The sequence below is a fragment of the Macaca mulatta genome, chromosome 2 (genome assembly GCF_049350105.2).
Source record: "Macaca mulatta isolate MMU2019108-1 chromosome 2, T2T-MMU8v2.0, whole genome shotgun sequence".
Lineage (NCBI taxonomy): Eukaryota > Metazoa > Chordata > Mammalia > Primates > Cercopithecidae > Macaca > Macaca mulatta.
In genome coordinates, this window is record NC_133407.1 from 8,306,026 (window position 1) to 9,407,500 (window position 1,101,475).

At 37.7% G+C, this 1,101,475-nt stretch overlaps 4 protein-coding genes, 2 long non-coding RNA genes, 2 other non-coding genes and 2 pseudogenes across 40 annotated transcripts in view; 5 read left to right on the forward strand and 5 right to left on the reverse strand.

Annotated features, from left to right (window-relative positions):
• The first annotated feature begins 32,495 nt into the window (after positions 1-32,495).
• On the forward strand, positions 32,496-49,962 carry CLDN1 (claudin 1). Of its 3 annotated transcripts, none has more exons than XM_077990596.1 (5): positions 32,496-32,659; positions 33,120-33,861; positions 42,821-42,985; positions 45,589-45,673; positions 47,399-49,962. In XM_077990596.1, the coding sequence occupies exons 2-5, from the start codon at positions 33,639-33,641 to the stop codon at positions 47,559-47,561; spliced, it is 636 nt and encodes a 211-aa protein (XP_077846722.1). In that variant the 5' UTR covers positions 32,496-32,659; positions 33,120-33,638; the 3' UTR covers positions 47,562-49,962.
• Positions 49,963-175,021: 125,059 nt separating this feature from the next.
• On the reverse strand, positions 175,022-182,751 carry LOC695369 (nicotinamide/nicotinic acid mononucleotide adenylyltransferase 1-like; annotated as a pseudogene).
• A 1,247-nt stretch (positions 182,752-183,998) lies between these two features.
• LOC114676517 (U6 spliceosomal RNA) lies at positions 183,999-184,105 on the forward strand. The gene has a single exon (XR_003727585.1). It is a non-coding gene; the product is annotated as a U6 spliceosomal RNA (small nuclear RNA).
• A 36,453-nt stretch (positions 184,106-220,558) lies between these two features.
• Positions 220,559-389,703, forward strand: P3H2 (prolyl 3-hydroxylase 2). Of its 3 annotated transcripts, none has more exons than XM_077991166.1 (15): positions 220,559-220,634; positions 349,611-349,763; positions 351,080-351,269; positions 356,157-356,288; positions 357,529-357,671; positions 358,337-358,426; positions 360,297-360,337; positions 361,580-361,674; positions 370,460-370,587; positions 371,451-371,546; positions 372,084-372,234; positions 373,425-373,542; positions 374,557-374,632; positions 382,002-382,142; positions 388,518-389,703. In XM_077991166.1, the coding sequence occupies exons 2-15, from the start codon at positions 349,674-349,676 to the stop codon at positions 388,608-388,610; spliced, it is 1,584 nt and encodes a 527-aa protein (XP_077847292.1). In that variant the 5' UTR covers positions 220,559-220,634; positions 349,611-349,673; the 3' UTR covers positions 388,611-389,703. The 3 variants fall into 3 exon arrangements, 2 of the variants coding, with proteins under 2 accessions (XP_077847292.1, XP_001092797.3); XR_013413491.1 differs by lacking the exon at positions 220,559-220,634 and adding an exon at positions 221,919-222,556 and having other exon boundaries at positions 374,557-374,663; positions 381,968-382,142; XM_001092797.5 differs by lacking the exon at positions 220,559-220,634 and adding an exon at positions 221,919-222,556.
• Positions 312,579-317,971, reverse strand: LOC144338980 (uncharacterized). 2 transcript variants are annotated; one of them, XR_013413492.1, is made up of 2 exons: positions 314,592-317,971; positions 312,579-313,162 (listed from the first exon to the last, which is right to left on the reverse strand). It is a non-coding gene; the product is annotated as an uncharacterized LOC144338980 (long non-coding RNA). The 2 variants fall into 2 exon arrangements; XR_013413493.1 differs by having other exon boundaries at positions 314,584-317,971.
• Positions 375,522-376,436, forward strand: LOC106997175 (S-methyl-5'-thioadenosine phosphorylase pseudogene; annotated as a pseudogene).
• Positions 389,704-448,485: 58,782 nt separating the features above from the next.
• On the reverse strand, positions 448,486-974,523 carry TP63 (tumor protein p63). 23 transcript variants are annotated; one of them, XM_077991167.1, is made up of 16 exons: positions 955,030-955,193; positions 846,329-846,403; positions 782,872-783,010; positions 607,848-607,976; positions 606,897-607,029; positions 536,364-536,618; positions 480,986-481,172; positions 478,620-478,735; positions 477,477-477,586; positions 476,704-476,840; positions 476,017-476,099; positions 472,502-472,638; positions 459,167-459,324; positions 456,259-456,403; positions 454,874-454,967; positions 448,486-451,547 (listed from the first exon to the last, which is right to left on the reverse strand). In XM_077991167.1, the coding sequence occupies exons 3-16, from the start codon at positions 782,892-782,894 to the stop codon at positions 451,251-451,253; spliced, it is 2,004 nt and encodes a 667-aa protein (XP_077847293.1). In that variant the 5' UTR covers positions 782,895-783,010; positions 846,329-846,403; positions 955,030-955,193; the 3' UTR covers positions 448,486-451,250. The 23 variants fall into 23 exon arrangements, with proteins under 23 accessions (XP_077847293.1, XP_077847294.1, XP_014987988.1 ...); XM_077991168.1 differs by lacking the exons at positions 782,872-783,010; positions 846,329-846,403; positions 955,030-955,193 and adding an exon at positions 713,120-713,398 and having other exon boundaries at positions 476,716-476,840; XM_015132502.3 differs by lacking the exons at positions 782,872-783,010; positions 846,329-846,403; positions 955,030-955,193 and adding an exon at positions 713,120-713,395.
• MIR944 (microRNA mir-944) lies at positions 514,740-514,827 on the reverse strand. The gene has a single exon (NR_032714.1). It is a non-coding gene; the product is annotated as a microRNA mir-944 (primary transcript).
• LOC144338981 (uncharacterized) lies at positions 879,840-946,529 on the forward strand. Its single transcript, XR_013413494.1, has 3 exons — positions 879,840-879,956; positions 933,915-934,006; positions 943,887-946,529. It is a non-coding gene; the product is annotated as an uncharacterized LOC144338981 (long non-coding RNA).
• Positions 974,524-1,017,871: 43,348 nt separating the features above from the next.
• The window catches only part of TPRG1 (tumor protein p63 regulated 1), a 365,690-nt gene continuing 282,086 nt past the window's right edge, over positions 1,017,872-1,101,475 (reverse strand). For all 6 annotated transcript variants that reach the window (XM_077991227.1, XM_077991224.1, XM_077991222.1 and 3 more), the window contains 3 exons: positions 1,097,572-1,097,748; positions 1,027,931-1,028,084; positions 1,017,872-1,018,289 (listed from right to left, as the gene is read on the reverse strand). In XM_077991227.1, coding sequence (XP_077847353.1) covers positions 1,018,095-1,018,289; positions 1,027,931-1,028,084; positions 1,097,572-1,097,748 — 526 coding nt within the window. In that variant the 3' untranslated portion in view covers positions 1,017,872-1,018,094. The remainder of the gene's footprint in view (positions 1,018,290-1,027,930; positions 1,028,085-1,097,571; positions 1,097,749-1,101,475) is intronic.

Consider the following 1,101,475-nt stretch of genomic DNA (forward strand, 5'->3'; position numbering starts at 1 on the left):
AGCCTCACAGCTCCTTTTAAGACATAAGTTCTAGTCATATGAAATTTCAGAAGTTTCTGGACATTTCTTTCTCTTTAATATGTTTGCATCTTTAGACCTGCCTTTCTTCTTTATGAAATATTCTAACCATTTTCTCTGCTTTGGGAATTTATCCTCTAAGACCTGGCTCAAGTCTTTAAAATACTCTGTGAAACGTTTCCCAAGCAGAATTAGTCTGCCCTTTCTTCTTCAGTGCTGCCATGTTACTTTGAACAAGCACAGATCACATTGTTGTAAATATTACCTGTCTGACTCAATCATTGGACTGTAAGGAACAGGATTTTATTTGATATTGCATATCCTCTTTGTATTTAGTACTAATGCTAACATTTAAAAGCTTTTCACTAAGTGATAGTTGACTAAATATACAGTTTTTTTGCAAAGTAGGATAAAAAACATCAAAAAATGAAACATTATATTCATTTACCTTTAGAAACAACTGTAGGATTGCAATAAAGCTGCACTGGATTCGACTGATTTAATTCAATTAGAGTTTACTAAACACCCACATACAGCTAGAACTCAAACATATGTGGAAGAAACTGAGTGACAATACTCAATAGGCCTTAAGAGAGTCAAATTTGGAAGTCCTTCATGCAAAGTGTGTAATGTCTGAATTTAAATGTTAAGGTCATTTGTCCAGAAGTAAAAGAGATGATAATTTTTATTCATCAAAACTTTTGCCACAAATAAGACAAATTACAATGCAAACAAGATCGCAATTGCAGGAGGTGCTTAAAACACTTGAATGACCAAATGGTAGCATTTTCCAGTCATTCACTTATATACAGAAAACAAATGCCCTGATTACAAATCATACTATGCTATAAGAAAAGTTTTTTAACTTGAGTAAATATATGTATCAAAGCAATAGAATATCAGAAAGCCCAGAATGAAGGCTTCTGCAATTTGAAAAATTTTATTCTTTAACAAAAATAATAAATTAGGTTTCAGTAATATCCTGAACTATGAATATTTTTCAAAAGAAAGCCTCTCATTTAGGAAAATTTACCCAATAATTGGATTATATCTTTCAGTAACTACTGATGTCCCTCCAAGGGTAACAATGGGAAGAAACATGGTCTGCAGCAGAATTGGATTGAATGAAAAAACTATGTTCATTGAATTTCAATTTAGGCAGGCTGGCATGATGGGCCAGGTCATTATTAGTTGTCTAACACAATATTAGCTTGTTGAAGTCCTGAGCAATGAATGTCAGGTCATCATTTGTTGTCTAATACAATATTAGCTTGTTGAAGTGCTGAGCAATAAACTTTTTTTTTTAATTTTGCAGGAAAAGTTTACTGTGGAGATGATGAAATCTTGGGAAGAAACAGCCAGCTCTTATTGCAAAATCCTACACAATTTGCAATCATCCTACAATTGCTGTTATCCCTAGTGATGCTTTTGCTTTCCAGTCTACCCTCTGTGTGTGGTAGAGAATTCGCAGAGTGAATCTTTCTGTCTGACTGATCCATGTGTTTGTACTCAGAAGAGAGGAGTCTGATTTTTATTCCACTTGAAGTATTCAGTTCTATGTGGCATGCCTCCTTGAAAGTTGTTGAACTGGGGAAATGAATGCACTCGTGATTAGATATTCTTTTTACATTATTAGAGAAGACATGCTTTATAATGCATGCTTTATTTCTAGTATCCTTATAGTAACTCTCAGCAGCCCTTATTATGACATAAAATTCACAGAGTCATACTCTGGGCTTACAGAAATTTGAGGCAAAAAGAGAAAAACAAAAGCATGTCTCCTAAATCACAAAGCAAATTATATTTATTCTTATTTGTAGAAGAAACATAAAGAGGAAAGAGACCAGAGTTTAAGATCCAGATTCTTTCTTTTTCTTCTTTTTGTAATGCTGCTTATCCACCAATACATGTCATATTTAGAATCCTATTCTATATACATGTATTGAAGTCCTACTACCAGACCTCTGTGCTAGTTCCCATGACCTAGGGTAATAAAAAAATATGAAAGTAAAACAAACAATCTCTCCCGTGAAGGAATTTACAAATTGTGGCAGAAAGACACTTATCCAATATAAATTAACATGTAACAAGGACCATGAGACTAGTCTGAAGTGCTGGGGGATTGTGGAGAAGAAAATGTAACTGATACAGACTCAAAGATGGCTTTAGGCAGGCTGTGGTTTGATTTTACAAGCACAGAAAGATTCAGGAACAGCAAGAAAGAGGTACATTTGCAATCTGGGCTGATGGAAAATCATGAGTAAAGCACCAACGTGTGAAAGAGAAAAACACAGTCAACATACCAAGTATGCAGGGTGTGGTGTAGGAGTAAGAAAAGTAAGTTTAAATTATTTTGGGAAGAACTTTGAGCATCATGCTGAGGAACTGGACTTTAGTCTTTGGAAAATTGGAATTCCTTAGAGGTCATTTTTGAAGTTTAGAAAGATCCCTCAAGAGCAGAGGTGAAGCACTGAAGAGGAACTAGAATGAGGAGAGGAAAATGAAGGGAGGTGAAAGAAGAGTTAAAGAGTTGTTATGTTAATCTAGGCAAAGATAGAGTGCTTGAACCAAAGTATTGGCTCTAAGGAGAGAGGACACAATGAATATGAGAAAATTTTCAAACCAAAATTACAAGTTCTCAGTTAGAGAAGGGTCTGCCTTAATGACAGATTCAAGGTTATGTTTTTCTAATCCTGGATCTGCATAGTTTTAGAGAAGTTTTATATTTTAGAAGCACATCTACAGAATTCTGCCAAAATTCTGTATTAGGACACACTCATAGCAGGATATTAATTCTGTATGAACATTCCCTGTAAAAATGAAAACAACTTCTTTTTGAGTTCCAAAAATAAGGACTGTGATTAATTTGAGTACCTTTAAACCTTTAAAGTGTACGTAATGACATCTACTTTGAATATATCGGTAATAATCCATAGGAGTTTTAACAGTGAACATTAATTTTCATCTTTTGAGAATGTAAAATGCAAGGCTGTGTATAATCTACATAGTGACTTATATGCCAACTACATTAGAATCTTTGTATATTAATTCACATGGGATAATTTTGCAATTTGAAGGCAATATTACATAACTTTTAATAATCGAATAATAAAATATTTTCAACCTAAATAATAAATATGATATCTGCAATCATTATGCCTCAAAATTATATAACTTATCGACAGTTGTAATAATAATTCTTTCTTTTATAGCATGGAATATTTATTTCAGCAAGACGTTATGGTATAAGGGAAAGATAAAACTTTATTTCTTCAAAATAGAGAGTTACCTCAATATCACCCATTGAATATTATATCCCTACTGCTTTTAAATGCCAGCTTTATCATAAAGTAAATTATTTTATATGTTTTAGTATGAATAGCATTGGGTTTTAAATCAGATTGAGGAAGGGCTATCTAATCATTTTAGATAAACATGCCTTTGGTTTACCACAGACAGGTAATTTACCACAGTGGTATTTGGGTCTGGCAGTTCAAAAATTTTCCATCAACATGCACATTAGTCTGAAAATCTACAGATTTGTCCAGACATGAGTATGTATGCTTCATGTATACAACATTTTGTTACAAACAAGAATCATCTAAATTTGAAAGTTATGACTTTCAGATCTTATCTTATTATAGCAGTATTTTTTCAGAAATTAATAGGATAGTCTGAAAAAAAATGAAGAGACATATTCAAGCTTGTTTTTTGTTAACTCCATAAAATGCAGGATAAAAATAATCTAAAGATGTCATTACTTATATATTACTTACACTTTCTTGGTATAAGAACCTGAAAACAAAGAGTGTATATGCTTAGCCTACCAAACTGATGGCTTTTATTTCTTTCAGCAAAAATCATATTGATTTTCCTCAATTTCCTCTTCACCCTGAATTTCAAGAGGAAATTTCAAGAGGAAATTAAGAGTCACTAAATCTGAACTGCATCTAAAGTAATTTTAGGCTCAGTTCAGTTTTTAGTGACCCTGACTTTCTTCATGTTAAAGACTCTAAAAAGTAAAAATTGACCAATCCAGGTATATTTCACAGGAAGTTAAAAAAATAAAACAACCAACCAACAAACAAAAAACCCCACAGAAATGAGAAATCAAAATATGGACCTAAAAAAGGCTTCACTTTTTTCCTGATCTAAGCTATATCAATAATTAATTGTACTGCTATTTTTCTTTTATATGGGTAATCTGGCATTGACTGTGTGCACACCACTAGAATCTCAATGCAAGCGAACATTCCATTAAAATGCCCTATATTGGTTCTCACAAGATTGCAAAGAAATTTTTCTTCTAAAAACATTGTTAACAACGTAAATGTTTATTACTAGAATTACTAGAGAATGACATGTAAAGTCCATAAATCACATATTTTTCTAATAATCTGAGATCTGATGTTTTGTTTTAAATTCCTATGAAGTTTAAATTATCCTAGAGAAAAGGTGGGTCTTTCTACAAAAGTATTTCTCAAGTAGTTTTTATTAGAAAGTTTTCAATAAAGAAAAATAGAATCCATATACTCTTGCTTTTGCAGTCCAAAATCAAAAGTTTGAAGAGAAAAGAAGAGAACTTGGGGATTTTTAACAGGCCAATCATTGTTCAGTATTTGGCTAACGTGGAGGTAAAGAAAAGTCACAGAAATCAATATTTTGGTGGGAATTAGAATATATAAAAAAAAACAAAGTTAAAGACATCAACAACCAAAAAACAAATGATTCTTAGTCTAGCCACGACAAACCCTGTTTATCATAGACATTTAATTATCTCTAAAAGTATATAATAATGGTGTGAGACAGAGAGACCAGATTACCAGGAGGGTTTGTTGTGTGTAAGTGTAATTTGAACACAAAGGAACTCTAAAAATAACTTTGAAATCCTTTTTGTGTGTTAGACATTTTTTAGTTACTTTTCTTCAGATGAATATAACAGTGCCAAGAAAAGACCATCAGGATAATGTTGATTTATTGAACTAATACTTCGACCTTTTCTGTGAGCCAAACCACTTGTTAGGCACTTGACATGGTAAGCAGAGCTCTTGAAGGTGTATAAAAACACAGTTACTCTGAGCAAAAGGAAAGATTTTATGAGATCACATTAAAAAGCAGAGATATCAGAAAGTGCAGGAATAGATCTAATCTCACGGACATCCAAGTTCAGGGTATTCAACCCTTTAGGGTTTCCCATCTCCTCTCTCTGCTTCTCGCTAGCTGCTTCATTCTTTAATTGCAGAAATACCACAAAGCCTGAAACCATAGGGTTTCAAGTAGTCCTAGGCTTGGCTCTGAATCTCTTCTTGTGAAATGTTCCCCATAATCTCACAACCAATAAGAACAAAATTTTACCCACTTTGCACCACTTTTAAAAAGTAGAAATGTATCTTCTTGGCCAGACTGGATCACGTGCCACCACAAAAACTGTGGTCCAGGCATCAGAATATGATGATTGGTTCACCTGTCTTGCCATCAAGAGAACACGAAGACAACACAAGAGTGTCATAAAGAAAACAGTGTGTCTTCAAAATCCCATTTTATATAAAATAATTCAAAATGAAATCCATCATATGAGAGTTCCATTCCCATACAAGGGGAAATTAATATACAAGGTGGGGCCACCAGGAAGTGATATCTTGGGAATCATTTCTGAATTCTACCTATCAGACCTTTATTAAACATTCCTGCAAAGAAACTGTGGTTGACAAAATAATAGTTCCCTAAAAGATATTTGCATCCTTACTCCTGAAACCTCTGAGTGTTAATATTATATGACAGAAAAAGACTCTGCAACTTTGATTATCAAGATGAGACTTAAATGCAGTCACTAGTATCTTTATGAGAGAGAGACAGAGAGAGAGAGAGAGAGATTGATTCAATACAGACATAAGAAAAGGCAACATAACTATTACCAGCAGAGACTGGAGTGATGTAGTCAAAAGCCAAGGAATGCTGGCAGCAAGCAGAAGCTAGAAGAGGCAAAGAAAGGATTCCTTAGACCTTCTAGAGAAAGTGCAGTCCTCAAACACATTGATTTCAGCCCAGTGAAACTGATTTGACTTATGGCCTTCAGAATTGTGAGCGAACAAATTTCCATTCCTTTAAACCACCAAGTTAGTGGTAACTTGTTACAACAGCCACAGGAAACTAGTACAGAAACCATGAGTTTAAGGGAAGATGAATAATGTTAAGAACAGGCAAACTCCATGAGGCAAGGAGAGCTATCACTTTTACTACCAGAACCGCTCTGTGTCAGCAACTTATCAATAAAAATGATGACACAGAAAGGTCTGGTAACGCCAACTATTGATAAATAAATGAATTAAATATAAAGAGGATGATTTAATATCTCAATTGTTTGAATGACTCTTAAGCGTGTATTGTGCCATGAATAATAGAGCCATGAAGAAAACCTTTAAAGTAGTGTTTATTTCATCTTGATCACAACTTCATTTAAGGTTTAATAAAACAAATTTGTGGTCCATAGACATAACTAAATAATTAAATATACATATTCCTGGGGTACATGCTTTACTCATTTATTTATGTTTTTATTAGGATTGGGTGACCAAATGACTTTGAAAGCCACTGCCATAAACAATGGGAAGCTATTGGAGGCTGGGTGCACTCATCATGATAAAATTTATATTTTAGACAGAATAACTTTGGTATGGTGTGGAAAGCAGGTTGAAGAGAAGAAACTGAAAGCACAGGGATCAGTTAAGGTGTTGTTAAGGTAAATTACTCACAGCAGGTCACTCTGAATTTTGGATGAAGGTGGCATAGTCTCACAGTTAATAATATAATAATAAGCAACTACCAGGATTGCTGACTGGGTGGCAGTCTCTGTAACTTTGTGCTAATGCTCATGATAACTCTTTGGAGTAGGTATGATGTTTATCCCATTTTACAAAATCACTTACTCAGCAAATATTAATGAACACTTACTATTGGTTGAGTATTTTATTAAGAGCTGAGGAGGAAATTAAATTGTAGTTAAGGGCCATAAAGCTTCTAGATACTGAGTTGGGATTACATTCAAGTCTGTTTGACACCTATTTATGAAGGGTAGAAGAATGAGGAAAGGGAAATATGAAATAATTTAGCACTATCATAATTGTTTAAAACCAATCGTCTACTCACTGCTTATATAGTTGGTGTAAGAAAAGAGGTTTTTTTATTTCTTTTTTTTTCTGAGAAAACAAAAGAGCCCCGATAAATTCTATGAGATTCTCATTGGAGGCCCTGAACTATTCTGAAAGCAACTGCAATATTTCAAGGACTTTTTGATGTTCTAGAATAGTGGCTTTTGCTTACACTAATGAGACATGGAGAAAAAGAAAATTGTCACAGTAAAATACAGCAGTTTGCTGTGCGACTTTTCTCAACCATAGCTACTTTGATTTCTAATTACATGATTAGTAGCTAACCTGATTAGCTCTGCCTGGGATACAAAATTCAAATAGCACTTTGCTACAGAAAGTGGAATTTACCGTTAGAATAAACATTTCAAAACAGTGTCATAAATATTCCTAAAGCTGGAAATGACCTGGCATGTTAATCTTGTTTATCCTTCTACTTTAGGGCAGATCTAAATAAAGATGATTTCAATCACATATTCTATTTCTGAGCTATTCCAATATAATTAAATACAACAAATATTTACTGAGAATTTATATGTACCAGGCACAATATCTAGAAAAAGAAAAACTAAATTCAATTGGCAGTCTTTTCTTACTCTTTAACATTTTTAATTTTGTTTGAAGTTGAAAAGAAGCTATCCTGAACTCCCTTCCTTTTTTTTATTGTTTTACTAACTTATTTGTCTTAAAAAAAAAAAAAAAAAAACAAACAAACAAAAAAAAAAAACCTCACTCCTTCAATTGCCCTCTAGTTTCGGACAAATAATATTTAGAAAAGCATGATCCCAAACTTATAATCACTATCAAATTAAGACCAATAATTACCTGTGTGTTCTCAACCTAAGCAAAATGCAGAATATATGCAATTACTTTGATAATTCAAGCCGGGAAAAACATGTTGCTGTACTTGCTAGAGCTCTCCCTGATATTCTGATTTATATTTGGGAGAAAATGGCCCAGTTTAACTTGAATACTCTTGAATGTTTCCACAATTAAAAGAGAATATTTCCCAATGGCCCTATAGTCAATATTACCTTTCCTTTTAGAATGCTGATAGATAAAATAACCTTAAATTTTTGTGATTTTTGACTCCAATATTTGTATTAATTATTTACATAGTTTGTTTCTTAGTTATTTTGTTTTCCATCTGTTTACCTCTGTTTCTCCCCAGCAACAGACAATCTTCGGCCCAATATCTGCTACTATGTTTCATGATTTTGACTTAAAAAAAGAGAAATCTTAAGAAGTAATAAAAACAACAATAATAAAATGTTCTATTAATTAATTCAGTGTTACTAAGTGGAAATCACTGTACAATTTTGCTTTAAATTCACTGGTTTGTTTAAATATTACTACAATCCTATGGACTAGGTTACATTTTACACATGAAAAAACTGAGACTCAGAGAGGCTAGTGTGTTAATCTGGGTTCTCAAGAAGCAGCTCTCAAGATGGGATTAAATGTGTAAATTTAAGTAAAGGAAACACTTATGCAGAAGAAAATAGAAAGAGAGCTGGAGAAGGCTGGGAAAAAACCAGACTGTTTCAGGCCCTTTTGCATTGCCATAAAGGAACACCTGACACTAAGTAATTTATAAAGAAAAGAGGTTTTTTGGCTCATGGTTCTGCAGCCTGTCCAGAAAGCATGGTGACAGCATCTACTTCTGGTGAGGGCCTCAGGAAGCTTCCAATCGAGGTGGATGGTGAAAATGAACAAACTTACCTATATGGCAAGAGAGGGACCGAGAGGGTGGACTACGCATGTGACCTTACTGGGATCTTGATCTCAGACTTCTGGGCTCCAGAACAATGAGAGAATAAATTTTTTTAAGCCACCTAGTTTGTGTTAATTTGTTGCCACACCCCAAGAAACTAGTATAGTTGTCGTAAATAATAACTAGGACAACTTACATAAAGAATGTACAGTTTTGGCTCTAGTAGGCATAAAATAAAATGTAGTTATTATTTTAATTTCAGTATCATTATGATTCTAGATCAAAACTGTTAAAATGCAAATATGACCAGGTCATGAATTGTTCATAGAATAGAGACCAAAACTTTAAAACAGTTCAAAATTCCCCGTAGCAAAATCTGGTCACACACCCACCTCTCTACATGGTACTTCTTTTTCCTTCATTTTTTTTTCCCTTCCCTAACCAAACAGAACTTCTTTCGAATTGTTATTCTCTCTCACCTCCAGGTGTTCTAACATGTGGTTCCCTCTGTATAAAACACTCTTTTCTGTTTCTTTCCTTCGGTCTCTGCGTAAATTCCTTCTTCAAGCGAGTTCCTTCCTGGTTAAGGAAGATCCCTCTGACTTACGTGCCATAGGACCCTTCAGTTCTGTCCTTAGCTACTTCCATCACACTTCTGAATGCTCATATGTATTGTCACTTACATTGCAAGATCCAAAAGGACTGGCTAGAAGAGTCTTGTTATTTGTGTTTAGTCCAGTCCCTGGCATATACTCAGCACTACCTCAATAAATATTATGTATATTACATAAATCAATGAATAAGATTATTTCAGTACAATGTAATCAATACAGTAAGAAACATACAGTTGTTACTTTAAAGGAGAGAACAGATGGATAGACTGGCAGATTACCCGGGACAAACTAAAAGTCAGAGTTTTATGAGAAGGAAGGAAGGCTGCCAAAGTGTGTTTATTTTAGCCTCTTCCTGTATTTCATGAATGAATAACTGGAAGCCCAGTGGGGTAAAGCATTTCAACAAAGCTGAACACCTATCAATGGCAAAACTAGAACCAGAATTCCTTTTCCTCACCAAAGAGTCTTTCTAGATAGCATTACACCGCTTCTGATAAAGAGAGACAGAGCTAGGCCTGTAGAAAATAAACATGAGCTAACACGACTGAAAGAAGGGGCTCAGGAAAAACACTGGGCTTGTTTACAGAGGAAAAATAATAAGAGATGAGATGAGAGCATTTTCAAATAATTCCAGGATTGCCAAATAGGGTGATTCAAACCTGATAGGAAGTAACTCAAATTCCGTAAGTGCAGTGAGACAATGTGTAACTAAGGGAGGAGAAGTCAAATTCCTGAGGTGCAGTGAGTGTGTGATATGAAGAGGGGAAGAGAAAGTCCCTCAACTGAGAAATATCACAAAATGAACAAAGAGGTTGTGAAAGTCCTTTTATCTGGTAGTATCCATCCGAGCCAAAATCCTGCCTGCCTGCCCCTAGAAGCTCTTGCCAGCTCTCTCCCAGGTTACTATCAAAGCTGGTAAGACAACAAGAACCAGGAACTTAAAATGTAGCTGAATACAGATTCAGCTGTCAGGACTGCGTGTGTCAGGACTGCGTGTGTCAGGACTGCGTGTGTCAGGACTGCGTGTGTCAGGACTGCGTGTGTCAGGTGGAGGGGGTGTCTTTAGTCAAATTACTTTACCCTTTAAATCTACAAATTTCAGCATTAACACTGGTATTAGCTTAACTCTTCCTCTGTCTCTGAAATTTTGTCTATTTTCGCCATACTCTTCTAAGTAAAAGTCCAATCTTCTTATTCATTTATTTACACTTCTGGGTAAATACAATTATTTCCTCTGAATCGATCTGTCTGAAAATACAACTACTTAATCCTTCTCTGCCAATATTCAATGTGTCCCTAAATCCCAACCAAATTCCTAGCATGAGCAAGAAGACCCCCTTTACACCGTAGCCTAAGTTAATTTTTGCAACTCTCTCTCCAGACATTTATCCTCCTTTATTCTATAACCTAATCACATGATTCTCTGGAATCCTTAGTTATTTTTTTACATTTCCACAACTTTCCTTATGCCACTTATTTCTGGAAGACAAGGAAAATTTAGTGATTTAATTCATAATGTTTTGCCAAAATAAAATAAAAAAGTCAGCTAAAATTATACATATATATAATTTTAATATTTAATATATTTTCACATTTATAAAAATGCATTTACACAATACATAGTATATAAGACAGTATGCACTATGTATAATTATGAATTATATATAACATATATTATTCACTACTCTATAATACTTATATGAAAATTAAGAACAATTTATATGCACATCAAATCTATCAAATATTAATGACTGTTTAAATAATATTTAATAGCAATTTATCTGTGGTACTTTTAACACCAGTATTGAATATGATTAAGATAATTAAAGCTTCTGGAAGATGCATGAATAAAAATCCACACGTGGCTTTTCTGGGAATTTTAAGAAGTTATTCAGAGATGTTTAGGTAATATAAGCAATTTCTTTGAGGACGTTATTTAGTTACAGAAATTTGGCAACTCTATTTTATAATGGTAGACTGATGGCTATTCTTTATATGTGCTTTCAAAGGCTTTTTCAAAATTATTTTTTATATTTCATTTCGTTAAAAAAATGTATTGTGCACACTTAAGTTATACAACATGGTGTTATGATAAATGTATATAGTAAAATGGTTACTGTAGTGAAACAAAATAGCATATCCATCATCTTACATAGTTATTCATTTTTCGCCCTATTGCATGTGAAGGTATAATTTCATTTAGCAAAAATCTTGACTACAATACACTATTATTTACTGTAGTCTCTATTTGTACATTAGATCTTTCAACTTGTTCACCCTACATTTCTACTTTGTATCCTCTGGCCTGTATCTTCCCATTTTCTCCCCTAAACCTGAACTCTGATAACCACTGTCTTATTTTATATCTCTTTTTATTGATTTGACTCCCCTGCCATTTTTTTTTTTAAGATTCCATATATAAGTGAAGTCACGTGATATTTTTCTTTCTGTGTCTGTCTTATTTCACTTAGCATAATGCCCTTCAGATTCACATATGCTGTGGCAAATGGCAGAATCTCTTTGTACTTAAGGCTGAATAATACTTCTTTGTATATACACACCACAGTTTTTTTTATCCATTCATCCACTGATGTACACTTAGGTTGTTTCTGTATCTTCTTAGGTATTGTATGAACAATGCTGCAATGAATATGAGAGTGCAGATATCTTTATGAGGTGGTGATTTTATCTCCTTTGAGTATATACCCAAAAGAGATATTGCTGGATCATATAGTAGCTATATTTTTAATTTCTTTAGGAACTTCTATACTGTTTTTTATAATGGCTGTACTAACCTACACTTCCAAAAGTGTACAAGGTTTCCCTTTCTTCCACACCCTGGCCAACGCTTCTTATCTCTTGTCTTTTTGATACCAGTTATCCTAACAGGCGTGAAGTGGTATAGTAGCTTGTGACGTATTTTCCTGATTATTAGTAATGTTGAGCTCTTTTTCATACACTTGTTGGCAACTTTTATGTCATCTTTGGAGAAATGCCTATTTCAGTCCTCACCCAGTTGTAAGTGGGTTATAAATTTTCTCACTATTGAGTTGTATGAGATCTTTATAAATCTTTTATATTAACCCTTTCTCTGATACATGATTTGCAAATATTTTTCCAATATGTAGGTTGTCTTTTCAGTGTGCTGATTATTTTCTTTGCTATGCAAAAGCTTTTTGATTTGATGTAGTCATAGTTATTTAATTTTGCTTTTGTATCTTAAACTTTTGGTGTGATATTCAAGAAATCATTGCCAAGGCCAATGTCAAGGAGTTTTTCCCCTATGTTTTATTCCAGGAGTTTTATGGCTTCATTTCTTATGTTTAAGTCTTTAATCCATTCTAAATTAATCTTTGTGTGTGCTGTAAGAGTCCAATTTCTTTCCTTTGCATGTGGAAATCCAGTTTTCTGAGCACCATTTATTGAAAAGACTATCTTTTTCCCATTGCGTCATGTTGATATTTATGGTAAAAATTTGTTAACTGTAAATGTTTGGATTTATTTTGGGACTCTCCATTCTGTTCCACTGGTCTACTTGCCTCTTTTGTGCCGGTACCATGCTGTTTTGTTTACTATAGCTTTGCATTCTTTTCAATTTCTTTCATTAATGTCTTACAGTTTTCAGTGGACATGTCTTTCACCTCCTTGGTTAAATTTATTCCTAAAAATTTCAATTGTTCATGCTATTGTAAATCAGATTGTCTTTTTGCTTTCTGTTTAACCTAGGTCATTATTTGCATATATAAATCCCACAGATTTTTGTATGCTAATTTTATATCCTGCAACTTTACCAAATTCTACCACTATGTGAGACATGCTTTTCACCTTCTGCCGTGATTGTGATGCCTCCCCAGCCATGTGGAACTATAAGTCCAATAAACCTCTTTCTTTTGTAAATTGCCCAGTCTCAGGTATGTCCTTATCAGCAGCATGAAAATGAACTAATACAGTAAATTGGTACCAGCAGAGTGGGGCGCTGCTGAAAAGATACCTGAAAATGTGGAAGCGACTTTGGAACTGGGTAACAGGCAGAGTTTGGAACAGTTTGGAGGGCTCAGAAGAAGAGGGCTCAGAAGAAGACAGGAAGATGTGGGAAAGTTTGGAACTTTCTAGAGAATTGTTGAATGGTTTTGCCAAAAATGCTGATAGTGATATGGAAAATAAAGTCCAGGCTGAGGTGGTTTCAGATGGAAATGAGGACCTTGTTGGGAACTGGAGCAAAGGTGACTTTTGTTATGTTTTAGCAAAGAGACTGGCAGCATTTTGTCCCTGCCCTAGAGATTTGTGGATCTTTGAACTTGAGAGAGATGATTTGGGGTATTTGGTGAAAGAAATTTTTAAGCAGCAAAGCATTCAAGACCTGACTTGAGTGTTGTTAAATGCATTCAGTTTTAAAAGGGAAGCAGAGCATCAAAGTTCAGAAACTCTGCAGCTGACAATGCAATAGAAAAGAAAATCTCATTTTGGGCAGAGAAATCCAAGCTGGCTGTAGAAATTTGCATAGCTAATGAGGAGCCAAATATTAATCACCAAGTCAATGGAAAAAAATGTCTCCAGGGCATGTGAGAGACCTTTGTGGCAGCCCCTCCCATCACAGACCTGGAGGTCTAGGAGGAAAAAATTGTTTAGTGGGCCAGGCCCAGGGTTCCTCTCCTGTGTGCAGCCTGGGGACTTGGTACCCTGCATCCCAGCTGCTCTAACCATGGCTGAAAGGGGCCAACATAGAGCTCAGGCCATGACTTCAGAGGGTACAAGCCCCAAACCTTGGCAGCTTCCACCTGGTGTTGAGCCTGCAAGTGCACAGAAGTCAAGACTTGGGTTTTGGGAGCCTCTGCCCAGATTTCAGAGGATGTATGGAAACACCTGGATATCCAGGCAGAAGTTTGCTACAGGGGTGGGGTCCTCACAGAGAACCTCTGCTAGGGCAGTGCAGAAGAGAAATGTGGGGTTGGAGCCCCCACATAGAGTCCCTACTGGGGCACTACCTAGTTGAGCTGTGAAAAGAGGGCCATCATCCTCTAGACCCCATAATGGTAGATCCAGACAGCTTGCACTGTGGAACTGCAAAAGCTGCAGATACTCAATGCCAGCCATGAAAGCAGCTGGAGGAGAGGCTCTACCCTGCAAAGCCACAGGGGCAGAGCTGCCCAAGGCCATGGGAGCCCACTTCTTGCATCAGCATGACCTGGTTGTGAGACTTGGAGTCAAAGGAGATCATTTTGGAGCTTTAAGATTTGACTGCCCTGCTGGATTTCCGACTTACATGGGGCCTGTAACCCCTTTGTTTTGACCAATTTCTCCCATTTGGAATGGCTGTTTTTACCCAATGCCTGCACCCCCATTGTATCTAGGAAGTAACTAACTTGATTTTGATTTTACACAGGCTCATAGACAGAAGAAGCTTGCGTTGTCTCAGATGAGACTTTGGACTTTTGAGTTAATGCTGAAATGAGTTAAGATTTTGGGGGACTGTTGGGAAGGCATGACTGGTTTTGAAATGTTAGGCCAAGACTGGGAGTAGCCAGGGGGAGAATGATATGCTTTGGTTGTGCCCCTACCCAAATTCGTCTTGATTTGTAACTCCCACGATTCCCACATGTTGTAGGATGGACCTGGTGGGAGGTAATTGAATCATGGGTGGGAGGTCTTTCCTGTGCTACCCTCTCATGATAGTGAGTCTCATGAGATCTGATGGTTTTAAAAATGGGAGTTCCCCTGCACAAGCTCTTGTCTGCCACCATGTGAGACATTCCTTTTATCTCTGCCATGATTGCAATTGTGAGGCCTCCCCACCACATGGAACTGTAAGTCCAATAACCCTCTTTCTTTTGTAAATTGCCCAGTCTCAGGTATGTTTTCATCAGTAGGATGAAAACGGACTAATACAGTAGGCATCCTTGTCTTATACCAGATCTCAGAGGAAATGCTGTCAGTTTCTTCCCATTGTTTACGCTAGCTGTGGGTTTTCCATAAATAGCCCTTATTAAGTTGAGGAACTTTCCTTCTATACTAAAGTGATAGAAGTTTTTGTCAAGAAAGGATGTTAAATTTTGTCAAATACTTTTTCTGTGTCAATAGATATGATCATGTGGCTTTTTGACTTTATGTCTGTTAATATGATATATCATCAACTGATTTGCTTACATTAAACTAACCTTTTATTCCAGGGATAAATCCCACTTGATTATGATGTATAATCTTTTTGATATGCTGTTGAATTTTATTTACTAATATTTAACTGTTGACTTTTGCATCAATGTTCATTGGAAATATTATCCTGTAGTTTTTCTTGCTTTCACACCCTTTTGCTTGTAATTCTAGTATAAAATTTATTTTTTGACTTTTATAACAACTATCAAGATAGTCATGATTCACTATTAAGACTACAAGCTCCTCAAGAGTAGTAGTAATATTTTTTTACATATGTAGTAAAATAATAATTGTTTAATAAGTTTATAAGGCAATATATGTGATTTCAATTCTCATAGGAGGTTAGGACATATTGATTCTTAAATCAATTTTACTGCTGATTTATTTTACAAATTTACCTGATGTATGCTACCTCCAATGATTATTACACTTCCAGCCCTTTTCAATTATTTTCTAGATTATTGCCATAATCTATGAAATTATATTTTTGCAGCTAGACTTGCCTTTCATCCATTCTATACTCAACACTGCTGCCAGATTGAACTTTCTAAATGTTAATCTAATCATATCACTCCCTGCTTGCTTCTGCTCCATTAGTCAGGATTGTGACAGGAAACTGATGTCACACACGAAAGAAGAATAATGTATATACAGGAAATGACCACTAGGTGAGACTGTGGTTCTCCATAAAGAAACACAGCCATTGCCACATGTAATTGAGTTAGGCCCAGAAGCCTAGAAGCAGAGTATGAGACAGAGAGTCTTGTGCAGGTGATTTCTTGAAGGAATACTCTTAGAAGTCTTTAAGGAAGCAAGAAGAGCAGGAAAAGATGAAGGATGGATGGAGTTAGGCAAGAATATGATTTCAGGAGAAGTTTAGGCTCAATCTAATCCCATAGGTAGCTCTCTAGAACATAGATTAAAATCAGATATTTTCTTGGCCAGAGAAAACAGAGCTGCACTGTCTTATCCCTGCACTGGTCAGTCTTTGGAGAGAGAACAGTGTAACTTCTCAGGCATCTCTGGGTGAGGTACCTTCAATCAGCTAAGGACAACCCTACAGTTGACAACCCTGCCAACTTGAGCAGTTATCAGCCAAAACCTGCAGGGGCATGGGTGTACTAGCCCAGTCAAAGAGATCTGGAGAAGTGCCAAGAGCCACTTCCAAGTCTGCCACTCGCACTTCTCAAATCCATTCACTTCTCACAGTAAGTTCTTCCCATCTGGTCTTAGCTTCTTCAGAATTTGAGTTGGTCTCAGTTTCTAAGAAAACTCGTAAGAGGAGCATTTGTAGGATGAATTACAGTCTTCTTTGCTGCAATTGATCTCAAGGCTGTCAACAATACACATTATCCTTGTCAGCTACAATTATAGATTCCTTTTACACTCAGCTAGGACTTCAGATCATCTAGATGGCTTGTCTAGTAGGATGTCTCAGACACTCATCCCTGAGAGCCTTGATTCCCTAGTTACCATGCACTTGCCAGGCAATACTCGCTATACTTGTTAATTTATAATTAAATTTGGGCATGAGGGTACTGAGAGATAACCTGCAGCTCACTTGAGTATGAAAAGCATTTCTCCATGCCCCTATTAAGTAACAGCAGCCCTTTTCCTTAGGTAATCGGGCCAAAATACCCCACTACACATTCAGATGCCCTAGTGTACACAATCTTGGCAGTATGATAATTCCTTTTCTTGCTTGTTGGTCCACTTGAAGAACTAGAAGTGATCATGTATCAGCTGTATCTTTAAGTTTCGTGACACTCTTGCTGTGTCCCTGAGTGAAAGCATATCTTTTCTGGAACCTCTGGATCCACAGGTTCTAAAGTTGAGTAGACAGGCAACACAATGTCTCCTAGTCAATTCTTGGAGTGTAGTGAAGTAGGGCTACTATTTGCTCCATCTCTTGGTTACTGAACTCATGTACTCTACCTACTGGGGACCCTGGCACCATGTAATGGCTGTTGGTTTAGGATGAATGTACATCTTTCTGAAGTACAGTGTCCCCATCTATGGGCATCATCTCCAAGGTGGTACTACAACCATACTTTAAAAGGGGCCTATGCTCTATAGGGTCAGCTGCCACTAATTGATTCAATGTATCATAGGATCAGAGGATATCTTTGCCATGTTCCCACTACCATGCTTCCTTTACCATAAAGGGGTTCTCTTGATCTGAAGTGATGTTGTATGAGATGCTATCCAACATACCTCTCCATGAGCCTTTCCATATAATGCTGACTGAAATACTACTGGTAGAAAAGGCAAACACATCCTTGGAATGTGTGTCACTACTACTTAGGATTAATTGTTGCTTTTGTCAGGATGAGAGGAGTCCAGTTTTATCAACTTGCCAACAAAATGTCTGGCTGGTTTTGTCAAAGAACATTATCATATAAGGAGCTCAGTGCAGAAATGTGTTGGTTGATGGGTTAGACATGACATGGAGTATATCAGCTTTGGTGAGAGGAGAACGCATTCTTACAGGTCCATATATTGTCTCCATCTACGCTGCCATGACTTCTACATTCATGAGGCCTTTCTGCTAGCTAAGTTGGCTTCTAATCTATTGGACCATTCTCCACACTTGGTTGCTTTGTGTCTCTAACCCGAGGAGGCTTAACACATAATGACAAGTTCTTCTTACTTTCTACCCATTTCCATATGTTCATCCACATGCTTCTTTCCTGAAACTTCTTGTCCCTAATACGAAAACATTGCTTTGTTCAGGCCAAGCCATCCACCAATGCCATCCATTTGTGAATAGCCTTCTTTTAAGCCATTTGTCTCTCAACAAAATCGGATTACAAGTAACACTAACCCAAATCCTGCCTCCTAGTCCTATTTTCCCATGAATACTGTCTTCTAGGACTTCCCAAATGGGGCTATATTATAACAGCAGTCCATTGTCCACACCAACATACTGAGCTGAACAATCCATGGACCACGCCTGTGTTGTTTTCTTCCTCTATTAGCTGCTCATAAGGATTCTCCCATGAGGTTACAGGTGTGAGCTGATTGAGTGGTGTCAGATGAGACTGTGCTGGTGACAAAGAAATCCCATCCAGCTTACATATGCCCTTTGGACATTTTAAGGGTGATCCATTCTGTAACACTTCTATTTTATAAATAGTTGCTGCTGGGGCTGCTGTAGTTTATAGTTTATTACTTGGTCTGCCAACTCCCAGTTCATGGTGAACAGCTTTTGTCTCATGTCTGGATGCAACTGCATTTTAAATCATATGCTCTGCTGCAGATGGCATGGCCTTGCTCCAGAATCTCAGCAGTCTGTTATGAAACCCTTCTGCTGGGGCTTGTCAGAGACTCCACACAAAATCTTTATCTCCTAGAGATAATTTTTAAGCCACTGTAGGATCTGTTGGGCCACATAAGCCATGTGGTAGGACAGCTTGTACTATATGGCCTGGACATGCCCCTTCTTGTTCAGGGCCTCACTGAAAACTGGGAGCTTTCCACAGCACTTGCCAAATCATTCAGTGCAGTATTCCCAGGTGTTGTATTTGCTGTGCTTTACTTCTTTTCTAATGGTAGGATACAAAAGATGCCATAACTTTGCCCTTTACCGTGGAAGGGATGTCTCAGTATGCACCAGACCACCGGATCCCTAAAAGCATCATATATGTGGCAAGCCACTGAATCTTTGCATGCTTAACTCCCACTCTCTGAAGCACATCTGACTTATTATGGCATCCAGAGTCTTACCTAGGCATGAATTTAGGCTTTTCTGAAGTTCTGCTGTTGTCACAACTAAGGCTGATGGTTCACCAGCTCAACATGCTCCCAAGCTTCGAGTGAGAAGGGTCTCTTTAAAGACTTCCCAAAAATAACCTCGGACTTTTGCACTTAGTTTTAAATTAATGATTAGTCATTTTTTTTTCTCCCAAGTAACCAAAAGGCACACAACAACTAACACCAAATTCCACATTCCTTCATCTTGTTATTTACCCCACTTCTCTCAAATGCCAAAGACACTGTAAAAGCTAAGGCATCTCCAACACTTTAGCAATTGTACTGTTAGAACATTCAAGAAACTGTAAAAACTCTACTTACCACTAGGTTTGGGGTCGTCAATACTACCCAGCTGGGGTCTGATTCAACTCCAGAATTAAATCTTTAAAGTCTGCTTTATGGGACAATTTCTGGCAATAACTATCATTTATATTGAGCTCCCTAGAAGCTGTGTTCTCTAGAATCAGTGTCTGAGACAGATAATTTTATGTAAGTCATTTATTCAGGGCATGCCCTTAGGATAAGTCTTTTTTTTTTTTTTTCTTGGTGGAGTCTTGCTCTCACCAGGCTGGAGCGCAGTGGCACGATCTCGGCTCACTGCAACCTCTGCCTCCCAGGTTCAAGCGATTCCCCTGCCTCAGCCTCCCAGTAGCTGGGGTTACAGGCATGCGCCACCATGCCCAAATAATCTTTTGAATTTTAGTAGAGATAGGGTTTCACGTGTTGGCTAGGATGGTCTTGATCTCCTGACCTCGTGATCCGCCTGCTTCGGTCTCCCAAAGTGCTGGGATTATAGGTGTGAGCCACCGTGCCCAACCAGGATAAACCTTTAAAGAGGCAAGAAAAGCAGAAGAGTACAAAGAAAGAAGCTAGATAAAGATGTGATTTCAGAAGAATTCATCCTCAGGGCCGGGCGCAGTGACTCACACCTGTAATCCTAGCACTTTGGGAGGCTGAGGCACGAGGATCACCTGAGGTCGAGTTTGACAGCAGCCTGGCCAACATGGTGAAACCCCATCTCTACTAAAAATACAAAAATTAGCCGGGCATGGCGGCGGGTGCCTGTAATCCCAGCTACTAGGGAGGCTGTGGCAGGAGAATCGCTTGAACCTGCGAGCCAGAGGTTGCAGTGAGCCAAGATGGTGCCACTGCACTCTGGCCTGGGCAACAGAGCAAAACTCCATCTCAAAAAAAAAAAAAGAAAGAAAGAAAGAAAACAGAAGGAAAAAAAAAAAGAAAAGAAAAAGAAAAAGAAAAGAAAAGAATTCATCTTTAGACTGAACCCGCCAAGAGCTCTGGAGTGTAAATTGTTTACAGAGGTTGTACCCCCTAGATGCAAGGGGACAAGGCCGTTACACCATTGCATAGGTCAACCACTGGTTACCAGCCACTGGTGAAGAGGAGAGCTGCATACCTTCCCAGGCATCTCTAAGTGAGATGGCTCTCACTAGCGAAGGGCTTTCCTCATTGCTGCTAATAATATAATTTGTTAGTAGCCAATACGTGTAGCACCTGGGAGATGGGTTATCCTCCTAACAAAGAAGATGAAGTGGTGGTTACCAACAAAATCTACCATTCTAGCTTCACTTTTCTCCTGTGCTCTGACTTTCTAAAGGTGCTTCTCTTTGGCCAAAGCCAGAGAGCAAGAGAGACTATGAATGCAAGTAGAAAGATTCACTTGCGGGGAACAGACTGAGTGGAAAAGATTGCAGAATGGACGTAGAGGGGCACACACACAAAATTGCCCATTGCTTGTACATAAATCATTCAATGATAAATTCATTCAATGGTAAATCAATTCATTTATCATTGAAAATTGATTTATCATTGAAAATCATTGAAAATCATTCAATGATAAATCAATCATTCTTAGCATATAACCTAAGAGAGAAAGCACAAAGTCTTTAGCATAGTGGGCCCTTCTCAGTCTCTTTATTCCATTTTGCAGCTTCATATTCCATGGCCCCCTACCTGATATAGCATATACTCCAGTCAAATTTCTTATCCTTCCACTTCTCACTTTTCCTCTTATCTGATATTCCTCTCCCTAATCTGAATACAGCCTTCTGCTAGCCCACTACAACTTCCCTCATTGTGCTAAACACACACGTATAGTTTTATCCTTACAACAATCACTCTGTACTCTAGTTTGTTATAAGTTATTTCTCAAATAGATTTTTAATTACTTGAGCACAGGAATGGCTTTGTTTTTGCATCATTTTGGCAGAGTAGCAATAAATGAATGAATGGAAGAAATAATGAATGATTCATTCATGTCCTTCAAGATTCCATTTTAAGCAACATCTTTTTAATGGCAACTCTAGCCCCTCCTCCTTGTCCCAAATTTTAGGTGCCACTCTACCCTGATTCCATAATACCCTTTACCTAAAATTTTCATAAAATTTACATGGTTCTGTGACAGTGCTTCTGTCAGCTGCATTTTACCCCTCACCCCACTGAAGTATGGGCCTTTTATCACAGTATTTCCAGTGCCTTGCAAACAATACATCTTTGAAGAATACGAAAGATTAATAAATGATTGAATGAGTAAATGTGTGTAATAGAGAGTGAAAAACCATAGAATTTCAAGGAGGGACAGCACACTTTTCTTTTTCATTATCAGAGAAAGCACTCCAAATTATGATAAGATTTTAGTAAGTGTGGCATGCACAATGGGCTGCTGAACATTAGGCAGAATATCATAGAAAGATGAAAGATCAGCAGATTTACAGAAAGATGATAGATGATAGGTAGATAGATAGATAGATAGACAGACAGACAGACAGATAGATGATAGATTGATGATAATTGTTTTAGCTACATAGTGTTCAATCCCTATAAGGGAAAATATCCTACTGGTATTATATAAAACTTTATCCATAGTTTTTGAGTAATAGTGTATATACTTAAAGTACTTTAAGGCACTCAACATGGGTAATTTGTTAACATACTTAGAGTGCCATTGGCCCAGATATTTCTAAGAATCTGAATAAGTCTTAGAATTAATACCCTTTTAGGGAAAAAAATTTGTTTTAACACACCTTGATCTGAAAGTTGTGGATCCTCAGAGTTCCTAAACCTGAGGTCTGTTTCATTTAGAAAGCTTCAACTTGCCTAATTTTATGGAGAAAATGCCTTTGTCTCACTCTTTGACTTACTGCATAACACACATGCCAATGTCTACAACAAAAAGAGTCTCAGTTGTTTATCAACCTTGTTGGGTGTAAAGGTTTATTTACATATGAGCCAATAGCTTTTGACAGAGATGTAGGTCTTCTAATGGCAGTAATATTCTCCTTTTTCCCTAAACACCTGGCTACAATAAAGCAGGGGGATAAAAAGTTGCTTAATCATGCATATGACTAATAATTAATGTCAGTCTAGCCCAACTGGAAATACAATGTTCCCTTAGTGTTCCTCCTTCAATCTCAATTCTTAATAAAGCAAAGTGTCTTGTAACCAAAAAAATAAAATCATGCTCTGCTATACATGATTAAATAATCTTTCTTTATCTTCCAAGACATATTATCTTGTTTAATTTTCCAGTAATACACAGCAATTCTGTATTACTCAATATTGTGCTTTTGCATAATCTTATCTTACTGCTAACTTAATTAATAGTGGAAAAATTAAGTGTTGGATGAGACCTTAGAGATCATTTTAATCTGTTCTCCTCCTTTTATCTACCTGAAAAATTTAAAGCCATAGAAATTACACAGGTGAGTAAGTGGCTATGCCAGGAAAAGAACCCCATTTTCCCGATTAAGATTCCATGTCTTCATTTATCCCACACTACTACTTAAGGTGTTATTAATGTCTCTCTTTACTCCATCATGAATTCATGCATATAAGCTCTTAAAATCTCAGCCCTTACTGTCTGGTGCATATTAAGTAAACTATTAATATCTTATTTTTGTTAATTGATTTCATTATATATAATCAGAACTTTTGTTAAATTCAGAATTATGTGAATAATTACCTGCAATATATTTACGTAGCCCCTTTCTACAAGGAAAACCAATGTACTTTATAAAATATTTACTCATCATGGGAGGTAGAATAATAACCTCCCTCTGCCAAAGATATCCATGTCTTTATTCTTCAGACTTAGAAATAGGTTATATTACGTGGCACAATGGGAATTAAGATTGCTCATCAATTGATCTTGAGATGTGGGGATTATCTTAGATTATCTGAAGGAGCACAATGTTATCACAAGAGTCCTTAAAAATGTCAGAAGGAGGTAAAGAGAGTCAACCAGAGAACTGGCTTTGTGAAAACCATTTGGCCCATACTTGCTGGCTTTGAAGATGGAGGAAGATGGCCATAAGCCAAGGGATATAGATCCCTCTAGAATGTATCGGGACAAGGAGTGGAGCCTCCAGAAAAGTACGTAGGCTCGTGAACACTTTAATTACAGTCCAGTGAGATCCCTTTCAGTTTTCTCAACTACGGAACTGCAAATAACACATTTGCTGTTTTAAGCCACTAAATTTGTGGTAATTCATTACAGTAACCACCGAAAACTAATAGAGTAATTTTAGAGAGATATTTAAAAAATTTTAACAGAGACTATCCGTGTAGTCAAATCCATTTTAGGACTGTGACAAGAGCACTCTAGTAGTGATGAACAACATAAGCATGTGAGGTGGCAGAATGCTCTATATCTGCATTGCCAGTATGTAGTTACTTGAAATTGTCAAGTACTACAGAGGAACTGAATTTTTTATTTTCATTAATTAAAATTTAAATAGCTATGTGTGACTAGTGGCTATCAAGTTGGACAACACAGTTAGTGCCTAGATTATAACTAAATGCTTCTTCTTATATCCTGCCTAGGATTCCAAAGACAATTTTTACAAACTATTACTGTAGCAAACAATAAATAAGCCTTTGGCTGTTCTAAATCCTGGAGCTGTGTTTAGTAAACTGTGTACTCAGTAAATATTTGATAAAGCTTGTGGGAATATGGTGGCAGCCACCATTAATGTCAACGGTAGAGGAAGAAAGTTGCTTGGGAGAAGACATCCACGGTTTGCAGTCGAATTCCAGCCAGGATGGTCTCTGCAGCACGAAGGGCAGGCATAATCAGACAGCAGATCACGCCCATCTATCGACCCTAACCTCGCATAGGTATGGTAGCAAAGGTCAGAGTAACAGCAAATCAGTTTCAAATTCATTCTTAACTGTGGGACTTTTGCAATGTTGCACTCTGTCCTCTTTCTATTTCTCACGTTTACTCATTGATTCTAGTTCTACCTGGTTTAACCTCTACCTTGTGCAACTGTCACAGAATAAGCAGTTGTTTCTGAGGCTATCTTAGAGGAGAGAAAACAGGATGGGGTACAGGACTGAAAGAGTAGCAGATTTTATTTTAAGACTTTAGTTTTAAATTTGAAGATTAAAAATTACATAGACACAGGCATGCCTTTGGAAAATTAATTTTACTTTTGATTATTTTTCTAGTGGTTATGGCATGTTAATTATTTATAATTCATCTTATGACACAATAAGGCAGCTTGTTCCATTGTAAAATCTCTCACTTCATCCCATACTGTATCCTTACGGTCATGTACTGGTTCAGATTCTCACATCTTTCTCCTATAACAGTTATTATAAGAGATAATATTTATTGAGCAGCTAACATGTGCCGGGTTTTTTGCTAAATAAGTTATGTGTAATAACCCACCCTTTACCACCACCAGGTGATGAAATTAGTACTAGTATTCTTATTTTGCAAATTAAAGAAAAAAAAAAAAAAAGAAGAATCCAGAGGATGATAAGTAACTTACCTAATATTACACAGTGAGCAACCAGCAAAGCCAAGATTGGAATGCATCAGTCTGAAGCTACAAGTCATGCTTCTTGCTACTTTTACCATATTGACTTAAACAACTTCATTATGACACACAGAGAGGGAGCTTCAGTTAGAACATGGATCATAATTAGTTACTATTATTACAAAACAGCATAATTTAGTATTTTAATAGTTTATTCCTTAGAACCGACATTTCACAGTGAAACAATAGTTTTCCAGTAAACAAAAGGTAATTCAAGTTTCTGTCTCTAAAATCTCAGGCAGCACACTTAGAATAGTGAGCACACAGTTGAAACTCAGCAAATACTAGGTACTATATTCTCAATTTTGGAAACATTTCTAGCTAGCGAACTTGAAATTGCATACAATCTTGTATTCGATCATGTATATGATTAAGTGATGCTGGGGGGAAAGGTTGAGATACTTCTTCTACAATATTTCAATAGTCCCCAAATTAGACAGCTAACTGGTCTCTGTACACTAAGAATCCAATCCCATCGTACTTTTTCAACTGTTTCTTTCTTTCTTTTTTTTTTATTCATTCTTTTTTTTATTATTATTATACTTTGAGTTCTAGGGTACATGTGCATAATGTGCAGGTTTGTTACATATGTATACTTGTGCCATGTCAACTGTTTCTTTTCCTGTTTTTCTTTCGATTCGGACTTCGGTCCCGAACTCCATTCCTCACCTAGATAATACTAACATCCTTCTAGCTGGAATACACTGCTATACTTCTCCAAGATCCCTCTCGCCAAACCATTCTTCACTCTTCAGAGTAATGTTAAAATGCAAGTCTTATCAGGTATTGTTCCTCCTTTAAACCATTGAATGTCTTTCTATTCTCTTGAGAAAAAATTTAAATAACCACAGGTTAACTTAATCATTTGCATGAACATATTAATTAAAACTAATGTCTAATACCCAGTCTTCCTCATCAATCTTCCTGGTTCTAAGTCTTATTATTCCTCCTAAGACAATACAGCCAAATTGCATCTTACAGGCTAAAATCACGCATAATATCATTGTTCTTGAAAATCCCTCAGGAAAGAGCCATAATAAAGATTGACATACGGTATAAGTCCAAAAGATTGAGCTTCTCCTTCATCTCTGAAATGGCTAAAACTGAGAGAGGGAATAAGAGTCATTCTTCCTATCCAGTGTTTGTTCTCCTTTAGGAACACAAGTATGTCTTGTCCTGTGTTGACTGGGTAAAATCCCCAGAAGCTTTTGAAATTGTCATGGCTCTTAGCTCAGAATAAATATGAAATCACATAAAGGTATAAATATTCACTTTCACCTGTCTCTGGTAGGTGCACTCATCTCTCTATCTGCAATGTCCCGCCTTTGGCATAGTTCAAAGCCTCCCACCAACCCATCTCTAAACTATTCAGCCTGTTCATTAAATTCACTTCTATCTCTTACTTCCGCCTCCCAAAAAAATAACAAATTTGCTCAAGTGTCTTCTGAAAATTCTATGATTGCTCCTTATTGACCACTAATGTGATAAAGTCCACACTTAGCCTGGCATGCAAATCCTGTAAATTAAACTATTTATGTTGTGCGCTACCTATGCATATATTGCACCAAATGCCTACAGGGCCCAGAGAAGTAACATAAATGAAAAAAGTAGAAATAGCAGATACCATGGAGAAATCAGAAACCATAGAGCTGCACAGTATTGCCATCTCTTTTGATTATTCTAAACAAAAAAGAATCTAGATTTTTAGGGAAATCTTTCAATTTTTCAAAGTTAAAAGCTAATTTAGTTTTTGGAAAATTACTGAGCACTTCAAACAAAATGCATATTCAGGTCAAACTTGAGATGCACCTCACTGGTTTGTAACACTGCTCTCTATTTATATGTATATATGTGTTTTTTAACCTAGAATGTTCTCTCCCTTATGTAGCTGGGAGTTTAGTTCAAATATTTTGTTCAGCATGATCAAGTCACAGTCAGCTTACCTACATTCTACTCCTTGGAAATGGAATCCTCACCCAGGTTCTCAAAGTACTGCTATCATTTATCAAACACTTTCCAAGTTCCAGATACAGGATTTAGCATTATCCATAAGTTACCTCAATCAATTTTATTTACTTCTCACAACACTGTGAGATACACATACTTATTTTCTTTTACAGATGGAGAAAATGAGGCATAGAAAGATTAATTAACTTGTCTAACATCATGTCTAATGGAGAGAGAAAGTAGTATCATATCCTAGATTCTGTCTTATCTCAAAGATCAAGGTATTAAAAATTAAGATCATTTTTGCATGTGTGACAAGTCTCACTCTGTCACCCAGGCTGGAGTGCAAGTGGCATGATCATAGCTCACTATAGCCTCCATCTCTCGAGTCAAAGTGATTTTCCCACCTCAGCCTCCCAAGTTGCTGGGACTATAGGTGCATGCCACCCATGTCTAGCTATTTTTTTTTTTTTTTTTGTAGAAATGGACTCTCACTATGTTGCCCAGGCAATTCTCTCACCTTGGCCTCCCAAGTAGTTGGGTTTATAGGGATGAGCCACCACACCTGTCCAAAAAATTATGATCTTCATTGTATTGCTACTTATTTCTGCTTTGATATGTTCTCCACACAAAAAAACAAGGAAGATCTCCCTGAGAGTCAAAACTGTTTTCACTCACTACAGTGTTCCTAGCGCCTTGGATTATAATAAAGATGAGCGATTCTTCCTCTATCAGTTCATCCATCTATTCACTAATTCAATTAGTTACCCCTCACTTACTGAGTACTTCCTATTCACTCTGATATGACTCTGATTTGGAGGCTTGGTGAGGATGCAGTCTTTGGGTATCACTGTACTAGGTAGTTGTAACCTTGGAGAGTTACAAAGGAGGTAAATGATAAACATTTGCTTTGGGTGTAGGATAGTGCACCACATAAGCTTTCTGGATCAAGAGTCAGAACAATTGAGTTTGGAGGCCAACCCTGCTTTTTGCCACCTGTGTAACTTAGGATAAACTACTTTACTTACTCACACCCCACTTTTCTCATCTGTATTGACAGTTATCTAATTCAGTGGCTTTTTTGAGCACTAAGTAAGTTTATACAAGTAAAGCCCTTAGAATCTAAATGATCAGTGAGTGTTAGTGAGTGTGATGATTGATTTTATGTGTCCACTTGGCTATGGCGTCCACATGTTAGCTTAACACCAGCCCAGATGTGGCTGTATTCTTTAGTTGTGATTAACATTTAAATCAGTAGACTGTGAATAAAATGGATTACCCTCTGTAATTTGATGGGCTTAATTCAATCAAGGAAATACTGAGGTTTCCCAGAAAAGCAGGAATTCTCCTGAAGACTAAAAAATTTCAGACTCTAGACTGCGAAATCAACTCCTATTCAAGTCTTCAGCCTGCTGGAACGCTCTATGAATGTTGAATTTGGCAGCTCCCACAATTGAATGAGCCAATTTCTTATAATAAATCTCTGTCTCTCCCTATTCTCTCTCTCTCCCTCTTCTCTCTCTCTCCCTCTCTCCTCTCTCTCCACAAACACACAAATACACATATATAGTCTATTCGTTGGAGAACCCTCACTAATAAAGCTAGTGTTATAATAAAGAGATTTCAAGTAAAATATTACCAATTTGACCTTGACCCTTGTTCAAATAAGTTGAATGTTTCTAGCATCTTTAAGATAAAAAAGATCTTCCCCAAATGACACAAGTAAAGGAATAAAAGGAATAGTCCTTCACTAATTTGTTTCAAAGTAACCTTTTATGACTGAAATAGAAGATTTTATGGCTAAAATGTCATCCCCTCCCAAATTCTCTGAAGAGATGGACCTGCTAGGCTAGGAGTTAAGGGGGGAACCTATGGGGGAAGTTTTATGTTCCATGAAAACAAGGGAGATACTTGATAATAAAAATATCAAACTGAGGTTTTGTTTGTTTTTCTCTCATTACCCTCTAAAGATTCTTGCAGGCCTGTGAGAGTCATTTGACATCACATCGCCATTCTTCCTCTTGACCAACCCCTCCTCAGAAGAACCCTTCAGGCATTAGTCCTAACCAGGAAACCTATCCAGGGCTAGGAGGGAAAATGTTGCCAGGCTTGGAGAGGGGACCTAGAAATCTCATTTAAAGCTCATATCTATGCCATTGCTGCCTTTTCTTTTTCTGAACACAACATTGTGTCATCGTTCTAGAGAAACTGCATATCTTTTCACTATGATTTAACTATGACATTAAGTGAGATTGTAACAATTGAAGCATGAAAGAGTCCTTCCGAACAAACATGAGGATCATTTGCAAATGGCAGGATTAGAAACTAAATGTATCTGATCTGCTTGAAATAGTAAGTACTATTTCATGTATGCTTGCTATATCCCAGCTACTATTCTAAATAACGTATATGTATGAACTTGTCTAATGTTCATAACAGCACTAGGGTCTGAGCCATTCAAAAGAAGAAAAATTGTGAGTCACAAGAGGGATGTTATGCAAATTTCTCAAGGTTACTTTAAGTGGCAGAAACAGGATTCAAAAGGTTTGTGCTTTTGACCACTACCCCTCACTACCCTCTCAAAGACTCTAAGGAGTTTCAAAGGGCCATTTTAAAAGGTTGTGTCAGTCACACAGCAATGTATTTTTAGTAACCTGTATGTTTTAATACCAAAATTCATGTCAAATTTTTACAATATTCATACTCTGATCCTTTTCTCAAGCCCTAAATAATTATACAGCAGATTGCTCACTTAGTAATGTGTTCATTGGTTTTGCTTTTACCACTTACGAAGCTCTGAAAAGTCAACATTAACATATACATAACACTAAGCAAAAAAATTTATATCCCAATGTCTTTCTTACTGTCATCATTAACCATTTCCGAGAGTCTGCCATGCTGCCTCTTAGAGGCTTGGTTCTTTGTCTACACTCTCTTCTGACACTCGTAGTCTTACCTTTGCTTCTATCTTTTCTGCATGTATCTCTTCTACTTATTACTGGTTCTCGAGATCATGGCGAAGCCCAAGCATCAGGCACACAAGCACATGGAATAAACCAGTAGGCTATTTGCTGTTTTTACACATATCTTCCTCCTCAACAGCAACAACTTTCTGCCACATGATTCTAAATCCCCAGGGTATAATTCTCAGTGGGCTGCAACAGATATTGAGAAGAGACAGTCACAGAGTAAAATATCTTGCCACTGCCTGGAGCAAGAAACACATGATAAGTATGTCTAAGCTCTTCCAAAGAAGAAAAAAAATATTGTCCTCAATTGATTTGGGTCACACAGAGAAATACTATAGGAGAGCAGTTAAAGGCATGGACACCAGGGTCAAAACACAGAGAAATACTATAGGAGAGCATTTAAAGGCATGGACACCAGGGTCAAAACACAGAGAAATACTATAGGAGAGCAGTTAAAGGCATGGACACCAGGGTCGAATTATACAGTTTGGAATTCCAGCACTGTCACAGTCAATATGACTCTGGATAAGCAACCTGACCTCTCTGTGTCTGTTACCTGCAAGTAGAGATAACATATAAAACTCTGACCTCAACATTGATGAAAATAGACAGCAACAAGTGCCAGCTGTCATTACTTAGAGTCATAAAGCTTCAGACCTGGGTGACTTTCAGAAATTAACCCCATAACTTTTATTGGTAGGGAAACTGAGGAAGAAAATAAGTAATTTGTCTGAGGGTACATAGCAGATTTTACTACTCAACAGGCTAGGACACTTACCATACCATTGCCAGCCTTTCTAGAGCCTTCTGGGTCTCAGTGCTGCCTTTAGTGTGTATGTTTCATATACGAAAGGCCAGTGTTTGTAAGCTGTTTTCCTGTTGAGTTGATAGATTTATGCTGAGCCATTATCTCACCTGTCATCTGCACTGAAGCCAGGAGCAGAAAACTAGACAGGATTAAGGCTGCCTAGAGATGAGCCTGAATCACAGTGAAGCAAACAGGATTCACCTCAGCCTCACAAACATGGTTGAGGGCAGTGAAGTAATCCGTCTCACACAGACCCGAAATACCAAACAAAAACACAGGACCCTACTGACCACAGAACTCATCCCTCCAATTCCCTGCTAATTGTAGGTTGATAGAAACAAGGCCTAATGCAGATTAAAAGGGCCTGTGCACAAATACATTTACTGGACTCAGATAATGTCCTTTATTTGTTTATTTATTTATCAAGATGGGGTCTTGGTCTGTTGCCCAGGCTGGAGTGCAGCGGCACGATCTCGACTCACTGCCACCTCTGCCTCCAGGGTTCAAGCGATTCTCCTGCCTCAGCCTCCCAAGTAGCTGGAATTACAGGTGCCCACCACGATGCCCGGCTAATTTTTATATTGTTAGTAGAGACAGGGTTCACCATGTTGGCCAGGCTGATCTCGAACTCCTGATCTCAAGTGATTCGCCTGCCTCAGCCTCCCAAAGTGCTGGGATTACAGGCGTGAGCCACTGCGCCTGGCCTGAGCCACCGTGCCTGGGTGTTTAATAACAGTTTTAATTCTTAAATGTTTGGAACAAAAAAAGGAAAATGAGATTATGTGATTCACATGGTACTGGTCTAGTCCTACAGCAAATTCTAGTGCCTTCTCTGATCAGGGAATTTTTACAAAATCAAATGTGATTGATACATCTTCATTCACACTGACAGGCACCCACAGAACATCCACCGAGACCTAGAAAGTAGTACTGACTGCAGGCCCAAACCCTGGGATACAACAGGGACATGGTCTTGCCCTAAACAGCTGATAGGAGAAAGACAGCATTCACTGTGTTAATCTTAGTCCAAATTAAATGTCTTCATCTAACTCCTGTTTTACATTCTTCAGTGCTTGTCCCCAAATCCTAGCACAGCCAAGTCCTTTAGTGGTAAGCCTACACGAAAGGCATCCAGGGAGAGCCAGGTGGAAATGAAGGTGGTGGGGCTTGGCCTTTCCTCCCATTCCCTCCTTGAGCATTTGCACCTTTCCTTCTCTGTCACCCACTAGCAGTTGCCATGGTATATAAGAGTATATCTTGTTTTCTCCTTAATATGTTTATTTCTGCTTCCAAGGTGCTTCTGTTTTTACTAAAACCATAGAAGCTTCCCCTCCCACCACACTCGCACCACGCACAAAAAGCAGTGGGAAAACACTTCAATTATTCCTAACCACAGCAGCACTTCTGACTAACTACAAAGAAGGAAGCTTTAGAGAAGCATAGAGGGAAACTACAGTCCCAGCGAGACCGAAACCGGAGGGGTGACATAGCCAGTCACAGCAAAAGCTGGAACCAGAGCCCAGACTTCCTCAACTCCAGCCCAGTCCTTCTTCCACTGGGAAACGCTGTTTACATGCCCTCACCTGTGACGAACAGCATGTGATAACTCACAAAATTAACATCTTTCAGGGAGAGCGGGGCACCGACCAGGTCTCTCTGATAATGAATTGCTGCCTAAGACATAACTGCTGTGGGCAGGAGGTTGATGTTTGGCGGGGGAGGGCTAGGCTGCATTTTCGTAAGGACAATAATACATCAAAAAGGACAATCAGAGATCAAAGGGGGTATTTTTGGGTCAACTTGATATGTAGTGGAAAGCAGATTGGGAGGGGAGCCAAGTACTGGATATGCTGTGTGTGTGTGTGTGTGTGTGTGTGTGTGTAAATCATGTTCCTCTCTGGGTCTGTTTCCCAATTTGTAGAGTGTAAAGATCTCTCTCTTGCAGAGACAAGTAATGGAACGACCTTGACAGAAGGGAGCAGAGAGATGAAAGGAGAAGGGGGAGGAAGCCAAGTAAAGGAGAGAGAAATGTGTGTGATGGGGGAGGAGATGCGGAGTTGGGTGGAAATGCCTTTTAATAAAATAATAGGAAAAAGGTATTAAACCTAAAACTGCAGCTCTTGAGGGCTCATTTTTTCATCTTTGTTTTTTGGATTTACAGGTACAGTGCATAGTAATTTTTGGATAATTGGAGTGAATGAATGAAAAGCGCGAAACGCCTGACAGGAGCGGGAAGATCCACCAGAGAAAACGAGCAGGGACGCAGCTGTAGTGCCTGGTCCTGCGGGATGGTCCCCACGCCACCAGCCGCGTGTTCCCCCAACCCGGCGCTCCCGGCGCCCTCTCGGTGAGCCGCCCTGAAACCGCCAGGGGGCGCTCCCCGGCTGCCGGGGCCGAGGCGGGCGGAGCTGCTTTAAATCGCGGCGCCCAGCGGTTTGGCGTCTCAGTTCCTGAGCCTGGGAGCAACCGCAGCTTCTAGTATCCAGACTCCAGCGCCGCCCGGGCCCCGGACCCCAGCCCGGACCCAGAGCTTCTCCAGCGGCGGCGCAGCGAGCAGGGCTCCCCGCTTTAACTTCCTCCGCGGGGCCCAGCCACCTTCGGGAGCCCGCGTTGCGCACCTGCAAACTCTCTGCCTTCTGCACCTGCCACCCCTGAGCCAGCGCGGGCGGCCGAGCGAGTCATGGCCAACGCGGGGCTGCAGCTTTTGGGCTTCATTCTCGCCTTCCTGGGATGGATCGGCGCCATCGTCAGCACTGCCCTGCCCCAGTGGAGGATTTACTCCTATGCCGGCGACAACATCGTGACCGCCCAGGCCATGTACGAGGGGCTGTGGATGTCCTGCGTGTCGCAGAGCACCGGGCAGATCCAGTGCAAAGTCTTTGACTCCTTGCTGAATCTGAGCAGTGAGTGCACCCCACCTCCCAGCCGTCCAGAGGCCCCAGTCCCCCTGCAGCTCCCTTACCGTCTCATTCTGTCCTGTGATTCCATGGTTATCAGTCTTCAGTTGATCAAGTCTTCTGATCATGTGCTCTGTCGTAAGGAAATGAAGAGAATCCTGGTCTGAGAAAAGGGACGCCCAGGCATAAGCTCTAGTTTTGCCTAAAACTCCCTGGGTGATACTTTTCTGCCACTCTAGGTGTGGCTTCATCCTAAATTCCTATGCCGGGGGGTCGAGATTGAGGGAGTGAAGGCTAAACTTGAACTTGAGCTCTGAGACCTCTCCTAGGCATTCTGAGATCTGGGGTAAATTGAGGATTGGTAGGGTTCAGACAAGAAAAATGGGATGGCTTAAAAAGTTTGGAGCCTGGTAACTTCTCAAGTGTGCAAGCTTAAATAAATAATCCTCAAGTATGAGATATAATTTTTGTAACCTTTACTATGATTTTGCATAGTAAAATTTACATTCCTACTTGAAATGTCCCAAGTGTCTTCTGCTCATACTTGAGGATGATTCTTTTAATGTGTAAGATCTAGTTAGTGCAGGGAGGCCCCTTGCAAGACTCTGGAGAAGCCGCTTGAGATTCCCCCAAAGTTTGAAGTTTTACACCCAAGGTCTTCGGTGGAGGCTGATGGTGTAGTTCTATTTTGGAAAGAGAAGGTTGGTGGCAAGTGGGGGAAGGCTGACAACAAAGGTTCTAAATAACCTGCCCAACATAATACAAAGGGAAAAGTAAAGGCACTCAAGGGAAATGCAGCAAAATAGTCATAGCTGATGAAATCAGAGGTCAGCTGGGAGTGGAAGGCAGTGAGAGAGAAAGAAGAGGTGGGTCTTCCTTAGGTTTCCATCTTCCACAAAGGAATTTCTGTGTAATGGATGTTCAGTGACCCCTTGTCACGTTGGAAAGGATTGTATAGAGAGACATATTTCTAAGGATGGTGGGAAGAAGGATAATAGGATAATTTTTAACTTTTTTTAACTAAAGGTTTTGAGTGCCTTGTCAGAAAAATCATTAAATTCCCGTTTACTTAGGTAATAATGATTCATGGCTGGAGTATCTTCCTAGAGAAATCACATTACTTGTCTTATATCATGTGTCTGTTATGCCCTTTAACTCACTTGAAGAAAAGGTCCCTTAGTCTTTGCCTAGATAAACGTGACTGCCCACTAGCCCCCATTGTGTGCTAAGGGTGGAAAGTGTTGGCATTGTTCAAGTTTACTTAACTTGTTTTGTCTACCTCCTATCAATGGACAACTTTTAATAGTGTATATCAAAAGCCATATAGTTTAGAGCTATTAAACCTGTTCCACATCTGTTTAAACACCTTGAATACCTGTGGCATTGGCTCAGTCAATGTGCATGGTCGTTTTGAGTGTTAGGATTTCAGCTTCTGAAGGTTCCCATGTTAGGACTTCTTTACACCAAAACCAATCTCTAAGTTTAGTAATTATGTGTTGCTCATTGCCCTCATGGGTTATATTTGTGCTTATAAAGTGAAAAATTAGGTAATAATTATTGAATTTCTCCATGGAAAGATAGATATATTTAAGGAAACGGTGTCAGGCATTTTAGGTAGCACGTTAAGGAATTGGCAGACGGAGGTTTCTAAGGACAATTCCAGAGAGGCCTCACTGTCAGTTTTGTTCCTCTGATCAAAATAGTTCCTTTCAACATCTTTAAATAGGTTTTCTTTTAACTTTCCTGAAATGACCACATGAAATCAGATTGATCCATGTTGTAAAAACTCAAAGGGATCACCCTTACACACGATAATGTGTTAAAATGTTTTGCTTTCATTTTTTGGTTAATGTAGTTATCACAGTTTTTAAAACTGCGGTGAAAGGACTAAATAGCTATTCCCCCACATACACTTTAGAGGTGTCTTCTTAGTTGTTTTTTTTAAACTCCAGATCAGAATCCACTTTTGTTTTACTTAAAGCCAGAGTTTATCCAAGGTGTGGCTTACACCTTTCTCTCAAAACCCATTCTCAGAAGAGGGACCCTGGACTCGCAGGTTTTCTCTTCGAACCTGCCATGACTCGCGGCATGCTTTTGGATGGAGTCCAGGAAACCTCACTCCATTTCTCTGCCTGAGCAGTGGTGTTTACGCCCACCAGCTGTAGAGATCTGGGATGGTGATTCATTGGCCGGTTTTGGGATAGTTTTGTTACATGTGGAGACGAAAAGGGTTATGTGTGTATATTTAAGCAGTATCCCTCATAAAAAAGCTGCATTTCATTAAGTGTGTTTAGGTGAAAAGCTTAGCTGTGGGTTTCCTGAAATTGTACCTTGCTGTCTTTCCCAGTAGAGAACACTTGTCTTCGAGCCCAGATGCAGGGCTTTGCCAAGGCTTTAGCACTGGAGGTATTAAAATCTCTTGTTTCCCTGGTTTATGTAGGGTAGGTTGTAAAAAGCATATGACCTTCATAAAGTAGCTGAAGGAATACAGTGTGCTAATAGTGTATACAGTAAATACAAAATGAGATACAGCAAGTCTTCTTCTTTTAGGTAGTTCTTGGCAAGCAGTTTATGAAAATGTAACTGAGGAACTTCCTGGGGGAAACAAATGTCACATTGTGTATTGTAGTTTTACAATGGCTGATACAATTTCCATTTCATCCAAAGTATGAGATTTTATTGACCCTGGGCATTCTTGTAGCTGAAAGTTGGAATATACAAAAAAATGCCAGATACAGTTGCAGTAGACGTTTCTGGAGTCACCTGTACCTCTTGCTTGTTTTCATCTAATTCTCAAACTTTTAGGAAGCTAGCACCAATTTTATGTGCTTGGTTAATTGTTTCTTCTTAGTTGACTTTAATAGCTAGAGCTGTCCAAAGACTGGGTTGCTGTAGGAGGCTGCATGGTGGGAGGTGTGCAAGCAGAGAATAAATAAGCATTTTGAAGGAATGTTGTAGGGAAGATCCAAGCACCAGACAAATGGGAGGTTAGGCTAGACTCTCTCTCAATCTCAGCGAACACTGAGATTCTGTAATTTGTTTATAAGCTCCTCTAGCCTGTTTAACTTGCTTTGCATGAATCCACATGTGTGTAGGTGTGCTTAATGAGTATTGGTGGCTGTGAGGTTTCCCAGCACTCTCACCATGATGTCAGGCTCAATCAGAGAAACAAAATCACTGACTTGGACAGTCTTTGAAGCCTAAGTGGAGAGGAGGGCACCTATTTATGCTTCTCCAGACGCTTTATGCCTGCTGAACCGAGGGTACTCAAAGGACCATTGGTGTTCAGATATACTTCATAAATCAGTTCTGACTCTTAGAATAATGGAAGTTGAAACAAAAATCCAGGCTTGAGATCAGAAGTTCTCTATTCTTACTGTGGTTTGGCACTAAGTAGCCAGGTGTATAATGGTGAACCACGTGATCTCCCTGGTTTCAAGTAGTTACCCCACTTATAAAATAGGGCAGAGTGGGAGGAATGGGGAGATGAATCTATGATTCATTTATCCATTCAACAGATGCGAGCCAGGCCCTATTCTTGCAGCTAAGGATGGTGCAGCTGAGTTCTAAGATGCCTTCCAGTGCCAGCATTCTTTGTTATTACTTCAGTGATTGAAGAGGAAGAGACAAGTCACATAGCTTAGGTTTCCTTAATTGGAGTGATTAAGGAAGTATAGTGGAGGTAATATAGAAGCATCAACTTAATTCTGAGAAAATTTCTCGAAGAAACACACAAACGAGAAAGGTAGCAAAACTTCTGAGGACATCCTGAAAAGTGGTACATCCTGCCTCATCCAGGATCATTTTCACCCCGATTTTGCTGATGTTCTGAGGTCACATCTGGTGACCACCACCTCATGCACCAATAAGCGAGAAATGCTAACGATTAGGACTTTTATGAAACGTTGAACTTCAGTAAGAGCAAAAGATTTAATATGGAAAAAAAGCCAGGGGAGTACACTTCTGTGACGGTCTGTGTTGAGCTCACTTAATTGCAGGGGAGAAGAAAGTATAGTATTTTTGTTCTAGTCACCCAATCATCAGTTCATTTATTCACTTAATACTAATTAAGCAACTATAGATGCAAAGAGAGACGATGTGGGAATGAGGTAGAATTGGAATCTGCAGTCAACATTTGAACAACACAGGTTTGAACGGCAAGGGTTCACTTATAGGTGGATTTCTTTCAACCTATACCGATCAAGAATACAGTATCTGAGGGTCCAAAGCCTGCATGTAGGGACGGTTGACTTTCTGTATACAAGGCTTCCACAGGATCAACTGTAGGACTTGAGCATGTGCAGATTTAGTTACCTGTGGGTGGTCCTGGAACCAATCACCCTTGTATACCAAGAGATGACTGTATTTTGTTTATGATATATAGAACCTAAGGTAATATGGCTAGAAAATAGCATAAACAATGTCTGGTATTGACAGTAGATTCTACTGCTTGTATAGCAAGACTTTAAAGCTTTAGAAAAATTCCATATATGTCTTCTACACATTTGTTGATTAACCTAACTGTAGCAGATCAGTAACTTCCAACTCACTTCTTGTCTCGTAAGTAGAGATCTTCATATTTACTTTTAATTATACTTTCAGGTTGAAAATGATGAGAACTCCTTAGGGGGTCTTTAATCTCAAGATTATCAGTCTAGCTAAATGTAATTAAAAGACTGCCTTCTCTGTTTACTGCTGAATAATGATGAGAAAAAATAGTGTAATCTTTTTAATGTTTGTTAACCAGGTTCTCCATAGACAACTTTAGTCATTGGTCATAATATTGCAGAGTTAGCTGCAAATTTAAGAGGCGAGAAAAGGAATATGTTTGTTCATAGGTTTGTTCTAATCAAACCAATTCAAAGTTAATATTGCAAGGCTATACTGCATCTATCTCATCCAAAATGTTGTTTTATAGCTTTCAAACATCCCTCTTAACTTCTCTGCTCTGCCACTCATCATTCCATTAGGGAAAAACAAAACAAAACTTCAGCTTTGAAGCTCGTTAGACGCATACTTTAAAAAATAGATCAAACTAAGCAAAAAGTACAATTTGTATTATCTGCATGAGTTTCTAGTTTTTAGTGACCTAAGCTAAGTCTGGCTTTTGGTAGCAAGATTTTAGCATACCAGGCTCTCAGGGGAGGTGTTTCTCAGCATTATTTCAAAAATTAAGCTAAACAAAAGAGAATAAGTATTTTTACCTATCATATTGGTACAGTTTTTAAAGCATAAAGACATGTTCTAATTTAAATTTATTGAAATTTGATAAATCCATGTGACTTTTCCAGTACTGTGCTTGGTGCTTTAGATGGAAATAGGAATAAATATCTGATTCAAATCATCCAGGAGTTCACAATTACATACTTTACAACTCTGATTTAAAACACTTCTATGATGTGAAGGTATTCATCTGGTTCCAGCTTAAAACTGTGCAATTTAGATTTGATCTGCACATAAAACACTTGTAACTTGTAACACAATAGTTGCTTCACTTTGACTTGTAATCTATGATTACCTATGCCTTGCTTGTGAGTTTTCGTGCTGTTTTAATTCTCAGCTTTTTGTGCGTGACTGCATGTGTATATTATTTTTGCATTTTCCTCACATATCACTATACTTAAGAATTTATCCAAATGTCTCCAATGAAGTAAAGTCAGATTTTGGGTTTGATGCAAATCTAATATTGGAACATACAAATAAATTTTATAAGTCAATGGTTGACAGGATGTAAGTGAAAATATTACTTTGCAAAATGACATTTTAAAAAACAAAACAGGATCTCATTTCTATGGTTTATGCAATTTTTAAATACTGTGTTTTCCATTCTCTCCATTACTTTTTGTGTATTATGCAAATAATATATTATTCTATAGAGAAAGGAAACCTGGTAGGTTTATTAGCAATCACAGAACAGAATATTAGTCCCCAGCCCCTTGGAAAGAACACTTTGTAGACGGAGTGGCAAGATAGATATGACATGCATCAAATGTGTTTTCTTTGAGAACTTAATGGGCAAAAACTTAGAGATTAAAAATGTGAATATTAGATATTCCAGGTGGGTGCAGTGAGGGCCCTGGAGTAGTTTATGCACATGTGTTCCTTGCCTGGGAGATCAGTAGTTTTACACAGTCTGACTCATGAGATTGATGCCCGGTTAGACTTCTCTTGAAGACTACCCTGTCATCTAAGTGCTCAGACCTGCTGGACGAGTGACCTTCTGTTTTTACTTGAAGAAAAGATCAGTGTGATTATTATATAAACTGGGTCCAGTTTGCAGCCCCACAACTTGGACAAAGAGAAAAACTTGGAGCAAGATCAGAAAAAACACCGAAAATGATTAATAAAAGGTTGAAAAAGAGTATTTATGAAAAAATAAAATGGAGGAGGCTGTGAAATATAAGATGCTGGATTCTGGAAGAGCTATCATAGAAATAATATTTACTGATTGTGTGATCTCTATACTGACAGTAAAAATCATGTCGCCCCTTTCTCAAGACAATCATATGACTTCTGATTACACTTAGAATAGAATCCAAACTTCTTACCCTAATTTGCAAAGCTCTGCATGACATATGCCTTCTGCCCACCTTGCTAAACTTCGTTTTACTTTACACATCCTATCATCCTACATTAGGGTGACCAGCTCTCCCAATTTGTCCAGGACTGAGGACCTTCTAAGGATGTAAGACTTTCAACTTTAGAGCTAGGATTGTTCCAGGCAAACTGAGATATGTGGTTTCCCTATCCTCCAGACATGGATCATCTTTGTTACTTTCAGCATCTCCTCTTCCAGCATACCTCTGCCTGAAATATTTTCCTTCCACGTGTAATCTTAGGATCACATCTGGAATCTGTGTTATGTATGGGTTATTTCATTTGTTATTTTCCAATAATGATAGCCTTTGCAAAAACCATCCCTCAGAAAGAGGAAATACCTTAACCATGGAGTCCTTGGTACTTTCCTCTTCATACCACAGTACGGCTTGTGATTCCAAGCAAACGGTTGTGTAATAACCTTACAAGCAGCTTCAGTTCCTTCCTGATAAATCTGTGGTCCATGGAACATGTGTTTTGATCCAGCAGTCCCTCTGCCACCTGGAGTCTTGATATAAGTGTGTGGGTCAGTGTGCATGTGCGCCCATACATGCTTATGAGGAGGTCAGTGTGTGAGGGGAATCAGGAAGTCTCTTTTTTATTTTTAAATGAAATCAAGTAAAACTTTACCTTGGCTTCCAAAATCTCTCTCAAATACTGTAAACAATACCTTTGATACTCTAGAAAGAGATTATGGCCAGGCGCAGTGGCTCATGCTGGTCATCCCAGAACTTTGGGAGGCCGAGGTCGGTGGACCACCTGACCTCAGGAGGTCGAGACCATCCTGGACAACATGGTGAAACCCATCTCTACTGAAATGCCAAAAAAAAAAAAAAAAAAAAAAAAAAGCCCGGCATGGTGGCTCCTGCCTGTAGTCCCAGCTACCCAGGAGGCTGTGGGATGAGAATCGCTTGAGCCCCGGAGGCAGAGTTTGCAGTGAGCTGAGATTGCACCACTGCACTCCAGCCTGGGTAACAGAGCAAGACCCTGTCTCAAAAAAAGGAAAAAAAGAAAAAGAAAGAGATTACTATAATTTTATCATAGATTGTCTGGTTATAGCAAAGATGGATAATCAGTAAATCAAGATTTAATGAAGTTTTAGAAATATTTAGCTTCAGTTATGATTGGTAACCTAAGTTCTCAATCTTGATGATATTAAGGCTAAGCTTAGGCCTAATTAGACATTGAGATACAAAACCTTTCCAACATCTCAGTCAAAGACCATCAAGGAGTCAATTGTTCCAATCCACTGGATAAAGATATAATTTACATTTTATTTATATAATTGAAATATTATTCCAAATAATACTAAGTTTCTTGCTCAAGATAGCATAGTTCGTTAAAGCTGAAAAATACTTACATATGCAAAAAGTACTTGTCACATATTATCACTGTCAATGATATAGTGATCTTTAATTAAAAGAGGACATAAATCTAGAATTTAAACAAAATCTTCTAACCAGCACAGTTTCAGTTCATATTTAAAAGTCCGTGCCTTTATGCCACAATGAATCAAGCTTTTACTCTTTAAGAAACATATTGATAATCTCTCAAACTTGACCCTGTTTATTTGCTCAGGAGTTAGTGCACCAAAAATAATAATGGGGAATGAGAAAAAAATGGAATCCTGAGAAACACTACATTGAATTATTGCGTGTGTTATTTTACAACATCACAGCTTAAATAGCTTTAAAAACTGGTGATGTCTTTGAATAAGAATCTACTACTATGTTTCAAGGTAACATCTCAAAGGTTATTTTGTTTTGTTTTAAGAAAATGACTTCTATATTCTCCCCTACTCGTCCTATTCACATCACTGGAGATACGAATATTGCTTATCCAGCCATGATAATCTATAAAACATTTATTTTTTATCCTCCAATTCACCCAGTTTTTCTGAAGCTTGCTGATTGGGGTGTAAAGCTGGTAACTAATATCAAAGATATACTGAAAACCATTTTGATTACAAATAGTTAACATCCAGGATCATATATATGATTGCTACTTAAAATTAAAATTATCTTAGCAAGGATTAAAATCCCTTAGTAAAAAATAAATATGTATTAGTTCAGCTAACCCTATTCAATTAGATCATTAATTATTTTTCCAGTTGATTTTGAATTTAATGTTGAAAACATAAAATCTTGGAGTGGAGGGATCTCTTTTTCATCATCCAGTCCAGCATTTGTTTTTCTGGAGAAGACAGTGTATGTTGGGTTACCAGTGGAAATACCAGTATGACTGGCGTCTCTAGATTCCTAGTCCAGTTTTCTCTTTTCCATACAACAGTGACATATACTTGGTCTTCTTCCATTTTTCTCTTGTTGGTCCAAGCATATTTCACATGTTTTAAAATGTTTTCTGCCAGGCACATTGCAAGCAACCCGTGCCTTGATGGTGGTTGGCATCCTCCTGGGAGTGATAGCAATCTTTGTGGCCACCGTTGGCATGAAGTGTATGAAGTGCTTGGAAGACGATGAGGTACAGAAGATGAGGATGGCTGTCATTGGGGGCGTGATATTTCTTCTTGCAGGTAATAGAGGCTGTGCCTTGCTTTCACCTTACTAATCTGTTCCTAGTATGATTTGAAATCTATTACGTTGGATTCATTACACTTGATTTCAGTCTCTAAGGCAAACTGCAAACATAGACCTGAAGTCCAGTTGACTTTCATGTTCTCAAACACGAACCAAATGAAAATTTGAGAGCTCTGCTCACATCTGACAGGTCTGTTGGTTGAAGTTTCAAGTGGCAACTGGTTTGTTAGAACCAGTCTCTTACAGTGAAGAAAGTTGTTCACTATTTAGCAAACGCTAAGGAGGAAGTTCACGTAATTCAGAAAATTCCTATGTTGTCTCCACAGATTCTATGTGGAAAAGATGGGGAATAGTGAGAGAAAACACAAGAAAATATGTGAACCCTTCAGGTCTGTGAGGGATGGAAGGATTGAGTTTATTGGAGAAAAATAAGGATAGCATTCCAGCTGGGCAGATCGAATTCAAGAATAAACAGGATGTACCCATAGACCAATGAAAAGAAAGGCCAACTGGAGTAGAGGTGGCCTGTTGGAATGGTCAGTTTAAGGCAGGAAAAAAAAAATACAGAAATACTTTTAAATTTTTTTGGTAAAATAATGATATTATATTTTCCATTGAAAATAAATATGTGTTTCTTAGGCCAGGTATGGTGGTTCATGCCTGTAATCCCAGCACTTTCGGAGGCTGAGGAGGGCGTATCACCTGAGGTCGGAAGTTCGAGACCAGCCTGGCCAACATGGTGAAACCCCATCTCTACTAAAAATACAAAAATTAGCTGGATGTGGTGTTGCACGCCTGCAATTCCATATACTCCAGAGGCTGAGGTATGAGAATCACCTCAACTAGGGAGCCAAGATCGCGCCACTGCACTCCAGCCTCAGCAACAAAAGACTCTGTCTCCAAAAAAAAAAAAAAAGGAAGGAAAATATCTGTTTTTTAAATCAAGTGTTGATTGATAAGTTACATTATGTGTCATTTCAGAAAATCAAAGTCAGAAAACATGGACAGCATTATTTCAAAGCTTTATAATAATGCTTATTTAAAAAATTATAGTGTATGTATATTATGTATGTGTATATATACATATATATAATCTCTGTGTGTGTATATGTTTTTTATATCTGTACACTGTATTATATATATAATCTCTGTATATATTATACAGCTATCATAGATTACTATATATTCTCTATATTAGGTATTATATGCATATATTATATATGTAGTATATTATAGTATATATTTTTAAATAACAGATATAATTAATGATATAAATCTACTAATAGGAAAAACTAGAATAGACTTTATTTTCTTGTTTTATTTTTGACAGAAGACTTGTAGGGGCTTTTGCTCCAGTATAATGTATCAGTTTAACCAGTAATTGAGGAAGAGTATCTGTGGCTTTGCTAAAGATATGGTCAGTTTAAAATGACCAGTCTCTCAGTTTACCCAAATACAAATTGTCTCCTGTCCAAAAAGGCATGGATAGTGTTTTATTCCCAATAATTTAATCTTATATCAAAGGCTGTGAATAGTAATCTTTGTGGCCATCGTTGGCATGAAGTGTATGAAGTGCTTGGAAGACGATGAGGATGGAATGCATTGCATTCTTCTTTTGCTTGCCTTCTTGTCACTCCCGCAGATGACTGCATCACTCCTATTCCAGTTTCAGGGACTTCTCTTAGGAGTAAGGGTCACAAGTTCAAGACCATTCACATGGTCTATTTGAGCAGCCAAAAGCAATAGTGTTTTCTGTCATGTCTAGAGGCAATTACACTGGACTATGTTTTTGGTTGGGGAGAGAGAGTAGCATAGAAACGTCTGATCTGTCTATATTGATTAATGCTTAAAATTACTATAAGAAAGTTATTTAACTTTTCTGATAAGAAAAAATGAGGTATTTTATAAATCTTATAAATGATTAAGGGAATGATTTTGACTAAATTATGTATCTGCTATCATTGAATATAAAATGCCATGGGAAATTGAGATTGGGTTGCATAAATTGGTCTGATGTGGCACCCTCAACAAATCTCAGGTCAATCTATACCTGTGCCAGGTATTCCCTTGGCCAATGGGGCAGTAGTAATGCAGGTATTCTGGTCCATTCTGAGACATGTCCTAATCTCACTGCTGTCTAGCTGCTTGCATTCCTTTTGATTCTGCAGAAATGTAAATTTTGAGTTTGATCAAGAACATAAAAGAGTTTTCATCTTCCCCTTTTGCAAGTAATTCCATCTGTACTAATAATGACAATAGTTTCATCAAATGTAGTTTAGTACCCTAATATATAACAGTATATTTAAAAGAGATTATGTACAACATACACCTGACTAATTGTTTCCAAAAAAGCATTATTTGTGCCAAGATGTCATAAAAAGTATAAATTTTGTCTAACTCCCACCTAGTATTTTTTATATTTTAATAGGTACTCAGAATAAATCATATCTGGACTTCTAATCTTCCTAATACCAAAATAAAAATGTCAACACTGTTGATGAGATTTAATTCTTGCAAAATATGTTTTGGTTTAACAGCTTGTGTATTTAGGCTCAGTGTTCCATGGTGATTAACAGTCTTTTGTTCTGAATTTCTGTAGGTCTGGCTATTTTAGTTGCCACAGCATGGTATGGCAATAGAATTGTTCAAGAATTCTATGACCCCATGACCCCAGTCAATGCCAGGTAATGCTATTCATGCGTAAAATAGTTTGTTTTCTGAGAAAATACCCTTTTTATGTTCTACAAAGTCCTTCTAGTGCCATCATTTCCCAGATTTGCTTTCAAGAATTTTATGTCAAACCTACAAACAATTTAAATGATCTGTGACTTATGTTAAAATGAGTTTGATAATTGCTTTAACAGCCTGAATTGATGACAAAATACCTTCCAAAGTAGAACAGTTTCAAGTCCTAAACTTTTCAACTGTATACTGGACTCTTTTTTTTCCCCTTTTTTTCAGGTATTAATAAAGATGTTAATATACTTGAAATTTCCTTTTTGAAGTGTATTCTGATGTTTACAGCACCTACTGTATGATTATTTGTAACTAATGCACAATTTATGATTGATTGAGAAAAATTGTACTACTCTAGGGCTTAATGAATAATACTTCATTCCCAACAGTTCATTTTTACACATAAAGCTATGATATATGTTTTTAGTATGTTCAGACACCACCTTGAAATTTTTTGTTCTTTCACAACTATAAAATTGGCTTTACAAAGGTCATCTTTCTTAATACTGCAAGTTGTGCAAGTCGAGCTGATTCTTAGCTCTCATGTGACAACATTCTTTAATCAGAGACGAGGCTCTTCATCTCACTGTCTTCACATCTTTAATGCCTAATAACTACATTCAGTCAGGATGTTAAAATATAATTATTGTTTGTTGAGTGCTTGGATGAGTGGATGAAAAACCTCAGTGTTTGGAGAGATAAGATGTGTTTTTCTTTTTATATAATCACCCACATATGGGAGAACACGTACTCCAATGGTTGTGTTGGAGCCCATCCCATAAGATTTACAATGTAAGAACAGAAACTGCTAGAGGTCAGTAGTCTAAAATTTCACCAAGGTCATAATACCAGTAATGCACAGGAAAGCACTTTATAAATTGCCAGTCATTTTGCAATTATTATTTACATGATTGCATGTGATCCTAAAAGCAGTCTATTGAGGCACGTGGGATTATCCTGCTTTGAGAGGAGGAGAAACTGAGGCTGAGAGGTGAAGTTGCTCTCCCCGAATTGCAGCAGTTGAGAGTTGGCATCAGGATTCAGACTTGGCCTTATAACTAATAGAACCAACCCTTCTCTACTCTTCCATACTGTCCATAATCACTCACAGATACCCCACCCTAAGTGTCTGCTTTAATTCATCTGCCTGGATCAGCTTAATCCAGAATGGTTCATGGGCTGCTTAGAACTTTTCTTTACAAAACCATAAAATTTGGATTTTAGATTACATAGGTGCCTGGGATCAATAGATCATCTGTTCAAAACTCTGATTATCTCCATTATGCTCTATCAGTTTCTTTATAGAATATGATTACTACTTAGTGATATAGCTTCCTTTGCTAAGTTTCAGCCTAGGAACCATGATCCAAACCCTACTTCTAAAACACATAAACATGCTTTACAAGTATCCTACATATGGAAAAGCCTTTGGAATTATTTGTGTACTGGCATTACATGTGTTATTTCCTGACCTACTATTGCAAATTGTCAACAATTGCAATATAAACATTCTTTTGTGTATATGTTCACAAATCTTAAAGTACTTCCCAAGGGATATTGAGGGATTATTTTCAATGAAAAAAGTATAATGAGTATTGATTTTTTTCCTTTATTGTATTAGAAAAGTTGCCAATAATTCACTGATTAACAAGCACGTGGGTTTTTCCTTTTAGGTACGAATTTGGTCAGGCTCTCTTCACTGGCTGGGCTGCTGCTTCTCTCTGCCTTCTGGGAGGTGCCCTACTTTGCTGTTCCTGTCCTCGAAAAACAACTTCATACCCAACACCACGGCCCTATCCAAAACCTGCACCTTCCAGTGGGAAAGACTACGTGTGACACAGAGGCAAAAGGAGACAATCATGTTGGAACAAACTGAAAATGGACATTGAGATACTATCATTAACATTAGGACCTTAGACTTTTGAGTATTGCAATCTGAAGTATGGTATTACAAAACAAACAAAGAAACCCATGTGTTAAAAATACCTATTGCTAAACATGGCTTAGTCTTATTTTATCTTCTTTCCTCAATACAGGAGGGAAGATTTTTCCATTTGTATTACTGCTTCCCATTGAGTAATCATACTCAAATGGGGGAAGGGGGTGCTCTTAAATATATATAGATGTGTATATATACATGTTTTTCTATTAAAAATAGACAGTAAAATACTCTTCTCATTATGTTGATACTAGCATACTTAAAATATCTCTAAAAATAGGTAAATGTATTTAATTCCATATTGATGAAAATGTTTATTGGTATATTTTTTTGTTTATGTATACATATATAATAGTCAAATATCATTTACTCTTCTTCATTAGCTTTTAGTGTCTTTGCCATAAGACCTAGTCTAATCTACCAAGAATGAATTCTTTCAATTCTTCATGCGTGCCCTTTTCATATACTTATTTTATTTTTTACCATAATCTTATAGCACTTGCATCGTTATTAAGCCCTTATTTGTTTTGTGTTTCATTGGTCTCTATCTCCTGAAGCTAACACATTTCATAGTCTACATTTTAGTTTCTAAAGCCAATAAGAATTTATTACAAATCAGAACTTTGGAGGCAAATCTTTCTGCATGACCAAAGTGATAAATTCCTGTTGACCTTCCCACACAGTCCTCGTACTCTGACCCATAGCATTCTTGTTTGCTTTGAAAATATTTGTCCAATTGAGTAGCTGCATGCTGTTCACCCAGGTGTTGTAACACAATTTTATGGATTGAATTATGAAGCTACTTATTCATACTTATATATCCCACCTAAACTACCTTTTTGTTCCCCTTCCTTAATTGTATTGTTTTCCCACATGTAATTATCATGTAGTTTATATCTTCCTAATAAGGTGTGGTCTGTTTGTCTGAACAAAATGCTAGACTTTCTGGAGTGATAAGCTGGTGACAAATATTCTCTCTGCAGCTGTAAGCAAGTCACTTAATCTTTCTACCTCTTTTTTCTATCTGCCAAATTGAGATAATGATTTAACCAGTTAGAAGAGGTAGTGTGAATATTAGTTTATATTACTCTCATTCTTTGAACATGAACTATGCCTATGTAATGTTTTTATTTGCTCAGTTGGCTGTTTAGAAGTCACTGAACAAAACCTACACACACACCTTCATGTGGTTCAGTACCTTCCTCTCTCTATCAGTCTATTTCCATTCTTTCAGCTGTGTCTGACATGTTGTTTGTGCTCTGTGCCACTTTAACAACTGCTCTTACTTTTCCAGTCTGTACAGAATGCTATTTCACTCGAGCAAGATGATGTAATGGAAAGGGTGTTGGCACTGGTGTCTGGAGACCTGGATTTGAGTCTTCGTGCTATCAATCACTGTCTGTGTTTGAGCAAGGCATTTGGCTGCTGTACGCTTATTGCTTCATCTGTAAGAGGTGGTTTGTAATTCCTGATCTGCCCACCTCACAGTGATGTTGTGGGGATCCAGTGAGATAGAATACATGTAAGTGTGGTTTTGTAATTTAAAAAGTGCTACACTAAGGGAAACAATTGAGGAATTAACTGCATACGTGTTGGTGTTGCTTTTCAAATGTTTGAAAAGAAAAAAAAAATTAAGAAATGGGTTTCTTGCCTTAACCAGTCTCTCAAGTGATGAGACAGTGAAGTAAAATTAAGTGCACTAAACCAATAAGATTCTAAGGAAGTTTTATCTTCTGCAGTGAGGATGGCCCAATGTTTTTCGTGGCTGAGCAGATGTAATGGGAAGAAATAAAAGCCTAAGTGTTGCTAAATCCAACAGCAAGGGAGATTTTTGAATCATAATAACTCATAAGGTGCTATCTGTTAAGTGACGCCCTCAGAGCTCTTGCTGTTAGCTGGCAGCTGACGCTGCTAGGATGGTACTTCACAATAAACTACACAAGGAAAGTCAGCCACCGTGTCTTACGAGGAATTGGACCTAATACATTTTAGTGTGCCTTCCAAACCTGAGAATATATGCTTTTGGAAGTTAAAATTTAAATGGCTTTTGCCACATACATAGATCTTCATGATGTGTGAGTGTAATTCCATGTGGATATCAGTTACTAAATATTACAAAAAAATTTTATGGCCCAAAATGACCAAAAAAATTGTTATAATAGAATTCATCCAATTTTGATATTTTTATATTCTTCTACCACACCTGGAAACAGACCAATAGATATTTTCGGGTTTTATAATGGGAATTTGTATAAAGCATTACTCTTTTTCAATAAATTGTTTTTTAATTTAAAAAAAGGATTATTGGCTTGTTTTCTAATCATTTATTGTAAGATTGCCATTCTTGGTAGAGGAGGTGGCTTGGGATAGGATCTGACTCACCATGTTCCTGGGAAAGAACTATGATGCCTCTGGCCCATCTATCAAATTTGAGTGGTTCCACCCACTAGAATGCCCTATTTCTCTCAAATTGAGTTCCTCACCAAGGGTGGTAATAGAAGAGGATGCCAGGAGATGTTACTTAATACTTTTTCTCATCTATAAAAAGGGGACATACAATAATAAATGATAAATGATAAGATATGAAGGTATTTTGTGAACTGTAAAGCACTGTGCAAACTGAAGTGGCTTTGTTCCTCACAAAGGTGGAAGAGTGAAAGACAGCCATTGGAAACCCATTGTTGTCTCTGTAATGATGATGATCAAAACTACTCCTTAAGGATATGTTGGAACTCATTCACTCATTATCTTAAAGTATCAATAACTGACACAACCTTAATGTGTGGCCTGTTCCTGGACAATGTTCATGTTGAGACCAGGCTTGTAAATAAAGGCTTGCAGCTCTAATGTGGAGTCTTAGACATCAGCATGATGGGTGAGGTGCAAAGATCATTGCCAGTCAGTTTAACTTGAATTCTCCTTAAATTAAGCAGATGCATCAGAATTCTCACTCTGTTTCTACAGAATTTAAATATCTGAAGACAGGCCGGGCGCGGTGGCTCAAGCCTGTAATCCCAGCACTTTGGGAGGCCGAGACGGGCGGATCACGAGGTCAGGAGATCGAGACCATTCTGGCTAACACAGTGAAACCCCATCTCTACTAAAAAATACAAAAAATCAGCCGGGCGAGGTGGCGGGTGCTGTAGTCCCAGCTACTCAGGAGGCTGAGGCAGGAGAATGGCGTGAACCCGGGAAGCGGAGCTTGCAGTGAACTGAGATCCGGCCACTGCATTCCAGCCTGGGCGACAGAGCAAGACTCCGTATCAAATAAATAAATAAATAAATAAATAAATAAATAAATAAATATCTGAAGACAAGGCCAAGGTCAGCGGAAGTTTGAAAGGCAATAAAATACCTTGGTGCTCCCGAAAAGAACTAAAAGAAAGCTTGGATTGCGAATCATACCAAGTAGGCGCTCATCCTTATCTGAATGCCATTGTTCTTCAAGCCTTTCCTCCTCTTGTTTAGCACTTTCTATATTTGCCCAGATCAAGGGAAAACTTCACTTTGTCCCCATATTCCCACCTTTTTCAGCCTGTCATTATTTCTAGTATGATCTGGTTGTGTACATTTCCTTCATTTAAATGTGGCTCAGGAGTAACATCTCTGAATTTCCTTCTTTCCTCATTTCCCACAAACCCCACGATCCCCAGCCTACCCTAAAACCTCTTCATTTAGCTGGTACCATGCAACTTTGATAGAAGTCATCGCAGCTTCTAGGGTTATGTGGGGATGGCTTGTTGAGTCCTAAAAATAGGCAATCAGAGAGTTTCTCATTGCTGAACCTCTGGAGATCGCTTGGCAGTTTGCACACTCCACTTCTACTGATAAGTTTTCCAATGTGGTCATTATCAGCAATTGAAAACTAGATATGAATTTATTTAATTAATATTTACTGAATACCTATCACAGGGTCAGCCTCATTAAATGCAGGCAGGGTAAAGTAGCTATAATGAGACCTTGTCCTGGGCTGAAGCAGTATAAAGGATATTGGGTGGAAAGAGAAGTAAGCTCGAAACAAAGCACTGGTTCTGCCACTGATGAGCCAGGTGAGCCATGGAGATTTCCACCCACTGTTTCTTCATTCATAAAATGAAGGCGTTAGACCCGTGCAGTGGCTCTTAGCCATAACAGCATGTTAGAATCGCCTGGGAGCTTTTGAAACTTCCCAATTCCAAGGCCCCACCCAAATCAAAGGAATCAGAACCTCTGAGAGGACAGTCCCAGCAGGAGCTTCCCAGAGGATTTCAACACACTGTGTGGATTGCAAACCACTGGCCTATGTCATCTGTCAGGACCAATCTTGTCCCAAACATTTTCTGAGTAACACACATCCAGGCACTTAATAGATTTGCTGTCAGTTCACCTTTTACCTAATGTTATTGCTTTATTTTCTGGTTCAGGATTGGGGTTTTTTGTTTGTGTTTTGTGGGGAAAAGGAGGAGTTAAAAGCAGGTGGTCCTTTAGATGCTTTTGTCACGTTTCTTTGGCAAATAACGTTCTTTCTTGCCATTCTCTATTATTTTTAATTTACTTCCAAAGAATAGTCAATAATACAAAGTAAATACTGTTTAAAAGAACAGGCTTCTTTTTAACAAACAATGTGAGTTCAAGAGGATAAGTGGTTACTTATAAAGTGGAGCCTGAGTTATTCTCTTTAATGTGCAATTTTCAGGAGAGTCCTTAGCTAAACCTTAAGCTTGCTTCGTTTATTTTTAATTGAATAGCATTTCTGTGATTTTAGTTCACTTATTTCATTATTTTTGTAATTTATTGCTTTGTTCCCCTTTTCCAAAATAGAAAAAAAAAAGTGAACACACACCCACACTCCCACACACACCAATTTAGGAAAGATAAAGTTTGAAAACTGTTCAGATCTCTTAACTGAGCTGACCTGGGATAGAACACATTGCTATGCTGAAGAGGCTTTTACTTATTTTTGGAAATAATTTTTGTCAGTTAAATTTCCTGTTTCTATTAATGCTGTGCTTTTTCTAAGTGTCTATTGCTGCTTCTTGACTCTATTAAAAAAATCCAGCAGCCTCTAGGTGATCTGAGTCAAGCAGACATCTAGATCAAGGGTGAGGAATAGCAGAGAATACTTGCTGGAAGATGAGAATGAAATACAGCAAAGAGATATGAGCTTCAATACAGCAGGGCAGTGGTTTTAAAATGATTTTTTGTGATAATTTTTACCACAATATTTATTTATTTGATAATAAAATTAAAACTTATTAATGAAGTAGAAAAATATAGAAAATTGGAAATAATTATTTTAAATAATATAATAGTCATATTACCAAAAGGTAGAACTTTCTAAGAATTTGATGTGATTTCTCTAGCCCTTTTTCCTTTCCCAGAGATAGGCTTTGGGGTTTATTCTTATTTTTTATTATTTTACATAGCATCATATAAAAATAATTTTGATTTGTGCTTTATTTTCCATTTAAGTATATGGTAATATACTCTTACCAGACATACTTTCTAAACACAGACTGATTGATTGATTCATATATATATATATATATATATTTTTTTTTTTTTTTTTTTTTTCAGACAGGGTTTCACTCCTATTGCTCAGGCTGGAGTGCAGTGACATCATCTCGTTTCACTGCAACCTCCACCTCCCAGGCTCAAGCAATTCTCCTGCCTAAGCTTCTCAAGTAGCTGTGATTACCCACACATGCCACCACACCCAGCTAATTTTTGTATATTTTTCGTAGAGATGGGGTTTCTCCATATTTCCTAGGCTGGTCTCAAACTCTTGAGCTCAAGTGATCCACCCACCTCAGCCTCCCAAAGTGCAGGATTATAGGTGTGAGCCACCACACTGGCCTCACATAATATTTTTAAGAATCTAACATTTTCCATGTGTTTTCTGAAATAATGGAAATGGTGGCTCTGGAGTTGTGCAACCCAGGAGCCATGAATAAAATGGACAAAAATTCCTTTCATCCAGGAAGTTACATTATAGGTGAGGAATGCAGATAATAAAATGGATATACTAATTATATAGCTTATTAAACAGTGATAAACCTAAACTAAATAGTCAAGAAATATTGAGAACGTTGGAGGAAGGTAAGAGTTTAAAATAATGTGGCAATGGAAGTCCTCAATGAGAAGGTGAAGTTTAAGAAATAATTTAAGAGATGAAGCAAATCAAGTGGTACCTGGTAGGAAAGTATTCCGGAAATAGCACGTGCAAGTTCCCTAAGGTAGAATCACGTACAAAACGTTCAAAAAAGAGCAAAGGGGCCAGTGCAGCTGCAATGAAGTAAGACAGGAAGAGAGTATTTTAAAATGAAAGCATAAAGGGTAAGAGATTTAAAATGTATGGAATATGACAGACCATTATAAAGACTTCATCTTTTACTTTGAATGAAAGAGAAAGATATTGTTAAGTTTTGATCAAAGGAAACAAAGATCTAAATTGAGACTTAGTAGGATTAGTCTTCCTGTTGTGTTGAAAAATAGACCATAAGTGGATAAGGAGAGAAGCAATGAGTTCATATGGAAGGTTATTACAATAATCCAGGCAAGAGATGGCTTGGTGATTGCAATCTGTCATAGGAGGAAGTGGTTAGAATCTGGATATTATTTTAAAGTAGAGCCAACTGGTTTTGCTGATTGACTAGATGTGAGGTATGAAAGTAAAAGACTAGGCCGGGCGCGGTGGCTCAAGCCTGTAATCCCAGCACTTTGGGAGGCCGAGACGGGCGGATCACGAGGTCAGGAGATTGAGACCATCCTGGCTGACACGGTGAAACCCCGTCTCTACTTTAAAAATACAAAAAACTAGCCGGGCGTGGTGGCAGGCGCCTGTAGTCCCAGCTGCTCGGGAGGCTGAGGCCGGAGAATGGCGTGAACCCGGGAGGCGGAGCTTGCAGTGAGCTGAGATCCGGCCACTGCACTCCAGCCTGGGCGGCAGAGCGAGGCTCCGTCTCAAAAAAAAAAAAAAAAAAAAAAAAAAAGAAAGTAAAAGACTAGTCAAAAATGATTCCAAAGCTTTTTGCCTAAGAAATTGATAGGATAGAGCAGACGTAAACCAAAAGTGGAAAGACTGAGAGAGAGCAGGTTTGAAAAAGAAAGTCAGAAATTTCATTTTGGACATGGTAATAATTTCTTCTTCTTCTTCTCTTTCTCCTTCTCCTTCTCCTCCTCCTCCTTCTCCTCCTCCTCCTCCTTCTCCTCCTCTTTCTTCCTCTTCCTCTTCTTCTTCCTCTTCCTCTTCCCCTTCTTCCTCTTCCTCCTCTTCCTCTTCTTCTTCTTCCTTCTTCTTCTTCTGTCTTCTTCCTCCTCCTCCTCTTCCTTCTTCTTCTTCCTTCTTCCTTCTTCTTCCTTCTTTTTCCTTCTTCCTTCTTCTTTCTTCTTCCTTCTTCTTCTTCTTCTTCTTTTTCTGAGACAGAGTCTCATTCTGTTATCCAGGCTGCAGTGCATTGGTATGATCTCAGCTCACTGCAACCTCCACCTCTCAGGTTCAAGAGATTCTCCCGCCTCAGCCTCCGGAGTAGCTGGGACTACAGGTACAAGCCACCACACTCAGCTAATTTTTGTATTTTTAGTAGAGACTGGGATTCACCATGTTGGCCAGGCTGGTCTCGAACTCCTGACCTCAGGTGATCCGTCCACCTCAGTCTCCCAAAGTGCCGGGATTACAGGCATGAGTCACCGCGCCCAACCTGGACATGATAATCTTAACATGCCTTATTGTACATCCAAGTAAAGATGTACAGTAAGCAATAGAAAAACAGAGGCATGTGAAGAACTAGAATGGAGAAAAGGATTTCAAGAGAAGAGAGTAACAAAACATCAGTTTCACAGGATTGAGTCAAGTTGAAAATATGCTCCAGTCTTTGGATATTTAGATTGATTGTTACATATCACTAGGCTAGCTGGTTAATAATGGGAGAAACCAAATTTATTTTTCTCATTACTAAATCCATCTTTTGTTATCTCTCAAAAATTTCATTCTTTTTTTCTCTGTGAGAGTATCATCAAAGAAATCTGGTGTGTTAGGGTCACAGACCAGCCCTGGATTCTGATCCTGAATCTGCCCTTTTAATAATTGCATCTTTGTAATTTAATGTGATAGAAACCAAACGTGTCAGTTTAAGTGTTCTGGGAAGGAGGATGCCAAGTCAGAGTTAGACTTGCAAAAGCATGATGGCTAATACCTGTGGAGAAAAAAAAAAAAATAGGAAAAGGCAGCAGGAGTAGATAGGAAAATCTTTGCCAGGGATCGGAGGGATGAGCAAACTTTTTTCTGTAGATGACCAGATAGCAAATATTTCAGGCTTTGTGGGTCACATAAATTGTCTATAATGTATTCCTAATATTTTGTCACTTGTATCATTCTTTGAAATATGTAAATCATTCTTAGTTTGTGGGCCACACACACACAAAAAAGGCTGTGGACCAGATTTAGCCTATGGGCTATAGTTAACAAATACAGCCTGGTCTGACACCTGCGAATGGATAATAGGACAGCAGGATAATTGTGTCAGAAAAACTTTAGGCTGTTGAGTGTTCTTATAAAGCCTTGTGGCCAGCCCATGAGGACTCTTGTTTAAAGGATGTCCATGAGGTAGTCCTGCATTGGGCAGCAATGGTCACTTCGTAATACCCCCACTGTACTTACTCATTATCTGTGAGCTGTTAAAAGTGTGACTTTAACTAGAAAGTTGTAGCAGCTGCCAACAGCACTGCAGAGAAAAGCTGTCAGCAAACTGCCCACCACCCCACCCCCTCCATTCCCACTCCACGAAAGATTCTTACTTGAAGAGCAGCATACCTCCTGAATGTCACATGAAAGTACAGAGAATTAGCCAATAGAGCTTTGGTTTTCTCACAGACCAAGTTGTCCCAAGGTAGGTAGTAGACAGATGATTTGATGAATTTGTAAAATCATTGCTCAGTCATCTTCTCTCTTTGTCATTCTTAGTGTATGGCTTCCGTTCTCATGGCTATTTTGGTTCTAGGAAGGCTACTCTACCTTCACTCTTATCACCTTATTCAAGTCAAGAAGATGAAGAAGCAAAAGAAGAATAAGGCAAACAGGAGAAAGGAGTGGTACCTATATATCAGAAAATCAAAACTTTTTCATAAATCCTCAGTGGGTGGAAAACTGAAAAGTGGGATAGAGAGTACAAATAGAGCTAAGCATGTATGGAATTGTGATATAAGACATGATAGTATTACAGATCAACAAAGAAATGAGGGATGCTTCAATATATGCTGTGGGACAAGTGGATATTTACAGGGGAAGAAAACAAACAAACATGGTCTCTAACCCATATAATACACAAAAATTAATTTTACATAGGTTAAAGACTAAAATATAAAAAAATTCAGAAAAAATATGGAAGAATAAATTTCTTACCATAAATTAAAGAATTTTTCTAATTAAATAAGACACAAAAACAAAATCTTAAAAAATAGTTATATACAACTGTGTTAAAATAAAGGGCTCTGTTCATCAAAGACATAATAGAAACATCAGAAGGCAATCCAAAATTAGGAAGAATAACCACCGCATAGCATATAATAAACAAAGACTTAATATTCAGAATATTTTTAAAAAACCAATAAATTATAACAAATACAACCAAATAGAAAAAAAGCAAAATTCATGCAAAGGCATTTTGCAAAAGATAAATGATATAAGCTTATTAAAATATGAAATTATGCTCAATCTTATTAATAACTTCAATAATAAAACCTTATTAATAAAATAAATGAAAAATATAACTTTAAACCAGACTTATATGTTCACCAGATTGACAAAATGTAAGATGTCTGATATGCTTACAAGTGTTGTAGGATATTTGGATTAATGATGGTCTCCAATTGATCTAACAAATTTTGAAAGGAATACTAACATTATACTGTAAATTTAAACATCCAACTTCACATTAAAATGCGCTAGTAAGCATATACTTTTGAGAAACTCTTATGTGTATAACGGGGTACATGTATAAGAATGACAATTGTAGCTATAGTAAGAAAACTGGAAACCTTTAAAATTTTCACTGGTTTAATGATAAATAATTTGTGGTGTGTTTACACATTGAAACACCTTATAGCAGTAAAAATGAAAAAATAAATAGATACAGTTATATGTAAAATAAATATTTCCTTAGAAACAATTTTGAGCGAAAAAAGCAACTCCCAGGCTCACACCTGTCATCCCAGCACGTTGGGAGGCCAAGGTGGGCAGATCACCTGAGGTCGGGAGAAACATGAAGAAACACCGTTTCTACTAAAAATACAAAATTAGCCAGGCATGGTGGCACATGCCTGTAATTCCAGCTACTCGGGAGGCTGAGGAAGGAGGATCACTTGAATCCAGGAGGCAGAGGTTGCCATGAGCAGAGATCACGCCATTTCACTCCTGCCTGGGCAACAAGAGCGAAACTCCGTCTCAGAAAAAAATAACAAAGCAACTCCCAGAAGGACTCATTGCGCATAATATCATTTTTAACTCACAACTAGCAAACCTAAATAATATATTGTTAAGGGAGGTGTGTGTGTGTGTGTAAAACATACATGTGAGATCACACTATTGTTACATGTATTGTAACATACATGTAAAGAAAAGGCATGGACATGAATAACAAAATTTAATACAATGTTTCCTTCGAAAGAAGACAAGCAGTAGGATGGGTAAAGGAGTCACAAGTATATGGTGATTGTTGGTAACGTTCTAGTCCTTGGGTTAGGCAGTGGGTTTATAGGTATTCATATGTAATTATTATTCTTTAAGACTTACATATATTACACACATTTTTTGTTTATATCAAATAGCATATGGAAAAGACGATTAAGAAATATGTTTTTAAAAAAAATATTCCTCTATTTTGATGTCTCATTTGATAGAATAGTTGTCCATGGTCGTATTCGGCAGCAAGTGAATTAGGTGTTTAGTTTCATAGATGGGCATGTTGCTGCCCATCAAAACCAGCTTTTGCCTACTTCATTAGCTATGTAGCCTGGACAAACTTATCTTTCAGTCTCAGTCATGATATATGTCCAATTTAACTCACAGGACTTCAGTGGAAGTCAAATGACATATGTAAATGTCCTTTGTAAATGAGAAATACTGGATAAATAAAGGTTTTTTTTTCAGGTATGTATATGTGTGTGTGTGTGTATGTGCATGCATATATATATATATATATATACACACACACACACACACCTGAAAAATAAATATATGTAATATCTATTTACATATATGTGCAAATAATATGTATTTAATAATATACACATATACACATATATGTGTAAATATACATAGTATATATATATTACATATATGTATATTATGTATATATGTATAATATACATATGCGTATATGTATATTATACATATATGTGTAAATATATACTGTGTATGCATATTTATACATATATACACATATATGTGTAAATATACTAAATAATATATATTAAATATATATTTACACATATATGTAAATAATATATTAATATAGAGAGAACATAATACATATATTTACATATATATGTAAATTATATATATGTAAAATGAAAGCCTATATCTTGCAATTTGTTTTTTATTTTTTTTTATTTTTTTTTAAATTTATTTATTATTATTGTACTTTAAGTTGTAGGGTACATGTGCATAACGTGCAGGTTTGTTACATATGTATACTTGTGCCATGTTGGTGTGCTGCACCCATCAACTCATCATTTACATCAGGTATAACTCCCAATGCAATCCCTCCCCCCTCCCCCCTCCCCATGATAGGCCCCTGTGTGTGATGTTCCCCTTCCTGAGTCCAAGTGATCTCATTGATCAGTTCCCACCTATGAGTGAGAACATGCGGTGTTTGGTTTTCTGTTCTTGTGATAGTTTGCTAGAGAATGATGGTTTCCAGCTGCATCCATGTCCCTACAAAGGACGCAAACTCATCCTTTTTGATGGCTGCATAGTATTCCATGGTGTATATGTGCCACATTTTCTTAATCCAATCTGTCACTGATGGACATTTGGGTTGATTCCAAGTCTTTGCTATTGTGAATAGTGCTGCAATAAACATACGTGTGCATGTGTCTTTATAGCAGCATAATTTATAATCCTTTGGGTATATACCCAGTAATGGGATGGCTGGGTCATATGGTACATCTAGTTCTAGATCCTTGAGGAATCGCCATACTGTTTTCCATAATGGTTGAACTAGTTTACAATCCCACCAACAGTGTAAAAGTGTTCCTATTTCTCCACATCCTCTCCAGCACCTGTTGTTTCCTGACTTTTTAATGATTGCCATTCTAACTGGTGTGAGATGGTATCTCATTGTGGTTTTGATTTGCATTTCTCTGATGGCCAGTGATGATGAGCATTTTTTCATGTGTCTGTTGGCTGTATGAATGTCTTCTTTTGAGAAATGTCTGTTCATATCCTTTGCCCACTTTTTGATGGGGTTGTTTGTTTTTTTCTTGTAAATTTGTTTGAGTTCTTTGTAGGTTCTGGATATTAGCCCTTTGTCAGATGAGTAGATTGCAAAAATTTTCTCCCATTCTGTAGGTTGCCTGTTCACTCTGATGGTAGTTTCTTTTGCTGTGCAGAAGCTCTTTAATTTAATGAGATCCCATTTGTCAATTTTGGCTTTTGCTGCCGTTGCTTTTGGTGTTTTAGACATGAAGTCTTTGCCCATGCCTATGTCCTGAATGGTACTACCTAGGTTTTCCTCTAGGATTTTTATGGTATTAGGTCTAACATTTAAGTCTCTAATCCATCTTGAATTAATTTTCGTATAAGGAGTAAGGAAAGGATCCAGTTTCAGCTTTCTACTTATGGCTAGCCAATTTTCCCAGCACCATTTATTAAATAGGGAATCCTTTCCCCATTTCTTGTTTTTCTCAGGTTTGTCAAAGATCAGATGGCTGTAGATGTGTGGTATTATTTCTGAGGACTCTGTTCTGTTCCATTGGTCTATATCTCTGTTTTGGTACCAGTACCATGCTGTTTTGGTTACTGTAGCCTTGTAGTATAGTTTGAAGTCAGGTAGCGTGATGCCTCCAGCTTTGTTCTTTTGACTTAGGATTGTCTTGGAGATGCGGGCTCTTTTTTGGTTCCATATGAACTTTAAAGCAGTTTTTTCCAATTCTGTGAAGAAACTCATTGGTAGCTTGATGGGGATGGCATTGAATCTATAAATTACCTTGGACAGTATGGCCATTTTCACGATATTGATTCTTCCTATCCATGAGCATGGTATGTTCTTCCATTTGTTTGTGTCCTCTTTGATTTCACTGAGCAGTGGTTTGTAGTTCTCCTTGAAGAGGTCCTTTACATCCCTTGTAAGTTGGATTCCTAGGTATTTTATTCTCTTTGAAGCAATTGTGAATGGAAGTTCATTCCTGATTTGGCTCTCTGTTTGTCTGTTACTGGTGTATAAGAATGCTTGTGATTTTTGCACATTAATTTTGTATCCTGAGACTTTGCTGAAGTTGCTTATCAGCTTAAGGAGATTTTGGGCTGAGACAATGGGGTTTTCTAAATATACAATCATGTCATCTGCAAACAGGGACAGTTTGACTTCTTCTTTTCCTAACTGAATACCCTTGATTTCTTTCTCTTGCCTAATTGCCCTAGCCAGAACTTCCAACACTATGTTGAATAGGAGTGGTGAGAGAGGGCATCCCTGTCTTGTGCCAGTTTTCAAAGGGAATTTTTCCAGTTTTTGCCCATTCAGTATGATATTGGCTGTGGGTTTGTCATAAATAGCTGTTATTATTTTGAGGTACGTTCCATCAATACCGAATTTATTGAGCGTTTTTAGCATGAAGGGCTGTTGAATTTTGTCTAAAGCCTTTTCTGCATCTATTGAGATAATCATGTGGTTCTTGTCTTTGGTTCTGTTTATATGCTGGATTATGTTTATTGATTTGCGAATGTTGAACCAGCCTTGCATCCCAGGGATGAAGCCCACTTGATCATGGTGGATAAGCTTTTTGATGTGTTGCTGAATCCGGTTTGCCAGTATTTTATTGAGGATTTTTGCATCGATGTTCATCAGGGATATTGGTCTAAAATTCTCTTTTTTTGTTGTGTCTCTGCCAGGCTTTGGTATCAGGATGATGTTGGCCTCATAAAATGAGTTAGGGAGGATTCCCTCTTTTTCTATTGATTGGAATAGTTTCAGAAGGAATGGTACCAGCTCCTCCTTGTACCTCTGGTAGAATTCAGCTGTGAATCCATCTGGTCCTGGACTTTTTTTCGTTGGTAGGCTATTAATTATTGCTTCAATGGCTGAGGAGTGCTTTACTTCCAATTACGTGGTCGATTTTGGAGTAAGTACGATGTGGTGCTGAGAAGAATGTATATTCTGTTGATTTGGGGTGGAGAGTTCTATAGATGTCTATTAGGTCTGCTTGCTGCAGAGATGAGTTCAATTCCTGGATATCCTTGTTAACTTTCTGTCTCGTTGATCTGTCTAATGTTGACAGTGGAGTGTTGAAGTCTCCCATTATTATTGTATGGGAGTCTAAGTCTCTTTGTAAGTCTCTAAGGACTTGCTTTATGAATCTGGGTGCTCCTGTATTGGGTGCATATATATTTAGGATAGTTAGCTCTTCCTGTTGAATTGATCCCTTTACCATTATGTAATGGCCTTCTTTGTCTCTTTTGATCTTTGATGGTTTAAAGTCTGTTTTATCAGAGACTAGTATTGCAACCCCCGCTTTTTTTTGTTCTCCATTTGCTTGGTAAATCTTCCTCCATCCCTTTATTTTGAGCCTATGTATGTCTCTGCGTGTGAGATGGGTCTCCTGAATACAGCAGACTGATGGGTCTTGACTCTTTATCCAGTTTGCCAGTCTGTGTCTTTTAATTGGAGCATTTAGTCCATTTACATTTAAGGTTAAGATTGTTATGTGTGAACTTGATCCTGCCATTATGATATTAACTGGTTATTTTGCTCGTTAGTTGATGCAGTTTCTTCCTAGCCTTGATGGTCTTTACATTTTGGCATGTTTTTGCAATGGCTGGTACCGGTTGTTCCTTTCCATGTTTAGTGCTTCCTTCAGGGTCTCTTGTAAGGCAGGCCTACTGGTGACAAAATCTCTAAGCATTTGCTTATCTGTAAAGGATTTTATTTCTCCTTCACTTATGAAACTTAGTTTGGCTGGATATGAAATTCTGGGTTTAAAATTCTTTTCTTTAAGAATGTTGAATATTGGCCCCCACTCTCTTCTGGCTTGGAGAGTTTCTGCCGAGAGATCTGCTGTTAGTCTGATGGGCTTCCCTTTGTGGGTAACCCGACCTTTCTCTCTGGCTGCCCTTAAGATTTTTTCCTTCATTTCAACTTTGGTGAATCTGGCAATGATGTGTCTTGGAGTTGCTCTTCTCGAGGAGTATCTTTGTGGCATTCTCTGTATGTTCTCTCTCTATATGTATATATATGTAAATTATATATATGTAAATTATGTATATGTAAAATTATATATATAGATGTAAAATGAAAGCCTAGATCTTGCAATTTGAAGCACACATTCAGGTACAGTCCTTTCCCCAGCTCCAAATATCATCCTACCTCATGTCTGTCTGTCAGAATAATATACGGACTCAGCATTGAGAATTCCATATTACAGAAGTAATGGAATAATATGGGCTCAGCATTGAGAATTAATTCCATATTACAGAAGTAAGGACATTTTCTGTTGATGTGACTTTTTATTTAAAAAGAATAAAGTGAAAAATGAGTCTGAATGCAGCCACTTTGCTATTTTAGTTCTTCATAAGATATTGGAAGCAAAGCAATTTTACTGAAATGTTATTGGTGAAACTCACTCTACAATGAAACATTTGTGTTTAATTTTGTGTTTATTTATTTTGTGTTTAATATGTGTCAAATCTTGATCTAAACAGAAATGGTACAAAGAGATGAGTAAGACACAGTCTGTGTCTCAAGGCTACTTTGTTGTAAAAACCCAGAGTGGCACCGTTCTCACTGTGGTCCTACTGTTTATTCTCTATCTAGCAGCAATATCTTTGGAAGACATAAGTTAGATAATTATCTTATCACTCTAGTGTTCACAATCCTCCAAGATTTCCAGCTCACTTAAAATTAAATCTGACACTAGCTACTTTCCCATCCTTACACGTTACTACTCTCCTTACAGATCATCTTGACCTGGCCACACTGGTCTCTTTGCTATTTCTGAGATGCAACAAGTGCACATCTTAAACTTACTGCTTTTTTCACATCATCCGTTTTCTCCCAAAAGAATTTTCTTATCAGAAAAGACCTCTCTGATCACCCTATATAAAGTAGCCACCTATGACACTCTATTCTCTTTCCCTGCTTTATTTTTCTTTGTAACATGAAAAGAATGACAGAATATTATATTTTTATTCATGCATTACTGTATTGTTTCACGAGAATGAATGCTTTATAAAAGTAGCTATTTTATATGTTTATGTTTGTGTATATTATGTTCATCTTTGTATCACAAATGTTTAGAACAGTGCCTATCACATAGTAGAGCTCAAATAGTAACTAGTAAATAAATTGATAAACTAATGAATAATGATTAAGGTAGAGTATACGACTCAAGTCAGATCAATGAGGCTCCATTTCAGATCTTTTATTATAACTACCAGGGAAGAAAACTATTTATCTAGAAGATGAAATAAAAAACCCTAGAGCCAATTAAAAAAAATGAAAGCAACTCTACAAAAAAAGCAGAACTGAGCCAGAGGAAAAATGCCTGATCACATAAATCAAGCCTCTTGATCCAGCCCTACGTAGAGTTTTTATGCACATATAAATTTCATATTTTCTTAATGTATTTTGACTTGTATTTCTATCATTTACTTCTGAAAGAGTCCTGATTAATATATTCACCAATCTCCTTTTATACAACTAGTTAGATTGAGACCTGGAAAAAAGAAGCGTTTCACCCAAACTCACAAAAATAATGGAGGTAAGATGTAAGCTTGGATCTTCTGAGTTCTAGTACTGATCTTTTACTTCTATATTGCTTAGCCAGCTGCACAAGCAGCCTCCAACGCTCCATGATCTCAGGTTGTACACTTACAAAACAGTCTAGTATTCCAGCCAGGAATCCTAGGAAATTAAGTAGGTTGAGATTAAGTTTCCTATGCTGTCTAATCGTTTTAAGTCTAAACTGTCACCTCACTGTGAGTGAGTCCAACTCTGAAAAAAGAAAAAAAATCCCGCAAAGAAAATGTTAGGATTAATCCCCTCTGTCCAACCTAAGCCATAAGTTTGTTAAGGAAAGAAAATTTGCTTTTATGAAGATTCTCTTTTCCTCTAAAACTGGTATCATTCATGCTTTTTTTCTCTAAGTTTATTGCAGGTCATAGATATTTTAATCACCGCATCATGATGAATGTAACCAGTTATTGTTTCTGTGTATTATTGTGTACCTGACAACCCCATAATCTCATCTCAAGACTGTCAGAGAAATGAGAAAGTATCTTGCTTGGTACCTGGCACTTAGTAGGCATCTGATAACTTATATTCATTAAATATGAACATGAGTGTGTCTTGTCTATAATACTGTAAAAACTTACAGGGAAATTGTCTTAATTTTTATAATTTTCCAGCCCTGAGATAATTCCTCTATTGAATTCCCATGTTTTCAGCTTATCATCTGTTAGAACATGGTTAAAATAAAGCTAGAAAAGAGTAAGAGTCTCTACATTATATGTTGAGTTTACTGGAGAAGACAACAATAAAATGTGGTGATAACTTTATGTTTTAATCCTCATATTTATTACTTTCTTACTAATTTTGCAAGATATTTTCAAAAACACCTTTTAATCCAGTTTTTATAAGTCACATGATTTATAGTTTAAACTATTTAATATAGTAAGAACAATGTAAATTGTCAGAATCAATAATATGGTTTTATGGAAAAGATTAGGGTAAAAAATGTTCTTCAGAAGAAATTGTTCTTAAGTTAAAATATAAAAGTTTTGTTTATTGAATATATTAATAATTTGTGTAAAATGATAATTTCAAACTTTCGCAGAAAGTTTATTTTGTTAATTGTTTAAACAGGACATGTTTTGAAGCTTGTTTTTTATTATTAATGTCTTTTAAAACTCTCCTTATTTAAAAAAAAGTAAGTAAAAGCATGCACTGTCCAGAAAATTTAAAAATTAAATTAATTTACATTCAATATTAAAATTTTAGACAAGGCTTATTCACTTTGACTGTTAATACATTGTCTTTCAATGTCAGCCTCTCATTCAACCAAAAGTATGAATTAAATGCCCACAGCCACCAACTACATGTGGTGCGCTCTGAACACTTATTTAATACTAGCAGCTTAAATTGTTCCTTTTTTTAGTCGAACTAAGTGTCTACTTTGACAAAGTCATGAGGTCAGAACTTAGCTGTGTAAAGATTATGAGACATGGTTGAGATTTGAAGTAGTTTACAAGGAAGCGTTTTAAGTTAAATTCAAGCACAAAAATCTGCCCTAGCTGAAAAATCCCCCAGATTAGGGTAAACCCCAACAGGAAGCAATTCTCAGGACAAGAGACAGCCTCTGGTTTCTCCTTCCTGATATTCTGTCAAGCCTTTTCAATCAAAACTCATCTAAAACTGTCACAAATTTAAAACTCTAGACTCATTTGTTCATTGAACTCCACACTTATTATACAGTACTTGCTCAGTATTTCCACTAAAATGTCTAATAGGAATCTCAAACAAAACATGAACAAAACCAAATTATTGATCCCATTTCTCCCCCTTTGTCCTCCCTCTTTTAGCCCCTTTATCCCCTACCAACAGCAAACAAAACAAAAACCTGAGATTCTACTTTTCTGTTTAACTGTTTCTCTGTTTCTTTAGCCAGTGAGCCAAGGTCTTCACAATATGCTCTTGAATACATTCTTTGTCTTATACACTATGTCCAATCCATTGTTAAATCCTGTTAGCTGTAGTTTACAATTTACCCCATATCTGATCCCTGCTAACTTATCCATTAGGTATTAGTCCAAATCCCATAGTCTCTCATTTGGACTACTGATATTTTATTGGACTTTTTCATTGGTCACTGGACTTTAATGCTTGTCCACTCATGGTCTAATTTCCAGACAGCAGCATGATTATCTTACAATTCGATTCATAATTGTGTTTCCCTTCTGCTCAAAACCATTTAAGGCTTTTACACTTAGAATAAAATTCAAATTCTGCACCTTGGAGCATGATCTACAAGGTCCTATATATTACATGGCCTGATATGGTTTGACTTTGTGTTCCCACCCAAATATCATCTCAAATAGTGATCACCAGGTGTTGAGGGAGGGACGTGGTGGGAGATGACTGGATCATGGGGGTGGTTCCCCCATGCTGTTTTTATGATACTGAGTGTTCTCATGAGATCCAATGGTTTTATAAGGTGCTCTTCCCCCTTCACTTCCTTCACACGTTCTCTTGCCTGCTGCCATGTAAGATGTGCCTATTTCCCCTTCCACCATGATTATAAGTTTTCTGAGGCCTCCCTGGCCATGTGGAACTGTGAGTCCAATAAACATCTTTTCTTTAAAATTTATAGTTCTTTATAGCAGTGCTAAAATAGACTAATACAGTAAATTGGTACTGAGGCAATGAGGTACTGCTATAAAGATGCAGAAAATGTGGAAACGACTTTGGAACTAGGTAACAGGCAGAGGTTGGCACAGTTTGGAGGGCTCAGAAGAAGAAGGGAAGATGTGGGAAAGTTTGGAACTTCCTAGAGACGTGTTGAATGGTTTGGACCAAAATGCTGATAGTGATGTGGACAATGAAGTCCAGGCTGAGGTGGTCTCAGATGGAGATGAGGAACTTACTGGGAACTGGAATGAAAATCACTTTTGCTATGCTTTAGCAAAGAGACTGGTAGCATTTTGCCTCTTCCCTAGAGATATGTGGAACTTTAAACTTGAGAGAGATGGTCTGAAATTGGAACTTATGTTTAAAAGGAAAGCAAAGCATAAAAGTTTGGAAAATTTGCAGCCTGATGAAGCAATAGCTAAAGAAAAACCCATTTTCTGGAGAGAAATTCAAGCTGGCTGCAGAAATTTGCGTAATAGGGAGCCAAACATTAACAGCCAAGACAATGGGGAAAATATCTCCAGGGAATGTTAGAGATCTTTGAAGCAGCCCCTTCTATCACAGGCCCAGAGACCTAGGAGGAAAAACTGGTTTCATGGGCTGGGCCCAGGGCTCCACTGCTGTATACAGCCTTGCAACTTGATGCCATGCATTCCAGGTATGGCTAAGAGGGGCCAAGGTACAGCTTGGGCCATTGCTTCAGAAGGTGCAAGTCCCAAGCTTTGGTGGCTTCTACATGCTGTTGTGACTGTGAGTCCACAGAAGTCAAGTATTAAGGTTTGGGAACCTCCACCTAAATTTCAGAGGATGTATGAAAATGCCTGTATGTCCAGGCATAAGTCTGCTGCAGGAGCAAAGCCCTCATAGAGAACCTCTGGTGGTACAGAAGGGAAATAAATGTGGGGTTAGAGGCCCCACACAGAGTCCTCACTGGGGCACTGCTTAGTGGAGCTGTGAGAAGAGGGCCACCAACCTCCAGATCCCAGAATGTTGGATCCACCAACAGCTTGCAATGTGCACCTGGAAAAGCCACAGGCCACTCAATACCAGCCCATGAAGGAGCTTCCCAAGGCTGTGGGAGCCCACCCCCTTAATCAGTGTGCCCTGGATGTGAGTCATGGAGTCCAGAGGATTATTTTGAAGCTTTAAGATTTATTAACTGCCCTATTGGATTTTGGACGTGCATGGGGCCTGTGGCACCTTTGTTTTGGCCAATTTCTTCCATTTGAAATGAGTGTATTTACCCAATGCCTGTATCCCCATTGTATCTTGGAGGGAACTAACTTTTTCTTTTTATTTTATAGGCTCCTAGGTGGAAGGGACTTGACTTGTCTCAGATAATTAGTTTTGAAATGTGAAAGATGTGATATTTGAGAGGGACCATGAGCAAAATAATATGGTTTTGCTTTGTGTTTCTACCCAAATACATCTGAAATTGTAATCCCCAGGTGTTGAGGGAGGGACCTGGTGGGAGGTGATTGGATCATGGAGGTGGTTTCCCCTATGCTGTTCTCATCATAGTGAGTAAGTTCTCATTTGATCTGATGGTTTTGTAGGGGGCTCTTCCCCCTTCACTTCCGTTATACACTCTCTTGCCTGTGGCCGTATAAGACGTGCCTCCCCTTCCACCATGATTGTTAAGTTTTTTCCTGAGACCTCCCCAGCTGTGTGGAGCTGTGAGTCAATTAAACCTCTTTTTTAATAATTTACCCAGTCTTGAGGAGTTCTTTATAGCAGTATGAGAACAGACTAATCCATGACCCTTTGTTTCTCTGATACCATCGCCTCTCCTTGACACATTCTTCAACAACCACATTGATCTCCTTGCTCTTCCTCAGACATCAAAGGGATAGTCCCACTGCAGGCCATTTGCATTTGCTGTACCCTCTGCCTAGATTGTTTTTCTCTGGATATCCACATGCTATGACTCCTCATAGAATTCATTATGCTCAAATGTCACCTTATCCAAGAAGCTTCCCATGACCATCATATAGAAAATAGTACATAACCCAGCCCCTCATTACTCTCTAACATCCTACTTGTTTTTTCTTCATAATTCTTATCACAAACTGACACATAGTTATTGGCTTACAAGCATATTTTTTATATTCCCACAGATATGTAGAATTTTTTTGTTTTCATTTACTGCTATATCTCATTTCTAGAACTCTGCCTAGCCCAAAGCTAGCATTTAATAAATAATTAAAAAGCAATTAACTCCTCTTCATTTCTTTCCCTACTTTGATATAATTTTCTTTCACATATCCCTAATAAATCAGAATTGTAATAATTATTTATCTCTGATCTTCCTACATCCTTTCTGTAAGATAAAGGTTATATTACCCCTCTATTTTAAGATACTCATTGCTAAGCAGGTGAGATAGTTTGCAAAAGAAGATAAATTGGTTTTATCAGTTACCTCTTTGTAGAATTTCAGAGATGAGCTGATGCAAGGAGGACAATTTATGGAAATGAAAATGGTGAGGTGTGAAAGAGTAGGTTTTTTTTTTTTTTCTTAAAGTTGTCTTCCACCTAGGACTGAAAGAGATCCTGGAGGTCAAATGATACAATTTAGACTAAACCTAATTCTTTTTCAAGTATCCTCGACAAGTTGCCATCCTTTTAGCCTCCACAGACAAAAGCTCTCTAAAATGCAAGGTGGCAGATACTATAATTCAGAAACTTCCCCCAAGTAAGCTCCCCTCTTTGGAGAATCTTCCAGCACATTATTAGACGTTATTCCATTTATCACTAGAGGATATTTTTTCTGTGAAGTCCCCCAAAAACCACCTTTCGGATTCTCTGTCTTGATGCTAAGCAACTGTGAAAACTGTCATAATTGCTGAAGTTCACCATCAGGCCCTCAGAAAGATTGTCAGCCTTTCTGTAACCATGATTCAGTTCACAGATCCCAGCAAAGAGAAAGACATCTGTGTCTAAAGACCTTTCAAAAGAGACTTTTGTCATAAACTTACACCAGTGTCAGATTATGTGACAAGCTTGTCAGTGTTGATAAACAGTAATACCAGCTATAGTTCTAAGAATAGGGAGCCACCTACTTTGACATGAACAACCTCAACTCTTTCTGTAACCAGTTTGTGAATTCACCATGACACTTGAATAGCCTCATGATTAAGTACCCTTCCACTTACTACCTCTGTGACCTTGATGAGGTCATTAATCCTCTGTAATTTTCAATTTACTCAGTTTTAGTTGAGAGTAACGAGTACATAGTTATTTTAATGATTAATTTTGAATTATTGATCATTTGAATCAAATTTTTAATAAAATATTTTTAAAACATACTGTTTTAATAATAGATAATCAGACACTTTAAGACTTCCTGCTCAATAACTAAGAAAATAAATGAATAAAACATTTTTATTGAGTTGTCCATAGAATTTGATAGTTAAAATTTACATTCATCTTTTTTGGTATTATTTTCAACTTAAAACCTCCATGGCAACAGTGGGTCTCTCAGATACAGTGAGATTAAATTTGTTGGACAAATGAGACAATCTTGCAAATATGATGAAGAGAATCATAGAAGGACTGATGTCACCAAAATGGTAAAATAGAAGGTAATCTGCTAACACCCCCTAAAAAACACAAAAATTCTGCATCTACCTAGAATCAAAAGTCTCTCTGTGAGAGCTGCAGGATTCAGGTAGGAGTTTGTGAAACCCTGGTAGAGCTCAAGTCCTTGGAGGGTTGTTTCAAAAGTGCAGATCAACATCCGGGTGGCTGATCTGCTGAGCTTGCTTCTAGGTTCAAGTTTAGTAATAGTTCAGTCCCCCAAGGGGCTTGGCTACAGCCCTGTTTGGCTTTGAACCTGCAACCAAAATCAGCTGCCATGTGGTCCTGAAGAAATTGGGCACCCCAGTCCCTTGGCAGAAAGGCTGGTCTGCTCACTAACATTGATCTTGGCAGTAGAACCCGAAAGTTGCCCTGTGGTGCTGCGCAAGCCTTCTTCAGGTGACCTCCCAGCTCAGAGCTGCTCAACAATGACTCAGAGGAGACTTGCCCATATTTCCCAGCCTGGGAATCTAACCCTCCTAGACAGGCACACCAGCCAACTTCTTTCTACAGCAGATCCCAAAGAGGCACAGTGTTAGATCTGGTCCCTCTCACTACAAACAGGAATCTATCCCACCTGCACAAGGACTTGCTGAGAACTATGTACCTGTCTGGACCAAAGAGATGGGCTCTTCAGTCTGTCCCATAGCCAGTCCCATGGGGTTCTAGTCACATCTTCAGCTCTTCTTGTTGTAGTTGGAAACCATTTCTGCCTGTGCAAAGACCTACTGGGGGGCACACCTATCTATGTCACTGGGATAGCCTTCCAGACTCAGGTACCTGGGCAGCATTCCCACACAGTCTTAGTACCCTACTTAGATCTTCCCCAAGTCTATCTAGGCTGGAAAGCCATGTCAAACTCTGAACCTTTGTGAGACTCTTGACAACCCTGGGCTTAGAGAATCCACTAGGGCTAAGATGACTACTGTGGTCACAGGCTCAGGAAACACAACAATCGGTCAGTTTAGAATCTCCAGAAGGCCCTCTGAAGGACAGGCACATAAAAAGCCACCCTGTGAAGACTAAAATACTTACCTAAGCACTCAATGTATACACAATATCACACTCTACAAGTATCAAGAATATTCAGGAAAATATGACCTCATCAAGCAGACAAAATAAGGCACCAGAAACTAGCCCTAAAGTAATGGAGATGTATAATCCCTCAGACAAATAATTCAACAAAGCTATTTTAAGAAAACAAACGTCAAGAAAACAGAGAGAATCAATTTGAAATTTATCAGAGAAACTTAACAGAGAGATGAAATAACTAAAACAAACAAAAAAAACCAGAAATCCGGGAACATAAAAATACAATGAATGAAATAAAAAATGCAACAGAGCATCAACAGCTGAAATGATGAAAAAAAAAGAGAAGAATCATTGAGCTTGAAGACAGACGATTTGAAAATATATAGTCAGAAGAAGAAAATGAATAAAGAATATAAAGAAAAAAACAAAGTGTATGTGATCTATTGGATGACATAAAAAGAGCAATATTTAGGTTATTGGAGTTAAAGAGGGAACTGAGAAAGACAAAATGGTGGAAAGAACCATAGAAACAATAGAAAACTTTTCATACCTGCAGAAAGATATAAACAGTCAGGTACAGGAAGGTCTAAGGTCATCAATCGGATTCAACCCAAATAAGAATACCCCAAGAAATATTACAGTCAAATTCTCAAAGGTGGTAGACAAAGAGAGGATCCTGAAAGCAGTGAGAGAAAAGAAGGAAAAAAACATATAAAGGAAGATCTAATATGCCTGGCAAAAGGCTTTCAGCTGAAACCTTACAGGCCAGGAGAGAATGGGACAATATATTCAGAGTTCTGAGGGGAAAAAAATTGTTAAACAAGAACACTGTGCGAACTTATCCTTCAGAAATGAAGAAGAGATAAAGACTTTCCTAGACAAACAAAAGCTGAGAGAATTTATCACTACCAGACCTATTCTACAAGAAATGCTAAAAGCAGTTCTTCAAACTGAAAGAAAAGGATGCTAATGTAATTGTAATATTAATATTGTAATCGTAGTGTTTACAGCACTTGTGTCTTTAGTAAGAAGACCAAACCACAAAACTATTAAAAGTAAGAATAACTACAAAAATTTGTAAAACAACAAGAAATACAAAAAATGTGAATTGTAACACAAAAAATTCAAAATGTAGAGGAAGAAGGAAATTAATTCACAATGTATATATACCAGGTTTTTGTTCGGGAAGTTGTTTGATTTCTTTTTTGTTGTTGTTGTTGCATTCATAGTTAAGTCAGTATTAGTTTTAAATGTTTGTTATAAGTATAGAATGATTTTTTTTTTCCTTTTGAGACAGAGTTTCACTCTTGTCACCCAGGCTGGAGCACAATGGCATGATCTCGGCTCACTGTAACATCTGCCTCCTGGATTCAAGTGATTCTCCTGCCTCAGCCTCCCAAGTAGCTAGGATTACCAGTGCCAACCACCATATCCGGCTAATTTTTTGTATTTTTAGTAGAGATGGGGTTTCACCATGTTGGCCAGGCTTGTCTTGAACTTTTGACCTCAGGTGATCCACGTACCTCGGCCTTCCAAAGTGCTGGGATTACAGGCATGAGTCACTGTGCTGAGCCACTACAGGATGATTTTAGTAAGTTTCATGGTAACAAAAAAGCAAAAATGTATAAGACACTCAAAAGCTGAAAAAAAATTTTAAATATACTACCAAAGAAAATCACTTAACCACGTATAAAGAGAGTAATAAAGGAAGAGAGGAACTACACAAAAACTAGGAAACAAGTAATAAAATAGTAGGAATAGAGCCTTACCTATTAAAGATCATATTGAATGTAAATAAACTAAATTCTACAATTAAAAGACATAGAGTGTCTGAATAAATTAAAAATAAAACCTAACTAGGCTGCCTACAAGAAAATCACTTCCCATATAAAGACATACACAGACTGAAGGTAAAGGGATGGAAAAAGATACTACATGGAGATGGAAACCAAAACAGATCAGGAGTAGCTGTACTACATTGGAAAAATAGACTTTAAGTCAAAAACAAACAAACAAAAGACAAAGAAGTTCATTATATAATGATAAAGGTCATTATATAAGCATTATATAATGATTCCTTAAGAGGATCTAACAATAATAAATATATTATCTACTCCATACAAGAGCACCCAGATATATAAAGCAAATATCAATAAATCTAAAGGGAGAAATAGATTACAATACAAAAATAGTAGGATACTTCAATACTCCACTTTGGATAATGAACAGATCATCAAGGCAGGAAATCAATGAAGAAACATTGGAGTTAAACTATACTCTAGGCCACATGGCCCTAAGAGACATTTACAGAACATTTTGTCTGACTGCTGCAGAATATACATTTTTCTTCTCAGCATTTCCACCGTGTAGACCATATGTTAGGCCACAAAACAAGACAAAAAATTTTAAAAATTCTTAATCATAACAAGTATATTTTCTGACCATAATAAAGTAAAAACAGAAATAAATAACAAAAGGTACTTTGGAAACTGAACAATACTGGGAAATAAAGCATCAAGTTTATGAACAACCAATGGGTCAATGAAGAAATTAAGAAGAAAATTTAAAAATTTTTTGGAAACAAAAATAGGAACACAACATAACAGAACCTAGGGGATACAGCAAAAGCAGTACTAAGAGGAAAGTTTATAGCAATAAATGCCTATATGAAAAACAAATGGAAAGACTACAAATAAACAATCTAATGATTATCTCCAGGAACTTGAAAAGCAAAAACAAAGCAACCCAAAATAGTAGAGGAAAAGAAACAATAAAGTTCAGAGTAGAAACAAATAAAATTGAGACTAAGAAAAAGATCAACAAAACAAAAACTTATTTTATCAAAAAGATAACCAACGAACTTTTATCTCTCTAGACTAAGAAAAAAAGAGAGAAGAACCAAATAAATAAAAAGGAAAAAGGAAACATTACTACCGACACTATAGTAATACAGAGAATCAATAGAGACAATTATGAACAAATATATGCCAACAGAATTGAAAGCCTAGAAAAAATAGATAAATGTCTGGAAACATAAAACTTACCAAGATTGAACCATGAAGAATTAGAAAACCTGAACAGACAAGTAAGTCATAAACTCAAAGCAGTAATAAAAAGAATCCCATCAAAAACAAGTCTAGGAACTGACAGATTCACTGCAGAATTCTTCCAAACATTTAAAGAACGAATACCAATTATACACAACCTATTTCAAAAAAATAAATAAATGAAGAGGAGGGAATACTTCTGAACTTATCTATAAGACCAGCATTACCATAATACCAAAACCAGATAAAGACACAACCACCAAAAAACATCTTATTCCTAACCCCACAGAATTGATATATGCACCTAGTCATAGTCAGTGAAGTTAGAAAATGTCAGGAGTGCTTTGCAAGGGACAGGCCTGTCCCAGAAGCCTTACCCATAGAAGGATGCTGGAGCAAAGGCAAAAATGTCTGCAGCCTGTGTCTTCAAGGCCCAGAAAAGAGCAAAGGCAAGGATGTAGATGTGCAGTGACCCCTTCCCCCAAACTCACCAATCGGATTAGTCTTCTGTCCATCTATGTATAGAAAAGAGTGAGAAAAATAGAGAAAAGGCAGACCTTGTTCCCACAAAATTAAAAATAAAAACATTCTTTTGATACATACAAGCAAGACAATAGAAAAAAGTGACTCTCCATCGTATCTTTCAGTGTCTATCCATGCACAGATAATTTTTTATTACTCTAACCGAATATATATGTGTATATATATGTGTATGTGTGTGTGTGTGTGTATATATATATACCCTTAATTTAGTGAATTTTGTTGTTCCCATTCAACATTTTCTATTGACATATTTATGGTACTGCTTAGTAGCTATAATTATTATTTTATTACATAGGCAATAGTCCATTGAATAGATAAGATCTATTTTACTGAAATATTGTCTTATAATTGAACATTTTAATTAATTTAATTTGATAATAATCTTCTTGCATACAGGCCCTTTCTTTTACATTTTCTTTGGCACTTTTCAATAAATAGGATTACTAAATTTTTTATGACATTTCATATGTTTTGTCAAATTGCTATCCAACGGATGATGCCCAACTGCACTGCCATCAGTAATGTTTGAGTTTATAATAATCAGATGAGTCTTGTATTTAACTTTGCTTTGTTAATATAGTCCATATAAATTTTTCTATTTAAAATTCCATATTTTTTCATCATTAATGTTTTATTTTCCTAAAAACATAATTGTGTTTCTCTGTGGAATACAGATGCTCCTTGACTTAAAAATGGAATTGCATCTTGATAAACAAATCACAAGTTGAAAATATCATAAATTTAAAATATATGGCTGATGGGGAACTGTGGCTCACTATCACTGCCCAGCATTGCAAGAGAAATACAATTTCTACTGAATGGGTATTACTTTTTTACCATTGTAAAGTTGAATAATTGTAAGTCAAACCTTCAGAAGTTGGGGATTATCTGTGCATGCATTCCTTAGGGGTCTGAATTTTGGCAAATTGTAAACTTGTGAGCCAATATACTATCCTTAGTCAAAAGGATGATTCTGAATTTTTCCCTTCATAATTCTGAATTTCCCTTCATAACTCTGTTAATGACATATTAACAGAGTCATTGAGTAGCTGACATCCACAATATAAGGTGATAGTTTACTTTGTAAGAGATAGAGAGGCTAAAGTCTAATAGACGGGGAAGACATGCTCAGAACCCATAATGACCACATGGCCAGTACTCCGTGCAACTGAGTTGATTTTGTGGTCATGCTTTTCTACAGTTCGAAACACCACTCAGTCGTCCATGACTCCAACTTATTTCTGGGCACAGGAAGCCACTCTTCAACACAAAGTAAGTAGAAGATTAATTCCTATCAGACGTACCAGGCTTTGATCTAACACTGGAAATTAGAGCTCTAACTTTCAAAACAATGATTTTTAAAGAGTCCTCTCCCAAACCAGTAAATCCTCTACACCTTCCTTTTGCCATTCTTATCCCTCCCTATCAACCAGATGAGCAAAGCTCCAGAACAGATGCCTTCCCTTGGCAGTCTATGGAGTTGAATGAAGCTGAAAACTCAGGGTCAAGGTCAGGGAACTGTTCAGTGAGGGAGAATTGCACAATACTCTCAGTGTGCTCAGTAGCTCCACCATTTCCTTTTTCCCTCGATCCTGTCTCGCTGCAAAATAAATTCTTTCAATTTGAGTCCCTGCTTCTTTCTTCTTTAGGTTGCCAAAATTTCTGATTGAACCCTAAAAGTAGGTATCAAGTATCTTAGGCAAAGGCCTGGTTTTATCTCTAAGGCTTTCCATTGTCTTCCAATGTGATTCTATTGTTTCTGCAATGTAGAATTAAAGTTGGATGTTGATTAACCTCCACAAAATCAAAGATCACAAGTTCAACAGTTTGGTAAACTTGCCCTTCATACAGTTTCTATCGAGACATTTACATCTTGCTCTTCAGTTTTCTATCTCTGGCAAGTCACCTGATTGTTTGTTTTCTTGATGATTTTTTTAAATTATTTTTCTGTGAAAAAGGCCTGATTATAATGTAATTCCTGGCACAAAAAATGTATCTTCCAGAATTATTTTGTTGATCCTCAGAGATTGTGTGCTTGTCAGAATGGCATTTTGAGGCTTTTCCAAAACAAACTACCTGTTTAATAGTGCTTTTGTCTACCTCAAACACTTCATGTCATTCTTATTTGATAATGTCCACAGGATCTTTTCAAATCCTATGGCTTTTATACATACACATTAACTTTTCTGATCCATAAAACAGATTTTCTTTCACATGAATTTAGATTGAGGTTTTATTATATGTGAGATTGTAGTAGGTATCTAGTAGGTGGATACTAGTAGGTGGATTTGCTTGGAATTCAGTGTTGCTAGAGCTAATAAATTGTGTTACTAAAATTAAAAATGAAAGAATCTTGCTGTATTGGTGCTGAAATGTGCTCTGTATTTCTTTGTAGCACAAAGCCATGCATATGTTAGGCACTTAATTAATGTCTCATTGAGCCATGGAAGTAGTGCATCATCATATAGCTGGGTTATTATTGACAAAATTGCTTTAGCTATCTTTTGCTTACATTATTACTAAAGTTAAAAATGTATAAATTATTATAAGTGGAAGCATGGTGTGTCAAGGTCCTGACTCTCCCCCGAGGACTTACGAACCAGGCAAAAGCTGTTGAGAACAGGTCTAATGACTACTAAGCTCTCTTGTCCACTCCACCTCACCCACTTAAATGCAGTTGCAAATGCACAGGATAAGTTGGCAGCCATTCATGTTTTGGCCCATGAATTCTTCTATGCCACAGCTTCATCTTCACCTTTGTTCTGATGCCTTGAGAGACTTATTTTTTGGACTACCTACATGGCTTTTTGTAGAAATTCTCAAGATATTTTTCAACTACTTCACCACATACACACACACACACACACAGAGCCCTAGCATTTATTATCATATCTGGTATGGTATCTTTTAAATTTCTGTAGTGAGTTGGTTTTTATTATCAGTAAAAGAGATATCTGGGAGATCTATTAATATTATTCCTCTGTTCCTCAGTTAATAGAACTTGCTGTTCTCTCCTGTGCCTCCTGGTGACAATAACAAATGTTTCCATGGTAGCAGCCAATCTCCCTCTTTCTCTGCTGCATGCCATCGAGCCAATTGCTGGCTACCCTTTCTTAGTATAACTTGGAGTAGCAATTTGGTTAAACACTCAGGGATTATTTTTGAGTGACAGCTTTATAGTTCTGCAGAAACCACAAAACTAACCCAATCAAAGAAAATAGTTGAAATTTTTTATACTTCATATTTCCTTAATTCTCAAATTTAATCCGTCACCAAGTCTTACTGATTTTTTCTTTTAAATATGTCTTAAATACACTTCTCCCCATTTTCTCTGCCAGTAGTTTAGTATAAGCTGCTGAATTATTTCAATACCTCCAAATATGCACCGCCAACCTCACCATTCACTCCTGCTCTTTCTGCTAGTTCTAGACTGATTCGGCCTTAGATCAGACCCTCATTCTTCCTGTGTGCTGCTTGACATTGTAGGGAGATTAACCATTGCACACTTTGATAACCCAGATATGTGTCAGCTGGCTTCCTGATGATTCTGCCAATGAGAGATAGTGGCAGGATATTGGAGGATGGTAGGGACGAGCCAGCTATTTTCATGGCACTGTTTTCTATCTTTTCTGTGATATAGAGCTTACCTTTTATGATTCCAGCTTCCATTAGAAAACCATGGGCCCTGGACACCAGTCCATCGCCTCTTTCCTTTGCCCTCCCAGCCTGGGCATGTTAGGGACATCAAGCTGCTGCTAACTCTGGTTTACCTCACTTTGACTTTTTAATCCACTTCATAAACTAGGTAACTAATTCCCTGAAATTAATACTTTGAGTCATTTCTGTAATCTTAGTTACAAACTGCCAATTCATTCTCTATTTTCCTGCAACCAAAGGCATCTTTTCAAAATAGAAGTCTAAGTATCCTCATCTTTAAAACATTTAATGTCCTTCTATTCTTTTAGAATAGAGACAAATATTCTTAATGTTAACCTGCATTGTTTGGTCCCCACCTATTTTTCCAACATCATATGCTTCCATGCTTATTTTTTTCCTGGCACTCTAGCTGCACTGGTCTTCTTTTTGTTTCTTGAATGTGTCATATATATTCCTACCAACGGGTGTATGCACATGTTCTTCTTTCCGTTTGAAAGCTCTTCCCACAAAAACAGACACACAGACCAATGGAATAGAACAGAGAGCCCAGAAATAAAGTCACACACCTACAATCATCTGATCTTTGACAAAGCTGAAGTTTTTTTTCCCAATAGGGAAAGGACTCCCTATTCAATAAATGGTGCTGTGATAAATGGCTAGCTATATGCAGAAGATTGAAATTTGAACCTTTCCTCACACCACATACAAAAATCAACTCAAGAAGAATTAAAACTTAAATGTCAAACCCAAAACTATAAAAACCCTGGAAGGCAACCTAGGCAATAGCATTGTGGACATAGAAACAGGCAAAGATTTCATGATAAAGATGCCAAAAGCAATTACAACAAGAGCAAAAATTAACAAATGGGATCTAATTAAACTTAAGAGCTTATGCACAGCAAAATATACTATCAACAGAGTAAACAGACAACCTACAGAATGGGAAAACATTTTTGCAAATTATGCATCTGACAAAGGTCTAATATCCAGCATGTAGAAGGAACTTAAATTTATAAGAAAAAAAATTTAAAATGGGCAAGTACATGAACAGACACTTTTCTAAAGAAGATATACATGCAGCCAACAATCATATGAAAAAAACTCAACATCACTGATCATTAGAGAAATGCAAATAAAAATCACAATGAGATACCATCTCACAATAGTCAAAATGGCTATTACTAAAAAGTCAAAAAATAACAGATGCTGGAGAGGTTGTGCAGAAAAAGGAACAATTATACACTGTTGGTGGGAGTGAAAATTAATTCAACCATTGTGGAAGACAGTGTGGCAATTCCTCAAAGACCTAAAAAGAGAAATACCACTCAACCCAGCAATCTCATTGCTGGGTATACACCCAAAGGAATATAAATCATTCTGTCATAAAGACACATCCATGTGCATGTTCACTGCAGCACTCTTCACAATAGCAAAGACATGGAATCAATCTAAATGCCCATCAAGGACAGATTGGATAAGGAAAATGTGGTATATATACACCATGGAATACTATGCAGCCATACAGAGGAACGAGATCATACCCTTTGCAGGGACATAGATGGAGCTGAAGATCATTATCCTCAGCAAACCAATGCAGCAACAGAAGACCAAATACCACATGTTCTTACTTATAAGTGGGAACTAAATAATGTGAATATATGGACACAGAGAAGGGAACAACACACACTGGGGCTTACTGGAAAGTGGAGAGTTGTAGGAGGGAGTGAATCACAAAAAAATAACCAATGAATACTAGGCTAAATTCCTGACTGATTAAATAATCTGTAAAACAAACCTGACACAAGCTTACCTATATATTATAACAAACCTGCCCATGTACCCCTGAACTTAAAATAAAGTTTAAAAATAAAGAACACTTTTCTTTAAACTTAATTAACTCTTACAGTGCCTCAGATTTCTACTCTATCATTACTTGTTAAGAAAAGCCTTCTCTTCTCCCTATTATATGCCCTGAAACTATCTTCCACTTCTTTCTACAGCACTTATCAAAGTTTCACTTGATCTTTATTTGTATGATTTTGCATGAATTTCCTTCTCTGTCACTAGACCTAAACTCTATGAGAGCAGGAACACTTTTTTCTAAAATTGAATATAATGCTCAGCAGTACTCACAACAGTGGCATAGTGCCAACTATTTGGCTGAGTGAATGTCTGACTAAATTAGTGAAAAATAAGAGGGCAAATTAGGAAGAAAGATAAAAGGAAGAAGGAAGCAAAAAGGAAGGAGAAGAAGAATGAAGTAACCAACTGAAAATTGAAGGGAAGGAGAAAAGACTGTCACAGAGGTTATAGTTTTTATATTTATTATTTTAACCCAGATATAGTTGTGATATCTCATTGTCAGACTGGCAGCCCTGAGAATCTTTCTTAGCTGAGTTCTGCAGAACTTAGTCTGGGCGTCCTCATACCCACATAGTTGTGGTAAGAATGGGGGATGTTCTGTGAGATGCTGACATTTCTAAGTTATCCATGAGCTCAAAACCAGCTCTGTCTAATGCTAAATGGTCTTCCAAGGATAAGAAGTATCATTTTAGCTAACTATAAAGTATATTTGGATGAAATGAAAGAATTATTATTTTGGCAAACACATAAGAGAAAAATTCACCTAGACAAGAGTAGCTTGACTATGTCAGATTCTAAGGATAAGAGAGAAGTAGGCAGGAAATGGAACGGCAAGAGACTAAGTAGATTCTTCCTTTGTGGGTGAAGGCTAGGGAGTGCCAACACACACTCTTAAGTCCTTGGCCTCACTTAATAGTTAATGTCAATGCATTAGTGCCTAATGAATATATATTATAGGTTAAATATATATGTTTCTCCCAAAATTCATAGCTTCACATCTATTCTCCAGTGTGGAAATATCTGAAAGTAAGGCCTTTGAAAATTGATGAAGTCATGAATGCAAAGCCTCCACCAATGGAATTAGTGCTCTTATATAAGAAACACCAGGAAACCCCTCATCACTTCTACCACATGAGGGTGTAACATGAAGACAGCCATCTATGAACCAGAAAGCTAGTCTCACCAAATCTACTCATGCCTTATCTTAGACTTTCCAGACGCCAGACCTGTAAGAAATAAATATCTGTTGTTCATAAGCCACCCAATTTATGATATTTTATTATAGCAACCAAAACAGACTGGCTTAGACATCCAGCCCAAACTTAGCATCTTGGAGGACTCCTCTGCTGGTATCATCTTGTTAATTCTATACATCTTTGGCCACCAAAATTCAGTTTCTTTTGAATCTCATGAATGATTTGATGTACATAAGAACAGCGACAAACAACTTCAACTCTTCTTTTTTACTCTTTCCCTTTCACTCCAGGTAAATCCTTCACCCTCCTCTCAGTCACATTTTTTCCCCAATCTTCCTTGCTTTCTTCATCAACCCTCATCTACTCATTTCTCATTTCCTATCTCTTTAGTTCCAAACAATTTTATTCCATTTAACTATAGTCAGGGTAATTATACTCATGACATTATGTACAAGGATAGACATATTTTCAAGACACAGCCCAGCTCACAGCAACATGTATAAAGCTGGAAGCCACTATTCTAAGGGAAATAACTCAGAAAGAAAATCAAGTGTCACATGTTCTCAGTTGTAAGTACTATTCTATATATCACAATATTTCCATACATTTGTATGGTAATTCACAATATACAATGTATTTGTGTATACATTATGTAGAAAGCACCCAGCAAAATGCTTGCTATATACTCTGTATTCACTAACATTTTATAACATTCCCTTGAATTGCGTTGTAAGTTCTTCCTAAAATTTTGTGATACAGACAAAAGGGACCTTATAATGCAATTATATTAAAGAAGAAATTGCTGTTCACAGAAGTGATCTGATTTGTGTAGAATCATACCTTTTTTAATAGGAAAAACTAAGATAAAAACCCAATTCCACAAATTTCAGGTATATTCCTTTTACCTTGAACACTAAATTTCAGTTCTGTTTTTACTGGTTATATTAATATATTATTTCTCAGATGTCATTGCAAAATAATACATCAATATAGTCTCATTTTTTAATTCTGTAACTGCCTGTTTCAACAATACTGTATACCAAAACAAAGCCTCAATAAACCTCGTATTGTTTCTTAAACCTCTATACAGCAAGATAAAATTAAGCTGTATCCTTCTTTAATTTTTATCCCTTTCAGTTAAATAATTCCACTGCACTCCAATATATATGAGCAATAGCAATGGATTATCTGTCACACCTGAGTAGAGCTTACATCAGCCAAATGCCATTTTAAAGAAAAGGACCTTTCTGAGCTACAGTCTCTGCCAGACTTTGTAAAGAAGTGACTGGAATAAGCAGGCCTGAGCCCATGGGGTTGGACAGTAGCTGGCCTGAATTTTTCCGAAAGGGTATTAACAATGTGGCAAGCTTTAATATGCTAAACAAAGACTTCCATAATTTCATGCACTATAATTTCTGTAGATCAGGTATGCATGCAATAGTTTTCTAAAAGTGATGAGGTAAAGAAAACCCTTGGTGATATGAATATCAGCTAACTGTAGTACTACTACATGCTAAAAGCACAAACAGGTAGATATTCCCTTTGGAATATTTAAAGACATAGAAAGCCTCTTTCTTTTTAGTTTATCGTTGTTTTTAAAAACCAACTTACCTTTGACAACTGGTCAGATAAATAGAGAAATTTTAGCTCTGAAAAGAATGATAAAATTGAAAAAGTTCAATGCATTCTAATTGTCGCTAATGCTGAGTGCATAGTGCCTAGCTCTACTTTAATAGCATTTCCTAAAACACCCTCCAGGAAACACTAAATATTATTTAAAAACAGATAAAAGCAATACTTTTCATTTATAATTTAATTTGAATACTATATTAGTAATATATCAAATGCATTTTGCATCTTTTTATTGTTTAGAAAATGTAATATACTCTATGTATACTTTGAACAACCAAACTATACGAAACGAGTTCTGCGGTTAAGTGGGGAAAAATATTGAGGTTCTCATATTGTGACCAAACGATATAAGCAAAAATCCAGTGAAATTAAAACAACCACAACCTCAAAGTAAAATTAAATAACAACAGTCATTGTTTTAAAAACTGGTGGTAGAGATGGTGATGAGCTTTTCAAGATGTAAGCATTAATGATGTTTGGAATAGCTTAATTCAAGACTATCAGCTTAGTTACTGTGGAGTTCATTTGCTTCTCTTTATTACAACGAATATGTATAAAATAGGTTTTTCATATTAAGTGGCAATCACAATAAATTACAAAATCTTATTATGCAATAAACTTCTGCTTATTCTTTGAATCTCTGAACATTTTCTGTTGGGTTTCTATTAATACATTATAACCTTGAAAGTATCCCTAGCCGGGCGTGGTGACTCACGCCTGTAATCCCAGCACTTTGGGAGGCCAAAGCGGGTGGATCAGGAGTTTGAGACCAGCCTGACCAACGTGGTGAAATCCTATCTCTACTAAAAATACAAAAATTAGCCGGGTATGGTGGGGCATGCCTATAGTCCCAGCTACTCAGGAGGCTGAAGCAGAAGAATCGCTTGAAGCCGGGAGGCAGAGATTGAAGTAAGCCGAGATCGTGCCATTGCACTCCAGCCTGGGCAAAACAGCGAAACTCCGTCTCAAAAAAAAAAAAAGAAAAAAGTATCCCTGTGGTCTGATAAATTAGGAAAATGCCCTGAAATACTGGGAGGCATTTACATATAGGAGGAAAAGAAGCAAATAAAAGCATGTACGTTGGAATCAGACAGCCCTAGATTTAAATCTTAAGTCTTCCACTTACTAAGTATGTGACACTAGGAAAATGTACTAATTTATCTAAGGACTTTTATCTTTGGGAGGAACACAGAGATGTTACAACTAGCAACATAGACATGGATTCTCAGGGTAGAAAGGAGCAGCAATACGGCTACTCCAGTACTTTGGTGTTTGAAATTTTTTTCATAACATCCGCATTTCAAGCAATGCTGCTTGTAGTTCACTGGTAGACGCTTGTCAAGCATCTATTAAACTGGAAGAGGTGTAAAGAGGAAAGAACAATTACGTGTCAAACAGTGAGATAGAGATCAAATATATCATAATATTATCCAACTATCAGAAAAAGTAATATGAAATACATTTTGTTATTATATCCTGAAGTTCAGGAAAGCCAGATGACAAAAATCACAAAAGTGAGATGCTGAATATACAAATGAACAATGGCTGGAGGAAATATAAAAATAGAACTTTGAACCACAACTTGCAGCAACCTGCACAGAAAGTCCACCCCCTTCTGTACAGTAAACAGACCAGGAAGCCAGCCTGCTATAAGAAGGCTAGATGGCTATCTTTAGTATCAATCCAAAAAGCTCAAAACTAACTTTTATAATAACCAGCCCCAAATGGGCAGGACTTGATTAATAACTGACAGTTTCCCTAATTTTTTTCACCACTTTTAACTTAGGACCAAAGAGACAAAGCTAAATATATACCCCTAATAAATTACATGGGATGTCCCACTTCTAGAGCCCATCTACAGCTGCCCTGTGACCACAGCCTTCCATCGGAGCACACTGGAAGCCTTCCCCTTTTCTACTACAAAGCTTTCCTATTCCTCTACCCGCCTTTGAGTCTCTGCCACTCTGATGATGGCTGACTTCCTTGGTACAGCAATCTCTGAGTAAACAGCTTTTACTTTTCTCATTGGGTTGATCTTTGAAAAGCTAATAAAGAATAAGACTTGAAATTATTGCAAGTTTGCAACAGGCTATATGTACAAGACTATTCACTGGGACATAGTTTATGATAAATAATTGTTCATCAATAAAAGATAGATATTTAAATTGTGCTATTATCACACAATGGAAAGTCTTACAACAAAAAACGAACAAACCACATTATAGATAGTATATAAATAAATGTGACTAACATAATATTGTGTAAAAAAAAAAGCAATCCAAAAATATATACAGTTTTAATCAATTTTAATAAAGTTTAGTAACAACAAAATTTAATTACATCTCAAGGGCATATATTTACATGGCAAAACTGTGAAGAAAGCAAGGAAATAATTATCCCGTAAGTTACACAGAAATTACCTTTCAGGGAGAGGGTATTTGTGATTACTAGAAAAGAGCATACAGAGAACTTGTATCATGCCAGCATGTGGTATTTATTTATCTGACTGGAGATTACATTAGTCTTTGTTGATTCCCAATCTAGACTCTTTTGATATAATATGTTCCTTTCCTAGAATAAAGGTCACCAATATTTTTTCAACTTGAAGTGTGAGTGCAAAAGGCATTGGACATTTCTAACTTCTGTGGGATTGGTCTTGCTTTATAGTGAGAAAAAATCTCTCTCCTGGAAGAATAAACTCCCTTTAAAGTTTGCTCCTAAGTTGTTTCCTCAAGCCAGTTTTTTGCATTTCCTACAGTTACAGCCAGACTTTTTCCTTCCACAGCCGCTGGGAATGAATGACTGCTTAACATATGTTCTCGGGGACTTTACTGGATTCCTAATGGAATGCTTCAGAGATGCAGTGAGGGGTCATATCTTAGATTCCGTCCAAGTGTCTTCTTTCTATTGATGGGATTTAGGACATGCTATCCCCCAAAATGGCACCTTGGCATTTGAGAAAACAAACGCAGGAGGGTCTCTTTGACCTTCTCATGCTCTTCTTCCCAGAAGATGGCCATAAAAGAACAATCTTTCTTTCTTTAAAGTAACGATAAGACACTCATTTAACAGGTACCCTCCTAATAACCCAAAGGAAGGAATATTCTTATCTCTGAAGACACAGAAGAATCTTGACAAAGAGGCTTTACTAAGTTCCTCCCCAAATTTATCACCATTAGATCATGCCCTCTTTGTCCATTCATACTTTTGCATGACCGTCCACTTTTCATCAAGTCTAAGCATAAAATTACACAGGTCTCCCTATTTTTGGGGGTATTAATTTCTGAACGTCCATGTGTCACATAAAACTTATAGTGTGTGTTTTTATCTTGTTAATCTGTCTTTTGTTGTAAGTGCCTCTGCCATGAGCCTAGCAATGGGTAAGTAAAGAAATCTTTTCATCATTCCACCATAAAGACACATGCACACATATGTTTATTGCAGCACTATTTACAATAGCAAAGACTTGGAACCAATCCAGATTCCCATCAGAGATAGACTGGATAAAGAAAATGTGGCCCATATACACCACAGAACACTGTGCAGCCACAAAGAAGAAAGAGTTCATGTCCTTTGCAGAGACATGGATGAAGCTAGAAACCATCATTCTCAGTAAACAAACACAGGAACAGAAACCAAACACTACATGTTCTCACTCATAAGTGGAAGTTGAACAAGGAGAACACATGGACACAGGGAGGGGAACATGACATACCAGGGCCTGTCTGTGAATGGGGGGGAAGGGGAGGGAGAGCAATAGGACAAATACCTAATGCATGCAAGGCTTAAAACCTAGATGACGGGTTGACGGGTGCAGCAAACCACCATGACACATGTATACCCATGTAACAAACCTGCACGTTCTGCACATGTATCCCAGAACCTAAAGTATAGCAATAATAAAAGGAAGAAATCTTTTCTCCCCTACACTCTCTACACTGTTTCTGAACCCATCTGTTAAAAATCAGAAAAATAACTCTGAAAGTATATTAGAAATTTAATCTTTGTATGAAATTTTCTCTTTCTCAGACATTATTCTCACCATCAAAATCTTTGTTTCCTGAACACTCAGAAATGTATCATCTTGAATACTTAAAGTTGGAATGGACTGGGTTAAGATCTGTTTCCTTTCTCATGATCTTGGCAGCATCTAGGATGCCCTCTGCCAAAATTTCAGGCAGCTGTATAAAATCTGGTGCTTGGGAATGAGCAGACATATGAAGTAGGTGTGTGGGTGCTATTGTTTGTTGAAAATTTATAGGTTTCCCTTTTAAGTTTCAGATTTATAAGCAGTGTGAATAATTACGTGCTGTGTCTAAGGTTGTAATTTTATTCAAGAATGCAGGCACGCACATCTAACACTGCAAAACATTATTATGCTTTTTAAATTTTACAAGTCTCTTCTATAATTTATGCAATTAGTATACTTGGAAATCTTTACTGATTCTGCTGATTAACTGAAGTGTAGCAGTTTTCTGATGTGTGAGACAGTTTGTCTTTTTCTGTTGACTCGACACTAATGCTTTGCAGTATATTGAGCCTTAACTCTATTCTGCCCTTCCCAGAGCTGAATGTGAGGTTAAATAAGATACAGTCCATATATTTCTCATTCTTATGCCATTCCACATCCAACAATGTTAGACTAATCAGGAGGGATTCAGAGTACTTTTGGTTTCAACTCTGACAATGTGAAGAGCTTGGAAGTCATCACTCCTGCCCCTATGACAAGAAAAAGTTGAACAAGTTGAAAATCAATGCCTTTTTTTAGATCTATTAGAGAAGTGAGACTGTGGACAAAACATTACATTACCCTGAAGAGACAGATGAATTCAGGGAGACACAGCCAAGATCAACTTACCGGGGGCAGAAGCTACTAAAGCTATAAATGGATAGGAACAATTAAATGGGAATCTTGATGAACTGCTGGAAGCTGAATAGCTCTTCATATTGTCATAGTTGAAACCAAAAGTACTCTGAAAAAATTGGGGGAACTTTAGTCAAGGGTATCCCCACACTTCTGTGGATTTTACCTTCAGGAACCCTACCACGTTCTTAAACCGAAAAACCTCTCACGGCTGTGGCAGAGGGAGGAAAAGAGTGATCATTTGAAATACACAAGCATTCCGCATCAAAGTGAGAGACAAGTTCGAAAAAGGTCAGGAGAGCGGTTGTGAAAAGCCACATGAGTGACATATTTCATTATGATGGCATGGACAAGAACAAGCCAGTGGAGATGCTTGCGTGACATCAAGCACCAATGTGAAGGATGAGTGAGAGGGAAGAGGCTGGAGGTAGAGACAAAAAGCCTTTGCAGGATCTGAGACATGCAGTGAAGAGGACTAGCGCCGGGGGGGAAGTTAGAGAGAAGTTCATATTGGTCATGGGCACACGACATATATTTCTACACCTCAGTGTCTCATCTGTAGGAAGCATAGTACTTGAAATTGCAATAATTTAACAAATACTTATTGAGCACATATAAAATATTAGACACTGTTTCATATAACACGAAAATGAATCAGATATCAGTCTTTCCTTCTAGAACCTCAAATCTAATTGGAAAGACAGACCCATATGAATAAATCAAATGTAAGGCAGAGCATGAAACCATTTTTATTAGTGATAGAGTCCAGACGTTCCCTTCTGAGACTTCAAGTCTTATCTTCTTTTAGCCCATTCTAACAATGGTCATTCAAATACTAGAATAAATAAAGATAAAAAGATTTGTCTGACTATTTATTTATTTATTTATTTTTGAGACAGAAGTTCCCTCTTGTTGCCCAGGCTGGGGTGCAATGGCGTGATCTCCGCTCACTGTAACCTCTGCCTCCTGGGTTCAAGCAATTCTCCTGTCTCAGACTCTAGAGTAGCTGGGATTACAGGCATGTGCCACCATGCCTGGCTAATTTTTGTATTTTTAGTAGAGACAGGGTTTCACCATGTCGGTCAGGTTGGTCTCAAACTCCTGACTTCAAGTGATTCACCTCTTTGGCTTTCCAAAGTGCTGGGAATACAGGCGTGAGCCACCGTATCGGGCTGGATCATTTAAATACTGGTGGGTGAATATTAAATTTGAATATTGATTTTTAGCTTGAACCATTAGAAATATGGTAACAAAAATGATAGAAACGTATAGTTGCCAAGAACATTGGAAAAACTGTGAATTTCATTTGAGAGAATCTTTTACTCTGAATTTTAAAAGCTTCATTGAATTTCTAAATAATTTCTTCTACCACCTAAGTCAATTTGTGAAAAATTGAGATGCAGACCAAAGGAGAGACCTTCCAAATTTGTGCACGCGGTATGCAGAGCAAGACAAGGCAATGAACTGATGACAGAGCATCTACAAAAAGGTATGTTGCAAACATTTGTAAAACTGAAACTAAAGTAGAGGCAGGGATAGCCATGGATAGACATGCTCACTTCTTGAACACTAATGTAGTTAAAGTCTTGAGAATAGATTGAATTACTAAAGGGGAAATTGTTTAGAGAAAAGAAATAAGCGTCAAACACTGAGCCATGTGGTAAATAATCTTGTCTTGGTGAGAGGAGAAAGAAACCTCAAAGTAGTCACAGAAAACGTCCACCTATAAAGTAGAATACCAGCAGATAATGTTCTCATAGAACATAAGGGATTCGAGATTTCAGAAAGAAAGCAACGGTCAGCAAATATCAATGATCTAGATAGATCAGGGAAATTGTTGACTGAAAATTGGCCAAATATGCCCCCTAATACAATTTGGAAGATACAGTTTTGGAAGAAGCCAGAATTCCATGTACTTCAGTTAGGGATTGAGGCTTGCTTCTCATATTAGGAAGTGCTAGCATTTATCTCTTTGGGCAGGGTAACTAGAAAGACTGGAGTGGTGTCCTTGTCTTGCTGCCAGCAGTGACGCCTCCTCTTTGGCTCAAGGAGAGAGCTGCAGCATTGAAGGAGCTTCATGCTACTCCGGGCTCTGCCTGCCAGGTTTCACAGTAGTCCTATATTACAATATCTCTGATTATCGTCCTTAAAGTTAATGTATATTCATTTTCCCAGAAGTTTAGAGCAGGACACGGATTTTCTACCACTAACTGGCAATAATTTTTGAACCGGAGATACTTTTTAATCTGTGCTATTGTACTCACTTAATAGCCTTATGCTGAGTTGTATGCAATGACATGGTTTGTCATTAAAGATACAGAAAAATGAGACACATTTCCTGCCTCATGGAGAAAGATATGCAACACAGATCTGATGCGTTGTACAGAGGCATGCAAAGTATTGAAAGATCACGAGGTGGAGCCTAACAGACTGAAGGTTTGTCGACAGAAATATTTTCTGCCAAGAAGCTCCCAGTCCCGGGCCTCGTACTCCCTCCTCCTTGCTCTTATCTATCCACATCATGCTTAATTAGTTTGTGGACAGCAAGTGTTGTACCTTTGCAGGTGGAAAGACGTCACTTCAGTAGTGTGCCTGGTTCTCTTGACTTGCCAGTGAATGCCCCATCTGACTCATGGTGCCACAGGTATTTATTGCTCAACAAGCCAGGTGTGATAGCTCTGGGAGAGCCAAATCCCACAGCCATAATGAAGGCTAGAATTTTCATTTAGTAAACAACTTGGTCCATAATTTTGGCTTTGTTTTCTTATTTGATTGCTCTGTTGCCTGAAAAATACAGGTTTGTAAAACTACATATTTTACTTTGAATTTATTTCTAGAAAGTGTGTCAGTTCAATAGCAAAATTTGGGAGAATTTTTTCATCTCTATTTTTTTTAATGTTTCATTAGATTTTTTTTTTTTTTAGAAACATCCCATATCTGAATAGCAGGAAACGTTAAAAACGATCTGATCTGGGGCTTCTATCTGCTTCTTGAATCAGATGATTCCTCTTGCCATGTGGACATCAGCTTTTCAGTTACCCAACAGATGGTGGCACATAACTATACTTACCATCAGTCCAAAACAATGAAACTTCTTTATGAGATGGCCTATTATTTCTTTACTGTGTTATCTTTTCTGGCTTTCAGAACAGAGGCCTCATAACAATTCTATTATCTGCACAGTGTTGTACAAGTTTCAAATTGCTTTCACTTGCATTTCCTCATTTGATTCTTACATTCCTTCAGGGGGAAAAAGACAGAACTGCAGAGCTGGTATTGGCCCTGGACACCAGAACAGACACTCAGATGGCTGGGTTATATTCACTAGCTCATATGATGACTGTCAGAATCTTTTTCAACACGTCTGCATGACTGTCTCAAAAACCTTTATTGGCACAGAACTTATGAAACTACAGATTACTGAAGGACAAATATCCCATGTCCTAGTGTTCAAATTAAATTGCTATTCTTCAGTGTAGTTGGTTGTAGTGATGGGGAAAAAACACAAAAAAACTCATTATATCATTGTTCTTTGCCATTATTGTAAGGAAAATAATGCCATTATTGTTTGTTAAATTTAGGAATAAATTTAGAGACTTCAAGATATAAAGCCTTGTAAGAGTTGCTATAGTTTATGCTTGAAGTTATATCAAATAATATTCATCATGGATTTTGTGCCTATTATGTGGCAGTCACAGAACCAAAATCACTATATACCTAGTGCCCCTTAAAACTTACACCACCACTCTGAGATGTCACTATTCCCATTTTATAGTTGAAAAAAAAAATGTTGAATAAAATTTGTAGGAGGCCATTGATTTGGACTAAGTTCTTGTACTAGGCCCAACAGATCAAACCAATATGGAGTCCTTCATGCTAATAAAACCAATTAACTTGGGAGGATACTCATATATTGATAGCTGGATCCTGGTTAGTTACAGTAGCTGAGCTTTCCTCAAATGTAGGGGGCCAGCTAATTCAAATAAACTGTAACAATTAAGTTATCCTTTTTGCTTCACTTCTATTTTCTATCCATAAAAACCGCCTAAACACGTTGCAGATCAGGAGTTCCTAGAACCTTTTGCTTCTGAGGGCTACCTGATTTGTGAATCATTTTTGTTTGTTTGTTGAATGCTTTCCTTTTCCCCTCAAATAAACTCAGTTAAATTTAAATTTGTCTAGGTTTTTTTTTTTTTTTTTTTTTTTTTTTGCCTTATAACAAAACTAAGGCTTAAGCAGGTAGAACAACTCGCCCAATGGTTAAGATCAGAGAATCGCAGGCTTTTGGATTTAAACCTAGATTTTTCTGACTTGAAATCCTGAGCTCCTAGATCTCATGCTAGTATTTCTTTTCTTTTTTCCTTTCTTTCTTTCTTCTTTCTTTCTTTTTCTTTCTCCCTTCCCTCCCTCCCTCTCTCCCTCCCTTCTTTCCTTCCTTCCTTCCTTCCTTCCTTCCTTTCCTTCCTCTCTCTTTCTTTCTTTGTTGTTTTTGCATTTTGTTATTTCAGTAGTTTTTGGAGTACAGGTAATTTTTGGTTACATGGGCAAGTTTTTTAATGGTGATTTTTGAGATTTTAGTGTACCAATTACCTGAGCAGCATACACTGTATCCAATATGTCATCTTTTGTCCCTCACCTGCCTCCCAATCTCCCCACCTCCCAAGTCCCCAAGATCCATTATATCACTCTTATGCCTTTGCACCCTCATAGCTTAGCTCCCACTTATAAGTGAGAACATATGGTATTTATTTGGTTTTCTATGCCTGAGCTACTTCACTTAGAATAATGGTTTTCAGCTCCGTCCAAGTTGCTGCAATGACATTATTTTGTTCCTTTTTATAACTGAGTGGTATTCCTTAAAGCATGGTATCCAGACTATCTGCATTAGATTTACCTGGGATATGTATTAATAAATCGGTTTCCTAGAACCTTCCCCAAGGCTACAAAAAAAAAAAAAATCTGGAGATAGAGCCCAGCCATCTTTACTTGGAACAAGTTTTCATTTGGATCACTAAGGTGTGAGAGCCACTACACTCTGCCACCACCCTCCCTCTCAACCACTTTTATAAGAGTGAGGGAAGGGTGTGGAAAAGCTTTAGGCTTCATGGCATACCAATGGTACCCCCACATGAGGATGATTAAAACCAGTGTTTACTGGGGCTTATAGCCATCACGGGGGATGAACCTGGCTATTTTGATATGCTTGGGCCATGTTTTATGCAGAATTGCAAAATGGAGAGTTTTTGCTATCTCCTACTTTTTTGTTTAGAGATAGTGATGATAAGTGAAGACTTAAAATCTCAGAACTTTGTGTAGAAAGGCAGTATATATTTCTAAATAACACCTCTTCTCCCTGTTTCAAGGTCTCTGCAGGTAAGCTATTACCATTCTTTTTCTCTATTCTTGCCATAATACTTCCTTCAAAAGTGGGATGGGGGAAATAATAAATAATAAATAAATAATAAAGCCACTGAGGACTGTTGATTGGAGACATGCCAGGATGAAACTTGCCATTTTGATCTGTCTGGAAGAGTGTGCAATGTAGGAACCATGAATGCTCAAAAACTCCTCTGAAATATGTAAAAGGAGGTGTTTATGTGGAGAATCATGGGAGGATATATTGTCTTCAGGGTTTCAAATTGAGCCCAATATCAGACACGAGGAATCTTCACACTGAAATATCAATATGAGTTTGTACATTAATATTGCTCCAACCTGCCTGATTCTTGTGTGAATGTCCTGCCTCTCCAGCTAGTCTGCCGTACTTCTTTGCAACTACTCCAAGCTCTAGTGTAGTGAAAAATACTTATTTGGTTGTTTTGTTGATGTTGATTATGAAAATCCAATTGCAATTTGGGTAAGCTGTTCTGTAGAGAGTCTTGGTTTTCTAAAGTAGAAGAAAAATAAGTTGTTACTCTTCTATTTCTGTGAGATTCTTCATGACTTTTGCAAAATAAACATCACAGTACAATTTAATTTTTCCCATTTTTCAGTTTATCAAAGTGTGATATAAATATATGATTAATCAATCATGAGGGCTGCCCTGCGTAGACAGTATTCATCTCATCCTCATTTTTACTGATGAGAAAATATGACTCCAGAAGTAAAGGTAATTGTACAAAATGATAGAGTTAATGCCAGAGTCAAAACAGTAATTTAAGTCACTCCAAACCAAGGGCATTTTCGTCTTCAAGAAACCTCCGTGGGAAAAACTTCTTCAAAGAAGGATAAAAAGTATAAATTACTATTGTTATTGTCATACACTATTGATACTATTATGCCTCAGGTAGGTTTAGCTTTACTTCTTTCAGAACACTGATGCCTGTTCTAAGGGCTTCATGACAACAAACTGTAAAATATTTCCTGCTTCTGAATGTTTTGAGATTATAAGTGCAAAACCTGCTTGAAGGGCTAGATGTTGTGTTCATTTATTTTCTTTGTGGGTGGTCTGCTGTGATTCCCAAGACCACCACCATTGTAGAGCTGGAACACTGGCTGATGATACCCTGGGGAATTTAGAGCTGTTGTTCTGCCTTCCAAAACAACAGCTGAGCTAGCCAAGCCCTGGTCAGCACACTCACGCACACATACACACTCACACACCTGCATAAAGAGATTAGCTTCCAACCTCAACTCCACCCACTCAATCCCTTCATCTAAGTGTTCCTTTTGCCTTTCCAAAGCATCCACTCCCACCTACAGACATCCAGAGATCTAGGCATACAGATCTCAAGATCCTAGGGACAGGCTTCCCAATCCAGTGATTCAGCTTTCTCAAACAGCAACCTGAGCATTCATTCAGGAAATTCTTATCTCAGTGTGTGTCTCATCTCGAAAATGCATCTACCTCAGCATCAATTTCCTTCTCTCTGTCCTGAGGCTCCCTGCATGCATTAAAAGCAAAAAGCAATTCCACCCCCCGTAATGTTATGCTTCTTTCTGGCCCTTTTACGTGTATTCCGTAAATCAGACGCAGGCCTGGGAGCTGCCCAGTCTTTGCCCTCTAACTTCTTTATTTCGCCGATAGTCTGTGTTGCTCTTTAGAAGACAGTGGTACCTGTAACCACCTACAGAAGTTTTGAAGTGTGCCACTTTAAGGCAATTCTCTCGGTAAATAATATGCCAGATTGATTGCTGGAGTTAGCCACATTTCAAGCGAGTAGTGAATAACCAAAGACTGGTTGGAGGTACTTCTGACATGTTGGTTTTAGACAACATTGAATAGAAAAGAAATGCAGTTGTATTTCCTTTATTTGCCCCAGTGAACTTTTGTTCCACCAGAACTGTTCTTTCTTTGGAATCTGGCATCTGCTGCTCAAACCACCCCCTCATGCTCAGACATGTTTATAAACTTTTCTCAGAAAATTCTGATATTACCTCTCTGGGAAATTTTTTTCGGAAGTTTTTCCCTGTGGCCAAACTTCATAAATTCACAACGATTATTCTAGCCAGCAGGGCCTCCCTCAGACAAAGCAGTACTAGAGGCCAAATCAGTCAACCTTAGCTTAGAGAGAGAGGACAAAAATGATCTCAAAATATCAGACAAGTGCTCATTTCAAGGATGGTCTCCCATGAAAGGTGCAGCTCAGGGTGACATAACCTCATCCCAAGTTGTGGAAATTCCCCTGGAAATAGGCAGAAGAGGTAAGAACTCCAAAAATCATAATAGGAGGCTATAGGGAAAGATAAAGTTAGAAAAGATCACAGCAAAGAGAGAAAGAAATGAATGTTTGAAAAGGAAAGTTAGCAATAGGGATTGCATTGTAGAAAGTCAAGGAAACTCATGTTTGTTAAATACCTGTTGTATCTTAGATAATCCATAATATGCTTTAAGTATATAATCTCATCTAATCCTTACCCTATACAGAAGATGTTATGAGTGAAACTGTGTTCCTCCAAAATTCATATCTTGAAGTCCTATCCCGCAGTAGCTCAGAATGTGAGCTTGTTTGGACATGGAGTTGTTGCTGACGTAGTTAGTTAAGATGAGGTCAGACCAGAGTAGGGTGGATTCAATCCAACATGACCAGTGTTCTCATATAAAAGGGAAATGTGGATAATGAGAAAGACATACATAGAGGGAGGATACTGTAAATTGACACAGGGAGAAGATAGTCATCTACAAGCCAAGGAGAATGACCTGCAACAGGTTCCTCCCTCACGGCCCTAAGGAAGAAACAATCCTGCCAACACCTAGATTGTGGACTTTCAGCCTCCAAAACTGTGGTACAATAAATTCCTATTGTGTAAGTCACTTGGTTTGTGGTACTTTGTTATGGAAGCTCTAGCAAACTAAAACAGAAAGTATTATTATTGTCACTTCTTAGCAGAGGAAACCAGGGCTCAGAGAGGGTTCACAAGTTCATTCATAGCCAGGGAGCTGTGGTCTTCTCACAGACCTGCCTGATTGCAAAGTTTAGTGCCCTTTCCTGTCATCTCCTTAAAGCTTATGGCTGGCTGTAATTCAGTATCTTCCCTTTTGAAAAGAACATGATAATTCTGTCATTTTCAAACATTTTGGCTAGAGATTCCTTTGTTCACAATATAATGAGGCTGAGTGTGGTGGCTCGTGCCTGTAGTTCCTGCAGCTGAGAAGGCTGAGGCAGGATTGCTTGAGGCCAGGAGTTTGAGACTAACCTGGACAATATTGTGAGACCCCCTCATCTCTATAAAATAATTTAAAATAAACATTAGCCATATGTGGTGATGCACATCTGTAATCCTAGCTACTTGGGAGGGTCAGATGGGAGGATCACTTGAGCCCAGGAGCTCGAGGCTGCAGTGAGTTATGATCAAACATTGCACTTCAGTCTGGTGACAGAGTGACACTCCATCTCTAAAAAAAAAAAAAAAAAAAACCAACAACAGCAACAGAACAAGATAATGAAAAAATTCAATATGTAAAACAGATGAAGGTAGAGATATTCCAGCTGGAGCAGGAGCAGGGATGATGTCTATAGTCTGACTTATTCATCTCTCTTCCCCTAACCACAGTGATGGTCTCAAGAGGCCTGTGAGAAACTTCCAGTCTTCTACAGAACAGCGAACCCCACTGTATATAAAATGAAACTAGATAGGCACTAGCATAGTACCTACCTTATGCATAACACAAGGGAGCAAGAAACGGTCATTATTAAACGTTATTAAATCCATTTTTTAAAAGCAGAAATTATACCCCTTCCTCCAGAGTACATAAAAGATGCAAAACCTTAAAAATATTTTCCCCACTGTCAGATTGATGGGTTACGGCAGGGGAGAAAGAACACTGGTTGAGGGTAAAGGTGTCGCTTCCTAGCCATGCGTTTCAGGCCAAGCTCTCCCCTCTCTGACGTTTTTTCATCTCTGAGACCTAAGTCATCGTGTATGTCCTGTGTACCTCACAGGCTAAGTTAGCTGCTAAATGGAATAAAGGATGTGAAAAACCATGGAACAAGGTCCTACAAAATGATAAAGATTATGTCTTACTAAGTTCTCGTGCATAAGAAAAAAATTACAGAAAGAAAGATATTCAGTTAAACCTGCTGAGAAATCAAGGGAGGGATGTTGGAGTGAAGACTCCTGATTCTTCAGCCAAACCAGCAAAAGTCAGACTGAGCACCGTGTCTGGGAGAATCAGCACACCGTGAAATTATGAAGTGTGATCATTAACTGGGCCATTCTGCACAGGCCTTCATCTCTGCATTCAGCATTCTCTTTGAAGTCCATGACCTTCTCTGTGTCACTGAACTGCTGAATAACTACTCTGAACTGAATCGAGCGTCCCAGCCCACCCTGCTGATGTAATCAGACAAGGCTCACCCTGCGCAGCCGGAGTCACTGATTAGCATTCAGTTCAGCAACTGGAGTGCAGCACTCGGGAGCCTGTAAAGCACATAAGGCCTGCATTCAGGCATAAACCATGTCAACTTCAGGAATAAGAATGAGTGACCTGTGGTTCGTTTTTGTCCTGTTAGTTCTGTTGGAAACTTGTAAAGACTCGTTTATTTTTAATGGGGAGTTCAACTAATATTTCGCTAATAACAATGAAAGGACACTATTCGTTTTATAGCTAGATTTCATAAAACTCCAGAGTATAAGAGCAGAAGGGGAACCTGGAGGTCACTAGGCCCAATAATTTTATAGATGAAAGAAGTAAAACTCAGAGAGGGATATTGACTTTCCAAAGTTCAGTCAAAGTGTTAGTGGCAGAGCAGGTGTTAGAACTCAGATCAATTATCTTACAACTTTGTGTTTTACTTACTGATTGTCAAAAAATGGATATATTAGCATTAAAGGAATGCTAGGGAGGTTGAAGAGATGGGATCTACCTGTTACCAACATATTTTGAAGCCTCAATAACTACGGACACAGAAAGTGCTTCATTGTGTGGTTTTGCGCTATGCATAGATGAAGGTTACATTAGCTAAAGATACCTGCGAAATAATATTGGAATACACACATACATGTCAGGTGGATGCGTATGTTAACAAAGTTAAATTAAACTATAAACAGCTTGGTATCTGTGTGTATACTTCATTGGAAATCAAACTTTGATGAGACACATGGGTATGGCCTCTAGGTTATTACAGGCATTCTATATAAAGTAGATAAGAATAGGTTTCATTCTTGGCATTTATAATAGGTTCCATCTATCACTATAGTCCTTTAAAAACATCTTTATAAAATAAATTTCTATTTTTTCACATTTTATTTCAAGAAACTGAGAATTGAGATGACTTATACTCACTAGCTGCATAACTGCACACAGATTACTTAACTAGTCTGTGCCTCAATTTCTCCATCTGTAAAATGGGGGTGCTAGCACTATCTACCTTATAAGATTGTGGTGCCAAGTGAAATGATATATGTGAAGCACTGAAATATTCACTTCTATGATCATCATTCATAAATTCACACAGATAAGAAGCTGTGAAGCTGGGGCAAGAATCTGTGGTTTCTAACTCCAGTTTCTTTGCCCTGTTTTTCTTCCATTCTGCCCTTTGGTCTTTGCCCCACTCGAATATTTTAAATTCTCAGTACTGGCTGGGCACGGTGGCTCATGCCTGTAATCCCAGCACTTTGGGAGGCCGAGGCGGGCGGATCACCTGAGGCCAGGAGTTCGAGACCACCTTGACCAACATGGAGAAACCCTGTCTCTACTAAAAATACAAAATTAGTCAGGCATGGTGGCGGGCGCCTATAATCCCTGATACTCAGGAAGCTGAGGCAGGAGAATCACTTGAACCCGGGAGAAGGAGTTACAGTGAGCTGAGATTGTGCCATTGCATCCCAGCCTGGGCAACAAGGGCAAAACTCCGTCTCAAAAATAAATAAAATAAAATAAGATAAAATAAAATAAAATAAAATAAAATAAAATAAAAATTCTCAGTATTTTGTGGGTATATCTTTCCTCAGAGAATTTATTTTCCTCAATTTGATGCACCAATTCCTTTCCAGTTCTCTTTTATCCCTTTTATTTTAAATTAAACTATATTTTAGGAGTAATTTGATAATTGTTCAAATAATTAAATTTAGGTATTTCCCACACTGATTTTGCAGTTATTAATCAATAATCTGAACTTTCACTGTTAAGAAGAAAATAATGTTTTACACTTTTAGAACACATTACCGATATAAGAGATGCTTTTATATCCATTATTTAATGTGAGACACTGCGAGCTCGTCACATCCCACAGTTTATGATTGAGTACCTGAGGCTCAGAGAAATTAAATGATAGAAAAATACCAAAAAATCATAAGTGGCAAAGTGAAGACTGGAATCTAGTTTTTGTGCTATGAACTCGAACGCCTATAAAGACCAGAGAGCGAAAATGCTGGCCCAATATTACTTAGCCTTCCTATTATTTAAGAGAAGCCAAAAGCATTTTTATATGAAATATCCTAATTTTTAAAACATTTTAAAGTCTAAAGAAAACATACTCTGGAACCACCTATTTACAGCTTTTGATCTAGACTAATGAACTTACTCCATATGTGGCCAAGGGGCCACATATATCTCTTTTGACTGTCCAACCTGAATTTATTTCAGAAGAAATTATGCTCAGCAAAATGTTTATTTTCATCTTTTCCTTTGCTAAACCAAGCAACTTTTTCTAAATTTAAAACCTAGACTCTGACGTATAACAAGCAACTCAAACTTAACATAGCTAAAACAGAATTATTGATTCCTCCCTTTCTTCCTTCTCCTTCAACGCTACTCTTCCTAAGGCTTCTTTATCTCAGTAAATGCCACCACACCCACCCTGTTGCTCAGGCCAAGATCCTAAGAGTTATTCTTGATTTCTCTCCTACCCTCATATCTCACATCCAACACATCAGAATGTCTCCTTTAAAACTAAATCCTAATCCAACTATGTCTTACCACATCACCACTACAACCTTAATCCAAATCACTGTGAGTTCTTGCCTATTTTATGACAGCAACATCATAATGGATCTCTTTGCCTCAGTTTTGCCCCCTCATAATCCATCTTTTGTACAGCACAGTGATCATTTGAAACTGGAAACCAGATAATACAACTCCTTTGCTTAAAATCCTCAAATAAAATCTCACACAGCCCTGCATAATCAGGATCCCGCCTACCTTTCTTGCTTCCACTCCCTCCTTGAAAGGCCGCATTATCCTTCTTTTGGTCTTTCAAAGGTACCAGGTGCCTTTCTGCACTAAAGCCTTTGCAATTTCTATTTCTTCTTCTGGAATATACTGCTACCCTAGATTGTTGAGTGATGATATGGCATAATGGGGCGGGTTCTGGAGCTAGGCTTCTAAGTTCAAGTCTAAGCTCCATCATACCTGGGGAATGGTCTGCTGTTTCTGTGCTTCAGTTTTCTCACCCGTAATGTGGAAACAACAAATAATAGTACCTCCATCATAGCATTGCAGGAAAGCTTAAATTAGCTAATAAAAGTAGGGAGCCCACAAGTCTGACACATAGTAAGCAGTCAGGATCTTTTGATGTTTCCATGTATTACTGATGTCCTCTTCTTCGGGTCTCGAGTAAAATATCATCTTCTTAAATTAACCTTAACTGACCACCCCCTGAAAGAGCCTCCCCCAGGCTTTTTCATATTTCTCCACTTTTGTACAAATAGCACTTCTCAGTAGCTAACGTGTTTCTGATTTACTTACATATCTACACATGTACAGACCACGTCTCCCATTATAAACTAAACTCCGAGAGGAGAGGGATTCTATTTTGATCACCACCTGAAACAGTGACTATAAAATGCTCCCGTGCTGACAAGAGTGCCTGACACACAGTGGATAGCCAATAAGTATGTGTTTTGCAGATCCCCCACACACAGCTGACACCCAGGAGGTGCTTAGTGAGGATTGGCTCCAATAAATGACATCGAGTCTTTTATAGCGCGCTTTTCCACCTCCTGAGGAAGCTTCTATATACCTTGAGAATTTTATCTTTTTTTTCTGGGACAGAGTCTCGCTCTGTCATCCAGGCTGGAGTGCAGTGGCGTGATCTGGCTCACTGCAACCTCTGCCTCCCGGGTTCAAGTGATTCTCGTGCCTCAGTCTCCTGAGTAGCTGGGATTACAGCACTCCAGCCTGAAGTGCAGTGGCGTGATCTGGCTCACTGCAACCTCCGCTCCCGGGTTCAAGTGATTCTCATGCCTCAGCCTCCTGAGTATCTGGGAGTACAAGCATGCACCACCACACCCAGCTAATTTTTGTATTTTTAGTATAGATGGGGTTTCACCATGTTGGTCAGGCTGGTCTCAAACTCCTGAACTTGTTATTCCCCCGCCTCAGCCTCCCAAAGTGCTGGGATTACAAGCGTGAGCCACCACATCCTGCCACCTTGAGAACTTTATAGCAACCTGTTCTTGATTCCCTGATGAAGAACAATGGTCCTAAGAGAACTGTATCCTTCTTTATATCACTGTCTGCAATAAAACAAAGTGTTAAGTTTTTTCATATTTCAGACATGACTGCACCCTGAGTGTTTTCTACTCTGAAGAATTTCACATAAGAAATGATGCAAAGGCATAAAAACAATATAATGGACTTTGGGGACTGGGATGGAGGAAAGAATGGGAGGGGGATGAGGGACAAAAGATTACGTATCTGGTAGTGTACAATGCTCAGCTATTAGATGCACTAAAATCTCAGAAATCACCACTAAATAACTTGTTTATGTAACCAATAACCACCTGTACTCCAAAAACTACTGAAATAGATATTTTTTAAAAAAGGAAATTTGTTCTCAGGCTTGCTACTTTTGGCCGCAGGATTCTAGTCCTCCACAAACTTCAAAGAAAAATGCTAACATATTCATTATTGAAATATGAGCAATAAAAATATTTTCCAAAAAACTTATTCATGCACTTTTACCATCACCCAGAGATGTCCTAAATCAAATTTGGGCGCAATAGTTTGCTCTTAGAATTGGCAGGTGCTGTAATTGTTGAGTGATGATATGGCATAAGAGGGCAGAATCTGGAGTTAGGGTTCCTAGTTCAAGTTCCAGCTCTGTCACACCAGCTGAGTGGTCTATCATCTCCGTGCATCAGTTTTCTCATCTGTAATATGAGCTAATAAAATTGTGGATAAAGACAATCATCACAGGCTTACAGCAAGAACAACCCTATTCTAACCCCTCATTTGGTATATGAGGCAGCTGAGGCCTTCAGAGGGGATGATTCAGAGCCAAATCCAGGCTCATATGGTTTTATTTCCATGGCAGAGGTTTCTCCACTAAACAATCTGCCTTCGTGTATTCACTTTATTTTTCTTCTTACTATTCTATTTTTTACTATTAAAAATTTCAAGCAAAAGAAAAAAGAGAACAATGTGACAAGCACTTATGACCATAATTTAGATCGAACAATTGCTAATACTTTGGTATATTTGCATCATCTATTTTTTAACTAAAGTAACTTGAAGTAAATTACAGATCACATTCTGTTTTGTCCTTGTTATGCAGTTTTTTAAAAATAAAGATATTTCCCTTATCTAACCAGAATACTGTTACCACACCTTAAAAAATGTATATGGATCCTTAACATCATCTAATACCTAAACTGTGTTCAAATTCTATCACTGTAATTACTTCATTTTAGACTGGTTTATTCAACTGGGATCTAATCAAGGTCCATATATTGCCCCTGATTGTTATATCTCTGAAATCTCTTTTAATTTAAAACATTCTCCCTTTTAATGCCATAATGTATTATTTCATGTATTATTTTGTTTTCTTAATAATGACTTCTTGAAAAGACAGGCAAATTATCCTATAAAATGTCCACCTTATAGATTAGTCTGAGTCCTTGCTTATGGGTGCTTACTTTTTTTCTCTATCTTCCATATTCCCTATGAACTGGAAGTTAGACCTAAAGGCCTGAATATGTTAACATCAAAGTTCCTCTATTTTTCATGATAGACATTTGCAGTCATTTCTATATCATATTAATAATTAATTGAAGAAAGCCCTGAAAATTAGTTGGATTTTGAGTATGCTACAAGAGATAGTAGACAGAATAAAGGAAAGACCAGCATGTGGGGTGTGGAGGAGGAGAATATCCCAATTATACAATTGTACTCCAGGATCTGATATTTATCTGTGGTACTCAGAACTAGTTAGCTTAGGACCCACAGAACTTGAATGGATTTAAGAGACACAAAAAAAGAGTATGAAATTTGAACCAGAATATTAATTTTTAAATGTGTAATGAGGAACATAGACATTAAACTGACTGGAATGTTAGAATCGATAAGACTAGTGCATTTTCTCCCATAGGCCAGTGGTTTCCAAACCTAGCTGCATATTAGAATCATCTGGGAATCAGAAAACACCACTCCCAGAAATTCTGGCTTAATTGTTGTGGATGGTGACTGGGCATTGGTATCTTTTTAAAGCTCCCTAGGTGGCTCAAATATGTTACCAGAGCTGAGAAACACTGCTGTAGGTAAGTATAAACCAGAAGCCAATTTATCTTCAAAAATTTGTTTTGGAAGCATGAAACTAGAATTGGGAATGTTAGTGATATAAACAAAGAAAGTCGGAGGAGTCCACAGTGGTATTCAAATATCTGTGTATACAAGAGTCACAGGGTATGTTTACTTAAAAAATAAAAGTAGAACTCTGGACCCCTGTTTTCCACTACACTCTCACCTTCTTTGTCCTTTTAGAAATTTTGATTAAGAAGTTCCAGGGTGCACCCTTAGATGTTTCTTTAATATACAACAATAGTGATTCTGGTATAGATAATCCATGGGTCTCTACACTAAGCAAATCTAATTTATGTCCTCTGAGATACACTTGCCTGAGAAATAGATAAGACCAATTTTGTTCTCAAACTTAAGTTGCATCAGAACAGCTGTTAAGACTTGTGAAAGCACAGATTGCTAAATCCCTCCCTAATGAATTTCTCATTCAGTCGGTTTGAGGTGGAACCTCATGCTTTGCATTTCTAACACTTTCTAAGGCAATAGTTCTAGCCAAGGGAGATTTTGCCTCCCAGGGGACATCTGGCAGTATCTGGGGACATTTTTAGTTGTCACAGCTAGGCTGTGAAGTTGGTACTGGCATCTAGTGGATAGAGGTCCAGGGAGGCTGCTAAATATCCTAAAACAGTTTGGACTAATATTACCACATTCAGCAAATGAAAACACAGGAAAAACAGATAAGTTTAAATTTCAGATAAGGAATAACTGATTTTTTTTTTCATACAAATACATCCCAAATATTGCATTTGTGTTAGGCCATTTTTGCATTGCTATAAAGGAATGCTTGAGACCGGATTATTTTAAAAGAAAAGTGGTTCATTTTGGTTCATGTTTCTGCAGGCTGTGCAGGAACCATGGCGCTGGTATCTGCTTCTGTTGAGGGTCTCAGGAAGCTTTCAATCACAGTGGAAGGCGATGGGAGAACAGGACCATCGCATGGTGACAGTGGGAGCAAGACAGAGGAGGGAGGTGCCACACTCCTTTAAACAGCCAGATTTCACATGAACTCAGAGCAAGAACTCACTGCTTACTTCAGGAGGGCACCAAGCCTTTCATGAAGGATTTTTCTTTCCTCATGACCCAAACACCTAAGAGTAGGCCTCATCTCCAACACTGGGGATTACATTTTATTCTGTTTTTGTTTGTTTGTTTGTTTGTTTGTTCGTTTGTTTTGAGGTGGAGTCTCACTCTGTCACTCAGGCTGGAGTGCAGTGGCACAATCTCAGTTCACTGCAACCTCCACCTCCCAGGTTCAAGTTATTCTCCAGCTTCAGCCTCCCGAGTAGCAGGGGTTACACATGTGCACCACCATGCCCAGCTAATTTTTTCGATTTTTTTTTCTAGTAAGTAGAGACAGGGTTTCACCATCTTGGTCAGGGTGGTCTTCAACTCCTGACCTCAAATGATCTCCCCACCTCGGCCTCCCGAAGTGCTGGGATTACAGGCACAAGCCACAGTGCCCAGCCAGGGATTGCATTTTAACATGAGATTTGGGGGAGACCCAAAACCAAATCATATCTGCATGAAATACACTATGCTAAGCGAAAGTATCCATTTTCATCTGAAATTCAAATTTAGCAGGTATGATGGTTAATACTGAGTGTCAACTTGATTGGATTGAAGGATAAAAGTATTGATCCTGGGTGTGTCTGTGAGGGTGTTGCCAAAAGAGATTAACATTTGAGTCAGTGAGCTGGGGAGGGCAGATCCACCCCAATCTGGTGGGCACAATTCAATCAGCTGCCAACGAGTGTAAAGCAGACAGAAATACATGAAAAAGAGAGACTGACCTAGCTCCCGGCTTACATTTTTCCGCCATGCTGGATGCCTCCTGCTGTCAAACGTTGGACTACAAGTTCTTTAGTTTTTGGGACTCAGACTGGCTCTCCTTGCTCCTCAGCTTGCAGACAGCCTATTGTGGGACCTTGTGATCATGTAAGTTAATACTTAATAAACTTCCCTTTTTATATGTTTATATATTCTATTATATATATATATCCTAACATATAGATATTGATATGGATATATATCTCCTATTAGTTCTGTCCATCTGGAGAACCCTGACTAATATTATGGTACCAGGAGTGGTTCTAGAGGAACAGAATATTAAGGATGATGTTCTTTCGTTAATTTTGGGGTTTCTGGAGTAGGCTGCTTAATAAGATTAGAACCCAAAATGCTAAGGAATCTACTTCTAATAGTATGGAGAATACTGATAATTCTTGGCATGAACTGTTTAGAGAGTTATGCAAAATAAATGCATTTGACACTCCTAATTCACCACTTGTGAGAGGTAAGGAGTTTAGTGACTCTGTACATAATACCTTTGACCATATGTGGAAAACCAAGGAAAATAATGAAGCTGGTTGGCTCCTCCTAAGTTCAATGGACGAAGTGATGAAAGAAAATGATGAACTTAGGATTCTGTCTCAGTTTCAGAAGCAGATACTGAGCCTCACCTCTGCTAAGATTGCCCTGAGTGAGAGTCTTATCTCTCAGAAAGTCTTATCTTCAGAGTCTTATCTTCAGAAAGAGCTGAAACTGTTGAAAAGCAGACACAAGCTCTTATCATGCAAGGGGCTGATCTGCAACAAAAATGCATGCACAGCCTCGCCAGCTGTTTACTGTTAAAGTGAGGGCATTCGCATTGCCAAGACAATCCTAAGTCAAAAGAACAAACTGGAGGCATCACACTACCTGACTTCAAACTACACTACAAGGCTACAGTAACCAAAACAGCATGGTACTGGTACCAAAACAGAGATATAGACCAATGGAACAGAACAGAGTCCTCAGAAATAATACCACACATCTACAGCCATCTGATCTTTGACAAACCTGAGAAAAACAAGAAATGGGAAAAGGATTCCCTATTTAATAAATGGTGCTGCCAAAACTGGCTAGCCATAAGTAGAAAGCTGAAACTGGATCCTTTCCTTACTCCTTATATGAAAATTAATTCAAGATGGATTAGAGACTTAAATGTTAGACCTAATAACATAAAACCCCTAGAAGAAAACCTAGGTAATATCATTCAGGACATAGGCATGGGCAGGGACTTCATGTCTAAAACACCAAAAGCAATGGCAACAAAAGCCAAAATTGACAAATGGGATCTAATTAAACTAAAGAGCTTCTGCACAGCAAAAGAAACTACCATCAGAGTGAACAGGCAACCTACAGAATGACAGAAAATTTTGGCAATCTACTCATCTGACAAAGGGCTAATATCCAGAACCTACAAAGAACTCAAACAAATTTACAAGAAAAAAACAAACAACCCCATCAAAAAGTGGGCAAGGGATATGAACAGACATTTCTCAAAAGAAGACATTCATACAGCCAACAGACACATGAAAAAATGCTCATCATCACTGGCCATCAGAGAAATGCAAATCAAAACCACAATGAGATACCATCTCACACCAGTTAGAATGGCAATCATTAAAAAGTCAGGAAACAACAGGTGCTGGAGAGGATGTGGAGAAATAGGAACACTTTTGCACTGTTGGTGGGATTGTAAACTAGTTCAACCATTATGGAAAACAGTATGGCGATTCCTCAAGGATCTAGAACTAGAAGTACCATATGACCCAGCCATCCCATTACTGGGTATACACCCAAAGGATTATAAATCATGCTGCTATAAAGACACATGCACACGTATGTTCATTGTGGTGCTATTCACAATAGCAAAGACTTAGAATCAACCCAAATGTCCATCAGTGACAGACTTGATTAAGAAAATGTGGCACATATACACCATGGAATACTATGCAGCCATAAAAAAGGATGAGTTTGTGTCCTTTGTAGGGACATGGATGCAGCTGGAAACCATCATTCTCAGCAAACTATCGCAAGAACAGAAAACCAAACACCGCATGTTCTCACTCATAGGTGAGAACTGAACAATGAGATCACTTGGACTCGGGAAGGGGAACATCACACACCGGGGCCTATTAAAGAGAGGGGGCGGGGGGAGGGATTGCACTGGGAGTTATACCTGATGTAAAGGACGAGTTGATGGGTGCTGACGAGTTGATGGGTGCAGCACACCAACATGGCACAAGTATACATATGTAACAAACCTGCACATTATGCACATGTACCCTAGAACTTAAAGTATAATAATAATAATAATAATAATAAAAGTGAGGGCATTGATTGGAAAATAATGGGACCCTGAAACTTGGGATGGGGATGTGTGGGAGGACCCTGATGGAGCTGGGGACAATAAGATTGTTAACTCTGATGAAACTTTTTAGCCAGAAGGAACAGTTTCCCCGTCTCCAGTAGTGGCAACATCCCCTCCCCGACCCATGCTGCCATCAGCTGTTCCATCTTTATCTGAGGAGAGAAACCCTGTGCTGCCTGAGCAACAGTGATGGCCTCCCCTGAGGCAATTGCCAGGCAAGATAATGTTGATTTTCCTCAGGAGCCACCCCCAACACATCTGTTTGTCTCTAGACCTGTAACTAAACTAAAGTCCCGGTGGGCCCCTAGTGGTGAGGTTCAGAATGCGACCCACGAGGAGGTGTGCTACACTTGAAAAGAACTGTTTTGAGTTCTCTAATTAATGTAAGAAGAAATCTGGGGAACAGGCATGGGAATGGATATTAAGGGTATGGGAAAATGGTGGAAGGAACATAGAGTTGGATCAGGCTGAATTTATTGATTTGGGCCCACTAAGTAGGGACTCTGCATAGAAAGAGCCTGTATATTCAAAGCAAGATTAAGCAAAAAGAACAAATCTGGAGGCATCACACTACCTGATGACAAACTATACTGTAAGGTCATAGTCACCAAAACAGCATGGTACTGGTATAAAAATAGGCACATAGACCAATGGAACAGCATAGAGAGCCCAGAAATAAACCCAAACACTTATGGCCAACCGGTCTTCAACAAAGCAAACAAAAACATAAAATGGGAAAAGGATACCCTTTTCAACAAATGGTGCTGGAATGATTGGCTAGTCACATTTAGCAGAATGAAACTGGATCCTCATCTCTCATCTAATAATAAAATTAACTCAAGATGGATTAAGGACTTAATCTAAAACCTGAAACTATAAAAATTCTAGAAGATAACATTGGAAAAACCCTCCTAGACGTTGGCTTAGGCAAGGATTTCATGATCAAGAACCCAAAAACAAATGCAATAAAAACAAAGATAAATAGTTGGGACCTAATTAAACCAAAGAGCTTTTGCATGGCAAAAGGGAACAGTCAGCAAAGTAAACAGACAACCCACAGAGTGGGGAAAATCCTCAAAATCTATACATTTGACAAAAGACTAATATTCAGAATCTACTATGAACTCAAACAAACAAGTAAGAAAAAAGCAAACAATCCCATCAAAAAGTGGGCTAAGGACATGAATAGACAGTTCTCAAAAGAAATATACAAATGGCCAACAATCATATGAAAAAATGTTCAACATCACTAATGACCAGGGAAATGTAAATCAAAACCATGATGCCATACCACCCTACTCCTGCAAGAATGGGCATAATAATAAATAAATAAATAAATAAATAAACTGTAGATGTTGGCATGGATGTGGTGATCAGGGAACACTTCCACACTGCTGGTGGGAATGTAAACCAGTATAGCCACTATGAAAAACAGTGTGGAGATTCCTTAAAGAACTAAAAGTAGAACTACCAGTTGACCCAGCAATCCCACTACTGGGTACCTACACAGAGGAAAAGAAGTCATTATACAAAAAAGATACTTGCACATGCATGCTTTAGCAGCACAATTCACAACTGCAAAATCATGGAACCAACCCAAATGCCCATCAATCAATAAGTAGATAAAGAAACTGTGGTGTGTGTGTGTGGGCGTGTGTATGTGTATATATGAGTTTTATATATATATAACTCAGCCATAAAAAGGAATAAATTAACACCATTTGCAGCAAACTGGACGAGATTGGAGACTACTATTCTAAGTGAAGTAACTCTGGAATGGAAAACCAAACATTGTATGTTCTCACTGATATGTGGGAGCTAAGCTATGAGGATGCAAAGTCATAAGAATAATACAATGGACTGTGGGAATTTGGGGGAAGAGTGGGAGGGGTAGCTAGGAATAAAAGACTACAAATATGGTGCAGTGTATACTACTTGGGTGATGGGTGCACCAAAATCTCATGAATAACCACTAAAGAACTTATTCATATAACCAATAACCACCTGTACCCCAAAAACTTAGAGAAAATAATTGTATTAATTCAAAACAAGATAGAAAGCTTCTAGAAACATTTCAAAAAGATGAAATTGGTAGACTATGTAATGTGTTTGGACACATTGAGGGAAATTGTATAATACTTAAAATGTGGTGCCAAATGAATAATAAATTATTAGAAAACAAGATAATTATTAATTCCCCAAAGAGAGAAAGGTAAGTATTATTTCTCCCAAGAGAGAAAGGGAATTATTAATTCTAGGAAAAAGTAACAAGTGGTATAGAAAAGGAAAAAGTAATCATAATTTGTACTAAAGGTACACAGTTATAACAGTGTAAGAACTGATCATAGATCCCAACAGCCTTGTGATACACCTGTACTGGGCAGATGGAGAGATCATATGCTGTAAAGGGATGATGTGGAGTACGAATAAATGTCAGCCAAGTCCTCATCTTCCCTAATCAGGAAGCAGTAAATAATACCCCAAATGAAAGAAAAAAAATCTTTAAGTAGTTGATATGGTTTGTCTCTGTGTCCCCACCCATATCTGATCCTGTTGCTCCCATAATTGTCACGTGCTGTGGGAGGGACCCGGTGAGAGATGACTGAATTATGAGGGTGTGTTTTTCCCATGCTGTTCTCGTGATAGTGAATGGGTCTCATGAGATATGATGGTTTTAAAAATGGGAGTTTCCCCACACAACCCCTCTTTGCCTGCTGCCAATTACATAAGATGTGACTTGCTCCTGCTTGCCTTTCATCATGATTGTGAAGCCTCCCCAGCCATGTGAAACTGTAAGTTCAATAAACCTCTTTCTTTTGTAAATTGCCCAGTCTCAGGCATGTCTTTATCAGCAATGTGAAAATGGACTAATACAGTAAATTGGTACTAGTAGAATGCGGCGCCGAGGAAAAGATACCGGAAAATGTGGAAGTGACTTTGGATCTGGGTAACAGGCAGAGGGTGGAGCAGTTTGCAGGGTTCAGAAGGCAGAAAAATGTGGAAAAGTTTGGAACTCACTAGAGACTTGTTGAATGACTTTGGCCAAAATGCTGATAATGAGGTGGTCTCAGATGGAAATGAGGAATTTGTTGGGAACTGGTGACTCTTGTTATGTTTTAGCAAAGAGACTTTGGCATGTTGCCCCTGCCCTAGAGATTTCTGAGACTTTGAACTTGAAAGAGATAATTTACGGCATCTGGTGGAAGAAATGTCTAAGCAGCAAAGCATTTAAGAGGTGACTTGGGTGCAGCTAAAGGCATTCAGTTTCAAAAGGGAAATAAAGCATAAAGGTTTGAAAAATTTGCAACTTGACAATACAATAGAAAAAAAATCCAATTTTCTGAGAAGAAATTCAAGCTGGCTGCAAAAATTTGCATAAGTAATCAGGAGCCAAATGTTAATCACCGAGACAATGGGGAAAATGTCTCCAGGATATGTCAGAGACCTTTGTGGCAGCCCCACCCATCACAAGCCTGTAGGCTTAGGAGGAAAAAGTGGTTTTGTTGGTGGGGCCAGGATCCCTGTACTGTGTGAACTCTAGAGACTTGGTGCACTGCATTCCAGCCACTCCAGCCATGGCTGAAAGGGGCCAATGTAGAGCTGAGGCCATGGCTTCAGAGGGTGCACACCTCAAACCTTGGCAGCTTCCATGTGGTGTTGAGCCTATGAGTGCACAGAAGTCAAGAATCGAGGTTGGGAACCTCTGCCTAGATTTCAGAGGATGTATGGAAATACCTGGATATCCAGGCAGAAGTTTGCTGCAGAGGTGGGGCTCTCATTGAGTACCTCAGATAGGGCAGTGTGGAAGGAAAATATGGGGTTGGAGCCCCCACACAGAGTCCCTACTGGGGTACTGCCTAGTGGAGCTGTGAGAAGAGGGCCAATATCTACCAGACCCCAGAATGATAGATCCACCAAGAGCTTGCATCACATGCCTGGAAAAGCCATGGACACTCAATGTCAGCCTGTGAAAACAGCTGGAGGGGAGGCTGTACCCTGCAAAGCCACAGGAGTGGAGCTGTCCAAGACCATGGGAACCCACCTCTTGCATGAGTGTGACCTGGATGTGAGACCTGGAGTCAAAAAAGGTCATTTTGGAGCTTGAAGATTTGACTGCCCTGCTGGATTTCAGACTTGCATGAGGTCTGTAGCCCCTTTGTTTTGGCCAATGTCTCCCATTTGCAATGGCTGTATTTACCCAATACCTGTACCCTCGTTGTATCTAAGAAGTAACTAACTCTTGATTTTACAGGCTCGTAGGCAGAAGGGATTTGCCTTGTCTCAGATAAGACTTTGGACTATGGACTTTTGAGTTAATGCTGAAATGAGTTCAGACTTTGGGAGACTGTTGGGAAGGCATGATTGCTTTTGAAGTGTGAAGGTATGAGATTTGGGGGTGGTAAGGGGTGGAATGATATAGTTTGGCTCTATGTCCCCACCAAAATCTTATCTTGTAGCTCCCATAATTCCAAAGTGTTGTGGGAGGGACCCGGTGGGAGATTATCAAATTATGGGGGTGGGTCTTTGCCATGCTGTTCTCATGATGGTAAATGTGTCTCACAAGATCTGATGGTTTTAAAAATGAGAGTTTCCCTGCACAAGCTCTCTTCACCTGCTGCCATCTTCACTCTCTTCACCTGCTGCCATCCACGTAAGATGTGACTTGCTCCTCCTTGCCTTCTGCCATGATTGTGAGGCCTCCCCAACAACATGGAACTGTAAGTCCAATCAACCTCTTTCTTTTGTAAATTTCCCGGTCTCGGGTATGTCTTTATCAGTAGTGTGAAAACAGACTAATACAGTAGTGATTTCTAAAAGACCAGGATGGCTAACTAGTAAAAAGGAGAATTTTATTGGAATATCAGTTTGCAAACCTTAAAGAGACAGTCTCTGGTATAGGCTAAAGGTGCTTCCCTTGAAGAGAGAAAGGGCAGGTTGGGGTTTATGCTTCATGGTGTCTGCATCACGCAGTAAGAGTCATTTTTATGCAACAGGTTTGGGGAAAAACCATACATATTTAAGAGGGAAGAAAAACACATGTGCAATAGGCAAACATACATTCTATGTTCAGTTTGGGGTGGAGATTTAGTAATAAATCTTCAAAAAATTGAAGTAATATTGACTTTTTATGAAAAGGTGAATTATAAAACACAAGGACCGTTTCTGCACACTCTTCTAAGCTGTCCAAAACTGGCTTAAGTTCTGCAGTTGCTTCTCAGAAACAAGTGATGGTAAAGCTAGTCCTCTATACGGTCAGAGTTGTAGTATTCTGGGTGGTATTAAATAAATCAAAGTTAGAAATTTGTCTGAAAGCTGCTATTGTTAGAGAGTTTAGAAAAAGTGTATTTTTTTTCTTGCAGGCATACAAAATTAGAAAGCTTCCAGGCTAGCCAAGCCTTGAACCCTCAACCCATAGGTAAGTTTTGTTTTCTTTAGTGTTCACTTTAGTTTATTAAGGGGCATCTATTTCCATATGTCAGATTATAGAGGCAATATAAGCATCTCGTAGGGAGACTGGGAGGAAAAATGATGGAATCAGCTAAAAAAAAATTCCTGATTGTCCCCTTTCAGGAGTATAAAATAGGAAGGAATTGAGAGACCACATTTTTCATAACAGGCCTTGTCTCACTATAGGACTCTGGCAACAGGTTCATGCATAGTTTTATTAGCAGTCAAAATTAGATACAAATTTTTTAAAATGAGAAAATTAATGTGGACTCACATTTAAAACACATATTGACACTGGTGTTGATATGGTTTGTATATTTGTCCCTTCCAAATCTCATGTTGAAATGTGATTCCCAATGTTGGAGGTGGCACCTAGTGGCAGATGATTGGATCATGGGGATGGATCCCTCATGAATGGTTTAGCACCACTCCTTTGGTGAAAAGTGAGTTCTCTCTTAGTTAGTTCACATATCTAGTTGTTTAAAACAACCTGGGACCTCCTCCTTCTTTCTCTCTTACCCCCTCTCTTCTCATGCCATGTGCCTGTTCCGCCTTCACCTTCCACCATGAGTAAAAGCTTCCTGAGGCCTCACCAGAAGCAGAGTAGATGCCAGGGCCATACTTGTACAGCCTGCAGAACTGTGCGCCAATTAAACCGTATTTTAAAATAAAAAATTCAGCTTCTGGTATGTATTTTTTATAAGTATAGTATCCATTTTATTTATTTATTTTATTGTTGCCATAGTTTTGGGGAAACAGGTAGTATTTGTTTACATAAATAACTTCTTTAGTGGTGATTTCTGAGATTTTAGTATACCCATCACTGAAGCAGAGTACACTGCACCCAATGTGTAGTCTTTTATCCCTCAACCCCCTCCTGCCCTTCCCCCCAATTTCCTAGACTGCATTACATCATTCTTATGCTTTTGCATCCTCAAGGCTTAGTTCCCACTCACAAGTGACAACATACAATGTTTGGTTTTTAATTCCTGAGTAGCTTCACTTAAAATAATCATCTCCAACTATATCTAGATTGCAGCAAATGCCATTATTTTATTCCTTTCTATGGTTAAGTAATATTCTGTGGAATATGCATATATCACATTTTTTTAAACCCACTTATTGTTTGATGAACATTTAGGCTGGTTCTATATTTTTGCAATTGTGAATTGTGCTGCTATAAACATGTGTGTGCAAGTATCTTTTTTCATATAATAAATTATTTTCTTCTGGGTAGATACACACTAGTGGGATTGCTGGATCAAATGGTAGACCTACTTTTAGTTATTTAAGGAGCCTCCATACTGTTTTCCATAGTGATTGTACTAGTTTACCTTCCCAACAGCAGTTTAAAAGTGTTCCCCTTTCATCACATCTATACCAACATCTGTTATTTTTAATTTTTTAATTATGGCCATGTTTGCAGGAGTAAGGTGGTATGGCATTGTGGTTTTGATTTGCATTTCCCTGATCATTAGTGATGTTGAGCATTTTTTCATAAGGTTGTTGGCCATTTGTATATCTTCTTTTGAGAATTGTCTATTCATGTCCTTATTCCACTTTTTCATGGGTTCATTTTTTTCTTGCTGGTTTGTCTGAGCTCCTCATAGATTCTGAATACTAGTACTTTGTTATATGCATTGTTTGCAAATATTTTATTCAACTGTCTGGGTTGTCTGTTTAATCTGTTGATTATTTCTTTTGCTATGCAGAAGCATTTTAGTTTAAGTCTCATCTATTTATCTTCATTTCTGTTGCATTTGCTTTTGTGTTCTAGGTCATAAACTCTTTGCCTAAGCCAATATTTAGAATCATTTTTCTGATGTTATCTTCTAGAATTTTTATGGTTTGAGGTCTTAAATTTAAGTCTTGGATCAATCTTGAGTTGATTTTTGTGTAAAGTTAGAGATGAGGATCCAGTTTCATTCTTCTACATGTGGCTTGCTAAGTATCCCAGCACCAATAGGGTGTTCTTTCCCTACTTGATGTTTTTGTTTGTTTTGTTGAAAATTAGTTGACTGTAAGATTTGGCTTTATTTCTTGGTTCTCTATTCTGTTCCATTGGTCTTTGCCTGTTTTTATACCAATACCATGCTGCTTTGGTAACTATACCCTCGTGTAGTTTGAAGTCAGGTAATGTGATGCCCCCAGATTTGTTCTTTTTGCTTCGTCTTGCTTTGGCTATGCAGGCTCTTTTTCTTGGATTTATATGAATTTTAGGATTGCTTTTTCTAGTCCTAAGAATAATGACAATGGCATTTTGATGGGAATTTCTTTGAAGTTACAGATTGCTTTTGGCAGTATGGTCATTTTCATAATATTGATTCTACTCATCCATGAGCATGAGGTGTGTGCATAATATTGATTCTACTCATCCATGAGCATGAGGTGTGTTTCCATCCATGAGCAAATGGTTAAGTATATTTGGTTAAGTATATTTGTAAGTATTGTATTGTATTGTATTGTATTGTATTGTATTGTATTGTATTGTATTGTATTGTATTGTATTGTATTTGCAGCTGTTGTAAAAGGGGTTGAGTTCTTGATTTGATTTTCAGGTTGGTCACTGTTGGTGTATAGCAGGGCTACTGACTTATGGACATTGATTTTGTGTCCTGAAAATTTGCTGAATTCATTTATCAGATCCAGGAGCTTTTTACATGAGTCTTTAGGGTGTTTTAGGTATACAATCATATCATCGGTGGACAACAACTTCCTCCTTACTGATTTGAAAGTCCTTTATTTCTTTCTTTTGTTTGATTGCTCTGGCTAGGGCTTCCAGTATGATGTTGACTAGAAGAGGAGAAAGTGGGCATCCTTGTCTAGTTCCAGTTCTCAGGGGGAATGTTTTCAACTTTTCCCCATTCAGTATAATGTTGACTGTGGGTTTCTCATAGATGGCTTTTATTACTTTAAGGTATGTCTCTTTTATGCCAGTTTTGCTGAGGGTTGTAATCATAAAGTGATGCTGGATTTTGTCAAATATCTTTTCTGCATCTATTGAGATGATCGTATAATTTTTGTTTTTAACTCTGTGTATGTAGTGTATCACTTTTATTGACTTATATATATTAAACCAACCCTGCATCTCTGGTATTAAGCCCAATTGATCATGGAGTGTTATATTTTTGATATGCTGTTGGATTTGGCTAGCTAGTATTTTGTTGAAGATTTCTGCATCTCTGTTAATCAGGGACATTGATCTGTAGTTTTCTTTTTTTGCTATATCCTTTCCTGGTTTTGGTATTAGGGTAATGCTGGCTTCATAGAATGATTTAGGGAAGATTCCCTCTTTCTCTACCTTTCAGAATAGTTTCAGTGTAATTGGTACCAATTTTTCTTTGAATGTTCAGTAGAATTCAGCTGTGAATCCATCTGGTCTTGGACTTTTTTTGTTGGCAATTTTCTTTATTACTGTTTCAATCTTGCTGCTTGTTATTGGCCTGTTTAGAGTTTCTGTTTCTTCCTGGTTTAATCTAGGAGTGTTGTATACTTGCAGGAATTTATACATCTCCTCTAGATTTTCTAGTTTGTGCACATAAAGGTATTCATGGTATGTTTGAATGATCTTTTTATTGCAGTATCAGTAGTGATATCTCCATTTTGTTTCTAATTGGACTTATTTGGATCTTCTCTCTTCTTTTCTTGGTTAATCTCATGAACAGTCTATTGGTTTTATTCACCTTTGCAAAGAACCGGCTTTTTGTTTCATATATCTTTTTTGTTTCAGTTTCATTTAGTTCTGCTCTGATCTTTGTTACTCATTTTCCTCTGCTGGGTTTGGGTTTCTTTTTTTTTTTTTTTTTTTTCTTGTTTATCTAATTCCTTGAGGTGTGAGCTTAGATTGTCTATTTGTGCTTTTTCAGACTTTTTGATGTAGGCATTTAATACCATAAATTTTCCCCTTAGCACCACTTTTGCTGTATCCCAGAGGTTTTGATAGGTTCTGTCACTATTATCATTCTGTTCAAATAATTTTTAAATTTCCATCCTGATTCCATTGTTGATCCAGAGATCATTCAGGAGCAGATTATTTAATTTCCATGCATTTGTATAGTTTTGAGGGTCCCATTTGCAGTTAATTTCCAATTTTATTCCACTGGGTTCTGAGAGAATACTTGATATAACTTTGATTTTCTTAAATTTTTTGAGAGTTGTTTTGTGGCCTCTCGTATAGTCTGTCTTGGAGAATGTTCCATATGCTGATGAATAGAATGTATATTCTGCAGTTGTTGGGTAGAATGTTCTGTAAATATATGTTAAGTTTATTTTTTGTAGGGTACAGTTTAAGTCCATTTTTTTCTTTGTTGACTTTCTGTCTTGATGACCTGCTTAGTGCTGTCAGTGGAGTAATGAATTCCCCCACTATTATTGTGTTGCTTTCTAGCTCATTTCTCAATTTCTGCATTAATTACTTTATAAATTGGGAGCTCTAGTGTTAGGTGCATATATGTTTAGGGTTGTGATATTTTCCTGTTGCACTAGATCTTTTATCATTATAGAATGTCCCTCTTTGTCTTTGTTAACTGTTGTTGCTTTAAAGTCTGTTTTGTCTGATGTAAGGATAGCTACTCTTGTTCGCTTTTGGTGTCCATTTGCATGGAATATCTTTTTCCACTTCTTTACCTTATGTTTAAGTCAGTCCTTATGTTTTAGATGAGTCTCTTGAAGACAGCAGATACTTGGTTGGTGGATTTTTATCCATTCTGCCATTCTGTGTCTTTTAAACAGAACATTTAAGCCATTTACCTTCAGCATTAGTATCAAGATATGAGGTACTATTCTATTCATCATGCTAGTTTTGCCTGAATAACTTGTGCTTTTCTTTTTTTCATTGTATTATTATTTTATAGGCTCTGTGAGATTTACATTTTAAGAAGATTCTATTTTGGTGTATTTTGAAGTTTTGTTTTTAGATTTAGAACTCCTTTTAGCATTTCTTGTAGTGCTGGCTTGGTAGTGGTTAATTCTCTCCATATTTGTTTGTCCGAAAAAAGACATTATCAGTCCTTCATTTTGAAGCTTAGTTTTCTGGATACAAAATTCTTGGCTGATAATTATTTTGTTTAAGGAGGCTAAATATAGAATCCCAATCCCTTTTGGCTTGCAGGGTTTCCACTAAGAAATCTGCTGTTAACCTGATAGGTTTTCCTTTATAGATTATCTGATGCTTTTGCCTCACAGCTCTTAAGATTCTTTTCTTCATCTTGACTTTAGGTAACATGATGACTATGTGCCTAGGTGATGATCTTTTTGTGATTAATTTCCTGGGTATTCTTTGAGCTTTTTGCATTTGGATGTCTAGACTTCCAGCAAGACCAGGGAAGTTTTCCTCAATTATTTCCTCAAATAAGTTTTCTGGCTTTTAGATTTCTTTTCTTCCTTAGGAACACCAATTTTTCTTATGTTTGGTCATTTACCAAAATCTCAAATTTCTTGGAGGCTTTATTCATTTTTTTAATTCTATTTTTTGTCTTTATTGGATTGGATTAACTTGAAAGCCTTGTTTTTGATCTCAGAAGTTCTTTCTTCTACTTGTTCAATTCTATTGTTGAAACTTTCCAGTGTATTTGGCATTTCTCTAAGTATGTCTTTCATTTCCAGAAATTGTGATTGTCTTTTCTTTATGACATCTATTTCTCTGGAGACTTTTTCATCCATATTATGTTTTTGTTTTTAGTTGGTTTCCTTTTCTTTTTTTTTTTTTTTTTTTTTTTTTTGAGATGGAGTCTTGCTCTGTCACCCAGTCTAGATTGCAGTGGCACAATCTCGGCTCACTGCCAGCTCCGCCTCCTGGGGTCACGTCATTCTCCTGCCTCAGTCTCCTGAGTAGCTGGGACTACAGGCACCTGCCACCATGCCTGACTAATTTTTTATATTTTTAGTAGAGACAGGGTTTCACCGTGTCAGCCAGGATAGTCTCAATCTCCTGACTTCATGATCCGCCTGCCTCAGTCTCCCAAAGTGCTGGGATTACAGGCGTGAGCCACCGTGCCCGGCTTTTAGTTGGTTTTCATCTTTCTCTGGTACCTCCTTGAAAGTACCTTAATAATCAATCTTCTGAATTCTTTATCTGGTAATTCAGAGGTTTACTCTTGGCTTGGATCCATTGCTTGAGAGCTAGTATGATCTTTTGGAGTTGTTACAGAACCTTGTTTTGTCATGTTACCAGAAATACTTTTCTGGATTCTTCTCCTTCTCCACTGTTTGAATGGAAACATCTGGAGCTCAAGGGCTGCCACTCCAATTCTTTTGTCTCCCAAGGTCATCCTTTGATGTAGTGCTCTCCTCCTTCCTCTAGGAATGAGGCTTCCTTAAAGCGAGAGTGCAGTGATTGTTATTGCCCTTCTGGGTCTAGCCACCCAGCAGGGTTACTGAGCTCTGGGCTGGTGCTGTGGAATGCCTACAAAGAGTCCTGTGATGTTTCATTTTCAGGTTTACAGCCATGCACCATGGCAGAGGAGTGAAGGGGACTCTGTGGGAGTCCTTGGTAGTAGTTTAGTGCACTGGTTTTCTCAAATGCAAATTATGCTAGCAGTGAAGATTTCATGTGGACAGACTCAGGTCTTCTGCTTAGCCAGAGTGTTGCAGGCGTGGAATTAGCTTTTGTTTCCTCCTTATTTGGAGCAAGGTTGTTCTGTTATGAGTTGCTGTAGTGGTTTCAGTTGGTTGGCCTCCAGTCAGGAAGCAGCACTTACCACCAGCTGCAGCGCCAGGAAGGGGATATAATCTTGCCCTACACTGGCCGGGATAAGTACTCAGATTTCTCAGACAATGGGCAGGGCCATAGAGGTCCCAAGAGTTTATGTCTTCTGTCTTCAATTACCATGGCAGGTAGAGAAAAACCATCAGGTGGAGGCAGGATTAGGTGGGTCTGAGCTCAGACTCAGAAGTGGCTTGCTTCAGCCACTGTGGGGTATGGGGGATGCTTCTCAGGCCAATGGAGTTATGTTCCCAGGGGATTATGGCTGCTTCTGCAGTGTCATACAGGTCGCCAGGGAAGTGGGGGAAAGCCAGCAGTGACAGGTCTCACCTAGCTCCCATGCAGATAGCAAGACCAGTAACACTCCTGTTGTGCCCTCCCCTCCCAACAGCACTGAGTTTATATTCAGCTAGCAGGTGAATGGGTCTGAGATCTGGTCCCAGGCTACAAGCCTCCCAACTGAGAAAGCAAGCAGGGTTCTCAGGTCTCACCTCCCCCCCCACCCCACCACCTGCCCACACCATCAACTGTAGCTTCTGTGCTCATATCTGCCCTTCTGTTGACCCCCCAGACTCTGTTCAGGAAAATTTGTGCTCAGTCAAAATTATTACAAAGTTTAGCTAGGCGCTTCCTTCACTCTGTGGCCCCTCCCCAGTTTCACTGGCTGCCTTCCCTTCTCCAAGGATCCCTGTAAGATAAGGCCAGGAATGGCTTTCCTAGGCTCAAGTTGAGGACTGGGAGTGCCTGCAGGGATCTTCCTGCTGCTTCTCCTACTTTTATATTTCAGTTGGCTCCCTAAATTTGTTTCAGCTCTGGGCAAGGTTAAATGCTCTCCAGTGATCTGGATTTTCAAGTCCCCCAGTGGAGATGTGTGTTCAAAGATGGACTTTTCTCCATCTCACACTTTGGGAACTCAGTTTTTCAGCTGTCTCAGTTTGCAACAGCAAGCCTCTTCTTTCAAAGCCTCTGTGAACTCTTTAGGTTTTCCTGGTATGTTCCTGTGGCAATTGTTGGAGCAAAAGTCCACAATGTGAATCTCCATATGCTGCTCTTTCCATCCAAGTGGGAGCTGCACGTTAGTTCTGTCTCCTCCTGCTGCTTTCCTGGAAAGTCTGTGGTATCTCTTTATAGTGACACAAGAACAAACTAACACAGATATCTTCAGTAGGCCTGTATGTTAGAACGTGATATGACCCGTACTTCATGTTTTCCATGAGTTATTAAAGATGTCTTGAGGGAAGAATGAAAGTTCTGCAATCTGCAGAGGAACCATAATGCCCTAACTCATTCATTTTTAATATATGTCTAAATAAACCCAGTTAAGGAAATAAACGGATTACATTATTCACTTTGGGGCTCTATAAGGTTCTTGCAAAAAAATTAACAATAATACTATAATTTATCAACTCTAAGACACATTTTTTCACACTTTAATATCTCTAAAATTAGAATTCTTCTAATAGTGTCACTTTATATTTAATTAGCAACATTTATTTTTAGTGTACATAAAAGAATGATGTGCTTTTTGATCAATGTCATCTTAAATTTGATTAAAAAGCAAAATAAAAAACACAGGTGACAACAGTAGCATCAACACTTCTAACTAAAGTAGGAGATCTTCATCAATCACCTTATGACAGGGAAACATTTATGATTGTGGGAGACCAAATATATGCTCCCTTAAAATGTGATAATAAGAAATTATAATACCCCACTTCAAAATATGCCTGTTTGGCACAAGCATTATTTTGAGATGATTATTTTGAGAGACTGCGGACATAGAAGAAGCTCTGAAAATATGAGTAGATGTAACAGAAATTTATATCTATGAAGAAATCTCCATTTGTAAAGGTGTCTCCCTCTCTACAAGAGAGAGAAAGATGATCTAACTCACCGATACTCTTATATTAATAGAGGTGGCACCAACTTAAATGTAACTTTAGATTTAAATCTGCCTTAATTCTACCTACTAACTTAAAAAATCTTATTCTGTTTACCTTACTTTTCCTAGATGCTTCCTCATAACTGGCCTTCTCCCACACCATTCTTTCTTTGTTTCACCTGGAGATAAAATCTAAGTCTGAACTCAAAGCCATTTCTTTGAGATCTACTGGTTTCTCCTGGAGCTCCTATGTATACATGAGATATACATGTTATTAAACTTCTGTACATTTTTCTCTTGTTAATCTCTCTTTTGTTACAAGGGTTCATTCCAACTAAGAACTGTAAAGAGCAGAGAGAAAACTATTTCTTTTCTCTTACATCATCTTATTATAACTGACAAGCCAAAATAGGCTATCATAGTAGAGAACTTGATATATAAATTTAACTTTCACTACTCTTAGTAGTAGACATTGCCCAAAGTGTACAATGTGTCTTGAGATATTAACTGCTGATAGTATGGAACCATCATGTTTAGAAAGTGTCAAAAGACAAAGTTACAACAAATTTAGCTTAAAGATCTTAACTGGCTTTATTTGCAAATGTCAGATCAAGCAACACTTCATTCCATAAAATAGAATGAGTGTTCTGATGAGCTGAGCAGAGTTTTCTTTTAAAGCCAGAAAAGGGCTGAGAAAAGCAGAAACAGAACACAAAAAGTGGGTTGGTCATTTCAAAGTTACTTTTTTTGTAAAAGATAAACAAAGGAGACTTTTTAAAAATCATGCTGGCTAAAACTGGCCTGTTTGGGGATTTGGCTATTATCCCTCTCTGTCTCCTGACTTCTTAGAAAGTCTGATAGACAACTTAGTTTCAGTTTGGTGATGTGGAACTTCAGCATGAGTGACTCCATTTTGGTCTGTTGGCTTGGTGCAGCAGCCCAGTTCAAATCAATGGCCCCCTATAAATTTTATTTAATAGAAGAAGTTAAATACTAAGCATATATAAAATGAAAATATTCTGTATACTTTTTCTTTCAGTGATTGGAAAATGCATGTATGTTAAAGGCAATTAATTCTTGACCTGGTACTTTACGAAGTTTCATTCTATTTAATAATAATGATTGTGGCCTCTTTTGATGAATCTTAGTATTATACCACAGAAGCATATTTAAATATTTTTACTTCTAGGATGTACAGTCAAAGAAGTTGGAGATTGCTGATCTAGATAATACTGCCATACTCTTCAATTCATAGTTTCTCTAAACATGACAAGCAATCACTTAGGTTTCTGCTGATTAAAATGACAATTACGTTTTCACACTGCCTCTCTACAGTAGCACACAGATCACCCAGATTGGAGTGTGAAACATTGCTAAAACTTTGAGACACACAGTTATACACATGGCTGATCACATCAATTTTTATAAGTTACATTTGCCAGAATAGCCTCATTTTCACTCTGAAAATTCTGTCTCCTAACAAATAGCTTATATCAAGTGATGTTATCCTGCCTCTGACCTTGGGGAACCTTCTTTTTGTTGTCACTCCACATTAAGCCCTGCATAAGACAGCATTGGCCACAAAGGATCCTACTCCATAGCAATGAACATATTTAGTGCGCAGAACGTGATTACTAATACAATTTTCCACTAAATGAAACCAGAGATACTAAGAGACATGGCTGATTTCAGGGCTAGGACAGTATCAGTGTGAGAGATGAGTCTGGAACATCTTATTGTATCATAATTATTAAAGTTCTAGAAAGGAAGAAAGAAGAGAGAGAAAAAGAGAAAAAATAAAGAAAAAGAGACAAAGAAAAAGAGAGGGGAGAGAGGCAAAAAGGAAGGAAGAAAGATCTTGCATGTTAGAGTTACACAGGAACGAAACTGAAGGAGCTCCCAAAGGCCAGACATAAAACAATTTTGAGCACTAAAATAAATAAGAACAATAATAAATTATAAGTCTTTAAAATTAATATTTAAGATTCCATGTTAAAAATAGATTAATTGATTAACAAGGGATGGATTTCTTATTTACAATGGAATAACAAAGGCAAACTGGTAAATGTGCAGCAAGAGCTGGAGTCACACATTCACATCACAAAATATATCATTCTGTTTATGTACACATTAATGAGCAGACAGAAAAAGAACACATGAAAATTGCTTCACATACATTTATTTATTTAATAGGTTGACAGCTTTCTTTTAGATTTTTCCTTTATGCATTTTATGTTTCTATATATTCCAAATTCTGTATAATGAGCATTATATGAAACAAGGTTTTACAGCCATCATGGTAAAGATTAGCTCAGACAAGAATCCTGAATGAATGCTAAATCTAGGGGAAAATTTTGACAGGAAACAGGATATTTGCATAGTCTTAACGTGTCTCCCTACAGACTGCTGATTAGTTACAAGGGAGAAAACATAAACAGTAATTATACAGTAGAGAAATCAACAGCATCATTACCATAAGAACAACTTTAACATCACCTATGACAGAAAGTTGGACATAATGTGCCTCCATATGTGTGAAGAAAAACACGGTATCACATATGCTGCATTCTAGCTGAGAATCTATAGCCTGAATCTTATCATGAGGAAAGATGACAAACACAAAATGAGTAACATTCTATTAAAACAAACAAAAAAGATGGAGAAGAGAGTAACTTCAAAAATGTCAATTGCCATAAAAGGCTATAAAATGTTCTATATTAAAGAAAGCTAGAAAGTGTTCTTCATATTAACTCATAATTTGCATCCTTCTAGTTACTACTCATGTGTTTAATTATAAAAATTTATTCCTCCTGTCTTTCCCTCTGGAGACAAATACACAAAGTCTAGATTTTCACAAGTCTGGCTGGTCTTAAAATGTTTATTGACAGAATAAAAGGAAACCAAAGAGAATGTATCCATTTTCTCTTAACTTTACAATATAGCACCTCAAGCACGGACCATCATCACCTTAGAATTAGTTGGGGCTGGAGTGCAATGGTGCTATCTCGGCTCACTTCAACTATCTCTAGCCACTCCACTGCCTCCTGGGTTCAAGCAATTCTTGTGTCTCAGCCATCTAGTAGCTGGGATTACAGGCGTGCGCCACCACGCCCAACCAATTTTTTTATTTTCATTTTTAGTAGAGACATGTTGGACAGGCTGGTCTCGAACTCCTGATCTCAAGTGATCAGCCCGCCTCAGTCTCCCAAATTGAGTTAGGTCTTTAGAGTGCCTTTGAATATGACTATTGCAAAAGCCCTTTTATTTTGCGAAGAATCAATATCGTGAAAATGGCTATACTGCCTAAGGTAATTTATAGATTCAATGCCATCCCCACCAAGCCACTAATGACTTTCTTCACAGAATTGGAAAACACTACTTTAAAGTTCACGTGGAACCAAAAAAAGAGCCCGCATTGCCAAGTCAATCCTAAGCCAAAAGAACAAAGCTGGAGGCATCATGCTACCTGACTTCAAACTATACTACAAGGCTACAGTAACCAAAACAGCACGGTACTGGTACCAAAACAGAGATATAGACCAATGGGACAGAACAGAGCCCTCAGAAATAATACCACACATCTACAACTATCTGATCTTTGACAAACCTGACAAAAATAAGAAATGGAGAAAGGATTCCCTATTTAACAAATGGTGCTGGGAAAACTGGCTAGCCATATGTAGAAAGCTGAAACTGGATCCCTTCCTTACACCTTATACAAAAATTAATTCAGGATGGATTAAAGACTTAAATGTTAGACCTAAAACCATAAAAACCCTAAAAGAAAACCTAGGCAATACCATTCAGGACACAGGCATGGGCAAGAACTTCAATTTGCAATCTACTCATCTGACAAAGGGCTAATATACAGAACCTACAAAGAACTCAAACAAATTTACAAGAAAAAAAAACAAACAACCCCATCAAAAAGTGGGCAAAGGATATGAACAGACACTTCTCAAAAGAAGACCTTTATGCAGCCAACAGATACATGAAAAAATGCTCATCATCACTAGCCATCAGAGAAATGTAAATCAAAACCACAATGAGATACCATCTCACACCAGTTAGAATGGCAATCATTAAAAAGTCAGGAAACAACAGGTGCTGGAGAGGATGTGGAGAAATAGGAACATTTTTACACTGTTGGTGGGACTGTAAACTAGTTCAACCATTGTGGAAAACAGTGTGGCAATTCCTTAGGAATCTAGAACTAGAAATACCATTTGACCCAGCCATTCCATTACTGGGTATATACCCAAAGGATTATAAATCATGCTGCTGTAAAGACACATGCACACGTATGTTGATTGTGGCACTATTCACAACAGCAAAGACTTGGAACCAACCCAAATGTCCAACAATGATATACTGGATTAAGAAAATGTGGCACATATACACCATGGAATACTACGCAGCCACAAAAAAGGATGAGTTCATGTCCTTTGTAGGGACATGGATGAAGCTGGAAACCATCATTCTCAGCAAACTATTGCAAGGACAAAAAACCAAACACTGCATGTTCTCACTCATAGGTGGGAAATGAACAATGAGAATACTTGGACACAGGGTGGGGAACATCACACACCAGGGCCTGTTGTGGCGTGGGAGGAGTGGGGAGGGATAGCATTAGGAGATATAACTAACGTAAATGATGAGTTAATGGGTGCAGCACACCAACATGGCACACGTATACATATGTAACAAAATTGCACGTTGTGCACATGTAATCTAGAACTTAAAGTATAATAAAAAATATATATATATCTCTAAAGAAAATACAAAAAAAATAAAATAAAATAAAATAAATTTGCCATTTCTGCCCCATCAGAACACTTTACAGAAACTTTTTATGTTTTTTTAGGACCTGCCCTTTCAAGTCAACTTCCTTGTAACAGTCTCAGTCATGAAACAATTACTAGTTTTTGTCAGAATTGTTTGAAATATTTTTTCTGCGTAGTAATATAGGGAAATACTTAAAATATAGACATGTAGATAAATTGAGATTTATAAAACAACCCATTCTTTTAATTTTTTATTTTATCACTTGTGTCACAAGTATTAATTTCTTAAAAATAAGGGAATCTTTTTGGAGTGTACTATACATATCATGTTATATTATAGCAAAGCATTAAGTTTTGTGAAATGAGGAAGGGTGGAACTACTTTTGAAGTAAAGAACTCTTTTTCATGGAGGCCTGAGAGCAAGTCCTGCTGGTTTGGCCACACCCCCTGGATACAGTGGCAACCTCAAAGGACCACAGGGTTTGAGGGTTATAACCATGGCTGTCTACTCCACAATGGAGGAGTGGTCTCAAACTCCTGACCTCAGGTGATCCACCTGACATTTTTGGAGGAGCAAGGCCTGACATTTTTTTCTTAACTTTAGGAGAAACATTCCCCAGTCAAATGACGATTTATTAGTGCACCCATCTGTTTTAGAATGTATAATAAATTGGTATTACAAGAGCTTGTAAATTCATACAAACAAGTAAAACAATCTAGTAAAACAGATTGATATGTGGCCAGTAAGACAGGCTAACAATAACACAAAAAAAACTCTAAAACAGGCAGAACTTCCAAGTGCTCTAGGAAACACATAAGCTATAAATGCGGTGTTAGATTTAATGGTAGTAACCAAGGAAGGCTTCAGAGAAGAACTGCATTGAAAGGTTCCAGGGATTTAGAAAGGCAGAGTTTGTGAAGAACATTCAGGCTGGAAGAATCCCATATGCAAAGATCTGTGAGCATCTGTAGATAAGAAGAATAAAAGTGCAACAGTTAAATGCATTTTACATAGGGGGCTGGGGCTCCAGGGAAGGCTAGAAAGACTTAGTGGGGAATAAAATGACATTTCTCACTGTAATGCACTAAACAGAGACAATCATCTGGGGACTTGTTCCAATTTTGTGAGTGACTCTGAGTCTACCTACTCATTAAGGATTTCCATAGGTATCTCACCTTAAAGCTTTCTTGAACTTGTGGTGTCTTCTGTGCTACATCCTAGGGATGGAGATGAAGGAGGTGAGATATTTTAGGGCCACTGGTCTCCATCTGGAAAGCCAACTGAGCTAACTCATGAGGATTTTAAGGGACATGATACGTACCTCATCGCTATGTAAAACTAAGGTTGGCACATCTGTTATGCCAGGAAGCTTCAGGGTATAATCATAGTATTTTTATTATTCGTTGGAGTTTTCACTTTTTGGTTTGTATTTTTTTTTTTTTTTTTTTTTTTTTTGCCCATATACAGTATGTATTTTACATTAAGTTGGGTGTGGTTAATCCCACAGTTCTCTGCTGTATGAAATCACTGATGATACAGTTTTGCCAACCACTGCCTGTTTACTGCTATCACAAACATATTTTCTGTGATAAGGCTGGGAATCTCTTAAGAAAGAAAAAGCTGAAGGACATCCAGCAGCATATTTCAAGCACTTGTAGTAAGCAAGTGAATCAGGCCATCACCTAAGAACAGAAATAGCCTCTTTGCTCCAAGTGGCCCTTCAAGTGGCCGCCTTGGGGCACCCTAAAGAAGTCTAGTCAGCTGCTAGGTTTGAGCAATTCCAGGGGTGGTACCTTATAATAGTGGCATTATGATGATGAGATCAGCCAAGAATGAATTCACAGAAAGACCTCAGAAAGTCTGACATCATTTAAGGTCCTCAATTATCCAAGCAAAAGAAGAAGAACATGAAATGGGAACTTCCCCTGACATCTTGGCACAAACCCAAAGGGTCTGAATGTCCCACAGAAGGAAGCAGTTCTTCCTCTGCTTCTATGATGTTTTACTGAGTCATGAGATAGGGTTATATAAGTAGGGTATCTTAAATAAATTAGTGGATCTTAAAGTCAGAAAGGATTACTGGAGGTCACATCTGGTTTCAAGGTAGGTCCTCATAATGTAATATCCAAGAGAGATGAATTTAACAGAAGACATATGTATGGGAAAAACATAGGCTTTAGAGTCAGAAAGTCTACTTTCTTTTTTTTTTTTTTTTTTTTAGACAGTGACTTGCTCTGTGGCCCATGCTGGAGAGCAGTGGTGCAACCTCACTCAGCTCACTGCAACCTCCGCCTCCTAGGTTCAAGTGATTCTCGTGCCTCAGCCTCCTGAGTAGCTGGGATTACAGACACGTGCCACCACACCCAAATAATTTTTGTATTTTTAGTAGAGATGGGGTTTCACCATATTGGCCAGGCTGGTCTTGAACTCCTGACCTCAAGTATCTGCCCACCTCGCCCTCCCAAGGTGCTGGGATTATAGGTGTAAGCCACCACACCCGGCAGAAACTTTTAAATCCCTCAGCTACCACACTTGGCCATGTGGAAGGCAAGGTATTAACAACACTGTTTTTAATAAAATAGTCTTAAGAAGTAAGTGGCATTATGTAGCTGGATGTACCTCGTAGGCCAGCGAATCTCAAACTTGAATAGGCTGGGCATACAAACTATATGAAGATCTTCTTAAAATACAGATTGTAATTTGGTAGGTGTGGAGCAGGGCCTAGGAATGTGAACTTCTAACAAGCTCCCAATGGTGGCCCATGCACAAAGCACGTTTTGAATAGCATGGTGGTAGACAGTAAGATGTCACACAGAATTGGTTATTATTTACTTATTTTAATAGGTTTTCAGGAAACAATATTCTTTAGCCTTTATGTTTTAATTTTCCCCCTCCTTCACTGACTTCTACCCTAACTCTCCACATTAAACCATATATCTGGTAAGAATGCTCATGCTCACCTAACATAGTGAGCCCTACTAAAAACAACCACCAACAATTTCTAGACTAGTGGGCTTTGAAGACACTGACTCTTTTTCACCAGTTTTTACATACAATACTTTCACAATTATCTCTGCATATATCAGAAATTTGGGAATTATACTGAGGCAAAAATATTTTTAAAGGGGTCGCTTGTTTAATTGCAAGAGAGAATGGAAGGGGTTTTATAAGAAGAATCCCTTGGAAATCATATATCATGAAAAATGTTTCAGGTATATTTGTACATCTGTGTAATGTTTTGTATATTTTATGATTTTCAGGGCATTTTCACAAAATATGGCTTCAATCATTCTTCTAAAAGAAAAGGTAGGCCAGGCAGGTATCATTAGCCCCATTTTACAGGAGATGAAACTGGAATGTGGGGAGATGAAGTGAGTTGCTCAAAGTTACACTCATCCAGTTGCTACAACACAAAGACAAAATGCAGATCTGAATTCCAATCCACTGCCCTTTTCTTTGTCTCCTCCTTCACCATGCCTTCCATAATGGCTCAAAAAAAGTTATGGTTTGGTTTTTCAAACTCTGGTTATGAGTGAGGCTGCCAGTAGAAGAGTATAAAAGGTGGCAGACATCCCAGATTCAGTTACTGTGGGATACTCCGTCAGCAGGGAGCCCATTAATGTAGATATCTCTCATTCTAATCAGATGAAAACCTACTCCAACCTTGAATTTTTAGATGATTCATTTGTTTGTTTCATTTCCAGCCAAGAATTCAATGTCCTGTTCCTTCTGGCATGTTTACGGATGAGAGTTAGAGCCTGGAGGTGGAGCACAACTTGATTATTACAATCATCCAAAATGGGCGCCTGCTTTTCTCCTCTCTAAAAATATTCTTGCCTTTCTTCTTCCCTAATCTACAGTATGTCCCTGACCATTTCCACTCATAGTGATCTCAATCTAGTTCCCTGTTCATGTTTCACTCGACTGTGTGTGTGTGTGTGTGTGTGTGTGTGTGTGTGTTTCATGACCAATGAAATTGGGAATTCCTTGTGGGCAGGGGCAAACATGTTTCAGTTTCATTTTACATTGAATATTTGAAATGAGAAACAAAAAAGAGGCAGAGTAAAAAATATATTTAATTTGGAGTCAGATGATCTGGATCAACTACTTGTTAGCCATGTTACCCCAAACCACTTCAACCCTGAGCTTTTGTTGCCTCATCTGGAAAGTGAGAATAGTAGTACCTACATCACAGTATTGTTATGAAAAGTGAATGAAATTACTTTGCAAACTCATAAGAGCTGTATCTGTGTAAAGAAGGTATTTGTATTTATTTTGAAAATAATGTACATTAAATGAGAGGAGTGTGCTTGTAGCATCCATCCTAAATGTACTCACTCCCCTCAAAAGCAATGTGCATTTCTGTGTTCTGCTATGCCAAGAAATATAGACACATGAAACAATACTATTAAAAATTGATTTTCTCAATGTGGAAAAGATAAAAGTTCTAGGATATGCTGAAATAAGACATAATCCAGATGCTGAAAATGTTCACTACAAGCTGTCAACACTAGTTGCATGAAAGTCAGATACTAGGATTTAGATTTTGGCCTAAGAAATTTCTTTTTAAATTCTCAGTATTCTTCAGAAATCTTAAGTCAATACCCTGAGAGAATAAAAATGATTCATTTTTCAGACCGAGAATGCTGGTATAAGGAGAACACACATGCCTCCCACCTCCTCTGGAAGTGATTCTAAAAACCCAAACTCACCCATCCCTTCCTACTTATCCACTTCCTGATGGTACCACATCAGATGCTTCCCGTTCTTGGTCTTGAGACCATTCCACAGCTTTTCTCTCCTCTCTCTTGCTATAAATGAGCCCCCATCACACATATAACAATAGCTGACACATGTTGAATTACTATGAGGTGTCAGCAGTTGTATTGGTAATTTTTATTGTATTGGTAATATTGATATACATATCGGTAATATTGGTCTACATCTGACAAGAAGGTTATTCTTGTCCCGATGTTATAGAAACCAAGACCCCAAGAATCTAAGTACATTGTTTAAAGTCTTTCTGTGGATTGCAGAGGACCAGGATTTAACTGAGTCCCCGTGATACTCTGCTCTCGTCTTATCATTAAACAGCATTGTCTCTCTGTCAAAGCCTCACCTTTTCTCTTTCAAAAATATTTTACTTACATGAACTATTTTTTAAAACTGGTTTTAATCATTTGGATCTCTTCATGCACTCCTTCAAATGAAGTGAAACAACTTCCAGACAAATTTTTTTCTGAATCAAGTTGAAAACAACAAAGAATATATAAATAAATGTTTGAATAATGTTGAAAGTGTACAGCATTACCTGTATGTAACAAAATATTTCTTTTTTAAGGAGAAGGGAGAAGCTGAATTTTTTAAAAATCACTCAATTATGAAGCAAAGCCACAAGTTCTAGTCATTGCCCTATAACTAACTTCTTGTGTGATCCTGGGTAATTGTCTTCTCCAGACCTCAGATATTTCACTTACATATTGAGAAAGTTCTATGAAATGCCACTTACATAATGGCTGCCACCTTGTGATATTAGCTTTTCTAGTTTCATTCTCCATCTTTCCACACTCACATCCCCATCATTTCTTTCCTTGTCTTCCAATTTATCATTATTTGGCAATCAATATCTTGCTCAGGCATGTTTTATGTGTTTTCCAATGCAATATCCACACTATTTTTAACTTATCCATATACATGTAAAATCGTATATGTCACCACTTATAAACAAGCCACATTTTGAGGGAACGAGGTTTCCTGTTTGGAGCTGTCTGGAGTTCACAAGGAAGCCGTCCTCATAATAGGGAACGTGAACGAAGACCAACTGGAAAAGTCCAGCTGAGAATGGAGCCACAGGCTTAGCTGTCCTCATTCCCCAACCCTTAGGTTGCTCCCGGTTGAACCTGTCCGGTTCACTAGGTCTATCCGTCCAGGAACTGCTTCTGTCACTATCTGGGACCTCCTTTCTGAGGCCTCTTCTATGTTGACCAACGCGTGGACAAATTCATTTTCACCACCAAGTTGACACTTTATTAGAAAATTGATGGAAAATATAAACCAAACACAAAAGATAAAAAGCACATTAAGTGGTGAGGTAAAATGGCACAAACTCCTAATTGTGCTCCAGTCCACCTTCTTGATGAAGAAGATAATTTCCTATCTGGGCTGCATATTCATCTTCTGAATATCAGAACACCCTAAACTGCTTGGCATGGTCCATTTAATCACTCCTAAAAGTCATTCTGACTTTGGGTCCCTGGGCAGTGTGATGTAAAGTAAGACCTGTTTTTTCTCTCTAGTTTCCCGATTATGTGGAGAAACACACACACTTGGAAATCAGACTGAACGAATTGCAGCCCTAGATCCAATACTGCTGGTTGTGTGGCATGAATAAGTGAATTAACAAATCTGTGCCTCAGTAAACTTATATGTACTATGGGAAAACAATAGTTTCCTTCAGTGGGTTTTGTGAGATTTAAATAAAATAGCATGGGTGAAATATCCAGGATAGCATCCGGTAGAGTTCTATTTCCATTTTCAGTATATAAAACATGCTTACAAGCCAGCCATTATTGTTGGAAGTATATGGTTTCTTTAGTTATAATTAAATGATATTTCTATCTGTGCCAGTGAGAGGAACTATCCAATGGGTGCTTTTCTACTTCCTGTCAGCTCCGTTGGCAAGACATTCATATAAAAAACCTGACTCTCACTATGTTCCTGCTTCTGGTCTGTGGGGAGCCAATTTGAAAGCAGAACTCATCTGACTTGCCTGGAATGTTTAAATCCATCCTGGCTTAAAAATACACCTTTCAAATGATTCCTGTCTGATAATCTGTTCAATTACACATCATCAGCAGAAGCCTAAATAATTTCTATATTTGGGGGCAATAATACCCATTCAAATGTTTGATAAAATATTGAAATTTGTCAGAAGGTAAGTAATAGGCACAGAGAGGTTCATTGTATTGTTTGTCTTTGGTGTAGGTTTAGAAATGTCTGTAATAAAATATAAAAGGAATTTCAAATTACTACTTACGTCATTATAACACAACATTAGTTCCTCTTAATTTCACTTACTTTTTTCAAAACATTTTGTCTCATGTGGTCCCAACTCATATCCTACACTCTGACTAGAAACAGCATTTACTTTCCTTTGTAAATGAGTAGCTGATTCGTCTCTAGAGCTGACCTGTGGTCCTTCACTTTAGCAGAGAACACTGCCCATGCAAACTCTGGACTTTCCATTCAAATTCATTAGTCTTCGCTGTCAATGAGTTGAGCCCTTTTTTTCCTGAACACTGCAAATCACCTCCCATAACTAGCCTTCCATAAAGGCATTTAACTTGGGGGAATAAATTGAGTCTATCTCAGGGCAACCACGATTGCATAAGGCTGTGTGCTGTGTTTCCATGAGAATCTTTGGGTCCTTATGTCTTTCCAATAGGGTTGGTTCCGCCTTCACTTTCATGTTCCTCAAGAACAAAGACAATGTGTTCTACTTCCACGATAATTTGCCACAAATACATATGCAATGTCTGTTGCAATCTGAACCCTCAGGATGTCACTTCAGGAATTTTTCTTTTTTGTATTTAGAGATCTGAAAGATTCTGACTTCTCTGGGAAACTAAAGTGACACATTTCAGGTAAGGCAGGCCAAAATTTAAGTGATATTGAGGTCCTAAAGTCTAGACAGCCTAAATGACAAAGGCCATTTTCTAATGCCCTCCCTCTTTTTAGTCTAAGTATGTAGATTTGTTTTTATTTTCTCTAATTCCTTTAGCTACCGTTTGTTCCTATCACATTGCTCAGTGGCATCAGCTCACTCCTATGCTGCTGCTACTTTAATAGCTGCTAGAAGAAAAAGCTGTTAGAGACAAATGCCCAACATAAATTGCTGGTGCCTTGAATGTGCTTAAAAAGTGTTTGCTGAGCAAATAATTGAACTACAATCATTATAACCCTACCCTCAAATTATTATTTTTTCTTTGAGGAAAGGTGAGCAGCTTGTGAGATAATTAGCATTGAGGAATAGTGCTATGATGTTTAGTATTCTTATTATGGAGAGAAAAACACTGTCTTGATGGGGCAGAAAGCAGCCGACTTATTTTGTAAAAAGGAGAGAAAGAAAAATAATTTTTTTCAAGGTTCTGGCTATATACCTAGTCAAATTGGAAAGCAAGGTTTTTGTAGAACCCTGAAATCCCTAAGATTTTGGTCCTAGGAACACATGCAGAAGGGACTAGACTAGAACATCACCAAAAACACCTTAAAATATAAAATTCTGATTCTGACAATTTGGTAGTAAAAGAACATATATTTATGTGATTTTTTAATTAAGAAAGGAGAAAAGAAAAATAATGAACAAATGAGAAAGGAAACAATGAAAGAAAAATAAATAACAAAAAATGGTAGAGAGAAATTGTTTTCTTGGGAAAGAAAAGAAGGAAAGAAGAAAGAGAGAGAGAGAGAGAGAGAGAAAGAAAGAAAGAAAGAAAGAAAGAAAGAAAGAAAGAAAGAAAGAAAGAAAGAAAGAGAGAGAGAGAAAGAAAGAAAGAGAGAGAAAGAAAGAGAGAAAGAGAGAAAGAGAGAAAGAAAGAAAGAAAGAAAGAAAGAAAGAAAGAAAGAAAGAAAGAAAGAAAGAAAGAAAGAAAGAAGGAAGGAAGGAAGGAAGGAAGGAAGGAAAGAAAGAAAGAAAGAAAGAAAGAAAGAAAGAAAGAAAGAAAGAAAGAAAGAAAGAAAGAAAGAAAGAAAGAAAGAAAGGAGGGAGGGAGGGAGGAAGAAAGGGAGGGAGGGAAAGAAAGAGAGAGGAAAGCAAGGAAGAGAGAGAGAGAGAGAGAGAGAGAGAGGGAGGGAGGGAGAGGGAGGGAAAGAAGGAGAAATAAAACAAGAAAAAGATGTATCCGCTTGAGTATGATTTGAGATTAAATAAGTAACTCCATAAATTATTTTAAAATTGTGTTCATGTAGCTCCATCTATTGGCGGAAAGATTATCTTTCACATCCTTTCATTGAGGCCTTTCAAGTGTCAGTTGGTTTCTGACAGGTCAGGCCGTGGAACAAAGCTGAGAGAACTATATTCTTCCATGAAAATGTGTTCCACTCTGCTCTGAATAATGAGATGAACTACTTAGCTTGTAAATATTTGAGTTCTGTAAAATTACTACTGATTTTATTTTTAAGAGCTACATTAAGGACCCTGTATGGTTGAGACATGGTAATAAAAATTTAACAAGACCACACACTCTACGAGTCGTATTAAAATCCAATTTTGCTATGATTACTTTGGAGTCTATTTTCAGCTATGCTGAAATATGTGACTCTTGTCCTTAAGTAGATTAGCTGGGCTGAAACTAGACAATAACCATAAATATTTACAAAATAGACAATAACCATAAATATTTACAACAAAATAATGTCTTTTATAGAATATAAATCTTATGAAGCCATTTTTATTAGTTAATCCTTCTAATAGGGCAGAATTAAAGCATTGCTCTCCTCTCAATTGGATCGATGTCAAAACCAAGACAGAAAAAAGGAACTGAGACCAATTTGAATGCAAATCAGTGGCTGAGGTTCAGGGATCAATCACATTGACATAGAGCTGAAAGATTTGCGGTTCAGGAATCAATCCCCTTAGTACTGCATAAGAATGCCTGAAATGTTTTCCTGGCATTTCGGCCTCTAAAAATTATGATGACACATCAAGGCTCGGGTAAGTTACATCCATTCCATCGATGTTTCTCTGATTTTCAGAGCCAAGATGTGCTCTTTTCCTATTCTGTATGCCAAACACATTTCACTTGTACATCTTTAAGGTCCTTTTAATATTTATATATGATAATTATTGAGTTTATATCCATACTGTGATCTACTTGGGAACAAGTGCCACATATTTCTTATCTTATTTATTTATTTATTTATTTTTTGCTGTTCCTAATTTTCACTGGAATGAGGAAGGGTATAATCAACTAGCTATGTGTACAAAAATACACACTGCCTAGTATCAACACCGAACATGGTAAAAACCCAAATAATTGTTTTCAGATAAATGAATTGAATTGAGTAACTGTTGATGAGTGAATAAATACATTCATGAAGGAATAAACTCAGCAAAGTTCAAACAACAAGTCCGTACCTCCCTGAAACAAAGCTTGCTGGGACAACGAGCAATTGGAAATAATCACAGTTAACATTTTCATGATCATGCCTATAGAGAGTTGAAAACATAGATTCTGTAGCAAGAAACATTAAGGCTTGAACACTGGCTTTTTCATTTCCGAACAGCACAAATTCAGGTAAGCTACTTAAATTTACAAATTTTGTTTCTTAACCTGTAAAATATGATTGCAAATAGAGTCCATATAAAATTAAATAAATAAATGCATGTTAATAATTTAGGGCGAGTGGCCAAGATGGCCTACTGGAAGCAGCTGGTGTGTGTGGCTGTCACCGAGAAGAACAGAAAGAGCGAGTAAATACAACACCTTCAATGGAAACATCCAAGTACTTGCATTGGGATTAATCAAAAAAACAACTTGACCCACAGAGAATGAAGAAACGCAAGATAGGACAATGGCCCACCTTGGAGCAACCCAGAGCCAGGGGCTCTTCCCCTGCCCAGGGGAGCGGCAAGTAAATGAGCGACCCCAGGAAACCACACTTCTCTCACAGATTTTTGCAACCCTCTGGTCAGGAGATCTCCTTGTGCACTCCCTCCACCGGAGCCTTCAGTCTTCAGTTTGACAGACAGAGCTACCTGGAATCTCAGCAGAGCCGCCACCCAGGCATGTATGGAGACCCTGGAGCTTTAGACACTCGGGCTTTCCTGCAAAAATAGCTGCAGCTCTGGCAAAGTAGTGTATTAAACTCCCGTACATACCCCTAGGAAGGAGCTGAGCAGCAACAGCTCACAGGCCATACTTTAGGGCACCTCACAAGATAAGACCCACTGGTTTGGAATTCCAGCCAACTACTGGTAGCAGTGTTGCACCTCCCTAAGAAGGATCTCCCAGCAGGAGGAACAGCTGCCACCTTTGATGTTTGGGTGCCTTAGCCACTCCAATCTTCAGGCTTTGGAGAGTCTGAGCCAACCCAGGGAGAAAGGGATCCCTCAGCACAGCACAGCACTGCTGTGCTACGAAAATGTGGCCAGACTGCTGCTTTAAGCAGGTGTATGGCCCTATTCCTCCTTACTGGACAGGGCTTCCCAACTGGGGCCTCCAGCCACCCCTGCCCAAGCTCTCCAGCTGACAGCAACCTGAATTCCCCCTAGGACAATGCTCCCAGAGGTAGGGGTGGGCCACCATCTTTGCTATTCTTGTGATTTACCCATTCTAGCCTTTGGGCTTCAGAGTGTCTGAGGCAACCAGAAGCTTAAGTGAATCCCCAGCAGAGCACAGATGCTCTACCAAAACATGGGCAGACAGCTTTTTTAAGTGGTCCCAACCTTGTTACCCCTCATTGGGAGGGACCCTCAACCAGGGCCTCCAGCTACTTCCTACAGGTACCTTTGGTCCAGCAACAGGTCCGTGGACAAAGCTTGCAGAGGGAGAGACAGGCTGCCATCTTTGCTGTTTCACAGCCTTCACTAGTGACATCTCCAGGTCCTGGAAAATCCAGGATGACTAGGGACTGGAGCAGGCCCCAAGCATATTACAGCAGCCCTACAGAAAAGTGGCCAGACTATTACATGGGTGCCCTTTGCCATATCTCATCCCCAGGCAAGTCCTACAGTTCTCGTTCTCCAGTCACCTCATGTCAGAACTATTGGGCCACTAACAACTCAGCAGCTCACTGAACAGAGCCTCCAGGGACAAATGAAAGCCTCTCTACCACTGCCTCTGCAATGGAACTGCCTTTGCCACTCTCAGACTAAGGAAAAAGCAAAGATCCTAAGCGCCTTATCCATAACTCCAACAAGCTGCGAGCTGACCCAAGGAGAGGGGGCCAGTTCATCTCCCACAGGTCTCACCCCACCCCCCGACACACACACACACAGCTTGTCACCAGACAAGGAACCCTTGGCTTGAGCCCACAGCACAAACCCTCCATCGGGGCTGAATGCACTGAGTGATTGCTGACCTGCATCTCTCTGGGGTGGAGCCCCTACAAGTCAAGCAAACGATCCTTGGCCACAGCCACTACTAAGATTTTTCACTCTGTTGCCTCTAAGCTAGGAAAGGAACATAAACACAGTGGGCAGCCCAGGAGTCCCAAGTAATGAACTACTGCCAGCGCTCAAGGGGCAGAGGAACCCCCACTTTCAGAGCACTGAGAGGGAACACAACTACAACTGTGAGGAAACACAGGAGAGCCGCACAACCAAGCAAGCATCTACCCACTGATCAATAAGCCTAGGTGTCAACTGCTGGATCATATCCTAAAGCTCCAATGCCAAAACACCTCACTAACATAGCCCCCACTGAAACCAGAGACGAAAAGTCAGCTTCAAATAAAGAACCTACACAAAGCCTTGGCCCAGTGAAAACATCCAGAAAGGAAGTCTATTGAGTGGACTCAATCTACACTGCAGTAAAAGGAACACTCACACAGAGTTGAGAAAGAACCAACGAAGAACTCGGGTAATTCAAATGTCCAGAGTGTCATATGCCCTCCAAACAACAGCACCAGTTCTCCAACAAGAGTTATTAACCAGGCCAAACTGGCTGGAATGACAGAAATGTAATTCGGAATATAGATAGGAACAAAGATCATTGAGATTCAGGAGGATGACAAAACACAATCCAAGCAAAATAAGAATCACAATAAAATGATACAGTATCTGAAGGACAAAATAGCAGGTATAAAAAATAACAATATAAGAATTTTACAATGCAATTACAACAATTAACAGCAGAATAAACTAAGCTGAAGAAATAACTTCAGAAGTTGAAGACTGGGTCTCTGAAATAAGACAATCGGGTAAAAATAAAGAAAAAATAATTTAAAAAATGAACAAAACCTCCAAGTATAAGATTATGTAAAGAGGCCAAATCTATGGATCACTGGCATCCCTGAAAGGGAAGAGAAGAAAACAAACCACTTGGAAAATATAATTTAGGATATCATCCATGAAAACTTCGCCAACCTTGCTAGGGAGGCCAACAGTCAAATTCAGAAAATACATACAACTCCTGCAAGAATCTACACAAGAACATCTCCAACACACATAATCATCAGACCTTCCAAGGCTGAAATGAAATGAAAGAAAGAATGTTAAAGGCAGTTAGACAGAAAGAGCAAGTCACCTACAATGGGATCCCCATCAGGCTAACAGTGGACCTCTCAACTGAAACCCTACAAGGAAGAAGAGATTGAGGGACTATATTCAACATTTTTAAAGAAAAAAATCTTCAGCCAAGAATTTCGTATCAAGCCAAATTAAGCTAAGTGAAGGAGAAATAAGATTATTTTCAGATAAGAAAATGTTGAAGGATTTTATTACCACCAGACCTGCCTTACAAGAGATCTTGAAAGAAGTACAAACTACAGAAAGAAAAGACTGCTACCAGCTAATAAAAAAAAACACACTTTAACACACAGACCAGTGTCACTGTAAAGCAACCACACAAACATGCTGACACAATAACCAACTAACAGCACAATGACAGGATCAAATCCACACATATCAACAGTAACCTTGAATGTAAACAGGCTAAATGCCCCAGTTAAAAGACACAGAGTGACAAGCTGGATAAAAATGCAAGATCCAATGATAGGCTGTCCTTCAAGAGACCCATATCACACATAATGACACTCATAGGCTCAAAACAAAGGGATGGAGGAAAATCTACCAAGCAAATGGAAAACAGAAAGAAACAGGGGTTGAAATTCTAATTTCAGAAAACAACAGATTTCAAACCAACAAAAATCAAAAAAGACAAGGAAGGGTATCCCATAATGGTAAAGGGTTCAATTCAACAAGAAGACCTAAGTATCCTAAGTACATATGCCCCCAACACAGGAGCTCTCAGATTCATAAAACAAGTTCTTAGAGACCTACAAAGAGACATAGGCTCCCACACAATAATAGTGGGAGACTTCAACAATCCACTTACTATGTTAGACAGATCACTGAGGCAGAAAATTAACAAACATATTTAGAACAGAAACTCAACATTGGATCAAATGGATTTAACATACCTTTACATAAGCCTTCAACCAAAAACAACAGAATATACATTCTTCTCATTGTCACATAGCAAATACTCTAAAATAAATCACATAATTGGACATAAAACAATTCTCAACAAATTTAAAATAACCGAAATTATACCAAATACACTCTCAGATCACAGCACAATAAAAATAGAAGTTAACACAGTGAAAATTGCTCAAAGCCGTACATGCAAATTAAATGACATGCTTCTGAATGACATTTGGGTAAATAATGAAATTAAGGCAGAAGTCAAGAAGTTCTTTGAAAATAATAAGAACAAAGATAAAACATAGCAGAATCTCTGGGACCTGTACAGCTAAGGCAGTGTTAACATAAAAATTCATAGCACTAAATGCCTTCATCAAAAAGTTAGAAAGACCTCAAATTAACAACCTAACTACACAACTGACAAACACACTTAAAGCTATTATGACAGAATCTTATTTATCTCTACCTGTATCCAAACCCCATGCTGATATTACCTAAAGGTGTAGTTACACCCTTGTCACTTAAAACCATTTCTTAGACAAATAATATTTAGATTTATTAATCTTGTTTACTTATTTCCTTGCTTGCTCATCCTTAATGCATCTTAATATTTACTATTAACTTTTTTTTTTCTTGGTAGACGATGTTAGTTTTTTGCTCTTTCAGACAGGATCTGAGGATCATCAACTTTATAACCATTGTATATATAAAATTACTGACTCAGATAAAATAGGTTAGCTGGGTATAAAATTCTATATTCAATTATTTTATTTCAATTGTATAAAGATATTGCTACTTCGTCTTTTTGAATACAATATTACTGATATTGTTCTAGTTCTCATTTCTTTATGTTTATTTTTTTCTTCTGTGTAAAATTTCTCCTTAGAAGTTAAATTTTATTATTTCCTCAGGTTTCATTTTGTTATTTCTAGTTGTGAATATTTGTTCTTATGCTTTTTATTGATGGTGCTTGGCAATTAAAAAGTTCTTTAATTTTAGCCATCATCTTTCTTTTTAAAATTTTGTTAACTTGGCCAGGCAGGATGGCTCATGCCTGTAATCCCAGTACTTAGGAAGGCCAAGGTGGGCGGGTCACCTGAGGTCAGGGTTAGAGACCAGCCTGGCCAACATGGTGAAAACCTGTCTCTACTAAAAATACAAAAATTAGCTGGACATGGTGGTGGGCATCTATAATCCCAGCTACTTGACAGGCTGAGGCAGGAGAATCACTTGAACCAGGGAGGCGGAGGTTGCAGTGAGCTGAGGTCACACTACTGCACCCCAGACTGGGTGACAGAGCAAGACTCTGTCTCATAAATAAGTAATTGTGTTAACTTTATTTTGAAGCTTTCAAAATTTTTTTATTTTTAATTTTTATGGGTACATACTAGGTGATTATATTTATGGGGTACAGGAGATGTTCTGATACTGGCATACAATGCATAATAACCACATCATGGATAATGGGGTATCCATCCCCTTAAGCATTTATCCTTTATATTCCAAGCAATTGAATTATACTCTTTCAGTTATTTTTAAATGTATAATTAAGTTATTATTGACTATAGTCACCCTGCTGTGCTATCAAATAGTAGGTCATTTTCATACTTCCTAAATTTTTGGACCCACTAATCCTCCCATCTCCCTGGGAACCCCTCACCAACCCCCACAACCCTTCCCAACTTCTGGTAACCATCCTTTTACTCTCTATGTCTGTAAGTTCAATTGTTTTAGTTTTAGATCCCAAAATAAATGAGAACATGTGATGTTTGTCTGTCTTTGTGCCTGGCTTATTTCCCTTAACAAAATTATCTCCAGTTCCATCCATGTTGTTACAAATGACAGGATTGAATTCTTTTTTCATGGCTGAATAGTACTTCATTGCGTCTATGTACTACATTTTCTTTATCCATTCATCTGTTGATGGACACTTAGGTTGTTTCCAAATCTTGGCTACTGTGAATAGTGCTGCAACAAACATGGGAGTGCAGATATATCTTCAATATACTGATTACCTTTCATTTGGGTATATACCCAGCAATGGGATTGCTGGATCATATGGTAGTTCTATTTTTACTTTTTTGAGGAACTTCTAAATTGTTCTTCATAGTGGTTGTACTAATTTACATTCCATTTTCTCCACATCCTTGCCAGCATTTGTTATTGCCTGTCTTTTGGATATAAGTCATTTTAACTGGGGTGAGATTATATCCCATTGTAGTTTTGATTTGCATTTCTCTGATGATCAGTGATGTTGAGCACCTTTTCACATGCCCATTTGCCATTTGTTTGTCTTCTTTTGAGAAATGTCTATTGAAATATTTTGCCCATTTTTTGATCAGACTATTAGTTTTTTTCTTCTAGAATTATTTGAGCACCTTATATATTCCGGTTATTAATCCCCTGTCAGATGGGTAGTTTGCAAATATTTTCTCCCACTCTATGAGTTGTCTCTTCACTTTGTTGATTATTTATTTTGCTATGCAGAAGTCTTTTAACTTAATGTGATCCCATTTGTCCATTCTTGCTTTGGTCACCCATGCTTGCAGGGTATTGCTGAAAAAATTTTGGCCCAGACCAATGTCCTGGACACTTTCCTCAATGTTTTCTTATGGTAGTTTTATATTTTGAGGTCTTAGATTTAAGGCTTTAATCCATGTTGATTTATTTTTTTTGTATATGGTGAGAGGCAGGGGTCTAGTTTCATGATCTTGCATGTGAATATCTAGTTTTCCCTGATGGTCTTTTCCCCATGTATGTTTTTGGTAGCTTTGTTGAAAATAAGTTCACTGTAGGTGTATGAATTTGTTTCTGGGTTTCTATTCTGTTCCATTGGTTTATGTGCTTGTTTTTATGCCAGTACCATGCTGTTTCAGTTACCATACCTCTGTAGTATAATTTGAAGTCAGGTAATGTGATTCCTCCAGTTTTGTTCATTTTGCTTAGGATAGCCTTGGCTATTCTGCTTTTTTATTTTTATTTTTTTCTTGTGGTTCCATATAAATTTTACAATACCTTTTTTCTATTCTGTGAAGAATGCCATCCGTATTTTCATAGACATCGCACTGAATCTGCAGAATGCTTTAGATAATATGGACATTTTAACAATTTTATTTTTTTTAATCCATGAACATGGAATATATTTCCATTTTTTGGTGTCCTCTTCAATTTTTCCATCACTGTTTTATAGTTTTCATTATAGAGATCTTTCACTTATTTGGTTAATTCCTAGGTTTTTAATTTTATGTTTGGCTATTGTAAATAGGATTACTTTTTAAATTTCTTTTTCAGATTATTCACTGTTGGCATACAGTCATCTTTCTTTACTTTTGGAAAATTCTTGACCATGCATTTGTCTAAATATCTTTCCCCTTTAGTCTCCCCATTCTTTTTTCTGGGACTTCTTTTAGCTGAATCTTAGCAGTCTGCTAAGTTTTTTCTTAATATTTTTCTTTTTCTTAATTTTTTAAGTTTTTTCTTAAGTTTTTTTAAAAGTTTTTCCTTAATATTTTTATTTTTTTTTTCTTAATATTTTTCTCTTTTTTTTTGAACTCTGTCAGGAAATTTCTCAGCTCAGTTTTCTAGCATATTTTTTGTCTTTCTATTGAACTTTTTGAAATAAAAGTACATTAAAACACTTTTTGGAATTCTTAGTTTGTCATAACTGTTTTTTATCTTTTTTGTAATGTGTGGTTCTTGCTTACTGGAAGAAGTTACTTCCTTTGACTCTTTGAGATTATGAAATATTTCAATATTTCATTTTTTACTTTGTATTATTATCCCAACTTTCTTGGCCATAAGTTCTCTTAACGTTTGAGTTTATTGTGCTTCTGGAAAGATTTGGTATTACCTAATTATTTCAGTTTCTTAGTTTTTTGCAAAAGAAGTCCTATTTTCATACCTTATGATGCGAATTTCCCATAGTGAGATGTTATAATAGCACCAACACTAACCTTGAAGGCAGCTTAGCTTTAGACTTGTCTACTGGGCAAGGAAGCCTCAGAATTTGTTTCTAAGCAATGCAGCTCCAGTTTCAGATTCATGATAGTAAAGAAGCAGCCTTTGCTGTGGTGTTCACTTTGCATTACTATTTTAGAAATGCCTCTCCAATTCTTATTTATAAAGAGCTCTCTTATATGTTTTTGAGTGTGGTTAAGAATTTTTTCATTTTATTCAAATTATATCATTTTAATGGGTTTAGTTTTGATGGGAAGATATTTTATTATATTCTCTATCTGCATTCTTAAAACAAAGTAACAACTCTTATATTTCTAGCTTCCTAAAAGGTTTTATCAGAAATAAGATTATGTTTACCATATCCTTTTAGCAAAATTTGAGGTGATTATATTACTGTATCTTCCACTGCACTGATAAGCCACATTACATCATTGATCTCCAAAGAGATACATGAGCACCTCAGTAGCTGTTTGCCTACTTTATGTTGGATAATATTTTTCTAGTTCCTGTGAAATGTTTCTTAGTGTTTGTATTTTGATTTTCTTTATTTTATTTTCTGCTTTCTCATTCTTGTTTTGAAATGAGAATTCCTAGGTCTAGCATTAAAATGTATATTATATGAGTGTTTTTACCTAGATTCCTTCTTCTCTCTAATTGATTACTAGAAAAATCGTATTCTTTTAAATTAATCTGAAGCTTATTTTTAATATTTTCTGGCTTCTGGCTCATTTGTCTTTGTGTAGCAGAAAATATTTCTGGAAAACTTGGAGTTAATTATTATATTTCAGTTGAGTAATTAAGTCTTCAAAAAATGAAAAACTTAAAACTGTTACTGAAATGGACCACACTTGTTGGTCTAGGGTCTCTATATGTTACTGGGAGTATGATAGTCTACTTTCTATTAAATTCTGTCTTTGAAAATATGATATTTCTGTATACAAAGACTGAAATAAGTATGGCAAATACAACCCTACCTAGATACCTAAGAGTTTGTCCTGACCCTGGCCACCACACAATGCTTCGTAATATTTATAGTTCAGAAATGACTCTATTGCTTCTCTTCAGCAAAATTCCATATCTCTGAAGGAGCATGGGTAATGGCAGTGAAATTTCCTACCATTTTCCTGCTTGGCTTTGTTATCTTGCTTCATTGAAATTATATTAACTGCTGCCATTAATGATGTTCAATAACAAAATCACTACAGAACTCAAACACAAAGAAAAATTTTCTGCTTTTGTAAATTTCCACTTTGCTTTCACTTTGATAAATATATATATATAAGCATATGCCCATATCACAAAAATTACATTCCTGCTTTTTTCTTTGACAAACATATCTGTTGAGATGACTCTGTCTGTCTCTCTGGTATGTTATTAAAATATTTTAAGAACTAGCTAAAGGCTTATTTAAATACCTTCCAAAGCATAATTTAATGAATTATATTTAATTATTAAAGAAAAAGCACCCAATCTCAGTCTTTGTTTTTGTTTTTAAACACCTTTTAAACTTCAAATAGCACATTAGAAGCCTATTAGACCAGCTGTTGGCTAAGTATTAAAGTTATCTAAGGATCTTCATGCTGCTAGGTAAATAATTATAATCTAATGCTTATGGTATCTATGACTGTGAATTTAGAAATAGGTTTTTTGTCTATGTGGACTTCTACTTCCCCATCTATAAGCTGAGTCTATTTTTACTCATGGCTCTTCACCACAAAATACAGAAGAAAAGTGAGATAATGTCTGTAAATGTATTAAAATATCTAGACCGTACTATCCAATAACTATAGAATAGAACATTAAGCAGCAAGATAAAACAAAATTCATTTGTTAAATCAAGGAGACAAGAAAACAGGGATAAGCCATTCACTTCCATTGATTTATTCACTCATTAATTCCATCAAAAATTCATTGTAATCCACCTGTGCCCCAGGCATTGTGTGAAAGCATAGCAAAGTTGGAAAAGATGTATTCCTTTAAGGAGCATGTGTCTAGTGAGGGAGACAAATACAGGCACAGAGAACTGTAACAGAGCACATGATAAAATAACTATCAAACAAAAGTGAAAGAAAAATACCCAATGTAAAAAGGAAAGAGGGAGGTAAGAGTTTCTTGCAACTGATTTTCACTTTTGTAAAGCTATTGGTAATGTTTACATACTGCTCTAAGAAAATATTTTAAAAGTTGTTATCAACACTACAATATCAGAATCTGCTACATTTTTTTCTTAGTAGATTTTTATTTAATCTTAATTTTTCTTAACTAATATATGCCATTTTAAAAAATAACTTAAAATACAAAAAGGTAACTGAGAAAATTGTGAATCTCTCTTTCCATGTCCCCCAACCCATTCTTGGAGATACCCACTATCGATGGCTTTTTATGTCTCCTTGACTTCCCTTCTATGAACTGACATATGGGTGCATATAGATTAAAAACATTTTTCAAAGATAAATGGGAAGCATTGTTATGCCACTTGCTTTTGTCAATTAAAATTGTTTCTTACCAATGGTCGCATAATTACATACAGATATACCCTTTATTTATTCTTGTTGCATAGAATTCCAGTTTATTTTTAGAATGGGTTGTGAGTGCCTGAGTATCCAGAGCTGCTCCTACACTTTCAAGGATTATATGGGAATGAAAATTTGCCAAGGAATTAGTTTCCAGATCTTCAACCTTCAAATTTACTTCTCCTTAAAACTGATTTGCTTGAGAATGCTTCTGTGGTCTGACTACTCTCCTTTCCTCCATTCACTTTTACAATCAGTCACCATTGCAGATGAAAAGCACACCTCTCACCAATCCTTAATATGACCTATGAGGCAATCGCTTGAGGTATAAAAGATTTCAAAATGCAAATCAAGGGACAGTGGAGAATGCATAGCTCCTGGGGGAAAGGGCCAAGAAGAGCAAGGCACATACAGTTTTAACATATTGGGAGGTGACATTTATTTCATTCAGGCAATAGAAATAGCTTAGATTTGGAATTTAGATGTGAGATGGTTGCCACTGAAACCTATATTTATTTGAATTGAAAATGAAGTCAAATTTGTCTGATGCAAAGTTAGAACTGTCTTTGTTGTTTAAATTATATGGCATTTCCATAAATTGAGTAAGTAAATGTACAGCACCTAGGTTTTGATGAAAATATATTTAAAGAATGTGTAAATATTAAAAACATCGGAAGTGACACATTCTACAATATAGCATTGAAATTAAAATAAAGTAAATGTCATATTTTCACAAAACTCTTACAAGGAATATGTGAACAAAATTTTAAAGATCACTGTGTTATGATACTCTCCTAGTGATGAACTTATTCCTTCATTCAGCAGATACTTACTGAGCACCTAATGTGTTCCAAACAACTGTTTTAAGAATGGGAGGTACATTAATAAACAATAGTAAGCAAAAACCTGCCAATCAAACAAACAAACCAAAAAAAAAAAAACCTGGCCAAAAGAATATCCAGTTAGAGGAGACAGAAAATAAATGCACAGGCCGGGCACAGTGGCTCATGCCCGTAATCCCAGCACTTTGGGAGGCCGAGGTGGGTGGATCACAAGGTCAGGAGATCAAGACCATCCTGGCCAACATGGTGAAACCACATCTCTACTAAAAATATAAACATTAGCTGGGCATGGTGGTGCGTACCTGTAGTCCCAGCTACTCCGGAAGCTGAGGAAGGATAATCGCTTAAGTAAGGAGGCGGAGGCTGCAGTGAGCCAAGATCGTGCCACTGCACTCCAGCCTGGAAACAGAGCGAGATTCTATCTAAAAAACAAACAAACAAACAAAAATACAAAAAAAAAAAAAAAAAGAAATGCATAAAATATATACTATATCAGATGGTGATGAATCTTGTAATTTTTGATAGAGTAGTCATGGAAGTCTCAATATGAAGGTAATACTTGAGTAAAAGTTTAAAATAAGTGAGATAATGAGTGACAAAATACAGGCTGAGGAAAGAGGAAGAACATGGGCCCTATGTCTAGACTATGCCTCCAGGTTGTGAGAATTTGAAAGAGCGCAGGCGACCGTGCCCGCTCTACAAAAATCAAACTACAGAGGGATAAGGATGGAAGTCAGGAAACCCGTTAGGAGGCTGTTTCAGTCATTCAGGTAAGTGATGATGGTGGTTCAGACCACAGTAGTAAGAATGGAGATGAGAGAGGATTGGATTCTTCATACATCTTGAAAGCACAGCCAATAACTGGGCTCTACACATTGCCAACAAATTGGATGGAGGACATGAGAGAAAGAAATTTCAAATATGATATCTGGAATTTTGGCGTGGGCCACTGGAATGATGAAGTTTCTATTGACTAAGATCTAAAAGATTAAGGTAAGAACAGATTTGGAAGAGAGGATCAAAAATTCAGGGAGGTTCCAAGATGGCCAAATAGGAACAGCTCCAGTCTGCAGCTCCCAGCGTGAGCGATGCAGAAGACGGGTGATTTCTGCATTTCCAGCTGAGGTACTGGGTTCATTTCACTGGGGCTGGTCAGACAGTGCCTGCAGGCCATGGAGCAGGGCGGGACATCACCTCACCGGGGAAGCGCAAAAGGTGGGGGAATTCCCTTTCCTAGCAAAGCAAAGGCATTACAGACGGTACCTGGAAAATCCGGACATTCCCACCCTAATGCTGCGCTTTTCCAACAGCCTTAGCAAATGGCACACTAGGAGATTATATCCTGTGCCTGGCTGTGAGGGTCCCACACCAACGGAGCCTTGCTCACTGCTAGCACAGCAGTCTGAGATTGACTGCAAGGTGGCAGTGAGGTTGGGGTAGGGGAGTCCACCATTGCTGAGGCTTGAGTAGGTAAACAAAGCAGCTGGGAAGCTTGAACTGGGTGGAGCCCACTACAGCTCAAGAAGGCCTGCCTGCCTCTAGACTCCACCTCTGGGGTCAGAGCAGAGCTGAACAAAAGGCAGCAGAAACTTCTGCAGACTTAAATGTTCCTGTCTGACAGCTTTGAAGAGAGTAGTGGTTCTCGTAGCATGGAGTTTGAGATCTGAGAATGAACAGACTACCTCCTCAAGTGGCTCCCTGACCCCCAAGTAGCCTAACTGGGAGACACCTCCCAGTAGGGGCCAACTGACACCTCATACAGCCAGGTGCCCCTCTGAGACAACTTCCAGAGGAAGGATCAAACAGCAATATCTGCCTTTCTACAATATTTGCTGTTCTGCAGCCTCTGTTGGTGGAATCCAGGCAAACAGGGTCTGGAGTGGACCTCCAGCAAACTCCATCAGACCTGCAGCTGAGGGTCCTGACTATTAGAAGGAAAACTAACAAACATAAAGGACATCCACACCAAAACCCCATCTGTACGTCACCATCATCAAAGACCAAAGGTAGATAAAAACCACAAAGATGGGGAGAGACCAGAGCAGAAAATCTGAAAATTCTAAAAATCAGAGCACCTTTTCTCCTCCAAAGGAATGCAGCTCCTTGCCAGCAATGGAACAAGGATGGACAGAGGATGACTTTGAAGAGTTGAGAGAAGAAGCCTTCAGACGATCGGTAATAACAAACTTCTCCAAGCTAAAGGAGGATGTTCAAACCCATCACAAAGAAGCTAAACACCTTGAAAAAAGATTAGATGAATGGTTAACTAGAATAAACAGTGTAGAGAAGTCCTTAAATGACCCAAAGGAGCTGAAAACCAAGGCACAAGAACTATGCAATGCATACACAAGCTTCAGTAGCTGATTTGATCAAGTGGAAGAAAGGGTATCAGTGATTGAAGATCAAATGAATGAAATAAAGCAAGAAGAGAAGTTTGGAGAAAAAAGTAAAAAGAAATGAACAAAGCCTTCAAGAAATATGGGACTATGTGAAAAGACCAAATCTACATCTGATTGGTGTACCTGAAAGTGACAGGGAGAATGGAACCAAGTTGGAAAACACTCTTCAGGATATTATCCAGGAGAACTTCCCCAACCTAGTGAGGCAGGCCAACATTCATATTCAGGAAATACAGAGAACGCCACAGAAATACTCCTCGAGAAGAGCAACTCCAAGACACATAATTGTCAGATTCACCAAAGTTGAAATGAAGGGAAAAATGTTAAGGGAACCCATCATTCTGAGCAAACTATCGCAAGAACAGAAAACCAAACACCACATGTTCTCACTCGCAGGTGGGAATTGACTAATGAGAACACTTGGACACAGGCTGGGCAATATCACACACGGGGGCCTGTCGTGGGGTGGGGGGAGCGGGGAGGGATAGCATTAGGAGATATACCTAATGTAAATGACGAGTTAATGGGTGTAGCACACCAACATGGCACATGTATACATATGTGACAAACCTGCACATTGTGCACACGTACCCTAGAATTTAAAGTATAATAAAAAAAAAAGAAAAAGAAAAAATAAGTTTGTTTTTCAAGTAAAGTTTGAGATAAATATTAGGTATAGAAAAACAGATGTCAAGCAGGTAGGTAGATGTAAGAGTTTGTAAGTTAGAGGAAGAGTCTGAGAAAGAAATATCAACTGGGGTGTCATCAGCATAGAGTGAGTCAAGTGGTGAACAGTGGACGCTGAGTCATAGAACCAAGAGACCAAAGGATGCCACCAAGGAATAAGTATAAAGATATGAGAACTAAGCCTTGGGGAACTGTAACAGGAGGTGGGGAATATGAACAGGAACCAAGAAAATAGACTCAGTATGAGTCATTGAAGAAAGTCAGGAAAATATTGCTTTGGAAAGCAAGTGAAGAAAGTTATTTTACTTAAATGTATTTTCCACTTTTTCACTATTATCAAAAATAATGGAAACAATGAACATACATGTTTGTGCACGTATGTGAATGTTTCCTTAGGATTGATTCCAGAAGTAGAATTGCTATGTCAAAAATAAGTGCATTTTAAAATGTTATAGTTTCTGTCAAACTGCCTTCCAAAAATGCTTCACCAATTCATTACTGTACAAGAGTATTTGAGGGTGCCTATTTTCCCATAGTATGATACACTCCTAATATTACAAACTTTGAAAACAAATAAATATCTTATTTTAATTTTAATCTGCATTTCTTATCAGTATTAAGGTTGAATATCTTTTGTCAGTTTTTGGGCCATTTGTACTTCTTCAGTGAATCTCAGTCAAAATAATTTGCCCATCTTCTATTGATCTGGTTTTTATTGATGTGTAGAACAACTTGTATATTCTGAACGTCATTTCCAGTCTGTCATTTGTTGTTTAACTTTGTTTATGGTGTCTTTCATCACAGAGAATTAAAAATTTGTATGTAGTTAAGTGTGTTAAACCTTTTCTTTATGGCTCTAGGGCTATGCTTTGCTTAGGCTCTCCAACCATATGGTTATAAAAACTATTCTGCATTTTCTCCTTAACACTATGTATTAGAGTTTGTTCTCATGCTGCTAATAAAGACATACTCAAGACTGGGTAATTTATAAAGAAAAAAATGTTTAGTGGACTCACAGTGCCACATGGCTGAGGACGCCATACAATCATGGCAGAAGGCAGAAGACACAACTAACATGGTGGCAGACAAGAAGAGAATGAGACCCAAGTGAAAGGGGTTTCCCCTTACAAAACCATCAGATCTCATGAGACTTATTCACTACCACAAGAACAATAGGGGGGAAACTGCCCCCATGATTCAATTACCCCCAACCAGGTCCTTCCTATAACACATGGGAATTATGGAAGTTATAATTCAAGATGAGATTTGGGTGGGGACACTGTCAACCACATCATTCTACCCCTGACCCTTCACAAATCTCCTCACATTTCAAAACCAATCATGCCTTCCCAACAGTCCCTCAAAGTCTTAACTCATTTCAGCTTTAACTCAAATGTCCACCATCCAAAGTCTCATCTGAGACAAGTCAAGTTCCTTCTACCCATGAGCCTGTAAAATCAAAAGCAAGTTAGTTGCTTCTTAAATACAATGGGAATATAGGCATTGGATAAATATACCCATTCCAAACAAGAGAAATTGGTCAAAATGAAGGGGCTAAAACCCCATGCAAGTCCAAAATCCAGAGGGCAGTCAAATCTTAAAGCTACAGAATGACCTCCTTTGACTCCAGGTCTCACACCCAGGTCACGCTGATGCAAGAGATGGGTTTTCACGGTCTTGGGGCAGCTCTGCCCCTGTGGCTTTGCCAGGTACAGTCTCCCTCCCGGCTGCTTTCGTGGGCTGGTGTTGAGTGTCTGCAGCTTTTCCAGGTGCACGATGCCAGCAGTCAGTGGATCTACCATTCTGGGGTCTGGCAGAGAGTGGCCCTCTTCCGGCCCTCTTCTCACAGCTCCACTAGGCAGTGTCCCAGTAGGGATTCTGTGTGGCAGCTTCAACCCCACCTTTCCCTTCCACACTACCCTAGAAGAGGTTCTCTATGAGCACCCTGCCCATGCAGCAAACTTCTGCCTGGACATACAGGCTTTTCCACACATTCTGTGAAATGCAGGCAAAGGTTCCAAATTTCAGTTCTTGATTTCTGAGCACCTACAGGCCCAACACCTCCTGGAAGCTGCCAATGCTTTGGCCTTGCACCCTCTGAAGCCATGGTCCGAGCTGTATCTTGGCCCCTTTTAGTCATGGCTATAGTGGCTAGGCTGCAGGGCGCCAAGTCTCTAGGCTGCACAGAGCAGAAGGGTCCTGGACCAGGCTCAGGAAATCACTTTTTCCTCTTAGGCCTCTGGACATGTGATGGAAGTGGCTGCTTGAAAAGGTCTCTGGCATGCCCCAGAGATATTTTCCCCATTGTCTTAGAGATTAACATTTGTCTCCTGATTACTTATGCAAATTTCTGCAGCTGGCTTGAATTTCTCCTCAGAAAATGGGTTTTTCTTTTCTTTTCTTTTCTTTTTTGAAGCGGAGTCTCGCTCTGTCACCCAGGCTGGAGTGCAGTGGCACGATCTCAGCTCACTGCAAGCTCCGCCTCTCGGGTTCCCACCATTCTCCTGCCTCAGCCTCCCAAATAGCTGGGACTACAGGCGCCTGCCACCACGCCCGACTAATTTTTTATATTTTTAGTAGAGATGGGGTTTCACTGTGTTAGCCACAATGGTCTCGATCTCCTGACCTCATGATCTGCCCACCTCGGCCTCCCAAAGTACTGGGATTACAGGCGTGAGCCACTGCGCCTGGCTGGGATTTTCTTTTCTGTCACATTATCAGGCTGCAAATTATCCAAACTTTTATGCTCTGTTTCCCTTTAAAACTCAATGCTTTTAAAAGCACCCAAGTCACATCTTGAAGGCTTTGCTGCTTAGAAATTTCTTCTGCCAGATACCCTAAATCATATTATTCAATTTCAAAATTCTGCAAATCTCTAGGGCAGTGGCAAAATGCCACCAGTCTCCTTGCTGAAACATAGCAAGTCACCTTTACTCCAGTTCCCAACAAATTCCTCATCTCCATCTGAGACAACCTCAGCCTGAATTTCATTGCCCATATCATTATCAGTATTTTGGTCAAAGCCATTCAACATGTTTCCAGGAAGTTCCAAACTTTCCCACATTTTCCTGTCTTCTTCTGAGCCCTCCAAACTGTTCCAACCCCTGCTTGTTACCCAGTTCCAAAGCCACTTCCACATATTTGGGTATCTTTACAGCAGCACCCCAGTCCACCAGTACCGATTTAATGTATTAGTCTGTTCTCATGCTGCTGATAAAGACATAGCCAAGACTGGGCAGTTTACAAAGAAAAAGAGAGGTTTAATGGACTCACAGTTCCACTTGGCTGAGGAGGCCTCACACTCACGGCAGAAGGCGAAAGGTACATTTTACATGGTAGCACTCAAGGACAGAATGAAAGCCAAGCAAAAGGGGTTTCCCCTTATAAAACCATCAGATCTCATGGGACTTATTCACTACCATGAGAACAGTATGGGGGAACTGCCCCCATGATTCAATTACCTTCCACCAGGTCCCTCCCACAACACATGGGAACTATGGGAGCTATAATTCAAGATGAGATTTGGGTGGGAACACAGCCAGGCCATATCATATTTACATAGACTTTTTTCCACATCTACCTCTCAAAATGTAAGAAATTCATATTGGTATATAGCTTAAAGTTGAAAATAACTCTATTTTTTTCCTAATGCATGGTAAATTTTTAAAACATCATTCATGAAATACTTGCTCTCTTTTTCCCCCGCCAACTTAAAATGTCACTGAAATCATCAGCTGAGTGTCAATACTTTTCATGAGTTTCTTCCTGGACTTGTAATGCTATTCAATTGGCCTACTTGTTTGCTTTTGCATATTTTGTATCTTTTAATGACTGTTATGTTATGGTGCATTTTATATCTTAAGCAAGTCCTTTTTCTTCTCCTCTTTCTTTTTCATTTTTCTTTTGTTATCGTTTCACATATTCTCTTTCATTTGAACCCTACTACGAAGTTATAATATTCAAATACACAAACAACATTATTTGGGGGTTTTGCCTGTGATATTTTTGGACTTGTAGCTTACTTTGGAAGGTGTATGCATATTATAATAATAAATCTTCTTTTAACAATTACAATATATCCCTTCATTATTCTATGTTCGTTAGTAAGGTTCTATAATTTTCCTCATAAATATCTTGTTCATTTCATGTTAGGCTTATTCCTACTTAATTCATTATTCTTTTTCCTAGAACTTTATGAGAAGGAATATTCTGAATGGGTGCCCAATATCAACCTTAAGAGAAGGATATACCTCATATTTTTATTTTTCTAGCTCTATTGCCTCCAAAATATACTTAGTATGTACTATAATTAAAATATACCTTCGGGTAAATTTTGGTTTGGTTTTCTTTTAACCCATTACTTCTCAAAGAACAGTGATAACATAATAAAACAAGCCACAAGATGGCAGAATAAGCCATCTTTCCTGGACTTATAGGAACATTTTTAGACAAGAAACTGATCACGACTTGCTCGTAGAGAAGAATAATTTTATACTCCACAATGAACCAGCATACTGACAATAATAGAGACATAGAGAAAGAGGCATAACAAGAACCAGCAACAGAGCTGTGATGTGTCAATTTAATTAGACTACAGTTCCCAAACACCAATATAAGTGTTTCTGTGGAGGAGGTTTCTTTTTTTTTGTTTTTTGAGACGGAGTCTAGCTCTGTAGCCCAGGCTGGAGTGCAGTGGCGCGATCTCGGCTCACTACAAGCTCTGCCTCCCGGGTCCATGCCATTCTCCTGCCTCAGCCTCCCAAGTAGCTGGGACTACAGGCACCCACCACCACGCCTGGCTAATTTTTTGTATTTTTAGTGGAGACGGGGTTTCACCGTGTTAGCCAGGATGGTCTCGATCTCCTGATCTTGTGATCTGCCCGCCTCGGCCTCCCAAAGTGCTGGGATTACAGGTGTGAGCCACCACGCCCGGCCAATAGTATTAATCTTAAAACAAAAACTTCACTATAAAAGAAAGAAAATATTTCTGACTCCAAAAACGATGATCATAAATGATACTTTACTAAATCCTTCATTCATATACATATACAAACACTATATATACAGTGTACCTTCTCTAATTCCTCTTCTGTACTCCACTGCAGAACTGTGGGTACTCAGTAGAGTTTAATTTTTCATCTTCTGCTTTATTCTTTTTGTTTTTCTCTCTTCAAATAATTTATCTACTCTGATGTCAAACATCGCCTCTGTGCCCTTAACCGCCAAACTGTATTAATGGCCCTAAACTCAATTTCATTCTAAAGCCTTATTTATTTATTTATTTATAGTTACATGTGCAGGATGTGCAGGTTTGTTACATAGGTAAACGTGTGCCATGGTGGTTTCCTGCACTTATCAACCTATTGTGTCCGGAATTGGCTCCTTCCAGTGGGTCTCCCTCTTTCTCGCTTCCCCTCTTTTCCTCTTGGTTGTCTGAGACCAGCTCCCTGTGGGCTGCTGGAGTGCCAGGGTTAGGAGCCGCAAAGTCCCGCAGCCAGTGCCAGTGAGAGGTGAAGCGGGCTAGGCTTCTGGGAAGGGCGGGGACTTGGAGAACTTTTCCGTCCAGCTAAAGGATTGTAAATGCACCAATGAGCACTCTGTGTCTAGCTAAAGGTTTGTAAACTCACCTTCCTTCCGTGGGTTCTTGGTCTCGCTGACTCCAAGAATGAAGGCGCGGACCCTCGCGGTGAGTGTTAGCAGTTCTTAAAGATGGTGTGTGCAGAGTTTGTTCCTTCTGACGTTCCGTCGTGTCCGGAGTTTCTTCCTTCTGGTGGGTTCGTGGTCTCGCTGACTTCAGGAGTGAAGCCGCGGACCTTCGCAGTGAGTGTTACACTATCACTTAGGTATTAAGCCAAGCCTGCAATAGCTGTTTTTCCTGATGCTCTCCCTTCCACCACCCCCACCCCGACCCCAGACAGGCCCCACTGTGTGTCGTTCCCCTCACTGTATCCTTGTGCTCTCATCATTCAGCTCCCACTTATAAATGAGAACATGCAGTGTGTGGTTTTCCGTTCCGGGGTTAGTTTGCTGAGTATAATGACTTCCAGCTCCATCCATGTCCCTTCAGAGGACATCATCTCATTCCTTTTTATGTCAAACCTCATATATATATATGTACACACACATACATACACACACACATATATACACATATATATGAGGTTTGACATGTATATATACATATAGAGATGTGTGTGTGTGTATATATACACATATACTTGAACTATGTTTGCAAGGTGAGTTTCTGTTCTTAAAGATATAGGCCAGGCAACTCTTCTTTTAAGAAATGACTGGCCAGGCGCGGTGGCTCACGCCTGTAATTCCAGCACTTTTGGAGGCCGAGGCGGGTGGATCACGAGGTCAGGAGATCGATACCATCCTGGGGGTAACATGGTGAAACCCCATCTCTACTAAAAATACAACAAATCAGCTGGGCGTGGTGGCGGGAGCCTGTACTCCCAGCTGCTGGGGAGGCTGAGGCAGGAGAATGGCGTGAACCCAGGAGGCGGAGCTTGCAGTGAGCCCAGATCGCACCACTGCACTCCAGCCTGGGCAACAGAGGGAGACTCCGTCTCAAAAAAAAAAAAAAGGAAAAGAAAAAGAAAAGAAAAGAAATGACTCCTGCTTGCTCCTATTCCTGAGGATATACATATATTCAGACTGCTGTTGCCCTTGTTGCCCAGGCTGGAGCTGGAGTGCAGTGGCACAGTTGTGGCTCACTGCACCCTCTGCCTCCCAGGTTCAAGTGATTCTCCTGCCTCAGCCTCCCAAGTAGCTGGGATTACAGGTGTGCCCCACCACGCATGTCTAATTTTTGTATTTTTAATAGAGACGGGGTTTCACCATGTTGGCCAGGCTGGTCTGGAACCCCTGATCTCAGGTGATCCACCCACCTCGGCCTCCCAAAGTGCTGGAATTACAAGTGTGAGCCACCACGTCTGGCCCAAACCTCATATTTTTTAACAATCATCTAACATGGCCTGTACTTTACCTGAGTCCTTCTCTTCCTCTAGGGCACATAGATTATCAGCATTTCGCTCTCTTAATGTTTTTTCAGCCAATACTTTTGAAATAGTAACTTATGGCCTATTACTGAGTTGTGAAACCAATTTAGTTCATTGCATTCAGCGATATAAAAAAAAATACTATATGGTAGTAAAATGTCAGAGTTTAACAATATAGTAAAGGCAAATATTACTTCTGTGAGATATTGTTTCAGCTAAATATGTGCATCTATATGTATACTAGGTTGCGATAAAAATGTGGTTCATACTGCAGGTCACACTCAAAAAAGTTTGAAGAAGAAGAAAGAAATATTCTAGAATCTCTCATACTATCTTGCCTAATGTAATGGAGGATTGGTCACCCTAACAGATATAATAACAATTAAAAAGTTTGAAAAATTGCAATAATAACCAAAATGTGACACAGAAAAATGAAGTGAATGCTTTCAAAAAAATGGTACCAGTAGACTTGCTCGATGCAAGGTTGCCACAAACCTTCAATTTATTTAAAAAAAAAAAAAAGCAATATCTGCAAAACACAATAAAGCAAAGCACAATAAAAAGCAGAATAAGGTATGTAAGGTATGTTATATTAACAATATAATCTTTCTGTTAATTACTTAGAATTGAAATCTCAAAATAAGTATTACATTAGATGCTGGGAGATTCACTTTGGACTCAGAAGAATCTGGCTTCGAATATCTGCCTTACCACATTTTTTTCTCTGCCTTTATGCAGGTAACTCAGCATCTCTAATTCTCAGACTTTGTCATTTATAAAATGAATTTATGATCATGTCTACATGACAGAGTTATCAAGATGAATGCTACAATACTTTCGAACACTTAACACAGTGTCAGGCAAATACTAAGAATACAATAAACAGTAATTATTGTTTTCAATAGTAGTAGCAATCTTGAAACAAGTCAAGGGAACTTGCCAAGTCTTTTGGTACGATCTGGATTCTTCTGAGCTTTTTAACCTCCATTGTACTTGGCTTAACGTATAGTGCACAGAATAATAGGATGTAGATGTGGTAAACTGTCTATCTTAATGTTCTCTAATTGCTCATTTTAATAATTTTACTAATCTGTTAATAATATTGGCCTTCTGTTTGCCTTTTTACATGAAATAATTAATTTTTTTCCAAAAATTATATTTATGCTCCATCATTTCATAGTAAAAATTGTAAGGTATTAGTTTTGCTCCCTTAAAAAAAGGAGAGAAAAGTGTATGTATGCTTTGCTTGTATAGAGAAGAGATTAATAAAATCCACTTTTTCTCATGATGAAATTCACATTTGAAATATACAATTAGAGCCTAAATGTCACAAAGCTACCATAATAGAGAATTGGAAGTCTCTTTTCCCAAATATTTGATGTGTTTTAGAAAATTTAAATTATCTGATTTCTTGACATTCTCAAGAAATTCTGGCAGGAACATATCTTCAGTGTAGTAGAAAAAGAAATATGATCTTTGAAATACTTTGTTCCCTGCTCTGTCTGTTCTCCTAGAGCACTACCTGACATGGTGTTCAGCAACATTTATTGAGGGAAGGAACCAATGAATTGAAAGAATCAAATCCTCACTTTGCTAATTAATATTCTGACCCTAGTCAAGTTATTTACCTGTGAACTTAATTTTACCTTTCCTTAAACGGAAATAGGCTACTTTCTAGGTCTGTCATCATGTAAAAGCAGAACTGTAGGAAAATCTATGGCAGATAGCAAACTTGTTATTAATTTCCTTCTGCGTATTATTGATGCTATAATAAAACATCTTTCTAAATGCCTAGACTAGACTTACTACGAGAGGTTTTATTGTTTTGGGAAGGTCGTAACTGTGCAGGATAGATTGTAATTAAAGACTGCCTTTTAAGCATTGCACACCACTACGTTAGCCCTAGATAGGATCTGAAGCTGCCTAATTCCCTGGACTTTCATTTTATAGATCAGAAAACCGAGGCATAGAGAATAGTAACTTGCTCAATTTTTCACAGCAAATTAGAGGCTGCAATTGAACTACATTCCAATTGTCTTAATTCTCAGCATGACACCACATAGTTTTCTATCTCGCTCTCTTTCCCCTTCTTTCTCCCTTTCTTTATCTCCGCTCTCTTTCCTATTTCTAATCCCCCTCTCTCCCTCCCTTTCTCTCTCTTTTTGTCTCTCCTGCTCTCCCTCCTTTGACGCTACCAGGAAGCTTTCCAAAGTTAAAGTTAGATGATCATTGGCCAACAGAGACCCATTAGAGAAGACAGTAAGACAGCAGGCAAAGCTAAGACACAGCATCTGTTAATGTTTTCTTCTCCTGTTAAACATCAGCTAGAGACTGAGGAAGAGCTCTCTGGGGTGGCCAGACTTGTGCCACACATGTGCAACACATTTCATCCACGCTGGCCTTTCAGACTCTGGGGGCACTAACAGGCAAGCGAGAAAGAAATCCAATAGTCAGCACTTAATTGAAGGGCAGATTTGGGGTATGCTTGAGCAATTAGGTCTCTCTCCTGAACAATCAGATGGTGAAATCTACCTGGTCCCACTATGTTGTGTATCACTGGGACCTCTGTTTAATAAATATTTAGTCCTCGCATTCATTAAGCACTTAGCATTTCTTTAGGTGTTTTTTTCCCCAAACTTTTTATTTATTTTTGTTTAAGTTTATTTTTAAACTATGCATCCTCAGCTAATATGTTGAAACTTGCATTTTTTGATACATAAAAATAGAATTTACTAAGAAACAAGTAATTACATCTGTTCATTTAAAAGATTTTTTTCTTGTAATTGCATTGATCTCTCATTTGAAATATGCTCTGCTTATTTAACCAACTTCTTCAGATTATTTCAGAAAAAGTATGGCATCTGGTAAAAAGATGTTTGTAAAAATATTGCAGAAGGAGTTTATTAACTTAAGAATTAACATTGTCTTCAGATGCTAACTTTTTGTTTTAAAATAATCAATATATTATTTATCTTTCATTGATTTTGAATGAGTAGATAAAATACATGTCATGTTTTGGATAATTTTTAGTTTCAACTGGAACCGAAATTTGCGAGAGTCGAAGTAGAATTGATTTTATTTAGAGATGTAAGTCACTCATTCATTCAATTAATTGTTTATTGAGTATTTCCTGTTTTCCAGGTCATGCTAGCCCATTTCTGACTGTGTACTTGTTACAAAAAGGCTGAAGAGTAGGTATTAATATTATCACCCTCGTATTCCAGATGCGTTAACTGAGATTTAAAGTGGCTTAGGTCTCATAATAAGAAGCAATGCTGGGATTCAAATTCAGGGCGTTGGGTTGCATTGCATCTTGCATTGTCCATAAAGTCTGAATAAACTAACAATATGTTATATTTATTTAGCAGTGACCTTCGGCTAGATATTATTACAGATATTGTCTGTTCTCGTGCCAACTCACACAGGTAGGTATTACAACAATCTGAAACAGAATTTCGGAAAGCTTATATTAATGCAGTGTAGAAGGATGTTGATACTTGAATCTCAATCAGTTTGATTTTAAAATCCCAAACTTTCAGAGACATGAGGAAAGAATTCTATTCCACTAACCTGGATCAGGAAAAAAAGAAGTATTACTTTATGCTAATATTTAACTAAAATTTAGCATTTTCTTTACCTATGAATGATGACAAAAAATCACAGTAGTACTGGAGGTCCAAGGCAGCCAAAGGTGACCAGCATATAAAAATATTTATTTATTTATTTATTTTTTATTTTACTTTTTTTTTTTTTTTTTTTTTTGAGACAGAGTCTCGCTCTGCCGCCCAGGCTGCAGTGCAGTGGCCGGATCTCAGCTCACTGCAAGCTCCGCCCCCCGGGTTCCGGCCATTCTCCTGCCTCAGCCTCCCGAGTAGCTGGGGCTACAGGCGCCGCCACCTCACCCGGCTAGTTTTTTGTATTTTTAGTAGAGACGGGGTTTCACCGTGTTAGCCAGGATGGTCTTGATCTCCTGACCTCGTGATCCGCCTGTCTCAGCCTCCCAAAGTGATGAGATCACAGGCTTGAGCCACCGCGCCCGGCATAAAAATATTTAAAATTCAAAAACTCCTAAACTCTTTACTGCCTTAAAGAAACATTAAATCCTTACGACGTGCCTGGCACTGGGGGTTTATACTTTAAAAGAAAAAATTACCCTTAGTGAGATCAGAGACTTGTGGAAGAAATAGATGTGTGAATATCAAATATAAATACAGCATTTAAAGGCCATAGAAGAGGAGGTGCGACAAAGGACAAAATTACCAGTGTACCAATGTTACCTCAGACAACTCCTCAGGAATAGGAGCAAGCAGGAGTCATTTCTGAAAAGAAGAGTTGCCTGGCCTACATCTTTAAGAAGAACAGGAACTCACCTTGCAAACATAGTTCAAGTAATAAAGGAGAATTCTTGGTAAAAAGAACAAAGTGGGCTGGGCACAGTGGCTCACACCTGTCATCCCAGCACTTTGGGAGGCCGAGGCGGGAGGATCACTTGAGGTCAGGAGTTTGAGACCAGCCTGGCCAAAATGGCGAAACCCTGTCTCAACTAAAAATATAAAATATTAGCTGGGCGTGGTGGCAGGCACCTGTAATCCCAGCTACTAGGGAGGCTGAGGCAGAAGGATTGCTTGAGCTCAGGAGGTGGAGGTTGCAGAGAGCCAAGATCACGCCACTGCCCTCCAGCCTGGGTGACAAGAGCGAGACTTTGTCTAAAAAAAAAAAAAAAAGAACAACTGTGCAAAAGTACTAAAATATGACAGCAAGGTGCGTTTCAAGGACTCAAAGTATTTTAGGATAAGTGGGCTGTAAGGTGTATATGAGGTAACGTTAGAGCCTGAGGCTGCAAAGCCCAGCAGGAGCCAGGTAACAAACACCACCCTGCCTCAACATGGAAGATGGGGAAAGGCTCGAGAAGTATTATCTCTAATAGTAGTATCTACCTAGTCATTTCTGTCTCCTAGGAGAATTAGCCATGTGTTTAACAACTAAGTGACCTAGGCTGATAGTTGCAAACTTTAATTATTCCTTATCTACAAGTGCTGGTTTTGGTCTTAAAACTGCTTTAAGAATTGAGTGGTTGACTTCTTAGAGTAGAGGTACAGTAGAGACAGCTGAGGCTAACTGAGATGCCCCAGATGCAGGACAGGGAGGGGCCTCTTCGTGTGGGGTCCTGGGCTCTGGAATTTCAACCATATGTTTTGACAGAGCCCCAGTTTGTTTTCCCTTTGAGTGTACTTTCACTTCATTCCAGTCACTGACTGCTACAGCTGGCTCTGGAGGCTGGAAAGGAGAGGGCGTGCATTGCCTGGGTTCTAGGAGACATGAAAGAAGGAAGATGAAAGTGATGGCACTTCAAATATTTGCGTCTATTCCAGAGATTAATGCAGATCTTTCTGCACTGTTCCAATAGAAGTCTACAGCTTCACCTAGAAAAAACAAATGTCATTTTCTAATGGGCTTGTGTACTAATGGGGAACAGAGATAAAATGTATTACAATAACAGTCATTGTGCCCTTTCGAGTATGTCAAGCACTATGCTAAACATTGTATTATACAAACATTAGCTCACTCCTTGAGGTAGGAATTACTTTTCCTATTTTACCAATTAGAAAGGTGTAGTAGTGAGGCTAAGTGGTTTCCCAGGCTTCACCTACAGTCCACCTGTGTAAGAACCAAGTTTTATATCAAAATCTGGCTGACTCCAAAGCCTGTACTCTATAAACAGGCGGTTTTATGTAATGAAAAGAGCACTGTTTGAGGAGTCAGATAATCTGGATCTAACTTCTTTCTCTGCCACTTGTTTGCTGTGAAATCTGCATTGTCATTTAATCTCTGTCTACTGACTTGCTTATATGCAAAATTGGATTTATAATCATTTTGTTTACTACAGGGATTTTCAGTAGAAATCAAAGGAATTCATATATATAAGAGCTTTTAATGCCCTATACTATGTAAAATTTAATTACTATTTGTATTTCTTTCAGAGCCTCCATTTTCTCACTTATAAATTTGGGATAATGCTGGTCCTGAATAGCTCACATGGATGTTGGAAGAAACAATCAAGATCCTCTAGGGATGACCACTCTATAAACTGGAAACTTGATGTACAAATGAGGTAGGATGCACACAATCACTGTAGATAGTAGCCCCCCTTATCCACAGTGAATATGTTCCAAGACCCCCAGTCGGTGCCTGAAACCTCAGCACCAAGCCCTTTGTATATTGTTTTCTTCCTATACATACAAACCTACGATAAAATTTACTTTATAAACTAGGTAAACACAACAGTAATAAAATGGAACAATTATGACAATATGCCAGCATCACTACTCTTGTGCTTTGGAACCATTATTAAGTAAAATTGGGGTCATTTGAATACAAGCACTTGACACTATAGCAATCTGATAACCAAAAGGGTGAAGTGACTAGTGAGTGCCTAGCATACACAGCACGGATACCCTTGACAAAAGGATGACTCACGCCCTGGGTGGGATGCTGTGAGATTTTTGTCATGCTACTCAGAACAGCTTGCAATTTTAAACTTATGCATTGTTTATTTCTAGAATTTTTTATTATTATTATTTCTGGACTGTGGGTAACTGAAAGCATGGAAAGCAAAACCCCAGGTAAGAGGGAGCTACTGTAATTCTAATATGCTGTAAGGGGTTATAGTGATTACTGTTAATTCTTCTGAGACTAGTAACATGTATTGCGTTTTAATATCCTTCAAGTTTTATTAGGTTCCCTCAATTGCTTGTAGCTTATATTTTCCAAATGACTTGGCATAGAACTTTCTCCTAGCCGGCTCTCCTCCGCCCATCCCCTCTGCCACTATAAAACAAGATGATGCCATTATGAAAGTAGCAGCATGTTCTCAGAATGACCTGCCCAAGTCAGGGCCTCATGGATTACATATCCTAAGATCTGCACATGCATTAATACGATAAAAGAGGTTTTGTGAGAGAGACAAATACAAACACCATGAGGTCACTTCTTCCAGAGTATAACAGGATGCAGACTCTTGGAAGAAATTGTATAAATGTCCTCTTGGAAAATTTTGTCTCTGAGTACAGAGCACATTATAAATTTTTCCAAAGCTTTCCAACATACAGTACAGCAAACAGTGTGCCTTTTCTTTTCTTTCCTTTTCCTCTCATATTCCCTCTCTCTCTTTTTAAACACTTCTATTTTCAGAGAAAAGAGGAAAAGCTGGGAGGAGCTTTCAGTTACTAATTATTTCCAGCATCAATGTTTGCTCTTAAAGTCATAGTTCGTTTGTAGAGAGGACAATGTAATGGGTCCCGAAATCTAGGTCCTCGTCCTACTTGCCCAGTTGGGTGAACAGTTCAATTTTTTCAGCCATCTTCCTGTGCCAAGCAGGACAGCAGGACGTGCAGTTAAATGAACACTGCAGTGGAAATCAGAAGACCTGAAATCTATTAAACAATTCTACAAATAATGGTAATGTGATGAAATAAGTACTTTCAATCATGTGTACTAGTTTCCTGGTGCCGTGTGGTGGAGGCTCCATAAACAGCTGTTGAATGAATGACTAGGAAAACAATTATAAATAAATAAATGCATAGTATATATAATAGTCAATGAACAATGAGCAGAATTTCAAGGAGGCATTGTGATCACTGTACTTAAAGGCTGCAGGCAGTACTGATGAAAGTGTGTAACTTGTTGTTGGAACAAAGGGTTGACTCCAGGGGAAATACAAGGGCTGTGAGTTAGTTAACTCAGATCTGTTGCTGCTACTACATTATGCTGCCTGCTATTGTGAGTGAATCGCCCTCTCTGAGCACCAGTTTCTCTACCTATAAATGAAGTGCTTGGACTAGATAATCTCTAAGAACACTTCCATCTCTGTAGGTTTGCTTGTATAGTACAGCACAGAACAACTTAAGAACCCTAGACTTAGAATTTTCAGTTAACACTCAAAGCTAAGTCCTCATGCCAGGAAGACGATATCAGACACATAAATTGTACGGCCAAGTGCAGCGACTCACGCCTGTAATCTCAGCACTTTCCGAGGCCAAGGCGGGTGGATCAGCTGAGGTCGGGAGTTCGAGACCAGCCTGACCAACATGGAGAAACCCCGTCTCTACTAAAAATACAAAAAAATTAGCTGGGTGTGGTGGCATGTGCCTATAATTCCAGCTACTCAGGAGGCTGAGGCAGGAGAATCGCTTGGACCCAGGAGGCGGAGGTTGCAGTGAGCTGATATTGCGCCATTGCACTCTAGCCTGGGCAACAAGAGCGAAATGCTGTCTCAAAAAATAAATAAATAAATAAATATAAAAAATAAATTGTACAGTCTTTTTCTTATACACAGCAGTGCTATATTTCCTTTGGTGTTTCAGTCAAGGGTTTGGCTGCCTGGTTAACTGTTGATTCAATTTCCAGAAATACTATATTTATTTGAGATCTTTGACTTACATCCTAGCATCTAGATAATTAATTTTCTTTCATTAAGAGCCTCAAAGACGGTCATTGTTGGCCTTCAGTCTTTATTTTTGACCTACAGTTTTCATTCATGACTGCACATTAATGTCATCTGTGCAGCTTTTACAACCCATCCAGGCTGTATTCTCTGAGATTCTGATTTAATTGGAGTGGAGTCTAGACAGCATTTGTTTGTTTTTTAATGCTATTCAGGCGATTCTACTCCATACTCAGGACTGATTACCACCACTCTAGAACAGTGCTTCTTAAATTTTTGTGTACAAATGGGCCAGCTAAGAATCTTGTTAAAATGAAGATTCTGATTCAGTGAGTCTGAACTCAGGGTCTAAGGTTCTGTATTTGTAATAAACTCCCAGGTTACGTTGATGCTCTGACCTCTGCTCCTAGAAGTGTGGTCCATGGACCAAGATCATGTGGGAGGTAGATAGAAAGCAGAATCTCAGGTACCACCCCAGAAGTACTGGATTAATCAGGGTTCTCCAAAGAATTGGCTCACAAAATTATGTAGTCTGACAAGTCCCAAAACATGCTGTCAGCAGGCTGGAGACCCAAGAGAGCCAATGGTATAGTTTCAGTGTGAGGGCCTACAGGCTCAAGACCCAAGATGCTTCATTCAGTTTTAGTTCAAAGGAATACATCAATTGATATGCCAGCTCAAGACAGTCAGGCAGGAGGAAATTCACTTCTACTCGTGAAAGGTTCAGCCTTTTTGTTCTATTGAGGTCTTCAACTGATTGAATGTGCCCCATTCATGTTAGAGGGCAACATGCTTTATTCAGTTCAATTATTCAAATGGTAAAAGCACCCTCATGGACACACCCAAAATAATGGTTGATCAAATATCTGGGCACCCCAGTGTGCTAGTCAAGTTGACATAAAATGAACCATCACACCTAGAGAATCAGCATGTGGTTTGACGTATTATACATATGCAGAAATTTAATACACATACTAAAGTTTAAGAAGCACTGCACTGTAATAACTATTCTCAAACATTTTGGTCTCTTGACCTCCTTAAACTCTTGAAAATATTCAGGATTCCAAAGTGCTTCTGTTATTGTGGGTTACATCTATTGCTATTTCCTATATTAGAAATGAAAACTGGGGACTTTCCAAAGTATGTATGTATGTATTTAATTTATTTATTTATTGAATAAACCCATTATATGTTAACATAAATCACATTTTTATAAACAATAACTTTTTTTTTTTTTTTGAGGTCACGTCTCATTCTGTTGCCCAGGCTGGAGTGCAGTGGTGCGATCTCAGCTTATTGCAACCTCTCCCTCCCGGATTCAAGCGATTCTCCTGCCTCAGCCTCCTGAATGACTAGAATTACAGGCACACACTGTGACCGGCTAATTTTTTGTATTTTCAGTAGAGACAGGGTTTCACCATGTTGGTCAAGCTGATTTTTAACTTCTGACCTCATGTGATCCACCTGCCTTGGCCTCCCAGAATGCTGCGATTACAGGCATGAGCCACTGTGCCTGGCCAAAAAATAATTGTGTATATATATATGTGTGTGTGTGTGTGTGTGTGTGTGTGTGTATATATATATGTATATTTTTTTTTTTTTTTTTTTTTTTGAGACACAGTATCCCTCTGTCGCCCAGGCTGGAGTGCAGTGGCCGGATCTCAGCTCACTGCAAGCTCCGCCTCCCGGGTTTACGCCATTCTCCTGCCTCAGCTTCTCGAGTAGCTGGGACTACAGGCACCCGCCACCTCGCCCGGCTAGTTTTATGTATTTTTTTAGTAATATAATTATATTTTTATAAAATAAAATATTGTGAGAAGAGTGACGTTGTTATACATCTTTGCAAATCTCTTTTATGTCTGGCTTAATAGAAAGCAGCTGGATGCTCATATAGGCTTCTGAATTTAATTTGCTGCAATATTGCAAATCATGTCGACTCTGGAAAACTTTGTTCTAATCTCATAAGAAAATAAAAGTGAAACAGCATTCTAATATTATTACAAAAATGTTTTAGTTTTTAATACTGCCTAAAAGTGTTTCAGGATCCTCTAAGGGTGCCTGGATGTCTTTGAGACTGCTGTTCTAGAGTAAAGTTGAGAATCTATATAATTCATTCTAAAAAATTCAACCTCAAATCTCACGAGCAAATTTGTCACAATTCTACTAAAATTTGAAGCAATTAAAGCACTTTGTGGAGGAGTCAGTCCTTTCTTCCATCAGCAAATTATATAGTACTGCTAGTAATTTCAAAGACCAGTGCTTAGAATGCCAGTTCAAAAGTTTGCTGTACCCTCAGTGTAGACCAATAAATCTCAACCTCAGCACTGTTGACATATTGGGTCAGAATATGTATATTTGTTCCTATATAATTTATTAAACAACATAATATGTGGCTGCATTTATTAAAAGTACCTTTCCTTGTGTTTCAGTCATACCAGGAGAGGCAATATGACCATGGTGAAGCTGTGAAACCTAGTTTCTAATCTCAGATCTGTAACTTTCTAGCAATGTGGCATTTCTGTCCTGAGTTTTCACTTTTTTCTTTTGCAAAATGGGAATCAGCTATTGTAAAGGCCATGGAGATGCCTGTGCAAATGTAGACTCTTGTTAATAATCAGGCTATTATTCTGCCAAGTCAAAGGATCAACATGAGAATAGACATGAAATGAGAATGCAAAGGCATATTCAAATGAAGCACATAATCCATATTATCTCACAGGGCCTTGGGGTTTAATAGAAGATGGAACTAATGACAGAGTTTGAGCTGCGTGGTAAGTGGGTCTTAAATCCAGAGGGAGAAATTCCTGCTGAATTTAATAAATGTAATAGTCAATTCATCTCATTGTAAATTACTACTATTCATTTCTTTATACTGGAGCAAGAGCCAATATATTTGGGGAACTCTATAGGAACTGGCAGTATCAATGAAGCCTTTATAAATATCTATATCTTATGTCTTATTGTTTTCACAACTAATTCAGAGGCAATTTAAATATTTCTGCTATTTCCAAGATGCTTACTTTCAAGTTGGGTTCCAGAAAGCTATTTAGCAGATGTAGGGTACAGAAAGAGGAAAAAAAAATAGGTTCCATTTAGAAGTATCTTAGGATTTTCCAGAATTTATAATTTTTAGTTTCAATTATCCAACCAAACAGCTTGTGTGTGCATGAGCAGATAGAGGAAAAAGCAGTCAAGAAAAACAGAGATGTTACCAGGACAAAAATGCGGGCTTGAGGAGATTGCACTAATGTAGCACAGGACCAAGTTGAATGCCAGTGATGATCTTGAGAAAGTGATTATGAATCAAGAGTGTCTGAAGGGAATACTTTTACAGGCCCAGATGAAATAGTTGAGGTATAAACAACAAAGAAACCCACCCAATAGTCACCCATCTAGGCAATAATAAAGCCAATATTCAAGTCTCAATTCTCTGAAACAAATCATGGGATTTTTTTTTTCCTTCAAAACATCATCTTCAAATCAAAGTAGGAAAATAGATCATTAAACAGAGGAGTATGTAGAACCAGTGGCCAAAAGCTTAGATATGCAGCAGCAATGTATGAAAAGTATTCTGCATTTCTAATCCCAAAGCAAGGTTTTCTTAGGTTAACATATTACCTGTTTTTAAATATGTAGATGGAATATTATATTCTCCCTGAGCTTGAGATGGCATGGCAAACACACAGTTTACAAAATTGTGTAAATTTTGCTGGGTACAGTGGCTCGCGGCTGTAATCCCAGCACTCTGAGAAGCTGAGATAGGAGGATTGCTTGAGCCCAGGAGTTTGAGACAAACCTGGGCAACACAGTGAGACTCCACCTCTACAATTTTTTTTTTTTAATTAGCTAGATGGCATGTCATGTGCCTATAGACCCAGCTACTCGGGAAGCTGAGGTAGGAGGAATGCTTGAGCCTAGGAACTCAGGGCTGTAGTGAGTTGTGACTGCACCACTGCACTCCAGCCTGGGTGACAGGGCAAGACCCTATATCAAAAAATATAAACAAACAAACAAAAGTCAGTAAAATTCAGGGCTTGTGGCTTCAAAACAGTTCCACAATGATTAAGTTTTGCAGATTAGGATTTTTTAAAAAAATTAAGTTGTGCAAGTTTGCTGTTAGGCATTTATAATCAAATTCAACTTTTAGGATGTTTTATATTTAATTAAAAAGTTTTTAGGTCAGCTGTGAAAAATAAGTTAATATTTCTCCCACTTCACAAACTAAAAAATTAAAATGCAGGTTATAGAGCAACACAAGAGCAGAGTCTTTGGTCTTCAATCTTTTCCTTGGCTCACTGAACGGGATAGTGGGACAAAAAGCGATGTTATTGCTAAGCCTCACCTTTGATCCAGCGTGCCCAGCACGCCCTTGCTCTGTGCAATGAAGCATATTCATTCAGAAATAGCATGGAAATTCAGAGGAGAACTGGTAGTTTCACAGTGCGTGTGTGTGTTTTTGTTTTGTTGTTGTTGTTGTTGTCTTTTGGGACAGAGTCTCTCTTTGTTGCTCAGGCTGTAGTGCGCTGGCGCAATCTCGGCTCACTGCAACCTCCGCCTTCCAGGTTCAAGCGATTCTCTTGCCTCAGCCTCCCGAGTAGCTGGGATTACAGGCACCTGCCACCACGTCCAGCTAATTTTTTTGTATTTTCAGTAGAGACGGGGTTTCACCATGTTGGCCAGGCTGGTTTCGAACTCCTGACCTCAAGTGCTCTGCCTGCCTCGGCCTCCCAAAGTGCTAAGATTATAGGCATGAGCCAACGCACCAGGCCCACAGTGTGCTTTTGAAGAGCAACAGGCTTACAGCTTTCAAATATGCTCTCACTTTGGAATTAAAGCAGGTCACTTAGTCATCACTGTCTCGAAACTTCTGTCCGCTTCAACCCTGGATCCCCACTGCACTACAACTCTTGAATTCCCTACGTCAGTGAACCCATACCCACTGTTTTCCCCAAGGCTGAACCTAGGCACCACCTTATATTCCACATCCAGTATACCATCAAGCTGTTGCTTCTTAGTACTTACCCTCTTGAGTCCACCTCTCTTCCTTCTCCATTGCAACTTAATTCAAGTCACCATTCTTCTATGTGGCCTCCTTGCCTCCAGTCTTCTCCCATTCCAATGTTACACACATTGTAGCCACACTACTTCTACAGCAGAAATAGACTGTAGCTATTTCACTGCTTTAAAACCTTTCAGTTCTTTCTGGCTGATTGCCACCCACCCACTCTAATCTCCTTCACTCCTTCTCCAGGACAAATACGATTTAGAAGACTTTATTGTGGTTTGGGAGACTTTCACAATTTGGTCCTGTATCTCACCACCCTCATTTCTCCTCACTCCATTTTGTACTCTCTGTTTTGTCCAGCATGAACAACCTACAGTCCCATGAAGGCACCTTGCCGCGGTTCCCACCCTGTTTTCTGGCTTATATTAATGTAATATCTTTTACTTGCAACATCCTTTTGCCCCATTCCCCACTTCATTCCTTCTCCTTGCACCCATCGCCTAAATAATTCCTACTGATGCTACTGGCCTCAACTAACCTACTAATTTTTCCAGGAAGCCTCTCTGAGCCTTCTAAACTGGGTTAGTGTTCATGTGCCGGGTGGTTTGACAGCTGCTATTTACTCCTAGTTAACACAAATGGCATTGTTTTAAAATTGCATATTCATTGTGTGTTACCTCCATTATACTGTCAACGATTTAACTATGAAGACTGTGCCTTTTACTTATTTTTGTAACTCCACAATAGTTTGCACACAGATTACACATCACTGGCTCTCAATAAATATTAGTGGAAATAATAAATGATCTAATTAGTGAATAAAAGATTGATATTATAAAGGTTCCTATAAAATAAAATTGTCCTTTCTGTGAGGCTTAGCATATCAACACCTCCCTAGCTCTTGCCTAACACACATCAATACTACGCTACAGGGGAGTTTCATTATGTTGTGTGAACTTAGCAAGTGTTGATTTTTGCTACTTTTCATTGGGAGTGGAGCAGAACCCTACAGCTGGAGCCATCATAAGCAAAGCAACTTTAAAAAATTCTTGGCTTTTGTCCCACCTTTGCCAATACTCAGGCTTTATCTTGGCTATGTCTTAAGATTCTACCAACTAATGGAATTCCCAGCCTTGGTGTTTTGGCACTGGCTAAATAACCACATTTTTATTAAATGAAACATGAGTCAGCATCTTCCCACAATCTATAAGTTAGTTCCTGGTAATGGTTTAGGAATGTGCTTCTCAAACTTTGGCATGCATAACAATTCTGGAGACTTTTGGAGATTTCCTTATTCCCACTCTCGAAGATGCTTGGCATCCTGGGCCACATAGCTAGACCTCCATCTCTACTTTGGGATGAACAGGTCTTTGAATAATTATTAAATGACTACAACTAATTGGTCTGAAGCGTAGTGTGCCTAACTAAGATATCCATCTATTTGCCCTCTACAGCCTTCAAAGTGACAAGATTTGCTATTGTTATAGAACTGAAAGAGAATTCATTCTACTTTAACAGAAAGGCATTGCCCATTGGGATGAAGTAATCCCTGGTTCAATTAAGAATGAGTCAGGCTTATCTTTGCTTTCCTGGAATTATGTGCATGTTGTAAACATTCACACACTGCTAAGCATGATGGTAAGTTTCTATCATGCTCTATGTATTATAATTGAGGTATCTGATATACAAAATATGTCTTTAATAATTTGGGTACTTTGAAACCATTTATAGAATTTTTTTCCTTTGGAAAATTACAAAGTAAGTTAGAAATATACTACTCAGAAACTAACATTTAGAACATTAATATATGAATGTATTGGTAAGTTAGAAACTAAATACTTATACATACTTTTATGAGTATATGCTAGAAGGTAGACAATATAATTAACTTAATTCTTCTAATTTGACAATCAGTAACATGCAGATCAAGATAAGAACTAGAGCTTGACTGGGTAATCTAAGAGTTCAGACATTTTCAGCATGCAGACTCATCTGTGGAGCTGTTTCATTTTTCAAAAAGCTTCTGATAGTTAATGACATTTATAAAAATTAACAGTGTCAGTTAGATAGTCTATTTCCCAAGGAAGATTTAGTTAAAAAGACAAAACCAGTGCTGTCAGTTTGAATATCAGTCTGTATCCAGAAATTTTCTTTAAAAGAAAGTCCTGGGCACAGTCCTTTGCCTATAATCCTAGCACTTTAAGAGTCCAAAGCGGGTGGATCACCTGAGGTCAAGAGTTTGAGACCAGCGTGACCAACACAGCAAACCCTGTCTCTACGAAAAATACAAAAATGAGCAGGGCATGGTGGCGGGCACTACTTGAGAGGCTGAGGCAGGAGAATCTCTTGAACCCATGAGGCAGAGGTTGCAGTGAGCTGAGATCATGCCACTGCACTGTAGCCTGGGTGACAGAGTGAGACTCCATCAAAAAAAGAAGAAGAAAGAGAGAAAAGAAGGAAGGGAAGGGAAAGGAAGGGAGAGAGAGAGAGAAAAGGAAGGAAGGAAGGAAGGAAGGAAGGAAGGAAGGAAGGAAGGAAGGAAGGAAGGAAGGAAAAGAGAAGAGAAAAGAAAAAAAAGAGAAAGAAAGAAGAAAAAGAAATGCATAAATCACATGAACTTGCTATCCTTTGAATTTCCAGGCAAAGTCAAAATTTGAAATGATTATACAGTCATCCAAATTAATTATTTTACAAAGGTAATGCTTCTAATTTTAAAATAAAAGTATAAAATTTATAGTAAAAATGCTCAAAGTACTTTTTTATCTGTCAAAAGTTTCTGAGGGAAGTGTCCAGGAACTCAACACCTACATGTTTTGGAATTTATACAAGACTGAAAATCAATTTGAACTCTGGCAGTGACTTGCACAGGTGCCTGAATTTGAGTCTTCTAGGCTCTCCTTACATCTTCATTAAGAGTTAGTAGTTGAAGCAGCTCACTCTACTACAAAGTACTTTGGCCTATGCATTGAAGATCATAAAATCAAGCCCTATTTCTGCCAGCAATTGTCTCTGTGATTTTGAGACTCCTCCAGGAGTCTCAGAGACACCATATATTAAATGAGGGAAACCAACTGTGTTACTATTATGCAACATATGACCTGCAGAATGATGCCAGTTTTGAAAATTTTTGTTACTAATATGAGATTAAATGAGTACAGAAAGTGAGAGCAAATGTTTAAAAACCTTTCACAGCATTCTGACAGAGTAATTTTATTTCTGTTGAATTTAATAAAACATGGAGCTTAATTTTTAGTATCTTTTAATCTAATAACTCATTTTTTTTTCAAAAGCATTGATGTCTCACAGATTGGGGAAAAATACAACCAAAATCTAGTTATTTCCACAGAAACACAGGATGAAATTTATCCTCAGAGCGCCTTTTTTTGTTGTTCTACTATACCATTTTATGATTTTAAGAAACTTCATTAGAAAACGAGCAGTTATACAACTCTCCATTTCCTCTAAGCTAGACAATTAATAACAGCACAGGAAAACACAGTTTTAGCCAAAGGTCTTACCATTTGCCAACCAATTTTGATTATGAAAGGCTGTCTGGGCTAGTCATGTAGTAGCTAATTTGAACTTGTCCAGACAAAATCAGAAAGGAATTATAAGGCTGGCTTTGAAGTGAAGCAATAAACAGAACACATGCTGTTTCCAGTTATTTGAGGAGAAAACTTTTTCTAATTCTAGTGCAGGACAAAATGCCAAATTTCCGAAGGAATCTACTCATTAATGTTTAATGCAGAAATAGTGGAAAGATATTCTTGACTAAATATAATAGACCAAGATGCTCACATGCTTTAGCATTCAAGAAAAGAAAAATAAATGTTAGATATTTATACATTTTTGGTACTTGCTCTGAAACCCGTAGAAAATAATCACTCCTAGGAATATTGTGTAGATTTCTAGTTGGCCTAGATATTATTTAACAGAAGAATCACACAGGTTAGACATATGTTGAATGAGAGAATAATCAGACACATCAAAAATGCCTCATTTCTAACAATCTGCATTCCAATATTATCTTGTTTTCTGGTTCTAAAAGAGATAACATGTAATCCTCATTTTTACTAGACTTAAGCTGATGATTGACCTTTGAGCCATTAGAAAACCAGCATTGCTTTAAACAAAAAAAGTTTTATTCTTTTATTTTTTAATGTTTTAGACTTTGAAGCCCAAGATTAGAATACCTAAAAATGGCCCACATTTGTTAGTAACGATGATGTTACTCACCATTGCTCACAGGCTGGCTCCATGCTCTTTTTCATAGTGGGAATGGATTTAGGCTAATCAAGTTATACTTCTTCACCTCTTTCCTTTGTTATCAACAGTTTGGACTAATACAGATGTGGAATAAAAATGAAACAAAACCACCTAAGCAAAAAAAGAGGATTTATCTCTAATTTAGATTTGTGGAACAAGGTGATTGATATCACTGGACAAAAATTCTGGATCTAGGTATAGAAAGTGCTGGAATGTGTTTCTTTTTCTACTATTGTGATTAGTATTGCTACATTTTAAGTGATGACATTGTATTTGGAAAATCATGAAAGGAACCTATATCACAATACCCACATGCTGAAATTAAGAAAGCAATAATGACAATATTTTTTGGTTTATATAAAATTATCTTTTAAAAATGATTAATCATATACTTACATTGGAATGAACTATAAGATATTTCAATAAATTTTCAAACTGGCCAAGGTCTGTGGACCTGCTGCATCAGAATTCTTTGGTGAAACGTTAGAAAATATAGACCATTTCTCTCTGCAATTTCCCTTCCCTTATTTTCAGAATTCCCGTTGGTAGAATCAAGAAGTGGGGTCTAGAAATTTGTATTTTTTAAAAGCCACACAAATTATCCTGAGGCCACTAATTTGTGAAACTTCAAATCTGAAGATTAAATTATCTGTGTTACCCACTCGTCCATGGATGTTCAGTGTGACTGGTTCTTTACTATCTGCCTGAACTCTCCCACATGTGGAGAATGCTTTTGTAGCTAGCACTGGGCCTGTTAGAATATAGTTTCTCAGCAAATGTGTGATAAATTATTGAATATCTACTGAGGAAGAAAAGAGGAAGGAGAAAAAGAAGGGAGGGAGGGCAGAAGGAAGAGAGGAAAGAAAGAAGGAAGGAAGTAAAAAATGGTTGGTGGAATGGAATTAAAAACTATCTCAAACTATCAATCAAGACTATATCATCTTTGGTCTGTTCTCTATATGTTAGAGCGTTCTTTTTGTTGTTCTTCTCCATAATTTTCACACATTCTTTTTATTTATTTTTTTTTAGTTTTTCTAGGTACACAGTAGATGTACATATATTTATGGGGTACCTGAGATGTTTTGTTACAGGTAAGAAATGTGAAATAAGCACAGCATGGAGAATGGGGTAGCCACCCCCTCAAGCATTTATCCTTTGAATTAAAAACAATCCAATTATGCTCTTAAAAGTATACAATTAAGTGATTACTGACTATAGTCACCCTGTAGTGCTATCAAATACTAGGTCTTATTCAGTTTTTCTATTTTATTTATTCATTAACCATTCCCACCTCCCCCCGACTCCCATTACCCTTCCCAACCTCTGATAATCATCCTTCCACTCTCTATGTCGAGTTCAATTGTTTTGATTTTTAGCTCCTACAAATAAGTGAGAACATGAAGTGTTTGCCTTTCTGTGCCTGGCTTATTTCACTTAGCATAAATACAATGCAGCAATCCCACCACTGGGTACATATATCCTCAAAAGAAAGGAAATCAGTATCAGTATATCAAAGAGATATCTGCACTCTTATGTTTGTTGCAGCACTGTTTATAATAGTCAAGATTTGGAAGCAACCTATGTGTCTATCAACAAATGACTGGATTAAGAAAATGTATTATATATACACAGTGGAGTGCTATTTAGCCATAAAAAAGAATGAGATCCAGTCATATGAAACAACATGGATGGAACCGGAGATCACATATTCTTTTTATACTATGCAATAAATAAATTTTTAAATCATGTGGAGTTTTTTATATATAGTTTTGTATCCATTTTCTCATTAAAACATTATAAAGAAATATTATGCACCTATTACAGAAGAAAATGGAGGCTGCTCAGAGATCAGAATATATTGCCCAGAATTACAGATAATCAGAGAGCAGCAGAGCTAAGACCAGAATACTAATGTTCTCTCTACAAATAATTAGAACTAATGTAGATGTAACATTTACTATATGCCAGGCACACTTCTAAGATTTGTATTGGTATTAACTCCATAAAACATTACTTTATCTCCATAAGATAAAGGCACTATTATTATTTTCCCCTTTATGCATGAGAAAACCAAGGCACAATGAGGTTAATTGAGTCATCAGATGTCACTGAGCTAGTAAGTGACTAAGTTTGCATTATTAACTTCTAAGCATGGTATTCTGCTTTCCAAAATACATATGCTGCCTCAGCTGTAGCTATAAAAACATTTTAAAATGACAGCCATTGAAACTATAAATGGTAGTAAAATCAAAAATTATAATGTTATCTTAATAACATTTGTTAATATCTTTTTCTTACTGCCGTCAACTCTCTTAAGATGATATTACTATTCTCCATCACCTGATATTCTGGCCAAGAACAATTAACACACAATGATCCTTTTTACAAGTATATTACCATATGGGGTAATTGAACATTTAGTCCTAGTTAATAAAGACATCGCTGCTACTTTGCGTTCTAGAAACTAGGAGTATAATTGTTCACAATAGTCACTTATGATCCTTTGTATTTCTGAGGTATCGGTTGTAACATCTCTTTCATTTGCAGTTTCATTTATTCAAGGCTTCTCTCTTCTTTCTTGGTTAGTCTAGCTAAAGGTTTGGTAATTTTGTTTATTTCAAAAGAAACCAACTCAGTTTTGTTGATTTTTAAATTGTTTTTGAAGATGCCAATAAAGGACTTTTCCTGCATCTTTGTTTGTTGCATTCAAATTACACAATATACAGAGTAAAGTATACAACAAATAAAACCCCCAGCATCAAAAAAACAAACAAAACACAATACCAGCATCACATATTTCCTCTAAATTCACATTGCAAAAGCAAATTACGTGGATGATGAAGTAGGGAATAAACAATGACATATTTTCTTCTTCCTAAAGAAAGTCACAACAGTTATCAATATTTATTCTCCTATGAAGTTCATTGTTCTTATTTCCATTATTCAAAGGGGAAGTTCTGTTCAGGAGGACACCCAAAATTACACTATTATGTGGCAGCATCAGCAGCATCCTCAGAACTGGGAGAAAAAGCCAAGCAGTTTGTCCTTTGTATAATGTTGTTGCTCCATTTCCCCATTACCAGGCCTCCTGCACATGCCTCATCCAGTGAGGTTCTGAGGTCAATGCTGTCACAGGTGAGCAGGGCCTGGGCACTTCTAACTAGGAAGGCATGACAGCATGAGAGAAGTTTCAGATGAACTAGAAGTTGCCCAGAAGAAACTAAAGCTCCGTTATAATAGCTTCATCTTGCTCAATTGTTATTTTTCAGTGCTGCTTCAACTCTTAAACTCCGAAAGGCTAAGGAGTAGAAAAATGACTCGCATCTCTAGGATTTGAGATTCCAATCTTTCATTCACTCAGCAGATGGATAATGAAACCTGCTAGGTGTGGGGCTTTTCGCCTTCCCTGTCTTTGGGAGTTGGCCCGATGGCTTTAGTGGGAATAAGCTGGGAGCTATAGCATAAACATTTGCTTAACCTTATTTAACATTTTCCTTTTTTAAACTGTAGATTCAGGTCTGACTATGCAATTGCACAATTCTATATTTTTCTTCTGCAATTCAAACCCTTAATCTGGGGTGGTATAGGTAAGAAATAGAAATTACAAAAAAGCAAATTATTCTATTTTCATTAGAAATTTAATTTTAGTCCTGTTTCTATCGCAGAACTATTTTCACAAACCCTGAAACTATTTTACAAAAAGCTATTTCTAGTCTTTCATTTTCCCAATTGGTAGAACTTCCATGAAATTTTACCCAGTTTTTATCATACAGCTGTGACTAATGATTTGAGAGTACTACTTTTAGTTAAACTTCATACAAAAGGGCAAGAAAAGGAAAAGTATAAGAAAACAGATCCCTTTTCTGCTTAAATTCACAAATGGCAGATTCACAGTGGGCTGGAACAGAGAAAGAGCAGGGCTCTTCAGAAACTCCCGAGTTTTTTTAAGATGAACTCTCCCTGTTTCTCCCAAGCTGGTCTCAAAGTCCTGGGCTTAAGCGACCCTCCGGCCACAGCATCTCAAGTACATGGGATTACAGAGCATGTGCCACCGTGCCCCACTCAGATCTTTTGATTAAACTATCAATAAAGGCTGAGAGCATTCAGACTTATAAATTCCTTGAATGAGACCCCTCATTCTCTGTGATTTTCTCATTTCAAGGCAGCATGATGTTATCTCTGAAGTTGTTTCTGAAGATAAAGAGGTGGCAGACGGCCAGGGCCAGAACATGATTCACAAAAGGCTAAGTGAATGTGTGTAACCTGTAAGGCAGCAACTCTCTATCTCTGGTGGGCATCAGAAATATCTACATACCTTTCTAAACATACAAGGGCTTGGACCTCACTCCCTGCCTCCAAAGGTGGAGCTCTGGGCAGTTAAGTCTTGCCAAAGTTTATTTGACCATTCTGATGTGTGCCACAGAAAACTCACTATTGGTGCAATGTTTCTGCCAGGCAAATTCACAGTCATTATTTTGCATAATTGGGGATGATTTATCATTGGTGCATTTTACAAGATCACCACTATAAGAGTTCCTTCCTTTGTCTATCCTGGCTCTTGATTACCCAGCAATAGGCAGCCAGAAGATGTCAATTCCCTTCATAACCAAAGTTAGAATTTTAAATGAACTCTTACTTTTCACACTCTGTGTCTTTTATGTGGTAGAGTTCAATGTACTTTTTTACTTCTTATTTCTAGCTAGTTTCACTGAAAATTCTTCTGGTTTTAGTGTGCTGCTAATCTCTTGGCTTAAAGATAAAGAGATTTGTACATTCTAAAAAAAAAAAACATGTGGAAAACATTCATCTTAGCAACTTCTAATAAAAATAAATCCTGATTTTAACTTGCCACTGATTTTTACTAAACTTTTAAGCTTTATTTTATGCTACGGATCACAATATCTTGCCCCCGTTACCAATACCCAGATTGTTTCAAATCCCCAAAAGGGAAGTCCAAAACATCATGCTGTAGAATTCCTATGCCTTAGCTTCTGCAGTGTTTCTCTGCAAAGGGGCAGGATGATCCCAACGTTCCTGTCTTCACTCTCAGAGCTGTACAAATTGTGCTTTTCAGTGTATTATTGGACAAGATCTGGTGCCAACTAGCAAATGCTCTGGTCCCTTCTGAGGACTCTCCAGATTTGTGAATGAGATGTCCTTAGTCATTCATTCATTTACCATATGAATGTTGCTCTGGTGTTTCCACAACACATCAGATTCATAGATGAATTTCTGAGCATCATTTCCAATTTAATCTGAATTTCCCGTGGTAATATATATCAAGTAATACATATGAGCTCATAATCTGCCATGATTTGGATGATATCTTCACTCTTCACAAACTGGGAACACCAAAGACTCCAAGAAATCTACCCTCATACAGCAGATGGACCTTTGGCGCACCTTTCATCTTTGGCTCTAGGGGATTCCTTTTGATCAGAATCTTGTCTTTGTTCAGTCCACTTCCTCTTTCATCCGGGCCTTCCTAGCACAGGTGAGTTCCGCTGGTGATCACAGTTACTGGCCTTCAGTTTCTCTTGATGGTGCCTTAGCACCTTAACAGTCTCTATCCACTCCTTCTGAAGACTTTCCCTTGTATCCACTTCTACCCATTTGGAATTCTGGGTGGCAAGTTCTGCCATGATGACCTGGTGATGGGCAGGAATGAGTCCTTTCTTCTTGTATGCATCGCCAACAAGAGAGATTATGCCTTTGACAACTCTTTATCTTCCTATTCCATTCATGTAGTCCTTGGCCAGCTCCAACAACCTGAGGTGCATGTTGGTGAGAGAATTAAAGGAACCACAAGCAAAGAGAACCACTTCTGTCTTCTCCGAATTTTCCATGGCAAGAACTTAAAGTTGTTGCTCTGAATGGAAAACTGTGACACCTCCCTTGCTGCTTTTACAAAGAAAATTCTTTGAATCTGAAGTGTCTTGCAAGGGAGGCTATTGAAACCATTTCAACTAGTGTGGCAACAGTCTTCTCTAAGGTGGGCTAGGAAAATGGTTTTATATCCAAATTGTAATTAACACCCTCACTGCCCGCCAGCCTGAGTGTTCCTGGAGACTAAGTTGTTTTTCTAATCTCTGTTTCCTTTATTTCTGCTCTAATTTTTACTTCTTTCTTCTTGTCAATTTTAGATTTATATTTTCCCTATTTTTCTAGTTTCTTGAGTATAAAGTAAGGTTGTTCCTTTCTTTCTTTTTTCTTTCTACCTTTCTTTTTCGTGACATAGGCATTTATCACTGTAAATTTCCCTCACAGGGAATGAAGTTTTTTGCTGCATTCCATAAGTTTTGATGTGTTGCGTGTCTGTTTTCACTGTCTTTTGATTTCTTCTCAGAACCAGAATAAGTAATTTGGTTATTGAGGAGTATGTTTAATTTCCACATATGTTTTAATTTTCCAAAGTTCCTCCTGTTATTGATTTTTAGTTTCATAACATTGCGGTTGGAAAAGATACTTGATATGATTTCAATCTTCCTAAATTTGTTAAGACTTGTTTTGTGGCCTAACATATTATCTATCCTGGAGAATGTTCCATGTAAACTTGAGAAGAATGTTTACTCTGCTGCTATTGGATGTGATGTTTTGTATTTGTCAGTTAGGACAGTTGATCTATTGTGTTATTCAAGGCTGCTGTTGCATTGCTGATTTTCTGAGTGAATAACTTATCCATTGTTGACAGTGGGGTACTGAAGTCTTCTACTATTGTATTGCTATCTCCTTCTCCCTTAAGTTCTGTTAATATTTGCTTTATGTATGTAGGTGCTCTGAAGTTGGATGCTTATATATTTACAATAGTTATATGCTCTTGATGAATTGACCTCTATATCATTATATAGTGACCTTCTTCATCTCTTGACTGAAAGTCTATTTTCTCTAATGTAAGTACAGCCACTTCTGCTCTCTTTTGGTTGCTATTTGCATGGAATATCTTATGCCATCCCTTCACTTTCAGGCTATGTTTTTCCTTGAGGCTAAAGTGAGTCTCTTGCAGGAATTATATTGTTGTATATTGTTATTTAATCCATTCAGCCACCCTATGTCTTTTGATTGGAGAATTTAATTTATTCACATAAATAATAAAGTGTTTACTTTGGCAGCACATATAATAAAAGTAGAATCATACAGAGATGATTTCCATGGCCCCTGTCAAAGAATAACATGCAATTATGTGAAGTAGTCCATATTTTTAAAGTGTAGAGTTTTTATTAGTTTTCTCTTTGAGTCTTTGCTAGTTGTTTGTTTATATAATCAGTGCTAGGTTTTCTTCACTTTAATATCATGAGTTATAAGATATTATTTGCAAGCCTCATGATAACCTCAAATAAAAAACAAACACACACAGAAAATAAAAAGCAAGAAATTGAAGCAAACCTACTGAGAAAATCATCTTCACTAAAAAGGAAGACAGGAAGGAAAGAACAAAGGAAGAAAAGGTCACAAAAAAGTAAGAAAAATAACAAAATGGCAGGGGTCCTTAATTATCAGTAACATTGAATATAAACAGAATAAACTCTCCAATTAAAAGGCATAGAATGGTTAAATGGATTTAAAGAATAATAATCTGTGGCCTACAAGAAACACTCTCCACCTATAAAGACACACATAGACTGAAAATAAAGAGATGGAAAAAGATATTCCATGAAAATAGAAGTCAAGAAAGAGCAGGAGTAGCTATACTTAGACAAAATAGATGTGAAAACAAAAAACTATTAAAAAACAAAGAAGGTCATTATACAATAACAAAAGGATCAACTTAGCCACAGGATATAACAATTATAAATATATATGCACTCACCACCGTAGCATCCAGATATATAAAGCAAATATTATTAGAGCTAATGAGAGATATCCCCAATGCAATAATAGCTGGAGACGTCAACATCCCACTTTGAGCATTGAACAGATAATGATAGACCAAATGACCTGTGATGGTTAATACTGAGTGTCAACTTGATTGGATTGAAAGATACAGAGTATTAATTCTAGGTCTATCTGTGTGGGTGTTGCCAAAAGAGATTCACCTTTGAGTCAGTGGGCTGAGGAAGGCAGATCTGCCCTTAATCTAGTGGACATCATCTAATCAGCTTCCACTGAATATAAAACAGGCAGAAAAACGTGAAAAGACAAGACAGGCCTAGCCTCCCAGCCTACATCTTTCTCCCATGCTGGATGCTTCCTGCCCTTGAATACCAGACTCCAAGTTCTTCAGTTTTGGGACTTGGACTGGCCCTCCTTGCTCCTCAAGCTTGCAGACAACCTATTGTGGGACCTTGTGATCATGTAAGTTAATATTTAATAGGCTGGGCGCAGTGGCTCACACCTGTAATCCCAGCACTTTGGGAGGCTGAGGTGGGCAGATTACTTGAGGTCGGGAGCTCAAGAGCAGCCTGGCCAACATGGTAAAACCTTGTCTCTACTAAAAATACAAAAATTAGCCGGGTGTGGTGATGCATGTCTGTAATCTCAGCTACTCGAGAGGCTGAGTCAGGAGAATTACTTGAACCTGGGAGTGGAGGTTGCAGTGAGCCAAGATTGTGCCACTGCGCTCCAGCCTGGGCAATAGAGCAAGACTCCATCAAAAACAAAGGAAAGCAAAACAAAACAAAACAAAAAAACACTTAGTAAACTCATATATATATATATATATATATATATATATATATATATATTTCCTATTAGTTCTGTTTCTCTAGCAAACCCTGACTAATATGGGATATAATAGATATTTGTAGATCATTTCATCCAATAGTTGCAGCATACTCATTCTTCTCCTCAGCAGGTAGATCACTCTAAAGGAAAGACCATATGTTAAGCCACGAAATGAGTCTTTAAAAATTCTAAAAACCTGAAATAATATCAAGTATCTTCTCTGACTACAATGGAATAAAACAAGAGGAATTTTGGAAACTCTACAAATACATGGAAATTAAACAGTATGTTCCTGAATGACCAATGGATTAATGAAGAAATTAAGAAGAAAATTTAAATATTTCTTGAAACAAATGAAAATGGAAATACAACATATCAAAACCTATGGAAGACAGTGAAAGCAATACTAAGAGGTAAAAGCATAGTCATAAGCACCTACATCAAAAAAGTAGAAAAACTTCCAACCGATAACTTAGTGATGCATCTTAAAGAACTAGAAAGCCCCTTTCTTACACCATATACAAAAATCTACTTAAGATGGATTAAAGACTTAAATGGGCCAGGTGCCGTGGCTCTTGCCTGTAATCCCAACAATTTGGGAGGCTGAAGCAGATGGATAACTTGAGGCCAGGAGTTCGGGACCAGCCTGACCAACACGGCAAAACCCTGTCTCTACTAAAAATACAAAAATTAGCCAAGTGTGGTGGCACATGCCTGTAATCCCAGCTACTCAGGAGGCTGAGGCAAAAGAATCACTTGAACCCAGGAGGTGGAGGTTGTAATGAGCCAAGATGGCATCACTGCACTCCAGTCTGGGCAACAGAGCGAGACTCCCTCTAATAAACAAACAAATAAATAAATAAATAAATTTTAAAAAGCTGGTAGTATTTTTGTCAGTACAGCTCTCTTAATTTTTTTTTTTTTTTTTTTTTTTTTTGAGACAGAGTCTCACTGTCCCTCAGGCTGGAGTGCAGTGGCATGATCTCGGCTCACTGTAACCTCCACTTCCTGGGTTCGAGCAATTCTGTGCCTCAGCCTCCTGAGTAGCTGGGATTACAGGTGTGCACAACCACGCCTGGCTAATTTTTGTATTTTTAGTAGCGACAGGGTTTCACTAAAATCTGTTGGCCAGGCTGATCTCAAACTCCTGACCTCAAGTGATCCTCTCGCCTCGGCCTCCCAAAGTGCTGAAATTACAAGAGTGAGTCACCATGCCCGGCCTCAACTATCTTAAATTTTGTTTATTTCCCAGAAAACAGATTCGATATCACTACTTACCCACAAAAAAAGCCACGTCAATACTTTTTTTGAGAAAGATCTTACTCTCTGGAAATTTACATGTAAAACAACTATGAAATGATGCCCCTTATGAACTTAGAATCTTTGGCCTAACTGACAAGGCATTGAAAACCAAAAAAAAAAAAAAAAAAAAAAAAAAGGAAGCTTATCAAAGCAGGAATAATGCACTCTGGTAATGCTGCTTCTGTTCTGAGTTAAATAATATAAAGACAGGGAACTGATGACTGGATTTGGTTCATGAGGCTTGTTGGTAACTTTGGTAAGTGGATTCAGTGTAGAGTGGAAGGGATTCCTGATTAGAGTGTGTTTGGAGTTAACAGGAGGAAGAAGGTGAAGGTAGAATGTATGGACTACTTTCTGAAGAGCAGAAAGCATCATATCCATAAGGGTTTGTTAAAGGTAAAATATATTACAGCACATTTACGTTGATATAAATTATTTTAGAGAAAATATAACATTCATGATGTAAGAATAAAGTTCTTGAGAAGATAATAAGTAGATTTCTTTCTCTCTCTTTCTCTTTCTTTCTTTCTTTCTTCTTTCTCTTTTTCTTTCTTTCTTTCTTTCTTTCTTTCTTTCTTTCTTTCTTTCTCCTTCCTTCCTTCCTTCCTTTCTTCCTTCCCTCCTTCCCTCCCTCCCTCCCTCCCTCCCTTCTTTCTTTCTCTCTCTCTCTCTCTCTCTCTCTCTGTCTTTCTTTCTTTCGTCTCACTCTGTCGCCCAGGCTGGAGTGCAGTAGCATGATCTCAGGTCGCCTCCAGGGTTCAAGCAATTCTCCTGCCTCAGCCTCCTGAGTGGTTGGGACTACGGGCACATACCACCATGCCTGGTTAATTTTTGCATTTTTAGTAGAGATGAGGTTTCACTATGTTGGCCAGGCTGGTCTCAAACTCCTGACCTCAAGTGATCCAGCCACCTTGGCCTCCCAAAGTTATAGGAATACAAGCGTGAGCCACCGCACCCGGCCAAGAAGTAGATTTGAGAGCATAAGTGAAAATTCTGATCTTAATTCGGAAAAGGGATATAGCTCATCATTTTAACAGAAAGTACAGCACAGAATATGAATTCTGATGTAAGCTCAGCTACAGTTTGCTGGAGGGAAGATGATGAAACTCTGTTCTAATCACTTCTATTTTTTTCAAGTGAATATTTATGTAAAACAAAGTCCTATGCTGTCAGTGAGAAGGTAAGCAAGGTTTTCAGATATGGGGAAAATACTAAATAGGTGTCTAAAGAGAGGAGAATATATTAAATCATGAGACCTAGGTGAATTGCTTAGAAGCCCTGAGGTTATAAATCTAAAGTGAGTTGTAAACATAAAGTGAGTCCATGTTTTCCTTCAGCCATGTTTGGCTACTCAGGTGTAAACACAGAGTGATAACAAAGTTATCTTTTCATAAATGAGATTAATGGAAAGAGAAAGGTACAAAGCATCAGTTTGTGATGCATGACAGCAGTCCATCATGGTGTAGTTAGATGAGGAGATCAGTAAATAAGAAAGTAAGCTCTCCATCCCACCTCCCACTTCTACCCCGTTCTCACCTACTATAACCTATTCGCAACAATGTTACTCCTTGTCTTCAAAAGAAAACTGAAAGAAAAATGACTTACAAAAATTCAGTTTTGAAATTTGAAGTTTGAAATTTGAAATTTGAAATTAATTTGCTATTAATACTAAAATGCAATAGCACTTTTTTCTTGGTTGATTATCCTGAGCAGCCTAGTGACATGAACTACTGTGTACTGAACATCTCCTTTACTTCAAGAGCTCTTACACAAATTTTATCCTTCAAGTGATGATCGTAACAATTTTATAAGTGAGCATTTTGTCTCCGATTTTAGTTACAAATAAATTGAAGATCTTGTAAAGTAAATAATTCACCCCTGGTTTCACAGTTAATAAAAGACCTTTATCAACATTTTCCACATTGCTTTCCATCTCCCAAGCATAGAGATGAAAGCCTTTGGCAAGAGTGACAATGTGGATCTTGAAAAGACCTTTACATTATGCTTTCCAAATTATTTCTTTAAAGAGAAGCACAGACCTTACTTTGAATTGACTCACAAACCTCTGAGATGTAAGATGGGTAAAGCCTCCAACATCATCAAATGAGAGAAGATTATCTGATTGGACCAGATGTTAAAAATAGAACAAGAACCATAAAAATAGTTCAAGGTGGTAGCCAAGCACCTAATTTGTCCCTGAAGGAATTCTACAGGAAGCCTCTGCCCCGAGCAGTGTAGAAAAAGCCAGGGAGAGTCACTGGGACTCAAGATCTCAGACCTCTGGGGTCAGCTGAGCTGCACTCATCTTCATCTAACTGGGCCTTGAACTATTGCTCTTTCCCTACACTCTAAAGATCAGTGGCCATGTTTAGATCATCTTTCCCCTGAAATGCTAGAAGGTAAACAGCCGTGTTTTTCAGACACATATTTTTCAGAATTGTGCTTCCTTTGCGTGAATTAGTGGAAAGGATTTGAAAGGCCACTGAATCAGCATGCTGAATAAAATGACTGAGTAATGTAGTTATCATATTCTCTGCTCCAAGGTCAAGATGTAGTCAGTTGAGAGAAATTTAAAAAAAAAAAAAAAAATTTACTCTCAGATGAGGGCCCTAGAATCCTGAGAGGAGAAGCAATTTTCTAAAAATCTCGTGGGATGAAAAGGTATAAGTAAGACTAACTCAAAGGCCTCTGATATTCAGACCAATGTTATCTCCACAGGGTAAGGAGAGTGGGGTGAGAATGAGAGCAAAGAAAAAACTCTGTCTCCATTCAGAATGTCACTCCAGCAAATATGTAGGCCACTCACACAAATGCTTTCAGGGTCTTTGGTGGTTTATTGCAAATCCCTAATTTTCCTGTGGAGGAGCCAGTCTGCATTATTACTGCAGCCAAGGTGAACCACCCTTTGGCAGGTTCAACAGACTCTTAAGCATGTAGTGAAAAGGGGCTCTTGTTTACAGTACAACCATCCAAGAAAGCTGGTTTTTCTTCACAAATAAACCTTCTTTGCCTGGAGAGTGTGGATTATATATTTATTCTTTATATGAGTAATAGATGGTCAACAGAAAGCTTTCTCTATTGGGTAAAGAGCAGTTTTGTACTCAACTTTTCTGATTGTTTTGAGGCTCATATTAGCTTCTCTCTGAGGTTGCCACCAGCCACCATCAGGGTAATAATTCCAGTTCTGACCTTCAGTTCATTTCCGAAATGTTGAGACTATATTTGTAGTACGTGATGCAGAAGTGACTCACTAGATATTGACCATCATCTAGTAATGAATGATGGGTTTCTCTTACCTAGATTCCTGTGTTCCTTTCTCCAGACTCACATCGGTTCAATCATCCTCCATATCAGCAACAGCATTATTTTACCGAGATGTACATCTGTAGCCCAAACTCCTTAATACGACATTCTGGGCCTTTTATTAACTATCCCCAATTTCCAGGTCTATTTTCTGTCATTTACCTTTATAACCCATACCCAATTTATAATCCAATCACACAATACATTGTGTTGTTATTTAAAATGTCTACTTGTTTTATACCTCTATGCCTTTATTCCTGCTGTCCCCCATTCCTGAACATCCTACTCTTTCTGAGTGACCAATCGAAAATGGTTTTCTTCTTTGTAGATTTTCTTGACTTCCCTTTTCTAACAAAAAGTAATATCTTCTTCATACATGTTTTCATAAAAGTTTATACTTACTCTTGTAATTGCGTGTGTGTGTGTATTAGTGTGTGTGTGTGTGTGTGTGTGTGTCTGTCTTTAGATATCGGATGCTCCTTGGAAGCATGCACTAAATGTTATCCTTGACATCGTTAATACCCTATATAACATTAGATACATTGAATTAATACCATTGATTAAATATCGTAAAAAGCACCATGTGATTTTTTTTCTGTTCATGTTTGTATATTTACTTTTGGTTGGTTTAAGACCAGCAAAAAAAATAAACAACACCTACAAGCTACTATACTGAAATTATAAATGATAACATTATAACAAATGTACTTCATGTTTTAAAAAATAAAATATTATACATAGTTTTGTGTGATACCATCCCAAATCCCAATTCCCTCTTCAGAGGAAATTGTTTTTATTGATTTGGTGCATATGCAATCTATATTTTTATTCCTTTTCTAAATATGTATGTAAAAATAAATGAATTATATTACTGTCATTACTTTTTAGAGTCAAGGTCATGTTATGCTGTGGCTTATTCACTGGCATGATCATAACACACCACAGCATTGAACTCCTGGTCTCAAGTAGTTCTCCAAAATAGCTAGAAATGTAGGTTTGATACCCAGCCATGACACCCAGCTACCATTCTATATATTTGTGTATGTGTATATATAAATTTTGCCATACTGAATGTATCCTTTTTTGACTTGCTTTTTCACTTAGTATCTATAAATGTCCATTCTTATAGTTATTTATTTAATGGACATCTGGTATTATCTTATTGAAATAAAACACAATATTTAGGTATTCTGTAACTAATATAACTATTTCTAAATTTTTGGTTTCCAATCAACATTTCAATGAGCATACTTGCAAATGTCCTCTCACGTACACATGGAAACATTTATCTAGAAGTTACACCTAGAAGTGAAATTGCTGGGTCATTTTCTGATTTAGTAAATGAGGATACATTCCTCTTGAAGGGCATTTTATAAACTGGCAGTATGTTAAATCATTGTGTGTCCATGATCTTGACACACTAGTATTTGCATAATGTTTTTGGAAGGGTCGATCTATGGCTTCTCATCTTTCGTTCTAATTTTCCTCCTAGCCCATAAGTACTAAATCCATGGATTTGGTCCCCTTAGATTCCTCCTTGAGAACAATGTTTCTCTAGGTATGTCTTTTTCATTTGACTTAACTTTTTTTTTTTTGAGATGGAGTCTCACTCTGTCGCCCAGGCTGGAGTGCAGTGGCACCATCTTGGCTTACGGCAACCTCTGCCTCCCGAGTTCAAGCGATTCGCCTGTTTCAGCCTCCCGAGTAGTTGGGATTACAGGCACCCACCACCACACCTGGCTAATTTTTGTTTTGTTTTTTTTTTTAGTAGAGATGGGGTTTCACCATGTTGCCCAGGCTGGTCTCACACTTCTGACCTCAGGTAATCTGCCCTCCTGAGTCTCCCGAAGAGCTAGGATTACAAGTGTGAGCAACCACGCCCTTCCTGACTTAATTTTTATTTTCCTGTTTTGGCTCGTTGTCATTGGGGAAAACACTGGGAGGTTGTCTCCATGCCCTTTATGCTACTAATCCTGAATTCTCTGCTTGTAGTGGTTGGTCATTGTATATAACACTTACAGTTCTGCTTTTTTCAAGTAGCCTGAGACCGAAGCACCACCAACAGCTGTACCTGGACTGGATCCTTTTCTTCCCTGATAATATGGGGCTAGATTATTCCTTGTGTTCTCCCTAGGGCCTCACTTTCAGTTCCTACTGGGCTTTCCCTCCTCAACCAAGAATGCTGTAGTATACTAGTTTAAATTCCTGCCAGTCCCTTCTCTGCACCAACAGGCCTCCAGCCTCTTCCCACGTCTGCATTTCCCTGATATTTCCAACAGCCTTTTCCTGACCATAATTTGACACTGCCACACCAATTAGCTGATTCATAATCTTTTCACTGTCTGTTCTTTGGAGCCTCTGGACCATGGCCCAGGAACAACAAGATCCCGTTTGCTGCCTCCACCCACTTCTAGTCATCAACAGTAGTGGCACCTGGTGTATTCAGCCTACACAAGCTCTAGACAAAGTACTCACGTACTGGCAATTTAAACCCCTATGATTTCCAAAGGGTGTTGGCCTTTTAACACCTGTATTAAAAATGTGGGTGGAGTGCACATACTGTGATTCATCCCAGACCAGGCACTCCCTAGAGACAATGAATACCTGTGATAGACACATTTTCAGTTTCCTGCCACTTCCACAGTCCCTAGAAGGAGTGATCTTATATATTACGTGCCTTACCTGACCCTTACCACCACCATTACAGATGGATAACTGATCAAACACACACACAAAAACCATTGGGTTATGTGGCCTGGCTTTAACTGTTGATTTAGGCCATTGGGTTGCTGCCCTGTCTGAATATTAGAGTCACCTGGGAAGCTTTATAAAAATTTACCAATGGTCGGCTGGGCATGGTGGTTCACGCCTGTAATCCCAGCACTTTGGGAGGCTGAGGCAGGCAGATCATGAGGTCAGGAGTTTGAGACCAGCCTGGACAACATGGTGAAACCCCGTCTCTACTAAAAGTACAAAAATTAGCTGGGCATAGTGGTGCGTGCCTGTAATCCCAGCTACTGGGGAGGCTGAGGCAGGAGAACGGCTTGAACCCAGGAGGCAGAGGTTGCAGTGAGCCGAAATCGGGCAACTGCACTCCAGCCTGGCAACAGAGCAAGACTCCGTCTCAAAAAAAAAAAAAAAAAAAAAATTTACCAGTGGCCAAGCACCTCCCCTAAAGACAAAAATTTCATGTCCTGAAATGGGGTAAATCACAATATGTGTCCTCCCTCTGCCACACAATTTTAATAAGAGATGGCATTCCGAATTGAGAAAAGAAACAATCTAAAACATACAGCTCACTGAGTAAATTAACAGAACTTTAGAAAACTCTAGCCCAGGAAGAAGTTCCAACTGACTTTATTGTCTGTTTTAAGAACTTCCTCCAGAAACCATTTCTCTGAACAATAGATACTCCTCTAGCTCTCCTTACCTGTTCATAGGACAATAAATCACTTTAGTAGGCTCATCAAAAGACTGTTTACTCTTTAAGACTCTGAGAAACCCTCACTTTCTTGTGTTGACCAGCCCTAAACTTTTCTTTCACTAACTTGCCCAATCCAAAGTTGGTTCCAGCATTGAAAGACTCACCTTAAAATAGACCTCCGAATCCTCAAATCCATGCCTGAAATCCATCACACCTTTGTAAGATGCTATTGAGATGGTCAAGACATTGTACTCCTTTATTACAGCAAGCAATAAACTGATTTGCTTTATCAAGAGATTATTTTGGTGACCAACAAGTTATCTTAATGGAATTTTCAGGGAGTGGGAAATAGATAGAACCACTAATCTGGGCCAAGCCAATTGCCTCTCTGATCTAAGAGACCCAGAGACTGTCACCAGTAGGTGCTGGACCTAAGAAGTCATGATGTATAGCAAGGGATCACAGTCATACTGGGTTAAGCGCAATATGAACATGCAGAGGAAGCTGGAGTGCAAAGAGAGGGGAATGGAGCAAACTTACGCAAAGAGAAGCAATGGGAAAAATGGTGTGGCCTCTGAGAGTTAAACTCTTCCATATCCGGTATTCCATCTCTGTTCTCTGTGAGGCCTGAGTATAGTACCTTATTTCCCAACTCAGAAATCCAGGCAAATGCTGGTGGTGTCATAAGGCAGAGAAACTCTCTTGTGTTTGGGGAATTTATATACTTATTTATTTATGCTGCTTTACCAAGAAGCCTACTTGCCAACTGATCATGTATCAAGAAGGAAGTAAATCACTCTCCCTTTTCTCCAGCTAGAAAAGTGCAGCAGTTGTGTTCCTATGAATTTAACCCCCACACATTGAATGAGGGCATAAAGTGTATTTTATGTTGCTAAGTCATGCATTTCCATGCGATTGGGCCATTAAATTCTTTACGATTAGTCATTAAGCCCATGAAGGACAAGAAACTGAACAGCAGTTTTGAGGAAGAAAGCCTAAGGAAGATGCGTCAAGAAAGCAGAAAGGAAGCAATGATGCCTTATAGACACCATTCTTTAAAGTGGACCATTGATGGTCTGCGTCATATAAACCACCAGGGTCTGAGGACCTTGACAAGGACCATTCAAGGGCCCAGAGCTGTGTTCAATAGAACTGACTCAGTACCTTGACCAGCTGCTGATTCCTTAGGAAAAGCTGCTTTTGTATAAAGAGGAACATTGTTCTGCATGTACTTCAGAATTAAACATCTAGCCAAACTGTGAATGAATTAAATACATTCTCTACGCTTCAAGTTTTCATAGACCAAAATAAGTATGGTGTTACCTGGTGAATTAAGAGCTAATTCCCTCTAAGCTGGACTAGACAATGCTAGTATGTCCCAAGTTGAGAACAGAAGACAGTAGGCCCACCCCCAACCAACCATGAAGAGTATTATCCTTTGTTTAAAATAGTATCCCTTTATTTAAAATAGTTTCTGTTCTTTGCAAGAAAAAATAGGGCATGTAGAAACTTCTAAGGCATTTAATAAAAGTTGACTTTGTTGAGCTTCAAAATAACCCTGGAAAGTAAATGTACTCATCTCCAATGTACTAATAGCTAAACAGAGGTGCCATTTTACAACTAAAGCTGAGGTTGAATAACTTGCCCAAAGTTCAATAGCACATTGAAAGAAGAATGAGTCAAATCCAGGTCTTCATTCCCCATTGTACCATCTATAATTTGCAGGGCAGCTTATCTTACGAGGACTGAAGTAGGCAGGAAAATGATGACATATCCAAAGGGCCAGCATAATTTCCACACCTGTTGCTAAAACTACACTCTGAAGAGGAATCCAAGGAGAATTATGATGCCTAAGGTAATTTTATTTTTCATGGCTCAAAAAAAAAAAAATTCCCAATGCTTCAGATTTTATGTAACTAAACAAATGGAAGATTTTGGCTTAAAAGGGGAAAACAAAAAAGCAAAAAACTTCACTATTATTTTCTCTTGATGATTACTAATGACTTTCATATGCTATCTTCTATAACTATTGAAAGTTTCCATTTGAAAAATAACTTAATAGTTTTAAAATGCCAAAGAAATCAATTTTCTTTCTGTATAGGTGCCTTTTAGTCCCAATCAATATCATATTATTTTTAAAGAATGTATTTACTACTAAGACACATAAATAAAAAGAAAAAAAATAATGTAATACTATATTTAACTTTATATAAATAAGAATTATTTCTAATTTTATTATACTTTTCAGTGTTAATACTCAACAGTTTCATCATCTAGCTAATTTAATCAGTTATAAATATCTATTTTTTCTCTTTGAGGCCTAAAGAATGATGAACAGCTAGAATTATCTACTAGCAATAGGAAGCCATTGGCCATCATTTTTTAGAACAATATTCCTTCAGTAAATTACTCAAATGGAATAATTATAAAGATATTTGCTTTTTTTTCTGAACACAGCCCAGTATCATTAAACATCTAGCAGAATCCAATGCTTTCTTAGTTTGTTTTTGTTACAAATACTTATGGCTTTAATAGGAAAACATTGGCACAGCTATGTGTAAACTGTGCATATTTCTGTGCTTTTTGAAAGCTTTCAGAGATTTGTTTGCTCTGCAAGCTTTACTCATTCATTCATCTACCTCAGCAAAGTTGACCATCTATGGACACTCTTTTTTTTTTTTTTTTTTTTGAGATGGAGTCTCCCTCTGTCACTCAGGCTGGAGTGCAGTGGCGTGATCTCGGCTCACTGCAACCTGCGTGTCCCGGGTTTAAGTGATTCTTCTGGCTCAACCTTATGGACACTCTTAAGCAAATTGATTTATCTGTTCTCGAGTGTCTAGCCATCTAATCAGACCTGTCCATTTGTTCACTCCTCAAACACGATAAATGCTTGAGAAACAAAAATACATAGATTAAAGTCCCTGGCTTGAGAGGTTAAAGAGGGAAGACAGACATACACACTCAAATTTGTAAGAATTTGATACATAAATGTTAAAAGCAAAAAAGAACTCACCTGATATTCTTTGAGAACACTGAGGAGAGTATGCGTAACACTGAAAGGAAAAATTAAGAAAAGCTAATTAGGAAAATGTGAGTTGAGTTGAATTTTGAAAGATAACTCAATACAACTAATACTTACTGAGTTCTGCAACAAGCCAGACATGTGTTCAGCCTCTACTGTTTTAATTCCTTTAATCCTCACAACAGCCATCTGAATTAAGTACTATTAGTATGCTACTACCTCACTTAATCCTCGTTTTAAGCGTGGGGAAATTGTAGAGTCATTAAAACATTGTGCCTGTGACACTTGGTCAGGTAATACAGGAAATAAGAAAGACATTTTTCCTGTCTTATTTTTGACTGAGGGGTTGATAAAATAACATCAATTACCCAAGCATAAATCAGACCCCTTCCCATCAGTGCAGTTTTATACATAAAATGATGCCTAGTCTGTAAGAGGGTACGATCAGGGGGTCTGCAGAGCCTTCTTTTGGGGAATAGGTTGTTATGCTCTAAATCTCCACCCTACCCATTTATGATGGAAGGCTGTCAACCTCTCACTTTAAATATAGCCAGAGAGGTTTCAAGGAAATAACGGAAGGACCTCAGAAATTTGCTTCCGGTAATTCGGGAGATATAAAGCACTTTGCTTGCCTCAGTTTTGAGAAAGCTTTATCAAGTTGTCACTAGAAAATCTGAAGGCTAAAGCAGGCCTGGCTGTGGTGATAGAGCCTGAAGAGGGCTTCCGCATTGGAATCTGTCACCTCACACTAAGTAGGGCAGCTGAGGCTTTCCAATGTCAGATAAAGGTCACATGAGAGAAAGCCCACAAAGGGCCTTCTTGCTCCGGTCTGATGGTGTTGCCTGGAGGGGCAAGGAGACCTCAGTGAAAAACCGCTGCATATGTAACTGCAGATAGCCAGGTGCTGATGAAGGAATTACAAACAGCCGCCTGAAAAGGAGGCTTCAAGGTGATTTAAGACAGAGACCCAGGAAGGAATCTCCACAGAAGTCACAAAAGCTTCACTAAGGCCGGGCGCAGTGACTCACGCCTGTCATCCCAGCACTCTGGGAGGCCAAGGCAGGTGGATCATGAGGTCAGGAGATCGAGACCATCCTGGTTAACACGGTGAAACCCCGTCTCCACTAAAAATACAAAAAAATTAGCCCAGCGGGGTGGCGGCGCCTGTAGTCCCAGCTCCTCGGGAGGCTGAGGCAGGAGAATGGCGTGAACCCGGGAAGTGGAGCTCCGTAGTGAGCCGAGATCGCGCCACTGCACTCCAGCCTGGGAGACAGAGCGAGACTCCATCTCAAATAATAATAATAATAATAATAATAATAAGCTTCACTAAGAGAAAAGATCTGACTCTTATCTGCCAGCCCACTTAGGGGTAGCACCTTTACTTGTCTGTCAGGTCCATAGAAAAGAAAATCCCCCACCAAGTATGAAATATCCTATCCTTTTGTCTTTTCTCCTTTTCCTAATAAGGTTCCTCCAGAGAATAAAACCTGAAAACAACTAGCGAGTTTGTGAAACAGCAAGCCGAGAGGGGGCAAACAGAGAAAAGACCTTGCCCCTTGCAGCTCACCCTTGACTCATTCAAGGCCTCCAGTCTAAAGTGGACCCGGACTCCACCAGGGAGACAATTAGCAGGTACATCAGGCCCAGGATTTTGTCTGGTATCTTGGACAGCACATTATAGTTTCCAAATTCGGACTGTGTTTACACTTAAAGTCACCAGAAGACCGTAACCCAAGAGTTTAAGCCACAGGCTTGCGGGAGTGTCATCCAACGCCCCTGGGGACTCGCTCCACTGATGAAACTTTGGAGGGCAGTGGGAGACATATATGCGGTTATATTTCATTTATGCCAGAAGTTTCACATACAAATTATACTAGTAAACGCTAAAGCCATCATTTCTAACTCATCCCTCAAAAATATACAAATCTCCAAATGTTCTCCAGGATGACAAAAATTGATAATCAGTGATGAATTTCTATGTTTCTGAAAACTTGACTTTTCTATCTAAAAAACAAAAAAAAAAAGAAAAAAAGAGAGAGAGAAAGAATATCAGACACCTAACTAAGTTTACAACCATTCTAGTTAAGTCTCTTTTATAAATCCTGGCGACTCATTTAATATCCAATTTGTAAAGTGGGTGTGGGAGGGTTATTTCAAAGAACAAATAACAAGAAAATTTTGTAGTTTACACAATAAATAACAAACTTGTGTGTGTGTGTATTTCTTCCCAACATGGATAAAAGTTAGAATATAATGCTGAATTCAAAAATAAGGGGAAAAACAATATATACAATGAAAGTTACATAGAGTTTAAATACCCCTCACACACACGATACAAAAGAATACTATATATTATTCATAAAGATATATGTGTGTATATACATATACTTGCATGTGAGATATGTGTGTGAATGCGAAAGGTGGAAGTCACAGAAAACTTCAATTTTATGTTTTTGTTTGTTTTTTAGACAGAGTCTCACTCTGTCACCCAGGCTGGAGTGCAATGGTGTGGTCTCGACTCACTGCAACTTCCACTTCCTGGTTCAAGTGATTCTCCCACCTCAGCCTCTGGAGTAGCTGGGACTATAGGCACGTGCCACCACACCTGGCTAATTTGTGTATTTTTAGTAGATTTGTGTATTTTTAGTAGAGACGGGGTTTCACTATGTTGGCCAGGCTGTTCTTGAACTCCTGACCTCTTGATCCGCACGCCTTGGCCTCCCAAGTCTGCTGGAATTACAGGCGTGAGCCACCACGCCCGGCCCAGAAGACTTCAATTTTAAATAGAAGGTGTTCCTTTAAAAAAAAAAAAAAAAAAAAAAATTGGCAGAATGTTAATAGATACTAATACTGGGTGTGAGAACTCAGAAATGTGTTATTCTTTGTATGTGTTTGTGTTTTTTAAACTCCATTTTTATAAACCCAGAAACACATACACACACATAAATAATTAGAAAATAGATGTTCTAGTGGTATACAAACTGCAAACAAATGTTACATAAACATTATATAATAATATTCTAACATATTAAAACTTTTAATCTTGCGGTTTAAACTATGTTCAAGCTCTTTATACATTCCTTTTGGATAAATAACAAAGAATAACAAATACCCTGAGTCAACAATTGGTAAATGAAAAGTATTTTCTTACAAATCAAAACCACAATGAGATACCATCTCACACTCAGAATGACTATTATTAAACAGTCAAAAACAACAGATGCTGGGCTGGGTGCGGTGACTCATGCCTGTAATCCCAGCACTTTGGGAGAGTGAAGTGGTGGATCACAAGGTCAGGATATCGAGACCATCCTGGCTAACACAGTGAAACCCTGTCTCTACTAAAAATACAAAAAAAAAAAAAAAAAAAATTAGCCAGGCATAGTAGCAGGCACCTGTAGTCCCAGCTACTCAGGAGGCTGAGGCAGGAGAATGGTGTGAACCAGGGAGGCAGCCTTGCCGTGAGCTGAAATTGTGCCACTGCACTACAGCCTGGGCAACAGAGTGAGACTCTGTCTCAAAAAAAAAAAAAAAAAGAAAAACAGATGCTGGCAAAGCTGTGGGGAAATGGGAATGCTTATATGCCTATATACTCTTGATGGGAATATCAATTAGCTCAGCTACTGTGGAAAGCAGTTTGAAGATTTCTGAAAGAACTCAGAATTAACCTTTAATCCAGCAATCCCATTACTAGCTATATATCCAAAAGGAAACAAATTATTTTACCAAAAAGACACATGCACTTGTATGTTCATTGCAGCACTATTCACAATAGCAAAGACATGGAATAAATCTAGGTGCCCGTCAACAGTGAATTGAATAAGAAAATGTGGTACATATATACTATGGAATACAATGCAGCCATAAAAATAGAACAAAATTATGTTATTTGCATCAACATGGATGCAGCCAGAGGCCATCATCCTAAGTGAATTAATGAAGGAATGAAAAGTCAAATACTATATATTTTCATTTATAAGTGGGAGCTAAACATTGAGTATTCGTGGACATAAAGATAGCAACAATAGTGGACAACTTGAAGGAGCAGGGAGTAAGGGAGCAAGTGTTGAAAAATGAACTGTTAAGTACTATGAGTGATGGGATCAATCATACTCCAAACCTCAACATCATGCAATATACTCAGGTAACAAACCTGCACATGCACCCCCTGAATCTAAAGTAAAAGATGAAATTATAAAGAAAAGAGAAATATTTTCTTTTAAATACAAAGGGTAACATATGGCCTTTAATTTCATCAAGTCTGAGAGTCTGAACCATGCAAATATTAGTCCAAATTTCTGAACTTGGGCTTTATTTTCTAGAGCTCATTCTGAGCTCAAATAAGTGAAAACATCTCAAAATTTAAACGTAAGAAAGGGTTTTTTTTTTTTTCTTTTTGGAGTAATATGTAATTTGTGGAATATTTATGGAACACAAGGGTTAAGGTTTTAAAAAATCAAAACAACTCATAATTCTACTTCCCAAAGATAATCTTTTTCTTCAAATGCTTTTTTCTATAAATATGTAGTTGGGATTATTGTGTCATGTATGCATAGGTATTTTATTATTACCTCAGTTCTGACTCATGTCATCAAATTTTTTTGAAAGTGTGTTTTTACTATGATATTGTAGCATTCATTGATACCATTGTTTGTCTTACACTCTCTTGTTGATGAATGGATTATTTTCGGTTTTTTACTATTATGTATAACACTCAGCAACCTCATTATTTATAAGTATTTCTATATGCTACTATTTTTCCTTAGATTAAGGTCCTGAGGATCTCCAACTTTTGGATTTTAGAAAGGTAATGTGTTGCCTTTAACATCTATTAAGTAGCATCCTATTTGGAGTCTAGGGAAGTGCTTTCCTTAGCAAAATATATTGATAGTCTCATAAAGTAGAAGCAATAAAAACTATGAGCAGCATCATATGAATTCAAGTCAGTGTTTAGTGGCAAATGAGCTATGAAAAAACCTTTGAACTTTGGAAGTGTGGATGAGGGATTGTGAATCCATATAAATTTACTCTCCTTCTCAGAGTAGATGAGAATGGTGATTCATAGAATTTTCAGCCAGGATTATTTTTAGATTTTGCCAATTTGATAAGCTAAAATAGGAATATTTAAACATTTTAACGTTTAACACTTATTTATATTTTTTTCATTCAGAATCCCTATTATGCCTTTTTTCTTTCATAGTTGAAGCATTTATCTTCAAATTATCTTATTAATTTGTCAGAATTCTTTATATTAATAATAATACTGTATGTGTTTTCATACTTTCAAAGTTCATTACTTATATTTAATTTTAAGATTTGAAATTTATCTATGTAGCTAAGTATTTAAGTGTCTTATTTTGTAATTTATTCATTTGCTTTTATGTTCAGAAGTTATTTCCCCACTTACAGATGAAGCAGTGACTTTCATTTTTACCTATCCCTTTATAACTACAGATTTTATATTGAACTTAGATTCTATTGAGATTGTATTTGGTATATGTTTGATAAAAGGGAGCAATTTATACTTCAGCTTTCCCTATGACAAGTGGAGCTATTTCAGAGGACCTTTGGAATTCAGTTTGGGGCTATATTGGTATGTGTGTGAACCACAGCCTTCATCTGCTTTGATTTATGATCAGTTTGATAGAAAAATAATGTTTAATTAAAAATGTGAAAACAGAGGTGTACAATATTTACATATGTAAAATCTTTACAATTCATCATCATTTATACATATTTGCGTATCTTATGAATTCAAATTATACTTTATATTTTATGTTGATTTGATTCAGCTAAGTATAGATAATAAAAATTACAACTCTGCTGAAATGTCAAAAATCATTGCTAATCCTCTCCTTCCAACCTCCACCCTCAAGTTGTTCTTATTTTTGTATTTGTTACTATTAATGTTATTTGACTGAGGTTAGTTTTTGTTGGTGGTGGTGGTATCGTTTTCAGAATCAAGTGTTACTTGCACTGCTATCCCTGAATCAAGTATATGAGTGCAAGCAGCAGAGTTGAAAGACGATCCCAGGAAGAACTGTAAGGAAAGTGGTGAAATGAGAGAGAGAATGGAAGGAAGCTGGCGAACATTGTATTATGGAACGTGTTAATACTATAGGCAATCGAGGCTCAGTTATACCAGAGAAACCTCACAGAATATAGAACATGTCTCATTTATCACAACTGAGGTCTAACTTTACTATCTCCATTACCTATACCACATCCTACTTTGGGTTTATAGTACTATTTTCTAAGACAATTGCAGTAACCATCTTACTGAAAAGCTCCTGGTCCAGGGGTCCAGAGTACCTACTTAATATAATTAATGTATATGTCCCAGTCTTGTGAATGTGCTACTACCATGTGCAAAAGAGCTTTAACAGATTGCCATTCTCTGTAAATAAATAGAACCTAAAGCTTGGGAATCATTGGCTTTGAAAAATTGCTTTCATCTCTCCTTTCAGTCTATGTCTTACTGCTTTTCATAACATATGTTGCAGGAAAACTGGGCTCCTTTCTGTTTCTCAACTGTGTCCTGTATTTCTAAATGTGCGCATCATATCATGCTCTTTTTCTTTCTCTGGAATGCTGTTGTCTCTCTCCTAACTTCATTCTGTTGAAATCTCACCTGTCCTACATAGTGAACTCAAATATTAACTCTTCCACGAATTTTCTGGCCACTAGCTAGAATTAGTATAATATGTTCTTTTGAAGTCTCTTATAACACAAGCCACCTTTCTCTTTGAATTGTTTTTGTTTCTATGTCCCCTCGATTGTCTTCTTTGAGTAAAGGGTGTGGTATCTGATGCATTCTCCACTGAATTAAGTAAGTCCCTTGCACATAACAGACACATAAGGGATATATAGTAAATTAATTCAATTATTAAGAATCTTACTAATGATAAAGTCTTATTTTCAAATATGTGAGGAGATATCAAATAAATGGACTTCAGTTTTTTCTGCTGTTCTCCCAGGGGATAATGAAAGCAAATTGATAGAAGTTGCATCAGGCATGGAGGTTAAAAAGGAAGCTTTTCCTGCGTTTTTTAGGCTGTATATCAGCTGAGTATTTGTTACTTTTCTCTTTAGTTCTGTATTTATTCATCATTTTTTTCAATTAATTAGTCAATTGACAATATTGATAGGGGAAATTTCTAAAAAATGAGACTATAGAAAGGATCTGAGATGGGAAATATTTGGGCAAGTTAAAAAAAAGGAGAGTTGTCCAATAGAAATAGACTAGTAAGTAGGATGAGTTTAACATTGGGTAGATCATGCATGATTTTGTAGAAAAATGGAAGATTTCATATTTTAGCTCAATTGCAGTGAAAAATCATTGAAGAATATTAAGCTGGACAATGACATAATCATATTTGTATTTAAATTTTTTAAATTTCTATTTATTGATCACAGTAAATGGTTTCCTCATAAATGAACGATGACAGTTAATTCAAATATTATTTTTCAAAATTAACCTCTTTCTTAAAAACAACATAACATATATTCATATATATTAAAATATAATTATTTAAATTGTTTATTAAATATGAAGAAACACAATAGAATAGTTATTTTGATACATTTTCACAAATTTTAATGTCTTCTTATTTTACTTCTACTATTATATTTCTAATTTTGTTTCCTAGAATATATGCTGATTTTCAATGTGGTTTCTTTTATTTTTAATGTTTAACAGATTTATTGAGGTGTAATTTATATACCATAAAGTTCACCCGTTTTAAGTGTACAATTTAATATTTTAAAATAAATTTCCAGGGTTGTGCAAACATCATCACAAGGGATTTATATTTTTAACTTTATAAAATTACTGGTAACATTCTTCCAAACTTTTTTTTATAATTAATTAACTTGAAATTATTGACTTCAATTGACTCTTCTCTAGAAACTATATTTTTAAGTAAGAAAGTGATCAGTTAATTGATGCTGAAGTTTTTGATAAGTTCATGGCAAATTCTACCAAAGATATTTTTAATTCTGACTGCCTTTAATATAAAAATATGTACATAATACTATCTAATTATTTTCATAGTGTCTTTTTGTTTTAATCACATTATATTTCAGCAATATCTAACAACTATTATTTAAAACAACATTTTACAAATAAGTTAACTATTTTGAATGTTTTGCCATATTAATCCTGTAAAACTGTAGGCTTTCTATATCTTTTCTGTTCTAAGATACTATATTTTTATATTTCATTTTATTTTTAGGTTAGTTTCAGATTCACAACAAAATTGAGAGGAGGATATGAAGATTTCTCAAATACTCCCTGCCCTCACACACGCATAGCCTCCCCCATTATCAACATCTCCTAAGGAAGTGCCACATTTGTTACAATTGATGGACCTACGTTGACACATTGTTATCATCCAAAGTCCATAGTTTACATTTAAGTTTGCTATTGATACTGTATAGACTATGTTCAGACAAATACATAATGACATCTGTTCACCATTATAGTATCATAGAGTAATTTCACTGCCTTAAAAACCCTGTGTTCTTGCTAACCTTTGGCAACTACTGGTTGTACTGTTTCCATAGTTTTATTTTTTCCAGAATTTCACATAGTTGGAATCATACTGTATGTATCGTTTTCTGATTGGTTTCTTTCAATTAATGAGATACATTTAAGCTTCTATTTTTTGTGACTTTATAACTTTTTTATTTTTGCACCAAATAATGTTCCATTGTTTGGACATACCACAGTTTATTACCTATTCACCTACTGAAGAACACCCTGCTTAACTTTGGCAATTATAAATAAAACTGCTATCAACATTTGTATACACGTTTCTGTGTGGACAATAATATTTCAACTTTTTTGTGTTGATATCAGGAAACACAAAACTGTTGACTCACATGATAAGCCTATGTTTCGTTCTGTCATAAATTGCCAAATGTTGTCCAAAGCAGCTGTACAATTTTGCACTCCTACTGGCAATGAATGAGTGTTCCTGTTGCTCCACTTCTTTGACAATATTTAGTATTGTCAGTGTTCTGGGTTTTCGCCATTCTAATGGGTGTGTAGTGGTATCTCGTTATTCAAATTTGGATTTCCTTGATGACATATGACATGGAGTATCTTTCCTTATGCTTGTACTTATTTTCTATCTGTATAACTTCTTTGGTGAGATGTCTGTCAAGGTCTTTGGACTTTTTTTTTGTTTTGAGACAGAGTTTCTCTCTTGTTGCCCAGGCTGGAGTGTAATGGCACAGTCTCAGCTCACTGCAACCTCTGCCTCCCGGGTTCAAGAGATTCTCCTGCCTCTTGAGTAGCTGGGAATACAGGCATGCACCACCACATCTGGCTAATTTTTGTATTTTTAGTTGAGATGGGGTTTCACCATGTTGGCCAGGCTGGTCTCAAACTCCTGACCTCAGGTAATTCACGCACCTTGGCCTCCCAAAGTGCTGGGATTACAGGCGTGAGCCATCATGCCCGGCCTGGACCACTTTTTAATCACTGTTATTTTGTTTTTTCTTGTTGCTGAATTTTAAGTTTGTTTAGTTTAGGTTTTTTTTTTTTTTCTTTTTTTTTTTTTTCAGAAGGACCTTGCCCCGTCACCCAGGCTGGAGTGCAGTGGCATCATCTCAGCTCACTGCAACTTCCACCCCCCAGGTTCAAGTGATTCTCCTGCCTTGGCCTCCTGAGTAGCTGGGATTACAGGTGCACGCCCCACCATGCCCAGTTAATTTTTGTATTTTTAGTAGATACAGGGTTTCACCATGTTAGCCAGGCTGGTCTCAAACTCCTGACCTCAGGTGATCTTCCCGCCTTGGCCTCCCACAGTGCTGGGATGATAGACATGAACCAATGTGCCCGGCCAATAAGGATTTTTTTACTATATTTTGGATAACAATTCTTCACAAGATATGTCTTTCAAAAGTATTTTCTCCCGGTGTAGCTTCTTTTTTTATTATCTTGAAAGTGCCTTTCACAGAGCAGAAAAGTTAAATCTTAATAAAGTTATGTTTATTAATTATTTTTCCTCGTGAATTGTACTGTTGGTGTTGTATTGAAAAAGTTATCACTAAACTGAAGGTCATTTGGATTTTCTGTTACGTTATCTTCTTAAAGTTTAATAGTTCTGCATTTTACATTTAGGTCTGTAATCCGTTTTGAGTTAACTTTTTAGAAGGCTGTAAAGTCTGTGTCTAGATTTGTTATTATGTTTTGCATATGACTATACAGTTGTTCCAGCACCATTTGTTGAAAAGAATCTTTTCTCCATTGTACTGCCTTTGCTCCACTGTCAAAGATGAATTGAATATATCTATATAGGTCTATTTCTGGGCTCTCTATTCTGTTCCACGTATTTATTTGTCTATTCTTTTACCAATACCACACAGTCTTGATTACTGTACCTGTATAGTAAGTATTGACATTGACTAGTGGTTGTCCCCCAACTTTGTTCTTCTCCTTTAATATTTTGTTGGCTATCCTAGGTCTTTCATATATTTATATAAACTTTTAAATCAGTTTGTCAATATTCACAAAGCAACTTGCTGGAAGTTTTATTAGGATTGTTTTAAATTTGTAGATCAAAATGGGAAGAACTGACATTTTGACACTATTGAGTCTTCTTATCCATGAACATCGACCATCATTCTACCTATTTAGTCCTTCTTTGATTTCTTTCAACAGAGTTTTGTAGTTTTTCTCATATAGATTTTGTACATATTTTGTTACATTGATACCTAAGTATTTCATTTTAGGGACCGCTAATGTAAATGGCATTTTATTTTAAGTTTCAAGTCCACTTGTTCATTGCTAGTACATAGAAAAGCAGCTGACTTTTGTGTAGTAACTTTGGATCCTGCAAACTACTATAATTATTTATTAGCTCCAAGACGTTTTTAATAATAGAGTTTTTTGTTTGTTGTATGGAGAAAAATTTTCAGGGAACAAGAATAGAAGCTGGGAGACTGGTAAGAAGCTATTGCAGTTTACCAAGTGAGAGATATTGGTTATTTGTTGTGGAGTAGTGGCCTACATTAGAAAGAAAGAAATTGGTTTAGTGAGATATTTTAAAAATTTTCGGTGGACAAGGCTGAGGGATTAGCTATTGAGTATGAGGAAAAATAGATCTCAACAATAATTTTAAGGGTTTTTGTTGTTGTTTGAGCAACCCGGTGTATGTTGAGAGATTTAATGATATGGAAAAGACTGTAAAAGAATAGATGAGATTAAGGGGAAGGGCACAAAATAAAGACACCTTCTTATTTCTCTAGTGTTCCAAGATTAATGTGTTTGATTGACCAGTGGTTCTGCCTTCGTTTTTACAAGTTTCTTCAACTTGCCTCTTGGATTTAACATTACTGTTCAGAGTTTATCCCTGACCCTTCATTGAATCCCCATTGTATTTAGATCCATCTGCCTACTCTGCTGCTGGATCATAGTTGCCTGATTTGCTTTCTTGGTCATCTTGACCTATAACCTAGAAGTAACTGATAATATTCTTCTCCATGGAAATGGAGAAAAACACACCAGAAATGCAATGGAAAGGAAAAGCAAAAGCAACTTCTAAACTCTTGTGCAGTTGAACAACATTGATGTTTTCAACTCTGAGCCCTTGATAAATCTTGTTTGTTTTCTTTGTCCTCAAAAATGTCTTCTTCACAGATCCTGCCTGGAGTTTATGGGGTGTGTTGGCAGTATGCGTGGCTTTTCTGAAGCTAAGATTTTCCAAAGTGTGAAGTAGCAGTATCTTATTATTTTTCTAATACATTATATGCAAATAAAATCAAAGAGCTCTGGCCAAAGTGGGAGCAGGGGTTCCAAAAAGCCTCAGAGACTCTAAAGAGCATCTAAGGACTCCACATGCTGTTTAACTATGGTTTTCATTAAATCAGCAAGGAAGAGTTTTAAATCTCAATCTTGATAAGGTCATTCTTAAAAAAAATGAGCTTCATCTACAAAAACATGATTTTTTTCTTTTTCTTTTTCTTTTTCTTTTCTTTTTTAATAAAGAAAAGAGGTTTAATAGACTCATAGTTCTGCATGGCTGTGGAGGCCTCACGAAACTTACAATCATGGCAGAAGGCACCTCTTCACAGGGCAGCAGAAGAGAGAATGAGTGCCAGCAGGGGAAATGACAGATGCTTATAAAACCATCAGATCTTGTCAGAACTCACTCACCATCACCAGAGCAGCATGAGGAAACTGCCTCAATGATTCAGTTACTACCGGGTCCCTCCCATGACATGTGGGGATTATGGGAATTATAATTCAAAATGAGATTTGGGTGGGGACACAGTCAAACCATATCATTCTACCCCTGTCCCATCCCAAATCTCATGTCCTCATATTTCAAAACACTATCATGTCTTCCCAACAGTCTCCCCAAATCGTAACTCATCTCGTTAGGCCACCAATCACTATAACATTGTATGTAAATCACTTTCTAATCTAGGCTGCGGAGTCTTCACCTGAATCAGGAATCCAGACTAGATGAACTTAAAAGATTCTCTCAGTCTGGAGCATCCAATGAGCTTAAGCATTCAAGATTATCTCTGTATAATTTCCATGCTCATGATGAGCTCTTCAACTTTCTTTTGGAATAGTACGTCAGTGTGTGGTTGTAGGGCAAAGGGAAGGTAATAGGAAGTTTGGACAAGTATGATAGTAGGAGACCGTGTGATTTGCCTAACCACTATTGGAAAGCTAGTCACTGAGCCTCATTTGCTGATTTAGTTCTAGATTCATTGTGAGATTTGGGATAAAGCATATCCTGAGGTTATAGTCTGTTTCATTGTCAGGAAAATCTGAGTTTTAATCTCTAATCATGGGGAAAAAATAGAGATTTTGAATAAATACATAATCCGGCTACATTGTTCTGTTCCTAAAATGTCAGATCAGAGGCTCTCTGACAAGGAACGTCACGAAAAAAAAAGTGAATAAATAAAAATTTTATCTCTGAATTCTACTGTCCTTATCAGAAAGTCTTAGTCAATTACAGCATAATCTTCCAAGAGAAGGGTCATAACTTTTGCCAATGAACATGAGGTAGCAAGTGTAATACAAGGGTAAACTACTGTTCTTTTCTGTTATCTTGCAATAATCGAGAAGCAGATCCTTGGAGAATTTCAAATTTTGTGTAACAGAATCTGAGGTCTGGCAGTCTTTCAGATGCAGAGTTCGGCAATTGTTTTCTAGTGAATATAACAGGAATGAAGTAAGGAAAAAAACAGAGAAAAAAGAAGATATTAAATAGCATCTCTTTCATATATCCTAACATTTGAGATTCATATTATTAAGTTTATTTCTCAAAATGTGGGAAAACTCTGGGAGTGCAGAGAATGTCTCTAGAAAGATAAATGTATTGCTTTAATAAAATTGTTTTCCTACTAGCTAAAGTTTTCAATAATGATGGAAATTTGAGGACTACATTATTTTGAAGTATAGAGTCCCAGGGTATAGGTAAGCAGATTGTCATCGGTTTACTAATGGCAGTCCCAAGGGGCAAGCAAGATTTTGAATTTCTCCTGCTTTGCAACACAACCCAAAGCCTTTATATAGGAAATGCCCAGAAGACCAGACCAGGTGGTGATACAACAGCTGTCTCACTATCATTTTACACATGTGAAAGGGCTTTGAAAATGATCAAGGGCTACAAAAATTAAAGTAATATTATATTTAAAAAGTCATTGATTATTATTACATATGAAATGATTATTCATTAATCAAAAGAAAGGTCTTTGAGCGTTTAGAAGACTGGCTTCAATTGCTATGATTTTTAATAAGGGTAATTCTTTATCTTTTGAAGTTTACTCAAATTCAGGAAACATCTAAATGCTGCCTGGAGTTGATTTTGGAAAATGAATTTAAAAATACTCTTCTTTGGTAAAAACGAAAAACAATCAGTTTTGGTTAAAAAAAACCATAAGAAATTTCTCTACAAGTCCTTCCCAAAGCATTGATATCATCAACGAGATCAGCATACGTAACACCAAGGTGTCTACTTTGAAGGAAATTAACTGTAATTTATTTGATATTTATTTTAACAAATCAACCTATAATTTGATTTTATGTGATAGAACCTGAGGGCTGGCAGTCTTCCAGAAGTAGAATGTCAAATTAGTGACTCATGTTTTCTCATGGGTGTATTAGGACTGAAGTGGGAACAAAAATGGAGATTTTGTTTATACAACTTGCATCATTGAAAGTAAGGAGTCATCTAAAGCTAGTCCTAGTCCTCTGAGCCTAAAAAGGTTTTAAGCACACATATGTTTATTTTTATAGTACCTCAAAAGTATTGATTAAAAGTTTGAAACTGGTTTAGAGTTAAATAAGTTTATTTTAAAATATATAAAGTGTTTCCCTCCTTCAGAATTAAACTGGCTCAGTTAGTTTACTACTTACATTCTGAATTTCTCCAAGGAACAGAGTGGCAAGGGGTTCAATCCAATAGAAGAGAGGAGTTAAGATATTGGTTTAACCAATCATTTGCTATTATTTTAGGTGAACTTCCTCATTGCACCTGGGTCTTAGCTTCTCTATTTATCATGTGAAGTGGTAGAATAGAGTAGCTGCACTTCTAGTCATTATTTTCCCTCAGTCCTGGATTATTTTCATATTTCTTCTTTCCTATGGATAAAGGTCCAAAGACAGAAGGCAAACACGCATGCTGGACAGACTGAAGTAAGGAGGTTCCCTAGGGAGCTGGGCATACGGATCAATTCTGTATTGCTTAGAATTGTTACTATGCTACGGGCTGGCTCAAAACAATAACAGTAGTCTCTTGCTCTACTGGCTGAGTCCAGCTGAGATTTCTAGGCAAAACCAACAAGCTCTGAGTAAACTGAGACTTTTAATGACCCCAGTGGGAGCTTCGAAATTTGCTTGGGAACGAAAGTTTAACTTTATCCCAGAGACAGATGTAGGAAGAGGGAGAGCAATGCTTTGGGGATCTCCAGGAATGTGATAAAAGCATATATTTTAAATGAAAGAATTAAAGAATATGGAGATCTAGGAGGCATCTCAGAGGTCTAGTTTCACATTTTCCATTTCTGATGGGAGTAAAAGAAGCCCAGAAAGGGACTTGCCTAAGGTATCAGACCTACTTAACAGAAGGAACAGACTGGATCCAAGATACTCTAATTTCCTATCCAGGGTAATTTTATGTGCACATCTCTTTTGAAATATAAATTTATTTTGTTCATTCAACAAAATACTATTTGCTAGAACATAGACACAGTGTTGACATCAAATAGATCTCTTTTTTTCCCAAGAGGCTAAGAGAATGATAATCACTAGTTTATCTCTTCAAATACATTTCCATATGGGCAATCTGCATATGGTCAGATACTGCTACTGAGAGGTAATTTGGAAATAAACACAGCAGGACTGAACTGGTGTAGGGGCAGCCTGTTTAAAGAAACCACAGACAGGCTGGTGAGGTAATCAGGAAGATGGGATCTATTTTCAGGGTAGCCAAGATGAGTAGTGAAGTCAGAATATAAAATACTCAGGTATGATGAGTGAAGATTTCTCCAGAAGTCACATTGGCAAGTTCTGCCAATGTTTTCCTCTGAATGCATTTTTTGTTTGTTCGTTTGTTTGAGATGGTGTCTTGCTCTGTGGCCCAGGCTGGAGTGCAGTGACATGATCTCGGCTCACTGCAACTTCCGCCTCCCAGGTTCAAGTGGTTCTCCTGCCTCAGCCTCCTGAGTAACTGGGACTACAGGTGTGTGCTACCATGCCTGGCTAATTTTTGCATTTTTAGGAGAGATGTGGTTTCAACATATTGGCAAGGCTGGTCTCAAACTCCTGACCTCGTGATCCACCTGCCTTGGCCTCCCAAAGTGTTGAGATTATAGACGTGAGCCACCACACCCAGCCTGAATGTATTTTTTAAAATTCTATGAGGAACAAAATAATCAATTTAGTGACATATCTATTTGGTATTTTAGCTTTGATAATTTTATTTTGATCACTAAAACCGCAAGTAGTTTTAAATTTCTACAGAGTGAATTCAAGACACTTTTCTTTATTAAGAAAAAACCAAATCTGTTCTTTTTCCTCTGAACCTTTTTTTGCCCAGGTATATATGGGAGGAAAAAAATATATATGTATATATTTATAAAGTTGACTGTTTATCCAATTAGCTTTTAATCTATACTTGATAGTAAATCATACGAGTTGTTAATCTTTGTGACTACAAATCATAAAATATGAGCTACTGATGCTTTATATATATTTAAAGTAAAAACATTATGTATTACATCATTTTATTACCTTCAAAGCAATTTCCTTAGATTTGCCACAGACAAGGCTGCTAATCAATGAGATGCTGAGATTTCTGAGGCCAGAGGTAAGGAAGGATTGTGCATTTCCTTGAGACTTGGAGGGGCCTTGTCCTCCGTCTGGCTGGAGTGGGCTGCTAGTACCTACCAGGCACTAAAGAAGAGAACACAAGAGGGGGCTCCACAGTCCTGGGGGAAGCACATCTAGATGCTATTCAGAGAAGCAGGGATGCAAGACCGGGTGGGAAAACTTGGTGCCAGCTTACAGGGTACCACAGGTTACATGATTCATAATGTAGATGTGGGGAAATGGTGATAAAGGTGGGCAAAGCAGTCTAGAATCATTAGAGTGGTGGATATCCAGCAGTAGAATTCAGATGGTCTTAGTAGCTGAGGCTTTACTGTCCTAGCATTCGGCTCTTTTAGTTTCCCTGTGATCCTATCAGATGATGAGTTTGGAGGCTACCAGAAGTCTGAAGAAATTGACTAGAACAAAGTCTCCTGTTTGCAGGTGCTGAAAGGAATTCCTGTGTGGAGGTCCTAACAAGAGAAGGAAGACATCTCCAGCTCTGGATTCAGATTCAGCTCTCTACTGCCTAACTTATTTTTTTCCTGTGGACTTAAATTATTTTTGAAATACACAAAAAATCATAAATTAGGCAGTAAAGACAAATATCTTTACAAATGTCTTCATTTGTAAAGTTTGTATAATATCATATCCTTAATTTCTCCCTCTCTCTAAACCCCAGGGATCAAATAAAATCACAAAAATGTTTCCAGTTTAGAATCTTCAATTAGTATTAGTTGAACCTGAACAAAAATGAAAGTTTAATGTTAGAAGGGAACTTAATGTAAATTTTCTGTCAGTCAACTAATATCTTTGTATTCCTTCCTGCACTTTTTATATTTGGCTTTCCATCTAGATCCCTGACAAAATGTAAAAACTGCAGCAGCCTACATTTTTCTGAAAATGGGAACAAGATATGATTCACAATTGAAGTGCGCATCTCCATCCTTTTCCCATGAAGCTGAGGCCAGAGAGATAAGCACATCAATAGCTCTGTTGTAGCCAGAACACGCCTCAGCGCTCTGTGTCAGCTCAGGGGCCCTGTCAGAAGCAGGGCAGCCCAGATCCAGAGGGAACGTCCTAGCAACCGGTCAGAACACTTAAGTGGACCAGACTTAGGGGTATATAGGCAGCAAGCAACAGGATGAAATGCAGATGTCCAATAGCAAAGCAGTCAGTATTCGGGTGGCTTTAAGGGGAGACAGGAAGATGCCATACCGGAGAGACGAAGCTCATACCCAAGGAGTTTGATAGCAAGACTAGGTGCTGGTCCACGTAGGTTAGTGGCATTACTGATATCTAAAAGCTATGAAAGGGACTTAGGTTTAGGAGCAATTTCAGTTAGAGCCAGAAGGAGTAAGGCAAGGGACCCATTTCAGAGGAAATAGGGTGATAATTATTGAGATAAGTAGAATGTTGAAGGAAGCCCTTATTTTTCTTAAATGTCTCAATGAAGAAATTTCTACAGTAATACTTCACACTTGGTCTGGGAGTAGGCAGGTAAGTTTGATTTGAGGGTGTGGTTGGCTGAAGAAATAAAAAAACCATTTACTAAAGATTAAAACCCATGTTCTTACAAAACTGCTTATTCAGCAATAAAGGTAATATTTGGGTAATTATCTCAAGTGATTCCAAATTTGAAGTTGGGAAACGATAAGTCATTAATTATCAACCCTAATATACCTAAACAGGGAAATGCAAGGGTTCAGTTTCTAAACCAGTGTTCCAAGGTAGAGTAGGCCAGTAGGAGAACAGTGGTATCTACTTTGCCATGGGACAAAGACTCCTGGAACTACAGAATGACCAGAGCCAGACTCGGTTCCTGGAGCCTGCAACAGGGATGCTTCTGAAATGTGATATCAGGGAGCCCTCATGAGGGAGAGTGTAGGGATGGAAATGGGAAGAGGGTCTCAGGGACAGGGAGGGCATAAGGGTTATCTCAGGATGACAGAACGTCCCATGCATACAGAATATTCTTCTCTTCCAGAATTTCTGATACATGAGGTTTTTCTTTGCACCCATGAACAGTGTTCTGGCATCCCTTGTGTAGAAATGAATTAAGACCTATTTATTTATATTGTCGTGAGTGTTCCTGTACACATTACATCATCTATCAAGTTGAGTTCAAAGTTCTATTCAGCTTCTGTCCAATACCTATGGCTTTACAAACACACACACACCCCCCCCTTGTCTATATTTATTTTGCAAAATAATTTTATGAGTCTGGGACTCTAGCTGAATGATTATTATAAAACCAAGTTGGTGGTTGAAGCAAAAATGTGGTCTGTATAAGTTGAACCAAGGCAGAATTTTGACAGAAGCTATGAAGGTATTTTAGGCCTGGAAGCAAGCACTGAGAAGCAGTGAGAAAAGCACTAAATAAGCTTTAGTCCTGGCTCTGTCACTTTCAAACTATTGCATTAGGCAAGTCATTTCTCTTTTACAAGCCTCAATTATTTCAATGGTAACATTACAATACAAATGTCTTACTCAAAGGGACCCTTGAAGGTTACACAACTTAATGTTTGTGAAAATAATTAGTAAAATGCTATACCCAATACTCTAGATTTCAATCTGAATTGTGTTTTTAGCTTCAATGATTTGGGGAATACTTAGCATCATTATTAATTAATTAATTTATTTATTTATTTATTTTGAGTTGGAGTTTCACTCTTTTTGCCCAGGCTGGAATGCAGTGACATGATCTCAGCTCACTGCAACCTCTGCCTCCTGGGTTCAAATGATTCTTTTGCCTTGGAGTCCCAAGTAGCTGCGATTACAGGTGGGGGCCACCATGCCTGGCTAAATTTTGTATTTTTAGTAGAGATGGGGTTTCACCATGTTGGCCAGGCTGGTCTCGAACTCCTGACTTCAGGTGATCCACCCGCCTTGGCCCCCCAAAGTGCTGGGATTACTGGTGTGAGCCACCGTGCCTGGCCAGCATTATTTGTTTCACTTCTTTGTTGTTGTTGTTCAACTAAATGTGAGTCTTCCAAGGAATGAAGTTAGAATGTCTCCACAACATGAGTGGGAGGACAGAGGGTTTGCATGTTTTGTTTGATTTGGAATTTTAAAGCTCATCTGAGAATTAAGGTAAGCACAAGGATGGAGCTATTAAAGACACTGGAAAGGAACAGCCAGTCCTGGAATGCGGCAGCTCCTGTTTGATTTTAAATGTAAGTTAAATATTAATTTTTCTAAAAAAAAAACCTCTCTTTCTCCAGGGAGGGCTTTCTCTCTCACTCTCTTATGTTGACGGATTGTTGGTGGCTTGCCTGTCACGCTAACTTTTTGGAGGAAAAAAAGTCTTCAGATGATTCTATTTGCGTAAGAAAAAAATGTCTCCAAAACAACTCTCTTGTCACCAGCATCAACAGCAGCTGAACAAGGCGGTGGGTTGTTGCACAGTGATAATTATTCCTTTCATTTCAAAGGAATCAAAGATGTTTGGGGCAAGCGAGAGCCCTGGTTACATGTGATCAAAATATTGCTTTTGGAAAGTCTTTAGTCTACTGCTGAAGTCCGAGTACACTTTTATTGTTCCAAAAATATTTAGTAGAATGGAGAAAAGTTGGTTTTTTAAAACTAAGCTGACTTGGAGAAAATAAGAGGCCCTTAAAAATCTCTTCTGAATTCCTACTTGCTAATGGTTCTCTAAAGCAAGACAGTGCAATTATGCTGTTGACTTGTAAACAGAAGTCAAAAGGAAATTCAAGCTCTGTCAAGACTCTTTCCAAATATAATAAAAAGGGCTCTGTCACCCAGAATCTCTGTTAATGTTTTTGGATGGATTCTCTTGTGCTCTGGTTATTCTTTAATTTTTGTAAAGAATAGGAACAAAAGCAAAATTTCAGTCTCGCAGTTCATACCTATCTTAGTAGAAATGTCAACATTTTATATTCCAATGTCATCTTTTCTCAAATCATATTTCTTTCTTTCTTACTGTCATGTGCTTTTTTCTTTTGCTTTTTAAAAAAGAATTTACAAAAATACTATCACCCACTGCCCCATGACATCTAGCATATATGTTTTATATTTTGCTATATCAAGTGAAGCATTGTACTCCCGCTACTGCCTACCTGTGGGTCTAAGTATCCTCCTTTTTGAATTAAGGGAATTAGACAAGCCTTGCAATGCTCAAACTATGCTATATGCCTCAGGCTTGGCACCGCTGATAAATTAGACTGAATAATGATTTCTTCTAGTTAGCTGTCTTGTGTATTGCAGGATGGTCAGCACCATCCCTGGTTCTACCCACTAGACACCAACAATATGAATGTTCGGACCCACCGCGCCCCAGATCCGACAACCAAAAATGCCTCCAGATATTGTCAAATATCTTCTGGGGAGTACAATCACTCTCAGTTGAGAATCGCTGCTCTAATTGAAGCGGTGATTCTTAAACTTTTGTTAGTATCTGCATCCCCTGAGAAACTGGTAAAAACATAAAGGCCCAGACTAGATTCTAGTTCAAAAATCCAGAATCTCCATGATTTTACTAGCTTTTTAACAACACAACAAAGTTTCAGAACCATTGTTCATTAGAAATCAGAGAATAAAGTATGGCCAGCACATCATCAAGGAACAAGTTAGAAATGCAAATCTGAAAGCTCCACCCCAGGTTTCCTGAATCGGGAACTCTGAGATGGAAGTCAGTTCATTAGGAAAGAAAAAGTACATTCTTGGCATACTCTACAAGAAGTTAAGGAGTATAAGAGACTCGTGGACGACTGTGTGTTCCGACATAGAGTAAGTACCACTGGGAGAGCGTGACCTGGAATCAGCTTCTTTGCACTGCATGGCTCTTATTACCATAAGATTGTGAACTTTTTGTCCTGATCCAGCCTTAAAAAGCAGATCAGGCCGGGCGCGGCGGCTCACGCCTGTAATCCCAGCACTTTGGGAGACCGAGGCGGGCGGATCACGAGGTCAAGAGATGGAGACCATCCTGGCTAACACGGTGAAACCCCGTCTCTACTAAAAATACAATAATTAGCCGGGCGCAGTGGTGGGCACCTGTAGTCCCAGCTACTCGGGAGGCTGAGGCGGGAGAATGGTGTGAACCCGGGAGGCGGAGCTTGCAGTGAGCCGAGATCACGCCACTGCACTAGACTCCGTCTCAAAAAAAAAAACAAAGAAAGAAAAAAAAAAAAAGCAGATCAGATTGGCTCTCTTGGAAGGGAATATCTGGGGGATTACACAAAACCCTGCCTATTCCCAAAACCCTACCTACTCATGAATTCTACACAGCACCTGGAGCCCCAACTCATAGACTGATTCTTTGGGCTGTGGCATTAGCTGTAGACCTGTGGTTCTCAACTTTGGCTTCATATTATAATCACCTGGGAAATTTCTAAAACTCCCAGCGCTCAGGTCGTATCCCAGACCACTAAATCAGAATCTTTCAGAGCAGGAGCCAGACAACAATACTTTAACTTCTTAGGTGATTCTAATGTTCAAGCAAATTTGAGTTGTCAATGAATAGTTTCTCTCAAGTCAGGCAGAGATTGTAGGCAAGGTATATTACTTACTACTTGTAGTAAGATTTAAGAAATAAGGCCGGGCGCGGTGGCTCAAGCCTGTAATCCCAGCACTTTGGGAGGCTGAGAAGGGCGGATCACGAGGTCAGGAGATCGAGACCATCTTGGCTAACACGGTGAAACCCCGTCTCTACCAAAAAAAAAAAAAAAAAAAAAAACTAGCTGGGCGAGGTGGCGGGTTCCTGTAGTCCCAGCTGAGGCAGGAGAATGGCGTAAGCCCGGGAGGCGGAGCTTGCAGTGAGCTGAGATCCGGCCACTGCACTCCAGCCTGGGCGACAGAGTGAGACTCCGTCTCAAAAAAAAAAAAAAAAAAAAAGATTTAAGAAATAAGGTAGTAGTACATGAAGAAGGCTTGAAAGAACCTGGCCAATTTGGGAATCAGTAGGACATGGTTGCAGTCTATAGGCTATTGACTGTGTGCTAATGCCGATTCTTTCCCTAAGTCTTTTTAGATCCTTCCAGCCACAAGCTATTTTTGTAACCTCTGTATTCCCAGAGCGCTTTCTTTTCTTTTCTTTCTTTCTTTCTTTTTTTTTTTTTTTTTTTTTTGAGACGGAGTCTCGCTCTGTCGCCCAGGCTGGAGTGCAGTGGCGCGATCTCAGCTCACTGCAAGCTCCGCCTCCCGGGTTTACGCCATTCTCCTGCCTCAGCCTCCGAGTAGCTGGGACTACAGGCGCCGCCACCACGCCCGGCTAGTTTTTTGTATTTTTAGTAGAGACGGGGTTTCACCATGTTAGCCAGGATGGTCTTGATCTCCTGACTTCGTGATCCACCCGCCTCGGCCTCCCAAAGTACTGGGATTACAGGCTTGAGCCACCGCGCCCGGCCTCTTTCTTTCTTTCTTTCTTTCTTTCTTTTTTTTTTTGAGACAGAGTCCCATTCTGTCACCCAGGTTGGAGTACAATGGCGCAATCTCGGCTCACTGCAACCTCTGCCTCCCGGGTTCAAGTGATTCTCCTGCCTCAGCCTCCTGAGTAGCTGGGATTAAAGGTGTCCACTACCACGCCCAGCTGATGTTTGTATTTTTAGTAGAGATGGGGTTTCACCATGTTGGCCAAGCTGGTCTCCAACTCCTGAGCTCAGGTGATCTGCCTGCCTTGGCATCCCAAAGTGCTGGGATTACAAGCGTGAGCCACAGCGCCCGGCCAACACTTTCAATCTAATCTAACATGTACCACATTCTACCTTGTATTAAAGCTCTATACATCATATATATCAAATTTGTTTCCTATACAGTACTGTGAGCTTCCCAGAGATAAGACTCCTGACTTATTCATCTTCTCTTTCACCTAGAATATTTACTTTAAGAGTAGGCGTCAAAAAATGTTAATTTTGAAATATATTAAGCGATGTAGAAATGTCACCAAATGTACAAATAGAATGTAGCAAGGAATCCTGACACTTTGCCCTCAGTCCCACAGCAGGAGTTCCTAGCCTGATGTGCTTCAAAACCTTCCACAAGGATAACCCTGGACTAGACTCCAAAATCTTTATCTGAAGACAGAGACAATCTCTAGAGAAAAAGTCTGGGCAGATGACTGATGTGCTAATTCTGGAACACTGACCATCCAAGGCATTCAATATATATTCAGCTCCAAACTGGAGCTTTTTCATCAGCGATATGAGCCGAATTAGTAACATTTGGTGGGGAAGAAAAAGAGCATGATTATCAGTGTCTCTTGGAATTACATAGCCAGGCTGTTCATGGCCTGAGTGGTCAAACCTAACAAAATGAATGAAGGAATGAGCATGACTCTCTGGCAAGCCCCTCAGCATAGTGGTGATTCCACACAAAAGTCTTCTTCGGAAAAATCACAGCAACTAGATACTTTCGTGGGTCTTTTTCCCGTTGCCTGTCTCTCTGCTCACGATTGCAGGCACTGAAAGACTGCTGAGATTCTCACAGGTACGAGAAGACCGCAGAAATGCCTCCAGGTGGCAGGCTGGGATCCAGGGTCCAACACATACTCTTGTGAGAGTGTGAAGGAACACGAAAGAGGGGAACACCTTGGCTAAAAACGTATTTGTGATAGAGGAGAAGGGGAGGAACAGGAAGCCTCCAGCTAGTCATTTGGAATCTGGCAACCATTTCTGTCAGCTTTTCCATTCCTAGATTGATGCCCATTGCTTAATTCCTTGAGGTAAGGGATATACTAAATTGCCTCTTTGTTCAACTCTTACAATAAGAATTTCCCTCTCCTCTCCAGTCCTGTCCCCTCTCCTCCCCTCTTCTCCTTTTTTTTTTTTTTTTTTTTTTCTGACGGAGTCTCACTCTGTCACCCAGGCTGCACAATCTCGGCTCACTGCAACCTCCACCTCCTGGGTTCAAGCGATTCTCCTGCCTCAGCCTCTTGAGTAGCTGGGACTGCAGGGATGCGCCACCACGCCCGACTAATTTTTGTATTTTTAATAGAGAGAGGGTTTCGCCATGGTGGCCAGGCTGGTCTTGAACTCCTGACCTCAGGTGATCCACCCGCCTTGGCCTCCCAAAGTATTGGGATTACAGGGGTAAGCCACTGCACCTGGTCCACAGCAAGAATTTATTTCTGAATAGCATTTCACGGTTAGGCGTCTGGCTGTTTAACAGATGAGGAAACTGAGGCCCTCAGTCGCCAAGGTAACACAGCTGGTAAACGGACGGAGCCAGAATGTGAGTACAGCTCCTCCTGCCTCCAAAGGTTCTCTGGGCCCTGTAACACCACGGCTGCCCAGGAAACGCAGGCTATATATTGTTCAGCGCCCTGATCCAATGCCCGGACACACATCCACACAAAGTGGGATGAAAAGGTAAGGGAGAGCCTTCCCCAAGAGAAGGAGCGGTAAGCTTTGATTCTAAAGGGCCTGGGTTGGGTCCGTCCTTTGCCGCTTCTCAGCTGTATGCATTTGGGCAAATCACTTCTCAAACCTCCGCATCTGGGCCTACAGGGCCTCTGTGACTTTTATTTATTTATTTATTTATTTATTTATTTATTTATTTTATTTATTTTTAACTTTAAGTTCCAGGATACATGTGCAGAATGTGCGGGGTTGTTGCATAGGTATCCATCGCATCTATGGTTTTATTCAGTCTGAAATGGCGTTCCAGGCTTCGTTAGAAGGTGAAGCACTCTGCAAACTGCGAGGCCATACACAGATTCCCTAATACGATGAAGGCCCTAACTTGCTAAGCTGGATTTTCTTTATTTCCCAAAAAGAAGGCTAATACTATCCACTGTGCAACTAGAAGGGAACCCTCGTGTAAAGCGCCTCGCCCCGGCTGGCCTCAAGCGGCGCTAGCTCTCTGGCTGGCGCTGGAGTGTGCCGCCCCCGGCAGCCCCGCCGCTGCCGCAGGGAGCCTGGGAGAGCGGCTCTCGGAGGCTCAGGCAGCAGGAGGAGCGTGTGAGCTGTGGGCGTCCCTTTAAGAGCGGCTGGCCAGGCACGGCCTCGGCCTCTCCGTACGCGGAGCGCCGGCGGTCACCTGGGGCTCGCGGGGTAGCCAGATCGCGGCGGGGTCGGCGCGCTTCCCCGAGCGAAGGTGGGAGAGGGGACCCGGACGGGAGGTGCCCCGAAGCCCTCTTGAGCGTACCCGTCCCGCGCCTCTCGGAGGCGGAGGATGCGGGAGCGCATCTGGGCGCCGCTGCTGCTGCTGCTGCCGCTGCTACTGCCGCCGCCACTGTGGGCCGGCCCCCCGGACAGCCCACGCCGGGAGCTGGAGCTGGAGCCCGGGCCTCTGCAGCCTTTCGACCTGCTCTACGCCAGCGGCGCGGCCGCCTACTACAGCGGAGACTACCGGCAAGCGGTGCGCGACTTGGAAGCGGCGCTGCGCAGCCACCGGCGCCTGCGGGAAATCCGCACGCGCTGTGCCCGCCACTGCGCGGCGCGCCACCCGCTCGCGCCCCTCGGCGAGGGCCCCGGAGCCGAGCTGCCCCTTTTCCGCTCCTTGTTGGGGCGGGCGCGCTGTTACCGCAGCTGTGAGACCCAGCGCCTCGGGGGCCCCGCATCCCGCCACCGCGTCAGCGAGGATGTGCGCAGCGACTTCCAGCGCAGAGTGCCCTACAACTACCTGCAGCGGGCCTACATCAAGGTACCCACAGAGCGCTCCTCCGCTCCAAAGACCCTGCGGCTCTCACATGCTCTCTTGAGCCCTCCCTGCTGCCCCCGTCATCTCTGTTCCATCTTTCAAATTGGGTGTCCTTAAATATGTGTCTCAGTTTGTCAATCCAGATATCTGGTGGCCCTGTCTCTGTACGCAACAATTGATTAACTTGGACAAGTCTTTTTCTCTCTTTCTCAGCGTCAACTTCTCTCTCAAAAAGAGGACTGTCCTGATAAGGTGAGGGTTAAAGTACGCATTCAGCACGAATTCAGGAGGCGTTGACAAAGCTGAATCTAGTACAAGTTATCTTCTCCCTGCTCCCTTCCCATTTCTCTTCTGTCTCCTCTCTCATCCTTCCTATACTGTAGTCTGCACCTTTTCTCTGAAGTTTAAAAGAATCTTCAAAATAGTGAAGTTGAAAGACCTGTTCCAAAACAAATTTCTCCCTCTTCTCCCCTTCACCTACAAAAAAGTAAAGATCAAAGGTTAAAGAGAAGGTATGCTTGGAGGAGGCCAAGCTGTTTGAGGCAGTCTCAGTCAAAGTATCCATCCTAAGTGTTGACTTTTTCTCCTTTGATAGAGGGCTTCCGTTTTCTGGTGGTAGGCGTTGGACTGGGTTACTGGGCATCAGTCCTCTCCTTCTAGTTTTATTTTTATATACCTATCTTACCTAAAGTTAGTGACAGGAGGTATAGTGTGCATACTGACATATTTTTCACATACGTAACTTTGAAGATCTCTCTGGATGCTTCAGCAGAGGGAATTTGAATGAGTTCTTCAGCCTGCACTGCCACTCACCCAATTTTGCTTCAAATTGACACTCTTAACCCCTCTTTCTGGTTTTCTATGTTAATATATCAAAGTCTCTTCTACAACTATTGGAAAAGTGGAAGCTTTGGGGTTGGTTGGTCATGCTAGCCAATGGACCAGGCTGCTTTGCTTTGCTTTGCTTTTCTGTTTTTGATGGAGTTTTGCTCTTGTCACCCAGGCTGGAGTGCAGTGGTGCAATCTTGGCTCACTGCAACCTCCGCCTCCCAGGCTCAAGCAATTCTCCTGCCTCAGCCTCCTGAGTAGCTGGGATTACAGGTGTGAACCACCATGCCCGGCTAATTTGTGTGTGTGTGTGTGTATTTTTAGTAGAGACGGGGTTTCCCCATGTTGGTCAGACTGGTCTCGAACTCCTGACCTCAGGTGATCCACCTATCTCGGCCTCCCATAGTGCTGGGATTACAGGCGTGAGCACAGCCGGACCAGGCTGCATATCTAAGGAGATGAAAGTACATACCATGTTCAAATATCCAAATGCCTTTTGCAGCTCATCCCACAAAATCTCTGCCCTCATATGTGGTAGGGGTCTCTCAGATTGGCAACTGTTGGTGGAGTGCATGAAATTTCAACTCAGTATAAATCTTAACCTCCTGTGTATTGTGGCTAAGGTGTTGGAGTTACTGGACTAGTATCTTGGGCAAGAAATGAGGAGAAAGCCTGAATCCTTTCCAGGACTTGTCTTCTACTTGCTTGTACCTCCTGATTGCTGAGACATATATGCAGCATAACTCTGATTTCTTCTAAGTGATTTACACAGTTTCTGGTGGTCTCACAGAAATCAGTCAACACCAGGCAGAGAGGGGTCCTTGAGTGTCTGACAGTGACGTTATCATAAGCTAGTTCCCAGAGAAGAACATGGGTGGTCCCTGTAGCTTGCTCCTCCCGGGAGTCTCCCATGTGAGGTTAGCAGTCCTGCTGTTAATTCTGTCACAAATTTTGGACATATTTTCCTTTCTCGTATGTGGAGAAAGAATACATATTCATGGTCAGTCCTATAAAAATAAATAACCATGAGGTAACTCTCAATATGTGGGTTTCCCTGGTCCTGGAATTCTGCTTGCTTCACTGCTAATGTTAGCATTTGTCAGTCATTTCCCCTCCCGTTCCCTGGTTGGAGGTCAAAGAAGGTGAAGCCATAGGTTTAACATACCTCAGATTTTTGTGGTGAATTGATTACAGGAACAAGTCACACTCTGTAAGTGAATTACTGGATGTTGTCCAATGAATTAATGAAGTTTAAGACGTTCTTTCAAAGGTGTGTGGCTTCATATGTTCATTTCAGTTCTACCAGCAATATTTCTGAGAGCAGAACAAGTCTTGCATCTTCTCCCTTACTTCTCTGGCAGTTTCTTGGATCTACATAATTGATAATCTCTTAGGAAGAAAACATTTTTATCCCTTTGGAAATTCATTTTTGAAAGTTGGAGTTTGTGAACATCTAAAAATGCATCACGGTTTTTCTCCCCCCCTGCACCCCCCTCCCCCAGCCCCCAAGAACTCCACAATTTTAGCCTTTTCTTAACTTCCTTGGAATTTCACTTATGAATATGCGCACACACCATCTTTTGAGACTGAAAAAAAAAAAAAAACTCTCTCAAATAATAAAAGAATATCCTTGAGCTCTGACAGGTCTGGATTCTAGGGCATTAATTCCCCGACGTTAGGATGAGGAACTCCCTGCATGTGACTGGATATGGTCATAGTGCCCTGTATTGCTGAATTGCTTTTGACATCAGTGATCAGTTTGCACTTTAAAGGATAACCCTGGACCAGATCAAATTCAGTGAGGGAGGACTGGAATGCTTCATAAAGCTAAGAAAGTACAATTATTCTCAGCTAAGAGATTTTCCAACTATAGAAGCTCTCAGGAGATGTTGCTTCTCCCCCAAATCCTGCTGAGTGGGCCTCTCATGAAAGCAGGTTATTCTTGCTGGTATGTTGGAGGGGAAGAAGGATGAAGAATCATGAAATCTGAGACCCAGAGTTCAATTTCTTGGTTCACAGATGAGGAAAGGTTCATTTCTGTTCTAAATGTTGAACAGAAAGGTAAAGAGGTTTGCTCAGTGTCACATATTTAGTGGCATACCAAATGATTTGTTGAAATGAGCACAGGGCTGGGAGTCAGGAGTCTGGATTCTTCCAAAACTGATTCCCATAGCTTTCCTGTGCCCACTGGCCTGTGGGTTCACATCAGGGCCCAGAGAATGCTGCATACCCCAGGGCTATCCTTATGCCAGATTTGGACAGCTCCAGGGATGAGTATGTCCTTGTCTTGCAGGGTAACAGATACTCACTGTATCTTTCATAAGCCTTGCTCTGTTGAATTTTCTCAAGGCCTGGCATGTTGGGAATTTGCCTAGACAGCTATGAGGCAGTAGTTTCACCTGGCTCCTAGCCATACTTTTTGTTTAAAGGCGGGGTGAGACTCTTCAAACTTTTGATTTTTATCATTTAAGATTGTTAGGTATAACCCATGATTCATAACCTAAGATGTAAGATATAGCTTTTATCATTGCATTCTCTGCTTAGAAACCTTCAGTGACCTTCCTCTTGCTACCATATAAAGCTCAAACAGTTTAACATAGCATCCACAGCCTGGCTCCCTCTCAACCTTCCCAGCCCTATCTTCCCCAACTCTGCCACCCTCCAGCCAAAGGTAACAATGAGTGCTTTGTCTTATGCCTGACACTTCTGCATCTCTTGGCCTTGTTTAGTCTTTCTTGGGAGGTGTAGAGGCTTTAGAATAGGATAGATATGGGATTAATTTTTAGTGTTCCCAATCTCTATCTGTGTGACTGTCAGCAAATTACATCAGATTTTTCAGCTTTAGTTCTCCCATCTGCAAAATAGGGAAATAATGGGACCTACCTTCCTGTTTTAGGTTAAGTGTAAGAGATGAGTGATATAAAGCACCCAGAATAGGTCCTGATTCTCAGTAACTATTGGAGACATGTTTGTTCTTATTATTAGTTAAAATAATAGACCTTTTCTCCTCCTTTTCTACATGGTCAAATCATAACATCCTAAGGAACGCACCTATTTCTGTGAGTTCTTCCTTCACTCCATCTACAACTCCCAAAAGTACATCATTTCTCCCTTTTCTGAATTCCCACAGCGACAAATTTGTTCCTCTTCTGTCATTTTTCATTTTTAACCTCATTTTGGAAAAACTGATAATTTTGCTATTACTTATGTGAGCTTCTCGAAATCAAGAATTGTCTTAGTAATTCTTGCATCTCCTAAAGCAGAGGTTCCCAGATTTGGATGAATACTAAATGAGTAATTATTATTAATCATCAGGGGCATTAAAATGTGATTTAAAATTAGAGATAAAGGCTCAATAGGTCCGAGCTGGATCATCGGCAACCATCTTCCCTCCAAATACCTAAAGCGGGGGATGGTAGCAGTAGACGTTCAGTGTACGTTTGTTGAATGAATAATAACTTGGTTCCATGCATATGAAATGTTGTTGAGGAAGATTTCTGCACAGTGGCAGGAGGATTTCTCACTTTAGTAGTTTGGCTTCCTGGCTGGTCAGTTGGGAGAGAACGTCACAGGACTGTTGACTACCTGACTTCTCACTATTTTCTACTTACAAGTTCTGGCTAATGTTGCAAACTTTCACCCCCTTTCCCACAGCCCTTTTTCTTCTTTAGTTCTTATTACTTAAAACTGTACTTCAAAATACCCTTGACATATTGTACTTGTTTCATATACAACTCTGGAATTTAAACAAACATGAGGGATATTTTTCTTTCTTATCTGTGTCCTTTATAATCAGGAATGGTTTGACAGGGTCTGTTTTTTTTTGTTTTTTGTTTTTTTTCCTCCCACTTTTCCCAGCCATTTAAGGAAAAAAAAAAAAAATGAAAGAAAGAAAAGAAAAAAAAAAAAACCTAGTGCTGTTTGTTTATTCATTTTTCTACTCAAAGCAAGCTTACCCCTGCTTCTTTTGTTTCTGGATTGTTGCTTTGTTCCATTTGACCTTCGTTTTTCTTCTTAGGATTGAAAGGAAGGGGAAAAATACAGACACAATTACATTGGGCAATTCTGTTTTGGTCCTAGAGTCCTCTCTTGAAACCTCCTGTATCTTGATCATAATCTATTTGATTAGGATTCAAAGAAAGGGGAAAAATAAAGACACAATTACATTAGGCAATTCTGTTTTGGTTCTAGAGTCCTCTTGAAACTTCCTTTATCTGGACCATAATCTATTTGATTAGTGGTTCCTAGGGGAAAAAAAAGTAAACTCTAGGAACTTCCTGACTCTTACTCTGTTTCATCAATTGCTATCTCTTTCTAGAACGAATGCCTTAAAAAGAAATTGAAAACCCAGACAAGTGCACCATATAGATCTTATTAGTTTAGAATAAAAATGCTTTCCTGAATCTCGTATTTAAATTTTTTTTACTTATTTGTAGAATATGTATATTTTATCTGCAAATTATTTCAAATAGAAGGTTGATTTCATAGCTTCTTGAAATAGCTGTTATGAAATTTCTCTAATGGTTATTTCCTCAAAAGATGAAGCGTTTCTCCCCTCTCTTTAACAACTGAACACTTTTTTGTGCTTAAATCGTCAAAATGTACAGGTCACTATCTTTATGTCTCACTCCTTAGGAAGAAAACCTGAGAGATTGTTGGTCTGGCTAGTTTTTAGGTCCTGTGCGCTAAGGAATTAGAATCACAATTGTTCCTCATAGGGATTGTCCCATATTTGAAAGCCTGGTCAGCTCCTTACCAGTCATCCATTGCCCTTACAAGTGATAGGTGCCACAGAGGCTTAAAATTTAATTAGATGAGGCTGGGCCCGGTGACTCACGCCTGTAATCCCAGTACATTGGGAGGCCGAGGCGGGCGGATCTTGAGGTCAGGAGATCGAGACCATCCTGGCTAACACGGTGAAACTCTGTCTCTACTAAAAATACAAAAAATTAGCCGGGCGTGGTGGCGGGCGCCTGTAGTCCCAGCTACTCGGGAGACTGAGGCAGGAGAATGGCGTGAACCCAGGAGGCGGAGCTTGCAGTGAGCCGAGACTGCACCACTGCACTCCAGCCTGGGCGACAGAGTGAGACTCCATCTCAAAAAAAAAAAAAAAAAAAAGTAATTAATTAAATGAGGGCAGCAACTGCTTGCAAATATTTTCCCATGGTTAATCAGCTTGGTTAATCAGGATTCCCTCCTAGCCTTTAACAAAGGAAATTAATAAACTGCTCTCTCCCTTTCTTCATAGACCTCGTCTCTTAGAGTCAAATGGATTCTGTTACTAATATCATCTGCTCTTTTATAAACTCCAAAGGGGTAACTGTGAAATTCTCTTGGAAATGCTTGATAAAATGTCAACTTCCTCATAGGTGAGACTTGATACATTTTGAAAGATGGATAGGTTCACCTAAAATGAAAACTTACTGGATTTGACATAATGACTCTTCTTTTGTATTGCTAAGGAATTAAGTAAACTGTGGATTTCTTAGAGTCACAGATTTTAGAGCTGGAAAAGACTCCAAAGGAACATCTTCAAGTCAAATAACCGCTTTGGGGCAGTGACGTAGAAGTGAGGGACGGAAGGATATCGATTTTGTTCAAGAAACGTAATCTAACAAGGGTGGAAGTGGTAGTTATTAAAATTATAAAAATGCTATAGCTTGAAAGGCCCTCAAGGATCATGAAAAAATCTATCCCTGTCACTTAACAGATGATGACACTGGCCTCGTAGATTCCACAACAAATCAAGAAGGGCCAGCAAATGGAGCTTGGTCCAGAATGTAGGTTTCTGACTTCCAGTCTCCTGCTCTTTCCAGCCTCTATGTAACAGTCATGGCTACCTCCTTGAGGGGTGGTCTGGTGACTCAGTGGTGCACTTGAGACCTGCAGTAAACCCATTGCCTTCAGAGACAAAGTGGACGTAAGTCACATGTTCCTGGACTGCCCCCTCCACCCTGCACTTTCATTCACATGATACATAAGTTATTCAGCCAAGAGTCACAGTTGTCTGGTGGAAAACGTTGCATTTCTCGTTAGGAAAAATAATTTCTCCTGTCTTTTTTTTTTTTTCCATTCATCTTTCTTCTATAATTCTTTTTCTGTATTTTTCTTCATCCCTCCTTTCCTGCTGTCTGATTTTCTAGCCGAGTATTTTCCGCCAGACCTTGTCATCATTTGCCAAATGGCCTACACATATCTTTAAAAAAAAATAATTTGGTGTCAGCCCTCTGAGTGGCATTCCTAGTGTTGTGTGTCTGTTTTGCTGGTTTTAGTACTGAAGAGGACTGCAGACTGTTGTTGAACGAAGCTACTTCTCTTGACCACACTCTTTTCTGTTCTACTGTACTATATTGTTACCTCTAGTTATTTCCCGGTTTTTCCTTGGCCCTCCCCCTGCATTGTCCTCTTAGTGGTCTACACAATGAAAGCACATCTGAAAAGAAGACAGCAGAGGAGAAAATGGGGAAAGAGAAAATGTTGGTAGACCTAAGCTCAGGTTTCCAGCTGTAATAAAATAAAAGTCATTGAGCCTCTTATTTAATCTGATAAACAGTCATAGGTATCTACTTTTTGATACTGTTTTTATGTCACTTACCCTCATGTGTGTTGTGCAAGACCTGGGTATGGGTTGGAGGAAGATGTTCCCCACCAACTCTCTATCTTTCTGCCACTGCCCCCCTGCCATAGTCATGAAACATAAGTACTCCAACCATTTCATTTTATGGATGGGAAAATAAAGCTCAAAAGAGAATTGAGTTGATCAAAGTAAATGCAATCAAATGGAAGATCCAGGATTAGAATCCAGGAACCCAGACACCCTCCAACCCCTGTGACATTGCCATTGACCACTAGTTGTAAGATCCACACTAGAATAGGGTTCCTCCCATTAATGAGCTCACTTCTAATATAGAGGATTTCAAGTGGCCCATAATTATAATATGAGACCCATGGGGAGAATTGTCAACCATAATACAAGTTATAGGATTATTTTTATTGCACTCCCCATTATTCCATTAATGATCAAGTGACTTAACCCTAGGTACATTAACGATTTCAACAAGTTTCACTTTTCTCTCTCTGAGCATCTTCTATGAATTCCTGTGAATTGAAGTGGCTGGACCAGCTTAATTATTTAGGTTCCTTCAGGTCTGTGATTCTGACATTGAGGCTGTCAAGAATATTGTTTATGGCAAGAATTCGTGCATCAGGTAAATTAAATGCATGGGATTCTTTACAAAATTTTCTCTGTCTTTGAAAGTTCGTAAGAAAGAAAGAGTCACATTTAAGTGAGTAATAGGAAGACCAGAAACTGGTTTCATGGAGGAAGTGATGTTTAAAATCTTTTATTCTAGAGGGGCCAATGCGAGTTTCTAGATTGGGGTTTTGGATACACAGATGAAAGCTACAGTGTCATTTCTATATAAAGTATATTAAAATAGAGCCCCTCTGATGGATTTTTTTTAAAGGCATTCTTTCTCCCCACCCTTTACCACCCTATCTTTCTGCAGCTGCACCCTGCCACATTAATGGAACATTAGTATTCCAGGCATCCATTTTACAGATGGAAAATAAAGGCCAAAAGAGAACTGAGTGGCCCAAATTTTACAGCACCGTAAGAGAAGGACCAGGATTAGAATCCAAGAATGCTGACTTCCATTTCTGTGAAATTGCCATTGACCACTATTTGTAAGATCCACTGTGAAAACACAAGCTTAACGAAGTTAAAACGAAACACACAGCGTGCCACTTGCATTATTTGCTACATGAAAGAGACCCTGAAATAAAAGCCACAATCTTCTTATGCAGTGTTATTTCTTGCACTCTGTTCTGCCTACTTCTGGGAAAAACTCAGAAACAAGAACGTGAGTCAATGCTGTCTCCCAGTTAGCTTAATGAAAATGAATGAGGCAAAGGATCTTCTTTGGAAGGGAAGTAGAGGGATAGGAGCCAGAAAGGGGGAGATCCAAAACGTCAGAATTTCTAGAAGTGCAGAGCTATCAGAATGATCCTGCTGGAATTCATTATCTACAAATATTAGATTCCGTTTTTGTGCACATAGCAGAAAACTTCTGGGAATTGCAGTTTAATTGTACTGGGACCCTGGAAAGGAATGTATAAAAGCAAAATGTGTAATAAAATAAATGAATACAAAACAAAGAAACTGTTAACAAATCTGGAAGCACAGGAAATTTGAGCCAATTTTGACATATTCTTCTTGCCTGAATGCCAAATTTGTAAGTCTGCCAAAATCAATAGATTTGCATAGAGAAACTGACACACAATTAAGACCCCAGGCACAGAGAATTACCTTAAAACCAGATTTGGCTATTTTTTAAAAAATGAGCTCAAATTATGGTATCAAAGACTAATCCAGTAGACCATACAAATTATTTCTCCACTGAAGCATATGCTACTTTAAAATAATATTTTTATTTGAAATCCAGGATCAACATCAGCATTTGATTCTAATACATGCTATTTATAAATGCCACCAGGGACAGAGACTTTCACAGTCAATCAATCATTGTTTCTATAGGAATACCAAGGGCTCAGTTAAACAGTGGGGTTTACAGGTTTTCAGGTCAATAAGCATTTCAGTCTGGGTTTCTCAACCTGGGCTGATTGATATTCTGCGATGAATAATTCTTTGTTGTGTCAAGCTGTCCTGTGCATTTTAGGATGGCCAGCAACATTCTTGGCCTTTACATGTTATATCAGTAGTAACACATTCCACCCCTCTCCAAGCTGTGATAACAAAAAATGTATCCATATATTGCAAAATGCACTTGGAGGTCAAAATCACCCTAGATAGAAAAACACTGATTTTAACATTTAGCCATATTTAAGATGACTGGCCCAGGTGTGGTGGTTCATGCCTGTAATCCCAGCACTTTGGGAGGCTGAGGAGGGTGGATCACCTGAAGTCAGGAGACCGGGACTGACCTGGCCAACATGGTGAAACCCCGACTCTACTAAAAATACAAAAATCAGCCGAGTGTGGTGGTATGCCTGTAATCCCAGCTACTCTTGCTTGAACCTGGGAGGCAGAGGCTGCAGTGAGCCGAGATCATGCCACTGCATTCCAGCCTAGGCAATAGAGCGAGACCCTGCCTCAAAAAAAAAAAAAAAAAAAAAGACATCAAGGTTAGATAGTTAGATAAGGACAATTTATACTGTATTATACTAGATGACAGTTTGCCCACTGATGAATTATAATGTTTATTTCAAAAGTTTGGCTGCAGCTAGATAACTTTTAGAGGAGAAATCTATTGGAAATAGAACTTCTGTCTTCAAGATGCAAAGCGCTGGGCTCATATCCCGTATCTAGTTCTCCGTAGCTGCAGTAGCTCCGCTTATAGAAAAGATCAGATAGCTTTTTCTACTTATTGTCCTAACATGATGAGACAGGTTGCTTTAACAGTACAAACTAACACATCTTAGTTTTGACTTTCAAACTCCAGAATGACTATATTTCTTATTCAACTTGTAAAGTTCCCAAACCCAATTATTTATAAATAATCCACTGCAACCTGTAAGTTTTCTTTGGGTTAGCTCTGTGTCACATATATTCTTAGGAAGCAGCTTGTCACAAAACAAAAATGCCAACTCACAGAAGACTGCGAAGTGGGGGAAATAAGAGGAGGTCAGGTGAAAGAAAAAAATATTAGAGAGAAAAAGAGAGAGGGAGGGAAGGAGGGAGCCAAAGAGTGATACAGAAAGAGAGGAAGAAGGATGAAGAGATAATGAACAAAATGAAGCAAAGGAACGCCAAGAGCAATCAGATTGAAGTCCAAAGGTTTCAGGCATGAAAAGAGTCTCACTAAAGAAAACTAGGATGTTTCCCACTCTAATATCTGCCTCTGTTGTAAAATTAATAGTTGGGGAACAGATGTTTGTCTTTCTTCCACTCTCTATTGCTGTAAGGCCATATTCTGTTGAGACACTTCTGCCTTGCTGAAGTGCAGAACAGCAGAGTTAATCAACTTCTTCAGGAAAGAGAAGGAAGTAGGCCGGGCGCTGTGGCTCAGGCCTGTAATCCCAGCACTTTGGGAGGCCGAGACGGGCGGATCACGAGGTCAGGAGATCGAGACCCTCCTGGCTAACATGGTGAAACCCCGTCTCTACTAAAAATACAAAAAAAAAAAAATTAGCTGGCCGTGGTGGCGGACGCCTGTAGTCCCAGCTACATGGGAGACTGAGGCAGGAGAATGGTGTGAACCCAGGAGGCAGAGCTTGCAGTGAGCCGAGATCACACCACTGCACTCCAGCCTGGGTGACAGAGCGAGACTCTGTCTCAAAAAAAAAAAAGAAGGAAATAATTCCTCCGGCTAGAGATTCCACATGCACAACACTGAATGTTTACCAAATGATATAATTCTCCTCTAAAAAAACAAAAACAAACGAAAGAGAAAGATCCCAAATAAAGAATGCTAGCTATTAGTTTTCATTAAGTTGAACTCTTTTCTCTATCAGCAGTTAAAAAAAGTACTGAGGCCTTTTAGATGTAACCTTCTTTTTTAAGGCCCTGGAGATATGAAGATGAGTAAGACACTCCTCCTATCTCCAAGTAAGTCACAGTCCACTGAAAAAAACAAATGTGTATATAGCTATAATATTGATTAACGTAATAAACAGAAGCACTTCTATGTGATTATGTAGTGTCAATTCAGAGATGTTTTGTATCAAAACAGTGAAATTAAATATGGGAAAGAAAAATTAAAGATTTACAGGCTGGGCATAGTGACTCACACCAGTAATCTCAGTGCTTTGGGAGGCTGAGGTGGGAGGATCACTTGAGCCCAGGAGTTTGAGGCTGCAGTGAGCCATGATTGCACCACTGCACTCTAGCCAGGGTAACAGAGCAAGACCCTGTCTCAAAAAAGAAAAAGAAAATTATAGTGTGTGAAACCTGCCATTTAAAAAATAAATACTGGTAATTTTTAGGCTGGGCTCAATGCCTCATGCCTGTAATCCCAACACTTTGGGAGGTAGAGGCGGGAAGATTGATTGAGTAAAGGAGTTCAAGACCAACCCCGTCTCCAAAAAAAATAAATAAGTAAAAATAAAATACTGGTAATTTTTAATACTTAGATAGAAAACGGGATAAAAAACAAAAAATACTATTGGAGACAGAGACAGTGAAAAATTTGGAGAATTAATTTAATCAAGTGCAGGCAGTTTTAAGAATAAATTTGACTAATCATAGCTTGTAAAAGAATCTGTACTATTCTGAGGCTTGAAAGAAATGTATGTATAGTAAGGTATGAAACAATGCCTTTTAGGGAATTTTACTAATAGTTATAAAATCTATTACCTCAAAGCTAAATGTAAGTGAATTGTAGCTTTAAAGATTTTTTAAGTTTGATAAGGGAAATGTCATTTTGCCATTTCAGGTTCCTTTGAAATTCTAGGTGAAGCTCCACCTTCCCTTTTACAGTTCTCCAGATTGTTCACCCTCTTTGTGTCTCAATTTCTATCTCGGTGAAAAGATAAATAATAAAAATTACCCAACTCATAGGGTTGATGAAAGGACAAAAGGAGGAAATATCTGTGAAAGTCATTTATGAGGGATAGGATACATAAAATTAGGAGTGAGAAAATGGAGAAATTAAAATCTCTACTCATAGACTGGATTATTCAAACAAAAATGCTATGAAAGCACAACAAGAAGAAAATCTTCTATTGCTTCACACAGCTGAAACACAGGTCAAAGAATCTTCCTACTTTATCAAAATAACTTGGCGAATTATTTTTTACCTCAATAGGTATAAATGTCTATCTATCTATCTATCTATCTATCTATCTATCTATCTATCATCTATCATCTAAATATATTTCAATAAAGTCATCAAACTAATAACGAAAAATGGTTTGTGTATGTACAGAAAGAATCAGAGTAAATATTCATATAGAAAAAATTGTTAGCCTTTGAAGACCATATTATATTATCTTCTTGATGCACTTTGTTTACAAACAGATTATAAAGAAACCTGAAATGGCAAAATGATATTTCCTTTAACAAACTTAAAAAGTCACTGAAATCAAACACTTGATCTTAGTTTTGAAGGCAGTTATTTTTTATGACTATAGTTAGTGATAACGGATATTATTGACTATTACTATGTACCTGGCATTATGCTAAAAGCTTTCTGTAAATTTTCTCATCAAGTTCTTTCAACAATCGTAAGATACAAACTCTAGTATATTCTTCACTTTTCAATAGGGATACTGAAGCCCGAAAGATTAAATAATGTGTCTGAGATTATACTGCTAGCAACAGAATCAGAATCTGAATCCAGATTTTTCTGATCACAAATCCTGAGTTGTCATCCACTTCCCATAGCTTGAGTTTTGACATCAAACAGATACATAGTCAAAAGAAGTTCTGACTTATATCAGTTGTCTGAGACTGTATGAAACTTGTCTACATGAATCAGAATTTTCTATCAAGAAAATGGCGATAATCACACCTATTTTACAAGGTACTTGTGAGAAGTTAAAAAAAAAAAAAAAAAAAAAGTTGTTCCTTGCCTCATAGCTTCTAGGCAGGTGGTGAATTTCTAAGAGAAGATGAAGGGCAAAAGAATATTGAGGCAAATATATCATGATATGTGGAGAAACTAGTTACATCTATAACAGCTACACAACACTAATGGACACATAAAACAGGTACTTGACCCATTCAGTCTCAGTAACTGGCTTCACGTTCACCACTCTGTGCATTGTAGCACAGACTTACCAGCCTCTTCACCATCAAGATAAAACAAAAATCGTCCTCTTAATGGAAATTCGAGGCTGTGTGTTTGCTATGTTAAGAAATGTTCTTTTCTTTCTTCCCCACTAAATTCTCCCATTCTCTGATTTCAGTTTCCTTGAGATTGTGTCCTCTTCTTTGTATTTTTTTTTTTAAATGGACTCTGTTCAAACACATTCCACATCTTCTCTGTTTCATATTAATAGATAAAATCTCTTCCCACAGACACATCTTGGGAATTTTAAACCTCTTTAAGCCTCCTTCCTACCCTGATTTCTTGTACCCATGGGAGATGACTTAAGTTTGAGAATAAACAAACATTTCTTCATCAAAGACACCGAAATGAAACTGCTTTTTGTTTAGCAGTCAGGTAAATGGGAGAGCAGCTCACAAAAAGAAGTAGAGGGTTACTAGTCTAGGAATCAAGCAATTTAGGCTCTTCACCCAGTTGTGTCATAAATAGCTTTCTCTAGTCCTTGGGGTTTGCATTTGGACTAGGGCAGCATTGGGCCAGTTGCTTAATAAGAGCTCTTCTGCATCTGCCAGCATGAGATGCTAAAATGCTTTAGTGGACTGGTACAGCAAGCCAACAGTCTACCTGTGGAAACAGAACATTGATGACATTATAAAATAATGGAATATAAAATGCAATGGACATAAAATAGTTTAAAAGGTTACAGGAAAGGAATGACTTCCAGTGTATCTAATGCTGGTCCTCAACTTGGGGCAGTGAATCACTTTAAAGTAAAGCTTGAAAAGGAGTTACACAATGGTACTTTAAGAGGACAGAATAAATTAGGCCATGTTCAAGAAAGACAAAGAAGATAGATAAAAGACTCAAACCATATATGAGAAACAGCTGATATAGAGGATGAGTAAGCTAATGAAGAAAAGACAAGCAACAAGAAAAAAAATCTCCTTTTGGAGGTTCAAAAAAGATTATCATTTGAGGCGATTATTCCTGATCTTTATGGCACTGAAGAATGGAAGTGTTAGGACCAAGTAACAGAAATTACGGAAAACAAGATCTTGGCTCAAATATGAAAGAGTTTCCTAACACTAAGAGCTATTCTGAGATCTAATAGGAAGTCCTAGAAGGTGTTCAAACATGAGTCAAACAAACACCTAATGTGGAGGTTGTATTTAAGGTGCAAGCACCAGAGTGATGTTGAAAATAGTGAGATTGAAAATATTTTCCAATCCAAAGTCTGTAAGATTCCATGATTTTGTGAAGTGAAACTTTGTCTTGTACCCACAGAAGGGATCATTGAAGTCTTTTTCATTGAAAAAGTCGTACAGTTTTCTATCTTGCTTTTGAATTCAAGTTAATGTATTTTAGGCCATGGTTACCAGCCTACTCCCTATAAATAATTACATAATGCAAAAAAGAAAAGAGGAAAAAACAGTACCAAGGCCCTAAAACGCACATGCCAGAACACACGTGCATGCAATATTTAGCAGCAATAATATCCACATGCGTGATTGACATCAGTCCTCTGATTTTTGACTCATGTCTCCATGAGATGACATCTGAGATGGATTTAGTTGTGGTTACATAGTACCGCTGGGGGTTTTAAGTTAAATTTATTGCAACTGATCGGGACATCCATGCTTAGGAATTGAAAGTAGATATGCTTCTCTGAGCAAATATATCGTGATATACTAAGTAAAAGCAAGTTCATTTATAGAGGCTTTGCAATCCTATTCTGATTTGCTTCCTGTATGTGCTGTCCAGAGGCCAATCTTTAAACCTGGTGATGTACTACACTGTAGTTCATTTCTCAAACTTTTATACTGTTAAAGAAATTTAAAGGGTATTAAAATATTAAATGTTTTAAGATAATATTTAAAGAATCCCTTTATCCAGCTCCCTCCTCTTTGAAGTTCTTCCCTCACTCTCTAGTTGGGAGAGGAGGAGTGCCCTGGTACCACCACTGGAGTGGAGGGGAATGGGTGGAAGTCCATGCTGTCTCTTGGGCCAGCTGACATAAAGGTGAATTGAGCCATGGTTTTTGCCCCATGCTGTTTGGCTGGAGTAGAATAGATATTATTATAAATATTTCTGTTCTGCTATGCCTAATCCTTTGTCTAGAGAGAGCATGGTTTCTAAACAATCTTTGAATGATGATGATGATGAATATAATTTGGAATGGATATGATTTCAGATCTCTAGCAGAGTTTTGTTACCAATACTTTACCACAAAAAGCTACTGGAGGCGGGGCACAGTGGCTCACCCCTGCAATCCCAGCACTTTGGGAAGCTGAGGCTGGCGGATCACTTGAGGTCACGAGTTCAAGACCAGCCTGGCCAGCACAGTGAAACCCTGTCTCTACTAAAAATGCAAAAATTAGCCAGACGTCGTGGTGGGCACCTGTAATCCCAGCTAGCTGGGAGGCTGAGGCACGAGAATCAGTTGAACCTGGGAGGTGGACGTTGCAGTGAGCCGAGATTGCACCACTGCACCCCAACCTCGGTGACAGAGTAAGACTTCATCTATAAAAAGAATAAAAGGCTACTGAAAAACCTTTCTAATGTTGAGTAAAAATCTCTAAGTCAACTTTGTCACCACCACTAAATCAACCGTGAGTAGGTGAACTGGATTGTGCTATAGTTCATGCCAAGTTGTTAAGGGTTCTTTCCTACCTCTGCCTTAGAAGTACGGAGAAGTCCCAGAGCTCTTTCAGCCTTGCCACCAGCCTGCCCTTTCCCTTGTTTATGTGTCCGTAGATGAGGCTCCTCTAGGACACTGTGATTTAACTCTTGGTAAATAAATACAGATTCGATTGTCCTGGTCCACTTTCCCAATAGGATAGTTAGCAAAGGTTTCCCTAATGTGTTATTTATGGAAAATCAATTTACTCAGAGTTTGGAATAGGAAAAAAAGTTTCTAAGTGATGATTTTTTTCCTGTAACCCGTTGTTTCAGATTAAGTGTGATAGTCTTATGATCAATACCTCCTAAATTCCAGATCATTATGTGTGAATCTTTGACCTAAACATTTACATATGGCTGATAGTACTATCTGAGTGTTGGACGTGATGGAAACTCATTCTTGTTGAATTTGAATTGTCAGTTCTCCTAGGACATAGGTTTGCCCATATGCTTTTACACATAGCTATTTCGAAAACTAGCACACCTCAGAAATATTGCAGGTTTGGTTCCAGACCATTGCAATAAAGCAAGCCTCACAATTTTTATTTTTTGGTTTCCCAGTGCATATAAAATTTGTGTTGACTTTATAATTTAGTCTATTAAGTATGCAATAATATTATGTCTAAAAAACAATGTACATACCTTAATTTTAAAAAATACTTTATTGCTAAAAATTATCTGAGCCTTCAGCAAGATACAGTCTTTTTGCTGGTGGACAGTCTTATCTCCGTGTTGGTGGCTGGTGACTGATCAGGTTGGTGGTTACTGTAAGCTGGAGTGACTATGGCATTTAAAACAAAAACGAAAACAAAAAAACAAAGTTTGTCCCATTAATTAACTCTTCCTTTTATGAGCACTTTCTCTGTAGCATACTATGCTGTTTGATAGCGTTTTACTCACAGTAAACTTCTTTCCAAAGTGGTCAATTCTTTCAAACCCTGCCACTGCTTTATCAACTAACTTTATGTAATATTCTAAATCTTTTGTTGTCATTTCAGCAGTGTTCACTGCATCTTCACCAGGGGTAGTTTCCACATCAATAAACCACTTTTTTTGCTCATCCTTAAGAAGCAACTTTTTATCTGTTCGAGTTTTACTATAAGATTTCAGTAATTAACTAACATCTTCAGGCTCCACTTCTTATTTTAGTTCTCTTGCTATTTCTACCACACTTCCATTACTTTCTGCACTGAAATCTTGAATTCCTCGAAATCATCCATGAGAGTTGGAATCAACTTCTTCCAAACTTCTGTTAATGTTGGTATTTTGACCTTCTCCTTATGAATCACGAATGCTATTAATGACATCTAGAATTACCGTAAATCCTTTCCAGAAAGTTTTCAGTTTACTTTGCCCAGATCCACCAGAGGAATCACTGTCTATTGCAGTCATAACCTTACAAAGTGTATTTCTTAAATAATAAGACTTGAAAATCAAAGTTACTCCTCTATTGCAGGCTGCTGAATGGATGTTATGTTGGTAAGCATGAAAACGACATTAATCTCTTTGTTCGTCTCCTTCAGAGCTCTTGGGTGACTAGGAGCATTGTCAATTAGCCGTAATATTTTGAAAGGAATCTTTTATTCTGAGCAGATAACAGTGGGTTTAAAATACTCAGTAAACCATACTGTAAACAGATATGCTGTCATCTAGTCTTCGTTATTCTATTTATAGAGCACAAGCATAGTAGATTTAGCATAATTCTTAAGGGCCCTGGGATTTGGGGGATGGTAAATGAACATTGGTTCAAGTTAAAGTCACCAGCTGGATTAGCTCTAACAGGAGAGCCAGTCTATCCTTTGAAGCTTTAACATCAGTATTTAACTTATTTTTCTCTAGCTAAGAAAGTCCTATGTGACATCTTCTTCCAAGAAGATGTTTTATCTACAATGAAAATTTGTTGTTTAGTGCAGCCACTTTTATTAATTACTTTAGCTAGATCTTCTGGATAACTTGTTGCAGCTTCCACATTAACACTTGCTGCTTCATCTTGCACTTTCGTGTTATGACGATGGCTTCTTTTTTTAGACCTCGTGACCCAACTTCTGCTTGCTTCAGACTTTTTTCCTGCAGCTTCCTCAGCTCTCTCAGCCTTCCCTGAATTGAAGAGAGTTCGACTCTTGCCCTGAATTAGGCTTTGGTTTTAAGGAATGTTGTGGCTGATTGGATTTTCTATCCAGACCACTAAAGCTTTCTCCATATCAGCAATAAGGCCGTTTCACTTTCTTCTCGTTCCTGTGTCCACCGTAGCAGCATTTTTAATTTCCTTCAATCGCTTTTTTTTTTTTGCATTCACAATTTGGTGAACTGATGCAAGAAACCTAGCTTTTATTCTATGTTGGCTTTTGACCTGTCTTCCTCAGTAAACTTAATCATTTTTAGTTTTTAATTTAAAGTGAGAGACATGTGACTCTTCACTTAACTAGAACCCTTAGAGCCATTGTGGGATTATTCATTGGCCTAATTTCAGTATTGTTGTGTCTCAGGGAATAGGGAGGCCTGAGGAGAGGGAGAGAGACAGGTGAATGGTGAGTTGATAAAGCCGTCAGAACACACACAACATTTTTCTATTAAGTTTGCCATCTTATATAGGCATGGTTTGTGGGGCCTGAACCAATTACAATAGTAACATCAAAGATCAGTTATCACAGATCATCATAACAGTAATGATAACTCTGAAAAAGCTTAAAATATTGTGAGAATGACCACAACGTAACATGGAGACATGGGGTGAGCGCATGCTGATGGAAAAGTGGCGCTGAAAGGCTCGCCTTCAAAGCGATTGAAGGAAATGAAAAATGCTGCTACGGTGGACACAGGAATGATAAGAAAGTGAAACGGCCTTATTGCTGATATGGAGAAAGATTTAGTGGTCTGGATAGAAAATCCAATCAGCCACAACATTCCTTAAAACCAAAGCCTAATTCAGGGCAAGAGTCGAACTCTCTTCAATTCAGGGAAGGCTGAGAGAGCTGAGGAAGCTGCAGGAAAAAAGTCTGAAGCAAGCAGAAGTTGGTTCATGAGGTCTAAAAAAAGAAGCCGTCGTCATAACATGAAAGTGCAAGATGAAGCAGCAAGTGTTAATGTGGAAGCTGCAACAAGTTATCCAGAGGCCTGATGCAAGGTTGCCACAAGCCTTCAATTTGTGGAAAACAGTATCTGGAAAGTGCGGTAAAATGAAGCACAATCAAAAGAGGTATGCCTGTACTTACACACTTCAAAAATACCATTTTCTGCCCTTGATCAGAGTTTTGTAAAGACAGATCTTTCATGATGATACCAACTTCATAGGTCGATTTGAGAATAATAGCATGAAATTGGGTGGAACATCTCGGAAACTGTATTAGAGGAAGGAATATAGAAAGTGTGGCTCTAGTTTTAATTATGTCGCTAACTCTGTAGGGCTTTATAATAGTTAACCTTTTCTTGGCCTCAGTGTCTTCTTTAATAAACTGAGGTGATTGTAATGTATAATCTTGGAAGTCTCTGCCAGCTTCAATATATCTTAATATTTGGCAGAATATTTCCTCTGATAAAAAAATTTATTACATGCTACTAAACTGTGAAACAATCAGCAGTTGTTCATTTCTCGTTTTGATCTTAATAAATCCTTGTATCTTATCCTCAATACCAAAAACTGTGACATTTAAACATTAAGATAATAAGCTTAGGAAATACAAAATATTGAATATATTGTAGAGAAAAGTGACCTTGGCAAGCCCTACGCAATCATGGAAGTGATTTTGTGTGTGTGTGTTGGTGGGGGGAGCGGGGACGGGGTTTTGCTTTCGTCACCCAGGCTGGAGTGCCATGGCATGATCTCGGCTCACTGCAACCTCTGCCTACCCGGTTCAAGCAATTCTCCTGCTTCAGCCTCCCAAGTAGCTGAGATTACAAGTGCCCACCACCACACCTGGCTAATTTTTGTATCTTTAGTAGAGATGGAGGTTCGCCATGTTGGGCTGGCCGGTCTCGAACTCCTGACCTCAGGTTATCCACCCACCTCGGCCTCCCAGAGTGCTGGGATTACAGGCATGAGCCACTGCGCCCAGCCAAAAGTGATCTTTCATAGCAGTGTCAGAGTTCTGAAGAAATATTCTAGTTTCATCACTCAATTCTACAATTAGCCTCAGTACCTCTTCCTCTTAACTTTAGTGTTAAAATATTGTACCTGCCACACAGTTCTGCAGACTCTGCTCTGAAATGATATAAACCAATGGTTAATGTTCAACTTTCTTCACAATTTTCCTTATTTTCCATAATGCTAAAAAAGATGAAGATACGTATTGTTAATACCAACTTTTTTTCTACGAGTAAAGCAGTTTATGGATTGTCATTCAGGTAAGACTTCTTATTAGAAATGTGCTTTTTCGCTGCACAAAAACGGTCAGTTCTGTATCATTCTTTATTGGAACGAACCTTGGTTCAACACATCTATGTTTTGATTTACACAATATTGTGAATTAAACCAGAGCAACAGAATCTTTCTTGCTATGTGATAAAGAAACAAGAAGTTTTTGCTGATAAAACCTTTATAAAAATAAAAAGCTTTAGTGATAAAGAAAAAAGAAGTTATTCCCCGTATATACCTGGCATGTATACCGGTTGTCCAAATGTAATTCTTCTCTCATGGTTTGTCCAACTATAAAGCAATATCTGTTGTATCTAAACATGTGGTAGTAATTGTCTTTCCCCATTGTGTGTATTATATTATATTATATTATATTATGTGATATTCTACAACGTCATTTGAAGATGAAATTTTGCCAGAAGTGTATTCTTCTTTCCACTCATAATTTGTTGTTCATGTTGAGGCATTTTTTACAAGCTTCCTGGCAATAATATTTAATGTAAATATTTTTGCTGTAAGAAGTGAAACTTTACAAAATGTTTTTATTAGTTAAATGACTTTTAGATCTAGTATTTGTTATCATTTTTATATCTACTATTAGGCTTCAGTAAATCATGAAAGAACACTTTTTCTTAAAAAAAAAAAAAACAGAGCTACAGCAAAATATGGCAATGGCATTAAAACTGCAAATTTTATAAAAGTAAACAACATTGTATCAATATTAAGTAAGCAAGATTAAATAAACCTTGACAACTAAGTGGTACATGACAGAAAATGCCTGAGAGAATCCAGTGAAGAGCTTGTATGACCTTAAGAATGTCATAATTATTAAGAATATAATGGGATTGCTAAGAAAATCATAATTAAACTTGCATATTAATTCTGTGGAATACACCTAAACCAAATCATTTTTAAGTTTGAAACTGTTGGTGGTCCATGTAATAAATTATGAATGATCAATATATTTTGAGAAACACTGATCTAGAGAAATAAATGAAAACCTGTTTTTTGATTAGGGACGAGTTACTCGAAGTCTCTTTTGCCTCTGTTTTCTCATCCGGAAAGGAGGGGTAAATGACAGTGGCACTGCGAGAATTTCATTAGTGAATACAAGTTAGGCACTTAGAATACTAACAGCTTATAGTAAGCACCAGTAAATAATAATTGTTATTGGTGTTATCATTATCATTTTTCTAATGGGCTATCATCTATTATCCTGTCTCATTTGTATCAACTAAGGAAAATTATGACTGTTGTCACTTTCAGACCTCATCTCTTAATTTTCAATTTTGTAGCATGAGATTAACCTATTGTCATTTAACCTAAATTGTACACAATCTGATTATAAAACAATAATAGCGATTCCACAGATCTCTGCAAAAGTCGTAAATTTTTTGGAAACTTAGTTTCCCTTTCTGTAAAATGGGGGCTACTAATATTGATTATGGAACAAGTTTGCAGTAAGGACTAAGGAAAGTATTTTGAAATGTTCAAGTTTTATACAAATGTAATGTATACAAATGTAATGTATACATTTTACATGATTGTAAAGTTATTTCTCATTTATATGAGAATTTGCATAGCTTAAAATTGTTTCATTTTTTAAAAATTACTTTTACCTTATTAATAAAACATATTTTTTATTTTTCACCACACTAATTGCTTATTTTTACTTTAACAATGACAATACCCATACTAGCCACAAAGCTTAATGTGACCTAAAGTATTTTTTCAAATGCTATTGCGCTTGCATAAATCAGACATGGATAGTGCAGACACAGAGAGCATATGTAAGGGTTTTTGGGGGGCCTTGAAATGTTTAAGGCTTCTGACCTCCTTTAATACATTCCAGACTCATGCATGCCTTTAGCCTGGGGGGGTGTGAGTGGGGGATGGAAGCTGCTGCTTAAAACAACACTTCCAGTAGGAATGGTTTGATAAGGCCAATGGTTAGAATATTTGCAGCTTCTTGTTTTGAATTCTTATGATAATATCCACTCCCAAAGATTTTGTAGCAATCCAACAACAATAAAACAATTTTACTGTTGTGGGTAATCCAACAACAATAAAAATTAGATTTTCAAGTAAGACTTTGTAGATATGATACCTGAGGCAGAAAGAAAGAAGGGGAATATGTACCTGTGAGGGAGGTCTGAATTGGCCCCAGAGCACAGTATGTGGGGGCCTCATGGTTTTTCATGTCATAGCAGGTATAATCATAAGTTTTGTTTTGTTTTATTTTTTAGTCCATAGTTTGTTTGTTTGTAGGTATAAGTCAGTCTCTTATTGACTTCTTTATTGAACTATACAGGAGACACCAGCAACATTATTTCTGATTTTCAAATATATGGGAAGAATCAGTATTGGGAAAATCATAGCAGTTTTTTTGATTGTTTGTTTTACTTTAAGTAATGCAGCACATCTGTGAGAGTCAGTGCTTGCATGGTAGGTTCCAGCACTCAGTTTTACATTGATTCTCCTTGCTTTTGAATGGTGACAATTACAGTGAGAAGGAAGATAATCACCTCTCATGTTTGCATCATGCTCTGAAATTCATGCTCTGAAACTTCATCACACACATCTTCCCTTCCTCACGAGAGCCCTATGAGAAATCGGAGGTTTAGGGACTTGTCCAGTCAGACGCCGAGAGTGTGACAGGACTATGGCTCAGTAGAGAAGTTTCCTGACTCCAAGGCCAGTGCTCTTGCCAAAATGTCACAGTTGCTGTCTGTTCAGATTTGAAGTTCTTTGTAGACACAAAACTATAAACTAATAAATTTCTTTCAAGGCTCTCATCTCTCATGATGCTGCTTTTATCTTTTCATAAAAAGTTGTCTTTTCATGATGCTGTCTTTATCTTTTCTGATAGGTGGTATTTCTAAGCTGAAGAGATTATAATTTAGCAATTCACCCCACTCTTTAATATATGGAAACCTTTTGGCCTTGTTGGGTGTCTCTGCTCATTGATCTGTGATAGGCATGGAAGAAGGTGGGTGTGAGAATACTATTTCCAGCCAGTTGCTAACACAGTCACATGACTGAATGTGGGGTTACCCAAAAACTTTTTTCCATCTGAAGTGAAAGCTACACCCTTCTCTTTGTTTCTTAAGCATCCTGAATGTATTAGTTCATTTTCACACTGCCATATATGGACTACCTGAGACTGGGTCATTGATGAAGAAAGGAAGTGTAATTGACACAATTCCACAGGAAGCATGGGTAGGAGGCCTCAGGAAACATACAGTCATAGTGAAAGGCAAATGGGAAGCAAGCACGTGTTACCATGGCAAAGCAGGAGAGAGAAAGAGTGAAGCGGGGAGTTCAAACCACCAGATCTTGTGAGAATTCACTCACTGTCATGAGAACAGCAAGGGGGGAATCAGCCTCCATGATCTGATCACCGCCCACCAGGCCCCTTCTCCAGTTCAACATGAGATTTGGGCAGGGACACAAATCCACACCGTATCACTGAATAATATTTCCAGTCGTTCATTATTGTACTTAAAGGAAATGGCAGTTGTATGGGCCTAGGTCTATTTGTCGGGTTCTTGGCGTATGTTTGCGTTGTTTGTAAACATTCTGTTTGTGCTCTGTGTGCACACTGATGTGCAGTGCTGTGTTTCATTCCCTAATCAGTTAAAGGACTACATGATTTTCAGAATCCAAGATAGGGCATCAAAAGAGATGGTTTACAATGAGACAGGATTTTGTTGTTGTTGTTGTCTTTTATGCTATATTTACTTGCCTTTCGCTTGAGTCATAGTGAGTTAGAATTACAACTTGTTTTTGTTTTTTAGTTTCCCTCTCAATTGACATATCTTCATGGACTTAGCTCTCTCTTATTGTTGCTCACTGTGGAACCCAACAGAAATTTGAAATTAAATTCTCCTCATAAACTTCTGGGTGAGATTTTTTTTGTTCGCTTACATTGCAGAATTGTAAGCAAAATGTTGAATGTTGTATAATTCTTTTTAGTGTAGATATAGGTTCATTGCTTACCATTTTGAGATGATAATCTTTTTATATATATATATATTTTTTTTTTTGAGACAATTTATCTTTAAGACATGGGTCAACTTCAAGTTCCTGTATATAGGTGTGTAAATTTGGGTTAGATATTTAATGTCTGTAAGACTCAGGTTTGTCACCTGTAAAATGAACATAATAATAAGTCTCAGTTTTCATGTCTGTACAATGAGCAACTTCTAAAAATGTTTTAATAATTAAATAAGCTAATGCATATAAAATGCTTAGATATGCCTGTCGAAACATAAGCATAAAGCACATGTTAACGTTTCTGTTAAAACTAATGGATCTTGCTTTGGGAAATACTGGCTCTATTCTTTTACTAAGTTTTCAAACTTGTGATATTGATTATATTTGGCTTGGCTATGGCAGAATTGTCTTGATACAATGACATAATTGTGGATGATCAGTCAAAAAATCTGAATAATTGTTCTAGTCATTCCTTTTCTAGCTGTCTAACTTTGGACCAGTCATTTACACCTCTGAGTCTTGTTTCTTTTGTCTTCTAGCGAAGACAAGCAGTCCTCTCCCTTTGTAGGATGAACAGAAGGATGTTTCTTTGTGTTGGCTGTGTTAAGTGTTTTGCAAATTGCAAAGTACTATATATGTCTTTTTATTATCTCAGCTTTATCAGTTCCTGTTTTGGGTTGGGCAGAATATCAGAGAGACCCAGTAACCCGCTGTTGTTGGTATATTGTACTTAAGCACAACCAGATTGTTACGTCAAGGCTATGAGCTTGAGTCAGCCTTTCCAAGGCCACCATTGTCCCAATGGTTATGGAGCTGTGCCTGGGTTCTGTGGAACCTGTAGGGAAAATGTGAATCAGTGGACTGTTTTACTTGGCTGCTAAATTTGGTTCACTGTTTCATAAATCAGAACAAGTCTGTCTAGAATGGTTCTGGTTGCCATCAGCAACCAAGGTCATAGAATTCAAGGACATCAGACATGTAAGAGAAATGGAAAATAACTTTTCAAAGTAATGCCTTCTGCAAGAATCCCGAGGCTACTTGCAATACTAAACAAAGCTAAATAGAAACTATAACTTTAAGCTTGGAATTTCCTGCTTGTCACTTGGATGTTGTCACCAGGATGTGGTCCAAGATTTTGCTTTCCTGGGTGGAAGAAATAGTATCAGTATTGGATTACTGATTAGTGTCATTGCAATTTATATAGCTCCATAGTTCCAGTCAATAGAGCAGATGTTAATTTTTCCAGAGAAACACATTCTCCATTCTGGTTTTACAGTATATCAGATTTTCAGCTATTGCTCTGTATCAGCGTTTGTGGAATTCTTAGAATTAATCAAAATTATTTTAGTTTATACTACATGGCACCACGTTTTTATTCTTGGGAGCCAACTTGATAGTGGGAAAAGGATGTGAAATTTTTATCATATAAAATGAAAACTGAATGACTTCATGAGAATTTTTCAGTGAACCATTTAAACTTATAGCATATAATCTTCAATTTTAATGAAATTTTCATTAATGATTAATATGGTGAATTTTTATAAAACTTGCTAAAAAAGCCACCAGCATATTAATTATTTTCAGTGTATCTACTGCAAATCGTTTTGACAACAATGTTAAACCAAACCCAAAACAAAGCAAACAAACACTATAAATAGTAGCAATCACTTTGTTTCTTCCACTCAGTTACATTTTCAGCAGTACCATTTACTCTCTCTCTTCTTCATCCTGGATGCCTTTGATGACTTCAGTTTCTGGCTTGTGGTTCATTACGATCCTTCCTTTTTGTCCACTCTCCAGCTACCAATGCCTGTGAATTCAACAACTATGAGGACACTGCCTTAATAATTTTCCTTTAATTTTCTCATATTTCTTTGTTTGATTTCACCCTTACTAGCTGTCCAGAAGAACTTTCCTCTATGGCCTTCACTCCTCTTTCCCTTTCTCTCCAGACCAACCTCCAACTCATGGTCAACCTCTTTAGCTATTCACTTGTATAGAAGCGTAGGGCCATTTGTATTGCAATCAGGATTGATGATCATTCTTTTCCTCAACTGTCTGTCTTGTGGAGCTTTACAGCACTCAACCACTGTTTACTGAGCACTGCAGACAAATGACACAGAGCTATGTCTCTGCCGTCTACTACTGGTAGACGGTAGTACTGCATGATTGGTACTGCATGATCACAGCTAAGGTTTTAGGGTTGTTTATCAATTTTCTATTATCGTTGCTTAATATTTTTTCTTAGAATTGATGTCAGATTTATTTCTACTTCTCAAACTGTATCCCTTCATTCTTTTCATGATTTTGTCTCCCACACTACTAAGGAAAGCTCTAATAAAGCGAGGAATTTAGGGTGGTGAATTGGGATAGGAGAAGAGAGGTCACATGTATGAGACACTAAGCAGGTGAAATTAATAGCTGTTTGTATCATTTTTGGGGGAGATTAGAAAGTAAAGGAAGGGGATCAGAATTGACTCGGATATTTAAAGCCTGGGTGATTGATGGATTGTGATTCTATGAGCAAAAACAAGAACTACAGGAGCGGATGTAGAATGGGAAGGAAGGATATTATTTTCCTTTGCCACTTCTTTTCCGCTTTGTCCTTTTAAAAGTCTCATTATTTTTGCCTAATTGCCTTAAATAACATAGAAAAATTTACTGCTTGAAATGAATGAGCTTTCAAAATAAAAGGGCACATACCAGTGCGACTGAAAAGAGTTCAGATCCTGGCTTCCTGAAAGAATAATCCTCTTAATAAGGCAGCTGTAAGCTCTCTAATGCTGGATAACTAGAACAGCACTCTGCCTCTGGAAAAATGCCATAAGTCCCTTGCACTTTTCCTTATTTTTAAAGATACCCATGTAAGCGAGATGCACCTCTTAATGAGAGTATTTTCTAGACTTTGTTCCTTGCCTTAAGCACCAGCTATTTTGCTAAGCAACTGTCTTCTTGAAGGGCTTTGCTTTTTAGCAAACCAAAGATTGCCAAAGATTGACAGAGTTGGTGAGGAAGTGACTCATGGCATTGGGGTTATTTTAGTATAAACTACTTGCCCTGAGTACATGGTCCTTGTATATTATTTCAGCTGAAATATTTCTCCTTTGATAGAAATATAGAGTTGCTAAGACCAACTGGATTTTTTGTTTGTTTGTTTGTTTGTTTTGAGATGGAGTTTCGCTCTTGTTGCTCAGGCTGGAGTGCAGTGGTGCAATCTTGGCTCACTGCACCCTCCATCTCCCAGGTTCAAGCGATTCTCCTGCCTCAGCCTCCCGAGTAGCTGGGATTACAGGCGTGCACCATCACTCCCCGGCTAATTTTGTATTTTTAGTAGAGACAGGGTTTCTCCACGTTGGTCAGGCTAGTCTGGAATTCCCGACCTCAGGTGATCCGCCCGCTTCAGCCTCCCAGAGTGCTGGGATTACAGACGTGAGCCACTGTGCCCGGATCTATAGTGTTTTCTTTAATATCTCAGCCTCTGTGTATGTAACCTTTCCTACTTCACAGAGAATATCAAAACAAAACAAAAGAAACAAATATGGCATTTCCAACATCTCTTTGCTTTTGTACTGTCAGCATACTGTTTTCCTCTGCCAGGCTGTGTACTCTTTAAAAAGTCTCATTTGTCATCATTCTTTTCAGAATTATCTGGTAGTCTATTTGTTAAGGATCTGGCTTGTGCCATCTTTACTTTGAAACTTATTTTGATTGGTATTTTTAAAGAAAACTTTCCAGTATAATATATATAAACAAATAACCATTTATAGACATTAAGATGTATCATTTTATAACCTAAATTGTCACCTATGCTAAATTGATATTGTAGTAACACTTCCTTTCTTTTCTTAGTAGTACTGGGAAATAGTCTGGGACATCCTATTATATTATTTCATTAACTATGAATTATGCAGAAGTGTGAAGTTGAGAGTGTGTATTCATTAAAATAAGTTAATGTTAAGGTAACAAATGTGTCCACTTCGTGTTTCCATATGGCAATCAGGACTCTTAGAACCACTTCCATCAATCTGAATGCTTTATATCAGACCAGAAAGCATTTCGCAAATTTGAGCTTAATGCTTTACCTTGGCAAACACAATCCAGAAGCTAAAATTGTCTCCACAAATCCAAATCAATACTAAAAGCCAACACATAATTTTTGGATTACTTGCCTTTTGATTTTTTTGTGGCTGACATTCCTCTTCATTTGCACAATAAAAACCTAGCTTTGATATTTATTTTATTTATAGAACAAACATTATATTCCAAATAAGACTGAATACCTGTGTTGGCAGGTAGAAAGAACACAGACATACCTTATTTGTTCATAGTTTTGAGAGACAGCAGGCAGAATAAAAAAAAAAATAGTACGTGAGAAGCCTATGATAGTTCTGATGAGGGAGTAGGTAACCGAGTGAATGAAGGAAAACTTCTGTGAGAAATTGACATTGACGTTATGCCTTGCAAAGGAGTAAAACATTCCACACAGAGGAAATGGGGTGGGGCTCTCCAAGAAAAAGGAATCATGTGTATAAAGACTTGGAAGTGTTTAAGTGCGTGGTAAAGAATTCTACGAGGTTTACAGTTTGTTTTCTAAGGTATTAGGTGGTAAATGTTTTTTGAGTGTAAAATATGCTCAGTGAGAACTGTGAAAAATATGTCCATAAGACGTTTGTTTGCCTTTCTGTGCGGATTAGTATTTTGTTTTTAGTAAGCATTTTACTCAGCATATTTTTTAGTGCCTTTGATCCGGAATACTCCAGAAGGAAAAGAAGAAATGGAAAAAAATAAAAACGAGTGATATCTCCTAAAGAAATTTCCAATCTATTTGGGGATGTAGCCATGTTTATTTAGTGAAGAAGCATGTTTGACGTGATGCATAATGAGAAATGGAAAGGCTCTTTAGGGGCACAGAGGAAGGAGCAGTTCTGAAGGCTGACACGCAAACCCCTAGATAAATCTACCTACAGAGAAGATTCATTGACTTCAGTCTTTCTACTTTATGACACAGACACCAAACCACAAGCTCTTTACCTCACTGACCACTGAGACTCCGCCAGACCCAGAAAACCTCCCCAACAAACGTCCCCATTCATCATTTCTTCACTCGGTGACTAAAATGTGATGTGGTGTCAGGCGTTACTAGCTAAATATGGGATCAAAAACCCCAACTGCACCAGGATGGTAGCTTTGTGGTATCCAGGTCTTTTTAAACAGGCCCCACAAATTGAACTCCCATCTTGTCCTGCCCATATTATTATGACTACATGGGTTTGGAAAGTCCCACATGACAACCAGCACTTGTTTCCAAGTTTCTGACATACTTACCCTCCCATGTCTCAGGCGCCCATGACTTATTCCTATAAATGCTACATCCCTTTACTGACAAAATATAGAAAGAGGGGAGGTGGAGAAAGAGGCATAAGGTAAGTATGTGTGACCACCCTCTAGAGTCAGGACAGAACATCCATCCAGTCCTCCCGTTGGGAGGGCAGGAACAGAAGGTCACAAGGAAGGAGACATTAAGGCATTTTTTAATGAACCAGCCTCTGGACGTGTGTGCCCATCCTCTGTTGCCCTTGTTTCAGATAACTACTTTGGAATTTTTGGTGAAATTTCAACATCTGATTTAACAATGAATTTACTTTCTTTTTTTTTTTTTTTTATTATACTTTAAGTTCTAGGGTACATGTGCCCACCTTGCAGGTTTGTTACGTATGTATACATGTGCCATGTTGGTGTGCTGCACCCATGAACTCATCATTTACATTAGGTATATCTCCTAATGCTATCCCTCCCCACTCCCCCACCCCATGACAGGCCCCGGTGTGTGATGTTCCCCATCCTGTGTCCAAGTGTTCTCATTAACAATGAATTTTCAACATCTGATTCACTCATTTGGAAACTTCCTTAGTCATTTGGCACGAATGCTGGCCCTAGGAGATAAGATAAAGTTCTAGAGAATGTGGTGTCAGTGTGGAGCTCCCAGTATCTGCCTGGGGACACCGCAGGGGCCATGGTGAAGACTTCTAACAAAACTGGGTCTGTTTCTTGTTCCCTCTAGTTTTCATACACTTTAAGTACTTAGGGTGGTGTAAGTGTGGGAGAGTGGAAGTGTGTGATAGGTAGGGGTCAAACACGGCATATTCCAAAGGTAGAGGGAGTTTGTTCATCTATGAACATCTGCAAGTATTATAGGAACTGTTTTCATGGCTGTAGTATATATAAAAATGCTATATAAAAATTTTCATTTTAATAAGAAGTAATCTCATTAAGTTTCTTAATTTTTTTTAAAAAATGAGAAAATCAAGTACAAGGGTCATTCTTTTCAACCTTTAACATTCTCACAAGCCCATAACTATTATTCTGGGACAAAAAACCTATACCCATTTGCCCTCCTTCTGTTCTGGTCTCTGTTAATGTTCTGTTAATTTTGACACTAATAATTCATTTATCAAGTACCATTCAAGAGCAGGGTCTGATAGCAGAGTCAAATTTTATCCTTCCCTTCCCAATTATCACTAATTTTGGTGAGCACCTAAATACAAGAGAGATCTATGTGTTTTCTTTACACATCAGTATTGTAAAAAGGAGCACAGGCTTACCTTGCTTGCATTTACCACTTTCCAAATTAACAAAGAAATACAGAATCATTGAGCTTAATGAATAACCTGCCTTCTCTCCCTAGACATCTAAGAATGTGTCCAGTTAAGGTTTTTCACCTAATATTGCCAAAGGAATTACTCCATAGCATGCTTATCCAGATGTATTAGACATATTAATATTCTGAGGAAATAATATTTTAGGGATTTAGTTTGTTTAAATGATGTGTTCATTTTAAGAACCTAAGAAAGAACGCCTTTAAAAATGGCTTTAAATTTTATGATTATCATCAATGAGACTTTAGTCTACTGAAATAAAGATTATTTCCATGTGTTTCATATGAAATTATATGTTTGGTCTCTATTACGCTTACCTTGAGTAAAGCCAAATTGAAAACTAGCACATTAAGTTTTGTTAAGAAAACTTGCACAATAGAACTCATGTTGAGAGGGCGGAAAGTAATCACTCTCAGGAACTTGTTGAACACTTGGACCAGTGCCTTTATTTCCAATATTTGTTAATGTGTGATATATAATAAGACATCTTTGAGATCAATTAGCTGTGAAAGCATAGATGATCAGGTCTGCTTTTAACTTACAGTAAGCCAGAACAATTGTCTTGAAATCTTCTTTCTTCCACTTTGCTTACTTTTTCCCACTCCTCTCCTACCCAAGAATCATTACCAGAAACAAAACTAACAAAAACCCACAAAATTGGGATCATTATGGGATTTTGTAGATCTGAATTTAGAAATACTGATTGTATTCAAATACTGACTTTCTATAATGCATTTAGATATCTAATTTATAAGGAAGAGCCAAATAAATGGATGACATTGCCTTTTCTTGATGGTATTTTATTAAAGCAGATGATACAGGTGTATAAACAGCAGTGATAGAGTTTGAAGAATATTTTTATAGAGTTAAATTCGATGTGTTATAAAATATGCAGAGTAAGAATTTGTTCTACCTGGTAGTATTTGTAAGGCTAACTTAATTTAGTCTAGGGAGATGAACAGGAGTTTGCTGGATTTTCAAAGTGGAGGAAATAGCATGGATTTTCATAAAGGGATTACAGATTTAATTACTCCTACTCTTATGTGTAAATAAGTTAAAGCTTATGCTCCATAGCAGATAGAGTCTGCTTCTCAAGTTCCCATCTTACTTAGGCTGGGATATGGAGAATAATTTTAAATTGCCAATCAGTCCCCTTCTGGTTTTGTTTGTTTTAAATGGCTCAGTCTTTTGGGGAGAATGCCTGGTCTTTCAGATTTCTTCTCTGGTCTCAATGCCCCTTTCCAACACAATGCCTGGATATTTGAGAGGCTTTGTGTGACTTCTTGGTAGCAGAGAGTATGTTTCTTTCAGGTCTTCATGGAGTCCCCTGGATGCTGGTCTGGTTGAGTCCCTGGGCTAACACTAACTGAGATATGGTGTGTCCCGCTTGACCTTTAAGGGAGAATTTGGATTCATGATTTCCCTAGTCCGAACCATTTGTGAAATTGAGAAATGTGTATACTGAAACCTTACCACAGAACCTCAGGCCTACGCACAGCCACGATCTAATCAACTCTGAAGCTTCTTCTGTGCAAGCAGGAGTTCTGATTCTTATTCAGCTATATGCTGGGTAAGGAATCCAGGAGAATTGCTGAAGGTTGGGAATTAGAGAGATGAGCTGGGCATCTGGAGGTCAGCAACTGCCCCAGGAAACACTCAGAGAAGCAGACACCTCATGCTGTGGTACTGTCTTTTGTAAGTATCTGTTTCATTCTAGAGAGGTTTCACTCTGAGCTGTCAATCTTCTTTGTTATGCAGTTAGAGGGTATTCAGTGATAGCCCCTAAGAGACTCCAAGTGAGAGACAATGAGGTTCTAAAATAGGATAGTGGCTTTGGGGAATAAAAAAAGATAATGAGTCCAAGATGTATTAGGAAGATTAGAATCAAACAGATTTCATTTGAATTTGGGGGATGAGTAGTTCCAGATGACCTCAACATTTGTTGCTTGGGTCATGGGGTAGCTAATGGTACCATCGAGCAAAGTGATGGGTTTGGGGGAGAATTTAGTGAGGGCAGTTTTGGTAATGAAGAATAATCTTTATTTAAATCTTTTTGGTAAATTTTGCTGCACCCAATGGAATATTCCCATCTGTCTTTACCTGTCCAGTGAAAAGTGTTACTCTAAAAATTCAAGAATTAGACCATTACATATTATTAATTTTGTAAAATTACTAGGGATATATACAAGGATGGAGTTTTAGGTTTGAGATCCAAGTAAGGTAAAGAGAATATTATCAACAAAGTAAAATAATGCCATGGTTTTAAAATCTGTATTAATGTTACTTTATTAATCTAATTAATTTAATTAATAAGATTATTTAATGTAATCTTATTATTAATTATTTTTATCTATATTAATGAATAGAGGGAGAATTAATAAATATATTAAATATGCCAATAATTCAAAAGTCACTTTGATACATAAATATTAGTATTTTCTCTCTCTAGGTTTTGTAATCTGTCTCAAACAAAGGGTTAGAAGTAGTACTTACTGAGCAATGAAAAATAAGCTACAAAAGGGAAAATTGTGTAGTCAGTTCCAGTAAGAACAACAATTTTAAAGAGTTATTTATTTACAAGGAAGGAGCATATTAATCGATCAGACTGCATGGAGCTGTAAATGTTTAGATAATTTGTGCAAGCACATGTCAAGCAATTGGGAAATCAATCCTTTTCCTGCTTTGGGAACATTTCTGTTCTCCATTCAGAAGTTTATATATTTTATCACATATGTCCAGAGATGATTAATCAGCGGTAAGCTACCTTTGAGTATGTCTGTATCAATAAACAGAAATGTCATAATTTTGACCTTCTTAGTTAACGTCACACTTACACTAAAAATTCAATAAAATAGCAGACATCACCAATGACTGCGTCATTAGAGGTAATGTTGTGCAACAAAAAACACTGGGTTCTAGCTCCTTCTTCTCTCTGATTTATCATGCCCCCAAGCAAAAGTCACGATTTTTCTCTGTGCTTTGGTTGTTACTTCTGTGGAATGAGAGTTTTACCAGAAGCAACACACGAATAATTCGATGTCTACTACCCAAAAAGAACCTTAGGCCCAGGCACTACATACTCTGTAATTCTGTATTTGGGATGAACACCATCTTAAATTTTTATCTGAAAGCTTTATAGTTAGTTTTCTTTCTTTTTTCTTTTCTTTCTTTCTTTCTTTCTTTTTTTTTTTTTTTTTGTTGTTGTTGTTTGTTTCTCTTAGCTCTCAGCAAAAGCTGACTAAAAGGAATCACCCTTAGGTACAGTGCTATGCACCTTGTATTTACTATCTTACACCAGAAAACACCTACTGACAGAGGTATTAAGTCTGTTCCACAGGTTGTAGAGACTGTGGCTAAAAAAACCCTCAATTCAGAAAAGTCGTACCAAGGTCTGTGTTAACCCTAAACTTGTATACTTTGCATGGTTTCATATTGCTTCATTACAGGAGAAATAAAGATACGGAATAAAGGCATTTCACAGAGTTGGTTCATTTTTATACAATAATATTTTATTCTTCATTTAATATTGATAAGATTTTAAAAATGCAAAACCACTTGTCAGAGTAACAATTTTAGATTCAGCACCGATGACTATTAATTTATTATTAAGTCAGCAGCATCAGAGCCTCTACAATCTCCACACCTACCTTTTAAATGTGCTTTTAGGTCTTGAAAGTAACGTAAGCTAAGAGAAAAGGTAGTTCTTCTGGCCAAGGGATGGAGAAAATTAATGCAACTTTCTGAAGAAAATAAGATACAAAATAATGCTATTAGTGTGCTACTTAAAATGATAGCAAAAGTTGGTGAAATCATCAGATTAATTGCCATCCTTATTTTCTTCTTTAGCGCAGAGATCACTTATTTATGTCGTCTTCCTACTCTGAAGGTTGTTAGCTGCAAACACGTTGAAGAGGTTTTGGCACGCTGTAAAGGAAGTGAAGGGTGAGAAATTATTCAGGAAATCCTCGCTCTATATGCAACTACATAATGAGTTCATTTGAGTCCTAACTTCATGTGTAGATTCAGATCCTTTCTCGGCTTTTTAATAGCTGCTTGACCTTGGCTAAGTCACTGAGGGAATATGCCACCATTTAAGTCATCTTCTTACTAAGAATCCAAATTGCTACAAGAAATACCTTTTGATTTGATGACTTTTTAAAAAAACATAATGAGAATGGAGTACATTAAGTCGACTCTTAACCTAAAAGAATGTTATTATAATGAAAACGTCCATGTCCCCATTTAAAAATCTAACCAAGCTTGTTATTGTTCCTTCACTTTAAACAAACATGTCTCTATCAGAACACAGCTACAGCCCCCGTGGGAGCCACAAGGGAGGGCTCTGTTGTCTCACGTAGCCGAGAGTGGCTCTCAGGTCCAGTTGGCAAAAGGGAGAGAAAAAAGGTTTGATGTTGATCTGAAATGTCTCTGAGGGGCCATACATGATTTGAGAATGGATTAAATATCTATGGGTGACTAGGGAATTCTTATACTCGGTTAATTTTAGAAAGAACTTTTATTTAGAGCCGCTTTTATGCCTGTGATGGGGCGGGATACACCACAATTACACATTTTCAGAAGGGTGGATCCTTTGATGACAGATGTAATTTCTACCCCCTCATTTCTCCCCAGTTAAAAGATTACCAGTTAAAAATCCTTTGAAAATGGTTTGATCCTTTTTATACATGCAGATTTTTTTCCAGTCTTTAGGAGACTTATATAGGCTGTAGTTTTTAGCCAAAAAGAACACACCAGGAGTTGAGTCTTTTCCTTATCCAAAATAGAAACGGTGTGGATTTTCCTTCTTTGATGTGGACAAGGCATAACTTCTTCCCTAACACTTCTGATGGCTGTGGTGTTTCCTCTTTGTTAGAAATTCACTGTGAGCATCCCATCCCTTCTCCACGTCTTTCCTGTAAAATAAGATGTTTTGCATTTTTTGGAACACATGTCTTCTTGGTAAGTTAGGCTACAGAGGCAAAAAAGGCAAGTTATTTTCATAATTGTGTTTTCAAGACATTAGAAAATTAATTTTATCATAAGAGAAAGACCTGGATACCGTTATGAGCTGCTTGGTTGTGAGAATTTGATGACCTTAGGTGAATGCAGATAAGCTCCATGATGGGGTCCTGATTATGTGTACATATTTATTCACCTAATCTTGGAGTATTATGTTCCTTTATCAAATCATGAGTATGATACAATTTTATTTTTTGTTTATAAATATATGTGTACAATCCCTCTAAAGTGATTTTTCATTCTTTTATTATTCATATTAATGGTAAACGCAAGGTAATTATATTCTTGCCACTTGATTAAACAACAAGAAAAAAACATTTTAAAAAACCCACCTTTGTTGTCTACAACATTGGCTCTCAATACTCTATGCAAAGCATTCTGCTAAGCTCATCACCTTCACAAATTCATTTATTCCTGTTAAGAATCCTAAGGTTGAAAATACAGTTCAATAGAGGGAATAAATTTCAGTATTCAATAGTATAGTAGGGAGACTATAGTTAGTAATAATTTATTGTATATTTCAATGTAGCTAGAAGACAGGAATGGTAGTGTTCTTATCACAAAACAGATAAATGTTTGAGTTGGAGGCTATCCCAATTACCCTGACTTGATTGTTCTACCTTATGCATATATCAAAATATCACATGTACCTCCAAAATATGTACAACTATGATATATCAATTTAAAACAAGAATCTTTGGGTGGGCATTATTATTAGTCTTTTTTTACAGATGAGGAAACCAAGACTACCTTGTGTGTTTTCACACAATTAGAAGGCAAACTCAGGACTTGCATCCAGGTTCATCTCAAGCTAAGGTCAATGTTTGTTGTTTTGTTGTTGTTTTTTTTTTATTTTGTTTTTGAGACAGACTCTTGTTCTGTTACTCAGACTGGAGTGCAGTGGTGTGATCTCAGCTCACTGCAACCTCTGTCTACCGGGTTCCAGTGATTCTCTTGCCTCAGCCTCCTGAGTAGCTGGGATTACAGACACTTGCCACCACACCTAGCTAATTTTTATATTTTTAGTAGAGATGCAGTTTCACCCTGTTAGCCAGACTGGTTACAAACTCCTGACCTCAAGTGATCTGCCCACTTTGGCCTTCTAAAATGGTGGGATTACAGGCGTGACCCACTGTGCCCCGCCACAACCTAAGGCCAATGTTTTAACCATGTTTAGCATGCACAGCTGAATACCTTAAGTTTGATGTCTCAGAAAGCCTTAGCTGTTCAGCACACTTTTCTACTTCATAAATTATAATTTTGCTAGAATGAGTGTCTGGGTATAATCCTACAGCCCCAGCCCTATGATTGACTCTTCAACTTGTCTGCATTTCATGTTATAACTTAGTTCATATTCTAAAACAGAAGTGGTTAAATTCATCATTCATAGGTTTTGAGGAAGTTAATGCAATGCAAAACAATAATATGTAGGGCTGGCATAGAAACAATGTTGGCATCTGTATCATAGTGCCTCTCCTCTAGATTAGAACGATAGTCACTTGTCACTAGTCACTTTGTCTCTCAGGCCTGAAGAGGAGAAAGTGGTGACACTACATGGTAGTCAACTTTTAGAAATCAGACTCATTTTCTTGAAAAAATTTGAAGGCCCTTTCTCTCTTTTCCAAATCATTCTTTTTTCTTTCCATTTATTTTGCTATTGTAAATAACCAAATTGTTATTTCCTTTCATTTTGTTATTGTAAAGATACACTACATACATACAATTCCATTTAGAAAGCCTTTTTTTTTTTTTAAATAATCCACTTACTTTGGGGTTGATGGTAACATGAAGCTATCTTGTTTTTGCCCTTAATTATATACCAAAGTAAGGGGCCGGGCACGGTGGCTCACCCCTGTAATCCCAGCACTTTGGGAGGCCAAGGTGGGTGGATCACGAGGTCAGGAGATTGAGACCATCCTGGCTAACACGGTGAAACTCTATCTCTACCAAAAAAAACCAAAAAAATTAGCCTGGCGTGGTGGCGGGCGCCTGTAGTCTCAGCTACCCGGGAGGCTGAGGCAGGAGAATGGCGTGAACCCGGGAGGTGGAGCTTGCAGTGAGTCGAGATGACTCCACTGCACTCTAGCGTGGCCGACCGAGCGAGACTCTGTCTCAAAAAAAAAAAAAAAAAAATATATATATATATATACACACACACACACACATACACACACACCAAAGTAAGAAAAATAATTCAGATAAGAAAGTCTTAAAGACTTCTAGCTATTTAAGTGCCTAATACTATAATCTCCATTTTATTTCTAGATTTCTATGTGTCCAAGTACCTTGCATACACAAACTAACAATAATAATAAATATCACAGAACACATACAATCTTTAGTTTACAGATTGATACATATTCATCATTTTATTTGATAATTTCTTTAGTTCTCTGTAAAGGACAGGAATAGTTCTGCTTTTTCTATTATGCAGATGGAGACACTAACAAAGAGAAGAGCCAAGGGTTTGCTCAGAGTATCTGTAAGCATTCGGTATTCTAAGTGTGACTATCAGCCAGAGCTGTTCACATAAACATGGTAATCTAAACTCTGAACTTCTTTTGAAGTAAATTATTGTCTGTGACAGAAAGAAACGTCAGCATATTTCTTTTTATTTAATTATGAGGTTCTGGAGGGTTTCTGTGAATTCAACAGATGGGAAAATCATTATTTTTATTTCATTCTCTTTTATTTTTCCACTACAGATGTTGCCATATTTTTTTCTTTTGTTTGTTATGTTTTTATGATTTACCTCTCAAATTTACAGACACCATCTACAGTTGGGTTTAGAAAAAAATACTCAAATCTCAGCCGGGCACAGTGGCTCATGCCTGTAATCCCAGCACTTTGGGAGGCCAAGGCAGGAGGATCACCTGAGGTCAGGAGTTCAAGACTAGCCTGACCAACATGGAGAAACCCCGTCTCTACTAAAAATACAAAAAATAAACGCAGTGTGGTGGCACATGCCTGTAATCCCAGCTACTCGGGAGGCTGAGGCAGGAGTATCACTTGTACCTGGGAGGCAGAGGTTGTGGTGAGCCAAGGCCGCGACATTGCACTCTAGCCTGGCCAACAAGAGCAAAATTCCGTCTCAAAAAAAGAAAAAATAAAAAAGAAAAAGAAAAAGAAAAAATGCTCAAATTTAATTCTCTCCCAGCTCTGCCAACAAGATCAGATATTGTGTGGCCAAAACTCTTACCCTGGCACCCAAAGTCCTTCACACAATAAAGCCTGGCTTACTCTGTAGCCTCAGTGCCCTCTGCTATGCCCGCATCTTGTTATCCAACTCCAGTCAAATATTGGGATTGCCTGAATGCATCATGCTCACCCATGTATTTGTGATTTTTGTCTGTTCTCTTCCTTTTACCTGTCAGGCCCTTATGCCACCTCTGAACTGATTTTCAAGATTGTACAGCTACTTTCCTTACCCATTTATGCCTTTGAATTGTCATACTATCTTTTATGCCTCTACTATAAGAGAAATATGTAACTTGCCTTTTCCTACTCTATTATAACAGCAATGATTCATTGAGTAATTTTATTGTCCAAGCACTGTCCTAAGGACTTTTCATATATTATGTTATTTAAATGATGTATCACAAATCTCTGAAATTGCCATTAATACTCTCCTGCCCCCTTTTATGGATGAGAAAACTGGGCCCTGACAGGTTAACTGCTTAGGTCACAGTTAGCAAATGATAGCCAGTATTTAAAGTCAGTTCTATCTGCTTTGAAGCAAAGGCTCTCACCTCTATAATATACAGCTTGAAATCAGTGAATGAAGAAGGGGGAGGTTCAATGGCTAATGCATTCCTGTATAACAGTTGCTAGCCCCAGGTGTGGTGTTGGTAGGTACTCCGTTGGGAAGGTGGAAAGGGTGATGCACACTGGGCAGTGTCTCTGTGTTTTCGGACATTAGTGGACTTTCAACTCATAAATATCAGGTATTAAGAAAATAAGGTTTCACAAACTTTTGGCATATATCTAAAATGATTCTGCCAAATCATAGCCTACTACTAATAAAATTTAAATTGATGTATCAATCATCTGTGCTTACATATACGAACTCAATTCTCATAATAGTTCTTTGTGGTAGGTACCATTATTCCCCCAGCTTTACAAATATAGATTATTTATTTATTTATTGAGACAGAGTCTTGCTTTGTCACCCAGGCTGGAGTGCAGTGGCATGATCTCGGCTCACTGCCACCTCCACCTCCTGGGTTTAAGTGATTCTCCTGCCTCATCCTCCTGAGTAGCTGGGATTACAGGAATGCACCACTATACCCAGCTAATTTTTATATTTTTAGTAGAGACAAGGTTTCACCATGTGGGCCAGGCTAGTCTTGAACTCCTGACCTTAGGTGATTTGCCTGCCTCAGCTTCCCAAAGTGCTGGAATTACAGGTGGGAACCACCACACTCAGCTCAAATATGGATTATTAAGTCATAGAGTGTTGATGTCAGAGGTCACATAGCCAGCAAGTGACTGAGCTAGGATTGGAGCATGTGGACTCCAGAGCCTATCCTGTCAACCACTGAGCCTACAGTCTCATGTAAACAATCCTTTCAGCCTCCTGCACTTCCCAGTCAAGGGTTCAAGTGAGCTGTCTAACCATTCTTCCACCCTTAACTAAGAACATTAGGACATACACATGGATTTCTTTGCTACTTCCCTGGTAGAACAAAGTCTTAATGGGAAGGAAGAGAATGATGATCCTATAAAGAATAAATAAAAAACAAATAAAAAGTTCAGGTATACAATTAGAGCTCAGGGAACTGAGCCTATTTTTTCTTATCTATGAAATTATGAGTGAAGATAATGACACTACATTTCTGTATCCTTTTCCAGTTTGTGAATATATATGCCATTGGGTCATAGTATGTCTCCCTCATCTCATGGGGCTATTATTGCTTGTTGGTCTCCTTTGCTTGATTAGAAAGTTCCTCATACACAATTCCCTCTAATCAGTTGCCTTTAGTCAGTGGTAATGAGTGATGGTTGAAATTGATAATAGTAGAAGATAAAACAACAGATTTCATTTATTGAAATCCAATTAAGTGCTAAATGATTGACATATATTTTCTTGTTTAATAGTAATCCTACAAGTTTTAATCAAATTCATCATAAATGCAGTAAAAACTGCTAAAATGATCAATTTCATAGCCCTGACTACTGCATTTATCCCTCTTCCAACAAATGTTTATCAAGTGGTTATCAAATGCTAGGCACTGTCCTGAGCACTGAAGATACAAGAAGTAAAAAATAATACAAACAAACAGACATAATTTTTGGATTCGTGGAGCTTACAGTCCAGGGACTTTGAGTGCTGAATAAGTCTCACTCCCTCACCTTATCTACTTCCAAATTTTAGTTCTACTCTATTAGCCCTTGAGAAAGGGGATGGAGAGGATTGAGAGTTGCTACCCATCAACACTTTCATCTCTTGAACTATGTTGAGAGCTATAGGAAGGGCCCTTGATTTATTTGCCTTGGGCCAATTGGAGCAGTTTTGGGTCATGCAACAATTATTCAATTTAATGATATGTTGCTTCCTCTGGTCTTATACACGCCTCATCAGTTACAATCACTACTCTCTGTGGGTCCCAGGAAGGCTCTGGTACAAGTTGAAATTTGGATGATAAAAGAGAATAAATTCCATTTATATCTTGATAAGAGCTTTGTTCTTAAGTGAGTAGTGACTTTTTGACAGGCTTGCGTAGTTGTATCTCTTCCTAAATATATGTCTAAAAACATTTCCTCTGCTTATAGTGTAATAACTGTATTAATCGGTATAGCCATTATTGTTACCAAGCCTTTCATCGTTCACTGTATCTTCTGAGTCTCACAATAATACTTTGAGTTGAGTATTTATCATCTCCCTTTTACATGATGAGGCAACCAAAGAGGCACTGGGACGTGTCTGATTTCTTCAATAGATAAGAACAATTCTATGCTTGTTGTACTAGATAGTATTCCCATCTCCAGGACAGATTTCAGGCCATTCTTTTGCTGGTTTGTGTGTGTGTCCATGTACATACAAATGTTTGTGTGTAAAAAAGAGAAAGAAGAAGAGAGAGAAAGGGAGGTGGAGACCTAGGAAAGAAGAAAATAAATTCAATTTCCACTGATTTTCCAGGTCTGACTTTAGACGTCAGACCCCTTTGATTACAGGGAAGGTTTTTGGTTGTTCTGGACTGAAGATGAGAGCACAGCCATGGAAAAGAACCAATTGCTACAGATGACTAGGCAGAGAAAATGTTCAGTGTTGCTAGGAGACCAGGTCTGCTGTCAGGCTCAGGAATGAGAACATGTCGGATGGAGGGCACTGGGCTGGAATTTGTGTTTGACATAAACTATTGAATCATGCATGCCAGTAGGATTAAGTCAGAATCAACTGAAGCTAAAAACAGGAAAGTTTTTCTACCTCTTTTTGGTTTTTCCCTTAATTTTTTTTTCTTTCATGCCTAATGAAAGACTCAGCAGTATATATGTGATGCTTAAAAGTTTTTAGTAACACCCTGAGGCAGATGGTACTGTGTGTGTGAATCAGCGTTCAGAATGAAAAACCCTTTCCTCCAAAAGACTAAGCTGGAGGTGTCTTAACTTGCATGTCATCAGAGTTACTTTGAGGTAGTCAAAATTATTGATAAAATGAATCATCATTACTGAGTTAGAGTCTAGACTTTTTGCAGTGTTTATAAGAGAAGGCTGTGGTATGTCCTTACCTGGACTTGGAAGAACTCATTACTAATCCTTGTTTCCACCAAGCAACCATGTGGGCTTGGACATGTCATCTTTCTCTAGGAGTCTCCTTTTTCTCAGATGAATGAGGCTAGAATTGTGGGTTATAACACCTCATAAAATATTCAGCTTTATTTGGTTGTGGGGCCACAGGCAAATGTCAACAACCCAGATGTGCCTATATTAATTCTAAAGCACATGGATGCTGGGATCACAAGGTAGACGCAGAGAGGTGGATATGTGGATGAGTGAGCAGGCATTCTCACTGCTGCGGCTGTGGTAATAGCTGCCTCATCTTTCCCATCTTTCCCTGATTAAGGTAGTGCTGCACTGTACTGAAGAACTGCCCAGTGTTCCATTTCCTAGAGCCAGCAAAGAACTTCAGGGAATGTACTGGCTTTTGATAGTTTATGGTCAAACACATTCTCTTTCTTGTCAAGGTTCCAGGAAGCAGGGAGCACTTGGCCCTCAAAATCTAGAGTGTGCTTCTGCCAAAGCACATAAATATCTCAAAATTAAGGACACTTGTCTTTAATTGTTTCTGTGTGTGTGTGTGTGTGTGTGTGTGTGTGTGTGTGTGCATGTGTGTTTGGTGGAGTTTCTTTTTTTCTCATATATTAATATGGCTGGAAATCACCACTGCTGACATTGAAGGTTCAGCCCAGGGAGAAACAAACCCAAATTTCTCCAAAATATATGAACTGAATAGATGAAATGAAATCTGCCCAATTCAGGTCTAATACCTTGCAGAGTGACCATTTGTGTTATCATGAGGAATACAAGACAAAGGTATGCTCAAATTTCCCTAGAGGATTTTTCTGAAAGGTAGTTGATACATCTGCAGAAAAAAATGTTTTAGTGTTGGGAAGTTTACACGTTTCCAAAGTAAAAATTCAATCGTGTTATTTCTCTAAAATACAATCTGTAATGAGTCCTCTGTAGGACACAGAGTGTGACAGTCTTCAACTGAGATTCAAGGCTTTCAGGATCTGACCCGACCTATCTTTCAGCCTGATCTGCTACTAATCCTTTTTGGGTACCCTAAGTACATACCAAATGTCTCTTCCACTTCTCTCTTTCTTGATGTTTCTCCCTCTTAATCTCCACATGTCCAAATCCTACCTTTTTTCTCAAGGCACTTCTCCAATGCCATATATTTCGGGAAGCTTTCCCCAATCCCTGCAGTTTACCAGGAAGCTTTCCCTTCTCAGAAATCCCATGAGATTTTATGTGTACCTATCTCTCTTGGTGCACTTATTCCTCCCCTCTCCTCCCCTCCTCTTTCTTTCTTTCTCCTCTTTCTTTCTCTCTCTCTTTCTTTCTTTCCTTTCTTTCTTTCTTTCTTTCTTTCTTTCTTTCTTTCTTTCTTTCTTTCTTTCTTTCTTTCTTTCTTTCTTTCTTTTTCTTTCTTTCTTTCTTTTTCTTTCTTTCTTTCTTTCTTTCTTTCTTTTTCTTTCTTTCTTTCTCTCTCTGTCTCTTTCTTTCTTTCTCTTTCTCTCTTTCTTTCTTTCTCTCTTTCTTTCTTTTTTCTTTCTTCTTTTTTTCCTTTTCATTTTTTTTTGAGATGGAGTTTCCCTCTTGTTGCCCAGGCTGGAGTGCAATGGTGCAATCTTGGCTCACTTCAACCTCCACCTGCTGGGTTCAAGTGGTTCTCCTACGTCAGCCTCCCAAGTAGCTGGGGTTACATGTGCCCACCACACTTGACTAATTTTTTTGTATTTTTAGTAGAGACTAGGTTTCACCATATTGAGCAGGCTGGTCTCGAATTCCTGATCTCAGGGGATCCACCTGCCTTGGCCTCCCAAAGTGCTGGGATTACCGGCGTGAGCCACCGTGCCCGGCTGCACTTTTCTGCTTTGCATGACAGTTATTTGTTTCATACCCCAGCCTTTTCTTCACTACTAGGCTGTGAACTGCTTGAGAACACCATCTCTGTCAGTTTTACCTCTGTATTGGTCATAGCGTCACTCTCATTACATGCTAAAAAGTGAGAGTGGAGTGGGTGAATGATAGCTGAGGAGGTGCTGTTGGTGAGATGTTCTTCAGGGCGAATTGAGAGCAGCGCAGTGCAAAGTTAGAGAGCAAATCCTCTCTGACTAAGAAACGAAGTTTCAAAAAGAAGTGATCATAGACTGCACTGTACACATTAACCATGTATTTCATTGATTATCTGTGTATATTTTCTTCTCTGGTGCTTTCAGATCTTTCTTAATTTTATTTTTATAATCTATTAAAGAGAACTTAGAGGATGCATAAGGAAGTGAGAGAAAAGACATAAAGCAAATTGTTGAAAATCGAAAGACAGATTGGTTAAGAAGATGTTAGATTTACATTCAGTTGTACATGCAAACTCCCTCTCTTTTTACTTTTTCCCTCTGGTTATAATGAGATGGGACTGGGTCTGTAATAAATATAGGAATTACATTGTGTTATGATAAATTTGGCGATATCTTTTTTTTTTTACAGTGATGCTTTTTATTTTATTTTATTTTATTTATTTTGAGACAGAGTCTCGCTCTGTCACTCAGGCTGGAGTACAGTGGTACAATCTTGGCTCACTGCAACCTCCACCTCCTGGGTTCAAATGATTCTCTTGCCTCAGCCTCTGGAGTAGCTTGGATTACAGGTGCGTGCTACTGTACCTGGCTACTTTTTTGTATTTTTAATAGAGACCAGGTTTCGTCGTGTTGGCCAAGCTGGTCTCGAACTCCTGACCTCAGTGATCCACCCACCTCGCCCTCCCAAAGTGCTGGGATTACAGGCATGAGCCACTGCACCTGGCCAAGAATCATAGTATTTTAGATTTAAATTCACAATTATTGGAGTAAATGGGGTCTCAAGATTAAGTTATCCAATCACACTTTACTAATTCAGAAACTGAAACACTACAAGATCAACTAATTTAGAGTCATATAGCTTGTACATGAAGGCTCAAAGGTAAAATCCAAGTGTCCTAACTTATAGTTTAATTGTCCTGTCTTTTACTGATGCAAGAGTATTTCTTAATCTAATGACAAATGATTCCCTGCATGATGTGCTTCAATAACTAATCCTTCCTCAAAAAAGTGAACTATCCCCAAAAGCATTACTTGTTAAGTTTTGTTTATCACTTTAAAAATTCAGGCAAAGTTCATACAGCTACAGACGTAATTCTCCAAACAGCCTTATTTGTAGCTCATTTGAGGTATGGCTTTGGCATAAAAAGAGCAAAAGTCTTTGGTTGCAGTTGAACCATTTCCTTTATTGCAAGCATCTCTTCCTTTAAAAGCATACATTTATTGAGTGTATATATACCACTGGCTTTGAAATGAAACTCAGTTTGCCATAACTGAGCGTTAGAAATTCTGGCCCTACCATTTATACTCGTCCTATGTTCCTTGATCACGCTGCAGTTTCTGGGCACATTGCTGTCGGCGTCCTTCAGTCATGCCCACCAGAGCTGCTGTGGCAGCCACAGTTCCCAGGCCAAATGACAGGATATACTCTAGGCCGTGGTGGTTAATGACTCTCTTACCGTCTGCGCTCAAGCATGCCTGTAACTGATGAGCTCAGAATCGCCTGGAAGTTGAAAACGAGCAGATTGTTTACCGTTCTTTTTGAGGAAGAGGGCTTTTATCAGGACTGTGAAGCAATGGAATGATACTCAAGGCATTGCAGCACTTCTTATCTGTAGAACTGAAGAAATGGGATGAGAGATTGGAGTAAATGACCTCTTGTGTTTCCCGCTAGCTTTGCTATGAATCTAAGAAATAACAGGCTGGAGTTACTTGTAATCTTTTTAATTGAAGTATAACATACACACACACACAGAAAAGTACATTGATTATAAATCACAAGGTGAGCAGCCGTTTAATGAAGACTATTTAAAATTCCAAATTAGATGTATCTGTTCTTTAGTGCCAAATTCTGATAATAAATATTTTCACCACATTGATCACAAACTGCTGTTTCTATTACCTGTATATACACCATGTGGCTTTGTTTTGTGATTTTTAAAGTTATATGAATGCAGTTAAAATGGTACAGGAGATATGGTACTCTGATATGAGACTGTTACAATAGTGGTTTAAGAATATTTACTTTTTCTGGGATAATTTATGTTCATGGTAGATAATTTGCAAACTATAGAGAAGCAAAGTATAGATAATAAATCTCAGAAATCAATGTTCAACATCATCATCCAGAACTAATCATCGATAACATTTTCCAGTATAACATTAGAAATGCACGTATACCACATGTACATATAAATTTAAACAATATTTGAATTATATTGTGCATGTTGTTTAGTAACTTTTATTAATTAAAAAATGTAAAATGATACTTAAAACATTTTTGAATAGCTGTGGTATAACTGTTATATGAACATATTGGCATCTACTTAATAAATACTGATTTTTAGTTATTTGTATGCAGTTTTGCACTAATAAATATTGCTTGATGGTCACTGTTGTATCTGATTATTAGATTTATTTTATCACTTTTAAGTACATTCTTAGAAGTAGAATTGCTGGATTAAATAGCAAACACACTTTAATATATTTGATATATATTGCCAAATCATTCTTTAGAAAGTTGGTACCACTTAATACTCTAAACAGCAGTGGGCGAGATTCTCTGATTCCTAGAGCCACTGCCAATGCTCTAAATTATACTTTAAATAAAAGAGACTTAAAATTTGATGGATTAAAACTTCCTCTTGGCTGGGCATGGTGGCTCATGCCTGTAATTCCAGTACTTTGGGAGGCTGAGGTAGGCGGATCACCTAAGGTCAGGAGTTCAAGACCAGTCTGGCCAACATGGTGAAACCCCGTCTCTACTAAAATTCAAAAAATTAGCCCGTCGTGGTGGCGCATGCCTGTAATCCCAGCTACTCAGAAAGCTGAGAAAGGAGAAGCCGGGAGGCGGAGCTTGCAGTGAGCCGAGATGGCACCACTGCACTCCAACCTGAGTGACAAGAGTGAAACTCTGTCTCAAAACAAAACAAAACAAAAAAATCTTCATCTTATTTTAATATGCATTTTTTATTATCAATATAAAAAATTTAAATGTTTCTTATTCATTGCTTATGTCTTTTGTCCATTTTATTGACGTATTTTTCTTATTGCTATAGGTATACAGGTACTGTTCCCAGTTCATTGTTGTCCTTTCAATTGCTGATCACCTATAATGATAGCTGAGATCAACAGACTTACCAGAGCTAATTTGATGTGAATCCTAGATACTAAAAAAAAAAAAATGTTCTTTTTCATCACTCTCAAATGACTGTTTAACATTTGCAACTTTTTCTTTTTGATTTCAATATGTATGTGCCTGGGAAAAACCCATGAATAGCACAATAAGTTGTTACTATGATCTTTCCTCAAATGGAAAGGAGTAAAACAGCACAATCGTGCTTTTAAGTTCTTCATTGGAATAATTTGGAATACAATTAATTGCCTTATTTTTAACTTTTCTAATACAATTTATAGTAGCTATTAACTAATATTTGCTTAGTGATTAATGTTATTCAGGACTGATATGGAAGCTGATTGGATTTACATGTTCCTAGAACTATGAGTAGATTCAACTGGTATGCCAGGAAAGAACTTAAATATATTTTAAGTTTTAATTCGATATTTATTCTAGGTGACAGAGTCTTTTTAAGGACTGGCATTGAAAAGTCTATTTATTGTGGCTTATAATAAGACATTTCAAAATTAATGTAGGCCCTTTGAAGGGTATTTATTTCAACATTTACCTAGTAAATATTTGGATACTATTAGAGTGCCTGAAGCAAACCATAATAGCTAAAGTCAGTGTCACAGGGATTTGCTTAGTTCAATGCAAAGATGTCATCCTGTAACATGATGGTATTTATTGAGAAAATTAGATACTTCAGATTTGATGGATATCTTAGAAACTAGTGGAAAATGTTTTATAATCCAGAAAAAAACCAAAATTATTTTACTCATTAAATTTGTTCTAATAAATTGTTTTCCCTCATCTAATTTATTCTGCTTTAAGTCATTTAAAAAGACTGTGTGCAGCCCACATGTAATATGATTATGATGTTCTGGTCGGGTCAGCTAAAAGAACAACATTTTTTCTCAATTCACAGGAGTTAATGAAGTGTGAGCAATGCATAAGCGTGAAAACTGAAGCTGTAGCAAGGGGCTGGAATTTAAGGCAAGTTTGAGGTAATGGAAATTCCCATTTCAGGCAGACAATGTGTTGTTTAAAGATAGCTTTTTTGAGAATACTGGCTGTTAATATGGATTTTTAGTAATAAGAATTTTAATGTGAGAAGGGGAATTGGCTACATATAGATAGTCAAGTTTTTTGTTTTGTAAGTTGTTTCCTCTTTGATGTAACTGTGATCACTCCCTCCTTGGACAGTGAGCTCTTGATTACAGCACTATGATTATAATGCTGGAAGAGATGAGAGGAAGCTTCATGGCTAGATGACCCTAGATACCCTCATGAAGGACACTTTCACATTTTTATGACTTCAGGAATTCACTTGATATTCCTGTGATTCAGTTACCCCAAATGCAAGGCAAGAAAGTTGAACCCGATGCTTACTAGAACCCCTTCTATATCTTCCTATGTGCTATGACTTCTAAGAAAACAAGATAGATCAGATGAGGATAATCCTATCCTCTTACCACCAATTCTGCCAATGCACTTAGCCAAAATATGCTTCTCTTCCTCTCTCAATAGTAATAATAATAACAATAACAATAATAATAAATCTCTATGTGATATCAACACAAGTTAAACATTTTTGACTAAATCTCTGAATCTGACCTATTTCCTCTATCCTTTATAAGGACTTCATGCTTGGAATTATCCTTTTTTTCTGTTTTCCTGTGTCATCAGTTTCTCCATAACCACCATGTGATTGACATCAGCACAACCTTAATTCACCTATCTTAAAACAAGTAAACCACCTTTCATCTCACTTCTCTGTTACCACAACTTAAAAATAAGAGGAAAAAAAAAATTGCCTACTCTTGCTGGCTTTACCTGCTGGCTGACTTTCTCCCAGTTTTCTCCACAATCCATGCTAATTGGATTTCCATCTACACCACTGCTCTGAAATGTCACTCATAAATATTTCCAGTTGTCTACCCCTTGCTAGAGCCAATGGTCAGTTACTGGCCATCAGCTTTCTTGGCCTGTTAGCACTATTTCACTTTCATGACCTTGCATCTTGAAACCTTTCTTCTCTGGACATTTCTTCCCATCTTCGCTAGATTTCCTTCTATTTAACTGGACATTTTCTCTCTATTTGTTTGTTGATTCTTCTGCTGGTCCTCTGAAAGTTGGTGTGCTTCAACATTTTGGTTGCTAAAGATATGGGTAGAATTTTAACACACAGATAAAGATGAGGAGGACTGGGAAAAGAAGAAAAGGTAAACATGCTATAAATTTTACAGAGAAGTTCTGTTTGGCTGGAGAGGAGATTCATTTATGGGAGAAGTTTAAAACATCCCATCAAATATATAAGATTTACTCTGAGACTAGGAGATTTCTAGGGACTGTGAACCTTCAATTTTTTTCTAGTCCTGAAATCAGTGAAATGTCAAAAGATGCTTACTTAGTGGGGTTGGGAAGTTAACTAGGCCTCATATTGAAGGCAGCAATATCCTTTTATTGGAAACCCAAGTCTTAGCAATGTCCCAGTAGAGAAACCAAGACTGTGTCATCATAGACTTTTGCTTCGTGGTATAGTTTATTCAGAAGACACTGTAGGGTCTGGAGCTGAGCCTCTAGATATTTAATCCTTAATTACCTGAGTATTTATTGAACTTTACCATGTGAAAGGCACAGATAGGTGAAGCTATCTTGGATTAATATACCAGAATTTTTGTTAGAATGAACTAAGGTGCCACCTCTGAAAATACTGACCTCACTCATATAAAACATTTTTTTCCATGGTTTTTCAGTATACTACCAAACATGGGATGGTATCGATAGCAAAAGTTTAGTTGGTTGTAATAGGATATTAAATGTGATTGTTCTCTTTTTCGTATTTGCAATTTTTTTTTGTAAAAGTCTTATAAATTATATATTGGTTTGAATTTCTTGGGTGCAAAAGCATCTATATGTAGGGAGGCTGAAAATTATTGCCAAAGAAGAAAACACGTTATGTAGATCAGCAAATAGCTGTCATTTTACTGAGAACAATTGGTGACTCTTTTAAGTGATAAGCCTTCTCGCTCAGGAAATCGCAACTTCAGCTTTTATGAGACAGCTCTATCTACTCGTCCGTCTTCATCCAGGAATGAACTGGGCAAGCAGTAGTTGTTCAAAGAAAACAAATCTCCTGCATAGACTTTCTCTATGTATTTCTGCCAGCTCCTTAGTAACTGTTTAGTTTTGATATCACTGAAGATTTAGAGTAAGCCTAATTTACCAAATCTAGCAGTTTTAAGACTCAATAACTTTTGTGGGAGACAAAGGGTGTGGGGTAACTTCCCATCAACATATGTATGTGTCCAGGGGGCTGAGTCAACCCTCATGTGACCAGACCGCTTGGCCACTTGTAGAGTGGCTGTCGAGGTTGAGGTATCAGGAATCTAGTAATATTTCAGAGGATGGGACAAGGTAGATTTCCCAACCTTCTTTTCAGTACTTGTTACTTAGCTATTGTTTTTCATTTTAATTATTGTTGAAATTCAACCAGATTGATTTTCTTTTGAAGACCCTTTCAAATGTTTGGTAACAATGTATTCTCTTTAAATGTTTTGAGAAAATTGTAAGTGATTTATAAGATTTATCTTAGAAAATTTTTATAAACAATGTAATTCAGACATGAGATTGTGCTATCCCATTCATCTTAAACTTTCTTGATTTGAAAAAAATTAAATAAACATTTTAAGCATAAATTTGACTTAAAATTCAGTCAAAAGTATTGTGTATTTTATTGTTATCATATGAAAAATCTAACTCATGCTATTTGTGGATGAAGCCTAATTTTTATATCTAAATGGGTATAACTAAGTACATTTTTTCTTAGATCTTCTTTTCAAATTCATTTTTCAGCATAAATATTGAGATGCTGATGCATACAACTTGTACTTGGATTTATTATGTAAATAATGAAATGCAATATTTTATCTTTTTATTGGATTCCAGATATAGAGAAATAATTTTTGTATACTTAAGAATAAAGAAAATATCCCCCCCAAGAAAGATTTCATAAATAATTTTAAAACTTTTTAACAAACCCTTAAGAGGAGAAGAAGAATCAGAAGTATATGCTCAGTAGGTAAATGTGCCAGCACCATATGTGGAATTTTATGGCTGGAGGGGCGGTGAAGAGGAGATTCATTTTAAATTAATGTACCAGAGAGTGACACAGAATCACTCGTTATTCAAAAGAAAAACTCTAGAGAAATTGAGATAACATAGAATGGTAGCATTTATCTGAGAATTTGTCACAGGGAATTTTTGAGTGACTAATTCTTTGTTTTTATTTTGTTTTGCGTGTATGAGGGAAATAATTAGGAAAAGGGGTATGCAGGTCATGCAAGGATTTGTCTCTTTGCTTCTGTGGAAGAAACATGGAGCTCAAGTTCCTAGGTACAGGAAGACTGCTCGATAATTCGTATTCCTCCCACTTCCTCCTTCCCCTTTCTCTTTCTTCACTTTTTATTTAGTAAATATTTCTTGAATACTTTGAGCCTGAAAGATGAATGAGACTCAAATCATGTCTGCAAAAAGCTGTGAATCTGATAGTAGAGACATCTACAAAAATACACAAATAATAGGTAAATGTAAGAATAGGGCTGAGTGTGGTGGCTCACACCGATAATCCCAGCACTTTGGGAGGCCAAGGCAGGAGGATTACTTGAGCCCAAGAGTTTGAGACCAGGTTGGGCAACAAAACAAGACCCTATCTCTACAAAAAAAAAAAAAAAAAAAAAAAAATTAAAAAAGAATAAACTATGTTTGAATATAGTGGAGAGAATTCTTGTTCATCTAGTAACTGTCAAAGAAGGCTTCACCCAGGAGGTGACATTTGAGCTGGAACTGGAAAGGTGGAAGGAGAAGACATTCTGGGCAGGAGGAACAACATGAGCAAAAGCACAGATGAGGGGTTCTCTGACTTTTTCAGGGAGCCATGAATAGACAGGGCTGGAGCTCTGGGTTGGAGTCTGATTACTGACGATGACATGTTAAGAAATTTGGACTATAGATAGTAAGTCCCAAATTATTTTAAGTAGAGGGATTTCATTATCAGATTTTTTTCATAAACTGTTTTGATATTGCATTCTTTTTTATTTTTTTTATTTCCATAGGATTTTGGGGAACAGGTGGTATTTGGTTACATGGGTAATTTCTTTAGTGGTGATTTGTGAGATTTTGGTGCAACCATCACCTGAGCAGTGTACACTGAACCCAATTTTTAGTCTTTTATCCCTTAACCCCCTTCCTATCCTTTCCCCCTGAGTCCCTAAAGTTCATTGTGTCGTCCTTATGCCTTTGCATCCTCATAGCTTAGCTCCCACTTATGAGTGAGAACATGCAATGTTTTGCTTTCCATTCCTGAGCTACTTCTCTTAGAATAGTAGTCTCCAGTCCCATACAGGTTGGTGTGAATGCCATGAATTCATTCCTTTTGATGGCTGAGTAGTATTCCATCATATATATATGTGTGTGATATAAACTGTGTGAATAAACTGTGAGATATATATATGTATGTATATATGTGTGTGTGTGTGTATATATGTATGTATCTCACAGTTTCTTTATCTACTCGTTGATTGATGGGCATTTGGATTGGTTCCACATTAAAATTATATCAAGTACTCTCTCAGACCACAGTGGAATAAACCTGGAAATCAATTCTAAAAGGAACCTTCAAAATCATGCAAATACATGGACATGAAATAACACACTCCCGAATGATCATTGGGCCAACAATGAAATCAAGATGGAAATTAAAAAACTCTTCCACCTGAACGACAGTAGTGACACAGCCTATGAAAATCTCTGGGATACAGCAAAGGTGGTGCTAAGGGAAAAGTTCATAGCCTTAAATGTCTACATCAAAAAGTGTTTCATAAACTTTTATAAATTATAGATTATTGGAGGGGAGATTGACGAAAGACCAAATAGGAGGCTATTGCAGTAGTCCAGAATGGCTTACTTATATCTTGGTAACAGAGGCAGATATGATGACCAAATACGTGTAGGACATTTCATATAATTAAGGAAATGACAAAATAAGTCAAACAATATTTTTTTGAATCCTATATTGACTAAGACTTTGGCTAGAGAGAGTCTTCAGTTAGAAAGTAATTCTATAGGAGCAGGTACTGAAAAAAAAAATCTCTATGTCATTGCTGATGAACAGAACACTGACTGTTGTAAAAGAGAAACTCCTAAATCTCAGTGGCTTAAAACAATAAAAGTTATTTCGCATATAAAGTTCAAGAGGTGTTGGGTGATGGGGAGGAGTACTCTCCCTCTGACATATTCAGTAAATGGCTTCAAAATCCTCCTGGGTATTGACACTGGTCAGCCAGTTGATAGACAAGGGAAGAGAGGGAGGGTAATGGATTCCATGGAAGGTTTTTATGGGCCAAGCCTGGGAATGGCATGTATCACCTGCATCCATATTCTCATATATAACTCAGTCTTCTGGCCACATTAATGCAAAAGGACTGGACAATATTGTCTCACTTGTTGCCCAGGATGACAGGGAAGCCAGTTTAGTGAACAACTAGACAGACTCTGAAATGCTGTCATTGCCTTGGGGAGACTCAGTTTTTCAATGGAGACAGGGCTCTCCTGGAGACCTTGGACATCAATGCCTTCTGGCATAAGCAGTTTTTAGGCAGGGAGTCCTCCAGTTAGGGAGAGCCAGCCTACCAGAAAGCAAGAGCCCAAACTCTTTACACAACAACAGGCTTTTCCTAGAAGATGGAATTAGCTGAACAGCCCCTGCAGTCTACTGTTTGTGCTTAACGAACCTGCTTTACATTTTGATTTTGTTGTATATCAGAAGACTTGCTGACGTAAAACAAGGCGTATCTTATAGCCTCTGATATGTCCTGTTACTTCCTGCTGCCACGAAAATGCTTAAGATCACGTATTAATTTAGGAGGGATTTTCAAAACTACATGGAATGACTCAAATTTTATATTTTTCAAATATAGACATCTTTGTTATTATAAGTATATACATTTAGACTGTTACTTCAGTGAAGCCTGGAAGTATACCAACTTTTGCTCTCCACTTGTTCCTGGTGCCTCACAGAGCATCTGGCATACCATTGTCTCAATAAAAATAGGCTACATAGGTACATATACATGTGAATGCAAAAGACTGGAAATGTACATCAGATGTTATTTAAATATATCTTAAGTTACAAAATATCCCCTTGCTTAAACCTGTCAACTTCAGATTCAGCAGATTCATGCCCTGATGAGATTTACTGAGCAGGTATCAGCCTAGCCCTTCCAGCACAGCCCTATTTGTTGACTCACTCCCTAGGAAGGATCAGAAACAAAATTACCGAAGTGTAGCCAAGAATTGAGTTATTAAGAATATTTATTCTGGCTGGGTTCAGTGACTCATGTCTATAATCCCAGCACTTTGGGAGGCCGAGGTTGGAGAATCACTTGAGCTCAGGATTTCAAGACCTGAGCAACAGGAGTTCACCCTGGGCAACATAGCAAGGCCTCTTCTCTACTAAAAAAAAAAAAAAAAAAAAGTTAGGTGTGGTGGTCACAGTTACTTGCGAGGCTGAGGCAGGAGGATCACTTCAGCCTGGGAAGTCAAGACTACAGTGAGCTATGATTGCTCTACTATTATACTCCAGCCTGGGTAACAGCGAGACCCTGTCTCAAAAAAAAAAAAAAAAAAAAAAAAGTTTATTCTAAAATGGTTTTTAAAAATGTTTGTTTCAATTTAAATGCTTAAATAGATATATAATGAAGTGTAAATGTTCTCAAATCTAACTCATGGTGAAAAGAGCAAGGAGCCTCTTCAAATTCATTTCTTGCAGAAAGTAAGAAATTGACTGCTCTCTCTAAAGCCTCTGCCCATCTCCTCCCAATGCTTTTCTGCATATCCTGAGGTAGCAGCTTACATCTCAGAGGCTGCTCGGAAGTCTCTAATGGTCACCATACAGGTCTCACTCACTCCAAAAATAAACATTATAGTTACAACCGCCACCACAGTGGGTGTGAGGAGACTTTGACACATTTATATGTCACAGAACATTAAGGGTGGAAATTGTATTGAAGCACTGTTATTTGAATCTCTAACAAAGCACACACCTGGTATTTCATAACACATTAATCATGCAAAGGGAAGCTTGGAAACTTAAAAAATGGAAGTCTGAAAGCAACTGCAGATATGAGTTTTAAAAATAACTTTTGTACCAAGCAGTGTCTGATGTGGCTGTCCTATTTAAAGAGAACCATGAGTACTGTCTGTAATGCAGTAGCCAAATGTATTGACCAGAGCAAAAGTTTAGCAAAATGCCTTTTTCCCAAGAACATTTGCTTCTGCCTGCGGAATGCTGACAGGCAGGATGCTGTGCTCAGGCATGGAAATGATTAATACTGTCGCTTCATGTCAGATTACTGATCACATTTTAATAATCCACAGCCCTTGCTGTCTGCAGACTCTCCAGCACTAACTAACTAGAAGCAGCTTATCATTTACCAGTAGTTGCACTCACCCCCTGGCACCATTTTCATAGATTATGAAGCCATTGGTTAAAAAGTAGAACTCCTAAATTTAAACTAAAACGTCTCAGGAGCCATTTGTTGGGGAATGTGGTTTGGACCCAAATACACTGACTTAATAGAAGAATAGCTTTATATAACTTCTCTGATTGATTAAAAGTCTTAATGATGAAAGCTCAGAGCTAATCATAAACAAAATTATTCAATAGAATTTGCTCATGGCCCTCAACTACTGCCTGCTCCACACTCCTGCTCCCAAGTCTGGTGTTATCCCATTCTGGTATTCTGGTATATTCTTTTCCCACCAGTTCATTCTGCCAGGGTCTTGCTTCCTGTTCAAGTCCTTGGTGATGGTTAGGGGATGGGGTTTGTAAATGTGAGATTGTATAGGTGGGGAATAAAGTTAGCTCACTGATGCAAGATACTATTATTAACTCCATTTTACAGAAGAGAAAACCAAGCCAGAGAGATTGAGTAACTTGCCCAAGGTTATGTCACTAGTTAGAAGGAAAGCTGGGATTCCAACAAAGGAAGTCTGAGTTTGTCTCAAAATGCTTATACCTAATAATAGTGCCAGGTTTATTATTAATCAGTAAGTATTCACAGGACACCGATGAAGTCCACGACTTACAAGTGTGGATATTCTACGTTTAGTGATAGAGCAGTGGGTAATGTATGGGCCACAGTTTTAGTTATTAGAGCTAGTTCTTAAGAGTGAAAAATTGTTTATTTATTCAATTTGAATTTGTCCATGGGGATATTCTGTGCAAGGAACTTTGAGACTAGAGCATTAAATAAATGATGCTTGCATCAAGGATTGTATTAGGAGAGGATTTGTCATATACTTTAGTTTATGATATAGGGCACAGAATCAGGAGGTGCCAAAAGACAGGTAATTATAAGGATCCATGGATACAGGGGGAAAGGTTAGGGTTGAAGTAAATAAGGAAGGGTTTCGGAGCAAAGAGATAGTATTGCAGTTTAATTTTGAAGGATAGATAGCATATGAAAACACTTGATATAAAACGGCTGTGATGAAGGGTTAAGAAGGCTATGGGAGAATCTTAGAGGAAAGAGTTTAATCTCTTTGATTTTGCCTGTTGAAGGGTAGAGGTAAGCTGAGGTTGGAAAAGTAAGTTAGCGTATCATGGAGGACCTTGAGGAGAAAGAAAATCCAACTACCATGTATTAAGTAGCTAATATATGCCAGGCATTTTATATACTTTTCTCATGTAATTCTCACAACCACAAATAGTAGTTGTGTTTTGTGTTCTACCAAGAAAAAAACAAAAGCCTGGACAGACCGAGGAACTTTCTCAAAGTCATTTGGTAATCCACTAGGATTTGAATTCATGCTTGTGTGGATCCTAGCATCTGTTCTTTCCATTTCATCATGACCTCTTTTATTTGAAGGCAATAAGAAGCCCTTAAAGACTTCTTAGGATAGTACATGGTATCTGGCACCAATTTCCCTGAGTTAGAAGGAGGCAAGACTAAGGGATATGAGTGTCCTTAGCAGGAAAGTGGCAGGTGAATGAAGAGTAAGAAATCATCTTCGGGACATGGCAGAAATGAACTCTAAAAGGTGTAATACTATTTAGATTTTGTAGTATAGTAGGAGGTATTGATAAACACAAACTGGATAACCTGTTTTTAACTCTGAAGTCTGTGGTTGAACCTACTTTCCTGTCATCTAGCTGCCAGTCTTTGTAATTCTGGAACCTTCCTTGAGCCATTTTTATCACTTTCACCTTCATATGAGGGTTTGCATTAAAAACAGAACCATATTGCACTAAATAAAATCCACCCACAGCTCCTGGCATCAACCTTTCAATGGAATGTGTGTTTTTATGGATGTCAGTTTTACCTCCTTTGGGATTCCAATGGAGTTAATTCCCAAACACAGAACAGTATTTAAATGCTCTCCTAAGGTCCAGAGGAAATAAAGTGAAGGAGCTATTCTCAGGCAATTGTGGAGCAAGTAAGGAGGATGAAGAGTGGAGGAAGAAGGTGTTTTAGTTTCGTTTTTAATTCCAGTTCAATTTTACCTTGTATATTCCTCTATAGTCAGAAACAATGGAATGTCCTAGAGTCCTTTAGTGAAGAATGAAGCAAGATGAGAAATTAGTAAATGAGTGTAGTGTACATTATCTGGGTGGTGGAATAGCCTAGAAACCCTGACTTCACCACTAAGCAATCTACACGTAACAAAAGTGTACATGTACCCCGTAAATTTGTACAAATAAAAAAAATAAAATAAATAAAGCAGGCTCTCAGTGTTCCATAAAGGTCATCAAAATAAAACAAACCATGTAGTGGTTCCTGCCATTTCTATACTCCCCTTCCCTATATTTTTAGCATGTTAGTACCTGGATTTTGATTTACAATCAATTTTTTATTCTTAGAAGTTCTTTTAAGCATCTTTATCCATTACGAGACAGTGGAACAAAATAGCACCAAATTATAGTTTGATGTGAAATCTTTGTTCTTCCCTTGGAGATATATATACTTCATTTGAGTAAGTAGAGATCATAGGCTAAATTAGGCCATTGTGGCCAAGATACAGTGCATCATCCAATTACATAAAAACAGAGTGCTTGATTGAAAGCACTGATAACTATTGAAAAATACAAAATTGGAATTAGAGGAATTGAAGGGAAACCACTTCCAGGAGTCACTGACTATTTAAAATATCCAGGAAATTTTCCTCTTAAGTCGGGCTTGGCATTCATGATTCTTCTGATTCCCAGAAAATTAATATGTGAACTTGAACAGATTTTGTGTTCACTTGTAACCTCCAGAAAACTGGCGGACTTGGAAGCTGAATGCATTGTAAGCTTCCTTACAGATCTCTAACCTAGGTTTAAAATAGATGCTGTGCATTAGGATTTAGCCAAATACTTCATTAGTAGTGGCAAATATTGTATTTTTCTGTGACTACTCCAAAGCAGTGAATTTCAACAAATTGGGCGCTTCATCTGCTTCAGGACTAACACTGTCAGCTATTTGTTCTAAAACCTGGGTATTTTTCAGGCATTGGATTAGTCTTAAGAAAAATGTTTTCATCAAAATGTTCTAAAGATAAAGCCATTTTTAGAAGAAAATTCTTGATGTTGGCAAAAGGCAGATACCTGGGAAAATTTCCTGTCTTCTCTCCTAAAACTGAACTATACTCATTAGAGTGTCCCAGTGTAACGTACTTCATTCATATGGTACCATGTGACTTTGCAAAATCTCAGACGATGAGCAGGAATCTTCATTTCCAAAGCGTAAAAACCAAGAAGTTAGTCAGACTTGTGAACAAGAAGACACTGTGGAGAGTGGTTAGGGCCCTTGCAGGACACTAAAAAAAGATCAAGAATATGTTTGGTTTTGTCCCCTAGTCAGCATTCAGTGTTTCTTTCATATCCTAAAGATGCCACAGGATGAGGAGGCCGGTATTAGTGGCAACTGGTGGCAAGTGTTGGAGGGGTGGGTGGCAGAGGCAGTGAAGGTGAATGATGCTGGCAGTGGAGGAAAGCAGTGAAGTAAGAATAATGACAAATAGGAAAATGTCACTTTTTCCAATTCTGGTAGTTCAGAGCTTTCTCATTCCCTTAGTTTTTGCTCCTTTCACTATGACACTATGGCTGGAGATGCAGGAAGGAAAAGGATCCTCATGACTAAAACAAGTGACCTTTCCAATTTTCCATTCTCCAGTGTTGTATGACAATTCTGTGCTTTTGATACTTCTTGGTGCAGCTGTGCTGGGAGTCTCTTACTCATGAGACTATCTTCCTGGAATACAGTTACCGAACACATACTGAACACCTCCTGTCTGCATCAGTTGTTGAAACACAGAGCTGCTCCTCAAGGAACTCCCCATCAGTAGGGGAGACAGATATGAAGACAGATAATTATACTATCATGGCACAGGTTGGGGGAAGTAGGGGAATGCCCACAGGGCTATAGAAGTGTAAGGTAGGAAGCTGCTGCAGCCTCACCAACTGCCATGAAGCAGGGACTGCCTGTCTTGAGTCTGCATCCTCTGTGTAGCCCAGCCTTTGTGCAAAGGAAGTCCTGGGTATCAGAAAATGATCGAGAAAGGGGATTATCAAAGCAGAGCTTTAACAACTGAATGTACAATGTTGGTAGCTAATAAGAATGCCCTCCTTCCCCAAGCCACTAAGCTAAAAGGATAGCAGGGAAAGAAGGAAGCCATTGTGTTTCGCTGTAAAGTCTCTTCAGCAAAAATCAGTTGTTTTCTCCCTGAACTAAATCTGGCCTTTGTTTAGTGAGTTTCCTTTGTGTGTGTGCCTTCTGGAGTCTTTTCCCAGCATCCTTTTATTATCAGGGACAGAACACTGCGACCTTGTGCGCAGGGTTAAAATAACAGCAGTAGCTCAAGTGAAGGTTGAATTTTGCTGACCGTTTTACATCCTCTCTGTAACTTGCTGTCTGCATCAGCAAAGCAGGTCGCCCTTCTACCCACAGCCTCCAGTAATGTTGAAGCTGTCAAGGCAATTAAGTCTTTTTACCCTTTTAAGTTGATGTAACATTTTACCCTTTCCATTCCTGGACATCTACTCACTCCCACTCTGTTACCAAGTTGTTTCTAGCATTCCTGGGACCATTTACTCCCCATTCCATTTTCCAACTTTGACCCACATTTGAAACTTCAAGAGTTTAACCCATTGTAGTTCCTATGGCTTCCGTAGTTTTCGCCTTGTTTTGGGACAGGAATGAATACTTTTATTCCTTGGGGGCAGGGATAGGTATCATCAATAACTGGTATCTTCACTGTGAGGCGAATAAATTGATCTATAGGAAACTTGATAAATGCTACTTACACAAGAGAGAGTAGCTTATCCCCATCTTATTGAAAAAAAAAACTAGGACTTCAAGCCAATTAACAGATACGGACTAAAATCTGCGTACAAGGCATTTTGCTGGCCCCTTAGGGATATGTGTTAAGGAATATATATTCATGTATATTCTCCTAAATTATATTAAGTCAGGAATGACTGAGGTGATATTGGGATTTATTTATTTATTTTTGGTGTTGGGGAGGCCCTTTCAATCCTGTTTTTTATTTGCCCCAGCTATTCCTCCATTTCTAATATTCCCATCTTTCACAAATAGACCCAGATTCTTTTTCTCATTAATGGGTACTTCAAGTTGAAGGTCAGCTATGCCTTAGTTTGGGGAGTGACTGAGGAAGAGAGGGAAGAAGGAAGAGAAACTCAAGAAGGAACCTCACCTATCTTCCTTACACTCTGAAAATAGATTCCTACTGCTGAATACCTTACCGATTCCTTCATCTTTCCTTTCACTCCCATGTTTTGATGGAAAAATGCTCTTAGTAGCCAGAGTTTGGGTTTTTATTGAAATGTAGATGAATGTAAAGCTGTCTAAAACAAAGGCCACACCACATCATCTCTGTTTGTCCCACCGTTCCTTCTGCAGGATGATCCTGTGAGATACAGTGTGATGGCTTTTTTCTTTCCCCTCAGCGTCCACACCATTACCCAAATAGAAACCTATATGAAACTCTCAAAGGATAGCTTGCTTCAGATGGAGGAGTAATGTGGGATTCTGTTTCCAGGGAACCAGGGAAAGGAATAACACTGGTGGAAGGTAGACCTTAGAAGAAAGTTATGAGAAGGAGCAGAGAAATTCACTCCAGATGTGATTAATGAATCAGAACTAGTGAGGTTCAGATGTATCCCTGGGACTTAGCCTTCCATGGTTCTTACTCCTAACACTGAAAACTGTGCTGCTCAGACTTTCCTGCCCATACAGATCAGCTGGGGGATTTTGTTAACATGCAGTTTTAATTCAGTAGGTCTGATCTAGTTTGAGATTCACATTTCTAATGAGTTCCCTTTGTTTCTGGTCTAAGGATCACACTTTAAGTAGCAAGACTCTAAACTATCCATCATTATGTAAAAAGAAGCAGGATGAGAAGATACTTAGAGTTAGGCCTACTAAATTTTTCAAGTTGATTTGTGGGTAGTACAGACATCCCCTTTTCAAGTCATTCTCCTTCTGCTCCAGTTCCCCACTTCCCCTCCTCTCATGTCTGAAAGGTTGGCAGCCGTTTCGTCAGTCCTCTCTGCTATAAATGAACCCAAGTTACCCTGGAATGAGGTCACATTTTCCAAAAGCACGTTTTGGTCTTTGGCGAAGGGGGAGGGTCTGCTTGAACAGTTGAGGCTTGGGAAGCGTATCCTTTGTAAAACACAGCGGAGTCTGGGCAGAGTGTGGATTTGAGGACTTTCCCTAGGCAGAGGAAGTGGAGAGGCTCAGAGCAGCTGCATGTGCTTTTCCAGGGCAGCTCCTTGGATTTATAGAAATGGACTACAGGCATGTTTAAGGCATCCCAGTGAACTGCAGCTGAGAAAAAGTCTCCATCATTGCTGACTGAGCTATCCAGGCTCATACCAAAGTCTCTATCATTTCTATTGGCCCCCAGAAGCTTAATCGTAGTTTGACTGGTGATGAATGGATTAATCCAGATTATCATCACGACTTCTTGAACTGTAGATTTGGCTTTTCAGAAAGAGTCGACATATCAAACATTCTGAATGCAATGAAAGTATTTAAAGGTTTTCCAGAATTCATTTGAGAACAATCTAATTTAAAACTACATATTTTTTCCATGAATGTTTAGTGAGCCCTTGCTATGTGGACCCTGTGTTGAGTACTCGGGAATATAGCGGCGAACCAAATGAAGGCAATAACTGCCCTCATGACCATAAGGAACTGCCTATGGTCTCTATCAGGAGGACAGCCACTTAACAAGCTGTATTAGCTTGGGCTGCCAGGTCAAATACCACAGTCTGGATGACTTCAACAACAGACATTTATTTTTTCACAGTTCTAGAAGTTAAAAGTCCGGGATCAAGGTTCCAGTTGGTTTAGTTTCTGGTGAGGCTGTCTTCCTGGCTTGAAGATGACCATCTTCTCACTGCATTCCTCACATGGACTTTCCGTGTGAGAGGCAGAGAGAGGGAGAGAGCTTTCTGGTGTCTCTTCCTATAAGGATACTACTAATCCTATCATGTCACAGCCCCATCCGAAAAGACCCCACCCCAATGACCTCATTTAACCTGAAGTACTCCCTTAGTATCCCCTATCTCCAAATATAGCCACACTGAAGTTAGGGCTTCAACGTATGAATTTTGGGTGGACACAAACATTCCATAGTACAAGTAAACACACAAGTAAATCCCAATTACAAAGCATAGGACATCCCAAGAAGGAAAAAGAGACTCTTTTTAGAGCTGCATTCCATGGAATTGCTATAGAAAGCTTACTTTTATTATCCACTAAAAATATAAATCAGAAGAGCCGGGAGAGTAAAATTGAGGATGATATAGTATTCTGTATTCTTTTTTGGAATGCTGAATCTATTTTGTTTGTACTTGCCTCAAGGCCCACATAACAATCTTTGACTTCCTTCAAGAGAATATGATCATTTTATAAAATGTAACTGTGGCCATTGCCTGACTCTTGAAATGTAATTACATTTCTAAGTACTGGACTTTTTGGTATTCAGTGAAATGAGAGAAATGAAAAAAAAAATAGCACTCTGTATAGAGTTTCATTCCCATTTTTTTTTTCACGTTTTTTTTAGTATCTAAAGACACTTGTTATAATGAATTTAAAACATTTTTGTTGTGGTGATTCTTTTTTAAGTAAAGGGGTAAAATTGAGAATGCACTGATGTGAACTTCAATTTTTCAAACTGAAGTTTTATAAATTAAATATAATGTCACTCTTTGGCAGAAGAAAATTGATGTGGGAAATTTTTAGAAGTTTTTATCCAAACGAAAACAAACTTGGCTAAGAATTGAGGAGACTGCTGAATGTGAGACCCTATATTATGTGCACCTTGTAATTATTCCCGATTGTAAAATGCGCTATTAAAAGTTGTCTGTGGACACAGAGATCAGTGGTCTCCTTAATATCTGATGCCCATGTTACGCTTTCCTGTTTCTATTGGGGAAGATGGGGGAGTCTCCTGTTCAAGAGAGGCCTGTGCCTTAGAGAACAAGAAAGGTGCACCCACTTTAACTGCTGAAGGAAGGAAAAGGAATTGGGAGGCCTAATGAACATGGAATTTGACTTTCACAATGTACTTCTCATGGATAGATCCTTGGAGAATTGTGTCTGTTTGGGGTCTGTTTGGGGGCATTTAAGAGGGATATTGAAAGAGAAGGGCTGTTACAGATGGAGGACAAGATGGTGGGGGGCATCTAATTCTGTAATGTGAAGAAGAGGCGGGTAGTAAGCTTAGGTCCCTTTGTTTCTACTCATAATACTGAACGAAGTGAGGTGAGGAGACGGGGGCAGTGCCTGAGTCTTTTCATATGCCTGATGCCCAGGTAGCTGGAAGCCATGAGGGGATACAAGATGTGGATGAATGGGTGAAAGATTCAGGGTCTTAGAAATTATACGTGAGAACAATCTTTAAAGCAGTTAGGACTCTCCATAGATAAATGAGCTGCCTGGAGTAGTGGAGGGAGTGACATTGACCTCTCTGTAGAGGTCCAATCAAAGCTTCATGACTGAGCAAAGGTATTTTACATGATAAAAAGCAAAACAAAACAAAAAGATCCTAGTATCAAATAGCTAAACTACAGGCCCAGTAGTATCTCTCCCAATGTTGAGATTCTATGATCTTTTTGTTTTTTCTCCACCACATTCCAAAGATATGAATGTCTTTGGACATTCAAAGGCTGGATGTCACTACTGACGTCGGCTCTCAGATCGGTCTGCGTCGTGGCTGATGGCTTCACCAGATCCTCAGAGACCAGGCTAGTTTCCCTGCAAATTATCCAAGATTCAATTTTCTCAGACTATGAACTTCCTTTGAATACCATAGTTATATAAGGCAGAATCTTTCATTTCCTAAATTGATTAATGATGATAAATAAAACATTTAGAAAATAAACTACAGGTGGGGGTGGAGGGCTTTGATTAGGCATTATTTCAGTAACCTCATTATCCCAAATAGAAACCTATACTAGTGACCTTGGAGTATAATGCAGCATAGTGGCTAAGAACATTAGAATACAGTCCAGATAAAGCCCCTGCATATATGGCCAACTGATTTTCTACTAATGTACTAAGGAAGTGCAATGGAGAAGGAATTTTTTTTTCAGTAAATGGTGATGGAAACATTGATATAAAAAAAAACCTCCATAGATTGTAGACCTATGTACAGAAGCTACAATTTTGAAATTTGTTTAAGAAAACAGGGAAATCTTAGTAACTTTGGATTTGAAAAATATGTCTTGATTAGAAAATAAAATACATAAACTATAGGAGAAATAGATCAACAAATTGGGCTCCATAAAAATTAAAAGTGGTTGTTCTTCAAAAGACACTTTTGGCTAGGTCCAGTGGCTCATTCCTGTAATCCCAGCACTTTGGGAGGCCGAGGCGGGTGGATCACCTGAGGTTAGGACTTTGAGACCAGCCTGGCCAACATGGTGAAATTCTGTCTCTACTAAAAATACAAAAATTAGCTGGGCATGATGGCGGGCACCTGTAATCCCAGCTACTCGGGAGGCTGAGGCAGGAGAATCTCTTGAACCCAGGAGACAGAGGTTACAGTGAGCCGAGATTACACCACTGCACTCCAGCCTGGGTGACAAGAGTGGAACTCCGTCTCAAAAAAAAAAAAAAAGAAAGAAAACACTTTATTTAAAAAATAAAAATAAAAAGGCAGTCATAGACTGAGAGAAAACATTTGCAAAATACATACCTAACAAAAGACATATGTCTAGAATATATAAAGAATTCTTAAAATTCAATAGGAATATCCAATTTTACAACCAAAAATATTTGAATAGACACTTCACCAAATATGATATGTGGATAACAAATAAATACATTAAAAATGCTCAACATCATTAGAGAAATTAAAGACTTGTATCTGAATATTTTTAGCAAATTTATCTGTAATAGCTGAAAATTGGAAACAGATGGCCCTCAACAAATATATAACAAAACAAATTGTAGTATTGTCCTAGAATGGAATATTACTCAGCCATTCAAAGGAGTCAGCTATTGATATGTGCCACAACATGACTGAATCCTAAAATAGTTCTTCTGAGTGAAAGAAGCCAGATAAAAAGATATGCTGTATTTTTCTTTTCATATAAAGTTTTATAAAAATTTAAACTAACTTATAGGATAGAAAGCAGATCATTGGTTGCCTCCATATGGACTAAGGAAGAAAGATGAATTCGAAAGTGGCACACGGAAACTTTTAGGGAGGTGGATATATTCATCATCTTGATTGTTGTGTGCGTTCATGGGGGAGTGCATATGCTGAAATTCATCAAATTATATTCTTTTACATGTACAGTTTACTGGTCATCAATTAATCCTCACTAAAGAGAGAGAGAGAGAGAGAGAGATAGATAGATAGATAGATTATGTGTGTATACACACATGCATATATATACACACACATTTATATATATACACTTATATACATATTTATATATACATATATGTATATATACACACATATATACTTATACATACAAGTATATATACTTATATACACATAAACACACACAGTAGTATGTTCTTAGACAAGGTAATAACCTTTCTATCCTTGGTTTACATTTGTATAAATTGGGGATATAATATGACTTACTTCATGGAGAACAGTGCTAAGCATGGAGAAAGATCTCAATCAATGTGAGCTGAAACTATTACTCTGTATTTTAGTCTTTGCAGGGACATGGATGAAACTGGAAGCCATCATTCTCAGCAAACTAACACAGGAACAGAAAACCAAACACCGCATGTTCTCACTCATAAGTGGGAGCTGAAAAATTAGAACGCACGGACATAGGGAGAGGAACATCACACACCGGGGTCTGTCAGGGGGTGGGGGGCAAGAGGAAGGGAGAGCATTAGGACGAATACCTAATGCATGCGGGACTTAGAACCTGGATGACAGGTTGATAGGTGTAGCAAACCACCATGGCACATGGCATACCTATGTAACAATCCTGCACTTTCTGCACATGTATCCCAGAATTTAAAGTACAATAAAAAAAAATGATTTGTTTATTCTATTTCTCCATTTTTTTCTTTGTTTTTGAGGATATTTGTTACCAGGAAAGATATTGTGTTTCTTCAAGGACTATTTTGTAGTATGTAGTTTTTAGAAGGTCTGACTCCTCAGCAAGTGTGAATAGAACAGATGGGTGAAGGAGCCTTTCAAATGGCATTCCCAGGCCTGAGAGGGGAAGTCCTTGTGCTTAGAAATTTTCCATCCTCCTCCACAGCTGAAATGCCTCCCTTGGCTGAAATGCCTGCCTCAGCATTTTTGTTTTGAACGCCCTTTCTTGGGGGATCCTAACCCAGCTGCAAGAATTCACTGTGGGCTGAAACCTGGCAGATTAGATCTTGGAGAGGAAAAGTGATTTGAAAGTAATGTTTGTTCTTAAAAATGACAAACAAGTATTGCAGGTTTCTGTTATTTTTTGTGTTCCAATTAAATTGTTGAGAATTTTGAAGATCAGTTACAAGATCCTTGAATTTGCCAAATGGCAGGTTTCCTTTGTTCCTTTTAATTTTTAAAAGAAAATAAGCTGTAACTTGTAAAAATTGGCTCTTCTTTAAGCAAGACCTTCTTATTACAGCTACTAAATGCCCAGGATTTATCTCTATATGCTTTCCTCTAGTATGAAAAGTTGAGCAAATTTTTACCCTTTCCATATTAAATTGCATTGTTTGACCAAAGATTAAATGGCATTATCTTAATGCCACAAAATTCTATGTCATTTTTTCCTATTTCTATTTTTTTATAGAGAAAAAAAAAAACAAGTGTTATTTTGTATTGGTGGTTCATCATCCTGACAATAGTAACTTTTTCTTTAGTTGCCTCTTCAGTCGTTTCTCATCGAAAGTAACCTGCTAGCTATTAATAGCCTACTTCCTTCAAATCCTAACCTGTACCCACACCAAATGGCATTAGCATTGTCCTGTTTCCACATTATTGATTCTAACATATCAAATGACATGATGATACAGTTATTGATGCCACAGGGGAACTAACAAGACCTGCACTACCTATAGCTATGACTCGGCTGCTTGAGTTCACAGATTAGGAAATTGCTACAGATTAATATACTAATTTCAGAAGGCATTTGACAGTGTCTTTTATATTATGATATTCATGACCATCTAGATAATGTATTATTATTGGTATTGTGTAGGTTTGTGAAATAATTTACCTGGTATCAAGTAATGAATTGGTATTAAGGTGGAAGGAGGTCACTAGTATAGGTAGTAAGTTTCAGGCTAATACTCTTCATTCTCCTAATGTAATCGAATTTGCATGAAGCTGAGATATGATAACTTTGTAAGAGAAGGTAACTGAGAAAAGATGACCAATTTTATTATAAAGCACAGTCTCTGTCATGAAGGGCAAATGAAATCTAATGGACTTGTGTTTTCCTGATATTCCTCAAAAAACTGATATATACACAAACAAATGATCATACAGATATAGAACTGTAGAGAATTGACTTAGCCACAATATTTATGAGTACTCAAAAGTTTTAGTAAATTAATTGAAATCAACGAGAAGACATGCCTTCCAGAAAAAAACAAAACCTGACATCTAAGTCTGCATCTATAGAAGCATAGATACGTCTAGAGATCTGAATTTCTGTAATCATTTTGAAGCCCCATATCTTAAATAAGACATTGACAAGTAGAGAGGATTAATTTGACGCATTCATTTAAGAACTAGAGATGTGTTTTCCTGCAAAATGGAAGAGTTTGTGAATATGATTGTCACTTTCAAATATCTAAAAAGCTATTGCAGGAAAAAGGAATTGCGTTACTCTTGTTTTTGTTCTTCCAAAGTGCAAAATCAAGAGCAATAGTGGAAGTTATAGAGAAATAGATTATGGTTCAGCGTAAGAAAGAAATCCCATTTTGACTTAGGTCTTTTGTAGGACAGAATGAACTCTTTCGGAAAGTAGCAGTTTTGTTCGCATGGGAAAAGTTTAACCAGAGACTGGATGAACACTTTGGATTGACTTATATTAGCATTTTTCACTGCATGTCCTCATAAGATATTTTGCAAGTTTCAGGGTCAACTAGCTTTGAGATATTATATAGTATGTTGACCTCTTGAATATTTACAATGTGCATCAGCATATTAGAGACTCTGAAAGTTCCACAATAAGGAAAGCTGTTTAACTTCGTGTAACCCAGCATTTCCCAATTTGTTTAAGTCCCTCAGTTTTTCACATGTCATGTAACAAGTACGCTTCAGAACACACATTGGGAAATGCACTTAAAGGAGGTGAACCAGATGACTTTGATTCCATGAAACTATTTTCTCCATATGTATTGACACTTAATTTTATAAATCCACACACATACACCTGTGTGTTTGTGTTTGTGTGTGTCTGTGTAGCCGAGGGTGGGTTTTAAGGCTTATATATATATAGGTGACAATTTTGAAAGAGTTTTTATGAGGGCCAATAAATTAATAGCATGATGAATAAATACTCCTTTAAGAATCTCAACTGCCTCAAGAAAACTATAATTCTTTACTTTCCATAGAGATGTCATGAAAGCAAAATGTATTTGTTACATATCAACAACCACTCATCAACCTGAGAATAAGGCTAAAGCTCCAGAACTTCTTTTTCTTCTTTTTTTCCCTTTCCCTCCCCTGCCATTTAGGCAAAAAGCCAATTTCTTGAAAGTGATACAGGAGTACAAGGGGGGATGTGAGCAAATACAGCGTAATGACTGAGCTGCAATTTAGGCATCTGGTTTTATTTATGTGCAAGCACCGTGCACAGAACTTAATTAATATGACTGAAAAAAAAAATGTGTCTATTGAAATGTTAGGTAGTGCCTCACGTATGTGCGTTTCTCTTTCCTAAACACGCCCGGATCCTGATCTTTTTATCACACCTTCGAGATTCAGTTTTGTACAAGATTTATGAATGTGCAGTTTTTCTTCCTCTTCTCTTTTCTGACTTTCTATTTTTCTTTCCCTGTAGTTTTATATCTAGAAAACTACTACTTTGGCAAGGGTTGAGGACTGAGTCACGGACGTGCCCTTACTCACGTCTTCTGTAATTTGAAGGCAGAATCTGAAGCAAATCCCAACACAGCTGTGAGAGGCAGCCCGTTTTTGTTCTTAAAATGCTAACTACACACATTTGCACACCTGCAAAGCTGTTTTTCTCCTTCTTTTGGAAGGTGTTAAGGCTAAAAGGACATGTAGACAGGAGACAGCAAGGAGAGTGCCTTTCCTGTCTCCGTTATAGAACTTCTATTTATTTTTAGTTTCTATTTTTTCACTTGTGAATGATATGATCCTGACCTGGAAGAAACACTGCTTCTAGGATATGTAGCTGATCTTCTGTTGTGGTCGCTATAGTCCACCCAAAAGTTAAAAGGTTTCAGTTATGATCATCTTCTCCAGGAGAATTTTTATAGTCAATGATATCAAGTTTACATTTTAACTTTGTTTTCATTTGTTTGTTTTTTAATATACTTGGTTATTAATGTCCTAGTCCATCAATAGCCTGCCAGGTACAAAAATCATCTAGTAAAATAAAGCAAAATCTACTGTAGTTACAGTTATTTTCAGAACTTTTTTTGGCAGTTTCACTGTGTTGCCCAGGCTGGAGTGCAGTGGTGTGATCTCGGCTCTCTGCAACCTCCGCCTCCCAGGTTCAAGCGATTCTCCTGCCTCAGCCTTCCGAGTAGCTGGGATTATAGGCATCTGCCACCACGCCTAGATAACTTTTGTATTTTTAGTAGAGACAAGGTTTCACCATGTTGGCCAGGCTGGTCTTGAACTCCTGACCTCAAGTGATCTGCCCACCTCAGCCTCCCAAAGTGCTGAGATTACAGGTGTCAGCCACCACACCAGCTCAAACCATGTTTAAGTTAGCAGAAGCTATTTTTAAAATGAAATCTCTTGAGTGATTGTAATTTTTTTAAAAAGAGAGGAGAGAAAATAACAATACAGGAAGATAGCTGTGTTGGTGAAACTGTTCCTCTTCTGTATTCAACGGTCCTTGAGGCATCTCTGAAGTACCTTCGGAAGTCATTGTGACAACCGCTTCTCTCAAATGCGAGAAATCAGAAGAAAGACCTGTATACATAAAAAAAAAAAAAAAAAAAGGATAAAACAAGGGTAAAAGCATTTCTTTGTGTTGAGAGCTTTCCAAATCTTACCTTCTAGCTATTTTGCAATAGATTATAAATTATTGTTAACTGTAGTCTCCCTACTGTGCTATTCAATACTGGAACGTATCCCTTCTATCTAACTGTATTTTTATACCCATTAACCAACGCCTCTTCATTCTCACCTCTCCCACTACCCTTTCCAGCCTCTGGTATTCACTACCTCTATGAGATCAATTTTTTAGCACCTGTATATGAATGAGAACACGCAATATTTATCTTTCTGTGCCAGGCTTATTTACCTTAACACAGTGTCCTCTAGTTCTATCCATGTTGCTGCAAATGTTTCTTCACAGAAAACGTGGTGTATATATACACACAAGAATACTATTCAGCCATAGAAAAGAACAGAACCCTGTCATTTGCAGGAACTCTCATGCTTAGATATCTGCACTTTCATATTCATTGATGGACACTTAGGTGGATTTCATATCTTAGCTATTGTGAATACTCCTACAATAAACATGAGAGTACAGATACCTCTTTAATACACTAATTTCCTTTCCCTTGGGTATATACTCAGCAGTGGGGTTGCTAGATCTTATGGTAATTCTACTTTTAGTTTTTTGAGGACTCTCCATACTGTTTCCATATTGATTTCCATAGTGGCAGCACTAATTTATATCTACCAACATCATTGTCAGGTCAGCATTTGCTATATTAAGTCTTTTGGATTATAGCCATTTTAACTGGGGCGAGATGGTATCTCACTGTGGTTTTGATTTGCATTTCTCTGATGATTAGTGATGATGAGCACCTTTTCATTTACTTGTTGGTCATTTGTAAGTCTTTTTTTGAGAAATGTCTATTCCGATCTTTTGTCCATTTTTAGATCAGATTATTTGTTTTTTTGTTTGTTTTTGTTTTTTTGTTTGTTTTTTGTTTGTTTTTGCTATTGGGTTTCTTATATATTCTTGTTATTGATTCCTCATTGGATAAATAGTTTGCAAATATTTCTCCCATTCTGTATGTTATCTGTTCGCTTTGTTGATTGTTTCCTTTGCTGTACAGAAGCTTTTCAGCTTAATATAATTCTATTTGTCAATTTTTGTTTTGGTTACCTAAGCTTTTGAGGTCTTCTACAATACCAATTAGAATGGCTTAATAGGGTAAATTAAATTAAATTAAATAATTAAATTAAACATAAATTACCATAAATTTCTTTAATTCACATTAATATTGGGCTTTTACTTAGTTTAATTCTCTGTGGTTCAATTACAAATTTGATTGAGAAAAATCCATTTACATCAACTTTTGAATTAATATCTGATTGCTTCTTAAAGGTAAACTCTTACCTGTGAGATTATGGTGTTGAAATGTTTATTTATAATGTTACTGGCCGCTATGACCCGCTATTCTGGCAATAGCATCTATGGCTACAGTGGCCCACACGTCCAAAATGGATGCGGACTCTCTAACTCCGCTCCTCTCTTCATCGTCGTCTACCATTACTTCGTTTGGCCAGAACAATGCAATCTGGCAGCATTATAGCTGAGTAGACTGTTCTTCCTTTCGTCTTCCACATATTTGAAACCATATTGTATGGGTCTCAGAAATAAAGGGATTATGTTGATCTTTACCGCTTTGGTGTTTGACATAAGTTATCTTTAGGACATTTATTCAAAATAAGTGTGATATCTTGTGTAAGTCAGGAGTCAACCAGAAAAAATAGAACCAGATAGATCATAAGAGATGTACTGCAAGGAAACGGCATACACGATTGTGGAGGCTGGCTTGGCAAGTCTGAAATCCTTAGGGCAGGCACCAGGAACGGGAGGTTTGAACTCTTTTTTTTGTTTTGTTTTGTTTTGAGACGGGGTCTCGCTCTGTCACCCAGGCTGGAGTGCAGTGGCGCGATCTCAGCTCACTGCAAACTCTGCCTCCCAGCTTCACGCCATTCTCCTGTCTCAGTCTCCCGAGTAGCTGGGACTACAGGCGCCCACCACCACGCCCGGCTAATTTTTTTATATATATTTTTTTTAGAGACGGGATTTCACCCTGTTAGCCAGGATGGTCTTGATCTCCTGACCTCGTGATCTGCCCGCCTCGGCCTCCCAAAGTCCTGGGATTACAGGCGTGAGCCACCTCGCCCAGCCTAGGTTTGAACTCTTAACCGTGAGTTAAGGCTTCTGTCAACAGGAGGCATTTCTCTTTTTTTCAGGAAAGAAGAAGTTATCTTCCTAAGGCATTGTAATTCTATTCTTAAGGCTTTTCAACTGATTGGATCAGGCCCACCGAGATTATCTAAAAGACTCTGTCTTACTTAAAGTCAACTCATTATGGACTTTACTCATACTTACAAAAATACCTCCACAGAAACACTTATATTGGTGTTTGGGGACTGCAGTCTCGTTAAGTTGACACATCACAGCTCTGTAGCTGGTTCTTGTTCTGCCTCTCTATGTCTATCTTTCTTTCTGTCATACTTAGAACTAGGATATATGAAGGATTTGGTTGGGGGGAAGGAAAAATGAGTAAAAGGCAGCAAACAGGAATGCAGATTAATGGGAAGAAGAAAATTTGGATTTTTTTCAGATGTCTCTTCTTACCGCAAGAGCCCTATTTATTCTTGCTGAGGGAAAAGAATGTTTAGAGATCTTAGCTGCCACGAAGCTTATATCTAAGTGTGCCACACAATTGCATTAATTTTCTCATCATTTCAAAATAAATCCAAGCTTTTCACATTGGCCTGCAATGGCTTAGATGGTCTGGGCCTTGCCTGCTTGTTAAGCCTTCCCTAATTTTATTAGGTCCCATAAAATCTAGCATGTTTTTCTTTTCCTCAAAGATGCCAAAGGTCTTCCTCAAAGAGCCTTTGCACTTGCTTTTCTCTTTGCCTTAAAGATCTTCCTCAATGTATTTTCTCTCCTGGGCATTTTATTGCGTTCTTAGCTCAATTGTTATTAAATACTTACTCAGAGGCCTTTCTGGCTACCTTAGCTAAAGGAGTCTCCTCCTCCCAAATTACTGCATCCTCCCATCCAATTTCAATTTTTAGTGAAAAGTTGTACCTATATTAATCTTAGTGATTTCACAGGTTTGTTTAGTTACTGCATGTCTTCACTTTATTCACGTTGTTGAGAACAGAGACTCTTTTTTCCCTCCGCTAAATTATAGTGACAGTAGCCTTACCTGACATTTAGTCGGGGTTTACCTCATACTCATGGAATAAATAGAGGCATCCCAATTCGCTTTCCAAGTACAATCAGTCACTCCTTCATATGTGATAGTTTTTGTCCTAGCTTGTACCATTATATTTTCTGGCTACGTACATTAGTCTTGTAAGTTACCTTACACTATTGTTTTTGGAAGTTGTTAGTGTATACTCTATTGATAAATCTATGCTTTGGCAGAATTAATCAAGTGTCCCTGGTGAGGATTCTCATGCTCCAGTCCTGAGTGGAACAACATATATCAATGTCGAGAATTCTTACCGGGGACCGCAAGGGAGGCAGGCGTCAGAACTGCTTTCTGTGTGTGCTGCATTCTAGCGAGAGGTGTGGCAGCTGCAAAGGATTGAGAGCCCAGAGAACGTGCCTTGGCTAAAGTTTCTGTATTACTCCACCATTCTGATTTCTCTGTACTGTAAAATGTCTCCCATTTGGCATCTGGCTCATCTAAAACGAATGTGTCATGTGTGAGGGTTATGCAGGGTGGTGAGAAGCCAGTGGGCATGTGGGAAATAACATCTGCTCCTAACAAGTGCTCAAGTGTTAGCTAATGATTTTCAGAATATCCTGGGAATGGAGTTGAACACCTATTCATTCTCTTATTTGTGCTCTTGTTTTGTTTTTATTTTAAGGAAACACTTGTTTGACCCCACATCTATTTTAAGAGGTGTGCAATAGGGTAACTAAAAATGAAGTAAAATACAACAATCTCTCTTTCGGTTTATACTTCTTTGTAAAGTGTTTATGACTACCTTGGAAGTTCAGGAAAGCAATACAATTCTGATGTTTTGTTTTGACATCTCCCTTAAATTAATCCAAATAACACTATAAAACTCCTATTTCAGTAACAAAAGCATGATTTTAAGGCAGATTTGCTAGAAAAATGCTCCTGAGGTACATTGTCAGAGTCTGCTGCCCTGGGAATCCTCCATCTGACTCTGGGAGACACAGCTGTGAACTTGTGGAACATGTTGGCTCAAGGTTCATAATTCCTACTCTCATTATTGTTTCTAATTATGATGATATCGCTTGGTTGATATCAACAACAGTATAAGGGCTGGATAGAGGTAACTATGGAAGGTGAGGGATGAACACACACACACACACACTTCTATTTGTGATAATTATAATATAAAAGTGATTTTGAAATTGTATCATTTCTTACATTTTCAAACACTTTCCTATACTTACTCTCTCACAACCCTTTGCTAATAGGGTATGTACAGTACTCTGTTCTACCACTGCAGATCAGTGTAGGAAGAAAAATTAATGGCCATTTCTAGTGATTACATTTTAAATGAAAACAATCTGCCTTCATTTTCAGCAATAAAATTGACTAGTCTTCATTTCTAGTCTGGCTTTCTACCAAAGTATTATTTTATGAGTGAAAAAAAAGTGTTAAGGGCTCAACAGTTTTCTCCAAAATGTGGAACTCCAGGGATAAATTTTCACTGCCTTTTCTGCCTCTTGTTTCTAAGAACAGTCAGCATGCTGGAATCCCACTTACCCCTAAAAGGGAATAGTAACTATGCCAATGTAAAATAGGAACCATTCCTTTGAATTCAGGCCAAAAGGTTTACTGTAGGGACTGGAAATGATGCAAAGTAGAACATACTGTACATTTATTCGTAAGGTTGTTCTGAAGGAAGATTCTACGTTAATTTTGAAAATCTTTTATTACAAATATACTAACATCTTATATTGCTATATAGCTTTAGAGTTCGCAGTATATTCTGACATACTTTGATATAATCCACAATATGCCTGTGAGATAGATGGCCAGATTCTACATACATACATACATACATACACACACACACACACACACACACACACACACACACAATCTTACAAGACAATGAAGTTCTTAGGATATCCTGACACCAAGGACACACAGAGTAAACAAGTAAAAATTTTTGGAACCATGTCCTCAGATTCCTAATACCATACACTTTCTGCTGTCAATTTCATGGTTACTTGCCACAGAGTTTGTGGACTGGATAAGTTAAACATAAAACATCAAATATGGCAATAATCCTCAGCCCCTAATACAGTTCAGAATCTCAACTTCCTCTTCATGATTATTAGGTTAGTTACACATCAGAAGATCCTAGTCAGAATAGGTCTTAACCAAAATAAATAATTTTCTTCTACCCCTCCCTCCACTCCTCCCCCATTGCATTCAGACAATAGAAGCCAGTTTTAGAGTTGAAAGCCGCTAATTACCAAAAGCCATTGGTTTAGGCACTTACTGACTTTAATCATTAAGAATAAAGAATTGCCCCGTGGGGAATGTGTTTTCCACGCATATGCTGCTCTAAACTGAAAACAAACTAGGTAAGAAAAATAAACAAACTGGGTAAGTGATTACTTTCTTTTTACTTACTTCATATGCTTTTTTATATAGTAAAAAATTTTTTAAAGTTGAACTTCCCATGACCATGAATTTTTAAGTTCTGTTCGCAGCATTGTTTTTCACTTAAAAATTAAAAATTGTCTTTGTGTGAAAAATTAAAAATTTAAAAAGTAGAGTATCTCTTTCCTGGTACTTGAGAACATAAAAAGCCATGTAAAAGTAATAGGGAAAAATTAGCTCATTCAGGTTTTAACATGCTAATAGAGGGCAACAGTGACTAGACCAGCTGTGCTATTGACCTAGGTCTTTGAGGCCTTTCAGGTTGCAAAGTAGCTATTATTCTCCTTAAGCATTTGCAGGTCAGGCATGGAAAGTTTTGAGCAGGCTCTGACTGAAGTACTGGTTTGCATTCTGTAATTGCAGTAAGCAGAGCCAGCTGTGAATCTCTCAGGATTCCCCTTATTGGACTAAGAATTTAAGCATTTTGCTGAGTAGGCAGTAAAGTTTTCTTCTCTTCACTGCCACCCTCCTTTCAAAAACTTACTCTTAATATGCTAAAAAGAAACAGCCTATGAAAATAAAAAATGAAGAACTTACGTAAACACAAATTTTAGTGCTTTTTTTTTTTTTTAAGACAGGGTATCGCTTTGTTGTTGCCCAGGTTACAGTGCAATGGCACGATCTTGGCTCACTGCAGGCTCAAACTCCTGGGCTCAAATGATCCTCCTACCTCAGTCTCCCAAGTAGCTGGGACTACAGGTGTGCACCACCATGCCTAGCTAATACATTTTATATATATATATATATATATATATATATATATAAAATAAGGCCGTGGTTTTGCCATGTTGCCCAGGCTGATCTTTAACTCCTGAATTCAAGTGATCTGCCTGCCTCAGCTTCCCAAAGTGCTGTGTTTACAGGTGTGCACCACCATACCAGACCTTTAGTGCCTTCTTGAAGGTCACACACACATCATCATATGGAAATTAACTGGTACTATGTGTACTAGCTTTGTAGTAGCTGATATATCATAATCATAAATTAAATATTTGTTGAATGGATGGCATGCTAATCAGCTCATTTTTTGCATAGAGTTCATAACGGAAATGTATCCAGTGTATCTGCTATTCCAATAACTTTCCACAGGCAATAATGCAGTTTCTCTTAAGTCAGGGATACTTTGTGTGAAACCAAGAAATCAGAAGATGTAAATGACTTAAGACAAATATTATCACCATTCCTGGAAAAACACTACTGTCTGTGTTTGTGATGGTGAACATAAAAGCATTGTCTTCATTAGGTGATGAATATGAACATTTTTAGTCATCTATCTGGTGCCCTTAGATAACCAGTCAGATCAGATTCCATGTTTTTATGAAAAGATGGTGCTCTCGTGTCTTGCCTCTAATGGAACAAGCTGCTTTTCCAAAGTTATTCTGCAGGTGGTGGATTCAGTAACCATTAGTTGGCATTCTCCCTTACAAGCCTCAGGTAATCCTGTGTACACACCAGGTTTATGGACCAGATGAGTAACACAATGGTTTATAGACCCAATAAAAACTGTTTAAATATCTGGTAGTGCTTTACAAATATCTCCATCCCAGATTTTGTGAATCTCCCCTGGAATCTATGCAGCCAAATGTGCAGTTGCTCTGTAACTGATGGTCGCCTGGATATCATTAAAGTGTAAGACTGGTTTTTGTGTGTGTGCGTGATACCAATTACTAAGGACATACACATCTTGAATTATTACATAAAAAGGATTAAAAGGCTAAATATCTATTTAAGAAATATCTAATGCAACTATAGTCGCTGTTCTCACTTCTCCATAGTCCTGTGAGTTTTTGTTCGTTCTTTATTCTTAGAGTATAAAGTGATCATTTTAGGAATGAATATCGTAGAAAGTAAATACAGGGAACAGAGAGCTTAATGCATTCGTTATTCATTCCTTTCCATCAATACTCTGAACACCTACAGAGTGTTCTAGGCTCACTGGGGAAACAAGAATCAATAAATCTAATTTTCTCCCCTTACTGACCTCATGATCAGTAGAACATCAGCCCAAATAATCTCATATTGATTCCTCCTTCCTGTGAGTCCTCATGCATTCTGGAAGCCTTTGGAGGGATTTACCGTAGTCCATATTACTTTAGAGTTTATGGGCATTTCTTTTATGCTCCTTGGTAGATATTGAATGCCTGGAAGGCAAAGACTTTGTTTTGCCTACCTTTATATCCCTGGTTCCCAGTGTAGTGGGTACTCCATGCTATGTGCTTAACACATGTTTTTAAATAAAAGGTTCAATGGTTTTGTCATTAACAATATATAAGACTCTTAGCCAGTAATTTTGTATCTTTGGGGCCTGTTTCCTCATCTATGAAGATAACACCTGCTATATTTCATGAAGCTATTATATCAGAATTAGATGCATTAAATTTTGCAAACTGAGAAGCAAAGCATTGTACCAAGGTACAGACTTATTCTTATTAAAATTGAGTATGTGCTTTCATTTAAACTTGAGTTGCCATTTAACTATGGCTGGTAGTTATGTCTGGGGGATTCTGTGGGATGTTACTATTAGTGGAGAACTCAGCAATCATATGCTTCCTAAAATTTTCTTCCTTATAGGGCTCTATTCTTTTTTTTTTTTTTTTTTTGAGATGGAGTTTCGCTTTTGTTGTCCAGGCTGGAGTGCAATGGTGTGATCTCGGCTCACCGCAACCTCTGCCTCCCGGGTTCAAGCGATTCTCCTGCCTCAACTTCCCAAGTAGCTGGGATGACAGGCATACACCACCTCACCTGGCTAATTTTGTATTTTTAGTAGAGAAGGGTTTCTCCATGTTGGTCAGGCTGGTCTTGAACTCCCGACCTCAGGTGATTCACCCACCTTGGCCTCCCAAAGTGCTGGGATTACAGGCATGAACCACCGCACCCGGCCACAGTCCTCAGTTCTTAAACACAGAATTAAAGAGTAGGATTTCATGAAGCTTACTAACTCCAGTTTATTCTTTAAAACTTTTAACCTCTGCCTTGTCCATAAATGTGAATTACTGTGGCGTATGGTTTCATTCAGTGTATGATAAATATTGTATGTACTTTAGGAAGGAAACTATAAGGTATATTTCTGGCTTGTCTTGAGGATGAAATAAATGGCCTCTGCAGTCATTTCCATCTCTGGCTTCAGTGATTAATGCATCCTAGAGGACCAACTTGCTTTTAGCTATAAGGCCAGTTTTTATCCTTATTTTATCCCTGGAGCGTTAGGCAGAAAGGGAACTGAAAAGTCATCAGCTTTTATTTTATGTGACTTTTTTCTACTCCTGGTTGGGTTTCACTTTTCTCTTTTTCATCCTGCTGTTAGTTCTTGTTGATATCTAGGTTTTTAATCTAGGAGGACACCTGGGGTGATTGAGATAATGCGGGGGTGTATCTGGTGTTTGGAGGAAGACTATATACTCGGGAGGCTGAGAGGCCACAGCACTTCTAGTGCCAAAAGTTCTGTTTATCTCATCATGTTACTCACTCAGAGTCTCCAGGAAGCTTGCAGCCAATCAGGTTTCCTTGTTTGTGACAGATTTTTTTTTTTTTTTTTTTTAAGGTATTCTTGCTCTGTGCCCCAGGCTGGAGTGCAGTGGCTCAATCTCGGCTAGGCTCACGACAGATCTGACTTGCAGTGTGTTAGGCAAAGTAGATGAGCATTTTGTGAAACAGTATGAGTGGAAATCAAAAGTAATTTTATCTAATTTTCTTTTGGATTTAGTTCTATCTCAATACAAACTTCTAATTCAGTTTTATTTTTGCTGATTTTCTAAAAAGATAGTTTTCATTGCCTGTGTGAATTAGCTTGTCATTAGATCTTGGAGATCTTTGAGATCAGTGGAGAATTTTCAACTTAGGCAGGAGAGTGGCTTTGTTACAAAAATAAATGTTGGTAATGGCTTATCGATATTATTATTTGAACCCATGTGTGATGCTTCCATTGCTATAGAAATATTCTGTTGTCTCATTTTAAAGAAACTATTATTTTACTTAACAAATATTGAGTGTCTGCAATATGTGACATAAAGGAGATGTAAAAAATATTTTAGACACAATATCCATAGTTAAATTGCTTATAAGTTGACTTTATTAAAATGTCTTACCATATAAGCATTAACATTCATATCTCAAATTACTAATAGGTGTCAGTAATTTTAAATGATCTTTAAAGTCATGCTGATCAGTAATTGTATAAAGAAAATAGAATCATGCTAATCAGGTGAATAGATGTGACAGATTGAGGTGTTGACATCAAGCATCTTTCTGGGGCAAAATCTAGAACTTATACTAGATTCTGAAAGTAATGATCCAGTAATGTTAAGAATCACTGGCTGGGTGCTGTGGCTCACGCCTGTAATCCCAGCACTTTGAGAGGCCAAGGCAGGCGGATCATGAGGTCAGGAGATCGAGACCATCCTGGTGAACATGGTGAAACCCCGTCTCTACTAAAAAAAAAAAAACAAAAAAATTAGCCGGGCATGGTGGTGGGCACCTGTAGCCCCAGCTACTTGGGAGGCTGAGGCAGGAGAATGGTGTGAACCTGGGAGGCGGAGCTTGCAGTGAGCCGAGAATGCACCACTGCACTCCAGCCTGGGTGACAGAGCAAGACTCCATCTCAAAAAAAAAAAAAAAATCATTAATATAGATTTCTACTTATAATTTGCTTCTTCTTTTAGGGAAGGCAGTGTCAGAATTCTAGAGTTAAGTTGAAAAGGCATAAATTATGCACCTCAATGCTCTCCTTTCCAGCTGTATGATCTCAAGTTATCCAACCACAATGTTGTTTTTATGTATGAAATGGGCAGATAATCCCTTCACTCCTAAGTGTCAAATGAGATGAGCTACATGATTGGCCAGAATAAACTACAAAATATTTGCAGACACAAAGATTATTACTATTGTTTGGGCTTCTGCACCTGCCAATCCATGATACTTTGTTGTTGTTGTTAGTTGAAAATTTTATTCTATTACCAAGTAAATATATATACATATATTTTATCTTTCCAACGTTGCCAACATAGTTTCTCAAAGAATGATGATTCAGTTTTTCCATGCCTTTGGAGGCCTTTGTTGTTAAATAAATCATTGTAAGTATCTAATGTACCATGGCTGCTGCCTGGTTTACATCACAGTGGAGGAGGGAGGAGGGATCATCGCTCAAGGGCAGAGCAGAGGATGTCCCTGGTCTTTGTCAGATTCTACAGAGGGAACTTTGGGGAACTAATTCTGTTTCCTTATAATTGAAGTCAAAGGTAGACTCAGTGAGTGAGATTGAGGAAGAAATGGAAAAGTGGAAATGAATGTGATTTGACATTAGATTATGAGTTTTAATTTCTGTCTTGCCATCATGCAATCTTAAGCAAGTCATAATTCCTTTAAGACTGAATGTTAATTGTTTTAAAATGAAGAGTTTAAAGAATAATCTCACAAGATTATGTTAAGCATGAAATTATCATATCTGTGGGATGAAACTTGTTGACTATAAAGTGATATACCAGTTTAGATGTTATTAATTATTAAGGCATAGTCATTTGCACAAAATTCTAAGGTGCAAAATAATTTGATCACTCCCTTGGTCTCCCTTTTGATGGGTTTTCAATACTGTTGTATTTATTCAAACATGTATGTAGTCCATATGCATGATTTACTGTTCCTTTGGAGACACAAGAAATAATGTGGAATGCATCATTAGTTAACAGCAAAATGCTCAAATTGGAAATTAGAGACTAACAGAAAAATGAGAAAGTTTGGGAGAAAAGGAAGGGTCACGTGGTTATACAAAAGAGAAACACAAATTGTGACTGCATTTTAGAAAACAACAGAAGTGGGACGGAGATGTTGGTGGCAACTGGGACTTTCAGAAGAACAAAATTCATTCTGAATATGGAAAAATGGGAAACCAAATGGTGTAGAAGTGGAGACAGTGCTTGTAATTGAACACAGTAACCGGCAGGAAATATTCATCCAACCAACAGATAGTTTCCAGGGACTCTTCCCTGCAGCTTACTGTGTAGAATTTACACTAAGTAACTTAACAATTGAGAACATAACCTGTATCTACCCTTTGTCCCGTGCCCCCACTCCAAATATTACTGCTAATTAGAAGCACATGTTGAAGGAAAAACTCTAATAAGACATTCCAGTATAAGATCTGGGTTTGCTTTAAATCCCCCAAGTAGCCTAAAGCCCAACAGAAGATATTTAGCCTTTTGCCTTTTGTTTAAATGGGGATTATTTTGAGTTATCAGTAGTGCAATACCCCCATCCTGCTGTCCTTTAGTGTAAATTAAGGCAAAGGACATAATAGTATCAATAAAAGAGCAAAAGTAAAAAATAAAACGCATAAGATTATTAATGGGTGACAGAAAATTGCTATATACATCATAGCCGGTAGATTAAAAGAGATGCCCTGAGAAATTTACTCAAGGGTTTACAAGAAGAAAAAAAAAAATTAGGAATTTAAGACTTTAATATTTAAGAATTTAAAAATTTTAAATATCTCTTTAATAAGCTTTACATTCACATAACATTTTAATAGGGTTTTATATAGAATAACTCAATCATCAAATATATTGAGGCAGGTTGGGTGTCAGGTATCCTCTAATACTTATATTAAATAGAATGAACCAGAGAAGTTAAAATATTTTTGTAAAGTTATGCAGCAAATAATGTGAGAGCCAACATTTAAACACTGGTCTTCTGATATAAAAGCTTCTGTTTTATGAACTATTCCTAGTTGCCAAGGAAGCAATTAAAAAAAAAAAAAGAAAGAAAAAAAAAAGCCATTTGGGAGCAGGCGCGGTGGCTCACGCGAGTAATCTCAGCACTTTGGGATGCCAAGGCAAGCGGATCACTTGAAGTCAAGAGTGTGAGATCAGCCAGACCAATACGGTGAAACCCTGTCTCTAATAATAATACAAAAATTAGCTGGGCATAGTGGCGCATGCCTGTAATCTCAGCGACTCAGGAGGCTGAGGCAGGAGAATCACTTGAACCCGGGAGGCAGAGGTTGCAGTGAGCCGAGATTGCACCACTGCACTCCAGCCTGGGCAAGAGTGAGAGGCTGTCGCAAAAAAAAAAAAAAAAAAAAAAAATCAGATATCTTTAAATATTTGAAATTATTTAATGTAATTTAAATAAACATACAGCAAAATTCCCATTTTTGATGTATAGATCTATTCCTATCAACAAATTCAGAGTAATGTTGACCACCACACAGAAACTAAGATACAGAGCAGTTACGTCACCACCCAAAATTCCCTCATGCAGTCCTTTTATAATCAACCCCTCCCTCCTGCCCAATCTGTGACAACCATGTTTTCTTTCTTCCTCAAGTTTTGCCTGTTGCGAGAGTCTATTAATGGGATCAAATAGTATGAAACATTTTATTTCTGGCTTCTTTCTGTTTTCAAATATTTTATATGGGTGACCGAAATCACATGGAAAGTATGTGATTATTTTCCTATGTTTTTACATATCTGAAACTGTGCAATACTGCAGAAATTTCTGAATTCTTGTGTTTATTGTGAAACTCAGTGTCCAAATTCTGAGACAAATTGTTGTCAAATTCTGCCGCTTAAAGATTATGCCTAATATGCCTAGAGAAAGTACTACCACCAAAAGTGCAAGTCTAGCTGTCATGTTTTTTAGGTGTCTCTCTCATTACTAAATCTGACTTTTGACTGAGTTTATGAGGAATAATTATTGATATGTGATTATTTCAACTATCCCTTTATCTAGTCCTTTGGACAGGATTATTTATAAAAGGGGTCTATGCAAATTTTTAGGTATCTTTACATCATGTTGAGTCTTATCTTGCCCCAATAACTACTTTAAATCTTTTTTTATAACACTGTGTTCTGTCTGAATATTGTTTACGAAAGTATTCTGTAATGTGAGCTTGAAATTGTAGCAAAACCCATGTTAGGAACGTAAATATCTAAAGGCAGAAAAGATAAGCTTCCCCAGTTGCCAAAAAAACCATTGTATGCAAATTTATGTTTATTAAATATTTGGTGACCAAATAACAAAATTGTTGAAAAGAGGAGATTGTCTTCACCCTGGGCAATAGGATGTGAATATCATTCACTTTTGGTTGGAAAAATAAACAACAACATGGGATTTTAGGATAGGAGGTCTTCAGCAGTCTCTTGAAAATAGCTTAAATCATGGGGATTAAAAGGCAGCAAAACCAGGTACAGATCACTTGATAAGAATAGTTACTACTTTTGGGACTTTTACAGCCAAGTTGACAGAACCAGCCACATCCAAATGGAATGAAAGTGCTATGGTTTGCAAATGAAGACTGAAATGCTACGGCCAAACAATACAGAATGGATCCTGAGCCCATAAAGCAATAGACATGTACTAAACATGAGGTTAGTGAAAGAAAAAAATCATAAGTTTTCTTTTTGCAGTCATAAATGACAAAAATATTTAAAAATGATAGATAATTTTCTCTCAAGGAGTATGAGAAAAGTACCCAGTTGGTTCTACATATTTTATTTTCTTTCACAGATTTCTCTCTATATTTTTCTAAATTTCCAAAATTAATTCTAATAAAGGTGTATATTCTGGTTATTTTGAAAAGAGAAAACACCACAATATTACTAATTCAGTTAAATCAGGAGTCCAAAACCCTCCAGGCCACGGAGCAGTACAAGTCCGTGGCCCATTAGGAACTGGGCCACACAACAGGAGGTGAGCGGCAGGTGAGCAAGCGACTGTGTTTACAGCTGCTCTCCATCGCCTGCCTTACTGCCTGAGCTCCGCCTCCTGTCAGATCAGCAGTGGCATTAGATTCTTATAGGAGCACAAGCCCTGTTGAGAACTTTGCATGCGGGGGATCTAGGTTCCGCGCTCGTTATGAGATCTAATGCCTGAGGATCTGTCACTGTCTCCCATCACCCCCAGATAGGACCGTCCAGTTTCAGAAAACAAGCTCAGGGCTCCCACTGATTCTACATTATGGTGAGTTGTATAATTATTTTATTATATTTTATAATAATAGAAATAAAGTGCACAATAATTGTAATCCACTTGAATCATTCCCAAACCATCCCCCTACTCCACCCCCTCACAATCCCCACCATAGTGCGTGGAAAAATTGTCTTCCATGAAACCCTGGCACCAAAAAGGTTGGAGACCGCTGAGTTAAATCACACCTACAAAAAAAGCCAAAACTTGAACACTCCATCTTGGTGACTCCGTTGTAGGGTGATAATTTAATTTTATTGTAGACAAAGTTTCTAAGAGAAAATAATAAAGCTTCAAATTCTAATCTTACAAATCCAAAGCTCTAAATGTACCCATAAATGTTCTCATGTGTTTTGAGTCTGTGTCCAAAGTTTACCTTCATGTGTTGTGAGCCAACCTGCTTGCCTACATTTCCTCTTCTCCTCTCCTTCCTATCCTTTTCCTCTTTCTCATCCTTCTCTTCCTCCTTTTTGTGATGTTACCAAAACTTTAACGCTGAATTTTTACTCTGAATTTCTTGAGACTAAATCACAGAAATTGTGGAACTGAAATCTTCACATGTTGATTTAGGACATGGAATTTAGAAAATATTCAGGCTCCTAAGGCAATTCATATAGTAAATTTTATACGTGAATGAATGAATCAGCATTTTGACAACACACCTATAGAAATACAGTGCTTTGAAAAAAAAAATTTTGTTGAAAATAAACAATGTAGACCAGGCACTGCTACCATAAACATTTCTAGAATTGTAGAGATAACAAATAATTTTTAAAAATCCACTTCAGAATAGGATGTGGAAGGAAGCACACCTTTCATCACACTGAACATGCTTTTCTGGAGTTTCAGCTCATGCCAGCTAAATGCCTTGTTATTCCCTTAAGACAGGGATCTTGTCTCAATCATTCTTGCATTATGAGGTAGAGCAGTAGGTCTAGCACTTAGTAGGCACTTGTTGAATGTTTTGGAATAAACTAAAAAATGATAAAGCCCATCTTGGGTCCCACATTGCCCTTAATTGTTGTCTTTTTCGTCTCCTCTACTCTGTGCCACTTTCTTGTTCTATACTTGTCTTACATGACTTTGGTACATTGAGTTCTGATCAATTATTTCTAGCTGAGTCATTTGAAATATGTATGTCCCAAATCTTAGCTTAAATTTTAAATTTTTGTTACCATTCTGCATTTTTTTCTTTGCAAATTTATCTGATTGTATCTATTAGACTTTTGGTGATTTTCTTTAAAAGTTAGAAAAGATCAGGCCGGGAATGGTGGCTCACACCTGTACTCCCAGCACTTTGGGAGGCTGAGGCGGGCAGATCACCTGAGGTCCAGAGTTCGAGACCAGCCTGACCAACATGGAGAAACACCATCTCTACTAAAAAATACAAAATTATCGGGCGTGGTGGCGCATGCCTGTAATCCCAGCTACTCCAGAGGCTGAGGCAGGAGAATAGCTTGAACCCAGGATTCGGAGGTTGCTGTGAGCCGAGATCATGCCATTGCACTCCAGCCTGGGCAACAAGAGCGAAACTCCATCTCAAAAAAAAAAAAAAAAAAGGTTAGAAAAGATCTTTGTGTATTAAGATATTAACAGAAATTACATTTTTGTTGTTGTTGTTTTTTGACATGGAGTCTCACTTTGTCACAGAGGCTGGAGTGCAGTGGTGTGATCTTGGCTCACCATAGCCTTCGCCTCCCAGGTTCCAGTGATTCTCCTGCCTCAGCCTCCTAAGTAGCTGGGATTACAGGCGCCTGCCACCATGCCTGTCTGGTTTTTGTATTTTTAGTAGAGACAAGGTTTCACCATGTTGGCCAGAATGGTCTCAAACTCCTGACCTCAGGTGATTAGCCTATCTTGACCTCCAAAAGTGCTGGGATTACAGGCATGGGACACAGCTCCTGGCTTACACTTCTTTAAATTTAAATATTTTTTCTAACATGATAATGTAATTTTATGTACACAAGGGTTTATTTTGGTTTTATTTTTCTTCATTTCATGTATATGCATGTTGAATGACATTTTTTGGTTGTTTCTTCCATCACTTTTAAACATGAGAAATCCTTTCATCTATAAATTTGAAATATCTGCATATCTTTTAGTCTTGTTGTTTTATGTTTATTTTAGAGAATTTAGTATTTTAATTCATTTGTAGTTTATTTTATTGTGCTGTCTTTCATCACTTCTCAGCATAGGAAATACATCCTTACCTAAGTGTTAGAAATATTCACATGTATTTTATTCCAGCTTTTTAAAAAAATATACAACTTGAAAAAGCATTCACTATGAATTATAGTACATACTCTTAACACATCTGTAGTTTATTTTTAGCGGGATATGAGGCTAAGATCAAACTGATGTTTTCCAAATGATCAACCAATTTTTCTAACATCATTTATTGATTTTATGTAATATTCTCATTAATTGACATAATCTCAGTTTTCCTTTATTAAGTTCCTTTATAGTCTAAGATCTCTTTGGGGGCTCATTTGTTCCACTGATTGTTTTCTCCAATTTTCTTTCACTAACAGGTTATTTTAGTTATTGTAACTTTTTTATAGCATGTTTACTTTCATTACTTTTAATTTTCAAAATTTTACCTCTTCCGTTTTGCCTTTTCATCTTTCCATTCAAACATGATAAATCATTTTGCCAACTTCCAATACAATGTCATTGTTTTTATTATTTATTGAATTAATTGCTTATTTATTTGAGACAGGGTCTCACTCTGTTGCCCAGGCTGGAGTGAAGTGGCACAATTACAGCTCACTGTAGCCTTGACCTCCCTGGACTCAGGTGATTCTCCCACCTCAGCCTCCAGATTAGCTGGGGCTATAGGTGCATGCCACCACGCCTAGCTAATTTTTGCATTTTTTGTAGACAAGAGGTTTCACCGTGTTTCCCAGACTCATCTTGAACTCCTCGGCTCACGCCATCTGCCAGCCTCAGCCTCCCAGACTGCTGGAATTATAGGCATTTGCCAGCATCCCAGCCAAAATCTCATTGTTTTTCTAATATTTTAATTTTTCATATCTCAGTGAAATTTTATATTTTTTCGTGTAGCTATCACACGTTGCTTATAAAGATCATGTGTTCAGGTTTTGTATATGGAATATATAGATATTATATTTTCTCATATATTTAAATTTGGTTTTAAAGGAATATAGAGAAGCTAAACATTTTATGTAATTATATATTTTTATACAGCTATTTAACTGAACTCTTACTAAGTTTAATAGTTCAGCAAATTATCTTTTTTTTTTTTTTTTTTTTGAGACAGAGTTTAACGCTTGTTGCCAAGGCTGGAGTGCAGTGGCAGGATCTCAGCTCACTGCAACCTCTGCCTCCCGGATTCAAGTAATTCTCTTGCCTCAGTCTCCCAAGTAGCTCGGATTACAGGCGCCCGCCACCAGGCCCTTCTAATTTTTTGTATTTTTAGTAGAGATGGGGATTCATCATGTTGGCCAGGCTGGTCTCAAACTCCTGACCACAAGTGATCCACCCACCTTGGTCTCCCAAAATGCTGGGCTTACAGGTGTGAGCCGCCGTGCCTGGCTAGCAAATTATCTTTGTTTCTTCAAATAATGATACATTTTGTCTTCTACTTTTCCATAATTTTTTGACATCTTGTTTATTGGTCAGAATTTCTAGAACAGGGTTAAATAACAATGTGGATAAATATTCCTCTAATATTTAATTATTAAGCATGATTTTTTTTGAGTCAGAAATTATATTAAATGCATTGGTCAGATACTTTAACTAAAAAAGCAAAAAAAAAAAGGAAAGTCACCAATTTCCTTTTGCCTATTGACATTTCTAGAGGATTATGAGTTGTGACAGCCTGAAACTTGGCATGTGAATGTGAACAGTTCTCACCAAATGAAATTGTCAAGTTTATGATATTTAAGAATAGATATGGGTAACAGTATGGTGACTTTTAAAACTCCCCAGATTTCTCTGATTTCTTAAAATCTTCTTTGTAATTACCAGCATGAGACTGAGATTAAATAAGAATCTCACCTTTGGTATAAACACTTCATGGTGGATTGAATCAATGGTTCTCAGCTGCTTGGATAATCAGCTTCTATTCAGATATTGAGAGCTCCAAACTCACAATGAACACTTAATAAATACTAACCACCCCCACTCGAACTCTTAAGAGATATTCAAATATTGTCTTAAGAAACTCAGGCCGGAACCCTAGGATTTGGCAAGAACCAGAGAAACATTTTCTTTAAGTCATGTAAATGACTTTTTGAGTTAGTAGTAAGTTCAGGGTTTCTACCTCTACCTCAGTTTCCTGGAAATTTCTCCCTGGCTTCCCTCACACTCCTCTCCCTAGACTGTGTAGCCCAAGTACAAACATACCATCCTTTTCTTCTCTCATATCAGTCAGCAGAGGTATGTTTGGGGCTTTTAAGGAGTGAACTTTCTGAGGAGACTCAGAGAAAATTCAAATAATTATTAAAATAATAAAATCATTGTATAACATAGAATGTCTCCATTCTAAGAAGCACAGAATTTTAATTAATTCTGACAGCATTCAATGAATGACAAATCCTATGCAAGGCACTATGAAGATTAAACCATGGCACTTGTGGTCAAAAAGATCATTGGTCTAAGTTGTGGCTTCTGATCTGTGGCTACTGAGAGAGCCTCTCAAGCATGGAACTATTTGACAAGTTTCCCTCTGATTGTGTGTCAACAAAAAAGATAGAGGATGTCAGGTCTCCAGAGTTTGGCTGGGATACCTCTTGAAACACGTTTCTCTGTTTCTCCCGGTCCCCACATTCACTAAGCCTCTAAACCTGAGTGCAAGAGTAGGGCTTGAGGGGAATATCAATAATGTGTGTTTTCTCTTCACTATGCTGGATGAGAGGCCAGCCTAAAAAGTATTCCCCCATTGAGAACGGCTTTGCTATTTCTCTTGCTAAACACAGTAATTTTTTCCTTTAAAAGTGGGAGTAACATTATGATGTGTCTCTTATTGGGCATAGAACTGTGAAATTTTGCTTCCATATCATGGAAATTGTGAGAGTTATCAATCATTCTTCTGGAAATGTGTGGAAATAGAGGGAACTTATTGACAGGAATAGAAAAGCACCTTAAAAGGCCGAGGAATAGAGAGCAGAGGGCTGAAGACACCATATGAGCAGAGGAGGCAGTGGAAGCCTGATTTTTTTTTTTTTTTTTGAGGTGGAGTCTTGCTCTGTCGCCCAGGCTGAAGTGCAGTGGCGCGCTCACTGCAATCTCCATCTTCCGGGTTCAAGTGCCCGGTCTTACAATGTATTCTGTGAAGCCAGAGAGGAGGCAAATGCCCAGACCCAGCACAAAGGACCTCCTGTGCACAAAATACATGCACCAGCACTGGGTGGGAAGAGCAGCAGAGGGAAATCCTGAGCAGTGAATGATGATAGAAAATAATATTTTATGAATGCATTACCCACTTAAGAGTCACTAAACACTAAATGTTAACAGTAGCTATAGGTTGGTGCAAAAGTAATTGCGCTTTTTACCATTGCTTAAAAAAAAAAATGGTAAAAACCACAATTACTTTTGTACCAACCTGTATCTAAATATGTACTTAATTTTAGTGAAAATACAACAAATATGTACCAGCACTTTTATAGTTCAATGAATCCCTCTTTCTCTATAACTTCATGTTTCTTTTATAAGGTCATAATTCCTCAGAGTTAATTATTTTATTCCAGTACTTTTCAGGGACCCAACCACTGTCCCTCACATGGGTTAAGAATGGGTTACTGTATTTTCCACAGTGGTGGAATTAGCTGGCTGTGAAACCCTTTTCTTGCCCTTATGGATAGAACACAGAGGTAAAATGCCACAAGATGTGTTTACATCGTCTTTGCTTCATAGTATAGTATTATCTGTTGGGTGCTTTCTCTCTCACGAGCTAAGTGGCGGAGATTTAGTTAGGTATCATAGTTTAAAATTACAGGCCTCAGAGCCAAACTGCCTGTGTTTGCATTACATTTTCTGTTATTTCCAACGCATTTGTTTGGTGACGTTAGTTGTACTTCTCAGTGCCTCAGTTTTGTCATATGTAAATGAGAATGATAGTAGTACCTACCTTATAAAATTGTTAGGTGTATTAAATGAGTGAATGTTTTAAATTGTTATGTGTATTAAATGAGTGAAATCACCTAAAACGGTGCTTGGCTTGTATTATAGATGGCAGCTTTGTTTTAAATAAAATGTAAATATTTTCTCCTAGCTTATCCCTTTTCATTTTATAGCTTCATACACCCAGCAAATATTCATTGAGTTTTGATAAATACTACACATTTCACGGATTAAGAAACCAGACCTGGATATTAGAACAACTAATACCTGTATGATATGTTCAGTGTATGAAGCACTTCTTATTTTAGTTTAATCTTTATGTTACCAGAAAGGGGTCTGAATCCAGACCCCAAGAGAGGGTTCTCGGATCTCCTGCAAGAAAGAATTCAGGGTGAGTGCATGGAGCAAAGTGAAAGCAAGTTTATTAGGAAAGTAAAGAAATAAAAGAATGGTTACTCCATGGACAGAGTAGCCAAAGGGCTGCTGGTTGTCCATTTTATGGTTATTTCTTGATGATGTGCTAAACGAGAGGTGGATTATTCATGCCTCCCCTTTTTAGACCATATAGGGTAACCTCCTGACGTTGTCACGGCATATGTAAACTGTCCTGGCGCTGGTGGGAGTGTAGCAGTGAGGACGACCAGAGGTCACTCTCAGTGCCATCTTGGTTTTGGTGGGTTTTAGCTGACTTTTTTACTGCAAGCTGTTTTATCAGCAAGGTCTTTATGACTTGTATCTTGTGCTGATTTTGTCTCATCCTGTGACTTAGAATGCCTAACCATCTGGGAATGCAGCCCAGTACGCCTCAGGCTCATTTTACCTAGCCATTACTCAAGATGGAGTTGCTGTGGTTCAAACGTCTCTGACACAACAATACTATGAGAAAGAGATTACAGGAATTCCCCACAATTTGACTTTTAAGTAAACAGGCTAAAAGAAAGGGATGAATTTATTCAAGTTCACACCTATCATGTAAAAACTGAGACAAAATTCTGTTAAATTTCATTTAAAAAAATGAAATGCTGCAAGTTTTATAAACAGACTAACAGAGCCTCCCCAGATGAAAGAAAAATGTTTTCAGGAGCCTGAGAAATAATGGTTAATAAAAACAAAAAATCAAATCAAAATAAAGTTAGCAACTCTAAAAGGTACTTTCCCTTACTAAAGACAAATACCTATTATTTTGGTCTTCAAAAGTGTACTGTAAATTCAGTAGTACATTTCTAAAATTAGCTTTTCAAAAAAAATTTTTTTAAATACATGGTCAGGATTCCACTCTTGATTTACAGATAATTTTGATTCTTGTTGGAAGCATTGAATCTGCTAAGATTCCCAACTGAGGTTTATTATGTGTTAGTTCATTTGTAAATGAATCAGTTTCCAAAAATATCTCTTGAATTCATTTTATTTTCTTTCATTCATACTTCTATTTGACTTTTATCTATTTTGGGGCTGCAATATAAAGAGAAGAAGATATAAATGAGACATAATGATAATTGTTTTATCAAACACTTATATGCAAAGGAGAATTCTAAGTTCTTAACAAATACCAATTTACATCATCCTCATCATAACTCTCACAGGTGAATACTATTATTATGTCGTCTTTTGACTTGGGGAAAATGAGGCACAGAGAGGTTAATTAGTGATCCAAGAAAACAAAGCTAGTAAATTACTAAGTTAAAATTAAAATCCAGCCAGTTTAGTTTTCGAGTATACAGTCTTGACTAACTCACCATGCTACTTATTAATGATTAAAATATTAAGAATTACAAAAGTAATTGAGGGATAAAGCAGTTTGGTTTTTTAGCCTGCAAAAGAGAAAAATAAAAGATAATAATTTTATGGACTTTTGGCTTACAAAGGATGAAAAGGTATGGTCTCTGAGGGAAATTATTCCTGGAGAAACATTATGTTAGAGGCAAAGAGAAAAAAAAAAAAGTTCTACTAGTGACTGCGGTTAAAAAATTCAGATGAGGAAATGAATCATTAAGCAGGAAGCCTACATTTTGTAGGCTTTACATATTTATAGATCTATTTTAAGAGCTAAATATGACAGCATATATCAAGGACTTGACAGAGTGCCAACTTTATAGTTCCTTTAAGAGTCTTTTTAAAAGGTTTTTTTTTTTGTCTTTTGGTAAGTCAGTCTGTTTTTGGACTGGATTTTCCTCTGGGTATCAAGGACAAAAGTACTTACCACATTTATGGTAGTGTTAGGGTGGAGAAAGTTTTCCACTTATGACCACGTGTAGGTAAATTGAAATGACTCCAATATTAACGTTGTCTTTAAGAAAAATGTAATTCAGTGTGTTTTCTCTCACATTATTTGCTTGAAATCCTCTTTTTATCTTCTCAGTCTTTCTTTTATATTTGGGACACTAGAGTTTTCTTCTGCTAGCATTACAAGTTCACATCATGGCAGGTATGACAACCTGTAGAGATACCCAATGCAGAAAGAAGGCATCAGACACATTTACCAAGAGCTCCATCAATGCATATGAAAAAGGAAAGGAAATTCAGACTGTTGGAATCCATCTATTAAAAATTTTTTTCTTTCATTTTTCTTTTTTTTTTTTTTATTGAGACACAGAGTCACTCCGTTGCCCAGTAGCAATATCTTGGCTCACTGCAACCTTTGCCTCCCTAGTTCAAGTGATTCTCCAGTCTCAACCACATGAGTAGCTGGAATTACAGGCATGCACCCCCACGCCCCGGCTAATTTTTGTATTTTTACTAATAGTAAAGACAGGGTTTCACCGTGTTGGACACACTGGTCTCGAACTCCTGACCTCGGGAACCACCTGCTTCGATCTCCCAAAGTGCTGGGGTTATAGGTGTGAGCCACTGTGCCTGGCCAATCCATCTGTCTTAAAGAGTAAGATTTACGTGTTACACTATTTGCTAACATTTATATATTGGCTGTGTACTATGTGCACCATGTGTACTATGATAGATATTTTAAAATTCAGGAACAATTATTTATACACTTAACTTATTTCATACCAAGCAGGGCCCCTGCATTAAAAAAACTGCAGGGGTACCATGCACCATTTCCTTGTTATATTTAATATTATAGTCTATCCTCTAAAGCACATATGTTTATATTTTATAGATGATGAAATGGGACCGTAACAGTTAAGTAATTCACTTTATATCTCACCAGCAATGTGTAGTGGATGCATAAAAATAAGTGATATTGATAACAGAGCTTTCTGGACATCATGTTGCCTTTGTAATACTATATAAAAACATTAGTACATTAAACCTAACATAATTAAATACAGTTGAACAAAATATACAAATATTTGGCCTTCATAGCAAATCCAAACTATGGACTTAATATTTTGGGCTTCCAAGTGTAGACTTGCACAATACTTTTAAATAGTGCCAACAAATTTTACATAGATAAATAGATTCTCATTGACATGGTTAGCCTTTGTGTCCCCACCCAAAACTCCTCTTGAATTCTAATCTCCATAATCCCCACGTGTCAAGGGAGCGACCAGGTGGAGATAATTGAGTCATGGGGATAGTTTTCCCCATGCTGTTCTCCTGATAGTGAGTGAGTTCTCACAAGACCTCGTGGTTTTATAAGGGGCTCTTCCCCCTTCACTCGGCAGTTCTCCTTCCTGCCGCCTCGTAAAGAAGGTTCATTGCTTCTCCTTTGCCATCCTCCATGACTGTAAGTTTCCTGAGGCTTCTGCAGCCATGTAAACTCTGAGTCAATTCAACCTCTTTCTTTTCTAAATTACCCAGTCTTGGGCAGTTCTTTAGAGCAATATGAAAATAGAGTCATACACTCATCATCTCTATAACAATCGAATCACCTGACAGTACTTGACCTCCATTCCCAAAACGGCAATTGAGTAAGGCTATTTAATTTGTCATGAGTTTCACCATTTCTTATAGCAGACTTCTAGTGTAGTCCTTGGATCAGCAGTACCAGCTTCACCTGGGAACTTGTTAGAACTATATATATATATAATTTTTTTTTTTTTTTTGCTCCATATTGGACTTACTTAATCAGAAACTTTGGAGGAGGGGACCAGCAATCTGTTTTATTATGACCCTTAGGTGATTCTGAGGCATAACAAATTTGATAACCACTGCCTAATGGTTTTATAAAGTACCCACTTGGTTATTGATATTATCTGCCTGGCCTCTAAAGGCAGTTGGGGTTTTGATCTATTTAGAAACCCTCTAAATTGACAACTTTGCAAACAGAGAAATTTGTGTATGTGCATTTAACTAACAAATAATGTTTCTTTGAAGATAATATGTTAAAGAAAAGAGTATATACAAGTTTATTCTGTATAAAATACCTGAAGGAGACTTTCACTTCATTATTTATATTTCATAAAGAAACAATGGTCTTACGGAATTGTGAGAGTTACTGCATTAGTTACCATGAGTTTAGAAAAGTAAAGCCACTTTGAGCTGAACATTTTGGTCCCCTGGCTGGATCTATTTTCTCGAATGTGCACCCAACCCCTGAGGGGCTCATTTGTACCTTACTTAAACTACAAATCTACTACTTCTTAAAAGCCTTTGGTGATTTCCAGAGAGCTAAAGTCACAAATGTTATATATGTAAATTTTAAGAATTTACTGTTTATTATATGGAATATTATTTGTGAGATGCTATTTAATGTTTATTATGAGAAAAGTAAATCTATGGTAAAATTTGTTTCTCAGTTATTGGGAGAAGTCTGGTTAGATAGTAATTAGTAACCAAGATACTCTCAATATCCTTTAGAGGCTAATGTCATTACACTTTCCTAGAAGAACATTATTTTTATCAATGTATCCCTAAAATAGCGATTGGCACATGATATATATTCATTACATATTTGTTGAATGAATAGGCAATAAAGTATCATTGACAGCTTTTAAGAACTGTCCTGCTGGGCCGTAGTGTCTCAAGCCTGTAATCCCAGCACTTTGGGAGGCCGAGGCAGGTGGATCATGAGGTCAGGAGATCGAGACCATCCTGGCTAACACGGTGAAACCCCGTCTCTATTAAAAATACAAAAAATTAGCCGGGCGTGGTGGCGGGTGCCTGTAGTCCCAGCTACTCGGGAGACTGAGGCAGGAGAATGGCGTGAACCTGGGAGGCAGAACTTGCGGTGAGCCAAGGTTGTGCCACTGCACTCCAGCCTGGGCAACAGAGCCAGACTCCATCTCAAAAGAAGAAAAAAAAAAAAAAAAAAGAGAACTGTCCTGTAATGTGAGTTACTTTACAGGAACACACTATCACATAATACTGTACGTAGTTGTCTAACAAAATCCAGGATTTACAAATTTATTACCACTGGAGTAGATCCTCAAGGTCAGAGATGCTTAGTTTTTACACACTTAGGTCACCAGTACCTAGCACTGTGCCTGGCACATGAAAGACACTCATTAAAGATTTATTGAAAAAATGAATAACTGAGAAGATGGATGGAAGGATGGATGAATGAATGGGTGGGTAGGCAGATGTACAACTAGCTGGATAGGCATCTGTTGGTATGAATATTACAAATGTGTGCAATTTAAGCCAGAAGTATGGATTTTATTTTTTAAAACTGAATGAGAAATAGTTTACATAATTTAGGGATGAAATATTTGGAGAGAAGAGAAAGTTACTTTTTTAAAAAAGGAAATTATAAAAGAAAAAATATATTTGGCTAGAATTTATGCATTATAACATTATTGAAAATCTATTTGTTAAAGAACAAAAAATTGAAAAAAGGAAGACTTTAAAAACAAACTGAAATAGTTTAATAATTGAATTTTACTTTTTCAGTCTTAAGGAGATGGCAAAAAATAAACAGAGACAAAGGCAAATTATTGTTTTAATGAGCCACATTGATGCGTAAGAAAGGGAACCACATTTGTTCTTCCTGATTGTGCTTATTTCTCCACCAGAGTAAAACATCTGCATAAAGGGTGTGAAATCTCTGGAACCTCTCAAGTACTCTTTGTCGTTATATTAATTTTTCAAACCGAATTTCTGATTATTGGAAACAGTTCATGGTGGCTATTGTGTCAATATTGGTTTCCAGACGGCTGTAGTTGGGCATTATTTAGAATAAACATCTGGGGGACTGTAGCCTGGCGTAAGGCAAAGATGGTTACTTAGGGTCCTGTGGTCTGAGATTTTTCCAGTGACTTTGAAAACAGTATTTTGCCTTTTTGAGTCTCAGTTTCTCTTTTTGTAAAACTGAAGGATTTAGACTAAAGTATGCTTAAAAGTTCCTTGCAGTTCCATAGCCATCCAGCTTTTACCCCAATATTTTAACAGGGATTTTGTAGACATTGCTTTCTTTTGTTTGACATTTTTGACAGAGTCCACTCCTCCTTGGAAAAGGACTCCTTAGGAAGCCTTTCTAAAAGGCCAGTTAGGCTCCAAGCACTTCAGCAGGCTTAAAGTAATCAACGTGTGTGTAGCAGCCGCCCAGCCAGAGCATGCATAGGAAAAATCGCCACACCCTGGATGGGCTTCACCCTAGAGACCCACACTAAACTGTGACCCTATTTAACTTTGCTGTGTGTCTGGCACTGATGAGACATAGGAGGCTTTCACGAAAGGGGAAAGCTCTGACTTTTAAGATGAGACCTGGAGGTCGGGCGTATTGACCATGAAAAAGATGCTAGGAGGGAAAGCCCCTAAAGAACTCATCGTGGTTTCTTTGAAGCTACCACTGATATTAATACTACATTTGGGAATCCAGTAAGTTGCTTTAGTTTTTAAAAAAGAAGAAAAACATGTTTGGATTAAGATGGAAAAGAGAAGGCAATCTTGGCTATTGAGATAATTCTTCCACTCTTTTGCAAAAGAAAATTTCTAATTCATTTTACTTTTTTTCTAAATCCTTTGACTTTTACATTAGCAAGATCACACATTTGTGTGCTAAGACTCATTCCTGATTTCATATCCAGTGCTGTTCAGATACCTGATGTAGGTTTCCTGAAACACAGTCTCTGTTTCGCCAGAAACCTGGTGTTGAATGCGTAGCCTTTCTGAAGGTGGCAGCCACCACAGATAATGGAAGAAACCTTGAACTAATTTGATAGCTTTTCACCATATTTCGGCAGTAGACCAACTATGAACCTTTCTAATTAAAGTCTTCAGGCTTGTGCCCCCGCCTGCTGGCAATGATCATGACTACTGGCAGAATTGTATTCATGTGGCAAGGTATGTTAAATTTCATTCTCATCATTATCATTGATATCCACTGAATGCCTACTCTTCTTAAGCACTTGAGATAACATGAAACATATGGCAAGTTCTTGTCATCAGGATGGAGACAAGACATACTTAAATAGAAATAACTACGGAAGCATCGATTGTGGGTTTGTGAGTATATATATATATATATATTTTTTTTAATTTCTAGGTAATGTCAGTTGGATTTTTTCCTTTTCTTCCTCACAGCAACTTCTTGAGGCAACCCAAGCTAGGATCATCATTGCTATTATGATGAATGAGGCTTTTGAAAGGAGGCGACCAATGGAGTGGCTTGCTGAAGTTTCAAAAATGAAAGGCAGACCCAGGTCATCTGTCTTCTTACTATTAAAATGTGCAAAATTAATGGTAATAGAAATGAGAATGAGCATCCAGAACTCTGTGGATATAGGGATAAAGGGACAGTCTCATGTAACAATAAATACATGTCACTGAACACGTGCTATTGAATATTTTGACAATTTTTCGGTTCTGAAAACTAAGTTTAAGCTCTCTCAGGTGTTCTGAATATGAAATTTTCATAGTGGAGTTTTGGAATGGAAAGAAAGAACTTCTTTTTTGGCATAAGAAGTGGCATGCACTCCAGGGGAAATGTGGTTAAAAATAACATCAGCATCATTAACCTCCATTGCCTGAGAGGAGTGTTATTCCCAGACGTGGGGAGGGCCAGTCTTCTTTGGCTTCCCTCGCTTCTGTTTGTCTGACTAGCCCTTCCTTAAATGCCAAGTCAAAAAAGTGACTGCACTGAATCTTCCCAGCTATTGAAATGAATGGCAGATTTCCTGGCTTTCTCAAGGGAGGCTTTGGTCAAAGCATGTTCATACGTGTTTTGGAGAAGGATGAGTGGTATAGGATCCAGTAGTTTCTTCCTGTGTCTGCCACAGTGACACTAAGATTTCTGTATGTACCTCCATAATAGCCTGGGCCATTACTGTGTATGAAGTTTGCCGATGGCTGTATTCTAAGGAAAGATAGAAATATTTGTTCTGACCTAAAATAGTGAATAATTTAGAAAGGAGTACAAGAGCCGGGCGCAGTGGCTCACGCCTGTAATCCCAGCACTTTGGGAGGCTGAGGCAGGCAGATCACAAGGTCAGGAGATTGAGACTATCCTGGCTAACATGGTGAAAATCCGTCTCTCCTAAAAATACAAAAAATTAGTCGGGTGTGGTGGCAAGCACTGGTAGTCCCAGCTACCCGGGAGGCCAAGGCAGGAGAATGGCATGAACTTGGGAGGCAGAGTTTGCATTGAGCCGAAACCGTGCCACTGCCCTCCAGCCTGGGCGACAGAGCGAGACTCCATCTAAACAAAACAAAACAAAACAAAAAAAACAAAGAACGAAAGGAGTACAACAGTCTTAAGTGATGTGTGCATAAATATATCAACAACCACTTAGGTTCATTCCCTTTTATGCCTCTATCTAACTTAAACTGCAGCATTAAGTAGTGGAGTTAGAAAGGCACTTATCTTTTTTTTTTTTTTTTCCTTTTTTGAGTCAGGGTCTTGCTGTGTTGCCCAGGCTGAAGTACAGTGGCACAATCATAGCTCATTGCAACCTCAAATTCCTGGACTCAAGGAATCTTCTATCCTCAGCCTCCCAAGTAGCTAAGATTACAGGTGCTTGCCACCATGCCCAGCTAATTTTTAAATCTTTTATAGAGCCAGTGGTCTTGCTATGTTGCCCAAGCTGGTCTCAAACTGCTGGCCTCAAGCGATCCTCCCGCCTCAGCCTCCCACAGTATTGGGATTACAAGAAGGAACCACTACACCTGGCCTACTTATCTAAGCCTTGATTTTCTCATTTGTAAAAATGGGATATTAACGCCTGCTTTATAATGATGTTGAAAGGATTAAATACAATACATGCATTTTAAGTGCTTAGCAAGGTGGCACAATACATGATAACCACAATTTTGTTATTATTATGATTTTGTAGAAATGGGCATCTAGATGCAAGGGAGATTGAATTAGTGGCAAATGTGAGTGATTAGTTCATCAAGGTGGACCACAATGATGGGTGAAATAAATTAAAATCGATGTTAAAATAGAAACGATCTTTGCCAAGTAGAACAATACTTCCTTACAAAGTTTCATATAATTCTTGATCAACTGCTTGTGAAACCTTTCATAATAAGAGGATGAATTCATAAGGAACTACAGAATCAGTCACTGTGACTTCAGCCACCTGACATTTCGTGAAAAGGGTAATTTAAACACCTTTATCCATTGACGTGCTCAGATCTGTTGTAGTTGGGCTAGTATTTCTGTGTATATACAGAGACATATGTGTCTATGGCATTAGCAAGTTCTCTCTGCCACTGAAGCACTTTTCTGCCCTCTTGGGGCCAGTTTTCACCATTCCAATGTCCTGAGTAATTTGGCTTTAATCAGAAAGTCAGGATCATTCAAGTCAAAGAGAAAAACCTTTCAGGAAATAGATTATAGAGATTTTCTTGTGAATCCACAAACAAAGTGTTTCCTCCTTCTCCAAGACTAACTAACAAGGGCTGCAGCATCAGCCATACTCAGCAACTCAGCACTTGCATAATACATTGTGGCTTAGGGGTGTGGCTCAATGGCAAACACATAACTGTACTGCCGGTGGTGAATGTGCTAAAGAGAAATCCAGAGGAGAATTTCTGTTAAAATCCATTTCCCATTATACAAGCTGTCTTCAAGACTTGTTTTTGTTATTGTCAGGAGTCAAATATATTTACCATGCTGTTACTGGTTCCATATAGTCAACAGTTCATTTGCATCCGTGTGTATGCTTGTTAGCCTCTGGAGATAATACCTCTTTCTGAAAAATGTTTTGGGATGATTCCCAAACTTTTGTAACTGGGAAAGCAACAGTATTATTTTTTTCCCCTGAGAGAGCAGCTGAGGTGGCTTAAATTTATATTACTAGATAGAATTTCACGGCCCCAGTAATGGCTAATTTATGAAGAACAAAAGAAATGACATTGCTGTATGTATCATGTATCTCTGGTTCTCTGGACAAAAATCTTCAGGATATAGAGTGACCTCTCCTAACTGACAGGACAGCTGGAAAGGGACTAAGGAACAAATGCAAGGAAACACAGAGAAGATGCAGCAGCTCCCATAAGAGAGATATGCATGTACCTATCTGAAGGTACGTTAAGATATTGGCAACTCATGATAAAAACATTCTTAGAAGAACAACATTTTCTATTGAATTAACCACATTGATTCAGTGTACTCACACTTGAATGGCTACCTTAGATCTATCTGGAATGGCTGTGACCAATAGATTAAGGGAAATTTGGTAGATATTCTAAGAAGACAAAGTATAGGACTTTGGAACGGCCAAAGCTGCCCAAAGCTGGAATGGGCTGTTTTGGAAGGTAGTGAATCTCCTGTTGTTGAATGCATGCAAGAAGTGGGTCACAGGACAATTGACAGAACTTTGCAGAAGATCCACGTACCAGAAGAGAGAGTGGGGTTTGGCCAGATGAGTCTTAAGAACTTTTCAGTCTCAGATTCAATGGAAAAAAGCAATGAGACTACATTAAACATATGTTGGAGTTTTAATTTGCAAACTTGGCATTATTATTATTTTTTCTAACCAGTTTAGATCACAGTTGGCATTCATTTCACAAATCACATGACAGATTAAAAAATTAAATAAGCAGACCGGGTGCGGTGGCTCATGCCTGTAATCCCAGCACTTTGGGAGGCCAAGGCGTGTGGATCACCTAAGGTCAGTAGTTCAAGACCAGCCTGGCCAACATGGTGAAACCCTATCTCTACTAAAATTACAAAAAATTAGCCGGGCGTGGTGGTGGGTGCCTGTAATCCCGCTACTTGGCAGGTTGAGGCAGAAGAATCACTTGAACCCGGGAGGCAGAGGTTGCAGTGAGCCAAGATCGTGCCATTGCACTCCAGCCTGGGCAACAAGAGTGAAACTCCATCTCAAAAATAAATAAATAAATAAAAATAAAATAAAATAAAAATTAGGATTTGGTATTAATATTCCCATTATACACATGAGGCAATTAAGGTAAAACAAATTAGGATTTATCACATACCAAAACAAGAATAGAAAATCCCATCAATGATACATGTTGTGGATTTTTTCTCCTTCCAGGATACCGCAGATAATAAAGAGGCAAAACAGCAAGCTAAAGAGTAAGGACATTTAATAGAGGTCTACCCTCATGCCTGAACTTTATGGGAAATAGTCAAGAAGTAGAATGCAAGCACCCCCACCTTCCAACGCAGACACACGCACACGCACACGCACACACATTTCTCCACCCAAATGTCCCGTAACTGCGTACTTCCAGTGGACCACTTACCTCCAGTCCTATCCTTGGGCAGAGCTTCAGTCCAGGCAGAGTGTAGCAATTATGATCTTGTCTCAAGCAGCTCTCCAAGGGCACTGGTTCAGCCTTAGCTTGGTCAGGGAATAACCAAAAGATTGAAGTAATCTCTGCCCTCTGTACGACAGTTCCAGGCTGAGTGCAATGATGCTGAGATAAATCATATCCTACCAATATCAGCTTGGGAAAATCAGAAATGCTGGACCCACTCTTGGGGAGGCATTTTATCTTGAGGAGTAGTTCAAGGTTGGTCGAAAGAAGATGATTGAGGGAGACAAAAATGTTCATGCCAGAGTCCTGGGTCAGTGCTATTTCTACCATAGAACTCTCGTGTTGGCATGAAGGGAAAACCCTGGGTTGGAATCAGTTATTCTGCAGTGAGTAAACAGAGCCAAAGGGGCTCTGAGTAAGGCTTGTTACACACTGAAGCATGCTTTACATTTTTCGCAATTTAGTTTCTAAAGTGGATTAAGCAGATTTTACTATTTAAGCCTTTAATTCTTAGAATTTATAAAAACTAAATAGATAAACATAGGAAACTGGAAGTCGTCTTAAAAATCATGTGTCCTGGGCTGGATACAGTGGCTCATGCCTGTAATCTCAGGAAATTAGGCAACATAGTGAGGTTTCGTGTCAGCAAATAATTTTTAAAAATTAGCCAAGCATGATGGTGCACACCTGTAGTCCCAGCTACTCAGGAGTCTCAGCTGAGATCACTTGAGCCCAGGAGTTGCAGGTTGCAGTGAGCTATGATCAGCCACTGCACTCCACCTTCGGTGGCAAAGTGAGACTGTCTCTAAACATTAAAATAAAATAAAATAAAATAAAATCATCTGGCCCAACCCTTCATTTTACAGATGAAGTAACAGATTCAGAGATATTGAATGGTTTGCTTAAGGTCACTCGGCAAGTTGCCAGCAGAGCCAAAATTAGGATTCCTCTCTGCTGACTTCCGGTCTTACACATCCCCTTTTACCAAGCCTCCCTCCTTCCTCACGTCTAGTAAGGAAGTTTCTGTGACTCTGAAGACACCAGCCAGGGAGTATGGAAAGAATCACACAGAGCAGAATGATAAAGAGGCTTCCATGCTAAGGCTAAGGAATTAGAGAAGCCACGAGGCCACGAAGAGCGGCAAAGAAGACAGCTTTTCATTATGACTCAAGCCACAGAAGATGTGGGCTCAAGATTGGTGTCTGTGTTCACTCAAATACAACCACGATGTGAATGAAATCTCTCCTCTTTCCTAATGTCCCATTTCTCCCCAGTCATCAGTCTCAGATGCAGCCAACTGAGCTTCTTTCCCAGTACATAGCCTGCACTTTTTGAGCAGCCTGCTTTCGTCAGTTACGATTGTTTACCTAGAAAATAATCTTTTCACCTGAAGCTGCCAAACCCTATCCATCTGTCAAGGTTGATCCTAAGCGTCTGCTCTTTTATGTGGAGCTTTACTTCTCTCTCCTGAATGATATGCTTCTCACATAGCCATACCTGTGGATCACCTGTCTACTTTTCTCTCAGAAGGGGTGACATTATTTGCATAAAAACAGGAGACAGAAACTTTGATGACAAGAAATCCCGTAACTTTACAAAGACTTGAAATAGTTATTCATTCCTTCATTCAATCTTTTAGTTTAACAAGCCTGGGCCGAGCCCTGCTTCTCATATTCAAACCTCATCTTTTCCTCCACGATCAGCACAAATGTTACATTCTTCATGAATCATTCCCTAATTCCTCACCTGTAAGCAATAAATACTTCTCATAAATCAACTATTTATTGTCCATATTTTGCCACCAAAAGTTTTTCTTTTTCTCCCTAGTAGACAGCAAATGCCCAGAGAGTAATTTTCTTCAGGAAAAATACCAAGAAAACATAACACCTACTTTTTTCCTATTTAAAAAAAATAAGATCAAAGTTAAGATTTACCAATCCTCTACTCACACCAAATTCTTGATCTCAGTGTAATATTTCATATGCGGAAATGATGAAGTGATGATTTAATTACATTTTAATTGGTTTTCTTCTCTCGTGGAGGATTTTCAAGGCTATTAGCATTTGGCAGCCAGGACCATTCCGCTTACTCTCTGGACCTGGAAAAGATATTTGAAAACTGAGCAGCAGGCAAAGCCAGGGTTGTTAAAATCGCCATTTCCCTAAAGGATGTTAAAAGTCCTAAGGGAAAATATTTACAAGGAAAATCTGTTTTCTCTTTGGAATTTACAGATTTTTATTTGTCTATTTTTCTCTTCTTACATGTCTCACCCTTGACCTGTCCTATGTGGCAGGAAGACAGACCCACTTGTCCTTCCACAGAAGGATCCATCATCTAGTAGCTGACTGAATTCTACACCTTTTTTAGTAAATGCCTTTCAGTTTATCAAAGTTTGTTAACAGATCTTCAAGTGTCATTTGTTTATTTCTACTTTTAACGAATTCTTAAGAGTAACTTACTAGTTCCAGTTTAACTAAACTGCTTTTGAAAAACAGCTATCAGGAGACTGCTACAGTTTGTAACCAGCTGCCATAATTTTAAAAACTTGGTGGTAAAATAAATTGAGTTAGGTGTCCTTTCTATGTGTTCTCACATCATTCTCCTTTGCACTTGACTCACTACCTGGTAATTGTCATGTTTATTTACTGCTATAGCCCTCCCAATGCTATAATCTCTTATTATATTACTATTGATATATATTGAAGAGTACACCCATGCCCTGTGTGCCTATCATGCATAGTTGGTAACTAGCCCACAGTAGCCCATCCAGGGCTCTCAATCAGTGTTTGATGAGTGAACAACCATGTGGACAGCTTTTCTTACAGCCCTTACTGAGAGCCCAAAGTGTGCCAAGCAGAGTTAGTCACTGGGAATACAACAATCAATCAGAGACACACAGAGACACAGCTTGTTATGAGCTAAGCAGACTTTCAAGTTTAAAGAGAGAAACTAGTTCTGTTTTTCATACAAATGAGTTTTTATTTTGACTTACAAAATCTCTTAATCTTCTATACACTGGTAAACAGTGTCTTCAGAACTCTGCCCCCAGAGAGCCACTGGGGGGAATACAGACATAACAGTGGATGATCACAATACTACGAAAGAGGTACCATGAGGGGAAGCCCAGAGGTGGATGGGATCTTGTGGGATTTAGTTGTTCACGGAAGACATAGCAGAGGAAATGATGTTTAAGCTAGCCACTACAGATGAGTGAGAAATAATCAGTCAAAGATTTGGAAGGAGAATTTTCCAAGAAGAGGGACACTACAAACCCAGAGGGGAGACTGAGTGGAACTGAGACAAAATTCATCAGGACCATATTTTAGAAAACAGCAGAGAGTAATGAGATTTAAGTCTGGGCAGGTAAACCACGAGCAGTCAGGCAAGAGCTTGTGAGTCATGTTTAGGAATTTGAACTTTATCCTTAGACCAGTGGGGAGCCTTTGGAAGTTTTAAATCAGAGAGGGATAAGATCAGATTTGCATTTTAGAAAGATCACTCTGGCTGCAGTGTGGTAAATAGATTAAGGAGAGCAGGAGTTCACAAGAAAATTTCCTACAGCTGTTTTCCTTTGTACATTTAAATATGTCCCCTCCCTTCCCCCGCCCCCCCATACACCTCTACCTACACACAAGCACACACCTTTTCAGAATTTCACTTGTCTTATATAAATTAAATTGACTGGTGGCCTAATTTGACCCAATTTCAAGATGAAGCCCTTTCATGCTTGAAATATTTATTTATTTAGGAAATCATGGTTAAGCTCTACTTTTGCTTACTTTCTCATTCTACTTCCATTCCTGTTTCTTCATATACCATACATATGCTTGTTTTTAAAATTAGAGAACAAGAAAAAAATTAAAAGTAGTCAATTATTAAGTCTCATTTCTCCACGTGGATACTATGACTATTAACATTTGGTGTATAAAATTTTTCTAATGAATTTATATTACATGAGTAGAATCATTATACAGACTGTCATACAATCTGCTTTTTTCATTCGAGAGAATATCATGAGCATGTTTGCATTCTAATTATTCTCAGTGGGCATATAATATTCTACCATATGATTGTGTTGTAAGTTAATCTATGCCTGTTAGAAATTTTGCTTTTAATTTAATCAGACCATCGTTTATCTGGAGTCTTAAAAAATCTGCTTCACAAAATTAAGATGACATTCTCCAGGCAGCTCTTTGTGTTGGATGCTGTGGTATTTGGGGTTTCCAGCACTTTTCAGTAACTTTACCAGCTAATCAAAATAATATCAGAAAAGTATCTTCCCTTTGGGAAGCTTTCTGCATTAGGAAAACTGTTTACTTAAAATAAAATAAATGGAGATGCCTAAAGGAAGAGGGTCTTGATCAAAGTTACTTTTTAGGATAAACTAAAATGGAAGGTTTAAGGACCATAAATAAAAATGACTGTATCACTCCAGAATGACTACAAAAATAATTTACCTTGAATTTTTTAGTCTTATTCCGAGAAAGTATAAAGAAAAATCAGACATTTTCATATTTGATGGAACTCTTTTTTTTTTTTTTTTTTTTTTTTGAGACGGAGTCTCGCTCTGTCGCTAGGCTGGAGTGCAGTGGTGCAATCTCGGCTCACTGCAACCCCCGCCTCCCAGGTTCAAGCAATTCTCCTCTCAGCCTCCTGAGTAGCTGGGACTACTGGCTCATGCCACCACGCCCGGCTAATTTTTTGTATTTTTAGTAGAGACGGGGTTTCACCATGTTGGCCAGGATGGTCTCAATCTCTTGACCTCGTGATCCTCCTGCTTCGGCCTCCCAAGGAACTATATTTTTTTCTTAACTTTGTTTCCCATTCTGTTTTAATGTCATAATGAGTCTAACAAGGTCACTTTCTGATACTTTGTAGAAAGAACACTGCATTAAAAGTTAGGATACTTTAGTTGCTAGCATTGTCATTGATCATGCTGGGAGGATGTCATAGAGCTTAGCGGTCTGATTTCTGGTGTAAGACAGAAATGAGGCCGGGTGCGGTGGCTCAAGCCTGTAATCCCAGCACTTTGGGAGGCCGAGGCGGGTGGATCACGAGGTCAGGAGATCGAGACCATCCTGGCTAACACGGTGAAACCCCGTCTCTACTAAAAAAATACAAAAAACTAGCCGGGCTTGGTGGCGGGCGCCTATAGTCCCAGCTATTTGGGAGGCTGAGGCAGGAGAATGGCGTGAACCCGGGAGGCGGAGCTTGCAGTGAGCTGAGATCCGGCCACTGCACTCCAGCCTGGGCGGCAGAGCGAGACTCGGTCTCAAAAAAAAAAAAAAAAGACAGAAATGAGTTTAAAGTCACATTACATTACTTATTATTTTTAAATTTCTTAGTTGTAAATGAAGTTATTGATGCTAAACTCATTATTTTCAGCGTATATTAGTTTGCCAGGACAGCCATCACAAAACTACAGACTGGGTAAGTTAAACAGCAGACATTGATCTTCGACTGTTCTGGAGGCCAGAAGCCCAAAGTCAAGGAGTCAGGTTTGTTTTTTCCTGCAGCCTCTCTCCGTGGCTTGCAGATTGCTGCCCTCTTACTATGTGTTTATGCAGTGTTTCCTCTGTGTGTACTCGTTCCGCTGGTGTCTCTCTCTGTGTCCTAATCTCCTCTTCTCAAAAACAAACAAACAACCAACAAACCAAAAAACCACCAGACAGATTGGATTAGGGCCCAGCCTTATGGCCTCATTTTAACTCAGTTTCTTCTTTAGAGGTTTCATCTCCAAATACAGTCATATTCTAAAATACTGGTTGTTAGTACGCAAGAATTTTGGGAGACACCATTTAGTGCAAAACACATGGTAATATGTAATACATTTATTTCAGGTCTCTGGCGTATGACCTGTTTAATAATAGTAGCAACTATTATTACTTGACCTCTTTGAACTTCATTCTTCTCATTTGCAAAATTGGGATATTAATATCTGCCCAGTCTACACATGATGATGACTTAAGATTATTTATATTAACATTCTTTTTAAATTAAATGGTAGAATACTCTTGTGCATTTTAGGCGTACACGCATACACTCACCATCTTCTCTTTGAGAATATGCAAATTGCGTCCAGGCATTTTAGGCATATACACATATTCTCACCATCTTCTCTTTGAGAATATGCAAACTGCATCCAGGCATTTGCTATTAGCTTCTTTTTACGTTAAAGCTGGAAGTTGGAAGGGTGGGACTTAGGCTCCTAGTCATCTTCCTTTTATTTTTATAGGGTCTCCGCATCCTCAGCTCCTAGACACACACATTTAGTAAGTTTCAAGCCTTTCCCACAGTACTTCCTTTGCTCACATGGGGCAAGGAGCAAAGATTAGTGAAAGTGGAACAGAATCTCTCTGCCTCACTGTCTCCAAGTAGAGGCAAATGAGATTTCCTCTAGTGCCTCATGGGAGTGTTTCCAAATAAAAAAGAACAAAAACTGCTTATATTATTTCATAATAAAACCACATGTTTTTCTGGGTAGAAAGAGTAGAAATGGCAACTCTCAGATGGAAGGCTATATTCATTTTCATGACTTGGCTAAAATTTCTCTCTGGCTTAAAATTGGGCTTGCTATGGAGTCTTCAAAATAGGAAACGTTTTAAATGAACAGAAAGTGAGTCTTCCAGAAATGTGAAATGTGGAAGTGTAGTACCTTATTGGGATGCCCTACCAACTGAATTGTTAGAGTGTGAGTATGCAGGTTGATTCCATAACACTCAGCATTCAGGGCCAGGTGGAGATCCGGTTGGAAGGAGTACAGTATACTGGCACGTATTGCTCAGTAAGATTGATCTGATCCAGCTCTCTCATAGACCATCCTATGCTACTGGAACAAACTAGCAACCTAGACTTTCTCCTCTCTCAGATGGAGATGTTTCTGGAAGGAAATTTTAAGAGCTACAAATCACTCAATTGCTTTACAATTTTCATGTGCTCCCCAAAATAAAACCAAATACGTGCTTAACTTTCAAACCCCTCCCCACTTTGGCATCAGACTACCATGTTAGTATTCTCTGCTCTTTCAAACCCCACTCCCAACACCAGTACTCCCAATAAACTAACTCTCAACTATAGATGACGCTTTTCCTCTGTGTCTTACTCGTGGTGAAATGCCCTTCCCAGCACCTCTGCCTGTTGAAATCTCATCGGTCCATCAGGGTCTGTTACAGATGCCATATCTGTAGTAAGATCCCCATGAAGACTTTCCAGATCCATCTATTCAGAAGTTCTTTCTCCTACTTTGAATACGTACAGAATTTCTTTTTACTTCCCTTAAGGGCCCTTGCTTAACCCCGAATTATAGGTATATGCCTGATTTCCCACCCCATCCCCCAGATTCACGACTGAAACGCAGGAATTATCTCGGATTTCTCCCCACGGTTTCCGCCTACCCAATGCCCAGCACAGGCCCCTCATTAAATGTTGCTCGGGTGGAATGGGAAGATGAAGTACAGCAGCCTGAGCTTCAGAACCTCTAGGAATAGAAAGCTTGTCGTCCTCTCTGCAGACAAAGCAGGACTCCATGTGTGGAAGTGCACAGCAGGAGTCTTTTCTTAGCACAGACCAAACATGCAGCTGCTACACTCTGCCACACTATAACATTTCAAGGGGGAAGGGAGCCAGTGTAAACCCACATATACACAAAATTGAAATCAGAAACCCTCAGTTTTTTTAACCACCGAATATAATTTCACAGTCTATTTGATATGATTTTTCTAGGCTGTGGTTCAATTCAAGCCAGTCTCTTCATTTAAACCCAATCCTATAGTACTCTTCTATACTTATGAGCAGTCGCTTTGCAACTTTGATTTGCGTTATTCTGGGTGGCATGGAGGAAGTGATGTCTGCCACCGACTTTTGGAGAGGTGCATTTTGGGTCTGACTTTTTTATATGCACTTATTAAAAATGGTAGACTCTTAATTTTCCTGCTGAAGAAGGAAGATTGTCCACTTAGTCTCAGGCACAGTGGACTACACTAAAAACATTATTAACTTTGGAATTAGAAGACCAGGTTTCAGCTCATCTGTCAGAACCCACGTGACCCTGAGAAGACCACTTTTCACGCTATACTTATCTTATTCATGTAAGTATATTAGGGAAGCAGATGTCACAGCAGGTGAAGAGTTATTTCAATATCTGCATTCGGGATTCTGGGATCACTTGGGTCATTGTTTTATAATAAAGTCATTCTTTCATCAACGTTACTGAAGTTTACTCTATATATATATACACATATATATATATATGTGTCAACAAATAGCAGACAGCTGATTGGTTTTTTGAGCCACTCTGAAACCGACTGGAAGGGTTTTGGTTGAAAGAGTTTGAAAAATGTGAAATACATTGAAAAGTGTGAAATACAATGTCCCATTTACAGAGATTAACTGTTACAGTAGTACATTAAAAAAAAAAATCTGAACGCTGTATCCTAAAGAAATATGTGTAACTCCTACTACAGTTCCTCTTACACTTTGTTAATTATAAAAGCATTTTTATAAGTCTTGTGAACATCTAGGGCAATACATTTCTTGGCAAGATAAGGGCTGACTAAACATCAAAATAAACTTTTTTTTTTTTTTTCTGTCCTTCTTGGTTGCTCTAACTTATTTATAATAACGGATTGCTCCTTCATTTAGGAAACTCTTCTCTGGCTTTCTCTCTGGGAAAAGACCTCAAGCTTTTCTCAAGTGAAGACTTTGCTTGATATCAGATCTCTTGTCAAGGTTCTTGACTGCTAAGAAGATGTACTTATTTGGACGCCTTTTCATTATATCAAACACAAACTAGCTCAAAGTGAAAAGAAAAATTTCTCCAACCCACAACCAAAATTTGCAGCCACCTAAAGAATACTGTTTCCATTGCTATTACCACCATATTCCAAGTTAACTAGTTTTGAAATTTTAAGTATGCCTTTAACTTTGCATTTCCGTTTGACCAACTTACTTCTTCTCTGTTATGTGAGAAAGAGAAATACAATGGTTTCCCCAAAATGTTGCCTCTTCTTCAGTATCCCTTTACTCTCAGTTTGTCCTACAACAACTAGGCTAATGTTTCCACAACTAAAATGATATAATCAGGTTTATCGTAGGCCTCCAGTCTTACACTCTTCTCCCTGCCAATGAGGAAGTTCTTCCTGCCAGTAAGTGAAGTTTTACTTCACATATGTTAGCTTTTATTTTTCACAGTCCTTTTTGGAATGAGAGAGATATATTTTCATGACTACATTCACAAACATTCACATATAGATAATACATAGATATATCTATCTGTTTCCCCTTTTCCAGGAATAAAAATCAAAACAACTCAGCTTAGAATCAAAGATCCCCATAATCCAGTCCTGTTCTACCTTGTTTCCCATTACTCTGGAATCGAAACCTTCCACATGAGCCAGGTTATCCAAAACACTATCTTATAAATACATCTGAGACATTTCTACTGTACCATTGTGATGCTATTCTGCAGCTGGGACATCCACATGTTTTCTGTTTGTTAAGACCCTCAGTCCTACTTTCTCAGTGAGGCCTTTCATGAACCTTCCAGATTACTGTATTTCACATGTCTCCCAATTTTGACAGCATTGTGTTGCCTGCCACCCACCCATTCTGCCCTAAAAGCTTGTAAATTCCCAGTTCTTTTTTTTTTTTTTTTTTTTGAGACGGAGTCTCACTCTGTTGCCAGGCTGGAGTGCAGTGGCACGGTCTCAGCTCACTGTAACCTCTGCCTCCCGGGTTCACGCGATTGTCCTGCCTCAGCCTCACAAGTAGCTGGGATTACAGGCATGCGCCCCCACACCTGGCTAATTTTTGTATTTTTAGTAGAGATGGGGTTTCACCATGTTGGCCAGGCTGGTCTTGAACTCCTGACCTCATGATCCACCCGCGTTGGCCTCCCAAAGTGCTGGGATTACAGGCATAAGCCACCACGCCCGGCCAATTCCCAGATCTTGATATTAATAGTCCGTGTATGTCTTCTTGTCCTAACTGGGCTATATTTAATAAAAGATTAGGATCCTGTCGCATTTATTTTGTATCCTCAGACACTTGTCATCTATCACAGTTCTTTCTATGCCTGAAGTGACCAGCAAACCTGTTCCATAAACAAGACATGCAAAATTCACCTCCACTTGGAAATCGTGGTGACTAAAATCCCAAGTGTATATTTGTGAATGTTTATTTTAATCAAAGAGGCAGCTTCTAATTATACTTTTCCTGCTAATATTATAGGCAGGTTCTTTATCCACCTGTAAAATGAAGCGGTGGGACTATATGATGTAGATAGTCTATCCAGCCCTAGTCTTCTATAGTTAATTGCAGTTAATATTTATAAGATCAATGCAAGAGCCACAAAAATAACAGAACTGATGCAACCAGATATGTTTAGTCAGTAAGTAGATCTCTCCCAAATTTCAGCTTTCTCTAGAATTTACATGGACTAGAACTTTCTTTGTAATATAGTCTCTTGGCTGAGGTACAAAGAAAATGTTTGAGTTTATGTTTAACCCGTATATATGGCAAGGATATTTCATATACTGTACAGCCTGAAGGTTATTGCTGTGGCTGGATACTTATAAAAGTGCAGGTGTGATGCCAGAGGAATTTATGAAACATTGAAATGAAAGAACTCTATCATCAAAACCACCTCTTTAGTAAGAGCATGTGGCCTGTCAGGTTAGGAGTACCCATTAGTGAGCTTGGTGGGTTACATACCTGCAGAGACCTTAGTCTCTTCTTAAAGATTCCTCCAGGAGGGGTCTGTGGAATAAAATTCCCCTTGGCTTGCAGCCACGATGCATTCCTTTGCATGAGCTGAAATGAGTGTTTGGAAATAATTTTTGAAGTAAATCTTCCCACTCCTATAAGCAAGAGTTTAGATTTCACAGAAGAACGTGGCATGTTTATACCAAAAAGGTACAAGTGGAAAGGCTTTTGATTTGCTTGTTTGCTTTTCTTGCATTGCTCACAGTAAAGTGATTTGAGTGGAATGTTAAGTTTGTTTCATAAACACAAAATGGAAGGGAGACCAAGCGTGTTGGAAATTGTAATGACAGAATTTATCTGTACATTCACTAAACCCGAAAACCCTCCTTAAATCATCAAAATTGCCAAGCTATTTTCAGTGTTACCCTAGTTACAATTTTCAACAGGCCAGGGCCCAAATGATTACTTCTTCTCCCTGATCTATATGCCCCCCATGCAATCTACTCAGGAAACATGTGGACTTACAGGAGAAGCACTAAATAAACCCATACTTTGATTCACAGTTGCTTATGACAAGCATTTTATGTCTGATGCTTTGCCGTTTCACAAAACCATGTTGCAGACAAACCCACAAACTTTTGAAATTTTTTTTCATATTCTCAAGACCAGAAAAATCATTCCCCGGCCTGCATTAAGCTATTTCACTGCTGATTTTCAAGAAGGTATCTTAGAAACAGAAACCCATAGTTAATTGCCATTTTGCTATCGTAATTGACAAATTCAAAAGATTGTGACATACAGTTTGAGGAAAAAATGTGATCTGGCTGCTAATGGTTGCAGAGACATAACTGATAGTGAACAATTAGGAAGCTGGCTTTTGGCTCTAGTAACTTGATGGCCCGCTAAAACTTTTTTTTTTTTTTAATTGAGTCACTAAGGAAAGACAATATTTTTCTCCCTTTATTATAATGAAAACCAGGAAAAATATGAGTCAGGTGTTATCACAACAAAATTTGTTTTTGTACCCTAAAGTTCTTTAAGGCGAACTCTGTCCCTGGACAAGTTTTGACTTGATGCTATAAATTATTGTTTGTATCGTAATATACACTTGTCAATAATTATCAGCCACTTTCTGCACTGGTCCTGAAGTGGAGGTAACGGCTCCTCTAGCTTTTGGAAACGGTTCTCTTGGGCAGACACTCAATAAATGGCCAGTTTTATTTCTCTTATTTTTATTACTAATATTGTAAATGCTTTGCGAACTGTATAAAACATACAAACTGTATGACAAATGCAATTTTAATTATCGGCAACCTCACAAGTTAGATTGTGCTCAGCAGTACAGGGGTCCTGTGTAAGAGGAGTAGAGTTCTGTGTTCACACATAGAGAGACACTGGCAGGGTCGTGTGTAAGAGGAGTAGAGTTCTGTGTTCACATAGAGAGACACTGGCAGGGTCGTGTGTAAGAGGAGTAGAGTTCTGTGTCCACATAGACACTGGCAGGGTCGTGTGTAAGAGGAATAGAGTTCTGTGTTCCCACATAGAGAGACACTGGCAGGGTCGTGTGTAAGAGGAGTAGAGTTCTGTGTTCACACATAGACACTGGCAGGGTCGTGTGTAAGAGGAGTAGAGTTCTATGTTCACATAGAGAGACACTGGCAGGGTCGTGTGTAAGAGGAGTAGAGTTCTGTGTTCACACATAGAGAGACACTGGCAGGGTCGTGTGTAAGAGGAGTAGAGTTCTGTGTTCACATAGAGAGACACTGGCAGGGTCGTGTGTAAGAGGAGTAGAGTTCTGTGTTCACACATAGAGAGACACTGGCAGGGTCGTGTGTAAGAGGAGTAGAGTTCTGTGTTCACACATAGAGAGACACTGGCAGGGTCGTGTGTAAGAGGAGTAGAGTTCTGTGTCCACATAGAGAGACACTGGCAGGGTCGTGTGTAAGAGGAGTAGAGTTCTGTGTTCACACATAGAGAGACACTGGCAGGGTCGTGTGTAAGAGGAGTAGAGTTCTGTGTTCACACATAGAGAGACACTGGCAGGGTCGTGTGTAAGAGGAGTAGAGTTCTGTGTTCACACATAGAGAGACACTGGCAGTGTCGTGTGTAAGAGGAGTAGAGTTCTGTGTTCACACATAGAGACACTGGCAGGGTCGTGTGTAAGAGGAGTAGAGTTCTGTGTTCACACATAGAGAGACACTGGCAGGGTCGTGTGTAAGAGGAGTAGAGTTCTGTGTTCACACATAGAGAGACACTGGCAGTGTCGTGTGTAAGAGGAGTAGAGTTCTGTGTTCACACAGAGAGAGACACTGGCTGGGTCGTGTGTAAGAGGAGTAGAGTTCTGTGTTCACACATAGACACTGGCAGGGTCGTGAGTAAGAGGAGTAGAGTTCTGTGTTCACACATAGAGAGACACTGGCAGGGTCGTGTGTAAGAGGAGTAGAGTTCTGTGTCCACACATAGAGAGACACTGGCAGGGTCGTGTGTAAGAGGAGTAGAGTTCTGTGTTCACACATAGAGACACTGGCAGGGTCGTGTGTAAGAGGAGTAGAGTTCTGTGTTCACACATAGAGAGTCACTGGCAGGGTCGTGTGTAAGAGGAGTAGAGTTCTGTGTTCACACGTAGAGAGACACTGGCAGGGTCGTGTGTAAGAGGAGTAGAGTTCTGTGTTCACACGTAGAGAGACACTGGCAGGGTCGTGTGTTAGAGGAGTAGAGTTCTGTGTTCACACGTAGAGAGACACTGGCAGGGTCGTGTGTTAGAGGAGTAGAGTTCTGTGTTCACACATAGAGAGACACTGGCAGGGTCGTGTGTAAGAAGAGTAGAGTTCTGTGTTCACACATAGAGAGACACTGGCAGGGTCGTGTGTAAGAGGAGTAGAGTTCTGTGTTCACACATAGACACTGGCAGGGTCGTGTGTAAGAGGAGTAGAGTTCTGTGTTCACACATAGAGAGACACTGGCTGGGTCGTGTGTAAGAGGAGTAGAGTTCTGTGTTCACACGTAGAGAGACACTGGCTGGGTCGTGTGTAAGAGGAGTAGAGTTCTGTGTTCACATAGACACTGGCAGGGTCGTGTGTAAGAGGAATAGAGTTCTGTGTTCACACATAGAGAGACACTGGCAGGGTCGTGTGTAAGAGGAGTAGAGTTCTGTGTCCACATAGACACTGGCAGGGTCGTGTGTAAGAGGAGTAGAGTTCTGTGTCCACATAGACACTGGCAGGGTCGTGTGTAAGAGGAGTAGAGTTCTGTGTTCACACATAGAGAGACACTGGCAGGGTCGTGTGTAAGAGGAGTAGAGTTCTGTGTCCACATAGACACTGGCAGGGTCGTGTGTAAGAGGAGTAGAGTTCTGTGTCCACATAGACACTGGCAGGGTCGTGTGTAAGAGGAGTAGAGTTCTGTGTTCACACATAGAGAGACACTGGCAGGGTCGTGTGTAAGAGGAGTAGAGTTCTGTGTCCACATAGACACTGGCAGAGTCGTGTGTAAGAGGAGTAGAGTTCTGTGTCCACATAGACACTGGCAGAGTCGTGTGTAAGAGGAATAGAGTTCTGTGTTCACATAGAGACACTGGCAGGGTCGTGTGTAAGAGGAGTAGAGTTCTGTGTTCACACATAGAGAGACACTGGCTGGGTCGTGTGTAAGAGGAGTAGAGTTCTGTGTTCACACATAGAGAGACACTGGCAGGGTCGTGTGTAAGAGGAGTAGAGTTCTGTGTTCACACATAGAGACACTGGCAGGGTCATGTGTAAGAGGAGTAGAGTTCTGTGTTCACACATAGAGACACTGGCAGGGTCGTGTGTAAGAGGAGTAGAGTTCTGTGTTCACACATAGAGAGACACTGGCAGGGTCGTGTGTAGGAGGAGTAGAGTTCTGTGTTCACACATAGAGAGACACTGGCTGGGTCATGTGTAAGAGGAGTAGAGTTCTGCGCTCACATAGAGAGACATTGGATTTCTATTTATTTATTTTTCAAAATCTGACATGAACTAGATTCTTTGGATGTTAAGGTAATGACTACTACAATAGTCATGGGATGCTGGCAAAACTAGAGTATGAAATTAATGATGACTACCTTCAGAATAAACTTTGAAAAGGATTAAAGCTGATTCCAAAAACAGTAGCAGGAAGCAAATGTCAGCAAGGTCTTGGCCCACACTGCTTTTCGGTAACCATTAGTCATCATCTGACACCTCAAGGGAGAGTGTTGGACAAACACTGCAGAGGTTAAGATCCCTGCCCAGTTATTCAGTCTTACCGTGTCCTAGCATTTAGAACCAAAAACAACAGCAACGTACCAATAATCCATGCACAGTAACTTCGACCCGAGGCAGAGATGACTTGTCTACATTCCATCACTAAGATAATGTGCTCTCCTTCTTACCCAGCAGCCATTCAAGTGTTGGCTGTTGCCTTGGTAGGAAGTTAGACAATACACAGATGAGTTGTGCGACTCTGTCCAATTAAAAGCACACTCTTATTTTTGGCTAGTACTTGATAGTTGGTTTTTTGTTTGCTTGTTTGTTTGTTTTTAACATAAAGGGCATTTCATTTTAAATAATCTCTACTCAGAAATAGTATGTTTAAAAGTTCTGTTTCTTCACTTTAATGTTTTCCTTACCCAGAAAGATGGTTTCTATTTAGATAAGAAATTTTCTAGAAAGCTGATGGAATCTGTTGTTTCACTGAGCTCCTAAGAGTATCCTCATTTGGCTGTGGCTATTCACCATCAGTGCTTAACATTAAAATGTAAACATCAGATTAAAACTTCACTAGAGTGTTTAGAAAGAGCAGGAATCTATTAATCAGAATTGGGACCATAAGTAATTGAGGTAAAGAGCAGAAGCAGTTTGGCAAAAGAAAGCACTTTAAGAAAGCAGATTCTTCCTTTCCAATATACTCCACGGAGGAAACGGTACTCTTTAGAAATGTCATTTTCCATTTAATCCTTATCAAATTGCATTTTGAAAACTATAAGTATTTACTTATGACTATATTTTACAGTAACATTCCATAAATGCAAAGATAAGTTCATTTTCTACATTAGCATAGCCACCTAACTCATGAATTAACATGTCTTCAAAGCTAGAAAGTTTCAAATGTTCTGCCTTGAGAGGTAGAAAAGGAATATACTGTATAAAAATTCCCCTTACCATGGGAGTATATATTTTAAATAGGTTGTATCTTTTCTATGTCCCTGAGTTTCCTTGCTAAGGCAACTATTTGTATAGTTAGATTTTTGAAATGGAAACGAAAACACTCAAATAAAAAAGTGAAATATGCCAACTTTAGTTTGACACATTAGAAACCCAACATAATATAGTTACTGTAAATGACAGTGAATGTAGTCCTGAGCTTCCCAGTAGTCAAGGCAAAAGGGGAAACACAATATATTAGGTAGCTGTCAATGGATGTAAAAATTAATTTTATAAATTCGCCAAGAGAAACAAACGATTATTTCTTATAACTGAATTATGAAAAGAATTTCAAATATGGATCTTTTTACAAGTTATATTAATGTATTAACATCCTCAGTAATTGTGAAATAAAATGCAAAGTTATTTGCTATATGGCTATTATTTTACTGCAAAAATCTGACTGTTATTTAGAACTGTTTAGGAATTTCCTAAAATAAGATTGAATTCTCATTCAACAGCCCGTTCTTTACATTTAAAGACTGTAATTTACAGGATTTAGTTTAATTCAGTAGGTTAAACAAACTGCTTCCAAATTTTCTTTCAAAATTTAATGTTTTGTAAATTTTAAGAATATTCTTTTAATATATTGTTCATGTTGTAAGAAATGTATTTATTTATTTGGTTCTGTGAAGAAAAATGAACCCAAGTTGGCAAAAATTCGAGTAAATTTGGAGACTTTAGCAAGTAATGAAAATGTCTACAAACGTGCCTTGTGACATATATATGCATACGAGTATATACACACACTCATCTTACAGGTTCATCAAATGATGAATTTTCTTGTTTAGTATGATATACGTGCTGTAATTTGATGACTTCCTTTCTCTCTAGCTGTTGTGCTTATGCTGCTAGCCAGAGCTTAAAACTTATACTGTGGCTTAGAAACAGGATGTCTTCAGTGTCAGCTTACATGCTTGTCACTTGGGAGTTAAAAATCTCTAAAGTTACTATATTGTGAAATCTAAGTTAAAAAGCCAAGGCAAAAACTATAACACTTCATTAAAATGTAATGGATAAATTCCCAAAGTTAGGGTAACAAAAGTAGAAAAAGAATTCATTCATTTATTGAAAATGTTGATGTTTGAGAATAATGGAAATTACTTATTTTAGGCTTGATGTTTTACTCTGATTGTACAAAAAACCTTCAAAAGAGTAAAAAGTGCTGCCAAATATTCTATTTTAGAAGTTTTAATGTGCTTTAGAATTATTACCTCCTTTTCTTTGTTGCACATGCCTGACAAGCTGTTCTTAATTTCATATTCAAACTATTTGAGCTACATATCGTAATTCAGAAAATAGGGAACTTGTACATTTTCCATGCAAAATGTTTGGGAATTTTAGAAGTGTTTCCTTTTGTGTTATGTGTTTGCCTTCTGAATTAAGAAACATTATTATAGCAAGGATGGGCAAAATGGAGACCAAGAGAAAGGAATGGATGCAGGGAACGGAAGGAAAGTAAAACAGACAACTGACTTATGCTATGCTGCATTATTTTGCAAAGTAAAAGCATCATCTCTGACCTGATTACTGCAGTGCTCTTCTGCCCGCGAGGAAGATCTATTTTCCACAAAGAAGTTTGAATTATCGTTTTCAAATGTGTATCAGAGCTGATTATAGCCCTCCTTAAAATACTGTTTCCTTGTGCACTTAGAATGACATTTCAACTCTACCATAGCCTGCACAAATGATCTGTCCTTCTCTAACTTCTAACATTTCCCTCCTTCATCTCTGCTCTGCTTTGAAAGCACACCAAGGCTTTTTCCACTTCAGGCACCTTTCACCTTTCACATTTCTTGGGCCTGGAATGCCTTTCTTCCGCTTCAGTTCATGCCTGGCTCCTCAACTTTGAGGTCTCAGCTCAGAAATTACATTGCAGAGAGATCTTCTTTGATGAATGAATCTAAAGGTGTTCTCCTTCCAGCCCAGTCCCAGCCAGTGCTCACAACTTTGTTCATTGTTTCTTCATAGCACTTAATACAATCTGAAGTTACTTTCGTTACTTATGTATTGACTTGGGATGTATCCCCTTCTATGAGAATGTCAACATTTCTTATAGAAAGCAGGGCCTTTGTCTGTCTTGACCATGTAGGTATTCTCTTTAGTGTCTGATACGGAGTTGGTGCAAAATAAATATTTGCTGAATAAGTAAATGGGTGAACTAATGAATTGGGGCATGACTGGAGAATTGGACCTATGTGTGTGTTCTTGAATAGACAGGTGGTAAGTTATAAAACTTACAGAAGTTCAGTTTCTCTGGAAAGAGTTGGTATAATGGCAGAGAGGAAGAAGTGATGCTAGGAAAATCAGAGCCAAATCCCAGAGTTCTTGAATGTCGTGGGGTGGAGTGTCTGAAACCTCTTTTCTGGTCAATGGATGGCTACTGGTGATTTTTGCATAGTCAATGCGTGCTTTAGCAATCCCTCCTTTATTACTAGCTATGGAAAACTCTGTGTCAGAGGAGCCTCATTTACACACAGGTTCAAGAGCAGTATAACTTCTGAATGTCAGCAGGCTGTTGATTTAGTCAATGTTCATTTCTTTTTCCACGCAGCGTGACTACCGCATAGTCATGCTTCTGGGCTGGCAAGAGAAAATACTTGCCTTCGTTCTTCACAGCTTGAGAGGAAATGGCCCGAGCCTTCTTGCAGGCATTTTTACCAGTATTTCTGACATCTCAGTGGCCTCCTCTAAAAGTCAATACCATCTTCATGTCAGATTATTCCCCTTTCCTCCATTGTTCTTTATGTCACAATTTATTTTTCTAATGCATAGAGTTACCCCCATATCAGAGTTACTCGCTCCTGTGGTTTGTTTTAATTAGGTCTTAAAGGAAGTCCAGTCTGAAGCCTTTAAATGTAGTGTGCTGTTGGTTTGTTTCATTGGAGGAGTGGGTAGGTCCTTCCTTAGCTGAAACCTAGCACTGACAAAGCCTTGTAATAACCTCCATCCAATCATATGACATTATATGTAGCATGCACATGTTTATGTGGATTTTTCTTACCACTTTGGATGTGTGTATTTAATTTATAAAATGGAAGACAGAGATATCAAGCTTCCAGTTAAAACAGTGGTTTATTTTATAGACCCTGGCAGCAAATTCTAGTTTCCTAAACTGATTCACAATAGTTTAAAAGCCAGGGCCAGTTCATGAAGTTTTATGGTTCAGCCTTCAGTCATGGAATCTTTTTTATAGATTGTAGTATCTTCAATTCTGGATTATAAAGGAGGAAAGCACCAAATAAGCAAAACGTCAAATTTGAGAAAAGGACCCAGTTTGTTGACATTGACTGTTTTCAAGAGCTACTGAATCACATTCATTGTGATAACCACATTGGAAGCTGTCAATATGAGTGATGATTTCACAGAGGTTTTTATTAAATGTACAAACTTTTAGTATCTCATAGCAGAGGTCCCCAACCCCTGCGCCCTGGATCAGTGCCAGTCCTATTAGGAACGGGGCTGCACAGCAGAACACGAACCTTACCACCCGAGCTCTGCTTCCTGTCAGAACAGTGGAGGTCTTAGGTTCTCACAGAGGCGCCAACCCTATTGTGAAGTGTGCATGTGAGGGATCTAGGTTGTGTGCTCCTTGTGAGAATCTTGCGTGATGATCTTAGGTGGAACAGTTTAATCTTGAAACTATCCCCGCACCCCATCCATGGAAAAATTGTCTTCCATGAAACCGGACCCTGGTGCCAAAAATGTTGGGGACCACTGCCTCATAATTTATGAAGCATACTCACATGTAATATACCTTTTAACTTATGTATACAAGATTTACTTCTTACCAGTTTTTTCTCTTTTCTAAGACATATCGTAGATATACTCTACATGTAAAGTAGGTAGAAAATAAAAAGATTAATATACCATATGATCCATATCCACAGAAAGCTCTAATGGGAGAAGCAAATATACTGATAAATATATACAGTACAGAATGGTAAGCACCAATAGAGGAACAGGGTTGAGATTGCATGTGGTGCCTAACTGTGGCTACAGGGATGGGAAAGGGTCTCTTAGAGAAGGTAGGATTTAAGCTTGGCCTTATAGGACATGACGTATTTCAGTAAGAAAAGACAGAGGGACAAAGGTTCTCTAAGTCAGTGGAATATCCTGAGTCAAAGCATAAAAGTAGGAAAATTAAGAACATAAATATTTATTTGTGTTCCATTAACTTTAACGTCTAGTGCTGTAGAATCTAACCTGTTTTACTCATAACTTGTAGATTGGCTGTTACCCAGAGAAAGTTTTCACCAAAAGCACCTACTCTATCCTCTTAAATGATGTGTTCATGGGAGCTATAAACTCTACTCTTCGTTAATAGGAACATATTCACATCCTTGAAACAGATCATTTATATATTGTATGCTATTATTTATTTTTTTCTAGTGCTCTAGTGACTGCTGAACACATTCATACATATTTCACAATTGAATCCTTCCAAAATTCTCCATAGTAAGTGACGGTATGTAGTTCTTTTGAGCATTTTTTCTTTAGGGAAAATTAAAGCACCAATGTTTAAACAACTTTTTCCAGGTTCACTTGGCCAATAAATGGCCACATTTTTGAACCCATTCTTTATACCTATATAGTTATTACTATGTAGATGCATGCAATTCATATTTATCTGTATTGATATGTAAGAGATTGAGAAAATTCAAGTTGAGAAAGATGAAGTCCGAAATTAGTGATTTTGACAGTCAAATTAATTCTGGGTGCACAGAATTGAGGACAAAAGTAAAAGTGGCGGGAAGAGCTCATTTCAGGCAAGATTTAATGGAAGGAAAGTCAGTAGCTAAGAATATGCAAATCACATTTAAAAAGGGAAGGCTTTACTATTATGGGATGAAGGTAAGGATGTCAGGTCTTAAAACAGGGCAGTTTATGTTTTTGTGTTAAGAGTCTTTATATTTCACAAGACTGCAGGGACTGGGCACTTGTGAGTCTACTACTTCTATTTTTTAATAATTGAGGGCAAAATTGTCAAAAGCAGATGCAGCTGAATCTTACATGCCATTCTGTAATTTTATATTGCTCAATAACAATTAGTTTTCATTTCTTCACACTTTAAAATGGATTGAACATAGTTTAGATTCCACCATGAAAAAGATAACTAATGTGAATTTTTATTTTTCTGATGTGAGGTAAATGTATCTGTCTATTGAAATTCTCCATGGCTAAAGCATATGTAAACATGTGAAGTGGGTGGATCACGAGGTCAGGAGATAAGAGACCATCCTGGCCAACACGGTGAAACCTCGTCTCTACTAAAAATACAAAAATTAGCTGGGCATGGTGGTGGGCGCCTGTAGTCCCAGCTACTCAGGAGGCTGAGGCAGGAGAATCGCTTGAACCCTGGAGGCAGAGATTGCAGTGAGCCGAGATCGCGCCATTGCACTCCAGCCTGGCAACAGAGAGAGACTCTGTCTTAAAAATAATTTTTAAAAATGTGTTAAAATGGGTAAATTAATTCCATTTAAAAAAATGGATCATTGCTTGTTACATGGAGATCACTGTATTAAGTGGTTTAGGAGACAGTTGGCAGTGTCTGTGTAGTGGTTGTTCAAAATTATTTTTTATTAATGAGAATCAGATATTAATGAGAATCAAAGTTGTAAGTTTGGAATAAAATATCTCAAAGCTGTGTGGTAGAGCATCATGTGCTGTTCTTAGCATCTTTATGCGTTGGAATAATTTATCCTTTTGATTTTTTAGAAAGTTTTGTCTTATTTTAATTGACACATAAGTATACATAATTATGTGTACAGGTGTTGTTTCCATATGTGTATTCATTATATGATGATTAAATCTGGGTAATCAACAAAACTGTTGCCTAAAACATTTACCATTTATTTTGGTGACATCATTAAAAATGCTTTCTTCTGGCTATTCTGAAATATATAATACAAAATTGTTAACTCTTGTTATCCTACTGTGCAATAGAACACCAGAAATTTTTCTTCTTGTTTCACTGTAACTTTGTACTCTTTGACCAACCTCTTCCTATGTTTCTCTCTGGCAGTCACCATTCTACTCTCTACTTCTATGAGATCAACTGTTTCTGATTCCATGTAAGAGTGAGATCATGTGGTATTTGTCCTTCTGTGTCTGGCTTATTTCACTTAACATAATATCCTCCAGGTTGATCCATGTTGTTGCAAATGATGGGGTTTCATCATTTTTTATGGCTGAATAATATTTCATTGTGTATATGTACCACATCTTCTTTATCCATTCATCTGCTGATGGGCACTTAGGTTGATTTCATGTCCTGGCTATTGTGAATAGTGCTACAGTAAACATGGGAGTACAGATATAGCTTCAACATACTGACTTCATTTCCTTTGGAAATATATACCCAGCAGTGAGATTGCTGGATCATATGGTAGTTCTATTTTTAATTTTTTGAGGAAACTCCATACTGTTTTCCATAATGGTCTTACTAATTTACATTTCTACCAACAATGTATAAGGGTGCCCGTTTCTTCACTTCCTTGTCAACGCTTGTTATCTTTTATCTTTTTGTTAATAACCATTCTAAGTGGAATGAAGTTGTATTTCATTGTGGGTTTGACTTGCATTTCCCTGGTGATTAGTGACGTGGAGCATTTTTTCACACACCTGTCGGCCAATTGTATATCTTCTTCTGAGACATGTCATTTCAGATCTTTTACCCATTTTTTAACCTTTTTTTTCCTGCTATTGAGTTTTTTGAGCTTTTTATATATCTTATATATCCTAGGTATTAACCCCTTTTGGATATGAATATATAGTTTACAAGTATTTTCTTGCATTTTGTAGGTTGTATCTTCACCTGTTGATTGCTTTCTTTGCTGTGCAGAAGTTTTTTACTTTGATGTAATCTCATTTGTCTATTTTACTTTTATTGCCTGTCTGATAAAAAAAAAAAATCTTAGGCTCCTAGTTTCGTTCTTAAACTGTGAGATTTTGGATTGATCTTTGTATTTCTCTGAGTGTGATTTAGAAATATTTGCCTTCATTTGGTCTTTTTTTGTTTTCTCTTTAGCTTAACCAGCTCGAAAAAGCAGTGGAAGCAGCTCACACATTTTTCGTGGCAAACCCTGAGCACATGGAAATGCAGCAGAACATTGAGAATTACAGAGCAACAGCTGGTGTTGAAGCATTGCAACTGGTAGACAGAGAAGCCAAACCGCACTTGGTAAACTCTGTGGACCCCTGCCCTCACCACAGGGAGCTAAGTGCTCCTAAGTTTCATTTGAGTCGAAGCAAATTTCTATGAATGCATATCTCATAAAATTTATTCTCAAATTTTAGTAACATTTTTAGACTTTCAGAGTTCTCAGAATATAATGATCAGGCCTGAAAAAATTGAGATGATTTTTTAAAATTTTAATTAAAATTTTAAAAGTTGAATTAAAAAAACTAAAAAATTAAAAATTTTAAAATTAAGAGAAAATAAAAATTAACTTAGAAATTTGATAAAATATGATAAAAACGAGAACATCATATAATTATCTATAATCTTCTCTGAACTTTTCCAATACTTTTATTTTATACCTAGGAGGTGAGGCCAGTGTAAATTGTTCAGGATTATACTGTGATTTTCCAGCTCCCAGTCCAGTGGTTTGCCCATTGTACCTATACATTTCAAACTGAGGTTTTAAAAAGTGGTGTAATTCTTTGTATACACTAAACATTACTTGAAATCACATGTTGAAAGCCCTTTTTTTTTTTTTTTTAATTTTTGTTTTTGTTTTTGAGACGGAGTCTTGGTCTGTCACCCAGGCTGGGGTGCAGTGGCACAATCTCGGCTCACTGCAACCTCCACCTCCTGGGTTCACACCATTCTCCTGCCTCAGCCTCCCGAATAGCTGGGACTATAGGCGCTCACCACTACGCCCGGCTAATTTTTTGCATTCTTTAGTAGAGACGGGGTTTCACTGTGTTAGCCAGGATGGTCTCGATCTCCTGACCTCGTGATCTGCCTGCCTCAGCCTCCCAAAGTGCTGGGATTACAGGCGTGAGCCACCACGCCTGGCCTTTTTAAAAAATTTTTGACATCACCATTCTCAACATGTAGCCTCCAAAATTACTGCAGAAAAGGATAAGGGAAGACTTTAGGAAATATTTTTTTTAAAAAAACACAGGCAAGGCCTAAAAGTGGATGTCACTTCCACCGACATCTGTTGTCCTGCACTTGTTACATGGCCCTATCTATAGGCAAATGATTTCAAAAATACAGTCTTGCATGTGCTAAGGGAAAAAACCAAAATTGACTGATCACATAGCAGCCTATTTGCTCAGTAAGACCCCCCTCACTTGTAAGTATTTGAAGCCAGGAATGCTGTTCTTTATCTCCCAGTGCGACCCTTCTTCATCCCTCCTCAGCACAAGCAGTCAGTACCCCACCTACCGAAATGATCCTCAGTCAGCATAAACTATTCTCTTTGAAACTAAGAGGTTGTTTGTTTGTTTTGTTTTTTGTTTTGTTTTGTTTTGTCTGTTTCATTGCAGGAGAGTTACAATGCAGGAGTTAAACATTATGAGGCTGATGACTTTGAGTTGGCTATCAGGCACTTCGAACAAGCCCTAAGAGAATATTTCGTTGAAGATATAGAATGCCGAACCCTATGTGAGGGGCCTCAGAGATTTGAAGAATATGAGTATTTAGGGTATAAGACTGGTCTGTATGAAGCTATTGCAGGTAAAGCTTAGTTTTTCATTTTGTTTGTTTCTTGATTATAAAAATACTACTTGCGATTTATAAAAAACTATTCCAGCAAAATAGAAGAATATATTGTAAAAATAAAAGACTCTCATGTGTCTATCCCAGCCTATCTCCTGTAGAGAAATTTATGTAGTTAAAATTTTGGTGACTGTCTTCCCAAGCTTTTTCAGGTCCTTATGTAAAATATTTGTGTATTTATTTATAGTTATTATTTCATTTCTTATAAAATAGGACAATACTATATATATTGTTTTTCAACTTTTGTTGTTTTATTTTATGCTTAACAATATATTGTGGACTTCTTCTCATGTAAGTACATAGAGTCGTTTTATTGTATTTAATGGCTGGGTAATGCTCTGTTATATAAACACATTGGAATTTAATTGACTAGTCCTTTACTGATGAGTATTTAAGAGGTTGAAATTGTTCATTATTATAAACAATGTAGTAGCGAACACTTTGGTATAGTCTTCAACTACTTAAAATGTTTTGTTATTTAATAAGAATTTAATATATTACAAAGCAGCATTTAAAATAGTAGGTAATGCACATTATAGAATAATTTGGGAGATTGGCTAGTTAACCACTTATGAGGGGAAAGTGGGTTCTCTCCTGTATACCTTACACAAAAATAAGTTATATTTGTAATAACAATATAAGTGTAAAATATAGAACTGTTAGAAGAAAATGAGGGAAAATATTTGTATAATATTAGGAGAAGAAACGCTCTTCTTTTCTTTTTCTGAGACGGAGTTTCGCTCTTGTTGTCCAGGCTGGAGCACAAAGGTGCGATCTCGGCTCACCGCAATCTCCGCCTGCTGGATTCAAGCAATTCTTCTGCCTCAGCCTCCGGAGTAGCTGGGATTACAGGCATGCACCACTACACCTGACTAATTTTGTATTTTTTGTGGAGATGGAGTTTCTCCATGTTGGCCAGGCTGGTCTCGAACTCCTGACCTCAGGTGATCCGCCCACCTCGGCCTCCCAAAGTACTGGGATTATAGGCGTGAGCCAGCATGCCCAGCAGAAAAGCTCTTCTAAACATGACAAAAGACAAGAAAAATAAAAAACAAGTTAAAAACTTTACCTAAGATTTATAAGTACAGATTTATACAATAAACCAAGCTGATCTACAAACACAAATAGAAAGTATTGCAAAATATTTTGTAGGCAAAGTGTTAATATCTTTCATATTCAAAGAGAGCCTGTAAATTATTATTGTTCATAGTAATTTACTTCTTAATTATCAGTAGTAATAATAACCAATGCGGGCCGGGTGAGGTGGCTCACACCTGTAATCCCAGCACTCTGGGAGGCTGAGGCGGGCGGATCATGAGGTCAGGAGATCGAGACCATCCTGGCTAACACAGTGAAACCCTGTTTCTACTAAAAATATACATAAAAAAAAAAATTAGCCAGGTGTGGTGGTGGGCTCCTGTAGTCCCAGCTACTCGGGAGACTGAGGCAGGAGAATGGCGTGAACCTGGGAGGCAGAGCTTGTAGTGAGCTGAGATCGCGCCACTGCACTCCAGCCTGGGCGACAGAGCGAGACTCCATCTCAAAGAAAGAAAAAACAAACAATAATAATAATAATAACAAACACGTATGTAGCAATTGTGACGTACAAAGCACTTAACATATTTTTATCTATTTAATGCTTTAAGCAACTCTTATAGATACTATTATTACTTACTCTCCTCTCCCTTTTGTAAATGAGGAATTTTTATCTGAAAAAGATTAAGTGATGTGATTAGAGTGAAGCTGGAACTCATATTTGGACTTTTCTGAATCTAGAATCTATACTTTTAAGGTCTACGGAATTGAAAAGCAGGCAAAGGATAATTTATTAATAAATTTTTCACAAATATTTTTGAAGACACATTTTTTTCTGAGTTTTCCATATATGAAAAGCAATGTTCAACTTCATTTATGTACTAAAATGCCAGTGAATACAATCAGTTTACTCTCCCCAACTTCCAATGCTTCCAATCTTCCTAAAAAGCACTACTCATCTGGAAGCAGTGGCTCACGCCTGTAATCCTAGCACTTTGGGATTCCGAGGCAGGTGGATCACCTGAGGTCAGGAGTTTGAGACCAGCCTGGCCAACATGGTGAAACCCCATCTCTACTAAAATCCAATTCTTTAATAAGAACTTTCATGATTGGGCACGTGTGTATGTTTTCATTCATTCTCTCTCCCTCTCACACTCCCTCTTGCTTTTTGATTCCTTAAATATGCTATGCTTATTTCCACTTACAGATCTTCAAAGTGTTGTTTTCCTCTATCTCTTGGCTAAAGGCTTGTCCTGTTTAGTGCTCAATCTTCAGTGCCTAAGAAGAGTGACTGTAGTAGGTACTTAGTAAATACTGGTTAAATGAATGGGTTGATTAATGAATGAAGGAAGGAAGGAGATGACATAGCCATCAATCGCATAGCAGGGATTAAAATGGTTAAATACTCCATGTTTATGAGAATGTAGGTTTAGAATTATTGTTAAGAATTACTGTTAAGGTTTCTTATAGAGACAATTAGGTTATAGCTATCAAAAATTAGACTAGGAAGTAGACTGAAAATTAATATGTCAAATGACCAATTTGTGTCGCACCCAGTTACTCAAAATCAACTCAGTTCACCTAAATTCAATACAACGATCTCAATTATTGAGGATATTTTCCCAAAAGTTTTGTTTTCTTTTGGATCTCTGCAAGATCCAGTTGCCTAAATTTTTGGAATGTCAGTTTTATGTGTGGTTCACCTTTTAATTGCTATTTCTCTACACTTGATCTTGTATTTGGAAACGGCAGATTCTTCCTTTATTATAGTTAACTATGTTGTGGTTGTGGTGGGATATGCATCCTGCGTTTACTCCCACATTGGCCTCTACAGCTGCTTCTACCAATGGCCACCGAACAGTTTTGGCCAATGTCCTAGATCTGGTTTAGGAAGATTGACCGACGATTTCCCACAGATGAGCATTTAGTGATTTGCTCAAGGTCACCACAGCATGTTGGTAACTGGAAAAGAATAGAGATCTCATAACTCAGGTTCTTTAATTTTTAAGACTCAAACTTATTAAAAACATATTAATTGCACAGTGTCATTTAAGATATAAAGAAGGCAAGGGATATACCTAATAAAAGTAATATGACAGTTCTCACTATATAAATTCTTGTCTGGTTCAAAATTGTCCTAAATTAGGAATAAAACTGGCTTTTTAAATAGCAAATGTATTAGAAAATCAGAATATTTGAATTTTAGAGTTTGACATTAACAGTTGGGGAAAAATACAAATGGCTCCTGAATGCGGTTATTTATTACCAGCCCTGCTGTGAAACCCTAAAGGATATGTTTTTGTCACTCCTGTTTTGCTGCTATTTATATCCGCTTTGAAAAAATATTCCCATTCAGATTTTGAGTTCTTGGTGGGTATCTTTCACCTTTACCTTTTGCTTGTCACTTGGAATTAAAAGGAATGTGTATTGGAAAGTAAATAGAAATGCAAATGGTAAGTTGAGGAGGAGAAAACAGTTGAAGGTTGTTTGTTTTTGTTTTCTTAAGAAATAAAACAGCTGGTTATTTATTTCTAACATGCTAATCAAATAAATAGAACTCATTCTTCCTTCACATCCCCTGGACTGGGGTTAATAACCAGTGGGCTTTAGGGATTCTATTAGCTGTGCTATAAATCATTCAGTTGGCCAAGTTATGCAAAACTGGCATATTGCCCCACACCAGAAAATGCACATTTCCTTCCTGTTGTGTTTTGGGGTCCCTCTGCAAAATCATCAAGATCCAAGCCAAACTCAGACTAAACAGGGAACCTTTTGAAAAAAAGGCAGTTGTGGTAAATTAAATTGCACAGCTATGAGATCAAATGATTTCATCATCATCCTCAAAAGAACACACTCAGCACAGGCATGAAGGAACTATTCTTTCTGGAAAATACATCCATCTTCATTGTAAAAATCAGTCAAGATGAAACGTAGGAGGCATTTTCTTCTCTGGGACATTCACCACTTGTGTTTCCTCATCTCAGGCTTTGATAAGATAGAGTCCAGGGCCAAAGGGGGCATGCAAACCCCAACACTTCAGGACCGTCCAGCAAGAAGAATGGGAGCGATAGAAAGGGGAGTGAAGAGAAATAGGAAATAAAATGCTCATTTAAATTCCTTTCATCCTTCTCCCTAGTTTACCAGTCTCTGGTAAAGAATATACAATATCCCTAATATTTGAATATACAATGTCTAGGCGATAGACTAATTTATAACTGTGTAGAATAGGTTTCTGACCAATAGGCCTAAAAAAACAAAGAGTTTTTATTTCTCCTTTAGGACAAATTGGCTTGAAAATGTTAACAAAGAAAAAGAGCATTTTTGCTTCACTTCTCAGCCTGGATTTCCCACATCCATGGTTGTTTCTTTTTCCGAACCGTTCCTTAACATTTACTAGCATCTGAACTTCCATTTCCACTTCCAGGGCCCTTCGAACCATCTAAGATATCCAAAGAGGGGCCCCAAAGTTGTTAAATATGAAAACTGACATTCAGCTGGGTGTAGGTGGGGGAAAGTGGACTGTGGGGTATAAAGAGTGTGCATGGGAAGGGAAGAGTGAGGTACAGAGAACAGACTGTGAGCTAGAGGATTTGGAATCTGCTGTCGTTCTAGTGATCACTGATCAGGAGACCTTGGCAAGTCAACTACTTTCTTTGTAAAAAGGTTTTGCAGTCCGGAAGTGAGGATTAGAGTAATTTTGCTCTCCGAGTGTGGTGAGGTGAGGAATGCCTTGTGTCACTGTGACTGTGACGTTGACGTTTGGGGACTCAGCAGCCTGGAGGAACACATGTATTGGCTCTTGTCTTCCAGATCACTACATGCAGGTGCTTGTTTGTCAGCATGAATGTGTGAGGGAACTTGCCACCCGCCCTGGCCGCCTCTCACCCATTGAGAATTTTCTTCCTCTGCACTATGATTACCTACAGTTTGCCTACTATCGAGGTAAAGCATGGACCATCCGTGAAGACTTCTTGGGGGGTTTTGGTTCGTCACTACAGACATCACATTTTTGTAATTTAGCATCCAGACTTCTTCAGTTTATTATCAAAGCAATAGGAATGTATGCATTTCTTCTCTTCTGAGCTGCAGGACAAGAAGAGCAGAAGGGGAAATCACCAATGGGCAAAGTACAAAATGTAATGCTGTGATAATTTACTGAAAATTATACTAGATTGACATTTTGCATGATTTTTTAGACTTAATATTTCTTAACTCAATTTAAAAAGAACTTTGCAAAATCCTCTTCCTTCCCCAAAACAAAACATTATTTATTATCCTGGTGTTGATGGCACACAATGAATCATGTGCTGAAGTCATAAACAGTGAATCAAAGTTGAGAGAGTTGCTTAATTTTTATTAATCTTTTTAAAAATCAGGGTCATCTCAGAGTATATATATGTGTGTGTGCGCGTGCGTGTATGTGTGTATAAATACATACATACATATAAATACATACGTGTATATATATATACACACACATACATATATTGTAAATTTCCATTAGAAGAAATCCAATGTTGTGACCTTTTTCAAAACAAAGCATACATTTACAATTTCCCTTGTAATAGCTAAATATTTCTGTAATGAAAAGTTTATATTGGAAACATCCTTGTTAGTTCCTTTTAGTAGTTTGCTACTGTTGGATTTGCTCTAATTGTATAGTGAGGGATTTGAGGGGCTTCCTGCAGAACATCTGGGACTCTATGAAGGACTTTACATTAAAGTACCAGTTTATCACAAACTGCAGCCATGAAAAATAACATTTTAAAAGCACTTATATTACTCATACATTATGTACAAAATGGTACATTACTGTTGCAAAGGTCATCTTCTGGATGTTTACTTAACCCAAATTCAGTACAAAAACCAGAATTAACTCATACAATTCTGTTTATCTGTGTTAAAGAATAAAAGTTATCAGCAAACATCTTCAGATAAAAACTTGATAATTTGTGCAAAACAACTAGCACCAAAGCAGACCAAAGGTAATAACTTTTGAATACCTGAAATAATGTCTTTCCTTTTATCTGTGACTGTTTCTGCTTTTTCTGCTGAGCCTCAATTTATCTTCCCTCTTATCCATGTTTAACGTTGACTTCTGTAGACATGTTGATGGCCTCCCTTTAAAATCCTTTGGACAGACCTAAGCTGACTCTAATGCTGCAACTCCTTTGTCTTTCAGTTGGTGAGTATGTGAAAGCCCTGGAATGTGCCAAAGCCTATCTTCTGTGCCACCCAGATGACGAGGATGTCCTAGACAATGTGGATTACTATGAGAGTCTGCTGGATGATAGCATTGACCCAGCATCCATTGAGGCCAGAGAGGTGAGACCAATGTTTTGAAAAGAAATTCTTGATTCTGCATGTGTTCTGGGAAGAGGTGACAAAAATATAACCCTGGTCTTAAAGATACCTAACAATTTAGCAAAGGTTCTAGAACTCAGTTCTTTCCAATTTTATTTACGCCGGAGGCACATTTTTTTTTTTTTTTTTTTTTTTTTTTTGAGACGGAGTCTCACGCTGTTGCCCAGGCTGGAGTGCAGTGGCGCAATCTCGGCTCACTGCAAGCTCCGCCTCCTGGGTTCACGCCATTCTCCTGCCTCAGCCTCCTGAGTAGCTAGGACTACAGGCGCCCGCCACCGCGTCCGGCTAATTTTTTGTATTTTTAGTAGAGACGGGGTTTCACTGTGGTCTCGATCTCCTGACCTTGTGATCCGCCGGCCTCGGCCTCCCAAAGTGCTGGGATTACAGGCTTGAGCCACCGCGCCCGGCCTCCGGAGGCACATTTTTATTCACACATGCTAGCGAGTGAAAGTATGTTGAGATGGGGCCATGTCTTGCAACTCTGAATATTTGTTAGCTCACTTGTGACTATCTAATGAAAATATTGCCACCTGAACATTTATCATATCTGTTACCTGTTATTTAACAGATATGTTACCTGTCTTTATTTATATGTTACCTGTCTTTCTTTACTTATTTTTCTCTAGGATTTAACAATGTTTGTGAAACGTCATAAGCTAGAATCTGAGCTGATCAAATCAGCTGCAGAAGGTCTGGGGTTTTCATACACTGAACCGGTAAGAGGAAAGAAGAAATGTTTATTAAAATAATGACTCAGTGGAATTCTTTTTATGTTTTTATTACCTGCCTCCATTTTTGCCATTTACTTCAAAAAGCTAAGATTTTAATGCCCTCCTTGAGGTAAAAATAGGGGTGGGAGATATTTACTCAATATATCTGATGAACTTTAAAAGACTAATGGATTTCCACATCTGTCATTCCATGTTAATGAGGTCCAAAGTCAAAAGCAAATCTACTGGGTAAAAGTGTTTTGTGTATAACTCATTTGCCCCGGGAATGTTTCATTTTCCTAAATTCCAGATGTGGTGTTTTAGTTTTTCTTTTAATGCTTGTATATTACCTAAACATTAAAGAGAATTCAAAATACTGTCAGTCACAATCCTACCACCCATCACGCTGACTTCACCCCATTTTTTCATGTTGTCTTCTAATCATCGTCTATATGAAGACTTATCTTTTGCAGAAACATATGCTATGGTATAAAGAGATCTGTATTCTGATTTTTATTTAAGAAGATATCATAAGAAATTTCTACATTTGTATAACTTTAAAAGGTATTTTTAGATACATTTTAGTATCTAAAAAGTAGGTAGAATTTAGAATTTTAGATAGGTAGAATTGATGTACAATAAATAAATGAACTCTTCTGCTGAACATTTGAATTATTTCTGATTTTTGAATTATACGAAATGCATTAAGCATTTTTCTCTATTGAACTATGTCCTTAAAATAAATTCCTAAGAGTGGAATTATTCTGTCATCAAAGGATATAAGGTTTTAAATTTCTTGAAACTAAATTGCTTTTCTAAGAGAATTCTCTTAGAAATTATTTATTATTAATTTACAATTATATATACTCATATATGATTACTAAGAGAATAAATAATTCTCTTGGAATTATTTATTTTCACGCTATTTTAATACTAACACTATCTCATGTGGGAAGATTTAGTGACTCCTCTAAAGTCTCATACCTCACAACAGATTGAACAGGCGTTTGAATCCTAGTAATGCACAAAAGTACCATTTTACCACAAATTTATCAGCAGTAAGAAATAACATTTTAAAATCACTTTTATTATTTATATATTATATATGAAATAATACATCATTTTAACTTATAATTTTTTGATGACCAGCAAGAATAAACCTTTTCACGTATTAACTATTTTTCCTCTTCTTTTAATTATTTGGCCATGGGTTTGTTCATTTATCCATTGATTACTATGTAAGTTCTTCAAATGATATACAAGTTAATACATTTATAAAATTATTTATAATATGTCCATTTACAACCTTTTTTCATTTCTTATGTCATGTTTTTATAGGCACACTTTTTAAAATGGGTTAATTTTAATGTACTATTTCCAATACAACACCTACTAATATATTAATATTTATATCTGGTCTTACTTATTATTCTTTAAAAATTGTGTTATCCAAGAGACCTTAGAATATGTTGTTTACTAATTTCATGATATATGCAGATGATTATTCAGGCTGGATTTTGTTTGTTTGTTTTATTCAGAAAACATAAAGAAGTTGAACTGAATACTCTTTGAAATGTTTTTCTGCCACCAAATTCCAAGTCACTTTCTTGGACAAAAGGATGGATATCTAGGCTAATTCCATACTATTTAAAACATTGATTTGTATTTCATTTTGTCCTTGCCAAATCTCCACTAACTTTAGCCTTCTTTTGCATTAATCTATAAAATATAAATATATTGTATCTTTACACAATATACAAAATTCCTAAATTATAGATCTTTTGAATGTTTTGTGCATATTTTATTTTACCTTAATTCTGTAAGTGATGTTTTAGTGACAAAATTCCTGCATTTTTTTTTAATTGATTCAAAACAGAATTATTGGATCAGGTATGGAGGACGACAGGATGAGAATCGGTAAGTCCATTCAGAATACAAACTGTTTTTTTTATGAAGAGAAATACTTAGTATCATAACCTATCATAGAGAAATGTAGCTCTATGAAATAGGCAAGGGGATATAGTAAAATAATTGTAAGCTGTGAGTTAGGAGTTCTGCAGCCGGGTCCCAGCTCTTCCTGCCACATTTTTGTAACCTTAGGTAATATATCTTCTGCTTTCTGGGTCTCATGTTTTTTTTTTTTTTCTTCCTTCCAGAAAAAAAAGAGTTAAATCAGGCAATCTCTATGTGCTAACATTCCATGATTCCAAATCTGAGAAGATTGGATATTGTTTTTGATTTATTAACAGAAAAAACTATGAAATGGGTTTTTTGATGGTGAATTCCCTTACCGTATTTACTTGAAATAATGAAGTTCAGAAAGTTACACTGCAAGCTAAAATATTAGGTGTCACTAACTGAATCAGAAATCAAGAAAGCTCATTATTTAAGGTGACAAAAGTCAATTTACATCTTTTAAAGAACTGAAACTCAGAAGGTTAGAAACACCTGCTTGAGATCACATGGTCCAGCTTATTGATTTTCAAATTGGGAAACTGAGGTCCTGACAAAGCAAGCAACCTGCTTAGAGTCTCATCACAAAGGAAGGACAGATCCAGATCTGCTTCTTAGAATCTTGAGGTCTTTCACTAGGCTTCAAAAACTCAATCCTTCGGTGGCATAAGATAACCTCAAGAGATCCAAGAATGTATATACACATTTGGATTTGTTTGATTTTTACATATATAAAGGACAGCCTGCTATCATTTGTGCATTTGCAAATGACAAACCTGAGTCTTCTTTCTCACAATAGTCAAGAACTACTACATTATGACATAATTGATTTCAATCCAACAAGTGTTCAATGATGCACTCCATGTTCCAGGCCCCATTGGACACTCTGAGCATTATAAAGATGCGCATGATAAATTTTTCCTACTTGAGATTAGCGACTAATCTGAAAAGGGTTACATTATGAATACAATTAATTGTAATAAAGGTTGCTAAGAAGATTTAGAGGAGTGAAATAAGGCAAACTCACTGAGGAAATAGAGAACTTCATAGAGGCAGTGACATTTAATTTGACTTTAAAAGATGGGTGAACTTGTGTACAACAAAATACACAATATAGAGTCATAGACTACCTGGGTAAAGTATTCTTTGCCTTTGAGCATCGTTTTTCAATGACAAATTGCCATTTTAAATTTTTTGAATGCGCAGGGTCCCTTCAGGTGTCAATGTAGAGGGAGCAGAAGTTCACGGATTGTCAATGGGAAAAAAGTTATCACCCAAGATAGATCGAGACCTAAGAGAAGGTAAGTAGCTGTGGGCTTTTACTCTATAAAGGAGGGGAAGGGGAAGATGGGGCTTGACCAGTTCTTTTCCAGATCAAGGAAGAACCCACTTTCTCTAGAAAATAAAGAATAGGACTAAACTACTACACTCCCTAGTAGTCTGAAAGCAAGATTACAAAAAGAAAAAGAATGTCTTAGATTTGTGTATTATTATCGTAGGTTTCCAAAAGAAAGAAAGAAAGAAAAAAAGCCTCCAAATTCACTCCCTGGTCTGTTTCCCAAGGAATCTTGCATGGTCATCACCATTCTCAGAATACCGGAGGCTTAGCAATTTCCTATGGCTTACTTCTGTTACACAGTCAGTAAGAGCTAGGTAGTGTGGGACAGACTGTATATCAGAGGAACTTGGAGAGGAGACCAGCCACATGGGATATTAGATTAGTTAACCTTAGATGCTTGAAACACGTAGATCTGAGCAGGGCCTTCAGAGAAAGCAGAATGTAGTAGGATGCATGGATGTAGAGGGAACCATTCTAGTGGTTAAAAGAAACTGAGCAAAGGCACAGAGATGAAGCAAGGGAACATTATGTGCCTACTTATGTAAGATGAAAATTAGTGGGGACACAGGTGGAATGTTGCCGAAAACAGTTTTTAAGTAGAGCCAAGCATTGTTAGATTAATAAAAACTATTAGCAATAGTAATGCTAACAGCAGTAGTAATTCTTAACAATTATTATTTCTATACGTTTTATGATTTCCCAGCAAATTTGCACACAATTTATTTATTTGCACACTGTTTTAATATTAAACAGCATCTCATGTAGGAAGAGTTAGTGACTTCTCGAAAGTCTCAGAAGCTCAGAACAGGCACTTGAACCCAGACCTTTGACCCAAAATCCCATTTTCTCTTCTTTACCTCCTGCATGAAACAGAATTGTGTAGTAACAAAAATGTATCACCTATTGATTAAATAATTGCAAGACAACAAGAGGCTTTCAAAATGCTGCATTGGGAAGAAGTACAGTACTTCTTTCCCCAGGAGACCTTGTCAGCACATTCCTCTGATTTGAAAACTTTTGGCTCCCTACAACTCTCACATTTCCCATCCCTTTCCTTCCTTAGCTTCCAAGTCAGTTTGAAGCAGTAAACAGGATAATATGCTCATTTAATCTGACCTGGACCTCAGTTTGCAGCCACAAAGCCCAGGCTGTTTTACAAATGCCAGAGAGTTCATGGTCAGCCAGAGTTCATGTTGCCTTTTAGGCTGAGAAATCACCCAGGAAGTTCATGCCAATAAGCCAACACATTGCTGTAAATGTTTGGGAAACTCCAGGACAGTTGCCAGATTTCAAAGCATTTTTTTTCCCCCTGGCTACCAGGGAATCTGGTGTCCAGCAACTGGCTGGAAGGTTAATAGAAGAGCAGGACAGAAGACTACATGTGATGGAGAAGGATCATGATTAATTGGGCTACCCAAATCTACCACTTCTACAGAATTGTCTAGATCGAAGTGGCTAATGGATTGTAGGATGGAATGTTTTCTGGGAAACTACTGGTCTGAAGGAAAAACAAACAAACTTTTTTGCCTACCACACTCTCATATTCAATACAAAATACTTCTGTGGCCAGGTATGTGTGAGGTTTCACCCACACGCACCAGTAATTCTCCAGTGGATAGCAACTGAGTGTGAGATAATCCAATTCAGTTCTGACACTCTCTGGAAATAGTGTCAGATCCCACAGGTTAAGGGCTTAGCCCACAAGACTACTCCCATTTCAGATGCCTATTGCAAGTATAAGATGTTACCTGTACTTCTGGCCGGGCGCGGTGGCTCAAGCCTGTAATCCCAGCACTTTGGGAGGCCGAGACGGGCGGATCACGAGGTCGGGAGATCGAGACCATCCTGGCTAACATGGTGAAACCCCGTCTCTACTAAAAAAATACAAAAAACTAGCCGGGCGAGGTGGCGGGCGCCTGTAGTCCCAGCTACTGGGGAGGCTGAGGCGGGAACCCGGGAGGTGGAGCTTGCAGTGAGCTGAGATCCGGCCACTGCACTCCAGCCTGGGCGGCAGAGCGAGACTCCGTCTCAAAAAAAAAAAAAAAAAAAAAAAAAAAAAGATGTTACCTGTACTTCTGACCAACCTCTTGTTGACCAGCTACAAACCAGTGTTCCCGTGATCCTGACTTTGGGTTAGGTTAATTTGCTAGAGCATCTCACAGAACTCAGGGGAACTCCTGTGTTTACTGGTTTCTCACAAAGGATGCAGATGAACAGCTAGATGAAGAGGTACATAGGGCAAGGTATGGGGGGATGGGAGGAGGAGCTTCCATGCCCTCCGTGGGCAAACCAGCCTCCCAGCATCTCCGCGTGCTCAGCAACCTAGAAGCTCATCAAATCTTGTTGTTCAAGAGTTTTTATAGAGCTTGATCTGCAGGCCCCAAACTCCTTTCCCAGAGGCCTGTGGGTGGGGCTAAAGGTTTCACTTTCCTAATCACTTGGTCTTTCTGGTGACCAGCCCCATTCTGAGTCTTTTCAGGGTCCCTACCCTAATTCACCTCATCGGCATAAGCTTAAGTGTGATTAAAAGGATCTCATTATGAGTAAAAATGGACACTCTTATCCCTTGGGAAATTCCAAGGGATTTAGGAGTTCTGTGCCAGAAACAAGCGATAAAGACCAGCATATTTCTTATTATATCACCACTAAAAAGCCTGTTGTCCAGTCATCAGATACCTAATTAGGATCTAAATTAAGAACAATTGCAGATAGAGACAAAGTTTCCAACCAGAAAACACTTTCATATCTTTTTTTTTTTGAGATGGAGTCTTGCTCTGTCCCCCAGGCTGGAGTACAGTGGCATGATCTTGGCTCAGTGCAATGTCTGCCTCCAGGGTTGAAGCAATTCTTCTGTCTCAGCCTCCTGAGTAGCTGGGACTACAAGCGTGGGCCACCACACCAGACTAATTTTTGTGTTTTTAGTAGAGACAAGGTTTCACCATATTGGCCAGGCTGGTCTCGAACTCATGACCTCATTATCCTCCCGCCTCAGCCTCCGAAAGTGCTGGGATTACAGGCATGAGCCACTGCGCTCAGCAACATTTTCATATCTTAATTTCACTAAAATGGGATGTCAGGGAGGCATGTGTTGCAGAATAAAGTATACTTCAGCTTTTCTCATCTTCCCCAAAGAGATCGTCATCTACTCTGGATGCCTAATAGTGTTTAGTATTTAGTATTATTCCTACTGGACAGCTCCTAAGCATTACGATGGGGTGACTCAGGGCTATTTACATCCCACAGTGGCTTCAGTCCATGAAACATGCGTGATATGGTAAGTCACTAAAAAACATTGCTGTCACTTGTCCATTCTCCTTTCACTCACCAGATTTATTTTATTTTATTTTATTTTATTTTATTGTATTGTATTTTATTTTATGTTTCTGAGACAGAGTCTCACTCTGTCACTCAGACTGGAGTACAGTGACGTGATCTCAGCTCACTGCAACCTCTGCCTCCTGGGTTCAAGTGATTCTCCTGCCTCAGCCTCCCGAGTAGCTGGGATTACAGGTGCATGCCACCATGCCCGGCTAATTTTTTTATTTTTATTTTTTAAGTAGAGACGGGGTTTCACCATCTTGATCAGGCTGGTCTCGAACTCCCGACCTCAGCTGATCCACCTGGCTCGGGCTTTCAAAATGCTGGGATTACAGACCTGAGCCACCATGCTCAGCCCACCCACCAGATTTTTAAAGGTTGTGATGGATATGATTCCAAAGTCAGTAGAGGGATAGTAGAAACAATGTTGAATAAACCTGGAATCGGGAAGCTTAGTTTCTGGGATTATCTTAGTCTGATATGCTCCATGGTGATGAAGATCTAGTGACTCTATTTCTCCGGGCCCCATGATTTTTATCTATGAAAGAAGGATAGTAACTGTTTTAAGATGGTGAACATAAAAAGTTCATTTATTTATTTATTTATTTTTTTAAGAGTCAGAGCCTCGCTCTGTTGCCCAAGCTGGAGTGCAGTGGGGGTGATCTTGGCTCACTGCAACCTCCGCATCCCGGGTCAAAGTGATTCTCCTGCGTCAGCCTCCTGAGTAGCTGGGATTATAGGCACGTACCACCATGCCTGGCAAATTTTTTTTGTATTTTAGTAGAGATAGGGTTTCACTGTGTTGCACAGGCTGGTCTCGAACTCCTGAGCTCAGGCAATCTGCCCGCCTCAGCCTCTCAAAGTGCTAGGATTACAGGTGTGAACCACCGTGTCTGGCCTTTTTTTTTTTTTTTTTCTTAAACTGTGAAAGGCTGAATTCATATAAGGGCTTGTTAGCCTGCCTACCCCATCATGCTTTGTATGACACTATCGAATTTCTGATAATGTGATTCTTCTTGCCATGAGCCAGACAGGGAGTACAAGGGAGTACTTTCTTAGATGATCCCTTTTTGTTGCAACCAGAGAGTCAGAGCCAGGCACATACTTTATGAATGAGAGAAGAATTAAGTTGTTTGACTCAATCTTCTTGGACTGTGGTTAAGAATTGGCTGAAGCCATCAAATGAGGCCCCAGAAACCACAATTTACTGGACTACATTTTAATTTTTATTTTCATGTTTTCCTCTGTCTGGTGTGCTACTAGTCGTATGTAGGCTGGTTGACTTGTCTGTTGAATGATAGGGTTTCATTTATCTTTTTTTTCCTTTTGGTTACTGGATGGGTAGGGGGTCATTTTTGTTAAATGTACGTGTGGGAAATATCTGTGTAAAATTCTATACTTACTAATATTAATGATTACGTTAGCTACATGAAAGGCAGATTTCTAATGCAGATTCTCCTGGAACCCAAAATTCAGATATTTAAGACTCCATGTGGAAATTCTTCCTTCACTTGATCTTTGCATGTTACTTATGAAATGCTAGGAGAATTGTCTATTTCCCAGTAGCCTTCTCTTAAGGCTCTATGCTTATTAAGGTGTCTCAGTCAGAACTTATTACAGTATTCCAAGTGTAGCTTGTTAATTCAACAATAATGATAGTAATGATAATATATACTTATAATGGAGCTTAAGACTGATAGACATTTTCCTAAATATTTTAGTTTTGCTAACTTTCAAAATCATATTTTGAAAATAAGCTAATTATGTTTAAAATAATACACCTTCAATGTAGAAAAAGAGAAAAACTTGGCAAAGTATAAACCAACTTAATTCACTAGATCTCTCATCTGTCTTTCATTTATATTTTAGTTTTATATTAGCAAATGCTTTTCAGTGAATCTACAAGTATCTCATCTTTCTTGTTGAAGGAACATTTCTTTTTATATTTCTAAATTGGAATGGAATATACAGTTCACTTTTCCAAATATTCGAGGGAAGGCCTATCTCAATTTGACTACAAATCTTAATCAGCTACATAGATTAGAGCAGCCTTTTCCAAATTGCCTTCCATGCTAAGATGTTTTGGGGGGATTTTTAAAAGACTACTTGGCTGGGCGTGGTGGCTCATGCCTCTAATCCCAGCACTTTGGGAGGCTGAGGAGGGAGGATGGCTTGAGTCCAGGAGTTGGAGACCAGCTTGGGCAACATAACAAGACCCTGAAAACAAAACAAAACAAAACAAAACAAAAACAAACAAACAAAAAAACACAAAAAACTAGGCATGGTGGCATGTGCCTGCAGTTCCAGCTACTTGGGAGTCTGAGGTGGGAGGATCACTTGAGGACAGGAGGTCAAGGCTGCAGTGAGCCATGATGATGGTGCCACTGCACTCCAGCCTGAGTGACAGTGAGACCTTGTCAAATAAATTTTTTAAAGACTACTATTTTATTGTTGTGAAAAAAATAACAAAAATATAGCAGCTTATGAAAATATCCATTTATTATCTCATAGTTTCTGTGGGGTAAGAGTCTGCAGAGAATGTAACTGTGTCCTTGGCTGCAGGCTCTCTCACCGGTTTCAGTCAAGCTGTTGACCAGGGCTGAGGTCTCTTCTGAGGCTTGACTGGGGAGGATCTTCTTCCAAGTTAGATAACAGAATTCAGTTCCTAAAAAGTTGTTGGACTATGGCCTGTTAGTTTCTAGTTGGTTGTTGGCTGGAGGATGCCCTCTATTTCTTGACATGTGATCCTCTCCAGTATGACCACTCGCTTCACAGCCTGCCAGTGGAGAAGGCAAGAGACTGAGTCTATTAGCAAGATAGAAGTTGCAATCTTATGTAACGTAGTCACAGAAATGACACCTAATCACTTTTGTCATATTCTGCTGCTTAGAAGTAAGTTCCAGGTTCTACTTGCACTTGTGGGAAGCAAATTGCACAGCTGTATGAATGTCGGCAGGCAATGATCATTGCAGTCCATCGTAAAGTCTCTGCTACAGGAAGGAAGTTGGGGGAGTCAGGGAGGGAGAGCGTTGTATTCAATTAAGGCTAAAAACTGCTGCATATTATATCACTGTTTAGAACATTAATAAGGCTGTTCACATATTAAAAGTTCTGAGACATCCTCTTATATTTTATTTAACCCAGTACTTTCCCAGAACTTTCAATGAAACAAAATTTGAGAAATAGTGAATTGTAGCAAAGCATATTTTTCTATTCAATTAAAAGATGTGATACTGAAACAGGGGGCTTATGGATATATTCTTGGGTTCCAAAAATTCCATATTTATAAATTTTGATGACAATTTTCAAAAATTAAGAGAAGCAATTAGGGGTTACATAAGGGATCAACTTCTAGCCAGGTGGTATCATGGGATTCCATAGTTCAGTGGGCACAGTTATGGTCATATTGATACCAATTAATAACACTTCAGTGATTAAAGACTAGAAATAAATGAAATACGATGAACTTATAAATAATGTATTAGGCTCAGGTGAAAGCTGATATGGTTTGGCTGTGTCCCCACCCAAATCTCACCTTGAATTGTAATAATCCCCACAGGTCAAGTGCAGGGCCAGGTGGGGATAATTGAATCATGGGGGTGGTTTGTTCTCCTGGTAGTGAATAAGTCTCACTAGTTCTGATAGTTTTATAAATGGGAGTTTCCCTGCACAAGCTCTCTTGCCTGCCACCATGTGAGACATGACTTTCTCCTTCTTTGCCTTCCGCCATGATTGTGAGGTCTCCCCAGATGTGGAACTGTGAGTCCATTAAACCTCTTTTGCTTTATAATTACCCACTCTCGGGTGTGTCTTTATCAGCAGCAAGAAAATGGACTGATACAAAGGCCAAAATTAATCATGGTACATTAAAATTGTGTAGTAGTTTAACTAGAGAAACGTAGTGGTAGAATAGTAATTACACACCAACAGTACTATAAGGAATCCTGGCTCAAAAGAACCCAGACCAGATCAGTGAGTAGAATATTCATGTGGAAAGTAGCTTTTTATTTTCAGAGAAATAACATTCACCATTTCATTTGTTGATTGGAATTTAGTTCATTTTATGGTCTTGCTTTTATTTAGTCTTGTAAGTTGGTTTGGGTACTGTATGAAACTACTAAAATAAATAATGCGTACATAGTTTTATGATTGCATATATAGAAGTAAAATTAGAGTAAAAATAATTTGTCAGCACTGGAGCTCCTTAGGGAACTTTTGCTTTAACAGAGAAATGAACGTTACTCCAGATTGAGAAACACTGCCTCATTCTTTTAATATTCCATTAATCATGGGCTGTAGTGAGTCTTTTATCCTAGCTAGACTAATAAACATTTAGCTAGTGCTCTTCCCTAGGCTGACTAATCTATTTTATAGAGATAAAGTAGACATCAATTTCAATTGTCTCTTCTTCCTCCAACAGAAGTGTTTTAGGCCAACGTGTTGGTGACCTTTGCTAGACCTGGGGTGGCAGGGAATTGTGCCTTCCCTACCCCTGCTGTCCTTATCTTGAGCTGTTGCTATGGACAAGCATGCATCAGGCCCCTTGGGAGTATGCTAAATGGTTAGAAGCAGTGTTTTCTTTTCTGTTCGATTTTCTGGTTCAAAATGTCTGCACTATGCTACATCAGGAGATTTCCTCTCTATCACAGGCTGTGTCCTTCAGTCCTACTCTATGAGAGAAGGACTTTGTCAGGTCTGGATTTTGTAATTTCACAACCTAAAATGTGATCCAAAAGCATCACCCTCTGAAGAGCCTATCTGGAGCTAATGTTATAAACTTGTGGTCTCTCTCTGGGAAGACAGTAGGTGCCTAAAGGAAACCCTCCTGTGCGGAAATAGAAACGTGAAGATTTTGCCTAGAGAACAGAGAAAAACACTCCAAAAGCAAGACAACCTAGGGTCAGTTATGTGGTGGGAAGAAGACTGAGGAGTCGTCAAGTGACTCCTGACTTGGGTGTGACTACCTGAATTACCTGGTGAAGGTGTTGCTCTAGACACCAGTGAAACTGAGGTGTGCATGTTATACCTGGGGACCCAAACATGCAATCTATGGTGTTGTGACAGAGGTATGAATGAGGGACTGTGAACAAGGGTGGGCTTTCTCAGAAGAGAGTCCCATGAGATGCCCAGTTGACTTTTTGGGATCAGCATTAGAAACAAACGCAAAAATAGTTCTCTCTCTCCCCAAATAATGTACACATGTAATATTATTATGACATTATGAGGAAACCTGATAGTCAGACATCTGCCTCTCTCCTGAATCTATATTGTGTTTATCAAGCTCCCTAATTCACAATTTGTCTTTGCATTTCTAAATATTCATGAGGAAACGAACTCACTCGAATTGCACATTGAAAGCTATTTGGTATTCTGTGCTTCCTTTCTGGGGACAGAGGTAACAGGGAAGACAATGTGCTCTGTTCCTTTAGGTGGTCCTCTGCTCTATGAAAACATCACATTCGTCTACAACTCAGAGCAGCTGAATGGGACTCAGCGGGTTCTCCTGGATAATGTCCTGTCGGAAGAACAGTGCCGGGAGCTCCACAGTGTGGCCACTGTGAGGACCGGGAGAAGGAGGGGAGCTCACTGCACTGGTCTGCCAAGAAGCTGGAACTGCTTTGGTCCTGGTCTCATCTGGAGCCGAGGAAAAAGCCCTGAGATATTGCTTTCTTTCGGAGAAAGACATAAATTATTTTTGAGGAACTTTTATAGCCTTCGGGTTGGGATTATTTTAGTTCTCCCAGGTGGGATCTGGAATAGCTACTGGCGTATTTCCTAGGCCAACAGCCATCTAGCAAGGTCCTTGCCCATCATATAAAGTTGCTGGATAAATCCTTTTATTTTAATTAAGAATTAGCCAATATATCAGTAATTTACATTCTTTTTATTTCCATAAAAGGTGATAGTATTTGATAATAAAAATGTAGAATGAAGATTAAATAAAGATGTCTCTTTTAATTAAAAGAAATAGTTACCAGCATCTCGGAATAAAATGGAGATGGTTCTGGCCGGGCGCGGTGGCTCAAGCCTGTAATCCCAGCACTTTGGGAGGCCGAGACGGGCGAATCACGAGGTCAGGAGATCGAGACCATCCTGGTTAACACGGTGAAACCTCGTCTCTACTAAAAATAAAAAAAAAAACTAGCCGGGCGAGGTGGCGGGCGCCTGTAGTCCCAGCTACTCGGGAGACTGAGGCAGGAGAATGGCGTAAACCTGTGAGGCGGAGCTTGCAGTGAGCTGAGATCCGGCCACTGTACTCCAACCTGGGCGGCAGAGCGAGACTCCGTCTCAAAAAAAAAAAAAATGGAGATGGTTCTTAGCACTGACTAGAGTTCTCAGCTTTCTGGCAACCAAAGCAGAAAATGACCCAATGAATTCATAGTTATCATTGATGAAGTATCTTCTTGTATTTGCTTCCAGGGAATCATGCTTGTTGGTGATGGATACAGAGGAAAAACTTCACCCCATACACCCAATGAAAAGTTTGAAGGTGCAACTGTCCTGAAAGCACTCAAAGTAAAGTCTTAACTTCTTTTGTGTTTGAATTCCTTAGTGTCAGCCTAAGGCTTCTGTAAATGGCAGATATAGGAAAGAAAAAAGTTTCAAATATGTACCTATCAGAACAGTGAAGAAAGCAAGTGTGAAATGGAACCTTCATTGTATTTAATCATTCCTCCATTCAGCCATCAACTTATCAAACTTTAGATTTCCTGACAAAAAATATACAAGCCTTCTTTGTAAGATCACGATCTAATAGTGAAAACATATTCAAACAAGTAATTATTCTCTACTGCAGGAACGTTGTTAGAGAGGATAGTAGAACATATTATAATAGAAGAGAAGAGGAACCAAGTAGCTTTTAGCTTTCCATCTGCTATTGGGAAGTTTATTCCAATGGCACAATGTCCTAACCGAAATCCACAAACATGTAGTAGTCTTCCCATTAGTCAATGCAGACATGATAATTCTGTGTTGGCTCAATGCAATGTAGTGCCTGTTTTTCTTACATCCTCCAATGAACCCATTTGTTTCTCATATTCTTTGTTTTTTTAGTCTGGTTATGAAGGTCGAGTCCCACTGAAGAGTGCTCGTCTGTTTTATGACATCAGCGAAAAGGCTCGAAGGATTGTAGAATCTTATTTTATGCTGAACTCAACTCTGTATTTTTCCTATACACACATGGTCTGCCGAACAGCCCTGTCTGGTGAGATTCCAGTCTGAAATGGTTCCCTTTTACCCATAATACATTGGGAAATGAAACAAGGTGAAACAAAGCTCGACAGCATGGTAGATTAATATTTTAGATGAATTCTAGATTTCTAAAACAAAAGTAGCTTATGAACTCTCATTCTGCTTCTCTCTTTTTCTTCATTTTGGTTTTCTGAAGTTCCAGAATACCCTCATTCTGAACATTTTCCCTTCCAAATCGATTTTCCTCAATTGCTGAAGTCTTGAAAAAAAAAAATGCTCTTCTGCTGTAGGTTTGCCATTTTGAGGAATCAGGAACATGGAAATCACAGTCACCATGATGTCTACCAGCATTAAGTGGAAGCATAGAAGATGAAGGGATGATTGAAAGAAATAATCTTGGCTGGGCGCGGTGGCTCAAGCCTGTAATCCCAGCACTTTGGGAGGCCGAGACGGGCGGATCACGAGGTCAGGAGATCGAGACCATCCTGGCTAACACAATGAAACCCTGTCTCCACTAAAAATACAAAAAAATTAGCCGGGCGTGGTGGCGGCGCCTGTAGTCCCAGCTACTCGGGAGGCTGAGGCAGGAGAATGGCGGGAACCCGGGAGGCGGAGCTTGCAGTGAGCCGAGATCGCGCCACTGCACTCCAGCCTGGGCAACAGAGCGAGACTCCGCCTCAAAAAAAAAAAAAAAAAAAAAAAAGGAAATAATCTTAAAAAGACAGAGACCTCCTCAGTCCCTGCTCATCATTATTTCTCCTCTATGTCTTATGCCCCCCTGAATTGGGCGGCAGGAGGAGAATGATGTCACAGGAGTAGACTTTTACACTTGGGAAGTTATAGCTGAATTAAATCTTTTTTTTTTTTTTTTTTAATTTTTCACTTGCTCCCCATTGTTTTGCTGCCCTACATGAAGTACAACCCATGAAATGCATGGCATTTGTTCATGTATGTTTATATCAGAAATAACTTTTATAGCTGAAAAGACAGGTGTGACATGCTCAAGGTTTCACATCCACTTCACACCAGAACCAAACCAGAGACTCAACTACTGGTCCACTGTTCTTTTATCTGTTCTTTCCTGTTGTCCGCCTCCCCCCATTTGCAAAGATCATCAGCACTGGGAGAAGAGAGATTGTCAGTCACTTTGGTGGAAGTTGCTGTACTTCATTTCTTGTTCTTCCCTATTCCCTTTTCTGGCAGGTCAGCAGGATAGAAGAAATGACCTCAGTCATCCCATCCACGCTGACAACTGTTTGTTGGATCCAGAGGCCAATGAATGCTGGAAAGAGCCTCCTGCTTACACATTTCGAGACTATAGGTATAGCTAGAACCTGCTTCAAAACAAAGCTTTTACCTAACAGTTTTCAAACAATGAAAACTGGAAAGGTGCTCTGTTTTGCTTGATGTCGTGTTCATTTCTCCGAGGCAGAAATTCTCAAATAATCTTCTGAAGCAGCTGCCATAACCAATAAGTGGCATTATCATCTCACTTTTATCTTAAAAATTGTGCACAGTTTGCATCCCATTTCACAAAATGTCCATTTTGTTTTAATATGAAAAGTAAATTTTATGTTTGTTTGTTTGTTTTTTTTTTAAATTCCTGTTCTCCCTGGAACATATTCCTTGTGGTATGTGTATTTCAGTCAGAATACAAGGGCATGGAGTCTTGGCCTACATAAGGACTTTATCACATCACGTATCTATTCACACCCAAGAAGAACAATGTCTGCATTTTATAAATAAGACACTAGAAACTCAGGAGAAAAGAATGTCCTAACCTACTGAGAGATATTTCAGTGTGTAAGGAATCAGGAGTTATAATCACCATGTGTTCATCGTTACTACACTGTACTCTATTCCAAAACATTTATTAAGTGCCCGCTATCTGCAAGGCGTGGCTGGGCCACAAGGAACTCTCCAGCAAGTGAAGGAGAAAAACAATAACAACAACAACAACAACAAAACAAACAAACAAAAAAAACATCCTTTAGAGTTATATAAGGGAGGAAGAGTTGTAAATAGGTGGGCAGGTTCAGAGGGCTAGATTAAATTAAAACTAGTTAGGTTTTCTGTGGAGGAAGTGAAATATGAGACAAGCTTTGAAATATGATTACAATTTTAATAAAGGTGGAATAAGTAACCTCTTCAGAGGTATAACCCAAATTCTATCTGATCTTCTCTTTAAGAGTTTGGAGGGCCAATTATATCAATGTCTAGTTCAAAGGAAACTTACTAATGGAGGCTGGACAGTACATCACCAGTCTTCAGTATTCTATGACCATGTTATCATAAGCATATAATAAGATAAATGGTTTTCTCTTCATTCTTCTAGTGCTCTCCTATACATGAATGATGACTTTGAAGGAGGAGAATTCATATTCACCGAGATGGATGCTAAGACTGTGACTGTAAGTAAACCTATTCTTGCATACTTATTTAGTATTTTTTAGCTCAGTATTGCCATTTTTCTAAGGACTTACAGACCATTGGATTTCAAATACTTCTGAGCTCAAGATTTCAAGAGGTTAAGAGAGTCTCAGCAAATGTATAGATCATAAACTGTTAGAAGTAGCCATAAAAATCTAGTACATTGTAAAGATGAGTAAGTTAAAGAATTGAGATATTAAGCATTTTATCATGATTGTATAGCCAGTTAGTGTTAGACTTGGAACCAAAACCTAGATCTTCTAATTATTTGTCAAGTAATCTGATGGAAACATAAGAACATCAGTTCCTAAGTCACCCAAGTCTAGAATAAGTCAAATGATTCTACAAGGTGTCTTTCAAGTAACCCGGTGTTCTACATACTTGGACTGAACATTGGCCTTCAAATATCTAGTTACAAAAATTATCATATATGTGTGTATGTATGCGTGTGTATATATACCTATAGGTGTATGTGTGTATATATATGCCCACTTTAGCTTCCTTTCCCATGCAGACATGGCCATACACACACACACACACACACACGCATATATATATGCATAGATATATGATTGTGACTGTATGTAATAAACCTATACCTGAAAATTGGTGTACACACACACACACACACAAAAATATGTAAATGAAGAGTAAATCAAAAGTTCAATTTAACCACCATCTTCCTAAGCAAACCCATGCCTTTGGAAAGAAGCCTACTTAAAGACCATATAGTTAGCATCCTTTGGTCTGTAAGCCAAAGAGCATACACAATGGTAGAAAAACATATTTTCAACAGCTGCCGCTCTCTGGCCCACTTCGTTCCCTTAATGCCGAGTGCTCACCCACTGCAGCTTCCTTTCCCGTGCAGACATGGCCTCAAGCACCACCACCACCGCCATGAAGATTGTAATAATTGGTGGAACAGGTCTGGATGATCCAGAAATTTTAGAAGGAAGAACTGAAAAATATGTGGATACTTCATTTGGCAAGCCATCTGATGCCTTAATTTTGGGGAAGATAAAAAAGTGTTGATTGTGTCCTCCTTGCAAGGCATGGGAGGCAGCACACCATCATGCCTTCCAAGGTCAGCTACCAGGCGAACATCTGGGCTTTGAAGGAAGAGGGCTGTACTCATGTCATAGGGACCACAGCTTGTGGCTTCTTGAGGGAGGAGATTCAACCTGGCGATATTGTCGTAATTGATCAGTTCATTGACAGGACCTCTTTGAGACCTCAGTCCTTCTATGATGGAAGTCATTCTTGTGCCAGAGGACTGTGCCATATTCCAATAGCCAAGCCATTTTGCCCCCAAATGAGAGAGGTTCTTATAGAGATGGCTAAGAAGCTAGGACTCTGGTGCCATTCAAAGGGGACAATGGTCACAACTGAGGGACTTTGTTTTAGCTCTTGGGCAGAAAGCTTCGTGTTCTGCACCTGGGGGTGGATGCTATCAACATGCCTACAGTTCCAGAGGCAGCCCTTGCTAGGGAGGCTGGAATTTGGTATGCGAATATCGCCATGGTGACAGATTATGACTGGTGGAAGGAGTACAAGGAAGTAGTTCTGGTGGACCAGGACTTAAAGACCCTGAAAGAAAATGCTAGTAAAGCCAAAAGTTTACTGCTCACTACCATACCTCAGTAGGGTCCATGGAATGGTCAAAAACCCTCTAGAGCCTGAAGAATATAGCCCAGTTTTCTGTTTTAAAATTTTTGCAATCTATCCATCTGACAAAGGGCTAATGTCCAGAATCTACAAAGAACTTTAACAAATTTACAAGAAGAAAGCAAACAACCCCATCAAAGAGTGGGAGAAGGATATGAACAGACACTTCTCAAAAGAAGACATTTATGTGGCCAACAAACAAACATATGAAAAAAAGCTCATCATCGCTGGTCATTAGAGAAATGCAAATCAAAACCACAATGAGATACCATCTCATGCCAGTTTAGAATTGTGATCATTAAAAGGCAGGAAACAACAGATGCTGGAGAGGATGTGGAGAAATAGGAATTCTTTTCCACTGTTGGTGGAAGTGTAAATTAGTTCAACCATTGTGGACGTTGTGGAAGACAGTGTGGCGATTCCTCAAGGATCTAGAACCAGAAATACCATTTGACCCAGCAATCCCATTACTGGGTATATACCCAAAGGGTTATAAATCATTCTACTATAAAGACACATGCACATGGATGTTTATTGCAGCACTGTTCACAATAGCAAAGACTTGGAACCAACCCAAATGCTTATCAATGATAGACTGGATAAAGAAAATGTGGCACATGTACACCATGGAATACTATGCAGCCATAAAAAAGGATGAGTTCTATCAGGAGAACCCACTCCCGATGTTTAACGTGGGTTCTTTACTATTTCCTAAGTGTCTCGGCTGGGTTGAGAAATAAAGGGAAAGAGCACAAGAGAGAGAAATTTAAAGCTGGGTGTCCAGGGGAGACATCACATGTTGGCAGGATCCATGATGTTCCCCAAGCCGTAAAACCAGCAAGTTTTTCTAAGTGATTTTCAAAAGGGGAGGGAGGGCACGAATAGGGTGTGGGTCACAGAGATCACATACTTCACAAGGTAATAAAATATCACAAAGCAAAGGGAGGCAGGGCGAGATCACAGGACCACCGGATGAGGTGAAATTAAAATTTCTAATGAAGTTTCGGGCACGCATTGTCATTGATAACATCGTATCAGAAAACAGGGTTTGAGAGCAGACAACCTGTCTGACCACAATTTATTAGGCGGGAATTTTCCTCGTCCTAATAAGCCTGGGAGTGCTACCGGAGACCGGGGCTTATTTCATTCCTTTGGCTTCGACCATAAAAGACGGCACGCCTTCTAAAGGGGCCATTTATAGGCCTACCCTCAGGGCGCATTCTCTTTCTCAGGGATGTTCCTTGCTGAGAAAAGGAATTCAGTGATATTTCTCCTATTTGCTTTTGAAAGAGGAGGAATATAGCTCTGTTCCATCCGGCTCACCGGCAGCCAGTTCAAAGTTACCTCTCTTGTTCCCTGAACATCACTGTTATCCTGTTCTTTTTTTTAAGATGCCCAGATTTCATATTGTTCAAACACACATGCTCTACAAACAATTTGTGCAGTTGACACAATTACACAGTCCTGAGGCTACATTCATCCTCCTCAGTTTATGAAGAAGATGACAGGATTAAGAGATTAAAGTAAAGACAGGCATAGGAAAACACAAGGGTATCGACTGGGGAAGTGATAAGTGTCCATGAAATCTTCACAGTTTATGTTCTGAGATTACAGTAAAGATAGGCATAAGAAATTATAAAAGTATTAATTTGGGGAACTAATAAATGTCCATGAAATCTTCACAATTTTTGTTCTTCTGCCACGGCTTCAGCTGGTCCCTCGCCGTTTGGGGTCCCTGACTTCCCGCAACATCTCTCCCTTTCTTTTTATTTAAATGTACCATGGCGATGAAGGCTTGTTCATTCTCTCGATTTTGACGCTGGTCCCTCCGTTCGGGGTCTCTGACTTCCTGCAACAGAGTCCATGTCCTTTTCAGGGACATGGATGAAGCTGGAAACCATCATTCTCAGCAAACAAACACAGGAACAGAAAACCAAACACCACATGTTCTCACCCATAAGTGGGAGTCGAACAATGAGACCATGTGGGCACGCGGAGGGGAACATCACACACCAGGGCCTGTCAGGGGGATAGCATTAGGAGAAATACCTAATGTAGATGATGGGTTGATGGGTGCAGCAAACCACCATGGCACCTGTATACCTATGTAACAAACCCGCACATTCTGCACAGGTACCCCAGAACTTAAAAGTATAATAAAAAAAAATGTCCAATTGAGGAAGTAAGCAGATTATAGATAACCAGGTATCTTTTACCACCATACAAAATCTAAGTAGTTAGGACATATATGTCATAAACTTCAAAATTTTGGCATTATAGAAGCTATTTCTAAACTTTTCTTGAATTTTATGCTTGTCCCTCTTAGCTTACATGCTTTTCTCATTAGTGAAACATGTATCATTCATGACACACATATGTCATTCATGACAGTACTGTGGTATAAGCAGATAATATCAAAAAGTATGTATTACTGGGTTTAAAGGTGATTCCTATAAGGATTCTGGTTAAAATTGTCTAGAAACATTGTAATAACTAAGAAAAAATATTTCATGTAACTTCATACAGTAATGTATCTTAAAAAGTCATGATGCCTCACTTTTTGGGTAAAAAGCTTAAATGTTAATATGGGAGTAATTTAATGCTCCATAATCTGATAAATTAAATCAGGACTGACAATCTGTGTTGGAGTTTAAAATCCAGAAGTTTTTTTTTCACTTCTGGGAAAGCTTGTGTGTAGGAAGCATTTTATTTCTAGCCTCTGCTAACACTGAAACTGAGGTACAAAACTCCTGGCATTTCGCAGTTTCAAAGAAAGTCAGACAGGTGGTTGAAAAGATTTCTTTGCTTCTCCTCCATCTAGTGGCCATATTTGGAAATGCTTAATGCTTAAAGCAGGGGATGCCTGTTTCATTAACTGTTGAATGTCAAGTTAACTGGAATTCTGCTTTTTAAAGATGTGGAAGCAGATAATATTCTCCTTTTAGAGTGCTACAATTTTAACTAAAGTCTATAGCTATTTTTTAAAACCCTGAATCTAGCCTCCCCTAAAATAGGTAAAACTGATTTAAAAAAATTTTAACCCAAAAGTTCCTGTTTGAGAACATTTATTTCCTCAAATGAGTTATACATCATATTAATGCATACAATGCCATTTTAGGGAATAATGTAGATAACTAAAATTCTTATGCAAGCCAGTTCTTATTCGTTCCCCATAGGAAGTTTATTCTAGTACCAGTAACAACAACAACAACAACAACAACAACAACAAGAAATGGGTATTTTTCTGTTTTAGTTTCCCTTTAACTGTGGAGGGACAAATGGAGCAGAGAAATGGCATAACTTGAGGCCACACAAGGAAGCAAAGTCTTTTGAGTCCTTTACTTTGGAAACATCTGGAAGTTGTATAATTATCTGAAAGGTGGCTGAAATTTTACTTTTATTAAAGACTATTACAGCACAAATGCTTTTCTAAATCAATCATCAGTTAGACGGAAAGCAAAAGGATTATTTTAAATTATGCTTAGTATACTTGGAAGATACATGGGTTCTTTTCAATAGCAGCATTTGTTTATGAGACCTGGGAATTCAAGGATGTTGGTTTCTCTGTGCAGGTTCAAAGAAGATAAAATTTAATGAGTTCCATTTGTTTCATGAAAAATTAAATTCAGTATAAACGGGACTGTGTTACAAAAGTATGTTTATAATCATTTATCTAAACTTCGTAACATATTTTTGCTGTAGAAACAATGTCATACATGGAAGCAGGTTCACTAAAACTTGTTTATTCCTCCAAATACCTGACATGTAACAGTTGATGTATGCTGTGTGATGAGATGGGTCTTAGAGATCCTTGTGAATCTACATCTGTAATCAATTCCAACTGCCTCATGCAGTTCACAGCTTCTTTTCCTAAACTTTCCCAAAGTTATTCATGTTTAAAAGTACTTTCAATTCCAGAAGAGAGAAAATACTAATTTGTCCCCACACCCTTTCTTTAACCTTAAAAGATGTTACCAAGACTTGGTAATCACATAGAAGCATTGGCAAACGCGTGTTTGAGGGAGTCCTGACCAGCACTAGGGAGTGGGCAGCCCAGAAAACCTGAAATTCAAACATCCCAAGGCCACTTACTCAGGTGGCTTTTCTATCTTACTTCATATGTTTTACATTTCGCTTATTTTGCTGTTTCTTGTGGAAATGTACAAATTCCTTCTCCAGAAAAACAGAATCAGATTGATACTGAGGATACCACTAACTTGTGAACTCTCTAGATTTACATCAGAAAAGTTGCCTTGATAAAGCTGTTTAGGAAAAGCAATTCCAGCAAAGACAAATCTTCAGTTATTGTGAATATGAGAGTAACGAGAAACTGCTTTTTTTCTGCTCTTCCCTTTAACACTCACACACAAGTCACATAGACACACACATGCAGACTCAGACACAAACACACATACGTGCACACATAAACACATATGCGCCCACCTGTCCCTCTGGCTTTCTGACTCCTCCACCTACCTCTGACCTTCCATATGGAGTCACGCAGTCCGGGAGTACCTATGTTATGTAGCGATCAAGGACTTTAGGCAATGTTTCTAATGTTCTTCCTGAAGCTAGCAATGAGAAACCGGCCAGCTGATTTTATGCAGAAGGAAACCGAAGATTTATGGGCATGTGTCAACTCAAGTCAATTCAGAAAATGGCCAGTTAGAACCAGTCCATGTTCTCACCTAGTAAAATGGCTAGCGCCGCCTTTTTGGTTTTACTTGATTTTTCTGAGCTATACAGAGGAATGAATAAACTTTCTGTATTTCCCAAGAAAGACAAAATGGACCCGACTCACCTGAGACAATTCTTTAAACACAGAAGCAAGGCCTGTAATATACAGTTGCTTAAGCTCACTCAACTTGAAGAGGCAGCTTGTTTGATGTTCTACCCTGGCTCAGTGACCCCAGCAGTATTTCTTTTTCTCTCACTACGCTCTTCTACCTAAACGCTGTAGACAGCTCCACCTGAGCAGTGTATAAGCTGCGAAGGACTGTGTCAATCTTAAAACACTTAAAGGCGATGGCGAATAGGCCACACCAAGGGGTGTTGGGTTCTCACCTCTGGAGATGTTCAAACAGTGCCTAAAAGATCACTGGGAAACAATAGTGTAAAGGAAATATCATACAGAATTATGACTTTTGACTTTTAAAAATGTTTATATTATGAAAAGCACATAAACCATGAATGTACAATTAAAAAATTAGAAAGCAGATACACTCATGTAACCCCTACCTAGATCGATAACAGAACTTTGGCAGCACTGCAGATGTTCTGTTTGTTTGTTTGTTAATTCCACAAGTATGGAGTGGACACCTACCTTGTATCCAGATGCTTTGCTAGTGCAAAAGCTACAGAAATGAATTATGAGAGAAAAACTTTGCTTTCTTTGAATTTGCAGGCTATCATATAGCATGTATTGAATGATTACTATGTATGTGGACTTTGCTACACATTTTACTTGAAATTTTTTTTTAATTTTCTGAGGTATATATTATTTTGAGCTTACCTTTGTTTTACAGGTGAGAAAACTGAGATAATTTACATCATCTTCAATGGCAGGATTCCTTTATTCTTCGCTTCAGTCCTTAACTCAAATAATCTCATAGACCAGAGAGGCAGGAGTTGTGGAAATGTTTATGATACAGCAGTTGAAGGTCTAATTTTTGCTTTCTTTCTCAGGCTTCTATAAAACCAAAATGTGGGCGCATGATCAGCTTCTCATCTGGAGGAGAGAACCCTCATGGGGTGAAGGCAGTCACCAAGGGAAAGAGGTGTGCTGTGGCTCTGTGGTTCACCTTGGACCCACTTTATAGAGAATTGGTGAGTTTCTCACCTACCCAGAAAGCCAATTAGGCTTGCTTCATCTGCAAAGTCCTTTAAATTGCTCCATCTGAGGAAGAGAAGACGGTAAAGGTAGTTCTTTTTTTTTTTTTTTTGAGACAGAGTCTTGCTCTGTCACCCAGGCTGGAGTGCAGTGGTGCAGTCTCGGTTCACTGCAACCTCCGCCTCCCGGGTTCACGCCATTCTCCTGCCTTAGCCTCCCCAGTAGCTGGGACTACAGGTGCCCGCCACCATGCCTGGCTGATTTTTTGTATTTTTAGTAGAGACGGGGTTTCACCGTGTTAGCCAGGATGGTCTCGATCTCCTGACCTCATGATCCACCCACCTCGGCCTCCCAAAGTGCTGGGATTACAGGCTTGAGCCACCGCGCCCGGCCAGTTCTTAATCAGATATGTTTTAATAAGTGAAGGTGTTTGTAGAAATAGCTATGTCAATGATATTTGATAGTCACTAATCTGTCTTCAGCTTATTAACAAATTGTAAGGCTGGGAGCCATGACTCACTCCTGTAATCCCAGAACTTTGGGAGGCCAAGGCAGGTGGATCACTGAGGTCAGGAGTTGGAGACCAGCCTGATCAACATGCTGAAACCCTATCTCTACTAAAAATACAAAATTAGCTGGATGTGGTGGCAGGTGCCTGTAGTTCCAGTTACTCGGGAAGCTGAGGCAGGAGAATCACTTGAACCTGGGAGGCGTAAATTGCAGTGAGCCGAGATCACACCACTGCACTTCAGCCTGGGCAACAGGGCAAGACTCTGTCTCAAAACAAAAACAAAAACCCTGTGGCATCAGGGAGGAATCGCTTTTTATTGGGCACCCAGAAGACTGATTTGTTTTCTCGCAAATCATAAGAAATAGTATTGAATCATTGATGAAATGTATTTGAAAGAGGGCAAGGAAACCTAAAAGATTATTATTACTTATCACTATTATTACATTAAATATTTAAATATTATTATTGCAAAGTAGCTGAGGACACTTAGCTAGGAGGAGACCATGATCTCATCGTTTTGGAAGCCCATGGGCAGATGTCATAGTCTTTACTTGTGGAGCTGCAGAGGCAAGAATTAAGACCAATGGATAGAAGCCCTGGAGGGAAAATTTGGGCTAAATCCAAGGAATCACTTTCAAATAGTCACCACAGTTTGGCAGAATTGTCTGCTTTGGAAGCACTGATTGGATGGCTCCAATCAAAGCCCCGGCAACTGCTTGGCATGGAACGCTGAAATGGAATCTAAAACATCGTAGCAGAGGCTTAAATGGATGACCTCCAAATCTTCTCCAGCCCCAAGTATTGATGAAGCTATGAAATTCTATTCTTAAAACTGGCGTTCTATCCAGTTTTCCTTCTTAGTTTTCTGAATTGAATCCAATGTCATCAGAAACTATTTAGAAACAATGCCTTTTTCTCATATACTTTTCACCATCAAATCTAGCTCACAAAGTGTTTGCCCACATTCCCTAAGCCATTCTTTCATATATTTTACAAAAGACCTATTATGACCTTTGATTGTACGGAAGAGCTATTATTATCTGCCTGGGAAACTCTGCTAGGTAGGCTGTAGGGGTAGAGGGGTGAACAGAACAAGGTCCTGGACTATGAGGAGCTTGGACAGATCAGCTAGTGAATAGGCTGTAAGAAGACAGCAGTATACGCTTTGTAGCAGGGAATCAAGGAAGACTTCTAGAAACTCAGACCTAGAAGCGAAGAGGATAACCAGGCACAGAAAAAATGGCCCTGGCTGGGGGCGGCGGCTCACGCCTGTAATGCCAGCACTTTTGGAGGCCAAGGTGGGTGGATCACCTGAGGTCAGGAGTTGGAGACCAGCCTGGCCACATGGTGAAACCTCGTCTCTACAAAAAATACAAAAATTCGCCGGACTGGGTGGCGCACGGTTGTAATCCCAGCTACTTGGGAGGCTGAGGCAGGAGAATTGCTTGAACCCAGGAGGTGGAGGCTGCGGTTGCAGTGAACCGAGATCACTCCACTGCACTCCAGCCTGGATGACAAGAGCGAGACTCCGTCTCAAAAAAAAAAAAAAGAAAAAAAAAAGAAAGAAAGAATGGCCCTAACAAAAGGACCAGAGCACAGAGTCCTGAAAATCTCAAGGGGCAGCAAACAATTGCCTTCCCCTATCATTACTTTATATCCTGGTATTTTCCATCTCCAAAATGCCAGCATTCCATCAAAGCATCTTTTTTTTTTTTTTTTTAAACTAAGGAACCTACGTAAATGGGTAGACAGTGAAGATAAAATTATTGAAAAATTACCTCACTATTTTAGTATTCAATTCAGCAGACATTTAATCTATTTCATCATTCACTATCCAAACTCTCTCTTCCAAGGTATTGTTCTCTCAAAATAAGCTAACCCAAAGTAAGTTCTCTTTGCTCCTTTGTGATCAGGAAACATCAGTGCCAATGTCCCTTCCTCTGGTGGAAAAATACTAGAAAACCTCTCCAGTCTTCAGGCCGTAGCGGCATCTAGTGGCCACGGTGGGAAATGAGCAGACCTTTTTCCGCAGCTAAATTATCCCAGGCTGTGAAGGATTGTTTGCTACACGTGGAAAGCATCTATTGAGCTTCAAGAACTAACATCTGTGTTTCAGGAGTTTTAAAAGCTCCCCAGGTGATTCGAACGTGCAGCAGCAGAGTTTGGGAGTTCTTGGCCTAGACGTCTTTTTTTAGATTGAATCTCTGAGAGAAAAAAAAAAAAAATGCCTACCTATGAAGAAGTCATTAGAGCTGGCCGATTCTCATGCTTAGTATGAATTACTTTAAAGCCTCTCAGTTCTCAAGGAGTATTTAGCAACATCCTTTTAAGGATGCAAGGATGTTCGAAGCTTCATATATATTGGTTCCAGCTCTTGAATTTCTTTCCCTTAATGAGAGACAGGATTACAATAATTTTTTGTGGTCAACAGATGTGAAAGCTTTATGTGTGTGTCCATTTGTTAAGCATCAGGATTATTTTCCTCGGCCGGGCACGGTGGCTCACTCCTGTAATCCTAGCACTTGGGGGAGGCTGAGGCGGGCAGATCACCTGAGGTCAGGGGTTCGAAACCAGCCTGGCCAACATGGCGAAACCCCGTCCTCTCTACTAAAATTACAAAAATTAGCCAGGCGTGGTGGCACATGCCTGTAATCCCAGCTACTGGGGAGGCTGAGGCAGGAGAATCGCTTGAACCCAGGAGGTGGAGGTTGCTGTGAGCCAAGATCGCACCACTGCACTCCAACCTGGGCAACAGAGTGAGACTCTGTCTCAAAAAAAGAAAAGAAAAAAAGATTGTTTTCCTTATATTTGTAAAGTAGTACTCAGGCTTTTTACTTAGATATGGCAGCAATTTAGTTTTCTGTTATTTAGTATATTTGGTCCTTTTAGTTGCCTTTTTGTCAATGTTTTTTATTACAAGCTCTTGCATGAAAGGGTTTTTGTTTTCAACTCATAAAATAGTTATTTATTTAACTTACTGTGCCCAGGCACTGTGTTAAAGACTGCCTATAGGGAATGCACACTAGTAGGATATCATTCCTATTTTCTTTTTTTTTTTTTTCTGAGGCGGAATCTTGCTCTGTCGCCCAGGCTGGAGTGCAGTGGCGCGATCTCGGCTCACTGCAAGCTTCGCCTCCCGGGTTTACACCATTCTCCTGCCTCAGCCTCCCCAGTGGCTGGGACTACAGGCGCTGCCACCACGCCTGGCTACTTTTCTGTATTTTTAGTAGACATGGGGTTTCACTGTGTTAGCCAGGATGGTCTCGATCTCTTGACCTCGTGATCCGCCCACCTCAGCCTCCCAAAGTGCTGGGATTACAAGCTGAGCCACCGCGTCCGGCCTATAAATCCTATTTTCAAGGAGCTTGAAGTCAAATTGGAGAAATAATACAAGGACCCAACTAATTAAATCACAAGGCAAGGTTTGGTAAGAATCCTTAGCAGCAAATGCATGGTTTGAGAGATATAAAAAAAGCAATCCAAAAAGACTTCTTTGAGGAGATGACATTTGAACAAAAGCTTTAAAAGATCAATTTCTTTAGGGAGAGGCATTTTAGACAGAGAAAGGCTTCATCCATTTATACAATTACTCGTCAAAGAAAATAGAAATCTTGCCAAATGTCAGTGGCTTTTCCGAGCACTGAAAATACAGCAGTGACCAAGAAGATAAGATGCCCTGCTCTTCTCGAGCCTACATTCTAGTGGAAGGAAACAGATCCCCAAAAAGTAAAATAAATAAATAAATAAATAAATAAATAAATAAATAATCGAGAGATTTTCAGATAGTGACCAATGATGTGTGGAAAATGGAACAAGACAACTAATTTTGGAGTGAAAGGGTCGGAGCAGCAAATTGTGAGCCCTCGCCAAACAAGTGGCATGTGAACCAAAACCTAAGACAGGAGACGTCCACTAAGATAAATGTCTGGAGGAGAGTATCCCAGGCAGAGGACAAGCTGCAAAGGCACAGAGACAATAAGATGTTTGGAGTCGCCAAGAAACGAAGAAAGTCAGAGCATCTGGAATATGGCAGACAAGAGGGAGAGTGGCATGAATAGAGGACATGGAGGAGGCAGGAGCCAGATTCCACAGACGTATTAGGAAATGTGAACTTTATTCTAAGTAGTGGAAAGTCATTGTAGTCCCCCAACCCCAGCACACACACACATCTCCTCCAGTCCTCGAGAGTTACAGGATACAGAAGATTACTTTAGCTAATATATGGGCTTAGACCGGAGTAGTAATAAAGAAAGTAAAAAGAGATGGAAGGTTTGAGATACAATTTGGAGGTAGACCAACTGGACCTGCTGATGGATTAATGTGAGGAATAAAAGGAAGTGTAGAATATAATGGGAACATCCAGAGAAACACTTAATTCATGAATCAGATTAGGGAATTCTTTTGAAAGTATCACATTCAGGGAGCTTGAGGTAAGTTAAGAAGTTGGAATATAAGGTGAGGAGAAAGAAGACAAAATAAAGCTAAAGAAGAGAGCAAGGTATGAATAAGAGACAGGCATAAGGCGACTTCTTTTAAGCACACCAAGAAAAGTAGACCTGGAACTGCAAGCAATAGAGACCCATTGAAGAACTGTGGGCAGGAAAAGAGATATAATCAGATTTAAGCCAGTAGGATTCATTAGAAGCATGTGAGGGTGAGTAGTGAAACAGGGAGAGCAATTTGGAGGCTGCGGCAGTAATTAAGAGATGATGAGGGCTTACAACAGTGGTTCTCAAGAGGGAGCGATTGGCCGGGCGCGGTGGCTGACTCCTGTAATCCCAGCACTTTGGGAGGTCGAGGAGGGTGGATCACCTGAGGTCGGGAGTTTGAGACCAGCCTGACCAACATGGTGAAAACCCATCTCTCCTAAAAATATAAAAAATCAGCCGGGCATGGTGGTGGGCGCCTGTAATCCCAGCTACTTGGGAGGCTGAGGCAGGGTAATCGCTTGAACCCAGGAGGCAGAGGTTGCAGTGAGCCAAGATGGTGTCACTGCACTCCAGCCTGGGCAACAAGAGCAAAATTCCATCTCAAAGAAAAAAAAGAAGAAAAAAGGAGCAATTGTGACCTCTAGTGGACATTTGGCAATATCTGGGGGTTGCTGGGGGAGGTTATTACTGACTACCTGTAGTAGGTAGAGAGGACAGGGTATCACTGAGCCTCCTGCAGTACACAGGGCAGCACCACCCTCCCACCCCTCAACAAATAATTATCTGCTCTAAAAATGTCCATCAGGCCAAAATTGAGAAACCCTGACCTAAACTACGGCAACAATAGTGCATTGAGGAGAAAGGGGCAGAGACAGCAGACAGAACACAGTAGTAGAACTCGGCTCAGGTGACTTACCAGATGCAAGAAACCATGATCAGGCTTTTAAGGCATTGAGGAGAAAGGGGCAGAGACAGCAGACAGAACACAGTAGTAGAACTCAGCTCAGGTAACTTATCAGATGCAAGAAACCATGTCAGGCTTTTAAGGCAAATAGGTGAGTAATGCTGGTCTTTACTGAGAGAGAGCCTATGTGAAGAACAGAGCAGGTTCTTGGGGGAGAAAATGGTAAATTCAGCTTGACCACTGAACTGAGTTGGAGATGGCTATGGGGCCATGAAGTAGAAAGGGTAGGAAGCAATTGAACATACAATAGTTCTTGCAGGAGAGAAATCTTAGAAAGTAATTGCTTAGGACCTAGGAATGTTAGGAGAAGGCATCCGTCTGGGGATGAAGAGGAGGTGTTCAATGCCTAACTGGATTTAGCATCAACCCATGTACAGATGGATGCCAGGAAGTGTTTGGGAAGCGTCTGCTGATGAGACTGATTATTATGCTTGTAACAGAAATGTGTAAATTGTCTTTTTTGCAGGAGCGAATACAGGCTGATGAAGTGATTGCAATCCTGGATCAAGAACAGCAAGGGAAGCATGAACTGAATATCAACCCTAAAGATGAGCTATAAAAATGAGAAAGAATGTTCTATCAAATATTTATTTAAATTGTTAATCTTATGAGAATCTTTTTATTTTTGTACAGAGCCATGGTATAAATTAACAGGTTAATGTCAGTCATCAGATCTCCCTTCTGTTCCTAAGGATGCTTGTGTTGCCTTGCTTAATCTATCTTTCTTGTTTTGGGTTCTCTCTCTCTCTCACTCTCTCTCTCTCTCTCTCCTCTCTCTCTTCTCAAAGACATGGTCTATACCATGTTGTCTAGGATAGAGGGCAGTGATGTGATCATAGCACACTGGAGCCTCAAACTCTTAGGCTCAAGCGATCCTTCAAGCCTCCCAAGGAGCTGGGACCACAGGCACGTGCCACCACGCCCAGCTCTCTTTCCTGGTTTTTCATCATTTCATGTATCTATCAAAGCCCAGTTCACCTCCTTACACACACACACACACACACACACACACACACACACAAACACACACACACACACAATTAATTTGTTGCAAATCCAAAAGCTCAGAGAGAATAAGCTTGTTGGTGGTGAAACTATAACTCTCATGTGTGCTCCAGTTTTAAAATTAACATGTGCCTGGTCTCTGAAACCCTTTCTTGGTGTGTGCCTTTCGGCCACGTCCTCTTAGGTGCTAACGGCCATGAGCTCTGACTTTCCAAAGTGAGCTCCACTTTGGGTCTGAGGACCCCCTGGCAGAGTCCGCGCTGCCTCAGGTATCACGGGCGTAATGCTCACCCAGGCTCCGGGAGATCTCATGGATGATTACTGTATGAGACAGAGGGGCCTCCAGGCTTTCCAGGGCCTTGGTGGAATTTTTGGCTCTGGTGTTTTCACCAGACAATAAACTTACACTGGAAGCTTCGATTCACCCTCCACAGTACTCCAAAAAGGACTGTCCTATAAGTTGTACACTTTAAAAGGTCATGTAGATTTTGTAGTAGAATGACTTTTCACCCTGATGACTTTGGAAGAAAATCTTGAATACTGCCTGCATCCGGGCACCATGGCCAGGTTGCCTACGAGTGGGGTCCACTGATGAAAATAGGTTTTTTGTACTTACATAAGAAAAATAAATTTCTGATTGATTTTAACCGTCATCTGCTTATATTTTGGGGCCCCTCCTCATTGCTGCTATCCAGCACACAGATTTGTGCTTGTGCCTTATTTGTTTAATAAAGGGAGCCTCATTTTAATATCTAGCATTTATTTTTGTTCTTCCAAATGTTTGGTTTATCATCACAGAATGGTTCTGTAATTACATAGGAGCTTTTGGGACCACCTAGGGGCAACATTGGGACATGACTAGTGTAGCTGGTGCAGTGGCCTCAGGAAAGGTGGGGACACCGTTCTTGAAGAACAGAGAGGGCCACCAACCTGGGTATTGATCCAGAGCATGCTTGGTTCCGGGTCCCACTTCTAAGGAAGACACTACAAAGGCATAGTTCATGGGGGCTGGGGTTCTTCTAACCTGGGGGAGCCTTTGTCATTCGCCTCTGGGAGATCACCTGCCTTGGCGGTGCTGGAGGGAAGATTTACTTTCTGCCATTTACAATCTTGGTGAATGGTTAATAACATTCATCCATTGAAATTGAAAATTTGAGTTAGTGATGTATGAGCCATCTGTTTTTTACTGAACCTTCTGGTTGTATTTTAATCATGGGGAAGTGGAAAGAGCATTGGATTATACTTCCAGCCCTATCAAATCTGCCCTGCTGCATGACATGGAGTTACTCTCTTTCCCTTTCCAGACTTTAGTTCCCTTCTCTGAAAATGACATAATTGATTGTAACTAGGCCCTCCCTCCTACTGAAAATACAAACAAAGCAAAAAGCAAAAAGAAAAAAAAAAAAAAGAAACCAAAACCAATTTTAGAAATAGTCACAAGTACAACCAAATTTATTTCTGCTAACATTTAGAGACTCGTGAATGGTTTTTTTCTTTTCCTTTTTTTTGAGACGGAGTCTCGCTGTCGCCCAGGCTGGAAAGCAAGCAGAGGTGCGATCTCGGCTCACTGCAGCCTCCGCCACCTCCCAGGTTCAAGCGATTCTCCTGCCTCCGCCTCCTGAGTAGCTGGGATTACAGGTGCACACCACCATGCCCAGCTAATTTTTGTATTTTTAGTAGAGATGGGGGTTTCACTCTGTTGGCCAGGCTGGTATTGAACTCCCAACCTCAGGTGATCCACTCGCCTCAGCCTCCCAAAGTGCTGGGATTACGGGGGTGAGCTACCGCGCCCGGCCGTGAATGGGTTTTTTATGTGTGAACCTGATTTTTAAAACCTTAAACTGAAATTTAGGCCTACAAGTTCTTGAGCTTTGCAAAGGTAGATTGCTCTTTGTCCCGCCACTGTGGAGAGCTTGTTGGCACTCAGATTTGCTGACTGGACGATCTGGGTGAGGATCTGATTTCTGTTTTCTGGCAGCAAGAGGCATCAACATAGAAATGGTCTTGTTTGGCATCTTAAAGATCCCCCTTCCTGGGTGCAGTGGGCACCAAGGGAGGGGCAGGGACTTCACTGATGCTTACATTCAGTCCCACAGAACGTGGGTGAAGGCTGAATAGATGTCGTTGTGTTCGAGCCACATCTTGTGCCGTTTGCTGACAACACAGGGTAGTTATTCTTGTTTTGCCGGTTAACCATGTTGCTTTACACCTGAAACATCATGTATATACTAAAGCATTTACTCCTTAATCTGCTCCACATCAAACCACACATAATTTCATTCAAATATTTAGGGAGTGTCATCAGACGCCTTAAAAAAAAAGTCAGGCTTAGAAATTGCAGTTCGTATGGTACATAATCCCTTGTGCAGAAGGATGGAAAAGCCCATTAGGACTCTTGTTGCTTTTACAGCTGAAGGAAGGCATAGAAATCCCAATTCAATTTCATCTTTCTTTTTGGGTAGAAAGTGAGGCTTAGAGGTGGTAAAGATGATCCCATGGGTATAGAATTTGAGCAACAGAGCCAGAGCTAAAGCCAGGACTATTGAACTCGGTTATGCACGAATGCCTGCAGGAGTGTACACGGGGGCTGGAACCCTGGCACAGGGCTTTGTCCAGCTGGTGGGAGGGATGTCTTATTCTATTTGCCCAGAGATGGTACTTCTTACCAATCTATGGAGCTGCAGGGCTATATCCTTCCAGAAAGGGTGTCTTTTCTAATCCTCACAAAATGCTGAATGTGCTTGAGTCAGCCTAGGCTAACTAGTCCAATGTGCATGAATAGTACATCTCATCTGCGTTATCTGAGGAATTACCATTGGTCTTGGTGATGATCCTTCCCTTGTGTGAAAAGCCTGAAGCTCACAAAGCTTTTATTTTCACCTATATTATTGTTTTGAATGCTTATAACACAGAGCGTGTTCACACACTGGGAACCCCAGGAGGTATTCTGGGCGTGGATTGTGATGTCCATTTTGCAGATGAAGACATGGAGAGCAGTGGAGTGGGGTGATTACCTGGGGTCACTCGGCTCAGAGTGTCCAGGTCTGAGCTAGAAGCACAGTCTTTTGGGCTTCACCAGGGTTGTTGCTCCCCAGCCATGCTTCCAGGCATACTAAATATAAAATAATAAATGTGAATAAAAAGTCTGATTTTACAAAATCAAGAAAACGTTTTCTCCTCTTTTATTTTCCTGCTGAGGGACGCGTGTTGGCGTACTTCCTCTTCTCTCCTCTGTGATATATTCAATCCAAGTTGGATTATTCAATTCGATTCAGCCCTGTTTTAAAAGACATACCCTGAGCCTTGAGCTGCTTTTATGACCTCACAAAAGGGAAGAAGATTCTAGTCCAGTATCATTTTTCTCTCTCTCAAAGGCAAAAGTAATCTTGAACTTAAATTGCTTCTTTAGAAAAACCTGACACAGGGCAGAGTGATACTGTGAATGTGTGAAGGCCTTTCTTCACAGCCCGGAGTGTACATTGTTTGGCAAGGAAATCTCAGTTTTAATGCACTCTTAAGACTTTTAATGCACTCTTCATCATCAACATCATAACATTTTTGGCACTTCCTCAGCTGAGGAGAAGCCATGGAATGAGTCAGTGCTATTTAATAATATATACCTGTGAATTTTAATTGAAGTACAAATGCTGAATTATTTCACATAAGAGAGGCAGCCACAGGGAATGACTCCTCACTGACGTCAAGAAAGGAGGTAATGGGGGCCACCTCACCCATTCTTTATGCCAAAGCATTAAACATTCCGAGCTGACTGACAGTGGTATGGCTGAGAAGTGGGAAAATGTGGACCTGTTCCCACATCCAGAGCTCTTTAGGGAAACAGGAGCCACTGGCAAAAGCTCCAGACCACAAGTCCGTGTTCCAAGCCCTCTCTGCCTCCTGCCAAGAGGCCTGTGATGTGAAATGACGTCTCACATAGTTCCAATTGCCCACCCACAAATCCTCTACTCCCAGATAATTTGATGTTTCCAACAGGAGACATATAGGCGGTTTTTTTTTTTTTTTTTTTGAACCTGGTTGATTTCTTCAAACACATCAAAATGATTACTGGTTGAGCTCAACCACTCGTTGAGTTCACTGCTGGGTTGGAGCTACACACTCATTCTGTCAGAGCTTCCCCTTTACCTCCTCCTCCTTATAATTCACAGAGTTTTCCGTGCCCACTGCTGACCTCTGCGGCCGGGCACAGCCAAGTTGGGAACAATCTGACTATTGATTCTGTTTTGCTCTACAATGGATGGCATCAGCTGTGAAAAGTTGGGTTAATGAGTCACCTCTGGCTTCAAAAATCTTGTTAAGGCCCTGCAATAAAAATAACCAAACAAGATGTTCCTATCATTTTTTTTTTTCCTGACACATTGCTGGGGAGGAAAATCTAAATGAATGCTTCATTTAGTCAACATATGATACATGTTTTCTAGTCATTTTATATGGTACATTTAGGAGAAGGGAGAACAAAAGGTGAAGAAGACATGCTCTACCCTCTCTTTATTTTTTTGGTAGAATGGCCACAGAGGAGAGCCAGGGTAGCCTAGAGTTCGACAGTCTTTCTACCTTAACAGTCCCTCTTCTAATCATCTGATATCTTCTGCTTTTGAAGGGCAAATCAATTTTGAATAGATAAGGCCAAGTGCCTTCTTGATTTGAGCCTCATTTCAACAGTGAATTGGGTGTTACCTGTATATATGGGAGTCTTGCCCTGGGCCTCTCTCATCAGACTTAGGTGCCTTTCTGCATGATGGCAGCGTGATGACATCGGTCCTAATAATCTTATCCAGACCCGAGGTAAACCCTCCTCTCTTATTCCAAGTTTATGTCTTTACCTCTGAGTTACTACGTGGTGGTGGGTGGAGGTAGAAATAGGGAATGGACAATAAGTATAACCAGGTATGCCTCATCTCTTTCCACTTGTTAATCGTATATTCCATTGTTTCAAAGGTTGTAATCGTGGTTGACTTTATAAAGCTTTTTTATGGTCTTGAAGCATGTAGCAATCATATGTAACTACCTAATTATCTTGAGAGATGCATCAATGCCATCTTCATTGTGTAAATGGGAAAAAACAAACAGGCACAGAGAAGGTGATGTCGTAAAGCCCTGGTCATGTATGAATTCATTTCGCAGAGAGTTTTTGAGTGGCCATGCAGTTGGAGGCATAGGGAGGCATTTAAAGATGAATAAAATTTTATCCCTTCTTTTAAGGACCTCGAAGTAGAAAAAAAATAGATGTAAACAAATGATCAACTTAAAGTAAGGTGAATGTTACGGCAGAGGATTGTGAAAGGGGTAGGAGGAAAGGTCATGCAAGTGGGAAAGGAGTGGTTGGTGGTAGGGAAAAGTTGGAGAACAGGTGACATGTAAGCTGGATCTGGCATGCCTGATCTGCCACCAATAAGTGGGAATGAGCCACTTGACCTCTCATTGCATCAGTCCTCAGCTGAAAAGTGTTGCATTTGAATTGAATGATTTCTTGGGTTCTAAAGGATTGAGCCTTCAGAGAAAATGAGAGTTCAGAAAGTTGGTGTTTTGGGGTGGAGTGGAATGAGATAGCCTTGGGAAAGCAGTTTAATGAATGCTGTGAAAATCTTAATCAGTACCAGTTAAAGAGTAAGTTTTATTGTATTCCCTTGCAAGGGAGGTATTATTCAAGTGGGTAGTGTGAAGCCCTGAATGACTGAGCCTCCTTCTGAAAAGCAGAGGAGTAGCTACTATCAGAACTAGACGAAGTGAATTCATCTGAATTCATCATTCAGACTAAAGTCAGTGGGCTCTACCAGCAGCATATTCCTCTGCCCATGAGTCCATGACACTTTCCACCTTACATGACCTGGAGCCAATCTACTTCACTCAAATTATTACACTTTCATATCAGAAATGGGAATAATGACAATATTGCAGCACACGGGTACGTTGTCTGAAAAGCCTAGCAATTGGTGAACTCAGTCAGTCTTTCAATAAAACCAGAAAGCCATGTAATGCTTTACTAATGACATCTTTTCCAGTGTCAAACGAGGAACAGAAGGAATCATTGAAAGAAAATCATCTCCAACAGGAGTTAATTGGGGCAATTTACCTCATTTAAAACCAAAGGGTCAAATAGACATAAAGCAACAAGTATCCAATCACCCTTATTTTGTTCTCTGTACCTGTTTTTCGGTGTGTTAAACTTTGCAAATGCCTTTGAAGGTCTTAGGCAACCAGACTACTTAGATTTAGAATAAATTATAGAGTCCCTGAGGCTCAGACACTGACTTCAAGGCTTCTGGTCGCTGGAGTGATATTCTGGTCTATCATGATAGTCCAGTGTTTAGCAGCATTTACTGAATCGATGCTAGAATTTTTATTATATTTCAAGTTCAGAATTTCAGGACTTTTTTTTTTTTTTTCACAAGGTAATATGAACCAGAATTATATTTCTTTGAAGTTAACATTGGTTAATTAAATAAAGACTATTTGGAGGTTTTCACCCCTTCAGCATCCAAGATAAAGGTGTTAACATCTTTTAGGACAACTGGATTCTCAGTGGTCTTAATCTGCACTTTATTCTAACTTTAGCTACTTAGTATTAAGTAAAGAACAGGCATGGGCAGTATTGCTGAAGCTCCCTTGTCTAGACAGAGTAAAGATTTCTGGGAAAGTCGTCCACTTCATCGTTTAGCATCGGGTTCACTAAGATTTTCATGACATCCCAATAGATGTGATTATTATTCTTATATAGGGGATAAAAAAACACCAGAATAGATAAATAATTTGACAGAAGTCAAAGTCAGTAGATGTCAGTTCCTCAAGTAAAAAAAAGTTGCTGAACTCTCTAAGGATATTTTGCAGTTTTGATGTGTTGAATAACTAGGAAGCAGGAGGAATTATTTGCGCTTATCTGACACTAGATCTCACCCACTCCTCCTCACTCCAGCGGAAATCCAGAAGGAGGCGACATCTTCAGCAAGATGGCTGCCACCACTGCTCTGAGTTGGTCAGACATGATTAAAGCTCTGTCTAAACACGCCCTGGTTTCTTCACAGGGAGCACTTTCAGCCTTCACTGAACTTCCAGGCCGCAGGGCTAAGCACAGGGTACAGATTTTTCCTTGCAGATGTTTGGCTTCTGAGTGATGTGTTTTTTTTGTCTCTAAGGGTAATAAAAGTACAGAAGATGTTGCTCCCTGTACCAGGAAGTTTGCTTTGAAGAATGAGTGAGCCGCTTCAAAGGCTAGGCACCCTGCCGAGATGGCTGTCCCTGGATTCTGTGAGCTATCGGGTGTGCCTATCAACCAGGGACACATTGCCCACCAAGCCACTTACCAGCTAAAGGCTGATTGTCAAAAATGTCAAATGTGACAAATTGGCATGCCAAAACTTAAAACTGCCCTGCCTTCAGAATCAGCATAGAATATACTATCATGCCTTGAACTCTGTGGTCAAAACACGTCGTTTGTATGTAGAAGGATTTACAAATTAAATAGAATGATATTTGAATGACATCAAACTCAGCACAGAGGGCTTTTCATTATTCATCTGAGGTCAGCGTTTAACTCATCAGAGCAGGCTAAACAGGGAAGATCAAGTCCATGGTAGGGACCCCAAGGAAGAATCATAGCCACAATTGTGCTTTGTATTTATAGCTTTGCAAATGAAGGACACTGCAAATAACTGACTCCAAGTTGGAAGGGACCTTAGAAAGCACCTGAGCGTATGCTCTTTATTTTAGAGTTGGAGAAATGGAGGCTCAGAGAGGGATGTGCGTTACTCAACTTTACTGAAATGTTAGTAGTAGAAATATGGACTCAAAACCAGGTCCTCTGTCTCCTAGAGCAGAAGACCACCTGGGAACGGAATTGCAGAGAAGAGCGCAGACTTTGTGTTACATGGACTTGCAGCCCTTTCTGCCTTTTACTAGCCATTTATTTATTTATTTATTTATTTATTTATTTATTTATTTATTTTGATGGAGTCTCGCTCTGTTGCCCAGGCTGGAGTGCAGTGGCGTGATCTCGGATCACTGCAAGCTCTGCCTCCTGGGTTCATGCTATTCTCCTGCCTCAGCCTCCCAAGTAGCTGGGACTACAGGCACCCGCCACCATGCCTGGCTAATTTTTTTTGGTATTTTTAGTAGAAACGGGGTTTCACCGAGTTAGCCAGGATGGTCTCGATCTCCTGACCTTGTGATCCCCCCGCCTCGGTCTCCCAAAGTGCTGGGATTACAGGCCTGAGCCACCATGCCTGGCCGCCTTTTACTGGCCTTTAATGCACATATTTTCAGTATCTTCATCTGTAAAGAAAAGGCTGGTAATACCTATTTCATAAATTATCTAGAGATTTAATTGGCCAGGCTTGATGACTCATGCCTGTAATCTGAGGACTTTAGGAGGCCAAGGCTGGAGGATCACTTGAGGCCAGGAGTTTGAGACCAGGCTTGGCAACATATGGAGATATCATTGTGAAAGGAAAGGAAGGGAAGAGGAGGGGAGGGCAGGGGAGGGGGAAGGAAAGAGGGAGGGAAGGAAGGAAGGAAGGAAGGAAGGAAGGAAGGAAGGAAGGGAGAGAGAGAAAGAAAGAGAAACAAAGAAAGAAAGCTAAAGAGAAACAAGAGAAAGAAAGAAAGAAAGAAAGAAAGAAAGAAAGAAAAAAGAAAAGGAAGAAAGATTAATTGAGATTATGAAAGGAAAGAGCCAAACACATAGCAGGTAATTATTTAAAGACAATGCCCTGTGACCGTATCAGAACACCTAAAATGAAGGAAAATGAATAGGACTGTGAATTATCTGGCAATATTTTATCTGCTCTCATGACTTTTTTTTCAACGCATTATCCCTTGATCAACCTCAGAACCTTCAAAGTTAATTTTCATACAGTTACATTTAGAAATAGTCTCTGATCATGAATAACACACTTATTGCTAGGGCAGGGGCACAGGAGAAGAGAAACTTGTTACAAAATTACAAAAGTGAGGCTGGTTGTCAGGGTTCAGAAAAGAGAGGCTTGTCTTTTCTGCAGCCACCTCATTTGGTCCTTCTGACATCCCAGCTTTCTGTCTGCACTGTGACATTACAGCTACTTTGTTTGTGCCAAGCACCTTGAAAGACACAATCTTTACCTTTTTCCTTTTACTGAGCTTTCTGTCACTTGCTTTTCAACTGTGTAAAAAAACACAGAATTGTTAGTCAGCAGCAGAGGGCACTATTAGCATATTTTGCCATGAGGGGTTAAAAATAAAAAAGAGAGAGATGCCTCTACGCATTCATTAATTCGTTCATTTTAGCAAGTCTTGATTTAACATCTACTATGTTCTCAGCATTTAGAGAAACGCCAAACAAACATGACATGTTGCATTTAGAGTCCAGGTGGGAACATGATCTAAAATGATACGTGTGGTACATGCCTGAATGCAAAGGATATATGTTTTGGAGGTTTTTGAGGACAGCACAGTTCAGTTGAGTAGGCTAGTGTGACCCAGGAAGTATTTGGGAAGAAGTTAGTCTAGAGCTGTTTCTTAAATGACGAGTATGATATGGAGTGGTAAAGATAAAATATATAAAAGATAAAATAGACAGCATTAAAAAAATCAGTAAGTCATGCCTTGCCACGAACAACAACACTAATTGTTGACAGCCACCACTACTCTGACAAGTGTTACCTCTACTGCTTATAATAGTCCCTGTGGCTCACATGGGTAGCGGCTTTCACAACCATGATGTCATTTTGCCCTTACTGTAATCCTGTGACTTCAGCTCTATAGGTATTATTATCCTAATTTTACTAGTGAGAAAATCAAGGCTCTTAGAGGGAAAGTGACTTGCTTAAGTTCACACAGTCACTGCTGGGATCCAAAACTGGTTTTCCTCCCTGCTAGTGCAGCAGGAAACCATAAATTTTGTAACACAGACTTCCCTGGAAAAGAGGTGGGATGCGGAATAAAAAGGAAAAGTCACAGCTGTTAGGCTACCTACAGGTTACCGAGGGCTTGATTGAAAGCTAAACTGAGTTATTGGGGCTTGATCCTGTAAACTTCAGGGAGGATTCTGAAGTTTCGGGGAGCTCAACACAGGTGGTTATAGTTTGTAGTTGTTGGATTAGCAAAGTCAGCATGAGAAGGATTGGAGGAAAAAAGGTTAATTGTCAGGGATACCAATAAAGCAAGTGTTACACTAATCAAGGCTTGGGTGGGAGGGAATTTGGGAGTAGTCTGCCCCAGTGGGAAGGAGATTTTATCTTTGTCATTGTCTGTAGTTGCTGGCACATAGAAATAATACAAGGCAGACTAATTTCAAATTGATTTTATATTGGTTTTAGACCTCTAAAGACAACACCTCGTCATTGCCTGCACCCAGGGGTAGCCAATCCTACTGAGTGCCTACCTTAGCCCACCACTGCCAAGGCACATATGAGGAAGCCTGAGGCAGGCCGGCAGCCGTGGAACTTGCCAGTAAAGGACTAAGCAGAGACATTCTGAAGGAAAAACAAATCAGAACTTGGAGGCTGTCAGAGTCACCAAGAAGAAAAGATAAAAATCATGTATGTGTCTGAGATGTTGAGCCTAAGAAAATAATGACGTCAGTAATGCAAGTAGGGAAACAAGGGAAAACATCAAGTAGTTTCATAGGGAATTTGGCCTTATTACACAGGACTTCCAAGTAGCAACTGAACACTTAACTGGAATGTTTTCATATAAATGTATTTCCTACTCTGTTTGTTGAGTTCTTGCTTATCATCTTTTTCTTTACCTGAAAACTTGTAAATTCCTTTTAATAGCTCTTCTACACGTAAATGAACTGAGGTGACGTGTACCACTGAGTTGTTCGTGCTAACACTCCTTGCTTAAAACCCTTCCAATGATGTAGAAACAAATCCCAGCGATCTTCTGGCTTCCTCGCTGTACACTGGTGCCCTTGCCTACCTCCTCCATCCTGCGTGCTGCCACTTTCCTCCTCTTTACTCTGTACCCTGTAGCATGGCCCTTTCTCGTCTCTCAGATGTTTACATTCAGTTCTCCCTGCGGAAAACACTGTCCTCCCACCACCACTCTGGTTTCACCAGGAAACTCCGACAGTGGGTGGCTACCCATTCTGCTTTCCCTGGGACTGAGGGGGTCTTAAAACCAAACTTGGACAGTTGGTCACTCCACATCATGTTGTGGCTTAGGTCTAGAATATTTCTTCCTCTAGGAAGCCTTCTCTGATGCCATGTACTCCTAGGCTAAGTTCAGTCTCTCTGCAGAGTAGTCCAGACCCGCCCTTCCTTACCCTTCTCACACCCCTAATTATTGAGTTTATGGTCATCTCTTCTGCTGTCCATGGTAGTGGACTTTGTGCCATCACCACTGTCACCATCTTGGTCTAAGCCACCATTATCTATCTATCTGCTGAATTACTGCAGTATCCTCCTAACTTTTCTTTTTGCTTCCACTCTTGTCCTCTTTTGGTGTATTCTCAACCAAAAAGCCAGAGGGATCCTTGTAAACATAAATTAGCTTATGTCATTCCTCTGCTCAAACATCTTTCATTGGTTTTCCATCTCATTGGCTAAGTCATTAGAACAGCCAACAAGACCTGAGGCCACTACCTCTCTGTTCTTATCTCCTATATACTCTCCCCTTGCTTAGTTGGCTGCGGTGGCACTGGCCTCCTTACTCTTCCTAGAACATGCCTATTGCCTAGCATGCTCCAGCCTCAGGGCTTTGCATTTACTGTTGTTTATGCTTGAGCCATTCTTCCCCCAGGTGTCTACATGGCTCATTCCCCATGTCTATCAAGTTGAGATCAAAGATCACCTTCTTGGGGAGGTCCGCCATGACCTCTCTCTACAACTGAACTCCTGCAGTCAGCATTCTCACCCACTCTCTCTGCTTACTTTTTTTCTTTTCTTTCTTTATTTTATTTTATTATTATTTTTTTGAGATGGAGTTTCTCTCTTGTTGCCGAGGCTGGAGTGCAATGATGCAATCTTGGCTTACCACAACCTCCACCTCCTAGGTTCAAGCGATTCTCCTGCCTCAGCCTCCTGAGTAGCTGGGATTACAGGCATGCACCACCATGCCCTGCTAATTTTGTATTTTTAGTAGAGATGGGGTTTCTCCATGTTAGTCAGTCTGGTCTCAAACTCCCAACCTCAGTTGATCCGCCCACCTCAGCCTTCTGCTTATTTTTTCATAACCCTTAATATCATAACTTCCTACTTATGTGTAACCTAACTTATTTGATTTATTGACTGCCTCCTTCTGCCCAGAATAAAGTTTCTAAGACAAGAACTCCATTCATTGCTATATTTCCCCAGTTTAAAATATTACATGACATAGAGAAGAAATGTATAAGTATTAATTAAATGAGTCATTAATTAATGTACACACAATTAAATGAAAGAGTGAACAAACACATTGGAAAGGACAATTGACTGAAAGTCACAAATTTTAGCTTAATCACTCAGGATTAGGGAGACTGAGAAAATCACTCTCTAACTCAAATTCTTATTTTCTCCAACTAAAAAATGAAGGCATGAGTCTCCATACTCTTTGAGAATAAGTAATGGTACTCTCCAAATCTAGGAGCCAATGATAAGTATAAACTAGAATCCAAATTTGTTGCTAAACAGGGTCCAAAAGCAAGAAACAATAACAAGAGAAAGAGAAGCACTGTGCAAATTCCAACTGAGAAAAAAATATATACAAGACACATGAGAATTCCATACGTGAGGAAACACATAAAAGGCAGGTGACTGGGGCAAGCTGACACAGTCAATTTGTTACAGGGCTAGGATTCAACCTCAGCCCAGGGATATGTTGCCCTGGCAGCCTGGAAGAGAGAGTCAGTCCCCATCTGATTACAAAGCCCTGCACTGATACAATTTGTGACGAGCACACTGCCTGGAAATCTTGCCTGGTACCCGCCTAATGGCCCCCAGAGTGGGTGGATTCTCCAATTAGTCATATGAGAACAGAAGGCCTAAGAGAAGACACATCTAACTTCTAGGCTGTTGCACTTAGAAAAGTATCACGTCTCCAGAAACGGAAAGTAGTTTCACCATGCGCACAACCTTCTGCCTACTGTAACGCTGTCTCCGGTGGGAGCAACACGTTGGCCACCATTTTGGGGTACATGGGGTGGGTGGAAGGGACTGGATTAGTAAATTTGAAACAGACACTGTAAGCACTACGGCTGCCACACCCAGAGTGCGAGGAACAAGACCGGTTATTCAACTTCCCCTGTAGAGCTACTGTATGGAAACGGTGCCCAGTAAGGTCAGAGAGTTATTCTGCAGTAACCAAACCCATGGCGTTGCAGTGATGATCAGAGCGATCTGCTTCTGCCGCTGTGGTCGAATAGGATTTTGCTGTTGTCACCTTGTTTGGTAATGCAACCATGGCAAGTGTTGCAGATGTAATTGTCCCGGTGAAAATATCCTCTTGGCAGTTCCTGGTGTGTGTGTGTGTGTGTGTGCTCATGTGTATCTCTATGTGTTTACCAAGCTCCTCAATCTTCACAGAGCAGCTCTGGGAACCTGGTTTCCACCTTAAGGAAGTAATCATAAATGGGACTAAGATCCAGCTAACAGATATCAAACTCCTACTTCATGCTAGTCGTTTTCTTGGACGCTTTGTGCTGCTCTAAAACCTTGAGAGTCAGAATGATTGGTTCCATTTATAGACAAGAAAACTGAGGCTCAGAGAAGTTGAGAGGTAAATATTCAAGACTCTACTGAGAGCAAGTTGTCAAGTCAGGATATAAGGATTTTAGGATTTGTTTGCCAGACACAGAAATATTTCGTCAAATAAAATCGTAGGCAGACTACCACTGCAGAAAGCAGGAAAAATCTGAGCTTCTTGGGCTGAAGCAAGAGTCAGCAATTTGGAGCTCTCTCCGCTAACCCCTTCTCATCTTTCCCCATGGTCTTCCTAGAGCTCTGTGGAACATCTAAAAAGGCTTGCTGGGTGAACTCGATTTCACTCCCAGCTCTAAAGTTCTATTAATCTAAGATTTGCAGAAGTTCCTACTCATATCCGGATGCAGATTATTTACTCCTTTCTTTGGTTGAACACTCAGTATTCAGACCTCTGATATGGGAATCTGAATTTATTCACAATTTACAGAATCATAGACTGTTAAGAGTGGAAGAGACCTTAGAAAATAATAAAGCTGGTAACTCTACATTTTACCTATATGATAATCCTTTTTCATTTTCACTGAGTGTGAGAAACCCAGAAAAAAAAAATGATTTTCCAGTGGCAGTCATCCAGTCAGTTGTCCTCTGTCCTCCAAAGAGGTGATATTTGAAATATATAATAAGCACTACATTCTCAACAACCAGAACAAATAAAGCATGGGGCGGGGGCCAGGCCCACAACCTGGATTGTGAGGAGGTCTCAAGGTTGTAAAGAAGGAACTGAGGAGGCTAGAGGCAGAGGTTGCTGTGGCTCAGGGGCAGGGGCTGGGAAAAGTGGCTATTTATGAATTGTCTGAAGTTTTGCCCTACTGCTGATGCTGCTTCCTTTTCAGAAGGGGACAAAAGAGGCAGGGAGGAGCAGATCTTCTGCCAGTCAAATGTCACATTAAAGAATTCCACCCAGATCCACACAGGTGCAGATACCTGAGGGGCATTGTTGTTCAGATAGTGCTGTCTCTGGTAATTGGGTTGACATCATCTAGTAGCCTTAGAGGATTTGAATCCTTTCCATGACTCCCGTCACCTTCTATCTGGTGGTGAAGACCGCAGGCTGGAACCTGGGTGATTACGCAAAAGCAGACACAGGGAACCTCGAAGGTCACACTGCTCAATAGAGAGACTTTCTCCTAAGTTCTAATCCAAATACCGGAGGAAAAGCAAAGGGCTGACACCCCCCGATGCCTACAAATGAATACAAGGAGGGAGCCACGAGTCATTATGAAATTACGTGCCCATGGGAGTGGCAATCTCTCTAGTGGTCACTTCGTCCAACACCCTGTCTAAGGCTTGAATTTTCAGGATGAACCACCATCCCCAGCCCCAGCCAGACTGAAAGATGCTTTGTTCCTGAATGAGCCTTGTTCTTCCTCCCTTCTAGATCTTTCTCTATGTAGTCTTGTCTGCCTGCAAACCCTTCCTCTTTCTGTGCTTTTTTGGGGCCTGTCTTCTACTTGCCTTCCATGTCTCTTTTTAGATAATATTTTTTTTTCAAGCAGTTTTCTCTCATCCTCGAAGTCTGCATTGCAAGCCTCTTAGATACACATCTATAGCTGTTGGAACTTCACACATGTAGCATTTATTACAATCATGTTTTCATCACTCTCTCTTTCCCTAGACTATGAGCTACATTTGGATGGGAGGGATTGGTTCTGTTAAAATTTTAACAGCAGGGCCCACCACAGGGCCTAACCCAATAAGGGCATTCAAAAAACATGAATGAATGAATGAATGAATTGCTACATCTTGACTACCAATAAAGTGTTTACATTCAAAATCTTATAATCGTACCGTACTTATGACAAAGATAACATGTTTTATGATTATAAGTAATATTTAATTTTCATTTTATGAATGAGGAAACAGACTCAGAAAAGAAAGCAATGGATATGTATTTAGTACACATGTGAGCCATTTATTGTCCTAGGTGTTTTCAAATCTTTTATTATTATCCTCACCCGTATTTTAATCACTCTTTACAATTTATTTGCTTTGAAAATGTGTATACAGTACAATTCATTCTTTTCAGGTTCACTTCTTTGGGTTTTGAAAAATGCCTGGAGCTGTGAGACCAGCACTGCAATCACGACACAGAACGTTTCTCCTCCTGCCCACCCTGCTGCACTTCGTATCGTTCCCTCCCAACTCATTCCCAGGCAATCACTGGTTTGCTCTCCGCCCCCTTCGGTTTGTCTAGACACATTTTTAGCAAATAAAAAAGCAAGGCTCAGAAAGTTTAAGTAACTTGCCCAAGGTAAGCAGCTAATAGGTGATTAGAGTTAGCCTTTGAACCCAGCACTTCTGATTCCCTGTAAAGGTTGGAAAACATGAGTGTGGAGCCAAGGAAAACAGCTGTCACATTCTCCTGTCTACCTCCCACCTTTCATAGAGAGGGCTTTGTTCTCAGTGTTCTATTAGAGGCACGGCAAACACGGTCTCATTACCAAAGGCAAAATCTGATAAAGTTCCACCTCTGATCATCCACTAAGTGCTGAGGGAAGACTCTGTTCCTACCCAGCAGAATAATCTGAAAACCATTATGATCTGCAGGCTGTTTAGCAGACTATGGTGTAAGGCGTTGGTCTTTTTCCAGTTCCCTCACTTATCTCCAAGAAAAGAGGGTTCTGACAGGAGGCCACTGCTAAACATCTAGCCTCCCAATTCACCAGCTTCCTCACTAAGGCCCGGGGGCTCTTTGCCAGACATAGGTAAGACCACAGGTGGGCCTTGCTTGCAAAAAGTGGGTGCTGCTGCTAATTGGGTTGATGTAATTAACTGTCATTGTTCTTCACCCGGGAAGCCAGCCACAGTCTCAGCATGAGCAGCCTATCTGGGCCAGCCTGTGGCAGCAAGCAGAAATCTTATTGGAGCTCCAAAAGCAAACAGGTTTAGAGGCGGCTTCAAAGGTGAAGAGCTGGCCTGCCGCTGGGAGAAGGCCATTTCCCTGGGAGGTGTTGGCTTTGTAGCCCATGAGGGATAGAGAAATCATTTTATGTTCATCCTGCTTTTAATCAGGATGGCAGGATATTGGTGCCACTTTTGTTTAAAGCTAATCTCTCTCTTTTCTTAAAAAAAAAAAAAATGTTTGAAGCTGAAGGAAAATAAGTGAGCTGTGATCTGCCCTAACACAGGCAGAGAATAGCTGTAGGCCTCCTATTTCTACACTGGGCCCCATTGCAGCTCCTTCTCCCCACCATCCTGAGACCCCAACTCTCTTTCTTCCCTAAGAAGATACCTTGAAACATTATTTGCAATTCATGAAGGCTGAACCACTCCCCATCCCCAGCCTTCAGGCTCATAGCCTTTGCTACAAAATGCCATGTAGCTGTACCCAGTTAAGTTAGATCTACCTGTGAGGGTCTCTCCGATCAGTAGCCCAGACATGTTAGGTGCAGGAGTCTCCAGAATTTGCATCCTGCATTCTCTGTAATAGACCAAACCCAAGACTCTAACACAAAACTAGGAACAGCAAATAGTGAAAGACATTTCACAGGCTATGGAAACCTCAATTCTGTCCTGGTTAATAACTAGCTGTGGGATTTGGGGTGGGTTTTTTGTGTTCTGAGCATTATCTTCCTCCTCTGTGCAATGGAAGAAATAATACCTATTTTTACTGGGTGGTAGAAAGAATAATGCATGTAAAGCAGCATACAGAACACACCAATAGCAATAATTACAATCATCCCATCAGCACCATCACCATTTACTCAACAGAGTTTTGTTCAGACAACAATGTTTGGATATTTCTGCAAATTATATCCCTGAATTGTTCTATGCCTTTTGCTGCCAATCCACAATATGATACAAGACAAAGAATGCTGCAGCCAATGTCCTGGATAGAACATTTGCCCTGAGAGCTTCTTCTTTTCTACCTTAGACTGGCTCACATGCTAAGAAATATATAGAAGGATCCTCTCTCTCCCAGAGAGAGCCCAGAGCTCAGAGTCCAGGAGTAAGTGAATGCTGCTAGCCCTCGTCTTTTTCTTCCACAGCCTACCTGGTCTCTCTGAACCCACAGAATCAAAATTCTCTCCTAAATAGCGGGCAATTTATGAAAGAAAATCTCAAGAAACCACAGGCTAGCAAGGCAAACATGAAAACCCAGATGTCCTTTATTCTTGTTCTTCCCCAACTAGCTTTCCCGGTCTGGAGAGGTATGGCCTAAAGCTGAAGCCATTCCTTCGCCCCCGGGTGGACATGTTTTCATCTCCTCCAGTCTTTGCCTGTTCTAGGTAGAGTTCTTTTGTTGCGATGATGGCATCAGAGAAGAGGGTATGAGGCCTACAGAACAGGTGTGTTCAAATCATTAAATGGGAGATAATTTGAATGCAGAAAACCATCTCTTTTTTTTTTCTTTTTTTTTGAGATGGAGTCTCACTCTGTCGCACAGGCTGGAGTGCAGACGCGTGATCTTGGCTCACTGCAACCTCCGCCTTCTGGGTTCAAGCAATTCTCTTGTCTCTGCCTCCCAAGTAGCTGGAATTACAGGCACGTACCCCCATGCCCGGCTAACTTTGTATTTTTAGCACAGACAGGGTTTCACGATGTTGACCAGGCTTGTCTTGAACTCCTGACCTCAGGTGATCCACATGCCTTGGCCTCCCAAAATGCTGGGATTAAAGGTGTGAGCCACCATGCCCGACCAACTACCTTTCATACTACAGCTAACTACTAGTGTAGGATGGTTCATGTGATGATTCCCTTGTTGCCTAGGTTTTTGGATTTAAATGATAGAAGAGTTGCTCATCTTACAGTCATTTAATCTATCTCATTGCTTTCCTTTCTTAGACCTTGACAACCTGAAAATACAGGCATAAAAAAAAAGGGTGTGGATCAGGTAAATAATTAATTCCTGCGGCTGGGTGCAGTGGCTCACACCTGTAATCCTAGCACTTTGGGAGGCCGAGGTGGGTGAATCACCTGAGGTTGGGAGTTCGAGACCAGAGTGACAAACATGGAGAAACCCCATCTCTACTAAAAATAGAAAATTAGCCAGGGGTGGTGGCACATGCCTATAATCCCAGCTACTTGGGAGGCTGGGGCAGCAGAATCACTTGAACCCGGGAGACAGAGGTTGTGGTGAGCCGAGATTGTGCCATTGCACTACAGTCTAACAACAAGAGTGAAACTTCATCTAAAAAAAAAAAAAAGAATTAATTTGTAAGACAGTCCCTTGATATATAGAAATCTTGGCAGTAGCACTGAAGTTAAAGGGTGTGTTTTGGTGTCTTTGTCTACTGCATGATGTAGACTAACTTCTCATCACATTAATTCTTGGTAATTAAGGTTTAACCTTCAACTTAGGGCATTGAGCTTGTATTGACATTGGCTTCAAATTTCCTACCCTTCTGTAGGGGCAAAAATTATGGACTAAGAGAAATTTTAAGATCTACTCAAGATTACACATTAAGTCATCAGAACTACTGATTCTTTCTCTCCATTCCTGAACTACTGTTCCAGCCATCTTGCTATCTCAGATCCTCCTCCATAAATAAAACTTTTAGTTATCAGTTTTTTACTATATTAGGAACTATGTAATTTAATAAAAATAGAAAAGAGAAACACAAAAATATGAACACTAGTTATATTTAGATGATGGCATTACATGTCAATTTTTTGTTTGTCCTCCCATATTTTCCAATCTTCAACACTGAACCATTTACTAATTTTATCCTAGATATCTGTGTGTGTGTGTGTGTGTGTGTGTGTGTCTACACACTTTATTTCATAAGGCTGCATGCAGTGGTATACAAAAGTCCTTTAACTAGTCAAAAGACATAACCTATCTGAGTATTATTGCTACTCAGTTATTATTCAATCTCTTGACCACTCTGCAAACTCTTAGGCTTTGTCTCATGCTTTTTCTGGAGAGCAACCCTAAACGAAGGTGTTAGGTTCAAGTGTACTCAGAGATGCAGTCTGCCCTCTTCTAGCCATTGAAAGACAAGTTACCTCAGCCCATGCTTTCCTGTCACCAAAGCAAGACGTAGCCAGTAGCACAGTTGTAGAATCACATCACACTCAATTTCATGCTCTGGAGGTCAAGGCCCAGCAAATGAAAGGAACTGGCGGGTGAAAGAACCTTGGGTGGGGAATAGAGCACTGAGTCATTAAATTCTCACCAGATGTTAACTGGAAGGCTTCAGCCCACCCAGTAGCCTTAGGCAAAGTCTCTTGGCCACTGTTTTCCCATCTGTAGGCTCTAATGCTGACCAACCGTCCCCTCTGGCACCTTATAAGGGAAAGCTAATTAGAAAACTCATCTTACAAGAATGCTGCAGAGAGACCTTTCACACATGGAGTGGAACCACAGTGCCTTGAGGCACTGTGACTCAGTGGTGTATCTGACTTCCAACACCCAGGCCTGATAATTCTGTAACCAAAAGAGAGGGTGACCTATACGGCAAAAGCCAGGCAAATTCCCATGGGCCCAGTCACAGGGATAGGGCATGGGAGAGGCAGGTCCTCACAGTGCCCTAGAAAGCACTAATTACACCCATAGTGTCAAGAAGAGAAGGGAAGAGGTCAACCAACTCATTTGCCCTTTTGTTTATTTTATTAGTACCTATTGTCTGTCCCTAAATATATTGTTCACTCCTCATGTACCAAGGATTGCATTATTTGCATGGGGAAAACAAAGATGAATCAGATAGCCCTGGCCCTCAGGTCTACTTAGAGGGAAAGATAAACCTTAAAATATTAAACACCTTGTAATTGCTGTGAATGAAGGCATACACATGGAATGAAATAACATGGAATGACAAAGCCAGGTGTAGCTTAGCTTGAGAGGGAAAGTGACGGTTCACATGAGAATTAAATCAATTGTTAAATGTAGAAAAATGAAAAGGAGTTTGCCAGGCAGTGAAAAGCATGACAGCTAAGGGGATACATGTATGTAGTAAGTAAATAGGAACGGAAAAGATAGAGTAAACAATCCAAGTGTTTGAAACTCGTTTCGTGCTCTAAACATTCCATAGATCTCAGCCATGTCATTCTCGAAAATTGTAATAAAAATTTTATCTCTGTTCACAGTAAAATTGTTATTTCCAAAGTAGTACAGCACATTACGAGAGGGAGAATGGGAAAAAAGTAGGAGTTGAACAATCTAAGGCCTCCTTAACAGAACAACACAAAACAAAACAACAAAACAAAACAAAAAACAGAACAAAACAACAAAAAACAGAACAAAATAAAAGCTGCCCGCGTCTTTTCTCCCAAGGCCCCAGGATGCTTTTCTTAGAAGCAGTCAGAGGCCCTGCCCAAGCTGGCTCTGGGCGGTTCTTCCACTCCATCTGCCAACTTAATTATTTGATACACTTTTTCACTAGGATGGCTGGGAACCGCCCAATAGCCATCTGTGTGTATTTGTATCTTTTAAGGTTGTTATTCCTCATGTTTTATCTTTTGTTTTTATTTTTCTTATTTCCCAACTTCCCCTAGCCTTGGGTGTGTTCCTGTTTGGCCTCTTTGGGAGACAGTTATGTGTCTCTCCCTACCTTGTCAGTGTTGCTTTGGCCCCAGTAATTTTCACCATTTCTCTCCCCTCTTGAGACTAACCACTCCAAACAAAGCTGTGATATCTTCGCCTCATTCCCTTTGCTTTGCTCTTATTTTTTCAGCTTAACATGACAAGCAAATAAGGTGCAGCCACGATGGCAGAGACGAAAAGGAGTTAGATATTTTGGAGACAAGAGTGCCCTTCTTTTCCCTGGAGGCAAATGTGAGCACACTGGTAGAGTCATCATCTTAACACATTGTTCTGAGCCCGGATCTTGTGTCATATATGATGCAATAGATAGATTGTGTGGGCCTTGAAGTCAGACTAATGATTATGTAATATCATTCCATAGAGAAAGTAGAATCTCCTCAGGAGATTTATAAATGTCAAGGTAGACATGGAAAGACCAGCAATGCCTTCGCAGGGCATTCTTCTCTAGTATTTTGGTGCCTTTCTTCAGGAGCACAGACTTTGATGCATAGTCCATGGGGACAAACTTCAGCTTCTGTCCTTAGACTAGAACAGATCCACACACACACTATTTTACTATTTTAAATTAACATAAATATACCTTTGCCTGCAATCCCTTTCTTTAGTTCTCATGACACTACCACATCCATCCTTCTGGAAACATCACTAAAATAACATCATCCTTCTCTTTAAAAATCTTCATTAGGTTCCCTCTGCATGCTATAGAGCCATGCAACTTAAAGTTTGTAGGCATTCATCTAACTCTCCAACTTTATGTGTTAGTAGCCCCAGCCACATGTCCAGTGCATATAGATTCAATGTAGTGCCTGAGGATCCAGGACACATGCACACGCACCTGCTCACTGGAGACTGACTCATCTGTCCCTTCCTGTTTGCACTGCATTTCTTCTGAATTTCCATAAAAGAACAGAAAACAAAATAAAATGGGGCTGTAATGTATGGATGACATTCCTTGGCTCTCCCCGATCCACTGTAACCATTCCACTTTTCAATAGAATGCTAGTAACATTTTATCTGTGCTTCTCATTTGAGTTCTAGCAACTTCTCTCTCTCAGTACCATTAAATTTTTCCCTTGTGAGTACAAAAGCAACTTGAGAGCAAGGATTTTGTCTGTTTGTTTGGTTCAATGGTGTATCCCAAGCACCTATAATAGGGTTTGGTAAGCAACTACAGGCTCTATGAATAATTATTGAATCAATTAAATTAAATTTCAATAAATACCTGTTGATCACCTATACTATGCTAGATACTGTGTTAGAGTTACTTATGTGCATATCTTATCTTTCTTAATTGACTGTGTGTTTCTTGAAAGCATAGAGACCATGGTTTATTCATCTCAAATGTACTTACCATAAGGCCTGCCTGGCACATGCTAAGAACTTGGTAAACATTTGTTCAATAAATGACATAATGAATGAAGACATATATATATAGAAGACAAACCTCGCCCAATATCCTTTTATTTTGTAAAGAGTTACTTTCCTTCTGCCTCTATTCTTCAGATTCCTATGACAAGGTTCTGCATTGCACTTGAATAGAAAAACCAATAACACACATTTGTCCTGCCTTTGTTACTGTAAACATTTTCTACCAGTGCTTTACTCATACTCTGAGTATCCATTTCTTTGTTTACTATGGGGTTTAGTAAGTGTTAGTGGTGAAGGGGAGTGATCAGGGAAGAAAGAATTACATTGACTGATTAAAGAAGTCAAGAAAAAATAAAAATCCCATGTCCACCAGCTTCACAAACTTTATTTCTTCATCCCTTTGTTTGCATAATAGATATATTTCCGACTATAATTTGTGCTATTTGAATACCTCGAATATCTACTGAAAATTTGCTTTGCAGATTTCTGTTTGAAATTAACTTTCAAACAGAGGATCTTGTTGTTTGGCCAATTTTTACATTGACTGTGGCTCCAACTTTAGAGTAGATACCATAATTATAACAATTCTAATTTAACCATGTCTCAAGCAGTGGCTGGGGATATCCGTAAAGACAGAGTTTAGTTTGATTCACCCGTGTGTTGCCATTAATTAGCCCAGTTTCATACACAGTGGGATCTAAATATGCACTTACTTATCACATGGTTACTTCTTTTTCAGTTGATCGGTTGAATGAGTGAACATTTATTTAATGTCTTCCTATATGCCACACAGCTTGCTACATTCTGGGATAATACAAATTAAATATAACATCCTAAGTTCTTCATGTTAAAATGAATAAATAAATCCGCAATAAACTGCAAGGTATACGAAGCAATTTTATGATACAGTTACAACTACATTTTAAAATCCATAAATTACAAGGTAGTCAACACCCATGAACGTAGATGCAAAAATCCTCAAGAAACTATTAGCAAATGAAATGCAACAACCTACAAAAAGAATTATACATCATGACCAAGTGGGATTTATTTTAGGGATGGAAGGCTATTTCAGCATTCGCTAAATTAATTAATTTAATCCACCACATCAACAGGCTAAAAGTCTCGGCAACATAGGAAGACCCTGTCTCTACAAAAAAAGTTTTTAAAAAATAGCTGGATATTATGGCATGTCCCTGTAGTCCCAGCTATTTGTGGGGCTGAGATGGGAGGGTTTCTTAAGCCCAGGAGTTCGAGTCCACAGTGAAATGTAATCACACCATTGGACTCCAGCCTAGGTGACAGAATGAGACTTTGTATTAAAAAAAAAAAAAAAATTCAGAACACAGGCATAGCCAAAGAGTTTATGACTAAAACATCAAAAGCAATGACAACAAAAGCCAAAATTGACAAATGGAATCGAATTAAACTAAAGAGCTTCTGCACAGCAAAAGAAACTATCATCGGAGCGAACAGGCAATCTACAGAATGGGAGAAAATTTTTGCAATCTATCCATCTGACAAAGGGCTAATATCCAGAATCTATAAGGAACTTAAACAAATTTACAAGAAAAAAAAACAACCCCATCAAAAAGTGGGTGAAGGATATGAACAGACGTTTCTCAAAAGAAGACATTTATACGGCCAACAAACATATGAAAAAAAGCTCATTATCACTGGTCATTAGAGAAATGCAAGTCAAAACCACAGTGAGATACCATCTCACACCAGTTAGAATGGCCATCATTAAAAAGTCAGGAAACAGCAGATGCTAGAGAGGATGTGGAGAAATAGGAATGCTTTTACACTGTTGGTGGGATTGTAAATTAGTTCAACCATTGTGGAAGACAGTGTGGCAATTCCTCAAGGATCTAGAACCAGAGATACAATTTGACCCAGTGATCCCATTACTGGGTATATACCCAAAGGATTATAAATCATTCTACTATAAGGACAGATGCATACATATGTTTATTGCAGCACTATTCACAATAGCAAAGACTTGGAACCAACCCAAATGCCCGTCAATGATAGACTGGATAAAGAAAGTGTGGCACATATACACCATGGAATACTATGCAGTCATAAAAAAGGGTGAGTTCATGTCCTTTACAAGGACATGGATGAAGCTGGAAACTATCATTCTCAGCAAACTAACAGAGGAACAGAAAATCAAACACTGCATGTTCTCACTCATTAGTGGGAGTTGAACAATGAGAACACATGGACATAGGGAGGGGAACATCACACACTGGGATCTGTTGGGGAATGGGGGGTCAGGGGAAGGATAGCATTAGGAGAAATGCCTAATGTAGCTGATGGGTTGAGGGGTGAAACAAACCACCATGGCACGTGTATACCTATGTAACAAACCTGCATATTCTGCACATGTATCCCAGAACTTAAAGTATAATAAAAAAAATACTAAAGAAGGGAAAGGTCATATTGTCCTATCAATAAGTGCAGAAAAAGCCTTTGATATAATCAAATACCCATTCATGATAAAAAAATCTTTCAACAAATTCAACACAATATTGAAAGAGAAGAACAAAGTTGAAGGACGGACACTACCTAACTATAAGACTTAATATAATGTTGACAGTATTCAAGACAGTGTAGTAATGGAAAAAAAAGAAAAAAGAAAAATAAGTAAGTCAATTTAACACAATAAAGAGCCCAGAAATAAATATTCACAAATGCAGCCAACTCACAAAAGAGCAAAGGCAATAGGATATGTAAAAATAGTCTTTTCAATAAGCGACACTGAAACAACTGGACACCCACATACAAAACAAAATGAATCTAGACACAAACCTTATACGTTTCACAAAAATGAGCTCAGAATGGGTCATAAAGCCAAATGGAAAATGTAAAACTGGGAAACTCCTGGAAAACAACGTAGAAAATTTAGTTTACATTGGGTTTGGTGATAACTTTTTATATACGGCACCAGAAACACAATCTATAAAAGAAAAAATTGATAAGTTGGACTTCATGAAAATTTAAAGCTGCTCTGGGAAAGATATATCCAGAGAATGAAACTACAATCCACAGACTTAGAGAAAATATTTGCATAAGATATATCTCCAAAGGACCGATATACAGCATATAGAAAGATATCTTCAAACTCAGCAATAAGAGAACAACCCAAATAAAAAGTGGTCAAAATATATGAACAGTCATCTCACCAAGGAAGATATTTAAGTGGCATGTAATAATATGAAAAGATGCTAAATATCACATGCCATTAGAAAATTAAAATGAGATACCACTACACACCTGTTAAAATGGTTTAAATCCCATACACTAACAACATCCACTACTGGTAAGAATGTGGAGCAACAAGAACTCTCATTCATTATTTATGGGGATGTCAATGGTACAGCCACTCTGGTTGATAGTTTGGTAGTTTCTTGCACAACTAAATATAGTCAGCCCTCAATGTCCAAGGGTTTTACTTCAGCATATTCAAACAAATGCAGACTGGAAATATTTGAAAAAATAAAACCACTACAATAAAAATAACAATACAACAATAAAAAATAATACAAATAAAAACATTACAGTATAACAACTACTTACATAGCATGTACACTATAATAGGTATTATAAGTAAGATGATTTAAAGTACACAGGAAGATGTGCATAGGTCATATGCAAATACTGTGCCATTTTATATAAGGAACTTGAGCATCCATGGATTTTGGTTTCTGCAGGGGATACTGAAACCAATACTCTATGACACTGAGGGATGACTCTTACCATATGATCCAGCAATCATGCTGGTTAGCATTTATCCAAATAAATTGAAAACTCATGTCCTCATAAAAACCTGCCCATGAATGTTGATAGCAGCTTTATTCATAACTGCCAAAACTTGAAGCAACCAAGATGCCTTTCAATAGGTGAGTGGATAAATAAACTGTGCTGCTTCTATAAAATGAAATACTATTCAGCACTGAAAACGAAGGAGCCATCAAGCCATGAAAAGACATGGAAATGCCTTAAATGCATTTTGCCAAGTGATAGAAGCCAGTCTGAAAGGCTACAACCCGTATGGTTATAGCTTTACAACTTTCTGGAAAAGGCAAAACTATGGAGACAGTAAATAGATCAGTGGTTGCCAGGGAAGTATGTCTGAGAAATATCATGAAAGAAACATTGTCAGCATTTGGCAGTCACTCAATTAAAGATGCATTTATAGCCTGAAAAGTTGTAGGAGCAGTAACAAGAACGCGCGGTGGAAAATTTAGGTAGGAGAAGTTTTGGGCTTAGGTATCAAAGGGGTTATTTTATAATATTATTTATTATTATTATCAGTGCTGGTGGGAATTCTAGCAGACGTCTGGCGGGGAGTTGAAATTGTGGGACTAGAAGTGAAGAGAACTTTAAACACCAAAGTTATAAATTCAGAAGTCATCTGCATAAAGCACAAGAGCTGGCTGATATTACACTCTTAATAAACGCATGTTAGTCAAAACTATAAAACTGTATGAGCGTCTTTAATAAACATTCTCAAAGGAGAAGTAAAGGGGGTCAAAGACAAGAAGTTTGTGCTAAAAATTATCGTAGCAAGAGAAAAGATTTGTCGTCAGAGAAGACAAGATTAATAAGGAAGATGGACGATGGGGAGTGGGTTTTGGAAACAGGGGAGGAACTACAAACCCAGACCTTGATTCAGTAAAAGATGTGTGTATATGCATGGATCTATGTAGAGGTGGGTTTGGAATGACTCAAAGGCTATTGATTTTGACCCTAAACCACCCCATAGCTGGATCCTAAAACTTCAACATTACAGTAATCTCACATAGCTAGATAGATGAAATTATTATACCAGAGACTTGACTGAGGATTGTTAACCAGCATCATAATGTTTAATTACCCTTCATCATAATCTGATAATTTTATATATTTTTTAATGATTTATGAGCACTGTCACAAACATTAAAGGTAAATCCTAAAATAATCTTTGAGATAGATCTAATTCTGTTTTTCACAGGTGAGAAAAGTGAAATTCATGGAACTTACATTGCTAATAACAGTGATGAGAATAAACCACAGATTTTCTGACATTATCCAATGCACTTGCTACTGCATCACACTAACATCACCTTGCACGAAAGGGGGCCATAGAGTTCCTAACACAGCAGACATTCTGTTGCAGATCCTGAAACACTGGGACATCTTCATAAGACAGAATGACAGGATAATATTTCAAATGAAGCGGAAAGTGTCTTGGGCATCCTGGGTTTCTGAAGAATGAGAATATCATCTAATTTGTAACAGTTTCCTAGTTTAGAAAGTGCCTTCTTAATTTTAACATGACATTACGAAGTCCCAACACCTTATTAAATCAGAATTACTAGCTCCATTTTACAGATGAGGGAAATGAGATTCAGAAACAACATGTTAACCACTCACACTCATACAGCTGGATCAAAGCCACATGTAGGCCGGGCGCGGTGGCTCACGCCTGTAATCCCAGCACTTTGGGAGGCCGAGACGGGCGGATCACGAGGTCGGGAGATCGAGACCATCCTGGCGAACACGGTGAAACCCCGTCTCTACTAAAAAAATACAAAAAACTAGCCGGGCGAGGTGGCGGGCGCCTGTAGTCCCAGCTACTCGGGAGGCTGAGGCAGGAGAATGGCGGGAACCCGGGAGGCGGAGCTTGCAGTGAGCTGAGATCCGGCCACTGCACTCCAGCCTGGGAGACAGAGCGAGACTCCGTCTCAAAAAAAAAAAAAAAAAAAAAAAAAAAAAAAAAAAAAAAGCCACATGTAAATACAGTCTCTTTACATCACCAGTACGGAAATAAACTTTAAGAGGTTATGGAAGTGCGAGCTGTCATCTTGTAACGTTGCAGCTAGAATTAATGGTGGTGGTGGTAGCGTGGGGTTAGAGACTTTGTAAACTGACATATATTCTGCCAGAATAGTTAGGGGTGTGAATTGGTGAGACCGATACTCTGGTGCAGGTAAATATGAAGGGGCTTGGAGCAATGTTGCAAGTCTGAATACTTTTGCAGCTATCAGAAGGCCAAGGTGGACAAATAAAGTCTCCTACCGTGTTGTTTTGGTGCAACAGCCTCTCTCCATCACGTGGTGCTGCTTCTTAATTTCAAAATAAGATTGGGGATTAGGTGGTGATCTGTATCAGAAACCTGAAATGAATCTTATATGAGGTAAAGGACCTTATCTAGACTGGTGCCTGAATAATTTAATGATTTTTTCTGAACTAATGGTACCCAGAGGCATGTATGTTGAATACATAATGTGAGATCAGCTATCCTTATCCCCACGTTGGTAACAAATCTCTTCTCTCTACCATCTTGCATTGCTGTCATCATTCTGGAGAAGTGACTCAGTCTCACCTGAAGGGAAATGGAACTAAATGGTTGGGATGGCTGATGACATGTGGCTTATGACTAAGAATTCCCAGAAATGAAGGGCTGATCTTTTCCCCTGCAGCAAGGTACAGTATGGCAGCTTTTCCTGAGACTCGATTTAGTTGCCAATTTCCTTAATCCAAGGCCAGCGAGTACCTAGAGGAAGCGATGTTGAAGGACAGAAAGAAAATGGCCTGTTTGGCAGCTCTGCTCATGCCCAACATAAAACACTGCTGATTTATGGTGAGAGTGGAGCTGATCCTAAAGAATCCAATGACTCAGTTCTACAGCAAGAGTTTATCAGTGCTTATTCATTTTTAAGAGATTAAATAATTCGCTAAGGCAAAAATGTAAGGATTGGTCTAATATACTGGTTCCTAAACTTGGTTGTACACTGAAATCTCTCGGAAAGTTTAAAAATATAGATACTAATGCCTGGGCATCAGAATTTTTGAAATCTCCCCAAGATCTAATATAAAAAACAGTTTGAGAACAATTAATCTGAGAAATATTCTTTTATTTTGAAATTTGGTTTTTGAAGCTTTCTCATTTCTCATTTCATTTCCATAATCACTGTGTGCACTGGTCTAGGCAGAGGTTGTTCTCTACGTTAGATTGGAGATACTAAGGTGAAACAAGCTATCAAACGTCCTGACTCTACTTTGACACTTTCTTTCATTTAACAGCCAGTGTCATCTTTGGGGTGAATGAAGGACAAGAGACAGAAGTGCTCATGCTTAAAAGGACATTATTATATGGCAGATAATCTTTGTGAAGGGATATTTGGATTCCGAAGCCTTTTCACTGTTTGCCAGACGTCCCACATGAAAAAGCAAGTCTGCAGGGCTATACAGAAATGTTCCTAATAAGTGCCTGCATTAAAATTACGTGGATATCTTGTTAAAATGCAGATTCTAACTCCAAACCCCCGAAATGTGTTATGCTCAATCAGAAATAGATCTTTGGAGTCTGCATTTTAAAAGTCTCCGAAGCGATTCTTATGCCTGCTGAAAGCTCTAGGACCGTTACACCATGAAGCCCTCACACAGTGATGCCTATTGTCCCAGCGTTGACCTGGATTCCGGTGACTCTTTGCACTGAAATTTAGAATTAAGATTCAGCCATCTGTTAAGCTCTATCAATTCTGTCGCAAAATGAGAATCTAGAACACTCCTCAAAATCTGGTTGCGGAGGCAATAGAAATATTTCTCCTAGAATGTCAATATACCTGAGGTTCAGCTAAATAAACCTGGTAAAAACAAACAAACAAACAAACAGAACTACAGTGAAACAAAAATAAGTTTTTATATTGGTACGTGGGTACTGGTTATGTATAGTCAAGAAATGCCATGTGCTTCTTATGCAAAATCATGATTGATGTTTCTATTTATTACAGAAAAACATCCCAGGAGACCAAAGATGTAGTGGAAGGACACTGATTGAATTTAGTGTCAGAAAATTAAGCCATGATTTCACTGCTAATTATTCAGGTGACTTTGGGTAATTCACTTAACTTCTCTGATTTCAGTATTTTCATTGCTAAATGAGATTAATGCCTTCTTATGCCAATGTAATAGAGCTATTTTAAGTTGCAAATGGTATATTCAGTATGAAAGGGCATACTTATAAACTAATTAATTTTATACAAGTATAATTATTTCATGGTAGTTACAATGGGATCTTCTTTAATAGCCTTAGATAATTAGAGAATTGCTTCCATGTGGGGTCATATTTTTGGTGGTAGGGGAGGGTAAAGATAGATGTACAAATCTTAAGAGAAAATTACTCTAACAAATATTTATCAATATGGTACAATGAAGTAACCCTGGAATAAAACTATCTATATTTTATCCTGGGGCCAGTGTGATATGTAGTATCATAGTTATTCTTAATTTGTTTACTAACACATAATAAAATATTGTGTGGTGTGTAAAATGCATTTTCAAATGCATATAGACATGGTGATACTGACAAATGGGAAAAAAATTTAACTTGTATATGTTATTATGCCAACATTGTAAAACACATAAAAATAAACTAATTCAAAAAATGATGAGCACCTATTGTATAAAATGTGAAATGTTCTCATGCTCTTTGCTCAAAAACATAACGGTTGGATGAAAAATGCTCCATTATATATTAATAACAATTTTTTGACCCATCTCTTCCAAATGGCTATTTTGATGGTTGACATTGTTGTTGCTGCTATTGTAGTATGAGGTCTCAGCAAAAAAACCTCACTGATCAGAGAATCCTCTTTCGGTCCTTTGAGCCTATAATCTCACATAAAGCAATGCTGTAAAAATTGTGTGTGTGTGAAAAAAATTACGTGTACATATACAGATTACTTATTGGCATATAGCTGTGTATATATATACACATATGTGTGTGTGTATAGCTCTGGATTATAAAATTATAGTTTTGTTTTTAATTAAAGGGCCATACATCTCTGTAAACAACCTAAGGTGATGGGAAGAAACATTTAAAAAGATAAGTCACCGAATAGAGATAACTTCCTAGAACCTCAGGAAGATGGGTGGAATGATCCCAAAAGCATATGGATAAAAAAGCATCCTAATTTTAACAGAGAAAGTGCAACTGCTAGAACCTAGAGCACAGCTTCTGGTTAGCACTTGTCAGATCAATGCTCTACTGAATTGAATAGATAAAAACTTTGGCCAAACTTTTCCAAGACCGGGCAGTTTCACAGGATGTCATCTGCCTTCAAACACTTTGAAGAACATAGCATTTTTTTTTTTTCCTGTTCATCGCCTATTAGCTGAGAGTCTCCTTTGATTAGTCCTGTCATCAACAGGGTTATCCTTTCTTTGCTGGCTTAAGGAGAGGTAACAGGATAGTTGTGTGCCTTTCCTTTCTCTTTGTGGGAGGAGGAGGAGGGAACAATTTAGTTCCTAAATAATTTTGAAGGCAAATTGTGTTCTCTAAAATGAAAGTTAAGTAATCTTATCGGAGTTTTAAAGTTCAAGTTCAATACATGGTTCTACAAATAAAAACAAATCATCCAATGAACTTTCTTATATATAAATATTTACCTATATCTTTGATAAGATCCTCTAGTAGATTCTAAAAGGTAAAAACTCTAGGTCAAAGGATATGATCGTTTTAAAGTTCCTTGAACATGTTGCCCAGCTTATTTCCTGAAAGATTATACCAATTTACATTCCCATGAAAATGAATAAAGTGCTTATTTGACTTTGCCTGCAATAGAGATTAATTGTCAATTAATAGGCAGGAATCAAAGAAATAGTTTCCTTGTTTTCTTCAAACCTTATCATCAGGACAATTTTGTCAGATTTTCTTTTACTATTATGTATAACCTTAGCTTCTGCTTTCACTGGGTGCCCTTCATCAGCTAAAAAAAAATTACCTCCTATTCCTAATTTGATGAGAGGTTTTTTTTAAAATCATGAATGAATTTAATTTTGTCAAATGCTATCTCTCCATCCATTTAAATGATAATTTCACATTTATTGTTTTTATTATAAATTCCATTGATTGAATATCTAATGTTCACCTAATCTTGCATTCATGAGATTAAACTCTATATGATATGGTGTATTATCATTTTGTATATTGCTAGGTTCAAGTTGCTAATATATTAACAAGAAAATATATTCCTGAAAAAAAATAGTCTTTCAGAGTCATTTCTTCTAATTTTTTAGTCTGGATTTTATAACGATGTGATGTTGTCTTCACAAAATGACTTGGCAAGTCTCTCCTATTTTATGTAAAAGTTTATGTAGAATTGGCTTTATATTTTTAAACTTATATTTGATGGAATTCACTCATGTAACCATCTGGGACTAGAGTTTTAGGTGGATGAAGGTTGTAAATTACAAGTTCATTTTTCCTAATAGAAGTAGAACTATTCTAGTTTTCTATTTCTTTTGTGTACATTTTGATCATAGTGTCATTCAAGAATTTTGTCCATGTCATCAGCTAACCAAACCGAGGAAAGATACTAATTGGTGCATATACACATTTATAAATATTTTAATTGTAATAATCTATATCTATAATTTAAGCAAACAAGAGTTCATACTGATGTCTCCAAATGTAATCCATTACCATGTGAATACTGGTGGCATACTTTTTTGCTTATCTATTAACTCCCACTCCTAAACTGAGAAACTGTGTCCACCATCCACCATCCATTTACTTAATTGTTCAATTTCAGTATACAGTATAGCACCATCAGTATTGGCACCTGCTAGAAACAGCTTTACTAACTAGAGTATAGCACTTGTACATAGTTTATTTTACTTTTCGTTTTACACACTCAAGTAATTTCCAAAGTTTGTTTAGCCAGTATCTTTTCCCTCCAAACCTTTTATTAAGTTTTTCATGTATCTGTAATACAGTAAGATTCTCTTGCCACAGTCCACACTTCTTCCTAAAATCCTCCAACTTCAGAGATGATTTTTAAAAATTAGCATGCATTAAGGTTCACACTGTGTATTGTGAAGTTCAATGGATTTCGATAAATGAATAATGTCATTATAGTATATACCATTATAGTATCATACAGGATAGTTTCAATACCCTAAAATTCACGGGAATTTTACCTATTTAACCATTTCCCTCTCTCACTGAGCCCTGGATGTCACTTACTTTTTAACTTTATCTATAGTTTTGCCTTTTCCAGAATGTCCTCATAATGAAAATCACAGGGTTTGCAGTCTTTTCAGATTGGCTTCATTCACATAGTAATCAATACTTAAGGCTCTTCTATGTATTTTTATGACTCGTTATCTTACTTTTATCATTGAATAATGTTCCATTGCATGAATGTATCACAATTTGTGTATCTCTTCACCTATTGAAGAATTTGGTTCTTTCTAGGATTGGCAAATGTACATAAAGCTGTTCTAAACACCTGTGTGTAGATTTTTGTTTCATTATAACTCTTCAAATCAATTAGGTATGTACCTAAAAGTGTGACTGCTAGATCATAAGACTAAGTTCAGCTTTGTAAGAACCTCACATACCGTCTTCAAAAGTGGTCATATCATTTTTCATTACCACCAGCAGCAAATAAAAATTCTTGTTCCTCTGCATTTGCACTAGCAATTGGTATTGTTAGTGATTTTTTTCTTACTTGTTTTGTTTTGTTTTACCCATTCTAATAGATGTGTAGTAGTACCTCCATATTGTTTTGATTTTAACTTCCTAATGGTAAATGTTATTGGGCATTTTATATGTTTATTTACCATCAGTGTATCTTTTTCGATGAGATGTCTATTCAGATCTTCTACCCATTTTTAGTGGGTTGTTTTCTTATTGTGGATTTTTAAGAGATCACTCTACATTTTGGATGCAGGCCTTCTATCAGATATACGTCTTGCAAATATTTTATCCAAGTCTATGGCTTATATTTTTATTTTCTTAGTATTGTTTTCAGTAGAGAAGTTTGTAATTTTAATAGAGTTCAATTAATTTTTTTTTATTTCACAGGTTGTGCGTTTTATGTTATATGTAAAAATTCATCACATAAATTTTCTCCTATTTTATTTCAGAAGTTTTGTAGTTTAGCAATTCATATTTTAAACTCAGGTGCATTTTGATTTAATTTTTGTGAATGGTATAGGGTCTGTCTAGTTTACCCTTTTTTTGCATGTGAGTATTCAGCACAATTTGTTGAAAATCCATGCTTTCACTATTGAATTGACTTTGCACCTTTCTCAGTTGATTGTATTTGCATGGGCTTATCTATGGCCTCTCTAATCTGTTCCATTGTTCTTATCCCTCCAGCTCTGTTCTTGAGTATTGTGTTAACTATTCTAGGTCTTTAGCCTTTAAATACACACTTGAGAAGCAGTTTGCTAAAGAGCTTACTGAGATTTGATTGCAATTGCATTGAATCTATAGATCAAGTAGAAAAGAATTGACATCTTAATAATATAGGGTCTTCCAATCCATGAACATGGAACACCTCCATTTATTTAGGCATTTGATTTATTTCATCACAGCTTTGTTGTTTTCCACAATTAGACTGTACACATATTTTGTTAGATTTATACATGTATATTTTGTTTTTTTAGTATTACTGCAAATGGTATTGTTTTTATAATTTTAAATTCCAATTGTTCATTGCTAGTATACAGAAAAGCAATGGGCTTTTGTATAGTAACTTGTAGCCTGTCACCTTTCTATACTTGCTTCTTAGTTCCAGGAGGGACTTTCTACATAGACAATCACATTTTCTGCAAAAACAGTGTTCCTTCTTCCTCATCTATATATATTTTATTTTATTTTCTTGTCTTATCACACTAGATAGAACTTACAGTACCAGGCTGAATAGAAATGGTAAGAGAGGGCATCTTTACCTTGTTTCTGATCTTAGGGGAAAGTGTCCAGTTTCTTACCATTAAATGTGAGTATAGATTTTTGTCAAGTTGAAGATATTCCTGCTATACCTAGTTTGCTGAGTTTTTGTTTGGTTGGCTTTTGCTCGTTTTTAATCATGAAAGGGTGTTAGATTTTATCAAATACTTCATGCATTTAGTCATATGATTTTTCTTTCTTTAGCCTTTTGATGCGGTCGATTATGTTGATTTTTAAATGCTGTACCAGACTTGCATATCTGAAATGAATTTCACTTGGTCATAGTATATATAATGCTTTTTATACATTGTTAGATTTAATTTGTTAATAATTTGTTGAGATTGTTGCATCTATACTCATGTGAAGCGTTGACCTACAGTTGTTTCTTTTTTCCTTGTAATATATTTATCTAGCTTTGTTACTAGAGTCGCCTTGTCCTCACAGAATGAGTTGAGGTGTTTGTTTTGCTTCTATTTTCTAGAAAGATTGTGGAGAATGAGTACAATTCATTCTTCAACGTTTGGTAGAATCCATCATGAAACCATTTGGGCCTATTATTTCTTTTATTGTAGGTTATCAATTATTAATTCAACCTCTTTGATAGATGTAGGCCTATTCAGATTATCTGTTTCTCTTTATATGAGTTTTAGTAGATTCTGTTTTCATGGAATTGGTCAATTTTCTCTAAGTTATCAAATTTGTAGGCAAATAGTTGTCATAGTATTCCATGATTATCCTTTTAATTTTCATAAAAAGAAATATAATAACCTCTTTTTCATTTCTGATCTTGGCAATTTAAATCTTCTCTTTTTCTTACTTTCTTACATATTAATTTTATTGATCTTTCCAAAGAAATAGATTTTAGTTTACATTTTTCTATTTTATTTTTGTTTTTAATTTCATCAATTTCTGCTCCATTTTTTAATGTTTTTTTTTCTTCTGCTTGCTTTAGGCTTACATTACTCTCTTTTTCTTGAGTTTCCTAAGGTAGAAGATTAAGTCATTGATTTAAGATATTTCTTTTTTTCTAACATATGCATGTAATTGTAAATTTTCCTCTAATCATTGCTTTTGTTACAGCTCACAAATATTGATGTTTAATTTTCATTAGTTAAAACATGTTTAAATTTATCTTGAGGCTTATTTATTGATCATGTGTTATTTAGATGCATACTATTTAATTCCAGATACTTTGATATTTTTCACCCAACTTTATATTACTGATTTCTTGTTTATTTTGTGCATCGAGAGCATACTTTGTATAACTTCTATTCCTTTAAATTTGTTAAGGTGTGTTTTGTGGTTTAAAATGTGGTCCTCATTGGTGAATATTCCATGGGGGCTTGAGAAGAAAGTATATTTCATCATATTAAATAGAGTGTTCTGCCAATGTCAATTACATCACTGTGATTGATGGTGTTTTTAAGGTCATCTGTATCCTTGCCAGATTTCTACCTGTTGGATCTATCAATTATTAAACAAGTGGTGTTGAAGTCTCCCACTGCAATGGTGGACTTGTCAAATTTTCTTTGCGGTTCTATCAGATTTGCTTTACATATTTTTATGCTGTGTTGTTAGGTACATGCACATTAAGGATTGGTTTCTCCTTTTAGAAAGTTAACCCTTTTATCATTATGTATTACTCCTCTTTATCTTTCAAAACTGTCCTTGTTCTGAAGTATGCTTTGTTTGAAATTAGCATAACTACTCTAACTTTCTCATGGTTAGAGTTAGCATGGTATATCTTTACATTTAACCTATCTGAGACTTTACATTTTAAAATGGGTTCTTGGTAGACAACATATAGTTGCATCTTACTTGTTTTATTCACTCTGATATTGTCTTATTTAGTGTATTTAGAGCATTCACATTTACAGTGATTGTTTATATAGTTGGATTCAAATTTAACATGTTTTAAACTGCTTTCTATTTGTTGCATTTGCTGTTTTTTCTCTTCTTGTAAAAAATTCTTCTCTTGTTAATTATTCATTTTGCATAACTGCATTTATCTCCACTCTTAGCACATGTATTATATGTATATTAAAGTTTTAAATTTCATTTATTATTACTTATTATAAATTATTTAGTGATTACTGTAGTATTTGCATTATTCAATTCAATTAATCAAAGCCCGTTTTCAAATAATACTGTGCCATTTCACATGTAGTACAGATATCTTGTAATAGAGAATTTCCAATTCCTCCATCCCGTTTCTTTTCTTTTTTTTTTTTTTTTGAGATGGAGTCTCCCTCTGTTGCCCAGACTGGAGTGCAGTGGCACGATCTCGGCTCACTGCAAGCTCCGCCTCCCGGGTTCACGTCATTCTCCTGCCTCAGCCTCCCGAGTAGCTGGGACTACAGGCGCCCACCACCACGCCTGGCTAATTTTTTTGTATTTTTAGTAGAGACGGGGTTTCACTGTGTTAGCCAGGATGGTCTCAATGTCCTGACCTTGTGATCCACCCGCCTCGGCCTCCCAAAGTCCATCTCATTTCTTATGACAAAGTAGTCATCTCTTTAACTTATCTATATGCTATAATTATCCAAAACATTGTAACTATTAATAATTTAAAGTTACGTTTTGGATTAAGAATAAGAAAAACAAAATACTTTATTTTACCTTTATTTATTATTTGGTGATGTTCTTTCTTTTATAAGTGATTGGAAACATTTTCTGTAAAGCCATCTGTTCTGGGAAACTTATTTGTAAAATGTTTTAAAATTACAAATTCATTTTTTAAAATCATATGTTGGATTACTTAGATGTTTTTCTTTTTCCTCGGGTTTGTTTTGGTCAATTCTGTTTCACAATGACTTTGTTCATTTGCTTTGATTTAGAAATATATTGATCAAAAATTATTCTCAGTATTCTCTTATCTTTCATATGTATACGAATGATAATATATCTGGAAGATACAGTATTTTAAATAATAAATTTTGTAATTTAAAAAAATATTCTGGAATTTATATTTTGTAATATACATAATGCCCACTTTTACTTCCTAATATGGTAATTTGTACTTTTTTCTTTTCTTGATCAATCTTTTTAAAAAGGCTTATCCACTTCACTAATTATTTTTCAGAAACCAGTTCTTGCCTTTTTAATATTCTCTGTTGTACTTTTGGTTTTAATTCATTCATTTCTAGTCTAATTTTTTTTTCTTCTGAGTTCTTTGTGTTTACTTTGATGTTATTTTTCTAATGTTTTAAGATAAAACATTAAATCATGAAATACAGCCTTTCTTTTCTGGTAGATGATTGCAAATCAGTGGTTTTTTTTAAATTTTTTTATTTTTATTTTTATTTTTGTTAAATTCGGCTGTATACGTAAAGCTTTAATATGCCTGTGTGTGTGTGTGTGTGTGTGTGTGTGTGTGTGTGTATGTGTGTGTGTGAGACAGGGTCTTGCTCTGCTGCCCAGGCAGGAGTGCAGTGGCACAATCACAGCCTTGAACTCCTGGGCTCAAGTGGTCCTCCTGCCTCAGCCCTTGTGTAGCTGGGAATGCAGCTGCATACCACCATGTCTGGCTTATTTCTTAAATTTTTTTTGGAGAGACATGGACTCTTTATGTTGCCCAGACTGGTCTCAAACTCCTGGGCTCAAGTGACCCTCCTACCTGTACCTCTCAAAGTGCTGGGATTACAGGAATGAGACTGACCTCCATGTTTTTCTTTAGAAGTCATTCAAAATATTTTGCAATTTACACTGCAATTTATTCATTGGTTCATCAATTATTTTAGGAGTTTATTGGTTAACATCCAAACATTCAAATTTTATTTTGTTTTATTTATATATTTATTTATATTTTTTTGAGACAGAGTCTTGTTCTTTTGCCTAGGCTGGAGTGCCGTGGCATGATCTCGGCTCAAGCAATCTCCCAGGTTCAAGCCATTCTCGTGCCTCAGTCTCCCAAGTAGCTGGGACTACAGGCACCCACCACCATGTCTGGCTAATTTTTGTATTTTTAGTGGAGATGGGGTTTTGCTATGTTGACCAGGCTGGTCTCAAACTCCTGACCTCAAGGGATCCCCCCGCCTCGACCTCCCAAAGTTCTGAGATTAGAGGCGTGAGCCACCATGACCGGCCATTATTTTTATAAAAGTACTGTGTAGTATATTTTTCCATTGAACACACTCTGTATTTTTTTAAACTTTGAATTATTAAGATCAAATTTATTAATTATGTAGTTCAAGCCTACTGTATTTATGCTGATTTTTGTCTGCTTGTCCTATGAGTTACTGAAAGTGTAAATCTCTCATTATGACGGCAGTTGTGCCACATTATACACGTTTATATATTGAGACTATGTTATTAGGTGAAGACAGATTTGTAATTGTTATAATTTTTATTTCTTATTATTTATAATAATGCTTTTCACTTTAAAGCCTGCTTTGATTTGTTAGTTTCCTAAGTGAATTTTGGTTAATATTTGTATAGTATATTCTTTTTCCCATTCTTTTATTTTTAACTTCTCTACATATTTGTTTAAGGTATGACTCATAAATTGAATGTGCATTTTTATTTTTATCAAATCTGAAACTTGTAGTCTGTTTACAGGCAATTTATCACTGATTTTTTAAAATTGAAATCTACTGCATTGCTATTTTTTTATCCCATCTGTTCTTTTTTCTCTTTTGTTTCCTTCTTTTTAATTAGTTATTTTTTTCAGCTATCATTCCATTTTGCCATCTATTAGCTTATTAGCTAGAAATTATTTTTCTCTTATTTTAGTGTTTACGCTAAGAATTACAGCATAAACTCTTAAATTATTAGCGTGTACTCTTAATTAATATTTTGTTGATTTCTTAGGAAATGTGAGCACTTGAGGACTCTTACATTTCATTTACCCCACTCAGGCTTTTTTGTATTATTGTCAAGTATTTTAATTATGCCTGCATTTTAAACCCCATGTTGTATTACCATTGTCATTTTATACGATCAGTATTCGTTTCTATTTCCATATATGTTTGTTCTGTCCAGTGACTTTATTTCTACTTAAATTTTTGCCTGGATTGATTTTCTTCTTGCATTTCTGTCTAGGATCACTTTCTTTCTGCCCCAAGGGTATTCTTTAGCATATCTTTTAGTTCATATCAATTGCCACTAAATTTTCTCATTATTTTTCTGAAAATTCTTTCATGTTCATTTAAAAAATGTCTTTAGTTGCCATATGTGTTTTGTTTGTGAATTTTATTTTTCAGTAGTTTAACATTAGCATTTTGTTATATTCTGTATTTCATCATTTCCTTTGGACACACACAGAGCTTTTTAAGTCTGTGAATTAATTTCTTTAGTCAGTTCTGAAAAATTCTTTTTTTTTTTTCCGTATACTTTTCACTTGTTGGGTGATTTCTAGTGTTTTTTTCCCCCTTTTGGTCATTTTGTCTTATTCGAAAATAACTAATCATTTGGGATTGAATGCTTGACTTTGTGTATAAAAGATTGTAGCATCTACGTATTTTTTTAAGCTCAAAGTTAGAATACGAGTATAACATCTCAATTCTATAAGGAATTGTGCTAAAGTGAGGCTAAATTTCAATCCTTGTAACAACTGTTCTATTTTCAGTTTACCATTACTCCTCATTAAGTCATGAGAAATATGTAATCCATTAGTTATATATTTTTTTCATTGGTTTCCTGGAAGTTTCATGTTAAGTTTAACATTTAAGTGCAACAATTATATTGACCTTGAGCTTGTTTCTTAGTTTTATAACAAACTTTTAAAAATTTTAGTTAATTGTCTTACTGTACCTGTATCTATTATTATAAAGATTCTCTAGTACTTTAAAGCTCATTCACTCATTATTTATCATCACTTGCCTACATTATTGGGGACATCAAATTAGTCTCTTAAGTGGGCCTATAAGGATGAATTCCAAATTCCTGACTTAACAGGTCTTGCAATCAATAGCTAGAATAGGAGAGAGGAAGAAAACTGTGTAACAGGTGCATAAATCACATGCTGTAGGGATGCAGACAAAGGAATAATACAGTTTTCCTAGAATGATGAGGGAGAACGTGGTGGGCTAGCGTTGGAGCACACCCTTTGCCAGGAGAAGGAGGTTACTTTAGGTTAAGAACACAACATGAACAAAGGTACAAGAATAGAAAAATAAGGTAGTTTGAGAGAAGAGCCTGATAAAGGAAAGGATGAATAATTGGAGGATATTGTTGTGGGGCTGAACCAGGGCTGGGTAAAGCTTATTTAAAAACTAGTTTCTGAGATTCTTAAGTCGGTGATTCTGTTGCTAGAAATACGATCAAGTATTATTCTTTGGTGATTTTAAAATACGTGCCGGTTCTTTACCTCCCAAGAGATGTATTTACTAACTAAAAATCAAGAAACAATTGCTGCCTCCAGGGCTAAGAGTATCTAAGGAAAGAGAAACACACCTGCTTTTTTGGTCACCAATACTAATATTTTACTTTCTTGCATCTTGAATGGTAAGCTGAAGCCGGGAGTTGGAAGGGAATACAGGACGCTCTAGGGTGATGATTCAGGATGACTATTAGACTTGCAAAACTGAATGTGGGTGGTTTTGTTGTGTAATCTTTTGCCTTAATCTTTCTGCCTTTAATGAAGTGCTTTGACTGTCTCTTTTTGTGTGTGCCTGTTAGAAGTAGGACATGCAAAGAGTTTCTCAATGGAACCTCATCAAATGTAAAGTCATGATTGAAAAATTGTTTGCCTTAGGTTAAAAAAGTCCCCTTTAGTTACAGAAAAAAAGGAAAATAAAGGAAAATAAATATTAATAATTAAAGCCAGAGTTAGCTGTTGGTATTACTTTATCTTGAGATAAAAAGTCCAGAGAATTAAATAATTTGGTCAGATTTCCCTCCCAATTTAAGTGAATTTCAGATCTGAGATTTAATCTGTACAAAGTTAGTGTACACATGCAATGTTGAAGAGAAAATTTGGCTATAAACAGCAAAAAAAAGTATCTAGTAAACAGTAAATCACCAACTGAAGATTTTATCATTAAAAAAAAAAACACTAAACATTTTTCTAAGTAGCATGCTATTACATCAACTTTCTCAATATTTCAGTCAACGTTTCTTCAGCAAACATTTATTGTCTACTATATGCCAGATTCTCTGCTAGCCTTCAGAGACAGTGATAAGCAAAATACAGATACCACTTTTAATATTTTGAAGATTAGAGTCTAGTGAGATTCATCATTTATCAGATAATCATACTTATGAAAGAATAATTCCAAATTTAAAAAAAAATGCTCGAAAGAAAGAAGCACAATTCTATGAGTGCCAATAATGAAGGGATTGTAAATAAACACCTTCCTTCTTTTTTGACCTCAGAAGTGGGTCACATACAGAAACTTGCTACCACGAGCTGCTTGGTGCTGTGGAGACAACAGAAGCCTTAGAATCAGACTCTTGTTGTCAAGATGATTAGAGCTTTTCCATGATGCCCTTCAAGGTCAGAGATTGCTAAGAGGTTCCTGAAGTTAGGTTTGTCTTATTCCTACCTGGACTAGCACCTTTACTAGTTTTGCTTTCCTCCAACCCACCTCTACGGTGCTGCCGGATAGACAGTTTTAATACTCAGCAAGTAGAGTACCTCCAACCTTCCCAACACCATCTGAAATTTCTTCTTTACACAGTTGCATTTCTCTCCTTCATATTCACTTAAAACCAAGTTCTAAATCAAGGCAAACAAGTTCCCATAATCTTACCAGACTCTAGCCAGTCTTACCAGATTTGCTTTTGTATCCCTCTTCTCCACACTCCTGTACCCCAAGTTAGAGACTCAGTTAATATTTTCTAGCAGAATTATTTACTTCCCTGAAACAGGCACGTGCTATTTCCTTTCACTGGGAAGCGTTCCCTTTCTTCTTTGCCTAGGAAGTCCCAATCCTGACTTCCTCACTGAGGCTCTCTCTTAATCCCTAAGATAGAGTTAGTTACTTCCTTCTTGGTATTTCCTCAGCACTTTGCACCGGCAGCAGTTATAGCTCTCATCACTTTGTACTGTAACCATTTGCTTTTGTGTCATTTCATAAGTTAGAATGTCAACTTTCGGAAGATGAGGACTAGGTCTGATATACTTCTGTAATCTTATTTTGGTTCTTCCCAGGAGGATACCTAATACCATGCTTTGCATATATTAATATATGATTGTTTAAGGAAAGAAGAGGCCTACAGGTCCTTGGTGTCATGCCTTTTTTCATTTCTAACTAAATAATGAGGCTTAGCGCCTAGTGTGGTGGCACATACCTGTAATCTCAGCTACTCAGTAGACGGAGGCAGGAGGATTGCCTGAGCTTAAGAGTTTGAGGTTCTAGTAAGCCATGGTCATGCCATTGCATTCTAGCCTGGGCCACAGAGAACAAGGCCCTGTCAAAAATGAAAATTTTAAAACATGAAATAAATAAACAATGACCTTTGGTCTATTTTTAAAGAATGTATGAATGAAATAAAGAGCTCAGGTGGTTCTTAAAACTAAAACTTTGAGGACCAAATTAGAGGGCTCTTTGCTACTCAGGGGAAAGAATAGTTCCTAGCTCATACGGTAGCTCTGTGTTAATTATAAAATGCTGTCCTTTTCTTAAGACCTTTCCTTCAGTTGTCCTAAATATGCAAGGCTATGATAGCTACAGCAAAAGTTACAACTTTGGAATGTTGTGCCTGTTTGCACTTCTCAACCTGAATGACTATAGGAGTCTTTCAGAAAGATAATATGCTCCCTGTTATTAAAAAACACCGTATTTCTGCCTTAAAAGGAAAAATAAACTTACAAGTGGAGCTGCAAATGGATACCATTGTCATTATCATGCTGAACAACAAATGACTAATGAATACCTAGAACATGTAGGCAGTGAGGTGAAACTTAAGGAAGACAAGACGAAATAAATTATTTCTTTTTCAACTGAACTTTGAGCACATATTATTTCTTTTCCCTGATGGTTTATCCCTACCTACTTTGAAGTTTGAATTATTCTTTTCTCAAGCAGAATTGTTTAGGCATTAATGTTACCATTAAACCTAATTTTACACCAAAGGATTCTCTTTGGTGTTGGTTTATGCACAACGAGACCAATGGAGATGGGCAAGAGAAAGAAGTCTAAGTTCACTGCCAAGTGAATGGATTAGGTAGATGAGAAGTATACATTTACACCAATTACTAAAATAAATGTTGCTGGGTAACATTTAAACCCATAATCATTTTTTCCCAGTAATTTATCTATATGCTCCCATACCTGCTTAATCAAAGCAGTGGTTGATCAGGGATTATTGCTTTAAAAAAGAGAAATTTTCAAAGTACAATTAGAAAATTATTTGCTAGTGTTTTTCTGGAGTTTGGTTATAAACACTTAAGGTTAACTTAAATAATTTAGACAGAAAAAATATATTTGAAAGTTGAGAGTTGGCTTCTTCCAGACCATAAAAGCTTTCCTCACTTGGAAAGACAGAGTTATGATGCAGAGATGAGAAGATAGGTATTGGTAGATACTGGAGAGAAGAGTCTTCCTTCAAGAGCAGAGCCTTGAGAAGCAGCAAGACTTTAATATGCCCATATTGCACATGAGTCTAGGCAGGAAGAGCCCAAAACTGCATCAGAGAGACTCCCATACTTCTAAGCCTGAGATAAAGCTGCAGGCCTTGGATGGCCACGGCGATGAGAGAAAGAAGCCTTTCAGGAATGATGCTAGTGGATTAATGACTAAGGAGCTGATAGGACTATGGAATCCTTAGTGTATGTCTGAGTGGACAGATGGCTGAGTGGACAGTTGGCTGAGTGGATCTGAGGCGCCCTACCAGAACTTAAAAAGGGAAGAAAGCCTGAACTGACCTAGAATTTTTTTATTTTTTACCACATTGATGCAAAAAACCATGAAATAGAAATTAAGTCAATATTTAATAAAAATAAAGAAAAGTATATTTCTTGCACATTTAAGTTTGTGGACTGAGGTTCATATACGTTACAAAAGGAAAAAAAGGAGTAGGTGTCCTAGGGGTGGAAAGCAGTGTAAACTCAGCATGGATGAACCATGATGACTTTGAATTATCTATGGGAAAGTCAAGTGCTACATGCAGTGTTTCTACAATACAAAGATTTGTGAGACATAATCACTATCTTTTAGAAGTTTACAGATAGCCTATAAGGATGTATTCTTTAAAAGATCAGTAATAATCCCAGGGATGATGTGCTAGCTCTAACAACTGCAGAAGTAGTTCAGATGACAGAATGATCATTGAGGTTTTCGTAGTGAGGAAAAGCCCCACATAGAGATGAGACTTGAACTTGGCCTCGAGAGAAATATAACACTTCAGCAAATAAAATAAATCAGCAGTGGTGTGGTAACAAAATTATGCCTGGTATGTTTGAGGGACAGTGAAGCCTGGTTGTGTCAGGGCAGGTGGTTCTCTTATGCTAGGACATAGGCAAGGCACATTGGAGCGCTCTACCTGGTTCAGGGAAAAGGAAGTATGGAATGCTCAGCTAGGGAGTTGAGCTTTAATCTGAAATCAAAAGGTAGCCATCAGAGGTGTGTAAATGGAAGGACTTTCTGTGAAACAGGATATTTCAAAAAAAATTAATTCCCAAGAGTATGCAATTTTGCTTCTAGCAAATCAGGCACAGTTATATAAGATCATCCTAAACAGTTATTCCAATGAGAGAGACTATTCCACTAAAAGGCAGAAAAATTAAAGTTACAGACTAAAGGTAAAGAATGCCTGGATGGTGCATTTGTAACTTTATCTTCATATTAGAGATAGCTTATGTGGACTTGATTTGCAAATGTTAGAGACAATTACCCTTTTTCTCTGAAAGACAATACTGACACGTGAATGAACCAGTAACCTATGTTTACTATTAGTTTAGTTTGCTCACTGAGTTTGAGGATTGTGTGAACTCCAGGTCTGTTTCTCCAAACTGGTTTGCACAGATGCTCCCGTGCCCTGTGGCAGCATATAGTCAAAAGTGTACTCTTTTACAAACACAACCAGATTTACTCCTCTGCACTCAAAATCCTCCAATCATTTTTATCAGTCAGGTTAAATGAAATGAAATTTCCACTGCTTACCTTGGGTTACTTGACTCTATGTGATCTAGTCTGTTCTCTGCCACTGTCGCTGATTTTGTTTCCTAATACTCTTGGCCTGCCTCGCAAAACTGCAGTCATACTGGACTTCTTCCTATTTCTTTAACATTACAAGTATATTCCCTCCCAGGGTCTTTGCTTTCACTGTTATCTTTTCCTGGAACTCTATTCCTAAGATAGCTTATCCTTTCCACTTATTCAAGTGTCTGCTCGATTGTTTTTCTCAGAGAAGAATTCCTGGACTTCATATCTAATCATAGATATGCTGAATTTCGTATCTAATCATAGCTTCCATCTTTCATTCTACCACTCATTTCTGTGTTTTGTTTTTTGCCTTGCTTCAGTTTTCCTTATTGTGCTAATCAGTAACTGACATTGCATTAAATACTTATTTGTGTGCTTATTATTTATCTCCCTTACTAGAACGTAACCTCTGCAAGGTCAGGGTCTTTACCTAACCTCTCTGTAATTCCTGGCCTAGAAGAGGCTCTGACACATAGAAGGTGCTTGATAAATATTTGTTGTATAAATGAATAATTAAAGACCATTATTATTATTATCATTGTTAATAACCAGTATTTATTGAGACTTTATCATGTGCCATGACTGGGTTATTAAAGGTGGTACTTGCTTACTTCATTCCTTTCTCACGGGCACTTACCTACCTGCTAAGTCATAGACAGGTGAAGCAACTTGAGCAAAGTCACTCATCTGAAATACGGATGAGTCAAAATTTAAACCAGGAACTGTTGAACTTCAATGATCTTGCAATATCAAGATTATGCCTGCTATGTCTGTAAATTAGTAAATCAAGGTAACTCTCTTATAGATCCCGTTGTTAATATTAATTTTAAAAAATGGTAAATGTAGCTGAAAAGACGCTATTGGATTAAGGTCAGGATATTCTAAGAACATGTTTTTCCAGATAATTTTTTTTTTCTTAAATATGTTCCTTGGACTTTGGTATGTTTCATTTCCAATAGTCAGCCGTTGTGTTGGTTCTTTTTGGGTGACTGCCCCTGGGATTTTTGGAACACACAGAAAACTGAGAGTTCCTAGGAGTTTATACGCCCCTGGAGAGCCCTCTACCAATGATTGGTAGGTACAGGATTATGAAATCTCAAGTTTCCCAGCCTCAGGTTGGGACTATTTTGGGAAACTTGACATTTCATAGTTCAGTGTCAAGTTCAGGCTGAAGCTATTGTCTCCTATCTTGCTGGACGCTGTATTCTTGCTTGTGTGGCTGCTTCTTCTCTCCTGTTCTGTTTCTGCCACTTTCTTACATTTTTTCTTGGCTAATTGTTAATAAATAATTTGTACATTGTGAATTTTTGTTCTGGGTCTGATGGTAAGCAATCTAACCTTAATTAGTAAATCAGCCAGTTCATGTTATTGCCAGTGATCATGCTATGGCCACACCTTAATTTCCTCTTCATGGGCATCCATGCCCTTCTCTCCATTCATGGTCTTTCCAGACTTGCAAATGTGAGATTCATACTCACTGGAGCCAAGTGTTAGGGGAGACTTACTGTAAAGAAACAGCATTTGTAGGAAAATCACCTTGGGTGTGTATAGATCCCGGTTCTTTGCATTATGAAGCTCAAGCATAGATTTGCCCTAACTCACTTCCTCCCCACATTCCTGGCTGATAGACAAAGGCAGGGAAGAAGGAGGAGCTGAGTCACCGAAGCTTAATTCACTTTTCTGTTTCTTAGCCCCTAGAGCTTGGTTTAATTGAAGGTGGTTTCAGTAGGATTAACTTTGCTCCAAAAAGCATGCTTTTGGCTATATTGGAGCAGCATGACTACTTAACGTCTTTGAAGAATGTAGGTGTTTTCTAACAGTGATGGGACTACCTCTCCAATTGGGCCCACAGAAGTCATCTTCCCCTGTATTTTCTCTGTCTCTGTGTTGAAAATCTAGAAACAGCAGTGTATGGGTGCAGTGGCACAAGCTAACAGCATCAGATGACCAAGGTAGATACTCTTTCTAGAGACCCCAGTGGAATTCCCAAACACTAAGAGGTGTAGAGAAAAAGCAGACTTGTCTCTGTATTTTATAGGACCTGAACAGTGAAGGCAGGTTGCACTCTTCACCTCCTATTCTAGGGAACAAATTTCACTCTCGCGATCCTCCTGGTGTGCTCTCACTTGACTGAAGCTAAACTGGAGCATGCTTTGTGCAAGAACATTAAAGAAACACATAGGAGTGTTATTACCATGGCATGCCACGAAGAGTATTGCACAGGGTGTGAAGAAGAGACATGAGAAGTCACTGGAGGTCAGTCACTGACTTTGTGACCTTAGGAAAATAACTCAGATTATGTGAGTAACAGTATCCCCATCTGTAGAGAAAAGTAGTCCCTCTGAGTTCACTGTGGTCAGCATTCTGCAACTTCATTCCTTTCTCATAGTATCCTGTGTTTCTGTGGACAATGAACGGTTCCTGTATCAGCTAGCCACAACACAGAAAACTAGGAAACTCACACTGTGGTGTTCACCCCAAGTCACTGGAGCCTTCCTGCTTCTCCCACATGCCTTTGTGTAAAACCTGCAAGTTACTCCAGGGCAATTGTCTAAATATTATGAGGGGTGGCTAGCCCACTAGTGAGTTTCAGATGTTTAGCTGAGTTGTAGAAGACCAAGAAAACAGAGTTTTTCTTGAATTTTCTAAAATTTCTAAATTTCTTGAATTTTCTAAAATTCTGTAAACCTTTCTGAGGCAAAAGTCCCCAAAGTAGGTACAGTGGCCTGTCTTTCCCGACTTTTGGTTATATGTAAAGCTGCGAGTCCCCATTCACGTTCCTAGCTTCATGAAGCGGTCGGTTGACTTGCCGGCTACATTGCCATGTCGTTATGGCTTTGCCTGTGATATTCATTCTGCAAGACAGTCCAAATGCTGCTTCTCCTCTGACATTTCTCCAGGTTTCTCTAATCAAAAACATCTTTTCTTCCCCTGGGATTCTCCCAAGTAGTTCTTACTGCAGTCTCACTCGGAAAGACTCTATACATGTTTGTTTATGCACCCCTACCTTCTCCCAAACTCTGAACTGTGCTCACCTGAAGGGCAAGGGCTAAGTCTTACATCTGTCTTGCTCCGAAGAATAATTCATGGAGACTGGTACCACTAAAAATGATGGACTTCCAAGCTCAGTAATATTGGCACATGTTTTATTCAATCATTATAGAAGATCCAGCATGATGCAAAGGGGACAGCAAAGCCTTTGGAATAAAAAAAAAAAAAAAAAAATCATTTCAATCCTGCTTCTTCTGTTTAATCTCTGCGTGGCCTTAGGTAATTTGTTTCAAATATTTGAATTTCTGCTTTTTCATTTGTGTGACAGTCAATTTTAGATGTCGACTTGATGGGCCCAGATCGCTAGAAAAACATTTCTGATTGTGTCTGTGAGGATGTTTCTGGAAGAGATTAGCATTTGAATCAGTAGACTGAGTAAAAAAGATCACCTTGACCAATGTCGGTGGCATCCCTTGAGGGCCTGAGTAGATCCAAAAGGTGGAGGAGGGACAAATTTGCCCTCTGTTTGAGCGGAAACCTGCATCTTCTTGTGCTTTCAGACATCGAGATTCCTAGTTCTCTACAAGGATGCACACAATCCACCAACGCCCTCCTCCTCTGGCCTTGTTCTTGAGTCTTTGGACTCAGACTGAATTATACTGCCTGCTTTCAAGGTCTTCCAGCCTGTAAACAGCAGATCATGTGATTCCTCATCCTCGATCATCACACCAGCCGATTCTCATTATATATATCCTATTGGTTCTGTTACTTTGGAGAAGTCTGACTAATACAATCTATAACATGGCAATTCCACCACTTAGCTTGACTGTATGGAGGCAGAGAAATTGGATGGAAAAAAAAAAAAAAAAGAAAACTTAATGCGGCAACTGTTATGATTGTGTTTAAGAATATTATTCCGGCCGGGCGCGGTGGCTCATGCCTGCAATCCCGCACTTTGGGAGGCCAAGGTGGGCGGATCATGAGGTCAGGAGATCGAGACCATCCTGGCTAACATGGTGAAATCCCGTCTCTACTAAAAATACAAAAAAATTAGCCTGGCGTGGTGGCGAGCACCTGTAATTCCAGCTATTTGGGAGGCTGAGTCAGGAGAATGGCGTGAACCCAGGAGGCGGAGCTTGCTGTGAGCCGAGAGGGCGCCACTGCACTCCGGCTTGGGCGACAGAGCGAGACTCTGTCTCAAAAAAAAAAAAAAATATATATATATATATATATATATATATGTAATTCCATTACTATGATATTTACTTATCTGTACTATAGAAAGTAAAATGATAATAGATTGAGGAAATACTCTAAACTTATGGTGCAGATTAATTCTGGCCCTAGGTAATGCAGGGACATAACAGAGAAAGATGTGTATACCTATAGATGGGCGATAAAGGGGATATTTACTTTGTTAAGTTTGACTTATATGAGAAACACAGAGATACATAGATTTGTGGTAAATATGAAAAAATGTTAATCATAATTTATGGGCAGTAGGTATACGGACATGTATCAATTATTTTTTAAACTTTTCTATATTTTTAAAAGTATAAATTCTATGTATACTAGAAAATTTCCATATCACATCATAGAGCTTAATGTATGGTTTGTTGACCATGAAATCCTCTTTCTTCAATAGAAAGTATGCCACTAGTAAATCAAGGGACAATCAAGGAGAAGCTAGAGTAGGTTTTCATAGAGCTTTAGACTCCCAAATGAAAATAGTAAAACCTGTTGAGATCTCTAATATCCCAAGGGGTTATTTCCTAGCTAAGAATTAGGAGCTACCCTATCTGCAAAGCTCTGTCCCTTCTAGACAGTAGCTGAAACCACGGCTGATGTCAGATCTAGTGTGACTGAAAGAAAACCTTCAAAGAAAAAAAATACATGTATGTGAAAATAAATTTTGAATACACCTATCTAGTATCTTTTAACCTTTCTACTTCCTTCCACTGACAGCTATTCAGAAAAAGCAAAACATACTACCTGTTTTTCCTGTTTGCAAAGTATTTATTAGCATTTAAAATAATAATCCATCAAACCTTCATTAAACACTCATTATGTCTTAGACACTTTGTTTAGGGGTTGGACTAGAAACATTTTGAATGGACACTGTGAGGGATCAACTTTCAAGAGATATATGACCACAAAACAGAAAACACAAAGCAGGTTGTGGTGACATCCATAGAGGCAGGGGTTATATTTAAACTACTTAACAACCCACAGAGAATGGGCGCAGACCATTCGGAATGTACGCATTTACCGATTAGAACAGGCAGCTTGCCTTAAAAGATATATTTTTAGGGGGTTTGAAGAAAGAATGAGCTTTCTTGTACCAGGGAGAACCCGGGATTTTCAAAAGGCATTTTTCAAAGACAGGTGGTTTAATTGGCTGAGGGTTTTATATATGTATATATTATATTGTGTGTGTGTGTGTGTAAAATTAAAATGCTTTTCAACGTTCAGAAATAGAAAAAAGAAAAAGAAAAGATGATCAAACTGAGAAGTCAAGTTTGTTCATATCTATCATGAAAACAGAAATACATCTAAGTCCTGCAAAGTCTTTCCAGTGGTAGATAATCAAGGAAGCTTTGTTGTGGAAGTAATATTTGAGGTAATTTTTGAAAGACAGAAAGAGGTAGATTGAGATGGGTGAGAGTAGGGTCGAAGCATTCTGTTGAAGAGAACAGCATAGAAAATGCACAGATACCTGAAAATTCAAGAATTGATTTGTTGAATTCTACAGTTATTGAGTGAAGGCTACAGTAGGCTTCATCAATTAACAAGGCAAGGAAACCTGCCTTGTGAAGATTATATTCTAGCTGGGAATGTTGAGTAAACAGAATTGGTTGGAGCATCAGATAATATTAGATGTAAAGGGCAAATCAGTGACAAAGTTAGATAGGCTTTATCCTGCTGACAATGGCCAGTCATGGAAGGGTTATGTTTTCAACAAGGGGCTTGAGGGGCCTAGGTTAGTTGGATGTAATCTAGGGCTGACAGATTTTGGAACACATACTCTGTGTCCACCCAGGGAAAGTCCACAGGCTTCTTTTCTTTGAGATGTGTGTGTGCAGCCTAAGAGAGTGACCTACTGAGAACTCATTTTCTGATTGGAGACAACAGTACCATGGCAAAAAAAGAGCCAAACTAGAATAGAAAGACTTGCTGATTCTACCACTAACTAGAATAACTTTGTGAACTTAGACATGCCTGTAACTTCTCAGAGGCTCAGCTTCCTCCACCCTTTGTACTGATAATGTTTGCTCTGTCTATTCCGCAGTGTTGAAGAAATAAATAAGATAATTTATATGAAATGTTTTAGGAAACAGTGAATCAGTATATATTAAGAATATAAAGATTTTGTATTTATTTATACAATTCATCTAGCTCATCAGACCTACACATATTCTTTAGCTATGCTTTACTTGGTTGTATTTTTTAAATATATAAACTAGAAAATTGCCACTTCTTTTCCACTACGTTGATGTCATCTCTTCTGTTTCCTGAGAGATTAGAAGAGGGTGTCCCAGCTGAAAGTCATGCTATGAAGGAATATTGTCATGGAAAATACCTATAGCTGTTGCACAAATCTTTGCTTTTATCCCAGCAATTCCTATTAGCACCTTTGACAGCTTTTACCTAAATGTTATTAATTCTTAAGGCCTCTTAATTTTAGCTAAGTAATGTCAGTATGTAACCAAAATCCCATTTTCTTCCTTAAATGGTGGCCTACCTCATGGTGAAATATACATGTCTAGAACACTGAAGCTAGCAGAGGAGTTTGAGATCTTTTACTCCAGCCTCTTTCCTCTTAGAGATGGGAAAACTAAACTAAGACCCATTGTGTGAATTCCAGAGTTCTTTAGGCCAGGGGTGTTTGTGGTAAAAACCAGCAGCATGGGGATGAAAAACAGTAAAGCAAACAGAGAGAAGGAATCATTCGTAAGCAGCACTCAGAAGTATTCATTGACAAGTTCCATTGAGCAATAGAGAGCAACAGCAATACAAGGGCATCACTGTGGTATGGAAGAGAGACTTCTTTTAAGTAGGGGTTGGGTTGTGTTGTACTACAAATGAGAAAGGGAACCTGAGTCACCTGGTTCTTCTTTGCCTTGGTGAGAGAATCTGGATAGTTCCTTTTCCTGCCTGGCCTCAGTTTTCCAATCCAGAAAATGAAGAGTCTAAACTAGATAGCTCTTAAGTTCCTTCTAGGTCTATACTTGTGTGATTCATAGAGCTGTTTATTTTTCAACTTTGAATTTCCCAGTGCTTTGCACATCTGAGAGTCTGACAAAGGCAGCTGAGTAACCCCTGGGACAGGAAGCACAAGGACAACCCTCACCAAAGCCCATGTGCTTCCTCCAATGCAGACCTTTGCTGAGGTCCACCTGCTCAATCAGATTCTCTCATTTTCTCAATGTTCACTACCTCTAGTTTCCTCACTGAATGCACCCAACCCATTCAACATGAGGAGGAAAGACTGGTATTACACAAGAACACAAGAATATCATGGAAATAATTGGAATGGAGTTCACTAAAAAAATAAAATTAAAAAAAAAATAGTCTTTCAGCCAAAAGACAGGGAAGCGCTTTTCCTCAGGGAAGGAAAGAACTCATTACAATCATGGGAGAGAGGCAGACACTCACCGCTCCTGATGCTCTACCAAGGGAGGTCAAAGTGTTATAGAGGCTGTGATGATGAGCAAAGACTGTGCTATTGTACCCCAGGACAAGAAATAATGAGGCTTAGGAGATGAAAGATGGACAAGAGAGCCAGCCAAACTATGTTCTTATGAATAGGATATTATACCAGGGAAGAAGAAGGGCTGTATCTGAGAAGACAGAACTCTATTGATTGCCAAATGCTAATTGAACACTGGCCAGCCACAGGACAGTATTACACCTTCTGCTGAACCTTTGGTAAGACTAGGCTTAGCCATGGTTTCCTGCCTTACATGTGACTCTTGAAAGAATCATGGGTCTTAAAGTGGGGATTGGTAAGAATGAGGTGGCAGGTAACCACCTCCAAGGCATGGTTAGAAACTCCTGGCAAAATGCACATAACTGTAGTGTCTCATGCACTATCAAGGAAATTACCATCCAGCTAGGAACATCAGGTTTGAGTAGAGAAGGCAGAAAAAATGTGAATGTCTGCAGTAGAAAGGACAAAGACAGACAGGCATAGAAATGGAATATTCCAAAGACAACTTTCATATCATTTTGCTGAGTTTGTGCTGCTTATAAGCGAATTACTTAGGGTGACAACAGGACTCCGAGAAAGCAAAAGACAAGGAAAAGGGATATTGAGATGTCCCTATCACCAAGTAGTAAAAACAAAAATTATATATATGCGCGCGCACACACACACACACACACACACATATATGTGTGTATATATATACATACTTCTCAGTGTCCTGAAAGCCATTTTGAACACCAGGTGGTGTTAGGCGAATATTTCCTAGGGCTTCTTCTGAGTGAGTGAGGTTCACAAAAGTGTTCTGTTTCCTAGAATATTATTTCATGACTGCCATTGGATATTTACGGATGTCAGCATTTGTTCTGAGATACCAAATGTGCTGGTACCTGGATGCCACTGTAATTCCAGAATTCTTTAGAACAAACTTTCTAAACATTTCCAAAATGCATTTGGCAAGAGGCCCCATGAAATGACACAGCAGAATTTTCTCTATTCATTTCACAGTCCAGAATCTGACAATGGGTTGGTCTTTTTGTTCTCTCTCCTTTCATTCTCTTTTAAAATTCCACCATTTCTGTACTTTAGGGATTGTGAGTGCTTTCAAGTGCTTTCTCTAACATTTAATCATTAGTGAGACAAAATCGTATTAGGAAGGTATTGATAAGTTGGAGAAATATTGAAGACTGCTGATGCAAGCTTAGCTAAAATACAGAAGAGCGGGCTGGATGCAGTGGCTCATACATGTAATCCCAGCATTTTGGGAGGCAGAGGCAAGAGGATTGCTTGAGACCAGGAGTTCCAGACTAGCCTAGGCCACATAGCGAGACCCCATCTCTACGAAAACTAAAATAAATTGGCTGTTGTGGTGGCATCCACCTGTAGTCCCAGCTACTGAAGAGGCTGAGGCAGGAGGATTGCTTGAGCCCAGGCGTTTGAGGTTGCAGTGAGCTATGATGGTGCCACTGCACTACAGCCTGGGTGACAGAGTGAGACCCCATCTCAAAAAAAAAAAAAAAAAAAAAAAAAGTAGGAGAGCAGAGCAACTTATAGAAGGTAGTACCTAGAATTTAGGAATATTGAACCATATTCAAAGTCACCATAATATCTTTCACAGAAAAATAATAGCATTTCCAATGACAGAGCAAATGTCAGAGAAGTTAAAGCACTCATGGGATTTGTACTTTCTGCCTGGTGTTTCTGATGCCAAGCTCTCTCTGCAAAAAATTTTTGTCCCTTGTCCTGTGTGAGACTTTTACTTGAATTGCAAAAGGTTGGTTCTCCAGCGTGCTAGGCCTTGAATTCTAATCAGAATCACAAAGGGAAGCTCACCTGCCAGTACTTGCCACCCACCTGGCACATAGACAGAGTCAGGATTAGTATGAGGAGTTACAAATCTCATACATTTCAAAGACACACCCAACATGACTCTAAAACCACCAAGTTAAATTAGTGAACTACTTTTATCTGAGAAAAATATATATGGTTAGTACTCTATGAAAAACCTTTCTAAAGAAGAAACAAGATTCCCGTCACTTTTAGGTCTGCATTTAACGAAGATTACAGCTTTGAGATTGCTGAATTTTTTCTCAAAACTCTAAACCCATTTCTGTATTGGAAGAGTTTTTTCATGCCATCCTTCAGCTGTCTTCCAAAAGATATTACTGAAACACTGACAAGTTAGGGGTTCAGACCTCTCATCTCGCAGATTTGAAACTGAAATGCAGAAGATTAAGCACCTGGTCCAAGTCACCAGAATCCTCTCAGTCAAGTGTTCTTTTCACTCTGCCTCTTCATCTTTCCATGAAATCTACACATCTACCTAACTTTTTTTGGAATGAGTCTGAAGCACCAGGGGAAAAGGCATAGTGTAAATCAAATTTGGAAGAATGATAATGGACACCAAAGTTTTTATGGGTACAAAGAGGAAGCTAGGAAATCCATATTCAAGGCTGATAGTGTCCTATGTTCCAGTTTACCTAGTAAGAGAATTGTAATCTCTGAAAGAGAAAGAATGGTAAAACGGATAACAACCACTCCCTTCTGCCAGTCTGTGGATGCCCTGACTCAAGATTAAGGGTATCTTTCCTGGATCTAGGAAGGTTCCAATGTCTACCCACCTATGTGCAGACCTTTATTCCATACTTTTATTTTGTTACTAGGAATACAAAATAGTGTACCAAGGAAAGTCCTTGGGCTACCTTCTTAGATAATTTAGAAACTGCACCCAAAAGCAGAAATATGTTCTTGGAATCTCAGAGATTCTATGCAAATTTTAGTTAATTCAAGAGTATTTAATGAACATTGTTTTTGGCATTCTATAACGGTATTAGATAAGCTATTCTAATAAATCTCAGTCATCATTATCCATATCTTCTGGGTCTCATTAATGCTTTATATATTTACTTTAGTAATTTTATAAAATACAGAATATACATTGAAGAATAATTTTATAAGAAATTTTAATATAAACATAGTATATCTAAAATTTTGTTATTTTAATGATTTCAGTGGCACATGTACATAAAATAGAAAATATCTTCTGAATGCAATTAACTACTCATGAACTATCATGCAATTTGGGACATAGCTACCTTATATAGATTTCAAATATGCCTCTGATAAGTACTAACATCATTACTTCTGATTGTTTATCTTGTATTTATACCATCAAAATAAAATACTTGAACAATTTTTTTGAATCCTTGATGGCTCATGCCTTTGTTGAAGAGAGGATGACTATGTTCTTCACTCCAAAACGGCCAAATAGTTTTTAAACATCAATTAGAATGATTAATCCAGTGAGTTACGTTTCTACATCATCTGTTTCCTTCCGATTACCTTTGATACACAGCAGCCTTTATTTGTCCACTTGTGAAGCATACTGGTAAATTTTGGTGCACAAGAATCATTAGAACTAAAATACTACTATCACATGTCCTTTTAGAAAACTGGATGGTCAGATTATTGTTGTGTAACCTTAAATGGTAACATTCTTCCTATTGAAGAACTATCTAGATTAAACATATACCCTTTTTATCTTTAAGACTGTATTCCTTGACCACTGAGCCTTGTGCTTGAGAAAATTCATCTAGCATATCATTACATGAAAACTCAGTTTAAAATTTAATTTACACAAGCCATTTCACCATCATCAGAGTCTAGAGTGCCATTGTGTTTTGTATTCATATTCTGATGTAACAATTTTGAAATGTTTTTCTCTATCAGTTCTAGTATCTTTACCATTATGGGGAGAAAATGAAAAATCCTAACTACAAAGATATTTTCTCCTATTCTACAGTTTATTGAAAAAGGATGCAATACTAATGAGCAACCCAGTTAAAAAAAAAACAAAAACAAAAAAACTGGATAATTACACAATAGTAAATAGTAAATTCATTTCATCATCCTTATAGGCTTCTTATTACATCATGTTTCTAGCCAATTCCCAATAGAACTACAATGAAAGCCATTTACATAATTTTAAATTTTGTAGTAAGCACATAAATGGGTAAAATTAATTTCAGTATATTTAACCCAAAATATTTAATTTTCAACATATAATGTAAACAATTATCAATGAGTTATTTATATTTTTATTTTGATTCTAAGTCCCCGAAGTCTAATGTGTATTTTGCATATACAGAACATCTCAGTATTGACTAGCTCCATCCATGTGCTCAATAATTACACGTAGCCAGTGACTACCATATTGGACAGCACAGTTTTGGGCAATCCCACCATTCTTCTCGGTTTTTATTCTTTTCTTACTCATTAGAATTGATTGATAAAAATAAAGCCATTTCTAGAATGGCTAAAATAAAGTCTCAAGACACACACACAAAAAAATCAGCAAGTTTCCACAGTGCATTTTGGATTTGTAAGAGCGTTTAACAGACCCAATAATTCTAAGAAAATGCATTTTTTTAAAGTAGGTTTTTCTTTTACTCCAGAAGACCTCTAAGAGTAAATAAAAGTCATGAACTACCAAGCCATACACATAGAACTACTGAAAAAATAAAAATAAAAATTTAGTCAAAAGAGCCAAAATGATAGATCTATGATTAATCATTTTTATAGCTCTTTTAAATTCCTCATACTGGTATCATTGAATCAACTGTTTCATTTCTGGCACTCTATCACCTAGATTGCAAGGACTAAGAATTGAATCTTTTGGTAGTTTTAAGCTGCACCTGCTCGCCTATATGAACATATCTTTACAATGTGATTATATCTATAAATAGAAAAACAAATTGACATCTTTACTATATATTTTTGTTATTCTGGAAAGTTTTTTTTTATAAGTCTAAGGCATTATATTGTATTTATGCCATTCAATGTTATCCCATAAAGTAATATACATTCTTATTTAATAAAAATAATTCACCCATTTTGATAGAGATAGTATGGGCTGAATCAATGTACATAACTGAAGGGTGATATTTAGCAATGAGTTTAAAAGGGAACATGGCCCAGTCAGGACCCACCATCTGCAGCATGCTCCCACATACCACAAGCTTATCTGCTTTCCACTCCCACAGTACTGATGAGGTTACTGCTGAGTATCATTGGAAAGTCACTAAGTTAGACATTAGGAATATTTGAAGTCTAGTCCCTGTTCTAAAGCAAACTCTTTCTGACCTCAATCAAATAAAGTATTAAAACTTTGAATGTCTCATTCACCAAATGAAAATGCCATTCTGGTCTTTCCTATTTTGTAGGTTGGCTAAAATGAGAAAAGAATGATTATTTGTTCTCAGATGAGAAACATCAACATTTGAACCTCTGCAATGTTTCTCTCGGTATCTCTTCTTCCTCGATAATATAAGTAAGGCCAAAGGATGGAAGAATGGACAGATAGGCAAACAGACACAGATAGACACACACACAGTTTCTTAATGAGTTTTTATTTATTTTCTGATTTTATTGCATGTCCTGGCAAAACAAAAAGAGACTGTAGACTGGCTTCTGGCTCCCCAAAAGCTCATAACAGAAAATACCAAAAGACAAGCAACTGAAGCTTAAAAAATGTATCACGTGTATAATACCTCTCGAAAACATTAATAAAGCATATAAAACTTTTAACATTTGCTTCATTTTGTACAATTATAAAAATAATAGAAAAAATATCCCTTTAACATTCAATATCCCACATACTGTATTTTAGGGAAATACCAAGAAAAAAAAAGGTAAAAGGATTTAATGAAAACTCTGCTTTCTATTTTTGTTTATAAACATCTCCAAACAAAAAAACTTTTCAATTCTTCAGCTAACTGCATTGAGCTGAGGCCACGAGAACTCCATTAAGCCCACTTCTAGTGGTTTCTGTGCTTAATATTCTTTTACCCCTTTCCCTGGCTACTCATACACTCAAGGAGAGTAGGTTGCCATGAGGAGGTAAGCCAGTAAGGATGCCTAGCTTTGGCTAGTGCCAAATCCAAGAGACATAGTACAGGAATTTGCAAGCCCCTAGTGTCACCTGAATAGTACTGAAATAGCTCGGAAGTCCTAGGTTTATTCAAACCGTCAGTAAAGTAAGGAAGCAGTTTGTCCTTCTAGGACCAAGGAACAGCTTTCATTCTTCCCCTTAATGGGTTTGCAAAGCTGCCTGCTCGTTCCAGAAGTTAACAGTGCTTATTACCATTTAAGTACAACAAAACTTTGAAATCAAGGACTCAATCTCTTTAACATACAAAATTTTTAAAAAAATAAAAAAAACAAAACAGAACTTTCCCTTCCCTCCCCTCTTAAAATTGTAGCATTATTTCTTATTTGATGTGGTATTCTTACTAAATGGTATTTTCATGAAAATACAAAAACAATAAAAAAAGGTTTCAAGTGTGGTTCTGGAAATCCCACTATCCCAAGAAGAAAAAAAAATATAATCAAAATACAAAGTATGCAATTTCACACAAAATATATATACACTTTTCAGAGGCAGCCCATACATTACATTTTAGAGCCATATTAGCCCTTTTGCACTTTAAAATTAAAATGGAAGCCTATGTGCAATGACAGCCCTTGACCAGAATGCATGGGAAGATTTCAGAGCTCATTTGCATGCATGCAAAAAATGTCTTATCTTTCTGAAAGATCTATGAGGAATATTGTCATTTACACGTTTTCCCAAAGTTTCAAGCCAACTCTTTGTTTAAGTGGTTTAAGCAACAGTAGCCATGAAAGACTTATCCCTTGCTCTGTGGGGACCTTTTTATGTCTATGGGTAGCCCCTAAGGGAGATGGACGGGAAACTGGGTTCTCACAGTTACTTTCCAACAAACTGAAACTCTTACTGGTTAAAAAAGGAATAATACAGTGATGCAATTTATGCCACAGGAAAACCAATCTCATAATTTTATATTTTTCAAATCACCATTCCTATTGTAAACCTTAAAGACAGAAAGGTGAACAAGCCTCTACATGCAGAGTTTTATGGAATAGGAGGGTCTTTAAAAGAAACACTTACCAAGCAGTATTATCTATGCTTCAAAAGATTTTTACAAAGTTGAATTTACGGTTCATTGAGATATCTTATTGTTTAGTACAGACTCAACATTTCTGAATGATTCCTATTTACCCTGAATATTAATAGACAGTAAAACTTCACTGTTAGAACTAGTTAGATGGCACTTGTCCCAATCAAATCAATCTGAATTCTTACAAGAGTAGCAAACGTGTATTTGAGTTAGTCAATCTAGTAGTGAAATTTAGTTTTAATACCTCTGTAATGGCAGCAAATGTTTTCCCAATCAATATTGTAAGATAAGGTATCTGGTATTAAATTTAAGGGGGTTACTGATACGCTCAAATACATGACATCAGGTGTTTTTGAACTGGCTGCCATGGGCCTTTTAAGAATTTTCCTCATTCCCAACCAAAAACTAAAGAGGATGTTTGAACATAAACTTTTACTTATAACTGGATTAAATCACCCCAACGTGAACCATCATCACTAGAGGAAATGTCAGTAATATAAAATATACCAACACTGAGAAAAGAATACATATCTACAGTCTTACCTACATAATAAGCCATGGAAATGGATCTACTCAAAGGTTTGATGTGGCATGTATTTAGGATCCAAAGAACTGAAAGGATCTGTACATCATTGTCACTCACATGTAGCATTAAGCTCCAGATACCTATCGCCATACATCATACCCCTTAAGAGAAGGGGTATAGACAAACCGTCCAAAACAAGTAAATTAAAAAATGGTCAATAAGTGCATCTCAATTTTCTTTCATTTAAATTACATTTTAAACAACACTCAATGCCCCCCACCCAGAAATCTATACTGTATATTTATATATTTATATATATAGTCTTAGACTATAAGGCTGAACATGCTTTATAAAAGTCAATGAGAAATCTCTGCAGCTTAAGGAGACAACCAACTCTTTTTTGCTCACTTCTACCTAGCCATGGCAGCTACAGTTCTGCAAGCTATAGTTTTGAAGGCTTAAAGCCAGAATCAGAATTAGATGCCAGGTCAGATGTTAGGTAAGAGGTAGCCTCTTACTTCTCCTTCCCCTAAGAAATCAGACAGAAGAGGAAAGGGAGGAGCTAAGGAGAAGGCTTTGGAGATTAAGCAGGAGTGCCTCGTAGGGGGCGGGCAGTTAGGAGAGTGTTAGGAAGAGCTCACGTGGTGAGGCTCACTCCCCCTCCTCTTTGATGCGCTGTTGCTTATTGCGGCGAGCATCCATGTCAAAGTTGAAGTCATTCCACTCATCTCGGGGTGGGAAAGAGATGGTCTGGCGGAGGGTGAATCGCACGGCGTCAATAACGCGTTCACCCCGGGTCTCACTGGAGCCAACACTGACTGTAGAGGCACTGCTTGGGGTCCGCAGGAGATGAGAAGGTGAGGAGAATTCGTGGAGCTGCCGGTGGTCCAGGATGCCCTTCCAGATTGCGTGTCGAAATTGCTCAGGGATTTTTAGACTTGCCAAATCCTGTGCAATAGGGGAAGGTGTCATGGAGAATGAAAACGAGAAAAACTGACGTTTAGTCCATAACATGCTGTCATTCCCTGATGCTCTGGTTTAATTGATCTGAATCTATTGATCCACAAATTAGAAAATAAAATTAGTTCTCTGAGTCTTCAACTCTATGTAACTAAGCACAAAGGCACAGCCATTGAGGTGCCATTCCTGCCTGTGTATAACACTTCACTTAGTCTCTACTGGCCTCAGTTTCTTCATTGGTAAAATTGGGATAATAGCTAGATAAGAGGGCAAAAATCCCAAATAGAAACGTGAGGTACCTACTGATGCTTGAATTTACCTGGCTAGTCACTAGAAGAAAGGTATTAAAGGAATGTCACCACCACTTGGTTGAGGAGATAAGAAGAAAAGATTGAGTACTTTCTATGTGCCACGCACTGAATTATTTTATATTCATGATATCATTTAATCCTCAGATTAGTAGTAAACATTATTAGACCTGTTTTATAGATAGAATAACTGAAGGCCAGAGAGGTTGACAAGTTTAAAGTCACATAACTAAGTGAAAAAATTAGGGACTTAGGGCATCCTCAGAACCTGAAACGGCCCTTTTATCTAAAAGGTCTTTTGGTGTTTGAATAAAGCAAGGTCTCAAAATGCAGAGCCATTGTGTCTATGTTCTGTGAATGGGTGCAGAAGTCATTACAAATAGGGTCAACCTTAACTAACTGTGGTGATTTCGCTTACATTTATCTGCATTAGCTCTTTTTTAGATTGTTTCAGTGATAGCTCATATTTTCACGGGGCAGAATGGTAGGTAAATAGCACATTGTGCTTGGAGTGAGAAAACCATGGCAGAGGTTTTGATTGTCACTGACTGGCTATAGAACTTTAGCAAGTCACTTATTCTCTAGCAGCCTCAGTTTCTTCATCGGTAAAATGAGATACAATTGTTTTATAGGGCAAAAGATGCTATAGACTCATAGGTAAATACAGTTATGAAAATATTTTAAAAAATACAACATACTCTACTATATAAATACTAGCCATTTGTGTTATTATTATGTTGTATTGGTACCTCATTTTTGCTTGTTATGGGGACACTAATGAAATTCCCCAAATTTAGGTCACATTCCTTTTCCAGGAAGTGATGATGCCCAATAACTTAGACTGGCTCTAAGAGAAAAGCTGAGAAAAGGGTGTCTCCTTCTAGAAATATGCAGGAAGAAGCTGAGGTGAGGAGGAGAAAATTGCACAGCTTCCCAACATTTCTCAATTTGGAAATTTGTAGTTTGGTGTCATATTTTCCTATGGTGTGAATTTTCAGGCCATTAGAGGTATTCCTAATCTCTTACTGTAGCAGAAGAATACCTTATAAAGAAGGTCAATCACAAATAAATAAGCATAGTATTTTTTTATTTTTTATTTTTAAGATGGAGTCTCGCACTTTCACACAGGCTGGAGTGTAGTGGTGCGATCTCGGCTCACTGCAAGCTCCACCTCCCCGGTTCACGTCATTTTCCTGCCTCAGCCTCCTGAGTAGCTGGGACTACAGACATGCACTACCACACCCAGCTAATTTTTTTGTATTTTTAGTAGAGACAGGATTTCACCGTGTTAGCCAGGATGGTCTTGATCTCCTGACCTCGTGATCTGCCTGCCTCGGCCTCCCAAAGTGCTGGGATTACAGGTGTGAGCCGCCACGCCTGGCCTAAACAAGCATAGCTTTTTATGTTTCTTGGATTGTTCCTACTTTTGAGGCTCTCAGTAAATGCAAAGCTCTTTGTAAATTAGACTCTGTTAATTTTCATGATGCCCTGGATAGATTTTAACTAATGACTGACAGGTGAGAAAGCTGTGGCCCACAGACTGGCATAGGACTTAGTCGACATCAGCAGAAATGAACTTATAGAGGGCATCTGCAGATCCTAATGATCAAGGGAGCATCCTGACATATTCCCCAGTGGAAATAAGTGAGCAAGAGGAAAGTACAACTTTAAAAATATAGGGAAGAGGAAGATTCCCTGTTCCAAAGTGTACGAATCTACTACAGGAGGCTCTCTCAAATACAGGGCAACTCTGTCCTTTTCAGTGGATGGAAGTAGTTGTAAAGTTCTCAGAATCATATTGGAACCTACTCTTCAAGCTTTCCCTGCAGTTTTCACTTATAACTGATTCTATCAGGGAGCAGCAACCAGGAGTGATTTATGGGGTGAAGACGGGGGAGCATAGGGGCAGTACACTATGTACATGTCACCTCATGGTGGGGGGCATTCTCACGCTGCAGGGGCATCTCTAGCATCGGTGCTCAAGGAGGGGGAAAAAAGAGGCCCCAACATAGAAGTAGCAGCAGAGGCAGAGACTGTCTTCTTCCACCAGTCCAAAGTACCCTCTGGAAGCTAGAAGAGAGGCTAGTGAACCCCAAAGAGAGCAACATGAAGAGCGCGGCCTAAGAGACAAATCAGATTGCCATAAACCAGAGCAACACTAGCTCCCGTGTGAGCAGTAGTTCGAAAAGTGGAGCAGGAAGCAAGAAAAAGTCCCTCTCGCCCAGCTTGTTTCAAAGACAAATCAAAGGATATCAAAGCCAGAAAGGAGTAATTTGAATCCAATATTTTATTAACTGAGGCCCAGAGAAGCAAAGTGATAACCCCAAGTTCTCATTGCTACTAAAAAGGGTGATTGGGATTTGACCCCATGGCCATTGATCATGCCCAATGATTAGAAATGGCTGGGCACTATTATAAAATTGAAAATTAGTAAAGGAACATATAGTTTTAATTGAGAGGAACAGCTGAATCTCCCTTAAGGTACTAATTTAAAGAAAGGCAGAAAAGGCCAGTTAATAAAGTTAAAGACTGTAAGTTACACCTTTGTGTTCTACTCCTAGTTTTGTCTTACATAGTCATGGCAAATGACTATTGTGTCATCTCTCCATGTTTTTAAGAGAATAGCACCACCGGTGTCCTGCTGTCCTTTCTGGGAACTTATACAAATTAATGAGAACACTCGAGAATTTTTGTTAATTCTTTAGAAATTATAATTTTTTTGATTGTGGGAATAGCTCCTCTTTCCCATCTTGCTAATAGTATCGGTGCAATAGACAATTGTTGACTGATCAGACAAGCTAAAGAAGATTGATTGCTAAGTTTCTAATATGTACAGGTTGAGGCCTGGGAATCTTTCTAACATAGTTATGGGTTCCATCAAAATGGATAATTGGGGGCATGACAAAAACAAATTTTTAAACTATCAGGGATTGAACTACGAGGCAGTTGTCATCAGAGGAAAGAAATGAAGAAATAAAATTTGAGAAAAGTCTAACAGTTACTTACATCCATGGAGTAATGCTCAATCTGATAGATGGTGGTCAGCCCCTGGGTCGTGAAATAGTCCAGACATGATGAACAGCCCAACCTCGCTAAGAAACTGCAGAGGGAGGAGGGAAGAGGAAGGAGGAAACAGAAAAAGAAAGTTCACCCCAACTGCATTGGCGAGATAAGGGAAAACCCAACATTTTGCCCTTGGATGCCCTACATAAGAGATTAGGAGTGGATAATATATATGTGGGCCTTAAGTCTGAGGTTTGGAGATTATTGATGACATGAAGTTTAGGTCTATAGAAATTAAAATCGACTATAAGGATTCCTGCAGATCAGTGATTATCATATGGTGATCTGTGGAATTCTAGGGTTCCGTGTAAGTGTCCTAGAAACCATTGCAAAGGGTGAAAGGGAAGTCCAGTGTTCAGGTTCCTAACTTTCTTGCTGCTTGGCTCTTCACTTCAAAAATAACATCTCTACTTTATTTGTTTTGTATCTGGGCTTTGTGAGAATGGTTCATGTGGTTAAGAAAAAAATTGTAGGCCTCTACTCCATGATCATGCCTTTTGATTTATTTCCTCCTCAGGATACAGATCCCCTTACTTTTGGTGCTGGTCTTAGACTGATGATGATGCCACCATCATCATGGAACAGACCCTGGGTGGAATAGGCCATGCACTTTGCCATCCCTGTGATTGACATGCAGGAAAATCAACACAAATTGTTCCAGTAGCCAAATGAAACAATCATTCTGCACATGAAGCAGAAGAAGAACATACGCACTGGGCAAGAAATCTGGGAACCTACTCTTGCCTCTGTGGGAATCAAATCTTTCAGACTTCATGCATTTCTTTATTCTACCTATCTGAACTCCCCCTTTGCTGGAGTGTGCCCATTTCTCATAGGCAAAGTAGTAAAGGCCATCAGTTTTTGAAAGTCCCTGTCATTTTGGATAGCATTAAAACTTTTTATGGACATCCAACTCCAAAATAATGGTCCCATGGTGGCTGAGAGCTATGAGGATTAGAGAGAGGAAAAGGAGCAAGATAGCAAGTTTATTGCCCTTTTGGAAACCCAGCCCTGAGCACCAACTTGAGGGCCGCAACTGATAATGTAAAAATGTGAGAGAGGAGGAAGGGAGTAAGTGAAGGCGAGGGAAACAGACATGAAAACAATATGCCTATAAACACACATTTTCTCTTGTTTCCATGCTGATTATAGTTTTCCTTGATAAAACATTGCTGACCACTCCACAGATCAGAGATAATAGTGACTGAACTCCAACCATAGGACTGCTGTCTTTCCTTCCAACGGTTTAATGGACTATAACAGTATCCGCCCTCCACCATCCCGGGAGGCTTAGGACAGGCCCCCAGAGGCACATGCTGTGGACTCACCTGACGATGCTGCAATCTGTGGGATATGGAGGTGGGGGGGTGCAGTGGGAGGTGGATGGCATGGAGAGTGGGGGAGGGAGTGCCTGGGTGGGGCTGAGTCCGTTCATGTCTCCAGCCATTGGCATGTGGGTGCCCATCATGGGAACTGAACAGAAGCAGGAGGAACAGAAAGGGTTACTGCCATCATCATGCACCAGCATCCCCGTGGTCCACCTTGTCTGGTTAAATTTTATCAACGGCCTAAACTACCAGCCTTCCTTTTTAATCTTCTCTCTCACTACACCCCTTCAAGCAGCCTACATCTAGTCAAACAGAACGGTCAGACTCCAAACTAATTAGGCACCTCTTGACTTTTGTACCTTGTCCTAGAACAATCTCTTTCCTCCCCTTTCTCTACTTCTAATTCTGTAGTTGCTAATTGCTCTTAATGTTAACATATTCTTCCTTGTGTTTGCCTTCAAGGGTTATACTTCTGTCTCCCTCACTAACCTGTGCAAGCAGAGAGATTAGATCTTACAGGCAGTCCCTAGCACAGTGCCTGGCACAGAGTAGGTGCTCAGTAAATTTAGGTTAAACGGATAAATGCACAAATCTGTGAATGAAAGAGTGACCCTTGGAATATTTATTTGGGAATAGGAAGACTGACTTCAATATTTAGAAGGACTCATGTGCCTAATAAATGAGGATACAATTAAATATTCTATTACTTATGGTCCATTTTCAGGGTTGTATACAGGAACACCACCAATACTTGCTGATATTTTACTAAACCATGAAGTGTAAACATTCACTGATAGAGAAAAAAAGCTTAATATCAATATTTATGAAATGAATTTTGCCTTCATGTCAAAAAGAACAAAATAATTTACTAAAAGATTAATGCAATTTGTTTCTACTTTAGTGAGTAGCAGTATGCCTAGAAAAGGTCTTTGCCACTAACTAAAGAGCATACTCGATCACATCTCAGTCTGTTTCCCTTCCGGAATAATTGTGAAGTACAAATAAGAAACAAGTAGGCAAACTGTAAGTTATACAAATGTGAACCATCATCACTATTATCACAATTTTGTCATCCCAAGAAGGAACTTGAGGACTCTAAGATGTCACAAGAAGTAAAATAAAGTTGAAAATAAGTGGTTTCTATTCTTTTTATGTCAAAGTAGACCTGTCATGGGGTCAGGTTTTAAGCCTTATGATGCATTTGTCATTAGTGAGTGATCTCACTCTAAAGTCTATGTTTGCCATAACAGGCAACCATTCCAAACACACACACCTCTATCTCATTAAAATATGAATGTGTGGCCAGGTGCAGTGGCTCACGCCTGTAATCCCAGCACTTTGGGAGGCGGAGGTGGGTGGATCACCTGAGGTCAGGAGTTCACCACCAGCCTGGCCAACATAGTGAAACCCCGTCTCTACTAAAAATACAAAAAATTAACCAGGCGTGGTGGTGCACGCCTGTAATCCCAGCGACTCGGGAGGCTGAGGCAGGAGAATGGCTTGAACCTGGGAGGCAGAGATTACAGTGAGCCAAGATCGCACCATTGCACTCCAGCCTGGGCAACAAGAGCGAAACTCTGTCTGAAACAAAAATAAAAAATCAAAACAATGACTGTGTGCCACTAGACCACAGAAAGTCATAATCCTAGCCTCCCCTGATTTCTGTAGAAGAGACAACACTGAAATGCATGTTTAGAGGTTTGATCAAAATAATTAGGATTTCAAAAGACAAGCTTGAGGGTACTGTTTTTTAGGTAGTAGGGACTATATGATAGCCATGCAATGTTCAGTCTTCAGTATCCCCAAGGGTGTTATACAATCTTTTGCATTTTTAACACCACTTTTTTTCCCTTCAAGTTTGTGTATCCACTTTGCTAGATTTAGTCCTAGTGGAGAAGATAACTCTATTTATAGTAAAGCTACATGCCAGTCAGCATCCACTTGGAGGCCCAATTCTTACAGTGTCTTTTTCATTTGTACTTAGCTGATATGAGGAATGTGTGTGAGAAGAAATAAAAGGCAGGCTGCTTTGTAGGTCAATTCCTTACTGACTGTGTCTGGGATAGAATAGGTGAGTTTAAAAGGCCAGGATTATAGAGAAACAGACATAAAATGTTAAGTATATAAAGTGATAATTTTATGGATAGAAAATGAAGTATTAGAGAAGTAACTTCTTTGTAATTAGAGGTGTTTTTTTCATAGAGTCCAGACTATAATCTACTTTTCTAGATTTCTTCTTATTATTTTTTTGAGATCAAGTCTCACTCTGTCCCCCAGGCTGGAGTGCAGCAGTGTGATCTCAGCTCACTGCAACCTCTGCCTTCCGGGTTCAAGTGATTTTCGTGCCTCAGCCTCCTGAGTCGCTGGGATTACAGGCATGCACCACTAGGCTCAGCTAATTTTTGTATTTTTAAGAGAGACAGGGTTTCACCATGCTGGCCAGGCTGGTCTCGAACTCCTGACCTCAAGTGATCCACCCGCCTTGGCCTCCCAAAGTGCTGGGATTACAGGCGTGAGACACTGCACTCGGCCTATTTCTCTAGATTTTAAGTTCACTGAAACATGCTACTTTATGCATGTTGCATCCATTTTCTTTTGACTATTTCAAAGGCTGCAGGCGGTGAGTCTCCATCCAGGATAGCAAGAAGTAGACTGTTCTTTTCACAGAAATCCTTATCCCTACTGAAGAAACATCCTTCTCTATCTCTACCAGTAGTATATTTTGCAATGAACGACAAACCTAAAAAGTGAAAGGTTCACAGTCAGAAACCCAAGCCACTCCACTTTGATTTGATCTGTCCCACGGTGCCTCTCATGGAGCTTAAGAACATGCTTTTCCCCATCCCAGAGACTTGTCCTATGCTAGCCTGTTCATCCTTCAGCCACGGCTAAAAGGAGATGCTCTTACTGTTGGCCCCCATGCCATCAGGAATGGTTGTAGGGGTGAGGGCGTTGCGCTGCTGAGGGTTGATAAGCTGGCTCACAGACGGCAGCTTGTTCATGCTGTTCATTTTGTTCAGAGGTGGGGAGCTGTTACCATATGAAGACTGGGACTGTATTGAGGTCCTAGGAAGACAAACGTGGAAATGACGGTGAGCACGGGACACTGAAGAGTGGGGACTGTTGATTTTCAACAGGTCTCTGTTTAAAACATGGCTTGCAATCAAACGTTTGAAAACATTCCTCTAGGATTAATGGTAAGAAGTTAATTTTGTTTCCATCTGACAATGTTTCCTGAATAGGGAGAAACTGATTGCGAGGCTATCATCAAATCATATTTTTCCTGAATGTGCAGAGTGCGAGGTTTAGTATTTCCTTTGAGAGAGAGAAAATTATTGCCTCCTTTTTTCCCTTCAATTGTGTTCTCCATTCCCTTCTCCTCTTTTCCCCTTCAACTCAAATAAGTTTGAAAAGCAGTTAGGGAAAAGAATTGAGCAAAGACTTAAAGGCTGACGAAAAACATGGATATCCCACCCTCAAACTGCAGCTAAGGCATTCCATTGGTAGTTTTCTGCATATTCTATTTGGGATAAGCAGAAAAAAATGACTATGAAGCCAATCAAACTGGGCATTTGGCAGCTCATCCTGCTGTCGTGCAGAGGCCCCTACTTGGAAACATGAATTTTCAACAGAGATGTTCATGATGTATGAGAGAACCTACTGGAATGCCAAAAGCATTTCTACACAGGAGAACGCTGAAGCCCAAATAACTATTCTATTGACTTTCCATAAGTCTCCTGGAAGAAATGAAAACAAACAAACAAACAAACAAAAAAAACAAAGCAAGATAAAAACCCAATAGTTTTCCATTCAGCGTGACCTTGAATTTGGAAAGTTACTAGAACTGGTTTGTCACATTATATCTTACAGATAATATTCTCAACTCAACTGTCATTCCTGATGTTTTATCTTAATATAAAAACTAGTGATGTGTACTACAATGAGAGTCACAAAGTCAGAGCTGAAGCCTTCCTCCATCATATATTAGGATACTTTAGATGCCCATGTGAGCACCTTAACATCCTGGCTTTTGTTTTCTCACAAGAAAACTATACCAACCACATACATTTACACTTGCTGCAGGAGTCGGATGTTTGAGTTAATAGAACTTAAGACACGGTCCCCATCTTTGAGACACTCATAGAGTAGTGGAGGCAATGGATGTAATAATCCATCCTACCTTATACGGCTATGATGAGAACTGAAAAAGAGAAGATGAGGAAGAAATGTACAGACTATGCAGCCTCTACATTGAATTATTGTGACCACAGAATGAAGACTGGACTTTAAGCAAGTTTCTAGTCTGTTATGGGAAAACTCCCCTTTAAAAATTCTCAAACAAAATGAGTTATGTTGTTCCTGTTTACCTTTTCCCTGTCACAGCCTTATTTACATTAGAGGGGAGATAAATTTTTTCTTTGAGTTTTAGCTGCAAATGTATGTATAATTCAAATTTTAGAGGTTCTGTAAATGGATCCAGGTTTCAAGCACATATGGCATATTTGAAAACATCATTTTAAAAATGGCCCTCGAAGCTGGCTTTCGAAGCTGCCACTCTGCATTCTCCATAATTACATGAAATAAGGAAGGCTCCATTCCATGCCAATGAAGAGCCACAGCTAGATGAATGCAAACAACATGCTCTATTTTAATGTGTATAAGTTATCATGTCAATTAATGTACAATCAACAATTCAGGTGTATTTTACAATCACTGCCTTTAAGGTAGAAGGGTATTGACTTTTCTCTTTAGCCCTTATCAAATACTCACAATTATAGATCCACATTGTGTATATATGCTGGTGCTGATACAATAAATCCTCCCAACTATAAAACAGTTTCTGAATGATTGTCACACCATCCTTGTGGAGCAGGTGATGGTATAGCAGGGCAGAGATGGACAGAAATTACTATTCCAAATATACATATGGGTAAATATAAGGTTCTAAGAAAAAACATACGCCCAAGGTCACATGTTGCTAAATGGATGCATTGAGGACAGAACCAGGTCTCCTGGCACCTATTGTTTTTTCTAGGTTATAGGGACAAGAAATAGATGAAGTAGTAAGAGAAATGTAGGAGACCAAGATGGAACAGGGGCAAAGGAGGTAACTCCAGCTACTACCAAGCACTTCTGAATCCACTCTGTCCCTGTGGGGGAGCATTTCCAAAGAGTCAGCACACATGGCTATACTTAGGATCATCCATTAGTCCACATCAGAGTATAGCAAAGCATGGGGCAAGGCGGTAAGGAGACTCTCTGCCAGCTGATGTTTCTTCAATTCTCTTTGCTCACTGAAAAGTACCTAAGATTCCAGGCAGCCCATATTCCTGATGCAGTTGGTCCTCTGTAACCTAAGGAGATCTCTCTATCTGTCCCTCCTCAAACCAGTCAAATGTACAGCAAGAGTTAATAGCAGGGCTTGAATCATTAATATCCGCAATTGGAAAAATAAAAATACATTTAAAAGTTTTGCATTTTTTTCTGGACACTCAGAGTAAATTCCTTCTTACAATTCCTGTTATATAACCTCCTGCTTTCTTTAGCTTGTGGTTACTATTTTTGACTATCTTATCAGTTCATTTACCATTTTTCATCATAAGCCACTAATTTGAGGAGGGTAGGTCAGAAACCACAGATGAAGAAAGAAGGAACATAGATTTTAAGTCAATCAAAACATCTGGGTCGCCTTCTGGATCTAACACAAACTAAGTGATGCAGGATGTTGTATAAGTCTCTTGAGTCCCATTTTCTTAACCTGTAGCCCAGACATTATACCTACTCTAGAAGATTTCTATTAAGACTGAGATCACGTAACAGCCCTGGACAGGGTCCAATGATTTGTAGGCGCTCAGGAAACATCAGCATCTTTGACTGTTTCCCTCCAGCCCCGAATATTTCACACTCTGATGTATGGCCCATGGGATAGAAGTTAACGATGTAAGAATTAATAGGAGGAAGTGGCCAGAGGTAAGTTGGATTCTTAATTGAACATATCCAGAAATGAGGGTGAACAGTTGAATGGGGTTAACAGTCAGGAAAGGTCAGAAATTTGGAATGCCTTCCCTTTAATGTAAAAGTGAGTTTTAAAGCCACAAGGAAGGGGAGCAAGGTACTCTGTCTATTATTAATTTCACAATGACTGAACTAAAAGAAGCATTCTGATAACTTCTACATACTGTGAAAAAGGAAGCACGGCTGAATAAACTCACAGCCAATTTGAAAGCCTGGAAGAACAACCTTTTTTTTTTTTTTTTTTTTTTTTTTAAATACAAATTTAATATAACAGTTCTTAGGTGAAATATTCCAAAAATTTCTGGAGAAACTAAAGAGAAGGAAAATGTGTTCAAAATAACAACAGGACCTGTACCATTCTGGTTTTATTGCCTACACTCTCCTCCCCTATTCAAAACCCAAAAAACCCAAAAGAGTAAGAATCCAGCTTTCTGCAGAAAAAAATCATAAGGTGTACACCTCAGGTTGTTTTCTCTACAGCCTCACTAGATTTTTCTAAGAATTCGGTGTAACAGAGATGTAGAAAATAATATTTCACGTATTTCTAGTTTCGAAGAAAAATCCCATTGAAGCCAAGTCCCAGTTCTTAACTTTAACAATATAAGCTTCTGTACAGTTTCTGAAGGATAAAATTCAAAATTGAAAAGCGAGAAGTGGTTTTAGGACATACAGGACTTAAAGTCAGGTTTTCTGGTTCCAACCCTTGCGACTATCTATGTGGTAGAATAAAAAAATTCCTGTAAAGACACAAGTTACATTATCTACCACCGAGATGCCTAGAATTCCACTAGATTCCTTCTTTTGGCCAAAATCTTCCATCGCTAATTAAAAAGCAACATTCTAGTAGGATTTAGTGATAGCTTAGGCTAAATCATTTCAACAAACCATTTCTGGAGTAAAGAATTTGGGAGCGGAAAGGGATACTGAAGGCAGAGCAGAGCATCCTTGTTATGAGAAAGATCAGAAAAGAAAAAAAAAAAAAGCATTGGGGGCAACATGGACTATCATCAGAAAAAGAATCGTATCTTCTCTCAATTTTAGCCAGTAATGCCTGCCTGTGACTTTTCTCTCTAGCTGAGTTATCTCGCTTCTAAAGACAGTGCAGCATTTATTCTCTAGAAGGGAAAACTGTAATTTTCTAATATTTTCCATCATTTCAAATATGTGCATTTATATACAAGTCATTATAAACACATCAAAAACTTACTTAAAAATAGGCCAAAAGAAAAGAAAAACCCTTCTGAAAGAAAAAGCAAATATCAAAAAACGAAATGTACTCACCAATCCTTTAAGGGCTTTGTGAATCAAAGTTATTAGACCAATTGAAAAACACTTTGCAAATATAACAGGAGCATCTGGTTTTACTAATGTACTTTTATTAGTACATTAGTACTAATGTACAAATATAAAGGTATTTTTTTCTGAAATATTTATCTAAAATACTAGTTTTTTTTTGGTTAGAACTTCTTATGAAGCTTTTAAAAGCAATTATTCAAGGCTCAAAACAAATTGTAACTAAAAAAAAATAAAATAAAAAACACTGGACATAGGTTCCACTGTTGGTTTCTGGCCAAATATTTGCTAATGTCTATGTCACAGAAACCATGTTATTTAAAACATTTGGATTTGATTGTAATTCATTTTAGAAAATTTAGCAAATTAACATACAACTGGAAGTTTGTCAGGAGTGTCAATAAATGATTCTATGGTGCCTGGCTTCCTATGACAAACTTTAAAACTCATAGGGCTAAAGTATTTTTTCAGTTAGTTTAGGCATTTTAGTTCATTGTTACGATTGGTGACCTTGATACAGAGTATCTTAAATAAAAACACCGAATACTGACAGAAGAAACGCACACAGGAACAAAGTAACGATTCTATTATTATTATTCTTCCTTAGACCTACACGTGCTACTTCAAGCACTTACATGAGAATATTCTAGTATTTAACAGGAAAAAAGTGAGAGAGACAGAAACAAAAAAACTGCAAGATAAACCAAGATGCAAAAGTTTATTGAAAATTAAAATCACACATCCACAAAAGCAACAGCCTCAATAACAAGAAATCATTGTCTTGGTGACAGAAAATACAGAGCTGGTGACTGGGTGTGGGAAGTTGGAGGGGAGGAAAAATTTTAAAGTCTTTATGCTATTATCTTAAAATATGTTTTTAAAATGGAAAGAAACAGAGATTCTCTAAACTCTGAATAAAAACAAAAAAGTGGTCTACCCTTTCAATCTTTAATTTCCAGTCCAGGAGTACTGATTTTAACACACGTCTGCTTGGATCTCATTTACTCAAAACATAAGTCTCCTGGCTAAATGCATTGAACAGTATCAGTGATATGGCTGGCTTTATGGTAGATAGGCTTGAGGGACAGAAGCTCTAATTAAGCAAATTAATCACAGATTTTGTGAGAGGACTTTAAAATCTATTTTAAGCTTTGAATAATGGTAAACAACTACGTAAGGGCCATATTACTGGGGTGGATTTGTCTTTCTATTAAAAGCACAAAATGAGTTCACCTGCTATGGGGGCCAAACAACAGTTTTGGTAGTAGGTCTTCCAGGGTTTCATGTACGAGAAAAACTTTGGCGTATCAGATGCCAACATACAGTGGCAGAGGCAGGTACGCAGCATTAAGAAATGTTCTACCTACACAGGAGGGGAGGATACAAATAATGAAAGTTCTCACAAAGAAGAACTCTCCACCCACAAAGTTGATTACTTTTGGTAAAGCACACCTCACTGCCCAGCAGTGCACCTGACACCTTCGTTTCTTACCACTTGCAAAATTATTACATGACCAGCATTAAAAGGGTCTGACTGAGTCTCTCAGTCACCTGCAACTTACTTATGCACAGACGGTAACAACTTTTTCTCCTTTTCTTAAAAAGACATCTTAAGTTTGAGACCTGCTCAAAAGCTTCCCTATGAATTTTAGAAAAACAACAGAAGAAAGCAGAAAAGGGTTCCAATAAACTTGTTAATGCCCCTTTCCCCACTCCACCCCTGCCTCCCAGGAAACAACAGAAAGCTCACAGACAAACACAGTGCTTCCTCGCCCACCAGCGGCAGGTCTAAGGATACGAAACCTGCAGAAAACATCCTTTCTTGTGAAGTTTTGAGTCCCTTCCAAAGATTCTCTCACTAGTGGCTTTGTGCCTTTGAGCAGTTGGGTCTCTGAGCCAAAGTGTCTTCAAGTCGTGTTTATGAGGGCTAGATACACACACACACACACACACACACACGCACACACACACGCGCTCACATATACACATGGAAATACAACACACACACTTAAAATATAGAGATAGGGCTCTATGGGTACACTGATCGGTTTGGGGGGTTGGAATGTCTAAAGAAGACGTCGGATTGTTTTGGAGTTTCTCTCCGGGGTTCCACAAGCTCATTCCTGAAGCAGGCTGAAAGGAGACTGCAGAGAGGAACCAGAGAAAAGAAAACAATGAAGGCTTAGGATTTCATCTATTCAAATCAATTGAATACAGAAACGCACTCCTTATACCTTCATGATCATAGTATAGACAGAATAGAGTGCCTGAAAAACTATTTTTGTTCTTCCAATTTATCTTCTTTTAAAATTACTGAGACTTCTCAAGATTTTTATGAGGAAGAAATGGGATAAGGCTGTAGTAACAGAAATGAACATCAGAATCACTTGTGAAACTTATAAAAATGCATTTTCCTGGCTCCCTTCCAACACAAGCTGGCATCCAGGAAAACATATTTTTAACAAGTTACACAAGGCGATTCAGTCGAGGACCACTGAGATAAGGTAGATCAAGGTATTTAACACAGTGCTTAGCATATGATTTACCAGACTCAATTAGTTAAAAAAAGGAACGTAAAAGAAGAATAAAGTTTAATCTTTTGTAAAATGTCATCTGGTCAATTATTATCCCTCATTACAGTTCTTGTCTAGCCTAAGTGTGAGGTATGGAGAAATATGATATTATCAGAATGGGGCCTGTGTCATCATGCATTTACAAAGAACTGTTTAATGAGTATTTTGGATATTCCCAGATTGAGACAGATAAATACCTTAATCCTTTGAGTAACAAACTCGGCCTATAAATGTATATATCAAGCCCAAGAAAGCAATTTTTTGCATAATTAAGAAATTATTTATGCCACAAGGATGCCAGAAATAAACCCTTTTATTTTGCTAAAAGTTGGGCAAACTCATGAACTGTTTGGAAATTGTTTCCCAGATTGGCTTTTTGAATCACATTTGGCTATACCTTTCAAAAGAACAAAGCCATTTTTATCTGCTTAATGCTAGGATTCAGTAAACCATGTCACCAGCAAGAATTCATATCATCTTAACAGAATATGCCCTGATAAAAATGGATAGGGAAGCAATGTACAGCCAACTAAAGACCTGTAAGACCTGGGACTGAGCCTGATTCCGCAATGAGGTGAGAGAAGTTACAAAAGTAATGTAATCCATCTGAGTTTAATTAATCATTGAGTTTTTTTCTTCATTACCAATTCAGAGATAATAAATCTCTGCCCTGAAAACTTCATAACTATGAAATTCAAAAGTAAACTGTAGGCTGAGCGCGGTGGCTCACACCTGTAATCCCAGCACTGTAGGAGGCCAAGGCGGGTGGATCACAAGGTCAGGAGTTTGAGACCAGCCTGGCCAACATGGTGAAACCCATCTCTACTAAAAAAAAAAAAAAAAAAATACAAAAATTAGTCAGGCATGGTGGCAGGTGCCTGTAATCCCAGCTAAGCAGGAGACTGAGGCAGGAGAATTGCTCAAACACAGGAGGCAGAGGTTGCAGTGAGCTTAGATCACGTCACTGCACTCGAGCCTGGTTGACAGAGCAAGACTTTGTCTCAAAAAAAAAAAAAAAAAAAAAAAAGTAAACTGTAAAAGCTTGTGTAGTTCCATAACAACGATAAGGGTGAATCATATGAAATTATCAATATTCATCTGTTTTTAACCTATAAAGCTGGTAATTCCAAACAGATATTCTGGAAACGTGGAGGATTTCTCTGTCAAACCTAGAAATATGGTGTTGACATTTTCTGTCTGCTTGGAGATTTGTGTACCTTTCTCTCTTCTACGTTAATAATCCTGAAAATATTGCCTGCTTCTCTCTCGAATACATGAGTCTGAGACAAAATATCAAAATTCTTGATAACCATTGCCAAACAAGTTTAAAGATACAGGACTTTAAACTGAATCTACAAGAATAAATCCCAAGTAACTGAAAACAGAGTCAGAAAACCATGCCAGGCACAGTGGAGTGTGCCTGTGGTCCGCAGCTATTTGGGAGGCTGAGGCAGGGGATCGCTTGAGCCCAGGAGTTCAAGCCCAGCTTGGGAAAAATAGCTAGACTCCATGTCTACAACAATCATACAAAAAAGAGACAGAAAAATGGAAATAGATGTTTAAATTTTATAATTAACTACTTACTTAGCTGCCAATGAAGCACAACACAACATTACAAACAGCTCTGTGTTCTAATCTGATTCTAGTCTGAGCTTTATTATAAACTGGCTATAAAATCACAGAGCCTCAGTTCCTCTGGCTGTGGTGTGAGGGGCTGGAACCATGGATTTAAGATCTTGCTTTGTTCTAATAATCTCTGACTTGTGTTACTAATAAGCTGCAATTATCAAGTGATCATGAAAGAGAAGGAAACACTAAGGGCTCATCAGGATGTCACAGATCTGTTTTATCATTTAAATAAAATTCATCCTGTAGAAGCTCAAAAATAAATTTCCAGAGGAAAGTAAGAGCTAACCTAAGCCAAATTGTAACAAAGTGATGTCGGCCTCATTTTTATGTTGGAAGCCAAGAATAAGGGAAAACTATTGAAAGATGAAAAAGAAATAGTACTGATCTGAAGTACAGAAGTCAAAACATTGCTAAACAGGTCTCACGAGGCTTCTGCAAATCTGTCTTAACCGTTAATGCCCCTTGATAATATGAAGGCAAGAAGTCTAAACACAGGTCTGATTCGTCTCTCTATTAGATTCTGGCATCTAGAAACATAACTCTCTATATTTATTCCAATATATGCAAATTAACTAAAATCACATTTCTTCGTAGTGTAAAGCCTACTTGTATCTGTAACAATTTGATTCACAGCAACTCCGCAAAGTCTATCTTCCATAAAACCTATGATCATGAAGGTAATTGTGAAGAAATTTTTTAAAAAAGAAAAACCATGCACAAATGAAAAGCAAGCAGAAGAAAACACATAGTGGGAAGCTAATAGAAGTAATTAAAGTAAAAATATTGTAGTGCTACCTTACAGAAAGTACGTTCTCTTCCCACTAATTTTCCCTCTACTATAAAGAAAAATACAAAATTGATTCCTTACCAGCATAAAATTGGTACTACATTTTTGGAAAGAAAATCACAGGCTATTATAGGTATTTTCCAAGCTGATTTATTCTTTTCAAATGATTGTCAGGAAATTAGATTTTCATTTTTCTTTGTTTAGTCATTCATGCTCTTTCTTGGAGATTTGCATGAAAATAAGAGCTAAAAAAACTCAGCTGAAGAATACAACTGAAAGATTTATATAGATGCATATCAATCACTGGAGACCCATGTATATGTAATGTTACAATGACATAATTAGACCAAATGTCTATATTTTGCAGATTTAATTTTGCAGTCTGTTAATTTTCATGCACAAGTTATCGCAACTGTGAGATATCAACTCAAAAACATGCATGTAACACATTTAAATGAACACACAGGGAACTACGAAGCTATAGTTCCTTATCTATCTGTAGTCTCACATGCAAAAAAGTGTAAATATGTCCCTAAAATCTTGTGTGCTTTTAAAAATAACACAATATTAACATGTGTTTTCTGCTCTGGTGACACAGATTATTTTATGAAATATGAATTAAAAATTCCCTTTAGAGCAATGTGAGCTAGTCAAACAATAAGCAAGGGGTACTCATGGTATAAAAAAAGAGGGTTGTGTATTTTTGTGTATGTCATAAAAACAAATACATTTAGCATATGTCCCTGAACTGAATGATGTCAATCCTCCTGGCTTGTCAAGTCTCTAAAACGATGACATGAAACTATTCTTTTTCTCATATGATCCACAGAAACTGTTTAAAATTGTCCTATTAACTTGCATAATGCTGAGAATAAATTTTCAGAGCTTTCTTCAAACTCAGAATGTTAAGGTTAGAAATTCACCATTAGATTGTAGACCATGGGAAGGCAGGAGCTACATCTTTCTCTCTTCTATCCTTAATGCTTTCACATAGCAGATCTTCAATAAGAACGTGTGACGTGAATCAAGTCAACTATTCCAGCCTCATCTGACAATGAGGTTGTCATTAACTGCATTTTATTTCTGGATAGGCATGCCTCACTTTCTCAGACAAAAAAGATATCTATTCAGGGCTGGTATTGTTTTTATTAGATACTGAAATGCCACCTGAAAAACCACTTTAGGATTTCCTAAAATCTTTTAATACCTTTCTAGTTTGGAATATACATATTAACTTCCAAGTACACCTATCAAACCAAATTGGAGACTCAAGAAGCAATGAAAGGAGAACCATCTCATTTATCTGTAAGACAGACTATCAAACTACAGCAAGCTAAGAATAGTTTATATATATATATATATGTATATTTTTTTCTTTTTCTTTTGGAGATGGAGTCTCTCTCTGTTGCCCAGGCTGGAGTGCAGTGGCACAATCTTGGCTCACTGCAACCTCCGCCTCCCAGGTTCAAGCGATTCTTCTGCCTCAGCCTCCCAAATAGCTGGGACTACAGGCACGCACCACCATGCCCGGCTAATCTTTGTATTTTTAGTAGAGATGGGGTTTCACCATATTGGCTAGGCCTGTCTCAAACTCCTGACCTCATGATCCATCCCCCTCGGCCTACCAAAGTGCTGGGATTACAGGTATGAGCCACCGCACCCGGCCTACAATTTTTAGTAGGGGGAGGGACAATCAAAAGGAGAATAATATTTCATGGCATGCGAAAATTACATGAAATTCAAATTTTAGGGTCCATAAAGCAAATTCCATTTATGGAACAGCCATTCTCTTTCCTTTATGCATTATCTTCGGCTGTCTTTGTGCTACAACCACAGAGCTGAGTAGTTGGCAAAAGACAATATAGACCAGAAAATCTAAATATTTACTACCAGGACTTTACAAAAAGCAGCTTGCCAATTCCTCTGCTACATATGAGACCTTTCCCTATTAAGTGAAAAAAAAAAAAAAAAAAGAAAGCCTACTGAACAGTAACTAGTTCAGCATGATACATTACTTAGTGATTCTTTGGGGGTCATTTTGGTATAGTCAAACTTCCAGAGTGAACAGGAGGAAATTTGGGGGTGTTTCTTAATACCATGACACACTTCTCTTGGGAAAGGTAGATATTCCTCCTGGATCTATAAATGATGTTACAGGCCTCTGTTTCTTTGATCTTGGTTGTATGATTTTATAAGAACTAAGTCATTTTTCACTTAAATATGTTAGTATATATTTCCATCTGACATCCCAAAACATCCATCTGATTCGCAATGGAAATTGTGCCTGCAACCGTAATTCGCCTTCAGAATACTCTGTGTGATTAAACTTTCTGCTCGGGCTTACAAACAAAGCCATACCATTAAAATTTGCAAAACTTCTATGCTAAAAGTACATGGTGAGATCCCTTCTGGCCAAAAAGGATCTTGGATGCTCAAATAGCGTAAAGTCCTCTGAACAGAGAGTGTGCTTCTTTTCTCCCTGCCGTCCACTCCACCCTGTAGACAACAGGTGCTCAGAAAATGTTTCTTCACCATCAGAGATACATTCATATTGATTAAAGAAAAATAATCAATTAGGCCAGGCACGGTGGCCCATGCCTGTAATCCCAGCACTCTGGGAAGCCGAGGTGGGTGGATCACCTGAGGGCAGGAATTCACGACCAGCCTGGCTAACATGGTGAAACCCCATCTCTACCAAAAAATACAAAAAATTCGCTGGGCATGGTGGTGGGCGCCTCTAATCCCAGCTACTTGGGAGGTTGAGGCAGGAGAATCGCTTGAACCTGCTAGGCAGAGGTTGCAGTGAGCCAAGATCGTGCCACTGCACTCCAACCTGGGTGACAGAGTGAGACTTAATAATAATAATAATAATAATAATAATAAGCCCTCTTTATTACGTTTTCTATAGCTAACTCCCTACAACAGCTAATAACATAGAAAATAACCATTTTTATTGTTCATTTGTATTTCTATTGTAAAACATAATCTTCACCTCTGGAAGATAGTTTTTGCCTTCTTTTTTGCCTAAAGTACGAAGTTGAAAGTCTACATTACTCAAGTGGGCTCATAATGTATATGTTTTATACTTATCTACAGTCCTGACAATACTTCCAGGGCATATATAATATTTAATTAAACCAGTGATTATTTTTAACCACAGAAAGGTAAATATAAACAGGGTCCTGATTGGTCAACCTCTCATCCTTTCATAAGAACTATTCTAGTCAGTCATAAAATAACATCATGAAAGATCCAAGATTCAAGGCAAAGCTCAACATATAAATAGGTTATATGTACATGGTAATATACTTGAAAAATCTGGCTTGATTTATATAAAAATTTGTACTGCTGGAAGACAATCTAGAGCAGAGATGCTAAAATATGGCAACATGATGCTACTTTATCCTTCTGCACCCAGATATTTCCCCAATTATCATGCACTAGGTTTCAGAATTCTTCTCACTACAGCATTCAAACAAGCCACTTTATGTTATAGTCAAGCCTATTTGCTATCCCTGGTCTACAATGTTATTCCCAAGAGTGGACAGTGTGCATCCCAGGAGATTTACAAGACAATCCACTGGGATGAGAAATGATTTCATGTTTTCAAATATACACATTACTACCAAATAGAGTGTGTACTTACTGTTAGTGTGTATGGATCAGGCATATAGAGAAGAAAACTAACTGTTAGTGTGAGTTTCTCTGTAATTCACCAGAAATGGTTTGTATTTAATTTCAGAACATAAGCGGAATTCCCAAAGGAAGGTTATAAGACACATAAAAAGGTTGCAACTGAAAGAGGGTTGCCACACCAGGTCATCTGAATCTATGACAATCTGCTATCTCCCATTATGTTCCACATTGCCCATCAATCACACTATTGCTGATCTACATAAAGTCACCTTCACTCATGCCTCCTAAAATGACACGTTGATACACTCACTGTTTCTGAAGTAAGTGCTGGTGCTGCTGCTGTTGCTGTTGCCTGTACGTTTCGATTGTGTGCTGAGGAAGGTACTGCATAAGTTCCAGGGACTCTTTAATCTTCAACAGCATTTCATAAGTCTCACGGCCCCTAACCTGTGGAAGTGAGAAGAAGGAAACATGAAAAGCTGTAGAACTGTTAGAAGTGTGGTCAATCCTCATTATTCGAGGATTCTGTAATTGCAATTTGTTTATTTGCTAACGTTTATTTGTAACATGAAAATCAATACTCTGGACCCTTTTGAGGTCATTCAGACCTGTGCAGTGATGAAAAATTTGAATCACCTGTGCGTGTTCCCAGCTGAGTTCGAACAAGGAGATGCTCTGTCATCTTGTAGCTCTTATGCCGTAAACCCACATTCTTTTCATGATCTATTTAGCACCACATTTTTACATTTTTGTGCTTTTCATTGGTGATTTTGTTATTTAAAAAGACCCTCAAGGGCAGTGCGGAAGTGCTATCTAGTGTCCCTAAGTGGGAGGTTGTTCCATGCCTTATGGAGAAAATATGTGTGCTAGAGAAACTTCATTCAGGCAGGAGTTATAAGGCTAATTGGCCACGAGTCTGATGTTAATGAGTCAACAGTATATATTAAATAAAATGTCTCTTAACAGAAACACACAACAAATGAAGTTATATAGTTATCTGTTGATGAAATGTATGTGACCAGAGGTGCATAAAAACCTAATCCTGTATTTATCTTATGAGCGATGAGATGATTCATATTCATCAATACCATTTTTGCAACACCTTCATAAAACTAAACTACTACAAAAAATAAGAATAGATTGTACCTATGTCTGATAGAATAAAAGTTTTCATGTGCGATAAAATACGTTTCTTTAAGAGAGTACCTTAAAATCTTTTTTAAAAAAGGTCTTAAAAGCTTTTACAGTTACGACCAGGGTCAAGCATGGTGGCTCACACCTATAATCCGGGCTATTTGGGAGGGGACAGGTTGCTTGAGCTCAGTAGTTCAAGACCACCCTGGGAAAAAACTTTTTCTCTACAAAATGTGCAAAAACTAGCCGGCGTGGTGGCCTGCACCTGCAGTCCCAGCTACCCGGGGAGGTGAGGTGGGAGGATTGCTTGAGCCTGGGAGTCTGAGGCTGCAGTGAACCATGATCCTGCCACACACTCCAACCTGGGCAACAAAGTGAGATCCTGTTTCCAAAAAAACAACAGCAAACCAAGCAACGGATGAGCAGGGCCAGGACTAGAGTGAGGCAAGAGAGGCACTTAGCATAGGTGTGTTGCCCTGGGAGTGAGGGACTATTTAAATTTTGCACCCTAGGCACTTTACCTGCCTCACCCCAGTTGCTGCACCCAGTAGGAAAGGCAGAATTAGTCAGAATTCAGAAACGAAAGATGTTCTCCACCTTTGGTTGAATTAACTCTTACTCATCCCCACTGTGGGGCCCCTTCTCTGAGAGGCTTTTCTTGATCTTACTCTTACAGTTTGCATCTTTGAAACTTCTTGTGTACTCACACAGCACTAGGCCTTGATCTAGGAAATGTTTATTTTATTACATTATAACTGTTTGTGCCCTCAATAGAAGGCAAGGTAGTTGAAAGTAAGAATTGTGTCCTACTGAACTCTAAATGCTCAAGGTCTAGCACATTTGCCACTCACCAAACACCAACAAAATACATATTAAATTAATGGAGTTTTTCCTCACCCATAAGTTATTTAGGCTAAGCCTTCTCTCAACTTGAGACGTAACACTAAGAAGGGTACCTCCTTCTTAGTACAAGGTAAAATTTTAAAATAACTTTTCAAGCAGTTCCTGTTTTATCAGCTGAAAACATATTAAGACTTTTGGAATATTTAGTGTATCAGGGTACTGTTTTACTTTAATGTCACAAGTCAGTTTCCATTTATAGCTTGAGAAACAAGACACTGAGAATCTCAGCTAACTCACCATCTGATTGGTCTACTGGGAATTTATTCCCCTGAGAGTCAGGACCCAAAGAAGATGAGGAAGAAGGTACAGCACACCTAAACCTGTTGAGTTTTGTTAGTTCAATCCCAGGGTAGTAGTTCGTCGTTAAATCTCCTGGCCCTGCTTGGCTGTGTCTCATGTCACTTTAGATGGCATCAAGGGCTATACCAGCCACCAAAACGTCATTGCCACCCTACATGGCAAAGACCTAATGCAATAAGAATTCAACTAACTACCACCATAATCTAAAGTGATCTCATTAGTGATCTCAAGAGAAGTAATGTCCCTTGTAGGAATTAATGAGGTTCTTACATAATAACTGGGCTAAGACTTCTGGCCATTCACATATACAGTTGTCTTTTGGTATCAGCAGAGCACTGATTCCAGGACTACCCACCCCACCTGGCCTCCATGGATACTAAAATCCTAGGTTGCTCAAGTCCCTTATATAAAATGGTGTAGTATTTGCATGTAACCTATGCACATCCTCTGTATACTTTAAATTACCTCTAGATTACTTATAATATCTGATATAATGTAAATGCTATGCAGTTAGTTGTTATACTATATTATTATATTTATATTATTTTGATTGGTGTATTATTATTTTTTATTGTTCTTTTTCCAACTATTTTTGATCTGTGATTGGTTGAATCTGTAGATATGGAATACACAGATAGGGAGGGCCAACTGTAACCCAGGGTTCTGTCTTGCTTGACTTTCTTTATAGTGCCGCCTAAAAGACATCAAAGTCAGGGCTATAATTGCTGCATTATCAATTTTGTGAACTTTTTCTGACAAAATTTTAGGCCTAAATTTCTATGGCCATGCTGCCTGGGATAATCTTATCATTCTGAAATAATGAAGGGCAAATTAACTTCAAATATTTGGGTAAGAAAAATCCTATTAGGAGTTTAGTTTTAGTTGGGTGGGTAGGTAAGTAGAGAATCTCATGCTAGTAACACAGTCCAAAACTGTGGAGAGAAAGAAGAATATTCTAATTAAAAAAAATAAATATTTTCTCTCCTGCATATCACCAGCTCTCAACCCCCCTCCCCCATCCCAGTTATGGACTGAAAGTTTGTGTCCTTCCAAAGTTCATAGATGGAAATTTTAACTCCATTTTGATGACATTAGAAGGTGAGTCCTTTGGGAAGTAATTTAGGTCATGAGAGTGGGGCCTTCATTAATGGGATTTGTGCCCTTATGAAAAAAAAAACCACCCTAGAGAGTTCTCTAGCCCTCTCCACTGTATGAGAATACAAGGAGAAAATGGCAGTTTGCAAGTCAGAAGAGAACTCTCACCAGAACCCGACCAGAGGGGCACCTTGATCTCAGACTTCCAGACTGTAGAAAATAAACTTCTGTTGTTTATAAGCCCTCTAGTCTAGGGTAGTTTGTTGTACAGCTTCAACTGACTGAGACACCTCCTTTCCCATTGTCACAGATAACGAGATGATGATCATACTGTAAAAGCTTATTCAAAGAAAGTTAAAATGAAGCAACCATGAACACCCAAGGGAGACCTACCGGTAAGTATAACAGTTCATCATCTGGGGATCTTCGTTTCTTGATGGATGTCATCTGGATACCATGTGTGTTCTGACGAAACGCTGGTGGAGGAAAAATACAAGTTTCATCCTGGGAACATTTCTAAAGCAATAATGCATATTAAATATACTTAATAATTACATATTAATATTAATCAGATTTAATAATACATATTAAACAGACAGTAGTACCAGCAACACGTGTAAGATTAGAGGCTCTATTCCTAAGCATCCATTTAAGTGGGTACAATTGTTTTTACATTGATTGTGATCCTAGCAATAAGGAGGTGGAAGGATGGTGGGGAAAAATAAAAGAAATTCAGTATGCTGGGAAATACCCTCTGGCTTAAGTAACGTTGCAGGAAACCCCGTATCTTGCCAGTGTGTGTCTGTGAATAGATGATGTTTATGCTACTGGTGTGGAAGTCATATTTTGAGAATCTCTGGACTAAGACATTGTCACAATGACTACCTGCTTGTGTAAAGCTATAGGACATGCCTGGAGTCCACTTCAATGCTATTCCTATTCTCACTGGCTCTGAGGGCTGATGTCCCACTTGCTGCTGAAGGTCACAGGTCTTATCATGCAGCTTCTCCAATATCACCCCATTCTCCAACATCTGGAGTAGACTCCACCCTACCCCATTTGGCCACTACATCTACTTACGGCGCTTCGTACCATCACCGTTCTTTGTACTGTCCGAAACTTGCTGCTTTCTGATGCTATCTTCATCCGCCTTCCTGTCTCTTCCTGGGCAAGCACAGATCCGGGCCTCAAAGCAGCGTCGGCCCAGGACTTGCCCACTAGGAATTAGAATAAAGGGGAAGAAAGAGTTAAATTCAAAGCATTTGGAAAGTCCCCTGGAGATCTCCCACTTCCATTTCCCATATGGGCCATCGCTAATGTACTACCAGCTTAGCCATGGCAGCTTTGAGAATGGACCCAAAAGTACTTGGCAGAACACAAAAGTGCTAACATGCCACAAGTAATATTAGTAAATAACATTCCATTTGTTCTCCAAAGAGCCTCCAAGCTATTAGCTGAACAGCTGTATTTAGCTACATATTTTGAAGGAAACTTGAGTTAAGCCAGTGGATGTCTCAGGATAAAATCCCCTAAGGCCGCGCAGACTTAAAAAAAACGGTCAAATGCCTTGAGGACCACTGTCTAATCAGAACAATTCCAGCCAAATGTCAAGAATTCAGGTATGAAGTGACTGCACACCTTTCTAGCTCTTTTTTTCCCTCTAACTTTACTCATTTTCCTTTGTCTCCACTTTCTTAGATCTTTTATGTAACTGTTTATAGCAAGGATTTAAAGCACAAAGGACAAGCTCTCTGCTTTACATGCAAAATTAATGATAAAGCAGCCACAATTTCACTTTGCCCTCTGCTCATGATTTTTTGTGTAGAATGACAATTTTTACATATGCCACTTACTCTCTGGTTTCCAGAGTAACAATGATTAAAATTGGACGGCGGTTCATCCCTCCAACACAACTGCTGTTACACATGAAATTGTACAAGACTGTGGTGAATTCAGTGCCAACCTGAAAACAAGGGGAAAATAATCTGTGTTAACAATGGTTTAAACTGACGTTGTTCCCTCTCAGTTCTTCCCTCTATTTAAGGAATTCCAATTCTGATGAAGTGATATGCTTCCTCCTAAAAGGGCAAACTCTGAACCCTGTTGTAGATTTTTCTTCATCTTGCCTCCAGGGAAGCTTAAAGCTAATGTTTGCAACACTGAACACTACATTAGGTGAGACAGGCTTTAACAGATTTTGTGATCTTTGATCCTGTTCATTTGTAAGCTGATCCACATCATGTAATTCAAATAGGCTATACCACCTTCAGGAATATCACTGAAAAGGGAAAATGGGGAATAATTGCCAAAAACAGTAGCAATGCTCCAAGAATATTTCCCCTATGTGGATAAAATGGTACAATATAGATCTGAATATACACTTGCATTAATAACATCTTAAGAGCTCAAAATGTTCTCAGAATTAAAAATAATCCAGTCCAAAGTACATAGTTATGGGTAAGGCAACTGAGGTCTAGAGAGAGAGAGTTGCCGAACGTCCACACAGCAAGCCAGCAAACCAAAGAACCTGGGTTCTGTTATACCAGTGTATATTCAACCACACTACTCTGCTTCACCAACAGATTTACAAATCTATCATCTGTTCATTCAAACTTTAGCTAAGAGGTCCCTCTTGGGCTTTCCCACTTACGGTAACACTTGCATCCACTACTGTTGCACATCCACTACCCGTCCAATTGCCAGTTGGATAAAACAATCCCATGTATACACCCAATTGCCAGTTCAATTGTTATCTGCCCTTAAGATGGGAAAATGGGCACAGAGCCGTGTTACCAAGTTAATCCAGTGTATATTTAGATATTCTGAAGGGAAAGCATGTGGAGAACAGGTAGAAAAAAATGCAAAAATATTACATATTTGATGACAAGAACTACGACAGTGATAGATGCTAGAAACATCCCTGTTGCTGAAAGAGATGTTCTCTCAAGTCTGCTCAGTCCATAGAGTGTTGTGTTTTGGTTTGGTTTGCTTTTTACCTGGGGTGGCTCATAAGGTACCAGCACACTCTGTCTTCCTGTGATGGGGTCTTCTACATACTGGGCATGGCTGTTCCCCTCTACTCGAATCAAATGACTAGGAGGAGCAATCTGTCCTGAAGAGCAGAAAATGATAAAAGAGTTAGTTCTTTACCTTAAAAATAAAGAAAATAACATGGAATTGCATGAACAAGATGTTGGTGGCAAAATAAATAGTCCGTAGAATAAAGAAAATGTGCATCCTTGAAGAAAGGAACAGATTCTGTAGCCAGATATCAAATACATGAAGGTGTCTTAACCTTTATAGCCACAGAAAGGACTAGAATGTACATCTATATTTAAGGGAACAGTCCTATAATCTGGAGTTTAAGATTAATGATACAAGCTTTATGGAACTCTATAACTACATCTCTGACCTCACCCACGGAGGAAATTTTGCCAGCCTCCTGGAAAATGAAAGGGAAAGATGCAAATTAATTTTTAAAAAATCAGTTTAACTGAGAAAATGCTGCCCAAAAGTCTGACCAGCAAATACACGGAGAAGCAGAAGATAGCAAGGATATGACTTCCACTTTTTCTTCTTTCCTCCTCCTCAACTTTTGAACATTGTGTTGATTATAAAGATAAGAAAAGTTCTGGCATTTGTGTGCTGAAGGAGTCCCAAGTTGGGTATAAGAAAAGGGATGCAATTTTAAAAAAAGAGACTGAGTAAAGTTTCATAAAATTGTGATACTTAGCAGAGCTCTAGAAGAAAGAAGATGCTCCAAGAATTAGGACCTGTAAAGCTGTTTCTAACAGCTGTTAGTCCCATAGTCCCAGTCTACAAAAGCCATTCAATAAAAGTAAAAAGCTAAGTCTATCAGAATGTTCTCTGCTGCATCATCTAGTGTGGTTAAAACTAAAAACCATTATTATGTTTAAAAAATGAGAAAACACTTAAAAATCGTGTGCTATCTTGGTGAAATACCAAGTTAGGTAGGCTGATAATGAAGTCTATCTATATTGCAATATTCTTTATGGCAGATTGCTAAGTGAAAAGCAAGACACAAAGGTACGGATAATGTGGCCATGTGGGCAAGGACTTGAAATTAATGTGTAAAAAATAGTTGTTTAAAGAGTATTTTGACTTTATTTTCTTCTTTTAAATTCTGATCCATTATCTTTCTTCTTCCATTAATTTTCTCTAACATTATATTCTCTATATTTATCAATCCTTACATTTTAATATTTTTTCTATAAAGTATCCTAACCCCCAACACCTTTGGCACCCTCAGTACTCTCTGAGGATTGCTTATGCTTTATCCTGTTCTTACTTTCCACTTTTCAGCACTCTCTATTCAGTCTCCCTTCATGGAACCATAATATTAGATCTAAGGGAACTCTTGGAAATACCGACCTTTTCTGCTAAATTGTTGTAGGATCTGAGATGCAGAATATGAGGCATGACTTATTCATGCCTAGAGCCTAAAAGTGGCCTTCAAGATACCTCATCCATCGACTCCCAGTCCTTTATTTGACTGCCCACAGTATGCTCCAGGCCTTCTATTTATTCCCCTTACCCATTACTTGCCTTCTCATCTTCTTTCCCCCTTTTCTTCTTCTGATTTTTTTCATTATTTCTTTCGTTTGGTGCTCCTTTCTCTTACCCTTCCAGCTCTCAACTGGTCTAGACTTGAGAATCTTCCTGGGAAAACACTAAATCTGAAGATATGGTAGCCTGGGCCAAGTAGAACAGCTACCACGTAGTCTCCTTGCACTCTCTTATTTATTTATTTTTTTGAGACGGAGTCTCGCTCTGTCACCCAGGCTGGAGTGCAGTGGCGCAATTTTGGCTCACTGCAAGATCTGCCTCCCAGGTTCACACCACTCTCCTGCCTCAGCCTCCCAAGTAGCTGGGACTACAGGCGCCGCCACCATGCCCAGCTAATTTTTTGTATTTTTAGTAGACACAGGGTTTCACTGTGTTAGCCAGGATGGTCTCGATCTCCTGACCTCATGATCTGCCCGCCTCGGCCTCCCAAAGCGCTAGGATTACAGGCGTGAGCCACCACACCCGGCCTCTTCTTCTTATTTTTTTAAAGGCAAGAAAAATAAAAAGAAGGAAGCAGTAAGGAGTAAAGATAACCAGTAGCTCAGATCATCTAGTAATTACTAATGTTAAATAGTTCAACCACTATGAAAGCCAAGGATTTATTTATCATTATTGTTAGATACTCTGTCAGCCATTAAAAAAAAAAAAAAAAAGGCAGACTGACTGCCATCAGAGTGCAGAAGTCTGAACCAGGTAGGTAGGTCTCAAACAGAAACACTCACAGAATGTTGACCTTCAAGGAGGTTGGACAGTTAGAGCTTCACATTCTGCTTACCCTCATTGAATTCGCGGCTCAGCTCATGGTTGGGACACCGCTTCACCACCTCAGTGACGTGCTCAGCTTTTTTGTAGACAGGCATGGCGCGGATAACAGCTCCTTGAGGAGGCGGGGTCATCACCTTGATCTGGATGGGGCATGTCTTTGCAATTTGGCAGTACAGTTTCTTCAGTTCAGTGGAATACTGCTTAGAGTTGGGGCCAGTGGAGAAAGGAAGGAGATAACCAACAGGAGATATTGTTACATTCCAAATCAAAACAATGAAAATCTGTCCACTTTTTATAGCTGCATGCTGCATGTTTGCTACTGGCCACCATAGATGTGACATATGTCAATGTTATTAGATTTTTTTTTTGCTATCATAAATAAAACCCTATGTTTACAAAAGGTTTTATGTTTATCAAAACATATTTGTGCCATTATTTCCTGTTATTTTCCTTTAGGATGAAGAAGCTGAGGCTCGGAGGGGTTTAAATGAGCAATACCATGAGTAGCTTCATAGATGACCAGAAACTAAGTGAAAGAAGAGTATTGGCATGTACTGAGTGATATTAAACAACAACCATAAAGACAAATTTCTGCCTAGATTATAATCAATCCAGTCTTTAATGTACTTTAGAGAGACTCATAGGAATTACGGTTCATGGGATTTTTTTTTAAGATGGAATATCTGTTAGAGTGAAGAGATTTCGCCTGAGGTCAGATCGCTTGAAACTGTAAAACAAGAACTCCTCCGAATGCCTGCACTTTTCGTCTAATGTCATAGGTAGGGGAATGCAAGAGCTGAAAGGGGCCACTCTGCCGTAAACTCCTGAAAATACCTGGCCTGATATAGCACAGCTAATCATGGCACAGAAAGGATCTGGATGTAGATCTTCTCCCTCACAAGTGAGTGAAAGTTTTTCTTCTTCAGGGAGAGGAAGTTCAGTAGTGGCTAGTTGGTTGTAGAGTTGGCAAAATGGAGTGGAGAAAGCCTGAGACCTAGAACCAGATAGAAATCCTATCCTGTGTTGCTTCCTCTTCCCACTTCTGAAGCAGAAGAGAACCTTCGTTCTAATCCTTACAACTATAGTAAACCTTATCACCCCTGTGCTCTGGGTCAAAGCCCTATCCCTACATTCCTACCCACTCAGGCACTTTGCTCAGGCGAACCACCCAGGCACTGGAATTGCTGGCCAAGAGTGGGGCACCTAGTAACATGTATCCAAACAAAGGATAAACACACACACAGGTTGCAATCATAAGTGGGCCCTAACATCCTCCCAGAGGAAAGACAGGGGGGCCAGAGCCATAGTGGCAGTTGGATTCGTTACTGATATGTCCCACCCTAACTCTCACTAATGGCAAGTATATTACCAAAAATCGCATATTTAAAATGCTGCTTTATTTCTTCATTTTAAAATATGGTATTGTTTAAATGACCTTTCCTTTTCTTCCAAGTATTCCAGCATACGAAATTTTTCGTTAAAAGTTTCCCAATGCTAGAAAAGTATTGCAAAATCAGTCCTCCATGCCCGCAGGCCATGGATTAGACACAGCAAAAGGGTTTTATATAGCTTGAAGAAATAGGACACATGCCAAAATTCAACCACAAAAATAAAATTCTACTTGGGAAACACTGAATGAAATCTAGATGGGTATTTTTGCTCTTGTACTTTTAACTAATGACTTACACAGAAATTGTTTTATGACATATTAAGAACTTACTTTTATTGAGAACTTAAAGAAAATAAGCATATCCATTCGTGTTTTCGTTAGGAGGTATATAATGCATAATCTAACCATGAATTTCATAAGATGACCCTTAGGAGAGATGACTGAAAAATAAGTCTGTCAACTAATACCTAAAGGCAAATAAGGTATCCTTCCAAGTATGTAAAAGTTGCAGAAATGAAGGTTAAGTGTTCAGAGTAGAACAGCTTCTTAAGAGACACATTCCATTTTAATAACTGATATACTATAAATCAAGCTTGACAAAAAAAAGTATAAAAGCATTAAGAATAAGATTAAGGATCATTAAGTGTTAACTCTTGTTCATTCTCAGGGATGGGGTGGGAATCCAATTTTTAAGCTTAATTAATGATAAATAATAACAGCTTCATCATTTACTGAGTTCTGTTTTAAGAAACTTTATCCTGTTACAACCCTAAGAGGAAGGTATTACAAGCATACCGTCTCTTATCTGAAACCCCTTGGGCCAGAATTTTCAGAAGCCAGAATTGTTTAGATTTTAGAAAAAAAGTAGTTTGTATAACATATAAATGTATCCAGCAGCATTTAGGGTAGCACCAAAAGATCAAACATTATTTCTGCAGAATTCATAAATATTCACACTAACTGATTGAGTACAAAGCCTGGGTTTCACCATCAAATGAATGTGCCACAAACCTAAGAAATCAAAATAAAACTGAACCATCTTCTGATTTTCAGAGCTCTTGGACTTCAGAATTGCAGATAACAGATAATTGACTTGAATTATTATCCTTATTTTATAAATAAGAAAATAAATGTACAGAAAGGACTTGCCCAAGAACTTGCTTAGTAACTGGTGCATAAGTCTATCTGAGTCCTGTAATAACAGTTTCATATCTGTCTGTTCTCTTAACTCAGCCATGCAAATGTTTACCTTTTTCTAGTTTCCAACATCGTGGTTCTTTTGTGAATTAATTACCATGTTTATACTCTTCTCCAAGAATTAAAATGGAGCTCAAAAGTAGTCTATTTAACATAGTTTTATTAATTTCTCAGTACATTGTTTACTCATTTAATTGTAGGGAGACGCAACAAGTGATAGAGTTGAAAAAACTTTGGGCTAGGGCAAAGACAACCTGGACGCTTATACCAGCTGGCTCTGGGAATTCAGGGATAAAGTCTTGCTCTTTATCACGGTTTACTGAGGACTTTATGAGGCCCTCTGTATTGTGACCTTATCTATCTCTAACTCCCCCTACCCCTCCATCCCCACTCACACACATTTCTCACCCCATGTTCTACCCATACAAACTTTTTAATGCTTCAAACACACCATATGATCATCACCCAAAATTCAAAATGCTATTCCCTGAAATCATGTCCTTTGCAGCAACATGGATTGAGCTGAAGGCCATTATCCTAAGTGAAACAACTCAGAAAAAGAAAATCAAGCATCATGTGTCCTCACTTATATGTGGGTGATAAGTAGTGAATATACATGTGTTCGGGCACAGTGGCTCATGCCTGTAATCTCAGCACTTTGGGAGGCCAAGGCAGGCAGATCACTTGAGGTCAGGAGCTGAAGACATGCCTGGCCAACATGAAGAAATCCAGTCTCTACTAAAAACACGAAAAACAAAACAAAACCCGAAAAGGATACACATGGACATAAAGATGGAAATAATGGACACTGAGGCCCCCAAAAATTGAGGAAGATAGGAGGGGATGAGGGTTACAAAATACCTATTGGGTACAATGTTCACTATTTGGGTGACAGGTAATCTAGAAGCACAAACCTCACCATTATACAATATATTCATGTAACAATATTGAACATGTACCCACTGGATCTGAAATCTAAAAGAATTAAAAGCAATAAGCAAGCAACAACAACAACAACAAAAGTGATATTCCCAGTGTGGTACACTTCTCTTTTTCTGCTGTTCTCCACATCATGCCAGGACAATTTAGATATCACTATTCAGCTAGTACTGTATCTGGTACTGCAAACCATATTTTCCAATTTTAGTGGTAAGGGTTCCATATTTGACTAAATCAAAATATCTGACCACAGCCAAGATGCATTATGTTTATTGCTTTTGGTTCAACTACCAGTCCTGCAATTCAGCAACTAGAGGCGCTGAAGTGGTCTGGCACAATCGCTTTTTTTCTTTTTACAAAGCCAAATTTCTGCTACTCTATTTACTTCATTGTTTGCAAATCTGTTCCATGATGACCTTTATTTTTTTGCCCAGTACTAAGTTCAGTCTCAGTGGTCTATGTGTATTAACAATTCCATAGACTTGCCCACTTCCCTATCCCTTACAGAATAGCACTATCATCTCCAATTTTCCAGGCTTCTGCAAGATTGGAACATGAGAATCTGATTTACATGAAGATTTTAAAATACCTTGATGATTCAACTCAGCAGAAATTGTAAATTTGAACACACATAGTTTATTTTACTATCTTTCTTTCTCTGTGGAATTTTAAAAATTCACCTCTAAATTGCTCCTCAACATTGACTTGAGATTCCTTTAATTCTAAAGCCTAATTTATTCTTTCTTTGTATGGGAGTTTTGTTTTATGTGGTATACTTTTCCACAAAGCATACTAATTTTTAAGTGCAAAAGCGGATGGCTTGACAAATGTACACCATTGTGTAACTACTACTACAATCAAGATATAGAATATTTCCATCCCTGTTCCAATTATCTTTTGCTTCTTTGCAGTTAATCCCCTCCCCAGCTCCTGGCCTCAACAACCATGTATCTGTTTCTCCCACTAGTTTTACCTTTCCAGAATTTTATGTAAATGGAAAAATATAGTATATAATCTTATGTGATAATGCTTTTGAGATTTATCTGTGGTTTTTGCATGTATCAGCATTCCACTGCATTTTTGAATAGACTTCATTATTTATCGATTCACCAATTATTTCCATTTTTTTCTATTGTGTATAAAACTACTACGAACATTCATGTACAAATTTTTGTGAGGATGTACATTTCCATTTTTCTTGAATACCTAGGAATATGATTGCTGGGTAAGTGTATGCTTACTAACAAACTACCAAATAGTTTTACAAAGAGCTGTGCCATATTACATTGCCACTTGCAATATATGAGGACTTCATATCCTTGTCAGCATTTGGTATTGTCAGCTGTTATTTTAATTGATTTCATTCTGGTATGTAAGCAGTAGATCTCATTGTGGTTTAAATTAACATTTCTCTGATGATTAATAATGTTTAACATATTTTCATGTACTTATTTCATTCATATTTATATATAATAAAAATAAAAACAAACTTATATAATTCTATACAACTATTTGATATTTTTTGAAGTATCTGTTCATATATTTTGTACCTTTAAGTTAAAATAATTGTAATACAGACTGTTTTCCCCCTGTTGTAATACAGAAATTTCACTTTTTAGGTTTATTTTATGATTGATACATAATAATTGTACATATTTATAGGTAAAATGTGATGTTTTGATACATGTCTATATTGTATAATGATCAAATTAGGATGTGTAGTATATTCATCAACTTAAATATTTATCATTTCTTTGTAGTAAGAACATTCAAAATCCTCTCTTCTAGCTATTTTGAAATATACAATACATTACTGTTAACTATAGTCACCCTACTGTGCGATAGAACAGAACTTATTCTTCTGTCTAACTGTAATATTGTACCCATTGACCCATCTTTTCCCCATTTCCCCTCACCCCACCTCTCCTTCTCAGCCTCTAGTAACCCCTATTCTACTCTCAGCTTCTATGAGATCAACATTTTTAGATTCCATTTGAGTGAGATCATGTGGTTACATCTTTCTGTGCCTGGCTTATTTCACTTAACATAATGTCCTCAAATTTATCCATGTTGTTGCAAATGACAGGATCAGGATTTCTTTTTTTTATTTTTTTGAGACAGGTTCTTGCTCTGTCACTCAGGCTGGAGTACAGTGGTGCCATCATGGCTCACTGCAACCTCGACCTCCCAGACTCAAGCAATTCTCTCATTTCAGCCTCCTGAGTAGCTAGGGCTACAGGTGTGCACTACCATGCCAAGCTAATTTTGGTGTATGTTTTTTGTAGAGATAGGGTCTCACTATGTTGCCCAAGCTGGTCTCAAACTCTTGGGCTTAAGTGATCCTCTTGCCTCAGCCTCACAAAGTACTGGGATTACAGGCATGAACCACTATGCCCAGCCTCAGAATTTCATTATGTTTTTCTGACTGAATAGTATTCTACTGTGCATATACACAACATTTTCTTATTCATTTATCCTTTGATGGACACTTAAGTTGACCGTATATCTTGACTATTGCAAATAGTGCTGCAATAAACACAGGAGTGAAGATATCCCTTTGACACACTGATTTTATTCCCTTTGGATATATGCCTAGTAGTTAGATTGCTGGATCATATGGTAGTTATATTTTTAATTTTTCAAGGAACTTCTATACTATTTTCCATGATGGTTGTACTAATTTACATTCCCACTGAAAGTATGCAAAGGTTCTCTTCTCTCCACATCCTCACTAACAGTTATCTTGTTGTTAATAGCCATTCTAACTGAAGTAGTATTTCATTGCAGTTTGATTTGCATTTCCCTGATTAGTGATATTGGGCATTTTTCATTTGCTTATCCTATTTTGAGAAATATCCATTCAGGTCTTTTGCCCATTTTTTAATTGGGTAATTTTGGCGATTTGGGGTAATTTGTTAATTGGGTTGCTTTTGTTCTTAATTTCAGTTTTAGGAGTCCCCTATGTATTCTGGCTACAAGTCTTTTATCAGATATACATTTAAAAATACATTTTCTCCCAGACTATAGCTTGACTTTGTTTCCTGCTTTTCCAAAATACTTAATTATCGATATTTTCCCTTTAAAGCTCTTGCTTTTTATATCCTAGGAAATCTTGGCCTAATCCAACATTAGGAGGATTTTTTATATTTTCTTCAAGTAGATTTATTGTCTTAGCTCTTCCATTTAGAACTATATTTTCAGTCAATTGTTGTATATGCTGTGAGTTAAGGGTTTATAATTCTCCTTTTTAACAGATACTCAATTGTTCTAACACCATTTGTTGAAAAGATTACCTGCATATTTTCCCTTGTTGAGCTGCCTTGGACTCTTTATTGAAAATCAATTTGTCATATGTGTTCATGTCTGTATCTGAATACTTCCTTCTTTCCTGTTGATCTATTTGTCTACCCATATATCAATTTCAGATTGTCTGGGTTAATCTACTTTATAGTAAGTCTTGAAATCAGGTAGTCTGATTCTTGCAATTTTGTTCTTTTTAAAAATTGTTCTGGCTATTTTAGATTGATTTTTCCATACAAAATTTACATGCAGTTTACAATTTCCATAAAAATACCTGGTAAGATTTTGCATGAGATTGTGTTAAATATGTAAAGTCCTTTAGGAGAGAACTGATACCTTAGCAATGTGGTGTCTTGTAAACCATGAATATATGATATCTCTCCATTTAAACACAGTATCTTTAATTTTACTCGAAATGTTTTATAGTTTTCAGTGTATAAGTACTGTACATATTTTGTTAGATTTAATTAAGTGGTACTTTTAAAAATGAAAATTTCTTTTTGTTCCTAATGTGTTTTATGTCATGTTTTATGCATAATTAATTCATGTATAATGACCATGTATCCTGTGATGTTGCTAAACTTACTAGTTCTTGTACCTTTTTTAGATGCCTTCCTTACGATCTTCTACATAGATGATCATGTCAACTATAAACAGTCTTTTAATTTTTACTTTTATGTGACTGCAAGAATTAAATCACGGTTGAGTTTGCTACTTTTTTTTAACTAGAATCATACATCATTCATTCATGTTTTTTTCTAATATAAGCATTTAAGTCCACCAGGTTTCTTCTAAGTATTTCTTAGCTACATCCACAAAGTTTTGATATATCTAATTCTTAATCATGAGTAATATGTGAAGCATTTCTTTTAAATCTTTTATCAGTCCTCATAACTAATATATCAAATGACAACACTAACTCACATTCCTAAGAAAATTAATTCTCTAGGTCTTCAGCTTGTTTCACCGGTTCCATTTCTAGCTCAAACTTATTTTCTCCTTTACACATTTCTTTACCATTCTAAACAGATTTTTAAATTGCTGTTCCCAGGGTTACCTTATATCTCTACATAGGTTTCTCCTATTTATAGGCATTAAGAACTCAGTTGATTTTATACCTGAAAAAATATCTTCCATAGCTAAGAACATTTTCTGATTATACCAGCCCATTGTATTAAATTTCCAGCAGCTCCTTGGGTGGATAGCAAACATTTCAAACCTTCTATGTGAAGGTATAAAGTATCTTGCCCTGTAGTGTTGTCACTATGAGAAGCAATTACAGAAAATTTAAAACCTTTATCAACGTCTTCTCAACTTCTCTTTTTCTACAATCTGCCTTTTATTAATATTTCATCATTGTCAAACATGTGCACACAGAATTCAGGAAAAAAATTCGTTGCTTACTCAAGAGATACATACCATTATCAACATTGTAGACTGTTTTCTGTGCATACACACACACACATACATACACACACAAACACACACACAAACACACATACACCCTTATACAAACTAGGGGCATATTATGCAAAGAACGGTATTCTTTTTATAATTTAACATATCATGAGCATGTTCTAATTTAAAAACACGATTTTAAGTGGTTACTGTTAGAGTGTTAAAGAGGGATATACCATTATTTAATCATACCTTTTTAGTATAATTGTATAATTTAGTATAACTGTAGTATAAAGTTTACTCTAGTTAAAAATAACACCATATAGCACAGTTTAGTAAACAAACTGGTTTTAGATAGATCCTTTAAAATAGAGTAATTGACTCAATGTACGTTTTAGTGTTGTAGAAAGTCCAAGGCCAATCTGAATTTTATTTCTTTAAATTAAGTAAGCTGCTTATTTCTCCCTAATTTCTTATAGAATTTTATTAAAAAAAAATAAATAAAGTGGCAATGCCTCTAAATGTGATTTTTAAAACTGAAGTTACTTGGAAATTGGGGGGCCCTTTTCACTTTCATGCTTGAACTCAATACATTTTGTTCTTCAATTGTATTTTTGTTTCTTCTGCTCATATCAGTTTCCAGAAACATGTCAGTCTTACTTTAGGATCTTCACTTTCTATCCACCATACATTTGATGCAGTTTTTCCTGTTGTTTGCATTTTGGGAAAGCTTGTTAAATTTGTCTTCAGTGTGTGTATGGTTTTCTACAGTTAATTCTGCTCTGTTCTACTACAAATAATACTTTCACTTCTGCTGCTGCATTTCAAATATTCTTATTTCATCATCCTTTTTTACTAGTCCTCCTTACATCTCAGCCTGCAATTCCAGGTTTGTCATGTTTTCCCAGCTTTATAGTGTTACTGTCTTATTAATTTGCACTAAAGTATCTTCTAAATATTTCTTCCACTTCCTAAGATGATTTTCTTGAGTATTTAAAGTGATGTTCCCATATAGATAGGATTTTGTTTTTAATATAAGCCCTTTCTTGCTTTTTTACTTTTCTATGAATGTAGCAAGATAGAGTCATAGCCAGTGTTTGCAGCTTTCATTTCACTTTGCCATTTTTCAGTTCGATTCTATCAGGCTTTTAAGATATAAAGGTATTATAAAATTCTGCCAATGGCTTGAGTGTCCAATTTAATTTTTTCTGGAATTTATAATATGAATATTTTAATAAAAACTTAGGAGAGGCCAGGCACAGTGGCTCACATCTGTGATCCCAGCACTTTGGGAGGCCGAGATGGGTGGACCACCCGAGGTCAGGAGTTCGAGACCAGCCTGACCAACATGAAGAAACCCCGTCTCTGCTAAAAATACAAAACAATTATCTGGGCGTGGTGGCACATGCCTGTAATCCCAGCCACTTGGGAGGGTGAAGCAGGAGAATTGGTTGAACCGGGGAGGTGGGGGTTGCGATGAGCTGAGATCGCACCATTGCATTCCAGCCTGGGCAACAAGGGCAAAACTCCATCTCAAAATAAATAAATAAATAAAAATGAAAAATAAAAAAAAGAAAAAAAAAACTTAGGAGAGACTACACTAAAAACTGCTAGTCAGTTGCTGTCATAAACCACAAATGAGAGCTAGCTCTTCTCCTCAGTTGTACAATATTCAATACTTATCTAGCAAACTCTTACTGAGCACATATTGCACAATATTAGTTCCTTATTCTGTACTGGGAACAGATAAAAGTAAGATTTTAAAGCTCTGGGATGCAGAATTTTATGTATCCATACTGCCTAGGATGGCACTTGAAATATAAAATAAAGTGAAAGAAAAAAAATCAATCTTTATCCTCAAGTTGCTCACAGTCTAGAGGCAGAGTGCAGCACAAACCACCAAAATACACTGGTTTAAGGAACCATATGAACGTGTTATGGGATTACAGAGATAGAACAATTAACTACCAGGTAATAAATTTGATTTTTATTGAGCATATACCATTACCAAGGCTCTGTTTTAGGTTTGGAAATTCAGCATTAAACAAAAACAAAGTCTACGCCCTAAAAATGCTAAAATTCTAGAATAAACAAATAACTACTGTGTCAGATAGTGATAAATGCTATAAGAAAAAGTAAATCAGGGTAAATTTAAAGGGGATAGAGTATAAAAAGCCAACAGTCAGGGGAGTGAATGTGAAGAGGATATTATTTTTTTCCCAAGATTGTTAGGAAACAATTCTTTAATAAGATGATATTAAAGAAAAAAATCTGGAGGAAGTAATGAGCTGGGCCATATATATACCTGGGGAGATAGTGTTCCAAGTTCTAGAGACAGCAGGTGCTAAGGTCCTGGCTGAGTATGCTTGCCATGGAGGCCAGTGCACCTGCAGAAAAGTAAGCAAAGCCTACAGTGGTAGGAGTTAAGATCCGAGATCAGAGATAATAGGGAGCCCAGATCACGCAAACCCTCGTAGAGCAGGATGGGTCTTGAGCTTTTCTTGTGTGAGATAGGAAGTCGCTAGAGAGGCCTGAGCAGCTGATGTGGTCTGCTTTCCATTTCTATAAGACAACTGTAGCTGTTATGTGAAGGACAGACTTTGTGGAACAAAGACAGAAGCAGGAAGACCACTCAGGAGGCTCCTGCCAATAATCCAAGTGAAAGTGAGAGTGGCTTAGACCAGTGGTAGTGGTGACGAGAAGTCACCAGATTAGCTGATGGACTGACTGGGGATAAGAAAGAGAAAAGTAAAACAGAAAAGACCATTTTCATAGGGGTAGTGATATTTAAACTAAGCCTTAAAAAAGAAGTTATGATTCACCAATTGGATTGTGCACCCAAGAAAGAAAGGAAGAAAAAGCCAGGAGACAACAGTAGGCTCTCCATGAAGACAGAGTATCATCAGTAAAAGCAAGGGGATGTAATATAGATGGGATGGGGGAAGGAGGAGGAGTAGCTGAGCAGAAGTCAATGAGGCTGAGCTAGAAAGGCATTTACCAGATTCTGAGGAGCCTTGGATGTCACAAGGTATCATTAACTACTATGAGCAGGAAAAGAGGTGTCACTGAGGATTATAAGGTAGGGGAAAAGCCTAATCAGTTCTTTGTATTCAGAAATACAAAGGTAGTGGGAGCAAGCAAAGTAAAAACTGGGGGTGGGAGGAACCCGTCAGAGCTATTCAGACAAGAAATGAGGAGGGCCCAACCTAGGGCAGTAGAAATGAATGAAAAGGGAAAAAGATGGGGGAAACTCTTTGGATTTACTAAATTCAGCCTTCTTGGTTTTAACATGAAATATATACATGGAAGTACCAAAACAAACCAATAAATATTATGCTTTAGAACAAAAGATGCTTGCAAAAATAATATCAGTTATTTGCTTATCCGTTTTCTAAAATCAAAGTAGGATGAATGAGTTAATTTTAACACATGGCTCCTGATATTCATCAGACAACTGAAACCTGGCCTAGCCAATGGAATCATCAACAACAGAGAAAGGATAGTTTTAGTTCTGGACAAATTAAAAAAAATACATGAAGTAATAGTGGAATTAATAGGCCAATTTCGTTGTGAAGGAGGAAAGGGCTCAGTTCTCAGATTTAAGAGCAACACCAACAACTGTGGGCATCATTTATTTATTGGACTAGGAGTAAAAAAATCCTATTTAAATTCTGCCTCCTCTTTTTATTCCCTCCCTCTGCTTTCATGTAGTTGTAACTGAGTACTCCCATTTTTTTCTAAGAAAAAGGGAATGAGTTACTATTATTTTTATTATTTTTTCTTCTCCTGTCCCCTTTCCCTCCCTTCCCTGTTTCCTTAGCCCTTCAGAAATACAAATATAACCCTTCACCTCCCCCTTACCAGATACCCCAGCCGAGTAAGTTCTAACTGTGTGCTCCAAGACAGATCTCTCCTGGGGAGTTGACAGTTCATTTGCAGACCAGAGCACACCTGCCATGTGTGTAAACTTTCACCTTCAGGGGATGGCCTTGGGACTTTCATCCATCAGGAGGGTAAATCTTAAGTATGCCTGCTTGGCCATTTTCACAACTTATTTCTGTCAACTATTGGGTAGACAAGGCACCAAGCAAGCAGGGGGACCCCCTTCCCTTGTTCACTTCCTTCCTCACCTTATAAAATTGTCCACTTCTTTCTGCTCCAAAGGGGAACTAACACATTTTATTTTAATTAATTAATTAATTAATTAGAAACAAATTCTCGCTCTGTCGCCCAGGCTGGAGTGCAGTGGCACGATCTTGGCTCACCGCAACCTCTGCCTCCCAGGTTCAAGCGATTCTCCTGCCTCAGCCTCCAGAGTAGCTGGGATTACAGGTGCCCATCACCACGCCTGGTTAATTTTTTTTTCTATTTTTCTATTTTGTTTTTCAGTAGAGATGGGGTTTCGCCATGTTGCCCAGGCTGCTCTCTCACTCTTTGGGCTCAAGCGATCCACCTGCCTCAGCCTCCCAAAGTGCTGGGATTACGAGCGTGAGCCACCGTGCCCAGCTGGAAATAATACATTTAAAGGCAGAACGCTTTGCGCCCCTTCCCAACCTAGCTTTGGAATACAATAAATTCTCTTGCTTTGTTATCAGACCTCACTGTTGTTAATTGAGCTCTGTAGGTGGCAAGCATCTCACCCACATTTTGGCCACTTCGCTATTACAAATATAAAATGGAAAAAATTATAGTCACATCTCTTAACGTGAAAGAAAAAATAGATACAAAAATCCTTACTCAACTGCAAAGATCAAAACAAAAGTCACATATAGTGATTATTACTGAAACGTCATATTTCTAAGATTCTCCACATAAAGTGTTTAATGTAGCTTAAGTAATTTTGAGACAGCACTGTGAAAACAATCTCTCAACCTGGTGAGCAAGTGGTTGCTGACATAATAAAAGTCTGCCAAAGTTTGAATGTTAACCATTTATAATACATCACACAGTTCATATTTATCTACTAAGAATCAAGTTCTCAACCATTTCAAATTACTAGATTCATTTATTAAAAACATGAATTTTGTGTATCTATCCCATACATTTTTCATACACATCCATATGTCCATAAATATATGTAACATAATTTTGCATGTCCTTAAAATTTAACTAATTTACATCATCCTACATTTAGCCTTAGTAATCTATTTTCAATTCCCATGCTTCTCAGATTTATCCATGTTCTTATATACAGGTATATTTTATTCATCTTAATGGCGGAAAGAAGGGAAATGAGATAAATGGAGGAGTGCTTTTTGCTATATATTTTATTTAAGCAAAAGATTTGAAACAATATGGAAAAATGTTAACATTTTGTCTTATACTCAGATGTCTTAATTTACTTACTTTTTTTTATGTTAGAAATAATTCTTTTTTGGCGGCGGGTGGGGGAAGGGGTATGGGGGGATGGAGTCTCGCTCTGTCTCCCAGGCTGGAGGGCAGTGGTGTGATCTCGGCTCCCTGCAACACCCACCTCCTGGGTTCAAGCAATTCACCTGCCTCAGCCTCCCGAACAGCTGGGACCACAGGCGAGTGCCAACACTCCTGGCTAATTTTTGTATTTTTGGTAGAGACAGCGTTTCGCCATGTTGGTCAGGCTGGTCTCAAACTGCTGACCTCAATTGTGATCCGCCTACCTCAGCCTGCCAAAGTACTGGGATTATAGGCATAAGCCACCACGCCTGACCTTGAAATATTTCTTACTTAAAATGTTTAATACATTAATTATTATGAGTAGCACCAACCTGTAAACTTGTTACAGACCTATGATTTTAGAAGACAGAGAATACAGAAGATGTTAGAACTCAGAAGGAACATTATAGCATCTCTTGTCCAAACCTTCTTCTCCTAATTTTCTGATATAAAACTGAGACTTAAAGAGGTGAAGCTTATTAATTCAGCAAATATTTATTGATCACCCGCTTCATGCCAGTCCTTGTCCTGACTATTAGGGAACCAATGGTAAACCTCACTCTAAGGGAGTTGATCTAAACGAAGTACCGACCTTAAAAAAATAATTTCTAAAATTGTGACACATGTCCTGAAAAAAAGCAAAAGGAGAGAAGGTAAAACATGGGGGTCTATTTAGTTTGGAGGACGTTTTGAGAAAATGCTGAAACTGTTTTTTCCTCTCCTCTCACATTACCACAGCAACAATCAGCAACACACAAGATGGCTTCTGTGACCAAATGTGTGGGAGTTTTTCACCACTCACCAAGCAAGAGACACCAAGCCGGGTGTCCTCCAGTTCAACTCTGACAGTCTACCTGGAGATCCTGTCATGTCTCACAGGTTGAGGACTCAGTTCCCAAGACTACACACAACCTACACACAACCTCTAACCACAGCCAGGAGGAAATCCAGGCCTCTGGAACTTCTGACCAACCAGCTTCAAATCGGGGTTCCCATGACCCCAATTTGGGTTTGACTAACTTGCTGGAGCAGCTTACAGAATTCAAGGAAACACTTACATGGACTGTTTTATTATAAAGGATGTTGCAGAGGATAAAGATGAAGAGATTTCTAGGGAGTGGTATTGGGGGAGGGGTGCAGAGTTTCCATGCCCTCCCTGGGCTTCGACCTCTAAAAATCTCCACATGTTTTACTATCTTGAAGCTTGCTGAAACCTGTCCTCTTGGGTTTTTATGAAGGCTTCATTATCTAGGCATGATTGATTAAACCATTGGCAACTGGTGATCAACTTATCCTTCAGCCTCTCTCTCCTTCCTGGAGGCTGGGGGGTGGGGCTGACTCTCTAACTGTGCCCTTGCCTTTCCAGTGACCAGACCCCCATCCTGAACCCATGAGCCAGCATTTGCATACAAAAAAAAAGGCAGCACTTCAGAAATTCCAAGGATTTTAGGAGTTATATGCCAAGAAACTTAGACAAAGTCCAAATACATATTTTATGATATCACATATGGTCAGGAGTGCATCCCCGTAAAATGATTTCTAAAGGTTGCACAACTAAATTGGGCAATGAAGGAGTGAACTCAGATTTCCTTAGTTCTATGAAGATAATGCTTTTACTACAATATTATATTCTAATTACAGAATTTCTGTAGAAATCCAACTTGACATTTTAAAGCAAGGGCTTGGTTCTATGTTTCTATTACTGAGTCATCCCATTTCAAGGCATTTTTAGTTTAACATACCTTCGCTAAGATTTTCTTAGAATGTTAGATCAGGGGCCATGTTCAGTGACTCAGACCTGTCATCCCAGCATTTTGGGAGGTCTAGGCAGGAATATTGCTTGAACCCAAGAATTTGAGACCAGGCTGGGCAATACAAGAAGACTCTGCCTGTATAAAAAAAAGAAAAAGCCAGGTGTGGTGGCACCTGTAGTCCCAGCTACTTGGGAGGCTGAGGTGCAAAGGATCACTTGAGTGCAGGAGGTTGAGGCTACATCCTCAGACCAGTGTACTCAAGCTTAGGTGACAGAGAGAGAAAGAGAGAGAGAGAGAGAAAGGAGGAGGAGGGAGGAAAAGGAAAAGTTAGCTCAGGAAAATTCAACCTTAAAGATCATTTGGTTCAGCCACTTTGTTTGCAGATGAGGAATCTAAGTCCCAGAAAGGAGAAGAGATTTGCTCAAAAATTCTCAGTAACTGGGACCATCCTGACATACAGACCAATGTTCTTCCTCATGTCCCAGTTTTAACAGTTTTAACAGTTATACTATGAGGCCAAAGTGGAACTGGTGTGTTTGTGCCTGAGTGAATTTGAGTGAAAAACACATGATTAGAAAATATATGATTAGACAATCAAGTATAAAGCTCAAGGCCATATTATTAATAAAAACAAAAACATAATCACTAAATTCTTACAGGAGTATATATACTTATTTTTAGTTAAGTAAAGAAGTTTGTGTAAGAGTTGAGATTTTCTTCTCTAAAGCAAAACCATATTCTCACAATGGGAGCTTGAACATAAAAACAACACAAAATGCCCACTAATTGCTTTAAGAATCAACTCTACTTCATCAGGTCCTGGGCTCAATAAGTCAGCAGTGGGTTGTACTAACCTTGTTGCATATTTAGAAAGGAACCCCAGTGCAACTGTGTCTCTTAGCATTATGCAAATGTAAGTGAAATCAGAAATAAAATACTGTGATTGGCGGGGGAAAGAAAGCACATTTGAAAGAATTTTCAAAAATGACTGGCCTCTCCAAAGAAGGCATAAATATCTGACACTCACTGAGAAATATCTGGCAACTTACGTGATCCCCCTAAATCTTGAACTGATCATTCATAGAGGGGAAAATAGATAATATACAGTGTTACTTCCATTTGATTATTATTATTATTATTGTTATTTTGAGACCAAGTTTCACTCTGTCAAACAGGCTGGAGTGCAATGGTGCAATCTCAGCTCACTGCAACCTCCACCTCCCGGGTTCTAGCGACTCTCCTGCCTCAGCCTCCTGAGTAGCTGGGATTACAGGCGCACGCCACCACATCTAGCTAATTTTTGTATTTTTGGTAGAGACAGGATTTCACCATGTTGACCAGGCTGGTCTCAAACTCCTGACCTCAGGTGATCCACCTGCCTCAATCTTCCAAAGTGCTGGGATTATAGGCATGAGACACCATGCTCGGCCCCACTTGATTATTTTATAATTTGGTGCAAATCTCTTAGAGAACCCAGTTACCAGATTTGCACTGGCAAAGCGACTCTTTAATAAAGAATGCCGAAGGCCAAGCGTGGTGGCTCACACCTGTAATCCCAGCACTTTGGGAGGCCGAGGTGGGAGGATCACAAGGTCAGCAGTTCACGACCAGCCTGGATAACACAGTGAAATTCCATCTCTACTAAAAATCAAAAAATTAGGTGTGGTGGTGCGCACCTGTAATCTCTGCTACTCAGGAGTCTGAGGCAGGAGAACTGCTTGAACACGGGAAGCAGAGGTTGCAGTGAGCCAAGATCACGCCATTACACTCCAGCCTGGGCAATAGAGTGAGACTGTCTTAAAAAAAAAAAAAAAAAAGAAAGAAAGGAAAAAAACAAAGAATGTGGAAAACAAAGTGTTGGTAACCTTTCTGATACACATACACACACACACAGCCTACTGGCTATTTCTGATCATATATGTATATACATAAAAAATAGAACTCCATATTTGTTCTTCTGTATACATACTCTGTATATATTCAATAGTTTGTTCATGCCCAGGAAGCACCAGCCCATGGGTGAGAATGACGAGCCTAATTTTGTATTCATCTTCAACCAAATTTCCTTGTATACTGACATGACAGTTTTGGCCATCTATATGAACTAAATATTTCAACAACGACATGGAAAAGAAGTTCCTGAAAACTAACAAATGAACTAAACTCCTTCTTTTTATATAATATCCTGGTCAAAATGGATAAGTAAGCTTTGCCTAAATTTTGTTTTGCTTTGTGAGAGAGGGGAGGAAGTTTGGAATATTGAGGAGTGAGCTATTTAAAGCCAAATATCATGTTCAAATAAAACAACTCCAGGGGATTTTGGAAAACAAGTAAATTCAGCTCCTTTACTAATAATATGTTGCAAAGAGAAGGGGAAAAAAAAGAATTCCAGTGACTAGGACCCTACCTTTACCACCTGCCTCAGTAGACATACTGTATTACACGCTTTTGGCTGGCAGACTGGTAATTCAGTATCACAATGTGTAGAGGTGCCAGGTAATACCAGCACACACCTGCGTAATTTTTCAACACCTCCCTTTCTTAAAGGTAGGAACCCTTCTGCCTACTACACCAAAACCAAAAAAGAAGAACTTTAGTTCTTTCAGTCTCTCCCAGAAGAAATGCCATACTATATGCAAATCTCAAATCACATGGCTATCTTGAGCCCTAAATGTTAGAGAATATGGATGAAATAAACTCTCATGAAACAAAAAAAATTCATTAATTCTATAACCTACCTCTCTTCTCAATTCCTCTTCAAGGAAGGCAACTAGAGAGAGTGGCATCAAAGCCCTCCTGATTCTGCAATTCCAGATCAATTCACATCTGGCATGCTCTTATACTGAGGCTGGCTGGCTCTTTAAAAAAACTGTAAGAAAGGCTTACATACACCAACGAACCTATTAGTCTCACTTTATGCCTGGCTTTCTGAATGAATTTGAATTTAGTTTCTTAAAAAAAGGGAGAAAAATAATGAGATTTACAAATACAGTGAGTCCTCATTTAACATTTTGGACAGATTTTTGGAAACTGTAACTTTAAGCGAAACACATATAACAAAACAATTTGTTTTTCTCATCACCTTTATAAGAAAGTAACATTGTATGAAACAATTACTGGAAGATCTCCTGTACATTATTTTGTTTAAGGTCGCAGTTTCCAAGAACCTATCAATGACACTGAGGACTTAGCTGTTATCTAAAAGACAGCGACTAGTCCCAAACAGGAAATGCCAGGTGCACTTCGAATTTATGGCTTCTAGTTCAAAAACCTTAAGGGGTAAAATGTTGTCTGTACTATCTCAAATAACCCAAAAGACCTGACAAGAAGATAAAAGGTCAACCTCTAAAGCTCTCAGAAAAATTCAATTAATCTATGTTTAACCATTATCAAGTACAAAGTCTGCCTTAGCACTATCCTAGAACATTCAGTGACTTATTTTTTTTTTCTTTTTATAAGCCATATTCCTTGGGACAACCAAATTAAAGATGTACTTTTATAAGGGTAAGAGGGTGATGGAATCAATAATCAGAACTGGTAGGAATGAAAAATCATACAAAACAGATGGCGTGTTGCCAGCGAAGCAGATAGAGTTCTGGCCGCTAATTTGATGGGAGACGAGATTTAGGGAAGAGAAATGAGATACACGAAAATAAAAATTTGGGGGTTCAACAATGTTTGATAAGGAGGCTTTGAAAAATTAATTCTAAAGATCCATTCAGTAAAATATAAAAAGACCCTTAGAGTTAGACACAGCTTCAGTTTGATCTGCTTCAAATACACTGATTAACTATTACATCAAGTTATATGGGCTAATTATAAACTATATTTTGGATTTGCCCTCTACAAAAAAACTCACTTGAAAAACACTATAAATTTCACATCTAGAAAGACATTTTTTTTTTAAATTTAATGTTTAAAAAGTGTTGCCTGGGCACAGTGGCTCACCCCTGTAATCCCTGCATTTTAGGAGGCCGAGGCAGATCACTTGAGGTCAGGAGTTTGAGATCAGCCTGGACAACATGGTGAAACCCCATCTCTACTAAAAATACAAAAATTAGCAGAGTGTAGTGGCACGTGTCTGTAATCCCACCTACTTGGGAGGCTGAGAAAGGAGATCGCTTGAATCCAGGAGGTGGAGGTTGCAGTGAGCTGAGATCATGCCATTACACTCCAGCCTGGGAGACAAAGAGAGATTGTCTCAAAAAAAAAAAAAAAAAAAAAGAGAAAAGAAAAAAGGAAAACTGTTCATTTCAATGGCTTTAAATATATACATCCTAACAAACAAACAACAGGTCAATGTGCTCTGACAGTCAGTGTCCCAAACCACCAAAACTAAAAGGGTGGGGTAAATGAGTACAGGTGGTTTGGGGTTGGGGTGGGGGGCTTCTTGAGAAGCCAGCTTTTAAGTGGTTAGGTTGAAAACACTAATATCTTTCAAGAGGCAATCGATCATCCTTCCTTTGACTAGGACCCCAGTTTTGTCATTCTATTTCTAAACTACACGCGTATAAGGGGGCAGCAAATATTGCCCAGTGAATCATGGAAACAAAGCCAAGAGGCTTTGAGTCTGCCTTCTTGTCCCCTACCTGCCCGCTGACTTACTGCCTCATCTTGGGCAAATCATTTCTCCTGATTTGGGCCCCAGATTTTTTGATTCACAAACGAGGCATTCCATTTTAAGACTGTATCTACATCAAAGGAAGGGGAATTCTGCAAAGTGAGCTTGCAAACAAGTCCAAGGCCACCATATCCTTTTGGATCTATCATAATGATCAGGCAGAAGCAGATCCCAAAATTGGCCCCACAGTCGTCTGGCAAGGTATTTACTTCTCCCTGCCTCCCTTCCTGCCACAGCCGTCTAGCTGCCAGACATGTACGAATTGTGCTCTTGATCGTTTTTTTTTTAAAAATCCTTCCTCCAAGCACTTTTCCTGATGGCCCCAGCCAAAGGGCCGCCTGTTGCCACCTGTCAGTTGCGGGGATTAATTACCTGAGCCAAGGAGGCTGGGAGCGGCACATTCTTCCCGGGCCGCGCCCACAAATGTTGACATCAAGCAGGTGGGCTGTCTGCTACTCACTTACCGTGAGGACCAGCCAGGAGCCCACTGATCCTGGCAGGTGGTGGGAGTGGGACGACACTTGGACTGTGCCACAAAGCAGCAAAACCTCTGCAGGGAATAATGTGTCCTGGGTCTTCTTGGGGAGGCCATAGCCAGCTTTGTGGCTAGCCCTGGGCACTGGCCCCAGAGGCAGCTGTGTCCTCCCTGCTGAAGGGCAGCATGTTGGCACCTACCTTGGGAAGGGGGGGGTGTGGAGCCGGCCAGCCGTGTTCTAGTTGCCTGAGGGTATGGATTTGGAAACCCAGTCTAAAAAGATTTGACGGACTTGATCGGTAATTTTGCAACTTTATCTCCCCAGGAGGGTAAAATGACCTTTCATTTAGTGTCTCCTGCCAGGGCCACCTCTGTCAACCCCACCTGACCAGTCATATCATTCACAGTTACCTTCACAGAGCAGACACTGCGAGGCGTTTGTCAGAGTGACTGTTATACAGCAGGTACTCAGGTAAGGTTGGCTTACTTTTACATGTTTCCTAAAGATGACACTGATTATGTTAGAGGTGTAGAAACAGGAGCTCAAAAGTTGAAAGCAACCCTCCAGTAAATGGTGGAACTGGGAACTGAACTGCAACTAGCTTTTCCTCTTCTCAGTGCTGATTAAAGGCCTGCAAACAACTTTCCTGACTACTGGACATCTATGTGTTCCCCTGCCCCTCCATAAAACCAAACTGGACATTCCTCAGCGATACAGGAAGACACAATTATCTGTAGAGTCAAAATTCTTCTAGTAGAAACCCTGGTGGGCAGAGAACGCTTACCCGTCACCCCCACTGGACATACCTAGTTTATCTCCCCAATCAATGAGAGACCCAAGAAAAGATCACACCAGAAGTTAGCAATGAGACATGAGAACTTGCGGCTTCTAATTTCCAGCCCTGTAATCTTTTCACTGTAAAACATTCCTATACCTCTTCTCTTTAAGATGTTATCGGTGGGGGGCAGGGTTGGCGGGCAGATCGGAGAGCTTTATGGACACAGACATGACAGACACGTGCATGCTCTCGCTCTCGCTCGTGCTCTCTCTCTTGCTCTCTCTCTCTCCAGACAGAAGACAATACATTGCTCCCCATCCAGCTCCCCTTCCACTGCAGTAGCAGCACGTCTGTCTCAGTGTACTGCTCAGAAAGTCAGCTATCATTTTCCCTTCAGGTAGAGAAAACATTATCCTGCCCCTCAGGGTAGCTTGCTACTCCCAACCGCCTGCAAAACCCCGGGCTACTACACCTATCATTTCTTTCCCTTCACTGGATGTCCCTGCTCCTTCCTCAGCTCTTACCTTGTTGTATCAAGAAGTCAGTCTTCTACAAAAACAGTAGCCCTACCTAGAGCTCAGCATCCTGCCTGAGATTTGTTTTATCCCCCGGTCCAAGACAAAGCCTCACGCGGTGGCACCCAAAGTAGTAGGAGTCCTTCCCTGGTAGCTGACCGCCTTCAACACCTGGCCACTAGAGGTGAAAGTTGTCGTCTATGCTTCCACACATACTCTTTCATTCTCTTTTAAAATGACTCACGTTATAGAATTCTTAAATCTCTGGTCTCTACTGAAGGTCTCATCATTCCTAACAGAAACACGTTCAGAAACCATTCATTCTGGGAGGCACTCACAGCTCAATTCCTCTGACATGACTCAGGCATCCTTGGCGACATAATGCCACACATATTGGTTCTCTTTCCTTGTAGATTAGTGGCTTGGTTTGGAGTTTCATTTGTACATCTGCTCTAAAAGTGAGTTCTCCATAAAAAAAAAAAAAAAAAAAAAAAAAGTGAGTTCTCTGTTCCAGTAATGGTAATGTGTTTGTATCTGTGGGATATTCTTTCACCAGGAGACTAGGTAGGCCAGTCTGATAAGAAGAAATGGGAGACTATGTATCGACAGTATGGAGAGTAATGGCATCTACTGATTTCCATAAATGACACCATCACTCACCCATCTGCATAGTCCTTAACAGTTTACAGAGCATTTTCATATACCCTATTAATTTAATCCTCAGCTAACTCTATAAGAAAATCACCTGTATTCCCTTTCTGTCAAGGAAGAATCAGAATCAGAGATTTAAGTAGGTAAACTACTTTGCTCACAATAACACAAGATTAGAATTCTCCAATCTAGGTTTTACCTTTAAATTCAGAGCCCTTACTGTACGTATAGGCATATGCTCTATGTACATTGTAGGATGTCTCCCTGTGCATTTATGGTGTCCTTGCCATGTTCAAATCATTATACTGCATGCTAGGATGGGAAAAGGTGGGGACAAAGTATCTACCCTCTATTTACAGAAGATTTATATATACATATATATAAATTTATATATATAAATATTGCTGACATACAACAGTATATAGCATTAAGATACACATACAATGAAGCATGAATTCCAAAGTGCTCTCTAGCTTCAAAGCCCAAGAAGGTTATTGGGAAACCTTAAACAGTTATTATTATTATTTTTTTTGAGATGGAGTCTTGCTCTGCTTGCTCTGTCACCCAGGCTGGAGTGCAGCAGTGCAATCTCAGCTCACTGCAACCTCTGCCTCCCAGGTTCAAGCAATTCTCTGCCTCAGGCTCCCAAGTAGCTAGGATTACAGGTGCCTGCCACTACACCCGGCTAACTTTTGTATTTTTAGTAGAGATGGGTTTCACCATCTTAGCCAGGCTGGTCTTGAGCTTCTGACCTTGTGATCCACCCACCTCGGCCTCCCAAAATGCTGGAATTATAGGCGTGAGCCACCGCACCCAGCCACCGTGAACAATTTTTTAACATTTCACACAAAGAATACGTGCTAAGCGCTTACTGTGTATTCTCACCCTCTCCCATCTCTCTCTCTCTCTGTCTTTCTCATAAACACACACACACGTACACAGTTAATCTATTTTTAAAACAAAGTGTTTAATATCTTTTGCCTGAATTTGGAGAAGAAAAGAATAAAAGAAGTTTTAAAAAAAGAAGAAAAGAAAAAAAGAATACTCAATTCCTAAAACAATTGTACATCCTCCAGTTGGAGCAATAGACTGAATTATGGTAGACATCTACATTTTTGAGGATTACTGCATGAAAAAAAAAAAAGTTAGGATCTGAACTTTCAATGAAAAACAACATTTACCACCCGTACATATATACTCAAATACTCTGAATACTGGGGAAAGGGTAATAAGACGGATGTAAAAAGTAAGACTTATGCTTGATGTAAAAGATACCAAAAGCTAACACTTGCTGTGATCTACATAGCACTTTGCTAAGTTCTTTATGTCTCATGTGATCATCACAGTAAGCTGTGAAGTAGACATTGTTACTCCATTTGCCAGGTAAGCACATTGAAACTCCAAAACGTGAAATAAGTTGCCCAGTCTTTCACAGTTACTAAGCAGTGCAGCCAGATTCAACTCCAGATCCCCCTCACTGGGGCACCCTTGCTCCTCCCCTGTATGGGGCTGAAAAAGAGGACAGTCCTCTCCGCTGCAAAACCTGGTGTGACTCATCTCCAAGACAGAGATAATACTACCGCCCACTGCAAGCTTCTCCTGAGCGTGGAGAAAAAGCCACATGACATACAGAGTACAGTGCTTGGTCCAGGGTAAATGCCTGATGAACAGCAGCTATCGTGATTGCATCACACGATTTAGCTGAGCTCTTGTTTCCACTAGGCAGTTTAATCGCTAAGACAAGTAACACAAGGAATTTTCTCAACAAACTTCTAGAGATCAGTCTTTGATTAAGGTACCAGCTAATATTACCGTATAAGAAGATAAGTTTTGAGGGTGAATCAGAAAACAAAGAAAATAAAGGGGAGGCAGATGGAAATAAAAATAGAAGGCCTGTTCCAATACTGGGACTTAAATCACTATAAATGGATGCTCCATTCTATGTCCGAAGTTCCTATGATATTTTACAGGAGCCACACTTCATTATTTTTCTTCCAAGGTCGGAGAAGTCCAGGTTCCACTTGGTGCTTCTAACTGCAATATTTAAACCGTAATCCCTCTGTACTGTCCTTCCGGCAGGAATTAAGTCAGGTAAGCAAAGAGCTTTAAATCTCTTCATGAAAGAGTACCAACAATAATTGCTGAAAATCACTGTTACTCTGACATTTTAGATCCTTCATTCTTTTCTCTTCAGAGAAATGGATGCCCAGGTGTAAATATAATAGGATTTAAAAATGAGGAAAATGAATAGCAAATGGATTTCAGAACACAAACAGAGTCCATGCTCATTGGTATCCTTAAATCTACTTTTTCTTTTTTCTTTCTTTTTCTTTTTTTTTTTTAGCTTAGGATACCAGTTGCTTTTTAGTGCACTTTAAAAGTGAACTCGCAAATGCTGAGAGGTTGAAGGACTCTAAGGTCCCTTCAACTACAGCTGCCCCCAAGGTTTCAAGTGAACAATAATGAGATAATTTCTTTCAAGGCCCTACTACCCTATAGGCAAATTGCTGAGTTTCTTTATGCTGGATAAGTACAGGAAACCAATATGCTGAGATACTGAGATCCTAGGGGTAGTAAGACACTGCCAAAAAGGAAGAGCGTAACTTAATAAATTAGATCCGATTTGCTTTTTAATACCTTTAAACCAAGTTTTAAACTTTTGCTCTCCTCTGCTTTTTAAGGGAATCCCTAAGAACTAAAAGAATTTTGAGACATCCATTTCCACGGTTGATAATTAGGTACTGTGTGGGCCACTAATATATAAGCATCTGTGTTAGCTGGGGCTAGGTGTAGGGGGTGCTTGGCGTGAGATTTAAACAAACCCTTTCCTCTACTTGCAACACCTCTTAAAAGCTTGTCATCATGTTACTTCCTATTTCTTTAGAGTTCATTTGTTTAAGATGGAAACGTGCTTCATCTTGTTCGCTTTTTCTGCATTCTTTGTAAACTTAATATTCTAATTAGCCCCAACACGGAAAAGAATGTAACCTAACTGTCTTAGTTGTGCCGCAGAGTTAGAATCTATCTATTAACGTGTTTTAGTAATAACAAGAAAAATAATAAAAACAAACCTATTATGAGAAGCTGTCCAAGCCAATAAATTTGAAACATTACTAGGAATATAAAGGAAGGCAGGAAGCAGGTTAAGACACTCACAACAACAACAAAAAAGTAGGAAGAATAAATAGGAAAGAGGAAGGGAGGTAGGGTGGAAGAAAGAAAAAAGGAGAGAGTGGGGCTCAGGAGACTGTGGAAAACAAGTGTCATAGCTTAGCTCATATTTAATCTTGCCACCTCACTAATCCTGACCTCACTACGGCAAGAGAGATGAAAAATTTACTTCTGCTTAGAGAGTTGGTGATTGAGCTGGGAATGGGGTTACCAGATAACATCCAGCAAACCTAGCTAAAATTTAATTGTAAAAGCAATGAAGTTTTTCAGCATAAGTAACGAGTATTAGTCAGGCACAATGGCTCATGCATGTAGTCCCAGCACTTTGGGAGGCCAAGACGGGAGGATTGCTTGAGCCTAGGAGTTCGAGACCAGCCTGGGCAACATGGCAAAACCCCTATCCCTAAAGAAAAAAAACAAAAAACAAAAAAAAAACAACAAAAACATAAATTAGCCATCAGGAAGCTGAGGTGGGAGGACTGATTGAGCCTGAGAGGTAGTGGCCGCAGTGAGCCGTGATTGTACCACTGCACTTCAGCCTGGGTGACAGAAGGAGACCCTGTCTCAAGAAAACAAAACAAAATACAACAAAAGTAATAACTATTGCATGGGATTCCCTTATGCTAAACATTTTTATGGTTTATTTGAAATTCATATTTAACTGACATCCTTGGTTTTTATTTGCTAAATCTGTCAATCTAGCTAGAAAGGATAAATATAAATTTCTTAAAATTTTTATTATTGGAAATTTCAAATTTAATTCCAAATGCTCATGATCTATATTCAATAGTTATTAACATTTTGCCAATCTTCAAGGTAGATTGGCAGGATGATACCAACTCTTAAGTTTCTGGTAGATAGATTGAGAATTATTAACCAAATTACATTAAATAACCAAATTATATGACATAATTTTGGTAGGCAGGAATGACAGGAAAGAGAGAGAGAAAAGTTTTGAACAGAGGAAATAGCAGGAGACAGGGCATGCAGAAGGGAAAATAAGACAAAAATCATCTTTTGTTGACTGCGAACCACCACCTCGGGCTGTTGGGAAGAGTATACATTTGGAAGCATCCTGCACCGTGAACACGGCACTCACAGAGGCAGAAGGCTCATTCCCCTACTTTCCAAACCGAGGTATAATCTCAAGAAAGGTTACATAACTTTGCATCTGAGAAGTGAGAATAATACCTGCCAATGTGACAGGTTTGTTATGAGGATTAAATGTGATAATACATACATGTGTGTGTTTTGAAAAATATAAGACATTTTCCAAACAGAAAGGGATTATTGTTAGCCATGGGGAATTGGGCCAAATACAAACCCTTTGATCAGAGTGTGACACGCTTAGAGGTCATCATGCAGTCACCAACAATGGACCATCAGCGATCCATGAACTGAGGTGAGTGTTAGAAAGATCCTTCTGCCTGACACTGAAGAGGAAGAGTTGGAAAAGAAAATGTCTAGGAGCACTGATAGGGCTCATCACACCAGTTGAACAACAGGTAGGTATATGGATGGGTTTGCCAAGGAACAGGGATATTAAAATTAGGGAAGAGAGACATTACCAAAACCAAATCAGCAGGATGATACCAATTCTTAAGTTTCTGTTAGATGGATGAGAATTATTAACCAAATTATATTAAATAACCAAATAATACAACATAATCATTTCTACAGGTTACAAATCAAAAATGCTTTGCTTTGCCCAATCCTATAAGGGTTATACTTTCCAATGCTGGCAAACACAGAAATACTGCCTACTAGTCCCCATGCTAGAAGGCAGCATTCCATTTTCTTAGGAGAAAATGGTCATTAACAAGTGCTGATCATGTTTGTAAACCTCCAACACTCTGGGTATATTCAGTTTCATGTTGTTTGCCAATTGAAATAAGAAAATTTCCTCTTAAAACAGGGATTCTTTGATTTTAAGTTGCACATGTACATTTGATTAATTTCCTTAGAAGAACCAAGTAAAAACAATCCCTTCTTCCAAAATTAACAGTTTCCTGAATGTGGAATATGGATAAAACCCAAAGTGAAATCTCTTGAAAACAGCAAATACTCATGGAAATAAACCACTACCCATGTGATCAAAGGAATAGGCACTCTGAGTACTTGCTTCAAAGATAGACCCACTGATAGGAACGTTTGACTAGTGAGCCAAATCTTGCCTTCCCCACTTTATTATTATTATTATTATTATTATTATTATTATTATTATTGTTGTTTCGAGATGGAGTCTCGCACTGTGGCCCAGGCTGGAGTGCAGTGGTGCAATCTTGGCTCTCTGCAACCTCCTCCTCCTGACTTCAAGTGATTCTCCTGCCTCAGCCTCCCAAGTAGCTGGGATTACAGACACCTGCCACAATGCCCAGTTAATTTTTTGTATTTTTAGTAGAGATGGGGTTTCACTATGTTGGCCAGGCTGTTCTTGAACTCCTGACCACCCACCTCGGCCTCCCAGAGTGCTGGGATTACAGGCGTGAGCCACTGTGCCTAACTGCCTTCCCCACTTTTATGGAACATTTGAAAATGCTTTAAACCCAGACTTGCTTTAGTTGTAGGCAAACAGTTGCTGACAGGACAGGAACTGAGCATGCGGTAAGAATGTATTGCAATGCTTTCATTTTGTTAATTATATCTGAGATACCAGGAGGCTGGTATATACACACCATGGTAAATATTCCTACTCATTTGATTTTACTGGGCACCAGATTCATTTACAATTAGGACACAGGTCAAAAGTAAAAATGATAAAGTTATTCTCAGTCAGAGAACTAAAGGGAGGAAGCTGGCAGACATCTTTTGTTTTACATGCTTTCATAACCTATAATTTATTATCTCCCCATTTAGCCTTTTATCATTAGGAGTCTAATTTTTATAAAGTATAACTATTCATCTATGTCCTTTTAGACAGTATAAAGTACCCTCCATCTAGTTTAATAAACTATACAGAATCTGAGAATATAAAGTTAAAAAGATTTTAATCCTCAAACCCTATAGCCTTATAATATGTGTGGGATCTCAAACTAGGAGATTTGACTCCCTCCACCAAGATCAAAGTGAATTAGAGACTGCATGAAAAACCCAGCATTTTTGTCTCTCAGGACTCGTTCCGTAAGATCAGGCCACTCTTCCCTGTCTCAGTGAAGATTTAAATGTTTAGAGACATATGACGCAGTTCTCAGTCTTCAAGATTAAAAAAAAAAAATGTACCATTTGACATTTAGCAAAGACAAGAAAAAAAAAAAAAAGAAAGAAAAGGAAGAAAATCATATGAAATCAACAACTATTATGTTTCAGCAAAATATCAAATCATATATAATTGCTTTTTTCAAAAATCTGACGCATCCTAAGCCAAGATTTAGGTGCGGAGATTTAAGAATTGTGCTTCCTATGAAAAAAGGGTGTGCTTGCTCTGTCTAGAGCACCAAACTGTCTCATCACACCACTTGGTTTATGGTCTTAATCACCAGACAGATGAAAGCAACGTACAAGGTTGGGAACCCACAGCCCAAGCACTACGAAGAATCTGTTCTGTGTGAACAGCCATAGTGCAACTGTGGAGATACATGGCACAACAAGTACACAAAATAAACAGTAACGTATTTTCTTTTCTTTTTGGTAGAAATTCCTAATGGAAAATTCCTGATACAGACTTCATTAGGAGGAAAGGCGAGTCCATAGCTGTAAATGGGGCAAAGTCCGTTTTTTCCACCTTACTAGCAAGTGCATAAGCGTAAGAATCTACGTTTTCAAAAAATCATATCAATAATTTCCCCCGTCTCTCCTCCCAAAACTTAAAAAAGACTGTCAGACTATCAAAGTGCTGTCAGTGCCAGTAAGATACATCATTAAGGTGAGTAATTTTCCTGTTTACTTCAAACACTTTTTTTCCCAAACTCCAACCTGGGCAGGTCTGATCAGGTTAGGCTTTGGAACGAGTAAAAGCATCCCCAATTTCTACATAAGCGCTGCAGGCCATGGGGCAAAGACAAGTCTCAACTAGGCACTCCACGGTAGTCAAGCTTCCCGGCGCCTCTGGTCTTGTCTCCCTCATACCTAACAAGTATCGTCATGTCTCTCAACCTTCAAAATCGGTTTTATCTGCAACACAAATGCACATATGCTCACATACATCCCACTTGTTTTACTTACAATTCATATCTACATACATTCTCAACACATTTGCTTTATAACAATTCTTTCCTCTGCACTTTTCAAAAGGAAATATTTTCCATTCTGAATTCAGGCATTCTTCATGTAAAGACAAATGGCAGAATGCAAAATAATAATCATTTTTAATTGTAAAATGCTGCTCTAATTTTTAAATTCAGTGGAGTAGAGATCTGGCTTTTCTATTTTTTTGTGGAAATAGATACCATTGTCTTAATTAAATGTTTTCAAGATCTACCTTTATGCAAATATATCTACTATGTAATTTGTGTTTTCGTTAAAAAAAAAAAAAAAAGAGAGAGAGAAAATTGCTACCCTTGACATAAGATTACTCTTTCAGTGTGGTCTACTTCTAAGAAGACAGGAAGCTGGAATTAAGAGTTTAGTATTAGATCTATTTTGTCAACGTGGACAGATTGGTAGGTCTCAAGTTCACTTCTCAATCTATAAAAAATAATGCATGAAAATACATATAAGTCCCCAGGTCACAGGGGAATTGTGAGCTCTACTGTTTGCAAAGCGTTTTGCATTCTTTGGGTAAGAGGTGTTGGGCTTGTTATGAAGACACTGCACTTACATAATTCTAAACATGCTCATAAATTGGAAAGGCAGTTTTCAAGCCAAAGGCATAATGTTCTTTTATACTACAAATGAACTTGTTTATATACTGGTCTGAGGTACTTATTTGCTCCTACTCATTCACCCTCTTTTCCTTTTGAGGCCGTCACTGTCATCACTGTTTCTTCCCCTAACTATGCTGAATTTGTCACAGGTAGAAGAGGGAAATGGAAGGAAAATTAAACAATGAGTGACAAAAGGCTTAAACTAAATGGAAACTCAATTTTCAACCTCAGGGTAGTGGAGGCAAAGTGAAGAAACAAAAAAGGAGAGAGGAGGCCTTAGCAAATTGGATTATATTTACTGTCTATCAATAAGGGAAGATCCCAGTCTCACCTTTGCCTCTGCTCTATCTCATTAAACATGCTTAAATCTGGACAGGCGAAAATGAGAGCTGTCAAATAGTAACAGACACATAGTAGCAAAAGTCAGAATACTAGTAGGAAGTGCTCTTCATTCAAGGATCACTCATCCCCAGACTACAGCATAGCTCTCTATTCATTTGGTAGGTGACAGGTGTTGTCAGGTCGAGAAAGACACATAACTCTGCATCTGTGAAATGAGAATATTAACCATCCATCCTGGAGAATTGTTACACGAACCAGTCACCACAATGTAAAGTGCCTTATGGAGTTTTTGACCTGGTACTCAACATATATTAACTACCAATTTTATCTCTATCATCTAAATTTTGGAGCTGGCCATCAGCAGCCAACTTCTGACAGCATAATAATACACACAGGATAATAAGCATAACTGACTATGTGGCCAGAGGTTAAAATTTATGTCAAACATTATGCTTCATTAAAAAATGAAGGAAGAAGCCAAGAGCCTTTAATTTTACCCTTGCTTGCTGTGTCACTGTTGTAACTTTTAGTTTTAGCTGGTGAGCCGTCCCCTGCTGCAGCTATTGTACTTGAGTTGTACTACAGCTAATGTAACCAGCTAATGGAATGAATGATATATTCTAAGGACAGTTGGCCCTGAGTGACCTCCTTGGATTCAGGACTTTGTCTCTAACATCTGTCCATCCGTCAGTCCCTGGGGTTGACTGTAAGAAGAACAATATTCCCCATCAAGCCCTATGCAGAGGAGTCTCGGGTAACTTTCCAGTTCTCCATTTGCCAGTCATTTAGAAAAACCCCGAGAGGAGAAAAAATTAGGATGCTGGCATCATCTGAAGATTCATTTCCCTCTATTAAGAGCATAATAGTGCCAGGCGTGGTGGCTCACGCCCGTAATCCCAGCACTTTGGGAGGCCAAGGCAGGTGGATCACGAGGTCAGGAGTTCAAGACCAGCCTGACCAACATGGTGAAACTCCGTCTCTACTAAAAATACAAAAATTAAGCAGGCTTGGTGGTGCATGCCTGTAATCCCAGCTACTCAGGAGGTTGGGGCAAGAGAATCACTTGAACCCGGGAGGCAGAGGTTGCAGTGAGCCGAGATACCACACCACCGCACTCCAGCCTGGGTGACAGAGCGAGACACTCCGTCTAAAAAAAAAAAAAAAAAAAAAAGAAAGAAAACCAAAAAAAAAAAAAAAAACAACAACAAAAAGCATAATAGCTCTCACGGCACATCAAGTTCTGGGACAAAAATTACAATGCCAGCCCTATGTGTTATAAATCAAAACCTACTACTTCTCAGTCAAATACCACTTTAATTACAGGGCTCCCATATTAGAGAAACAAGATTAGGAAGGGTAGGAGCTCAAACAGTGCAGAATGGGAACAGCTTCACACTGCAATCATCAAATGAGCACCTGGCCAGAAAATCAGAGTCTGAACTCCACCATCTACAGCCTAAAGACTCAGGTTTGTCACTTTACCCGTGAGCTCCCGTGTCCTCACCCTCAACATGAAGATGAAAATAACGACACTGAACTTGGAGGGTGGTTGGGAAGCTCGAATGATATCATGGAAGTGAAAATGACCTGTACATATAAATGTATAAATAAAATCAGTATATAAAAAGGAAATTAAGAAATACTCTCAAAGCAAATTAGAAAACCGTCTACCTATTTAATCTGCCCTCTGTAATAGATTTATAAAGTCAATCGATTAGATGGAAAATAAATAATAAGGGTCAATAACCAACTCAAGCAGAAATATTTAAGAAAGAATGCAGGACCCAAGGAACCTCAAACAGCGGATTTAAATTATCATCCCCCACATCAAAATTTTAAGTGCTTTTGCTGTTGTCACAGACAGTGCAAGCCTGTTCTCACCTAATGAGACTCTGAACCCCTTATGGGTTTTCATTGGAGGGGAGGTCGAGCATTGGCACTGGGAAGAGAAGCCACACTGACAACAGAAATACAGGCTGCCTTTGCAGTGAGTACTTCTGGCCCATCTCATCCAGCAAAAGCTGGTACAGGAACTTTGGTGTTTTTCCACTTCCCTAGTATTGTAGTGAGATAATTTTACACGTTTTCAAACCTTAAATAATCCCACGTAATTGCTTTGTGTTTAAATTGCCCCAGATCTTATAGGTGAGGTTTATTCTCCCTTTACATATTCATTCCCTTCTTCAAACAATATTTACTAAATGTCTATATGCTCCCTTCCTCCTTCAAAGTCCCAAAGAAATTCATTAGTATCTTTAGTTTTTCTTGTGCCACATATTAAATTTTCTAGTATTATAATTATAGGCCTTTATTTGTCTTCCCTGCCAGGAGACTATAAATTTCTAAATGGAGACCTTCCTTATCCATCTTTTACTCAAGTGATAGGCATAATAAAACAGCAGCAGCAGCAACAAAATTGCATGTTATATAAAGAGAAATGATACTTGTGTAAAACAAGTAAACGAATATATTTGAGATAAGCATACCGTTGTGGTTTGTGATGAAAACTCACTATTAGAAGGAAAAATGATGACTTTCAGCTCCTGTTAGTAAACTGGAGGATTTTGCAGTGTAATAAAATTAATGCTGATATCCAATTTCCAATGGTTTCAGAATATACAATTTTTTTCAAATTTTATAGAATGGATTTTGCCTCTATCCCTTGCCATGAACACCAGAGTTTCAGTAAGTCAAACTGAAGAGCAGATGTTTTTTGTTTGGTTTGCTTTTCAAACCCACAAATTATCAATCTTTTATATCAGGAACTGTGGCAGACTGTTACAAGGGTAGCTTCTGACTACGATTTGTAAAGGTCTAGCTTTTTTCACTAGCCAGATTCTCCTAGTCAGATCTCACATCTGAACTCCAGATATACTTGAACTGTTTTTCTATAACCAACAGTTCAATACTCTGTCACCAAAGCCCCTTTCCCCATCCTATTCCAATCCTAGTAAATGACCGTTGACCTTTCTTTCCAGAGTTCAAGAAAATGAAGGTTTACAGTGCAGCTAATACTTAACCCCAGACACATCTCATCTGATATACAATAATTTCTCTTTTTACAATTTAAGAAAATATTGTATATCAGATGAGATGTGTCTGGAACATAAATACAAATTTACTGCAGAAAAATTGTTTATCTTGGTTGAAAAAAATAAGGTTACATTGGTTTGGTAATTAAATAATTAAAAGGGCTAATATTTGAAAAAAAAAACTGTCAGCAGTATAGAAATCTTTCACACTGGATTTATTACGTTGGTGAAAAAGTAACGGCAAAAACTGCAATTACTTTTGCACCAACCAAATAGTTAGAAGTGAAGTAAATTTTTATTTTTCTTTAAGAGCTCCACACTTTCCAGAGTCTTTTTGTCTTCTAAGCCCTCACCAGACTCTGGGCTTTTAGTAGCCTGCTCCTCCAAATCTAGTCTCTGCTCATTTCCTAGTTCCAAAGCTGTTTCCACATTTTCAGTGAAATAAACATTAATAGAAGCCGCTCCAAATGCTTCCATTTATAACTCTAAAATAACACGTGCTGTTCTCCTGGTCTTCCACTCCCTCCCCTGGGATCTGAGACAAATAATTCAGTAGAGGTACAGGGAAAGTGGATTTTCTAAGAATTGATAGTTGGATTCTAACTTGTTTACATGGGTCTAGTTTTCAGAATAAATGCTTAAAACTCATATTTAGTGTCAATTAGAGCAATCTCTGTAGTATATTTCTCAGAAACAGTATGTTCAAGGCATGAAAGCAGGAAGAAACATGTAAGTTATTTCCTTAGTCCTCTTTTAAGAGGATTGGGTCTTGGGTCTGTAGATAGGTGATTTACAGAGTCTCCTCTCTTGGTCCAGCTCCTATAGTTAGATTTGGTAATATGGTATCTGTCAAGATTTTTGAATCCTTCTTTGGGTATCAGTAAAAATAAAAGTACTTTATTATCAGTAAATATCATCTGTAATAAATTTATGGTCTTTAGTACTCAGCAAAAAAGAACAAAGAGATTTTATAATTCTATCTACTGAACATTCAGTGAGGGCTAACCATGAGTCAAAGGCCAAATACATTTTCCTTGCTTCTGATTTTGTAAAATGGCATTGCTATTTATAATAATAGCATACATTTCTTTTCATTATGCTCAAAAAACTGAAGTGGAAGATGCTTCCATTTTCTTTAAGCTACTGTTAGATTATTTTCACTCAGTAAAAGGACGAAAGTGTAATTTCCATATCATGTTAAGAAATAGGGAAAAGATATCAAGATTTAGCTCAATATGTTTCCATTACAGATAAGAAAACTGAAGCTCAAAGCAGCAAAATGGCCTAGCCAAAGCCATCAAGCCAATCATTGGCTATTTGGGCAAATTTCTCCCTTCTTAAACCAATAAATTTTTTACCCAAACATTTCTAGTGCAAGGCATAGACATAGAGAGTATTAAATGTTCTTTTGTCCGACCAATTACAGGTATGTGGTTCTTCTATCATTCAAAGCAGTAGGATAAATAGCCAAGACTAATCCTAACTAAAAGTAAAGCATGGCACCAAAAAGACCCCAAACACTTGAAGAATATATCATTCAACTTGTTTCTTGGTACAGTCCCCATAAGAAGTACCTCTAAAACAAATGTCTAGAAAATGCTACAATGATAAGGGTCAAAATAACCCCAATTATGGAAAGTAGGTTTCTATCTCTAAAATGTATACTGCAAAACCACCCCAAACTCCACACTCACCTCCATTCCCCTTTGCCTGCCCATCTCTCTCTTTTTTTTTTTTGTCTTGTTTTGAGATGGAGTCTTGCTCTGTTGCCCAGGCTGAAGTGCAGCGGCACGATCTCAGTTCACTGCAACCTCCGCTTCCTGGGATTAAGCAATTATCCAGCCTCCGCTTCCTGAGTAGCTGGGACTACAGGTGCCCACAACCTAGCCCAGCTAATTTTTATATTTTTAGTAGAGAAAGGGTTTCATCATGTCAGCCAGGCTAGTCTTGAACACCAGACCTCAGGTGATCTGCTGGCCTCGGCCTCCCAAAGTGCTGGGATTACAGGCATGAGCCACCTCACCTGGCCCCCATATCTCTTATCGAAAACATTGCAACACCTTTCCAATTAGCCTTCCTGCTTTTCATCTCCCTACCTCCAAACTGCTACCAGTTAGCTTCCTCCAACAGAACATGATGTCATCTCCCAATGTATAGCCCTTCCATGTTTTCTTAACACTTGCAGGTCTAGAGCCAAACTCCTGAAGGTGGTATTCACAGCCCACCTCAATCTGGCTCTGTGGACTTCTCTCTAACCTCATTTCCTGCTACTCCTGTTCCTGCAAACATTCTATGGTCCAGGTAAACCAAACTGTTCCCCACTCCTAGACTTACATAACACAATCATGTCTCCATGTCTTTACTCTCCCCGGTCCCTCCACCTGTAATGTCTATTCTTAGTTTTTCCCAAGACTCGGCTTGTCCTTGAAGACCCAACTTTAAATGCTATGTTTTCTGGGAAACTAGGAAAGTCAGTTTCCTGTACTACACTCCAATTTGTTTAGGCAATAAGTATTACCTAACAAATATTTGTTAAGACCCATTATATGTGCCAGCACTAAGACCCAGAGATGAAAGACAAAGCTACTGCCTCTGAACTCCTGAGTATGTGTCTGCAAGGAGGTGCTAGTGGGGACCGGGTATCGCAAGGCAAGTGTTCACCTACAATTAATGCTTCCAATGAGTTTTAAAGAATGAGTAGGAGTCTGCCTGGCAGACAGAGGTGGTGGTGGCTAGGGGAACATTCCAGACAGATTATAGCACCTGTCACACTAAATTACAACTAGGTTTATCAGTTTGCCCTTCTTGACTGTGAGCTGTTTGAAAAAGGGCTGATTTATCTATTAATACAATTACTCAATAGTGTCTAGCCCTAATCATAACTAGCACAGTTTATCAAGGGTCTGCTCAGTGGCAGGCACTATACTATGGGCCTCATATATTGAACTTTCAAAAGTCTTCAGTGGAGATTATTTTTACCTCGCAGAAGAGAAAATTGAGTCTCAGAAGCATCAGGTCACTTGTCTAGTCAACCCAGCTAGTCAACTGTGGAGTTATATCTGTTTTTCTCCAAAGTGTACCTTCTAGTGCATAGAAAATGCATTTTGAAACTAAAGGTGCTGTTCAGTGAACTCTAACATTTGAGACCTCATAATATGGGGCCTTCAACTAAGCCTCCACAAACACATCTTGGGACATGTGTGCACAAGCATATGATACAAAATATACAAGGCACTAGCTGGACAGATCCTGTGAGAGCCATGATACGCGTCCTCTTCGTTATACCAGTTTGGGTGGTTAGTAATTCTGAAGCTTATGAGGAGATAAAATTGAAAATATTTCAAGCCAAGATTATTAATACTGAATTTTCATGTTGTAGAGCTCCACAAATATCCTGAAACTTACTGATAAAGAATCCTTTCAGTTTTTTAATTGGGGTATTTCACTGAACTCCTGACTTTGGAATAGTTCTTTCATATTCTATTTAACTAATATTCTATTTTACTAATATGTCCCTCAAATAAAAATTCTATGTGTCTTGGAATGCCAGAAAGTTCAAAATGAAATAAAAAAATATATATACAGTATCTCTTTCCACAGAGATTCATTGTTTACATTACAGTGTCCATAAAATCATTTTTAAAGTAGTATCAGCAAAAGGGAAATTAAATTCCTGGATGTGGACTAATGCCTTTTCCAAGAAGCTCATCAAATATGATCAACCTACCTTCATTTAAGAGACAAAATGCTTCTGAACTTTCCAGGTCAGAGGATAACATCCGTCCTTGCTGCAGTCAATACTTAGAGTGGGCTCAGTCGGTATGTAAAGACTTGGTTTTATGAACTAGAAAACTTTAATTACACTAATTTCCCCTATGGAAGCTCAAAAGATTCATTTGGCTAAAAAGAACCATAAAACTTTAAGTTTTAAGTGTTCTTAATATTTTTCTCACCATTCTCTATTTTTTTTTCTTCCCTTTTCTGCCCTGTCCTCCATGTAGCTCATATCCTTTTTCAGAGAAAGAAAGAAAGAGCAAGAAGCAGGTGGGGGTGAGAGAGAAGGAGGGGGAAGAGTGGAGAGGTCGCAGGGAGAGCAATCTTTCTTGTAAACTCTGAACACTGGGTACAAATTACAGCTCATACCCCTAACTTTCTTTCCAAATGATGTATTGAGAAGTACCTGACTACCATAAAATATCATTTTCTTTAAAGCACATGAATTTAAGAAGGTGCATAAACACTACATAAGCAATGCCTATTAAAAGCAAAAGAGAAGACTTCCATTACCTTTCCCAAAAGGTATTTCCTATTTTGTGTAAATATATGATAAAGGGAAAGAATAGAGACAATTAAAAATCATGTTGTTTAGTAGATACTGATATTATGTAAGCTTATTCTTTCTTATTGATTTCCATCCCCAATTCTGTTATTTTATTTTTAACCAAGTTTTGAGCAATACCTCTGAGTATTTTGAAGCAAATATCCATGTACTTCCCTTTTATTCTTTGCATAAATTCGCTATCAGGAACATTAGAAACTCAGAAAGCATATTTTTGCCTGCTGCTGGATTAATCGGTAGACTCATGAACGACTGCAGATATTCCTAATATTTTTATATCTACTTCATATTGATAACCATTTTTATATCACTTAGCTCAATATTGGCACTGCTCAATCTCCAAGTGTATATAGTTTAACCATCACGCTGTCAATGTATATGCCTATTATATGAGGAAATAACATTTTAAGGTGATTCCTGTAAAACTTTATAAATCATTCTTAAAATTAGACATGTTTGAACAGGCACTAACACACAAACAGGTCTTGGCTGTATCTCATGCAGAATATGGGTTTGTTACAGATGTTCTCCTGCAAGCTACATCTTGCCTATTACAAGAACATTCATCTCCCAAACACACCATTTCACCTTTTCTGCCAGAAGCAAAACAAAACACACGCACAAATCAGAGAGCTTTTATTACTATTATTTTTAATTCTTAAATTCTTCCACTTATTCTACATCCTTACAGAGAAGAGGAAGCAAACATCTGATTTCTCAAATGCTTCTGTCTGATGATAGCTCAGTTTGTTTTCCCCCTGAACAAGCTAATGATATTAGGGGAGCCTAACCCATGTCTTTTTTTTAAAACCTACAAAACCGATGCCTGGGCCAGCACTGACTCATAAAACTGGAGACATTAGCTCATGGCAATGATTCAGTCGTGAGAATTCTGACAAGGGCCTCTCCCTCCCTGGTGCTTTAAGAGGAAAATCAGCCCTGAGTAAGTATGGCTTGTGATCTAGGCACAGAGGTTACTGTGACTGTGATCAAGTACTATAAGGAAAGGGGCAGTGCTGTCTGTGTGACAACAGCCATCCTAAGGAGAAAATCACTGTCTTCATAGGAAAACAGTTTCACAGCAGCCCTGGCACAGCCTAATTAGAAAAGTCCAGGCTAGGCACTGTGGCTCACTCCTGTAATCCCAGCACTTTGGGAGGCTGAGGCAGGTGGATCACCTGAGGTCAGGAGTTCAAGACCAGCCTGGCCAACATGATGAAACCCCATCTCTACTAAAAATACAGAAATTAGCCAGGCATGGCGGCAGGCACCTGTAGTCCTAGCTACTGGAGAGGCTGAGGCAGGAGAATGACTCAAACCCGGGAGGCGGAGGTTGCAGTGAGCTGAGATTGCACCACTGCACCAGCCACTTCAATCAGCCCGGGAGAAAAATATGAATTTCATTCACTAGACTACTTTGGTCTCTCCTCAAGGAGAGAGGAAAGGCAGAAGGATCAAGGTTTGGGGAGCTATTAGGCTTTTGGCATTTATTACTAGGTGTGAGAGAGAGAATGAAAGGAAGTCTTGAGATTAGGCTGGATAAGAATTATCTCACTGAACCAGTATCTTCATCTTGGACCCCAGGTGAGAGGATATAAATATTCATTTTGCAAGACAGAAAGCTGAAAGGTACATCTGCTGCCTCTATCCAAAGTCTATCATGTGGTTTGCAAGAGAGACTTCCTAGTTTACAAATCACTTCCACCCCGTCATCTCCTTTACTCCTCACAATAACCCTTCAGGAGAGGTAGCATCATCCTCATTCTGAAGACAAGAAAACTGAGGCACCAGGGAGGAGGCGATTCGTCAAGGTCCCAGCTAGAGAATGGCAGCCAAGACTATAGGACAGACGTGCTCTAGTAAAATAGCTAATCATTTTGGCTCCTTTTCTGGCTCTCCATTCCTCCTCCCTACCTTTCTATCTAGCCCTTTGAAGTAGTGACTTCAGCAACTGTCTCCTGCCCTGTCTCACCTGTGTCCTTCTCCTGTTGAGTGAGCCACGTCGCCGAGTAAGTGCCCAGCCCCACGGTGTGTGTCTGCAATGCTGTGGCATTCTCCAAACTGCTCTCCTTTACTGCAGACCCTCCCACCAACCCCCGTCTGCTGTCAGGTTAATCTACTTTACATACTGATCTGAAGAGGTGCTCAAAAGTATGCAATGTCAGCACACTGCCCATGCGATAGCGTTGAGACGCCTTACCCTACATAGGCTGGCCTATCCTACCTTTCAGCTTCACCCTATGCAGTTTCCTACACAGAAACACAGCTTCAGAGAGAAAAGAGGAGACACTGTCCTGGGAAAGCACAGAAGGCTTGCTGTGTGTTTTGATGTAGGCTGAGTTCACTACCTGTCTGGAGGGTCTACTCTCTTCAGTTAACCAATGGTCTGGCATAGAAAAGGTCAATTGCAGTCATTCTGTTTCTTTCCGGTCACAAAATACTTCTCTTCTGGATGCACAGAATTTGAATTCATGGGGAACTTCAGAGGTCGCTTGATTGTTTCTCTCATCGAAAACTTGAGTCAAGGGTCTCTCCCTCTCTAGAGGTGGAGATCTCACCACCACTGGAGGCGGTGCAGGCCACGCCTCGAGAACCCTGACCATTCGCCTTCTTCTGCAATCTGCCTTCCTGTGGCTTCCCTTCTTATGTGGTTATTGTGCCTTTGGGGACATCCAAAGAAGTCTAAAGTATCTCTAGGAAAGCTGGCCACAAAGAAGGGGCTCTATACAACTGATGATGAGTGTTATCATTTTGTAGCATGAGTCCCAGTCATTTTGGGCTAAGGCTACAAAAATAAACAATGCTCTTTCCCAGGGCACTTGAACTTACCTCAAAATTGTGCTTCTGAAACAATTATTGAAGGCACTTGTACATCGGAAGTGTGCCTGGTAGTGCGCCTGGGTATAGTAACTCAATGTTACAAGATAAATACTACTCATCCTCCTGGAACAACAATTTTAAAGATTTTTTTAATGAGGGGAAGAAATATTTATATTTAAATGCAAAGTTGAAATAAGTTATTCAAAAAGAAAATGATATGTCTTCTATGGGCCATTTCAGATGAAACCCTCAGGATGCCTAATGTAGCCATTCATTTTCCTCTGTTCTTAATTGGGGTAAAAGTTTTAAAGTACTATCCTAACAAATCACCTCTACTAGGCACCAGAGGCTAGAGCTACTTTATGGAGATTTCCTGCTATGATTCTGCACAAATCTATGAATAAGGCAGGTTTAGTGTAAATTCTAATCCTAAATCTATGATGCATCCTAATAGAAATTACCATTTACAGGCATTGTTTTAGGTACTTCATATTTATTATATCAAATCCTGCCGATAACACTGTTACCTAAAAGAGTATTATCCCCATTTGAAAGGTGAGGAGGCCACTCTAGAGACAGTGTTTAACCCAACGCCATACAGCTAGAGAGAAGTGAAATTCAACCCCAGGTCTATCTGACCACAAAGCTGAATTCTTTCCCCTACACTATCCTGTTTCCTCGGGCACTTTTGTTTGTCCTTTAGTAAAAGAGCCATAGTCCCTGCTTTCAAGGAGAGTCAGGATGTGCTAAATATCATATTTGTAATCTTCATCTTGTAAAACCACCAAAAAAGATATACTGTAAGTAACATATGCTTTATAGGATATCTCATAATTAGCAGTTAAGGGAACATTTTCATTTTAAATCAGGAACTTATGGAAAGAAGATAATTCAAAGTATTGCATTTTTTTGTTTCTGAAGTCTAAATTCCAATGTCAAATTAAGAAAGCAATAAATTAGGAGATAATCTATGCCCTACAACCACATGCCCAAATAACAACTTAAAAACAAAATTTCATAGCCATTAAAAACAGAAAATCTGTTAGCTGGGAATGCTTTAAGCAAGGCATAGGAAGACATGACCTCCCTTACTGTTCATATAGCAGTGTGGGCAGTACCCAGGCGAAACATGTTCACTCTAATTCTTTCCCTTGTTGTTCTGAAGCATCCCTCCATGTGGTAAGCACACTTGACCCTCTATTTAGACCAGTGACAAAAGATGACAAAGTAGCTGTGGCCATTTCTTTCTCTCTGGCTCTGGAGGAGGTAGAGATTACTGCAGTCGCCAGAACCCTCAAAGGCAAACAGTATGAATGCAGGAATGAAATCTAAGCACCGTGAAGTGAGGCTGTATTCTGAGTTAGTATAAGGGAAACATATATTCAAAAGTAACTATAATAAAATACTACTTCTAGCAAGTAGAAAAATCATATAACTAAAAAATGCTTCTATATGAAAATACTGCTTCAATCACATTATGGTACTACCAAAATAAAACCACTGCTACTACACATGAATCAAAGGTCTTAATTTGTTATTGCTTCTTTTGTTCTTTTCACTAAAATTCAAATAGATATTTCATGGGACCTTCTTTCCTGGAAATTTCAAAGCATTTTAGAAAAGTACATACAGTTATGTATTATTCATTCATTAAGACCACCTAAAGTGTTGGGTATATTTTGAAGAAAATACACTGTTCTCAAAAAGCAGCAAGGCTTACTAGGCCAAGGAAAGTAAGACATCTTCTTTTCTGAAATAGTTCAGTCAACTCTCCTAAAAAGAAAACTGAAAGAAATAATAGGTATGTCCTTATATTTGGAAGCAAAAGTACCTATGAGATTACAGAATGCAATAATCAAGGACGTGAAGATTGTAGATAGATTGAATTTTAACATGCTATTTGAATTGGTTCTTCCTCATATTAGAAGTTTATATCCATAAAAACATACCATCAGAGCTACAAATGCATCTTAGAAAACATCTAACAAATGTAAAACGTGTGCATTGTACTTTTGTAAAAGGCTCCGCTCACTAGTATCCAATAAACCATTTCACTTCCCCTTTCTCCTTTTGTTCCTTCTGATGATGCTCTCCCTATCTCCACCCCTAAACTCGAAGTGTCTAAGATGACAATTACACTTAGGTTGGGGGAGAGGTGTGAGAAGAGTCTATAAAAATTTAAAAGATTGTTCCCAGAACCATTCTTATACCTACTAACACCTAAGTCTACCACGCTTGTGCAAAGAGAAACATTATAACTGAAATCCATGCTGTGCTAGGTAAGAAATCAGTTCTGAAATATGAATGCATTGTAGAAACTTATACAAATGGTCATATATTTAATTGCTTTTTGAAGAGAAAAACAGACTGCAAGAAGTCTTCAGTTCCTTGTGGTTCTGATGCTGAGTGAGTCCTTTTCTTTTCCCCATCTACATCGCTTGCTCTATAGCTTTTACAGCAAAAGGTACACAGATGAGCTAATGTTTGCTAAATTATGTGATAATTCTCTGAAAGTATAAATAACTACACAATATGCCTTTGTTACATCTACATACAAAAGTATTCAATGTAGTCATTGATGATAGATAAAAGTAAAATAGAGCTGGGTGTGGTGGCTCACGCCTGCAATCCCAGCACTTTGGGAGGCCGAGGCAGGTGGATCACAAGGTCAGGAGTTCAAGACCAGCCTGGCCAAGATGGTGAAACCCCATCTCTCTCTTTTGTAAAAATACAAAAATTAGCCAGGCGTGGTGGCACGCGCCTGTAATCCCAGCTGCTCAGGAGGCTGAAGCAGAGTTGCTTGAACCCGGGAGCAGGAGGTTGCAGTGAGCTGAGATTGCACCACTGTACTCTAGCCTGGGTGACAGAGCAAGACTCTGTCTCCAAAAAAAAAAAAAAAAAAAAAAAAAAAAGGCAAAATATAATGCGTTACCAATGAGTACTGTGAAAGAACAATAAAAATCTAAAGAATGAAATATCTTTTGGTAACTCTTGGATGTTGAAAATTCTACTTGTAAAAGACTGATTTAAGCAATATCAAAAATAATTATTTGCCAAGTATCTAAACTTAAAGGTAACAAAATTAGACTGAAGCATTTTTAAAAGCAGTGTACGTTTACTTATACTTGTATAACTTCAACACAGCCTGGTTGGGAGAATAAGCAAAGGAGAAAGAGGTTACTTTCTTACGTGTCTTAGTTCAAAAAGAGATTTTTAATCATCACAATAAGGATCCATTTTCTAGGCATCCATTCTAACTATGGGAATATAGAAAAAGTTATTCCAAATTCCTATTATGAAAACACTTTCTATTTTTACCTGTTGGTCAGTCTGCTTTATCTACCAACTATCCACCATTTTCCAAATGCTTTATTCACTAAACCCATGGTTTTGTATGGAAAGGTTATAAGAAAGGTGATAAACTTGAATTGTGTTTAAAGACAAACTCTGGGTCTAACACACAAATCATGTCCTCAAATTCCTTTTCTAACGTCAAGGCAAAGGTCTAGGAGTCTCCCCATTAGCAACTCAAACTCTTCTCATATCTAGCTGTCTTTGGGGGGCTTTTATTTCCTCAAGACTGCTCTGTTTTGGGGAGGGGCATCGGGCAGGAAGAGTAAATACACTCCAAAACTACATTTTCAAATTCAATCAGATACAGTTTTTTTTTCTTACAAGCAAAATTCTTAAGTAATATTAAAAATGGATTCAACTGCTTAAAATGAAGACTGACCTAAACTACAGAATTTTTTTGAGCATCATTCCTAGTAATAGGAATATATTATACAAGTATCCATTCTAATTTTCCTATGAAAATTTTGAGAAACACAGGCTTCTCAAATTATTCCCCATGAAATGGATCAAAATTATGGCATGTCAAAACGTTAAAGTATTTGTTATAATAAGCAGTCAGTTCTAGATAAGTTTATAAAAATAACATTTTATAAGTAAACAATACATACATGTCAAGGCATACAAAATATTTAAGCAAACTTTATATGACAATGAGAATCATTTTGCTGTTTCAAATAATTACAGTGGCTTATGGTGGTAATAGCTTTGCTTTTATGACATAGAGTTAAATATATCTATGACTTACTTGATGATAATACCTTGGTCAGAAATGTTATCCATAATTATGACATTGTTCTTATGGGAAAATGTGATTTGTTTTTCAAGAATACAAAGTAGGAATAAAAGAATTTTTGAGGCAATTTGTATTAACTCCAGGGCTCTATATACATTTTTATATTTTATAAATATGAAAATCTCAAATGAACACACAGTAGAAAGAAAAAGTAAGGCAGAAAGATAGAAGGAAGGAATATCTTTGTAGCCCAAATTATCAAATTCTAATTATTGTAAATTAATTCCATTGTTATTCAACTGGAGTAATATATTTGTAAGTATCTAAATGTTCATATTTATTTACATTTAAATATGTATTTACATTTTTTAAACAGAATGAATTTTTCTTCTCATGACCCAGTAAAGAAGATAGCATTTTAAAACCTTTTACTGGTTCTGCAAAAATGTTACCAACAAAACACTGAAATGCTTTAAAAAAAAAATAAAGCTGGTTAACAGAAATGAGATTCAATTAAACATTTTTTAAGAAGAAACTCTTTTACATCAGAAAAAAATTATGCATAATTTTTCATCCCATATTAATGTCTAGGGACTTACATATTTGTGTTGTTTTATTTCATGTCTTTGTAGAAATAAAAAACCTCAGAAAACTGCTTGAATTGTAAGCATCATCATGATACAGATTCAAGCAGGTAAATCTAAAAACAAAAATCCAGGTTGAGATAATAACATATTATGTTTTTAGAGCTGCTTCTCTCAGGCTCCCAAAGCACTTTATAAACTTTAATTAAGCCTCACAGCAATCTTGCCAAGTAAAAATTATAACACTCATTTAACATAAGGACAGAGACAAAAGACCTGCCCCAGTTCATACAGCTTGTTAGTACCCCAACGTTGTCCTTCTGAGTCCCGTATTCTACTTAATGAGTCACACTCCTCGGGAGCCTGTCAGATGTCTTCTCAAATTCAAATGAGAACCCTTAAGTAATCATTAGTCTTCTTATTTAATACAACTTGGAAACCACTCAAAGGAAAAGTCTTTAGAAATAGCCTCCTCAACTTATTCATTATCGTTTTTATAAGATTCCATGCAGATGATACTGGCTGAAGAGCACACGAAACAAAACAAAAATACAAACTTAGGCATTCACCCAAGAAGGAACTCCTATTTAATCAATGAACTTGAAAGTCTGGCACTAACACAATTAGAAATTAAGGTCCCCGCTCTGTTTCCAGTCCTTTCTGATACAATAACAAGGTGGCAAGTTGTAGTTTTTGTTTTGTTTTTTTCCCACATGAATCTTCATTATTAAATTCAGACTAAAATGAGAAGTCTCATTCTATCTGTAAAGTGAGAATCCCTCCCTAATCTACCTCACAATAAATTAGATCTAGGGTCTCTGACTACTATCAAATTTTCTTTTAAATTTCATGTGGGGGGCCTGATGATAGGGTCATGATCATTACTAAAAACCACAGGAGAGAAATCCACTAAGATCATTACCTTTAGGCCTCTGTGTGCCTCATTACAGGATCCATCGTTCTGAAAACCATTCCATAGCTACAAAATGTCTGCAGGGCTTCAAAAAACTGAAGAATTATCTTTCTACTCTACCATAAACTCTTCTCTAATTTTGAAGAATTGGAAGTTGTTGGAAAGCTACATTATCTCAAGTCTCGTTTCAGTCACAGTGACCTGACTAGACATACCAACTGCTGAAATGTAAAACCAGGGGGTTTTATTTTATATACAGTTATATGCTTTTATTCATGATATGACAGCTGAAACTGCCAAATACTTTTCATGAGAAGCATACATCGGCCCTTTACCAAAGCGGGTAGGAACCATTGCATAGATGTGGTGACATTATGGAAGTAGCTTATTTGGGGCATGCGAACAGGAGAAAGTGCAAAGCTCATGTATGGAAATGTACCAAGAGCATCAATCCCACAATAAATGGTACACATAACTGAGGGCTGATTTTAAGTTTACATTCATTTTAAGGGATCTCTGTTGAGCTTAGTGATATAGTTTTCTAGAGTCATTAAAAGTTCTTATGACTTTATTTTCTCTTTGTACTTCAATTATCAGGTGATTTTTGTTCTGGCACACTATGTGCTAATTAAAAATAAGCTATCTGTTAGTAAGCTGAGAAAATTGATAAGCAGCCCTCTAAATCTCAGAGCTCTTTTCTGAGTATGACTTTGGCCAATTTTAAGGAGTTAAGTTACAGAATTCCATAATTCTCTAATGAAAAGCCTAGGAACAAACAATAAAGTTTTCTAAATTCCAAGTATCCAATACTGCATATCATTAGATTTTTAAAATATAAAATGATATAAAAATGAGAAGCAGAAAGGTCATTTGCTATAAGAAAACAAGTTGAGAAAAATATGTTCTGATAATGTATTGCTTAGTTAAATGCAGCAAGAGATTAATCTATATGACTTCGTAAAGAAATAAAGAATTATTATTTCTGAATAAAATATACCTGCTAGTAACCTTTCTCTTAGATGTTGATTCCAGTTATGTTAGTTATTTTAATAACTAACTTCCAGTTAATTTATTTAAACATTCAGTAATCTCCCCTTGTTACCATTAACACATTACACAGGATGGCATGAAGCCTGAGTACTGTTTTGTTTCGCCTGTAGTGTTTTACAAGTATTTTTTGAATTAGTCTCATCATTTTAAGATATGAAGTTATTACATGCAAACCCAGGTTCCCAGTTGCTCTTTAAAAAAATTAATATTTAATAGTTTAATATTGTGATAATTTAATATTTTATATAATTTAATCCTAGGCCTACTTTCCTCTGTGACAACAGTCTGGGATTGGAAAGCAGATGTCCTTGTAGATACAGTATATAAGCTCATTTTGCCACAGTCTCCGTACTTATCATTTGGCTCATTTATGCTACCTCCCTGACCCCAATGACATTTGAGTTTGCTACCTCTAAAGCAGCCCATTATTATTCGCCAAAGTGATTTGTTATATGAAAAGGGTCTGATAATTTAATATTGATAAAAATTTCCATGCTGATTGATTTATATCATGTTCTCCATATTAATTTATGGAGAAGAGTGAAGCTACGGTTAAAAAAAAATACCATGTAGCTGATGATACCTACAAAACCAAATTAACTAATAATAATAACATAAATGAAGAAAAAAGAGAAAGAGGGAGTAGAAGGAAGGGGGAAAAGAAATGGGGAGCCCGGGCACGGTAGCTCAAGCCTGTAATCCCAGCACTTTGGGAGGCCGAGATGGGTGGATCACGAGGTCAGGAGATCAAGACCATCCTGGCTAACATGGTGAAACCCCGTCTCTACTAAAAAATACAAAAAACTAGCCAGGCGAGGTGGCGGGCGCCTGTAGTCCCAGCTACTCGGGAGGCTGAGGCAGGAGAATGGCGTAAACCCGGGAGGCGGAGCTTGCAGTGAGCTGAGATCTGGCCACTGCGCTCCAGCCTGGGCGACAGAGCGAGACTCTGTCTCAAAAAAAAAAAAAAAAAAAAAAAAAGAAATGGGGGAAGAGGAGAAGAATAGGGAGAAAGAAGAAAATGGAAAAGCAAAGGATTTTCCTATTACTCTTTTAGTAGGAAAAGAAATATAAGCTTTAAATTATTCATTTTTAAAATCAATAGTTTTTATAATGTTCATATGCAAGATCAGTTTAATTTTAAATAGACACTCCATGTGCAGTGAACAGATCACTCAAAATAGTATGGGAGGCTGAAAAGCATTAAACTGGCTCATCACGAATACGCTAACCTAGAGTCAATCTAAACAAACTCAGGCAAGAATGTGGATTCAGTTATTCTGCTCTGGACCAGGGAACAACTCTTCGGAAGCATCCTTACAATGAACATTCATTTTAAATCCAAAACCTAGAGGTAAGTTACTTGAACCATCACCAAGAATCTCTAAGCACTTTATTTAGCACATTCTTCCTCAATACGCTGTGAACTAAGAAATAGCTTAGATAACAGATTAATATGCTCAATGTTACTATTTTCTTCATCATGGAAGAGGCACAAAAATGCACCGGATACGTATCTTACATGATTTATGAAACAGCTATGGCAAGAAGTGAAAATTATCTTGTTATGATAAACACGAACCCATGTATTAGTGGCACGAGCTACTGACTTCTGCCCCTCACCAGTAAAATCTAACAGCCACTCAACTGTAAGATTAGATCAAGCCCCAGAAGACACTCAGACTTCAGTGGGGGAAGTGCTTCCATTGTGAAAGAAAACTGATAAATCTTATCTACCATCGAAGAGTTTGTCTGTACATCTTGTCCTTTGATGGGCTATTCTTAAGAGTCTCTAAACTCCAGAGGGCCATGCAATTGGCTGGGTTGCATTAGATTTCTACAGAGCTGGCAGCCTTTTTCTAAAAGTCTTACATTACAGGTAACCTGATGACAGGGAGGGTGGGCCGCAGGCCGCACCTCAGCCTGCCTGCGGAGCCAAAGGGAGTGAGCTTGTGAGCCCAAGACCCACAGGCTGGGATCCGTGGAACTCTCCCAGGAACTGGCTGTTCCCCTTTCAAACGCCACCTCCCTAATCTCTCCCCTTGCTCAAGTCAAATTCTCCAGAGCTCTGAACATGACACGAAGCTGGCACGGTTAAGAAAGGCAAAGGAAGAACGCTCTCTATAAATCACGGGTGAAGGCTAAAGGGAACAAATTTATGGGCAGTTAACAGAGTCAGAATTGAGGGTTCCTGCTGGGAACGACAATTGTTTCCTTTAATTATGAGAAAAAAAGTTTCTTTCCATTTATTAAAGGTTTACCGTATGCCGGACATTGTGCTGGGCACTAGATCAGGCTGTCTGCCATACAAGACCTTGAGGTCAATGACAGGAGAAAGATACAACAGCAAAAAGTGATCCTATGTCCCAAGGGTAGGATCCTTCCTTCGGTCTGAGCACAATTTAAAAAACAACAAAACAAAAAAACCACCTGAGGATTTTCATGGCGTGAGAACACAGAGAGGACTCTTGTATCATGAGCTGTGAAAAATAGCTCTGAAACTGGCAAAGGTGTGTGAGGCCAAGAATTGAGACAGACTGACCTATATTCACCAAGAAGCCTCATCACCAGAGTGAAGCACAAAGAAACACTGCCACTGCAAGCGGGGTTCCTTACGGAACTCTCAATTCTCAAGCAGGTGCCACAGAAAGCTCTCTTTTTCCCTCACCAGCAACTCCCACAGCCTTCCTTATCAGTACAGAGAATTCTTTCTAATGGCCATCTGGTTATTTCTTATACCACAATTTATTAACGCCACCAGTTTTTCACTGGTGACTGATTAGCTTACTTCCAGCTGTTTGTACAGTAATATGCTGACTCTGCAATAAGCAAGGCCCACTGTTATTCTTTAACACCAGGAATACAAAAAGGCATTCCCATAATGAAGCCTCAGATTAAAAATGAGGAACGAATGTCAAAAATCAACAGGTTCTTAAATCTGGAAATGGCGTTTCCTTGCACTGGCAAGGACAACCTACATCTGGCTTGGGCAAGCTTCAGAACGCGGCAGAGCCAGCTTGCAGAAGTCTGCATTCAGGAGAGGCTGTTATCACCCTTTACCATCTAGTCATATATTTGGATAGTGGATAGTATCACAGTCCCTCTATAAAGTGTGCATGTTAATAACCCGAAAGCATTAAGAAAAAAACAGTTGAAATTTTATTTTTCATTCTCTCAAATGGTTAGCTTTAGTACAACCAAAGGTACTAAAGTTTTGTCGAAGCCTCAACAAAACTACAATAAACTCACGAACCGAAGAAATTCAAATTCAGACTCAATAAACACTTGGGACCATATGAGTAGCTAAGTGCTAATAGGTATGTTTACATGAAGAAATCTTCATGATAAGAAAAGTATTAATGTTCCCATTTGTAGGTGAGAAAAGTAAGGTTTAGAGAGATTGAATTTTTGGTGAAAATCCCATATACTGTTAGTAAGTTTCAGAGTTGAAATCTGAATTTAAGTTTCTTGCCATCTCCACATTACCATGCTTTCAACTGTTCTATGATTAACGATTCCCAGCTACAATGCTAGACCAGCACTACATTATATAAAATGGTAGGCCTCTGTAACTAGTATCAATTAAATTGTGGAAATAAGAAAACGTGAAACTAAAGTAAATGTTGGTTTGTGGCGTATGTATGTGTGTGCAAAACAGAGAAGATGAAAAATGTTGTCTTATTTTACCTCATTTCATTGAAAGAAGTTTAAAATAAATATCATATTTTTGTAGAACTGGAAACACAATCACATTTGTTATTTAAAACACAGAAAAGCAAAGGAAAAACGCACATACACTTTAAATATATTAGCTATATTTTGACAGTAATCCTGAGGGTAAAACCAGAAAAGTTAAAAAAGAAAACTTGACATGAAAGGATTGCAAGTGATAAAATGGTACTAAAAATATTTTTATTAAAGAATTACCAGAAGACTATGCGATAAACATGACCTCCCTCTAATGACAGTTGCTTCTGTTTCTTCCAGTTTGTGGGCAGTTCTAAAATGCAGCATTTTATTTTGAAAAATTGCTTTAAAAAGGACAAATGCCTAAGAAATAGGTGTTGTATAATAAGGCACAAAAAATTTCTCTACCAGTTGGACTCTGTGATGTGAGAGGCAAGCTCCAAACTACACAGGCACTGCCTGCTCCTGTATGCCCCTCCCTGCTCTCAATCCAGAGGAGAGAGAGGCTAACTAGGATGGTGGAGAGACTTGAACTGGGGTGAGAAAGGCCTGGATTCTTCCCCATCCTTGGCTGGTTATTAGCCATGTGACCTTTATGTCTCCGAGTTTCCTCATCTATAAAACTGGGGATTACAAACTTGGTTATGAGGCTCAACTGAGACAAATATATGAAAAAATCCTTTTTAAAATGGGAAGTCTGTTTATAAACATGAGGATAGGCCGGGTGTGGTGGCTCACGCCTGTAATTCCAACACTTTGGGAGGCCGAGGCGGGCGGATCACGAGGACAGGAGATGGAGACAATCCTGGCTAATACGGTGAAACCCTGTCTCTACTAAAAATACAAAAAACTAGCTGGGCGTGGTGACGGGCGCCTGTAGTTCCAGCTACTCGGGAGGCTGAGGCAGGAGAATGGCGTGAACCCAGGAGGCGGAGCTTGCAGTGAGCCCAGATCGCGCCACTGCACTCCAGCCTGGGCGACAGAGCAAGACTCTGTCTCAAAAAATAAATAAATAAATTAAACTAAATTAAATTAAATTAAATTAAATTAAATTAACATGAGGATATATAATCTGGCTCAAAGAATTAGAAGTTAAGATGCAGGTATCCATGACGAAAAACTTACATCATTTTTGGTGATCTCAGTAGCTGCTCAGATAAGGGTTCAAGTACCCTAATTTAGAAGAAATGCAACTGGGCCTGAAATAAGCCTGGTTGTGAACAAGAAAGAAATTTAATAAAAATATAATTACCATGTGATAAATGAGTAGAAACCTTATTGTAAAATGTATAGGTAGAATGCAGCAAATTGAACAAAAATCCAAGAGACGCAAAATCACTTAACCAAGGACACTCATGAATGGCAGATGATATATCAGTAAGAACCAAAGTCCTTCTAAAAACTTTCTATGTTAATTATTAATACTATCATCTCACCTTAAGAAAACAGAGTAGGTTTCACCATCCTCATCCTCTTTCTCATCTGAGGCACAGACTGAATTTTAGAAAGATAAAGTGACTTGGCTAAGTGTGCATCAATGATCAAGACCGTAACACAGGTTTTCTGTCTCCCAGTCAGTGTTCTTTGCTCATCACCACAGTGCAGCCCTTTTTTCAGGCCACTGATATTACTGCTGTCACATGTAAGGAAATTTTACCAGCGTACTCCTCCAGAATATTTTCTTTTCTTTTAAACCTACCATTTTGGTAGAGATCTCCAACCTTTTTGAGTGAGATAATTGACTTCTCTGAAAGAGGGGCTTTGATTGATGGTTTAGGATTGTGCTAAACCGGAAAATAACTTCAGTTTTTTTTTTTTTTTTTTTTTTAAATTTTTGGAGGGAGGAGACAGACTCTTGCTCTGTTGCCCAGGCTGGAGTGCAGTGGCGCGATATCAGCTCGCCACAACCTCTGCCTTCTGGGTTCAAGCGATTCTCCTTTCTCAGTCCCCCCAGTAGCTGAGATTACAGGCACCCGCCACCACGTCTGGCTAATTTTTGTATTTTTAGTAGAGACAGGGTTTCACTATGTTGGCCAGGCTGGTCTTCAACTCCTGACCTCATGACCCACCCGCCTCAGCCTCCCAAAGTGCCGGGATTATAGGTGTGAGCCACCATGCCCAGCTGACTTTAAGATTTCTATATGAGAAAGTAGTGAGGAAGGGACAGGGAAGGATAACTAATTTGATGTCTTACTTACACCAAGCTTCATCTCCATGGTTTTCTAACAATTTTACAGGGAAAAAAAGCGATTATTCATTTAGCAGCTCTAAGATGCCCATCTCGTCAGACATGCCCACTCCTAATACAGTGGAGCCCTGGCGGAGTAAACTAAACTAGTAACTGTTAGCTTTGAAGACTGGTGATTGTAAATGTCCAGTTGGTGACCTAAGAGATATCAGTGCTCCATTTATAAAATGGTTATTCTTGTGGCTCTTTAGCAAGATCCTGCTTAGATCAATCAACCAACTATTTGAAGCTTATAAACTCTAAGTTTACTCACCTGCAGTATCCATCGCCTCCAGAATTATAAATGTAAAGGAAACTAAGGATTATGACACAATTTATGAGTAACAAGTGGAGGAGAGATCAAATTTTAAGCTGATACTTTTGCTCTACAGTTGAAATATGAGCCACAGGAGACTTACTTCTCAAACCACAAGAGGAAAGAACTAAAACAACATTAATTTTTAGACAATTTGGGGAGATCCTGACATAAAATGGTTGAAAGAAAGGATACAATCCAGTGAGAGGGAAGAAGAAATGGAAAACAAGCCCAGCTACACACAAGGTTCTGGAACTTTAGGCATGCCTCTCAACTTAACCTCCAACTTCTTCAGCTTTCCTCACTAGTACAGTGGGACTTATAAAACTTGTCCTGTGTACTTCACAAAGAAAGGAGGTGAAAAGGAGGAAATGGATGTAAAATGATGGTAGAGTGTAATAGGTTTTATGCATGCGGATCATTTTATAAAATACACAACTAAAGACTGGAATGAACTAGGTACTATATATAAGATAAACATAGAAATGCTTTCTAAAGAAACCCATTTGTCAAAGAGGGAAAAAGCTGTCAAAAACAATTCTAAAGCTACTTTTTATTAAGATGATGATATTTGGAAGCATTTCTACAAACTATATAAACATTAAGTTGTTTGACAAACATACCACTTTGGTCTTGAACATTCTTTGATCAACCAGTTAAAACCAACTTTGTAGGTGTCCTCTTTTATACTTGAACTTTATTCGTGTTATAATACATTTCAAAATGCACTTGGAAATAAAATATTCTTGTATCAAATTTATGAAAAAGAAAATTCCATGCTTCCTTAGAAAAGCCATATACAGAAAGATTTTTTAAAACAATTTCTTTGGACTAATTCTTGCATCTTCCTAATTTATGAAAAGAAAATTCCATGCTTTCTTAGAAAAGTTATATGCAGAAAGATTTTTTAAAACAATTTCTTTGGACTAATTCAGGGCCCTGATGTGTATATTTAAGGGCTTCCTTTTCGAAAAGAATATTTCTAAATTAAATATATACATATCAATAAATTATAATTCACTGATAAATTATTATAATAAATAGTAATTTATTATAAGAAATTATACAATTTACTGATAAATTATAATTTATTGATACCTACATGTATAAATATATTCATCCTTCCTTCATAAATAGGATTTTATTTTCTGAATTTTTATAACACTATATTTATTATTTTATTCAGTTTTTAAAATCACACCTTAATGTGACACTTACTTCTTTTACAATAATGAGACTGGTAAACACTTTTCTGGAGACTGTAAACACATATCCCATGATTACCATACTTCTTGGCACAGTGCTCTTTACTTTGCCATCAACTTTGGCATACAACAGTGTGAAGCAGGCAGGAGCACACTGACTGAAGCTGCCAGGAGCTGGCTAGAATGCAGACGTTTGGTTCCTAAATTGGGACTTTTCCCACTAACTGGCACCTTCTCTCTCTCTGGTTCAGTATTAAATATTCGAAGACAAGTTTTCCACCATTGAACGTGGAATCGCTAAACTGGGAAGGGAGAGAAAGCCCTGGGATGTGGTGAAGCCCGTCCTTGGACTGGGGTCAGGCATGTGCGTGCCCGCTGCTCTTACCGTCCAGGTGGCCGACTTGGCGGTGCTTGACTGCTGGAAGGACACGTCGAAACTGTGCGGGCCTGGGTAGTCGGTGTTGGAGGGGATGGCGGGTGATGGCGAGAGGGCATCGAAGGTGGAGCTGGGCTGAGCGTAGGGCGAGGGCGCCGTGACGCTGTTCTGCGCATGGTCTGTGTTATAGGGACTGGTGGACGAGGAGCCGTTCTGAATCTGCTGGTCCATGCTGTTCAAGAGCCCCAGGTTCGTGTACTGTGGCTGCAAGGACACCCAGAAACCCCAATATTAGCCATGGAAGCCACAGATCATTGCTCCAAAAAAAGGCATCCATGGGTGAATGCATTCTACAGAGATGGACTTCAGGTCGGAAACACTTCACATTCAAAGTAAAACCGTTGATTTTTGACAAACAGAGAAAACAAGAGAAGTCTGAGCATGTGTATGTGTGTGTAATGGCTTTTCCAGATCACTCAGCTCTCTGTGCCGCCTCTGGAGACTGACTTCCTAAAGAGCATTTGAAAGTAGAGGATACGCTTATTCACAAGCTAGGCAAAACGTTCCCAGTGCTCAGTAGCTGCTTAGGAAGTCTTCAAATGAACACAGCCTGTTATTCCATTTTGAGGTTGTTGGGGGGTGGTGGGGGGCATGTTACACAAAATGAGAAAGAGCACTTGGTAGGTATGTTCCAGAGGGGATTCAAGTGTTAAACTGTTGCATAGGGGGCAAAATCAAATGACCTTCGAATTTTTCTCTTAGTCTTACAATTCTACATTCTGTCCCGGAGTACCAATAGTGTATCACCCAGCCCCCTAAGGACTGGTTCCACAAAGCCTGGAGGATCATACGTAGCAGGGTTAGGGAGACCCAACTATGTATTTTAAAAAGTAACATGCTAGTAAATCATCCAAACTGGTCTAATTTTTTTTTATTTGTTCTTTTATTTTCTTAATAGAAATTTATTCTTTTCTAGAGTAGAACATTTGTAAGAGAAATACCAACTAGTTATGAAGAAAATTCTATGCTCAATGTAATTAAAAAATACATTAGCTCACATATTTCCTTCTGCCAGATGTTTTTATGTCTTCTATGTGAATGAGCCCAAGCACAGAGTGAAAGTACTCAAGAACATATTTATGAAAGAATAAATTAATTTTGCCTCAGTTTACTGTATAGAAAACTTTACTGTATTACTATCAGAGAGGTAAAGCATTTGCCCTAGCATCCGCTAACACAACGACTGGGGCGTTCGGAGCTCAATCTTCTGGTTCAGAGTTCAGGGCTCTGCCCGTGCCATCAAAACTGTCAGCCTGAGTAGGCAAATCAGCCTATCGTCATTTCTAAACCTGAGCCAAAATGAACAGAAGGGGCAACCAGCTTATGGTACAGTTGTTTTCCCTTTGTAAAACCTTCCAACACATAGAGATCTTGTTTCATCAATCTAATGAACGAGAAAAAAAAACCAAAAGATTAAGGGAGTCCTATTCATACATATTTTTTTTTAAAGGAAATAGGCCTAGCTCTTCAATTGAAATGTAACTGAGAGTCCTAGATTAAGTAAAACTATAGAGAAGAACAAACTTACAAAGAAATAGGAGCTAGGCTTATCTTTTTAAAAATTTCAAACTTTTAATTATTTTATTAATTATTATTATTATTATTTTCACAGGGGGAGGAGAAGTGGGCTCTGCCATTCCATTCAGTCCGGGGAGCATTTGTCTAAATGTTACTAGTCGCATGCCCATTCCATTACATTCATGCATTCGCATTCCACTGCCAAATGCCATGTCCCCATTTGCTCTTCAAATAACTATTAATCTCTTTACACTTATCCCCATGCTGACAAGAGCAGCTGTTTGTCTCGCCTTGTCTCCGCTCTGACTTCTATAGCTGCTATCCACTGCTTATCCACCATCTTCGGCTTTCTCTCCTGGTGAGTGTGGCCAAACTGCAGGTAAGACAACTAGGGGACAAAAAAATAAAACCTGATCCCATATAAATGGTCCCCACCCTGGCTGAACTACAGTTCTTAGGTATCCAAGCCTGAGGCAACAGCCTGGGAAGGGGATTGAGAAGATACTCTTTGTGTTGAAGTTAAGGGTCAGTATACAAAGCACTCCTGAACGTCCTGTAGGAATCAGATAATGCTTCCAAAGGCACGTGCCTCCCTACAGCAGTACAATTAGGGAGGCAGCCGTCCCTGACAAAAAGGACAAAGAAACTCACAGCACTTTCTCGCAGGCAGTAAAATGCCTGTTGGGCCACCCCCTTCCCTCCTGCTTCTAACTGCACAGAAGGAACCCCAGCTAATTGTGGGCTTGGATGAGAACAAAGACGCATGGGCCCCTTGATTTTTTTTTAACCCAATACAAATGAAGAAAAAAGTTTCGGGACTACACTTTAAAAGCCAGTGAGCAAACACTCTTCAATTCAACAAGGACTTAAAAAAAGGGAAAATTCCATGTAAGGGGGAAAAAAAAAAAAAAAATCTGCTTGCTTCTGTTGTTTATTGAGTGGGTTCTGAACAGCAGGAGATCCATGTCCAGGGTGGTTTGGTGAAGGCCCGTATCCCCAAGGGGGTAGCAGGAAAATGTCCTTGACTTGGTGAACTTGGTCTGCCTCTGAGCCACCTGAGGAACCTGTGTTTTGAGCCAGGGTTTTTGGCCTTAAGGCAACATTTCCTCAGTCTCCCTTTGCAGTTCAAAGTATATGGTGACTCTGCTGCAATACATTTCTTTCTTCAAATCCTGCCATTGTTTTGTTGACCAACAATTAATGGGACCTCAAAATAAGCCATGCTACTTTGCATACTAACTGGCCTTCCTTCCTATTTCTCCTTGTGGGTGGGCCTGGACAAGGCTGGATCAGGCCAAAGGCCTCCCAGGCTGTTCTTCCACTGTCCTGAAACAGTGTTTGGTGCCATATAATGCCAAGGGTAAATAAGTCTGATTTAGGCGCTGCTTTATCCCAGGGCTTCACTAGTGAAATTAATAAAACTTACCTGGGCAACTTGAAAGTTGGTTCCCAGAAAATATATTTCTGGTTTATAAATCTCCTGTTATGCTCATATAACATTAATAATTATCTGTCTTTGATGATGTGTTTAAACTGAACAGCAGAAAATAAAAAGGTCATACTTTCTGGGAAATTTTAAAGGAAGAAATCATTTTTAATGAGATGAAAATGTTTTAATGAATAAAAAAAGCTAATTACAATTTTGAAAAAGGGTTTAGGGTTTAGGCTGTATATTGCTATATGATTTCTTAAGTAAACTGATTTTATGGATATTAAGAAAAAGAAAGGGAAAATTCCATTTACTGAGGAGTCATGAAAGAGTCCTTTGCAATGAAAGTAAGACTGAAAAATTGAGAACCAACAAAAGCAGAAACTATATTTCAAAAGTCATTAATAGCACTGTGGGTACTGATGGGTCTACTTGCTCTGTCGCCCAGGCTGGAGTGCAGTGGCATGATCTCGGCTCACTGCAACCTCCACCTCCCGGGTTCACGCCATTCTCCTGCCTCAGCCTCCCGAGTAGCTGGGACTACAGGCGCCTGCCACCATGCCCGGCTAATTTTTTGTATTTTTAGTAGAGATGGGGTTTCACCATGTTAGCCAGGATGGTCTTGATCTCCTGACCTCGTGATCTGCCCACCTCAGCCTCCCAAAGTGTTGGGATTACAGGCGTGAGCCACCGCGCCCAGCCTATCCTCATGTTTAGGCCTGATGGGTCTACTTTTAAGTGTCATAGTTTTAAATTACATACAGTTCCAGGTGAGATTTTATACATAAGAACAAGATCTGTTACCAATGCTAAATCCTCAAATAATATAACATAAAAGTATATTTCTTAGGATTGATGAGAAACAGCCTACTACACAAAATAAAAGTGGGAAAACACATTTCAATTGAAACTCTTCTCAAGTAATACTTTACAGAAATATAAGCCAAGTAGTATACTCCATTGTCTTTTCCTGGAAAGCATAAAACCAACACTACTATCTTTGAATGCCAGCTTAAAATAAACAGACACAACAACAAACCCACCGAAGTCAGAACTGAGTGATTAGAAATCCATTGACATACTTTTCTTAGTTTATTAAAAATCAATAAATCATGAGCCTGCCATTCGTTCTTTGGAAGTTAATTTTAAAAATATCTAAAGAAAATATTCTTATTTACTTATTCCTTTGATTTAAAGAAAGATCACCTGTGTTAACAAGGTACAATTGGAGGCCAAGGGTGGGCCATCATAGTCAAGAAGAACAAGTGTTACCCAGACGGGTCCAGCAAAACAATTTGTAGTGCTCAGTGCAAGATGAAAATGCAGAACCTCTTGTTCATAGGTTAAGAATTTCAAAATGATGATAGCAAAGCATTAAACAAAGAATGGTGCTTTTCTAAGATAGGGCTCTGTGTGACCAATTGCAGTTTTTGTGCCCATGAAGCTGTCCCAGGTCAAGTGAATAATATCTATCCCTTATTTTCTATCACAGCAAATCTGGTGGGGTAAAGGGAGCAGTACTTGTTGCCTTATTTACTGCCAATAATCTATAACAGAGGAGAGAAATGTGTATTATACTGGGATGTTAATGAAATGCTTATTGACCATGACAAGTCAAAGAGTCAGTCTCAGAGATTAGAACATGACACTTTCAAATCAGCCATAAAAACGGCCCTTGAAGTCCATAGAGCCCCCATGTCCCATATGCATGTGTTTCTTAGGAAACAAAAGTTATTGGCATATTTGAAGTGAAATAGGAAGTAGGTTCTCCCCTTCTAAACACAAGGTATCTTGATTTTGGAATAACTTTAACATACTCTGCAGACAGTCAAATAATGAGTGAATGGAAAACGTTAAAGGCAAAAATGAACACAACTTCTGTGATATCTACTGTGAACCTTCTAAAGTAAAATAAACCATTTCCTGTGATTCCAAACAGATGCTTCATTTCCTATAAAATAACTTTGAAATAGAAGACTCACCGCTTGGACCCTGGAAAATTTATTTGTAGTTATGATATATTCAGGTTCCTCACAAACTAGCTGATCTGACCACAGAAAGGATGAAGTACACCTTGGTCACAGGGACTTGACATATTCCATGCAATCACAGAACACCCTGAGGGCATTCTGAAACATACAGCTTGCATGTAGGTATAAAGATACCCAGGAGCTGAATCTCAAACTGTTTTCACCGTGAAGAAACAAAACTGTGTCAACATATATTGCTATAGCTCAATAATAAATAATTGGATTTATATTTACTTAAAGTTGATGATGTAATTATTTTCATATAAAAGTATTTAACATCAAAAAGGGAATCCAATGAAGCCATTTGACCAGTGCAATAGAAATAGAGATTTTCCTGTAACTTGTGTTTTTGAAAATCTCTCTCCACCAATTTATCTATCAAATATGTATATTATTTTCTTTGAGATGGAGTTTCACTCTTGTTGCCCAGGCTGGAGTGCCTTGGCTCACCGCAACCTCCGCCTCCCAGGTTCAAGAGATTCTCCTCCCTCAGCCTCCCGAGTAGCTGGGATTACAGGCAGGTGCCACCACAACTGGGTAATTTTGTATTTTTAGTAGAGATGTGATTTCTCCATGTTGGTCAGGCTGGTCTCGAACTCCTGACCTCAGGTGATCCACCTGCCTCGGCCTCCCAAGGTGTTGGGATTACAGGTGTGAGCCACTGCACCTGGCCAAGAGAATTTTTAAAAACGTTCTCTTTTTCAGATATTACTATGTATAATAGTAAATTTATGACACTATAGCAACAATAGCCAACAATATATAGTAAGAGATTATTAAAAAATGGGATAGGGACCAAATCAGATATAGAAGAGATTACTGTTGGGATATATAATCATAATTTATCTCGATTCAACCAGACGTTTGTTACAAGATACAATAGCATTCCCAAATTTCACTTGGAAGAAACTGTATTTATAATCCATGAGTGACTGTTAGATGAGGCTAGGGGATTGAACATGCTTCAGTACTCCTTACACTCCTGTATGGATCTTAGTAATGCAAAAGAACTCTGAACTTAGACTTGTTTACAGGGAGTCTAAGTCCCAACACTGCCACGAGTGTGCTGTGCACCCCTGGGCAAGGTAGCTGAACAACTTGTGGACCTTAGTTTACCATAATCCAAAGTCTATGTAAAATTGAGGAGACTGAATTTGAGGATTCAGTGAGAGGGAACTCCAGTTCTAACATTCTGTGACTTATGGCCATCCTCATCTGTGAAGCTATGTTAAAACAATGCTATGAGACTGCTTTTGAAACAGTTTTCTGAGGTAACTGTTCTCTCTCTATACAGATGTCCCTGGCCAAACTTAGAAATCTGAAACATTTTAGGCAGCACATGCAGTTTCCTCGGCTGATAACTACTTTTCACCTGAGGCTTCACGGAGGTGCTTTTATGAACATTCTACAGCCCCTCATGGGTAAAGAAAACAGCGTTACTTCATGACCCTGGCTTTAAAAGCATTCATTCAATTATACTTCAGCAGAGAGTACTGCATTTCCATCCCCAAATATCAGCAGGATAGTGACTTTTCAACAAGCACTGCCTAAGGGAGACATACTTGTCATTTTTTCGTCTTCTACCACCTGCCCCACCTCAGAGAATGATGGTTTCTTTTATGCTAGAATTAAACACAATTGACTTACAGTGTTCTACTCCAGGTTAAGAAAAGGTATTGGTATAAAAATGTCAAGTTAAAACAGCATCTTTCCAACTGAAGAATTTATTTAGCATCACGTTTTTCTCAAAACAACATTTTATTAAGTAAAAACATATTTCACTCATTTTGTTTTCTGAAATTATTCTAAAAAGTGAATACTTAATATATACTCACATTACAAAGAACAAAATATAAGAATAAAGTATTTAAGCACACCCAAAACTATCAAGACTGTAAGCAGAGAGTTCACTAGATGTCCTGTGTTCTGACACAGTGTCAAGATTCCTTTGAGCGCCAAGATTCCATGATGTAGGATAAAGAGCTCTAGAAGCCCCAACAGCAGGTGAGGCAAATAAATACAAAGTTGGCTGATCAGGTGGACAATAATGTCAACAAACATTAGATACAGCATTTGAAAAGACAGGAAGTGTGAAAAGTATTAAAGTTAAAACTTGATCCAAATGCAGCTAAATTAACATGTGTAGAACTCAGTTAAGAAAAATAAACTTTTCAATTCTATTATTTTAGTACATAATCCTATAATAATCATGACAAATCAACAAAATGAAAATCAGAAGGCATCTCAATCCTGAAAAAAAGTAGTATCATTTTATGTCAAAGAAGTATTAAACTAAGCAGAAAGCAGGATAGAATTTTAATATTTAATATTTTTAAATTCTGGTATTAGGGGAATATTCAGAATTTCAGTTTATTCAAAGTGAATCAAAATAGGTTTGAAGAGATTTTCAATCTATAGCAATCAATATGTTTTAATAACTCTATATAGCAGATGTGGTAATATTAAAAGAAGAAAGTACATAGTAATAAAATTCTTCAATGAATGTTAACCCATCTTTATGTTAAGCATTCCATATTGCCTTTAGAAGCTCAGCAGTAATGCATACTTGGTTTTGAAAGTGAGCTTAAAAATATTTTAAAAATAACGTTGGTAGTATATTTGTCTAGTTCTTATCCTAAATTGTGACTTAAAACAATGGGGTGATTAAATGTGATTAACATTTCATCACAGAAAATAAGCTTTAGTTACCATGACATGACACTGAAGACATATCAATTTCATTAAAGTAATGGTGACTATCAGGAGTAAAAAAATGAAATAAAAATAAATTTTAAAACTCTGAAATCTACTTATCATCCATCTTCCATCCCCTCTATAAAAGAATAGGAGTTATTACTTCTACTCTTATTAATTCTCTTACTGAGTTCTAATTATGTGTCTCAGAGTGTTCAATTGCTTTGCAGGGTTTTACTTATTTCTCATGAGATACATGGCATTAATATCTATGTTTTATACACGTTTTATAGATGAGGAAACTGAAGTTCCACAAGATTAAGTAACTTGCCCAAGGTAGTGAGAAGAACCTGGATGTAAAACCAGTAAATCTGGCTCCAGAACCCGCTTTCCTAAGTAGCTTTCATTCTGATTGCAGGTAAATAGGAATCACTCACATTTCTGCCTGGAATTTTTATCTAAAAGTTACAATCAAGAAAAGCACACCTCTTTTATTTGCTTTTTTTTTTTTCCCCCCACTCATTAAAGACAGGATATAAAAAGTTTCCCCCTTCTTAGTCAGAATGGGTATAATTGCAAAGGGTCAGAGACCCAACTCCTTGTAGCTACCACTTGAAAGGCATTGCAAATCTGATCTTGTCACTCTGAAGCTTAAATTCCTTGAGCAGCTCCCTATTCTCCTAGAATAAAGGCCTCAGGTCTTTAACGTGGCCTGTGAGGCACTATTTGAAACTCTGCTTTGGCCAAATAGAACTTTCTTCATTTTTTTAAAGGCTTACTCCTTCAGTCCTCAAGTCTTTTGCACATGCCAGCTGTTTTCCAATTCATTGTTCAACCTTTAGCTCAAATGTCATCTCCCAGAAGTCTTCTTTGACTGTTCAGATTATTCTCTTGTTCCACGTTTTCCTAGCACTTTCCCTTTGTATCATATAATCATAATAGAAATTAACTATATGTATAAACTTTTAAAAAATGTTGGTCTTCTCTGCTAGGCAATAAGTTAATGAGAGAATATATGTGGCTTATTTAGTACTGAACCCCCAATACCTGGGATAATGCTGAAACATAATAGATGCTCAGGAAATAGTTCTCGAAAGAATAAATGCAAACCACTTCAAAATAAAAAAGACTTGCAGAAAGTATCTCTTTTATTCTAATACAACTAAGCATTTATTTTATCCTGAAGTAAGTCTGTGTCCAAATTTGATTCATTTCTTTATATGCTACCGTCAGACAAATGTTGTAGTGCATCACTAAATAATCTCTATGAGCTTTACTTTTTGTTTAGCTTTGTCTTGGTAGGTGGGAATTGTGCTTTTAGCTTCAGCTTTTATGGGAACTAGTAGCAGAACAGCCAGTCCTGTCACTCACAATGCAATGAGTAATACTTGGTAGCTCACACCTAGCTGGGAAGTTTATTAATGAGCTTCTACTTCCTTAAAACAAACACATACACACTTTTGTGCCAAGGCAGTGTTTTCTAACCTAGATGTTCTAGGTTTTGTTTCTAATGCATCTAGGTCAGCAATAAGAAGCCATATCTTTGTGGTCATACAATTATTCACTTCTTACTGATGGTACACATGGCCAAATGCAGGTTGCTTTTGAAAAGAAACCACCCCAAAACAAGCTTAGAGAAAGACATTTAGTTTCTGGTAGATAGGCCACAAAATTGGTCCCTCCCTGCCTAATTTCCATGATTTTATGCCCAGTTAGCCAGAATTCAGTTTAGAAAAAAGCCATAATTAATAGTTTACAAATGTATGTTTAAGGAACTGAGATTATAGTTTATCAGACTTATAAATCCTTTCTTGCAAATGATATAAATTTATGCTCCAATATAACAAACACTCAAAGGTTGAAACACTAGTTTTTATTTGCGACTGGAAAACTGAAGCTTGAAACAAGGAGTGTACTACTCAGTCTTGTTAGTCTATAGGTATTCAAGTGGGGAACACTGTTTCATGAGTTCTAATTTGCTTTTGTTTGTCAAATTCTGTGCTGATTGCTGCTTTTTAAATTATATTTGAGATAATTAAAGTTTTTAGTGATTACTTTGCAATTAGATATGGTGACTTATATAACATTGGAGTGTTCCTCTCAGCTGTCACTTCAACTGCAAAATAAAACTGAAGTTTTGAGCTATGCAGAAGACATGCCTTACTTTTGAAAAGACACTCATCTTATTCATTTTATTCTATTTATCCTATTATAAAAGATATGAGCATAAACAAAAAAGTTGGAATACCACGTTTAAGAGAAAAATTGCTTTGAGATTTCTCAGACATCCTTTAGTGATAACACTATAGAGAATTAAAAGGAGAGAGCGTTTGCAAATCATCAAGCTTATTCACCCAGATCAAACTACCTCCATCTCTGGTGAGGACAGAGAGACCTGCAGGGGATAAGCTGAATCAAGGGAACAGTGCAGATGCAAGGAAACACTTTGAAAGAGGGCCTGCAAAGCAAGATAAAAATCTAATCTTTTTTTTTTTTAAATCAAACACATTCTCTGTCCTTATGAGTAATCAATTATATGAAAGCAGCACATACTTTACAGTAATTACTTGATACTGTACAAGTCATCTGCCCTGTCTTTTAAAAACTTGTTATTTAAAAGATAATGGAAATAATATTGGGCTTATTAAAACAAACAAACAAACAACAACACGACTTGCAAGATGTAAAGGAAAACGATACAATTTGGTGACCTGCAGAGCATATAGATAGAAGAGGCTTGTATAATATGTGGGCTCGCTTTATTTATTTGTGTGCAAAAGTCAATTACAAACAGCCTTTTAAGTATATACAATACACCATATATTCCTAGCTGAAGCCATCTCTTCAAGCGACAGCAACAGATGCACGTTCTCATCACATTCAGGGAGCGTTACTGAGTGGCCCTGTAGGGGATACAGAGATAAGCATAACACATCCTCTACCCTCCCAGAGTCTTCAGTCAAAGGATAGGGAGGAAGGATCTGGTGCACACAGAGAGCAATGAGGAAGAAACAGAGTCAAAGAGTTCAGAGGATGGACGTGTTATCCTGAATGGGGGAATCTGAGAACTTTTTCAGGGTGAAGTTTCTCCCCAGCCCGGCTTCATGACTGGAAAGGATTTGACCTGGAGATAAATATTTGGGGGTGAGGTACTGGAGCGAAGAACGAAGGCAGAAAAGCCCTCTTCTCTGAAATCGCACCATTCTGATTTTTAGCCTTTCAAGCATTTGGGGATTGTCTGTTGAAATAATTTCCCAGGCCTAAGGCTTATGAAGAGCTTTCTGCCTCATCCAGTATTACTGTTTCTCTTCATGTGTGTCTTGTGGAGTCCTCAACCTCAGTCTGTGGCGGAGTCTCACACGGTCTATTTAAAAGTAATCATGCCATTCCCCAAACATCTGATGTTGCCCTTTGAGAGGGTAATGGTTTTCCTTTTCATTCTGATTCCATCAATAGAGTGACACTAATCCAGACTGATTTGAGTAAACAGGGCATATTCCCCATTGTCTCTGTGATCTGAGAAAGAATAAACTTGAGAAAGATCACTGGCTGGATTGGAAATGGCCCCTTTGGGTGTTTTGCGCAAGCTTAAAAGGAAAAAGAAAATGCCTGTACAGAGTTCTTTCCAAGGCAAGCTCACTTCGGGGGTGGTAATTCTCATAGGGGTATTATACTAAACTGCACCTATTAGTGGCTTTAGCACCAATAAGAAAGTAGAACTATTTCTTTTGTAGTGTTTCCAGCATAGCTGACAAGAGTGTTTCATAAATTTCCGCCTCTGGCAACACACCACAGCTTGACTCAAAATTCCCTCTTTCAGCTTGTATAAGGAAATCTTTTTGCCATTTAAGAAATACAGACAAGATGCAATTCAGATTACAAGTTTTGCATGAAATATCAATTTATGTTACACACACATTCACTAACATTCCAAAAATGTTTTATTCTTGCCAGTTATTCCCTCACCTAGAACCAACATGTGCTCTATCTTAACCCCAGTTACTGAATTTTAAATTGACAGGTGAACATTATCTGGTGAAGCCATCTCAGCTCGAATCCATACAATCATCCATTTGTACTTTGTCTTTGAAAAAGAAACGGGAACAATTTAAAAATCAGAATATATAAAGTTAGTCCATATCAAACATGAAATCAATCAACTTAGAAATAAGAAATTTATATATATATATTTTTTTTGCAGAAAATGGAAAAGAATAGTTTTTGAATAGTATAGGTGCTATATTCTCAGACCAACTAAGGACATCAACTGTGGGGAAGTATAAAGTAAGACTTTTGAAAAGATTTTACAGACACTTCATAGAACTACTTATTTCTTTTAAGGAGGTTGTATTTAGTGGAACCTCACTGTTTCCCCTAATGTCTGTAGGACAATCATATGCTAACATTCAATGCTTTCAAATTCTGCTTTATGGAAGTGGAGGATTAGGTTGCTTAAAAAAGAGAAAGAAATGAGTACAAGCTTAGATGTCTCCTCATTTACCTTGAAGCCCAGTTCTCCTCTTATCCACTCCCTTTGGCTTTAAATCAAGTCACTGATTCACCCCTTCCTCTCGCCATGGCTTACCCTCACCTGCCCTATTATTATCTCTTCAATTGCCCACATGGTCTTCTTGGGTGAGATGAAAGTGATGAAGGAGGCTGTGGAAAGGGAGAATATTGATGTGTGGAAAAGACGTGTCTTCTCCCAATATTTATCTTCATATATTACATCTTACGTATATATCCTTGTCCCAAAATCAAATTAAAAAATTTTATGGCAAAGATAGTATCTTAAATTTTTGTTGTTTTTTACTTGGTGCAGTTGGTTTTTAAATGGGATATTCACATTTCCTTCTGCTCTGTTATTTACTTCCCAGCTGGGATTCTCATTTTGAATAAATGTCTTATATTCAGCTTCAGGATTACTATTTGCATTTAGAGCAGTGACCAGAGAAAAGACTTCTGGTCCTATTTCTAAGACGACTATTTAATAAGTAAAATCAACTCATAATAAACAGAGAGTCAGTGTGAATTTTGTTCCTAGCTTTGATTAGTTTTAAAATGTCATTACTAAGTCCCTATAAATGATAAGACACCATATCTGTCTCTGTAGAAGTCTAAGGAATGGGAAAAGGTAATTCTCAACTTTTCAGCCCAAGGAATCATTCAGGCTAATTTTTTTTCCCTTCCTGCAAGATGTCACTCACCATCCCTAGAGTATGTCAAGTTTTGAATCTTGAATTCTGAACAACAGTCACACTTTTAAAACACACATAGGTTTCCGCTTTTAGTGAGATCAATATTCCAATTAACTTTTGTTGCTATTTCGACAAAAGCGTTCCATTTTGACATAAATAGTAAATACATATCAGTGTTTAAACCAACACATTTTCTTTTTAAATCAATATACTATGTTCCTTCATCTTGTCTGGCACAGTCCTCCCTTGTATTTTTATTCATTTTATCCCCTCTAAATAGAATGTCTTTGCTCCCCTCATTCCTCATCTGAATTTCAGTTCTCAAACCATATAAAATATTACCTTTATCATAAACAGTTTAAACTCTATTTCACTCTTTTAAAACTTGAGATATCTTGGTTATACTGGAGTCATTTATGAACCCCTCATATACTCCCTCAGATTATGAATTCACTGAGGTTAGAAGCTGTGAATTACTAATTTCTTCTTTCTTCACAGTGCATATCACAGTGACTATTATTAGTTTTCAGTAACTGTTGGATTGGAAGGAAGTGCTTCCTTTAGTGGGGGAAATAATCAAAATGGTTTGTGGTTGGTACTTCAAAATCATTGTGTCTGGCTTACAGCCAAGTTTATACTATTTCATTTTGGGGTGGAGTGTTAGGGTGTGGAAGAGAATGAAATAAGGAATGGGGTCTTTACAGCGTGATTATATAATTTATCTTCCAAATGGGACAGTTTGGAAAGTGAAAAGGTGTGCTATTAGTAATTATGCTAGAATAGCAGGCATAAATAAAGACCAACCAAGACCAATATTTCCCAATTTGTCTATGGCAGGGACCATAGTTATTAAAAAGAGCACTGGGCAGTAAATACACAGGTTGTATGAGACTTTAGAAACAATCCATTTGTATCCTTCTAAAGGTTCCAGAGAAGTGATAGATATTTCTGCAAAACAGGCAGCCAATGTGCAATGCAGAGAAATGCATTTTCATACTTCTAGGCAATCTCAAGCAAAGCCATTTATTCTCCCTGTGCTCTCTAGTAGAGCTCTAATTACACAATGACACCATTCCTCTGTTCAAAATCCTTCCATGGCTTGTCAATGTCACTATAATAAATGTACTCTCCTCTCAGTGTTATGGTCATCTCTGAGCCACTCTATCTTGCATTTCCAACTTTATTTCCTGATTGTCTCATAATTTCAGTTGCATTTGAACTATTTGATGCTTCTGAGTGTATCAGCATTCACTCCTCACCCCCCTTCCCTTTGCTGATGCTTATTTCTTCACCTAAAATCCTCCTTCCTTCTTATATTTCTAGAACTTGGAAATTTCGATCTATCCTTCCAAGTGCAGCTTCATCTTACATATGCATGTAGACTTTCTTGACCCTCCTACATCATAGGCTCTCTTTCCCTTTGATGCTTTATATTATCTTGCTCACACACTTAAAAATCTCTCCTGTATTATAATTGCATTCATATTTGACTCATTCCCCCAGTGAACTATAATCTTCTTAGTGTAGGAATTGTTTAATGATTTTTTAGATCCTGTGTACCATTTTACATATAACTGATGCTCAGTAAACATTTTTTTAAGAGTCAGTCAGTTCTCCTTCTAACCTGTTTCTCTTTCTCAATACTACTTTTCATGAATATTGACAATGTAGCACTTAATCAAAAAGTATAAGTAAAAATTATAAAATGTTTAGAGAGGTGGCCCATTAATAAGCCACATTTCACTATTTTCTTGGGCCCACAAATTGCATCCTTAAGATTAGGAATAAGATTTAAAACTTAACTTTTGAATCAAATGTTTCACTTTGACACTTGAATCCATTCTCTTCCAGACCCAAAATGTAGTACTCTATTGGATACCATTCATAGGTTCCACTAAATTGGCACTGGACAATAATGCTATATTAGTCATCTGATGTTTTCCTCAACATACATCTAAAGAAAATTGAGTGCCCACTTGGGTTTAACAAGTTTTTATCTTCAAAATAGTAAAACTTACAAATTGTGGAAATCATCAAGTTGTTTTCCACAGAAGTATTTTTTTGTTACCTGTATTCATTCTATTTGTTGATATAAAACAATTAGAAATTTAAAAATATTCAACAGGAGAAAAAAGTACTAGGAAGGAAGGATTTTTACCTGTGCCCCTCTGTTCTACCAGCTCAGATTCCACCCAAAGCAATCATATGCACATCAAAGAAAACCAGGGTGTATTTGTGGTAACGTATTTCTCAACTGTTTGATCCAAATCCCTTTTTAAAATCTCATGACATTAGATATATACTCCCTTTCTAGGCAGAATGCAGAATCTAAATTCTGTACATAGTCATTGAGGAATGTTTTAGCAACTCCGCATTCAGAAAATGTATGTGTAATGAAAAAGAAACCAATTTTTTGATTGCTCTAGAAAATCTAGACATCCATTGATGCTTTCTGTTGTACCTGTGACATCCTGTTGAGAATCACTGCTCTTCTAAAAAGCAAACCAAACCAAACATGGTTTTCCTTATCGAGGTAAAGGATAAGTGATTTATTATCTCAAAATCATTTTTTCCCCCGTAGTAGTGAAGGAAGGATGATGTGCGATCTGTGATCTAAGATGTCTTTCTCCTAGTTCCCTCTGGGCTCGAGGACAACCAACTGTAAAACAAGTAGTGCAATTTATGGCCACAGCATGGAGTAAGGAATACGACGTGGCAGACATGAATTAAACCTGCAGCTTCTGCTTCTCACCCACTGTGCTTTTTCCTATGACAATAAATAGCTCAGAAGCACAACATGGGGCAGCTTAATACATTTATTAACTATCAACAGAAAACTCACACCCATATTTTTTAAACGGTTAAGTCAGTAGAAATAGTACTAGGGGCCGGGCGTGGTGGCTCACACCTGTAATCCCAGCACTTTGGGAGGCCGAGACGGGCGGATCACGAGGTCAGGAGATCGAGACCATCCTGGCTAACACGGTGAAACCCCGTCTCTACTAAAAAAAAATACAAAAAACTAGCCGGGCAAGGTGGCGGCGCCTGTAGTCCCAGCTACTCGGGAGGCTGAGGCAGGAGAATGGCGGGAACCGGGGAGGCGGAGCTTGCAGTGAGCCGAGATCGCGCCACTGCACTCCAGCCTGGGAGACAGAGCGAGACTCCGTCTCAAAAAAAAAAAAAAAAAAAAAAAAAAAAAAAAAAAAATAGTACTAGGACAGGAAAGATGTTTTTTTCCTAGACCAAGCAGACACAGAAATCAATTAAGTGAGAATGACCTGGGCTACAGGGAGTTTACCCTGCTGCCTCCACATTTTTTTTCTTGCATTCCACTGGCTTTGTACAACAGTTCTTCATGGAAACTTTTTTGGAGTGCCTACTATGAATCATCCCATCACTCCTGGGTATTAAAAAGAAAGTGGCTGAGTAAAGGGAACACAATCATATACATACAGCTCTCTCAACTACAGAAAGAAAAATCATTAACCCTGATTTGTAAAATGAGGTGTTTCCATATATGAACCTTGATTTCCCATTTAGTTCTAAAATACTGTAACCCATTTGCCAAAGTGTCTTTCCTTCATCATGTAACACCCCGGATGAGGAATTTTAGTAAATATCTCTTTCTAAGAAGGAGTTTCAGATCCTCCCACTCACACATACACATACACACACTTACACACACAGCCCTGTTTTGTTTCGTTTTTCCAGAAAGTTGAAGTTAAAACTTGGTCTGTGAAGAAGTTCCTTTCTTTTGGCCCTCTCTCTCTAAGTCTGAGACCGTTCCCAGAGGCTCTGTCTTTCCTAGCCTAGCACTGGGGAGTGGAGCTTGCTTGTGGCCTCTCCACTGTACCCAAGGGTAGTGCCTTCAGCCTTGCCTGTTATATCCTGCTCATGTTCTCCTCCCTTCTGGAACCTTTCCTATTAATTAGCAGCTCCCCCAAATCCAGATCTGCTAGGGGTTGGGGAAGAATTCAAAAGTTATGGAAGAAGCAGTAGAGAAGGAGCAGTGTTCTTATATCGTTTTTGAGTTACCAATTCAAAGAAATTGCTAGCAAATTACTATACATTTATTTGAAGTCAAAGAATGGGTTACAGTTTTTAAATAATTTTCACTCTTACAGAAAGTTTTATACCTTTTTCATTTTTAATCTACCCAGTGTTTAACAATTCTTGTGTGATAACCGTAGATTGCTTTTTCTGTATTGACAGTTACTAATACACATAAATCCCCACACATTATAACTTTTATATTAAATGTATGGTTCTCAGAGCCATGTGGTCCCAGGCATTTCATATACTCAGATGTAGCACTGAATTTTTACAGAGGACTAGATATGAAAGCATAATCCTGAATAGAAAGAGAGCTGTTTGTACGTAATAGAATGGAAGTCAAGCCATGAAATTATGACCTAATACATGCACTGGTGGAAGGATATGAAAGTCATGCAGGCAATATGCAAAAAGACATAGAAAGGTAGGGAAGTGCGGCCATGTTTTTTCACAGATATTTTTTGTCGACCTTAGCGGCATTCCAATAGAAAACAGACAAGTGATGCCTTTTGTGGCTCTTGATTACATATTTATCTGAAGTTTTGAAAAACTAAAACCTGTGTATAAAACTACTTTCTTTCATAAGCATGCCATATTCTCACAAACAACATGACTCTTTTGCCTCCATAAAAGGAAATAATTTCTACAAATATCCTCTAATCACAACATGAATGCAATTGCTTTCTTTCACAACATTATATTTAACTTAAAAAATAATCATTTCTTGCCACTTTACATCAACCTTGTGCTTCACTTAGAGATATCAATGAACAGACTTTTGCTTCTCCCATTTGATTTACAAGATCCTAGGTGGCTTATAAATACTGTATGTGAAATAGTTCATGAATAAAGACAGACAAACTCAGGTATGACATGATGGACGGATCATTTTCTGAATGATTAAAACTGGACAAAATTGGATCCAATAGAATCAAGAAGATCTTAAAAGCTACTTCTATTTAAAAACAAATTGGCAACATTTTAAGCTAACTTTCAATATTACAGCAAAACAAGAAACTCAAGTTTTTCTACCGAGGACAAGCAAGCCTGCTTGAATGTTTTAAAGAAAAATAGGCACTTCCTTTTCCTTCTTTAGATAACTCGATATTTCCCCTGTCGTATTTACACAGTTCAGGAGTCTAGACAATAGTGTGGTCAATACCATAGCACAGGCCTGCTTAGCAGCCCTCTGCTCCACTCTTCCTCTTGCGGTCTGCACCGGAATACTATGCATTTTGTTTTGATTTTTAAGGAGCTCAATTTGAGTACTCTAGTCCACTTTTCCAAGCACTCACCTGCAAGCATTTTTATCTGAAACACCGAACTCTCTCTCCACAACACCCCCCACCCAATCTGATTAGTGTCAACACAGCTGCCCATTCTGAGGAATGTAAACTAATATTGTTGTTAGACCTCCCTCAACCTTAGGAAACTTCCTCAAAGCCTTACAGTCTCTTCAGGATTCTTTTTTTATCCCTTTGCACAGGTTTAAATACCTAAGACAAACTTGCTAACAGATCAGAAATGCAAATTATCAATTCCTTCAATAAAATCCTGTATGCTGTAATACACATTTACATACATGCATGTATAAATATTTAACAACGCATCCCTCCAAAATAACTTTATTTGTCATCACACGTGAAAGTACAAGTCACCCTCCAGACGACAGAAATGTTATTACAGTCCCTTCTGGATTTAGGTGGGTCTCTGGATTGACAGACTTAAAAATGAAGATGGCTTTAAAAAATCTCACCTGATTATTTTGAAAAAAGCTTCATTTGCTTTTAGGATGAAGTCTGGAAATAGACCTATGCTAAGAAGTTAAGACACAGTCAACTAATTTTTCTTACTGGTACGTGAATACCCATGATAGGATTCACTGCAATGTATCCAGCAGAGTGTGATCTGCTGAGTCTGTTTTTATAAAAAGTGACTTTATAAAATCCTGAACATTATTTTTTCAAATACATAATGTCATCCAGATTTTTTTTTCTTTTTCATCTTCTCCTACTGCTCCATCTCCTACTTAATAATAATAATAAAAAAAATCTTACAGCCACCACAGAAAACATTAACCAAGAAAAGGAGATTCCTACATACAATTTGCAAAACATTACTTTGGGTGACCGAGAACCACAAATATGTAAGTCTTTTAAAAAATAATAAAAATTAAAAAGCATCTCTAAATGGAGTGCTAAAATCTAAAATCCTTACCTCACTAAATTGAGTCTGGGCATTGTTTTCCAGGTACAACATGTTAGCTGTAAGATTGATCAATGCTGCTGTCCTCTCTTCTGGCTCCAGGATTTTGCCAACCCCCCCACCCCCTCTGAGACCCTTACGATATGAATCTACTAAGAAGATAACAGAACTCAAGTCCCTCTCTCTCTTTCTCTCTCTGTACATAATTTAAGGTTTCCTAATATATACCCAACTATAGGCATGAGGAGGCGGGACTCTTCTCTTTACCTGTCCAATCCATCAACTTCCACCTGGACTCCTCCACTCCAATGGAGTGAGGCCTCTCCCATCTCATTAAGTAGTTAGAATTCCTTATCACCAATCTTTAAAAGAAAAAGAAAGAAAGAAAAAAAAAAAACCCAGGAGACAGACAGGTAAAACTTTCCCTGTCTCTTTCATAAGAAAGTGCACTCTCTTTTAAAAACAAAACAAATCTCCCCAAACAAACCGCACCACCACACCACGATTTACAGAAGGCATTTCAGAAAGTTATTTTACTCTTTGCAACTGAAAAGTAAACTTCAGGAAAACTTTTAGGAGGCTTCTTTTTTTTAAATCTAGATTTGAGGTTTCAAGAATGAATACACCAAGTTAGAAATTAGGAGAGAGAACTCAAATCCACTGTTACATTTAATCAATGTAAAAAAATCAAAACCCACTGCCTGGTAGCTAAAGAGTATTTAACTTATTTTCCCCAGAAAAATGCCAGTGGTTTCATATCAAGCAATGACAAAATAAGCTATCTGATTTTTTTGAGCATGTTTCAATAACAATTTAAACTACCAGTCCCCGTTAACTTATAAAAACAAGCAAACATCCATATTATGTACAGGAATTAGGAATCCTGATAAATATGTCCTTTTTTTTTTCTTTTCTTTTTCTTTTTTTTTTTTTTTTTACAAAACCCTTATATATTTGAATATTTCTTTTCTCTATTTTATTGTACCCAGTTTCTACTAATATCTTTGCTTGTGAATAGGTAATAAAAATGATTACTGTACATGATTTATCTATGTAAATGATGAGTAGAATAAGTATTAAAGCATAAGATAGCAATTCTCTTTTGTCTTAAAAATACATTTACCTAAATACATGCCAACATTCATGCAGAATCTGGCCTTGGTTCGAAGATGTGGTGGAGATGAGATGCACCCTGATGGTTATCATGTGATTCATTAAAATACTCTCTTTACTGCTGAATATTTGTAATTCAGTTAGACTGATTTCTCCACATCATCCTACAGCCCCCACTCAGGAACCCAGTTTCCTCTATTTTGCTTGAAAAGTTGTAAGTGGCAAAGACAACTATAAGTGAATATTGCGATTTCTTATAAAATTTAGAAGACACAAAATTTAGAAGAGAATTGGAAGCCAGAAGAGATTAGAACATACATTTCAGAAACAAAGTTTGCAAATACGTTCACGACTTCCGATTTGCCTCCCCTTTACTTCTACTTTTGCATCCATAACATTTATGCACTTGAAGGATGATATGGCCATTGGCTGATATATAAGACCCATAGGTTTCTGGTAATAGTGCATCCTTCTTTTATAAACAGAAACCAAAAAACTCCCATAATATAATTTGATCTTGAGTATGCAAGAATATGACAGTACTCTGTAACACTACAAATTTATATCAGACAAAACATTCATTTCTTCACACACACATTGGGAAGAATGATCTCTCTTTCTACCTATAATTAACCAAATGAGCACTGCCTATGAGGCAAAAAAAAAAAAACAAAAAAAAAAAACAAAAAAAAAACCTGCTTACAAAATACAGTATAATTATTTGTACAATGTATTTAAATTTTACACCTACTGACAGCTTAAGAGTCAATAGTAGAAAGCAGATGGTTGCTCCCTTAAAGGTGTGCATGATTCCTGTGGCCCAAAAACTTGGATGATCCTGAAAATCATCCAGGGTGCTTTTTAAAAACAGATTTCTGGACATGGCCCCAGATCTCCTGAATCAGGCTCTGCAGGGCTACAGCCCCAACAACTGGATTTTATACAGCTTGCTAGGCGGTTCTGTATGAGTCATGCTTGGGAATCAATGATCTAGAGGAAATGCTGTTAGCACAACTGCCTACAAAAGTCATTACTGAATTGTTTTTTACACTAATGGGATCACGTAGCCATTTGAATACCCAAATCTAAGGCTCAAGGTCTCAAGTATTGATATCCACTAAAAATGTAAACAACTTCATCTTTCACGAAGTCAAAAGATTCCCAGCAAGATCTGATGGATGGAAAAGTCAGATTCTTTCCACGTGCCACCTCAGCTATCAGCATGAATTCAGATACGGTCTCTAACATATTTACAAAGATTCTGGACAAAATCTAAGACAATATGTCCACTGTGGCTACTTGAGAGCTTTGAGTATTTTGGAAGAAAAGAACACTGGACTGGGAGTTAGGCGATAGGAGCTCTGTGCCCTTGGGGCAAGTTACTTAACCACTCTGGATTCAGATTCCTCATTTGTGAAATGAGGGGCAGAGCTAAATGATTTCTAAAGACCATTACAAAGATAAGAGCCTGTTTTTGTCCAGAATCAGGGAAGTGATTTAGAGGATATTCATCTTATTTTACTTGGATATTTATTTGTCCCTCAATTTGCTCATCTCCATATTGTACAAATGAAGTAGTCAAGTTGCACAGCTACTTAAGATACTTAAATGACATAAAGAAAAAGGAACAATATATTGGTGGAAAGTCGTATTTTTTGCTTCAAGGTATCCTCACAATGAAAAATTAGCTAATGGTTCATGTAGATTTGAACTCAGCACAAACATTTCCATAAAAGAGCTAATAAAAGTATATCTGATGTTTGATTTCAGAATTAGTGTGAAGAGCTGATGTAAATATCATGCATTGATTTAAGCAGGTTACAGAGAAGTAACAATTCTCTGCACTCCATAAACAAAAATGCTTATACGTGGATCTCAAAGGTTTAGTAACATGCATTAATTTTCCTAACCACCTAGTGGTGTAAGCTAGTATTATTATCTACGTTTTTCAGATAAATAAACAAATTCAAGGGTTTTAAGTGAATGCCCCAAGTCCTCAGTAGTTAGAACAACTCTAGTTAGAGCTCTTGCCTTTTCTCAGGCATTTCCTCAGACTTCTTAAAGCTCCACGGTCTCAGAATTAGGGGTCAGCACCGCCCCCTGGGTAAAAATGCCAGTGCTGTGAACCCACAGCTTTGGGAACAGAAGTCCAAGATGTCACATCGAAGCATATGCTTTCCAGAAGTAACAAAATGCTAACATTTTGATGAATATCCTTTTCTAACATCCAACTTTTTATTATAAGTGCTATATTTTCCTGTGTTTGTGTGTGTATTTGTGCATGCGTGTATGTGTCTGTGTGTGTGTGTTTAGGTATGTCTGGTCTTTCAAACTTGCATACAGGATTACAGTTTGCTTTTTGGTGTAGGAAAATTCTAATTTTTCCATAGTCAACTTTACCATTTTTTCTTTGATGACTTACTGTGTTTCAGACATAGTTTGAAAGGCCCTTCCAAGCCCAATGTAAAATTTTGCAACCATATTACAGTATTATGAGTTTTGAATGTTTTCACATGCAAATCTTTTAACTTTCCAGAATATATGTCTGTATGAAAAACAAAGGAAAATCTACTCTCGCCCATTGAAAACTGATCTTTATTATCTATTGAATATTTTTTCTCAGATTTGAAATGCCATTTTCATAAAATACCAATGTCAATGACTCCATTTGACATCTCTATGTGAAAAAGTTAAATAGTTATACTGTATATTTTTGGTTTGTGTGTTGTATTTTTATTTTTTTCCTGATTTACAATCCATGGTTGTTTGATTCCATGAATACAGAACTAGCAGGTACAGGGGCTGATAATCCTTCTACATTTTAATAAGATATCCACCTGAATGCGGCCGGGCGCGTTGGCTCACATCTGTAATCCCAGCACTTTGGGAGGCCGAGGCAGGCGGATGACAAAGTCAGGAGATTGAGACCATCCTGGCTAACACGGTGAGATCCTGTCTTTACTAAAAAAAATAGAAAAAATTAGCCAGGCATGGTGGTGGGCGCCTGTAGTCCCAGCTACTTGGGAGGCAGAGGCAGGAGAATGGCGTGAACTCAGGAGGCGGAGGTTGCAATGAACTGAGATCGCACCACTGCACTCCAGCCTGGGCAACAGGGCGAGACTCCATCTCAAAAAATATATATATATATACACACACACACACACACATATATGTATATATACACACATATGTATCTATGTATATATGTATATATACACATGTGTGTATACATATACATAGATACATATGCATATACATATATACACACACATATATACATATATGCATATACATATATACATATACACATATGCTTATACATATATACATATACCTATACATACATATGTATGTATAGGTATATGTATATATGTGTGTGTATATGTGTGTGTGTGTGTGTGTGTGTGTGTATATATATATAACTGAATGTTGAATGAGGGCAAAAAAGGAATACACAGCAATGTCTCCACTTTCTCTCCTCCCTGCTGGAACTCCCTCACTATCAGTTCACCTCTCCTAAAGGGCAACTCTGATCATGTCCCTCCTCAGGGTGTCCCAGTGCCAACAGGACCAAACAAATTATTTACAATGGCATTCAAGGCCTTTTAAAATCTGGCCCCAAACTACCGTTTCAGCTTCACTTTCCTTACAATCCACTCTGCTTAGCAAATGTGGACCCCAGCTGCCTATTTTTGTCCTGTTCAATCCGGTCCCTGAGTTTGGAATGCCTTCATTTGCTTTCCTGATATATTCAAATACTTTTAGATTCTTTAAACAATTTCTCTAAATTTCTCTAAATCCCTAAAGTTAAATCTTCTCTTATTTTAGATGAATATAAATAAAAGCAGTAATAAAATTCTACCTTTTAATGCAAAAAGTTGTATACTTAACTGTCTCCTCAACAAGATTTTGAAGTTTTTGAAGTCAGAATACATTTATGTTCATCATGTCACATTTAGTACTCCAAAAGCTCGGTGAGTATTAGCTCAATTAAACAGTTCTATAATTCTGTAAGAGATAACTAGAAAGCAGAAGAGTATTTACCCAAAGCATTTATTATGAGACAGACACACAGAGATGCCTTTTTAACAGAGAGATGCCTTTTCATCTTGTAAAAATCAAAGCATAGCATCTAATTAAAATAGAAGAGAGAAAAAATATTGCTTTCAATTCAAGCTCAGTATCTCAAGCTCTCAACAATTACTTGTGAAAAGGGAAAGTTGTCAGCATGAAAAACCTGTAATAGTCAAGAAACGTTGGGGTTTTTAGAGCATGTGTGAAAGCTAAGAAATGGTGGGGCTTTCCAGGCAGCTGCAAAACAAAACCAGTGAGATCTTTTTGATATCAGCTACCATTACTGTGAAGGATGATCTACAAAACACACTGAATAACTTTTAAAGTTCTAATACTGTGTGAATTAAGTGTTCACCTTCCTCTCCTGCCTCAGATAGGTGATAAGAATTAGCATTTGAGGAAGCTACTAAAGGCCACTAAATTAGTTCAACACATCAATTTTTAGTCTGAGGCTAAGTTCCAAAACAAGATCTCATCCATTTGAGGATGACCAGCTAAGTTCTGAAAAATGGGTAAGTCTTATAGGCATAGAAGGGGAGATGAGTTCTGTCTTAAATCTTACAGTGTATTCTAGATTTAATTTTTTATTTGTATACATGTTCAAGTAAATGATAAAATGGTAGACAGAATTTAGATTCTCTGCACTTTTTATGGTTAAGGTACTCAAAGCACTTTACATATAACAAACTCATTTAATTCTCATAAAATTATTCCTTAGATACTATGTTCATTGCTATTTTACAGATGAAGACACTGAAGTGCAGAGAGAGATTAAATGATGGAATTGAGATCCGAATCTGTGTATTTTGAGACTGGAAAACACTATGCTTCATGGTTAAATTACATCTTCATGTTTACTTTTCCCTCTTACTCCTGTATTTATCCTTCTTCAATGTCATCTATGTCCTACAGTTCATTTGCCATATAGCCAATGCTATGATTATAATAACAATAGTATTTTACCACTTACCTGGATTTAGATAGTGCCTTACTTACAGTTCAAGTAAATAGATGTACAAATGTACAGAGATAAGATAATCTCTCCTCATATTGTTTCGCATTATGGATTTAAAATTTTTAGATTACAAAAATAGTGTGAAATTTAGAAGAAAAAAGTAAAATACAAATAAAAAATGAAAGTCAACTGTAAGTGCAACTCTCAGAATTACATTAAAAGTTTCTATGGTCTTCCTCCTATGTTTATGTATGTAAACAAGATTGAGATCATATGCAATATAATTTTTTTAGTTATCATAATATTTTGAGTATTTTCCCCTGTTAAGTATTCCTACAACTAAAAGTACTGGGTCAAATGTTATGGACTTAAGTCACTTCATGGGTATAGTATCAAGTTATTTTCCAAAAAGACTGCAACAGATTACATTTGAGTGAGGCTATCACAGCACTGAGAGGATTATCTTTTCCAACTTTATACATAAAAAAATATTTTATTTTCATATTAATTCCCTTTATTGCTAGTGATATTTCATGTGTTTCAATATGTTCATTAGCCCTCTGCATTTCTCCTTTAAATGGCCTGTTAATATATTTTGCCTTACTGCCAATCCCTGCTCCATTGAAGGAGTAGTATCTTCTTTATTAATAAAGGTTTAACCCTTTAATAGATTCATCAAATATTTCCAAATTGCTTTTCTTTTTAGTATTATATACACTAAAATAAAAACTATTTTATTATATAAAACTGACTTCTTTAGGATTTTAAAAAATACATGTGTTTGTTTAGATTACAAATATGCTGTTGAAAATACAGAAAATACACACTGTATGGAATAAATTGCAGTCATTTATCCTAGAAACTACAGGTAGACGCCATTAGCATTTTGGTTTATTCTCTTCCAGAGATACATATTACACAGAAGTATGTGTTTTACCAGCTGTACACATACTCAATACTAAAGATATATTTTGTTAAGTATGTATATATGTATCTGTGTACACAGATGCATATACCTACTTTTTGAAATTAATCTGCTAAAATGAGTACATTCTCAGGTCATTAAATGCATTATATTAAATTAAATTAAATTTTAAAATTAAAAAATTAAACTGCTACATATTTATTGAATTAATTTAGCTATTTCCAACTAATTGGGAATTCAATTTGCTTCAATTTTTCTTCACCACTATAATCATAAAGCAAAAATTATTACACTATTTATTAAAGTACACTACCTTAAGCAAATTATTCAATTAAAAGACAAAAATATTTTAAAGCCTGATAGATACATTAATTTCCAAACAGGATACCAGTTTATGTTTAGGCCAACAATGCATTACAGAGCTCACCTCACTACAACACTAGTACCAGCACTAGCAGCTACTATTATTTAAAATATTTAAAAAAAATAGAGTAAAAACTCATCAACAAAATTAAGTTCCTCCTATTGCTATTATACGTTATTCATTAAAATAAACATACTCACCTGTACTCCCACTGACTGGTCTACTTTGGAAAGAGAAGGTCTTAAATCAAACTACACTGTGTTTGAATAGTGATGTGTTGAGTTTCTTTGAACCTTCATCTCTAAAAGCAAAATATCACCTCACATTATAACATTTAACTTCCCTAATCAGCCCTATGGCACTATTTAGTTTATGATAGATTCCAAATAAATGTCAGTATCTTTTATTGTTGTATTTATCAATAGGTGTATTTCTGAAGATGGCTACTAAATATCTCCTATAAATTCTTATTTTTTAAAGCACTGGATTGTCTTATGTTTGAATAGACTGATTAAAACTTATATTTCAGTCCCTGGCCCTCCTACTTACTGCCACATCCTCCGTACAGCTGCCACCATGGCAAATGGTCATAGACGCAGTCAATTGCCGGCAAGGAACAGTGGAAAGAACTTTGGAATCAACATCAGGAAACCTGGGCTTTGGGTTTCACCTATTTGATTTTGAGTTTGTCTCTTTTCTGAATGGATAATGAATAAGTATTCACTCAAGTTCATTGCATAACACATCACTTTTCCTTCTGATTCCACACTGGGATATATTATAACACAAGCCCAGATTTCCATAATTCATTCTACCTTGAAACCATAAAAACGAAACCCCTCTTGCATTCAGGGTCATGCATGAAAGGGCACTGTTCTTTTTTTTTTTTTTTTTTTTTCAATTTATTTATTTATTTTTTTTGAGACGGAGTCTCGCTCTGTCACCCAGGCTGGAGTGCAGTGGCCGGATCTCAGCTCTCTGCAAGCTCCGCCTCCCGGGTTCCCGCCATTCTCCTGCCTCAGCCTCCCGAGTAGCTGGGACTACAGGCGCCCACCACCACGCCCGGCTAGTTTTTTGTATTTTTTAGTAGAGACGGGGTTTCACCGGGTTAGCAAGGATGGTCTCGATCTCCTGACCTCGTGATCCGCCCGTCTCGGCCTCCCAAAGTGCTGGGATTACAGGTTTGAGCCACCGCGCCCGGCCAAAAGGGCACTGTTCTAAGAGTCATGAATTTTGGGTTAAGTTCTGCATCTGCCAGTAAATTCATTACATTACTTGAAGCAAGACACTTCCCCTGCCCATGCTTCAGGTTTTCAAGCTGTTAATTGGATTTAGTGTTATTAGATATTCGGCATCCTATATAATTGTGATCCTACTCTCCTTGGAGATGGCATTTGTCTATTCAACCTAGATTTGATTTACTACTGACGAAGACAAGACAACTTCCCTCTCAACTTTACATCAGACGTCTGTTCCTCGTGGTATTTCCGCCCTAAAGGGCCAGTGAGGCAGCTAATTTTATAGACCAGTTGATTTCTATCCAGATTTCAGCCCTGGCAATTTTAGGCTTCACTTTTAGCTCCTCAATTTCTCTCTCCTCAGCAGGAATAATAGGCTGGGCAGGAGATGCCTCATTCTTTCTGGAGGCTGTATTTTGAGGCAACTCAGCTTTCTTACGTAAATCTTCTCCACCCTTTCCAGGAAAAAAAGAAAAATCCCTAGGCAAAATAGAAAGGAGGTGTATTTACTGTGGAATCCTAGATGAACTCCAAGTGGGGCGGGGACTGTATTTTGCTCTTAGAGCGTTCTAGCGTCCGTATCTGGTTTTAACTGCTGCCGGTCTGCACCTTTAGTTACAGCATATGTGTCCGCTAGTAGCCACAGTTGTTTTAGAAAATAGGAGAAGTCACAGGTTTGTGACATCAGGAACCCGTGGATAATCCCGCCTGTGAATCTCCCATCCAGTATGCACACCACCTTTGCATCATAAACCACGAGGGTGGATAAGCCACTCCGAGAACCCTGTTTTCACTAATCCTCTCTGCTACACTGTTCAGGATTACATTACCCTTAAATCCTAAGTATACAGAAATGGTGTATGTAAATGTGGTATCTGTAGCTATCTATATTTTTTAAAGGTCCACTTGTTTCATGCTGTGACTTGCTATCAGGCCTTGACATAGCTATCTAGTCTGTCTGTTTCTCAGCCCCTTGCAAGTACGACAAAGACTTGGCCAAATCCTGTGGGATTTCTAAAGTTCTTTCTGGGCCTGACAGTCTCAGATTTTCTCTACATTTCTGAAGGACGCCAGTCCTTCACTATGCAACTGCTTTGATAATGTCTGTTTGGCAGAAAATAGCCCTTAACATAAACACAAAACAAGAAAAATTGCATTTTAAGAAGAAGAAGAGAGTCAACATGATCAGGAAAACAGAAAGACTGAAACCTTAACTGGATCCAGGATAACTGACATCACTGCCACCGCCAGCAGAGAGGTGGAAGTAATTTAGGTATGACAAACCATAGTGTTTCTTAACACTGGGGAAGCAGCATGGACTGGCAGCTCTCCCAGGCACAAATGTCACCAGGCTGGTGTCATCTTCCTTCTGTGACAGCAGGCCATGGGAGAAAAAGCACCTGTCTCTGGCAACAATTTCCACTCACTCTAAGTGTGGGGTGTAGAAGATCTTAGTCCAAAACAATAATAAAGACATAAAAATAAGTGCCTTCCTTGTATCATTTTTGTCCCAGTGACCCTGAGTACAGAAGAGAGTTAAGTGTACATAGAATTAGGAAATAGGGGCCTATAAGTAAGGTATGGAGGAAATTGTTTTCCAAAATGAAAAACCAAATCCAACTTCAAGAGTGCAAGAAAATATTTTGATAAGAAGGTAATGATCAGTTCTAGCTTTAAAGTATTCTATATTTCTGTCTAGGATGATCTAACTTGAGTACTTCTTTTGAAAAAGTCTTGTTAGTGGGCAAAGAAGGGTGCAGTGATTTGGGGCTGGGTAATAAGAGCTTAAGGATATGTATCCCGCATTGCAGCTTACAAAGCATACATCTCTTATATTTCACAGTTTGGCAGCTCTGTAGACCCTAGTTCCTCTATTATCTCCAACTGGCAAACTCAAACACATTCTTTAACACCCACATAACTGCTACTTCCATTTTACTCCACACTGGTTGAGTGTCTTCTATGTACTTAGCTTGTGCTTGCTAGGATCTGTCTTCTTGCCTTTTTTGTAATTTCTTGTCTTTTCTAGGCAGTCAGTTGCTCTCTCCATTGACATTTTACTAATTCTTGGGATACCTATATTATTGTTGATCTGATCTTATTGCCTTTTAGTTATGTTTTCATGAATCCCACACTGAAATAGAAGCTTGAGAGCAAGGGCAATGCCCAATTTAGTTCTATATTTCCTGCAGCTTGGAAAGTAGGCAGAGTAAGCACTCACATTCTGCTTGGGAGATGTTTGTTCTGGTTTGATCCATATAATAAGTTTGTGAAGTTGGCAGAGTCTTACTGTCCTCCATTTTCAGATAAGGAAATGAGGCTCTAGAGGGGTTAAATGTCATACTCAAGTTCATACGCTAAACTATACTTAAGGCTGGAGCTTGGAACTCAGGTTTGCTGGCTCCAAATTTCATGCTTCCCTGTGCTACACAGGTTACTCTGTCACAGAAGAGATTACTGTCTTGCACACATGCCTGAACATTGTGCAGGAATTCTGTATCAGAGCAAATCACCTTTTTTATTTGCATGCTCTGCAAGGGAAATTGAGAGGTCCTGTGGACACAAATGGCTCCCGTGGATTTTCTTTGCAGCTTTTTCCCCTACATGTTGGTATTCTGAGCTTCCTACTGTTACAGACACAATGAACTGACTTAACTCCACTTTCCCAAGCCTGATTCACAAGTCGATTAAAAAGTGGTGCAACCAAGTAGGTGTGACTTTGTGACCCGAGTGGTTAAGCCAGATCTTCTGGCCTATGGAGGTTGCTGGTTTGATTTTGTAAGAAAACATTATCTGCATTGATCATGAACTAGACAATTTTGTAATAATGTCACAAAGAGATTAAAAAAGACTCAAGAGGAGTGATGCATTTTAAAAATATAGGTAATTTCCAGCAAAGATTGCAATTTACTTTAGGGTTAATATATATGTTGCTTAAAAGTAAAGGGAAACTAAAGACTATAGCCTTGTAATAATGATGAAATCATTTCGTCAAATGGAACTCAGTATGAATGTTGCATTTAAATCACAAAAAGAAATGCATAGCAAAGTCAGACTTCATTATAAGTAACATAAAGACACATCCACACATCCACACACACACAAGCTATGGAAAAGCTGGCTTCAGCAAAATAAAAAAATAAAGCTAAGGAATTATTTGTAACTCAGTTGCTAAGTGAATGAAATGGTAATATTACACCCATCTCATTTACTTATATTCTCTACTTTAAGTATTTCTTCGATTTATGAGGTTTTGTGATGCAGATAGTTTCTCTATGGGGTAAGGGATTTAAGCTACAAAGTTAAAGGGCCGAGTTGATAACAATGTAAGTGGTGTGACCAGATCTATAAGATTATGGACAAAAAAGGGAACTGATGTTTCAGTCTAAGCATCTCTTTAAAACATATATTCAGCTTCTTTTATCCTAACTCGTTCCTCAAAATATCCACATTCTTACAATTCCTATTTAGTAACAATAATAAGTTCTTGGTCATGATCATTAACTAGAAGACTACTTGAGCAAACTAAAACCCATGTACAATCCTCACCCATCAGACAAGTTCTACTTTCAATTCCATTATGACTCTAGAATGGAAAAAATAAAAAATGTTTACTGGTTCATGTAATAGAAAAGATTGTCAAATTTGAGTTTTGCATCCTCTTACAGGCAATCTGGACAAAAAAAGTGAAGGCGAAAGTAAATAATAACTGATTAAAAATTAGTTGATTTTATTTTATTGATACATCAAACCATAGATCCATTCAGTGTATGTTAATACTAGAAGGGGTGTTAGAGGCCATCAGTTAGAGACCATTTTATTTCTCCCACATACACATGTAGACAAGCACATTTCCTTTCAAACATTAACTGAATATTTTATTGTACATTATCCTGCAATAAGACCTAAAGAAGAATAAGACTCGGCCGGGCACAGCGGCTCATGCCTGTAATCCCAGCACTTTGGGAGGCCAAGGCAGGTGGATCACTTGAGGCCAGGAGCTCAAGACCAGTCATGGCCAACATGGTGAAACCCCACTTCTACTGGAAATATGGAAATTAGACAGATGTAATGACGCATGCCTGTAATCCCAGCTACTCAGGTGGCTGAGGCACCAGAATCACTTGAACCCGGAAGGCAGAGGTTGCCGTGAGCTGAGATTCAGGCACTGTACTCCAGCCTGGGTGACAGAGTAAGACTCTGACTCAAAGGAAAAAAAAAAAAAAAAAAAAGACGACAACGACGACGACTCAGCATCTGTCCAAAGACTTCCTCATCTAGTATAGGAGACATATACTTAAAAAAAACAAACAAAAAAAAACAAAAAAAAAACCTAATATGTTTACAAAGTCGGGTGAAGTGCATGTGAAATAGTAACTAAAATGAATGCTAAGTAAGTTAAAGTTACAGACATAGTTCTATGGGAACAGAGAGAAAGGAGTGATTAATTCTTCATGAAGAGATAAGGAGTTGAATCCATAAGGTAAAAAGGAAATAGAACAGGAAGAGGAAATAGACATTTAGGAATCTAATTAAGAAACAGCATAGGACAAAAGACAGAGACATGAAATTATGCATTCAGAATAACGGTGAGGCCAGGCATGGTGGCTCACACCTGTAATCCCAGCATTTTGGGAGACAGGGGCGGGTGAATCACCTGAGGTCAGGAGTTTGAGACCAGCCTGACCAATATGGTGAAACTCCATCTCCACTAAAAATACAAAAATTAGCTGAGCATGATGGCAGGTGCCTATAATCCCAGCTACTCAGGAGGCTGAGGCAGGAAAATCGCTTGAATCCAGGAGGCAGAGATTGAAGTGAGCCGAGATCCTACCATTGCCCTGCAATCTAGGTGACAGAGCAAGACTCTGTCTCAAAATAAAATAAAATAAAAATAAAAAAATAACAGGGTGAGTTGGATGAGCCTGGAACGACAGGAGATGGAAGACAGAGTAGGAAAGACATGTTGGAATAAGACTGTGGTGGATTTGAATTATCCGTATCCTTCTCATACTTGAAGTAAACATGAGAAATATACTTCAGCTTTAAGCTTCCAGAAAAGTTTATGACTTATCTTCCCTGAAGATAAAGTTATGGGCTAGATCACCTCTTATTTCCTATGACTTGATATTTCAATTCCTTGGATTACAAATGGAAGCCTTTCATGTGAATTGAAAGGATATTTAAAAGACCCTAGAATTTGGGGAACTGTCTTCTGCTATTGCTATCACCAAAGATCAACATCAACCTCTCTTCTCGCTCTTATCCTGTGTAGAGAAGTGTGCCAAGTCCACCCAACTGTCACAACAGCATTTACCCTCTGACCCTCAGTAAACAATTGCACAGGATGCCTTTTTAAATTGCTGGATGCTACACTCTCATTTCTTTCAAGACTGACCTGCAGGGCTAATTAGAGAGTTCAACTCTCTGCCCATCTGAGACTAACATTTACATCTAGGTCTGTAAGGCAAAACCAGTGCTCCTAACAGATCCCTAGCTTTGGAGGACTCTAACCTAGCAGGGGCTGGCTTTTGTTTTCAGGATAAATTTAGGAATTCAAACATAAAGATCCATTTCTTCATTGCTACTCTTCTATAGGATTGTGAGCCTTTAATAGAAAGCAATCAGTTAAGAATCCACTCCTAAATCCTTTCTTCATTATTTCCTAAGACTCTACATGTATTCACCCATAACAGTAGTGCCCCTTTCTCTTCTTAGGCCCCAGCAAGACAAGAAGAGAAAGGAGGAAGGGCTCTGTCTCTGTCTCTGGAGTGAAACATGGTGTTTCAAATGTCAGGCTTATTGTAATAATATGGGCAGTAATTGTAAGCAATGATAAAAATAAAACTAAAGAATATTACATCAAGAGACTTTAGAAATCATATAACCACACATTTTCATTTAGAGAAAGACAACATGAAATCCAAAGATTGAAAATAAGTGTCCCAATGCTTTGCAACTATTTTTTATATTTTGTTAAATACAGGGTCTTGCTATGTTGCCCAAGCTAGTCTGAAACTCCTGGGCTAAGCAGCCCTTCTGCCTCAGACTCCCAAATTTGCAACTATTTTGTAAATGTCAAGTGGCTCTCCTTCTCTCCTCATTCTTAGGATTGCATCCCATATTTGAAATAATTACATTACTCATTACATTTAACCATGAGAACTACATATATTTTTGTTTATGGCCCAAGGCTTATATTTCAAGTGTACCAAAACTTTGTCTCAGTCATCCCATTGGGCTGCCTCAATTTCTGCTTTAAATTCGGTTAAGTGTTGGTGACTATTACAGGTTTCCAATAAACATACTAAGGTAGTAGTAAAAGGTAACCTCTCTTTCTCTCTGTGAAAAGTTTTCACTTCTATATTTGGGGCTTAAAGAAGATATTTTAAAATGTGTGAATTAAAGAGAGATAGAAGGTTAGATATCACTAAAAAGAAATGAGGACAAGATGCTTATGATATTCAGAGAAGTATAATAGCTGCTCAAGTATATTGGAAGGTACTTTACAAAACTTGATCCAAAGAGTACCCCAATCAAATAGAAAGACAAAACTAAGTCAAAACAAGGAGAGAGAGAACATGACATGTTACGATCTAGGAAGTTGTGTGGAAGGTGGTTTTCATCTTATACTGAAAGGGTAGAACCTAGAACCCAGCAAGAAGGCAGAATCCTCTGGGTTTGGGGTGAGGAAAAGAAAGTAAGACTGACTTGAGGGAGAATGAGTTTGAAGTTGTAAAAAACTTAACACAGTGGACTCAATAACACTCAATAACAGCAAATGACTTTTTTCTACGACTTTTTTCAATTTCTTTTTTTTTTTTTTTGAGACAGAGTTTCACTCTTGTTGCCCAGGCTGGAGTGCAGTGGCACGATATCGGTTCACCACAACCTCTGCCTCCTAGGTTCAAGCGATTCTCCTGCCTCCGCCTCCCAAGTAGCTGGGACTACAGGCACCTGCCTGCCACCATGCCTGGCTAAATTGTTGTAGTTTTAGTAGAGACGAGGTTTCACTATGTTGGCCAGGCTGCTGGTCTTGAACTCCTGACCTTGTGATCTACCCTCCTCGGCCTCCGAAAGTGCTGGGATTACAGGTGTGAGTCACTGCGACTGGCTGTCAATTTCCTTTCTATAGGAAAAGATTTGTACCTCAATGGCCGACTGCGGACCTAAGTCTTGAGAATATATTCGATAACAGTTCTAACATTTTGTATAGCACTTCATAGTAACAGATGATTTGCTGTATCTGATGCCCTATTTGAAAGCACTTCCCATACTTGGCTGCAGTCAAAAGGTCTGGGTTCTGATAGTTTCTAGGTTGGCAGCCTTGGGGAAAATTGGAAACTGCTTTTACAGTTATTGAATAGGGATAACAACACCTACATCATCTCACAGGTAACTGTAAGGGTTGTCAAATGAGATGAAATGTTTATAAAGTGGAAAAAACATGAGATTATAATCAATACTATATGGAGATTACCAAAACAGCGATGCATATATCTTTATGTTCTACTTACTGCAAGGCTCCCTTCAAACACAGATGCACATACAATTCCTGTCACATTTTATCTTTAATTATCTCAACTTGAGACTTGTCGGCTCACAAAAGTATTTGATCACAAGGAAAGATGGTTGCAAAGGTGCTACACATAGTTCTTTTAAAATCTTCTTCCAAGTATAAAATTTGTGTCCTAAAGGAAATGCAGTTTGTTGGAAGAAAGCAATTTTTTTCTTTAGACAAACTATAAATATGAAGCCAAGAACTTGGTGTGTTTTTTTTCATATTCAGCGATATTTTCTGATCTTCAAAGGACAGAATACATGGATATGTGTTTTCTTACTTCTTAAGGGAATTATAAGCCAGTCCTTTGCATATTATGATAGAGTTAAAGCCCAGACAGAATGGGTGGTTAGATCTGATGACCTTTGTGATCTCAAAGTTTTCTATGATTTAACAAATACTCTCACATGACATAAATTAGAAAAAAAAGAGCCATTGATGGAGAGGATGATTAAACAATATTTGTAAGGTCACTGGGTATTTATATTTGGTGATTTAATGACTAGAAAATTATTCTAGTCTCTGTTAAAGAGCAAAGTTACCTAAAAAAAATGTGGCAGCCAGTATTGTTCTTTAACTCTCCTAGGAATCAGCTTCTGAATTTTGAGTCATGGTCTGCTAAAAGGAAACAATTTTGGCTTGGCAACTTACTCTCTTTGTGTGAATTAACAAGATGTGTACAAAATTAATGAAGGCATACTCAGAGAGATCTCTAACAGGGTCCATCAACCTTATTAAACAGAACTTCACTTCACAATGGTTTCTTGGAGCCATAATGGCCTGAAGCTGTCTGAAAGATTTACTGTCTAAGGACTTTGACCTAAAATAAGATTTACAAGGGAAATTTTTGAGGAGTAAAATAAATGCAAGAATGAGAATTACTCAGAGGGAATGAGTCTGACACAATCAGAAGGGATTAAAAAGACAGTAAATGCCTTACTTGGTACAGTAGAAGTTTCTTTTTTCAGATCCAAACATTGCAGGAGAAAGTTCATACAAAACATTGCATCAAGATCAAGATAACTTTTAGAGCGATTGCTTCATATCCTGGTGCCTTAGCTTCACAGAGAAAGGGCAAAACCAAATCTTTAGCGCTGATCTTTCTTTGGAAACATTTTCACTGATTTATTGATTATGGAGGACCACAGAATAAAAGGAAAGACCCCGTTTTCTCCTTACACCAAGGGGCCTTGATGTTTAAGTATACAGCTGCCTTCAGATGCTCAGATAAAAGACACTAAGTGGAAAGTAGTATATTATCTACTTATTACCCCACTTATCTGCTTATTTCTTCCTTGAAGTCTGTCTGCAATATCAATCACTTCTCTGGCAGCTTGCCTCACTACAAAGGGAGGATTTGATCCCCTGCTTAGTCCTCTAGAAGCAGCAGACTCGTGCAAGACTAATTCATTACACCACCAACGCTGTTAGACAAGATTATCAAGGGGTTGGGGTTGGCATGCTCTTACAGCACATTTCTTGAAAATGAGACAGAAATTAAGTCTACTTTTCCATTAAACATGATGCAGTCTAGGCACTAAACAGCAATGAGTAACCACGAAACGCATCACAGGAAAAGCCTTGGTACTTTCTCCTAGTAGATATGAGCTGCTGTTAGGCAAAATGACAGTGTGAGAGCAACTATGGAACATACCAAAAAAGTTTGCTAGTCTCAAGTTGGTGTGTACTGATTGGTGAAATATAGAGCTAGTTTCAAGAGATTTTATACAGGCATCTAGCCTGTATTTTAAAGGAAGCATCATAGTATAGCGGAAACAATTAGGAGACCTGGATTCTAGACTGGCTCCTTCACCAATTAGCAATGTGATCTAAGGCTTATCACTTCACTTCTAGGAGCGTCAGTTTCCTTATTGGTAAAAGCATTAGCTAGCTAGTAGCTAATCTCTAAAGCCAGTTTGAGCAGTGACATTCTAAGTGAGTGAATAGAGCATTAAGTTATGAAGGAAAACAAACTAGCTCTCCATTAAATGTAAAATAGTTGTTATGCTTGGGAAGACATACATAAAACTTTGGGCCTGGGACAAGAAGCAAATTAGCAGAATGTCTATATGAACTCCTAGATTCATCATAATGGTTTGTTTATTTAACTGTCTTCATTAGCTGCTCTTAGTACATCAAAGGAGTGTTTCCAAACCCTTACAATTAGTCATGTAAACAAAAGCACAATTTATCACTCTGCCATGCTCAGCAGTTTCTGATATGCTATCAAATCCTATTGAGAATGATATCTACACTAAAGTCATTAGATTATCATACAAATATTAAACAGGGTCATGTGCGTAGGAAATTTTCAACATATTTTAAGAATAAATGAATCAATCAACGAATTTGCTGAATGTTGATGTGAACTGACCTACTGATTAGCAGACACTGCCCAGACATTTATTGCTTTAGCCAAATGAGAGCCAAGATCTCACTCTCAGATAACCAGGCAATCAACCAAACAAACCTTTATTCAAACACGAGTTGTATGTATACTGTCACGTGTGCCCAAATATTCAACTCAGGAGGGCTAAAAAAGAGTCTGTGACATTAACAGGAAGGCAATCATGAAAATTAAAGAAAGTGAGGGTATCTTCAAGGCCAATCAGCTGATCAGTGCTTTCATCCTCCATATATATATGTGTATATATATATATGTATATATATAAATGTGTATATATATGTATATATAAATACATACATAAATATGTATATATAAATACATACATAAATATGTATATATTTGTATAAATATATACACACATATATTTGTATTATACATATACATATACATATAATGTATAATACAAATATATGTATATATATTTGTATAAATGTATATACATATATATTTGTATAATACATATATTTGTATAAATATATATACATTTATAAATGTGTATATATGTGTGTATATATATGTCTCAGCTTTATCATAAATGTCACCTGTAGGTAGAATAACATGAAACAATAATAAAACATATCTTTGAGATCCCATTCAACTTGGAGCTCCCAAACAATAGCCACACTTGTACTTGTTTAATGTTAGTATAAAATATTATGGGCACCTTTTAATTAGTCATACATACTAACCTGTTCACTAATGAAGTTAAGTGGCTTTTCATAACATTTAATTAAGCCAAAAATCCAACGAGATAATGCACTTAGAATGGTGGTAGATATATATTGCCTGTTGTTGTGAGGAGCAATGGTAATAAAAGATGTGAAATAACTTTTTAAACTGTAGAGCATTACTCAAACATATTTATTTGTTTGTTTTTGATGAATAGGTATCATTCTTCAAATCTTTACTGCAGTTAGCTTTAGTTCATCCAAACAAAAAACCTCTGATATATTACATGATTTATACAGCGGAAGTGACTGATAAATTTCCAGAGAAAATTTGCAGTATCAAACATTACGTCTTACCTAACAATATGTAGAGATGCCTTGGATTAGCCTCCTCAAATTTGCATAAACTCAGAGAAAAATGTTCTTCAAAATGAAAAAGAAGGGACAGCCTTCTAGGCATAATACTATTGAATAATTCCCCAAAGGCGTAAACTGTTGTTGCTTAACTTTGCTGCAAATTTCTTAATAGATGCCAAAATAATTTTTTTTTTGAGACAGAGTCTTGCTCTGTTGGCCAGGCTGGAATGCAGTGGCACGATCTTGACTTACTGCAACCTCTGTCTCCTGGGCTCCAGCAATTCTCCTGCCTCAGCCCCTCTGAGTAGATGGGATTACAGGCATGTGCCAACATGCCCAGCTAATTTCTGTATTTTTGGTAGAGACGGGGTTTCACCATGTTGGCCAGACTGGTCTCAAACTCCTGACCTCAGGTAATCTGCCAACCTTGGCCTCCCAAAGTGCTGGGATTACAGGCATGAGCCACCACGCCAGGCCCAAAATAATTTTAATATTTACACATTCAAAATAAATAGAAAACAACAGATAACATAGGAATGATAAAGAATTCTAACAAGGATGGTGTCCCAATGATAAGGATTGTGTCTGGTTTTCAAAACTTACATCAAGGCAATATGCAGCATTTAGAAGATTCAGATTGTACCATTTTTCTAAAGGTGCTAACAAGTTAGTTCAAGAGATGAAGCTACTACTCCCTCAAACCATTCAACAAACATTTGCTAAAAAATGAACAGGGGCCAGGCTTTGTAATATGTTTAACACACACACAAAAAAGATATAATTTCTGATTTCATGAAGTTGTAACCCTGGTAAACAATCTGTTGTAAGTTATGAACTAGTCTGTGATTTATTATTGGACTATAATCATCGGTAACAAATTTTAATCTTTTTAAAAAATGTATTCAGCCAAATTTAGAGTGTAACATGAGTGATCAAATTGGATAAGATAATTTTAATTCAGAAAACGAATTAGCATTAAAATAGGGACAGTTTTAACCTCTGAAGAATCTTTCATTGAAGGTCAGTGACAAGGAGGAAGTCCAGCAATATAATTGCCTAAAATCGCTACTTGGAAACATTTTTAAATGTCTAAATGGGTACAATCATTGAAAAAGTTTTATTTCTTTTGATACCTCCTATATGGTACATGAACCATTTGTTGGGTATATTTATTATCATATTTTTACTCATAGACCATATTAACTTTATTAATTGGATGAATTCTAATTGATTATTATTTTGAAAGGAAAACCAAAGAAGTGGAAGAATACTAAGAAAAGATCAAACATAGTTCTTACATCCACTGGACACACAATTTCTAATCCAAACTCATGGTAGACCTGACTTGTCAGAATGAAATCACCACAAACGTATACACATAAATAGGAACATCTATAATAGTGTTTTACTGTCCAATATTCTCAAAGGAACTGACTAGAAATAACATTTAATGAAATAAAATTGTACTTCCATTTTTACCCAGAATGAAGTTCTACTCTATTATTCAACTTGGACCTTACATGGAATCAAGGTATTGGAAGATGATAGAATTTATAGTGCCTTTAATGCAATAGTAAACATTGAAAAAATATATATATGCATAAACAGAGTCAGAGAATGACAACAGTGACCATTTGTTAAACACTTTTTAAGTCAAGACATGATTCTGAACACTTTATATACATGGTTTGTTTTCTCACATTAGCCTATGAGGAAGGTACTACTATAATCCACAATTTACAAATGAGGGAATGAAACAGGGAGATGAAATAACTTGCCTGATGTTACACAAATAGTTAGTTTTAGATGTGAGCTTCAAAGAGTTCTTCTGCAGCCAGATTCATTTGCTTTTGTTCTGACCTTAGATTGAATCTTCTCTGGCCATCTCTGTGAACATACCTATACTTCTTGTAAATGTCATTTACTAGGAAGTTATAACTCTGTGCTTTTTTGCTGTTGTTCAGCTCCATGCCGTATCTATTACATTCATTTAATCTGTACATGAAGTCTCACTATGGCACCCATCTGCCATTGTCAAATAAGTTTTCAGTACATTCTCTTATAACAACCCAATATTAAGTCAACTATAAAATGGCAAGTCAATCCTTACTGCACAGTGGGTGATATTGCATCATAGGCCATTGCAGGGCATAAGTTTTGGAATTTTTGGTCAAAAGTGTTTATAATAAGGAAAAAAAGCAATTGTTTAATAATAGTGTATTGACTTTAAAATAATTTTTTACTATTTGTCTTTAGGATTTTAGAGCAGTTTGACTAACGATTAGAGGTTGCAAAAATAGTTTTAAAAAGTAACATGCAACTACCTACGTTTGTGATTCAAGATATTTTAAAAGAATTACATAATTATGAGAATAACACTGCTACCAAAATAAGAGGAACTGGATGTTGATGCTGGTAAAACATTGTAACGTGTACACAAAATCACCCCTTAAATTGTGTTTATTTAAAACAGCCCCTTGTGTTCAATTAGTGACCTAAAAAAAGTAAATATTAAAGAAAAGCCCACATTTATTGAACCAATGCTATTGTGATAAGCTCTTTATATTTACTATCTCACTTAGTTTTCACAATAATTAATCCTGTTTTGCAAAACAACAGCAATAACAACAACAAAGCCCCTAAAACCTAGAGATGGTTAGTTATCCATACAAGCAGCGTGTTTGAACACACAGCCCGAAGTACTTAGTTCTTAAAATACATCTCTAATAATAAAATATGACTTAATTTGTTTTATGTGCTGTGCTGGCATACTGTATGTGATTTCACATATATATTATCATTCTAAAAAACTGCATTAAGCATCAATTATTTAGATTATTGTAAGTGACGAAACTGACACTAGAGAGGGTTAGTGACATGTGTCAGGTCACATAACTGAATGGTATAGAATTCATGACCACAGTCTAGGGTCCAAAACTTCTAAGGTAGCTCCTTTGTCTCTGTACAAACAGTCTATTTATTGAGATATTTGAGTCTGAACATTCTTTCCTCCTGTAATTAAGCCATAAGATGATGACTTATTTCCTTTGCCTATCAGACAATTTAGTATCCTAGCCACTATATGGTAAAAGTTGAGACTCCCAGTTTTCCAACCATGAGCTCCTGTTTAGCTGAACTTCCTGATGAGTATGACTGTTTCATCATATTGTTCCAGAGGAGTTAGAAATGAAAATCAAACTTCAAATTGATTCAAATTCTGGGGATGTCTTCAAATATAAAACTAGCAAAGAAAACGACTATTCCATTCTTGGCCATTCAGATTTTAACCAGAGAAAGCAAGAAATTAAATTTTTATAACACTTTGAAAAGCATCCTGATTCCACTGCACAAACTGAGAGATTGGCACAATGCTTACTGTTTTCTTTCCCTTCACTGAATTCAAATCACAAACTATCCCTATATATTTAATAGTAACTATACACAACCCGAAGAAGAAAATGTTATGTAAGTCATTACTGTTCACGTTTTTTCTTTTTTCCTGTAGAACTAACTGGATGAGAAACTGGTTCAAATAAAATAAAAAAGGAAAAGATTCCATTGACATCTGTTATTGCCTAAGATGCTATTGAATAATAAAGATAAATTTTGAAGTATATACTCTACTACTATTACATTTTTCACCATAGACTAAGAACTTTTTGTTTCTACGAAAGCAAGATTTGTTAGGGGCAAAGATTTGTTATACGGCAAGATTTGTGGAAATATGTGATTTTTATACTTTGTTCCACATTTTATAACTTGTTTAAAATGCCAGCAAAGAAAATATATACTTAACATTGTCCTAAAATCACTCCCGGGCTGCAGGGTGAGGGATAGAAGGAGATGTGCAATAAGGAGGAAAGATTTCATCGAGAGAGTTTAATCCCCGTCACCTCAAAGAACAATTGCAACCAAGAAAGATATTTTCTTTAAAAGGAGAAAAGCAACTGCTGTCCTAATTGTTTCTGTTTTCGTTCTTGTTGCTGTTTCAAAGTGGTAGGTAGGTTTGTGCATGTTTTGAAACCAGAGAAAAGATTTTATGTGCAATATTTACCACTGTATTTTTTTAGACATGATTTATGTTTTTAGCGAGGGTAATTTTCAGAAGAAATCTGAATGAGGAGACAGTCTGGAGAAAGACATTCCAATGAACTGGTTAGGCAGGTAGTTGTTTGGAAAGAACGCTGCCTGCAGGGCGTGCGAGGAAGCCGAGGCAGCATATTAGAGGAGGGAACAGGAGAGTAACAGAAAGAGTTAGGAACTTCTCCTTTCACCAACTCCACACAGTATTCACATTTATGACTGTCTTTATTAGTGTAATATCTGACCACCCACCCCCACCTCCACAAGAAAAAACAACTGATTAGGAAGTATTTATTTTCCCGGATATATAAATGTAGCTTTTGTGTTTGGGTTTTTGCAATACTCACCCCCGATCCAAAACCAGAAAGAAAGGAGACACCGTCAAACTCTTTAGATTCCACGCTACAGCTATTATTTAGAAGAAAGGTTGTTTTACAATATTTCATACAGATTACATTTGTTTATATATGCTTTCACTAATTCTTATTTTTTTAGATGAGGTCTTGCTATGTTGACCGGGCTAGAGTACAGTGGCTCCATACACACTGCAGTCTCAAATTCCTGGATTCAAGTGATCTCCCCCACTCAGCCTCACAAGTAGCTGGGACTACAGGCATTCACCATGGCACCTGTCCACCAATGTTTCTTAAAAACCTGTTGAGATGTGCTGGGTGCCCACCATAGCCACATTGGAGACACAAGAGGAATTCTAGCAAGATGGAATTCAGAAGCAAGGGCATGGAGATTTATCCATTATGGAGTATAAGAAAACTAAGTATTCACCTAGTCCAACTCCATGCTTTTACCCATAAGGAAACTAAGCCCAGAGGGGGAGTTATTTGTTCATGAACGGGAAACAATTAGTGGCAGCAGTTTGAAGAACAGGAGCCAAGGCCCCTGGCTCCTAGGCCAATGCTTCTTCACCAAACTGCTGCTCCTTTAAAAATGCAGAGGACAGGATATTTACAAAGCCCCACATTGAAAACCCCAATTTTCCTTTTTATGTCAAAAGACTTCCAAAGAACTTAATGTTACACGAGGAGATTAATTCTTGAATCTCAGGGGAAAAAATAATCAATATACTGGGATACATTTGTTTCTCGTATCCATTAGTCACAAAACTGATTTTTTTTTCTGCTCTGTATTCCCCTTAGTTTTCTATCAAACCATAAAATCTCATCAAGCAGCTGAATTGTCTCTTTTCCTAAACTGGCTTATTGCTAAAAAATGAATCAAATATCTTGGTTAAATGGGAAACTGGCTGCATCTATTTAATTCAATAGCAAAGATGTTTTCTGCTGATTCCTTTCATCTAAGGCAGCCAACATCACTAAATCCATAATGCTCCAATAAAGCTTTGATTACAGAAAAGTCATCTGATACCCCACCCAGACATCTAAAAGAGAGTTCTTTTTTAAAAGCCACATTTTATAAGGCCATCTAGTTCTAATTTTAAGAAAAGCAGGTAGTAACATTTACTGGAACAAAGTGCACTCAATTCCAGGACAAAGCACAGGTTTTATTTCTAGTTTATTTTCTGATTCATTACGCTGTGCGACAGAGGTACAAAAATGAGATTTTAAAATACCTGGACTCTTTCTACCTCTTCAAGAGGGTGTGGTGAGAAATGACTTGAATAATATCCATTAAGAGCTCCCAGCTTCTTGGGAGGATGATAAGTAAACACAATGAAGTTAGAACTATTTTTTTTAAATCTAAAAGTGAATTGTATGTCTTTCCTAAACACAATGAATAACTTTAGTAGACAAAAGAGACTAGAATTAAGCTCACATCACTGCAGACAATACACTCCTGATGAGCACCCCAGTCAGCCGACCTGTGTCCACAAAGTAGAGAGCCAAGGGAACATCTTCAAAATAGCTCCCAGTAAACGGCTTATACTGCACATACTAAGAGTGTGACATATGTGTGTGTGTGTGGGTGTTTAAATTTTTACCTTTTACCTGATGAAGACTCCTATAATCTTCCCAGTCAGAAATAAGCCATCCAGCTACTGGTTTTATCAGCCCTATTTTCTGTTTGTATTCTGGCATTTTATCAACATGGTTCTTGTTTCCCAGGTAGTGGGATATGAACCTGCATTCCTCCTTAGACTGAAAACTAAAGAGACTCCTATTTTCCTCTATTCTTACTCCAAGAAATAGCATTTAGTCTATTCTAAATGGATATTGGGAAAGAAAAAGTAGACAATTCATAGGGCCTTATCTGCAAAGAACAGTGTGCCGGAGGGACTTAGTCATAATCCCAAGACACCCACCTCTTTTGACAATGAGCATACAAGGGTGCAGAGTTTGAGGTCATATGCATGCACAGGGACCTTCACACCTCCAGCCACCCATCCTCTAGTTACCACAGTCAACTCAGCAAGAGCACTAGGTTAGAGAGTATTCCTATTTCCCTTTAATTGACCCTCAACTGTTTGTTTATTCCCATATAATTTATCTTGCTGTAGGGTTCACATCAAACCAAGCTGACCCTCCTCCCATTGCACATTCTGTCAAAGTCATGTTTACACTTAAGTAAGGGTTATCAAACTGACAGCCATATATATGTTCTGCATGTCTAGTAAACTTTTAAAAATTAATTTAAATGCTTTCGATGAGTCAAGTATTTTTTAGCTGTAAGCATCACCATTTCATGTTCGACTGAGTATCTCACACATTTAAGCTGGCAGCCTATTTCCTAACTACCTTAGACATAGCTCCTCTCCCTAGTATAACCTCTCCCCACCTCTCTCAAGTGACCAGGCTATTTCCTGAGCTTTCAAATAGAAATGATTATCAGAATTTCTGCTCTTTACAGCTTTACTTTCCTCTGGCACTTAGAAATTTCTACCTTGACATGAGTTGTTTGTATTGTCTCTTGTCCGTAACAAATTAAGAAATCCTTAGGGGCAGAATTTGCTTTTTGTTTATTAATTCATTCTCCATATTGCCTCAAGTTTAGCAAGCATCAAATGTAACTGAATGTAGGACCACTGAGCTGCCTGATGCCAAAAGGTATTATTCATATGGAGTATGATATAAATACTGTCTCTAAAGTTATATAGCCTAGCAGTACCCTCCTTTTTTATTATTATTATTCTTTTTTTTAAGAGACAGAATCTTGCTCTGTCTCTCATGCTAGAGTGCAGTGGCACAATCACGGATTGCTGCAGCCTTGACCTCCCAGGCTCAAGCAACACTCCCATCTCAGCCTCCTTAGTAGTTGGGAATACAGGCATGCACCACCATGCCTGGATACTTTTTAAATTTTGTTTATAGAGACACGGGTCTCACTATGTTACCCTGGCTGATCTTGAACTCCCAAGCTCAAGCAATCCTCCTGCCTCGGCCTCCCAAAATGCTGGGATTACGGGAATGAGCCACCACACCTGGCAAGCAGTCCTTGTTAATAACAGGACTCTGGTCTGTGGCTTAATGATGGATGCCCATTTATTGTCTTTTCTATCGATCCCTCAATATTTAAGCAGCAAATATTTTCCCAGATACAATGATTTAGATCATTGATAATCTAGTTTATTGACTTCATATCTGCCCCCTCATCAACTCTAAGTTGTAGGTGGTGATAGACTCTGCTCTTTTAAACTTTGCACTCCTAGCAGAGTACCTTGAACTTAGCAGACACTCAGTAAGTGCTTCTTGAACTAATAAGCACACAAGCTTGACATTTTAGTTCTTTTGTCAAGGAAGAGATTTTCATGAGAATTCATTCAACATCTTACTTATAAAGACACATGTAGCCAACCACTGAATAACTATATTTAATTACTATTTTAAAGTATTATATTTACCTTTTAACTTTTTAAATGATAAAACCCAGCAGACCCTTCCACATGTTTTAAAATGAGTCAGAGTCAGAAATAACTATCTTAGAGATGGGTCTAGAAATTTCTTCTCTGTCATTACAGCTGCATACCTTTGGACCTGAGGACTAAACTTTGACCTTTTTTCTCTCTGGTCCCAAAAGCTATCTAAGGGACCTAGGGAGTCATGCCCTACAAACTATAAAATCCCATCAGAGAGGATTCACTGAACCTTATACACCATGATTTATTTTCCATCCTGACTCTGACATATCAAATAACAGATGGAGAAGTCAACAAAATATTTTACCCCAAAATATGTTTCTTTGCCATATTTTGAAATGGCCCTAACAGGCAGTCTTTGTGTGGGAAAATTTGCATCTGTAAAAAATCTCTATTAACATTAACTAGATCTTTCCTTTTCCAGGCCCTCCCAAACTGAAGAAATTAGCTGAGAGTGTAGTGTATTTTAAAGTTCTGAATAGGAAACATTTGCCATCTGCTATGGTTTGGCTCTGTGTCCCCACCCAAATCTCATCTTGTAGCTTTCATATTCCCACCTGTTGTGGGAGACACCCTGTGGAAGATAATTAAATCACAGGAGCAGGTCTTTCCCACGCTGTTCTCGTGACAGTGAATGAGTCTCAGGAGATCTGATGGTTTTAAAAATGGGAGTTTCCCTGCACAAGCTCTCTGCTGTCATCCACATAAGATGTGACTTGCTCCTCCTTGCCTTCATCTGTGATTGTGAGGCCTCCCCAGCCATGTGGAACTGGAAGTTCAATAAACCTCTTTCTTTTTTAAATTTCCCAGTCTCGGGTATGTCTTTATCAGTAGTGTAAAAATGGACTAATACAGTGAATTAGTACCAGAAGTATGGTATTGCTGAAAAGATACCCAAAAATGTGGAAGCAACTTTGGAACTAGGTAACAGGCAGAGGTTGGAGCAGTTTGGAGGGCTCAGAAGAAGACAAGATAATGTAAGGAAGTTTGGAACTTCCTAGAGACTTGTTGAATGGCTTTGACAAAAATGCTGATAGTGATATGAACAATAAGGTCCAGTCTGAGGTAGTCACAGGTGGAGATGAGGAACTTGTTGGGAATTAGAGCAAAGATGACTCTTGTTATGGTTTAGCAAAGATACTGGTGGCATTTTGCCCCTGCCCTATGGATTTGCAGAACTTTGAACCTGAGTGAGATAATTTAGGGTATCTGGTGGAAGAAATTTCTAACCAGCAAAGCATTTAAGAAGTGACTTGGGTGCTGTTAAATGCATTCAGTTTCAAAAAGGAAACAACACAAAAGTATGGAAAATTTGCAGCCTGACAATGCAACAGAAAACAAAATCCAATTTTCTGAGGAGAAATTTAAGTTGGCTGCAGAAATTTGCATAAGTAACAAGGAGCCTAATGTTAATCACCAAGACAATGGGGAAAATGTTTCCAGGGCATGTCAGAGACCTATGCCGCAAACTCTCCCATCACAGGCCTGGAGGTTTAGGAGGAAAAAGTGCTTTCATAGGCAAACCCAGGGTGTCTGTGCTGTGTGCAGCCTAGGGACTTGGTACCCTGCATCCCAGCCATTCTAGCTATGGCTGAAAGGGGAAACGTAGAGCTTGTACCATGGCCTCAGAGGGTGCAAGCCTCAAGCTTTGGCAGCTTCTACATGGTGTTGAGCCTGTGTGTGCACAGAAGTCAAGAACTGAGGTTTGAAAACCTCCACCTAGATTTCACAACATGTATCAAAATGCCTGGATGCCTGGGCAGAAGTTTACTGTCAAGGCAGGGTCCTCATGGAGAACCTCTACTAGGGCAGTGCAGAAGGGATATGTGGAGTGGGAGCTCCCACACAGAGTCCCTACTGGGGCACTGCCTAGTGGAGTTGTAAGAAGAGGGCCAGTGTTCTCCAGACCCGAGAGTGATAGATCCACTGACTGCTTGCACTGTGTGCCTGGAAAAACTACACTTAACACCAGCCCATGAAGGCAGCTGGGATGGAGGCTGTACCCTGCAAAACCACGGGGGCAGAGCTCCTCAAGGCCATGGGAACCCATCTTTTGCAACAGCATGATCTGGATGTGAGAGATGCAGTCAAAGGAGACCATTTTGGAGCTTTAAGATTTGACTGCCCCACTGGATTTTGGACTTACCTGGGGCCATTAGCCCCTTTGTTTTGGCCAATTTTTCCCATTTGGAATGGCTACATTTACCCAATACTTATACCACCATTGTATCTAGGAAGTAACTAACTTGCTTTTGATTTTACAGGCTCATAGGCAGAAGGGACTTGACCTTGGCTCAGAAGAGACTTTAGACTGCGGACTTCTGAGTTAATGCAGAAATGAGTTGAGACTTTGGGGGACTGTTAGGAAGGCATGACTGGTTTTCAAATGTGAAGATAATGAGATTTAAGAGTGGCCGGGGTGGAATGAAATGGTTTGGTTCTGGGTCCCCACCCAAATCTCATTTCGTAACTCCCAAAATTCCCTTGTGTTTTGGGAGGGACCCAGTGCTAGATGATTGAATCATAGGGGTGGGTCTTTCCCGTGCTGTTTTTGTGATAGTGAATGGGTCTCATAAGATCTGATGGTTTTTAAAACGGGAGTTTCTCTGCACAAGCTCTCTCTTTGCCTGCTGACCTCCACGTAAGTTGTGACTTGCTCTTCCTTGCCTCTACCATGACTGTGAGGCCTCTCGGGCCATGTGGAACTGTAAGTCCAATAAACCTCTTTCTTTTGTAAATTGCCCAGTTTTGGGTATGTCTTTATCAGCAGCATGACAATAGAGTAATACAACATCTATTGTCTCTAAGGGTGGTCACCTATGAGACTTCATCTACATAATAAGAACTGTGGCCTCCACAACTCCTTATCTCAATTCAGACACTCCTTTCTATCGATTCCATGTTTTAAAATAAACAGTTGCCAATTAGAAAATCTTGGAGTCCACCTATGACCTGTGTGCCCTTAGCTTCAATTTGTCCAATTTTTCTGGATCATACTAACGTATACCTCATTTGTATTGATTGATATCTTATGTCTCCCTAAAATGTATAAAACCAAGCCAAAAACCAACAACCTTGGGCACATGTTCTCCAAACCTCTTGAAATATGAAGGCCATGGTCACTCATATTTGGCTCACAATAAACCTCTTCAAATATTTTACAGAATTGTCCTCTTCCTTGACAGGTTAGTCACTTCCCAAAACCTGAGTTCTGTCCTCTCTCATAAAAATATATACTAAATCATTTGTACCACTGGTTCTCAAACATCTGAATCACCTGGAGGGCTCATAGAAAGATCACCGTTCTCACTTTCCCTCCAGTTTCTGATTCAGTAGATCTGGAGTGATATCAAATAATTTGTATTTCTTAACAAGTTCTTAGATGATGCTGATGCTGCTGGCCCTGAGAACACACGGTGAGAAACCACAGAATTAAACTATATAGGAGATCATTCAGCTCTGCCTTCATTATCATGCTAAGATTTAAACTCAAGTATATTGGTGTGCTCAACTCCAAAGCCCATGCTCTTAATCTGTCAAAGGGAATATTTCGTTATGTTATCATTACTGAATGACACCTGAATAACTTAAATAAAATTAGCAAGTAAAATAAAAGTTTTCCTGTGAGTTCTCTGAGACCTGAACAGACAAAAGATTATTGGCTTTCATATGAAAAGTTGTTTTCTACGAAACTGGTTCCTGGTGCCAAAAAGATTGAGAACCACTGCTTGAAGTGTTACTAGTCTGAATGTTCCTAGAAGGTTATATACTAGTTAAACTCTGCCATTTTGCTCCTTAGTACACATGCTGAGCCCGTTCCCCCAACTCCTGAGGTCTTCTTGGGAAGCTGCTGATCACCAGTTTCAGGTTTTTTCCTATCTATTGGAAGACTGCTTTTCCCTGGTGCTGGCTGCCACCATAACCAATTATTAATATTATTTTAGAGAAACAGTGTAACAACTGCCTGACCATCACCTTATGGTCATCTGAAATTGCTGTTGAGGGTTGGGGGTGGGGGGTGGAGCCCTCTCCTGCCCTGCTCATGTCTGACTAGCTACCTACAGTAACACTAGTATATCTTCAAATAATACCTTAGTTTTTGGAAAAATAAAAATGCAAATCTATGTAGATTTCTTTATTGTCCTGCATCAGTAATTGCTCTATTTAGGATTAATAATTCACTGTTTACAAATTTAACACATTCTAAAGAGTAACAGCAACAACCATTTCCACTGAGTACTGGCCACATGCAATGTGTTATGCTAACATGCCTTATCTCAGTTATCAGAACAGCTCTTCCACAGGAAGTCACCAATATCAATCCTTATCCTCATTTTGCAGATGAAAAAACTGAGGCTTAGAGACATACTGTAATTCACCTAAGGTTACCCAAATACCGAATAACTGAGCTACATTCAAACACAGGTAGCCATCCATCTCTAGAGCCTGACCTCTTTACACCACCTCTGATAATAGATGGAAAAACGGGTCTAGAAATCCAAAAAGTTGGGTGTAGCCCTGGTTTCTTGAAAACTCTTATCAGAAATTTTGGAGAAGTCATCACTAATGAACTTGGATCTTAATAGTTTTCTCATCTACTAAAGGTTGGACTAGAATTAGCATGTCTAAAGTTCCTAAATATAACATTGTAGAATTTTTCGTGTTTTGCAGATTGAAACTTTATCTATGTATATGTTGCCAAAGAAAAGGGACAGGTGACTAATAGCATGAATATTACTTCAAACAAATCAGATTCTTTTTAAGCCAGCATGATAGGATTTCCACCTGATCAGTTTTTAAGAGGATGCAAGGTCAGAATCAGCTCCTGTGTTTCTGGCTGAAATCCCCTTCTGTTTATCTGCCCTCTTCAACTTTGTCATTCTGAATGCATACAGACCGAGCGCAGTGTCTTAAGTGACATTGCTGAGGTTACACCAAAGACAGGTGTTAAGGGAACTATTTCCCTGGGGCTATCATTTCCAACTCTCCCTCCTTAAAAAGAGAGGGAGGAGACAGAAGGAAAAGGGTTTCTTTTCAGATTAAACACAGCAACTGCAAACACCTTCCCCTAGGCAATAAATTCTCTGCCAGTGCATGCTGCAGTTTACCCAAACACCAAAGCAAAAGGCAAACAGCCCCTTTTGTAAGGGAAGAACTGTCACCTGTCAAGTGATATTTGTGAATTTCTAGAGAATAGAAGAAAGAAAACTCTGTCCCTTATTTTATTAAGAAGGCTGTTTGTTCAAGGTTTGAAATGCATACTTGTGTTTAAGGTAAAGTCCCCGACTTGGCACTCTTGAACAAAGTGGTGCCTTCCCATTGGCTATACTGTACAAAGAACAGAACAGAAAAACAGTCTGCTCTTATGGGGACACCTGAATTCAGTCTAAATGGAGTGAATATTGAGCTACCCTATAAGCCACATAGGTAGCTACAAATCCACTTTCCAAAAATTAGAGCATTTTTGCTATGTGAAATATATTTTCTTATTTAATATTTATAGATTCATACTCAAAGCCTATTTGACACAAATTATGCTTAAATGATTATTTTAATAGTATAAGCCAAAGGGATAACAGCATTTGGTATACTAAAAGCAAGAGCTAAGAAGGAAAAGGGGAAAATGTTATGTCCATTCCCTTGTTCAACACTAACCTTAGGTGAAAGTCTTGAAATAGACTTTGTCGGCCGGGCGCGGTGGCTCAAGCCTGTAATCCCAGCACTTTGGGAGGCCGAGACGGGCGGATCATGAGGTCAGGAGATCGAGACCATCCTGGCTAACACAATGAAACCCCGTCTCCACTAAAAATACAAAAAAATTAGCCGGGCGAGGTGGCGGCGCCTGTAGTCCCAGCTACTCGGGAGGCTGAGGCAGGAGAATGGCGGGAACCCGGGAGGCGGAGCTTGCAGTGAGCCGAGATCGCGCCACTGCACTCCAGCCTGGGCGACAGAGCGAGACTCCGCCTCAAAAAAAAAAAAAAAAAAAAAAAAGAAATAGACTTTGTCTATCCCTCTTTTACCACCTCTTCCCTCATATTATTTCCATCCCAGCTAGGTCTGCTCACCGCACTCCTGGATACTCCATTCTTCAAGATGTCTTACTCACCTCCAGCCAAAACTACTATACCTTCCATAGACCACAATCAAAGGTGTATCTAGAGACACTATTGCAACTTGATGGCAAACAACTAGACAGGCCTTCAGTCACCTAAAAGTACTTGCACGTTTCAAAGAGGAGACTGTATCATCAAATTGATCTCGAGCCTATAATCAAACTGATTTCCAACCACACTTTTGCACAGTTGGTGGGAATGTAAACTGATAACAAACATTAAAAAAAACAGAATTCATGAAAAGAAGTTTGGTTAGACTAACGTTTATACAATTTTACCCAATAATTACACTTCTAAGCATGTAGCCCAAGAAAATAATCTATATTTAAATTTTTTTCTTAAAAACATGAGAATAGCTAAATAAACCATGGTATATGTACACAATAAAATATAATAAATAATGAGGCAATTTAAGTTTTGAAGATTAGCAAATAAAAGTTTGCTATAGCATGCAAAAAAAATATATTACAACATTTAGTATGACATGATCACAAATGTTTTATTAAATCTTTTCTAGAAAAAAATTAAAAACCCCCAAAATGTCCAGTCATTATCACCGGTTTGGGATTTATATCCTTTTGATACTTCTAAACTTATTTTAATTATATTGCTTTCATAATGTGAGAAATGTATAAATTGATATTTTATTATAAAAATAAATACATATTTACCTTCCTCACAGAGTTTTGAGGAAAAATGGTACAGACAGACAACCAGTAAGAATAAAGATAATTTATATTTGGCTGTATATTTATGAACCAATAACTCTGAATAAAACTAACCAATAAAAGGTATCATCACAATTCTCTGAGATCAATGAGAAATACTATGTTTATCTATACAAACGAGGAAGAAGCAGCTCATAAAGATTGTAAAGGTCACACCTAAATTAGTGCAAACAGAATTTCAACTCTAGTGTGTCTGAGTAAAAATCCCATGCTATAATTCCAGAGTAAATAGTAAATCATAAGGCCCTAAAAAAAAAAAAAAAAAAAAAAAAAAAAAAAAAAAAAGCAGCAGCCTTTAATCAAATCTGCCCACACTGAATTTTAGTGGTTTTCTGGGTAACCAAGAAAGTGGATACTCAACATGGGGGAAAAGTAGGGAACTTGAAAAGGAATAAGAGAATGTATAGGAAGAACACAATGAGGATGATAATGGCGGTGTAAGAGTGGCTCTAGGAGCCTGACAGAGACAAATACAGGAAGAGAAGAGAAGGAAAATAGAGATGCTTTCTTTGTAGTGAGCTCGATATTGGTGTCAGACTTAAAGTTAAGTGACATTGTGAATCCCAGAAGTCTAAGAGACCAAAACACATAGAAAATGATTGCTGTTTATATGACATATCAGAAATCAGATCCTTTCGACCTTCTTGATCCAGGAGAAGGCACACAGCAAGGAAGATTTAGAGTGTTTAAGTGACTCACCTGATAATATTGTTAACCAGCTCCTTGCAGGCTGACTGGAGTTTGGTCAACGTATTTTTCAATAGGCCACTGAAATGTTCATACAATATGTGTTTAATATATATTTAAATATTAAATTTTATCAAATGAAGATTTTAAATAATTGGCGTATCAGAAAGTTTTATAATCCCATTCTATACAGAAAATATAATTGGTTCAAATTGAGTTATATATGGGTGATTGTGTATGTGTACCTGCACATGCATGCAGATGCAAGGATGGAGGAAAGAAGGAAGAGAGGTATTAAGGAAATATTTATAAAACTTTGATCAATTCAAAATTTAGCAAACTAGAGCTCTGACCTGGTTTACGGCCCCAGTTATAAAAAACTCATCTGATGAACAAAAATAGAGGTGCATGCAGTTCTCTATTCTTCCTGCTAATGTCCAGGCAGAATGTTAGCTTTGGCATAAAGTGCAACAGCAATAATAAATATTATATTCAATAAAATAGACTATTATTCTCTTGAGTTCTTTACTTTGTCAAAAGTAAAAATTATAAGCATCTGATGATATTTTCAATGTACAGAAATAAAATATATATGACTATCACATAAAGGTGTGATGGTTATAAAGCCAATATTATGGTAATGTTTCTACCTTCCATTTGAATTCATAAAAGAGTGGTTCTCAGCAGATTATGAAAAATAATGAATATTGAGATTTCTAGAGCCATCACTAAAAACATGATACAGCCAAAACTAAAATAGATAAATTAAAATTGAATACTAAAAATAGGTTAAATAATTTGAAAAGAAGTCAGTATAAAAAGAAAGGGAGGAACACAGGAGGGAACCAATAGAAAACTAACAAATGGTAGTCCTAAAATTGCCATATTGATAATTACATCATATGTAAATGATGTAAATGCACCAATTAAAAGACTAGAGCTATCATAATGCATAAGAATGATCCAACCCTATATTGTCTAGAAGAAACTCATTTCAAACCTAATAATAAAAGTAGGTTAAAAGTAAAAGGATGGAGAAAAAATTTACCATGCAAACATAAATCAAAAGAAAGCTAGATTTGCTATATTAATATTAATACAGACTAAAGTAGACTTTGGAATAAAGCAATTATCAGATATCAGAAATAAAGAGAAATATTACATATTAATAGAAGGGTCAATTCATTAACAGAATATAACCATCTTAAATATGACACACCCAACAACAGAGCTTCAGTATACATGTAGTAAAACCTGACACATTTGACAGGAGAAAAAGACACATTCATAATTACAGTTGAAAAATTCAAACCTCTTTTCTCAGTAATTAATAGAACTATTAGACAGAAAATCAGAATGGACGTAAAAGAACTGCACAATACCACAAGTCAACTATAGCTAATTGACATTTATAGAACATTCCACCCAACAGAAGCTCATTAAACGGTCTTTTCAAGTGCCATAAAACAGTCATCAAGATAAACAATATCATGACTCTAGAAACCTTAATAAATTAAAAATTTTTGAAATAATACAAAGTATGTTTTCTGACGATAATGAAATTAAACTAAGTTAGTACAGAAAGATAACAGAAAATGTCCAACTTAGCAATTAAACAAAATGCTTTGAAATACTTATGGGTCAAACAGGAAGCCTCAAGAAAAACTAGACAATATTTTGAACTGAACAAAATAAAAAATAAATATATCAAAATGTATCGTATGCAGCTAAAGCAGTGTCTAATAGAAAACTTATAGCAATGGATGCTAACATTAGAAGTCTCAACTCAATAATATAAACTTCTAATTTAAGAAACTCAGAAAAGAAGAAAAAACATAAACCCAAAGAAAAAGAAAGAAAATAAGGCTGGAAATAATCAAGTTGAAAATAGAAAGAGAGAAAAACAGTGAAACCAATAAGCTGACCAAGTTCTTTGAATGATAAATAAAATTGATAAATCTCTGGTAAGACTGATAGAAAACAGAGAAAACGCAAGTTACCAATATGATAAATGAAAGTGGAAGATATCATTACAGATTCCTCTGACATTAAAAAGGATAGTAGCTGGCACAGTGGCTCACACTTGTAATCCTAGAAATTTGGGAGGCTGAGGTGGGAGGATTGCTTGAGCCCAGAAGTTCAAGACCAGTCTGAACAGTGAACATGGTGAAACTCTATCTCTATAAAAAACCACAAAAAGTCAGCTGAGTATGGTGGCACATGCCTGTAATCCCAGCTACTTGGGAGGCTGAGATGGGAGGATCAGGTGAGCCTAGGAGGTTGAGGCTGCAGTGAGCCGAGATCATGCCACTGCACTCCAGCCTGGGTGTAGAGGGACACGCTGTCTCAAAAAATAAATAAAATAAAACATATTCCCAATAATTTGATGTAACTCAACAATTTTGATGAAATTAACCAAATCCTCAAAAACCACAATTTACCAAACTCACCCAAGACAAAATAGATAATCTCAAGATTCCTATAACTATTAGAGAATCAAATTCACAATTAGAGTGTCCCAGAAAAAAAATCTCAGGCCCAAATTGTTTCATTGTTGAATTATATCAAATATATGATAAGATACATCAATTCTGCACAATTTTCCCCAGAATATAAAAGGCAGGACGTAGGCATGGGAAAGACTTCATGACTAAAACACCAAAAGCAATGGCAACAAAAGTCAAAATTGACAAATGGGATCTAATTAAACTAAAGAGCTTCTGCACAGCAAAAGAAACCATCATCAGAGTGAACAGGCAACCTACAGAATGGGAGAAAATTTTTGCAATCTACCCATCTGGCAAAGGGCTAATATCCAAAATCCACAAAGAACTTAAATTTACAAGAGAAAAACAAACAACCCCATCAAAAAGTGGGCAAAGGATGTGAACAGACGCTTCTCAAAAGAAGACATTTATGCAGCCAACAGACACATGAAAAAATGCTCATCATCACTGGTCATCAGAGAAATGCAAATCAAAACCAAAATGACATACAATCTCACGCCAGTTAGAATGGTGATCATTAAAAAGTCAGGAAACAACAGATGCTGGAGAGGATGTGGAGAAATAGGAACGCTTTCACACTGTTGGTGGGAGTGTAAATTAGTTCAACCATTGTGGAAGACAGTGTGGCGATTCCTCAAGGATCTAGAACTAGAAATACCATTTGACTCAGCGATCCCATCACTGGGTATATACCCAAAGGATTATAAATCATGCTACTATAAAGACACATGCACACATATGTTTATTGCGGCACTATTCACAATTGCAAAGACTTGGAACCAACCCAAATGCCCATCAATGATGGACTGAACTAAGAAAATGTGGCACATATACACTGTGGAATACTATGCAGCCATAAAAAAGGATGAATTCATGTCCTTTGCAGGGACATGGATGAAGTTGGAAATGATCATCCTCAGCGAACTATCACAAGGACAGAAAACCAAACACTGCATGTTCGCACTCATAGGTGGGAATTGAACAATCAGAACACTCAGACACAGGGCAGGCAACATCACACACCAGGGTCTGTCAGCAGGTGGGAGCCTAGGGTAGGGATAACATTAGGAGAAATACTTAATATAAATGACAAGTTGATGGGTGCAGCAAACCAACATGGCACATGTATACCTATGTAACAAACCTGCGCGTGGTGCACATGTACCCTAGAACTGAAAGTATAATAAAAAAATAAAAATAATAAAAATAAAAGGCACTTTATACCAAACAAATACAGAAGTTCCACCAAGGATCATAAACAATATGATCAAGATAAAAACGACTACACATCATAACTACTACTATCGTCTCTCAACGGTGGGGTTAACTATTATTTGCTTTATAGTTTCCTTCCTATCAGAGTCCAAAGTTTTATTACCTTTTGGGATCCTCAATATTTTTTAATTGATACATAATATTTTACATGTTTATGGGATATATATGCTATTTTGTTACACGCATAGAATGTGTAGTGATCAATTTAGTATTTCTGGAGTATTCAATACCTTGAGTATTTATCATTTTTGTGTGTTGAGAACATTTCAAGTCCTCTCCTTTATCTACTTTGAAATATATAATATATTGTTGGTAATCATAGCCACCCTATTCTGCTTTTCTATAATGTATGTTTGTACACATTGACCAATCTCTTTTCATCACCCCTTTCCAACAACACATTCTACCCAGCCTCTGCTATTTACCATTCTACTCTCTACTTCCATGAGATAAATTTTTAAGCTCCTACTTATGAGTGAGAACTTACAATATTTGTCTGTCTGTGCCTTATTTCACTTAGCATAATGACTCCCAGTTCCATCCATGTAGCTGCAAATGAAAATATTTCATTCCTTTTTTTTTTCCTGAGACAGAGTCTCGTTCTGTCGCCCAGGCTGGAGTGCAGTGGTGGGATCTCGGCTCACTGCAAGCTCTGTCTCCCAGGTTCAAGTGATTCTCCTGCCTCAGTCTCCCAAGTAGCTGGGACTATAGGCGCCCGCCGCCACGCCTGGCTAATTTTTTTGTATTTTTAGTAGGGACCGGGTTTCACCTTGTTAGCCAGGATGGTCTCGATCTCCTGACCTCGTGATCCACCTGCCGTGGGCTCCCAAAGTGCTGGGATTCCAGGCGTGAGCCACTGCCTGGCTGGCCTTCATTCCTTTTTTATAGCTGAATAGTATTCCATTGTGTATATATACACCAAATTGTGTTTATTAATTGATGGACACATAGGTGAATAATATTGCAATAAACATGTAAGTGCATGTATCCTTCTTGATATACTGATTTCTTTTCCTTTGGATAAATATTTAGTAGTGAGATTTCTGGATTTTATGATAGTTTTTAAATTTTTGAGAAATCTCCATACTATTTTCTGTAGTGGTTATATTAATTGACATTCCTATCAATAGTGAGTAAGAGTTCCCTTTTCTCTGCATCCTCAATAACATCTGTTATTTTTTGTCATTTGAAAAATAAGCTAACTGGGATAAGATGATATCCCATTTTGATTTTGATTTGCATTTACCTGATGATTAGTGATGCTGACGATTTCATATAGTTATTGGCCATTTTTACATTTTTAAAAAAAATGTCTTTTCATATCTTTTGATATCAGTAATCTCATTTTTACAGGATTATTTTTACTGTTGACTTGAGTTCCTCATATATTCTGGATATTAGTCCCAAGGCGGATGGATAATTTCAAATATTTTCTTCCATTCAGCAGGTGTTTCTTCATTCTGTTAATTGCTTTCTTTGCTGTGCAGAAGCTTTTTAGTTTAATAGCCTCATTTTTAGTTTAAATAGTCCCATTTGTCTATTTTTTTTTTGTCTTTTCTTTTGAGGGCTTATCCATAAAAATCTCCACCTAGACCAACATTCTGAAGTGTTCTGTGTCTTCTTCTAGTGGTTTATAGCTTTTAGATATTACATGTAAGTCTTATCTGTGCTGATTTTTGTATGTGATGAGAGTTGGGATCCAGTTTCATTCTTCTGCATATGAATATCCAGTTTTCCCAGTACCACTTATTGAAGAGTGTGTCCTTTTCCCAATGTATGTTATTTGTGCGCTTGTTGAAAATCAGCCGGAAATATTGAATTTATTTTTGGATTTCCTATTATGTCCCATTGGTCTATATCTGTTTTTATACCAGTGTCATGCTCTGTTGGTTACTTTAGGCTTGTAATATATTTTAAAGCCAGTTAATGTGATGCCTCCAGTTTTGTTCTTTTTGCTCTAGAATGCTTTGGATATTTGAGCTCTTTTTTGTTCCGTATGATTTCTAGGATTTTTCTTTTCTGTGAAAAATAATATTGGCATTTCGATAGGAACTGCTTTGAATCTATAGATTGCTTTGGGCAGCATGGTCATTTTAACCATTTTCATTCTTCCCATCCATGAGCATGGAATGTTGTTGCATTTCTTCCTCCTCCTCCTCCTCCCTCTTTGTTCCTCCTCTTCCTTCTCCTCCTCCTCTTCCTCTTCCTCTTCTTCTTCTTTTGTAGTTTTCTTTGTAGAGATATTTTGCCTTCTTGGTTAAATTTACTCCTAGGTATTTTACTTTTGTTGTTATTGTAAATGAAATTGCCTTCTTTATTGCTTTCTCAGCTAGTTTGTTATCGATGTATAGAAATGCTACCGATTTTTGTATTTTGATTTTGTATCCTGCAACTATATTGAATTCATTTATCAAATCTAAGAGGTTTTAGGATGAGTGTAGGTTTTCTCAGATATATCATCAGCAAAGACAAACAATTTGACTTCCTCTTTTCCAGTCTGCATGCCTTTTATTTCCTTCTCTTGCTTTACTTCTCTGACTAGGACTTTCAGTGCGATGTTAAATAGGAGTGCTAGAAGTGGCCTTTTCTTGTTCCAGTTCTTAGAGGAAAGGCTTTTAGCATCTCCCCATTCAGTGTGATGTTAGCTGTGGATTAAATATAGCCATCATTATGTAGAGGCATGTTTCGCCTATGCCTAGTTTATTGAGAGTTTTCTTTACCATAAAGAGATGTTAAATTTTATCAAATGCTTTTTTTTATCTATAGGGATCATCATATGGTTTTCATCTTTCATCCTATTGATGTATTACATTTATAGATTTGCATATGTTGAATCATCCTTACATTTCTGGGATACATCCTACTTGATCCTGATGTATCACTTTTTCAATGTGCTATTGGTTCAGTTTGCTAGTATTTTGCTGAACATTTTTGCATCTATGTTCATCAGGAATATGGTTTATAGTTGTTTTTTTTTTTCTTCTTTTTATGTCCTTGTCTGGTCTCAGTATCAGGTTAATGCTAGCCTCATAGAATGTGTTAAAGACAATGCCCACCTCTTCAATTCTTTGAAATAGTTTGAGAATAATTGGTGCTAGTTCTTTGAAAGTTTGGTAGAATTTGGTAGTGAAGCCATCTAGTACTGGACTTTTTACATGTGGGTTACTGATTCAATCTCATGACTTGTTATTGGTCTGTTCAGGTCTTCTATTTATTCCTTATTCAACCTTAGTAGGTTGCAATGTGTCCAGGAACTTGTCAATTTCTCATTGGTTTTCCAGTTTCTTAGTATATAGTTGTTCATTATAATCTCTGATGATCTTTTGCCTGTCTGTGATATATTTTTCATTTCTGATTTTGCTTAAGTCTTCTCTATTTTTATCTGGGTTAGTCTAGCAAGTGGTTTATCAATTTTGTTTATCTTTTCAAAAAGCCAACTTTTGGTTTTATTTGTCCTTTGCAATTTTTTTTAGTCTGTATTTTGTTTAGTTTTGCTCTGATCTTTACTATTTCTTTCTTTCTACTAATCTTCTATCTGGTTTGTACTTGCTTTTCCATTTCCTTAAGGTACATTGTGGGATTACTTATGTGAAATCTTTTTACCTTATTGATCACAGGCATTTATTACTATAAACTTCCCTGTTAGCACTGCTTTGGTTGTATCTCATAGGTTTTTTATACGTTGTGTTTCAATTTTCATTTGTTTCAGGAAATTTTTTAATTTCCTCTTTCTTGACCCAATGATTAGAAACATGTTATTTAATTTGCCCGTATCTGTACAATTTACAAAGTTCCTCTTGCTATTGTTTTTCTAGTTTTATTCCATTGTTGTCTATGAAGAAACTTGATGTAATTTCAATTTTTAAAAAATTTTTGAGACCTATTTTGTGTCCTAATATATGATCTATCTTTGAGAATGTTCCTTGTGCTGATAAGAATGTAAACTCCATAGCTGTTGGAAAACATGTTCCGTAAATGTCCATTAGGGCAATTTGGTCCACTGTGCAGTTTAAATCCCATATTTGTTTGTTAACTTTCTAGATGATTTGTCTAATGCTGAGAGTGTAGTGTTGAAGTTTCCAACTATTATTGTACTGAAGTCTTTCTCTGCCTTTAGATCTAATAATATATGCTTTATATTTATGGGTGCTCCGGTGTTGAGTACATAAATATTTAGAATTGTTATATCCCCTTGCTAAATTGATTACTTTATTATTACATAATGACCTTTGTTTCTTTTTTTTTCCTTACAATCTGTTTTATCTGACAGAAGCGTAGCTAGTCCTGCTAGTGTTTGGTTTCTATATGCGTGAAATGCCTTTTTTCATTCCTTTTCTTCCATTTCTTCTTCCATCTTTCAATCTATGTATGTCTTTCCAGGTGAGATGAGTTTGTTTTGCGTGTGTATGTGTGTATATATATTATATTAATATATTATATTTATATAATATATAATACATACTATATTTGGGTCTTTTAAAAAATCTATTCAGTCTGTATCTTTTGAGTGGAAAGTATATTCCATTTAGATTGAAGGTTGTTATTAATATATGAGGACTTATACCTGCCATTAATTACTGCTTTTGTGTAGTCTTTGTTCCCTTCCTTCTCTAACAGTTGGTCACTTTATGTTATATGTTACATATGCTTTGATTATCCTTTTTTATTTTTTTCATAATTGTGATTTGGTTGTTTTCTGTAATGTTAACATTTGAGACTTTTCCTTGTTTTTGTGTTTGTTGTATCAGTGTTATTTATATTTTTATGTGTTTTCTTGATGGTAAATATCCTTCCCTTGTTTCCAGGGAATAGAATTCTCTTAAGCATTTCTTGTAGGCCAGTCTAGTAGCAATAAATTCTCTCATCTTTGGCTTATAGGGAAAGAGTATATCTTCTTCATTAATGAAGGATAACTTTGTTGAGTATATCCTTGGCAAACATTTTTTTCTTTCAGCACTTAGAATATATCATTCTCTTTGCTCCTGGCCTGTGGGTTTCTGCTGAGCAACCCACCCTTTGTCTGATGGGAGTCTCTTTATAAGTGACTAAACTTTTATTTACTCTTTTTTTTTTTTTTTGCTGCTTTTAGAATTCTCTCTTTGCCTTTTGAAAGTTTGACTATAATGTGCTGTAGAGAAAACCTTTCTGAACTGTGTCTATTTAGAGAGCTCTGAACCTTATATGTGGATATATTAATATCTTGCTAGACTTGGGAAGTTTTTATGAATTATTTTGTTAAATAGGTTTTCTAATCCTTTCATTTGATTCAGAAACACCAAAAATTCTAATGTTTTATCCCTTTGTGGTATCTTATATGTTATGTTTGCTTTGATCTTTATTTTCTTTTATTCTTCTGTTTTCATTTTTATCTAACTGGGTTATTTTTTAAAAACCTGTATTCAATTTCTGAGATCCTTTCTTCTGGTTGATCTAGTCTATTGCTGAAGTTTTCAAATGTATTTTGTGTTTCACTTAGTAAATTCTTCAGTTTCTGAATGTCTCTTTTTTTTTTTTTTTTGAGACAGAGTTTCGCTTTTGTCACCCAGGCTGGAGTGCAATGGTGCGATCCTGGCTCACTGCAACCTCTGCCTCCCAGGTTGAAGTAATTCTCCTATCTCAGCCTCCCAAGTAGTTGGGATTACAGGCATATGCCACCACACCCAGCTAATTTTTGTGTTTTTAGGAGAGACAGGGTTTCACCATGTTGACCAGGATGGTCTCAATCTCTTGACCTCGTGATCTGTCCGCCTCGGCCTCCTGAGGTGCTGGGATTATAGGCATGAGCCACTGCGCTCAGCCTGTTTGGTTCTATTAATGATATCTATCTCTTTGGTAAATGTCTCATTTATATCCTGAATTATCTTTCTGACTTCTATTGCTTTTTGGTATTCTCCTACGTCTCACTGTATTTCTTAGTATCAATATTTTGAATTTATTTTATGACTTTAATAATTTTTTAAATGAGTTTTAAAATTTTTAAAACTGGGATTTATTGCTAGAGAATTATTGTGTTCCTTTGATGGTGTCATATTTTCCTGCTTTTTCATGCTTCCTGTGTCTTTATATTGGTATATGCACATCTGGTAGAATAATCATTTCTTATAAGTTTTTTGAATTTGCTTTCATAGAGGAGGACATTTTCCTAAAAATGTTATCTATGAAATTAGATGAGTAGGAAATTTTGGCTTCTATTCTCAGTATGTACTGTCCTGTAGCCTCTGTATAATATCTTCAGTTGTAAACAGCATCAGCAGTGTCTATTATTTTCTTCATGGCTTAGGGTGTGGTTGTTAGTGGAGGCTGTAGTAAACTTTTGCTGGGGTTTGGACACCAGGTAGGCCAGCCTTTGGACACCTGCAGTAGCAGTAGCGGGCTGAGTGTGCCTGTCCTTGGACCCTAGGGCAGTGTACACTGGTACCATTGCTAGTGAATCCAGGCAAGCCAATTTTGGGGCCCCCAGGTGGCTTGCTCAGGCGGTTCAAACGGCAGTGGTAAGTAGATGGGTAGGCAGGTTCTTGAGCCCCTGGGGGGCTGGCATGTCATGGGTAATCGCATTTGCAGTGGCGAGGCAACCCTCTGGGACCCAAATCTTCCACACTGGTATTGACAGTGGCTGTGCCAGCCTGAGTGGGCCAGCCCCCAGGCCTGCAGGTGATGTGTGTAAGTTGGTGGCAGTTATGGTGGTAGCAGCAGTGTTTGGGTGGGCATGACCAGAAGGAATGCTCAGGTGCCAATGGTGGTATACTGAAGTGAGCAATCTTCAGGCCCCTGGATGGTGTTCCTGGGGACTGAGGGGTAGGGCCGAGCTGGGCGAACCTGTCCTTAGGCCCCCTGGTGGTGTGTGCGGGCACTGGTTGTGGTAAGCAGAAGCAGGGTGATCCCCTGGAAGGCCAGTACAACGTTAAGGTAAGGGCCACAGCAGCTACACCATGGCCCTCCTACTGGGAAGGAAAGAGCTGCTTTGAGAGTGTGTACTTTGCTTGCATCTCAGCCCCACCACAGTGGCAGCAGCTGTGGGCAGTGAAATTTATCCTGAGGTACATGAAAATGTGTGGCTGCTACTCTGTTGTGGGATAAAGGGGTCACTGCCTGTGGCTCTTGCCTCAGTCTTGGTGGCAGCCAATCCAGCCAGGGGATGTCAATGGTGCTTCAAGGATGTGGAGATGCATGGGCTGTTGGGCATCAGGGTAGGATGCAGTCTGGTGAGGGCTGGGTCTTTGAAATGGTGTCATGCTGCAGCTGCTGAGGACTCAGAGGTTTGTGGGATTCAGCATGAGCTCTCTCTCTCTCACAAGCAATACTGTTGAGTGGTCTTCAGCTCCTTATATTAGTCTCAGGGTCCATGATGGTCAAAGGGTTCTTCTTTGGCTAGCACTATAGGAGCCTGTGGTGGGAATGTGGACTGTGAGGGGTCTCCCACTTACCCTTGCCCAACATTAGGGAGCCTCTCCAGGCTCCCAGCGAGCCCTCACTTCCCTTTCCTTTCTTTTTTTGGTGCTTCCTGTGACTTTTCGGTGAATTCCAGTTTTCTCCCTTAGATGATCTATTCAAAATGTGACCATCTACTTGCCATTTTAGCTCCTCTCCATGGAGCAGGTGCATATGATGAATCCAGTCAACCACTTTGAAGACTCCTTTCTAAAACTTTAAAGGCTATACAATTTTACCTGGATTTCCCATTTTAGTTATTTTAAACAATGCTGCAATGAAGCCTTCGTTTTTCTCTCTCTCTCTGTGTGTGTGTGTGTGTGTGTGTGTAGGTCCTTATTTACATTTGAATAGTTTTGTGGAATAAATACCTAAAACTGGAACTTACAGGCCAAAGGGAAAGTGTCTTTAAAATTAAATAAATTAGAGTGGACAAATTGCCTTCCAATATATGATTTCAATTTATACTCTCATAAGAAATGAAAAGGTTGCCTGTTTCTCAGCAATCTCACCAGCATTGGTTATTATCATTAAAATTTTTGCTGATCAGAAAGATATAATAATTAACCTCATTATTTCAATTCCCCAATTTTTTATTAGTGGAGAGTTTGAACACTTCGAATCTGTTAAACATTTGTACATTAATCATTTGTGAATTGCCTATATCTTTTTCCAATTGGGGAAATTTATCTCTCTTATTAAATTTTGAATACTTAGTTTATTGGGTTTATTAAGCTTTTGTCATGAATTACAATTTTTAAAGTTTATGTCTTTTTAATATGAACTTTAGCCAAGTTTTTAGTCTTATCTTTTAATACTTATGAGCTTCACATTATGTTTTTATAGTCAATTATTTTTATACCCAAACCTGATTATTTTTCCTTTCCCTGTTTTGATCAATTTGATTCATATTTTCAGGCCTAAATAGAAAATTGCTTTCTCTGCAATGTGTTGCCAATTTCAGGCACACTAAATCATTCCTTTTTCTATGCCTTATAAAAGCACATAAACACATATATCTAACTACTTTTCATAGATAATTTTATACACATTTGCCTTTTCTGCTGTGTTATCATCTTCTCAAGGATAGAGATCATGATCTGTGTCACAAAGATCATAGGTGTAAAATTATTATGACTAGACCTACTGTATGTGCTTGATATATCTATGAATCTTGGATTATGTAAGATGTAGGGCATTATGCTAAGAGCTGTTGCCTAAGCCTTTCCAGACACAAATAGGCTACATAGATATTGGTCTTTTGATACTTAGAGCTGAAGCCTCCTCACATATATCTGGGATGATTCAACAAGTATTTATAAAAAGGAATAGTTTTAAATAATTACCACCAACTCCCTAGGGAAAAATCTGATACAGGTTAAAAGGGTTTCCTTCAAAGTTTACAAAGAATAAAAAAAAATTGCAAAAGTAAGAGTTATGTAGTTAGCATCAATCATTCTGGGAGAACTTTTAAGTGTTAATATTATTATCTACCTCGTGAAGACATGACAGGCATGCTTACACAGTCTATGAATAATACAAACATGGGATATAAAGTAACATATTCTTTTTCTTTTTCTTTTTTTGAGATGGAATTTTGCTCTTGTTGCCCAGGCTGGAGTACAATGGCACAATTTTGGCTCACTGCAAACTCTACCTCCCAGGCTCAAGTGATTCTCCTGCCTCAGCCTCCTGAGTGTCTGGGACTACAGGCACCCACCAACACGTTCGGCTAATTTTTGTATTTTTAGTAGAGATGGGGTTTCACCATGTTGGCCAGGCTGGTCTCGAACTCCTGACCTCAGGTGATCCACCTGCCTTGGCCTCCCAAAGTGCTGAGATTACAGGCTTGAGCCTATGCACCTGGCCTAAACTAACATACTGGATAACAGAATCTAGAACCTGGAAGTTCCTTGACAACAGACTGAAATGTCAAATTGTTTGGAGAGACTCCGCTCACCTTTATTTACTAACCCAATGGAGTTCATTTTTCAGTGATATTAAAATAATTCGAATTAAAAAGGCACACATTCTCTGCCATTCAAATATCCTTTGCTAACAATCAGAACAAAACATGGTGATTCCATTTCATGACTAGTTATCAATGTTTAGGTTGTATCAAAAAATCAGTAAAAGTGGGTTAAATTTCTCAATTTCAAGATTTCTGTCTCTAAGAATCTGACATATTTTTTCATGTCCATAAGTTCCTATTTCTTGTATAGTGAGAGAATGCTTGGCTAAGATCCTCACTTAATGAATATTGTATTTAAGAGGAAAGTAGTTTATTTGCAGACTTTAGGAATTATTTAGCTATTAACCTATACATGGAAAAGAGTAAAGAAAATACGCTACCAAGTAACAGGAACAAAAGAGCCTCACACGAGTTGTTGTAGCAGTTCAGAAAGACTAAAAATCTAAAAGGATCCTACTCCCTACTTTCTAAACCAGAACACTAGCCATTAACATCCTGGGTAAGTTTACCATTTTTCCATTCTTGTTATCCAACTCCATTTTTGTGGCCTTGACACATGGACATATATGAGAATATAAAAATGTTGGAATAGTCATAGGGTTTTTTTTTTTTTTTTTGCACTGACAGAGCAGCCACAGAGAGGCAAGTTTACTCCGTTAAATTCTTTCTCACTCTACCTTTACATTCCTTTCAATACAGATGCCTCCAAGTGCCCTATTTCATTTACCTCACTGGCAAAACCTCATTTGTTTTCATTTTGTCTTTTGGCTCTTTCTGAATCTCCTCCTATGGGGACCCATTATGTACATTCAAGCACTGGGCATGACAAGCACAGCCCTGTCCTCCTTTAGGACAAACAAACAACTACAACACTGCGTAAGAAGTAATTATTAGGCATTACGGGGCAAAGAAGAATTATCCAGAGAGGAGAAAAAATGTGAATGGTATCTTCCAGGAGAACATTTCCAAGAATACAAGGAAGTAAGAAACAACATGGCACATTAAGAAGCTACATGCTAGAAATGGGTGTAGTGGCTCACACCTGTAATCCCAGCACTTTAGGAGGCCGAGTTGGGTGGATCACCTGAGGTCAGGAGTTCGAGACCAGCCCGGCCAACATGGTGAAACCCCGTCTCTACTAAAAATACAAAAATTAGCTGGGTGTGGTGGCACATACCTGTAACCCCAGCTACTTGGGAGGCTGAGGCAGGAGAATCGCTTGAAGCCAGGAGGTGGAGGTTGCAGTGAGCCTAGATTATACCACTGCAATCCAGCCTGGGAGACAGAGGGAGACTCTGCTCATAAAAAAAAAAAAATTCAAAACACAAGCAAAAAACTACATGCTTCAGTGTGTAAGAGAAAATTCTTCATTTTTTAACTTCTTTAACTTTTTGCCAACTTTTATGAGTCCAAGACTCAGAACAGAAAATCCCTGGAGAGAATAACAGGTTTTCCTAAGTGGATCCTATCCATCAACTTAAGAGATGATATTTTATGAGAATTGGGAATGTCCTAATTTTTAACTGTCAAATCAGAGTTTACACATATTTACGTTGAATTATGACATATTCCAAGGCCTTGAATGACCTGCCCCTTGGAATTATTTGATAGTTTCATTTCACTGGCTCAAGGATTGAGAACTATATCTGTATTGGAATGAAAGGGGCCAATGAAAAAATGTATTTTTCCCTAATCAAATTAGTGACAAAGCATCTATGTATTTGCCGAGTTATAACTTTCATTTTTTGTTTCCTCTTGCCTTTCTCCACTTGACTTCCTCCCAATATTAAGCAGTATATTCTATATCCAAATGTACACAGCAAAAATTCCAAGAAAACATATCAAACAAGGTAAGCCATTTTAAAATAATTCCCCTTAATCTTGTCAACAGATACTCTATGATATCCCACTGTCTAACTTACCCCCACTATTTTTCTAGAAATTTTTGGTAGAAAAGATAGCAGGACTTGTGCAGTAAATAAGTGATTAAAAAAAAAAGAAAGAAAATCTACCAACATTATGAAAATGCACAAACACAGGAAATCTAAACATCTCAGAAAGGTGTATTAATACGATTAACCCATTAAACTCCTTAGCTTACCTGGGAAGTATGTAACATCTATGATCTCACCACTTTATAAATGAGTAACTGGGGCCTGAGATCATGAGTGACTCAGTGGTATAGCCAAAAAAAGCCTGTTTCATGTATTAGTTTTTTCTTCCCTCTTATTCTATCACCGGGTACTTAAACCTGCATATGCACATAGAATTCATGTGCATAAATTCCTCCTGCATTAAAGAAGGATAGAGAAGCGGCTTGTTATGGTAGGAAGTGCTCTGGATAGGATTCAGATCTAAAATCTGATTCTTTGCCAGCCACAGTGGCTCATGCCTGTAATCCCAGGACTTTGGGAGGCTGAGGTGGGCAGATCACAGGAAGACAGGAGTTCAAGAACAGCTTGACCAATATGGCAAAACCCTGTCTCTACTAAAAATACAAAAATTAGCCAGGTGTGGTGTTGCATGTCTGTAATCCCAGCTACTTGGGAGACTGAGGCAGGAAAATCACTTGAATCAGGGAAGCAGAGGTTCCAATGAGCCGAGATCATGCCACTGCACTCTGCACTCCAGCCTGGGTGACAGAGTGAGACTCTGTCAAATATATATATATATATATATATATATATATATATATATATATATATATATATATATGAATCAGAAATTTATTTTTTATATATATATTATTTTGCCGTCCCTACCAGCTAGAAAGCCTTGAGCTGGTACCATCTTTTCTAAATTGGGGTTGACATGGGGAATGATCAAGATAAAAGATGTAAATAATCTCCCTCCCCATACGAATGGAAACACATATATTATAGATATTTGAGGCAGACCCAGAATCCATAATCCACACCAAATCTTCTCTCAGCTAACAATGTTGACTCTCTTCCCAAAGGCCTTGGTCATTCAGAGCCACTAGCCTTTTTACACACTATTGAAAAGATAGGTTTAACAGAGCTATAAATAGCATAGGCCCAAAGACTGAAGAGAAAGCCCATGCCACTCACCCACATGGGGTCACTGAGGTCCGAGTCCTGCATGCGGATACAGTCCATGCTAATCTCAATCTTATTTGTCGCACCATCTTCTGATGGTTCATCCACAAAGTTCAAGTCAATGGGCTGAACTGAACATATAGGCCTAACACATAGGAAAGAAAAAAAGTGAGTTAGGCATGGAAAGGGACTAAAACATACTCATGCTGTTGTTAACAACAAGTACTTTCTAATTCAAAGTCAGCAAGGCTCATTGGTTTCTTGAAGTTAGAAGCCCTAGGTTTGAGTCCTGGCTCGATCACTTATGAAATGTGTAATTTCAAGCAGTTCAAATCCAACCCTCATTTGTTAAATGGGGATCATGACCTCTGCCCTCCTCAGATAATTACTGGGTATGATGCAGGAAATAATGGCTGCATCTGTGATAGAGTATTTTATACTCTATTCCTAAGGGTCTCCAGTGTGCTGAAATTCTCTTTTTACCTTTTCTTAATTTATTCACTTATACAAACCTGCTTTGAATAAAGAAATAATAATACTTTTCACAGCAAGGTATAAACAACACAATTTAGTATTTTATCTTCTCAGTGAATACCTGCATTATAAAAGTAGATAAGTCTTCAAGCCAAAGGAATGGATTCTGAGTATCAGAGAAACTCAGATACTCTGAGTTTCTGAGTATCTTGAAGGATATCTTGAGAGTAACTTGGGGAAGTGAATTTGGTGCAGAAGGGCTTAGGCCCTCCAAAATTACATCACCTTGGATTAGTAAGGATCTTTTGGAGTTAGAAATGGAAAAAAATCACCACTGAATTTTGAACAAAGCGATGGCATTGGAGTCATTAACTTTTCCTAAATAACTTCTACTGATTCTAGAAAAAACATACCCTACTAAGCAATATTTTGACCACCCACATACCTATTTAGTTCAAGCATAACATTTCTTGCTTGTTTTATACTTACTGTTCTAGAAAATCCCAGATATGCTGGAAAACCTCTGGACTGAGGAATTCATTTGTCTGTGTGCTCTGGGACATGGTGGATCGGTAATAACTTTCTTTCCAAGAGAAATGAGCTGGGGTTTCTACGAAACTTAAAAGGACAAAAATGAAACTAGTATTATACTTTCTGTATTTATGACACTGAATATTGAAATTAAAGCATACTCTATCATGAAAACATCAAGTGAATCTATACAATCATGCAGGTATATATGTAGCACATGTTACAAGTTACACAATTGGCATTTCTTCAGGCAGTGTAATGAATCCAATTTTGCCAGAAAATCAGGCAGACCTCCAATGCTAGACAATCTCATCTTCTATCAAAGCTCTCCTTTCCTAACTAATAGTATTATTATGCTCTATACCTCCACTATCCAACATCTGTGTTCTGTAGATTCTGAAAAGAGAATAAACATTTCCTCATTACATCTGACAGCAAGTCTGACCTATCATTAAACCCATTTTGTAAGAGTCTCAAATGATTATCTGCCCATTCTGCCACCAGCAGGTAAGAAACAGAACCCGGAAACAGAAATGAGCTCAGAAAATTTAAATTTTTTCCTCAGTTTAATCGTCTCTCCCATAACCACAATCTTAGAATCACACTCAGGGACAATAAACTCAAACCTGCGGACCTAATATTTTTTAATTTTTTATCGCCGGTTACTTACCTTGATGTGTGGGTGGTTCTTAATTAAAGTGTAGAATTGTATGTTAGACTTAATAATAAGCAAACATCTGAACACTTTGCAAATGAATCCTATTTTTGTTTGCTTCATTTTGCTGCTGAGCCCTGAAGTTTGCTGTACTTGTTTTTTTAAACATTTATTCCTATATATTTGGAGGAAAACATCAGCTTTCTCAGATGATGCATTCTCCAAATCTAAATATCATGTGGGCAGATCATCTTAATATGTGATTTGTGATAATCAGTAGACTAATTTTATCCCAGGATAAAATTGGTTAAGTTCTTAATTGTTACTGTTCCTGTTATAAAGAATTTTAAAAAATACTGTATTAGGATAGTCAATCACCTTCAAATTTCAAATGTGTGTTCTGGTCTAGTAATACAGTAGAAGTTAATAGTATTAGATTTATTAACGCTGATTTCTAAGCTATCTGCGATAGCACATTCATTTGCTCAAGTTAAACATGCATAGAGGATTTATTTGCCAGGAAGCATAATGGAAACTGGAAATAAAAGGTGTATAATAGTGTCTCATCTTCTAGGAATTGATGGTATAGAAGGAAAGACAGGAAAACAAACCTATAGTTAATGTGTTAGCAGTGTAGACAGCACTACAAAAACATAAAGATGAACAATGTGAAGGAAAGAGTCTTAACTGATAAAAATTAGGCAGGTCAGGTAAGAGCTAATGGTACAGAGTGGGCACTCTGTGACAACAGCATAAACAAAATACTATAATGGAAAATAGCTTGATATGTGTGAGAAAATCACAAGCAACTCTGTTAATATGGTGAAAAATTTTGGGCAGAGAATGCTGGGAGATTAAGCCAGAGAGATAAGAAGAAACTTATATACTATGTTTTTAAAAAGGCTATGTCAGTACTTGTGGTGAGTGTGTGTGTGTATTTACATATTTCAAAATATATTAAATGATATATATTTATATATTTAAATGATATATATATTAAAAATATATATAAATGATATGTACATTTTAAATATCTCAAAATATTTCAAATAAATTTTAAATTGAGGAAATTGTAGATTTACATGCAATTGTAATGAATAATACAGAGAGATCACATGTACACTTTACTCAGTTCCCTCAATAGCAACATCTTGTAAAACTACCATATAATATAAAAACTGCGATAGTGACATTGATAAAATCCAGTGATGTGACTCATAAATCCTCAGTTCTACTTATACTTATTTGAATGTGAGTATATATATGTGTGTGTGTGTGTGCGTGTATTTCATTTAATACAATTTTATCACATGTGTGGAATAGAGTATCTATCACCACAGTCAGTATTAAAGGATTTGATTCATGAGACAGACACAGTCAGACTATGTTTTGTATTGGTAAATCTGGAAGTTGTGTGATGGAAGAATTTACAGCATGTCAGTTTATGGGTAAAGTGACTATTTAGAATGTTCCTGCATCAGTTCAAGTAAGACTACGAAAGGGCAAAATCAATGGGAATGGAGAAGATAGGGACAAAGTCAGTTATTAGTAAAAAGGCTAAATCATATATTGGTTGTGTTACTAGTGAAGGAGAATGAAGAGTCAAAGATGACTTTACGTTTCCAGCTTGATTGAACCGTGTGGTTGATGATTCTACTAACTACATCGGTAAGTATAGTTGAAAGATCTGGCTTAAAGAAAGGGAGATGATAAATTGCATTTTAGCATGTTGAGTTCTAAGTACCTAGAACTCAAACCTAGTTTTATCCACACATGTGATAAAATTGTATTAAATGAAATACACACACACATATATATATACTCACATTCAAATAAGTACAAGTAGAACTGAGGATTTATGAGTCACATCACTGGATTTTATCAATGTCACTATGGCAGTTTTTATATTATATGGTAGTTTTACAAGATGTTGCTATTGAGGGAACTGGGTAAAGGGTACATGGGATCTCTCTGTATTATTCATTACAACTGCATGTAAATCTACAATTTCCTCAATGTAAAAAGTGAAACCAACTTAAATAAGCCTTACACTCTAGGAAGAAAAACAGACCACAAGTTTAGAAACAGAAATCTTCCTCATAGGGTAAAAATGAATCTGAGTGTGGATACAATGACCTATGCAGAATAGGTGCAATGAGAAAAGGTATGCGGGGCTCCACTTAGAAAACCTGAGAACAGACAGACCCTGAGAAATTTATGGTATTTTAGAAGCCAAAGTAAAAACAAAATTAAAAATAATCAACATTACTCAATGGCAATGGGATCTAGGAAGATAAGACCCGAAAAATACCTACTAGATTTGACATAAGGAGGTCGTTGCCAACCTTGACATTAGAACCTTCTGTAGATTAATGATACCCTCAAAATATTTTAGTGTTTTGAGGAGTAAATGGAGGTGTGTGTAAAAAGAAATGTTTTTTGGATACAATTGGATTAGAAGAACCTAAATTATGACTAAAGAGGGAGGACCTAGTGTGGAAAGAGAAAATTTCAAGATACTGGAAAGAAAGGAAATGGCATGGTAAGAAACCCTGCAATAGGCAGGTAGGAAAAGGTCAAGGCATAGGTAGAGAGGATAGTCTTGAACTAAAACCCCTTAACCCCTCACTCTAGGATGAAGTAGATGGCAAAATTAAGCACAGATATAAATATTTTCATAGAAGATAAATAGAAGTCAAGGTTGATGACTTCAATTTTCTTGATGAAGCAGGAGGAAGACAAGGCCATCTGCTGAATATTGAGGGGGTCAGACATTAAGTGACTATTTGGGGAAAAAAGGTGAGAGTTTAGAAATGTGAATCAGGTTAGAAAATATGAATTTGTCATATCCCAGTCTACACAGTTATGTGATTCTCTTCAGCTTATACCACTGGGGAAAGGAACAAAAAATAGATAAAAACAATACTACTGTTGTTTCACTGAACAGGTTACATCAGAGAATTAAGGGAATTGTGAAGACTAGCTTTGGATTCAGATTGGAGAGGGCAGGAAGAGGGTCTAGGGCAAGGAAACCCTGTCTATTCCAAAAATACAAAACTTAGCTGGGCGTTGTGGCAGGTGCCTGTAATCCCAGCTACTCTGGAGGCTGAGGCAGGAGAATCACCTGAACCCAGGAGGCAGAGGTTGCAGTGAGCCGAGATCATGCCAATGCATGCCAGCCTGGGCGACAAGAGTGAAACTCTGTCTCGAAAAAAAAAAAGGAAGGAAGGAGAGAAAGAGAAAGAGAAGGAGAAAGAGATAGAAAGAGGAAGAGAGAAAGAGAGAGAGAGAACGAGAGAGAACGAGAGAGAGAGACAGAGGGAGAAAGAGAGAAAAAGAGAGAAAGAAAGAAAGAAAGAAAGAAAGAAAGAAAGAAAGAAAGAAAGAAAGAAAGAAAGAAAACTATGTCTCTGTGAGGTCAAAACAGTTATATAGGGCAGGAATTAACAAAGTTAAATTGGTAGAAATGGAAGAGTGGGATATCAGAATTGATGAGGTCCCTATAATTAGAAGACCATCTGATAATCCAGTATCTTTAAATTAAAAGGTTACATTAATTTTCTTCACTTTTCTTTTGAGATTGTGGCCTACTTGGTTTATTTACTGCCAAATAGCGAGTAGAGAAGAAGTAAAAGTTAATGGCTTTAACACTGAAGTGAAATTTATAAATACTCTCATGATGACACTTTTGAATATGCTTGATTCACATTAAAATTTGTCTTCAGATAGAACTGAAGTACAAGAAAATAGGAAAAATAAAAGTAAATGCAATTCATAATGTGAAAAATAGTGAACAAAGGCATGAAAAGTGAACAAAGGCATGAATTATTCAAAAACCAAAATGCAGATAAATTCCCATATGAGTGGCCATATACATGGACCCATAAGGACATCTCCAACATCCTAAGATCTAAACAGGATGCCTGATAGCTTGAAAGCCAGGTGAGCACTAGAAGGTAAACATTACCAAACAAAGTAGGCTCTCAACAATAATGATATTAGTGTGTGAGATTTGAAAAAGTAAGAGTGTTTAAGTTGGCAGAAGTGTAGATTTAGTTCCTAAAGAGACTGATAGATAATGTGACCAACATCTTCAATAATAAAGACCAAGGCAGATTCTAAAAAGAGTGTTATATAGAAGAAAGACATTATCTCTAAAGCAGAACAGAGAAAAACAGCATTGGTTCCATACTCATCATCTATTATTTCCCTTATTTCCACATAGTAAGTTCTGGTTCCTGTCTGTACTTATTTTGTTATTTTTTTTGTTTCGCTTTTATTCCTAGGTTCTGACTCCTAAAAGTCATTTCCCTGTATTTCTAATGTCACCATAATCAGCTGTGAAAACCTGGACAGGCCTCCAGATTCCTCAAACTTCAGCTTCCTTGCACATGACAGCATGGAGACGAGGATCTCCACCCCACTGCCTTTCCCATGCCTACCCAACCCTCAATGTACTCTTCCTTACATAGTACTTCCTAGGTCCTAATTTAAGTATAGTTTTTCTCCTTTGAGCTTTGTTCTTTTATTTCATCTCATCAATGCTACTTTGTCATACTTTGCTTGTTCAACAATTAATCTACTGCAGAGGATTTTAGGTAATTTGTGGGTGAAACATATCTCTCTCAACTCTGTATTTCTTGTGGTTTTATAGCTCCTTGAGGATCGAGTGGAAGAATTACAAGTTTTGGAATGGGGCTGACCTAGGTTCAATCTCAGTTCTACTAATGACATGCTTTGAGGCCATGGCCAAGTTACTCAGTGTCTTTGAACCTTAGTTTCTTCAACTATGCTTCCCTCAGAGGGTGGCTGAGAGGTTTTCTTTAAATGTGCTACGTAATTTTTATACAGAGCCTGGTAGTCAATGCATTGGTTCTATCACAAAAAGTGCTACATCATTTGCATCCAGGACATACTTGCTGAATTAAACTTATTAGATAGTGTGTTTGAATGGTCTGTTCAAGTTTTTAAAGTGTCACATAAAAATAAAATAATTATATGAAACTTATCCCTCCCTTCCATCTGTGACCTTGGGTCAAAAAAATACCCTCATTACTACTCATTTTCTTCTAGATCACTTTTGTCTTAGACTGGCTACATTAAATGAGGCAACTTTACCCCTCTCGGGGCTTCAAGGGGCTTTATTACAAAAGTCAGGTGTGGGGAGTTGGAATTACAAAAGACAAGAGAGGGGAGTTGGAATATCCTAACCAATTTCTTTCTTAAAGGTAATGATTTACCTGAATATAATCCCCTTCACTCATGCTCTCCATCCCACTAAATCTTTTTGCCTTTTTCGTTAGTCAGCATTTTCTCCTAACTTAAAGGACTATGTAATGATCAGCCTTTTCAAGCAGAATTTTCATTAGGTTACTCCTTTTGTGACAGAGAATTTACAATCATTAACCCTGCATTCTTGACAAAATCCAATCACCTTTGTCGCCCATTCTTTGGAGCAAACCCTCCTTACAAATTGTTTAGCCAGCTGATAAGGTTTGGCTCTGTGTCCCCACCCAAATCTCACCTTGAATTGTAATAATCCCCATGTGTCAAGGGCAGGACCAGGTGGAAGTAATTGGATCATGGGGGTGGTTCCGCACCGCCCACTCTGTGCTGTTCTCCTGATAATGTGTGAGTCTCATGAGACCTGATGGTTTTATAAGTATCTGGCATTTCCCTGCTTCCACTCATCACTCTTCTGCCACCCTGTGAAAGAGGTGCCTTCTGCCATTTTATAAGTTTCCTGAGACCTCCCCCAGCCATGTGTAACTGTGAGTGCATTAAATCTCTTTTCTTTATAAATTACCCAGTCTCAGGTATCTCTTCATAGCAGCATGAAAGCAAACTAATACACCAGCTGTATCCTACAGGTTGTTTTCATACTTGAGCCCTTACAAATTGACCTTTTACATAATCCACCATCTTCCCCCAAGTCATATTCTTTACATTTGCCAACAGTGAGCTCACCTAGAAAGGATACAATATTTGTATATCTTGTTTAGGTTCACAGTCTCAATTTGGCATGCTTTAAGTATTCTTGTCCTTAGTTCATTCTATCATAATTTACCCACAAATTTACCCACATTGAAACGGCGTTTCCATTTTGTGTAGGTAGGTCTGTTGCCCCAACTAATAAGACACTGGCACTCAAAAATATTATTTTCCTTATTTTTTTTTTGACAGATCTGTAGAAGGGAAAAACTAGAAAGGGCTTTATTTCTCATAATCTCTACTCCTTTCTTTTTATAAATGAAACTCATAGGGATTTGACTCATATCCCACAGGAAGTCCACAAGTATCTAGTTCTGGAGCCTAGCCATCCTGGGTCGTTGTGCAAAGCTCTTCAGATATAAAGTGTACAGTTAGCACTTTTGCAAACTGTACTGTCTAACTCCACAAACATAAAACATGTTATCAAACTTCACTGTACTAAATTCCTCAGTTAATATTCTGACCCATTTCAGTCTAGAATCTGGCATTTGGTAGAAGACAAAGATAAGGAATACTTGAGTATCTTGTTTAAAATGCCATTTTAACATTATAGCATGCAAACATAGTAACCTGCATGCTTACAAATAGGGTATTTATTGACAAACTGCCCCCAAATTAGAACTTAGGAGACATTTGAATAAGTGTAATCACCATGACATCAAGTTTGGAATACATTAGGATTTTACACAACTGTGAAAATTTGATGGAAAATGCATGTAACATCCACGACTGAGATACATGAAAATGGAGCTCAGGAAGGGCTATGGGGAAATTGAAACCTGTAGAGGAGGTTTCTTAGGATTAAACAATGTGACAAATTGAATTTAGACAAAAAAGAAAAGAAAATATGTAAAAAGAAAAAGTAGACCTTCTTGGAAAAAATTATAAGGTCTAATGGTTAGAAGTCATCTAGTCCAAACTCTTAACTTACTAACAGTGACTTTGCAACTTCAGCCAAGATAGATATCTGTACCACATAAGGCTGCCCACTCTTTGTGAGACAGCTCAGAATGCTGAGTGAGAGATTTAAAAATTGAGGAAAGGTTTACTGCCCTAAAACCTTCAGACACTAGTCCGATGCATGCAGAAAATAATCCAATTGCAGTTGCCTTCAACATTTTCTCAATTATAGACTCTATTATGGGAATCTGATGATAGTTCTGAACAATCTTATATAATAAACAAAAAAAGTAAAAATGAAATATACATACTGACATACATATAAGTGATTGGGTTTGATTTTCAAAGATTTTATAGACCTTAATCCACATTCCTAATCCAAGTCTCATCGCTGAAAGCTTAGTTAAGAATCTGCACTGTAATCTTTCATCTGGATTAGGTGTTAGCAAACTACTCCTCACAGGCAAAATACATCCCACCTGTTTTTGTAGGTGAAGTCTTTTAAGGACACTGTCATATTTATTTAGGTATTGCTATATGGCTGCTTTTGAACTATAACAGCAGAGTTGAGGAGTTGCAATAGCAACCATGTGACCCACAAAGTCAAAAATATGTTCTGGCCCTGTGTAGAAAAAGTTTTCCAACACCTGATGTATATAAAAGACCTTTAAAGATTTTAAAATAAATTGCAGTTTGAGTTAACACTTGTGAAGTTGTAGAAACTTTCTCTTGGACCATTATATGTGGAGTACAAAACAGAAGCGGGAGATCATTGGGTTAATATTTGTTAACCCAGGGAATTACGAGCAATCAGATATGGACCTGGAAATAAGAAGTGACCCTGGACCAATGAGGCAGGATCCTTGGTTCACACTTGATTTTTTTCTATTGTAACTGTTCATGTATTTTTCTTATCATCCACATCAATATTTTAGTACTTTAAATATGGGCTGGTGACCCAATTCAGAAAGCATGATATATCACACAGATATTATTCAATAGCCTGTTGCTACAAAATGATTCACACCCGTAATACTTCAGTACAAAACCACTTTCACATATACTCCACTTGATAGTCATATTATGAATTATGTATTACACTGAACTTTAGGAACTTACTGTTTTGTAGGTTAATGGTGGAATGCTACCAAGTTTATATGGTTCGAAGTCATAGAATGAATATTATCAACATGTTACAGCTGAATAACATTAAAATACTTGTCAAGATCACATATTCCATCAATAGGTGGCAGACCAAGGTCTTGAGCCTCATTCTTTGGACTACTGCTACTCAGTGATAAGACGACTGGCCCACCCAGAGAGTAAGACTGAGTGACGTTTATATGGAGGAACAAGATACATGTTTATGGATTTTTCTTAAATATAAATTTGCCTAATCTGTACGTGTTTCATTCTAAAGACTCACTAACAATGATGACAAAATACCCCCTCCCTTCAACCCGAGATGAACTCTCACTCTGTCATACAGGCTGGAGTGCAAGGGCATGATCTCGGCTCACTGCAACCTCCAGCACCTGGGTTCAAGCAATTCTCCTGCCCCAGCCTCCCAAGTAGCTGGGATTACAGGTGCACGCCACCACACCTGGTTAATTTTTGTATTTTTACAAAATTTAACGGGGTTTCACCATGTTGGTCAGGCTGATCTCAAATTCCTGACCTCATGACCTCATGATCTGCCCACCTTGGCCTCCCAAAGTGCTGGGATTAGAGGCGTGAGCCACCACACCCAGCCGGCAAAATAATTTTACATTTGTATTGGCTATATATGTGTTGTGCTGAAGAATCAGCGGTAACAAAGAACCATGGCAGACAGCTGAGAACTCACACATTCACTTTCCAAAGCAGGATGTCCTCCCCCACCATCTGCCCCCATATTGCTAAATTCCCTCATGTGGTTCCCTTCAAAGTGAGGGAAATATATATGTTCACCTGTCCTGACTTTATTTCTTCCAACTCTTGGTACTAAAATAGCTTAAATCAGAGTCTTTAAAATGTACTTTACTTTATCACAACGGGATACGTATTATTAAGTTTTGGTGGCATAAAAAGAGAAGTTTTAAACTTTAAAATTAGTCACCTTGCCATTCAGGAACAATTTCCTTTTATTAATTTTTACATATTTATATTCCTAGTCCCCATAAGTCCTACGTTTTATTTTTTATATTTTCTGTTCACTATGCTTTAACCCTATTTCAAAGTGGACTTTACAGGGTCTGTCTTGTTTATACACTTCATATTACCATGTTTACCTAATTCCTTAACATTCAATGTAATAATTATTAACATTATGTCTGTTTTAATTATTTGTCCTGGTAAATTTCATTTTTAGTAAATTAAATATACAAAATTGACTAAAGACAGGAAATATGGTTTATATAATACAAATCACAACCTTTAGACTTTTTTCAGAATGAGGTAACATCTTGAAAAAGTAGTATCTAGTACTAAAGTCTGATACAAATCGTAAGGATTTATTTATTAAGCAACACATTTGTGCAAATTATGGTGAGAAGTAGGGGAGAAAAAGAAATCCGTCCCTGGTTTATCCTTACCCCATATGTTTTTGTATCAATTATCTGAGACTGTGTCATATATTTACATGCTGATTGTCAGTCTCTCCTGCACCCCGGTCCACCCCACTGCCTGAAGAATGTAAGCTTCACATGACCTGATTGCCCTGCTCACGGATGCATCGCCAGGGCCTGGAACAGTGCTTAGCACGAAGGTGTTCCATAACCATAAGCTTGTGAATACAGAATGTGAATAGAGGAGATGGAGTGGATTTGAATTCCAGGTGTATTTAATTGTATTTATCTTCTACTCTTGCAAAATGTCTCCATTAGTTACTGCCCCAGCTCCACTGTAGAGATGCAAAGAAATTATCAGAGAATATTATTCTAAGTGAAGTAACCCAGGAATGGAAAAACAAATATTGTATGTTCTCACTCATAAATGGGAGCTAAGCTATGAGGATACAAAGGCATAAGAATGACACAATGGACTTTGGGGACCCAGGGAAATGGTGGAAAGAGGGTGAGGGATAAAAGACTACAAATTGGGTTCAGTGTATACTGCTTGGGAGATGGGTGCACCAGAATCTCACAAATCACCTCTAAAAACCTTACTTATGTAACCAAATACTACCTGTTCCCCAATAACCTATGAAAATAAATCATTATTAAGAATTAAATATAATATAAATTACATACCATAAAAAAGCAATGAACAATTAGGGAAATTCTGACACTGTAGAATCTTGAAGATATATTTATATCTCACATGCCTACACATAACAGAATTCCTGATATAATAACTGGGCATTCATAAACATTTGTTGAATAGATGAATGGCTTAATTCACACAGCCTGAAAGGGTTAGTATAAAAATAGAGGTTGGATAACTCCTAAGTCTTTATTCTTTCTGGTATATTGCAATGACCTCTGTGAGGAGTGAAGTGGATATTTGCAACAATGAGACCAAAAAAAAAAAAAAAAAGAAAAAAAATCTGAAAGCCAGGCACAAGAACAAAAAAGTACTTGCAAAAACCCCTGAGGACTTTGGTGTGATAACACAACCCGATAAATAAGGTTCCCAATGGTAATCCTGAGGGTGCACACTATTTTTGGCTTAAAAAGTATGTATTATATTCAGAAATACCTACCTTCCAATACAAAAAGAAACATAAAATGCTATCTAATAAGTGTATGTTCAACTATTACAGAAAACTCACCCACCCAGAATAATGTATTTCTTAAAGACACCTGGTAGATAAATTTTGTTTTACTAAATCATTAGGGCACATTTTGTTCCTCTCTGATCAGGATTACATTTTGTCTATGGTACAGATTTTTATTTACAGTTTCTACCTGGCTGGTTGGTTCATGGAGAGAATAACCACATTGTAGTTTCTGGCCTTTGTGGGTTCACACATTAGCACAGGATATGGCACAGAGCAGGTGTTTAACAAACGTTTGTTGAATGAAGTATTTGAAAAGGACAAGTAACAATGCCAACATCAATAACAGAATCAGCAGCTATCATTTGATTGTTTCCGTGAGCAAGGTATCTGCAATATGCCTGACAGACATTGTTTAATTTTCACAACATCCCTTGAATTAGATACCAATATGATCCCATTTAAAAGATAAGAAAAATGCTCAAACTCACATGGTAACCGGGAGAATGGTAACTCTGGGTTTTTAAGGATACGGCTTCAGAGTCCCTAGTCTGCCATTTACAAGATTAATAACTTTCGGCGAGCTATGCCACTTCTCTAACCTTCAATTTCCGTATCTGTAGCGGTGAGAAGGAGAATACAGTACCTATATCACCGAAGGAGAAAAAGGTCTCGACTCTCCCTTAGAAGGTTACTCCACTTCCCCAGTAAGGAGCCGTAGGTGTTACACTTCACAGTTCAACAGAAATACTTGGGAGTACATTTGGAAAATGCCAGTTCCCTGTCCCTACCTCCAAGAGATTGTTTCAAATGATCTGGACTGAGGCTTACAAATCTGCACTTTAAACAAACTGTACTTGAAAACACATGGCTTTAGTATTCACCTAAATTCTAATCTGTTTAGAGTTTTTATTAAAGACAGAGCACCTTAATAAGTCTGCATTTTCTCTAAATATCTTTCCTCAAATAGACATCAGTCTTATTCACTATGATGTGACTTTAATACTTGAACAAAATAGTGTGATGTAATAATTATAACACATACTGCATGCTAGGCATTGTTCCAAATGCCTTATGAATATTTAATCCTCCCAACAAAACATGATAAAGTTGGTGCTTTATACACACCCACATTTACTAGGTGTATAACTTTGGGGAAGGTACATGAGCTTTCTGTGCTTCGAGTAGTTCTTAACTATCACACTGTGTGGACTTTCCTAGGAGTGAACAGAGTTCAGAGCCCTGCCTTACAGGCCCAATGCGTTCACTGGCTGGGATCTTGGGCAAGTCCCTGCCCCTGTTTGGGATTCCAGTTCCTCCTCTGTGAAGTGATGGGGTTGATTCCCATGAGCTCTAAGGCCCTCTGGTCCAAAGATACTATCGTGCATTTTACAGGAGACTTTTGACCTTGTTATCTGATGAACTACAGCCCAAGGATTGCTGACACTAAAGACGCACTCATCCTTCTAAGGCTGCTCCCTTATTATTTTTTCTTACCTGCCGATTCCAAACACTTCCTGCTGAGTTATTTGTCCTCTGTCATTCCTTTTTGCTGAGGAACCAAATGTACTTCAGTCTAGAGAGGGTAGAACAGCGTCTTCACAGAATTCTTCCCAAGCCCTGCTGTCTTTGTTTAATCTGGCTCCCAGAGTGCTTCCACCTGAGCCTGTTTGAACCTCATTACTCTCCCAGGGAGGCTCACCAGTCTCTTGTCTCTCCTTTCCTACTCTCCTCTTGAGCAATGACACTCTTCTGACCTAAGTCATCCTCAGCAACATCTCTCCAATCCATCCTTCCTCCTTTCCTACTTTCTTGCTGTTGTTTAATTCCAGGCTTAAACCTTCAGGTTTCCTTTAGCCCTGTATTTCTCAAAGCTGGCTACACATTAGAACACCTGGGATGCTTAAAATACAGATGCCCGGGCCCTACCCCAGTCCAATTAAATCAGAACTTCCCAGACTTAAATCTGAGCTGGAATATTACTTAAAAGTCTAGAAATTCCACAAGACATTGTAATGCTTGTTGAGGTTCAGGACCATTGCTGTCTAGACTTAAGGAGTCTCAAGTGGAGAGGATAAGCAAATCAAAATCACCTGGGCAGCTGGATCCTCCTCACGCCCAGGGAGGTGAGTCTGGGCATGTGAAACAAGCAAGAGCCTCCCAGGTGGTTTGAAGAGGTCCCTTTATGAAACAAAGTTCTAGCTGAACCTCCAAAGCAAGATGGATCATTATACCTTCCTGCCACCCACCTTAGCAGAGCAACCCAAGGCTTCTTGTTGTGTCTTGTCACCCAGTTAATATTTCCAATCACAACTGGCAATGCAGAAAAAAAAAAAAAAGCACTTGATAGAAAGATCCATATATTTTTCACTGTCTGCTCTAACTAGCCAGGTAACTACGGGGGAATCCCTTTTTCTCTCTAGTTTTCATTTTCCCCATGTGGAATAGAAGGTTATTGTATTGCTAGAAAACACTAGAAAATCACTAAGCATCCTTCCTACTTTATTATTCTATTATTTTAAGGCCCACAACCTATTGTTCCTCTGTTACACAAGTAGCCCTAGCTCTTTCAACATTCAGCTGACGACAGGCAATTCATCTGAGAAAATCTATTTACGACTCCTGGTAAAGATGGTCCACTGTAAACCAATAACTACTGCTACAAAGACTTCTTCAAACTTCCTACTGCACCAAAAACTCTCTGCCCAAATTGCAGATCAGGTCTCTAAATCTCTGCAAAGATCTTCCCCGTCAGTGTCCTCTCATAGCCGCTTCATCGGAAGGCAATCACCTCCTACAGGCAAATGCCTTTATGGACATGGTTGGGAGAGACTTGTTTACGAACAGGCCCTGTGGCCTCATGCCTCCAGCTGTCCAGTGATGCACAGAAGGTAATTCCAGTGTGATTGCAGTGTGGCTGCTGGGAGCCTTCTCTTTGTTTGCTTTCTCTTAGTGTGAGATGGCTGAGTCTGTTAGGAGATGCTGGATAATGAATATGTAGCAGAGTCTCTCCCTATCTCCCTATCTGCTCCCTGCTAGCCTCCCGTCTTTTTTTTTTTTTTTTTTTTTGAGACGGAGTTTCACTCTTGTTGCCCAGGCTAGAGTGCAATGGCATAGTCTTGGCTCACTGCAACCTTCACCTCCTGGGTTCAAGTGATTATCCTGCCTCAGCCTTCTGAGTAGCTGGGATTACAGGCATGTGCCATCACACCGGCTAATTTTGTATTTTTAGTAGAGACCAGATTGCTCCATGTTCGTCAGGCTGGTCTCAAACTCCTGACCTCAGGTGATCTGCCCACCTCAACCTCCCAAAATGCTGGGATTCAGTCTTCTTTAATGTAAGAGATGCATTATCTAAAGGTATTGGAGACAGGATGACCTCTAAGGCCATGTCTAATGAGAGCATTCTATGTACAATGTATAAGAAGTTTTTTCACAAGTAAATGAAATATACTTAAGCCAATAATGATAATAAAAATAATATTTAACAAGATAAATATGTAAAATCAGGAGTATTCACAAGCTTGGTCTTCCCTTCAATGATTCTTCCTCCTCGGCCTGGTTCTTTGACTTTTGTATCTGAGAATGATGGAGGGAGAAGAGAGATGAACAAATTTAGCAATGATATTTTAGTCTATCTACAAAACAAAGAGCTCTGAGATAGAGGTGGCGTGGAAAAAATGAAAACCTTGTGGGCTGAGCTTGCTGGGGGCAAGAATTTGAGACAGGGTTTGGCAGAGGAAAAATGAATAGATTGTAACTTGTGAAGGCAGGAGAGAAAACAATGGAAAGTGCTACTGAAGATTATGAACTGGATCTTCTTTAATATCCTTTTAGAAACAGAATAAATGAGATTAAATGAATAAGAATCCTTTTAAGTTTTATGTGATTGTTCAGTGCTTCTCAAATGCAGTACTGCTTAGAGGACAAACCCAAGCTTCATCTACGTTTCAAGAAAGAAATTTGTTTTTTAAAGTTCATGGAGAAAAAGAGGAGCATAATTCCAAAGAAAAGGGCTCATGAAGAAAATCTGGCTCAAGAAAGACTCTCTGAAACAAGGATCTACAGACTGCTACACACAAAATTACTCTCATCTGTTTTTGCAGCGTTTGTAAGCCACGCTCATTTGTTTAGGTATAGTCTATGACTGCCCTCAACCTGCGACGGCAGAGTTGAGTAACTGTGACAGAGACCGCATGGCCTGCAAAGTTGAAAACATTCAATCTGATTTTTTTACAGAAAAACTTTGCTGGTATAGAGTCAAAGATAACATTTTATGGCACAATCATGCCATAAAATGGAGGGACTAGATGTGTTGATTGGTCAGGTAGAACAAAAGAAATCTGGAGGAATAAACAGATCTCTGGTAAATCGGATGCGAAAAGAGTACGTATGAAAGAGTGAATATGGGCACATAATCAAGGGAGAACCAGCTGGCATCATGGACTCTGCAAGCACAGATTAGGAAGCTTATAACTGAGGACAAGTTTGAGTGTTTTCAAAAAAGGCTGTAGATTCGTTTGAAAATAAATGATCTATGAGTACGTGCAAAAGAAAGTTGTGATTGCTAGGAGCTGCCTGACTTCCCAAAGAACAAGTTCTCTCACTTCCACCAAACCAACTGAGAACAGCGTTTTTCTGTGGGCGGGTTTTTCCTTCATGCATCTATGACTTTTGTCCTTGTCTGCATCTATGAGTTTTGTTCTTGCTGCTATTTTCCTCTTACCCTACACTTCAATTATGGCAACTGAGAAATCTGTGCTTTTTCATTCAGTTATGTCTGAGAGATGTCGGAGCTCCTCACATAGAGCTAGAGACATTCATATTCTGAAATATTCTTTATATCTTCTTATATTCTTTATATTCTTATTTCTGTTAAATATACCCCTCTCCAAAAGTATCTGCTACCTTTTTTTTGCTTGTTTGTTTGTTTGTTTTAGATAAATGATTCAAAGTAAACCTCAAAAGTGATTTCCATCTTTTTCCACCTTCCCCTAAAATGACAATCCCATCTTACAGGTATAGGTTCTCTGCCCCCAGGGAAAACTGAATCACTTACGTTAGTTTGCTAACTTAACAATATTATATGTTTACATGTTTCTTTAACACTATGACTATCTTCTTTAGTAAACATTGAATTTTTAAGTGATGTGATAAAGGTCTTTACACTTAGCCTGCTAAATGTTATTTATGCAGTATTCTTAGGTGATATGGTTTGGCTCTCTGCCCCCACCCAAATCTCATCCCCACATGTCAGGGGAGGGACCTGGTGGGAGGCGATTGGATCACCGTGACGGTTTCCCCCATGCCATTCTCATGATAATGAGTGACTTCTCACAAGATCTGATGGTTTAAAAGTGTTTGGTAGTTCCCCTCTCTTGCCACCATGCAAAACACGCCTTGCTTCCCCTTTGCCTTCTGTCATGATTGTAAGTTTCCTGAGGCCTTCCCGGTCATGTGAAACTCTGAGTCAATTAAACCTCTTTTGTTTATAAATTACCCAGTCTCAGGTAGTCCTTTATAGCATTGTGAAAACAAACTAATACGTCAGGTTAATTTTTCCCTTTAAATAATTCATTCCAAAATAAACACAAGATCACTCCTATCCCAGGAACATGTGTCCCCTTATTCAATCATGGGTTTCTGGTCACTGCAAAGTTGTCCCTAGGAGTTTTCTCCAGACACTTGGTAATCAAAATCCATCCCTTGTAGATGCTTGTAATATATCCTTGTAGTTTACCCTCTTTAAAGATTGGCATTAGTTTCTGTTTTTCCAATATAGAATTTTCTCCATCAGCGCATTCTCTTATGTTGTTACCTTTCTTGAATAATTTTCCATTTTAGATTCTTGGAGTCTGACAGAAATAGTAGATTATATAGCAAGCTTTCTCATTTTTCCACATTAACACATTATTTAATTCTATCCCTTGCGTTTAATATATTCCCTGTTACTACTAACTCTGTGTCTTCCCTATCTAAGCTCAGGGTAAAGACTGACTTTTGGAGGCTGGGTCCAATTTCAAGCTAAAAGAAAAAAAGAACACAAAGAAAACTGTTTTAAAGGAAAGGGCTTATGCAGTGCAGAAAAGATATCCTCAAGCCTAACACCCAGATTTTACAGAAGCATTAAGCAGCTTAGGGACTGAACAAGCATGATTACTTTTGGTTAATGAGACCAACTTCATTTAATCAGGATGTCTACTATCCTAATTTCAGATTTTATCTGTGACCTACAGACTCCTGAGGTCATATTTTTAGTGTATTGAGTTTAAAGAAATTCAAATTCAGTATAACTATATGAAAACAGTATAGCTGTTCTCACTTCTCATTCCATCCAGATGCTTCTGAAAGCAGTCAGCTTCCCACATCTTAGCTATTAAGCAAACTTTATTATTCAAAGTTATTGTGTTTGTCAAAAGTTATATGACACACTCTCTCAATTGATCAGTGTGAAAGATCAAGTGTGAAATATAATTTCACACTTGATCAGTGTGAAAGATTATATTTAGTACATTATTTATTATGAAATTATCTGTGATTGATCCAGATGAAGTATGTGTTTGCATGTTGGAAAGGTTATTAAATAGTGGTAATAACTTTAATTTCAGAGATGTTGAAACATGGGAATAGCCTTAGGACAGCAAACACTCTGTGTGAGTGTGTGTGTGTGTGTACATATTTGTTTAGTTTGTACACGTGTATGTTGATGTTTCAGTTGTTGCAATTGATAGTGTGAATTAGATCTAAAGATACTAAGAGGCTGGGTGCAGTGACTCACTCCTGTAATCCCAGCACTGTGGGAGGCCAAGGCGGGTGGATCATCTGAGGTTAGGAGTTCTAGACCAGCCTGGTCAACATGGTGAAACCCCATCTCTACCGAAAATACAAAATTAGCTGGGTGTGGTGGCACTCGCCTGTAGTCCCAGGTACTTGGGAGGCTAAGACAGGAGAATCTCTTGAACCCAGGAGGTGGAGGCTGCAATGAGCCGAGATTGCACCACTGCACTCCAGCCTGCGTGAGACAGAGCAAGACTCCGTCTAAAAAAAAAAAAAAACAAAAAAAAAAGATACTAAGAGATTCTGATAGCTCTTCTGCAGAGAAGAAAAGTGCTTATCATGAAGTAGACGAACTGAAAAAAATTCAGATAAGATAGACTAGTGCCAAAGGGGAAAAAGAATGCAATTGAGAGAACTGTTAGTTTATTTTGGTTCCTTTAAAAATGTTGGGCTGTAAAATTCAGACTATCACAAAATTTTGCAATCCTTTCAGAGTAAGAACTATGGATTTCTTGCATCTCCAGTGTTTTTACTGATGTGAAAACTGAAAAGTTCCTTTTCTAAGAGTGAGAAAGAAGATTGGCAAATTCTCTCTCTTTAAAAGGGAAGGGATCATGGAAGTGGCATTTCCAGGGTTTTCAAAAAATGAAATTAAACACACAAATTATGACATTCTTTCCACAATGTACCCAAAGTCCAGTGACTAAGAATCTAAACCAATTTTATGATGTAAAATCATTAAAATAAAATGGCCCTGAAGAAATATGCCATTCCCTGGGGTTTGATCTCACTCAAGAAAAGAGTAAATAAAATATATTTTATAAAATTGGGCATTATATTTAAAAGGGAGGTATCTAATACAATTATAGATAAAGAATACAAAGGTCAGTAACAGATGCATTAAGCACTGATTAGGAACATGAATTTTGGAAATGTGGTTTTGCTACATTACAGATGTTTGACTTGAAACAAGTTGCTTAAACTTTCTAAGCCTCAGTTTCCTCATATGGGGAACAGGAATAAAAATATTTAATATGTCATATCACTGTATGCGTAAATGAGATGTATATAAAGTTTTTAGTACAGTGCGTAGTGAGTACTGAATAAATGGTAGGTAATGGTTATCACTATTCTAAGCTAAAGTGGTCGAAAGTGAAATCCACATCCCTCTGAGAATAATGAGCCAAGGGATGTACACAGAGGAGCATGGTTCAGTTCCTGAAGCCTCAGTGCTCACGTAGACTTAGAATTATTTCTCAAACAATTTCATGGTCTCTTGATTTTCTAACAAAAGAAAAACAAACAAAGCAAATCAGGGCACAGAAATTTATACAGTGATAAATCTTTACTATTCCACAATAAGATTCATTGTGGTTTATGTACAGTATCCAAATTCTTCACATGACTAGCTGCTCCAATTTTTAGCATCAGATTTACATACCATGGTGGCTATACCCCAAACCACCCCGGAGACGGTTTCAGACTCACAACCCGTGACCTTATTAAGGGTATAAAGTAATTTACCATCAATGTCAGTTTGTAATTACAATCATCTTTTGCTGAAATGTATATACCTAATAGGTTTTAATGTTTATCAAGGAATATTCCCTAGAATAGCAAAGGTAGCACATTCTTAGAGAGATCAAATCGGGACGTTATACTTTATCTTCTCCTGAGTGATCAGAACATACCCTCAATGCTTCTTATTTTAGATTAGAAGATAACCACAGGAAAAAACAAATGCCATAATTTCAAAACAAATGCTATAATCAGACTTCTCACACAAAATCTTACACGGACATTTCCCTTCCGGCAGCTCTCTTGTGTGGCTTTCCTACTTGGGGTGACTAAGAGGTCTAGCATCCTTCCATCTAGTGGCTTAGCTGTCCTGTAGGGCCTCAAAGACTTCCTCTGGGTCCCCTCTACTCAGCCTATGACAAAGAGAGGAGAGGAGAAGGGAGGGGAAAGGGAAGAAACGAGGGCGAGTGAAAGGTCAGATGGTAATTTTAGGGCCACATCTGGAAGTAGCATGAAGCTCCCCTGCCTGTATTGCACTAGTTAGGACCAAGTCACATGCCCATGCCTAATTTTAAGGGAGGCTGGAAAAATACAGCTAACTACGTCCAAGAAGAAAGTAAAATAGTTTGCTGAACGTGCAGCACTGTTTCTCTCTCAGTGCTTCTCTGGTTGGGTAGGAGAATTGTTGAGTTTTTGGATTTTTGTTCTATTTTGGCTTTTAGACAGAACTTTAAAAAAAGAGATGCCTTTTATATGAATATGTACGTGTATGTCTGTATGTGTGTATGTACAATGACTAACTCTGAGAAGCAAGCTGAATTAACTCTTTGTCATTTATGTATGCCCTTCTTCAGTACTCCCTCCCAAGAAACCAGGCCTCTCATATTTGAGAGAATTTTGAAAAGATGTAAGGATAATCTCCGCCCAAGGAAAACCTATCAGAAACTGTGGTATATATCATTGAGAGATACAATCTTGAAAAGGAGACCTCTAAGTCACAACCAAGTCACTCAAACATTACTAGGATGGACAGAAAAGAAACTTCTCAAAATTTCCACATAATTGGTGTACAAACATACACTTTAACAAACCTCTGTCAAAACAGGATTTTTATTCTGTACTTATCCTTTGATATTGATATTTTTGCATTATTCTCTGTTATATTCTATTCTTAGACAATGAGCCTACACTATGTGATGGGATCATTTCTGGAATGATTGCTAAAACCTAATCTCTTTGTATATGTCTCTGTAAGCTTTCAGGACAAGTAGAGCTCCAGGAACACTGGGAACATGACCACTTTCCCAAATGTCATGTCAGAGAATAGTAGAACTTGAAGGTAGAACACTTAGAAGTTTAATAGTACCTTTCCCAAAGTCCACCTTATGAGGGTCCTGTGATGCTTTTCTTCACACACACATTTCCACTTACGTGGTGTCTTTAATTCATCTACAGATAATCATATGGCACGGAGTATCTGTGAATACCACATACAAAATGGAGAGTTGGAAACCCAACTTTGTTTAGGTTTCAGATGTATTAAGGATAAACAGAAACTATTAAAAACATACTTTGGAGAGAATGAGGACCAGGTTCTAATCACTCTTTCCATACTGGACAAACAAATTTTTCACTTGATCATATATTTTCTAATTAGTGATTTGCAAAGCCTCTCAGACTTAGAAATGGATTTGCTACTCATTTTATTATATTCGTAAGGATTTATTTATTGAAATAATATTCAATTATAAAAGTTATAAAAGCATCAATTATAATTATGAAAAGGAGTATAAAGTTATTCACAAAATATACACCTAATATAAGAAGTTTAACAATTGGATTAGACTTGCACTTGTAATTTAATTGAACTGTGGTACATATAATACTTTCTTGGATACTTTTGTTATTTTATGCAGGCTTCAGTCTCTAATCTTTTCAAAATTCAAAAATCAAATAAATTTGGGAGATGTGAAGCTTGACTTTTTGAAGTCAAAACTGTATCAGTTCATTGGAGATGAGGTACATTTGAGATTACTCCCTAAATGTCTGGAATAAGATGAACTCATTTCAAATGAAAAGAACTCAGCTCAGGAAAATGAACTATTTATCCAAAAACTCAAGGACCACTGGATGGTATCAAAGGCTAGTTTTCTGTCAGCTCAAAACCGGATTCTCATGTGTAGATTGTTTACTCAAGCTCTGATAATTGGGCTCTTCCCCATTGTTGAGACAAGTTAGTAGTTTGTTCATTCATTCAATAAACATTTACTGAGTACAGTTACTTGCCAGGCAGTGTGTTAAGTGTCAGAAATACACAGAATAAATAGAGTGCTATAAAAGCCCAAAGGCACGGGTACAAATGGAGATGAAGCGGCCATAAAGCCTATTTTGAGGTTTTTGCATCTCAATCTATCCGACTATAAGCCAAATAATCAGGAATTCCAATCTTGACCTCTCTCTCTACGCTATGGTAGTCTGGGAGAATTCCCAGGCAAACCTAGCTCTTTCTTAGAGGTTTAAAATATGGCAATAGTGGAATTTCCCAGCACCCCTGAGTCTAAAAACAGATGTCCCCATGTCACTTCACAGCTCAGATATTTTCCATGGCTGCCTATCAAGATTGAAGCCCAAACTCAATGGCATGGTTTTGAAGATGCCTAATTATCTGACCTTAAACTCATCTCATAATAAGACATAATTCATATCCCTATCTTCATTTCTGAAATAGACCTCACATTTTATAACCTTTCTCTTTGCTTACTTTCAATCTGAAACACCTTTCCATATTTGTCTTCTTATTGCTGTGATCTGAATAATTGCCTCACCCCACCAAATCTATATGTTGAAACCTAACCCCCAAGGTAATGCTAGTAACAGGTGGGGTTTTGAGGAGGTGGTTAAATCATTACTGCCTCTCCTCATGAATGGGATTAGTGCTCTTGTAAAAGAGGCCCCAAGGAGCTGCTGTGTGCCCCTTCCACCATGGGAGGACAAAACAAGAAAGTGCCACCTATGAAGAAGCTGGTGCTCATCAGACATGGAATCCGCTGGTGCCTTGATCTAAGACTTTCCAGCCTCCAGGACCATGAGAATTTCTGTGGTTTATAAGTTACCCAGTTTACGGTATTTTGTTACAGCAGTCCTAGCGGACTAAGACTTATTAATAACCTAGCTGGTCTTCACTTCTTACCTCAGAATATTTCAGAAAAGTTTCTCATTCCTCTCCAATAAAAATGTCTTCTTCCATACTTCTGTGACAAACTGACCTCTGTGACTGAATTCTACCTTGTGCAGTAGTTAGTTGTTTACCTGTCTGTTTCCCATCCTGGTAACTGAGGACAGGGAAATGCATTATTGTATCTCAGTGTCTACCATGGTGCCCATTGCAGTGTTTGTGCAAGGTATGTGCTCAATAAATGCACATCAATTTTAATCATTCTGTGTTTTCCTTCTCCAGACTCAGTAATGAAACTTTCCAGAAGAAAGTTGACTCAAGTCCTGCCTATGATTTAGCTACTACTTTTCTTGAAGTGGCCTCCACACTTCTTCCACTTTTCTCCTTCATACTTTTGCTCTTCCTTTGTCCATCCACCAAACCAACCTAACAACTTCCTATCATGGAAGTTCCATCCATCTACCTATCTCTTCCTCATATTCTCAAGCCCATACAAGGCACATACATCAATATAAGGATCCAGCTGGTATAAGATCATAAAAAGTGGATGGGCCCTAGATCCTTGAGGAATCGCCATACCGTTTTCCATAATGGTTGAACTAGTTTACAATCCCACCAACAGTGTAAAAGTGTTCCTATTTCTCCACATCCTCTCCAGCACCTGTTGTTTCCTGACTTTTTAATGATCACCATTCTAACTGGTGTGAGATGGTATCTCATTGTGGTTTTGATTTGCATTTCTCTGATGGCCAGTGATGATGAGCATTTTTTCATGTGTCTGTTGGCTGTATGAATGTCTTCTTTTGAGAAATGTCTGTTCATATCCTTTGCCCACTTTTTGATGGGGTTGTTTGTTTTGTTCTTGTAAATTTGTTTGAGTTCTTTGTATTCCTCAAGGATCTAGAACTAGATGTACCATATGACCCAGCCATCCCATTACTGGGGATATACCCAAAGGATTATAAATCATGCTGCTATAAAAACACATGCACACGTATGTTCATTGCGGCACTATTCACAATAGCAAAGACTTGGAATCAACCCAAATGTCCATCAGTGACAGATTGGATTAAGAAAATGTGGCACATATACACCATGGAATACTATGCAGCCATAAAAAAGGATGAGTTTGTGTCCTTTGTAGGGACATGGATGCAGCTGGAAACCATCATTCTTAGCAAACTATCACAAGAACAGAAAACCAAACACCGCATGTTCTCACTCATAGGTGGGAACTGAACAACGAGATCACTTGGACTCGGGAAGGGGGACATCACACACCGGGGCCTATCATGGGGAGGGGGGAGGGGGGAGGGATTGCATTGGGAGTTATACCTGATGTAAATGACAAGTTGTTGGGTGCTGACGAGTTGATGGGTGCAGCACAGCAACATGGCACAAGTATACATATGTAACAAACCTGCACGTTATGCACATGTACCCTAGAACTTAAAGTATAATAATAAAAAAATAAAAAATAAAATAAAGTTGAGTTAATAAAGCATTAACCCACTAAAAAAAAAAAAAAAAAAAAAAAAAGTGGATGGGCCCAACTGGAGACATTATACACACATGAAAGAAAACAGGTTATATATTTTTTAAATTGTCAGAGTACTGTAGGCTGCCAGTTATTATGGTACCACTACAACACAAGACAAGACACTATTCTGACAATTCACTGAATTTCTCCATTCTCTACCCATTTGTTTGCATTCTTCCCTCTATCTGGAGTACTTCCAGATTTATCTATTAAATCCCTCTCTTCTTTAAAGCCTGGAGCCAATGTTACTTCCTCCTTGAAATGTCTCCAATCCTCCAGGTAAAATTTATATTTTTTCCCCAAGTTCCTGTGGCACTTTTTAACAACTCTGGTGAACCACTCATCAGCACTTACCTCACATGGGTACTATGAATGTATTATCAGCCTTGTCTTACTAACATTGTCATTGTCTACCTTGCCCAGCACAGGACCTTGCACACATAAACCCTCAATATTAATTGTTGAATTAAATAAACACCTCTTCTATGCCTACTCTGAGCAGTAGCAACCAGGTTCTTGGCCTAAATTCCACAAGGCTGGTTTCTGAAAAGCAAATTGTAGATGGGAAAATCTATGCTGTAAATAATTAAGTAATGGTTCCTGGCTCCACTGGAAGAACAGTGGCAACATCAAGGTCAGAAGTCTTATCATTGACAACAGATGACCCCTACCATATTGCCTTAGACATGGACGCTATAACCAATGTGTCTATATACTATTCCGAACTCTCCAAGAGAACAGAGAGGCATTATAATTGATGAAAACACTCTTGATATTGAACTTATTTATAGTTTTTGGAGAAGAGAGAGGCAGTTTGATGAGTGTGCTGTTAAAACTCTAGGAACTTGGCAGCAGTCGGTGTACAGGAATTCCCCCTGCTCTGCATTTTTTAACACTGCTGTGATTTGTAGACATCACTGTTTAATGAAGCACACAGCTGTGTAAGAAGAGCAGGAGGTGGAGTTTGGCAATGAAGGGCCAGCAGGAAATCTGGCAACCCATGTCATCTGGAATTTCCCTGACTCTGTTGAGTCACCCCTCCTTCCATCACCCTCCTCTAGCTCAACCTTCAGGCACTCTCCGAGATGGCCATTTTGATCACATAAATAACCATGTAGAGAAATTGCAGTATAAGTCATGCACTTTAACGCATCTTTAGCAAGTATATTTTTGTGAAATAGAGTTGGACAAACCAGCAAGATAAAATAAGAAATGATCCAAAACTTCAACTAAAGCGGTAATGGAAACATTGAGGGAAGCTAAAAAAAAACCTATTTGGTTAACATTATAAATTAAGTATTTTAATTCAATTATCCCTGTCCTTTTCTATTTTAATTGCTAACATGTTTCCAAAGCAGGCATCTGAAAGCTGAGAAACTGAGTGGTGTCCTGTAAAGCAGAGTTGTGTGGCTGAGTTCAAATCCTAGCTCAGTCATATACGGATTATAAGATTCAGGCAAGTTATTTTGCCTCTTTCAGCTATATTTTCCTCCTCTACAACAGGGAGACAATAATATCTATCCCCTAGGCCTGTTAGGAGGGTTACCTGACAAACTATACTTACAAGGGACACAGTCAAGGTATGTTCTCTCTTTTCCTTTTCTCTCCCCATGCCTTCCCCTAACACATACACAGACTTCTATGATTTAATAGTATAGTCTAAGTCTAGTGAAACATGGACCATTTTTGAAAACATAACAAACTCAAATAAGTACTTGACATCTGGAGTGTCACACAACACCCTGGTTTTGCTATTATTAAGTAAATGATACGGTTACAGTGTCTTGAAATAACTGAAAGCATTTATTGATAAATATGTTTATTCATTTATAAAATATTCCTATAAAGTATCAGCGTGGCAATGCATGTCCATCTTATGGATCGAGAAAAAGTGAACAGAGGTTAAGTTGTATAACCCATTTTCAAAGGAGAACTACAATCCTGAGTTATATCATCCCTCACTGTAGCTTATCCATATTGCATTGTCTCCCATGTATGCCTCCTAAAGTGTCCTCTTAGGAATTATAAATCAGAGAACAGGACTAATGATCTGCAGAAACACTTATTAAGGACAGCATAAATGTAAAAAGCAACTGTAATTCTTTTTTTTGTTTTTTATTTTTTGAAACCGAGTCTTGCTCTGTTGCCCAGACTGGAGTGCAGTGGCACAACTGTAATTCTTTAAAAAAGCAAATAAAGAAAGTTCTCTTCACTATATTTTCCATTAAGAATAAATAACATAAAGCTGTCTTAAATAAAGACAAATGTAAAATTAAAGTGAAGACAAATTAAAGTTGTAATAGTATACTTCGTTTTCAGATTTTGGGCTCCATAGTGGAAAAATAAAAGAAAAAAACCATAAATAGGACAACAGAATAATGAAGGGATTAGGCAGAAAAATGACCTTGATGTTTGTTAAAGTTCTGTGAAGGAAAGCTCTAACAAATTTATTAATTCAACTCTTATGGGAAAAAAAAGGCTATTTAGATTCAGAATAGAAAACCATCATAATAATTTGTTCTAAAAGCAAATTTAAAATCATACCAAAAGGGGAAAGTAGTAATTTATTTCATATTGTATCTTCCTTGTTCTCAAAAAAGCTGAGCAATAATTACATACAAAAGTTCATATTTCAGCTGAGGCGCACGTTTAAATGATGTAAAAGAAAAAAATATACCATAAGATAATGTATTAAAAGTGAGATGATGAGATAAAACAGCAAACAAGGATGAATCTACATAACTATATGGGGATAATACTGAGACATACCATAGTGAAATACGTTCCAGGTATATAAGAGGATTGCTTTTGGTGGAGACTGTGAAAAAACAAACGGACACTCTAAAATTTCTCGAACACAATGTAAAGGTTCTTTAGTGTTCTAGCAGTGTCTCTGAGCAGTGAAGCAATGCATGGGGATAAAGAAGTCTAAGAGGCGTAATCCTATTTTAAGTATTATAAAAAATGAAATTTTTCCTTCCTTTGCATATTATTATTTTTTTAGCAGTTTAGGCGATGTTCATTATAGATTTTAGTAGAATGGTGGATAATGACAGAATGACTGAATGAAATCTGTGTCTCTGAGTTCCAGGTGGGTTTAGGGGTCCAAGACCCTGCCCAGTCTACTCTTAAAAGCACCCATGCATGTGCTTCCCTATATAACCTGTTCATTCGTGGTCAGCAAACATGCTTTACAGATCTATTTTTGGCAGGTACCACCAGCCACTTTGGCATGCCATCTCTCAGTAAGGACATGTCATTCGAGGTTTTCCTCAGAAATTAGATGCATCCATTCCAGAGAAGAAATTAATCCACCAAATTAAATACTGCTGTATGCCAATCATACAGTTCGGGTTTTGGCACAACCTGTATACATGACTGAACCAAAAATCAGGCTGTAGCTAACAAACAAACGAGAAAACAGAAAGATAGATTGTGGTTTCTTTTAAACTGTTGTTCACAAAACAACAGGTTGATTTCCTTAAGTCCATATATGTCTCATGACTACTACTACTGGCAGAGACATGGTTTGCTGAAACTGGTTCCCAGTTTGAAGTTAAAAGATTGTACAAATTGAATTCAATGTTAGTAAACGATTTTTAAGCTCTAGATATTGTCAAGACTCCTTTAAAAGGTGATTTTTCACTCTGCCGATTGAGATCATGACACCAACTTAGTGGGCCACAGTCAGCTTAAGAAAATAAAGAAGGAACGAAAAAAACATAGATGACCCTGAAATGGAATTAAATGCAATGGAACACCATGGAATGTATCAGATTTCACTGCATGTAATACGAACAAGTAGCGTTTCATGAAATTTTACGATTCACCTTATAGATACAGATACTTGCATTTCTTTGTGTATGTATGTACACAAGGCACAATGCCACATAAACAGTACTTTTATTACAGCCAGTAGTCAAAAATACTGGAGAGCCACTCTAAAAAATAATTAAGGTCTATTTTAAATGAACAAGGAGTATACATAAGTAACTTTTTTAAGTTCTGAATTTAGGCAATTCATTTGCCTTACTGATGTTTAATTTATTGTATTTGTGGTTATAATAGTTATGATGTTAGTATTAATATTTAGAATAATATTTTTTTTAAAGTAATCATTTTCTAGGATAATAATCTACTTTTTAAATTGGCAGCATTCTGCTTAGGAAGGTTTTACTATGAATATGTAAAAAAGAAAAATTTGATTATGCTATAGACATAAATCTATCCTTATCCTCTGACACAGCAAACATGTCCGGGAATATCTCCAAAAGAAAATTTGTAAAACAACAAAAAATGTACAAATGTATATAGAAGATGACTATAGATTTTTTAATAATAGCAAAGAGTATATAATTCACCTAAAATTCAACAGAAAATTTGGGTTTATGATATTCTGGCAAATCTACATAGTACAATATTATATACAGTAATTAAAATGATTGTGGCAAATTCAGCAAAATGAATATACAATCCATTTAAGTAATATAATTTTATCAGCGCTGTGATTACAGATATGCAAATATTATGCAAGCATGTAGCAAGATTTTGGAAAGGAACAGAAAAACAGAAATGTTTAATTTGCTGAAGTGATAAAACGGTAGAGGTTTTTTTAAAAATTCCTTTTTTAGATAGTATTATCATAAAACTGTACTATTAAAAATGATCATGTCTTAGTATGGTTCTAAGATGCAACCCGTGTTGACAACAATTAGCAAAGCTAAAATGCTTCATCTGTATATATACCTCTAAAATCTTATGAAAGTAAACTAGCAAAAGAACACTTTTAAGGAACCATAACAAAATAAAGCAAGACCTGTTACACAGTTTGGGGGTCTTTCAGCGTGTAGGAGAAATTACATAAAATACTGAAGATTGTTTCTCCTGGATTTGGATTGCCTATTTGGATTCTCCATTGAAGTGTTAGAAATCTAGAGTCAGAACTACTCTTGCCCTAGGCGATGTTACAAGTCCTCTCTGTGGTCCTCCCTTATCTATCAAACAAAGCTGGTGATAACCTGTGTCCCTTGGTCTTAGAGTTTTAAATTTGCCTGGTTGATACATAGGATATAGCAAATTCTGAGTCTGATTTATATATAAAAAAAAAAGAAGTAAGTTCACAACACAATGGCAAGCTGATTTCTGTTTTTTTCTAAAATAATGTTTACCATAATTGTTATACTGTGTAACAACTGTTTGTATTTGTGGGGGAGGGTGGGCTAGTGGGGCTGAAATCAGGGGGCAATTATAAATTAATACAGTGTGATATAGAGATTTTCTCCATATTTAAAATGCACAATTCAAAGCAGAGTGGGAGAATTCTAAACTTTTTTAGACACAGTATCTGCATGGACACTACAGAATTAATAAATTTTTTCTTAATTTGTAAATCAGGTCAACATTAGCCTTCTTTATGGATATCCCAGTCCCTGAAGTGTCACAGTTACTGTTGAAGGGCTGCTGGCACTGTGAATTCACAGTAGACTGATACTTTCTCCCTCATAGAATAAGCAATTGAAAGTGGCAAATGATCTCCTTTCAGGTCTAAACCAGTGTTCCTTTCTACCTTTGGACATACAAAAAATCTCAAATGCACCTGGAGAATTCAGTGTACACCTTGAGAATATTTTTCTTTATCAAGGTTCTTAAAAACAACAGATTCCTTTTAAATTTTCTAAATATAAATGTACATCTTACAATAACTAAGTTCTTTGAAACTCCATATACTCTCTCATTGACTGGAGGTTCTGATCTGGGATGGGAGGTGTGCACTGTCTAGATGAGACGGCTGCTTTGCACTCAGGAGCAACTTCAGGCATCATAAGGATGTGTTTTAGGTATTACCAACCATAAGCTAAATAATCATGAATAAAAGGAATTGAATAAGAATGAATAGAAAAAGAAAAGAAAGAAATGAATAAGAATGAAAAGAATAGAATAAGAATTAAAAGCATTGAAATTAAGAAAAAAACTCAGTTACTTATTACTTACTATATGCTAAATACTGGGCATTATCTCATTTAGACCTTATACTAATCCTATAGGGTAGATCCTATTACTATCCCCATTTTACATATGAGGAGACTGAGGCTCAGAATGGTTAGGCAATTTGCCTGTAAGATACATCCAGTAAGGGGAGCTCAGGCCATACTCATTCTGATACAAAGTCTAAGCTCTTGAGTCTATACTATACAGCTTCTCAGATAGCTTGAGCACTGAAAAACTTGGGTTGTTAGTTGCTAAATTAGGTTTTTAATGATGACATGTTATTTATAAAAATATTGTATATATGTAAAAAATATTGAGGAAAATCATACACCTGGGTAAAGGTACATTTAAAAATCATAGCACTTTACAAATATTTGGAAGCCTAGGTTTCTGTGATTTTAATGTTTCTCAAGGAGAAAGGAAGGGATAAACCACCTGTAGGAATTTTTCTAGCTGGCTAGCCAGATTTACAGGTATTTACAAAATTTTCATAGATGAGAGATTTTAGCCTATTTTATTCATTTTACTCCTTCAAATCTTTTTAAAAGCATTTTCTAGTGGCCAACACTCTTTGCCAAGCTCTAAGGAAACAAAATTCAGTGAGAGTATACGAATTGTGAAAAATTATATACAATTTAAAAGAATGGAGGTAACCTATTCTGTTGAGGAATATTTATTGAGAGACTATTCGGTGCTGAGCACAGTGCTAGGCCCTGAGGAAATAAAGTTCTGAATAAGAGAACCTTGTTCTTCCTTAAATTTAGAGCCTAGTCACGAGACATACATTAACTAAGCACAGCAATTGCTCTCATAGAACTTTGACAATTGCATGAAGGAAAAAACAGAGGGTACAATGAAAGCAGGTATTAAGGGAATCTAAGCCTGATACGAAGGTATGTTTCCCTGAGATCCTGACATTTACAGTGAGATCTGAACAATAGGTAGATATTATTTAAGTGGTGGGCTGTCTAGAAAGCTGGAGAAACTACTAAGTAAGCTATGGGTGGCTTCACAAGGGAAGTAATGAAAACTGAGACTTGAAAATTTAATTCAGTATTACCATGCAGAGAACCAGAAAAAAACATTCTGGGAAGAAAAATAGCATAAACCAACATCACCTTACTACTCAACCTTTTAGGTTGGAGCAGGACAGCCACACACATATACACACTCTATTGCATACAGGAAATTGTACTTTTCTCCCACCATTGTAGCTTTTATCATCTAGCCTATTGCACAGGGCTAGCCTCAAGTGTAGGTAATATCTGGTTAGTAAGTGGAAACAGGATATGTATGGCTTAGTTGTCCAAATGTGATGTGAACCCAAAGAAATGTTATCTGGCACAGGGAACAACAAAGTGTCCTTAATTCACACTAAAGTGTAAGTGATTACTATAGAGTCCCTTCTAGTAAGTGAATTTTTATTAGAGAACTTGAAGCTATCTCACTGACTGTACACTCTCCATCAGAGGCCAGGTTGAGGTTGTGTAGAGTGTGGCGGTCTGGTGTGGTAGAGACTTGTGTTTTGGCCTCAGTTTTCTCAACAATTCCCTGTATAACTCTGAATAAGTCATGATCACTTTCTTAGTTTCCAAAAAAGATACAAATGAAAGTGCTCTAAATTCTCCTATAGAATATTGACAATGCCGTGACCAAAATATAGGGTGTTAGTGTACTTTCTGACTGTTCTCTGTCTTAGTATGTAAGGATCTGAATTGAGAAAACTGCTTTTATTTAAAGTTCTAATGACTCTGCCCTCTACTTTTTCTTTCAATCTCATCTTCTGCAAACCCTACTCAAACTGGCCGCCACCAGCCTTTCCTTTTCTTTTTCAGTAGGAAGACCTATGGATTGGGTCCCTAGAAAACAGCAGAGAGGTGTCTCTCTTTCTTTCTTTCTTTCTTTCTTTCTTTCTTTCTTTCTTTCTTTCTTTCTTTCTTTCTTTCTTTCTTTCTTTCTTTCTTTCTTTCTTTTCTTTCTTTTCTTTCTTTCTCTCTCTCTTTCTTTTCTTTCTCTCTTTCTTTCTCTCCCTTTCTCTCTCTCTCTCTCTATATGTATATATGTATACACACACACACACACACACATATTTCACATGCGTTCTTACTCTGTCACCCAGGCTGGAGTGCAGTGGCACGATTTTGGCTCACTACAATCTCCACCTCCCAGTCTCCTCCTGCCTCAGCCTCCTGAGTAGCTGGGACTACAGGCACATGCCACCAAGACCAGCTAATTTTTCTATTTTTAATAGAGATGGGGTTTCAGTATTTTGCTCAGGCTGGTCCCAAACCCCTGAGCTCAAGAAATCTGCTGGCCTTGACCTCCCAAAGTGCTGGGATTACAGGCGTGAGACACCGTGCCCGGCCTGAGAGAAGTTTGTGAACATGGAGTGGCCTTTGTAGTTAGCCCTGATCCCAGTTCTGATTGCACCACTCATCAGCTGGCTGGGAGCAAGTTCCTTAACCTAGCCTAGTTTTTCTGATCTGCAAAATGGAAGTGACAATGGCACCTACCTTGCAGATTCAAGAGAATTAAATGTGATCATACATATGAGGTACACTGCACAATGCCTGGCACACATTGCCTGAGTCAGTGCCTAAAACCTGTTGTTCATGATGTGATTTATCAGTTTCTTGCTATTCTTTATACACATATTATTTCCAATCATATCATTGGTGCTTTAAGATAAAATTTATTTCAGCCACTTTACAGAAGCAGAAAAGGAGCATGAAAGAGATTTATGTTTCCCAAGATCACATTTCATATGACAGAGGTAGGACTCAAATTCATGTCTGTACTTTTTGCTCTGCTCAATCCTGAATAATTACCTTTCTAAAAACAGTGTAGCATCCACGGTAACCTTCTGTGCGGCTCAGCCTCAACTTTCCCCTCTGGCTCTTTCCTGTGACATGTGCCCTGCTCATTATACCCTTGGCAGGGCCCAGGCTGGTTTCCTTGGGACCCAGGCAGGAGAGGAAACATTTAGAATGCACCACAGGCAGAGTCCTATTTATCTTCTGAATGAGTAAAGAATTTCAGGCTGTAGGGAAGAGGTGATTTACCAATCAAACCTCCTCTTCTACAAGTCAAGAAACAATGGTGAGATAATCTATGACAGCAAGGAAAAGGCTTCCTAATACCCTAAATCCCAAAGAAGTCCCTGGAGGGTTTCAAATTTGAATCATTTTGGCTTAGAAGGAAGTTAGTTTCAAATGAACCTGTGGAAAGTTGAGATTCATTGTCAATAAATCTTCCCTGCAGTTTCTGTCTGATGTTTCACATTCAGTTAAAACCTTTAATTCCCTCAGGGAAGCTATGAAAACAACAAGCGTCCCACTAGAAGCTTAGGAATTAACCCACCAAAGCAGCTCCAGAACCAGAAAACCCCAAGGGCCAATTCAGTAGGACCCAGACTCTGGTACAGGCCTCCAGGGCTAGTGTTAAGAATCATCTGGCCAACTCAGTAATACTAGGGATGTCTCAGGTTCCCTAAGATAATGCATTTGCCCTCAGGAATTTCAAACTTGCAGAAAAGGTACACATTTAATTAATTCATTAAGGTATATTGTGTATGTGGTGTTCATCTACATGGAAAAAGAAGAAAAAGAAAGAAAAGATTAGAAACAAAGAGAGGTCCTACAGATATGAAGAACACACTCAACTAATTGTACTTAACGTGCCCATGGGCCAGGTATTATCACCTCTGCTTCAAAAAATAGGAAAGTATAGAGACAATGAGGAATCCATCCCAGGTCACTTATCTAGTAAATGATAGAAAAGGAATGGAGCGCCATATCAGAAAATTTAACTCTAGGTCTCTTTGCACTGGACCATGTGAAGTTTTGAACTTTTCCCCCCATTTTCTGTTGGAGTAAATATGATCCAAATAGTTATTCTTTTGTATTCCTCTCACATTTCCTGCTGAACTTAAAAATTACATATATATATATATATATCTCCTCACATTACTGCAAATCAGTTCTCATACACCCTTATCTCCAGCTTCCTGAAATGTGGCTTCCGATATTCAGTTGGACTTTGCCTTGATTTGTTGTTCATGTTTGGATGCCTCACTTAAATTACTACTGTAATCCCTTCTCTGGAAGACTCACTCCTTCATTTATTGTGATACTTAGAAATATGCAGAAATGAATTTTCATAGCCTTCACATCTTCACAGAAACAGACTAATTCTTAATTCCCTTTCATTAGAGATAACTCTTGAGGATCAAGTACTGGAGTTGTATTAGTCCATTCTCAGGCTGCTATTACAGACATATCTGAGACTGAGTAATTTATAAAGAAAAAAGTGTTTAATGGACTCACAGTTCCATGTGGCTGGGGAGGCCTCACAACCATGATGGAAGGTGAAGTAGGCACAATCTTCAGTTTCAAAGCCTATCTCTCATTTTAGAAAATTTGAAAACTAATATTAAATGATCCTTTCTAAAATCACATATCACAGATTTTCTGGTTTGGATGGGCCTTGGTAGCACTTTTAACCAGGATTCATTAACATTGCTTTTGTGATATATTTACTTTAAAAGAGATTTGGGTGATATTAATATGATCCATACCTTTTTATGCTCCTAGCATGGTATGTTGTGATTATTACCATCCCATCCCAAACATATTCCTAAAATATCCCTTGAATATTCAGAGGATGTAAAAGAACTCATTATCTTAACTTCAGAAGTGGGGAAGTCGGTGCTACTAGACACTCCTGTTTCCAGTTCTCTGTGTACTAACTGTTCATTACAGCACATCGGTATTAAGATCAAAATGGAAAGTTTACCCTAAAATGGAAAGTTTACCCTAAAATGGAAAGTTTACCCTGCTCACATCAAGGGACACAAAGACATGTTATTGTGTTATAACTACCCAGCAGTCATTCCCATTAATCTCTGATCCTGAATGGTGATGCCACATTCCAGCCATGATACGCATCTACCTACCTACCTCATGTTAGAGTTCCAGCATTTGCAACTAGGAAATTACCATGTACTTTATTTCCCTTCTTCATGTGGGGCTTCCATTTCTTATGTAATTTTGGGATATTAATAAGTACTTGAGCAGTAGTGCAGTAGTGAGAAACAAATGAGATGGAGTACACAGAAGCACCAAATACTGGGCCAGATCTAGGGTAAGGTATTCAGTAGGTGTTTGTTGAAACGGAATCTATGAACGATGGCACCATTTTTTTCATAATGCTTCTATTACTTAAGATTGAGCTGCACCAGAAAACCATCCTGCTGGCTTTTCCTCTCCTCACAGTGCTGCCCTACAGCTGCTGTTTAACAACCTCAACTGGAAAAATCAAAAGGATCATCTTTAGGAGCCTCTGGGAAGGCATTTAACCTCAAGTTATTGCACAACCTGTTGATCCACCTTTTATCAAAGCTCACTCCAGACACTTCAAATGTCCAAGCAGATTAAGCAACTAAGACTTCTTAAAGGCACAAGGGGATTTATCCACTCAGCACTGCAGTCAGACAAGTGTTCCCCAGTCACCAAACAGCATCAGCACACATAACTCTTTTGTTTCTAAAACAAGATACCGCCAAAGCTGAGATAAATTAAAATACATTTCTTCAGCAGTTAAAATCCATGTTGGTAAATATTTGTGTGAGGAATCATAACTCAAGCTTCATTAACTATTTAATGTTGAAATTTAAAATACGAAGAATAGTTTCTTTTCCTTTTTTTCTTTGAGAACAAGCAAAAAATTTAAATTCTCTGTAATAACAGAAGTGACGTTAATCAAATCAGTGATGGTATCCATAAAGCTATGCCAAGATATCTAGATTTATAGTTTCATAAACGCTAGGATTTGTTTAAAATAAATATGTTTGTGCCATTTTTACCAGATATTAACTTATGCTAATGAAGGGCAGGCAGATCCTACTTTCCTAGTCTTTAGTCAGTCTGAATTTCTTATATCATTGTTGTGGATAAAACGATAGACAACTGGATGATGGACAGATGGTATTTGCATTCAGGCTCAATGTTTTAGAATCCTTTGAATGCAGTCTCTAAGTTCCTCTCCAAGACAAAATAGTAAAAATACGTCCAAACTTTTAATTTCTTATTGTTCCAATTTGACATGTGACAAGTTAATAAACTATTTTCTGGACACCACGCTAGCTTGTAGAATGTGGAGACTTGCACATGAAGAGCAATAACTTTTCAGTCAGGAGAAATCAGTGAATTTAAGTCACGTTAGTCTTGGGACCTGAGGCAAACCTCAACTTCTCTCTGTTTTAGTTTCTCCATGAGTAAAATAAGGGTATTAAGAGCAACTTCAGAGGGTTACTGTGAGTGTTAAAATGAGGCAGTGAGCATGGAACACTTTGGACAGAGGAAATGCTCACTGTATTGTATGAAGGAAATAATTTACAGAAAGATTGATCTTTCTTTCCTACTTGATTGTCAGCTTTGTGAAAGGAGGAGCCACGTTGGCCATTTCATCACTATGTGCCTGGGAGCTAACCATGGTCAGCACTTGGTAGGCATTCAATACTAGTTTAACTCAATATACTTGCATTAATGTCTGTTACTCTGTTTTATAGCGATAGAATTTCTGTGAGATAAGTATAATAGATACTATTCTTCCTATCATACACTGTCATTTCCACAATATTATAGCTCTGTATTCAAAAAGTAATGCCAATATTTAAAATATTGTGTAAAATATTATATTGACCCGTAACTTAAATATTATGTAGTTGAAATACGATCAATAGGCTCTTATTTACAATGTGAAAAGCAATGTGCTAAATAATACGAGTGCTAGGATGTAATAAATGATTTATGTAATGTACTACATGCAAATACTCTTCTAAGAACATTACGTGTTTCAGCATATTTAATCCTCACAAGACAGATCCTACTATTAGCCTATTTACAGATAGGCAATGTAAAGGAGTAATCTATCTATCATCTCATGGCTAATGAAAAGGTAAAGCTTGACAGTTAACACAGGCACTCTGGCTTTACAAAGGTATCATTACACTCTCCATTCCCCCTTTGAGAAATAACACATAGCTTGCCTTAAATAAAGGAATGATTGCCACCTCTAATTGAGGTGGAAGAAACTGAGAAAAATAAGGGAATGGAAGGAGTAAATAAGTAATTTTTGAATTTCTAGAGACATTTCAATGTAAACTTTTAAAAATTATTCACTTGGCTGGGCGCGGTGGCTCAAGCCTGTAATCCCAGCACTTTGGGAGGCCGAGACGGGCGGATCACGAGGTCAGGAGATCGAGACCATCCTGGCTAACACAGTGAAACCCCGTCTCTACTAAAAATACAAAAACTTAGCCAGGCGAGGTGGCGGGCGCCTGTAGTCCCAGCTACTCGGGAGGCTGAGGCAGGAGAATGGCGTAAACCCGGGAGGCGGAGCTTGCAGTGAGCTGAGATCCGGCCACTGCACTCCAGCCTGGGTGACAAAGCGAGACTCCGTCTCAAAAAATAAAAAATAAAAAAATAAAAAAAATAAAAATTATTCACTCACATAAACAGACTAAAGGATATAAATAGGATCCTATTAATTGATGGAGAAAAAAAATCATTTGACAACATCCGATATCCATTTATGACCAAAAAGTCTCAGGAAACTGGGAGTATAGGAGAAATTCCTCAACATGATATAGAACATCTACAAAAAACCTAAACCTGATGTGTAACGGTGAGAAACTGGATGTTTCTTAAAATGCTAAGAATGAGAAAAAACCAAGGATGTCTTTTATCACCAGTCCTATTCAACATTGTCCTGGAAGCCCTAAATAGTGAAGTTAAATAATAAAATCATATTAAAATATATGAATTGAGAAGAAATATATAAAACTGGTTTTATTCACAGATGACATGATTGTCTATAAAGAAAATCCATGAGTCTTCAAGTACCTCCTGAAACTAATAAGCAACTATAACAAAGTCACAAAATACAAGGTTAATATACAGAAGTTGCTTTCCTATGTGTCAGCAACAAATAATTAAAAATGAAAATTTATAGAAATTTATAGCAGAACTGAAAAAAGAGAAATATTTAGCTATGAATCCAACAAAACAAATACAAGATCTATATGCAGAAAACTATAAAACTGACAAAAAAAATCAAGCAACACCTAAATAAATAGAGATATGTTTTGCATTGATGGGAGAGGAGACTCAATATTGTCTAGATGTTAGTTCCTCCCAACTTGATGTATACATTCAACACATTCCAAATTAAAATCCTGGAAGGTTATTTATTTATTTATTTTTGATATATTGGCAAACTGACTCTAAAGTTTAGGTGGAGAGAAAAATGATCTAGAATATCCAACACAATACTGAAAAAGAAAAAAATTGGAGGATTCATTCCACCTGGTTTCAAGTGATACTGTAAAGTTGCAGTAATCAAGACATTTGATATTGATGAAAGAATATACTTATAGATCAGTGAAACAGAATAGAAGGTTCAGATATATATACAGACCCATACAATAACAACAACTGATCTTGAACAAAGAAGAAAAAGCAATTCAATGGAGAAATAATAGACTTCTCCCCCCCCCCAAAAAATGGTGCTGAAACAATCAAGTGTCCATATGCAAAAAAAAAAAAGAACCTAGACATATACTTTACATCTTTCACAAAAATTAACTTAAAATGGATCACAGAACTCAATGTAAAAATTAAAAGTATAAAGAATGTCTGGAAGAAAATATGAGAAAAATCTGGACCACTGAGTTTGATAATAAATTTTTAGATGAAATGTACAATCTCAGAAATAAAATAATTGGTAACTTAGACTTTACTAAAATTAAAACCTTTTGCTTTATGAAGGAAACTGTTAAGAAGGAAACTGTTAAGAGACTAAAAAAACAAGTTTCAGGCTGGGGAAAAGTATTTGCAAAACACATATCTGATGAAGGGCTTATATCCAAAATATACAATGAACTCTTAAAATTCAATAATTAGAAAATGTTTTAAAATGGGCAAAAGATTGTAACAGACACCTCAACAAAGTACATATCAAGAAGGTGAACAGGCATATGAAGACATTTTCAACATAATTTGTCATAGGAAAATAAAAGTTAAAACAATGAGCTATCACTATATACTTATTATAATGGCTAAAATATAAAAGACTGCCAAGCAATTGCTGGTGAAGATGTGGGGCAAGAAGGACTCTCATTCATTGCTGGTGGGAATGCAAAATAGTATGTGTGTGCACTTTGGAAAGCAGTTTGACAGTTTCTTACAGAGCCAAAAATGTCCTTACTATAAAAGATTAATCACTAATGTTTCTGGTTACCCAACTGATTTAAAACTTGTATCTACACAAAAACATGCATTGAAATGTTTACAGCAGTTTTATTCATAATTACCAAGAATTGGAAGCAAGCAAGATGCCTTTCAGTTGGTGAATAAATACATCGTGGTATAACCATACCATGGAATATTTTCAGCAATAATAGTAAATGAGCTATCAAGCCATGAAAAGATGCAGGTTAATCTTACATGCATACTGCTAAGTGAAAAAGCCAGTCTGAAAAGGCTACATACCATATGATTCCAATTATATGACATTCTGGAAAAGGCAAAAATTATAAATGAGATAAAGTGATTAGTGGTTGTCTGGAACTTGGAGTTGGTGGCAGGGAAAGGATGAACAGATGAAGTACAGGGACTTAGGGCAGTGAAACTGTTCTGTATGGTATATTAATGGTGGATACATGCCATTATGGGTTTATCAAGACCCACGGACCTTTATAGCACAGGTAATGAACCTTAATGTGTACAAATTAAAAACAAAATAAAATACCAAGGAGGTCGGGAAATCTTGGAATGGAATATAGAATGTGATAAAATATTCTCACTATATTACAACTATATGAAACAACTTCACTAAAGAAGTGGAAGGGAAGAGACACCAACTTAAGTAACTTTGAAATGAGTGAATCTATGAAATTTAAGGTAAAATGAACCGAATGAACTGCACATGAGCACGGTACTTTACTCGATAAAATTATTTTCTACAGGCTACATTTTAACAATTCTGAAACCACTATACATGTACACTGTGATAAAACAATTCAGTAAATGAATGATGCATGTATGAGAGCGAGGTTTTTCACTTTAGTCTGGGAGGATACAGATAAACAAGGCAAAAAGGCTAGAATGATCCATGTGGTTGAATAAAAGTTGGAGAAACCAGTATAGGTACAGCTAGTTCCATACACAAATATTTATAGATAGGTGCATATACATGGGTCAGTATATACCCATATATTTCCTTGCTCTGTCAGCTAAGACAGCCCAGAAGCAGCAACACCCCAGCAGCAATGAGAAAACCTAATGCCCAGTTCTTGTTTTCTAAAACTATTCTCCAATAAAAGAAACCAGAGATCCTTGGATAAGTGGCTGCTTCTATGACTGAAGCAGGACATATATAAGATGAGCCTGAAACATCTTGTACCACCACAAATTAAAGAAAAGCAAAAAAAAAAAAAAAAAAAATTAAAACCGTGCTCAAAATAATATGAGTATGTCAAAGGAACAGCACAGGAACTAACAGAAAGAGCTTTCAATGACCAAACCTGGAGCAACAGAGCAAGGAAATAAAGTAGTATTTAATTATATTCCAAAGTATAACATAACTATCCATGAGTTTATAATGATATAAATAAATATTCAGATACATAAACAAAAGTGAGAAAAAGATGTCTTCCATGCAGAAAAATTCCAAATAATTTATGTAGATATTCTACCCTCAAGAAGATAGAAAAGAACTCTCCACTCTTAAAGAATAGGCTGTCAAGGTGGGCAGATCACCTGAGGAGTTCAAGACCAGCCTGGTCCAACATGATGAAACCCCATCTCTACTAAAAATACAAAAATTAGACGGGTGTGGCGGTGGGTGCGTGTAATCCCAGCTACTCAGGAGGCTGAGGCAGGAGAATCACTTGAATGCAGGAACTGGAGGTTGCAGTGAGCCAAGATTGCGCCACTGCACTCCAGCCTGGGAGACAGAGAGAGACTCTGTCTCAAAAAAACAAACGAACAAACAAACAGACAAAAGGCTGTAAATAGTGGCCTCCTTTCAAAGAATATGGCATGGAAAAAGAGGAAAAAAGAGTTAACTTCAAAGTGAAAAAACATTACAAACAAGACTCAGCCAGGTGATCAGTATTAGCATCAACCGTGAAAATTGATGTTGATAGTATGTACTTTTAATGTAATGTGTTGAAAATGGCACTTTACCTGCATGGTCTTCCTCCTCAAAGAACAGAACCCCAGGTTTATCATTAAAAAATGCAAATTCTAATTGAGGGGCATTCTATTAAATTTCTGAACAGCATACCTTAAGACAGTTGAGGTTACCAAAAGCAAGAAAAGTATGAGAAAATATCACAGCCAAGGGGAAACTAAGGCAACACGATGGCTAAATATGGTGTGGTATTCTGAATAAGGTCTTGGAACAGTAGAAGACATTTAGGTGAAAGAAAGAAAATTTGGATAAAGCATGGACTTTAGTTAAAAAACAATATATCACTATCAGTTCATTCATTGCGGCAAATATACCATAGTAATATATGATGTTAGTGACAGGAAAAACTGGGTGTGGGTTATGTGGAAACTCCTTTGACTATCTTTCCAATTTTTCTGCAAATTTTATACTGTTCTAAGATTAAAAGCATATTTAAAATGAGAAAACTATATTCAAAGGAAGTGAAGGATATACTATTGGGTTGATCTTAGTCAAATTTCTGTTCCGCTCTTTAATATTCTGGAAGAAATAACACCAACATACTTTATGATGGTCCCTGGCACTCTGAGTTACACCTTTCTTAAACCTCAGACAGTCTAGATCATTTCATGTACAGCTTTTGAATGCATACAACAATATGGCCGCATAATAAAAGATAACACTAAAATAGTGTTGTTGAGGTGTCAGAAACTGTTTTAAATCATCTTCATCTCTTCACTCACTGAAACTCCACAACAACCCTGTGAGGTAGGTATGTATTCTCTTTACTATCACCACCTACATTTTATAAATGAGACCACCAGGCACTGCCAGTTAATCGGTCCCAACTGTACATCTAATGATCAGAGAGCTATCATTTACCCTAAGTCCAGATTGTTTTATTTACCTTATTTACCTCTACCTCTACTGCTTTCCATTTTACTATTCAAATAGGCAAAACATAAGGCCTAATTTCTACCCTAATTTTCTTACCCTTTAGAGTAGTACAAATTCAGAATAATCGTCCCCATCCAAATTCCATTCAATAACTCCTTTTTTTAGTATACAAAGCACTGCATGATTTGTAGAATAATTTGTTGGTTACTAGTGCGAAACCCTATTTGGATTTAGCTATTATCATTCCACAAATAAAGATTCAGGCTTCAGGTATTTTACCCAGCTTAATTCACACAGAAAAGCTGTCACACCTTGTTCTCTTCTCCCCTGGTTTTAATTAATGTGTATTTGGGGGTAAACATTTTGTTGGGTGTCTGTTCCTCAATCTGAAATCATTCTGCAGAATACGAATGTAGGGAAGAATACCTAACCTTTAATGGATTAGTGCAAGTAATTGGAAGAATTAGTTTGAATTCTAAAATGTATATACTTTATAAATCACTTTGTTATCATTAATCACCTTTCCTTAAATGTAATAAGATATGAAATTCTGGAGTCAGAAGAACAGTCATCCTATCTATTTCCATTACTTTATCGATGAAGCCACATAATGAGTAGATGCTTGAGATAAGATATAAGCCAAAGGTTGTAGGTAACAAGCACCTGTAACACAGTTTTTCTCCTGAAAACACTGATTTTTAACCAAATTTTCTTTTTCTCTTGTTTCCTGCTTTATCCTTGCTAATTCCTAGGATTAAAACAAATGTATTTACTTAAATATATGTTTACACTGACAAAACTAAAAGGAATTTAGTTTTTATTTTTCTATTATTACATTTACTACTTATTTTACCAAAACTTCTTAGAAAACATTTTAAATACTTTTATATTAATAAAAACAAAAATTAGTATGCTACATATTAATGTCTATAAATTCATACTGTTAAATGTCTCAGTTTCTTTCATATATCTGGAATTTTGCTAAAGAGATGAGAAAACGGTTATATATGAAAGGTAAAACCTACAAATGTAACAGTGTTGAATATTTTTCACATGGAAAGCGGGGTTTCAGTGAAGTTTCCCAAATATTTTACAGACTGTTTTTTCATGTTTTGAAAATAGCATTTTAGTTACTGGTTTCAATAGGAATGTCTTCATTCAGGCCATTCACTGGTCATAGAGACAATAATAAGTAGAATACACAAAGCACTGTAACTGAAATGTGGACAAAGTACCATGGGAACAAAGAGATGATGAATTATTTCCAAGAGGAGTCATTAGATGACATTACACTTTCCTGGCTTTCCAGGACAAGGAAGAAAAGAAAAAGAAAAAGAAAAAGTAGAAGAAGAAAAAAGACGTGCTCAAGAGGCATCATTTGAGTCAGGCTTACAAACACGGATGGGGTTGCATAAATACTCTAATGTAGTTAAAGTGTAGGGTGGGAAGGCAGGGGTGCAAAGGGAATATATTAAGAAGGGTTGGGGTCCAGATGAAAGGCATAAAGCTGGAGAAGTAGGGTTTAGGGTCAAATTGTGAAAAAAATTCAAATGTGGGGGTGCTGGCAGGAAAGGTTCAGATATGTCTTTTTCTAAAGATTTTCATAATACTCGTCCACATACAGGACATGACTCTCTTGTACGGGTGTTGAGACCATATTAAACAGATTCGAATACACTTGCTACTGGCTGGCTCCACGATGATTTAATCCATGCTAGACCTGCCGGAAGGAGATAGAAAAGACAAGTTTTGAGTGGGAGTTCAGTAAACAGATTGGCCACTTGTAGCTATGAGCAGCTTCCGGCAGGTAATTGTTTGCAACATCTCAGTATCTTCACTTTTCACAGCTCTGGATTGTTTCTAGATCAATGATTCTGTGATGGTTATCCTGTTTCCCCTATTGCTCAATCGTTCAGAGTCTTTTTTTCTCTCCCAAGTCCAAAAATAAAATGCATTTATGTATAATTTTTATACTTACGTTATTAAATAATGTAGAATTTATTTTCATTTGTGGAATGAGGAAAAGCTATATTTTGTTCACTGTGATTACTGCCTATTTTTAGCCTATTAATTGTAAGTTATGCCACATTACTTTTGGAATGAGGTGTAACACATAGTAAATAAAAGTGGGGAGGGAGGAAGGGGAAGGATGAAAAGGGGAAGAGAGGAAAAGAAAAAAGGAAAGAAGACGAGATGGAAATAAAAAGACAGGTAAAGGAAATAAGGGTTGAAAAGAAGAAAGAAACGTAGAACAGAGGGAAAGAGGAGAAAATAAGAAAAGAAAAAAGAAGGAAAACAAGAGGCATATATTCTCACACAAAATCTAAAGCTGTTTCAAAAGTATTTTGTATTTGTTTAAGTGAATGTCAAGTTCATATGGAAATAACTTTTAAAAAGAGAATACTGGTATGTAGAGATAAACTCAAGTAAGTTTGTTACGTATTCAGTCCTGTCAGTGTTACCTCACAGTTGCTGTTTATCAAGGAAATAATGGAGAGTGTTAGAAATAATGTTATTAAGGTAAGATTATAGGTGCTTCCAAAAATGACAACCCATAGCAATAATATAAAAACATTGAATTGTGTCAGAAAGAAATGATGAAGAAATCTGTATTGCAATCCTGACATTAACAAGCTTGATCTTGAAACACACACTTGCTTAAAAATAATTGACGTGGGCAAGATGATCTATTTGAATGGTTCTAGGTATGATATTCTATGTTTCTATTAGTCACTTAATGTTTTTTAATTGGCCTATTTCTATAGTAGATAACAATGGAAACCACAACAGAAACAGACAACAGAAGAGCAAAAGAGAATGGTCTTTAGAAGGAAACATCTAGTGCTATATATACCAGAGGACTGTAATATAGACTATTACACAGCTAGAGTGAGAAGTATGCTTTCCTTTTACAGATAGGAACCCCAAAGCTTAAACAGGAAAACTGATTATTTAAAGCAGTGTTTCTTAACCAGAGGCACTTTTGGCCCCCAAGAAACATTTGGAAATATCTTGAGACATATGTGGTTGACACAGCTTGGGGAGCAGAAGTGTCATACCGGCTTCTAATGGAAAGAGGCCAGAGATGCTCCTAAACACCTTAAAAATGCATATGACAGCTTCCAACAACAAAATATTGTTCAGTTCAAAATGCCAATTGCCCAGGTTGAGAAATCCTGAGTTGCCACACACAATCAGTTACCTTCTCCTTCCTTTCCCTTCCCTTCCCTTCCCTTTCCTCTCCTTCTTTTTTTGTTCCCCCCTCAATGGAGTCTCATTCTGTCACTCAGGCTGGAGTACAGTGGTGTAATCTCAGCTCACTGCCATCTTCACCTCCCAGGTTGAAGAGATTCTCCTGCCTCAGCCTCCCGAGTAGCTGGGATTACAGGCGTGCACCACCATGCCCAGCTAATTTTTGTATTTTTAATAGAGACGGGGTTTCACCACGTTGGCCAGGATGGTCTCGAACTCCTGATCTCAGGTGATCCACCCACCTTGGTCTCGCAAAGTGCTGGGATTACAGGCATGAGCTACCACACCGAGCCACAATCAGTTACCTTTCTAAATCTCTGGCAGTAATGAAGTTTGTATTGTTAAATACACCGCGAATAATTTAAATCACTCTATATCGTGCTTGTTCTGGTGGAGCAGTTCCTGAGAGTGACAACTCCGGTTTTCTATTACGCAACACACTGGGTTCAAGAGTTCAGTCAGACAAGCATCTCAGGACAAACTCCAAACATGTGGACATATGTTCCCACTCTACTTGAAAAGGCAAAGGTCACGAAGAATGTAATGTGCCTCTAAAATAATCCAGTAACGATCAGAAATTGCATGAATAGAAGGATTCTATAAAAATGAGTGATACCCACATTGAATTAGGAACAAAACAGCTAAGCACGTAAATAACAGGCCCAAATCATCATTCCTCATTTCCCCTTATTCTACCAGGGTTTGGGTTTTCCTTCTTGAGGCGCTCAGTTCTTGAGCAGCCTTGTGTCACCTAGGACCAATTTAAATACATATGTCTATAGCAAGTTCTTCAGAATGTAGCTGTGGGGCAATCACAGAATGACAATGATTTCAGCAGATCCACGTAAGACCTCATTGACAACTGGAGAGACCACAGAATTTTAGAGCTAGAAAGAAAGTAGGAATTACTTGTTTTAGCCACCTCAAGTCTCAGACAAAGAAATCGATGTCCTGAGTTGGGAGGAGTAGGAGAATGTCTGGCTGAGTGCCAAACACCAAGTTACTAGCAGGGCCAAGATCCTGGTCTCCTAAAGAGCCTGGACCTCATCAGCCTGAGAAGAGATGGAGACATGCAGATTAAATAAGTCCATGTTCTACCTCCCCTCTAAATTGTGTGTTGGGTTCTTCATATGTAGATGATGGTTCCCACCTAGTAGAAAGCATGATAGTACATTCAACTGAAAAGGTTTACCAGGAGATCGGAAGTCTGAAAAGAAAAAGCAATTTTCCCAAGGCCACAAAACTAGCAAGTAGCTGAGTATGAGTTTAAACCCATGTCATCTTATTCAAAGTCCAAAAATTTAATTGTCTGGGACGTTCAGTGTGGCAGGAGGAGGGGTGAGGTAGAGTGAAGGAGGCAAAAATATCCATTACCTTGGAGGTTAAAACCCCAAGGACTTTCCCCGTTAAGACGCAATATATAAAAGTTCAGAAATCTGCCTCATTGTTCCCAATATTCACCCTCCTCTCTTGCCATTACCTGTCCTATAAAGTGACTAATGATATTTCAAGTAGACCATTCAGTATAAACACTACTTTAGCAAAGAGATGAACTGCTGGAGTTTCCCAACAATTCAAGACAGAAACTCCTCTTATGTATGGCCTTAAGACATTTAAAAATGTATATCATCAACTGCCACAATGAGCAATAGACCAGACCAACGTTAACTATCCTTTTTTTGAGTCATGATCCTTCTGAATATTTAATACAATTTCTATACTCAGAAAAATGAACATATTTGCACACAGTTTTGGCACACTCCCAATACACATGATTCATGAAAACCCCAGTAGCTCATCAATGGACCCCAAATTCTTTAGGTGAGGAATTTTTGTTGTAGAACAAATTCTGCAACAAAGTATGTGTATTGCCTTATACTTGTTAAATGAACCTCAGGGTCTCAGTTTTTCCACCTATAAGAAGGTAGATTTGGGCTGGGTGTGGTGGCTCACATCTGTATTCCTAACACTTTGGGAAGCTGAGGCAGGCAGATCACCAGAGGTCAGGAGTTCGAGACCAGTCTCACCAAAATGGTGAAACCCCATCTCTACTTAAAAATACAAAAATTAGCTAGGCAGTATGGCACATACCTGTATCCCCAGCTACTTCGGAGGCTGAGGCAGGAGAATCACTTGAACCTGGGAAATGGAGGTTGCAGTGAGCCGGATCATGCTACTGCACTCCAGCCTGGGCAACAGAGTGAGACTCCGTCTCAAAAAAAAAAAAGGTAGATTTGAATGCTGGCCACTCTGTCATTCTATGTTGCTGATGAAATTAGAAGAGTATAGTGGAAGATATTCCAGGAGTCCCAAAATCCCATCTGTCATTGCTTTGTGTTGTGAATCAAGGAGTTTACTTCCCCTCTCTGGGACTTAGTCTCTGCCATTGTAAAGTGAGGAACGAATACAAGATAACCTGTAAATCATCTTTTGGGTCTAGTGTTTTGACATTCTTAATTCAGGAAAGAATAAGGTGGTACAGGAAACAGCTTTAACTCTCTAATAAGCATGTAGAGATAGATTCACCTCCTATAAACAAAAATCCTGCCAGGACCTCTCCAGTGACCACTTACATAAACAATAACATACTTGCTCTTGGCTAGGTCCTACAGTGTGACTGGTGAAGCAGGATACTGTAACAGTGGATATCAGGTTTTTTATCAGCTCCCTTACCAATCTTTGTGGCCATAAACCCCTGCAGCATTGACCCCTATCAGTAGCCACATCTTTACTAGCAAAAGGGTACAGCGATAAGAACTCAAGTGGATTTTGAGAGAGGATAGGTCAGGAAGTAGCCTCAGAGCCAGAGGAGGTGAAACAGCTGTTTCTAGCACACAGAGGTATTGTAGTGAATAAGCTCAGTGTCAGAAGTGTGTGTGAACTGCATCCTCTTAAGCAACCAACTGTCTGTTTATAATCAAGGAGCTTTCCCCAGGCACTAAAGAAGGGGATAAATCTTTCTTATCTTAGGAAGGATTATATCCTGTACTCACATTCACTCCTAACATTTCTGAATTTGTAAGACCTATAAATGTGGAGACTTTGGTTAAATTTTATTTCACTTGGACATCTCAAGTTACTCATTTCTAAAATGGAGGAAGACAACATTATCTCTAAAGCATTTTATAATTTGAAGATTTTAATTTTCATGCATTTTCCTCAAAACCAATTTCTTTAAACTCAATTCCCCAACCCCAAAATCCTTTGAAGGAGACAAGTATTGAAGCTTATTTCTGGACTTTTTAATATAACCATTGCTTCACTTCTCCTCTAACAGAATTACCAAGCTTTAATAGATGAGGCAAGTTGCTAGTTGTTTTTTTTTTTTTTTTCTTTCAGATCACATTACTTTGAGAGCTTCTTTGAAATGAAAGGGAAATAAAGAGCCATAACATAGTCTAGTCTTGACAGATGTCCTTCCAAAGGATCTCCAATTGTTTGCTTCACAGTTTTCATGTTCATTCAGTTATTTAACAGGTATTATCGGACACCTGCTACATTTCAGAGAACTGTAAATAAGACATTATTTCTTCTCTCAAGATGTTTATGGCAGAGGAGAAGACAGTGAGGGTAACAATACAATACCCACGGTTCCTCTACCATCGTATATTAGAAGTCATTTTAAAGGGCACGTTGTCCAATCACCCATTTGAAGCTTGGTATTTCCCTCTAGTGGCCCTACTCCATGGTTGTCTTGCTATTCTTTAAGTAACCTAGATAACTGGGAGTCTCACTGTTTTCTGTAGCAGCCCACTTCATTTTCATTTGCAATTCTATATTCCCTTGAAATTACACAAGGAGACTACAAACTAGGTTCCCCTTTTACTCAGGAAGTAATACTTCAACTGAGGCAGGGCTGTAAAGGTATCAAGCTCAGGTAACAGGCGAGCATCAAAGATAAAATAATGCTGATTTCTGACACAACTGTGGGATCATTCAAACTAGGCAAGTGCTTTTCCATTTCTTGTCTTGGTTTTCCCATCTCTAAAATGATGGTATTGAATTGTATTAAAGGAAAACTTTGCATTTATGTGAACACTCGCCTAGAAAATAGCAAAACTATGTACTGTTTGATCATAACTGAGTCAAATCAAGTGGAGCTGATTTGACCATGGACTTGAATGATCTGGGTGCTCCAGACTCTATTGAACCTAACTGAAGACAATGGAGCTTATTTTGCCCAATTGTGTACAGATCTGTAGGCCCCTTCTCCCTTATCTAGAGCGTGAATTTTCAATCCTTCATTCACCCAACCACCAAGGACCTCCTCTTCCTAGCGTTAAAAACCCTGACCCTCGGCCAGGTGTGGTGGCTCACACCTGTAATCCCAGCACTTTGGGAGGCTGAGGCGGGTGGATCATGAGGTCAGGAGTTCAAGACCTGCCTGACCAATATGGAGAAACCCCATCTCTACTAAAAATACAAAAATTAGCCGGGCAGGGTGGCAGGTGCCTGCAATCCCAGCTACTCGGGAGGCTGAGGCAGGAGAATCTCTTGAACTTGGAAGGCGGAGGTTGCAATGACCCGAGATTGTGCCACTGCACTCCAGCCTGGGTGACAGAGTGAGACTCTGTCTCAAAACAAAACAAAAACAAAACAAAACAAAAAAACAAAAAAAAAAAAAAACCCTGCCCCTGCCCCCCACCCCTTGAGTAAAGTTCTCAGTGAATTCTTTGACTGGTGGTATGTTCCCTTACCTGGCAAGTTTGTAAACTTTGCTATTGTTTTTTAAGCTCTTGGGCATTATTTATTTATTATTTATTCTTTTTCCACTGGGTAGACTCTAAGTTCCTGTCTAGCTCCAGTAGTTCATGAAATTATGTTTCTAAAAACGCCTCAGTCAACAGCCACCTATCAGTCACTGTTTGAAAGCCAAGATGTGAGGGTCCACGGTCCCCAAAAACTGGAGACATCCTGTGGTGTCACATCTTAGTTTCTTTGAATGGCATTACCACCCTGCCTATGAGAGAGCTCTATGTCCAGCCATTCTTGTTTATGACACTTCTTACTCACTCACTGTCTTCTATTGCTAGCTTCAGCATCAAGGAGGAGAAACTGCAAAGACTGAATCTAAAATATAAGTCTAAAAAGAAAAACAGGTAAAATTTCAAGGGACAAACTCAAAAATTAGTGCTCAGGATGGAGGCCTGAACCTGGACACCAAGAGTACACATTCCTCTGTGCTTTCTTTTCCCTCCTGAAATGACGAGTCACAGCTCTGCACCTTCTTTACTTTACTTCCTGCCACACAATCAAACAGAACTTTGAGCCAAACTCCTCATTTTACAAGAGAAGAAACTGTGACTCAGAAATATGAAGGGGAATATTCAAGACAGCAGAGCTGCTTAGTGCAAAGTCAAGACAGGAATGCAGGGTTTCTGATTCCCAAAGCAAAGCAGTACTCTTCTCACCATTTTATCCCCCTTCTCTTTGTTCATTTGTTTCTCAGATAGTTCCCTTCTTTTAAAAAACTCATATTGTCCCGGGGCTGTTGTTGTTTTAAGAAGGAGAAATATATGACCTCTGATTCACATCCTACAGGTCTTGGGTAAGATGACTGGAAAGATACAAATGCATTATTGCTACCAAATAATGCTTTCAAATTTAATATCAATGTTGTTATCAAATTTCTAATTCTATAGAAAAATCAGCTGTGAGAGAAAAAGCTTTCTTTTCTTTTTCTTATTCTTCCTCCTTTCTTCCATTGAACGCATATATATCAAAGACTTGCTATACAAACCAGTGTGGGAAATATACAGTTAAAACCTTTTATGCCTTTATGGAGTTCACAGGAAACCGTATGTTATGAGAGAGGTTTAAAGTAAGTGCCACAGAGGTTGGCTGAAGAAAGCTTCATCTTGACTGGGCCTTAGAGAACAAAAGAAGCTGGGGTGAAAAGAATAAAGGCAGGAGAAGTGAAAGAAAAGTAACACTGAGGATGAAAAAAGGAAAATACTGGATGTATCCAAAACTAAGTGAGGCAGAGGAAGAAGCAACCTGCGATTCAGGGCAAAAGGAGAAAGATCAACCTAAGAAGAAATGAAAATCCCTCCAGTTCCTTTGACTCTGTCTTTATCAATTCTAACCCAACCAAGCCCCTTAGCATCCTCCCCGTGCCATCTCCTGCCACCACCTTGCCATCTCCTCCCCTTTTTGAAGTACCTTTTGTATTATGGTAATCTACTCACTGATTTCTATCTTTGGTCACATTTAGAACAATCTCATATACGTTTAGAAAAAGTCATAATTTCCATCACATTCTGTTTGTCTATTCTCATTTATGGTTTGTCTAGGGTCTGCCATACTTTATAGTCTTCCTTTTGCTCTTTCAATTTTTTCTAAACTATTCTACTCTATATGTATTTGTTTGATTATATCTATTACACAAGTAATATATAAGTATATCCTTGGCCTGGCATGGTAGTTCACACCTATAATTCCAACACTTTGGGAGGCTGAGGCGGGTGGATCACCTGAGGTCAGGAGTTCAAGACCCACCTGACCCCTTGACATCAATAATAGGCATCATATTTCTCTTCTGCTCTAATCTACTCTCACTTCCTGCCCTTACCTTCAGGTACACTAAACAACTCACAATTCTCAGAAGACAGTCTTATTCATACTTGACGCATATTTGCATGCAATTCTCCTGTTCTGAAATTCCCTCTGTTATCCTTTTTGACTTTGTAAAGTGGAGTTGATCACTTTTTGAATTCTTTAACCCTCAAAACTCTCTGTTCAGATTTCCACCATCACATTTATAATGTGTATGATGATTAACTATCACTCTTCCCTACAGGATGATAAGTTTTAAAGACCTAGGTTTTGAAGAATGTATCTTATTCAGCTTTATATTTCTGGCACCTAGAAAAGTGTTTTACATACCATAGGTACCATATAAATGTTGAATTACTGAATTAAAGAATAAAGATTGAAAGGAAAGTATTTCTTTTGAGTAATCTCTGTAATCCTAAGGTGTAGCTATAATTGTACATAAAGTCCACATCATGCTATGGGTTTTCTTTTACCCACTCACACCTTGTATTACAGTCATAATGATATTTTACCAACTGCTTTCCTGCAGTTGCTGAAGCTGCAGATGTCTAGGATGTAATCAAACCTTGTTAGTTTTGAACTTTGAATGTAAAACCTTACTGCATCTATTTTTCATCGTAGGTGACATGTCTGAATGCTGCAAATTTCCTTCTGGTGAGAACACTGGGCACTTTAACACTTTGAGAGCAGGTGCTGAGTTGTTGTTATTCCAGGTCATGCAAGACAGAGATTCTATAAATTCTGAAGTAGTGAGGAGAGGGTAGGATTGGCAGGCTACTGCAATGACTTCATGTTCAAGTATAAAGAGGAGACCGAGTTTCCGACAAAAGAGCAGAGGATGAAATCATCTTGGCTGTGTTTGGGAACTGAAATTGTCCAACTATATGGTGGGACATTCAATATGCTAAATATGATAGGGGATGGAACTGATTCACTGGCTGTTGAGGAAGAAATATAGCTCTTCATGCTTTAGAAATGGCATTTTTCCTGTTTCCTGTGTCTGTTGCTCCAGCATCTTGTATTTTAGCAACTTAGTTGTCAAAGAAAGATTGTTTCTAAAAGAAAGTGAATGAATTAAGCATATGTTTTAAATTATTATCAAAACATCATGTAGATGGTACGAGCTTCACAAGGCAGCAAAGTGTAATGCATGTGGCTTTATTTTAGCTCTGCCACATACTGACATAAGCCTTGGGCAACCTATCTTTTGCGTTGTGCATATTTTCTCCTCTGTACAATGGAGATAATAATGATACTTACCTCAGAGTTGTTGTGAAGCTTAAATGAACAGATGCATATAAAGTGCTTAATACAGTACATTGCACATAGTTATCTAACATATGTTAGATATTATTAATCCTTTAGGTAATGTCTTTATAATTATTAAGAGTTTGAGCCACAGAATAAGGTGAACCCGGGCTTATATCTCAACTTTGCCACTTAATAGGTGCATGAAACTGACAGGCTAATTATCTGCTAATCCTGAGTTTCCTCATCTGTATAATGGAAATAATAAAAGCATCTAAAGCATAAGGTTTTGTAATCATTAAATTAAATAGCATGTTAAGTGAAGTCCCTATCATGATTTTTGATGGATGTAAGTGCTTATTAGTATCAATTATAAACCATTCTCTGTATAGTTCAGAAATGAAGACTTCAGAGATCCAACGATTCACTCTCCCCAAGAGTTCTAGTCTAGAAGTAAATTTTAGGAAGTAAAATTACAGTTTGGGGCCAATGAAGTAAAAGGAACCCTGGCACTATACAGAAAAGGCCATTAGGTCACAGAGGCAGGAGTGATACTTGTATTACCTTTGAGTAGAAATGTTCAGTGCAGACTAATGGTGAAAGACCTTCTAGGTGAAATAGACTAGCTAAAAGTCATTTCCTTGGATTTTTTTGCTATTATAAATAATACTTCAATAAACAACCTTGTGAATAGTATATACATGATTTTTTTCCTTAGGACCAAGTCCCAGAAGTGAAACTGCTGGGTTCAAATGATCAGCATTCTTGAGACTTTTGCAAAGTATCATCCTATTTTTCTCCAGGATAATGTAACACTTTTAAGGTAGCAGTGTAAGAAAGGTTCCCCCTCCTAGAAACTTCTCAACACTAACTAGTAATTTTTAAAAAGAAAATAAAGGTGCCGATTTATTCAACAGAAAATGGAAGTTTATTATTAATTTTCATCTCTTTGATTTATGGCAAAGTTGAGAATTTTTCATATATGCATTGGTCATTTGTGGTCTTTCTTTGGGAAATTATTAATGCTCTTCATTAATTTTCATTTGAGGTCTTCTGTGTTGCATTGATACAGGAATGTAGATATTAAGAATATCATCATTCCACCATATATTAGAATATTTTTCCAAGTTTGCTTTTTCAATTTATATATAGTGGTATTATTTCAATATACAAGCAATTAAACTTTTACTTAGTGAAATCAATTGGTATTTTTCAATGGCTTCTATCTTTGCTTTTTCATTTAGCAAGGGCCTCAAATTAGGGTAAACACCCACTTAAAGGGACTAGTTTTTGTTTAGTTTGTTTTTGGTACTTAGCTGTTAGACCTTTTTATTTTCTCACAGGCATAGTCACTACTAATTTCCCCTTAGCACTCTCATGTGTAACAGCAAATAGCAGAATCTACTCGTTGGATTTCCATTCTGTTTGATCGATTTGCTTGTCTATTCTTGTACTTGTATTACTATACAGTTTTATTATCATGATACTGTAATATGTTTCAATAGCTAGTAATGGAAAAATCTGACTTTTTAACATTTTTTTCAGCCTTTTATTTCTCTAAGATGTCTTGTCAAATTCTAACAGCAAAATGAATCATTAGCATTGTCATTGGAATTTCATTGCATTTGTACCTTTTATGAGAAAGAACTAATATCTTTACATTGTCAAATATTTCCATCCAGAAATTGCTTTTTCTCCATTTATTCAAGTGTTCACTTACATTTCTCAGTGAAGTTCTGAGGTTTTCCTCATATATATCTGGCACTTTTCTTGTTAACTTATCTTTGAGTATTTTATGTTCTTGCTATTGTTTTAAATAATATATATTTTCCCATTAAAACTTTATGTGGTTTGTTAATATAAGGGAAAGCTGTCAATTTTTAAATATTTAAGTATTATTTTTAACCTACCTAATTACAAATTTTAAAATTTATGCTAATGGAAGTGACTTCAGCAAAATAGTGAAATTGGAGGTTCCAGCTCTTGTTCGGTTACAATTTGGGTGACTAGTCACATATGAAAATATATTAACAGGAGCTGAGAAATCCAGGTGAAAGATTATAGGAGCACAGAAGTAAGAAAAGATACATTTAGCAGAACTGGAAGGACATTTTTACAATTACCCATGTCACCCCTTCCTCACACCTAAGCAGTGCTGCATGGAAAGAGATACTAGCTGTGTGATGGGATAAAAGTGAAGGAAGCACCTGACTTTACTGTGGACCCAAACACCAGGCCTTCACCAGTGTACCCTTACACCAGGCCAGCCAGCCCTTGCAGACCAAGACTCCAGGCCCATCTCTGTTGTTACTGGCTCCAAACTTGCCTCAACATCAGGCTAGCTAACATAAACTCCGGCTCAAGAACCACCCCAGCTTTAGGATGGACCCCTTGGACCTAGGCTTCAGTTAGCTCCCATAGACACAGGCTCCAGGTCCATGTCAGCATACCCAGTCACCAAACTCACTCCAGTGGACACTGACTCCATGCCAGCCATCATAGAACCAGGATACAGGCCTGTCCTTGTGGACCTACACTCCAGGTCTGTCCTGTTAATCCAAATACTAGGCAGGCCCTTGTGGATCTGGAAACCAGGACCCACCTACCTACTGACAAAGGCACTGGGTTAGCCTCCCTGGAAACTCCAGCAATAAGCCTAATCAGTTAGCTCACTCAGAGACTCAGGGTGGGCTGACTGGTGAAGGATTTTCCCTACTGAAGACAGTCTGTAAGAATCAGAAAAGGTAACTGCTTTGTCAAATGCACAGATATCAAGGTCACAAGCTTACAAATAATCAGAGAATCTTGACATCAACAAAGAAACAAAATAAAGTACCAGTTACTTGCTCCCCCAAAATAGAGATTTATAATTCCCCTGACAAAGAATTCAAAATGTCATCTTAAGGAAACTTAATGAACTACAAGAGAAAGCAGACAACTAAATTGTCAAGCAACTAATACATGAACAAAATAAAAAATTGAATAAATAGATTTAAATAAATAAGAAACAACCAAATAGAAATTCTGGAACTAAAGAACACAATAACTGAACTAAAAAATTCCAGAGTGTCGAAAGTATACATGATCAAGCAGAGGAAAGAATTAGTGATCTTGAAGACAGTTTATTTGAAATTGCCCAGTTGGAGAAAAAAATCAAGAAAAAGAAAAACAGTGCAGAAACATGAGATTTATGGAACACAATCAAGTAAACCAATATTAGCTAGACTAAGGAAGAAAGAGATAAGTCAAAAAACATAAATGAAAGAAAAGACATTACAACTGATACCACAGAATTAAAAAGGATCATAAAAGCCCAGTATGAATAATTATATGGATAATTATTGGATAGCCTAGAACAAATAGATAAATTCCTGGAAACATACAATTAGCTAACACTGAATTATAAAAATATAGAAAATCCGAATAGGGCAGGATTGAGAAAAGAGATTGAATTGATAATCAAAAAACCTTTCAACAAAGAAAATCCCAGGACCTGAAGACTTCAATGTTTAATTCTATCAAACATTTAAAAAATAATTAATATTTTATTTTCAAACTCTTCAAATCCTTTTCAAACTCTTCAAAAAAATTGAAAAGGAGAGACCACCACCAAATTCATTTTAGGAGACCAGCATTCCACTGATACTAAATCTGCCTAAATAAAGAAATAAATAACAGATCAATATCCCTGGTGAACACAGACATAAAAATTCTCAACAAAATACAAGCAAACCAAATTCAACAACACATTAAAAGCATCATACAACACGATCAAATGGGACTTATCACAGGAATTACAAGGATTGTTCAACACATGCCAATCAATATATGTGACATATCACATTTACAGAATGAAAGCTAAAATCTTATATGATCTCCATAGATGCAGAGAAGCATTTGACAATATATAACATCCTTTTATGATAAAAACTCTCAACAAATTACAAATAAAAGGGATGTACCTCAACATAATAGAGACCATATGTAACATGTCCACAAATAACATCATACTCAATGGTGAAAAACTGCACCATTGCAGTTTTTCTTAAAAATCAGAAACAAGACAAGGATGTCCACTCTCAGCAATTCTATCCAATATAGTACCGGAAGCCCTAGCCACAGTAATTAGCTAAGAAAAAGACATTGGCATGAAAATCAGAAAAGAAGAGGTAAAACTACATCTGTTTGCAGATAACATTATCTATATATAGAAAACACTAAAGACTATCAAAAATGTGGTAGAACTCAAATTATATAAAGTTGCAGGATATAAAATAAACATATAAAATCAGTAGCACATCTCTAGTGATTTCTATGCTACCAAGAAAATATATAAAAGAGAAATCAAGAAAACTATTTTATTTATACTTAGGAACATATTTGACCAAGGAGACTGAAGATCTGTACACTGAAAACTACAAAATATTGATGAAAGAAATTGAAGAAGACACATATAAATGAAAATATATCCCATGTTCATGAATTGGAATAATTCATATTTAAATATTCAAACACCCAAAAGATATCTGTAGATTTAATTCAATCCCTACCAGAATTCCAATGGCATTTTTCAGTGACATAGAGAAAAAAACAACACTAAAATTAATATGAAACCATGAAAGAGCCCAAATAGCCAAAGTGATTTTCAGGAAGAAAAACAAAGCTGGAGACATCACATTATCTGGTTTCAAAATATGCTGCAAAGGTATACTAATAAAGACAGTATGGTACTGTCATAAAAACTAACATGTATACCAAATGGAACAGAATAGAAAGCTTAGAAATAAATCTATGCATTTATAGTTAATTTTTTTTCCACAAAGTGCCAAGAACACACAATAGGAAACAGATAGCCTCTTCAATAAATGTTGAAAAAAATTGAATATCCACATCAAGAAGCATTAATACTGGATACTTATTTTATGCCAAATATAAATATCAATTAAATACTTTACATAAAACCTGGAGCTGTAAAACTGCTGAAAGAAAACATAAGAGAAAGTCTTCTTTATATTAGTCTGGGCAATGATTTTTTAAATATGACACCAAAAGCACAGGCAACAAAAGCCAGAGTAGACAAATGAAGTTGTATCAAATGAAAAACTTTTGCACAGTAAAAAAAACAGTCAACAGAATGAAGAGGTCACCTAGGAAATGGGTGAAAATATTTGCAAGTGAGACATCTGACAGACAGTTAATATTCTAAATATAAAAGGAGTTCAAACAACTCAATTGCAAGAAAACAAATAATCTAACTTAAAAATGGGCAAAGAACCTGAAAAGACATTTCTCAAAAACAGTCTTACAAACGATGACTAGGTATATGAAAAAAAAATGGTAAACATTACTAATCATCAAGGAAATGCAAAACAAAACCATTGTAAGATATCACCTCACATCTGACAGAATAGCTATTATCAAAAATACAAAAAAATAGCAAATGCTGGTGAGGATGTGGAGAAAAGCAAACCTATTGTTGGTGGGAATGTAAATTGGTACAACCATTATGAAAACCAGTATAAAAGTTTCTCAGAAAATTAAAAATAAAACTACCTCATGATTCAGTAATCCCACTTCATAATATATACACAAAATAAATGAAATCAGTAACTTGAAGAGATATCTGCACCCCCATGTTCACTGAAGCATAATCACAATAGCTCAGATATGGAATCAACCTGTGTTGATCAAAGCATGAATGAATTAAGGAAAGACTCCTAGATTTGATAAGTAACTTCAGTAAATTTGGGCTCTTTGCTCATTTTAAAATCAGGGTACAAAACCAACTTACAATAATCAGTAGCATTTATATACATCAATAACAACCAAATTAAGAAACAAATCAAGAAGTCAACCTCATTTACAATAGCTAAAAAGATAATATTGAGGAATACATTTAACCAAGGAAGTGAAAAGGCTCTGTGAGGAAAACTATAAAACACTGATAAATGAAATGTGTTTAATGAAATGTTTGTGTTTTGGATGACACAAACACATGGAAAGACATCACATGCTAATGTATCAGAAGAATCAATATCATTGATATGACCATACTGCCCAAAGCAATCTACAGATTCAGTGCAATTCCTATCAAAATACCAATGTCATTTTTCACGGAATTAGAAAAAACAATCCCCAAACCTATATGAAACCAAAAAAGAGCCTTTATAGCCAAAGCAATCCTTAGCAAAAAGAACAAAGCTGGAGCTTTCATGTTATCTTTATTTAAATTATACTAGAAGGTTTTTAGTAAACAAAACAGCATGGTACTGGTATATAAAAATAGATGCATAGATCAATGTAACAGAATAGAGAACCCAGGAATAAAGCCACGTATCCACAATCAAGTTATCTTCAACAAAGTCAACAAAAACACATACTGGGGCAAGGACACCCTATTCAATAAATGGTGCTGAGAAAATTGTATATATGCAGAGGAATGAAACTGCTTCTTCATCTTTTACTATACACAAAAATTAACTCAAAATGGATTAAATACCTAAATGTAAAATCTTAAACTGTAGAAATGCTAGAAGAAAATCTAGAAAAAACACTGTGGATAGTGGCCTTGACAAATAATTTACGACTAAGGCCTTAAAAGCAAATACAAAAAGAAAAAAAAAATCCAAAATAGACAAATGGGACTCGATTAAAATAAAAAGCTTCTGCACAGCAAAAGAAATGGAGAGTAAACAGACAATCTGCAGAACAGGTGAAAATATTTGGAAACAATGCATCCTACAAAGGAATAATATCCAAAATCTACAAGTAACTCCAACATCATAACAACAATAACAACAACAAATAATCACAATTGAGAAAACGGACAAAGTACATGAACAGACACGTTTCAAAAGAAGATATACAGATGTCCAAAACATATATGAAAAAATACTCTACATCACTAATCATCAGAGAAATGCAAATTAAAACCACAATGAGATACCATCTTACACCAGTCAGAATGACTATTTTTAAAAAGTCGAAAAAAAAAAAACAGATGTTGATGAGGCTGGGAAGAAAAAGAAATGCTTATACACTGTTGGTGGGAATATAAATTAGTACAACTTTTATGGCAAACAATATGGATATTTCTCAAAGAAGAAAATATAGAACTACCATTAAATCCTGTAACCCCACTACTGGATACTGACCCAAAGGAAAAGAAATCATTATACCAAAAAGATGCCTGCATTTGTACATTGACTGTGGCACTATTCACAATAGCAGAGATAGGAATCAACCTAAGTGTGCATCAACTGATGATTAGATAAAGAAAATACTTTATATATATACACACACACACACATACATATTTATATATGTGTGTATATATACACACACACACATATATACACACACATACATATTGCAAGTATATATATACACACACATATTTATATATTTTTATATGTGTGTATATATAATATATATAAAACATTTATATAGTAGTATTCCACAGTGTGTGTGTATATATATACACACATTATATGTACATATATATACACACACATTATATGTACATATATATACACACATGCAATATGTATACACACACACATACACACACACGTGCACACAAACACACCGTGGAATACTACTCAACTATAAAAAGAATAAAATTATGTTTTTTCCAGTAACATGGATGAACCTGGAGGCCATTATCTTAAGTAAAATAACTCAGAAACAGAAAGCCAAATACCACATGTTCTCACTTATAAATGGGAGCTAAATACCCTGTACGTGGACATAGAGAGCAGAATAATAGACACTGGAGATTTGGGAGAGTGGGAGGAGAGTGAGGGATGAAAAACTGCTTAATGTGTACAATGTATACCAGGAGCCCACAACCTTTTGGCACCAGGGACCGGTTTTGTGGAAGACAATTTTTCCATTGATGTTGGGGGATGGGGGGTTTCAGGATGAAACTGTTCCACTTCAGATCATCAGGCATTAGTTAGATTCTCATGAAGAGTGTAAAAACTAGATCTCTCTGCTGTGCGGTCTGGTTCCTAACAGGCCACATATGGGTACCAGTCTGTGTTCAGGGGCCTGCGGATTTCTGATGTACACTATTTGGGTGGTGGCTAGACTAAAAGCCTGGACATCACCACTATGCAATGTAACTATGTAACAAAACTGTACCACGTGTACTCCCTAAGTCTATTTTTTTAAAGAAACATATGGGATACACACACACAGACATATATGATATATTGTATGTAATACAATACATATTGAAATATTATTCAGCCATAAAGAGGAAGATCCTGTTATTTGCGACATGATATAACTGACGGACATAAAGCTAAGTGAAGTAAACCAGGCATAGATAGACAAATACTGTATGATCCCACTTACATATGGAATCTTAAAAAAAGTCAAATCACAGAAACAGAGAGTAGCTTGGTATTGCCAAGAGTTTGGGAGTACAAAAAATGTGGAGATATAGGTGAAAGGGTACAATGTTTCAGTTATGCAGGATGAATAAATTCCAGAGATTTAATGTACAGTATAGTGAGTAGAGTTAAAACTTTTATATTGTGTACTTGAAACTTGCTGAGAGAGTAGATCTTAAGTGTCCTCATCACACACACAAAAACGGTAAGTATATGAGGAGATAGACATCTTAATTAGCTTGCTTTTGGTACTCAGTTAACAATATATGCATATATCAAAACATTATGTTATACAACATAAATCTATATAATTTTTATATTTCAATTATACCACAATAAATAAAGCTGAACAAAATAAAATCTTTACTAATGGCTTTTCAAAGGGTTCACAGTCCTTTTTAATGAATGTGTTAATGGCAGCAAAGGGTTTCTGGTTCTACTAGAAAAAAATGGATTTGTGGGAGCACACGCTTATTCTGTTCCTCAGAAGAACTAACAAACCAAAAGAACATTTTCCGTAAGAATTAAGCCTCTGTCCTTAACCTTTTAAATGCGATAACATTTAGGAGAACAGCAGACACACATGACACCATATTTCTAGGCTGTAGCTGGTTTCATTTTATTTGATGCAGCCCACCCAGCGGTGGTGGGTTAGGGGGAGCCGGAGACATAACCGTGCCACAGTACTCTTTCCTATCAATCCATTTATGAGTCAAGATTGATTCAGGCATCAAAGCAGGTGATGTGGATAAAGACTGAGTAGACTAGTGAAAAAAATCTATGGGTTGGGAATATGGGGAATATTTATGACCTCTAAATTTATATGTGACTTATATATGTTTAATATGTGACCTGTTACAAATAGCACTGCCAATCTAGACTTTATCAAATTATGATGTTTAGGTTATATTCTAAAGGCAATCTAAATTTTTGACCTTATATTTTTATAATCTTTTAAAAATGACCTATAGACAGTCATTTTTTCTATTTTGTATGATGATTAAATATTAAAATTCAATAATTGTCTTTTGATGAAAGTCTTCTTGCTATGGTCTTAATGTTTGTATATCCTCAAATTCCATGTTGAAATCCTAACTCCTAAGGTAATGGAGGAGGTGACTGAGTCATGAAGACAGAGCTCTCATGACTGGGACTTGTGCCCTCATTAAAAGACTCCAGAGAGCCAGTTAGTCGCTTAAATCATGTGAAGGAACAGTACGAAGGTACCGTCTATGAACAAGGAAATGATTCCCCACTGGACACCAAATCTGCTAGTGCCTTGGACTTCCCCTTCTCCAGAACTATGAGAGAGAAATTCCTGTTGTCTGTAAGCTAACTAGTTGATGGTACTTCTTATAACAGCCTGAAAAGATTAAGACACTTGACAAAACAGATGATTCACTTCTCAGCACTAGTAGAATGAACAAAACCTAACCTATTTTTAGACTTGATGTCCTACGTAGGGTCTTCTACTTAATGTCCTTGTCACCTTAGCTCATTTCTGACTTCAGCCTTAGCTACAAAGGGCAGTTCTGTGCCAGTTCAGATATGCCACACATTGATAGAGTCCCATCTAAAGCTCATTTTGTATGATCTGTACTCTGCTTCAGTGCCTTCTCTGACACTTTGGGAATCTACTTAGCCTGGTACACATGCAGCCTAGATAGGCAGAGTGTTAGGGGAGTTAATGCCTTCATGTAATTTTCAATTCATGGAGCTTGTGGACAAATATTCTAGATTTCTCTTTGGTTAAGGGAAAATTTTGGGAAGCTTTCTGTATGTTTCTCAGGTTTTGGAAAAAATCCCTCATTGCCCACAGTGTAACCTCAATAAATCATTCTATATTGACACTTCTATGTCCCTGACTTACTTTATCTGCTCCCCTTTCTTGCTTCCTGGATCATCGCTTGAATAAATTACCAGAACCAAAGTTCCCGTCTGGGTCTCTGCTTTTGAGGGAACCAGAACTAAGACATTTGAGAATATCATCCCAAACAAGAATGACCACTGCGGTTTTGGAGATATACAGACTTAGGTGGAATGGTTCAGGATTGAATAGATCCCAGTCAGAAGTCCTGGAACAATGCTATCTCATTTTGTTTGAAAAAGAATTTCTCATACTAACGTACTTTTGAGCTATTGCCACTTCTGCAGAGAGCTGAAATTATGTACACGGGTGTATCTACTATGCATACATTGTTTTATGACTTGTCTTCAGAATTTATTAGTAAATAAAAGGCTAAAGAAACCTGGCTTTTTCACCATTATGAAAATTACTCTTCACTTATGCTATCAATCATATGTTATTTTCTTTATTCAAAGTCTTGCCTAGGGTTTCTTTATTGCTAAAGTAATAAATATATGTATCTCAGTTTATAACTCATTATTCATAATAACAGTAATAAAATTATTTCAATTTGCTGTACTTCTATTAGGTTCAGGCTTTATGCCAATTACTTTACATGTTTCCAATTCTATTAATGACTTATCTAGAAAGTGAATTTTATGAATGACAGCGATTTAGAAATTGAGTTTAAGCTAAGTAAAATGCAGAAGTGAAACAGCTGCAAATAATTGAATTGAGTTGTGATTCCCACTCCTCCACTCAAGGTATAACAGACATTAAAATATGTGCTTAAATTTCTCTTATCAATGTTTCAATATAAAGGTTCTGCCTATCTTTGTGTTAAATTTCTTCCTGTTTTGTGGTGTTATTTTAATGCTATGGTAAAGAATATTGTTTTTCAATTGTTAACGACATATATACAAAAATAAAATTCATTTGTTTGTATTTATATTATGTGACTTTGCTAAATTATTATATCTGATAGGTTTATTTTTGTAATTTTAAAAGATTTTTTTGCTTACTATATATATTTCCAATCTTTATGTTCTACATTGCATGTTTATTTATTTAGGTTTATTGTCCTAACTGGAGCCTCTAGAATAATATTGAAAATAATCGCCAAGAATAAATTTTCCCTTTTCTCTATTCTTAAGAAAGATTTCTTTGATCATTAAGTAGAATGTTAGCTGGAGGTTTTTTACAGATACCTTTCATCAGACTGAGGAAGATTCCCTTCTAAATACCCTGTAGTAGAATTACTGGATCATATGATAGTCTTGTTTTTAATCTTTTGAGAAACCTCCATACTCTTTTCCACAATGGCTGTACTAATTTATATTCCAAACAAGAGTGTGTAAGAGTTCCCTTTCCTTCACATCCTCACCAGCATTTGTGATTTTTTTTGCTTTTTGATAATAACCATTCTAACTGAAGTGAGATGATACCTCATTGTGGTTTTGATTTGCATTTCCCTGATGATTAGTGATGTCGAACACTTTTTCATATTTTTTGTAAGTTTGTACGTCTTCTTTTGAGAAATGTTTATTCAAATCCCTTGCGCATTATTAAAATCATATTTTGGGGGTTCGTTTTGCTTTTGTTTGAATTTTTCGCATATTCTGGATATTAATCCCTTAATGGATGTATACTTTCCAAACATTTTCTATCTTTCTACAGGTTGTCTCTTCACTCTGCTGATCATTTCCTTTGCTGTGCACAAGCTTTTTAGTTTGAGATATTCTCATTTGTCTACTTTTTGCTTTTGTTGCCTGTGCTTTTGAAGTCTTACCCATGAAATCGTTGCCTAGACCAACGACCTAAAGCATTTATCATGTTTTCTTCTGGTAGATTTATCATTTTGTATCTTATATTTAAGTTTTTATTCATTTTAGTTGATTTTCATATATGACCAGGGAAAGGGTTCTAGTTTGATGACTTTCCCAGTAGTATTTATTGAAGAGGGTGTTATTCTCCCAATGTATGTCCTGGCACCTTTTGTCAAAAATCAATTGGCTGCAAACACATAGATTTATTTCCGGGTTCTCTGTTCTGTTCCACTGGTCTATTTGACTGTTTTATACCAACACCAGGCTCCTTTGGTTACTAATGCTTTGTAGAATATTTTGAAGTTGGGTAATACATGCATCCTACAATTTTTTATGTGTTCTGTTTTTATTTCTGTTCAATAAATTTTCTTTTATGACTACTTTTCACTCATGAGTCATTTAGAAGATTGTTATTTGGTTTCCAGATATTTTATGAATTTTAAAATCTTAATTTTGATTGATTTATAATTTATAACAATAGACTCCAAGAACACAATTTGCATGATTTCCATGTTTTGAAATGTATTGAGAGATTTTATGGCTCAACATGTGGTCTATCTTGGTAGGTAAAAAGAATGTACATTCTGCAGTTGTCATGTATTGTGCGCTACAAATATCGATTGGTTCAAGTTGGTTGGTAATGTTGTTCAGATCTTCTGCACCTGTTCTGAACTCAACTTTTCTATCAGTTACTGTGAAAGGATGAAAATAACCAACTATATCTGTTTATGAGTCCATTTCTTCTTTGGATGTGTCAGTCTTTGATTCTTCTTTACAAAAATCTGTTATTAAGTACATACACATTCAGGCTTGTTATTTCTTCTTGTCTCTTTACAATTATAAAATATCTATTTTCATTTCTAATAATATTCTTCTTATTGGTTTATACTTTGTTCATTTCAGCTTCTTATTAATATAGTTTATATGGTATATTTGGCCCCTTTTTGTTAATTCAATAGGACAAACTCTACTTTTTAACAGGAATGTTTAACATTTAATGCAAACATTGATATAGCTGTGTTTAAACCTACCATTATGCTCTTTGTTTTCCACTAGTCCCTTCTGTTTTTGTTGCTCTCTTATTCCTTTCTTGCCACTTTTGGGTGAGTCATATAGTTTTGTTTTATTTTATTTCTCTATTGGCTTGCTTTACTATATATCCTTTTATTATTTTATGATAATAGCTCTAGGACTAATATTCTGTATCTCTAACTTATTAATGTCTACTTAGAGCCAATATATTATCACTTTAGATTTAAGCCTCAGAGCCCGTATTTCCAACTTCCCACTTCACTGTTCAGAAATGTAATAAGCTTATGGGGTATACTTCTAGTTCCCTTGTCTTTCCTTTCACTATTGTCACAGTTTTTACCTATAGATTTTATAAGCCCACTTTACAGTGTTATTATTTTTGCTTCATACAAACAGTTGTTTCTAGAGGAAAATTAGAGAAACAAAAAATATTTTCCATTTGCCCAATTATTTATCATTTCTTACATCCTCTATTATTTCTTATAGGTTTGATTATTTATTTTATTTGAATTAATTTTATTTGGATTAATTTCCTTTTAGCTTGAAGAAAATTCTTTAAAATTTTTCTGTTTTTGATAGTACACACCTGGTAACAACAAATTATCCTCAATTTGCTTTATCAAATATGTCTTCATTCTGCTATTGTTTCTAAAAAATATTTTTACTAGATATAGAATCACAGTTTTATAGGTTTTTTTGGTTATTAGTATTGTTTTTTCTTTTGCTATGTATTAGCACCACACTAATCAACTGAGCTAAACAGCCACCACATTCCTTTGCTATTTAAAAGATGCTACTCCATTAACTTTTGTTGTCCATTTTTCTGATGAGAAGTCAGTCATGATTTGTATCATTTATTCCTTGAATAATTGTTTTTTATGCTTTCTTTGGTGGTTTTTAAGTTTTTTTTTTTTTGCTTCTTTTTTTGTTTCTTTAATCTTTAGCTTTAAAGAAATGAATTTACAATACGTCTAGGTGTGACTTTCTTTGTATTTTTCTGTTTGCTTTTTTCTGAGTTCCTTAAGGATCTGTAAATCAATGTTTTTCATGAAATGTGGGGGAAATCTCGGCTATTATTTACTTACTTATTTTTATTTTTAGAGAAAAGATCTCCTTGTGTTGCCTGGGGTGGTCTTGAACTCTTAGCCTCTAGCAATTCTCCCACCTTGACCTCCCAAAGTTCTGGGATTACAGACGTGAGCCACCATGTCCGGCCAGCTACTACTTCCTCAAATACTTTTTTCACCCATTCTCACTTGTCTTTCTAGGATATTAAACATTTGCTAAGATCCTTTGATATTGAGTTGCTTGAGTTGCTATTATATTTTCCTCTATCTTTTTATTTCTTAACATTGGATAACTTCTATTTATTTGGTTAAAATCCATTGACACTTTCTTTTTCTACCTTCAGTCATCTGTAAAGCTCATATGAAATTTTAAGATTTTAGTTATTCCATTTTTGTTGTAGATTTTCTATTTCATTTGCTTTTATACTTTTCACGTCTCTATTTAGATACCTCATCTATATAACGTTAAAAGCATATTTTCATTTTATTCCTTGAAAGGAACAATAGTTCCCTTTAAATTTTTATTTGATAAATTAAACATCAGGATGACCTTAAAATATGTTTTTATTTATTTCATTTTTTCAATTTTATACTTGACATCTTGGATGATATAATTTAGATAAACTGGATTTTGGATTTTTTGTTTTTTTCTTTCAGAAAATTGCTGATTTTTGTTCAAATAAGTAGCTCTATCACAGCCTATTTACCTCAAACTTGTATTAGCTTAGTTTTATGCTTTGTTGAACATATCTGTGTAATGTCTAAATTTTTTTCTCAAGCCCCTGTAACTTGGTACGGCTTAATTTCTAAACTCTGTCTTCCTGTGGATATTGTCAAAGTTGAGTTTCATGCTTTAATAAGTGAGTGTTGTACAGGCCTTACTCTAGGGTGGGGTCAGCAAACTGTATGGTCTGTGGGGGTCAAATCTGCATCGATACTGAGTAATTTCATGATTAAAGCTTTAGTGGAACACGGTCACACCTATTTATGTACGTATTTTCTAGAGATGCTTTCACATCTCAAAAGCAAGGTTGAGAAGTTGGAACAGACTACAGGGACCAGGGTCAGAAAACATTTGCTGCCTCTTGCTGTAGAACATGGTCTGTACTTAAGGATTGACCTTTTTGATGTCTTAGTTGAATACTCAGGATATTAACAAGATTTTTTCACTCTAGCTGAGTTGGGGCATTGAGTTCTTCCGTAACCTTGCAAGCTTCAGCTTCTGTTCTACTCTCAAGTCTTTAATGTTTATTTGCTTTGCAGCCTCCCATAGTTTCTTCCTGAGCTTATAAAGATTATCCCATAGCCAGACACCCTACAAGAGCTCCCACACAAACTCTGAGGTTCCCACTCAGATTAGCTCCCTGCTCTCTGGTGCCCTAGTCCACAGATTCCATCTCCTTCAGGAACTCTGAAATCTGCTTTCTCATGCCTCTAATCCCAGCACTTTGGGAGGCAGAGGCAGGTAGATCAAGAGGTCAGGAATTTGAGACCAGCCTGGCCAAGATGGTAAAACCCTGTCTCTACTAAAAATATAAAAATTAGCCAGGCATAGTGGTAGGCGCCTGTAATCCCAGCTACTCGGGAGGCTGAGGTAGGCGAATCTCTCGAATCCAGGAGGTGGAGGTCGCAGTGAGTGGAGATTGCACCACTGTACACTAGCCTGGGTGACACAGCCAGATTCCAACTCAAAAAAAAGAAAAAACAAATCTAACTTCTGCCTTAACTTCAGTGGGACTGGTGTGCTATACTTGTGTGTCAGCTCCTTCTTTCACAGTTTAGGAAATTGTTCTCAGGCAAAGAGTAGGTTCAATCATGAGATAGACTTTATGAGTTTTTCTTTTTTTCAAAAATTGTAAGCTCTTTTGTTCAAGGCCTGAAAAGTTTTATATATTTTGTCCAATACTGGCGTGTTTATATATGGTCACAAGTATAAGTTTCTCTACTGTCATTTAAAAATGTCTAATCCATTTTATTTTGTAAATGCATGTAAACCCATTTACATACACACACACAATTTACCTTTTAATAGATATTAAGCCAATGATAGTATTATACTCATTTCATATTACTTGAGAACTACCCATATACACTAAGCTTGAATTTAGGAGAATGAATAACTCACTTCTAAGAAACTGCCAAAAGTTTCTTCAGCTACCTTTCAGATTCTTGACACCTCACAAGGTAAATCAACCGCCATATTAACCAATGTTTTATTATTTATTACTGTTTTACTGTTTACCTATTCTAAATCATCTCTTATTATTCATCTGTCTCTTCTCTATTTCATTCTCTTTCTCTCCTTTTGGTAGAATAATATTGGATTTCAGACTATAGGTTTAATTTAAAACCTCCCAATTTCATTCTTTTTGCTAGAATACAAAAAGTCATAATTACAATATAAGTCTATTTCATTAATTAGTATTTACTCATTACATAGAAGAAATAACGTCATATAATCATTCTTTTTGTACTGGTTGATGTAACTTTTGTGTAATCAATCTCAGGGGTTTTGAACTATAGTAGAATGTCAAATATGTCTTGTTAAACCTAAGGGAAGATTCTCTGTTAAAGGGTCACGTTTTTAAAAGCATAAAATCAGAATACTTTGTGCTCTTTCTATAACTACTGGAGTTTTCAACGAATTGTAAGAACAGTGTTTAATAAGATGCTACTCATTCGTTTATAATTGGAAATGTGCTGATTTATTACATGTTTGATAAGTATCTTATGGCTATAAACAACCCCCCCACATAAGAAAGGCCTAGTACATGTTTGAATAACTGGGTTCTGATGTCTTCTCCTTTGCTAAGGAAAACTATATTTATTTTCAGTTAGATATTGGATATCCATCATAGTCATTAGCACTCATTATTATACAAATATATATCTGCAGTGCTTACACTTTTTTAAAGTTTCTGGTTGCATTTCACATTGACCCAGGTTCAAATAACACTTTTGTATATTGGAATCTATAATTAAGTCAAAGTTATACTTAAAAATAAAAATAAAAAAGACAAGCCTTTAAAATAGAAGTGCTAATAAGACCTTACATGAACTTCCCTAAATGTTGTGGCTGTAGGAATTAGCTGACTTTTATCTATAAAAAGGGTAATTGCTGTATTAGTAATACACACCACAATTAAAAGTGGCTTTAAAAGAATATATTTTCCACATGACAAGATGCCTGAAGTGTGACTCCAGAATTAATTACTGTTGTGATTCAATATCATCATCAAGGATTCATTCTTCTCTTCCTGCTCAGCCATTCTCTGCATGTAGGTTTTGCCTTCACACGTATCCCCTCATAGTTGCAAATATCAATAACTTCAAATATTACATTCACTTCATCCTCAAACTACATAGACTCTAATCGATTTGGGAATTTTACTCAGAACATATCAAAGTAGGACCTGATCTTGAAAAAAAGCAGTTTATCAGGTTTGAACACACGGTTATAATGTTGAAGTAAGGTCGAATTTGTGAATAGCAGAAGCTGATCGATATTTGTGATATTCCTCTATTCTCAGTGGCATGCTGACACATGTTTAACAACTGGATATCTGAGATAAAAATCCCTGAATCGTAGCATACGTCAATTTCTACAGCATAAATACTCCCACCATGGCTAATTTTAAGCTACAAAAATTACGTCATTGAACATAGAGTGAAGAAAACCACGGGTACCCTCTCATAAGGAGTCGTTTTACCATGCAAAGGCAGTAAGTGTAAAATAACAAGAACACAGGTAATAGTAAGATGTAGTAAAAGAATTAAGAAGTGATGAGTTTGGTTATTTATGCTTTCATTCTAATATTATTTACTTAGTTATAAGTCTATACAGCTTATTTTTTAATAATGGTTGTATTTCACAATTGGTTTGCAAAATTCCTGAATATTTAATAACCAGATGGGATGAGCAGGTTCACGCTAGGTCCAATACAGTGCTGTCTCCCCACCAGCTAGATCTCTTCTGCTTTTAGTGAAATTATCGCTTTCTACCATGTACACACATAAAAGGCTATGGATTTTCTTAAACATTACAAAAAAACAAATATTACTATTTCCTTCACTATGAAAGTAGATGGAACTTTATTATGTTTAATATCCAAGCACACAATTAAGCAATAGTCAGAGAACACCAAAATATTTTATAAACTAAAGGAGAAATAAGAGGCACATACAATGAAGTCTTACTGTCACATTTTACTGAAATTTGATCTGGAGGAAAAAAAATACAAACTGAAAAAATGGCATCTTGAATCAACTAAGGCCAGAAGTCTTGAATTCTGAGTCACTGTTTTTTTTTTAACTCGGGCTCTGGTTCCCGTTGGATTCAGATGTCTATGTAATGTGGCATGTTGCAAGGCATGTTGCATCACAGAGCATCATTTTCCTCAGTTAGGAAATAGGATGGCAGTACCAAATACTGAACATCTCTAGCTTTAAAGTTGGTCATTTTGAATGTTTTTGAAAAAATATTTCTATGTAATTTTCAGCATAGTACTGCCCTTCATATTTCAAATTTACAAAAGATTTTAGTAACGAGATAGGCATGCAATAAATTATGTCAGATTTCTGTTAAATTACTTTGCTGCATATTGTGATATTCTTGATGCTGTTTACATGTCTAATAATGTTCCATGTGTCTATTTTTACCAAAAAGCTCTTAGTCTCTGGGTGGGATAGGAAAGATGAAGAAATGCAGTTTACGGGCAAGTCAGACCTAAGTTTTAAGTTCAAATCTGCAGCTTACTCTCTATATAGGTTTGGATAAGTAATGTACTCTTTCCCAGTCTCCATGTTTTTAGAAATTTAAAATGCTTTGGAAGTCAATTGAGCTAAAGGACTTAGCAGATACTCAAGAAATAATAGACATATATTTGTTTCTGTGTCCAAGGCACCTAACACTGAGCTTGACATATATTAAAACATTATTATTTGCTAAATGCGTAAATGAATTAAAGAATAAGAATGAAAGAATGAAATGGCTGGGTGCGGTACTCAGGTCTGGCACGGTGGCTCATGCCTGCAAACCCAGCACTTTGGGAGGCTGAGGTGGGAGGATCACTTGAGGTCAGGAGTTCAAGACCTGCCTGGCCAAGATGGTGAAATCCTGTCTCTAATAAAAATATAAAAATTAGCTGAAAATAGTGGCATGTGTCTGTAATTCCAGTTACTTGGGAGGCTGAGGCAGGAAGATCTCTTTAATCTAAGAGGTGGAGGTTGCAGTAAGCTGAGATTATACTACTGAACTCCAGCCTGGGTGACAGAGTGAGACACTTCTCAAAAATAAATAATAAATAATAAATAAAATAAGCCTCTTAAATTGTGAATTCCATGTTTTAGTTCATCTTGCCTGAAATTGTACTGAAATTGTAGGAGCTCATCTTTGTGGACAGCAAAGGATAGCATAATCATTTTAAATGATTCTATAAGATGCTTTAAGATTATGTTTCTATAAATCTTTTCCTTTCGGTCTTAACTTCTTTCATTGACGAAAAAGAACTTAAATGGTAAGGACTCCATGGTTCTTGATGACTCTGAAGTCCTTCCAGAACCTATCTTATATTTTTAACTATAATCACTATTGTACAGAACTCAATGTTGTAAAAATATTTTGATACTTACTGATACTTGTCAACAGTAGTCAGAGCGCCATCTTCCAGGTCTCCACAGAATTAATACCCCAGCTACAAATATCAGTAAGGCCAGAGGATCTTAACCACTTTGTGGGTAACTGATAATTTTAAGAATATGATCAAAGCTCTAAACCTTCACTCCAGAGAAATGTTTATTTTGCAATAGTTAAATTTGCAAAAAATATTCAGAGCACTTATGAAAGCCACATAATAGGTTAAAATCACTTAATCTATTCAGACCACATCATATACATAGAAACAAAAATAAGTCCCAGAAAGGCTGTCTTAATCTTATGTAAATAATTAGTGATCAAATTAGGATTCCAACAGTTTCCTTATCTTTGGTATTCTCCATATACTGTATCATATATCCATAAATGTTTAATAAACTAAAATAGAGGAAAGAACATGTTCTCTTCATTCCCATAAAAGACAAATTGAAAGTAGAGATGTAAAGTCATATATTTATTTAAATTTTTTTTCTTTCAATGACTAAGATAATTAGCTTATTTAAGGAATTGAAATACTGTACTATATATTTTAAACACAGAGCTAACCTAATAATTTGTTTTATAAATAAATTCTACATGTTATGAAGAACATAAACACTAGATGTCTAAAGATCTTCCACTCAAGTGTAGAAAGAAGCCTATTTGTTTAAAAATAAACTGCTATAATGTGTGCAGATTAGAGTAATGTACACATACTTAACCATATAGCAAGTCTCAATAAATTTAAAAAAATCTGAAATAATACTAATGATACTCTCAGACCACAGTGGAATAAAAGTAGAAATCAATACCAAGAAGATCTCTCAAAACTAGACAATTTACATGGAAATTAAACAACTTGCTACTGAATTACTTCTGGGTAAACAAATAAATTAAGGCAGAAGTTGAAAGTTTTTTTGAAATAAATCAAAACAGAAACATAGCATACCAAAATCGTTGGGATGCAGCAAAAGCAGGATTAAGGAATGTTTATAGTGCAAACACTTACCTCAAAAAGTTAGAAAGACCTCAAACTAATGATCTAACATCACACCGAAAGGAACTATAAAAACAAAAACAAACTAAACCCAAAATTAGTACAAGAAAAGAAATGACTAAAATCAGAGCAGAGCTTAGGAAACTTGAGACCCCCAAATTCACCCACAGAAGCAACAAAACCAAAAATTGTTTTTTGAAAGGATAAACGATATTGATAGACTCTAACTAGATTAACAAAGAAAAAAGAGAGAAGATCAAAATAAGCACAATCAAAAATACAATGGTGGCATTACAACCAATCCAAAGACATATAAAATATTCTCAAAGACATTATAAACATATCTATTCACACAAACTAGAAAATCTAGAGGAAATGGGTAAATTTCTAGAAACACAACCTCTCAGGAATGAAGCAGGAAGAAATTGGAACCCTGAAGTGGCCAATATGGAGTTCTGAAATTGAATTGGCATTAAAAATCCTACCAACCAAAAAAGCCTCAGACTACATCAATTCACAGCCAAATTCTACCAGACATACAAAGAGGGCAAGGTACCAATTCTATCTAAACTATTTTAAAAAACCAAGTATGAGGGACTCGTCCCTAACTAATTCTATGAAGCCAGCATCACCCTGATACCAAAAGCTTGCAAAGGCAAGATGAAAAAAGAAAACTAAAGGCTAATATTTCTGATGAACATAGACACAAAAATTCTAAACGAAACACTAACAAACTAAATCCAGCAGCGCATCAAAAAGTGAATTCGCCATGATTGAGTAGGCTTCATTTCTGGGATGCATGCTGGGTTCAACATATACAAATCAACTAAATGTGATTTAACACATAAACAGAATTAAAAACAAAAACCCCATGATCATCTCAATAGATGTAGAAAAAGATTTAGATAAAATCCAACACCCCTTCATGATAAAATCCCTCAAGAAATGAGGCATCAAAGGAATATACCTCAAAATAATAAGAGTGATCTATGACACACCTACAGCCTACATCATATTGAATGGGCAAAAACTGGAAGCATTTTCCTGGCGAACTAGAAGAAGACAAGGATGCTTACTCTCACTACTTCTATTTAACATAATACTGGCAGTCCCAGCAAGAGCAATTAGGCAAGAGAAAGAAATAAAAGGCGCCCAAATAGAAAAGGAAGAAGTCAAAGTCTCTCTTTGCTGATACGATTTTACACCTAGAAAACCCTAATGACTCCACCAAAAGGCTTTGAGAACTGATAAATGATGTCAGTAAAGTTTCAGGATACAAAATAAATGTATAGTTATACTGATAGAAATGCTATCAGTAGCATTTCTATACACCAATAATGTTGAAGCTGAGACCCAAATCAAGAATGCAATCCCATTTACAATAGGAACAACACAAAAATGCCTAGGACTACATCTAACATCGAAGGTGAAAGATCTCTAAAAGAACTACAAAACAGTTAAAGGAAATCATAGATGACACAAACAAATGAAAAAAACATTCCATGCTCATGGATTGGAAGACTAAATATTGGTATAATAGCTATAATGCCCAGAGCAATCTACAGATTCAACATTATCCCTATCAAACTACCAAAGTCATTTTTCACAGAACTAGAAAAAAAATTACAAAATTCACATGGACCAAAAAAAAAGAGCCTGAACGTTCAAAGTAATCCTAAGCAAAAGAACAAAGCTGGAGGCATCACATTACCCAACTTTAAACTATAGGCTAGAGTGACCAAAACAGCATGCTACAGTAACAAAAACACCATGGTACTGGTACAAAAACAGACACATACACTCACGGAACAGAATAGAGAACCCAGACATCTAACTATACACCTATAGCCATATGATCTTTGACAAAGTCAACAAAAATAAGCATGCAGAAAGGACTCCATATTCAATCAATGGTGCTGGGACAGCTGGCTAACCAATACACTGAAGAATGAAACTGGACCCCCTACCTTTCATCATAAACAAATATTAAGACGGATTAAAGATTTAAATTTAAGATTGCGAACTATAAGAATCCTAGAAGAAAACTTAGAAACATCTTTCTGGACATCAGCCTTAGGAAAGTATTTCTGACTAAGTCCTCAAAAGCAATTGCAACAAAAACAAAAATTGACAAGTGGGACCTAATTACACTAAAGAGATTCTGTGAAGCAAAAGGAATTATCAACAGAGTAATCAGACAACCTACACAATGGGAGAAAATATTCACAGACTATGTATATGACAAAGATCTAATATCTAGAATCTAAAGGAACTTAAACAATTGGAAAAGCCAAAACCAACAAATCCATTAAAAATAGTCAAAAGATGTAAACAGAAACTTCTCAAAAGAAGACATACAAGTGGCCAACAAACATATGAAACAAAAAATGCTTACCTTCACTAACCATCAGGAAAATGCAAGTCAAAACCACAATGAGATACCATCTCATACAATTTAAAATTGCTATTACTAAAAAGCCAAAAAGTAACAAATGCTACCTACTAAAAGGAATGCTTATACACTGTTGGTGGGAATGTAAATTCGTTCAGCCACTGTGCAAAGCAATTTGGAGATTCCTCAAAGAACTTAAAACAAAACTACCATTTGACCCAGCAATTCCATTACTGAGTACATACACAAAAGAAAAACAATATTTTATTAAAAAGACACATGCACTCATATGTCCATCTCAGCACTCTTCACAGTAGCAAAGGCACAGAATCAATCAAGGTGCCCATCTGAGGTGCCCATTTATGGTGGATTAGATAAAGAAAATATGGTACATATACAACATGGAATACTACCTAGCCATAAAAGAGAATGAAAACGTCTTCTTTGCAGCAACATAAATGCAGCTGGAGGCCATTATCCTAAGTGAATTATGCAGGACAGAAAACAAAATACTGCATACTGTCATGTATAAGTGGGAGCTAATCATTGGGTATACAGGGATATAAAGATGGCAACAGTAGACACTGTTGACTACTAGAGTGGGGAAGGAGAGATGGGGCAAGGGTTGAAAAATGAACTATCGGGTACTATGCTCACTACCTGGGTGACGGAATCAATCATAACCCAGACATCAGCATCATGCAATATATTCATACAACACAACCACACATGTACCCCATGAATCTAAAATAGAAGTTGAAATAATTAAAAATAAATGAATAAATAAGTTAATAAACATTTATTTTAGAATAGCATTATATTACAGAACAATTGAAAGATAGGACAGTTTCCCTTTACCCTGACCCCAGTTTCCCTATTATTAACATCATATATTAGTATGCACATTTGACACAGTTAATGAACCAATACCGATACATTATTATCAAAGTCCGTAACTGAAGAGTCTCATTCTCTGCCAACTGAGTTAGATGGGCTAAAGTCCCATAATTTATTCAAATTTCCTTAGTTGTGCTTATCTCCTTTTTCTTCTACAAAGCTTTTACCTATGGGGACACAATTTAACAATATTGCAACAACAAATGTATACTGGAATTGAACAATTAAACAGGATACCACATTACGTTTATTCATCACGCCTCATTTGGCTCTTCGTTACAACAGTTTTTCAAATTTTCTGTTTTGATGACATTTAAAAATCTGAGGAGCACTAGTCATATATTTTGTAGAATGCCCCTTAACTGAAAGTTGTCTAATGTCTTCTCATGATTAGACTTAGGGCTATAGATTTTTAAAAGAAAAACCGGGGTTGGGGGGAAAGCATTTTTATTACATCTTGTTAAGGCTACACACTATCTATTTGAATTATCACTGCTGATACTTTTCTTGATCACCTGTCTGAGGAGTGTTTGCAAAGTTTCTCACTTTTAAGTTCTTTTTTCCCCTTTGCATGCTGTACTTTTTGGTTGGAAGTCACTTCGTGCAGCCTGTACTTAAGGAGTGAGTGCTTCACCTCCTTGAGGGCAGAATATCTACAAAAATTATTTGAAATCCCTTTGTGCAAGTGTTTCTATTCTCCTATATTAATTTACTTACTCAATAATTTATTCACATTAGTGTGGACTCATGAATATTCATTTAATATTTTGTATTACAACCCAATACTACTTTATTAATTTTGTTACTGAAATCGTTCCCTTTTTGTGCTTCAGGAGCTCTTCAGCTGGTGCCTTTGTACCATCAACGTATCCCCATTATTATGTTCTGTGGATTGTTTCTGTTGTTAGAAAAGCTTTACTTTTTGAAAACACAAGATGCATCAGTTTTATCTTGTATATGTCTTACCCTAGTTTGAGAATTGCCACTTTTCCAAGAAGCTCCCATAGTAGGAACAGATACAAGAGGCTGGTATTAGAAATCAAATTCTAGATGAAAGTGTGCTTGTAACTACTTGGGTGTCCTTGCTTCTATACCAGTCCTAGAATCAAGGAATATGCCCTTTGCTCCTGGGACGTCACTCCTCCGAGGCCACCAGTTGGTTGAGCAAGGAATTATGAAAGTATACTAATCCTTGAACATACACATATTGATATTTCTATATATAACCATCCATATCTAATATAAGGTAAATATATATAAATTCACATTAACATCTCTAACTCTAATCCATTACCACATGAATCACTCTCATTTTCTCTCATTGCTTATCTGTTGTAACTTCCTACTCCAATATTGAGAAATATGGTTCTTACCCTGTACCATCCATTTGTTTAATTGTTCAATTCCAGTATACATTTGTTGTTGCAATATTGTTAAATTGTATCTCCATAGGTAAAAGCTTCATCAGTGAGAGTACGATTTTTATGTCTAGTTCTTTTGTCTTCATTTTATAGTCTCTATTTCTAAAGTTACTTAGCTCAGCACCTTTCTTATCTCCTTCAGTGAGGTTGTTTCACTAATGTGTAATATAGTAAAATTGTTTTACTACATTCTGCCTTCCACTGGAGAATCCTTGATCTCCAAATTTTCACAAAATTTATATACATTGAGGTTCATTTTTTATTCCATAATGGTCTCTTGGTTTTGACAAATTCATAATATCACGTATGCATCACTGCAGTATCATACAGAATAGTTTCATTGCCCAAAAAATAAATCTCCTATGTACCTTCTATTAAATATTTTTCCCCTAACACCAAACCCCTAGTAACATGTAATCTTTTTCTTCTCTCTATAGTTTTACCTTTTATAGCATGTCGTAAAATCACAATCATACAGTATGAAGACTTCTCAGATTGGCTTCTTCCCCTTAGCAATATGCATTTGAGATTCTTGTCTTTTTTTGCATGCTTCATAATATTTTTTCTTTTTTTTTTCTTTTTGCTGAGTAATATTCCATCGTATGAATGGAATGCATTGCAGTTTATTTATTCACTCACTTGTTGAAGAACATCTTGGTTGCTTCCAATTTTTGGTGTTAAAATTTCAAACCCTAATAATAAAGTTGTCTATTTTCCCTTTCAGTTCTTTCCGTTTTGGAGACATACATTTTGGTGATATGTTGTTAGGTGCATACACATTTAGTACTGCTATGTATTCTTGGAGAATTAACCTTGTTGTTATTACGTGCACCTCAGACTTTGGAAATCTGTTTTCTGTCCCTTATGAATATAGCTATTCTATATTGTTTTTAAAATTAGTGTTAACATGGCATATATATTCTATCTCTTTACCTTTAAAATATCTGTGTCCTTATATTTAAAGTGGGTTTTTTACAGACAACTTATATTTGAGCTTTTCTTTTTACTATTCTATCGTGACAATCTCTGTCTTTTAATTGGTATGTTTAAACCATTCACATTTAATGTGATGATTGATTGAGGTAGATTAGTACTTACCATGTTTGAAACTCTTTTTATTCATTTCATATGTTCTTTGTTCCCAACCTCCTATACATATCCTTATGCCTTCTTTGGTTTTAACTAAGCATATTATATAAGACCATTTTGTCTCCTCTATTTATGTAAAAATTACAATTAAACATTCTTTCAGTGATTGCCCTAGAGTTGAAATATGCACTTTTAACTAATCTAAGTGTGTCTCCAAATAACACTACACTATCTTATGTGTAGTACACGTTGTCTTATAATAGAGAACTCCTAATTCTTCTCTCATCCCATGAGATATTGATGTAATTCATTTCACTCTGCTATATGCTTTAATCATCTAATACATTGTTACTTACTATTGTTTTAAACAGTTTTCTTTCGGGCCAATTAAGAATAAAAAAGTAAATATTTTATTTTATGTTTGTTTATTCTTCAATTATTATACAATCTTGATTATGTTATTTTTCTTTCTTACTCAGGCATTAAACCTGGATAAGTCAGAGTTGGGAAGAATTTCCTTCTCCCAAAATCAATGAGTCCCTGTCAATGTCTTTTCTTATGGAGAATAGGTCACTTATGGGGTTATGAAAAAATTCTGTGTATATTTCACAGAAGTTCCACTTCCTCTTCCCTCGTACTGAGATCCCTACAGTGAGAACCTGATAAGTTAATGACAGAAAAGCCCAACAATGTATTGTTTTTTTCCTAAGACTGAAGCACCAAGGGGTTTCTCTTAAGATAGATAGTCTACACAGCCTCAAACAATTTATCAAATTTACCAGTTAAGTGTTCTTACCACTTTATGGCTTCTGTTCTAGCTAAGCAGTTTCTCTGTGTGCATCTGTCTCTCCAGATTTATTTTCTTTTTTCTTTTTTTTTTTTGAGACAGAGTTTCACTCTGTCACCCAGACTGGAGTCCAGTGACATGATCCCGGCTCACTGCAACCTCCGCCTCCTGGGTTCAAGCAATTCTCTTTCCTCACCTCCCAAGTAGCCAGGACTACAGGCATGTGCCACCATGTCCAGCTAATTTTTGTATTTTTAGTAGAGATGGGGTTTTGCCATGTTGGCCAGGCTGGCCTCGAACTCCTGACCTCAGGTGATTTACCCACCTCGGCCTCCCAAAGTGCTGGGATTACTGACGTAAGCCACCATGCCTGCTCTCCAGATTTGTTTGTGGTCATTTGTCCTACAATCTCTGTTTTCTGGTGGGTCCAAAATAAGTTGTTGATTTGTGCAGCTTTTTGTTGTTGTAAGAGGAGTGACAATCTCCAAGATCCTTGCATTTTAGGGCTAAACGAGAAGTCTCCCTAAATAATTTTTAAAAACTTTTATTGAAGCAGATATCTCACTTTTCATTTACATTGTGTTCCAATAGACTAAAAATAGCTAAAAATTATCTCTAGTCTTCCTTTTATTCTCCCAAATTCTGTGAGTCCATAAAGAGATTAACTATGGCATTTCTTTCTAGCTGATGATCAATACTTAACAGCACTGCAGTAGTCACTGCAGAGTCCTATATAGTTCAAGAACTGTTCCATGATATTTCCATCCAGGTGTTCTCAGTGGAATGCAAAACCTAAAATTTGGCTTCTCTCCTCTAACCCAATTAAAATGCCTTCCAGCTCAACACGTTGAACAAGACATTACATTGAGGGCATGTTACAATGGAAAATAAAATGACATGGCAAAATAGTTGAGCCAGGCGATTTTATGCTGAAATCTGAGTGAAACTCAGCACACACAAAAATTTCTACATAACTGGATCATTCATACATATATAAAAGGACGTTGTAATTAATTGGTTTTTTCAGCTTGCATATTCCATTGATCATTTTTTAGGGTTTTAAAATATATTTTTATAAAAAGCCATTATAACATTAGCATATCTGAAAACCCCAGGCTATCCTAAGGTAAACGTTGGTAATATATCTCTCCCACAAATATTCCATTAAAAAGTACTTCTTAAAATTAATTTATGCAATAATAAAAGTATAACATCAAAAAATTGTTTATTTTTTACTCTTTAGTAAAATTCCTAAATAGTAACATGAGATTCTTTAGTTCTAATATCAAAGCCAGCAAGCAAAATAATTAGTTAATCTAAAACCAAACCGGTTTTCTTGTCCTATAGCATGTGGAGGAAAATGGATTTTTTCACATACATTTCAGTTTAATAATCTATATATGTTTTCATTCTGCCACAATTCCTGCCATTTTGATTATTTGTAATGATTGCAATTTTTCTTTTTTTAACAAAAGGCTTGGTATTAAGATTCTTTTACTCAAATGTTTATTTCACATGTTTAGTGAGATACTTCAACTGGTTTTGTCGGCAAATGAGATACATGCTTTCTCAGCTTTAGCTATTAAGTACAAAGTTGTCTCACAAATAAATGGGAGACTAGGTATACAGTATTTACTGTAAATAACATAAATGCATGAAGAGAGAGGTTCTAGTCATTATTTGAATCTTTAAATCTCTTCAGCCATAGTGAAGATGAATTGAAATTCAACTATTTCTCCCCTAAGTACTTAGGACCCCATGAAAGACTTAAGATGCTTCTCTCTAACACTGTTTTGGTGCTAAAATAACAAACAGTAAGAACTCTGTTTAGATTTAATCCCTTAAAAATATAAAGATTATGGAAAACTAGACAAGCACCTTTATTATAAGTTAAACATGGTTTGTGACAAAAGCTTTAAGAAAATTAAATACTCAATGAATCTTTGGTTAACAATTGCAGTTTATGAAAGATTGAGTGCCATATATTCACAAAGGCTTAGTTTTAGGTTGACTCAACTGACACATTAGGAAGATTAGTCTGAGTACAGTGATTTAAAAAAAAAAAAAAAAAAACAAAGCCAGGTACTAAAATTTGAAAAGAAACTGCACTTGTTTTGGTACAACCAGCTGAATTTAGCAGATAAGTCTACTTAGTAGAAATCTAGGAAAATTATATAATATAGTTTATAATAGTGACATATAAGGGTTACAACATAGAAACTCAGAAATAAGATCAACTGTCCTCATGAGTGAAAAATATACATACACTGGATCTGATTGACAAAGTCATCAAACAGACAGACCTATTTCAGGTTAAAAATAGAGTGAACCTATCAAATATATTAACATATCTAAAGTAGAAATGTGCGAGTCAGCCTGTTGGAGGATGTTTTGGTCTTCGGTCAGGGTGGAGAAACCACAAGAGAGAAAGAGGTATCTTGACTCTAGGTTCTCCCACTCTGTCCTGGCATATGTATGTTCTGGACCAAGAATGTGAGTAACTATATGGTCCTTTTAATAGGTATATCTTTATGGCATTAGCCATAGGTAGATGGATGAATTATGCTATTAAATTTTCCATTTATTTTCTATTTTCTACTATGCCATATTTGTCTGGCAACATTCTGGACCTAATTTGCTGTCCTCTATGTCTATAGAAAAAGAACATGCTGATTATATTAGTCCATTATCACACTGCTAATAAAGACATGCCTGAAACTGAATAATTTATAAAGGAAAGAGGTTTAATTGACTCACATTTCCACATGGCTCAGAGGCCTCAGGAAACTTACAGTCATGGCAGTAGGAGAAGCAAACATATCCTTCTTCACATAGTGACAGGAAGAAGAATGAGTGCCCAGCAAAGTGGCAAATCCCTCATAAAACCATCAGATCTCATGAAAACGAACTCAATATCATGAGAACAGGATGGGGGAAACTGCCCCCATGATTCAATTATCTCCACCTGATCCCTCCCATGACACATGGTGATTATGGGAACTAAAATTCAAGATGACATTTCAGTAGGGACACAGCCAAACCATATCATTCTACACTGTGTCCCTCCAAAATCTCATGTCCTTATAATTCAAAACACAATCATGACTTTTCAACAGTCCCCCAAAGTCTTAACTCATTCTAGCATTAACCCAAAAGTCCAAGCCCAAAGTCTCATCTGAGACAAAGCAAGTCCCTTCTGTCTATGAGCCTGTAAAATCAAAAGAAAGCTAGTTACTTCCTAGATACAATAAGGGTACAGGCATTGGATATATACACCCATTTCAAATGGTAGAAATTGGTCAAAACATTGGCACTATAGGCCCCATGCAAGTTTAAAATCCAATAGGCCGGTCCTTAAATCTGAAAGTTCCAAAATGAGCTCCTTGACTTTATATCTCACATCCAGGGCATGCTAATACAAGAAGTGGGTTGCCATGGATTTGGGCAGCTCCACCCTGTGGCTTTGCAGGGTACAGCCCCCCTCCTGGCTGCCTTTGTGGCTGGGGTTGAGTGTGTGTGGTTTTTCCAGGTGAGCTATGCAAGCTGTAGGTAGATCTACCATTGTGGTCCTCTTCTCACAGCTCCACCAGGCAGTGGCCCAGTGAAGATGTTGTGTGGGGGTTCCAACCCCACATTTCCCTTCCACACTGCCAGAGGTTCTCCATGAGGCTCTACCTCTGCAGCAAACTTCTGCTTGGACATCCAGGCATTTCCATACATCCTCTTAAATCTAGATGGAGGTTCCCAAACCCTAATTCTCATCTTCTGTGCACCAACGGGACCAACACCATATGGAAGCTGCCAAAGCTTGGGGCTTGCACCCTCTGAAGCAATAGCCTTAGCTGTACCTTTTCCCCTTTTAGCCACGGCTAGAGCTGAAGCGTCTGGGACCTGGGACGCAGAGCACTATGTCCTGAGGCTGCACAGAGCAGGGAAGTCCTGGGCCCAGCCCAGGAAACCATTTTCCTCTTCTAGGCCTCCCAGCCCATGATGCAAGGGGCTGCTCTGAAGGTCTCTGCATGCCCTGGAGACATTTTCTCCATTGTTTCAGTGATTAACATTTGGCTCCTCATTACTTGTACAAATTTCCGCAGCCAGCTTGGGCTTGAATTTCTCCCCCCAAAATGGGTTTTTCTTTTCTTCACTTTTTTTTTTTTTTTTTTGGAGATGGAATCTCACTCTGTTGCCCAGGCTGAAATGCAGTGGCATGATCTCGGCTCACTGCAACCTCTGCCTCCTGGGTTCAAGCGATTCTCCTGCTTCAGCCTCCTAAGTAGCTGAGATTACAAGCTTCTGCCACCATGCCCAGCTAAATTTTGTATTTTTAGAAGAGATTTGATTTCACCATGTTGGCCAGGCTTGTCTTGAACTCCTGACCTCAAGCGATCCGCCTGCCTTGGCCTCCCAAAGTGCTGGGATTACAGGTGTGAGCCACTGCACCTGGCTTTGCCGCATTTTTCTTTTCTATTACATCATTAGGCTGCAACTTTTCCAAACTTTTATGTTCTGCTTTCTCTTGGACACTTTGCCAGTTAGAAATTTCTTCTGCCTGATACCCTAAATCATCTCTCTCAAATTCAATGTTACACAGATCTCTAGGGCAGGGCAAAATGCTGCCAGTCTCTTTGCTGAAGCAAAGCAAGAGTCACCTTTATTACAGTTCCTAACAAGTTCCTCATCTCCATCTAAGAGCACCTCAGCCTGGACTTCACTGTCCATATCACTATCAGCATTTTGGTCAAAGCCATTCAACAAGTTTCCAGAAAATTCCAAACTTTCCCACATTTTCCTGTCTTCTGAGGCCTCCAAGTCTCTAGGAAGTTCCAAACTTTCCCCCATTTTCCTGTCTTCTTCTGAGTTCTCCAAACTGTTCCAACCTCTGCCTGTTACCCAGTTCCAAAGTTGCTTCCACATTTTTGGCTATCCTAATAGCAGCATGCCACTCCTGGTTTCAATTTAATGTATTTGTCTATTCACACATTGCTAATAAAGACACACCTGAGATTTGGTAATTTATAAAGGAAATAGTTTTAATCGACTCACAGTTCAGCATGGCTGGTGAGGCCTTTGGATACTTACAATCATGGCAGAATGGGAAGCAAACACATCCTTTTTCACATGGTGACAGGAAGGAGAATGAGTGTCCAGTGAAGTGGGATGCCCCTTATAAAACCATCAGATCTCATGAGAACTAACTCACTATGATGAGAACAAGATGCGAGAAACTGCCCCCACGATTCAATTTTCTCCACCCGGTTCATCTCACAACACATGGGGATTATGGGAACTACAACTCAAGATGAGATTTGGATGGTGACACAGTCAAACCATATCACTCATCCATCAACAGAAGCTTATTCAAGATAAATTACATTTCTCATTGTAAGAGGTAATGCATTGATTGGTTTTCTCCTTCTCACATATCAATCTTTGAGTGTTTTGTTAAACAAGAAATTGATCTTTTGCTGACATATCAGGCTTCTAAGTTCTCTAGGCTGAGAACCAGCTTTGGATTGACATGTATTCACTCGAGTAAGGTAATGCCAAGCTGTGAAAACCAGATACCCTCCTATGGATGACACCCAAGAATTAAGTAAGGTCAATCTCTATAAACATCAACTATTCCATTGGTCGACTTTTGAAATGGGTCCTTGATACTACCATGCTTCCCCACCTTAGTACATAGCACCATAAATTCTTATATGGAACAATAGCCCCTAAACTTGGTCTATACATCTATTTCCCACACAGCATAGAGTCAAAGTCATTCTTTAAAATATGAGACAATAAAACCCTTTGGAAAAAATTAGTCATGACTTTTCCCTATACTTCACATCCCTGTTCCTCACCAGTTGCTCTCTTCTCCTATTTCCCTGTTCTTGTTCACGCTGTTCCAGCCACTCTGATCTTACACTCCTTGTCTGGAATGCTCTTTCTCTACCAAATTCCATCCTCATTCCCCTCAGATCTAAGCCACTCAGATCTCTAAAATGCAGCTGAATTCGTGGAGTCTCTTAATCTGACAGGTCTTATTAGATACCATCCCAGTTAATATAGCACTGTTTTCCTTTCTTTTTAACTTTTATTTTAAGTTTGGGGGTGCCTGTGCAGTTTGGTTGTATAGGCACACTCATGTCACAGGGCTCTGCTGTACATATTATTTCATCATCCAGGTAATAAGCCTACTACCCATTGATTATTATTTTTTTGATCCTCTCCTTCCTCCCACCCTCTATCCTTCAATAGGTTCCAGTGTCTGTGTTTCCCTCTCTGTGTCCCTGTGTTCTCATCATTTCGTTTCCACTTACGAGTAGAACATAATGCCATTTGATTTTCTATTCCTGCATCAATTTGCTAAGAATAATAGCCTCCAGTTCCATCCATGTTCCTGCAAACAACATGATCTCATGATCTTTTTTACCCTGCATAGTGTTCCATGGTTTATAGGTACTGCATTTTTTTTTTATTCAGTCTACCATTGATAAGCATTTATGTTGATTCCATTTCTTTGCTATTGTGAATAGCATTGTTTTCAACCCTGTCGTTTTCTCTGTATATATCTGTTATTTTGCCTCATTTTTATGCAGACATACCACCACCCAATATATCCTGTGTTCTTTTATGGACTGTAGATACACTTCCATAATAGCATGAATAACTTTTTGCTAACTAGTGCCTGGTATAGGGCTTAGCACATAGATAGTGCTTAGTACATTTTTAAAATCAACAATAACAAGAGAGAACTATGTAATAACAACAACACTATTTGATTAGATTCCAGGAATTTAATCCTGCCATTGCCATTAATTAGGCATCTATGTGATCTTCAGCAAGTCATTAGCACTCTAATCTTCAGTTTCTTTATCTATAAAACGAAATTAATAATAGTTCTATGGCTCAAATACTATATGTGAAAGGGCTTTACATGATAAGTCCTGAACACCTATGAGAGATTTGAGCAAACAAGGTATCTAGATGTATAAACAGGATAATGGTAAGATTTAGGAAGAACACTGAATTCTGAGTGTGACATTCTGGCTATTAAGTCTTGGTTCTCCCACTAACCAGCTTTGCGATTTGGAGTTAATTACTCAATCCTGTTAAGCTTCATTTATCCTAATGAGAGAGAAAACTTTCTTTTTTTCAATAAGCTTGTTTTTTACTCATTTAAAAGACATTGTATCCTAGTGGTCAGTAAAAGCAATATAAGTAAACATGACTAAGAATTATTTATTAATTATTTCTCCATAATTAATTCAGTCAGTAGTTATTGACTGAGGACCTCTGTGTGTCAGGCTCTGGCCCAGGTGCTTGGGATGCATTGGGGCACCAAGTAGACAATTGTCTGCCCTCTATGGAGCTTACTTTCCAGAGTGAAGAGACAGATAAGAAACAATAAGCATAATTTAAAAAAAAGTAAACTAAATTGTATTTTCAAAGGTGATGTGTGTTACATGGACAAAATAACATAAATAAGAAACTAGGAATTGAGAACGTGTGAAGGGAAGGGGGTCAGGTTGCAATAAATATGGGGCCATGGTATTGGAGCACACACTGCCATTTAAAGACTTTCCTCCTCTTCCATTACTTCTCATTAGTTTTGGTTTCTTTATAAATATGCTTTCTTAAAAATTACAGAGCCTACATACTTCTACTGGAGTAACCAGTTATAATAATGTATCTTTTAAAAATATTACTGTAAAATCTTTTAAAATTAGTTTATTTAATCTTTCTATGTGAAATCTTTAACCTTAGTTATGAAGGAAATACAGCCTATATTGTAGGCTCTCTTAAAAGCAATTGCTTTCAAAAGAAGCAACATTTTCATTGCAAGTGAAATAAAAAGCATTGTCTTTAAAATGTATGCATACTTTTTAGTCCACTTGTTTTGAATCTCATGATTTTCATTACTAAATTTTCTATTCATGGAAACTTCTATAGCAATGGATGGGAGAAAGAGGGTAGAGGCTTGTTTTACATTTCTTTTCTTTAAGACAATGTTCTTTGGTAATCTGGCTTTGGTCTTCCTGTAAGGGTTGCATACACAATGATCAGGCAGCTTGTGTGTCTTAGAGCATGACATAACTACAAAAGAGATATCAGGCTTCCTGAGAGATACCACCCCATCTCCCTAAAAACAATCCATGTAGAGCTTGTGATGGCTTTCCAGATAAATATAATCAACAGATCCTCTGTCAACCTTCTGGATCATTGTGTGTGACTAAAGAAGGCATCAGAGAAGGACCTGTTGAGCTGGACCATCTTAGAGGTAGGTTGTTGAAATATGAGTCATATTTAGTGACTTTGGTTAACTGCTCATCACGAAACTTAGATATTATTAATCAATCATTGCCTTAACACAGATATTGATAACTTTTAGACATTTTAGCGCATCAGGGAAGACCTACTGTTTTCGGGTATGACTAATTAAGAAAAGTCTAGAATGACACAATAGTCATTGTTAGCCTAAGATCTTGAACTGAAGGATCTCATCAGTATTTGTGTTGCTATCTACTTACAGCACCCCTCCTTACTGGGTATTAAAAACTAACCACCTGTGAGCTGGCAAAGAACACTGATGCCTATCTGTTAAGGCTGTTGGAGTTCTTGGAAGTGACAAAGTGCTAAACAAATGCTATTATTTATAGTCTGTCCCTGTTCAATGAAAAGGATCCACAAAACACTGCTGCCAAGAGTCACCATTAGTTATCCAGCCTGACAATTTCATTTCACTGGTTGAAACTAAGCAGCATGCTTTGAGCAATGAAAATCGTGGCATTCTCTTATGACTGGAAAAGCCTATTTCACCCCAAGCTGCCTTTGGTTTCCAACAGTGTTTGCACTCCACATGTTCTCACATGATTCAACATTGCAACCAAAGGCATTTTATAAAAGAATAAATTATGGGTGTGGCCACCAACTACATGTAGTCTCAAACCAGATTTATTTGTTTTTGTCACTTTTATTTTCAACTTTGTTTTTACGATTTATTTTTGTTATTATGAGAAGATAAATTCCAATAGGTCCGATTCCCACCTGCCTTATATCTTATATTAGGTCCTTCACTTGGTCTGAAACAATGTGTCATGAAAGGGAAAGGTGTGTGTTGGTTGGGGGTGGAACCAAAAGTAGAAAAATGTATAACAGAATTATTTCAAGTTAAACATTTATTGAAAATCTGTAATATACATGACTCAATGTTAGCTATAATGTATATTCAGAAATAATTAAAAGTTTGGTCATTTAAGTAAATTTAAATACCATATGTGAAGTATAAATAAAGTTGTATCAGAGTTGAAAAAAATACACATTATCTGTGAGATAAGCAAGAGCATCCTTCACTCATTCATTCATCCATTTGCTAAGTCACTTCCTATGGATTTGTAAAATGCATACCCTATACCTACAGAGAATACCAAAATTAACAAGACAGCCCCTTCCCTTGTCAGTTGTATAGTCAGGTTCTCAAACTTACATGTGCATCAGAGTCTCCTGATAACTGTGTTAAAATACAGATTGTTGAACTATAACTTCAGGTTTTTAAATTCAATAGTACACATGTGAACCTGAGAATCTGCATTTCTAATACTATTCCCAGGTGCTACAGTTGTACTCTTGGGATCACATCTTGGGAACCACTGGATGAGATCCATACTTCTCAAGTTGAATGTGTTCACAAATCACTTTGAGTTCTTGTTAAAATACAGATCCTCACCCAAAGGAAAAGAAGTCATTATATGAAAAAGACACTTGTATACATATGTTTATAGTAACACAATTCACGAATGCAAAAATATGGAATCCGCTTAAGAGCCCAGCAACCAACAAGTGGATAATGTGGTATATATTCCATGGAATACTATGCAGCCATAAAAAAGGATGAGTTCATGTCCTTTGTAGGGACATGGATGAAGCTGTAAACCATCAATCTGAGCAAACTATCTCAAGGACAGAAAACCAAACACTGCATGTTCTCACTCATAGGAATTGAACAGTGAGAACACCTGGACACAGGATGGGGAACATCACACACTGGGGCCTGTCATGGGGTGGGGGGAGGAGAGAGGGATAGCATTAAGAGAAATACCTAATGTAAATGACGAGTTAATGGGTGCAGCACACCAACATGGTACATGTATACTTATATAACAAACCCTCATGTTGTGCACATATACCCTAGAACTTAAAGTATAATAAGATAAATAAATAAAATAAATAATAAATAAAAAACACATAATAAAAAATAAAAAAATTAAAAATAAGATCACACAATCCTAGAAATAGACTGGCTGGAAGACCATGGAGTAGCAGAAGTCATTCCGACAATGACAGACCAAACTGCAGCTGGAATACCCAGTACAGTTCTGCTTACTAGACTTCAAGAAAGATCTGAAAGTGGAAACAGAACCAAAGAAGGGCAGTTCAAGTGGCCAAAGGGTGTGTGGAAGGTGCTGCACTATGAATACTGTACGAATATTTTGACTCTGGTCTGAAAAGATAAAAGAATGTTATCGAAAACTACATGGAATAATTGAAGTCCCTTCAAGTTTGAAAGTAAGCATTTTAGGATAAATAAAAGGAAATTCAACTTTATACTTGTGGAAACTAATTCCTAAATATGAATAGGTTTATACTGACTCATGGGTAACATGTCCATAATAAATTATTGGAAACTGGGATGTCTGAATATTAAGGAAGACAGCCATAGTCTCTTACAGTGCCTCTGTTGGTCTGTCTCAAACTGAATTGGGTGGGAAAAGGTATGGTCCAATATAAAAGTTCCATTTCACCATAAAAAAAAAAAGAAAATGTGGTGTATATACACCATGGGATACTACTCAGCCAAAAAGGAAAGAAATAATGGCATTTGCAGCAACTTGGGTGGAATTGGAGACCATTATTTTAAGAGAAATAACTCAGGAATGGAAAATCAAATATCGTATATTCTTACCTGTAAGAGGGAGCTAAGCTATGTAGGCTCAAAGGCATAAGAATGATATATGGTCTTTGGGGACTCAAGGGGAAGAGTAGGTGGGAAGTGAGAGATAAAAGACTACTCACTTTTGGGTACAGTGTGCACTGCTTAGGTGATGGGTACATCAAAATCCCAGAAATCAGCATTAAAACACTCATCCATGTAACCAAAACCCACATGTTCCCCCAAAAACTATTGAAATAATAAAAAAATAAATAAAATGCAGATTCTCATTTAGCAGGACTGATGTGGGCACCAAATTTTGTATTATTCTATGCATTTCCCTTTAAGTAGTGAGGGTCTGGTAGGTGAACAGAAACTTGTAAGTGAATATGCACAAAATACACTATGAAATAAATAGAAATTAAGAAAAACTTTGAAGAAAGGAATGAATTTTTATAGGAAAGATTGTGAGGATGTGCAGAGGGAGCAGGTTTGGTGCAAGCTTGGGGTATGAGAGAGGGGAAGGGACTTGGTGCAAGCTAGGGGTATGAGAGAGGAGATTGTGGCCAGAAAGGAGCAAAATCACACATTAAGACTGTATGATTTGGGCCTGATAATTTCACGTAATGAGGAACAACCCAGGGCATTTGTGTGGATTGGTACCTGAAGTGGAAATGGGAGCTTCTTAAGCTGAAAAGGCAGAGGGACTGTAAGACAACATCGTGGGAAGGCAATCAAAAGGGAAATAGAGTTCCCAAAGAAATGGCAGATGCTACAGTGAAAAGGAAAAGGAGCCATGTAACAGAGGAGAGTTTTCTGAAGGTCAGTATATTGTCATAAAGGTCAGTAAATTACTCCGATGGTTGGGATTTCAGAAAACATGAGATTATTGAGTAACCCTGGGTCAACTATGATCCAGAAACAGCAGTGTTGTCTAAAAAAATATGTCAGTTTCTTCTCTCGTCCACCTGAATGAAAAGGAGTTTGTGCAGAAGGCATTGCTTCTGCTAAAGAACCTGGGCAATGTAGATGCTTTCAGAGAAAGAAAAGCCTTCAGTTAAGACAAGCTAGCAAAAGCAGAGAAGAAAGGAGGACGGAAATGGAAAGACATGATGATGAGTCAAAGCACCACGTTAGGGGGAAAACAGTCACATAGGTAGAGTGGAAATGAATTAATCGGATTGTGTCGAGAGTTCAAGGAGGAGGGCTTGATTCATATCACCAAATTTCAGTAACAGAAATTGGTAACTGAGAGATTTCTGAGTTATCAACAGAAATGGGGGAGCAAAAGCATTGAGGCTTTTTTGTTGGTTTGTTTGTTTTTTAATCAATTAAAGGATAGCTTTTGAAGTAAGTGACCCCAAGTTTCCAAACTGGGCAACTCTAAGTTTTCAGAGTTAAGCCCCTGCCTGTAAGGGTTCTGATGGAAACATTTATTTCCAGAGGTAGAATACACTGTCCTCAAATTTGACTGTCTGGGGCCAGGTGCAGTGGCTCATGCCTGTAGTCTCAGCACTTTGGGAGGCTGAGGTGGGCAGATCACCTGGGGTCAGGAGTTCGAGACAAGCCTGGCCAACATGGCAAAACCATCTCTACTAAAAATACAAAATTAGCTGGGCATAGTGGCACGCACCTGTAATCCCAGCTACTTGGGAGTCTGAGGCAGGAGCATCGCCTGAACCTGGGAGGCAGAAGTTGCAGTGAGCCAAGATTGCACCATTGCACTCCACCCTGGGCAACAAGAACAAAACTCGATCTAAAATAAATAAATATTTAAATAAATAAATAAATAAATAAGGCTGTCTTGGATTAAGTTACAGGTGTGAGTGATACTTGGAAATATATTTCCTCTTTAGACTCAGACCATTTTTCCACAATGTTAAATTATTAGTTTTTGCAGTTTTCTGTCATAAGTTTCATTTATGCTTTAAAATAATTTCTATATAGAATTTACTGAGAGTTAAGGCACTTACTATTAAAGAAAATGTGATAGAAATCAGAATCCTACCCATAATCACCAACTATTTTACCCTGAACAGGTTACACAGCCTCTCTCTGCCTCAATTTCTTCCTACAAAATATCAATAATAAGACCTAACATCCTATAGTACTTACTGTATGCCAGACTCTGTCTTAAGTCATTTGTACAATTAACTCATTTAATTCTTAAAGCAATCCAATCAGGTAGGTACTACTATTATTATGCTCCTTTATACATGAAAAAACAAAAACAAAAACAAAAACAAAATAGACATATAGATTAAGTTAGGAGGTATAACATTTGCCAGGGTGAGATTTTTGAATCTCACTCTGGGGCGCATTGGCCCCAGAATCCAGTCTCTTAAACATTATACTACTGTCTCTTGGTCAGAAATAAACAATAGTAGTAACTACTTTTTAAGATAGCTTGAGAGTTAAATGTGTAAAGTGCTTGGAAAAGTTCCTGACGCATAGTTAAAATTCAATAAATACTCGATATTTTGCTGTTCATATCTGTTTTCATTTTCTAAAAATACAAAGTCAAACGTTGAGGTCTTTTAAAATTAGTAATTGTGGTTTCTGTAGTTGTCCTAGTTAATTAAAAAAAGTGCTAATCAAACCATATATCATCTTACCTCTATTAATGAAATTTAAAAATTATACTATTCAAAGCTGCAACTCTTTGGCAAAATACATTGGCATACTGTTTAAATAGTAAAGTTTTCCAGAAACTTGAAAAAGTGTACCCTCATTTACTACCCAACCCTCTTGCTTTTTAGGTGGCAGGACGTTGTGGGGGATGCAGTAAAATCTTTGGGTCAGATAGCCCTGACTCAGATGAGAATGATAGTACAAACAGGTTTTTCCGTTTATTAGTTAGGTCACCCTTGGTTAAGTTAGTTATCTCTGAGCATCATTTTTCTCATCTGCAATTGGGAATATTAAGAATTGTGTTATATGAGACAATTTAGGTAAGTTACATACCTTGTTTAGATTGAACATGTATAAGTTTGCTTTCCTTAAATATTTGGACCATTGAACTATCCCAAGGAAATAATTCAAAAGAAAGGTGGTTGTATAACATTCTTAATCAATAATAAAAATTATAACCAAACCAAATGTTCAAAAATAAGTGAAATAATAAACATAGTAGATTACACAGATAGGATGAGATACTGATATAGTCACTTACATTATAACTGGAAAGTGCTCATTAGATTATTTATTAATGAAAAACACATTGAAACTATTTATGATTATAACTTGTTTTTAAAAAAGTTACAAACCTAGAAGACGGTATGGAAAACAAATGTTTTACTAAAGTTTTCTTAGTTGGCATCATGATTATTAGAAACACATCACTTGTGTAATAAATACTTATTGAGATATAAGTAGTAGCAAGTCACAATTACTTTTATCTGAATATGTTTTATCTGAGAATACCTAAAATGCTCTGACATTTATATTTCTACCTGAGCTTCAAAGATCTTCCTTTACCTCACACTTATTTAAGATTATTTCAGAACCAAATTTGCTACAGTAAAAACAAATACATAAAAATGTTGAAGTTGTAAATTTCTCATCATATATCCAGTATCGAGTATTTAATAAATACATGCAGAACATTATTAAATAGTTTTACAGCTTTCAAACTACAAACTCAACTACTAAGTTTACAATGAAAGTGAACTATTTCCCTTCTCCTATTGTTCCTTGTCCCCCCAGCCAAACGGAATTTCTGAATTTATTTAAAGATTAGCTATTTACAAATCTTGTTAAATGTATTTAATTCAGAGAGGCTAGGTATTAAAAACAAATATCATACAAAATCCAAGAGGCATGTTTTGCCAGTTTTATTTATGTGTTTATATTTTTGATATGTTGCTGTTTCAATGTCTTAGTTCAGTTTACACAACGGCCCAATTTTACTTTTGCAAAGCAAAGCTTGGACTGTTTTTAAAAAGTGTTCTATAATATTTTTAGTTTTTTCAGGTATATTCTTTACTAACAAGCAGCAAAGAAAGAAGAGTTTCTATGAAAGAAAGAAAGAGCAAAAGAAAAGAAGGGAGGTCAAAAACTGAAGGGAAAAATAAGATTTCCACTTCACTCCTTTAAAGGATTGAAGATATAGAAGTAAAATTGTATATACATTTTATATAGGAACACAAGCTGGCACCTTGCACACCATACAGGAAGTTCAGTAGTGCATTCATAGAGCATCATGAAGCCTTTTGTTCAGCAAGAAAAAAATGATTGAACCTCTGACTGTATAAAGCGTGTCAGTGTGACAGCAACATTTACAACGGACCACATTTGCAGCAGTACTAACTTGAAGATAAATCATGCATTAATATTTCACATTTTGTTGCAGAATTCTCAATTACAGCCACATCAGCCTCTATAGGATACTAAAAAAAGAGCTTATGCAGGTACAAAGATTTATCATATTCGATAGTATCAATTAAGATGCTGAAAGAAAACCCATCAATTTTACTTTTGATTGCTCATCATTTAGTTTGGAAAATTCTGTCAAGTATAAAGTCTCATTTATTGCCTGAGATAACAAAAGTGTTAAAAGGAAAATAATAAAATAGAAAAATACATCTTATTAAGACTTTTTATATAGAGGCAGTTGCAGTGTCATGGAAAAGTTGGAAGAAAGTATATTTCTTCATTGAAAGCTTTAATGAATAATACATTCATTGTTTATGTAGTTAAGAAGTAAATGACACTATTAAATTCAAGTGCAAAAACAGAAGTTTCTTTGAGTCAGAAAATAAAGAAGAAAGAAAAGCTAAGGATGAATTTCAAAAAAAATATTTAAAGTTTGATGTTTTAAAAATTGAACACATTGATAAAATGTCAGCATTTGTTGGTTAAGTTAAATGCAGTCAACAGTCTTAAGGCATGACATACTTGACTTTAAAAGAAAGAGTTCATATAGTTCACTATTATATATTTGTATATGTTCCATTATTCATTCCCATGATAAATCAACATCTGTTTAAAAAGATTAAACATCTAGCTAGTCAAATGACTGACTAAATAATCACTCTAGGTTCAATTTTGTATTTCTTGACTCAAAATGCTTTCTCAGTCTTAACATTATTAAGATACTGGTTTTGCCCTCAATTATGAGAAACCTCCCTGAGCTAATGGAATTTGAGAATGAGTGTTTGCTGTTCAATTTAACAGATTAGGTTCACCCATTTGTAACAAAAGAAAAAAGAACTGGAAATTTGAAAGTGGCAAGAGATTTTGAACCCTGAAATTTATTCTTCTAAGCTTAATGATTTCATTCTGAACTTCAAATAATCTAATTTATCATAAGAGAGTCAGATAAAGTAGAGAATGGAAGGCAAACAATAAAAATAAGAATAAGGATGGAGTGAGAATTAATTCCCACAATCTAAGTGATCCCCCAAATATTATGGTTTATGGTAAAACACACATGTTAATAACTGTCATTTCCAAAACCTTGACTAACCAATAAGTACACATCACCTATGTCCATTTCTCATTCTATTTTAAATGGAACAAAGTGGCTTCCAGAGGTTGGGAAGTATGTAATTACATAGATGGAGTCTGTGCACTTTGATCGTAATTACAGTGTTTTATCCATCCATCACTTGTTGCTTGAGGATTTTTTCCTTGGTGAATTATTTAAAGAGATAGAAACCCTGTCAGGACAAATTTGAGCTTCAAAATAGCTAATCAGAAACTTGGCTCTCTTGTCCTGAAACAGAGGTTGAAAATTGTCACTTTAATCTTACAATCTATTTGGCTTTGAAATAAAGTGAGAACGTGAAGTCTTTCTTTGGGAGCATGTGTCTCTGTTTTTCAGTATCTCTGGTTACCTTTTTATGAGCGTGTATTGGGGCATTGGGTCTAAGTTTGCCTCACTGTAGGTAGTGGTTTTCAAAATTGGGTGTGCAAACAAATGAATCATCTGAAATGTCTAATAAAAATGCTGACCTTGCATTCATTCCTTTGGCTCCCGATTTCTCAGAGAGAGGCATCGATGTAATCTCAAACCCCAAATTAACTGAGAACCTTACAACACCAAAAAGTGTAGAACTATTTCTCCACGTGTGGTCTGATAACCACCTGAATCAAAATTGTTTGTTTATAGTTTACAGTGCGTTTCCAAGGCTCCACCCAAGCCCTCTCAATACCTGACATCAGAAGTGAGTACGTGCATGCCTGTGTTTCCTGGATCTAAATTTCGCCTTCAAAATTTTAGAGCTGCCATCTAAGAGTCAGATATATCTCCGTGTAAAAGAGCTTGAGGAACTTTAACAGAAACTAGTAATAAAAATCACTGTTTCAATTTACTGCCTCAAGAGCAGATGCTTGCATCTGCAGTCCCCAGGCTAGCTTGTCCAGTGTTTTTCAACCCCACCTTGTACCTTGCATTATTTCTATACAGTTACTTTTACCTTGGATTCCCTGAGGTCTAGGATTGTATTTCACTCATATATTCTACCTTCTCCACTTTGCACCATAAAAACATAATAAATTCATGGAACAGTTTAGTTAAACGCATCAAAACAAAACTCAGTTTTCTAGTGTCCATATCTACAATTTGGGGATAACAATTCCTACCTTGGTGGATTAGTTTCCTATTGCTGCCATGACAAGTTACCACAAATTTACTGGCTTAAACTAGCACAAATTTAGTATCTTACAGTTCTGTAGATCAAGAGCCTGATGTGGGTCTCCCAGAGCTGAGAGCAAGGTGTTGGCAGGACTTCGTTTCTTTTGGAGACTGTAGGAGAAATTCAGTTTCCTTGCCCTTTCCAACTTCCTTGGCTCCTGACCCACTTCCACCTTCAAAACCAGCAATAGCCTGTCAAGTCTTTTTTTTAACAACACATCACTTTGACTCTTCTACCTTCTGCTTTCTTGTGATTACGTGGTGCCCACAGGGATAATCTGAGTTATTCCACCTGTTTTGAAGTCAGTTGATTAGCAGCCTTAATTCCATCTACAACCTTAATTCTGCTTTGCCGTGTAACAACATATTCACAGGTTCTGAGGATTAGGATGTGGCTATCTTTAGAGACTATTATTCTGCCTGTCTCCCAGGTAGGTCAGATGTGCAATGTATTGGGAAACATTTTGTCAACTACAAAATTTTATACAAATCTAATATAATGCTATGTTTTGTGTTAAAGAGAGCTTTGAACTGGTAGTCAAGAGACTTGAATTATCATCCTGGTTCTGTTACTGTTTTTGCTGTGTGATCTTGGACAATTCACCGAACCACTCTGGGATTCAGATTCCTTAATTCTAAAGTATAAGAACTGAGGGGGACAAGCCAAGATAATGTCAAGACCCCAAATTATCTTTCTTCTGAAAGTTGATATAAAGTGGAACTCGAGGTATGCTTACATGAAAACACAATTGTTGGAAGGCAGCTCCAGTTTACTGGCACACTGTACACATAATATGATAGTAGAACTGAACAATACAGCAGGTCATGGAAAATGTTTTGTTTAACATCTTTTCCATATAACGCTGATGAGAAAAAAAGAAATCAGCTCCCAACTGGGGTCACTGTCTATGTGGAGTTTTTGTGTTCTCTTCATGTCTACACGGATTTTCCAGGTACTCCTGTTTCCTCCCACATTTCAAAGATACGCACATTAGGTTCGTTGGTGTGTCTAAATTGCCCCATTGTGAGTGAGTGTGTGTGTGTGTGTGTGTGTGTGTGTGTCCTGCAATGCAATAGCATCCAGTCTAGGGTTGGTTTCTACCTTCCACCCTGAGCTACTGAGATAGGCTCTGGCACTGAGATCCTGAACTGGAATAAGCAGGTTGGAAAATAATTAAATGAATGAATATACATCATCGTAAAATAAAAATTCACAAAGTATATGATAATCATAAAATACATGATGATAAATGATGCAGTCGAAAAGTGCTCAGCAAGCCTACTATATTTTTATTTGCTTTGGAATTGTGTGGTGGTAGGGGGTGCTCCTTACAATTTTTGCTTTGTGAAGACTTATTCCTTGATTTAACATACTACCACTTTGATCATCACTCATTGATTCACCAAAAATTGGGGAAATAATTATCTTACTTCTTTGTATTAATCTTTCTTAAATATATGTGTAGCTCACATTTATCTTAATGTTTAATATTAGAAATCTTGGGGGTCTATATTTAGAAGATTGGTGACGGTTTTGTGACCCGAAATATGCCATAGAAACTTAACTGTTGTTTGTATCAATTAGCCTACGGTAAAATTGGTTTCATTAATTACACACTGTTTTGCTTAAAATCACAATCTCCAAGAACCTATCAATAACGTTAGGTGAGAACTTACCATACACTAAGGGGGTGTCTTTCAGAGTTGAGTTGAGTTTATTTCTCAAAGTTCTAGTAGTGAACAGTAAATGAGAGGTTTTCATCCCTACTTAACTCATGAGGAACGTTGATTTAGATAGCTTAAGTGATTCCATGAAGGTCACATAATCATTTAGTGGTGGAGTTTACTTACTACAATTCAGATCTCTTGCAAATCCTATGTGCACTCTGCTAATGCGACTCTCTGCTATTTAAATGCACTCACCGCTTAGATGCAGCACACGGAAAACTAGCAGCATTATGCTTTTAGCTAACCACAGTTGGCCATAAATATATTTTGAAGCTTATCCATTAGATACTGAAGAATTTTTTCTTGATTACAACTGATAGATATGTTAGATCCTGAAGATAAACTGTAACTTAATATTTCTTTATAAGTGTGTATAAACAACTGTGTATAAACAACATATGCAGACTGTAGCGTGCTGGCTCATTCCTTTCAGTCAGAGAAACTTGGTGATTACGGAGATGGCTAAAAGCCAGTGTGCTCATTAAAATGGATGGATACATCATTTACCTTATATCAAAAATTGTTATATTATTAATTGCTATATCAATTATTTTGGAAATCTTCATGTGTACATAAACAACATCACGGCATACTTTTTTAATGAGTGTAGTTGTCACGATCCTGGCAGGAAAAAAAGCATGATACTGGCAAGAAAAAAGGAAATTGAAGAAAGTTTAATGAAGAGTAAGGAATATGATGTGGCTCCCTAGAATTAGCAATGGCTGGAAATGGTTACCCCTCCCAAGCTTGAAGAAAAGGAAAGGGAGGGAATAAACTACTCAAAGTCAGGGGACTTGGACCTGCAGCAAGGGCCTCTGAGAGGATCTGCAAACTTTAGCCAAAAACCAAGAGGGAGTCAGCCAGGGAAGCTAATATTCCAACTTCACTCTCCTGCAGGAGATTGCCACTCGTTGAATTCAACAGGAAACCGGAGAAGAAAAGACCTGTTAATGCAATTATCAGGAAGCAGCTTCTTGAGGAAAAGAACAAAAAAGAAAAAGAACAGATGTGGAGGAGCAAGTGAAGGACTCCCAACACAGAACTGCATCTGCCTTTAGGTGATTTTATCTTACAAATGAAAGGATCTTCCACTATAAGTTCATTGTCATCACTCTTCCTTTTGGGATATATTTAGAAAGTACAGCTAATAAAGTTGACCTTTAAGCCAGTAAAGAGTACAATTCACAACAAATATGTAATTCACACAAAAAACACTTCTTATTATCCACAGAGTATTTTAATAGTTTGATGCCTCTTTGGAATGACTAAGAAAAAATAATACAAAATATTTTACTGGTGGTTCAAATTGAAATGATGTTTACTTTTCTCTAATTTTTAGCCCTCAGTTATCACATAATTTCAAAATTTAATTTCGATTCATGTTTACCATTTTAACTGGTTTATTTTTTGTAAAAATACTTTGAAAATTTAATCTATTAAAATTACTTTGTTAAAAAATAAATTGTACAAAGTATATGGAAATTCTAGAAATTAAAGAATGGAAAATTGCCCAAGTTTAAGCCCAAACAACACGTTAACAAGGGTGTATCTTCTGAAGTGCTAAATTTTAGATTCATTTTCAATATTCACCTAATAAAAATAAACAACAAACAATTTATTTTGTACAAGTTTCTATTCATAAATTAAAGGTAACTAACCCATTGACTTATTTATTGAACTTTTATAATTTTATCTATACATCAATATTTTAAAAATTAAGTTAGTAATCAAATGGTAATGTGATTTTATCCAACTTTTTTTCCTCTTGGTATTGTTAATATTATCAGAAGGGGAACTAATCAGCTCTAAGGTGTTAACTGCCTTTTTGGTTTTCAGAAAAGTTTCTGCAAAGACTAAAGTAAATTAGCATTGTCATCAAGGCACAACTAAATGTTCAACACGCTAATATGTTTAAGTGGAAAAGAAAAAAACAGAGGACGAAGTCCCAATTTTAACTGAGAGAATGATGACCATCGTCCTCTGAAACATGCATTTAAACACTTTTTTTGGAATGGCATTAACATTTCGTAATAAAAGATAACATCTGCCATTTTTTTCTATTCTGTAAGAGAATTCATAAATTAAGGTAGCTTGGAGTTAAAAATATCAAGATACCCTGTTCTTTCTTTAAAAAATTATCTTTCATGACTTTTGCTAAACACAAGGTCAGTAAAGACAAATTTAACTATGTAGATGACTATGATTATGGAATGATTAAATTTGGTCTTTCTTAAAATAGCTTTTGTAAACTGAGAACTACAACGGTTGTCTGCTTAGAAAAATCAGGTCAAACCCATTCACTCATGAGGTATCAAAGAAAATATTGTGTGATCCTTGTTTCGACAATATACACTATCATACTAATTCCTTTAGTGATATTTCACTTACTCATTTATTCACTAAGTAGTAAAAGTTGGAAAATAGTAATAATTCAGTCCTTAAAATATATGACAAACAGTTAAAATATTTGAGGAAAATATATTTCAGATTAAATATATAAGTACTGTAACGTTAAATAAATGAATGTAACAGTCACATCTAATTCATTTTTGTATTTGCAATGCCTTCCACAGAGCAGATGCTTAGTAAGAGCTACGTTTCACCACCTTAATGTTTTTGCTGGTTAAGCTTGCATTACAAATGAGAAGTACATATTCTTGCCTAAAATTATTAGGCAAATAATTGCTCCCTGGCCATCCTGAACCATAGTCTCACAGCTTCTCAACATGACCCCCTCCCTTCCCCAAAAGTATCAAGCACCATGATCAAAGCCCAGGGCATTCTAGGAAAAATTAAAACTACTTAAAAATACTATGCAGCCATAAAAAAGAATGAGATCATGTCCTCTGCAGGAATTTAGATGGAGCTGGAGGCCATTATCCTCAGCAAACTAACACAGGAGGAGAAAACCAAATACCGTATGTTCTCACGTGTAAGTGGGAGCTAAATGATGAGAACACATGGACACATAGAGGGGAACAACATGCACTGGGGCCTTTCAGAGGTTGGAAGGTGGGAGGAGGGAGAGGATCAGGAAAAATAACTAATGGGTACTAGGCTTAGTACCTGAGTGATAAAATAATCTGTACAACGAACCCCTATGACACAAGTTTACCTGTGTAACAAACTTGCTCTTGTACCCTTGAACTTAAAATAAAGGTTAAAAAAAAAAACACAAAAATACTATGATTGCTTAGAATGTTACAGTATGTCAAAAACTGAGATGACATTTGCTCCATGAACTAAGAGATCATCAAGGTAATATAAAAAGTATTTTCTCTATTTCTTTATATTTATAGGCCTCTCTTATTAATCATTAGAAATGCTTCCAGAGATGTATGCAGGATTGAAGTGTGGGTTATTAGTCAATAGAAGGAAGTTTCTTCTAAAGCTTCCCTGGATCCAAGCACCTACTTTAGGAGAGATGCCCTAAAGAGCAGCATTACACAATTACTGTTTCATCACAATTACGTTCTTAGAACTATTATTTCCAATGATGTGTAATGGAATAGATAATTTTGCGATTAGAAACAATTTTGAGAACCAGAAAAACCTTTGGTGTTTTTCTTTTTAATCAACCCAATCCCCAACTCCAGCTAAATCTAATTTTCACGTAATACAAGAACATAAATTCTAGAGCCATTCATTTTTTGCTAATATCGTTGTTCGCGGCAAACAGCAAGACACAAATCAAGCCACCACCACCATTTTCCATTGAAGCCTTGGAGACCCCAAGCTTGCTTCCCCTCTCTCTTTTTGCACCCTTTTCTTTTTCTCTCCTCTATTTCATTTACTTCTCTGCCTTGCTCTTTCTCTTCTGCCTTCTCACACAACCCATCACAAACCTCACAGGAAGAGAAACAGTCTACATATCCCACATTAGTGTTCTACATGGTGGCAAATCATGTTAATGAAAGAAGATCATACATCTTTCATACTCTGCTAGTCTACAGTAAGTGAGTCCTGCCCAGAGAGAACAGAATCTGCTTCTTGTATCCAGCTCCAACAGACACAGGTGGTAAATGACCAGTTAACCCTTTGTAACCCCATCATTTTCAACACGCAAAGGACCTATCTCATTTGTCTTATAAAATAAAGTACGAAATCTCATGCTGTACAAACTAGCAACATCACATTGCTACATATGACTTGAATATCTCCCATAACTTTATGACTGGAAAAACACTGTTCAGATTTCATTTACCAGTTTAAAAATAGCAAAGTCTAATTTGAAGCACATACACACACAATTGTGCACCCTCACTAATATTCTCTCTTGGTACTAGGCAAATGTTTCTAAATAAAATTTACTACAATCACAGGCTTTAAAAGTCAGATTTGTTAAAAGATATTCGTTATCAAACATATAAAAAAAATATTCCTTAGAAAACACCATGACAAGCCACAATCTTTTTGGTACAACAATGGCTAGTTATCCATTTCTTAATGTATAAATCAAAATTATTTGGTGTTTATTTTGACTTGAAGATTATCCATATATTTTTATATCCCTGCCCAGTGAAATTCTTATTGAGTGAGTAGGTGCTGAACAAGGCAAATAATATATTTTAAACATTCTTAAATGGTGTGATAATTTTTTAAGATGGGAAGATTAGCTTCAAATTTTTTCACTTTGTAGATCCAGATATCAACCAAAAAAGACATTTAGAAAATATGCCCACAGACCACTTTAAGTCCACAGAAAGTCCAAAATAATATCACTGTGCTCACTAAACAAGGAGGAATTGTTCTTTGTACACAGCTGAAACATTCATAATACACAAGGCACTTCAATTAAGTTTTGAGAGAAGTTATGTCACATTTAAACTCACCGCTGGATGTAAGGGTCAGGGCAGTACTGTAGGGTGGCACACCGTGAAGTTTCAAAATTCATTTCCTTCAACTGTCTTTGATGTCAACAAATGGAGACCAATTACATAAAATATACACATACACCTGTGTATATATAGATATAAAGCCGGGAGGCTAAAAGCAATAGGGTCAAATGCTATCAGACATAGAAGTTTAGGCACTTCTCCCCTTCACACATATTTGCAAAGAGGCGGAGCGTTTCTTGAGTTTAGCCAATGAGATCCATCAAGTGACTAAAACTTCATAAAGGCTCGATTCTTACCAGCTGGGCATCCTCTCTAATGTTGTTCTCCCCCCTCTCTCACGGCTTCAGAGTCCTTGACGTATAGTAGCCACACTTGTTGTTGGCAGTTTGGAGCTGGAGGCATCTCTGAACTTCTGATCTCTGTCGTGATTGGATGCTGGCATGAATGGCATCAGAGTTTAATTTCAGCAGCCTGGACTTTTGTAACCGAACTGAGCCGATGAGTGTCCACCCTGCTCCAGCTACATAACACTTCCCTGTATCTGGATACTGATTTGATTTGAGGATTTCTGTGACTATTTCTGGGGCTAAAATGTTTTGTAGAGCTGCTTAGGGAAGTTTTGTTTTGTTTTGTTTTTTTCATCTATTTCCCTCCCTCCCCGCCCTTCAGTTTCCCTTTCAGCCAACCGCCTGTTGTGGTCACAATCTCAAATAGCAAAGACAGGGAAATTCCTTGATTATATTTAACTTAGAACTCACTCTTCCTCTCAGCTAAGAGAAAGAGATAGCCCTTTCACATCCCCTTAGAAGTTTTGCCTGGCCCGAATAAAAGAAAATAACCTTTATTGAGTTAAATATCCTACCTCAAACACATGCACATATACTTACATATACTATAGTAATTTTCTTAAAGATATTAAAATGGGAAATAATATATTATTGTAGAATATTTTGAAATGCACAAATTATTTCAAACTGCCTGTTAATAAAAATATTCTAGTTTATTTTAATCTCTATCAGTCGGCTCCACTCTCTTCTTTATGTCTTACAATTTTTGCTGTTTTTGGTTTTGCTTTGACTTGATCTACTTAGAAAGGAAATCATAAGATTGTTCATATATTCCCAAATCAGTATAATACCAGGAAAGTCTACATACAAAATAGTTTATTTCCTTTCTGAATATGGGCTGTAAACTTATCCTGGTTTTGTGGATTTGGAAATTGAATGAAATATGATTCAGAAGTTAAATTAGGATAGACTCCAACAGGAGGAAAAAAAAAAACACTCTGTGTATCTAATGGTCACTAACATGGCAAGTTCATATCTTCCATTCACTGCCTAATCACAGGACACACCTGTAAACAGGTGACATCAGTAAATGTCAAAGTTGTGAGACAATCTAAAGCCGTTTCAGAGAAATTTGACATTTCCCTGTAAGTAAATCTGACTCAAAATGTGTTTCATAAAAATATTTTATTTGTTGCTTCAGCCAGGATGGAAGGGAGAAGCTATTTAAAACTTGACATTCTCTTCCTTTACTTAGCCCGAGAGCAGCTAACATCTGTGAATTGTGAAATTCACAAACAGGCCAGCCTCAACCCCAGCCAAATCAAACAGCTTGCTCCACAAAATGTAAAACTAAAAGGGAAGATTATTTAACTAATTAATTATAGATTTGTTAATTGGAGTTAAAGAGTTTGGCTTTCTTCTCTGCTATTAGCAAATACAGATGACCTAAATATAAGGTTCTGAAATTAAAAATAATCAGTTTCCTGTGACCACAGCCAAGTGATTCCATTTATAATGAAAGGTGGACTGATGATTTCTAGTGCAGAACTTCTCAAGTTTTAATGTGCCTGTGAGGCACCTAGAAATCTGGTTAATGCAGATTCTGGTTCAGTAGGTCTGGGGTGAGACCTGAGACTCTGCATTTCTAACACGTTCCCAGGTTACTTGATGCTGCTGGTCCTTGGACCATACTTTGGAGTGTCGAGCCCTAGTGTTCGTTCCAGGTCTGATATTTACAATTTGACATCCCTAGGAAATGAGGAAGAACTCTTCTAAATATATATATATATATATATATATATATTTTGAGACGGAGTCTCACTCTGTCGCCCAGGCTGGAGTGCAGTGGTGCGATCTCCTCTCACTGCAAGCTCCGCTGCCTCCCGGGTTCATGCCATTCCCCTGCCTCAGCCTCCCGAGAAGGTGAGACTACAGGCGCCGGCCACCACGCCCGGCTAATTTTTTTGTATTTTTAGTAGAGACGGGGTTTCACCATATATTCTAAATATTTTACATTAACTTCCAGGGATACAGACTCCCAAATAATCAATCTGCAAACATCTCTAGTGTGTTGTGTTTTTTAAATTTAATTAATTTTTGCTTTTTAAAAGTTATTATTTATTTATTTATTTATTTATTATTTTTGAGACGGCTTCTCACACTGTCATCCAGACTGAGTGCAGTGGCATGATCACAGATCACTGCAGCCTCAACCTCACAGGCTCAAGTGATCCTTCTGCCTCAGCTTCCTGTATAACTTGGACTACAGGTGAGCACAACCATACCCAGGTAATTTTGTTTTGTTTTGTTTTGTTAGATATGGGGTCTTGCTATGTTGCCCTGGCTGATCTCAAACTCCTGGACTCAAGCTATCCTCCCGACTTGGCTTCCCAAAGTGTTGGGATTACAGGCATGAGCCACTGCACTCATCTATTTCTTTTTAATTTAAAAGGATTCTAGCCTAACTTATTTAAATAGTATCATTTAAACGTATGTCATGATTTCAATAGTTGTTATTTAAAAATCCTAAATTTGCTAAGCTAAGAGGGACAGAAATTAAATGGCAACAAATTTTAAATAAATGATTATGAAACAGATTGGCTCCTATTGCATTATGGAAACAAATGGAGAGAGTTGACCAAGAAAAAAGAGGCAAACTCTCTAGAATTCAACAGAACATCAATAGCACACAACCATACATGATCAAGTGAAAAATGAGTAGCAATTTTATTATAATTACCATAATTGCCTCTTATATTTATATTTTATCTTTCTTCTCTTAGGGGACTAAGGTTACTATGCAAATGCATAAATTATATCTTTGGTGTGGAAGGTGGAAGCTTTCCCAAGACTTTGAGTCTTTCAGGCAGAGATTGTAACATAATAATGTACATAGAAGTCTAGGAAAAGTAACTGCCTTTCTGACCATGACCTGCCTGTTTAAATGATGTTCGTGAAGACTTTAGATTTGTATGGAGGGGAGAAGAAAGTACTTAAGGAAGGAAAGGTGTTTTGGACTTGGACCACCGAGCATAATGTAGGAGAAAGGGACACTTGTACTTCTTGACTCCTAGGACCCAAGAACATGCACTCTGCCAAACTCAGGTGTCTAGATACAAATTCTTCTCACTTACATCCAGGAAAATTATTTTACAACTGCTCTCCTTCATGCACTTTCCTCTAGGTTGCATATTTTTCTGGTTGTTCTTGTGCCTTGGATCATATTTTGCCCTCCACCAGGAATGTTTTAAAACCCCATCTGCACATATTCACATCTTGCTCATCCTTCAAAGACCAAAAATTCTCCCTTTTTTTTCCATATAAAAGAAACCTTCCCCACTTCTACTGTCCTAAATAATTATATCTGCACTTTTTTGTGTAAGGTCACCTATAATTTTCTTCCTGGATTCTAGTTATTTTTGAATAGACTCATCTCCTGTACTGGATTGTGAACAGCTTGAGGGCAGGCTTGCTATTCTAATTCACCTCTGTGTTGTCAGGGACTAGCAAAAATATTGCACAGTAGATGAATAACATGTTTATATATTTGCAAAAATCATCTCATAATAAGTATTGCAACTGATTAAAAATAATTTCCATAAAACACTTGACCTCTTAGAGTTACTTTATTGACATATAATTTACATACAATGAAATTTGTCAATTCCAAGTGTTCAGTTTGAGGAGGTGATATATTAGACACCACGTAGCCTCCATCGCAATCAAGATTCCAACATCTCTATTACCCAAAACTTTCCTTATACCACGTTGCAGTCAATACCACTTTGCAATCAGGCTCCCCTCACCACTGGCCTTAGGCAATCACTGACTTGCCTTTTGTTGTTGTAGATTATACGTATATTTTCTAGAGCATTGTTTTCCAATAGAACTTTCTGTTTTAAAGGAAATAATCTATATTTGCACCATCTGATGTGGTAGCCACTAGCTACATGTGGCTAACGTTACTGAAGAGCTAAATTTTTATTCTCACTTAATTTTAATCAACTTAAATTTGAATAGCCATGTGAGGCTACTGGCTACTATGTTGGACAATACAATGCTAGAATATCACATAAATGCAGGGATATGGTGTGTATTCTTCTGTGTCTGGATTTTCTGGTTTTTTTTGTTTTTTTTTTTTGCTCATTGATGCTGTTGTTTCTGAGCTACATTCATATTGTCAACTGTATCAGTAATTCATTCTTATTATAGCTGCTGAACCTGTGGATCGCTCTTGTTTGTTTGTTTGTTTGTTTAGCTATTAAGAATGAAATCTGGTCTTAGATACACAATTATGGCCAGAAGTCCAACAAACTTTTTAAGAGCTCAATCATCACATATCCCAGAACTTGTTCTTGGTTCTCCTGAGGTCTTTGGCAAAATAGTAGTTTCTTTCTTCCATGACTGCTATAACTCTGATGGAGAGAGCAAATATTGTGTAAAGAAGTTGGCTAACCTGGTTAGTATGAGCTCTGGTACTAACTTACTCCCAGGCCTTAGGCAGGTAGCCTACTCCCTTTGAGACTTAGATGCTTTATTTTTAAAGGGGAAGGATGTATCAATTAGGATTCCTTGGGTATAAACAATAGAAACTGATTCTGCTTATGTAAAGCCAAAAAACACACAAGCAAACAAAACATGAAAATGTATGAAAAGAAATATGAAAATTCACAGATAATAGGAGACAGTTGAAAAAAAAAACAAAAGCAGATCTCGGAAAAGGCTGGAACAAGGATAAACTCAGGGGCTTAAGAAATAGGAATGAATAGTCACTTCACAACGCCACTGTAGGCATAAGTCAGATTCAACAGCTTTTTTTGAACTTAAGCTATTCAGCTTAAGATTCAACTTCCCAAAAGAAAGATGCCATGTTTGGCCAGGAGAGGCCTGATCGTCTCGATTGATAGCCCTACCATGACTTAGCAGAGAGTTTTCAGAAGAAAATAAAGGTTCTGTTAACCCAGGAAAGAGCAATAGGTATAGGGCAGTGGAAAACAACAGATGCCACCGCAAGAGGCTTAAAGCAGATGATCTTGCATGTTCCGTAGAGCTCTGGCAGCCTGTGACTATGAGATCAGAGAAACTGAATTCCTTTGTGTCAGGGTAACTGAACCTCAGGTCCTAGACTTTCCAGGTCATCTTGCACTTATAGTGTGGATAGCAGGAAAGAACCTTCAAGGATAGGAGGTGGTGGAGCAAGTTCGCCAACATCATTCAAATTGAAGAGACTGAGTTTGGTGATTTTTGATTGTATGACCCTTTTCTGTACACAGCTGCAGCCCAACCACACAATCTCTATTTTAGTGGAGTGGAAACCAAAGTTCTGTCATGGGGAGGAGTCTGCTAACCTTTCCAACTTTGGACCCAATATTTGCTACAGTCTGACATCGATTAGGAGAGAAGCTCGACCTAGAACTTAAGTAACCTGAATGGTATTCAAATGACTTTAATTCAAAGAAAAAGCAAGAGAATTGCAACCTTAGCCATGTGCTTCTTCTGATTTAACCTCCATCTCTCGTCAGGTCACTGAAATTCGTCAAATAAACATTTATAGTTAAGTTAATGTCAAGAAGATGCCTTAAGGGAGTGTCCCAAGGAAAGGGGCACTCTTCTGTTCAGAAGGCATGCAAGGGAACAGAGGCCAATTGGGGCAGGAAGAGGTTGGCAGTTTCTTTAACAGACAAACCTGATACCCTCCAAGTCACACCCAGTGTCCAGAAGCAATGTGGGTGGGCTTCTTTTCCAGACATCCCTGAACAGCTGTGTGGGGGCCGCTCCTCACTCCCACTCCTCCTTTGCTCAAAGCTCACGTGAGTGAGAGATAAAGAAAGAAACACAGGAAGTCCTTATTTGGCATTCCCCAGATTTGTTTTTCCCTGAACCATTTGTCAGTTGCAGATATGACGCACCTTTATTCTAAATGTTTCAGCGTGTATTTCCTAAAATGAGGAAATACCTGACATGATCTCAGTTCAATTATTGAAATTAAAAAATTATATCCATAAAATATCTATTCTACACTGCTTATTCATATTTGACAATTGTCTTAATAATTCCTTTATAGCAAGGAAAAATCTTGGATCATATGTTGCATTCAGTTGTCCTTTTTTTTTTTTTTTTTTTAGTATCTTTTAATTAGGAACAGTTTCCCAGTCTTCTTTGTGTTTCATGACACAGGTATCTTTGTAAACTACAAGGCAGTGGTTTGTAGATAATACGTTAGTTTAGGTTTGAAAGCACTTTTGGCAGAAATACCATAAAAGTGATGCTGTGTCCGTCTCAGCGCATCATATCAGGAATTGCTCTCCTTTCAGAGCCTACCAACGGGTTTTCCCCAGGCCTTCTTTCAGATTTACTGTGATTCTAAACATTCAAATGTCAAGATTTGCAGAGCTCCTTCCGAGGTCCAGGGAAGTAGCTTAGCAATATGTTTACATTGTCATAAATTGTAACATAGACAAATGTGAACTATTGTATCTGCAATATTTTAATACTATTATCCATTTCTACTCCAATGCTCCTTTCATTACCTTTTACCTCAAAAGAGCTATCATCGAGTGGCTGTGGGATGTTTAGGGTCCAGCTAAGAGCAAGTTCAACAGGGAATACTTTTAGTTTGGGTTTGAGAAGATACATTTATGTGTTTTTCAGTTACATTCACAAATAGCTAAATTATTGCAACTCATCCTGGTACAGAATGGCTTCCAAGAACATGCCTCCTGCCCATGTGTGTTGGTTCAACTATGGCTGGAGACTACATCACAATATGAATATGTCCTACAGTAATTGGCATGGGAAGTACGTGAATGCTTTTCTCTTTTTACCAACCATGAAAAATGTGAGTGGAGAAATTAATATCATCAATATTTAATCAAAACCCCCTGTCTATTACTCAGCATATGCAATTATAAATACACCACATAGTATATGCTTATTTATGATGAGAATGCATGAAACAGAATTTATCACTATTCCTGTGTTTGTAGGAAAATAAACATGGTAGTGCTGCAAAGAGCAAGTATGTCTATCAAGCCTTAGATTGGGGCTGCAGGAGGGAAGGCTGTTATATGTCATATTAAAGATTCTGTTCAACCCTATGAGTCTGTGATTTTATGAGTATAAACTTCTTAAAGGCTATATTGACATATGATTCATCTATTATTCTATCTATATAAAATCACTTTGTTTTAAAATGATTTGAGTTAGCTTATGAAATATTTATAACATCAAAAACCCACACATATGTAAAGTTATGGGGGCGGGGGTGACGGGGTAATGAGGAGTGGTAGCATAATGAGTGTAGAGTTTCAGGTTTGCAAGGTGAAAAATTTACTGTGATCTGCTGCAAAAGAATGTAGATATATTTACTGCTATGAAACTGTACACTTAAAAACAGTTAATATGGTACATGGCATTAATATATGCTTTTTACCATACCTATGGATTTCTAAATAATTTCAAAAACATATGTAGGTATATGAGGAAATGAATACTCAGCATAATCAACAATGGTAAGAAAAATAAGACAAAAATCAAGGATAGTATTTATTCGCAAACGGTATAATGTGAAGGTCTATACTTGTGCTAAAGCGCCATGCATTTATCTGTGAACTTCTAAACAGCCAGTGTCAGAGGATTTATATTTATTTGTTTTTTATCCACAATAATAGCTTTGACTCCTGTTATACATAGCACATTCCAGGTTTTGAAAGAATAAAAGGGAAAGATAATACATACTGAGTCTTCCAAATAAATTGGCCTTTAGTGTGTCTGGTCTCTGATTATAATGCATTTGTTTGACTGCTTATTGCAAATACATTACAATGCATGATGTTGTGATGAGACCTAAATTTCTAGTGGAGTTTCAGTATGATTCTCTCACAAGACTACATAGCACTCATTGATTTGACAGTTGATTAATGGATTCAACGTGAATATTCTTTTAGGGCCTCCTCTGTGTTCCCATCAGTGTGCTAGAGGCCATTCGTAGCAGGTTGATCAACAAAATCCAATTCCTGTGCTCAAATAGATACCAGTAGAATCAAGAATGATTTTCTTTTCCTTTTATCACCTTTAACTTCATAGACAAAAGGATAATTACGGCATGGCTGTGACCCTAAGTTACAAATGATCAGTTTGCCTGCTGGGCTTTTGGGTTGAAATATCTGGTACCCGACGAATACTGATGCAGTAAGAATATGTTTATAGTATTCATGAAGCGTGTGTGTAGGTGGGAGATAATAAAATGAAGCATTCTTATTTACCTTCCCTTGGTTAGTGTGAACCCATCAGACAGCTGTTGCTGAACCTCTCTTTCAGACATAAATTCACAAATTTGTGCCTTGCTGATTTGGGACTGATCATCAGGAAGTCATAAAAGCCCCAGTTTCTGGAAGGCAAGGAGAAGAAATTGAGACAAGAAAACAAAAGCCTACTGTGTTTATTTCAAAGGCTATGCAAAGTGATTTCTTTTGGGGGTGTAGCTTCTCCAAATACAGTGTTTACCTATAGAACACAGCTCACAAAAGAGGGGCTGGAGACGCTGATCAATTTCCCTTTTTGAAAATTAGCCATACTGAAAGTTAAAAAGAAATGTAGAGGCCGGGCGCGGTGGCTCAAGCCTGTAATCCCAGCACTTTGGGAGGCCGAGACGGGTGGATCACGAGGTCAGGAGATCGAGACCATCCTGGCTAACCCGGTGAAACCCCGTCTCTACTAAAAAATACAAAAAAATAGCTGGGCGAGGTGGCCGCGCCTGTAGTCCCAGCTACTCGGGAGGCTGAGGCAGGAGAATGGCATGAACCCGGGAGGCGGAGCTTGCAGTGAGCCGAGATCGCGCCACTGCACTCCAGCCTGGGAGACAGAGCGAGACTCTGGTCTCAAAAAAAAAAAAAAGGAATGTAGAAATCTAGAGATCATTTACTTAGAAAAAAAATCTCAGAAATCAGAATGACTTAAAAATAACAAGACTTTGTATCTTGATTTATTTTACGGAACACTTTCACAGACATTATCTCATTGCAACATCTCAACTGTCGTGTGAAGTAGATGGCTAGAACACGTGGTGTTGTTACCTCCATTTTATGCCTGAGGAAGCTAAGACTCAGACGGCTTAAGAAACAAACTTAGGATCACACGAGGCAATAACCATCAGACACCGTGGCCTGTAATGGACCCAGCTCTAACTCCCAAACCTGAATCCATCCACTCAATTAAGTAACATTAATTAAATGCCTGTGGTATGACTGGTGTTGAGACGGGATTTAGGAAAATAAAGGTAAATAAAACAAAGATCTCTCCTCTTTATATTGCATCTTCAAAACCAGAATTTTTATATAGCTTGCCACTTACTAAATATTTTATGTCCATTACCTATTTAGATAACTACTGAAAACCCTAGGAAATAGACAAGTTAGGTCAACTGCATTTCACACAGGAAGAGATAGTTGGAGACTCTGCATTAATCATTCAGTCAGATAGTGGTAGAGCCAGGATCTGATCTCAAATTAACTCATTTCCCTGACATTTATGACCACACTTTTGCTTTTGACTCTCAAAAGGAGTCATAATACATTTGTGCACATTCAAAAATGTCAGAGTCCTACCTATGCATGGTTTCCAGCACATGTCCCTCAGTGTCTCTTTCCTGGTCCAGTTAGCATGATAACATAAGCCCTGCAAATGCCAGCCACAAAGGCAGGCATGAGCTCATGGCGAGCATCCACATTTGGGCCAGGAGTCAAGAATGTTAATTCTGCTTATTTTGAAATCTGGGTCGTGCGCACAGTTTAAGCACGTGGGGGTGGATGCACTGGTAAAATGCTTCTGTGGGATGGACATGGTTCTCAGGGCATCTTTACGGGGGAATCCCCATGGGGTGACCCCTGAGTGGGTCTTGTTTACAGCAACATCTCTGGGTCAAGTTTCTAGGAGGTAAATTTAAAGTGCTACCTTGGAGGGATAACCTCAGTCGGAAAACACAACTAGCCTTCACTGTCTTTGGTTAGTTAGTACACTATTCTGTTGCTCTGCCACTGATCCATCTGAATTCCTCTTCGGTTATCTCTTATATTATACTTCTGGATAGAATAAACAATTTTCCCCATGGAACTGAATTACCATTAGTATTATTACAATAATTACAAAAAAAATTTCCAAAGTAAAAAAAAAAATCCTTCTTTTCCAGATCGAGACCCTGAATATACATAAATAGAGAGGGAAATGTGAGAAGAGAGAGAATAAATAGATATAGAGTGATAATATTTATATAGACATGTATGTATATATGCACATCTATGTGTATATATATGTGTATATGTATATATTGCACATAATGTACATATTTACTTATACTCATATGTGTATATTTCTCTCTCTATATAAAATATACTATGGTGTAATATGTATCATAAATATGCATATAAGTATGCATGTATGTATGTGTGTGTGTATATATGTATGCATATACAGAGAATATTTATTGGCCAAGTTTATTCTCTAATTTTCTTACTAAAGTCTTCTACATAATCAAAGTAAAAATTATTTTTAAAACCAAAAATAAATCATCTAATAGAAGAAGCAAAGCAATCTACACAGTGTATTTTCATGGTATGGAAAAATGTAGATTTTCCATATCACAAAGGCAAAGGAAAAGAAAGAAAATTCATAAGCTTTTAATTGTAATTATTTCTGAGTTATGGAGTGAAAATAATATTTTCTTCTTTATACTTTTCTGTAGTTTTCAAATTTTGCACAGTGAATGGGCATAATTTTTGTATTAACCCACAAGAAATAACCATTACAAATACTTTCCTGGAGAAGTTTTAGTCATGGAATAAATGTACATGAAAAAAAGTGTCTTAGATGGCTCTACCCTATAAAAACTATACAGGTGAAAGCCATTGTCTTTCAAAGGTGTGCATAATAGATGAGTGAAAAATATTATGCCAAGATGAATGAAAGCTAAGAGGATGTGTCTCAATTTCCTGATGAACTGTCTTGTGGACAACCTCTGGTTCAAGAGAAAAAATGACCGTCATGAAAGATTTGTGGTGCGGAGCATGGGAACCATGGAAATGTAAAGTTTAACTCTCATAACGTGGAATGCACAGTTGATGGCAGCCTCATGTCTGCTCCTTGGATTCACTCTGCTGTCACGTTTATTGAGGCCACACTTCTGGGCTGCTTCCAACCAAGGACTGAACCTGGTAGGGCTACAAACAAGGCCCATTCTGGCAGCACATGGTACATCTTTGATGCATGATTTTGACTCAAGAATGCCTCATTAGCCTGGGCAAACCTTCCTTGAAATGGCTTTCAATCTGAAACTATTTCTATTGTATTCTCTTCTTTTCTCCTCTACCTCATGGCTGTCAGAGAGAGGATTGTTTTGCTTTGTTTTTAGAAGGAGTTTCGCTCTGTCGCCAGGCTGGAGTGCAGTGGTGCAATGTCACCTCACTGCAACCTCCGCCTCCTGGGTTCAAGCGATTCTCCTGCCTCAGCCTCCCAAGGAGCTGGGACTACAGGCACACACCACCATGCCCAGCTAATTTTTGTATTTTTAGTAGAGACAGGGTTTCACCATGTTGATCATGTTGGTCTCGATCTCTCGACCTTGAGATCCACCGGCCTTGGCCTGCCGAAGTGCTGGGATTACAGGTGTGAGCCACCACGCCTGGCCAAGAGTTTTTATTACACTCTGAAGCATCCCCCTTCTTCCACTCTTTTTTTCTTTTTCCTCCACCGGCATTCTCGCTAGTGTATCTTTTGTACATCTAATCCCTTCTTTAGCTCTGCTTCTTTGAGTACACAAAGTAACACAAGTGGCCCTGAGAGAGGTTCAAGAATGGAGAAACGGGGGTTTTGGGAGTGGCTCTCTCTGTTATTAAGCAAACAGGATGGCTTCCTGAAGTATGTGGACTACGGACAGTTTGGGGCCGAAGGTGAAGGCATAATTGCTATACATTTTACTGAGGTTGATCTGGAAAAACATCCATTGGAGGGACAGATGCTTATAGGTCCTCAGATTCAGGCTTTTGGCAGATACAGTGGGAACAGTGCCTACAGATATGGTAGCAACAGTGCCTACAAGGATAGCAGCGCTTTATAGTTACTGCTAAGTTGTACTGCTACCTTGAAGAGGGATATTAAAAAACTTAGGGCTCTTAGCAAGCAGTTAAAGGCTAAGTGTGAGAGCCAGTTGACATCTTTGGTGTCTTACACAAAGACAAGGCCCTCTTTGCAAAAACAAAGCTAAGCAGCCCACTTAAAACCTAGTCGTTAGAGTCACAGAGCTCTAGAGACATTTGACTGTTTAGCTAAGGCTGGTTGGAAACACCTGAGACCTGGAAATATAGATAGCAGCATGAAGTGGATACCCCTGATGAGTTGGTTTTGCAGACTCTCCTAAATCCTCAGAGATTATAGAGATAGACCATCCTTTCCTAGTAAGAGCTAGTGCTTCCCTCACACTGACAGATGTCACAGAGGCATTACTTCATAAAGCAACAGATATACCCCCCCTCTCGAATGCTTTACTTCCTTTTTTTACTGCCAGGTCCCAGATAGTGCTAATTTCTAGCAGAGCTCAGCTGAAGATGTACTGGTCATGACAAAGTAAAGCATGAATAATATACCAAAGAGTTGCCAGAATTAGCTAGCATGTATCAGCAGAAGCCATGGACATCCCTAATTGATTTTTGCAGGTACTTGATTGAGGGGACTAAAAAATAAGTCCACATAGGAAATAGTTTATTGACTCGGGGGCATTTTCTTATCACATGGGCTTTAACACCCTGTTAAGAACCACTGTGCATAGGGCAAGCTCACAGCTAGGGTGACTTGAAAAAGTCTGGAAAAAGTGATGATCAATGCTAAATGAAGAGAAATTTCACAGGTTTCCCTACAAGATGGTAGACAAGAAATAAAGAGTCTGAGGGAAAAAGGACATGGCTAGAATGGATATATAATATGAAGTAAGAAAATTCACCAGAAGACTATGTTAGATGAGGGAGCCAAGTGGACACAGGAAGGTCATCAGGATTCACTAAGGCCATCAGGAATTTGCTAGTTGGAAGGGTAGCAGGATCACTAAGAAGTTCAATCCTGGCTCTCCTCTGTATCTCAGGGCTGGGGGTAGGAGAGGTGGTCATAGACCTGGGACTGTTAATATCCATGTAAATGATGCCCTTCTACCCTCAAGAACAGAGGCCAAGGGTTGCACTTACCTACCACATGCTAGGAAGCCATATTTACCATTAGGACCAGCAAGGTCAGAGGCACAGCCAGGAGACTTGACCTGCAGGGAGTTATGAAAATGATTGATAGAATATGGCATCCCTAGAGGAAGAATAAAGTGACAGCCAATGACGGTGCTGCTTAACAGCTAAGAAAAGGAAAGAATGGGTCAGTAGGAGGCTGAGGATGTTCACCCCAGTACAAAGAAAGAGTTTCTCATTAGATTCTTTGACCTGAGCCCACTTTGAGATATAGAATTTGTTGACTGAAGAGGTAGCTGGGTTTCTCAGTGAAAGAAACCTGTAAGTATATACTGTCACAATTCTGTTAGGCTTCTCTAAAGAGACCTATAGCCGGGCACTTCAGAAACATATACTGAACTCTGCTCTTAGAAGGGCCCCTCACTTGGTTTAGTGTTTTGCCATTACCATCTTGAAATTCTTTAAACAAAGGATCCCACGTTTTTATTTGTACTGGATGCCGCACATTGTGCAGCCTACTGCTGTTGACTTGAGTAACTGCATATTGGGTATAGACAGTTTGAGTTAACATTGCTATCCAGAGACCTTAAGAGTAATCATGGACCTGTGGAAGCTCACATGGTTAAATCATAAATAAATTTATTATTACAATCCAACTCATAGTAAGTTTACTGTGTTTGAAGACCCACTTAGTTGTCACTTTTTCAGTCCACAAGAGTTTTGTTGGAAATGATATACTTGGCAGCCAGAGTGATGCCCACATTGTGTCCTGGCCTTTGGAGTAAGAACTATCAGAGTCAGAAAGGCCAAGTGGAAGCCTCTGTATCTGCCCTCTACTCACTATGCCATGGGAGTAAATAAAGGGTAATGTTACATTCTAGGAAGACGGTCGATGTTAATGCCACCATTAAACAGCCAAAGAATGTTGAACAGGGGTAAGTAGAGTATCCTTATATCTCTCTTTGTTGACTCAATGTGGTCCCTAAAAAACTCAGAAAAATTCTGGAGCATAGACTTTTGCAACCTCAATAATGTAATAGCCTGATTGTAACTATTATGGGAGGGTGATATCTTTGCTAGAGCAGATTAAAAAGATCTCAGGTACAGGATAGGTAGCCATAGATTTGGATGAATATATTTTTGTTTATTCTTATGATAAAAGAGGATCAGAAACAGTTCACATTCATGTGGGATATACAACGATGCCCATTTATAGTTTTTCCTCAGGGCTGTGTTACCTGTTCTACTCTTTGTCATGTTGTAGACTGAAGATACCTAGGCTGTTTGGTCAAACCACAGAACATTGCACTGTATGCGTTACATCAATAAGATCATGCTGATCAGGCAGGGCAAACAACAGATGGCTAGTATACATACAGGAGGCCTTGAAAAGACATTTAATACATGCATTCCAGAGGGTGGGGGATAATTCCGATGAAGATTTAGACTCCTGACATTTCAGTGAAGTCTTTACAGGTCCAATGGTCAGGAGTTTGCCAGAATATATATTTTGCAATCCCCTGCCACAAAGAAGGAAGCAGAAAGCCTGATAGTTATTTTTGTGTTCTGGAGGCAACATATTCTATGCCTAATGCTCTGGTCCATAATCTGAGTAAGAGGAAAGATTTCAGGTGTCTGATGGAAAAAGATGTAGCATGAAACTTATGCTAAGCCCCAGTGGAGACTCACAATGCAAGCTCTGATATTTAGGAGTAGGACAATGCCATCTATAGCAGAGAAAATAATACATTTTTTGATTAAACAGCTCATGAAAGCAATGAAAACTTGACCATGAGACTCTACATGACCATATGTCTGGAGCTACACATCATGAGTTGGATTATTTCAGTTCTTCTAAGTCATAAAATCAGTCTCGCATAAGTCAACCAAAAGATGAAAATGATGTGCCCAGATTGAGCCCAAGCAGGACCAGAGCTTAGCTGCATGAGCAGTAACCCAAACATCCCTATTACCCACTGCAGTTATATGAGCAGTGTTTCCCTACTTTGCTTGTAAGACTAGATGAAGGAGGTAAAAAGGTCTGAAAGTGCCCTCCAGCCAAAGACAACTGGCTCTATCTGTTGCATTCATTATTTGTTGTAGCAAGGAAGAATATACACCATGAGGATCCATGGAACATCTCAATAAGAGGGTGTTAGAAAGAACTTAATATAGGATTTAGGTTCGTCTGAGCTTATTTTGGAGAGAATTCAAGGACTTAGGGCTTTGCTGTCTACTCCATGCTGTCAGAAAGTGGGATAATTCCATGACTGGATATCATAATAAATCTTATAAGGCAGGATGCAGGAAGTGAAGCTAGTTATAAGTAGGTGAAGGAGCAGCAGTAATCCACATTAGCTGGGATGAGAGGATGTTTGGATATTTTTGTGGTTTAAACAATGTTCTCTTTTTTTGTACTGTGTTTATAACTGATTACAGAATGCTCTTCATTTTGTCTTGATCCATGACACTCATGAAGAGAGCTTGTCTGATGCTGATTTCATTAAGTAGTTTTATGTTCAGTAAGAACACACCAAAATCTAACTGTGAGTTCTAGGCCAGCTTCAGCAATGCCAGGCTCAGCTAATAGTGCCAGATCAGGTCTTAACAGTCAGGGCCTGCTTTTCTCCTTCCCAAGGCCAGGCTTACTTTACAAATGGGTTAACTTGGTAAGTGGTTGAAGGCCAAAAATGACAGTGAAAGCCTTCAAGAACATCTGAGGATGGCACTGGAAGTCAACAGAGAAGAAATCTTCCTGAAGTGTGGAGTTGTGACTTAGGAGATTGGGCATCTACTTCATGAGGAAGAAGAAATGGCCTGAGGTAACAACATAAATTAAGAGATGCTTGAGTCATGACCAATGGCCTGCCTATCTTATCAAGGGCCTAGAATAAAAGGAATGGGGAGATTGGAGACAAAGAGGTCTGGAGCAAATATATGGATATATGGGAGTGGAAACTGAGCATGAACATTTTGTATCACACATTAACTTTCATTAGAACTCAGGAAAAAAGACCAAACACATGAAATTATGTTAATGGTGATGTGTGCCATTAAAGAAACCTGAAAAGAAGCTGCAATTATAAATAATGAGAGGGAGAGGCAATAGTGATAAACCTACGTGACATTAAATGGTTGAGAAAGACCTTTCTGAAGAGGTGATCTGAAGGCTGATGTGAAAGATGAGGGAGGAACATGCCAGGTGGATGGAGCAGCACATTTCTGAAGTCAGGTAGGGGAAGGCCAGGAATATTTAAGAGACTGAAGAAGACAGTGCACATGGGCTAAAGTGAGTGACAGGGAGATGGCACAAAAGTCTTACATATTCAGAAGCCAGGTTATACCAGGCCAGAAAGGGAGTTTAGGTTTTATTCTAAGAGTAATGGAAAACTTTTGAAATTACCCAGGGATGTGGTATGACCCAATTCATGTTTTAAAAATATTACTCTGGCCTGACTGTGGGACAAGAGTGGAACACGGAGATTTGTTAGGAAGCTACTACAATCATCCTGTGGATTAATAACAGTCCAAATTGAGCCAGGACCTCACCCTACTTTGTGAATGCATTCCATTGTCTATCCTTCAGTGGGAAGTAGCTGTGTAGGTGGATGGCACAGCCTTTCTTTTATAGCTGACTTTCCAGTGTCCTGTTCGGTTCCCAAAATACATGTGGTATGATATACATATAGTTCAGCAGGATAAGTACTAGGTTAATATTCAGAGATTACCCCCATGCCACATCTTCTCAAATATCTGCCCCCACACCTTATATTTTGAAAGTAAATTTGTACAGTCAACTTCAGATTAAATGTACTCCACATGAGGCTCTGTCCCGAATCCAATACTGAAGTAAAGCAAGAGATACAAAGTAATGAAGGAAATTAAATATGTGTGTACACACATTACTGTATACATAGGATGTCTTACAAGGGAATGAATGCCAGAAGAAAAGAAAGAAAGAAGTTCCCACTTAGTCCCAGGAAGCCAGCAAAGTTGCCTGGGGTGCTGTCAATACAGCACAGCTATATTAGTCCATTTTCATGCTGCTGATACCCAAGACTAGGCAATTTACAAAAGAAGGAGGTTTAATTGGACTTAGAATTCCATATGATTGACGGGGTCTCAGAATCATGGCAGGAGGCAAAAAGCACTTCTTACATGGCAGCGGCAAGAGAAAAATGAGGAAGACGCAAAAGCAGAAACCGTTGATAAATCCATCAGATCTCATGAGACTTATGCACTATCAAGAGAAAAGCACAGAAAAGACTAGTTCCCATGATTCGGTAACCTCCCCCTAGGTCCCTCCCACAACATGTGGGAATTCTGGGAGATAAATTCAAGTTGAGATTTGAATGGAGACATAGCCAAACCATATCATTCTGCCCCAGACCCTCCAAATCTCATGTCCTCACATTTTAAAGCCAATCATACCTTCCCAAGAGTCCTACAAAGTCTTAACTCATTTCAGCACTAAGCAAAAAGTCCACAGTCCAAAGTCTCATTTGAGACAAGGCAAGCCCCTTCTGCCTATGAGGCCTGTAGAATCAGAAACAAGCTAGTTACTTCCTAGATGCAATGAGAGTAAGGTATTGAGAAAATATAGCTGTTCCAAATAGGAGACAATTTGCCAAAACAAAAGGGTTACAGAGCCCATGCAAGTCCAAAATCCAGCAGGGCAGTCAAATTTTAAAGCTCCAAAATGATCTCCTTTGACTCCAGGTCTTACATCCAGGTCACGCTGATGCAAGAGATGGGTTCCCATGGTCTTGGGCAGCTCTGCCCCTGTAGTTTTGCAGGGTACAGCCTCCCTCCCAGCTGCTTTCATGAGTGTCTGCCATTTTTCCAGGCGCACGGTGCAAGCTGTCAGTAGATCTAACATTCTGGTGTCTGTAGGATTGTGGCCCTCTTCTAACAGCTCCACTAGGCAGTACCCTAGTAGGGATTCTTTGTGGGGGCTCTGACCCCAAATTTCCCTTCTGCACTGCCCTAGCCAAGGTTCTCCATGAGGGCCCTGCTCCTGCAGCAAACTTCTTCCTGGGCATCCAGGCATTTTCATATATCTTCTGAACTCTAGGTGGAGGTTCCCAAACCTCAGTTCTTGACTTCTGTGCACCTACAGGCTCAACACCACATGGAAGCTGCCTAGACTTGGGGCTTCCATCCTCTGAAGCCACAGCCGCAGGTGTGTGTTGGCCCCTTTCAGCCATGGCTGAAGTAGCTGGGACAGAAGGCACCAAGTCCTTAGGCTGCACACAGCACGGGGACCCTGGGCCCAGGCCAGGAAACCACTTTTTCCTCCTGGGCCTCTGGGCCTGTGATAGGGGGAGCTGCCATAAAGGTCTCTGACATGGCCTGGAGACATTACCCCCTTGCTCTTGGGGATTAACATTAGGTTCCTTGCTAATTAAGCAAATTTCAGCAGCTGGCTTGAATTTCTCCCCAGAAAATGAGTTTATTTTCCATCACATAGTCAGGAAGCAAATTTTCCAAAGTTGTGTGCTCCATTTGCCTTATAAAACGGAGTGTCTTTAACAGAACCCAAGTCACCTCTTGAATGTTTGCTGCTTAGAAATTTCTTCTGCCAAATACCCTAAATTGTCTTTCTCAAGTTCAAAGTTCCACAAATGTCTACGTCCGGGCAAAATGCCACCAGTCTCTTTGCTAAAATTCTTTTGCTAAAGAGTCACCTTTACTCCAGTTCCCAACAAGTTCCTCATTTCCATCTGCAACCACCTCAGTGTGGACCTTGTGTCTATATTGCTATCAGGATTTTGGGCAAAACCATTCAACAAGTCTCTAGGAAGTTCCAAACTTTCCCACATTTTCCTGTCTTCTTCTGAGCCCTCCAAACTGTTCCAACCTCTGCCTGTTACCCAGTTCTAAAGTCACTTCCACATTTTTGAAGATGTTTTCAGCAGTGGCCCACTCTATGGTACCAATTTACTGTATTGGTCCATTTTCATGCCGCTGATAAAGACATACTCAAGACTGGGCAATTTACAAATAAAGGAGGTTTAATTGAACTTACAGTTCCACATGGTTGGGAAGGCCTCTGAATCTTGGCAGGAGGTGAAAGGCACTTCTTACTTGGCAGCGGCAAGAAAAAAATGAGAAAGAAGCAAAAATGGAAACCTTTGATAAAGCCATCAGATTTTATGAAACTTATTCACTGTCATGAGAATAGCACAGGAAAGACCAGTCTCCATGATTCAATAACCTCCCTCTAGGTCCTTCCCACAACATGTGGGAATTCTGAGAGATACAACTCAAGTTGAGATTTGAATGGTGACACAGCCAAACTATATCAGTAGCACTTCCCAAAGGAACACAGTCCTCAAGAGAATTTCTGAACCCTGGATGCAATCCATTAGGCAAGAAAAAGAAATAAAACACATCCATATAGGAAGAGAAGAAGGCAAATGATCTTTGATTGCAGATGACATGATTCTATATCTAGAAAATCCTATATTCTCACTCCAAAAGCTCCTGCAGCTGATAAACAACTTCAGCAAAGTCTCAGGATACAAAATCAATGTACAAAAATCACTAGTATTCCTATACACCACCAATAACCAAACCAAGAGCCAAATCAGAAAGGCAATCCCATTCACAATTGCCACAAAAAAGTATAAAATACATAGGAATACAGCTAACCAGGGATGTGAAAGATTTCTACAATGAGGATTACAAAACACTGCTCAAAGAAATCAGAGATGACAGAAACAAACGGAAAACCATCCCATGATCGTATATAGGAAGAATCAATATCACTAAAATAGTTATACTGCCTAAAACAACTTAAATATACAATGCTATTCCTATCAAACTACCAATGACATTCTTCATCAAAGTGGAAAAAACTATTTTAAAATTCAAACAAGAGCCCAAATAGCTAAGTCAACTCTAAGAAAAAGAACAAAGCTGGAGGCATCACATTACCTGACTTCAAACTATACTACAAGGTGATAGTAACCAAAACATCATGGTACAAAAATAGACATATAGACCAATGGAACAAAATAGAGGGATCAGCAATAAGGCCTCACATCTATGACCATCTGATCTTTCATAAAACTAACAAAAACAAGCAATGGGGAAAAGACGACCTACTTAAAAAAATGGTGCTGGGATAACTGGCTAGCCATATGCAGAAGATTGCAGCTGAACTCCTTCCTTACACCATATACAAAAAGCAACTCAAGATGGATTAAGGTCTGCAATGTAAAACTCAAAACTATAAAAACCCTGGAAGGCAACCAAGGTAATACCATCCTGGACATAGGAACAAGCAAAGGTTTCATGACAAAGACACCAAAAGCAATTCCAACAAAAGCAAAAATTGACAAATGAGATCTAATTAAACTACCAACAGAATAGAAAAGAAACTATCAACAGAGATGATATGGCTTGGCTGTGTCCCCATCCAAATTTCATTTTATATTCCCACATGTTATGGGAGGGATTGGGTTGGAGGTAAGTGAATCATGGGGGCAGGTCTTTCCCATGCTGTTCTTGTGACAGCAAATAAGTCTCAGGAGATCTGACAGTGCTATAAGGGGGATTTTCCCTGCACAAGTGCTCTCTTTTGCCTGCTGCCATCCACGTAAGATGTTACTTGCTCCTCCTTGCCTTCTGCCATGATGGTGAGGCCTCCCCAGCCATGTGGAACAGTAAGTCCATTAAACATCTTTTTTTTCACAGCCTAGGGTATGTCTTTATCAGCAGCATTAAAATGGATTAATACAGTCAGTTGATACCAGTAGAGTGGGGAACTGCTGAAAAGATTTCTGAAAATGTGGAAGTAACTTTGGAACTGGGCAACAGGCAGAAGCTGGAACAGTTTGGAGGGCTCTGAAGAAGACAGAAAAATGTGGGAAAGTTTGGAACTTCCTGGAGACTTGATGAATGACTTTGCACAAAATGCTGATAATGACATGGACAATAAGGTCCACGTTGAGGTGGTCTCAGATGGAAATAAGGAACTTGTTTTGAACTGAAGCAAAGGTGACCCTTGTTACATTTTAGTAAGGAGACTGGCAGCATTTTGCCCATGCCCTAGAGATCTATGGAGCTTTGAACTTGAGAGAGATGATTTAGGGTATCTGGCAGAAGAAATTTCTAAGCAGCAAAGCATTCAAGAGGTGGCTTGGGTTCTGTTAAAGACATTCAGTTTTATAAGGAAAGCAGAGAAAATTTTTGCAAACTATGCATCTGACAAAGGTCTAATATCCAACATCTATAAGAAACTTAAAAAAATTTACAAAAGAAAAACAAACAACCCCATTAAAAAATGGGCAAATTACATCAACAGACACTTCTCAAAAGTAGACATACATGCAGTTAACAAGCATATGAAAAAAAGCTCAATATCACTGATCATTAGAGAAATGCAAATCAAATTCGCAATTAGATACCATCTCACACCAGTCAGAATGGCTATTACTAAAAAGTCAGAAAATAACAAATGCTAGTGAGGTTGTGGAGAAAAGGGAACACATACACTGTTTGAGGGAGTGTAAATTAGTTCAGCTTTCATGGAAAGCAGTATAGTGATTCCTCAAAGAGCTAAAAGCAGAACTACCATTCTATCCAGGAATCTCATTATTGGGTATATACTCAGAGGAATATAAATCATTCTACTATAAAGACACATATGCAAACATTCATTGCAGCACTATTCACAATAGCAAAGACATGGAATCAACCTAAATGCCCATCGATAAGAGATTGGATAAAGAAAATGTGGTACATATACACCATGGAATACTACACAGCCATAAAGAAGAACATGATCAAGTCTTTTGCAGGAACATGAATGGTGGTGGAGATATTATCGTTAGTAAACTAATGCAGGAACAGAAAACCAAATACTGCATGTTCTCACTTATAAGGGAAGCTAAATGATAAGAACTTATATACACAATGAAGGAAACAACAGACACTGGGGTCTACTTCAGGAGGTAGGGTCAGAGGAGGGAGAGGATAAGAAAAGATAACTATTGGCTACTGGGCTTATGAAATAATATGTACAACAACCCCCCATGACATGTGTTTACCTATGTAGCAAACCTTCACATGTACCCTCAAACCAAAAAATAAAAGTAAAAAACAGTCAGTGGGTGATGGTAACATACCCACTTCATTGATAGCATCATGGTTTGATTCTTATTTATGCACTATTAATTGTGTCAACACATTGAATATTACTGTTTTTCAGGAGAAAAGGGAGAAGCATTCATACAGATAAACTTGGCTGACAATTTGCCTATGTTACAAGAAACTCATCCATCACCCATACATGGAAAGATGTCTAAAAGGAGATTTAAAGAGATAACAAAAAATTATACTCAAATGATTTCTCATTTATGGTGTGTATTTTTCATCAGAAACTTGCCCACAGTGGTTATGAATTCAGATAATATAAGAACACAATGGTACAATCAGCTTGGAGATATCTCAATTAGATAGCAAGAGAAGGTCAAGAAAAAAATTCATCGTATGAAACTACAGTGTTTTTCTCCTGAATCCTAAGATTGAAATTACTTGTACCGGCCGGGCGCGGTGGCTCAAGCCTGTAATCCCAGCACTTTGGGAGGCCGAGGCGGGTGGATCACGAGGTCAGGAGATCGAGACTATCCTGGCTAACATGGTGAAACCCCGTCTCTACTAAAAATACAAAAAACTAGCCGGGCGTGGTGGCGGGCGCCTGTAGTCTCAGCTACTTGGGAGGCTGAGGCGGGAGAATGGCGTGAACCCGGGAGGCGGAGCTTGCAGTGAGCCGAGATCACCCCACTGCACTCCAGCCTGGGAGACACAGCGAGACTCCGTCTCAAAAAAAAAAAAAAAAAAAAAAAAAAGAAATTACTTGTACCCATACATTAAACTTGTGCCTGATGCTCCAAATCTTGGAAGAAATACTATTACATATTACTGAGAGGCAGGGGATTTGTGAAGCTTTTAAAATCTACTCTTGATTTTAATATTGAATTGTTGTTAATGTGGTTTTCTTTGGAAATATATTAAAATATTATTAATTGTAATCCTGACAAAATAATGGGGGTTTAGTGTTAGGCTAACAAATTATGATATTGGTGATTAGAGCTCTAGCTACAAGTTGAAAATGAAACCTAGGGTAAAATAACTTCAGAAACAATTTATGTAAATAGCTGACAATATATTTAAGTCATATCCTGCCTTAAATTTGTTTGGAAATGCGATACAAAGTATAAAGCCAAGTTCACAAAACAGCTAAAGAAAATAAAACCCATACAAATTTTTGCATCACCTGTCCTCTGAAATTTTGATCTGTCATTGTCTAATGCCCTTGCCATTGCCTTATCTCTCTGTGTTTATGACTGTGAGAGATATCGTGGCCTCAGAAATCCCAGTTTATCACGTGTCCAAGAATTCTGGTGCATGAGCTGTAGAATTAATCACAAGGAACTCAATTCTAGAACTCTGATGACAGATGAGCTAGGAGGATGGGAGTTAATGAACTGAAGTTTTTACACAGACATTATCCAATGCTCTAATTCCTTACAAAAGTCCTCTTTACTCAGTCTGATGTTATACTAAATAAATGCCTCTCCCCAAGATTTCCAAGTAGTTTTCAAGAGTGCTCACACCATCTACCCCTAACACATGCAGGCACACACAGTACACACAACTTTTTCTTATCTGTTTTAATTATGAACTGAAATTTGATCACCTCCATAAATTACTTTATTTTTTAAAGCCAGGTTATTATAGTTAATGAACTTATAACCTAACAATTTGTTGTCATCAGAGATCTTTATATCTTAAACAAGTTAAGAACCCTTTTCTCTGTTTGTAAGGGCTGAACCTCTCAAGTCCACTACACTTTCTTTGAGTTAGATATACTGTTATGTTTGCCTTTCATTAACTTTACCAATGAATATTAGAATATTAGAGTCATGAGTTTTGAAAGACTGTATGTGATATTCAAAAATATTTTATGCTCATCTTAGAAACTATATAAATATATTAAGGTGATAAACATTATAATCCTATAATAGCTATCCACTGTTCTATGTTTTGGCATTTCCTTCTGGATTTGGCTTAAAAGTATACATTTTTATATGTATGATGATTTTAAATATATATGTAATATTCATAATGACATATACTATTATTATATATTCAAATTTTTCATTTAATCTTATAAAAAAATTTATATACTCACTACATCATAATTACCATTTTAAACTGTTTCATTTTTATTGACAAAATGCTTCATTTTACTTAGCCATTTTACTCTAATAAAAATTCTTTTTTAAAAAATTTCACAATTGGGAAAAAATATTATTTGTAACAATAAATAACTGCAATCAATACCTTCTTACAAATAACCTTTTTCTATTAAGTTTTTAAAATAAACTTTTTATTTTGAAATTAATATTGATTTACAGAAAAGTTGCAAAGATAGCACAAAAGTTCCTGCATTTTCTTCATTCAGCTTCTATGATACATTTGTCAATATTTTAAAAATTAATTAGCCAAACTATAGACTTTAAACAGATGCATCAGTTTTCCTACTAATGTTCTTTTTCCTGCTCTAGGATCTAATTGAGGATATCACATTGCATTAAGTCTTCACGCCTTCTCAGTTGGCTCTGATCTGTCAATTCTCCAATGACAGAGCCTCAGACTTACCTTACATTTCATGATATTAAAATTTTGAAGAACTCTTCTCAGGCATTTTGCAGAAATACCATTTCTCACTGGCAACTGGTTCTAGGTCACGTCATTTCCTAGCCACATGGGCCTCTCCAACATAACAGCTCATTTCATCAAAGCAAACAAGTCAAGGAAGCGTGAAAGAGAAAGTACTGGTGTGACAGAAGTCACAGTCATAATCACAGTGGTGACATTCTATCACATTTATATGGGTGCTATTTATTAGAGTGAGTCACCACACCCAGCCCTCCCAATCAAGGAAATATAATTACACAAGTACATGGAATATTAAGAGATCATTGGAGGGTTGGCCTGTCGCGGTGGTGCACAACTGTAATCCTAGCACTTTGGGAGGCCAAGTCGGGCAGATCACTTGAGGCCAGGAGTAGGAGTTGGAGACCAGCCTGGGCAACATGACAAAGCCCTATGCCTACTCATTGTGTACTAAAATTACAAAAATTAGCCAGCTGTGGTGGTGCAAGGGAGGTTGAGGCACAATAATTGCTTGAACCTGGGAGGCAGAGGTTGCAGTGAATCGAGATTGCGCTACTGCCCTCCAGCCTAGGCGACACAGCAAGACTCTGTCTCAAAAAAACAAATTTGGCCATCTTAGAAGGCTGTCTATCAATTACATAGCTATTTTATGGACCATGCATTGTAATTCCAATATTTGAAATTTATGCAGGCCTACCTCTGCTCTGGTGTTTTTATTGCTTCACACTCGTGGTACCTTGTTTCCTTGTGTGTTTTGTTATTTCTGGTCATGAACTGTTGACTTTAATGTTGTATTTGTGGATTTTTTTTCTTCCTGAGGCCTGGAATGAAAGTGAATTTCTCTTGGGACGGTTTTGTTTCCTTCTGCCAGGTGCCTATGAAAATTATCAATTAGTATGCAATTAAATTTTCATCTTGAGGTGTTTGGATCAATAAAGTAGTGTGAATTTAGAGCAACAACTTGCATCAGAGTTAGCTTGAGATTGTAAATTATGAATAGCAATGTTTCTTTCCTCTCCTATGTGTTTAGGTTTGTGATATTTAATTTCCTTTAATGTCTCTTGGATGAGAGGGAACAAGTTTATTTTTGTTTTAAATTTTATGTTGTACATGGTCTTTGGTACCACAGTGTTATGGCAGGAAGATATACTGGTAGTTGTCTTACATTGGATAGGTATTTTGTCTCCTATTCTTTCCGCCCTTTGAAACTATGAACACTAAAGCTCAAATTTACCCAAGTAAATAAACACACTCAGTGTAAAATTTGCCTTTGATATTCCATCATACCTCTTAGTTCTTATCTTCACTTACTGCTTTGTCTAAAAGACTTATTTTTTTTTTAGCTCATTAGTGGATCTAAACTAAAAAATGTTTAAAACACATTATTTTACTAAGAATTTTGCTGTTTGCAATAAGATTTGATCTAGTTTCCTGGCCCATCATATTACCAGAAATAGAAACATCAAGGGTCTCTAATGGTTCATTTTATTTAACAGATATTTAGTGATCACATAGCAGGTACCAGAATCTATATTGGAACTTAGCCGGGCGCAGTGGCTCATGCCTGTAATCCCAGCACTTTGGGAGGCTGAGGCGGGCGGATCACAAGGTCAGGAGATCGAGACCATCCTGGCTAACTTGGTGAAATCCTGTCTCTAATAAAAATACAAAAAATTAGCCGGGCATGGTGGCGGGCGCCTGTAGTCCCCAGCTACTCGGGAGGCTGAGGCAGGAGAATGGCATAAACCCGGGAGGCAGAGCTTGCAGTGAGCTGAGATCACGCCACTACACTCCAGCCTGGGCAACAGAGCGAGACTCCAACTCAAAAAAAAAAAAAAAAAAAGAAATTCAAATACTCTTGTATCATCAAGGAGTTCACCTTTTAACAATTCTGCAAATTGTAATATAATGCAATGTAAATTCCACAGTTAAGCAAACATATGACTCTGGAGGCACAGAGAAAGGCACAAAGAAATCGGCCAAAAGACACCATGGTGTATACCTGACTTTCACATTTTGGGGAATAACTGAGATATTCTTGCCTCTTCACCAAATAGCAATGACTTATACAGAGATCCTTGACAAAAGCATACCTCTGATAAAATTTTTACTAATAATGTGAAACTTCTTGTTAAAGATGAATAAAACAGTCTATTGAGTCGGAATAATCAGTGGCCTGAAATTACGAGCTTGAGTTTCCTTCTTGACTTCAATATTTTCAGTAGATAAGGCAGGCATTTTGGTTTTTATTTTATTTGTAGGAAATTATGCCCCAAGAAGGTCACAGGCCTTTTCATTCTCCTCTGTTTGTGGTCTCAGCAAGAAGAGATACCGCTAGAAGAGAACCAAGCCACCACAGAGCTCTGAGATCCTCAGTGGGAGTCACTGGGGAAAGAATACAACACCAGAACCTTGTCATTTGCACAATTCAGGAGAAAGGGAAATAGGATATTGAGATGTCACTTTGAGGAAAGCCTTGCCACTTCTTTCCTGGGTGGCTTAGGAAAATTCTCTTTGGTCCTTAGGTAAATAAACCATGTAAAGTGAACATCAATCTGTTTATTTCCCAAGATTTTTAAAGAATCAGATAATCAATATGAAAGTTTTACAAACAGCTTTACAGACTGTGAACGTGGTTTTCCTTGTTAATGTTTTTGCCTAAGAATTAATAAAATAAGATATAGTTGCATTAAATGGCTCATTTTCTAAACTCAATCTCAACTTCTTTCCCCTCTCCCAGCAACCTAAACCTTGCAAACTCATGGTTAAAATTTAAATATCTGGTTGTCTAGGGGTCGGGTTCCACAATACTTTGAACCAAGACCTTGTTTGTATCTTCCTAGAGATTATCTCCAGGAAAATATCCAAGAAAGAAAATCTACAGAGGCCTAGATTTATCCTTTACTCATCTGAATTTGTGAGGAAAATTTCCAGGCCTCACAGCAATCTCTAATTTTTACCGAGAAGTGTCTGAATTTAGCTAGATGGGTAGAGATTTGGGTGGGAGATGGTGGTGAAGAAGAGTAAGGTCATATTTTATAAATCTACCCATTTAATGAATGAGAGCTAAACAGTAGGTAGAATTTAATGAGTAACTCTCTGCCAGACATATTACATTTATTTGTTCTAATTCTTCCACATACCCTGCAATCTAGGTTTAATTTTTTATTTCACTGATGAGGAAGTTAAAACTAAGAGAAGCGAAACAATTTCTTAACGGTTTAGAGGTGGGAGTATGGAATAGACACACAAGGAGGTAGCAGATCTAAGATTCAGGCTCAGAATTGTCTGACTCCAATTACCATGTTCTTTGCACACTATTTCTCTGACAGTAAAATAATTTCGTCTTTTCTACTAATTATTTTTCTGTGAAAAAAAGTGTTCTTTTTCAAGTGTTGTTTTTCAAGTGTTCTATTTACCCATTTATTCATTAGCAGATTGTTTCATTAAAGTTATCAATAGAAACTTGGCTGGAGTGTTAACTTTTGGGGGCTAATCTTAGGAAAAGAAAATTGTTTTGATTTACCTTTTCTTTTCTGTTTGCTTGTTTTGTTTCTCTAATGGAAGAAGGAAAAGGCAAACATCTTATTTTCCAGTGAGGGCTAAAACTTTGTGACTTGATGGATGTATATACTTTTCTCACAGTAAAGTAGTTTAATACTGAAAGGTAAAATTATATAGGTGAAATGCTGAAATAAGTCAGAGGGTAGGAAAAAAAAAAATCTGCAACTCCAGGATTGTGCTTCTTTTTTTTTTTTTTTTTAAATGAAGGCAAAAACCACTGAGGTCGAATAAAACTCCAAAAAGTGACTCCTTGATGTTTACATGGGGTGTCCAGTAGTTCCTGGCAAGGGAAAAGGAGAACTTAGTTTGAGCTACTTATCTCTCAACTCCTGTGATAAACAAAACAGAATACACCCTCAAAGGAAGAAGTCTTTCTGCTTCCCATGCTCTTAATAAACTAAGTAGAATTAGTAATAGTATAACTACTATGAAGTAAATAGGTCTTATAATAAACTTAGAAGGAGAAGGAGAAGAAAACAGAACCCAAAAAACCACAGGAATTAAGTAGTCCAATTTCTTCACCGTATAGATGAGAAGAGAGAAGCCCAGAAAGTGGCAGGGACTGGCCTAGGCACACATAAGGAGTTGGGACTAGGACACAGCCATCCACTTTGAGCCCATTGCTGGTTCTACTGCTGCATTACTATTTACATAGAGGGTAAGATAAATGGACATGCAGCATTTTGAGAATCAGAACGTTTGCCTGTCCCACAATATAACTGGTTTTCAACCTTCTTATAATCCTAATAACTGAGTCCTGGGTAAAAGAGACTCCATTCTTTTGCATTAGATGTTCTCTCATTCAGAACTTATATAGTAGTGCAGCTGAAAAGTTTATAAATGAATTCTTAACCTGGGAAGTTATCTACTACAGAACACTAGCTCTATGCCATTAAAGCAATGCCAATGCCTCTATTTTAAAATAGAGTGTTCATTATTACACAGCAGACTCTACGAACTATATAATTTATTACAGCACAATCCAGAATTTGTGAACGGAACTTCTGGTACAAAAAGAGTGTATGAAATCAGTGTCATGATGCAACAACCATTCCCTGCAGCCCAAAAAAGAGGCTTTAGAGTGCAAAGAGAATGAATATTTGCTGGCTCGGATGCATGACTGGCTGCACAAGGTGATTTTACTGTGCATTATACTTTAATTATAACTGCACTGCAGCCATCTGCTCTACTTCATTCCCTAATTATAGATGTAAAACACATTTCACAAATCCCACCTGTAAAAAAGATCTAAGGGATTTCATAGCAGGCTTGCTCCTCCCTCCTTCCTCCTTTCTTAGCCTCTGCACTCTTCCTTCAACACATATGAGAAGACCAAGATAATGTTTGTGATGCACTGATCACTCCAGAAAGTCTGGGCTTTCTGACATTGTTCCATCCATTAATATCTCTCTTCTACATATTATTATACACATTGTGGCCAGCCTTTCTAAGCCATGGTCATACATGACTTTCTGTTCATGTATAATTTTCTACATGCTCTCCCTCCTACTATTTTTGAATTAGTCTTTTATTTTATTTCCAGCACTATCACTTCAAGTATCTCCTAGCTTTTTCTGCGAAGCCTGTGAGAAAGCTGTTATTGTCCTCATTTTTCAGTGGAGAAGAGAGGAGGGATGTAGAGAGTTTAAAGGTATTATTTAAGGCCACACAGTTGATCAGTGGCAGAAGTAGGTTAGAAGCCACACACACCTAGAGATATTTATTCCCATTCTTTCACACTCACTACTATCAGGTATCACTTGAGGGTGTTGTTTCAATTTCCATCGAGATAGCAGAAGTGTGTTGGAGTCAGCTCACACTGCCTCAGAAGAGCACAACATGGGCAACTCTTTCCAATCCCATTTTCAGTGACTTCTTATCGGGAACTGGAAGTTGACTATGTTGATAGTGTGAAATGGACACATACCATAAGAGCTCACATTTCTTCCCCAGGAGAGAGCTGTTAATAATTTACTAGGATGCTACCGAATATGGGAAATGGATCTATATGCTCTCAGAAAAGTCACATATTTAGAGCATAACACCCTCTTCACCTCTGAAGTTGAATAATGTGAAAATCAGTACTACTCATGAATGAGGAAAAGCTAAGCAGTTCAACCAGACAAATATTACTTTCAATATTCTAAGGATAAAACAGTAATCCAGGAAAATGAGGATTATTTCTCCAAATGGTAAGTTCAGAATTTTCCAATGAACCCTTTGGCTGTAAAAGTCTCTCTGGTTTCCAAAGCAATCTGCAAGTTAGAAATTTAGGTGTCCAGGGAGATTCAGGATGACATACAGTAGTCCCAAAGCAGGAGGCTCCAAAACAACACCTGGTCTTCGGCATCCAAGTTTACCTCAACCAGACACTGGCATATGAGGAAATGCCTTTCTGAGCGCTAGATTCGGACATTTCTGAAGGAGAGTAAATGAGCACATGTGGTCATTTTTTCATGGGTGTTAAAAGGGAAACAATTTAGAAACTTTGAAATTCCCTCTCCCCACGAAATTCTCACTTTCCAAAAACATAAATTCTAGCTATGCACAAGATTGCAGCTCAGGCCCAAGAACAAAGTCATACAAAAGAACACATCTAACCTGAACTGAAGAAGGCTTTAAAACATCAACTATGGGATTAAAAATCAGCAATGGCTTTCTAGGCAGAAAATGAAGTGTAAACTTTTTACCAAACATGTTGCGCAAATATCAAATCACAAGGTAATAGGAGCACAACACCAAAATTGAGTACATGTTGTACTGATTAGAGATTCAATTAGTTTCTCTATATAGCAAAGACAGCTGTATCAGATGGTATGTATGCTCTTTAATGGACATCTGAATTTATATATGTGCTGATCTCAGAAAATTTATTTGTGGTGACCTCCAAAGTATGTAGTCAAGGCTAATAGGAAAATTAAATATAAATATACAATCACCAGGTTCTTTAGATGCCTTTTTGCAACTCTTATTGAATGTACTTTTGTAAAATCCCTAAAAGTTTATCCAAGTAACAGAGTACTGACCTGGTAGTAAGGAGTTTTAGTAGTCCTAGATCGAACATTAATTAGAATAAGGAATTCAGAGAGCATCTAAAGTGGGAGAAACAGTATAAAGAGGCAGTAGGGTGTAATAACGAAGAGAATGGATCTGGAAGCTTGTCTACCTGATATGACTTTCACCTCTGACACTTACTAGTTGTCACACCTTTGAGAAATTACCTTAGTGCTTTGGTTTTTCTATCTGTAACATAGGTACAAAACAATACTGCACTTCTCTTAAGGCCATTGTAATAATTAAAGAATTATACATGTAAAACACTTAGAATTGTTTCTGACATATAGCATTGTGTACAATTCATGTTAACCTATAATACAATCAATATCCTCATTTTATAAGATAAAAAAACCCTAAAGCCGAGAGAGGTTAAATACATTATACAAATTCACATGGCAAACCAGAGACAGAATTAGGATTAGAATCCACGATCCATTTCTATTGATCACCCTTTCCCAACAGTGATGAGTAGGTTATTTGTATTTATTACATTCAACAAGTTTTGTTAAACTCTTCTGAGGGTTGATGATGCTGAAAAGGACTTGTCTAATACAAAAATAAATTACTGGTTTAATTCTCAGACAAGATCTTTGACTCTCAAAAAAATAAGTGTTTTTACCTCTTCAACATATTATTTCTCACTTACGTGATTCTGAAATGGTATAGTATCCATTTTTGAAATACAAAAATTTATTCTTGTAACAGCAACAATAATAACTGAAAAGATCCCACAGAGCGTATGCATACAAATGATATAAAAGTGTTTGACTCATTGGGGAAAATAAATATAGTACATTTAAAACATAAAGTTGAGGAAAGATCAAATGAAGTATAAAGCTTGGTGAACAAACAATTTTCAAATCCAGGGTTTTATGCAAGCAATGTCAAAGCAAGTTGTCAAAGAAAGTGATATGAGTGTTTTCTCTGTATCCCTAGAGATAGGAAACTCTCTTGAAAAAAAGACAGATTACTAATACAGAATCTATTAATGATTTTTCTTGGGTAAACTCCCTAATCTTCAAATGTGAAAACTGCTTGCAGAAGAAGCTGATAGACCTCACGAATCATGACTGCCATGATCGCTGTCCCTGCTACTGTCCTGTTGCTGATTGGGCTTCCTGTCACTATTCACTTTGGGTATGCTTCCACTCCTGTAAGAAAGAATATTATTAATTTATTATTTTATTGAAGCACTCCAGCTTCAAAATGAGGATGGTGGTTGGCAAGAACAGAAAGAGTCTGAGAAATCGGGCTGTGGTTACAAGTCCAAAGCCATGATACATGATGGGAATTGATGGGTTCACAAATTTCAAAGAAAGCTGAAACCCAAGACTATTGATGACCTTTCCAGGCCCAGTTGAATACAAGGATGAGGTTGAGGAAGTGAAGTGGCTGGTTGTAGCAAGAAATTGGCCACAAGTTAAAGAAATTTGCAGGCAGATTCTAAGAACAAAGAGTAGGAAAACAGAAACAGAACAATGAGGTAATTATAAACGTAAAGTTTGAAGTAAAGGTGGATGAAGGGAGACTGATATCTGAGGAGGTAAATATAATGTTGAAGCAAGTTACAAACTTTAAGAGTGAAAACATGAAGAAAGGTCTGAGAGGAGGAAGGACTCTGAAGTGAGCTTGGACATTATCCAAACCTGCTTCATCCTTCAGCCTCTGCTTTGCTGTGGGCAAGGTTATGGTACCCTGCAAAAAGCCTTCGCAGTTATGCCTCCATCCTTGGGAAATGCCTCGAAGATATGCCTTCAACTTGCTATTCTCCAAAGGCTGACTGTCTGGGGCCTTTGGATTCCGCCCATAGATCCAAGAAACTCTGTGATTCTGACTTCCGTCTCTACACAGACTATTCAGATGAATGCCTTACCTGTGACTGTGGTCATTCAGATTTCCTTTGACCTCGTATATCCTGGACTGCAGACCAGGCTGCACCAACACTCTGCTGGCTCCGGAATTCTAGTTTAGTCCCAGCCCTCTGATTCTCACTGGACTGTATTCAGCTGGAGATAGTGGTTTACTTCTGTTTTCAGGCTGATATCCTGATGTCAAAGATGCTATGTATGGTTTCATAGTGTTGAAATAAGCTTATATGTATATTTGTTGTGCCTTTTTTGGTGATTAAATATTTTTCTTTGATTAAATATTTTTCTTTGATTTTAGCCTGCTTGAAGTTCAGGGAGCTTATTGAATCTGTGATTTCATGTTTATTACCTGCTTTCAAAAATGGCCAGAATTTCTTTCTATATCGCTTTATCTTTCACTCTCTTTCTCTCCCCTACTTCTTCTCTTGACTCCCCTTTCCTTCCCTATTTTCCTCTACCCTTCCATTCTCTCCTCTCCCCTTATATTCCCTCCCCTCTCCTGCTATCCCCTTTTCCTCCCCTCCTCTCCTCTCCTTTCCTTCTCAACTCCACTTATATGCATGCTAGATTTGTTTTATTTATTGTGTTTTGTATGTTTCTTAAAATATTTTCTTTTTTTTTTTTTTTTTTTTTTTTTTGAGACGGACTCTCGCTGTGTCACCCAGGCTGGAGTGCAGTGGCGCGATCTCGGCTCACTGCAAGCTCCGCCTCCCGGGTTTACGCCATTCTCCTGCCTCAGCCTCCGAGTAGCTGGGACTACAGGCGCCGCCACCACGCCCGGCTAGTTTTTTGTATTTTTAGTAGAGACGGGGTTTCACCATGTTAGCCAGGATGGTCTCGATCTCCTGACTTCGTGATCCACCCGCCTCGGCCTCCCAAAGTACTGGGATTACAGGCTTGAGCCACCGCGCCTGGCCGAAAATATTTTCTTATTTTTCATCCTTTTTCTTTTTACTGATTCAGTTTAAATATTTTATGCTGACCCATCATTCAGTTCACTAGTCTTTTATTTTGCTTCCTGTCAACAAACAGTATATTGAATTTATAAGTTCATTTCAGTATTTTACAGTTCTATAACTTCCATCTGACTTTTTGTAAATTTTAAGTCTCTGGTAAAATTATTTATATCTCCTTCTATTTTTCAAAATATTAATTCTAACTTTTTTTTTTTTTAAGGCAGGGTCTCACTCTATTGTCTAAGCTTAAGTGTAGTGGTACAATCACGGCTCACTGCAGCCTTGACCTCCCAGGTTTAGGTGATCCTCCTACCTCAGCCTGCAGAGTTGCTGGGACTATAAGTGTGAGCCACCACACCCAGCTAACTTCTTGTTTCTCTTTAGTATAGGTGGGGATTCACCATGTTGCCTAGGCTGGTCTGAACTCCTGAACTCAAGCAATTCACACAGCTTGGCCTCGCAAAGTGCTGGGATTACAGGCATGAGCCACCGCACCTGGTCAATTCTAGCTATTTTTAAGTTTCTGATAACTACATTATCTAAACCACCTATGAATCTGTTTCATTTATCTACCTATTTCTCTAAGGTTTTGATCACTTGATTCTATTTTTACCATATTTTGTCATTTTAAATTTGATTTTAGCAGTTTTGGACAAAACATCTTTGAGATTCTAAATAATATTATCTTCCTCCTAAAAGGATTACAATTTAGTTTGAGCATATCTCTTTAGTCTTGTCAGGTACTGGTTTTGGACTTCGTTAAGTCATATTTATTTCAGCTTTGCCCATACTTCGGAGGCATAGTCCTTACTCTTAATGCATGGTCCTTTAGATTTTTATCCTCTTGGGTCTCAGCTGAAAACTCTGAGTATTTACCAAGGTTTCCCCGCCTTTGTGAAGCTTCAACTCCAATTTCTCTGTTTCTAGCACTTCATAGTTTTTAAAATCTCTGACAGTGTTTCCAGTTTCCAATCTACTGTTTTCTTAAGGATTTCTAGTCCTGGATATGCCCAAATTGGCACCGGACAGGGACTCTAAGAAATATTTACAAAGATGTTGGAGTTTATTTGTGAAGTTTTGACTTCTCTGGGATCTTGTACCTTGTGTTCTAGCCACTTGGGCAACCACAACCTCCAACCTCTGTCTTCTCTATCTAGTAATATGCTTTTTACTTGGTTACTTTACTTTCCACTTTCAGATACTGTACTATGAAAACTGGAAAATTCTTCCAGGTAAAATGCCAGGGTAGATTTGGAGCTTGGTATTTGTACTTTTATTATTCCCAAGTTCATAGTTCTCAAATCAGGTCTACATTATTTGCTCTTATAGGCCTTTAAATACTTGCTTTATATACAAACTTTTAGTAGTTATAATTGTCTTCAACAGGAAGGTTACTACAATAAAAACTATTCTGTCATGACTGAAATTCAAAGTTTATTTGATAAATTTAAATATGTAAATAAATGTTGATTTAATAATCTACCTATAATTTATTTATAATCTATATATGACTTAATATATTTTTCATTTTAATAAAGTAGATTGAGGCAGCTAATAAAAAGTGCTGTTTGTGAGATTTGTTTACTAAAAAGAAATTAAACATTCAATACTAAGTAAAAGAGAACTAAGCAAACCATACAAACCATATGGTTCTGTGACTGAATTTCAATTTAAATCTAAGTTTCTAGGTAGTCTAGGCAGAATAGGAAATATGATCCAATAGATATATTTTGTTATCAAAAATGAAAGAGTATATGCTAGTTACACAGAAAGATACTTTTTCATACAAAGAGATTTTAAATACAAATATTTTATGTGAGACTTTCTCTAGAGGTTTTATCTAAAATGCTGAAGCAATTTCCTGTATATTAAAAGTTAGAGTGATATCATTACATAATAGCAGTAATATATACATAATATTAGTTTGCATTAACATCAGCTGAGAATGGCCATTTAGTGAAACATAAAGTATAATATCAGCTTCTGCTTTTTCTCTTTTTCTCTCTTTATTAAGGTGTAACTGGAAAATCAAAGTTGTGTGTATTTAAGGCATACAACATGATGTTTTAATATCCACATATACTGTGAAATGATTACCACAATCAAGCTAATTAATATATCCATCAACTCACATCAAACAACACAATCTTTGTATATGTTTGTGTGTTGAGAACATTTAAGATCTACTCTTTTTTTTTTTTTAATTTATTTATTATTATTATACTTTAAGTTGTAGGGTACATGTGCATAACGTGCAGGTTTGTTACATATGTATACTTGTGCCATGTTGCTGTGCTGCACCCATCAACTCGTCATTTACATCAGGTATAACTCCAAATGCAATCCCTCCCCCCTCCCCCCTCCCCATGATAGGCCCCGGTGTGTGATGTTCCCCTTCCTGAGTCCAAGTGATCTCATTGTTCAGTTCCCACCTATGAGTGAGAACACGCGGTGTTTGGTTTTCTGTTCTTGTGATAGTTTGCTAAGAATGATTGTTTCCAGCTGCATCCATGTCCCTACAAAGGACACAAACTCATCCTTTTTGATGGCTGCATAGTATTCCATGGTGTATATGTGCCACATTTTCTTAATCCAATCTGTCACTGATGGACATTTGGGTTGATTCCAAGTCTTTGCTATTGTGAATAGTGCTGCAATAAACATACGTGTGCATGTGTCTTTATAGCAGCATAATTTATAATCCTTTGGGTATATACCCAGTAATGGGATGGCTGGGTCATATGGTACATCTAGTTCTAGATCCTTGAGGAATCGCCGTACTGTTTTCCATAATGGTTGAACTAGTTTACAATCCCACCAACAGTGTAAAAGTGTTCCTATTTCTCCACATCCTCTCCAGCACCTGTTGTTTCCTGACTTTTTAATGATCGCCATTCTAACTGGTGTGAGATGGTACTCATTGTGGTTTTGATTTGCATTTCTCTGATGGCCAGTGATGATGAGCATTTTTTCATGTGTCTGTTGGCTGTATGAATGTCTTCTTTTGAGAAATATCTGTTCATATCCTTTGCCCACTTTTGGATGGGGTTGTTTGTTTTTTTCTTGTAAATTTGTTTGAGTTCTTTGTAGGTTCTGGATATTAGCCGTTTGTCAGATGAGTAGATTGCAAAAATTTTCTCCCATTCTGTAGGTTGCTTGTTCACTCTGATGGTAGTTTCTTTTGCTGTGCAGAAGCTCTTTAGTTTAATGAGATCCCATTTGTCAATTTTGGCTTTTGCTGCTGTTGCTTTTGGTGTTTTAGACATGAAGTCTTTGCCCATGCCTATGTCCTGAATGGTACTACCTAGGTTTTCCTCTAGGATTTTTATGGTATTAGGTCTAACATTTAAGTCTCTAATCCATCTTGAATTAATTTTCGTATAAGGAGTAAGGAAAGGATCCAGTTTCAGCTTTCTACTTATGGCTAGCCAATTTTCCCAGCACCATTTATTAAATAGGGAATCCTTTCCCCATTTCTTGTTTCTCTCAGGTTTGTCAAAGATCAGATGGCTGTAGATGTGTGGTATTATTTCTGAGGACTCTGTTCTGTTCCATTGGTCTATATCTCTGTTTTGGTACCAGTACCATGCTGTTTTGGTTACTGTAGCCTTGTAGTATAGTTTGAAGTCAGGTAGCGTGATGCCTCCAGCTTTGTTCTTTTGACTTAGGATTGTCTTGGAGATGCGGGCTCTTTTTTGGTTCCATATGAACTTTAAAGCAGTTTTTTCCAATTCTGTGAAGAAACTCATTGGTAGCTTGATGGGGATGGCATTGAATCTATAAATAACCTTGGGCAGTATGGCCATTTTCACAATATTGATTCTTCCTATCCATGAGCATGGTATGTTCTTCCATTTGTTTGTGTCCTCTTTTATTTCACTGAGCAGTGGTTTGTAGTTCTCCTTGAAGAGGTCCTTTACATCCCTTGTAAGTTGGATTCCTAGGTATTTGATTCTCTTTGAAGCAATTGTGAATGGAAGTTCATTCCTGATTTGGCTCTCTGTTTGTCTGTTACTGGTGTATAAGAATGCTTGTGATTTTTGCACATTAATTTTGTATCCTGAGACTTTGCTGAAGTTGCTTATCAGCTTAAGGAGATTTTGGGCTGAGACAATGGGGTTTTCTAAATATACAATCATGTCATCTGCAAACAGGGACAATTTGACTTCTTCTTTTCCTAACTGAATACCCTTGATTTCTTTCTCTTGCCTAATTGCCCTAGCCAGAACTTCCAACACTATGTTGAATAGGAGTGGTGAGAGAGGGCATCCCTGTCTTGTGCCAGTTTTCAAAGGGAATTTTTCCAGTTTTTGCCCATTCAGTATGATATTGGCTGTGGGTTTGTCATAAATAGCTCTTATTATTTTGAGGTACGTTCCATCAATACCGAATTTATTGAGCATTTTTAGCATGAAGGGCTGTTGAATTTTGTCAAAAGCCTTTTCTGCATATATTGAGATAATCATGTGGTTCTTGTCTTTGGTTCTGTTTATATGCTGGATTGTGTTTATTGATTTGCGAATGTTGAACCAGCCTTGCATCCCAGGGATGAAGCCCACTTGATCATGGTGGATAAGCTTTTTGATGTGTTGCTGAATCCAGTTTGCCAGTATTTTATTGAGGATTTTTGCATCGATGTTCATCAGGGATATTGGTCTAAAATTCTCTTTTTTTGTTGTGTCTCTGCCAGGCTTTGGTATCAGGATGATGTTGGCCTCATAAAATGAGTTAGGGAGGATTCCCTCTTTTTCTATTGATTGGAATAGTTTCAGAAGGAATGGTACCAACTCCTCCTTGTACCTCTGGTAGAATTCAGCTGTGAATCCATCTGGTCCTGGACTTTTTTTGGTTGGTAGGCTATTAATTATTGCCTCAATTTCAGAGCCTGCTATTGGTCTATTCAGGGATTCAACTTCTTCCTGGTTTAGTCTTGGAAGAGTGTAAGTGTCCAGGAAATTATCCATTTCTTCTAGATTTTCCAGTTTATTTGCGTAGAGGTGTTTATAGTATTCTCTGATGGTAGTTTGTATTTCTGTGGGGTCGGTGGTGATATCCCCTTTATCATTTTTAATTGCATCGATTTGATTCTTCTCTCTTTTCTTCTTTATTAGTCTTGCTAGTGGTCTGTCAATTTTGTTGATCTTTTCAAAAAACCAGCTCCTGGATTCATTGATTTTTTGGAGGGTTTTTTGTGTCTCTATCTCCTTCAGTTCTGCTCTGATCTTAGTTATTTCTTGCCTTCTGCTAGCTTTCGAATGTGTTTGCTCTTGCTTCTCTAGTTCTTTTAATTGCGATGTTAGAGTGTCAATTTTAGATCTTTCCTGCTTTCTCTTGTGGGCATTTAGTGCTATAAATTTCCCTCTACACACTGCTTTAAATGTGTCCCAGAGATTCTGGTATGTTGTATCTTTGTTCTCATTGGTTTCAAAGAACATCTTTATTTCTTCCTTCATTTCGTTATGTACCCAGTAGTCATTCAGGAGCAGGTTGTTCAGTTTCCATGTAGTTGAGCGGTTTTGATTGAGTTTCTTAGTCCTGAGTTCTAGTTTGATTGCACTGTGGTCTGAGAGACAGTTTGTTATAATTTCTGTTCTTGGACATTTGCTGAGGAGTGATTTACTTCCAATTACATGGTCAATTTTGGAGTAAGTACGATGTGGTGCTGAGAAGAATGTATATTCTGTTGATTTGGGGTGGAGAGTTCTATAGATGTCTATTAGGTCTGCTTGCTGCAGAGATGAGTTCAATTCCTGGATATCCTTGTTAACTTTCTGTCTTGTTGATCTGTCTAATGTTGACAGTGGAGTGTTGAAGTCTCCCATTATTATTGTATGGGAGTCTAAGTCTCTTTGTAAGTCTCTAAGGACTTGCTTTATGAATCTGGGTGCTCCTGTATTGGGTGCATATATATTTAGGATAGTTAGCTCTTCCTGTTGAATTGATCCCTTTACCATTATGTAATGGCCTTCTTTGTCTCTTTTGATCTTTGATGGTTTAAAGTCTGTTTTATCAGAGACTAGTATTGCAACCCCCGCTTTTTTTTGTTCTCCATTTGCTTGGTAAATCTTCCTCCATCCCTTTATTTTGAGCCTATGTATGTCTCTGCATGTGAGATGGGTCTCCTGAATACAGCAGACTGATGGGTCTTGACTCTTTATCCAGTTTGCCAGTCTGTGTCTTTTAATTGGAGCATTTAGTCCATTTACATTTAAGGTTAAGATTGTTATGTGTGAACTTGATCCTGCCATTATGATATTAACTGGTTATTTTGCTCGTTAGTTGATGCAGTTTCTTCCTAGCCTCGATGGTCTTTACATTTTGGCATGTTTTTGCAATGGCTGGTACCGGTTGTTCCTTTCCATGTTTAGTGCTTCCTTCAGGGTCTCTTGTAAGGCAGGCCTAGTGGTGACAAAATCTCTAAGCATTTGCTTATCTGTAAAGGATTTTATTTCTCCTTCACTTATGAAACTTAGTTTGGCTGGATATGAAATTCTGGGTTTAAAATTCTTATCTTTAAGAATGTTGAATATTGGCCCCCACTCTCTTCTGGCTTGTAGAGTTTCTGCCGAGAGATCTGCTGTTAGTCTGATGGGCTTCCCTTCGTGGGTAACCCGACCTTTCTCTCTGGCTGCCCTTAAGATTTTTTCCTTCATTTCAACTTTGGTGAATCTGGCAATTATGTGTCTTGGAGTTGCTCTTCTCGAGGAGTATCTTTGTGGCGTTCTCTGTATTTCCTGGATTTGAATGTTGGCCTGCCCTACTAGGTTGGGGAAGTTCTCCTGGATGATATCCTGAAGAGTGTTTTCCAACTTGGTTCCATTTTCCCCCTCACTTTCAGGCACCCCAATCAGACGTAGATTTGGTCTTTTTACATAATCCCATACTTCTTGCAGGCTTTGTTCATTTCTTTTTCTTCTTTTTTCTTTTGGTTTCTCTTCTCGCTTCATTTCATTCATTTGATCCTCAATCGCTGATACTCTTTCTTCCAGTTGATCAAGTCGGTTACTGAAGCTTGTGCATTTGTCACGTATTTCTCGTGTCATGGTTTTCATCTCTTTCATTTCGTTTATGACCTTCTCTGCATTAATTACTCTAGCCATCAATTCTTCCACTTTTTTTTCAAGATTTTTAGTTTCTTTATGCTGGGTACGTAATTCCTCCTTTAGCTCTGAGAAATTTGATGGACTGAAGCCTTCTTCTCTCATCTTGTCAAAGTCATTCTCCGTCCAGCTTTGATCCGTTGCTGGCAATGAGCTGCGCTCCTTTGCTGGGGGAGATGCACTCTTATTTTTTGAATTTCCAGCTTTTCTGCCCTGCTTTTTCCCCATCTTTGTGGTTTTATCTGCCTCTGGTCTTTGATGATGGTGATGTACTGATGGGGTTTTGGTGTAGGTGTCCTTCCTGTTTGATAGTTTTCCTTCTAACAGTCAGGACCCTCAGCTATAGGTCTGTTGGAGATTGCTTGAGGTCCACTCCAGACCCTGTTTGCCTGGGTATCAGCAGCAGAGGCTGCAGAAGATAGAATATTTCTGAACAGCGAGTGTACCTGTCTGATTCTTGCTTTGGAAGCTTCCTCTCAGGGGTGTACTCCACCCTGTGAGGTGTGGGGTGTCAGACTGCCCCTAGTGGGGGATGTCTCCCAGTTAGGCTACTCAGGGGTCAGGGACCCACTTGAGCAGGGAGTCTGTCCCTTCTCAGATCTCAACCTCCGTGTTGGGAGATCCACTGCTCTCTTCAAAGCTGTCAGACAGAGTCGTTTGCGTCTGCAGAGGCTTCTGCTGTGTTTGTTATTGTTTACTGTGCCCTGTCCCCAGAGGTGGAGTCTACAGAGACAGGCAGGTTTCCTTGAGCTGCTGTGAGCTCCACCCAGTTCGAGCTTCCCAGCAGCTTTGTTTACCTACTTAAGCCTCAGCAATGGCGGGCGCCCCTCCCCCAGCCTCGCTGCTGCCTTGCCGGTAGATCACAGACTGCTGTGCTAGCAGTGAGGGAGGCTCCGTGGGCGTGGTACCCTCCCGGCCAGGTGTGGGATATGATCTCCTGGTGTTCCTGTTTGCTTAAATCACAGTATTGGGGTGGGAGTTACCCGATTTTCCAGATGTTGTGTGTCTCAGTTCCCCTGGCTAGGAAAAGGGATTCCCTTCCCCCTTGCGCTTCCCAGGTGAGGCAATGCCTCGCCCTGCTTCAGCTCTCACTGGTCGGGCTGCAGCAGCTGACCAGCACCGATCCTCTGGCACTCCCCAGTGAGATGAACCCAGTACCTCAGTTGAAAATGCAGAAATCACCGGTCTTCTGTGTCGCTCGCGCTGGGAGTTGGAGACTGGAGCTGTTCCTATTCGGCCATCTTGCTCCGCCCCCCAAGATCTACTCTTTTAGCACACTTCAAGTATTATTGTTGTTAACTATAGTCACCATGCTATATAGATCTCCAGGATTTATTCATCCTGCATAACTGAAATTTTGTACCCTTTGAGTCACATCTCTCATTCTCCACCCCAGCTCCCCACCACCAGACCCTGGCAGTCACCATTCTACTCTCTGCTTTTATGAATTCAACTTTTTAAAATTCCACATTTAAGTGAGATTGTGCAGTATTTGTCTTTCTGTGCCTGGCTTATTTCACTCAGCATAATTTCCTCTAGGTTCATCCATGTTGCCACAAATGATAGCATTTTTTTTTTCTTTTTAAGGGGTAATAGTCCATTGTGTATATCTACTACATAATCTTTATCCATTCGTTTGTTGATGGACAGTTTATATCTTGGCTATTGTGAATAATGCTACAATGAACATAGGAATGCAAATACCTCTTCAAGTTACTAATTTTTTTTGGACATATATCCAGTAGTGGAGTTGCTGGACATATAGTAGTTATATTCTTTATTTTTGTACGAACCTTCATACTGTTTCCCATAATGGCTATTCAAATGGACATTTCCACCAACAGTGTACAAGGGTTACCTTTTCTTGACATCCTCACTGACACTTGTTATCTATTGTATTTTTGATGATAACTATTTTATCAGCTGTGAGATAATATCTTATTGTGGTTTCGCTTTGCATTTCCCTGATGATTAGTGATTTGAGTATTTTTTCTTATAACTACTGATCATTTGTATGTCTTCTTTTCTATTCAGGTCCTTTGCCCATTTTTAAATCAGGTTATTTGTTTTGTTGCTATTGTTTCAGTTCTTTATATATTTTGTATGAAACTCCTTATCAGATATATGGTTTGAAAGTATTTCCTCCTATTATGTAGATTATCTTTTCACTGTGTTGATTGTTTCCTTTACTGTGCAATAGCTTTTTAGTATGATGCAACCCCACTTGTCTATTTTGCTTTTGTTGGCTGAACTTTTGGAGTTACATCCAAAACATCATTTCCCACACCAGTGTCAAGAAGCTTTTTCTCTGTGTTTTCTTCTAGTAGTTTTACAGCTTCAGGCCTTATGTTTAAGTTTCTAATTCATTTTGAGCTGATTTTTGTGTATTGTGGTAGATAAGGGTCCAATTTTATTCTTCTGCATGTGGATATTTTTCCTTGTTGGATTTATTAAAAGGATTATCTGTTACTCATTGTATGTTCTTAGTACCTTTATGGAAGGCCAATCAACCATATACTGTCAGTGTTTATGCCAATACCATGCTGTTTTTATTACAGTAGCTTTCTGCTATATTTTGAAATTATGTTTTATGACACCTCCAGCTTTGTTTATTCTCCTCAAATTTGCTGGTTATTTGGTGTTTTGTCGTTCCATATAATTTTAAAGATTCTTTTTTCTTTTTTCTGTAAAAGATGGCCTTGAAATTTTGATAGAGATTGCACTGACTCTGTGTGTTGCTTTGAGTAGTGTGGGCATTTTAACAATATTAGTTCTTTGAATCCATGCATACAGGAAGTCTTTTCATGTATATGTGTCTTCTTTCATTTTAAAATCAATTTTTTTGTTTTCAGTTTACAGGTCTTCTACCATATTGACTAAATTCATTCTTCAGTTTTTTTTTAGGCTAAGTAGAATTTTCTTAATTTGATTTTTGGATAGTTCATTGTTAGTATATAGAAACTCAGCTAATTAATGTAGATGGATTTTGTATCTTACAACTTTGCTGAATTTATTAATTCTAACAGGGTTTTTTTGGTAGTGTCTTTAGTGTTTTTTTATATATATATATATATATACACATAATGTTATCTGCAAACAGACACCATTGTATCTCTTCCTCTCTGATTCGGATGCCAATTTATTTTTCTTGGTTAATTGCTGTGGCTAGGAGTTCCAGAATTATATTAAATATAAATGGTGACAGTCAGCATTCTTCTTTCCTAATCTGAGAATAAAAGCTTTCAGCTTTTCACCATTGAGTATGATGTTAGCTATGGCTTGTTGTATATAGCCTTCATTGTGTGAGCTACATTCTTTCTATATCTGATTTGTTGAAATTTTTACCATTAGATGATGTTATATATTGTCAAATGCTTTTTCTGGATCTATGGAGATGATCATGTAATTTTATCCTTCATTCTGTTATTGTGATATATCACGTTTATTGATTTGCGTGTTTGAGCCATCCTTGCATTCCTGGAAAAAAATCTTTCTTGATTGTGCTGAATGGACTTTTTAATGTCCTGTTGAATTTTGTCTGCTAGTAGTTTGTTAAGGATTTTTGTATATATGTAAATTAGGAATGTTGACTAATTATTTTCCTTTCTTTTATTATCCTTGTCTGACTTTGCTATCAAGGTAATGCTGGCCTCATAAAGTACCTTTGGAAGTGTTCCCTCCTCTTTAATTTTTTTGAATGATTTTGACAAGAAATGGTGCTAATTCTTTATAAATGTTTGTTAGAATTCACCATTGAAGTCATCAGGTCATAGGATTTTCTTTGCTAGGAGGTTTTAGTTTACTGATTAAATCTCTTTACTCATTGTTGGCCTACTCAGATTTCCTATTTCTTCATAATTTAGTATTGGTAAATTGTGTATTTTTAGAAATTTATCCATTCCTTGACAGGAAGGAATTACAATTGTCATTTGGTTAATCATTTTCTATATAATCAGGAGTTCTCTTTTTCCTTTCTGTCTTTTTTTGGTGTGAGTTGATGACTTTTTTTTTTTTTTTTTTTTTGATGGAGTCTCGCTCGGTTGCCCAGGCTGGAGTGCAGTGGTGCGATCTTGGCTCACTGCAAGCTCCACCTCCCAGTTTCGCGTTGTTCTCCTGCCTCAGCCTCCCGAGTAGCTGGGACTACAGTTGACCGCCACCGCGTCCAGCTAATTTTTTGTATTTTTAGTAGAGACAGGGGTTTCACTGTGGTATTGATTTCCTGACCTTGTGATCTGCCCACCTCAGCCTCCCAAAGTGCTGGGATTATAGGTGTGAGCCACCATGCCTGGTCTTTCTTTTTTTTTTTTTTTTTTTTTTTGTAGTGGTTTGCTTTGATTCCTCTCCCTAGATTTTTTGGATACCTTTCATTGGTGTCTGTGTATTTTAAGAAGTAAGCACTTCTTCTAAAGTTTACAGACTGATTTTGGTAAGGAAAGCCCTTTACAAGTCAGCTGGCTTAATTTTGTGTGAGCAGCTCGTTGGGTCTGTGGGTAGGTATGCTGTTTCAGTCCTCAGGTGGGCTGACCTGAATCCTGGGTCAGTTGGCAGGCAAACCTGGTTTCTGGGTTCACAAGGGCTTGGCTGGTGCTTTGTTCCTGTGAGGACGTCCTGGCACTAGGGCGGGCCTGGAGCCTCGGTTTGCAGGAGCCAGTCTGGCACTAATGTTAATGGAGTATGTCCATGGCAAAACCAAATGTTCACTTTACTCTCCTTCCTCTACCTTGAAGGTATCTCTCTCTACACTGCACTCCAAGAGCTTGCAGGAGGGCTGACATGGGTAGTGTGAAACTGTCCTTTATAACATCTTCAATGTATCTTTTATCATTTCTGTGCTCCACCCAGGCACCGCAATCTCTCATCTGGATTCCTTTATCTGTTGTGAAGTTATTTTTATGCCTGGATGATTTTTCAAATGCATTTTTTTCTGTGAAAGGATATATGCTGGAGACTCTTATACCTACCACCATATTGCTGATGTTACTTTCCTCTCTGCTATGTTTTCCTTGAGTCATATTTTCATTCTTATAGCTTTACAAAATCAATAAAATATAAATAATTATTTGAAATGCATATTTACTTCATTATGCCTTTAATTTTAACAACAATATATGAAGTCATTTAGGCATCATGGAATTGTGTTTTAGATACATATATCTGTATGCATCTATATATATGCATACACACACAAATATATATAAAAACACTAATCTGATAAATCTAGAAACACGTTTGTTGATAGACTGGCCTCAATATTGCTGATAAAAAGATCATACATAAGCAGTCTGGTCAAACTTATTGCATGTTGTTGTAAGACTGTACTATGTGTTAGTGGATGCAATGGCTTGCTAACACAGGTATCCTTGTGTTTGTTGAATGAAAATGAATGTATGAATAAATAAAAATGTGAATGGATTTTGGATGCAGACTTTATGATAGTGTTCACCTCCAGACAGAGTTCAGTGAGCCCACCTGTGGGATGTGGAGGGCTAGGTGGGTGACGAACCAGACATCTCAGTACTTTACTTTCTAATTTTATCAACGTATTATATAAGCCATCTGCAACATTACAGTGATACCTCAATTAAGAAAACCTTTGGAACAAAGTTCCCTTATAATCAAGTTGGCAGCATTGACAATAACTCATAAACATGCAAAGCATGCTACCATCTGTCACTCAGCTCTGTGTCAGTGTTCCAGTGAAGCTGCATGTGTACACTTGGCAGATACCATTGTGCATAGTTGCCACTAGCACATGCAATCAATAGAACTGATACTATATTCCTGTTCAACTTGTTCTCTCCTCTTGGCTTTCTTTTTTCTGATCTCTTTTCGACATTAGTGGCTATATCTCCTTCCACTCAAGTATCTGATGTCCTCCTGTTCTTTAGCTTCTAATCCCCACCCTATCAAAATAAAAAGAGGTCTTGTAGATAGCTCTGCATAATTGTGACTTGCCTGATTGATTTCAGCTAATTCTGAGGTAACACATATTTATATACTAGGCAGTGCACATTATAAAACCACATCACCCGATAGTTCTGGGAGGGGATAACATGTGGTTTAGAAAGATCACTGAAAAAGAGCATTGCATGCTCTATGTCACTGAAGGCTGCATTGCTGAATCAACACATGCTGTTGAATAGCCAGTCCTTTTTGTTGACCCTGTATCTACATTTACAAAATGAGAGGATCGTTGATCTCTAAGGATCTTTCCAGATCTAGCTTTCTTGGATTCAGAATGCATAACTGAAAACCTATGGAGAGAATGAACTGTTTCTCAATTCCAAGAGTTGGGAGAATTGAAAATGTATAGTGCCGGCTGATGTCGTTTCATTGTGCCGAGTCACAAAAGAAATTGTTTTGAAAATATTTCTCTTGAAATATGAAATAAATTATCTCTAAGGTGCTTAGTAATAATCCCTTAGGGAAAAAGGCAGAGAATTACAAAACCAAGTGGCATGACACCAATACTATCTTCCCAGAATCTGGAGAGAGGTTTCGAGAGTCAGGACATGATTCACAGTGTTCTTTTTTCTTCTGCAATCATGGAATCATGTATCAAAATGTGGCCTTCATCACGCTTTTTTCTTGAGTTTCTATAAGAATAGCTCTCTTGTTAACTCTGGACACATACTGAGTGTGAAAAAAAAAATTAGTAGCTTCAAACTGCTAAAAATCCAACCAACCAACCTAACATATCTTAAGTCGTAAAACCCAGCTTCCTCGCACTTAGTTTCTACTGCCTTTTTACCGGCCCTAGGCATTTGGAAAGTGGAAGGGGAATTCAATGCACATAATTTCCTATTAGTGGATTCACCTGGCTGGTAAGGCAAAGCTGGGCATTTTGACCGTAACTCTTCAGAGGGAATTTATCAGGCACAGACTCTGAGCTTAGAATTTTGCTACCACGAACATAAGAAACTTAAAAAGGTAGAAAGGCACATTTTCCCTGATGCTAAAATATTTAAAGGTATTCTCTCTTATCCTCTCCAGTTATTCTGTCTTTATAGAGTACTGAAATCTTAGACTGATAAGGATCTTATAGGAAATGTTATCAAATGTTCTCTCTGATGCAGTCTTCCATCCTTAAAGTAATATCTAACTTTTGCCTGAATATTTTCTTTGATAGGGAACTCATTTCCTCACAAGATGGTCAGTTCTATTTCCAAGTGGCATTGATTCTAATAGAGTTCTTCTCTCTACATTAAAGTAAAATGTGACTCACTACATTTTCTACCCAATAAAAGGTTTAATTCTACTTCTTGGGGCCTTGTGTTAATTCCTCTTACCCTTGATATTCCTTAAAATATTTAAAGACAGGTAGCACAGTCTCTGAAAATAAGTTCCTTGAATTCTCCCAGAGAAGGAAGTTGAATCACAAAATTGGTTAGAGAGAGGATGACAATTGTATGGATGTACAATGATTTCCAGATGGTCACAACACAAGTATTATTATTAGCGCAGATGAAGTGAAAATTAGGTAGCAGGAAAGAAGTGAAAGCTTCAATTCCTCATATCTTAAATAAGTTACTGAATCAGTTGATTCATCAAAGCAGCAAGAACAAAAAAGCAGTTGGTGGGAGCTCTATTTTGGCAGGAGGAAAGCTCAATTTCACATCCACTATTTTATGCCTATCTCCTCTCCCTATGTTGCTAATTATCTAAAATGAAAATTTTGCTGCTTACTAATGACCAGAAAGAGAAGAGAGAGACAAATATGTAAAGTTACTAAAAATAATCTCAGAGATACACAGAGGTTGACATAGAAGATGACACATCGAGGGTGCAAAGGATCATTTTCGAGATCGGAAAGCGAACCACATCAAATATTGCACAACTGGAAAGGGTAAACTCAACTGCTCTGCATTAGGACCATACATAGACGTGAAAAAGCACAAAGCAAGGGTGATGTGATTAGCCGAGGCACAAGTTAAAGACATAGGACTTTTGTTGTTGTTGTTGTTGTTGTCCAGAGTAGTGTGGCTATTTGAAATTAATAGTACAAATGTCAGCTATGTTCATGAGAGGGTGTTTCCAAACAGAGGAGTATCGCGTTCCAAACCAAGAAACCATACCAAGGGATACAGTTCTAACTGCCATGGCTTTCGAGAAAAGCAAACATCCTGGAACATTTTTGGAGTAATTTGACTAGGTTGGAGAAGTAATAAAACTACACCTTTACAAAGAGGAATGAAAGCTTTTGTAAATATTCATCTTGGATCAGAAAGAGCTCATGGAGAAACTTGAATGATTCTTCTGGAAAGGAGGAATTAGAGCTAATAAAGGGGTAGAAAGTTTCAGGAAGGCAAAAATAAGGTTCAATATAAGGAAGTGCTTTCTCAACAGTGAGAACGATCTGAAAATAGGTTAGCTCAAATAGCAGAGAAATTAAGCCTGGGTCCATTGCTACGGATCCTCCTTTAGGGGCAATTTAGACATCTGATTAACATTCCAGCTCAATAGATTCTTAAAATATAAAACTTTACTTCAGAACAAGATAATACCTTGAGATTTGGATTTGCTGTAGTCTTAAGACAAGTCTCATCTAACTAGGAGAATGACCCTAGTCTAGAGGTACAAGAGGTGAGGCCTTCCCTCACCTATGGGAACTTTTAGTTTGTGCTCTATGCTAAACAGTTCTGTAACTTTAAGCAATTTTTTCCTCCCTGGGCTTGGTTTTTCTTCTACAAAAAGCAGAGATGTGTACTTAGATCATTGATTTTCAAACTTAAAATATTACCCAGAAGCATAAATAATTAAATTAATTAAGGAATACATTGTTGGTGAGAATGTAAATTAGTACAGCCACTATGGAAAGCAGTATGGAGGTTCCTCAAAAACATTAAAAATAAAACTACCATATGATCCCAAATTGGCCCTCACTTTCCACTCCCTGGCAATATCTTGGAACATTGCATTATAAAAGCTTGCCTTGTCATCTCAAAGGAACTCTAAATTGCTTGTGACAGCATATTGAAACATGCTTGGGGTTGGTGAGGAATCATAACTTCTCCACTTGCTAACTGTGTGATCCTAAGAAAGTGACTTACCTTCTTTGAGCCTCAGGTTTCTCATTTGTAAAATAATAATGGCTATGTATACCAATTCAAAGGGGTTTGAGGGAAGATCAAATGAGATAATGTATGCTAAAAGGATGGTACAGAGGGCATTTCATGAGTTATTGATTATATCTGTTCTTTCCTTTGCCCCAAAGGAAAGACAATTCAAACACTTCTTGGGGGAAGCTCTTGCTTTTTGTGACTTGGTTGTCGCTACTGCCTTTCTTCCCTTGTCCCAGTCCTCATTCAGTATTTAGAAACACTAACATAGGAAAAAAGATTGGCTAAGAAGGAAAAAGTCATTTTTTTTTTCATTAGGAACACTTTAAAGAGTGTGTGTTTACATATCTGATCTAACTTGATCCTCACAACAACATCTTGTGGAAGTTATTACTGTCTCTTACAGCTGAGAAAACAGAGACTAAGGATTCAATGACTTGCCCAAAGTCACTTCACTAGCTGGAGAGAAACTAAGATTCAAAATTGCTCTTTCTTTATTTTGAAACTCAAGATTTTTGTATTCTATGTTGTTGTTTAAGTGGATCCTTCTTGGTTTCTGCCCTTGGGAAAGTCTTAATGCTTCCTTTTAGTGTGAGTCTGGGGAAGAGGAGGTGAGATTTCACTCTAGATCAGAGAGGGCAAAGAGCAGCTAAGTCTGCCTTGTCCTTACAGGAACAGTTTCACCCGGCCTTCCCTCACCTGTGGGAACTCTTCCTTCTAGAGCTGCTCTGGAACACTAAGATTTATAGCCTTATCCCACAGAAATAACCATCTTCCTTGCTCACTCTTGAAGCCTGTGTCTGGGGTGTTAAACTCTCTTGCAAGGGAGTTTTAACATTTTTTTCAACTTTGCCCTTGCTTGTCTTTAGAATGATCCACAGCTCATTGTCCGCCCCCTTATTTTTGGATTTTGCAACCACCCTAAGGCCTTTTGAGGAAGAGTCATGCTTCCTCGTGGGGTTGTCCCTGAAGTTCATTAAAGACTGTTTCTCCTGGCACTGCAGTGCTGATGTCCCCTATGCTTTTGGCTGAGACCCACAGATCCAGCCTGATCATTGAAATAAGCTGAAGCAATTCAGCAATCCCAAATATGGGAAGTCTGAGTATAGGAAAACCCATAAAGCTTCTGATGCAATGGTTGCTGACAGATTTCACCTACCTTCCTTCTCTACACACCCAGCCATCCACAACTCACCCTAATATGCAGTGCAGAGTCACACACGTGCTTCTGAAGGGAGAATTTGGCACCGGCTCTCCATTCCCTAGGGCTTGGCTGGGGATTATGTACAACAGATAACTCACCACTAAGGGTGCATTGTATGAAGACAACCATTTCAGGTAGGGCTGGTTTCTTCACTCAGACTGAATTCATAACATAAGAACAGACAGCTGGCTTCTTTTTTAAAATTTTTTATTGTTTTTTTTATTATACTTTAAGTTCTAGGGCACATGTGCACAACGTGCAGGTTTGTTACATATGTATACTTGTGCCACGTTGGTGTGCTGCACCCATTAACTCATCATTTACATTAGGTATTTCTCCTAATGTTATCCCTCCCCCCTTGCCCCACCCCATGACAGTCCCTGGTATGTGATGTGCCCCACCCTGTGTCCATGTGTTCTCATTGTTCAATTCCCACCTATGAGTGAGAACATGCAGTGTTTGGTTTTCTGTCCTTGTGCTAGTTTGCTCAGATGATGGTTTCCAGCTTCATCCATGTCCCTACAAAGGACATGAATGAGCCCAGGTAGCTCAGTCAGTAAAGGTATTAGGCTTTTAGCATGAGGATCCAGGGTTCAAGACTGCTGGCTTCATGCTGGCCTTACCAGGAGCTCACTGACCTTCCTTCCTCTGCATGATAGATAGAAATATCTTTCTATCATGGAGCTTTAGACATCTGGTCACCATTAGCTTTTTCCTTGTTTTCGTTTTATTAAAAAATAAATAAATAAATAAATAAAAATGCCCTTCTAAATTAGTATTGAGACAAATGCCTAGATTTTGCCAGAGTCACCCCCTCCTAGAAAAGCTCTGATAACTGCACAGTAATAAGAAAAATCAGGCAAAAAGCATGGCAGAACAAGCATCAAGCATGATTTTTTTCTGCCTGTCCAATACTCTCAGCTAAGTTGCAAAAACTACAAGATCATCAGGAGTGCTGGGGCCATTGCCTTCTAACAAAAGGGGGGTCATGAAGTACTTTTACCTCTACACTTCAGACAATATGGAAATGAGGATTTATTTCTTGGATTTCTACTATTTGTCAGGCCTTATGCAAGTGGTTTACACATTTGCTTTATTTCATTGTTATGATAGCATAGTGAAGTAGGTACTATAATGACAATTTTCAGATGACGGAATTCAGCCTCAGAATACCCAAAAGTGGGTAAGTGAGAGTTGGGTTTCAAAACTTGTGCCCTCTGACCACAGAGCTTCTTCATCTATTCCATGTAGAACAAGCAGCCATTGCATTCTAGATTTCTAGTCCTTGCTAATCTGTTGCATTCCAGGTCCTTTGAAAGCCCTTGTAGTGAGTTTATACTGTGCATGTATTTAGTACCATTCACATATCCAGTACTTCATAGGGTATAATAAAGTTAAAAGGCAGCTGAGATCCTATCCTTGGAAAATTTCAAAACTAACTGCAGAGAAGTACATGTAGCAAATTCATAAGGAGGTTTGGAATTGTACAGCGAGAGAACAGACTGGACCGGGGGACACTCCGTGACGGAGGGATGATTATTGCTCCCACAAAGTCTTCACTGAAAAACTGGTTTCTCAAAGAGTACAGCCTGTGCAGGGCAGAGATATGGGCCTGAAGAAGATTAAGGGTCAGCCTTATGCATCATTCAACTGTCTTTTCTCCACAGCAAAGAGAGATTTCTTTCCAAAGTCTTTATTTTAGAACACGTGAAATCACAGAAATGGTGTGCGGGACACAGCCTAACTTCTCAACACAACAGACTCATCTACTCTCTAATACTTTAGAGACTAAGGTAGGCAGATTATAGAATGCAAGCGGGATCTTTCATTCTGGCCCAGCTGTATAACCCTGGCAAGTTTTTTGTCTTCGCTGGTCTTCAGTTTCCCCAACAACTAAGGCGAGGGAGGTTTCAAAGGATAATCTGTGAGGTTACTTCTGATGCTGGCATGCTATATGTCCTCTCTCAGAAAACCCATGTTTCTAGGTATAGTGGAATGAGCACTAAAATGAGAGTCAGGAGCCAGTGATCCTAGGACTGACCCAACGCTAGCTGTGTGATGTTGGATAATTGTTTTTCCCTCTCTGAGTTTCAGTTTTCCCATCTATAAAATGAACAATCTGGAAGATTTATCTAATGTTCCTTTCTACTGTGACATTTAATGAATTTAAATATTCTGTCTAAATTATTCCTAATAGAATTATTCCTTTAGATAAGAAAATAAAAGAAACAAAATAGACCTCCTGAAGGCACCAAATTGGGTATTTGATGTTATTCAATTAAGTTGGTTTTGACTGGAATTTAGCATCTTTTACACAAACAATGAGTCAGAAAATTAGCCTCGGCTTTAATTAAATAATAATTCTGTTTAACGCCAATTAAAATACCACATCTGAGTCAATTTGCTGCAGCAAGGTGTAGTTAACGCAGGAAACATGCTCCTTTGCCTTGTGGAGCTGGGTTGATGACTGAGATGTTGGCTTTACTGATTTCCAGATAGGCACTCAGGGCTCGGAATACAGGACGAAAATTCCCAGAGGCCATGGGTGCAACCCTCTCTGATGAAATCGTGCATACCTTAGCTTTCTTCATCAGATTAATTTGCAGGTTTTACTATTTACATTAAAAACACTGAGAAAAATCTAATAACAGTATTAAGTTTTCCAGGCCCATTTTCAGAAGCCAAGCCACATCTGCTTAGTGCAGCATTCCTCCAGAAAACTCGAGTTATGACTGACGAGGCTATTTGACTTCTCTGAACTTAGCATGATATCACCCATTAGATTCCCACAGAGTTGAGATAGTGGAGTCATTAAATTATAATAATAAAGATTGCCCCGCTGTTGCGACCAGATTCAATCTTCCCTTTGAAATCATATGGCTTTGGTTTATGTTAGTTTAAGGCAGCCACTATATCCCATGTTAAATTTTATTTTTATGTCTAATTGTGTTATATACCTTTTTGATTGTGTCTTAGATCTTGATTTAATAGTTATACAGTCACGTGTCATATAATGGCATTTTGGTGGACAATAGACCACATATGCAATGGTGGTTCCATAAGATTATAATACCGCATTTTTACTGTACCATTTCTGTTTAGATACACAATGCTTGTCACTGCGTTTCAGTTACCTACATTTTTCAGTATGTTAACACATTGCATAGGTTTGTAACCTAGGAGCAATAGACTACACCATATAGCCTAGGTGTGTGGTGTAGCAGGATATAGTGTATAGGTATGTGTAAGTATACTCTATGAAGTTCACATAATGGCAAAATCACCTGAAGACACATTTTTCAGAACAAATCCTTGTTAAAAGATGCATGACTGTATTCATAAAGGCTTCTTTTTAAAAAAATGAAATGTATAGCCTTCCGAGGCTGCTATGGTCTGGGTGTTCGTGTCTCTCGAAAATGTATATGTTGACATTCTAATTCCCAACATGATGGTATTAGGAGATGGGGTCTTTGTGGAAGTCATTAGGTCATAAAGATAGAGCTCTCAGGAATGAAATTAGTCCCTTTAGAAAATAGGCCCCAAATAGGCTTGTTCACCCCTTCCCACTGTGTGAAGACACCGCAAATGGGTGCCATCTGTGAAGAGCAAACATGTCCTCACAAGGCACCAAATATGCCAATGCTTGAACCTTGGACTCCTCAGACTCCAGAACTGTGAGAAACAAATATATTGTTTATAAGCCTCCCATTAAGTGGTATTTTGTTGTGGCAGCGTGAACAGACAAAGACAAGCCTTATGAGAACTTTTGAACTTTGGAAAGGTATTGTGGTCCTTTATTTACAGATAAGAAACCTGAAGCTCAAGGAGTTCAAGTGGATTGCCCAACACCACAGATCTAGTTCTTCCTCTAGCTAGTTGCCTCTAGACACTGTTGTGGAGTTAGTAGCAACTTGGTAACTATTGAAAGGAAAAAATGGAAAATCGTGTTCTTCCTTCCTGAGGGAAGTCCCCCAAAGAGCATGGAATTTTAAGGCTATATAGAGAAGCTTCTTGGTTTTTTGTCTCTCCACATAAGCAGTCAATGGTTGTCTGATAGTGAGATCTGAAACAGCCAATAGAAAGTCAAATATGGCCAACTAATAATAACCACAAAACATTTGCTACTTCTCCCTTGATAGATGGTGACTAATTGTTTCCGCCTTGAGCCTGGACTGGCCTTCGTGATTTGTCTGGCCAACAGAATGTGCCAGAGTGATAGCCTGGGGCTTGCAAGGTTAGAACATAAGAAGCTTTGCAAGTGGGGCTCCTGGAACATGATTCTCTGGAAATCTTCAGTTACCATGTAGGATCAACTACCTGAGATTTCCATGCCTGTAAGGCCACACAGAAAAGTACCCTTGTCAGACTCAACTAATTCCATTTTTCCAGTCATCATTGTCAAAGCAAAAGGCATGTGAATGAAACTGTCTAAGATACTCTAGACTGGCTATCACCAGTTAAATACTATTGAGTAACTTCAGTCAATGCCATGTAGAGCAGAAATATTGCTCAGCTGAGCCCATCCAGAAGTCCTGACCCACAAAATCAGGAAATATAATAAAATCGTTTTTGTTTTAAGTCACCTGGCTTTGGGGTAATTTGTTATTCAGTAAGAGATTAGTGGAACACCAAAGAAACAGGAAAGGGAGTAACTACAGTATTTTGTAATAGGCTATTTTTTCTTCAGTGAAATTACAACCTGAAATTTACAAGTCATGGCATCTTATCTAGTCCCTATTCTTAAGAAGGCCACAAGTCAACTGCCATTGCCCAAGTCCGTGACTGTTTGTTTTCTGTCTTTATAAGTTCAATAAACCTTCTGGGAGTACCATGTGCCACACGTTGCACTAGGCAGTGCCAGTGAGCTTACAGCCTCCTATGGAAGAAAAGTGAAAAAAAATAGGTAAGTACAATAGAGACAGTTGCCACAGTGGTTAACTACATGGGCTCTAAGTCAAACTACCAGGACTGAAATGACCACTGCAGCATTCATTAGCTGATGAAAATTGTTTTTAGCTTCTTATAGCTTCAATTTCTGCAGCTCTGAAATAGAGATACAGTAAGAAATTATGCGAGAGATTTCTTTAGAGAATTAAATGGGATAAGATTTGGAACAACTATTAATTATAAATGATTATTTGTGTAAATGATCATAACATACGCTATATGTAATTGGGACATACAAAAGGAGCAGTGGGAACATCAAGGAGGGATACGCTTAAGGCATGAAATTTTACAAGGGATTCAGGAACAGTGGAGCTAGCTGAGGTTCTGAATGTGCAGGAAAATAAACCCATGCTTTAAATAAGTATCTTCCTTTGTATGGCAAACTGCTGGCCCTTCCACAGTGTGGAAGGGGTCTGAAGTAGTCAACTTGCCACAGATGGCCATTTGGTTTCCAGGAGAAATGATGCCATATCAAGGGATCAGTGCTGGTCCCTTTTGCTGACACTGGATATTCAGAGGCAGCAATAGCTAAGCCAGTCCCAGTAACTCATAATCCATGCTGTTGAGCCTGGGCATAGAGTTTATCTCTGCCACTGTGGCCACTCCATTCGTATTCTGTTTGTGCCACCTCTGGAGTGGTTGATGACAAAGGCTGCCTAACTTCAACTAGTCAACTTTGTGCACTTAGTTGTTCAGTGCTTTTTTATTGGTGGATGATTTCTGGTGAGTGTTAATTTGTGATATAAAAATGTTTACACATTGTGCCCACCTCTATATATCCATCTAAATGCCATTATCCCATATCTTTTTTCCCCAGTTTTATTGACCAGACATATAGACCATTGGCCACTTCCCAGAAATGTGTGTGTGTGTGTGTGTATGTGTGTGTGTGTGTGTGTATGATATGTATTCTCCTTCAATCACATCTCCTTCCACATATAAGTTATAACCAGATTTGTTGCTCAATTCCATGCATTGGAAAATTTTTCTTCCCAACTCTCTTTCTGGGATATCATTAAAGGCAGGACACTCTATTTTTGGTTTGCACTCAAAAATCAAGCTGATCAATTGTAATCCAAGCTTGAGTTTTTTCCTCCTCTTTCAAGATCCCACATATGGTCATAGGTGCAAGCCAGGGAAAGGTCACTGGTACAACTACGGTGGTGACATAGAGATTTGGATTATATATTCCTTCAGTTTATTATGCCCTCTGGTCCTTCTCAGGCTCAATCCAAGATACATTATTTCCAACTTAAAATTAACTAGTGCTCAGCATACCTGCCTTTATTATTTGATTGGTATCTCAGAATCCAGTTCATAACTGATAGCTCCAGACTAATAATTATCTGATATTCTATGGTCAAACATCTTTCTCTACCAGGGACAGTATGCCAATAGCGGTTTTTCAAAAGGTAAGTAATGCTCTACTGCTGAAGGCATAGACAGTCTTGCTCCAGGATCACATGGGCTTGTGCTATAATTATCTACCTGAAGCTTTCCATAAGCCCCATACTGTAGCTTTTCCTACCAGTGACACCTGCAACATCATAAAGCCTACCAGATTATTTGGCCCAAGTGACAAAACATACTGTTCTGTGCACTGGATCTGCTGCAAAACCCTTTCCTGCTTCAGCCCACTCTCAAGGCTGAAAGCCATTCACATCACTCAGGATACAGGACAGAGTAGTATTCCTATATAGTATACCTAATTGTATAATGTTTTGTCTCTAGGACCCAAAGAAGCTCACCAAGTGCTATGCTTACTTCTTTGTGGGGTGTAAGATGTAAACAATTTTATTTTTTACTTTGGAGGGAATATTGTGCATAATTTTAACCAATATGAAATGAAGAAGATAAGGACAGCTGACGGGAAAGTAGGAGGAAGGAAGGAAAAGACAAAAGGAAGGACGGAAGGAAGGAAGGAAAGAAGGAAGGAAGGAAGGAAGGAAGGAAGGAAGGAAGGAAGGAAGGTGGGAGGCTAGCAAAAGATAACTTTTGCTAAACGTTATCAAATCTAGATAGTACGACACAAAGAAGGCATTAAGTAAATGTTTGTTGATTCATTTATCAAGACCCAAAGGAAGGAAGGAAGGAAGGAAGGTGGGTGGAAGGGAGGGAGGGAGGGAGGGAAGGAAGGAAGGAGGGAAGGAACGAAGAAGGAAAGGAAGGAAAATTGAAATTGTGAACTTTAAGGAAAGTTCAACAAGGGTGTCAGAAATCCTTGGACAAAAGTCACTCCTCAAGGAGCCCTCTCTGTCTGGAAATGGGCTTGCCTTAATGTCCCTGCAATGCTCAGTCATTGGCTAGGAGCAGTTGTGGGAAGTATAGCCTTAGTGCAAATGCTGGAATGAGTATCACACACAGCTAAAGCCCAGGTAAACTATGCTTACTACAGTCAGAAATTAGAAATAAAAAGTGCCTGTTATTGTTATGTTGGCTCAAATTGAGTTTAGAAATGGACACCAAGTCACATTAGCACCCTATGACTGCAAGTACCCACTCAGGCAGGAATTATTCCTATGTTAGTGGAGGAATCTGCCAAATCCCCTAGACTTGTTTCAACCAATCTCTACATCTTACTCAATTCTATTAGCTGTTGCATCACTGGTAGACAAGTAAAGGAAATGCTTTATGGAAATTTCGATCTAAAAAGGCAGGGTGGTATTTTTCACTACTTTCACATATGTTACCTGAAAATCGTTTCTAGAAACATTCCATGAATGGTCTGGGCTACAGAATAGGATTCAGAATACTTTTTCTATAAAGAGTCAGATAGTAAATAATTTCAGCTTTACAGGCCATATGGTCTCTGTTGCAAATACTCAACTCTCCCAGTATAGAATGAAAGCAGCTCTAGACAATATATAAGTAAACAGACAAGAGTGTGTTCCAAAAAAATAGGAGACTGACCATATTTAGTCCAAGGGGCCATAGTTTGTCTGTTCTTGTTATAGTGGAAAGGAACCAAGAATTGAGGCTCATGATTCCTGTTTTTAACTCTTCTAATTAGCCTAATGCCACTCTGGTAATGTTATTTTTCCTATGCTGTCCTCAGTTTTCCCACAAGTAGAATATGCTTGTGTTCACAGCACCTAGCACAGTGTCTGATGCATGGTAAACTATAAGGTTTGCTGAGTCAGCAAATGCATAACTACACGATAGCTTTTGGTTTAATAGTTGCCAGTTTTCTTCCAAATCAAATATTCTCTGAAAATGACAGCTAATCCAGGGAGTGAAATTTATCTCTCGACCTCTACAAATCATAAATTTTGCATATTCCCACGCTGATGAGATTAAATAAAAATGTAAAGAGTTTTAGTTATCTAAATCAAGCATGTATGGCCCACATTCAAGGGCATTGTTGAAGGGTTTGAGATGTCTCTCTAACCTTGTCAATCATTCTGACTCAAAGGAATCTCAAAAGAGAAAACAGAAAGTCCAGTTTGGAAATCAGCAAGATCGTATTCATGTATTCTTTGACTTTACACACGTTCTTGTTTGGTGATACAGACTTTATCATGTTTGCCATGAGCTACTAAGCAAATTCACCTCTCTTTCTCTCTTATGTAACAAGAAAGCTCTAACACCAGTCTTTTACGTTTGTGACAAGAAAGGAATAAGCCAAACATCAGATGAATTTTAAGAATTCTGCCACAAGTGTAAGAAAACAAAATTATGAAATGTGAGAATGGTAGGTACGATTTATAGATATAAGTCTTCTAATCCTCATTTTACATTGGGCAAATTAAAACTCAGAGTGACCTAAAAAATTATACGTCAGATCCAGTCCTGTCTCTCTTTAAAATCTTTCAGCGGTTTCCTAGTCCTTCATTCAGTCAACAGATGCTTATCTAGCATTTGAGTTGTAGAACTACCATGTGGGGTATATACTGAAGATTTAGTGCTGAATAAAGCATGCTTTTCTTTTTCTTGTGGAGCTTTCATTCTGACATGAATAAAAGTATTTAACAAATAATTTTAAAATAGTTGTAAACTTTGAAAAATGCAACCAAAAAAAAAAAAAAAAAAGAACAGAAGGGTTGTATAAAAGGGTGGGTCATGATTCAGACTGGCAGGTAGGGAGCACCTTTCATTTTAAGTTACAGTCTAAATGATCAATAGAGGTGTCCTAGACAAAGGATAGAAGTAAGAGTACCTGAGGAAGAAGGTATAATAGCATATGGGAAAGTTGTGAGACAAAAAAAGAATGAATTACTTTCTAGTAACCAAGTACAGTGTGCCAGGGTGAGGAGAAAAGTAGCATAAAATGGGTTTAGTGAGTTAGACTGGGAACAGATCATGTAAGACCTGAAGATCATATTAAGGACTGGAATGTATGAGAGTACTCTGATTCTCACTAAATATGATCTCCTACTTTGGCTAATTTGTGGAGTCTATTAGAAACAGGCAAAATACAAAGTGAGAACTTAGGTTAGACTAGCGTCATGGCAGAGGAGATGGACAGTCATGGAAATATTTGAGACATTTTTGCATCATCAGAGCTTGATGAATCATTGGAAAATATAACTTTTGCTAAATGTTATCAGATCTAGATAGGATGACACAAAGAAGGCATTAAGTAAATATTTGTTGATTCAATTATCAAGACCCAAAAAGGTGAAGTAAGATCGCATGGTCAAGAAAGCCAGAGCTCAACCCAGAACTTAGGTTTCCTGACTCTCATCCATGGACTCTTTCCTGCTTACTCTTATACCTCCAGGCCTTACCAACAGTAGAATTTTGGAATGTTAGTTCTCCTGTGCAAATGAAAATTTATACACGTTGATGTCAATGAGACCTGAGTTTAATTCCGTCATTTTTGGCTTGTTACTCGGGAACTTCTTTAATCTTTCAGTAAATTAATTTCCTCATATACAAATGGTGATATTTAGTACTGACTGAGTGAGTGCTAATGGCTAGACTCAGTTTTCGTGCGAAGAACCCAACAGTGAACAAAACTATCAAAATCACTTCATTTGTAGAATTTATTTTTTTGTCAAGGAAGTCATAAATGTGCTATTTATTGTCACTGCTCCATCCCTCTCCCTCATCTCATTAATGTAGGGGACTAGAAGCCTACATTTCTCTAACTCACTGGTCAGCTGGCATCTCTGTAAGTTCTACAAAAGAAGGGCATTTGTGGAAGATTGAAAAGCAGAAGACAGGAAAAAGTTTTTTGCTCTGTTTTTGGACGTGCCTCAGACAGTGACAATGGTAATGGCAACAAGCATTTTCAGATTCACGCCCGGGCAGCAGTCTCTAACGTACCATATCAACAAAGATCCACTTAGGAAAATAGGAGTCACTTAGACATTTCCAACAGATAATATTTATTGTAAGGATTCAATTATTTAAAATGTTGAAATAGCTGAAAGGTGAAAAGAGAAACAAGAAATTATCGAGAAGTAGGAACTGCCATCCCAAGAACTAGAAGGGCAAAAGAGGAAAATTTTGTCACCAGAATAAAGGTACCATCCATCTTAGCCATGTCTGTGAGACTGCAGCAGCACATGCTGCTGCTTCTGCTGCTTTATAGGAAACTAGAAGCCTCTACTCCTACTGGCACTGTAGGTGCCCCAGAGTCCAAAGTCTATTACCACTGTTGCCCCAAGCTAATTTCCAAGAGTGCTATGCCATCAAGACTTCAGGAGTCCCTGCTGCTCCTTCTGTTGGAATCTCACAGACTAGGCTGGTACCCTGGAGCCCCCAGTGACTGCCAAAGCTATTGGTGTGATCCAAGATAGGGATAGAAACAAAATAAAATGACTTCTCTTTTTCCTCCTGTCTTTCAGTCTCTTCACAGATCCTCTCAATGACACAATCTATCCAGAAGATAAGTAGTAAAGATGTCTGGGAAATGTGGCTTACAAGCTTCTAGCCTTCTGTCATTTAGAGGAACATGGGAGGCAGAGAAGGAGCAGCAAGCCAATAGACAAATAACTATTCCAGTACACAAAATGTATAAGTAAATTTTATGCTGACCAGGTGCCGTGACTCACGCCTGTATTCCCAGCACTTTGGGAGGCTGAGGCGGGCAGATCACAAAGTCAGGAGATCAAGACCAGCCTGGTCAATGTGGTGAAACCCCGTCTCTACTAAAAATACAAAAATTAGCTGGGCCTGGTGGTGGGTGCCTGTAGTCCCAGCTACTCAGGAGGCTGAGGCAGGAGAATCATTTGAACCCGAAAAGCGGAGATTGCAGTAAACTGAGATCTCACCATTGCACTCCAGCCTGGGTGACAGAGTGAGACTCCATTTCAAATATATATATATATATATATTATGTTAGAGGGTAGCAAGCAAGTACTATGGAAAATAAAGTAGGGGAGGAAGATGGAAATTGCTCTGATATGGAAGAAGGAACATTTTTAAATAAAATGATCCCTATGGGTGTCAGTGAAAACATGACATTTGAGTCAAGAGTGAAGCAGGTGATGGAAGAAGCCATGTGGATATCCTGGGAAAGAGTGCTCCAGGCAAAGAGAAGAGTAAAGGTAAGGGCCTTGCGGCTGAAGTTGGCCTGGAGCGTTGACAGAACAGCAAGAATGCCAGTGTGACCAGAGCCCAGTGAAGCAAAAGAATGTGCAGAAAGTCCAGAAGTCCAAAACAACAGGAAAGCAAAGAGGAAATGGGACTGCATCAGGCCTTAGAAGCCACTGTAAAGATTTATTCTTTCACTCTGAGTTAGAATGGAAGCTATATGTCAGTTTTTAAGCAGAAGAATAATAAGAACTGACTACTAGAATAATAATGTTCATCTCACAGAGTTACTATAAAAAGTATAGTGTTTAGAACATTGTAGGGAAGATAGTACAAAAGTTATTGTTAATCCACTTCTTATGAATACTAGACACTGTAAGTATACCTTCTGATGGAATTTGCTCTTGTCTGATCCCTTCAATACTCTTAATTATATAAATATCTCCTCCTTCTTCCAATTAAGGTTTGGTCATATTGCTGAATAATTCGACTGTGGAAGAGTTATGATACAGCAGTGAGAACTCCAATCCATCAGATAACTAGTAATCTTGTTCAGAAACTTATTAACTTATTCCCTCATCAGAAGCTTAGTAAACTGTCCTCAAATGTCCCTGTACCCTTTAACAGGCAGGCCCCAACCAGCTTGCTCACCCTTCATTGTAACCTCTCATTTATCCCAACAGCTATTTACATTAGTGTGTGCCTAGGCGTCTTTTTAGGCTCTGATCACATGCTAGAGGAATCAGATAATGCATTGTCATGATTCACAGGGACAAGTAGAAAATAATTCCAGACAGTCAACTTATCCAAGTAACCAAAGGTGTAAACACTAGGTCTTTTAAACCAGCTTCAACATAAAACAAGAATCAAAAGAGTGATGAATCATTAGGTCTTTAGACTAGAGTCTAGACCCTTTATCACCTCAGCCTACAACTATGACCAGTCCTTACTAGTCAGGTACTTTATAAATCATACAGATTTCTAAACTCTGCATTGCTTATTAACTTTGTCATTTTCTATGGGAAACAGGAATTGAGAAAGACGAAGGGAGAGAATGACAAATATCCTAAGAGTGAGTTCTGTAAGACTTTAAAAATATTTCTCAAAATTTAGCATGCTCCAGAATCATTTTTCAGGCTTGCTAAAATGCAGGATGCTAGGTCCCATCTCCAGGGTTTCAGATTCAGAATCTGGGACAGGAATCCAAAATTTGTATTTCAAACACATTTCAGGTTGATGTTGCTATTCTGGGGACCAAACTTTTGAAAACCACAGCTCTAAAGCACTGACCTTCAAAGAATTTGTTAGCATGTCTCAATATAATTTTGAAAATGTATGTACCTTTCTTTACATTTTTAAGTTGATATTTTAAATTTTTCAACATAAGTTGAAATAGCTGCAAAGTTAACAATTTTCAAAGTATTATAAATGTTGACATTTTAAATAAAGACTATTAGTTTTTAAATAAAACTTTTAAATGATTCTAATAGAATATAAATACCACAATGATTTAATCCGTAATCTCATCTTTCAAAAAATACATGAGTAAACTCGTTCTTAATACCATTTGGAAATATATCATTCTATTTTCTCCTTTCAATCATACATTCACCCCATTGCCCTTGTATTATTTTATTCTCTTGTAGTATACTTTTATCTATAAAAATTTTAATATGATTACTTATTTCTACTTGTCTGTAATAAAGCACACATACAAATTTAAACTTATTTTTAATGACCTGTGACCATAAGACACAAGTGCTAAAATGTTACTTCGGGATTAGGCTACTATAATGATTATTATTAAAAATAATTAAAGCAACGGATTAAAGTAAACTTTCTGATATCAATATATACATATTTTTGTATATTTAGTAGAGATGGGGTTTCACCGTGTTAGCCAGGATGGTCTCAATCTCCTGACCTCGTGATCCGCCCGCCTCAGCCTCCCAAAGTGCTGGGATTAGAGGTGTGAGCCACTGCACCTAGCCACTGATATCAATATTTTTAATGATTACTCCATTGGGATCCCTGAGAAATTTTATACCTTAGGTCCTGAGACCAAGGAAGATAAGAGACAGATTCCCCTCAGTTGTTAGTGAGAGTGCTGTCACAGTGAAAGAGATTGTAAGAACTGTGTGAGGTCCTCAAATCCTGGATTTTTCTTACAGAAAAAGAAGATATGTATATATTGAAAACCTAGAAATTATTTTCTTAAAATTTTGTATCATTCCTTTGTGTCCCTTATGCTGCTTTGTGTACCTCTAGGGATGATCAAGACTCCAGTTTGAAGATTACTTAGAGACTAAGGCGTTTGTTGGTTTCCGCTTTCTACATCTCACTGACATGGGATTCTACACGATTTTGAAATAAACACCTACTTCTTCTTCTTTATTCATAACAATAGTCACAACTAACATTTATATATCATTTTTCAATTTATGTCACCTTACTATACATTACCTCATTTTATCCTTACAAAAACCTATAGAAAGGTAGGCAAAGAAAACATTATTGTCCTTATTTCAAAGTGGGGAATTATTTTCCAAGAATATATTGCCTAGTGCCACACAGGTAGCAATAAAGCCTAGTTTCAAATTCCCCTCACTCTAGTTCCAGTTTTCCACTGAATTATACCAGACCTGGGGCTCACTTAGGAAATGACCAGATTGAATAACACAGGCTCACCTTCCTACTCAGGAATAGGAGCTGTTTGGATTTTCAAGGTGAGGGCCTTGAATGTTAGCTAATGAAGAACAACAGTTAAGCTGGAGACAGAACTGGTGAAATAAACAAAGGCTAGAAAGTAACTACCAGAAACAGAGAAGAGTCCAGAACCTTGCTGTTTCCTCATTATCCTTTGGGGAAGAGCTTTTCACCCCATCCTTTGGGAGATGATCCCAAAAGATTGACTTTGTAAACATTCCTCCCATTCCTGAAAGCAGTAATGTGAAAAGGGATGAGAGACACGTTAAGCACAGTTTGCAAGAACTGATGATGGCAAAGCTGTCTCACCCACAGTTAGTTTTGACGCTATAAAGCTTCAAAGTAATAGCCCTGTTCCCCCAAAACCAAACATCTTAACTTAAATATTGAGTATGAAGTGGGAGCATTGCATTAACATAATCTGTCACATGTGAAATTACTTTAGAATGTTTTCTTAGATCTTCTGCAAAAATATTTATTTCTGGGTCAACTTATGGTATTTCTGAAATATTTATTTGCTGTTTTTATTATATTCTATCATCAACTTCTCCAGCACAGGTCACTCAAGCAAACCTTTGGTGAGCATCTATTCTGGCCACAGGAAGGCTGATCTAACAAAAATGTGCGGATTGACATGGATGCCATGTGGGACCTCCTTTGATGCAAAGTCAAGGAGAGGGTTGATAAGGGCCTAGACAGTGGGTGATGCTTCAGTAGAAAGAAGAAGCTGACTGTAGCTGGCACTGTGTGATTAGAATATACAGGCATTTGTGGAAAAGATGTGGGAGAGCCCCATGTGAAGGGTATATACAGATCAGATGAATGAACTGAATGAAAGTGTGAATTACATTTAAAGTCACCATCTTGCCATGAGGAGCTTTACTTGCTATGGAATTGAGGAGTGATTCTCACACCATTTCAGGTGACTGTCTTTATTTCTGACTTCTGTCTCACCCAGGCAGCTTTGTGTGCTCCTCCTGTTCTGCGATGCTAGGAAAAGCAGTAAAAGCCTGTACTGTGTGCATGTGACACTCCTCGGAGGACAGAAACATTTCCACAGCATAGTGGAATACAGCCGTGGTTTTGTCTTGGGAAATTTGACTTTGTGTGTTGGTGCCACTATTTACCAAATGCCACCACAGCCAAAGTTCACAAGATAATAGTGAGGACAAAATAGATGCCAGAGAGTAAACAGTGAGGACAAAATAGATGCCAGAAAGAGTATTATTTGCATAGTACGCAACAGTCCAAATAATACTAATATTTTAACCCTTATGGTTTAATTTTTTATTTAGAAAGCAATACAAATACTTTGATAGAAAAGGAAAACTGAGCAATATAACACTAGGTTTGACTGAAATGAAAGTGTTTTTTTCATGTGGAATGAGTCTTGACAGGTCACCCCGTCAGCTCAATAGATTCTGTATAGCCAGAAACAGTAAACTACAAGTTTTCTAATTTAGGTCTCTTCAAAGGAGATTTACTTAGGAATTGTAACGTGACAAAATAGCAGCTCTGCTTTAGAGGACGCCAACAACATCACTGCTGGCTCCAAATAAATGGCTGCCATGGACAAGCACTCCCTGTCATTTCCTTTACTCAGCGTGCTTTTCTTTGCCTCCCCAGAGTCAAAACAATGGTAACTGAGAAGCTGGCATCAATGTGATTGACAGTAAGTATTCCAAGATAGCTAGTTGATTGATTGATGGACGATGATGAATGTTGTCTAAAAGAACAGAAAGCCGTTTCGTTTTTGAAACCATTCCAATTTGGACAACATAGGCCAAGAATCACACATTTCTAAATTTAACGAGCATGCCATTTTCAAATAAGCAAACAATGATCAAAATCCCCACCCACCAGGAATCACACACATTGATAAGTGTCAAAATAATTCAAACATCAGAAAGCTTCTTTTTCACCTGCCCAGATTCCACAAGTCCCAGTTGACGGAATGACAGTACAGAGAATACATGAATGCAGATTCTGCTAATGATAATCATAGCCAAACCGCATGCCTGTGCAGTAATTTTTCTTACTTTATCTTATTGCAAACCCTTTAGTTGGTGGCTAAGGAAGGTAATCTTCAAGATCACACAACCTAAAAGCTTCATTCTATAGTAAGTGGAGAAGATCAAAGCCTTACTAGGGAATGTCCCATGGCAAATTATTGGTGGAAACATGATGACCTTTGCCCTCATCCTTAACATTCAGTGTTTTTTTGATCTATGCCACTAAATCAGTAACAATCCCAACAGGACACAGATGTCCCACTCAGAATAGGTGGGTTTATTTTCAAAAAGAATAAACATAAGTGTGTAAGTGAACTGTAGGGGAAGAAAAAGAGATAGTATTTAAACTGGGTCTGACAGTGACAGTGCCCCACCGCAAGGTCCAGTGAAGCAAGAAATGAAAGAAAGAAATCTACAAAAAGAGACACCCACAGAAAGCGCTGCTGAAAAACAGCAGGTTGCCCTCTGTGAAGGGGCACAGCCAGCCTGAAATTTCACAGGAGTTGGGGACCAGAGAGATCAAGAGCCTCACCTCTGTTTCCTCCCAACGTCTGACCTCTCACTGGGGCTGACCACTAACTGAACCCAACTGGAAAGTAGAAGGCATGTTGACACAGTCCATGGAGTAATGCTCCTGGGGCAAAGAGCCAGTGGTATGTGAGTATGGAAGAGGAAATAGATGATATCTGGCACAAAGGCACACATTATGATTTCTCAATATATATTTTAATACATAAAAGCAAGAAAAAGACACAGGAAAAGATAGCAAAAAAGAAAGTGAGAGAACAGAATTTAACTCTAAGTCAAGCATTAAAATGCTATATGGAGGAACTTACGGGAATTTCCCATTGACCATCTGCTCTTGAATATGTGTGGGGGAATTCTAAGGGGCTTTAGGATGTAGGCACTAGAGTCAAAAACATTTAAAGTTGCAGCTGCAGTTTATTTTTATTTGGGCAACTTGTTACCCATATTTCAACCACTGGGAAAGCTTGCTGGCTGCACTGTCAGGGCTACAGAAGACCTTCTAAAACATAGTGTATTCATCATCTCCCAACAGTCCTGTAAGGTAACTGAACCAGGTATTTTTGCTTCCATTTTACAAACAAGGAAATAGGCCCAGACCAAAGAAATGGCAACTTAACGTTATCTCATTTGCACAGGTAGTGAGTGGCCTCAAAGCAGACTGATTTCAGGTTGAGGATCCTTTGCACTCTACCTCACACCTCCTCACGTATACATAGTCATAGCTTCAAGAAGTATGATATCACTTGTCTGAACTCAATCTCTGATACAGTCAGCTGTCATACATAGGCAACTCTCTGTACCCTTACAGTCTTTCACATGATTCTGTCAGGGCACTTGGGAGTTTGAGCTAGTGTTTTGTAGCTTGCAGGCACCATTTAGAAATCTAACAGAGAGCATTTTGGTGGTCACAATGACCAGGACATGCTGTAGAATTTAGTAGTTGGAGGCAGGGATTCTAAACATTTTCCAAAGTGTGGGTCAATATTGTACAATGAAATTGTCTTGCCCAAATATTTACCAAAATGCCTCTCATGAAGAAACACTTCAATTTAGATTGTTCCTCTAACAGTTAGCCAGGACGCTATCTAAATAAGTCCTTATTATACTTTAGTATATAGAATGTTCTCCTGAAGCATGTATAGAAAATGCAGATGACTTGGTCTCCTCTCTGAAAATGCTGATTCAGTATCTGAAGGTGTGGCCCAGAATCTACATTTTAAAATGTGTATTTCTTTACAGTAATTATACAGATAAGCTGTGGGAAACACTGGCCCAAGCTTATCAAGAGAGAGCACAACCCAAAGTTACTTACAAAATTAAAAATCTTCATTTCAAAGTTCTCTAACCTCTTCTTATTCATCTGTTCACTTACCAGTCTGCCTGTTGGCCCATCATTGGTCCATCCAATCTACATGCCCATTGAGTTCTGACACTGAGAACACATTTCTTGGTAACAGCTTTTCCTGGTCACGTCTCCTATCTTCTGTCCTTTGATTTTTAGACATGAATATCTGCAAAAATGTAGCAGGGATCAGAGATCGCTGTTTCCTAAAACTCCCCAGTTAATTTTAATATACATCCTAATTGGAGAAATAGCAGTTTAAATCTTTGCTCCTCAAAGCCTGGTCTGCAGACCAGTATTACATAAATCATTTGGGGATCTTGTTACAATGCAGATTTGGATTCATTAGGCACAGGGTGGGGCAGAGAGCCTGCATTTCTAACAAGCTTCTAGGTGATGCCAGGTGAGTGAGGCTCCTCTCCCGGTTTCTACCCCTGGACTCTGTACACGGGCTTTGATCCTCATTAACTTTGACTGCACCAAGCCTCCAAATCTCAGGGTCAAGAATATTGGCTACAGAAAGCCTCCCACCTAGCCCAGACCTGCAGGGGATTTGTTAAGGGACTGTGTGAGACTCCATACGCTAAGAAGTTTATGATTAATTTTATAGCAATGGAAAATTGTAGGAAGTCGCTACAGATTATCAAGCAGCCACATCTCTGATATGACAAAATGACAAGCTACCACCCCTGTTAACTGCCCCGCCCACTCTCTGAATATGTGTTATGTTTTTCTACCAGTATCAATATGATGATTGTCAAACATCTGGCTGCTGAAAGAATGGTCATGAAGGAAGAAAACTTTTGTCACTATCTCTCTGTTTTGTTTTCAGCACCCCAGCCAACCCCAAAAAACAACACTCTGCATCTTCGCTTCTTGGGAAGTTCTTGTGAGCTCTATCCTTAAACAGGATGAGGAGCTGTTCCTCTCTAAAACCATCTTTGCCTGGAAGAAATTATTAATTAATTATTCCCTGGAATCTAAGATCTGACTATAGTCACCATACTACCTATTATTTTATGTTCAACAGGGTATCTATAAATTCTGGGGACATGAATGATATTACATTATCAGTTTTATATATTGGGGATGTTCTTGACATGCATATATTATTAGGTATATATGCTTATGTTTCCAAACTTTATGGATGCACCATATTTTTTCATGCAAAGTCTCTTGTGGACTGTATATCACTAAAGTTCAGGGCTTTGTCTGACTTATTTTTCTAGTCTCAGCATCTAGCACAGCTCTCGGCACATTTTTGAAGTCCAGTATATGTTGTTAACTTTTTAAAAAATTACATAATTATAAATTTAGAATAGGAAACTTTATGTTTTTATAAAAAGGTTCCTTCAAAGTGGTCATCCTGCAGGCTGAGAAGCACAGGCCCTTCAAACGAGATTGGGTAAGAGCTTTATGCTGAGTGTATTGGCTAAACATACATATTCAACAGGTTACAAGAGGAGGTGAATATTCATGAAGGTGGTCCAGATGCATGTGTATTGAACAAACATGCATGTTACATATGACCCATGTTCATATGTAGAACAAAGAAAGAAAAAGATGGAAGGAAGGAAGGGGGGGGAGAGAGAGAGAGAGAGAGAGAGAGAAAGAAAGAAAGGAAGGAAGGAAGGAAGGAAGGAAGGAAGGAAGGAAGGAAGGAAGGAAGGAAGGAAGGAAGGAAGGAAGGAAGGAGGGAAGGAAGGAAGGGAGGGAAAGAAGGAAAGAAAAGAAACGAAGGAAGGAAGGAAAAGAAAGGAAAGAAAAGAAAGAAAAGGAAAGGATGGAAAGGAAAGGAAGGAAAGGAAGAGAAAGAAAAAGTTCACCTTGGAGTAGAGACAATATTTAAATGTATTATAATTAGTCCCTATCCATCGAAAGGTCTTTTGAGGACACAAAGGCATTCCAGTCAGTGCACAGCCTCTGTAAACCAACCAGAGCCAGTCCATGGTCAGTGGTCTTCTTATCAGAAGGAAGTTACTGAAATCAGTCACTTGTCAAATCAAAGCTATAGTTACAGCAGGAAAAACAGTGAGGTCAGCGAGTGTATGGTGGTGAGCTGTAAATTGTCTTAATATTGCTTTTTCAAGACCAGTGCTTGTTTAGATGCTAAAGAAAAACCTTTTGGCATGGTTAGAACATAGTTTATTCTTTAGTGCAGGGGTGTGACTTAACTCTTGCCTGGCATGGCCTTAGGTTCTGTTTATAACTTGATATTCTATTGTCATAAAGAGTCTGTTCTGTCAGTCTTATGATTTGTATTTTAACATTAATGCTGGTCAGTTATGCCTAAACTACAAAAAGGAAGGGGTATAACAGGCTATGTTTGACCTCCCGTCCCATCACGGGTCATGGTTGGAAACTCAATTTTTAGGTTTTTCTGGAATCCCTTGGCCAAGAGGGGGCCTGCTCAGATGGTGGGGGCTTAGGATTTTATTTTTTATTTACAAGGTCATCAAAATGAAATGTAAGTTGATTGCTTTTAATGATGCCTTTGTCAATAGATTCAACTGAAGAAATGATGGGGATACAGAACACAGATCCTATCAAGTGTCACTTCACATTTAGGTGCAGAAGAAGCCTTCCCATCGTCTTGGGCAGCAGCCTCCAGGCTCTTGTCTCCAGAAGTAACTTCGGTGTTAGGTTGTTTTGTGGCAGATGGATAGAGGCCTCTTCAGGATAGTTGTAAAGGGTAGTAGGCTACAGAGATGCTTGAAATATGATGCATTGCCCGGTAGTCAAAATTCCAACTTTGAAGTTAGAAGCCTAAGGCCTTTTACCCACAGATGCCAAAAAAGGATATAATCCCAGAAGGTCAGGCTGTCCCAATCCTTGTAAATGGATATACGTGAGAGGGTGTGGTCTCCCTCGCTGTCATTCATAACCTTTCACTTGGACAGGAAAAGCCTCTGTGAACATGTTAAAATAAAACTTCCCCCAGGCTAACCAATTGTAGGAGAAATGCCTGTGGGTAACCAAACCCAGAGTCACATCACTAGTAAAATGATTCAGTAAAATGAGTCAGTCTCTCGTTCCATTTCCACACCAAGGCAGAAGAGAACAGCCACCTGTGGGCTGTTAAGTCAGCACAGCGTCTGTGTAGCCAGAAAAAAATGCAAACACAAGGAATTCGCCTCCTTCCAGGAGTGCCCTTGTAGGTTGCACTCATCCTGCTGAGCTACATCCAGTTGCATCTCTAGGCAGGACAGCTGCAATTCCCAAGAATCTGAGTACTAACAAGTCCTTGAATCACCTGATTATGAAACTCATAAAGTGCTGAGATAGCACAGGGATGGGTTTTTTAATTCTATTGTACGAGTAATGTATGCTCAATGTAGAACAATTAAATACAAATAAGAAAAGAATCAAAGAAGAAAATAAAACCACCTGAAAGAAAAGCTCAAGTAACAATTTTAATGAACATTTTGGTGTATATCCTTTAAGATCTTATGCGTTATGTATGTATGTACGTATGTAACATATATACACAAAACTGTATATATAAAATCATATTTATATCAAATGTGAGATAATGTTATACATAGTTTTAAATCTGCCATTTTCATTCCACAATTATATATCATTAAAGTTATCTATGACAGTTAATAATATTTCATTAAATAATCGTTATGGTTGCTTAGGACTCTGTATCTATGTAAATAACTGATTCATTCTTATTAGACGTATAAGTTATTTTTTTAAATGTATTATAAACAAAGTTGTGGTAAATAATTTTCTTAGCTACATCTTTCCACATGTATTTCAATATTACCTTAAAATGAATTATTAAAGTAGAATTGTGAGGTCAAGAGACAAGAAGGGTCCTGCCAAAAAGCCCTCCAGAAACTGTGTGCCCATTTACTCCTATCAAATTATTTGAAAGTCCCTTTATTTCCCCACAATACGTTCTCCCAGACAACCATTTAAAAATCTTTAAATTTAAAAGGGAATATATCTTATTTGAATTTTCATTGTTTGATTACTGGTGAGGTTATTATTGTATTTTTTTTTGCCATTTGAATTTTCTTGTGAAATTTCTGTTCATGACTTTGGCCTGTTTATTCTTCATGGTATTATCATTTTCTCATAGATGTGTAAAAAATATACTTTAAAGCCAACAATCCTGTGAAATAGTTATTGAATATGTTTTCCTATTAATCTCTAGTTTTTAAACATTGTTAATAATTTTTTTTTTTTACTATAGAAGCACTGCTTTTTAATGTGGCAAATTCATCAATTTTATTCACATAGTTTCTGCCTTTGGTATTTTAACTTACGTAACAGAGTTCCTGCTGAAACTGAAAAACTAAAGCTAGAAAAACTACCATTTTAAAAGGTAGGTATTGCCTTATTTTGAAGAGATTCCCCCAGATACTGACTAGCTATGAAAATGCGAATAAAATATTCTTCTTCATTATTTACAGTTCATGGCCAAGTAAGTCCTATTACAGGGAAGTAAACTGGTAAGTGCAACCAAGTGACAGGAAGTTGCCAAGTGACAGGAAGTTGCCAAGACAAAGATGCTCAAGAAGAAAATCTCTGCATAGCATCTGGGCTTATAAACTGTGAAAGCAGCCTAATAATGTACTTCTGAATGTTTAGCTGCTGGCTCTTTTGTGAAAAAAAGGTGCATATTTTTATGTACATAGCTTATTATAAATTTTAATGATATAATATTTACATAGCACAAAATCATAGATAATAATAGAATGTACAATAGAATTCCATTATGAGTTTTTGTTAAACTCTTGTATAGCCAACCCATGGTTGCAATTGATGGGTGAATATAACTCCAGTATGAATATTGATCAGTATTGTTTAGTGAGTAAGACAAAAGTGAAACAACAAAAATATTCCTCAGAACTCTGGTTTGTCAATGACCCAAGCCGCTTAGGCATTGAATCAAAGAATAGTTTTCAAATACCGAAATAATATTTTCTCAGTTTTTGGTGCTATTCACAATATAACGAACAAAGACACAATGCAGTTTTAATCTGCATTATAAACACTTTCTCCATCACTTCCTTGTCAACAAAACAATAAATTAAGCCTTTATTTGTACTATTTGCTCATTTTTGTGTTGTAAATATTCCCACCATGGCTGATTTCAAGATGCTAACCTGCTGTCATGGAATGTGAGTTTGTAAGAGATGCAAACCTCAAGAGCACAGATCATAGTGGATGTAAGATGTGATGAGTTTAGAGTATCCATTGTCTCTACTTTTAATATCATTTAGCTCTAAATATATGTACTTTAATTTTTAATAATAGCTATGCTTGACCACTAGCTTGAAAGATTGCTGAATATCTAATTATGGGCTTTTATAGGGCATAGAAGTCAGTGGCAGCATCCGACATATGGAAACTGCATGTTCAATTTCAAGATTTTTGTTTCACAATTAATGTAAAACAATTTTTTTCTGCAACTTTTTTAGTCCTGAAGCTTTCAGAAAAGTTATATTGTTACTGAAGAGAACTGAGGGAAGATTCTGTGGTCGAGCTTGGAGTTCAGCAATAGAGTGTCTGCAATAATTCCCTAAAGTTGCTAATTTACAGACATCAAGAGGTGATCTGCTGAAAAAGAGAGTAGGACTGTGGAGCAAGATCCCATGAGGAAGGGAGCTCAGATTGCTGGATCGCATCATCATTCCCAGGAAATACCCACCATAGCCTGTAATGAGCTTGCTTTCCCTGCTATCCAACAGCAAATAAAGCTTAGGACCCATGCCCGAGAATTTGACTTTAAAAGGGAAGTACATACTTCCATGAACAGAAATTTATAACTTTAAATAACTTTATTGAGGTATCATTTATATACAATAAACTGCACATGTTTAAAGTGTACAATTTATTGAGTTTTGAGATATGTGTACATCCATTAACTATCACCACAGTCAACGTAATGACCATTTCCATCAATCCCCAAAGTTTCTTCAACCTTTGGAATTCCACCCTCCAGTCCCTTCCATGTTTGCCAGCCCCCATCCTTAGACAAACGCTGATCAATTTTCTGACAAGATAGATGAGTTTGCATTTTCTAGAATTTTGTATAAATAAGATTACACATTATGTACTCTTTTGTGTCTGTATTTTACTCAGCGTAATTATTTTGAAATTCATTTATTTTGCCAGATACATATATCAATAGCTTTATTTTTTGGAAGAGTATTTCAAATAGTATAGACATAACACAATTATTGTTTACCCATTTACCTATTGATGAACATTTGGGGTGATTCCAACTTTCATATTACAAATAAAGGTGAGATGAAGTTTGATGACAAATGCTTAATGAAGGTACACTTACACTTTGCTTAGGTAAATAAATATCTACCAGTGGAATGTCCGAGTTAGGCTATAGGTCTACATTTAAATATTTAAATTTTAAGAAACTGAAAACTATTTTCCAAAAAAGTTTGACCATTTTACACTCCCATCAAAAATGTATGAAAGTTTCAGTTGTTCCACATCCCTGTCAACATTAGCATGGTCAATCACTTTAATTTTAGCTGTTGTGATAGGTATGTAGCAGTGCTGGATTTTCATCTGGATCTACATTTTTCTTATGTCTAACAAGGGTAAGTTTCCTTTTCTGTGCTTATTTGCCATTCATACAACTCTGAGTTATATGTTCAAGTATTTCCCCCATTTTTGTCTTTGTTTATATAGTTTTTACTTTTAGGAATACAGTAGTCCCCTTTCCATGGTTTCAGTTACCTGCAGTCAATTGTGGTCTGAAATATTAAGTGGAAAATTCCAGAAATAAACAATTTATAGGTTTTCAATTATGCACCATTCTGAGCAGCATGTTCTGCTCTGTCCCACATAGAATGTGAATCATCCCTTTCTCCAGCATATTCACTGTGTAAAATACACACACTTAGTCATTTAGTAGCAGTCTGGGTTATCAGATAAAAAAAAACCATAGTATATATTGGGTTGGGTACTATCCCCTATTTTAGGCTTCCACTGGGGGTCCTGAAATATATCACTCATGGAAAATGGAAACTACTGTACATATTCTAGATACAAGTTTGGTATCAGATATGCAATTTGAAACTATCTTCTCACAGTCTGATTCCCGTTTTCCCACTTCCTTACCTGTGTCTTTCAGAGAGTAGAAGTTCTTAAGTCTAATTTATTTTTGTTGTTATTGTTTTATGGATTGTACTTCTGGTGTGATAACTAAGAAATCTTTGCCTTGCCCAAGATAATAAAGATTTCCTCTTGTGCTTTCTTCTAGCTTTATAGGTTTAAATTTTACCTAAAGAGATTTCAATGTTTGTGTTTGTTAGTATATAGAATATATAATGATTGATACAGTTGTTTAGGTTTTATGGTTAGGTCTCTGATCCATTTTGAGTTAATTTTTATATATGGTGTGAGGTATGGCTCTACATTCATTTTTGCATATGGATATCCAGTTCTTCCAACACCTTTTCTTGAAAAGACTATTCTTTTGCAACTATATTACTTCTGCACCTTTGTCAAAAATCAGTTGCCTGTATACATATGGGCCTATTACTGGAATCTGTTCTATTCTGTTGATTTATAAGGAGTTCAGCTCCAGGCCAAAATTCTGTGTGTGAGCCCTTAGGCCCAATCATAGGCAATTCAAGGCTTTGACTGGCAGGCCTTATGATGAGCGAACTTGTCCTCCCCTCACCAGACTTAGTGCACAAGCACTTTATTCCAGTCTGAATGGAATTTTAGTCAGACAGGCCCTTCTAGTCCTGTCATGTTCATGTGCCTATTGACATTATTCCTGGCACTTCCATTTAGAGGCTTCTTTATTAGGGCAAAGCTGAAGCACTTCCTACTCTACCTCATGAAAACCTACTTTATATGGGTGCCTGAGCTGAGGGACTACTTCTTACTCTGCTCATTACTTTCCCACTCCAATCTCTCCTCATCATCCAATCTTAGTAGTACAGGTTCACAAAAAGACAGGACTCTTCAGCAGTGAGAAAATTTCTCTCATTTGTGTTGTACATCCTCTCACTCTTGTCAATACCATTCTGTGAGGAAAAATAAAACACCAGGACTCAGCACTTGTCTCTTTTACTTTGTGCTGGAAAGTGAATAAAAGTTTAATACTTTGCTAGTTTAAGTTTGGCTCATTGTTCTTTTTTTTTTCAAAGATGGAGTCTCTGTCACCCAGGCTGGAGTGCAATCTTGGCTCACTGTAACCTCTGCCTCTCAAGCTCCAGCGATTCTCATCCCTCAGCCTTCTGAGTAACTGGGATTACAGGAGTGTGCCACCACACCTGGCTAATTTTTGTATTTTTAGTAGAGACAGTGTTTAGCCATGTTGTCCAGGCCAGTCTTAAACTCCTGGCTTCATGTGGTCCGCCCACATCAGCCTCCTAAAGTGCTTGGATTACAGGCATGAGCCACCACGCCGGGCCTAAGTTTGGCTCATTGTTCTAATTGACCAGCTTGGCAACTGGAAGTTTCACCATCGAGTTACCTATTTTCTGCCATTGCCACATGCTCTTAATTGCAATAGCATTATAATAACTCTTGATATGAATTAGTGTTAGTCTTCCAACTTTGTTCTTTTACAAAGTAATTTTGCATATTCTAAGTCCTATAGACTTGTATATACATTTTAGAATGTATTTTTCAATTTGTACAAAAATTCCTGTTAGGCTTGTGATTGGAATCCATAGATCAATCTGAGCAGAATTGTCCAAATATATATTAACAATATTAAGTATTTTACAATTTTTATGCTATAATTTTCTTATTTTCAGTGTATTTGTCTACTAGTAACAGATTTCTCTATAATTATGTATCCTGCAATATGGTTAAATATATTAATTCTAGTAGCTTTTGGTAGATTTCATAGAATTTTCTCAATAAAGATAGTTTTACTTCTTTTTTCCCATCTGGATGATTTTATCTGATTGATTGATTGATTGATTGATTGCCTGAATGCACTGACCAGAACTTTCAGTGCAATGTTGAATAGAAGTGATGGCAATGGCAAGCAGTCTGGTGTGGCAACTGCCATAATGCTGGCAGCTGCAAGCAGGGCACTGGGAGGAGGTGGACAGTTCCCCTGCCAACTTCCATAGTCTGCAACCCTTGAGGCTCCCCTGATGCGGCCCAGCCAGTCCCATGGAGCTCTGGTCTGCCCCTGAGGGTGGGGGCCATAGGAGAAGCTCAGGGGAATGTCACCCCTGCCCCAGATGCTGACCCAGGCCTAGGGAGGACCTGGAGTGCCCCAGGCTGCAAGGGGGCATGGCAGGGTACCATGTTCCATGGGGCCACCAGAAACCAAGGGAAAAGCAGGAGCCCTTTCCCTTCCATGTTGTCAGGGTGGGAACTCCCCAGGTGCAATTTCAGATGTCCCAGGTACAAACTGCAGCTGCCGAAGCTGCGTCTGCAACCTGGGCACCCCTCTGCTCTTGGGAGCTGGGAGTAGACAGGAGCCCTGCCCTCCTATATGGGGCTGCAGCCAGTGGTGTCCTGGCAAACAGGTAGGAGGTCCCCCATCCCCCACAGATGCAGCCACCCAAACCAGGGCTGCACACCCAGGCATTCCTGCACTCTTTGGGGGCCTGGGAATGGCCCCCTTGCCCTTGCAGGTTCAGAGGTGCCTGGTCCCACTGCCTGGCCTCTCCCTGCTCCTGGTTCCCTCTTTGATCTCTGACTGGGGTTGGGGCAGGGCTCTAGCATTGTCACAGCCCAGGCCATGTATGCAAGCTCAGGGTAGTGCTGACATGCCAGCCCTCTGATGCCTTGGCCTCCTCTGGACTTTGGGCACCAAGGAGTGCCAGAGGAGAAGCTGAATGGGGACTGAGGGCAGCTGGGCACTGGCCTGCAGGTGCCCCTTGGTGCCAGAAGCCTTCTGCCATGGATGGTTGTGGGAGACAGACAGGCTACTGGACAGAAGGGAGCAGGTCCCTAGGGAAGCCCAACCTTCAGGCCAGGCAGCCATGAAGGCTGACAGCTGGGATCCAGACCCATAGACCAGAATAGGGACTTATGGTGCCTTTTCCGGGCTGCCCATGGGCCCATCAGCAGGCACTTCCTCCCCTCTGAGGTCTGCAAAAGCCCCATGCTCAGCCAGAATAGGGCAGAGGATGGAGAGAGGATGGCCAGCTGTAGAGAGGAGCTACCCTCTCTGCTGAGAGCAGGAGACAACCAGAGAACCAGCTGCAGAGAGGAGCTACCCTCTCTGCTGATAGCGGGTGACAACCGGAGAACCAGCTGCAGAGAGAAGCTACCCTCTCCAGGGCCTCTTCTCTGCCGAGACCTGCCAAGACAACAAGAGGATGGGAGGACATGTTGAGCATTGAAGATCCACACACTCCAGGGCCTCCTCTCTGCTGAGAGCTGAACACTTGAGGGGACAACCTGCCTGCAAAGAAGAGTTACCCACTGTGGGTCTCCTCTGAGCTATTCTAACACTAAATGAAGCTTCTCTTTATCTTGTTCACTTGTCTGCCTACCGCATTCTTCCTGGATGCAGGACAAGAGCTCCGACAAAGGTGTCGGAAGCCACAGATGTTTCTGACCAGAAAAATGACACCCCAAATGACAGTTACTTCCTGTAACAGAAGTGGTCAAGCAGAGATCCTTGCCTTCTTCTTAATATTAGACGGAAACCACTCAGTTCTTCATTATTAAATGTCATATTAGCTACAAGTTTTTCATAGCTGTCCTAAAATGCTGAGTAGTTTTAATCAGTAATCAGTGTTGGCTTGTTTTCTCTGCATCTATTAAGATGATCATTTAGCTTTTCTCTTTTAGTGTGTTAATATGATGAATTATGTTAGCTGGTATGTGAATAATAAACAGAACTTTTCTTTCTGCAATGTAAATCCCACTTGGTGAATTTTCCTTCTGTAGTGTTGTGTATGACTAGAAAAATACTGCTTAAAATATTTATTAGAAATTCTATTTCACATGTATATTTAGATTATGTATTTCTTCTTGAGTGAGCTTTAGAAGTTTGTGTTTTTCAAGAAATGTGTTCATTCCATCTAAATAGTTGAATTTATTGGCATAAGTTGCTCATAACATTGTATTATTGTCCTTTTAATATTTATTTGCCAAATGTGTAGTGTTATCACTCTCATTTCTGATACTGGAAATATGTGTTTGTTCTTTCTTTGGTTGGGTTTTTTGTCAGTCTAGCTAGAGATGTATCAATTTCACTGATCTTCTCTAAGAACCAACTTTTAGTTTTATTAATTTCTCCTTTGTTTTTCTGATTTTTGTTTCATTGCTTTCTGCTCTGATCTTTATTAACTCCTTTATTCTTCCTTTCAATTTAATTTATTCTTCTCTTTAAAGTTCCTTAAAGTTATGGCTGAAGTCATTAATTTGATACCTTCCTTTGTTCATAGGCATTTATGCTATAAATCTACCATGACCACCAGCACCCTAAGATACATTTAGTGGCATCCTACATATTTTGATATGTTGTAATTCCATTTTATTCAGTCAAAATAACTTGTAATTTTCCTTTTGATTTCTTCTTTAAACCATGAGTTATTTAGAAGTGTGTTACTTAGTTTTCATATATTTTGGTGTTTTCCAGAGTTCCTTCTGTTATTGATTTATAATTGATTTCCATATGATCAAAGAGAACACTTTATGTGACTTGAATTATTTAAATTTATTGATCTTTATTTTATAGCTCAGAATATGTTTGATAGCTATTGCTTGAATGTGTCCCCTCCAAAATTTAGGTGTTTAAACTCAAAGGCCAATTTGATGGCATTAAGATGTGGGGCCTTTAAGAAGAGATTAGGTCTAAGGGATTCCACCTGGTGAATGGAATTAGGTGCCCTCATAAAGGGGTTTGAAAGAGTTGATCCCGTCTTGTCTTCCCATTTTCTACACTATGAAGATACAGTGTTTCTCCTTTTTTGGAGGATGCAACTCCTACTAGACACCAAATGCCCGCATCTTGATCTTAGATTTTCAGTCTCAAGAACTCTGAGAAACAAACATCTAGTGTTTATAAATACCCAGTTTCAGGTATTATCTTAGCATAGCAACAAAGTACTATAACATTTATCTTGGTAAATGCTGCACAAATGCTTGGAAAGAATGTGTTCTGTTTTTGTGGAGTGTTCTAGAAAGGTAATTTAAATCAAGTTGGTTGATAGTGTTATTGTTCAAAGATTCTGTATCTCTATTAATTATATATCACCTTGTATTAATTATTGAGAGAAGGATATTGAAATATTTTACTTTAGTTGTTAATTTGTCTAGTCTCTTTGTAGTACAATTGGGTTTTGCTTCATCTTTTCTGAAGGTTTGATATTAGGTGCATAAACATTTAGGACTGTAACATCCTGTTGATTTACTTTTATCATTATGAATGGCTTTCTTTGTCCTAGGTAATATTCGCTAGTCAGAAATGTACTTAGTCTGATACTAAAATAGTGATACTGGTTGTCTTTGAATAGCGTTAGTATTGTATATCTTTTCCTACATTTATGCCTTAATTAGTGTCTTAAATTCAGTTTGAGTAGGCAGCATATAGTTGTATCTTTCTTAATATTCAATATTATAATCACTGCTTTAAAATCAGAGTGTTTAATTAAATTAATGTACTTATTGAGACAGTTAGGCTTAAATCTACTAAAATTACTTGTTTTTTCCACAGCAGTTCTTTGTTCTTTTTTCTGTCCTTTTTTGTATTGTGTGTTTTTTCTCTCTCATTTTTTTTTCTTTTGCTTACCAGCTGCAATTATGTGCTGTGTTCTGTTAATGGATCCTTTAACTTATTATTTTTTTACCTTCAAGTGATATTATACTACTTGACTTATAAAACCTCACAAAAGTGTTCTATCTGTGCCATTGTGAAAATCCCTCTTCTATGCTATTGTTTTCATGCAATTTATTAATATTTCTATATATTGTCAGCTTCACAATACATTTTTAAATTAATTTTGCCTCAAATAGTTTATCTTTTAAAGATATTAAAATAAGATATAATAATTTTTGTTTACCTACTTGGTTATCATTGCTGATACTCTTCATTTATTTTTGTAAATATAGGTTTCATGTGTTACATTGTTTTCCTTCAATGTTTCTTGTAGTTTAGGTATCTGGTGATGAATGTTCTCAGATTTTACAAATATGAAATCATGTTTGTTTTCCATTTTTTCGAAAAAATATTTTCTGTGGATAACAATTACGAGATAGCAGGGGATTTCCCTCTTTTTATTACTTTAGAGGCATTTCTCCACTGTTTTCAACTTGCATTATTTCTAATAAGAAATCTGTTGCTATCCATAATTTTTTTTCCTACTCCATAATATGTCTTTTTCCTCTGCTGCTCTATTTAAAATTTTTTCTATTAATCACTAGTTTTAAATAATTTGATTATGATGTTCTTTGGTCTATTTCTTTTCGAGTTGATTGAACTTCTTGGGATTGTGGGGATCTATTTTTTCATTTTAGTCTTTTCTTTACCCTGTATTTCCTCTTTAATAATTTTTATTTCAATTTCTTCAAGTTCCCTAATTTTTTTCCTGAAATGTATAATCTACTCTTCGTCCTATCTAGCGTAGTTTTCATTTTAGCTTTTAAAACATATTGAATGGAGTGATAATTATTTTAATATTTTTGCATGATAATTCTATCATCTGTGCCATTTCTTGGTCAGTTTTGATTGACTGATTTTTTCTCCTTATGGTAGGCTGTATTTTCTTGCATCTTTAATTTTCTAGTAATTTTTAACTGTAGATTTTACCTTGTGGGTACTGGATAGTTTTGAATACCTTGGCTTTGTTCTGATACATAGTAGTTAGGCTACTAGAATGCAATTTCATCCCCTTGGGTTTTACTATTAAGCTTTGTTAGGTGGGACCAACACAGCAGTTAGTCTAAGGTTAATTATTTTCCACTAAAGAGACAAGACTATTCTCAGTTGTCTGATATCCCTCTGAATTATGAGGATTTCCTTTCTGTCTGCTGAGGACAGATACTAAGAGTCTGTATAAGCAATAATTACTTTTCTCTCAAATACTTTTAGGCCCCTCATCCCCACTTCAACAAGTTTCTTTATATGTATGGACTAGTCAGTGCTCTGATGAATGCTTGAGGGGAACCACTTGAACATATCCATGGTTCTCACCATGTAGCCCTCTTTCTCTCTGGTATTCTGCCCTGTGAACTTGAGCTTCATTGGCTTCCCAGATTCCCAGTTTCATCTGCTCAACTCAGGGAGACCTCTGAGCTCTGACTGGATTCACCTTTCCTGCAATCCAGTCTTGAAATTCTTTCAAGGAAGTAAGCTAGGGTAATTACATGGCTCCCTCTTCTATTTCCTGTCTCTCAGGAATCATTGTCTTTCATTTGCCTATGTTCAGTGTCTTCAGTACCACTGTTTCTATGTATTTTGACTGTTTTTGTTGTTATTTCAGGTGTGACAGGAATTCCAAACCTCGTCATTCCACTTTCACCAGAAGCAAAAACCCAGAAATAATTTTAGTGTCATAAAATATATCAATATATTACTTTATATTTTTTGTGTTATTTCATGTTTCTTCCTTATTGTTTTCTACATATTTTAAAGTGCTGTCATTAAAATTTAAGTTATCAATTGACCTAGGAAATATTTTATATATAATATAAAGTAGGAACTCAAAATCAGTTCTTAACATTTTCTCTCACAGTAAACTTAGTAACCTCTATTGAATGGAGACTAATTTCCTCACTGATATGCAAAGACATTTTTGTCACATATCAAGTTCTGATATATAAATATCTGGTTTTAGAATTCCTAGGTTGTTTCATTGCTTTCTTTTTCTATTATTGATATTATTTGGTATGCATTAAATATTTAAGTTTAGAATCATGTCTTAGTCTGTTGAGGCTGCAAAATATCATATACTGGGTTGCTTATAAAAAAACACAAATTTATTTCTCACATTTCTGGAAGCTGTGAAGTCCAAGGTTAAGGTACTGGCAGATTCAATGTCTAGCAAGGGCCTATTCTTCATAGATGGCACCTTCTTGTTTCATCCTCATATGGTTGAAGGGGCAAACAAGCTGTCTCAGGCCTCTTTTATAAAGGAATTAATCCCACTCATGAGGGTTCCATCTCTATGACATAATCACCTTCTGAAGGTCTCACTTCTAAATACCATATTGGGGATTAGGTTTCAATGTATGAATTATAAAGGACAAAAACATTTAGACCATAGCAAATCTTAAGAGTAAAGTATTTAGTGTGAATTATAAAAGAAACAAACATTTAGACCATAGCACATCTTAGAGTAGGGTAATGTATTTAGTGTGTTTAGTGTATCACGCCTGAAATAACAACAACAAAAACAGTCAAAATATATAGAAACAGTAGCACTGAAGACACTGGACATATGGAAATGAAAGATAATGATCCCTGAGACACAGGGAGGAGGAGCCCTCTAATTACCCTAGCTACTTCCTTGAGAGAATTTCAAGGATGGATTGCAGTAGTGAAATACATAGGTAATGTATTCATTTTCTGTTCATTTGCATAGGCTTTATATTGCAAAAACTTTCTTGAATTACTTATACCATACTTGCCAATGGTCTTCATCTCTTTGTGAATTTGTTTCTGAACATCTTGAGTTTACTTCCCCTCATAGTAAATTTCTTAAAGGAAAGAATAGAGAAATTTTTTTGTTGATCTCTTTTTTTTTGTTTTTTTTGTTTTTTTTTTGAGATGGAGTCTTGCTCTGTCACCCAGGCTGGAGTGCAATGGCTGGATCTCAGCTCACTGCAAGCTCCGCCTCCTGGGTTCACGCCATTCTCCTGCCTCAGCCTCCCGAGTGGCTGGGACTACAGGCGCCCGCCATCTCACCTGGCTAGTTTTTTGTATTTTTTAGTAGAGACGGGGTTTCACCGTGTTCACCAGGATGGTCTTGATCTCCTGACCTTGTGATCCGCCCGTCTCGGCCTCCCAAAGTGCTGGGATTACAGGCTTGAGCCACCGCACCAGGCTGTTGATCTCTCGCTTAGTTAATGTTATCTAACTTTTTCTATCACGTAGGGTTCAGATCACTCTCAATGAAGTTCAAGAAGCCAAGCTGACCTCATTTGGTAATATTTCAATTATTACCTTCTTCCATACATCTCTAAGTTCTGGTGTGCTTGATCTTGTTCTACTTGAAAGATCAATTTCCCCATAGAACTGATGTTTACAGTTGTTTAGATAAGCATAAAGATTGACCCACCTGGTCATAAACCTTGAAACTCACGCTTGACATTTGTCTTATCTGAGTACCTTTCTCAGAAAACTGACCAACAGGCATCCCAGATGTCAAGAAACTGAAACTTACCAGATCCCCGCATTTAGACAGTGAGATGCCAGACCCTTCATCAGTCATGATTGCCTAACAAACCAACCACTTCCTGTTGACCAATGCCTTTTTCTTTCCCCTCCCTAATTCCTATTTTCCCCACATGTAGCTACAGTGTTTCCCCTCTACATAAATCTCAATTGTAGTCAGTTGGGGAGACTGATTTGAGACTTATCTCCTGTCATTTGGCTGACATCACCTGAATATATATAGCCTTTCTCCCTAGCAATACTCATTGTCTCTGATTGACTTTCTATGTGGTGAACCATGAAACCTACACTGAACCCCTGGCATTTTGGTAACAAATGTGTTGCTTGTGGCTCAGCTGCCACGGAATAAGATTTTTGGAAGTCCTCCTAGTAGCTACCTGATCATTTTCAGCTGAAGGTAGGTTTTGGTTTATTTCTCTCTTTGGCCCAGATACTGCCAGCCCCAACCAGATTCCTAATTGCCTAGGAAAAAAGGCCTTTGAAATTTGGCACCTGTTTCAGGACAGGTGACTGTCCTTTGTGGGTCCAGAAAGCAGGAACTTTTCCTCTCAATTTGGGAAATTCCAAAAGAATTTCTGTTTGCAGGTTGAAAAGGCACCATCTACTGAGAGAGAATGCACCCTGGCTTTTTCAGTTTGGACACTCTTGGGGCTTGGCTTGTGGGTTGCTGCTTCATTTGGATTTTGTTTTGTTGATTGTTTGTGTATGCGTTGATGGGAGGTCAGGATTCAATCACAGGATGCAGCCCACTGAGATAAATTTTTCAAAGTTGGTCTGATTGTAGTTATGGGCCGATGGAGTGGGGGAAAGTCTGTTATATTACTCTGAATGTGCCTGATCTTGTCTGATCTCAGAAAGTCTTTGAATTACAGTGGTAACTTAATATTGGATTTATTTTCCCCTCAAACAGGAAATTAGGATGGAGTTCCTTGTATCTAGGCTTCTGTGCTGCTGTTCTAAGCAGGGTAGGGCCTGCTTAGTATGTGATATTCTTCTGTGGTGCTATTTGGTCCCAGTGTTCTTTAGAGTCTGGGGAGATTTGGCCTTTAAATTCAAATTCTCATGGAAATTTCTTTACCCAGAATTTGGGTTCACTGCCTTCACTGGATTAGTTATCAGAGCAAACAAAGTTTAACCATGTGACCATATTTCTAAACTGGCGAATTTGTGTTGCTATTTCATGGCTTTGTATTGCTAACTCATGGAGTTCTAAGGTAAAAGCTATTAGATCTTTGCCTATATGTGTGTATACAAGTTTAGATTTGTTTTTGTATATGTACATTTATTATGTTTTATGTTGTGTTTCCTGAATTGGCTTATAAATAAAAACAGCACTCATAAAATAAGTAAACAAGTCCAAATATTTTTCAAGTTCACATGATTTCATTAAATCTTTAATAAATAAGTTTTAAAAATATTGGTAAAATAAAAGGAATTTACTAGGGATGTCTTTGGAATTGTCAGGATATATTTTTCTGGTTTTTATATTTGTCTGTGTTAGATATTTTAGGGTCTCAAGGTTTGACATAGGTTATAAAACTATAAACCCAGCCAAAACAAAATAATCTTTATGTAAATTTTTTGACAATTGTGACTAATTTAATGTCGTTGGTTTAACAAAAACAGCTGAATCTTCTGAATTTTTGGCAAAATGCCCATGTATTTAACTTTAAGTTTCTTACTTAAGTTAACCCCTGATATTCACAGGCTATAAAATGGTGGTTACCAAGGAAATAACCTGAAATTATAAGTAGCTCTGTTAAATATCTCAGTTTTCAGAAGGAATGTAGATAAACTGTTAAAAATGAAAAAACTGAGTAAAGGTAAATGGGATAAATGCTTGTTGGTGAACTTTTTGTGTAATTTAAAATCTTTAAATTATTTCTAATGCTCATTGAGTGCCTGGATCATTTCTAATTAAGAAATAGTTATAATATGGAAAAGCATGTTTTTAAAAATTGTAGAATGTTCTCAGGTATAAAATACTAATATTTGATACATAGTTCTGGATTTTTTGCTTCCTGGTTTTCACCAAAATTTAAGATTAATATGAATAATAATTTTAGTTAATATGTAATTCTATACATAAAATTTGCCAAAGAAGATGTTTTCTTATTGAGAAATGAAATAATATTATCTAATTCAAAAGTTATTTAATGTTTAATTCAAATTACAGACTTGAAAGATTACTTATGAAACAAGGTAGAAAGAAACAAATAGGTGGGGGGAGAGATGTGGAAAATGTTATGGCTATGAAGATATGTTTTTGGTAAGTAAGGTTATAAAGAAAAGATAATAATTTTATATAAAAAAGGATCTTGTATGGTAAATTGTTGTTCTAAATTAAAGTGACTGGTTATTTTAAAAAGAGAAAATTTGGGGCAAAACAGAAAGTCCAAGCATGTTGTAGATAATTGGTGTAAGTCATGATTTCTTTTTCTGTTTCTCTATATGTCTATCTTTATGCAAGTACAGAGAAAATAGTTGAAAGAGTTTGGATAATAAAATAATACTTAAAACTTAATCAAAAGTTGGAGAAATCTAGCTAATTAACATTGCTCATATTTGAAGCTCTTAGTTTGATTAAGGTAAAATAAGAAATATTGTAAAGAAGTATTAAGTTGCTGCAAAAGTAATTGTGATTTTTGCCATTATACATTGGAAGTTTGACAATTCTTTTTTTAATATAGCTAGGCATGAAGGCAGTTTTAGGATAGGGCCAAATTTCACATAAATGCTTACATTGCTTTTTTCACACTATATTTGCTATTCTGCATAGACAGTACTAGCATTAAAGTATTTACTCATCATGTGCCTCAGTAACTTTATTAAATCTATAGTGGTCTTGGTAGACTTAAAGCCATTAATTTGTATGCCAGGAACAAAATATCCATCATGTGCTTTTTTAGGCTCTTGGTAACACTATGTCCTCTACAGTAAGAGAAAAATTTGAGGTTGATTTCCTGTTTATTTGTTTTTGCTTTTAATTTTCATTTATTTGTTGTTTTAAATAAAACCACTGATTTTTTAAATTTCCTAATGGAAGACTTTTATTTGGTTCTACGAATACTAATTTTGTTTCCTATGCATTTTCAACAATTCATTATTTGCTCTATTTTTCTAAAATTCCTAAGCTACATTTGCCAAGCCTCTAAAAAGATGATAGAGTACACTGGCCATTTAAAATTTGATTGGTTTTGCTTACTTTTGATGATATGGAAAGCTATAAGAGCTTAAGTTCCTGGCTAAAAATAAAAGACTTATTTTTACAAGTTCTGACCAGAGATACTCTATGGTTTTATTATTTGGGAAAGTAGGTAAGAATAGAAATGTATAAATGATTTATATTTATATAAATAAAATAGATAATAGATAATTCAATTGAATCAATATTTAATAGATAATTCAATTGAATCAATAATTTAAGTTGGTTTAAGTGCTTTTTTCTTTAGGTAATGAGGAAATAATGTGATATGGGTACAAAGTTTTAATGTTCAAAAATAATTGGGCTTGTCTTTGAAAAAATTATGACAGTGATTTCTCTCAAACTACTTCATGTTTATCATTATTGAAATTAAGTGATATTTCCTTGAACTAAGCAAAAATTTTAAAAAGTGATAACTTTCTACTGATTTCTGATCCCAAACCTTTTTTTTTTTTTTTTTTGAGATGGAGTCTCACTCTGTCACCCAGGCTGGAGTGCAGTGGCCAGATCTCAGCTCACTGCAAGCTCTGCCTCCCAGGTTCACGCCATTCTCCTGCCTCAGCCTCCCGAGTAGCTGGGATTACAGGCGCCCGCCACCTCGCCCGGCTAATTTTTTTTTGTATTTTTAGTAGAGACGGGAGTTCACCGTGTTAGCCAGGGTGGTCTCAATCTCCTGACCTCGTGATCTGCCCATCTCTGCCTCCCAAAGTGCTGGGATTACAGGCTTGAGCCACCGTGCCTGGTCGATCCCAAATCTTTTATTACTCTTGGGTTTTCTTGTGTATGCTTGAAAACAAAATATGTGCAAGTATTGCGCTGATTTGAAAATTCTAGTGGTGAAAGCTACCTAAGCATTTGTCAGCACTATATCTAAAAGTCAGTCTTGTAAATGAGTGATGTCAATCTTTAAAAATAACTAAAAAGAAATTATTGGTTGCTTATTGTTTCTTTGGTTTTGTTTTCTTGTAATAGTTAAGCGAAAGAGATTATTTATGCTAATACTGAATTTCCACAACCGATATTTGCATTTACCATTGTTTAAATATTGAGAGAAAAGTTAATTGTCTTACTTTAATAAGGTTGGCATAGGAACTATCATATATTTTATACATTTTGTCATAATTTTGTCTGTAGGATGCTAGCAACTAGGCATATATGAGGAGTAACCTAACCACTTTAATACAATGGCTTGAAGTGCTGCAGACAGTAACTCTTAGACACCAAATCACAATATTTTCATTTGTGACATGTTAGAGAGAATAATAGGACTTTCTGCAGTGTTAATAAACTGAATCACTAATTTCTAAATGTTCTTTCTTATGTTTCTAAACATTTCATTAAACATTGGCTTCTGTTCTTAGCATAAATACATATACTATACTTTATCATTTATATTATAAATAAAAACTTATGTTACAGGAAAGTAGTCTATCTGCATATCACAGATGGAATGCTCCTTTAATATAATTTTATTTTTGTATTGCTTTTAAAGTCTTTTGATTATCACTTTGGTTAAACGAATAACTATTATAATAACTTGTAGTTTTGTTTTGATCAACTAATTTGACCTTTTAACATCCTCGATAAACATGCTATTAACTAATCTTTGTGCTGTTAAGTTACAAGGCTTTGACTCCCGGGTCTGGAAAAGGCACCAACTCCTACTAAATCTTGAGCATTGATGCCAGTGAAAGCTTCATTTTTAGGTCCAAGAGAAGGTGAAAATCAAAATGAACTGTTTTAGTGAGGCACATGGCCTGAAATTAAAACTATTCAATCCCTCTAAGTCCATGGACCATCACAGAAGAGGTGGGAGCATGAGTTGTAAGGGCCAATTTTGAGGAATAAAATTACTTCAGACCCTCCAGATCAAGGATGGGCACACAGATACCTAAATATCTGACAAATCGACGATTTTTATCTCTCTAAATTTCTTAACTCAAATAGGTTTAGCAAAATGCTTATGTTTTGTATGGCTAATTGCTACAAGTTAGTGTCTAAGACCAGAATTAAATTATGTAACCTCACTTTTTGGCCTTTGGTTTTTTGGCTTTTATGTTGCTTAAAAGATTTTAAGGGTTAATGAGTGCCTTCTCACCTCAGTCAGTACCTGGATAAATGTTTTAAGAATGGCTATAAGTTTTTTTGACTGTAAGTCCCTTGGCCATAGAGATCTCACTGAGGAACAGGATGGACCTGGGGCAGGTAGCCACATCACCCCAGCAATGATATGGGACAAAATAAAATTTTGTAATTAATACTGTTTCTGGCAAATCTTGGCCAAGAAGCAGGAATGTAAACTAAAATATAATCATAAGCCTATGATATGGTTGGCTTTGTGTTCCCACCGAAATCTTACCTTGAATTGTAATCCGCAGGTGTTAAGGGAGAGACCTGGTGGGAGGTGACTGGATCATGGGTGCTATTTCCCCCATGCTGTTCTCATGATAGTGAGTTCTCACAAGGTCTGATAGTTTTACAAGGCACTTTTTCCTGCTCTTGCTGCTCTTGTTCACTCTCTTACTTGCCCCCATGTAAGACGTGCCTGCTTCCTCCTCCACCATGATTGTAAGTTTCCTGAGGCCTCCCCAGCCATGCAGAACTGTGAGTCAAATAAACCTCTTCTTTACAAATTACCCTGTCTCAGGTATGTCTTTACAGCAGTGTCAAAATAGACTAATACAGCCTCTCTCCTAACTGACCAGATCCCTTTTGTGGCAAAAGGGACCTCAGAAAAAAACCTGAAAACTGAGTTCCCAGCCATGATCTGATGGGAGATCAGACGCCTTTTTATATCCCTTTTCTTTTGAGGTCTAGACACAACAACTGACCACAACTGTACAGTCTATGTTGAGGCCTATCCCAGTAGGAGTGAGAAAGCTACTGAAGTAAAGGCTCTAATGAAGGAAATAGTTCCTTGATACGAACTTCCACCACAGTCATTTTAGTGTTCTTTTATGTATTTAAATTTTATATAAATGTTATCCTATTATATGATTTTTGCTGTTCCATGTCACAGCAAGGTGCTCAGGACATAATAAGCAATCATGTTAAATATTGTGAACAAAACAATTTATTTCATTTTTCTTTATCTCTCTCCTTTCTTTTCTTTCTCTTTACCTCCCTTTCTTTTTTACTTTCTCTTTCATTCTGTTTCCCTCTCCTCCCATTATTTCATTTGTTCATTGATGATATCCAATTCCTGTTCTCAGTTTAAATTTTCAGACTTGTTTTCTCCTAATTCCTTGCATGTATACTATATTAAAAATTCTTGGATTAGTCTCACGTTTCCCCAAATATGTTATGAATTTGTATATCTTGGCTTTAGCTCATGCTCTTCCCTTAACTTAGAATTATGTTTTTCCATGTCTGCTTGTCCATGTCTCCCTTTCTCAAGAGCCAGTTTAGATGTCATCTTCTGTATCATATCATGTTGGATTATCTCAGCCATAAAAATCCTCCTCCATATTTCATGCCATTCCATGTCATGCACTGTAAATGGCACATTTCTGGAGTTGAAGCTCAGATCTTCTTCTATGTATGCTATTTCAATGAATCTGACAATTTTGAGCCTCTAATATTTTACCTATTAATGAGGAAAATAATTGCTATATCAAAATTTGGTGATGTTGAATCAAATTAACTAATATAGGGATGGAGAGGTTGAGATAGGTAGGAGATGCAATAGAGTTCCATAACAGACTGATTTAATTTGAGAAGATACACAGAGTAAGACAGTTCATGTGATGAACATGCAGTGGGAATACTGCATCCCTACCATTCTTTGGTCAGCCTCAGCTCCTGAATTCCCTTGATTCCATGATCATCTCACTGGGCTGTATATGAAGCTCATGTTTTAAAGTTTGTAGATATTTAGTGCCTAAATGCAAATTAATTACTTCATCTGCTATCCAATTGATGAAACAGCAATCTAGTCAAGCCCTGGATGAAAAATTGAATGCATTGAATCTACTGAAAGACAGAAAGCTCATCTTATAGGATACGTTTTGACTGTAGATGATTTCAGAGTTTAGAATATAATCCTTGCCTGAGATGCCCTATCTCTATCCCAAGTAACTAACTTTATGTGGAAAGAAAGATCAGTCTTGGAATTTCTGGTTTCTGGCTTGAATAGTTAGGTAAATAATGGTACAGTGATTAAAGATAAGGAATACATGAAGAGAAGAATGTTTTAATGGTGTATGAATATGTAACAAACATTCTGGCAGAAACTGGGATACCTCTGGAGACTCAGCTGGCAACAGGAGTTTGGGGAGATTTTTTTTCTTAGAATTGCCATCAAAATGACTGCCTTCTAACTACTTATATTTTCCAGTTTCTCCATCCAGTTTCTAGTTTCTGGTAAATAGAATAGGGTCAGCCCAACCTGAGTCTGTCAATTTTGTCCACTTAGGCCAAAGGAAATATTACAGGCTAGGCTGTTACCCCAATGTACATCTACTTCTGGAGAAAGAATAAATCAGTTTTCAGACATGTCAAGTTTGAGGTCCCTAAAGGAGAAATTTTCAGGGATCATTTGGTTATATGGGTATGGAGTTAAGAAAAACTTGATTCCCCAAAATAGAGACATGAGTATCAAGAACACAAGGAAATTTCAGAGAAGAATGAAGGTGTGTGTAGACTGAGAAAAGGGCTACATGCCAAATCTTTGAGAAGATTTTAAAAAGCAAGTGGAGGGAAAGTAGAAGACACCCAGGGAGACTGAGAACAGTATGAGAGCTACAGAACAAAGGACATGTGAGGGCTGGAGTGCTTATAGACATACAACAGTGACCCAGAATTTCTCCATTCCAGAGATATAGTATTCCTTTGAAGGCTTACAACAGAAACAAATTTCAATTGAACAAATCATCATCTATTTTGCAAGAAACTTGTATCTAGAGAGAAATCTTAGAAGTATCGTTTTTAGGATCACAGAATAAATGATGATGGAAAATTCATATTTTAGTTTCTTTTGCCCCCTCAAACTTTAATCAGTCATGATAACTCTCATATCATCTCTTACAGATTTGCTCTTTTGACAACATCAAAAATTGAAAATAAGCACAAATAAAAAGGCACTAACAGGAGAGTATAGAGCAGAAATGTTTCATCCAAAGCATTGATGAGCTTTTCTAAGCAGGAGTATGAATTTAGAATAGCATGAAACTCTCTAGCAAAAACTAGAATTCATATAGATATAGAAGAAAATGTCTTGTAAATTAAAAATACCACAGGTTTATTTTTCTGTGTGGTCCTAGAATATAAGAGTAATGTATGTTAGGCTTTGAGATTCTTCTGATTTTTGCAAATAAGGGAGAGGACAGTATCAGTAGTGACATAAAGCATTTTTTTAATGAAAGTGATAGGCCTATAACATAATCTTGATTTTTGTCAAAAATCTGAAGAGTGAGAAGTTAAATTTTAAAGTTCAACCAATACATCAGTTTTCATAATAAGTAACTAACTAGTTGTTTGATTTAATTTAAACACTTTCATGCATTCTTCATATAGGCTTATATGTGTCAACACAGTTACGTCAGTAGAAGAAAATTTGACAGGAACAAAATATTGAAATGGATTAAAAAGCAAACTACAAAAGATCAACCAATTCAAAATCTCAAAACACAGCATTTATAGTAGAAAAAAGGAATAAATTAATATTCACTCTTAAATTCTAGGTGAATGTGGGATGTGTGAAAAATCTGACTACAACTACAAAGTACTCAGATAAACAGCAATTCTTTGAAAAACATTTTTTTTTCTCAGTTAGGGTAACTTTTTTCTTCTTTTTAACAGTTAAACGTACTTTGAGACTTATTTCTTATGTTATTGAATATGGAAAGATCCTTTACTGTAGGTTAAATTTTGCCTCAGAATCTAAGACAGGAGGTTATAATATTTTAGAAACTGTATTTTAACCTGTAACATACAAACAAAATAATACCAAATAATTTCATAATGGAACATCACCATATTACTTCTGATATATGCTAAAATAAAGAGTTACTGATTTTTTTAGGATCAAAAGAACTTTTGAAAACAATAGAAAGCAAGGGGTTATGAAAATCTACTGCTAAATTATGGCTAAAATTTTATGTATTAGTTCATTCTTGCATTGCTATGAAGAAATATCTGGGACTGGATAGTTTATAAAGGAGAAGTTAATTGGATCATGGCTCTTCAGAATGTACAGGAAGCATAGTGGCATCTGTTTCTGGGGAGGTCTCAGGATGCTTCCAATCATGTCATGGCGGAAGGCAAAGGGGGAGTCAGGCATCTCACATGGCAGGTGCAGGAGCAAGGTGACGTGGGAAGGTGCTACGCACTTTTAAACAACCAGATCTCATGAGAACTCACTACCGTGAGGACAGTACCAAGTGGGATGGTGCCAAACCAGGAGAAATCATCACTATGATCCAATCACCTCCCACCTTGCTCCACCTTCAACATTAGAGATTACAATTTGACGGGAGATTTGAGCACAGACACAGATCCAAACCACGTCATTTTCTATGTATTTTTGATGATTAGGAATTGTATCCTCTGTCAGTTTTGATTTTGGAGGCTTAATTCCCAAATATGTTGTTTAGCTTGTCTTTGTTCTTTGCTACAGACAAATAAAAACATTAACCCTTTTCTATTGTTTTGAAACTACTTGGCGCTGGAGGCAGAGCTGAAAAGCCCTGGAGATTGTGGGAAGCTCTCCGGAAATCCATACCATCCTTAGGAAATTAGAAGTTTATAGTATAATATAGTTTATAATATAATTGGTGCTATATAACACATTCTTCGCATAAGATAAAATTGTATAGATGAAGAAAGATAACCAAAAAAGGGTTTTGGCTTGTTCAGTGTCACATAATCATGTAAGGGAGGGAACTGAGACTTAACTTCCTGATCAAATGTTGAGTTTCCTATTGCTTTTCTCAGGAATTGTCATTTGATATTGGCTTACTTACTGCCTAGCATAATATAATGGGGAACAGCAAAGCAGCATAGATTTCAAAGTAGGAAAAACTTGGATTTGAAGTCTGACTTTGTCATTTAGCTGTTTGGCTTATGCACATTATTTATATTCTCTGTGTCTCAGCTTCTGAGCTATAAATTCCTTAATTATAAATAACAATATTTTATCTCCTGGTGCTCTAAGGATTAAGTGAGACAATGCATATAGTGCTTTGAACAAAGATCAACCCATAGTGTGCTTTCAACAAATGCTATTTCTCTCTCTCTTAATAAAAGGAAAAAAAATGTTGTTAATCAGTCAAGAAACTTGGTTGTAGTGACAGAAACCTAACACAAACCAAACAGAATAAAAAGAAGCCTGAAATTCTCAAACAATCAAGCTGTGGGAGGGGCAGGCAGCCTCACAGAATATTAGAACCAAGGAACACAGCTAGCTCTCTCCCCATCTCTCCTCTCTGCTTCTTTTTGATAGCTTCCCTATTTACTCCGGTCACATCTCCTTTCTACCCTCTTAGAAATGTGGCTTCTGCCAAATCGGAGACTCACACTTCCCTGCTTTACTACTAGAGAGGGACTGAGAGTATTTTTCTGGTCTCATATTAAAACACTTGATCCTTATTTGTCACACCAATTACGGACTAATGGCCTAAGGAAGAAAAGGAGAATTCCATTATTGCCTCGGCTTCAGTGTTGAGAAAGGAATGTGGTGTATTGTTGAAGTGTTCACTATAAAAACACAACTAATTATAATGTTGGGTGAAATAATACATTGAAAAAGGAAACAGAAAATAGACATCAACTGTTAAACTTTAAATACATGAAATAATACTTTTCTCATTTTATTATTTATCTCATTTACTACAGATATATGTAGTAAAAATAGAAAAATATATATATAAATGAGGCATACAAATTCAGACAATGATTTCCTTGGGGAAGAGAGATAAAGAAGGAATGTAAGCATACTGCACAGGCAAAAGTTAGAAGTATGCCCCCTGAAAGCTGGAACAAGACAAGGATGTCCATTCTCAGCACCTCTATTCAACATTGTACTGACAGTGCTACCCAGAATAATCAGACAAGAGAAAGAAATACAAGGCATCCAAATAGGTGAAGAAGAAATCAAACTCTCTCTCTTCTATGATGATATTACTCTATACCTAGGAAACTTTAAAGACTCTGCTAGAAGGCTCCTGGAACTGATAAATGACTTTAATAGTTTCAGGATACAAAACCAATGCACAAAAATCAGTAGCATTTCTACACACAAATAACGTTCAAGCTGAGAGCCCTATCAAAAACACAATCCCATTTACAATAGCCATGAAAATAGTAAGATACCTGGGAATACATTTAACCAAGGAGATAAAACATCACTACAAGAAAAACTACAGAACACTGCTGAAATAAATCACAGATGACACAAACAGAAAAATATTCCATGCTTATGGATCAGAAGAAACAATATTGCTAAAATGGCAATACTGCCCAAAGTGATTTACAGATTCAACACTATTCTTATCAAACTATTGATGTCATTTTTCACAGAACTAGAAAAACATATTCTTAAATTCATATGGAACTCAAAAAGAGCCTGAAAAACCAAAGCAATCCTAAGCAAAAAGAACAAGACCAGATATATCACATTACACAACTTCAAGCTATACTAAAGGGCTACAGTAATCAAAACAGTATGGCACTGGTGCAAAAACAGACATATAGAACAATGGAATAAAACAGATAACCCAGAGATAAAGCCATATACCTATAGCCATGTGATCTTTGACAAAGTCAACAGAAAGAAGCTTGGGGAAAGGACCTCCTATTCAATCAATGGTGCTGGGATAGCTGGCTAGAAATAAGCAGAAGAATGAAACTAGACTCCTACCTATCACCATATACAAAAATTAACTCAAACTTGAGTGAAAATTTGAATGTAAGACCTCAAACTATAAGAACCCTAGAAGAAAACCTAGGAAACACCATTCTGGACCTCGGCCTTGGCAAATAATTTATGGCTAACTCCTCAAATGCAATTACAACAAAAACAAATATTGATAAGTGGGACCTAATTAAACTAAAAAGCTTCTGCACAGCTAAAGAAACTGTCAAGACTGGGCACGGTGGCTCATACCTGTAATCCCAGAACTTTGGGAGGCCAAGGCAGGAGGATTGCTTGAGCTTAGGAGTTTGAGACCACCCTGGGTAACATGTCAAAATTCTGTCTCCAGAAAATATACAAAAATTAGCCAGGCGTGGTGGCACGTGACTGTAATCCCAACTACTTGTGAGGCTGAGGCATAAGAATCACTTGAATCCATGGGGCAGAGGTTGCAGTGAGCCAAGATCATGCCACTGCACTCCAGCCTGGGCAACAGAGTGAGACTCTCAATTAAGAAAAAAAAAAAAAGAAAGAAAGCAAACAAAGAAACTGTCAACAGAATAAACAGACAACCTACACAATGGGAGAAAATATTTGCACACTAACCATCTGACAAATGTCTAATATCCAGAATCTATAAGGAACTGAAACGATTGAACAAGCAAAAGCAAATAAAGACATTAAAAATAAGCAAAAGACACGAACAGATACTTCTCCAAAGAAGATACACAAGCAGCCAACCAACATGAAAAAATGTTCAACATCACTTATCATCAGAGAAATGCAAATCAAAACCACAGTGAGATACTATCTCACACCAGTGAGAATGGTTATTATTAAAAAGTCAAAAAACATGCTGGTGAGGCAGTGGAGAAGGGCAAATACTTATACTATTGGTGGGAATGTAAATTCGTTCAGCAACTGTAGGAGATTTCAGAAAGAACTTAAAAACAGACTACCGCTTGACCCACTAATCTCATTACTGGGTATATAGCCAAAGGAAAATAAATCATTCTACCAAAAAGACACTTGCACTTATACATTCATCACAGCACTCTTCACAACATCAAAGACATGGAATCAACCTAGGAGCCCATCGACAGTGGGTTGCATAACGATAATGTGGTATATATATACAATGAAATTCTACACAGCCATACAAATAATAAAATCATTTCTTTTGTAGCAAAATGGATGTCGCTGGAGGCCATTATTCTAAGCAAATTAATGCAGGAACAGAAAACAAAATACTGTAAGTGGGAACTAAACATTGGGTATTCATGGACATAAAGTTGGCAACAATAGAAATAGGGATCTATTACAGAGGTGAGGGAGGGATGGGGGCCAGGGTTGAAAAACTAACTATTGGGTACTGTACTCACTACCCAGGTGATGGGATCAATTATACCACAAACCTCAGCATCACATGATATACTCATGTAACAAACTTCCACATGTATCCCAAGAATCTAAAATAAAAATTGAAATCATATTTAAAAAAAAGAAAAAGGATGTAGAAAAAGTTTTTAAAGAGAAATCTTTAAAGTTTTAGTTAGAAAAAGAAAGAAGGAAGGAAAATGGAGGAAAAAAGTGAAGGAAGAGTGAGGAAGAAGAGAAAGAAAGAAGAGGGTGGGGAGACAGATCTGAAGAAATTATAACGCTTTTTAATTACTTCAAAGTTTTATACTAAGGAGAAAAATAAAATATAATTGTATCTTACAAGAAACCACACACATAGGCATTTTTAGAAGTGGTGGGGAGGTGTTGGTTAGACAAACACAAGACATTCACTATATTTCAGTTCTCTTTTATTTTCTACAAGCTGCTGTGATTTAACACAGCAAAGACATGGAACAAGATAACCTTGCCTTACCTGGATTTAAGGTATTACAAACACTCATTGATACAGTTGTGTATTTTATTCAACAAAGAAGTTTTCCCTTTTTAAAATTCTATTATGAAAAGTACCACGCTGGGTACTGAAATGAAGGCTGACTGGTTGATATTAAAATAATCAGTACTCTTTTGTGACAACAAAAAATGAGATGCTTGGCCATCAATTCCTATAGAATATAGAGAAATTCTGTGAAAAGATCAGGATCCAGGTAAATAAAGAAAAGATACCGACCTCAGATTAAATTTAAAAATAAAAATTATAGTTGTCAATGGAGAGAGAAAGCAAACAAGACACTTGCTTTGTCGTGAAAGAAAACAAAGGAAAGCAGGAAGGAGTCTTTCACATGAACAATATTTCTACATCTTTTACGTGGTTTAACAAAATGTAGAGGCAGGCTAAGTGGATCGTAAGTTTTGTGCTTACAATTTTCATGAAGGAATTGGTGCTCTTCCTTTTAAGCATATATGACATAAAATTAAATGTTTAACTAATCGAAGAGATATTTGTATTTTATTTGTTTTGTAGAAAGACCTAAAGTAAGATTACTTTTTAAAAAGTCTTCCTTAATGCATTGAACATTACTCATGAAACAACTTTTGGTTATTTTCTATCCAGATCCATGGATACATATATACTTTATGTCCTCACATTTAATTGAAGAGACAAAATTAAAATATGTGAAACATCAGATCCAAGAGAGAGTGAAAAACTGTTAGAGCTTCCTCTGTAAGGACTCTGTAACTGGGACAAGTAGAAAAGGAGTGACTGCAGGCTAGGGATTCAGCTGGAACAAAGGCATCAAGGTGGAACGGCCATGGCGGTTGGTTAAAAGCCTGTTCAAATATGACTACATTTACAAGAAGTTTGTATACATACATTGTGCTAAATATAGTAATTTTGTCTAATGTATCTTTAAACACAGTGGAAGAATTTTTTTAAAATGTATAAAACGAGCCAGTGGTTCCCTTCTATGTTGTTTCCTCCATACATTTTATTTTTGATTTTTGCATATGCATGTGTGTTGGAGTAGGGGTCACATTCCTGTAGAAAAGAACATCCTTTTACCTGTCTCATGGAAATAATTGCTGGTCTACAGTTCCACCTTTGGAATTATTTTCTCCTGAGATTCATGACAGACCTTGCCCTGCATTGTGTGTTGTAAGCCTGGGAAAAGCCTTATGAGTTTCCCTGTGATGGTCAGGGATGAAGAGATTGTCAGCTTCTCAGAGTTGAGTTCAAATAAGTCTTGGATTTTGCTTTCTCTTCGGAACCCAGCACAGCGTCTGGCTCACGGTAAGTGCTAACTCAAGTTTGGTAAATTAACTAACTAATTGATTAATATACATAGCCAAAAGAAACAAGACTAATTTTTCAAATCTCCCATTGAAAGAAATCTTCTCTTGGCATCTATCATGCACCAGTTCAAGAAGGATTTCATTAATGGACATTACCACATGGCAAGGCATTCTGTAATGTGATAAGGGGATTTTTGCCTCTAAGACACCTGTTTGAATCCATCCCAAGTAGATAGGGGATGGAAGTTACTGCTGCCAATATGAAGGGATCTAGTAATGGATTAGGGTTTAGATCCCAAGGAACAGGTGCCCTTGTCATAAAATCAGCCATAACTATGAACCAGAGAAGTTACAGTCTGAAAGAGCCACTAAACATAAGCTAATCTGGGCAAGCCCTGTGAAGGGAGTTTTTGATCCCAATGTAGTGACTGCATATGGTGCATGGAAGATGCTCAAAGAACTGGAGTTAGTAGAACTCCATTAGAACAAAATTCTAGCCCTGATTCTGGGATGATATGGCTTTTTTATTATGAAAAATTGTTCCAGGCTCATCTTGTACATTTCTTGCAGCAGTTCTGGAATTACTCATTTCTCAAAAAATCTGTGGTCTTTTCATGGGAGATGCTATTTCAGCATCACAATCTGGGCACTACCCATGTTCAATGCTACTTTACTGGGCATTGTTTCTAGGCCTTTTGAATGGAAAGAACTAAGAAACATACATGTATTTAAAGTGAATTATCTCATAAGATTTTACTGAAGCTTCTAATTCAATTTCAGACTACAGAGACTTTTTCTTATCCTCTTCAGCGTTATGTTTGTTTGTATTTCCTTTCTTTGAAAAAGAGAATCTCAGGTCTCAATGACATAGGAGCTAATGCAAATAACATATCCCACAATTATTTATTTTCTTTATCCCTTAATACACATGCAACAGTCTCAGAATAACAATACTAAAACTGCCACAACCAATATAATTTCTGAAGACAGGTAAATAGGTTTTTCTTAAGTTCTTGCCGTTTCTTTCCATTTTTAATGGTTATGCTATATCTAATGCTTAAACACAAGGCCATTATTTACTAGGGTTTTCCTTTTAACTCTCATTTAGTCTCACTTTTTCTAGTAACTGTTTCGTAGCTAGACCTTGTGATAGTACCCCTTAAATCATTTTGACTTTCTGAAGCTTGTTCTCTAACAATTCTTTAGAATGAGCTCATGGGAAAAATACTCCCTGAGTTCTTACGTATTGATTACTTTGTGTTTGCCTTTTATACAAGAAAGTCAGTCTTTCTGAACACAAAACCCGTGGCTTACATTCCTTGAGTATCATAAATATGATACCGAATTTTCTTTTGGCATTAAGCATTGATGTCAAAAGTTTGATGTTGGTCACATTTTCCATTGCTTTCTCATAGTGCCCTGAAAATATGATTGGCTTGCTTACTGAGACTTTCCAGTTCTGATTCCCTCTTTACAAGTATTTGACTCTTCTCTTTTCTTTGTGTATATTGTGCTGACCTTGTTCAATTTTGGTTGCCATTTCTCCTCTGTGGAAGGGCCCTGGAAAGGAATCCTGGCTAGTTGATTTCATGAATTTATAGTGTCTTTATAGCCCCTTCTGGCCTTTCTTACCACGGGCTCCGTGCACTCACTTGAGAGTGGCAAATCCTCCTAGTTGCAGTGCTATTCTAAAATTGAACTTCTTTGATTTACAGTTAATACCCATTATCTATTTTAAGTTTTTTTTATCTTTTCATGTCTGTCAAATAGATTCCCTCTGTGTTCAATCACTCAGACGTTGATATCATGCTGACCAATGATGTATTTTGGCTTTAGTGGTTTTTTGTTACCTAATTTAATTGTATATGTTGCTCATGGGTTTTCCTGTCTTGACTGTGTATTTTGCTCTTGCTCTCTAGTTGCTCAGTTTCTATGTGGGGGATTCATGAGATTAAAAAACTATGCTATCATCACTATTTTCCCACTATAAGACATTAATTTTAAGTGGCTTAAGAGAGCTAAGAAATTCTGAAGAAGTATTCCTACCCTTCCTTGAAATTATATTGTAGAAGTCAGCTGTCCTGAGCTGGAATGAAGATAGAACTTAAAAATGCCTGGTCACTGAATCACTAAACTGAGCCGAATTTACTAAGTAAGATTTGCACGATAACAGACAAGCATCATATCACTCATTCCTTCACAGGCAACGTGGCGGATGGATAAGTATGTTAAGGGATATCATGTGGAATCAGACAAACACATCCAGAATAAGGAACATTCCATAGGAAATTCAACCAGGATTTAAGCCAAATAAATGGGGTAGAAATCAAAAGGTGAGAAGGAGAAACTACACGAGATTGAAAGAGTCATAATAACCAAATGCACTGTCACATTGTCATAAAGTAGATTTTTACCTCAAAATACTGTGTCAATGTACATTTTAATGTCCTATTTTTCTATTGTGGATGAGGGGAGCCCAAGAGAATAAAACGGGAAAGTTCCCAGTCCAAGATTGTTATCTCAGGAAGGGACGTGTTGATTCTCCAACTGCTACTGATGGAACGTGTAAGCAGGGGAATACCCAAAGTCTGGGATATGGTGGGTAACCCCAATGCATCTTTGATCACATCTTTAATGTTCAAAGAGATGTATCCGAGCAGCTTATCTTTTAAAAAAGTATTTCTTTTTGCTGTTTCATAAAAATAATTTCAAACTTAAAAGTTGTAAAACTGGTGCAAGGATTTTTTTTTATAAAGTATTACAGAGGATGTTGCTCACACAAGGCCACACTTACGCCCTGAGAACTTTAGCGTGCAATTCTGACAAAGACAGTCTCTTATGTAACGATGGTACAGTTACCAAAATCAGAAAATGAATGTCGATCCATTACTACAATCTAATCCTCAGACCCCATTTACCTTTCATTTAATCATTCCAATAATATTTTTTGTTTCAAAAAATCTGATATAACATGTTGCCTTTAGTTGCCATTTTTCTTTTATGTTTTTCAATCTGTAACAGTTCTTCAGTCTTTCTTTGACTCTCCTAACCTTGACACTTCTGAAAATTGAGTGCAGCTCCATCTATGACTTTTGATTGTGTCATTGAATAGCTGTGTTGTCTTAATTTCTTCATTTGCATGCCATTTTCAATGTTTGTAAAGGGGTTGGACATCATGACCTCCGCAGCCCTTTCCAGTTTTAAAATTTCTAGAATTTGCTATAAGCTTACTCTATTCCATTAGGCCTATTTCCTGCCTAAATACAGTCCTTTATTTTGCAAAATAAAAACTTGTACGTGGTTAAGTGTGCATCTATTCACAGTCCCAGAATGTACCATCAATGGTAGGACAGGAGCCTCCTGTTTAAAAATAGTATGCACATATCTTTGACCATTTTTTTTATTAAAAGAAGACAGTGTCAAAGACAGTAAGACACAGAGATTTGTGTTCTATAATGAGACTGAGTCAACAAGTTTAAGCCCAAGAGATTAAAAACTTTATTGATAAATCAGTACCTATTGACTGTAGCTGAATTCCAGAAAAACCTTTTATGTGGCCACCACACTCTTTCCACCAAAGTGGCTTCTAACAAGAAATCTTCACATCCTAAAGAGCAAACATGAAATCTAAGAAAGAAAAAAAAAATGCTGGCTCCCCACCCCTTCTCATCATTGATTACTTCTGGGACTTTTCAGACTATATTCAACCTGAGTGGCAGGGAGGAAGTTGCCTCCTGTTCAAGTAGACTGCCTCCATGGCCCCCTGCATTGCTTGGGCACCAGTTTTATATCATTGGTAGAAATCAAACAAAACCAATTCTCAAAGCTGCTGGCTTTATTTCACCAACGTGAACCCGAGGAATGCTATCCTGTTACAGCACTTAAAAAAAAAAAGTCAAATCAATCTCCAACCCACACACACTCCCTCAAACCAAAACACAGAGTTAGTACAATCCCAAGGTGGTCGAGTGGTTTAACCACAAATATCCTGGAGGCCTTGTGATGTGACTCTTAGTTTACAAATATGAAATAGGATGGCTGGGGTTCCCAGTTAGCACAGGGAAGGAAGGAAACTCTAATGGATGGGTGCCCATTGTGGTTAAATGTGGTCAAATCTGCCTTTGGACAGATACAATGGGAGTTCCATGCCTGCACAAAAAGGAAAAGCCAAAGAAAAGAGGAAAAATTATTTATTCTGCAAAATATGTAGCACACCTTAGAAATTCCCAGGTTGAGCAGGATTAATAAATAGAAGGGAAATAAAATATAAACAAGATATGAATAGTATTCTCTAGGCTAGGCATGACACAAAGTAGAAACTGCTAAGTGCAGGAAAAATAGAGGAAATTATATAGAAAAAAAGGTTAAGAAAGGAAGGGAAGAAAAGGAAGGAAGGAGAAAAGAAAGAAGAAGGAAACATGAAGGAAGGGAAGGAGAAAAGAAGGAAGAATAGGAGGGCAAATAAAGGTACTTAGTTCTTTCTTTAGAAAGGGAAATGTCAGGGAATTTATACTGAGAGATTTAAAATAATTATGTATTAGAAATACCAAACTAATGAAAAGAAAACTGAGCTTGGGTGCAGTTCTTAAAATAAATGTGTATGCAGCCACTTGGTTTGAAATGCATTGTCTTGGCTCTGTGTCCCACTAGGTAAAATGACTTATCCTCCCACAAGAGGAAGACAGACTCACAGACACGAATGTTTTCATCATTCAGAAACCAAGAGGCACATGATTTGTTTCAAGAAGCAGACATTCTTACCCCAAAGGTGAGGTTGACTCCTATCCACCTGATAATCCATCTCCAAGGTGTTAATATCTACATTACTGTCACCAGACTGGGCATTCACATTCACCCTTCTGCATTATGCACTATATTTTCTTGGTCCGGGATTGTTCACCCAGCACCATATTTTGGGGACTCCATCACAACCATCTCTGCACAACCAAATCTTACTCATCCTTAAGACTTGTTCTATGGTCACATCCTCTTAGAAGCTTCTATGACATTCCAACAGGAAGTAACCATTACCTATTCAAAATTTCTTAGCATCGTTTCCCTCCCTGCCTTAGGGCCCTTAATTGCTACTGCCTTGTTTCATAGCTTTTATTATGTTCTACCTTCTCTATAAGCCCCACAGGGCAAAGGATCTGTTTTGAGTTCAGTAAGTTTGGTAACAAGTGAACAGCTCTACTGATAGCATAACGTGACTAACTCTAGTGATTCCAATACCAGGATAAGTTAGATTGTGCTGCTGTACAAATGAATTCAATTTCAGTGACTTAAACAGAAGAAGATTATTTCCCACTCATAATGTAAGTCTACTGAGGACTGACAAGAGGTTCTTTTCTACATTATTCTGACTAGGGTATGTAAGCTGACGAACCTTCAACCCCTGGAGTATTAGCAATTACTATGGCAAGCAGAAAGGAAAATGATGACTCAGGTGCCAGTTTCTAAAGGCTCTTGCCTGGAAATGGCGTATTATGCCTCAGTAGGATCACATTATATTGGCCAAAGTTAGTCACTAAGATACGTCTTATTTCAAGAGGACAAGAAAATGCAATTATGCTATATGCCTAGAATATTCAGTGAACAGCTCTAATGATTACTAATAAGATCATATTAAATTAACTTTCAATCTTCAAGTATGAGCTTCTTTCACTCACTAAATAGGAAATGATGGTAGTTGCCTACAGCCTTGGAAAAAAGTCAGAAATCAAATGATTCCATCCAACCAATTGGTGGTTGGACAGATATATAAATATTATAGATATATAGTTAAAAATATTTTTCAATAAGATAGAGATATATAAATAGTTGTAAATATTTTCTAATAAGATAGATCTAAGAATTCACTAGTTTACTGTGTATAAGGAAGTATGCTATCATTAAAAATAGATATATTGTTCTGAAGGAGCGAAATTCAGGAAACCACAATAAAGTACTGCATTCAATTTAAAAATGTTAATTAGTTAAATGTTATTTAATGAATTTTGTGTGCTTCTGCTTCTGTTAACAGCATAGGCCTCAAAGAAGGCAGAAATGGATGAAAAGAGTGTAAATGCGGTGTTTGTAAGACTGGGTGATTTCACTTTTGGCAAAGAGGTCTGTGAAAAGAAAGGGACGTGATACAAAATGTCATTTTGCTATCGACTTTAAAGTTAAGTTGTTGAATTACTCCCAATACAGATAGTCACCAAAATAGAGACTGGTGAGATTTTGCAGGTCCGATCACTTTTTTCTCAAATAAAAATACACATAGAAAAACATGTCTTTCTCCATTCAATGATAGGAACACAAAAAGTGGAGGGTGTGTAGAGAGGAGAAAGGAGGAATGGGCAGAGATAGTAATAAGGAACTAGACCGGCAAAGGCAGTTAGTTCAGGATCTAAGTCATAGCTCAGCTACTGTCACCAGGCACACTAGACCACTCTTGAAGCAGAGGACAGTGCTTACTATGCAGAATTTGGGAAACAGGTAGATCCTTAAAAGAGTTACAAAGGCGCTTTGGGAGGCCGAGGCGGGCAGATCACCTGATGTCAGGAGTTTGAGACCAGCCTGGCCAACATGGAAAAACTACTAAAAATACAAAAATTAGCCAGGTGTGGTGGTGGGCACCTGTAATCCCAGATACTCGGCAGACTGAGGCAGAATAATTGCTTGAACTCAGGAAGTGGAGGTTGCAGTGAGCCGAGATTGCGCCATTGCACTCCAGTCTGGGAGACAGAGCAAGAGTCCGTCTCGGAAAAAAAGAAAAAGAAAAAAAAAAAGGAGTTACAAAGGACCAGAAAGTCACTTTTTAAAAAGGGACTGGGGGAAGAAATACAGGCTTGGTCATCAAAATGCTTTGTAACATATTGATTTACTAAGTCTTGTGAAAACTCTCAGGTCAAGATGCATACATGGTTTCACGAAAACTTCTCTATGTCCCTGTAACAAAATTACTATTTTCTCCATCCATGAATTCAGTTAATTCAAGAAGGGATTGAGATACAACATCTTCAGAAGTTCCCGGAGTCATTTTATTTGCTTACAATATCTTCAGCTATGCCCAGTAAACCAGCCTCTTCATATGGGTGCTTGCCCAGACTCAGAGGCTGGAATAGATCTACTCTGAAGAACCGAGCCCCCCACTTTATAACACATCACCTCCATTTCTAACTTTTGATATGCAGGAATTTTTCTGAAGATTTATTTTGTATAAAGGATTCTACAGCTTTAAAAAAATCAGTACTGCTATTCTAAAACGTTACTTAAGGCAAATCAATTTCTTGACTCAAGAATCATAAGGCAGATACCTAAGGCAGATGCATAATGAGGTGGACTGAAGAGTTTAGGCCAGCGAGTTCCACTTTCTTTTCTTCTGTTAGGCTGAGTTTCAATTTACAGGCCTTCTGAGACCAATGATAGCACTAATATGGGAGTCTAGGCATTCTGAATGGACCGAGTGTGGCAGTACTTTAATGCAACAATTCTAAGACTTTGTGATTTCAAGAACCACAGCAAAGAATAATAATAAGTTAGGAAGTTGGTGCACAGCTGTCCTTATTTTTTGTAGGGGACAGTTATGACTAGGGATACTCCTAACCTGTGCAGGGCTTTAGTCAAATAATATTATGGGTCACTGTCTATACAAACAACTTGATTTTTTAAAACGTATTACAAGTCTCAAGCCCCTGTGAGGCATAGTGACTTATTGATGAATATTAGAATACTGGGTAGAGAAAGGTTACTTAATGTATTTGTCTACTGTTCAATCAGTGCGTTTGAAGATTCTTACACTAATGCCTGACTCCCCTCAGAAAAGCTTTAGACACCAAAGTGGAAGATTTGACAGTTTTGAACACTAAGGTCATAGGTAAATACTTGTCCTTTCCTTTCTTGTTACCCAAACCTTGCTGAGGAAAAAAACAAAAAATCTACATGACCACTATCCTCTTAACAGAAAGCAGTTTTTCTTTTGCTACAGCTTTGTTTTTACCAGCTAGGCACTTCAGTTTTTCTCCAGGTGATGAAGTCATTGGTTTCTGTACCGTATCTCACTGGTCTGAATAAGAAGAACCTCCCAATCCTAAATGGAATTGTCAATTACACATATTCTAAGTCCCATCACAGAAGATGCTCTATGAATTATAATGTTAGTTCTGTAAGCCACTGGTCCCCAACCTTTTTGTCACCACAGACCCGTTTGATGGGAGACAATTTGTCCACAGATGGGAGTGGGCGGGGGGGGAATGGTTTTCGGATGAAACTGTTCCACCTCAGATCATCAGGCATTAGATTCTCATAAGGAGAATGCAACCTAGATCTCTCCTGTGCGCAGTTCACAGTAGGGTTTGTGTTTTTATGAGAATCTAATGCCACCAATAACCTGACAGGAGGGGGAGCTCAAGTGGTAATTCTCACTCATCTGCCACTCACCACCTGCTGTGCCCCCAGGTTCCTAATAGGCCATGGACTGGTACGGGACTGTGGCCCAGAGACTGGGGACTCCTGCTGTAAGCCTTTAATCCTGAATTATAGAAAACAGACAAAAAGGTCTGAATATGAGTAACTCAGGCCTGTGTTACAGGAAGAGGCAACATCTCTCTGAATGAACCTATTAGGTCTATTTCACCCCTCAGCGGGACTTTCTTTTCTTTCTTTATTTCCTTAGATAAGAATTCCACAAATATTTCTATGGCTGAAAACTACTTTTGAACTACAAGTATGCATGCATACATACACACACACACACACACAAACATAAACATATATATGTACACCCACACGTAAACACACACAATATAAATGCACATTGAAGTTCAGTTCATTTCTCAGTTTCAATCACCTTTATTAGTAGTTTAAGCATGTGGTCAAAAAATATTCAAATATAAAAGTATAAAGTTTACTTTCTAAAATGCAAATTAGTTAAAAATGGAGAATATTGATAAGAAAAAGACTTTAGGCCAGGTGCGGTGGCTCAAGCCTGTAATCCCAGCACTTTGGGAGGCTGAGACGGGCAGATCACGAGGTCAGGAGATCAAGACCATCCTGGCTAACACGGTGAAACCCCATCTCTACTAAAAAATACAAAAACAAAAACTAGCCGGGTGAGGTGGTGGGCGCCTGTAGTCCCAGCTACTCGGGAGGCTGAGGCAGGAGAATGGCATAAACCTGGGAGGCGGAGCTTGCAGTGAGCTGAGATCCAGCCACTGCACTCCAGCCTGGGCGACAGAGCGAGACTGTCACAAAAAAAAAAAAAAAGAAAAGAAAAGAAAAAGAAAAAGACTTTAATATTTTAGTACTTTACAAAGAGCTTTCATTTTTATTATTACATTTGAATCTTATAATAGGCTTAACGGTAGGCAGGAGAAATGTTATTAATCTATTTTATAGATGAGTAAACTGAAGCTCAGATTTATGTTCAATATTACATACAAGGTAACAGAGCCAGATTGAAATCTAGACCATCACAACATATATCCAGTATACTTTTTATAACTTCTTTGTTTTTTGTTTTGTTTTGATTTTTTCTTTTTGTCTTTGTTTTGTTTTGAGACAGAGTCTTGCTCTGTTGCCAAGGCTAGAGTGCAATGGCACAAAATTGGCTCACTGTGACCTCCACGCCCCGGGTTCTAGCAATTCTTCTGCCTCAGCCTCCTGAGTAGCTAGGATTACAGGTACTTGCCACCATGCTGGCCTAATTTTTGTATTTTTAATAGAGACGGGATGTCATCATGTTGGCCAGGCTGGTCTTGAACTCTTGACGTCAGGTGATCACTGCCTTGGCCTCCCAAAGTGCTAGGATTACAGGCCTGAGCCACCATGCCTGGCCTGTTTTAATTTTTTATATTTACGGTGTACAAGTGCAGATTTCTTATATGTACATATCGTGTAGTGGTGAAGTCTGGGCTTTTAGTGTACCCATAATCCCAATAATAAACATTGTACCCAATAGGTAATTTTTCAACCCTCACATCCCTCTCCTTTCCCACATTTTATAGTCTCCAATGTCTATTTTTCCACTCTGTATGTCCATGTGTGCTCATTGCTTAGCTCCTACTTACAAGTGAGAATATATGACACTTGACTTTCTGTTTCTCAGTTATTTCACTTGGGATAATGACCTCTAGTTCCATCCATGTTGCTACAATAGACATAATTTCATTCTTTTCTATGGCTGAATAGCACTCATTCTTTTTTATGGCTGAGTGTGTATACACACACACACACAAACGTATGTGTCCTCCGTTCATGGACATTTAGGTGGATTCCATATCTTTGCTATTGTGAATAGTGTGATAAACATATGAGTGCAGGGGTTTTTTTTTATACAGTAATTTAATTCCCTTTGGAGATATACCCAGTAATGGCATTGCTGGAGCAAATGATAATTACATTTTTCTATTTGGGCAAAATCTCCATACTGTTTTCCACAAAGGTTGTACTAATTTACATTCCCTCAACAGAATAAATTGTTCCCTTTTCCCTGCATCCTCACCATCTATTGGGTTTAGACTTTAATAATAGACGATCAGAATGGTGTAAGATGGTATCCAGTTGTAGTTTTAATTTGCATTTTACTGATGATTACTGATGTTGAGTATTTTGTCATATGTCTGTTGGTCACTTGTATGTCTTCTTTTGAAAAGTGTCTGTTCATGTTCTTTGCCCATTTTTTTCCTTTTCAACTTTTATTTTAGAATCAGGGGGTGCAGGTTTGTTACCAAGGTATATTGCATGATACTAAGATTTGGGGCATGATTGAACTCACCACCCAGGTAGTGAGCATAGTATCCAGTAGGTAGTTTTTCAGCCCTTTCCCTCATCCCTTTCTCCTCCAACCCAGTAGTCCCCAGTGTCTATTTTTCCATATTTATGTCCATGTGTACCCAATGTTTAGCTCCCACTACAAATAAGAACATGCAGTATTCGATTTTTTGTTTCTGCATTAGTTTGCTTAGGATAATGGCCTCTTGCTACATCCATGTTGTTGCAAAGATATGATTTCATTCTTTTTTATGGCTGCATAGTATACCATGGTGTATGTGTACTCCATTTTATTTTATTTCCTTTTGAGTCAGGGTCTCACTCTGTCTCCCAGGCTAGAGTGCAGTGGTATGGTCACAGCTCATTGCAGCCTTGACCTCCTGGCTCAGGCAATCCATCCACCTCAGTCTCTGGAGTATCTAGGACTACAGGCTTGCTCCAAAAGGCCACACTAATTTAAAAATTTTTTGTAGACACAGACAAGCCTGTTGCCCAGGTTTGTCACAAACTCAAACTCCTGTACTCAAACAATCCTACTGCCTTGGCCTCCAAAAGTGCTGGGATTACAGGCATGAACTACCAGGCACAGGTCCATATATATATATATATATATATATATATATATATGTGTGTGTGTGTGTGTGTGTGTGTGTGTGTGTGTGTGTGTATTATATATATAAAATCTTCTCTACTGTTGATGGGCATCTAGGTTGATTCCATGTTTTTGTTACTGTGAATAGTGATGCAAAGAATATACAGGTGCATATGTCCTTTTGGTAGACTGACTTACTTTTTTGGGGGAATATTCCCAGTAATGGAATTCCTGGTTGAAATGGTGATTCAATACATAGTTCTTTGAGAAATCTCCAACTGCTTTCCGCAATGGTTGGACTAATGTACCTTCCCACCAACATTGTATAAGTGTTCCCTTTTCTCCACAGTCTCATCAACATCTGTTATTTTTTGATATTTTAATAACCATTCTGACTGTTTTGAGATGGTAGCTCATTGTGGTTTTGATTTGCATTTCTCTGATGATTGGTGATGATGAGCATTTTTTTCATATGCTTTTTGGCCTTGTGTGTCTTGTTGGAATTGTTTGTTTATGACATTTGCCCACTTTTTAATGGGTTTCTTTGTTTTTTGCTTGTTGAATTATTTAAGTTCCTTATAGATTCTGGATATTGGACCTTTGTCAGACTGGACCTTTGTCAGACACATAGTTTGTGAATATTTTCTCCCATTCTGCATATTGTCTGTTTATTTCTTTCATAATTTATCTTACTGTGCAGAATCCCTTTGGTTTATTATGTCCCACTTATCAATATGTGATTTTGTTGCAATTGCTTTTAAGGACTTAGCCATAAATTCTTTGCCAAAATTGATATCAAGAAGGGTGTTTTCTAGATTTTCTTCCAGGATTTTTTATAGGTTGACATCTTACATTTAAGTCTTTAATCTTATATTGAGTTATATTTTTATATAGTGATAGGTAGGGGTCCAGTTTCCTTCTTCTGCATATTGCTAGCTATTCCACACCATTGATTAAGTAGGGAGTGCTTTCCCCATTGCTATTTTTTGTCAATTTTGTCAAAGATCTGATGGCTGTAGGTGTGTAGCTTTATTTTTGGGTTCTCTATTTTATTCCATTGGTCTATGTGTTGTTTTTGTACTGGTCCCATGCTGTTTTAGTTACTGTAGCCTTGTAGTATAGTTTGAAGTCAGGTAGTATGATGCTTCCAGCTTTGTTCTTTTTGCTTAGGGTTGTTTTGGTTATTCAGACTCTTTTTAGTTCCATAGAAATTTTAGAATAGTTTTTTCTAATTCTGTGAAAAATTACATTGGTAGTTTAATAGGAATAGTGTTGAATCTGTAAATTGCCTTGTTTGCCCATTTTTTAAATGGTAATTGTTTTTCTCTGGTTGAGTTATTTGAGTTCCTTGCAGATTCTGGATATTAGCCTTTTGTCAGTGCATAGTTTGCAAATATTTTTTCCCATCATGCAAGTTGTCTGTTTACTCTGTCAATTGTTTCTTTTGCTGTGTAGAAGGCTTTTAATTAAATCTCATTTTTCTATTTTTGCTTTTGTTGAGTTTGCTGCGTTTAAGTTCTTAGTCGTGAAATCTTTGCCTAGACCAATATCCAGAGGAGTTTCTCCTAGCTTTTCGTTCAGAACTTTTATAGTTTTGAGTCTTACATTTATTAATCCATCTTAATTTTTGTATATAATGAGAGGTCCAAGTTCATTATTCTGCATATAGCTATCCAATTTTCCTAGCATCATTTATTGAATGGAGTGTAATTTCTTGAGTGTATATTTTTGTTGACTTTGACAAAGATCAGTTGGTTGTAGGTGTGTGTCTTTACTTCTGGGTTCTCTCTTCGTTTCCATTGATCTTCTTGTCTGTTTTTATAGCAGTAGCATGCTGTTTTGGTTGTTTTAGCCTTGTAGATTAATTTGAAGTCAGGTAATGTGATGCCTCCAGTTTTGTTCTTTTTGCTTAAGATTTGTTTCCTATGAACTTTAGGTTTATTCTTCCTAGTTCTGTGAGAAAGTGACGTTGCTAATTTGATAAGCATTGCACTGAATCTGTGGACTGCTTTGGGAAGCATGGTCATTTTAACAACATTGATTCCTCTAATTAATGAGTATGGGATATTTTTTCATTTGTTTGGGTCATCTACAATTTCTTTCATCAGTGTTTTGTAGTTCTTAGAGAGGTTTTTTTTTTTTTTTTACCTCTTTGGTTAAACATATGCCTAGGCATTTTAATTTTTTTAGCTGTTATAAATGAAATTGCCTGCTTGATTTGTCTCTCAGCTTGAACATTATTAGCGTATAGGAATGCTACTATCTGTATATAAATTTTGTATCCTGAAACTTTACTAAATCCATTTATCAAATCTAAGAGATTTTTGGTGGAGTATTTAGAGTTTTCTAGATATAAGATCATATCATTAGCAAATAGGGATAATTTGATTTCTTATTTTTTAATGCAGATGCTTTTTATTTTTTCTCTTCCCTGATTGCTCTGAAGAGGACCTTCAGAACTATGTTGAATGAGAATGGTGAAAAGTAGGCATTCTTGTCTTGTTCTAGTTCTTAGAGGGAACGCCTTTAACTTTTCCCCTGTAAGAATGTTGTTGTTTGTATATTTTTCATATATAGCCTTTATTTGAGATATGCTCCTTCTATGCCTCATTTGTTGCAAACTTTTATCATAAAGGGCTGCTGAATTTTATCAATTTTTAAAATGTGTTTATTGAGATGATTATACGGTTTTTGTCCTTAATAATTATGTTTATTGACTTGTGTATGTTGAATCATCCTTACATCCCTGGGATAAATCCCAACTGATCATGGTATACTTTCATTTTGATGTGCTGTAGGATTGTATTTGTTAATATTTTCATAAGGATTTTTACATCTATGATCATCAGGAGTTTTTATCTGCAGTTTTGTTTTTTGGTGTTGTTGTGTCCTTGTCTAGTTTTGGTGTCAGAGTTATACTGGCCTCAGAGAATGAGTTAGAAAGACTCCCTTCCTCCTTGATTGTCTGGAATAGTTTTAGGAGGATTGGTATTAGTTATTGTTTGTATGGGTAGTAGAATTTGGTTGTTCAACCATCTAGCCCTGGGCTTTGTGGTGGTGTGATTGTTGGGAGAGTTTTTTTTTTTTTTTTAATTATTACTGATTCAATCTTGCTACATTATAGTTCAGGAATTCTATTTCTTCCTGGTTCAATCTCAGGAGGTTGTATGTTATCGGGAATTTATCTATTTTCTCTACATTTTCTGGTTTGTGAGCATAGAGTTGTTTATAATAGTCTCCGATGATATTTTGAATTTCTGTGGTGTCAGTTATAATGTCTCCTTTTTCATTTCTGATTGTGTTTATTTGAATTTTCTCTATTCTTCATTAATCTAACTAGTGGTTTATCAATTTTGTTTATGTTTTTGAAGAACAAACTTTTCACTTTGATGATCCTTTGTAATTTTTTTCTCTTTATTTTATTTAGTTCTACTCTGATTTTTTATTTCTTTTCTTCTGCTAACTTTTGGTTTGCTCTTGTTTTTGTAATTCCTTGAGGTGCAACATAAAGTTGTTAATTTGTGATCTTTCTACTTATTTGACAGAGGCATTAACACTATGAACTTCCCTCTTAGCACTGCTTTTGCTGTATCCCACAGATTTTGGTATGTTGTGTTTTCATTTTTATCCAGTTCAAAAAAATTTTAAATTTTTATCACTAGAATGGATACATTAAGTAATGAATGTAGAAATTAATTCTTCCTTGACCCAGTGATTATTCAGGAGCCTTCTGTTTAATTCCCATGTATTTGTATAGTTTCTAATGCTCCTCTTTGTATTGATTTCTAGCTTTATCCCACTGTGGACTGAGAAGATACTTGATATGATTTTGATTACTTTTAAAAATGTGTTAAGACTTGTTTTGTTGCCTAACATGGTTTATATTGGGGAATATTCCATGTTCTGATAAAAAGAATGATAAAAAGATAGGTAGAATTTTCCATAAACATCTTTTAAGTCCATTTGTTCTAAAGTTCAGTCTTCATTGTTAATTTTCCTTCTCAATGACCTATCTAGTGCTGTGAGTCTGGTGTTAATGTCCTCCCACTATTACTGTATTGCTGTCTGTCTTCATTTAGATCTGGTAATATTTGTTTTGTAATTTGAGTTCTTCTATATGGGTACATATATATTTAGGATTGTTATATCCTCTCACTGAATCGATCTTTTTATGATTATATAATGATCTTCTTTGTCTTTTATGATTATATATATTATATATGTCATTTATTATTGTATAATGGCCTTCTTTGTCTTTTTAAAACTATTTTGATTTGATGCATTTAAAAATTTTTTTAATTAAAAAATAACTGTTTTTGATTTCATGGAAGTATTCCTACCTGCTCTTGGTTTTTGTTCCTATGGAATATTTTTTTCCATTCCTTTACTTTCTGTGTACATGTGTCTTTACAAGCAAGGTGAGTTTGTTATAGGCACCATATTGTTGGATGGTGTTTTTCAGTCCATTCTGCCAATGTGTATATTTTAAGTGGAGTATTTAATAAATTTATATTTAAGGTTAATGTTGATATGCAAGACTTTTTTTTCCTGCCATAATGTTAATTCTTCTCAAGTTGTTTCATAAATTTTTTGTTGCTTTCCTTTCTGTGTCTTTTTGTCTTTGTGGTTTGATGAAATTCTGTCATGTTGCCACTTGATTCTTTTTTCTTCCTCCTTTGTGTGGACATTCTATGAGAATTGTGAGGTTTATTGATATGGTTAGACTTTGTGTCCCCACTCAAATCTCATCTTGAATTGTAATCCCCATGTGTCTAGGGAGAGACCTGGTGGGAGGTGATTGGATCACAGGGATGGTTTCCCCCATGCTCTTCTTGTGATAGTTCTTGCAAGATCTGTCGGTTTCATAAGTGGCTTTTCTCCTTTTGCTCACTCTTCTCTGTCCTGCCACCTTGTGAAGAAGAAGGTGACTGCTTCCCCTTTCATTATGATTGTAAGTTTCCTGAGGCCTCCGTGGTCATGCAAAACTGTGAGTCAATCAAACCTCTTTCCTTATAAATTACCCAGACTTAAGCATTTCTTTACAGTAGTGTGAAAATGAACTAACACATTTATATTTCCATGTGTTTTTGTTATGTTGAATATCAACCTTGCATTTCCATGTGTAAGACCCCTTTGAGAATTTCCTATAGTTCCAGTCTGTTGACAGATTCTCTCAGCATTTTCCTATTTGGGGAATACTTTATTTCCCCTTCATTTATGAAGCTTATTCTGGCAGGATAAAAATTCTAGACTGACAATTTTGTTTTCCTTCACTTTGAAAATGCCATTCCATTTTTTTCTGGCCTGTAAAATTTCTACTGAAAAGTCCACCATTAATCCAAGGGGATTTCCTTTATAGGGAACTAGATGCTTTTCTCCTGCTAATTTTAACACTCTTTCTTTTATTTTACTTTAGATATTCTGAATATACTATACTGTAGTGAAGTCTTTTTGCAATGTGTTTGCCTAGGGATCAATAGGCCTCCTGTATATGAATGTCTAACTCTCTTGGTAGTCTTGGGAAGTTTTCATCAATTATTACCTTAAATAGGTTTTCTAAACTTTTCCTCTCTCTTCCTCCTTGTGAATACTGGTAATTCATAAGTTCAATCACTTTATATAGTTTCAGACATCTCAAATACTTTATTCATTCTTTACTATTATTTTTTCCTTATTTTTGTCTGACTGGTTGATTTCAAAAGCAGTGTCTCCAAGGTTTGAGATTCTTCTGCTCATTCTAGTCTTTTATTGAAGCTTTCGTATGTATTTTGTATTTCCTTCTACAAATTTTTCACTTCCAGAATTTCTGCTCCTTTTTTTAAAGATCTCTCTCCTTGGATAATTTTTTATTCATATACTGAGTTGATTTTATTATTTCTTTGTATTTGTTTTCATATTTCGTTGAATCTCATTAAGCTTCTTTAAAATCAATATTTTGAATTCTTTATCTGGCATTTTTAGAAATTCTTTTTGATTGGGACCTGTTGGTGAACAAATTGCTGTGGTCCTTTGGTGGTGTCATATTTCCCCATTTTTTAATATTTTCTGTGCCCTTCCATTGATATCCGTTTATCTGGGTAGCAGTCACTTGCTCCAACTTTTTGAAATTGCAAAAGATATAGGTATGTGGTTAAGATATTTTAGCTTTTATTTTGGGTGCCCTTGTTAGCGTGATATTTGTATTACTTCTTCATCATTATACAGGGCAAGTGGTATCTGATTTTCTTGGTGACTTAGGGTCCGGTTATAAACTGATGTTGTAATGAAGTTTAGTTGGGGACTTCAATTCCAACCCAGCCAGTCTTTGGGCTCCAGAGGTAGCAGTGGGGAGATGTGCCCATTTTTAAGTCCCATAGCAGCTCACTCTGGTTCCAATGTTAATGGGTCCTAAGGGCTGATTCTTGGGCCTCCAAGTGGCTTGCTCAGAAGCTAGTAGTGGAATCCATGGGCCAGGTATTTTAATAGGTTCTCAAGTTCCTGGGCAACTGTTATGGTATGAGCGATAGCAGTAGCGTTGGAGCAACCCACTAAAACCCAGGTAGCCTGTGTTGGTGTTGTTAGAAGCTGTGACGGGTTGGGCAGGCTAGTGCCCAATCCCACAGCTACTTGTAGCGGGGTAATGGGTATTGTCCTAAGTGTGCTTTGGAGAACTTGGTTTCCCCTTTTCCTCCTCTGGCTGGGTGACAGCTGCAGCCATGTTGCCTCAAACTCGGCTCAAGTGTGGGGCACAGCCCAGTGTTAATCTCTCAAAATTGCGCTAGCTGTGGGCTTGTGACTAGAGAGGGTGGGGCCTTTCTCAGGCAAGCACCGTGGGCAAGAGATTGGGGGAGTGTGATCTGCTCGCATCTCAGTCTCACAGCAGCCTGTTGTAAGGCAGTGAGTATTGTCCTAGCTGTACATAGAATAGCCTGCTTTCCTTGTTCCTCCATGGCTGGTGGCTGCAGCCATATCCACTTGAATTCAGCCTGAGGGTGGGGCACAGCTCAGCATTAAATTCCCAAAAGGGTGTCTTAGACCAGAGACCAGCAGGGAGTGGCACCACCCATGCAAGCAGCATAGGCAAGAAGCTCTGGAGAGGATAGTGGATAGTCTGCTTGTGTCTCAGTTTCACAGCGGCCTGTTACAGGACAGTGGATATTGTCCAAATGTGCAAAGGATAGCCTTGTTTCCCTGTTCCTCATTGGCTAGGTGGTAGCTGCAGCTGTGTCAGCCCAAACTCAGTGTGATGGTGGGGCACAGCCCAGTGTTAAATTCTCAAAATGGCATAGTGACCCTGGGACCAGAGAGGGTAGGGTCCCTCCCAGGAAAGCAGCATGGGCAAGAAGTTATGGGGAGTGAAGTGTGCTCATGTCTCTGTCTCAAAAACATTTGACAACAGGGTGGTAGAGCCCTCCCAGGGGTGCATGCGAGCTCCTGGTCTTCCTTCTCCCTCCATGGAGCAGCACAATGACAGCAGCCATTTTCGTGGATACCCTATATCTAGACTTTCAAGGTGGTGCCTAGCTGAGGCTTTTCTATGCCTGGATGCCTGTGGGATTCCATGTGGGCTCCTCTTCTGGAAGCAACGTTTCGTGCAATCTTTCAGCAGCTCTGTATATAAGTCCTGAGGCCCTAGTGGGTCAAGGTTTTCTCCCATATCCAAGCTCATAAAAGGCCATTTCAGAGACCTGGGGCTTTCACTCTGACTGTTGTTTTCTATTCCGACTCTCAGTCAGTCCCTGGCTAGTCATGCTGCCTCAATCTCTACTTACTTTTGGTCTTCCTGTCTGTTCTGTGGTGAATCCTAGTGTTCTCTCCTAGACAATCTGTTCAAAATGTATCTACTCCCTATTCTGGTTACACTCCATGGAGAAGACACATGCCACCTGCATCTAGTCAGCCACCTTGTAATTTCTGCTCCCTCTCCTTGTAATTTCTTTCAAAAAATACTGTGCTCTTGATAATCTGTATATTCATATGTATATCTCTATACCGTTATCTGTTTTTGTATCCCTATCTATCTAATCATCCATCTATCTATCCATCCGTTATCTAACTAGCTAGCTTTATATTTTACTGTGTCTGAGAATTTTTTTCCAGGGTTTAAGATTTTTTTTAACCAGGGATGCATCTGTTTATTCATTTTGGAAAAGTAATGGCTTAAAATTTTGCTGGATTCATAGTCCTCTGACCAACAGAGTTCTACTCATGCCTCTCAGGACTAGAAAACTCTCTACTTTCCTCAGTCACTGTGATGCATTCAGCCCACAAGTGTTATGCAGAAAATTTAAATACAAGTCTTTAATTTAGCAGATCCACCCACAAGGTTCCAGAAGCTTAAGTCAGCATGAGTCTTTGAGAAAATATCACCCTGGAAAAAATAGTACATGTGAGAAAAATACTGTGAATTTAGAAGCATTTGTTTTACAAACTACAGATGCAGAGTGAAAGAAAATGACATCTCACTTTGATATTAAGCATTCCCCCATAACACATCCATCTGCAACATGTTTTACAGTCACTTACCCGCTAAACCTCACCGCACACAGATTTGCACATGAGGCACAATACAGCTGACCCCGTTTTACAGATGGAAAGAATAAAAACACAGAGACATTAAATGAATTTCTCAAAGTTTCCAATCAGTTTTCAGACATCTGTCATTGGGAAGGAGTGAATTAAGTAAGTCACACAAGTTATTTTATTAAAGTTGAAAAATAAAATTATATTGGCTCCAATTTCTTCTCTTTAGAAGGGTATTTTTGTTTGAGACTTGGTTAAAAGAGCAGTCAGGAGATTTGTCTTAAAGCCATTTTTGTGTAGCAAAACTACAGTCTTTAATTAGATTGTGTTTATTTGGGGTGGGTTGGCAGGAAAGGCAGTGTTTGCTCAGTGATCTCATCTTTATACTAAAGGGGATGGACAAGATCAGTAGTTCTCAAAGTATGGTTTTCAGACCAGCAGCATCAGCATCACCTGGAAACTTGTTAGAAATGCAAATTCCCATGCCCCACCATTTACTTACTGAATCAGAAACGCTGGGGATGGGCCATGAAATCGGCTCTTCACACCCTTCAGGTGATTCTGATGCATGCTAAAATTTGAGGACTAAAGTTGGACTAAAAGTTCTCTAAAGGCCTTCCAGCTCTACAATTCTGAATTCGTCCTGTTATTAAGATGATAAACTGCATCTTTTCAGGCTGGGCCCTGTGGCTCACGCCTGTAATCCCAGCACTTTGGGAGGCCAAGGTGAACAGATCATTTGAGGTCATGAGTTCGAGACCACCTTGGCCAACATGGTGAAACCCTGTCTCTACTAAAAATACAAAAATTAGCCAGATGTGGTGGTGCATGCCTGTAGTCCCAACTACTCAGTAGTCTGAAGAAGGAGAATCTCTTGTCCAGGAGGCAGAGGTTACAGTGAGCCGAGATCGTGCCATTGCACTCCTGCTTGGGCAACAAAGCAAGACTCCTTCTAAAAAAATAAAAGATAAATTACATCTTTTCAGATAATTTAAAAGATATTTTAGGCTCTTCAAAACACATATTAGTTCATCTGCATGCTTTGTGAAGAACGTCAGTATTAGCATTCTCTATTTTAGTGGCAGAAGAGTTGAGGTACAGGCTACAAAACTATAGGAATCAATATGTGAGACTGTGTAGTGTAATCTCTCTCTTGCCCAAAATAGAAGGCACTTATATTTTCATTTTGCAGCTCACATTTTGAAAACACAGTCAACAAAAGCGAAGAATCAGCAGACATGGAACTCAGGGCTGTTCTTCCATTTAGTTAATGATCCTGGCAAGAGTACCTATTTGTCCTTGCAGCCTTCAGGTAAAGTGTAAGCATAATACTAGCTACTGGTTTCCACGTCAGTAGCTGGTACACACCTTTTGAGTGACTTCACTCATCACAGGACATTTGCATTATTGGCTCACAGCTGACTACCATAAAAGATGGTGCACTCCTTGAGGACAGGAATTGAGTTTTACCAATTATAAATCACCAGTGTTTAGCACTTATCACATCTATGTATCATCAGAACATAGATCCTGGCTTGGTCAGTGGGGGTGGAATGAAAGACTATTGAATAAATACATGGATGCTTGGTGCAGTTTGGATGTGTGTGCCTGCCCAAATCTCATATTGAAATGTAATCCCCCATGATGGAAGTAGGGCATAGTGGGAAGTGACTGGATCATGGAGGTGGATTTCTCATGAATGGTTTAGCACCATCCCCCTTAGTACTGTCTTTGTGATAGCGATTGAGTTCTCATAAGATCTAGTAACTTAGAAGTGTGTAGTACCTCCCCTCCTTGCTCTCTCTTGCTCCTGCTCTGGCCATGTGACATGCCTATTCTACTCTCCCTTCCCCGTCCACCATCATGGGAAGCTTCCCAAGTCTTCCCCCAGAAGTAGATGCCGCTATGCTTCCTGTTCAGCCTGCAGAACCTTCAGCCAATTAAACACCCACCTCCACTTTTTTAAAAATAAATTACCCAGTCTCAGGTATTTCTTTAGAGCAATGAGAGAATGGCCTAATACAATATTGTTCTTCTTTATCTTTGCTATTGTGTCAACATGAAATAATAATAAACGTTTATTTTGCCCTCAGATGCTGATCTTAAATAAATTTGTCAAAGCAGAGGGACTTTAAATGAGTTGCATGGCCTCATAGTTCTTTCCCATCTCTAAACGTCTTGGTTCAACAAATAATTGAATGGAATCAATCTCCTTTTGACTGACAGTTTTGACAGCTGCTGTTCTCAAAATGTCAATGTATAATCTGTTATTCTACTTACCAAAATTTAAAAATGAACAGAGACATATGTACTGTCAGTCTTATTCCTATGATCCCCAGTTCCTCCCTTCTGCCCTGTTTTATCCCTTTCCTCCCTCATGTCAGTGAAGTGCCTTTAAATTCTGAGCAATTCCAAAGCTCCTGCGCCCCAAGCTAGAAGCAGGATTAGAGCTCATCTTCCCTGAGTATTATTACAGTGCTTTCACAGTGAAGTCTCCAGCTTTGCAAACTAATGGGGCATCATAAATGTAAAGCTGTTCAAATAATAAACGAACCTTCTCTTTATGCTTAGCCAAGGGAAGGGAATATTAAAGTGAATAAGAGTAATAATAAAAAGCAAGTTAGCAGCATGGGTATAATTAAACTGAATAGCTCACACACACAAAATAAAGCTCTGAACATTGACTTCCTCTGGGACACACCCCAGTACACCCAGACCTCGCCTCAGAAAGGTATGCACAGCTTGTCATCCTAATGTAAAACAAACACCTACACTCACCCTGTCATCTACAATAGAAAGACAAATTTGGCTCTTGGGTGAAAAACTCTTCCAGCCCTTGGGAGCAAAAAAACACCGATTTTTTTTTATCCTCACTATTCAGGATACCAAAAACGAAATTCCTCGAATTGATAGGACCACTGGCTCTGATGAAAGGGACCTGATGCAAGAGTAGGCTATTTGCATTCAGTGTTATAAGTGCACTTTTTATCTGTGCCAGAAAGTATAACCAGCAGCATCGTAGGAACATTTTGACCCTAAAAGCTACTTTGCACATCACCTGGGGCCTTTTCCTTCCAGAGCATTCATTAGAATGTGTAAGCTCTGAGAGAGCTAAGTTACCACAGGTGAGGTTGCTATCATCTGCACTTTCTCTCCTGAGCCATTTTAAACCCCATGAAGAATCAGTCACTTAGACTAGGTTACACCCACCTTACTTTCTCAAGAGCTCTGGGCCTAAATCACCCTGGGTTGAAGATTAGGAAGTATTTCCTCATTGCTCTTGATAAATTGAGCTTGTGAGAGCATGGTCTCCAGATTATCTGTAATTTGGAGGCTTGGTGCTTTTATTTACCCCCTTTCCTCTAAAGAGACCATTCACAAAGAGGCCTCTTCTAAGATGCCCTTACTTTTTAGGAAAACAAAATATTCACCAAAAAAGAATTATGTGTATGAAGTGTAAGATGCTTTAACCTCAAGAGCTTCTCTTGTTCTTTTTTTCCCCTTCTTGTACTTTTTTTTGAGACAGTTTCACTCTTGTCTCCCAGGCTGGAGTGCAGTGGTGTGATCAGGGCTCACTGCAACCTCCGCTTTCTAGGTTCAAGCAACTCTCCTGCCTCAGCCTCCCAAAGTGCTGGGATTACAGGCATAAGCCACTGTGCCCAGCTTCCCCTTTTTGTACTTTTGAGACTCACATATCCTCTATCTAGAGAACCAAAAGGGAAAGCCTGCACACTTCCATGGACATTAGTAATTACATCAGTGCTCCAATTGCATTGCTCCATAGCCCTTCTTAACCTGGAAAAAACACTTCTGCAGTGGAGCATGGCTTAATATAGAGTTTTCTCTCCCATCATTCAGTAATCATAGTCAACTGACTGGTTCTCAAAGCTGCCAGTTTCATTGAAAAGAAAGGTTTTCAGAAAAAAGCAGAACTGTAAAGGTCTTCTACTCTATTGCCCCATTTGACAGTTGGTGGAGTTGACAAGCCGAGAGATGTTTGTCTGAGATCACTAAGAGGACTCAAGTCACACTTCTGGACTTTTGTTAGAAGCTTTCTCTTTTTCTCTTGTGACATACTTGGTAGTCGCAATTTTCATACTATTTATCATGGAATTCTGAAAATATTAAGCCTAAGATAAAACAAGATTAATTGCTCATATTCTAGAAGCTTCCTTAACATCTGAGTGATTTTGAGAATTTGCATGCCTTCTTTAGGTCTCTGTTTCCCGGCTAATAGGTGTGTTGGAGTAGTGATACCAAGTGTGCCTTCAAGCTCCAGTGATCTTTGGTGTTCTCCTCAACAACTGATGCCTATCAAAAGGAGTGTTGCTTCTATGAGTATGGATAACCAAGAGTTAAACAAGTGAATTATGTACACGGGATTAATGTACATGTATTATACACATAAAACAATCCTGAAGAGCACATTGGAGCTATTACATTAACATTTAGCTAATTTTTTATTATAATAATTTCATTTTATAAAGCAGAGAAATAGAACTCCTGAGAATATTTGAGCCCTAGGTTTTCACCCAGCTTGAGTATGGGCAAGTCACTTAACTTCCCTGAGCCTCAGACATTTCATCTGTGAAATGAGAACGGATGGTAGGGTAGGGAAGGGTAGGCAAAATACATAGATTTTTTTTTTTTTTTTTTTTTTTTGAGACAGAGTTTCACTCTTATTGCCCAGGCTGGAATGCAATGGTATGGTCTCAGCCAACTGCAACCTCCGCCTCCTGGGTTCAGGTGATTCTTCTGCCTCAGCCTCAGGCATCTGCCACCATGCCCAGCTAATTTTTATATTTTTAGTAGAGACAGGGTTTCACTGTGTTGGTCAGGCTGATCTTGAACTCCTGACCTCAGGTGATCTGCCCTCCTCAGCCTCCCCAAATGCTGGGATTACAGGCGTGAGCCACTGCACCCGGCCCAGAGATCTTACATTATATTTTCTCTAAGAGACCTTCTAGCTTTTCCATTCAGTGAGAGAAATCTGGTATAACTTTCTAAATGTTTGTATCTTTGTATGTGGAAATATGCGGGTCATTTGGACATAGAAGGCAAAAGATTGGGGCAAAGAGACTTGGGGGCACTGGCTAGAAGAGTAGAAGTTCTAGGGAGTTCCCTCCTTTTTCGGTGAAGTTGTCTGTTTGTTGAGGGGAAGGAAACAGTATTGATGGAGGCAATAAGAAGCCAAGTGTTAATGTAAATTCTCTCTTTTTGAAACTTCTGCTTCTGAATCTGTTTCCCTTTAGAAGCAAAGTCGCTGGGCAGCTATAAGTAGCATTCTTCATATGAACACAATTATAGTTCCAGAAAGCTACATTCTTATTCACGTGTGTGAGTGTGTGTGTGTGTAGGTTTATAAAATCAATCTTATACATTCTTAATTTAAACCAAATTTACCTAAATTAAATGTATTCATATTACATTAACAGTAATTTTAGCTAAATGATTAATTTTTGTAGTAAAAGAAAAAATCAAAGGTAAACAAATAAGAACATACATTTAGACATTGTGTTATGGTTTTGAAATAAGCCTTGTAATAGAAAATTACATTTATGTAATATACATAATATGTAAAAATATGTTAAAAAGTTACGAAAAAATCATTACTGAAAATGATTTTATTTCTTAGCAAATATCACACAGAAGCAACAACAGAAAATAAAATGTGTACTTATTTTTGGACTTCAACCACAAACACACTGATAAGCTGAGAGCTCCTGGCACAAGACTGGCGTAATCATGAACTAGTTGGCTTACAACGCTGCCAAAGTCTCACACTCTGTGACACACTTAGACCTACCTGAACAATATAGAAGTGAGGTCAGGAGTATACAGAGCCCACTAGAGCATCTTCATCACCAGGCCATACGGAGAACAATTTCATTAAATACCCAGGAGCTCTGTTTACCACTGAAATAAGTCAGCTTTCCAATACAGAAGACATGTTGTCAGGAAATGCAGTGTGGTCTGCTACCTTGGCACCATTTTTTCTCCCCTCCTAGCCATAGTCACACTCCTAACGGCAACTGGCAGATTCTGGTGGGTACAACATGCAATGGAAGTCAACACCTTGTATTTTGGGACTCAACTACCACGGACTACCTGATTTACAATGTAAATAGCATGAACGTTATGTAGATAATAACAGAGAACAATTAACTACGCATAGGCATTTTAATCAACCACAAGTCAACATGTGTGGTCAAAAATAAACCTATTTGCTTAATGACCTTAAGTAAGTTACTTCCCTTCTCAGGACCTCAAAGGAAATGAACCAGATCAATGGTGCTTAACACCGGCTGCACATTAAAATATCCTGGGGACCTTTGAAAACTATTGATATCCCAAACCCTGCCCCATGCCACCACTAAATTAGAATCTCTAATGGTAGGGTCTGGGCATTGGTATTTACTGGAAGCTCCCTGGGTAATTCACCCAAGGCTGAGAAACACAGGTTCGTTTTGAAAACAAGCAGGGAAGAGCATCAGTGAGAGTCAAAAATTGACCTTAAGGTTAAACTTTGAAGTTGAGACTATAAAGGGGAAGACTGTTTAGAAGGGAACATGCATATGTTGGAACCACTCATTAAGGTCATGTCCCACAATCTTGCTACTGTGCAGACAGTACCTGAAAAACCCCAAATTAAATAAAGTCTCACGGAATCAATTAACTTGTTTGAGAGAAACTGAGATTGCTGCTTTCTGTGGCAATATTCAGACTGTAAAGTTTTTTCAGTCTTCCATGAGTGGAGCTGCTTAAGAATTAATACACCACCCAGCAAAATAGCACCCCAAAAGTGCTATTGCCTCATTCTGGCAATGAAAGCTGTGTTTTCCCTGAGGCCTTGCTTCGTAGGCTGGAGTTGCCATGGGAAGCAAAGCTTTATTGGGATGCCAGAACAAACAGACTCTGAAACCATCCCAGCATAACTTACAGAGCTGAGCTGCCTATAAATCAAAGAGAATCCTGAGGTCAAAACCACTTAGACACACACAGACACACACACGTACAGACACACACACACACACACACACACTCTCACACGTATGCATACTCCCTGAGAAATACTACAAAAGGGGAGATGCATCAGGGAAATCCAACTAAAATTACTGCATGTAACTAGTAACAGAAATTTATGTGCCCCTTTCATCCACGGTTCTCAAAGGACAGAATGTGCTAAGATTACTTGTCTTTTGAAACCTTTCCAGTGTTCTGAGGGATTAAAAAGGAGTAATTTTGCATATGAAATCTGGCAAGTGGAAGTGGCTGTAAGGGGTCATCTACTCCATTCTTTCAAGCATAGTTACGATGAAATGAAGTCATTTCTCTCCTTCTCCTTGGCAAAGTCAATTCTGCACCATTCCATTCCAAGGTGTCATCTTCCAACCAGCCCACTCTGTTTTTCTCTAGAACACTGCTTTTTCTTTCTTTCTCTCTTTTTTTTTTTTTTTTTTTTTTGCTATCTCCCAAATTCACAACTTGTAAATGATATGAAGACCATGGACAGCCAGGGAAGAAAGAAGGTGGAAGCAAATGGGTGGGAAACAAGCTTGGAATAATTCCTGGGTCAAAATAAAGATTCTTGTATATGATTTTATTTTGTTCTCATTAGGCCTGGCTTTTTATTGGATATTAGTCAACCTGGAGCTTAACTAGAATGTAAATGCTTAGCACTAGTGTACTTTTAAAACATCTCCTCACTTTCTTCTTAGGTCTTCCATGTCTAGACTTGTACCTCATTTCCTTACTTGTTCTAATTCAACTTCTCTAACTCAACAATACAGTGAATGTGCAAGGCAGCTACGGTGTAGTGAAAGGAACCTTGCTCTAGTTCACTTAATTGAATTCCAGTTTTTCTATTCATTGGCAGGGTGACCTTGGGTGAGTTATTTTACCTATTTGATCTTCAGATCATATAAGGTTTTTATGTGGATCAAATGAGTTATGAAAACTGTATCGTGCTGTAAATATGTAGGCTGTTTTCTCGTCTCTTCCTAATGTTAAGAGAATAGACTGATAACATATTCAAAATCTTCTTAAGTACTTCCTCAAAAAACTTTTAGAGTAACTCGGGGAGTCCTTTGTGGTCAAGTACTGGTCAGGTTTGTTTTGCTCACAGTCACTAAACCATAGTTTTACAATTATTCATATAGTGCAAAGGTTTTTACCAGCATCTTTTTCTCTAAAGTATATTTTTCCCAGGTTTTTACTGGGGCACTTTAGTTAAAACAAGGCTTCAAAGAAAAAGTCCTAAGCTAGTGGGAGAGCTTCAAAGGTTTCTTGCAGGGTCAATTAGCACCTATAAAATTTATCTCTGTTGTTACTAAATGGCTATTAAACTAAAGTGAAGGCTAATGATGACTGATCACCACCACTTCCTCGAATTGTTGTTATTTAAGTGGAAAATAGCTCTTAACTCTCGGCACTTAATATTCAATGTGTGACAAGTTTAAGATTCAGCAACTATTGTAGATTTGAGGTTATTTTTAAAACTTTTTACTGTTTATGAAAGTAACCCATGTCACTGTGATAAGAAACCTGCCATTGATTTTTTTAAAAATTTTATGGGTACATATTTCGTGTACGTATTTATTGGGTATATGTGATATTTTGATACACACATGCAATGTATAATTATTACATCAGGGTAATTGAGGTATCCATTACCTCAAGCATTTATAATTTCTGTGTTGAGAACATTTCAATTCTACTCTTTTAGCTATTGTAAAATACACAATAAATTATTGTTGACCATAGTCACCCCATTGTGCTATCAAACACTGAATCTTAGTCATTCTATCTAGCCATATTTTTGCACCCATTCACAATCCCCACTTTCCCCTCCCTGCCCACTAACCTTCCCAGTCTCTGGTAACCATCATTCTGCCCTTTATCTTTATGAGTTCAATTGTTTTAAATTTAGCTCCCACATGAGTGGGGACATGCTACATTTATCTTTCTGTGCCTGGCTTATTCCACTTAACATAATGCCCTCCATTTCCATCTGTGTTGTTGCAAATGTCTGGATTTTATATTTTACGGTTGGATAATATCCCATTGTCTGTATGTACTACATTTTCTTTATTCATTCATCTGTTGATGGACACTTGATTCCAAATCTTGGCTATTGTGAAAAGTGCTGCAATAAACATGGGAGTATATCTCTTCACTGTACTCATTTTCTTTCTTTGGGGTAAATACCTAGCAGTGGAATTGCTGGATCGTGCAGGAGTTTAATTTTCAGTTTTCTGAGGAGCCTCCATACTGTTCTCCACAGTGGCTGTTGAATTTCTTTTATTATTCATTCTTTCAGGTGGAAGTTTTGCTGTGTAGCTGGCACCAACTACAGCTTAGGTGTCTGCCTTAACATTAAGTGGGCAAGATTTCCAGATGAAATGAGTACTGACCTCCATGTGTTTTCTGAAGGGTTCCTAAATCAAGTAGGCACATTAATATCAGAGAGTACAGAATATTGCCTATGCTATAGTGCAAGACTGAATGGAATCTCACCTTTGCCATTTCACAGCCTCTTGATCCTGGGCAATTAAGTCCCCTATACTTTTATTTCCTCACTTATAAGAGGGAGTTGATGAAAGCACCTGCCTACAGGCATTGTAGTGAGTGAAAAAATAAATAAAAATTGTGCAGTGGTCACTAGCATTTGGTGACCACGTGAATGCATTTTTTATTTGATAAGGTGAGTGATATTTAAAGTCAATAATTAATTTTAAAAGTCTGAACAGTTACTATGTTTAAATGATCTTTTCTTATATGAACAACTCTCAAATTATGTAATTATAGGTATATATTTCTATATTATATATATAATGGTTCAATATGCGGATTTTGCTTTGTGTCTTATTTGTATAGTCTGATTATAGAATTAGCACAAAGTCTGTTTTTGAAAGAAACAAAACATATGAAGGAATAGAAAAAAACACTTCACCTGTATACAGTTACCCAAAAGCATCTGCTGTTTTTATACATTCTCTTTTAAGCAAATTTTAACATCAGGAATACTACTAACATAGAAATTAAAAAATGAGTATTTCTGGTTTACATAGGTATATTTGCTATATATAAAATTTCCTACAAAGATAAGAAAATTACTGGTTATTTTGCTCATTAATACTTGACTCTTTCATGATCATTTCCACTTTCCTTTGATTATTAATCCCTTTAGAGCAGGATTCTTGATTCTGACTGCACATTAGAATCACCTGGGACCTTTAGCAAACTACTGAAGCTACCACTACTGAAGTTTCACCTCAAGTCTATCACAAGAAAATTTGAGGTAGGGCTGGGCATTTGTGTTTTTAAATTTCCCCAAGTGATTCTAATTTACAGACAAAGCTGGGACCACTGCCTCAGAGGGGCTTAACTCTTCCTGTGGCTCACAAAAAAAGACCCCACCTTTCCTATCTTAAAGCATTGTGATAAATCATTCCTCACAGCCACCGTCCTGCCAAACCAAAAATCTCTTTGGCATCAAATCTCCTGGAAAAGCCACCAGAACTATGTGTCTCAGGTGTTTTGCTGGACTCCTGTATTACCCTTCCTTCTTTATTACTGTTTTTTGGAATGTCACATATTATCACCTATCCGTATTCAGTAACTTAAACAAAACCAAATCTTTAGATTCCTTTCTTCATCACAGCATTTTTCTGTTAAATTCTCCATCCCCAAACTCTTATTCCTCATTTAGCTCCTTCAACACTAACCTCTTTTGATTCACTAGGCAGATTGCTGTCATGCCAAAAAGAAAAAAAAAAAAAAAAAGCTTCTGGAATAAGATAGTGGTGGGCTAGGGTCTCAGTTCTACCACCTTCTAGATGGGAGGATTCAATGAGAGTAACAAAATGTAAGTCCGTGAGTCACTGCCTAACACATCTTACGAGAAACTTTTGTGGTGTACTTCACAACAACCATAGCTAAGGTGCCTGCTTTGCCATTAAAATAAGTTGGTGAACAGGTAACCTACAGAATGGGAGAAAATTTTTGCAATCTACTCATCTGACAAAGGGCTAATATCCAGAACCTACAAAGAACTCAAACAAATTTACAAGAAAAAAACAAACAACCCCATCAAAAAGTGGGCAAAGGATATGAACAGACATTTCTCAAAAGAAGACATTCATACAGCCAACAGACACATGAAAAAATGCTCATCATCACTGGCCATCAGAGAAATGCAAATCAAAACCACAATGAGATACCATCTCACACCAGTTAGAATGGCAATCATTAAAAAGTCAGGAAACAACAGGTGCTGGAGAGGATGTGGAGAAATAGGAACACTTTTACACTGTTGGTAGGATTGTAAACTAGTTCAACCATTATGGAAAACAGTATGGCGATTCCTCAAGGATCTAGAACTAGATGTACCATATGACCCAGCCATCCCATTACTGGGTATATACCCAAAAGATTATAAATCATGCTGCTATAAAGACACATGCACACGTATGTTTATTGCGGCACTATTCACAATAGCAAAGACTTGGAATCAACCCAAATGTCCATCAGTGACAGACTGGATTAAGAAAATGTGGCACATATACACCATGGAATACTATGCAGCCATAAAAAAGGATGAGTTTGTGTCCTTTGTAGGGACATGGATGCAGCTGGAAACCATCATTCTCAGCAAACTATCACAAGAACAGAAAACCAAACACTGCATGTTCTCACTCATAGGTGGGAACTGAACAATGAGATCACTTGGACTCGGGAAGGGGAACATCATACACCGGGGCCTATCATGGGGTGGGGGGAGGAGGGAGGGATTGCATTTGGAGTTATACCTGATGTAAATGACGAGTTGATGGGTGCTGACGAGTTGATGGGTGCAGCACAGCAACATGGCACAAGTATACATATGTAACAAACCTGCACGTTATCCACATGTACCCTAGAACTTAAAGTATAATTAAAAAAAAAAAAAAGATTTCCTAATGAAATAAATACAGACCTCCGGGTATGCCCTGAAGGGTTCCCAAAATCAGGTAGGCACATTAGTATCAGGTAGTATAGAATATTGCCTATGCCATAGAGCATGGCTGAATAAAATCTTACCTCTGTCATTTCACAGCTTCTTGATCTTGGGTAAGGTCTCCATTTCCCTTTTCTACCTCTCCTTCTGCTTCTTTCCTATAGAAGACAAATAATTTTATGTACCAAAGTGTCCTGGGAATATTTCCTGGAGAGAAATCCCCACTCCAAAGGGGAAAGTCAACTGCATTCCATACTCACTCTTATGGAAAGGATGAGCCACATCACAGGAAGAAGGGGAAGGTGAAGGAAAAAGATGCAGAGTAAGAAAGTTTCTGAGAAGTTTAGTGTAGGATGCACATATTTAGTGTATGATAGATAACCATCTATGACCCCTTCAACATAACTTACTCTAAAAACACATTATGTTCAAGATTTCTTGAGTTGGAATTTTTGTTTGGTTAGTCAGTTTGGAGTTTTGGGAAATGTGTGTTTGGGCAGAAGCAGTCCTCAGGGTAGCCAGGCTATATTCATTCCTCTTCTTCCCCAAATCGATTTACTCCAAGTGTGGTATCATGAGTTACCTTTTACTGAGGCCTTCCTATTTGCTGTTCTAGGTGAACAAACTTCAAAATAGCATGTCAGTGGGGATATATGCTCTAGGAAAAGAATACTACTTGTGTTTTCATGTCTATGCCATCATTTGCCACTCTGAAGTTCCTGCTTATGCTCCCTTTGGAAGGATCTCCTATTCATCATCTCCTCAACACTTCCAAACAAACTTCTAGTTTCATTGGAAATACACATTCCTCTTCTGAATGCTCATCATTACTGACCTTTTACATCTCTTCTGGTCTACTCTCTTTTTTAACTTTGAGTTCTGATGTCTATGTCTAATAATGTTTCATGAGCTCCATTAAACTATGAACTTCATGATGTGCTTACACAGTGATGCTCAGCACAGCGCCTCACACAGAATATGCACTCAGTAAATATTTTTGGAATTAATTAATGCACTTATTCACAATAAACTACAGTTATTTTTCTCTTGTTCCCTTTTTCTCTCTCCCTTTAGTGAGGAATATAAGTGCATAGATGAGGTGTACCTAGAGACATTAGCATTTATCCTGATAAAAACATTTATTGTCATTCTAATTCTTATCATTTAATGTTTAACAAGTTTTTGCATAGTATTTCTTGCAAGTCATAAAAGCAAAACAATTCTCTTAACTTTGACTAAGCCATGTTGAAAGAAAAGAGGATAGATTAGGGGATAATAAGAGGAAAGTTCTTGATAATTCCTAAAATAGTTGCCTGTCACTGTTGCATAAATGAAGAATAAATATGCAAAAACACAGCAACTTGGGATTTCTTCAGTGAAAAATAAAGTTCCAACTTCCTCTCTTGTGGTATTTAATATTGCTGAGACATATGACACAAAACAAGAAACTTCATAGCTGGTAATCATATTTAATAATGGTTCATAATATTATCAGAGTTCTTTACACTTATAGTTCACTTCACACTCATGAATTAATAGCCCAGATGAGAATAAAGGACATGAGAAAATCGAGAAGTTGGTTTATCCAGAAGTTGAGCACTAACATTGAAATAAGAAAGTGGCATTGGTATGCTTGATGGAACACTCATGGATAATGAAGTTCAAAAAATTAAGTAGTTAGATGTTCAACAAGAAAGACAAGCAAGAAGAAAAAGTCACCATTAAACTATTACTCAGTGATAATTATCTTTACAATGTTGGTATATTATTTTCCATTTCTGATATTTGTATTTTCTACAAATATAATCTCTAGCCACATTTGTTTAAAACATAAGGATTTTAATACATATACAGTTTTATATTATGCTCTTGTACTTTCATACCAAGTATATTTTTTTTTGTATAACCACATATCATTTGAAAACATGACTTTTAATGCCTCCATAGTATCAGAATATTTGGATATATTATAAAATTATTTATTCATTTTTTTATCTGTTAATCATTTAAGTTCTCAGTTTTTTATTTTCAAAAATTCTGTCATAAATGATATTTCAATAAATATCTACATATCCATATGGCTGTGCCCATCTCTGCCTACCCTCTTAATTTATAATTCTAAATACAAAATTACTCTTTTTTTTTTTTTTGCAGCTTGGTAAACCTACAAAACTAAACGAATGATAATGTTCCAAGTAACCTTTAGACTATAGTTCTTTATAAGCTCTGAGGTTGAGAGCATATGCATTGGAAAGAGCCATGGCCTGGAATTGAAGAGAACTGATTCTAATCCTAGGTCCACCTCCAGCTCACTGCAGGCAACAGGAATTACTGCTCTACCTCACAGGTAAATTGTGGGGATTCTCTCAGTTATTCATTTTAAGACCAATTTGATCAGAGATTTTTAAACTTTAGCATGCATCTGAATCATCTGGAGGGGCCTGTTAAACAGAAGTTGCTCAGACTTATCCCAAGTATGCCACATTTAAGTCTGTCTGGGCGCTAAGAATTTGCCTTTCTAGCAATTTCAAGAGGTTGCTGATGCCTCTGGCCTGATGACCACATTTTGAAAACAGCTCAACCCAAGCATCTGTTTAGAGGAGGGATCAAGGTGGTGATGATGCAAGGAAAATGTCTTCTTTTATTTAAAACAAAACGTAAGGGGTGTAAGAATCAAAGCAGAATGTTTAACTGGAAAAAAAAAAAAGGCGAAAGGATCACTAAATTCTCTCTGCTTGAGTCCAACCATGCCCTTTAAGAATTTGGCTGATTCCTCCCCCATAATGCCACAACACAGAGATGAGATGCTTTCCCTTTGATGTTCTAGGTCAAATGTGGTTCCGTACACCATATCTTGGTTTCCTTGAAAACAACAGATATAAGATAGAATTGTTCAAAATTACTTTACGAACATAAATGTGAACTGAAGAGAACAAACGATAATAACCAGAAAAGTGCCTGGCTTACATAGTATGAATATGGGAATAATTCGATTCTAATATTCTATAATAATTATTATTCTATAATAATTCTAACACTCTATTAGTTAATTATCTCCAAAATTGTAGGTCTGAGCCATCGTACACCTGGTCTCCCAAGCGGTCTTAATTTCAGCTGTATGGCCCCAGGACAACTTTATATACCTCTTGCCTGGCTCCCTTGCTTTCCAGAGCTCAGTCAGCCCCTTAAGGTCAGAACTATGCCTTCTTTCCACCTGGCACAAACTGTCTTCTGATCACTGTGACTAAAGTTGTTTAAGGCCAACCCACTTGGTTTCACTTAAGGAACGTACTTCTTCCTCAAGAGACCAGCAGGACTTGAAAATTGATAAAAAGTTGAACCTCCCTAAGTCCCCCAACACCTAACCTCTTTTCGCTATGTATATATAGTCAAAAAAGAAGAATGTTTTCATCATAGCACAATTCTAGCATGTGTCTAATAAGAATTGTGGGCGTATGGGAAAGAAAGAAATAATGGTGTTGATCTGTCACTGAATATAAAGCTGTCCACAATTAGACAAATAAATGGAAATCAGAATGTTCAGCCTCTGCTTACTGAGTGGATTTTAATTAAATGGTTAAAATCATTTTGTGTGATCACAAGGGATGAATCTAGGACTGATGTGTGAACACTACAGGGCAAGAATGGGAAAAATAACACTTATTGAGCACATACTGTATACTGTGATAAATTGTGGCATGTACTTTCTGAGAGATGACCGAGAGATGAAGTTGTTTAAAAATAGATTCATCTGCCTTAAAAGATAATGGGTTGCCTGGTACTGGAGGCATTCAAATTCAATTTTAGTTCATTTTCTACTTTTTCCAATAATCCTTCTGGTTACTCCAGTTTTCTGGATCCTGGTACACTTTTTATTTTGCTAATGTGTTTTTCTGCTTCTATTCTTACCTCCTAAAATCACTGCAGCTAAAGTAATAATTTAAAAATGTGAAATGCATCATAACTATACTGAAAACACTTTAGTGACTTTTAAATACAAATCAGAGCTCTTAACACGCAGTGCATGGCCTGGCTGGCGCTACCTTTCTAATACCATTTCTTCCACTCTCCTCCATGTACCCCAGGCTCCAGACACGGAGCCTTCTTTCTGTTGTGTGGACAGGCCATGCTCAAACCTTCCTCAGCCCATTTGCACTTCCTGGGTCTTCTGTCTGTGATAGTCTCCCCTAAGAACAACACTGGCCCCAGTTCAGCATTGGTATCTCAGCAAAACGTTTCCCCTTCAGAGAAACCTATCTTAACAGCCCTTTATGAAATATAAAACCCCTACTTGCATTCAATCACTTTAAAACCTGTTTTTTCATTGTATTCTTTTCATGTCCTCTACTTATACCACCAGAATGTGTGTTCCAAGAAAAGAGAGGCCTTGTCTATTTATTCAGAACTGCATTTCTAGCACTTAAAGTAGTGTCTGGATGGGAAAAGAAGGAAGGAAGGAAGGAAGGAAGGAAGGAAGGAAGGAAGGAAGGAAGGAAGGAAGGAAGGAAGGAAGGAAGGAAGGAAGGAAGGAAGGAAGGAAGGAAGGAAGGAAGGAAGGAAGGAGGGAAGGAAGGAGGGAAGGAAGGAAGGAAGGGTTAAAAGGTTCTAAACTACCTATTTTAAGCAGTTTGTTAGCCAATACATGTTTACCAAGTATCGCACAATTTCATTTTCAAGCTTTGAATGAATTTTAAATAAACTGACACATAACCCAGTCCATATCCTTTTTCCTACAAACAAATTGTCTTATTTAATCACTGTTTTAGAGATGGAGAAATTGAAGGCCTATGCAGTTGACTTGCGCAAGGTCATGTGGCAAAGCTGAGACTTGTTTTTTCCACTGCATCACCCTGGAATTTCTTAAACTCTCCAACCAGACTTACACCTTTCCTCTAAAGAAAGCAAGAGAGAGTTCAGAGTCCTTATTTTTAAACCTGCATTAAATGGAAACCTTTGGAAGAGCAGGTGGTGGTAATGCTATGAATCTGGCTCACCAAGGGAACACTGAGGTCATGATATTTTTCACATTTAGTAACTTCAAAAATATAGAGATGATGTAAACTTCCTAAGACTCGTTGCCAGCCTAGCGATACTGGTAACTCAGGGCAGGAGGGCACGTCATTGGTCATGACAGGCACATGCAAGGCCAATGAGCTCTCTCTAGTCAAAAGAGATGCTCTGGTAATGTTTTCAGATAGCTGTCTTGGATTCACATCCTGCTTACAGTAACACTAGCAAGGCTGCTTAAATTTCCTGTTAGATACATGACAAAAATATCCTATGATGTGAAGAAGTTGCTAAGACCAAATAGTACCTACTTCATAGAGTTGAAAGATTTAATGAGCGAAAACATTTAATCTGCTTTGCACAATCTCTGGTACTCAGTAGTGCTCATTAAATGTCACTTTTTAAAATAAAATACTAGTTTAGATGAAAGTGCATTTTAATGTTTGATATTTCTGAGTTAAATTGGGCTCCTCATCTCTCAGCCTGCTCCAATCTCTGCTTACAGTAACACACTGACAATGGAAGAATCATGCAATCATAGGTCAGACTCTAAAGGAACATTCAGAGTGGTCACCTGCTTACACATTAGGTGACGAAAACAGAGAAAAATGACAACAGACTGAGAGCCTTAACCCAGGGCAGTGATAGAACTGGAATTTGAACTCAGATCTCTTTTACCCCAGTTCGTCGCTTTCTTCCTTTACCCAGACAGCAATGTTACCGCACTTTGCATTTGGCCCATTTGAAAATTTAAAAATGCTTTTTTTAACATCATAAAATATTTAATTGGAATATAAAGGTTAAATATATTCAAGGTTTACAACATAATTTCCTATATCTATATATTATGCAATAATTACTATAATCAACTTAACATATTCATTACCTGTACATGAGATGCCCAGATGTCGTTCATTTGATAACTGAAAGTTTGTACCATCTGACCAACATCCCCCCTCCATTTTCTCCATCCCCCAGCCTCTGGCAACCACAGTTCTACTCTCTGCTTCTACAAGTTGGCCCATTTGTAAAACTTCTTTCTACATTAAATATTCTTTGCCCCAAGGATAAGATAAATAACTCCACCTTTAGACTCGAGGCCCCAGTAGGTTTGCATTCATTCTTCCCATCCTACTGGAAGTTCTCATGACCTCACTATATGTATTTCATCACATTGGGAACCACAAATAGCATATCATATTTAGGAACATGTCCAGGTCTAATATCTATGATTTTATATTCATAATAATGATTTCAATCAAGAGATTCTAAAATAGTTTCTAAATACGCTTTAAAGATTTTAGCAAAATGTGAACAATAAGTAACATCCAGACTATTTTTAAGTGGCCTTTAGAAAGATAGGTACCAATAATTTAGAATTATGTTCTGTATAATATTTGGTTCCCAAGCAAAAAGAATAAGTGCTGAGTCATTGTAAAGGGTAGAGGATTTTAATCTTAAAGTGTTTTAGTAATATTTGTGTTGCTACTTACACCTTAAATTTTGGGGAATTAACATTTTCTATTCATGTAGAATCATTCCTGGGCTAATTCTAATTTATACTCTGTAGCTCATCATTTTTTGAACAAGTCCCTATGAATTTATATTCAAAATTAAGAAAACAAAATCATTTTGCCTGACTTTACTCCAGCAATGTGCTTCTGTAGGTCTGTGTATGTAGACTTTCATGAATCAACTAATATTTTTACTACTGATTTGCATATGAATTTTAGGATATTTTAGCTCTATTTGACCTTCAACTGGCATTTAATCATTAAATGGGAAATTAAATAGTGTATTTATCTCTGTGTTGATGAAGACAGACAAAATTAATACTCATTCCTTAGCTGTTAGTGATGTCTGCTTACATTCCAAAGGAAGGCATTATATCAAGGAGAGTAACACTAGAGTGAAATGGGCTGAGAGTGTAAAAAGCTGAGTTTGAGTCCTGGATCTAGTGCTTTGCACACTCTGATTGCTAGACAGATCACTTGCCTATTTCTGGATTCAGTTTCTTGATCTGTAAAATCAGTAAAGAATCTACTAGATGATTCCAACTTCTCCCCAAGAAGTTAAAGATCTCTCAATAAACACCGAAAGATTTAGAAAATAGCACAATTAAATTCCCTCTCCACTGCTGTATACCTATAAATGACTTAGCTGCAGAAAAATGGTCAGGTTTCTCTCGATGTGGACTTAGCTTCTTCCAACTGCAAGCAGCTGGACAAAGAGGCAGATGCATCTGTGCTACTGTAGAAGAAAATACAAGTTGTATGTACTTCAGGCAGCAGTGTTCCATGGGGAGATAATTTAGGATTTTCCAGTGGCACATTCTAGTAGTCCCCAGACCCTGCCAACTTGCTCAATGCATGTGTACTATATTTCTTGTGGATCCATTCTCTCTTTCTAGCTCAAAACCAACGCAGAGTTCAAATCTTCAAACTCTTTGAACTGGGTCACTACAATAGCCTTCCCATCCATGCTTAGTTTCACTCTTCTGCTATCTACTCTCCTCCTAGCTTCAGGATGATCTCTCTAGAACCTAAATCTAATCATGTCCCAGACCTGCTTAAAGAGTCAAGAGCTCCTGATTACTTTCAGAATATATTCTTAATGATATAACTTTGCTTTCGCATCATTTGGTACTATCCTGTCTGACCTCAGCTCCCTCCACACTCCCATTCACACACCCCATACTCTACTTCAAGGAAACATGTTTCTGTAGAATAATGTTAGACTATATTGATTGAGCCTTCTCAATGTGCCAAATGCTTTTACATTCATTATCTTATTTAGTCAAAAAAAAATAGCACATCAAGATAGACATGATCTCAGCTTTCAAGAGAAGTTGAGTAAGTAACTTGTCTACAAGAGAGTCGCCTGTAAGAGGGCTGAGCAGGGCACAGATATGTGTGTATGTCCCCAAGCTCTTTCTACTTGACTATGCTGCCTTTCCAGAGACACTTCACACTTTCACTTCTTTACACATGTTGTTTCTTCATTCTGGAATGTTCTTTCATTTCTACTTGTTTGAATCCCAGCACTCATTCTTTAAGTCTGTCTAAAATGTCATATCATTGGATTTATTTTTTGTATTCTTCTAACGAAATTAATATTTTCTCTTTTGTGCTCCAGTATTTTGCTTATAGACATCCATAACATTATGAATTGTAGTAGAGATGTTTGTGTATGTGTCTCAGACTCCTGTAAGAATGTAAGTTCCAGAAGGGCAAAGACTATGCCAACCCTAAATCTGTTATTTACTACAGTGCCTGGAATAAAGTAGATAATCATTGATTGTTGGAATAAACAAATACATAAATAAAACATTTCTAGTTTATCTTTATTAACCTCATTTTAAAATGTGGTTATCACAGATATATAGACAATTCAATCACAAACTACTACACAGTACTAGGGTTGGCACAAAAAGAAAACTCACAAAAGAGCATTGCTCAAACGTCAAAAATAACTAATTTGTACTCAGAAATGTTATCCTAGTCGTGATAAAGCTGATTACTCCTAAAATAAACTGCAACAATTTTCCTGTAAGTGACTCAAAAAATTTCAAATGATACCAAAGTTAAAAATAACCATTTTGTCTAAATTGCTCAAATATTCGTTTGCTTCCAATTTTGGAGCAACATAAACTTCCAATCTTTCTGTGTGGATAGGTGGTGATGTTTTCCTGCATGAGTTCACAGCTAAGCAGAGGGTTGAGCATGTTCCAGAATGAATGCCACATTTTTAGTTTAGAACAGCAAGGATGGCTATTACAGAGATACAAGTGCATGGCACAAGTTAAGGCTTTTGTGGAAAGCATCATTGCAGTCATGCTACAGAACTTTCCAGATTTACTCGGACATGCCGATGTACCCATTGGAGGAAGAAAGTGTCTCTGCTATCTAACGTGCCAAGAAGGTACCATTTGTACAGAACCTGCCAGCTATTTTAGAGAAGATAAATAAAGACAAATTAACGCCCATAAACTGCGCTTCGCATCTTTAAAATGATATGAATGAAAGGAAAGCTTCCTTTTGGTAGTGATTGTTAAACACACAGAGACTCTCACTTCCCCTCCACAACGTCACTCCTCTCTCAGCCCTTTCTACTTCTGCTTCGTGGAGACAGAAGTGCTTCCATAATGTCTCTGCCTCTTATCTCTCACTTGGGAGCCAAAATAATATTCCTGCAACACAGGCTGTATGTTGTTGTAAGTTTTGACATGAATGTAAAACACTCCATCCCCTAGGATAGTAGAACAAGGCTGACAAGGTCTGCTTCACCACAAACCGGGGTGTCCTTCGCCATCCCATAAAACTCCCACAATCCCACATTCTTCAGGGTACAGTTGAGTTGTCACTTTTCTAAAGAAGCATCCCAGGCCCGATTCAGATACATCCTATCTCTGAATAGCTCTATCTCTTTTTGTTGTTGTTGTTTTATATTAAGTTCCTTGCTTATAAAATTGTTAAAACCCGAAGGGCAGAAACTATGTCCTTTTCGTTTTTGTATCCTGCAAAGCATCTAATGGACTGCCTGATCAAGCAAGTGGTTACGTTTATTGAATAAATAAATGAATGAGTGAATGAATAACAAATTACCTTTTTTTTTTGCAACTAAATATAAGAAAGGCTTGGACATAAATGCTTTTCCTCAGAGAAAACTTTCTGATCTTAAATAATAATCTCAGTAAGGAAGATTGAAGTTAGGTTATGGAGAAATATAATGAAGCTTCAATCATTAAGAGGTAAGAAATGATATCACACTTGTGGGTGACCTTCATATCTTCAAATGTGCGCTATATTCTGCCAGTTTTTGGTGTCCTACCCAGAGCTAGTCTTATAAATTCAGCTGGCTAGGCTTTCAAAGAACTGAAAAACAGAATTTGAAGTCAGATAAACTTCTTGAGAGTGAAATCATAAAAAAATGGTTGTTGTTCCTCAAAATGGTAATTTCTTTTCTCATCTCTCAGAGTGTTTTGGAAGCACAGCATCCTCAGGGTTACAGCAGAAAATCCAAGGTACAGAGATGAACACACTTAATCTATGGAGTGAGTGAGTGACTCGTGGAGAAGCAATATGAAAGCAGGGATTTGGCATTAAATTTACATTATGATGTCTCAACTAAACCAGTCTTTCAGCTGCCTCCTCTGTAGACCAAGAATATTCATCTATTTTCTTTAAACTTTGTAAGAACAATCTAAGAAGGAGGCTTTAGACCTCTCCCCAGATTCAAAATCTATACAAGAGCTTATGACTTTGAAACCTGTCCTTGGGATTTTGAGATATATCTCTCATATATGTGAGATCTGACTTATCCAAGAAGTATTTTAATCTAGGCTAAAATATTTTGAGTCAAAATAATAACCTCCCAATTTTGCCAAAGCTCCTTATACTTCTTTAAACTCCATTAAGTGAATTGCATATTTATGGATTCTTTTTTTAAAAAAAAGTCGCTGACTTGGAGCGAAAAAAGTGAGGCCAAGAATTAGGCCCGACTGGTATGTTCTCTCAGGACAGTTGTTAGTGGAGCTGGAAGAAGAATCCACATAGTCCAAGGCTGAAGATCAAAATGTACTGCAGTTTCAAATAACAGTGTTATCAACTCTATTTATTCATCAAATACATTTATTTATCATTTTTCCATTTCTCAATTCATTGTTATTTGGTTTTATCTTTATCGAATCCTTCTTACTACTCTTCTCAAGTTCATTTTATTGGTGTCTTTCTAACTCATTTCCAGACTTAGTTACTTTCTTTCTTGATTTGTAATGAAAGCATTAAGAAATAAGCTGTCTTTGAGTGTAGTCTTGGCTTTGAAGCATGAATAAATAATTATAGTCAGGCATGAATAAATGATGACATATCTATATGATGTAATATTATGCAACACTAAATATACTTTTAAATGATTTTTATCACAAGCAAAAAAAAACACACACACAAAAACATTTCCCAATTAGTTGTTAAGCAAAAACACAAAGGTTTTAAACCATGTTATACCATGTTATTCTAATTTCTAAATGTATTTTTGTGTCTAAAATATGCTTGAAGGATACTCATCAGTGTTTATCTCTAAATTATGGCCTTATAGCCTAATTTTGTTTTCTTCCTTGTGCCTTTAAATTTTCAATTTTAGAAAACATAATTTACTGTTATAAGTAAGAAAAAATATTTTTTTTTTAAATTTTAAGAAAAAATAGGGCCGGGCACGGTGGCTCACGCCTGTAATCCCAGCACTTTGGGAGGCTGAGGTGGGTGGATCACGAGGTCAGGAGATTGAGACCATCCTGGCTAACACGGTGAAACCCCGTCTCTACTAAAACATACAAAAAATTAGCCCGGCGTGGTGGTGAGTGTCTGTAATCCCAGCTACTCGGGAGGCTGAGGCAGGAGAATGGCGTGAACCTGGAAGGCGGAGCTTGCAGTGAACCGAGATCATGCCACTGCACTCCAGCCTGGGCAGCAGAGTGAGACTCCCTCTCAAAAAAAAAAAAAAAAGAAAAGAAAAAGAAAAAAATAAATAAAAGTTTATATTCAATTTTCTATCATTTTTCAAAAAGATTAAAGTGATTTATTAGCATGCATGGAAAATGTATGTGATATGACATTGTTTAAAACCCACTACTGGCCGGGCGTGGTGGCTCACGCCTGTAATTCCAGCACTTTGGGAGGCCAAGGCGGGCAGATCACGAGGTCAAGAGATCGAGACCATCCTGGCTAACACGGTGAAACCCTGTCTCTACTCACAATACAAAACATTAGCCGGGCACCTGTTGTCCCAGCTACTCGGGAGGCTGAGGCAGGAGAATGGCGTGAACCCGGGAGGCGGAGCTTGCAGTGAGTTGAGACAGTGCCACTGCACTCCAGCCTGGATGACAGAGCAAGACTCCATCTCATTAAAAAAAAAAAAAAAAAAAGTAAACCCACTACTAAATGTGCATTATGATCTTAACTCCTCAAAAATATGAATTCACACACAGAATTATACAGAAAAAAGCAAGAATGTAAATAGAAAAAAATATAAGCCACTGTGTTCCTAAATAAAGCATTGTGGATTAATTCTATAATTTCTTCAGTATTTTTCCAACTTTCTGCAATAAGATACAAGGAATTTTATAAGAAGTAAACAAGAAATAGATATTACTAATTATAAAGACGTAGGCCCCAAGGACCGTACATGTCCACCTCGCCTCTAGGCTAGTCAAAGAGAATTCCAGCTGCCTTCCTTGCCTCTTTTCTTGCCTGTCTCCAATTCAAATCTTTATATTGCCGATAGGTTCTTAAGTCACTTTCTAATCACAGGGTTCCCCTAATCAGAACTCTTCAAAAATTTTTCACTGCCTATGAAATATAGTTTGAAATTTTTGACATGAGCAACCAGGCTCACTATTTGTATCCCCTGAATGTGTGCCTATGTTTGACATTCAGGTCAAACAACATCAAATTCAACTTGCCACTTGCAAAGACATGAGTCCTACCATTTTTCCTTTTGTAACAAAACCATTCTCTACTTGTCATATATCAAAATGTAATCAAAATTTCCCAGATCGCTTCCTTATTGCCTCAACTGGAATAACCACTTGCCCATATATTTTAATGGCCCTTATATCATGCTGCCTTCAATTATAATTATTCACATTATTGTTACATATTAAGTATCAAAATGAATTATTTTTAGGAGAATTCTATACATATGTTTCATATTTTCCCACTAGTTCTCTTTGAAGTCCTGGGTCTTATCCAGCTCTGTGGACTCACTATCACATCCGTGGCGAGAGCTTGTATAGCATAGGTGTCTAGCAAGATAGGATTGAAAGGAATTATTCAATAAGCCTTTTCTTTTTTAAGTCATGATGCTATGATATCCCAGAAATCTAACTGTTCATTTTGTTTTTTGATTGTTTTTTATTTGTTTTTATTTTTTAACTTAATTCTTTTTAAAATTTCCATAGGTTTTTTGGGGAACAGTTGGTGTTTGGTTACATGAGTAAGTTCTTTAGTGGTGATTTGTGAGATTTTAGTGCACCCGTCACCCAAGCAGTATACACTGTACCCAATTTGTATTCTTTTATCCCTCATCCTCCTTGCACTCCCCCTCCCCAAAGTCTATTGTATCATTCTTATGCCTTTGCATCCTCATAGCTTAGCTACCATTTATGAGTGAGAATATACGATGTTTGGTTTTTCATTCTTGAGTTAATTCCCTAGAATGATGGTCTCCAATTCCATCCAGGTTGCTGTGAATGCCATTATGTCTTTCATGCTTGTGGCTGAATATTATTCCATATATGCTTATTTTTAGATGGGCATACAGTTAGAAACTTGGATATTCAGATACCAGAAGTGTATAACATTATTTTCTCTGTTTGAGAACTGAGGGGCTAATTCTATTCCATGAACCCAAACCTGATGGAAAGGTCTCTGATTGGGAAGTATGTGTGACAACAGAGGTGAGAGTTGGCTGTGTGTGTTTGGGATATAGGGATATCTACCCAGTAAGGCAACCTGAACAAGTTGGCATTATGAGGACAGAAGACAAAGCCAGGTGATTAAAGAGCAGAGAGAAATGAGCAGCAGGAGAATCTGGTAAGTCAGAAGTCCAATTCTCAGCAAACATCCAAGTCTATTGCCCAGGGCTTCCTTTTAGGTATTCCCATGGTGTAGTGTGTAGGAAAGCTGGCAGCACTTGTAGACCATGCCAACGTGGTCCCTTCACATATATTTTCGTCTTTATTGCATACTAATACTGAGGGATGTGTTAGCTCTGTGTAAAAGATTAATGAAACAATTTTTAATGCTTCAAAGACTCCATGGTTGAATTAAAGCTGATCTGTTCTTGGGATTCAAGAACATCCTAGAAAATCTTAGAAATTTAGGGGTAGGCACAAGAAATAAATTACAAGGGCATTTGATACAGGATGTCACACACCAAAATGGAAGGGGATGGCTGAATAGCACACTGGTTAGTCATGGTCATCTTGACCAGTCCTGCAGGCAGCATCTGGTTCTGCAAGCAGCAAATGAAGGAACACATTTCTCTAAAATGCTCAACGATATCATGGCACTTTCCTTGGCATCCATGTTAAAGAAATAGTATGAAATGGACTTCTCCCTATCTCTGCATTGAAGCCAGCACAAATTCAGTACAAGAAGACTCCAGATTCTGAGACTCCTTGGATCCCTGGAGGCCTGAGGTATAGCCCAATAGGTCTCCAGAGACTGCTGAAAGGAATATTTTAGCAGCTTCACATGTAGTAACACCCCAAAACCCACTGGAGCAGAAAAGCAAAGCAGTGATAGGCGTGATGTGATGAAGGCAAGCCAAGTTCATGAACACGAATGAGAGATATCCCTTGGAGTTTTCTTAAAATAATGGGGGAGAATTTTTAAAAAGTTGAAGTTCTGTATGTTAGGGTATAGCAAGAGTGAAGGATGAGAGGTGGTGTTATTAGGCAACTGTTAAGAGGTTTTTTTGAAGCCTGAGAGCTTGCCTTTGAAGACCAGTTTCTAGCCTTGTGACAGGGGGAAAAATATTTAACCTCATTAGGCTTTTATTATCTCCCCTGTAAAATAGAAAAGACAATGCTTGTGTGCCTCTGTATTCACTAATTTTCTTTGACCATAGGGAACAACAACTTCACTTCCTTCCTTATGCCATACTCCACTGTCCATCCTACCTCACTGGATCCTTCCTAGGTAGGAGGAATGTTAATCTACAAGCCAGAAACTGAGTTCACTGGGCCTAGTGGCAATATCTTCAAGTCACATTTCAAGACCCTTTCCCCCATTCTTGGTTCCCCTTTAGGAAGCAGACACCGTCGTGATTTGTTCCAGCCTCTAGCCAAGCTGAAGGCTGGGGCGGTAGCACCAGGTCTGCTTCTCCTACAATGACTTCACTCTCCTAAACTTCGGCATTCTTCTCAAATCCTCTTTCATAAGAGACATTAATAACATCAGCACTTACCCATATGGCTGCTGATTCTTTGGTGAATATGCTCTTTGGCTGGGAACTCTGGAGAAGAGGAAGAATAAATGGTAGGATTTGGGCGCCAAGCCAGCCACACCCTAAACCACACCCTGAATGCATCATTGTGCCTTTCCATAAAATTTTCTGAGGATTAAAGAAGAGAATGCATGTAAAGTGCTAAGCACCATCCCTGGCATATAGTACTCACTCAATAAGTATTCATTATTAGTAGTAATACACACGGATGACAAATATTTGCCATTGGCTATCTGTACTTAGTCATATCGTCCCCAAGTTTTGAAAAAACTGCTCTACGGCTGAACATTTCAATATTTGGTTTACTGAAACTGGAACAAAATGGGTATGTTCTAAGCTTATTGTGATTTTTTTTTTTTTTTTTGCCCTGTACTTAAGTAAGGAAGTGAGAATTTTTCTTTGAGGCATACCACTCTCGCTTCTGGGCGAGTTCACTCTTTGGAATGTTCTGGTTATGCACATGTAAGCACCTACTCTTTGACCTTTGGGAAGCTAATACTGGTGAAGAAATGTCAATGCAAAGTCCCCAGACCTGCCTTGACAGATTTTGCTTAATGAGTCATGGAAGTGGGGAGTGAAATCTACCTTCCTAAGACTTTTCCCTTTCTATATTAAAAGTTTCTTTTAACTAAAGAGCTTCTGCACAGCAAAAGAAACTACCATCAGAGTGAACAGGCAACCTACAGAATGGGAGAAAATTTTTGCAATCTACTCATCTGACAAAGGGCTAATATCCAGAACCTACAAAGAACTCAAACAAATTTACAAGAAAAAAACAAACAACCCCATCAAAAAGTAGGCAAAGGATATGAACAGACATTTCTCAAAAGAAGACATTCATACAGCCAACAGACACATGAAAAAATGCTCATCATCACTGGCCATCAGAGAAATGCAAATCAAAACCACAATGAGATACCATCTCACACCAGTTAGAATGGCGATCATTAAAAAGTCAGGAAACAACAGGCGCTGGAGAGGATGTGGAGAAATAGGAACACTTTTACACTGTTGGTGGGATTGTAAACTAGTTCAACCATTATGGAAAACAGTATGGCGATTCCTCAAGGATCTAGAACTAGATGTACCATATGACCCAGCCATCCCATTACTGGGTATATACCCAAAGAATTATAAATTATGCTGCTATAAAGACACATGCACACATATGTTTATTGCGGCACTATTCACAATAGCAAAGACTTGGAATCAACCCAAATGTCCATCAGTGACAGACTGGATTAAGAAAATGTGGCACATATACACCATGGAATACTATGCAGCCATAAAAAAGGATGAGTTTGTGTCCTTTGTAGGGACATGGATGCAGCTGGAAACCATCATTCTTAGCAAACTATCACAAGAACAGAAAACCAAACACCGCATGTTCTCACTCATAGGTGGGAACTGAACAATGAGATCACTTGGACTCAGGAAGGGGAACATCACACACCGGGGCCTATCATGGGGAGGGGGGAGGGGGGAGGGATTGCATTTGGAGTTATACCTGATGTAAATGACGAGTTGATGGGTGCAGCACACCAACATGGCACAAGTATACATATGTAACAAACCTGCACGTTATGCACATGTACCCTACAACTTAAAGTATAATAATAATAAATAAATTTTTAAAAAAAAAGTTTCTTTTAGGTCTCCGCTTGCAGTACTGAAGATCAGAGTTGGGGCCACGGGGCTAAACCTCAGGGAAAAGATCTGATAGGTGTGGTTCTGAAGAGCAGTAACCACCAGTGTGGGAAAGCAGGAGCTGCAGAAAGACACAGACAGCCCTAACCCTCTCCTGATGTGATTTGCAGGTGGGCTCCAGGAAGCATTATTGTTTAATATTCAATATTCAATTTTCCCATTCTGGCTTTCTGATTTTCTTTTGCTATCTTCATGTATTTGGTAAATGTTTTTGAACCTTGTGTTCAACGTTTGGGGAATGGCAGAAGGGCCATGTCCTTAATTAGAGGAATCACTAAGGGGAGAGAACAAGTAGCTGATCAAAGTGGCCATGGAACCACAGAAGGTGGATCAAAAAGCAGATTTTACTCATAGCCTGGATAACTAGAACCTGCAAACATTTCCAAGAAATCCTCGGAAGTGCTTCTGGAGGAGTAGATCTCCTGCAGCAATGTAGTTTGGGGCATGCTTTATTATGTTTACATGTTACGGAACAGGATGATTTGGAAGGATGAAGAACTCGAGTAATCCTGCTCCTGTGACTTATTTTTTCTGACCTTAAATATGTCCTCTTCACTCTGTAAGATCAGAGTCATCCTCAGTAAAATGAGAATCAAATTGCATTGCCTTTAGATACCACTTTACTCTCAATACTGTTGACTACATTGCTTATTCAATCAACCATTCAATCAAACATTTGTGTTTACCATGTTCAGGTACCAGAATATACAAGAATGAGTAAGACATGGTCCTTGAACTCAAGGGACTTACATCTAAGGGAAAAAGACAAATGCATAAATAGATTATTTACATACAGTGTAAGTGTATGCAGAGGATGCTATGGAAACAAAAAGCAGAGAGGGAATTTTGGGTTGAGGATACTAGATGTAGCTTCCCAGAGATGACATTGAAACTGATTCTCAAAGCTATGTCAGATTGTTCATTTGACTTGTGTACTCCCTCTCTTCAATTTCACAGAATATAGTAAGTACAGAAAAGAGTTCTTTTTGCTAATTAGAGAAGAGATTGCTAAGCAGTAGTAGCCATAGAAGTCACCTGTGGAGTAGGGAACCAGCATAGTGAAGGGCAACATGCTCATTTTCAGTAAGCTTATTTTGACAGCCACTTACTTTGTCATGTAGCCTTGGACAATGCAGGCAACTGTGAACGTCATTTTCCTCATCAGTGAAAAGAAAATAATATCATTTCTTGCCTCCCCCAGAGGGTTGTCATGAGGAACAAATTAAGTGCTGAATATGGATGTGCTTTATAAGATATAAAGAGCTTTCTCATTAGTGGGGAATAGATTCTGAAGCATCTAGCCCTCCTTTAAAGTACAGGAAAATGGCTGGTGCAGGGAAGGACCCTTGCAGAGAAGCAGGCAGTGCTTCCCTGATTGAGCAATTCCTATCAATCTCCTGAACAAGTGGGAGATTGCAGTCCTGAGACAAGGATCCTCTAGGAGAAGATTTTCCCCCAAGCAGTTCCATAGACTTCTGTGCCACGAGTGTGTATGTGGAAAACAGGATCAGCAGTGGGCGAAAGACAAGAAGGAAGGACAGTGTCAGCAAAGGTCTGAGTGTCACGCATCAGTCACAATGACAGCTGCCAGGGCTCAGAGAGCTGTAGAGCATAAGGACGACCGCTGGATTGAATTCGGACACATTCCTGAGGCTTTGCATCACATACCCAGGATGGTGGTCCTTGCTCATCTAAGCTCATTGCCCTACTCAGCCTCCCTGAATGTGTGCTTTCCAGGCTGCTGTATCTGCTTTCCTCCCAGAAAGGATTACTCATCTGTGCTCTCACAGCCATGCCATCAACACCAGGGAGAGCTTCTGGGACCCTGCTGGGCCAGAGGAGCTCCAGACCCACAGGTTATGAAACACAGAAACTCCACAGGCAGATTCCCTGGAAAGCGGACAGGGCTTGTGCGGCATGTCCCTCACACCCCCAGTGTACCTAACACTTTACATCATGTTTGTACATAGAGAATCAGAAAGGCACGCGCAAGAGGGTGTAGGACCTTGAGTCATTCACCCTGAATCACCCGAAGGGAAGGGATATTAATTAATATAACTACTAGTTGTTGGATGGAGTGCTAAGGTATGCTCCCAGACTCTTAAAATTTACCATTTGTGCCATGCTTTGAGTTAGATATTTTAACATTATATTTCAGATGATGGAACAGAGGCACAGAGAGGCTAGGTAACTTGTCTAGAGTCACTCACTGATCAAGTGTTTAAACTAGAAATCCAGCCTGAATCTGTCACTACAAAGCCCAAGCTCTTGGCCTCACCCTCATCTAGAAAATGATAGTGGTGGTCACGTCTGAGATCCCTTCTGTCTCCAAAGTGCTACCATCCTTTTAGCTATGTGCTCAAGGAGTAAATTATTTCATTTTTTGAAGTGTAAGGACAATTTACATATTATTACCTGATGTGCTCTTTTCTTGGTATATATTAGGTGTCTTAAAAAAACTATTAGTTAGATTGAATTGAACTGAATTTTCAAAGCTTCATATTTTTAGTCTCTAAAAGGATGATAATGTCCCCTGCATCACCAGCTTCAAAAATTGTTATGAGGCTCAAATGAAATCCAGTGTTTGGAAGCATGTTTTTGATATTTATTATTGTAGTATAATACGCATGCATACTGATAGATATAGGACATAACTATACTCAATGATTATAAGGAAATGAACATCCAGTATCCAAATCAAGAAACAGAGTATTACCAGAATTGCCAGAGTATTGCCAGATTCAGTTTCCTGAAGTCTCTTTGGGCCCCCTCCAGTCACTAGGCCCATAACCCAAGGATAACAAGTATCCTGACATCCAACAGCATAGGTCAATATTGCCTGTTGTTGTTCATAATTGAGTTGAATAATACATATGCCCTTTTGTGTACTTCTTCTGCTCCACAGTTTGTTTGTGAGATTCATCTACATTTTTAAGTGTAATTTTAGAATATTTTTTCTCATCGATGCATCATATTTCACTATGGGACTATACCACAATTTATTTATACAGTCTACTGATGATAGAATTTTTAGTTTTTAAGTTTTTTACTATTACCAGTAGTCCAGCTATAAACATTCTATGGATGCATTTTACTTGAATATATTCCTAAAAGTATACACGTTTGACTTTTACAAAGTAGTTGTATCAATTTAGACTCTGTGAAAATTAAGAACATTTCTTCACCAAAAGCTATCACCAGGAGAATGAGGTGGCAACTTACAAGTGAGATAAAATATTACAATTAAATACTTTGACAAAGGACTTGTGTCCAAGATATGTAAAGAACTCTTGCAGCTAAATAAGAAAAAGACAGAACATCCTATAGAAAAATGGGCAAAATATTAGAATAGAAACTTCAAGAAGATAATATCTACAAGTCTAATAAACATGTGAATAGAAAGTTAATGGAATTAGTCATTAGTTAGGTCCCACTTGTCAACTTTTGCTTTTGGTGGTGATTGCTTTTGGTGTCTTGTGAACACAAAGAAGGAAACAATAGACATTGACGTCTACTTGAAGGTGGAGGGTGGGAGGAGGTCGAAGATCAAGACAGATAACTGTTGGGTACTTGGCTTAATACCTGGGTGATGACATAATATGTATAACAACCCCGTGACACATGTTTACCTATATTTATCAAACCTGCACATGTACACCCAAACCTAAAATAAAAGTTAAAAAGAAAGAATTAATTGCTGCATGTAAGAGAACTGTAAACATATGTGAGGCTTCAGTTGTGATGGGGCAGAGTGGAGGAAAATACACAGACTTCGAGCATACTAGTTTCCTACGACAGATCAACTGAGCAGGAGTAGTGTAAATAAGCAAGTTTGAGCCACTTTCAAAATTCAAGTTTCTAACAAAATAGTCTGACATAGAACTTTTTTAGGTGGAGAATTTTTTTTTTCAGTGAGATGAAGATTTATAAAAGAAAGCCAACTGGGAAGTTTTCCTGGGAACAGCCCCTGTGGGGGAGCAAAGAAAACCTGATTGCGCAGAAGAGGGGTGAAATGCAATGTAGCCATAACAAAGCCTTCAGTCAGTCTTACAGAAGGCTTCGAACTTGTTGATACTTCAGAGGTGTCCTAAATTAGTGTGAGGGGGCTAAACATTTACACCTCCACTTTGAAGTCATTTGATGAGGTCTCTTTCTTTTTTGTTGTTGTTCATTTGTTTGTTTTTGTTTTTTTTAAGGGTTTACATCTTTACATTCACTTTTTTTTAATACTTTTAAGTTCTGGGCTACATATGCAGAACGTGCAGGTTTGTTACATAGGTATACGCATGCCATGGTGGCTTGCTGCACCCATCAGCTCATCATCTACATTAGGTATTTCTCCTAATGCTATCCCTCCCCTAATTTCCCACTCCCTGACAGGCCCAGGTGTGTGATTTTCCCCTCCCTGTGTCCATGTGTTCTCATTGTTCATCTCCCACTTATGAGTGAGAACATGTGGTGTTTGGTTTTCTGTTGTGATAGTTTGCGGAAAATGATGGTTTCCAGCTTCATCCATGTCCCTGCAAAGCACATGAACTCATCTTTTTCATGGTTTCATAGTATTCCATGGTGTATATGTGCCATATTTTCTTTATCAAGTCTGTCATTGATGGGCATATGGGTTGGTTCCAAGTCTTTGCTACTGTGAACAGTGCCAAAATAAACATACATGTGCATGTGTCTTTATTCTAAGAAGGAGGAGGGAGGGTGGCGAGGCTGCTCTCTTTAGCACCCAGGCAGTCCTAGGATAGGAACTGAGCTGATAGCAGTTAGCTGACAACACTCTTAACACCCAGGGGAATGAGTGTTCACTTTATAAGATACAACCACAGTGTTCTCTAAAAGTGGCTGTACCATTGTGCATTCTCACCAGCAAAACATATAAAGCAATTCCACTTATTCCAAATCCTCACCAACACTTTGTATTGTCAGTCTTTTTAACTGGAATTTTTGCATTTCATCTAACTTGTTACATTTATTGACCTAAAGTTTTTCATTATTTTCTCCTCTTATACTTGTATCATCCTCAGTATTGTACTCTATTTTATCTTGATATTTATAATCTGTGACTTTTCCTTCTATTGACCAGTAGTGCTACAGGGTGATCCATTTTATTAATTCTTTTGAAGAGCTCATGTTTTCATTGGCATTTTCCTATTGTTTGTTTTCTATGTCAGTATTTGCAAATTTTTATCATTTTCTTCCAACTACTTAATTCTGGTTTTATCATTATATTTCCAATTTCTTGTGCAAATTTAGACATTGTCTTTAGAGTTTGCTTCCTTTATAACTTAAGTGCTTTTATCTGGAAATTTTCCTGTAAATGCCATTTTAGTTAAATCTCACACATACTATTATTCTGTGTTTTCATTTTCATGCAGTTTAAAATATTTTCTAAAATTCCATTGATTTCCTTTTGATAAATGATTTATTTATAGATGTTATTTAATTTCCAAACATTCATAGATAGTCAAGATACCTTTTTTGATTATTGATTTCTCATTTAGTTCTATTGTAGTCAGAAAAAAATACTTCATATAGTTGTTTGTTTTTTAGATGAAGTCTTGCTCTGTTGCCAGGCTGGAGTGCAGTGGTACAATCTCGGCTCACTGCAACCTCCACCTCCTGGGTTCAAGCGATTCTTCTGCCTCAGCCTCCTGAGTAGCTGGGACTACAGGGGCATGCCACCATGCTCAGCTAATTTTTGTATTTTTAGTAGAGATGGGGTTTCACCATGTTGACCAGGATGATCTTGATCTCTTGACCTCAGGATCTGCCTGCCTTGGCCTCCCAAAGTGCTAGACTTACAGGTGTGAGCCACCACACCTGGCTGGCCTATATAGTTTTAATCCTTTTATACTTATTGAGATTTAGTTTATGGTCCAACATAACATGATGAGTGTTCCATGTGAGGTAGGGAGAAAATTTATTATATTGTTGGGAAAAGTGTTTAATGATACAAATTAGGTCAAGTAGATTTACAGTATTGTCATTCAATATGATATGCTCATGTATTTACGATTAGTCATTGATATAGGAAGTTGAAATCACCTGATGTCATTGTGGACATGAACTTTATACTAACTATTAGTAGTACTTTCTTTTTGTATTAGTTTTATTCATTTTTGCTCCTTATGTTGAAGCTCTGTTACTCTGTTATTGGGTGACTATACATTTAGATTTTTATCTCTTTGATGCATTGTATTTTCATCACTTTATCTCAGTGAACATATTCTTAACTTGAATATATTGAATATTAATATAGTCACATCAAATTTTTTATGACCTGTTTGTCCTGTACCTTGTTTTCATCCTTTTACTTTTGTAAATAATTTTTCGACATTATAAAAGTAGTTAAAAATGTTGCTACACACCTTCACCTACTTCCCCCTAACATTCACATCTTACATAACTATGTCGCATTTGTCAAAATTTAAAAACCGTCATTGTTACATTACTATTAACTAAACTCCAGATTTTATTCAGATTTTACCAATTTTTTTCAGAATTCAACCCAGGACATTAACTCACTTTTATTGATCATGTCCCTTTTGTCCCTTCTGGTAACTGAAAATATCTCACACTACTTTGTTTTTCATGATCTTGACAGTTATAAAATAATATTGGTGAAATATTTTTCAGAATGTCTATCAATAGGGGTTTGTCTTTTTAAAAAGTGGTTATACATTTTAAAAGTTTTGGGAAGAATACCACAGAGGTGATGTATGCTTTTGATTATACTGTATCAGAGCTAAATAATAATAATAACATAACTTATTATTGATGATGTTGATTTTAATCACTTAAGTTAGTGTCTGTTAGGTGTGAAATACATAAAGTTACCATTTTTTTGATATACTTCATTATTTGAAAGCAAATTCCTAAGCCCAGCTCACACTCAAGAAGAGGGGAAATTAAGCCTAAGAGCTGCTCACCAGCAGCTCCCAGGTGCAACCTGTGGTATGTAAATTTTCAACAGAGAGATACTAAAGGAAAAAAGAAAGGGAAAAAAAGGGAGAGGAGTTATCTGTAGTAGTGTGAGTGCTTTAGTAGGACCTATTTTCATAGCTCCTTTGACCAACCTTGGAAAGCAGCATTCATCAAAATTAAAATCAAATTGTTTTGATTACCAAACAATATGCTCAACTCCTTACTTTACTCCAGCCGAGGTATTTATCCTTGCCACAGACTTCAGTCTTATCCCACCTCTGATACATGCCCTCAGTGTAATAATCATAAAGGGGATAAAGCTGAAATATTGATGGGAGGAAAGGAACAGTTAGTTGTATAGGTAACAAACAAATTAAATACCTTTAATAAGCACCAAAGCAAAATAAACACAAAGAAATCAATCAAAGGAAACATCAAAATTAAATTACTAAAAACCTAGCATAAAAAGAAAAATTTTAAAGAAGCCAGAAGACAAGAGACTTTACATACAAAGCAACAAAGATAAGAATTATCACAGATTGATCTTCAGAAATAATGGAAACTAGAGAACAAAGAAATGCTATCTAAGTGCTGAGTGACAGAAGGAAAGAAAAAAGGTCAATTTAGAATTCTGTATCCACTGAAAATATATTTTTAACTTTCTTATTATTAGAATCTCTGTATCATTGGGACCAATAATGTGTGCTCAGCCAAAAGACTGAATTCTTCAATTTCCATAACAGCTAGCATGAAAATGTGAATAGGGTTTAGCCAATGAGATATAAGTAAAGTTGTGGACAGGGAGTTCATGAAAGTTTCTGTAAAGGAAGCAGGAGAGACAGCTGGGAAATCTATACAGCCCTCTTTTTTTTTTTCCTGTTATTTTTTTCAACCTGCAATGTGAATAGAAGGTGGGAATGGCAGTGACTAGCTTGGCTCATGAGATGACCTCAGGGTTTTGTTTGTTTGTTTGTTTGTTTTAATTATTCCCTAAATTCTACAGTAAAATGACCTTAAGTTTGGAAGTAAGATGATAGAGACTGAATTCCCATGATGGTGAGTATTACCAGCTTTGATTTCAATTCCAAGTTTCATTCTAAATTTCTTTTTACATGAAAGAAACAGAATGAAATACATTTCTATCTTGGTTAAGCCAATGTTATTTGTGGCTCATGTTATTTGTGGTTAAATTTGATTCTAACTGATTCAAGATAAGACTCAGAGATGGATTGTATATCATGTATAGGCTAAGGGTATCTATTTTAATATATACGTGCACATTTTTAAAACAGTGAATATTTTTAAGATTTTTAAGCCAGTCAAGTATGTATACATCAAAGTAGGTCAATCAAAGTGTCTAGGGCAAATACAGGTGTTTGAAACATCCTTTCTTTTTTCTGCTAGACACATGACTCGACCATGTTGTTCAGCCTCCCTTGAGGTTGGTTTGGCTGTGTGATTTCGTTCTACCCAATGGAAAATGGGCAAAAGTATTTGTACCACTTTCAGAATACCTCATAAACTTCCAACAGATAATCCTATGCTCCCTTTTCCCCCTTTCTAACCAAAAGGAGCGGATTATGAGGACATAGAGCCTAGTAGAGACACAAGATAAAAAGAACCTAGGTTCCTGGATGATGACATAAAAGCTCACGTCCTTGAATTTTATATAATGGAGAAATAAACTTTTATTCTGTTAATCCATTGAAATGTAAGGTTGTTATTAGAGTAGTTAGCCTACCATGACTAATTCAGCTGAATTCAAACCGTAGTGTTTAAAAAGTCGAAATACCATATAACCATCAAGTGCTGTACTGGAAAGTCTGAGCCCTGAAACCAATTATCTATATAACCTAGGGGAAATAACTGGATCTCTTATATCTTTACTTTCACCATTGGCAAAATGGTGAGAGTTATTGAAAACATCCTCTTTTCAGGTTGAATGATTTGTTTTGTTAGCTGGAAGCAACTACATTAGCTACTAACAGTGTAAGAAAAAATGATGGCCTGAGCAAAGGGCAGCAGCCAAGAGGACAGAAAAGAGGTGGTGTACAGAAAAGCCACTGCAAAGGCAGGTTGGCTTATTTAACCTTCTCTGAGGTGACCTGTTCATGGATTCATTCTCTTTACATTCGTATTGAAAACAAAAGTCTTCTGGCAGACAGCTTTCATTTCTCTGGCCGTCTCTTAAAGAAATGCAGGCTATAATGAAAAATGACCATTTATAATGGGGCTATTCCTCTTAAGTGCTGCAGGTTGCAAATGTCAAGGCATCTTTTGGCATATGCATATTCAGGTATAGTACAATGCAACCTGAAATGAATGTGCATAGACACTGATTTCCTGGTAACTATGGCAAGTCAATTTTGTTTGTTAAATATTGGTAATAGCCAGGAAAATAAAAGAATAGCCACCAAACCCAGAGACTATCTCTTGTTTTTTATTATATTGAGCTGCAAATAATGTATCATTGCCCTCCGAATGTGAATATTGGCTAAGAGAGACATTTTATGTAAGGTTTTGCTTGGAACAAAAGTTCCTGAGTATAAAAAGCAGACAGAAGAGTGCTTACTTTCTAAGTTTCTAAAATAACAAAAGGGAGGCTCTTGACTTCAGAGGATGAAGACTGTTAGCACTAGTTTAACACGGGGTCAGGGCTAACAAGCCCCAGGTCACTATGGCTCTGAACCCTTTCTTGATATCCTGTTCTGAATTTACATCTTCTGGTTGTGTTCTATCATAACACAAACTCAATATAATTATCTCGAAGTGAACTCCCTGTGTTTCTGTATTAGTCAGGTTGCACACAACAAAAGAAACTCAACCCAGACTACTGTAAGACAAAAATGGGCAATAATAGTCTTACAACTGAAAAGTTTAAGTAAGACATTAGGGGCAGCTTGGCTTAGGGGAAAATATAATTAAACCTTCCTTTTTTTAAGTTCTATGTTGGCTTCATTTTAGGCAGACTGTATCTTTGTGGAAACAGTAATAGGTAAAAGCTCCAGGCCTACATACTATTTCTCTTCTCAGTAATGTCAACTACAAAGAAACACTTTTAAATACTCATATAATATTATACACAATGCAATAAATTTTAAAATAAATATCAGAAACATCAGACCCCCTCCCCAATATGAACAAACTAAAAAACACATTTCAAGTTAAGTTATGGATCAAATAGTAATTTTATAAGTGTTAAAAGTGAATGATGGGCTTCTACTTTTGGTTAGAATATTGAAACTCAAAACTCTTGAACAGATAGAAGAAGCCAAAAACTACAAAATCATAGTTTTTATGATCTACCGGGAACAAAAGAAACTAAACTAAAATTCTTACTAGGACAAAAGAGAATCATTCCTATTTCCATGCCTCATAGAGAGGCAGAAAGTGAAGGATCCTGTCACAGATAAAGGTAAGGATCCTTTGTAGTTTTCAATTTATTTCTATATGTGCTGCAAAACTCAGAGTACATTATTATTATTATTATTATTGCCTTAAATGGTCAATAGTGATCTGAACAAATATAGATATAAATGATTACATAATTTAAAAATGCAGATCTTTCATTTTTTAAGAGATACATATCTTTCTGATGCATTTCGTTTCTTCCTGGACTTCCTGAAGGTGTGGGCTTCCATCTGGTATAGTTTCCCTTTCCCTGAAAGAATTTACTTTTATCATTTTTATAGGGCCAAAAGAGTAATAATGGTGTATTATAGGCTTATTTGCATATACTTGATTCACTCAAAAGAGGGCGTGACATTTCACATCCACTAGGAGAGCTAAAATATAAAAGACAAAAATAGTGTGGGTGAGGATGTGGAGAAATTAGAATCCTTACACTCTGCTGGTGGGAATATAAAATGACACAACAATCGAGTAAATCAATCTGGCAGTTCCTCAAAAGGTCAAATATAGAGTTACCCTATGACCCAGGAATTCCACTTTTACATATATACTAAAGAGAAATAAAAACATATGTCTACATAAAATGTGTACCTGAATGTTCATAGTAGCATTATTCATAATAGCCAAAAAGTAGAAACAACTTAAATGTCCATCAGCTAATGAATTAATAGTATATTATATAGCTATATGATGAAATATTATTCACCTATAAAAAAAAGTACAAATATATGCTAAAACATAGATGCGCTTTGAAATCATTATGCTAAGTTAAATAACCCAGTCACAAAAGACCACATATTTTACAATTCCTTCTTTTTTTTTTTTTTTTTTTTTTGAGATGGAGTTTCACTCTTGTTGCCCAGACTGGAGTGCAATGGCGCCATCTCGGCTCACTGCAACCTCCGCCTGCTGGGTTCAAGCAATTCTCCTGCCTCAGCTTCCCGAGTAGCTGGGATTACAGGCATGCACCACCATGTCCAGCTAATTTTGTATTTTTAGTAGAGATAGCGTTTCTCCATGTTGGTCAGGCTGGTCTTGAACTCCCAACCTCAGGTTATCCGCCCACCTCGACCTCCCAAAGTGCTGGGATTACAGGTGTGAGCCTCCGTGCCCAGCATTACAATTCCATTTATATAAAATGTTGAGATTAGGCAAATCTATAGAGGCTGAATACAGTTTAATGTTTGCCTAGGGCTAAGAGAGAGGGGTAAGTGGAAACCAGGGAGTGACTGCTAATGAATTTCTTTTTGAGGTAATACAAATATTTTTAAATTGATTGTGGTAATAGTTGTACAATTCTGTGATTATATTAAAAACCATTGCACTATTCACTTTAGGTGGGTAAATTGTATGTAATATGAATTGTATCTCAGTGATACTGTTTTAGCTGGGCATGGTGGCATATGCCTACAGTCCCAACTATTCAGGGTCTGAGGTGAGAGGATCACTCGAGCCTGGGAAGCAGAGGTTGCAGTGAGCCAAGATTGCACCACTGCACTCTGGTCTGGGCTACAGAGTGAGACCCTGTTTCAGAAAAAAAAGGAAAGAAAGAAAAAAAAAAAATCTATATTGAAAAACAAACAAAACACCAAAAAAAAAAGCATGAAAAAATTAAGATAGAATTAAGAAAAGAGGACCAAGATAGTAGATTTAAAACACAGCTCTATCAACAGTTACATTAAATATAAAGGATTAAATGCTTCAATTAAAAAGCAAAGACTGAAGATTGTCAGGATGATTTTTAAAAGTAACATCCAATTGTTTGCTGTTTACAAGGTTGTAAAGCTATACATTTATCCCAGATGTTTAAAAAATGCAACCCTAATAAAAGAATCCAAATGAATTTTGAAAATAAAATGTGACAAGTTGATACAAGTCACATTAAAGAATTAAGATTCTTGAAAAGCTAAGTTTGATATAAAAATAAATATGAGGGCCATACCCTGTCTTTTATGTCGTTTATTTTAAAATACAAGAACAGTGTGTCAATATTGGCTAATTAGCACATTTCCGGGAAAAACTTTATTTGAAAAAGTCTTCTGGGGTAGAGATTAGGGACTTTTTCTTTGCTAAATTTGATAAAAGGGAACAAATTTAGAAGGAGAATGTAAGAACCATCTTCCTTCCTTTTTTTTCATTGAACATTTAAGTAATGTAGTGGCAATCATTTTGCAACCATAAGACGATAAGCTAGAGGAAGAAAAGATAATATACTTAAGATAATTCAGCAGAAAGATAGCTGAGCCTAATTTTCTTGATTACATTAATGATCTGCAAAACCAATGCTAGCACCTATCTAACTCCACACTTACGTGAGAAAACGAAATCTGAATTATGTAATCACTGTTATCAAGTGTTCTTTTGATTGCCATCATAACTATTTTTAACTATTCTAATTTCTAGAGAGACAAATTCAAATTAAACAACAGTAACTTTCAATTCTCCTGCCATCTTATTGACAAAATTATAACCCAAAAAGGAGAAACAGAGGGCAAAGGGATTCTCATGCTGTGTATGTGGGTTTGCAAATTGGCACAACTGCTTTGGAGAACAAGTTAATAACATTTAATAACACTTACAGTCATGTATATCTTACACCACAGAACGTAACTTTTAATTATCTAAAGAAACAGTCTCATTTTATACAAGGACATATGCAAATTAATGTTTATTGCAGCATTGCTCTCATGAGTGAATAACTGAAAACCTTCTGTATCCGCCAATTAAATAAATGTTTGAATAAATTGTTGTATTACCCTACAGTATGATAGTATTCAACAGTTAAAATGAACAAACTAAATCAATGTGTGCTGACATGTATATATCTTGAAGATATAATTTTGAGCAAAAAGTGAAATATAGAAGGATGTACTGAGAAAGATGCTATTCATGTAAATTTTTAAAGCACACAAATATCATATATTGTTTATGGACACACACATTGCATGGAACTGCTAGTTGTTTCCCTAAATTCATTCTACCTTTTTCAGAGTAAAAAGAGTTTTAGCTAGACATGGCCACCAAGTAGACAATATATTTTCCTGTCTTGACTGTTTAGGACCTCAAAGACCTTTTATTAATGTCGGAATGTCTATTGATATTTACCATATTCAAAATTACAATAGTGATATTAAAATATGTGTTTATTTAATTTTTAAAACCATAATAAACTTTCATAGTAGCATATCATTCTATTTAAAATAACTAAAAATTTATTGAATACCAACATTGTTTATATTTTTACAAATTTTTAATGTCTTACTTTAAGACAAGTGAAGTCTAATATTTGTTTCTGCATTCAATATATAGCAATGCTATTTTTGTTGAAGGATATGAAGAAAATTTGGCCTCACACAGATATATAGTTGGAAAAAGGAAGGGGATGAAGACAGAACCCCTAGAAGCTCTCGCATTGTATTCACAAAACCACCGTCTTAGGAGACTGTAAATTAACAGAATCTCATGAGTCAAAGTTGATTACCTATCCTGGACCTTCTACCTCCTTATGAACTGCTATTTGAGAAAGAAACAAACTTAAATTTACTTTGAGCCATTGTGTTTTGTTAATGTTAATGTATATGTTAGAGAAGTTTAGTTAATACCCTATGTTATATGTAGATATATAAGCAAAGTGTAAAATATGATCTGAAATTGTACACACCCACTACAAAGTGTAATTGAGAAAGGCACTACAATGTAATGAATGTTTGTGTCTCCCCAAAATTGAAACCCTAATCGCAGTGTGATGGTAGTAAGGGGAGGGGGCTTTCAGAGGTAATTAGCTCATCAGTATGAAGCTTTCGTGAATGAGGTTGGTGTCTTTTACGAAGAGGCTGGGGAGTTAACTAGCATTCTTTCTGCTATGTGAAGATACATGGGAAGTTTGCAGCCTGCAACTTCAAAGAGAGCCTTCACCAGAACTCGACCATGCTGGCACCCTATTCTCAGATCCACAGCCTCCAGAAACGTGAGAAATAAATTTCTATTTTTTTAAGTTACCCATGTTATGCTACTTTACTATAGCAGACCAAACTAAGATAGGTACAAAGGGACTTTGAATGTATCTGTAATATTTTATTTGTTCTAAAAAGATATTTGAAGGAAATATGTTAATCAACCTTTGTTAAATATGTATAGTGGGTATTGTGATTATTATTATTTTTATATGTTTGAAATTGTTTTATAACAAAATAAATGTACTGTTAAGGCGTCTGAATCTGTACTTACTGCATTTGTCATTATGCTCTCAGAGCAGAGAGGAACATCTCAAGGTTTTTTACAAACATTACTTCATTGAACGTTATTAAATATGTAATTTCAAAGTTCTATATGGATTTTAAAGAAAATTAATTAAGGAAAGGAAAATGAAATATGTATGCATAAATAAATGCATAGGAAGTCTTTTATATACAATTATGTTTAAGTTTTATTAGAGAAGAAGCATATTTTGCTAGGGTTGTCAGATTAACATGTTGTTATGGCATTACTAGTTTAATTTTATATCACTTTTTAATTTAAATATTTCAAAGTAATTAAAACTAATAGTAACAATTTACATATTATATGCATTGAAATTGGAAATTGCTTTAACAGCCATTACTTTCCATAATACCAACAATAACCCTGCTAATTAGGGAAGACAAGAATTATTAATATAATATGACTGAGAAGCTGAGACCTAGAGAAGTTAAGCAATACACACAAGGCCACATAGCAAGTTATTTTCTCCTTTTAGAACTCACATCTTAATGCTCAAGCTCCTTCATTTGAGATTTCCTAATACATTTCTCCTTATTTCCTATTGGGCAGAGCAGGGTTGTGTGCCACTTCACACCAATCAGTGGTGGAAAGGAAAGGCATGGCATAACCCTAAGTCTTAAAGTAATCAAGGTCTACCCCCTGAGATTGTTGAAGGTTGAGCAACCACCTTTCCTGAGCACACTGCTATCTCAAACCAAGCCCAAACCAAATTACGGTAACAGAAAGGAAATGGAAATGGTTACTGAGTGGGCAACCTAACAGTCTCTTCAGCAGCAGCCGTAATACGCTTCTATTTCATTTAAACCCTTCCTTTCTACTAGATAGTGAAGGCAGAAAATAAGGAGTCTATGATACAGATGCTGCCCTCTAAACACATTATTGAGGAGAGAACACTCACAGTTCACTCAACTCCTTGAATGTCATTCAACTTTCTTTAGCTCCTTTGAACATCCAGCTTATATGTATATTTGTATATAATACAAATTTGTATTTTACATATATGTGTGTATATATATACACATATGTATATATATAATATATACATATTATATGTGTGTGTGTATATATATGTATGTGTATATGTGTGTGTGTGTATACACACACACATATACACATACATATATATACACACACACATATATATACTTGTACAGCTAGGATTTTGCATAAAAATGTGCAACACTGGCCGGGCGCTGTGGCTCACGCCTGTAATCCCAGTACTTCTGGAGGCCGAGGCGGGCGGATCACGAGGTCAGGAGTTCGAGACCAGCCTGACCAATATGGTGAAACCCTGTTTCTACTAAAACTACAAAAATTAGCTGGGCACAGTGGTGCATGCCTGTAGTCTGAGCTACTCCAGAGGCTGAGGCAGAAGAATCGCTTGAACCCAGGAGGCAGAGGTTGCAGTGAGCCGAGACCATGCCATGCACTCCAGCCTGGGTGACAGAGTGACACCCCGCCTCAAAAAAAAAAAAAAGAAAGAAAGAAAAAAGGAAAAAAAGAAGAAAAAAAAAGAAAAAAATGTGCAACATTACACTTATTTAACTCAGGTAAATTTTATCTTCCTGTTTGTAAATTATTTGAGGGCAGATGTAGTCTATTTTCTTCATCATATTTTTCCTGAAGTCTAAACCAGTGCTGCATGTAATACGTATTCAACATGCCTTCTAAACGGTTAAATCTTAATTCATACCATTTCTTATCATATATTAGATCTCCCTCTTGTCTCCACTGAAACTCCCCCATCTAGAGTGGAAGTTTGTTGTTTCATAGAGTGTTAGAGCCAGTACATTAGTTATCTAGGAGTTATTTTGTGCCAGGCACCCCTCTAGGTGTTTTATTTATATTCTATGTGTATTTTGCCTAGTAGTAACTAATCAGAATAATCGTCCATAAAAGCAGGAGCAATGCCCAATCTGGAGGTCATTAAATCAGTATATTCATTGTTTCCTCAAACTTGGAGCCAACAATCAATGAGAGAGGAGAAACAAAACAAAACACCTTACCAAAAAATCCTGCGTATTTGTGACTGTCATGGTGACCAGATAGCACAGAAGAGATAGAAGTATTATTGAACATCAATCTATAAACTCTGGAACCCAATCCTTAACCTAGCGATTTGTGTCCAGAGAATTCCCTGGGCCAGGCAGAGTTACCTCACACTGGACATGACACCCATGGCTGTGGAAAGTCCCCTGAAGTCACTGGAACATACACAGGAGCGTGTGTCCATGGATATAAATATAAAATGCTTCACTCACCTCAGCCCCCAAATCGGACCTTATTTGTCAGTGTTACCTTGGCTAGGTCTGGAGGGGAAGGAAAGAACATTTTGACCAGCTGATGCTGTGACAGATGCTGGAGAGGCACGTGTGCTCAGATGTAGAGGTAACTGGCATGCTGTGAATGCATCTTTAGCCTTGCTGCCCTCAGAATCCCACTGACAGATGAAACATACTGTCTCCTATGTCCTTTCTCCAGGAAGTTCAACGCTTCCTATTATTTGTTTGTTTTTCTCTAGCATAATTGCTCCTCGTGATAATAACATGATCTCAATATTTTAAATGAAAACTAGTGGACAAAAATCATGTTCTCTACCACCTGGTATAACCATTTTGGAACTTCCAGAAAATTCCCTTGTGGTATTTTCCCTATGCTTTAAAAAAATCTGTTTTATCTCTAGCCTTTTTTCTGGATACAAAGCAACAATACTGACAAGTGCCTATGCTATATCTAGGGTGATCACGTAGTGTTTGCAGCAATACAGGACAATTTTATCAGTAAAAGGGGAGCTAAAAATAATTATAAAGTTTCTGAAATGTTTATATAATTACTATAAATTGGCTATATTGTATTGATGTGCCTAAAAATAGAGCTATTCAATGATTAGTGATGTTCAGAATTTTTTCACATACCTGTTGCTCATTTGTATGTCTTCTTTGGAGCAATGTCTATTCAGGTTGTTTGTCCGTTTTTCAATTGCTTTCTTTTTGCTATTTCGAAGAACATATATGTTGTGGAATGACTAAATCTTGCACATAGTTATTTTGTGGTGAGAAAACTTGACATCTATTCTTCTCGGCATTTTATGAGAATACAATATCTCGCTAGTCACCATGTTGTAAAATAGTTCTCTTGAACTTATTTCTTCTGTCTAAATGAAGTTTTGCATCTTTTAACCAACATCTCCCTAACCATCTCAGCTCCTGGTAACCAACATGCTACTTTCTACTTCTATAAAATTTTCTTATTGTGGTTTTAATTTGTATCCCCATTACTGATGCTAGTAATTTTTTTCATATACCTGTTGCCCATTAGTATATCTTCCTTTAAGAAATGTCTATTCTCTTTGCCAATTTGTAACTGAGTTATTTTCTTGCTGTTGAATTTTTTACGTATTTTGGATGTAAATTTCTTAACAACTGCACAGTTTGCAAATATTTTCCCCCATTCTATAGGCTGTCTCTTCACTCTATTGATCGTTTCTTTTCTCCAGGTACTCCTTAATTTGATGTTATCCCATTTGTCTATTTTTCGCTTTTGTTGCCTGTGATTTTGGGAGCATATCCAAAAAGTCTTTGCTGAGACCTATGTCAAGGAGTTTTTTTTCATATTTCTAGTAGTCTCATAATTTTGAGTCTATATTTAAGACTGCAATCTATTTTGAGTTGATTTTTGAATATGGTAAGAGATATGGGTCTAATTTAACTCTTTTACATATGGATATCCAGTTTTCCTAGCACTACTTATTGAAGAGACTGTACTTTCCCCATTGTTTGTTCTTGGACCCTTTAACAAAAATCACCTGGCTGCATTTCTTTCTGGACTTTCTATTCTTTTCCATTGCTCTATGTGTTCATTTTTATGCCAATACCATTTTGTTTTGGCTACTATAGTTTTGCTGTATATTTTTAAGTCAGATAGTGTAATGACTTGACCTTTGTTCTTTTTGCTCAAGAATGCCTTTACTATTTAGGCCCTTTTGTGGTTTTGTATATATTTTAGGATTTTTTTAAATTTCTGTGAAGACCATCATTGATATTTTAATATTGATTGCATTGGATCTGTAGATCACTTTGGGTATTAAGAGCATTTTAATAATATTAATTCTTCTGATCCATAAGTATGGGCTATCTTTCCATTTTTTCTGTGTGTCTTCAATTTCTTTCATCAGTAGCTTAGTTTTTAGTTTAGAGATTGCTTACTACTTTGCGTAAATGTATCCCCAGGTATTTTTGTGGCTATTAATATGGTATCACTTTCTTTATACACGTTTTGAATTTTTGATGTGAATTTAAATCATATTGTGGGTTTTAAACAAATTATTTTAGCTACTATTTTAATATTTTTGTCTTTTAATCTTTATATTGAAGATATAAGTTATTTACTCAACACTATTCAAGTATTAGAGCATTCTGCTTTTGCCTGTGTACTTAATTTTTCCAGGTAGTTTTATACTTTCAGATGTTTCCATTTTACTCAGTAGTGTCTTTTTATTATTATTATTATTCTGAAGAACTCTCTTTAGCATTTCTTATATAAGGGGTCTGGTGGTTACGAATTATCTTGGCTTTTAATTGGTAACATCTCTATCTTTTCTTTATTTCTAAAAGACATCTTTGCTGTCTTTTTGTTTGTCAGTGTTCTTGGCTGTCAGTTTTCTTCCTTCAGCACTTTGAATATGTCATCCCATGCTCTCCTGGTCTATAAGGTTTATGCTGAGAAGTCTGCTACTAGCTGTAGTGGAATTCTCCTACATGTTATTTGCTTCTTTTCTCTTGTTGCTTCCAGGATCCTGTCTTTGTCTTTGTTCTTTGACTCTTTAATTATAATATGCCTTGGGGTAGTTTTCTTCACATTGAATCTGATTGGAGACATTAGACCTTCCTATATCTGGATATTTACATATTTTTTTCAGGTTTGGTAAGTTTGCTGTTACAGTTTCTTTAAAGAAGCTTTATACCCCTTTATCTTCTCTTCTCCTTAACTACTACAATTAAAAAATTTCTTTTTTGATAATGTTTCAGAAATTGCATAAGCTTTCTTCATTTCTTTTTATTCTTTTTTCTCCTCTGATTATATATTTTCAAATAACTTGACTTCAAGCTCACAGATTCTTTCTTCTGCTCAGTCAGTTCTACTACTGATGCAGTTTTAATTTTGTTTATTGTAGTTTTTAGCTGTAGGATTTCCTCTTACTATTACTATAATTATTATTTTGATATTTTTATTAAATTTTAATTCTGGTTACGTATAGTTTTTCTTGTTTCATTGAGTTGTTTCTCTATATTTTCCTGAAGTGAGCTGAGTTTCTTAAAATGTTTATTTTGAATTCTTTGTCAGGCATTTCATATATCTTTATTTCCTTAGGATTAGTTACTGGCACCTTATTTTGTCCATTTAGTGATATTATGTTTTTCTAATTATTCTCGAACCTTGTGGTTGTGTATCAGTGTTTGCACATTTGAATAAATAGGTAATTATTACCGTCTTCACAGACTGGCTTTGCCTGGGAAAACCCTGTGATTGGCGTGGTGCTGGGATGCACCAGAAACACAGGGCAATTGTGGCTGGTGCAGTGCTGTCAGATCCTGGAGCCTGCTATGGCAGGTGAGGCACTGGAGCAGGATAGAAGCTGGGACAGATGTGCAGCCTGTGTGGCCCTGGGCATACAAGAAATTTGGGGCAGCTGCAGCTAGTGTGGCACTGCTAGTAGCCCGGGGTCCACTATGATAGGCATAGTGCTGGGACAGACTAGAAGCCTAGGTCCACTGATATTGGCCAGGTGGTAGTGTGGGCCAAATATTGAGTTCACCAAGCAAGCCTTCAGCATGGGGCTATGTGGTCCCACCTAGCACTGGGACAGGCCTAAAGGCCCAGTCTATAGGTACCAGACTGGAATAAGACCATGAAGATCTGCCTGGTGTGGGATGGACCCAGTTTTTGGGTCCAGTGCAAAATTCTCTGCTCACTTTCTTCTCTTTCCTTCAAATTGACAGTATCTCTCTCCATGTCGTACTGCCTGGGTTTGGAGGTAATGCAGGTGATGTAAAATTGTTTTGCCTACCATCTTCAATGAGTCTTTTCTAATTATTGTGATACAAGCACATCCTGTAAACTCTTACTTGGTTTCCTCAGCTCTTACACAGGTATTTCCGTGTGTGAATTATTGTTCAAATTGATGTTACTACAAGAGGACAACGGCTGGAGAGTCTTCTTCTGTCATTTTGCTCTGTGTCTCTCTAAAATTTTCAGTGCTGAAGTTTTCTTCACTTCGTTCCCTGAATACTTAGATGAAAAATTTCAACTGATTTTGAATTAAATACAAGCAAAATGTATAGGACTCATTTATGAAAGTTTATTGCCACTGTAGGACACTTAGGTTTACTTAAAGAATAGTCTCAAAATTTAAAATATTTTAAAAACCAATGAGTGACAAGCAGAGCAAAGATAAAAAGCTCACATTTCCATGCTACTATATTTTTTATACTCAATGTCTACATCTTCACAAAATTTTCTATGAAAAAAAGGTACCTCTGTTTAAACATCGTTAGTCAAGTAAGCTATGTATGCCTTTTTTGCATTGTAAGCAAGAGTATAATAAACACATTTGTCTCACCTCTGACACATCTATCTTCATGGGCCATCTGATCTCATTGTTTCTGCACAGTCTTGGAGACAGCACCGGGTTAAAGGCTGGAGTCTTCAGTGCTTTGTGTTCCAGCATGCCAAGAATATGAGTGCAGGCCACCATGCTAATTGTCTTTGATGCTTAGCTGAATATCTCCAAAGTAATCTTTACATCTCTTTGCAAGCAACAATATAGTTTGTCACCAATATGGAGAAGACAAGCCTGGTATCTGATCTTGGTTTCTCTTCTTCCTCTCATAATCACTGGGACTGGCAGAAATGGGCTTTCTCCTCTTTTTCTTTCTATATGATCGTTATTTTCCTTAAACAAAATGTGATGACCAAGTCATTCAGGCCTTCAAGTTACAGGAGGAGATTAGGGATTTTAGAAAACATTTCTCTCTCTTAATGAGCCTTGCTTTAAATTTAATTATCTTCCTGTGCACATAAAATTCCCATTTTGTTTGCCAAAAACTCAGTACTATCTTTTTCACTCTGCCTTCATGTTATTGCAATTCTATTTTCCCTCTGAACTTCCCCACCCTGCATCCTCAGAAAGAGTAGATGGATGCTTCAGGCTGACTTGGATGAAAATCAGATATATGGAAATGCAAAAGAGACAAGCATATTTATCTATTTCCAAAATTATTACCCCACCTTACATTACTAAAGAAATAATTAGTGGTTCAGAAGTGTGCATGTACAAACACTGTCATCTGATAATATTGACAAATTAAATTACAAAAGAATTTTTCTATTGCTACAAATTATACATGAGAGCTCCAGCTTCACTGAATCCTTGTAATGGTTATCATTTTGAAAATTTTTACTAACTTAACAATCAAAAGATAATCAAGGAATAACATTTAGATTTTCTTCATTTTATTTTTTGTCCTAAGCTCTCTAATTCTGCAAGAAAGTCAGCTTGTACTCATAAGAAATACAATATAATAACTTGATGTCAGGATGTAATATCACAAGGTATTGAGCACAGTCAGAACTGTGAAGTTATTGTTATTGAGATCAACAGTTTTCCAATTTCATTTTATTTCAAAGCAAGATTTGGTTGTTTGGACTACTACCCTAGTTACTGAGTAATGCAATTATTTTTGAGATTGGTTTAGCTTTTTCAGATTTCCAAAATAGTTGCTGTTTTACATACATGATTTTAATTTTCCATGAATGCTATGAAATGTTATTAATTCCATTTGACAGCGAAAGTGAGACCCAGAGATGTTAAGTGATTTGCTTGAAGTGTTTGGAGAGTACAGAGCAGTGTAGTAGAAGGTCAGTCTGCATTGGAATTCTGAGTCTACTACTGACTGGTTCTGTGATTTCGGTGAATTTCTTAACCTCCTCAAGCTGCTTCCTTATCTGCCTATCAAAATTTGCAAAGTTCACTTCAGGGTTGTAATAGGAAACAAAAATAAGGAAATTTTCATTCAGACCTAAAAGGTAACAGAAGTAAATGAATGATTATTCTCATTGAATAACAGTGCTGTGTTCTTTCTCTTATATTCCACTGCTTACTTTTCTTTTGACTATATCTTTTTAAATATAGAACAATCACTTACTATTTTACATATTATTGTGTCAAGGATGAGCGGAGATAAAGAGAAATTGAACCAAAGGGATTTTACATTTGAATTTACCTTACCAAATGAAAGAGTCATAAAATGCAAGAACTGCATTAACAGTACATATTAATGACCTACAGAAAAACAGGTGTGCAAGAGAAAAGGAATGGCACAGAGCTTCACAGAGAGTAAACTACACATCTGTATTTCTCTTAGAGTCCTGGACTCTGCAGTCAGATCCAGGATTTTTAACAAAACGTGCATTGTATCCTTCTCAAATTGGGCAAGAAGAACCATAGATTTTACCAATGAGAAATGAGGAACACTGCCAACATCCCAGTCGACCCTGCACACTTACTGGGAACCTACTGAGTGCCAGGGTTTGTGCCAAGTGCTCTGGGGGATAGAGTTGAGTCAGTCATGGTCATTGCTCATTCATTTAGTGGAAAAAGCAGGCACACACACAAGTAACTTGATTCCAAGGCAGACCGCGATAAGTGTTATCTTAGATCACTGGAGGAGACAGGTCACACGACTGGAATAGCATGAAGTCAGGCCTGAGGCTGAGGGCATGCTGTTATTTAGGAACCCTATCAGGTTCATCTCACAGCTTGGCAGTGGTCCAGAAACCCTGTAGTTTCTTGTCCTGGGTGTGCTGGGTCATAGGATGCTTCCATCCACCTATCCTCGAATCTACTGTGAAGGCCGCTGGAGTCCGAGAATGTATAAAGACAGATGAGACAGAGAGATTTGTTTCCCTTCTTAACATACATTATACACTTTTAAAATACATTAACCTTGAATGACTAAGTACTATAGAAAAATGGCCTGCCAAAGATTATCTGTTTTCTTTCCTTGCACGTCATGTGATGTGCCAAATATCAAAGTCCACAGTTTTTTATCCATTCAGGAAATGAACAAAACCAAAAATGCTACATTTGTTTATTTTTCCAGGATAATTCTTATCAAATTCAGCTTTGCCCAAGCTGTTTGCTTGTCTGAACACAAGCAAGAACTGTGAGGTGCTAGAGAACACAGCCCTTCTGATCCACCTCTATCTCAGAAACTTTATGAAATTAAATACTCAATCAATTTCAGTTGTATTATTTTTGACCTTCTGCTATTTTTAAGCTGTCTCCCATTTTCCAACTTGCTGGCAACTTTCCCAAAATGCCCTCAAACTTAGACCTGAAAGTAAAACTGAAGAAATGAGACATATCTGACTAATATTACATCATGTTAAATTGATTGCAAAAAAGTAGGGTGAAGTGAGGAATTCACTTAAATGAAAAAGGAAAGAAGGCTTGACTGGAAGCCCAGTAGTCTGGGCTTTGCTCCGGGCTCTGTATACCATCTGGACAAGCTGTTTCCCTCTGAGTCCCAGGGTCCCCAACCATCAGGCAGGAGGGTTGAATAGATTTATTGTCAAGACTTCGTTTTTGGTGACCTGTCATCTTCGTTATGGTTATTCTTTATACTATCTACAACAATAATAATAATGGTATAATAATTTATAACTTACAGAGCATCAATAGTTGCATTACTCTCTAGTAAATACATATGAAACTATGCTTTCAGCATTACAATTCTATAATTAGAACCTGACTACATTTAAGAGAGGGCAAAGCAAAATTGAGGGGGCCCCCACTCCAGGCCCTCTCTGCGGTGGAGTTGACCTCTGGGACTTATTATGGCCTAGATCAGATTCCTGTGGTCACACTCAGATCCAAACCAACTGTTGGAGCTTTGTAACGGACTACTCACTAGTGCTAATGAATCCAAGAAACCCACAAATTTGTGCTTCTACATTTGCAGGCCAGGTCTACCAACCAGAGACTAAGGAAAGCTTTAGGCAAAAGAGCTCTCCCTCTTTACTCACTCTTCACTACCTACCTACGTAACGGCTTCAGTAAACACCTAACAGTGATGATCACCAACTCAGGAATTTGTAACCAGAACTGGGATTTCCGTTTATAACTTCCTTTTCTAACCAGCTAATCAACATCCCCACTGTGTTCTGGAAGATTAGTGTGACCCACACCAAGGAAATCACTTTCCGTCATAAAGTATTTCCTCCATTCCTTCCTGGCTTTCCCAATTCTGCCAACATTTGCCTTGTTAACATTGGCTCAAAAATTCCAGTTCATCTCTGATTTCTTTTCTTGGACTCCTCTTGTTAATCAATGGCCAACTCCAGCAGCATTTTTGCTCACAATACCCACCCCTATAATGCTTAGACCTCGTCATCACTAACTTGGACAAATACCATAATTTTTTAAAGTATGCTCCCTGGTCTATTTTGCCAAGGACATGTTCCTTTCTAATCATGCCACGCCTCTAATCAGAAACATCTAAAGGATCTCTATTATTTATCATGTAGTCCATTTTTTAAACGCTGGTGTTCAAGGCTTTCTATAATCAGCCATTTAAACTGAATGTCCTGCCATTAAGTGAAACTGCACATTATTATCCAAAAATGATCCCCACCCATGCAGATACCTTTGTAACACTGCTACCTTGAGTAGTGTGCCCTGCCCTATTTCTCCACACATTTCTTATTAAAATATGATTCCATCCTTCAAGGTGCAACTTAAATGACCTCTCTTTTATTACACATCTCTTAGGCCAGAAGTGTCTTCTGAACCCTGTAACCCTTTTGCCTTTTTCCTTCTAAGGAAGGGCACTGATCATATCCTATCTCAACATTTGGTCAGTTGCATACTTATTTGTTACTGCTCCTCTGCTAGGCTCTCAGTAAAAATAATGCAAGGTCTGTACTTTGCCCATCAGCATGCTCCATGGTGATGAGACAGCACTGAGCAGGATGAGCAGCAGAACTCCAAGGGTGGTTTTCAGTCAAGCTGAAAGAAACTGGACAGAAGATCAGCAGCCAAATAGCTTTGCCAAGCCAGCTTCTGAGGCTCTCGTGTACTCGTGGAAGCACAGTTCCAGCGTTGTATTTGCTTTTCCAGGCTGCAAGTCATTGCACATCACTGAGGAACCAAGACAGCAAATAGCTCATTAGAGTTTAGATTCAGTGGAGGTGCAGTGGGGGATTGAAAAGAAAACGAGCAAGAAAGAGAAGAAATAAACTAAGAGTTTAGTTGTCTTTTATCTATGATTTATCCTATGAATTCAGCTGGGAGGATGATAGTTATAACATAGCTATCCTTCACTGACTTTCATAGAATGACTGTTTTTATGAAAATCAGAAAATTCCAGAACTGGGTGGAGATTTAAGAAAAATACAATTCAGAGCAAGGAACTAGCTTATTCCAAGCCATACATTTCAGTCAGCCACTGAACCCAAATTGAGACTATTTATCCTGATATCTAGTGTATCTACTATTATTCTTCTAGCCATCTTTTGACTGACTTAACTGCTCAAGAATTCAGAATGTCAATGTGTCTACATTTAAGTATTATTAATTTTGGTGCAATGGGTGACAGACTGGATCTCCAAAGCCCACTCTAGGGCCTCCCTTTACCAGCCTGTTTGTATGACCGTCACCCAGGCAGGAACTCTAAGACCCTGAAGAAATCAGCCCCATCTGACTCACCTGTTTTTCTCATAGCACCTTAAAGGGTTTTACCTTATTAAATACTCAATCCGTGAACTGAATTGACAAAAACCTCTACTGTCCCACAACTCTTCCCTATGTTCTAGCTCTTATTATAGTCACAAAAGTGTTTCTCAATTGACCTTGCCAGATAAAATTCCTCTTGCAAAAGAATTAATTTGCCCTATGTACACCCAGCAGTCATTTAACCCCATAGCACAATAATCTGGCTCCTCAACCCCCAAACCCAGGCTTTTGGACACAAAGTGAGTACACTGTGCATAGCCAGCCCTCAGCACCGGGACAATGTGTGCCCTGGGCCAGACCTGGCCCTCCACCCCAGCAGCTGCACCCTGAGCAGGAGGACCAGGGGCATGGCCACCTGGTGCTTATCCTCTCGTTCCACCTGACAGGAAGATGGTTTAAGCTTTCTCTTGCACAATGCACTGGAGGCGGAGGAGAGAGAGAGACAAAAAGAACTGGTCAGGTTGATTTCATCAGCCTTAGCAGCAGCTCCTCAATGTTTCTTTGAGAAAAAAATGTTTGGCAACTTAAGCACAGCATGCTCAGGCAGATTCCATTTAACAGGACATCTGAGCGGTCTGCAGTCTCCTCCTTCCCTCCCTTCACCTCTCCTCTTTCTCGTGCCCCTAGGAAAGATTTTCTTTAATCAAATGTTAACAGAAAAGGCTTATGGATTTAATTTCAATAAACATGTACTTTCCTTTAATACTGAGTTCTCAACAGTAGATCTTCAGAAATAAGTATGCAAAGTATCATTACCCATTAAAAAAAAGTTTGTGGTCTCTTTTTTTCCCTAGACAAAAAAAAAAATGCTTATTTTAGGGATTTTGGAAGTTTTATTATATATATATATATATTATACATACATAAACATACCGATGTTTAATGGATCATTTGATATAAGCAATTTATAACTTTTAAAATATATATGGAAACTTTTTTCATATTAGTAAACATAACATAATTATTTGGTCACATAATACTGCATTATATTGCTATAACAAAATTTATTCAGTTCTATGCTTTTGGACATTTTGGGTTTATTTCTAGGTTACTATATACAACATGGTATATAGATCTTGTAAAAAAATCTTCTCTTGCACGTGTTCAAAGAGAAGAAAATGAGTATTTAACAGAAGAAAATTATCTTTCCATTTCATGAGATATGACACTGAATTTGAATTCTCGAACTTAGTCAATAGATCAAAGATTGAACTATTGGATGTTTAAGCAGCTTATGAAGAGTGAGAGAGAAAAAGCAAAGAACTGAAACTACAATTGCCAATTCTTCCTGCTTATTACAGCCCACAGTTTACTGTTGCCAAAATTCCTGCTTATTAAACAATCTGCCCTCAGACTCTCTCAGACTTTAATTGAGCCATAGTTTATTTAATTTACTCATCATCTCTTTAATTATAACTCTAAAGTGCTCAGAAACCCATGTGGATCAGGACATAACCCGTGTCAAGTTCAACAGCATAGTTCAACAGGCAGAAGTAGTGAAATAAATGTGATTGTTTACTATTATTTGATTCTTTACTATTATCCACATATAGACTTTGAAAAAGGTCCAAACAATCAATCCATAACAATTACAAAACGTTAGCTACTTTCCTTAATTTTGTAACAACTCTAATACCATTGTCTTAGGCTCTTTATTATGTAAATAAAGTTGTCTCCTTCTCAGCGCAAAAGGATCTTTCCTCATTACAAGAGAATAAAACGGGACAGAGAGCAGAGGATTCTGTTTGGTGAACTAAGGTGAGGAACTTAATGTTAGTAATTTTTGTCCTGTCACACTGAGGAATATTTGAGGAACAGTTAATCAAATATAGGCAAAGAGGAGAACACTAAGTATTCAATAACAATAGCTATTCCTCAAATATTTACTGAAACTGGACAAGCCAGTAACTGTACTTCTTCCCATAAGGAATCTAAGTCAAAGATGAAAATCTCTAGTATTGAGGTTACAGGCTAGTTGCAGAGGTAAGTAAATGGTGAACTATTTGGCAAGAGCATTGGTTTTCCATTACAAGAAGACAAATATTGTTGGTTACTGGTCCATTGTCTCTCTTAGTTCCTTAGTTGCGGGTACAGTATCAGATCTTTAATGTTATTCATCGATGTATTTAGCAAATATGGACAAGAAAAGCCCTGAGGGGGATGCAGACATTTTTGACAACTAAGCCTAACCTCCGGGAATTTACAGTTTAGTTAGACAAATGATAGACTCATATAAGAAATGGTGATTAAGCAGGTATTAAATGAATTATATAAGCAACAAGTATCAACATATTTTAAAATACAAACAGAGCACTTCTTGTAGGGTTGGTCAGAAAGTGTTTCAAGAAGAAAAATAGGAGGAGACTGGACTTCGAAGGATTTTGTTTCTTGTAGTCCAAGTAGAATTGCTAGGAGATATAGAATAGGCATTGCAAGGTTAATGATCTTGAGCTAATTCTACTTAATAAAATGGACTTGGGCCGGATGCGGTGGCTCACACCTGTAATCCCAGCACTTTTGTAGGGTGAAGCTGATAGATCACGAGGTCAGGAGTTTGAGACCAGCCTGACCAACACGGTGAAGCCCCATTTCTACTAAAAAATAAAAAACTTAGCTGGGTGTGGTTGTGCGTGCCTGTAATCCCAGCTACTCAGGAGGCTGAGGAAGGAGAATCACTTAAATCTGGGAGGCGGAGGTTGCAGTGAGCTGAGATCATGCCACTGCACTCTAGCCTGGGTGACAGAGCAAAGCTCTATCTCATAAATAAATAAATAAATAAAATGGACTTGGACTGCACTTGATTTTACTTCACAAATGTTTGATGAGTATCACTGTGAGCCAGCTAACATGTAAAATTCTGGGGATAGAAAATTGCGTATGACATGGAACTCTTCTTAGTTACTGTGAGGGGTAGACAATCATACTCATATTCTGCTTTACAGTTCACAAACCTTTTTCACACTTGTTATTTCAAACTCATGATATTATTATTTCTATCTCACCCATAAGAACAAAACAAACCAAACCAAACAAAAGCAAACAAACAGTGACAAACCCCAAGTTTTAGGATTTGTTACTTGCCCTAGATTATACTGGACTCCAAATAATTTTATTTACCCTGTAATAGAGTTACTGCCCCTGCATGTTTCATACCAATGAAGTAAACTTCAGGTCTCTGAGTTATTCAGTTTAGTGATTGTGCTGATCATTCTCATAGATTATTTCTTAGATATGTCTTTTTTTTGTTTTAGAAATTCAATATTCCAACAATTATGTAATATAGATCCCAGCATCTGGGAATAAATTGTCTGCTTTCTATGACATTTACTAAGAGCAAAGGAGTCAATTTAGCTCATTAGTCAGCTATGTATTGTTTCCTATGTAGTTTCATTAAATTGTTTATAAAAACATTTAATTTTTTCCAACATTTTATAACTTTATATATATTTTAATCTCCTACATCCTATGAGTTGTCATAATGTGCAATATGAGTCATTTTCTTTTAGTAATACATTTCATTAATGTTTGATAGAAATTAAATGACTATAAACAGATATTTCATATTTATATTAAAAAGTGAACAAGATCTGTGAGGGCCAATGATCTGATCATTGCTACAAAATATAAGGACAGGCAACTCTACAAGTTTTTAGGAAACATTTTTGGAGAAATCCCTGTATACCACTCACTGTGCTGGGCACTTTTACATATTCGCTGCATCTAATTCTCAAAACAAGCCTCTAGGTTTGAAGAACTAGTTCCTATATCACACATGACAAAATGCTCTCAGAAACATGTAAAGATCACTCAAGACTACATATCTGGCAAGTGGGAGAACCCAGACCTGTCCAAATGAATGACTTTTGCCCCAGGTTTAGGAGGTGGGAAACGGGCATACATGACATTATTTCCCTGTTTTGTTGAAGTTGGTAGCTGTGACTAACCTGCATTTAGAATAAAATGTTAGCAAATCCCATTTGTTCTCTGCCTTGCCTATCTGCCTGACAGAGCTGGGCTTTGGAACTATTTCATGGAACAGTAAGTCCTTTGCTACTGTCACAAACTTCATTTTTCTTTCTTATGGGTTTGCTTTAACTTCACAGCTAATTTCAGCTGTTCTTATGCAAATGTGCAGTCTCATCATCTGGGCCATCCTCCTGTCCCCAATATCCACCCACACGATGTACTTATTTTTAATAAAAACAATCGTCCTAACAAGATACTGGAGAGAATCTCATCTCAAATAATATTGCCACTTGATAACATGATACCTTTCTTCCGGAGAATGAAAAAGGTTCTTACAAACATTATTATTAATGTTTGCATTATTATTACTAATAATCTTTCACAAGACTTAGGGCATAAGCAAGACAACATGATATCTATGATATTTTGGCAATTCCCAACACAAAACAGTCAATTATCTTGTAATCTTCACTGTTGAGTACCACTGTTACAGACAAAGAGAGGAAACTGAGTCTGAATTAAGAATTTGCTCACCCAAAGTCACAAAACTAGTTAGATGCAGATAAAATATCTGATTCTAAAGTTAGTGAAAGTTATCTAGTTAGATCTAAAGTTATTTAGATCTTATTTATAAGATTTAAGGAAAGGCTGCTGCCTCATCTTTCCCAATATTAAGTTTATCACCTTTAGTTGGTAACATCTGTCCTTCCTACCCCACATTTAATAAAAGGAAGTAAGACTACTTTGCACAAAATATAAAGCATATAAGTTTGGGTGCAGTGGCTTATAATCCCAGCACTGCTGAGGTCAAGGGGAGAGGACCTCTTAAGCCCAGTAGTTTGAGACCAGCCTGGACAACAAAGCAAGATCTCTTCTCTTAAATAAATTAATTAAAAATTAGCTGGCTGTGGTGGTGCTCACCCATAGTCCCAGCTACCCTGGAGACTGAGGCAAGAGGATCCCATAGCCCCAGAAGTTCAAGGTTACATTGAGCTATGATTGTGCCACTGCACTCCAGCCTGGGCAACAGAATGAGACCCTGTCTCTAAAATAAATATTAAATGAACAAAATTAAATTAAAATATATAAAGCATAAAATCTTTATATAAAGAATAAGGTATATGAGGTTTTGCCAGTATATCTAATATATACCCTTTACAATGTGGCTCCTGTTGAGTATGGCTTTTTAATTCTTGTATTTTGTTTTATTTCATCTTATTTTATTTTATTTTGATACAGTCACCTACCTTTCAAAGCAGCATTGAAACTACAATTTAGTTTCAAGCTCAGTGTCAGGGTAAACAGTAACGTACAATCTGTTTTTGGTGTGCCTTGCAAACCTGTTTCATCCCACTCACAGTAACTAATGGTGGATGAGATGGATATTATTCCAGACCAGGGGCATCGTTTCCCCACACTTTAACTATGTACAGTTAACTTCACCCTCAGATGAGAGAGTATTTTGAAGAAACAGTTCTTGGATAATTTTAAAATGGTAAGATAGCCTGGACTCTTAGAAAGTACACTGTAGGAGTCAAAACCTAGATTCTATATATGGCTTTGATGCTAAGTAGCTGTAAGAATTTAGGCCTGTTATCTTCCCAGCCTTCATTTTTCTCATGTATGAAATGAGAAGGTTGGACTAGATAATTGATGTGTTTTGTTATTTAGCAACCATTATTTAGAACCTACCATATGCCTTCATATTTTGAGAGTAGATATTATAGAGACAGATGAGACTATGATCCCTACTTCAAGGATTACAACATCTGGTGGGGGAGACAGACATAAACCAATAACAATAATTCAACATGAGGATCTCTAATGACTTTCCAGTTATGAATCAAAATGAATTTTTTCCTTTTCCTTATTAATACATGTGTAACACACACACACACACACACACACACACACACACACACACACTTTCGCACATGAGCCAATTGATGGCAGAGAAGTTCAAGCAGAGACAGATGCCAAAAGGTTAACTGTCAATTAAAGAAGCGATTTTTTTTTTCACAAGAAGAATGATGATATTTCCTCACTGGATTTTATTTACAGCTACTTTGTCCATACGGAGAGAAGCTAACTGCGAGAGGTTTATAACAGCCTTGCTAATATTGAGTAAATGGCCATGAAAAAAACTGTTTCCACTTAGTTTCATAATGACTGGGCCATTTCTGAAGCCAATTGGCTTCTCGTGTAGAGCTCTGCTCTTTAACATCTCTGACTGTCATGGTAACCAGGAATGACTGCCCTGGATGATTGTTTTAATGACGTATAGGAAGGGAATTAGAGAACAAGAGCATAGGAGAATACCAAGTCCCAGGATTCAGACTCAAAAGCTCTAAGTCAAGTTCTGCCTCTGCTAATTACCTATTCAATATATTTCTGATCTAAAAAAATGTCACTAGGCAATTCACTTCATCTTTCTGTGCAGGTTTTTTTTTTTTCTTTCTTTAAAAAATAATGACTTTTGTCTACCTCATGGGAAGGTGGGAAAACTTAAAGTTCTTCTTGTCTTTAAAGAACTCCACAGGGGCCAGGTGCAGTGGCTCATGCCTGTAATCCCAGCACTTTGGGAGGCTGAGGCGGGTGGATCATGAGGGCAGGAGTACAAGACCAGCCTGGCCAAGATGGTGAAACCCCATCTCTACTAAAAATACAAAAATTAGTCAGGCGTGGTGGTGGGCGCCTGTAATCCCAGCTACTTGGGAGTCTGAGGCAGAGAATTGCTTGAACACAGGAAGTGGAGGTTGCAGTGAGCCAAGATCACGCCACTGCACCCCAGCCTTGGTGACAGAATGAGACTCCATCTCAAAAAAAAAAAAAAAAAAGAACTACACACATATTTGATGGAGGTATATATTTTGGGGAGCAAAATGAGAAAGAGTAGTCAATGTTGGGAATGGGAAGTTTCAATATATAACATAGTCATATCAGCTCAGAGCTACAGGGGCCTTGGAAAAAACCCGGCCCCATCTTCTCACTTCACAGATGAAGAAATCAAGGTTTACTAGAGAAAATACTAAGTAAGTGTTATGCTATATTATATATGCACATATTCCAGTCACATACTAAGCAACAAAAATAAAAATTAGTCATACAGACATTTTATAAATTCAGGCATGTTTAAGACAGTGACTACTTTAATGATTTTTCTTTTGTTTTGTGTTTTGATATTTCAATATTGAATACTTACATATTTTACTAATTCACTGGACAATTTCTTTCCAGATTTAATTTTCTGCTCTAAAATATATTGTCTCAGGACAAACCATCTCTCAACATATGAGTCATAATGTTGAAGAAAATTAACAACTGTAAGTCGATAAATCTATATTTGAAGAATACCCAGGTTTCTGAATTCTCGTGACAATAGATTGCCTCTAAACTTGCCTCTAAACCAATTGGCAATTTCCAACTTTCCTCATTCACTCTATTTATTTATAGACAATTTCAAAAGTGGCAGTAATTGTTGGGAGACAATTATCCATGGGTTTCTCCCACATATCTGAACTTCCTCTGAGCAAAGGCACTCCCATCTGACCCAGAATATAATTTCAAAAAAATTGATGTGGTTAATAGCTTTGGTAGACAATGATAGTGTCTCTCTTTCAGCAATTGGTGGGAAAGCTTACAAGCTATTATAAAATATTAAGATTCCCTAAGCCCAGGATTCCTCTCCTGTAATGAACCCACTGTGTGTGCAGATGCTTGCTACTTGGCCCTGTTTTTGCTGCCCCATCAGAATTGGGTCTCAGGAGATTATGAAAATGCTGATCCCCTGGAAGCTTCTCTGGTTTTAAGAAACTAATCATCTCCGACCCAATAATCTTGTGTCTTCCACCAGCATGCATAACACTGTGGCCGTTTAATTTGTTAGCTTACAAGTAAAACCTCAGAAGCCAGTCCTTGACAGTAGTTATGTGTGTTGTTCACTAACAACCCTTCCATTATAGAAAATTAATATAATCCCATTCCCATTCCTGTTTGAGAAATATTGGCTTACAGATATGCATGTTATGCTAAACTGGCCAAAGCAATGTGAGAGAAATTGTGGGAGAAGTCCATTCTAGAGCTTTATAAATCAAAGATAAAGAGAAAGCCTGTTTTTCTTCTGGGTCGAGTGCTGTCATGATATCTCAATGTGATACTTGGAAACATTTCAGCCATCTTGCTACAACCCTGGAATGACAAAAATTACGTCTAGAGAAATAAGAGAACTTCAGAGAACAGCCCTGACTTCAGGACTTTCAGCCACTCAACTGCCACTATTATGTTGGAGAATATATTTCCTGATTTATGCTTTGGGCTGTTCTGTTTGTTTGTCTGTTTTTACCCTTATGCACGCTGCTGATATAGTCGTCTACAAGCAATGTTTCTACTCACTCACCATACATTCCCTCTTTGACTCACTACAATGAGACTTCTCCCATCACTACACTGACTAGATTAACAATTACTTATTAAATTTTAATTTTTGTTTTGATGTACAAATGGGAAAAAGCCTAAAACTTATAAGTACAATTTAAAATTTAACAATAAAGCAAGACCCAAATCACTAACTATTTTACGTAATGAAATTTTGGCAGCATCGTTGAAGGCGTCCTGTGTTCCCATCATGGACCCAATTTCTCCCTATCCCCCTAGACATAACCACTGTTCAGAATTTTGCCATTAACGTTGCCATGCTTTCCTTTAGAGCTTCACCCGCAACCATGCATTTCCTAATCAATAGAGTTTAGCTTTGCCTGCTTTTGAACTTTCTATAAATGTAGTAATACTCTATGTATTACTTTTTGTCTAGCTTCTCTGCCAATTTCTATGTGACATTCATCCATGTTGTTGTGCAAACCTTCCATATTTTTCAGTTACATTGTTGCATAATGTTCCATTGTATGACTATGGCACCATTTATTTATACATGGTAGAAATTTGGATTGTTTCTTATTTGGGACAAAGAATAAAAATCCTGACATTAACATTTTTGTAATGATACCTTGCTACCTATCTCCACAATATTTTCTAGGTTATAGACCTAGAAGTGAAATTTCTGGTTCATATGATATGCATACTTTCAATTTTGCTAGAGAATATCAAACATTTTTGCAAAGTGCCATATCAATTTGTACTCCCACTAAAAATATATGAGATTAGCCATTTACCACATTCCCTGCAACACTTAGTATTGTTAAATTTTTTAATTTTTGCTAAACAGTTAAGAAGGTAGTCCCATTCTATTTTAAGCTTGTATTTTTCTGGTTACTAATATACCTCTGTTATAAAGAAGTTGAGGATCATTTTGTATGTTTACAAGCCATTATGTTATGTTCTATTCTGACTTGCATGTACAAGAATTTTACCCATTTATTTGTATTGTCTATCTTTGTAAAGTTTATTTTTAGAAGTTCCTTATTTGTTCTGGGTATTGGTTACAGACACTGTGATGCAAATATCTTCTTCCGTCATCTGTGGCTTTCTTTTCTTTATGGTGATTTATAGGATATAAGTTCAAAATTTTAACGCAGTCCAATCATCAATTCTCTTTACAGTAAATATGTTTTGTGATTGGTTTAAGAAATCCTTTCTTAAAATGAGGTTATGATATAACATTATCTATCTTCAGACAATTATCTAAGATAATGTTCCATATTATCTTAGAAAAGTTTTAAAGCTTTTATTTTTATGTCAAAAATTTCAATCCACATGAAATTCATTGTGTACACATTATACGATAAAGGTCAGCTTATTGTCTTAGCCCTATTGATTCCTCACTGATCAGCAGTGCCTCCTTTGTTATAATTCAAGTGTCTACTTATGTAGAAGTCCTTTTTTGTTTTTCTTTTTTTTTTTTGAATCGGGATCTCCCTGTGTTGCCCAGACTGAGGTGCATTGGCTAGTCACAGGTGTGATCATAGTACACTGCAGCCACAAACTCTCAATCTCCCTGCCTTCTGCCTCAACCTCCCTAGGATCTGGGTGTGCACCTGACTGAACGTGTTTCTAAATTCCTCATGCTGTTCATTCAAATGGATAATGAGGCCACCACTTGATATAAAATAAAAATAAACAGCTGTACTTATTGTTTACGAGAGTAAGGGAGAAGTCTGCTTATAGAGAAATTTCTGAGAACAGATAGCTGATCTTATTTGGGGTCTTCAGGAAGCATGGAGTTCAGGGGATTGATATAGTTTCGGAAATGTAAAAGAATTCGGGGAACTTCGAGATCCATAGTTGATTCAAATACAGCTAGTACTGATAGGTTGGCAGTCACAGGTGGGTTTACTGGAGTGAATTCATCACCGATTGGCTTATTTTCAGAAGAGATAGAAGATACCGATTGGTTGGCTTAGAAAAGCGTGTTCCCTCATGGACACAGAGAGGGGAACAACACACACCATAGCCTGTTGGGGGTGGGGGTGAGGTGAGGGAACTTACAGAACAGGTCCATGGGTGCAGCAAACCACCATGGCACACGCATAACTATGTAACTAACCTGCACGTTCTGCACATGTATCCCATTTTTGGTTTCAGAACAAATAAAGTTAAAAAAGAAAGAAAGAAAAGAAAGGAAAGAAAGGAAGAAAAGAAAGAAGGAAGGAAGGAAGGAAGGAAGGAAGGAAGGAAGGAAGGAAGGAAGGAAGGAAGGAAGGAAGGAAGGAAGGAAGGAAGGAGAGGGAGGGAGGGAGGGAGGGAGGGAGGGAGGGAGGGAAGGAAGGAAGGAAGGAAGGAAGGAAGGAAGGAAGGAAGGAAGGAAGGAAGGAAGGAAGGAAGGAAGGAAGGAAGGACCCAGTGGAAAAATGGGCCAAACATGTTACCTGAATTCCATTAAGGAGGAAAGAAACATAAAGAAAAAAAAGAAAGAAAGAAAAAGAAAAGTGTGTTCATAAGGCAAGTTGTTGATTATTTGAACAGGTTTAAAATTTGTTCAGATGACTACTTGTTATCATAACCAAACAAAAATCTGTCTTATTTGTGGAAACTTTTTTTTTTTTTTTTTTTGAAACGGGGTTTCTCTCTTGTTGCCCAGGCTGGAATCTCGGCTCACTGCAACCTCTGCCTCCTGGGTTCAAGCGATTCTCCTGCCTCAGCCTCCCCAGTAGCTGGGATTACAGGCATGCGTCACCACGCCCGACTAATTTTGTATTTTTAGTAGAGACAGGGTTTCTGCATGTTGGCCATGCTGGTCTCGAAGTCCCGAGCTCAGGTGATTCACCTGCGTCGGCCTCCCAAAGTGCTGGGATTACAGGCGTGAGCCACCGTGCCCGGCCAGGAACTTTTTAAAATGTCAATTCCGTTGGTCATTTGTCTAACTAAGCACTAATATCATACTGTGTTAATTACTATAACTTTATTATGAATCTTAATATCTGATACAAGTTGTCCCACTTTTTTCTGTTTTCTTTGAGTGTCTTAGATATTTGTATTCATTTCACTTCTGTATAAATTTTAGAAACCAGTTTTCAGTTTATACAGACATGAACATGATTATCTTTGTATGCCATTAAAACTTGAGGTCAATTTACGTAATAAAATTACATCTTCTAATCCGAGGGTATAGTGTATTTTTTTCCATTTGTTGAGATTTTTCTTTGTGTCATTCAAAAAAGGTTTAGAATTTTTTCCATAGAGGTCTTGCACATCTTTTGCTAGCTTTATTACTAGGTATGTCATATTATCTTATAATATTATAAATCTCATATTTAATGCCTGATTGCTTGTTTCTAGTAAATAAAGCTTTGCAATTGATTTTTATTAGGTCGGTTTTATTAAGTCACTGTACTAGGTCCCAGTACAATGTTAAACAGGAGTTGTGAGAGGCAGAATTCTACTGGCCACATGTTAGACTTCATCCCCAAGCTTCTTTTTTGTAATAATTACATTTGGATGTGTGACTCAGTCCTTGTCAATCAAATATGGGAAGAATTGTAGCACGCAACTTCCAAGTCTTACCTATGAAATAATAACAAGTGGACCTTCAGTTCTCCCCACTTTCTACTTGTTGGGTAGAGAAAACTCTTAAAACCTACAGAAGGGCAAGCTATGAAATAAAAGATGTCTAGAAACCCAAATGCCACAGACATTGACACCTAATCAGGAATACTCACACTGCACTGTCAAATAAGTAAAAATTAATTTTATTAAGTCACTTAGCCTTTGGATCTTATCTAATATATTAATTAGAAATCATTACCTTAATTACATACATAAGTTAATTAATTTACAGTCTTTTTCAATAAATATTTCTAATGTATATATTTTGACATGAAAAGTTTCTTTAGCTGCATCCTGCAAATTTTGATATGCATTATATTTTCATTTTCTTAGTTCAAAATATTTTCTAGTTTCCATTTAATTTCTTCCTTCAGCTACATAAAAATATTTTTTCTTTCCAAACAGAGATATTTACTTTCAAACATGAATATGATAAAGAAAAATCTTATGGTATATATTTCTAGCTTAATTATATTGTATTTAGATAACATGCCCCATATGTTTCATCCTTAAACAATTGTTTCAACCTGGTGCCCAAATTAAGGTCAACTTTTATAACAACTGTATTTAGATGTATGCAAGAAGAATGTGTTATGTAGCTATAGGATGCTGTGTTCTATATATTTTTAATGTCTAATTTGTAATAATATTGCTTAAATGTGTTCTATACTTACTGATTTGTGGTTTGCTTGATCTACCAGTTACTCAAAAAATATGTTCAAAACTCTGATTTTGCTTGTGAGATTTAAAAATTTCCTTTAGACTCTTGTTGAGCTTTTGTTTTACATATTTTAAAACTATGTCATTAGCTGCATATAAACACGAATTATGACTTCCTGATAAATTTAAACTTTTATCATCATAAGTAACTTTCTTTTGCTCTAGTAATATTTTTTTCCTTAGACTTTATTTGTCTGATATTAATATCATGGTCTCTTGGATGGTATTATCACTGTATGTCTTTTTCCATTCTTTTAGTTTCAACCTTTTTGTATATTTCTGATATATATATAGTGTGTATATATATATATACTATATATATATAGTAATGAGTACTATTTAAAGAGTATGTATGTATATATTAGTATTAATATATATAGTTAGTACTATTTAAAGAGTATATAGATATATGTGCATATATATGCATATACACATATATGCGCATATATGTGCATATACGTATATGTATATATGCACATATATGCACTATATGTGTGTGTATATACATATATGTGTATATACACTCTTTAAATATACTCTTTAAATAGTACTAATGTATATATATACTCTTTTAATAGTACATATATGTGTGTGTGTATATATATATACTCTTTAAATAGTACTAATAGATCTTTTTCTAATTTACTATGCCAAACTTGTTTTTCCTTGGATAACTTAATCCATTTACATTTTAAAGTTTTTACTAGTTCATTTTAATCTCTTCTTTTATCCTTTCTCTTTGTCCTATTGTTCTGTATGCTTTCTCCTTTTGAAATGTCTTTTGGAATAATTTGTATGTTATTATCTTTTGCTATTTATTCTCTTGGAAGTAATGCATTCATTTTTTGTTTTTTAGTGGGTGTTCTAAAATTTACATGATTGACATATCAAAGTATATACACTTAATAATACCTTTACTCTTCCTGGACAATACAGAACCTTAAAACATTCATTTGCTGCACTCTTGGCTTATATGTTGCTTTAGTGATTTGTAATTGTCTTTTTTTCAACTTTGTGATACTTCATTTTCTCCAGACCTTGCTTTTATAATGCTTCTGGTCCCTGGTAAAGATGGAATGACTAATCGTAGGCTATCATGTGACCATGCGAGCTAGGTTTCATCAGACTGATCAAACCACATGGACAGGTAGATTCAACAGCAATTCATTGTAACATCGAGATTTTACATCTATGATTAGACACAAGGAGGAACAACAAACACAAGTAAGCTGCACAAGCAGACAGCTCAGAAGCTCATGCCATCCACCAGTGCTGCACCAACAGATCCAAAATGCATGGCCATCTACTCACTGGTTGTACAGGATCCTCTTGCCATCATCTAATAAAAAAGGGAAAAGCCTGAGCTTAGTTAATTAATATGTTGGCTCCATGTATGGATGCAAGCTGAAAATGAAGAGCAGCTGTGCTAAAGCCTCACTCATACATGGAGCCAGCAGGTATTCTACCTACTGGGGACGATACCATGTAATGGTCATTCAATTAGTTGTACACCACTTCCTGCAGGATGCCATCCCGACCTCACAGGGTATCATCAATAAGTTGGTGCATCAACCGTGCCTTCAAAACACTATTCTGGGTGGGCACAGTGGCTCATGCCTATAATCCCAGCACTTTGGGAGGCTGAAGCAGGCAAATCACCAGAGGTTCAGGATTTCAAGACCAGCCTGGCAAACATGGTGAAACCCCGTCTCCACTAAAAATACAAAAAAATTATCCAGGCATGGTGGTGTGTGCTTGTAATCCCAGCTACTCGGGAAGTTGAGGCAGAAGAATCCCTTGAACCCAGGAGCTGGAGATTGCAGTGAGCTGAGAGATCATGCCACTGCACTCCAGCTTGGGTGACAGAGTGAGACTCCATCTCAAAAAAACCAAACCAAACCAAACCAAACAACAACAACAAAATTCTATTACTCCATCTGCCAGAAGTGTTTGGGTCATGTAGTGTCATAAGACCATTGGTCATATGCTCATTACTACACCTCATTTGTCAAAGATGGATTCTTGGCCTGATGCTATGTGGCTCAGCATACTGATGTGCCCTCAGTTAGTAATGTTGGCAAGGTTTCTACAGGCAGGAAAGAAAAACATGTGCCTGGAATATGTGCCAATTCCAGTCTATACAAATTTCTGCCTTTTCCAAGATAAGAAGGGTACAATAGAATTAATTTCCAACAAGTGATGACTTGGTCTCGAATTACAAACAAGTGATGTCTTAGTCTACTTGAGGCATGAAGTTATATTTGGTGTTCAACTTTGGTCTCTTTTTCTGGAGGGAGATTAGACAGTGCTGGCATTAGACAGTTGTAGCAGTTAGATCAGTCTTGGTAGGTGAGAGCCCATGCTATTTGGTCCACTCATTGCCTCTAAGCATACATCCACAGCTTTTCCCTCCCATAAACCCAATGTGACACTAGACAGCACTGAGAAGGGTCAGCAAATGATGCTGGCTGACACCAACCAGCCAGGTGATTTGATCCACTTGGTTGTTTACTGACTCTGCTGCTCTGGTAGGTGTTCTCTGGTAAGCATAACATGCAATACAAAGATGTTTATACTTCTTACTTGTTCCCTTATGCCCTTCCACAAGCTTTTGCCCCAGACTTCCTTGTCTTGGTCTCACAATCTTTCTCCTAGGCTCTAACAAAGCAAACAAACCATTTGCCACAGACCATGGCATGAATATTACACACACACACACACACACACACACACACACACACACACAGTTTAGGAACTGCAGCATGTAAGAGTGTCCTCGCCGTCATTGCCAGTGACACACTTGGAGAATTTGTGCTTCGTCTCTGCAACGTTAGTCTTCTGTATGTCTAAAGATCCTATTTATACTGTGACAAGGTGCTTTATGAGAGACATGTAAACAAAGAAGATATCATCTCCCAGAGTTTACAGTTATTGAGTGATTGAGAGAGATAATAAATTAAAAAATAATAATAGTACAAAGTATTTTGTGTTTTTTAAGTTTAATTTTTACAAATTTAACTAGCCTTTGGGGTTACAAGTGGTTTGGAGTTGCATAGATGAATTATATAGTGATGAAGTCTGAAATTTTAGTGCACCCATCATCATAGTAGTACACATCGTATCCAATATATAGGTTTTTTTACCCTTCATCCATTCCCACTCTCCACCATTCTGAGTCTCCAATGTCCATTATACCACTCTGTATGCCTTTGTGTACCCATAGCTTAGCTTCCATTTATAAGTGAGAAATTGCAGTATATAGTTTTTCATCCCTGAGTTACTTCACTTAGAATAATGACCTCCAGTTCTATCCAAGTGCCTGCAAAGCATATTATTTCATTTTTTATCCACTCATCAATTGATGGAAGTTAGCTTGGGTCCATATCTTTAGAACTGTGAATTTTGCTGTGATAAACATACATGTGCAGGTGTCTTTTTGATATAATGACTTCTTTTCCCTTGGGTAGATACCCAGTAATGGTATTGCTGGATCGAATGGTAGACCTACTTTTAGTTATCTGAGAAATCTCCATACAGTTTTCCATAGAGGTTACACCACTTTACATTCCCATCAGCAGTGTATAAGCATTCCCTTTTCACCACAGCCATGCCAACATCTGTTGTTTCTCAGACTTTTTAATAATGGCCATTATACCTGGGGTAAGGTAGACCTCATTGTGGTTTTAATTTGTAGTTCTCTGATGATTAGTAATGGGGACCAATTTTTTCACATACTTGTTGGCCATCTGTGTATCTTCTTTTGAGAAATGTGTATGCATGTATCTTGCCCACTTTTTAATTAGATTATTTGATTTTTTCTTGCTGATTTGTTTGAGTTCCTTGTAGATTCTGGATGTTAATTCTTTGTTGGATGCATAGTTTGCAAATATTTTCTCCCACTTTGTGAGTTGTCAGTTTCCTCTGATGATTATTTATTTTCCTCTGCAGAAGGTTTTTTAGTTTAATTAGCTTTTTACTTTAATTTAGTTTAATTATTTTTTGTTTTGTTGCATTTGCTTTTGAGGTCTTAGTTATAAATTATTTGCCTAGACCAATGTCCAGATGAGATTTTCCTAACTTTTTTCCCAGAATTGTTATGGTTCCAGGCCTTAGATTTAAGCCTTTAATTCATCTTGAGTTGATTTTTGTGTATTGTGAGAGAAAGGGATCCAGTTTCACTCTTCTACTTGTGGCTATCCAATTTTCCCAGCACCATTTATTGAAGAGGGTGTCTTTTTCCCAATTTAAGTTTTTGTATACTTCGTCAAAAATCAACTGGTTGTAAGTATTTGGCTTTCTTTTTGGGTTCCGTAGTCTATTCCATTGGTCTATGTGTCTACTTTTATACAAGTACCATGCTGTTTTTGTTACTGTAGTTTTCTAGTATAATTTGAAGTCAGGTAATGTGATGCCTCCAGATTTGCTCTTTTTGCTTAGGACTGGTTTGGCTAATCAGATGCATTTTTGCTTCCATATGAATTTTAGGATTGTTATTTTCTAATTTTTTGAAAAATGATGTTGGCATTTTGATAGAAATTGCGCTGAATCTGTAGATTGCTTTGGGCAATATAGTAATTTTCACAATATTGATTCTGCTAATCCATGAGAATGGGATGTATTTCGAATTGTGTCACCTATGATTTTTGTCAGCAGTGTTTTGTAGTTCTTGTAGAAAGATCTTTTACTTCCTTCGTTAAGTATATTCCTAGGTATTTTATTTCTTTTGCAGCTATTGTAAAAGAGATTGAGTTCTTGATTTCTCAGTTTGCTTGTTGGTATACAGCAGTGCTACTGATTTGTGTGCACTGATTTTGCAACCTGAGACTTTATTGAATTCATTTATCAAATCTAGGAGTCTTTTGGAAGACTCTTTAGAGTTTTCTAGGTATAAAATCATATCATTGGCAAACAGAGATAGTTATACTTCCTCTTTTCAGAATCGGATGTTTTTTCTGTGTCTATTGAGATGATCATATAGTTTTTGTTTTTAATTCTGCAGTCACACTTACTAACTTGCATATGTTAAACCATTCCTCCATTACTGGTATGAAATCCATTTTGTGTTGAGTTCTCTTTTTGATGTACTATTGGATTCCATTTGCTGGTATTTTGTTGAGGCATTTTGCATCTATTTTCATCAGGGATATTGGTCTACCATTTTCTTTTTTTGTTATGTCCTTTCTTGTCTTTGGTATCTGGGCGATACTGGCTACATAGAATGAGTTAGGGAGGATTCCTTCTTTCTTAATCTTTTGGAATAGTTTTGGTGGACTACTATTGTCTTACCAATTCTTGTCAGGTAGAATTCAGCTGTGAATCTATCTAACCCTTGGCTTCTTTGTTGTTGGTAATTTTTTGTATTACTGATTCAACCTTACTGCTTGTTATTGATTTCTATTTCTTCCTGATTAAAGCTAGGAGAGTTGTACATTTCCAGGAATTTATCAATTGGATCTAAGTGTTCTTGTTTGTGTATAGAAGTGTTCATGGTAGTCTCAAATAATCTTCGGTATATCTGTAGTGTCGGTTGTAACATCTTCATTTTCATTTCTAACTGAGCTTATTTAAATCTTTTATTTTCTTGGTTAATCTAGCTAATGGTCTCATGATTTTGTTTACGTTTTCAAAGAAAGAACCAACTTTTTATTTCATTGATCTTTTGTATTTTTTCATTTCAATTTCATTAAATTCTATTCTGATCTTTGTTACTTCTTTTCTTCTGCTAGCTATGGGTTTGTTGTGTTCTTGTTTTTCTAGTTCCTTGATGCATGATGTTAAGTGGTCAATTTGTGATCTTTCAGACTTTTAATGTAGGTACTTACTATTATAAACTTTGTCTTAGTGCTGCTTTTGCTGTATCCCAGAGGTTTTGATAACTTTTGTCACTGTTATTATTCATTTCAAAGAATTTTTAAATTTCCATCTTGATTTTATTGTTTACTCAAAAATCATTCAGGAGCAGTGTTTAATTTCCATGTATTTGTATAGTATTGAGGGTCCCTTTTGGAATTGATTTCTCATTTTATTCTACTGTGTTCTGAAAAGATACTTGATATAATTTCAGTTTTTTGACGGTTGTTGAGACTTGTTTTGTGGCCTATCATATGGTCTATCATTGATTATATTTCATGTACTGAGAAGAATGCATATTTCACAGTCCTTGAGTAGAATGTTCTGTAAGTATCTGTTAGGTCCATTTGTTCTAGAGTGCAGTTTAAGTCCAGTGTTTCTTTCTTGACTTTCTGTTTCAATGATATCTCTAGTGCTGTCAGTGGAAGGCTGAAGTCCCCCACTATTATTGTGTTGCTGTCTATCTCTCTTCTTAGGTTTATTTGTAATTGTTTCATGAGTCTAGGAGCTCCAGATTTAGGTGCATATATACTTAGGATTGTTATATCTACTTACTGGATTCATCTTTGTATTATTAAATAATGACCTTTGTCTTTTTTATTGTTGTTGCTTTCAAGTCTGTTTTATTTTATATAATTGTAAATACTCCTGCTGGATTTTGGCTTTCATTTGTATGGAATATCTTTTTCCACCACTTTACCTTGAGTCTATACGGATCTTTAACGTGTTAGGTGAGTCTCTTAAAGAGAGCAGATATTTTGTTTGTGATTTTTTAATTCATCTGAAAATCTGTATGTTTTAAGTGGAGCATTTAGACCATTTATATTCAGCATTAATATTGAGACATGAGGTACTGTTCCAGTCACTGTGTTGATTGTTACTTAGTTACTTTGTTTTCTCCATTTTGTTATTTTTTATAGGCCCTGTGAATTTAATGCTTTCAAGAGTTTCTATTCTGGTATATATCAACCTCTTGTTTCAAGATTTAGAAAATCTTTCAGCATATTTTTAGGACTGGTCTGTTAGTGACAAACTCCCTCAACATTTGACTGAAAACAAAACTTTATTTCTCCTTCATTTATAAAACTTAGTCTTGCTAGATACAAAGTTCTTGGCTGAGAGTTGTGCTATTTAAGGAAGCTAAAGATAGGACCCCAACCTTTACTGGATTGTGAGGTTTCTGCTGAGAAGTCTGCTGTAAGTCTGATAGGTTTTGATTTGTAGGTTACCTGATGGCTTTCGTCTCACTGCTTTTAGAATTATTTCCTTCACATTGACTTTAGATAGCCTGATGACTATATGCTTTGATGATGTCCTTTTTTTCAGTGAATCTCCCAGGAGTTATTTGAGCTTCTTGTATTTGGATGTCTAAATCTCTAGCAAAGCCAGGAAACTTTTCCTCAATCATTCCTTAAAATAAGTTTTCCAAGCTTTTTTTGCTTTTGCTTCTCCCTCAGGAATTCCAGTGATTCCTAGGTTTGTCCATTTTCCATAATCTCATATTTCTTTGAGACTTTGTTGATTTTTTAAAAAATTATTTTTTCTTTATTTTTGCCTGATTGAATTAATTCAAAAGGCTTGTCTTCAACTTCTGAAATTCTTTTTTCTACTTGGCCTAGTCTATTGTTAAAACTTCCCACTTCACTTTGTAATTCCCTAAATGTGACTTTCCTTTCCAGAATTCTGATTTTTTTTTTCTTTAAAACAAGTATTTCTTTAGAAAAATTTGTATTCATATTCTCACTTGTCTTTGTAAATTTATTTATGTTGGTTTTCACCTTTTTCTTGTATCTTCTTGAGTAATTTAATAATCAATGTTTTGAATTACTTATCTGGTATTTCAAAGATTTTGTCTTGGTTTGGATCCATTGCTGGAGAGCTAGTATGATGTTACAGGGGTGTTACATAACCCTGTCTTTTCATATTGCTGGAATATTTTTTTCTGATTTCTTCTTATTTGCATAGACTATTTCTTCTAATTATGTTTGATTTTATTTTTTTATTCAATTTTTTTATGCCTCCCCCAGCCCCTGAGGATGTAACTTTAATGTTTACAGCTTATTGTAACCTAATTTAGCTCTGGGTGCTTTCAGTGGCGAAGATTCCATATGGGTTCCTTTTTCACAGAGAGCGTGTGATGGTTTTCTGAGATGCTGGCTGTAGTAGCAACGTGCTTCATGTGTGAGCAGGCTCACTGTCTCCTGTGGGGTTAGAATTGCAGAGCTGCACGAAGCTTATTTCATTCCCCAGTGGTGTGCACATTTATTTATTTATTTTCCCCAATATTTTATCAACTGAGTTAAACAGCTCAGGCTTAGGCCAGTAGTAGGTTTCCACGGGTAAAAACCGGTTGTGGCCAAAGCAGGTAGGTAAGTACGATAGTCAACGGCAGGCAGAGGTCCCACTGGGAGAGGTCTACTGGGAGAGCGCTCAGTGAAATGCTTTGAGGTATGTTCAGGGATAAGGGAGGAAGCCACCTCAGCTCCCCTACCAGGCCATGAGAGAGATATTCCTCCCAGTCACACTCCTGATCCAGTGTTTCATATCGGAAAGGCATCTCTTTTCATCTGCAGGAATGCTAATGTTCCATGTATAGAGGCGTTGTGACTGTACCGCTTATGCAAGCCTGGACTTGGAAGGCACTCCTCCTATGGGGATGCAGCCACCCTAAAGTGTTCCAGAAAGGCTGTAGACAGGGGCACCCATGCTGAGCTCCCACGGGAGAAGGCCCAACTCTGTCTTCAGTGGTAAATGTGGGGAAGAAAAAGTCTCCTTCTCCAAGGCCCTTCACGAGCTCCAAAGTTGTCTGACTGAGGAGGTAGAGCTGCAGACTTTCCCCACTGAGCCCAGCACTGCAGCTGTGCCTCTGCTGAAAACAACTTCCCACAACAGCGAGTTCTGGGACTCGAGGCCACCATCTGAATTCTTTTGTCCCATGGAGTGCTCTTGTGATGTACTGCACTCCCTCTTCCCCTAGGAGTAGGAGTCCCTCAGGGACAGACTAATGTGAATCCTGCTGTTCCTCTAGGTCTAGCTACCCAGTAGAGCAGCCACACTCCAGGCTGGTGCTGGGGAATGCCAGTAAGGAATCCAGTGATGTGGCCTGTCCTCAAGTCTCCCAGCAGCAGGTACCAACAACAGCTCTGACGGGGATATCAGGGAAAAGACATGGACTCTGTGAGATTTCCTTAGTTAGAAATAACCTTAGTGTGTTGGTTTTCTCAAATGCCAGTTGTAGTAGTAATAAACTGGTCATGTGGACATACTCAAGGCCTTCTGGTTAGCCAGGGTGATGTAGGCAATGGTGATGACTGATGTCATACAAAACTTTTCTCCTTCCTGGGCACTGTGTTATTCTGCCTGCAGTTGCTATAATGAACTGTGTCAGTTGGTCTCCGTCCGGGAGGTGATGCTTGTAAAGGAGCACCAGCTTTGATGGTAGCAGTGGGATTTGTGCTTGCCTTATGCTACCCAGGGGAGGGGCTCTGGTGCCTCATGCAATGCATGGGGCCATGGGGCTCCCAAAAGTTTCTGTCCTTTGAGTTAAGCTACCAGGGAGGGTGGTTGGGCAAAGCCAGGTGTGGACTGGGTCAGGCAACTCTGCACTCTTTCTCCTCAAATGCAGGAGCAAGCAGCAGCTCCAGTGGCCATCAGAGGACAGCTATCTGACCACTGGTAACATTCCAGGTAAGAGCACAGCTACCTTTGTAGCACAGAAAAATATACACTGGGAATGGGGAATGGCAGGCAGCAATAAGCTCCACTCAGCTCCCAAACACTTGGCAAGGCAGGTCTCAAATCCCCAGTGTTCCACTAGCAAGAGCTAGCTTGATTCAGGCAATCTGCACTCAGAACTTAAAACTGCCCCAGGCAATGAGCCTTCCCACCAAGACAGAAACTATTGCTTTTGGGCCACACCCTTTCCAGTCTGCCTGTGAAACAGGGGTGTCCAGCTTTTGTGTCCATGGCTATTACACTCTTCCCCCTTGCCCTTTGGTTCTGGCCAAGGGGGTTCATTCTAACTCAACAGTGGATTGCAAATCTCATGTGGGAGCTTCTCTCAACCTGTGACCAATACTTGAGTTATCCTGCAGACTTCTGATAGATACCCTATGAAGTAGGATCAGGAATGACTTCCCCCTACCACTGCCGGAGTCTAAGAGGGCACACAAAGCATGTTCCAATGCCTCTCCTTCTCATAGACACCCCGTTGCTCACTAAATCCACTCCAATGCTGGGTAGAGTTAAAGCCATCCCCCATGGCCTGGATCGCCAGGTTCACCAACAGGAGAGTGTCTCCTGGAGGCAATCTCTCTCCACTCACACTCTGGGAGCTCACAGTTTTCCAGCTGGTTCACGCTGTAGGTCGTAGTCCACCACTTCTTTCAAAGGGTCTGTGGTTTCTTTCAGTTCTCCTGTTAAGATCCTGTGCTGCCTCTTAGAAAAAAGTTCACAGCTTGAGTCTCTACACACTATTTTGTCTTTCCAAGTGGGAGAGACATGCTAATAATGCCTTCAATCTGCCATCTTGGAAACAAAAACAAAAACAGTATAAGATATTTTGAAAGCACGGAGAAGTGGCTCCTGAAACAAATAGATGTGTTTTGTTTGTTTGTTTGTTTTGGTTGGCAGGAATGAAAGGAGGAAATGCATTAGAAAGGGCTTGTAAGACATCCAAGGAGAGATGACTGGATGTTGTAGAAAAGAAAGAAGTTAACTATGTAGATGTGGAGATGAAAGTCATTCAGGCAAAACGCAGAGAAACTTCTGTAAAGACAAGGAGATGTACAGATTTCATTTAAGTGGCGTGGAGTTTGAGAGGGAAAGGAACATGTCAGAAAGTTAGGCTTCAGAGGTTTACAGAAGACAAAGCAGAAGCTTTTCATGCCAAAGATGCCTGGGGGCAATAGGAAGTCATCACAGGTTTTAATCAGGAGAATGAGGTGATTCCATGAGCACTAAGCAAACTGAACTGAAATGCCCATTCTTGCATGTCTTGTCCTCCCCAGTTCAGAAAAAAAAAAATCTTTTTGGCAACAAACCCATTTCTTCAAAAGATTTACAGGCTTCTGGAAAAAATCCAGTATAATACATAAAGTTCAGAACTAACTGTTCTTATGAGGAAGATTTAAACACACACACGCACACACACACACACACACACACACACACACACTTCATTTTTGAGAGTATGTATTTTCCCCTTTTTTTGGGAGGGTGTGAAGATAACTTTAGATTTATGGAAAATCAGGCTGCTTACAGAGGCACAGGACATAATTACTTCAAGAATAAGTTGTCTTAAAAACCAGAATTTTCATTTGGAAAAGAGGACAAGAGGAACTACAAGAAAATACTCTTGAGCTGGAATACTGAAATTCAGTTCTGCAAAGAACTGCAAATTAGTTAAAGCAAGAGTAATTCTTTGCTAAGAGCATCCTCTCAGGAAATAAATGAATACATAGAATCATGAATATGCACTTGCTCTTAGTTTAAAGGGACTTTACTTTGGGGGCCCATAAAAGAAGATGAGCCCATGAACATCACTTTCTCATTGTCTTTGGGAAATTAGATTTTAAGCCCAGGATGCATTAGAGACCTTGTTTCATTGAAATTATATAGTTTCCTCTATATACTCCAGCTTCCCTTTAAACATTTTATGAGTATCATTAATTAATCCTTTTTCTATGCTCAGTTATCACTTTTTCACAACTGATTATTGTATCTATCTTAACTCACAGGACTGTGACTTCCCTAGTTGGTGAGACTTTCTGTAGACTGCAAGAAACATGATATTGTATTTCTGTGATAATTAGTGATATTGCACATTTTTTCATATATTCATTGGTCATTTGTATGTCTTCTTTTGAGAAGTGTCTGTTCATGTCCTTTGCCCACTTTTTAATAAGGTTATTGCTTTTTGCTTGTTGATATGTTTAAGTTCCTTGTACTTCTGGATATTAGGTCTTTGTCGGATGCATAGTTTGTGAATATGTTCTCCCATTCTATAGGTTTGTTTACTCTGTTGATAAGTTTCTTCTGCTGTACAGAAGCTTTTTAGTTTAATTAGGTCTCACTTGTCAATTTTCATTTTTATTGCAATTGCTTTTGGGGACTTAGCCAAAAATTATTTGCCAAGGTCGATGTCCAGGAGGGTTCTCCCTGGGTTTTCTTCTAGGGTTTTTATAGTTTGTGGTCTTACATTTAAATTTTTTATCCATCTTGAGGTAATTGTTGTATATGCTAATGAAACTTTATTTCTGGATTCTCCATTCTGTTCCATTGGTCTATACATCTGTTTTTGAACTTGTACTATGCTGTTTTGGTTATTGTAGCATTATAGCATAGTCTCAAGTCAGGTAATGTGATGCCTTTGGCTTTGTTCTTTTTGCTTAGGATTGATTTGACTTTTGGGGCTCTTTTTTGGTTCAAAACGAAATTTTAGAAATAGAATTAGTTTTTTCTAATTCTGTGGAAAATTATAGTGGTAATTTGATAGGAGTACCCTTGAATCTGTAAATTGATTTGGGCCAGGTAGTCATTTTAGTGATACTGATCTTTCCAATCCATAAGCATGGAATGTTTTTCCTTTTATTTGTGTTGTCTCTGATTTCTTTCAGCAGCGTCTTGTAATTCTCCATACAGAGATCTTTCACCTCCTTGGTTAGCTGTATTCCCAGATATTTCTCTTTTTTGTGGCTATTATAAATGGGATTGTATTCATAAAATGACTCTTAGCTTGAATGCCATTGGTGTATAGAAATGCTACCGATTTTTGTACACTGACTTTGTATCCTAAAACCTTACTAAAGTAATTTATCAGTGCTAGCAGTCTTTTGACAGAGGCTTTAGGGTTTTCTATGTACACAAATTAGGAAAACTAGAGGAAATGGGTAAATTCCTGAAAACCTAAAAACTCCCAAGATTGAACCAGGAACAAAGTGAAAACTTGAACAGACCAATGACAAGTTCTGAAATTGAATTAGTAATAAACATCGTACCAAACAAGGAAAGCACTGGACCAGATGGATTCACAGCCAGATTACACCAGATACCCAGTGAAGAATTGGTACCAATCCTATTGAAACTATTCCTAAAAATTGAGAGGGAGGGGCTCCTCACTAACTCATTCTATAAAGCTAGCACAAGCCTGGTACCAAAATCTTGCAGAGAAATCATGGAAAAAGAAAACTTCAGGCCAATATCCCTGATGAACATAGATGCAAAAATCCTCAAGAAAATAGTCGTTAACAGACTGGGTGCAGTGGCTCATGCCTGTAATCCCAGCACTTTGGGAGGTCAAGATGGGAGGATCACCTGAGGTCAAGAGTTTGAGACCAGCCTGGCCCACATGGTGAAACCCATCTCTACTAAAAAAAAAAAACAATCTATAGATAGATAGATAGATAGATAGATAGATAGATAGATAATGCTGGGCACGTTGGCACAGGCCTGTAATCCCAGCTACTTGGGAGGCTGAGGCAGGAGAATTGCTTGAACCCGGGAGATGGAGGTTTCAGTGAGTCAAGATCACGCCACTGTACCCTAGTCTGGGTGACAGAGCAAGTCACCATCAAAAAAAAAAAAAAAAAAAAAAAAAAAAAAAAAAAAAAGAAAGAAAGAAAAAAGAAGAGAAAAGAAAAGAAAAAATAGTAGTAAACCGAGTCTAGCAGCACATCAAAAAGTTAACACACCATGATCAAGTAAGCTTTATTCCTAAGATGCAAGTCTCATTCAGTATACACAAACCAATAAATACAATTTATCACATAAACAGAATTAAAGGAAAAAAACATAAGATCATCTCAATAGATGCAGAAATAAATTTTAATAACATCCAACATCCCTTCATTAATAAAAGCCCTCTCAACAGACTAAGCATTGAAGGAACACACCTCAAAATAATAAAAGCCATCTATGACAAACCCACAGTCCATATCATACCGAAAGGGCAAAAGCTAGAACCATTTCCCTTGGTAACTGGAACAAGATTAGGATGTCCACTCTTACCACTCCTATTCTGCATAGTACTGGAAGCCCTAGCCAGAGAAATCAACAGGCAAAAGAAGTAAATAAAAGGCATTTGAATAGCAAAATGAGTCAAACTATCTCTCTCTACTATAGAAGCTTTAAAAAAAAAAAAAAGAAGAAAAGAAAAGAAAAGAAAGGACCTTTACCAAGGTGTCATCCTCAGAGACTCTGATTTAATGGACCAAGACATTAGTATTTTTTAAAAGCTCCTAAATTGATTCTCATGTACAGCCGTAGTAGACAACCACTGCCTTAAACCAAATTATCCCAGCCCAGACCACAGAACAAGCATAGAATAAAACGGACATCGGGTCATACTGCTTTACTCTCCACACTGACCTGGTTAACAGACCACAGAGGAAGGTTAGACGTATCTCAGCAGAAAGAACAGGTTCTTCCTCATCTTTACTGGTGTCATTGAAGTGACCCAGCTACAGGGGGAAGAAGGGAACCCCCGCTGCAGACTAGCAACACTTTATTAACCTGAGAAGGAAAAGAATACATTACTGAAACAGGGTAAGAAAGGAACTTGATCCCTGTAACTCCATATGTAGGGGCGGCATCCTGTAAAAAGCGTATAGAAACCCAGAACTCCTAGCTTTAAAACCTCATCTACTTCCTCTGCAAACAATGGCCCCTAGCAGGAGGCTTCCTCTCGTCTAGAGGCCTGGAAAAGTATCTCCTATTAAGAATGTGAACTGACATTTTGTGAGTGTTTGCTAGGAGTTGAGAACTCTGCTAAGCATATGCATGGATAGCATCCAGCCCTCTAGTCCCAAGGAGGAGTCTGCCAGCTTTCAAGGGGATTGAAGGTTAGTGAAGGTAAAGCAAGACCTCTCCAAAGGACTATAGAACAGACTTATTTCTGCCTGCCACACACTTGAGATCTCTCAGCTACTAAACACTCCAGGCCAAGTGGTTTTCAACCTTTAGCATTCATCAAAAATGGCTGTGAGGCTTTCAATTGACCATTTACGATGTATTGAGCCACAAAGATGAGCTCAATACATTTAAGAAAGCATAAATCATATAGATCATATGAAACAAATATAAAATATAAGGACATAAAAATGTAAAAATGCTCACCTAATTAAATATAGCCTTCTGGTCTTACCCCAGAATTTCTGATTCAGTAGGTCTGTGGAGGGGCTCTATAGTTTGAGCTACTGATGAGCTCTCAAGTGATGCTGATATTGCTGGACCAGGGACCAAACCTCTGATACCCTTCTTTCAAGGGCACTTGCACAATGGAGCTCTCTTCACAATGGATTCTCTTCGTGGGTTATCAAGAATCATATATGTTTGCTTCCCAAATTTGTTATGATTTTCCTCTTCTATATGTACATTAATTAAATATTATGTAACCAACAAATTACAAACATAAACAAGAAGGCTTGCTTTGGAGTTCTCTGAAAGTTAAGTAGAATATTTGGAAAGTTTCCCATAAGAAGTGTTGCTTTTAAAGAAAATGCTCTCAGATGAGTTTACTGTCAGGTGAGAGGAGTGGGAGACTAGGAGACGGGGAGTGGGAAAGAGAACTATAAAACTCTTTAACTTCTGCACTCACGATACTTCAGGGGTGTTTTCTATTTGTTTTTTCCTTTTGCTCTTTAAATATACTGAACCTGGAGAAGGCCTTGGCACTACATCAAAGTAGTTTCAATTCATTGTATATGTACAGGCTTTAAATTTTTAAAAATGTTTTCAAAAACCCTTCTGAAAAGGTGTGTATCATTTCTTATTCTCTTTAATTTACATATTTTCTTCATTCTTTATTTATATTTATATTTAATTCATAAATCAACTAATTATGAATATATGTAAATACTGAACTTAGAACTAATCATTTGCTTACATAGGAACAATGAAAATTTTTTACTTTAAGTACTAGCAAATAAAATTAATGTGGGTGGTATGAAAGTATTCTGAAGCAAAAGAAAAAATGAAGCCTTGTCCTGAGAACTTAGAAGAAAAAACTTTCATATATGCACATGTGCACGCACACATGCACACACACACACAGATATAGTGTATCTATATCTCTGGATACATCACAAATATTTTTATTCAGGTTTTTTTTTTTTTTTTTTTTTTGTAAATTGCTTCTGCCTCCTTTACCCAATATTTAATTAGGTGAGAGTTTAAAAAATTTCTAGATGCTATAACTTTGTATTTGTTTAATATAATAGATTCTCTTAAAAGTATTACTATTATTATTATTATTATAATAAATTATCCTTAAGACTTCAGAAAACATTTTCTTTCTTGCATTCAAAGTCAGAGGTATGCCTGATAGTCAATTATTTGGTGCCTAATTGATTAAATAGTGTGATTAACTTTGACATATTTCCCTATTTAGACTTAGACTGTTGTGTTACAGTCTTCCATTGCCATTGTTTCCTCTACTACTTAAAAAACTCCTGTTAATTCTTAAAGCATCAATATAAACATTTCTTCTTCTTTACAAAAATCACAAGCATTCCTATACAACAATAATAAACAAACAGAGAGCCAAATCATACGTGAACTCTCATTCACAATTTCTACAAAGAGAATGAGAATACAACTTACAAGGGAGGTGAAGGACCTCTTCAATGAGAACTGCAAACCGCTGCTCAAGGGAATAAGAGAGGACACAAACAAATGGAAAAACATTCCATCCCCAGGGATAGGAAGTATCAATATCATTAAAATGGCCATACTGCCCCAAGTAATTTATAGATTCAATGCTATCCCCATCAAGCTACCATTGACTTTCTTCACAGAATTAGAAAAAAATACTTTAAATATCATATGGAACCAAAAAAGAGCCCATATAGCCAAGACAGTCCTAAGCAAAAAGAACAAAGCTGGGTGCATCATGCATGCTACCTGACTTCAAACTATATTACAAGGCTACCATAACCAAAACAGCATGGTACTGGTACCAAAACAGAGATATAGACCAATGGAACAGAACAGAGGCCTCAGGAATAATGCCACACATCTACAACCATCTGATCTTTGACAAACCTGACAAAAACAAACAATGGGGAAATGATTCCCTATTTAATAAATTATGTTGGGAAAACTGGCTAGCCACATGCAGAAAACTGAAACTGGACCCCTTCTTTACACCTTACACAAAAATTAACTCAAGATGGATTAAAGACTTAAACATAAGACCTAAAACCATAAAAACCCTAGAAGAAAACCTAGGCAATATCATTCAGGACATAGGTGTGGGCAAAGACTTCATGACTAAAATGTCAAAAGCAATGGCAACATAAGCCAAAATTGACAAATGGGATCTAATTAAACTAAAGAGCTTCTGCACAGCAAAAGAAACTATCATCAGAGTGAGCAGACAACCTACAGAATGGGAGAAAATTTTTGCAATCTATCCATGTGACAAAGGGCTAATATCCAGAATCTACAAAGAACTTAAACAAATTTACAAGAAAAAAAAGCAAACAACCCCATTAAAAAGTGGGTGAAGAATATGAACAGACACTTCTCAAAAGAAGACATTTATGCGGCTAACAAACATGAATAAAAGCTCATACTGGTCATTAGAGAAATGCAAATCAAAACCGCAATGAGATAACATCTCACTCCAGTTAAAATGGTGATCATTAAAAAGTAAGGAAACAATAGATGCTGGAGAGGATATGGAGAAATAGGAACACTTTTACACTTTTACACTTTTGGTGGGAGTGTAAATTAGTTCAACCATCGTTGAAGATAATGTGTCGCTTCCTCAAGGATCTAGAACCAGAAATACCATTTGACCCAGCAATTCCATTACTGGGTATATATATCCAAAGGTTTATAAATCACTCTACTATAAAGATACATACACGCATATGTTTATTGCAGCACTATTCACAATAGCAAAGACTGGAACCAACCCAAATGCCCATCAGTGATAGACTCCATACACAAGTATGGAATGTTTTCATTAATGCATAAAGTAGTAAATAATATTTGTCAGTTGGATAAATATAAGTTAGATTTGCATTTAATACTATACATTCTTTATTTATAAACTTAAATCATTAAAAATGTATAATCATGTCAAGATGTAATCATGGAGCATATTTCAAACTTACTCTAAGTACAAAGGCCTGTGGCTAGAAATTGAAATAGGAAAACAGCTAAGACAGAATCTTAAATGAACATTTCTGTTGTCCTGGTGTATATTTGCCTTGAAGTAATCAATATATTTTTTAAATTATTTGTTTAACCACCACTTATATAGAACTTAGTATGTGAAAGTTATTGTTCTAAGAATTCTGCAAACATTAACTCACTTAATCTTCATAACAAAACAATGAGAGATATTCTAGTATCCACATTTTAGTGGTGAGCTTAGGTAGCTTGCTCAAGATCACACAAGTAGTACATGATAAAACCAGAATTCAAATCCAGACAATATGACTCCCTGGTCTGTTCTCCAAGCTGCTAGGCTTTGCTGCCTCTCTCACCAAACCAAGGGAGAGAGGCCCATTAGTGTTATTTTTAATCCTCTCTCATATTAGTATAGCACAATTTTAATTTTACATACTGCAGTCACAGTGATTAAAAATAGATTCTCCCCATAGTCACAGGAGGCAAATAAGAGGGTATTTACTCTCATTTTACATACGAAATTGAGACTCAGAGAATCCAAGTAACATTCACATAGCTGAAATTCCGGCTCTGGTTGTTTGACTACTGATTCACTATTTTTCTCCTTCACTCTACACTAGCTTTCTCAATTCTCTATTTTCCTTTAAGGAGAATTTGAAATAAGAATTTTTTTTCTTCATCCTCACCAACATTGGCGGCATGATTAAATCAAAGAGATGACCTTTTTTTTTTCCTTAAACCAGAATGTTACGCAATTCTCAAAATTACTAGGAATGTTTGATTTCAATCTTTCAAGTAACCTATTTACTCATTAAGAGTCATGAGGGCTTTTGAAGCTTGACACAATTGTACAGGATGACTGGGTAGAACATGGCAGTCCCTTTTCCCCCTTCATCTTCAGCCAGGACGGTGGATTGCTTCTTTGCCAGCTAGTGAGGCAGGCATGTTGCAACACTGAATAGGCAGGAATCAAAAAATCTGGTAGAGGAAACCCTGGGGCTGCAATAAGGGGACCTGGGTTCAAGTCCCATATGAACTCACAACTTACTGGGGGAGCTTCAACAAATCACCCCAGCAGAACCCACCTCGGTGTTTTCATTTTTCTGAGTATACATATTTGACTAGGTGATTGCTGAAATCTGTCCCAACTTCTCTTCTCTTTTAGTGGTCTGAGCTCTTCCACCGTATGTGCATGTGACTTTTCACAAGTTGCACCTGAGTTTACTTATCAGTAAACTAGGACTAATAATATTTGTTATTATTAGTTATCATCCAATGCAGATTATCTCTCTGGATTGATGAATGCATCAAAGATGATACTAAATATCAATGTTTTCAAATATAAAATACACTTTATGATTTGCAAATACTTGCTACCATTAACTAATTAGAAAAATTAGTAATTAAGATTTCAGCAAATGAAAAAATTGCTACTGATCTTCATAAAGCTCTCAATGGGTTAACTGCTTGGACATCTGGTGAAATACTAGCCTCAGCTGTTTGAGTGACATCTTCTTGGGTCAAATTTCTCTCCTCACTTCAGTCCATCTGCTCACAGCCTATCATAATAAACACTTCTAAGTTAGAGAGCAAAGAGTACACAGCAACGAGAGAGGGACAGCATCTTGGATCTTGACTAGACAATAATATCAGAGCAAAAACAACAGCCAGCTATCTACTCTTCTTTCCTCCAGTTCCATTCCACACTGCCTATTCACCCCTGCCCTGACCCTTCCCTGCCCTGTGTGTGGCAACCACATGCCAGGCAGGAGATAAGCTGAAGGTAAGAAATCAAAGCTGCCCATAAGTGACTGAAGAGATAGGCCTAAGGGTAAGAATAATACCAGGTGGAAAATCTACGTGTCACTTTCTTTTGAATCAATGAAAGTAGAATGTGTTATGTGACTGATACTACATAGAATAGAATCTTTTTTTTTTTTTAAATTATACTTCAAGTTCTAGGGTACATGTGCACAATGTGCAGGTTTGTTACATATGTATACATGTGCCATGTTGCTGTGCTACACCCATTAACTCGTCATTTACATTAGGTATATCTCCTAATGCTATCCCTCCCCCCTACCCCCTCCCCACAACAGGACCCGGTGTGTGATGTTCCCCTTCCTGTGTCCAAGTGATCTCATTGTTCAATTCCCACCTATGAGTGAGAACATGTGGTATTTGGTTTTCTGTTCTTGCGATAGTTTGCTGAGAATGATGGTTTCCAGCTGCATCCCTGTCCCTACAGGGAGGGGATGCAACTCATCCTTTTTTATGGCTGCATAGTATTCCATGGCTTCTTAATGTAGTGTCTTGGGGATCAGAGCACTTGGCCTAACTAAGAACCATATCAAGTTATTCTGAGACTTTAGTAAAAAGTCTAAATAACTGAATATTCAACCTCAGTTTTCTCATTTGTAAAATAAGGTGGTAATTGTGGTAGCAATAAACACAACACTATTGTCATTGGGCTTAAATTAAAAAAAAAAATCTGTGACAGAATTTGGCACATAGAAGGAGGTAAAATTTTTTTATTGACTTTGAATCTGGTATAATGGACAGAGATTGCTACTGAGACACCCTTGGATGCTCACCTGAGGACTCTGGCCTTTCAAATCTCTGGGAGTGATCTGAAGTTTCACACCAAGAGAGTACAATCATCAGAGTTGGGATCAGTATTTCTGGCTATTTCCTCTTACAAAAAATAAAGGGCCTATATAGCCACATGTAAATTCCTTCCTTGCTCTGATGTTCTGTGAGTCCATATGTTCTACTCTCTTGAATGTCTGATTACATTTAAAATCAAAAGGCACTTCATTCTGTATACATTCTGTGTCAATATGCACATTCCCAGAAGCCACTTTTTCTTCCCTGAAGTCACGAACATAAAAATTACCTTAGTAACAAATAGATTATGGTGCATCCATACGATGCTCATAGTGGTTCTTTCTTTTCTTATCTCTTTTTCCTGAGATGGAGGCTGGCTCTGTCACCCAGGCGGGAGTGTAGTAGTACAATCTCAGCTCACTGAAACATCTGCCTCCTGAGTAGCTGGGATTATGGGGACATGCCACCACACCCGGCTAATTTTTGTCTTCTTAGTAGAGACAGGGTTTCACTATGTTGGCCAGGCTGGTCTCAAATTCCTGACCTTGTGGTCCGCCACCTCAGCCTCCCAAAGTGCTAGGATTACAGGCATGAGCCACCATGCCCAGTCAATAGTGGTTATTTCTTAACGATACAATTTCTGATGATAATTTTTTAAAAAATTATCCATCACTATAACTTCTTCTTATTCATCTCTCATGAACACACATTCCTTACATGATAAAAATAATAAAAGAGATAGAGCGCTGTCCGGGGCAGGAAAAAAGGAAGAAATGATGGTAGCAAGATTCAGAGCCCAAGATGGAAACTGACTCAGCACTTACCCCACTAGGTGCAAAAAAAAAAAAAAAAAAATGTAATTTTTTTGTGATAGTGCCTTCTTTATCAATAAAGTCATCTGTCTCCTCCCATTGGTGACACATAAATAAGACGGTCTTTGCTTTCAAGGACTGAAGTAATAGAAGTTTTCACACACTTCTGGTGGGAGAATAAATTGGCAAACTTACTTTGAAAAAAGCAGTTTGATTAGTTGTTACTCTTACAGGTGTGATTGCATAGGCCAGGACACAACATTGCCATACTAGATCAAGCTCCTGCAAATATGCAAATGTTCAGTGTGTGCGACTAGCAGTAACATATAAACACGTTTAGAGTAGCACTATTTGTAACAGAAATGAATTAAACAGAAACTTCCCAAACATACATATGAATGAACCACAGCTACATGGATCAATATTAATGAATTTTAAAAACATAGTGCTGAATACAAAACAAGTCACAAAAGATAACATCTATCATAGTTTCATTTATATAAGGTCAAAACAGTCAAAACTAAACAATATATTGATTAGGGACACCCATATCTGTGGTAAACTGCAAGAGAATGAATAATTAACTTTCCAGATAGTGATTAGTTTGGGAGTGAGGAAGTGAGATAATTTAAGAGATGAAGGACACTTGAAGAGCTTCAAAGGTGATGGGAATGTGATGGATATTGCAAGAATAATTATACTGTTATTCTTAAAATAATATAAAAGCAACATATATAGTATTTATATGTATAATAATATTTCAAGCAAAAGAAAATAATATGCACAAAAATGAAACAAATCCATAGCCCCCAATCCATCTTTTTTTCAAAGCCCAAATCAAATATTTTCTGCAGTGTAGTCTCCCCTTACCTCACTGATATTTTCCTTCTCTCTTTTAATTGCTTTTTCTATTTTGTTTGTTTGCTTGTTTGTTTTACTTGTCTTATGATAACCTTCCATTTCTACTTTATGTGAGTATAGTTCCAGTAAAGATTTTATTTCCTGGAGACCACACATATCTTAAGTGTAGAATCTGTAACTCATTATCTCTGCTTCACCCACAGCAGCTATCTTGGTAACCGGTTGTGATGTAGTCCATGAATACTGGGGCTTACCCTCAAGAGTTTTGAGTTCAAATGCTTATTTAAAAAAAAAAAATTTTTTTTGAGACAGAGTCTTGCTCTGTCATCCAGGTTGGAGTGCGTGGCACGAGCTTGGCTCACTGCAACCTCCACCTCATGGGTCAAGCAATTCTCCTGCCTCAGTCTCCTGAGTAGCTGGTATTACAGGCACCTGCCACCACACCTGGCTAATTTTTATATTTTTAGTAGAGATGGAGTTTCACCTTGTTGACCAGGCTGGTCTCAAACTCCTGACCTCGTGATCCGCCTGCCTCAGCCTCCCAAACTGTTGGGATTACAGGCATGAGCCACTGCACCCGGCCTCAAATCCTTATTTTATGGGTTAAAACTCCTGAGACCTTGAAAATAAGTCTTCTATGAAATGCTAATAACGTCTAACATTTTTTCTCAGTATTTATTGACATAATGTTTTAAATTGCGTTATGAAGTATTATATAAATGTATATTTGAACCCTTGTACATAGTAGGTTCTCAAAAAATATTCATTGACTGACTTTGACACAGTCTTAGCTTGTTACATTTAAGGACCCTAATCAATACACAGGACCAAGACAATGACTCGAAAAGGGTGAAATTACTTGTTCCATGGGAAGAAGACACTGAAACACACTAGAAGGACGCATCCAGGGATATCAACTTCACTGAAAAAGGTGGGTGGGACTTTTTCAACCTTGAACCTTCAGAGCTACAAGAGTCTGTTGAGCCCTTAGCTTCCCAACCTCTTGTGAGAAAGAGCTGTGAATGGCCACCACACATTGAGGCCATGAGGCTACATAAAGTATGCTCTCAGACATAAAAGAGAATAATTAGGAAGCCAATGAATGATACATGACAGCGTTAATAGAAATTAAAGTAAATAGAACCTGCTTTTGCTTTGAAATGAAGTCATTATTTGTCAACTCTTTCCTGAAGATATATTAGTTATTTTAGACTCACTATCCTAGACGGTGTTAGAAAACCTTGGAAATTTACTTCCTTTTTTTAAAAAAAAATCTTAACAGATGTTCTAAAGGTATGTATTAATGTTTTTCTCAAAAAAATGTTTAAAGAGAATATTTGCAGCAAAATTGGGTTTATTTTGGATGTATGTACTTCAAAATGCTGACTTAATTAGTATTATCTTATTTCTAAAGTATTTTAGGAAATATTGTTTTATTTAAACATCTGTGAAGTGAGCATTATAAATCCCACTCTACACAATACAGATGAGAGGTGTAGACAGTAAGTGACAGAGCAAATGTCAACCTGAGTTTACTGACTCTAGATCCATACTATCCCACTTGCCACCCATTTACCTTCAGCATTTACCTTGGATAGACTACCTCTTCTTATTAAGACTCAGGCATTCTCTTCGAATGTGGAAACTATGCCTAGTATATAGTGGGCATACAGTACATAATTACTTAATACATGAACTCATTTTTTCACTCAACATCTTCAAGGACTTACCTGTGCTAAGTTTTAAGGAAGAATCACAGAACGCCCCTACCTTCACAGACACAGCACAATTAAATTAGCAGATGTAAACTAAAAATTACAAATGGCATTCATGTCCTTTAAAAAAATAATTCTCTGAATGCAAACTGAAATGTATTATTCATCTTTATATCCTCAAAGTATCTACCATCACATCCAACCCATAGTAGATGCTTTACAAAGATTTGCCAAAGAAGTTGGAATGTTAAATCCTGTTATAATGGCTAAGGCCAGTAAGTAAGAAAAGGAGCAGAACTGTGTGTGTGTGTGTGTGTGTGTGTGTGTGTGTGTGTGTGTGTGTGTTTAGCAAATTTTTTATTTTGAAGTAATTTTAGATGTTTTAAAAGTTGCAAAAATACTATAAAGAGTTCCCATGTACCTCTCACCCAATTTTCCCTAACATTAATATCTGACATATTTGTCAAAACTAAAGGGAAAAAAACATTAATCATTACTATCAACTAAATGTCAGACATTATTTGGATTTTATTAGTTTTTCCACTAATATCTTTGTTCTGTTACAGAATCCAACCCAAGGTACATTGGATTTAGGAATTTCTTGCTTGCAGAAATAATTTTAGAATGTAAGGGAGAGTTTGCATTACATTAGGTCTGTTGATCACTGAGGAATGTTTATGAACCCAAAATAGCAGTAGTACATACACACAAAAAGGAGCTTTGTGAAGATAAGGAAGGAAGACAATGAACTGGTCTCAGCTGTGTCTGGCAAAGCTTGAAAAACAAAGTCCTTGTATGGTATGTTCTGAACCAGATTTGCATGCGCTATCCCAGTAAATTTACATGTAACAAAAAAAAGTAAACTATAGTTATTTAAATAACAAACAGTTCCTTTTATCAACTAATTTTTGACAAGGTCTCAAGAAAACACAATCGGGAAAGGACTGTCTCTTCAATAAATGGTGTTGAAAAAACTGAAAATCTACATGGAGAAGAACGAAATTAGACCCTTATCTTAGACCATACACAAAAATTAACTCAAAATGGATTACAGACTTAAATAGACCTAAAAATGTAAAACTACTAGAAGAAAACATAGGGGAAAAGCGCCATGACATTGATCTTGGCAACAATATTTTGAATATGACTCAAAAGAGATAAGAACAGACATTTTTCAAAAGAAGGCATACAAGTGGTCAAAGGGTACATGGAAAATGAGAAAATGCTCAACATCGCTAACCATCAGGGCAATGCAAATTAAAACCACCATGAAATGTCACTTAACACCTGTTAAAATGGCTTTTATCAAAAATAAAAAAGGTAACAAATGTTGTTGCTAGGAATGTAAATCAGCATAGCCATTATAGAAATTGGTATGAAGGGTCCTCAAAAAACTCAAAATAGAATTACTATATGATTTAGTAATTCCACTTCTGATTATATAGTCAAAGAAACTGAAATCAGTATATCAAGGGATATCTGTTCATTGCAGCATTATTCACAATAGCCAAAATATGAAATCAACCTAAATATCCATTAATGGATGAATGAACAGTGAAAATGTGGTGTATATGCATGATGGAATACTATTTAGCTTTAAATTAAATTCTGTCATTTGCAACAACATGGATGAATCCTGAGAATATTCTATTAAGTGAAATAAGCAAGGTACAGTAAAACAAATACCACCTAATCTCACTTACATGTGGAATCTAATAAAGTTGAACTCAGAAGTAGAGTAGGCTGGAAGGTAAGGAGGGAGAAAATGGGAGGCTATTGACCAAAGCATACAAAGCTACAGGTCGACAGGAAAAATAGGTTTTGACATCTGCTGCACAACGAGAGGTGACTATAGTCAACAATAGTGTATTGTTGATTTCAGAATAACTGAATTTCAAATGGCTCATGATAAAAAAAATGATAGGTAAGCCAGGTACTGGATATGTTAAGTAGCTTGATTAAATCATTCCACAATCTATATACATACATCAAAATATCACATTGTACCCCATAAAGGTAAGTAAGGATGATTTGTTAGTAAAAAATAATATTAACAGTAAATTTAAAAATTCCTTTTCAATAGTCAGTCTTTTTAAAAATATAAAACAATACAAAGGATATCAGTTTTTGTATACCTCCCACACTACAAAGAGTACCATTACAAAGGAACTTGAAAATCTCTTATAGTTTAAGTTAGCTTTCTGTTCAACAGAAACTAGAACACAGGTATTTTTTTTCTCTTTCTCTGGAAGGAGATTCTGTTGAAATAACAGATTGGAATTTTATTTAATGACAAGCTAGTAATAACAAAAAGAATAGAGAAGTATGAGAGATTTTAACAAATTTCTATAATGTTAAATCTTATAGCTATGTGGAATGTAGCAGACAAAATCTCTGCCCATAATACTTGTGGGAGACAGTTTCCATGGAAGAAGCTAGAAGTTTCAAGGTCAGAAAATTCAAAAATTAGAACTCTCTTACTAACTACTTAGAGTCAGAATTTTAGCCAAAATTTGGGAGCAACTTTCTAAATAAAATGGATCCTTGGGATGGCTAAGATGTCCAAGATGGGTACTAGATCTCAAAGTGGGTGCTAACAAACCCAAATTAAAATTCCTTTTTATTTTGCATTTGGAAATTCGTAGGTTAAAGGTTCATTTCTGGCCTGCCACTCAAATGTTAAGACTGGCAATTGATAAGTTTTGGTAAGTGCATTGAATGTCCCGTCAGCCTTTCATTCAGAAAGAAGTCTAGCAGGAAAAGAGCCCACATGTCACAAGGATGAAAGCAGGAGAGATCCACATCCACACAGTCAAATTGCCAGATGAATCTCTAATTTTTCTGTATGAATAGAAACACAGCAGCATGAGATAATGAAAAATACCATCAAAATAAAAGATGAGGAAAGAATAATGGATCCGGCAACACATACTTGACATAATAGGAGTAATTTTTAATTATACTGTCGGAGTGTGTTGAGAAGATATTTCACTTATGAAATTTGAAAAAAGGTAAAAATAAATCATCAATTAATGAATTCAAAAGAGATATCGGGGACTAAAAATACACTTTTAGGAATAAAATTCAAATAAAACTTTTTGAAGAAAAATTTGGAAAAAAAAATCCCAGAATGTAGAGGTAAATAAAAAGAAATAGAAAATACAAGAAAAACAAATGAAGGAGACATAACAAAATAGTCAGGAACTATGGTATCCACCAAGAAGTTTCAGAAAGAGAAAATTATGGAAAAAATTATCAAAGCAATAATAGAATCTTTTACACAGGATCTTAGCCAAAAGGCTGAGAAGAAACAATAGAATATCTTATACAGATAAAAGTGGACACCAGTCTTCATATTCAGAAGGTTCATAAGGTGTACAGAGAGCAAAAATGAACAAATTAATATATTGACTACCTATGCCTTCCTTACTTGGGAAAATGAATAAAGGGAGAATCTTAAAATCCCAAAATCGGACAGAAAGAAAGGAAATAAAAATATACCCACAGAAGAATGAGCATGAGACTGACAGCAGGCTTCTCAATATTAGCTTTGTAAGTTAGAAGGCAGTGGAAAACACCTTCAAAGTTGTGAAGAAAGATTATATATAACAGAGTTTTATATCCTGTCAAATTGTTAGACCAGTGTTGCTATAAAATAAAGTGATTTTCAGATAAGCAACAACCCCAAAATTGTGTCTCCCATATGCTTTATATGAGCAAGTCAATTGATAACATACTCCAGAAAAACAAGCAAAAAAAGGAAAATATGGAATACAGGAAAAGAAGTTCTGATTTAGGAGCACAATGAAGCTAAGGTATGACACCCTTGCAAGTAGACATAAAAGATAAGTAGTTTCAACTATCATAGGACATGGGTGAGAGGGTTTCAAGAAAGAAAAGGAAAGAGAAGAGAAGAGAAAAAAGAGAGAAAAGAAAAGAGGAAGGGAGGGAGGGAGGGAGGAAGGGAGGGAGGGAGGAAGGGAGGAAGGGAAAGAAGGAAGGAAGGAAGGAAGGAAGGAAGGAAGGAAGGAAGGGAGGGAGGGAGGGAGGGAGGGAGGGAGGGAGGGAAGGAATTCCATGCAATTGACTGACCAAAAGCCTGAACAATGTCAGAATGGGGGAAGTCATGTTACATAGTTTTCAAGAATGACAAGATGTTAGATAAGATGCTAATTTTTAAAATTATTATACATAGAAAAATCATGGTATAAATGTAAAGGTAACAAGAACAGCACAAAATTTTGAGCAATTGATGAAATGTAAGAAAAGTGAACGCAGGTAACACGGATTCTAGGAAAAGTATCCACCAAATAACACAAAGGAGTCATGGCATTCTATCTTTAGAAAAGGAAATTAATCTTAGAAAATGTTAGCATGCTTAGCCCTGACTGAAATGAACAAGATTTATAAAATCATAGTAATATTATATATTTTTTGGTATTCAACTTTTAAGGTCAACTTACATAAAAAGTACAAAAGGTATTTAGTTTCAGAAGATAATGCAAATGTTAACTTTAATTCATGTATAAAAGTATGGCTGACAGGAGTTGGGTGTTGGAAGGAGGAAGTGGTGTGAACATAAGGATAGGAATACAATTTTCTCATTTTACATAGTAAGGAGCTATGTCTGGAGTTGCTGAAACAAGAAATAGAGGTGTAGGAATTATATTCTTATGACCTTCAGTAGCATAACTTTTATTTAAAGTTATAAATATAATCATTGAAAGAACTAAAATAATAATAAAACTATTTAAATTTGGGGAAGAAAGGGGAAATTGTGTAATAATGCTAAATAGAAGGCCAATAGGTGTCATATAACATCTACAAATTTGAAGAAAACAGAGATATAAGTGCAGATTTAGAGTTTTAGAAATAACTAGCAGATGAACTAGATTCATAAATAGTTAAACGTCCTGGACAGTATAGAATGATAATCCAGAGAAGTGCTGATTTTCCTTGGAATCCTTTTCATATGTTACTTATCATTATATGCATGTATTTTACAATTATAAATATACATATATGTTAATTGTAGAAAATTTAATCTTTAATAGTTAAAAATAATTAAAAATATACCACAACATTTACACAAGGATTTTAGTTGCAGTATATGTCACAAAGTTTCAAATTGTATTAAAAAACATATCCGTCCATCAATCAATAAGAGAATATGGGACATTGTCATGTGAATTTTAATGCAGCCTTCAAAATAATTATATAGGAAAAGTGTGCTGACGTAAGTGGATGTCTGACAAATGTTGTTTATGGCAATGAGGAAGGGAAGCTACAGAATACATCCAATGTGATAACACACATGTAAAAAACCATACGCTTCCATTTCTATAGGTATTAATGCATACAGAACTTCAGAGAACAGGTCTGGAAATGCCAATAGCATTGATGGAAATGGTAAAGGAGAACTCAAACTGCACCGTAATTTTTTTTCTATGAGTTGCTTTTCTAAAAATATAACATATATTTTCCACTTTTTATTATGGGAAAGTAGAGACCAGTATGCTGAATCTGTATGATGAATTAATACATGCATCTCCCAGCCTCAAAAATTAATTCAAAGCCAACCTTATTTCATCTATACTCCTACCCATTTCCATCCTTTATAGATAATATTGGAGAAAATTTCAGACATCAATTTATCTGTAAATATTTTAGTATAACATAAATACCACCTTAAAAAACAATTATTTCAGATAATCAAATATCTACTCTTCAGTATTCCAATAGATTCATAAATGCATTTATTCACAATTTGTTAGTTTAAATAAATATCCAATAGGTCATGATTTTTAATGTTAATATTTATCATTAAATATCTCAAATATACAAATATAAAAAATAATTAATAGACATAGCATAAATACCACTCAGATTTATATAATATTGCTATATTTTATACTGACTTCAGATTTAAAAAAATAAAACTTTTTAAAATAAAAAGTGCATTCTTTTAAAAATTAAATATGATTTTAAAAACATAATACTGAGAAATAAAAGGTTAATGATACAAAATTATCATACACACCCCTGAAATTCTATTACCCTTCTCAAAGATCACATGTGCCCTAATGTTAATATGCATCTTTCCCATTATGTTATATACTTGATATTTATAATGTTTTGTACCAATTTTGACAAATTTTAAATGACATTAAACTATGCATTCCATTTTATTGTACTTTTCCATTCAACATTATGTGATCTGATATTTATCTATCTTGATACATGAAGAAAAAGTTTATTGATTTTAATTGCTTCCTAGAATTTCTCTGTGTTTATATGTTCTTTTTCCTTTGAAGGATGTTTACATTATCCCAACTTTAGTCTTATAAACTGTCATAATGATCATTCTTATAGACATTTATTCATGTAGATATGTGAGAGTTCTCCTAAGGAATATTCCTGGAAAGGAAATTTCTAAATCATAAGATATGCCATTTTCAAATTTACTTGATACTGTCAAATTGTGCTCCCAAGTGACTTTTCTCATTTACCTTTCCACTAGCAGTATACGAGCCTTTGGGCTCTATCCTCAACAGCCCTTGATATTTGCCAAGTGTTAAATTTGCATATATAATGAATGTGAATGGTATGTCTTTGTGATTTGAATAAACATTTATCTGATTGCTATTGGGACTTCATATATTTTCATATATAGTCTCTCAGATTTCCCGTTCTTTGAAATTCCTGTATATAACATGTGTTTATATTTATATTAGATTATTTGCCAATTTCTCATTATTTTTAGAAGTTCATTATAAATTTTAGACATAACTTTTATTATTCATTATTAATTTGTGTAGCAAGAATCTTCTTCCTCTCTGACTTAATTTTAGATTCACAGTGTACTTTCATCAATAAGCTTTAAATGTTAATGAAGTCAAAATTTTCAATAATATTATTTTTTGGTTTACGATATTGGGAACTTGTTTATTAAATCCTTCCTAATTCCTAATTCCACTAATATATAATCCTATGTTTTTTCCTAAAATGTTGAAAGTTTTGAGTTTTGCATTTTAATTTTATAATAAAAATATATATTTATGTATTACTTTTATGATCAGCAATCAATATCATTTTAAATGGACCAAAAATATTCAGTTTTAGCCCTCAGAAAATATTTATTTACTTTTATACCTATGTCTTGTTATTATATAAGTGAGATGATAATCTACATTTTTACACACTTTTTTCATTGAATAGCACTTAATATTTTCAAAAACTCGTCATAATTCACAGAAGGAATGGATGAGGCTGGAGAATCCAGACATGTAAGGTTTGGAGAGGGAACTTTCATGAAAATTCTCTTTTACCTTATATATTTGGGATGCATGCAATCCAAACAAAGAGCACCTATTAGCTCTTTTGTTTCTACATACTCTTTATATGTTCCTCCACTGTGGAAACTTATATAGTCTTCCTAATATTTGTAATTCACATCTCTCCCTCTCCCATTAAATCATGAGCTCCTTTAAGTCAGAGATAAATCCTAGTAATCTTTCTATCACTAATTGGAAGTACCAAATAATAGGTGATCAGGAAATGTGAAATGGAAGATGGTGAAGTGGACATTTAACTAGGAGTGAGGAGACCTAAATTCTACATCAGCAAGTAGTTAGGTGTGTGTCTTTGGGCAAGTTCTCTCTCTCTTTGTCTCTCTCTCTTTCTCTCTCTCCTCCTTTTTTTTTAAGAGACAGGTTTCACTCTACCACCGAGGCTGAAGTGCAGTGGCATTATCATAGTTCACTGCAGCCTTGAACTCTTGGGCTCAAGGGATCCTATAGCCTCATCCCCCTGAGTAGCCAGGACTACAGGTACATGCCATCATACCTGGCTAATTTTTTAATTTTTATTTTCTTTTCTTTTTGAGATGGAGATCTCACTATGTTGCCAAGGCTGAACTTGAACTCCTGGCCTCAAGCAGTCCTCCCTCTTCAGGCTCCCAAAGTGCCGGTATTACAGGTATGATCCACTATGCCTGGCCTAAATTTCTCTTAAGACTCAGACTTTTCATCTGCAAGCAGAGGGGATCAGACTAGATGATCTGTAAGTGTTCCACCTCCTCTGACATTCCAGACTCTGATTCTTTAAAAGATATTTAATGGAACCCATAAATCTTCTTTAAATTATTTATATTTCATGATCCTATTAAGTAGCTCAGTCTTCCAACAACCTGTGACATCTAATACTAACAGGTGTTTACTTAAATACAAACGAAACTTATGGTCCCTTAAGGCTGCCAGTTTTTCAGTAGAGATATCCCTGCAGGTTTGGATGGATGAGCTGTTTTCTGGTAAGTAGCCATCAGAATACCAGAGAGTGCACTTAATATAAGCTATCCATTGGTGCTCTGTTACTACTGCAATTTCTGGCAGGATACGAGACCATGTCATTTGCTGGCTAGTCTGTCTTTCCATCTGTCCCATGGACTACGACTTGATAAAGGGAGTTTGTGATTACATCTCTCTCTCTAATGACTAAAGCCTTCTTGTAGTGCAAAGTCTCCCATGGCACATGAGCAAGAATATTTGTTTCGAAAAATAAATTTAAAAGATAATTTATTAGACCTTTGATTATTCAAGGAACATTCTGTCACCACTGCTTTTTGGGACATGAAAAGTATATCATGTGTTCCATTTTGTGTTGAGCAAACTAAAGCTCAAAAGGCACTTTTAGTGTGTCCAAGAACCATATAGTCAGGAGTCCACCCCATTACTATAATGTACCAGACCAATCATCTGTCAAAATCTCCTACCAACATATCATAGCATAATCTCCAGGGCACACATACCAGAAAATAATTCCTCATCTATTCATTCTAGGTATAATTGTCCACAAAACTGGTTCTGGTTGAAACGGTCATGGAATTTTTTTATGCCAAGTAAAGAAAAATATCAGTAATTCAAAGTTTCAACCCAATAATCTACATTGATAAAACAAATTAATAATAATTGTTAGCCAAGATCAACTCAACAGTAAATCCCCACTTAACATCTATGGCAGGTTGTTGTTGTTGGATATTGCAACTTTAAGTGAAGCAATGTACGGTATTTCCTTGAATAATGCCATTTTATTCAACATTGTTTTGTTATAATATTGATAAGGAAGAAAACTGGTTGTATTATATGTCCTTTTGCTTAATGTCACAGTTTGTTAGAACCTATAAATGACATTAAGTGAAGACTTAGTATACTTGGAAAGTAAGATAGGCCAGAGAGAAGGCATTCACTTTTTAGGACTATGACTTCCCCTAAAAAAAATGGTAGAAACAGCACCATCCTTTTTTTTTTTTTTTTGGTACTTTCACTATTCCTTTTTTGGCAATAGCCCAGTGTGTTTCAAGGGACAATATTAGGCAAACAAATAGTTATTTGTTTAGGACTTATGACAAACAAAATAAGCAGAAAATTCCACTTGCATTGGCATAGAACTTGCTCGACATTTCATAAGTAGGGAGCCAAGTGAGTGATACCATCTTCAGACTCTAGCCTCAGGATGTCTCACCTCTCACATCAAATACCCTAATCCTCTGTATGAAGTACAACTTCAGGTCAAGGTATTAGTGTGTCGTGGACTTTAAAGAAAGTATTTGCAGTCACATATAGCTTCGTTTGAGCAGGTTTGTTTTCATTAAAACTTTTATACCTGAAATGGAAGCTAGTAACTAGACTTTGGAGAAGAAGAGATTTTCACCAGCTCACTGGGAAGTCCCTGTGGTTTCTAAGTTCCATTTCTCTTTCATTTCATGAAGGTATTACACAGTTGGTGCTGTCATTTCAAACCAGCAGAGTCAATTTTTTTCACCATTGACCTTGCAATTGCGGAAGTCAAGTCTGCAATTTTCATACAGTTGTACAATATTGGATTGCCCCAGATGTTATAGACTAATTTGTCAATGTTAATTTTATAGTACAGAAAATTAAGGACCAGAGTGAGTAAGAGAGCACCCAAGATCAACATAGAAAGTATAGAACTAGAAGCCAGACCTCAAAATTCCAAGGACAATGTCTTTTGCACCATGCTATACTGTGCATGTGTGGGTATATTTTAAGACCAGACCAGAGACAACACATCCAAATAAATGTAGATTCATTTTTATCCATTCCAAATAATACCCTTAGAAGTTCACAACTATTTTCATAACACTACTATTGTTTAAAACATAATTGGGGTGCTTTGGGGGCATTAACTCTAGTCTGTGGTACAATATACATACTTTATGGCACAATATTAGTGATTGCCTTTGCTGTCCAACTGTTAGCTCATTAAGGCTCAGTCTATATTTAATTTTGCCTGTATCTCCAGTACTTAGCATAACACTTGGTATAAAACACATCATTAAAAACATTTTTTGAATAAAATTAGTATAAGTTTACTACTTATGGAAGATTTAATTATTGAAGATGGTCAATATCATGAAAAAGTTTAAGCTCATAAAATCAGTGGCTGGGTTGGGTCATGTTTCATATGATTCTTAGAGTACTTGTCTCACTCCCACACACCCAGAGTAATTTGAGCTCAGAGACTGTCTTATTCACCTTAGAGTCCCATAGCACCACTCCCAATTCTTGCACAGAAATAAAACTCTCATACATATTTAATGAATGTTTGATGAATAATGGAGCAGTAGGCAGTAATTTGGATGAAGGTACAGACCACTTGTTTACAGGTTGCTGAAATAAGAATGCAATAATATTTCTTAAGTTGGCAAATTAAAATTAACATAGGCTATTGCCAAAGTTATAATCCTCCACTAGCCACTCTGAACTGTGATCTAAAATGAAAACACATTGTATGGACTGAGAGCTGATGTCCAAATAAATTTAGCTGCCAATATCCTAATTGCATAATGTTCTTAAAGAGAGAGTTTTCTATTTTGCAAAGATCTCTCCTCAGGCTCTTTTTAGGATGTGATATATATTTAATGTCACTAACCCCTCACCAGCAGGAAATTAAATGTTAATTAAGAATCATTTATGACAATAGTAAGTTTTCTGATACTTGCTGGTGCTGGTTACGCATGGTATTTAGAATTGAATATATCTGCACTTTCCTGGAATGTCAGGCTATTAACAAATGCTATCTAGGAATAGTGTACCATAGGAGATGTTCTAAAATACAAACACAAACAACACACTTAAGTCATTAAAGTCTGTTTGTATTAGTCCATTTTCATGCTGCTGATAAAGACATGCCCAAGACTGCATAATTTATTTTAAAAAACAGAGGTTTAATTGACTCACAGTTCCACATGGCTGGGGAGGCCTCACAATCATGGTGGAAGATGAAGGAAGAGCAAAGGGATATCTTACATGTCCCTTTGTGACTGGCACAAAGGTGACTGGCAAAGAGAGAAACAGACCAAGAGAAAGAGGAAACTCCTTATAAAACCATTAGATTTCATGATACTTACTACCATGAGAACAGTATGGGGAAAACCACCCCCATGATTCAGTTACTTCCCACTGGGTCGCTCCTACAACACATGGGAATTATAGGAGCTACAGTGCAAGATGAGATTTGGCTGAGGACACAGCCAAACCATATCACTGTTTAATAAATGTACTTGGGCAAAACCACTGAGACCTAGCTACCCAGGAGGTATCTCTTTTTAAAACATTGGTACAATAATGAGACTCAGGCTCACATTCCCATCAGATCCTGTATTCCTTTGGGAATAGGAATTAATAAACTCTATCTTTTGCCACACATTGTTCAGGGCAGAGTGGGCGGTGAGGTAGATAAACTTCAGGGCTTTGAAATCTCATGAAGCTTAATAAAAAGTATAAAAAATATCTTCAATCTTGGGGGTAACTACAAGGAATAGTCAACAGTACCTTGTAAGTTTTTTAATCTAAAATGATTTTTTTTTCCGTGGGAAGATATGCCCTGAACATTATGTCTTATTCCTTAAGGAGAATCTCCTCTACTTGATATTCTTACTTTGTTCTACTTTAACATGCAGGACTTATTTTTTGTAAGGTGTGTTTTATTGCTGAACTTGTGTGTGTAGAAAATTAAGAGCTGGTTGCATTCAGTCCTACCCATATACAAACATGGATGTTCAATGGGAAAAGGTAGGAAGCTTGTTTTCCATACTGCTTCTGTCCCTCTAGTTACCCTGATGTAACTCTCCATCTAGAGGGCGTATCAATATTGTGGGATATTAAAATGAGTCCCTACACGAGGCAGGTCAGATGGGGACTGGGCAGGATAAATAACACTTCCATTGGACAGCCAGTGGGGCCACTTGCTGGCTCCTGTCTTGTTGGCTAGATGCCAACGTAAGAGGTAACCAAACCCCTCACTCCAGGTTATTTGTCTTTCTCATTCCAGTGGAAACTGAGTGAGTGGCTGTGAGTCTGATATTACTCTCGTGTGACTTTTAAGCCCTTGCCAGCAAAGCCCAACTTGAGAGTGAGCACAAGTGAGACAGAGTTAGGGGAGAAGGGTCATCAGCTGCTAACGCTGCTTCTGTCTGTATCATTCAAGATCAGTTTATCTCTTCCTGGGATCTGTTGAGCTCTCCATTCATCACGTCATCACAACCTTTTTTTTCCATAATCCGAAGGATCTTTCCAAGATTTCAGAATGGAAAATAATCTCCTTTCCCCTCCCGTCCTATATGCCCTCAAATCTGTGACTTTAAGCACACGAATCCTATTTAGCCCCATGAAGTAAATAAAGGCTTTCAAAATTTAAAACCCAAAGACTGCCTCTCCCCTTCTTTTTTATTTTTGCTATGTCATTTTTTTTTTGAGGCAACATAAAGAATGTCTGCCTGCCTAAATGGAGGAAAGTAAAATTTACATCCTTAATGCTTCAAAAATATTATCTGACAGATCCTTTACATGCAATACAGAAAGAAAAAGGGGATATGAGCTCAAATAAGTGTATCTGTAGTTTATTTTAAGACTATAGAAATAAGTAGAGATCGCCTGGTTTAATTCTTCCGCTACAGTGAGGAAAACCAGGATCCAGAGAAAGAAAGTATGAATTTGGGGAAAAGAATGGAATTCTGAGCCCACAATAGGTGTCTTCTCAACTTGGTTTAAGGAAGAGTATAGACTTTAATGTTAATAAAATCCATATTTAAATTCCTATCTGATAATATTTTTCATTAGAATTTGAAATGTATAGATTCTGCCATTTGCTAGAATGTGTGACCACAGACAACTACTAAACATTCTAAGGGCTCTCTGTAAGTGTTTAGTATATAAGTGTAAAGTAATATTATACTTGTAGACTTGTTATAATGAAACCTTATGTGAAGTATCTAAATAGCTGGCACAAAGTAGATGCTCCATAATTCATTGCCGTGATTTATGGTATGTTGCTATATTGTAACTCTGTATCATAAATGTAATTATAGATTGTCACATGAATTTGTATGTGAAAGATACTAGTTAGATGCCGTAATAAATAAATATTGTGACTTTGAGCAAATGAATCTTATTTAGCCCCATGAAGTAAAGGCTTTCCAAATTTAAAAGCTACTAGCTAGATACTAGTATATCTCTTAAGAGGCACATCTTTTAATTTCAATTATTCACTTCTTCCAAAATTTTAAGTTTCTAACACTGAAACATTTACAATTAGAATGTACTGACATTTTTAGCTAGGACAGTTCATCCAATCAGAATACTTGTCAGTTGAAAAAGGACAGAATAAGACAGATTCAATAGCCAATATACTTTTTCACACAAGAAACCTGACCTCTACAGAGGAAAATTACTTTTCCAAGGTGGCAGAATTAGTTCCTTGTAGAACTAGGCTTAGAATTCCAACATCCAGGTATCTAGACTAGGTCATGTCACTCTCTCTGCCCTATTTGTAACATAAGAGTTGGGAGACATACACATCAAACTTCAAAGTAATCCAGACTCTTTTCCTGCTTTCATACTACACCTTATAACATCCATCAGATGTATTATAAAGTACCTTACAGAACTCTTTGGACTCACTTCACACCAACAAAACATAGATTGTAAGAGACAGATCTGGTTGCCTTAAACTTTTTGTTGACAGATCTTTTTTTCCCATCAGTTACTTTCTCTTATCTCCAATGTATACTAAAATGTGCTATTTTAAAATATTATTAAGGCTATTGTTATGCTTTGTTGAATTCTAATGATTCTGCGTTCTTGACATTTGCTCATTTTTATTTGCTCAGATCATCATTTAAGATTTTTTTTAAATGGCTGCTTTACCAGAGTGTCAACTTCTTTCTAAAATAAAGGAGAAATACATTTTCTCATCACTTCCTTTAAATACTTGAAAAAATAAATAAATGCAAGCGTGATTCAGGAATAACAAAGAAATCTTACCCAAACAATTCCTATCACAAAGACAGAAAAATACTAGTTAAACATAAAGGACAATGTGAAGGATAGTGAGAACTGCCTTTAACACAGACACAACTGAAATATTTTCTCAGTCCAGTCATGTTCAACTTAACAATAGCTAATGTAAGCTGATGTTAAAGAGTATTTTTATAAAGATTTTTCTTTTATGAAACCTCACCCATTTATAATCCATGTAAACAGACTTAACGAAAAAACACAAAACTCTCAGTATCAGTATCTTTGCAAAGGCACAGTAAAACAATAAGTGAAAATAGCAATAGTGAAACTCGCAAACAGGTTCAAACACCATAAATTCAGATCAATGAGATCATAATTTCTCTCATGGAGAACTTATGAGGAAAAGGAATTTTTTTTTTTTTTTTTTTTACAAACGAGAAAGAATTCATTACATGAAGCACAAATGCTTTATAACAACTGTTTTTGGTATGACACTACAAAAAATAATTTTTAGAGTAAGGAGGAATCTGTGTAGCTGATTATTTTCCTGTTTACATCTCCTAATTTTTTTAGAATACATTCCTTATCTGTGCGTATTTCATCTTAATCACTTAACCTGCTTGAGTCTCTCTAGTCTCAAAAATAAAAATGAAACAATAGTATCTACTCACCTTTCATCTAATATAAATTTTTAATGAAAAGAAAATGTAATTTCTTAAAGGATAGGATGTAGAGACAAGAGAAAGAGAGGCGTTAGGAATAACTTCAAGGTATTTGGCCTGAGGGACTGAAAGGGTAGAGTTGGAAAAGCCGATGGAGGGGAAAGGTCTAAGATACATACTCTTCCAACAGACAGTGCCCCAGCTCACTGAGCACACTGAACTGTGAAAATCTAGGAATTTGAAGGAGTCAGAGCTCTATGAATCCATTTTTTAGCCAAGGCCTAGCAAACCTGAATTACCATTTACTGGACTCCATAGCAACATATTTCTATGTGTGGCTGTTCAAGATATTTCAATATCAAAAGAACCTATTTATAGTTCTTTACTTCCAAATAAGATTACCTACAGAAAGGCGGTCACAATCATCTGAATGATAGACTCAGTTTCATGTGATACTTACACTTCCTGATTATTTTATTATTGAATGCATTTCATGTTTGAGGAGGAAAATTTTGATAGGTGTTAGAAGTCATACCAAAAATATTATTTTTTTAATGACATAGATTTTTATACATAATAGTGATAAAATTCTGGCTAGAATGCAGGATACACTGATTGAAGGGCAAACGCAGTTTCAACATGATGTTTTTCTATTAATACTTGTAAGCATGCACAACTCTTTCTCTCTGGCTGATAAATTTCTTGCCTTAGGCACAGTAGGATTGCTGAATTATTCATCTTTCCTATTGGGAAGTCAATGAATACCTGAAATGTATAAATGAAAAAAAAAATACGAATTGCAGTCTATTATGTAGAATTATAAAGGTATCTAGCAGGGCAATTAAAAAATTAAGATCTATAAATCTGTGAGTAGATGTTGAGAGGAAGTATAATTTTTGTAGAAGGGAATCATTAGGCATTATGTCAGTTGGAATCTGAGCAGAAAACAGATGGCACACTGTTGTTGAAGACAGTTTAATGAAAAACAATTTACAAAGCTGTGGACAATGTTTAGGTAAAACAATGAAAGATGATGAAGTACGCAGATTCTACTAAGGGGCAGAGGAAAGAGGCAATTACCAGCACTTGGCATGATACATCTATGGAGAAATGCCATTCTCAGGAGTTGGGGCTAAAACAAGTTGTAGTCATAGAGGGAAGTCATTGTCCACCCATGGCCCCAAAAAAAGGCATTGAGGGGGACAAATTTTTTCCCTCTGATCTCCTGATGATGCTTCTCTTTGGCAAATCCTTTTGGAGGACAGAGAGCATAGGAGCATGGACAGTGAAATTCAGAGGTCAGCCTCCTTGGTTACAGTACAGGGTAGAGAATGATGGAGAATGGATTTGGAGAAGCACAAAGAATATCCAGCATAGATATTATCTAAAATGGCAAGTTTAAATAAAGTTGACTGAGAAAACACATAGAGGTCTACAAAGAAATAATTTTTTAAAATTTTATCTTGTGAATATACACACTAATAAAGTTTGTGGTAAAGAAATTTATGACAGTAAACCCATATCAGCAAATCCTTCAATTTCAAATACTATGTTGATATTTAATATTTATATTTTAAATATCTTAAATTTATCTTTCATTATATTCAAGTAGTACTCTATAAAAATTGTGATATTTTTCTGTCCATCTACATATATATTTTAATTATCTACCTAGTGAGATCTGAAATGACATGTAAATAATGAATAAGCAATCATTATTTCTGAGTACTAAGGATTCTTTTTAAACTTTATTCTTTGAATTTTTCTGTATTGCTTGAGTCATATGTAACATTTTAATGAAATTATAAATGGTAAAAACTAAGAAAATATGTATTTCTATGTGGAGAGAAAATACACCTAATAATTTGGGGGTGACTTATTGAAATGCTGTCTTTTCTATGAGGCCTTTACAGGCCATTACAGTCATAATAACTTTCCCTCTCTTCCGGTATTCCCATTATAATGTGAAATTGACAGGGTCAAAACAAGAAAACTATGATAAATGATGTCTGCTCATTTAGCATGTGTTTCAAGACAGAAAAATCAATATTGGGGGTAAAAATAAAAACCAATTACTGAGAAGAGGTCACTGGGAGATTCCGTGAAATAAGGAGGTGCCAAAACACAACATGATAAACAAGTTAAAGAGCAGGCACCACAAAACAGCTAAAGTAACTGAGAAACAAGAGCGCAGGAAATAGTCACTAAGAAAATCCAACAAGTTCTGGTGGCTGGCAGTCCTATCCTCCTGGAATAATTTCTATGGGCTCCTAGCCATGCTTCCGGGTCTTTCCCTGCACTGCCATAAAGTTGCTGTGTTTTTCCTAGTGCACACTGAACCTTTAGAGCATTTGATTTGGACTTTCGTTAGGTGCCTTAGCATATTTTGCTTTGTTTTAAAATCTACACTTTATGTGACTCATTAAATTTTCCAGTTAATCATTTATATCTGTATGTATTCATGGATTTTTACATTATTCTATGACAATAAAATCCAGTCTTCTCATTATTTATGCAAATGCTTAAATTGCCACAGATTTGGCCAGTGGGGGACTCCTCCAAGCTGGCCTCTCTGTCCCTTTGACATGTCCCTGTCTTTCTTTGAGCACCCCCTTACTTTCCGACATTACAGAATGTTCCAGGATCATATTGTGCTTTCCCTGCCCAAGTCCTGGAGGTAGACATTTCTTCAAGGATCCCTGATTCCTGTTAGTGAAATTAATATTTAACAATATATTCTTAATTTTTTCCTGGTGCAAGTAGAAACATTATTTTTTTCCTTTTTGCTGAATTATCTGAAAAAGTCTCACCTATTTTTTTTATTATTTAAGATAATCTTTTTATAATAACTTTTTTTCTCAAATTTCTTTATTTCAGGGCCCCATACTGATGAAATGAAAAGGAGTCTCAGAATGTCCATGTCTATCCTCTTTACTGCGTAACTGCTGAGAACAATCACTTGGGATTCAGTCTGGCCCTAGCATCTCTCAATATTATTTCCACATTTAAATTGTCATTTAATCTTCACATCAAACTATTGCCCATTCAATCACTTTCAAAGATTTGGGGACGAGATATTTTTAATCTATATTATGAAGAGCAAGGTGTTACTTTATAATGAAACATCAGCTCTTAATTGATATTGAGATATTGTTAGATATTAAATCGAAAAGGTAACAGGATATTGTTAGAGATATTGACATTAAATTGGGAAGGTAACATGAGATAGCCATATTAAATTAGAATACTATTAGAATAGATATTTAACTATATATATTTTTTGTTTTTCCCTAGTGCAAGTAGAAAAGGGACTTATTTTTTTCTTTTTTGCTGAATGATCTAAAAAAGTCCTGCCTATCTCCACAACAAACAGTCTCTCTTCTTGCTACACTCTGGGATCTTGCTCTATGCTGCTGAAAATGAGCTAAACACAGATATGACAGGGTACTGTTAGCAGGATTTGTATACCGTACAGGATACTATTACAACACTTGTCTTCCTTCCTTCTGTGCATTTGTTCCAATTTTATATCCATATTCATTATAATAGTATTTGTTGAGTCTATAGGAATAGAAAAATATAAAAGCACAATTACAGTATTTGATAATTGTGTTTACAGTTTGATGAACAAAAAAATAAATATGCCAGTAACTGAAATTACAGTGAAATCAGAACTATGAAAAGATTGTACAAATTGCCAAAGGGTAAATGGATCGCAGAAGCCTGGGGAAGAGGTCAGCCAGAAATGGGTGAAAGGAGAAGAAAGTTATGAAGGAAAGGTGATAAATCAATAGCAGGGCAAGGAGAGAAAATGTATTCCAAATAAGGGATCACCATAAGCAGAAACATAGTGACTTAGAAGAGCATAGGGTGTTCAGGGAACAGCAGGTAATTTAGTATAGCTAAAGAAACATATGGTAGACAGACACGGAATGAGGCCCAGGAGGTAAAATGTCCAGGATTTGGAATTTTATCCTGAGGTTACAGAACCATGGAAGGTTTTATACATTGGGGTAATTTATTGGTACTGCTTCACTAATCCAGCCCATGTTAGGGTCAGGATGATAATTAAAAGGCTATTACAGCCTTTCACAGAAAAAAAAAATGATGTGGGGCAAATCGAAGAGCATAAAATTAAGATTTAAAAGACAATTTAAGGATATTGAAGAGGCAGAATCAATAGAAATTAGCAAACATTTGGATGTGCAGAGGCTGTTGAAGAAGAGTGTTGAGGCTCACTGAGAAACTTTTGGCAGAGGCAGCTTGATGAACAAAAGTCTTGCTAAAGGATAACTTTGATTTGATCATCCTTGAAGTTGCAGAATGATATACAAGGGATACCAAAGCATAAGAGAAGTAGAACTGAAGTTTCATAATGAAAATTGTTTACACTTCCTTTGTGAATTACACTTTGACAAAATAAGAGCAACTCTGAATTTTCTAAACGTTGACTTTCCCAAATGACAGAATGACCACTGTCAACTCTGACAATCCTAGTTTGACTCAGAGCCTAATATGTCAATTTTCGTTGCCATGAAGACTCAGATATGTAATTTCTTTCTAAACATTGTGAATAATTCATTCTATCTGTCTGATGACCCAAGATTGGGTAAAAGAGAAGAAGAGGAGAATTTACCATGTAATAGATGAAGTGAGGTCAAGCAAATATGTTTAATGTGAACACCCGCTGTTCCACACATAATGAGCTATTTTAGAAGTTTCAAGTTGAATGAGCACAAAAGCCCCTGCGGAAACAGAAATATCTCCACCCAAAACGGTCTTTCTTCTTGCTATATTCTGGGACCTTGCTCTGTTGCTGAAAATGAACTAAACACAGACATGACCGTGTACTGTTGGCATTATTCACATACAGTACAGAACATTATTAAAATGTGATCTCCGCTCACTTATCTTCCTTCTTTCTCCACATTTGTTCATACCCCAACCTATCTTCTGCTTCTTCCACAATTTCAACCAAGCTCCAGAATTCAGCCGTATAGCCTTTGTTTGACTTGAAGGCACTGTTTTTCAGAAAGCTTCTTATACCTGGGCCACCCTGTACCTGTTTGACTTGAAGGCACTGTTTTTCAGAAAGCTTCTTATACCTGGGCCACCCTGTACAGCACAGATTGCTGGCTTACTGGGAAGGCCCAGGACTGAAGATCAAGGGATCTGAACTACCATAGTTCCAACTCACCTTATCTCAAATTTTTATTTCTTAAATTAGAAACAGTCATTACTCAGCTGCTACATCATAGTAAAAACTGAACAGAATTATATTTTAAGATGTACTTTGTAAGCTTAAAATGCTATACAAATGTGAGAGATTAAAATTGTCATCCAATCTTTCTTAGCCAGTTTATATACTTTGTCTTCATTATATTAAAGTTAACTTCAGTATCTTCATTTGTATTATGGGGATAAAAACATTGCATTACCAGAAGTGGTTATAAGAACAAAATGAGTGTTGCACAAGTCTTGGATGTATTAAATGTTAAATAAAAGGTGGTACTCTTGGTAGAAGTATTGGTATTATTGATATTATTCTTATTGATCCATTGCAAAGCAATTGCAGGATACAAATGCCCTGGTCACTGAAGACTCTGCAGAACAGATTGTGCAAAGGAGATGATGCAATTGCACAATGTATGGGGAGTAATAATGTTGCTCATTTAAATAATAAGTGCAGCCCAAGTCATGGCCTTTGCTTTGTACTAGTACAGCATTACCCACTGCTAATACGCAAAGCTTTACGAGACAGCAAGGCTAATCTTTCTTAGGCTCTGAGCCTCAATGAGATGAGGGCTAAGACAGTATCCTGTGTGCATTTTAAGCCATCACTGTCAGTGAACTTGAGCTGTTACTTCTGCTCCTTCCCCTGAAGATGGAGTTGCTACAGCCAAGTAGGTATCATTGACATTTCAGGTATGAGAAAGGCTTAGCCTGCCTTTGATTTTAGATCCTAGAACCTGAGAATTGAACAAAAGTCTAGAGGTCATTTGACTCAACCCATTAACTGTCCAGGTGATGAAAACAGGCCCAGAGGAAAAGCGACTGGCCAAAGGTTAAAGAGCTTGCTTTTATCAATTCAGAAACTAGGCAAGATTTCCTGACTCCCATCTAGGGCTTGCTTACTCCTTTATTCTTCATTAGTTTCACTGGGTCTCCGTTGGCCAAGACCACCTCATTGCTGGCTTTCTGAGGCCAAGCACCTGGGTGGTTTCTTATCTGAGTATTGGACTGCAGCCAGGCATGTGAATGGACAGGGATGGCTGACTCAGACTTTGGAACACTTTGTGCCTAAGGGGCAAGGTACAGCCTAAAAGAAGGGTGTGGGCTCTGGGCACTTCCCCATAGCTCCTAAGTGGTGTCAGCATGACTGGCTGAGTAAGGAGGAAGGAGCATGGTCTCATCCTGCAGGGTTCCAGCTAGTAGATTCTGGGACATGGAGCAACTTTGATTGCTTAGCCAACTTGGGACATGTTTAGCACAAGTAAACAGAGCAGTGAACTAGCAGGGAAGTCAGTGCAGAAAAAGTGAAAAAGCTTTATTATCATTCATGCATTTATTCACTTTTGCAAGAGGTATTTATTACACAAATATTCCAGTCTACACGACCAAATAATATGACCCATATTCTCAAAAATTTTACAGTGAAACGTGAGAGATGGCAACTAGACAGCCAGGTTTTGGCCGGGCGCGGTAGCTCACGCCTGTAATCCTAGCATGTTGGAAGGCTGAGGCAAGTGGATCACCTGAGGTGAGGAGTTCGAGATCAACCTGGCCAACACGGCAAAACCCTCGTCTCTACCCAAAATACAAAAATTAGCCAGGCATGGCAGCGGTTGCCTGTAACCCCAGCTACTCAGGAGGCTGAGGCAGGAGAATCACTTAAACCCAGGAGGCAGAGGTTGCAGTGAACGGAGATTGTGCCATTGCACTCCAGCCTGGGTGACAAAGGGAGACTCTGTCTCTAAATAAATAAAGAAATAAATAAATAAGAAGCCAGATTTTATGCAGTGAGGTATGTGCTGTAACAGTGGTAAACACGAGGCACTGTAGAAATTCCAAGGAAGGCTATATTGGATGTGTTTGTATTGTGCATGTGTGTGGTGGTCAGGAAGGTTTTCCTGAAAGTGATGTCTGAGCTGAATCTGTAAAGACGCAGAGGGGTTTAATGTCAGAGGTGTGAGAAAGCATGGTCGTTCTGGAAAATGGGTAATTCAATATGGCCAGAGAATGGAATCAGAAGTAGGGATTATTACAAGATGCTTGGTATGTCACTTTCAACTCCTAAAAATGGTCCACTTCACCTTGCTACTGAGCAAACAGAAGTTCAGGGAGATTAAGCCATTCTCTCAAGAGTGCCAAAGATATCAAGCACCAAACCAGGATTAGTTCAGATCTTCATTTTTCAAATGCCTTTTATACTATAAACTCTGAAGAAAATATTTAAAGAAAATTATCTCCAGGACTTCCTCAACTTAGAGAAGAAGCAGTACTTTGGAACCGAAGTCCCATTTTCTTATGGAAACCATGGCATATACGTTGGTTCAGGATTCAGGTTTGTCCTGCACAAAGCTACTCAGTCCATGAAGTACCTATAATACTTTACAAAAATAATTAGTAACTGGCTGTCAAATATAACCAAGTTTGTATGGGAAAATGTGCTTCAATTTGAAATGCTTGAAAAGTCTCACCCTCCCAAAGTGGGAGATGGACACTTGCAGATCCTGATTGATAGGGCCCAGGAGGCCAGGCAGGATGAATGTGCATGAAGAACATGACCATGGGATCCTGAGGACCTGAAAAGTGTGGGGCCAAACATCTTTCTAGGACAAATTCCCCAGGGACACCTTGCAGCCTGCAATCTTTTGTCTTCTTATCCTTTCTTTTCTTCAGGAAACCCTTCCATGATGTCATCCAAGACGTGTGACTATGTTTTTCTCCTCTCTGATGTCCCACAGATCCTTCCTGCCTGCCTGACACAAGCACTAAAAAATTTGGAAGTTCCATTAAGTACTAGAAACTCTGAAAAGTTAAGGAATAAAAAGATATCCGGCCAGGTGCAGTGGCTCATGACTGTAATCCCAACACTCTGGGAAGCGGATCACCTGAGGTCAGGAGTTTGAGACCAGCCTGGTCAACATGGTGAACCCCATCTCTACTAAAATTACAAAAATTAACCAGGCGTGGTGGTGGCGCCTCTGGTCCCAGTTACTCACAAGTCTGAGGCAGGAGAATTGCTTGAACCCAGGAGGCGAATAATGAAAAACAGTGTGAGGGAAAGTTGGAGTGCAGGTGCTTTTCTGTGTCTGAATCCCTGAGGCCTCCTGTAACCACACTCCTGGGTACTCAGAAGCAGAAAAGGAGATCGTGGAGAGAAAACATAATTAAAAAACACATGGCAGACCCTGCTATTACTGTCCTTTCACTAACTTTATCTTCCTGCTCTTACAATAACAACAAATACATATCTTGTGCTTTAGCATTTCCCCCCAAATGTCTAGCCACTTAAACATTTTAAGATACAGTTCATTAAATGTGAATCATGGATTACTTCAGTGTAAATACTGGAAGGAATCTCAGAGGTGATTAGTGAAACCTTTTTATTTTACTCATGAGGTAACTGAGGCACACAGAGAGACCTGAATTTTTTTGGGGTTCACAAAGGGAGCGAGAGGCACATGCAGAACCAGAACTTTTCACTTGCCTGACCCCAGACAGAGGCACTCTGCTGCTCTGCGCTGCTATTGAAATTGATAGTCAACAGAGCATTTTCAAATTTATTATTCAAAAAACTCTGGGTTTGCCACAAATCAGATGGGTTAAAGTGATTTGCCTGAAGTCACACAGTTACTGAGTCAGCTGTAAACAGATCCCACTTTTCTTAGATTCCAAATCCAATGCCCATAAGACTGTTAAGATGGCCATGTGGAGCTTCCCCCAAAAATGTTTGACCCATGGAATAAGTTGAGAACTTAAAAACAAATGATCATGGCAGTTTCTCTTTTGGGTAATCCCAGATAGTGAAAACAAAATCCCCCCGAAAAATCAGTTTTAAATAGTACTCTTCACAGAATGAATGTTAAATGAATCATCTTGTTTTCATTTTTTAAATAGGTGATAGTTTACATGGCCCATGGCGTAGCAATTCAGAACACTTTCAAATGTGCGCATTCTTTACTAACACACATGGCCTATGAGTCAAGGATGGAGAATTATTCCCTCTGTTTTATACGTGAAACTGGTTTCATAATGTTTACTTTTTCATTTACTATTAATTTGGGGTCATACCACTGAAAATTAATTAATGTGGATTTCTATGTTTTTTTAACATAGAAATGAGTTAATGTACATGAGAATAATTTTATTAATTTTTTAATTAGAAAACACTCTCATGTACATTAACTCATTTGATGTTATCATTCCTTGAAATAAATTTGCCATTTTTATTATTATGATGATGATGATCTCTTTTCACATAAGAAACTGAAGTCCAAAACCTCAAAGTTAATAAACAATAGCAGAAACCTATGTTTTCCGATTCTAAATTTAATAGGTTAAACATTGATTCTGGCACATTTCTAACTGTTTTTGTTGTATCTGTTTCAATCTCAAGGATAAAAACATTTCACAACCACATTCCCACATAATACTTGTATATTTAATTACCTACTCGCTTCTAGGTAGGCAGTGGCCCTGTAGCTTTCAGGCTGTTGGATCATTGTGTGTTGTATAATGATTGGTTCTGCTATAAACACTGCCACTGAAAAGGTTGTCAAAATGTATTCAGAAAGAGTCAGCTGCCAAATACAGTAGTCGCCCCTTATGCATGGGAGATATACTTTAAGACCGCCAGTGGATGATTGAACTGTGGATAGTACCAAAGTTCACATATACTATGGACTTTTTGTTTTTTTAATCTGATAACCTAGACAACTACTAAGTGACTGATGGGCAGCTAATGTAAACAGCATGGATACACTGGACAAAGGAATGATTCATATGCTGAGCAAGATGGAGCAAGATTTTATTATGCTTTTCGGAATGGTGCACAATTAAAAACTTATGGATTTCTGGAATATTCCATTTAATGCTTTTGGACTGTGGTTAACCACTAGTAACTGAAACTATGGAAAGTGAAGCCATGGATGAGAAGTAAGTACTAGTGAACAAGTTTCCAGTTAAATATTCAAATTCAATCTGTTCCTCAGTTAAACATATGAATTATTTTTCAAATGTAAAACTTTGTATATATTCCTCTGGACAATGAAGATTAAACAGAAGAAAGATGGTAAAAAATAATTTTAAACTCATGGAGTACTTTAGTATCCATTTTTTATCTTTTTAAATAAATTTATTATTCTTTTATACTTGGTCAACATAAAGTTTTGTTAAATCTGATTTTATTCAATTAGGTCCATACTTAACCTACATTTAGTACAAAATATGATTTTTTTCCAGGTTCCAAGCAAGTAGGTTTATTTTCAGTTGCCTGAGTAGATATATCTATGGCCAGTATATGTAATAGATAGAAGCTCAAAGTCAGAGAAGTTTCATTCTCCTGGGTCCATGTGATGTGTTTGATTCAACTGATTATAAAGTACCCTGAAAAAAATACCTTGTCAATGTTGTATGCTGTAGTTTATTTCAAAATAAGATACACACAAACATTGGGACTGAGAGTTAGGCTGAGTTGTTTTGTCAAGGTCAACATTTAACTCTATTCTGGAACTGTTCTCAGAATTATGAAAACCAGAATTGCACTCAGAACTCTTTTTTTTTTTTTTTTTGAGATGAAGTCTTGCTCTGTCCCTAGGCTGGAGCGCAGTGGCACCATCTAGGCTCCCTGCAACCTCCGCCTCCCAGGTTCAAGCAATTCTCCTGCCTCAGCCTCCCAAGTAGCTGATACAACAGGCATGTGCCATCATGCCCAGCTAATATTTGTATTTTTAGTAGAGACGGGGTTTCACCATGTTGGTCAGGCTGGTCTTGAACTCCTGACCACATGATCCGCCCGCCTTGGCCTCCCAAAGTGTTGGGATTACAGGCGTGAGCCACTGCACCTGGCCAGAACTCATTTTTAACCATTGACAAGCAGCAATTTAAAAACAAGTATGAATAAAATTTAACTTTTATATAAAACAAAATCAACTTATAAGGTTTTTACATCTTAAATTACAAAGGAAGATTGCATTTTGATCAATAACTTTTCTAAACAAATTCTTTTTTCTTTTTCGGAAGCTTTCTTTTGCAAACAGTAAGCCCATCTAAATTAATTCATATGATAAAGGGATTCCTATCTCTATAAATCCTGAGGTCAGTTAATTCTAGGAAAATATAGCTGCCTATGGGGTTAAATTCATGATAATTTCATAGCATTGACAACACCACCATTAAAGAGATAGCCAGAAAAGTAGTTAATGGAATATGCTCAAGAACATGGTTTATTATAGACAATTTAATATTTTCATGGTAAAATGTAACTATGATAAGACATTAGCTATTTATATCTTTACTAATGTACATGCCATAAAATATTTATGAAATGCCAGTAACGCATTAGACTTCTAAAATTAAACACTGGACTTAAACAAGTTAAAAGCACATAAGTCTAATTTCAATTATTCTAATACTGATATACTTACAGTCTTTCTATTAAGTATATCCCATATGAAGTACAACTTTAAAAAAAAAAACAAGAAAGTGACTATAATCTCAGCTTAAAGAGATAGAGAGTAAGAATAAATCAAAGGGTGAACTGAGGATGTATATCTACCTCCTTCTCACGTTTTACACATTTAGAAATCACTATAGGCCAGGCGTGGTGGCTCACGCCTGTAATCCTAGCACTTTGAGAGAGAGAGGTGGGCAGATTGCTTGAGATCAATAGTTCGAGACCACCCTGGCCAACATGGTGAAAACCCGTCCCTATTAAAAATACAAAAAATTAGCCAGGAGGGGTGGCGCACACCTGTAGTTCTAGCTACTCAGGAGAATCTGAGGCAGGAGAATCTCTTGAACCAGGAGGCGGAGGTTGCAGGGAGCCAAGATTGTGCCACTGCATTCCAGCCTGGGTGACACAGCGAGATTCTATCTCGAAATAAAAGAAATCACTATATATCTGTATGCATGTATGTACACATACATGTAAAATTATAAGCATATGATATATAAGGTACTTATCTTTATTATATATATAAAGTTTTAATCAATATGAATGAGTTACACTGCTGAAAAACAGGGAAACTTCCCTTCTGTTGAGAAGTTATAATAGATCACAATTGTAATATATACATATATTACAAAACAGGATTTGGTTATTGCGATCATAGCTCTATAATTATAAAAGGAAGCACAGTTGTAAAAGGAAGAAATGACTCTGTAGGTGTGTTTGCCACGTTCAAATGTAATACAGCCTTAAGCAGGGAAGTGTCCTAGGGCAACCTTTAGGGTAATTTGTAGAGAGATCTTCTCTCCACATGTCTTACTCTGTTGTCAGACAATGAACCGTCGGGTAAAATGCGCTTCTTTTCCAAGAAAAAAGCAGTAACTGACTGCTAAGGCCTGAGACACAGGGTGGGCTTTGGGTAACTGGTTACATTTAAAAGGATAAAGAAACCCTCATATTTGCAATGCTATTAGGATAATCCGACATATATCACATTTCTTTCTCTTTTACAAATTTAAAGATACTCTGAGGAAGACAAAAATGATACTGTTCGAAAGGGTAATCATTCTTAAATACAAAGATAAAAAGACAAGCTGGATTCATCAAACACTTGAAGAAAACCAATAACATGCGAGAGAGAGAGAGAGAGAGAGAGAATCACCAACTTCAATAAACATATGAACTATCATCCTAGGAACTAGAGTTCCTAATGCAAAATGATACTTTGAAATGTATTAGTATCTTCAGAGTAATAAGAGAGTTTAACATACTCATGGATCAATAACTCGGTTGTAAAAAATATTACCAACTAGAGATCTTGAAAACGATTGCCAAAAGTAAAATCACAATAAATGAATGGGATAGTATAATAGCTGCAGCTGAAGATGAATCTGATCAATTTTTCCAAAATGCAGGGGAAAGGTACAAAATAAAGTACATAAGAAAAATTAAAAGACAAAATGGATCCAAATTTTAATACTCATTTCAAAGGAAGAAAAATAATGTAATAGAGGCAATAACCCAATAATGATACTACTATTGCTACTACAACTAACAACATAAATACACAGAACTGACCACATCATTCTTTACATTGAAAAGTCTACCAATTATGGGCCAGGCACAATGGCTCACACCTGTAATCTCAGCACTTTCGGAGCCCAAAGCAGGCGAATTGCTTGAGCTTAGAAATTCAATACCATCCTGGGGAACATGGTGAAACTCCCTCTCTTCAAAATAAAAAAAAAAAAAATTAGCCAGGCATGGTGGCACGTATCTATAGTCCCAGGTACACAGGAAGCTGAGGTGTGAGAATCGCTTGAGCCTGGGAGGTCAAGGCTGCAGTGAGCCAGCCCTGTTTGTGCCACTGCACTGCAGCTTGGGTGACAAAGCGAGATTCTATCTCAAAAAAAAAAAAAAGAAATGAAAAGAAAAAAAGTCAACTGATTATCAAGCAAGATGGAGAAGGTAGTCTCCAATCTAAATGCATCAAAAGCCCGAGTAAGAGAAACAATCTTAAAATCTTTCGGAGAGAAGCAACGAGCAAAGATGCAGGAACAAGGAATACTGAGCACAGACAGCAATCAATTTAGAATCTAAGTAATTATGTATTATAGAAAAGACTAATACATATTTAAAAGTAAAACCTGAGATCTTTTCAATAAGAGATGTGTTAGGAAGTTGGGGGAACAAAAAGTAGTAGGAAATTAAAGTTATTGACTAGTTCAAGGGGACAATAGAGATACTAAGTTAATTTCTTAATAGAAACAATAATATTGTTTCCATAATATTAATGGTGTTTTATTTTTATTACTCAGTAAAGTAGAATAATAATAAAATAATTACCTTAGATCCTATGACATCACATCATGATGGAAGAAAATAACTTCAGAGGGCAGGTGCGGTGGCTCTCGCCTGTAATCCCAGCTCTTTAGGAGGCCTTGGGGGGCGGATCACGAGGTCAGGAGTTGGACACCAGCCCTAGCCAACATGGTGAAACCCTGTCTCTACTAAAAAAAAAAAAATACAAAAATTAGCCAGGCATGGTGGTGGGCGCCTGTAATCCCAGCTCCTTGGGAGGCTGAGGCAGGAGAATTGCTTGAACCTGGGAGGTGGAGGTTGCAGTGAGCCAAGATCACACCATTGCACTCCAGCCTGGGCAACAAGAGCAAGACTCTGTCTCAAAAAAAAAAAAAAAAAAAAAAAAAAAAGGAAAAGAAAAAAAAAACTTCAGACATCATTTTACTTATATATCTTGACCAAAATAGAGAGCTAGAGGTATATAACACAGAGAAATAGAAAAGCATTTTTAAGAAAAAAAATGTAGTTCATACATCTATATCTATTGATATATATAAATTATTTTAAGTAACAAACTGTACTTTGGCAGTGTTTGGGTGAGGGAGAAAGGACAAGATGGAGGAAGGTGAACAAGACGGCACAATCCATGTTGCTTCCGGGTTCTTCCTCACCAACTTTCCCGCGCGGGAAAATGCAGCCCGCCCCGGGAAGATGCAGATCAACCGAGCATGCGCCAGGTGATGTCAATCCGAAGAGATCGAAACTCACCCGGCCACGCCTATGGAGACGCCCCTATCACACCCTTATCCCGCCCACTGCCCTCCCCCTTCCAGTACCAATGCATAAAAGTCCGCTGCCGGCAGGAGCCGGCGTGACTTCTTCGGCTCCGGCATTTGTGGACCGGAGAACATCACCGGAGAGCTCCGGCGGGACTTCCCTGGCCCCCCCACACCTGAGGACCAGAGAACCTCCCCTGAGAGTGTGTGCATATTTGCAATAAAAGACTGCCACTTTCTTACGTACTTTGGCCTCATGTTTAATTACTTAGCTCTCCTAAATTAAGTTAAATTAAAACAGGCAGCAGCAACACAAAGTAAAATAAACCCAAAGTTGCTGATATTTTTAGAAAATGTTTCTTTGGTACAAAAAATATTTTCATAAAAGTTTCCCTGGGTGTAAAAATCAGTTATGAAGAAAAGTGGTGCACTTCTGGTTTCTTGTCCAGCATGTAAGGAGCTTAGCAGTCGTTACTCCATCCCAGCAAGTAAAAAGTTAAACAAACTGAAAAATTAATAACTCTTCTTAGAGTATGAGAAAAAAGAAGTCACTGAATATGTCACTGCCCCCAAAATTGGAGAGAGAGAATGGCAGCGAACCACAACTTTACCCAAACAGAAATCCAGGAACAGAAACTTTCATAGAAACCAGTAACACGGTAGGAAAACCTAAATTGTAATTGATGAATCACTGAAGGCTGATTATGGACGAGCCTGAGAGAGAAAATCCCCGGGGGAACTGAGCCATAGCGCGGGGCATGCAGTGGGGCACCTTTGTGAGTTTTACCACCAGAAATTCTACCGAGTTCTCACAGTGAATAATGGAGAAAATTTTTCTCATGCTCCCAGCAGGAGGAGGACAAACAGAATTATTTTGTAATACTCTAGAGCATTTTGTTCTAAGAAGGCTTGTCTTCAGGAGAAATTATTTTAGCAGAGCCTCACCTGCCAGGTTATAGCCAGGTCTAATCTACCTGGGGGAAGGGAAATAGTCAACTCCAGCTCTCTCTAGACTCACCTGGGCAAATGGAAATACGTAATTTCAGCGCCCCCCAGTCGTTCTATCCCATCTGCTGGAGGAGAAACCAAAAACAAAACAAAACAGACTTACTTGTGACGTTCACAGTCCAGGATTGCAGGCTCACCAAAAGACTGAGGCTTGATCATAGAACTAACTACAGAATGTTTCAATGTTTCTCCTCTTCCAACACCTAACCACTACATTACTAAAGGCCTACTGACCACAGTTACTTTTACCCAGTCCATCATCGGCCTTCCCCCCAAAAATTACAAGACACACCAAAACACAAAAAACACGGTTTGAAGAGACTGAACAAGCATCAGAACCAGAGTCAAATATGGCGGGAGTGTTGGAATTATCAGATAAGAAATTTAAAAATTAACTATAATTAATATGCTAACGGATTTACTGAAAAAGAAAGGAGATAATATTGTTAGAGTAGGTAGTTAGGCAGACACGAGCAGGACAGGTGAGGCCCCTCCCCAACCAGGAAGGTCAGGCAACCATTAGGTGATGGGCAGGTGGTTGTTCAACTATCTCTCTAAAGCAGTAATTGGTTGCAGCCAGCACCAGAGAAGGGCAGTCTCCCAATAGATAGGAAACACCTGAAGCTGGGGTCAGCAACTTCCTGATAATATCTCAGGGGTTGGGCAAGTGGGCTCAAGCATGCACCCTAAGAGGCAAAATGACGAAGTTTAACTGGTATATGATCTTCCTCTCGGAACACTTGACAGGTAAGGGAAAAATGACTCAAATGAGCATGTGTGCAACTTCAGTAAATACACGGCCCCTTCCAAGTGCTGGCAGGCCACTGTGCATGCAGACAGCCCAACCCAAGGGAAGAATCAGGGGAGAAGAGATGCAAAACCCACAAGCATGCTAACAAAACCCCAAGTCAAAAGTCAAACTGTGTACTTGGATGTCTCAAGTTACCCCCTCAGCCCTCTTCTAAGTAAAGGTAAAATAACAACTTAACTTCCTTTTGTCCCTGCTCTAAAACTTTTTAATAAACTTTCACTCCTGCTCTAAAATTTGCTTCAGTCTCTGCCTCTGCCTTGTGCCCCTCAGCCGAATTCTTTTTTCTTAGGGGGCAAGTATTGAGGCTGTTGCAGACCCATTCAGATTCGCTGCTGCTAACAATATGAAATAACAGATGAACAATGTAAGCAGAAAGATGTAAATTCTCAGAAAGAATAAAAAGATGCTTAAGATAAAAAAAAATTTCTAAAACACATGAGGAATCCCATTGCTGGGCTCCTTAGTGGGATTAACATAGCTGGGGAAACAATCTCTGAGCTGGAGGATGTGACAATAGAAACATCTAAAACTGAAAAGAAGAATGAAAAACTAAAAAACAAAACCAAAACAGAACAGAATATCCAAGAACTGTGGGAAAACCACAAAAGATGTGACATATACAAACAAAAATACCAGGAGAGAAAATGGAGAAAGAAACAGAAGCAATACATATTTGCAGCAACAATGCCTGATAATTTTCATGAATTAATGTCAGACACCAAACCACAGATGCAGGAGATCAGAAAATTCCAAGCAAAATAAATGCCCAAAGAAAGCAAAACTACACCTAGGCATGTCATATTCAGATTTTAGAAAATCAGAGAGAAAGAAAAAATCTTTAAAGAAGCCAGAGAAAAATCACCTTATCTATAGAGAAATGAGGACAAGAATTACATTAAACTTCTTCTCAGAAACTACGAAAACATAAAGTTGAGTTAAATATTTGAACAGTTGATATATTTGAAAAACAAAAACGCCAACCAGCCAACCAGAATTCTGTCTGTTAAATTATTCTTCAAAAGTGAAGGAGACATATACATTTTAGCCAAAAATTGATGGGATTTGTTACCAGTGTATCTGCCTTGCAAGAAATGTTAAAAGACATTTTTTTAACATCAAGGAGAGGAAGAAGAAGAAAGGTTCCAAACTCAGATCTATAGAAAGAAAGGAAGAGCATTTAAGAATAACTAAGTGAAGGTAAAATTACAACTTTTATTTTTTTAATTCTTAATTGATTTAATAATAGTGTTCAAAATAATAACAATGTATTCAATTATATATACATATTTGTATATGCAGATATATATAGTATTAGTCTGTTCTCACACTGGTAATAAAGACATACCCAAGACTGGGTAATTTATAAAGGAAAGAGGTTTAATTGACTCATGGTTCGGCATAGCTGGGGAGGCCTCAGGAAATTTACAATCATGGTGGAAGGGGAAGCAAACACATCTTTCTTCACGGGACGGCAGGATGGAGAAGTGTCGAGCAATAGGGGGTTATGAAACCGTCAGATCTCGTGAGAATTCGCTCACGATCACAAGAACAGCATGGAGGTAAGTACCCCCATGATTCAATTACCTCCCACTGGATTCCTCCCATGAGGGGATTATGAAAAATACAATTCAAGGTGAGATTTGGGTTGGGACATAGCCAAACTATATCACATATGTGTATGCACATATATACATATGTATCACATAAGCATGAAATGAATGACACCAATGATATAAAGAACAGTAAGGAAGAATTAAAGACAGTTTTTTTTTTATTATAAGATTCTTGTACAACCACTTATAGTGGTATAGTGTTATTGAAAGTGTATGTGGATTACTTTTTAATGTATATTGCAAAATCCAAGGAAACCACTGAACACAGTAAAAAAAATTATAATTGATATTGTAAAAAAGAAAAATAGAATCATATAAACTGTTCAATTAAAACAATAACATGCAGACAAAGTATGTACAAAAAAGAAAAAACATAGAACAAGTGCAAGAAATAAAAACCAGTAACAAATATGGTGGATATTAATCCAACTATGTCAATAATCACCTTTAATTGTTGATCTAAGTACACAAAAGACAGATTTTGTTAGAGTGGATTATAAAACAAGATGTTGCCCACAAGAAACCCACTTTAAATTTAGAAACGTGTATAGATTAAAAGTGAAGAGATGTTTTGCTATGAACCTAAAACTGCTCTTAAAATATAGTTTATTATTTATTTTAAAAGAATAAATGGATGGAGAAAGTGTTATACATTCTAACAGTAATCTATTAAAAAGCACAAAATAAGACATTAGATCAGGAAACATCATTTGGGATAAAAATACTGTTACATAATGATAAAAGGTTCAATACTCCAAAGAGACATATTCCTTAATGTATACACACCCAACAAGAGAACACGAGAATAAGTGAGGTGCAAATTGATTTTGTGCCTGTTGAATCTGTTCTTTCAAAATCAGTAAGGACATGGCCGTACTCAACAGTATTACTGATCAACTAAATGTTATCGACAGCTATAGCCCAGTTCATCGAACACCAGCAGAATACACGTTCTTCTCAAGCTTACCTAAAACATTCATAAAGATAGACCACATTTTGGGTCACCAAAGACAGCATAATAAAATTAAAACAATACAAATTATTCAATGTCTGCTCTGACTACCATGGAATTAAACTAGAAATTAATAACAAAAAATAGCTGGAAAATTCTAAAATATTTGGGGATTAAACAGCACACTTCTAAGTAACACATGGGTGGAAAACAAAATTTAAAGAACATTTAAAAAATATTTAGAATTACATAAAAATTAAAAATACTTTATCAAAATTTGTGTGATACAGTAAGAGCAGTGCTGTGGAGAAAATTTATAGCATTGAATGCATATATTACAAAGAAAGAAATTTACAAAATCAGTAATTCAAGCTTCTACACTAGGAAATTAGAAAAATAAGTGCAAGTTAAATCCAATGCAGGCAGAATAAAATGAATACTAAAAATTACTGTAGAAATCAATACAATTGCAAACAGGGAATCAATAGAGGACATCAACAAAACCGAAAGCTAGTTCTTTGAAGAGATCAGTAAGGTGAATACATTTCTAGCAAAGCCAACAAAATAATAATAAATAAAAAGAGAGAGAGAAGACACAAAATACTAATATCAGAAATGGTAGTAGGGACATCACTACAGATTCCATGGACAATGAAATGAAAATAAATACTATGAATAATTGTATGACCACAAATTTGACAGTCTAAATGAAATGGACCAAATTTCTTGAAAGACAGAATCTGCCAAAACTCACAGAAGACAAAATAGACCATCTGAACCAGTTCATATCTATTAAAGAAACTGAATCAAAAATTAATAATTTTCAATCACTGAAACTATCAGTAATAGGTGAGTTCACTGGTGAATTCTACCAAACATTTAAAGAATAAATTATATAGATTATCTACAATCTCTTTCAGAAGACAGAATCAGAGGAACACTTCCTAACTCATTCCATGAGGCCAGTATTACTCTAGAATCAAAACCAGACAAAATATACTGCAAGAAAATAAAACTACAAACCAGTATCTCTCAGGAACATAAATGCAATAACCCTCAAAAATATTAGCAAATCAAATTAGAGAATGTATAAAAAGGATTCTATACCACAACCAAGTAGGAGTTATCCCAGGTATGCATTCAAGTTTATTATTTGAAATCAATAAATGTAATCAATCTCATCAACAAGCTAAAGAAGAAAAATCACGTTATATCAATAGGTGCAGATAAATTATTTGGCAAAATCAAACACCAATTTATGATAAAAAATTTTTTCAAGCTAGGAGTAGAGTAGAGCTTCCCCAATTTGATTTTTAAAAATCTACAAAATCCTATAGCTAACTTTGTATTTGATGGTGAGAAACTTTCTGTTAACATCAGGAATGAAGCAAGGGTGTTCTCTCACTACCTCACTACTGCTTTTCTTTCTTTCTTTTTTTTCTTTAAGACAGAATCTCACTTTGTCACCCAGGCTACAGTGCAGTGGTATGATCTCAGCTCACTGCAACCTGCAACTTCCACCTCTCAGGTTCAAGTAATTCTTCTGCCTCAGCCTCCCAAGTATCTGGAATGACAGGCAGGTGCCACCATGCCGTGCTAACTTTTCTATTTTTAGTAGAGACAAAGTTTTACTATGTTGGCCAAGCTGGTCTTGAACTCCTGACCTCAAGTGATCCACCTGCTTTGGCCTCCCAAAGTGCTGGGATTACAGGCGTAATCCACCATGCCCAGCTCTTCACCACTGCTTTTCAACATCGTACTAGAAATGCATAATGCAATAAGACAAGATAAAGAAATAAAGAGTATATAAACTGGAAAAGAAGAGATCAAATTTTCTTTGTTCACAGATGACATAATTAGCTATTTGGAAAATCTGAAAAAACTGACAAAAAATTGCTTGCACAAATAAGCAATTCTATCAAGGCTACAGGATACAAGGCTAGAATACAAATGTCAATCACTTTCTTATATACAAGCCATAAAATAAGTGGAATTTGAAATTAAAAACACATTACCATTTACATTAGCACTTAAAAATGAAAAATTTAGGTATAAATCTAACAAGATGTATACAATATCTATATAAGGAAAATTACAAAACTCTGATAAAAGAAATTAAAGAAGAACAAAAGAAACAAAGAAATAGTCCATGTTTATGTGTAGGAAAACTCAATATTGTCAAGACATCAGTTCTTCCCAACTTAATCTATGGATTCAACACAAACTTAACCAAAATCCTAGAAAGTTATTTTGTGGATATAAAAAGCTGATTCTAAAACTGATTCTAAAGTTTATATGGAGAGGCAGAAACTCAGAAGAGCCAACTCAGTAATAAAGGAGAAGAAGAATATAGGATTAGCTGACACTACCTAACTACAAGTCTTGTTATAAAACTACAGTAATCAAGATACTATGGTATTGGTGAAAGAACAAACAAATAGATCAATGGAACAGAATACAGAGCCCAGAAATAGACCCATATAAATGTAGTCAAATGGATCTTTGGCATTCTAGCAATCTTTTCAACAAATGGGGCTGGAAAAATTGTCCATCCACATGCAAAAAAATAAAAATAAAAGAATTTATATACAGACCTTATGCCCTTCACAAAAATTAACTCAAAATGGATCAAAAAACTAAATGTAAAACACAAAAACAAAATTTATAGAACATAACATAAGGAAAAGCTTAGTTGACCTTGAGGGTGTCAATGACTTTTTGAAAACAACATCAAAAGCATGATCTGAGAATGACATAATCAATAAGATGTACTTCATTAAAATTAAAAACCTCTGCTCTGAGAAAGACAATGTCAACAGAATGAGAAGACAAGTCATGGACAGAAGAAATATTTGCAAAAGACACATCAAATAAATAACTTTTATCCAAAGCACACAAATAACTCATGGAGCTAAGCAATAAGAAAATGAAAAACCCAATTAAAAAATAAACCAAAAAAACTGAATAGACACCTTACAAAGAAGATAAGGAGATGGCAAGTAAGCAGATAAAAATGTTCAACATCATATGTCATTAGGGAATTTCAAATTAACACAATGAGATACCACTACATAGTGTTTACAACGCTCACAATCCAAAACATGGATGATACCAAAAATTTGGCAGGATGTGGAGCAACAGGAACTCATTCATTGCTGGTGGGAGTGCAAAATGGTACAGCCACTTTGGAAGACAGTGTGGCAGTTTTTTATAAAACTAAACATATTTCTATGATATGCAATCACATTCCTTGGTACTCACTAAAGGAATTGAAAACTTATGGCCACACACACACACAATTGTGCACATGGATGTTTAAAGAAGGTTTATTCCTAATTGTCAAAACTTAGAAGCAACTAAGATGTCCTTCAGGAGGTGAGTGCCTAAATAAACAGTGGTAAATCTAAACACAAAAATAATATTCAGTTCTAGAAAGAAATGAGCGATCAAGGCAAGTAAAGAACTTAAAAATATACCACTCTGTCATACTGATGATTTAAGTTAAAGCCACTTGAAAAACAGCAGGTGCAAAAAGATCACTCTGACTTTAGTGCTTTCTTTAAAGCAGAAGATGAAATTTTTATGTGGAAGATGTCCTCCCTATACTAGGGGAAAAGAAACATTCTTATCATCACAGATGAGGAAATTGATGAGGAAGTCATAGGAATTCTGTACGAACAAGCCGTGTTAAACTAACTCTTACCTTCCTAGATACATCTCTACTCAATTAACTACCCTAGCCTAATCTCCTTTGCCTTATCATATTTCCACACTTTATTATTCTTTGTCTAGTTAAATAAATATGTATCTGACTCTAATGCTTCTTCGGGTCTTCATTTTCTTATGCCATGTAAAACCTGTGTTAAATAAATCTGTATGCTTTTCTCCCATTAATCTACTAAATCCTATTTTTTAAAATCTACAAAATCCTATAGCTAACTTTGTATTTAATGATAAGAAACCTTCTATTAACGTCAGGAATTAAGCAAGGTTGTTCTGTCTCACTACATCACTACTGCTTTTCTTTCTACTAATCTACTAATTCTCAGACACAGCCAGGACCCTAAGATGGTGAAGGTAGAAGTTTGCCTCCCCTACACATGAAAAGACATAGAGGAATCTTGAATCATATTACTAAGTGGAAAAAGCTGATCTTAAAAGGCTACATACTTATGATTTCAATGCTATAACATTTTGGAAAAGGTAAAATTCTCGAGATAGTAAACATATCAGTGGTTGCCAAGAGTTAGAAGAGAGAAAGGGTTGAATAGATGGAGCAAGGAGGGTTTTTAGGACAGTGAAACTGTTCTGTATAACACTGCTATAGTGAATGCATGTCATTATACATTTGTCAAAACCCAAAGATTTTACACCGAAAATGAACCCTAATGTAAACCATGGACTTTGGGTGAAAATGTGTTAATGTAGGTTCATTAACTGTAACAAATGTGCTCCTCTGGTGAGATATGTTGATAGTGGGAGATTACGTATGGAGGCAGTGGGTACATGGAAATTCAGTATTTTGTGCTTAATTTTGCTGTAAACTCAAACCTGCTCTAAAAAGTAAAGTTTATCATAAAAAACGAGGTGAAATAATTATGTTTTAACTACATTTTTTTGAACGTAGATAGAATTGTGAATCACTTGGCCAAAAAGATGAATATATGGCTACTCTAGCAATTACACATCACCCCTACTCCTAGCTTTTAGTTTTTATTCATTTTTATGTTGATTACACTTATAAAATGTACATTTTGTTCTGTTCTCGTAATTAACAAAATTGTCTAATATTTGTTCTCTTCTTAAGTGAAGTTACCAGTTATCAGCCTTCTTTTGCTATGCTTTATTTTAATATTTCTTAATTCCTGGGTTCTCTATTTTGATTCATCCTTTAATTGGTTAGATTTTCTTGACAGAAAATGCTTTGCAAAGGGTCAATGTGTGATACATTCCCCTACTTTTTCATGTGTGAGAATGTCTGCCTGATGCTGTCTTTATACGTGAATGGTATCTTGGCTTGTACGATATTCTTGAGTCACAGATTCTTTCCTTAGAAACCTAGAAAGGACACTTGTGTTAGTCCAGTCTCACATCGCTATAAAGAAATACCTGAGACTGGGTAATTTATAAAGAAAAGAGGTTTAATTCGTTCACGGTTCTGCAGGCTGTACAAGAAACATGGTAGGATGAGCTTCCAGGGAGGCCTCAGAGAACATACAACCATGCTGGAAGGCAAAGTGGGAGCAGCACTTCACATGGCTGGGGCAGGAGGAAGAGAGGGCAGCGGGAGGTGCTACACACTTTCAAATGACCAGATCTCACGGGAATTCTATAATTAGAACAGCACCAAGGGGATGGTACTATACAATTACGGAAGGATTTACCCCCATGATTCAGTTACCTCCCACCAGGTCCTACCTATGACACTGGGGATTACAATAAAACATGAGATTTGGGTGGGGACACAGATCTAAGCCATATCAATACTGGTCCATTATAATTCACAATTGAATGTTACTAGAGCAACAGCTGATACTGACCCTTGTAGGTTTGCTTTCTCTACCTGGATGCTGGGATAATTTCTATATTATTTTTCTTCAGATTTTTTTTGGTCTTTATTTTTTCAGGTGATAAAACATCACAGATATGATTCAAGCTACTTATGGTTTTCTTCCAAATTCTAATCCACCCCCTTCCTCCACAGAACCTCTACATTGACTTTTTATTCATCAATTTTCTACCAGCTGCCTTACTTTCAATTCACAAATTCCACATTCTATTTTTGAGATGAGTCCATATTTATATATGCAGCTTTTGTTTATAAGTATTAACTGTATATTCTTTTGGTAGCTATTAGTTTGTTTCCAACTTTACATTGATGTGGTTTTGCAATGAACACTCCAGTGCTTGTTTCTTAGGGCACAAATACAAAAGCATCTCTTGTTGAGGAATTGATGGTTCCAGGAATTTTATGTTCAGCTTTATTAGATATATCTAAAATGGTTATATAATATTATTTTTCTATCAGCAGTGTAAAAGAATTCTCATTTTGCAACTTACTCTTAAAATAATACGTGACACACAACAAAGTGCCATACAAAATTAACTGTTATTGAAATTGAGGTAATATCTACCTCATAACATGAGTTAAGTGGTTTTCTTTAAATATACTAGTATATATATTTATGATATATTCCTTAAAGTTTTGATAGAAATAAAAATAAAAACACCTAGATTCTATATATCCTAGAGGGTACATTGAATTATTAACTAAATTTTTATAATTGTTATTCATTTAATTCAAGGTTTTTATTAAAATTTATAATTCTTTCTGGGAAACAGTCATCTCTTTTCATTCCTAATATTTATTAATAACAGTATTACTTATTAAATATTTAATATTTATTATTAATATTTAGAACATTTTTTCATGCCATTTCTTTTCTTGATTAGATAGTGTGTCTTTTATACAAGTTCTTTGCATTTTTTTAAAGAGTCAGTTTTTGATTTTACTGTTTAGCGCCTTGTTTTAAATTATTATTGGTGCCTGTCTTTGTGTTTACTTCCTCCAGATTTCTTAAGTTTTATGTAATTTTTAAATAATTTCTTGAGTTGAATGTGGTTTGCTTGTTAACTCATGGCTTATCTCAAAATATATTTTTTCGTTTGCAAATATATATTATTGTTGAGTGAGGGGTGTGCTTTTTCTTATGTAGATGATTTCTAAATTAATCCTACTTTGGTTCACAATTTCATGTTATTCATTATTTCCAAAACTTGGAATTGACAAAAACGTGTTCTATGCGATATTCATTTTTTGAAACTTAGTTCAACTTTTTTGTGACCAATTGCCTTTTTAGTTGCAAAAGATAGATTAAACTAGTTAATTTTGTTTTCAAATCTTTTATATTTATAGCTAAATTTTGTCTGATAGATGATACATGTGTGTTAAAAATCTCCCACCGTGATTATGAATTTGTCCACTTCGCCTAGAGAATTGTTTATTTTCAGGCAATATTGTTTAGTAACTACAAGCTTATGATTGTAATCTGTCTTTGCTAGGTTATTGCACTTATCATTATAATTTTTATTATGGTATGCCTGTGTGTTTCTTAATTCCATTGAACTAAAATAATTGCTAATTGGCATTTTTATAGAGTATATATCTACAAAATTATCTAAGATATTTTAGGTTGTATATTCATCTGCATTTTACGTATTCCCAAGGGTGTTAAGAAAATGTTTTATGTTGCTCAGCAATCTCGAATCCGTGAAAATGGTTAACTGAGAAAATTAATGAGATGTTGCATTGCATTCATGGGAAAGCAACAGTGGTGTCGATGGTATGTGTGTAACCATGTGTGTGAGTGTAAATATAGGACTGTGTAAAGGGCTTGAGACTAGATAATACTTGTTAGGCTAAAAGCTTTTGAAGTATGGTGAAAATATCATGCTATAAATCATAATTTTAGAAAAACTTGATTGTGACGGTTGTGGAGGAAACCATGAAATAATTATTTTCATACTCAACAAAAATGTATTGGCACTAATAACCATGAAAGTAACACTTATTCTTGAAACATCTCTTCTTATCAAAGCTAAACCTTTCTGTTACAATCCTGCATGCTTATTAATTTACTGAAATTCTTGTTTTTATACAGCTGGGCAAACTTCAGTGCTATCTTTATTGGAATTCTCATAATTTTTCATAGTTTTTCTTTTTCTGGCATCACTATGTACAGTGACCATGTAATTAATTAATTCCATAAATATAAATATGCTGTTTATTTGGAACAAGATCCTATCTAAATCTTTCGAAAGAGAGAGACCAAGGGGCAACATTTTGTGCATTTAAGAAGCTCACATTTTTAGTGGTGAAGACCAACAAATAAAGTTGATGCAATATTGAAAACGTTATGGGAGCACAGAAGAGAATTTAGTTCACTCTGTCAAAGATTTCTGGAAGAGGGCTTGGTGTGAGAATACTGTACAAATGACATATCACAAGATCCAAACTTTAAAGCATAAAACAATTTTAATAAGAGGTTTAGTAAGGGAAGCTCATTTCATCAGAATGAACTATGTGAGCAGAAGTGGGAATGCACCTTGCTTAATTGGGAAGAACGGGTAGTCCAGTGTAGCTGGAATAGGGGCAGGGCAAAAACAGTGGCTGATGCCAATAAGTTAATTAATGAACAATAATAATTATTATTGTGATTATAATTATAGCCAACCCTTTCATGATGCTTATGATCTGCCAGGCACCATTCTGTGTGTGTGTCCTTCCTTCCTTCCTTCCTTCCTTCCTTCCTTCCTTCCTTCCTTCCTTCCTTCCTTCCTTCCTTCCTTCCTTTCTTTCTCTCTCTCTCTCTCTTTCTTTCTTTCTTCTCTTTTTCTTTCTGACAGAGTCTTGCTCTGTCACCCAGGCCAGAATGCAATGGCATGATCTAGGCTCACTGCAACCTCTACCTCCCAGGTTCAAGCAATTTTTCTGCCTTGGCCTCCCAAGTAGCTGGGATTACAGGCACATACCACCACGCCCGGCTAATTTTTTGTATTCTTAGTAGAGATGGGGTTTTGCCATGTTGGCCAGGCTGATCTCGAACTCCTGACCTCAGGTGATCCACCTGCCTCGGCCTCCCAAAGTTCTAGGATTACAATCATGAACCATCGCACCGGCCCATTCTATGTTCTTTATATATGATAACTCATTTAAGCCTCAAAACATCTTTGTAAAATAACTAGTATTATTACCTCCATATTATAGACAAAGAAACTACAGTACAGAGAAGTTAAAACTTTGCCAAAATCTCAGAAAGTAGTAGAACTGGCATTAAAATTTAGGTATTGGATTCCAGAGCCAAAGCTCTTAAAAACTTACACAATCTTTCAAGTAACTACATACAGAAGAAATTTTTACAAGATCAGTTGCTATCATGGAAAGGCATACACGTTTAATTTGTTTTTCTATTTCCTTGGCATAAATGACTCCCCCAGGAAAATAGTTATTTGTAAGTACCATCCCAACACAAAGGCAGAGGCAACACAGATGGAAACTGACAAAAGCCGTGAAACTTGATGAACCTGTTGTCCTTTTTTTCTTTTTAGAATTGGTTATTGGTTTTCATTACAAGAAGCTGTAACTCACATGCTGTGAAAGTAAGAAAATGTTAAACTAAGCCCTCTGTGGGGTGTTGCGGGGTGGGGAGAAACATAGTTGACAATGTCAGCTGCTCCTGTCACTGTGAAAATGCAAAATTGTGAATATTTCAGGCTTCTACACAACCATAAAGCTCTCAAGGGCAAATAGTTTTATTTAAAACTATCTAAACCACTTTAAGTTCAATTACCAATGTATTTCTGAGCTGTGGCCTGCAGCCAGTATCTTCTGGTCCTAATTTAGTCCCTAGTAGAATACAAACTTTAAATTTAATGTTCTCAATTAAGCTAACCCCAATTTCATCTGCCTCTTTAGGGACTTAAAGAAAGTGCTTCTCTAATTTTTTTTTCTTCACAGCTAGGTGTGCTGTACTGAGACGTGCACATGTGTCTGTCCAAACAAGGATGTAGTTAACCTTGCCAACCTAAAGCCTCTTCAAAACTCTGAAATTGAGTTTAAGAGACTGTATTCACAACACTTTCATCGTTGCTTGTGTCCTTTAGCTACTTTCATAATAACTTAACTATTCCTTCTTGCCTGAGAAAGTCCAAACCTGAGGTCTAAATTTCTAGCCTTACCATGACTTTATGCACATCAGTCTAATGGAGGTTTCCCTCGAACACTGTACAATACCTTTTTATCGGGTTTCATTTATGCTGTTCTTTTTATCTGTAATATCGTTCCTCATTTCTCCCACTGCAAGTTTGACAAAATTGTAAACAAATTGCAGGGCCCAGCTCAAATAACACTCTTCTCTCAGAAGGCTCTTTCTCAACTTTATACTCAAAGCATTTTTTTTTAAAACCTGAAGAAAGCCCTCATCAAAGTCCAGTTGGAATCACATCACCTGGTACAATTAATTAGCATCGGCGCTTCTTCCCTCTCAACCGTTACCCACCCTCTGTGGTGACTCACATTGCTTGTACAGAAGCTTTCTCTGTGCTCTGTATACAGCAGATGCTTCATAATGGTATTCAGTATTGAATAACAATAATAGATATATTGAAATCTACTGCTTTATATTTGAGGCCAGAAGGAATAAGGAAAAAATAACAGAACCCTAAGTCAAAAAACACTCAAGTTCAGAGCGTGAGCTCTACCACTAATACTGTGTAATGTCAGACAAATATTATTGTCTCTGGGTCACAGGAGAATACACTAGGTAATCTATAGGACTCATCATGAATTTAGCATTTGTCATTTTAGGATTTCCCCAGCAATATCATGGGAGTACTGATTACTTCAATCCTCAGCTCCAAATCCAGCTTGAGAAAATTCCATTCTAGATGATAATCAATGAAGCCTCATATATGGGGTCAACTAGTACATCTACACAATATAGCCTGACATTTTCTGATACTCCTGGAACCACATATGCACACAAAAACTCATTCTACAAAAGAATTTGAGTGTAGATTGGGAATAAAAACTTTATTTCACTGACAAAGAAACTCATGTCCAAAGAGTTCCATTATTTTCTCGAGTCATGCAAATAGCTACTAGTAGAATCCAGGCACTAACCCAGAGTTTTTATCTCCCAGGAAGAGCTTTTCTAAATAAACTCAGAATTTAAATATTTAACTGAGTTAAAAAGCTGAGATAAAGGTAATGAAGAGGAAAAATAAAGTGAGAAAGACTGTGTTTAGAGCTTTAGCTAGGATATTTAAATGTAGTGGAAGTAATCACTGGGTTTTTTGAGAGGCATTGTAATTGTGTAAGAATTGCAGTTCAAACACACAGGTGGGAAAACATTTTAAATTTTTGTATTTGTATATGACTCAACCTAATGTATATGTTGGAATACCATTTCAGTAAGTAGTGGAAACTTAATCTTGATCACTTTAGGGTTCTTCTCCTTTCCTAGGATTTTTTGCAAGCTCCAAAGGCTTTATTTCATGCCAAGACACCAGTAAGCATCTGAGTCTCTATTGCTATCTAATTATGCACCGAAATATCCACCACGACTTTGACTGATGACCGTAGGTTCATGCAAATCACTGCTCAGTCATCCCTTATTCTCATAGTCAGTGAGTCCTTTCTCTGTGTCTCCTTTGTTTCCTTCTGCATCTCCTGGTCCACACGGGGCCATAGGAGACTCTGAGCTAAGTCCTGATTTGCATAAACCACGCAGTTATTTCTGAACTGGGTTTTGCTTCCTGCTCAGGCTTTCCTGGAAAGCAAGGCACAGGCCTCTCGGTTCCCTAATTTTTAAACTTATATGAGGATTTGATTGTATTCCCCAAAATTTTGGTCTACAGTGGAGAAAGCATCAGAGAAACGTTTCCATTGCTCTGGGACTCAGTACTCTTCTCAACCCAGGAATTTTTTTAAAATTTTAATTATAGAAAATTTCAAACATGCACAACTATAGAGAAAGAATACTATAATAAACCCCATGTACTGATCTCCCAGCTTCAGCAATCATCTACTCAACGCTAATCTTGTTTTAATTACACTCCCACCCATTCCCTGCCAATGTACTTTTGAAACAAATCTCAGACATTATTTCTTTCAATTTGAAAGCATTAAATAATCTATAAATGATAGGGTTTAAAAAAATTACACAGTACTGTTATCAGAAAAAACAACATTAATTCCTAAATATCATCAAATGTGCTACTTAGTATGCACATATTTCATACTTCTTTGAGTGTCTAATAAATATTTTGCTTTTAAAATAATGTGTTTGCTTGAATTAGGATCCAAGTAAGAATGATTTATTGCTATTAATTGATATATCTTTTAAGTCTGTTTTCAGTAGGTAAGGTTCTTATCAATCTTTGTGCTCCACCCTAACCCCTAAGATCTTTTCTTGAAGAGACCAGGTCACTTGTCTTATAGATTTTCAGGAAATCCTCATCTGGACTGTGGACTCTTATATAAACATACCTGTCAGATATCCTCCCAGATTTTTCAAATTCCTTTTCATTGTCATCTACGATAGTGTGTGACACAAAACCTCAACTCGGACTGTCTTAACACAATAGAAACATATTTCTTCACAGGAAAGTTTAAAACCAGTGTTACGGATCCTCTGAACAGCGACTCCCCTCCATACAATGATCCAGGGACCCAGGATTTTTACCGTTGTTGACTCCCCTGTGTCTAATATATGCCTTTTAGTGATTACCCAGCAGGTCCTCTCATTCCAGTCAGCCAGCAGGGGAAGAGAAAGGATAATTCATAATTATCCCATGTGAGAGGTGTTTATTTTCTTTAATACACCAGAGCTGGATAGGGATCTGAATAGGGAGGGAGCATATCACTTCTACACGTATTCCTGGGCCACACTCCACTGCAAAGGAAGCTGGAAAGTAACATTTAGCCGTGTGCCAAGTGGAAGAAGAAATGGGATTAGTGTAAAATCGGCCGGTCTCTGACCCTCTCCATGGGCTACGTTTTTGAAACTCAAAAGCCAAAAATAAAAAGTAGAAAGTTAAAAATCATCCTGCTCTATTATCTCTTTTCTTAATTAATAAATCTAGATTTACCTAATTTGTCAGGGCAACATAGTAGGTTTAAAAAAGAAAAATGTCAGTTACAATTTCAATTGTTTTTTTCTGCCATGTAATGTAGTAGTTTATTAAACAGGCCTATAGTTTAGGTGGATTGAGTTTAGATCATTAATCTACCACTATCTAGTTGTATAAACTAGGTTAATACAGTTTCTCTGAACTTTGCATCCTACATTTATATGACACTAATAATGTCTTACTCCAAAATGTTACAGTAAAGATTAAATGAAATAATATCACAATGCCTTATAAAATGCAGAGTCTCAATAAATATTAAGTAATAATATCAAGCAAATAGGACTTCTCTAACTGCTAAGTCATTTGCCATTATTTTAATCCTGGTGTTACATACCAAGCCTCTACATAGAATTAGCTCATTCTCTTAATGTAGTTGTCAAAATCTATCTGCAAAGTTTTGGATACCTGTCTCCTCATCCTGAATATTGAAAAACTAATACATTCAGAAGCAGTTGAGTTAAGAAAACTATAGAAAGATATAAAATGTGTGTCACTTAAAATAGTACAGAATACACTGTGTGTATTATTCACACTTTTAAATGGATTATTTCCTTTAAAAAAAAAATTAGGTTGAAATACTTTTTATTATTGTTTTGATTCTTGTTTTCTGTTTTGTTCTGCTTTGAACTTGTCAACCTTTTGCCTTGAGCAATATGTACAGTTGATCTCCAGATGCCTGGAAATGAGAATCTGTCAAGGTAACTCTCGCCTTCGTTGCCAAGCTGAAGGATCCAGCTGGAAGTAAGAGCAGCTGCTCTTGGTGCCCTAGTTTGGGTCACTTCAAACACAGCTTTAACTTTATCCTGTTTTAAATGCAGACATTTCAAGATCCCATGGAATGGGACACGACCCATCTATTTTATATTTGGATGCCACTTTTACTGAGGATACACTGCAGGGGTGGGGGTAGGAGGAAGGGAAGGATGAGATAAGAGCCTATTGGTGCCAGGTCAATGATATCTATATTTTTAGAGTACCTTTCCACATCCAAGAATGTGTCTGTTATATCTCAGTATTCTTAGTTATAGAAGGCCCTCAAAAGTTAGGTGGCTTAAAAAAAAAAAAAAAAAAGTTGGATGGTGCTTCCCTTGTGTTGAAAAAAGGTGAGCCTGGTTGGGAATTGGACCCGTCCACCTTACCGAAAAAAAACCCCTTTCTTCCTAGGGTGGAAGAGAGCCATCATTTCTCTGCTCTACTTACAGCCTATTTTTACATTCAGGAAGTAGAGTTATTGCAGAATCATGAGAATTGGAGATGGAAAGAATTTACAAAGCAATTCATTCCAACTAGAGGCCACTTGAGAATTTTTAGTCTGCTCTCCAGTGGTGGTTTGGGCTGCTACATTCCTCTCATTGTGTGCTGATTTCACCCAAAGCTAAAATTCTATCAATTTCATAAACAAAACCAAATAGGTATTTAACAGTCTATTCACAGTTAGATTTAAATGAATTACTTCCCATGAATTAAACTACCTTTCTGCAGTTATTTTCTTTTACAGGCCAAAAACCTTTTGGTAAACAAGGTCCAAAACCACTATATATTGATAAGACTATATAAACGTTCAAAATTAAAACAAATTTGATATGAAGTGCATAATAAATAATGAGACAAATCAAAATTTCTGTCACACAGATTACTCACCCTTTAAGATAATGGGATTCATCTTGTCATTATCATTCTGAATATCTGTAAAATAACCAAATTTGAGTCACGCTGTCTGAAAGTCAGAACAAAAAATGAAATCTCAAAAAAGGTCTCATAATTTTACTAATGGTAAAATAAAGATCCAGAGAAATTAAGGGACTTGCTTAAGGACTGCCAGAAAATTATTGGTAAAAGTTTATTCCTCACTGACTCCTAAACCAAAGCTCTCTGCATTTGAGGATACTATTGTCAATGAATTGCTTAGGAACTCTACAAATATCTGATTAAAATTTCGAAGCATTATTGTTACCAAATTGCTTCAGTAGGATTTGGTGCAATATCTGGTGAATTATAAGTCTCTAAAGAACCTATGATTGAGTTGTTTGTGGTGAAATAGTTGAGATCAAGAAAATTACGTGCTTGAAAATACCATTGGCCTTACGTGAGTTACAGGGAGATAGCATCTGAAGGTAGAAACCAGCACTGTAATGTTTTAGTGCAATCCTCTGACTGAATTGTTGGGTGAATTACGGTCATTACTGGACTTCTCTAAGATAAAGAAATTTAATTAAATCATTTCTAAGGTCCCTTTGAGAGCTCTATTAGTTTACCCAGCATAGCTATTGTTGCTCGATAAGCACTTACTGAAGGAATTTTACACATATGTTCACTGAAAGATTTTTTCATATTAAATTTAGAGCACATCTTTCATTGGAAGAAATTAATGAGGAAATGTTAACCAGGCATATTGATTTATTTTACAAATGACTATTTTCTATATAACTTTTGTGAGGTTGTGTCCTCATGCTCTAGAATAATAAATGCACATATTTAGCTTTAAATAAGAGTTGAAGACTTGAAAAAGAATATAACAAATAAGTAAATTCTCTGCATTTGCCACAGTTCTCATGTGAAACAGAACCAAGAGGATATGTGTGCGTGCGCGTGTATGTATGTGTGTGTGTTTGTGTGTATAAATAATAAAGAAATGTATTATAAGAAATTTGGCCCACACAATTGTGGAGGCTAGCAAGTCTCAGGACCTGCAGGGTGAGTCAGCAAGGAGACCAGGAGAGTCAGTGGTGTAGTTTCAATTCAAAAGTTGGCAGACTCAAACCCAGGAAGAGCCAATGTTTCCGTTTTAGTCTGAAGACAGAAAAAAAGCCAAAAGCCAATATCCTAGTTCAAGGACCCCCAGGCAGAAAAAATTCTGTTTTACTTGGGAGGTGGGGGGGGGGGGCAGTCAGCCTTTATGTTCTATGCAGGTCTTCAATTGATTGGATGAGGCCCACCCACAATAGAGAAAGCAGTTTGCTTTATTCACTCTACCGATTTAAATGTTAAACTCATCCAAAAACGTCCTCACAGAAACATCCACAGTAATGTTTGACTAAATATCTGGGCTCCCTGTGACCGAGGCTTCTGACTCCCCAAAAATGTAAGTAATAATGAAACCTTATTGACAACACAGACAATTAACACATATTTTGTCTATTACGTGTATTATTTACTGTATTCTTAAAATAAGCTAGATAAAAGAAAATGTTCTTAAGAAAATAGATCTACTATTCATTAAGTGGAAGTGAATTATCATAAAGTTTGTCATGTAGAGTAGGCTGAGGAGGAGGAGGAAGAGAAGGGCTCCATCTTGCTGTCTTGAGGGCAGAGATAGAACAGGTAGAGGAGCTGGAAGAGGAAGCAGAAGAGGAAGGCACACTTTGTGTAAGTTTTATTGAAAAACATCCACATGTAAGTGGTCCTGTGCAGTTCAAGCTTGTGTTATTCAATGACCAACTGTAATTAGTAAAAATTAAAATCTGTGTTTTGGTGACATTACCACACAGTATCTGTGTGAGCTTAGCAAATAACTTAGCAAACTTCATATTTTCATATGAAGAATGGAAATAACAATGATTACTTGGCCACCTCATAGAGTTATTGTTTTAAACAAATGAAATGACATAAATTAGGCTTACGGTTGTGGAGTAAATAAATAAAAACAGAGTATTTTGATCCTAATGGTGGGGTGAGGGGGCAGTGGGGTGAGAGATTAGGGACAAGAAGAGAGAGAGAGGCAGACAAATGAAATAAAGGGTATGACTACGTATTATAAACTGTAATTGGCTCTAAAAAGTGAATTGTTATCTAATGCAATTTTTTATCTTTTTTTTTTCTTTTTGGTAGTTACCACTTGGTAAGAGAAAATATTAGGGCTCTACAAAGAAAAAATAAATTAGGCTTACAGGAGTGCACTTCAGGCATTAAGAAGGAATTTTTCTTTAGCAAAATATGACACTAACCACTTCCCAGAAAGATTATCTAGTAATGTGAGAAATCAGTATGATTGAATTGAAAATTTCACCAAGCAGTTCATTAATTTCACACATTCTGTCATTTCCCCACTACTGTCTGCATGACTCTGCTTTTATACTGAAGGTTGATTTTGCTCAGAACATGGATATGAAGGAAAGAAGACAGCATAGGGTCTAGTTGCTCTCATTCTGTTTCACATTAATTCTTCTTTCATACTGATTCTCTTTCCTGTACCAGTTCCCAGTTGAGTGTCTTTTCCACCACTGGTGAAATTAATCCTGTTTCAGGCTGCCTCCCTCAAATCTCCTTTAGACATGTTCCTTGCTGAATACATCCTCATTGGTTGATTTATTAATGTATATTGCTTTCATTATCCTAGTTTCTGACTCAAAATCCTACACTTCCTGTTTTTACAGTTATTGCAGTGAAAACTCCCTAGAACCCAACCTGAGATCACCATGTGTATGTGAAACTACCATATGGGAATCAAACATTCAATGAAATGTTCACATATCTATAACTTAGATTCACTGAAAATAGGACATTGGGAATCATCAAGTCTACTATTTTCAACTTAAAGATAAGTGAGAAAGGAGAAAGAGAGTGAGTGAGAAGAGAGAGAGAAGGGAAAAGACAAGGAAAAATATTGAGAGAAAGGATGTTCTTCAAGGTCACTCAGCTTATTAGTGGCAAAACTGAAATTAGAACTTCAGTTTCTTGACTCCGAATTTAGAGTTCTTTCCACTGAACTGTTCTGTCTCCTTTGCTAGTGCTAACATTTTAAATACTCAGAATTGTTCAGTACCTTTAAATGGCTTGGTGCAAATTCCGAGGACCATTAGGCTTCTTCATTCCTCCTGGGGTCACCCTGACACACAGCCCCAAGCCTCCCATTTTCAGACAAACCCAGGGACCAAGGAAGGTGTCTGTGTTATTGACTATGTGTCCATTGGTTACTACAAGTATCTGCAGTTTTAAGGACTCACCATGGATTGCATTTCCCTGCAAGCTGCACTGCAGTAACCCAGACACAACACTGACAGCTGTGGAGTAAATAAATAAAAACAGAGTATTTTGATCCTAATGGAGGGGTTGGGGGGGCAGTGGGGTGAGAGGTTGGGGACAAGAAGAGAGAGAGGCAGACAGAATGAAACAGCCACAGCTGTGAAAAGAACAGATGCCAGCCAGGAGAGAGGCAAAGAGTGAGAAGGGGAGGGGAGAAAAGATCAGGGTTCCACCAATGTCAGAAATGTTGAAGCTCTTGGAAAGGGATACACATACTTGGGACAGGTGGGAAGTGTTTACATTAAAACCAGAATATCAAATGCCTTCCTAAATGCTGGCCAGATCATTCAAGACCCAAGTTGACCCAAAGGAAAAAGCTGAATTCCTTGCCCAGAAGGCCCATTACAGAGAGAGCTTCCAGAATTCTTTATATTCCATTCAAATTACTGGATATCAGCTGTGTGTTGCCAGCTATCAGCTGTGTGCATCAACACATCATGTTGTATTCCAGTGGCTCTTAAAGTGCAGTCTCCTGACCAGTAGTGTCAGCATCATCAAGGAAATTTTGACAGTAATGCAAATTTTCACACCCCATTCAGATGTACTGAACCAGAAACCCTGAGGGTGGGACCTGAATTCTGTTTTAACAAACCTTTCAGGAGCCTCTGATGCATGTTTAAGATGGAGGCCCTCAGCTTTCTGTGCGTGATAGGTTAGGTTCCTCAGGATTCTCCATAAACCGGTCACCCCCAGTCCAACAGGCCTCCATTTGACTTTATACCTTGGTCTGCCAGGGTTCTGTGATATCCATTCCCTGATATTACCAAGCATCAGTCTCCAAACAGGGGCAACAGAGGCAAGAGAGAATGTGCAGTATCTCCAATAGCTGGGGCAAAACAGCTGAGCCTACAGTAGAAAAGTCCATGAGCCCAACACATAACGCTGACCAAAGATTGACCTCATGTAAGGGTAATGGCCTCAGTCTCAAGGCCATTTAAAATAGCCTTCTGCAGTGCCTTTTATTTAAGGAATGCAAAACACTTTCCAAGCCATTAAGTTATTGAACTCGAGCACATCAGTGTCTAGAGAAGATTTGGAAAATTTGGCTTGAAGGAAATTCAGTTTAATGTGAAGAAACACTTATTCTCTCTCCCTTGACATTATTTTTAGGCATTGGTCATACAGGAGCTAGGATCCAGAGACCCAGCTTCCAATCACACCTCTTCTTCTGATCCTTGACTCCTGGATAGTTACTTTTACTGTCTCATATCTTCATAAAATGAAGCACTTGATTAGAGAGGATACTTAAGGTCCCTTTTTTTTTTCCTTAGCTCTAACAGATAATATCTTTGTAGGGGAGCTGGCTTGTTAGTAGAGCCAATTTGAGCAATGAATTGCATGAGAGTGCTAAATTCAATTCTCTGTGTGGTCTGCAGAGCTTGGTTCAGTAGTCTCTTTTTACAAATACACACGCTGGTTTCCGGAGGGCTCTGGTGGCTCACTCTGTATGACATGGCACCAACATATCAATCACCACCTTGAGGAAAAACTACTCAGTCCTTACTGCTTTGTACCCAATAGTATTATGACTCCAACTGCAAAAAAAAAGTCACAACATTATTATTAAGGAAGTTGTTTTAGAGGTCGACTAGAAAAGAGTTTCCAAGTTCAGTAAACCATCTTTTGATTTCCTGGTATTTTTCCCACTAGATTCTGCCCTTATGTTAAATATCTCAACACATCTAAATCAAGTCTTACTTTGCCAAGGGATGCAACTCTTACATTACAGAACATCATATGGGAGAAAGAGAATAACTATTTATTTAGTAATAACTCTGTGCCAGAATCTGTATTAGATGCTTTACTATGACTATCATTTTATTTCAGTTTTCTACATTGAGGAAATCTAGTCATGCTCTTCTCATTTCATCAATGGAAAACCAGAATTCTCAAGAAAGGGACCTAAGGTGACAGATCACATCCTGAGTTAGGAGCATATGTAGGACCAGACATCCAGTCTAGTGATCTTTCCAATCTGCTTTTCACCTTTTCCTGATACATGTTTATTCTCTTAAAGCCTCATTATACTCCCTGAAATGTTTAAAGATAATGCATAAATAGGAAAACATTTGAAAGGAAAAAAGTTCTTTGGATTTTTTTATTTCTACTGCCCACTATAAAAATAACCGCATTTTAAACCTTGGGAACAGTGAAATTCCCCAAGATAATTAAGATGGAGCTCAGAAAATTACCAAAGCAATTCCTCCACTGTAAGGAATTCCTGCTTGAACTTCCAGAGAGGCCATGCTCCTTCAGACTTTCAGAATCACAGCGGCCAGTTTGCAGATACAGAGTAATAGCATTAGTAAAATGTGTCAGTTGCTTACTGCATCTCAGCCACTGTGACATTGCTTAATTTAACCCCCAAAATAATCCACTGTGAGAAGGTAGGAACTATTATTATTGCCATTGAAGAATAAAGAAACTGAGACATAGCAAGATTACACAACACACCTGAATTCAAACAGCTTATAAGTGGAAAATGTAGCCTAATTAGAGTAAGCTTAGTTTAATTGTGGATCTTGAGTTTCTAATCCTCATTCTTTACTCCCTCTGGGAACAGAAGGTGATAATTAATACCTACACTGTCCTTCAGAGTTTGTCAATCTCAGTGCCCTCTATCTTATTTAATCCTCATAAAAATGTGAGAAGGTGTCATGGTAAGAACTGTTACACCCCATGTGAGGGATGAAAAAACTGAGGCCACGTGAGGCTAGGGAACTGGTCTGGATCTTACAGGTGGAAAGTGCAGAAACAGAACTCAGTTCTAGTACGTTGCATTTTGGGTTACAGCACAATAACAGACCGTAGCTACTAGGTCGGGCATAGAGATGTGTCATAAAGCCTCAGTCCATGTCATGGGACAGGAGGCTACGGGAGAATTTTCAGCTTGCTCTGGGAAAGATGAAAAGGGGCTGGGACAGTGCCTCAGGTCATAGCAGTAGTATAATACTCATGGGCTCTCCTCTTAACCCTGAGTCCTAGGTGGATCAGAACAAGTAGTGGGACCCCAGTCACTCTTCCAAATAAGGGAGGAGGGGAGAACAAAATACAGAAGACAGCAGTTTATCCTGGTATCTGAAATTCTTTTTTCTTCTTTGGGTCCTTTTTTTTCCTGTTTGTAAGTGGACCACGGAATCGCTAAGCACTGACCGCTGCTCATTCCACTGGCTCTGGGCAGTCAGTTTTAAAGGAGGAGTCACGGCTCTCCCCTTCACCTTTATTACAGCCTCCTCAGTGACAGGGGCCATCGCTGCCTTCCCTACTCATTCTGCACCACCAAGTGCCATACCATCCTTCTAGCTGTCTATGCTAACTGAGTTCTCATCACATTCTTCTGTCAAAGTATAACTCATGGTCTCATAAGTACACACCACTTTTTTCTCATGCTCTAATGAGTCCACATCGCTTTTTTTTTTTCTTTTTTGGGACAGGGTCTTACTCTGTTGCCCAGGCTGGAGTGCAGTGGCACGATCACTACTCACTGTAACCTCAACTTCCCTGGGTCAGGTGATTCTTCCACCTCAACCTCCCAGGTAGCTGGGACTACAGGCACATGCCACCATGGCAGGCTAATTTTTTGTATTTTTGTGGACACAGGGTTTAGCCATGTTGCATAGGCTGATCTGGAACTCTTGGGCTCAAGTGATCCACCTGCCTCAGCCTCCCAAAATGCTAGGATTACATCCATGTCACATTTTAAAATACATTTCAAAAATACAATATAAATAACTATGTTAAATTTAACCCTTAATGGACATTGATTTTTTCTATAATGACAAAAGTCCTCTTTTTATAAGCAAATTTTACAAATGCTGGGACTTCATATTCTTAATAATAAATCAAACAAAACATTTTTAAATAGTCAAAAGAGAAAGGAAGAATTTATAGTAACACAGTTCTTGAATTATTCAAATGCTAGTTGAATTGAAAAGTTTGCATTGATTTTCAACAGAAAGCAAAATTATTTTGCAATTATTCCACTGGTGCCTTAAGATGTCAAAGATCCATTATTTTACTTTTTTTCATATGTCCATATTTATTGGCCATCAAAACTCTATATTTCTTGTGTTTATACACATGCGTGTGCGCGCACACACACACACACACACACACATGCCCTTGGACATGCATGCTATCATAAAATGCCAAGATATAAATGCACAAGCACTACAAGATATAAATGCACAAGCACTAATCAAAAGCTAAAAATGCAGGAGCTGATTATCAACTTCTCTTTTCTATTTGTATAACCTTGGGCTTTTAACTTTTAACTCTTAACACATCTGGTCCTTGGTTTCCATGCCAATACAATGGATACAATAATCTCAACCCTGCTTCCTTTACTACATCACAGAATTTTTGAAAAGATGAAAAGGCATCATTTATATTGAATAGCTTTGAAAACTATATGGCATTTTACATCAGCGTTTTTATTACGGTTATGGTTATTTCTCTTTTTGGTATTTTCCTGTTTTATATAATGTGAATCTGCCATCGTATTAGAGATGTTGCTCTCTTTAACTGTTTTTATGACCAATAAATCTATGACTATTTAACTTCAATGAATACAAAAAATTTTGTTATTATTATTTATTTTCTCAGTTTCTTGTAATTTGTTACTTTTGTGTCATTGTTTCAACAATTAAGCATGCCAAGCAATAATCTTATTAAGAAGATTCAGTTACAATTGTCTATTAATTTATTAATGATTTAAAAAGTCCATTTTTCTTTTTATTCATTTTTCTATTATGCTGTGAATTTTTGTTTTTTATTGAAAACATTATATCCAATATTTTAATCTGTATTTTTTGTTTCAGCTATCCCATGCTGCAGCTTCCAACACCTGATAGTAAACATAACACAGATATATATATACACATATATATATGTATATATAGAGAGAGAGAGAGTAAAGGAAGCAGGAACCACTAGGGGCCATCTTAGATGTCAGCCTGACACTCATCTTAACCTACTAAATTAGCAATCAGACATATACACATACAGAGGGTGAACTAATACCCAATGCCAGAAAAAATTAAAATTGTTTACTTATACAGCGGTAGCAACTGGGGAAGTCATTTCATCTCTCTGAGCCTCAGTTTCTTCTTAAAATAAGATTCATCTTATCATTTATATATATAAAATATCATTTATCTTATTAAAATAGCTCCTTTATATGCCTTACAGGTTGCTGTGGGGAATGATGATGACAGTAACTATAAGTGCCATTGACAAACTGTAAAAATGAGAGATTTGTTTCATGAATTTGTTGGCCCTGGTGGTGTTCGCAGGTCGACCTAAGCCAGGGACTGGGGCTGGCACTCACAGTCCATGAATCATCATTCAAACCCTCAGCCATAAAGCAAAAGACAAGCCTGAGCTACTCTTTGATTTGTTGTGGTTTTGTGCTCTTTAAAGCCACACCCACCACATAAAGAAACCAACAACTTACGAGAAATTTATTTAAAATGCTTGTTCTATTGAGTATAGCAACCTTAGGTCCAACCCTTTGATGATTAGCCCAGGTTGATTTTGTTAACAGCTTGCCTTGGGTTTGCAAAATTGCCCTTACATGACCCCAGTGAGTCTTAATTCAGCCTCAAACTTTAATGAAGACAGAAACCTTACACATTAGGGCAAAGAGCCCTTGTTCTCACCACCTCCAATCAGCACAGCTTGGGCTTCCAAAGCTACACAAAAGATGTTAGTGTTTCATCAGTTTAACAACCAGGCAGAGATCTCACCCTGGATTCATTACCATAACCCAGCTTAAGAGCACAGAGACCACAAAGCTAATGCTGTGTGTGCTGCAGCAGGTACTGCAGTAATCCTCAGCTCCTGGATCACTGCAGGGCCAGGGAAATGTTAAAAAGCACAAGGCCTCGGGTAGCTCTAGGGGAACTGCTGGAATGTTGTTTATCTTCAGAGGGCAACAACTGGTCCAGTATTTCACAACAGGAAGGTCTGTCCTGGAGCTCAGACATTGAAGGCTTAGAGAAGCAAGGCCTGAAATAACCCCCTTCCCCTCTAACTTCTATCTCCCCACCCTGCTGAACCCCCTCTCCTCCCAACACTTCAGATTTAAAAAAATAGAAGGCACAGCCAGGGCTACAACCTTGAAATAGATGTAGCTTTCTGAGTAGCTTGCAGTTAACTTAGTACTCTAGCTGAGATGGGAGACTGGCTGATGCAACAGGACTTTAGGTGATAGGGAAGCCAGAAACGATGGCCTTCTTTTATTATCTTAACCCCCGGCTTCATAAAAATTACCCATTCTTATTCCTCTGTGTTTTTAGTTCCAAAATTTTCTCTCTGAGCTCTTGTATGAAAGAAGGAACTGATTATGATTTAAATTCTAAAATAAGAGGCAATGCCTAGTAGCTTTAATTTAGCTCCATGTGATTTGAGGGAGTTCATTCTACAAAGTCCTAATAAATAGCCCTATGATCTTGCACAATCAATTTACCTCCCCAAGACTCTGTGCAAACAGTCAGAGAAATGACAATAGCTTATATTTGGGCCCATAAAATGAGGCAGTTCTATGATCTCTGGGGATCCTCTCAATCTCCTTGGCAGAGAGCACAGAACTGGGAAAAATCTCAATAGTTGTATTCCTTAATGTGGTGGAATAAAATTGTTGTTGAGAAAGAAATATTTGTATACCAGACTATGGGGACGTTTCTGGGCTTTTGGGAGGTTCTAACAGGGAAACAGGCTGGGCTCATGCCTATAATCTCAGCACTTTGGAAGGCAGACGTGGGAGGATTGCTTAAGACCAGCCTGGACATCACAGGGAGACCCCATCTCTACAAAAAATAAAAAATTAGCCAGGTGTGGTACCACGCACCTATAGTCCCAGCTACTCAGGAGGCTGAGGTGGAAGGATCACTTGAGTCCAGGAGGTTGAGGCTGCAGTGAGCTATGATTCTGCCATGGCACTCCAACGTGGGTCACAGAGTGAGACCCTGTCTCAAAAAAAAGAAATAGGTAAACATTGGTCTGTAACATTTATGATCAGTTCTCGTCATCTCAACTGCTTTTATGCAACCGGCCTCAAGCTGACTCTTTTTTCCTATAAAGAAGGGAGAAGGAAGAAAACTGGGGCCAATAAAAAATTTCTTTTTTCAGGACATGTCAGGATGAGAAAGCAGTTTACCTGAAGATAATGATTCTTCAAGAAAAATGTAACTCCTTCATTCCAGACTCTGTCTTGGAAATATTTAACCCTTAGTGAGCACTCCAGCAGGTCATAGTACACCTACTTCTGCACAAACTGACAAATGAGGTTAGTCACTTACTCAGCAAGCAACTACCATGCCCTGTATTCATAAGAGATGAACAAAACTCAGTTTGCACTCAGAAAGGCACAGAAAGAATAAATGTGTAAAAAGTCAACTCTAATATTTGGCAAAATAAACTGTGGCTACAAGTAACTGGTGATAGTGATAGAATGCAGAGGAAAAACAAACAATTCTGACTGTAGGTTTCAAGAATTTCATGAAATCAACACCATTAGACCTCCACTTTAATGGACAAGTAGAATTTGATAAGGAGACTACAGATGTGAACTCATTTCAGCTAAAGTTGACGCAGCAAAAGCAGAAAAGTGTGAAAGAATTTGTGATACGTGTGGAAAACAATGAGTAATTGTTTGAGACCATACTGGATTGCTGGCAACACCCTTACCAAAGCCTCTAGAAAGACTTCTACTTTCAAACTGCCCAGCACACCTATGAAATTCCAACATTCTTTTCAGGAACAGCAGAGTGGGAAGGTTAAAAACCTTGGTCCTTGGGTCCATTTGTCTGAGTTTAAATCCTAGCTCTGCCTCTTACTGGTTGTGTTACTTTGAGCAAGTTGACTAACTTCTCTAGATCTCAGGTTTCTCTTCTATAAAATAGTGAGAATCATATTACCTGCTGTGCGGATTAAATCATAAAAGTAATATGAAATACTTGGCATGATTCCCAATACATAATAAGGAATCAGTATTACCGTTGTTATTACTCGCCTATTTTATTTCTCTTATTAGACAGGTGATTCCTAAAGGTCAAAGAATGATCCATTCCTATTTTACTCTCATGGCCCAGAATCTAGAAGTGCTTTTGCATAAAAGTAGAACTTATAAACACATGAATGAATGTATGGATGTATGAATGAATGAATAAGTAGAATACCAAATTTCAGATCTAAACTTTCCTAATGGTAGGGTTTGACTTTGATTCATCTCATTGAGCTGGGCATCTGCCTTAAAGCTTTTGTGTTTTATAGATTCAGCCAACATTGTAATTCTGGCCATGTGAGCTCCAGTCGACATCTGGAGAATGTAAACACCAATACATAGACAGAGCATCCTTGGACCCAGTGCTCTGCTATTGCTTAGTCTTTCTCTGTGAAGGACATTTGCTTGGCCTATGACTAAATTCCATCAAATATGAAACAAAAATGACTTCAATGACCACTTAATCGTCACTAATAGTGAACTCATTAGATGTCTCCAAAACCCTTGCTGAGAGGGCATTTGGCTGAAGCCCTGCTTGACAATGAGGTGTCCAGGATGCCCAAGAGAATTGCAAGAAACAATGGCATTTTGAATGAGTCATCAAGTGATTTCTTACATTCTGTTCAAGTTCAGAATTATAAATGGAAAAGAAAGGCCAAAGTTAGCAACTCTGAAATAATCAAATCATTCAGATAAATTCAAATACATATATAAATAACTAGCTTTTTTGGATAATAAACGGGGATTATTCAATTTATTATATTGAAAACATGCACTCCTTCCTAAATTTTCATACAGGACAGCTAATAAAGTTTATCACCAGAAAAGAATAAAAGATAAGGACACAGAAGATCAATCCTGTATAGAATAAATGAAACTTATAAATGAAACAGGAAAAAAATATAGATAATTATAAAAATATGTTGACGCAAATACATTTGTACCAATGGCCTTACATACTTGTTGGGATATTTCGTATGATAGATTCTAAAGGGTAGAATAAGTAAAGAGAGAATAGGCCGGGCACGGTGGCTCACACCTGTAATCCCAGCACTTTGGGAGGTCAAGGTGGGAGGATCACGAAGTCAAGAGACAGAGACCATCCTGGCCTACATGGTGAAACCTCTTCTCTACTAAAAATACAAACATTAGCCGGGCATGGTAGCATGCTTGCCTGTAGTCCCAGCTACTCAGGATTCAAGTCAGGAGAATCACTTGAACCCAGGAGGCAGAGGTTGTAGTGAGCTAAGATCATGCTACTGCACTCCAGCCTGGCAACAGAGTGAGACTCCATCCCCCCGCCAAAAAAAAAGAGAGAGAGAGAGAGAATAAACATTTTAAAGATTTAATAGGTATTGCCATATTGTCCTTCAAAAGTGCAGCAAGTTACACTTACTACTTTGTGTATAAGGGACTTGACACTCAACTCAACAGAGTCTACTAGATTTTAAAGAATTCCCTTAAAATAATAAAAAAAAGAATAAGACACAAATTGGAAATAATCTACCTTCATTAGCAGGTTATAGATCAACAAATTTCAGTATAACTGTGTGATGGACTATCACTCCTCAATATAACAGAAAAAAATGCTGATACACAAAACAATGTGGGTACACCTCAAAAAAATATGCAGAACAAAAGAATCCAGAAAAAAATAATATATGCTGTATGATTCCATTCATAGGAAATTCTGGAAGAGACAAAACTATTCATGGTGACAGAAATCTTGGGCTGAAAATGAGTATAGACTGTCTACAAAGGAGTATGGGGAAATGTTTTACAGGGATAAAAATGTTCTAGATCTTGACTGGGGAGGTGGTTACATGAACAAATGTGCTTTTTTCAAAACTCCAATTGTATCTACATAAAGTCAGCTGAAGCAAAGTGGAACAAAACGAGAGAGGGGAGGGCATAATCACCAGGATTCAAATATGGTTTGGATTGTAGCTGACCCTGGATTCTAGTGTTTTAGTGGTTTTTTTTTCTCATTGCAGCAATTTCTTCTAGATTATTTTTATTTCTCACTTTTCTAAAAGCTGAAGTCTGTATGATCACTTCCATACTTTAAAATCTTTTAATATCTCTCCCAACTTTCAGGATAGAATTCTATCTCTTGGGTTAGCACACAAGATTTCTTGTGCTCTGACTCAATCCTACCTATCTAGCCCCATCTATAACCCCTGACCCCCTAGATCCAACCAATCTTTCCCCCAGCCAGCCTAAAACACTAACTCTTCCTACTATTTCATGTTTTAGACCTTAATACATGTGTCTTTTTCTGCCAGACAGTCTTCCAGCTTTACTTCTTTGTCTAATACCTCATTGCCTCTGAAATTTGGCCTATGTCAACTCTCTGAAATCTACCATTATCAGCATATCCTATCACACATCTACTCTAGCATAACATACAACATCCTTAGTGTTGGAGTCTTGGACTTTCCCTCCTACTAGGAGCTCCTTGAAAATAGGACACTGTCCTCATTAACTTATTATCCCATAGTGACTAATATAGCACCTGATATATAGTAAAGAGTAAAAAAGCATTTGCTGCGTGAATGGGTATGAAATATTAAATTTCTGGGAAAAAAAAATGACTGTGCAAATTGTAAACTCTGAGCTGCAAACTCAAAAGAAGATGATATGAACTGAGGTAAGATCCTGTTTCTAAGACCCGTATAGACCTTCATGGCATGACTATAGTTTTTTAGTTTGTCCAAAAGTGTCTGAGGCCAACTTAAGGGCACAGAGACTGTAATTGTGCTGTGTGGATCTCAGCTGAAATCCCGATACATTTGCATGAGACAATAATCACCGCACTGTTTTGCTGGTAAGAGAACTGATATTTTGGTCCTTCCAGACAGACTCAGCAATGTGATTAGGAGCCATTTGAAAAATGACACCCCACAGTAAAATGAAGCTTTGTGGCCTCTTCTTCAATCCCAGCTTCTGATCCTTTAAAACCTCCTTTAAGAACATTTATTTTCTTTCCTTTAGTATGTTTATAAAAAGTAAGAATAAGAACTCTCTTCTGAAACTACCCCTAGCTGCCAAATTATTCATTATTTATTTAGGCAATATTCAAGTCCCTGCATCTAGAAAAAAAAAACAAAAATCTTTCGATCAAGTCAGCCAATGAAAGTCTATACTAAGTGATGTGGGCAGTCATTATTCTTCTTTGCCAAATGCAGAAAATGACTTCATAGTTTTGTCTTCATTTTTGGTCTTTGCCATTTCCTGCAGAGCCTTTATAAGTGGCATTTGTCTCAATCAGTGTTTTCAGTCTGCCATTTTTGCCTAATAGAATCCCAGGTTTGGACAGGAGCCTGACACTGAACCCTTTTTATATAGTTCCCTGCCAAATGGCCATGGGATTTCTGTTTCAACACTCCCTTGACAGAGAGCTCACTAACTCCGAGGGGCAGCTCATCCTATCTTTGAACCATGCTGGCTATTTCACCTTGTGAAATCATTTTTACTAGAGCTTCCATAACACTGGTCTGAATCTATCCTTTAGAACCACAGAACAGAAGTAGAACCTCTCCTCCATGCCAGGTCTTCAGTTATATACAGATGATAAAGATATGCTCCAAGATACTACCTTATAGACTATCTCTATAAGGTTGATTGAGTATGCTCCAAGATACTCCCTTACAGAAAGTGGTTTGGGCCTTGGCCCTCTGCAGATTTCTTTGATCGTCAATATCACTCAAAAGTCTGGTCCCTGGATGCAAGAGTTGCTATCCAGATGCATTCTGATGCAACAAAAAAGGGCAGGATCATTATATACCTCCACTTTCCATTGAAATGAGCTCCATATCTTTCTTTTATCTCACATTTTCCATTCTGCTTTCAAATTTATCTTTCTGTATATTCTTTCATTAAACTCATACACTCATTTTACTGTCTTTCCATTACTCATACCATTAAAAAGTATACCACATATGATATTTCCAGTACACGACACACAGATATAAAAAGAAAATTGTAATATATTTGCATATAATATTTATTTAAGCCTCATTCTGTGTGGAGGCAGAAAAATAACTTAATTTTTGCATTTCTTGGTAAACTTAGTCATTTTAAAATTTAAGTCTGCCAGTTTATGATTTCCCTTCTGTCTTCTTTGCAAGAGCACATGTAAGCTCTGAGAGACTTACGTTACATTGCAGGGAAAACATCTGGGCCCTAGCTGCATCAATACAAGCTGATATTCACCAATGTGTTTGCCTTTCTACTTACCAAAATCAATGCCCATGTGCTCCACTGCCTTCTTTCCTCTCCAGTGCCTTCAGTTATATATAAGATCCCACCTTCTCTTGAAAATAAAATAGACATCCAACTCTCAACATGTCCCAGATCAATTCCTGATATCCCATAACACCAAACCTTCACCTTTCTTAGTCTTCCAAACTTTGTAAACGGTAACTCTATTCTTCCAGTTGCTCAGGCCTAGATTGTCAAGTTATCTTTGATTTTTCTCTTTTTCGTTATAACCTACATTTATTCTCTCATAAAGTGATGTTCATTCTAGCTTCCAAAATCATCCAGAGTCCAAGCATGTATATTAACCTACACTGTAGCACACTGATCCAAGCCACCATTGTATCTCACCTGGATTATTGCAATAGCCTCTTGACTACTATCTCTGCTTCTCCCTTGACTCCTACATGCTATTTTACTCAGAGCGTTTAAAATGATCCTGCTGAAAAATAAGTCAGACTGTGTTATTCTTCTGTTCAAAATAGTTAAAGGCTTCCCATCTCATTGTAACAAGAGCCAAAGCCTGCAATGACCAGCATGTCTCTGCATGGTCTAGATGCATATGACCTGTCTGACTTCAACTGCCTCTACTCACTCCTAATTCACCACATTGCAGCTATACTAGCCTCTTTGGTTTATCCAACACTTTAAGCACACACCTGCCTCAGGGTCTTTGCACTGGTTGTTCCCAGGTATTCCCATGGTTCTTTCTTTCACTCTCTTCAGTCTTTGCTCAGTGAGACCTTCCCTGATTACCATATTTAAAATTGACCACCTTCCTCCAGCAGTCTCCTCCCAATCTCTGTTTTTCCCATGCCACTTATCAGCTTCTTGAGTATTCCTTGATTGTGTATATTTTTCATTCCTCTCCCTCCACTCTCCATCAGCAAAATGTTTCATGAAGGCAGAGATTTTTCAATCTCTTTTCTTCCCATTACTGTATCTCATATGACTAGAATTGTGACTGACTAGTGTCATGTATCTGGCACATAGTCAGCACTAAATAGTTTTTGTTCTTTGAAATTCCATGAGTCTTTTGTCATATGTTCCACATCACTTTCTGCCTTGACATTGCCTTTTCCTGACTGTGAGACTTTTCCTGGCTCACAAACTGCCATCTCTGAGCCTTCTGAAGAGATTCATAGACAATTTCTGGATACCTTCCATGCTACTCTGGGGCTGCAGTCACTTCTGAGACAAGTCTTTGGTCTTCTTGGCCCAGACATGATGCAGCAGCATTTGTTGTTCAGTGCTGCTCCCCTGTGGCGTGGGGTACCTTAGGACCCTACCGGAATCCACTCAAGATTCCTATGGTAGGGATGTGTAATTAGGATTGGATTTACTTCTTTCTCATTACAGTAAAACAACGCCTCCCTCTCTAGAAACTATACACTTTGACCCACAATGTCATCATTTGAAGATGTAACAATCATAACGATGATAATAATAGCCAGTAGTGTTGTGTTAACATGTTACTGGCACTACGTTAAGCACCATGCCTAGATTATATCATCGAATCCTTAATGCTATCCTTAACCGCTCACCCCATCACTCCTGTAAATCAGTCACTGAGTGGGAAGAGTCACTTTCTCAAAAGTCTTCAGCAGCTCTTCATAAGCTCATCGCCCTTGTTTCCCAACTCCACATTTTTACCTAGTCATGGTCAATATGAAAATCATTCTATGTCTATCCCTTCTATGCCAAATTCAATCTATGTCAGACAGATGCGCAGAACTCTTTCTATAGTATTCATTTTATAACTTAATAAATAGAATTCTATATTATTAATCTCCTGTGCAGGTGAAATCACAGGACTCATTATTCCAGTATGACTTATTGCCTAAGATAATCATGTGTAAGTTATAAGAACTCCTCTTTGCCCCTAGGATCTCACATAGTGGCTAGTTGCCACTTGGGAAACATGAGGGAGGTCTCAGGAGCTAAGGATTCAAGATCAGAATGGGAAAGACAATATCATGTGCATATGAGAGGGTTCAATGATGCAACTAGTGACAAGGAAAATTTCCAGGGTCTGGGAGAGACAAGAGGCATCAAGGAGAAAACTTTAACCTGGGGTGTTTCTCTTATTGCATTTCCAGCACATCTCTGCATCCCAATTCTGCCATAATCCACTGTGAGCTCAGGTAATGCAAACTCATTTTCATATCAGCAAAAGGGATTAGGAAGGTAAATCTTCAGAGGAAAAAAATTATCCATGCTGTATTTTAAAGCTGAATGCAGGATAAATGATTTTTTATCCACTCTTTTGTATTATTCATGCCTCAACTCTCTGCCATGGCCATGAATAAATAAAATTTAACATATGTTGTTTGGTCCATGGTGGCCTAGAGTCACCCTAGAAGCTGGAGGTGAGCTACAGGGTATTCCAGGGGCTTGTAAAGTATAAATATGATGACCTTGGAGATAATAATCATTTTAAAAATTCCTAAATGTTTTAAAACTCCTTTTGATAAACAAAAAATCACATGCCCACATTAAATTGCATTTGAAATTCAAAGTGAATTAAATATTGTGACAAGATGGAAAAGCAGATCAATGGAGCAAAGTGCGTCTCCAAGGTCTATAGACCTTCCTTTGAGAACCACTGTGTAGATTCGGGATTGGCAAAATAGGGCATGCCACGTATTTTTTGATGGCTCGGGAGCTAAGAATGGTTTTTATGTGTTTAAATAGTTGGAAAAAAATCCAAAGAAGACATGACATGTAAAACCTACATGAAATTTTAAATTTGTGTCCATAAATAAAGTTTCATTAAAACACAGTCATGCTTCCCCATACTGTCCAGAGCTGCTTTTGTGCTACAGCAGCAGAAAAAAGTAAGTGTGGCAACTAGCATTTTGCCGGCAAAGCCTGAAATATTTACTATTTGACTCTTTACAGGAAAAAAAAAATCATCAATACCTGATGAAAATTAATGCCCTCTTTAAAGATGAGCAAATTAAAATCCAAGAAGTAATAGCTCAAGATCTCACAGGCAGCATGCATCAGAGACAACTCTAGAACCCAGTCATCATGATCCTATGTAGGGTCTTTTCTCATTGTTCTTCATCACTTGAGGGTCCCAGGGATTGTAGGCAGGGTGGGAGGCAGTTACTAAGCACTGGCTTTGGCTGTAAAAACCAGAGCCACTGTTCAAAGGGCTTCAGGAATATCAATAAATAATGTATTTTATTTCCTAAGGAGAGATGAGTTAAAACAAACAAACAAACAAACAAACACTGAAACTAATTATGAAGGTGTGTGGCAAATTCATTTCATCCTAGCACACGCCCTACTGTGTGATGGGATGCTGTACCCTTCTGGTCTGAACTGAACGCTGCATACCTTTTGATCAGAGTGCTCATCTGCCATTTGTACTTCTTATTTTGCCACTGCAATTTTTGAAAGCCAACAGAAATAGGAATGTGGAACATTTTATGTGATCAAGGGCATTAGGAAAAAATAAAATAAAAAATAAAAATAAAAAAAACAGAAAAAGGGAATCTGAGGGTGGGGGAGGGAGTTTAGCTCCATTTTCTGCTAGAGGCTACATTTTTATTTTTATTTTTTTTTTCCACTGGCACGCGTCTCCTTTGTTTTGAATAATGGAGATAATTATACATTCAAGGGATCATACTCTAAACCCCCTGAACAATTAAGAAATCTTATTGCAGGCAATCATGAGAAAATGTAAGGGAGGATTATCCAGTGAGACAATGGAAATCATACTTCTTCGAGTCCCTTGCTGAGTATAGAGACCTAATCACCATTCTCCTCTCTTTCCCATGGCTTAATTGCTGATTTTCCAAGCCTCTTTCAGGGCAACGCAATGTATTCTCCTAAACCCTGATCATGTGAAGTCAGATGTTTGGATGTGTCCCTCTTGGGAAATTGCTGCTTCAGTGATTTTGACACCGACCTGTAGGTGCAGCTCTGGGTGTAGAGGCTCCCATTTACCAGCAATTAGGAGTAGAAAAAAACAAGCAAAAAAACCCCCAAACTTTTACTCTCTTAGGAGTAAACGAGTGGGAAGAGTCACTCTCTCAGAACTCTTCAGCAGCTTCTCACAAGCTTATCAAGATTCCTTCTGTAGGGAGAACGTTACTCCATGGATCATTCGCTCAATTCACCAAATATTTATTTAGCAGCTACCACACGGCAATCATTATTCCAGAACTAGAAATACAGCAGTGAACAGAATATAGGCCCTGACTTTAAAGGTGTATGTCTAGTCAAGCCAGGAGATACACAAGAAAATATGATACTCAGATTTGTGTCTTATGGGATGTGAAAAAAGTAAGTACAGATTTTCAGGAGACTGCATAGGCAGAGCTATGTGACTTAAAGAATAAGTGGAATTAACCAGAAGAAGAGGTTAGAGAAGGCATTTGTCAGGCAGAGGGAATGCATATGAAGCCTTAGAGGCGAGGAAGAACATGGGTTGTTCAGAAAACTAAGATGAGGCTAATCAAACCTTGGAGAGGGTAGCAGCAGGCAGGTAAGTCAGAAGGGAAAATGACAAAGAATGAGGCTAGAAATGTCTGTTAGCACCAATCAAGGAGCATCTTTTAAGCCATATCGTGAAGATAAGGAATGTAGTCTTAATCTGAATGCAATGCACAACCTCAAAAGGTTTTTAATCATGACAGTGTGTGATAGGATTGAATTTCTTTCTTTCTTGTTACTGTAAAACAATACCCCCCTCTCTAGAAACTGTACATTTTGACCTATGATGCTATAATTTCCAAGGTGTAATGACAATAATAGCAAGTAGTATTGTGTTAACATGTTACTGGCACTATGTTAAGCATTATGCCTATATTATATCACTGAATCTTTAACACTACCCTATTAAGTAGGTATTAGCATCTCTGACAGATGAGGAAACTGAGGTACAGAGGTTAAGTAGCATGCCCAAGAATGTACAAGACTTACAAAGAAGAGCTAAAATTTAAATCCACTGTAGATTGAATCTAGAGGTCAAACTGAGCATGAGCTTTGTGGAAAAATCAAATTCAGCTTCCAAATCTGATTCTCAATGAATGGGTGATCATGGGCTTTCACAGGCTCCAGTTTTCCTTGTATTTAAACGATACAGATGGGCTACATAATTCCCTTTATCAAGTATAATATCGATGTATTTTATTTCTCAAAGATGTCAACAGAAATATAGTTCATTTTATTCATTTAACGCATAGTATTTGAAAGGCAAGAGATAGAGTTACATGAAATCAAGCCTTATAGAAGATGTGATCTCTTTCAGAGACCATTCCAAATGTCTCCTCTTCTCGCCTTACCATCTCAATCTTCTTTTCCAAGACTTGAGATGGAAATCCAGCAATAGAAGATGATTTCCGTAAACACGCATTGACTGTCAATGGATCGGAAAATACGCTATCACTGGAACCTCTCTCCCACATATTGCTGTCATCAGGTTTTTTCTTCTTTATGGTCCATCTACAGTGACAATAATCCAGGCTCTGTTTTCTCCCCATCAATTACACTTTAAGCTGATCAGGCTGAGACGTTTTATTAAAGAAAAACAAACAAATCTAAAAAGATAGCTGCTTAAAGTTACCAAAAGATTCAATGTGGAAAGTGGCTAAATTGCATTTGCTAGATTTCAAGTAGCCAAAAGGTACCTTTTTGTGTACTTTACACCACTATCCATAAGAAAGAATGAAAGTCATTACACAAAACAGCTAAAGAAGGATAGAGAGCCATCACATTTTACTCCCTTCAGGTTGCCAGGGGAATATCAACATTCAGGTTGGCTTTTGATACTGGAAACATAATTCAGTGGTCTCAGCTTCAGAATTTTTAGACTTCCTGGAACCACGGTTTAAAGACTTGGCAAGCTCGAGTCGTGGCTTCAGTCTATGTCTCCTTAGAGAAAAAATATGAAGACCAAGTGATTTATGGTATGTTCTTCTCAAAAATCTCCCCAACCCCTGACCACTAAATGGACTTTGAAATATGCCCACGGGGTTTCTTTATCGAGGGACAATCTCTGAGTGCTTATTATTCACTTTACTAGTATAGCATCTCTTTAATCATTGTCTCTATATTTGCTTTCATCTAGAAACTGTCAATTTATTAGTCCATAATGTGCCTAAAGCTTCTCACCATATTACTGGGAGAAAAGCTAGTATAAATTTAGAGGATGAGGCTGGAAGAGTTCAATTGGTATGGGATGGGAATATGAAGAGACAAAGAAGATAATCATAATTCAGAATTAAAGTTTATTTATAAAAATAGGCATTTCATATTTTGCTTTTAGTGTAACGTAAGACTTAATTCCAGCCCATAATAACAATTGGTGAGTGAGTAAAAGGGTTACTTATTATAAACCTGAAGTTATCTATTCCCACTTTCCTCTTAATGTGGAAATGCTGTAGGTGATTCTCAAATATTAAATTTTAAAATTAGCATTTGGGAACTATGTATCTATGTGGAATTACTAGAAATTGGGAGAAAGACAAAACCAACACACTTATTTTGAAGAGGGTCCCAATGCAATCTTCCAGCATGCTGACTTACAATAATAGGTCCTGCCTTCCCTGTCAATCAACCATTCCTGTTTTTATTTTCTTACCAGAAATAGAATTTGGGAATTCAAAGAAACTTAGATGTAACCTATACCTACCTTCTTATGAATGAGAAAGCTGAGGTTCAAAAATGGTATCTTACAAAATCACAAAATATCAGAATTTGAATGGGCAATGAACATTTAGTCAACTTTATTATAAATTAAGAGAAACAGAAGTACAAAAAGTACTTAACTGTTATCACACCTATTTCCCACCACTCATAACTGAAAAGCTGTTTACACTGTGTCATATTTACTTCCATACATTTTTATATAAGAAATTAAATTACGCAGATACAATTGAACTTCTTTCAATCTCTAGTCTCCCTTATCAACCCAGGGACAGTCACTATTACATATTTTCTGAATCTTTGCAGTCCATTTTGTATCATTTCATATATACATATATATATCGATGGATAATAAATGCTCTCTACTAGTTCCAGTCGTTAGGGACCCTTCAACCAACAGTATTCTGATTTGGTGTGATTATATATTACTTTTCCTAGAAAGATGCAGTATAAAACCAGTGGAAGATGACACAATTGTAAACAATTTCAATATAACACACTCATTTAATAGATGGATCAGAGAAGTTAAGTGACCTCCCCGAGTGACATGGTGTCACCACCTGGTGATAACTCAGATATCTTGCCCCAAATCCATCCTCACATTACTTTTTCACTGGAAAACCTCACCTGATTATCTTGTTCCTCCTATTTTAAGTGCTGACCTGTTTAAGAACTGAGATTTTAAGTGGATGTTTTCCTACTTCATTTTTAGAAAGGCTCCTTTTTTTCCTCCCCCACACCTTCATTCAGAAAATAAACAATTCTGGGGTTGAGAAATTTCATACCAGAAACAATATACTCTTTAACTTCACACTTTGTTCTGAACAGCAGGGCCAGCCAGGCAGACACCAAGCCTCACACACCATTATGAATCTGTCAGCAATTACAATTCTAAACCCTATTCGGTTTTTACTTGCTTCAATCAACTTGTCACTGCAGTGAGGATTATCTACTTTCTCAACATAAACATCAACAGAAGTGAGTGCAATGGCTTGCGTCCTTCATGAAGGCACTGCCAGGGAGAATGTTAAATAGCACATTCTGCAGACAGGAGGGATCTGAGGCCTTAATGGGCCGTAATTAGAGGGAGCAGAGCCTAAACAACCCTTTGTGTGATACTTTAGAATTCTCGTTAGGATTGTAAAAAAATTGGGGAGATGCAAGGAGACTGCTTCTGCTTCTCTCTTCTGCATTTCTTGAGCTAGAGAGAAACAAGAAAATGTGTCTGGTGCGATGTTTCCACCCAGAATCAAAGGGTCATGGGGTATCTTGTTGCACAAGCCCCACATTTTAAAGGATTAGGAAACTGAGATCCAGAGACAGAGAGGCCATGGCCAAGGTCAATGAGACAGAGCTGTGTCCTCTCAGTCCATGCTCTTCCTACACTGTCCCCTGCAGAAGGGGTGGAAAGGACTTGAGTAAGAAACCACATTTCCCTCCACGTTCTCACAGAGCTTTCCACCACACCCAATGGTGCAAAGATCAGGCAGCACACAGAATTTGAGGACAGGGAAAGCCCAGGGCTCCAGGGGCACTCGAAGGAGAGTTTCATTCCACTTCAGGTCCCTTGTAAAGATAAGAGAATGTGTAAGCACACAGGTAGAAATTAATTTAATTCCTTCTAATAAGTTAATTTTTAAATAATTGACTAAGGAAGTAGTGGTAGGTGAGTGAAGACAAAGCTTGGAATCTTCTACTACTACTGACAGCTAACATTACATATGTTACTTTATGTAATCCTCATATAATGTTACAAGGTTGGCACTATTATTATCATCTTTATTTTTTGGAGGAAGGAACTGAAGCACAGGGTGTTAGGTAACTTGCTCAAGGTTCTACACATGGTAATGGCAAAACTCAGATCTGAACCTGGATGGTCTGGCTGTAGAGGCTCCACTTTTAACCACATAAGTAGGCTGACAATCATCCTGGGTCCCTGGGACTGTCCCAGTTTTCGTAATGAAAGTCTCAAATCCCAGGAAACCCTTCAGTCCTAGAAATACCAGGACAATTGATTACCCTCACATAGCCATACTGACTCTTTTATTTGCCAACAATTAAACCCAAGCCTCAAGAAGTGATCTGGCTAATGAAGTTGACGTGCCTTTTTTCATGCCTTTGGAAGACAGTAGCTGTGGGGAAGAACTTAAATGTTTACAGGTGCCAAGTACTGTAACTGAGAAATTTTCACGCTTTTTACATCATTTCACATGCACCTTAGATGAGCTGTATGGACACGAAAAGGGAGGCTTGGAGAGGATCAGGTCAGTTGTCTAACGTCCCAGAGTTATCAAGTGGCAAAGCCAGGATTTAAAACTCAACAAGCAGAAAGATCTTGAGATTTCTTGATAGGGATATGGCTAAAATGAGGAAGTCTCTGAATTTGAAGATCTTATCTGTTTGGTGTGTTTGCCTCTATTATGGAAATACATATCTGGAAATGCAGGTATAACTCTTTGAGAGTGTCCACTTTCTGAGTAGAGTTTTATGCTTCCTTCTTTTCACCCAGCTATGGGATACAGCTGCTCACAACGTGGAGCCCACACTCTCAATGTCCCCCTCACCTTCAGGCTATGTTCACACTGATCTCTCTGTGTAGATTATTACTCTCCTGCCCTTGTGTACATGTAAAATTCCTTCCCATTCTTTTAGACTAGTTAAAATGCTATTTCTCCTTAAAGACGTCCCTATACATCCCAGTTTAAATTAACCATTCTCTCTTCTTCCTTCCTTCTACAAGCTTATACCTTTTTAAAACAGGTATTCTAATCTGCCTTATCCTAGAGTTATAGCATGCAGAGGTGGGGAAGGGGCTTGCTTGACCCTCTCAGTATGCTGGGAACCCCACCTGGGCAGAGTATTTATCATATTTTTTTTCTTGGTACTCCACTGTGCCAGAGATTGCACCTGCACAAGTGTGTATGTGACGATGTATTTAGATATGGACTTTGATGTTTGTACATGGATATTTGGATTATAAAAACAAATATATAAGATGTTTGTGTATATCAGGGAATAATTTCTTTGGCACTTCTAGGCCAGGCTGTACTCTAAAATGAAAGCAAAAGATAAGGTCAATTAGCTAGATGACTATATTAGATGCGTATTTCTACAAGTCTTAAGTACACTCACAAAGCTATTTGATGTTAGAATAATAATTTTTAAATAACTTAGTAGAAATAAAAACAGGAGAAAATCAGTTTCTATTTTTTTGGCTATGAGCCAGCTCACCATATAACTTTTGGTCCTCTTTTTACCCAAACTGTAGGATGATGGTGATAAAACTACATGATTTTTAGTAACCTATCCAGTTCTACATGCCTATAATTCAGTAATTCTAATAATCAGAGCAATTCTTCCCTCCATAGGAACATTCTGTTCCCCACTGGTAAAGTCATGGCATTTAGCAAATTTTGGATAAATAGTAATATCAATAAGAAATTGGTAAAGAACCAATTAAGCCACCTGAGGAAGAAAAGAGTATTCTATTTGAATGAAGGAAGCCAGAAATTCTGGAAGGATGTGATGTGTGAAATGCAGGCTGGGGGTTTAATGAGTTTGAGGCGTGAAAAACCCAAGCTTCAGGGCTGCATTCCCTGGCAGCCTTGAGCACGGCATGTTTCCATGCCCTCTGTGGCTGAGTTCTATTTTAGAATGTACTCCATGCCTGAATCCTCTAACACAGCTGTGACTGTCTGTTAACTTTTAGGCACAGCCCTCCATTCAAGCAAATGGCTCTTGTTTTTATATTGACAAGCCTGGAGAAAAGGCAACATGAGAACAGACCCAGAAACAGACAGAGAATTGATTGGCGGCAGAGAAGTGGCAGTTATTGAGACTGAGGTATGGCAAACTTAGCCCAAGGGGCCAGGGAAGATAAAAGATTACTCTATAAAGATCAGAAGCAAATGGCATTGGGAAGTCTCACTGGACAGCCCCATCCACCAAGAAATAGTTCATTCAGTATCCAAGAGCTCTTCAAGACTCCTTTGCTATCAAGGTTCCTTTCTAGCTGGGGCATAACTCTTGAGACTTTAACCTGTGGAAAAAAATGAGAGCGTAGATGAGTGGTTTCACCATGCTCCCACCCTTCTTTCTTCTGGAATCCTATCCATGGCCCAGAGTTCAGAGCTGTCAAGTCCTGCCCTTGAATGCTTTGGTTAAGTGGATGCCCAGCCCAACTGAGGAAGCTGTGTCAGGGTTGGGTTAAGCTCTCCAGCTGCTAGATAGGACAGAAGTGGTCACCATGGAAACAAGCCCCCCATCAATCATTTAGTGACTCACAAAATCACTGGGAAGCAAAGGGGACTAAAGTCCCTGGAAAGACTGCACCTTTTTCTTAAAAAAAAAAAAAAAAAAAGCTGTCTGACTGCATTCTTGAAAGACAAGGCAGCTGCTTCCAAAACCGAGTGGAAATGGCTAGGGTTGCCTCTGTCTCCTGAATTTAGGCCTAGAAGCTATGTCCTGAGCCTGTGAAGGTGGGGAGGCCCCCATCTGTGCGTATTTTGCTATTGCAGCTGGTTCTGTCTGCTATGACAATGTCAGAGATAGAAGATATTTTTTTTCCAGGGGGTGCGGTGTGGGTGTTGTGTATTCAAAACTCTCATTTTTAAAGGAATAAGTGAGGGCGAGGGTGTGAATAACTTGCCCAAGGTCCACAAGGGTAATCAGTGGAAGAGCCAAAACTAGATTCAAGGTCCTACACCACAAATTTGTTGCTCCTTCCACAATCCTAGAGTCCGAGTGGATTTTATTCTGAAGTTAATGATTCATACAATAAAGGATTAATATCCAGAATATACATGGAACTCAAACATCTCAACAGCAAAAAATAAAAAATAAAATAAAATAAACAATCGATGAGAAAATGGGCAAGTGATCTGAACAGATGTTTTTTGAAAGAAGACATACAAATGGCCAACAAATATATTCCAAAATTCTCAGCATCACTAATGATCAGAAAAATGCAAATCAAAAGGACAAGGACATATCATCTTCACCCCAGTTAGGATGGCTATTATCAAAAAGACAAAAAATATCAAATGCTAGTGAAGATATAAAGGAAAGGGAACACACTGTTGCTGAGAATGTAAACTAGTATAGCCATGATGGAAACCAGTATGAGATTTCTGGAAAAAAACAAAAAACAACAACAAAAACAAGTAAAACTAGAAGGACCATATGATCCAGCAATCCTATTATTGGGCATTTGTTCAAAGGAAAGAAAGTCAGTGTAAAGAAAAGACATCTGCACCCCCTGTTTATTGCAGCATTATTCACAATAACCAAGATACGGAACGAACCCAGGTGTCCAACAACAGACAATTAGCTAAAGAAAATGTGGTATATATACACACAATAGAATACTATTTGACCATAAAGAATGAAATCCTGTCATCCACGGCAATATGGATGAAACTGGAAGACATTATGTTCAGTGAAATAAACCAGGAACAGAAAGTTGAACAATGTATGTGCTCACTCATATGTGGGAGCTAGAAAAAAGTTGACTCATCAAAGTAAAACATACAACAGAGGTTATCCTACAGACTGAGAAGGGCAGGGGGAAGGAAGGACTGGGGAGAGATTCGTTAAAGGAAATAGAATTACAGTTAGGTAGGAAGAATAAGTTCTAGTGTTCTATAGCACTGCAGGATGACTACAATTAACGATAATGTATTACATAGCTTCAAATAGCTAGAAGGAGGATATTGAATGTTCCCAACATAAGTAATAAATATTTGAGATGATAGATATGCTGATTACCCTGATCTGATCACTTACATTACATATACGACCATATCATGATGAACCCTGCAGATATGTATAATTGTTTTGTGTCCATTTAAAAATTTTTTAAAGTTTTCAGAATATCTCTGTTTGACAGTCCCTTCTAAGGCCCTGGGAAAAGTCTTAGCAATGTGTTTCCATGGCCATTTTTCTTTCTGTATTTTTTTTTTTCAGTTTTTAAAAAGTAATTATTTTAACCGCAATCAGTTAAGAATCCTGTTTCTTTCTATTCTGTTTTCCCTTCCATGACTCTTCCTCTCCTGTTGAGCATTAAAATGGACATCGGCATTTGTGAGATCGGATTTAGAAGCAGCTAAGGTAGGTTTACGTTCAGTTGGGGTTTAGTAGGGTGTACACTTGCATGATGAATTAAATTATTGCTTACACTATGTAGGACTGGCCTCCAAGAATACTACAACCAGCTAATACTATGATTCAAAGGAAGGGCGGGGCCAAAGTTCAGGTCCTATGGAAACAATGAATGCGCCCCAAGGTAGACAGCACAGGAAGCATGAGGGTAACAAAATAAAATGAGATTAAAAATATACAAACCAGGAGGTAGTCTGAAAATTTTTCCAAATCTCAAATCTCATGTGTGAAAGAAACTTCATAAATATTTTCCTAAATTTGAAAAGCATGTTTAAAATGTATAAAATCATTATCAGTTATGAAGCTGAATAAAACTTTTCTAAACTATCAATAATTTTATAAAAATACATTTCAATCAACTGAAATAACATGAAATTATCTTTCTATTCCCTTTACAGAAAAAGAAAATTTTAAAACTCTATTTTTATATGAAGAGGTGACCCAGCAATATGTAGTCAAGAACGAGTATGAATAAAGAATTACAGAGATTTGTTCATTAATAAAGGTATCAAGGTTTTTAGATGTTTGATTTTTTAAAATATCTATCAGGTTTGTAATGTCTATAATAAGTTGAGATTTATTTTTCTTTCAAAATATGCATTTTTGTGTCTGATTTTGATTTTGTATTTATAATATTGTATTCTTTTTTCTTTAAAAAATAAAGAGTCTACTCGCAGCCAGGCCCAGTGGCTCACGCCTGTAATCCCAACCCTTTGGAACACCGAGGCAGGAGGAATGCTTGAGCCCAGGAGTTCAAGACCAGCCTAGGCAACATAGTGAGACCTTGCCTCAGCAAAAAATAGATAAACATTAGCTGGGTATGGTGCTGTGCACCTGTAGTCCTAGGTGCTCAGGAGGCTGAGGTGGAAGGATCACTTGAACCCAGGAGTTCTGGGCTTCAGTGAGCTATGATTGTGCCACTACATTCCAGACAGGGCAACAGAACAAGAGTTGAGAGTCTTTTCTTTCAAGGAATTTTAGAATTGCATCTTTAAACACACACACACACACACACACACACACACACACACACACACACAGCCCCCTTCAAATTAATAAAAGCTTCAGGTTCTGTGAAATTGTAATCTGTCCTTTGCCTGGAATACCTCTTTAGTGGTTTTATATTAATCACAGGATTACTGAGAATAACAGGAAGCTTCCTGGCTGCTTTTGGTGGCCAGGAACCATCCTTGTTGTATAGTCACTCCAGCACCGTCTTCACTGGAATTTAGAAATTTACAAGAGTGTTTGGAGTCTTTTGCTTTGTATCCAGAAACAGTTCCCTAATGCCAATCCCTTTGGGTCAATTGCATTACGGGTAGCAAGAACAAAGCCTTACAATACTTCACTATTACTCATCAGTGTTATGTTTGTATACTGCCTATCTCCCAAGCAACCAAACCACTTAGTCTCATTTAATTTTATCAAATTCAATTTGTCTTTTGAAAATCTGAGGCACAGATTATTCTACCGCATTTTAGAGATGGAGAGGACTAAATATACAGTGCTAAATTGTTGAAATTCAAACTTTTCAATTATACCTCTATTTACTTACAGAGGTTGCTGCAGGAATTAAATAAGATAATATATATGAAATATCCTAGCTTAGATGCCAACACCTAAGTGCTTGGTAAATGTTAGTTTAATGTTAGATGATTCTTTACCCATAGGTAAGCGTTTGTCGACTTGGGCTCATGAAGCACCTGGATGCCTGGAGACATTTCTAGAGTTCCTTGAAAGAAAATGTGGTTACAGCACACAAGCTTCAAATGTCTTTGCTCCAGCCTGCACTATGGATTGTAAATCTAAATCAAAAATCCCAACCCATAATTTTTTTGCAAACTTTATTCGTTAGGAAATGTTAGTGAGAACAGATTTGTGAGGTGATGTGTCATCAGAACTGATCTCAACTTTCCAACCCCGAGTAATATGACCTTAGTCAAGTCATTCTATTTCTCTGTGTTTTGATTGGAAGCAGAGAGAAATAGAATGATTTGACTAAGTCACTGGAAAACCAAAGATATTAATAATGTGTAGGCTTGAAAGAGAATCTCAGAAAAGTATGATAGATCTTTGAAACTGAAGACATATAGACCATGAGTTATGCTTTTGCACCAGTAAAATGAGATGGGGAACTAAAGCTACCTGGTAGATAATTGATACTTCATCTGCCTCCTTCCACCAGCCCACCACCAACTCCCTCAGAACCACTAGATATAGACAAGCATGAATCATTTAATATGGTCACAGAACAGAATGCAAAAGCTTACACCCTGAACCATGCAGAAGTAAATGCATATTTGAAAGAAGGCAAAAAATAAAATTTGCTGGAACAAGAAGCTTGGGTTATCTCACTAATATTTTTATTTTCATAGAGGAAAGGTGAGATAGAAACTAAAGGTGATAAAGAAACAGAAGTAAACCATATTATTTAAGTAACAAGTGTACTCAGTGGTGAAAATAATAAGCGTTTAAGGAAAAAGGGGAAGAAGATGTGGAATATAGTGTACATAAACTAAGTCTGTCACCAAGCATGAGGGGCTCACTGCCCTATATGCTAGAAGCCAATTCAATAACACGGGGTTTGGAGAAAAGAAAAACTTTTTTTTTCTTTTGAGACATAGTTTGGCTCTGTTACCCAGCCTGGAGTGCAGTGGCATGATCTCGGCTCACTGCAACCTCTGCCTCCTGGGTTCAAGTGATTCTCCTGCCTCAGCCTCTTGAGTAGATGGGATTACAGGCACCCGCTATCATGCACAGCTAATTTTTGTGTTTTTATTAGAGACGGGTTTTCACTTGTTGTCTAAGCTGGTCTTGAACTCTTGACCTCGTGATCCGCCCGCCTCGGCCTCCCAAAGTTCTGGGATTACAAGCATGAGCCACTGCACCCGGCCAAGAAAAGCTTTTTATTGCTAGTCAACGAACAAGGAGACCGGAGTCCAGCTCAAATCTGTCTCCCTGAGCTGGCTTTAAGGCAGTAATTTTATTAGAAAAGTTCTAGGGGTGGATTCTGAGATGAGTAGGTGATTGGTGGAAAGAAAGGGGAGGTCTGGAAGTTCCTAGGGCATGTGAAGTTATCTTTTCATGCTACTTCATTGATTGCATGTGCAAATTGTTGGGGAACTGGTATGAAACATTTGGTGGAAATTCAAGCTGTAACATCAGCAGGCTTCTGCACAAACTCCAGTCAGCCATATTGGTTCCGGCTGATTTCAGTCAGCTTAGTTATCTTACAAGGGGAGTTTCAGCTCTTAAGAAGTTTTGGCCGGGCGCAGTGGCTCAGGTCTGTAATCCCAGCACTTTGGGAGGCCGAGGCGGGGGGGATCACCTGAGGTCAGGGGTTCGAGATCAGCCTGGCCAACATGGCAAAACCCCGTCTCTACTAAAAATACAAAAATTAGCTGGGGTTGGTGGCGGGTGCCTATAGTCCCAGCTACTCGGGAGGTTGAGGCAGGGAGAATCGCTTGAATCCGGGAGGCGGAGGTTGCAGTGAGCCGAGATCACGCCATTGCACTCAGCGAGACTCTGCCTCAAAAAAAAAAAAAAAGAAAAGAAAAAGTTGTTTAATTTTTTATCTGCCCTCCTGCAAACTCAAGAATTTCGGTTAGTCATTGGTATCTTTAACTCTTTGGGGCATGGTTTCAAGTTTTGGTCTTTCATAGATGGAAATTAATAGATAATATCTGAAGATGATTAATTAATACATAGAAATATGAACTTTTTTTTAGAGTTTTGGATTTATAACAGCAGAACCAGAAAGAAAGGTCCTCAAAATGAATTATCACTAAGTTGGAAGTAGGAAGAGGTGGGTTGGGAAGCTGCTGGTTTTCAACATAAGCTTGTCTATATAATTTTAATATATTTACCATTTGATTAAACATAAAAGAAAATAAACCACTCGTAAGGCATGTGTTATTTCCTATCTTTGGTAGCATCAAAATAACATCAGATATGCGATATTGCTATTATTAAGGATTTTATTCTCAGTCATCTCTGTTCTTCATTCTACACCTGTGTGGTCCAATAGGATAGCCTCTAGATACACGCAGCTATACACATTTAATTAATTAATTTCAGTTCCTAATATTCACCTCTCTTATTTCATGGCTAGTGGCTACTGTGCCAGATGGTATAGAATGAATTATGATTCCATAACGAATTATGGAATTTTCCATTATTGCAGAAAGTTTTTGGATAGTTATACCTTCACACTGAGCAATTTCATCCACTCCTACAGTTTTAACTACCACTCATTCTTGGATGAATCCCTGACCTTTATATCCAAGCAACGACTCTATCTCCTGAGCAACTTGCCTTCATATGGACCTGCTAATTGTTTTCACTTGATCTCCCCTACCCTTTCAAACTCAACTTATCCAAATCTGAACACATTATATTTCCCATGAAAGTCATTATTTTTTCTTTTTACATTCCCCACTTCTATTGTTGATGCATCATCTTAAAAATCCCTAGAGTCAGATGCCTGGTCTCTACTGCTTGCAGTTCACTCTTCTTAAAGCTGTTAGCAGGCCAGGAGAGCCTCGACTTATTACTTCTTCCTGATCTTCCTACTCTTCTTGCCGGAATATCTATCGGGTCATCATATGCTGCTTACTTTAGGTGTGGCCTATGATTCTGCTAACTGAGCTCTGCTCTGAAACTGACAGGCTTATGCCAGGCACTCCGTATATCACTCAGCTTGTTGTCTACATGTTTTTCCCCCATAGTAAAATGTCTTTCCACACTTTCTTTAGCTATGCACATTCTGATTGTTGCTAGGTGCTGTTGATGTAACCACAACAAAGTATTTGAGGAATAAAAAGGCATTTGGTGAAAACAAAATAAAATTTCTTTCTAAAGTTAGGGAGAAGTCCTAACCTGGGCTGCTGCTCTGTAAAACCAGACCACAAAAAAAGGCAGTGGTTTCACAGAAGTTTAAGCATGTGCTACCGAAATGGGTTGAAACCAAAACGTCTGGGGGCATCCACATCATAAGACCCATTTATTGATTGCCTAATATAAGTACAAGGCTGTGCTAGAGAACAAACTGAGATATCTTCAAGGGGCTCACAGTCAATCAGGGGAGAAAGAGTTTAATAATTATCTTTAATATAAGTCAGCTTGTGAATCAGGTGGACTGGAATGACAAGCTCAATCTGTTCCAGCCTGATTCTAGCAGGTCTTCTGTACTACAGACGTCAGAAAGCTAAATATTAAAACTTTCAGATTCCTTTGTAGCTAGGTTCTGGATAGGAGTAAGTTCTAATTTAATGCAGATCTTCTTCCAAGGAGTACACAACGCTTGCCAGGTTTCTTAGCCTCTTCCTACTTCACTTTCCTCATCTCAAAATTGAAGTGGTGATATTATTATATCCTTGAGAAAGTTATTTGAAGATTCATTGATGTAATTAATGTAAAGATCATAGCACGCTGTCTGGGACACATTAAACACTCAATAATTTTTTGCAATTATTATTAAAAGATAGAAATGAAATGCTCTCCCCAGGTTCTGCTTCAGGACAAATAAGGAGGAAGGGGGCAGAATGTGTCACACCCATTTTGCTGGGGCAAATCTAGCAGACACAATGTGGTTCTGAAACCAGCAGTTATTAGATTGTATCTAAGGTGATGAGATCCTGCTGTTAGAATAGCAGGTTCTGGCTGGGTCCTTCTTCCTGATCTTCCTACTATTCTGGCCAGAGTACCGATCAGGTCATCAAATTCTGCTTACTTTAGATGTGGCCTATGATTCTGCTAACTGAGCTCTGTGCTGAAACTGACAAGCTTATGCCAGGCACTCTGTACATCACTCAGCTCTTTGTCTACATGTGTTTTCTACCATAGTAAAATGTCATTCCAAACTTTCTTTAGCAGCTGAAAGTGTGCTGTGGCTCACGCCTATAATCCCAGCACTTTGGGAGGCCACGGCAGGAGGATCACCTGAGATCAGGAGTTCAAGACCACCCTGGTGAAACCCCATATCTACAAAAAATACAAAACTTAGCTGGGCATGGTGGCATGTGCCTATAACCCCAGCTACTAGGACGGCTGAGACAGGAAACAAGCTTGAACCCAGGAGGTGGAGGTTGCAGTGAGCCAAGATTGTGCCCCTGAACTCCAGCCTGGGCAACAAAGCAAGACTCCATCATAAATAAATAAATAAATAAATAAATAAATAAATAAATAATAAGAATAGCAGGTTCCTGGTTGTGTAGCTTTCTGCAATGGCAGAGAAAACCAGTAGCTTGGTAAGTCAAATTTTCTGTGTCGTTCTGGAGTCACTTCTGGAATCCCAGCCCTAGAGCTTATGTCTCCAGCTTTTCTAATGATATTGTAAGTACTTTATTCCATACTTTAAAAGATTTTCTGTTTAAAATAGTGAAATTGTTTATGTTACGTGAAACTGAACCCAGTTTGAAATAGGCAAAATGGAAGAAGCAGCATCACGTCTCTGCCACTAGCAAGCTGTGGTGGCTTTCTTGGGTATGTCTGACAATAACTGGGTCATATTATTATTTCAGAACTCTGTTTCTTCGCTTATAAAATGGAAGGCAGTCCCGAGGCAGAACATGGAAATGGTAGCTAATTTATTTGGCCCACTAGGAGAAATTTCTCTCACTACTGTCTTTGGGGATCACCATGGAGTACAATACTGTAGTTGTTCATTTTCAGGTGATATAGCAGAAGTATCTCTAAATCAAGTTCATTTTGTTTTCCTCAGTCCATTGGTCACAAGGAGCTTCCCAGAAAGCCATAGGTGTGAATTAGGCGGGAGAAGAATCAGCTTAACAATAACTCACAACACTCACATGTATGTTTATTGCAGCACTATTTACAATAGCAAAGACATGGAACCAACCCAAATGCCCATCAATGATAGACCGTGTGAAGGAAATGTGGTACATATACACCATGGAATACTATGCAGCCATAAAAAGGAATGAGATCATGTCCTTTGCAAGAACATGGATGAAGCTCAAAACCATCATCCTCATCTAACTAACACAGGAACAGAAAACCAAATACCACATGTTCTCACTCATAGTGGGAGTTGAACATTGAGAACACATGGACACAGAGAGGGGAACAACACACATCATGGCCTGTTGCGGGGTGAGGGGTGAGGGGAGGGAACTTACAGGAGGGGTCAATAGGTGCAGCACACCATCATGGCACACGCATACCTATTTAACAAACCTGCACATTCTGCACATGTATTCCATTTGTTTTTCAGAAGAAATAAAGAGAAAAAAAAGAAATAGAAAAAAAGTGAGAAGAAAATTTAGTAGGAACAGGCATTATGGTCTTCTGGGACACTTGCTCATGCAACTTATTTGTGCCTTCAGGACCTACTTAAGCCTTATCTTGTATATATCATCTCTAATATAATATAATGCCATTGTGCATGCCCAGCTTTATGGTTTGATGGGTCAGACAACACCTAGAACATTCTTAGGCTGCATGGCAACTTGACAGCGTATGGCCAAATGGCCAAGTATTAAGTTTCTTGCTTTCTTTTTCTTTTTTTTTTTTTTTTGATACAAAGTCTTGCTCTGTCATCCAGGTTGGAGTACAGTGGTGCGATCTAGGTTCACCACAACCTCTGCCTCCCAGATTCAAGCAATTATCTTGTCTCAACCTTCCTAGTAGCTGGGATTACAGATGCCCACCACCATGCCCAGACAATTTTTGTATTTTTAGTAGAGATGGGGTTTGGCCATGTTGTCCAGACTGGTCTCAAACTCCTGACCTCAGGTGATCCACCTGCCTCAGCCTCCCAAAGAGTCTTAAGTTTCTAATGAAGCTCAGTCACAAGCCAACAGCTGTTTCTCAAAAAAAAAAAAAAAAAAAATTCTGGGAGGATGGCATATCTGTGCTTAAAATTCCGAGGTCTACCAGCAGTGATTCACCTACAGGGACTGAACAAAGGATCCATCCATCGTCTATATCTGCCACAGATACTTTGAGCCCCTTTAGATCTGCTGGGGTATACAGCCCAAGTGGTAAGGCAGATTCCATGGTAGCCTGGACCTGTTTCAGATTCTTCTCTTATTCGGTGCCCCACTCACAACTGGCAACTTTTTGGATTACTTGGTCAATGTATTCAAGTAGCAGACCCAAATGAGGCATATGTTACCTTCACATCTAAAGAACCCCATTAAGTATTGAGGGGTTAACTAAGAAATTTAGTCACATGGGGCAGAAATTTACCATTTACCTTAGGATGCATATATTGACATGCCCCAGACCACTGATCCTTTACAAAGGTTACTGATGTGACTTTTTGGTGACAAAGAAAAGAATTTTGAGGTGATACGTTTTCATGCATATGTTTTATATACGTGTTAGAACAGTTACTACTTCCTGCTTTCCTGGTTTAATCAACATGATATCATCAATGAAATGGACCAGCATGATGTCTGGTAGAACAGGGACGTGATCAAGATCCCTGTTGACTAGAATATGACATAAGGTGAGAAGGTTGATATAATAACCCTGAGTATATTGCTGGCTCTACTAGCTGAAAGCAAACTGCTTTTCATAATCTTAATAATAGATTAGAAAAGAAAAGAAAAAGAAAAAGAAATTCCAGATCAATAACTGCATACCAGGTGCCAAGGAATGTATTGTTTGGCTCAAGCAACAAAACTACATCTAGATCAATAGCTGTAGTTGGAGTCAGCATCTGATTAAATGTATGATAATTCATTCTCATTCTGCATTGTTTCTAAACCTATAAACAGATATGACTCCTAAAAAGTAAGTGAACAAGTGTGATTCATGAGACAGTAAAATAAATTCTAAAATAATTGTAAGGTTTTGCCAACTTATATCTATAGAGGGAGAACATGTATGGGCACTGATTCCAAGGTTATCAGATCAGAAGCATAATGTTGGAACATGAAGAATTTATTGATTAGAGTAGACCAGGCCAAGATTCTTGATCCAATGTATTTGAGACACTAACAGTGGCTGGCTCTAATAGTTTGCTTTGTTAACTAAACCATCGACCTAAAGAAAGTATACATTAAGGAACTTGAAATGCCAGAGGAAGGCATCTAAAGGTTTGGGGAGCTTGGGATGTGAATGCGGTTTTATTATGTACAATCTTTTCACTTAGCCTCTATGTCCCCTAAGAAGTTCCAAAGATGCTTTCAACCCCAAAGCCAGAAATACATTTCTGAGGGAAATTCTACCATTCTTGAATAGTTGCATGGTGGCCATTCTCTGTGGGCAAGCATGACAGTGGAAACTGCTGCCATTTAATTGGGATCCCTGAATTCAGTCAGGATGATGGTATCCTGGAGTGGCAGCTGCTGATTCAAGTCAGACTTCAAATCACTTCTGTTTCCACAGGTTAAATAAGACTTAAGTAGGCTGTCCATCTATTTTTGTTCTAGGGACACCATGATCAACTAACTAATTCCAGAGAACTCTGTGGATCAAAACATCTGTTTACTGCTTTGACTCTGCTGTCCATCACAATAATCATGCCCACCTTGTCCTCTAGACTGAAGAGAGAAAAAAACTCATTTAAAAACAATGGTGGTTGCCAGATGCTAGACAGGAGTAAGTTTAACAGTGACTTAGGCAAAATTTATAGGATAAAGTGTCAAGCAAATAATTTAGAAAATAAATTAAAAAGTTAGAAAAGAAAACAGTAATTACTCAGAACTAACACAATTTCAGTAAAAGTAATCTATGCTAAAGTGGTCTCATTTGTGCCTTCAATGAATTTACCCAATCAGGAAAATAGTTATATATTCTATTATAGTATGAAGTTATTCATACATTTCATGTGAACAAACAGCGTGATAGAAGAAACCTGGATTTTATTAATAACAGTATAGTGGCAAATAAAGAACAACTCTATTCTAATTTGCACTGATTAATCTATACATGAACTGCCAAGACAAGTGTTGAATATAATATTTTAAAAGAAGTGTTAACCAAACAGAATAGTCTACAAGCAAGAGACAAGCTCGATAAGGACTCTGGATAATGCATCATATTTAAAAATGATTGTGGTCACTGGAGTTTTGTCTCTAAATACAAAATAATGCAAAAATAAAACGACCACCTTTTAGGGGAGCACCTGCCTTTATTTGAAGTGTGAATATGTGAACTAGAAAATTAATTTATTTGGGATTCCTTCAAAGGAAGATCTAGCACCAAATCCATAAATTTCTAAGGAGAGAGGTTTGGGTGCAATGTCCAGAAAAACTTTCTACTTGCTGTTGCTCAGTGGAGGAATTAACTGCTTTAGAAAGCAAGGAGTTCTGGGCTCTTGGAATGTTCACACAGAAGCTGATTTTCCATCTGCTGTGCATGTTTTGGTTGAGGGCATTCCTGCTACCTCAACCAAAGGAGGCTAAACTACATGACCTTTAAGATCCTTTCTAATCTCGGATTCCATGAAGAGTGAGCAGAGAATATTAAAGAAAGGAAAAGGAATTTCTGAGATGCATGGGGTAAGCACTGTGGGCAGGACACGACAGACAAGTTGGTGGTTCAGAAAAGTTGATCTCAACGCATCCATAATATATCATGATCTGTCATATCTACCGTAAAAACATAGGAGTTAATTAAACTGGGCTTGCAAATTCCATTTGGTGTCACTGAAAAGGGGACTGAGATGTTTACTAAGAACTTCTTAAAATTGAGTGTAAAATAGCACACGAGATACGAGATCTAGGTTGAGAAGCAGTCTCATAACTTTATTCCTCATATTTCACATTGGCTGCAGGCCTGCAATGAAATACGGCTCTCTTTTTTTGGTTTTGGGCTTTGAGGCTAAAGAGAGCGTTTAGCAGGGGATATCATAATTCCTTTTTGTGGATACAGAATTATCCTAAGCAGTTGCCAAAATCAGGTAGAATAAGGCAAGTATTGGTCAACTCTCAGTAACTCCAAGGCCTCAAACAGAGTTTTTCCTTAGCTTCTGGGAAACTGGTATCTACAAGGAAATCAAGAGGCCTAGTCCCCTAACTGCTTTCGGAGCACGTTGTGGGAGGTGCAGACCAAAGGTGAGTTTACACATCAGTGACTAAAGTTTCCTGCCACTAAGCATAAGAAGTCACTCATGAGCAGCGTCCCTAAACCACAGCTACAGGATGTGGGCACAAGCCCTTGTATAATTGTTGGCCAAGAGCCAATGAGCATTCATCCCTGTGCAAATACCTTGGCTTTTTTATGTTGTTGTTAACCTTTGAAAACCACAGGCATTAGTCTCTCTCTTTCTTCCCCTTGGCACAAGTCATCTTCTTTTCTCCAACTTGGTCTCTTGTGTATAAAGAATTTCTTAGGAGCTTTTAAGCCTAAATTTAATACTTTTGCCCTCCCCCTCTCCTGCCCCAGAAAATGCCAGCAGAGGTGAAGCTGCCTTACAAAATATCTGCTGGCTCTGCCAGCTTCCGCAGCTTTGTTTGGGCTTTTTTTTTTTTTATCAGATAGGAAACCAGAGAGCTCTGTGAGTGTCCTTAGCCTTTAAGAAAATGATGGCAATTTCTGGAAATTCCTCCCAAACGGCTGTGCCCTATTGTTTTCTCCCTTCAAAATTATCTCCACAACTATGACACATCAATTCAGATGTCAAGTCTTTCCCAGGGAATACAGATATTATATTGGAAAGAACAGTGGGCTAGGGATAGAAATTGGAAGATATAGTCTAATCTAATCTCAGTATTTCCAAAAAATCACCATCTTCTTTTTCAGAAATGTCTTTTTAGTTTCTAGGCCTTTGCTTCACCTTCTGTGAAATAAAAGCACTGAATTTACATGGTTTTTCTGCCTTCTTATCACCAGAACTCTATAAATTGGCTTCCTCAGGATGTTTCAACAAAGACTCAATAAAAAATGGACCTCAAGGCAAATGATTCAAAAGTAGCCAACTTATAAGTGAGCTTCTCTTTTCTGCCTTAGATGACCGTAAGATGACCAAAGGTCAGGCCTCCAAAGAGGCCAAATTGACCACCAAGGAGTGAGTCCTGGTGATTGTTTAAAACTCCTCCTGTTTTGTTAAAATATCTATCTCCTTTGAACTTTCTCACCCTCAGAACTGCCTACGATATATCAGAAGACAGTGAGACATTTGTCAATGGAGTTGTTCAAGCAGTTTCTGAAATAAAGCTTATCAGAGATTTTTCTAGTGGAAATTCCTGAATGAGATAAAGATCAAATAATGAAGACCTCCAACCATGACATTTTGGTTATTAAATGCTTTGTACTATACTTAACATATCTTGTGTCTACTCCTATCATCAATCAAACTCATGATGGCATTTGCTAAACTGTAGTGGTAAGTTCAAATGATAATCTGATAAAAACTCCAAGTGTACATATAGGTCCCCTGGGTTGTGGCTCCCTGTTGAGCTTAAAGACAAAGAGCCCACGTAAGGACACCAAGTGCAAAATGAGAAAACTATGATCAGTAGGTCCATGGTAATGAAGAAACAATTTTTGGAGGAAATTTAGTTCCCTTAGATGTTTTCCCACCTTCTCCTGCAAAAGTCACATCACTGTCTAGGCAAATACTCAAAACTTTCTGTTTAATAAAAGAATTTAACCTCATTTCATTGAATCCTCATGAAATAAGCAAAAGTAATATAATTGTCTCCATTTTGCAGAAGAAGACATTAAACCTTAGGAAAGTTAAGGATATTTTTCAGGGTCTCCCATGATTGATCCAACTCTTTCCTAAGGAAAAAATGGGTCTAATTAACTAAGTACTAGCAACAATTATTTGGAAAATGATAGGGTCACTGGCCTTAAAAGATTATGTCAATCATTTCTCCAAATGGTATCACACAGCACTTCCTCTTACAATATCTACTTTATCTAGTCTTTCCTTGAACATACCAAGTGATAGTGGGCTCACTGTTTGAAGCAACCCATTCCATCATTGAAAATGTATAACTGTAAGAAGTCCTTTCTTATATTGAACTGCTATCCAAATTCCTAAATCTTCTCACCCTCTGGTCATAATACTGCTTTCTAGATCCCCTTTTTCCATTAATGGGATATCCTATATATGACAGTTTTTACAAAATATGAAGGGAATTCATAAAGACCCTCATGTCATCTCTCAGTTCACTCCTTATGCAAAACAGCTTTGATTCCATTAAATGCTTATCCCATTGTTACAGACTGCCTCTCAGAACTAAGAAACATCTCCCTCCTGTCATCCTTTCTGAACTGTTTCCATTGATGATGGTGCACTGTGTCCTTTAGAAGGTCATTTGGGAACAGTCTGGCTTAGGTTACAAAGGGGACAAATGTGCAGAGAGAAGTCGATTGTCAGGCTGATCCTTAAATGGTAACTCAAAAGAATGTGTTGGACATTTCAGAGGCTTCTGCCAATAAATGCCACTATCTTGAGGCAAATGGGGATTTTCGGGCAGCAGTATTATAATAATTTGCCAATTATGCCTGCTTCAGAACCAGTGCCAAAACAATCCAACGACTTTTCATTCCACTACTGTTGACAGGACAGCTATGGATTTCAACATTTCCTTTTACAGTCTGAATAGAAGTTCCCTGCCTTGGGGACTATAACAATATTTGCCATCATGGGGGGAAGAAAAAGTGGGTGCTGTAAAGGCGGAAGAGAGGGAAATAAAAAAATATTAATGGAAGTAAACAAAGACAAAATAAAATGAGAGTTATTCAAGGTTTGGGGTTGAATGTCTGCATTAAATTGATGTTTATAAATATATCAGAGGACAAATCTTCTTTGAAAAGCAAGCTTTTCAACTTCACATAAAAGTCAAAAAAAAAAGTTGGCTGGAATTTTCTACTTAAATATAAACCAAGATGTGTCAATTTTGAGTCTTGAGAAAGGCAAAAAGCTTATTGTAGTAATGTCTATGTAGTCAACATTCAAAGCTTTTTTTCCTAAATAAATTTAGATAAAATAAGATTCTGAAATAAAAAAGAAAAGAAACTTGAGAGATGCAAACATATGAGATAATTTCCTGGGTTGTTGAAAATTAGATCTAAGTCGGGAAGGGACAAAGAGGAAATAAGAGGGAAAAGAGCAATGAGAATAGAGTGTTAGGACAGTGTTTTTGGAAACATGGTCTTCAAAACCGATCCATGGACATTCCATATGGAGCACCTCTGAGGCCTACAAAGAAAGATGCCTGTGGCATTCTCATCTTCATTCCAACCATAGTGATCCTGCTTTTATCTGCTTTGTATATACTGCTTCTACAAAAGATTTCATTAGAAGAAAAAGATCTGCTATTAAGAAAATATATTTGAACAAAAGATGGCAAAAGTAAATGAGCTAGAAACCAAATGTAGGATAGATTGAAACAGTTAGCCTTGGAGTAGGGATTCCATTTAATAGGCTGTGGTAATAATTTGTTGAGCAGAATTAAAAACCTGATCTAATAATACAGCTATAAGCATGGAAAGGAAGAATAGATGAACAATTTTGATAAAAGAATGAGCTTCCCGTTTGACATTTGGGCATTGGAATACAATGCAGCCATATAGAGATGGGATCGTATATAGGATGTCATTGGCAAGGAATCTAGAGAAATCAAAATTGATGGACTTCAGGAATGGATAACTGGGACCATATAAATACCACAGAGAAATCCAGGATTTTGATGATGCTCAATGTAAGAGGCCACTGGGACACTGATATTTAGATGATTAGCAGACAGAAATGCAAAACTGAATCTTGGAATAAATACTGGGAATGGGAATATACATTTGGAAGTCATCCTTATAAAGTGGTAGCTAAAATACTAGAGACAGTGAGACCCCCAATGAGAGAATAAATCAGGATAAGAGGGCTGAAGACCAAGACTTCAAAAAAAAAAAAAAAAATGCCTACATTTAGAGAGCTTAAGCAACAGGACCTAAAGAGTCTTCTTTCCTAAGTTGATGACCAGGCACTCATTTGATAACAGTACTTGATAGGCTCAGCAGAATTTATTTTCTAGTTTTAAGAAAATTTGGTTATTCTGTATGAGGTCTAAATCAATCCAATCAAGCTTTTAAATTTTCGGAAATACTAAATATTCAAAATCATAAAGTATTACTTAAAAATAATTGGTTCAGTCTAAAAATAGGGTGGGCCAAAATGAAATTTTCAAGTGGCATATCTTTGGATGATATACTGATGGTACCAAAAAGACTCTCAAAAACCTATACTCCCACGGGCGAGGGAATAGCCAAGTTTGTTGCGGTTTCCAATGAATGACATCAGCCCTGTGTAGGTCTCAATCAAAATGGGTTCGGTTAACACCATCAGTTTCTTTCTGCTTCCAGATCCAGTTGAATTCTTGTGGGCATTCTGGATAGCTGGAACAAGCTTAGACATGAACCCAGACAACTGAAGAAGAAAAAAAGAAGGCACAAAGTTAGTTACTGTAGATTAAGTTGAGAGATACTCACCTCCCCAGCCAGTCTTCACAGAAGTTGACTTCTGTCCTGGGGCTGCAGTTATTCTTACTTCTTAAACAGAAATGGTTAAATGTATCTCTATTAAGTTAATACAGTTAATAACTGTGCTTAACTCTATTAAGACTAACTTTCCTCAGGCTCAATTTTGCTTCTTAATGTCAGAAATAATATGTGATTTTTCAGTTTGTTTATCATCCATGTAAGTCTACCAAGTACCATGTTAGTTTTAGCTGATTTAAGATTTTTTTAGTATACAAATAATTTGCATCTGTATTAGTATTGTAAACTAACTCTCTTTGTCACTGATATATGAAAGGGCATCTGAAATTACTTAAGAAATATCGATGAAGCGCCTACAACACGTTCCAGAGACATTTTAAGTTGAACAGACAGGCGAAAAAACCCGCTGTCACGGAGCTCACATTCTCATGATTGCAGACAAAAAATGTTAATAAAAATTTGGAGGGTGATAAATTCTAGAAGGAAAATAAAATGTGGCAAAGGGATAAAAAGTGAGGAAAGTTAGAGTTACTTCACTTACTGTATTCAGGGCAAGTCTTTCTGGGAAGGTAAAACTTCAACTGAGACCCACATAATGAAAAAGAGCTAGCTATGGGAAGAAGAAATTCCAAGCAGAAAACGCAGCACCTGCAAAAGCTGTAAGGGAGGCATGAATTTAGCTTCTTCAAGGGACACAGAAAAGACCTGTTAGACAGAAGTCCAGGGATCAAAGGAAAGAGGTTGAAGCACTAGGCATGAAGAGTCTTCAGGGCCACATTAAGAGCTTTGGGTTGCTGTGATTTTAAGAAGGAGTTCAATGTTGCACAATGTTATTTTGAAAATAATAATAATCCTAGCTACTGTGTGGAGTCGAACATAGAATGCTGTTAGGGCTAAGAATGGAAGCAGGAAGGCAAGATGAGTTTGGAATTCACTTTGGGAGTCCAGACAAGATATGATGGTGGCTTGGACAGCGTAGCAGTGGAGACCATCAGAACTGGTTAAATTAGGGATTTTGGGGGCAGTGGGGTCGAGCCAAAGAATTTGTTGGTGTGACTGAATTTAGGGATGAAGAGAAGAGAAGGATAAAAAATGACACCCAGATTTTTGGCCTGATCAACTGGGTAGATGGTGATGTTATTACTGAGTTGAGAAAGCCTAGGAGAGGTACAGATTGGAAATAGTAAGATACAGGGATGGAGGATTTTGTTGCAGACATGTGGTTTGAGTTATCTTACCAGGAATCCTCTTAGAGACTTTCAGTAGGAAACTGGATGTAGAATCTGGGACCATGAAAAAAAATCAGATAAAAAGTCCGTGTATGTAAATTTTTCATAATAATCATCGCAGACCCAAAAGTCAAGAATGATATTCATAAAGGGAAGCTAATAGCCTAAACGCGATAGGTTATGGGACAAAGAGTAGGAATTAAATTCAGGAAATTCTTACTGGATAAGATACTAGGCATTGTGGGCAAAGTAGAGGGGATCTGGTAGGTAAACTGAGGATCTAAATGTTACAGGGATCTGTAACAGGTTGTTCTCTGGGGGGTAGGGGCGGGGGTCACAAGGTGCTCAGCAGAGGAGCTTTTGAGCCAGGATGAGCCAGGAAAAGGAATTTCACAAGGTAATGTCATCAGTTAAGGCAGGAACAGACCATTTTCACTTCTTTTGTGGTGGAATGTCATCAGTTAAGTCAGGAACTGGCCATCTGGATGTGTATGTGCAGGTCACAGGGGATACAATGGCTTAGCTTTGGCTCAAGGCCTGACACAGGTCTCCTGACTTAACTCCTGAAGTTCTCTCTTTATAACGTTGCTGTTATGAGCAGGATTATAAAATTCTAATTTTTAGAAAATTTAGTTTTAAAATTCTGATATTTAGGGAAGAATTCTTGTTCCTCACTTGCAAAATGGAGACAATATTACATTCATTAATTTTTAAACCATGTTCTTTAGAACACTAGATCTCCTCATAGATTGGGTGACTACATATAATTTATCATCCAGATCTAAATTCTTTTGAAAAGAAAGGAAGTGCTATTGTGAATAATGTTGGGACAACAGGTACCTGAGGGTTTGAGGAGAGGATGTCAACAAAAAGTCAAAAGTCAAGCAGGTAACTTGTTTCAGTCTCTTCAATCACATTGGAGCTGCTCTATTTTTATCATCAGTTTTATATATTTGAGTTCCAAGTAAGATTTTATTTCCAAAAGGTTTCTTTTTAAATGAAAATCACTTGCCTAGGAAACTTTTGCTCTGTCAATCAATGATTTAATTCAAAAAGATCTATAGTGCCCACTCTCCAACAAATCTCTCAAAACCAGGCTTAAATCCTGTATCTTCCACAATGCCTTCCCACAGACTCAAGGGAAAAGTCAACCTTTTTTTCTCTTATGTTTTTCCTTTACCTATACCTCCACTCAAATCTCTCATCTGGTTTTCTATGCAGTAGAGTCACAAATGTGGCTGTCTGTACAGCTAAAACAACGTTTCTTCACCTTGGGACTATTGCTATTTTAGGCCAGACAATTTTTTGCTATGGGAGAGAAGGTCTCCTGCATGTTAGGATGTTAATCAGCCTTCCTATCCTTCACCCACCAGATACCAGACAGGCTTCCACCCCAGATGTGACAACCAGTAATATCTCACTGGGACACTGGGACATTGTTAAATGTCCCCCATGGGCAAAATCACCCTGTCTTGAGAACCACTGAGCTAAAGGAAGTATAGGATCAGGCCGAGCTGGTCTTAAGTTGGAATGATGGTACTCACACAGCTGTGTGACTTCAGGCAAGTTATTAACTTTGCTGAATTTTATAGTTCCTTTGCCATAAAATAAGAATATTAATAGCATCAAATTTATCAGGTAGTTGAAAAGATTAAGTGAAATAAAGGGTTTGTATACACGCTGTGAATAGAGGTGTGCACACACATGCACTTGTGTGCTCATATATTATATAAAGGATTAGGAAAGCAGAATGAGATGAGCCTGAAATTTGGAGTTATATTGCAAGGGCCATAAAGGAAGCTTGTTGCCAGGAATCAATAAGTAATAACTGCTTAATCATCACTGACATCATCCTCATCATCCTTATCAAACCACGATCTCTTAAAAATCAAAGTATAATTCATCTCAACAATTCTATTGTAACACTCTGGATTATCAGGATCCCTTTTCATAGATCAGTAAATCTTGTCCAGTTGGATTAGTGAATGCTTCCTCAGGCTTCATCATAAACTTCATTTCTTGAGAATCCTCTGTGGAACTCAAAATCAAAGTGCTAGAAAGTAAAAGTTGGCACTATTTCATACTCAGTGGATTTGGCATTTCACTGGAGTCAGATGGACTTCATTTCCAGTCATTTCTAGGATCCCCTTCAAAGCCAGGGGAGGGGATGGTTACAGAGAGACAAGCAGGGTGACAAGCAGTGCATTGAAGGAGAGGCAGACAAAAGGCCAAGTCCCCGAGCTGGCTCTTGAGCATTTCAAGCACCTGAACTAAATCTATGTGACAGGAACGCTGTGTCATCTGATATGAATACCACCAGCCACATACTTTTCCCTAAAAGCTTTTATGCACCCACCTCTGGCTCTCTCTTTTATTTCAGTCCCAAATACAGAGGGTCAGATTTTAACAACTCCAGTTACACAGGGGTTGTGTGTTGGTTAGGATAAAGTATAGCAGTTACAGCAGTGTGCGTGGTGGGGGCAGGAGGAACGCGGTATTATTCTTGACTTTCCACCAATTATTTACCAGCTGAGTGCCTGGTCCACAGGTTTGCTTTAGGTGCTGCCTGCCAACAGTTCATTGCCTAGAGTCTCAGTTTTCCTTATTACAACCACCACTTGCTTCCTGTTTACACTGGGTAAAGAGACCAGGTTTCATGCCTGTAGGCCCACATTCCTCAGTTGAGCTGGTTTTCCGAGCCTGCAGGCTACAGGTTTCAGCCTCCCTGTGTGTGGAAGGAAGTCTCCTGTCATAGAGGGCACACCCGTCCAATACCCAGTACTTGAAATCACTTGAGAAGTCACACTGCTGGACAGACTGTATATATCATCCTTGCACATTTTTTCTGGAATTATACTTACAGAGACCCTGTGACTATAAATTCAAGTGTGTAGAGAGAAATAAGAAGAGGCAGTAGCTTCTTTTTTCTTACACGGGAGAGGTTTCTACCCATCGTAATTTCCATCCTCATCCTATCCCATCCCCCAACCCTCCTCTCTGAACACATGCAATATGTGCACACACACAAGTGCACTTTAAACTTAGCTAAACTGAATTAGTCTTTATCGGAGAACATTATGTATACCTTTGTAATTTGCAGCTTTTAAACATGCTTCCTCTACTTAAAATGTCTTTTCCCACCTTCTTTGATGTTTAAATCACCCATACCTTGAGTTTCATATCAAATGTCATCAGACTTGTAACTTTTGGACTTATCTGTTCCCACTTTTGGGCTCCTGTAACACCCTGTGAATCCCCCTATTTACAATCTTAGCACTTTAAATTATAATTTGTGAAAGTCTTTCCTGCCTCCTCCCACTATGCCGTAAGTATCTGTAGGGCAAAATCAGTTTTAGTCTTCTTTGTAATCCAGAACATTCCCCATCATGCAATAGTCACTGCCAGGTAGGTACTCAATGAAGATTTGTTGAATTGATGTAAAAGGCAAACAAAGGGCTAAGAATATAAAGTTAAATTTGATTGCTAAAACATTGGTTCATTTGCATGATCCACTTGAAAAGATGGATAGAAATACAACAAAAGAGTACAAAGGGTTGGTCTGTAGATCATTATGGTTACAGAGCACTCATAATGCGTTCATTGCTATTCATCAGTTCTGGGTTCAGTACTAGTCCCTCCCAGGAGTACTCACTCCAGGAACCCAGCAAAGCGATGGTTAAAAAAGAAGAGATAAGGCTACAAGTTGCAAATACAAAGTAGATGAAATAATTGAGGATAATTGAGCCAGGTTGTGAGGTATAATATTACACCATATCACATCAATTAATACAAAATACACACAGTCTCTCTCTTTCTCTCTCACTCACTTTCTCTCTCTCTCTCTCTCTCTCACACACACACACACATAGAGACACACACACACACACACACACTTCTTTCAGGCTTATACCCATTTCCCTGAATATTAGGAAATTGGGTATGACATAGAACTATTACTATATGACCTCAGTCACTTATTCCCTCTGAATAAGTGTCCTCATTTTCTTTAAAGAGACAAAATCTTGCTCTGTCATCCAGGTTGGAGTGCAATGGTATAATCATAGTTCACTGCAGACTTGCACTGCAGACTTGAACTCCTGGGCTTAAGCAATCCTCCTGCCTTAGCCTTCCAAGGAGCTGGGATTATAGGTAACTGGAATGGGAACACAGGTACTTGCCACGATGTCTCGTTAATTTATTTTATTAAATTTTTTTAAAGACATGGTCTTACTATGTTGCCTAGGCTGGTCTTGAACTTCTGACCTCAAGCAATCCTCCCACCTTAGCCTCCTGAGTCACTGGGATTACTGGCATAGGCCACCACCACACATGGCTCAACTGTTCTCATTTTTAAAACAAAGACGCCTATCCTTATCTTACAGGGGTTTTATTAGTTGAATTACATGAAAATATTATTCAAACTGTAATCAATAGATATAAAGTACAATTATGTAATAGTACACTAGATACTTTTTATGTCTCATAATATTAAAAGCAGTGCCAAAAAGCTACTATTTTATTTTATATTTTCACAATTGTTTTATATGAGTAACACAAAGTATGTACATGAACAGATTGGAAACATTTGGTGAAGCAGGGAGGTAAGCAAGACTGTCTGGGAAGAGGCCACTTGACCACCATATTTGCCAGATGTGGAAGTGGTATAGAGTTAGTGAGATGGGAATAGTATATTTTGACATAGCATTGTATAAACTTTACAGCAATTTAATCAATAAATGCTAACAGACTTAGACATAGAGTAAATTTGAATTTGAATGTGATTATGTCCATTAATGCTCTTTCTTTGGGTACCTTCCTGAACCACCAGTCCCATGACTACTCAGCTTTGGCCCAGTGTTGTGTAATCTCAAACCTATATCACCAGTGCAGCTTTCTCTACTAAGCTTCAGACCTAAATTTCTAACTGCTTGACAACCAACCTGACGCCAAGTTCTATAGAAAAGCAACATGTTTCAAACTCAACGTGTCATAAGCTGAGTCCCCAGACCTACTTTTTCCAGTTTTCTGCAATCAAATTAATGGAATCACCATCTACCCAATCCTGAAATCTTGTCATCTTTGACTTCTTCATTGTCTTCAATATCCTATCAGTTACTTCATGAATAACTCAAAATCTCCTCATCTTCTCTCCCTTCCTACTGCTCCTAACTTAGTGTAGGCTCTTATATCTGTTAGCTAAGCCATTATAACTATAGTGGGGACTATGTAACATTAAACTCCAATTAAACCAAATTACTCTTTATCTAAGAACCTTCTGTATACTTTTAATTACCTCCTTTCCTTTTTGCTTGATCCAAATTTCAGTTTCAGTTAATTAGAACTCTTGAAAATATTTGCATTTTTATCTGCCTCCTCTGTTAAGCACCGCCTTCCCCAAAGGCAGGAACCTTGTCTCATTTCTGTTTGTATCCTCAACAACAGTCATAATACCTGCACTTTGTTGGTGTTAGAAAAATCTCTTGAATAAAGAGATTCTAGATACAGTAGAAAAAAATGACTCTGGGTAAGAATAAGTTTGAATATTTTCATGTATTTTAAAATAATAATTTGTTCCATTAGATTGTAAATAATTTGAAAGTTTTGATTGTATAACTCAGCTCTACGTTATTCCCTCCCCGTGAGACAATAGTTTTCTTAAACTGAATTAAATTGCTTCAGGTATTTGATTAGTTATGCATTTTCCCCATATTCTACTTTTTAACTAATTCATTCATCAGAGAGATGGAAAAACCAGTTTATTAAACCCTTTTAAAATCTCATGTTTTTGCCAAAATATTCACATAAAAATATTCTAGATCCCCCAAATTATCTTTCTTCTTATTTATTCTTTTACATTAACATGACTGGGTCTTAATCAAAGCCAATCTTGGAAAATGTCCTAAACACAAATAATTTTGTGACATAAAAACCAACAACAAAAGAGAAACTAAGACACAAAAACCTGGATCAAAGCACTCATCCTCTCACATTCCAGATGGAAATCATTTGTTTTCCTAGAGAGCTGGGACTTTGGGTGGCCTTTGAATAAGAAATGGCTTGGCAAATGAAAGTGCCAGACTATTGCTAAAGGAAAAAAAAAGATTAAAAAACTTTGGAATAATAATTTAAGGAGAAAAACCTTACAGGAAATACACTTAACAGATCCACAAAGTAGTTTGATTGGCTAAAAGTCAACCAACCAACTAACTGTCTATCACGTTCATGTGTGTGTGCACGTGCGTCCCACCTGCTATTCTTACTTCCATCCAGCAAGAGCTACATGAACATCAATTTCCTATTCAGCCTTTGCTACTGGGAAGGCTGGGGCAAAACCCAATGCTCTAGTCTACTAATTCCATTCATGGGTATTTGGAAAATAATACCCTCTTTGATATTTTACTTTTCATCTTTCTTTTTGCATTATTTGATTGTATTTATATATAGCAGAATAAGATAAAGCACAAACAGACGTCAGAATGTGACAGTGTTATTTATCTGCAGTTTATAGAGCTTGTTCTTTAATTCCTCACGCTGAACTTCTTCCCGCAAAGGGCATTCAGGGAATGACCATCTAATGCACCAGGTATGAGGAATAAGAGAAGACTTGGCCCAGGAAATGATGGATGTACCAACTGAGGCAGTTAGTATTTATTTTGATTTACAATAAAGTACAATTACTATTAATTCAAAAATATATATTATTTTAATGGTCGGAACCAGATGACCTTTAAAGCAGGAAAATGTCTTTGGGAAAATAGGTTATCAAGCTCTTTAACTTGGATTAACAGATGTTTTTAAAAAGAAACATAATGTGTTCTGCATTGTTAATAATAATTTTTGAAACAGACTTTGAAGATTATGGAACAATGTATTAATGTGTTGTTATTAATAAGAACTTCTAGAAACAGAGAAGTCTGACATTGCGTTTGAAGTTCGGGGCAAGAGCAGGATGGAAATTCCCGCTCTATCTCCCTGAAGCCCTCGATGAGTCTATTCTCATATTCTTGCCTTCAAGTAGGTGTTAGGTTGTTCTTATTGATTGTTTGGTTTTTTGGCTTTCAGTGGTAAAGAGTCAGGCTAGGGGCTGATGTTGATGCTTGGGTTGAGAAACTGTGACATAGGAGTGTTCCACAGAGTGGCAACGTGATTCATATGCCAAGCTGGTTTAGTGTCAATAACAGCTTGAAGCCTGAGGGAAACTAGGACATTATAAATCCCTGAGGACATTTGCATAATTCTTGAGAGGAACATTGACTTTCCATGGGAGAATAATGTGATTCAAGGTCATTTCATCTATGTATTAGGGGGGAATGAAGACTCCATCTAGACTGTAATCAAATATATGTCGCCTCAAATTCTTTTTAAAATCCCCAGGACCTATCAATTTAAAATATTTTCACACACATACATATATATTTACACTTGCATGAATAGGTATGTTTAATGCAAGAAACATAATATATGCCATCAACCACAGAAAGTCTTTAGATGCAGATTGCCAAGTTTTGAATTCATAGCAAATAAAGAATTGTCATATTCTGAAATGAATGATATAATATAAAAGCAAACATAAAAAGGACAGAGAAGGTAGGAATTTCTAGGTCTATAAGTGCACTCATGTGTATATTTGGTTTTATTGAAAATACAAAGTTTGATCTTTCACTACATTTTCAGCTCCAACTGTTTTACTTCTTGACTACCTAGAATGCCTCAGTACTGCTTAAGATACCCGGGGGAGGTGAGAGAATAATAGAAAACTGTTCCCTTTAGAAATGAGTCTAAAATCTGCTTGATTAGATGAAATTTAAAGACAAAGAAATTCTGAATAACTTTACACTTCATGGAGTATTTATACACACATCATTCTATTTAACCTTATAATGGTCCAGTGAGGTTGGGAGGAAAGGCAGCGCTCATTATCCTCATTTTAGAGGTGAGACTACCAAGGCTCAGAAAGAGAAGTGACTTAATCAAGCATCACCACACATTGAACCACATCGAACTATGCTTTATACTATTCCACACTTCCCTGAATAAAATAATTAGAATGTGATTATATGTGGGAAAGTATATACACCCTGTAGGTAATGCATGCAATTAGTAAGGTGAAAGCAGCATGTTATATATAAATATAATGTATATTTACATATAAAAACAGACTGACTTTTTACTAAAAAAATCTATAAACCTATTACTGTTTTTGTCTATATAAATTGCTGGTTTTATTTTATTTTATTTTATTTTATTTTATTTTATGTTTTGTTTAGGAGTACCTGTCTCTAGAAGCACATAACTCCAGCAACAAAGCTAATCTAAGAGTAATACCCAAGATGCCTCCTACCTTGCAAATTTCCAGGAATTTCTCACTGGTGTATTTCATAGGGTGCTCAGTGAAAGTAGCATAAGGAACTTCAGTAGACCATGGGTTCCAGCGGGACAGTAGGGACTGCTCCTCTGGACTCCCCCAGTAGATCCTAAGGCCTTCTCCTTGTCTCCTACAAGAAAGGGGTTTTCCATTAGATTAGTCATTTCCATTTCCAAAAAAAAAAAAGATAAAAAATGGAATGTAATACATCAGTCCGCCTTCATATTGCTGCTAAGTGGCTTAACTCCCAGCTAGTTAAACTGTTCAAAGGATTTTAGGGGGTGAGAAGAAAAAGGTGAATTTGGTTTTAAACATAGGAAATTCCAGGTGTTTGGAGGAATTCTATGTGGGAAACACCTACTTGGAAATGTGAGTCTGATACTCAGAACAGTGGCCAGAGCTGGAAATACGGATATTGACGTCACGCCAAGATTCTGATGGTAAGAATTAAGAGAGAAAGAGACGAGGTATCAAAGAGGTGAACAGTAACGGAACAGTTCAGATGGGAGACAGTTTCTAGAAGAAAGGAGATGCCATGACAATAACAGTTTCCACAAAAGCAAGAACTGACTAAGAAAAGACATGGGGCTTCTCGCATGGTAGAACATACATGATTTTTGAGGGAGATGATGACCAACTCAAAATGTTCTGCGACTTCAGATTCTGAATCTCATTGTCCTCTATTCTCTGCACACATTCCATTCAGTGAAATTGCAGCAACAAACGTGTCAAAGCTTGTAGAAAGACTGTGCCTGCCCCTTCCTGTTAAGTTCACAGTCTTAATCGACAAGATGTGGGAGGAAGTCACTCGCATAACCCAGGCCTGGTCATTTAGTGAACCTAAGTGCAGAGCAAGAGAAAGTAAGCTTGAGACAACAGGGAGAGGACTCATGGCAGAGGAGTTGCAGCCACACTGAATAACAAAACCGTGTTTCTGAGGCCTCTTTCGCATGTGTCCATCAGAATTTATGATTTGTGGTTTTAGATATCTCTGAATGCAAAGAGATGCCCGGAGGTTAAGCCAAACTCAGGTACCTTGCATTCGACAAGCTTGGAAACTAAGTTGCCTATGGAACATCACAGATGTCTCATTTTGTCTAAAAATTAAATCCTGGGATTTCTGGAATGAAAAACCAGAGCTTAATTGTGGTGCCTCCACAAAACTGCCACTTCCTGTATTAAGGAAGGATTCCTTCGGGAATGCTGTTATGGTTTCTGAGTGTTTATCCATGTGGAGATTGTATAAGCACAATTTCATACAAATGCATATAACACTCCACTCCCCAATTGGTTAATACCTTAACTTTTCTCACAAAAGGAAAGAAAGAAAAGTCCCTGAAATGTTCTGCTGGCTAGTTCTCAGATTTTTGATGATTATATTTGAAAACTGATACCCTCCTTTCTTTTTGTACTTAATCCTTTGCCCAAGAAGAAAAAAAAAAAAAAAAGAAACCAAACAAACAAACAAAAAAAGAATATAGGGGAAAAAAAAAACCAGAGGAAATAAAAATATTGAGAAGAATAGAAAAATAGAAGATAAATAAATATACCTCTAAAATTTTCTTTCTCCCTCTCCTTCTCAGCTGGCATGCTGGCATTTATTATCCCCCAGCACTTATTTTTCTGGCCTGACAATAAACTCTAAACTCAATGAATATTCTATGTGTGCTGGTTAATAGAGCATTCTGGATTGAGTCCATTAAAACAACTTGCACAATGGAATTATTTACTGCTTCATATGTCAATTTATGTGCTGGGTGCAATTTTGCTTTTATCCAAAGGGGATGAAAATCTGCCAAGAGAGCTTGCTTAATAAGTACACATTATATTCTTCTACCTTAGGGAAACCTCAGATTAAGTTTGAGCATGAAATTCACGAGCGACCCTATTTCTAAATAACCAGTCAATCTGAGTATAACAAGGACCTTTCTCAGAGATGTTGTACACTTCCAAATATACAAGTTCAACCAACCTTCTTTCCTGAGCTCCAGAGGTGAAAACTAGGAAGATTAATCTAAAGCTAAGTTATCTCTCCAAGGGTGGGGTTTCTCAGGCCATCCAGCAGAGCCGTTCGTATCAGAGTGCTATGAAAGACTATCATCTTCTTTTTTGTCAAACACCATTAGAACAGTCGTGGAGACTGCAGGTGCCTTTATGACCAGAAATACTTTTTTTTAATAGTAACTTGTAGTCACATGAAAGAAATCCTGGCAGGTAACAGAGTGGAGTAAAAGTGAGGTGAGCTGGATGTCCAGGAGTCCTGTGATACAGTCTCGATTTTGACACTTAATGTTACGCGACGATGGGCAAGCTTATTTCTCTTTCTGAATTTCTTTCTGAATCTGAATCATTTCTCTTTCTGAATCTTCTGAATATGTCTTCCCATATTTAGAAAAAATATGACTTCCTCATCTCTTCTCTAGAGTGTCTCTATATTGAGACATTCCGTGACCTCAGTCACTGTGTGAAGAGTGGAGGCAGCTACGGTCATGACGCCAGTAACAATCATCTGGCTGGGTACACACAACATCCATAAGCGGTCTTGGGGTATGAATTCTCTAGTTTAGAAGCATCTAATTAGCCCCACTGAGCAGAACAAGTCCTCTACTGCAAAGGTCACACCAAGTACTATCCTATCATTCCAAGGGGCTTTCAGGACCTACCACAACATTCTACAAACATGGAAAAGCTATTTCTCGGTGGAATTGCAGATAAGGTGTCAGAGCTAGAAGGGCTCTTGGAAGCCATAGCCTAGTGCTTCCTTTCTGTAGATGGAAAAAACTAAGACTCAGAAAGTACCAGAACTTTCCCAAAGCATCACTACAGGACAGGGATGAGCTGGCAAGAGTCCTGGTTTCCTGAGACCTCATTCAGGGGTCTTTTCACTATTCTGGGCTAAGGTACGAAATATATTCAAAGCTAAAGCCCTGCTATTGCATAACATTGCCTTATTTCCAATAGACACAAAGTTAAAAGAATTGCTCTGAGGAGGCTGCCATCATTCATGGGTGGAAAAGCCTGCCTAGGGATCCGGTCAGTTATCAGAAGAAAACCTCTGTCTCAAAGCCAACTATGCATTCTTAAATATACTCAATATGAGCAATTTTGAGACTATAGGAAAATAAGGAAGCACTGGACGTGAAGGAGACAATTACAAACAAGTTAAGTTGTCAGGGTAAGAAGACTGGGTCTTTGGCCAGGTGCGGTGGCTCATGCCTATAATCCCAGCACTTTGGGAGGCTGAGGCGGGTGGATCACCTGAGGTCAGGAGTTCGAGACCAGCCTGGTCAACTTGGTGAAACCCCTGTCTCTACTAAAAATACAAAAATTAGCTGGGTGTGGTGGCAGGAGCCTGTAATCCTACCTACTTGGGAGGCCGAGGCAGGAGAATCACTTGAACCCAGGAGGCAGTGGTTGCAGTGAGCCGAGATCATGCCACTGCACTTCAGCCTGGGCAACAGAGCAGAACTCTGTCGCAAAAAAAAAAAAAAAAGAAAAGAAAAAAGAAGAAGACTGGGACTTTCTCACTGAGCTGCTATGATGGGTTAATTAAAGTCCTAAGTAAAGATTGCCAACACCAAATAATCAAGAAAATAAGTATTTGGAAGTTTTCTTTCTGTAATCATACTCGGTGTAAATCATGACTTTCACTAGCTCTGTGTCTTTGGGCATTTCACACCACCTTTCTGATCTTTAGGTCACAATAATTTTGTGAAAAACAAGAGGATAATGAATGATAAAAAGTTTTGTTTCTATAAGGCACTGTCCCACTAGTGTATATCGAGTGTCTACTCTGTACCATACTACCCACTCTGTACTGTTAGAGATCTTATATTTGTTCTTTTATTTAACCCATATAGTAATTTTGAGCTATTTTTGAGGACATAGATGTAGTTACAGGAAATAAGTTAAAGAATATGACCAGATTTAATCAGATCATCAAGTCAAGAACCACTAGTGAAATGTAATTTAAAAAAGGGACAGGGAGAGGAAAAACACTGGAATCACTGGACATAAACAAAACCAGAGAAGCAAATCTCTAGCACAGAGGAAGTGTTGGGATGTTTTATGTTTGTCTTCACCTATTGAACCCTCTTCCTCTACCTGTGTCTGGGTCCAAGGATGCTTCTTTTGTGTTCAGCTTCTGCCTTCCATCAATGTTTTCATGTGTAAGATTTCTGCTTGAATTTAAATCCATCAGAAATACTTCCATTCAGATAGCTTAAACAAGCTCTTCAATTCTCTTTTCTTCAGTCTGAATAAGCCTAACTTCTTAATTATATTTTCTGATGGGTTAAAAATAATCTTTTAAATCACCTCAGAGCTGATTCTCTAAAACATTCCAAAGTTCTCTATTTTCATTTCCATCATTTCCTTAGCACAGTCTCTATGCAGGGTATACAGAAATGAATAAGACTCAGTGCCTGAACTCTGTAAGTCCATGATCTGACAATCCATGAGCCGATTTTACTATCAATTTGTTCCCAGACTTCAAAAAGCACAAATAGAAACTTGCAAGTCTCATTATAGAAATAGAGGATCACTTATTACAATTTTTCCCACTTTCTATCCTCAAGGAAACCAGCTGGATCTGGCCTCCATTCCCACAGTAGTGGAAGTAAGAAGGGCAATGTACTCTACTTCTAGTAAGTTCCAAAGCCTCCCAGAAAGAGGCAGAGGCAGGGGAAGGGTCCCATATGGACTTGGCGGAAGAAGGTTTGTAATAGTCACGGATTTTTAGGATTCTAAGCTATCTGAGTTGGAAGGCCTTTTGGAGAGGTCAGATTCTAATTCTTTTATTTTAGAGATATGTAACTGAGACTAGAGTTTTCAAAGATCGCAGTTCTTACTTTAGTCATGTTAATTACAAGTTTCACTCAGCGACTCAGATTCAGAATTCTACTCAAACACCGTTGTTGGCAGGATAGAAGAGCAGAGCAATTACTACTTTAAATCATCATAGCAGACCAATAGAAGTTTTACTTTCTACACAAAGAACAGCAAAGACATGCTGAAGGGGTGAGCTTTACACAGTAGAAACTGCTCGTACTAGCGGCAAAGCACACAGTGGTGAAAAACAAATAGGGCTTAACAACACAAAAAGTGGCTGCAGGTTGGAAGAAGGAAAAACATTCTTTGATAACCAACTTTGTAAGAGAATAAATTATTTTTGACAGGAAGGACTCCTCTCCTCTAAGTCGTTTTTAACTGAGCTAGAAAATATGCCAGTTAGTACTCAGTCTGAGTTAATATACTCATTCCGTGCATTCTTCTTTCTTCAGGGAGAAGCCACATGCCCTCTTGCATAGGGCAACATAGCTGGCTTCCTCTCCCTGGACTCCTCACTCTCCTTCTACCCTGGCCTCCAAAGAGTCTCTGTTAAGGGACTAACCTACCTGTCAGCAGAACTGAATGAGGACGCCTAGCTCCCTAGAAGGAGAGATGGCAGCTTTTGTTACTACCTCCATCAGCCGCCCCTCCTTTCTACTCATCTCAAATCTCAAAGCTCCACCACAGAATTAAAAACATAGCTGGAGGCACCAAACCGAGATTTATGAGGAAGCACAGACATTAACTCTTGCTCTAAACGCAGGGCGTGTGCTTGTAAGTATGGGTGAGCAAACAGAGGGAGGCTGTGAGTGGGAGGAGGCGGGCATGCGAGGGGGAGAGAGCAATTCAGAACAACATGATCTATTTTCTTAATGTCTCCTTTTCCCCCACCTTAGAGAATGTATTGTTGAAAGGCAACCTTCTAGGCCCATGAAATGTTAGTCTCTTGCTTATTTAATCTGGACAAAAGCAGAGACAGAGTTGGCACCCTGGAGGGTATTCAATGCTCCTTTGCTCATTGAATGACCTCAGAGGAAATATTTTCCATGACAAGAACCCAAAAGACGCTGGCACAGAGTCAGACAATAAGATTTGCAGAATGTGTTTACATTCTCTCCATGTCCCCAGGCTGTTCCAAACCCATGGGCAGGTGCTGCCTTTATCTGCTCTCTTTGCTCACCTGGCTCCCTCCCAGAAGTTTCCAGGGCCTTTAGCTCAATGAGATTAACCACTTACTGGCAAGGGTAACCACGAAATTCTATGGGTTATATTACTTGAGGCAGAGGTCAGTAATAAATAAAGCAGATCGGCAATGTTCATAAAGAAAGGATTCAGGGGCATTGTGGTGCCATTGTAAAAACCTTGAGTGAGAATTAGAAGGTCTGGGTTCAAAAGATGGATCTTCCACTATTCAACTGGGTAATTTGAACCTTTTACTTCTCTGGGCTCCAGGGATCCATCTGTAATATCAGGTAGTTAAAACTGGATCATTTATAAGGTCCTTTTCTACCCCCAATATATTAAGATCTATGCTGAAAGACCAGAATAATTTGTGTTATGCTGGTTAAACAAAAAAACCAAGAGATAACCCAAGGGATAACTTAATGAATACGAGAAATTCTCAGAAGACTACAAAGACTTGACCATTCTCCTAAAAGGTGAAAAACAGTGATCTTAACCTGCAGAAAAGACTTGAGGTTAAATCAAAAGCAGAATTTAGATCAAGTGAGAGTGAATAATTATAAAAAGGGTTACCAAAAATGGTCATGGAATCTCCCAAGTCCTTAAAAGAGATGTTTATCTGCTTGGGAAAGTTTAAATGTGCTTGTCCTAGAGGTGGTCATGTTCATGGCTGAAGAGAGGAAGACAAAGTTTCCAAACCAAAGGTCCAATTTAAGATTTCATGACTCACAATGTTGGAATATATATGTGTTTGTGCAGTAAATATTTATGCTAAAATAAACATGGCTGCTTACAATGCCAGTTACATAGAAACCACTTAATGAACTTTTGTTTAATGAAGGTGAAGGAATGAGTTTACGGACTAAGATAGGATGCCTGTCAATTTGAATGTCATATTATTCCATTTTTAGAATGTTACATGTTATGGTAGTAAGATCTCTGGGCTGGTAGTCAAAAAAAATGTGGTTCAAATTCTTGCATTTATAGTCACTTTCTTTGTGGTTTAGACTGGGCACTTTTCTAGATGTGCCAATTCCATCCTTATAAAATAAAGAAGGCACTGGATTAGTGTCTAGAGGACACTCCAACTCTACACAAATCTAACATGTTTGACCCATCAGAGCAGAGGATTACCAACATTTGGGTTTCACTTAAATAACACAGAGAAATATTTTTTTCTCCAGTGAATTTGGATGAAAGTCATTCTCAAACTTACATACTTATTTTCTTAAACAGATTATACTAAAAATAGCTATTTTTAATTAATAAAAGTTAACAAAAAAAACACCAGATTTTAAGACCTAGAAAGGATTTATTATTCATCATTTATGTCCTGTGTCCTTGACCCCTTAAATTCGCCAAATATAGACAGAAATCTAAATGTTACCCAAATTAATACTCAAAACCATGATAATGCATTCCTATACTGCTTCCCTTTAGGAAAGCCAGCTGTTGTATATGAAGAGTCAGACTGTTTGCCTAAAGCTCTAAAAGATTCTTGACTGCTAAGTTTATTGGTTCTTATGTCAGCTGTCTCTTCCATCACCATCAGGCTGCCATTTCTTGCTGCTATCAACATTCCTGACTTTAGCTGCTCTTTTCCTAATTTTTTTTTTTAAACTTCTATTGACAGGAAAACAAGGAACATATTATTATTGGGATCATGGGCAAATGATAAAAATATCCTCTTTATCAGGCCATTTATTCTCAGGAAAATGCAACAAGTTATTAGAAAAAGTTGTGTTTTCTCAGATGCCATTTAAATGGAAAGCTTATCCAATGAAGTTGACAATAAATAGCTTTTGAATAAAGGAAAAGAAACCGGATGCTACTTTAAGTTGTGAGCATCTAAATGGCCTATTTGAAGTCCATGTCTGTCAGAAGGAAACAAATGTCATCCTAGGATTAAAAGCGATAACTTTCTTTCCACTGATGAGGATGACATAAAATGTTGTCATTGCTAGAGTCATACTTTGGCAGACACTGGCATTGTCATATTCTGTACACAGAGCCTCATACCCTGATCTATCCTTCAAACATTTTAGGGTGTAACTCCCTCAAAATCGAACAATTACTTTAAGTGGGAACATTTTAAGTAAATCCCTGATAGAAATCCTCCATAAAGTTCAGAGAAATTGCTCTGGATACAATTGTGATGAAGATTCAGAGGAAGGAACAATCTCTCACAAAAGGTATCAAAAAAAGGCTTCATTCATTCAAAACATCTTTACTGATCTTCAACTCTGTACCAAGTGCATGCAAGGACCTCGAAAGAGATATAACAAGCCTTCAAGAAACTCAGAGCAGTCTAATGATTTTAGAAAGTAGGGGGCCTTTTAGCTGGGGTTTGATGGATATAAGACTTTTGACAAGAAAATAGCATTAAGTACACTGAAGGCAGGAAATCACAAGAACAAAGATCCACATAAAAAAAATTTTATATGTGCTATGTGCCACAATTTGTGTGTTTGTGGTGATTGTAATTATGTCCAGTTGAGCTACATGTGAGTAAGCAGGGTGAAGTCAGACAGCCCAGAAGAAATCTACAGAAATTGGTAGAGGTTGCAGGGGAGGGTGCTGTGATTCAATAGAAAAGTGCATGGTCCGGAGCAGCCTAATTCTAACATGGAAGCTAGTGAAGAGTCACTGAGGAGTCAGTAGGGTGTGGTTTAATTAACTGAAAAAATGTGTCTCTAACTGCCAGATGCAAAACTAGAGAAGGAAGAGGCATGGTGTGTTCAGAGATGAATGGAACCCGTGGCTAAGCTGGATGCCTTCCTTGGTCTCCAGGCCAAGAGTGGGGCTGGGCCTTGCTCTCTGTCAGCCTCCTGCTGGGTGTCACTAAGAAGACTAGAGGCAAACACAAAAGAGGATAAAATCAAAGATGGGGTGGTAATGGTTATAATGGCAGAAGAAAAAAGGGAAGAAAACATTACATGAAATACAACCTTTATCTTCAACAGATTCAGTGATGGTTGCCATCATTGCAGCAAGATTAGCAGGTTTACCAATCTTGCTGCACCTTAATTTTCTGTTAAGTGGAATTAGTTGTATTTTTCTCAAAAACATACTATAAAGTGTTAAATATAATTTCAAATGTGAAGCCTCTAACAGTGCCTACTAGGCATTCAATATTTGCTAGCTGGAAAGTCTTTCAGCACAGAAACGTTTGTGGGTTTTTTTGTTTGTTTGTTTTTTGTTTTTTGTTTTTTTTTTTTTTGAGATGGAGTCTCACTCTGTCACCCAGGCTGGAGTGCAGTGGCACAATCTCGGCTCACTGCAACCTCTCCCTCCCAGGTTCAAGTAATTCTCCTGCCTCAGCCTCCCAAATAGCTGGGATTACAGGCGTGAGCCACCGCGCCCAGCACACAAACATTTTGTCATCCATTATCTCCTTGTTCTTCATAAATTATTGATACCTGGAAACTAGAAAGGAATTATGAAAATTCTAAAGGCACAGAGCTAGTGAAAGCCAGGATTTGCAACCAGATATTTCTGACCCAAAGGTAGAACTCTGACCTGGATTTCTGGTCAAGAAACATGAGCTCTACTGGTAAAGTAGGAATGTTGAGGATATCTGAGGGCTGGTTAACAAAGGGGACATTTACTGGCATTGCTGGCAGAAGTTGCCTACTCCTAGCAGTGCTCAGATTCTAGGTCTGGACCAGGAATATATCTTCAGTGATGAAAGTGAAAAGCCAGATGCAGGGATCTGGAGCTTATCTGGTCTAACTCTGGTTCTTCTTCCTACAAACAGCAAAGCAAATCTGGCAAGAGAAAGAGTAAAATCTTAAGAAGGATAACATTAAGACTGCTTTCTTTCCAGTTCATTACCCTGGCACTAAACCTGAGTGCGAAGCATATAACAGGATTGAAAAAGACACAATAGAACTTAAACACTATTGACACAACTCTTTTTCTTCTTTTAAAAATTCTTACTTTCCATAATGAGCACCTATTATTTTTACATGGAAATGATAACCTGCATATTTAAGATGCATCATCTGTCTTAAGAGCGAGGACTAAATGTTCCAGGCAATGCGCTAAGACATCTACATACATTATGTCTAGTTCTTACCACAAGCTCACAAGATAGTTTCAGAATCTCTGTTTTACAGATGAGGAAAGTGAGGTCTAAAGACATTAAATAGTAGGTGCTGGATCAGGCACTAGATTTTAGGTCTCTTGATTCCACATCCTGTGATAATCCCACGGTATCCTATGGCTATACAGGACAATGGAGAAAAGAAGCATTTATAGTAACCAATTGTTTGTTTTCCCAGTGAGCGTACACGAAGAGAATCATTATAGAGCTTACTTTTTTATGTGTGGTCTCTCTTCACCTAATCTAATCTACTCTCTACCTTGCTCCACAGTGCCGCTCCAACTAGCTCAAAAAACTAAAGTGGCTTCCAGTTGCCTACCAAATTCAGAAACACTTTCTCAGCCAGATACGCAAGGCCTTTTGAGTAGAATTCTAGCATGCATTTCCAGTATTCAAAACCACAGCCCCTCACAGCTCCATCCAAACCATTCGACTTGCTGAGCCTGTCTTAAAACATTTGTGATAACTTCATCAATATGAAATTATTCTATATACTTATGTTACATCATCAAATGAACTGTGAGCTGATCAAGAACAGGATCGATGTCTAAATCATGTTCATGGCCCCCATAATATCCATTTTGCAGTTCATGGTCAAACAGGTCGGACATGAGTAGACCCATGGTCTTTACTGTAAAACAAACAAACAAACAAACAAACAAAACACACACACACACACAACTCAAAATAAAACAAAAATGCCCATTCCTCAGAACAGAGTGATCTGGCTCCAGCTGCTTTTGTTTTTCATTAGTCTATATTTCTGAGTTGTATTGTTTAAAAATGAGATTTTAAAGTGTTTCCTGTTTGTTTGAGGGAGATAAGAGAAATCCTTCAATTTTGAGGGGTACATAACAGATATTTCGAGCAATGCCCAGGATAGAAAGGGTTGTACGTTTCCATGTGTATAGTATGTGGTTTGCTTTGAAAGTGTTTTGCTGCAGATGCTGGCATGTCACATCTATATTGAAGGCTTTCCGTGCCAAGAGGTTGCCAGGTAGACAGAGGAAAGAGCTTCTCTTACAAAGTTACCAAGAAAAATGCTACACAATAAAGGAAACATTTTGAGGCAACTCCCTTCATTATAAATTGGTACATTTGGCAAATCACTGGCCTCAGGTTTGTGTAAATTTTTGTCTCCCCTCTTAAAAGGAAGTACTTTTGAGCACCCTAAAAACCAAGTTTCAACATGCACAGAGTAACTAACTAAAAAAAAAAAAATCTCAGAATCTCCTGTTTCCATTTCCTCTTAAGAGAAGTTGGGAGTAGATGATCTGGAATATATACACGGGCAGTTAGACCAGTTAACACAAACTTCTGGCCCAGCTGTCATGGCCCTTGAGGAAACCACGGGTCTGCCCAGGAAAATGGTGGGTACCGAAGGTTCTGCTTTCCCCACTTTTGGAGGAATTTGAAATGGAACGAATTTCAAGAGAAGATACATGACACACTCATTTGTTTTCTCTTTCAGCTCATGACATTTCCTGAGGAAGTTTATTTATGGTATTTCATACAGGAAGTTATGTGGCAAAGCAAAATTCCACACACACACTCTCTAGGTTATGGCCCTCGTGAATCATTTAAATTGCTTTGCAAGAGTTCAGTGGCCCCTTCCCTGCCAAAGTGAGTATATTCTACTGACCACAGGTGAAACTCAGACCACAAAAATCCCGTGCTACTGATGAAGTACTTTGATGTAATAAAAGAAGTCTGAGAGGTCAGAGGATGCAGATCTGAGTTCAATTCTCAGCACCAGCATTACGAGGTAACCTTGGAGAAGTCACTTTAATACTCAATACGTTTCCTCCTCTGAAAAATACAGATAGGAGACATACTTAGCTGAACCAGTGCAAGACTGTACGTAAAGGCTGTGTCTCATTACTGGTTTAAAGCACTTCTTTAGTAGAACCCTACAAAGTAAATCACAAGAATATAATTTTCTGAGTTATTTTACATTCCTGTTAGCTGTTTTGGCTCCCATCACAACCTGTCAAATCAGAAATTTAGGCGGGCAGAGAAGGAAAATGGTGTAAAATACTAAGCTATATACAAAGTTGAGAAATTTCAATGCTTCCTGAAATAGAGCTGATTCACCTACATTCCACAGTGTATATTTGCTTTGGGGTAAGTGAGTTAAGTTTTACTTGAAGTTTTTGATTTATCTTCATGTTGCAATAATATTGCTTTGCATACATATGAGTTTGGGGTTTTATGATTTTGTTTTTATTTAAGATTTACTTCTACCACAGAGCTTTGTATTTCCACCCAGGCCCAGAGCGATAGTTCAGACAGAGACCTGGGATCCTCCCTCCATTTCTCCCAATCCTAGAGTTCTGTCCCTTAGTGTGGCAGGCTTTGCCTACGTGAGAACAACAAGCCCGTGTTCCCAAGTTCCATACACTAGTCCTCTTCCCAAATGGTAACCTCTTGGTCACCATTCTGCCCTATGTGTATGTCCATTGGCAGCACGATATGCTCTTTGAAGGACAGCCCCATTTGAAAAACTCACACAAGCCCTGCAAGCAGATGTAGTGCCATCAGGTAAGAAGTTGTAGGTTTTCAGACACTCAGAGCATGGTTTAGAACAATGCTTGAGAAACTCTAATGAGCATCTGAATCATCTGGGGTTTTCTTAAACTCCAGAATCTGATCCACCTGGTCTGGAGTAGGCCTGAAATTCTGGACTCTACATCTAATGAGCTCCCAGGTGATTGTAACCCCACCTAAGAACAAGTGGTCAGAGGGAGTGGGAGGAGCAGTAGAGCATCTGGATTGGCAAATATCCTTGGCCTTGAGGGCTCCTCAGGCTGCGGGGATGGGCACGGCTAGATAGGGATCAAAAGAAGGGTAATCTAAAGTATTCACCTAGGGCATGAGTATTGAAGAGAAGTGAAAGGCATGGTCCTTTTTTACCTGATTGCAAGACAGGAATCTAAGCAGAAGACGGTTTATCAGTGGCCAGGCATGGTGGCTCATGGCTGTAATCCAGCACTTTGGGATGCTGAAGCAGGCAGATCACTTGAGGTCAGGAGTTCAAGACCAGCCTGGCCAACATAGTGAAACCCTATCTCTACTAAAAATACAAAAATTAGCTGGGCGTGGTGGCACACACCTGTAGTCCCAGCTACTCAGGAGGCTGAGGTGGGAGAATCACTGGAACCCAAGAGGCAGAGGTTGCAGTGAGCTGAGATAACACCACTGCACTTCTGCCTGGGTCATGGGAGTGAAATCCTGCCTCAGGTAAAAAAAAAAAAAAAGAGGGTTTATAAGTGAATTGTGATGAAGGGCAAAATCCAAAGGCTGCAATTCAGACACTGTTTCTATCATTTAGTGGGGTTATAAAACTTAAGTCTTCAAAAAATATTTTTATTAAGAAAACAGACTAGTATAAGGTTTGTTTGAAGATTATTCAAATGTTTACAGTGATGCAACATTTTTATCATAGAATCTCCCTGTCACTCTACATTTATTTATTTTAAAAAGCAACAGCAACTACAACAGACACCCAGCTCTTCAACCACTCCTCTTTTGACAAGGTCAAAATTGCTTCACCAGCCAAGTTCCTTTCTTCTGAACATGTTCTAGTTTTCCAGTGTCCTTATTAAAGCATGTGGCCATAAAAGGGAAACAATATTTCAACAGTGATCCAATTCCTATGGAATATGCCATGAAAACCCCATCCTTCTGTTCATCCATATACAGATTTCTATATAATTGTATATGTCTGTGTATAATTGTATATATATTTATATAATTGAAATTGGCTGTATTTCTGCAATTTAGCTAACAGCAACATTAGCTGTGTTGGTGATTTACAACATTGCTGACTCACCTGAAATTCACCATCAAATATAATTCCTAATTTCTAAGCTTTTTCGTACCTGCTTCTGCTAAACTACATTGTGAAGAGTTGGTTTTCCAAATTGACTTTTGAAGAAATTAGGCATGGAAAATACAACTCACAGTTAAATTCCATTTTTGGCACCTGATCTTTCACAAAGAAGATTTTGATCAGGAACTGTAAGGCAGAGAACAAACTCTCCTGATGACTTATTTAGGCTAAATGCTCAAGGCAAAAGCAAAAGAAATTGTGTTTCTTCTATCCTGGTAAGACCAGCATTGACTTACCAACTCATCATGAAATGTACTTCCATTTTATAAATAGTTCTTGAATTAAGGGAGATAAAGCCCCAAAATAGGTAAACAAACCAAGAAACAAAAACACGAACTCCTATCCTAGTCAAAGCTTAAGAAATAGTCTAAATGTTTTTGTTTTTTTTTAAAGCATCATTTTAAAATGAAACTAAGTAAATCATCTTTCCTCACAACATAATTAGTATGTGGCAAAACTTTTCACTATGTGGCTAATTAATTCTATTTGCATTGTAAGCATTATCCAAAATACTGTAAGAGCCAGAAAGACAAAGTTTGAGCACGGCCTTTAATTAATCCTGCATTATGTCTAGCACAACATCACTCACCCTTGGGAACGTCCAATCATTTAAATTAAAATTTGCACGTACATACAATCCCCTAAAGATGCTTGGGATACAAATGAAGCCTTCAACTACCACATCCCCACACATTTCTACAGAGAGCAGAGAAGAAATGAGTCTCTGAATATTAAAGCGACTCCTTCATAATAATTTAAGGGTCAAAGAGACCAAGGCCTTTTTTTTTTTTTTCTGCAATCTGAATAGTACCCAATAGAGTTGATGTTAACAAATGAATACTAAATAAAATGAATCGAATTTAAAGCCACAGAGACAATGTAGTTTAAAAGATGTAAAGCACTGAACTCTAACTTAGCAACAATATTATTCATTCAAATGTGTACTGAGCTGAACTGTGTTCAAAACACAGCCTTGGCATTGTTCATCAGAGGCCTCTGCATTCAGGTTGCTCACAGTCTACTAGGAAAGATATGGGTTCTAAGAAAGACAGGAGAAAACTGAGGGGAGAAGCTCTCGTTACAGAGGGCAGATTTCACATCTGATTTGAGGATGAGTCAATTTTGAAAGAAGTGGCGATTTAACTAGGGCATGAAAAAGTATCATAAGAAATGGTCATTCAAAGATTGGGGAAAGATTATTCCACATAGAAGCACATAAAACAAAGGCGTGAATGTGGGAAGGTGTGGGAGTTTTTCTACTTCTCACCCTAGGTGAGGTAAATAATGAGTATTGTCCTAAAGCTTAAAATTTTTAACCAGTTTCTGTGTGTGTGTGTGTGTGTATGTGTGTGTGTGTGTGTGTGTGACTGTGTTGTGTAATTAAAGGTGACACAGAAAAGGGAACATTATCTACATATCTTCATATTCATTGTCTTCAAATATTATAGAAATCTTATAGATAGTGTTTGCTATATGTATGAGGAAATTAATGTTAAAAGAACCTATTTCAAATTGCTATTGGTCTATTTGAATCAAGACCTGTGTACTTCCCCCTGTGATACACATCCCACTTACCATCTCTCTAAAGGGGACACAGTGGAGCTGGTAGCATTTTTTTACAGGTAAGTCTCCCACAGAAATCTTGTAGACTAATGAGTGTTTCAGTAACGTTAATTGATCATTTCAGTTCAACCTTTGCTCGTTTTCTTTCACTCAAGAAGCAAAGTGGGCCCCAAGCACAAATTGTACCATTATATATGATTTATATGGCAATATTATGCCATAAATATGGTTATTATATAATTTGGAATTAGCTCCAAGAAAGAGCTGGCTTTTCCTCCCCCACTTCCCCATAGGATCTTCCATATCACTGCAGAGGTGATATGGTATCTAAGTAGTTGATTCCTAATCTCTTCCCTTTTATCATTCTCCAGAAATTTAAACTTTGATTTTCAAAAATCACCATTCAGTTTCCTACGGGCATAACCATCTGGGGAGAAAAGTAAACTAATGAGACATTCACATGTTTTATATCCAACTATGCTTTTATCTTAGCCCTTCATATAGTTTACGCAGAAGAATAGGTGCGTGTTGAATGTTCCAGTGTGGCTCAAACTTAGTGTTCACAGGGAAACAGGCCAAAAGGTTGGACAGATAGATTGCAGACAGGTAGTAGAAGATACTGGAAACTAGGCTCAAGAGTTTATCTTGCAAACAATTACAGACTGAGGCAAGCTTTTAATAAGGGAAGAGACATGAATGGGGCCATGGCTTTGACGTGTGATGATTAAATGATCAGAACTTGACAGACAAGATGGATTTTGGAGAGTAAAAGTAAGGGAGAACAGTTAGGAGCCTCTGTGTGGAGGAACTGTGAGGACCTGAAACAGGGAAGTGACAAAGAGAATAAAAAGGAGGAGATAGACTTGTGAGTCAAAGACAACAGAATCTTAATCTTTAGGTGGAAATATCTTTGAAAAATTACACCATGTACCTTTCTATTTTGTGGTCCTGAGGTTTTCATCCTTGATGAGTGAGAAGACACTGGTGCCCTTAACCAGAACAGTCAGTGCAAGTTTGGGAGGGGAAGTGAGTTTATTCCTGAGCCTGCTGAGCTTAAGGAATCTGTGGGGTAGCAAACCTATCCTTGGCACTTTTTGCTCCTTTCCTGCCACACCTTTCCCCTCCTTCCCTCTGGCAATCCATCTTCAGGGGTGAGACAGCCTTTAGTTATCCAGGTCCCAGATCAGGAAGCCCTCAGTTTTCAATGCAGGAGGAAAGAAGAAAGTGGCTAGCCCGGCAGGCACATTGCACCAGCACAGCTCCTGCTGTGTGACAGTGGAAGTGGGAGGGGAGAGCCTCCAGTCCAAACAAAGCAGGACTCTAACAATGTTGAAATTGGGAGCCAAGCTAAGGACACTGCCAGAGGAGCCTCCACATCATCTCATTTATAACCTGGGGAACAACAAAACAGACATGGGTGGTACGGAATCTCTCCCCACAATCTGGCATCAAGTTGCCAACTTTAAAGAAAAGAAATGCCTAATGAATGACATAAACCAATTAGAGAGCTGTCTAAACTGAGCCCAGGCTCTGAAACAGAGGTTGCCGGTTCCTATTAAGCAGAGTGATCCGAACAAGGGCCAAAACAAGCACATGTGGGACCCCAGAACGCCTGGATTTTGGCCTGTCTCAGAAAGTACCCCAATACACCCTGCAGAAGCCCCTCTCATCCTTCCCCTCACCTCCAAACACACCTTTTTAAACAATGCTTTCTAGCTTTCCTCGTAGGATAATCTGGCCAGCCTCCTCTGCTCGTTGCCAGTTAGCATTTAATAACAAAATCTTGTAAGAGCCAGTCACTAAGGGATGTGTAGGAAAGAACTGAGATTTACGATAATTCGTCACCTTAAAGCTTTTGCTCAGTTGTTTTCTGCAAAAGTGTATGGCTTATTCCATAAAGAAGTTAAAGCCAGCACTGAAATTGTTTTCTAGCCCCAAATTACTATCAGTTTGAAGGGTAGGGAAGAAGAGGTAAGAGTGGTGGTAGCCATATATTAACTGAGCACCTATCACATGCCAGGATCCTTCTGTTATTTCTGTTAATCTCCCCACAGCCCTATTAGCTGTGTGTTATTATTATTATTCCATTTCATAGACAGGGAAACTGAAAATCAGAGAGGCAAAGCAGTTGTTCAAGGTCACCAAAATAGTATGTGGAAAATATATTCACTAGCTCCAAAGTGTGATACTGTTGATAACCTAATGTAATTACTATTTTTAAATAAAATTTAATGGGAGGAAAAAAACATACAGATAAGCAAAAAAAAAAAAAAAAAAAAAAAAAAGCAGAAACTTCAGAAAATTACATTTAATCCCACCACCCAGAGATAATCACTGTTACTATTCTGTGTAAATTCTGCAACTGCAGAAGTTTTAACTGCCTTTTTTAGAGTTCCTACACTGATGCTGCAAAAAAGTTTTAAAACAGATTACATCTTATTCCTATATTTAGAATCATCAAGAAATAACACAGAAGATGTTTTCAAATTGTTTGAAAAGTGAATTCAAAAAGTAGTTATCAAATCCTACTATGTGCTTGAATGCTGCTTGGCATCTGGAGAATTAGAAGGCATTTGTGTTTTAGTACCTGTCCTCCCAGAGCTCACCTGAAATGTCAGCCATTGATAAGTAGAAGCCTGCCCAGAGCTCTGGGATGCCTCTGCAGTAGCAGCCGGAGGAGCCCACTGGAACCATCATCAACTCTCTATGTGACTGACCAAAACACAATGCCCCCAGCTTCCGTTTGTTCATCTCCCAGTTGGTTTATCAGTGTTTCCCTGCTTAATATTAAGGGTTGTTTTCAGGAGCTAATGAGATAAATATTTGTCAAAGCTCTTTGCAATAAACAAAGCACTATGCAAATAAAACATAATTGGCAAGATCACTAAAACAAAACCTTGGCTTCTCAGATTAAGAATTGTCATGGGGTTATAAGCATATAAAAGCATGTGCTAAATGCTTTTAATTTTTTTATAGTAATTTATATTACTATATTTATATTTTTATAATAATTTTTAAAGTAGCATAAAATACTACCTTTTTAGTCCCCTAAATCATAAATTAGTGTCAAAACTAAAACCAAAATGCTATCATAATAATATCACATCCGCTCATTGGTGTGGCACATAAATAGTAACAGTGATGATAATAATGACGGCTAATACTTATTCCCTTTGGCACTATAGTTTCAAACACCTCGTAGATGCATTGCATGGCTTTCTCATTTAATCCTCTGAATCGCCCTATGAAGAGATAGATTATTATCTCCATTTCAGAGATAAAAGAAACTCTATTAAAATATACCAAGTATTTTTACATACAAACAGATCACCTCATGTAGTCCTCATATCCCCATTATTATTTCTGTTTGGTTGGATGGGTGAAACTATGATTCAGAAAGACAATTTCCCTAAATTCCCATAATTTGTTGAAGCCAGACCTAGGTTTAGAAATGGGTCTACCTAAAGATTTTTCAACTAAACTACAACTGTCTCAGCATTCACTCACACAATCTTAGAAAAGTTTCCCATCCTGTTAACTTTTCAAATAACTTTCCACCAACAGCACCTGTACTAACTATTTTGAGAGGGTCTCAACCTGCATCATTCAAAAGACATCAGCAAAGCTTTTTCAAAATGGCCTCCTCCTAAACCTCTTCTATACCTGCAGTAGTCCACAGTAAAACATAGCCAAACTTCTCTGCCCTGGAAACATTCAGAGACATTTCCTTCATAAAATGTTATTCCTTTCGAAGAAAACCAGTAGCCCCTTAATAAAAGCTGCCACTTAATTGCTGATTTCGTCGATGGAAAATGTATCTGTTTGTTCTATTTATTCCTAACAGGGGTTAAGACAAAGCTTTCTATGTTAATGTGCTCAACAAAAGATATCATCAAGTTGTCTTCCATATTTCTCTTTACTTTATCACACTCTTATCGATTCATCACTGAAACGTGGGCTTTAGGACATGGAGGAATGTAGACATGAGTGTGTGAGTGTTGGGAGGAGGTGTTAAGTGGTTTAGAACAGGTAAAAGGAAGGAACCATGTAAGTTAATTAACTGGCAGAGGAAGGATGGGACACATATGGGAAAAATCAACGTGTCTGATTTGGCAAGGTTATGGTTTATATAAGTGAAATCCAGAAATAGATAGAATAGGAAAGTAGATTAGGACCATAATGCAAAGGTCTTAAAGTCAGGCTATGAAGCTGTACATTATTGCTTCTCATATTTTGCAAGTAGAACACTCCCACTGCCGTAGAGCTATGACCACTTGCCATAAACACAAAATTTATTTGCAATTGTCTTATCATTAAAACCATATAATTATGTTTACGATTGCATTTCATTTACATTGATTAATTTTAACATAAAAACAATATCTGAAAATCTACACCATTTAATTGATTAAATTTAGGCTTCAGGTAGATATGGCATGTTTATCCTGTGGCTTCTTATAGTAGCTATCACAACTCTGTTACCTGAGATTTTCTGTAATCCCATTTATAAAGCATAAGTAGATAATAGGGCATCATAGGCAAAAATCTGAGCAAAGATATAGGTTGATCAGCATGGTATTTTAATAAAGTAAACTGACAGATTTAAGTTGAATAGATTGAAAGACTGGTAAGACTGAAAGTAGGGTGATACAATAATTGCATAGTACTTAATATTTATTTAGTGCTGCTGTATTAGGCACATTAAAGAAATAGGCTCAATTAATTCTCACAATTTTCTGAAGTAAAAACTATCATCATCCCCATTTTACAGGTGACGAAACCAAAAGAAAGATAATTTAAATGACATTTCAAAGACTACGTAGTCGACAAGTGATTCAACCTGAACTTAAGCAGGGGCAGCAGGTCTCCAGAATCTCAGCTCTTAACCGCTACATAGAATCACAGTCAGGAAAACATCAAAGTCACTGAAGTAAGAGGAAAAAATGAAAATAAAACCCAAAGTAAGAGCACGACAGTAGGAACAGAAAAAGTTAGGCTTGAGAAATGTGGCAAAGATTGACTTGATTGAATTTGACAACCTCATTAGATTTGGGGTCGGTGGGGAGAAAGAAGTCAAAAATGACTGATTTTTTAAGCCTGCATAATTGGAAAGATAATGAGGCCATCCTCATAAATAAAGACCTACAGAAGAGAAGCAGGCTGTTAAGGAAGCAAGATATGGGGGAAAGATGATGAGTCTGAGATGCCTGTGGGGTATACAGGTGGAGACAGCCATGGGGAAGAAGAGCAGGTGCAGTGTGTTTCCCATCACTCAGCAACCAGACAAGCTAAACATCCAATCAGCTTTTTTCAGCCCAGGTTTTTACTGTCTTAGACTTACCCTCTAATACACAGTACATCAGTGAGTGACACATGATAAAATTTTCCAAAAGTGCTTTCAGGGAGGAAAGGCTTACGTACAGATGCAGGCACCCATAAACTCAGTCACCTCATAAGCTGGAATCTTGCAAAACCATCTAAAGCGGATTATTTTCAAAACTCACATTATTAGGCACAAATCAGTGGCTTGGGATAGATGCAGTAACAGCTGAGTAATTTCCTTCTTCCTTGCAGCAAGCTGCCCTTACAAAGGTTAATTTGCTTCTGCGTGATAATGAAGTCTATTTCAAGTTTTGAAACTGCAACTTAGCTCAAAATGATACTGTTTGCCCAGAGTTAGGCTTAGAGGACCTTTGACCCCGCTGACCTGACGTGGGAAGAGAAAAGAAAGGCAAAAGGGGACATTGGAAAGAGGAGTCAACGGTTGGCTGGAGTTAAGAAGAGATACAATGTAAAAGCCCCAAGATCCTATACAAAGCTGAATATGCTTCAGTTACTGGTTTATGATCAGGATATTGATCGGGTTTACACCTTTAAAAAATAACATATCATCCCAAAATTAGATGGTGAATAGTGTATATATATATATATAGCTTTTCTTAGTCATCCTATGTACTATAATATTCATTCTTCTTCTCCTGCAATGTACATTGACCTTTGAAGTTTTGTTTTTACTTCTCACAGCAATCTCACTACACATTGCAGAAAAAAATCCTAAACAGTATATATAGACTTGGCTATAACAGTTTATCACAAATAGCAACATCTTTTTACATACAATGTTACGCATTTTAAAAAAGTGAAGCAACTACATTATTGATCTGAATCTAAACATTTTGAAAACTAGTTTTATTATTTAGCTAAATTTTGGTTGTGTACGCACACACAACCATACATACACAACCATATATACACATATATTTTCTCTCCTCTCCTTTTCCTCTCTCTCTTTTCTCCCTCACTGTCTCAGACATAAACTTTCTGTTAAAAATTTAAATGTTTTAAATTTAAAAATTATTAATTTAAATTTTTTTTTTAATCTCACAATTTTAAAGTTGGGTGATAAAGTCATTTCATCATTACGAACTCAATTCTCAATGTTTTCCCAAATTCCCACCTAAAACGTTCTTTCACTAGAAATCACACCTTAAAATTGGGGGAAAATAGGCAAAAAATACACACCTTTGAGTTTTGTTGAAAGAGTGGCCTTTTTATTGAAAATGCTGGTATTTAGGCATCATTAGAAAAATCCAGTGATTCTTCTCGGCAATATTAACTCAGCGTCTTTAAAGAAACAGTTACTGTGTGTGCAACTTTTTTTCTTTAGCCATCCACATATAGAAATCTCTAAAGCCAAAATACTTGATTCCTCTGCCTAGAGATGACCATGCAACATTGTCTGAACAATGACATGGGTAGAATTCCCCAAGGAAGACCTTTTCTCCAATTGAAAAAGGCAAAGCCTCACTGGGAGAAAGCTCTTTGCCTCCTCTCCTTTTCCTTTCTTCCTGTCTGAAATGCAGAAGTGAGCCTACACGGTGCAGTGCTATCTTGCAACCATGCAGTGACAAGCATGATGAACGTCAGGGTCTTCAGGCAAAAGACAGCCAAATGGAAAGACAAAAGGAGGGTGAGGCCCTGCTACCCTCCGTGAGCCATCAGTCCTGAAATTCATCATCCACAAGTGTTTAAGCCACTGTTAATCTCAACAGCTCTATATCATCCTTTCAATTAAATCACCCAAGCTGACGCAAGTGAAAAAGAGGAGTTCATTAGAAGGATACAGGAGTGTCTCCCAACACCTGACAGAGAAATGTAGCCTGGCCTCATAACAGGTAAAGAAAAGAAGGTAGCAAGCTACCCAGGAAGCCTGCTGCCATTTCATCTCTCTCTGTCTCAGGTCATGTGGTTTCCTATGTCTGAACTTCTCTGTGTGCAACTAACTGTACCTTATTCTCTCTTTGACAAGAGATCAGAGACATTCCTCTGTTTCCACATGCATGTGACTGGCCTACAAATCTGAGGTTCTGTGTTTTCCATCCTTCTCCCAGTCCCATTCTCAAATACTGACTAGTATCTTTCAGTCCCAATTCCAAATACTTAGGAGAATCTGATGGATCCTGCTTGAGAGAGATATCTGCCCCTATGTCCTGGAAGTGGGAGGTAATATGAAATAAACATGCATTCACTTAATTGCCTTCAACAACTATTTATTGAACTCCTACTCTTGATTGGCATTGTTCTAGACACAGAGGATGCAACAGTGAACAAACCCGAACCTCAGTTCTCATACAGCTCACCTTCTGGCATGGAGACAGGAAGGAAGTGAACAAATATACAGTATGTGGCAGAAGGATATGACATAAAGAAAAAGAAAACAGAGTAAAGCAACAAGACCAATGCAATGGGAAAGTTACTGTTTCTCATAGGGTGGTCAGTGTTCTGGTAAGGTGACATTTGATCTGAGATCTAAAAAAAATGAGGGAGTGATCATGTGGTATCTGGGAAATAGTATTCTAAGCAGAGAGGACAGCAAATGTAAAGGCTGAAACCAGAAGCATTTTTTTTTTTGGCATTTTAAAAGAAGCACCAAGGAAGCCAGCATGTTTGTAGCAGGGTGAGCCTGAAGGTAAATTGTACAAATTAAGTCAAGAGAAGGGTCAGAGCAAGACTTTTGAAGCTCCATCTTTGAGAGCAGGGACCCCACTCAGGCAAGACTAACATGTGGGGGCAACATCCCTCAAAAGTGTCTACTACAAACCGATATAAGTGAAATATTGTACTCAGAAAAAAAATAAATTAGCATGTGTGGAAAGTGAGAAAAGTCTCTATGGAGAGAGTACAAGGCAGAATTGTCCAAGGGGGAGATCACAGGCTTTGGAGTCAGAATGACTTGAGTTTGAATATAACTGGACAATTCGAGTTGTAGGACCTTGAGCAAGTGAATCAGCCTTTTTGACTCTCAGATAAAGCAGAGTTAGCACCCACCTTAAAGTATTACTCTGAGAAAGAAAGAAATTATGTATAATGTTGGTAATATTGATGTGAAAAAGGCTCTATGAAGAAAGTGCTCTGTGATCAAAAATGTTAGGAAACACTTTGCTCTTTCAGACATTCACAATGGACATTAGTCTAATAATCTGGAAAGGTATCAGTAACGAATCTACCTAGCTTTATGCAGTCTGGTATGCCTTCGTTTACTTGGAGCACTGAACACCTTGTTTGATGTGTGTGATTCTATGGAACAAGTCAGAAAACTCTCCTCAAAGAGCCCTTCCATCTCTAAAACACACAGGACAGGTGCAGTGTTGTCATTGAGGGGAGCTCCATAGCAGCCTACGCCCGCCTTCTCTCGCCTAGGCCTGGCGGGAAAGACTCACAAGTGAAATGTCATGAAGCACTTTCCCAAACTTCTAATAACACCCTTAGTTTCCAACAGTGTGTTAACTAGTATTGCAGAAGAATAATGAAGTTCATTTTTAAGAAAAAGTAAGGAATTCAAAAGGGAAAAGAAAAATGTGGGGAGGGATACAAGCAGAAAATGTCCTTCCCAACGTTAATGGAGAAACATTTATCCAAACCTGGGAAACGTGGGTGAGACTACAGAGGATACCTGTCCTTGTAATATCGGTGCGTTCGTTTTTGTTAAATATCATTGCCCTGTCCCTGATTTTCATACAATCTGGTCATAGGCCAAGGGAAAAGACTCCAGTCATCTTATCTGTTCAAGAACATAAAAATGGCAAAGTAAATTTAAAGTGTTAATGCCTGTATCCAGATCTTGGATTTATTTAACACAATATTCAGGTTTGGACTCTAGCTCTGCTAGTTACTAGCTCTGTGATCTAGACAAGTAACTAACTTAATCTCCTCATGCCTCATGTTTTTCTGATTTTAAAGGAAGAAAATAATTTTTTACCTTCAGGATGATCGTAAAGATTAAATAAAATGATATGGTGATAATGCCTTGCCTCATGTAGCTTTAACAAATGTTTATGAAATCAATAACTGACCAGTCACTGTTGATCGTTCCCCAACAGAAAACCTTCTCTCTGGGCTTTCATGAGCCACCCAATATTATTTTTAAGGGAACCTCTATAAATGTTAATTTCATAGTAAATAAATCCTAAATGTATTCAGTTACTCTCTATGAAAACACATTTATTAAAATTAAAGCACTCTGATATCACAGAATCAAAAATTTCCAACAAATCATATTAGAGAAAATCTTATTTGTTTCTTAATTTCTATTACTGATATAAAAGAAATGACACATTGCCTCTTTGAAAGAAAGACTGCAATAAAACATGAGAGTCACATAGGAGGCATTTCCAGTCCTCAACTCTGGTAGAAGCTGAACATCATTTTAATGGACCTGAAAACCATTACCAGTCTATCAGATCTGAGATGTCCCATTGCTTTAAAAAACTGGCACAAATAGGAAACACAAATAATTGAGGTTTTATGTAAACATGAAAATGAGTGGTCAAGGAACTCCAAAGCCTTTAATACTTAATACATAAACTCTCTGATAATTTAAATTATGGGCTACATAACTTAGACCCAATACATTATTTCACCTTGAGAGTGCGTTGATTTTAAGTTTCCTTTTTAGATATGAATGGTTTACTCAGTAATGATAATAAAAAAAGAACCACAAAATTCCACATATACAGCATCACTTCGTCTAAACCAGCCCCAGCATGCAAGGTTGCAGAGCACTTAAACCCACACACTAAGAGTTTAACTTGAGCTTGGCTGGGGACTTGGATGAGACTTTCACTATTCAGACACAGAAAATATTAATTATCATCAAATCTGTCATTATCTTCCCATCCCCCCTTCCACATCCTCATCTCACCTATCTGATCCTTTCTCCCTCCAGCCAGCAAAGTGAAAAGCAGTGATTTGCTTAGTGGATTGTGGTTTTACGCAAAAAGAAAAGGGGCCAGCTGTGTATACTTGTTCAGAGTAATCAAAACAGAGAGATGGGAAAGGTATTTCTTGAAATGCCCTAGGCAATTGTGTAGAAAACACAGAAAATATCATTTTATTAAAGCAGTTATGAAAGAAAGGCAGAGAGGAATAGAGGAAAGGGAGAGAAGAAGACAGAGAGAGAAGAGAAAAGGGGGAGAGAGGAAGAGAGAATTAACAAAAAGGAGAGAGATGGAAGAGGAAATGGGACAAAAAATGAGGCACAAAATACACGTTTAATACCCTCTCCCCCACTCTCTCTGTCTTTTGAACTGCATGTTCAGGCAAATACAGATGTTAGAAGAGTATGTAGAAGCAGCAACCAGAGCTGGCCTGGCTTGCTGAAAGAACAAACACCTACAAGATATGACTTAAGGAGCACCTGGCTGACCCACTGCCCAAAATAACACCACGTTATTCAGTGATGCCTAAGATTCCACTATTTATGCTGCTGCATTTTTTTTTTTTTTTTTGGAAAGGACTATTATGCCTTCTGACATTGCCCTGGGTTAAGAAACTTTTCGATCTATCTGCAACTATTTAAAAACCTCAGCCACGGTGGGCAGATTGCCTGAGCTCATGAGTTCGAGACCACACTGGGCAACATGGTAAAACCTTGCCTTTACTAAAATACAAAAAATTAGCTAGGCGTGGTGGTGGGCACCTGTAGTTCTAGCTACTCAGGAGGCTGAGGCAGGAGAATTGCTTGAGCCTGGGAGGCAGAGGTTGCAGTGAGCTGAGATCATGCCACTGCACTCTAGCCTGGGCGACAGAACAAGACTGTCTCCAAAAAAATAAAAAATAAAAATAAAATCCTCTTGTGGGTGTCTTTCAAGGTCTTTTCTGGGAGCTGGTTTAGACCTTGGAGTAAAAGAAGAAATTATGCAGTCAGTAAGTGCCTTGAGATGGAAAATGTGTCAAACCAGAAAGGTAAAGTCATTGAGGACAAATTTACTTACTCAACTAGTGCTCAATCTTTGTGTAAACAAGCTTACCATAGCTTTAACTTGTATTTATAAATTAAGAAAGATGAGAAAACACTTCTTACATTATGATTTTATATTTATAAAATTATATGTCATATAATTAGGATAAAATGTCTCCATATCTCCTATACACACTCACATGTACACACACACACACATATGCATCCACAATAACACAGTTCAATGGGTGATTGGCTCAGGATATAAATGACATTTTTAAACAAAAAATATTTTCATCTTTCTGTTGTGCTGTCCTCTACTTTTCACTTTAGTTCTTCTCAGGGTAGTAACATGGCTAAAGGTATACCAGGTTTCACATACAGACCCAACAATGTAGGACTTCTTCCCATGTTTTTAATCAATAAAGGACATGTTTTCCTTAAGTTTACTAGGAGATTTTCACATGTATAGGAAATGATATTGCTTAAATGGTTAGGAGCCCATAGTCTGGGATCAGACTCCTAAGTGTGGACTTTGCTTTACCATTTATTAGCTGTGTTTCCTTGAAGCAGTTCCTTAACCTCTCTATTCATTAGTTCCCTCGTTTGTGAAATGAATAATAGTAGCTACCTTATAGTGCATTGAATTAGTTAATGTATGTAAAGACATTTTAACAGTGTTTGGTTCGCAGCAAGTCCTATAACATGTCAGTTATTGGACCTGAATTGGGTCATACAGTCATGGCTAAGACACTAACTGACACATAGGAGAGCTTGCCATCGTTCTTCCCCTGGGACTGCAGACCACCTTCCCTTAATCACATGGGTCTCCCAAAGGAGAATAGATATGTAGCTAAAACTGGTTCTGCTTAGGATGGGGGCATAAATGATTGTTGGGTAGGCAATCAAAACTGTCTGCTACACGTATTATATCCCTTAATCTTGAATACAACCCTATGATGCAGATAGTATCCTTCACATATTACAAAGCAAATCCAAGACTCAGAGAGGTGAATTAATTTGCCTCAGGTAATAGAAATAGCAGTGGTAGGGTTACAGCTTTAACCCAGGCTATCTGTCTTCGAGTCCTGTGTTCTTTCTATTATGGCAATCAACTTCCTTTTAGCGGAAGACCCAAGCTTCTCGCTGGTCTCCATGTGCATAGGTTTCCTTTGGTCCTGTTTAGGTGCATGTAGAGAGGTTTTAGATATGGGTCTTCTTAATGCTGCAGCTAAGGGGAGTGGAAAGATACAAGATAAAGTAGGAAAGAGGGGTATAAAAAAGCTATAAGTTTTTCAGTTCCTATTATTAATACACATGTTATATGAACTGAGACTCCTCTCATTCATGACACTCATACTTAAAAAACATTTTATACTATATGGAAAGAACTCGATGTTCAGTAAGTCCCAGTTCATCATCTAAAATGTCCTCCATTCATTTATATATGTTATTCCATTCATTTATATATATCCACAGGTGCATTCGTTCATTTATATGTTGCCTATGGTTGCTTTCACTCTTCACAAACCACTACGGTGCTAGTCCTGTTGTTTACAACAGGACTAAACAACAGGTGCTGATATGAGATATATATTAACAGAAAAGTCCCTGAGCTACAAAAGAGATAGTTTAATAACACGAATCCCTCTCATTTTCCACAACAGGAATTCTATCCAACCATACCACAATGGGAAGTGGCTACAAATCCAGTTCAGAGGTTTTCTAGATAAAGACCTATGATTTACCAAATATTCTAACTTTTCCTTTAATTCTTCTGCCTATCTGAAGGACTACATTCAGTTTTCCCGTTCATTCATACACCCCTATAACTTTTCATAAACATCTTATTAGAGAAGGAATTACTTTCCTGTTTCATCGAAAGTCACAATCTATAGGTTGACAATGAGCGTCTAGAAACAACCTGAATTAGTACTCAGGGTATTCTGCCTCTTCCTGATAAATTAGTTTATGCCATTTCTCCTTCTAACTGGGTGATTTCCTTTGTTTCTGTTCTTAATTCAGTGAGGTTTTTTTATACTACCTTTCATTGAGGCCTTACTATGTTCAGGCATTGTACTAAATATATACATCATCTAATTTAATCCTCACAACAGTCCTTGAGACAGGTAAAATTATGTCCATTTACAGATGAGAAAAAATAAGGTTTAGAGAGATTGAATAATTTACACAAATTCGTTTCTCCAAATAGATCATTATAGAGCTACAATCTGAATGAAGGTCCACCTAACTCCAAAGACAATAATCCTACACACTAGGCCATACCTGCCTCTTTCTGCACCCTAATTATGTTATAACATATGTTAGAGAACATTCTTGATTTCCTGGAATTTGCAGATTTACCAGTAGTGATCTCTGCCTTCAACTGAATCATGCATAGAAAGTTGAACAGGATAGAACAGGGCCTTACTATAAGCCACCAAGATTTGTTCTCCACTATTCTAACTCTCCACTTCCTGGGGAAAATTTGGCAAACTAGGGTCTGCTGACCAAATCAAGCCCATTGCCTGTTATTGTAAATAAAACTTTATTGGAACACAGGTGCATTCATTCATTTATATATTGCCTGTAGGTTGCTTTCACTCTACAACATCAGTTAGTAGTTGAAGTAGATACTGTATCGTTCATAAAATCTACTATATTTACCATCTAGTCCTTTAGAGAAAAAGTTTGCCTTCCTCCACCACTAGAACATCTCTGATGTCAAATACATTTTAACGAGTTTCATTTATGGAGTTTCGCTCTTATATGCAATATATGCACTTCTTAGGAATATGAGCATAAGTACTTGGGACTGGAAATGGCATATGATATATGGGTATATGTGAGTTCTACTCTCTCTGCCTCATTTCAGTAAGGGGGTGATGGAAGAGAAAAGAAGAGCACAGATATCATAGACAGGCAGACCTGGTTTCAAATTCCAGGACATGGCTATCAAGTGGTGATGGTGACACCTAGATTACAGTGCTTTGAATGTGAGAGACAAAGTTTATAGAGCTCTGGCACAATACTTGACACACAGAAGCATAGGAGATGTTTTCAGATGGGAGAAACTGAGGCTATGTTAGATCTTGACACTTGCCAGAACAAGAATTTAGGTTTCCTAAGTCCTAGGTACCTTTTTACCTCCATGATGCCACATTTAGCCTTATTTAATAAGCACATGGACTATAGAGATGGATAGAAATTGGCATTGTTTATAGCATCATTTAGCCCATTACTGACAAGTGACATTATGGGTCTGGTTACACAATCTGCTTTCCAGCACCAGCTTCCAGCACTTGGAACTTGGCTAGAAGACAGGCCTGTGAGAATCCAGACTCCTGACCTGCAGACCCCTGCTGCTCTCTCTCCCACCCAGGGGACTTGAGCAACCACTGACCAAAGGCTCACTTTGAGAAGATTCACCCGATGACCCAGGCAATAGGTTACCCAGGCCCTTCACTGCTCCTGAGACTTGGGGTCAAAGCATCATTTTAACTCTACAAAGGCAGAATATTGTGGAAAGAAAAGCCACCAAGCCTAATCAAGCAACCAATGGTATGTGAAAGGAGCATGGTGGCAGAGGCTTTAACATCCTGAATAGGAGTGGATGTCCTCTGGAAAGAGGGTTGATCAGCCTGCAGACACAAAGCCTGAGAAAGGAAATGATGTAATGCTCACAAATCTGAAATGTGCTTATGGATACAAAGAAATAGGCTTCAATGTGGCTTCAGAGGCAAAAGAAGCACTGATGAATCGGATTTGTAAAAACAGAAGTTTGTAACAGCTATAATCTTATTTAAAAACGGAATAGGCTGGCTGAGGAGGTAATGAGTTCCCCATTTTTGAGTATGTTGAAGCAGACACCAGTTTCCATCTCACCAGCTAACACAATAGTGATTCTAAAAACTCGGGATTGGACTCGTAAAGCTGTAAAATATATTTGAATTCATGGATTGATGCTTCTCATGCTCCTTAATATATTAGTTTTCTTTTTTGGATTGAAGTTTCCTATACATAATTCCAACAATTATCTTTCTCATTAATTAATTGGCTTTCAGCACTTCCAGACGTTAAACTTTGATTTAGTCTTCTCTATTCTGTATACTGTCCAAACATGTGTTCACTGCAAACATCTGATGAGTGACACATTTTGATTTGGTGAGACTTGAATCAAAAGTGAAAAAACACATTTAAAAATATGAAGCTTTTTTCTAATAGCATAGAGATGTATTTATTCTGATTCTTAACTTAATCCTATTGACTGCATTTTTTTCCCACCAAACTGTCAGACCACCCAAATCAATTCCTCTCTTTATTTTGAATATACTTTTTTTTGAAATATGTATGTGGTTTTGAAATTCCCCTGGGATCTTATGGTATGAGGTGTTGTGTGTGTATGTGTGTGTTTAAGGTGTCTCCTTCATAGCTTGATAATTATGTTTGGAGTGAGTGCAGCATACTGACTTACTCCCGTCGCACACTCAATGCTTTAAAAGCCCTTGGAGGGCTGGGAATTGTAGGGAAAGCTGCCTTGGTTGGGCAGAAAGCCACATGGCTGCACATTTCACACAGACCTCCTGTTCCATGTGACTTCCTCTCTATCTTTCTGTTGCCAAACCACCACAGTTCAGCTAATTCCTCCTCGAGCAGCGTCTCACCCAGTGCTGCAATTACAGTGGAGACAGAAATGGAGTTAGAAATGAAGTAACAAGGAGGCAAAGAGAGGAGGCTACTATGATTCATCTCGAAAGCATGTGGAGTCATTAAAAAATATATACGTTGTCCAGTAATCACTCATTTTACCCACTAACTAAAAAAAAAAGAAAGGAAGAAGAAATGAAAATTAGGTGTTTTGAAAAACCCTGCCTCTCTTGGTCTCTTCCCAAGGAAGCAGCTTGCTTAAGGGGGCATGTATATGTTCCAAGCGGAATGCCAAACCTGTCATCATAAATAATCCCAAGGTATTATTTAGAACAGCCATTAGCCAAACCAAGGAAGAGACTAGGAATTGTTAACAATGTCTTGTTTTTACACTTTATGATTAATACACATGATCTATTACACTTTTCCTAAAATGAAATCCCTTGGACATCAGTACTTTAAAGTATGCTTGAGGCAATATTTGGGCACTTGTCTTATGACTTGGAATTTTCCAGGAGAAAAAAGGAGGAAAACCATGACATCAGAGCCCGAGAGTTTCTGCTCACAACTCAATTTTATGGGAATTTGCCGATTCTGCTTTCTAGTAGTCACTCCACACTACATTTCACACAATTCCTTTGAAACCAGCTTCTCCTGACTGCCACATTCCTACTAATGGCATCCTTCCTCCCCCTTCAGAATTCCAGTTTTATTCATTTTAACTTTTTTAAAATGCTCTTCCACTTCTGCAATTCCAATCATAACCCCCTACTTCCAGCACCAAATCAAGATCTGCTGTTGTGCCACATCCATGGGGGCCACCACCTCTTCATCCTCACAGCCATTTCCATCGCTCAGCCTTTCATTCTCTCTCACCAATTCTATCATGGCACCTCCTCACTGGCCTCCCTTCACACCCTCCTTACCTTGCCTTCCGCTCTCAGTGTTCCTTGTGTTATCATCACATATACTGTTTCAAGAGTCTTATTGGAGTAGCACTTCTCATTTTTTTTCCATCTAGAAAGCTCTTAACCAACCAATACTTAAGGTTCACTTCCTTTAAGAAGCTTTCTATGATTCCCCTGGGTGTCTGAACAAGATATTCCTACAATACTTATGAAAATTATTGTATTTGCCTCTCTTCCCCACTGAAGACTTTGAGGTATGAGACTGTCTATTTTCTTTGACCTCAACAGTTTACATAGTGATGGACATATAGAGGGCATGGCAAAATGTGTGTGTGTGTGTGTGTGTGTGTGTGTACGTGTGAAATAACAATTGGATGCACTTCCTCATTTAAAATGGATGCCCTTCTCTATTTAAAATACAGCAGTAGCTTTATTGCCACCAAGAAAATACAAACATTTTACACTGGCATTCAAAGCCTCTCTTATTTGCTCCCATTTCTAGCTTTATCACATCCACTATACATTCACTATACTCAAGCAAAACCACATTTGCTGACTGTCCTCTGAATTTCTTTCCCGACCATGTGGCTTTATTCTTGCTACACCTTCTCCCTGGAATAGCCTTTCCCTCTAACCCTTTCTTCACATCCCAATTCCCCACCTGGTACTATCTTCCAAAGGTCTTGTCTCGTACTATTTCCTTTGTGTTGCCCAGATGCAGTCACAACTGTACGAATTATCTTTATTGTCAACTCTTCTCCACTGGCATATCCTTATTGCACTTTATAATATAGCTGTCTATATACCTGACTTATCCTTGCTACTAGAGCATGTAGTATTTACAGCAGGAACTGCGTTGCATGGCTCTATATCTAAAACATCGAAAACAGGGATGTGCACATATTCATGCTCGATGCATGCTTATTCTATTAAGATTGTTTGGATCTGTACTGAAATAACACTTTATGTATGCCATTTGTTGTTTGAGTCAAGTTGTCAAGTAGAAGATTAATTTGAAGTTCAGCTAAAAAGACCAAGGCCTCAGACTTCACTACAGGTAATTCTGTTCCTTCTACTTAGAGCAATCAGAAGACATAAATACATGCAGTGCCTTAACCTCAATAAATATTTGATGAAGGAATGGTTTTGTGGATTACAATTGTTAGTCAATAATGACTTCATATATACACACACACACACACGCATTCATTAAATTCTCAATAAATGCCCTTGGGAAAACTTAGTGATTCTTGTTTATTTATTTATTTTTATAAGAAAAAAAAGCACAGGTCGAAATTAAATTTAAGGTAGGCATTAACTGTTCATATGCTTTTAAATGTTAACAAAATTAATCAACTCTCCTCAAATGTTTTTAAATTGGTAAGAAATACCTATTGCCAAGTTGAGGGACAAGCCTCACCTTTTTTAGTCTAGGGAAAAGACAGAAGGTAGCAAATCCTGGAGATTCTTTTGCAAAAAATTGAATCAGTGGTCAAAGTTTACTGAAAGTATATTAGAAACTCTATGCTCTGATATCAGAGTCATAGAGAAGTCTAAGTGCTACTACTTGGGCCCTATCCTCAATTACTACTCACCCTACTGTACACACAAGTCATTCAAATCCCAAAAATCAGGGAAGTCACCATCCCTTTTAGTGTAAGTTCTTATTTAAGTTCTGTACAATACAAAAACTCCCAAGAAAGAGTGGCTTTGCCTGTAAAATTTTATCCAAACAGGCTGAACAAATGGCAATTACATTTTTCCCAATACAACAAAAAAAAATTTATGTAACTGGACTTAGAGACTAGATTGCATATCCCATCATTAAGAGATTTCCCTCCCATGATAGTGAGATACCCAATCAGCCAAAATTTGTGTTTCATTTTGGCTCTAAGAAAATTATCAGAGCTTGGCTAAAGTAGGTGGGAGTAATGCCTATCCCATTTCTCACAGGCTCATCAGACTCTGAGATCAGGGTCATTAGCCTTTTTCTAAAAATCACTCCATGGATCAGTGAAAAAAAAAAAATCTGGGGTCTGAGAAGTTAGAAAATAAAGAATTTGAGGTATTAAGGCATTTGGGGTACAAAATAGCCTGTCATGAGGCCATTTCAACATACATTTTTTTCACTGGCTTCCAGACAAATACAACATTATTTCCACATAGGAGTGGGCAGACAGTGCCTTAGTCATCTTTGTTGTGCTGGTCAATGGAAACATACCTGGGGGCAACTTCCAATGTGCCTGTGTATGTTCAAAATTTCTGTGGGTTTCTGTAAGCGTGCTTTTCATTTAATGGTTGTTGAGAACATTTCAGGCACAAGCTAAGGAACAGACCAATATGGGCCCATGGCTTGGAAGAGGGGGCAGAGTGAGACATGATAAAGCCCAGACACAGGGAGAGTACTGATTTTCAACTCCAGGTCAACCAGGGATGAGTAGAAATAAAGGAGGAAATACTGGGCCAGACCTATCAAATGAGTGCATTCACGCTTTTTTGGAAATTCCAAAGACTAAATAACATGAAAGGATGCTATTTGCATTTTCTACTATGGGTAATAAATTGAACTTGTCCAATGTTACATAGGGACAATATCAGCAAAACTGGATTAGAACTCAAGTTTTCTGAGTCTACAACTTCCTGTCACACTGCCTGTCACATCCTCTAAGCACAGTTAGCCTAGTAAGGATGGGAATGAAGGACATAAAAACTTTTGATTTTCAAACTCTTTGCAGTATCTTCCCTGCCTCCTCATCTGAGTGAGGTGCATTTCTCTGCGTCTCCACAGTTTACCATGCTTAACTCCAGCAGCACTTGCCACAACATACTGGAACTGAGATTTCATTTTTCTACCTCTCCAGTCATACAGTAAGCCCCTTAAAAAGAAAAATGTTAGCTCTGGAGTGTTTGACATTTAATCGGAAGTAAATAGTAGTTGAATTAATAAGTTGACTCTTGATTCTGTATAGCTACAGAATAAGATACTAGGACCAACAAGTGACAGCTTCAGGAGGAGCTGATTAGAGGAGCTGATTTTCCCTCAACACAGGGACGATCATTCTAACTAGATTCTACCAGAGTCAGAGAGGCCGAGCAGGAAGCAGTGTATTAGCTTTTACCAGAAGCCTTCAGAGGCTGGATAACCACTTGTCAGGCTCACCGGAGAGAAAATGCCTGCTTTGGATGGTCTCCTTTTTTGTAATCTATGGCTATTCCATTACAGACCCTAGACCCCATCAGAAATCGAAGAAAAGAGTCTCTAGCACCACCTTTCTGTAGCTTGGAGTATTTTATAAATGTCTATCCTTTATCCTTGTTTGAGCTGACTAGTGGGACCTACTGATCCTATTTAGTATCGAGCCTTTGTAGACAAGGAGGGAATGAGGGAAGGCAGGCAGGCACACAGGCAGGCAGGGAGGGAGGGAGGGAGGGAGGGAGGGAGGAAGGAAGGAAGGAAGGAAGGAAGGAAGGAAGGAAGGAAGGAAGGAAGGAAGGGAGGGAGGGAGGGAGGGAGGGAGGGAGGGAGGGAGGGAAAAAAAGAAAAAAGAGGAAAAAGAAAGAAAGAGAGAGAAAGAGAGAGAGAAAGAGAGAGAGAGAAAGAGAGAAAGAGAGAAAGAAAGAAAGAAAGAAAGAAAGAAAGAAAGAAAGAAAGAAAGAAAGAAAGAAAGAGAAAGACAGACAGACTTGGCAGAAGAGGTCTGTGGTTGGGAAGTCAGCTTAATCTTCTACTTCTGAGCTGATTTGAAGAATGAGACTTGCCCAGATTTCCTGAGAAGCACTTTACAGACACAATAAACAAGAGTCCCAACATATACTAGTAGGAAAAAAAATACAGGCAAATTAAATCTGAAAGCTGACCAGAACCTTATAGCTCACCTGAACTATCATACTGAGGCCTCAAAAGGAAACTCAACTAGAATCACACAGCCAGTCCCGGCAGAGTTGGCACAAAATTCTGCTGATTACAAGGCCAGAATTCTTTTCATTACCCAATGCTGTGAAGCCCACTATAATATAACACTTAATTATACAGGTTCAGGAATACAAGTCAAAGCAAATCCCAAATATAATAATAGATGCTTGCATTACATATGGGAAAAGCATGCTATAACATGGTTAAACTATGACGTGAATAAATTATAAAGGGATTGATTGCACTGTGTTTTTCCCATCAAGAACTGAGTTGTACTCCTATATCATGTGGGACACCTGTGCTGTAAACTGTAAAACACATGATTTCATTAGAATCCAAACCAAATGGATTGGGGCATCAGTGCGTATAGGAAAGGTAAAGTGCACAAGCACCACATTAGGCTTTTCGATATACCCACTATTTTAGACTGACCAGATACCATGCCAAGTAGTTGCTTTTTATCTCTATTTTTACAGATGAGATCGGACTTAGAGCTATGGAGAAGTTAACATGTCATCATACCCCAAGTAAATGAGAATCAAAATTCAAATCCACATTTGTTTGGTTCCCAAGCACATGCTTTTTCCCAAAAGATCAGGATACCTCAGTCGTTCCTGCCTCTGTAAATGTGTTTAACTTTACCTAAGTCACTTTCCCTCTTTGGGTCTTAGAAACTCTCTAAGGTCTTTTCTCATTCTAGAAGTTCCTCTGATGCAAATATTCAAGACTTGAGAAGAAGTTCTTGTGTAAATTCTATCCAAAAATAAACAATGTAAAACTTACGCATGCACAATACTCAAAATATCTAGATTACTTTCTTTTCTATTTTCTGCTACGGCACATTTATCAAGATTTGTCTGAATGTTGGCACCCACTGAGGGCCTTCAGCAAAGAAGCAACATATTCACAGTTTGTTTATGTGCATGTGGGCAAGCTTACGTTAGACATCTATATGCAAGACTCTGCGAACAGCTGCCCATGAGACAGGCATCATCATAAACACAGGCAGGACTCAACTCGTGCTGATAGACAAAGGCCATCATGTGAATAGAGACCATCTCAACTCTGCACTAAGGGGGGCTGTTTCTCTACCTTTGAGCCAACTGATTTTAGAAGATCGCCCATGTATTCATCTAAAGCAACCTATCCCTTCAAGGCACTGTGGTATAGTAGAAAATGCCCTACCTCACCTAGGGATCAAGAAACCCAGCTCTACCATCATTTCCCAGCTCTACCATCATTTCCCAGCTCTACCATCATTTCCTAGCTCTACCATCACTTCCCAGCTCTACCATCACTTCCCAGCTCTACCATCACTTCCCAGCTCTACCATCACTTCCCAGCTCTATCATCATTTCCCAGCTCTATCATCATTTCCCAGCTCTACCATCATTTCCCAGCTCTACCATCATTTCCCAGCTCTATCATCATTTCCCAGCTCTACCATCATTTCCCAGCTCTACCATCATTTCCCAGCTCTATCATCATTTCCCAGCTCTACCATCATTTCCCAGCTCTACCATCATTTCCCAAAGACTTTAGTAAAGTGACTTCACATTCTAGTGGGCCTTAGTTTCTTCCTTTTTAAAATTAAAAGTCAACCACTCTCCTGCCTTCACTATGAAAGTGTGTGTGTGTTTGTGTGTGTATCCAATCAAATAATGAGCAAGCAAAGGTCTTGCAGATTCCAGGATGCTAACGTATTATGAGCATTAAAATAGAAATGAGATTTAGATTTTTGCTGCTGGCTTTATTATTATTATTATTGTCATTATTATTATTATTATCATTATTTTGAGTAGCCTCACAGTACCTGCGTTTCATCTCAGGTAAAGCACCGGCTAGCTTTGTGGCCTTCAGGATGTTTGTTAATCTTTCTCTGCTTCAGTTTCCTCGGCTGTAAATGGACATAATGGCACCCGATAGTGGTGATATTTGAAGTCACAATGACATATCTAAAGAGCCTAATACAGTGTCTCATCCACAGTGACTATTTAATACATTGTAGTGGCTACTGTATCATTAACCACTTTTTTCACATGACCAGTGACAAACAGTGGGAAAGGAAGGATCTCCCTGCCTGCCAACCCTAGCCCTATGAGCCATTCCAGCTGCATGCCTCGCTTGCGTGGGGACCCGGGCTCCACATTCAGCGCTGACCGAGCCTGGGAACACTGCAGCCTCCAGCGCTGCCATTCTGATGTTCCACAGGCTACCACTGGAGCACTTCTGCTGCCACCCAGCAACTGCCCAGGGGAACTGCATGGATTTCAGACAAGTAGAATTTATGTGAAAAGTCTAAGAAGCAATGAAAGGAAATCGTTTATGAAAGCCTCTTCCTCATCTACAACAATTTACAAAGGCACAAGGAGTTCAATGCCAGGATGAGATCTAATTCAAAACTCCTGACACGGATATCCAGGCATGTTCCCTCCAATATGGTATAATTTCTGTAAAACCACCTGGACTTTTTTTTTCTCTTCAGCATGTTATTATTATTTTTCTTAAAAGTAGCCAGGAAGCAATTTTAAATTATCAAATTTTATTTCTGAAGGAGATCAGACCTTGGACAACATAGCTAGTCTGTGCTCTCGTTACCCTACAGACAAAAAAAAAAAAAAAAAAAAAAAAAAGATCCACAGAAAAGATAGCCAACATTAGGGAGCCTGTTTATGAAAAGTCAAAACTCTATATCTACTCAACCGATGCTCCATTTCCTCCATGTTTCCACAGAGCAGGTTCCCTTTTTCCTGGTGACATAAAAAGAACAAAACCAAAAAATGCTAGAACTTGTAGATTTAGGTCAATGAACAAACTCCTTAGTTGCTTACCCATCTTTAAGTCTTACTCTCAGCTTTGCCATTGGAGTTCTTGACCACAGTCCCCTAAGACCACTGTAAAATGAGGGAGATTAAAGCAAACACTCAAAAATCCCTTGTAGCTCCAAAAGCTTATGTTTCTTCTCACCTACTTTTATTTCTTGAATTATATTTATAGCACCTTGGAAGGATCTAAACACATCCTAATTAACAGGTTTTTTTTTTTTCTGCAATAAATCAAAAGAAACAAATCCTCTGCCAAGTATCCCCAGCACACATGCCATTCCTCCAGATGAGTTGTCAGGAAATACACCCTGCACAGCTCCAGGACTCAACACAATTTCTTGAACATGCCTCTTCTCACTTGTATTTAAACTGGCGCACCTGAGTAAGGTCTCCCATCTATGAAGCGATCTACATCAGCAAATATTATTATAACCCCTAACGCAAAAGGATTCAAAAAGTGAGAAACAAAAACAAAATAATATATGGCTGGTGATCAAAAGAAGATTTAGAAAATCATGCAGAGAGTCACAGTTTATGACCTTGAGACCACACATTGTTATGGAAAATGTATGTTTAGGATGGATTTTTACAGGAGTACCAAAAACATTGAACTTTTACCAAGAAAGTTGTGATAGTCTTTTTTGCTTATGTTTTGCCTTGTGCCTTCTTTTTTTCTGCGTGCTTTAACTCTTGTTTTGTTCTTTTTTAAAAAGAAAAAAAAAAAGAAAGAAACCTCAGGATGTTAACTCGTGTATTTCTAAAGACATGATCCCCAAAGAGTTACAAATTTAATTGTTGAGTCTTAATATCCCATTTACTGGAGGAAAATGTATAAAATAAGAGGGTTCTCCTCATAGAGAAAATACAAACTCTAAATTGACAAGGCTTGAAAAGCCAACATTCAATGTTCACAAGTAGCGAGAACAAAGAGCACCCTAATGCCTGAAAGATCCTAATTATCTAGCTTCCTAGATTCTGTACTCTGTTCTTCAGATTCCAGAAAAGATCCAGTTCTTTTTTAGAGAACTGATTCCTTCCTTTCTTGAAAGCCAAATCTCTGACATGCATTCCATCTGTTTCAGGTTCTTGTCATTAGGACGGTAAAGACCAGGAGTCCTTCCCCAGAAGAAATGCAACGTCTCCAGCATTGATGAGCTTACTTGTCATTGAGAGATACAAACTATTATAGAGCCTCAAAGTGGCTGCCATCACACTAAGTGTGTCATAGTGAGTACAGGATAAATTTTGGCGCCATTCTCAGGCATTCCCCAGCAGGGATAGGATCCTGCCCTCTGCAGGAATTCTTAGGCAACAACTTCCTAAGGTATTTCTCATTTAAATATAACCTCCTGGCAACCAAATATTTATCTGGAAGAAATGGGGAGTGGCCCTGTCCAATCAGGCACCTGGGTTCAGTCCATTACTCAAAAATAACAGGATTGTGGTATTTGGGGAACGCCTCCCCACAGAGATTTGCCAAGAAATAGCTCAGCAATCCCCCGCCAGCCACCCGTCCTTGTCAACATGCCTCCCTGGGCATTAGAGTGAGTGGACAGCACCGCACCCAAAAATCAAACCCCGGGCATTCTTGGCACAGATCCCCAAAGGCGAAGTCAAGAGTGTACATGACAAAATCTTTGCCTGCTGCCCTGTTCATCACAGCATGTGATGTAACTTGATCCTTGCTGAGGATGGTAAGTCAATAAGCTCCAAAGCAATTCTCTTTTCAGAATTTGTCTCCATCTACATGACTTCCCTTCATTGAATTCTGAGACTATTAATCAATATTGTCCACAAGAGGGTGATATTCAAAATCTTATATGTAACCTCTCATTTCCACACACCAAGATCAGGCATCCAACACCTTTTACCAGGACTGACTCCAAGACCTGATCACACTCTTCTCAGTGCTCCAATTCATCCCACAAACCACTCCCTGTTCTAATCATTCACTCACCATTCATTAAGCATACAGCAATGTGCCTGCCACATACTAACGTTGTGCTATAGGCTATAAGTACACAAAGATAAGCCTTCATGCTCTAAAATCTTTATGATGTCAGTTGGTCAATCAAAATAGATAAAACCTCCTGTCTTACCATTCAACACTGTCCATGAACATGTTCTCCTCTCTTCCACTACTGTCTCTATTTTCCAGTCACCCAGGAGACTAGTCATGATTACTTAAACAACTTTTCACACTTTTGTATCATTCTTTTTGTCATACTCTTCCTCCAGTTTATGAGCCACTTTATAACTCTCTACCAAAATTCTTCAGTCTGTTGTCTCTTTAACAGCAATTCCCACCCCTAAAAATGATTGCCTTGTCTATGCTCTCACAATATGTTGCTTACGTCTTTATTTCGGGCTTTGTCAGATTATGCTTTATATGAAAATTAGTTTTCTATATATTTACTCTCCTAGTTCCCAATTAGATCTCAAGCTATTTGAGGGCAAGGCCAATATATAAAGTCATGCAACACTTAATAAAAGAAATACACCTTAGAAATATGTCATTAGGCTATTTTGTCAAGGCTACTTTTGGATACCTTATACAAGGCTAGATGGTATAGCCTACTACATACCTAGGCTATATTGTATAGAGTATATTGCTCCTATGTTATAAACATGTACAGCATGTTACTGTACTGAATATTGAAGTCAATTATAACACAGTGGTAAGTATTTGTGTATCTAAATATATCTAAACATAGGGTACAGTAAAATATAGTATTATAATTTTATGGGACCACCATCATATATGTGGTCTGTGACCAAAACTTCGTGTGGTACATAACTGTATTTTATCTCTCTTTCCTTATAGAGACAACTAGACCATTGTACTTCATTTGTTGAATCACCAAATTAAAACTATCTCAACTTAACCCTTCCAAGATCTGGGTGCAGCAATATCCAAGTTACCATTAAGGGGGAAAAAAAACCCACAAGGAAAATGCATAATGACAGTAACTATATGAAATAGCTGAAACAACTTTTTAACTAGAAAGATCAAGGAATATCAATTACCTAATATTCTTAGTTATAAGTTATGCTTTGTTCTAAAACCAGCTTCCGCTGGTCAATAATAATACAAAATATAACCATAGGTGTTTTAGGGAGCCATTTATTGGGTTTAAAGTCACTGTTTTGTATGCTTGTAGAGTCAACCCATCTTACACATGCCTTCAGCTTGGCCTGAATTGCAAGATACCCTCTTGTTCCTATGAGCATTTTTACATGTGCTTTCTTGATCACAAAAACGGATCTCCTATCTCCCATTATTAAGGCTTTGGCTCTCTTACACCAACTCGTCATGTCCCTACTCCCATCAGAAGACTGGCTCCAGCTCTCCGTTAGTTTGTCATTGAGTAAGAGGTCTTGAGTTGAGTGAATGATGAACACTTCTTTTCTGTTGAACTTACAGCACAGACTGTAGTTCTGACTGCCCCACTCTGACTCACTAGCTTCTCAGGATATAGCTACCTATTAACATCTTGTAATACCTTAAATAATACACATAGAGTAACTGACACCTTCCTAATAAAAGCAAAGCAAAGCAAATTGGAAAGTAAAAGGAAGCTAATATATTTGGAACACCTATGGCAGTCACCAGTTTGGCACTTCACATGTGTTCTCATTTAATCCCACAACTCCGTGGAGTAGATATTAATTATATTTTATAAATTAGTATATGAGCCTCAAAATAATTATGTAGCAAAGTCATTAAGTGACAAGTCTGGGGTTGGAACCATGGCCTGTGGAATTCTAAACAATGTGAATGTTACACCAGATGAAACTCCCAACTCTTACCATTCTCAATCTTTGGGAGTCGGCAGGAACCCTTCTCCTATACAATGGATGTACTAGTTAGGAGTAGGTTTGGCTGCAAATAAAATAAAAATCCCATCTAATGATGAACTGCACATCTCTTCTCTTAGTAGAAGACGACCAAATGTGAACAGTACAGGAGTGGAAGGCAGCTCCACAAAGTCACTAGAAAGCCGCACTCCTTCCCACTCCCCACTCTGCCATCCCTAGTTTCGGTCCTCAGATCCACAGTTCACGATGGTGGCTGGAGTATTACATCCATATGACAGACAGAAGGAGGGGGAGTAGAAAGGAACAGAGGAAAGTCCTTCCTTGCCTTTTAAGGAGTCTTTTGAGGAGTCTCATTTATTCTGGTTGCCTTTAATTTGCCAGAACTTAGTCAAATGGACAGACTTAGATTCAAGGTGGCCTGAGCTATTTAGTGTTTCAGTTAGGTGTGTGGCTTCCCCCAGTAATGAAGGGATCCCGTTAGAAGGAGAGATGGGAGAATGTTACTGGGAGCCAACACCATGCCATTAGAATTTAGCAGACTCTTCTCCTAGTTTGAGGACAAAATTTAAGTTGTAGAGACAGAACTTACAGGATTCTCATGTAGAAGGAGAAAGACAGAGAAAGAAAACTGAGTATTCTAAATTCACGCCTGGAAACACTCCGCAGAGAAGGTCCAGGCTGATGCTTCTTGCCTAAGTGGAAGGAGAAGACAGGCCTATCATGTGATGACTCTAGCTCAATGCCACTCTTCAGAAGAGGGGACTCCCTTTACTACCAGATCCACAACTCACATTGACAACCATACTAAGACACTGTGACCCTGAACACTAAAAATTATGGCCTCCCTCCTTATTCATAGACAAATCAAAATACCAACCACACCAAACCACAAAGCAGAACATTTTCATGAACGTTAACATTCCAATAGCTTCTTTCTAGATTCATACATTTCACATTTTTGAATAAGTACTTTAAGATTAAACTTTTGTCACTATCTGGTGGCCACGTTTTGCTGTTGTCTTACCCCCGTGCTTATCTTCATGCTGGCTGATCTAGTACTGTTTACAATTTTCCTTGGATTTCAGTACTGTTTACAATTTTCCTTGGATTTCAGTTGCACCCAGGGATTCTTATGCTGAATGCTATGAATTGCAGAAATATTTCTAAAAATAATGATTCATTTGAAGAAGAAAAATACTGTGGCATTTTATATTATTTACTGACAGAATATTTGGGGAAGGAAGGGATAAGAAATCAGAGAGTTACTGTTTAAGAAGACAACAACCTAGGCCCTTGTTCAATAACTTCTCACCTTACCTTCTATCTAATAAAAATCGCGGTGCTTTATGTTTTTTAAAAAATCTTTTTGGTGAGATAAACACTTCATTGGAAAAAAACTCTAGCAGTCAGACACACCTAAATGAAGAATAATTTAACCTACTTCCTACCATGCTGAATCTTTTTAATAAAGTGTGAAAAGAGGAATGATATTTTTAAAAAGAAATATGAACTGTATAGGTGGGTCAAGGATATTTGAACTAAGGAAAAGAGTAGGAGGAGAACAAAAAGGAGAAAGAAAAAGAATATGTCAGTTGAACCTGGAAAAATAGATCAAACACCAACTTTGGTCTATCTTCCTACATCCCATTTCATCCTTCCCTTGGGTCTATAAAATACATGTACAAATAGTAAACTTGCCCAAAGCAAAAACTCATTGTACTTCTTGCCTGCTGACAAGGGCTTCTTATTTTTCTTGTTTCATGGAGCAAAGTTAGAAAGAAGGTTATAAAATCTTGGTTAATCATTGACCCAAGAAAGGGCAGAGACTTAAAAGGCATCGAATGTAACCCATTTCATGTTACAGAGGAGTAAACTGAGGCTCTGAGAAAAGAAACAACTTTCTCAAGAAGACACAGCAAATTGGAGGGAGAATTGGGATGAGAATTCATATTTTCTTATTTCCAGTTGTGGTGGAGACTTCGTGTTGCATTTCTAAATAGTTGCCCTCAATTAACTAGAATTAAAAGGGTAGAAGCTATTCTTGATCAGAGCTAATGAGCTAAAAAAAGAGCACTTCCCAGCCCCTACCCTGCCTCTCCACACCTGTACCTGAGCAAACTACCTCCCAATAACCCTGTTGCATCCATTTCTTAAACTGAAATACTTTTCAAGAAGTCATACAACCTTCACAGGTCTCTTAGTTTGGAGTGAAATGCCATGGTATCAAAATGCACTTCTGATTTTAATCCTTTAAATCTTTCCAGCATCACTGATAAAGCCTTGTGTTTATATAATACCATTCCCCAAGAAACCCAGGCTGATTTGTGGATATTATCTCATTACACGATAAATAATTATCCTGAGAGATAAGTGGGCAATTTTATTTACTTTATACACTGAATCAAACCCATTTCTCAGCAATTCCACAGATGTCCCCACAGTTTATAGTAAGCGCTTTCAAACTAGTTTTAACTGTGAACACCTTTACACTATAGTGAATGCCAGTGCAAGCAATAGATAAAAGCAGAATTATTCCAGCTCCTCCAAAATGGCCATAGCTCATCAACACCTAAATACAAAACTAATCTCCACTTTGGTGTCCTTCAGGTTCTTGGGATCCAGCAGGTCCAAGTGGTGCCGGCCTATTTACAGTTTCTTGGCGGCACCAAGCTCTCTCTCTGTCCTTCCCTCTCCCTGAACCAGTCACCCCATTACTCCCTTCATCTTCTTAACTCCTACTCATCTTTCTGATCACAATACCAACATTTCTTCCTTAGAAAAGTCTTTCCTGCTCTTTCCTCCTGGAATTTGGGTCAAAATTCTGTCATAAAAGCTGAAATCCTGAAAGTGGCAGGCCTGCTCTAAGGCAGGCTCGAATAATGCCTCCGTTCCAGTCTTCATGCTCTTCTGGAAGAGCCTCCCCAGGAGTGTGGGCTGGATTTAATGACTTGCATCTATGACACAGAATGTGGCAGACGTGCAGAGATGTCATTCCTGGGATTAGGTTACCAAAATCTGTGGCTTCTATTTTGCTTGACGTCTCATTCTCTCTCTTGCTCTCTCTCTTGCCGCCTCTGAGGGAAGTCCACAGCCACGTTGTCAGCAGCCTCATGGAAAGGCCCACATGGCAAGGAACTGATTCCTCTGGCCAGATGCCAGCAAGGCCCTGGGCCTGCCACCAGCTGTGTGTGTGAGTTTGAAAGTGATCTTCCCCCAGATAAGCCCTGAGATGCCACAGCTCCCCACCGACACCTTGATTGAAGCTCTGTGGCAGGACCCAGCTAGGCCATATCCATATTCCTGACCCCCAAACTGAAGAGTAGTAAATGTTTGCTATTTTACACTACTAAATGTTCAGGTAAGTTGAAACATAGCAATAGATAATTCACACACCCCATATAACTCTCCTTCAAAGCACTTTCCACTCTTGTAATTTTAAACTTATCAGACATGATTATTTCATGACTGTCTGCTTGCCCTATGACTGTCAGCTCCGTGAGAGCAGAAAATCTGACTCTGAGCACAATGGGATCACACCGCCCAGCCCAACACCTGGCACATAAGCAAGTGCTCAATAGATGACACTTGAGAGAACAGTTTGTCTCAGCCGGCCTCTCTTCCCATAGCCTCTCAGGCACCCGCAACAATGAGCATGAAGTGCATCCTCCACTGGTAGACTTACCATCTGTTCCTCTTCACTTCCTCTCCCACACCAGAAAGACCCAATCCAGTCATTTCAAAGACGCTACTTCTACCAAGTCTTCTCATACCCATGCCCTCCTTTTCCTAACCACTGGCCCAGTTCAAGTCCTTCGAATTTCCAAACTCTGCTATCACAGAATTTCTCCTCTAGCTGGCCCTTTTGTCCAGCTTCTCTTTTCTCCAAACTATCTCTTATATTGTCACCATCCTTATCTTTCTGAGGCAAGATGTCAATCATTTCAGGCTTCTCCCCAAAAACCTTCAACAGTCTCATATGCTAATATGACTAAAACCCAAACTCCTCATACCATCATTCAAAACCATTCAGAAACTTTCACCATATTTTCCCAACCGTTGGAGCCCCGACACCTGGGAGGCTTCACGTCAGCACACTAGTTGGGCATGAGCTTATGCTTGCCCTGTCCTGCTTTCCCTATTTCTCTGCCCAAGTTTGGCTCATCCCATAATAAACTGCTCAGATTCTACCTTCTTCCTAAGACCTTCTCATATCGCCCAGTAGCAATTCTTTCTCCCTCTCCTGTGCCCATGACACTGTTGGTTTTCTGCTGCAGCCCTAACCAAAGCCTGCTTTGGGCTAAAGCATGTGTGTGCATATGTTTGCATCCCTGTGAGACTGTGAACATCTTGGTGGCAGAGGCTACGTCTTGCTGCTGTGTCATACACAATGGCTGCCACATGGCCAAGCCTAGGAAGGACTTTCTGAATGTAATCACATTACTGCTGAGAAAGAACATACATTTAAGAGAGCTGCCTTCTGTTTGCAAAATGCTGCTGGGAGGGCAGATTATTAAGTCAATGGCTTTTTTCTTTTTCTTTTTCTTTCTTTTTTTTTTTTTTTTTTTTAAGCGAAGACCACAAACCACCTCTGAAGCCAAGAAAAAGACGTGATTAGAGGGAAATACATCAGTGCCTTTAATCCTCCACTGACTTTGGAAAAACAACAAAATGCCAGCTTCCACCAGATCATTTCTTCTTAATTAAAAGTTAGCCAGATTCTTTTGGAGCACTCAATTTTCTGGTCAGGTCAACAAAAAAGTAATGAACACCACTCACACCTCCCTCCCCTGTCTTCCTAGCCCCATTCCTGGAGTTATGCAACCCTCGGGGGCGGCATACACTTCAGCTATTTGCTCTGTGCTCATAATTAGATTGTCTAGACAGGAGATGTTGCTGGAGCAATAGGAAAATATTTTACAACATGTTCCGCAGAACCACACTTAAAACAGTGATTAGGACGTACTGACAGACGCGAAGCCAGCAGAATTGGCCCGGGCCACGAGCCGGTTTCACCCAGAGCAGAAGCCCTTTCAAGCTCTCATTTCAGGAAGAGGTGCCAAATTAGAGCTCTGAGGGCATGGAGCAGCAACTTCTTGGCCTTTGGATCTGAGAAAGCAAGGCTGAGATAATAGAATGATGTCTGGGATGCCCTCCTTCCTCCCTCCACCTGCTGACACTAAGTCAACAGGAGGCAGATGGTAGTTGCTGCTTTCACCAGCATCTCTCCAAAAGGATGTATAAAGGCCAAAGAAAGTGGTTTCCCGGACCTGGCTTCTGCAGCATGGCCTATCCCTTCTATTTTGCAGAATGCAAATTTAAATAGCATGGAGAGATATATGTGCGATGCCTTCTCTTGCAGGGAGATATTTCTTGGCCTGACCTCCCTGCTCAGCTTTTGTTGGCATATCAATGTGACAGCAACAGTATTTTCCAGCAGAAAACCTCTTTAGAGATATTTTTCACAGGAGGAATTGATTAGGTAAAATCATTTAGCCCTCTAAGATGAATGGCTTTTGGAAAATTGCTACACCAATAGAGTACCACAAGGGTATAGGATTCAATACAAAGAAAAATTAGAGATTTTAGAAATTTAGCAAGAGGAGATTCAGCAAGGGGAGGGGACTTATATCAGGAAAATGTATCAGGACCCAGATCCCTGAATCCTAAACCAAGGTCTTTCTACCAAAACTGTTATATATGTTTGCTTCATTCAAATGCTTACTATATACCAGATATTCTTCTAAGCATTTTACCCATATTATCTCATTGAACCCTCAACACAGACCAATAAGAGAGACATCATTATCCAGGCCTCCCCTCCTCCTCCCAGTTTACAAATGGGAAGACTGAGGCATGGATTGTTAAGTCACTTGCTCCAGGTCACCCACACGCAAATCTGGATTGTCTCCCTGTCAGCCCGACTTCAGAACAGGGTCTTTACAGATAGACTTAAACTGTCTATATTTTACCTCCTCATTAAAGTTCAGATGAGAATACGGGTAAAGAAATGGGGCTGAGTGACCATCAAAAATTACAACGCGTTTGAGAACAAGTAAGAATTAGGCACATGACCGAGGCAGGGGAGGAGGTAAAATCAGAGAATTTCGTGTTTCAGATCCTACCATCATCTGTTCCCACGATTACCTACAAGTCACTCAACCACTCAGAATCTCAGTGCCTTCACTGTTGTTTCTTATGGGCATAAAAAACAAATGGGCCGGACATGGTGGTTCACACCTGTAATCCCAGAAGTTTGGGAGGCCCAGGCGGTGGATCGCCTGAGGTCAGGAGTTTGAGACCAGCCTGGCCAATGTGGCAAAATGCTGTCTCTACTAAAAATACAAAACATTAGCAGGGTGTAGTGGCAGGCACCTGTAATCTCAGCTACTTGGGAGACTGAGGCAGGAGAGTCACTTGAACCCAGGAGGTAGGGGTTGCAGTGAGCCAGGATTACACTACTGCACTCCAGCCTGGGCAACAGAGCAAGACTTCATCTAAAAAAAAAAAAAAAGAAAGAAAAAAGGGGGATTCCTGAGCAAGATGGCCGAATAGGAATAGCTCCAGTCTGCAGCTCCTAGCAAGATCAACACAGAAGGTGGGTGATTTCTGCATTTCCAACTGAGGTACCCAGTTCATCTCATTGGAACTGAGTAGACAGTGGGTGCAGCCCACAGAGGGCAAGCAGAAGTAGGGTGGGGTGTCGTCTCACCTGGAAAGCCCAAGGGGTCGGGGAACTCCTTCCCCTAGCCAAGGGAAGCCATGAAGGACTGTGCCATGAGAGATGGTACATTCCGGCCTAGACACTACACTTTTCCCACGATCTTTGCAACCCACAGACCAGGAGATTCCCTCAGGTGCCTACACCACCAGATCCCCGGTTTCAAGCACAAAACTGGGTGGCCATCTGGGCAGACACCAAGCAAGCTGCAGGATTTTTTTTTCCTACCCCAGTGGTCCCTGGATTGCAGCAAGACAGAACTGTTCACTCCTCTAGAAAGAGGGCTGAAGCCAGGGAGCCAAGTGGTCTTGCTCATTGGATCCCACCCGCATGGAGCCCAGCAAACTAAGATCCACTGGCTTCAAATTCTCGCTGTCAGCACAGCAGTCTGAAGTCAACCTGGGACACTGAGCTTGGTTGGGGGAGGGGCGTCCACCATTACTAAGACTTGAGTAGGCAGTTTCCCCTCACAGTGTAAACAAAGCCACTGGGAAGTTCAGACTGGGTGGAGCCCACTACAGCACTGCAAAACTGCTGTAGCCAGACGGCCTCCCTAGATTCCTCCTCTCTGGGCAGGGCATCTCTGAAAGAAAGGCAGCAGCCCCAGTCAGGGGCTTATAGATAAATCTTCCATCTCCCTGGGACAGAGAACCTGGGGGAAGGGGCAGCTGTGGGCACAGCTTCAGCAGACTCAAATGTTCCTGCCTGCCAGCTCTGAAGAGAGCAGCAGATCTCCCAGCACAGTGCTTGAGCTCTGCCAAGGGACAGATTGCCTCCTCAAGTGGGTCCCTGACCCCCATGCCTCCTGATGGGGAGACACCACCCAGCAAGGGTCAACAGACACCTCAAACACGAGAGCTCTGGCTGGCATCTGGTGGGTGCCCCTCTGGGACGAAGCTTCCAGAGGAAGGAGGAGGCAGCAGTCTTTGTTGTTCTGCACCCTCTGCTGGTGATACCCAGGCAAACAGGGTCTGGAGTGGACCCCCAGAAAACTCCAGGAGACCTACAGAAGAGGGACCAGACTTAGAAGGAAAACTAACCAACAGAAAAGAATAACATCAACATCAGGGGAAAAAAAAGGATGATCACGCAAAAACTCCATCTGAAGGTCACCAACAGCAAAGACCAAAATCCACAAAGATGAGGAAAAATCAGCGCAAAAAGGCTGCAAATTCCAAAAACCAGAATGCCTCTTCTCCTCCAAAGGATCACAACTCCTCACCAGCGAGGGAACAAAACTGGACTGAGAATGAGTTTGATGAATTGACAGAAGTAGGCTTCAGAAGGTGGGCAATAACAAATTCCTCCAAGCTAAAGGAGCATGTTCTAACCCAATGCAAGGAAGCTAAGAAAAGAACCTTGAAAAAAGGCTACAGGAACTGCTAACTAGAATAACCACTTTATAGAACATAAGTGACCTGATGGAGCTGAGAAACACAGCACGAGAACCTTGTGAAGCATACAGAAGTATCAATAGCCGAATCAATCGAGCGGAAGAAAGGATATCAGAGATTGAAGATCAACTTAATGAAATCAAGTGTGAAGACAAGATTAGAGAAAAAAGGATGAAAAGAAATGAACAACGCCTCCAAGAAATATGGGACTATGTGAAAAGCCCAAATCTATGTTTGATTGGTGTACCTGAAAGTGTACGTTTCAGGAATAATGAAACTAAGTTGGAAAACATACTTCGGGATATTATCCTAAAGAACTTCTCCAACCTAGCAAGACAGGTCAACAGTCAAATTCAGGAAATACAGAGAACACCACAAAGATACTCCTCGAGAAGAGCAACCCCAAGACGCATAATTGTCAGATTCACCAAGGTTAAAATGAAGGAAAAAATGTTAAGAGCAGACAGAGAGAAAGGTCAGGTTACCCACAAAGGGAAACCAATCAGACTAACAGCGGATCTCTCTGCAGAGACCCTACAAGCCAGAAGAGAGTGGGGACCAACATTCAACATTCTTAAAGAAAAGAATTTTCAACCCAGAATTTCATATCCAGTCAAACAAAGCTTCAAAAGTAAAGGAGAAATAAAATCTTCTACAGGCAAGCAAATGCTGAGAGATTTTGTCACCACTAGAACTACTTTACAAGAGCTCCTGAAGGAAGCACTAAATATGGAAAGGAAAAACTGGTAACAGCCACTGCAAAAACAAACCAAAATGTAAAGACCATTGACACTATGAAGAAACTACATCAATTAATGGGCAAAATAACCAGCTAGCATTATAATGACAGGATCAAATTCACATATAACAAAATTCACCTTAAATTTAAACAATCTAAATAGTCTAAATGCCCCAATTAAAAGGCACAGACTGGCAAATTAGATAAAGATTCAAGACCAATCAGTATGCTGTATTCAGGAGACGCATCTCACTTGCAAAGACACACATAGGCTCAAAAGAAAGGGATGGAGGAAGATTTATCAAGCAAATGGAAAGCAAAGAAAGCAGGGGTTGCAATCCTAGTCTCTGATAAAACAGACTTTAAACCAACAAAGATAAAAAAAAAGACAAAGAAGGGCATTACATAATGGTAAAGGGATCAATGCAACAAGAAGAGCTGACTATCCTAAATGTACATGCACCCAATACAGGAGCACCCAGATTCATAAAGCAAGTCCTTAGAGACCTACCAAGAGACTTCAACTCCCACACAATAATAGTGGGAGACTTTAATGCCCCACTGTCAATATTAGACAGATCAACGAGACAGAAAATTAACAAGGATATTCAGGACTTGAACTCAGCTCTGGACCAAGGAGACCTAATAGACATCTACAGAACTCTCCACCCCAAATCTACAGAATATACATTCTCAGCACCACTTAGCATTTATTCTAAAATCAACCACATAGTTGGAAGTACAACACTCCTCAGCAAATGCAAAAGTACAGAAATCATAACAGTCTCTCAGACCACAGTGCAATCAAATTAGAACTCAGGACTAATAAACTCACTCAAAACTGCACAAATACATGGAAACTGAACAATCTGCTCCTGAATGACTACTGGGTAAATAACGAAATTAAGGGAGAAATAAATAAGTTCTTTGAAACCAATGACAACAAAGATACAACATACCAAAATCTCTGGGACACAGCTAAAGCAGTATGTAGAAGGAAATTTATAGCACTAAATGCCCACAGGAGAAAGCGGGAAAGATCTAAAATCGACACCCTAACATCACAATGAAAAGACCTAGAGAATAAAGAGCAAACAAATTCAAAAGCTAGCAGAAGACAAGAAATAACTAAGATCAGGGCATAACGGAAGGAGATAGAGATATGAAAAACACTTTAAAACATCAATGAATCCAGGAGCTGGTTTTTTTGAAAAGATTAACATAATAGACCACCAGCCACACTAATAAAGAATTATAAATAAATAAATAAATAATGAGAAAAGGGAGATCACCACTGATCCCACAGAAATACAAACTACCATCAGAGAATACTATAAACACCTCTATGCAAATAAACTAGAAAATCTAGAAGAAATGGAAAAATTCCTGGACACATACAGCCTCCCAAGACTAAACTAGGAAGAAATCGAATTCCTGAATAGACCAACAACAAGTTCTGAAATTGAGGCAGTAATTAATAATCTACCGACCAAAAAAAGCCCAGGACCAGACAGATTCACAGCCGAATTCTACCAAAGGTACAAAGAGGAGCTGGTACCACTCCTTCTGAAACTATTCCAAACAACAGAAAAAGAGGGACTTCTCCCTAACTCATTTTATGAGGCCAGCATCATCCTGATACCAAAACCTGGCAGAGACACAACAAAAAAAGAAAATTTCAGGCCAATATCCCTGATGAACATCGATGTGAAAATCCTCAATAAAATACTGGCAAACCGAATCAAGCGGCACATCAAAAAGCTTATCCACCGTGATCAAGGTGGCTTCATCCCTGAGATGCAAGTCTGGTTCAACATATGCAAATCAATAAATGTAATCCAGCACATAAACACAACCAGTGACAAAAACCACATGATTATCTCAATAAACGCAGAAAAGGCCTTCGATAAAATTCAACACCACTTCATGCTAAAAACACTCAATAAACTAGGTATTGATGGAACATATCTCAAAATAGTAAGAGCTATTCATGACAAACCCACAGCCAATATTACACTGAATGGGCAAAACCTGGAAGCATTCCCTTTGAAACCCAGGACAAGACAAGGATGCCCTCTCTCACCACTCGTATTCAACATAGTATTGGAATTTCTGGCCAGGGCAATCAGGCAAGAGAAATAAATAAAGGGTATTCAAATAGGAAGACAGGAAGTCAAATTATCTCTGTTTGCAAATGACATGATTGTATATTTAGAAAACCCCATCACCCCAGCCGAAAAACTCCTTAAGCTGATAAGCAACTTTAGCAAAGTCTCAGGATATAAAATCTAAATGCAAAAATCACAAGCATTCCTATACATCAATAATAGACATACAGAGATCCAAATCATGAGCAAACTCCAATTCACAATTGCTACAAAGAGAATAAAATACCTAGGAATACAACTTACAAAGGATGTGAAGGACCTCTTCAAGGAGAACTATAAACCACTGCTCAGGGAAATAAGAGAGGACACAAACAAGTGGAAAAACATTCCATGCTCATGGATAGGAAGAATCAATATCGTGAAAATGGCCATACTGGCCAAAGTAATTTATGGATTCAATGCTATCCTCATCAAGCTACCACTGACTTTCTTCAGAGAATTAGAAAAAAATGCTTTAAGTTTCATATGGAACCAAAAACGAGCCCATATAACCAAGAAATCCTAAGCAAAAAGAGCAAAGCTGGAGGCATCACGTTACCTGACTTCAAACTATACTACAAGGCTACAGTAACCAAAATAGCGTGGTACTGGTACCAAAACAGAGATATAGACCAATGGAACAGAACAGAGGCTTCGGAAATAACACCACACATCCACAACCATCTAATTTTTGACAAACCTAACAAAAACAAGCTATGCGGAAAGGATTCCCTATTTAATAAATGTTGTTGGGAAAAATGGCTAGCCATATGCAGAAAACTGAAACTGGACCCCTTCCTTACACTTTATACAAAAATTAACTGACGATGGATTAAAGAATTAAACATAAGACCTAAAACCATAAAAACCCTAAAAGAAAACCTAGGCAACACCATTCAGGACATAGGCATGGGCAAAGACTTCATGACTAAACCACCAAAAGCAATGGCAACAAAAGCCAAAATGGACAAATGGGATCTAATTAAACTAAAGAGCTTCTGCACAGCAAAAGAAACTATCACCAGAGTGAACAGGCAACCTACAGAATGGGAGAAAATTTTTACAATCTATCCATCTGACAAAGGGCTAATATCCAGAATCTACAAAGAACTTAAACAAATTTACAAGGAAAAAGCAACCCCATCAAAAAGTGGGTGAAGGATATAAACAGACACTTTTCAAAAGAAGACATTTATGTGGTCAACAAACATATGAAAAAAAACTCATTATCACTGGTCATTAGAGAAATGCAGATCAAAACTACAAGGAGATACCATCTTGTGCCAGTTAGAATTATGATCATTAAAAAGTCAGGAAACAACAGATGCTGGAGAGGATGTGGAGAAATAGGAACACTTTTACACTGCTGGTGGGAGTGTAAATTAGTTCAGCCATTGTGGAAGACAGTGTGGCAATTCCTCAAGGATCTAGAACTAGAAATAGGATTTGACCCAGAAATCCCATTACTGGGTATATACCCAAAGGAATATCAATCATTTGACTATAAAGACACATGCACACGTATGTTTATTGCAGCACTATTTACAATAGCAACAACTTGGAACCAACCCCAATGCCCGTCAATGATAGACTGGATAAAGAAAATGTGGCACACATACACCATGGAATACTATGCAGTCATAAAAAAGAATGAGTTCATGTCCTTTTCAGGGACATAGATGAAGCTGGAAACCATCATTCTCAGCAAACTAACGCAGGAACAGAAAACCAAACACCACATGTTCTTGCTCATAAGTGGGAGCTGAATAATGGGAACATATGGGTACAGGGAGGGGAACATCACACACTAGGGCCTGTTGGGGGATGAGGGGCCTGAGGAAGGATAGCATTAGGAGAAATACCTAATGTAGATGATGGGTTGATGGGTGCAGCAAACCACCATGGTACATGTATACCTATGTAACAAACCTGCACGCTCTGCACATGTATCCCAGAACTTAAAGTGTAATTTAAAAAAAGAAAAGAAAATATAGGTAGAGATGATAAATAATATAAAAAACTGGGATTTACTGAGATGTACCTGTCAAATCACTCTGTATTGTTTTCCAATATGTAAATGAAACTAAAAATAGTCTCCAGTGTTTTTTTTTGTTTTTTTTTTTTGTTTTTTTTTTTGAGATGGAGTCTTGCTCTGCCGCCCAGGCTGGAGTGCAGTGGCCGGATCTCAGCTCACTGCAAGCTCCGCCTCCCGGGTTCACGCCATTCTCCTGCCTCAGCCTCCCGAGTAGCTGGGACTACAGGCGCCCGCCACCGCGCCCGGCTAGTTTTTTGTATTTTTTTAGTAGAGACGGGGTTTCACCATGTTAGCCAGGATGGTCTCGATCTCCTGACCTTGTGATCCGCCCGTCTCCAGTTTTTAATTAAAACATGAAATATCCACACATTTTGCTTTGAGAATAAATATGTTTTGAAAATAAAAAAAATGAGAGAGTTAACAATATAGATTTTTAAAACTCTTTAAATGAAAACTTTATTTTAGCACTTTAAAAATTAAAAAGCACTGTCACATCCATCATTTGAATCTAAAATGACCCTATGAGCTAGGCCTCGCAAGGATTTATATTATTGACATTTGATAGATTGAAAATTGAGAACCCCCCAAATTAAATTGTCCAAATTCAAATAGCGGGAAAATGGTGTGGTTAAGATTAGTCATAGCTTTAAACCTGTGGTTAATTGTCACGGAACCATAGTCTTCCCCTCCTTCCTCTACTTTTCTGAGAGGTTATAAACACCATAGGATTATGGAAATTGGTTCTTAATTAAAATCTTGGAATAAATCCAATTATGATAGAGGTAAGATTTCAGATAAGCAACAATAACAAAAGATATGTATGAGCAACTAGTTACCCTGGAGGATGAACCAGGTCTTTTACTATTTCCTGGTTCTGTCTCTGGTGAATGTTCTCATTCAAAGAGAATCTGCCTTCATTTCACACAAATCATCCACAGCCTTTAGTTGTCTCTTGCCATCACCCCTTTCCTTCATATTAAGCCAAAGGCAAACTGCATAAAACAAAAGTCTGTTTTATTAAGTACCAGTACATGGATATGCTGGCACTTGTCTGCTAAGTTCTGATAGTGCTCTTCTTGGTCTCTTAAGCAGAAGTTCCAGTAACAGTGAGGAGCACATGGAGAGGAAGGGAGAAGAGAAAGGACAAAAAAACCCAAAACAACAGTAGGTAACGAAAGAGAGAAAGAGGAAGAGGGAGGGAAGAGAAGAGGGGAAGAGAGGCAAGTAAAGGAGAGAGAGGAGGATAAAATATTATATATCCAAAGAAAAAACACTGGACAGAGAGTCAGAAGAACAGATTTTAAGGCCCGTGATCAATAGCTGATGATCCATGAATCCCTGAATACCTTTCAGTCTCACATTTCTCACCTGGAAGATGTATTCAATCAGCTCTGCCTTTTCCTGGGTGTTGAAGGTCAAATAGCACAAGGGAGGTAAAGATATTTGAAAACAGCATCGACATTACCACCTACAGCGAGTGGATACTAAGATTAAATCATCGCTTTTTTTTTTTTTTTTTTTTTAAACAAGGGAATGTGCTCAGACTCTGTCCAGGCTTTCCTTTGGAGTCAGCTTGCCATTATTTAGCAGCTGATTTTTCCTTGCCTCCTCCTCTTTTCTCCGCCTGCTGCTGCCTTACCTTTGACCTTATAATGGTGACTTAATGCCTGAGAAGGGCCAAGTAAGTTAGAAGTAAAGATAACAATCAAATTAGTCTACTTAGTTCCATGTTAACAAAAGCTTTAATCTGGGGGGAAAAAAATCAGAACTTGTTAACACCTCAAATCTATGAGGCATATTACAAAGTGCTTTCAAGTTATGTCATTAGAACCTAACAATAAGACTTAATGAAGCAGAATGATGATTAATGTCACCTTTTAATAGATGAACAAATAAAGTAACAGTTGTAAAACTGGGACTAGAACCCAGGATTCCTCTGCCAGTACTCTAATATGGATGTTTGCTGAGAAACCCTGAGCAGTACATAAACAACCATCACTTCCTCATGATATGTTCCTTGCCCAGGGTGCCCAGAGGAAGCCCTTTAACACTTAACAGATGCCAGCTGCTGGCACAGGCTTCCCCACTCTAACCACAGGATGCAAATGTGGATAAGCTGCACAGGTTAATTAGGAAGCATGGAATTACATCAGCCACCAGTGGTAACAATTGGGTGCCTCATGGGAAATATAATATTCCATGAAAAATTAAAGTTTCTTTGGTAAAACTAATGAAAGAAGGGAGATTAAGGGTGAGATTTTATGGGAATGATACAAATATACAAATTTTTCATCTTTTGGAATGAAGGTTTAATGAACGCTAAGATGGCACATAAACCAGAAGCATACTATCTAAATAAATAACCATTAAAGTAACTAATAATGATCATTATAAGCAACTTGAAAGAATGATGTAGAAGTAGAAAAATAAGATGAAGGAATTGGGATGTTCTTGTAAATGGGAAGTTTACATCAGGGAGACTCCCTGTTTATATCAGGGTGTCAATGGATAATATTCAAAAAAGGTAAGACTATTAAGTTACACTTACAATCACTAGTAGAAAGAGAACCCTATGATTACTCTGTTAGAAGAAAATGCACTCAATGAAAAGCAAAGGAAATATAGACAACATGGTAATATATTTTTAAAAATTAATAATACAAAAATCAAAATGTTATAATTTAGACCATAACTGTCGTATTAATATATGTAAATAGGTTAAGCTTACCTATTAAAAGAAAAAGACCCCAAGTGGATCACAAAGTAAAATTCAATTATACGATGTATGCAAGTGCACATCAAAAACAAAGAGACTCAAAATGCTCAAAATAAAACAGGCAAAGATATACCAAGAAAATTCAAATAAAAATAACGTAAGGGTTGCAATATTCATCAAGAAAAGTATTAAAGTAATTAAACTCTATAATGAAAAATATTACATCTAAAGTAAAGATTCAACATGTATGAATATTTCTACAACAAAAAGTACAATATCAACATTCATATAAAGTCACAAGAGTAAAATAAATCCACCACAGTAATAAAAAAATTTATCCTATCTCAATGTATGACAAATCAAGTAGCTATATATATAAACATTACATATATGTAACTAAATGTAGCAATACATATAACATTTATTACTAAATAGACAAAGATAGAGTATACCTAAATAACATAATGATAGTAGATCTTTGTACCACTTATGAAACTCTACATGTATAACTCTATATATATGATATACTAATCTCACTACCACTTACTAACTCTATATGTAGAACTCTGTATGATGATATACTAATTCCAAAAAGAGAGAAAGTAGCATAATAGTGATATGCTAATTCCAAGGAGAGAGAAAGTAGAAAGCAGAGAGAGCACATTTAAGTATTTAAGAAATTGATTAAAAAATTGGTGATTTAAAGGTATACATATTTAGTAATTTCCAGAGAGTAGAAATAGTAAGAGAAGACATTTGCTGAACACAATGTAGTAAAACTATAAATTAATAACAAAATTTTAAAGCATAAAAATTCAACTTTAAATAAAGTTACTTCAATCTATTCTCAGGTCAAAGAGGAAATGAACAAACAATAATATTAGGATATGAAATATAATAATAAAAACTATTATGTATCTGAAAAAGCCACACTAAAGAAAATTTAATAGTCAGAAAGCTCACATATCTAACAAAAAATAGCCATAAATGAATTAAAATTTCAAGTGAAGTTATTTATAAAATGCAAAATATATATACAAATATAGAATTAATACATAATACAGATAAATGTGGAAAATAGTGAATGAAAAAAAAAAAGAATTCTATTATGAACAAGTAAACCCAAAAGAAGTGGTACTTTAAAATCTATCAACCAACCATTAGCTAATAGAATCCGCACACACAGAAGAAAGTAATTCTCTGCAAAATAAACTTTTATTATTTCTTTAATTACCTATTTTAGGCTTTCTCAATTGAGTGAATATTTACAAACCTCTACAAAACTAAGTGATCTAATAATAAGACATAAATGACTGAAAGTTATCATAAAAGAAAGAAAAAAAAATAAACATGTCAGTGCTATAGAGAAATTGAGAAAGTTGTAGTGTTTATCTTCCTTTAAAAGCACCAGGTTCAGGCATTTTCATAGGTGAAACACACCAAACTTCTACGTAACAAATAAAGCCCTTTGTTTATCTAATACAGTCAATAGAGAATAAAAAGAAAGTAGTTTTTAAGAAAATTATCTAACATTGAAACCAAACTTACAAGGACAGCCTGATTAAAAAACTATATGTCAATTAAACTTATGAATATTAATGCAAAAACCTATTAATACTTGCAATTAATATTTAATCACATATTAATATTCAATAGCCCATTAATAATTATATACTAATTCCAGGTAGTATTCATACCTCCAACCTGCCAAAATGTTTCAATAATAAAAATGTGTGACCATTTTTAATTAAACCTAAGGAGAAAAGTAAATATATGATCATCTTCAAAGATGCAGCAACAACATTTGATAAAATTCAGTAACTAGGCATAGATTCCCAGCAGACTGCTTTTCCTGAAAATAATAACTAGAAATTCTGCAGACACAACTGATAAGTGAATAAAACCCATTCTTCCACTCCCCACTTTGCCAAAAAAACAAACAAAAAAACTACCTGAAGACTTTGGAGTGTAAGTAGTTGCTACAATTTCAAGGAGGAATAAATCCCATAGTATTTTATATACCAGAAAAAAAACAAGAAAATATGAACCACTCTCAAGAAAAAGGACAGTCAACAGAAGCAATCCTGAGATGACCAAGAGGTTGAAATTATCAGAAAGAACTTTAAAGCAATTATTTTAATTATGCTAACTTAGGTAAAAGAAACTATGCTCATAAACAATAAAAATATAAAATTCCTTAAGAAAATAAAACCTATACTAAAGAACTACATGGATATTTTAAAACAAAAAGGTATAATATTTGAAATAAAAAATACTGGATAGATTTAATAGGAGAATTAAATGACAAAGAAAAATGTCAGTGAACATGAAGACAGAGAAAAGAAAATTATCCAATTTGAAGATAAGTCAGAGAAAATAATAGGAAAAAATAGAGCTTCAGAGACTTGTAGGACAGTATCAGAAAGTTTAACATACATGTAATTTAAGTACCAGGAAAATAAATAGAAAGAAAAAATTAAATAAAAAGTAATAGTCCCAAACCTCCAAAACTTGTTGAAAGATAAATTTACAGATGTAAGAAGCTTAAATAATCTCAAACAAGATAAATACAAAAAGAAGCACATGTAGCACATGAAAGTCAAATTTCTAAAAACTAAAGATAAGGATAGAATGTGAAAGCAGTCAGAGGAATATATAAAGAGGAATAGCAGTTCAAATCATTGTGGACCTCTCATCAGAGATGGAAGCCAAACAACAGTGGAACAACATCTTTAAAGTGCTGAAAGAAAAAAGAAGTAATAATGTCAAGCCAAATTCTATAACTAGAGTAAATATTCCTCAAGAATTAAGACTAAATAAAAGCATTTTCAGAAAGAAAAACTAAGAGAATGTATCACCACTAGATTATACTACAAGAAATGCTAAAATGTAATTTTTCATGTATAGGAAAAATGACTTCAAAGGGAAATGAATCTTATGGAAGAAATGAAGAATATCATACATGTTAACATCTAAGTAAACATAAAAGACTATTTTATCTAAATTTCTTTGAAATACTTATGATTTATTAAAGCACAAGTTATAACATTATCTTGCAGGTCATGGATTAAAAGCATGAGCCCGCTGTGTGATTTCTACAACAAACACACTTTAAATACAAAGACATGAATAGGTAGAAAGTAAATGGATAAAAAAATGCTATGTGTATTACTCCCCTTTTATACTGCTATGAAGAAATACCCAAGACTAGGTAATTTATAAAGAAAAAAGTTTAATGGACTCATGGTTCTAAGTGGCTGGGGAGGTCTTACAATCATAGCGGAAGGTGAAGGAGGAGCAAAGGGACGTCTTACGTGGTGGCAAGCAAGAGAGCAAGTGCAGAGGAACTGCCCTTTATAAAACCATCAGATACATAGAGATTTATTCACTATCACGGGAACAATATGGGAAAAATCTACCCCCATGATTCTATTACCTCTCATCGGGTCCCTCCCACAACATGGGGATTATGGGAGCTGCAATTCAAGATAAGATTTGGGTGAGGACATGGCCAAATCATATCACTATGCAAACTGTAAGTATAAAAATGACACAGTGGTTATAATAAGATCAGATTTTAAAATAAACTTTATAGCATAAAATTTTGCCAGAGATAAAGAAGAATACTTCATAATGAAAAAAAGGCTCAATTCACCAGAAAGACACCATCACAAATGTGCATGCACCTAATAACAGACTCAAAATATGTGAGGCAAAAGTTAACAAAATTGAAAAGAAAACTAGAAAATTCCACAGTGATAGATTTTTGCACTCCATTCAGTAACTCTTAAAAAACCACACAAAAAATCAGTAAAAATATATATAATCCAAACAGCATTATCAAACACAATATCCCAATTGATATTTGTAGAAAACTACAAATAAAATTCAAGTGCACATGACAAATTCACAAAGATATATCATAATGCACTTCATAAAACAAATCTCAAAGTATCAGTAAGGAATGAAATTAAAGACAGTATGCTCTCTAAATTAGAATTAAGTAGAATTAAGATATCTATAAAAACCTGAAGTATTTGGAAATTAGCCAAAACAACTTATAATGTATCCATGGATCAAGAGAAAAATCACAAGAAAAATTTAAAAATATCTCTAAATGATAATAGAAGCACAACATATCAAAAGCTCTGGGATGCAGCAAAAGTAATACTTAAAAGGAAATTTATAGCTGTAAATGTTCATATTAGGAAAGTTTAAAATCAATAACCTTGGGTTGCACTTTAAGCAGTTAAAAAAAGAAAAAGAAAAGTAAACCCAAAGTAGAAGAAAGGAAATAATAAAGAAAAGAGTAGAAATGGGCCGGGCATAGTGGCTCACACCTATACTTCCAGCACTTTGGGAAGCTGAGGTGGGCGGATCACCTGAGGTTGAGAGTTCGAGACCAGCCTGACCAACATGGAGAAACCCCGTCTCTACTAAAAATACAAAAAATTAGCTGGGTGTGGTGGTGCATGCCTGTAATCCCAGCTACTTGGGAGGCTGAGGCAGGAGAATCACTTGAACTCGGGAGGTGGAGGTTGCGGTGAGCCGAGATCACGCCACCGCACTCCAGCTTGGGCAGCAAGAGTGAAACTCTGCCTCAAAAAAAGTAAAAAATAAAAGAGCAGAAATCAACTAATTAGGAATCAGCAAAACAATAGTAAAAATTAACCAAGCAAAAAATATGTTCTTGTTAAAAACCAACAGAATTGGTATGATCATCAACAGAAAAGAAAAAAGAGGGAAGACACAGATCACTGATATGGTTTGGATCTGTGTCCTCACCAATTCTCATCTTGAATTGTAATCCCCAATAGGAAGACGATTGGATCATGGGGGCATATTTCTCAGGAATGGTTTAATGCCATCCTCTTGGTACTCTCCTCATGATAGTGAGTGAGTTCTTGTAAGATCTGGTCATTTAAAAGTGTGTAGCATCTCCCCACTTTCTCTCTCACTCCTGCTCCTACCATGTGAGATGCCTTGTTCCCCTTTTCTTTATGCCATGACAGGAAATTTCCTGAGGCCTCTCCAGAAACAGAAGCTTCTGTATAGCCTGCAGAACTCTGAGCCAATTAAACTCTTTTTTTCTTTCTTCATTTTTTTGAGATGGAGTCTCATCTCTGTCACCCACGCTGGAGTATAGTGGCTCAATCTCGGCTCACTGCAACCTCCGCCTCCCATGTTCAAGCAATTCTCCTGTCTCAGCCTACCAAGTAGCTGGGATTACAGGCATGCACCACCATGCCTGGCTAATTTTTTTTTATTTTTAGTAGAAATGGGGTTTCACCATGTTGGCTAGGCTGGTCTCGAACTCCTGACCTCAAGTGATCCACCCACCTTGGCCTCCCAGAGTGCTGGGATTACAGGTGTGTGCCACTGCATAATAACAGACTCAAAATATGTGAGGCAAAAGTTAACAAAATCTCTTTTTTAAATAAATTACCCAGTCTCAGATATTTCTTTATAGCAATGAGAGAACAGAATAATACAGAAAATTGGTAGCAGGAATAGGGCATTACTATAAAGATACCTAAAAATATGGAAGCAACGTTGAAACTGGGTAACAGGCAGAGGTTGAAAGAGTTTAGAGGGTTCAGAAGAAGACAGAAGGATGAGGAAAAGTTTGTAACTTTCTAGAGATTGGCTGAATGGTTATCACCAAAATGCTGATAGTGATATGGACAGTGAAAGCCAGGCTGATGCAGTCTCAAATGTAAATGAGAAACTTGTTTGAAACTGGAGCAAAGGCCACTTTCGTTATGCCTTAGCAAAGAAGTTGGGTGCACTGTGCCTCTGCCCTAGGTATCTGTGGAACTTTCAACTTCAGAGTGATGATTTAGGATTATGTAGTGGAAGAAATTTCTAAGCATCAACACATTCAAGATGTGGCCTGGCTGCTTCTAAGAACCTATTCTCATACACATGAGCAAAGAAAGACTTAAAATTGGACTCATATTTAAAGAGGAAACAGCATGAAAGTTGGAAAATTTGAAGCCTGGCCATATGGTAGAAAGGAAAAAAATAAAGTCCATTTTCAGGGGAAGGATTCAGGTAGGCTGCAGAAGTTTGCATAAGTAAAAAGGAGCAAGTGCTCATAGCCAGGACAATGGGGAAAACACCACACAGACATTTTAGAGGCCTCCTTGGGAGGCCCTCCCATCACAGGTCCTGAGGCCTAGGAGGACTAAATCCCCAGTGTTAGAAGTGGGGACTAATGGGAGGTGATTGGATTATGGGGGCAGATTTAGCAGGAATGGGTACCATCCTCTTTGTACTGTCCTCACTATAGTGAGATCTGGTTGCTTAAAAGTATGTAGCACCTTCCCCTTTCTCTTGCTCCTGCTCCCACTATGCAAGATGCCTCACTCTCCCTTTTGTCTTCTGCCATGATTGGAAATTTCCTGAGGCCTCCACAGAAGCAGAAGCCACTATGCTTCCTGTATAGCCTGCAGAACTATAAGCCAATTAAACTTATTTTCTTTATAAATCGCCTGGTCTTAAACAGTTCTTTATAGCAATGAGAGAACAGACAAATAAAATCATCAATATCAGGAAAGGAAGAAGATATCACTAAATATCTTATGGACATTAAAGGGATTATAAGGAAATAATATTAACAACTTTATGCCTTCAGATGCAACAACTTAAATAAACAACAAATTCCTTTAAAAATATAATTTATCAAAATTAATATCAAATAAAAAATTAGTCCTCCTAGGCCTCAGGACCTGTGATGGGAGGGCCTCCCAAGGAGAAAAAATTATGAGAAACACAATATTTATAAAATAAATTGACTTTATTATAAGAATTTCCCACCAAGAAATGATCAAGCCAAGATTTCCCTTATTAACTCTATCAGACAGTCAATGAAAAGATAACTCCACTTATATACAAAATATTTTAGAAAATAAAAGAGGAGGGAACATTTTCCAACTTGTTTTATGATGGTAGCATAGCCAAAATATGAAAACCTAGCAAAAACATTTTAAAAAATGAAAATAACAGAGTAATACCTGTCATGAACACAGGCACAAAAATTATCCATAAAATATTAGCAAACTAAATCCACCAATGCATAAAAAGAATAACACGTCACAACCAAATGTGTTTATCTTAGGAATGAAAAGCTGACTTAATATTTGAAAATCTTAATAAAAATAAGACTTTCAAAAATTAGGCAAGCTGATGAAAAAATAAATATGCATAAATATGCAAATTCTAAAAAGCAAGACTAATAAATGGGGAGTAACTCAACCAGATATTGATACATAATATAAAGTTATAATAATTAAAACCATTTTGAGCTTTAAGAAACACAAATGGAATGGAATAGAGAATCCAGGTATAGAAACTCACAGAGGAAAGTACTACATTATAAAATAATAAATATAAAATATTAAATATATGATATTGAGAAATCTAGCCTGTCATCTGTATAAAAATTAAAGTTGATTGCATACTTTCTTCTTTACTCAAGGCAAATTTTAGATGAAATATAAGTCCATTGTTAAAAGTAAAATAAAATTACTAGACAAAAACTTGGAAATTTATAATTATAGTATGGAGAAAGCTTTTCTCAAAAAGACATAAATTTAGAAGGTTTGAAAGAATGAGAAATTTGATACCTGTATTAGTTTGTTTCACACTGCTGGTAAAGACATACCCCAAACTGGGAACAAAAAGAGGTTTAACTGGACTTACAGTTTCACATGGCTGGGGAGGTCTCAGAATCATGGCAGGAGGTGAAAGGCACTTCTTACATGGTGGTGGCAAGAGAAAATGAGCAAGAAGCAAAAGCAGAAACCCCTGATAAACTCATCAAATCTCATGAGACTTATTCACTATCCCAAGAATAGCACTGGAAAGACTAGCCCCCATGATTCAATTACCTCCCCCTGGGTCCCTTCTACAACATGTGGGAATTCTAGGAGATAGAGTTCAAGTTGATATTTTGGTGGGGACACAACCAAACCATATCAATACCCCAAAACTAAAGGTCATGAAAAATAGCATAATAACGTTAAAAGAGGTATGACAAACTGGGGAAAATTTATTTGCAACATATAGGACAGAAAAAGATTTCAGTGCTCTAATACACAAATAGCTCTTACAAATCAATAAGAAAAAAATCAAACAAAAAAAAATACGGGCTATAGTCATAAATAGGCAGTTCACTGAAAAATAAATAAAATGGCTTTCTAATCCAAGGATAAAAAACACATACCGTTCTTCAAATTCTAGTGATGCAATTCAAACCCCAAATAGGAGACTTTTCTTTACTATCTCACTGGCAATGTAAAAAGGTTTTGTAACATTTGATATTGGTGTGGGTGTGTGGAAAAGATTGCCCTTACACTTTGTGAAAGTATTAATTGGTATCACCTGTCTGGAAGGCAATTTGACAATACTCATCAGTTAAAATTTACATTACTTTGATCTAAAAATTTCACTTCTGGGAATTCATTAATACATTACAGAAACAATTGCACATTTGTGCAAAGTATTGCAAGCAAGGATATTTGTAGCTGCACTTTGTAGTAGCAACAGTAAAAATAGATACACATCAATGAGGGACTGGCTAAATAGATCAAGCTTAAGATGTAATATTCTCACAAGAACAGAAAACCAAACACCGCATGTTCTCACTCATAGGTGGGAACTGAACAATGAGATCACTTGGACTCGGGAAGGGGAACATCACACACGGGGGCCTATCATGGGGAGGGGGGAGGGGGGAGGGATTGCATTGGGAGTTATACCTTGATGGGTGCAGCACAGCAACATGGCACAAGTATACATATGTAACAAACCTGCACGTTATGCACATGTACCCTAGAACTTAAAGTATAATAATAAAAAATAATTAAAAAAAAATATGTAATATTCTGCATTATTAAAAAACACTGAGATTGATCTATAGATGATTATATAAATCTCCAAAGTATACCACTGGTAGATATTATAGCATGAGGCAGGACAGTTTATGACATGTGCTTTCATTAGGTAAAATAATACATAATAAATATGTGTGTAGATATATACTTTTAAATGTGCATAAGCATATATACACAGAGAGACCTTGATATGGTTTGACTGTGTCCCCACCCAAATCTCATCTTGAATTGTAACTCCCACAATTCCCATGTGTTGTGGGAGGAACCCAGTGGGAGGTGATTGAATTATGGGGGCAGGTCTTTCCTACACTCTTCTCATGATAGTGAATGAGTCTCATTAGGTCTGACGGTTTTAAAATGGGAGTTTCCCTGCACAAGTTCTTCTCTTGTCTGCCACCATGTGAGACGTGCCTTTCACCATCCACCATGATTATGAGGGCTTCCCAGCCACGTGGAACTGTAAGCCCAATAAACTTTTTTCTTTTGTAAATTACCCAATCTCAGGTATATTTTTATCAGCAACGTGAAAATGGACTAATACAGACCTTTTTATTCTTTTATATTTATAGACTATTTATTTTAAAATACCCAAGAAACTGCTGACTATCACCCATGGAGAGAAGGCTGAAGAACCGAGGGTCTGGTGTAGAAGAGAGAGTTCCTGAAAATGAACATTTTTTGGAATATTTAAATATATATTTTACAATGTGTAATATTATTATTGAAAAAATCAACAATTTTAAAAGCTAATGAACTTAATAAATTAATCACTTTCTGCATCCATGAAAAGAGTAAGCAAAAATAAGTTTTTTATGTAGTATGCATAGTGTAAAGAAAGTCAGTCACCTGATGAACGTGTGCTTTTTTCTGTATCTTGAAAATATTTCAGACCCTACTATGTGCTAGTCCTAATGCCAGTTGTTTAAAGGACAACAAAATCAATATTTGCCCTCAAGGAATTCACAGTTCAATGGGAAGACCACACATTCAGTCTTAGAGGAAGACTGTTGTTTCTCTGGCTTAGATCTAAAATGTTTAGTAAAGGCAGACGCCTCGAAGACCATGACAGGAACTTAACCAATTCAGCATTCTCCTCTGTAGACCTCCCCAAGTCTCTTGGTAGTTGTCAACATCTGTGAAACAGTTGACACACCTCACCACCCCCATGTCACAGAGCTTCCAGGAATGATCCCAACAGACATTTTATAAGAAGAGCGACTACCCATTTTGGTTCTATCCACTGAGCTTTACAGAATAATTTCAATTCCCAGAGGCATTCCACTTTTTAGCTACCTCTTTGGAATGTTCTTCCCCTTTGGTTCTCCTTCTTTGGCTAACTCCTACCCAATATTAAATATTGGCTCAAGTGTTCCTTCTGGAAGTTTTCTCTGATTATCTGACACACAAATTAGGTCGAGTGCATTTTCCCCATGTTCCCACAGCTCTTTCTTACTTACATTTAGCTATTTATTTGTCATGTCCTCATAATAAAATACAAATTTACTGATATGGTTTGGCTGTGTCCCTACCAAAATATCAACTTGAATTGTATCTCCCAGAATTCACATGTGTTGTGGGAGGGAACCAGGGGGAGGTAACTGAATCATGGGGGCCAGTTTTTCCCATGCCAGTCTCGTGATAGTGAATAAGTCTCATGAGATTTGATGAGTTTAACAGAGGTTTCCACTTTTCCTTCTTCTTCATTTTCTCTTGCTGTGGCCATATAAGAAGAGCCTTTGCCCTCCCGCCATGATTTTGAGGCCTCCCCAGGCATGTGGAATTGTCAGTTCGATTAAACCTTTTTTTGTTCCCAGTTTGGGGTATGTCTTTATCAGCAGTGTGAAAACAAACTAATATATTTACTTAAAGTTGTATCCCTGGAGGCTGACATAGAGGAGGAACTCTAGTTTGATGATTTCAACTTTCATGATTTCACTATCCTCCCTTGGGTTCTCCCAGCTTACAGTGCCAAACTGAATTTTCAGGTTGTTTTCCCTGTATGTCCATCCCTGCTGCACCACTTCTTCAAGTCTAAGATATATACTCACTTGTCCAGGGACATCCCAGGGAAGGTAAAGTTGCCCAGGCAGATGCGATAGACAGCACTCAGAGGAATCCGCTGCAGCTGCACACAACTGAGCATGATGAAGTCATATTTGCAGATCAAGAGAGTCTTGTCCGTGACCAGCAGAATTCTCTCCTGCTCATTGTTCCAGTGGTCTATCCTATAGGAATCATCACAGCAAATAAAAATTGACGACATAGCCTGAGTCAAAAACAATGATATTCACATCTCTCCTAGCACAGAAAACAGTGACGTTTGATGAACTCAGAAGAGAGAGGGACTGAGAAATACCTAATGCCACACCACTACCCCACTCGGTCTGGTCCCATGACTAATGAAGGAGGAAAGGTGGAAGATGATGGAGAACTATTTCATCATCCCAGAGGTCAAAGATGGTTGATTATCCACGATGGAATCCATTAGGGGAATACCCAGTGTGTGTTGTGTTAGCAGTCAACTGACTCATACTTCCCCACATCTTCTCAGTTCTCTAGGAAACTTCATGGAGGACATCTTCCCTCATGGACACCAAAAATATCTCTCTGTTCTAGCTGAATCCGTACCACAAATTTACTCACCATGAACTAGCCTACGCTAATTTCCAAAGGTTGCATTGCTGACTGGAAGTATATTGGAGACTTGAACACAGGTCCGCTGTCTTCCAAGTTATCTCATTCCTATTTGCAGCTCATCCTACCATATCCTTGTGGTAGAAATGTGAAACAAGTGAAGTGAGATTTTTATGAACCAGAGTAAAGTAGATAAGGAGATAAACTAGATAAGTGTTTACTGAATTAATTGGCCTGAGATGTGAGAGCCTTCCAGGACACACATGGAACATTCTGACTGAGAGTTCAGAATTTCTCCAACAGAGAGAACAGAAAGAAAAAGCAATAGCTTCTTGTTAAAAGAGAGTGAACATGGTTCGTAATTCCCGCAGACCGACAGCGCTTTTGCTGTCTGCTTACTATAGGCTTTAGGATACAGCACTTCGAGACTTATACTAGAATTGTTTTAGTACATGTTTTGTTTTTCCCTAAAAAACTGAAAAGATTGATTGATGACCAATTCTTGTCTGAATCCTCACCACACAGAATCAATCTAATACGTAAATGGTATGGGCACCCCTTTCCCACCATTCTCCACACAGTAACCACAGTGCAATTCTTAACATACAAACTGAATGATATCACTCCTCGTTCACTTTATTAAATAGTATCCCCTTGAGTTTAGGTTCATAACATGGACTACACGCCTGTATAATACGGCCCCTACTCAGGGTCATCTCAGAGTAGGCTGAAAACACTCATTGTTCAAGTCATGGTTCAAATGTCTCATTCAAAGAGGATTTCCTAAACTCTGTATAAACTTGGCCTCATGGTATTTCCTCAAAGCAGACATCTTTTCCTCCTTGCGGCATTTATCACAGTTTGTAAGAAGAAATGAAGTATAAAATGCTTAGCAATGGGTACCATGTGGACACTGACCAATCAGAATATACACCACAATACTGAAGATAGGGAAATGCTAATAAGTACAAGCTGAGTAGGCTGAGTATCAACCCTGTGTGTGTGTATGCATGTGTGTATGTGTGTATGTGTGTGTCCCACGAAGGCAGAGACTGTGTCTGTTGGGCTATTCACTCCATCTCCATCGGTCAAATAGCCTGCACTAAATACATATCTATTGAGTGGATAAATAAGTTCCAGTTATCATCATTTTGGAAGCCTTTTGGTGGTGTGAGGATGGAGGTGGAAATCTGTAGCTTTATCACCTACTAACTCTGAAAATTGGACTTTTAACCTTTCTATGGCTCAGGTTCCATGTCTGTGAAATGAAGACAATACTAGTACTCACATCATCCATTTGGGGAGAAGATTAAAAGAAATGATTCTCTGTTAGGGCTTTATAAATTAGCTGTTACTATTGCTGGAAGGCACCTGTGTCACTAAGTGACTTGGGTAACCCAATTATGTGCCACTTCACAGTGTAGTCTAATGACAGATAGGCAAGATGAAGTTAGGAGTTGAATCAATAGGAGGACATACAGGAGAAGATACAAAGGACACAAAAAGGGAGACAGAACTGAAAGAAAGGAGAAGCAGAAAAAGGAAGAAAAGAAGAATGAGGTCATTAATTGAGGTCCTAGTATATGCCTGCCATTATATATTGGTAAGTATTAGTTCTATATCTTACCACAACCCATTGAAGAAGGTTATGGCCAAAAACACTGAGCTAGATTACCCTAGTAAAGTTAGTGGTATTGTGAAAGGAGATGGCATAAAGTTTAAGAGAGCTGGTTTAAGTCTTGGTTCTACAGTTTCCATCCAGTGGATACTCACCTCCATACAGGGATACTCACCTCCTCCTCCTCTGCTTTGAGAGAAAGAGGAAATTCTTGAGAATCTGCTTGACATTCTCAGTCTTAGTCAGAAAGAGATGAAGACTAAAATTTCTTATCAGATATCTACATAAACTTCCCTAAATAGATTGCATCTACTTAGCAGTAAGTTATAAGCTGCTGCCTAATAAACCAGACTTGTTTTAGTCTAAAAAAACTTCAGCTTTTGGTTGAATGGTTTTACTGAAAATGTCAGCACTCCATAATGAGATATATTTTAAAAGGTAAAGGATTCAGAAGAAAAGGAGGATTCTTTTTAGGAATACAGAGTGCTGTGCTCTGACACAAACTCTGCATAATTTACATGTCAGAAATATCTAAATTCAAGTAAACACACAGGCTTATAAATAGTTTGGGGCTACCATCTCAAGTTCCTGGGTTGTATGTTTATTTATTTAGACATCAATCACAATTTTTCCCCTAAGAACTCATGGAGAACCATTAAATTGCATAATCCAAATATTAACAGCATTGAGCTTTAAGTGGCAATAACAACAAATATAGGAATAGGAATAAAAATATACTGTGTTTGTACAGCTTAGAGAGGTTTACAAGGTCCTTGAATATCAACACTGTTCTTTAATCTTCACAAGAACCCTTTGGTCTAAATGTTATTACCCTTTTTTTGAAGACAAAGAAACTAAGGTCTACCGACCCTTAAAATGACTTGTTCAATGCTTTGCACCCAACAAACGGTGGTGCAGGGAGCTGACACAGGTACTGAGACACCATATCCAAGCATAGTGTTTGCCTTCTCCTCAGTACTACCTACGTTTAAAAAGCGGACCCTTCAGTGTGGTGTGGAAACATGGTAAAACCAATCTCCTCAAGAAGCTGATGTGATGAGACATACCATTCCCGGAATTGTTCCTTCTAGCAAACTTCTTCAAAACAACAACCAAGACTGTCTTTTTCCACCCTTGTCCTCTTTCAGTGTTCCTAGCTTGGGGAAGAACCCTTCTTCCATCCAGTTCTTCAAGCTAGAGACCTGGGAGTCATTCGGATTCACCATATTTCCTCACATTCCATGCCAAGTCCTACATATTTTACTCCTAAGGTAAAGATGTCAATGCCACCCACCTCTCTCCATTTTCCGCTTCACCATTCTAATTCACTCTTTCATCATCTCCTGCCTAGATGATTGCAATCACTCTCGCACTAGGCTTGGGTTACTAGTCATCCAAACCTGATTCCCTTACATATACTCCTGCTCCCTTCCAATCCCTTCACCCTACTGCAGTGAGGGGATTCTTTGGAATAAAAAAGCAAATCTCAATCTCATCTTTACTGCCCTACCCTGGTTTAAAACACTTCAACAGTTCTTGCTCTTCTGAGAAATGACCGAAACCCTTAACCTGGTCTAAAAGTTTCTGCAGGGCCAAGCTCTAACGACTTCTTCAATTCCCTCTCAGGGCAAGTCTCTCCACTCCATTTCCTTTATCTTCTTTCAGATCCTTGTATTCACCATGCCCCCTCCAACTTAAAG

Bases quoted from the DNA above. Each gene is read 5' to 3' on its own strand.
- CLDN1 (XM_077990596.1), top strand. From the start codon at position 33,639: ATGGCCAACGCGGGGCTGCAGCTTTTGGGCTTCATTCTCGCCTTCCTG. The intron at 33,862-42,820 runs GTGAGTGCACCC...GTTTTCTGCCAG, and splicing joins CTCCTTGCTGAATCTGAGCA to GCACATTGCAAGCAACCCGT. The intron at 45,674-47,398 runs GTAATGCTATTC...TTTTCCTTTTAG, and splicing joins ATGACCCCAGTCAATGCCAG to GTACGAATTTGGTCAGGCTC.
- P3H2 (XM_001092797.5), top strand. From the start codon at position 222,086: ATGCGGGAGCGCATCTGGGCGCCGCTGCTGCTGCTGCTGCCGCTGCTA. The intron at 222,557-349,610 runs GTACCCACAGAG...TTTTCTCTTTAG, and splicing joins TGCAGCGGGCCTACATCAAG to CTTAACCAGCTCGAAAAAGC. The intron at 382,143-388,517 runs GTGAGTTTCTCA...TCTTTTTTGCAG, and splicing joins ACCCACTTTATAGAGAATTG to GAGCGAATACAGGCTGATGA.
- TP63 (XM_001092093.4), bottom strand. From the start codon at position 712,879: ATGAATTTTGAAACTTCACGGTGTGCCACCCTACAGTACTGCCCTGAC. The intron at 476,841-477,476 runs GTAAGTGGCATA...TCTAATTCCTAG, and splicing joins GTTACTCTGGAAACCAGAGA to TGGGCAAGTCCTGGGCCGAC. The intron at 454,968-456,258 runs GTGAGTCCACAG...CTCCCTCTGCAG, and splicing joins ACAGATTGCAGCATCGTCAG to TTTCTTAGCGAGGTTGGGCT.